The sequence below is a fragment of the Mauremys reevesii genome, linkage group 2 (assembly GCF_016161935.1).
Source record: "Mauremys reevesii isolate NIE-2019 linkage group 2, ASM1616193v1, whole genome shotgun sequence".
In the NCBI taxonomy this organism is placed as follows: domain Eukaryota; kingdom Metazoa; phylum Chordata; order Testudines; family Geoemydidae; genus Mauremys; species Mauremys reevesii.
This window is the reverse complement of record NC_052624.1, coordinates 279,816,120-280,941,787: the sequence shown is the minus strand read 5'-3', so window position 1 is coordinate 280,941,787 and position 1,125,668 is coordinate 279,816,120. Positions and strand designations below refer to the sequence as shown.

At 45.1% G+C, this 1,125,668-nt stretch overlaps 1 protein-coding gene and 4 long non-coding RNA genes across 29 annotated transcripts; 4 read left to right on the top strand and 1 right to left on the bottom strand.

The window, feature by feature from the left end:
* Positions 1-19,592: 19,592 nt before the first annotated feature.
* On the top strand, positions 19,593-19,983 carry LOC120396551. Its single transcript, XR_005593218.1, has 2 exons — positions 19,593-19,697; positions 19,850-19,983. It is a non-coding gene; the product is annotated as an uncharacterized LOC120396551 (long non-coding RNA).
* Positions 19,984-157,985: 138,002 nt separating this feature from the next.
* On the bottom strand, positions 157,986-172,592 carry LOC120398213. 3 transcript variants are annotated; one of them, XR_005594252.1, is made up of 5 exons: positions 172,263-172,592; positions 171,332-171,399; positions 166,018-166,079; positions 164,621-164,708; positions 157,986-159,106 (listed from the first exon to the last, which is right to left on the bottom strand). It is a non-coding gene; the product is annotated as an uncharacterized LOC120398213 (long non-coding RNA). The 3 variants fall into 3 exon arrangements; XR_005594250.1 differs by having other exon boundaries at positions 166,018-166,076; XR_005594249.1 differs by lacking the exon at positions 166,018-166,079.
* Positions 172,593-173,172: 580 nt separating this feature from the next.
* TSNARE1 (t-SNARE domain containing 1) lies at positions 173,173-840,749 on the top strand. 23 transcript variants are annotated; one of them, XM_039525402.1, is made up of 15 exons: positions 177,178-177,327; positions 179,463-179,536; positions 185,607-185,660; positions 252,537-252,609; positions 353,203-353,324; positions 436,840-436,917; positions 454,617-454,686; positions 520,330-520,420; positions 527,195-527,269; positions 529,997-530,053; positions 577,387-577,551; positions 618,490-618,562; positions 630,452-630,534; positions 760,206-760,320; positions 840,354-840,749. In XM_039525402.1, exons 5-14 carry the CDS (start codon positions 353,240-353,242, stop codon positions 760,299-760,301), a joined length of 873 nt encoding a protein of 290 aa, XP_039381336.1. In that variant the 5' UTR covers positions 177,178-177,327; positions 179,463-179,536; positions 185,607-185,660; positions 252,537-252,609; positions 353,203-353,239; the 3' UTR covers positions 760,302-760,320; positions 840,354-840,749. The 23 variants fall into 23 exon arrangements, with proteins under 23 accessions (XP_039381321.1, XP_039381325.1, XP_039381324.1 ...); XM_039525400.1 differs by having other exon boundaries at positions 577,384-577,551; XM_039525401.1 differs by lacking the exon at positions 840,354-840,749 and adding an exon at positions 764,726-764,744 and having other exon boundaries at positions 577,384-577,551.
* On the top strand, positions 552,701-556,699 carry LOC120398214. The gene is made up of 2 exons (XR_005594253.1): positions 552,701-552,777; positions 556,425-556,699. It is a non-coding gene; the product is annotated as an uncharacterized LOC120398214 (long non-coding RNA).
* Positions 840,750-1,040,527: 199,778 nt separating the features above from the next.
* On the top strand, positions 1,040,528-1,118,478 carry LOC120398473. The gene is made up of 4 exons (XR_005594462.1): positions 1,040,528-1,040,573; positions 1,044,497-1,044,570; positions 1,097,530-1,097,677; positions 1,118,414-1,118,478. It is a non-coding gene; the product is annotated as an uncharacterized LOC120398473 (long non-coding RNA).
* The last annotated feature ends 7,190 nt before the right edge of the window (positions 1,118,479-1,125,668 follow it).

The following is a 1,125,668-nucleotide window of genomic DNA, read 5'->3' as shown; positions in this document are numbered from 1 at the left end:
CCATTGAGATTTAAAGGCTTGGCACACAGTATCACAGTTAGTAGACCACAGCTGCGAGGTGGAAGAACATTTCTCCAAACACTTCCACCCGAGGCCACTCCTTTCACCTGCTACTTGTTCACATTCAAAACCAAAAGGCAAATCTCCTTTGCCGTGTTGTCTACACAAATCTTGACAACAGTTGAGCCAGTGGAGAGCTGAGACCACCATGGTCTCACTGTTTCCTTGTGCTCCCCTCTCTATTTGTATCCATCCGCTGTCTTAAACTTAGACTGGAAGCTCTTTGGGGCACGGACCAGCTTTTTGTTCTGTCTGTACAGCAGCTAGCACAGCGGGGACCTGTGACTGCGGTTCCCAAGAGCTACCACAATAATTAATAACACTCTTTACAGAATTTTAAAATTAACTTCATCTAAATTCACCTAGTTTTCCTAGGCTTAGCTTAACGGCTATTGCCAGAAAATGTCTGACCCACAAAAATATTCTTAGGGCCTGTCACCAGGGCCGTTGCTTCTCCCCGGCCCCAAAGACTGGACTGCCACTCCCAGTCTTTTCAAGAAGGTTTATTTCTTTACACAGAGGTTATCAAACAAAACAGAAAATAGTCTTAATTCAGTTCTTAGCCTCAGGCTTCAGGGCGACCCCTCCCAGGGGGCTCTGGCTCCAGTCAGCTCTGCTCCCCTCCTGGATCAGCAGCCTCAAGGCTGCTTCCCTGAGTCCCTGAGCCCTTGTTTCAGGAACCCACCATAGGAGTTAGCTCCACTCCAGTGAGGCTTTTTGTCCCCAGGGTTCAGTCTATCTCAACCCTCCCTTTCCAGCTGCCTGCTAGCATCCCTTTATAGGGCCCAGGGTAGCCCAGCCCTCTTTAATTAGCTGGACTGGGCTCACCTGCTCCCCCAGGGACCAGCTACCCTGTGACAGGGATTATGAATCCCAGGAGGCCCAATGTAACTGTGTGATGGGACGTAACCCCCATCTCCGTAAGGTAAAGGGAAGCACATAATTAGTTATGCTCCATACCCGGGAGGTGATTCATTAATTGCCTCCTGGCCAGAGGAGGAGGAGGTGGAGGGAGGCTGTATAAGGAGCTGAGGGAGCTCCTTTGGGGGGAGACCCAGGAGAGAGGAGTTTGGGAGAGTCCCCTATTCCTGGGAAGCGTCAGGAGGAAGGCCTGGTAATTTTGGGGACTGGCTATGGCCAGGAAGCGGAGCTGCACGACCAGGGTCAGCTCCTGTGGTGGGGCCCTAGAGTGGAGTGGAGCCTTGAGTGAGGGTCTGTGAGGACCAGGGCATGAGGAAGATGCCCAGGAGGGGCAAAGGCCCCTTTTTGTTCAGAGCTGAGTCCCGGAAGGGGATTGAACTGCTAGTGACTTGGCTGGAGGGCCAAGCCACTGAAGACCCAGTAAGGCCGTCCCAAGAAGGGGACCATCTGGGACTGACCATTGCAGCCAAGGAAGTAGCTACAGAGGGAGTACGAGGCAAAGTCCCCTGTGATGCTGTGTCCGGCCATGAGGGGGTGCCCTAGAGGTAAGGGCAGGCGCTTACAAACTGCAAACAAGGCACTGACCGCAGGACGCCAGCCCCACGAAAACAACAGAAGCAAAACGAGAGGGAAATGAAACAAACTAATTCTGAGGCATGTTCTTCTTCTTCTTCCAGTAGCCCACGCTCCTCAGGCAAGTGTTGGAAGCTGTTTGCCATCCCCCCAACATGGAAGGCTGCTGCATTTGACTTATACCCTAAGGCCTTGTTTACTGGCTTGCCTCTGAATCTCTCTTGAATGGCAGAAGAATTATTGGTGAGACCTTGCAGTTATTTCTCCCCAGGCAAGAGAGAAGGAGGGGGGGGGGAAAGACTGAAGCACCTTCTCACGTGGGTTTGAAAGTGCTGAGATGTGTTGGGAGCCTATGGTTATTTTTCAGGGATTGCCACCTTTATTGCTGATCAATAGTTAGCTGGGACTAAATCTATGGAACTGATGTATCTGCTCTGCTGAGTCATTTTACTTGTCCTGCAGCAGAAAATAATTTCAACAGTGTTTTTGTGCGGCTGTTGCTATTCTCTCTTCTTCCGACATCTGCTGAAGTGAGGGGACGCTCTATGCACATAGGAAAGAAAAACACCCACGTGGGTAGGAGAGAGGACAAAAGCAGCTAGGAAGATTGTGGAGAAGAAGCCATGGGAGGAAGATGGGACAGCCACATGGCAAAGAGAGAAATGGAAGATGGAGTTCACATAAGAAAGTGTGGTCTAGCAGCTCCAGCAGCCAGCTGGCTGTCACTCGGGGTCGATCTCTGCCGAACGGTGGTGTTTCTAAGGCACTTATCAACAGGGTGTGCAATGCACCTGTGTGCGTTTCACTAACCTGCTGTGTGACCTCGTTTCTCCACTTACAGTATTTCCCTTCTTCACAAGGGTGCTGTGAGGACTCCTTAATGTCCACAAGGAGCTTTGGGGTGCCTGGCTATATTTTTGCTGTTTCACTGTAATCACTGAACAGCAATAGATACCAAAATGCAGTATCCACTTCTCATTGTTTGACCTTGACTCTTCCTTTCCGGGCCTGGGCCTTGTCTCCTTTGCAGCCTCGAGCCTGCAAGTCCACTGCTGTGCACACCGCTTCTTGCACTCCAGTGTAAACATGATGGGAGGATCCATGTGGTGTCAGCGGGGTGAGGTAATACACATAGTCACTAGGAAGTCCCAAGCATGTCAGAAGCATGATCCAAAGCATGCTGGAATCAATGGAAAGACTCTCATTGACTTAAATGGGCTTTAGGTCAGGGCCCAGCTGACCCACCCGGGTAAAATGGCGGTGGTGGGCTGTGGGTGGAGAACAGGCATGTCTTAGAAGACACGGGCTTAGGGGTGATTCTCATCACACCAGTGAGTCACATAGCTACACACTGCCCTATCAGACCTCAGTCCTGGCAGTAGGCAGAGTTATCGGGTGGCTGTGCAGTAGCATGTGCATGAACGCAGGACCTTGCTCTCCCATCCCTGCTCAGCACTCCTTACCTTGTGTTCACACATGCAACACTTTGCACCTGCACCGGGTGGGATCAAACCTGTTATGGCTGCAAAGCGCTGTGCATGCCAGTGGGGGTATAAATCACACTGAAAGCCGGAAGCAGGAGGACATCGGGGCATGGAGATGAACCGGGAGGCTGTTTTACCTCCCTGCGCCGAGACGTAATGCCTCTGCTCAAGCAGCCCGAAATTGCCCTGGCCACTCTGGCAGCCGCGTCATGTGGCTTTGCTGTCCCCCGTCACCTGTAGGTCTCTTTCAACAGCATTGCTTCTTAAACACTCCCTTCCCATGCATAGCTGTGTTCAGACGATTTATCCCCAGCTGTATTAGCTTACAACTTTCCAAGCAAAATCACATTTTATTGTTTTCTGCCCTTATTTCAAAACTCTCTAGCGCCCTTTATATTAATTTTTCTATCTTTGTGCGTATGCTCAGCTCCTCCCAATTTAGCATAAGCTAGAAGTGCCATTAACATGTTAACTCCCTTTTGTGCGTCACTAATGAAGATGTTAATTAAAATGCACCAATTCCTATGGCACCCCATGACCTTCCCCCAACTTCATACATGGCCCTTTGCTAACAGCCCTTCGCTTCCAAACCATATGTCAGTAATGAGACACAGAGCTTTGCCTGCAACTGAAATATGACGTCTCTGGCATTCCCTGTGCCTGGATTAACCCTTTGGATTACAGGAAGAGTCTGGAAAATGTCAGGTTCTTAGGGTTTAAGGAGAAGGGAGAGGAACTGAACGTGATTTCTGGTTCTTCCTTGGAAACAGCCTCTGGGTAAGTTCCTGCTATCCCCTGGCCTCAGAGGCATGTTCAAAGGCAGCCAAAATCTCTGCTGTAAAGAGCAGCCCAGGTCCACCCAGTGAGCTGGATTCTAGGATGGTCAAGGCTTTAGCTGTGCACAGGTGACTCTCGTTGAGGAAGATTTCTAAGGTAAGAGTGTCAGCGGGGTAACCCAAGGGCCTCTCCCCCCGCATTCCCCGTCCAACCCTAGCACGGTGAGCCCTGAGGGTCAGTAATTCGTAGGGCAGCAGCCGCAGCAGAGGCATTGCACAGGGAAGCAAGAGGCTGACCTTTCTGCCTCTGCTGTCAGAAGCAGCATGAGAAGTTTCTCACCCACACACATGGTATATGACTCTCCAATTCCTATCCCACTGGGAGTGCAGGAACAGCGCACGCCCCCACATGCATGGAAGTAAGTAAGACACTCGGTGGCACTCCGAGCGAGATGCTGTTACCTAGGAAATTGTTACTGCCAGTCGTTGAGGGGAGGTTTCTTGGAAGGAGAAAAATCAAGCCACCATAACAGTCTTTGAGATCAAACACAGCAATCTGAGGTGTCAGGCCCGCAATGCTTGGCTACAGCAGGCATTCAAAGAATGGGTGTTTAGATTTGCAGGTGCTAAAGCTACTAGACAGACAGCCAGGCAAGAGCAATGCAAGCCTCTTTTCTACTGCCTCCTGTCAATGTGCTTCAAGCCTGATCCATGCTGATCCCCTCTGGGCTGAAAGGGTAGCCACCAGGTTCGTTCAGTCCTTGGCTTCACCACTGGAGGATTTTGTTTAGCACCAAGATTGGTTGTGGCTTTATGAGTTAGACTTGTCCACTGTAGAGAGGTGCCTGAGCCACGTAGGTCAGAGCCAGATCTTGATCTGATTTTCTCCCATAGTTCCAGGGGTGTTCAGTTGGTGGGGGGAAGGGGTCTCTAGTCTACTGGGACCGCCCACTCATTTGACCAAGCACCTATCAGATGACAATGACGTGGTCTGTAGCACAATCAACCTGTACTGATGATCTGGTGGGGGACGGGGCAGGGAGAGTTTCCATGTAGTTAAGACGGAAGGAAAACTAGTTCCTCATGACCTGGTGTGGCTGCCTGCCATCTCAGAAACTCCTAAATTTGATTAACATCAGCCCATCCCTCCTCTGTCTCCTACTAAGCCACTTTTGTGACTCGCTGCTTTCTGGCCTTTAACTCAGATTCCCTTCAGTTAGGAGCCTGTGCCATTGACCCAGTCCGAGTACCTGGGACAGAATCCTCAGCTGGTGGACATCAGGGTAGCTCCACTGACTTCAGTGCCAGTTTACATGAGCTGAGGATCAGACCCCCTGTCTGCCAGATCCTCTGCCCACTGTCACCTGGAATAACACCAAGTTTTGTGTGCAGAAGAAGAGCAGCTTAGGTCCAGTGCCTGCTACCATGCTTGGGTAGTTGCTGTCTTGAGGGGGAGCACAGATGAGTCGCTGTGGGACCATGTTTGGTCACTCACATTTTGATGCTCTACTATCATCCCCAGCCCCATACACTGGCCCTGAGGCAAGAAAGTGTGAATCCTGACCTCAGTGTATGCATTACTGGGGATAAATTGAACTGAATGGCCGAATGCTGTGCTAATGACTCTATCTGCTGAGCCAAAAAGACATCCTGTGACAAGGTCTTACCACAGTGAAACACCTTGTGGCAAGTCCTCGCCACGCAAGATCACCTGCTGCACTGAAACGCCCCCTTGACATGACAAACCATGCCTGCAACAAGACAAAATGCCCCATCAGGAGATCTTGCTGCAACACCACGTGCACGATATGATCGTACCGTTACAGCAAGTTCTCCCCACAGCTACGTGCCCCAAAACAGGATCTCACCACAATGAGACAGCCCACAATAATCTCTCTCTGCAACAAAAGGCCTACTGCTTGCAGTATGCACCACAATCAGATCTCACCATAGTGAAAACATGCAATCAAAGGTGCGCAGGGGGTGGTGACACACTGGGTCCAACTGGAGGGGCCCTGTGACCGCTCTGGAAGGAGGATTTCAATCCCAGAAATGCTCCTTGAATGCGCTGTATCAAGGGGCTGCTGTGTGGGTGATGTGGGAGTGTGAGACGCAGAGAGATGAAATCCTTCACCTTGCTTTTCAGACATTTCAATAGGGGCAGCCAATGCTTGCGGAGGTGGGGAGGGGGGAGAAAGAACGCTGCTGACAGGTTTCATTGTTGGAGCCCTGCAGTTAGTCGCTCTCATGCAGCAGTACGTTAGGAAAACAAATAAAACAGACATTAAAAAAGAAAAATCTTTAACCACACAACACACAAATATCCCCTCTCTAGCCGCTGAAGTGCTGCGGGGAAGGGATGAGTGCTGATCTCCGGCACATTTCCTGTGTCCAACTCCCCACCGGGCCTTTGTGGTTCCTTGAAAGAAAAAGGATGTTGTGGACAAAAAGAACCAAACTGCCGGGGCGGAGAGGCACTGGGGGAGGGGAAGAGGAAGGAGGAGGAAATAATAAGGGACACACAAATGGCTGCAAACAGTAAAGGGGATTGAAACGTTCAAGCCCTTGGTTTGACTGCTTTTCTCCTTTCCTGAGCAAGTTGTTGATGAGCCGCCAAAAGGAAATTTCAATGGTAACTGAGGTGGGGGAGGCAGTGAATGAATGACGCGGGTACTAATGTGCGCTGCTCCAGGGGAGACCAAGCAAGGAGGAAAACAGGGAGGCCTTGTTAATGGGGCTGTGGGGTGGCCCCGTGACGGAAATTCTGGACAAGATGCATTGGCATTGGCATCGCTGGCGCAAACTGGCTACCTCATGCTCTCCGCAGCGTAGTGAGTGACTGATCCCTGAGAAGCGCGTTGGGACCCCTCCTCGAGCTGTATGAGCACAGTATGGCCATCTCAGGGAGCCTCGGAAACCTCCCAAGACTTGTGGGGGAGAGGGCAAAAATGAACTTGGAAGCCAGATCTGTAAATTTTAGTCCTGATTCTCCACTCACACCAGCATAAGGCCTCTACTCAGCAAAGCCCTTAAGCATCTGCTTCATTCCCATTGGCATTATGTGGCAAAACGGTTGTAACTATCAGCAGAGAGGCCACAGAGGCAGAATTCTTCTCCCATCTCAAGAGGCAGTCTCTCCAGAGCCCAGCTGAGGCACAGGGGCAGAGCAGTGTGGGGGAAGGCTGCTGTATCTATTCTATTTCATCTCTCCTTTGGGGTTGGATGTAGGGTTTCAATCCTCAAATCTCTTAGCCAAGCACAAAACTATGGGATGCTGAAGCAGGGGACAGCTCTGTGCACCTGCCGAAGTGCAATTGCATTTGACTGGGTTATTTTGTTTACCTTTAGTTACTTTTATCTGTTTATCCCTCTTTTGGGGAATGGTTTGTTCTACACAAATGGATTGGCTCAGTGGCACCATGGCTACTGTAGATATTCTAGAGGCAAATATGTACACAGAGTAACTCAAATGGACCAGGAACCAAAAATGGCCAGTATCCATAAACTCCTGTTCGGTTGTAGAGTGTCACTCATTGCTGGGACAAAGAAAGGTTTGCTATAACTTTCGAAGTCATGAAAAAGATTTCCGTGCCATGCCATTTAGATGTTGATGATTCAGTAGGTTCGATCTTCCTGCTGAGTCACTGTTGAACCAATATTTGGTATTACATTCAGGGATGCAGTGCTACCGGCCTTCTAATGACAAGACAAACCAAGGCCTTGGAAGTTTCTAGTCATTAAAGATCTCTTGGTATGAAGTCTCTAACTTGCCATGGGAGAAGCTGGGCACTAATTTGTTTGAATATCGTCTCCCTGATTCATGGAAGATGGGAGAAATTCCAGAAGACTAGAGAAGGGCAAATATAATGCCAATCTATAAAAAGGGAAATAAGGACAATCTGGGGAGTTACAGACCAGTCAGCTTAACTTCTGTACCCAGAAAGATAATGGAGCAAATAATTAAGCAATCAATTTGCAAACATCTAGAAGATAATAAGGTGATAAGTAACAGTCAGCGTGGATGTGTCAAGAACAAATCATGTCAAACCAACCTGATAGCTTTCTTTGATAGGATAACAAACCTTGTGGATATGGGGGAAGCGGTAGACGTGGTATATCCTGACCTTAGCAAAGCTTTTGATATTGTCTCATAAGAACATAAGAAAGGCCGTACCGGGTCAGACCAAAGGTCCATCTAGCCCAGTATCTGTCTACCGACAGTGGCCAATGCCAGGTGCCCCTGAGGGAGTGAACCTAACAGGCAATGATCAAGTGATCTCTCTCCTGCCATCCATCTCCATCCTCTGATGAACAGAGGCTAGGGACACCATTCTTACCCATCCTGGCTAATAGCCATTTATGGACTTAGCCACCATGAATTTATCCAGCCCCCTTTTAAACATTGTTATAGTCCTAGCCTTCACAACCTCCTCAGGTAAGGAGTTCCACAAGTTGACTGTGCGCTGCATGAAGAAGAACTTCCTTTTATTTGTTTTAAACCTGCTGCCTATTAATTTCATTTGGTGACCCCTAGTTCTTGTATTATGGGAATAAGTAAATAACTTTTCCTTATCCACTTTCTCAACATCACTCATGATTTTATATACCTCTATCATGTCCCCCCTTAGTCTTCTCTTTTCCAAACTGAAGAGTCCTAGCCTCTTTAATCTTTCCTCATATGGGACCCTCTCTAAACCCCTAATCATTTTAGTTGCTCTTTTCTGAACCTTTTCTAGTGCTAGAATATCTTTTTTGAGGTGATGAGACCACATCTGTACACAGTATTCGAGATGTGGGCGTACCATGGATTTATATAAGGGCAATAATATATTCTCAGTCTTATTCTCTATCCCCATTTTAATGATTCCTAACATCCTGTTTGCTTTTTGACCGCCTCTGCGCACTGCGTGACATCTTTAGAGAACTATCCACGATAACTCCAAGATCTTTTCCTGACTCGTTGTAGCTAAATTAGCCCCCATCATGTTGTATGTATAGTTGGGGTTATTTTTTCCAATGTGCATTACTTTACATTTATCCACATTAAATTTCATTTGCCATTTTGTTGCCCAATCACTTAGTTTTGTGATATCTTTTTGAAGTTATTCACAATCTGCTTTGGTCTTAACTATCTTTAGTAGTTTAGTATCATCTGCAAACTTTGCCACCTCACTGTTTACCCCTTTCTCCAGATCATTTATGAATAAATTGAATAGGATTGGTCCCAGGACTGACCCTTGGGGAACACCACTAGTTACCCCTCTCCATTCTGAGAATTTACCATTAATTCCTACCCTTTGTTCCCTGTCCTTTAACCAGTTCTCAATCCATGAAAGGAACCTTTCCTTTTATCACTTGACAGCTTAATTTTCGTAAGATCCTTTGGTGAGGGACCTTGTCAAAGGCTTTCTGGAAATCTAAGTTCAATATGTACAAGGGATACCCCTTGTCCTGATGTTTGTTGAACCATTCAAAGAACTCTAATAGATTAGTAAGACACGATTTCCCTTTACAGAAACCATGTTGACTATTGCTCAAGAGTTTATGTTTTTCTATGTGTCTGACAATTTTATTCTTTACTATTGTTTCAACTAATTTGCCCGGTACCGACGTTAGACTTACCGGTCTGTAATTGCCGGATCACCCCTAGAGCCCTTTTTAAATATTGGCGTTACATTAGCTAACTTCCAGTCATTGGGTACCGCCGATTTAAAGGACAGGTTACAAACCTTAGTTAATAGTTCCACAACTTAACATTTGAGTTCTTTCAGAACTCTTGGGTGAATGCCATCTGGTCCCGGTGACTTGTTAATGTTGAGTTTATCAATTAATTCCAAAACCTCCTCTAGTGACACTTCAATCTGTGACAGTTCCTCAGATTTGTCACCTACAAAAGCCAGCTCAGGTTTGGGAATCTCCTAACATCCTCAGCCGTGAAGACTGAAGCAAAGAATCCATTTAGTTTCTCCGCAATGACTTTATCGTCTTTTAAGCGCTCCTTTTGTATTTTCATCGTCAAGGGGCCCCACTGGTTGTTTAGCAGGCTTCCTGCTTCTGATGTACTTAAAAAACATTTTGTTATTACCTTTGGAGTTTTTGGCTAGCCGTTCTTCAAACTCCTCTTTGGCTTTTCTTATTACACTCTTGCCCTTAAGTTGGCAGTGTTTGTGCTCCTTTCTATTTGCCTCACTAGGAGTTGACTTCCACTTTTAAAGGAAGTCTTTTATCTCTCACTGCTTCTTTTACATGGTTGTTAAGCCATGGTGGCTCTTTTAGTTCTTTTACTGTTTTTCTTAATTTGGGGTATACATTGAAGTTGGGCCTCTATTATGGTGTCTTTAAAAGGGCCCACGCAACTTGCAGGGATTTCACTTTAGTCACTGTACCTTGCAACTTTTGTCTAACTAACCCTCATTTTTGTATAGTTCCCCTTTTGAAATTAAAGGCCACAGTGTTGGGCAGTTGAGATGTTCTTCCCACCACAGGGATGTTGAATGCTATTGTATTATGGTCACTATTTCCAAGCGGTCCTGCTATAGTTACCTCTTGGACCAGCTCCTGCGCTCCACTCAGGATTAAATCTAGAGTCGCCTCTCCTTGTGGGTTCCGTACCAGCTGCTCCATGGAGCAGTCATTTAAAGTATCGAGAAATTTTATCTCTGCATTTCGTCCTGAAGTGAAATGTTCCCAGTCAATATGGGGATAATTGAAATCCCCCACTATTATTGGGTTCTTAATTTTGATAGCCTCTCTAATTTCCCTTAGCATTTCATCATCACTATTACTGTCCTGGTCAGGTGGTCGATAATAGATCCCTACTGTTATATTTTTACTAGAGCATGAAATTTCTATCCATAGAGACTCTATGGAACCTGTGGATTCGCTTAAGATTTTTACTTCATTTGAATCTACACTTTCTTTCACATATAGTGCCACTCCTCCCCCTGCACGGCCTGTCCTGTCCTTCCGATATATTCTGTACCCCGGAATGATTGTGTCCCATTGATTGCTCTCAGTCCACCAGGTTTCTGTGATGCCTATTATATCTATATCCTCCTTTATCACAAGGCACTCTAGTTCACCCATCTTATTATTTAGACTTCTGGCATTTGTGTACAAGCACTTTAAAAACTTGTCCCTGTTTTTTAGCCTGCCTTTTTCTGATGTGCCAGATTCTTTTTTATGTGACTGTTTATCATCTGATCTCGCATGACCTTCTCATAAACAAACTAGGGAAATGCAACCTAGGTGGAACTACTATAAGGTAGGTGCAAAACTGGTTGGAAAACTGTTCCCAGAAAGTAGTTATCAGTGTTTCGCAGTCACGCTGGAAGGGCATAATGAGTGGGGTCCTGCAGGGATCAGTTATAGGTCCAGTTCTGTTCTATGTCTTCATCAGTGATTTAGATAATAGCATAGAGAGTACACTTATAAAGTTGCGGACGATACCAAGCGGGGAGGGTTTGCAAGTGGAGGATAGGATTATAATTCAAAATGAGCTGGACAAACTTGAGAAATGGTCTGCACTAAATACGATGAAATTCAATAAGGACAAATGCAAAGTGCTCCACTTAGGAAAGAACAATCAGTTGCACACATACAAAATGGGAAACAACTGCCTAGGAAGGAGTACCGCAGAAAGGAATGTGGGGCTCGTAGTGGACCATAAGCTAAATATGAGTCAACAGTGAGACACTGTTGTAAAAAAAGTGAACATCATTCTGGAATGTATTAGTCGGGGTGTTGTAAGCAAGACACGAGAAGTAATTCTTCTGCTCTACTCCATGCTGATTAGGCCTCAACTGGAGTATTGTGTCCAGTTCTGGGTGCCACATTTCAGGAAAGATGTGGACAAATTGGAGAAAGTCCAGAGAAGAGCAACAAAATTGATTAAAGGTCTAGAAAACATGACCTATGAGGGATGATTGGAAAAATGGGTTTGTTTAGTCTGGAAAAGAGAAGACTGAGAGGGGACATGATAACAGTTTTCAAGAACATAAAAAGGTTGTTACAAGGAGGATGGAGAAAAAATGTTCTTCTTAACCTCTGAGGATAGGACAAGAAGCAATGGGCAGAAATTGCAGCAAGGGAGATTTAGGTTGGACATCAGGAAAAACTTCCTGTCAGGGTGGTTAAGCACTGGAATAAATTGCCAAGGGAGGCTGTGGAATCTCCATCAGAACAGATTAGACAAACACCTGTCAGGGATGGTCTAGATAATACTTAGTCCTGCCATGAGTGCAGGGGACTGGACTAGATGACCTCTTGAGGTCCCTTCCCAGTTCTATGATTCTATGATCAGTAACCCAGAAAACATTCCCTGGGATATAGCTGTGTTTTGAGAAGTATGACTGTAGGAGTAAGTGCTATGAGAGAGCAATGGAAAAGCCTGCTCTCTGCAAAGGGGAATGAACCGGGGACCTCTAACCCCATCCTGTATCATTTGTTGCTGTTTATAAAAAGTATAGTTAATACTTTTCTAGATTACAGTCATACAGTTAATCAGCCTAAAAGGAGGGACGTAGGGGACTGTGCCTTTAAGTGTGAACGTAGCGGCACATACCAGGAAGTGTAACCAGTTGGATCTGGGATTGGTACATGTATCTTGGTCTGTCAATGAACTGCACTAAATATCAGGCTGGTGGAACTTCTTGGGCTGTCTCTTTGTTGGCTTCCTCTGTGTCTGATAAAGTGCTAGATTAGAGCTGGGTGAAGTTTTTTGGATGAATAGTTTATTCGCTGAAATATACAGTTGCAGATTGACCAAAACTATTCACCAATTTGCCATGAATTTGCTGAATACTTTTGGCCAAAACAAATTTTTTTTTGGCTAGATTCACAAGGGGACTTGGACACCATTTACGGAGAAGGTGGTCATGCTGTCCCAGATTAGCCATTAGTCTGGTGGTTACGGCACTCAGCTGGAATAGAGGAAGCCTATGTTTGAATCTCTGCTCCAGAGCAGGGATTTGAATCTTACTCTCCCACATGCCAGGGGAGCGCCCCAAACAAAGGGATCCTGGGAAGAAAGATGGTTCTAATTTAGGGTTGCCAGGTGTCTGGTTTTCAACTGGAATGCCCAGTCGAAAAGGGATCCTGGCAGGCGCGCTGACCGGGCCACTAAAAGTCCAGTTGGCCACAACGCCAGTGGGGCAGGCAGGATCCGTGCCTGGCTGCGTACGGCTCTCAGGAAGCAGCCGGCATGTCCCTCTGGCTCCTAGGGGAGGGGTGGCCAAGGAGGCTCTGCGCACTGCCACTGCCCACAGGCATCACCCTGAGCTCTGGCTCTGCAGCTCCCATTGGCCGGAAACCGCAGCCAATGGGAGCTGCGGGAGTGGCGCTTGCAGGCAGGGGCAGCGCACAGAGCCTTCCTGGCCATCCCTCCACCCAGGAGCTGGAGGGACATGACACTGCTTCTCAGGAGCAGCCTAAGGTCAGTGCCACCCAGAGCCTACACCCCACACCCCGTCCTGCACCCCAACCCCCTACCCCAGCCCCGAGTCCCCTCCCACACGCCAAACCCCTCAGCCCCAGCCCAGAACCCCCTCCTGCGCCCTAAACCCCTCATCCCTGGCCACACCCTGGAGCCACACCCCCAGCCCAGAGCCCAAACCCCCTCCAACACCCCAACACCCTGCCCCAGCCCAGAACCCCCTCCTGTACCACTAACCCCTCATTCACGGCCCCACCACAGAGCCTGCACTCCCAGCCGGAGCCCTCACCCCCTCCTGCACCCCAGCCCGGTGAAAATGAGTGAGTGAGCGAGGGTGAGTGAGCGAGCGATGGAGGGAGGGGGTGGGGCCTCAGGGAAGGAGTGGGGCATCGTGGAAGGGATGGGGCAGGGTAAGGGTATTTGGTTTTCTGCAATTAGAAAGTTGGCAGCCCTATTCTACCTCCTCCAGTGAATCTCCCCTTCATTTCCTTCACTTTTAATTTAAAAAGGTTTAAAATGCCAGAACAAAACCTTTCATTTCGGGTTCTGTAATGGTCCCTTGGGCTCAGGCTCAGGCTTGGAGGGAGGCCACTCTGTCTCACTGCATCAGGCAACAAGCCGTCAATTAGCAGTGTATTGCTCTGGCCCTCTGGCGGGCAGAGCAGGGAGCAGGCTCTTGCCTATGCCTCCTGGCTAAGGCAGCCAACAAACACAAAGTCTGGGCCGACAGTCTCCTGGCTGGGGCAAGCGACAAGCAACACACCAGCCTTCTGGCCTGGGATGAATAGACTGCCACCCCAGGGGTCGCAGGAGATAGGGGGACCAGGCCCATCGTACTTCACCGGGTCCCAACCGAGGGCCCTAACAGCGTCGAATGGGTCCACCACTCGCTCAGCGGGGATCCCACCGAATCACGCTGACTCATGCTCTGGCAACAAAAGTTTGGTTTCCCTGGGCTACTTCCTACCACTAACCAGGTAGAGGGTTCTGTAGCTCAAGGGTTCTCCATCTCCTCGGGGTACACTACAGATGGTAGTCCTGGCAACTCCTCCTCAGGTCGGTCCCCTCCGGGCATAGCGTGCTGCACTGCGCAGGTTCAGCTCCGGAGTTCTGCAGCGGGCGGGAGATGTCTGCCTCCTTCCCCAGCTCTGGCCCAGCTGAGCTGCAGGACCTGCCTTTTCTCCTTCTTGTCTGCTTCCCGCGCAGGGGGCAGGACTGACCGGGCTCTGTCCACCAGGGGGAGTGGAGTGGTCCCTCAGGCTCGGAGGGAGCCCCCTCCGCCCCACTGCAGCGCCTGGCCTCTGCTCTGGCTGCCCCGCTGGCTGGAGCTCTCCCTGACTGCTGCTGCGCAAGGGGCCCTGATGACCTGTCTGCTCGCCCTCCGGATGGAGCGACTGACCCCGCCACCACCATCCCGGGGTCTCCCCTGGCTGGCTGGCCACTTGCTGCTGCTTTTGTCGAGGGGTTGTGGGAGGAGGACTCCTGCGGGACACCGTGGAGGGGGTTTGGTCACGGACTGAGTGACTTTTTAACATCTCTGCTCCTGAGATGGTGGTAGCTCCTGTTCCTCTTGTGGGGAGCAAGGGGGAGTGGCGTGGAGCCCTCCCCCTCACCCATCTGCTCCACCATCCCACCTACCCACTGGACCTGCTCTTTAGCCCTTGACACGGCTGTCTGCTTCACCCATTTTACCAGCTATAGACTGAGATACCCAAGCGCATGCGCCTCCCCCCACCCCTTCGACTTACCCTCGTTTCCCCAGCCACAGTTGGCTGGTGGGCCTCCCCCCTCTGCTGTGCCCCCCAGCCTCCCTGTGGTAGTTTGCCCCTTCCCCCTTGCTGCCTGCCCCGCACCCCTCCCCCTTTTCACCTTAACCCCCTGGGAGTTTTTCTTTCTGTTAGTTTGTCTGCCCCACCCCAACCCTTCAGTGTTTGTTACCCCAAACTTGGGGTGTTAGTTTGGATGCCTGCCCAGCACTCGCTTTTGCAGTTCCCTTTGTAATTTTCCTGCCCCGCCTCTGGCCCTTTCCCAGCCTGCTCCCCTTTTCCCCCTACTTTCCCTTGCTCCCCCCAGATCACCCCATCTCCCCTGCGTGCCCATGCCCCCTCCCTAAGTGCTTGTGCCCCCTGTACATTGCCCCCCACTGTGCACTCCCCCCCAATGGATGATACTGTATTCCCCCCATTCCTGGAGCAGCCGGAGGAGCTGGTATCCCCACCCCGCACCAGTACTTGTGCCCCACTTTCCTTTCCTCATTCGGCCCCCCCAAATCCCCACCCCAGTGGCACTCTCCTCCCCTGCCTGCAGGCTAGCTGGGAGGAGTGGTTGGCCTTTTCCCTCCCCCGCCCTTCTATTCGCACCCTCCTCCTCAGCCCACAGTCTAGTTGGCCCTCTCCCCACCCTCTTTTCGCTTCCCTCCAGCGTTACCACCTGTCCCTCCAGAAGATGGCAGGGGAGAGCATGGGCGGGGCCCCTTGTGCAGACCCTGCGCCCCCCACACCAATTCCCCCAGCGGCTGACTTCTCGACCACTGGTCCAGACTCCACTGCTGCCATGGCCACTACCTCCCCACCCCTGGTTCGGGGGGAGCCCTGTTGGCTGGTAAGAAGGGCCAGGGGAATGAAAAGGGAAATGGCCCCATCTGGCAGGAACAGCCCCTCACGGTTGGGGCCACCCTCCTCGCCATGGCCCCATCATCCACCACGGCTCCCCTGTCCCCTCTTGTCCCCTCCACCAGCCCTAGGGGTGTTCCACCCTTGGGCCCCAGAGCGTACACCCAGGTGGCTGCAGGCCCTCTGCGCGCCACCACATCATCTGCCCTGACCGCCGCCTCCAGCTCCATCCCTGGGAGCCAGGGCCCCTTCCCCACCCTGGCCAGGAAGCATGGCATCCATTGCCTCCCAGTGCCCGCCTCGACCCAGGTGGAGACCTACTTGTGGGCGTTGGCGCGGGTGGTGGGGCCCACGGCCATGGTGGCAGCCTCCAAGATGTACAGGAAAATCATCTTCTTCCTGGCATCAGAGGCCACCACCCAGGAGGCAGTGGAGAAGGGCCTGGAGTTGTGGGGAGTATTTGTTCCAATCGAGCCCCTGGAGGACCTGGGCATATGGTGGTGTTCACTTCTGTCTGGCCCTTCCTCTCCACTCTGGGGAAACCAATATCTGGAATTAGCCCTCTCCCACTGGGCTCCCACCCCACCCTCCTTCACGTCCTGTCCTTCCGCTGGCAGGTCCAAATGCAACTGCCGCTGCTGGCGCGTGATGGGGTGGTGCTCGAAGGGTCCCTCTTGGTGTCCTACCAGGGGGCCCGCTACCAAGTGCACTACTCCTTGGGGGAAGCCTGGTGTTTCCTCTGCCAGGCGATGGGGCATGTCCGGAGGGACTGCCCCCTCACCCAGCACGGAAGAGCGCCTGGGACCCCCGAGACCCAGGAGAGCACCGGCCCTGCCATCGTCGGCGACCCTGATGGTCCAGCTCCCATAGTTGCCCCTCCTCCTGCCATTGTTCCTGGTCAGACCCCCGGGGCAGCCCCCCGTCGTGTCCAGATGAGCGGGTGGGCCCCGCCTTTATTGAGTGTAACTTGGCGGGGCCCAGGGAGGAGAGGGCGGGAAGGTCATTACAGGATGAGGGAGAGGACCTGCCCCAGGGGGAGGTTTTCCTTCCCCCCGCTGTCTCCCCCCTTGACTTCCCGACCCATGGAACCATCGCTGTTGCCCCCTGACCCCGCCCCTGCTGGCCAGCCCTCTGCCTCCACCTTGGAGGGCTGGGCGCTCGTTCAGGGGAAGCATGGTGCCCATAAAGCACGGGCTTAGCTCCTCTCCCTCAATGTGAAAGGGGAAAAGGCCCCCCGCAAGATAATGAGGGGGGCCGCCACTGCTGAGCCTTCCGCCACGCCCCCTGATAAGCCCAGCAGGTGGAGCTGGCCAAGGATGCCATGGCGGCAGCGGGGGGTGGTACCGCCCTCCTCTTGGAGTCCCTCCAGTGGTCCTGGGAACCAGTGGACCCTCCCACACAGCTGGGGGAGGGGCCTTTAGGGGCCTCCCAGATTTCCAATAAAGCCTCGCTACAGGTTGAACAAAATGTTTCATTCAACCTGAAGCAAAATTTTTCCAACTTCTTCAATTCACTTAAAATTCTGAAAAAAAAATTGGTTTTGGTTTGATATGAACCAATTTTTTTTCCAGTTTTTCAGAACTGCTTGTGAATCAGAGAAGTCCGTTATTAGCACAGCCCTACCCCAGCTATCAAGCCAGGGGCATTCCGGGTCAGAAATGGGCTAAGCTTGTCTCCACGTATGCCAACACTCCTGAGAAAGTCACATGGCTGTTAACTCATATCGAGGCAGCTTTGCTACTGTTGTCATCCCACTCCATAGACATTAGGCTCCTTGTTGATTTCCCCCCACTCCAGTTTCAGGGTCTTTGAAGAATAAAAAGGTGCTTCACATAATTAAATATCTCTAACAAGGGCTATGAATAAGCATCCCTGCAAAGGATGCTAAGCAGTACATTTTAGAAAGACTGGGTTATGGAAACAGAGCTGTGTCATCTCACACTCCAGCACAATTATATTTGCTCCCCATTCAAAGACCTGCTAGGAGACACAGTGAAAACGGAGTCAGACAAACAACGCAAGGAAGAATGGGGGCTAATGTAGAGCATATACAAATGGAGAAAGAGCCTTTTAACATACAGGGTTTTTATTTTGTGTTGGTGTGGAGGTGGAGGATGAATGTAATGCTCCTGACAGTGAGAAACTAAAATCACAGACCAATAGAAATCGCCCTGGCACCTCCACACACAAAATCTCATGGGAAGTCTGTGCAAAGGACATTCTGTCATAATAGCGCACATCACACTAGTGTGAGGTCAGAACTGTTAAGCAGAATCCACAGTGCCCATCTGGAGTTTGAAAATTATAAAAACAAAGCCCAAAATGTCCTGTTCTGACCAGGTAGAAAAGCTACCATTGAAGATAAAGGGCTTGATTCTAGAGTGCCTTGTGCCTTGGGTAGTAACTTCCACATGTGCAAAATGTACCTAATCTACTACCATATCAGAATGGCAGTGTTTTACACCCACTATGCACAGGTGTGACTAAGCAAGGTGCAAATCAACAGGGAATCGGGCCCAAGATATCCAAGTGTGAAATCTGCAATGAATTCAAGAAATAGAATGCAAAAGTACCACTGACGCCAAATGAGTTTTCCAGTCACCTTTAGGTCAAAGGTGGCGCTGATCTAGGTGAATTTACAGGAAAGATCATCACCTATTAGCGTCTTACTATCCAAACTGAACTACTGTAGAGCACATTGAGTAGCAGTGTAATTACACATTGTAAAATGCAGTGTGCTCACCGTGAAATATCAGGTAATGGCTCAATAACCAGTTCAAGCCCCCCATAGCAAACCTTTACTATGCATGCACAGTCAAATAGGTTAGCTGAAAAGTCAGTACAAATAGCACAAAACTTAATATAAAAAAAGTCAGACAGATTTAAGGGATCCATAGTTAGCAGTTAGAAGATCACAACCCACCTATTAATTCTTTATTAGGATCACCATTTCAAAGATTATAGGCAGAAGAACAAGCACATATTGGTGTCAAAATCTGGCAGGCTTTTTGAGACAAAGATAATTAACCCTAAAGTGGTTACAAAAACAGGAAACAAGAGTGCCAAACAGTTATTGAAAGTGGAAGATAATGTTAGATTTCAAACAGAAAGTGGCTGACAACATGCCAACGTAACAGCTGTGACATCTGCATCAAGGTAATTTGTCATAATCATCCCCAGAGAGTCAGTAGTCCTCCATGAAGACACATAAACAAAACCAAGAAGGACTGCCTGTTTCTTGAGGACATCCAAAATGCTACGGAAGTGCTTGTGTACTTAAAGAAGTAACACATCCCTGCTCAGTCACTGACAGCAGGAAACACCAGAGCAGCTAACAGGTTCTAAACAGCTGTTCCACCTCAGTGGCTGAACAGGCCCTCACAGAAGGAACTGGTTTGAGAACAAGAAGCAGCTATGCGAGCAGAAACCTCGCACAGTTTGGAAATGGTAGTCACTGACACATGTCCAGCACTGTGACATCTAGTTCTTTTTATCTGAGCGTGTTATTAGTTGGCTCTCTTAGTTTGTGGTTGTTACTTTAGGAAGACTGTGACAGGGTGCTGACCAGGAACTGCTGAGCCAGCCCTGTCACTCCAGCTCCAATTAAGGGAAGTGAATTGGAGCTGACTAGAGGAACCTGAGCCTGATTGGCAGAGGCAGAACAGCTGCCACCCTGATTAGCCTGGGTCTATATACAGGCTCAGAGGAAAGTGGGAAGAAAGTAAAGGGGTGGGGGAGAAGCCAGAGAGTGGAAGGAGATGGGTAGCTCTCCCCGCCTGGCTGCAAGGAAAAAAAAAAAAGAAGAAGCCTGTAAGGCTGGAACCCACAGAGATATGTGGTGGGTTTGAACTGTGTTAATAAACTGCACTAGTGACTGTTGAGCCAGAAGGTCTCTGAATGATTTTTGGAGTTGAGCAGAGGCCAAGTAGGGGTCCTGCTACATCCTCTTGCAATGACCTAATTTTTATTTACATTTGACTTTTGAGAAAGAAAGAAAGAAGACAGCGGCCACTGGACTCAATGGAGACTGACCCCTTCCCAGTTAAGGGGATATTCACCTTTTGTACCTCAGACCCAGGTCATGTAAATGGGCCCAACAAATAAAGATCTGCTTTTCAGAAGTACTCCTGTGTGTCGCACCCTTGTTACAAGTAAAATACCCCTTGTATCATCCCTGGAACACACCTCTAACGCTTCTACACCAGTGCCATCTGCCCAAATCTCTCATGGCTAAGAGGATTGACTCAGTGTACACCTATTTGTGTGCGAAAGTTGTTTTATCCCTTGTCTCCAGTGGGAATGCATTATCTTCATCGCCTCTCAGAGCACTTGACATGAGGGGAAAACTGTTGAAAATAAATTGAATCAAGTCTGCTTGGAAATGCTAAGTAGTGCATGTTCCTGCCTTAGTAAGATGAAATAGCCAACTCGCATTACTGAAACAGGACCGGGGATCGTTTCAAGTGCTGTGATCCTTCTGGAATCCTCCAAAAATAGCAAGTGGGTGTTGTAAATTACATTTTTAAGCTAAGGAATATGTCCAGCATTGGCATATAGTGAAGTTTTGCTCTCAGATGAGTTGCTTAAACAGATTGTGTTTTATTCAGCTGATTTGCCCACACATTACACTTCATTCTTAGCAAGCACATTGTCTTGTGGGCTACCTGCCTACCTGCATTCATCCTAAGAATACTTTGCATTTGTATAGCGCCTTCTATCTAACAATCTCAAAGCACTTCCCAAACATTCAGAATCAAACTCTGCTGTCTGTCACACTGCTGAGAATTTGACCCTAAATAATCAATATTGACAACACCCCCGAAAATCCTATTTTAAGGGAAGGAAAGTGAAGAAGTGAGGTCAGTAACTTGCCCAAGGCTACAAATCTAGAGCCTGGAATACCTGCCAGAATTCTTGACTCCCCAATCCTATATTTTAACCACTTGACATCAGGAGAAGCATCAGACTTGACTAGAAATAAGGTGCACATTTTTAACTGAGTGTAATTAACCATTGGAACAACTTACCAAAAGCCATGGTGGATTCTTCATCACTGGACATTTTTATATCAATATGGGATTTTTTTTTAAAGATCTGTTCTAGTTCAAACAGGAATGAATTCAGAGAAGTCCTATGATTTGTGTCAGACTACATTATCACAATGCTCCCTCCTGGCTTTATAATCTATGAATCTATTTACCACTAGTAGGCCTGGTAGCCAGACAGTGAGATATATAACGGTGACCTGCATTCATCATGTCTGCGTTGTATTCGTATAAACACAGCACTGACTAAACTCCCAGATTCCTGTCTGATCTTGCGCTGTGTAAAATATTAGACAGATTATTTGGAAACAGTCCCTACAGTAGTTCCAGAGTCAGGGGTCTGCAGGGGATGTTCCCAGGATGTCATGTCTGAGGCACTGAGGGAAGGGTGGGGAGGCTGCACTGTAGACGTCCACTATGAAGCAGATCTTGCAAATACTCAGCTGGCTGTCTAGTCACACAGAGCAGCAGGTTCTACAACTATTCATGCTCAGGCCCCACTTGCATCAAAGTCAGAGAGCTCAGGACCTACCTTCTGGTGTGCTGCTGGCAATACTCAAACAGAGCAGGGGTTAACGAACCATGAGGGTGCTAGCGTACTCACAGGGCGATAGCCTCTCCCTGGAGACATTTCAGTGGGGTAGAGGGGTGGGTTTCTGTGTGCAGAGCCTCAGAAAGCTGAGCAAAGAGTGACCCAGCCCCACAGGGAGCAGGGGAGCGGTAGAAGAAGCTGAGGTTAACAGAATAGCAGGGACAAGATCTCAAAGGGGAACAGAGGTTCAACGGGAGCCCCCAACCGCTTACTCTCTTCCTCCCAGAACTCCCTGTTTCCCCACCAGAGCCCTAGTCCCCCCAGTCTGTTTCCCCTTTAGAGCTCTCAGTTCCCCATACCCAGTCTGTCCCCAGGGTCTCTATAGCCCCAGTCCATCTCAATCCATTCCTCCCTGGAGTACCTGTCCCCCTAGTCTGTTCCCCTGTGTGCTTCCCCTAGATCAGACATGGGCAAACTACGGCCCGCGGGACTGTCCTGCCCAGCCCCTGAGCTCTCTAGCCTGCCACTCCTGCTGTGCAGCGTGGGGAGTGCAGCTGGCTCTGGGCGGGTGTCATGGCTGTGAGCTCCTGCTGCTGGTAAGGGGGCGGGGAGCGGGGGGTTTGGGTAAGGGAGTGGGAGGTCCTGGGGGGCAGTCAGGGAGGAGGGGTGGTTGGATGGGGCAGAGGTTCTGGGGAAGTCAGAGGATGGGGAACAGGGAGGGTTGGGAGTGGGAGTCCTGGGGGCCTGTCAGGGGCGAGGACGTGGATGGGGTCAGAGGGCAGTCAGGGGACAGAGATCGGGGGGGTAGATAAGGGGATGGGATTCCAGGGGGCAGTTAGGGGCGGGGGGGTCCTGGGAGGTGGTGGTCAGGGGATGAGGAGCAGAGGGCAGTTGGATAGGGGGTGGGAGTCCCGGGGGGGCTGTCAGGGGGCAGGGGTGTGGATAGGGGTCGGGGCAGCCAGGGGACAAGGATCAGGGGGGTTGGATAGGGGGCAGGGGTCCCGGGAAGGGGCAGTCAGGGGACAAGGAGCAAGGGGGGTTGGATGGGTTGGGGGTTCTGAGGGGGCAGTCAGTGCACAGGAAGTGGGAGGGGGCGGGGGCCAGGCTGTTTGGGGAGGCACAGCCTTCCCTACCCAGCCCTCCATACAGTTGCGCAACCCCGATGTGGCCCTTGGTCCAAAAAGTTTGCCCACCCCGGCCTAGAACATCTGCCCCTTCATTCTGTCCTTCTCCTCTTCTTGCCTGTAATGCCATGAGGCTGCAAACTGTTGCCACCTCTTCCTCTTTCCCCAGAGCAGCTCCAGTTTGGCTGGGCACCTGGCTTGCATCGAGGAGGAGCACTGAAAATGGAGCAGAGAGAGTTTACTCTCAATGTCAGCGCTGTCGAGGTCCAGGAGGAGTCTATGCAGGGGAATCCGGCTTGCTCCCTGCAATCCTATTGGGTGCACGTGACAGACTTTTGCTGGAGCTTAAAACGTCCATGATGGAATCTCCTTGGAAATCCTTGATTTGCAGTCGCTTATTTTTAGGATGGTCAATAAAAAGGAGAAGAGAAGGGTTTTCTGCTCTGCCCAGACTCAGTCTGGCCCCACTGTTTAAACAAGTCTGATGCAGGAAAATGTTTACCTAGCAGTCCTGAAAAGCAATACAGCCCATAGGCAAAAATAATCAAACAAGCAGAGAGACGCTCACTTTTTAAATTACACTCAGCACACTTAAGCAGACTCATAATTACAGTTCTGAAACCCACTGGATGATTAAATCAAATCAAATAATACTAAGAAAAGCAAATCTGTGTTTTGGTTTGCATGGGTTGCATAGGAATTAAATCGCAGGCGTGTGATTATATTTTTTAATAATTTTAAAACATTAATTTAGATTACAATAAAAATCCCGGCTGACAGCAATACTTAGCTCTCACATAGGGCTTTTCATCCAGAGACCTCAAAGTGGGTGGGTGAACTGAGGCTCATTGTTCCGAGCCTAGAGAGAAGTTAAGTGATTTAGCCGAGATCACCCACCACTTCCTTCAAATCCCTCCTGAACAGCTTCCTCTGCCATGGTGGCTATACGTTGCTTCCATCTGGCATTTGTTAGGGAAGTGACAAGCTTCGACTTACGATTTTCTGATCAACTCCATTTGTTACCCATTCCTTCCTTAACCAAAAGTCCTTAACCCACACAACATTCGTCTCTCCATCAAATTGAAGATCTACAGTGCAGTGGCTCTAACATTTCTCCTGTACAGATCTGAGACGTGGACATTTTATAGACGTCACATTAAACAGCTTGAGCAATGTCACATGCGCTCCCTCCGCTCAATAAGGAGTATTCGCTGGCAGGACTGAGTGACCAATATTATGGTCCCTGAGAGAGCAAACACAACCAGTGTTGAGGAAATGTTACTGAGAGCACAATTTAGGTGGACCAGACATGTCATCAGAATGGAAGACCATCATCTCCCAAAACAGATCTTGTATGGGGAGCTGAGTCAGGGCAAAAGAAAGACGAGTCATCCATACAAGCGCTTCAAAGATAATCTGAAGAGCAGTCTCCAGTGGGCTGGCATCAATCCCAAGGAACTTGAGAAAATGGCTCAGAACAGGACTCCCTGGTGATCTCTGACAAAATCAGCGTGTAACAGGTTTGAGCAGGATCAACCAAATCATCTCCAGTCTGCATGTGAAAGACTGCATCGTCAAACATCAAAGATACTGACTTCCCATGTGTCAGTGGGGCTGACGCTGTGCATCAGGGTTCGGCCTTCGGAATCAGATGCATAGCCATAGATGAGAACTGCGACAATATCATCATCATCGTCAGCAATGGACTACCAGCACCCATTCCTTCCATTCCACACGACCCCAATGGTCTGTTCTGACCACCTGGTGCATCCTGTCTAACCTGCAGACTGAGCAATCTGAGACTGTCTTCTTTGTTACTTGTCTGTTCAGTACTTAGTATAATGAGGCCTTCATCTTTGATTCGAGTTCCTTAGCACTACGCTAATATCAATAATAATAAAGTCAATGGCAGAGCTGGAATACAACCTACAATTCTTAACGCCGAATGCTGTGCTCTAACCACTAGACAACATTGCCTCCTCTTTGTGTAACCCACACACCACCTGGGTGTCGTGCTCTGTCACCTTCTTGTGGCACTGAGACTACTTACAGCTTAATGAGTCTACTACAGCCTTAGTTAAAAGCTATTCTCACGCAGTAGAGGCTCAAGCATTAAACTTCAGAGATCCTGGGTTCAATTCCACCTGCTGGTGTTACCTTTGTATGCTGATTTGTAACAGAGACTCGATGGATTAGGTTGTTGGTACAGTGTAGCTCTCATGTAGAGGAAAATCATGAGGTCCTTAATTCATTTTTACTGAGTCTTTACTTTTAAAAAATGGATTGTCTACTTTAAAAAAATGAAAAAGAGGCTCATAAACCAAGTATTATACAGCTCATTAGGAACAGTGCAAACCATGTAAAAGAATATATCTGATTATAAGAGAGGGTACAGGATATGTGCTTGTGAACTATACTCAGCACACTTAAACAGATTCACAGTGACAGCTCTGACAACACATGGATGATTAAATTAAATCAAATTGAATAAACAAAACAAAGCAAAAGCACATCTATGTTTTCCATTGGGTGATTTGTAGTATTAAAAATGCAGTTAATTTAGATAAAAATGAAAGATGCCACTTGTTTTTATAGACCTATTTGCACAGGTGCATTTTATCAGCAATGGACAGGCTTAGGGTATGTCTACACCGGGGTTCTCACAGCACATGTTTTGGTGGCCTCAGAGTGCAGCCACCATCTCTTGCAGGTGGCTGCTCTGACAATTTTTCCAAGCCCGAGCCCTGCTGCCCTCCGGGTTTAAGCCAAAGCCGGAGCCCCGCCACCGCAGGGAAGGTGGGTCAGGAACTCAACAGCCGCCTGCGAAGGACCCAGGTTCCGCATGCCTCAGCTGGGTAGGATTGGGAGATCACCCCAGCAACTGAACGCAGCAGCCACCTCCACTGACAAGAGCCACCTCTGGCGCCACATGTCTCCAGAGGCCATAGGCACTGACTCATGGGTGTCCTAGGGCAGGAGCACCCACGGAAAAAAATTAGCGGGTGTTTAACACCCACCAGCAGCCAGCTCCCCTCCCTCCCGTCAGCACCGTCCACCAGCGGCTCTGCCGATCAACTCCTCCCCGTCCCTCCAAGCTTCAATGCTTCTCACAATCATTAACTAATTAGTTCCCACCGTACCCTTGTCAAGTAGATAAATGGATATCGTTAGGCCCTAATCTGAGCACGGGTCTGGTCTATCAAACTCAATCCTGTCTTGCCATTGACTTCGACAGGAGGAGGGCTGGGGCTCTGAGGGTACACTGCAGATGAAGGTGTCATTGCAGCATGGGAAGGTGTGTCCGTTCTCCCTTTAATGTAGCGGGCACAGGTAACAATAGTAGTATAGACGTGGTGGTACCGGCAGGGCCGTCCCTAGAGGGGTGTGGGGCCCAGGACAAATCAGCTTCTCCGCTAGTCTCCTCACCGTCTGCCCGGTGCCCGCCCCCGTCCACCCGACTACCGCTCTCCTTCTCACCGTCTGCCTGCCCGCCTGCCTCTTCACCCCCTCCCGCCTGCCCGCCTGCCTCCTCACCACCTCCCACCTGCCCACCTGCTGTCGCCTCCCTGTTCTCCTCCTCACCCCACTCGCCCGCCCGCCTCACTTCCCCACCCGCCTCCGCACCTGAATATCAGGATACATGGCGTCCCGATTGTACATTGGTTGGGACAAAGGACTAAATATTGGGACAGTCCCGATTTTATCAAAGCGCGGGGCCCCCCAAAGCATGGGCCCAGGGTGGTCGCCCTGATTCCCCATACCCAAAGGACGGCTCTGGGTACCGGCTTCAGCACAGGCGAGAAACCACAGTACCAACGCCAGTGTTGCCAATTTAGTCATTTTCCAACCTCCCTGTAAATTCAAACACCTCCTCTAACTTCAGTTCCGGGGGAAGACTCGGGGACACTGAACTGGAGAGTGTGAGGGAGGAGTCTACTGGGCAGCAGGTGCATCACTTTCTCCCTCCACAGCTGCATGGTCATAGATCAGCAGACAGGGAACAGCAGACCCAGCCCCTCTCCGGAGGGGGAAGGTGGCAGACCATGACCAGGGTCTGTCCCAAGAAGGGAGCTGGTTCTTGGAGGATGTAACAACAACCTGCCAGCTGGGAGGCTGGGCAATGGAGACAAACCAAGATTCATTGCTAAAATCTACTCAAGCCCTGTATCTATAGCTGTCTCTAAATACCTATGTAAATGATGGATACGGGCAGATATTGATGGATATAGCAGTCAGATGGCCTGGCTTCAAGTCCATGTAATTAGGAGAAGCAAAAAGTCTTTGAATCAAATTCTGCCCTCAGTTGCACTGTTAATAGCATGCATGGGTGGAACTGAGGGAAGTGCCTCTGATCTTTCTGTGTAGCAAGTGTCCCTGGCTTTAATTACTCAGAGGCCCAGATCCTCAAAGGTATTTAAACTCCCAAAGTCCAGTAAAATCAATGGAAGTTAGGAGCCTAAATTCCTTTGAAGATCTGGACCTCAGAATTTAGTATTTTCCACCCCCTTTGTGAGTCTCGACTCAGTTCACCATATTATATAAAAGAGGTCAGACAGAGAGTGCATTTTCTATGTCACATGGAGCCATCCATTCCCTTCTAGACTGCAAGCTCTTTGGGGCACAGATTATAATATCTACCTGTGAGTTTGTAGAGCATCAAGGGAATTAGCAGCCAAATTCTGCTTTGTGGTGGTAGGTAGGGGTGGAACCCTGTGCACCATGGAAATTGCCCCCGTCCTTCTGTGAGGTGGATGAACCTGGAGGGGCTACAGATCCAGCCCCCAGGGGGTGGGAGGAAGTTGGAGAGTGATCTCACCCCACACTCACTCAACAGTGATGGTTCCTATCCCACAGGACTACTCTGACTCCTCACTCTGGCCCATTGGCTCTCAGCACAGCCAGAAAGCAACCCTCCTCCCATGACACCCAGCCCCCTTTCTGGCCTGGTGCCCCGAGCTGGGTTGTGGGGTGAATTGTTGAGTTGAGCTGGCAGAGGTAAGTATTGGGTTGTTGCTGGGGGAGAGGGGTCTTTTGTTTTTGCCAGGAGCCTCCCAAGATGCAGTAAGCCTGTTATTATATCCTGATGAGATTATTAAATGCATAATTGACATCTGTTCTTATTCCACTTTATTCCTATGGAGGCCTTTTAAAAGAAAGAAAGAAAGAAAGAAAGAAAGAAAGAAAGAAAGAAAGAAAGAAAGAAAGAAAATCTCCATCAGTCTCGGATGTGCCAAAACTGGTGCAAATAGACATGCCTACCTTTCTCAACATGACTAGTTAAATGTCCAAAGATGTGTCTGAAAATACCTTTTCACACCTCCTCCGCAGTGCGCAGCAGTAAATGCTGTCTCAAGGTAAGGTTTCATCTTGTACTGATAAGATGGGCATGAAGAAGCCAGCATGGTGCATGGCAAATCATGTTGATAAGACCAGAAGAGTTCTCCGGGAACTGCCACTTTTCAGAATTGTTAGAGTCTATCTCTCTGTATATGGGTACTGGAAAATGAAAAAATAAAGCACAACAACAAAAAAAAAAAAAGATAAACTCTATGTCTCAGGACCCTTTTCTTAAAGCCCAGCCTCAAACCCAGGCCACTGGGAAGCCACTTTGGCTGTTGCATCACAACAACTCATCCAGTTACCTGGGATTTCACAGATTTGGGTGGGCCAGCTTCCAGGATTCTGTGACCTCACTTCCTGATTGTGCCACCTGATCAGCTGGTGACCATATATAAACTTCCAGCTTCCTTTCTCGCTTTGTCTGAGCAACAAGCCATTGCCTGCTAGCTGTTACTCAGATGCCTCTTGGCCTGCCTAGTTCCTCACCTGACCGTACCACCTGCCTTGCTGTACATACCCCTTGATTGGATCTCCTGGCTATAGGATCTCTCGCATGAACTCTGACCACTGCCGTGGACTTCCCTTTGACCCTCCTGATCCCTAGGCATTATACTCTGGGTAGCACCAAAGCTGTCTTTCACCTGCTGCAAAAATACATTATCAAAGCTCAAAGGCTCAACAAGGACCGCGTAATAGAACCAGCAGGGGCTTCCTACATCGATGGTGGCTGCTTAAGGAACTGTCTATTTGTGTCTCCTTTCTAATGTCTTTTCCCACTTTCAGCAGTGCTTTCCAAAGCTGTCTATCACACGGTTTCTGATTGCAGAGCCAAGCCCACTTTTCACACCAGCTGCACCTCATTTCTTCTGGAAACACCGGAGATGCCTTATCAGAGCAAACCAGTGGGTGTCTGGCAAGCTGTCTGTGACAGTGACCGATGCTAAATTCTTCAGGGAAACATGTAGAGCCCTCAAAGTGCACCCAATTGTGTATTGATTTGTAAGGGCTATTCCTTCCTGACCCAAGCTAATGTACAGCTTATGCCCTGAAGTATGAAGGTTTACAGCCCTTTAAAATTAATTTAACTTTATTTTTTTACCCCACCTAATGGAACTGAAGAGTCTTATTAATGTAAGAGTGACGGGGTATAGAAACCCCTCACTGGACAGGATGGGGTTAAGAAGCAATGCTGGGCTCAGGAGGCCACTCCCCGCTGCCCATGCCAAGCATGCTCAGGTTGGAGGTGGGGATTAAAAGGCAGCCAGACCACTCAGTTGGGGACTGGCAAGACGAGGAGAAGGATCTGCTCTGGGAGCTCCAGGGGAGACATAGCCAGATCCCGCAGCAAGCCAGGGAATGGGGGGATCTGTGGCACCAGAGCCTGGGACCAGGGCAGAAGCCTGGAAGGCACTGCTCCCCAGGGACAGACAGAAGCCAGCTGGGCTGCAGAGGGCAGTAGGAAGTGACCCAGGGAAGCTGACTTGTGGGGGGGGGGAGAAGACACAGGTTAAGGGTGGGGGCTTGGGGGAAGGGATGGAGTGGGTGGGCTGAGGGTTGAGCCCCCCGCCCCCGGTGCTTGCAAAGCAGGGAACGGTGCTGCTGTGCAATGTGCTTCTCCTAGCCTACAGCACCTTCAGCCTCCTTGCCTGCCTCATTGTCCCCAGAGCCAGGGGGCTGTGCCTGTGTGGGGTAAGGCGAGGGCACCTCCCAACTATAGTACTGTACTGTATGGCAAAAAAAAAATTTCCCTGGAACCTAACTCCCCCCCCCCCCCATTTACATTCATTCTTATGAGGAAACTGGATTCGCTTAACATCGTTTCACTTAAAGTCGCATTTTTCAGGAGCATCACTACAACGTTAAGTGAGGAGTTACTGTACGTCAAACTGAATAGGCTTGCTTTGCTCGCTTACCTGGGAGATATTTTTGAACGCCTACATGTGTTAAATATCTCACTTCAAAGCTGAGACACCTCTGTCTTTTCTCTCACTGATAAAATCGAAAGGTGGATCAAGAAACTTTCCTTGTGGCACGCTGGTGAGGCCAGTGGCAGTTTTGAAGTGTTTTTTTACTGGATGACTTTTTGGATGAAAATGCCTTGCCAAAGCGTGACTTGCAACCCATTATCATCAGCCACCTGGAAAGCCTTAAACTGCAGTTTTGGGAGTACTTCCCTGAAAAGGATCGGAAAAGAGGGTATCTAGTAAAGTGTTCTCAAACAATTCCCAATTATCATTCACATTTTTCTGTTTAAATTCTTCCTCCCAACTGATTTGGTTCATAACTGTCTTCAGTTTTCAGGATGGTCGCTGTGTTAGTCTGTAACAGCAAAAAGAACAGGAGTACTTGTGGCACCTTAGAGACTAACACATTTATTTGAGCATAAGCTTATGCTCAAATAAATTTGTTTTTCTTCAGTTTGTGATTCTGTTTTCATAGTACAAATGTGATCAATTCATGATCACTTGTACCCAGTGCTTAATTTGTGATGGAAGAAGTGCCAGGCCTCAAACAATAATGATGGTGTCCTCTGAACAGCACAATCTCACACACAGAGTATGTGCGAGGTCACGCCTTGCATGCCACTGGCAGAAGAGGTGCCCGGGATGAGCTCTGGCATGTCCCAGCACAAAGTAAATTTTGCTTGTACATAAGCTATCATTAATTTTTAGTTCTGTGATCAATTCCTCTTTTTTTGTCAAGACAAGATCTAATATAGAACTTCCCCGTGTTGGATGCAACACTTTCTGAATGAGGAAATTCTCTTCCATAATATTTAGAAATTCCAAGGGCATTTTAGCACTGGCAGCATGAGCCCTCCTGCATATGTCACTCAAATTGAAGTCCCCCATGGTCACACAGTTTTTTTCCTACACATTATAGATAGGAGGACACTGGTGACCTGCTAGCTCTCTCATGCTCAGGGATCTCTCCACTAGGATCCCAGACTCCGAGCTGCCCCTCTTACTGCAGTTTAGATGCAGCAGCAGGAAACTGAGGACAAAGAAACACATCAACACAGCTGCCCTGGCTACAAAACAGTGTGGATGGAGAAGATTAAAATCTCAGACACCAATAACAGAGGGCACAAAAAGCGGCAACACAAATGGTGGCACCAGTTCTTTTGTTGCCAATGTGGCTAACAACCCCTGCACAGGAGCAAGTCCCTCTCACATCCCCTACCCACCCAACCCTTAAAATTGCTCTCCAATATGCCCCCCCCAGCCTCTACATATCCCGCCAGCCAAGCCCCTCCATATCGTGGCCCCTCTCAGTCCCATAGGCAACCAAGCCCCTCTCATTGGGTTCTCTCCAAACTCCCTCAACACCCGCAGCCTCTTAAATCAATCCATATGATGGCTCCCCAGCCTTATTGGCACCCCTTGCCCTGCCACATCCCTCCATATGGTGCCCCCAAAGGCCCCTAAACACCCTGGGCTTATTAAACACCACCCAGCCCCTTACCCAGCCAACCTGCTCAAATGGTGGTCCCTCCTAGACATCTTAGCAGTGTGTTGGGCTAAGGGTGCTAATATCCCCATTTGGTAGCCTCTCCCAGTCCTGTAAACACCACTGTTCCACTGGCAGCCAAGTCCCCTTCACATTATGGTCCCTCCCAGTCCCCTAAATATCTGGAATCTCTTAAACACCCCCAACCCAATAGCCCATAAACCCTTCCTTATTACAGTCCCTCCTAGCCCCCTAGTCAATCTAGCCCCATCCTGTGGTGGCCTCTCCCAGACCTCTTGCCCCCCCAGACCATTGGTCAATGATGCCCCTTATTTGACGACCCCTCAGATCTCTTTAAACAGCCTCAGCCCACTAGCCACCTGATTCTCCCCATATAGTGGGCCTGTCCAGCTCACCAGCCAGACAAGCTCTCTGTGATGGGGCACTCCACTCACCAATAGGATGGCGCCTCCTCCTGGCCATTCTGGTGATTAACTTCGTGAGGTCGATGCCCCTTCCTGCACTTGTACGCCCCCTCTCTGTCCTTCTCTCTTGGTATTCAGCCCCCTCTCGCTCCAGGAGCTGCCTCTTCGTGACTCGGCCCTCCGTCCAGGTCTCTGTACATGCTTTCTCCTTCCAGGGTGTCAAAGTCTTCCTTCAGCAGCCCTAGGTAGCCTTCCCATTCACTGCCTCAGCGGTGGCAGGGGAACATGAGCCTGCCCTCTACGCCAGGCTCCAGCCCAGGGACCCTCTAGTCATCAGCCAAGGTCGGTTCTCACCTGGACCTTCCTGCCTTTCTCCTTACTATCTGGTACTCCCCCCACTAGCTTTGCCAGCTTCACCACTCCCTCCTCCCAGAGAACAACTGTGGGCTACCTGTCTCTGCTGCCTCCAAACACTCCTCCCTTCTTCCAGGCCATGACTGCAACCTTTCCCAGAAGCCCCGTCTGCTGCCAATTTCCTGTCTTTATAGCCCCAACCCAGCTCGTTCCTCCTCAGCTGGGCTCCCCCACCGAGTTTTGGGATTACTTGGGCACCTGATTCCCCTCAGCTGTGGCCTGCTGGGTTAATTAGCCCTCTTCTCAATCCATATCAAACTTTCTGGGCAAGTGTGGGGTGAATACCCCATCACACTCCCCCAGGTAGATGGCCCATTTTAGGCATCCTTAGTACCCACAGCCCACTAAGTCCCATTAGGGTGACCACACCTCTAACTCGAAAACACTCTCCTATAGCATCTTCCTCTCAGGACCCACCAAATCTAGATAGCCATCAGGCTCCTGCAAGGGCCCCCTACACTCGAAACACCCCCAGCCCATGAGCTACCCAGTCTTGCACCCTCCCCCAATGTCCCCCGAAACCTAACCAGTCAGGAAGCAAGTGAGCATGTTTTGTGGCCTATGGGAGCTATAATGAGATCGTTGGGGATACAAAGACTAAACTCCATCAGCAACTTCAGGGACTTAAGAAATCAACCAGCAAACCCTTCCCCAGCACCATGCTACAGCTGCCGACAGTTCAATCCAGCATCTCTCCACCACAAAGGGCTCTCGCTCTTTCAAACTGTCTCCAGTAACTACGTGCCATCTGGATGCTGCTGCTGAATAGTACCATTGTAACAACCCCTTTTTGCTTGATAACGCTGCATTGCTATGAACATTCAGCTGTACCCCCCGCAATTACATGTGACTATTGACTATTGACCGAACTCTTGATTATCAGCTGCTGACTCAGTTAGTGCTACTATTGATGGTTACTGTGCTTGGTGCATATGACCCCACTTCGGATTGTTAATAACAATATTATGCAAAATAACGCTTTCCCAAACGTTCCTGGTTCTACATTTATTGGTTTGAGCCTCTTGGTGCCGTTCTGTATCTTTCCACCAAAAACAGAAGTTTCAGATATGAGGACATGGCCACTACCAGGGCAACTGGTCTGCTTGAAGATGAGTTATTGTTAATCACCGGAATAAAAAGGGGTAAACACGCGACCCCTATTGCTGATGGTACTCACTGCCATGCCTGTTGTGACAAAGGAGGAAGGTCGGGGGCCATGTGTCATGTCTGAGAGGGCAGGAGAGTCCTTTCCTACCATAGCTCCATTTCTATTGGTCCCTGGGCTAATGGCCTTCATGCTAAAAAAATACAGTGCCAGATCCTCAGCTGGTCTAAACTGGTGTAGCTCTATTGAAGCCAATCGCCTCTTTTGGTGCAGAGATCCTGCAAGGAACTCAGAGAAGCTACACCACTTTATACCAGCTAAGGATGTGGCCCACGATGTGCAGCGCTTCTTTGCTAGATAGTCTCTTCATCTGGCCATCTATATTATCTGCGTTATTAAGTGCTCAATCAAACACCCAGCTTCCTGCCTCACTGAGAATGAGAGAGAATTATTTGGCTGCACTTTACATTCAGTTTTCTCTTGTCACCTTGACACAAATAATTGTGTTTGCTTTTGAGTGCTGTTTGAGAAGGTCTATTCTGGCCTCTGTCTTGTAGGTCACTGTGTGTTGGCCACTTCCCACACACATCCTGCCTTATGTCTTGCCTCAAGCTAGATGATGCAAAGCTGGAGACAACCCAAAAGATCAGCAGCTGTAAACAGGTACAAACATGGATGAATCAAAACATGATTTACAATCCATGAAATGCTGTTTTTTTCCCAACTATTTAGCTAGCTCTAGTTAGACATGAGCCAAGATTGCTGACTCCTAATCCTAGCACTCTCTTGTGCACACGTGTGACATCTACAGGGCAACAGTCTATAGATATGGCCATACGTCCATAAACCAAAGGCCTTCACCCACTTCACTATTGAATCCATCTTTAGCCTGGTCTACACTAGGCGTTTAAATCGGTTTTAGGAGCGTAACACCGATTTAACGCCACAACCGTCCACACTAGGAGGCACCTTATATCGATTTTAATGGCTCTTTAAATCGGTTTCTGTACTCCTCCCCGACGAGAGGAGTAGCGCTAATATCGGGATTAACATATCGGAATAGGGTTAGTGTGGCCGCAAATCGACGGTATTGGCCTCCGGGAGGTATCCCACAGTGCACCACTGACCGCTCTGGACAGCATTCTGAACTCGGATGCACTGGCCAGGTAGACAGGAAAAGCCCCGCGAACTTTTGAAATTCATTTCCTGCTTCCCCAGCGTGGAGAGCTCATCATCACAGGTGACCACGCACAGCTCATCAGCACAGTTAACAATGCAGTCTCCTGAGAATCGAAAAAGAGCCCCAGCATGGACCGCTCGGGAGGTACTGGATCTGATCGCTATATGGGGAGAGGATTCAGTGCTAACAGAACTGCGTTCCAAAAGACGAAATGAAAAAGTATTTGAAAGAATTTCTAAGGCTATGACGGATAAAGGCCACTGCAGGGACTCAGTGCAGTGCAGAGTGAAAGTTAAGGAGCTCAGACAAGCCTACCAGAAAACCAAAGAAGCAAACGGAAGGTCCGGGGCAGGTCGAAAAACATGCCGCTTCTATGCTGAGCTGCATGCAATTTTAGGGGGCTGTGCCACAAGTACCCCACCCCTGACCGTGGATTCCGAGGTGGGGGTTGTAATCTCTGCCATGTCTGAGGATTATGCAGATGGGGAAGATGAAGATGAAGAAGAAGAGGAAGACCTAGCAGAGAGCACACAGCACTCCGTGACCCCCAGCAGCCAGGAGCTTTTTATCACCCTGACGGAATTACCCTGCTCCCAGCCCTCACAAGCAACTATTCCAGAGAATGACGCCCTGGAAGGGAGCTCTGGTGAGTGTACCTTTGCAAATAGCAAACATTGTTTTTTAAGCAAGCCTTTTTTAATGATTGATTTGCCCTGAGGACTTGGGATGCATTCGCAGACAGTATAGTTACTTAGAAAAGTTTGTTAACATGTCCGGGGATTGAGAGGAAATCCTCCAGGGACATCTCGATGAAGCGCTCCTGTAGGTACTCCAGAAGCCTTTGCAGAAGGTTTCTGGGCAAGGCATCCTTGTTCCGCCCACCATGGTAGGACACTTTACCATGCCATGCATGTAGCAAGTAATCAGGTATCATTGCGTGGCAAAGCATAGCAGCGTATGGTCCTGGTGACTGCTGGCATTCAAGAAGCATCCGTTCTTTATCTTGTTCTGTTATCCTCAGCAAAGTGATATCGTTCAGGATAACCTGGTTAAAAATCAGGAATTTAAGTAAGGGGGGTGGCCATTTTTCTACTGGGTTCGTGGAATGCAGCAGCTTAAAAACACTTTCCTGCACGTAGCGGCGGGGAGGAGGAGTGAAATGCCGATGATCTTTTCTGTTTGGTCACGCGATCTTCCCAAGCTACCAGACATGCAGTGGGTGCGGGGAGGGGAAGGTTGTTGATTAGCAGGAGCTAGCGTGGTATTAGCCATGCGTTGGGGAGGTAAATCCCTGAGAAAGTGGCTTACCATGGCCGAATGCAAGCTGAATTCTGATGCCTGGACCTGTGTCTGTGAGATCTGTAACTCCAGAGCTGCAAGCACTCACTATTAAGATGAAAAATGCGACCTTGTAGGGAAATCACATGTGCTAGGTGAATAGTGATGTTCACTGTGAAACAGTATAACCATTGTTCTGTAAAATGTATCTTTCTAAATATTTATCTCCCTCATGCAGCTGCAAATTTTTCAACCATCCCTCCTCCATCCCAAAGGCTAGCACAGATAAGGCGGAGGAAAAAGAAGACGCGAGATGAGATGTTCTCGGATATTATGGAAGTTACATGCAATGAAAGAGCTCATCTGAATGAGTGGAAGGACGTGGTTTCAAATTACAGGAAAGAGGCCAGTGAACGTGAGGACAGGAGGGACACCCGAGATGAGAGGTGGCGGCAGGAAGACCGGCAGGAAAATCAGCGGTTGCGGCAGGAAGATCAGCGGTGGCGGGATGCAACTCTGGGGCTGCTGCGTGATCAAACTGACATGCTCCGGCGTCTTGTGGAGCTTCAGGAACGGCAGCAGGATCACAGAGTGCTGCTGCAGCCCCTGTATAACCACCCTCCCCCCTCACCATGTTCCTTAGCCTCCTCACCCAGACGTGTAAGAACGCAGCGTGGGAGGCTCCGTGCACCCGCCCACTCCACCCCCGTGGACAGCCCAACCAGAAGGATGTCGTTACTCTGAATTTTTTTTTAATGGCCTTCTCCATCCCTCCTATCCTCCTCCCAAAGCACACCCTTACTTTTCTCCCTCTTTTTATAATGAATCAATAAAGAATTCATGCTTTTTAAAAGAGAGTGACTTTATTTGCATAAGTAAGCTGTACTCGAAGGGGGAGGGGGAGTTGCTTACAGGGACTGAGTCAATCAAGGGGGTTGGGTGTTCATCAACAAACACAGCAGTCACACTGTACCCTGGCCATTGATGAAGCTCGTTTTCAAAGCTTCTCTGATGCGCACCGCTTCCTGGTGTGCTCTTCTAATCTCCCTGGTGTCTGGCTGCGCGTAATCAGCGGCCAGGTGATTTGCCTCAGTCTCCCACCCCGCCATAAAGGTCTCCCCCTTACTCTCACAGAGATTGTGGAGAATACAGCAAGCAGCAATAACATAGGGGACATTGGTTTGGCTGAGGTCTGAGCGAGCCAGTAATGTGCGCCAGCGCGCCTTTAAACGGCCAAATGCACATTCCACCACCATTCTGCACTTGCTCAGCCTGTAATTGAACAGATCCTGACCACTGTCCAGGCTGCCTGTGTATGGCTTCATGAGCCATGGCATCAAGGGGTAGGCTGGGTCCCCCAGGATAATGACAGGCATTTCAACATCCCCAACTGTTATTTTCTGGTCTGGGAAGTAATTCCCTTGCTGCAGCCGTTTAAACAGAGTAGTGCTTCTGAATACGCGAGTGTCATGAACCCTCCCTGGCCATCCCACGTGGATGTTTGTGAAACGTCCCTTGTGATCCACCAGTGCTTGCAGCACCATTGAAAAGTACCCTTCCGGTTTACGTACTGGGTGCCCTGGTGCTGCGGTGCCAAGATAGGGATATGGGTTCCATCTATCGCCCCCCCACAGTTAGGGAATCCCATTGCAGCAAAGCCATCCACTATGGCCTGCACGTTTCCCAGAGTCACAACCTTTCGTAGCAGCAGCTTAGTGATTGCTTTGGCTACTTGCATCACAGCAGCCCCACAGTAGATTTTCCAACTCCAAATTGATTCCCGACTGACCGGTAGCTGTCTGGCGTTGCAAGCTTCCACAGGGCTATCGCCACTCGCTTCTCTACTGTGAGGGCTGCTCTCATCTTGGTATTATGGCGTTTCAGGGCAGGGGCAAGCAAGTCACAAAGTTCCATGAAAGTGCCCTTACGCATGCGAAAGTTTCGCAGCCACTGGGAATCGTCCCACACCTGCAACACAATGCGGTCCCACCAGTCAGTGCTTGTTTCCCGGGCCCAAAATCGGCGTTCAATGGATAGAATCTGCCCCATTACCATCAGGATCTCCAAAGCGCCGGGGCCCGCGGTTTGAGAGAATTCTGTGTCTACGTCCTCATCACTGTCATCGCCGCGCTGCCGTATCCGCCTCTTACTCGCCTCGGTTCGAAGGTCCTGGTTCAGCATATACTGCACGAGAGTGCGTGAGGTGTTTAAAACATCCACGATTACGGTATTGAGCTGAGCAGGGTCCATGCTTGCTGTGCTATGGCGTCTGCACAGTTCACCAAGCAAAAAAGGCGCGAAACGGTTGTCTGCCGCTTTCAGGGAGGGAGGGGTGAGGCTGTACCCAGAACCACCCGCGAAAATGATTTTTGCCCCATCAGGCACTGGGATCTCAACCCGGAAATGCCAAGGGGCGGGGGAGGCTGCGGGAACTATGGGATAGCTACAGGATAGCTACCCACAGTGCAACGCTCCAGAAATCGACGCTAGCCTCGGACCATGGACGCACACCACCGATTTAATGTGTTTAGTGTGGCCGCGCGCACTCGATTTTATAAAATCTGTTTTACAAAACCGGTTTATGCAAATTCGGAATAGTCCCGTAGTGTAGACGTACCCTTTGTGTCACTGTTTTATAATGTGTTTGATGATTTAGATGTTCTCACTGCAGTCACATGAGGGGGAGTCTCTGATTTTCCACTTGTGCGTCAAGTAGCTACGTCTTCCATGGTTTGCTTGGATGTGGTTTACTGCCGCCCAAAGTCTGCATGACAGGTCAAAACCAGCAGGGCAGTTTGTTGGGTCAGTAACAATGTGCTTGTTTGGAATGGCAGATGAGGTCCAGACACTTTGACATTCCCTGGCTGGATCCAGAGACATGAGGTGGCCACTTGTGGTCCAAAGGGGTTTCTGCAAATCAGACTCACCTGGCATTTGTGGTTCTTTTCTAGTGAATGTAAAGCTCAGGCAAGCAGTCAGATGGAGAGAAACAGGAACACAAGATTTTTTTTTAATGCCAGATCAACCCACTGTTCCCTCTACACCTGCACAATATCTACTACTGCACAAGCTCTAGGAATAGTGACTATATGAGCAGGAATTTGTGGTGCCTGTAATGCAACAAGCCTAATGGATATCCTCACTGTACAGCATCTGTTCCCTCCTACCACATCAGGAGCTCTGCATGCTGTTATCTTAAATGCTAAGAGAAGTTCCTCTGCACACAGCATTTTGCACAGGGAAATGCTACTGTTTATCTTCTCAGGTATTGGAAGAAACAGCTGACACAACAGTAAATGAAAAGTATGATCTTGTTTTATATATAATTAACATCACACTCAATCTACTAGGGAATCCCCCATGTGAGAGGCAACTTTTATTTATTGTTATGTCAAAAGCCTGGCACTGAGAGCTGTTTCCTACCTTTCCCAGTTTTTTATCCTGTTTGACCATTTCCCCTTTTCTCCGGTCAACCACTGCTTCAAACATAGATGGGAAAAAATTACCTGAACAAAACCTGAGGAGCAGAGGTGGTGCTATTTGGCAGAACCTGGCCTGTGAGTCTGTCATTTCTGGCTGGATGCTTTTAAACTCCTTTATAGCCCCTCAGCCTTTTTTACAGCTAATCCCACCATCCAAATGACAGTGCAGAGCGTGGCAGCTTTTCTCCTTTTCCCCTCTCCCTCCCTCTGGAAAGGAATTCACAGATACAGAAACAAGGTGGCTGGCCAGCTTCAGAAAATGTGATGGCAAAGGGGTGTGAATTTCTGCTGTTAGAAACCTGGTGGAAAGAAAGAAGAGTCTCCGTCCAGACATTTTCAGAGGGAAGGGGTCTTCTCTCAGGGACCCCTTAAAAGAAACATGAGGAGAACTGCCCATCATCCAACCCAAGCACAATTTTCCTTGGGGCAAACACTGGACCCCATGGAAAGTGAGGGATGGCTGATGCTGGCATGCTAGCTTGGGCCCAGGCATAGGTACAAGGCAAATAATGGATGATAACACAAGCATGGCAGATTGCAAGCTAATGATGATTAATTGTTTCATTTAAAAAAATATATATGTCAGTAATGACTAAGGTAAAGTCATCGCTTTGGAAGCACAGATGTTAGGTCAGTGTAATCACGATCACTCAGCCCCCTCTAGGGAAATTCCTCCCCGCATTTACCAAAGGTCTGATCGCGTAGGGGATGAGTGCAGTGAAGTTGGTCATAGTGTCCCTCACAGAACCTTCTACTGCCGTGTTTCTCAGATGATTCTCTATGGACGCCCCAGGCTGATTAAAGCAGGCAGAGGTCTGCCAGTCAGGAGCTCTGAATTCTGATCTCAGCTCTGCCTCAGGCTTCCTCTGAGGCAAGGATCGGGCTGGGCTACACCGCTCAACGGAAGCTGGGGCCCGAGTTCCCAACAAGGGTGAAGAGTTGCCTGGCAGGGGACCTTGCTCGTTCTGTCTTATCCTTTCCCTCGCGGGAGGTTGGAGACCGACCTCGCACCGCCTTCTTGGGCTTCTTGGCCGGAACCATGGATGGGGACCAGTGCTGGCCAGTGGACGGTGTCGGTGCGGTGCTGCGCTCCGGGATCCCGGTGATCGGCCCCGAGTCGAAGTGTTGTTCTGGTGCCAGGGTGAGGGCTGACTCCATAAGGAGCACTCTTAAGCAAGTGTTGCACTCTTTCTTTGTCCTAGGCTTGAAGGACTTGCAGATTTTGCACTTATCACTAATGTGCCCTTCGCCCAAGCAATGTAGACAGCTGCTGTGTGGATCGCTAATGGGCACGGGACTCTTGCAGCAATCACAGGGCTTAAAGTCTGGGGACTGGGGCATGCCCCATCCTGAGGCAAAGGCCTGTTTGGGACCTATGAAGTCTCTAACTATTAGCTAATGGATACTAACAGGAAAACTACATACACTATAACACAAAGAATCAACAAGTTCGTACGAACGAGAAAGCAACAGTGCTACTGGAAGCAGCAACAGTTCCAGCACCGTCACTGGCGGCAAGAAGGAACTGAGGGTTGGGGGAGCTGGTGGCACCCTATATACCACAACATGTGCACGCCACTCCAGGGGGCGCCAGAGCCATTCCCCTACAGATACTGCTGAGGGAAAAAACTTCCGGCACCGGTGCATGTGGCGAGCACACACCCTTAAGTTGAATGGACATGTGCAAGCACTCGAAGAAGAATAAAAGTTTCCTAGTTCGCATTGAAGTAGCTCTCTTCAAACCAGACTACGTTCATGCAAACTAGGACCCTTGTTGTTCTCACCTGCAGCATCCACATGGGGGAGTTTTCCATGGCGGTTACAATCTGCTCTTGGTGTTTATTTATGGAGGCAATCTGGCAAGAGGATACTCTAAACACACACTACCTTAGGCAAGTGTTCCCATGCTCTGCATCCACTTCAGCTTGAGTCTTATAAGCTTCATCACACAATGCAATCCTGGTTCTATCTATCTGGTTGGACTTTGGATGGCAGCAGATTATGAGATTTGGGTTTAGTTTTAAAACAGCTTTGTACATAGTTTTAATAACTAGTGAGAGTTGCCCAGGCCATCAGCAAAATGTAGAAATTGTTCTCACTTGGAGTCATTCTGGATTTCCCCATGGAAGTCAATGGCGTTCCTCTGGATTGGTGCTGCTTTAACAAAGCAGCTGTTGGTCCAATTCTGAATAAATCTCATATTTTCTGTGTTTTTCTTCTCCAGTACTTGTTGTTTTGGGGGCATGGAGCCAAAGTCTCATCTCACTTACAGCAGCATAAACATGCAGTAACTCCACTGCCTTCATTGATTTACTCCAGGTTTATGCTAGTGTAACTGAGAGCAGAATTTGACCCAGGAGACTGGATTCTCCTGTCACACTGGAACAAATCAAGAGTAACTCTATGGAAATCAAAGTTAGCTGGACCAGATCCACAGCTGCTGTAAATTGACGTATTGGGATCAGTTGAGGGCCTGGCACAGTTAGGTTCACTCCACTTAAATCAGCTAAGCTGCTCGGCATTCCACTAGCGCCAGTGAAAAGTGAATTAAACAGAGGGAATGTAATTTACAAGCTCAGAGGATGGAAGGAAGTGTAGGTCAAATTAGGGGCTAAAGGGATTACTTTAATTTATGTCTTCTTACACCTTTTGTTAGATGCCTCTATTGCTATGCAACTCTCTTCCAGCTCCTTGGTCTGAATCAGACTGGTTTTGACTCCCTTTGCCTCTCCAGACATGTAGATCCCCAGCAGGTGCGAATCAGCATAGCGCCACTGATTTCAATGTATACTGGTGGAGAATCTGGCCCTTAATTCCCAGCTATGGCCACTAACCGAGGCACTAAACCAACATACACATTAGGCCTCGGTCTCATTCTGCTCCCTCCTCTTACTTACCCTTGGTTGTATCCTTCATTAACACCGTTGACTTCAGTGGAGTCACTCGATTTACACCAGGGTAGACAGAATCCAGCCCTATGCAGGAAAACAGGATGTTTGTTGTAGGAGTTAGTTCACCTTCTCCTGCTGCTCTTGAAGTCACAACCCTCTATTGTGGCATGACAAGTGGCGGCTGTTGAAATGGTATGAGATGACTTCACGTGGGGAATCGAATAAGCAAGGAGGAGTAAGCTGAACGGCGGAGGAACAAAGATTCTGTTTTCACACAAATGTCCATAGCAATTAAACGTAATGAGCTGAGGTCTCCTCGCCAGCTTTTCATAATACAAAGCATTGGGAAGCCATTCAGGTGAACAAAACTGTTCATTTTGTGCCCGGGAAATGCATTCAGCAGAAGGATGGGAAATCTGTCCTGGTGGATGGGGTCAACTCACAATATCTGTTCTCCAAATGGAGGGGAGGATGCTTAACTAACAATAATAGTTTGCATTAATGTAGCACCTTCCATCTTAAAAGATTCCCAAACACTTTAGAAACAATATTATTGCATCCAATTTGGGTCCCTCCACTACAGAAAGGACATGGACAAATTGGAGAGAGTCCAGCAGAGGGCAACGAAAATGATTAGGGGGTTGGGGCACATGACTTATGAGGAGAGGCGGAGGGAACTGGGGTTATTTAGTCTGCAGAAGAGAAGAGTGAGGGGGGATTTGATATCCACCTTCAACTACTTTAAGGGGGATTCCAAAGAGGATGGAGCTCGGCTGTTCTCAGTGGTGGCAGATGACAGAACAAGGAGGAATGGTCTCAAGTTGCAGTGGGGGAGGGCCAGGTTGGATATTAGGAAACACTATTTCACTAGGAGGGTGGTGAAGCACTGGAAGGGGTTACATAGGGACGTGGTGGAATCTCCATCCTTAGAGGTTTTTAAGGCCCAGCTTGACAAAGCCCTGGCTGGGATGCTTTAGTTGGTTTTGGTCCTACTTTGAGCAGGGAATTGAACTAGATGACCTCCTGAGGTCTCTTCCAACCCCAATCTTCTATGATTCTAATACAAAATGGGTGATGTGCCCCGCCACCTTCGGGGTGAAGAGCAGCAGTTCAGAGCAACAGTGGAAGGGGCAGGAAGCGAAGAAAAATCCTGCGTAGAATTGAAATTGCAGGGGGAATTAAAGTAAATTTCCCCCATGACTTCCTGCCCCATCCTGGCTACTGCTCTGCCCCACCCCCAATCTGCACCCTCCACCCCTCTGCGGTCCAATCAGGTCCTTCCTCCTTATTGTCATACAGCCTGGGCACCAGCAAGGGGACGGCTCTGACAGCACAGGAGAGACTGGGTCCCTGCTCTGGATTCCTCTGCCTGAGGAAAAGGAGAGGAGCTACTGCAGGGAAATCCTGTACAGCCCCTGCTGCCACACAAGGCAGCATGCCCCCTTGCTCTGTGGGGAAGGAGCAGGCTCAGTCCAGTAGGAGCTGCGTGGGGATGGGGCAGCCTCAATTGCTCTGTGGTTAATGTTTGTAAAGTGTTTTGAAGATATGCAGCCCAAGCCAAAGCCCATTGAAGTCAACATGAATCCTGGTACCAGCTTTGGTGGGCTTTGAATCAGGCACACAAAGCTGAAGGTGCCAAGTCCTGGAAGAAGCACCTACAATCCCAACTGAGTTCAGCACCTCTCCATTCCTGGACCTGAATAAGAGCCGCTGTTAGGATCACTCCAAAATGGGCAGGCCCAGCGACACTGAACTGGAGAGCATGAGGAGTCTATTGGGCAGCTGGTTCATTACTGTGTCCCTCCACAACTTGGCGGTTCTAGGTCAGCAGGAGGGGGAATAATATAGACACAGACTGTAAGGCCAGAAGGGACCATCATGATCATCTAGTCTGACCTCCTGCACATCACAGGCCACAGAACCTCACCCACCCACTCCTGGAATAGACCCCTAACCTCTGGCTGAGTTACTGACACCCTCCAATCAGGATTTAAAGACTTCAAGTTACCGAGAAGCCACCATTTACTCTAGTTTAAACCTTCGAGTGACCCGTGCCCCATACTGCAGAGGGAGGTGAAAACTCCCTCATGGTCTTTGCCAATGTGACCTGGGAGAAAGTTCCTTCCCAACCCCAAGTATTGTGGTCAGTTGGACCCTGAGCATGTGAGTGGGACCCACCCACCAGACACCTGGGAAATAATATTCTTTAGTAGCTCAGAGCCCTCCCCAGCTAGTGTCCCATCACCAGCCGTTGGAGATATTTGCTAATAGCCATTGTGGATGGATCACACACCATTGTAGGCAGTCTCATCATCCCATCCTCTCCATACATTTATCAAGCTCAGTTCTGAAACAAGTTAGGGTTTTTGCCCCCACCAGTTCCCTTGGAAGGCTGTTCCAGAATTTCACTCCTCTGATCATTAGATACCTCCGTCTAACTTGTTGATGGCCAGTTTCTATCCATTTCTTCTTGTGACAACAGCAGACCCAGCCCATCTCATTGCCAGTGGGGAGGGGGAAGGTGGCAAACCATGACCAGGGTCTGGTTCTTGGAGGATGCATCATAGCCTGCCAACTGGGAGGCTGGGTGAGGAGCAAGGGAGTTGGATACAAACCTGTAGAGACCCTGAGAGAAAGCAGCAAAGACCAGGGCAACAGAGGTCCCTTCAGCCAAACAGCAGAACAGACAGGAGCCTGAAGGGGTCTCTTGGGAGCCCAGATCCAGCAGCCCTTAAAGGTGCCCCAGAGTCAGAGGATTAGCCTGGGGAAGGAGTCCCTGTGATCTGACCAGGTGTTACACTCAAGGGGACAGGCTTGTGGTTCTCACAAAGGGTAAAAAGACGAGGTTCTGTGGGTTGAGGCCTATAGTATAATTCTTGACCCACAGGTGGAGCGTCCTGCTAGTGGGGGCCGGCAGGGGAGCCACTGCATCAACAGGACAGTGCAGACTGGCCCTCAGTGAAGCAACAGACTGTGCAATTGAACCCTGAGCAGGGGGGTCATGCTAGGCTGAGACGCCCGAACCCAAATGTGAACTGCCTCCAAAGGCCAAATGAGGAATTGTGGAGTTTCTCTTTGTTGTAACTGTGCTGTTGCACCTGGGGGGTGTAGGGGAAAGGAAGGGATGGTATTTACAACCTTTCCTCTAGCCTTAGTAAGTGACCCTGTAGTTTAGCCAATGTGTGTGTGTGTGTGATTGTTGGGATACCACACAGTGCTAGAGCCCAACAGCTGAAACACCTGCAGCACTGGCCTCTGTTTTGTGGCACATGCTACCAAGTATCACATTGGAAAACATGTAGTATATCACAACACTTCGGCAACCCCCCTGGAGGGGACAATAGTTGCAAAAATGGGTGGTAAAAAAGTACTGGGGCATCAGAGAAATTTAGGGCTGGAAGGGACCTTCAGAAGTCAGCAAGTCCAGCCCCCTGTGGTATGACAGGACCACGTAACCCTAGACCATCCGTGAGAGGCTTGTCCAACTTGTTTTTAAAAGCTTCCCATGATGGCAACCCACCTTCAGATTTACTATCAATTCCTCCCTGTTGGTCAGAATCAAGCCTAAAATGGCCATACCCCCAGTTGTCCACTTTCTGGAACAAAATGTTGTCCCTGATACATTCCAAGAACTCTCTGAAGATTTTGTGTTTTGCCGTATTGCTGGGTAGATAAAGACCCCCATTACTACCAGGTCTTGTGTTTTGGATGTTTCTGTTATTTGTTTTAGAAATGCCTCATCCACCTCCTTCTCCTGATTTGGCTGTAGACCCCTACCATGATATCGTCTGTATTTTTAACCCTTTTATCTTTACCCAGAGACTCTGAGCTGGTCTGCCTCCACCTCCTTCTGGATCTCGGAAGGAGTATATATGTCCTTTGCTTATTATACAACCTCTCCTCCCTTTCTCCCCCTCATGGCCACCCTTCTTTTCTTATACTAGATGAGAGGAAGGATTCTCATTGTTGTGTCACGGGTCACAGTATGGGAAAGGTTGACAACTATTGGTTTAAAATATCTTGGGTCAAATTTTCCCCCGGTTTAGCTCTATTAATCAAACAGGAAACAGATGTGCCTCCTTGTGGTCTTCATTATAGTCACATATCAGTTAGTGTTATCACAACTGTGATTACTAGAAGCAACAAATACTTAGTTAAAAAGGGGCCCAGGGCTGAAGAAACACAGAGCTATTACGTAGTCCTGCCTTGAGTGCAGAGGACTGGATTAGATGACCTCTCAAGGTCCCTTCCAGTCCCACACTTCTATGATTCTATGTTCCAGGGCTTGTACACTCTTGTCTGGCTTTATGATACATGGTTTCTTCAGACGGCGTGAAGAAGTTTTCAGTGTAGTTTCTCCTTCCCTACACAATGACTGTGGAGTGATCTCCTCATTCCTAAATGAAGGCAGGAGTCTCTATCATACTTTCTACTTTTCATTGCGTCTTTCCCCTAAAGAGTTCTATTTAATACACCAGGACTTTTTGCCCAAAGCACTGGCCACAAGAGAAGTGTCATGAGCCAGGCAGCTATTCTCCCGCCACCTCATCAATATTAATTAAAGAGGAATTCACTACTATTGATTAGGAAAATCACTCACATTGTCCACATAAGTGACCACAAACCAAAAATCAAAGTGGGCAGCCCTGAGGATCAGAGACACAACACTCATTGCAGTCAAAGATGTTCACATAGGGGTGGGAGTGGGGAATAAATTCCAAGTAGTCACTAAGTACCAAACAAAGTATGAAAATCATCAGTTTTGTAGAACCAGGAAAAACCATCCGAAGAAGTGGGTATTCACCCATGAAAGTTCATGCTGCAAAACGTCTGTTAGTCTATAAGGTGCCACAGGATTCTTTGCTGCTTCTACAGAACCAGACTAACACGGCTACCCCTCTGATAGGAAAAACCAGGGTTCACACACAATAATTCTGCCTACTCCAGCCCCTAAATATGAGTAACCTTATCTTGGTAGAAATGTCGCTCAATATCCAGCCTATATTGTCCTTTACTAAACTTCATCTAATTACTCCTACTTATATACCCCTTGTAGTAGCCTAAAAATTCCTCTCCCTCCTTGGGTTCTGTAACAGGACGGTGTATCCCCTTTAAGTAGCAATGAGACCCGAGGCCAGTTAATCCCTGTTCCACCACATGGTTCCTTTAAGGAAAGAAGTGCTCAAAAGAGCAGCAGACAAGCTGGGAATGAGGGCCAGGTGTTAATCCTACCTCCTGAACATGATAAAACCCACCAGTTAGATGACTGCCAGGAGAAGTGAGAAGGGCAGACAGCCTGGAGAGGAGAATGGCAGGGGAAAGCTTGCCTGCACCACAGCACAGCCCCAAGGGGGGCTGTAGGGCCCCTGAACCAAGGAGAAGAATGGAATTTCCATGCAGCAGATATTGGTGGGCTAGAGAAGCCTGCTTGAACCACTGTGCAGCTCTATGAAAGAGGGCGGTGGAATTCCTTAACCAACGGAAAGGCGTTTGTGGTTCCAGGATCTGAAGGGAACTGAGGGCAAAATACCTGCAGGGCTATCCTGTGCCACAAGGGGGTGCACTCTGTGACAGCATCCTGCCAAGGTACTGACCCAGCAGGGGTTGCCTTGTGGTGTAATATCTGAAATGCCAATTAACTCACAAATAGTCACACCTGCTGTACAGTGCTACATGTTGGACTTCATTCTCCAAGAGGGAGATTAGTGGATCTTTAGTGTCTCATATTCAGGGCTCTCCTAGGGCAGGTTTATCTTCAAAGTGTCATCTCTAGGTTTGTGGCACCTCAATAGTATCAATGGAACATTTTGCCTAATTTCAAACCCACCCAGACAACATGGATTCAAAAGTTCCACTCAATTTTCAAATTCAAGTTCTCTTCTCATAGTCAGTGTTCCCTTCAAGTTCATCATCCCCTGATTGGTTAAAAGTAACTATCAATATTTATCATATTAATTATTGCCATATTGATCAAACTGAGGAATTAGATGCATCTGATCTTGCTTTGTTGCCATATACAACTCAAGTTTACGGTAGTTTTGTTCAATTTGTGGCTCCTTTGACATTGTCCAAAATATCTGTTATTTGTGGAGTCCCAGCCATAATTCTTGTTTATAATGGTCTTCTTCACCTGCCTCCCAATCCTTGTATCCATTCTGTGATGGGGTGTACAAACCCCACCCTGGACCACACTGGGTTAGTGAACTATTGTGGGCTCACCACACCTCTGAGAGATGTTAGACCTGTAGAGGGAACTTAAAAAGGAAAAACCCAGCAGAGTTGGTGGCATACTAGAGAGGAGAGCAGAACCCCAGTCCTCTACTCCTGGAGAGGGGAGCTCCCTGGACAACCACTGCCTGATGGCACCTCCTTGGAGGAGGGCCTGATACTGACCCACCTTTGATGAGACTATTTTTCTTTTAAGATGTGAGTCTTGTTGGGGACATAGCTTAAAAGGAGCCTTCAGCCTCGTGAAGGAAGAGACCCTTCACCTAGTTGTGGGATAAGCCATTTGTGTTCATTTCTTTTTCTGTTCGTTGACAACCCTGGAAAGTGCAGACAGTCTGGGGCTCAGCTGGAGAGCAGAGCCTTTTACGACTGGACTGGCATGATGGAACACCCGGACTTTGCAGAGCCAAGTCCTAGGTGAGTGCAGAGCCATGGAGGGAGTCCTGGGAAAGAACATGGTGACTCTTCATTCTTGGAAAACAATTAAAGTTTCTATATTAATAAACACAAAGCAAACCAGCAAAACCTGCAACCTCACTCATCTGATTCAGTTATTGTTCCATGTCAACTTTGTGAAACCTCAGTAGGAGCAAAAGGAGAACTCCTTTTGCACAGGGTCAAATATACCCACCACAACATAGATTCAGAAGTCCAACTCAAACCCAGAGGTGCCCGAGTTGATGTTACACCAAAGAGACAATGTTAGCATGGAGTAGAGAGAGGCAGAGAGAAAAATTCTGCTTTGAAAAATGGAGCAAAAGAACAGGGCAATGTGAAGCCCAGAAACAGGAAGATTTTGATAAAAGGAGCAGGAAGGGAGATCCAAGTTCCAAGGGGGAAAAAGTGACACCACTGAGCTAAGTTACAGTAAGGGGGAGGAGCCCAAGTTTCTTATCATCTGTGCAGTCAAATAAGCATTATTTTTTCTGCACAATATGTTGTGTCTCCACGCTCAGCCCACTGCAGCCTGCTCTAGATTTCCCATTCCCCTTCAACCTCTCCCACCACATGTTCAACTGTATTCCAGTCTCTCGGTTCTGGCTTTTCATGATTGCAATGGAGAGGGACCCTAATGATTTTTTTTTCCAATCTAACCTCTCTGATTCTATGATCATGCCCCCTAATAAGCTAGATCATTTTAATTGAGAGAGGATTGTTTCTCTGGACTTCCTGGCATTGAGACTGGTTCACCACCCAATGATGTCAGTAGAAAGGCTTTCACTGATCTCATTGGTAACAGCTAATTTAGATCCCATCATTGTATATGTATAGTTAGGATTATGTTTTCCAATGTGCATTACTTTGCATTTATCAATACTGAATTTTACCTGCCATTTTGTTGCCAAGTCATCATGTTTTGTAAGATCCTTTTGTAGCTCTTCGCAATCTGCCTGGGACTTAACTAGCTTGAGTAGTTTTGTATCATCTGCAAATTTTGCCACGTCACTGTTTACCCCTTTTTCCAGATCATTTATGAATATGTTGAATAGTACTGGTCCCAGTACAGACCCCTTGGGGACACCACTATTTATCTCTCTCCATTCTGAAAACTGGCCATGTATTCCTACGCTTTTTTTCCTATCATTTAACCAGTTACCAATCCATGAGAGGACCTTCCCTCTTATCCCATGACAGCTTACTTTGCTTAAGAGCCTTTAGTGAGCGACCTTGTGAAAAGCTTTCTGAAAATCTACGTACACTATATCCACAGGATCCCCCTTGTCCACGTGCTTTTTGACCCCCCCTCAAAGAATTCTAGTAGATTGGTGAGGCATGATTTCCCTTTACAAAAACCATGCTGACTCTTCCTCAACAATTATGTTCATCTATATGTCTGACAATATTGTTCTTTATTTATAGGTTCAACCAGTTTGCCCGATACTGAAGTTAGGCTTACCAGTCTGTAATTGCTGGGATCACCTCTGGAGCCCTTTTTAAAACTGGCATCACATTAGCTATCCTCCTGTCATTTGGTTCAGAAGCTGATTTAAATGATCTGCAATTTCACATTTGAGTTCCTTCAGAACTCTTGGGTGAATACCATACGGTCCCGGTGACTTATTACTCTTTAGTTTATCAATTTGTTCCAAAACCTCCTCTAATGACACCTCAGTCTGGGACAGTTCCTCAGATTTGTCACCTAATAAGAATGGTTATTTTTTGAGTCTTTGGCTAGCTGTTCTTCAAATTCTTTTGGGGCCTTCCTAATTATATTTTTCAACTTCATTTGTCAGAGCTTATGCTCCTTTCTCTTTCCCTCACTAGGATTTAACGTTCTAAAGGATGCCTTTTTGTCTCTCACTACTTCGTTTACTTTGTTGTTTAGCCACGGAGGCACTTTTTTGCTTCTCTAACTATGTTTTTTACTTTGGGGTATACATTTAAGCTGAGCCTCTATTATGGTGCCTTTTGAAAGTTTCCATGCAGCTTGCAGGGATTTCACATTTGGCGCTGTACCTTCTAATTTCTCAAAAAGAACAGGAGTACTTGTGGCACCTTAAAGACTAACAAGGTCTTTAAGGTGCCACAAGTACTCCTGTTCTTTTTGCGGATACAGACTAACACGGCTGCTACTCTGAAACCTTCTAATTTCTGTTTGCCTAACTTCCTTGTTTTTTTGTAATCCCCTTTCTGAAATTAAATGCTACAGTGTTGAGCTGCTGTGGTGTTTTCCTCACCACAGGGACGTTAAATTTAATTATATTATGGTCACTATGACCAAGGGGTCCAGCTATATTCACCTCTTGGACCAAATCCTGTGCACCACTTAAGGACTAAATCAAGAATTGCCTCTCCTTTTGTGGGTTCCAGGACCAGCTGCTTCAAGAAACAGCCATTTAAGGTGTCAAGAAACTTTATCTCTACATCCCATCCTGAGGTGACATGTACCCAGTCAATATGGGGATAGTTGAAATCCCCCATTATTATTGAGTGTTTTATTTTTATAGCCTCTCTAATCTCCATGAGTATTTCACAGTCACTATCACCATCCTGGTCAAGTGGTCGGTAATATATCCCTACTGCTACATTCTTATTGTTCAAGCCTGGAATTTCTATCCATAGCGATTCTATGTTACAGTTTGGTTCATTTAAGATTTTTATTTCATTTGATTCTGTGCTTTCTTTCACATCTAGTGCCACTCCCCCACCAGCACAATCTGTTCTGTCTTTCTGATATATTTTGTACCCTGGTATTACTGTGTCCCATTGATTATCCTCATCCCACCAAGTTTCTGTGATGCCTATTATATCAATATTCTCATTTAGTACGAGGCACTCTAGTTCACCCATCTTACTATTTAGACTTCTTGCATTTGTATATAAGCACTTTAAAAACTTGTCACTTTTTAGCAGTCTGCCATTACATGATGTAATTGAATGGGACTCTTTTTTATTTGACTGTTTCTCATCAGATCCTACCCGTATTTTATCATCTTCCATCCTCTCTTCCTTACTAGGACATACAGTATCTCCATTAATAGATCTTCCCCTAAGGGATGTCTCTGTCCGAACTACGTGCTCCTCTGCATCTGTCAGCGTCCCCCAGCCCTTAGTTTAAAAACTGCTCTGTGACCTTTTTAATTTTAAGTGCCAGCAATCTGGTTCCATTCTGGTTTAGATGGAGCCCATCGCTCCTGTATAGGCTCCCCATTTCCCCAAGTCCTAATAAATCTAAACCCCTCCTCCCTATGCCATTGTCTCATCCACGCATTGAGACACTGCAATTCTGCCTGTCTAACTGGTCCTGTGCATGAAACTGGAAGCATTTCAGAGAATGCTACCATGGAGTTCCTGGACTTCAATCTCTTACCTAGCAGACTAAATTTGGCATCCAGGACCTCTCTCGTATCCTTCCCTATGTCATTGGTACCCACATGTACCACGATCACCGGCTCCTCCACAGCACTACACATAAGTCTATCTAGATGTCTCAAGTATCAGAGGGGTAGCTGTATTAGTCTGGATCTGTAAAAGCAGCAAAGAATCCTGTGGCACCTTGTAGACTAACAGCCGTATTGGAGCATGAGCTTTCGTGGGGATTCACCCAAGAAAGCTCATGCTCCAATACGTCTCTTAGTCTATAAGGTGCCACAGGACTCTTAGATGTCTCAAGTTGTCCGCAACCTTCGCACCAGGCAGGCAAGTCACCATGCAGTTCTCCCAGTCATCGCAAACCCAGCTATCTATGTTTCTAATGATCGAATCCCCCATAACTATTACCAATCTCTTCCTAATAACTGGAGTTCCCTTCCCCCAGAGACGGGAGGGAGGGAAGTATAGCTCAGTGGTTTGAGCATTGGTCTGCTAAACCCAGTGTTGTAAGCTCAGTCCTTAAGGGGGCCACTTAGGGATCTAGGGCAAAAATCAATTCATGGTCCTGCTAATGAAGACAGGGGCTGGACTTAATGTCTGTTCTAGGAGATAGGTATATCTCCAATTATTATTATTATTATTATTATCCTAAGAGTGAGAGGGTCCCATGACATCATCTGGAAGGAGGTCCCAACTATGGATCGTTTCCCTCTGCTCCAGTTGGATGTTCTATTTCTCTAAGACTTTCATCCTCCTCAACAGCACAGAGGCTGTCAGACCATGGGTGGGACCGTTCTACTGTGTCCCAGAAAGTCTCATCTATGTACCTCTCTGTCTCCCTTAGCTCCTCCAGCTCAGCCACCCTGGTCTCCAAAGCCCAGGGCCAGAAGCTCCTTGCACCGAATGCACACATATGCCACCTGCCCATAGGTAATCAGACATGCTGCATTGGGTGCAATAAACTGGGTAGCCCCCACTCTGTTGCTGGACTTCTGCCTGAATTCTCTTTTTACTCCTGCAGCTCGTTCCTTTGTTGATGTTTTGTTTTTATCAGAGGGTATTTTGGGCTTTAAGTTTAAAGAATGTTAAGTGTATCTAGCCCCCCGGTTCACACGCCCCCTCTGTAAACTCCCTCGCAAAACTGGCCTATTAGCTGCTACTGTTTGCTAGCTCCTTGCAGCCTCTCTGATTGGCTGCTTCCCCTGCAGCCATTCTAGCCCACTTGGAGGACCTCTCCACTGCTCCTTTCCTGAGGCATCCAGCCCCACCATGCCCCCACAATGTTCTTCTGCATCCCCGAGTCCAACAGTTTGGGGACCTCTGCCCTAGCTGCTGATGTGCAGAGCCCACAGCCCGTCATGCTGACCAATATTATTTCATTGTTTCCTTATACTCTCTCCTTCTGTCTGTCTGTATCCATCTGTTGTCTCTTGTTTTATACTTAGATTGTAAGCTCCTTGGGGTAGGGGCAGGGGCAGGGGCAGAGGCAGGGTTTTTTTATTCTGTGTTTGTACAATGCCTAATACAATGAGATTCTAGGTAGGGCTCCTAAGCCCAACAGTTATCCAAGTAATGGTAATAAAACAACGTTGTACCTAGTTTTAATAACTAATGTGAGGTGCTCAGGCAATGAGCCATTGGTGATGTGAAAAATCACTGAATTAAATAAATAATCCTCTTTTACTGGAAGCGCTGTTGCTTTAATGAAACCGATTGCAAGGGGAGATGCAAGGCAATCTTGCCCGTAATTGATGGTGTTCATCACATGCACAGATTCGTGGAGCTTTTCCCTGCAGCCGCTAACATTTTTTACGGAAAGGGCAACACGTGGCATTACATCCAAAGCAACTGAATGTCGGGATAAACCTGTGGTAATAAATTCAAGATGCTTTGGTCAATATTTCAGAGGCTGAACCTTGCCGATTGCCCTGGAAAGCGGCATTAAGGGAGAGAATTAACCGGGCCAGACTAGATGATGAATTACACCTGGAATCACAGATTTTAGGCCAACAGGTAATTCAGACACAACAGCAAAGAATAGGAGGTGGTGAGAGGTTTCAGGCTGTTGATTCTGCAGTTCTCAGAAGAAAGTGTCTGATTACTTAGCAAACAACAGTTAGGTGATGCAACATGGCGGTAAATGGGCAAGTCATTGAACACCATGTCCAAAATAACTGCAATTTGTTCATCTGTGAAAAGTCGTGAGACACAATGTAGTGTATTCATTACATATATTACTTTACTAATAATAATATCTAGCTTTTATACAGCGCCCTTCATCAGTAGATCTCAGTGCTTTACAAAAATTCCTATTTTACAGTTGGGGAAACTGAGGCACAGAGCAGTGACATTTGCCCAAGGCCACCCAGCAGGTCAATGGGTATAGACCCCAGCTCTCCCCAATCCCCGTCCAGAGCTCTATCCAGTGGGGAACACTGCATCTTGTTAGCACCTGTAGATTCCATATGGGAGCTGTACTCCATTATATAAACACATCTTTGATTTTTCAATAACCTTTTACTTCCTGTGGTTGAAATTCTGGCCTCATTGAAGACAATGGGAATTTTGCCACTGATTTCAATGAGGACAGGATTTCACCTTCTGTGCCTCACTTTCTCCGTTTGGAAAATGGAGAGTATAACATGTTCCCACTTTACAGGAATGAGAAGTTGTGAAGCTTCGTTCATTACTGTCTACTAAGTGCTCCGAGTTCCTCGGCAGCAGTGTGCCAGAGAAGCGCAGAGAATTATTATTATAAAGGCACGAAATAGAAACTGAGCTTTATGTTGCAGGCTATTTTTAGGGGAACTGTTTGTCTCATTCCTGCAACACTCGAAGTTGCAGGAGGAAATAATTAAGAGAGACTCTCTCTTGCTTGGTAGAATATGGAGCAATAAATGGCTGTTAGGACTGATTGAGGATCTGACGCAAAGCAGAAGCATTGGGCTATTTTCACAGCTTTATTTGCGTGTATGCTACAAAGCAATAGAGACGGGGCAATCACAAGTAGAGAAGGTAAAAATAAAACCTTGTGATGGGGCACCGAGGCCCCGCACTGGCAGTGAGGGGGTTAAGGAGGATGGCAGGCTCTCCACTGGCAAGGAAAGGGTTAGGGAAAGTCTGTGGACTGAGCTGTCACACCCCTCTACAGCTGCAACCAACCACAGGGATAGAGAGGGGAGATAAAAGGAGGAAGGAGGGTGGAGCTCTAGGTCTCTCCTTGTGGGCGAGAAGTGTGACTGCGGCCCCGAGGTGGAACATGCTTGCCCACCAGATCAGCCCCCCTGGAAGGGACGACCAGAAGCACACATGTTTTGGGAGTTGAGCCTTGAATAGAAAAAAGGAGCCCCACCAAGGGTCTGTGAGATGACCCTGACTTTGAGTTATGTTTAGTGTTGCTGTGGTTCCTGCTTGCCTTTGAACCTTAAATGCCTCAAAAGGGGAAGGACTGAAGGTTGTTTTTGCCAGGGGGGCAAAGCAGCTATGCTAGACCTTGTTGGGATAGAGACACACCAGAAGAGACCGGAAAGGGCCACAAGGGGATGCCACCCCAGCAACCTGGTTACACTTAGCATACGTCTATACTACCCGCCGGAATACCCGTCTATACTACCCGCTGGGAATCGATTTATCGCATCTCATCTAGACATGATAAATCGATCCGCAAATCGACGCCCGTACTCCACCTCGGCAGGAGAAGTAAGCAGCGTAGACGGGAGAGCCACAGCAGTTGACTCGCCGCCGTGAGGACGGCCAGGTAAGTCGAACTAAGATACTTCAGCTATGCGAATAGCAAAGCTGGAGTTGCGTATCTTAGATCGATCCCCCCCAGTGTAGACCAGCCCTTATATATGGCTCCACTCTTCCAGGGGAGCTGGAATAGTTCTTCCCAGCCTCTTTCTCACATTCTTCGGTCAACAACACATCAGGGACTTGGGTGGGATGAGGAACTAAATTAAAGTGGGTTTGTCTGAAGGGATGATCTTGCTGGAAAGGGAAGAAAATGACTGGAAGCCTAGAGCCAGATATTCATATTACTGTGAAATTTACTCTTCTCAGAGCCAGCACAAGACCCACTGCTTAATTCCTCAGTAAGCAGCTGCAAAGAATTTTGGGATAGGGTCAATGACAGAAATCAAGGGTGGGTTTGGGATCCTGAGTTGGGGTGCTGGAGTCAGTGGGATTTAGGTGGTGAATATTCCTTGTGAAGGGAATAGACAGTGTTGTGAGAGGATAGAACGTCTAGAACGCGCTGCCAGGCATTGCAAGGCCTTGGTGTGTTGCTCCTATGTATGCCCTGAGGGATGAGAGCTCATTGAGAATGGGGCAGGATCTGGTGTGTGCATGGATCAGGTCTGAGCTCAGACACCATGGCTGGCTTTAAGCTTATGGCAGAGGTTTACTGATTCCAGGATTTTAGCATTTTCCCCATTGCTTCTCTCATTACCTTATGGACTGGATGCTACACAAAAGACCAGCCATTTATACAACAAGACACAATGGACAATGAACAGGCAGCCCTTCACAGAGAGAAATCGACTCTTCTGCTTCTGGTTCTAAACTTGTCCGGCCTCCATTTTTTTACAGGTGTAATTCTGCACTCATAGTTCATACATGCTTTTCTATTGCTCGCTATCCACTGCAGGTGCAAAACTGCAGCCACAAAAAAGAGACCTGGTTTGAAAATTCCAAACTAAAGGCAATTTTTGCAGACTTAGGACTAAGTGACTTGGCAAAGGTTGCACAATGTGTCAGGGGTGGGACTAGGAATAGAACCCAAGGGCCCAGACTCCTGTCCTCTCTGCTCTAACGAGTCTACAATGTTCCATGCTTACCAGAACAAACAGGAAAATAGGAAATGCCAAAGAGCATATTACACAATTCACTCCCTAGCTGCCTGGTCAGTTTAGGAATCCAAATAATAGGATCCCTCCCAACTTCGGTTTGCCCCCTTAGTCAGCCTCTATCATCTGTTGACCTCCCATCTCCACCAACCCTCCCCTACAATAAAGCTAAGCTTAAACAACCAAAGGGCTTACTGTACAAACAACTCAGAGGTTTAAAATAACAAGGGCTTAAAGACCCCAAATACCAACACAAATGAGTGGGCAGCAAGTATACAAAAAGGTCTCCACTATACTGTCTCTGTGCAAGAAATGAAGATACCGGACTGAAGACTACGACTCTCCGACCAAGAACCGCCATAGGAACCCAGAAGCCACCGTCAGGGACTCATCATCAGGAATCCTTGCTAAGGACAGGATCAGGACTGATGATAAGTAGGACAGGTCTTCTCATCTTCTGTCTCGATTGCAGTACTAACAGAGCTCACCTCTGCTTTCCCCCTGGACACAGGCTGACAGTAGGACAGACAGCAACGAGCAAACTGAGCTGAGGCCCTATATAGTCTCTGTTAGGGTCACGTGTCCTTTTTCCTGCCTCACCGGTTGCTGGGCAGACTTACCACCAGTTACCGGGCAACGTTGCAGAGCAGTTACCCACACTAAAAACCTAGAAGATTCAAACATCAACAGGGCTACGACTGTCCAATCAGGGACACGTACTGAGAAAAAGGGCACCAAATTAGATCTAAGGGACAAAAAGAAGCCCATACAAAATGGAGGACTGTGGAGGATATGTTCACCAAAACGGCTATAAGCAGGATGGAGAAGGTCCTAGTGAGAATAAATGTAGTGAAATGTTGATCACACAGTGAGGGGAGAAAGGAAACAGAGAGCAGTCTGTGTCTGGTTCTCTTCTCAATTACACCAGCATAACTCAACTGGCAGCAGTGGAGGTACTCCTGATTTACATTGGCATGAGAAGACCACCAGGCCATTGATGTCCAAAAAGGCCTTTTCTGGTCCTACCATCTGCCTTTCTATGAAGATTCCCCAGATTAGAAAGGAGAAGATTGGCACAACCCTAGGCCCTGATTTTCATCCCACTTATTCCAGTGTAAATCAGGAGCTTCCCCCTGTGTAAAATCACCATGAGCAAGATCAGAAGGAGGCCCTTAATCTTCAAGTGCCTGAATCTGTAACCCAACACATCTCAGTACAGGAATTAAAATAATAGTCCAGAAAAGAGTGAACACTTGTGAGAAACTTTCTTCCTTCTTTTGTTCTTCTTCCAGATCTTCTGTGAAAACAAAACTGAGCTGTGTTGTAAGATGCTATATTTTTTTGTTTTATTTTTGTATGGGGCAATCAACAGTCCCAGCTGGCTATGGAAGGAGAACTCCCATGACCTCATATCTGTCTCACATTCTCCTTGGGGCTCTCTCCCTTCCTTCAGGCTTGGTATTCATATATATATTTTTAAAGTGAGAGTTTTGTATTGATCTGAAAGCAAAAAGGAAATCTGGAGCCAAGGCAGCAGTGAAAGAAGTTGCAGCAGTTCAAAAGGGAGGAAGTGATCTAGCCACTCATGCTGAAGTGTGAGTCTTTCACTAGAGATTTTAGTCAAGAGGAGCAGCCCACCATGTGAAGGCAAATACGTGATATAATAAAGTATTCAGAGAAAATAAACCTGCCCCAGAACTGAGAGGGTGAAGTTGCCACGGTCAGAGATGCACATGTTTCAGACTTACTGGAGATTGATGGAGGCAATTTTTTTTAACACACTAGGAGAACTCCGGGATTTGATCAGTGGCGACTTTAAAATCTCCAAACTGAATCAAACTCCTGCTGTTTTCTTTATTTAATTCCCCCGCTCCCGGCCCTGATTCTTCTTAAAGACCCACCAATGATGCATGGGGAAAAAAATTGAAAAACTAAACTGTTGGCCTGATCTTCAGCTGGTATAAAAGTGTGGCGCTCCATTGATTTCAATGGAGTTGATATACACCAGTTGAGAAGGTGGCATGTACATGAGTGGAGCCGGGGCTTGACCCTCTCCGGGGGGATGAGGGGAGCCACGCCGGTCCACTACGCTCCGGTGGGTCCGGGAAGATAGCCCGGCGGTCCCTGCGGTACTTGCCCGCCCAGTGGGGCAAGGGGCTCAGGTCCTCCGGTAGGGCTGAGCCGTAACAATCGCTATGATCCTGGCCCTAGGTCAGGGCGGGGCGGTAAACACTGAGTCCGAAAGCTCAGGCCTTTGGTCAGGGCTGAGCAACAGTAGCAGTTATAAGGCCCGGCCCTAGGTCAGGGCAGGGCAGCAAACACTGAGTCAGAAAGCTCAGGCCTTGGGTCAGGGCTGAGCAACAGTAACAGTTATCGGCCTCCTCAAACCGGGGAGAGGGGGAGTCTGCCACCCTGGAGTGGGGTGGCAGGGGGGGATGCAGGCCCTCCCACTCCACTGCGTCCCAGCCCAGGGCCCTAGCAGCGGCTGTCGATCCGCTGCTCCGTCAGTGGGGATCCTGGCCGCAACACACTGACATAGGCTCCGGTAATGCCGCAGCCGGACTGGGGTCAGCTGCCCCCGGGCTGATTCCGCACTCCCCCTCGGGACCTACTTGGGTCCTGACGTCGGCCTCTGGAGGGTCCACGAGCATGGGCTCGTTGCGGCCGGGGCTGGGTGGCAGGTCCGGGAATTCCTCCGGATAGTCGGCCCAGGGTAGCTCCGGCAGCTCCTCCGGGTAGCAGGCGTGGGGAAGCTCCGGCAGCTCCTCCAGGTAGCGAGCGCGGGGGAGCTCAGGCCAGTCTGGGCGGCTGCGCTGGGTCACAGGAGCTTCCCAGTCTCGAGCTCCCTGAGGGATGTCTGCTCTCTCCGGCTGCTGGGACCTGACTGAGCTCTGAGGGCCGGCTTTTATAGTTCCGGGTCGCCGCCTGACCCTTTGAGGGGCAGGCTCAGAGCTCCGTAGCTCCGCCCATTCTGGCCCCCGGCGGGGCTCTCCCTCCTCTGGGCTGGAGGGGAGCCACGCCGGCCCACTACATGGCATCATTAGGTTACTGGAGCTCCCGCAGTGAGTGACACGTTGGAAGTGAAGGACACGCTATGCCGGTGTACGCTAAGCTGGTGGTGCTTGTACGCTGACAGTCAGGAAATTGATGTGGGCTAAAAAAGAGGCTGAAAAAGTTATTTTGATTTGCTGCATCTCACACCCTCTTGTTAAATGCTTTTACAGCTACACCACTCCCATCCACATGTGTGGTGTGGATCACACCATTTAGAATCCCTTAGACTTCGTATCAGTTAGACTCTTACAGTTAGGTCCCTGTGAGTCCAATGAAGCTATGTAAATTATACCACCTGAGATCTGGCCCTTAACAGCCAGTTATACCCACTCATCGAGACGTTAAACTGCCTTACACATTCGGCCTCTCTCTCTACCTCACTATACCCATCCTCTCATTTACCCTGATCCAACACTATGACAACTCCATTGACTTCAGTGGAGTCACTCTTGATTTATACCAGTGTGGCTGAGAACAGAATCCGTCCCGAAGGATGAAAACAAGATATTTGTTGCATAGGAATTAGTTCACTTTCTCCTGCTGCTCTTTCCTCACTTGAAGTCACAACCTTCCATTGTGGCATGACAAGTGGCTGCTGTTGAAATGGCTACATGGTGATTTCATGTAGGAAATTGAATAAGCAAGGAGCAATAAACTGGCCTGCGGAGGAAGAAAGATTCTGTTTTCACAGAAATGTCCATAGCGATTACAAATAATGAGCCGAGGTCTGCTTGCCAGCTTTTCATAGTGCAGAGCATTGGGAAGCCATTCAGGTGAACAAACTGTTCATTTTGTGTCCAGAAAATACATTCAGCAGAAGGATGGGAAATCTCATTTTGGTGAGTGAGCTCAACTCACAATATCCGTTCTCCAAATGGAGGAGAAGATGCTTAGCTAACAACAATAGCTTGCATTAATGTAGCACCTTTCTTCTCAAAAGGGTTTTACATGCTACACAACAGGGGTCACTCCCCCCACCATCTGTGGGGTGAAATGCAATTGCACACAGCAACACTACCCAACAGCGTAGGGCAGGCAGGGAAGAAAAACCCGGCATGGAAATGAAATTGGAAGGGGAATTAACATAGGAAGGATGTAACTTATCAAAGGAAGTCAGCCATGACTCTAGCAATAACACCACTATTCTCGTGCTACCAGTTTTACTGAACTGAGGAACTCATTGTATATCTTAGCTATACTGTGGCACTTCAAGCATCACTAGGCCCTACGAATGGGCCGAAGCACTGGCTTGTTATTGACCCAGAAGGAAGACAGCCCCCAACTGGATCACTAATGCAACTTCCTAGAGTACTTGGGCCTTCGTTGGATGACTCCCCTTCAAGCAACAATGCAGCCTGAACCTGCGTGGCTTGTATGAGCCGTGAGGACCACAGAACTAGGTGGCAAGTCAGTGAACTCTTAGTAAGTCACAGGTCGGAGTATGTTGGACATGCATAGCAGGGAACATTTTCATAGATTTTTAACGACAGACAGGACAATTAGACGCCTCGTCTGACCTCCAGTAAATCAGAAGTCATAAAATTTCAACTGGTTACTTCTAGATTTGGCCCAGTTTACCATGGTTTTCTCCCATCATGTGGATGGGACTGGCTGTACAACTTGAACTGCTACATATATGCTACAGAAACTGTCAAAGAGGCACTGAAGATCTTGGACTTTCAGATCTATGGAGAGATTGATTTCTACTGAACCAGTTACACACTACACTGCAGGACACAAACCCTGTTTCCTACATTAACCTATTATGGACTCTTTGGACCTGATTTTGAGTTCACAGTGGTGGAAATCAGGAGTAACTCCGCTGGTGTAAAGGCAGCATATGTGAGATCAGAAAAACATCCCTAATGAGCAGGTTCAACACAAAATTAAACTCTGTAAAACATAGGTGCTGGAACTTGGGGTTCTGGGGGTGCGGTTGCACCCCCTGGCTTAAAGTGGTTTCCATCATATACGTTCAATGGCTGTCAGCACCCAGCACCTCTGATTTAAAACAGACCATATGAAACTTAGGCCATACAGAGAGCAAAGCTGCTGAGTATAAAGGTGTGGTCTTTACATGGTTCCTTTCCTGAACATCACTGCACTTTAATGTCCAGTGTGTGACCTGTAACTCCATGATTATATTCGTATCAATCACCTGGCACATATGTACCCCTCCCCATATAACAACTCTCTGATTAAAAGCAACACTTTAAAGGCTTATCAGAAACTCCCCAGCTCTGTTGTATTGTTATACTACAGACACCATAATGAAATATCTAACTTAGATTTCCTAACATGAGTAGAGTTACGGTTGGGTTTCACTCTAATTTTGTACAAAACAAAAGGGACAGTGGTGCCTCTGATGATGGTTCCAGAACTTTGATGAATACTTGCTGCAGTGAAAGCAGCAAAGAGTCCTGTGGCACCTTATAGACTAACAGAAGTTTTGGAGCATAAGCTTTCGTGGGTGAATACCCACTTCGTCGGATGCATGTAGTGGAAATTTCCAGGGGCAGGTATATATATGCAAGCAAGAAGCAGGCTGGAGATAACGAGGTTAGTTCAATCAGGGAGGATGAGGCCCTCTTCTAGCAGTTGAGGTGTGAAAACCAAGGGAGGAGAAACTGGTTTTGTAGTTGGCAAGCCATTCACAGTCTTTGTTTAATCCTGAGCTGATGGTGTCAAATTTGCAGATGAACTGAAGCTCAGCAGTTTCTCTTTGAAGTCTGGTCCTGAAGTTTTTTTGCTGCAGGATGGCCACCTTAAGATCTGCTATTGTGTGGCCAGGGAGGTTGAAGTGTTCTCCTACAGGTTTTTGTATATTGACATTCCTAATATCTGATTTGTGTCCATTTGTGTCCACCTACGCTACATTGATGACATCTTCATCATCTGGACCCATGGGAAGGAGACTCTGGAAAAATTCCACCACGATTTCAACAGCTTCCACCCCACCATCAACCTCAGTCTGGACCAATCTACACGGGAGGTCCACTTCTTTGACACCACGGTGCAAATAAGTGATGGTCACATTAACACCACCCTATACCAAAAACCTACCGACCGCTATGCCTACCTTCATGCCTCCAGCTTCCATCCCGGGCACACCACACGATCCATTGTCTACAGCCAAGCACTGAGGTACAACCGCATCTGCTCTAATCCCTCAGACAGAGACCAACACCTACAAAATCTCCACCAAGCATTCTCAAAACTACAATATCCGCACAAGGAAATAAGGAAACAGATCAACAGAGCCAGACGTGTACCCAGAAGCAAGACAAACCCAAGAAAGAAACCAACAGGACTCCACTGGCCATTACATACAGTCCCCAGCTAAAACCCCTCCAACGAATCATCAGGGATCTACAACCCATCCTGGACAATGATCCCACACTTTCACAGGCCTTGGGTGGCAGGCCAGTCCTCGCCCACAGACAACCTGCCAACCTGAAGCATATTCTCACCAGTAACTGCACACCGCACCATAGTAACTCTAACTCAGGAACCAATCCATTCAACAAACCTCGATGCCAACTCTGCCCACATATCTACACCAGCGACACCATCACAGGACCTAACCAGATCAGCCACACCATCACCAGTTCATTCACCTGCACATCCACCAATGTAATATACGCCATCATATGCCAGCAATGCCCCTCTGCTATGTACATCGGCCAAACTGGACAGTCTCTACGGAAAAGGATAAATGGACACAAATCAGATATTAGGAATGGCAATATACAAAAACCTGTAGGAGAACACTGTTAGTCTATAAGGTGCCACAGGACTCTTTGCTGCTTTTACAGATCCAGACTAACACGGCTACCCCTCTGATACTTGCTGCAGTGAGTAACTTACACAGTAAGTGAGTAATACACAGTAACCTACAGGCAGGAAAGTGACACCGAGAAATGCATTGCATGAAGGGGAACCTTTTCACCTGGCCACAGAAGATGCTATCTGCTTTCCAACAGCACCAACCCTTCATCCGTCGCAGCAATCTTCTCATTTCAGTCCTCGCTGCTTTTGCTCAAGAAGTTTTGGTTAGTTTATTCCTCTAAGCTTGAGCTAAAGAAAAGGAAATGGATACATCTCAGACTGTATTGGAGGAATAGCTCAGTGGTTTGAGCATTGGCCTGTTAAACCCACAGTTATGAGTTCAATCCTTGAGGGGGCCACTTAGGGATCTGGGGCAAAAATTGGCCCTGCTAATGAAGGCAGGGGGCTGGACTCAATGACTTTTCAAGGTCCCTTCCAGTTCTAGGAGATTGGTATACCTCCAATTATTACCTTTCATGGTCTAGGAGGAAGACTTGTAGAAAAGATGGCTTGACAGAACTAGAGACCATCTCCATGTCTGAATCCACACCCCTCCATGGTTGCAGCTAGATCTCATCAATGGTATATACATCTGGTGGGGGGTTGGATGTGTGTGGGGTTTTTGGATATAATGATATTAAAATAATATTGAGATTACAAAGACAAGAATTCAAAAGTTAGAAAATACCCATCTAAAAATTGCTCACGCAACTTTAATGTGGCCCCATTGTGTGTTTGCATTGTAATAGACTTTCATTACACAATCCCATACTATTATTTCTGCAGGACCCCAGCCTTATTCAGAGCACAGAAGGGCAGTGCTCGCTGAATGGGTAGCTATCCAATATTTCTTTTTATTCTCACTGTTCAATGTGTGGTCCCATGCATTATTGACTTCACATCATCTGAACCCTGCACTGAATACAGAATTATTAATTCCCCCATGGGTTTTTCTATGCTCCTCTCATCATAGCTTTTAGTGCTTTACAAACATTATTGCATTTATCTTTACAACACCCCAGTGAGGTGGTATTATTGGCCCGATTTTACAGAGGGGGACCTGAGGCACAGAGGTTCAGGCCACAAGTGTCAACTCATTTTGGGTGCCCAATTTGACAAGCCGAGGACTTTTCAGAATGCATGGCATTCTACAGCACTTTATATGTTCACTGCACAGCTCTCATTGACAGCTTCTGCCAATCAGACCTTAGAGATCTCAATACACAGAAAACGAGGAATATGCAGTGACCACCTCGGAACATGTTGGTTTACTTGTGCCCGGCATTACATAGGAACTCTGTGACAGAGGCAGGGACAGAATCCAATTCTCCAGGGGGGCATTCATGCCCCTCCCTTCTCTTCCTGAAGTTCTCCGCCTCATCCACCACATACTTCCTGTAGAGGAACATTTACAGAGGGCCCTTAGATCTTTGGTCAAGTTAGTAGGCCTGAAATCTTAGTTGAGCTTGCTTCTGTGTGTAAGGGGCATGAGGAGGCGAAGTGGAAAGTCCCCAAACACAGTTAGCCATAGCCAAGCTTGTTAAATATAACCGCAATGGAAGCGTTAGAAAAGTCAAACCACAAAAGAACTAGATTAGGAATAACAATAACAGGAAAAGCCAAATAAGGGAGATGATTGTTTCTTTTCGCTTTTGACCTATATTAATTTTGCAATGTATTCCAAATAAGGTAATTAATACGGAAGTATGTGTAATTTGTCTGTGGTTTTAAGCTTTAAAAGGCTTGCACGTTCCTTGAATCGGGGGGCAGCTACTGAGAGCTGTTACCCGCATGCGTGCTTGTAATCAGTAAAGGTGCCTCAGGCAAATCTGATCCAAAATCAATCGTGTGGTCAATTTTCCACAACATTCCCAACTTCTGCAACAAATCAGACAACAGCCTAATTCGCTGTGCAACCTGCTTCATTCCCAAAGCACAGTCCATCCTGTGCACTGAATGAGGCAGGGATCCCGGAGAACTAATAGTATCTTATCATGTAATTAGACTGTTTCATAATGCATACACACCAAGGGGAAAGTTAAGGTTGTAGAGGCAAACTTAACTCTGGAATTCCTGACTTTTGAGTGCCTGACTTTGCAACCTTAACATTATTTGAATGTAGGGTTTTTCATGTAATTCTCTACATTTTTTAATAACTTAAAAATTGGAGAGAAAAAAAACCCAACGCCCCACAAATATTTCATCCTGTGGAACCATATTTTGCTTCCGTTTGGGTAATCAACAGGGTTGGGCTCTTTAGATCCATACTACAATCCGCTATGATTGAGCTAATAAAGCCACTGGTAACAGTAGAAGGCTGTTATCTTTTATGTGGACCTGCCAGTAGCAGGGCACGGAGTCGCACACTGCGCCAGTGGGTTTCACAGTTGTTCGCCAGCAGCAAAGGAATGTAGAGATGCAGGGAAAATGAGTTCAGCCCCAGGTTCTCTAGGGGAAATTGCTCTAGTGCTGATACTCTTCTGTTCCTGTCTCCCCGCAGCATCTTTGTCCCCCTTCTGCGGCTCACTACCCCCTACCCAGCTCCTACTGCAGTCCCCACCCCATCCCTTCCCTGACTCCTGCACCTACCCCATCCCCGACCCTAATTCTTCTTCCCAACTCCTCCCTGAGCTACTCCCTCTGTCCCCACATCTCTTCTCCCCACCTCCTCCCCATTCTTCACCCTTCTGCAATCCAGGCAGGCTCCTTCCTCCAGCTCCTGGGCACTAGCAGTGAGACCACTGAGAGCCTAGGAGAGACAAAGCCCCTGCTCCCAGTTCCCGTGCTACAGCAGGCACAGGTACCTGGGAGAACCAATTGCAGGGGAAGGCTTTACAGCAGTGGGCTATTGCATGCTTGGTCACTCCGTGGGGATGGTGCATACACAGTCCAGTCATACCCAGGAGCTGTGAGGGGATGGCGCATGAGCCATCGCTCTCTGGGAGTAGTGCATGTGCAGTCCATGTAGGTGCCAGGAGGGGCAGGTGTCGCAGCTAGCCCTGTGACCCGTAGTTTAGACACCATTCAGAGCCCAGCAGCATGGGCTGGATGGAAAGGTGTGCAAGAGTTAGGATCTTTGCCCACTTCTTCGGAGTGTTGTCAGGATTACGACATGAAGGTTTACATGGTGGTCTGAGATCCCTGGGCGGAGGACGCTATAGAAATGTGAAGTATTCATCTGTAACATGGATATTTAAGGGAGGATCAGATGAACTATAGATGTAGAAAGAAAAATAACTATATTTCCTCAGGGCAGGATGTGTTGCTCCCATGAATTTAGGAATCTACTGGCTTCGTTGAGCTGTTTGGGCCTACTATCCTACCCAGTGACTAATGAAGGTTATAGCTCCAGTGTACTCCCTAGCATGCAAAGCATTAATAGTTCCTTCATGCCCAGGGTTGACACAGATAAGGGAACACCTGTTAAAGTCTTGAATATGGGGCAATTCAGTTCACGTGGCGTCTTCTGCAGGAAGAGCATGGAATGACTATACCAAACAACAGCTGAACGTCTTCCTGGAGGGCTCGTTCCACACTGCGGCTTGCTAAAAAACCAGCAAGGTCAGAGGCTGCTGCAGATGTAGCCCTAGAAAACCAGCCAGGTGTGCTAAATAAAACACAAGCTGGTGGCAAGTGATCTTAATGTTGTCTGATCGGAGACATTGCTGAAAGAAGTCTCCAAAAACATGGCTTGGGGAAACAAGAGCACAGGAAAGAATCTGGGTTCATCATGCACAGACATTCTCACTTCGGGGGCCACGAACAGGTGTCAGGGTAGCCACTATCCCACCCTTCCCATAGTGCTACCTCGGAGGCGGTATCCTGGCTAGTGGGAAAGGGGTCCTGAGGGAGTGAAAGGGTCACAGCATGGAAAAGGTTGAGAGCCGCTAACCTAGCAAACTCAAAGGTCATGTTCACAGTGAAGCCTGACCTGACATAGAGACCCTGGCCCTTTAAAATTCCTCCTGCCCTGCAGGGATTTCCACTGAATTACACTGAGTTCCTGTAAATGAACCATTCCCTTTCTGCCAGGCCAAGAGGAGTTTTAAAGGGCTACGACTATGGAAGGGACCTGGGACATAGACCGTATGACCCTTCTACTGCTTTAGCTAAATAAGCTGCTTAATGAGCTCAGGTCACCCAGGACTGGGACTGGATGTAGGATTCAACTGAGCAGCTCTGTACTACCGTTACCAAATCATGGTGGTCCTTTAGAACAAGAAGGAAGCCGCAATCTGGACCCAAACTTTGGAATCAGACCCATCCCTGGTAACAAACAGACGTGGGCCACAGATGAAGTGACGGCCTTGAGGACGTGAAAGGCTTCACATCTTATAACTAATCCCAGATTTTAAAACCATTTCCTAACTTTTTTAAGACCTGTGCACACTGAATATTTAGGAACCCTCTGAAGGCTCTGGTTTCTTTGCCTGGAACTGACACTCCTTTCTAGGTTACTCTCTGTGCCGTGACTTCTTAAAGTTACTTTCAAAGAGATTATAATATATTACAGGATCACAAAACACTTATTTATATATATATCAGCTTTTACGTAACCAGATTTTCAGGAAATGAGACTGGAGTTGATGGTAACAACTGATTGGGCCACCTACTGCTTGGAATAATCTACTGTCAGGATGGCAAGAGCTGAAAAAAGCAATAAAAGTGATAGGATCTAAGTTAATTCCAGTGAAATCTAAACGTCAAATACAGCAATGAAAGTAAATGTGGCTCACCTAGCCGGGTTGGGATACAAAGAGAAATGAAATAGAAAGCCATAAAGCACCCTGGGGGAAGGGAAAGGGACAAGTGAATTACCTGAAACAAACAAGATATTGTACCAAATCGATGGCCATCCAGGACTTCACATTTGTCACAGATGTGGCATCATGGAGGCATTTGAGACTTTGCAGCAACAATGGGGATCAAACTTACACCTGCCTGATCCAAAGCCCACTGGAGTCTATAGGAGTCTCTTGATTGATTTCAGTGGGCTTTTGGTCAGACTGCTGAATCACCGGTCCCTACCACATGGGCTAAAGGAAAATCTCTTTAAGCTGTACCAGTACGTGGTCCATGACCCACAGGCAGAGAGTTTGGATTCTCTCTTGGAGAGGGCAGTGGTAAATACACACTAGCTAGTTCAATGCAATATGTATAAAAAGAAAACAACAAGAGTGCAGCCTCACCCACCGGAACGCCAGTTAACTAAAACCAAAGGTGAGTAACGTCATATGGAGCTGCAGTGGAAGAGAGATGCCGGGTTGGGCCAAAGGGGATGTAGGAGGAGAAAAGGATGGAAATACAGCTGTGTAGTTGTCATGTTCCTTGAGGGGTAAGAAAGAAACTTTATGTGGAAGAAGAAGGGAAGCTGGTGCAGCGATTCAGGGGAGAGACAGCAGGAAAGGTGAGGCAAGAAGGAAGCTGGTTGTTCACAAGGTTGCAGTTGACAAGAGAGGAAATTACTTGAGCATGAATTAATGTTCTGGGCCCGAGAATCATGACTTGCTGTGCAAACTAGAAGTCAGGAGTGCCCAGGGACCATCCACCGCGCCGCAGAAAGGAATAAAGGGAACCTGTTAATGCAGAATGCGGAGTGGAAGACAAGCCTCACTCATGATGTGAAGTTCTTGAGGCTGCAGACCAGCGATTCCAGACAGGTGCTGCAGAACTCCGTATGCCACCCGCTGCAACGGGCGCTATGCAAGCACTGGAGCAGGTGCTGCAGTGGGGAATAGGCTTGCACTGAGGAACTGTGGAATCGCAGGAGGTTTAGCTCCTTGGATGGAAATAATCTGGCCCTTTGGCAGGCAACAAAGACTATATCTATAAAAAAAGAAAATGAGAGATGTCATCAGGTCAGAAAGTCGCTCCCAGGGAATGTTAATGGAGGCTAAAATGTCCCTTTTACATTTTCAGGGGGGGATGCACTGGGGGATTTTGACAATAAAATACTGGCTCTCCAGACTATCCATGGCCACACATGCCTATGTGAAGTGCTGGGTGGAATCTGGGCACCCTATGCCATGCAGATTAATGAGAGGGACCGGATCCAGAACCTGACCAATAAGAGTAAACAGGGACCTGCCACGTTCTGACAGTGGCAATGAAAGCTGTAGTCTCTCAATAGTGAACAACGTCTGGTTTTGCCCTTACGCGCCCCTCTTGCATGTCTCAGCTGCAGCGGGAGTGAGGAAAAGAGCCATTAACCCCCTTATTCCCCTTTGGGCTACAGCACCAGGCAGTGCTGAGACAAAATAGTTTTGTTCTTGCCGTGCGGCTGTGGGAGACACACATACTCCCGAGTGGCGCTTCCTAGTACAGAAACCTTGCAGGAGCCCTGTTCACTGGAAAGCAAGCCTCTGCGGCACTATTTCTATAGCAACCTCTCCTTTACAAACCCACACTGTGCTCTCAAGGGCCTATCCGGGTCGTATGGATGTTGCTGAGCCCTGGTTTGGGCATGAGCTGAGCTCAGGGTAGTAGAGAAAGGATTGAGGGGAAAGGGAGGGGAGGGCCACGAAGCGATTTCAGAGACCAGATCCCTCTGTAATTTTCAGATACATATGCACGTTTTCTAGGTCTGCATGGAAACACCCAGGGGGGAAATATTAATACATGCTACTGAATAATGAACACACGCTAACGAATCAGCATCTTCAACGGCACGCAGCTCAAAAGGAGGAGTTTATCAAAAGCTCTTTGAGTGACCAGAGAATCAGAACAGTTGCAACCGCAGCCCCTGCGGGTAATGGATGAAGTGTGTGAGAGCTGGGAACCGGGCATGCTCAGTGGAGGGGAGCTGGCTATGGAACAGTGTTCCACAGGAGATCAGGCAATCCAAGCATCTGATCATCCTTTGGAAATGCTGCCCAACCTTCCTCTTCGAAAAGGCCTTTCCACCATTAGAATGACACCGATGCCCCCTTCTACCCTAGACACCACAAACAAACAAACTAAAACCCTGAACCAGATCGACCTTACAAAAAAACCAACAGTCAGCGACCGTCTCTGTTCTTTGTTTGTACAGCCCCTAGCACAATGCGCTCCTACTCCACGACTGAGGCTCCCAGGGGCTAAGATAATAACACTAACCAATAATAACAATGAACTGATCAATTTTAAAGAATAAACCCCAAACCCTACCACACGCTAAATTTTCATCCCAAAAAGGGAGATGTGCCAGAGACTCCTTGGAACCCACTAGGGGCTTTGCTATTGCTATTGTTTTTATGTGGATTTTGATACCATGGTAATGGGCATTAGTATAGAAACCTAACAAAGAAGATCAACCGATAGCAAGAGATGGCATGGATAACAGAGGATGAAAGGAGTCTGAGTCAACCCAGATTCACCATGGATGAAATGGACATCATCATTATTCAATATTTTAGTTAATGACTTGGATAATGGAGTGGAGAGTGTGCTAATAAAAATTTCAGATGACACCAAGCTGGGAGGGATTGCAAGCACTTTGGAGGGCAGGATTAAAAGTCAAAATGATGTTGACAAATTGGAGAATTGGTCTGAAAAGTGCAAAGTACACTTAGGATTATAGTGGATCACAAACTGAATATGAGCCAATACAATGCAGTTGCAAAAATAGGCTAATATCATTTTGGGGTGTATTAACAGCAATCCATCCTGGACAATGATCCCACACTTTCACAGGCCTTGGGTGGCAGGCCAGTCCTCGCCCACAGACAACCTGCCAACCTGAAGCATATTCTCACCAACAACTGCACACCGCACCATAGTAACTCTAGCTCAGGAACCAACCCATGCAACAAACCTCGATGCCAACTCTGCCCACATATCTACACCAGCAACACCATCACAGGACCTAACCAGATCAGCCACACCATCACCGGTTCATTCACCTGCACATCCACCAATGTAATATATGCCATCATATGCCAGCAATGCCCCTCTGCTATGTACATCGGCCAAACTGGACAGTCTCTAAGGAAAAGGATAAATGGACACAAATCAGACATTAGGCATGGCAATATACAAAAACCTGTAGGAGAACACTTCAACCTCCCTGGCCACACAATAGCAGATTTTAAGGTGGCCATCCTACAGCAAAAAAACTTTAGGACCAGACTCCAAAGAGAAACTGCTGAGCTCCAGTTCATCTGCAAATTTAACACCATCAGTTTAGGACTAAACAAAGACTGTGAATGGCTTGCCAATTACAGAACCAGTTTCTCCTCCCTTGGTTTTCACACCTCAGCTGCTGGAACAGGGCCCCATCCTCCCTGATTGATCTAACCTCGTTATCTCTAGCTTGCTTCTTGCTTGCTTATATATACACACCTGCCCCTGGAAATTTCCACTGCTTGCATCCGAAGAAGTGGGTATTCACCCACGAAAGCTCATGCTGCAAAACGTCTGTTAGTCTATAAGGTGCCACAGGATTCTTTGCTGCTTCTACAGAACCAGACTTACACGGCTACCCCTCTGATAATTAACAGCAATGGCATATATAAAACACGGGAGGTAACTGTTCCATTCTGCTAGCAATGGTGACGCCTCAGCTGGAGTACTGTGTCCAGTTCTGGGCAACACACTCTAAGAAACATGTGGACAAACTGGAGACAGTCGAGGAGAGCAACAAAAAGGATAAAAGGTTTACAAAACCTGGCTTATGAAGAAATGTTAAAAAAACAGGTCATGGTTAGTCTTGAGAAAAGGAGATTGAGAGAGGACTTGATAACAGTCTTCAAATATGTTAAGGGCTGTTATAAAGAGGATGGTGATCAATTGTTCTCCACATCTATTGAAGATAGGACAAGAAGTAATCAGTTTAATCTTCAGAAAGGGAGATTTAGGTTAGATATTAGGGAAAACTTTCATCCAAAGAAAGACTGACCAGCTGATGCAAGTTAGAATGGCACTGAGCAGAGAACAAATATTTAATGTTATATACAGATACACACTGCAGGTTGGTTGTACTATTAAGAAGGAGGAATTCCAGATAGCCCTGAACCAAATGATCAGTGAAGTACCACAAGCTGAGGAATTGATTATTGGAACAGATCTCAACAGACATGTGGGAGAACTCAGTGAGGGTTATGACGATTGTCATGGAGGATGAGGTTTTGGAACCAGAAATGAAGCTGGTGAGGTTATCTTAGAATTAGCCAGAGCCAATACATACTTTTTAAAGAGGGAGGAGCACTTAAATATGTACAAGAGCAATGTCAACAGGTTCCAGATTGACAAGTTCCTGATAAGAGGAAGAGATCTAAAAAACATGACTGACTGCAAAGTGACCCCAGGAGAACAGATTGCAGGGCAACCAAGACAGTTTATAACGGAAAAGCTCAGGAAAATTATCAGTGAAGTTGATTGGGAGGAACAATTTAAGATGACAAATGTGAATGAAAATTCAAAGCTTTTTAAGAAGAGCTTATTAGATGGCCAAAAAGCCATGATTCCACAATCAAGAAACAGGACAACTTTGGTTAAAGGTCCATCCTGGTTCAATAGTGAAGGCAACAATTAAAGATAAAAAAGCAATATATAACAAATGTAAAAAAGGGGTAAAATATAGCACTTGATGAAAATTAGAAGTTATGAAGTATAGAAAATTGATGAGGGAAGCTAAAGATACCAAGGAAAACTCCATGGCTGGCAAGGCTCAGAACAGCAAGGAGGAGTGTTTTTAGTATATTAAGAACAAAAGAAATCCTAACAATAGTATAGGACTATTACTAGATGGACATAATAAGATTAACAGTCATGCAAAAAAGGCTTAAGTGTTTAGTAATTATTTCTGTTCTGTATGTGGAAAGAAGTAGGATGATGTGCTTGTATCACATGATGTTGAAGTACTTTCTAGACCATTAGTAACTAAGGAATTTGTTAAACATCTACCAGAGAGCAGTATCATTAAATCAGTAGGCCTAGATAACTTTACTCGAGAGACCTAAAAGAGTTGACTTAGGAGCTCTTTAGCGCTCTATTGTTTAATTTTTAATAAATCTTGGAATACTGGGAAAATTGCAGAAGACTGTAAGTGTGCTAGTGTTGTCTCAATATTCTGAGTGGGTTGAAAGACATTAAGGGGGCTTGATTTTCAGAGGGTGAGTGCTCAGTGCTTATTGGAAATTTAGGCTCTTTTAAGATGTCTGAAGTTGGGGAACCCTGAAAATGGAGGCACCTAAAATGTCTAGTCATTGAGATGCAGATCCTCAAAGGTATTTAGGGACCTAGATCCCATTGAAATCTATCTATCTATATATACACTTAGGCCCTTGTTGTTATCAACAGCAAGTCACGTATTTAGTAAGCATAATTTGATACCTGGGCACCACCTGGTTAAGATTTACATAAAACGACTCTTCCCCAAACTAGGTAACCATTAAAGGATGGGTGCATTTTACACTATATGATGATGACCTTAGCAGACTGGACAATCTATTCCAAAAAGAACAGAAATAATATCGACCCACGTGACCAAACAAAATAACTTGAATATCATGACCAATTGCTTGTGAAACAGTTACAAACCAAGAATTCTTGGCAGACAGCATGTGACAAATATATTCAGAGTAAATGCATTTGAGTAGATTAAGAGGTGAAATGCACCTAATACATCATTCATCATGACTTATTTACCTACATCTATATGTCTGTGTGTTTTAAAATTAGAGCTGGTGAGAACAGGATTTTATATTTCACAGGAAATACCACAATTTTGAATTTTTTTCTGTTTCGAAACCAACCAAAATCAAAACATTTTGAAATTTCCAGGGAAACAATCAAAAATTTTCATTTGGATAAAATTGAAATATTTTGTTCTGGTTTTGGCCTTTTTAAAGGTTTTATTTGGGGTTTGGGGTTTTTTTTTTTTTAATGTTTTGGTATAAAAAAAACCCACTGATTTCATTTTGGAAATTCATTTCAAAATGAAAAATTGAAATTTCCAATATGAAAAAGTCAAAATGGGACCTTTTGTCATTATCAAAATGCTTCTTTTCATTCTTTTCTTATAAAAAGTTTGTCAAAATCGACACGGTTTTCTCAACTTTTCAATTTTGACAAAAACTGCATTTTTTGGTCAAAAAACTAAAAAATGTCATAGAAACAATCAGCTCTATTAACAACCTTTTCCATCCTTTAGTGGTTAGCTAGTTTGAGATGAGAAGGGGGTGTGGAGAACACATGCATCCTATCCTGGAATATATTGTTTGTTCTTTAACAATGTAAATCTAGACCAAATTTTGCCCAGATATCAAATTGTGTCTAATAAATAACGGTGTGGCTGCTGATAATGAGGGCCTACATTTTCCAGTGATATATCTGATCACTGCTACAAAATTCTGCCGTTAACAGTAATCATCATTAGTCAGTGTAACATTGGCTACTGCTATTACAGTAGTAACTGATTCTCGCAGTGTGGTCATTACTGACATGTCAGATAAGGGAAATGCCAGCAACCTCTCCCTCTGTGCCCTCTCGCCAGGTCCAGAACAGTCCCCCAATGGCACGCCTGTGCTCATACCCACATTGTTATTTGCAAAATGAAGCGCAAACAGTTGCGGAGACCATGCAGCTCGACTGTCAGGATCATCAGACCAGCCGCTCGCTGCTGCTCTCCTAATCTCCTATTCCCAAGGCAAACTGGCTCTCCTGCCAAATGAAGATTAATAACAGAGGCTTCTTTATTTATTTTTAACTGTGAATTGATTTCACTTGAGAGATGTTCAGCTCCTTTCCTCTCTCTTTTTACCTACAAAAAGCAGCTGCACTGGGTCTAAAAATACTTTGATTCAACAGATGAGCTTGGCCACAAAAGCCCTTTTCCACCCCCGTTCTCTAAGGTAATGTGTGTAGGATGGGAGTTTAACCTTCCATTTTCCCCTTCATCCCACCTCTCCTGCTTCATCAGTCGATGCCAAGTAAGCCCTTCCTCCACCCTCTGATTTATATGGGTTATATCTAACTTCAGGCCACATTTTGGCCTTCCCCTTTGAACTCAGTGAGACTGCTCACATGAATCATTGATCACCAGTGTGAGTCAGGGATGTGGGGAGTCACCATTTGGCCTTTAAACTAGAAGCCCCTTGGGGTAAACACTTACTATCTTTTTTAGCTGTCATGGGCATGTATAGAGACTTCCATTGGAAAGTGCCGCTAAGGAGGGTTACACTCTCTCTCCAGAAACCAGGGTTGCCATTGCTTTTGCTTGTGCCACATCCTGGTGTTACACTTGGGTAATTCCCTCAATCTCACTCATTTTATTATACGTGGAGAGGGCGGAAATATTAGGGAAATAAATGCTAATAACACCAACAATCCAGGAGGGAAAGGATATCAAAATCCAGTATTATCTATCTCTCCTCCCATTCATTCCTCCCATCTGTCTGCTACTGACAACAAGCTGATCAATAGATGCTATGGGTTTCACCCAGGCCGGAAGGTGAACTTTCTTTTCACTCGTACATAGACTCATGCTATTTGAAGGTTTCTCTTTCTCCCTGGTGGATGCCTGTCCCTGCTCGGTTCCACAAGTTCACGCCTCATATTAGCACAGTGGCGGTGAGCTGGTTAATTCATTCTCTGGGCTCCACCTACTGTATCAAGATGGACTGCTGTGCTCCCTCTTCAATGTCCCTTCCTCACGACCCCTAGCAAAGCTGAAGGCTGGGGTTTGAGGCCAGGAAACTGGACTTTGCTGGGGTGAAGAGAAGGAAGGAATGTCCCCTTGCGTGGATTCAGAGCAGGTCAAAATAGAATGGCAGCAGTGATATTCATTGCTTTCCGTTATCTTGGTCATTCCTCCACCCCAATGAAACTTTTCCATCAGACAGATCACAAGCTCCTATAACGAGTCTCCTGAAATCCAATTTGAGGGTGGGGTATAGAGGAGTTTCTGGGAGCTGCGACTGTGTCAGTAAGCTGTCAGGAACCAGCCCTATTCATCATAGTTATTGGGAAACTGCCAAGGACCCTACCGTAATTCGGTTGAGTTTCTTTCCTGCTAAATGAGTTTACAGTGATGAATAGCATTTGCTGGGTAACTTAATAATAATATTAATGGGATCTCATTAGTTTTGCATTCATTTACATTCCTGAAAGTGTATTCGCCACCGGCATTCTTTGGAAAGACCTGGGTGGACAGCAAAACCAATATCCTAATTCATTCCTGTCCCTAAGTACTTCCAATAAGGTAGAGACTTTACTGTATTTTATTTGCACTGTTTTTTTAATTTAGCTTGTTCCTTGTGTACTTTATTTCCTGCACAGACAGTAAAACCAATATTGCTTTGTCAAAAGTGCCCGAAAGAAAGATATCAGAGCTACTACGACTATAATTACTATTGTTACCCAATGGGCACAGGCTAGGAATGGAATAGTTAGTTGACTTAGGCTAAATCAGCATTCCTGCAAGTGCACAGATGTCTTCATACGTACCATTGGCACAAGTAGCCCTCATGGGCACAGTGGCTGCCCTCTTGGCCAACACACCAGGAACTGAACTTGGGGACTCTAGATCTGAAAGCATGAGTCTCTACAACTTGAGCTAAAGAACTAGCCTTTCAAGCAGAGAGCTGTAGCGTACAATCTTCTGTGGACTGGGACACATAACTGGGACACTGATTTAGTTGGGGTTGGTCCTGCTTTGACTAGATGACCTCCTGAGGTCCCTTCCCACCCTGATGTTCTACGATTCTAACACACACTGAGCAGTGGGTTACATTGGCCAGGGATTGAATAGGCTGTGGAGACTCCACTCCCTTCTCACCCCTTGAGATGGTGGAAAGGATTCTCTTCTACCAAGGTCCGTTTGGTACAGGGGAGGAGGCAGGCATCATGCAGCTGGTTCCATCTCCCTGATTCACAAATCACATCTGTGCCAGGTGTGGCATGAGCCAGGGCCGCCCAGAGGGGGGGGCAAGAGGGGCAATTTGCCCCAGGCCCCGCGTCCCGCAGGGGCCCCCAGGAGTGCTTTCTGGGGCCCCTGCGGTTCCGGTTGAGCTCCCGCAGGCATGCCTGCGGCAGGTCGACCGGAGCCCGGGAAGAGTGGACCTGCCGCAGGCATGACTGCGGAGCTGGACCTGCATGCCTGCGGCAGGTCGACCACGGCACCCGCCGCAGTCACTCGTCCCGGGCTCCGGTCGACCTGCCGCAGCTCAAATGCCGCCCCCCAGGGAAAGGGCCGCCCCACGCGCCTCCTTGGCGCGCTGGGGTCCCGGGCCCCGGAATTCTCTGGGCGGCCCTGGCATGAGCTAGAGCAGCCTAAGGACTGATCTAATTTATACCAGTCCTCCATGGTTCCCAAGGGTTTATACAGCAGCTAGGAATTGGCAGAGTCCAGCTATGCTCCAGCATGCCCACTTCACCCAGGGAAAGGGTTGGCATAAAAACCAGCTGTGTTGACTTCATGGCAGCTGGAAGAATTCTCAGTTAGGGCTAAAAGAGAATCTGGCTCAGTAGGACCGGCACAGGGTTATATATGCTCACTGGTGTTAGGAAGTCTAACACCAGTTCCTGAACTCTATGTGCTGCTAGGGTGACCAGATGTCCCGATTTTATAGGGACAGTCCTGATTTTGGGGTCTTTTTCTTATATAGGCTCCTATTACCCCCTCATCCCCATCCCGATTTTTCACATTTGCTGTCTGGTCACCCTACCTGCTGCTTATAAATATACAGGAGCTGATGCACCAATACTGTTATTTCAATACATTTCTCAACCATTAAGAGCCTGATCCGAAGTTCTCTGGGGTCAATGGAAAGAAATACATTGACTTCAATGAGCTTTGTATCAGGCCTTACGACTGATGCCCTACCTAACTCAGTCCTTATCCATGCCAAATTCCCAGGGTAAAATCTTAGATTTGCTGAAGTCAAGAAGTTTTGCTCTTGACTTCAACAGGGCCAAGATTTCACCCCTGGTGTCTTGAGTGGCAGTTTGCCTGAGTAAGGACTGAGTGAAGACAGAGTATGGGCTTCAGAGTTTGTCCCATATCATGTGGGAAAGACCTCTCAGTCCATCGCTTGCATGCTCTGGAGATGACTACAAGATTGTCCTTTGCTGTATAGCTTCCAGCATTTAGGACACTCCAAGTTTAAGGTAAATAGCAAGGCTAAAATAAAGTGAATTAATTCCAGCAATATGCTCTGGACGCCCCCACTAACCAGGCTATGGGAGCAATCAGCACTGAAATATGCTTGAACTTTTTTCATTAAATTCCTTCCCCCCGCATGGTTAAATCCTCTGGCTCTTTCTGACTTGCTGGAGACATCCCAGCATGACTCATCCCCTGGCATCATCAAAGGGAATATTATCAGAGTGAAGCATCATTTTCAGGTGTTTCCAACCAGCCAGGAGGTTCCAGAGGACTTCACAGAAGGGAAATTAATGGGAAAGTTAAGTTAAAACTTATTTGAAATAAGTGAAAATATATTTCTGTGCAGTATGTTCCTTTAGCTCTGTTAGTGCAGGATTCCAACTCATATTACTGAGTGTAATTCAATTTTCTGTGCACGTGAGGAAGCTTCCACCATATCCCTTGGGAATCTAGTCTATAGGTAATTATACCTCACCGCTGTGCTTCCCTGATATTCACCTTGTTTAATTTATCCAATTTCTCCTCATTATGCGTCGGCACAGTAAAACAATTCCTGTCCCTCCTTGGCATTTACACTAGAGCGTGTTGGGAAATGATTTCTTTTCCTGTGACTTTTTTTTTGCAAAATACCCCCCACCCATTTTTGTCTAAACTGTTTAGTTACCATCGAAAAAACAAAAATCTGAAAACCTCGTTTTTGTATTGATTGTTGCTGGTTTTAATTTTTTTGGCATAAAGCTGAAATATTTCTGTGTTTGGTTGCTGTAAACCAAAAAGTTTTGACAACAATCGACACTTTGGGGGTGGAAATGTTGGCCTTGTACAAAGGAATTCCAGCGGAACATTTTTGACCTCCCCTTATTTACACTCAATACGAGAATGATTCCAGATTCATACTTATGACCTGCACAAGTCTCACTCTCCATATTTCAAACTATTTTTGCACCAGTGGGGTGAATAATTCAGTAGATAAAAGTAATTAATCATTTTCTCAGTCCAAGGTAGCTGCTGCTTCTGAAGATTGAAATTGATTTATTTAGTATTTCAGTCTCTGCCAGGTCAGGTCCTCATTGTGCAAGGTCCTGTACATATGCATAATAAATGGCAGTCCCTGCCCCAAAGAGCTTGCAGTCTCAGCATTCTCTCTTTAGGTCTCTGCCTTGGGTGGACATTTGTACTGAAAGAGCTGTCTAGCTATCAATCACTAGCTGCAGGAAATGGATATTGCTATAGAGGTGAAGGCCTCTCTGTTTCGTAGGGAACCCTGCCTGCATAGTGGATGTCTATGTATACTCCTTTCCTTTTCATTCAAAAAGCATGGGATGTTAGTTGTTCGTCATCTGCCCTAATGTCACTTGAAACATTAGAGGTGAGGATTTTCTGAAAACAAAGGTACCACTGAGACATTCACAAACATAGGGTACGTCCAGACTACCTGCAATAGACGCAATATATCAATCCCCGAACGTGCTCCCGTCGACTCCGGAACTTCACCAGTGCAAGTGGCAGAAGCAGAGTTGACGGGGGAGCCGTGGCTGTCAATCCCGCGCCATGAGGACAGGAGGCAAGTCAAAATAAGATACGTCTATTCCCGTAGCTGAAGTTGTGTATCTTACATCAACACCTCCCCTCCCCCACTAGTGTAGACCAGGCTTTACTGACACTGTAACGTTTACCAGTACTTGCAGTTATATTACTCAGCCACTAGATGTCTGCGTGCTGAATAAAATTCCAGCAGGATGTGGTCCCTGGTGAACAAGGGAGACAAAGCTTGAACTCAAGTAGTGTGGAATCCTGTTTGTCTGTAGCTAATAGTCATATTCCATAATAAACATCTCCCATTTAAGAAAGACTGAGATTTCTTATATCATGACATGAATAAACAGTCTATTGGCACATACATTAACCGCCACAGCTACCAACTAGAATGTGGCACTTCTATGCACATCTTATTTTCCAGCTCTCCAGTCATCAGAGGAAAACCTAATTTGCAAATACTTTTTAAAGGCCTGATTCTATCCATCAGAGGGCTCTGAGTACTCAACAAACACATACCAGTCAGTACATCTGCTGCCCTGTCACAACATAACACTACACGGATTCCACCATAAATTGTGCTTTCCTCAAATCATTGTTTACAACATTGCAAATAATGACTTGTCCAGTGCTATCAACAGAATAACATTTTGCACTTACCTAAAACCTTCCATCCTCGGATCTCAAATCTTGTTGCAAACATTAAGTAAACCTGAGTAGGTAAGGGCAGCATTGTTACCCTCATTTTACAAATGGGGAGAAAGGAGAGTCCGAGAGGTTACAGCAAGCAAGTTGCCCATGATCATACAGGATTAATCGACCTTGGAATCAATTCCAGGAATCCTGACTTCCAGAACCCTGCTCCATTAGACCAGTGGTTCTTAACCTTTTCCATATCATGAGCTCTTTTGCAACTCCTCCACCCATCTAGCAAGGTATTCCCCCCCATTTAGCAATATGGGAAAGACATGATCTCTCTGGAGGTTGTGCCCCCAAGCTTGAGAACTCCTGCACTAGACCATACAGCTACTCCATGACTCATGCTGAGATCTCACAGGGGAATGCTAATTAACTCCCCCCCGGCCTTGTACATGGCATGTATTCATTCTATTTAGCAAACTCAGTGCTGCCACTCCAGCCTGGTTTGCCAATGCCTTCCCTGACAAGTGCTTTTCTTAGTTCATCACTACAGAAAAATTCAGGCCAGGAGAGCATTTACCCACAATTCCTTGCATCTTCCCTACTGCTTCACAATTAGGGATGGAACCTCTTTTATGAATCCCTCATGCTTCTGTCCTTCAAGGAGATTAATTTGGTAGGAGTAGCCTTCAGCCCACATGCCAAAGTGGCTTATAGGAACATGGGGGTCTCCAGGCCAATTGATTCTTCCATTTAAACAAGCACAGTACAACCTGCTATGACATCAGCTTGTCTGCTGCTTAGGTTTCTCAGGCTGGTGTGTTACATATGGAGGAGAAAATGGAGAAAAAATGAGTTGTCGTTCAAGAGTGTCTGTATAAAATTACACGTCAACAGCCACCACACACAAAAATTACCCCAGTGAAGCACTTAGAGATGTAAAATGTGTCTCATCTTGTGTCCTGGTCAAAGAGGTCTCCTCCCTCACACTGTCCAGTGCTAGAGAGAGAGAACATGTGGCTCCTCTTGCAAGCTCCTCTAGCCAGTAGTAACACAAGGAAATCCATTGCTTTCTCAAAGGAAGGCATGTAGGCCCATACTATCTGCTGGTGACTTCAAGAAGCAGTTGCATCAATTTACACCAGAAGAGAATTTGGCCCTTTGAGCAAAGAATTTGTCCCAGGCTCATATTTAACACTGAACTTGCTCCTTATTGCCTGAAAGAAGAGTAACCCGATGGGATTGCTGGGACTTCGCAATCACGGACATTAGAAATGGAAAAGCCCTATTAGATCATGTAATCTATTCCGGGTCAGTGTAAATTCCAGGCCAATCTACCTTAGATTTTCCTAAATTGCCTATCACCATGGAATCTAAGTATCTGTGGTATCTTCTCCAGTACGTTGTACTATCAGATAGTGATTGTCTCAAGCAAGGAATCTGCCACTTCTCTTAGCACCTTATTCCCCAGGCTGGCAGCCTGGCTATGCAAACCCCATGGAAGATGATGGGAATTGTGGGTGTTCTATGCTTCCCAGGCTTTGGCCTTACTAGATCTCACTGTAAGAAAATTGTTCCCGGTATTCACTTTAAGTTTTCCTTTGTTCATTTTCATCCCATCAGTCTTTCAGTATCACCATAACCCCTTGAACAATTCTGCTCCTTCCTTGATGTTTGTAGCTTGTGAGTATGCGCTGATCTAAGAGGGTTGTGTCTCCCATTAGCCACGCTACATTTCCTTCACTCCATCCCAGATCAACCCCTCCAGTCCTGCATCATTTTCATTGCTCCTCCTGTATCTCCCATTACAATTTGTCTAAGTCTTCCTGTTACTGGGGCTAGAGCTGAGCGAATACTGAACCAAAAAATCCCAGGGGGAAAAATGTCCCTCCGCTTCAAACCGAAACTGAATATTTTTTGTTTTTCTTGACCAAACACAAAGAATTTGTTCGGGTCAAATGAAACATGTCAAGTGTCAGTTCAGAATGACGTTTTGTTTTGAAATGTCAGTTTGAAATAAAATGACGAAATGAGTCAATGTTTTCTAAATCAGTGTTTCTCAAACTGGGATCACCGCTTGTGCAGGGAAAGCCCCTGGCGGGCCGGGCCGGTTTGTTTACCTGCCCCGTCCGCAGGTCCAGCCGATCGCGGCTTCCACTGGCCGTGGTTCACTGCTCCGGGACAATGAGAGCTGCTGGAAGCGGCGGCCAGTATATACCTCGGCCCGCGCCACTTCCAGCCGCTCCCATTGGCCCGGAGCAGTGAACTGCGGCCAGTGGGAGCCGCGATCAGCTGGACCTGCGGACAGGGCAGGTAAACAAACCATCCCGGCCCACCAGGGGCTTTCCCTACACAAGTGGTGACCCTAGTTTGAGAAACACTGTTCTAAATGAACCATTGCAATGTTTCCAAAATTCTTGTGTCCAGATTTCTTTCTTTCCTCAGACAAAACAATTTGCTGAATTCAACTTGAATTCATGAATGCTTTTGGTGTGCCAAGAAATCCTTTTATCAGCTAACTTACTGTTTGCTAAAAATAAAAAAGGTTACCCAAGACTGCACTGATCATTGTAGGTAGCACCTCTCTCAGACTGTATCACTACCCAATCAGTGAGCCGAGACAGTCATTTGGGTGGTAATTCATCCATGTGCAGTTTGCATGATCAATGCTCCATTGAGACCTGCCCTACTCAAGTATCAATATCAAACATCCTGGTGCAAATTACAAAGTTGTCCTTGTAAACTAGCTCATCTTTCTTATTTTTTGTACATCCATGTTTCTGTCTGGGGTTGACACCTTTTCCAAATCCACTAAACATTTGGAGCAGTATTTTCCTAAAAGGAAGCCCAAGGTGCACACCTGTACCTTGTGTGACTACCTCCTGTTCCAAGAGTGCTCGATAAAAAAGAGATATTTGTGTATATGTAAATAATTAGTTCATAGATAACGTGGCAGTAGATGGCACTCAAGAACATGTAGCGTAATTCATGGGTTTCATAAGATGCATAAAACGTATCGTTGTTGTGCCCTGCAAATGGCTTCCTGAATACAGCTCTTTACATGGAGCCTTAACACCTACCATGGGGCACACATTAAAACCTGGAGATATTCAGGCATGCATGGTCATCTCAACATGCCTGTGCAAAGCCTTGAATTATCGGCACACATGGTAAACGTATGTCCAGAAAAAGCCCATCAAAGTGGGTCCTCATCTGAGTTCCATACAGTCCACCCGCAGTTGCTCTTTGTTAAAGAGGTCAGACGCTCTATGGCAATGAGTTACACAAGCATTGCTCCAGTTCACGTTCAAAATCTGACACCTCCCACCCAGTTTCAGACCTTGTGTTCTCAGCTCCAGCAGGGCTGCCGCTACACCACTAATTGAGAGCTTCAGGGGGATCTTAAAGCCAGTTTCAGACATCTCGGGTTGTATTTTTAGAATGACACATCTTGAGACTCAACTGGGATTTACTACTGGAATTTCTCATTAACACTCCTGCACTATTACTCAGGCAAAAGAGCGCAGGGGTGGTGACAGCGTGTCTTGACAAGGAATATACAGTCACCAAGTAGAAGAAATGATTATCCACTGTAGACAAGGGGCCTGATTCGCTGCTCGTTTGGGGCTTCACTCAGTAAAGTTTTTACATTGATCTTTGCACTGGCATTAACTCCATTGGCTTAGATGCAGTTACTCCTGATTGAAATTGGCCTAAGGCAGTGAAGGATCAAGCCCCAGAGCCATACCTTTTGTGGGTTTTATAAGAAACGGAGGGAGTGCAGTGCTGGTGAAAGGTTCCAGATTGACAGCCATCTCCATTCACAAAAGAAGGCACAATACTGGATAGCCAAAGCGTGAGCTTCCCCGTATGGACCCCTACAAAGGGCCTCATCTCTTCACTTCAGGGGAAATTAGGAAGTCCGGTCGCCATAGCCCAGTTAGTGCTTGTATTCCTTGTTCTGCTACTGATCAGGGTCCATTGTGAATGTGGGTTTTGCAATGAGGACGTCTCTGTACTAGGAAGTGGGCTGAGATCCACCAATGCATTTAGCCACAACAGTCTTCAGACAGCAACACTTTTGGGCTGCTCCAGGTGTGGCCAAATGCGACCTGGGGGCCTGCAGGTGAAAGGCGCTGTACGTCGAGGGCAGAGTCTGAGGGCGAAAGAGAGGAATGTGGACTGAGTGTGAGTCTGGACCAACCGTAAGTAGGCTGCTCTGTTGGTAATGAATGGCTTTTCTCTACCTCAGTCTACTAACTACCTTAAATAAACAAACCACTCAGAACCCGAGCACCCAGATCGGAGATAAAACCCTGTACCCACTCGCAGAGTAAAAAGCCCTGCTGGGGCTACGGAGGAGGAAGACCGGCAGTGGTCTCATGCTAGGGTTGCCAACTTGTTCAATATTTATAAACTGGACATTCCAGCAAGAGTGCCGGAGCCTCCCCTGCCCCGCCTCTGCCCCCCAACGCCCCATCCCAGTCCCGCCTATTCCCCCAAAGTCCCACCTCTTTCCCCGAGCCCCCACCCCTGCCCCACCTTTTCCGCTGAGGCCCCACCCCCATCTACTCTTCTTTCCCCCTCTCCCCCCATTGCTTGATGCTTTTCTCCTTCCATCCGGATCGGGAGGGACTCGCCTGCAGAGCCGGGGCTGGGAGCTGCAGCCACCCAACACAGGTAGGAGGCGGCCTCGGCTGAGTAGGGGCTGGTGCGGGTGATGACCTCAGCGCCTCCCTGCCTCCCCCACTCACAGTAACCGGACTTTGGGTGTCCAATCAGTAGATCTGACCGGACACAGTCAGGTCCCTTTTTCAAATGGACTTTCTGGTCAAAAATTGGGCACCTGATCCCCTCGCTCTTGCTAGTGTGAGTTACCCCGTTAGGGTGCGGAAGGGAGATTACGTGCCTTGAGGCTGTGTGGGGTAGATATGCCCCCACTGCAACCACCTCTCAGAGCCCGCCCCAGTTGCTGAAGTGGAAAAGAGAGCGAGAGACCAAGCTGCATAGAGAGATGGCCTACTGGGCCATTGTCGGCCAGGCCCACATCACGACTGGCTGCCCCCACCCTCCTGTTGGGGAAGATTGCTTGCCAGTGTCACATGGCAAGATGGCCCTTTAAGAGGGTTGGGGGCTCAGCTATGCCTGTGCCAGGCTTAGCCCCCCTCCTGAGGTGAATGAATCGAGGCGTCACATGATGAGAGCATATGACTGGAGACGAGGCCCGTTGGAGAATATAAGGGCAGCCTGAGTCCTATCAGAGAGGGTTTGGGGGAAGAGGTGCTGGTGACAAATCCCTAGAGCGCTCAGGGCTCCTGCCTGGTGGAGACATCTCCATGGAGCAGGAGCCATTGAGGGATATGCCTGAGAAGACGCAGCTACGTGGGCTTCAAAGGACCATGAACCTGGAGGGAGGGCTGTGAGCAAGGGAAGCTCTGATAGAGAACTGAAGCTGAGAAGGACTCGTTGAGCCTCAGCACAAGGGCGGGAGGTTTAGATTGTTTTTTAATGCAATAAGCCAGGCCTAGAAAGGGAGCAGTATTGTGAAAATACCAAATAGCGTGGCTTGTTTGATTTGAGATTGGAAGGTAAACTGAGGCAGCAGCAGGGACCGAATCCAGACTGAGCAAGCCTTGCTACAGCCTTCTTCACAGAGTGGTCAGAGACTACACCCTGGTAATCAGCAGGTTCCCTAAGGATTAATGCAGCTCCTTGGCCAGTTAAACCCCAGGCTTTGCCTGAGATGAGGCTGTGTGTTGGGACGTTGGTGTGGGGAGGGGGAGAGACGGCAGCAGTCTGGGAATGAAATAAAATAAAACCTGTTCTTCTACTGGCTGAAACCTGATGTGCTGTATTAATGCAATTAAATTAGGCAACTTAGAATTAAAAATACACATTTATTTTAGGCAGCCTGGGAGTTCTGAGCGAGATGAAATGGGAAGAAGATGGAATATTACAAATTAGACAATTAAGAATAGCCAGCAGAAGAAATTTATAAATTACAGCCCTGCACTACAGTGGTAGTGGAGGCAGGGGGAGGGGAGCCGGGGAGGACTGCAGTGCTCAGGGATGGAGAGTGTGAGGTAGGAGGGGAGAAAAGACGTTATGGGAAAGAATTAACTTGGAGAAAATCCATTTGTATTAATTTAAGAATGTCAGAGGGGAAACAGCAGGAAGCTGACAGAAAGCGGGATCCAAGGGGGCGCAGTGACTGCAAATGAGGTAGGCATAAAGTTTGAGGTGGACAGGGATTGAAATATCCAGCGAGACTCCGTGTTACCCGAGAGTTCTGCCGGATTCTCTGTGCCCAGCGGCTGTGCCAAAGCGACTGGAGGTGAAGTGGGAGCAGGCTGGAAGCATTTCTGCTGGCGAGCTCTGCTAACGACATGTTGTCCAGGGAAAATAACACAGGAGGCGCTATCTGCTGAGTCTGGAAGCCAGATAAGGGGACAAGTTAGCCAGCAAATTTCAACACCCGCATGTCCCCTCCATGTGACGACTCTTGTGAACAAGCACTGCGGGTGTGAATAAGCATTTCTAGAATCAGGCCCTATCGCTCCATGTGGACAATTGGCGGGCATGATGGGCAGATGAAATGCAGACCAATGCAAGGAGATGCACATGGGAGGCGGGAAGCTGAGCTGCTCAAACACAGGGATAGGGTCAAAATGAACTATAACCGCTCCTGAAAAGGTTTCCAAAACGGGGTGCCCACGGGTAGGCCCCTACATCCATATTTAGAGTCAGATTTTCAACAGTGCTCAGCAGTCACAAACAGAAGCCACGCGGCACCTAAATGACAGTAACCTGTTTCTCAGAGGGACGGAGCTCCCCTAGCTCCCAATAGTATCAATGGGAGCCAAAGACTTCCGCAGCTGTGGATAGGCACCTGTGGGGATCAGAGTATTTTATTCTACAGACCAGTTTTCCTTTAAGAGGGGAAAGAGGCCCTCCTAAGAGATCCCGTTATATGGCCCCTAAAAATGGCCTGATGATTCTGAGATTAACAGCCACGCTGCAAATCAGCATTCTTCCGCCAGGTGCCAGAGATGTCCTCCAATCACAAGCATTGCTGGTAGGGACTGAGATTGCACCATCCAAAACCAGCCGCCTCCAGGACCCGAGGTAGAATTGTGGCAGTGGAATTTTGCAGTTGGCAGATTTCCTCTCTGTGACAGGAGCTAAATTAACAGCTGATGCAGCACGTTGTAAGCGACGGAGGGATGGGTTTTCTTCTTTGCAATTGGGAGTGGAGTTTTGGCTGGGATTTAACCCATGAAACAATTTGAGCCAGAGGGTTACACCCACGGTATCTTCACGCCTAGTGATAAACAAGCAAACTGAATCCTGTTGTGCAGGGTTTCCAACCAAAACCAAATGGTAAGTGACAAAGCACGGATTTAGATTCTCCCAAAGTACGTAGGGGCCTAACCTCACATTGATTTCAATGGGAGTTTAATTGCTCCTTCCATTTAGCCTCCAAGAAGGTTTCTTAGCATCCTCCGAGGCTTTAACCAGGCCTGTGACTATCCACAGATCAAAGACCCACCTGTTGGCAGCCATTAACATCTTCCAGCATAACAATACTTGACCAGCTCACAGGGGCTGTTGGGAGGGTTAATGGATTTATGCTTTTAAAGCCACATTAGCTCCTCGGTGGAAAGAGCTCTTTTGTACATGCAGTGCGATATCATTAATAGCAGTCGAGAGATTGCTGTATTGATCTAAATAATGCACTGCTAACTGTCAAGGGGCAAGCCAAAGCTCTGCTAACGGAGTTTTTTAATTCTGGAGGAGGAATTCACCAGACAGGAAGATGTGTAGCAGCAAATAAGAAAATGGGTTGGTTGGTTTGTCTTCTGAACTCTTTTCTCTGCAGCACTTTATTTTACAAAGGTATAAAACACTTTCACCCTCCAGCAACCTCTAAAAGCAATTCCACATGGCCAACGTCGCACAGGGGAGGAGCGGGGAGAAACAGGGTGATTTCCTAAACAAGTCGATTCAATAAAGCCTGGAACAGCCATGCCTCAGAGACAGGGAGGTGGAGTGGACTGAAGGTGGGCCTGCAAGCCAGGAGCTCTTAGGGCCTGGTTCTCCACGCGGTTACACAGGTTTATGCTGGGCCAGATTCTCTGCAATGGGGGAGATCTGCTCAGTGCAGCAGAGGGAGCTGGCTGTGCCTTCCTGATTCTCCACCCCAGTCCTGGTCCTTTGTGGATTGTGCCAACCTGCTCTGCTCCACCTGGCAATAGACCACAAAGGATCATCCATGGGCTGGAGACAGCCAGAGTGTGGCCTGGTCCCCCTCCTTGCCCCTCTATGTAAGGAGTAAAAGGGGTTGCGGTGTAGGAGATAGCAATGCCAACACCATGCCCAAAAGGGATTTGGGGCAATGCAGGCAGCTTCTGCTCCCATTGCATCACCTGAGCAGCAGGCGCACAAGCAGGCCAGGGCTTAGTGAAATTACACTAGCATAAAGCTAGAGTAATAGAGTGCAAGATAATTTCTAGTCCTAGCTCCACCACTGACACGTGTTGTGACCTGAACTCTGAAACTCTTTGTGCATCAGTTTTCCCAGCTGTAAAAGCTTCCCGACCATCCTCAAAGAAAAGCCCCTGACCCAGGTTTGAAGCTGCTTTTGGCCCAAGCAAGGTTACCCGGCTGGGGGTGTAGCTGAGAGCTCAGGCTGGAACCCACCCACGGTGCAGGGAGGACACAACCAAAAGTCACTCAAGTCCTGAGACCTCTCCAGCGCCCTTCCCACAATTCCCCCTGAAGGACAGACAAGTTCACCCACAGTTCCAGGAAAGAGTCCTAGAGCGTTGCAGCACAAATAACCATGGGTTGGCCCCCAGACATACAGACATGTGCAGAACCAGTGAGAACCCAGTAATGCACCTAGGGCTTTGCAGAAGGGATGCTCACACCCAGCGTAGGCTACCCCAGGTGCCAATCACCTGAGTTATCCATGCAGTGAAGCCACATCCTTCAGGGCAGGAACTGTTTGTAAAGCACCTAGCGTATCACAGCCCCACTCTCAGTTGGGGCTCTAGGAGCATCCATAGTATAAATAATAACTACATCCAGTTTCATGCCATCTTATTAAAAGTCTCTCTTCCTTCTGCCTGTCTCTGTATACATACGTACGAAGATTAACCCTGACAAAAGCGGAGGGGGGAATAAGAAAGGAGAAATAAAAATTCAGCATATCAAACTGACTTTTCTTGATTTACTGCTGTTAATTACCATTCTGTATGCATGATCAGTCTCATGTTGGGAGAAAGCAGATTGGGTGGAGCAGTGCTTGTCCAACTCTCCCTTCCCTACCCTCCCACTGCGAACTCCCCCACATCCCTGCATTCAGATCTGAACTGTCAAGTCCACCCAGAAGGATGGATGAGAAAGAGAGATGGAAGTATCTGAACAGAGGCAGCTGGGTTTGCACAGATTTGGGTGGGCTTGAAATCTTCCCAAGCGCCGTGTTTCCTATTTAACTCGCGATGGCCCCTATATTTTAGAAGCGGTTCTATATTTTAGAAGAGTAGGAAAATCACGATGCAGTACAATTAAAGGGCATAAAAGAACTGCAGAAAGGTAACTGGAATTATGTGTATAAAACTACTACAGGTTCCATGATCTAAATCTCAATGGTTCAAAGGGGTTGGGGGGAAGTAAATTAATAGAACTTGGAATTGATTTTCAAAGAATATTGAAAATTATTACTGGTAAATTTACAAGCACTGTATATCACGCTCACTGCTGTCTTATTTGTACCCGAAATATCCAATTCCAAAATGAATTGGGTTGTGCTAAAACTAACTCTTGCTGATGGTGGCAAGTTGTTAATTAAATGACACTTTTCTGCACTATTCAGTTTGACAGTCTCTGGAAAGATAACCTGAAGTTCTCCACTTCCAAAATAACTAGGGCAAGGTGTTCAAGGGCAAGTGGAGTTTTACTATCCGTGGCAGGGAACAAATGTGCCTCCAGCTCTAGTTTCTTGGGTTGTGATCTTATCAAAGTCTCAAACCGATGCTAAGCAGGGTTGGGCATGGTCAGTGCTTGGATGGGTAACCCAGAGTGCTGTGGGAGGTGGTGTTGGTCATTCAGTATTTGATGTTTTCCTCTCTGGATAAGTGCTGAGCCTAGACCTTCACACAGGGGGGTGCTGTGCTGCTAGAAGACCTGCCTTTTACCACAGACTAATACCTGATACAGCAGTATCATCACCACTCCAGACTTATTGAGGGAAGTGATTATTCCCCTCTATTCAGCACTGGTGAGGCCACACCTGGAGTATTGTGTCCAGTTTTGACCCCCCTCCAACCCTCCAAAAGAATGTGGACAAATTGGACTGAGTCCAGCAAAGAGCAACAACAATTATTAGGGATCTGGGGATCATGACATATGAGGAGAGGCTGAGGGAACTGGGCTTATTTAGTCTGCAGAAGAGAAGAGTGAGGGGGGATTTGATAGCTGTTTTCAACTACCTGAAGGGAGGTTCCAAAGAAGATGGAGCTCAGCTGTTCTCAGTGGTGGCAGATGACAGAACAAGGAGCAATCATAGAATCATAGAACTGGAAGGGACCTCAAGAGGTCATCTAGTCCAGTCCCCTGCACTCAAGGCAGGACTAAGTATTATCTAGACCATCCCCGACAGGTGTTTGTCTAACCTGCTCTTAAAAATCCCAAATTATGGAGATTCCACAACCTCCCTAGACAATTTATTCCAGTGCTTAACCACTCTGATAGGAATTTTTTCCTAATGTCCAACCTATATCTCCCTTGCTGCAATTTAAGCCCATTGCTTCTTGTCCTATCCTTAGAGGCTAAGAAGAACAATTTTTCTCCCTCCTCCTTGTAACAACCTTTTATGTACTTGAAAACTGTTATCATGTCCCCTCTCAGTCATCTCTTCTCCAGACTAAACAAACCCAATTTTTTCTATTTTCTCTCATAGGTCATGTTTTCTAGACCTTTAATCATTTTTGTTGCTCTTCTCTGGACTTTCTCCAATTTGTCCACATCTTTCCTGAAATGTGGCACCCAGAACTGGACACAATACTCCAGTTGAGGCCTAATCAGCGTGGAGTAAAGCAAAAGAATTACTTCTCGTGTCTTGCTTGCAACACTCCTGCTAATACATCCCAGAATGATGTTTACTTTTTTTGCAACGGTTCTTACACTGTTGATTCATATTTAGCATGTGATCCACTATGATCCCCAGATCCCTTCCGTAGTACTCCTTCCACAGTCACTTCCCATTTTGTATGTGTGCAACTAATTGTTCCTTCCAAAGTTCCTTCCTTCCAAATTCCTAGTTGCATTTCCCTAGTTTGTTTATGAGAAGGTCACGCAAGACAGTATCAAAAGCCTTACTAAAGTCAAGATATACCACGTCTACCACTTTCCCCCATCCACAAGGCTTGTTACCCTGTCAAAGAAGCTTCTTACTCTGTCAAATGGTCTCAAGTTGCAGTGGGGGAGGTCTAGATTGTCTATTAGGAAAAACTATTTCACTAGGAGGGTGGTGAAGCCCTTGAATGGGTTCCCTAGGGAGGTGGTGGAATCTCCATCCTTAGAGGATTTTAAGGCCCGGATTGACAAAGCTCTGGCTGGGATGATTTAGTTGGGGTTGGTCCTGCTTTGAGCAGGGGGTTGGACTAGATGACCTCCCGAGGTCTCTTCCAACTCTATTCTTCTTTGATTCTATGATTCTATCCCCACAACGCACCTGCAAGATTGGGAATTACTGTTAATCCCAGTCTGACATAAACTCAGGGAATTGAAGGGACTTGTCCAAGCTCATGTAGAAAATCAGCGGGAGAGAAGGGAATGAAACCCAGATCTCCTGAGTCCCTGACCAGTGCCTCAGCTGTGGGTCAAACTTCTTCATCAAATAGTGAACAGTGGTGTGCAGAGTAGCCAGTAAGTGCCACTTACAATATTAATTAATACCAGCTCATCTAGGAATCCTGGGTTGGAGTAGGATCAGTGTCAGGTCTGGTCTCGTTTAACATCCCCGCTACCGATGTGGAAGAGGAGAGCGAGTGTACCTTGGTGGACACAAGACATGCTCAGTAGCAAATCTGGGAGGATTGCACCACCACTCAGGACTGAGAAATAACACAAGGCAGGAAATAACAAATTGAGATTCATCTTGGGGTGGAAAATGCCATCCACTAAAAATGTAACCACCACCACCCCCCGCAGGTGGTGCTGTGAAACACCAGTCCCCTGGATGCTTGCTGAGAGGCAGGCGCTGCGGGCACTGCAAATGCTGGGGTCTCCTGGGGCATACCCCTTATTAGGGTCCCATACAGATTCCCAGGAAATAACAGAGGTTTCTTTAGCTAGGGCTGCAACCGATGAAAGGTGCAGCTGCCTTGGTGTGACTGCTTTCAGTTGCAACATGAAGAACCAAACAGCAACAGTTCCCAGGCCAGGCTTTGGGGCAGTCTAAGGGCAGGAGGGTATCAGAGTCCCATTTGTCTGTGTCCTCCTGCTGCAGCTACGTCTGCTCACTGCCAGCAGCAGGGTGTGTCTCCTTCCAGCTCCTAGGCCCTCCAGCCCCAGCTCCCAAGCTGTTTGCTACCCAACTTGCTATCACAGCTTCCTAGACTGCAGCCTCCAGCCTGCTGGTCCTGTGTTCAGCCAGGAGGACTCCCTCCCAAACCCAGTCCCTGCCGGTGGTGCTTCCCTTTCCTGGTCTGGGTGGCTTGTGGTGCCCTCTCCTCACTGGATGTTGCAGGGAGAAATGTGAGCACTGGGGCCGGAGGGAACAAAAGTCCTGAGGGAAAATTTTCAAAGGTTAATTCTTGGCTAAGCCAGGGCTAAGGGTGACACGATCCCTATCAACAGCTGTCAGAAGTGTGGACAGGGGTAGGAAGGTGTAATGGGAGGAACTGTGTGCAGAACACTCCCTGATCTAACTGTAGAATAGTCTCTCTGGGGATGTAGTGGAAAACCTATTGTTTAGGACTACAAGGTGGGCAAAAAATGGGAAGTATTTTTTCTAGATCGTTTTTAACATCGCCATAGGAAATAAAATGATCCCTGGATGTGGTCTGTAAAGTGCTTGGAGACACTTTGAGATGGAAGGTGCTGTATCAAACGTAAATCTGTAACAGGCCACAGGCTGCAGATTTTCAAATGCGGTGCTCACCCTGTGGTCTCTGCACCGCCTGTGGTCCAGGTAGCAGAGATTGCCTGGTGAGCTCACAATGAAATGTGTTCTGAACCAATCGGGGGGGACAGTTGGGTCCAGGAAGGAGAGCCCTCAGACTAAGTGCCCCACTAGAAGCTGGATCACACTATCCAGTCTTCTCTAGAGTTGACTAACCTAAATAATTTTGTGTCAGTTGCAAATTTTGCCATCTCATTGCTCACTTCCTTTTCCAGATCACTGACAAATCCAGAACATCAATCATAGTAGTGGGAGCTTGGGAACCCAGTTGTTCCAAGCTGCATTGGCAAAGAGTATTAATTATTATTATTATATTAATTAATTGCATATGTATTACAGTAGCACCTGGGCAATATACAAACACATAACCAAAAAGCCTACAGGCATATCCATTCCATCATAGGGACACACATCAACCTTACCATATTCTCTAGCTGGTCTCCCCAAGCAGTGTCACCTTTGTATTATCTCAGCTAACTTGATCCAAGATGCACAGATATATGGAGCATGGATCTAATTGCCAAATAGTCCAGCGCTGGAAAAGCACTGACCCTGCGTCATCATGGTTCAATGTCTGAGAGGTGTGTGAAATAGCCATTCAGTGGATCAAAACAGAACATGCTGGTTTTTAGGACTGCTGGAAAGCTGTTCCTAAAGGAAGTTTCCTGGGCTTTCGTAGACTTTATAGGGTACAGAGAGGGAACTGTAGGGTGGCAAGGAAAAAAGCAACAGTGGATGTAAAAAGGAAGCTACAAAAATTCCCCATGCTCTGCATAATCAATGTCCTAAATCAGCTAAAACCTTTGGCCCGTGTTAAACAAGAGAAGTGCTTTCAGAAGGCACTTTGTTTGTCTACTGTTCTGGTAGGGAGAAACTTGACATTGTTCAGAGCAGTAGCTCAGACAAACAAGTGCCCGTGTCCTGTCTCAGCAGGAGAGGCAGCAAGCCGGCAGCAGATTTATGGGTTAGTGAAAATCATCTTATTACTTTCAGCCATAACATAAACTCCCTTGGGGGAAAAAACACACAGCTAGAATCATATAGAGCCCGACTACAAAGTGAATGCAAATACATGCAAGACAATTCAGCAGACTGTTCTATTGCCACTTGTCTTCAATGTTTCTCAGTCTGAACCTCTCCATGCAGGAATGTACAGGCCCATGTAAACATGCATGAATATGTGCACACTCATGCATGAGAGCTCAAACCCATGCATACACATAAGGCTGCGGGCACCGGAATGCATGCAGGAACAAAAGGATTCAAGCCCAATGGCACAAGATGGACAAGGATACAGATATGCACAAAGATCCCTATACATAGAAACACAGCAACTGCCATGTTGGATCAGCTCAAAGGTCATTCTAGGCCAGGGGTGGGCAAACTTTTTGGCCCGAGGGCCACATTGGGGTTGCGCAACTGTATGGAGGGCCGAGTAGGGAAGGCTGTGCCCTATCCGACCCCTCCCACTTCCTGCCCCCTGGGACCCTGGCTCAGGGGCCAGGCAGGAGGGTCCCGCAGGCCGGATGTGGCCCGCAGGTCGTAGTTTGCCCACCTCTGTTCTAGGCCAACCTTCATTCACTGGTCAGTGTCCGGTGCTTTGTTGGAAGCTGTGAAACCTCGTAAAGGTTAATTATGCAATAACATGTTTTCGTGGAGTGCACAGACTGCATTCTACCACAGCCCTAAGGCTAGCGGTCTCCTCACCTGCAGCTAACTGCTGGGCCAGCAGCAGCTGAGGAACAAGAAGGCTGCAGTGCAGAGGAGGGTGGGTGCCAGATGGACTGCTGAGAGACTTCTTCAGCAGCAGTCTGGCAGGGAAATGCCAGGGAACTTCCAGAGAGAGAGAGACAGAAAACATGAGTCTAGAAAAGGCCTATAAGAGAGGTGAAGTATGAAGCAGCCAGGGGCGGCTCCAGGCACCACCACGCCAAGCGCTGCCTGGGGTGGCAAGCCACAGGGGGCGCTCTGCCGGTCGCCGCGAGGGCGGCAGGCAAGTTGCCTTCGGCAGCATGCCTGTGGAGGGTCCGCTGGTCCCGCGGCTTCGACGGACCTCCCACAGGCGTGCCGCTGAATCCATGGGACCGGGGACCTCCCGCAGGCAAGCCGCCGAAGGCAGCCTGCCTGCCGTGCTTGGGGCAGCAAAATACCTAGAGCCGCCCCTGGAAGCAGCTAGTGATTGCAAGGAATTGGTCCAGTTGCTTAATGCAGGATCCCTGGGCTGGAACCTAGAGGAGTGGATGGGCCTGGGTTTTCCTCCCATCCCCAGCAAAGGGGACAGTAAACCCTCTTGGAGAAGAGGGGTCATGACACCATGGGGGCCTGGGATTACTAAGCCTTCACTAGGCTCATTGGACTCCTGAGCTATCCGATTCTTTATTGCCCTAGAACGGGAGAGATGATGAGCAACTTAGCCAGAGGGCTGGAGAACCATGAGACAGCATAGGGGCAAGTGACTGTTGGCAGGGTGGGGGAAACCAAGGCAGCGTTGCAGTCACATTACTCAGCCAAAAGAAGACACCGGCTGGCAAAGACACCCCCAGAAACATGCCTAGGTGGGAAGTTTCTTCCTAATGCTAGTAAGTTAGTCCTGGATTTATCCCAAAGTCTGAGGCACCATCATACACAAGGGAGTGACTCCAGTGGTGGTACTGTTTATTTACTCTGGTGTGAGATCTGAATCAGGCCCTGGGACGTTTGCCTCTATCACAGGGACGAGCCTCATTTCCCCCAGAGGGCCACCTGCACTGCTAATTAGGTGAGAGGCATTGTAGGACCTTAGACTTGAACCAAGCGCCCTTGTACGGCCCAAAGCCACAGCTAGAGATAGAAAGCACCATCCTGTGGGTTAGTGGGCTCAGCCAGCCAATAGCCCAGTGCAGGGAATGGAAGTTCTCCTCACCCTCTTGGGGGTGACAGGATCCCCACAGGCACAGGGAGGGCACCGTCCCCACGTGCCCCACCAGATTGCAATTATCTGTGGCTCTGTGCTGGGCATGTAAGCAGGGCAAGGGAGGAAGGCTCTTTGCACCAGCAAACTTTCTCCCAGCACTACGCTACGGCCAGGGACTACCGCAAAACTACCATCCGACAACAACACTATTGGCAGGGGGGCAAGTGCAATCAGCTTCTAGGCCCTTTCGGTGTAGCCACGTTCAATTCAAGAGGCTTTTCGGGCCTCCACATCCTAGACAGGAGCAGGCAATGTTGTCTGGCGGCCTTAATAAAGGATGGGGCATCTCTGGTTATCTGCTGAGCAGATTTTCAAGGGCTCAGCTGCACCCTCTCTGCTAAGAAAATCTGGCCCGTGGTATGAGTTTTCCTGTTCCCATGACACTTTCCGACTGCAGATTCTAAGGCCATAAAGTTCTTACTTCTAAAAGCTGAGCAAGGGGAGCAGAAAGCATGCGAGGTGGTTGAAATACGAAGTCTAAAGGGACATATTGGACATAAAAATGTCTCCGCTGATTTAACTCTTGACTTTAATGAAGCGATGCTGATTTGACACTAACTTTGGATCTGGCCCGTTATGTTTTAAATAGAAACTGAACCCCCCGCCCCATATTTTCATATTATTTGGGTTCTTACCCACTAGCAGCTCTGTACTGTTGTCTTTGGGTTTCCAATAGAGCAGGGGAGTGTGAAATTTCTAACAAAACCTATGAAAAACATTTGTGTTCACGTTGTAATTAACTGGCTAGTGTGCATGTGTACCACTAACCTCTGCAAGGGCCAGCAGTTCTTCAGCTATGTGCCATTGTTCCTATACTGCTGCGAGCCAAAGGCGATTTCCCATTCGCTCAGAAAGCAGGGGCCTGTGCTTTCGGAACTGGAGATTCTAAGTTCCATCACCACAGCCACCCTTGGTTTCTCACAGTGACAGCTGTGAAGTTCCCAATTGGCTACGGATTTATTTTACAGTATTAAAATCTGCAAAACTTTTGTTTTACCTGCTTGAATCTGCCCAGGTTGGTAGTGATGAGCCACTAACATCACAGGTGGGGGCTGTGTGAATAGGTCTCAGTATGGACCCTATTGGGCATCTGTCTGTGTTACAAAAACTGCACCTTCCCCTTCACTATTAACCCAAGTTGCCTCCCTTAGTAGCTGTGACGGTAGAGAGGGCAAGGAGACCAAACTCCCTCTCCTTCCTAGATTTAATCCCTCTTCGTTCATGTTGAGGCACGTTGGCAGAGCTGCAAGAGATGCTTCTGCCTGTTCTGGGACTCGACAGAGAGAATTCAGACTCCTGGGCCATCAGTCGAGCTCCCTTCACCAGCGCTGGATCCATTTTAAAATGCTGAAAAAGGCTAGCATTAACTGGCGATTGCACAAGGGGACATTAGCACTAATGTGACGGCCTTTGCTGCGGTTTTTAATTCTGCTCAAAGATAGCCTCCCTCTGTATAGGAGAGGTTGTTCCAAGGACTTACGTGGTACCTGATCTTCCCAGTTCCATAGCTTCTGAAGGCACGGTGAAGGGGGCCAAGTGAGAGCTGGACTGCATCAGAAAAACTGGCAAATTGGGATTTCATGGCCTCACAATATTTTATCCAATCATGTTTTCCCATGTGAATGCCCCACTGGGGTCTCACCCTGGGATTTCTGCTTGTTAACGACATGCAATCATTTTGTGCTGAAGACAATCATTTTCATAGCTGCTTGCATAATAAATGCATGTAGTTACACGCTCACCGGCTCACTAATGATACCCCCATTCCTGCAAAAAAAATGATTAAACTGTGTTTCCACTTTTAAAAACATGTGAATCAGCAGTTTTCTTTTATTGAAAAAGTTCCTAGACTTTGTCTTTGTTTCAATTTCACCCTGCCACACCCAAATTAGTAGCTAATTGTAGTTAACATATAACAAAGGTCTTGTTGGTTCTTAGTGAGGATGGATGCCCTTGTGGTCAAAGAACTGAGGTAGGGCTTGGGACTTCTGGGTTCTGCTCCAGCTCTACTCAAGATGCTCTGGGTGACCATGAACAAGTCACTTCATCTCTCTGTGCTTCAGTTCTTCCTGTTAAATGCAGATAGTACTTCCCTATCTTAGAGGCTGCTGTGAAGGTGGATCCATAAATACATGGCAGATCTTACCATGAGGGGGCCATCTATACAATTCACTTTTTAATTATCCATATTTAAGGGGGCTCAGTCATGCACCACTGAATGCTGGGGTGTTGCCCTCTCTCTGAGATTGCGTCCAAACTGAATCTGGCTGATTCACTGATGTATCTGGGTTCAGCTGGTCCTTAGGATGGATGAACTGCTCCATAGGATGGATTAGATGTTGGGATGTTATGCTTTCAGGGCTGCCTGCGCTAGGCACTGCATCTAACCATTGGCTGGGTACATCTTGGGGCAGGTCCTTAGCTGGTGTACATTGTCATAACTTTTGAAGTCAATGGAGCTATGAGAATTCAGACCAGCTGAGGATCTTCCCCCTGGAGACGCTCCTTGAATCTACAGACACAGCATTGGTTCCTAGATGTTTTCCAGGCATGGGTCGTACCAGCTAGTTGCAAGGCCTAAGATGAATATGGTTTTTAGCTCAGGTCCAGCTGAACCCATCCCACCTGTACTGTATTTTTCCCCATTTGGGATGGAAGCCAAAGTGGTCCAGCTGAGCTTGTTCAGAGAGCCCTTCTAACTCCTTCTCTCGGTTCAGTGCCACGTTTTTGGAACTGACCCTGCCCCCCTCCCCCCAAAAAAACTGGCACGAGTACTGGGCATTATAGTTTAAGTGCTTCTAGATCTAAGAAGGCACAGGCACAACCCATTTAGATCAGGGTTTCTCAAACAGGGGTCGCCGCTTCTGTAGGGAAAGCCCCTGGCAGGCCGGGCCGGTGTGTTTACCTGCCCCGTCCACAGGTCCGGCCAATTGCGGCTCCCATTGGCCGCGTATTGCTGCTCCAGGCCAATGGGAGTTGCTGGAAGCGGCAGCCAGTAAGTCCCTCAGCCTGCGCCGCTTCCACAGCTCCCATTGGCCCGGAGCAGCGATCCGCAGCCAGTGGGAGCTGCGATCGGCCGGACCTGCGGATGGGGCAGGTAAACACACCGGCCCAGCCCGCCAGGGGCTTTCCCTACAGAAGTGGCGACCCCTGTTTGAGAAACCCTGATTTAGATGGATCTGCAGATGAGAACTAGACAGACACACAGCAGTGCTTTTGCTGTTTGGCCATGCTCTCCAAAGCCAGAAGCACATTTTTCCTTCACTCGGACGCAGTTTGCTTAGCCCGGCACATCCGATTATTTAACGGCATGTGTAGGCGAGCAACTGAGCAAAAGGAGCCTGGCTTTCTGGTTTATAATTTTCTTGGTTGAAAAAATTAAACTGGCAAAGCTCCTCTCCCTCCCTCCAGTTATAAACTCCTTTAAGGTTGCCCAGGCAGATCCCTGAAGTCTAGATCCTAAATAAGCTTTGACTGACTCCATCTGAACGATTGGCTTCAAGGCCTGGCCCAATTTATCTCCTGCCTATTCCCTGTCGCTGGGCCACAAATACAGGTTAACGAGTCTGCAACCGGCTGGTCTAATAGAGCTGACTCTCTCAGCTCAGGTAGTAGAGGCGCATGTGTCAGGATACCCAGGTTCAGTCCCTCATTGCACACAACCCAAGAAGAGGCAGAGGTGTTGCAGCGACTCTTGTGTTAATGCACTGATGGAGTTGAACCAGTTGTGAGTTGCAATAGCAGGACATCTGAGGCAGTAAATGCCTGCTGTGGGCACAGCCTTCATGTCCCCATGCCGCTTTCATCTCCGTGCCTTCTGCCAGGCAGCTCCTACTTCCTGAACCATCTCCCTCGTCCTAACTGCCAGGCCTCCACCCTCTCGAGCCCCTTCTCAAAAGGTGCTTCTCCCAAGGGATGTGTGGTCCCTTAGTCCTCCTGGGAGTGTCTGTAAGTGAGCAAAATTGATTGTGATCATGATCATCATGGAAGAAAAGAAGACATGTGCAACAGCTCCTTGTCTATTCTCTCAATGTCTGTTGGTGCAACCAGGGCCGCACAGAGTGGGGGGGCAAGTGGGGCAATTTGCCCCAGGCCCCGGGCACCACAGGGGCCCCCATGAGAGTGAAGCGGGGTCCTTCACTCGCTCCGGGGACCCCAGAAAACTCTCATGGGGCCTGGACCCCCCGAGCTTCTTCCGCTCCAGGTCTTCGGCGGCGGGGGGGTCCCGCTTCGGCGGTAATTCGGCGGCGGGTCCCGGAGCAGAAGGACCCCCCCGCCGCCGAATTACCGCAGAAGCGGGGGCCCCCCGCCTCCGAAGACCCCAGGCCCCCTGAATCCTCTGGGCAGCCCTGGGTGCAACCCCATGCTCGCAGGTTTTCTAAACCTCCAACTGCCAGTGCTGGGACTCGACGACAGGATGGATCACTTGATTGCCCTGTTCTGTTCATTTCCTTTGAAGCACCTGGCATTGGCCACTGTCGGAAAACAGGATCCTGGGCTAGATGGACCATTGTTCTGACCCAGTATGGATGTTCTTATGTTCCGTTCCTTATTATTTGTTGTCTTTGGAGATTGTAAATCCTTCCGGGCAGGGAACTTGGTCTCCTGTTTGTCTGCAACATGTCTAATACACTACTGAGGATGATTATTATTCCTTAGCATCATCATCATTAACAATAACGCTAGGCTCAGTTTCCCTAATCTGTAATATGGGGAGAATTGTACTTACCTTCAGAAAGTGATGGCTGAAAAGCTCTAGAAAAGTGCAAATAATTTTATTTTTCCCAAGAGATGTGTTTGCAGTAGCATTCCTCAATGAGCCCAGCAAACTTTCTCATCTAACTGAAATCCACCACTGCACAACTCCTAGCCAAAAGCTGATCTTGTTTTCTCTCTCTTTTTTTTTTTCCTGTTTTTCCTTTACTTTATCTTGTGATGGATTTGCTTATGAAATCTAAGCAGCAGATGCTTTTAACTCCTTGGTTTTAGAACAACAAAAATGAGCAATAAAAGCTGCTAACAGTATAATCTGAAAATTGCAAACTAAATAAGACAGTTTAAGGGGGAAAATATAAGTGATTTCCATTTAATAGTATAATTCAGCTCAAGATTGATTTGCCAGCTGAAGCTTGGTGCATGCTGTTGGCAAACTTCTAGCCTGCAACTGCATATCATGCAGCAAAAGTTATTTAGTTAAAAATGAGATCAGCTAAAACAGAGGCTAACAAGAAATCACTGGTGAACTTCTTCTTTTGTGTTATTCACACCTGTACACAACCCATAATAGAAACTAGGGTCCACTACACCGCTGCATGTCTCCATGCTTAGAGAACTGATCTGCAAGAACCTGATTCAGCAAAGCACTTAATCATGTGCTTAAGTCTCACAATATCAATGGCATTTAAGTCTTGGCTGAATGAGGGCTTGAGACTGAAAGAGATCATGGGTTCAAGTCCCACCAGAGTCAATTTAAATTGTTCTGAACTGAGCACTAGCATAGAAAAGAGCTATAAATAGAGAACCACCATGCAGCTGACTATAGGATGCCTTTCAGAGGTTCTAAAAAAAAACCCCTTAGAACTTGTCACAAGACAAGGAGTTTGGGCTGATATCCTTGGCCAAAATCTCCTCCCTACTTGCTGTGTGCCAGTTGGATAGTTCCCTGCTATTCCAAGGGGGCTGAATTTGAGAGGCATTGTAACCATGTTCAGGAGGTGATGGTAGAGTGGGTGGCCCCAAACCACAACCCCAGGTCTAGCTGTAACCTACTGGTGAGTATGTGTTACAGGTCCCACTCTATGCAGATCTGCACGGGCTACAAGTCTCTTGCATCCTCCAAGAGGATGTGCTGGCAGTTTAGCTCATGCTTTGAATGCTGGAGGTAGGCGGATCAGTCCCCACTGGGTTGGCCAGAAGGGAAGCAGTCACACAAACTCCCACAGACTTTGAAAGTGTTTGACCCTGTATCTAGACTGAAAGCTGAGATTTTGCTCCCGTTTCCACTAGACAGGTGATTGCATCACCAAGAACCCCTCCCACGCCTGGCACTAATTGGCTCCCATTGTTGGTAGTCCCAGCAGAGAGGCTGGATAGGCCAGGGCGACTGATCCGCCCATCTCACCCCTAGAAATAGTCCCTTCCGGGCATGGTTGAGGCAATGGTGGTGGGGAGCTCACCCTGCTGCTGCTAGTACTGTACCCATCCTGGGTGTAAACAGAGGAGTTCCCACTCAATAGATATTAAGCTAGCTCCTTTCACCACCAGTGAATTCACTTTAGAAAACCAATAACTCCTCCATCATGGCAGGAGGCTAGATGACCATGCAGTCCCTTCTAACCCTATGGTTCTATGAAATCTACTACCCTTCTCACCTACAATAGGTTCCACACAGCCTGTTCCACCTATTTAAGTATTTACATGGACTTCATCTCCATAGTGTCTGAGCACCTTGTTACTGGATTTCACCCACGCAACACCTCTGTGAGGTAGGGAAGTGTTAGCCCCAGTCTACAGACAGGAAAACTGATGCACAGGGTATTAAGCAGCTTGCCCACAGATACATAGGGAATCTATGACAGAGGTGGGACTTGAACTCAGGTTTCCTAAGTGTTTAGCCACTGCTCTATTCACTAGACAAGCCATCCTTTGCTATTTTGGAAGGAGCCTCTTTTCATTAGGCTTGCAAATACTTCCACATTTCTGCCTATGGGAAGCTCTGTTTTGAGAGACCCATGAATCGCATTTATCAAACTGAAAGCGAAAAAATAATCAGCAGATGGTCACTGAGCAGCACATGAGACCATCTTAATCTGAAGTGTCAGCAGAGAATGAGCATTCTTTTCCTTTCTGTGATGGTCCTGGGTTCCTTTAACGCAACTATGTTTTATTTTGAGTGCAAGCTAACATGACGTGTATGATAATAACAGTACTCAGCATACTGGAGCACTAATCTGTGATGCCCCTGCTCTCCAGACTCAGCTAGGTAGAATCCAGGTGCCAGCCTCCAGAACATTCAAAGGACAGCCTGCTCTCCATCCATGCTCCAGTGCTTCAATCCTATTTATGTGGACTTCAAAAATCTTTTGACAAAATCCACGAGAGGCCATTAATGATCCTGGGGCGAGAGTCTCCTGGATCGGAAACTGGCCAAGAAAGAGAACATAAGAAAATAACAAAGGCCACACTGGGGCAGTACCAAAGGTCAATCTAGCCCAGTACCCTGTTTTCCGACAGGGGCCAATACCAGGTACCCTAGAGGGAATGAACAGAACAGGTTATCATCAAGTGATCCATTCCCTGTCACTCATTCCCAGCCTCTGGCAAGCAGAGGCTAGGGACACCATCCCTGCCCATCCTGGCTAATAGCCACTGATGGACTTATCCTCCATGAATGTATCTAGTTCGTTTTTGAACCCTGTTATAGTCTTGGCCTTCACATCATCCTCTGGCAAAGAGTTCCACAGGTTGACTGTGCAATGTGTGAAGAAATATTTCCTTTTGTTTGTTTTAAACCTACTTCCTATTCATTTCATTTGGTGACCCCTCGTTCTTGTGTTATGAGAAGAAGTAAATAACACTTCCTTATTCCTTATTATTGGAAGAGTCATGAGAAGGAAGGGATCAGAAGGAGACCCCATCGACTGGAAGGTATGGGGTGCATTGTCCTAGGGATGGCACGACCACCACTCCCAAGTGGAGGAGATGGGTGGTGGTGGTCAGGCACTCCCTCCTAAGGGGGATGGAGTCATCCATCTGCCATCCAGACCAGGAAACTCGAGAAGTGTGCTGTTTGCCTAGAGCTAGAAATTCAGGATGTGACAGAGTGTCTGCCGAGAGCGATCAAGCCCTCGGACCACTACCCCTTCCTACTTCTCCACGTGGGCACCAATGATACTGCCAAGAATGACCTTGAGTGGGTCACTGCAGACTACGTGGCTCTGGGAAGAAGGATAAAGGAGTTTAAGGCGCAAGTCGTATTCTCGTCCATCCTCCCTGTTGAAGGAAAAGGCCCAGGTAGGGACCATCGAATTGTGGGGGTAAATGTGTGGTTACGCAGGTGGTGTCGCAGAGAGGGCTTTGGATTCTTCGACCATGGGCTGTTGTTCCAGGAAGAAGGATTGCTAGGAAGAGATGGGATTCACCTAACGGACAGAGGGAAGAACATCTTTGCAGGCAGGCTTGCTAACCTAGTGAGGAGGGCTTTAAACTAGGTTTGCCGGGGGATGGTGACCTAAGCCCGGAGGTAAGTGGGGAAGTGGGATACCAGGAGGAAACACAAGGAGGAAGGTGCAACAGGGGAGGCCTCCTGATTCATACTGAGAAAGTAGGGCAATCAGCTAGTTGTCTTAGATGCCTATACACAAATGCAAGAAGCCTGGGAAACAAACAGGAAGAACTGTAAGTCCTGGCACAGTCAAGGAACTATGATGTGATTGGAATAACAGAGACTTGGTGGGATAACTCACATGCCTGGAGCACTGTCATGGATGAGTGTAAACCATTCAGGAAGGACAGGTGGGGGAGAAAAGATGGAGGAGTTGCACTGTATATAAGAGAGCAGTATGATGGCTCAGAGCTCCAATATGAAACTGGAGAAAAGCCTGTTGAAAGTCTTTGGATTAAGTTTAGAAGTGAGAGCAACAAGAGTGATGTGGGTGTCTGCTACAGACCACCAGACCAGGAGGATGAAGTAGACGAGACTTTCTTCAGACAACTAACAGAAGTTTCCAGATCACAGGCCCTGATTCTCATGGGGGACTTGAATCACCCTGATATCTGCTGGGAGAGCAATACAGCGGTGCACAGACAATCCAGGAAGTTTTTGGAGAGTGCTAGGGACAACTTCCTGGTGCAAGTGCTGGAGAAACTGACTAAAGGCTGTGCTCCTCTTGACCTGCTGCTTACAAACAGGGAAGAATTGGTAGGGGAAGTAGAAGTGGGTGGCAACCTGGGCAGCAGTGACCATGAGATGATTGAGTTTAGCATCCTGACAAAAAGAAAAAAGGAAAGCAGCAGAATATAGACCCTGGACTTCAGAAAAGCAGACTTTGACTCCCTCAGGGAACTGATGGGCAGGATCCCCTAGCAGATTAATATGAGGGGGAAAGGAGTCCATGAGAGCTGGCTGTATTTAAAAAAAGCTTTATTGAGGGCAAAGGAAAAACCACCCCGATGTGCAGAAAGAATAACAAATATGGCAGGTGACCAGCCTGGCTTAAAAGAGAAATCTTCGGTGAGTTTAAACATAAAAAGGAAGCTTACAAGAAGTGGAAACTTGGACAGATGACTAGGGAGGTGTATAAAAACATTGCTCGAGCATGCAATAAACTTAAATAAACTTAATAAACATGCATAAACTTAACAGTAACAAGTCACCAGGACCAGATGGTATTCACCCAAGAGTTCTGAAAGAACTCAAATGTGAAATTGCGGAACTATTAACCTGTCCTTTAAATCAGCTACTGTACCCAATGACTGGAAAATAGGTAAGGTAATGCCAATATTTAAAAAGGGCTGTAGAGGTGATCGCGGCAATTACAGACCAGTAAGTCTAACATCAGTACTGGGCAAATTAGTTGAAACAATAGTAAAGAATAAAATTGTCAGACACATAGAAGAACATAAATTGCTGGGCAAAAGTCAATATGGTTTCTGTAAAGAGAAATCATGTCTTACTAATCTATTAGTGGACAACGGGGATCCAGTGGGCATAGTGTACTTAGATTTCCAGAAAGCCTTTGACAAGGTCCCTCACCAAAGGCTCTTACGTAAATTAAATTGTCATGGGACAAGAGGGAAGAGCCTTTCATGGATTGAGAACTGGTTAAAAGATAGGGAACAAAGAGTAGGAATAAATGGTAAACTTTCAGAATGGAGAGGGGTAACTAGTGATGTTCTCCAAGGGTCAGTCCTAGGACCAATTCTATTCAACTTATTCATAAATGATCTGGAGAAAGGGTAAATAGTGTGGTGGCAAAGTTTGCAGACGATACTAAACTGCTCAAGATAGTTAAGACCAAAGCAGACTCTGAAGAACTTCAAAAAGATCTCACAAAACTAAGTGATTGGGCAACAAAATGGCAAATGAAATGTAATGTGGATAAATGTAAAGTAATGCACATTAGAAAAAATAACCCCAACTATACATACAATATGATTGAGGCTAATTTAGCTACAACTAATCAGGAAAGAGATCTTGGAGTCATCGTGGATAGTTCTCTGAAGACATCCAGGCAGTGTGCAGAGGCGGTCAAAAAAGCAAACAGGATATTAGGAATCATTAAAAAAGGGATAGAGAATAAGACGGAGAATATCTTATTGCTCTTATATAAATCCCTTTCTTAATGATTCCCAACATTGTGTTTGCTTTTTTGACTGCCACTGCCCATTGAGTGGATGTTTTCAGAGAACTATCCACAATGACTCCATGATTTCTTTCTTGAGTGGTAACAGCTAATTTAGATCCCATCGTTATGTATGTATAGTTGGGATTATGTTTTCCAATGTGCATTACTTTGCATTTATCAATACTGAATTTAATCTGTCATTTTGTAAAAGCAGCAAAGAGTCCTGTGGCACCTTATAGACTAACAGACATACTGGAGCATGAGCTTTTGTGGGTGAACACCCACTTCGTCAGATGCATGTCAAGTGGGTATTCACCCACGAAAGTCTATAAGGTGCCACAGGACTCTTTGCTGCTTTTACAGATCCAGACTAACATGGCTACCCCTCTGATATCTGTCATTTTCTTGACCAGTCGCCCAGTTTTGAGAGATCTGTTGAATAGCACTGGTCCCAGTACAGACTCCTAGGGGACACTATTTACCTCTCTTCATTCTGAAAGCTGACCATTTATTCCTGCCCTTTGTTTCCTATCTTTTAACCAGTTATCAGTCCATGAGAGGACCTTCCCTCTTATCCCATGACAGCTTACTTTGCTTAAGACCCTTTGGTGAGGGACCTTGTCAAAGGCTTTCTGAAAATCTACGTACACTATATCCACTGGATCCCCCTTGTCCACGTGCTTGTTGACCCCCTCAAAGAATTCTAGTAGATTGGTGAAGCATGATTTCCATTTAAAAAAACCACGTTGACTCTTCGTCAACAATTATGTTCATCTATATGTCTGACAATATTGTTCTTTATTATAGTTTCAACCAGTTTGCTTAGTACTGAAGTCAGGCTTACAGGCCTGTAATTGCCAGGATCACCTCTGGAGCCCTTTTTAAAAATTGGCGTCACATTAGCTATCCTCCAGTCATTTGGTACAGAAGCTGATTTAAACGATAGGTTGCAGACTACAGTTAGTAGTTCTGCAATTTCACATTTGAGTTCCTTCAGAACTCTTGGGTGAATATCATCTGGTACTGGTGACTTATTACTGTTTAGTTTATCAATTTGTTCCAAAACCTCCTCTAATGACACCTCAATCTAGTACAGTTCCTCAGATTTGTCACCTAAAAAAAATGTCTCAGGTTTGGGAATCTCCCTCCCATCCTCAGCCGTGAAGACCAATGCAAAGAGTTCATTTAGTTTCTCTGCAATGGCCTTATCATACTTGAGTGTTCCTTTAGCATCTTGATCATCCAGTAGCCCCACCGGCTGTTTAGCAGGCTTCCTGTTTCTGATGTACATAAAAAATGTGTTGCTATTACTTTTTGAGATGTTGGCTACCTGTTCTTCACATTCTTTTTCGGCCTTCCTAATTATATTTTTACACTTCACTTGCCAGATTTTATGCTCCTTTCTATATTCCTCACTAGGATTTAATTTCCACTTTTTAAAGGATGCCTTTTTTCCTCTCACTGCTTTGTTGTTTACCGATGGTGGGACTTTTTTGGTTTTCTTACTATGTTTTTTTACTTTGGGGTATACAGTTAAGTTGAGCCTCTATTATGGTGTCTTTAAAAAGTTTCCATGCAGCTTGCAGGGATTTCACTCTTTGTCCTGTACCTTTTAGTTTCTGTTTAACTAACCTCCTCATTTTTGTGTAGTTCCCCTTTCTGAAATTAAATGCTACAGTGTTGGGCTGCTGCGGAGTTTTCCCCACCACAGGGATGTTCAATTTAATTATATTATGGTCACTATTTCCAAGTGATCCAGTTATATTCAGCTCTTGGACCAGATCCTGTGCTCCACTTAGTACTAAATGAATAATTTTGGGAGGATAGCTCAGTGGTTTGAGCATGGGCCTGGTAAAACCAGTGTTGTGAGGTCAATCCTTAAGGGGGCCATTTAGGGATCTGGGGCAAGAATCTGTCAGGGATGGTACTTGGTCCTGCTGTGAAGGCAGGGGACTGGACTCAATGACCTTTCAAGGTCCCTTCCAGTTCTATGAGATAGGTATATCTCCATATTAAATTGCCTCTCCTCTTGTGGAGGACTAGCTGTTCCAGGACTAGCTGCTCCAAGAAACAGTCATTTAAGGTGTCAAGAAACTTTAACTCTGCATCCTGCCCTGAGGTGACATGTACCCAGTCAATATGGGGATAATTGAAATCCTCCATTATTACTGAGTTTTTTTATATTTATAGCCTCTCTAATCTCCATGAGCATTTCACAGTCACTATCACCATCCTGGTCGGGTGCTCAGTAATATATCCCTGCTGCTATATTCGTATTATTCGAGCCTAGAATTACTATCCACAGTGATTCTTTGGTACAGTTTGGTTCATTTAAGATTTTTACTTAATTTGATTCTACGCTTTCTTTCACATATGATGCCACTCCCCCACCAGTACAATCTGTTCTGTCCTTCCAATAAATTTTGTGCCCTAGTATTACTGTGTCCCATTGATTATCCTCATTCCAAGTTTCTGTGATGCTTGTTATATCAATATCCTTATTTAATATGAGGCACTCTAGTTCACCCATCTTACTATTTAGACTTCTAGCATTTGTATATAAGCACTTTAAAAACTTGTCACTTTTTAGCAGTCTGCCATTACATGATGTAATTCAATGGAATTCTTTTTCATTTGACTGTTTCACATCAGATCCTACTTGTATTTTATCATCTTCCATCCTCTCCTCCTTACTAGGACATAGAGAATCTCCATTAATAGATCTTTCCCTAAGGGATGTCTCTGCCCGAAGCACATGCTCCTCTGCACCTGTTACTTTTCCCCCAGCCCTTAGTTCAAAAACTGCTCCATGACCTTTTTAATTTTAAGTGCCAGCCATCTGGTTCCACTTTGGATTAGGTGGAGTCCATCCTTCCTAAGAAGAACAGGAGTACTTGTGGCACCTTAGACACTAACAAATTTATTTGTCTCTAAGGTGCCACAAGTACTCCTGTTCTTTTTGCGGATACAGACTAACACGGCTGCTACTCTGAAACCTGTCATCCTTCCTAAGGCTCGCCCTTTCCCAAAAGTTTCCCCAATTCCTAATACGTCTAAACCCTTCCTCCCTACACTATCATCTTTTCTATGCACTGAGACCCTGCAGTTCTGCCTAACTGGCCCTGCGCATGGAACTGGAAGCATTTCAGAGAATGCTACCATGGAAAACACAGAGTTAAGAATAAGTGGTCATTTTCCAGCATTGGAGAAGGTTGTCAATGGACTCAGGAGCTGACCTCGTAGAAGTACATCTTATAAACTAGACTATAAGCAGGCAGGGACTGTCTTTTTAATAAGATTTCATACGGTGCTTTCAAAATGAGTCCCAGACCCCTAACTGGGGCCCTTTGATGATCCAGTACTAAGAATTAATATTAAATTACAGCTGGTCAGAAAATGAGACATATTTTCTGCAAAAAGATTAGAAAGAAATTTTAAAAGCTTAGGGTTGTCTTTCAAATATTTCCATGGGAATCTAATAGCTTTTCAACAAAAAATCCCCAAAACAAAACAAAACAGCGTATCCCATCGACTCATTTGGGTTTGGGGCTTTTGTCGAATACTAGAAAATTTCAAACAAAAAAATATGGTCAGTGAAAGGTGTCGTTTAGGGAGAAAAGGGCCATTTTTTTAGTTGAAAATCATATTGATGGAAATGTTTTGACCAGCCCTGAAATCCCCCTCTCCACTGGGCAGAAGCCCCTACCCCACCACCCCGCTGCAAGGCAGAGGTCCCAAGCTCCCCGTCCCCAGTCTGGTAGGTGGAGAATGGGGGGTGGGCGAGAGGTATGTATGTAAAAGAGACACATGGTCCATGAGTCACAGTTTGGCCACCCCTGCCTTATACAGTGAAATAACTGTGGCTCCTGGTCCCTTCTCACATCCATTTGTAACTTTAGCGCCCTCGTGGCCAAGATGGAGTCTGCTCTGCAGGCAGCTCTGGCCAAGAGACGGCGCGCGCAGGAACGCAGCAGGAGAAATCCCTTCCCCGCCAGGGGCACCTGTTCCAACGCCCCAGAGTGACCACACCCCCCCACAGGAAAAGCACAGTGGATATAAGAAAGGGAGATATTTATTTACAGAGGGATGAGAGGAGAAAACAACAAGGGGGAATATAGGGGGAGCAGGAAAACAGGGCTGCACCCAAGCCAAGGCCCCACAGGCCCAGAGGGAGCACAGTCTGGAAGGGCAGACACTGAGCAGTGTGTCTGCACACAGAGTTCAGGAGTCCTGAGCAAAGTTCCAGTCCAGTGCGGAGTCTTGGGGGCTCCTGGTCGTCTTCGGCACCAGTGAACTCTCCCCAGCAAACCCCTCGGGTGCCCTCTTCTGCCGCTCTCTGCAAAGCCCCACAGAGCGACCCCCTCCCCACTTAACTGGCTACAGCCTCCCTCCTTGTTCCCAGTGCAGAGTCACCAGCCCCAGTACTCACAGCCCCACGCAGCTCTGGGCAGCCGTGATACTGGGTCCGGCTCCGGCCTGTCCTTCTCGGGCGATTCCTCCCTGGCACAGGGATCCTCCTGGCTCCTGTCCTGGGCTGTCCCCGATCGGCCCTGTCCTCCTCAGGCAGGTTCTCTCTGCTTCCTGTGCAAGGGCCTGCGGGCTGCCCCTCTCTCTCCCTCCTTCTCCAGAGCCACCCCCTGGAGTTTCCCTCCTTTTTTCCCTCATTCTCCCACTCCCCCCTAGGAAAAAAATTTAAAGGGGCTATGCTCTCTAAACCCCAAAGGGGTTACATATTAGTTCAATCATTTTCCCCCCTCATCGATTCCAAAGGCCAGAAGGGACCGTTGTGATCATCCAGTCTGACCTCCTGTATATAACAGGCCAGGGAACTTCCCCAAAACACTTCCGTGACCTGATCTTTTAGAATAACCTCCAATCTTGATTAAAAATTGTCAGGGATGGAGAATCCACCACGACCCTTGGTACGTTGTTCCAGTGGTTAATTGCTCTCACTGTTAAAACATTTATTTATTTTGGGAGGGAGGTGGCGCACGTTGAAAGAGCGGGGACTGTGTTTGAAACAAAACCTCTGCTTTCTCCACGTAATGCTCCATGCTGTATCTCTCTGGCAGAGGAGTGCACCGAGTGGCTCTGGTTATTGTTTTGCTTTTTAAATACCCAGCTAGTTACCGCAGTGCTTTTTAAATTTTAATGCATTCATATAAAGACTTTTATTGCTTTCTCTAGCATCAGATACTGTCTGACAAAGCGGAGCGGTGAGACATAAAGAGCACTTTTCAAACGTGTTTGAGAGTCTCGGTTGAGACTTGTGACAGGTCTGCTGGTCGCCTTTTCATAATGATCTCCCAGTTTTATACATCCATTTTATTTTTCACTCTTTTCAGTGCATCAGTCTTCCGTACTAGAAACTGCAGTGAGTGAGGTGATCCGCTCCATGTCTGATTTGGCCTGATCCTCGATAAATTGTGTCCGGGGGGTGTTAATGCATATTATTCAGCCTACTCTTATTCTATTACACCTTTTTTGAAGAAGGATCCCAAAGCACTTCACTTAGGAACCACTTCCCCCACCCCTGCAACTTGGTCTGGGGTGGAGCGTAGCAGCTGTTTGGCAGCACACAGCAACACTATACAACAGTCCAAGCCAGGAAGTAAAGAAGAATATTGTATCCCATTGACCCTACAAGGGGGATTAATGTGGAGAAAATATGGGTACAGTAGCTGGAATTCAGAAAGGACAGCAAAGCTAAATAAATAAAGATACAGATCTTCAATTGCCACAGGTGATCAAGGCATTGGTTTTATATCTCAACCAAAAGGTGGCACCTGGAGCTGCCCCAAGGCCAGACCAGATGATCACAATGTCCTTTCTGACCTTATATATGAATCTACCACTCTCGTAGGACTTTGATTCGGTTTGCAGGGAGGAATGTGAGTGTCTACCAAATCAACAATGGATCCTACTTTTTTCTTTGGGGGTCTCCCATCCAGATACCAACCAGACCTGGGCCTGGTATGAAAGCTCATGTGATCACCACTTGAGGGAGTTCAGATAGGTAGGCAATGGAATAAAACACAATTAATTGCCAAGAAATAGAGAGATCAGATAGATAATCTCATCAAGGAGATGAGCATTGGAGAAGGCCTGTTAGATTATCCAATCCAGTTCCTTGTCATCAAAAGAGTGAGCATTGCAGTATGATTTTCCAACACTTTGTTCCTCTCTTTAAATTGATGCTTTTCGTGTCACTGAGGTTCATGACTAAGGGCTTTCTGCAGACATAAGTAGCAATATGGAGTGAAAGGCAGATAAGATAAACAGTCCAAAATCCAAATACTCCATCCCCTGGACTATCCAAACCTCAGCATCTGAAGTGAGTAGTTGTCAGAGGTTCCAGCACGAAGCCCAGGAATCCAGTCACAGGGAACACTTTTGACAATACCTGCTCTTTGGAATAACCTGGTGCATCCCAAAGGCAAAGCACCAGATCTCAGAATTTCCCCATGTATAAAAGGATTGGGGCCGTTCCTACAATGCCCTCCTTCTACCGGACCAGGCATTGATCTTGCTGAGGCGGCTCATGCCCTGGATGAATTCTGTCTGAGCTCTCTCCAGTGATCCAGGGAAGAAGTTTCCAGCAGGGTTAGTCATTTTATTTTAAGCCTTCTCAACAAACAAAATCAAAACCTTGCAGACTCTTCCCTCAAAAGTCTGTGCAGGCCAAGTAGTTGCTTCCCCAAATCTCTCCCTCATGCCAGTAACCAGAATTTCCTGGCTCTTCCCTCCGAGCTCAGCAATAAAGGACTTCACACGGTCTCCCTTCCATCCTTTTGGTTTCTGGTGCAATTCCTTTCTGCGGTAGCCCCAAGAGCAGTCCACTGGGAGCACAGCCCCTCAGCTTGTTGGAAGGTTTGGCAATCCCCTCTTTCATTTCCTGCTGCCCTCTTTTATAAGGGTCAGCTAATTAAGTCCCAGCTCATTCTCAGGTGCAGTGGGCAGGGCTAAGCAGCCAGCCAGCAGCTGCAGGCCTCTGGCCCCAGATGTATTCCTTATATACCTTCACACCATACCATGCTGCCAGTGGCTGTGATCAGTGGAGGCTCCTGAACCAAAAGCCGGTGGGCATGAGAAGAGGAACCTGGTATGATGTTCTCTGTGGTCCACTCAGCACTGGGACTCCCTCCTACGCTCTGCAAAACAGCTGGAGTTTATTGTCCTTTATTCGCTTTCCTTTGCCGTAACAGAGTGGGAAAGCTTGGGCTGGCGTTCTTCATGACGTTTGTCCTGCTGGGCTTTTGTTGGTTGTTACTGAGATGACGGCTGATGGCTGACGGGGATTGATGGCTGATGGTGCTGCTGATTTTATAACTGGGCTTTTTAAGGAATTTATCAGCAGCCTCTAGAGCAAAGGCCATCGGCGCCCAGTCTGCCAGCAGGCCGAATCCTTTTGGGGCTTTTCTGTAATGATAGCGAATGATAAAATGACCTAGAGCAAAGGATACCTACTCCCACCTCCTGGGGTGTTTGTCTAAACTGAAATCAAGCAAATTCATTAACCTCTGCTCAAAGGTTTCAAAACTGACCAGGGTTTGTTTGGTTTTTTGGAGGGGATCAGTTTTGGGGAGCCCTATGTGAGACGCCAGAAAGAAGGCCTGACTTTCAGAAAATACACCATCCCCACCCTCTGAAAATTGGGCCCTTTTACGGGTATCTCAAGTTGGACACTCAACATCACTAGCGGCTTTCGAAAATCTTGGCTTGGAGCAGTATTTCTTAGGGGGCAGGGAATACGGTCACCTTTTGAAGGGGATGGTTCAGCTACACCGAGATGGGAGAGGGTACAAAACCTCATCAAAGGTTTTCCTCACCCTTCCCAGTCTCCTGGCTTCAAGTCAAGCAATGACAAATCCTGGGATCTTCTGACAGTAGATTACATGTGAAAGATACTCTAGAAATGGGATGGGCAGATGTCTCTTTATTGTTTTGTTTTCCAGCTAATGTTATACCCATGAATCTCATAATTTGGTTCACTGGTTGAACTAAAAAGATTGAAAAAAAATTGTTTTAGATCAAACCAAATGTTGTGTTCTATCTGAGATGATTTATGGGGGATCATTTAGTTTTGTTTCATTGGGAGAGCTAAATATCATGTAATGGGTTTTTTTAAATTAAATGTAGGTAAACTGACACAAAACAGCTTTCAGAAACAAAATGTCAAAATGTTTCATCTTGACATTTCTGAAAAGTTTTCCCTGTTTTTTTTAATTTTGCCAAATCTATTTGCCGAATGCAACCCGAATTTGCAAATCATTTTGATTAACCTGCACAGGGCCGCCCAGAGGATTCAGGGGGCCTGGGGCAAAGCAATTTGGGGGCCCCCTTCCATAAAAAAAGTTGCAATACTATAGAATATTATTCTCGTGGGGGCCTGGGACAAATTGCCCCCCCCCCGGCAGCCCTAAACCCGAATCTGCCTTTTGTCAGCAAAAAAACGATTTTCATAAAATGTTTTGCCCAGATCCAGTGATCATAATAATGGATCCTAATAATGTGACTCACTGACTAAAGCTGTTACCTGCATCAAGCATGTTCTTAGCTGATCATTTCCTTTCTCCGAGTTTCATCTGAGCTCCCTCACCACTGGCTTTTTGTTCTCCCTCATCAGACCCGAGATGAAACATAAGACTTGTCAATCACTGATTCTTGTGACAGCAGCCCACTCTCCCATCTTTCTAGAAGTTTCTGCCAATGGCAGGGCTGGAGCCTCAGTGTTTGCTATGCGAGCTTCATTTATATATAGTGCATCTAAAATAAAATCCTCAGAAAAAAAGCCTAATTTTAGCTGCTACTCAAATCTGCAGATTTGGAAGAAAAATCTCGCACTAATTATTCTGCAGATTTTGAGTCACTCGTGTGGGAGCACAGAACTGCACACTGAGTGACATACACAGCGACACACGAAGGTATCGATGCTAATAATAGCTTACATGGAGAGAGCTCCTTTCAGGATCCCATGGGGCTTTAAAAAGTATCAAGCGGATGAACAGTACTCATCACTGCATCCACCTCTGAGCTGGAATGCAACCAGAGGCCGATCCAAAGCTCAGTGAGGTCAAGCCTTTCAGTCAAGCTTCGGAGTAGGCCCCAGGTTTTTAGCAGGGCACAGAAAGACGATAGAGAGGACTGACTCTGCAAGCGCTTAGTAACTTCTCTTACCTGAGTAGCTCCAGGGGCATCAATGGGACTAACTCGCATACTTAAAAGTAAGCATGAGCTTAACTTTACAGTGCTCCACAACTTGAAAGATCAAACTGTATGTTAGTAGCTACTGAAACCGTTCCCCAGCTGATTGTTTGCTTATATCAGACCTATGAAGCTGGATTTGAGCGAGTGACCTATCGGTAACCTCCTAGGCATGCAATCCCTCCCCCTAAAAAAAGCTTTATTGGTGTTTACAAACCACTGAGCTGCTCTCATTTGCCTCATGGTAAACCCGATGTAACTATTGAATTCAACTGTGTTATTTCTGATTTACACCAGCTTATATGAGCTCAGATGCAGGCCCAGTGATTTTTAACCACTGTAGCTTGTAATCATTTGATTTTCCTGTTTATGTTTAGTGACTTTCCTAAAGGAAAGTTAATTCTCATTGTTTTAGAAAAAGGGAATATGCTGTTCTGATTTGATGTATCAAAAGCACAAGCTACCAGCTTCTATTTCTGCTTTTTTGGCTATACTGACTAAACCGTACTGTGTAAATGGAACATATTAAAACAAAGAGCTGGCTTAACAAATTACTTTTATCCAGCTGTGCCGATCTTCCATTAAGTTGAAAAAAAATGTTGCTAGGCTTCTGATTTACAAAGGTGTACAGTAAATAAAATTACTGTATAATATCTCATGATTTCTGAGAGCCATATTGCTCCTGCTACAATTAAAATTAAATGATACCAGTAAAATCAGCAGGTTACATTATACACATATTTTTAGGAGTTGAAATAAAAGTACATTACACTTGCTGATGTGTAGAATAAAATCAACATGACTGAAAAGCATTTTTCACAGTATAAATAATTGATTCAACTAATGAGGCAAAACCACAGTGAGAGAAACTGAACAGCTCTTTCTAACTCTTGCAGGCCAGTGAGATTTCTGAAATTGGATTTCTGTGTTCTGTCTGCCCAACAAGTATCACTGGATCTGGGAATTTGGTTACAACCTGGCTGTTTCTTAACTGCCTAACTGACAGAGCTCCAGCAATAACTGTAAATGGGAGAATCATCATCCAATGGGGATTTTTTGTAATGTTTTCTTCAAAAATCTGTTTAAAATCTCTAGATGATTAGTTGAAAGGACTTGTGTCAGGTTAAAAATCATATATTTTACAAAATGTCCTGGCCTGAAAGCAGCAGGGCCAGTGACTCTTAAAAAAGATTTGGGGGTTGTGATGGATAATCAGCTGAATATGAGCTCCCGGTATGATGCTGTGGCCAAAAGAGGTAGTGCAGTCCTGGGATGCATAAACAGGAGAATCTGAAATAGGAATAGAAAGGTTATTTTACTCGTGTGTTTGGCATTGATGCAACCTCTGCTGAAATACTGTGTCCAGTTCTGGCCCCACAATGCAAGAAGGATATTGATAAATTGGAGAGGGTTCAAGGAAGAGCCACAAGAATGATTAAAGGATTAGAAAACCTGCCTTATAACCATTCCCCTTCCTTTCCCCCGCCCCCACCAATTCCTGGTGAGTCCAGATCCAACCCCTTGGATCTTAAAACAAGGGAAAAAATTCAATCAAGTTCTTAAAAAGAAAGAAAGGTAAACATCATCTCTGTAAAATCAGGATGGAAAATAACTTTACAGAGTAATCAGATTCAAAGACCCCAGAGGAACCCCCTCTAGCCTTAGGTTCAAAGTTACAGCAAACAGAGGTAAACCCTTTAGCAAAAGGAACATTTACAAGTTAAGAAACAAAGATAAAACTAACACGCCTTGCCTGGCTGTTACTTACAAGTTTGAAATATGAGAGACTGGTTCAGAAAGATTTGGAGACCATGGATTGATGTCTGGTCCCTCTTAGTCCCAAGAGCGAACAACCCCCAAAACAACGAGCACACAAACAAAAGCCTTCCCCCCCACCAAGATTTGAAAGTATCTTGTCCCCTTATTGGTCCTTTGGGTCAGGTGTCAGCCAGGTTACCTGAGCTTCTTAACCCTTTACCGGTAAAAGGATTTTGGTGTCTCTGGCCAGGAGGGATTTTATAGTATTGTACACAGGAGGGCTGTTCCCTTCCCTTTATAGTTATGACGTGGGCTCTGAGACTCACTGTCATGGGTTTAGGGGATTTTATTTGGCGGTGTGGATGTACCCTAAGAGGCAACTTCATCACAGTCCCAAGTACCTACACGGTGAGAAGAGTTCTGATGGTAGAGGGCTCTTTCATTTAACAGACAAAAGCAGATGAGAGGTTAAAAAACAATGACAGTGTGTCTACAGGCGAGAGGTCTGCTAACCACAAACAGGAGGAAAGCAGCAAAGACGACATGCCTTGCTAACACACTGCATTGCTGCTAGGGGGCTTCCATTCTTCCTGGCTCTCTGGCCATGTACTACGCAACCCCTACTGACACAGCTTAGCTCTCTGTCTCCCTCTAGTGGCTAAATAAAGGTTTACGCGTCTACTACTACTCTGCTAGCAAACCTGGATTTCTGCCTTGGCCAGTAATAGTTTATGCTTTTAGATCCCAGGGTTTTTGCTCATTTCCCACTGACATCCCATCCAGGGGTATTGTGCTACAAGAAAAAAAAATTGTGACATGAGGCCTGATTCTCCTTTACATAAGAATCCAGTTTCATCATTTTTTCCTTCCTATGTGAGCTCAGGTGACCTATGACTAGGGCTTGAATAAAAATCCTCATTGCCTACTTACTCCAAGTATGCAGCATGCATGGGTCACATGAATTGCACTGCAGCCGCCTGAATGAAATGGAGAAATACAAACAAACAATCTCTCTGTACTGTATGATAATGACCAAAAAGTAACTGTCTAAGGGAGCCAGAAAACTCGGCCATGAATGCAGCGTTTGTACACTGAGCCTATTTACTTAACAGGTGTCCCCCGGGCTGCGATGCCAGGCTCTACTTGCCAAGTTTGCAGAGAGAGGGAGATACTTTGAATAAACAGAGGGGGAAAGACAATTCTGAAGGCATTATCTTTGTTATTTAAGCAACTTTTATTGTAATGAGTGTACAGAAAGTACAGTGCTGCTTTGCTGCATGACTACAGAAAGGAGAAGCTGTCTACATATTTTCTCCTACTAAATGGGAATAATTTAGGTTAGCCCCAAAATTTAGAGCTTTTCACTGTTCCCAGGATGGGTTTTTCTTCGTTTAAATAAAGTCTAGCAAGTGCCAAGGGCTGGATTTAAAGATTCTCCTGCACTGTTTGGAAAACTAAAGCCAACATCATGCTGCTGTGCCTGTACGAATCACAGAGGTGTTCTCAGTGCACAATCAGGAACTCCTGCTAACACAAGCCTCTAAGAATCAGATAGCAAAACTGACTATACACAGAAAGTGAAATTGACCAGCTCCTCGCTTTACTGGCCATGCTTAGGGAAGTGAAAAATGTGAGATGCCTTTTCCCCAGAAGAAAGACACTCACAATACTGACATCCCTTATGCTACAAAAACCCCCAATCAACAACAACAACAGGAAACTAATAACATAAGAAAAACAAAAGCCCTACTATGACACAAAGGCTCCATGGCAGAGTCCCCTGTTCTTTGCAAACAACTCTCATCTCAGACCTGACAAACTCACTACATCAAATACATTGCTTACGGGGTATTTGTCCACCAAGGGTAACATGTAAGGTCTCTACTGAAAGCTTGCAACTTACTGATGTTCATAATCATGGTGTGATGTGTTTACAGGTAATATTTAAGGAATAATATCACTGTATTGAAGTTTATGCCTTTATGGTCTGTAGAGGAGCGGACCCATCCCTGCGGCGCCTCCTGCTAGTGACTCCTGGGAATTAGCTCAGTTCCGCTCCAGAGCACCCTCTGCAGGCCGGTGGTCCGCCTGTCCTCTGGCCCCCGTGTCCCTCCCTGGACCCGGTGCGCTTTTACATGGGGTGCTGCCCCTTAGCAGTAACCCCTTTCTCTCAGGGTCTCCCCTCCCTGAGGAACCCCCACCCGCTATCCCCACCTTGCCTCAGTATATGGCTACTGCCAGTCATTGTCTAGCCCCACGCCCTGGGGCAGACTGCAGTATCAGCCACTCATCACTGGCAAGGAGGGTTTGGACCTGCTGCCTTAGCCTACCCCTGGGCTGCCCTCTGCAACCCACGGTACCTATTAGCCCAATGCTAGGCCGCAGCCTGGGGCTTTCCAGGCTGGAGCTCCCCAGCTCCTCTGCCTTTCCCCAGCCCTGCTTCACTCAGGTACCTTGTGGTCTAGCTCCCTGCAGCCAGGCCCTTCTCTCTCTACAGGCAGAGGGAGACTCTTGAGCTCCTGGCTCCCAGCCTCTTTATACAGGCCAGCTGTGGCATGATTGAGGCCTGGCCCAGCTGCAGCCACTTCCCAATCAGCCCAGCTTAGTAGCTCCCAGCCACAACCTTCCCCCAGGGCTGTTTCAAGCCCTTCAGGGCAGGAACAGGGTAAGCACCCTGCTACAGGTCTTAAGGTTAAAAGGAATCAGCAGGGTGATGGCCTATTTATGCAGGATGGAGGTGCCAACCCTGCTTGGTCAGCTGGCGAGTTAATGCAAGGTTCAGTTGTCCACCCTTGCTCCAACCCAGAACAGTCAATGGAAAACCATCAAAGACAACTGCAGCCAATGAAAACCATTTGGAGGAAAAAAGGAACATTATAACAGACAGGGAATTGCCCTGTCTATGAATAAAGACAAGAGATTGTTTCAGTAGAACACAGAGTGGGGAGAGACACTCTGTATCCATTCATTGAGGAGACATCTTGTTGAGTGGGGATGTTTTTCATGAATGATTAACTGCTTGAGGGGCTGAAAGGCTGGTGGTGCAGCGGCACTAACACTCAGCTACCACAGGCAAGACTCCCCCTTGCTAGAGGCCAGGGTAACAAGGTGACTCACTATATATAAATGAAGCTTGCATAGCAAACACTGAGGCTCCAGCCCTTCCATTGGCAGAAACTTCTAGAAAGATGGGAGAGTGGGCTGCTGTCACAAGAACCAGTGGATACCCTAAGAACCATCACATGTACCACAGACAGAGCTCTTTCCCCTAAAGGGGAAGTGTGCCAGAGACCCCTTTGAATCCACTAAGGACTTTGCTGCAGTTTACAACCTTACAATAGAAAGCTAAACGAATGGTGTCAATGGCAGCACATTCACCTACTTTTTAAACATGAAGTTTAAATAAGTGAGGCCCTGGCCCAGCAATCTGATCCACACACAAGGATCCCTGTGAGCAGATGGTGCCAGAAGTCCTGGTTTCAATTCCCACTGGTTATAATCATGGCTGTGTCCAGCATCCATTAGTCACCCAGCAAGGGCAGACACCAAGGGAAACATAATCTGTACTCGGACTCAGGGGTGACAACTGGGACCTGAGCTGTGAGAGACAGTTCAGGTCCTGGTGCAAGCTGGGGTGGCCCCAAGTGGCATTTCTTGCTGCTATAGCCTTTCTGGGTACATCGACACTGTGATAAAAGGGGTGCTGGGCCAGGGGGCTATGGCCCCTCCCACTAAGCAACGGGGGCAGGGGACAGAGACGAGCAAGCACAGGTGGAGTCTCAGGGAGAAGAGGCAGCATGGGCGGGCAGGGTTTTGGGGGGGAGGGGTGGCATGAGGGCAGGGCTCATGGTGAAGGGGCAATGTAGGGGGCCTGGCGTGTGGTTCAGGCGTCTGTGGCCCTCCCACTTTTAAGGTGCTTCTGCTGCTCCTGGCTGCTGGCCCAGGTCACCTGACTTGGGCTTGCAGGGCTATAAAATTGCTGTGTAGATGTTCAGACTGGGGCTGGAGCCCAGGTTCGGAGACTCCCGAGAGGGGAGGGTTTCAGAACCTGAGCTCCAACCCACGCGGGAACGTCTGCACTGCCGCTTTTAGTCCCGTCATGCAAGCCCCACGAGCCCAAGTCAGCTGACCCGAGCTCTGAGACTCACTGCCGTGGTTTTTTTCTTGCAGTGTCGACATTCCCTGTGGGGCATGTGGCAGTGGGGAACAGGCAGGGTGCAGCTGTTCCCCACGCTGCCCCAGAATGTCCCCTGCCCCCGGGGCTACAGCAGAGGTGGCGGAGCTCGCTGTGGGCTGAGGGATTTCACCGGGGTGAGTGGAGCAGCCCCACTGGTGCCATGTGGCTGCATTGCAGGGCCGAATTCCAGTTCTGTTCAGCTAATCTGCTCACTGAGCTCATCTCCATGCCAACAACAGTGACCCACCTGGCCTTACACCTTGTCACACTGCTCCCTAAAACATAAGAATGGCCATACTGGTTCAGACCATAGATCCATCCAGCCCAGCATCCTGTCTACCAACAGTGACCAATGCCAGGTGTCCCAGAGGGAGTGACCTAACAGGTAATGATCAAGTGATCTCTCTCCTGCCATCCATCTCCACCCTCTGACAAACAGAGGCTAGGGGCACCATTCCTTACCCATTTTGGCTAATGTCCTTCACAACTTCACAACCTAGGTTACACCTGCCCTCGCCACAGTGGCAGAACCTGCTTTGCTCCACAAAAGCTACTTGCGTACACTCCTGACGTCTTTGGCAGCTCAAGAATGGCTTAGCCAACTCACATTTAACCAGAGGACTCCAGGCTGAGATACTGTATGTATGGTATTGTATTATATAGCATGTCAACATTTTTATGGATGACTTAGAACAACGCTTCCTCATCTCTTGTCCTCTAGCGTCCCTCCTCTACTTGCACTACATTGATGACATCTTCATCATATGGACCCACAGGAAGGAGGCCCTTGAAGAATTCCACCTGGATTTCAACAATTTCCACCTGTAGCAGGGTGCTGGTGCAAAGGCACCTAATTAGCCCCTGCTCAGCCAGCCCCAATCAGGAGAAATAGATTGGGGCTGGGGAGAAGTCTGGTGCCTGGCCTCTAAACTGGCTGCACCTGTGGGCCTGCTAGTAGAAGAGCTATAAAGGCTGGCTGTCAGCCAGTGCAAGGGGGGAATGGCCAGGGAAGGGACAGTCTCCAGGCTGAAGGGAGACTCCCTGTAACAGAGGAGATAGGAAGACCTGTGTGTATTTGTAAATAGTATCGCTGGTGGTGGGAACTGTATGTAAATAAAAGCCACGGGTGCTGCAGCAAGAAAAGCCTCACAGTGCTTTATTGAGGGAGCACAGAGCTCAGCAGGGGGGCGGCCCAGGAAAGGACCCGGTTACACCACGCCACCATGAACCTCAGCCTGGACCATTCCACACAAGGGATTCACTTCCTGGACACTACAGTGCAAATAAGTGATGGTCACATATACACCACCCTATACTGGAAACCTACTGACTGCTATACTTACCTACATGCCCCCAGCTTCCATCCAGGACACATCACACAATCCATTGTCTACAGCCAAGCCCTAAGATACAACCGCATTTGCTCCAATCCCTCAGACAGAGACAAACACCTACAAGATCTTTATCTATCAAGCATTCTTAAAACTACAATACACACCTGGGGAAGGGAGGAAAGAGACTGACAGAGCGAGAGGGGTACCCAAAAGTCACCTACTACAAGACAGGCCTAGCAAGGAAAATAACAGAACACCACTGGCCAGTACATACAGCCCCCAGCTAAAACCTCTCCAGCGCATCATCAATGATCTACACCTATCCTGGAAAATGATCCCTCACTCTCACAGACCTTGGAAGGCCAGCCAGTCCTCACTCACAGACAACCCCCTAACCCGAAACAAATACTCACCAGCAACTACACACCACACCACAGAAACACTAACCCAGGAACCAATCCCTGTAACAAACCCCATTGCCTGCTCTGTCCCCATATCTACTCTAGCGACACAATCATAAGACCCAACCACATGAGCCACACTATCAGGGGCTCATTCACCAGCACATCTACTAATGTGAAATATGCCATCATGTGCCAGCAATGCCCCTGTCATGTGCATTGGCCAAAACGGACAGTCTCTACGTAAAAGAATAAATGGACACAAATCAGAAATTGGGAACGGTAACATACAAAAGCCAGTAGGAGAACACTTCAATCTCCCTGGACAGTCAGTAACAGATTTAAAAGTAGCCATTCTGCAACAAAAAACTTCAAAAGGAGACTTCAAAGAGAAACTGCAGAGCTACCATTCATTTGTAAACTTAACACCATTAATTTGGGCTTGAATAGGGACTGGGAGTTGCTGTCTCAATACAAAAGCAATTTTCCCTCTCTTGGTATTGACACCTCCTCATCAATTGGGAGTGGACCACATCCACCCTGATTGAATTGGCCTTGTCATTACTGGTTCTCCAGTTGTAAGGTAACTCCCTTCTCTTCATGTGCCAGTATATTTATGCCTATATCTGTAATTTTCACTCCATGCATCTGAAGAAGTGGTTTCTTTTACCCACAAAAGCTTATGCCCAAATAAATCTGTTAGTCTTTAAGGTGCCACCAGACTCCTTGTTGTTTTTGTGGCTATAGACTAACACGACTACCCCTCTGATACTTGACATGCTGAGATATTGTGTGCCGGGGCTCTTGCCAGATGTCATTAAAAATGGAAGATGGGCATAAGCCCCCAAAATGGAGATTTATAACACAAATGGTGACAAGGTCGGATTTTGTCTTTATACCTGCAGCACAGAAATCAATGAGGATCTTGTACACCATGAGCAGACGTTTTATTAGATAAGTGCTTCATAGTCCTGCCTTGCAGCCAGTGTGAAATGAGTTTGGTGGTCTTTAGTGGATGGATGCCCTCTACGCAGGAGTCAGAACGAGAGCTCACCTCATCGTTAGAATCTTCGGAGTGAAACCAAGGATTGAGTAGACCATGGAGATCGGCCATGGAGTCAGAGCTGGAGCCAGTGGCAGGAGAATTTGGGCAAAGGTTGTATAATGACTTTTATCTTGGTTGTCAATGGGAATTAAACCCTGGACCTCCAGCACTAAGCACATGAGATGCTGTAGCTTGAGATAAAATGACTAAGACACATAACAGGTTTGTAATGTCAATGGATCAAGCATACAGTGGGACACAACACTCACTGAACTGTGGGTTACTATTGTACCACTACTACCTATGCTGTATCCACCCTGGAGGGAAACAGAGGGCTCTTGTCTGCGGGGCTGTTAAGCTGCCACCAGTACTACATTCATGCATGCAGTTTAGTAACATTATCTTCCATTTTCAGGGCAGCTTTCATGCCAAGGCATTTTGTACCTACATATTGCCCAATTCTATGGCGCCATGACTCTAAGCACTATTACACTACAAACCCTAGAGAATAATATACATGAGTGAAATACAGCCAACCAGCCCAGAGCACGCTATGGAACAACGGTGGAAGGGGAAACTGGGGACAGGGAAAACAAGGTAACCTACTGCTTGTATTGAAAAGTGGCATTAGCTGTTTAATGACAAAGATTCCTTTGCATCTGGTAAATGTCAAAGTGCTCACTTTACGTACCAATGAAGGGATGATGTCATGGTGAGATTTTAATTTTGAACCTATGAGACATTTCAAACCTGAGGCCCCATTTTCTTCTCCTTAGGAGGCAAGCCATTCCCGTAGTGGCAGCCATGTCATCACGGGTTGGCCTCAACATCCTCAAGGACAAGACCAAGTTCCTCAAGATTAACTCCATCAGCAACGACCCAGTCACACTGAATGGAAGCCCCCTGGAAGAAGTGCAGTCCTTCACCTACCTAGGCAGCAGCATCGACCAGCAGGGTGGCACAGACGCAAACATCAAAGCAAGGATTAGTAAGGCAAGAGCAGCCTTCCTACAGCTCAAGAACATCTGGAGCTCCAGAGAGCTATCTTTGGCAATAAAGATTCAACTGTTCAATTCCAATGTGAAACCAGTCCTACTGTACGGAGCTGAAACCTGGAGGACAACTAAAACAACCACTAGGAAGATCCAGACCTTCATTAATAGCTGCCTTAGAAGGATTCTTCAGATCCGCTGGCCAGACACCATCAGTAACATCCACCTCTTGGAGAGGACCCGTCAACCCCCAGCAGAGGAAGAAATTAGAAGAAGAAGGTGGGGCTGGATAGGACACACACTACGCAAGCAGCCAACCAACATCACCAGACAGGCATTGCGGTGGAACCCCCAAGGCAAGCGGAAAAGAGGCCGTCCAAGAAACACCTGGCGACGCGACCTTCAGGCTGATTGCACAAAAATGGGCTATACCTGGAACCAGTTAGAGCAAATGGCCCAGGATAGAGGACTCTGGAGATCTGTGGTTGGCGGCCCATACCCCGACTGGGGTGACGGGCATGAATGAATGAATGATGTTGAATATTTGTGGGTTGGCAATAGTGAAGTTGATATTAACTAAACTGCGAGAGGCTGTGTGGACACGGATTTGGTTTACCAGTGGCTTATTTTGGTTTATTTTAATTGATGAGGATCAGGTTTAAACTGAACCAAAATAAGCAAACCTGAGGTGTTTTGATGGTAGAGTGGTGAGCGGTGCCTTCCCAGCAGGTAACCTAGGTTGGATTCCTGGCCAATGCAGTAGTGGGTGTGGGGGTGTGGGGGAGGGAGGCATTATTATTATTATTATGTGAGATGGTTGCTAGTAATAACAGGGGACCAGATTTGATGATCCAGTCCTGTGTCCTTGTGATAGTGAAATAAACGACCACACAGCCTCCTGTTCCAATTTAAATTCACAAATTAATTTACACCAGTGTAACGTTCTCCTGGAGCCCCATCCATCCCAACATCCAGTGTGGGCACAGGGGAATCAGACCCCGAAGGCAGAGTTACTGCAGGCCTGATTCAACTTTGATTGAAATCAATGGTTGAAATCTATTGATTTCACTGTGAGCTGGAGCAGGCATTTCCTCCCCCTGAGTTATGAGAGGCAGAGGAAGGAAGGTGTTATTTTAAAGGGCCAGTGGGAAGGCAAACAGGTTGGTTGGAATTGTCAAGACGTTGGAGAATGTCGGAAGAATTACCCAGCAAAAACTCTGGGGGAGCAGGGCCTGGTGCAGCAGGAACTCAACTGGGGAAAATAAAAAGAGTTTCCTCAGCTCGACACAGGGTTAGTCACAGCTTCTGGCGGTGAGAGAGCGGCTGTTAGATAACAGTGTGTCACAGGCTTGGGGAAACTAGGCATGAAGTGGGGGAAAGGGGAGTGAGAGGAACATGGCACTGACTGAGCCACGATCTGCTGACTCAGAACTGCTGACTCACACCCAATTCCGCAGCGTCAATTCTCCTCTTAATTCTCACTTTCTATTAATGAATCTAACGCCAGTCAGCTCACTGCATTTCTCCCCCCCACAGGCACAGCCCTAGCAACCGCAGCGCTAGCTTTCCTCACACCAGGGAGAAGCCTCGCTCCTGGCTTCCACCTCTAGGAGTGAGGGGGCTGCTCCCTCTCCAGCGCTATCTGCAGAGACTGCCAACCAGGGGGCCAATTAGTGCCAATCACGGGGGCGTTTCTTCTGATCTACCTGCTGTCCGCTGAGGATTAGATGTGGTTCCTGTCACAGTTTCAGGGTTAAATGCACCTTTGGCCCCCTCCAGCTCTTGGTCTTCCTCGAGGGCACCTAGCTAAGATGTTAGGATCCCAGTCGTGATCTCTCTCAGGCAGACACCCACATCTCTCACCCTCCAGACAGGGCTTGTAGTCCCCCTGCACCTCGCTGACTTAGTGGTTACAGATTGCTGTAGTGAGGCATAACTCCAGTGTTTTTCATACGTCCATGATTTTTAGTTTCTAACAAAGTTATGATTTAAGCTCCCAGGCTCACCTTTTGAAGGTATTGTGTCCCCTAATCACCTCCCACTGTTTTTGGTTCCTGGAGGAGCTGTGGTAACCCTTCCTGCCAGCATTCAATCCCTGGCCCACAGATACATAAACTATTCATAGGCCATGTCTACACTACAGCTTTTGTCAGTATAACTTATGTCACTCAGGAGTGTGAAAAAACACACCCCGAGTGACACAAGTTACACTGACAGAAGCGCCGGTGTGGACAGAGCTATGTTGGCAGGTGAGCTTCTCCCGCTGTCAAAGTTTATTCTGCTCGTGAAGGTAGTTTTACTATGTCAGTGGGAGAGCTCTCTCCCACCGGCTTAGAGCAGCTACACGAGCGATCTTTCAGCTTCATCGGGTACAACTCTGTCACTGTAAATTTGCTAGTGTAGACATGGTCATAAACTTAATACAATATGGTCCCCAAAACCATTGAACGTGGCTGCAATATCTGTCACCGTTCCCACAGCAACACAGTCTGGCCCCTGTCCTACATATCTGGGAGTGAGCATGTAACCGCCTTGGGTACACATGCTAGTAAGTGGAGGTCTCTATAAACCGGAGTGATTGTGTGTTCCTAGGCCCAACACAGCAGTGCCGTACATTGCAGAATGTGTTGTTCAGTATTTGGGTGTCTGTGGCAACCTAGTGCAAGTTGCACAGCTTTTGCGGTCAGTGGGTGTGCAACACGAGTAACTTTCATGTAGTCTTCTGGATCTTTCGCCCCATTGGTTGCTGCTTCATCCTGTGGCACAAAGCAGCCTTAAGATCAGTTTAAGCAGCAAGTGGCTTCCACGTTACAGCTGGTCCCAGCATTGTAATCTGGGGAAGAGGGGAAAGGACCAGAATATCCTTATTCTCCAGCAGTGCCTACCAGCTGCAGTGGATCCTAAACCACCCTGGGAACCTAACCAGCATCCAAGCCAGTCCCAGGATTTGGCGCTGCCCTGAGCATATCTTGACAGCAGATGAGGATCTAGTCCCAGGAGCCAAATTCACACCTACCATAGGTGGATGCAATTTCACTAGCTTCACACACTGCTTACCCCAGGTCTGCATTTGACCTTTCGCTTCCATTTGGGTAGAAGTTTATCACATGACATCTCTCTGTAATAAAGCAACAAGTCCCGAAGCAGCCAATGTCTCTTCTACCTTAGTCTGGGATCTATACAATTGGAGCACCTTGTACCCTTCTGTTAGGGCATAAGTTTGCCCTGTAAACACTAACACACAGTGTACCACATGCACAAGGAGGCTGATTTGCTTTGAATTTCCTGGATTTAATGTATTTAAAATCTCAGCCATAACACTGCATTACCACTATTTAATTAGCTCCTTCATTCCTAGAGACTTGGCCTTCGCAGCCGGGCTCTGAAATACTTAAGTGGAATGATATAGGAGTGCGGGAAAAGGCTGCATTATGTGTCAGAGAAGCTAATTAGGAACAAAAATATGATATAGTTGCAGCAAGGAGCTCAAATGATGGCCTCAGGCCAAAGCAAAAACATACTAGGCCTCCTTACCTGGTAAAGACACTGCAAGTATGCAGAAAGGTTGGATGTTTTCCTAAAAAGATCTGCTCTAGGAATTATTTTGGGGAAGTTCTATGGCCTGTCTCATACAGGGGGTCAGACTAGATCGGGGGGGCCAACCTGAGCCTGAGACGGAGCCAGAATTTACCAGGGTACATTGCCAAAGAGCCACAGTAACACGTCAGTAGCCCCACCTCAGCTCCCCCATCCATCCCTCCTGATCAGCTATTTCATGGCGTGGAGGAGGCTCTGGGGGGAGGAAGGGAGAGGAGCAAGGGTATAGCAGGCTCAGGGGAGGGGGCAGGAAGGGGTGGAGTTGGGGCAGGGCCTGGGGCAGAGCCAGGGGTTGAGCAGTGAGCACCCCCCGGCATGTTGGAAAGTTGGCGCCTGTAGCTCCAGCCCTGGAGTCGGTGCCTGTACAAGGAGCCGCATATTAACTTCTGAAGAGCCGCATGTGGCTCCGGAGCCACAGGTTGGCCACCCCTGAACTAGATGATCACAATGGTCCCCGCTGGCCTTGGAATCTGTGCATTTTATGCTAGGAGCAAATTAGAATCCCAGCATAAAATGTCCTAATGACTTGCATGGGTTGATAAATGCACAGAGGCACTGCTTAGTGGCTAACACAGGGTCCCTTCATTAGGAGAATGGGATTCTATGCTTCACAGAGGGGCTTGATTCCCTCCTGGCCACAAAGCACTTGGAGATCCTCAGATGGAAGATGGTATTAAAGTGCAGAGTATTTTTACCTATGTCCCTGCATCTTGCTTTAGGCCTGTTCTTAATATACTGTCAGAGCACTTTATCTTGGGGATTGCAGTGTGTGAAGTGGCAGGTCCTCTGTAGGAGATTACAGGTATGGGGGGAGGGATAGCTCAGTGGTTTGAGCATTGGCCTCTTAAACCCAGGGTTGTGAGTTCAATCCTTGAGGGGGCCACTTAAGGAACTGGGGTAAAAATCTGTCTGGGGATTTGTCCTGCTTTGAGCAGGGGGCTGGACTAGATGATCTCCTGAGGTCCCTTCCAACCCTATGATTCTATGCCATACCTTGTAATGCAGTGGAAGGCCTATTTGTTGAACCACTCTCATAATGCTAACTAGGACTATGCTGCCTGAAATAGGTGGCCAGGAATGCCCTGGAGGGGTTCTGTCCTTTCTGCTCCGAGATCCCATGGGGGTAAATGTTCACCGGCACTGAATGGCTCCACCAGGCTATATTGAGACACCTCTTCTGAGGCTGCTGGAGGAGGCTGTGTGGACTCTGATGTCATCGACACTCTGATGACATGCAGTTCTGCTGTATGACTCTTGTTGATCAGACTCATGGTGCTGGTGCCCTCTCACTGCCTGGCCCAGATAGGCCAGAGGAGAGCAGGCTGGCTAAAGACCAATGACTGCACTAACTTCCTATCTGATTCTGCAGGCACCTCTGGGTACCAATACTGGTCTTTAAATTGCTGCGATAAGATTATCCTCAAGAGCCCAAGGGATTTGGGCACCTAATTCCCACTGAAATTCAGTGCAGAACTGCCTAAGGAAAATCTTAGCCTATGTGTCTTGGGGCCTTGCTCCTTGAGAGCCCTTCCCCCTGTTCAGTCATAGCCATGCAGATCAGCCACTGTGCTCCGGCTAACTGTCCCTGGATTAAATGCCTGGAGACTGATAACAGGGCGTTCACAAAGGAAGGCCCTTGAGCTGAGGAATTTGCCTCCTCCGACGGCCAGAGAGCCTGGGTTTGCTGAACTTCAGGGCACAGGGTACAGACTGTCAGTATTCTCAGGCATCGGCCTAAAGAGCAAGAGTAGCAGGGACCGATGTTATCTTTGATTGGGGGTAGAGTCTCAGGGTACATCTACAGTGCAAAATAAACCCCACTTCAGCGCGGCCCAGAGCCTGCATCAGCTGACTCTTGCTCATGTTACAGGGCTACAAATAGCAGTGTAGACTTTCCCACCTGGCTGGAGTGCAGGCTCTGAAACCTGGCAAGGGGGCGGGGTCTCATAGGCCGAACGGAAATGTCTGCATGGCTATTTTTAGCCCCCTAGCGCGAGTCCAAGTCAGCTGACCAGGGTCTGAGACACGCTGACGTGCTGGACATATCCTCATTTAATGTCAGTTGCCCATCTGGTGGTGTCTGTTTTCAGATTTGTATCTCCACGCTGGGGGAAATTTAATGGGCACATTTTTAAAAACTGGAAACAAAAATTGAAGTCCTGCTGGGGACATCGACTTTGAAGAGCAAAGCCGCTGGTCAGCGAACAAGAGTGGTAATTGGTCAGAAACCAGTCAAGCATCGTTATTTGGGAGCACAGCAGGACCCACAATGTGGTAGGCGGTTTGCAAACATTTAATAAGATACTCCTTGTGCCAAAGAGCTCAGTCAAACATGGTCAACAAACAGGGTTAGGAGGGGGCTATCCATCTTCATGCTTCAGGAGATAAGCCAACCTCTACTAATGGGGAATAGGAGGAAATTTTCCCCGCAGTTGAGTTACACCACAACTACATACTGCAGGGTTTCTTGCACATTCCTCTGAAGCACATAGCACTGACCACTGTCAGAGACAGGATAGTGGACATGATGGACCATGGGACTGGTCCCGCATGGCAATTCCTCTATTACTACAGACAATCTCTACAACGGCAGCAGTCTCTGTCTGTGCTGAAGAAGAGAACTGTTTAAAACAAACACCCCTGTATCCAGGCTGAGCCTCCTGAAATGAGTACTTTGCCCTGCCTTAGGGTAGGTTTACACTTACCGTCCGGGTCGACGCGGTGAGTTCGACTTCTCGGAGTTCGAACTATCGCGTCTGATCTAGACGCGATAGTTCGAACTCCGGAAGCGCTGCGGTCGACTCCGGTACTCCACCACGGCAAACGGCGGTGGCGGAGTTGACAGGGGAGCTGTGGAGTTCGACCCCGCTGCGTCTGGACGGGTGAGTAGTTCGAACTAGGGTACTTCGAATTCAGCTACGCTATTCACGTAGCTGAATTTGCGTACCCTAATTCGAACCCCCTTTTTAGTGTAGACCAGACCTAAGTTCCTGCCATCCAAGAATCCCGAGTATCTAACCAACACAGTAAATAACAGTGTCTCTCCTCTTACATCAGGTGCTAGTATCATTATGATTTTTACGCTGAGCCCAGTGCATGCTGGGACAGGACTTTGGGATTTTAGTCTGTGTCATGTGTGCACTGCAGTCATGACCCACGTGCCTTCGATTCCTCGATTTCGCTACTGAACACAGTGGATTGGTGGCCTTAATGCCTATATTACCTTCAAGTGCTACCACAGTGTCAGCAGCAACAGCTGTAGCACAGTAATGCAGAGCTGAATCCAGAAAGAAGAAACAAGTCAAGATGCGCTGAGTTAACACTGGAACGCCAGCCTGTCGTCAGCCTTTCTTGGGGTGAAAAATAAACTCCAGCTGTACGGAGTTCAGAAGAGCATGTGTGCGTGTGTATGTGCGTTTATAATCAATATATTGACTATTAATAGTCAGGCAGATTCTTAAAGACTGACAGCTGCTGGAATTAGTATGATCAAAACCCACCTAAAAAGAGGAGGTGATCAGGTACATTGTCCTGCCCTATGAGCCTGCAAAGAACAGATCGGCAGCTACACAACAGGTTGCTGTAATCCCATCACACCCAAACTGGGTAAATACTTACTGGGTGGGCAACCACCGTGAACACTTAGGTACTGCAGGAAGTGCTGAATCCTGACCTTAATGGGAGTTTTGGCTGAGTAAGGACTTCAGGATTTGCGACCACACCCATCCTTTGTTTCCACCTGCCTATGCAGGTTCCTAGGCCATACCTGTCACCGTGGTGACTGGACATCTACACGGTGTCATTAAATCAATGTGAGGTGTTGTCATTGATTTAACTACGACCAGAATTTTGTCCTTGGTCCATACAGTGAGCCTCATCCTGCTTTCCACTGAAATCAATAGCAAAACACCTGTTGATGTCAACAGAACAAAGACCAAGAGAGGGACGAGGGCTACTGCACTGGGACCCAGGGATTCAGTTTCCAACTCTGCCACTGACTCCGTATGTGACCTTGGGCAAGTTGTTTAATAGCTCTGTGCTTCATTTCCCTATCTGTAAAATGGGGATAATAATACTTTCCATCACCCAGCTTTTGTATGACGTGTCTCTTTAGACTGTAAGCTCTTCAGGACAGGAAATGTCTCTTATGCAGTGTGTAACCCCTTTGGGGTTTAGAGAGCATGGCCCCTTTAAATCTTTTTCCTAGTGGGGACTGGGAGAGTGAGAAGAAAGAAGGAAAACTCCAGGGGGTGACTCTGAAGCTGAAAGGGAGAGAGAGGGGCAGCTCACAGGCCCTCACAAAGTGAAGCAGCAAAGAATCTGCCTGAAGCCTGGGAGGGACGGGGCGGCCAATCGGGGACAGCCCAGGACAGGAGCCAGGAGGATCCCTGTGCCAGGGAGGAATCGCCCGAGAAGGACAGGCCGGAGCCGGACCCAGTATCATGGCTGCCCAGGGCTGCGTGGGGCTGTGAGTTCTGGGGCTGGTGACTCTGCACTGGGAACAAGGAGGGAGGCTGTAGCCAGTTAAGTGGGGAGGGGGTCGCTCTGTGGGGCTTTGCAGAGAGCGGCAGAAGAGGGCACCCGAGGGGTTTGCTGGGGAGAGTTCACTGGCGCCGAAGACGACCAGGAGCCCCCAAGACTCACCACCAGACTGGAACTTTACTCAGGACTCCTGAACTCTGTGTGCAGACACATTGCTCAGTGTCTGCCCTTCCAGACTGTGCTCCCACTGGGCCTGTGGGGCCTTGGCTTGGATGCAGCCCTGTTTTCCTGCTCCCCCTATATTTCCCCTTGTTGTTTTTCTCATCTCATCCCTCTGTAAATAAATATCTCCCTTTCTTATATCCACTGTGCTTTTCCTGTGGGTGGGTGTGTTCACTCTGGGGGGGGTTGGAACAGGTGCCCCTGGGGTGGAAGGGATTTCTCCTGCTGCGTTCCTGTGCGCGCCGTCTCTTGGCCAGAGCTGCCTGCAGAGCAGACTCAATCTTGGCCATGAGGGCGCTAAAGTTACAAGTGTCTGTACAGCACCTAGCATAATGAGCCCCCCAATCTCAGTTAGGCCTTTAGAGGCTACTGAAATACAAACAACAAGCAGGCCCCATATCTGCGCCATGCTACTGTCTACTCTATGTATCTGTGCTAATTTGGCTGCAGGAAGATCTGAAACCTTCTCTGAATTTTTAAATGTCTTACAAGTTTTATTTTTACATCAGAGTTGCCAAAGGTGAGCCCAGTCTCACCACCTACGCATGCACTTTACAAAAAAATAAAAGAACTGGGTTTTAATTTGCTAGGAGAAAGTCCTGAAATCACTGCCTACAGGCAGAGTGGTATTTTAAATCTTCCCAGAAGAGTTGATGATGGCAAGACCCTTAAATTACCACCTACATCTACACACCCACATATGTGTGCGCTCACATTTCTGTGTTAAAATCTGTAGGCACGGAGCCCCAGGAAACAGACTTTTTTTAGACAACTGGGTTTAGGTTTCCTCTGCACTTGTTGACAGAACAGAGGTGAAAAGCAGAGATGTGTGCAAGCCCTAGATCCCAGCTACAGCTCCAGGGTATTTTTTCACCCGTAGAAAAGTAATCTGGGATCGTAGATGTGAACACTTAGTTTGCAGCAAACAGGGGTATAACAACCCCACCCTAGCCTGCCATACACTAAGTGTCTGTGCGGACCCAGCTGCTGCGCACTAAAAGCACTGCCGGGCGCTTTGATCTAACCCACTTTGAAATGGGAGGAGACTGGAGCATACTGGGGCTCTTTTAGGTTACTTTACACCCCAGCAAACCAAGTGATCATGTTGATGGGCCCCCAGAGAACAGGCTCCACCTTGAGCTTTGCCTCTCTCTGGATCAACCTCTGGTTGGAGTTTGAAGACAATGGGAGAGCGTCAGCATCACATTGGGGCAACTGGCACCACCATAGCCCCTGTGTGGGCACCTGGTGAGAAATTCTGACCATCGGGCTGTCAGTCTTCTTCTTAGCATATGCCTCAGGTGGCACGTGACCAGGATTCATCACCAAATTTGGTCTGCTGGTTGGATCATTCGCTTCCCCCGCCCCAGGCCAGGCACGGACAGGGAGAGTGACGTGAATGCTGATCCATGTGATGGAGCAGACAAGCTATCACTAGCTGGCTAGACATACCCAGGCTTTGTTCATGGAATGGCTGGGGGTGAAGGGAGACAGAGGAAGGCTTCCACTGCCACCACAGAGCCCAGAGTATCTCTGTCGTTTTGATTCCCACTTCACAAATCCCAGTCCCCAGAGCCTTTCAGTGCCCTACAGCAGAACAATCTCCTTTCCCAGTCACCAAAGCCTGAGCATCCACCCTTCCATCAAAGTCAGTGGGAATGGTGGGTCCACAGCACCTCTGCAACTCAAGCCCGTAGGCTGAGCTTGTCAAACTCAATCAGCATTGCCCTAGCTCAGCTCCCACTGAAGTCAATGGGAGTTTTACCACTGAGCCCGCTGTAGTCAGCAAAAGGCCAGGGCTGAGTGCTTCAGAAAGTCCCGCCCTTGCTGTGTATAATACGCAGCTGTGATGCAGGACTCTCCCCTTTTCTGCCTAGGCTGTCAGTCTCTGGTGCAGATGTAGAAGTCTGCTCTTTTTATGCTTCTCTTCAAGGCCTCTTCCAGATGTTTAAATTATCCCTAGAGCTCTCTGGCTCCTTGTGGTTCTCCTTCAGATGTTTTGCATGTTCTCTTCCGATGACTGGACCTTGACGCTGAATATAGGTAGAAAGCTGTATTTAGGGTGGCTAATTAGAATACAAACAGAGCATGGAAACATGCGTCCTTAGGCTGCAATTGGTATTAAGTACTTAACTCCTAGGTTCTGTTCATGGCTGCCGCTGACTCGGTGTCCCAACTGCCAGGTGCCCCAGTTTCCCTACTTTTAAAGTGGGAATTATTATACCTACCGATGTCACAAGGGAATGAAGGTTTGAAGAGCACTTTGAGGGCTTTAGATAATATGTGAGTGTAAAAGAATTGTTGTTTCTAATAATAACTAAACCAAAATGGCACAGAACTTTGAGAGGGTTTCATACCTGGCCCTCGATCTCTATAATGGTCCAAGCCATCACCTCAACTCCAAACACCTGCTGCAGTATTTGAATTCTGGATCCAAATTTCACAGTGCAGGCCCATCTCATGACAGTCGCCTATCAAAGTGCCACAAGGTGTCTGCCTGGTTTCTTAGAGATAATGCTGTGTAGGGCTCTGCAGGAACCACCAGCTGGAGTTCCAGCCTGAGCTCTCTCCATCCTTGCAGAGAGTGCTTTAGAGCCAGATCTTTTGTCATTCTGAAGCAACCCCTCTTGCCAATGAAGGTGCAGGGGTTGATAGCTAGGTGCCCTAAAACGCTAATAGCATCAAGGATTAAATGCAAGTGTATTACAAAATGAGGGAATAAATGTAACTAGAGTCAGCCCTTTGGAGTCTGGTCCTAGTCATTAGTGACAATAACCATGTGGAAGGCATGTTGTATTGTCAGTTCTGTTACTGGTGCGCCCAGGGTCCACGTCATAACTGCCTCCCACAAATCTGGTACTTTAACATGTTAGTAGCATCAAGGATGAAATGAGCATAGAGATGGGCACCTGATATTGGCACAAGAACAACACCCCAGTTGTGAGTTCTCTCCACAGACAGGCCAAAGATGTGCCATGGAGACAGAACTGTTCTCATATTCCTAGATTTGTTCTTTCCAGTTCATGACTGAGAGTCACTGGCAGTGGTGTAAGAAAAGTTGGCAATGCTTATGTTTATGTTTTACCTGCCTTCTGTGGAACTCTTCAAGGCTCTTAGTCCAGCACCTTTGGCCAGCATTAATTCACTCTTCATTTTCTACTAGAAGATCCCAGTGACGTTACTTTTTTTGTAAGTGAAGAGAGATTTCTTCCAGCAGAATTTACTGTTTCTGAAGTGCAGAAATGGACAGCACACATTCTGCTTGTGACACCACCGATAGAATCATAGAATCATAGAAGATTAGGGTTGGAAGAGATCTCAGGAGGTCACCTAGTCCAACTCCCTGCTCAAAGCAGAACCAACACCAGCGAAATCATCTCAGCCAGGGCTTTGTCAAGCCGGGCCTTAAAAACCTCTAAGGACGGAGATTCCACCACCTCCCTAGGTAACCCATTCCAGTGCTTCACCACCCTCCTGGTGAAATAGTGTTTCCTAATATTCAATCTAGACCTCCCCCACTGCAACTTGACACCATTACTCCTTGTTCTGTCATCTGCCACCACTGAGAACAGCCTAGGTCCATCCTCTTTGGAACCCCCCTTCAGGTAGTTGAAGGCTGCTAGCAAATCCCCCCTCACTGTTCTCTTCTACAGACTAAAAAAGCCCAGTTCCCTAAGCCTCTCCTTGTAAGTCATGTGCCACAGCCCCCTGATCATTTTCGTTGCCCTCCACTGGACTTTCTCCAATTTGTCCACATCTTTTCTGTAGGGGGGGCCAAAACTGGACGTAATACTCCAGATGTGGCCTCACTAATATAGAGGGGAATAATCACTTCCCTTGATCTGCTGGCAATGCTCCGACTAATGCAGCCCAATATGCTGTTAAACTTATTGGTAACAAAGGCACACTGCTGACTCATATCCAGCTTCACGTCCACTGTAATCCTCAGGTCCTTTTCTGCAGAACTGCTGCTTAGCCAGTCGGTCCCCGTCTGTAGCAGTGCATGGGATTCTTCCATCCTAAGTGAAGGAGCACTGCACTTTTCCTTGTTGAACCTCATCAGATTTCTTTTGGCCGAATCCTCCAATATGTCTAGGTCACTCTGGACCCTATCCCTACCCTCCAGTGTATCTACTTCTACCCCCAACTTAGTGTCATCTGCGAACTTGCTGAGGGTGCAATCCATCCCATCATTCAGATCATTAATAAAGATGTTGAACAAAACTGCCCCCAGGACCGACCCCTGGGGCACTCTGCTTGATATTGGCTGCTAATTAGACATGGAGCCATTGATCACTACCCGTTGAGCTCGACGATCTAGCCAGCTTTCTATCCACCTTATAGTCCATTCATCCAATCCATACTTTTTTAACTGGGAAGAATACTGTGGGAGACCATATAAAAAGCTTTGCTGAACTCAAGATATATCACATCCACCTCTTTCTCCATATCCACAGAGCCAGTTCTCTCATCATAGAAGTAATCAGGTTGGTCAGGCATGACTTGCCCTTGGTGAATCCATGTTGACTGTTCCTGATCACCTTCCTCTCCTCCAAGTGCTTCAAAATGGTTTCATCTCGTTAACCTGCTCAGCCTCTTCTCCAAGAATATAGATGTCCTGGAGCTATATGATAATGACAAGTGTTGGTGTCTTTATACCCAAGGTGGCTTCCCACATCCATGGGGTTGGAATCATTTCAAACTTCAAGCCTCACTTGACCCCTCTATGAACTTGCAGGTTAAGGGGAGGAAAAAAAGGGAAACCCTTCCCTTGAATTTCATTGGACATTTTGCCAGCTCAAGATGCTTTTCCTGGAGGAGTCCCAAGATTGCTCTTTGACGTTGGGGAGCACGCCAATGCAGGCTTTGGTCCCAATCATGTTCCTTCCAGTAATGTTGGTTGGAAAGTCACACCTGCCTCGCAGAATGAGGGTGATTTCTCCTACTTTACTTTTCTTGCAGATAAATTTCTGGCAACTAAAATAAATCAGCAACATCAAGCCTAACAAACAAAGGGCTCGCTAATTAAAACAGTTCCATCAGTGATAGAAATAAGAAGCTTCAGAGAGATTTGGTTGGGGTTTTTTCTGTCAACATCATCATAAACCAAGCCACTGTCGAAGGCAGTGTGAGAAGAGACCTACAGAAGAGCGGGGAAGTAAGTGACATTGTTATCAAGGTGCAAGGAACAAATCTTTGAGAAATAAAAGATGACTATCTTTACTGCAGGAGGAATTGGAAGTGACGCTTGTTATTAAAGTTGCCTTTGGCCATCATAACAGCCCATGACAATAAATTCCACAGGTTAGTTGTGTGTTGTATGAAAAAGAACTTCATTTTGTTTCTATTAAACCTGCTACCTATTAATTTCATCGAGTGACCTCTGTTTTTTGTATTGCAGGAAAGGGTAAATAACACTTTTCTATTCCCTTTCTCCACACCATTCATGATTTTATAGCCCACTATCATGTCCTCCCTTAGTAGTCTCATTTCTAAGCATAACAGTCCTGACCTTTTTAGCCTTTCCTCATATGGAAGATGTTCCAGACTCTTGATTTGTTGGCGTTTTCCAGATTCACTATATCCTTTTCTCACTTTCTTGAAACGTCAAATATGGTTTGACAAGACTAGGTTAACTCTTTTTGCTTATGAAATAAAACATCCATTATTGACTTAATTACTATGTGGCATGTGACCTCACAAGTAATGTTGGTTGTAACCCTTTCCCCTTTGTCCCAAATGAACAGTAAAACATTCATGTTGCATAAAGTCCTTATTTTAAATAATTGTATTTAACAATAATCCTCTGTGTACTGAATACATTATCTTCATCCCCAGGCTTCCTAAAAATAATATTTATATCTATTAATTTTCTTTGGACATGAATCAATTTACACAGGTATCACAATATAATTTGTCCCATAATTTTGAATCAAAACTTAAAGATTTCCCAGAAACTTTAGTGTGTACTTTTCAACATTCAAATGAAATTAATACCCAGTCACTATAATTTGGTGAATATAATATGTGTGCATTTTTATTATTCAGTACTTTAAATCACAGCAGGCAAACAAAAAATGCAATACAGTATAACTTTGTGATGAAGCAGAGAAACTGCCAGCTGTCACAGCAAGCGTTTAAAGAAAGCCTTTGGGTTCAGCTAGGCCTGCCCCGCTATACCTGTAACCAGTGCCAGGCTTGGAGGGAGAGATAAAAGAAGAGAGCCTGGCTCAATTCACGGCTCACTGGCAAAGAGGTAGGAACCAGCTGACTTCCTTCCTGAAGGGATAGAGCACGGACCTGCCAGTCAGGGCAGCCGCCTGGAAGTACACACTGGCTCCCCAGCCAAAGGAGGCTGTGAAGCAACCCCAGCACCAGAGGTAAGGGACTGAATGAACCACAGAGACATTGTGGGGCTTGCCCTCAGCAACTTGTGGTGGCCCTGCCTGAAAGAACCTAGGACAGCAGCGAGCTGCCACCCTGACCCCAGAGGGAATCTTATGTGGAGTAAGCCGCCAGGAGACTGGACTAGAGAGGGGCCATGCTCCCGACAGACTGGTAGGTAGTAGCCCAGGGCGGTGGATTCTGACTTCCTGCTGAGAGGGACACATCTTCCTTCCCTGAACAGGGGTTTACATACACAGGGCCCTGGGCTGGGATCCATAGAACCATAGAATCATAGAAGATTAGGGTTGGAAGAGACCTCAGGAGATCACCTAGTCTAACCCCCTGCTCAAAGTAGGACCAACACTAACTAAATCATCCCAGCCAGGGCTTTGTCAAGACAGGCCTTAAAAACCTCTAAGGATGGAGATTCCACCACCTCCCTAGGTAACCCATTCCAGTGCTTCACCACCCTCCTAGTGAAAAAAATGTTTCCTAATATCCAACCTAGACCTCCCTCACTGCAACTTGAGACCATTACTCCTTGTTCTGCCACCTGCCACCACTGAGAACAACCTAGCTCCATCCTCTTTGGAGCCCCCCTTCAGGTAAAAAGCAACAAAGAGTCCTGTGGCACCTTATAGACTAACAGACATATTGGAGCATGAGATTTCGTGGGTGAATACCCACTTCATCAGTATTCACCCACGAAAGCTTATGCTCCAATATGTCTGTTAGTCTATAAGGTGCCACAGGACTCTTTGTTGCTTTTTACAGATCCAGACTAACACGGCTACCCCTCTGATACTTGTCCCCTTCAGATAGTTAAAGGCTGCTATCAAATCCCCCCTTACTCTTCAATTCTGAAGACTAAATAACCACAGTTCCCTCAGCCTCTCCTCATAAGTCATGTGCCCCAGCCCCCTAATCATTTTTGTTGCCCTCTACTGGACTCTCTCCAGTTTCTCTACATCCTTTCTGTAATGGGGGCCCAAAACTGGATGCAATACTCCAGATGTGGTCTCACCAGTGCCGAATAGAGGGGAATAATCACTTCCCTCAATCTGCTGGCAGTGCTCCTACTAACGTAGCCCAACATGCTGTTAGCCTTCTTGGCCACAAGGGCACACTGCTGACTCATATCCAGCTTCTCATCCACTGGAATTCCCAGGTCCTTTTCTGCAGAACTGTTGCTTAGCCAGTCAGTCCCCAACCTGTAGCAGTGCATGGCATTCTTCCTTCCTAGGTGCAGGACTCTGCACTTCTCCTTGTTGAACCTCATCAGATTTATTTTGGCCCAATCCTCCAATTTGTCTAGGTCACTCTGGACCTTATCCCTACCCTCCAGCATATCTACCTCTCCCCTCAGCTTAGTGTCATCTGCAAACTTGCTGAGGGTGCAGTCCATCCTATCATCCAGATCATTAATGAAGAAGTTTAACAAAACTGGCCGAAGGACCAACCCCTGGGGCACTCTGCTTGATACCGGCTGCCAACTAGACATAGAGCCATTGATCACTACCCATTGAGCCCGACAATCTAGCCAGCTTTCTATCCACCTTATAGTCCATTCATCCAATCCATGCTTCTTTAACTTGCTGGCAATAATACTGTAGGAGACCGTATCAAAAGCTTTGCTAAAGTCAAGATATATCACATCCAGCTCTTTCCCAATATCCACAGAGCCAATTATCTCATCATAGAAGCAATCAGGTTGGTCAGGCATGACTTGCCCTTGGTAAATCCATGTTGACTGTTCCTTGATAACTTTCTTCTCCTCCAAATACTGCAAAATGGATTCCCCCATTCAGTAAGGGTCCTACACTTTCCCTGACCTTCTTCTTGTTGCTAACCGACCTGTAGAAATCCTTTTTGTTACCCTTCACATCCCTTGCTAGCTGCAACTCCACGTGTGCCTTGACCTTCCTGATTTCACCCCTGCATGCTCAAGCAATATTTTTATACTCCTCCCTAGTCATCTGTCCAAGTTTCCACTTCCACTTCTTGTAAGCTTCCCTTTTGTGTTTAAGATCACCGAAGATGACCCAGTGGAGAGGGAGGGCCTGGGTCCCACACAGGCCTTAAGGACTGAAGCTACTCAGTCCATCTAGGGGTTGAGGACCAGGTGGTCTAATCACTAGGCAATCTGGCCACCCAGGCATCTGTTACAAACTTTAATAAAAAATATCTCACCTGAGGTTATCATGATGTTCTCATGCAACCTGTAACTCAATTAACACATTAAAATCCCGTCTACTCCAAAAATTCCTTATTCCATCATTTAGAGTTGGCTCCAGAAGCCACTGAAGTCAATCACTTCCATGGGTTTTGGATTAGGCCCCAAGTGCTATTTCTTTTATAGGCCCCAGTCATGCAAACACTTAAGTGCACGGTCAACTTTAAGCATGTGAGCAGTTGCACTGATTTCAGTGGGCCTATCTGCACATTTAACGTTAAGCACATGCAGCTCGATCCTGTATTGCCAACCCCAAACATTTAATAATCGTGAGTCAGGTCCCCAAAAATCACAAGGGGCTTAGAAATCATGAGATTGAAAAAAATATAAAATGTGGCCTATTTTTATTTGCTTTCTGGTTCCGAGCCTTCCGAGTGCACTCAGATCATGTGGTCAAGCTATTCTCCACAACCAGTAAGGCTAGAAATGGCTTTTTTCCTAACTGCAAGCTGAGATTCTCACCATAACCATGAGAGTTAGCAACACTGTGACCCAGAGCCCACTGACATCAATGGAAATCTTGTCCGTGACTTGAGCGGGCTTTGGACAGAACCACGCAATGGGTTTTTTCAGACTCAGGACCACAAACGTTACAAATGACATGGCAAAAAGACTTTCAATATGTTAATATCACAAAGGGCCTAAATAAAACCCAAAACAAAACACAACGTCATCCATTATTTGCATTCATCTTTAAGCTAGATTTTAAGAAAGGAGAAAAACGAAGAGGTCTCTCTATAGTGCAGCTAATTAAAAACATAGGAATGTTTTGGCCTTGATATGTTTTTTTTTCAACAAACTAACTCATACACCAATTAAAATTATCTTTAACGCCTTTAAAGAGGAAGCAAGTCTATTGTTAATGTACAGGCTTTGAACAGTTATAATTGGGAAGAACTATAGCCTCCATCTGCAGTTTTTAGTGGCTCTTGCATATGAAGGATCATTTAAACTTGTCTTAAATGTTCCATTCAAAATACCTCTTTTAACTGTAAATCTGTTATAAATGATGCATATAAGCACATGCACACATATCTAGATGTACTGTCTATGTATATTTGTGTACATATATGAGTGTGAGTGAACATATAATAGGTGCCTGTGTATATGTATATATAAAATCTCTCTCTGGCTATAAATATGTTGTAACATTAAGGTGTACTTAGCACATCCACTTTTCCTTGATTTCAGTTGGAGCTGTGGGTGTTCAGAAATCTGAAAGTCAGCCCCAGATGTGATGGGGTATCTATCCCACGCAAGGCCTGAACAGGTGAAATAGGCCAATAAGGAGAGTCAGGGCCTGATAAGGCCTAATGGCTGAAGAAGCCCAGCTAGGGGAGGAGCTGGGCAAGGCTTATCAAGAGAGGAAATGGTGGTGGGAGATGAATGAGCAGCCAGCAGGGGGGCCTTGGTACAGGGGGAAAAGAGAAGCAAGGGGTGACTGGGGCCTTGGGGGCGGGGAGGAGTGAGCAGCAGCCAGAAGGGGGAGCCTGGGGGAAGGGGGCTGAGAGGAGTGGGTGGGAGGTGCTCAGGGGAGGGGCAGAGAGGACCGAGAGGTAGGTGGGGGGGTTCAGAGGAGGGGATGGAGCAGGGCTGAGGAGAGGTGGAGTGGGGCCTTGGGGGAAGAGGCCGAGTGGGAGTGGGGCAGGGCCTTGGGGCAGTGGAGCACCCACCAGCAAAAACAAAAGTCAGCACCTGTGGCCACCAGGAAGCTCCATTGGGAAATCTAGAGGGCCAGAAGCTAGAGAAGAGAGGTAGAAAAGAGCCAAGGGAAACAGCAAAAGGGACGGTGACTTGGCTGCTGCTGACAGGTTCCCTGGGCTGGAACCTGGAGTAGTGGGTGGGCCTGGGTGCCTTTACCAGACACTGGGGAAGTAGCCCAGACTTGGAAGTGAATCAGAAGACTGCCTGAGACTGAAGCTAAACTTTGGTACCCTGGAAGGAGAGGACTACAGTGAGCTGGCCGGGGGGGCTGAGTCACACAGATGGAGCATGCAGAGGCCAGAGAGAGAAAGAGACCACACCACACCCAAAGGAGGAGGCGCCAGACTGAGTGAGAGCTGATCCCCAGACCCAGCCACAAAGGGAGTGAGTGAAACGCTACAGTGATGAGTGCAGTATGAGCCCCTACAGAGACTACTTCAGGCATAATTCTCCCATTTCTAGCCCTGCAGAGCTGAGAAATATTGGTACTTAAATGTTACTGACAGGTTTCAGAGTAGCAGCCATGTTAGTCTGTATCCGCAAAAAGAACAGGAGTACTTGCTCATCTTAATTAATTAGCCTCTTAGAGTAGGTATGGCAACTCCCCCCTTTTCATGTTCACTGTATGTGTATATGTATCTCCTTGTTGTATGTTCCATTCTATGCATCTGATGAAGTGGGCTGTAGCCCACAAAAGCTTATGCTCAAATAAATTTGTTAGTCTCTAAAGTGCCACAAGTACTCCTGTTCTTTAAATGTTACTCATGGCAGGATGGAATGGATGGAAATTCCTCATTTTGAGGAGGGAAAAAAGATCTTTGGCAGAGAAATATTGTGTAAAAAAAAAAGCAGCTGTTATGGAGCTTCTCAGATGTTTGCAGTGTTAGAAGCAGTCAGAGTGGTGATGGAAGGACTGCAGGCAAGGTGGTCAAAGAAGCATGCTAAATGCAATTTATCCCATGGTTCTGCTAAGTTATAAATATATAATCATATCACAATTTGAGGTGATAACCATGTGATAAATAATCTTAGTGCATAGTAAAACAAATCATCAGACCTTTAAAGCACTGTGAAGCTGCCAAATGGGATAAATCTATGTCATGAGACCATATTATTGCTTAGACCTGTTCAAATGTTGTGGAAGTGCTATGCTGAATAACATCCTGTTCTTATAACGCTGTTTTGTAACTCACCCTGCCATCAGCGTGCAACTGAATATCCCATAGCGCAAACATCTCACCGCCCATCCGCTACCTCTTAAACAGCAGCAGGCACTGATGAAATCAATGCCATTTTTATCCACTTCCCCATAAATGCATAGATGTATCTGTTGGATTTCGGCCGAGAAAATGTACAACTGATGATCTCAGATGACCCTCCTTTCTCTAAACAAGAGGCATCAAACCCAGCATGACCAGTACCATGAAGAAAGTAATACGCTTTCTGTAAATGTGTCCCTTAATGTGCAGGCCAGGGCTCTGGAACAGTTGAAATCTAAAATTACTGCTCTTTCTGATGACCTCTCATGGAAGGGTCACTCTTCAAATTTGGGTGGCTTTTTTTAATGAGGGATAGCTCAGTGGTTTGAGCATTGGCCTGCTAAACGCAGGGTTGTGAGTTCAATCCTTGAGGGGGCCACTTAGGGATCTGGGGAAAAAATTGGTCCTGCTAGTGAAGGCAGGGGGCTGGACTAGATGACCTTTCAAGGTCCCTTCCAGTTCTAGGAGATTGGTATATCTCCAATTATTACCTTAGCCCACCAATATGCAAGAGGAGAATTGAAATGAATTGTCAGGCCTCCAGGCCGAGGGACGTGCTGGCTGCCCTTCCTGCAGCCCCCATTGGCCTGGAGCGGCGAACTGCAGCCAGTGGGAGCCACGATTGGCTGAACCTGCGAACACGGCAGGTAAACAAACCATCCCGGCCTGCCAGGGGCTTTCCCTGAACAAGCAGCGGCCCTAGTTTGAGAACCACTGCTGTAAATGACACCTCCTGCTGTACAACTCACACATGCCTCGCCCCATCATATGATAATTACAATGGGCCGCACTCTCCTGCTCAGGGGGAGTAGGACCTTACTGTGCAGGTACCTCCATCAATTTCAGTGGGTACTATTCCTAGTGTAAGGTGTTAGCCAGTGTAGGGGTAGCAGAATCTGGCTATTGTATGTAAAATGACTAATGAGTATTTCTGCCCCATGGGCAGAGATGTCATGAGAATTTCTGTAGATTCAGGTGCGTGACACAATTAATGCCCTAACCTGCAGTTTTCCTCCTTGCTAGGCCCGACAGCAGTGGCTGTGACTCATACATAGAATATGTTACACAACATTTTCTTCTCCTGGAATAGAAGGCCAAACAAAACAGACTGCAGCAGTAACCCCCTTAACCTGAACAGTAGTCTATGAGGGAGCTTTGTCGTGTGAGAAAAACATTTTTCAATAGATGATTAAAGTACTGATTTGGCAGTAACTGTGTGAATGAGATGACAAGACTTCTTCCACCAGGCAGCAAATTATTGGGTTATCCAGTTATTATTTATTATTGTCACATGCATGAGCGACAGGAATTCGGAAGGGTAATTTCATGATTTGTTCGTAAGGGTATGTCTGGACTGTGTACACCAGGGGTCCCCAATGCAGTGCCTGCGGGCGCCATGGTGCCTGCAGCGGCATCTAAATGCACCCGCGTCCTGGCTGGCGGTCGAGCATCCACCGAAATGCCGCCGAAATTCAGCGGCAATGCCTCTGGATGACCCTGCTTGCGGCTGACAAGCAGCATCATCCAGAAGCGTCACTGCCGAAATGCCGCCAAATTTCGGCGGCATTTCGGTGGATGCTCAACCGCCGCCATGGTCCTTCGTCTGGCGCCCGCCAGACGGAAAGGTTGGGGACCATTGGTGTACACTTTAATGTGAATTCAGTGCTGATGAAAGACTAACCACCAGACTAATGGCCCTGGACACTGCAGTTCCCTATCAATGAATAGAATAGGGGACAATACGGAGGATTCATCTCCACTGAGGGAGACGATAGATCAGCCTTCCTGGCCTAGTCAGTCCTTTGTCTCTCTGCTCTCAAGCCATGGCAGTGTGGACACTGCTCCAAGATTCATTCATTTTAATGCTCACCACATAGCCCATAAGTGTTTGATTTCACCCATTCCCTCAGGTTATTATTTCTGGGTAAGCCCTTGCCCCTCCAATGGGGGGATCCAAAAGAGCTAAGCAAAGACTAGGTGTGGGCAGCGTTCTCTGCCCCTGACAATGGTAAGGAAAAAAGACGACTAAGGGGAGATATGATAGAAATCTGTAAAATCATGACTGGCGTGAAGGAAGTATATAAGGAAGTGTTATTTATACCTTCTCGTAACACAAAAACTAGGAGTCCCCAAATGAAATTAAGAGGCAGCTGGTTTAAAACAAACAAAAGGCAGTATTTCTTCACACAACGTACAGTCAACATGTAGAACTCTTTGCCAGAGGATGTTGTGAAGGGCAAGAGTATAACGGGGTTCAAAAAAGAACTAGATAAGTTCACTATTAGCTAGGATGGGCAGGGATGCAAAATCATGCTATGAAGTATTCCTAGACTGTTTGCCAGAAGCTGGGAATGGACAACATGGGATGGATCACTTGATGATTACCTGTCCTGTTCATTGCCTCTGAAGCACCTGGCATTGGCCACTGTCGGAAGACAGGATACTGGGCTAGCTGGACCATTGCTCTGATACAGTGGGGCCATTCTTATGTTCTTAAGTACGCAGTATCCAGTCGCCCTGTGACAGAGCCCTTTGGTATCTTCTAGGGTATTAATGTAACAGTTTTTTCCTTACCTCTAAATTTGCAAATAATGAGAGAATAGTGCTTCATTTCCCCCAGTTTTAGAATGAGACGGAATGGCATTTCCAGACCAGTTGAGAGAAACACGACTCCTACTGATGGGTTTTTGGAGTTTACCTCCTGCCGTGCTAATAACTTTAGCCCTGTCTGCAAAGGTTTCATCTCCTCATATCAGGAGTCAGCCCAGAGGGATATAAAAAGCCTCAGAATAGCAGTGCAAGAGAATGGATTACAATATTGTACTACCTACTGAGCCGAAAGAGCCTAGCAGTTGGTAATAATCAGAGAGGACAGAGAGACTACACAACTGACCTCGTATCTCAAGCCTGGTAGAGAGAAGTATGTAGAGGTCCAGGAGAGTTCGTAATCAGGTGGACCTTCAGCCCCACTTAGCATCTAAGGGTCTGTCTACACTGTAGCCACGGGGTGTGACTGTAGCTCATGTAGACATACCCCAGCTAGCTTCAATCGCACTAAATTTGCAAAAGTCAAGGACAAGTCAATTTTCGAACACCACAGGGCCCGATCCTCATTTGGTGTAAATCAGTGTAGCTTCACGGACTTCAGTGGAGCTAAGCCAATTTACATCAGCTGATGATCTGTCCCATACCTTTAGGCTGCCTCTCCTGACTTTCACCAAACTTTTTGGAAAAATCTCTATCCTGGGACGAGATGCTGCATGGAAAATTTCAGGGCGATTGCTTTCTCTTTAGAGACATTCCAGGGAGGGGATAATGGGAAACGGGGTATAAGCTAAACTGTAGAGGAGACATTGCTGATTCAGCAACATTACATATTGGCCTTACACTTACTGTAAGCGAGAGAACCGCAAATCCAAGTCGAGTGCATGGAGCGTGGAGGACATAATTATTATTACTATGAGTAACACCTAAGCATGCCTATAAACATATAATAAATCAGTGTCCTTCCTCTTGTTTTTATTTCACACACAAGATTTATGAACCTGTATATTTAGACTGGGAATTTAGAGTCCCTGGTGCGCAGTCCGTTCTTGGCACAATAAAAGGTTTTTCATTGCATGCTCAGAATCTATTTTGATTTGGCTCCACTTTAACGATTTAAAATAAGGAATCCATCCCAGCCTGCTGAGGGTTTGCTCAAAGTTAACGAGGTCAAGAAGACACATAAGGTCAACTTTGACTCTCGCTTTTTGCGTCAAATTCAGCTTTCTAGTCCTGACGGCTAAGGCTCTGCATAACTCTGCATAACTCTACTTGTCAATATCTCTGCTCTCTTTCCTCCTAATACCCCCTTCACTCCCTCCTCTCTATGCCTAACCACTACCTGCTCCTCCCTCTCCCACCCCTGTTTTCACACCTTCTTCTACACTGCCTCTTCTTTCTGGTGCTGTCTGCATGCGCCCGTGCACCAGTCAGGAGATAATATTGGAGTGGGGGTGGGAAAGGAGGTGGTACTCATCCAAGCTCTGCCCACAAAATAAGATCCTCCCATACGAGTCACCAAAATGCCATGCCACTCCCAGCAGATGTTCAAAACAGGTCTCTGAGCTCCTTGAGCTTGGCTTCCCCTTCAGAGAGGTGCCGGTATGGGCATATACCATCTATTTCTGGGCTCTGGCTGCAGAGAGCAAGAGTTAATAGATGCAGCTGGGAAATAGTTGCCACTGGTTACCCCACCTGAAACCTGCTTAAGGAAGCTGGTATGGTATTGGGAGTGAGGCGGTAGTTTGGGAATGTGATGGGAGAGATTTTGTGGTTTGCTTTTTAAAATCTTATTTTATTTTATTTGCAAGAATGCTGTGTTTGTTCCAGCTTGGAAAGTGCTTTCAAGACACCTTTGAAGGGAAAAGTGTGGACCTCTTGTTTTGTTTCTTCTGCCTGCATAAGTATCCCTGCTTTGACTGAGATGGAAGAATCTCAGAAGCTGTGGCTTGACTTCTGTTCCACTTGCCTTAGGCAAGGAATTGGACTTGGGAAGGCAGTAGGGAGTTTTGGAGTCACACCTGGGCTGCTGCCTTTGTTCAGGGCCCAAGACTGGGCCTTGCCATTGCAGGGAGGTTGAGATCTCCCCTTTGGAACTGAGGGACCACCAGTGGCTGTATCTGACATGCATCCGCATTCATGCATGATTCCTACTGACCAAATTGGGAGTAAAATGGGTGTGTCTGATGGCAAAGTTAGGCCAGGGTGTTCCAATTAACACAAGGTTCCACTCACTTCTCCTACATGTTTCTCCTTTTAGTTCTGACCTCACTTTGCATGTAGGGCCATAGATATCACCTATAGTTCTGTTTGTGTGCTGTTTCCTCTCGTAGGTGAACCTTGCCTGACCAGTCTAAGTACTGGAGCCCAAGGGTGATTCTGCACTTCTTGGACAGGGGACACTTCTCCTTCTGGCACAGATTCCTAAGGGCTTGGGTTTGTTATAGCTCCCTGCCTCCTCCCCCAAGAAATGCTGAGAACCCACAACTTCCCTTGAAGTCAATAAGAGTTCCAAGTATTTGAACCGCTCAGGATTAGGCTGTATGTGTTTGGAAAGAGAATTATTATTATTTATTTGTTCTGTAGACCAGGCCCCCATTGTGCCTGGAGCTGTACAACACAGAACAAAAAGGCAGCCCCCATCCCAAAGACCTCACAAACTTGTGTCATTTCCTTTTACAAAGGGCAGCACTCTCCTCTATCACATAACTGTGCAACAGTGGTTCTCGATCTTTTCCATAGTGGGACTCATGTCCTGTCTTCATTTGAGAACAGCAGGGTGAATGTGACCTCTAGACAGAGAATTCATGTTTTACAGCAATAGCCCAACTGTGTAAAACTCACAACAGCAGCTAAAGAAACCAATCCTAGATGTAATTTTCTTGCAGGGCTTTTAAAAATGCTGTAGACAATTTGGCATTAAAATGGTTCCCAAAGTGACACCTTTCTGATCTCTCTTCATAAGGCCACCAACCTTCAGGTAGGGTGAGCTCTTAAAAGCAAGAAAAAAGGCTGTCCCACTAGACCGTATCCAGCATGCTTCTTTGATGCAGATAAGGCATGTGAGAGCAGGGAATAATCTGCCTCATACTAGCTGGAAGGAAGAATAATTTTAAGAAAGGTCTATTTGAGTCTCTGCAGGAGATCTATTTTACATAAATGTTTAATGCCTTTCTGGTAGCTCATCAATAATGGAGGGTGTCCTTTTCCGTGAATTTTTGAATGCAGCTTGGGACAAAACCTCAGGAGCCGAGCTGGGATTACTCAACAAGTCGGGTTTCGCATTGCTGGTTAAAGCCTCTTTGCTGTCATTTGCCCGTTTTCCTGGTTGTTGTGTGCGAGGGAACGCTGGGCAGGCACAGCTGGTAACGGCTTATCTTGGATTGCGATTTACTCTGCTGAAATGGCCACTCGGAGTGGAAGGGTGTAGGAGAAGGGCAGGCTGGCCAAGGGAGTGTGGGAAAGCAGCCTAACGGATGCCCTTTTGTTTTAGCCTGGCTGGCCACAATGCTTAACTGCACCCAACCAACCAAAAAGGCAGGCGACTCACAAAATGGCTGCTGCTTTGCACTTGCATGCCTCTGGCTTGAGCCATCGCAATTATTGCCCAGGAGCAGCACTTGAAAGGGGGTTTGTCTGCACAATAGGATGAGAAGCTGCTTGAGGGTGCAGGGCTGGGCATGGGTATCTGAGCATGGAGAAGGGATGCTCCCTCTTCTGGTTCCATTTCTTTGCAAGAGCCTGATACCCTGTTCTGTTGCTATTATCAGCAGGAGAAAAAAAAACTTTTGTAGTGATAATCGAGATGGCCCCTTTTAGACAGTTGACAAGAAGATGTGAGGATACTTAACATGGGGAAATAGATTCAATATGTGTAATGACCCAGCCACTCCCAGTCTCTATTCAAACCCAAGTTAATGGTATCCTCTAAAGGGGGAATGTTATTTTAAGCACTCTGGGCTATGAATGAATTAATGGGAGAACCAGGAGGCAACTGAGGGCAGGGTGCCTCTACTGTCACACCACGCCATGAGGGGATGTGCTCTGCCACTTTAGAAATGTAAAATTTCTAGAAATTTTGAAGGCATGGAAGAAACCCAGTTTTCTTCTGTTTTTTGGGAAAATATGGAAATTTGGGGAAAACTGAAATATCTACAGAAGTTACTTACTGAAACTAAACTTTATTTACTTCTTTAAGAATGAAAAATGCATTAGGCATATGTATTATGTAGTTAGCAGGTAGAATGTACTCTTCGGTATATTTCTGAAATAAATAAGTATAAATACTTTACTTCTGAATAATGACAAACATACCTAGTAGTAGAGATGGAGCTGCACACTAAGGACTTAATTGTATTTTTTCTTTTTTCTTTTTTGCCTGTTGACATCTTTCTCAAACAGGGGGGAAAATTGAAATGTCGAAAACAGAAATCATCAATATTGTTGACTTGGAAACAAAAAGGAACATTATATCTATCCAGCTCAGAAATAGTATGTAAATAGAGACCCTGTTATAATGCAAATACAGGAGAAACTCATGTTTCTAGAGACAAAAGCTTGGAAAATGAATATTCCTACATATACTTATTATACTATAGTTAATACAGCACCATATTAAGGACCCACTGTAAATTTGGGTATATAGCCAATGTTTATAGTAAACATCAGGCTTTTTAATAGTGCACTAGCATATACAGAGTAAATGTCCTAATTGTAGGCAAAACTAGCCATCTGATAAACAATATAACTTAAATAGTTTAGTTACTAATATAATCTTGGGAACGCTAGCACAACTCAAGTTTTTCCTTGTGACTTCTCTAATCAGAATCTGTGTCTGAAAGACCCACAACTTCTGATTCTGAACTTTCGCTGTGATTTTCACATACTTCATTAAACTGAAGATTTGCATGAATGGAAACGAGCTCCTCAACTCCTCAAGCCTGTTTCTTGATTTTGTGTGTATATTTATTTCCAAACATCAACCAGTTTCTTTCACATGCTGCAGAAGACGGAGGAATCAGAAGCAGAAGAGAAGCAAGAGGAGTCGGAGGTTGTATTGTATAAAGGCCTTGCCACTATCTTGTAGGAGCAATATGCTTGGCAGATTCCCAGATTGCGCACCTGGATCAAATACCTAAAGAGCGTCTCTATTTGGCAACATCTGAAAGTATTTTTCCAACATCTAGTCCTAAGTGTGTTGTTTGATTAGTAATCCAGTCAAATAAACACTGCTATTATCACTAACATTATTCCTTTAGAACCTTGGATCTAAGAGGTTTGCAACATCATGCATTGGTTTGCAGCAAAATTCTTCCTGCCTACCAGTAAAGTACTTCACTTTTACTTTTTCCTGGCTGGTGAGTGGAGATGCACTTAGATTATCAAAAACAGTTGACTTTCTCTTGGCTGTAAGTTGAGGAATGTCTGACGAAAGTGCTTTCTCTGATTCAGATACAGTGATTGCAGAAGCAGTTGGCTGAAGAATCTTCAGCGTTCTGCAGGTGAATCCAAAAGATATCATCAGCAAGTACAGTGAGTCAGACACTTTTAACTCCTTTAAGATCTTCAGTTAGCACTGTTTCTGGAAGATCTTTATTTTTTTAACAAACCTTTAAATGACATCACTACAGTTCCCCATCTTGGTTTGCTGGAAACTTTGTGTTACCATTTTATTCTTAGCACGCGTTTCTTCCTGCTTCTTCTTAAAGACTGCAGCTACAATATGAGTAGTTTTCACACATTTTATAACTTTTCTTTGCTCTTTTATAGATCTCTTCCAGTGTGCCCAACTTCATGAAATCATTAAGAAGCAGGTTTAGGCCATGGGAGGCACATCCTATTGCAGTAATACATGGATATTTGTCCATTATGACATCTCATGCTGCTTTCATTTTATTGGCATTGTCAGTCAGCATAGGAAATATTTTCCCACTTCCAATCTCCTCTAGTACTTCACATATTTCACTACTAATATACTCTGCAGTATGTCAGGTCTCTCCTATTTCCATTGTGACAAAGTTCCTCCTCTACCTTGGTGAGTCCTGCGCTTATTGGCGGATTTGCTCACCTCAGTGATCTTCCCCTCTGGTGGAACCCACAGTCCGGGTCAACTCCTCCTGTGTCTGATCAGGAGTTGGGAGGTTTGGGGGGAACCCGGGCCCGCCCTCTACTCCGGGTTCCAGCGCAGGGCCCTGTGGATTGCAGCTGTCTAGAGTGCCTCCTGTAACAGCTGCATGACAGCTACAACTCCCTGGGCTACTTCCCCATGGCCTCCTCCAAACATCTTCTTTATCCTCACCACAGGACCATCCTCCTGGTGTCTGATAACGCTTGTACTCTTCAGTCCTCCAGCAGCACATCCTCTCACTCTCAGCTCCTTGCACCTCTTGCTCCCAGCTCCTCACATGCACACCACAAACTGAAGTGAGCTCCTTTTTAAACCCAGATGCCCTGATTAGCCTACCTGCCTTAATTGTTTTGAGAAAGCTCCTGATTGTTCTGGAACCTTCCCTGTTACCTTACTCAGGGAAAGGAGACCTACTTAACCTGGGGCTAATACATCTGCCTTCTATCACTCTCCTGTAGCCATCTGGCCTGACTCTGTTACACCATATGCTTGTTAAAAAAATTTGTTGAGATGTTATCACAAAGTTTATAATTCCTGCCCCCTCCCTACATTTGTCCACCCTTCCGTAAGTACTGCCAAAGGGCTTTATTGATTTTTTTTCTTGTACAATTTGCATTATGTAGTTATATTCTGACGGTAAAAGAGGCTTGCTCAGAGAATGTGTGTTGGGTAACTGGTAGGATGATGCAAATTGTTTAAATGCTGCCTGCCAATAACTGTTTTCAGTGACTGATAATGGAATACTAGAGGCCTACATCGCTCTTGCAAGATGAGGTTCAACAAGGACAAGTGCAGAGTCCTGCACTTAGAATGGAAGAATCCCATGCTCTGCTACAGACTAGGGACTGAGTGGCTAGGCAGCAGTTCTGCAGAAAAGGACCTAAGGGTTACAGTGGATGAGAAGCTGGATATGAGTCGACAGTGTGCCCTTGTTGCCAAGAAGGCTAACGACATTTTGGGCTGTATAAGTAGGGGCATTACCAGCAAATCGAGGGATGTGATCATTCCCCTCTATTCGACATTGCTGAGACCTCATCTGGAGTACTGTGTCCAGTTTTGGGCCCCACACTACTAGAAGAATGTGGAAAAAATGGAAAGAGTCCAGCGGAGGGCAACAAAAATGATTAGGGGTCTGGAGCACATGACTTATGAGGAGCGGCTGAGGGAACTGGGATTGTTTAGTCTGCAGAAGAGAAGAATGAGTGGGGATTTGGTAGCTGCTTTCAACTACCTGAAAGGGGGTTCCAAAGAGGATCGATCTAGACTGTTCTTACTGGTACCAGATAACAGAACAAGGAGTAATGGTCTCAAGTTGCAGTGAGGGAGGTTTAGGTTAGATATTAGGAAAAACTTTTTCACTAGGAGGGTGGTGAAGGGTTACCAAGGGAGGTGGTGGAATCTCCTTCCTGAGAGGTTTTTAAGGTCAGCCTTGACAAAGCCCTGGTTGGGATGATTTAGTTGGTGCTGGTCCTGCTTTGATCAGGGGGTTGGACTAGATGACCTCCTGAGGTCCCTTCCAACCCTGATATTCTATGATTCTATGGTGTCATGGGATGGTCCCCTTAGAGTCCTTTCCAACCTCAGTCACTGGCTACAGCCACTCCAGGTCTTTTTAACCCCACCCATGCTTTATTGTCACTGCCCCGCCCACTGGGGAAGAGCGGCCTAACAGGGCTGCTGCAGAATACAGGCTTCTCTCCTCACCCACCATCCTCCAGCTCATCATTCCTGTATCACCTGACCTCTTTGCACCTGCTTTTGCCAGGTGTAAATGACTACACAAGAGTCCAGTTTAAGGTCTAAATTCAGTATTAATTATGATTTTTATCACTTCTATTGTGGGAGCACCTAGAGGCCAACTAGGCCAGGACCCCACTGTTCTAGGCCCACACAAACGTGTAGAAAATTGCAATCCCTGCCCCAAAGATTTTATAATCTAAAAGATAGGACAGACCATGTGGCTGAGACAAAGGGCAGGGCTGGGCGGGGTGAGGGCTGTGGAAGGCAGAGTAACAAAAATAGTAGGATCGGGACAATTCTTAGCCAGTCAATGACAGTAATCAGAGTTCAAAAAACACTAGTAGAATATGGATTTGATCCTGTTCCTATTAAGGTCACGGGGAGCTTTGACTTCAATGGCAGCAGAATTAAACTCTTTATATGTAGATTTAAAAATTACAAATAAATATGCTTTAAAGTGTGCTCTCTGGCTATATTTTTTATCTCCCAGGCATGTCATGAGTTCAGGGTTCTGTGTTTTGCCTCGCAAGGTTGATTGCAGCCCAGGCAGCTAGGGCATCATAAAAAATGAAGGTGCCACTTGTCGTTGAGATGCTAGTGTTGTTGGGAAGAACCCTGACCATAGGTTTAGCAGATAAAATCCCCCTCAGATTACCCTTAGCAGTGCTCTTGTTGCCGATTTGGAAGGGCATCCTTCTTATTGTAGCTTCATTGAAGGGGCCAAATTCTTCTCTTGCTTACACCATGCAATGCCTGCTGCACTGGTGTAGAATTTACCCTTCAATGTTTATACTTGTCTTTGATCTAGGCATCTGTGTGGCCTTTTTCTTTTTCCTTCCCCAAACTGGACCAAATCCTTTTCTCACTGAAGTCAATGGAGAGTGGAATTTGCCCCAGTGTCCGTTATTTACTTCAAAGTCTGCTCCAAAGTTTTCCTCCCCACCACCTTAGTTCAGTTCTGTTCGCTCTCCATTGCGTTATGACGGTTGCGCCCAGCATGCATTCCTTTAGCTCTGTCAACATTAATTTCATTTGCCACTCGTCATCCCTATCCACAGTGGTGAGGAGGTTCAATTTAAATTCTCCAGCTTTCATAAATAAAACCGATCACTAGGATCACTTAGAGCATTGGACATGCTTTATTGATGAGAGGATTGACTTATCACTACCCAGGATGCAAAGTTTATTTTTCTAATTCACCAAGTACAATACTTCTAAAAACGCAGGGTCAGCACTTAGTGACACTGATGGAAATCTGGAGATGACTGTATTGACTTCACTGGAGTTAATTCAGATTTTCCCCAGCGTAACTGAGATCTGAACGTGGCCCACAGCCAGAATACAAACTCTCTATAGCCAGTGAATCTTACCCATGACGTATCATACCTGCCAGTTAATCACTACCATGGGACGTATTGATACCATTGCAGCATTTGATGAAAACATTTATTTTGTGTCAAGATTTGATGGGCCATGGTCCAAACCTCTTTTGGACTTTAAATGGGCTGAAATAAGGTTGTTCGGGGAATGCTCAGTGCTCTCTGGCCTGGCTTTACTGTTGCTGTAATAACGTTTTATTAAACTGCTTGCACATAACAACAAGATACAGATATGCTGCAATGAGCTAACAGAGTTGCACTCTTTGAGGAAATCTCCGGTCATTACCATGTAGCCCTAAAATTCAGAGGTAAAAGCCAAACCTGTGTTTCTTTAGAGTAGCATTCAGACTGGCTTCCTCTGCTGATATTTGCAAAGAAATGGAGAGGTAGTCCGCCAATATTCCTTGCAATTCAGCATTTGGTATGTAAGCAATTTGACTGGAAAACAGCCTTTGTTATCAAAGTAAATGTAGTTTTCTAACTTTGCCACTGGCCAATTAAGTCCAGAATCGAAACGTTAAGTTACAAAATACCTCTGTTTGAGGTAGCATCCTTCGTTCAAACTGTATCCAAAAGTGCATTACAGAACTGCTGTAAATAATACAACTATCATGTTAATAAATACTAGCAGATGGAGGCAGAAATACAGAGGCAGAAGCAAGGAGAACCATTTCTGCTGATATTTGCAAAGAAACTGAGAGTTGGTCAGGCAGACAGATGAGAGGAGCTGCAGTGCAGGATGCTCTGGTGCCAGCAGTGGAGAGATTTGGCCCCGTTGTCTTCCAGTTGACTTCACTGAGAGTAGGATCAGTCCCGTTCATTAGATGAACAGTTGCCAATCTATCTTAAGAGCTGTAGTTACACTCCAGAAACAACCTGTCCTATTACAAAATATTTGATTGGAGGAGGTAGCTTTGACAGCTTTGCTTATGGTTTCTTGTTGCAATTGTATTAGGAGTCTGATGGATTTGGTGCAGAAGATCTGATGTGTCCTCGGTACACCACTCGCCAGAAGCATGTATTTAAGACCCAAAGCTGCTGTCTACTTCAGGTCAATCTATTTACTACATGTTGCTCTTTACCTGCTTCCCCAGCTGCATTTCATGGAATCATTGGACTGCCAGGCTGAAAAGAACCTTGAAAGGTCAAGTCCAGGCCCCTGCACTGAGGCAGGACCAAGTATACCCAGACCCTGTTCTTAAAAACCTCCAATGACAAGGATTCGACAACCTCTCCTGGAAGCCTATTCCAGAGCTTAACTACCCTTCAAGTTAGAAAGCTTCTCCTCGTATCTATCCTAAATCTCCCTTGCTGCAGATTAAGCCCATTACTTCTTGTCCTACCTTCAATGGACATGGAGAACAATTGATCACCGTCCCCTTAACATATTTGAAGACTGTTATCAGGTGCCCCCACAGTCGTCTTTGCTCAAGACTAAATATGCCGTTTTTTAACCTTTCCTCGTAGGTCAGGTTTTCTAAATCTTTCCATTATTTTTGTTGCTCTCCTCTGGATGCTCTCCAGTTTGTCCACATATTTCTTAAAGTGAGACACCCAGAAATGAACACGCTACTCCAGCTGAGACTTCACCAGTGCTGTGTTTCAGCTGGACAATTACACTCTTGTTAATACACCCCAGAATATTAGCCTTTTCATAACTGCATCACACTGTTGACTCATATTCAATTTGTGATCCAGTATAAACCCCAGATTCTTTTTAGCGGCACTACTATCTAGCCAGTTATTCCCCATTTTCAGTTGTGCATTTGATTTCTCCTTCTTAAGTGAAGTATTTTGCCTTTACTGAATTTCACTTTGCTGATTTCAGACCAGTTCTCCAATTTGTCAAGATCATTTTGAATTCGCATCCTGTCCTTCAAAATACTAGGAACCTGTCCCAGCTTGGAGTCATCTGCAAATTTGATAAGCATACTCTCCACTCCATTATTCAAATCATTAGTGAAATTATTGAACAGTACCGGACCCAGGACAGACCATGGGGAGCCCTCACTAGACACCCCTCCCATTTTGACAGCAATCCATCGATAACTACTCTTTGCTTACATAATTTCATTTAGATCACATTTCCCTATGTGATGTGGCGACCGTGTCAAAAGCCTTATACTAAAATCAAGATATATCACATCTACAGATATATCCTCCACACCCCTAGATTTGCCCATAAAATGGAAGCTTTTCTGACATCTCCTCCTCCTTGGCTACAAAAGAATCTTGTTTGCCATGTCTGTTTTGCATAGTTATTGAGAAGGATATGGTAAGTATGCTTTCATATGATGGATACCAGGGTGATATAGTGATTGTGGCCTCTGTTACACTGGAGGTCACTAATGCTTCATTATAATGATTTAGTTAGTTGCTCCTCCTTTCACACATACCACCATCATTTCTAATCAAGCTAAAGCAGAAGATTAATTATTAGTACTTCGTATTTACATTGCAAATTCCATCTTGGGATCACAAAGCAAGATGTAACCTACCAAAGCCGCTCTAAACCCACATACTGTTGAGGCAAGCTGGTTTGCTATGTTCTCAGCCTTTAGGGAAAAGCCCTATAGAGTTAATAGGGATGAAGTCAATTGGGTTCTACAGCAATTACACTAAAAAAAAATCAATAGGATTTAACACTGAATTATCTCCTTTCAATAGTTTTTTTTAAAACCAATGTACAGAATTGTATCGCCGTGATAGAATCTTTATTATTCTATAAGATATTAGCCCATCACAGGGATATCATTTTCTATTAAATACTAAAGACTTTTTTCCCATGAGGGCATGATTTGCTTTAAGATCAGAAACAAACAGAAACACATCCACGGACACAGACAAATTACAAAGGCTCTAGTAAGGCAACAAAGGCTAATTAAGGACTAAGAGGTACCTTGAACTGTGAGGAGTGGCTAGAGGAACAGAATGAACACAGATCAGCTAAAAGAAAACTATGGGAGAATACGAGAACCCCTCCATAAATATTTGGAGAGCATCACCACTAAAGGATTATTATTTAAGGTGGTTCATAAAGTGATTACTAAAAGTAATGGGATGGAACTGAGCCAAGACAAAATCTAGTTTGAACATCAGAAAGAAGCTCCTAAAGATATGGTCAGTTGGAATATAGAACAGCCTCCCAAAGGGACAGGGTGGATGTTCCTTTCCTGGAGTTATTTAAATTTAGGCACTCTGTTGCATGAATTCTCCTCTTCACATAGCATAGAAGAGAGAAGTCAGGATGCAAAGGAACTCTACCTCTCTCCGGTCCTATAAACAGATGTGACAACATTAACTTCAAAAGAATTGCACCTTCTCAGACCAAGACTTAGGGTTTGTATCCATGAAGATTACATTTGTGACAAGCTGGGGTGCAAGGGTACCCCAAGTGTGCCACTGTTTAATTGCCCATGTGGACCCTGCATTAGCAGTTCATTAATACACTCAGATCTAGTCTCATTTCAAACAGGACTAAATCAAAGCACATTAACATTGCTGTATCAGCAGGGTTCACACAGACAGTTAGTCCATGGCAGGCTAGTGCAGGGTAAATTCATAACCCAGCTTGCCATGAACTAAAAGTTCATATAAATAAGCCCTAAGAGGAGTTTAAATCATTCAAAAGTGACTCACGACATAGAAGCATAAGTCTCACTGAAAGTCTCCTATGTGCCTAAGTTACTTTTGAAAATGGGACTTGTGCTCCTAAGACACTTTTGAAAAATATGCCCTATACATACCCCCATCATTGCAATGAGCTGCTGCTGACGCAGAATTAGGGTGACTGAAACTGTCTTAACATCAGCCTTCAGATTCATGCATATTATCAACAACTGAATATTCAGGACATTTGTGGCACCTTTTTTGAGAATGGGATGAATGACTAGTAGTTATTGCAAACACATAATGAGCTGGTTGAATAAGGAAAAAAAGATTTATAATCATAACTGAAAATACACAGGCCAGTTTCATGCCAGTATAACTCTTCTGCCAGGTGAAGTCAACAGCAACCAGGTCCGGGTTCAGTATCTAGTGATTCCTTTTCAACAATACAACACAAAACCGGCTTGAGCTTCCACCCAGTGACCTGGGAAAATTACTCACCCACACAACTCCCTGGGCGCCTCTAAGAGGCAATACTTCCCCCCTCGCAAGCACAGAGTCTGAGTGTAGAAAAGAAACTTTTAATGAAAGGAGGGAAGTCACCTGACATTAATTAGGGAAAATACTGCAAGCAGGATTCATAATTACAAAACTCTGAGCAGGACACCCACCCCAGAGTGCATAGGGAAGTGTATGAGTGCATGAGTTTTCTGACTCATGATCTTAAGTTCTTCCACCAAATGTTCCTTTACTGTGCTCCTCTCTGCTCCCTCACCACACCACACCCCACTCACAGTGATTGTCCTTGGTCAATAAGGAGCCAGGGTTCAGAGGTGCATCTGTGTGAGTTCACCTCCTACCCAGGGTGAGGGGAAAGAAGGCATCTTGCTTGCTCCGCCATCTGAGCACTTGCTCTGGCTGGTTGCCCGCTAGTCACTTGTTGATCACCTTCTGCGGCCATCTGCCTCTCTGCTGTGACCTCTGCAGGTCAGTCTCTTGAGGTCCCACCCAACTCTTAGTGACTGCAAGCTCTTAATGGGGGAACCAGAAGCAGGCTAGACAGAAATGCGGTCCCACCACAAGTGATTTCAGCTCTCCTGAGCACTTAACAAAAGACTTCTAATGGAGCCTATTTAGCTCTATCTTTGAACAGTGGGGAGGGGCAGGTTAAACCAGATTGGGGACCCTTAGGTAGAGTCCATACCTCCTTCAGGGACACCTGTCCCCTTCCCCTCTTACTTTCATAGGGGTCTGGCAGTTGAGCCCCTGGCTTAGCGGGTTTCTTTCAGCTGAGGGTGACCCCCTCAATCAGGACAGGCTAAGCACAGTTCTGCTCCCCTTTACTTGTACAATAAAGACAACAACATTGATAGCAACATTTCACTACCCCTGCATTCAGTATTAAAGTGATTTGTTAACCCAACACCAGCCAAAGTTGATCACTTTGGGCAACACAGTTCTATCTGCTGGATACCTGCACAGAGTAGGTATGTTCATGTAAATACAATTTGCTTCTGAAGTCTTTCCCCCTCCCTTGCTAGCTGTCAGGGGAGAGATCATTCAGCCTCTGCTTACACCAGCATTATTTGTGGGCTCCTATTATAGGTATTCACATGGCTGCCGGCTAGCTGAGAAAATGTTCATGAGTCTCAATAGTTTTAGCAAGATTGATGATTTATGTTAAAATTCACAATGGAAAGTGAACAAAGGATTTGTTATCTCCTATTTTATTTTATTCTCTTTAAAATGTGTCACCTATTCAAGGAACAGAAACAATACTGCGTGGCGTAAAAATAAGAGTGAATTGTTGAAGTGGACACTTTTGCAAATTCATTATTGCTCAAACTATTGAATGAGAACTTATGCATAACTAGTACATTGGCAGAATCCTTCCTTAAGACCTACGTCTAGATGGCTCTTGATCCCTACTGTCAGGCACTGGTTAGGCAAGTGGTGAGCTGAATCTTCTGCTATTCTTAGCCCTTAGCCTTTCCATCTGTGACCTTTGATTTAGATATTCCCATTCATATGATTAGATGCAAAATTTAAAAATAATGTCAGCCCAAGGTTCAGTCCTTGATTCGGCTACAGGTGATTTACTTAATTCGGTTTAAGAACCATGAGTGGTACAATGAGGGATGAAATTCAAAATGTTATTATATGATCAAACTAAAGCAAGCGTGCACAAAACCACTACAGTATAACAACTTAACTCTACATTTACATAACATTACAAAGATGTAATAACGCCAAGGGGCGATCATCCCTGAAGGAACGGGTGTAGGATCCTTCCTTTAAGCCGTGTTTGATGGTGTATGGAGCGCCCCATACATTTAGAGCTACCCCATTTATAGTAAATTATAATAAGCCAATCAATATTAAATCTACCTTTTTACCATAACTATTCTTCTGCTACCATATTTAATCTTCCATACCCCCAAAGCCCAAATATCTTTTTACTATTAATATCCTTCTAATTATCATTTACATCAATGCAAATTCTGCCATTACCAATATTCCAAAACTTCCAAAAATCCCTGTACAACACCTGTTAAACCCAGTTAAAACAAAAATATATTTACTACGAGATCCAAGATTATGCCTTGAGTTACTTCTATTAATACCTCTGTTCACTCATGCTAACAAACCTAACTTTAGCTAATATGAAGCTTAAACTTTAGGCCAAAACGTGTGCTCTCAATTTGCATTTCAACACATTTTAAATAAGCAAACAACTCCCTCACGGTCTACACATCCACTGCCATGGGTGTGTCTGTTTGACCCACCTGTTGCATCATGTCTGCCCGTAAACTGTAAGATCTCTGGAATAGGGTTTATTGTCTTCGTACCTTGATCCATGACTGGAATTCTTAGCTATCACCATAATAGAAATAACAAACAGACATCAAGACTAGTTTGCAAACAACTTGCAAAGAGAAAAACAGCTTCTGGTTTTGAGAGAGCCGGAGACCATCTAAACTCCCATAAACTTGGGGTGTTGTCCTAAATTTCAATTTCTTTTATTTTTTTTATAGTCCAGTTGTTTACCAATGCAGCCTGTATACGAATTCCTTTAACTGCTAGCATGGCTTATCACAAATGATAGCTCCTAATTATCTTTACAAGTGTACGCATACTCCACTGAATGCAAAGTGCCTGATAGAGCTTTCATGGCCTTAACAGACCCTTCTCTTTTGCAGGAGTGCAGATCTCATCTCATGACTTTCTTGCAATTTTAGGACAGGCAGCAACCATTAATGCAAACCTTACAATGTGGGAGAGAATGATTTGTTCAATGAATTTCTTGGCACTTATATTAGCGAAGTATTACTTAATTTGTGTCCAGTTTAGTTTTTCCTCTTATGGTTGCATGTTGATTATTGGGTTGTTTTTGTTGTTGTTGCTGCTGCTGTTATTGCAACACTCAACACAGCTACACGCAGAATGTAGGCAAAGATGTTTAAACCTATTCCCCTCATAGACTTTCGGAATCTGATGCCATTGGCAGGAAGGCTGCCAAGGCCCAGCCTCCAGGTTGTAGCTGCAGCCCACGGAGATCTGGACTGGGGCACATAGCTGCCTTCCTCTTCATAACAGAGGTTTCACCTGCAGAGAGACTCAAACATCAATGCAATACTCAAACTTGAGCCAAGCAGAAGGCCACCTGCAACAAGTTGCAGAATTGTACACTCGGATCTGTAGTCTTTGTAGCCCATGCTTCTGTATTAATGACGACCAAACGGCAAAGGCAAGCTGCTTCCAGTATTTACAAACGGGGCATGGTCTTTGCGGTTCCTGGAACGTTACTAAAACAGCCCTCACCTCAGCAAAATGAGAGCACTCTATTAATAAAAGAACGACACCTGGGAGGACGTCCAGAAATTGTGTGGAAAAAACATGTAGCTTTTCAAAATGTCTGACCCTTAGGCAGGCAATATTTTGATGTGGTGATCACTCATCTTCACAAATTAGCATGTAGTGTTACCCAGGGTTTTCAGAACCCCCAATAGAGGTAACTTAATTATTTCACTTCACATAGTGTCAGGAATAAATCAGTGGAAACACAGCAACTCCATCTGATCAAGGATTAATGCAAGTAAGCATGCTCTTGTGTAACTGCAGTTTATTAGATTTAAGCACACACAGACATAAGCAATGGGTTTAGAACATCCCAGATATTTACCTAAACTCTGGAACAGTATTGAGTAGTTAACAGCAGGTACACAGTGGCCAATTGCTCACCTGCTGGGGAGAAAAGTTGTGAGTAAAAATGTATCTCAAGATGGCTTCAGAGGTCCCTTCCAACCCGGATAGTCTATGATTCTATTCTATGATTCTATGACTGCTTCAAAGTACATTGTATTTTATAACTATCTTCTACAAAACACATAGGTCCACACAGTGATGAGCTGCCAAAATATTAACAACCGGTTCCCTCCTCCTCACCCCACGAGGGGGTCATGCCCCCCCCGGGACTCCTGCCCCATCCAACCCCCCACGTTGCTTGACAGCACACCCCCCCAGGACCCCTGCCCCATCCAGCCACCCCTTCTCTCTGTCCCCTGACTGTCCCTGGAATCCCTACCCCTGACTGCCCCCCACCGCCCCATCCAACCCCTGCTCCTTCCTGACTGCCCCCCAGGACCATTACCCCCATTCAATCCCCCTGTTCCCTGCCCTCTGACCCGAAACTAATCCACCCCCCCAACGCCCCTCCCTACTCCCTGCCCCCCTACCGCGCTGCCTGGAGGTGGGGGCCGGGCTGGGACCGGAGCTGCTTGGCCGGAGCCAGGGCGCTCGGCCGGGGCCGGGACCGGGCCCAGGAGCCGGGCCGGAGCCGCGCCACCCGGCCGAGGTCAGGGCTGGACCCCAGGAGCCGGGCAGGAGCCGCGCCACCCGGCCGAGGTCAGGGCTGGACCCCGGGAGCTGGGCAGGAGCCATGCCGCCTGGCCGAGGTTGGGGCCAGACCCCAGAAGCCGGGCAGGAGCTGCACCGCCCGGCCAAGGTCGGGGCCGGACCCCGGGAGCCAGGCAGGAGCCACGCCTTTAGGGGCCAGGCCGGAGCCCTGCGGAGCCTGGAGCCCTCCTCCCGCTTGCGCCCCCGCCCCAGCTCACCTGGGGGAAGCCGCTGCTTCCTTCTCACCCTCCCAGGCTTCCCGCACGAACAGCTGATTCGCGGGAAGGTGGGGAGGGGGAGGAGAAGCTGGAGGAGCATTCAGAAGAGGAGGCAGAGGTGGAGTGAGGTGAGCTGGGGCTGGGGGAAGGGCAGGGGGCTGCTAGAGCTTTTGTTAAATTTAAAAGCTCTTTTCAAACCGGTTGTCCCTGGCGGGACAACCGGTTCTAAACGGACTTCTAAATTTAACTGGTTCCCGCGAACCAGTGGGAACTGGCTCCAGCTCACCAGTAGGTCCACATGGAGGGAGGGATAGCTCAGTGGTTTGAGCATTGGCCTACTAAACCCAGGGTTGTGAGTTCAATCCTTGAGGGGGACACTTAGGGATCTGGGGCAAAAATCAGTACTTAGTCCTGCTAGTAAAGGCAGGGGGCTGGACTCAATGACCTTTCAAGGTCCCTTCCAGTTCTTGGAGATTGGTATATTTCCATTAAATTAAAAAAAAAAAATAGGTCATAATGACCCCTACTGGATCCTAACTTTCAATAAACTTCTAATATCAGAGGCACTTGGACTCAGTCTTTCATCCATTTATCTTCTTCAATCTCATTTATTTACTTTCCTTCCCCTCCTCCATTCAGATTAGCAGAAACTGCCTGCTAGATTTTGACCTTGTCTCTAAGAGCCTGCTTCTTATTTAACCCTTAACTATGTGGTGTTCTAGTTTATTAATTGATGGTGGCTGAATGCACATATGGTTGCAATTGGCTTAATCAGATTCTGGGGTACACACACCCTTCAAATCCAGGGTAACACCAGAGTCCCCAACCAAGACTGAGGTTCCACTGTGCTAGGAGCTGGAGGAACGCATAAGTCTCTGCCCCAAAGGGCATGCAGCCTCAATGGACAAAATAGACTAAGGAAGTAGTATTGCCGCCATATTGCAGGTGAGGAAATGAGACACAGAGATTTCAGCAACCTGCCCAAACTCTCACCAAAGTCTGTGGCAGAGCTAGGATTGGACTTGAATGGGTAAGGGGGTGTCAATATCAGGAGAAAGGGGTAAGGGCTGAAGAGAAATCATGATCCTGAGACTGACAGTTCAGAAATGCTCCAAGTCAGCTGGATTGACAAGGCAGGCAGGCCAATGCGGGAATCAAGAGCCTGCAACCCATCCTGAGTGTGAAGTGGAGCTGCCTGAGCCAGAGTAGAGCAGAGCTAAGGGGAGAGCAGCAGGCTGAGTGTACAGGGAGAATTTGGCAAACCAGTAAAGTGCCTGAAAGCATTATTGCTTATTGCTAAAAGTGTTACCCGGGGTTCTTCGGGTAACAAAAGCAGCCAGGTCAGCAGGCCGTAAAGTGGCCATGCAGCAGCCTTAGGTTAACCAAGGCAGGAGGGGAGGGGCTTTTGGATGCCACAGAAAGGGCAGCTTGACCCTGCGTCCTTCCTGATAAGAATTGTGTTGAAGCTGCTGATGCACACATTTTAGAGGAACAGGAAGCTTGTCTATGTGCCCTCAGGAATGTGTCTGATGGCCGCGTCTCCCCTGATTTATTTCCTGACACCACCTCGCACAGAGTAAAAGTTACCAAGAGCTTTGGGTTGAAGGAACCCCGGGTAACATGAGCTGGCTGGGGAGAGAGCCGTGGGCCAGAAAGAGGGGCCAGAGAAGCAGCCCAGAAGGCAGAGCTGAGCGGGCAGCAGAGCAGCAGAACTGAGCCATAGGGAGCAGAGCTGGGGAGCTGGAGTAGCCAGGAGCTGGAGCAGCACAGACCAGCTGTGCTGATGATGAGCCAAGGCTGAGCTGCAGAGGGGAGCAGTGGGGCCAGAGCTGGGATAGTGGATGCCCGCTAACACTACAGCTGAGCATGGTGAACGGCTGGGGAGAGTGAGATGAGACCCTGAGCAGAGGGCTCAGTGTAGGGAGATGTTGCCAGACAAGATGCCTTGAAGTCTGGACTTGGAGGTGGGGACGCAAACCCAATGGGAAGGTCAGTGCTGGGGAGAAGGGTCCTCCCACCAGAGCAGGTATCACTGCAGCACAGCCAGGGCCTCGGAGGGAGGCCTCGGACATGTGAGGAATAGGCTGGGAACTTTTCTGAAGTTGCAAAGACTGCTGCCAAGACTGCAGGCCCACGGAAGGCCCTCATTCCTTTAATCTTTTCCATTCCCCCCCCATATTCTTCTTACAGTTGCTGTTTAATCAATTGTATTTGGTTTAAACTTAATGTAGTGATCGATGGGGTCAGGAAAATGGCTGGTGAGCGGACAATATCCTGGAGTGGGGACACCCTAGCCCCTGCACTAAGTGACCATGACAAGACGGGGGTTAAGCCTCCCAGGAATCCTGGGCCCGGCTTTATCAGGGTTACAAGGATTGCAGCATGGTAGAGTGGAAGAGGAGTTCTCAAGGTCAGGCAGGTATCCAGGTAAAAGGAGTTGGAGCGAGGACTCAGATCCTTTTGATATCTGATTCCACCGGGGTAGTACAGAAGCCAGGAAAGTTCCCCAAAACAGCGGTACCATTCCGCTGCTTACAAATGTCCTGAGTCCCAGCCTAATGCCTTAACCACAGGAGCATCCTTCCTGTACAGCTATGATATGCAAACTCTAAACAGGGTCACACAACTGGCCAACACAACTTCTGAGGCAGTTCACTTGTTGGGAAGAAAGTTGATGCAATCAAAGTCTGAAGAAGCTCTTTGTAAATCAGAAACAGAACAACCATCCCCAAGCTGTGGTATTTTGCTGTATATTTCAAGACCCTGTACGGCTTGCTTGTGGTACCATATAGGACTACATACACTGGGAATACGGTTTGTGTGTATTCCATGCTGGAAATAAATCTGAATTTCTAACTCTGCTTTCTCTTCTGATATTTAAACCCTTGGGTTTGGCAGATTTGTCTTTTGCTGACTGCAGAGACATCCATCAGGATTGCTGTGTCACCACTCTGAATCCATCCTCTGCCTGCTTTTCGGAGAGTTGATGCAGTTGTGCAATGCTCTCCGGTTGGCAAACACAGACTATTTTATCTTAGTATCCACCGTCTTGTCACTGCTACTTAATCTAGCATTAAAGAAATGCAGTTCTCTGCCTCCTCAAATAAGCAATCACATCACGGGTCTCAGTCTCTGTAGTCCAGACAGGATGATTCTCAAACAAGTGAATGAAACTAATCAGCTGTTCATTCTGTTTTTTATCCCCCTTCAATAAATGTACCGGTTTCGACACTTTGTGGTCTCTTGTTGCTCCCCATAAAGGGCCTTCACCTACAATATGCCAAAGGCCCTTGACTCCTCTTGGAAAACAATAATAGATAAGTAAGTATTGGTAATACCAAGGACCAGGCATAATGCATCCAAAGCACTTTTAGATCCCTGGAAAAGTGCTGTAGAAATATACAGAGTATTAGTACTGTATTATTAATTAACCCAAGTACTGATATACTAGCATTATTTCACACTCAGACCCAGCAAGATGCACACACTGCAATCCAAAGCAAATCACGTTATTATCATCCTCCTCTAACCCTCCTACTTCCTCTCCTCTAGAACCCACTGTCTGTTGTATCTTATGTAGGGACTGTGTCACTTACTGGTACGCGCACACTTACACTAGCACTTTTTTATTTATTTATTCTCACAGGGCTCAACTGGAAGTAAACACTATCCATTTTGAAAATCACTAGACAGTCTTGAATTTTGCACATTCCTTTTTTGATCTTAGACCAGGTCTATGTTACAGACCTATAGCAGTATAACTACGTTGCTCAGGGGTATGAAAAATCCCCCGCCCCAGAGTGATGTAGTTATACTGACCTAACTCCCTGTGTAGACAGCGCTATGTGGATGGGAGAGCATTTCCTGTCGCCACAGCTCCGGCCTCTCAGGGAGGTGGATTGACTATGCTGACAAGAGAAGCTCTCCCGTTGACGTGGTAGCAGCGTCTTCATTAAAGTGCTACAGTGGCGCAGCTGCACCTGTATGTGAAGACAAGCCCTTAATCTGTACTTTCCGTGGGACAAAAAAAGAACAGCAAAAAATAGAATGTGCCACCAGATCAGAGGCATTTGCACACGGCAAGCAGGACAGCAGCATTTTGTTATCAGTGCATTTTTATGGCCTTTTCCCTCAGGGATTTTCTGCAAAGGCCGCACCAATAAATGATTTATCAGTGCAGCAAAAGATCAAGGCAACAGCTCTGATTGTGGTTTGGCGCTGTAATATCTTGAAGTTTATGGAGGCTTAGGTGGCCCCTCAGCCCTTTTAAAACTTTTCTGGCAGGGCTATCGGGGCAGCATTACATTGCTGAAAAAGCAGCAGGCTTGACAACTCCTTGTTAAAATGAAATGTCGTTTAAAGGCCCTATCAAGAAAATCCCACCTTATAACTCACTTCTTCCGTGAAGCCATCCAGTGCTAGCCCACTTCAGTAAAACTGCTGTCACATACCTAATAAAAAACAAACAAACAAAAAATCCAGTTATAAGCAAAGACAAAGCTATTCCGTGGGTCACCAAGTGCATCGTGTGCCTGAATTGGATTGGCAAGCCATTTAGATTTTAAACGCCCTTGGAGTTGGGGCTGTGTTTTACTGTGCTTTGTACAGAACTGAGCACACCATCAGCACTTTAATAATAATGTAGTTAATTTTATTTTTATTATGTTTCTGGTGGCATCCATGTGCTAAGCACAGGCAAACACAAAAGAAGGCACATTCCCTTCCCCAAAGAATTATGAGTAACTCATAACACCTGCAATGATCAAAACAGAACTGACGCTTCTTCTTTAATGCAAACTGTTTGCTTTATGCACCTCTATGAGCCTAGAATGGTTGGTTTTGATTTAGGGCCATCATATATGTTCAGTGGTTTCATAGGCCAGTAAAATCACTTTTCAAGGGAGGAAATTAACCCTCCACCTAGGGTGACCAGGTGTCTGGTTGGCGGCGCTGCTCCCAGCTAGCCTCTGTGACGTGTGGCTCCTGGGCAGCAGCCGGTATTTCCCCCTTTCTGGCTCTACATGGAAGCTGTGGGGGTGGGGCCTGTGGACAGAGCAGAGCGCAGAGTTGCCTGGCCGCGCCTCCGTGTAGGAGCCGGAGGGAGGACATGTCACTGTTTCCGGGAGCTGCTTGAGATAAGCGCTGCCCAGAGCCTGCACCTCTGATCCCCAACCCTCTTTCCGCCCTCCAAAGCCCTGGGGGTGGAGCCTGACAGCTCATGACCCCACCCCCCATGTAATAACCTCCTGACCCCATGAGAGGTCCCAACCCCCAGTTTGAGAACCCCTGCTCTAGAGGATGTCCTAGCCATGACCTGGGAGGGCTGTGGGGCACCAGCAGCACACGGACCGGTTGGGAGAAGACTGGGGCCAGGGGAGGAGCTAGCAGGTAGGGCATTACATGGGTGTGTGTTTGGTGAGTGGGTAACTGGAGCCCTAGGCTTAGGGAAAAGGGCCCAGGAGGGGACTAGGGGATTGCCAGGGCCCAGGGATGAAGGGGGCAGGATCGGGACTAGGCCCAAGTATGGGAGGTGCAGAGAGGATGAGAACTCAGGATTGGGACTGGGACCGGGGCCAAGGTTGAGGGGAGGGGCAAGCAGCCAGGATGGGAATGAGGTGAGGAACTGAACCAGGATCGGGGCCAGGAGAGGAGGGGCAGGGCAGACAGCCAGGATGGGAATGAGGTGAGGAACTGAACCAGGATCGGGGCCAGGAGAGGAAGGGAGGGGCGGAGAGCCAGGATCGGGGCAGGCAGCCAGGATGGGAGAGGAGGGGCCGGCAGCCAGGATCCGGGCCAGGAGGGGAGAGACAGGCAGCCAGGATCGGGGGAGGGGAGGGGCAGGGAGCCAGGATCGGGGCCAGGCCAAGAGGGGAGGGGAGGGGCAGGGAGCCAGGATCAGGGCAGGGAGGGGCAGGCAGCCAGGTTGGAGGGGCAGGATCTGAACCAGGATCAGGGCGGGGAGGGGCAGGCAGCTAGGTTGGGAATGAGAGGAGGATCTGAGCCAGGATCGGGGCCGGGAGGGCAGGGGCAGGCAGCCAGGATCGGGGAGGGGCGGGGCAGGCAGCCAGGATCGGGGCCAGGGAATGAAGAGCCAGGCAGGGGGCCGGGACTCGAGGGAGGTGGGGGCTGAGGGGAGCGCCAGGCCAGGGCTGGGCATTACCCAGGGATGGCGCAGGGGGGCAGGGCTCACTCAAGCCCCGCCCGGCGCGCTGCTCGCTGGGAGTTGTAGTTGGCGCGGCGGCCTCCGCTGGGCGGGGCGGTCGCGCGGTCACGTGATGTTTGGGTTTTCCCCGGCGCTGCCCGCACAATTGCAGGTGAGCTGCGTGCGGCGGGGGGCGCCCGGCCTCGAGGCCCCGCGGAGAGCGGGGGGCGGGTGCGTGGGTCGGGGCCTGCGCGGTCCCGCCTGCAGACGGACGGCGGGGGAACTGCGGGGTCCCCCCCCAGAGAGAGGAGAATGGGGGGGTCGGGATCTGGGGGTCCCCCCGCGGAGAGAAGGGGTGGATGGGTCAGGGCCTGCGGGGTCCCCCCGCGGAGAGAAGGGGTGCGTAGGTGGAGGACCGGGGGGGGGCCCATGCAAAGAGGAGGAGGGTGCATGGATCAGAGGCCTGGATTGTCATTCTCTCCCTTGGCAGCAGAACTCCTCGCTTTTAAGGGTCTCTCTATTTCTGCAGTACCTGAGCCTGGCCTCCCTCTAGGGAACCTTCTGCAAACAAGGAGGGTGACTGTATCAGAGACCTGAGCTCCCTCTGGAGCATCTGTCCAGTAGGAGAGTCTGGGATCTAGTGGCTTCCCTTCATCTCCACCTGTTGGTCCCCCTATAATGAGGGGGAAGAGACATGCAGAGGGGAGCTGGCCCACCAGCCTGACCTTTGCAGACCCATTCATGTGACTCCTCATGAGGCATTTCACTGAGGGTGTGTGAATGAATACCAGCTGTTTGAGCTCTCCCATCTCACCAGGGAGTGGGAGGTGCATAGGTGTCAATTTTACCCCATCTCCTCTTGGAGTGCTCCCTCCAGAGAACTGCCTGCAGGTGTCACAGTGGAGCTCTCCTCTGAACTTCTCCTAGGGTGTGTCTGCAGAGAACGTATATCTTCAACAGTGGCAGTTACCTGAACTCCCCTTCCCCTATGTAATTCCATATCAGAGCGTTTCATGCATAGCAACCACAGGATTTGGTTTTCAAATGGCTTGGGGAAAACATTTCACGGTACACCTAAGTAGATGGATACATTTTCCCCCTCTAGCTGGAAATGTCACTGTGAAGCTAAGGCTTTTTTGAATGCAGTGAAACTTGGATAGTGCATAACCTCTCTCTGAAATAGAAACTTTGGATGATAGTCGGTTCTGACCATTGTTAAATAAAAGGTTTTGCTCACTTACGTCACTCATGGATATGATAAGTTGATTGTATTCCTGGTGACTACTCCGTGGTATTACATAGCATGTTTTTAAAATGGTATTTATCACCTCTAGGAAGGTGTTACTAGCAACACCTCTATCAAAATCCTATAAAGCAAGCAAAACTTCTTACAACTTTTTTCAGATTTAGAAAGCATCACTTTCTACACTGCCCTTGAGTGATCATAGAGCAGGATTTTTCTGTATCTATATTTTTTAATTTCTAAATGTCTAAATGCACATAAAACTAGATTCATAGTATAAATATCAACCAGAATCAAACATTTAAAGGGACACTGTCAGGAAATATAGGTCCGACCTGTGTCTTGGTTTATGAAATATATAAAAAATATTTTCTAAAACAATAAAAATGTTTTTGCAGTTAAGAAAAAGAACATCACCTGGCATTTCAAATAGTCTCCTACAGTGTTTGCAACCCAATATTTGCATGTGCTTAACTTAAGTATGTGACTGTGTCACTAGTTGCATGTGTAATGTTCAGTAGGGATGGATATGTTTGTGTGGTCAAGACAAAATGTTGAAAAGCAACCTAGATTTTAAATGTCGTCCCCCCCCCCATTTCAGCTAGTGGTGACAAGGGTAAGACTCATCCTTTAAAAATATATTTACCCTGGTAGTGACCCTTTTAATTAAGCTGGTATTTTTCTTAGTCATGAGGGCAGTCATTGAGTGGCATATTATACCTCTTGAGCTTTTTATTGGGTTGATTAATGATGACTCAGCCCCAACCTACATCTCTGACTTTTCATCTTGTAGCATTTCTCCTCTGCTCAGTCACTGACTCCAGCCTTGATGTCCTCTTTGTTTTCATCTCCCACTCTTGGCTCTGACTTCTTCAGCGATGACACCTACATGCAGAACGCCTTCCCGGTGCCTGCTAACCAAACAATAAATGTCTCTCATCATTCCCTCCCCAAAACTCAGTTCTTCCACGCCACCTACAAGCAATGAGTTAATGTAAATAAAACCAAAATGTGGCTTTAATGGAAGCAGGGAGACTTGTGCTCCGCGTAACTGCAGCCAGGTGATCTTAGCACTGCTGAAACCCTGCAACCCTTGATGTTACACTCTTCACTCCGTCATGTGTGAAATGAGATTGTAGGACATATGTCTTCTTATTGGCTCTGCAAAGTGTGTAGCAAATTTTTGGGTGCTATATAAATATTATGTACAATCTTGAGCTCTGGGTCTGCAAGCTACTCTGCCTGGGCAGACTCTGTGTTTAGGCATACCGTACTGACTTAAGTGAAGCTATGTGGGCAACAAAAAGGATTACATGACTTATGAGGAGAGGCTGAGGGAACTGGGATTGTTTAGTCTGTAGAAGAGAAGAATGAGGGGGGATTTGATCGCTGCTTTCAACTACCTGAAAGGGGGTTCCAAAGAGGATCGATCTAGACTGTTCTTGGTGGTAGTAGATGACAGAACAAGGAGTAATGGTCTCAAGTTGCAGTGGGGGAAGTTTAGGTTGGATATTAGGAAAAACTTTTTCACTAGGAGGGTGGTGAAGAACTGGAATGGGTTACCTAGGGAGGTGGTGGAATCACCTTCTTTAGAGGTTTTTAAGGCCTGGCTTGACAAAGCCTTGGCTGGGATGATTTAGTTGGGGATTGGTCCTACTTTGAGCAGGGGGTTGGACTAGATGACCTCCTGAGTCCCCTTCCAACCCTGATATTCTATGATTCTATGTGTTAGTGTAAAGTTGTGTCCATGCAGAAAAGCTTACAGGACTGGGGCCTTATTTTACAGGAGGGTGTCTGCTCTGGAATCAGCATTCTTAACAATGGGCGGTATCACTATTACAGAGCCCATTGATAAATACTAGTGAAAACTTTAACCCAGGCTATGGGCTGTAAAGTTAGAGGCTGAATGGAGGATGATAGATCCATACTAGCATCTGTATAGCATCCAGTATTGCAGTCCCTATGTAGGTAAACTCCCCCTGAAGTCATCGCTGAGATTTTTCATGTGGGTAGAGTTATATCGGGGTAGAGGTGTACAATAAAAGTCTTCATTTGTATTATCTCCTCTTAAGGTGTTTGTTTTGTATAGGTTAGTATATGTATGATGTTACCCTATTAGCATACACGTTAATTTGCCGTTATGCCGGCTTTGCAGTTAGAGGTCCTATTCGGAACTTCTTGGATGTTGGTGTTAGCTATGTTTTGTGCTGGGGTCAGCTGTGTTTTGTGGGTGGCTAATGTTAGTATTTTGGACAGAATTCCCCCTTTTGCATGCTACTTTTAGTTTCCTATAACTCACAAGTTACTTAAGTATATTTATACCAAAGGTTATAGGCCTTAAGCCTTGCACTATTTACTAAAGCCAAATTTTACAGGATAAAAGCTTGTAGGTTCCTTCCATTACTACTAAACACAATAAAGCAAAATAACAAAGCAATAAATATAATACACGTAAGCTGGGCTACAGGCACCCCCTTGGTAGGGTGAATTGCCAATGAACCCTATCACCTAAATTAGGGCCTTACTGTATGTTTAAAGCCTGTGCCTTTTATACACTAGATGACTGATGGAAGCACCATTTGCCCAATTAAGATGTGGGTATAAATGCCTGTGGGGTGTAACAACATTTAATGTGACCTTACACTTAATTGACCATAAAAATAATTTGATATTTGGTTATTATCATACTTGTCGCTTTTGATAAATGTTACCCGTTATATACTTGGTTAACCAGGCGGGTTACCAATGGTGAAGATGACGGATTTTGTTGTTACCTTTTTTTTTTGGCCACACCGCACTGTGTTTACCTTAGACATTACTTTGATGTACTGATTTTTTTGTTAGAACACCAGGCCATTAGTGAAACTTTTGACGTTGGGAGGAATACTACCAAAGGAGGCACATTGCTGTAGACGTTATTTTTGAGGTGACCTGCTGAGTGGAGCTGCCAAGTGACCAAATACATTCTTATCTGGATTGGACCCAGTTAAGGAGGTACCATAATGGCATTTTAGTTAAATAAGAGTTTTAATTAGGGTGTAGTGTCACAGACCCCGAATTTGAGCTGCCCTTTGTAGAAAGCAGTGGCATTTTTTAATAAGGATTAGACCAAGTGGCTTTTTTTGTTTTATATATAAAACCAACTTTAATACTACTAAATTGCAACTATATATTTTAAATTAAATGTACAGCTTTTAAAAATCCATAATTATGCTATATATGTATACTGTATGCATAAATTGATATTTGACATATGGTTTTTATGATATTTTTGATATAAATGTAGCCACCTTTTACCCTGAAGTTATTGATGAGAGGATGGGTTTTTTTAGGTTACTACAGGTGACATGGTTACATGTGTTAGCTGAGGGTTACATCTTTACTTGGTATAGCCTTTTACCATATGTTTAGTTTTTATACATATTATATTTTAAGACACACACATATATATACACGCACACTGATGATATTAGTTTAGGCAATAATCTTAATACTGTTAGTTTTGACTATGGTACCAATGTACCAAAGAGTGTTTTTGCACCAGAGCAACAAAAGTGTTTTTATATTAATTTTTTTTAAGTTTGACATACTGGGGATGAAATTATATGGCTTTAAGGAAGGCACCAATGTACCGAAGAGTGTTTTTATATTTTTTTAGCCCATGGTTACTTTAGCATTAAGAGTTTATTATTTGGAGGTTTACAACAAAGTTTTTTGTTTGTTTTGTGGGGAAGGGATAGGTCAGTGGTTTGAGCCTTGGCCTGCTAAACCAGGGTTGTGAGTTCAGTCTTTGAGGGGGCCACTTAGGGATCTGGGGCAAAATCAGTACTTGGTCCTGCTCCTGAAGGCAGGAGGCTGGACTCAATGACCTTTCAATGTCCCTTCCAGTTCTAGGAGATTGGTATATCTCCTATTATTATTATTATTTTTGTTTGTTTTACATGGTACAGACACTGGAGCTTGTGAGTTTGCCTTTTTGAACGAATTGTTAGGACCTGAAGACTGCTGCAGAGGAGGAGCAATGCTGTTAGCATAGTACTGTAAGATGGATTTGGGTTCTTTTTGAGGGTTTTGTTCTGTTGCTGAGCACCTGTAAAGAATTTTTTTTTTTTTTGGTACAGCATAGTGAGATTTGATGTTATAACATTTACTAATTTAGCAATTTTAATTTTTTTTTACTATTTTTAAACAAAATATTTTACAAGGGCAAATTTACAAATAAAAAATAGATAAATAATAAAAAGATTACTTTTATTAAATATATATATCCCCCCCCTTTGTTGGGGTGATAACTCTGTAGTTTAATACCAGGTTACGTTAGCTATATTATGAGAACCAAGCAAAATATATGACATTAAACAGCACTATAGCTATAATATAACTATTAATGTTACACTAATAGGAAGATGGTTTGCTTAAGGAACTTTTGAATTGTAATTTGGGTTTTTGCCAAACAACTGGCCAGATTGCCTGACAAATTTTAAATTAAAGCTAATAATAAATATATGTAAGAGTTCATTTTACATCAATTGTTTATTGAGACAAACATACCTATATTTTTGACTGATTTTTGCAAGGATTGAATCACCCCAGGTGTCAAAGAAGGACAGACACCATGGTGGTTAGATTTTAATTTTACTGTTAAAATAGTGTGGTACCACAAAGAAACTGACCTTAAGTCTGACCTTAGAAACCTTTAAGGAAGGAAATTTTACCACCTTTTTAGGTAACCCATTTTAGTGCTTCACTGCCCTTTTAGTGAAAAAGTTTTTTTTAATATTTAACCTAATCTTTTCACTGCAACTTGAGACCATTACTTTTTGTTTTGTTAATGTGATTATTAAGTTAGGAACCTGCTTTTTTTTAATCTTTAGATTCTAGATTAAAACAGAAATGGGTGGAAAAAGAGTTAAAGCGGGTGCTAATTTTTTAGGAAATATGAAGGCACAATTGTAATTAGATTAATTTTACATTTTACATTGATGAATTAGGACCTATAACAATAAGCGCAATGTATTTTGCGGGTAGCAAAATTTGCTACATGTTGAAGAAGCTTTAACACTTTTTTAAAGTAATGATTTCTGCATAAAGCAAAACGATTATATGTTGCCGACTTTTTTTTTTTATAGGGTAAGTTTGGAGTTGCAACTAACCTGATACCTATTTATGGAATAATACACAACTGATTAGTTAGATTAAGAAGGTATGTAGATGCTTGAACTTGTTTTAAAGTCATTACCTTGCTTGCTTTTACCACTTACAGGTTAGGAGTAGTAAAGGTTTTTTTTTACCTTGTACATGCACATTAGACATACTGGACATAACCTTTTTTTAATTTAAAAGGATTTTTTTTTAACAACATTTAATTGCTTATATTTTAAGATGAAAGTATTTGGCTTACTTTTTTTCTCCTCTAGCACTATTGCTGGAGGACTTTTTATATACGATTAAATGTTTAGGGGTTTTTAATTTTAAATATTTGTTGTTATTTAGTTATTAACTAAACTTGAGTTAGAAGCAGTTTGCTTTGCCTACTTTTTTTTTTTTTTAGCACCGAATACAAAAGCACTTTTTCTTTCTAGCGACTGCTAGAAAAGCCCTAATGATTTTGCTGCTGAGGATTTTTTTGACATTACAAGTTAAGGCACAGAAACTGTTGGCTTGGTGAAATACATAATATGGGAAAAAGGCATGGCTACAAGGTTTTTATGACCCACGAGGGGAACAAATTTTTTGGTACCTTTTGGTAAAGGTTTTTTTATTTTTTTTAAATACCTTTTAATTAACCATTTTTACGTTATTATTTAATTTAGTTTTTTGGTATTTTAACACCCTGCTTAGGTGAAAGTTGGACTTGTACTTACAGCTGTGCTTAGACTGTTTTGTAGCATTTATTTATTTTATTTATTATTAACTACTTAATTAATTTGAGTTATTACTTACCAACTTTACTTTTTTTAACTTTTATTTAAAGCTTACATAAGTTACATGACACATACACACACATATGCATACAGTATATAGGGACGTTTTACCTTAAATAATTAACCCCTTAACTGGTTTAACAATTACATAAACAAGTTTTAAGAAAAACAGAGGGGAGGGGGTATTTGGTCTCTCTCTCTTTTTTTTGATGGGTTAACTTATTCGTATAAAGAAAAGCTAGACAGCCTTTAAATGATAATAGCCACCACTCCCCCTATTATTTAAAATAGGTAGCTAAAATAACATGGTATTTTGAATTGTTGACTCTTTTGCAAATGTTAAAGGTGTGCTCTCAAGATAAAAATAATATTTTGGATTCCCTGCCTCTGTCATAAAAACATAGAATTGTAGGACTGGAAGGGACCTTGAGAGGTCATCTAGTCCAGTCCCCTGCATTCATGGCAGGACTAAGTATTATCTAGACCATCCCTGACAGGTGTTTGTCTAACCTGCTCTTAAAAATCTCCAATGATGGAGATTCCACAACCTCTCTAGGCAGTTTATTCCAGTGCTTAACCATCCTGACAGTTATGAAGTTTTTCCTGATGTCCAACCTAAACCGCCCTTGCAGCAATTTAAGCCTGTTGCTTTTTGTCCTAGCCTCAGAGGTTAAGAAGAACAATTTTTCTCCCTCCTCCTTGTAACAACCTTTTATGTACTTGAAAACTATCATGTGTCCCTGCCCCCCCCAATCTTCTCTTTTCCAGACTAAAGAAACCCTCAAATTTTTTCAATCTTCCCTCATAGGTCATGTTTTCTAGACCTTTAATCAATTTTGTTGCTCTTCTCTGGACTTTCTCCAATTTGTCCACATCTTTCCTGAAACGTGGCACCTAGAACTGGACACAACACTCCAATTGAGGCCTAATCAGCGCGGAGTAGAGCGGAAGAATTACTTCTCGTGTCTTGCTTACAGTACTCCTGCTAATACATCCCAGAATGATGTTTGCTTTTTTTGCAACAGTGTGATACTGTTGACTCATATTTAGCTTGTGATCCGCTCTTACCCCCAGATCCCTTTCCGCAGTATTCCTTCCTAGGCAGTAATTGCCCATTTTGTATGTGTGGAACGGATTGCTCCTTCCTAAGAGGAGTACTTTGCATTTGTCTTTATTGAATTTCATCCTTCAGACCATTTCTCCAGTTTTTCCAGATCATTTTGAATTTTAATCCTATCCTCCAAAGCATTTGCAACCCCTCCCAGCTTGGTATTGTCTGCAAACTTTATAAGTGTACCCTCTGCCATTCTCTAAATCATTGATGAAGCTATTGAATAGATTAAAATAGAAAGAACTATAAAAATCTTTTCTTTTTTTTTAATCCTTTCTGCTTTCTGACTTTCTATGCTTCACTTAGCTTGGGGAGTGAACCTAGCTGAATCACTTTCACTTGGTTTCTCATGCATAGGGGATTGCCAGATATGTAAATCTACAAACTTTTAACTGATTTAAAAAAATGATAAAACATTTCTTCTTCTTTTGAGTGAAATTCACCCCAGTGCAGTGTGTCCACATGAGGCCCGTGGGACCATTTAAGTCGTATATCTCTTAATTTAGAACTTTAATTTGCCTGAAGCTCTGATTTTACAATGAGTTCAGCATGGAGTGGTGCCTGTGGCAGTGCAGAGACCTGCTGATTAAAGTGGGGGTTCCATAGGATGACCAGATTGCAAGTGTAAAACATGAGGACGGAGTGGGGGGTAATAGGTCCCTATAGAAGAAAAAGCCCCCAAAATCTGGACTGTCCCTATAAAATCGGGACATCTGGTCACCAAGGGCTTCATGCAGGCACAGGAGACTATCTGTCTCTAGTTTATTTAGGATTGGGGTTTTAGTTAGTAAGAAGCATATTGTGCAGCCATTATACATCGGGGTAAGTTTTGCTCATAAAGTTCCTGATCCTGCATTGGGATTCACAACTGCAGACCTAGATGACTGCAGGAGCCTACATAGGCTCTGGGAACTTTAATTATGTGTGGATTGTCCTGTTCAACTTGTGATTCAAGCACATGCTTAAAGTTTAGCATGCGCTTAACTGCTTTCCAGAGCTGAAGCCTTAATATTTGTGTCTAAACTATAGTTAAGGCCTTATGTATGTGTATGTGTGGTAGGGGTGTGGTCGAGGGGTTCGGAGTGTGGGAGGAGGCTCAGGGCTAGGGCAGAGGGTTGGGGTGCGAGGAGGGAGGGCTCTGGGGTGGGGCTGGGGATGAGGGGATTGGGGTGCGGGAGGAGGCTCAGGGCTGGGCTAGAGGCTTGGGTGCAGGGAGTGAGGGCTCTGGGGTGGGGCCGGGGATGAGAGGTTCGGGGAGAAGGAGGGGGCTCAGGGCTGGGGCAGAGGGTTGGGGTTCGGGGGGGGTGTGAGGGCTCCAGATAGGGGTGAGGGCTCTGGGGTGGGGCTGGGATGGGGCTAGAGATGAGGGGTTTGGGGTGCAGGCTGCCATGGGTCTGCAGTGGGGAGAGAGGACTCCCCCTAGTCCTTTCCCTGGCCGCGGCAGTTCCGGCGGGGCGGGGCTGGGCTGTGTCGGGGGAGGGGCTCCTCTCCCCGGCAGCTCTGGTGGGGCTGGCCAGGCCAGGCCAGGGGAGGCGCTCCTTTCCCCAGCAGCTCTGGTGGGGCTGGACTGGGCAGGGCCGGAGGAGGCGCTCCTCTCCATGGCCACGGCAGTTCCGGCGGGGTTGGGCTGGGCCGGGGGAGGGGTGCCTCTTCCTGCCTGCGAGGCCACGCGGCCACACAGCTTACAGGGAACTAAGCATGTCATGCTACCTGTTTTCTCTTGTTGGATGTTTTCTTTTTAATATACGAAAATAGAAAATAAATGTTTAAAATGGTTAGCTATTTATCTTGACATTGGCAAGCAGAATATTCAGTGGTTGCTGGGATGGATTTGAAGATTAGAAATTGACGATCTTGCAGTGGCTACTTGATGATGATAGCCAGCTCTTAGATCTCAGAGTATTGCAAAGGAGGTCAGTATCATTATCCCCATTTTACACATGGGGAAATTGACGCACAGGGCCATGAAGTGACTTGGGGAAGGTCAGTGGCAGAGCTGGGAGTTGCAGGTGTCCTGAATCCCAGTCTGGTGCTCTGTCCATTAGGCCACATTGCTTCCCCACGTTTTATCCCCTAATCATTATATAATAAGACACCCAAACACAATAGCTCTAATGAACAAACAGCTATTTCCACCAAATGATCAGTTATTTTGGCATTTTAAAAACATTGCTTTGCATTTTTAACTGGCATTCTACTTCTGCTAAGGAGATCAATATAAGAACCACACTTAACAGTTTCCTTTACCTGTATTGCTAATAATACCTAAGATTATAAAAGTATAAAGAATTAAATACCAGTACATCTGATTTACTTGTACTGCTTGCAGAGTGGGAGAGTGGGTGTCCCTTGTTTGCATTTCTCTTGTCCATTAAAAACTAACTGGGTAAATTTCATCCTCTGGTTCTTGTGATCTGGCATGATGCTGTTGGGTCTAGATTTCCTATACTTTATGGGAGTGTTCAGTTAAAGAAAGCGAGCTGATTTTTTTAAAAAAATCATCCTGTCTAAATTCACTCTGATTTCCAGCCCGCAACAAATATTTTATTGGCAATAAAATTGCAAAGTCAAAGACAGGCTGAGAAAGTTGGAGTGTTTATGTACACATATTTGTAACTTTGTTTTGCAGGATTGGGGTCTGAATTGATAAAGGAGCACATTTTAAAATCCACTGTACTTTGGTTGTGGTGGGCTTATCCTCAGTAGCTATTAGTGTTGACTGCTCACTTGCTGTGCTATTTAATCAAAAGATTGCTGGGAAGGAGATAAACTTTCATGCTTCAGGGCATGAGCATAAAATGATGGGGGTTAGGAAGAAACTTTTCCTATACACAGGTTACTCCATAACTTGTTCCTCCAGGGATTCTTGCACCTTCCACTGAAGCATCTAGAACTGGCAGTGGTCAGAGATAGGATATTAATATGAATCACTACTCTGATCCAATATGACAGCTCCAATGCAATTAGAAAATGAATTGTATAGTTAAGTCTGGGAGGGATGGGTGCAAAATAAAACTACAGTGTTTATTCCAACTTCCTCTTGGACGGGGTATCAAACTAAGGGCTTGTCTTCACTACCGGGGTAAGTCAACATAAGTTATGCTACTCCAGCTACGTGAATAACATAGCTGGAGTCGACATAGATACCGTAGTATCTTCACTGTGCTGCGTCGACGGGAGGCGCTCTCTGGTCGACTTACCTTATTCTTCTCAGAGAGCTGGAGTACTGGGGTCGACCGGAGAGGGCTCTGCCGTTGATTTAGCAGGTTTTCACTAAACCCACTAATCGACCCCCCCGGATCAATTGCAGAAGCGTCGATCTCCCCATAGTGAAGAGTAGCCCCAAGGTCTGGTCTACACTACAGACGTATATCAGTATAACTACATCACTCAGGAGTGTGACAAATCCCCACCCCTGAGTGGGGGTGCTGGAACAATTTTTGTAGTGGGGGCACTGATAGCCATTGCCTTGTAAATAATGGAAACATTCCCCCACCCCCAGTTCCAGCACTTCCATCCCTGAGCAAAGTAGTTATATCGGCCTAACCTTGTGTAGACAGTGCTGTGTCGAGGGGAGAGTTTCTCCCGCCAACATGGCTACTGCTTCTCGGGGAGGTGGATTTACTAAGCCGATGGGAGAGCTCTCTCCTGCTGGCTTAGAGCATCTTCATTAAAGTGCTGGAGTGGCACCAGTGCAGTGATTTAAGTGTAGATGTGCCCGAAAATGCAACATTTGTTGTATTGCAGAGTTGTAGTCTTAAAAAAAAAAATGTTGATATGAAATGTCATTGTTTTAGTGCTTGTTGAGCAAATGCTTATGATGGCTTATGTGGGTATTTTTTGTCATACTATCTTTATAAATTCTCAATAAAAGTGCAAATTAATTAGCTGTAAAGTGTTTTGTGCTCTTTATTGTGTAACATTTTCATTTTGTTTTACACTCATTCCCCACGCTAATTAGGCCTGTATATGGCAAGAGGCATGGCCCCTACTACAAAGATCTTAAAAATCCGTTAGGCAACCCTAGAACATTAAGTTAGGGAAAACATAAATTTAAGTCTTGTTCTGGAGTTCTGATACTTTAGAATTCAGACTCGGGGTTCGTTTACATACAGAAGTTGCATGCGTTTAACTACACTTGTGATGTTGCTGCATTGATTTAATTGAACTGGTTCAGCAGCATTACACCGTTAACTAAAATCAGTGCAATTTCTTTATTTACACCCGTTCTTGCTTAGGACACAAGGAAAGAGTACAGAGCACAGGAGTGAAAATCCCTGGTTGAAAGCAAGGTAAAATAGGTGGATGTTGAAGAAGCGCGTGAAGACACTTGACACTGATGAAGAGCGATGTTTTGAACACAGGGAGTAATGTGTGTGTCTGTGTGTGTAATTACATGATCACATTATTTTTTTCCTACGGGACCCCGGCCTCATTCAGTGCCCAGGATGGACAGTGCACACTGAACGAATAATATTTTTGTTTTATTTTCATCGTTCAACGTGTGGCCCTGGGCTTCTTTTACTGCACATTATTCAAACACTGCTGTGAATACGGAATCGTTAATTTCCTCATAAACTTTCATATGCCACTCATCCCTGTAGCATCTGAGTGGTTCACAAACGTTACACAAATGTGTCTTTGCAGTACCCTTGTGAGGTAAAGCAGTGACGTTATTCCCAATTTACAGATGGGGAACTGAAGTACAGAGACATCAGTGTCAAATGTCCACTAATTTTGGGTGGCCAGTTTGTGGCATCTAGGACCTGACTTTTCAGAGTCCTTTGCCTTATGTAGCACTTGATGTGTTTATGACACTCCTACTGACCACAGTTGGGAGTGCTCCGCACTTCACTAAACCAGACCCGAGTGGAGTAAACTGGCTACCCAGAAAATGAAGAACGTGCATTCAGTGATTGCCTGTGAACATTTTGATTTGACTTGCCCAGCCTCACACAGGAGCTCTGTGGCAGAAGCAGGGATAGAATCCAGTTCTCTAGGGCAGCCTTCAGCTTCTTTAACCATGACATTATCCTTTCTCTTGCAGCAGTCCCCTGCATCATTCAGCACACACCTTTCAACTTCTGCAGTAAACGAGACAGGGGTTCTACAAACAGTTTCCTTCATTACACAACCCTGATTCATCCCTAAAACAGGTCTCTCCTGTAGAAAAAATACTATCTTAGATATGGGATTGTCTCTTCTATGCTCTTAGTCTCCCAGCTTTGTTCCTATGCCCTGTGCCACATTGACCCTGGCTTCTCGGAGGAACAACTGCAGGGAGAGTCATGCTCAGCTGGGATCTGGAGCAAGTTCTTTGCAGACAGAATCATTTGAGAATTTAGCTGCTGAGCTCTAGCAAGTCTCTATTCTGTACGTGCAAACAGAGATTTTCAGAGGCTCCTAATTTAGACAAATTTGGGTTGATTTTCATGCCGATGGCAAAAGACACAATCCAAACCAGGGCAAATTCTTGCTCCAAAGCATGGAAATGCTAAAATTTCTCAGCAAAACACTTGTAAGAATAATTTAACATGGGCAAACAGTACAGAATCATAGGGTTAGAAGGGACCACAAGGATTGTATACTTTCCCCTAACCTCATTCTGAGAAACAGCTGAACCATTTTTGTTGAAACTGTCCAGAAAAATTCAGCCCGAGATGGACATCCAAGTTCCAGCATGGAACATTTCAGCACAAATGGTTAAGGTTTGGCAAAGTTATAAGCAACTGAAAAGTGGGTCTTTACTAGAAAGTGTTGGGCAACCTTCACTCTAGGTGTTGCTACCTGTATATCTTATAATATGGTAACTAAATTGCTGTGGCTCTGTTTCTATATAGTTTAAGATGAATAAGCATATCCTATTAACAATTGGAAAGCGCTCCTAGATCATCCATAACGTCTGTCTACAAGCTCAGAGCTCCTGATGGAGAAAACTTCAGATGCTGCACTTGGTTCTAGCCAAAAGGCTTTTGTTGTGCAATTTGTTTTATATTTAAATCTTACGCTAAAGACATTTAAAAAAAAAAAAAGGCGCTGCCGTTTATCTGTTTAGTAATGGGAAAGTTAGATGAGACTCTGCAAGAGCCTAATAGAACTGTGCTGACTCACTGGCTAACATCTTATTTAATAAAATGCTGTGCATGACTGATTTTCTTAGATCGCTATTTATTGCTCTTTCATCTGCCTTGAAATGGGAACTGCAGACACTGATCAATTGAGTTTGTATAATTTTACTGTGGCTTTTGTAAGTACAGTACCTCTCTGCTAAAATGTGCATTTGTAACTTTTTGTAGCAGTACCACTTAGTGAATACCTCTCTCCTTTCCTTATTGCAGATGGATCTGCCACTTATGGGGGCTATTTTATCTCTCTACAGTGGTAAAAATATAAAAGGTAATAATTGGAGATATACCAATCTCCTAGAACTGGAAGGGACCTCGAAAAGTCATTGAGTCCAGCCCCCTGCCTTCACTAGCAGGACCAATTTTTGCCCCAGATCCCTAAGTGGCCTCCTCAAGGATTGAACTCACAACCCTGGGTTTAGCAGGCCAATGCTCAAACCACTGAGCTATCCGTCCCCCTGGTGCTGCCACATGTATGGATAATCTGGTAACATTAGGAGATCCCCCATTTAAGGTGCTAACCTAAAAAGCATTGTGTGAAGGTTTTTTGCTGCAGATCTTTGTTAATGGTAATCAAAGCAAACTTTTTATGGTAGTTACTGTTACAGGCCTGTGTGAAATCTGGATCTGGAGAGTTAAGTAGATGATATCACTGATTAGCAAAAATTATATTGTCTGATATGCAGCCTTCCAGGTGCTGTTCAGCGTCATGGCTTAGAGCAATTTCTTCCCTCACTGTGTTTCTTAGCGTCTTAAATGTAGTTTGAAAACTGTATCCTTTGAGCAGGCATTTTGTGTCTGTGGCCGTTCATGCAGTGACAGGACCTAATGAAGTAGCCGTTGTTTACTAGAAGACCTGGGTGAACGTTGATAATTGGTTCACAAAAAATGTTCCTTTTGACCAGTTTTATTTATAATTATTTGTGACAACTTCAGTCTTGTAGTCCTTATTGGTGCTTTTGCCGGAGCTGTGAGTATAAACATATTACTAAATGAGTGGCAGTGGCTTTTTCATGATTCCTAAGCATTGTGGGGATTTCCTTAATGCCACCAGCATTTGGAGTCAGACCCTCAGCAGGTCTCGATGGTCATTGACACCCACTGAAGATCTGCCTCATTAAGAAATCCCTTCTCGGTTTAGATGGTGCCTTTTTACTTTATTTTGTTAAAAGCTGCCCCGTCTGAATGCACATTTGTAGTTGTAGGAATGGAACATTGTCCTGAGAGTCAGTAAGTTCACAAATACATCCTGCCAGGTCTGGGTATGTCCAGTTTCTTGGCTTGTGTATCAGTATCGCTTCAGATGGATGGATGAGCTTCAGAAGGTCTGGGGCTCGGTGCTCATTCTGTTGAAGTAAGTGGGGATGGAGTAATGGGCAGTTGACTAGCGATAGTAAAGTTCACTGGTAGAACTATCAGTACGTTGAGTCCAGTGCTGGAATATTGACTGGTATTGTAGCTCAGGCCTGAAGTGAATCAGCAGAACTGTTAGCGGGGAAGCATGCACAGATCTGCCAGTGCTATGTGGCCTTTATTGAGGTTCCTAATGACAACCAAGGTCAAAATGTTAAAACTTTTGATACTGAAAATGATATTTAGGCAGTCAGATATATGTGATGTTGATTTTCAATGTGCAAGAGAACCTGCAACTTCCATTAAATATAAGGGCCTGACTGAAATTAAGTGGCAAACTTTTGGTATTCACATTTGAAAATGCTGGCCTCAGGCTTTTCACTACTCTGCTTTGAAAAAACAACTGTTTCTTCAAAATAAAGTACTGATCATTCAACATAGTGAAGTTTCATGGTTATTCATTTACTATAACTCATTCTCATCCTAGCCAAATGTCAAAACTGGGCCCCATTGAAATGAATCTTATTGAGTGGTATAGAAAGTATTGTGAGATTATAATAAGAAAGGGTGCTCAACTCTGAATTTCCCTTCTATGGTACAGGGATGTATGACAAATCTATCTAGATGCTCTTTTCCTCTGATTTCTAGCATGAATGAAAAACCAGGATGCAAGTGAAGTACTCCGCTGACAGTATATAATACTCAGGTGAACTATCACTAGAGCTTCAGGTAGATGGAATCATCCCTGCAGTAGAAGTGCAGAAAAGATTCCATTTTCTCTTGTTAGCTTCCCATGTACATCCGTGCATTTCAATCACAAATGCTCTCATTTCCGCCCAGAGATACATTTTCTCCTTTCCTCTTTCGTTGCTCTGGCCTGGATCTGCTCTCCTTCCCCATGATGGCTTCCTTTAATATCTAAGTGTGGGAGAGATTTCCATAGCATCTTCACAACCTGCCCCATTTCTCACCTACCTCCCCAGCCAGGGTATTCTCTCCTTCCATTCCTATTCATTTTCCTTTCTCACAGTCCATTTTTCTATACTCTTTTTATTATTATTAATAACTTGTATTGTGGTAGTGCTTAGAAGCCCCCGTAGTGGACCAGGATACGTCTCTGTTGTTCTAGGTACTGTACAAACACAGAACAAAGAGACGGCCTCTGCCCGGAAGAGCTTACAATCTAAGGCCTTGTCTACACTGGAGGGAGGGATCAATCTAAGTTACACAACTTCAGTTACGTGAATAGCATAGCTGAAGTCGACGTACTTAGATCAACTTACTGCTGTATCTTAGCGGCGGTAGGTTGACTGCTGACGCTCCCCCGTCAGTGCTGCCTGCGCCTCTCGCTCTGGTGAAGTACTGAAGTCGACGGGAGAGAGCTCGGCGGTCGATTTATTGCGTCTTTACTAGACCAATAAATTGACCCCTGCTGGATCGATCGCTCCAGAGGTAAGTATAGACGTGCCCTAAGTATCTCCTTGGTTACCCACCAGTCGTCACCATCAGTGTCATAAAGGGCAGCATGCGGAAAACAGAGGCTAAAGCTTTTCTTATCTAAATGGAACTTCTCTTCTCCCAAATCTCAAAGCTTTAATCTCTCTCCTTTGGCCCATCTGACAACTCCCAGGGGCTTCTTCTTACCGGTTCTTCAGTGACTCGAAATCTGTATGACACCTGTAGCCCTGCTCAGTGGGGCCTTCTGCCAAATGCATTTGACCTCCCCTGCCTTCGGCTACAGGGGAGGAGGGGAAGAGGAAAAAGCATCCTTACCAGAGATAAATCGCATGCTTACTCAGCAAGATCAAGGTATGACAGCTTATTGTGGAGCTTGTGCTAGCTTGACGCTGAGCAATCCGTGTAACCGTTGGAGTGTATACTGCTGATTTGGAGGCAGGGCGAGTAATGCATTTGTCCATTCAGTTGTGCTCTTTACATGCTTGACTGGCTCCACATACACCAGTCTTACCCACCCTCCATTCCTTTCCTGCCTCGAGCTCTACACAAATACACAGAGAGCAAACCTCAGAGGGCAGCCAAAGCATTGCAAAAAGACTACTGGGCATATGTTCTGACTTCACGGAAAGCTGTTCTAAACCTACTCTTTACCTGTTGTAGGGCTGTGTGTGACACAGCTGGTAAGGAAACCCCTTTGTGTCCCCGTGAGCACTTTTTCCTTCCTTTTTGTAACTAGCAGCACTGCCTTAGAGCGACAACCCCTTTTTCTGCACTGCATCTCAGCCCGCAAGGGGTTAAAATTGTCAGCTACAGTTATTTTCAGCCCTCTCTGCCCCGTATTTCCAGGGCCTTTCAGATCCAGGCCCCATTTCCTCAGCTTTACAGTGTCAGATCTCGTCATCCCACATTGTGGCCACTGTGCTTCTGGTCAATGAAAGTCTGCATGGGAATGTCCTTGAAGCCTGTTCAGAAAGGGGCTTATTGTTGAGTGAGGATCATCATCATAGCTTGTTGCTCTAAACCCGCAGCCAAGTTTCGGTGTGATCACTTATCTCAAATAGCTCCTTGCGAGTACAGGAGGTTCATGGAGGGCGCTGCATCAGGCAGCATTCAAGGGCTTGCTTGCCTAGGCTCTGCGCATTGACATTTGGGGTCATTCCTCAGCTTCCACGTGGTCATATTGTCACCAGTCTTTGCCACCCTAGCCCGATTTAGAGTACACTAGTGTTTTCGTTCGAGGTCAGTGCATGGAGGGAGTTGTTCTGTAGCAACCAGGTTCTCTGAGACTGCAATAGAAGGCATAGACTTTGAGTGAGGAGACTCTCCCTAGCGGCTCAGCATGCTACCACTCCATCACTTGCCTGCCTGGGCAGGTTGGACCTGGCTGGCTATTGTATCTGGTCTCCTGCATGGCAGTGTGCACAGCGCTACTTGAACTAGGCAGGAGTGACCACTGACTCCCTGGTTTGGTAGCTGGGCTGTGACCCTCGGCTCCTCACACAGTGTTTGACAAATAACTCTGCATTAGCGGTGTCATTCCCTGGGCCTCTTTACATCTTGCCAAAAATATTTACTCTCTTGCAGAACAGAGTTTACTGATGAGAGAAGGCAGAGGGAAGTGCAAGTCATCCAGCAATTCAGACTCCCTCATTAGGGCAGCAGGGGGTATGTCTATACTGCAGTGTAAGCCCAGGGTTTGTAGAACTCAAATTAGCAGACCCTGGGTTTGTTAACCTAGGGCTTGAGCATTTACACTCGTTTGTAACCTCAGGTTAGGAATTGTTGAATCTGCACTGCATTGTGTGGGCCCAAGTCCAACCACCATTATCCCAGATTTCCTAGCACCCTAGGAAAAGGAGAGGGTGTGTTTAAGTCCGGGAGTGTCTGAAGGTTTGCCTCTGCACCCAGAGGGCCTGGGCAGCTGAACAATGAGTTCCAGCTCTCACGATTTGTGGTACTAGACAGCAGATCTGTGCCCTGAGAGTAGGCCTAGGCACACACTTGAGACTGGAGCAGTGGTTGGACTCCATTCAGGTTCTGTTAACTTAAACCACTCTGTAATTCACCTCATCGCAGTCTGGTGCATGACTCAGAAGGGAGTGCCCTGCCAGATCTGAGACACCATAGTCTGGACATCCAAGCACCACTGAACCATCTGGTACTGACGGTTCCATCCATAGTCTGGCTGTCAGAGAACCTTGGATCCTTCTGGTTCTGATGGTTCAGTCCGTAGTCCAGCTGTCCAAGCACCACGGAACTATCTGGCTCTGATGGTTTCATCCATAGTCTGGCCACCCACCTGCCATTCTCAACTTCCGAAGAGCCTTGTAATTCCTTCCTCTCCCCAGTTAAAGGTTCCTCACTGAAACATTCGCCTTGTGTCTAGAATAGCAGATGTGAGAAGAAATTAATGTTATCACTTATATTGTATATAACACTTCTGATTTTCAAAGCACTGTACAGTCTAAACAGCCACCATGAGAAATAGTAGGTATTACTCCCAGTTTTACAAATGGGGAAAACTGAGGTTGGTTTATATATGGCCGTTGAAGGGGTCAGTGAAGAACTGGGATTACATCACAATTTTCTGGTTCCCAGGCCAATGCACAGATCAGCCTACACCCGTGGTGTAGCATTATAACACTAGGTTTTCTCTTTAAGGAAACTTTAGTATGCAGATTGTTTTCAGAAGAAACCTCACAGTGGTTTTGGCACTGCACACAGAACATCAGAGTAGTGTGTTCAAATAAATATTTAAGCCAGGGATTTCATCCAGAGGGTGAACGGGGCATGTTTATTCTAAAACTTTCCTTTCTACATTGAATTGCTGTAGTGCTAATGGACTGAAATGTATGCACCTTTGGAAAATATTAGATTAGCACTGGCAAAACAAAATGTAATTTAATCTCTGTAGCTCTGGGTTTTGTGGGTTGCAGAAGCACTAAACTCTAGTTGCCTTTCATTTGCAAATGATTGTTGAGCCTTGGCCAGGGAAGAGTTCTCTAGTGGCTACCGGAAGTGGGATGGGGAGTCCAGAGATCTGGGTTGTATTTTCAGCTCTGCCAGTGACTTGCTATGTGAGCCTTTGCAAGTCACTTCAGCTCTGCTTCAAATTCTCAAGTTGTTAATGGATATAATTCACTAAATGTGTGTGAGATAGGGAAGCTTAACTGTTTCTGCAGTGCTTTGAAACCTTTGAATGGAAAGCACTACAGAAATACAAATTATATTATTTTATTTTATTAATTGCTGATTTCATGAGGGAAGCAAATAAGTTAAAAAGTTGGGGAGGGGTGTGTGTGTGAGAAAGGCAGCACTTTTGTGGTCCTGAATCATGATTGCAGTAACTGTTTCTTCTGGGCATCAGCATTTAGAAAATGAAGAAATTCTAGGCCAGTGAAGTGCCTGAAATTTATTTCTAGTGTCAGCAGGTTCCACTTCTTTGAAAAGGCCACTCAAAACCTAGCTGAATTCCTCCTCCTCCAGCCAGTGAGCTATGTGAGTGTAAAATAAAGGTAATCAAATATCATGTTTCATGGTTTAAATTGATGACTGCTGGAGTCAGGAAGGAATCTTTCTCCCTCCTGCTAATGCACACCATTGGACATTTGGCCAGCTATCGTCTTCTAAAGCATTTGGGTTTCGGCCACTGCTAATATTGATGAACCAGCGATTGGATATGTTATGGCGAGTGCTACATTGACCTGTTTGCCAGACCTGCTGTATTAGCATTCCTTTCTGTCTTGCCTGACCTCTTGTTTAGTGCCCAAGGCCCTACTTAACTTGCAATATTGCAGAAATTGCAGTTTCCGCAATATTAGGTTTCCACCACAGTTTTGACTGTGGGAGCTCTGCCATGCACGGGGCTGGCAGCGGGAGCCCTGGCCATCCCGAGGCAGAGCGCCTCTGCTCTCAGCCACAGGTGGCTGACAGTGGAAAATTTATTACTGCAAATAATAAGGCCCATTATTACTTTTCTGCAATTTTCCATGGCTTGTCCACACCTCAGCCGCAATTTTTTGACAATCATCCCGGGATTCAAGTAGGGCCTTATCAGTGTCCCCACTTGCTCTTATTTTTGGCCTTTTTAAAAAACCTTTTCTTAGCTTTAGCTGCTCTGCAGTTTTATGAATGGTGCAACTAAACATTAAATCATACGCGGTATTGATGAGTGGGTTGAGGAAATCCCAAATTTCCACACTAACGTGTAAATGTTTCACAGGGGCAGAATAGAAAATGTAACCACGTGTGTTGAACCGTGTGTGTCTGGTGGTGGTGGATTCTAATTCAGCAGACATTGGCTGGAAGGAATTGACTGAGGTTTGTTTGTGGAGCAACACAGTTATCCTTTCCAGGGGACAAGCATGCTGCCTCTTCACTGCTTATAACCCAACCAGACTGTCCAGATTGGTCTTGAACTTGAAGCGGGGGAATGCGCTGCTCTTGTTTGTTTAACTCAGATTCACCATGAGCCAGATTTGTCTGCTGTTGGTTATGAGCAATAATAATATGCCAGGTGGAGGGATGGGAGGGCCTACAGCTGTGATGTTACATTTCATAGTCTTCATCCACCATGTGCTTTAATTAACTTTGAGTCTCTGGATATTTAGTCTAAATTGTCTGGGGGAAATCTTTACAGCTCTCTCAAGTTACATGTCAATGACTTTTTAACTATATACTCTCAAGTGCTACATCATTTCTTTCTCTAATTGTCCATTTGCAGCGTCTTCCTAGAAGTTTTAAAAACTGTAATTGAAGAGCTGATATTGCACTGTGTACTCAGAATCCTGAACTCCCACTCAGTTCAGTTCTAATGTTGTTCCTTCGTGCTCTGCCTGCAGGGTTGGACCCACGTAGCGTCTTTCATCAAAGAATCTTAGAGCCCTTAATTAACCCTCATAACCTCTGCTTTAAAAGTGAGAAAACTGAGAGACTGAGAGGTTAACTGACTTGCTTAAGGTCACCCAACCAGTCAATGGTTGAAGTGGCAATAGGGCCAGGAGTCTTGAATTTCACTCTTCTTGCTTTGACTTTCCAGTAGAGGATAACACATTGTAGATCTTTAAAGAAAATCCTTTTTCTTTTTTAACAGAATTGTCCTTACCCTGTGTAATGAATAAGTCTTATATTATGGTGCTTGAATATTTTGAAAATCTAACTTTTCCCCATAAGTGCCATTCACTGTTTGCTTTTCTTTTATCTTGGGTAATGATGAGTCAGCGTCATTTCTTTCTGGTTAATTTCAGTTTCTGGCTGTTATATGAGACAGTTAAAAGGCTGGCAGAGATTTTGTTTGTTAAAGGCTTGAATTTAAACAGAGACACTCTCTTTTAATACAATCTCTAGGGGGAAAACCCCTCACTGGAACATTTCTGTCTGTCTTGAGTTTTTTAAAACTTTGTTTTTACCAAACTAAACTGTGATCCTGCTTTGATCTGACAGTGTCCTTTTATTCTACATATTTAGCATCCTTTATTAGTTAGGTTTTGAATATATGTAGAATCCTGTTATTCCCAACCAGAACTGAACACTTTCAAAGCAGGCCTTGCTTGCATGCTTTAAGCAACTTAGCAGTCATTGCAGCTCACCTTGTAAAACTGATAACTTCTTAAAAATCAAAACAGCCTTCTGAAACGTTAACAGAATATATGCGAGAACTTTAGTTGTAGCTCATGTCTGTACAATGCCTTGGTGGAATATAACACTATATAAAGACTGTTAGATATTTAAAATACTCTTATTTTGGGAAAAGCAGCTTATCTGAAATTCACTCATTGTTCATGTCCCTGCCAAGACCAGAAATTAAGATCTGTTCCCCTCCTGTATTTGAAGGCTTCATTAATGACAAAAACTGGGCTTTTTCATTCCGCCTCCAGGTTGTCTTGTGTAGGAATCTGGCTCTGTAGTCTTCATGCATAAGAAGCATTCAGATAAAAATATATATTTGGACGCAGTAAGTCTGCACATATACTATGCTAAAGACTTGTGTTCTAAAACAGGCCTTTGATAGATCTTAACAGGTATGATATCACTCGTCAATCAAATTAAACGCCTACTTGACATCCTCCTACTATTTCTCTGAGCCAGTTTTCTTTGGTTTGGTCACAAAAACGCCTTATGATAACCATAGCATCAAGAAAGACCCACCTCTCACATTCAGAGTCATTACCATGATATTTGTATACCGACATGATGTGAATGTTGCATGTATAGCTGTGGTGGATTAAAAACCATGCTGATGCTGTGTGCATAGGCACGGACTTTCGAATGTGCCGGGGTGGTCGTGCTCCTCCCGGCTTTGCCCCAGGCCCTGTCCCCACTCCACCCCTTCCCCCAAGGACCCACCCCCACCTTGCCTCTTCCCACCTTGCCCTTGCTCCGCCTCTTTCCCCACCCCTACCCTGCCTCTTTCCACCCCCTCCCCTGAGCGCACCGTGCCCTCACTCCTCACCCCACAGTGCCTCCTGCACTCTGCAGAACAGCTGATCCATGGCAGGCGGGATGCACTGGGGGGAGGGGACAGTGCTGACAGGGGGGCTGCCGGTGGGTGCTCAGCACCCACCATTTCTTTTCTGTGGGTGCTCCAGGACTGGAGCACCCCCGGAGTCGGCATCTATGGCTGTGTGTGTATATATAAGTGAACCCCCTTAGTGAATTTTTTTTCACAAACAATACTTTGCTATCAGTAAATCTGCACTAAAATCACTGTAGGAGCATTATTAATTATTTGTGTTACAGTAGTGTGTTTATCTTCAGTCAGAGATAAGGACCCTATTGTGTTAAGTACTGCATAGAAACAGAATCATAGAAATGTAGAATTGGAAGGAACCTTGATAATTCATCTAGTTAGGAAGTTTTTCCTAATGTATAACCTAAATTTTCCGTCTTGTTCTTGGATAAGGAGAACAATTTATCACCCTCGTCTTTATAACAACCATTTACATAATACTGTTATCCGTTCCCCCTCAGTCTTCTCTACTCCTGACTAAACAAACCCAATTTTTAAACTTTCCTTGTGGATCATGTTTTTTTAGACCTTTAATCATTTTTGTTGCTCTTCTCTGGCCTTTTCCCAGTTTGTTTTCATGTTTCCAAACGGTGGTGCCCAGAACTGGACACAGTACTCTAGTTGAGGCCTTACCAGTGCTGAAAAGAGTGGAAGAATTACTTCTCGTGTTTTGCTTACAATGCTTCTGTTAATACATCCTAGAATGATGTGTGCTTTTTTTGAACAATGTTACATTGTTGATTCGTATTTAGTTTGTGATCCATTATAACACGTAACAAAGAGAGAGTCTGTCCCAGAGAGCTTAGAAAGGACCTGATTGACAACACACGTGGGGTGGGAATGGATGGGAGGATGGGCAGAGCCGGTGCTAGGCAGAAGTAGACTTAGGCTATGTCTACACTTTAGCCTATGTCGGCAAAAGCTATGTTGCTCCAGGGTGTGAATATTCCGCCTCCCCGAGCAACGTAAGTTACACCGATATAAGCGTTGGTGTGCACAATGCTACTCTGTGGTAGAGCTTCTCCTACTGACATAGCTCATGCTGCATGTGCAGGTGGGTTTTTTAATGCCAGTGGAAGAGCTCTGTCCCATCAGCATAGACCGTCTTCACCAGGCATGCTGCAGCAGTGCAGCTGTATCAATGCAGCTGCAGCACTGTACATACAGACATACCCTAAGCAATTGCTTAGGCCGCCGAGCAGCTCAAAGGGGCCCCCTATTCATTATTAGTATGTGTTGTGGGGTGGAATATTCCGGCTTAGGACTCCCAGTAGGCTAGTGCTGACATTGGGGGATGGGGTAAGAGAATGAACAGAGTTGAGCAGAAAAGCGAAAGAGATCTGTCGAGTGTGTTGGATTGAAATAATTTCACGTGGTCTCTTGTACTTGTAGAGGTACATGTTCGAAACATTGCACAATTATTAAGTGCCTTGAGAGGTGGGCATAATGTTTACCGACCTATGAAATACGGGCACTGAGACACAGAGAACCATTTGAAGTGTAGGTGCCTAGATTTAGGGCCCTGATCTCATATTTGGGAGGTGCTCCAGCGCTCGTTGACTTCACTGGGAGTGGCAGAGGCTCCGCTGCCCAGAAATGTAAGTCATTTTTATTTAGGCACTGGAATAGGATTAGATGCCTTATGGTAGGCATCTGAGTTTGAAAACGTCCTAAAGCCATATTGGAATTTATTGGCAGAACCCAGAGTAGAAGTGTTCCTGGCTTTCAGCTCCAAACTCCATCCTCTAGACAAAGTTGCCTTGTCTTTAGGACTTCACTGTGAAGAGTTGTGCTACAGCTGAGCTCACTGTAGGCAAATTTTCCTGGGTTTTTTTTTTTTTTTTTTTGAGTTGAGATAAATCATCAGAATGTTTAATGTTTATATAAATGTAACATGTAATTGATCGGATGAAGATGGATAACTGCGGTTGTCAGGAATGGCCTCTATAACTCACTCAGAGCTTCACCACCTTTGTGAGTTATTGGAACTTTGAAAAGAGAGCTTCTGAAACAGTAGTGTACAGCAAGTGATGAGGGAAGGACTGTGCTTTCCCAGAGAGATGATGGTGGCATTAGAGCACCATCAGAGTGGTTCTTTGTCTCTTTCTCACCTGCACACTGTATCAGAGCATAGTAATACGGCATGTGAGAAGCATTGGTTCCCAAACTTGTTCCGCCGCTTGTGCGGGGAAAGCCCCTGGCGGGCCAGGCTGGTTTGTTTACCTGCCGCGTCCGCAGGTTCGGCCGATCGCGGCTCCCAGTGGCTGCAGTTAGCTGCTCCAGGCCAATGGGAGCTGCTGGAAGGGGCGTGGGCTGAGGGACGTTCTGGCAGCTGCTTCCGGCAGCTCCCATTGGCCTGGAGCAGCGAACCGCGGCCACTGGGCGCAGCGATTGGCCGAACCTGTGGACGCGGCAGGTAAACAAACTGGCCCAGCCCGCCAGGGGCTTTCCCCGCACAAGCGGTGGAACAAGATTGGGAACCACTGCTTCTCACATGCCGTATTACTAAGAGCACTGAACATGCTCTGATACAGTGTGCAGGTGAGAAAGAGACAAAGACCCTCCAAGAGCCGGTGTCAAAAGTATTGGAGGCCTGACATGTTTGATTTTCAGTTACAGAGCCATAACTGGTATGGGACTGGGTTACCTGACCTCCTCCTCTACCTGCAGTGGTGCTTCAGCTGGATTTCCCCCTTCATTATAATTTGGAGGGTGCTGTTGGTAGAATGTTCTCTGCCTTGGTTCCCACCCAGACTAGAGAATTCAAGTCCTTACACCACTAGCCTGTGGTGGTTTAGTCGTCTTTTTGGATGTGCTGGGCAGGGCTGGATGGTTTTTTAGTGTGTTTGTTATCAGTCTGTATCATTAGTATATTTGCTGGTAGGTGTTTATGTAAATCTTAAAGCTGGATGAGTGAGTAGCTTTCTGGTCTGCTGTGTAACGTGTATTGTTTGTGTGTAAAGTTATGCAATGGGTGTCAGTAGAGTTTTATAAAAAAGTGGTGGTGTAGAGGAGGATTGCAAGACCTGGCATAAGCAGCATCAAATTAGTTCCACAATGGCTGAACACAAAATTTCATCAATGGTATTATGTATTGGAGCCTTGTCTTTAGAAACCATAAAACCTGACCCCTGTACAGTGCAGTAACAAGGAAGAAATGTTGAGCAGTTTGACAAGATGTTGCTGACTAAAATGGCATAGACCTAATTTAGGGAGAGACCAGGAAAAACCCTTGAAGAAAAGTATAGCATTTCCGAGGGTAGTGGTTTTTGAAGAGGTAGAAATGTACTGCCTATCTCTTACTGGTCAGGGAGGAGATGGTGATAGGGTTTGTAAAGCCAGTTGTTGAGGAGAAGGATTTGGATGAATAGATGGAGCACCTCAAGGAGGGCTTTCACTCTGCATTTTCGAATTGGAGAACTTCCTTGCATGGTGCTTTCAGTATACAGGTGGCGAATGTCACTCTCCCACATGAGGAGACGTGGTAGTCTTGTCAAGAGTATGGAATGCAGTCTAATGGCTTTTGCTAAGGGACTGGATGGCATACTCCAGGATTCTGATGCCAGCTCTGCCACAAACTTGTGGATGTTGGGCAAATCACTTAATGTATCTATGCCTCTTTAGATGGGAGATGATGATAGTTACCTGTATAGAGGGAATAACCCTTCGTGTCTAACTTTAGTATCAGAGGGGTAGCCGTGTTAGTCTGGTTCTGTAAAAGCAGCAAAGAATCCTGTGGCACCTTATAGACTAACAGACGTTTTGCAGCATGAGCTTTCGTGGGTGAATACCCACTTCTTCGGATGCAAGTTGCATCCAAAGAAGTGGGTATTCACCCACGAAAGCTCATGCTGCAAAACGTCTGTTAGTCTATAAGGTGCCACAGGATTCTTTGCTGCTTGTCTAACTTTAGAAGTTCTAAAGTGGTCTGTGCCTGAGTTTGCTCTGTGTGTGTCATCTGAAGTGTGGGGACTTTGGTGGTTTAGCTGGAGGGAATCAGACATTTGAGAAAAATGGCAACATTTCCAAAGGGAGCATTTTAAAAATGTTTCTTCTGCAAATGTTAGTAAAGACTTCTCCTTAAAAGTAATGGGTAGAAAAACTCAATTGCCTTCTGAAGAATTAGTGTCCAAATTTAGTGCAATAAATTCAATCATTAAAGTGTGAAACAGGGAGGTTAGTCCTGCTTTAAGTATGAACCCCAGTACAACCCTCACTATGGAGGCTCTACAGACATCTCTTTAATATATATGTAGAGAGAGAAAAAACGATTCCTTCTGGGAAGTAGTAATTTTTTAGTTCAAAGCTAATTGAATAATCTTTATGGTGTCTCTATAATCTCAGGCTAATTTCAATTAATGAGATGGTTACTTGGTTTCACTTTTGTTTGACCCACAGTCTCCTCTCTCCTTTGTTTGTAGTTACTATTTTTGTGCTTGCTCGCTGTTACTAGCTGCCTAGATGGTTAGTGGATGATGCTCCCTGCTTTGTTGTTTTCCATGAATGATGTCTTCTGTTGAACAGGGGATCCGGTACAGGAGGGAAGCAGAATTACTTTCTTTTCCATGATTTTGAGTTCTGCCAGTATTGCTCTGCAGGGACCCTTTCTGTCCTCGTCAGTCATGATGGTTAATCCCAAAGGGACATAGCCTCCTTGCAGATCAAAGGCCACCTGTATCGCTCTCTGGCTAGGCCCTTGAGCTGGTCTGGTTTGATGTTCAGTCTGTGACCCTCTCTCTGCCTATCTACCATTGAATATATGCAAAGGATAGGATTTGTTGCTCTGTCTAGGACAAGATGGAATGTCAAATAAGGCTCAGATTTCACAGTAATAAACACACAGACCCTATCTACCTACCTCTGTTTTCCCAAATACTAACTGTTCAGTAAACATGTTAGCAGGAGGAACTTTCAATTTAAAATTAAAAAGGGGTGGGGAAGAAATTGGGGAACTTATCTTAGGATCCACAATTGTGTCATGTGAACAGAACAGCAGATCCATGCTGGGAGAGAGTAAAGCTGTAGGTAAGAGAACTAATTTTGCCGTTCCTCTTCTGTGACCCCTAATGTTCTTGGTCCCTAGTCTGTGCATCCCATGGCTGGTCTGAGCTTCTTGAGGGCAAAGTGGTCGCCCCTTCAGCCACCCAGAGAGGATTCTGTGTTACGTAGAAGAGAATCTGGGATGGGGTTAAAAAATGAAAGCGGAATGCTTACAAATGCTTGTCTTCCTTATTCCAATCAGGTGGATGACGCAATTTCAGGAGCTGATTTTTCATATCAGCTCATTTCTTCCTAGTTGGCGGTCCTCTGATTTCCTTGTCCGGTCTCTTCAGTTCAGTAAGGAAGCGTGCTCGCAATTCAGTAGCATTATTTCAGGCTTCCAAGCTAAAAGACATGTTGATGAGGCAGAGAATCTCAGTGCCTATCATGGCTCTTCAGTAGCTGGTGACTATTTCTTTGATCCTTCAGCTGCATGAGGCTTCAGTTGTCAAGCTGCAGTGGATTGGCCTTTTAAAATGTCATTTGTACGGGTGATTCCAGCACCACGTGTTGTTTAAAGGAAACTCTCAATTCTTACCAGAAATGCTGTTTTGGTCCCTAGCACTGTGGCTGGAATAGCTCTGCTTTGCTTCTGCCTTTTCAGACCTGGGCTGCAGGAAATGTTTTTTCATTCTGTGGTTTTTGATCTACGCTTCTTAGAATATACCAGAAATCGAAGAAATAGAGGGATTGAAAGAGATTCTTGGAGCCTATCAAATAGCACTTATATTTAATTCTCTTTAAACACACCACTACTTCAGCATCTCTGATGTCAGGATATCTGTAAAGGATTCCTCTGACCCTGCTTCTGTAATCCCATGATATGGGGAGAGTTAGTATGCAATAGGCATGTACTTTATAGAGTATCTCACGATGTGGGGAGTTGGCATGTAGCACCAAAGTATACCTTCAATATTTAGTAAATGATATGCAATACTGCCCTTTTTACATATTCTGCATACTGACGAACCACCAGCACTGGTTAATAAGATTAACAGGAAACACAAAAAAAATCAGTGTTTTAGGCTCCTCTCAGTGGCCCCAATCTGATCCCTATTTTGTAGCCCAGCGTGGCTAGGAATATAATAATGATCTCAGCACTGTTCCCAGTACAACACTTAATGAGTTCCTAGTGCTCAGAAGATCTTACAGGTATGGGGCCATTAAAACTCACTCCCTGCCATATGATCCTGATGCTGCTTTTCCATTAAAATTCTGATGCAGTGTTCAGTGTTGGCTTGTCTGCTTAGTCTCCTTCTGTCCATTTCTTCTCTGCAGTTTGCCACCAATATGGTTTCCTCTCGGTCCAGTAGCACTGGTGCTCTTTGCTACCCTTCCAGTGTTTCCTCTGTGGAACACACTGCCCACAGGATTTCAGGTTCACAACGTGGATCGGGACTCTTGCACTGGTTTATTTTCCCAAGCTCCAGGTTCTGTTTCCTTTTTTATTTCTCTTCCAAGCAGTTTTGTTTTTTTCATCAAACGCTGCAGGGAGATGGAGGTAATTTACCTAGAGGGGGAAAAAATACGCTTTGTTTTCTTCAGTACTTGATTCCGTTCCCTTTTACTGTAGTTTGGATTATAGGATTATCTGAGCTCTGCAGCCTGTGTCCACCTGGTTCTAGGTTTCTCTGACAGCAGCCTAAAATATTCTGAGTGTGGTACTTCTTAAGAGTTAGTAATTTGCATTTTCTCCACCCAAACTGCATATGCATGATTGACTCAAAGCTCTAGGCACCAACTCCCCCTACTGGTCAATTGGCAGATTGCAATGTATTTTCCCATTTAAAGAGGATTGATTAGGGTCCCTCACAGAGAAACCCAGGTTGTTTACATCTGACTAAGTTTTGTTCTTACGGCCCTAGTCTAGCTCTAGTTAGTGGTTTCGATAGACTATGACTCACAGATGTCGTCTATCTGCGTAGGATACAAATGCCAATGGTGCACAACCCAATTGTGCCACTACTTTTTAAAATTTCACTGACTAACTATTGCCCTGGCTTAACTGGATCAGAAACTGGGTTCTCTCTCTGCCTTGCAAACCTTTTGGCTATAGAATAGGGTGATTATCCAGCCCTTCTTAACCATGTAAATCAGTAGGCTCTTGCCCCGGCTTTTGCCCCCTCTTGGCCTCCTTTAAATAAACTATAATTGAGCTCCACTAATGTCCCATGCATAGTAATTGAGAATTTCACTGTTACCTTTTTCTGTCAAATTAGACAACCTTGCAAAGGGCCTCATGGCTCATACTTACTATGCAGGTGCAGAGCCATTTACTGAGGCATAAAATCATCACTCATGAAGTTTGCAGATGACACACAGATTGGGAGAGTAGTAAATAATGAAGGGGACCGGTAACTGATACAGAATGATCTGGATCACTTGGTAAGCTGGGCTCAAGCAAACAATATGCATTTTAATACGGCCAAATACAAAGTTATACATCTAGGAACAAGGAATGTACACCATACTTACAGTATACGGAACTCTATCCTGGAAAGCAGTGTCTCTGGAAAAAATGTTGGAGTCATGGTGGATAATCAGCTGAATATGAGCTCCTAGAGCAAAGTTGTGATCAAAAGGACTAATACAGTCCTTGGATGTATAAACAGGGGACTCTCATCTAGGAATGTGGAGGTAACATTACTTTTCTATTTGGCACTGGGCCGACTACTGTTGGAATGCTGTATCCAGTTATGATGTCCACAATTCAAGAAGGATTAGAGTAGGTGTGACCATTGGTGCCTGGAGGGGCCACACTGAGATTGCTAAGTCAAGGCAAACTGCAAAGAATGGGGCAGATGATCTCCCAAAGTGGTGGTTATTCTAATAATTAGATTAACCAAGACAGCAACAAAACAGCTTCCACATTACCTTACTGTTACCCAGAAGCCAAAAACAAAGCTCCCTGAAGCAATCCACTCCTGGGCTCCCACCCAGACAGACAAGTCAAATATGATGAGGATTACTGAAAATTTTGTTAATCATATATAAAGTTCTACCAATCCCAAGGGATTGGACACATTGCCTGCCAGATCAATGAATATTTCATATCTTACTCAAATATATGCTTACAGCCGATTCTTATTAACTAAACTAAGATTTATTCAAAAAGAAAAGAGAGAGTACTGGTTAAAAGAGCATTATACATACAGATATGAGTAAAGTTCTTAGGTCAGTTTCATAGTAGAGATGGTGAGCTGCTGAGTTTAAAAAGTTCCCTCAGAATCAGTTTGATAGGTTGTAGTCCAAATATGCCGTCCATATATAGAGTTTGTTCAAATTCTTGCACCAGACTGGAGCTGGAGACGTTAGTCTTCCGACTGTAGCTTCCCCTGATCAAGCTTAAGCAGACCTGAGATGACAGGATCAGGTCCTAGAGTTCTTTTATAGATCTCTGACAGGCTACTCTACCCTCTTGACAGCATGGTAACACAACATGCAGAGTAAGTAATGCACGTCGTTGCTTTGAAGTAAAAATCCCTATTTCCTATCTATACACAAGAAAACTAGTAGTATTAATTAACATATGGCAATTATCCATTCAAACAATCAAGAGATGTAATTATGGCACAAACAATTTTAGATCAAGACCACGTAAGTAATATTATTTCCTCCAATATCTTAAATCTTTGATCTTAAGGTTAACTGAACTATCCGTAAGCATAATATAATGTAATTAAGACATGAAAGGGAATTAGCATCCACAAGCTAATCAGGTTACATGGTTAACATCTAACAAGATATAGGTAAATACATACAATTAGTATTTACCTCTAATTCTCTAACAATACAGGTTTGCATTTCAAAGCTCTAGCCTATTTAACACGGCTTTGTTAGCTATTTATAAGGAATGGCCCTAATTACTATTTATTCTACGTTTCTAATATGTCTTTAAAGGTTGAATTTGAGTCACTTAGCCTCCTGGTTGCTTTAACCCTTTCTGGCTCAGTGTCACTCTGAGTGTAGAGAGTTGCATCGGTCTTCATGGCTGAGGATGTGAGGGAGATTCCCAAACCTGAACCATTCTTTTTAGGTGACAAATCTGAGGAACTGTCCCACATTGAGGTGTTATTAAAGGAGGTTTCGGAACAAATTGATAAACTAAACAGTAATAAGTCACCAGGACCAGATGGTATTCACCCAATAGTTCTCAGATGTGAAATTGCAGAAGTACTAATTGTGGTATGCAACCTATCATTTAAATCAGCTTCTGTACCAGATGACTGAAGGATAGCTAATGTGACGCCAATTTTTTAAAAAGGCTCCAGAAGTTATCCTGGCAGTTACAGGCCAGTAAGCCTAATTTCAGTACCAGGCAAACTGGTTGAAACTATAGTAAAAAAACAGAATTATCACTAGATGAAAACGATTTGTTGTGGAAGAGTGAACATGTTTTTTGTAAAGGGAAATCTACTAGAATTCTTTGAGAGGGTCAACAAGCATGTGTGCAAGGCGGATCCAGTCAATATAGTGTACTTAGATTTTCAGAAAGCCCTCACCAAAGGCTCTTAAGCAAAATAAGCTGTCATGGGATAAGAGGGAAGGTCTTCTCATGAATCGGTAACTGGTTAAAATAGAAGGAAACAAAGGGTAGGAATAAATGGTCAGTTTTCAGAATAGAGAGAGGTAGGTAGCGCTGTGTCCCAGGTGTCTGTCCTGGAATCAGTGCTGTTCAAAAAGGAGTAAACAGTGAGATGGCAAAATTTGCAGATGATACAAAACTACTCAAGACAGTTAAGTCCCAGGCAGACTGTGAAGAGTTACAAAGGGATCTCACAAAACTGGATGACTAGGCAACAAAATGACAGATGAAATTCAATGATGATAAATGCAAAGTAATGCACATTGGAAAACATAATCCCAACTATACATATCAAATGATGGGGACTAACTTGGCTATTACCACTCAAGAAAGAGATCTTGGAGTCACTGAGGATTGGTCTCTGAAAACATCCACTCAGTGTGCAGCGGCAGTCAAAAAAGTGAACAGAATGTTAGGAACCACTAAGAAAGGGATAGATAATACGACAGAAAATATCATATTGCCTCTATATAAATCCATGGTACACCCACATCTTGAATACTGTGTGCAGATGTGGTCACCCCATCTCAAAAAAGATATATTAGAATTGGAAAAGGTTTAGAAAAGGGCAACAAAAATGGGGTTTGGAACAGCTTCCGTATGATGAGAGATTAATAATATTGGGACTTTTTTGCTTGGAAAAGAGATGACTAAGGGGGGATATGACCGAGATCTATAAAATCATGACTGTTGTGGCAAAGATTAGATAAGGAAGTGTTTCACAAGAAGTAGGAGTCACCAAATGAAATTAATAGGCAGTAGGTTTAAAACAAACAAAAGGAGGTATTTCTTCACACAAAACACAGTTAACCTGTGGAACTCTTTGCCACAGGATGTTGTGAAGGCCAAGACTTTAAGGGAGTTCAAAAAAGAACAGATAAATTCATGGTGTATAGGTCCATTGATGGCTGTTAGCCAGGGTGGGCATGGATAGTGTCCCTAGCCTCTGTTTGCCAGAAGCTGGGAATAGGCGACGGGATAGATCACTTGATGATTACCCATATTGTTCATTCCCTCTGAAGCACCTGGCATTGCCCACTCATGGAAGAGAGGATACTGGGCTAGATGGACCTTTGGTCTGACCCAGTATGGCCATTCTTATGCTCTTAATAGTCATGAGAATGATGAAAGAATTGGTCAACATGCCCTATAATGAGATGCTCAGGTAGCTCAAGCTATTTAGCGTAACAAAGAACAGGATAAGAGATGACTTGATCACAGTCCATAACTACCGATGTGGGAAAGAAATATTTGATATTAAGCTTGCCAGTCTAGCAGACAAAGGTAAAACATGATCCAATGGCTGGAAATTGAAGCTAGACACATTCGAATTGGAAATAAGGTGTACGTTTTTAGCAGTGAGGGTAATTAACCATTGAAACAACTTACCAAGGGTTGTGGTGGATTGTCTATCATGGGCAATTTTTAAATTAAGATTGGATGTTTTTCTAAAAGATGTGCCCTAGTTCAAACAGGAATTAATTCAGGCAGGAGGACAGAGTAGATCACAGTCATTCCCCTCTGGCCTTATAATCTGTGAATTGCTGAGTTTACAAGAGCTGAGAAGATGAATTGTTAATGGGTACAATTCCATTTTTGCCTTATTTCTTGAAATGTTTTCATTTGATGCTACCTGAGAGAGAAGGAAGGAAGCTGAGGAAAGCAGAACTGGCTGGAAAATTCATCCGACTGGACCACTAGCGTGAATATTGACAAGAGGATAGGCAAGGAAAGTTCCTCCTCCTGGATAGTTCGGCCTGAAATGCAGGCACCCAATTTATAGGCAGCAAAACATCCTCTGTGGTGATCCTGGTGGCTGGGGATTAGGGAGCTGGCAATTGCAACAGTCTAAAGAGCATGAGGCCAAGCAGAACTACTCTTGTTACCAATTGGACGATTATCTAGCTTCAGTATTCATCTGTTCTTACTTTGCCTCTGCAAAGGTTGGTCATGGATGGTGGACTGTGTGGCGTAGGGGATTTGCGAATGAGATATAGAAACTTTGAACCTCTAGGTGATCAGGTTCACGTTTGCCTCGGGTGGATAGTAACCAGATGTTGTCATCATCTGATTTCTGTCTGAAATGAGTTCATAGGTCTCAGTCCTGTTCACAGATGCTTATCTCACAAAATTACCATCACAAATTGATTCCCAGTAGGCCAAAGAGTAAGCTGAACTGACCACACACCTCTGCTGTATCTCTGTCCAGATCAGAGGGAGGCATGTGGCTTGGGCATTGTGAAGGAAGCTTGCATTGGGGCTGCCTAGAATGCTGACTAGGTGGATAAAGAGAGAACACCAGAATCCATAGCTGTCACTCTTGTATCTTGCATGAGTGAGCAATATATTAAAATAGAGGTGGGATTGCTTGGAAAGTAATCAAAACAATTTATAAGTAGATAAATGATGAAAGCAGTTTGTTGTTTGTTATGTAGAACTGTGTGTATGTATGTGTGTATACTGGGTGAACTTACACTTTTTAATCTGGTATAATGCTGGGAGAAGTTTTCTTACTTTCTTTACCACATTAACAAAATTTGTATAAGAATGTTTAAAAGTTTGCCAAGATTTAAGACTAAAGAAATCCCTTTTGCACCTTCTAAATGGATGATTGACTTTCAGCCGTTACTTTCTCACTATGGAAATCTTTAAACCATTATACTTTTTTTCTTTAGCAATCATATTAAAAACAAAGTGAGTTGTTTCATCTTCCGAAAGTGCTTTTTTCTGCCTGCTGTGTGCAAAAGCATTTTAATTGATCTTTCAGACACTCTAGAAAAGAGGAGGGGGGGAGGAAAAGATACTTCACACAGCACACAATTTTTGCTGGTTTTGTCTCAAAATAAGAAACCACTTCATCACCGTTTATGTATTTAGCCACACAGTTCATGCATGTAGTGTAATTATATTTTGTCAGCATACAAAAGTATTTGAAAAACACACACCTTGATCAATATTATCCAGCATTATCCAGTATCGCAGGATACTGTCATATCTGTCACAGTATAAACTATCTCAGGGTGACTCAAGAGGTGGTTTTGTCATAAACTTAGTGTTGGTTATTACAGCCCTGATTGGTGCTATCACCATTATTTTTGTGGTAGTTTTTGGTGTGGTGTAGTTCTTATTTTAACTGAGGGAGAAAAACAGATAATTAAAAATATGATAAAAAAATCCCCTCATTTGCCAGACTTAAGCAGACCCCACCTAGACCTGTATTCTTTCTCTTTCATAGTCCAATGCCAGGATTCATCAGAGGTAGATGTAAAACACCTTCCATGCCCCCAGAAATGGGCAATACTATATTCCACAGGGGAGATTTCTTTAGGAAAGAAGTCTGGGCAAAGTAGGAAATAATAGTTGAGGCCTTCCTTGGCGGATGAGCTTGCCACCATGCTTACATGAGACTTTGGCACTTCTTTTTAAGCTAAAATCTTCTGAACCACTGTTAGATGAGGTCAAATAAAAGGCCTGAACCCCTTGAAGGAGTATCCCATTTAGTATTTTGGATGTATCGAACCATACCTGTCTGAAACTTGGCATGCACTGAAAGATTCTTCTTGAGAAGATTTCTGTCCACAAAACCTAAAGGTAACTTTCTTATATAGAGTTATGTTTGGTAACTGTGTGAGAAATTATATTGTAGCCTGATCTTTAGATTATGTAATTATTTATATTAATTACTTAAGAATCCTCAGTTATTACTTTACAGGTTCTTGTCCCAAGATCAGGCTCGGTACATTTGCACATCCATAGACTCACAGCATCCCTTGTAGAGCAATCTGAAATGTTAGCCATCATCTTCCTCATCACCATCACCTTCCCCATCATCACCTACGGCCATCGTTCTGGCCCCTCCTAAGGATAACATCTTCTTCCTATCACCGTTGGGCTGGGATGCAGCTTTCATAATATGATATGCTGACAACACTGTGTTTGATGCATATTCAATAGGGGTATTTCCCTTTTTCCTTATTTGCATATCCTTACCTTACTAATTTTGGAATGTCCTTCCCCTGTAGGTTAGTACAGCAATGATCTTAATTTATTATCATATATGTCAATTCGTTACCATGGCACTCTTGTTGTTACGTATCTGTGGATGTCGCTCTTGTACCTGTTATGTATGTCAGTTCGTTGCAAGGACACTCTTGTGGTTGGACTCATTCCTATAGTCAGAAATTCCCCTTAAATACTCTATTTTCAGCTCCCCATTACTTGAGGTTTCCATTGGACCGTGTATCTGTGCAAAAAATTGGTCCTGCTAGTGAAGGCAGGAGGCTGGAGTTGATGACCTTTCAAGGTCTCTTCCAGTTCTAGGAGATTGGTATATCTCCAATTATTACCTTTAAAGTGTATCTGTTCAGAGTTCATAAGCCTCGAGCCTTATGCTAACTTGCTGAAGCTAATGTCTTACAGGATACAGGCCTGTAGGTTTCTTGCATTACTGTTGAATATAATGCAAAGCAGAATATAATAAAGGCAAGCTAGCCCACTGGGCTACTGTATAAAACAAAACAAACCTTGGATAAGCAACTGCTCAACTGATTACCTGTATCACCCTTTTTAGGGTTCTTTTAATTTTGATTGCTATTTGGGTATGTCTCTTGTGCTAATTGGTTAGCAACTCTGGTGTTGTTAATACAACAGAGGAAGAACAATCCAAAGCTAGATCACAACAGTTTGGTCAGTTACTTATGTATCTGCCAGTTCACCAAAGTCATCTTCCCAATGGATTTCTAGCAGTCAACGCTTTCTAATCTACTTTCCCACAAATTATATTAACTGCAGGGTCTGACTAACACTCCTATCTCACATAAACTCCTACATTTATGACAAACTGTATAGACTGAGTGCAATGCAAGAAGCTTTCACACTTGGTCTCATTTTATGTCTGTATACACCTGGAACTTGAAAGACTATGAAATCATTACCGACAGTAGACCGTGTTCTCAAACTTAGCTAACAACAGTAATTTGTTTAGTTTTAAAGCCACTTTACAACAATCTCAACTGGAAGCTGTTACAAAACAAGGAAACAGATTAACTCTGTGACAATCTTTAAAGTACCTACATAAGCATGCACACTTCCTTACTAATTAGGCATCCATTTTCAGGAAGTGGTCAACTGATTGATTAGGGTCGCCACCCAAGAAAAAGTCTGGGTGTTACTCATCACCAGATCTTTGCTCATCTGTCAGCTTTTCAGCTCAGTTACTGTTCACAGCAGGGGTTGACACTGCAAACACAGCTGGAGCCAAGGATGGACATAATAGTATTTTCCTGGTGCACTGTCTGGCAAACTGAATTGATAGAAAATAGACAGTCAAAGGTGCCTCTCCGAGATAGGGACTTGAAGTCACCTGGAGGACTCCCAGATGGTCAGCCCAAGACCTCAGTCTTCTCCCAGGTGTCTCATAGACTTTAAGGTCAGAAAGGACTATCGTGATCATCTAGTCTGACCTCCTGCACATTGTAGACCACAGAACCTCATCCACCCACTCCAGTAATAGATCCATAACCTCTGGCTGAGTTACTGACATCCTGAAATCATGGTTTAAAAGCTCCCAAGTTACAGAGAATCCACTATTTACACTAGTTTAAAACTGCAGATGACCCGTGCCCCATGCTGCAGCAGAAGGCAAAAACCTCCCAGGGTCTCTGCCAATCTGACTGGAGGAAAAATTCCTTCCCAACCCCAGATATGGTAATCAGTTGGACCCTGTACATATGGGCAAGACCCACCAGCCAGACACCTGGGAAAGAATTCTCTGTAGCAACTCAGAGCTCTCCCCATCTAGAGTCCCATCACCAGCCACTGGAGATATTTGCTGCTAACAATTGCAGATTGCCTACAATGGCATGTAGCCAGTCTCATCATACCATCCCCTCTATAAACTTATCAAGCTCAGTCTTGAAGCCAGTTATGTTTTCCCCCCCATCTCTCTCTCTCCTTGGAAATCGAGTTGTCTGTTCTCACCATCCAGTCAGGGAATGAGATGTCACCATTTGAGTTCATGCAACTGGGGCTGATATTTTCCCATCTTTGTGCAACGCATCTTCTCACTCCAGCTTGCATAAGACAAATTAGGCCATACCTGTTGGTACAACCATCTTGGGACATAGCATACCAGCCACTGTGCAAGTTCTGGTCAGCAACTTACCTCTCCAAGTTGCTTTCTGTGGGCTTCCACTGGAGTGCATCCCTGGGCCAAATTTGCAGTTACGCTTGCTTAAGCTGCCATTTCTCCTTCCACACTCTGCTAGCTGCTGAAATGTCTAGTTTAAAATTCATATAATTCATACAAAGTCCCTCCCTGTTCTTGATGCTCTTTAAACTTGTTTTAACAATCCTTCATACAACGCAAAATCACTTCAAGAACTATTGTTCTCTAGCAGGCTGAAACATTCCAAGAATTTTTCTTTCCTGGTCTCCTTGTTTTAACAGCAATGGTGGAACCTTGGTGTGTATGGCTGAGCTGAATCTGGGTATTATTGATCAAACAGTTACATTTCTGTTTATTCCACTCTGATCAGGTGTCCTTGTAAACACACTATTTGGTTTAAGTTCCTTTTATTTACTGCTGCTTTTGGGATAGGTGTATTTCACTAACTTGATGACATAAGCATGCTCGATTGCAAATATTAGCCTTGCTCCTTCACTTGACTAAACCAAATCAATATGAACACAGTCCCCTTTTTTCCCCACCCAACAGGATTTCCCAAGAGGTAAACCCCGTCATTAAAGTTCACAATATCTTACCCAAAGTTATATCACTTATAATCAACTTCTCTTTTATACATACACATATACATATAACTTCATTGAATCATTATATTTCATTATATTTCATCACGTTCCCCGTTTGCCTGCTGTGTCTGACACGTCATATAATACCTTAGTGTTTGATAGAATTTAATTTTTCACAGCCAGGGAAAAATGGGCGCCTCTTTAGCTGTACAAGCAGTACACTCTTTCAGACGGCTGCAGCAACTCCAAATTTCCTGACTATTGAAAAAAATCTAGCTGTTAGACCTTAATTTTTTTTCTCTCAGCCCTCTGTGCTGTCTTTTCTAAACAGCCTCGACACCTTGGACATTCTTAAATAGCAATAATTCATAATTTTGGGGCCTTCATGTCTACATTGGCTCCTCCTTCTCTATTCGAAGGAATAACACAATCATGAAAACCATGGAACTGTCAAGAGGCCAGTTAGACATGTGACAAAGTTCCTCTTCTACCTTGGTGGGTCCTGCGCTTCTTGGCGGATTTGCTCACCTCAGTGATCTTCCCCTCTGGTGGAACCCACAGTCTGGGTCAACTCCTCCTGTGTCTGATCAGGAGTTGGGAGGTTTGGGGGGAACCCGGGCCCGCCCTCTACTCCGGGTTCCAGCCCAGGGCCCTGTGGATTGCAGCTGTCTATAGTGCCTCTTATAACAGCTGCATGACAGCTACAATTCCCTGGGCTACTTCCCCATGGCCTCCTCCAAACACCTTCTTTAGCCTCACCACAGGTCCTTCCTCCTGGTGTCTGATAATGCTTGATTGTATGATAATTCCTCAATCCTCCAGCAGCACACCCTCTCAGTCTCAGCTCCTTGTGCCTCTTGCTCCCAGCTCCTCACACGCACTTCTCTCCTCTGGCTCCTCTTCTCCTGACTGGAGTGAGCTCCCTTTTTAAACCAGGTGCCCTGATTAACCTGCTTTGATTGGCTGCAGGTGTTCTAATCAGTGTAGCTCTCTCCACTGCCTTCTAGAAAGATCTTAATTGGCCCCAGGTGCCTTGATTAACCTGCTCTGATTGGCTGCAAGTGTTCTAGTCAGTGTAGCTCTCTCCACTGCCTTCTAGAAAGATCTTAATTGGCCCCAGGTGCCTTGATTAACCTGGAGCAACTGCCATTTGGTTACCACGGTGCTAGGGATTTGTTTAGCCTGGGGCTAACATACCTGTTCCTCAATACTTTACTGTAGCCATCTGGCCTTGCCCCATCACAGACATCACTGCTTGATTTGCTTATTGATGCATCCCATCCTCATTTCCCATTCTGTTTAGGTTGGAAACAGGGACCCTGCATTTTACTCAGCCGAAAACCAGCGTGGCAAACTTTTGGTTCTATAGACTGAATAAATAATAATTACAGAAATCCTTGTATTACTGTTTTTAAAACAACAACACTTGCAAGGGGAAAAAAAGTCCATTGAGATGGAAACATCTAGTTTCTAAGGCTGTGTTCTGGGATAGACAGAGATCTGGCTTATTGCAAGAGAGGGATGGAGTCTTAGAGGACTAGGTAGTAGAAACTCTGATATCCTAAAACTGATTCTGACATAGTGTGTCTTTGTGGTCATAAGTTAAATCACTGAACATTTTCTTGCAGTTAAAATGGAGGTGACAGTAGTCAACTGCCTCACAGGGATTAAAGAGGATTAATTAAATGTTTGTAAAGTGCTTTGAAGATTGAAAGCATTCTGAGAAAAATACAGCAGAATTATATCCTAATATTAGAAACTGCCTTCCATTCCATGCACAGCTTCAGTTGTATGGAACTTTAACACCTTTATCTCTGAATGTGTGCGACTCTCCACTTCACCGGATCTGAAAGCTACCATATATTGATTCAGTGAACTGACTGCCAGATGCCATTGCAACTTCTTCTGCTGCACCAGTGTATTTTGGATAATGCAATACAACTGTATTTTGCATAGTCCTGTCCACACACACATTAGTATGATGGAAGAAGAGGCAATGAGAAGGTTCAGGCAAGGAGGGCAGACAACCATCTGATATGGTAAGAGATGTCTGTTATTTGGTGCCATAATGCCCTGTGACCTGTGCCCAGTCAGGAGTTACTTGGAAGCACTGGATCAGATAACAGTTTCCAATCGGTTGTTAAACGAATGCTCACACCCTGCGTTATGAACTCTGATATTACTTTAGAAAAGCATGCTCTTGTGTTTTTCATATAATTGTCCTTTATTTCCTTGAATTGCATGCAAGTCCTTCTAATGGCAGAACAAGGTGATGTTTCAAAGGGGAATAATGTTCCAGGAAGGTTCTTGTACCAGCTAGGGAGGGAAAGTCCATTAACTAAGTAGTGGTAACTTAATGGCGGCTTTTGAAAACAAGAAGATAGGTTTGAATAGCAGCACTTAGAAATGTCCTTAGAAGACTCTGACACTCTAGGAGAACATTTCTTTTTCCAGATATGGAGTGTGGCATATTTTATTCCTCCCCTTAAAGTTCCTGCTATAGAGTTTCAATGGACTTCATGTGCCAAGTACTTTTCGTTTAGAGTATTGATTTGACTCTGTGATTAATCCTGCTCCAGCTGGAAAGCAGTGGGTTTATTTGCAGAGCATGTTTGAGAAGATATGTCTGACATGTTACCAAGCTTTTCAAGAGGAAGTGGGTGAGGCCTCAGCCAGAGGTTTGTGTGAGCTTGTAATATTGATGCTCCTGCATGAGATGAGTGGGTGAGATTGAAGTTTAGTTTTCCTTTCCATCTATCCCTTTAATCTTTCCTTAATGGCTGGTATTCTCCCTACCTCTTCTTAAGAAGTTGCTCCTAACTTTAGCTGCTTTTTTTTTTTATATAGTGACTCTTTTATTAAGAAATCAGAGCCTCAGTGCAGCAAGTTCCTTAATTATGTGTGCAAGTGTAGTACCAATGGGACATTGGGACCTAGGACTAGATGGGACCTCGTGGGTCATTGACAGGGGCAGCTCCAGGCCCCAGTACGCCAAGCGTGTGCTTGGGGCGGCAAGCGCGGGGGGCGCTCTGCCGGTGCCGCGGGGGCGGCAGGCAGGGTGCCTTCAGTGGCTTGCCTGCGGGAGGTCCGCTGGTCCCGCGGCTTCTGGACCTCCCGCAGGCATGGCTGCAGGAGGTCCACCAAAGCCGCAGGACCAATGGACCTCCCGCAGGCAAGCCGCCGTATGCAGCCTGCCTGCCGTGCTTGTGGCGGCGAAATGCCTAGAGCTGGCCCTGGTCATTGAGTCCCATCTGCTGCTATCACAGGCAACCCCCTGGTTGCACTGACTTCAGTGGGAGTCAAGGAGGATGCGAGTACAGAGTCTTTCTGTTGGACAATAATAGTCACCAAAGGGTTAGTCTCAAAGCCTCTTTCTTATGTCACCATTAAATTAATAATGTAACAACCTGTAACCCTCAATGGAAGTTCTGGGAGCTCTTGGAGCCAAGTTCTTAGATAAAACTAGAAACCAAAGGAGCAGACTCTTTTACCATGTAGTCCAGTATCTCAAACACAGAGAAGTTTTTTTTATGGAGAGATGTGCTGGCCTCTGGGGTTTTGCATGGAGGCGCAGTGCTGATGACACAGCTTGTTCTTATGAATCTGCATGAGGGCTGAAAATGTGATTGGCTTTTTTTCATGTTGCATTTGGGTATTTAATGTTGTAGTTCAGCAGACATGGTGTTACCTCTAGAAAGGGAGGGGGCGATGGATTCTCAGGTATCAGCTAGTGGGCAAGTGAACAGTAAAGTATTTACAGGCTCTGAAATGATGGAACTATGGTTGGGGTTAAATATCTTTGGATCCTTCTAAAATGTCATAGAGTTCAAGCCAGAAGGGACCAATAAATCATCTTGTCTGACCTTCTGTATATCTCACCACCCAGCACCTGCACACTAACCCAACAACCGAAATGCGACCAAAGTATTACAACCCGCAGGAGACTCTAGACTATAATGTGCCATATGTAGAGAATAGAGGGGCTGAGGTGCATTGGGGACTAAATTAAATACGTATATGGTTGTATCCTCCCTTAATGTGGTTGCTTTATTGGAATCATTACCTTTCTCCAGATGCTTTTACATGGAGATGCATTGTTATGAGAACCAAGGAGCTGGTGGTCTTTTTTGTTGTACAGCTCTGGTGCGACCACACTTGAAAGACAGTGTACAGTTCTTGGGCTGTCAATACCAAAAACAAGTCAGACAATTCACTGAAGAGCAGCAAAAAGCCTTAAAGGACTCTGAGGAATGACGCAGGGATGGCAAGTTTGTTTTTTTTATGTGGTGAGAGGATTCTTTTGCAGTGGTGCCTGGGGTGAGAAGCGGGACTGCTCTTCTGCCACCTGTTTTCTTCTTTCTGGCTCGTGTTGATGCCTTTCTTGGTTTGCATCAGCTGGAGATCTCTTATTTTAAGTGGGAGGGAGCTGCTGGCAAGATGTATTCCGTGAAGGGGCTTTCCCACACCTCTTGGTGCAAAATAACCCAGATCTGTTGACATTCAGGGCATGCTGGAATGTCTCTCTCAATCTCAGGATTTTGGGGGTGTTGGGAGCAGCTTGAGTGTGTTTGTGGATGGGATCAGTGACTGAGCAGAGGTGTCTCCTCTCCCTTTTGGTTTGGATAAATTGCTGTATTGGCTTTTGTAGTTAAAGATGGTTTGCACTTCAAAGTACTAAGAACATTTATGAATAAGCGTGTTTTTTTAAGAAAACAAGTAAACCCAATTCTCAGCAATGCTGGCAAGGTCTGTTTTCTCTTCCAAACTCAGATAGTGGTCTATTCATAATTTAAAGCACACCCCCTGAACATAATTAAGGCTCACCAGAACCTCTCTTTTTGTTCATGTATTCAGTACTGCTGCATGGCAGGAAATCTAAATACATCAGCTAAACAGTTCTTGCTTAGAAAACTGTAGTCTGCCAATAAACGCTGAAGGGGTTGACCGAGTCAGATTGTTGTAACCTACATGTGGTATGAAGAGGTGCTATAAGAGCACTAGGAAGAACATTTTGGGGATGCTGATCCTTGGAGTTTCCAAGATTGCTTTCTTCAATTGCCCATCTGTGTGGTTCCACCTACTAGCTACGTTAAATGAAACATTGTTGACATCACCAAGTGGAGTTACAGAGACCAGATGTGACCAAGTACCACCGTTACCAGGTGGCATGATCATCTTTGTTTTAGAGATACATGAGTTCCTCTCTGAACTCCTTGTTTGAATTGAATTTGTTGAGAGCTTTTTGCTCTCGTCTTGGACTACAGTGTGAAATACTCCAGTCCTGATCACAGCGGGGACAGCGAAGACACTGCACGGTCTAGGCCACTGACAGAGTTGTATGTCATCTGTTTACTAATGGCAGCCAAGCACAGATAATCTCATGTTCTACCTGCAGCCCCTCATCCACTTTGCCTCCCTGTTTGACAAAATAGATCCCTATGCATTTCTTGGCACTAGATCCCTCAAGGCTTATGAGTACTTGACCAATGCTACCCTCTAGCTTCAGGAGGAAAGAGTAAACTAAGTGATCTCTTCCAATTCAAGATTTGCAGGGACTTTAACAAAACCTCATAGCCGACAGTATCAAGGGCAGTTGATGTGTCTAAAAGAATCCACTTAGAGATTCAGAGATTATAAGGCCAGAGGGGGCCAGTGTGATCATCTAGTCTGACCTCCTGTATAGCACAGACCATAGGACTTCTCTGATTTATTCTCTAGTTCAAATAGAAATTATCTTTTATTGTTTCAATGGTTAATTACCCTTACTGTTAAAACATTCATGCCTTATTTCCAGTCTGTGAATTTGTCTAGCTTCAGCTTCCAGCCCCTTGATTGTGTTATGCCTTTCTCTGCTAGGTTGAAGAACTCGCTGTCAAATATTTGTTCCTGGAGTCTAACTATAGGGCATGTTTTTTAATCCTCTAATGATTCTTGTGGCTCTTCTCTGAACCCTCTCTGATATATCAACATCCTTCTTGAATTGTGGACACCAGGACTGAACACAGTATTCCAGGACTCGTTGCACCAGAAGTAAATGCAGAGGTAATCAATATGCCTTCCCTGTTCTTACGTAGTATTCTCCTGTTTATAGATCCCAGGATCACATTAGCTCTTTTGGCCACAGTGTTGCACTGGAAGCTCATGTTCAGATGATTATCCCCAGGACTCCAGAATCTGACCTTTGCACATTACTGGAAGGAGGTCATCAACTTCTGAGACCAGCACGTTCTCTGTTCTAGACTGAAAGCTGGTCTGAAGGGAACCTAAATATCATGTGATTAGCTCCCTTTTAAGCAAGTGACATTGTAAAAAAATATATATATGTATTGTTGGTGCCTTTCTATTGTCTTCAGTTTATCGATATCTTTATTACAACCTGGTAGTCTAAATGGAATGCAGTGCTCTAGCAATGTTCTCAGTGGTTGTGTTAGCAGTACATACTGTAGTAAATTATGGGTCTTTTCATACAAGTTAATTTAGTGCTGAAAGAAGGTCCCAGATGGTCATTCTTCAAGGCTGAAATCTAGAGCTAGCACTGCTCGAAGAATGGGAACAGGGGAATTCTGAATCTTTTGTTGTTGGAAAATTCAAAACTTTTTGACCAGTTGTATTCACAGAATAGGAACATCGTAGAAAGTTACCTCAACATGGGAAAGATGCCTCGCGCTGCTCATACAATGTGCTCCAACCCCAGCCTGGAAAGACCATCTCTAGAGTGAGAGTTTTCATGCCCATTCTTTCCCTTGGCCTTTGACGAGAATTTCGACAAAGGTGCCAGTTAGTGATGATTGCAATGATGACATGTGTGATCTGGACATGACTGATGCTAACTGTACACTTGTCATCACCAGACATTGAACTGCGTTTAGTCTCCTGATCGGGGATGGACATGAATTGATGACCTAGAGGTGAATGATTACGTATTATATTACTAATTCCCTGCACAGTGTGTTCTTCCAACCTCTGAGGTTTGCACTTCAGTTAATGGTAAAGGCCCAAGCTCTTAAAGGCCATACCGGCAAGATATGTTTGCGTGACTGTCATTAACATCTTTGACGGGTTTGGATGCAGTAGAGGAAATGGATCTGGGGCTTGGCTCTATCAAATAAAATTAGCTCTGGTCATTGAGTCTCTCTCTCTCTCTCTCTCTCTCTCTATAAAAATCTTTTTTAAGCTTTGCTATTTCCACATCACCTGCAGTGACTGGAAGGAGCTCATCAGCTATTGGGACTAGCTGGATGGGAGGAGAAAGCAGTTATTGGTTAACTTCAGCTAATGACTGAAGTCCAACCACTTCCAACATCTGCTGCCATATTCTGGAATGGGAAATGAGCAGGGTATGTCCTTCGCCATGCCTGCCAGTTGCAGAAGAAATGAGGAAATTCTACCACTCCGTACCTCCCGACAATTCACTAATGTTTGTAACATTTCAAGTTTCCTTTTTGCATGCTTATCTTTTTCAGTTCTGGTGAAACAACTAAGCGACTGTAAATTCTTGTGGTTTGGTAAATGTCACAAGCACAGTTCAGCTGTTCTTGTAAGATTCCTTCATAAACATTTAAAAGAACAATTAATCAAATGCAGTGCCATGTGCTAGAGGTCTGCTGCTGAATCTGGTCTGTGTAACAGAATGCCCCAAATTATCTGTTGGATGGATGTTGTGATCCAATTTCCTCTCTGCATTTTGGAGGCTGGGACAGGGTGAAAAAGAACAAAACAAAACAAACAAAAAAACCCTGTTTCATATCAGCCTGGAGGCAGCCGTGCTATAAGAAGCTGAACATTATTTTTTTAACACAAAGCCTGAAAATAAATTGTAAACTGCCTCCATAATGGTGGAATGAGCATGCAACTGGCAGGGCATTCTGTTACACAGACCAGGCTCAGCATCAGACCTTTAGCACATAGCAGTGCATTTGATTAATTGTCCTTTTAAATGTTTATGAAAGAATATTCCAAGAACAGCTGAACTGTGCTTGTGACATTTACCAATCCACAAGAATTTACCGTCACTTAGTTGTTTCACCAGAACGGTAAAAGATAAGTTTGCAGAAAGGCAACTTGAAATGTTATGAAAATTAGTGAATTGTCGAGAGGTATGGAGAGGCAGAATTTCCTATCTGATGTAAATTACGTTTTTACTCCCGTCTCAAGTACATCAGCAGCTACACAGACTTTTGCCTGTAATAACCACTTACTCCATCCCACCTAAGTTTGCTAGCAGAGAACATGACAGCTTTTTTTTTTTTAAAAAAAAGCATTGAATTGATAATGCAGGCAAGAGTAACTCAAATGTGCAGCCTAACTTTGTATTCCTCAGTCTCAATACTTATTTAGTATCTGTAGTCTAGGAAGGATTGGATTTTTATCGGTAAATGTCAGTAAATGTCGATTTCACCGTACACACACACACACACTGACTGTAATTGAAATTTATAGATAGGTAAAGTAAGAACTGCTTGAGAACTTATTAGCATTTGATTTAAGGATATTTACTTTGTATATTTTGATGTGATGTTGACAATTTTTGTTTTAACAGTTAAGCTTCAACTTTTTGAATCTCAGTGTTTACTGTCATTAAATAATTTTTGTCTGATCTCTCTCCATAATTTCCTGGAACTGTGAAAATTTAAATTAATAAAAATAAAAAAAAGGTTAAAAATAAACATCAATATCTATCAAAATTATAAAAAAAGTCAGATTCTGCCAAGCCTAAAGATATGTACTTAACAAATCATCTGGGCAAATGTCTCAAGTACAAAACATTGTCATTTTAATAAAATATAGAATTGTAGTTACATAGAGTGATTAAGAGCGGATTGGCATCTTACTTTCTCTGTGTGGTACAGTGAGGTTTGTAATTATAAGGACGTAGGAATTGTCAGACTGGATCAGACCCAAGGTCCATCTAGTCCAGTATCCTGTCTCTGGCAGGGGCCAGCACTAGATGCTTCAGAAGAAGATGCAAGAATCCCACTGTAGGTAGGTGAGGGATAATCTGCTGTCCACATTAGGTCTCATTCACCTCTCTAATAGTTGATAACTGGCTTGAGTCCTGAAACACAAGGTTTAATATTCCTTCCAAAATTTGTTACAATTAATTATAATTCTGGATATTCTTTAAGTAGATGGAACAGTCCAGTCCCGTTTTGAATCCTGTTAAGGTCTTGGTTTCAACAGTGTCCTGTGGCATTGAGTTCCACAGTTTAATAACAGTTGTGTGAAAAAGTATTTCCTTTTATCGGTTTTGATTTTCTCACCTTTTAATTAAATTGAGTGTTCCCTTGTTCTTGTCTTATTAGACTTCTATCATGTCCCCCCTCGATCATCTTCTCTCTAAGATAACAATCCTAATGTTTTCAATCTCTCTTCATCGGAGTTTTTTTTCCCCAGACCCTTGACCATTCCTACCACTCTTCTCTGGACCCCTCACTCCCCTAGTTCTGCAATATCCTTTTTGAGGTGGGGTGACATGTACTGCACACAGTATTCCAGCTGAGGCCACCCCATTGATTTATATAAAGGCATTAGAATATTCTCTGCATTATTCACAGTCTCATTCCTAGTGCATCAAACATCTTGACAGCACATACATGTTCGGCAGAGGTCTTTCTATGAGTTGCCTATAGTGACGCCTAGGTCCCTTTCTTAAGTTTAATTTAGACCCTATAAGGAGTAGAAGTGATTTGTTCCCTTCCACGCCCAGGTGCAGCACTTTGCATTTATTGACAGTGAATTTTTTTGCCATTATGTTGCCCATTCTCCTAGCTTGTTTAGGTCTCTCTGAAATCCCTCACTGTCTTTTCAGGTCCTGACTAATCTAAATAACTTCGTCATCTGCAAATTTTGCTATCTCACTACTCTCCCCCATCTCCGGTTCATTAATAAATACATTAAACAACACGGGACCTAGAACAGACCCATGCTGTTGATATTTTGCGATGATGACAATTGACCATTTAATCCTACTTTTCGCTTTCTGTCTCTGAGCCAGGTTTTGTCCATGATAATACTTTGCCTCTTGCCCCATAACTACTTAACTTTTTTAGTAGCCTCTTGTGTGGAACCTTGTGCCAGGCCTTTTGAAAGCATGAGCCTGCGTAAGGAACTTGGATTCTAATCCCAGCTTTGATTCTGACTTTGGCTTTGACCTTGATCAAGTCATGTAACTCTAGTCTCAGTTTCTTCACCTGTAAAATGTAAATAGTGCTTACCTGCTTCACAAGGGCGTTCAACATTACTCAGAAGCTACTCACAGTTCCTCTGATGGAAGATGTGATAGGCCAGTGGTCCCCAAACTTTTCAGAGTCATGTTCCCCCTTGCCCCTCTCTGCTCCCCCTGTGCCACTGGGAGTGGGGCCGCGGCTCCTGGGGTGCAGGGGCTGTGAACAGGGGTAAAGGGTGCTGAGATTGGGGCCGCAGCTGGGTGAGGGGGCAGGGCTGGGCTGGAGTGTGGCTGGGGTTGGGAATGGAGCCGCAGTCAAGGACCGAATCTGGGGGTGGGGCCAGAGCAGAGCTGGACGCGGAGCAGGGCTGGGTGGCACTGCCTCCCGGCCCCCTGTGGGGGCTGTCTGGGCCCAGCTGTGCCCCCACCAGACTCTTATCCATGCCCCCATCAGGGGGGCATGCCCCACAGTTTGGTGACTTCTGCTATAGGCTGACCAGTTATTATCCTCAAACTATATTAACTGTCTGCCTGCTTCATAGTGTTCTGGCTTTTTCCAACCTTGCAGTATTCACTTGTATAGACCTAAATGGTGACGTTTTCCCCAAAGCCACCTAGGAGATGTAGATGCCCAACTTCCACTGAAATTTGTGCCATAATAGGGGATGTATTCAGAGGTACAAATAAGAGTTAGTTACCTAACTCCATCTGTGCCTTGGAAAACCTCTCCCTGTGCCTGAATCCCCTAGACGGCTTTGAAAATCACTAACAGGTTTTTATGATAGGTGATTTGCCGTATGTCTGTTATCCTGCATATGTTAGTGCATCATGATTTCACTTGTACATGTTTATTTCCTCTTCAGATTGTAGCTGTGGTCAGAGAATGGTGTAAGTCCTTACTCAGTGTAACTTGACTCACATCTGCTCGCTTCACAACACAAAAACATGTTTTCCTACTGGTTAGCTGTGCAGAGCCACTACCATTGTGGGCGAGTGACCTGAAGTCTGTTTTGCTCATGTGTCACTCACAGAATTGTCAGCTGAGTTCCAGCCTTCAAATCTTTGCTACTGGTAATGATTTAAGGGAAAAGGGAATTCTTGCGAAAAATTTCCACTGTTGCTATCTGCGGTTTGCATCCGCTAGTGTTTTTATCAGAGCTCATCTCATTGGCATGATGCTTAAAATGCATGGGACAGCTTGTCTACAGGAAGGCATCATTGCTAAAAGCAGTGGAGCTGACCCAGTGTTAATGGTGGGCAATGTTTGTAAAATTTCCTTGGTGCAGGTGAGGCTTAAAAGGCCAGGCTGCATGGAGATGGAGTTTGTAGATCTAACAGTTAGGAAAAAAAAAATCTTTTGAGTTGTAACCAGAGCTTGGTATTTGAATCCTTTGCACTTCTCTCATGCCTTTTATTCAGGGATCTCAAAGCACTTCATTCAGCCTCCCAGGTAGGGAAATACTGAGAGAGAATAATTTATACAACCTCATGGCGTGATGTCATTTTGTTAGCATGTAACCACATTTTAAGTATTCAATAAAATATAGTTCCTGAATTAACGGAGAAGATTGTCATTGCATTGGGTCCCTTGTGGTTTTGTGCGAAGTCCTGCTGCTGTGTGAGATAAATAAATCATTACAGCTGCATTCTTAATACCTGAGTATTATGAGTAGTGTTGCACAGAGCTTTATTTGGAAAGTTTGATGAATTTTCAGCTTAGTGCACACACTGCAGAAGTCTTGATTTTTTTTTTAATGGTCTTAAAATCTATAGATACATATTTTCTTTGCTTCTCATAAACTGCAGAATGAAATCTTTGTTTCTAGGGGCTGTCTTTTACTTATTTGTATGTTCAGGACTAGCACAGTTTGGCTGACAGATGTGCCTTGTTGAATAGGAGAGGTTAGAGGTTCAGAGACGGGCTACTAGGATGATCCGAGGAATGGAAAACCTGTCTTATGAAAGGAGACTCAAAGAGCTTGGCTTGTTTAGCCTAACCAAAAGAAGGCTGAGGGGGGATATGATTGCTCTTTATAAATATATCAGAGGGATTAATATCAGGGAGGGAGAGGAATTAAGCTTAGTACCAATGTGGACACAAGAACAAATGGATATAAACTGGACACTAGGAAGTTTAGACTTGAAATTAGACGAAGGTTTCTAACCATTAGAGGAGTGAAGTTCTGGAACAGCCTTCCAAGGGGAGTAGTGGGGGCAAAAGACATATCTGGCTTTAAGACTAAGCTTGATAAGTTTATGGAGGGGATGGTATGATGGGATAGCCTAATTTTGGCAATTAATTTAGCAATTAATCATTGGTTATCAGCAGGTAAGTATGCCCAGTGGTCTGTGATGGCATGTTAGATGGGGTGGGATCTGAGTTACTACAGAGAATTCTTTCCTGGATGCTGGCTGGTGAGTCTTGCCCACATGCTCAGGGTTTAACTGATCGCCATATTTGGGGTCGGGAAGGAATTTTCCTCCAGGGCAGATGGGCAGAGGCCCTGGAGGTTTTTCGCCTTCCTCTGCAGCATGGGGCACGGGTCACTTGCTGGAGGATTCTCTGCAGCTTGAGGTCTTCAGAACACAATTTGAGGACTTCAGTGACTCAGACATAGGTTAGGGGTGGGTGGGTGGGATTCTGTGGCCTGCATTGTGCAGGAGGTCAGACTAGATGATCATAATGGTCCCTTCTGACCTTGAAGTCTATGAATCTATGAGGTCAGCCAGGGTCTGCATGGTAGAGGCTCCCCAACTCTCTAACAATCCACCCCCCTTCCCCCCAACTGTTCCATACGTCTCCCACCCAAACCCAACAACCCTCCAGGTTCACTCCCAGGATCCAGCCCAGCAGTTACTTCCCTCTCCCTTGGCTCCTCCGTTACCCCTGACTCCCCCAATAAGCAGTGCGGGAAATATGTTTCTGTAATGAATCATTACTCTGAGGGTACGTCCAGACTACCCGCCGTATCGGCGGGTAGCGATCGATGTATCGGGGATTGATGTATCGCGTCTCATCTAGACGCAATATATTGATCCCCGAACACGCTCCCCGTCGACTCCGGAACTCCACCGGAGCGAGCGGTGGTAGCGGAGTCGGCGGGGGAGCCGCGGCCGTCGATCCCGCGCAGTGAGGACAGGAGGTAAGTTGGAATAAGATACTTCGACTTCCGCTACGGTATTCCCATAGCTGAAATTGCGTATCTTACCTCGACACCCCCCCCCCAGTGTAGACCAGGCCGGAGTTCTGTATTAAAATGCCTAGTAAAGAATCTATTTGTCAAAAAAACATTTTGAGTCTTTTTTGTCCTGTTTTGTTACAGATATACTTGTGATAGGTAGTTTGAAATAAATTACAAAAATAATAGAAACTGGCGTGATTATATTGTGTTATTTTGACAAATAAAATATGCAGAATTTTGTGGAATTTTAAAATGTGCACAGAATTTTTTATTTTTTGGCGCAGAATTCCCCCAGAGTAAAGTTCTTCCATAGTTGTTCATGACGGGGTTTCTTGTACTGCCGTCTGAATTAGATAGTACTGTCCACTGTCTGACGAGATACTGGAGTAGATGGTCCACTCAGATACTGTATGGCATTTCCTGTGATCCAAAGGTAACTGGAAACAACTTGATTCATCCACTGCTTGTTTATCTTAACATCATGATGGCTGATAATGTAAACTGAGATTTTCATCTTGACCTAGTTCATTAGCAGGATAAGATTAAAGTGTTAAACACAAGTGATTGTTACTAATCCTAGCGGGTTTCTGGTGTTGATAGACTTGAATGACAGCTGGCAAGGTATTGAGTATAGTGGGAAGGACCTCACTGAATTTATTAATGTAGAATGCAGTGAATGGAAGGATGTTGCAAAAATGTCTAGATCAGAGGCTTTCAATCTGTAGGGTGTGCCGCCCTAGGAGGGCACGGAGAAATGTTTGGGGTGGCATGGCTGGAGCCCAGACCAGCTCCTACAGGGGGCGGGCAGGGAGCGCCACCCGGTTCCTCTCCTGGCCCCGGCCTTGGCTGCTTGCCCTGCACCAGGGGTCCCGTCTGCCTGCCTCGCACCTGGGGATCTGCTCCTGGCTGCGGTTGCCAGCCCCATGTCTGGGGCAATGTTCCCTCTAATTTTTTCCATCCATGTGCGGAATAAATTTTATTATGTGCACCAAGGTATGTGCAGATGTGCACCACCAGTAGAAACAAAAAACCTAGATATAATATATATATTTTTAAAAAGTTATCCAGTTAGGACAGGTTAGGCATTTTAGAACTCACAACTCAAAGAAGTAAATTTAAGTGTAAGAGAGAAATAAAAATTATGAAATGCATAGACCAGTCAAAACACTAAAATACACTTTGAAAGAATAAAATTACAGAGACTATATGTGCATTGCAGGAAGTACCAAGAAGTAACAACAATAATACAAGTGTGTGTTGGGAGGTGAGTGTGAAAGAGACACACAGAAACTGTGTGTGTGTGTGTGTGTGTGTGTGTGTGTGTGTGTGTGTGTGTGTGTGTGTGTGTGTGTGTGTGTGTGTGTGTGTGTGTGTGTGTGTGTGTGTGTGTGTGTGTGTGTGTGTGACACAGAGACTGTATCAGCTTACAGGGAACATAAGCCTGGCGTTCCGCCTGCCTGCCCTGCATAATGCGTAAGCTCAAGGGGGTGAGGTTCTTACATAAAATGGGCGAGGTTTTTTTTTTTTTTTTTTTTCAGACTCACTGGGCAATCATAGTCAAAATCAGGCCAAAGTGCTGTCTAAATATGGGTTTCATTGCTTTAACTTTAGGCACTCGGGTTTTTTTGGCCATATTGTTATTAGCGGTGAGTGACTTGCCTTGCAGAGGTTGGGTGAATGGGAAGGTTGCCTGTTGGAGATGGAGGGGGCCTGTTTGGTTATCTAGTCTATCTCTGGCCAGTGCAAGATTGTTCCTGACCATGTATGTGTTAGTGCTTGCACTGTATTCGTTGGCTATTGTCTGTTGGTTTCCAAAAATTCCTCTCCTTCCCAGTCTGATCAGCCAAACTCCTAGTAGCCACAGGTTCTGGGTCTATACGAAGATGCAGTGATAGTTCCCTTTTTTCTCTTGCCAGACTAGTAGAACAGCAGTGCCTTAATACATGTATTTTTTTTCTTTTTTCCCTTGTTGAAGGAAAATAGCAACAGGGGAGTTCCCTGAAAGAGAGCTGCACTAAAGAGAATTGATTTTGCAGTTTCCTAATCATTATAAACCTAATTTAACCCCCTCTGTTCCAGCTACTGCTCTGAACCCCACTGAGTAGAACAGAACCACAGGCAAACTTTATTTGCACAAAGGTTAATTATTGCAGTTCATCATTTATGAATCACTGTAGACGAGCATGGCACTATAGAAACAAAGACAGACAGGTATCCTGAAGAGCTGAGAAACAAAAGTCCCCTAGTGGATTTGACTCTCCAGTGTATTGGTTCTGCTGTAACTGTTTTGTGTACACGATTTCCAGAAAGCAGCGCCTCCTGCTGTCAGCTTGGAGTTGAAAGACTCCAGTTTTGGAAAAGATACCATGAGTGAGTGATGTATCTGGGATACCTGGAGTAATTAAATAGGGAATGAGTGAGTGGCAGCATCTTTTATGGTCTGTTTGTCTCCTACAATGGCTTTTTTTTAAACATGACGTGACTAAAAGTCCTGCAACGTATTTGTAAATGTTTTTTTCTGGTTGGTATTGGGGAGATTCCCTGAAGGGTGACCTGGAATTCTTCCTCATCTCAGCATTCCCACTTTCCACACCGCTCTCCCTTTGCCTTAAGAAAGCTGGAGGGGGAAAGAGCTGCCTATGACTGGTAGTGGATGTGAAGCCTTCCACCATTAGGGCGCCAGTGCAGATCTTGATAGGGATCGAAAGTTATCATCTGATGGCTGTTTCTTCCATTATTTTATTTTTGTCACCATTAACATACATAAACTGAGAAAATATAGTCATTTGGAATATGCAGATGTTTATCCTCCTTAATATTAACCTAATTAATTCACATTTATAACACACAGTGTCCAAATGCAAATAGCTACTCCATCCTCCCCACCTTGATGCTACTTCATTGTTATACCCATGTCTTAGAGCTTCTGGAATTTTTTTCCCTTTGTATTGCTTTCCCTGTATAAATCATCACCAGCTGCTGTATCGGTCCCTTTTTATGGGACTACCTGCTGTGTTTGCGTCTGCTTATTCCCTAGTATTTTTAAAAGATCCATTTGTTGTTTTTTTTGCCACTCGTCTTCCCTTCCAAGGCCTTTCCCAGTCAATCCTCACCTTTCCCTACCAGCTTTCATCCACTGTTGAGCTGTCGATCCTCGCCTCTGAGCAGCCTGTCATGTGAGCCTCTATTTCCCCGATGTTACGTTTTCAAGCAAGGACCTTTATATTTTCTCCCTTGCTGTCCCATGTGCTTCAAAGGAGCTCCCTGTAAACACCCACAAAACTATCTCATTATCTTTCTTCCCTTCTTAAAACTCTCCTTTGCCGGGATGCCTACAAAAAACATGACAATGGTTAGGCTGCTGGCATGCTGTGACCAATATTCTGATCAATATTGTCTCATCTGTTGTCCTTTGTAAGCTCTTTGGGGCAGGGACTGGCACATGGTAGAAGGCTTTTTGATTATTTCATTGGAGATGCAGGTTAGACTTAAGGGATGATGATGACCAGGCTCCAAGCATCTTTGCATTTGTTTTTCTCCAGCCTTCTCATAGGGCTACTGTTCTACAAGCTCTTCCCACGACTTTTCAGATATAGTCAAAGGCAAACTGCCTGCTTCTTTCAGAAATCACGGCTGTGTTTGTGTAGTGCTGAGGAGGCCACTTAAAAACAATATATAGTACCGCTGCTGGCAACTGACCTCAAATCAGATCACCCAGGCTTCAGCTGTGTTATTGGATTGGTGGGCTGGCGCTCTGGTTACATCCATGGCATAAGTGAATTAGGCCCCCAGGATCCCGTTTTTATTACTGTTTTATGTGGCATAAGCTTGTTTCTCACTTTTGCACACAAACTTGTTTGCACTGTTGTTCCCTATAGAATAAATTACTACGTTTTAGAAAAGTGAAGTGCGCCCTTCTAAGTGAGAGAGAAAATTACTGACACGTGCAGCACGAAATGTGAACATGCAACAGTTTGCAAACAACCCCCGCCTCGCAGCCCTGCTGCGCCATCTCGAAATCAAACACAAGCAGAGGGCCAAAGTCTTCCCTGGTGTAACGCCATTGGTGGGGGCCAAATTCTTCCCTGGTGTAATGTCATTGGGAACACTGGGAAACAGTGGAGTTGCACCAAGGATGGATGTAGCTTGTTCTTTGTATTCCAGTTGCTCCAAGGGGCCCAGTTGAGACCTGTTGTGCTAAGCACTGAACATACTGGGAGTGACAAAAAGAGCCTGCAGTTTAACTGAACAAAGCAAAGTGGGGAGAAGGGAAGTATTGTTATCCCTGTTTTACAGATGGGGAGCTGAGACATAGAGCAGTCAAATGACTTGTCCAAGGTCACGCAGGGAATCTGTGGCAGAGGTGAGGAATGAACCAGATCTTCAGAGTTCCAGTCAGTATCTTAACCATAAACATGTCCTTTCTCTCCACCTGGGAATGTATCTGATTCAGTGGGACTGGGCACAGAGATTGACCATACTTTGCCTTTTTAAGCCTCCTTCCTTTATTTATGGAATATCTGTCCCTTGTAAACGTCTTTTTTGCACCTGCCTGTGCAGATCTGGAAGGCTTTTGGCACCTGGTGGCTGGACTCCTCCCTTTCAACCCTGGGTAACAGTTGTCCTGCAGCAGGTTAACAAAGAAATTTTGTTCTCTGGATCACAAGCTCTTTAATCCAACCAGAAATTAAATGTGGGGAGTAGAGTTGGGGACAGTAGTGGTACTATGGTGGTACTGTTCCAGTCTCTGCCCACAAATTAAGCTCCACCCATCTGAGGCGCCTCTCTCAGTAAATTGGGCAGATATTCAGAGTATGATTATACCTGCTTGTTCCTTTAGCTAACTCCCTTCAGTAGGGCTTTAACATGTCTGTGGCCTTCGCTAGGCTTGACCCCCCGCCCCTTTCTTAAAGGAGGAAATAAATAATTTAAATGTTAACGTTAACTGTCAGCACTGGACAATTGGGTTAACACCTCACTGAGATGCAGGGGGCAGCCCATCCCTCTCAGAGTTGTTTGTTCAATGCTCTCCACAGACTCTGTGCATTGGGTACACTTGGTTCACTTGCATGAGGTTTTCTTCACAACTATAATAGCTAGAGACCGGGTTTTTTTATATACGAAAGCAGAGGTGATGGAGAACACAAGAGATGCTGGTAAGCCATACCACCGAGGAGCAGCACAACCCAACTCTGAAGCCAAATTTTTTTGTTTCCAATGTTGTCTGCTGCCTCAGCTGTGAAAGATGGCACTTGCTTGCCAGTGAATTTAGAGCTTATGGCTTGATGGCCCTGGAGATTGATATCCCTTCTGTGTCGGAGGAGCACCAATACAGCATGGGCATTGTGAGAGCCACACACTGCCCTGCTAATATGTGCCTCACTACTGACCCGAATGGAGATGGCAGGAGAAAAGATAGTTCATCCTCCATGCCTATATGCTGAGACTGCCAAGAAAGACACTTCACTAACAGATGCTGTGACGTTGCACTCCATATGCTTAATGGAAGTATGCTTATGAACATGACATAATTGGAATATACTTTATGCTAAATACCCCTTGTATGGTGTCATTAGAAAGCTTGCAATCTACTAAGTGTGTTCATCCTATATGTTTGCATGTATTATTTCTATATCTGGAGTTAGAAGAATAAGATATAAACTTGTATCTCTGATGTAGACATATTAAGTGGAGGCCATTAAGGGTGCACCAGAAACTATCAGTTGTAAATGGCCTTAGTTACTTGAAAGCTTTCCTGTGTACATGCGGGCCAGCCCATGGGGGATGGAGACTAGCGGGGGTCTTACAGTGACATGTGACGATGTCACCTGATAATGGAATCCATCTTAAATCTGGTACTTTTCCATTTAGAGGAAGGGGGTGGGGACCCAGAGAGACAAGAGTCCCGCCTTGTGCCAAAGCTATAAAAGGGGGTGGAGCAAGACAAAGGAGGCTGCCAGTCATGAGAGAACCCCTGGTTACCACCTGAGAGATCTGCTGGATCTAACAAAGACTGTACCAGGGGAAAGGATTGGTCCCAGACTAGGAAGGAGTCTAGTCTGTGAAATAAGTTCATTGGACATCTTTGAGGGTGAGATATTACCTGTAATCAATTTCTTAATGTATTAGGCTTAGACTTGCGTTTTGTTTTATTTTGCTTTGTGACTTACTTTGTTTTGTCTGTTGTTACTTGAAACCACTTAAATCCCACTTTTTATACTTAATAAAATCACTTTTGTTGATTAATATCTGGGGGAGCAAACAGCTGTGCATTTCTCTCTATCAGTGATATAGAAGGTGAACAATTTACGAATTTACCCTGTATAAGCTTTATACAGGGTAAATGGATTTATTTGGGGTTTGGATCCCATTGGGATCTGGGTGTTTGGGTGCTAGAGACAGTCTGCAGTTTTGTGGGCGTGGCTCAGACCCTGGACCTGTGTTGCAGCAGGCTAGTGTGTCTGGCTCAACAAGGCAGGGTTCTGGTGTCCCAAACTGGCAGAGAAAACAGGCTCAGAGGTAATTTCAGCACATCAGGTGACAGTCCCAAGGGGATCCTGTGACTGAACCCATCACAGATGCTATCAGACTTGGGTCACCAACTGGTTTCCTCTAGGTCATCACAGAGACACCAGATGACAGCGAATTTCAGCCCCTACAACATAAGTTGGAATCACATGGGCAACCTACAGGTGAAAAGGCTGCTCTCTCTTCCCATTAGGGATGTGCAGTTGGGGAAGGGGACTGCATGCTCTAGTACAGTGGTTCTCACTGGGGGGCGCGCAGAGGAATGTTCAAGGGGGCATGTGGCAGGGCCGGGTACAGCCCCCATGGAGGGTGGGAAGGGAGTGCCCTATATTCAGCCCCAAGTATTGCTCTGCCTCCAGGCCCAGCTTCGCCCTCACTCCCTCTCTGCCCCCAGACCAGCTTCAGCCTCAGCCTTAGCTCCACTCTGGCCCCAGCCTGGCTGTGCCCTCATTCCCTCCATCCCCAGACCAGCTCTGATCTCAGCTGCAGCTCCCCTTTACCCCCAGCCGGGATCCGCCTCTAGTCACAGCTCCTCCCCCATCTCCAGATCCGCCCCCAACTCCGCCTTCAGCTTGCGGAAGTCTGGGCTGTGCAGTAATGGAGGCGGGTTGCAGACAGAGTCTGTTACTGGCAATGGGGAGGGGGGACTGGAAAAGTTTGAGCTCCACTGCTGTAGTAGCTAGGGCAGGCCACTGGTGAGGTTTAACGTGAACTCCTTTTGACCTTGGGCAAGTTGCGTTTAACCTCTTTTGCCTCGATTTTCCCGTCTGTTAGTTGGGAATGATATTCCTTTCCTGCCTTGGAGGGCTGCTGGGGCTGAAGACATGTTTGAAATGAAATCCCTCTGTAAGAGTCAAATGCTGTCCCGTTGTTATTTCCTGAGCTGCCTCGTTCTTCCAAGTTTATAAAACAAGCGAAGAGGACCTTAAACTACTGCCTCTGGGGAGGTGTTGGAAAGCTGAGGGCAACAGCATATTGTCTGTCTTGCTCATTTATCTGCCAGAGGGAAATATTTCCTCTTGTCTTCACAGAATCGACCTGCAGGGTCGTCTTACCCCCACCGCCTCAGTGAATCGGCCGCAAAGGGGCTAACTGTGACAAACCCGAGAAGTGTGAACCTGCCTGCCAGCTTGGCTCTGGGACCTTTTCTGACCGGAAGGCTTTGAAGAGCCAGTTATGAAATAAGAGCGAGCTCTCCCCTGCCCTCAGAGTCACATGCTCCTCACATGGAGCCGTGCAGCATGCTCCGAGTTAGAGCCTGCTCTGAGTCCGTAGCCGTGTGTGGGGAAGAGAGATGACATGACTCGCGCTGTTGATAATAATGGCTTATGTGATCTCGCTTCATTATATTTGATTGGAGCACAGAAAGTCCCATCTGTATTCATGAGCCAGTGAGTCTGTCACCAAAGCGCTGCAGGGGGTGGGGTGGGGAGAGGAGCAACATTCATCTTTGCTCTCAAACCCCATGTTCCTTCTGCAGAGGAAAGCACCTCGGCAGAGTTATGCTGAGGGCTGGGTGTACAGCTGTGCGTGTGAGGCTGGAGCAAGGCTCTGAGGCCATGGGAGAACTCTTCACCTCTGTAGTAAGGGGAAGAAGGGTTAGGGCGCCCCTGTGCTGGCCTGGACATTTGGGGCTGCTTCGCGTTATCTGGGATGCCCTGGGATAAAAGCCTTTTGCTTTGGAACAGCCTGGGCGAAACAGGTGTTTGTAAAGCTGTGTAAGTCTTTCCCTCCCCCTTTTTCCTTCAGAGAAGCAGGGAAGGGTGACTCACTCCACCAGCCTACGAGGAAACTTTAATGAAGAAATGCATTAACCCCCCCCTCCCATTTGGGGAGGATGGTGCTTCTATCATCTTCGGTTATGAGAGAATAGCAGTCAGGCTGTTACTTTATTTTTAATTGTCAATTAGTGAAAATGTTTTACTGTCCTCTTCTTGATTAATCTGCTTCCCATGTTGGGATCAGAACTGAGTATTAAAATCATGTTTTGGGTGTGTTTAATTTTCCTTATATTAATTGTCACATTGTGCTCTGAAAAGCCCTGAGGTGCCTCCTGGCCCAGCTCTGGGAATCTGGATGGGATCATACTAGAGTTGCAGGGTAGTGGTGAATAGGTGAGCTGTTGCTTCATCTTACAACCATGTACACTTCCCAAAAGTAATCAGAGCAAATGTAATGATTCCTCACTGGAATGGAGATGGCAGAAGACTGACTTTCTTAGAGTGCTGGGTTTGGGGGTCAAATCTTTTCACTTCTAGATGGCACATTCCCTTCTAACCAAAGTTAGTAGTGACCAAAAAGTTACCTTGTAATGGGTGTTAGCCTGTGTGACATGAACTGTGGATTTCAGAGTAGCAGCCGTGTTAGTCTGTATCCGCAAAAAGAACAGGAGTACTTGTGGCACCTTAGAGACTAACACATTTATTTCAGCATGAGGTTTCGTGAGCTACAGCTCACTTCTTCGGATGCATAGAATGGAACACACAGACAGGAGATATTGATACATACAGAGAACATGAAAAGGTGGAAGTATGCATAACAGGAAGAGTCTAATCAATTGAGATGAGCTATCATCAGCAGGAGAAAAAAAACTTTTGAAGTGATAATTAAGATGATCCATAGAAGGTGTGAGGAGAACTTAACATAGGGAAATAGATTAAATTAGTGTAATGACCCAACCATTCCCAGTCTCTGTTTAGGCCTCAGTTAATTGTGTCTAATTTGCATATTAATTCAAGTTCAGCAGTCTCTTTCCTAGACACTACTGTGCTAATAAGCGATGGTCACATAAACACCAGCCTATACCGGAAACCCACTGACCGCTATACTTACCTACATGCCTCCAGCTTCCATCCAGGACACACCACACAATCCACTGTCTACAGCCAAGCTCTAAGATACAACCGTATTTGCTCCAATCCCTCAGACAGAGATAAACACCTACAAGATCTCTATCAAGCATTCTTAAATCTACAATACCCACCTGCTGAAGTGAAAAAACAGATTCACAGAGCCAGAAGAGTACCCAGAAGCCACCTACTACAGGACAGGCCCAACAAAGAAAATAACAGAACGCCAGTAGCCATCACCTACAGCCCCCAACTAAAACCTCTCCAGCGCATCATCAAAGATCTATAACCTATCCTTAAAGATGATCCCTCACTCTCACAGATCTTGGGAGACAGGCCAGTCCTCGCTTACAGACAGCCTCCCAACCTGAAGCAAATACTCACCAGCAACCGCACACCATACAACATAAACACTAACCCAGGAACCTATCCTTGCAACAAAGCCCGATGCCAGCTCTGTCCACATATCTATTCAAGTGACACCAACATAGGACCTAATCACATTGGCAACGCCATCAGGGGCTCGTTCACCTGCACATCTACCAATGTGATATATGCCATCATGTGCCAGCAATGCCCCTCTGCCATGTACATTGGCCAAACCGGACAGTCTCTACGCAAAAGAATAAATGGACACAAATCTGACATCAGGATTCATAACATTAAAAAACCAGTGGGAGAACACTACAACCTCTCTAACCACTCAGTGACAGACTTGAAGGTGGCAATTTTGCAACAAAAAAACTTCAAAAACAGACTCCAAAGAGAGACTGCTGAACTTGAATTAATATGCAAATTAGACACAATTAACTCAGGCCTAAACAGAGACTGGGAATGGTTGGGTCATTACACTAATTTAATCTATTTCCCTATGTTAACTTCTCCTCACACCTTCTATGGATCATCTTAATTATCACTTCAAAAGTTTTTTTTCTCCTGCTGATGATAGCTCATCTCAATTGATTAGACTTTTCCTGTTGGTATGCGTACTTCCACCTTTTCATGTTCTCTGTATGTATCAATATCTCCTGTCTGTGTGTTCCATTCTATGGCTCATGCTGAAATAAATTTGTTAGTCTCTAAGGTGCCACAAGTACTCCTGTTCTTTTTATGAACTGTGGAGTCCACATCACAAAAATAGCTTATCTGGGACTTGAAAATTTTATCCAACTCCTGCTAGTGCAAGGATTGAAAAAGTGGTGAAACATTTTTTGTGTCACCACTCTTATGTCCTTGGTTCCTCCCACTCCCCACCAAAAAAAACAATAAACCACACAACCAAAAACAAAACACAAAAAACGGGCTCTCTCTAATTCAGGGGTAGGCAACCTATGGCACGTGTGCCACGGCAGCACACAAGCTGATTTTCAGTGGCAGTCACACTGCCTGGCTCCTGGCCACAGGTCCGGGGGGCTCTGCATTTTAATTTAATTTTAAATGAAGCTTAAACATTTAAAAAACCTTATTTACTTTACATACAACAATAATTTAGTTATATATTATAGACTTATAGAAAGAGACCTTCTAAAAACGTTAAAATGTATTACTGGCACACGAAACCTTAAATTAGAGTGAATGAATGAAGACTCGGCACACCACTTCTGAAAGGTTGCTGACCCCTGCTCTAATTCAAAGGGATAAATGTTATGTTCTGTATAAATCTGGAGCCCCACTTCCTCCCTACTGAAAGAGAGGAGAAGCATTCCCCTTCACCTCCTGACTGCGCCAATGGAGGTATAGGTCTCCTCTACTCCCACCCTTCAGCTTTCTAGCTGCTGCAAAGGGGATGTCCCCACTGCCCTACTCCTTTCCCAGCCTCTGTTTTGTAGATCCTCGTCCCTAGTGACTTGATCCACAGACTGCTTCTAATGCTACACACACTGCTGCCAATCAGCAGCAGTTAAACTGATCTGTGATTCTGGTCCATTCCACTGCTGTCCGCAAGGTCCTGAATAGCCACAGTCACTCTCTTGTAGCTTGGGACAGCTCTGAGCAGTAGCAGAAGCACTGGGTCTGTCTGCCTGCAGGTTCAGGAAGATAACACTGGCTCTCTCAGATGCAGTTCGCTTGAAAAGTTGTCACTGTAACTATAAGAGTTAGAGATCTCTAACTACTACTTCTCCCCTCCTACCTGCCCGTTTCGCTTGTTGAAATGGAAGATTGCATCCTGCAGAAGTGGATGGCTTAGACCCTTACACTCACTACAGAAAGTCTTTCAATCACCACTGGTGAGTAAACTGCGATCAGACAGTGCTGTCTTCCGGCAGTATAATTCCTTGAACGGAAGACAGTAATAGAAAACACATTTATTTCACGTAACAAAACCTTTGTCCACAAATGCTTTCCCTTCATCATTTTTGGAATACATATTTAAGGCAGAGAATGTGAGACAGTGCATAAGTTAAGGGTAACAAGATTGCACATACGTGAAGGTGGTTTATTTTTGATCAGTTTTTAGGAGGAGTTCAGTTTGTGCTATAGAAAGGCTATACTTAGAGGCAACCGTGCTGCTGTGCTTTTAGACTGGATTCCTTGAAGTTGTAGTGTTGTACTTGTAAAACCAGTAAACCCATTAGCTTTCAAGACATTCTGTACAGATCAGGAGGAAATGTTGCAGCCTTTGAGACACTGTATATTAGTGTTCAGAACAGGGAGGGAGGAACTGGATGTGAATGTTCAGGCAGTGGGTAAATTCTGTCATGCTCAGGGACAACTGGGTCAGTGATTGAAGGAGTGTTCTGGCAATATTCAAAATTTCATTTGGCTTTACTCATTTTCCCCAACTTCAATTTACAAGGGTTTAATGGACCTTGATTGTAGTGTCATAATAGAATTTGATGATGTGAACTACCGTATTTCTTTACCATAAGCTCTACCCCCCCCCTTTATTTACATAAAGAAAAGGAAATGTTTTTAGAGGAGGCGAGAGAAACATGGGGGTTTTGCTCTGAGGTTGAGCCCATCCATTTTTATCTCGTTATGTATCATTTTTACCTAATGCTTTTATATTATTTGAACTGTGCTTGGTTTTTAGATTTGATGCAGAGATGAAGTTGCTATAACAACATGATGATTCACATAATTCCAGCGACAATCTGCTGGGGTTTATTTTTCGATCATGAAGACTTATATGGTCCTGGTGGGGATTTCTACCTGTTTTCAGTTAGAATGCCGCATTGTTTTGCCTATACAATCCTTTGGGGTTACCACTGCTTATAAAAATACCTGCCTGTTATATAGCGCTTTTCATCCCTAGTACTTCACAAAGGAGGTCAGTATAATTATATTTTACAGATGGAGAAACCAAGGCACAGGGAGAAGTGCCTTGCTCAAGGTCATGTGTCAGAGCAGTGGCAGGGTGGGGAATAGAACCTAGGCCTCCTGAATTCCAGTCTAGTAATCCATCTACTAGGCCATGTATCAGAGGGGTAGCCGTGTTAGTCTGGTTCTGTAGAAGCAGCAAAGAATCCTGTGGCACCTTATAGACTAACAGATGTTTTGCAGCATGAGCTTTCGTGGGTGAATACCCACTTCTTCGGATGCGGCTTCTCTAATTCGCTCTAGGAGCTGAAACTAAGTTGCTACAGTTTTTGACTTGCTAGTCACAACCATTAAAAAAAAACCCAACAAACAAACAAAAACCACCTTTGCTTCTCTGGTAGAAAGATACCTTAAAAGTGCATGTTACCACCTAAATATGGAATGAAGTCATAGGGAAGTTAGGTTATAGGTAGGAGCCTACTAAATTTACAGTCCATCTTGATCAATTTCATGGCCAGAGGGTTTTAAAATTGGTCAATTTCATGTTTTCAGTTGTTTACATCTGAGATTTCACAGTGTGGTAACTGTGGGGCTCCCAACGCAAAAGGTACCTAGAAGTGGGTCTGATCTCCTCCCTCTTCCCCACCAGATCTGCCATGCAAGGGAAGGACAAGTCCTGTCCCTCCCCAGTCCAGTGGGGACTTGAAGCTAGGAGCTCCCAGCAGCAACAGGGAGGTCAGATTTCACGGGGAAGGGCTTATTTCACTAAATGTTTTTCATGGCCGTGAACTAGAAAGGGCTCTAGTTATAGGTACACGAGAACTGTATTAAATGTCTTAAGTATTTTAAAGGAGTCTTGCGTAACCAGGAGTTCACAGCTTCACTGTTTGTTTTAATCAGAATAAAGTACCTAATTAAAGGTGATTAATTTTTACTTTGAAATATACCAGATCACATAAGTAAGGGCTATTGCATGTCCAGCATAGAATGCAGAGGCATAAGGAGGGTTCCTGGTTGTAGGCTTAAGCTTAAAAAAATCCCCCTAAGACTTCTTTTCCCTCAGCAGCTTGGTGGTTTTTTTTGTTTTTTCTTAATTAAGTTAAGCATTGAAAATGATCAGTTTTACCAGTTTGAAACATCAGATTTTAGGCTTTTTTTTGGTGGTGGTGGCGGGAGAGGTATCTGTTGGGTTATATCCTAAACTCTGTTTCTGAACATTTAAATAACCCAGCTATGGGTGAGCTTGCTTCCTTCCCTCTCCTTACTAAGTCATGAGTAGAGGTGTATCCCTGGAACCCTTTTCAGAGCATCAGGCCTGTAAGAATATCACACAGGACGTACAGCACAGGATGTTAGTGCCTCAAACTCAGGCCTTCCTTATAGCTCACTGAATAAGACACGAAATCCAGATTCCAGCCTCCATGAAGGTTTGGTTCATAGCCTCTTCCTGGGCATTGAGGCTCTGTAGGCAACAGGGCCTCCCAGCTCGGCATTCTGGAATCCTAACGGTCCATTTGGGTCATAGAATCATGAAGATGCAGGGCTGGAAGGGATCGCAAGAGGTCATCTAGTTCAGCCCCTGTGTTGAGGCAGGATTGACCACCCCGGGTGGGGGGGGGTGCAACCCATTCTTAAAATCCTCATGATGGGGATTCCACAACCTCCTTAAGTAACCTGCTCTAGTGCTTAACTAACATTGTAATTGGAAAGCTTTTTCCTGATATCTAACCTGAATCTCCCTTGATGCAAGTTAAGCCAGTTGCTTCTTGCCCTACCTTCAGTGGACATAGAAAACTGTTGAGCACAGTCCACTTTATAACAGCCGTTAACATATTTTAAGACTGTTATCCAGTCGTCCCCCACCCCCACCCCAGCCTTACAAGCACCCGGTTCTTGTGCTTTTTTTCTCATCTGTCTGGAGAAACTTCATCCCAAAGGGGTGGTGTTACAGGGCCCAACCCCCTTGTTCAGAGAGATGTTCCTCCTTATATTCTACTGTCTTAATCTCTGGAGCATCCAGTGGGAAATTGACGGAATCCATAATGTACCATTGACCAGCCTGAGCATTAAATTAGAGCCTCTTTATCATGTCCGACAAATGAAATACAGTTGACAATGTAAAAAGGTCCTGGCTTTCTGTCCTGCCTAATTATGTTGAATTACAATCGCATTCTGAAGGGAGAGCCTAAGAGGGGTCAGTGGAGCTTTAGATGGAATTGAAATTTGTAAATGACAAAAGAGACGAGAGAAGCAGCAGACACGTAGCAATTAAGGCACTGATAGAAATACACCACGCTTTCGTATTATTCAGAGCCAAGTGCTCTGTGCATTACATTTCTGAGCATACGTACGCATGCTGCTCTTGGTTGGGTTAGTGTTTGGGGGTAGTCTGCGTCGAGGAAGCAGCCCTAGGAGCAGGAAGTACACCAGTGGGTGTCACATGGCACTATTAGCCCATCATACAGCAAATGCTTCTGGCGGGGGGCGATAGTCAACATGATGTAGCTGTTCTTTCTTGCCTCTGATTTCTGTGGTCCTGTGGTGGTCAGAGCTGTCTGTTGCTGTCTCGGTAAAACCTGTGGCAGAGGACACAACCACTCATGTATCTATCTGTTTTCATGTCTTAGATAAGTGCCTCCTCCCACCTCTTCTTTCTGTCATCCACAGTTGTTGCTCTGGCTCTGCCTTTCTAGGGCAACTGTGCCTTGGTTGTATGTAGGAGAGACCCAACTGATTATACACAGATTCTCAGAGTCTGCAGAAAGGTCCAGGCTGACAATCAATCTGAAAAAGAGAAAGGTCATGTATCAACCTGTGCCAGGGAAACCCTACCCGAAACTGAAAATCACCATTAGCAACACACATCTGAGTGCAGTGTTAGACTTCTGCTGTCTTGTCAGTGTATTGTCAAATGATACTATAGACAAGGCGCTGACAAGTAGTATCAACAAAGCCAGTTTATCGTTTGGCAGACTATCAGGCTGAGTTGGCAGCAACATGGTATTAAGCTTCAAACCAATCTAAAAGCCTATACATTGTGCTGTCCAACTTGTACGGGTGTGAGACCTGGACCTGGGACAGGCATCCCATTAAGCTTCTAGATAAGTTCAGTTTACTACCTCTGCGTGCCATGCTCTGCATCAAAGAGCAGGATAAAGTTACCAGTAATGAGGTTCTGGAATGTAGTTACGCCCCAAGGATCAAAGCCGTGCTCATCGCATCCCGGTGATGCTGGGCTGGTCATATGTTTAGGATGGCTGGCGCCAGAATGCCGAAGCAGTTGCTGCATGGAGAACTGAAAGTGGGCACCTGCATACAAGGCGGCTAGAAGAAACGCTTCAAGGACACATTGAAGCATCACTTAAAACAGTGCAACATTGGCGTTGGCAGTTGGGAGCCATCAGCAACAGATTGATCATGCTGGTGAGCCGTAGTCAACAATGGGGTTACCCAGTTGGAGATTAATCACTGTATGGATCTTGAGGCACAGAGGCTGAATCGTAAACAGCAGCGGACTCAGCAGGCGCAGCTTGTAATCTCTTCTTCAGTATCGAGCTACCTGTGAACTTCATGCAGAAAGGACTGCCACTCGCCCATTGGCTTCTTTAGCCACAGCTATACTCACAAGACATAATACAATCATCAGGGTCACCTTTGGTCACGCAGGACAACAACGTGTGTGCCTTATTGTTGTATTTATGCACCCCAAGTGAAAATACCGCAAAAGTATCAGTGCTGAAAAATAGATTCCAGTAAGCTATCCCGTATCCAGTAAGATATTGATGACATGGGGCTGTACCACGGTACCAGACTCAAGGCTGGCAATGCAGCTTTTATGTTATCATGGTAGATAGGGCTGGAACATTTAGATGTCCATCTACTGTTGTCTCCCCCTAGGTGGAGTTTTGATTCCCTGACCAAGCTGACAGTCCAACCTGATTCCGAGGGAGCTTGTCCCTGGCATGGACTAGAATACTCCTAGTGTGATATGCTTGACTGCGCTGAAGCCGACGCTGGTAGGAATGACCTGGTTGGAATGCTGCTTCTGATTAGGTCTATGCAGATGCTGTGGTGGAAGTGAAGATGCCCTTCTTCCCTCCCTTCCCTTAGAGCCGTGGCAATGCACAATCTGCTAGCCTTGGCCTCTGACTCCTACTATGGGCACTCCTTCTATCTCCCTGCCTGCTGTATCTGTCTCAGTCATCAGGAACATGCTGACCTGAAAGTGGCTAGGCACTGCCACATTGATGGTTGAGGACGAAAGGTGGTGATGTCTTACCAAGCCATTGATGGGGCTCTTTTGACAGTAGGGTAAATTCTCCCCTGAGGTATGTGAACCCTTTAACGTCCCAGGGTGGACTGATGAAATGGGTGTCTGGCTACGATGATGAAGGCGGTGCCATGATCTAAAACTGGAAGAGGTAACTGTTTGTGGCAATAGCGTAACCACCACTCACACCTCCAGTCCCACCCCAGAAATATAGGTCCTGAATGTGGGAAGCTGAGTGCACTGAGCCGGAAAGTATCTGGGATAGTCCTGTGCTTGTTATAGAGGGCATGATACCATGAGCTAACCTGGAAGAATTCTCAACCACATGGACGGTGAACTTACCTGGAACAATCTCTTTTAGACTCCAACAGCATTGTAAAGGCAAATTTGGTCAGCATAGCAGGGCCAGGGAGGTGCCAGAGAGGGCCTGTATACCACCCATCAGCTGGGGCTTGAAAGTGAAATGAGGGGAGGAATGCAAGGGTAGGTGGTGGTGTAACTAGTGTTTGAACAAGTGATTCACAACTGGAGACTGAGTGTATTGAAGTTAAGTCCTTGATCCAGCACGTGCCCTGACTGTGGCTCACACGGCTCTAATGAGGTCTGCTGGAGTTGCAGAGGGTCAAAGGGCAGGCATAGTCTGGCCAATTGCATGCAGTGGTGGTGTTCTGTTCTTGGAGATCAGTGTTACAGCCTGGCCCAGCGCCCCACTGTATGGTCACTGCTCCATTGGATCCCACATGCGTCCAAGCCATCTGGGTCTGGGCAGTCTAGTCACTTCATCTAGCTCTGGGACCCTGGGCTCACACTGTGTTTGTGGCTGGTAGAGCCAGGGAGCTAACACTCAGCAAGCACAGACAAGCCGCCTTCACAGTCAGGGCGGTGGTAGCAAGGTGCCTCATAACCCTGGGTAGCCCTGGGAAATGTCATATCTGGGTTCAAGTCCTTGCTTTGCCACAGACTTCCTGGGAGACCTTGGGCAAGACACTTAGCCTCTTTGGGTCCCAGTTCTTCAACTGTAACATGGGGATACTAGGCACTGCCCTGCCTCACACGGGTGTTCTGAGGATAAATACATTAAAGACTGTGAGGTGCTCAGATGATTCTATTACAGGGGCCAGGTAAGTACCTATGGTAGGCAGTGAAATTAAAATAGATTTTTAAAATTCCTCCCGCTTTAGTGAAGTGTTGTTACTGACACAGGTAAAAGTCACTATATTTTACACTTGGTTTATCTGGGCAGTGTGTCTGTGTGTACCCCGGAGGCGACTTACATATGAGGAGGGTGGCTGTATTTCTGCCAGGCATGGCTAGTGTGGCAAGTCAGGAGAGTTCCAGTAGAGCCCACCAGGTAATTTTCCCTCCGGCAGCCTTGTTGGACATGATTTGACTAATCAAGGAGGAAGCTGTGTCCCTCTTGTGTGACTCTCTATTAGTATTGTGTTTCTGTGAGTCTGAATGGCATTTTCATTTAATAAGGGAGGTGATAAAGGAAAGCTGCCCACTTCCTGTGGGTCAAACACATAACTCAGCAGGAGAATTGCTCATAAAACTGCATCATCATTACCAAGCCCTTGAGGATTTTTGCACTGGTTACTTCAGTCTGGCCTGATCTCTGAAATGGATCAGCTGCTTTTGTTTTTCTGAATGCAATGGAAATTCCTCTACCAACAGAGATTGATATTGTGAATCCTCCAGTGGCTGGAGGCTTCAGGTGAAGCCCAGATCCGTAATACGCCTTTGCTAACTGGGTGCATATACCTTGGGTTCCGAACGTGGATGACTTCTTCCGGGCCCTCAGCTGGTGATCCATGTAGACCTTGAGGATTTGACCCTTTTTCTTGTTGTCGTCCCAGCATATGTCACAGCAGATAGGCGCAGATTCTCAGCTGGTATAAATTCATCCTGCAGAAGATTCAGTTTGCTGTTCTTAAAGTGTTTTGTCCTTTTTGTGACTCTTAATAAGGTGCCGCCATAGCATCCTGCCCTAACAAGTTCCCTGTGCCTGATTTTTCAGAGTTGATGAGCATCCACAGCCTTCATTATTGTCAGCAGGGATTGTGGGTGCTCTGCACTTCTGAAAATCAGACCTGTTCTCTTTTAAAAATGTATTTACTTCTATCCTGATAGGGTCCCAGGGTGATCTCTCCTTTCAAGGACTCTGTATAACTCACTCTGCTTGGAAATTACCAACATCCCGTATTTCATTAATTAAACTGCACTTGCGATTTCTACCCTCTCAGCCCCCCATTCCCTTTCATGCCTGACCCTATTACTAGGCTGAGTTCTTAAAGCTTCTGTCGTATAATACACTAGCTCTTATCCTACTCTCATCGCTGTGGGATGTGGGCGTCTTCCAGTTGCACATTAAGCAGTATGACTAACAGCTGTTATGGGTGGCTCGTTCTGTCTCTCATCTTTTCACTAAGGGGAGAGTTGTGTGTGCAGGGGGGTGTTTTGTTTGGGTTAGCTGGGTTTTCACTTGAAATGTATCCGCTCTCATGTGTGTTAGAGAAGGCAGGTTGGTGAAGCGTGCCTTAGAGCAGAAGGTGGGGAAATTTGTCATGGGCCAGTTTTCCAAAGAGTTTGTTCCATAGTCTTGAACCAGTCCCTGGGAAAGTTCTGTCTCCTGCACAGATGAGCGTTACCCTTATGTTAGAAAGTTCCATTGTCTGAGGAGCACTGTTTTTGAGTGTGGGTTTCACCCTGGAGTGTCAGGTAATCTCTTAGGTATGCTGGGCCCACTCCATTGGTCCATTTTGAAGATAAAGGACTGAGACCTTGACTCACTGTTCTATGGGAAGCCAGTGTAGCGAGCGCAGGACAGGTATGGTGTACTCATGGCATCCAGTGTTGCTGAGCAGACATGTTGCAGTGTTCTGTACTAGTTGGAGTTTCCTGAGGGCTGATAACCCCATGCCTAGGTTGGTAGCATTGCTGGAGTCCAGATGGGAGGTGACAAAAGTGTGTGTAAGTGAGGCCAGGTCATCCTTTCCCACAAGGAGGTGAAGTTTCCTAGCCAACTGGAGACGACAGAAAGCATGATTTGCAGATGCTACTAGGAGAACGCCTAGTATCGGTGAAGAATTACAGGAGAACTCAGAAGTTATGGACTGAATTGACCATCTGTGGATGAGTACTTTCAACCGAAGGAGACTACACAGTGGCTGCAAACTGTTCAAAATGCTTTCCTTTGCCCACCAGTATCCCTTCTGTCTTGGTTGGGTTCATCCTCAACAAGCTGTTCTTTATCATCCATGAGCTTATTTCGTCCAACTGGGCCATGTTGAGGGCACTGGGGTTGTGTGTAGTGAAGAATACGCTGTGTGTCCCCTGCACATTCCTGGCACTTGAGTCCATCTTGTCTGACCAGTTCTCCAACTGGCTGCATGCAGATGTGGAATAGGACCGGAGAAAGGATTGTGGTGGGGGTGCCGTTTCTCATCTCTTCTGCTTGGGTACGTCCCGCCAGGAAGGACTCAAACCATGTTAGCACATTCCCATGTTACCCCTGCTACCACTGTAACACAAAACAGCAATGTCTGATGGACAACAGTGTTGACTGCCGCACATAGATCCAGGAAGATGAGAATAGATGTCTGCCAGAATGGGGCCTCGGCTGTGCCAATCAGTTGCTCATGACTAGGGCCCTACCAAATTCATTGCCATGAAAAATGCGTCACGGACCATGAAATCTGGTCTTTTGTGTGCTTTTGCCCTTGCCCTTCATGGGGAAGACCCATGTTTCTCAAATTGGGGGTCCCGACCCAAAAGGGAGTTGCAGGGGGGTCCACAAGGTTATTTTAGGGTGATCATGGTATTGCCACCTTTACTTCTGTGCTGATTTTAGAGCTGGGCAGCCAGAGAGTGGCAGCTGTTGGCCGGGTGCCCAACTCTGAAGGCAGTGCCCCGCCAGCATAGAAGTATGGATGGCAATACCTTACCATGCCACCTTTACTTCTGCACTGCTGCCTTCAGAGGTGGGCAGCCAGAGAGTGGTGGCTGCTGACTTAGGGCCCAGCTCTGCAGGCAGCAGCGCAGAAGTAAGGGTGGCAATACCGTACCATGCCATCCTTCTGCGCTGCTGCTCGCGGTGGCTCTGCCTTCAGAGCTTGGCTCCCGGCCAGCAGCCGCTGCTCTCCAGCTGCCCAGCTCTGAAGGCAGCACTGCCGTGAGCAGCAGCGCAGAAGTAAGGGTAGCAGTACTGTAACCCCCTCTACAATAACCTTGCACCCCCCCACAACTCCTTCTTTGGGTCAGGACCCCTACAATTATAACACTGTGAAATTTCAGATTTAAATAGCTGAAATCATGACATTTATTATCTTTAAAATCTTATGACCATGCAATTCACCAAAATGGACGGCAAATTTGATAGGGTCCTACTCATAACTCTTTCACCAACCAGGAAGGTCATGCATTGGATTCACAAGGCTTGGGTCAAGGGTCCATTAAGGTGTCCGATACCTCTTGAGTAGTGAATGTATGGAACTTGGGAACATGAGCGGGTAGTGGCTGGCATGGGTGTATGGTGGGGGCGGATCCAGGCTGTTAGGGAAGATTTTTCTAATGTGTGTGATCTTTTCTGTGAATTAGGATGATAGTTTTTTCCAGTTCTTGCCGCTGGGTTCTGCTGTGGGCTGTAGACACTCAGGATTAATGAAGTGGTTTACCCCTTAGCGTCTTGGGGTGGGATTTGGTAGCTGCAATGAAGGTCTCTAGGAAGTCTTTCTTGGCTTGTAATACAGCCTCTGCATAGGCTTGGAGAAATTCTTTGTTTCAGCCTCTTGGTTTCAGCCTTCATTTTCTGCTGTAGAAGCACACATTTCTGTCCCTATCTCTTCATCTGGTGCAGGGAGTCAGAAAACCACAGAGATCTGTGTGGGCGGTGGGGAGTGGGCCAGTGCATTGAGGACTGAGGCTATTGTACAATAATGATGATTCATCAGGTCCTCAGCTCCATGTCCTGTGAGTGGCGTGCTGCTTTCCTTCAGCATGCTTTGGAATTTGATGTAGTCTTTACGGGCAAATCAAGGTCATGGATCTTTCTTGTTGCCTGCATTCTGGGAGAGTTCTGATTACTGCCTTAATGTGGGTCCAGGCTAGTCAGTCAGATTCCCAAAGTTCCTCTTTTTTTTGCAATGAGGAAATCCTGGTAGTTTAGCTTTCTGAGTGATGTCCTGCAATGCATGGGGTTGGAAGGCAAATCCCTCATACTACTGTTAGCATAAAGGCTTGTTAGCCTGAGAGAGAATTTTGGTTTGACTTTTTGATACTCTTCTATCTTATACTAATATATGTGAACAAAAGGATCCTTCCTAATATGGGTAAAGAAAGGACAAAGACACTGTATGTTGCCTAGTCAGATGGGTGTATTAGTATAATGGGAATAGATAAGAGCAGTTAAACTGTTACTGGACATGGTGGGAATGTAATATATGAGCGCACACTTGAAGACGCCTCAACTCCTATCTCAAGGCAAGATCAAGCAAATAGTCGGGAGGGGCAAGGGGAGATTGGGGGGAAAAGTAAAACACTAAAAGGCCAGAGAAATGCCTGCCCCTGACTTGTAGCAGAACCTCACTCCTTACCCCTCCCATGGGGTCCAAAAGAGGTGGGACGAAGACCCCAGACTGACGACCCTGCCAAAACGGAACATGACCATAAGTTGTAAGGGGTGGGACCGAGGGCGTACATTGCAGGTATATTTGGGCCAGCTAAGGAGGAGGGGGTGGGGAAAGGGGACACAGGGCAAGGCTCTGGGGTGTCAGAGCTGGGAAGGGAGACATGGGATAAACGCTTTGCGGTGTCACAGCTGAAAACGGAACACTGGGAAGCAGACTCTGCCGGTATGTAGAACTCTGGTTATGCTTGCTTGGAACTAACCCCAATAAACATTGCATTGCCTGCACTTCGGACTTCTGGTCTTCTGCTTTCTGTCTGCGTGACAAGAATCAGGGGAGGGCGTGAAAGGGAAAGCCCTCTAACAATCACATTCAGTCTTAATCTGCTCTCTTGGGTATTAGGTTCCAGAGACCTTGATTTTTGCCTATCTACCGGTCAGATTTCACCACCTTGACTTACTCTCCTGGGATGGAACAGTCAGGCAAGTGGCAGACCCAGGATTAGATATCAGGAATCCCTTTCTGTTGTCCATCATGCTTAGTTCACTGTCCTAAGAGACAGCAGTAAAAACCTGACAGAATAAGAGTGTTTGGGATTAGGGCTGGGTGGGAAATGAGTTTCCTGCCCTGTGAGAATTTTTGAGGTTTAAAGAATAAATCAAGAACAAAAAGGACAAAATTTCAATTTTTTTTTATGAACTGACAAACAAAAAAGGTTTGGGTCAATCAGAATGGTTTGTTTCAATTTTGACTTTCCCCCTTTAACCTTTTTGAGTCTAAATTTACTACCAGTTTCAAACAAAAAGTCATTTTGACTTCAAGAAACACAACTTTTCATTTTGATAGTCTCATTGGGACATTTCGACAACTTCAAATGTTTTTTGCAAAAATACTTTGAGCTGGGAGACTTGTCAAAAACGGCTCTGTTTCACCAACTGTTTTTGGTTCTGACCAGCTGGCTTTTATTGGCAAAAAAATGTTTCATCGAAAAATTCTTCATCCTCTCTACTTGGGATGCTTGGTAAAAGAGAGATGTGGTTCAGTGGTTCTCAAGCAGGGGCCCCCTAGGGGGCCTCGGGCAGGTTTCGGGGGGGCCTCAAGCAGGGCCAGCATTATACTCTCTGGGGCCCAGAGCAGAAAGCCGAAGCCCTACTGCATGGGGCTGAAGCCCAGGGTCCTGAGCCCCGCCACCAAGGGCGGAAGCTGAAGCCTGAGCAATGTAGCTTCGTGGGGCCCCAAGTAATTGCCCTGCTTGCTATTCCCTAACACCAGCCCTGGCTTTTATATGCAGAAAATCAGTTATTGTGGCACAGGTGGGCCATGGAGTTTTCATAGCATGTTGGGGGGGGGGGGGTGCTCAGAAAGAAAAAGGCTGAGAACCTCTGATTTAATTTGACTATGACGGAGACTGATTAACTGAGGGAAGTGATAGACCTAATGCCCCATGAATGAGACAAGGCTAACTTGCTGACTAAACCCCATACTTCCAGCCCTGTCTGGGTTAAATCCAGCTCTCAAGTACTTTCTGAGAACACAGGTGATGACACTGAAATACTTCAAGAGAGACAGTCATTAGGAGTGGTAATCTATGGCTGATAAATCACAGTACTCACAGAAGTGCCATCCAAAGTGTCAAAAATCACAATGGCTTCTCTGGGCCATCTCTGGAGTCCAGAGCCAAAAAACTGGGGTATGTATAAGATTCACTAGGTGACCATGGGAAACGTACCTCACTTTCTCCATCTGTAAAAGGGAGAGAATAGGACTTACCAGTTAGAGCTGGCTGAACATTTTCCTATTGACTTTTTTGAAAATTCAGAAACTTTAAATCAGTTCCATCTACTCTGCTTCTAGTTTCTTCCAGAGTAGACTGCGATCCTGCCACCTCTCACATAGAACTCCTGGTCAGAGAGCAAGAGAGCGTGTTAGTGGGTGGGGTCGTGAACCGAGAGTGAAGAGACCCGAGTTCTATTTCTGACTCTGCAGCTGACCTGCAGTGTGACTTTGGGCAGGTCCCTTCACTTCTCCTCGCTGTACCTCTGTTTTCCTTCCCACTCTTTTTCTGGTTTGTCTGTTTAGACGGTGATCTTATGGGGGCACGGGTTGTCTCTTACCATGTATCTACAAAGTATCTAGCACAGGTCTCAGTTGGGGCTTCTAAGCAGGGCTGTAATACAAATATTACTAATGATTAATAATAATGGGAGTTTTAGCTGAGTAACATCTGGTAGGGGAACTTACATAGTTCAGGTTTTAGGAGGTGTGTGTGTGTGTGTGTGTGTGTGTGTGTGTGTGTGTGTGTGTGTGTGTGTGTGTGTGAGAGAGAAAGAGTTTATATAAATATAAGCTAGTGTGGTATTTACTACTGTAAAATTTAAAATGGAAAGAGCACTGGACTTGAGGAGGTTGTTCAGTATAAGGACCAGAATCACCAAAGTTGTAGCAAAACACTAGGTATTTATGCTTCGGGTTTGAATAAGTTAAGGACATTGCTATTCATTATTAATCAAACATCGGATTTGGGATAGTTATCACCTAAAGATTTTTCATTAGCATTTCTGATAACAGATCAATGGCTAACGGGCAAAGGCATTTATTCTTATTTTCCAATTAAATCCATTAAACATAGTTCTTACCAGCTATTGCAAAGGACCGTGGCATGTTAAGGATCCTCTGTTTATTGATGCAAAAGGCCATCAGCTGTAGTCCACCTGCTTGAGGATAGAAATGTTGGCAGCATGTAGCCGTAGCATGCTATTGCATCTCTCAGAAACTGGTCAGTACCTGGCTGATTTGAGACCACAGCAGAATCTGGTGGGAGACCTTCCGAGTGGTTGACTAGATAGTGCCTTTCCTTCTCTGTCAGCACCCCACTAAGGCATTCGTGGTTTTGTGGTGCTGGAGGTTCCATCCTTTGGATGAGAGAGAACTGAAGTCCTGGTAAGGTGCCAAAAAACTGGCCAATACTTGCAGTAGGAAACCACTGGGGCATGATCCACTAGGACTGTTCAAATGCTTGATGCTACATATGTTCTGAAGTGCTGCACCAGGGCCGGCATGCTCAGCACCTGGCAGGATTGAGGCCTTAAAGAAACCAGGCCGTTCCTTAAAAGTTATTGGTGGGAGTCGAGAAATCCCTTGAGTTTTGTCCCTCACCCCACAAGACATAAATACACCTGGTAATCTGGAAGATTTCCAAGTCCGTAACTCCTTCGTTTGTTTCCTCATCTTTAAAATGAGGATAGCGCTTCAGTACCTCAGAGAAGTTCTGATTAATGTGTGTAACATGTGATGGAAGCAATAAGTGTTGCTTGGTTTTGTATTCAGTCGTGATCTGCAGCCCAAAGTACATGAGATGTTCCTGGAATCCAGAAGTCAAAGACATGGAGCAGCTGTGAAAGTATCTGTATGTGAAAGCAGGGAATGTGGTATATTCCCCTCCACTCAGCAATCTCTGTCTTTCATTCCAGATTGCACAGGATTCTTGTCTGACGGGGAGAACAGAATAAAAGCAACTCTGTAGGACCTTGTTTCCAATATAAGGTAAGGGGGAAGGACCTTGTCTATGATTGGAGAGGTTGGTGTGAGTTGGGAGGTGGTGGAAATCTTGGACACAGGTTGCACAGTCATGAACATCCTGCATATTTGGTCATACAGGGTGGGTTGTTTCTGGGTCTTCTTCGAGTGATTGCTTATATCCATTCCAGTTAGGTGTGTGTGCGCCGTGTGCACGTTCGTCGGAAGACTTTTACCCTAGCAACCCCAGTGGGTTGGCTGAGCGCCCCCTGGAGTGGCGCCATAACGGCACCGCATATATACGTCAGCCGACCCACCCGACCCTCAGTTCCTTCTTACCGCCCGTGTCGGTCGTTGGAACAGTGGAGTGCAGCTTGTCTGACCTCCGCTTCCCTAGCTTCCTGATAGTTCTTCTCTGTAAAATTTGTACATAGTTGATATCTTAGCTTAGGTTTTCTTGTTTTTGATAGTTTAAATCAGTTTAGTGTTAGATAGTTAGCGGGTTCGGGGATTAGCCCCACCCGCACCCGGGACCGGAGCGTATGCCCGGCTCCCCGGGTTTCAAGCCGTGCTCGGCCTGCCGCAGGCCTATGCCTACAGGAGATCCTCATAGCTCCTGTTTGAAGTGCTTAGGAGAGTTGCACTTGTCTACTAAGTGCCCAATTTGCAAGGCTTTCAAGACTCGCACAAAGAGGGAAAGAGACATTAGGCTGAAACAACTCCTAATGGAGGCAGCCTTAACCCCTCCGGCCGCGGCACCGCCCGCTGTCCCTCTGGACTCTCGCAGCGCCGCCACGGCGCCGGGCCACTCTGCCGTGCAACCGAAAGGGCCATCGGCACCGAAACCTGCCCAGAGATGCTCTCTCTCGCCAAAGGCGAAGAAGGGGAAAGCCGCTGCCTCTTCGGCACCGCCTGCTCCGAAGCACCAGAGTGCGCCCCGTCCAGACCGCCCGGCACTGAAACCTGCCGCGGCACCGGTTCCTCCGCCGCAGACGCTTCTGCCGGCACCGGCGACTCCGGCCCCTCAGAGGCCGTCGAGCCCGGCACCTGTGACCTCCCCGGCTCCGGCCGCGGTAGAGATGCCACTGCCGTCGACTCCGGAGACCTTCGAGGCGGCACGGGACCTCATCACATTGACAGACCCGGCTGTGCCACTGCCCCCGGCGCCGCTGGTGCGGGCGCCCCGTTCCATGGGCAAGCCGTCAATGTTTAAGCCGCCTGCCGGCACCGACTCCGACCGGCACCGATCCCGTTCCCGCTCTCGCCACCGCTCACGCTCTCGACACCGATCTCGATCGGGGCGCTGATCGCAACGCCGCTCGCAGTCCTGGCACCGCTCGACTACGCGGCACCGGTCAGACTCGCGGCACCAATCATTCTCCCGCTCTCCAAGTCGTCATTCCCAGCACCGTTCCGGATCTCGGTACCGCTATGGCCGCCGCTACTCGCGAAGCCACTCCTGGCACCGAACATGGAGATCCCGGTCGACCTCCCGGCACCGCGCCGGTCGGAGGTCCCATTCTCGCTCCCGCTCTCGCTATCGGGATGCCTTCCGGCACCGGTCACCACAGAGACGGGAAATGCGATCCGTGGGCACTTCGGCACAAGGGTTATCGGCTCCACCCTGGCCCTCTCGGTACGCCTCGGCCTCTTCGCACGCCGACAGCTACTACGTCGACGACCATGACCCTCAGGTCCCTTCGGGAGTTTTTCAGCAGTCCCATTACGCGTACCAAACCCTCATCACTGGGGTTATTGGACCCCTTGGGCCTACCATCAAGCCCAAGGTGCTCCTGTGCCTACCACGCGTACCGTACCACACAAGTCGCGCATCCCGGAGGCTACTATAAGCCGCCCCCCAGTTGACACTGAGGTACCATCGTGCGCGGAGGAAGGTAATCAGCCTGCCCAGGAACCTCTGGAGCAGGAAGCTTCACAGGTTCCAGACGCTGACCGGGACACCATCATGCCTGGAATTTCTTCTTCCTCCTCTTCCCCAGATGAGGCGGTGGTGGGGTCATCATCGGCAGGTCCCCCGCCAACTGACTTACGGGCACACCAAGAGCTCCTTCGCAGGGTGGCACTGCGAATGGACCTGCAGGCAGAGGAGGTATCGGAAGTGGACGATCTGATAGTGACCATTTTGTCAGCGGACACCCCTACTCGCATAGCCCTGCCCTTCATTAAGACTATCCAGGCGAATGCTGATACCATATGGCAGACTCCGTCCTCTATTGCGCCCACAGCCTGGGGGGTGGAACGCAAGTACATGGTCCCTTCCAAGGGATATGAGCATTTGTATGTGCACCCTATCCCCTCGTCGTTGGTGGTGCAGTCTGTCAACGACAAAGAGCGTCACGGCCAACAAGGCCCGGCTCCTAAGTCAAAGGACGCCAGGCGAATGGACTTGCTTGGTCGCAAGGTCTACTCTGCTGGTGCCCTGCAGATCCGAGTGGCTAACCAGCAGGCCTTGCTAAGCCGTTACGGGCATGACACTTGGGCTGAGGTAGAGAAATACAAAGAGCTCCTGCCTCAGGATTCCCGACAGGAGTTCGCGGCCTTCGTAGAAGAAGGTAAAAAGGTAGCGCGCACCTCGTTACAGGCCTCCTTAGACGCAGCTGACTCGGGGGCACGTACTATAGCCTCGGGCGTTACCATGCGCCGGATCTCTTGGCTCCAGAGTTCGACGCTCCCTCCTGAAGTTCAGTACACCATTCAGGACCTTCCTTTTGATTACAAGGCACTCTTCTCCGAAAAGACGGACTCCAGACTCCAAAACCTAAAAGACAACAGGGTCATCATCCGTACTTTGGGGATGCATACCCCTGCTACCCAGAGACGTCCGTTCCGCCCCCAGTTTAACCGGCCTTACTATATGCCTCGCTACAGGCAGGACTCTGGTCGGCGACGGGGTCGCGGGGGACGTAGACAGCAGCCTGGCAATCAACCGTCACAGGGGCGAACCCCCTCTAAACCACCAGGGCCTAAGCCAGCCTTTTGAAGATGCGCCCGGGGACGACATACCAGATCTTTATCCGGATCCCTCCCTGCCTTTTTCCAACCGCCTTTCCTATTTCCTCCCGGCGTGGGCCCAGCTGACCACCGATGCCTGGGTCCTACGCACCGTGGAACGTGGTTACCAACTACAATTCGTTTCACCCCCACCTTCCCACCCTCCTTCCCAGTCCTTTTTCAGGAACCCCTCTCACGAGCAACTCCTCTTACAAGAGGTGCACTCCCTCCTCGCCATCGGAGCGGTGGAGAGGGTTCCGGAGAGGGAGAGGGGCAAGGGGTTTTACTCCCGTTATTTTTTGATCCCCAAGTCCAACGGGGGACTCCGGCCCATCCTCGAGCTGCGAGACCTCAACGCATACATGCTGAAGTTGAAGTTCCACATGGTATCCCTCGGGACGATTATCCCTACTTTGGATCCGGGAGACTGGTATGCCGCCCTCGATATGAAGGACGCTTATTTTCATATCGCCATCTTTCCACCGCACAGACGATACCTCTGATTTACAATCGCTCACCTGCACTTCCAGTTTGCGGTCCTCCCCTTCGGACTATCTACGGCCCCAAGGGTGTTCACGAAGTGCATGGCCGTTGTCGCCGCCCACCTCCGTCGGCGCGGCATCTGCGTTTTTCCCTACCTGGATGACTGGCTCATCAGGGGGGATTCGCAGGCTACGGTCCAGCACCATGTCACGGTGATCAAGGACTTATTCACGTGCCTGGGCCTAGTTCTCAACATAGAGAAGTCCACCTTAGTACCAACTCAGAGGTTGGACTTTATTGGCGCGACCCTGGACTCATCTCTAGCCAGAGCCTACCTTCCTCATTTACGGTTCCAGGCCCTTACACAGCTAATCCGCACCCTTCAGGCCTCTCGTATGACCTCGGCCCGTGCTTGTCTCCGCCTCCTCGGTCATATGGCGGCTTGCACACACGTCACTCCGTTTGCCAGGCTCCGCCTCCGCCCACTCCAGCTGTGGCTCCACTCCAGATACCGTCCGCACAGGGACCCTCTGGATACCCTACTCACCATTCCAGCGGGTGTCCTTCAATCCCTGGATTGGTGGCTGACCCCTTCACACGTATGCGCGGGGGTCCCATTCCATGCTCCTCAACCTTCCCTTTCCCTGGCAACGGACGCCTCGTCCCTCGGGTGGGGAGCCCATCTCGGCGCTCTTCGTACTCAAGGCCTTTGGTCGGTGCAGGAATTGAATATGCACATCAATGTCAGGGAGCTCCGGGCAGTGCGCCTGGCATGCCAGGCGTTCCGAACTCGCCTCCACGGCCGTTGTGTCTCAGTCCTTACGGACAACACAACGGCCATGTACTATATCAACAAGCAAGGCGGGACCCACTCTTCTCCCCTCTGCCACGAGGCGATACTACTCTGGGAATTCTGCATAGCCCACTCGATACATCTGGAGGCGTCTTTCCTTCCCGGCGTCAAGAACACCATCGTGGATCGCCTGAGCAGGTCCTTTCTCTGCCACGAGTAGTCGCTGAGACCAGACATCGCCCATGCCATTTTCCAACAGTGGGGATTTCCCCATGTAGACCTGTTTGCATCCCGACTGAACCGCAAATGCCAGGAATTTTGCTCCTTTCAAGGCCTGTCACCGGGCTCTCTGTCAGACGCATTTCCCCTTCCATGGACTCATCGTCTGTTCTATGCCTTTCCTCCGTTCCTCCTCATACACAAAGTCCTGCTGAAGCTCCGTCGGGACAGGGCACGTCTCATCTTAATTGCGCCAGTGTGGCCCAGGCAACACTGGTTCACCACGCTGCTCCATCTGTCGATAGCCACCCCAATTCCTCTGCCGCTTCACCCAGATCTTATAACACAAGATCACGGCACTCTCCGTCACCCAGACCTGCTGGCCCTCCACCTCACGGCGTGGCTCCTGAGTGGCTAGACCAGTCGGAATTGCGCTGCTCTGCTCCAGTGCAGCATGTTTTATTGAGCAGCAGAAAGCCTTCCACTCGATCTACCTACGTGGCCAAGTGGAAGCGCTTCGCTTGCTGGGCTCAAGCGCGTGACGCTATTCCTTCAGAGCTTCCGCTTCCAATGGTCCTTGACTATCTCTGGTCGCTGAAACAGCAAGGCCTTGCACTGTCCTCTATCAAGGTGCACTTAGCGGCTATCTCCGCTTTTCACCCCGGTGAGGGAGGGTATACGCTGTTCTCTCACCCACTAACTACTAGTTTCAGAAAGGGCCTTGATCGTCTCTACCCCCAGGTGCGCCACCCGATTCCCACCTGGGACCTCAATCTCGTCCTCAGCAGGCTCATGTCCCCACCATTTGAGCCGCTAGCCACCTGTTCCTTGCTGTACCTGTCATGGAAAACGGTTTTTCTAGTGGCTATCACATCAGCCAGACGGGTCTCGGAGCTCAAAGCGCTCATGGTGGATCCACCGTATACCGTTTTTCATAAGGACAAGGTGCAACTATGTCCACATCCGGCATTTCTCCCGAAGGTAGTGTCCGCGTTCCACAATAACCAGGACATCTTCCTTCCAGTTTTCTTTCCAAAGCCTCACGCATCCCCGCGAGAGCAACGACTTCACTCCCTTGATGTTCGTAGGGCGTTGGCTTTCTATGTTGATCGGACACGACCGTTCCGCAAATCCCCGCAACTGTTTGTGGCAATTGCTGACCGAATGCGAGGTCTTCCTGTCTCATCGCAGCGAATCTCCTCCTGGCTCACAGAGTGCATACGCACCTGTTATAACTTGGCTAATGTCCCTTTGGACCATCTCACCGCCCACTCTACCAGGGCCCAGGCGTCCTCCGCTGCCTTTCTGGCGCAAGTACCGATACAAGAGATATGCCGAGCGGCAACCTGGTCGTCCGTTCATACTTTCGCCTCGCACTACGCCCTGGTCCAACAGTCGAGAGATGACGTAGCCTTTGGCTCTGCGGTCCTGCATTCCGCCACGTCTCACTCCGACCCCACCGCCTAGGTAAGGCTTGGGAATCACCTAACTGGAATGGATATGAGCAATCACTCGAAGAAGAAAAAACGGTTACTTACCTTTGTAACTGTTGTTCTTCGAGATGTGTTGTTCATATCCATTCCACACCCACCCTCCTTCCCCACTGTCGGAGTAGCCGGCAAGAAGGAACTGAGGGTCGGGTGGGTCGGCTGAGGTATATATGCGGTGCCGTTATGGCGCCACTCCAGGGGGCACTCAGCCGACCCACTGGGGTTGCTAGGGTAAAAGTCTTCCGACGAACGTGCACGCGGCGCGCACACACCTAACTGGAATGGATATGAGCAACACATCTCGAAGCACAACAGTTACAAAGGTAAGTAACTGTTTTTTCTTCATCACACGTATTTAGAGGCACAGCTCTCTCTCTTTGGCTCAGGGTTTGCAAAATGGGGCTGTGGTCTGTCGAATTATTAGGCTCTGAAACAAGGTCTGTCCAAGCCGATGTTCTGTTCCCTGCAGGACTCCCCACAGGCTCCAGGTAATGTTATTTTAAAGTTGTTAAGCTGTCTCTACGCTAAGTGGCATTTCAAATCATGTTAGCTAATGTGATGAAAAAACCACCAGTTTACCCAGTCTGACCAGACTCTCAGCCGTACTTGTTTCCCTCCCACTCCTGAATCCTTGCTGTCCCTACCACCTGACACATCCCACCCCACCCCACAAGTTGCTAGCTAGCAGAAGTGGGTCAAATGCTGCACCCCTTCCTGCTGGTCCTTGCGAGGGCTCTGCCTGTAGGACACGTATCTCATGGATCCTCCCTCACTCTGCCCCAGAGTGCAGATGAGTCTTGTTCAGAGTGCATCTTAGTCGTGTCCCAGAGGTTGTATTCTACAGGATGTGTTTCCATATGCATTTCCAAATGTTTTTTACACTAGCTGGCTGATCCCTTCTGCCCCAGAGCTAGCTGCATTTCATTGGTAATGTATGTCCATCGGCCACTGTTTTGAGATTCGGTTGCTTGAAGCTGAGCTCTTAATGTCTGCTGGAGCTACAGGTGCTCAGCAACTCTGAAAGTCAGGTCACTCAAAGATAGACTTTGTGGGTGAACAATTAGGTTACCCCTGTGAGAAAAGTCTTGCCATTGGGCTGAAGTGTGATGTGAAATGGAAACTTACGTGTAAAGTGCTCTAAGAGATGCCATGATTTATGGTCTGTGGCACCGCAGATGTGTCGACTTGCACTTGCCAGGTCCGTGCCACCCACGCTGGGGATAGTTGAGGAGCCCCAGTGTGTTCAAACCACTCTCCTGGCACTGGAAGAGCGCGTGCGTGCTAAAGTTACCTCGCTGGGTAACTTGCCATCCGCTTCACCAGCACATTTCACAATGAAAGCTCCATTCTTGGCCGAGGGAGGACAAGCAAAGATCCATTCAGTGTGTACATAACTTTTCCTATAATCGCGGCTTTGTTCTCCCTTGCTTCCAGAATTCCTACACTTCAAGTTGTAGGAGGCAGCTATTGCTTTACATAGCTGCCTTTTTCGTTAAGTAGCTTGGACATAGTAACTGTGTGTTTCAGTGTTAGATCCCATAACTCCAGCATTGACAGGGGGGAGAGTAGGGTTTTGAATGGCTGTTTTTGCAACCTGAATCCAGGCTTAACTTTAATGTAAATGATTTGTTCACTGCATGACCTGAAAGTTTGTAACCCTTTACCAGTCACACTGCTCTGCAGCTCTTGGTTTGCCGCCTGTGCCTTTCTTTGTTCCTTGGGAAGTGTCTGCAGGTTTGGGTTATTTTGGGGGTTTTTTTTAGGACTCTTATGCCACTCTATTTTCTGCAGCTTTACAGCAGGGACATGGGAGCTGTAGACGGACTCCTGCTTTGATATCAGGAAAGTGGCACTGTTCTATGTGAACACTAATGGGCACAGAGACTTCAGCTCCTTGGTCTCTCCAGGTTGGCGGGTCAGGGGAAGGGAAGCTAGGAATGTTGTTGCCCCTCCTCTGTGGATAGAGAATTTCACTCTCTGTGGGGTCCTCCTAGCACCAATTTTGCCTAAAAAACAAATGTAAAGATCTCATGTTCATGTTCTAAGGCTCCAGATAGCAGCCTGCCCCTGCAAGAGAGATTGTCAATGTACAAATCACTTTCCGTTTTGTTGTGTAACTCGCCACCGTTGAAAAACAAATTTCCCTCTGTGGGCTCTCCCGCTGGATTGGTAATTCTCCAGTTCTGACTTGCTTTGGTATAAAATTTCCTTTGCAGGCTGAGGATTGAAAACTAGGTCAGGCTGGAATGCGGCCTTGAGGAGTTGTAACTAACCCCTGTGCACTCGCTACAGACAAGCACATTGTGTTTAACACTGCAGACTTTTAGCAGTCAAGGGAATTAACCATTGCAGCAGTTTATCTAGCGATGTGCTGGAGCCATCATCACTTGGAGGCTTTAAATCAGTATGCTGCAGCTTGACCAGACGTTACGGGCTTGATGCAGGAATCACTGGGTGAAATACCCTGGTCTGCGTTATACAGGGGGTCGGACTAGGTGATCGTAATGGTCCCTTCTGCCTTTACATCATGTCATCTGGGATTGGGCCGTGGTTTACCTACACTCAGCTGATGTGATGTTTAACATGACAGCCCGTCTGCACAGACTGCAGTTGTGTGTAATATCGTGTGCCCTGAGAGGGCTTGTTTACACATCCTGTTCTGTGCCCGTTTCCATGGTATCTGAGCACATTCTGATACTTGCTGCTCCGACTGTGCCTGTCTGCTCCGTGCATTGCGGTGGAAGCGATGTTCAAGGTTCAACCACCCACTCAGGGGGTCAAGGACATGAGGAATGCATACTGGAACTCGTGGGAGGTTGTTCGTGGGTGGGAGGGGAGTTGCTCAAAGGCTGAGGGTCTTATCATCCATGGCTTTGCCTCTGCCCAGGGCCCTGCAGGGGGCAGCAGCCTGGATTTAGCATGGCCCTCGGGAGCATCATGCCCGTATGGTTTGAGACTGCGTCTCGACAAACCCTGCTGGGAGGTTTACCTGCTGAAAACACCCTTCAGAGCAAAACTAAAGATTCAAAATATAGACAGATGTCTCGTGGTGCAGGGATTCTGAATATATCTAAATTTGAGTTGATGGTGTCCCTTTGACTCCTACCTAATTCAGCTGGGTTTAGCTCGCCGTACTGGTGACCGTGCCCAGCCTGGGACTGACACAAAATGACTTCTGATAAAGCCAGACGAGTGTCAGATGGCTTTGCAGTGGGATTTGTAGCTTTTTTCCACACAGCTGCATTGTGATGCTTACCCTGCTCATAGACTTCAGGGATTGTTTTCTTCTTAACTTTGATACGTTGCTGATGGAACGATACAAGAACTAGGGCTCATCTAATGAAATGAATAGGCAGCAGGTTTAAAACAAACAAAAGGAAGTATTTCTTCATACAACGCACAGTCATCCTGTGGAACTCTTTGCCAGAGGATGTTGTGAAGGCCAAGACTATAACAGGGTTCAAAAAAGACCTAGATAAACTCATGGAGGATAGGTCCATCAATGGCTATTAGCCAGGATGGGCAGGGATGGTGTCCCTAAACTCTGTTTGCCAGAAGCTGGGAATGGGTGACAGGGGACGGATCACTTGATGATTCTGTTCTGTTCATTCCCTCTGGGGCACTTGGCATTGGCCACTGTCAGAGACAGGATACTGAGCTAGATGGACCTTTGGTCTGACTCAGTGTGGCCATTCTTTTGTTCTTGTTTAAGTTGTGTACTGACTGCTCTTTCGTCTTTTAGACTGAAGCAGGCTGGCTCAGAGTTCATGTTTTACTGCACTGTGCTCAAAATATTGCCCTCTCCTAGAGCGTGCTAAAGTAAATGAAAAATTAGAGAGAACAGCTGTGCTCTGCATCCAACCTCATTGCAGTGTGTTCCGTGTTAGTGCTTGTCATGGGGGGACATGTCATCTTTTTATTAAGATCCTCTAATCTTTGTGTGTGTTTGTGTATTAAGCCACTAACATTCACTGCTAGTGAGGTAGTATCAGAATCAGACAACTAAGGAGTGGAAAGGTTTCCTGCCCCAAATCATATAACAGCCCTGTGGCAGAACCCAAACTTCCTTACTCGCAGTTTTAACCACCTGATCATTCCTGGCCAGTATATCCCCACTCTTCGTGGGACTTGTTGCCTAGACAGTATTTCAAAAGCACTGTAGGATCGTTGGGCGCATGTTGGTGCTTGCCAATATTGCATTCTTGACAATATTACTTGGGATATTTTTAATTAAAAATTTGATGCCACCAAATGCCCGAATTTTGTGTTGCTGGTTTCCCTCTGCTGTGCCTAGTTGCTGCGATGTGCTTCCCTGTGTTTTAAACATGCATAATTGTAATTAAATAAAATAAGCACCACCGCCCCCGGGAATAGTGTGGGACCATTCCTAACAAAAATGCCTGAAGAGCGAACCTTGTATGTAATGTTGATTCAATGGACTTGAATTTCCAGTTTGGTAGGACCTCTCTTCACTGTTCTAATTCTCTCTGGTCTTTAAGGAGATGCTGCTATGAGCTATCTAAATTGTATCTCTTTTTAAAATATTTTCTCTCTTCATTCTTTGAAATAACCATCTGGAAGCTGGAAAATGCTACGTAGTTCCTCACCAGCTTGGATGTCTCACTTTCTCATTTGCGTACCATTATTTTAGACTTCCCGCTGTTTCTGGCAGAGCTCAACATTAATGTGGCTTAAAATCTTCCTTGTTTGAGTGTAAGCTTTGATGCCTCAACTCTGCGAAGTAGTGTAACTGCTGTTGAAGCAGCAGCAGAGGGTGCGGGAGAGCACAGATGTGCTTGCCTCAGTATGCTGAATGAGATTATCTCTGCAGCACTGGAGGTAAAATGTAAAGGACCTGGCCATCCCATTTGCTGGTGGGATTCGTTGGTCTGTAGCAGACACCAACTAGTATCCCATCTTGTGCTTTGTCTGCTAGGAGATTGATGCATAAAGCATTCAAGATAATTTTCTGCTGTGTTATTAGTGACTTGGAAACAGGTAATGCCATATTTGACATAGAGTGCCACTCCCCCTCCCCTTTTGCCAGCTCAGTCCTTCCTGAATAGGTTGTAACCATTGATTGTAACATTCCATTCATTCACACCATCCCACCACATTCCGGTAATACCAACTAGATTGAATTGATGCTCATAAATGATTAATTCCAGTTCCTCTTGTTTATTACCCAGGCTCCTAGCAGTGATGTATAGGCAATGAAAGAATTACTTCTCTTTGTGACTTTTGGTTTGTTGATTAGTTTTTTCCTCAACATCTGGATTTTTGTACATTATAAATAAGTTCTCTTTTGTTCCTTCTTTTTACCCTCTGCTTTTGTTATTAGTTTAACACCCTCCTGATTGCTCTAGGCCTCCTTCCCGCAAGGAGATTGCCTCCCCATCAGTAGAAGGGGAACCACTCCAAACTGTGCAGCCCTCTCTCCGGTTAGAAGGTGGACCAATGTTTCACCAAACCCACACCCTCTGCCTTACACCACTTACCTAGCCAGTGGTTCGCTACAAGAAGCTTCTGTCTCCCTTTGCTTGTGGGACAGGAAGGATCTCAGAGAAGATCACTTGGACATTCTTCTTCAGCAGGCTTCTGAGTTCCCTGAAGTCATCCATTAGCTTTGAGAGACGCTTCTTTTGTTATATATCCCTGTCTGTGGGAAAAGACGGGTGCTGGAGGAAGGGACATTTGTTTTGATGAATGGCAAGGGCATACAGGACAATTGAAAGCTGCCATTGCTAAGAGCAAACCTTGGATGTCTTTTTCTAAAAGAGCGAGTCAAACTCACCCAAACGTTGTGGGTCAGTGCTGGAATCACTGGGTGAAATGCTGTGGCCTGTGCTATGCAGGTGGTGGGGCCAGATTGTAATGGTTTCTTATGACCTTGAAAACATCTGACTCTGTGAAAACATGTCCTCTCCCCAGCCTTTGCCTTCTGTGCCGTGGCTACTACTCCACTATGGACTTGCTGTGGTGTCTATCCTTGGTAGGCACAGGATCCTTTCCCCCATTTCCCCACCCCTCCCCTGCCTTCTCCAAGTCTGGATATTTAGTATTGAGGGGGAGGAATTAAACCTATGTAAATTGCTTTTTAATCATAGAATCATAGAATCTCAGGGTTGGAAGGGACCTCAGGAGGTCATCTAGTCCAACCCCCTGCTCAAAGCAGGACCAAACCCAACTAAATCATCCCAGCCAGGGCTTTGTCAAGCCTGACCTTAAAAACCTCTAAGGAAGGAGATTCCACCACCTCCCTAGGTAACCCATTCCAGTTCTTCACCACCCTACTAGTGAAAAAGTTTTTCCTAATGTCCAACCTAAACCTCCCCCTCTGCAACTTGAGACCATTACCCTTGTTCTGTCATCTTCTACCACTGAGAACCGTCTAGATCGATCCTCTTTGGAACCCCCTTTCAGGTAGTTGAAAGCAGCTATCAAATCCCCCCTCATTCTTCTCTTCTGCAGGCTAAACAATCTCAGTTCCCTCAGCCTCTCCTCATAAGTCATGTGCTCCAGCCCCCTAATCATTTTTGTTGCCCTCCGCTGGACTCTCTCCAATTTATCCACATCCTTCTTGTAGTGTGGGGCCCCAAACTGGACACAGTACTCCAGATGAGGCCTCACCGGTGCTGAATAGAAGGGAATGATCACATCCCTCAATCTGCTGGAAATGCCCCTACTTATACAACCCAAAATGCCATTAGCCTTCTTGGCAACAAGGGCACACTGTTGACTCATATTCAGCTTTTCGTCCACCGTAACCCCTAGGTCCTTTTCTGCAGAACTGCTGCCCAGCCATTCGGTCCCTAGTCTGTAGCAGTGCATGGGATTCTTCCGTCCTAAGTGCAGGACTCTGCACTTGTCCTTGTTGAACCTCCTCATATTTCTTTTGGCCCAATCCTCTAATTTGTCTAGGTCCCTCTGTATCCTATCCCTACCCTCCAGCATATCAACCACTCCTCCCAGTTTAGTGTCATCTGCAAACTTGCTAAGGGTGCAGTCCACACCATCCTCCAGATCGTTAATGAAGATATTGAACAAAACCGGCCCCAGCACCGACCCTTGAGGCACTCCACTTGATACCGGCTGCCAACTAGACATGGAACCATTGATCACTACCCGTTGAGCCCGACCATCTAGCCAGTTTTCTATCCACCTTACCGTCCATTCATCCAGCCCATACTTCTTTAACTTGCTGGCAAGAATACTGTGTCTGTTTTTTTGGGTGTTGGAATTGGACTAAATATTCAGGGTTTAAAAATAAAATAAAATAAAATAAGAAGTCCAGGTTTTTCTATTGCCTGGTGTGGAATCCTCTCTTCTGGGTCTTAAAGCCACAGTCGATGTACGGTGACCTAACTCATAATTTTCCCCAGGGTGGGAATTACCATGTGAAATTCTCTGGCCTCTGGTATGCAGGAGGAGGGCAGAGTGGATAATCTTAATGCTGCCTTAAAATCTATGAATCTTCTTGTGAGTTGCACATGACCCTGGCATGTGGCAGGAGAGATGTTGTTAGCAGTGCTGTGTGGAGCAGACAGTTCTCAGCATAGATGAGCATATTTTGATCTATCTGCATGCCCAGGCTCAGTTTTTCCTCCTCCATAATCTTTGGCTATCATGTGTTTTGGAGGCTTCCCTTAGGCAAGGGCAGGTCTCTGAGCAAGCTTCGGAGGGCAGCCAGCGTTCCTATCAGCTGGTGCATTAAACTCTTGTGAGGATTTCTGTAAGCGAGGCTGATCCCTCAGACACCCCCGTTGATGCAGTGTGGAAAGGAGAGGCTTTGGGTTGCTTTAAGGATGTGAAAGGCTGAATTGATTCGTAGCTGAATGGGTAGCAGCCCATGAACCTGATTGCCTGCAAAGCTGGGATCACTACAGAAATGAAATGAGAATCCCCCTTCTCTTTTTGAGTTTACTGTCCTACAGGAGTGAGATAGTGATGTAGTCAGGGTGTTGAGTTGTGGATCACACGGTTGCATATCTTAGTGCAGTTCTAGCATAGAATTTAATGGTGGTTGCAGATCACATCAGAGGAGCCAAGAGATCGTAAACCATATTTGAGGGTCCCACACAAATGGTAACCAGAACCCAAAGGATATTTCCCATTAGCATCTAACAAGACAGGAAAGCTGTGATGTAATAAGAGATTCTAATCCCATCTTAAAAGAAGGCAAATCCAACCTTTCCTTTAGTAATTGCTTTTTTTTTTTAAATTTCAAAATTTCAATGCAAATTGAGAAGTTTTGATGGAATGTTCCTAATTTCACCTTTCAACGGGCTCCATTCTGTAGTGGGAAAATAGCTTTAAAAAAGTCAGGTGACTTAAATACAATGAAAAGGCTGGGTGATGAAATGGGAGCTGTTAGTGAGAGAGACAAGCACCATTTGCAGCTAGAAGTAGTGAATCAGTGAGTGATGGTTATTTCTCAGAGGGGTGTTGCAAATTCATCTCCATGACAGCTGCTATTTGTATTTGCACATAACTGCCCCAGCTCCTGCTTTGGGATTAAAACTATCCAGGGTGGAAGCTTGGACAAAATTCATGAACTGTTTGAATTAGGAAGAAATTTACTTTGCCCATTTGTTATTTGTATCCAAACTGTTCGATAGTCCACTTCCAACCCCCGCCCCAAATGAGCTGAGGTTTAAAATTATTATTGTTTCTATTGGGGTTGCAACCAGATCTCCAGCCAGATGGAATCTGGGCATCTTTGTATTTGGCATTGTACGAACACAGAATAAACTTCACATGTGACTAGTTCTCAATGAGGAGGAGTTGCTTGGTAAGTTATAACCTGGGACGGGGGAGGGTGAAAATAATGTTAAAAGCCTGTTAGGCAACAACTTAACTAAAAAGCCTATGGCATTAAAGAATCTTTTTCTTTCCATCATTTAGAACAAACCTGTTGTCATGCTGGAGGCATTTTTACGATAAAAACAGCATCGTGCATCAGCCACAGCTAAGTTAACAAAGGTGAACAAAAAACCTCCTTTGCCAAACAAGAACCTGCAGCTGCAGGCTTTGTTTGTGGACAGGATTGAATTTAAAAATCTTCTGGGATGTGCCAAACAACCCCAGAGTGCCAGCTAGGGAAGGGGGGGTTGTTTTTATTCTCTTTCTGCCTCTTAAACTAAAACAGGGAGTGTGCGAGTGTGTGTGTATGTATGTATGTATAATAAAAAAAACGGTAATGCAGCATTGAGGCTGAATATTTGCATATCACACAAAATAGTCAGGAAAACTTAATTTGAGGTTCCAATCGCCAAGCTTACCTGGCTATGTGAATATAAGTAATAATGTAGACTACTGGGTAGACCATTAAATGCCTGATCCTGCAAGGTGTTAACTGTCCTTAGCTCCCACTGAAACCAGCCCTGCCTGAGGACGTGCAGCACCTCACAGAATCAGGCACTCGGTTTTTGGGAGTCTAACTTGAGATAACAGATCTGATTTTCCATAGCTCCCTTTGACTGCAGGAGGAGCTCTGAGTGCTCAGCACCTCTGCAAATCAGACACCAGCTATCTCAAGTTGGGCACCAAAAAATAATAGCCCTAATTATCTAACTTAATATGAGCTATGTGCAGTGCAACCTTGTGTAGGAACCTTTTTGTTTCCTGGATCGGTGCTCAAGCTTGCTTCCTTATTAATGCACTTGTTGCATTTTATATATATGCAGCTGTTGCAGGCTCCAGGCCTTCAGTCTGCTGCATGGTGGGACCTCATTGACTTGAATGGGACTTCACCCAGTTGTGTGTGGAGCGACTTGGAGAGTTGGGGGCACACATATTGTGACTGTTCACTGTAGATTCTGTTAAGGAAGGAGACATTTTTGAGCCTGAACTATATGGCAGTCCTCATACTTCTTAAAAACCTATTCTGCTGGTAAAGGTCATCATAAGATGACAGACAAATATCTCTCCCCCTCCGAACTTCCCCCAGTAAAGGCACTGTGTGCAAGGGAAGGAGCCATGGAACAGGACTTCCCCCCAGTTTGCCCTGAGAATCTCCATCCACTCGTCCAGTAGTGACCTCCTTTCTGTCCCATCACAGTGTCCCACCATGGGTGGTCCAGGAGCTTCTCCTCTGCAGTGCATGTTTCCTGGAGCTGCCTTTCTGTATCTCCCTGCCTCACTGGCTCCGCATCTTTTTTCAAATACCATCTGAAAGTGTCTCTCTTCTCCTCTGCCCTTGCCTCCGTAAATAATAGCAGAGGGAAGAGGGAAATTAACTCGGAGAAGCTTTTAGATAGTTTGTATGTCAGACACTATATAAACTAGTTATATTGGATTGCATTGCTCTCCACTTCAGTGCAGCCATTGATTGCTCACTGGCTCCCGGCCCATTAGTGCCGTTTGATATTTCTCTTTCCTTCAGCTAGTGCTTTTTCTTTTCTTCCTAGTTAATGAAATCTGAGGAGCGCTGCGCTCAAACCCCGTCTTCAGCCAGTTCTCTTCTCCCTGATCCTCTCTCTGTCTCCGGAGTAACTTTCGTCTCTTATTCTTGCCACCTCCTGGTTGACACGTCAGATAATTCACAGAGTAGCTCGGTTGTCCTGCTGGTTGGCGAAGGTCATTGCTCGCTGAAAGCTTTGGTCATAGGTCCATTGTTTGTTATGTGTGTTACAGTAGATAGAACAAAACGTGTAGAGACTGGAAAAAGAGGGGAGGTCACGGTGGGGGAGCAAATATTCAAAGGATGCAAAGCCCTAGGTTTCGGAGGCATCCATTAGGGTGGGATAGGAAAGAGGGATATGGCAAGGAGAAATGGGATAAAACTGAGCAAAAGAATACTTGAGGCTGAACATCAGGAAAGCCTACTTAAGAGAAATGGCTGTTAGACTGGAGAACTTTGATGGTACATGACTAGCTTGGACAAAATATTAGGAAAAACCAGCAGAACAATGTGGTACTGACAGGGGTAGGTGGATGAACTGATCTGATTGTTCTCCTCCTCCCCCATCTCTTAATTTCTTTGATTAGAGGCTCCAGTGTAGCTCGGTGCCATATACACCCACTGTCATTGTGTATATAATGCCATAGGAAAAAAAATGCTTGGCTTGCTATGGTGATGATTGCTCTAGATGTGCCCACCAATAACAAAGGCAAAATGCCTGCCCTGAAGAGTTTATAAACTAAATTGGGCAGGTAATGACCTGGGATGAGAGAGGAAGGGAAACAACCAAAACAAGGGGAAAAGGAGAGCGGCTTGTAGGTTAGAGTGTTATTTATAAGTAAATCAGGTCATTTAGTTTGTTGTCTAATTATAAGGGAACCATACAAGAGAAAGTTAGATTGTGATCAGAGGAATTGGCTCATGAAATTAGGGGGATAAACAGTTCTCTCTCTAAAAAATTGAGCACATTTTGGAATTGCTTTGCAGAGTGGAACTGCTCCTTAATTATAGGACTAGAAATGGATAACGCTTCTGTTTTTTCATAATTAATCTTGAAGCCTGAATGGCTTTCCAAATCTGTCACACAATTAAATCAAATTTGGCAATGCTATAATAGGGTTTGTTAAGTGTCAAATGGTTTCACCTGAGTATTATTCTGTGTTCTTTGCCACAAACATTGATCTCTGTTTAGCTCTTTCCTTTTATTAAAAACCTAACAGGAATTCTTTCTAGTACCCGCTGCTGCTTTTGTCGAAAGAATTAAAAAATACACACAACACAGCTTTGCTTTATTTTTATCTGGAGCCTGGAATAGTAAGTGGTGTTGCTGGCCAGGAGAGAGATGCATGGGCACAAACTTACACTGGAGTGGAAGCATGCATATTATTTTGCCTGGTTCTAGCCAGTAGAGTTCCTCATTTCCCTGAGCACAACACGGTTGTTGAAATTACAACACCTATGAAAACCTGACCACATGTGAGATAGTGTAACTTTGTATTTGTTTTTCTTTTATGATCATTAATGTGACTTGTAACTTTGTTCCCATTTCTAGCTGTAGAAATATTTTGCTTTGGATTTAAAAAATAAACATGAAAACACTAAATTGATGGGTTTGTTCTGTTTGAGGTAAGGCTAAAGAAAACAGATCCATTTGTTTTTCAAACCTCTAGAGACAAAACGAGTCTTAAAGGTATGAGGAGGAGGGGAGAATAGGGTTGTTAGATACTTCATAGCTTTGCTGGTTGGTTTTATTGGCTCATTCTAGACTAAAGCCAGGCCTGTCTGTTTCTCGCCCCCTGTTGTCTCATTTCGTCTCATCCACTAAAAGTGCAGTATGCAAATAGTTGCGTAAGGGAAGGATGATTTGCACTCCCACTACACAATAATGAGTTATTCATAGTTAGCAATGGATGAAATGCCAGGTAAAGGAGGAGGAATGGAGATGATGAGAGAGGTGATCAAAGAGACATTTGACTTCCAAGACAACACACTAAGCAATACGATTTCACAGATCAAATATAAGTCAAGACTATTCTAGACCCTGTTGCAGCTGGTGGGTTTTGTTACAGTTTCCAAAGTAATATCTCTCTTCAAACATATGAGACGTCGGCCAGCATCCTCGATGCCTCACAATTAGGGTTCAGACCAGGGATCTGAACAGAGATGGCTCTAGCAGCACTAAAACAATGACGTCTTTGTGGTCATGAACACAGATAAGTCCAAGCTTGTACTGCTGGGCTTCTCTGCAGCCTTTGGCACAGTAGACCACAGTGTATCACTAACACACTTACATGACACAGCCGGAGTAGAAGGCCCAGCAGCACAGTGGCACTCATTCCTTTCCGGCACAACCCTTAAGTGGTGTTAGGTAACTGCCCTTCCTCTCCAGTGGTGCTACCCTGCTGGGATCCTTCCTATACCCACTTTTCTTTAGTATCAACGTAAGACCACTATCAGAGGGGTAGTCGTGTTAGTCTGTATCCACAAAAACAACAAGGAGTCCGGTGGCACCTTAAAGACTAACAGATGTATTTAGGCATAAGCTTTCATGGGTAAAAAACCCACTTCTTCAAATGCATGGAGTGACAATTACAGATGCAGGCATAAAGATACAGATACATGAAGAGAAGGGAGTTACAAGTGGAGAGCCAGTGTTGACAGGATCAATTCAATCTGAGTGGATGTGGTCCACTCCCAATAATTGATGAGGAGGTGTCAATGCCAAGAGAGGGAAAGACCACTGGGAGTGATAGTGAGATGCCCTGGGCTCAGCTGCCAGCAGGATGCTAATGACATATACTATCTATCTCAACTGATGCAACCATCACCACAGTTAGAACATCAGAATGCCTACAGGATGACGAGCAAGCGGTTGGAAAGGGGAAATACATTGATGAGTTGGTCATGACATTGTCCCCACCTCCCATTGAAGCTCACATCCTCCATTCATAAAAATAGTCAAAGCCTTGGGGTCCTGCCTGGAGGATTGGGCCAAAAGAAATCTGATGAGGTTCAACAAGGACAAGTGCAGAGTCCTGCACTTAGGACGGAAGAATCCCATGCACTGCTACAGGCTGGGGACTGACTGGCTAAGCAGCAGTTCTGCAGAAAAGGACCTGGGGATTACAGTGGATGAGAACCTGGATATAAGTCAGCAGTGTGCCCTTGTGGCCAAGAAGGCCAACGGCATATTGGGTTGTATTAGTTAGGAGCATTGCCAGCAGATTGAGGGAAGTGATTATTCCCCTCTATTCGCTACACCTGGAGTACTGCGTCCAGTTTTGGTCCTCCCATTACAGAAGGGATGTGGACGAATTGGAGAGAGTCAGGCAGAGGGCAATGGAAATGATTAAGGGGTTGGGGCACAGGATTTACGAGGAGAGGCTAAGGGAACTGGGCTTATTTAGTCTGCAGAAGAGAAGAGTGAGGGGAGATTTGATAGCAGCCTTCAACTACCTGAAGGGGGGTTCCAAAGAGGATGGAGCTCGGCTGTTCTCAGTGGTGGCAGATGATAGAACAAGAAGTAATGGTCTCAAGTTGCAGTGGGGGAGGTCTAGGTTGTATATTAGGAAACACTATTTCACTAGGAGGGTGGTGAAGCACTGGAATGGGTTACCTAGGGAGGTGGCGGAATCTCCATTCTTAGAGGTTTTTAAGGCCTGGCTTGACAAAGCCTTGGCTGGGATGATTTAGTTGGTGTTGGTCCTGCTTTGAGCAGGGGGTTGGACTAGATGACCTCCCGAGGTCTCTTCCAACCCTAACATTCTATGATTCTATGACTCATAAGAACATAAGAAGGGCCATACTGGGTCAGACCAAAGGTTCATGTAGCCCAGTATCCTGTCTTCTGACGGCAGCCAATACCAGGTGTCCCACAGGGAATGAACAGGTAATCATCAAGTGATCCATCCCCTGTCACTCATTCCCAGTGTCTGGCAAAGAGAGGCTAGGGACACTCACTAAGCTTGGATGACAAGGTAGCATCTGTTTCCCAAAATGCTTTTTTACCTCCAGTGTGCTAGGAAACTCCCAGGATGAAGACCTGCCCACAGTGATCCCGGCATTCGTCACCTCCAGGCTGAATTACTGTAACTCATCTCTGAGGCTGAATGTGCAGACAATTCACAGGCTCCAGATGGTACAGAATGTGGCTTCCCGCCTTCTCGTTGGCTCAGGCTGCCATGAGCATACCTGGCCCATGCTCAAATCCCTCCACTGCCTCCCAATCAGCTTCTGATGCCGGTTTAAGGCCTTGGTCCTAATCTTTGGAGCAATTAATGGATCAAGCCCCAGCTACATCAAAGATTGAATTTTGATCTATGAACTACAGTGACTGCTGTTCTCCTTTGGGGCAGTGCAGATTGCTGAGCCCAGCATGAAGCATTTGAGAGTTGAGCAGAGTATTCTCAGTCGAGGGAATCCAGCTTTGGAACAATCTTCTAGAGGAGATCAAGAGAACCCAGAGTCTGGCCAGCCATAGGAAACATTGCAAGCCCTTCCTCTTTAAGAAAGCCTTTCCACTATCAATGATGCACAAACCATGAACACCCCCTGCCATTCCCCCCAGCTCCCTACCCTGAACAGAGTTTTGACACCGAAAAGGGAGATATACCAGAGACTCATGAAGTTGCTAGGGACTTTGCTATTGCTATTGGTTTTATGTGGTAGGTGCACAAATGCCCTGGTGATAGATGGCAGTATAGAAACCTACATAGATAGATAAGATAGTTATTGAACTATGCCAGGTCAAACAGGTAGGAATGAGCCACCCACCGTCCTGCCCCTGCATTTGTCCTGCAAAACTCATCTTGGGATCTGAGAGTTAAATTGGGTTCTTCAAAGGATGTGTCTTCACCGCAGAGTTAGCTGTTGCCCCTAATACAAGTTCCATCCACACACAAAATCCTTTAACTTGAGTGCATGGCGGTGCTTGAACTCAAGCTAGCCGGTCCATTGCGGTACAGGGTGTAGTTCGAGTTAGCACAACTCCTCAGCTGCTAACACAACCACTCTGTGTAACTTACGTGGTGTCACGCAGTGCAACTGCTCTCACTTGAGCTTGGCCTAACTTGAGGTAATTCGACTGTCGATGATTTGTTAGCCCAAGGATTTTGGTAGGGCAGATTATTCTGTCAGATACACCTGTACAATCCTATTGTCGTCAAATTCTGTCACCAGTTACGTGTTTACAAACCCTATTGTTTTCGTGTGTAACCGTGGGCAGAATTGCGACTTGAATTTATTTAAGAATTCAGCTGCTGATACTAGAGTCAGAATAGAATCCAATTCACTCTCCCATTGCTGTCTTGATGTCTACAAATGAGCCCCCTCTTATGGAGCGTTATAACTGCCGGTCCATCTTGCTGCAGCTGGAAGTGTCGTCCTTACCTCTGAGCAGAAAGCCTTCAGAGTCGAGCCTTCTGCAGCTTGCTTTCTGTTATGGGAGATGTGTTCCTTTTCACCCAGCTTTCTGGTTTGCCTCATGGCCATAAAGCTATTGCTTGTCGACTCAGGGTTCCTCTCTAAATGTTTTCCTGCAAAATAGCTCCCTGCCCTGTATGTAAATGTGATGATTCCATTAGCATAGTCTGAAGATGCATATTAAACCAAACAGCCCTAATCCGTTTTTAAACATCACAGTTCATTACCAAGTCCATCCTTGCTGTGAGAGAACAGCAGCCCTTAGCTGGTAGTGGATTAGGGTAGCTGTTCTGCATAAATACACTGGGTGAAATTTGAAATTTAAGTAACCCCTTAGCTGCTGGACATCAACAGCACCTCCCCTGGCACTGTATTCCACTGACTTGATCGCACATTCACTGGATTGTTACGACATACCTGCAACTTGTAGTAGCTGTGGTGCTGCCTGGTCATATCTGGGACCCATTCTTCCTTCTCCAGCTGTAGAGGAACCTCAGTCTGAGTGGGGGATGGGGAACTGGGATGAAGCAGGATGATCCTTCAAGTGGCAGTTGTGCAGAGCACAGAAGAGAGGAAAACATTCTGTGTGCCAAGGGAGATGATGTGCGCTAGTTAAATAGTTGCAGGTGCGTGCTCCAATTTTCCACCTGGTTTTAAACTGATTGCTTGCTTGAGTCAGGAATGTCTGCCTCCTACATGTCTTGCCAGACACTGACTAGGTGCGTGATATTGTTTCTTTTCCCTTCCCTTCCCTTCCACTCACATATCACGACTTGGCCACTGTCAGACTGTAAACAAATATTATAGCAATTACATAAGGAAAAACTCTTCTTAAAGAATTCTGTTAAGCATTCAAAATCCAGTATTTAGACGTTAGGAAATACCACTGAGTTGGTAAGTTTCCTGATGGTGAGGTATCTTAAAATGCTGCTGTAGTTAGGATGTAATCTAAGTAATGTCGAGGGAGCCTAGAACCTATGGATAAGATCTCCTTTTTATTGTTTGTATAAAACTATACAAACACGTGAACCAGAGGTAGCATTGAAATACAGAGTTTGGGGGTGGTTTTGTGTTTCAGATCCACAAGCGAGTTCCCAAGGTCAGTTTTGCTCTCTGTGTCAGCCAACATTGATGTGATGGGATTTTTGCCTGTTCTTAGACCCGGCTTAGAGGCTCCAGGCTTCTTTTCAGCCTCTGGCTAGTAGGTGTCATTTCATAGAGCAGGGGTCCCTAATGCGGTGCCGGCGGGCGTCGTCTAAGTGCACCCGTGAACAGGCCAGCGGACGAGCATCCACCGAAATGCCGCCAACAAGCTGCGTCATCCAGAGGCGTCGCCGCTGAAATGCTGCCGATTTTCGGTGGTATTTCAGCGGCGACACCTGGATAACGCTGCTTGTCGGTGGTATTTCGGCGGCGACGCCTACTGACGTTGCAGCTTGTCGGCAGAATTTCAGTGGATGCTCGTCCACCACCATAGTCCTCTGTGGCTCGTCGTCTGGTGCCCGCCAGACAAAAAAGGTTGGGGACTACTGTCATAGAGCAATAGAAATGGAGGCCCTCTTAGGACCTCGAGAGACCTGCACTAGGGTAGGACCAAGTAAACCTACACCAGGGGCTCTCAAACTGGGGGTCAGGACCCCTCAGGGGGTCGCAAGGTTATTACATGGGGTGGTCGCGAGCTGTTAACCTCCACCCCAAAACCCGCTTTGGCTTCAGCATTTATAACGGTGTTAAATATATTTAAAAAGTGTTTTTAATTTATAAGGGGGGGGTCACACTCAGAGGCTTGCTGTGTGAAAAGGGGCACCAGTACAAAAGTTTGAGAGTCACTGACCTAGACCATCAACAGCAGGTGTTTGTCCAACCTGTTCTGAAAACCCCCCAATGACAGGGATTTCACTACCTCCTTAGCTAACCTGTTCCAGTAAGTAACTATCCTTATATTTCAAAGTTTTCCTTAATATCAAACCTAAATCTCCCTTGCTGCAGATTAAGTTGATTACTCCTTGTCCTGCCTTCAGTGGACAATGGAGAACAATTGATTGCCTTCCACTTTATAACAGCCCTTAACATATTTGAAGACATTTCAGAGATTCTGAGATTCCAAAGCAAGACGGGACTATTGTGATAATCTAGATCAGCCTTCTGTATAACTCAGGCAACAGAATTTATGCAAAATGATTCCTAGAGCATATCAAACATCCAAGTTTGATTTAAAAATTGCCCGTGATAGAGAATTTACTGCAACCTTTGGTAAATTATTCCAGTGGTTAATTACCTTCACTGTTAAAAATGTACATCTTATTTCCAATCTGAATTTCTTCATCTTCAACTTCTAGCTGCAGGATCATGTTACTCCTTTCTTTACTAGATTAAAGAGTCCATTATTAAATATTTGCTCCCCATGTGGGTACTTATGGATTGTAAGTATTTCTTCACACAACACATGGTCAACCTGTGGAACTCATTGCTAGGGGATGTTACGAAGGCCAAAACTATATGTGGGTTCAAAAATAATTAGATGACTTCATGGAGGATAGGTCCATCAGTGGCTGTTAGCAAAGATGGTCAGGGATGCAACCCCAATCTTTGGGTGTCCGTAAGCTTCTGACTGACAAATGCTGGAACTGAACAGTAAGGGGATGGATCTTTTGATAAATGCCCTTTTCTGTTTGTTTCCTTTGAAGCATCTGACATTGGCCACCGTTAGAAGACATTTCAGTAGTAGTTGCACTAGTGCCAATGAAAGAGGTGTAATATAACCTCTCTACCATAAACACTGACTCTGTGGGTGCTCTGGGGCTGGAGCAGCCATGGAAAAAAATAGTGGATGCTAAACACCCACTGGCAGCCCTGTGGGTCAGCACCTCCCCATCCTCCCCCCACTCCAGCACTTCCTGTGCACTGGCAGCCCTGCTGATTGGCTCCTCCTTCTCCCTCCCAGCACCTCCCGCCTGCTGCGATCAGCTGTTCCGTGGTGTGCAGGAGGTGCTCGGAAGGAGGGGAAGGAGCGGGAAGTGGTGGGAGCGGGAAGAGCTGGGGCAGGGTGGGGGCTTGGAGGAAAAGGTGGAGCAGGGGTGGGGGCTGAGGCAGAGTGGGGGTCGAGTACCCCCTGGGATCTGAGTAAGTCGATGCCTATGTGTTCTACTCCTACTTGAGATTCTCCTGTTTATGCAACCAAGAATTGCATTCGCCCTTTTGGCCATGGCATCTCACTGGGAGCCCATGTTCAGCTGATTATACCCTACGTCTACCAAATCTTTTTCAGAGTCACTGCTTCCCAGAGTAGAGTCCCTTATCTGGTAGACATGGCATACATTCTTGGTTCCTAGATGCATACATTTACATTTAGTTGTATTAAAACGCTTCTTGTTTGTTTCACCCAGCATTACCAAGCGATGTAGATCACTCTATGTCAGTGACCTGTCCCTTTCATTATTTAACAATCCCTGATTTTTGTGGTGGTTGCATTTTTTATCAGTCATGATTTTATTTTCTTCCAGGTCATTGATAAAAATGGTAAATCGAGTAGGGCCAAGAACCGATCCCTGTGAACCCCAATGGAAACACCCATTCAGAATTGCATTTTGAGACCTGTTATCAGGTCCCCACTCAGTCATCGTCTCTCAGTACTAAATATGCCCAGGTTTTTTAACCTTTCCTCACAGGTCAGGTTTTCTAAACTTTTTGTCATTCTTGTTGTTCTCCTTTGGACTCTCTCCAATTTGTCCGTATCTTTCTTTAAGTGCCACACCCAGTGTGGGACCGAGTACTTTAGCTCTCACCACTGCCGAGCAGAGAGGAATAGTTACCTCCCAGGTCTTATCTGCCACACTCCTTTTAATACACCACAGAAACATATTAACCCTTTTCTCAAATGCATCACATTGTTGGCTCATATTCAAGTTTTGATCCACTATACCCCCCAGATCCTTTTCAGCAGTACTACCGCCTTGCCAGTTATTCCCCATTTTTTAATTGTGCATTTGATTTTTCCTTCCCAAGAGTCATACTTTCCACTTGTCTTTATTGAATTCCATCTTGTTTGTTTCAGACCAGTTCTCTAATTTGTCAAGGTTGTTTTGAATTCTGTTCCTGTCCTCCTCAGTGCTTGCAACCCCTCCTAGCTTGATGTCATCTGGAAATTTTATAAGCATTCTCTCCACTCCATCATCAGTCATTAGGGAAAATATTGAATAGTACTGGACGCAGGACAGACTGCTGGAGGATCCCACTAGATACAGCCTCCCAGTTTGGCAGTGAACCATTGATAACTACTCTTTGAGTATGGCTAATTAACCAGTTGTGCACCCACTTTATAGTAATTTAATCTAGACCTCATTTGCCTAGTGTGCTTATGAGACTGTTAGACTATGCCAGAAGCCTTACTAAAATAAAGATATATCACATCTACTGCTTTCCCCCCATCCACTAGGTTAGTAGCCCCGTCAAATAATTTGTTTTTTCTCGAATTGTTTTGTGGGAATTTTCTTGACAAGAAAATGTTGGAAGCCCTAAATAGTAACCATTAGCGTTTAGGGTAGGGTCCCTGTCCAGAGGAGGTGGAGAGCGTGATGGCTTTTTGGGGGTATTTTTGTTTCTTTATTGTCCGGCCAATGGGAGTTGTTGACTCTCTTTGATTGTAATGCTGCCAGCTGGCAGGCTTATTTTATCAGTGTTTTGGTCCTTGGGGTTTCTGTCTTAAGTTTTAATTAGGGCACTCCAAGCTTCAGTAGGGGTGTCTCTTCTTTACTGTGTAATCTGAATACCGTAAATATCTGAAATGTTTTCTTTGCTCTGTGTCTGGATGGGATCTCAGAACCACAGTCTGCACTGGAAGTTAATCATCGCCAACCCTTGGCGCAATCTGTGCACACATTGTATGAATATTTGGAAGGTAAAATATAACTGAAGAAACCACAGGTTACCACCCCGGCTAAGGGATGTCTGAATGGCTGGTCACTTCAGCAGTGCTGATCAGGTCTCTTATTTAAGCTCTTGTGGGAGCTCTTTGCAGGGCATTGAATCTGCCGTGGGTACCTGAGACCTGCCATCATGGCTCTGGTCCTGCTTGTATGTTGTCATAACAAATTACAGCTACAGAAAACTTCATCTGTCTCCCTGGATGCAACTGAAGCGAAAGTACCTTGTTAAATATTCAAATTATAGTGATGTAAAGCTTGGTTAAAATGTTTTATTTTGAAATTGACATGCAATGGCTAGTCAGTGGGGTGAACTAAGGACAGAGAGACCCCGATGGGAACAGCAGTCAGACTTTTTCCCCGTGGTTTTTAATTGATTTTTTTCTTTTTAAATCTTGATCTTCACAGTTCTTACATCAGCCCCACTGGAAGCTTGGAACTAATTTTTCTTTATGCCATCAGTCTCATTCATGTTTTGGTTTGTCCTCACAATTGACTGATCCCCTTTCCTTGCCTCTGCTTCTCTCTTGTGAAAGTCCATCGATGGGACCCAGTTTGGAGCTTGGCCCCACAGGAGAATGGGGTTTCAAAACACTTGACAATGGTTAAGCAGCTGGTGCGCTGTGAACTCTGGTTGTACACGTACTGTAATTGACTCCCGGTGATGTTGTGCTTCCTGTCTGTTGTATCTATCTGTTGTCTCATCTTATGCTTGGACCAGAAGCTGTTTGTGGCATGCACTGTGTGTGTGTGTGTGTGTGTGTGTGTGTGTGTGTGTGTGTGTGTACACGAACGCATGTGCAGTGCACTGGAGACCTAATCCCTTACTGGGGCCTCTTGGTGCTACCATAATACAAATAAAAAACCATTTTCTGTGCCAAGTGTTTATGTAGGATATGGCTCTTAAATCAAAGTTCTGATCTAAAGAGTGCACCTTGGTGCTGTTCACATCTGCTCACGGTGTGCCTGGCTACTAAGCTGAGGAAAGCCAGGTTTTATTGCACCCTGTCTACTGTAGCTCCAGGGGAGTGAACGGGATTCTCTTCTGCCTAGTGTGCAGCATCATCAGCTCAGTTCCAGTGGTGGCTTCATTTGCTGTTGGTTGTGATATATGGGTACGGGAGGGAGAGCCTGATTTTCGGCTCATGGGCTGAGCGGCAGTGCAATAGATGCATTGTCTTTCGACTTGCCAAAGGAGATAATTTTAATATCGAAGTGAGGGAGGGACAAATTACTATGAAACAAGGATATGTCCTTTTTGCATTCAGTTTCATGACCACGACTGCACTGAGCCTGGGAAACAGGAACTATGGCCCCAATTCAACAAACTCTGTGTGTGTGTGTAAGTCCCATGGGACTGCAGCATGTGCTTACAGTTAAGCGTGTGCTTTACGTTCTTTAATGAATCAGGGTCTGTTTGTCTTTGAAATTTCATCTCTCCCCTGCTTCTACTCCCGCTTGGACACCTTCACCCCCTATTTGAATGGGCACCTCCAAGTTTCTTCTATTGGCCTTCTTTTTGAGTGCTGGACTCTGTATTTTGTTCATCTTCTTAAGTCAGGTTCCATCTTGGTTCTGGGGTGGGGAAGGCTGAGCTGGAGGCAAGGTTGCCGCCACCTTTTCCAGTTTTGTCCTTTGTCCAGGACACACACATTTACACACACTGTCATTTTGCTGGTCCCACGTTATTTTCAGGAGAATAAAATGATCCTGGGCATGGGATTTCCCATATAGACTTAGCAGAGTCTTGCTAAATTTGTGTTGGGTTGTGGCCCTACCTGGTTTATGCCAATAGTTTAATCCTTGCTGGATGCCATAGTAATTCCCAGTCCTGGGGATAAAGTCCCAGAACAAGGACTCTGTGGTGGAGTAGATTCCTGGTTGAACAATGTGTGCAGAGTATGAATCCACGATGAAATGAAATACACAGTTTCCTTGGGTTACCTCTGACATAGGTAGCTCTGTTGTTGCTCCCACAAGATCTGGAGGAGACAAAGCCTGTGTTTCTGATGTGGTTTACCTGAGAATTTTGGATAGACCTGTCCTTGGGAACAAATGGCTGTTGCAATTCCTTTTGTGTAGGGAGGTGTCTGAAGGAGAGCTCGGGGCATCATTCCATCACTGTGAGCATATTTCAGCCCACATGCTCCCGGAGAAGAGGTTTGAAAGGGGCACAGCAGGTACTGTATGTTCCTGGGCTGGGAGAGAATTCAGAATAACATGGGAAGCTGGTAATGCTGACCCTTGGCCGTGTGTGAGTATTTCGAAAATAATATCTAATAGAACACCACACTATGCCCTAGAGAGATGGGAGTCTTTGGTTTTGCTTATAGGTTTTATGGTGGAGGAGACCTGTGAAAATGTCTGGTTTGCTGTGTAGAGAGGCTGAATATGCATGAGAAATGCTTCCCGCTATGCTGGCTGGGAAAGAAAGGAGGGCTTAAGTTTGCTGAATTTCAGAAGCGTGCACACACTTGTGAATATCTGGCTCCCAATAACATGCTCTTGAAAGTTTTTCAGAGGGTTTTTTTGGTAATGTGTGTGTGAACTTCGAAAATACATTATTTGGCTTATAAACCTTAGATCTGGAATGGAGCACTTACGTATGTAAAAAACCCACATGCCCACACCACACCTGCTAACATATGAAATCGATATACAGGGATATGTAGAAGGAAAACTAGACATACACTTTTAAATACCACTGAAATCCATGGGACTAGGAGAGATTTTGGGGTAACAGTCTCCAGATTGATGGCTCTGGAATCTGAGATCCTCTTTCTATCTACAGAACAGGTTCAACATTGTCAATACTTTGTGGGAAAAATAGGGACAATTGGCATTTGCCATGGGAAAAACACTATTGTAGTAAAATGTTAGTACATCACTAAAGGAAATCTTGCCATTGAGTTTTTGCAGAAGCTATGGTATTTACTATCATGTTAATATACTGTAATGAAGCTGTATTAAAATAGTATAGTGAAGTCATAGTGACTGACCATGGTATCTGTGTACATAACATAAGAACGGCCGTACTGTGTCAGACCAAAGGTCCATCCAGCCCAGTATCATGTCTGCCGACCGTGGCCAATGCCAGGTGCCCCAGAGGGAGTGAAACTAGCAGGGAATGATCAAGTGATCTCTCTCCTGCAATCCATCTCCACCCTCTGACAAACAGAGGCTGGGGACATCATTCCTTACCCATCCTGGCTAATAGCCATTAACAGACTTAACCTCCATGAATTTATCCAGTTCTCTTTTAAATGCTGTTATAGTCCTAGCCTTCACAACCTTCTCAGGCAAGGAGTTCCACAGGTTGACTGTGCGCTGTGTGAAGAACTTTCTTTTATTTGTTTTAAACCTGCTGCCCATTTCATTTGGTGGCCCCTTGTTCTTATATTATGGGAACAAGTAAATAACTTTTCCTTATTCACTGTCTCCACATCACTCATGATTTTATAGACCTCTATCATATCCCCCCTTCGTCTCCTCTTTTCCAAGCCGAAAAGTCCTAGCCCCTTTAATCTCTCTTCATATGGGACCTGTTCCAAACCCCTAATCATTTTAGTTGCCCTTCTCTGAACCTTTTCTAGTGCCAGTATATCTTTTTTGAAGTGAGGAGACCACATCTGTACGCAGTATTCAAGATATGGTCGTACCATCGATTTATATAAGGGCAATAAGATATTCTCCATCTTACTCTCTATCCCCTTTTTAATGATTCCTAACATCCTGTCTGCTTTTTTGACCGCCACTGCAGAGTGTAGAAACTCTGCTGTTGTTTAGCAACATTCAAACACACAATGTATGTGACGATGTGGTGTAATATTTACTCTAGTCAATAGCACTAAGCTGCTGAGGCATGTGCGATGGAGCACACTGTAACTAGTGTAACATACACTGCAATACTGTACTGAAACCTACGGTTAGAAACACAGGCGCTGATAGAAACTCCATTGAAGTCAAGGGAGAGACTTACACCGATGTCATTGGGCTTTACTTTGGAGACGTAAAGCAGTGCCAATGTCATGCTACCCTTACTCCTGTGAGCCGTACCGTTTAAACTGTAAGATGTGGTTGTTAAATACTGTTTTATTTGCTGTGGTTTTACTACAGTAAAATGTCTCATCATAATCATACTGTGTGGCGTAGTATCCGGGTTATAAGACATCACACTATAAAATGTATCTTAATTGACTAGTAATAATGGTGACTTTTCCCAATGAGTATTTTTCTGCTGTGGGATGCTGGTCTCTATGGGACTGCTCTGACCTTCCTTACTTTAGGAAAATTCCCACAGACTATGATAGGATAAGAAGTAGCCTATTAATTCATTCTCTTTTTTAGACCAGTGATCAAGCTGCTAAAAGTGACTGTTCTGAATGTCACCTTGTCATCTCTTCTTATTTAAGTAGGATCATGAAAAAAAAAACCCATATTCTTTAGTGTCCCCCAAATATGCTTTACAAATAAAAGGCAAGATCCCTGCCCCACAGGTCCTCCATTTTGATTTTAGATGTGACACAAACGAGGGCGACATGCGCTAGTGCAAGGGTGGTGGGGTGAGGAAGCAGACCCCAGTTCATCAAAGCACTTAATCATGTGCTGAAGTCTCATTGTGCTCCTAAGAACTCCCGTGGTGGGATGTCCAACCTTGGTATTACAAAGGCACATAGACACAATTTGCCACCAGTTTCAAGGCAGCACCTAGTTTGCATATATGCAGTTACATAATTTTTAAATGAAAAATGTAGTAGTGCTATTTCCTTGGTGTTACTTATTGTTGAATGTCAGCAGCCCCAAAACAACCTCAGAAACCTTGCAGTTGATCAGTTCTGCTTCCACTCTGCAGTTAAAGGGAAAGAACAGCTAAAAGCCACAGTTTAGGGCTTTTGTGGGCTGCATCCAGTTCCTCATATTGGTCAAAATTCACTGCCATTTGTTTCCAAGTCAGTGAGAAATTCCCTGTTGGGTGGAACGTGGTTGAGGGATGTGGCTGTTACTTAGCATTTTCAGGACAGTGCTGTATGTCTGTACAGCACTTCCAGACTGCAAAGAGTATGTAAGTGCCATGTACTAATGTTCCCATTTTACAGGTGGGGGACATTGAGGCACAAACCCATGTTCCCAAAGAGAGTCAGTGCAGAGCCAATTTAGACAAATTCCTGGCTCCCAACCCTGTGCTCAGAGCTCTGGAGTTTGCTGTTTCTCTGAATGCTCTTCCCAGAGGTTTCTTTGCGGGTGGTATGGATGCTATTTCAGCACCAGCGCTCATTAATATTTTTCTCCTCTGTCTGGGGTTAGTGCTTCCTTTTTAGAAGCTTTCTCAATTTTTGAAGCCTTCCAAGGCCAAAATATGACAGAATGTTGCTTCTTGGTTGAGCATTGTGTTTTTACCTGTCTATTATGTTCTTTTGTTGTCTGCTTTTCATTCAGTGGATCACAGGCACCTGATGGGAAATAGTAGGGGAAAAGACCAAATCAAAACTTCCATCAAATTCCCTTCTTTTTAATAGAAGCAGCAAAGAATCCTGTGGCACCTTATAGACTAACAGACGTTTAGCAGCATGAGCTTTCGTGGGTGAATACCCACTTCTTTTTAATGTTCTTCCCCGCATAAAAAGGTGACACATAATCAATTTTCCAGTGACCTCAGCTTTTCTGCTCAGCAGCCTTTTGCTGGCATGTCGTCATTTTCTAAGTGCAGATATCACTCTTGGGCTTTAAGTGTGCTTTTGAATGTGGTTGTTTAACAATACCTCTGCAGGATAACACTTCATCAGAGGTTCTGGGTGTATTTGACAAATACAAATTAACTAAGTCTCTTTATCTCCTTTTGCAAAGGTGTGATCCCCCTTTTACAGGTAGGTGAACTAAGGGATAGGAGCTAAGTGACTTGACTTGACCAAGGCCACATTAGTGAATGAATGGCAGAGTTAGGAAGACCCAGAAGTCCTGACTTTTGCAAGACAGGACTCCCTTGTTGGCTGCTGAATTTGAAATTGCTGCAAATTTTTGCATGTTCCCCAGGATCCTTTGCTTTTGACTCTGACTCTTTCCTCTCCTCCTTTCTTTTACTTCTTTTCTGCCTTTTCATATTTTCTGTTGTCTTCATGATGGGCTGAGAAATGGAGTTACTCCTGGGGGAATCCTGCACCCCTGTGGGGGCACAGAATTCATACCTTCTGCAGATTTCTTGGCTCCCCCGCGGAAAAATGGGGGAGCCAAGAAATCTGTGGGGAACACACGCCCCTTCCGCGGCAGCCCGGGCGCATCTGCTGGGAGCAGCCAGCAGCAGAGAGCAGATCACCATGGGGGGAGGAGGTAGGCTAGGGGTGTGTGTGCACATCCATGGAGAGAAGTTAAGGGAATGAGGCTGGGCGCCTGCCTTCCTGTGAAGCAGTGAGAGAGAGACACTCTGTTGCTGCATCCCAGGCTTGGAGGTGTAGGGCTCTTTGAAGCAGGCTCTGTCCCAGAGGCAGAGCAGAAATATAACAGGAAGGCTGCTAATGTTCCCACTGTTAGTTAATTGTTCCCATTCTTCGTCAATTAAGGCTCCTTTACCTTGCCAGAGTGGTATAAAGGAGCCTTATTGTAAATGACAGTAACAGAATCCTCAGCTAAGAAAGTCTGTGTGCTTTCTCGCTTTTTCCAGTGCCACAGAGGCACAATGGGGTTAGATTACAGTTTAGAATCTCTTACTTATTCATTTCAAAAAAATGCAGGACAATGATTAGCAAAACTCTGTGACTTTCATTTGGGGAAGTCTGAGCCATTTAAAGCAACATTCTACTTTACAGGTTTCAGAGTAGCAACCCTGTTAGTTTGTATCAGCAAAAAGAACAGGAGTGCTTGTGGTACCTTAGAGACTAACACATTTAATTGAGCATAAGCTTTTGTGGGCTAAACCCCACTTCATCGGATGCATGCAATGGAAAATACAGTAGGAAGATATGTGTATATATATTACGTTAGTCTCTAAGGTGCCACGAGTACTCCACGTTCTTTTTGCATTCTACTTTACAGAACACCAGACACCAGAATAAAAGTAATGTAATTTAAATGAAAATCCACGATTATAACTGGAATGCAGGGTATTGGTTACTAAGTATTTGTAACTTAACTTTCATGTGTTTAGGAAATGCTGAACAGTTATTAGGTTTCAGAGAAACAACTGTGTTAGTCTGTATTCACAAAAAGAACAGGAGTACTTGTGGTACCTTAGAGACTAACAAATTTATTTGAGCATAAGCTTTTGTGGGCTACAGTTCCCTTCATCAGATGCATGAAGAAGTGGTCTGTAGCCCACAAAAGCTTATGCTCAAATAAATTTGTTAGTCTCTAAGGTGCCACAAGTACTCCTGTTCTTTTTGAACAGTTATTGTGATTTCTTTTTCTGTATGGTTGTTTAAATAAATCACCAGAGTAAGTGAAACTGGTGTGATTATATTGCATTATTTTGACAAATAAAATATGCAGAATTTTGGATTTTTTGGTGCGGAATTTTGGATTTTTTGGTGCAGAATTTCCCCAGGAGTATGGAGTGCATGGCTGTAAATGGAGTGAACCAGAACATGAATTCTTTCCACTAATATTCCTCTGTATTCTGTAACTCCATTGCACATTCTTTCGTAATTTCTCTTTTAATTTTAAAGAATTCTTTCATTTGAAGGCCTTCTGATTCAGACAATATTAATGTGAGTGTCTAATCTCTGCTGAATGAACTTAATTCTTTTTATAGGCAAGACCTTGCAAAGACCTTCCTATTTTCCTCACTGAATATGTATAAAACTTTAATATTAGCTCCATGAGTCTTGCAATGTAGTTTTATTTTTAAGACGGGAGTGTATTTTTCATTCTGTTTTTGGGAAGGAGGTAAGGGAGAACTGTAGGGTGAGGGGATGGGGGCCAGGAATTAAGAGATCAAAAGAAATGTAGATGGTCTAAATTGTTCAAAACACCAAACAGAAAGTGTGACTCTTTTCTTTATCTACTTATATGGCCTTTGTAAATGTTAATGATTCATCAGCACAATTCCCCTGGGAGATGTGATCTTTATTATCCCCGTTTTACAGATGGGGAACTGAGACAGTGCGAGTAAGGCCCTGATTGATTCATCCGTGCACTTAAACACATGCTTATGCCTCACTGAAATGAGTGGTGTTCAGCACAAGGTTATCGACGCTGCAGATCAGGGCCGGAGTGATTTGGCCCAGGTCACGCAAGACATGTCTGGCAAAGCCAGGAACTGAATCCTGGTTTGCTGAGCTCCTCTGTTTTAACCACAAAACCTTTCTTACGTCTTGTTTTCCTTTAAACTATGTAGAGATTTGTGTTTAGAGCGTGCTCTGCTAATTATATAGCCCTGACAGTCCGCTCAGTGCTGTCCCATACATAGAGGATGAAAACACTCCCTGCCCAGTGGATCCTGCAATTGATGGTAGGCATGAGCCAAAACCCTCTTGTCTAATCTGAATCCCTTTGAATTTGGGAGTGAGTGGTGGTGAGTGCTGAATTCCTGGATTCAAACTCACTGCTTCCATTTTGGTTCTAAGTTTCCCCCCTCACCAAAAGGGGTCTGTGTTTCAGTTCAGCTACAAATGAAATTGCACGAGATTTCAGCTGTTCAGAATGTCCTGAAACTCATGAGTACAGCTGCTTTTTTCTGAGGCTGACACCATTCAAGTCCAAAATCACACAAGGTCTTGGCACAGTCACTGTTGAACACAAGCACCTGGTGCAGATTCAAACACACAGAGTGTGCGCTGCTCATTTCTGAATGCAATGGTCTAATTGCAAGACAGAGTAAATTTTCCTTTGCTGAAATGCGCTTCTTTCTATGTTGGAATCGGTGAAATTCTTCTTAGAAGATATGACTTTACAGGATGGATTGGAGTATGGAGTGATCGTTTTCAATTGTTTTTATTAATAATTGCTACCATCTATCTTCCCATGACCATGCCCCATTGTTTCTGCCTTGAGACTAGGTAGACTGTCCCCATCCCCCCCCAACTGGATAAATACGTCAGTAACAATGAAATTAACATTGCTCACTATGGTATTGCTCCTATGCACTTACTGTTCATTGCAATCTGTTTCCACTTGGGTTCCAGTCACATTAGGTAATAACACAATTGGCCCAAAACTAGACAGCTTCATGCTTGTGTGCTTGGATATGTGGTTCATAATCAGACAGTCTCTCCTTCCCTCCAACCCTCTCACCTGGCACATTGGTAAAAGGCTGCATGAACTCACAAGTACTTTTTCTTCATTAGATGTCTGACAAGTCTTTATTAGCCTTTTCAGTGTTGTCCTCCTGATGCCAGCTGGGCATTGGTGCCTAGGTTACTTTTCTGAACTTACAAAGAGAAATATAAGCTCCTTCAGTTCCCCCTCCCTGTACACACGGGCTGCAAATTGAGGCTGGTAGAATTATTTCTCTCTCAACAAAGTAGCCTTTCATCTTTTTTAGTCCATAATATATATAACCAGACGGGTGGGTTTATTACATTTCTGTAGCTGTCAAATTTCTCTGATGATTAGAGTGAGGAAAATATGATCTCACAGTGAGATCTGTAAGGCTGCGGAATAATCTCCCCAGGGAGGTCATGGCCGCACCATAGCTTGAGTTATTGCAAACTGAACTTGCCTAAGCAGAGGGAATGGGACTGTCGGGAACATTCCCATTCTGGTGTTTGGGTGGGATGGATTAGCTGACATCACAGGTCATGAGCCTCTGTTTCAGGTGCTTGCAATCCTGCTTGTTAACTGAGAGAGGAATTTCTCATTTTCAAGGAGTCTGCTGAATTCTGATGTGTGTTTGAGACACGTTTTCCTCCAAAATCGCACTGGCCCCAACCCTGCAAGCACTTAAGGCAGTGGTCCCCAACCTTTTTTTGTCTGGCGGGCCCCAGATGACGAGCCACGGAGGACCGTGGCGGCGGATGAGCATCCGCTGAAATGCCGCCGAGAAGCGGCAACGTCAGTAGGCGTCGCCGCTGAAATGTCGCTGACGAGCAGCAGCATCCAGAGGCGTTGCTGCCGAAACGCTGCTGAAAATCGGCGGCGATGCCTCTGGATGACGCTTCTTGTTGGCGGCATTTCGGCAGATGCTCATCTGCTGGCCAGTATGCAGGCTCACTTAGACGCCCTGGTGGGTGCCATGGCGCCCGCGGGCACCACGTTGGGGACCTCTGACTTAAAGTAACACTTAATACAGTGATTCTCAAACGTTTGTACTGGTGACCCCTTTCACACAGCAAGCCTCTGAGTGCGACCCCCCCCTATAAATTATTAAACTCTTTTTTATATATTTAACCCCATTATAAATGTTGGAGGCAAAACAGGGTTTGTGATGGAGGCTCGCGACCCCCCCCCCATATAATTACCTCGCGACTCCCTGAGGGGTCCCGACCCCCAGTTTGAGAGCCCCTGAGTTAATATGAAATATCTCTGTGTGGTTTGTAAAGGTTCATTGGCAACGTGATCTACCTGTCTTAGGTACTTAGAGGGGCCCTATCACAGCACCTCCCAGTCTTTATTGTATTTATCCTCACAACCCCACTGTGAGGTTTATCCCCATTTTTCAGATGTGAAACTGAGGCCCAGAGAGCCTTGCCCCGGGTCACACATGACACGTGGCAGAGCCAGGAATTGGACTTGGAGGGCTTCGTACCCACTGGACCATCCTCCTTCTCTTCCTGCTATAGTATGTTACTGACATGAGCAGCAGCAGTTACGGGTGGGTATAAGCACGTCAGTAGAAGGTATGCTAGACTGTTATATGCAGTGGTTAGGAGCAACATCTTGACCTGCGGGAGACTAATAATAGATTAATCATTTATTAATGATTTATGAATGAACCCTTAATACAAAGTGTGACCCAATTACCTCAAAAACACTGTCTGAATAGTCCAATTGAAATCCACTTACGCACCTGACCCAGTGATTCCTGCACTGGAGCCGAAGATCACAGATTGTTGTCACAGCAGAAGACTCCTTGCCTCGTGGGTGAGGAGGCAAGTTCCATTGGGTGGATATTGCTGCTTATTACCTCTCTTGTGGTAGGATGTGAAATTCAGAGCTGGTTGATATTTTTCAAGTTTAAAGTTTTTTCGTTGGAAATTGCCCTTTTTGAAAACTAAATGGTGACTTTAAAAAAAAATAAGAAATGTTATATCCCAAGGGTAGGCAACCTATGGCACGCACGCCAAGGGTGGCACACAAGCCGATTTTCAGTGGCATTCACACTGCCACCGTCCAGGGGGCTCTGCATTTTAATTTAATTTTAAATGAAGCCTCTTAAACATTTTGAAAACCTTATTTACTTTACATACAACAATAGTTTAGTTATATAATATAGACTTATAGAAAGAGACCCTCTAAAAACGTTAAAATGTATTACTGGCACGTGAAACCTTAACTTAGAGTGAATAAATGAAGACTCGGCACAGCACTTCTGAAAGGTTGCCGACCCCTGTTATATCTCATCTTTCTCAAAATGGTTATCTACGTTTTTGCTTTACTGAACACTGGGATCTTGGTAAATGAAAAATTCCGATAATTTTTTGACTTTTAAAGCCTGTTTTGAAAATGTCCACTTTGAGGTCTCAAAATAGAAAAAAACCCAACACATTTTACAATCCTTTTTGCTCATTTCTCAAATAGCTGTGCCGGAAGCCCTAGGGGACTTCCTGCCCCGACTGTGTACGTGCGTAAAAATGTTTCCTGCCCCAAACAGTTTGCAGTCTGTCATTTCTTTTTTAAGACAGAAAAAGCCAGTCATACTGCACTACTGTACAGTGTCTTTGTCCGAACCCTCATGTCTGTATGCCACAGAATCGGCTCTGCTTTCGAAGGCAGCTCATGTTTACTTCAAAGGGTTTCCTCCCATCCAGCAAATTCCTGGGTAGTCCAATAGTTCTGCACAGGCATGTGTTCTGGCAGGGTCAGCCCAGCTCTTCGTCTTTGGGAGGTAGATAAATTGAGTTCTGCGCGGGGATCGTATGGAGCAACCGTAAAATCTGAGGTTACTTCTGCACTTTGTCACTATGGAAGATCCAGTGGCACCATTTGTAACAATGTGGGTTTGCCCCGGTGTCTTAGGTTGAAAGTTCCCCCGCTTCCCAAAATGTTGTGTCATGTTCTGTTTGCCAGTTGACCATCTGACTGCTACCTGTACCCCGAGGGTGGCTGCATTTCAGTGGCAACCTTATTCCAGTACATGTATCGCAGTAATGATTTGTGCTTCCTCTCATCATAGAATCTCAAGCTGCTTTGCTACAAGGTAGGTCAGTATTATTCCCAGGTGTTTTATAGATGAGGAAACTGAGGTACAGAATGTAAAAGATTTTCCAAGTCAGTCAGAGGCTCCATGTGTTAGTTATGAGGCCATCCTATCCCTTTATACCGTATAAACCACTTTGAGATCTGTTGGGCTCAAAGACCCTGTGTAATGTAAAGGGGCAGAAGTTCCAGTGGATTTATTTGTTCTTTGGAATTAGGGTTGGCAGAACGCGAGTTTTAATAATTTCAGCTGATAATATCAATGTTTATTTTACAGCATTTTAAATTGTTTTAGATTTTCGCAGTTGCAGGACATTTTTGGGGAAGGTCAGGCAAGGAGGGGATCTGACAATAATTATGTAATGGTCGTATACCAAAAGATTCGAAAATTGTAATCACATGTCAAAATACACAAAATAAATATCCTTAACACACACTCCACTAAGTTCTCAAGCAGCATGTTTCCTTCTTTGCCTGTCTGTACATTCTGATTATTAGCAATGGAAATATTTTATTAATCGGTTTGTGTGTGCGCGGGGTGAAATCGATGTCTACTAACATTTACTAATAAAATCCAATCCTTCCAGCGGGTGAAGTGATAAGCACAAGATGAAAAATTACCCCAAATGCAATAATTAAAGTTAACTCTCCTCTCGGCGTCTTGATTTCATTTTATTATTTTGAAAAATGCTCATTTATAGTTGCCCAGAAGAGTTCCATATGTCTCTGTTTGTTAGGACCAGTGGAGCTATGCTGAAAGAACAGCTGCATCAGTCCCATTATAGCTCACAAGCACTGCTGTCTAATTCATTGCCGTTACAAAAAGGCTCCTAAAATTATTTTGAATAGTTAACCCCAGAGCTGTCTGCTTCTATTACGTTCATGTCGAAAGTGCCCTCATATTTTGTGAATAGGCTGCCATTAAATTCAGCATCTCCCGCCACTCCCTCCCTACACCTCATATCCCCTCCTGTCTCAGTTGCATATTGCAGGCTTTTTAAGAGAAATAAGGCAGCAGTTTTCTTTCTCTGGAGATCACAAGTGAAATATCAGAAAATAACCCCATTTATGATGTTTATCATCTCTGGAGGAGACGCTTTCTTGGATAACATCTTGTAGAAACTGGGTAAATCTTAACCTCCATGATGTTTAGGAGAGCACTTTGTGCTTTTCATGTCTGAAGGCAGTGGTTGTGTACAGAGGCTTAGGGTTGATTAAAATGTCGGATCTGTGTCTTGCTGCGCAGTGATTTCCTTGGGGGAACTGGTGGAATACCCCATTGCTGGGGACACTTCCATGTCCACTGGACGAAGCATTGCAGGAAGCACCAAAGGGAGCAATCCTTGAACTATCCGTGCGGAAAGGGAGGCATGTATTGAAGCAGACTAGATGCAAACCATTAGGTCCTCTCTGATTTGGATGATGTTTTCCCTCCCCCCGTTCTTGTAATGACGGAACAAATCTGATTAATGCTCTTCTGGTCTCTGGTGTCATGGTCCAGAGAGGGAGGCATGGTCCAGAGAGGGAGGCTTGGATCCTGCTGTAGTTATGCCCATTGTAGAGTTGGCAGATCGGCTGTTGAAGAGCTGGGCGTGGGAGAAGTATTATTATTATTATTATTATTTGTGTTACTGTAATGCAGTGATAGATGCCGCATGCTGCCTAAAATAATTTCCATTTATTATCCATTAATCTCCTTTGGCTCCTGGGTCTGCTGTAATATTAGACAGCCATGTAAAAATCCTGACTCCTTAGCTGTAAGAGTGTGTTTTACCAGGCGGTGTTTGTGCCTCTTCCCCATTGGTTTGCTGGGAGGAAATAAACACCGCAAGATCTTATTTTTCAGAGCAGTGGCTCGCACTAGGAGGTGTTAGTTCGCCTACCGGTTTATGGACGAGGCAAGAAGACAGCCGTCGTTGCAGTACGAACGATTACTCAGCAGACATAGTGCATAATGATTAGAACAGGGGAAATGGAGGCAGGACTCCTGGGTTCCAGGCTGGACCCCTGACTATTCTGGGCAAGACACTTAGCCACTTTGTGCCTCAGTTTCCCCCATCTCATATGGGGATAATACCTGCCACACAGCGATTTAATGAGGATTAGTGAATGTTTAGAGCTTCCTGAAACTGTTAAGCCCCATGTAAAAGCAGTGTCTGTTACTTCTCTCACCCATTGTCTGGGGGGCTGGGGAGTCAGCAGCAGCAGTGCAAGGGCAGAAAGCATCTCTCCTTACAAGAGAGGTCATGGGGCTCTTCTTGTTCTCTGGATGTTTTTTCTCTGCTCCTTCCCTCCCTCTGTCCGCCTTCAGCTTTGCATCCACTGTCAGACTGTTAGAGCATGAATAGGTCCCAGCGAGAAAAGAAAATGGAACTGGTTTGAATCAGTGTCTCCTGGGAGAGAACTAAAGAAACAGCAGCGGGAACAGCAATAGGAGTCCGTTATAACAGTAATAAAAGGGAAAGGGGGTTCTATGGGTCTCTGCACTAGGAAATGAGGATCTGACCCTAGCAGAATCCACCTGGATTGTTCCCTGCCTGTCCTGAAATTCCCTTCCTCAGTGAGCTCATCATGATACTAGTTTTGTTTGACAGCCCAGCAAAAACTCGATGCTGTCTCTGTCTTTTGTATTTAATGGACTTATATTCATCAGCCCATGGGCAGCCATTCCTGACCTGGCATTAGTTTTACCCATCCTCATATTTTCATGCCTGCACTGTAGGGTGTCTTTTGCTGTGGCTGGAGTGTCATGTCGGTCAGGGCTGGAGCTGAGAATGGGGAAAAGGGTTAAAAGCAAGAATCTGTTTTAAGTCGGACGCTCAAGATCTCAGATAAGGAAGTGGGAGCTGTCAGGCTCATGGTCCGACTACTGCAATGTTGTGTGTCAGACAGGGGCCAAGATTGGCCGCTGCACATGTAGCCGGACCCGTCTGCAGCACACCCACTTGTGCAATGCCATGCCAAGGGGCAGAGAGGGATTTTGTGATCATCTGATGTCCTTGGCCCATTGAGTATACTTGTGAGAGTAGCTGCATGGAAGTGTGTATGGGATTGTTGAAGTAGCTGGCTAGAATACCCAACAAAATTGTCTACAAAGTTGCACTTGTGTGCATGTGGTTGCATGGCTCATTTAGGTGCGCACACATTGTGTGTGTGCACGTGCATGCAAATAAGGTATGTTTATATGTCTGTGTTCAATTAAGTGCCTAATTGGCCATGTGCTTGCAACAAATGCCAGCTCTGGGTGTACTCACGCTCAGGACCTGATCCTGAACTATTTGAAATTAATTGAAGGAGACCTCCAAGCTCTCCTTTGCCATGACACCTGCAAAAAACATGACAACGGTTAGGTTATTGCTATGCAGAGACCACTGCCTATCATGCTGACCAATACCGTCTCATTGTTTTCCTGTACTCCCCTGTTTGTGTGTATCCATCTCTTGTCTCATACTTAGATTGTAAACTGCTTGGGACGGGGATTGTCATTTTGTGCAGCGTCTGAACAGTGCGTAGCACAGTGACCCAGGCACCTCTTGATGCCAGCTGGCAGAGGACAGGGCTTGCGTAGGATTTGACAGGCAGCCCCTGAGTTGGGTGTATGTGTAATAGTTCCCTGAAGGGTGGCATGTGAGGGGTCTACTGGGAGCCAGTCCCCACTGGTTGCCAGAACCATTGCAAAATGAGTGTGTGGATACTATTTAAGGAGCTATGTGTCTATGTTAAAATTATGTTCTTAGGAGTTCAAGCAGGTAACCACACCTGGGAAATGTTCCTGGGATGCCCTGGTACCCAGCTGCCCTTAGCGTGAGCAAATCTTGTCTGTCCCTGCTCTGCCTCCCTGAATCTGCCAGCCGCTGGCAGTGGAAGACCTCCAAGGCCTCTGCAGGCCTCGCTCTCTTTGTACGGGCACCGATGGGCACACGCTGACCAGCGGATATTTGGAGCGTTGCCTCCAGTGTCCAGCCCTTTATTCACTGGACACTCAGAATTACCAGACCTGCTGTTCTAAAACTAACAGTAAATATCAGCTTGTAAGATTCACACATGACCACCACGGCACTGAAATATAGTGAAAACGAGAATAAGTTTATTATCAAAGACTAGAGAGTCAAGTAATGTTAAGTAATAATATTGGAAACAACTGGTTACATATAAAACAAAACCATAACACACTTTATAGCGACTAAATTTAACTAAAAGGTTAATCTCCTGTCTAGAGAAGCTTATCTTTAGCAGAAAGGGATCTGGGGGTCATAGTGGACCACAAGCTAAATATGAGTCAACCGTGTAACGCTGTTGCAAAAAAAGCAAACATCATTCTGGGATGTATTAGCAGGAGTTGTAAGCAAGACACGAGAAATAATTCTTCCGCTCTACTCCACGCTGATTAGGCCTCAGTATTGTATCCAGTTCTGGGCGCCAGATTTCAGGAAAGATGTGGACAAATTGGAGACAGTCCAGAGAAGAGCATCAAAAATGACGAAAGGTCTAGAAAACATGACCGATGAGGGAAGATTGAAAAAACTGGGTTTGTTTAGTGTGGAGAAGCGAAGACTGAGAGGGACGTGGTAACAGCTTTCAAGTACATAAAAGGTTGTTACAAGGAGGAGGGAGAAAAATTGTTCTTCTTAACCTTTGAGGATAGGACAAGAAGCAATGAGCTTAAATTGCAGCAAGGGAGGTTTAGGTTGGACATTAGGACAAACTTCCTAACTGTCAGAGTGGTTAAGCACTGGAATAAATTGCCTGGGGAGGTGGGGGAATCTCCATCATTGGGGATTTTTTAAGAGCAGGTTGGACAAACACCTGTCAGGGCTGGTCTATATAATGCGTGTTACGATTTTGTTTCCTATGTGACCATTTGTTTCCAGTACTTCTACTTGCTGTTACTTGAATCTCTGTTCTTTGTTAGATAAACGTGTGTGTGGTTTCACTGTAAACGTATTGGTGTTGTGTGTTCAGTGCAGTGGTGGTCTGAGGTGAAACTGGTAAGCCCTGTTTCTTGAGATGCAGAGAATCCGTGAATGTGGCAAGAGTCCAGTGGAACAGGGCTGGACAGTCTAGGGAGATACTCAGAAGGTGTGAGGATTGGATTGTGCCTATAGCTAACCTGTAGATAGTGGGACCTCCAGGCCCAGAGGGGAGTGCTTGTGTTGCCTGTGGGTGGTGGAGTTGGGGAGCTGACCCCACCCGGGACATACAAGGCTCCCAGGTGGTAGCAAAGTGCTTCACAACCCTAGGTACTTCTGGCAAGCATCAGCGGTCGTGGTCCATGTCGAGGGCTATTATCAACATCATCATCCTATTCCCATTACATCTCTGGTGTTTAGGGCAGCAATGAATCTCCTCCACTCCCGTCTGTTTCTGGCAAGTCTTTCAGCGATTCCTCAGCGGTGCCCCAGGTTTTTCAGCTCGGCTTCCACAGCTCTTCACCATGTTTTCAGGCAGCCTCATTTTTGCTTGCCTTCAGGTGTCCATCTGATTGCTACTCTGGTTATGGAATCAGTTTCCATCCGAAGCACATGGCCAATCCATCTCCAGTGCTTCCTGGCAATGATGGTGTTCAGATCCTCTTGGCTGCACTGTGTCAATAGATCTTGGTTTGAGATTGTTCCAGGCCAAAAGATACGGAGGATATTTCTGAGGCAGGTTGTATGGAATGAAGACAGTTTGGACATGTCATACTTTCTCATTTCCCCAGCATTCTGCACTATGAAGTAGTATTGAAAGTACGCAGCTCTGATAAATCTTGAGTTTGGTTGAGGGCAACTAGGTGCTATGGAAGTACAAATAATAAATAACAAGAATAACCCATTGACTTCAGTAGGCTTTGGATGAGGCCTTGAGTGCATACAAATGGATGCATGCCATTGCACATGGCTAAATGTGAAAGTTTGGCTCCAAATATATTCCGGAGACGCAATCTGCTTAATTTTCCAGTCAAATGATAGTGCTGATCACTGCGTTCCTTTTATGGTCAATTTCTGCTCTTCTTAGAGGGAGCGATGATTCGATAGTGCCTAGAACATACACTCATTGAGGAAAGCATGGCCGAGACCCCCAAATATGGAGGAATTGAAAAGTCATTGATAATAAGCAAATGAATGGTTTATTTGGATGCGAGTATTAACATATAGTGCCTTTTTCAAGATTCAAAATGCTTTAAAGAATTACAAATTTGTATATAGGTATGGCTCCAGTCTTCCATTAGAATAGATAAATACCAAAATCTACATATATTTACTTTTTATCATCCCAGAGTTGCAGTCACGTTTGGGATGGGACACAATGTCTGTATAAATTACAAACTCCCGTAATTAGATTTAATTCCCCTGAGTGCTCAATGAATGGTGACATAAAGGAAAGACAAAGAAGTTTTTGGAGGCATTTCTTAGAGATGCTTTGCCCATAGCTCTGTCCATGAAGCTGCTGTTTTGATCAGTAATAGTTATTTTAATGATGCTTTTGAGCAGTAAGTCCAATATGGGACTGCATACTAGGCATAAGAGAATCAGATATCCTGTACTCAAAGCCTTAGAGGTCAGACAGTTTAAAAGACATTGTAAGGTAAGTTTGTTCATTCTTTCTTTTCTTCTTTCTTTCAAAAGGAGGAAAAATACTTCTAAGTGAAAGGCACTTACCTCCCTACTGGAGTCTGTCCATGGCAAACTTGCAGTTTTAAAATTAGGCCAAAGGAAAAAAAAAAAAAAAGTCCACAGCACTAAAAAACTTCATCTGCCAATAGTTTAAAAGATTAGTTTTCCCCTTTAAAATCAATTAGCAAATTTAAAATGTCATGGCTATATATAGATAGATAGGCTATAGATACACAATGTGAGCGTTCTGCTGGATGTTCTCATTTGGTGGTTGTGCGTGGAATCGGCAGAGGGAATCATATGCTGAGCTTTTCTCGTGAGTCATGCGGCAGCGCTTTTAGATGGCCGTGTAGTCGCGGCACCAGTACTAGAGAGCTCTCCCAGTGCTGAAACCCCCGCCCCCACGAGTGGAGTAGCTCCCAGCTATGGGAGCACGGCTCCCAGGGCTGGTGAACTATCTACCCTGCCACGTTACAGGGCTGAAACTTGCAGCGCTCAGGGGTGTTTTTGAAAAAAAAGCCATTTTGCTTGGAAATGCAGGTCATACATGAATTAGAATATTCGTCAATAATCACTGACAATCCACTGCTTGAAATATTCCTGCCAGTCAACTCATTTGCTAGAATATTCATGGAAAGCAAATGCAGTAAGGATGCAGGCCCAGCCAGTGCCCAGCCCTTGAAAGATTCAAGTTTATTTGTGGAAAGCTTTTTGCACTATTCATCCAGAAGTTTTGTCCTCAACTTGTGGCTTCGCAGTGGGTTGTTTGTGCATGTATTTTGTGTTTTCTTCAAAGTTCGTTTAAGACTATATGGCTAAAGGGGGACTTCGGTAACCTTTAAAACTGCCATTTAAAGTATAGTTGTAATCAGAAAAGTGACTCTACAAATGACATTGTGGCATAGGGTCCAATATTTCTTCTCTCAATGTCGTCCCAATGTGCTCAGTTTACTATACACAAAAAACTTATTTTTGTTTTTTCCCTAACTAGCTGCAAACTCGGTCTGGAATCTGGAGAACTGGTTGCTTTTTCTGTTTTACGTTGTCACCGGTGATAAAGATTCAGCAGTCAGAACAAGCTTGACAGGTTTTTTGATGAAGTGTGAAGCAGAACAGACTCCCATCTCACTGTTCCCTGTAGTTGCATCGGCTTTTGCAGTGCTAATGGGAGTTGGATCTTGTTTTGGTCAGGAAAGGTGGTGATGCTGACTCTGTGACACACAGGGAGCAGATGAGTTTGGTGAGATGGTGTTATTTTTACATAGGGTCCCTCTTGTTTTACCGGATGCCCCTCCAGAGTTTTCTGTAACCAGCAGGGTTGGGTGGCTTGTTAGTGCTCAAATAGCTGTATGTTCTGAGACACTCACCTGTACAAAGGAATTCTGTATGTTCTCAGATGGTTTCTTTTCAAATTGTCTATCTAGCGTATTAGCCAAACATCTATACTCATCTTATGTCATTTGTCTAGTGTTCCAGCCAACATCACTTGTGCCCAGCAAGGTAAGCATTGGTTACACCAAACTTAATGGTAGCTATTCAGAGTGGAACCGCACTAGGCAAACACTGAAGAATAAGAAGCCTTTTTATAATCTGCAATGTGCTTCTGAGCGTCTGTTCTTTTTGTCCCTGTCCCCGACAGCTCAGTAATAAGTTGGCTTAGAAGTTACAATTGTATTGCAAAAACCTTTTTTCTTTTCTTTTCTTTTCTTTTCTTTTCTTTTCTTTTCAAATGTGTAATATATTAGACTTGTTCTGTCTCAGAACCCCCCAGAAAAAACATCCTGTTGCTCCTGTCCAATTGTGGGAGGATGCTGGAGAATCTCATTACAGCCGACTGGCTCTTTTAATGCGAAATGTGATTCCATAAATGTAACCAATTAGTGAAATAGGAAGAGCACAGCTAGAATGTGCTTCTCCTCCCCCTTCCCGTTCCCTTTGGCTTGAAGCCTCCCTTATGACCCAAGATGAGAGTGAGCAAGGGAGAGAGTCTGATTGCTTGTACAGCTCAGATGGGGGCACTTACAGAGGCTAAATTGTTTTGTGATCTTGGATGGAACCCAACTGGCAGCATCTGGAAGTGCCTTCTTGACAATCCGCAGTACATGGTTAACCTGCTAGTACTCAAGCCATTAAGCTAAAACTGCTCAAGAGTAAGTTGTCCGTAGCGGCTGTGAAATATTCAAAGTTATTTGGTTTTTTTGATTAATCCACTTTAAAGTCGGTGCTGCTTCATTCTTCTGTGATGCCGCCTTATGAGAGACTCCGCATGAGGCAATACAGATTCAGCTCAGAGGCACAGTTAGGGGACTAATTATTGGTGACTAAATAAATTACACATAATTGCTACACACAGCCCTGTTGGCTGGAAACCTGGGCATGCCAGTAAATTATTTTTTTGGACACGCTGGCTTTCATTTGCTTATCCTGAGAGATAGAGTGGAAGGAGGACATTGGGTAAGTTTAAAGGAAAAGTGTCTACGCTCCTATTGATGTCTGTGGGATCGAGGAGAGGGCTCTGCATTTTCCTGGATCTGCTCCAAAGCAGGCAAGCTACATAAGCACTAACACATCTTGCTTTCTTACCTCTCTCTTTTGTCCTCAGATTTTTAACTGATATGTAACAGTTCTCAGATAAATCTGTTTTCCTGCCTGCAGTGTAACAAGTGGAAGCTCGAGCCTTGATACACTGAAAACTGGTCTTGACAATGTGATGGAGAATAGATCAATGGTACAATGCTCCACTAGCCCCCGATGGCTGGATTTGATGTCCTAATGAGATCTTTTCCATCTTTGGCTTCTAGGCCATTGTATAGACCGTACCGTTAAGGGATCTTTCCATTCTGCTGCAGTATGTTCACTTGAACTGAATAAAATCCTCAATCATAAATCATTTATATTTATATGGCACTCTCCATCTGGCTGGATCTGTAATTCTTCCATTACATACACAGACAGCAGTTTTGTCCTTGGCAGAAACAAAATATCATAAATTGGAGTTACTTTTAATTGATGTTTCTAACCTTAATTATGGCAAGTTGTTGGTTCTTCAAACTTTTCCTCTGGAATGAAATACATAGACAGCATTTTCACCCTGTTGAAAGGCATAAAAATGAAACCCAACACATTCTGTTCTTGTTTGTCAATGGGAAGAAACAGCCATTCAGAGTAGGAATAATGTAGAAAGGATGCAGGAGTTTATGGGAAAGGTTGAACCTGTTCTGCTCATTGAAACGAACTGAAAGCCACTCTTTGCTGTGAGTAAACTGTGGAAAGTGCATTTGGAAATGATTTTTAATGATAAAACTGACATTTTGGACCCATGGATGGCCATGTGGGATCCCAGTGCGTACACTACGAGACCGTGAAATTGGACTAGTTGCTAATAAAAATAAAAGTTAGAGGACATTTCTACAGCATCTTCTGTTCTGAAGTTGGTTGGGGTTATATGAGTGTATTTGAAAGCAGAATTTGGTTTGTTACATATACAGTAAATACTTTGACCAGTGCTGAAATGCAGCCCCTTCTGGGGTGGGGGATAGTACCTATTTAACAGCATACAGAAACACTGTCTAACAGTTTCACATAGGAAATTTTCCAGAGTGGGAATTTTAGGGAGGCTGAATGGTACTATCCAAGTGGGAATTTGGCCAGGACCCTAGGGCTCGTGTCCTTTCTGAGGGAGGAGGAAAAATGCACCTGGGGATCCTTTAATGCTTCCTGACTGAAAGTCCCAAGGAACAAGTAGCGGGTTGTATGGGTCTTTCCATTGAATTTCTACCTGCTGTGTTGTCTGTTTTCTCCTGGACAGCAATTCCTGGTCAGTCTGTTGATGTGTTTTGTAGAATGGCATGTTACTGATACCTTTCTGTATCTTCAGCAAGAGTAGACTAAGTACTCAGCTGTAGTTTAGCATGGGTTGATTATGGTGGCAGATTGAGAGCCTAATTATTTGATCCTGGAGCACCTTTTAGCCCACATGTTCTAGATTTGGGCTTGTTCCTAATGCCCAAGATCTTGTTAAGAGGCCGCCCGTTAAAACACACAACTTAGAGGAGTGTTTCTCTTTTCTTTCGTTCTCTTTCCAGGCATGTCATAGGATAGAAACCTACTAATTCACAAAGTTAATTATGAATAGAAGCATCTTCATGAATTTAAATTAAAATGAATTAAGATTTTTTTGAAATTTAAATATCCCTCTGTCACATTGTGCTAGTGCAGAAGAACGGAGTGTAACAAGCAAGTGGAATGGGAAAGGCTCATGCATGAGCCAAAATTTGATCTAATTAGTGTTACTGAAGCCTGGTGGGATGATTTGCATAATTGGAATGTCAGAATCGCTAGTTATTACCTGTGTAGGAAGGATACAGTTGATAAAGAAGGGTGTGTGTGTGTGAGGTGTCGACACTCTCCATTAAAGACACTGTTACTTGTTTTAAAGTCACTGATAACTCAGGAGAACAGGATCTTGAAATCATACACATAGGCAGAGGGTGAACCATGGGCTTGGGGAGGCTAGCCACTGGCCCAGCCCTCCCCTTCCTACCTGAGGCCCTGCCCCTCCCGCCTCCCTTCCCCCACCAGAGCGCAAAGCCGCCGCCCCCATGGCCGCCAATCCCGCCCCCAGCTGCTCAAGCACTCTGGAGTGCTGGGTGGGCGACGTGGGCCCCCGAAGCCTCAGAGTGCTGGGTGGGCAGTGCCCACCGTCCCCCGCCCCAGAACGCTGGGTGGGCGGGTGGCACAAGCACTGGCTCCAGCCACCCAGAGTTCCTGGCTGCAGGCTGGTCCCAGCCCCAGCCCGTGGCTCCAGCCACAGGGGAAGAGCCCCAGAGCGCCAGTGAGAAGCAGGAGGGAGCCTGGGGGCGGAGCGTGGGCGGGACCACACAGGGCTGTTTGAGGAGAGACAGCCTCCCCTAGCCTTTGATACATGCCACCCATGATCCTACAGACTAGTGTGCTAACTAAACCCAAGGAGGAGGTACTGGCGGGGCTGTGTTATAGACCTGCGTAATCAACCGAAAGACCAGGCTGAGTTACTCCTTACGCACCTCTCTGTAATGCGTGGAAAGAAAAACTGTGTTTTGTAGGACTTCAGTTTGGGAGACATATGCTGGAGGTCTCATGCAGGCAGTAGTAAAACTTTTATTATTTAGAATTTCTAAAAAAATGGATGATTTTCTGACACACAAGATTTTTCACCCACCATGAGGTACTCTTATCTTGAACCTCATTATGACAGGTAAAGATGAATTGATCTCTGGGCTGGAAGTTGTAGAGGGACCAACGATCATGACCTGATCACATTTGATATGAGCAAAGAGAAGATAGTCCCAGTGAGCCATGTGTATGCTTGGTGCTTCAAAAGGGCTGATTTCCCAACGCAGAGGAAAATTCTGAGGAAAGTTGACTGGCAGGAAAAAATTAGACAGAAAAATGCAAATGAAAATTGTGAGCTCTTTAAGGAGAGTTTATTAGATGGCCAAGAAAGCCACAATTCCACAGTCAAGAAAGAGGGCAGCTGTGGCTTAAACACCCATCATGGTTCAATCTCCCCGGTCACTTGATCACAGACCTAAAAGTCGCAATATTACAACAAAAAAACAGCAGAAACAGACTCCAATGAGAGACTGCTGAATTGGAATTAATTTGCAAACAGGACACCATTAAATTAGGCTTGAATAAAGATTGGGAGTGGATGGGTCATTACACAAAGGAAAACTATTTCCCCATGTTTATTCTCCACCCCCCGCTGTTCCTCACAACTTCTTGTCAACTGCTGCAAATGGACCATTTTGATTACCACTACAAAAAGTTTTTTTCTCTCCTGCTGATAATAGCTCACCTTACCTGATCACTCTCCTTATAGGGTGTATGGTAACACCCATTGTTTCATGTTCTGTGTGTGTGTGTGTGTGTGTGTGTGTGTGTGTGTGTATCTTCCTACTATATTTTCCACTGCATGTATCTGATGAAGCGGACTGTAGCCCACGAAAGCTTATGCTCAAATACATTTGTTAGGGCTGGTCTACACTGTGGGGAGCAGGGGGGAGGGAATTGATCTAAGATATGCAACTTCAGCTGCGCTATTCACGTAGCTGAAGTCGAAGTATCTTAGTTCGACTTACCTGGCCAACCTCACGGCAGCGAGTCGACTGCCGCGGCTCCCCTGTCGACACTGCTTACTCCTCCTGCCGAAGTGGAGTGCGGGTGTCGATTTGTGGATTGATTTATCGCGTCTAGACGAGACGTGATAAATTGATCCCCAATAGATCGATTACTACCCCCCGATCCAGCGGGTAGTATAGCCGTACCCTTAGTCTCTAAGGTACCACAAGTACTCCTGTTCTTTTTGCGGATACAGACTAACACGGCTGCTACTCTGCATCCTGGTTCAGTGGCAAAGCAAAGGCAGTAATTAGAAGTAAAAAGATAATATATAACAAATGGAAAAGGGAAATAGCTATTGATATAAATTAGATGATATGAATCACAGAAAATTGATAAGGGATGGTAAACACATTAGGGAAAAATCCATGGCTGGCTGGGCTAAGGATAAATAAAAGGAATTTTTAACTATATTATGAACAAAAGAAATCCTAGCAATGGCATAGACCCATTATTAGATGGAGATGGTAAAGTTGTTCATAATGAATCAGAAAAGGCAAAAATGGTCAATAAATATTTCTGTTGTCTATTTGGAAAGAAGTCAGATGTTGTATTTGTATCACATGTGGATGGTGAAGTACTTTCTAGTCTATTAGTAACCAAGGAAAATGTTAAATAACATCTACCAGGGATGAACATCTCTCACTCAGCAGTCCTGGATAACTTGTACGAGAGAGCCCTAAAAGAGTTGGCCGAGGAGATCTCTATATCACTGATGTAATTTTTAAATCTTGGAATACCAAGGAAATTCCAGAAGACTGAAAGAGTGTAAATGTTATGCCAATATTCAAAAAGATAAGTAGGGTGGCCCAGGTAACTTAGCCTGCCATCAGTCCTGTCAAAAAAATGGAAAAGTTGATCTGAGATTCAAGAATTAAAGGATAGAAATAAAGTTAATGCCTGTTAACATGGTTTTATGGAAAATAGTTTTTTTCAAACAAGCCTTATTTCATTCTTTGAGATTACAAATTTGGTCGAAAAAGGCATATTTAGACTTGGTAATGTGCTTGACTTAATACCACACAATGTTCTGATTAAAAAATGAGTACTATCCGCTATCATTAAAGCACATGTTAAGTGGGTTAAGGACAGGCTAATTGATGGAACTCAAAAAGTAGTCATCAGTGCGGAATCCTCATTGAATGGGGGTGTTTCTAGTGGGGTTCTGCAGGGATTGGTACTAGGCCTGATGGTATTCAACATCTTTATCAGTGATCTGGAAGTAAATCACTGTGGATAAAATTTGCAGATGACACAAAGATTGGCAGTGTGGTCATAAATAATGATGAGGGCAGGGCAGTCATACAGATTGATCTAGATCACTTGTTAAACTAGGCACATTCAAGCAAAATGCATTTTAATATAGCTAAATGCAGAGTAGGAACAAGGAACGTGGCCGTCCCTTCAGAATGGGGGGGGGGGCTGTACTGTGGAAAGCAGGACTCTAAAGAGGATTTAGGAATCATAGTGCAATGCCGTGGCAAAAAGTGCGGATGTGATCCTGGGATGCATAAATGGGGGTAGTGAGTCAGAGGAAGGAGGTTATTTTCCCTCTGTATTCAGCGGTGATGAGACCGATACTGGAATACTGCATCCAGTTCTGGTGCCTGCATTTTAAAAAGATTATCGAAAAATTGGAGTGGGTTCAGAAATGAGCCACAAAACTTGAGGGCTGTGAAGAACGCTTTCCGTGAGAATATTCAAGAGTTTAATCTGTTTAGCTTATCAAAAAGAAGACTGAGAGGTGATTTGATTACAGTGTATATACCTTTGTGGAGAGAAAACATTCAGCACTAAAGTGCTCTTAAATCTAGAGAAGAAAGCCCTAATAAGCGCCAGTGACTGGAAGCTGAAACCAGACAAATTCAAATTAGAAATGTGGCACACATTTTTAACAGTGAGGGTGATTAACCGTTGGAGCAAACTACCAAGGGAAGTGGTGGATTCTCCACTATAATTCACCACTCTAATTCCACTGTCCAAGGTAAATGAGGTGCCAGTGCAAACCATCAGCATATCAGTAGAATAAAAAGCTGATTACGTTTTAAAAATCATGTCAGTTTTTAATAATCTGAAGTGGTGGTTGTGAAATAGTGAAGGACTTTTTAAAATAATGTGATGGACTTGTGTATGTTTGTGCACGTGCTCATGGGCGCATAACGCTGCTCTCCACTGAACAGACCCAGAACTAGTCTGCTGTGTTTCCAAGACTCTATACTGCTTACAGGTAAACAGTGATAATCTTATTAGCTCCGCTTTTGAAACAGGTGAATTGGAATTCTCTTTATCCTGATTGCAGCAGTGAAGTGCTGAGTAACTATGCCCATGGTGAAATCCTAGGTGATCATAGATTTGTTACAATCTCAGAAAACAAATCTCATCTGAAATCACTATTTCAGCTTTTTTTCCACCACTAAACTGTTGTGAATTTTTCATGGTTAGGACGAGTCCCTCTGTATCCCCCTGTTGCCTGATGTGCACATAGCAAGCTCTGTCTTTGTTTTGTTTCTGCTTGATGCCTAGCATCACTGGGCCCTGATGGGTGCCCATGGCCACTGTGGTACAAAAAATAAACTGGCCCAGGTTGGCTCCGAACTGAGCCCCAGTTTGTAGGAAAGGTTTGTGAACCCGTGATGGGGTCCCTGGGGTGCAACTTGGACTGTGGGACTGCTGAATCCTCCAAACCCACCAGCCTTGGCTGTCCCTCCCACTCTGATGCTCATGTCAAGCTACAAGCCTCTGACAGGCACTGCACTTACACAGCCACCCACAGGTAGGAACACACTCAACTTGGTTACATGGATGCTCTCCCAGCCACTCATGAACCATCACTAGAGAGGCTCCAGCCAGTTCCCCCCAGCTCCAAGCTTTGCACCCCAGAACTCAGTGCTCAAGACTCCCTTGGCCAGTGAAAGTTCATTAGGTAGCTCGCCACTCCCTCAGTGCGAAATGGACATACACTTGCCTTTGTAGTCTGAGCGGAGTTCCCCCAAGCACTTCTCCCAAAACACAGAGTTTTAGGTGAAATATAAAACAGCTTTATTAACTACGGAAAGAGAGATTTTAAGTGATTATAAGTAGCAGGCAGAGAGATTAGAGTTGGTTACATAAGAAACAAAAATACATTTGCAGTCAAAATTCTAATTTAAATAGACTAAGCAAGATTTGAATCAAGACACGTCTCATCCTAACAGATGGTACAAGCAGCTTCCAGTGCCTCAATACACAGACTGAACCATATTCCAGCCTGGGACCAAACTCCCCAGTTCAAAGTTTTTTTTCTTCCAGATGATTTTCCAGGTCTTGAGATGAGGTAGAGGGGAGGAGCGGGGAAGAGGCAAAGTGATGCAGGGCTGCCCAGAGGGGGGGGCAAGAGGGGCAATTTGCCTCAGGCCCCGAGCCCCACAGGGGCCCCCACGAGAGATTTCAGGGCCCCTGGAGCGGGGTCCCTCACTCGCTCCGGGGGCCCCGGAAAACTCTTGCGGGGCCGGGCGCAGGAGCTTCTTCGCTCCCGGTCTTCGCCGGCGGGGGGTCCTTCCGCTCTGGGGCAGAAGGACCCCCCACTGGCGAATTACCGCCGAAGACGGACCCGCCGCCGAAGCGCAGCCCGGTCTTCGGCGGTAATTCGGCGGCGGGAGGCCCTTCCCTTCCGGGACCCGCCGCCGAAGTGCCCCGAAGACCCGCGGTGGGGGCCCCCCTCCGCCGAATTACCGCCGAAGACCTGGCTGCGCTTCGGCAGCGGGTCCCGCTTTGGCGGTAATTCGGCGGCGGGGGGCCCCGCCGCGGGTCTTCGGGGCACTTCGGCGACGGGTCCCGGAATGGAAGGGCCCCCCGCCGCCGAAGACCCCGGGCCCCTGGAATCCTCTGGGCGGCCCTGAAGTGATGAAGTCACTCTCCCTCTTCTATACTTTTTTTCCAGCAGACTAGAAACATCCTGTGTTAGTCCATAGTGTACATGCTTTCTCTGAGAAGTCTCTGGGATAGTGGATTGGGTGTTGATGAGCCATTAAGTCCTGTCTGCTACCCTTTTGTTGTATGCCCTGGGTGTTCCCAACCTCACAACATATTTCAGTCACATATAACAATACTTCATAACTTCACATACAATCCAACAGGATATTAGTGTTGAACAGATCAAGACTTTTAAAATGATTCCTCACAGGGTATGCTTTGTACAAAACACATCATAATTATACGACAGAGGTGAATATGGGGATTCCAGGGTGCTACTTTGAGGTACAGAATCTCAGTGAAAACGTTAACAAATCTAGGATGAACTACAGGATTTTCATTAGACCACATGTTTTCAGGCTTGGTTGCAAATATTTCACCCAGCTGTAGTGAAAACTCATGTGCCCTACTTAATCAGAGTCACGTGAGTAAGGAGGAGAATGTTCTTGGGGGTTTGTAGAATCCCTGTAGTCTGTGTGTATCTTTCTCTCACTTTACTTATCACATGTACATTTTTTCATAGATTGCTAAAACCAGAAGGAACAATAGTGTTCCTGTACTCTGATTTCTTGCAGAACACAGACCTTAAAATGTCAACAAGCAGTCCATCATCGAGCCCCTAATTTTTGGGTGAGCTACAGCAGATCATTTAGAAAGACATCCAATCTTGGTTTAAAGACCACAAGTGATGGAGAATCTACCACATCCGTTGGTGAATGTTTGCAGTTGTTAATTTTCTTCAGTGTTAAAAACGTGCATCCGATTTCCCTTCTGATCTTTGCTGACTTCAGCTTCCGGCCACTGGATATTGTTATCCCTGGTGACATAAAGAGTAAAAAATATTTCAGTGCAATGTGATTTTTGAATTGAGCTGAAGTAGGGAGAAAGGAAAAAGCTATAAAGCTAGAATTAGGTGCTTTTAAATAGCTAATGCATAGCACTTATATTCTGCATCAGGGTTTAAATACCTTGGTTAAATGGCTCAATCAATAGAATTCCCTCCCCCGATGATATTGATTGTTATGTTTAAGACAGAGATTTCGTATTATTCTTGTCTCTGTGTTAGGAGAGCAGGAAGTTGTTGAAAAAAGTTCAGTTCTAAAATGTCATTTCTGATTGAAAAATTATGAAATGTTAACGTGGGGGAGGTGGGCTGTTTCTATGGGAGATGGCAACTGCGTGGAACATGCATTGTTGATCCTTGGAAAGTGTGGAAGGACAAATCCAGGCCTTGTACAAACCTTAGAAGCCTTTTTCTGTCTCTTATTTACCATATGTCATGTCAAGTAATTGTAAGCTTTATGTTTTGCCTCCTTGGTTTGTAAATATTTTTCTTCCGCTGTCCTTCCCTTTTTAGTGCACAGAACACTCCTGTAAACCAGATGCTACATCTTTAAAGCTCTTGAGTGGCAGAGGAAGGATAATAAGACTAAGGAAAATGAACTCTCTCCAGACCCTGTGAATGGCCTGAATTAAACAGAGCACATGGTGACTCACATAAGTTTGCTTTGTAGTGGCAATTATCAGAACCAGGGCAGTAGGAACATGCCGATGAGGGGGGGTTAAAGGGCTGCTCTTTGCAAAAACACTCCTGAACACCAGATCTAGAGTAAGGGCCCGGACATGTGAGGTGTTGAGCATCTTCAGCTTCCGCTGGCTTTCTTCTGGTATAAGGCCTCCATCCTGTATGGTGACTTTTATTTAAAAATGGAACCCAGCGTTAAATGATAATAGAGGGAGCTAGAAATGAAGAGGCAAGGGAGGAACACGATGCTTTCTGCTGAGATTTGCAATTAGATGGAGCATTTGGGTGTTTAGCTCTGAGGAGAGATGCAGAGGAGAAGGCACTTGCACTGACAGTAACACGAACGTGTGGGTGGCCAAAGAGACTATCTAGTATGAGCAGAGGGAGTCGGGATGGGAGTAGAGTCAAGGTTCACTTAGGTGGATTTGTTAAAGCCTGACTGATTTTTTTTAACAATACAAATGGAGTGGAACCACCTGTAGAGGCCATGGCTGACCTTTCCCACAAGTGACTCTTTTAAAACATATAGTCAAATTCTGTCTGAACTTGAGCTTGAAATGCTCTCTACTCTGAGGCTACTTCAGCTGATATATTTGATGTAGTCATTTAGGACAGGTGTTAGCACTAAGCATTATTATCCCTATGTTCTGCTCTACTTTTCAAAGCACTGTCCGTGTTTAATTAACCCTTGCAGGGCAGGTAAGTATCTCCTTATTTGAGAGATGAACGGAGTACAGTGAGGGACAATGACTTGCCCATGGCCACCGAGGGAGTTGGTGGCAGAGCCAGTATTATAACAGAGGAGTCTCTGTCATCCATTTGCATGGGCAGATCTCTCAGCCATGCTGCCATTCTCTATAGGAAACTGTGGTGACAGGTGAGGTATAAAGACATAGCCCTGCTCTACACTAGCAGGTGGGGATTGATTAAGTTACGCAACTTCAGCTACGTGAATAACGTAGCTGAAGTCGACGTACTTAGTTCGACTTACCGTGGTGTCTTCACCGCGGTGAGTTGACTGCTGCCGCTCCCCCATCGACTCCGCCTGCGCCTCTCGTGGCGCTGGAGTACAGGAGTCGATGGGAGAGGGCTCGGGAGTCAATTTATCGCGTCTAGACTAGATGCGGGTTCAGGGAAAGGGGTAAATGCGTGGGACAGTTTTGTTTATGATGCAGGAAGAAGTCAGGTCAGAGTAAGGGTTTGCGGGGCTGAGAGGCAGGGCATAGATCAGCTGGCAAAGCTCAGCCCTTTCCCATCTCCTTCTCCTACCCTGCACTGACCTGCCACTCACCTCCTCCCATGCCCTCTGAGGGGCTCTTCCACCTGCTTTCCTCTGGAGCTGACAAGCTCCCTGCCAGGGCTGGTTCAGACAATGCTGCCAAACCTGCAGGCACAGAGTGGCCTGGGTCACGTGAGCTCCACCCACACTGGCAAGCTGGTGCCACGTGGCAGGGCTGCGAGCGGCTTGGGCTGGCAGCTGGTAGGCCTTTCCAAAAGTGCCCCGTTTGTGGGTACATTCCTTGCTGCCTCCCCCTCCGTAGCCACCTGTTATGGCCCAGCACTGTGCGGGGAGCAGGCCGCACACTCAGCCCCGACTTGTTTTCACTCATGCCCCTCTGGATCTGGGAGCTGAGGCTGCTCTTCCCTCCCCTCTGCAGTAGAGTCCCTCTGGGGAATCAGAACTCCAGGCCCCTCTCTTTGTGTCCCCTTTAATGCTGCACCCTGCTTCTGGGGGGCCAGCAAGAAATACAGTCTTGCCAGCCCCAAATGTTCAAAAATCATGAGTCAGCCTCACCAAAAATCATGAGACTGACTTTAAAATCATGAGGTGATGTAAAAATAATAGATTTGGGGTTCTCTTTATTTGCCTTCCACTTTTTGAGCATTTAGGGTGCACTGGGGTCACATTTTAAAGCTTTATCTACAGCCACGAGGGCTAGAAACTTGCTTTGTCTTGAAGAATAAAGGCTGAAATCATCACACACCCACTTGACTCCAGGCACTGGAGCTTTAAGGAAACCGATCATTATCATGAGACTCGTGACAAAATCATGAGAGTTGGTAACACTGTGAATGGAATTAGACGGTGGTTTTCTATTGTACTTTTCGGGCTCAAAGCACTTGGTGAAGCAGTGGGCTAGATGCTGGTTGAGGCAGCAGGACTGCAGGCAAACTTGGCTGCTCAGCAGTAGCTTGCATTCAACTGTGAATAGCTGGATGTTTTATATTCACAAACTCAGATATTAGATGGAAAAAATGTGTTGGGTTCTCCAGACGATCCCGTCAGGACAGTTCCTAGTGGGACACCGTTCATAGAATATCAGGGTTGGAAGAGACCTCAGGAGGTCATCTAGTCCAACCCCCTGCTCAAAGCAGGACCAATTCCCAGACAGATTTTTACCCTAGTTCCCTAAATGGTCCCCTCAAGGATTGAGCTCACAACCCTTGGTTTAGAAGGCCAATGCTCAAACCGCTGAGCTATCCCTTCTCTAAGTAAGCTGCTAGAGATTCCCTGTCTTTTGTCTGGCTTTCTTACCTTTTTCTCATGCCATCTCTCTCGTTCGTTTCTTGTGGGAAAGTGGGAAGGACAACTGACGTTGGCCTCGTAGTAGAAGGGATTTGTAAGTGTGATTTAGTGGCAAGGACCCTGGACTTCGGCCATGTGGATTCTGTTCCTGCTTCTGCTGCTGACCAGCGCTGGGTCTTGATTGGAGTCTCTAGGCGGAAAACAAATAAATAGTAATTGAAGGAGGAGAGGACATGGTAGGCTGGGTCAGGGTGGGAGCTCCAGAGATATCCATGAGAGTGGGAGGAGTGCGCACAGTTGGGCTGGAGACCAAGCAGTGGTTGAGACGGTGAAAAGAGGTGGGAGCTAAGTTATGAGGAGCCTTGAACCCAGCAAGGGCAGCTGAAAGGTCTGGGGAAGCCAGGGAAGAAGGGAACAGTACATGGGTGAGGTGGCAAGAGAAGTGGACACTGCATTGGAAAATCCTGCTGACAGAAGGCACAGCTTGGACAGGGTTCTGCTGAGCTCAGGTTAGCTCACTGGGTCCCAAGCTGTGGTCTGCGGATGAGATGGCTTTTTTAGCTGATGCCTTCAAACAGAATCAGGCGTCTATTGAGGGCAGGTCATAGAAGAGGGGTTTAAAACTGGTGGGAAGGGAGGATCTCATTTTGCCCCTGGGAAGAGAGAAGGGGGTTGGGAGCCTAAACATTCTCTTACCCAAAAACATTCCTCTAACTCTCATCCAAAATCTCCTGTAAAAGTAGAAGAGCTCAAAAGGTGCTATCAGTGTAATTCCATTGACCACCTGAGGAATAAATGCCCTGCTAGGAGGAAGCAGGCAAACAGAAGCTCATGTTAGTTCTGCTGTCCTCAACACAGAAACCCCCCCAAGCAATTGAGACCTGTCATATTGGTTTTGTGAGGTTAACTTCTGCAGAACCAGATATGAAGCACATTAAGGCTGTCCAAATTGATGGCAGGGAATACTTAGGGGAGAGGAATACAGGGGCCCAGATCTCTCTGGTTAAGCAGAGTGTGGTCCCAAAGGCTAGTATGTTACCTGGCCAAATGGCAGAGATTGTGGGGGTGGGCGAAAGCAGATTCCTCATACCACTAGATAAAATCCATGTGGTGTGGGAAGGTTTGGAAAGTGGTTTGTGTGGGGGTAATGGAGCACCTCCTATTCCACCTGCTCCTGGGTAATGTTTTTTTCCATGTAGCTCAGGTTAAAGTATTTACCTGCAGCAGAAAGGAGTTTTATGCTGGGACCCCCGAGGGAAAGGGTACGGTCTCAGGAACTGCTGAGATAATGAGAGAGAGTCTCCTTGATTCTTCTGCAGCGAGGGAAGCCACATGCTTCCAGGTGGGAGAGTGGTTGAGAACAACTCCTGCACCGCAGTTGGAGGCAACACCACATCAGGAGGGGATGGGGGTGTAACGCCTGCCAGGGAGAGAACTGTCCAGGTTGTTAGCTGTCAGCAGGTTGCAGCTGAACCAGAGATAGACCTGGCTCTAGGGAGCAGAGAGAAATGTGTCCCAGAGGAGAGCCCAGAAAAGGGGCAGGGAATCTGAGAAACAGGAATCCTCAGTGGTAACTCTGTAACCCAGGGAAGCAGGGTGCTTCCAAGTGTGGGACGGGCTGAGACTAGCTCCTTTCCAGCAGAAGGCAACATGCCCTCTCACACAGGGGCAGGAGAGGTGTCCTCAGTGATTAAGGAAAAGTCCCAGTTGTTAGCTGGCAGAGTTCTGCAGCTGAAGAAGAGACAGATCCTTTTCTAGGAAACACAGAGAAATGTGTCTTAGGATGGGGCCCAGAGGAGGAAACTGGGGAAGGAATAGTGGGGGTACAGGAATGTCTCCTCACTGGTCACTCAGGGCAGGATGCCCAGGACACTAGGAGGATGGCTGGGTCAGCATCTGTGCACCCAGGCACTCAGCCTGTGACCCAGGTTTTAAGAAGGAAGTGTGTAACTGACCTCCTGAAGGGGAGCAGTCACACAGCTGACCGGAGATACCGGCTAGTGTCATTCGGTTGCAAGTAGCTGGAAGCAGCTTACATGCCAGAGGCTGTGCGTGAATAGCTCTGGCGTGGGGGTTCTCACAGCGGAGCAGGGTAAGGCTGGCTCCCAGAGTCGAGGATTGGAGTGACCTAGCAGATCACCGATCCAGATAACATCAGAGGGGAGCGTCACACACATACACACAGTTTTTTCTGTTTGCTGGTCACCTTAAATCCTCACACACTTTTGGTCCCAAAGCTGTCCCAGTAAACAAAAACAGCAAGCATCTCAAGCTGTGACCTAGAATTTAATCCGTCATCCAAGATTTACTAACTTTCCATTCCGTTAAATTCTCCTTTTACTGCATGTGTTTAGTTCATCTAGTGCTATATTTACTACAATAGATAATATGAAAGGTCTTGTACGTTCTGGCATAAAAGGAGATCTTTGTTCAGAGTTGTGTTTGCATAAAAGAAACGCTGTGGTAGGAGAGATACAGTGACTGTTGTAAACTTCCATTATCAAAGAAAGGTTTAATGTTGTACTGAGATCAGAGGGAAAGATAGATGTGTGTAATATAATAATTCATATAGAACAACACTAATGGAAAGTAGAACACACTCTGTTTGCAGCAGGCATTCCTTTGTAAAAAGGATATTGGAAGACCGAACAACAAAAAACATCAGTTTTAATATTTAATGCAGAAGGGCAAGGATGCAATTTGTCTGTATAATTTAAACACTTCCACCTAAATGAAAGTAAGAATAGAGTGTAAACAGCTACCAGGGAGGAAAGTGGTGTTTGCTTTTTCAGTTACACACTGAGAGTCAGGGCCGGCTCCAAGTTTTTTGCCGCCTCAAGCTCCCTCCCAGGCTTGCCGCAAAACAGCTGATTCGCGCGGCAAGCCTGGGAGGGAGGGCGGAGAAGCGGAGCGGTGGCGTGCTTGGGGGAGCAGGCGGCAGTGGAGTGGAGGTGAGCTGTGGGGGGGAGTGGTTCCTCTGTCCCCCCCCGCCCCCGGGTTACTTCCTGCGGCCCTCCCTGCGCCCGCCACCGCCACAACTCACCTTTGCTCAGGGCTGGCTCCCGGCATTTTGTGCCCCAAGCAAAAAAAAAAAGGAGCCGGAGTGCCGCCCCTTTGAAAGTGCCACCCCAAGCACATGCTTGGAGCACTGGTGCCTAGAGCCGGCCCTGCTGAGAGTAAAATAACATATTTGTTGTTGAGGATTGAGATTGACTCGGATCCATGGTTTTTAAGACCAGTGCTTGGAAGGGGGTTACTGATCCTGAAAGCAGGGCCCTGAAAAATCTCACACACTTGATAAGAAATGGGCAGAGTTCCCTAGAGATTGGCATGGCTTAAGTCATCATTTTCTGCAGGATGCACGAGTTTGTTAGAATAAATGGTTCCCAGTTCTCATGGCTATGGAGATAACCTTCCAAGTGTAAATCAAATGGAAAAACATTGCAGTATTGTCTGCAGACTCAGGAAGATTGTTTCCATGCCTCTGCTGCTGCTCAGAGCTTTGCTGGGAAGCAGTGAAGATCTCATCTATGTCAGTTTTGTGCTGCTGCAGAAAGCTATAGTCACTGACAGTGGTAGGCAGTGGTGATGTTCATGAAGGGTTGTGTGTGTAGTGTATCAGACCTTTTCTCCTCATCCTTGCAGTGGCCAGGAGGCCCCGGAGCCATATAACACTGGTCCTTCTCCTTTCAAGCACCATGTGTGTTTATGCAGCAAAGAGTCCTGTGGCACCTTATAGACTAACAGACGTATTGGAGCATGAGCTTTCGTGGGTGAATACCCACTTCGTCGGATGTATGCGTTGGATGCATGCATCCGACGAAGTGGGTATTCACCCACAAAAGCTCATGCTCCAATACGTCTGTTAGTCTATAAGGTGCCACAGGATTCTTTGCTGCTTTTACAGATCCAGACTAACACGGCTCCCCCTCTGATACATGTGTGTTTATGTGTGAGATGGTGGAGCTTCACATTTACCACACCTACTAGCTGGAGACTGATATCTAAAATGGCTCCCTAAGCAGGGTCCAGGTACCTGGTGCCATGGTAAAGATCCCAGTAACTTCCCCCTTCCTAGTAGGTGGGCGTTCTCGCCAGGTTGTTGTCCCCTTGGCCTCACTATTGGAGTCTTTTGCCTTCTTCCTTTTCCACATCTGGCTCTGGCTACTAGGTGTCTGGTACCTTTTTTAAGCCTTGTCTGAAAATAATTGTAATGGTCTGACCAGAATGTTTCTAGCCTTCAAGGTTAAAATAAGTATCAGAATTTTTTTAAGTCATGGCATTCTGATTGCCCTCTTGCTTCCTGCAAACACCTCCCTTCCTCTCCCACCCGCTCCACATTTCAGCTGCAACATGATTTTATCAGCCACTGCTTCTCAGACCCAGTGGAGCTGATTCATACATTGTTGTTTGAAAGCTGGGGTTACAACATTTTGGTTACTGGATGTAGCATTTGTTTTTTCTCCAGCGATTCTCTGAATAGGTGTTCCAAAGAGCTGGTGGGAATTCCAGGGGTGTAAGAAGCTAATCACAGGGAAAGGACCTTAGAAAAAATTTGCACTTCTCATGAGCTGCCAGAGCTAGAAAAGAAAGCTGTGTGGTTTGAATGGGATTCCCTTCTTAGTAGAGGTGTTATTACTGTTATAGTTATTATTATTAATAATAATAATGAATAATATTTGTTATAGTGGCCCCCGCCAAGGTCAGGGCCCCATTGCGCAGGTCACTGTACAAATGCAGAGTAATGATACAGTCCCTGCCCTGAAGAGGATGCGATCTAAATAGACAAGACAGATGAAAGGTGGGAAGACAAGTGACTTGCCCAAGGTCAGCCAGCAGGTCGGTTGCAGAGGTGGGAGAAGAACCCAGATTTCCTGAGTCCCGGTCCAGTCTAGTGTCCTACCCATTAGACCACTAAGCCTCTCAGAGGTATTATTGTATAGATGTGCAGCACACATTTCTAGCCCTGATGGTTCGTGAGGAATAAGACTTTTAAAGTTGCCACTGGTCTCTCTCCATCTAGCAGTGATTTTATGGCACTGGTCCAAAGTCCTGGATGGTAGAACAGTGTAATTTTAAGTTTCTACTTCACATTGTCAGGGACAGGGGCGGCTCCAGGCCCCAGCACGCAAAGCACATGCTTGGGGTGGCATGCCGTGGGGGGCGCTCTGCCGGTCGCCGAGAGGGCGGCAGGCGGCTCCGGTGGACCTCCCGCAGGCGTGCCTGCGGAGGGTCCGCCAGTCCCGCGGCTTCGGTGGAGCATCCGCAGGCACGCCTGCGGGAGGTCCACCGGAGCCGTGGGACTGGGGACCGGCAAAGCGCCCCCTGCGGCGTGCCGCCGTGCTTGGGGCGGCGAAATGGTTAGAGCCGCCCCTGGTCAGGGAGTAAGTGAAAGACGTTAGGTATGAAATGGCTCTGTTCTGGTGGCACCCAGGGCTGGAGATGATTTTGGTCAATTCAGGGATTCCAAAGCTAGAGGGGACCATTGTGATCATCTGGTCTGGCCTCCTGTATCACACAGGCCTTAGGAGTTCCCCAGAATAATCCCGAGAGCAGATCTTGTAGCAAAACATCCAATCCTGATTTAAAAATGGCCAGTGATGGACAATCCGCCACAACACTTGATAAATTGTTCCAGTGGTTCATTGCCCTCCCTGTTAAAAATGTCCGTGTTATTTCCAGACTGAATTTGTCTAGCTGCAATTTCCAGGCAGGAAAAAAATAAATGAGAGAGGTACCGACAACCTCCAGCTTCCACGTAAATGACTTTCTCAAGTGGTTGGTGTAGTTTAAAGGAGGGACCTGAAGGAGGAGCTCATATGACAGCAGAGAGTGGAGGGAAGGGAGGGACAGAAAGAGAAAGTCCAGGGGGGAGTGGGAGGAGCCAAGCAGGGTTGCAGAGAAGTGAAAGCTGTTTATTGCACTGCAGTAGGAGAGTTTTGAGGTACAGTACTAAGCTTAAGTCAGTGGTGTTAAATGTGAAGTTACATCAATTTTAAAATTATTAGTAGCAGCTAATAATGATTTATTCTATTGAAACACTCATTAATCTGGAGTAGAATTTCTCCTTGCATCGGCCTCCCCCACCCAAACCCTTCAACATAACAGCCTTGCAAACATCTCAGTCTCACCTCCTCTCTGGGGAGTTGAATGGTTTGAAGTGGCAGCTGTTTCCTCTGCTAGGGCTTCCTGGTGGACAGCTGCTATGTGATCATCATTCCAGCTTGCCACACTTTGGTGTATTGTTGAGGAGAGCTGCAGGTGTGTTGCCTTCTTTTGGCCGGCCCTGTTGTTCTCACTGCTTTGTGCCTCATTGTTGTGGTATTGAGCTCTTTGCACCTGTGGGCTTTGAGGCTTAGGTTTTTCTTTCTGTTATGCAGGGCAGTAAAGTCAGATGCTTGTTAGCCAGCTCATAGCATAGCAGACACAGCGGTAATCTAGTAAGGTATAGTGACTGGAGACACAGTTTCCATATTGCTTGCACAGCTTGAGACGGAGTAACTAGAAACACAATACCCGCAGCTCAATGCATTGGATCCCCATAGGAGCTAAAACTGCAGTTTCTGCCTTATTAATTGAAAAAAGCTAGTTTGCTAGGGAAAGTGATTGGTGCATTTACAGTAGACCCTGAAATGAGCACTCAGGCATCCTTCATACAATTGTAATAATGATATTGTATTGACAGAGCAACGTACACCTAGTGGATCCCAAAACCCTATTCAAATATCTGAATTGTAAACAAATTTGCTTCACTGGGATTGCACAGGTGTGAAGAGAGCTGTGTGTTTGTCTCTGTTTGTGTATGTGTACAGAGGCAAAAAGCTACATACAATGTTAATCTGAATGTTCCACTTTTCCAAAAGGCATGTGACATGTTTGGTATTAGAGCTATTAGAAAAATGCCAATTATTTTTCCTGGGAAAATTTGAAAAATTTCATGTTTGAATTTTTTCCATGAATTTGATTCCTCCCTCTCCCCCAGATTTAAAAAACCTACGTCTAAAAACATTGCTTTTTGAAAACGGAAAACCAAAACTTTTTACCTTAAACAACAATTTTTAGGAAAAAAATGTGACTTCTGGTTTTTCAAGTAAAAACTGGAAAATGTTGTCCAAAATGAAATTTTTCCATGTTAGAATTTGTTTTGGTCTCAAAGCCATTTTTATTAACAATGTTTTAACAAAAGCAAACACACGAACAACACCAGATGAGTGGCTCAACTCTGAGCTCCCAACAAAATGAATTGTTGTTGTTACAGTAGCATACAGAGACCCTCATTAGGATGAGGACCTAATCATGCAAAGCGCTGCACAGACATATATAAAAGAGTATTGACTTTATTCGAACAAGTCACTTTCCTTCTGTTTGCCTTTGTTTCCCCTATTCCCAACAAGTCATTGGTGTGGTCCATGATACTGCCAAGACTTACACATATGATTAACGTTACTGCTGCAAGCAATGACATTGATTTCAGTGGGAATAATGGTAAAAACCTACACGTAAGGGATGAAGATGTCGAAAAAGTTCTTTTCAGTGCAGCTGTGCTGAGTGGGTCTGAAATTGATTGGGACGGTATGCGGAGCTTTGTAACACCTCGAATTGCCTCTTTCACATCCAGAAGAACACAGCCTGCATAGCTTAGGGGCCTGGAAGTGGGGTACTGAACCATGCCTATCTGGGGCACCGGACTAGAATGCAGATTTTTAGGCAGTGAATGAAAGTTGTTACCCTCTGATTGCTGAGCTTGAGGCCTGGTGGATCCCTGAGGGTATGTTTACACTGCAGTCGGGAGAGGTGGTTACAGCACATGTAGACATACCAGAGCTAGATCAAAGCTAGTTGCAGCAGCATGGGTGGCAGCATGGGCTAGAGTCCTCCAACCTTGTGTACATACTCCAGTGGCTGCTGCCTGTGCTACCTTGGCTTCACTGCTGTTGTTACTTGAGTTAGCAAAATCAAAGCTAGCTTGGGTATGTCTATGCTGGGGTTGCCACCTTTCTAATTGCTGGTAACTGGACCCCCGAGGCCCTGCCCCTTCCCCGAGGCCCCGCCCCTTGCATGGCCTCTTTCCTCGAGGCCCCTTCCCTGTCTCTGCCTCATCCCCCCGCCCAGGCCCTTCTCCCTTCTCTGCCTCTTGCCCCCAAGGCCCAGCCCCTGTTGCTCCTTTTCTCCAATCCCCCCATCACTCACTGGATTGTCCCAAGGAGCCTGCCCGCAGGTAGGAGGCGGCCCTGGCTGAGCAGGGGCTGGCGCGGGTTAATAACCTGGTGCCTCCCCTCGCCCTGCGGTAACCGGGCTTTTGGTTCCAGTGCCATTTAGCGTGGCCAGATCCCCGAAAACTGGCCTCTCTGGATAAAAACCAGGCGGGTGGCAACCCTAGTCTATGCATGGTGCAGTCACTTCCCCACTGCAGACATACTTAGGAGTAATTTCACCCCTGTGCAGAGGGTAGGGTTGCCAGGCGTCTGGTTTTCGACCAGAATGCCTGGTCAAAAAGGGACCTTGGCGGCTCTGATCGGCGCCATCGACCGGGCTGTTAAAAGTGTGGTCGGCGGCATAGAGGGGGCTTGGGGCTAAGGCAGGCTCCCTGCCTGCCCTAGGTCCGCATGGCTCCCGGAAGCAGCCATAGGGTCCTTGTGGCTCCTAGGTGCATGGGGGGCCAGGGAGGCTCCGCGCGCTGTCCCCACCCTGAGGGCCAGCTCCGCAGCTACCATTGGCCGGGAACTGTGACCAGTGGGAGCTGTGGGGGTGGCATCTGCAGGTGCGAGCAGAACGCACGGAGCCTCCCTGGCCACCCATGCAGGGGCTGCAGGAAACTGGCAGCTGCTTTCTGGGAGCCACGGTAAGAGCCACTGGGACCCTGAACCCCCTCCTGTACCCCAACCCCCCCACTCCAACCTGGAGTCCCCTCCTCCTGGAGCCCGCACCTCCACAACACCCTACCCCAGACTGGAGCCCCCTCCATCACTCCAAACCCCTCATCCCCTGCCCCACCCCAGAGCCTGTACTCCCAGCCAGAGCCCTGACCCCCTTCCCACACCGCAAGACGCTGTCCCAGGCCGGTGAAAGTGCGTGAGGGTGGGGGAGGGCGAGCGATGGAGGGAGGGGGGATGGAGCAAGTAGGGGCGGGTCCTTGGAGAAGGGGAGGGGCAGGGGTGCTTGTTTTTGTGCGATAAGAAAGTTGGCACCCCTAGCAGAGGGCCAGCGCAAGTCCTATGCACCACTTAAAACTTTATTTTACAATTCACCCAGCCTACAGATGTGTACACCAAACAAACCACCCTTGTGACTGACACCCTTATTGCCAGCTTTGGGTGGAAAGGTCTGGACTGAATCACTTACAGAGGCTGAATTCCCTTCTCAGCCCTGGAAAGGGGTTCCACCCTCCGGGTTGTGTCACAGTGGCAGGAGACACAGAGTGGAGGTAGCCTAAAGTCCTCCTGCCTTTGCTGTCCCTTGGATAAACAGTTTTCCAGCGCATCGGTCTGCAGGCCTGTTGGTGGAGCATCTCTCACCAGAGCTTCAGTTCGCTTAAAAAACCCTTTAATTAAAAAATAAAAATACAGATTGCATCCTGCATAGGTTTTCTTTGCACCCACTTTCCTGCCCTCCCACCCCACCCCATGGGCTTATTATAAACTGTTAAGTGATCATTGTGAACAACCAGAGAACTGGAGCAGGCTGGACGTCTCTTATTGCATCAGGTTTGTGAGCTCTGGGAGAAGGAAGTGTCTCCAACTTGCTTCGTAAAAGCCTGCCCTCTTGAGAGAGCAAACAGCAGGTTTGCTGACAGATGAATGTTCAGTTCGGTCTCTAATGGATGGACAGAAGCTCACAGCCAGAAGTCCGGAATTAGATCTTTGTAGGCAAATGGTAAATACAAATTCCCTTTTGGACCAAAGGGGAATGGAATCTGTCAACTAAGGCACCAAGCACAGTAGAGGGCAAGTCCTGCGTTGTGAGTAAGCTTAGAAGGTGGAAGGATTCAATTTTTATCGGGGAGCATCGGTAAACGATGAACAAAATATTTCCATTGATGAACATTGAAATGTACAGAGAGGGAAAGTTAAAAAATATGCTTCCTGAGAACTTATTAGAAACTGTCATGAAATAATTATCTGACACTGCCATAGTTTCTTGCAACTGTAAAAATTTAAATGGATACAAATAGAAAAAATGCTTAAAAATAAACACCGATATTATCCATCAAAATTATTTAAAAAAAAATCAAATTCTGCCAAGCCTAATTATGAGGGATCGTAGACTAAAGAAGGCTCCGTTTTGTGTGTTCAGTCTTAACCTATGAAGAGATTTGATGCTACAAGGATACCTGTTGCCTTGTTTCTGCCTGATTGTAGCACCTTGCATCAGAAAATCTCATAGCGCTCTACAGATATTCAAGAATTGTTAAATCAGTTGAAGAAATCTGACAAGCCCCTTTGAGGGGGGGGGGGGAGTATTCCTGTCTCCGTTTTATAGATGGAGAAATGGAGGCCTAAAGAGGTTGGAACTTACAGTCCCACAGGAAGTCTATGATGGAGCTCCTCTGAACTGCCCAGTGGTTTACAGCGCAATCTTTCCTCCTCATAGTTTCTTAAGCCTGATCTTGCAGTGAGCGTTGTGCAGGTGAGACTCCTGTGCGTATGTTCAGTTCATTACAGGATTGGGGCCTTTGAAATGACAGCCTTTTCTTCTGCGGAGTAAGGCAATAACGTATCCTTCCTTATGTTGATATCCAAATAAGAAATCCGAATGTGTGTGAAAGGATGCTGTCAGCTTAGGTGAGGCTCAATTTTTTTAAAGTTACAAAATCTAAATATATATAAATAAAACAATAAAAACAGAAAAACAAACACCCCCCCCACTTTTTTCCCTGGGCGCTTGTGGATGAGGGAAAACCCCACAAACACAATAGTATTGTGCTATTGGCCGGATCCCTGAAAACCGGACAGTGCTAGTGCGGCAGAGCTAGGCAAAGAGACAGACAATAGCAATGCTGAAAAAGATTAGGCCAGTTTCACTGTCCATGCAAAATATACATTTCTGAAAAGCTGCAACATCAATTAAATACTTAAAATTCATTTAGATTTCATCCTCTAGGGTGGGGGTGGGTGACGCAGGAAAGGAGATGCACAGATACGGAGTTGAAATAAACACTGTGTAAGGCATTTTTAGTGGGGAGTAAAAGGAAAAAATTAAGAGCATCTTTATGAGGTTTCCTACCTCCCCCCCCCCACCCATTGGATAAGGGGCTTCGCGTGACAGGGAATGCTGAGCGGACTCTAGGCTTGGTTTGTGCCTTTCATTAGACTGTACAGAGAGAGCAAGGCCTGTGGAGTCCTGGAAGGCAGATCTTGTGCTCCTGGAGGCTGGTGGTTTCAGGGAGCTGATCCGCGGCAGGTATGGATAAGACTGCCTCACGCTAAGGCAGATGGTGCCTCACAACTCTGGGTACCCCTGGGGATCACCACACATACCCTAACAGAGGACGTAACACACGCTTTACAAGTGTGTTACACAGGGAAGTCTGAAAACTCTTATTTTTTTCAGGCCTCGCATTTCCTTGTCCAACACAGAGACATGGTGGAGGGTTTGTTGTTCTCTCTTAAAAGCTTAACTCAAGTTTAAACAATATATAGGCACAAAAATCAAATTAAAAAGAAAGATACCAAGATAGGAAAGATACGAAACCAAGAAGTCACTAATAATGAATGGAACGTGAGAAATGATATTAAATGAGATATTCATTTATAGGATTCCTAACGTTTAAAAGCTGTTCCATCTTGTCGCGCTTGAGAACCACTCTCAAATTTTTCAATCAAGAAGTGAATGGATTCAGTGGTCTATAATATGAAGTTGTGCAGTCACCCTTCTGATCTTGAAAGCTTATTTTAACGTCTAAGGTTAATACATACGGGTGATTGCCATTATATATTACATATAAGATATACTTTGCCACAGTAAAATAACGTAGGCGGAAATTGGTAAGTTTTTTAATGATGGTCACTGCATTTGAGAGTTTTCTGTTTATAAACTTTTGCATACGCAGCTATATTTTCTGATTATAGCATGTCATCTAATAATTTTACAAACTGGTTTTAGTTTGGCTATTAGTGAGTTGGTTCCAAAATAATTGGTTCATGGAGACCTTGAAACAAGATGTGAATAAAATGTGTTGCCTGCTAGCCAACCAGCAAGAGTGATTAATCGACAGACCGGTTTTGTGCATCTTGAGCTCACCATGATGTATTGCAGTTGAGAAAGTGAGGATTGGAGGTAGACACAGGTTAAAATGCAACACGAACGTTCCTGTAAGTGACATTCCGTTCCGCCAATGTTCACACGCCTATACTACCTGCTCCCATAGCCTCTTCCTTTCTGACACAAGCCCATATCCGCACGCCAGCTTCTTCAGATGAAATCCTCACCCTTTACCGTTCTGTCCAGATGGTGTGTGTACATATAAATCAGATTTTTCCTTGACAGTGGCCATTTTCAACTTGTCCTTCCACTATTCCAGGAGCTCCATCCACAGTGGGAATGGTGGGACACAGCTACGTTGAAAGGCAGAGGGTATGGAAGCTGGCGGAGGCTTAGACCTACTGCAGTGCTTTTAGGGAAGGTCCCCCGCACCATGAGGCACTGCTGAATGTAGCTTATGAACCCTGGGTGGCTACTACCCCTCTGGTCCTCCTCAGAGGGTGGTTCAAGTCTGTCCTCTTGCCTCCTTCAGGAGCTGCACAGAGCACTGGATGATCTCGTGCTCCGTTACCAATAGCACAACGTTCCATGGAATTCAGTTACCTTATTTAGGTTCATGATGTAGGTTTAACTTGCTTCATAGAAAGCAAGGCCTTGACTCTAAGGAAGATCATAAAGCATGAGATCCTTGATGGTTGAGAAAGCTGCTCCCCCATCTAAAGTCTTTTACAGTCGCATGGGGAATAGGCTGCAATTCTAAAGCGGAGGGAAGGGAGACGGTGTGTGGTACAGTGAGAGAATGAGTAGCTATATGTCTTTCCATGTTTAGCCAGTAGAGACATCTGTGTCATTCTTCAATCGTTGTACTGCTTGCTTCACAATAAATTCCTTGAGAACTGAAATATGAGATAAATCCACCCAGCCCATATACTCGCGGGGGAGTGTTTTTTTGATACCTTTAAATGTGACTGATGGTCATAGAAACTTGCTTAGAGACATTTCTGAAAGGGTGAAGGGAAAGGAAGGGGCAATGTACTAATTGTAAATTAACAGTGGTCCGTAGTAGCTCTGACCAGAGACCATCCAGTGGAGACCAATTAGTTACTGCATCTTTTATTTTGCTTTTAAGAAGAATAATGCTAAATTGATCAGTTGAGTCAAGATCAGATAAAAATTGAATACTTAATGTGTTACAGATCCCCTTCTCCCAGGGTGCTGGGCGAAATGGGCTAGGGAGCGGAATCAGATAGGATGGAAAGCTTCATTTTTTGTCCTGTTAACCCAGTAACCTGAGATACTAGAGCAGGCCTGCTTGGGAGAATTAAATTATTATTATTTGAATTACTGTAGTGCCTGGAGACCCCAACAGAGAAACACATAGCAAGAGACAATCTTTGCCTTGAACAGCTTACTGTATAACTATGCAGGCCCAACAAAATGTGGGAGGGGGGCACAGAGAGATGAATGGACTTGCTAATGATCCCAAACAGGGAGTCTGCGGAGGATCCACAAATTGAACTCGCCTTTCCTGAGTCCCTCGTCTTTACTGCAGGACTGTCCGGGTAAATCCCTAGATATCAATCACTAAATACCGGTAGATGCAAGTTCTAAAAGTAAGGGGCTGGATTCTGAGAGTGTTACTGGTGTTAAGTAGCACCTTTCTCGATGAGTCCTCTTCGAACTGTTGGGATTACTTGCAGAGTAAGGTACTACTCAGGGTGAGTTGGGATGGCAGAGTCAGGACCAAAACTAACAAGTGAAATGAAAAACACCACCTCTGTCTGGTCTATCTGTGACCAGAGGTTGAATGAGATCAGACTCCTCCGATCTGGCAAAGGTAACTTCATATAATATAACCCTAAACCAATGAAAAACATGGATGTTATATCCTGTTACATATGGTCAAATATGTTTTGGCCCCTAAAGACAGCACGGCTACATAAATGGTCCGTTCACTCAGTGCATGAGTGACATTAGACATCTTGAGTTTCTCTGAGCAAAATCTATTTTAGTGGAGACTTCTGGGCCCTGGAAGCTAGATGAGGATAATTTGGGGGCTAAATAAAGTGGGGAAGTAGCAACTGAACTATGGTTCACAAATATTTTTGAATCAACGTTGATAAGTGAAAATGTCCTATAATAATTTCAAATACAAGGTTCTCTGTGAGTTTTTTTCCAGCAAATTGTCATTGCTTCTCTGGGGCAGGGAACAGGTGGAGTCTTTGGCTTCCATCTTGTCAAAAAGAAGCGTAAGTTTTGGTGACAGAAGATCTGTAAATATTTTATAGAATTCAGCAGGGAATCCATCTGGACCAGCGTTCTTTTTTTAGCCTTCATTTCTCTTATGGCTTAATTTTATCCACAGAGAACAGCAATCTTAAAACTTCTTGAATTGACTTTGAAAATGCGTTTTGAAACAACCCCTCACAATAATGGAATAGAAGCATGTATTTATTTAGATCTGTTTAAAATGGGCCTATCCATCCCCTTTGCAGCTTGTACGCACTTTGTTTTACAATAAAAGCATTTATTTACAGCACCTGCGATATAGACAGTACCCCGCAGAATCTAATTGATGTATCTGTTTATAATACTCAGATGAAGTAACAGCAATATCCTTTTTTTCCTCATGAGTATTTAATCATTATGGGCCAAATTTTGCTGCCTTTGTTGACACAGAGCACACCTTACTCCTCGAGCGGTCTCATAGAAGTAAAGGAAACTGTACAAGGAATAAAGTATAATGATGAATATGTGTATCCCAATCTAGCCCCAGGCTCTTTAAAATTCATGAACATTTTGGTTTAATTGCTTAATTTTATGTTTGGAGTTACAACAATTAAACTGTGCTTCAATTCCAAAGTTTTATTTCATTTCATGGCCTATGACTTGAGCATCATATATACTGTTTTGAAGGATCCCCTGCCTGATAGAGTCTCTCATTGTTGCTTTTGTGGCTTCCTTTATAGTCTGATAAAGGAGATTTGGGTTCAGATTTGAAAGAAAACACCCCCCCCCCCCAAATTCTATATTTAATGTAAAGTTAGTGTTTTCCATCTTCCTATAGTAGATTTCTCTTTAAGGTTTTTCTAAGTAAAATTAGGGATGATCTGATGAGACAATATTCTCTACTGAGGAAATAACAACAGAGAGGAGCTAGGAACTGGAATATGAATTTGGATACTAATAAGATACAGATCCCTGAATGCATACTGTGAGGGTTTAGAAAAAGAGTCCTTCTCTTTGGGCTTAACTAGCCATCATAGATCATCCAGACTTGACTATCTAATCAGTGATTTTAAAGCTTTATGAGCCTTGGGAGGTGTATAATGTGCCATGGATCTGTACTCCTAGGCACTGTCAGTGACTGCAGTCATTTCCACAATGTAAGTAAAAGAGCAACAGATAGTAATACTGCTACTGAAAACCCTGCTGCCCGGGTAGTATTTTGTTTCTGTTCTTGGCTGGGGAGAATAATTCATCTGAAGCTGAGATCTTGCCACTGTTTGAGTTCCAGAATCAGAATAGGATACGTCTCTTGAAACTGTACAATCAATCAGATTCAAGAGTGGTTTGTATCATTTATGGGCATGTTTGCTTTGCATTCCAGTCTCTCTACAGTACCCATCCCCATCTTGGAACTCCCTAGTGGTTCTGGTAAATTTCCCTCCTCTGAATATATTTTGCCTCCTCAGAAAATGGAATATTTCCTTATTTTTCCATTGGCTGTATTAGCCTTTGAGCATTACATGAGAGTATTTATTACCCTAGGCAGCTGTAGGCTGAGAGTAAATTCATAGGCTCTGAGGCCAGAAGGGACGGCCACGATCGTGCGCTCTGACCACCGGATTATGCAGATTGAAGCTGGATTGAAAGTACGTCTTTTAGAAAGATGTCTAATCTCATTTTAAATGACAGTGAGTCCACCACCCCTCTTGGTAAACTGTTCCACTGTTGAACTGCCCTCACAGCTATGAAATTGCATCTTACTTCAAGGCTGAATTTGTCTAATGTCAGTTTCCAGCCATTAGATCTCGTTATGCCTTGTCAGCAAGGTTGAACAGCCCTCCACTGTCACATCTCTTTGTCATGTGTAAGCACCTGTACACAGTGATCAAGTCACCTCCCAGTCTTCTCTTTTTCCAGCTATTAAATCAGCAATCCAAATGCATTTAACTAGGAACCAGCCTGTTTCCATAGCTATTTTTAATAGAATTCTGCAGGAGGTGGCTGGTAGAGTGGTTCTCCATGTGCTAATCATAGGCCCGTCAGATGGTTGCCGTAGTAAAAGAACCATGACTGCCCCTAAGGAGGGTGCAGAACTCTGGCTACACAGAGAGACAATTTCATATGAATAACACTTTATATCTGTCATCTAAGGATCTCAAAGCACTTTTGCTGAATTCTTACAACACCCCTTAAGGTGGTTGGTTGTCTCCTCGTGTAAATAGTGAGTAAACTGAGGCATGGAAAGGTAATGACTTCTGAGCACTAGTGAAAATGAGACCCAAGGGGTCCTAAAGTTAGGCTCCTCACGTGGAATCTAGGCACCTATATAATAAGTGGCAGCTTTCATTGTCTTTTAATGGGAGCTGCTGGGGGCTCATTGCTTCTGAAAGCCAGGCTACTTATATAGGAGCCTAAGTGTGGCTTGAGGAAATAAACGATAGGGACCCGTTTTGGAGAGTTTCGGTCTGTGTGTTTAAAGCTAAGTACCCCAAAGGAAAGGTCACATTTGAAAACCCCACTGTGCAGGGCACTGTTGAGTAAGAGACTGCCCCTGGCTTAAAGAGCTTGCAGTCTAAATAGACAAGCCAGAGGAAAGGTAGGAGGGGAAGAGGTACAGAGAGTGGAAGTGACTAATGTCACATGGCAGGGAAGTGGCAGAACAATGATTATAACTCCTACTCTGATACCCTGTCCACTAGTCCAAGCTGCCTATGTGCATATGTGATGGCTACTATCTTGGCTGACTTTCTACAGCTTAAGCTAAAGAGCCAGGCTCAGCAGCTGGCGCTGTGACAGATTCACTTTCTCTGTGGCTCAGGCAAAGAGAGGGACACACAATACACATTGACCACTGGGTCTACATGAACTACCATCTGTGCCAGGAATTCTCTTTTCCATTTGTGGTCCTACAGAGGAGGGAAAATTACCAGACCCACGAGGGAGCTCTAAGGGATGGGGACGGGTACTGTAGAGAGACTAGAATGCAAAGCAAACATGCTCATAAATGATGCAAACCACTCTTGAATCTGATTGTCTGATTTATTCTTGTGTGTCTCCTCTTCCCTTCCCTTCAGCCCATCACCAATGCCTATTTATTTTTCTTTGTCAAATCTCCTTTATTCACCATTACTTTTTCTGCTGGTTCGCTTACTGTACATGCTATTTCACGCTTTTCATTTCATTCTTCAGATTTCAGTTTCATTTTCCCATAAAAACACTTTTCTCCAGTACAGGCGGCTTGTAGCTGTAATTTTCCTGGATGTTTTTTGCTGCTTCTATAGATCTGGACGTCTTTATATATATATATATATATATATATATATATATATATATATATAGTTTGGTAATATAACAAAAGAGAAGGGTGCAATAAGATATTTGAATTACAAGTGTTTTGAACCATACTCTAACTCCATTACAGAGGTTTTTTTCATTGCTATTTATTCATTTGTTGTAAAATTACATTTTTGTAAAGGTTTGAAAAAAATTGTCAAACAAAAATCGTGTTTAAAAGTGCAGAATGGGAGGAAAAATATCCTATCAAATCTGAAATCCTGCCCTATCTGTGGTATTAATTCACTTGAACAAACAAGATTAAACCAAACAATAATAATAAATCAGGGCCTATTAGTTTAAATGATCTGGATATAGAATAACATTTAGCATTTATATTTCTTTAATGTATGTATTTTCATTTGAGTTATATAAAAAAGAAAGAAAGAAAGAAACCCTAAAAATCCCATCTGTTGCAGGGACTAAGCACCCTGGCCATAAATAACAAAAATGAATAAAATAAAACAGCCAGCAGAACACAACACACCCCTTTCCACCTCCATCCGATTCTTCTCAGAGCCCATAGCACTGTATGCTTTCACAGCTGGGTGACAGTCTGGGTCCAGACACCCCAAGGGGAGATCGGGCCGAGGGTGTGAACCTCCAAAGAATAAGCAATTGAATCAGTTGGTTGTGGTATGAAAATATGTTGGGTAAGATCTTTTGTGAAAGCTTGTAGTGTCTGAACTTGATAGTCATTGTGAGATATGTGCATAGATTGTGGTTATGAATTGATGTATTTGTGTAGATATACAGCTGAGCTCATAATTTGTGTTGCAACATGCAGCTCCACCTTACAACAGGGAGGTGGTCGGCCAACCAGGGAGGGGCTGCCTCTCCAGCCAGATGAAACTAGCTCCAAGCACCTGGCATTGTACATAGAGTGGCCAAGTGCCCAGTTTTAGACCGGAAAGTCCGGTCGAAAAGGGAGCCTGACAGGACACCCGAAGTTCAATTATTGTGGGTAGGGGAGGTGGGGAGGTGCTGGGTCATCACCCACATCAGCCCCTACTCAGCCAGGGCACCTCCTACCTGCATCGGGTGGCTGCAGCTCCCAGCCCCAGCTCTGCAGGCTAGTCCCTCCCAGTCCAGGCAGTGAGTGGAAGGGGAAAAGCAGCGAGCGAGCAGTGATGGGGAGGGGAGGAGAAGAATGGATGGGGGGAGGGTCTCGGGGCAAGAGGCTAAGTGGGGTGGGGCCTCGGGGGAAGAGGTGGGCCAGGGGAGATTCTGGCACTCCTGCTGGAGTGTCTGGTTTTTAAACATTACCAAGTTGGCAACCCTAATTGTACAACCCAAGAAAAAACAAATGATGGACCATTCGAGTTAATGGAAAGACATTGAAACTGAAAAGAAAACCCCAGTCTTGGAAAATGAAGAAAAGAGGGAGTTTCTTTCACTCTAAATAACCATGAATCCTCATGCCGGGGCGGGGGGTGAGGGAGGGGGAAGCTTTTTAAAAGCAGGCTTGTGGCTGAGGATTTTTATCCAGAAATCAGGGACTACTATCTAGATGGTGTGTCCCTGAAATGCTGGATCTCCTCTCTGATGGGGGTACACTGAGAAACGGTTCAGAGAAAATAGGTAACTTGTATTAGAAAAGAGAATTTTGCTAATACAGATGTGGAAAACCTGAAGCTGCGCCTTTGTTCATTTTCTGTGTAACTTGTATGTCTCTGCTTTTCCTTACTTTTCATCGTTGAGTCTGTGATTTTCTGTTAAATAAAGTTTTTATTTATTTTTACCCCAAGTAAATCTCTGTTGTGGAACCTCTGTGAAGTGTGTATGCGCCAAAATGAACTGATAACTGGGGCAGGTTTCACTCCTACCGGAGTGATGAACCAGAGAGGAAAAGTCTGCGTCTGGTAGTTCAGAACTTGAGGTGGTCAGATTTGGGGAGACTGAGGATCAGAAGGGCTGTTGGGGTCACATGCAAAGAGTAACTAGGATTCTGGAAGCCAGGGTGAGACCTTTATGCTTATAGGCTGGTTATTAGTGTCAATGTTCTGAGCATTAAGGCAGCGAAGGTTCCAGGACAGGTGGTGACAGGAACTCCTTATTGCTCTGAATGATCCCCAAAACATCACAAGCTGCAGTATGACTCGCAACAGCCCTGCACGGTAGGCAAATAGTGTTATTCCCGTTTTACAGAGAAGTAAACTAAGGCACAGAGGTTAAGTGACTTTCTCAAAGCTGATTGGTGCCTCCATGTCAGACCTGGGATTCGAACCCATTAGTTCCTGGTGCCCAATCTTATCTTTATTTCATTAAGATTACATTTGTCTCTATACGTTAGAACAGATAGCACAGACAAGTTTGGAAATAACATCAAAATTAGGGTAAAAGGGAGAGCAATCCCTTCTGATTCAGGGCCTAAGATGCGCATTTGAGGCCTGGATAAAGGGTGTATGTGTACACGTGTATGTCCATCCGTCCATCCTTCCTGCAATAAAACACTGCACATTTGGCTAAGTACAACACCAGAAGTGTTTTTTGCTTTCCTCTGAAGTGTTAGCTACCGGCCACAGCTGGAGACAGGATCCCAGGCAGGAGAGACCAGAAGGGCTGCCCTACAAGTTGCTCTTATACTTGTGTGTGATGGTGATAGCCAGCCAGCCATCAATAACCAGCAATCAGGAAGATGGAGTGTGATGATGTTCACTCTAGTGCAACGGACAGGCTGCTGGTGAAAAGCAAAGAAGAGTGATTGGAGGAGCGTTGTGGTGAAGTGCAGGTTTGAGACGCGGTGCAGCTGTTTGCATCATATCAGTTCAGGATGGCAAGCTGAGCGTTGTTAAGGCCCCTGGCATGGAATTTTGGAGGAAAACTCTTGCCAGAGGGACTGTTTCCTCCCTGTGACAATGGGACGTATTAAGCTGTATCTAGTCAGAGAGTGAGACTGTTGCCATTTAAAAGTAGGGTGACCAGATGTCCCGATTTTATAGGGACAGGCCCGATTTTTGGGTCTTTTTCTTATATAGGTTCCTATTACTCCCCACCCCGTCCCGATTTTTCTCACTTGCTGTCTGGTCACCCTATTTAAAAGGGAATGTTCTGTCACCGCTTGTGTCTTTCCCCCCTCCAGCCGTGCATGGGCTGTGGTTATAATGTGATGTTTATGTGAGTTGCACACAGAGAGGAACCCTTCCACTCCCTTTGTCGGCAGCAGGAGTTTGCTGGCTTCAAATTTGCTTTTCCGGTGCTTCCGCATAAACAGGATCCTACTGTACCAAGCCAGAGAGAAAAACAACCTCCCGCCTCTCCTCCCCCTCCCCCCACAAGCAAGCCATGGAGGTCGCGGGGGAAGCATTACAAGTACCAAGGGAGAGAAGCCAAACAGGTTCGCCCTAAGGTTACCTGGGGGTATCCTGGCAGTGCTGCTCCCATGGCCGTGTGCAGACTGGCAGGCTGCCTTGGGGAGCTGCTAATGCCAGTTACTCTTAGCAAATGCACTATTTGAGATTACTTGTTTTGGACTTCCCTTGAAGATCAGACCATTGTCTTCCCCCTCTGCCCTCTCTTTTCTACACAAAGCCACTCTCCTTCCAGCTGAGCAGAACTGGATGCTATTTCCTCTGCATCTCAGCATCCCCACTGCCCCAGAGCCCTCAAGGGTTTTGATGAAGTCAACTTGAGTGTATTACCATGGAATTCAGTGGTAACAGGCTAGATCTGGCTAGATCTTAGGGCCTGTACACATCCTTGAGTTCTCTGCTGCTTTTGAGACTAGTTCACTAGATCTTTTCCAGGGTGAGTTTGATTTACTAGTCAGGAAGACTCGATTTATTCATGGATTTCTACATAAAAGTGCATTCTTGTTGGTTGCTATAACCTTAATACATATTCTTCACAACTCAGAGATAGATGTCGGTTTCATTTTTAGAAGGCACACGCTATTCATTTTTTAAAGTGATTTATTTTGAAAACTTTTCAGATTAGTTTTACAGATATATCAGAAAATGAATGATTATTTGGTTATTTCATTTACCAAAGGTAATTGAAGCAGATATTTCTGAAGTCATTGGGAGGGGAACTATCTCCAATTCAACAGGTTAATTACTAATATTTGGAGGATTTTCTTGCCATGCTGTATTAGGAGGAGAACATCACCAGACAGACATTTAAATTGTTTTATTTAACTAAAACAACAGCGTTATGTAGTCTGGATTTTTTTCTTCAACAGCAAACATATAATATTTTAACGAAACAAGCATATGAATTTTTGAATTTAGTTAAACATTCAAGTTTCTAAAAATCAGGTTTGTTTTTGTTAAAATTGTTTTTAACTAAAATAGTTATAGGAAATATTTAAAAAACAAAACAAAAATTAAATCGACTATGTCAGCCAGGTCAACATGAGAAACTTTAAATATTGGCTTCTGCAGCTAACTCAGTCATCTTCACCTTCATTTTCCTGTTTGTTCATAATCTGGAAAAGAAAAACAAGCTTTCCTGCTTTTTCAGGTCCCAAACGATTTCTTAATTTGGAATGAATTAGTCCAAAGGAAGAAAATATTCTTTCTACACCAGCAGAAGAAGCTACTGCTGTTAAAAGTGAGATTATCACTTCAACAGTCTCTGAATCCAAGTGCTTAAATGACTTCCACCAGTTCACTGGTGTGACTTTCTTTAAAACATCATCAGCAAATATATATTTCTTGAATGGTTCCTATTCCCAAACTGGGTCTCTTTTACGGCCTGCTGCCATTATAGATTTTCCCTTCTAGTGAGAGAATGGTATGGTAGATCTCAAAGCAATGAAAGTATCAGAGGGGTAGCCGTGTTAGTCTGGATCTGTAAAAGCAGCAAAGAATCCTGTGGCACCTTATAGACTAACAGACGTTAAAGCAATGAAAGCTACACTCAGAAAGACCTCAAGACTTTTGGAATATGCTGCTCAAACAGTTTCACTTTTGTTTCTACTGCCTGTCCCTCCCTTCTCACATTTATCTCCAGACTTCTCCTTGTCCAGATCTATTCCGCCCCCACCAATCTTCTATGCATTGAACTTTTTGAAACTTTGCACTTTTAGCGAGAGGTAAGGGATTGAATCTGTGTACACAAATTAGCAGAGGGACAGCAGGGTTGAGGTCTGTTATTTCTCACCTCTATTTATTTATGTATTTATTTATTTATTTTATTAAAATAACATTTTTGCTGTTAACAAGCATGTTATCTCTGGAGACACAAATCCACAGTTTGAGAACTGCAAAATTAAGCATCTCTGATGGTATCTTCTAGACTGAGCATTGAGTCCCATTGGGTAGATAGAAAGATTATTTAGGTTAATCTATAAGAAGCCCCTGGAACCCCATAAAATTGGGTCCCTAATCCATGAACTATTAGAACTTATTTAAAAAACTTTTCTTAAACATTACATGAATATATTGTCTCATCCTATAGAATTAGAATGTATAATCCCTATTCCATGGTGAGATATCTTTGAGCTACAATGTATCTTAATTAAAACTCTTTAGACAGGTTTTTTCCTCAAAACACATTTTATCAAAAAAATCCGATTTAAATCATTAGTTTTTTAAATTTTTGTTTAAAAATAATTGATTTTTATCCACCCTGATCTTTTCCCCTTAGACCAGGGGTTCTCAGACTTTTTCTTTCTGAGACCCCCCCCAACATGCTATAAAAACTCCACGGCCCACTTGTGCCACAATAACTGTTTTTCTGCATATGAAAGTCACAAGACAGGCAAAAGTGTGGGAGGACAAACAGGCACAGAGAGGGGAAGTGCCAAGGTCTCCCAGCAGTTCAATGGCAGGGCCATGACTAGGATCCAGAATTTCCTACCCACCCACGCTGCCTTTTGTTGCGGCTGGCTGTCCAGGAATGCCCGAGAGAAACTCTCCATGTCGCATTCCCAAGGCCTGATTCTCAGAGATGCTGAGCACCTCCAATTCCAGCTGAAGTCAGGGAGGGCTGTTAACACTCAGCTCTTCTGGTCTTCAGTCTGTGGAGCCATCCAATCCCTGCTTCCTTTCGTCTTTTTCACCACACCCACCTCCCCATCCAAACTCTTTAAACGAACAAAGAAAAGGGGTGATGGTGGTGGTGGTGGGGAGGAGTGATTGCAAGAGGTTTTCATAATATTGTGACCTGAAATTTTAAAATCAGCTTAGAGGGGGTGTGAAGAAAAGTTGCAACTTTGTTTTTGGTGTGTGTGTGGGGGGATCCCTTGTAACCCTTTTAATACCTTTCCATTTTACTTTCCTTCCCTCCTCCCCCCCCTTGCTTTAGTTAGTTTCCCAATTTACTAATAATGAGGAACTGGCTGTTTGACAGTGGGTATTTGGACTGAGGCTTTGCCTTCGCTGAAGAAAAAAAAAGGGTGTGTGTGTTACCTGGAGATAGCATCTTGAGGTGAAATCCTACTTGAGACAAGACCCGGGTAGTTTTAACTTCCATGTAGGTAGACAAGGTGGTCAACCCTATACCCAGTCTGTCCCCCACTTGGGGTTGACCTCAACCAGCTACATCAAGATAAATTTGAAACTGCCAGGCATTGTCTCCACTAGGATTTTACATCGAGGTAGCTAACAGTGAAGTGAACAGTGAAGACAGACTGAATTGATGTTTGGGAGCTGATTGGTAGAGTCTCTTTTGTCCTGCATTTCTTCCATTTGCTTTGCCGAGTCTGAGATTTTAGTGACTTTTTTTGTAAAGCACTTATTGTTCAAGTCTTGGTGTTTTATCTCTTTTGTGACTCAGACCCATTTGCGAGGTGTTAATTTTCCCCTCGATATTTGTGCATTGCTTCTCTTGACGCTATCAGGTGCTGTCTGGGCATATCAGTGGGAGAATAAATCCCTAAGTATGCAGCTAACAAACCTGAAGTAGAACCTCAGGTAGCCAGCTGAGATGAGGCTTTTCATCGTCTCCAGTTTATAGTTGACAACTTCTGCCTTTTCTGTAACTCTTGGCATGACTGACAGATATGGTTAGCTCGGTATAGTGTTAGCGCGTATGTTTCTTTTGAAGAATGGAATCTGTCTGCATGATCTTGGGCTTCTTTTGGACACACACAACCAAATAAATAAATAAATTGCACTCATTATAAGTTGTTTTAAACAGTGGCTGACTGATAAGAAGTTTGCCTCTTTACGCTACCTTGTGTTGTCAGCAGTCTTCCCTGTGTCCCTCATAAACTTTTTGATGAAAGAGACTTTGAGATAGAAACTCTTTTGACAGCAAAGCACTTATAAGGAGATCAATCCAGTCATCTAGACCCTCTCTTCCTTCTTCCCTGATTGATGTGGGATTGTTCTCTACAATGTATTAGAATATTACCCGGTGCTTAGTTGAATTTATTATTGAGTAACTCAGGTGCTGGGTTCTTCTATCAATTCCCTTGGGTGAATATTTCACATTCCAAAAGATTCTATCTCATTCAAATTCACCTTCACTTTCTATGCATTCAATTTCCTTGGATCATCCTCGCAATTCCTCTCTCTCCTGCATCTTCATCCTTTTTCAAATAACTGCCGAGAGTTTTCATATCCAAATTATTTGTACTTTGGCCAGACTATACTGCACATATTTCTTTCAATCCTTCCTGATAAATGGATGGGTGTCTTAAAAAAATGTAGATAATTTTTTCCCTTCTAGTTTGCAAAACTGTTTGGTTTCTTGCCCGTGGACATTCTGTGTTACCGTCATTTCAAATAGTTGCTTGCATGATGGACAGGAAGCATCAGGGCTTGCTTTTGCCACTTGGTGGTAACAAAAATATTTTTCAAAATGTGCCACTCTTATGGAAAGATGTTTTTCTATTAATCAGTAGCATTTGAAACAAAGGCAGTCCAAGCCCTGCGTTATCTCATGACGACAGTCCTAATACAGCTGCTGTGAAATGAGGTGGGGAATCTTACTTGAGGGGGTGACTCTGAAAAAGATTTGGGGGTCCTAGTGAATAATCAGCTGTCATGAGCCCCCAGTGTGATGCTGTAGCCAAAAGGGCTAATGCTATCCTGGGATGCATAAAGAGGGGAATTTCCAGTAGGAGTGGAAAGGTTATTTTACCTCTATATGTTCTTTGGGGCAGCAACTGCTATTTATTGTGTTTGTATAGGGCCTGGCCTGGCACAGTGGGTTGATCTGGTTGAAGCATCCAGGCATTGACACTCTTAATGTTCAATAACAGGTCAGAACTTGCACGGGGGAAAGGGGAGATGTCATGTACTGTACAGTCCTGTGTGCCTTTGAGAACCGTGAGCACTGGAAAATCCTGTTACTCTGCTTTGTTGTTACAGTATTTCAGCAATGGTATATTTTGCTTTATTCAAAGTACAAGCACTTTACTTCACACCAGTCTCAACTGTGATTGGGGGCGGGAGGAAATGAGGAAAAGGATTTGAAAAATCACTTCTTATCACTCAGCCATTTAAAAACTGGCCAGGCCACCACCCAGTAGGGAATGTACTGTGTAAAGAACACTCCCCTGGCCGAGGAAGGGGAAAAATGACTGCTCAATTTTTTTATTCCTCTTCTTCCACTCTCTCTGATCAGCACTTGTCTATACTGACAATGTGTCGACCTAAGTATGTCAACCTAAGCACTATGCCTCTTGCAGAGGAGGAATTATTAAGTTGGCATAGCAGGTACGAGTGACATTTTAGTGTAGACGTTTACAGAGTTACAGTGACGTAAGCTGCCTTGCGTCGACCTACCTCTGTAGTGTAGACCAGGCCTTAGAGAACTCCAGATTAGGGTTGCCAGGTGTCCAGTTTTCGACTGGAATGCCTGGTCGAATAGGGACTGTGGCGGCTCTGGTCAGCATTGCTGACTGGACCATTAAAAGTCCATTTGGTGGGGCTGGCAGGCTCCCTACTTGGCTCTGCACGGCTCCCTGGAAATGGTGACATGTTCCTCGGCTCCTAGGCAGAGGCATGGCCAGAGAACCGTGGCCAATGGGAGCTGTGGGGGCGGCACCTGCAGGCGGAGGCAGCCCGCAGAGATGCTTCACCGCGCCTCCGCCTAGGAGCCAAGGGACACATCGCAGTTTCTGGGGAGCCCTCCGAGGTGATTGCTGCCTGGAGCCTGCACCCCTCACCCCCCTCCCACATCCCAATCCCCTGCCACAGCCCTGAGTCCCCTCCTGTACCCAAACTCTCTGTCCTAGCCCTGAGTACCTTCCACATCCTGAACCCCTCATTTCTGGCCTCACCCAGGAGCCTGCACCCCTAGCCCAGAGCCATATCCCCTCCAACACCCCAACTCACTGCCTCAGCCCAGAGCCGCTTCTCACACTCCAAACCCCTTGGCTGCACTCCCCAGCCTGGAGCCCTCTCCTGCACCCCAAACCCCTCCTCCCTGGCCCTTCCCAAAGCCCGCACCCCTGCCCCCAGCCCGGTGAAAATGAGCAAGTGAGTGAGGGTGGAGGAGAGTGAGCGACGGGGGGGGAGGGGTAGAGTGAGCGGGGGCGAAGCCTCGGAGAAGAAGCAGGGCAGGGGCCGGGCAAGGTATTTGGTTTTGTGCGATTAGAAAGTTGGCGACCCTAATCCAGATGGAAAAGATATACGTGGGGAGAGAAGTGATCAGAGGAATTATTCACCTCTTGAAGAGGTCCCTTCTTTTCCTCCCTTTATTGGCCATAATAATGAATCTGCTTTTCCCTACTAGTTAAGATCTTCTCTGAGATATGGTAGTGCTAGATTTACTCCTTTTAATGATCTCCAATTAATTATCTCTTTTTACTTATTATATTATATTTAGAGGGACCTTTCAGATCCTTTGCATTTCATAAAGGATGTTGTTGTTTTTGAATCCTGGCTGAACTGCATGCTTTAAAAAAATTGTTTCTGTCTCTGACATCCTATGCACTAATTTACAGCCCAGTCAGGCTGGGGCACGTGGCAGTGGGAGGAATAGTTCAGGGAACATTAAAGCATGTTAAAAATCGTGAAAATGTAAGAAAAAAATTTGTGGCTTGGGTTTTTAAAAAAACAACAACAGTTTTTGAGTGGTATAATGCACAGAGCTCTAGGGGCTGGAATTAATCAGAAGGGTTAAATTAGGAATGCATTGGGCTTTAGGAGCCAGGTTGTCATCCTGTTCTCTGATCTGTGCTCCGCTGCTGACTCACTACGTAGCCTTGGTCAAGCCACTTCACCTTGTCTGTAAAATGGGGCTAATATCTTATTCTTTACTTCACAGGTGTGTTCCGTTTCAGTGTGCAAACCAGGGGATTGGGTGCATCTGGGCCACTAGGCTGCATCCATGGCTTTAAAACGTCAATGCATTATGTACCATAGCGGGATGCGTTCTCAGTGAACGGCTCTCTATTAATTAATTTAGAGACGTAAATAAGAAAATTTGTACTTGTGATCTGAGGTTCCAGTAAAAGGCCTCTGCTGGGTGAATTACAGAGTTGCTGTAGGAGCACATCTGGCAGCCAGAAGGGAGAAATTCTGGAATAGACCTGATTCTGTCCAGCAGTGGGTGGTATTGAGCACAAGCTCACCCTCTTCTCTTTCCTTTTTTCAAGGAAGGATTTGTACATAAGATCAGTGGCTGTAAGCATTAGCTGGATGCAGTGTTTCTGACATGTGTGGGGATCTGTGAGTAAATGTTGCTACTTTATCATTCTGACAGCTCTTTGAATGTGTGTGTGTTTTCGGCATCCAGGCGAGGGAATACGAAGTCAGACTCACAAAAATCAGGGATAAAAATGGTCTCTGTCACTCGTTCACCTGCAGAAGGTTCTTTGGTGCCTTTAAAAGCAACAAAGAATCCTGTGGCACCTTATAGACTAACAGACGTTCTGCAGCATGAGCTTTCGTGGGTGAATACCCACTTCTTCAGATGCAAGAAGTGCCTTTGTCTTGACCAATGTTAAATGACTCCAGTGATGGCACTTGCATCTGGGAGGGGGAAGTCTAAGTCACAGTCTAAGTCACAGTCTCAATGATTTCACCCTTAGGAAATGTTACCTGTTGTTCATCTGTATCATTCCTTTGCTCAATTTCACCCTCCTTGGACCATATTTAACCACTCTCCTCCCTCCTTACTTCTTACAGCTATTTGAAAATATTTCAGGGGAGTATCTTCCACTAGTTGTTAGATAACAATAACCATTCTGTTATCCTTCACGGCCTCCAAAACGTTTTACAAGCGCAAACTAATTCACACATCGGGTCGGCGAGTGGCGTTATCTCCTTATTCTCAGTAGGGAATCTGAAGTGAAAAGGTGAAGGAAGTTGTTCATGGCTTCCCTGTGAATCGTTGCTGGAGCACTCCACAATTCTCATGTCCACGTTGCCACGTTTTTCTATTGGACCATGCTACTACGTCTTTAGCCATGTCCAAGAAGTATTTCTAGAGAGTGGCTGCCCAGGAGTATCCGTGTTGGTACAGACCTGTGCTTGAAGAGCTTCTCAGAAACCTTGCACTGGCAATTACATGGTCTTCCTGTGAGCGGTAGGAATGGGGGGCTTGGAGAACAGTAGGTTTAGTGGTGAGAGCAGGACATCTAGATGTAGTAATCCACGATTCTGTCATTTTAAACATGCTGTCTGCCAGGTGCCTCCTTCCCCCAAAGTGGGATTCCCATTTTAACTGTGGTCTAAGCATCTGTGTGCCTGTCTCTGCAATATCTTCCTCACTGGCTCCTTTATCCTGTTGATGTCTGATGCCAGTGCACAAACACTGATTGTATCTATTAATTGGAACAAGTGTAACACCCCCGTCTCTGTTTATGTCTGCATATGGATCATCCAAAGTTAATAGCTTTGCTCCGGCTACACAGGAACAAATTACAGAGCCTGATTCCCGCCCCCTTCTTCCCTCCTCCCTGTTCGTTTACAGCAGCTTTGCATTAATATTCATAATCCATAACCAGCGAAAAGGAAGATGAAGCCTGGATTCCTGAACTGACTTGAAATTTAATTTTGCTGTTCACTGAAATATGTAATACTTCTGTGTTTGCTTAGTGCATTGATAGATTAAGACTGTTCTACATTCAGGGTTCACAAAAAAACAGACAGCATGGCATGAAATGGCAAAGAGAAGACGGCACTACAGAAAACCCAACTGATTAACCCAGGCAATGGCTCAGTGCAGCAATGATGGGAACATTTTGGTAGTAAACTCTCTCTCTTCCTCTGCCATTTTCTCCAGAGAGTAAGAGAAGGGGTGTTTGACCATTAGCTAGGCTTCAGTTAAAACAGAACCTCGCACCATGGCCAAGTGAACTGATAATGCCTTTCATGAGCAGATCTCAAAACTGGTTTATTACCATTATCTAAGTCTGATGGCCATTGCAGCCTTGTTGGTTGGTGTGGTCTAGAAGATAAGCAATGGAAACCAGTGTTTAGATGCTAGTGGCTCAGACTCCAGAAGTGTTTTCAGTATGTTGCATAAAAGATGATGGATTACTCCTTTATTCCCCAAGATCTACTCTCCCTCCCTCCCTGTTGGGCCATACTATTGAGCTAACTACCAAAGTAGCCTAAAACCCTAACAGCTCCTAGGGGAAAAAAATGTTGTGCCTAGGAATAGACCTTATAACCTCTGAATCCCACCTGCTTATTGTGCCATGCTGCTATCCCTGGGAACCCAGCTGCTCCATTGCACCTAGTCTGTGAAACTTTTGTGATGTCACTGATGGAGGATGTCTTCTGGTCACCACAGATGGCTGCTCTTGCTTCTCTGGAGTTGAAATAGTCAGCAGTGGGGTCTGCAAGCCAGTGATGGCCAAGCTAGGCAAAATACAGTCAGTGCACAGAGTCCTAGAAGGCATCTAAGGCATAGGCTACCCTGTATATCTCAGTACCCCACCGTGACTTCAGTACCACCCCATTAGCCTCTCCACCTGAGCCGAGCTACCCAGCTCCTGAGAATCATGTGCAATGATAGCCACAATGAACAGACCAAAGGCTTTCAATTACTTTGGAGGACTTAATTCCTGGAAGAGATGTTTCCATGTTTGGAAAAACGGAAGGGCGTAATGTCCTGAAAGGAGCCTCTCCATGTTTCTGACAAGGTCTTTGGAACAACAAAAGAAGCCGCTTCCCTCATGCTGGGTTTTACTTGAACCCAGGTTTAGGATTTCAGGTATCTACACAGCGCTGCCTAAACCCCCAGGCAAAGCAGCCGTGATCAAGTGTCTGTGCTTTGAATCAAGGAGTTCCCAGTCACCTGGGACAGCCCACGGATCTTACCCATCCCTCTAGAATCTCCTGAAGATCAAGCTGTTCTGTGCTGAGTTCTAGCTATAAAGAGCACACCCCAGTCTCTCTTCAGTTGTATTGTTCCAAGTTCTGGGGCAAACTTGTGCTAGAGACTGTAGGCTCATTAGGGCTTGGCCTCTGTGACTTGTTCAGCACATCTGGCTGCTTGGACAGCCATGCACAACTGTGCCAGGGGAAGAATGAGAGCTGTTGACAGCTGGCGGCCTTGGCAAGAGATCAGCCATTGGAGCTTCGAGAGAGAATTCCCGTCTATAACACGGTTGAGGCACCTTGGTGGAGCAGTGTTGATGGGGAGTCTTGCAGCATCTCTGCCTTTGCCATGGAGACATAGCACTACTTCCATCTCTAAGCACCTTTCACCAGCATTGAAATTAACTTGGAAATCAAACTTGGGGTGGGGGAGGAAATACCCAGCGTTATCTGGCTCCCTGCTCACCCTGTCCCAGAATTCTTGGGGCACCAGTTCTGGATAACTGCACTGAGCAGTCATTTGCTGCAAGTAATTTTGAAGCTTTTAAACATTTTGCTTCTTAAACTTGCCTGGTACTAAGCTGCCAGAGAACTGAATGTTAATATTGCAAGCAGCACAGAAGAACTAAAAGCTTAAATTAGCTCAAAGACACTTTTTTTTTTAAAGTCATCCCCTTACAGTTATTCTGATTGACCTCTGACACATTCGGTATGAAGCTCATCGAGAGCATAGAGATTTGTGCAGTTACACCAACTCAGTGTTAAAACCAGCGATTTTCAGAAGAACTCTGACAATAGAGCTTGTTGAGAAATTTAGGAACTCTGACAAAAAAGAGTGGCATTTCTCCAGGTGATATTCCAGAACGATATCGTTTTTTAAAATAACTGAATAAATCCCTGAAAACAAAAGCCTGGAAAGTGACATGACTCCAGCATAATTGACAGACTGATGCCTGGAGAAGAAACCATTTGGAAAGGACTTGGAATTAATATTAATATTCTACAACTATATGTGGTATATCTCACCCAATGATCTAAAAGCATTTCAGTGTCAGTAAGTTTAGCTTCACAGCATCCTTGCAAGGCAGGTCAGTGTAATTCTATCCGTGTTACAGGTGAGAAAACTAAGATTTAGGTGTTAAGGTCAAGATTTTCAGAAAATGCTCAACTATCCCCTTTTGACAATGGTTTGTGGTCTGGAAAACAGGCCTTATAATGGGAACCTAAAGAGGATCAATCTATTTAGTTTATCCAAGAGGAAGTTAAGAGACAATGTGATCAGTCTGTCTCCTACATAGGAGGCACTTATCTTGGTTCTTCAATCTAGGAGGCAAAAGTATAGTAAGACCCAAAGGCTGGAAGGTGAAGCCTGCACAGTTCAAACTGGTAGTAAGATGCAATGTTTTAACTGTGTGGAACAGCTCACCGAAGGATGTGGTGTGTTCTTCTTCACTTGGAATCAAGAATGGATGCCTTTCCAAAAGAGGTGCTCTCGTTCAGCTAAAGGCTGTAGAGTCTGATGCAGGGCTTAGTGCGTGGAATTCTCTGGCCTGTGTTATATAGGTAGACTAGATGGTCCCAATGGTTCCTTTCGGTTTAAAATCTGTGAAGAAGAGTGTCAAGTTGGTCACCCAAAAACACTGTTACAAGTCACTTCTGAAAACCTTGGGTTTTACAGCAAGCCTTTAGCAGAGGTGGGAACAGAATGTGGAAATTCCGACTCCTAGGCTGTTGCTCTAACCACTGCCCATACTCAAGGATTAAAATAATCCTAATCCTGAGGTGTATCTGATAAATTTCTCATGTCTGAGAAATAAACTGGGACCTAGTTCTGGTACTTTGTGTTGTGACCCTGTCATTCCCCAGGTAGGAGAGATGCTAATGGAGGAACAAAGCGCCACCACAGCCTCTCCCTGTGAGACTCACGGCAATAAAATGAGTTTGAGGTTCTTCATGGATGGGAAGTTGGTAACTTACTTCAGAGGAGCAGCCTGTATAGATGGATGAAGGTAACATAGAATCTCAGAATATCAGGGTTGGAGGGGCCTCAGGAGGGCATCTAGTCCAACCCCCTGCTTAAAGCAGGACCAATCCCCAACTAAATCATCCCAGCCAGGGCTTTGTCAAGACTGACCTTAAAAACCTCTAAGGAAGGAGATTCCACCACCTCTCTAGGTAACGAATTCCAGTGCTTCACGACCCTCCTAGTAAACAAGTTTTTCCTAATATCCAACCTAAACCTCCCCCATTGCAACTTGAGACCATTACTCCTTGTTCTGTCACCTAAAACCACTGAGAACAGTCTAGATCCATCCTCTTTTGAACCCCCTTTCAGGTAGTTGAAAGCAGCTATCAAATCCCACCTCATTCTTCTCTTCTGCAGACTAAATAATCCCAGTTCCCTCAGCCTCTCCTCGTAAATCATGTGCTCCAGACCCCTAATCATTTTTGTTGCCCTCTGCTGGACTCTCCAATTTTTCCACATCCTCCTTGTAGTATGGGGCCCAAAACTGGACACAGTACTCCAGATGAGGGCTCAACAATGTCGAATAGCAGGGCTGCCCGGGGGGTGGGGGGAGTGGGGCAATTTGCTCCAGGCCCCGGGCCCAGCAGAAGCCCCCATGAGAATATCATATTGTACAGTTTTGCAACTTTTTTTTATGGAAGGGGCCCCCAAAATTGCTTTGCTCCAGGCCCCCTGAATCCTGTGGGCGGCCCTGTTGAATAGAGCAGAATGATCATGTCCCTCGATCTGCTGGCAATGCTCCTACTTACACAGCCCAAAATGCCGTTAGCCTTCTTGGCAACAAGGGCACACTGTCGACTCATATCCAGCTTCTCGTCCGCTGTAACTCCTAGGTCCTTTTCTGCAGAACTGTTGCCTAGACACTTGGTCCCTAGTCTGTAGCAGTGCATGGGATTCTTCAGTCCTAAATTCAGGACTCTGCACTTGTCCTTGTTGAACCTCATGAGATTTCTTTTGGCCCAATCCTCTAATTTGTCTAGGTCCCTCTGTATTCTATCCCTACCCTGCAGCGTATCTACCACTCCTCCCAGTTTCGTGTCATCTGCAAACTTGCTGAGTGCAGTCCACGCCATCCTCCAGATCATTAATGAAGATATTGAACAAAACCAGCCCCAGGACTGACCGTTGGGGCACTCTGCTTGATACCGGCTGCCAACTAGACATGGAGCCATTGATCACTACCCGTTGAGCCCGACGATCTAGCTAGCTTTCTATCCACCTCATAGTCCATTCATCCAGCCCATACTTCTTTAACTTGCTGGCAAGAATACTATGGGAGACTGTATCAAAAGCTTTGCTAAAGTGAAGGAATAACACATTAGCTGCTTTCCCCTCATCTACAGAGCCAGTTATCTCCTCATAGAAGGCAATTAGGTTATTCAGGCATAACTTGCCCTTGGTGAATACATGCTGATGGTTTCTGAGCCCTTTGCTCTCCTATAAGTGATTCAGAATTGATTCCTTGAGGACCTGCTCCATGATTTTTCCAGGTACTGAAGTGAGGCTGACTGGCCTGTAGTTCCTCCTCCTTCCCTTTTTTAAAGATGAACACTATATTAGCCTTTTTCCAGTCATCCAGGACCTCCCCCAATCGCCATGAGTTTTCAAAGATAATGGCCAATGGCTCTGCAAGCACATCCGCCAACTCCTTTAGCACCCTTGGATGCAGCGCATCCGGCCCCAGGGACTTGTGCTCGTTCAGCTTTTCGAAATACTTTTCTAACGGTATTGCTCATCCCAAGTTTCCACAAATCATGAATCACAGTCCCCAAAATCTAAAGATTTTAAATAAAAAAAATTGTGATTATACTCATTTGCCTTCTGGTTTTGAGTCAGTAGGATTCACATTTTCAAACTTTTTTCCACAACCATGAGGGCTAAAAACGTACATTTAAAAAAGAAAAATCAAAGCTGAGATCCTGTCAGGATCACATGACTCTGGAGGCTGGAGCTTTAACAAAACCACCAAATATCACAAAATTCCCTGAGGGTTCCGAAGACTGAGAGAACACCATATTCTGGAATTAACATCACTTGATGGAAACACTTATGTGGAAGAGGGCAGGCCTGTGGAAGTAGATTGAATGAAGCTGATCTGGGAGCTGTACATTCCAATTCCCTGTGCCTGCTAAGCCCCCTCTAGTAGAGGAGGCGCTGCCACCACTGCCCTCTCTTGTGGGCCTCAGGCAGGGACTCTTGCTGCGCTGGGTAAGAGCTCTGGCAGTTGGAGTGGCTGATGGTAAGTAAGATGCTCCTTCAACATGCTCTAAGGCCACACCCCACTGTTTGGGCGGCGCTAGCCTCCTTTGATCACCCTCGCAGGGGGATGTTGTGGCCTCTTTACACCAGTTCAGCCTGCTTTGGTGGACTTTCCATCGCTGGGAACCGACCTCGTGTCTTACGGTGGGCTCGCTTTGAAGTGAAGCTAGCTTTTGAGCAATATGCAGCGCAGAACAGGCTACGGCCCCGACCCTGGAATGGGATCTGTGCAGGCAGAGACTGGCTGTGTGCAGGCCCAGGGATCTGCCCACACAGATTGGATGGCAGGATCAGGCACTAATAAATCAAGAACAAGCCAGAGTCCTCAGCTTTTTATTCCCCGTGATGTGAGCAGAGAAGCTGTAGATTCCTCCCGTGTCCCGCTGTCTGCATCTCACTGTCTAGAAGATGACTCTGCCTGTCCCATCAGTGAGTGCTGGGCTGACTTGACCTAAGGGGAAGATAATTTAGTATTTAGTCCCTGGTTTATAGCTCCCTTTTCATTAGTGAGTGAGTGGTTTGTCTGCCACAAGTGGCTTGTCCACCAGGGGTGATTCCAGCCTCTCTCCTCTTTGACCCATTAGGCCCATATACAATCTCCGCTAACTCAAGGTTTCCAGCGCTGTATCTGTTCCCAAGTAGATGGTGTCCCCTGCTACCCAGCCCCCAACACACCCTCAGGAAAACCTTGGGTCTGGTCCATTAGGCAACGGGGTCTCTCAGTTTGCATCAATAACACAATTCAGAATAAAGTTGTGCTGTATCTTGACAAGCTTCCCATTGGAAGGATAAATAGCAGAGGAATTAGGAGGGATAATTGGGTGTCTCATTCTCCACACCACCCCTTTCTTTACCCAGGGCCACACAGTTGGTGGTGGTGGTGGTGAGGGTGGTGGCAGAGCAAAGCATTTAACCCAGGTTCTCACTCCTAGATTGTCTCTCTGAAGATCAGAGCTCACTCTGTGCCAGCCCTCATGCTGGTCTCCTCTTGCTCCTCTCATGACTCCTTTCCTCTAGCATTCCTGCCTCCCTTTCCCAATCACATTCCCAGCTGTGGGCAGGGCAGTCCTAGGACTTTGCTTCCATTCAGAAGGGAGGAAGTGATGACCCAGTAGTTAGGCCATAAAGTGATAGAGTTCAGGGCCTGAAGTCTGTCTGCCTGTATAGCACAGACCACCAACACCACTCAGCACCTGCACACTAAACCCAACAGCCAAAATTAGTATGGCAGCTCACAGGAGCCTAGACTACTATATGCCCCAGGGAGAGAACAGGAGGGACCATGATGCACCAATGCCCGAGGCCCCCTCAAAGTCAGGGAAATGATGAAGTGAGATATACCCAGATAACCCTGGTGAGTGACGCACACCCACATGCTGTAGAAGAAGCTGGAAAGCCCCCCCCCCCCCCGCAATGTCACTGCTAATCTGACCTGGGAGGAAATTCCTTCCTTCCTGACCCCACACATGGCGATCTGTTAGACTCTGAGCATGTGAGCAAGAACCGGCCAGCCAAGCCCCTGAGAGAGGAAGCTCAGTGCCACGTGAGAGCACTGGCCCTCCCCGCCCAATGTCCTATCTCCAGCCATGGCCATCCCTGATGCTTCAGAGGAAGGAGACAAAACTACCAAACCAAAAACCCTCCCAGAAAACATGGGTGGGGAAGGAATCATCCCTTCCTGACCCCTGGCAGTGGCCAGTTGGAAACCTGGAGCATGAACTTTAGGAACATAAGTCAGAAACCAGAGGGCTGCTGAGCCCTGCCCCCACCATCACACAGTCATAGTCATCAGTTTCTCGTCTCTCTCTCAGAACTAATTAAGTTGTTTGCTCCCACAGCTCCTGTTGGGAGGCTGCTCCAGAACCTCACCCCTCTGAGGGTTAGAAACCTTCTAATTTCCAGCCTGAATTTCTCTGTGGCCAGTTTATCCCCATTTGTGCTTGTGCCAGCATCGTCCTTCAGTTTAAATAGCTCTGCAGTCTCCCTGGTGTATTTATAGAGGGCAGCATATCCGCGCTCAGCCTTCTTTCTGCCTGGCTAAGCAAGTCGAGCTCTTCCAGTCTCCTCTCATAGGACCAGTCCTCCATTCCCCTGACCATCCTCAGAGCTCGTCTCGCCACCTGTTTCAGTTCGAATTCATCTTTCTTGAACCTGGGTGACGAGAATTGCACACAGTGTTCCAGGTGGGGTCTTATCAGAGCCCTGTGCAATGGCATTAATACGTCTCTGTCTCTGCTGGAAACGCCTCTCCTTGCTTTTGCACAATCATATCACATTGCTGGCTCATAGTCATCCTCTGATCGCGCCGCACACTCAAGTCTTCATCCTCCTCTGTCGCTTCCACGTGGTGAACCCCCAGCTTGTAGCAGAAATTCCTAATATTAGACCTTAAGTGCATGACCTTACTTTGTACTATTTCTGTCACTAGCCTGGGACTCAGAATACCTGGGTTCAGTTACCTGCTCTGCCGCAGACTTCCCATGTGATCTTGGGCAAATCACTTAGTCTCCCTGTGCCTCAGTTTCCCATCTGTACAATGGGGATAACAGTCCTGCCCTGCCTCACAGAGGAATTGTGAGGATAAGTAAATTAAAGATCATGAGGAGCCCAGATACTGCAGTAACGGGGGTTATAAGGAAGACTACTTTTCGGCAGAGGTATTTTTATTGAAAGTCACAGACAATGTACACAGGACTGGCGTTAGGGGGTAGTAGTCAGGACAGTTGCCTGGGGACCCCGCCACAGGGGGCCCTGTGAATCTAAGTTACAGGTGGTAGGGCTGAATTAGTGGAATTTTGAAGAAGTCACAGAGGGCTCATGAAATCACAGAATCCGTGACCGATTTTAGCCTTAGTATAAGTAAGGCTACGAGTCTGTCACAGATTCTATCACTTTACTGGACCCACTGTGACTTCTTCAGCTTCAGTGTGCCACAGCAGCAGGGCTGGAGCAGCTGTCAGGCCCCGTCCAGGAGCAGCGGCCTGGGGCCAGGTCGGCCGGCAGAGCCAGTGCTTAGCTCCTGCTGCTGGCACAGTGGCCCAGGACTGGTGGTCCCGGTGGTCAGCCCCCACGGCTGGTCAGCAGCAGCTCAGGGCCCAGGGTCAGCGGTCAGCCCCTGCTGCAGGAGCAGCGGGCCCAGGCTGCCAGAGCAGAGGCTGCCACTGCTGGGTTGCCCCCAGGACTGATGATCAGCCCACGCTGCCAGAGCAATGGAGCAGTGGCAGGTGGGGGTCCCATTTTTAGTCCCCCTAACCTTCCCCCAGTGTCTTTAGTAAAAGTCACAGACAGATCATGAAGTTCTGTGATTTTTTTGTTTATTACCGTGACTTGTCTGTGACTTTTACTAAAAATACCTGTGACAAATTCTTGGTTATAAGTATCTGGATAGAAGTGTTGTCTCGTAGTGAGAAAAGGGGTCTGTGTTGTGAGTCCCAGCTTCTGTTCCCAGCTCTGTCACTGCGTGCTGCAGTTTTACTCCGCCACACACTCACCTACTTCATGGGGATGTTGGGGCCTAATTCATGTTTGTACCGTGTATTGAGATCCTCAGCTGAAAGACACCAGAGCATTGTGAGGAACTCTGTTGGTTGATAGAGCTCTATCAGTTATGTTTTTTTTTTATTGGTTCGTGCCTTTTGACTCCTGTACTCCGTTTCTTTTTCACTGTAGCTTCTCTCGTCTGGCTTCTCGGAACTGAATCTCCCTTCTGGCATTAGGGCTATTGCAGCTGGGGGCCAAGTGTACTGGAGGCTGGTTCTGCCACAAGGTCTAGGAATCTCTTGGCACATCCCCTTTGCAGGAATGCGGCTCAGCTGTTGGATGAGATCTGCAGCTTGACAGGGAACTGGAGTGCAAATGGGAGTCGATTAGTCCTTGGTATTTTGAGGCAGAGATAAATTGCACAGCGCTCCGTTTGTGCGCCTTTGCGCCATTCGGGAAAGGGCGGTAAGTGGCTTCCCTGGTATGTCACGGATTCCGTTGCCCATTCTAACGGCAGCAGTAATTTTGCCTGGTGTCTTGAAGCTTAAAAGAAAAAACGTGCAGCAGCTGCCTGCGGCCAAAGTCCAAGTGGAGGTTTGGGGTCTGGAGACTCTGCTCTTCCTGCAGGCTGATTGAAATGAAGTGCTGCAGTGCAGGCAGCTGAGCGGATTCACTGCAACAGACTTCGCCTTCTGCTGCAGGCTTTGGTAGCTGGTATCATGAATAAATTGTAATGAATAATTCCTACAGACACTGCTCTTTCGTACCTTCGATACACCCAGGCTAGGTAATTCATAGGTAACTCCAGACTTGTACCTCAAAGTTCTTTCCAAAACGGGGCACGTGTGTTATCCCCACTGTATGCACAGGCAAACGGAGGCACCAAGCAGGCATCTTTCTTGCCTGAGGTTGCACATTGAGTCGCTGGGAATAGAACCCCGGGTCTGCTGACTCCCCGCCTCCTGCCTCAGCTGCCTGGACCACGCTGCTTGTGTATGTAATTGGGGGGTGTCTGGGTTTTTATTATACCCTTCAGCCCAACATGCATCTTAAGTGCAGACACAGCTGATTGGCTCCCAGTTCCTGGCGTCTCCCATGGTGCAGGCTCCATTTCCAGCGAAAGGATCCCCACTGAGCAGGGACAGGAAAACCATTGTTGTATGGTCCTTGTCACCCTCTCAGCAGGGAATCTACTGTCACAGCAATCAGTCCCATCTGCAGCCAGAGAGCGTCTCCATCCACTGCCCTTCTTCCTGGCCTCACCACCACAAGCAAGGAGAAGGGGCTGCCATTTCCAGTTCTGCTCCCTGGGAGTGGGGGAGCCAGCACCACTTCTCATGCTGCTCCTTTCCCCTGTTTGCCGCTTCTGCCACTTCCTGGCTACCTACCAACCCTGCCTTAGCCCGTTGGTCCTTATTTCTTTGGGCCATCAGGTTCCCAGGGCCTCCAGGGTAAGTCATGTGTGGCCCTTCAAGTCCTGGGAGCCCTTTGAAATAATCTAAGGCTTCTGGGGCAGAGGTGGGTGCGTGTTGCAGAGGCAAGGAGGAGATGAAGGAGATTTAGGCTTGCAGCTGCCAGAACTGTATTGAATTCAGTCTATTGCTGCTTGATGCAGCATCTTTTTACAGGCAAGGAGGAATAACTCTGGCATCAGTTTTTGTACTGGAGGCCCAGGAGATTATGATGTGGCCATAAACTGTCTGTCTAGAGCTCGTCAAGCCTGCAGTGTGACGGATAGACTTCTGTCCAGCTCTGTAGCGAAAATGCTGCAGAAGGCAATGGCTACCTTCCTTTGCTATCATTACCCTGCACTCGCCTTCCGTCTGAGGATTTCAAAGCACAGTGCACACGGTAAAGAATGAAGTCTCCCAACCCCGACAAGTGGTGTTATGCTCATTTAAGGCACAGAAAGGGGAGGTGATTTCCCCTAAGTCACACAGCGGGTTGGTGGAAAGGCTAGGGACATAACTCAGGAGACCTAATACCCCCATCCCTCGCTGCCCCTCTGGTGCTCTACTCTCACTATTGGTGGACAAGATTACTAGGAAAGCTCTGGGCTTTATTTCCTTTGCAGGGTCTTTTAGGCAATGCTTGTTGACTGTAGCCAACTGTTTTTCCTTTGTGTCCTTTTTCAGCCTTAAGATAAAATCTGCATTCACCGCTCCGTAGAAAATGTCTTATGGTTCCATTGATGGGAGCGGATTTGGAAGCCGGAACCCCTTTGGAGGCCCATCAAGACAAGGATATCAGCCCCTAGGTAAAGTATTGATTGCGCGCTATAATTTACCCTACCTGACTAAGCTGGGGAAGGCAGTTTTAATTGCTAATATATAACAAGGCTGATGGAGCTCAGTAGCCAAATGCTACACTGTATGGTAGATCATGTTGTGTGGTGATTAGGCAAAAGGACGTCAAGTTAAAGATCTCTTCTTTCCCCTCTTCTCTGGCTTCAGTACTGAGAGCTAGACAGAAGATGTGTGTTGCTTTCCGAGTGGTCTCACAACACGTCATAAAATATCAAGCCATGTCATGCAATAAGTCATAGGAATGTAGCATTGCCTGGGCAAATGATATTGTTGGTCCATAGTCCCTCCAGTAGCCAGTACCTGATGCTTCAGAAGAAAACATACATCCCACCCCTGCGTCCCTAGTTACTATGCAGTGCAGGTAGTGGGTGTTGTAGGTACGTGCTTGTTCCCTGACCAGCATGCTGCCCCCTCAAAGTACATGATTTAATCACCATCGTTCAATCTTTTAGGGCTATCTTGTGCAATCCTTATGTTGAGGATCAGTTATGCAAATAGTCCTGACTTCAGTGGGGCTGCTCGCATGAGTAATTACTGTCCAAGAAGAGTAAGGGCTTGTCTGCGTTGCTGGGTAACACATGCAACTGGGGCGTGATTTCCAAAGCGCACAAATGTGTTGCACATTAATTGACCCGTGCAGACCTTGCTGGTGCACTAAAGGTTCCTTAGTGCACTTAAAATGATAGATGAATAGAGCTGAAGGACCAGCAGATCATCTAGTCTGACCTCCGGTCTCTCCCAGGCCATCAGCACCACCCAGCGCCCGCACACTAAACCCAATAACAGAAATTAGACCAATAACAGAAAATAGCAGATTTTAAGGTGGCCATCCTACAGCAAAAAAACTTCAGGACCAGACTTCAAAGAGAAACTGCTGAGCTCCAGTTCATCTGCAAATTTAACACCATCAGTTTAGGACTAAACAAAGACTGTGAATGGCTTGCCAATTACAGAACCAGTTTCTCCTCCCTTGGTTTTCACACCTCAGCTGCTGGAACAGGGCCTCATCCTCCCTGATTGATCTAACCTCGTTATCTCTGGTTTGCTTCTTGCTTGCTTATATATACACACCTGCCCCTGGAAATTTCCACTGCTTGCATCCGAAGAAGTGGGTATTCACCCACGAAAGCTCATGCTGCAAAACGTCTGTTAGTCTATAAGGTGCCACAGGATTCTTTGCTGCTTCTACAGAACCAGAGGCTACCCCTCTGATACTTGACAGAAATTAGACCAAAGTATTACAGCCCACAGGAGACAAGACTATTATTTGCTACAGGCAGAGCTAGGAAGGACAGAGGTGCACCAGTACTTGAGGCCACTGCATTGGCAGGACAATGATTAAGTGAGATATATCCAGATAATCCTGGCAAGAGACCTGCACTCACATGCTGTAGAAGAAGGTGAAACACCCACAAGGTCACTGTCAGTCTGACCCAGGGGAAAATTTATTTCCCTATCCCACATATGGTGATCAATTAGACCCTGACCATATGAACAAGAACCAACCAGCCAGCCAAGCACCTGCGAGAGAGAGAATGCTCAGTGTCACCTCACAGCCCTCGTCCACCCTGTCCAGTGTCTCATCTCTCACCATCTGCATCCCTGATGCTTCAACGAAAGGGGACCAAAAACTCACCCAGAATACATTGCAGGAGAGCAAGGGAGAAATCTCTTCCTGACCCTTGCAGGTTGACTGTCTGAATCCTTGAAGCCTGAGCTTTTAGTAATATAGGACATAAACAGGAAGTGATCCCCAGGGCTGTTTGCTGAGCGCTGCCTCCTATCATCACAAGCAGTCTTGTGATACAATGGCACTCATGCATTTGGCCAGCTCTCTCTGATTAAATCGTTTAAATTTAATAATTGGAGATATACCAATCTCCTAGAACTGGAAGGGACCTTGAAAGGTCATCAAGTCCAGCCCCCTGCCTTCACTAGCAGGGCCAATTTTTTTGCCCCAGATCCCTAAGTGGCCCCCTTAAGGATTGAACTCACAACCCTGGGTTTAGCAGGCCAATGTTCAAACCACTGAGCTATCCCTCCCTTCTAAGTTTGGACTTGTGGCTCCTATTGGGAAGCTGTTCCAGAACCTCACCCCTCTGATAGTTAGAAATCTTCTTCTAATTTCCAGCCTGAATTTATTCCTGGCAGTTTATCGCCGTTTGTGCTTGTGCAAGCATTGTCCTTCAGTTTAAATAGCTCTTCACTCTTCCTGGTGTTTACCCCCCTGATGTATTTATGGAGAACAAACATCTCCCCTTTCAGCCTTCTTTTTGCTAGGCTAAACAAGCCTAGCTTTTCCAGGCTCCTCTCATAAAATAGCACTTCTCGCCACCTGTTCCAGTTTGAATTCATCTTTCTTGAACATTAACATACTGCTATTCCAATTAAAGTGCAGCACATTAGTTTGCTTTAGAAATCACATCACGATAGCGCGCATTGCTGTACTGTGTAGACAAGCCCTTAAGGATTGCACAGTTGGGCTCTTAATTTGCACTGCTACTGATGTTGACGGTGCTCTCAATCTTATTTAGCTCCAGAGACAATATTTAATTCAGTAATATCTTGCAACAGTGAGTTCCCCAGGTTGGCTTGTGGTCTAGGTGAAGAAATATTTTTGTGATTCTGTAGTTCCAGCTCTGTAATATGATTGGATGTCTGCCTTGTTCTAATATAATAGGATGTGTGGGGAATGCTGGGGGCTGATCAGTTTTCACTGTGTCCTCAGCTTTGGGGCATGATCTTGTTACTGTGTTGCATGTTATGATGCTTGCTTTTGCATGTTGCATGGTGACTCATTCTGTTGGGTTTGATTCATGTATCAGTCATTGAACTAGTGCCTATAACAGGACTAGTATGGGTGCGAATTTCGTGTACGGCATTGTTTACCGTATAAGTTCAGCTGGGGTCTTTTGCTTGCAGTGTTTTTAGATGCATTTGCGGGGACTGGAGATAGAGCATTTCACTGGCAGACAGAGGATTCTGTTCCTGTCTTCCAGGTGTATTTACAATTGGAGCGATTGGAATGATGTGCAGAGGGAAGCTGGGCATGATGTGTTCACCGTGGATAGTTTAACTCACGGGGATGCTGCATCTAATCTGTGCAGTGTGCTATTACATTACAGCAATAGGGACTGAGAGTCACTCGGTAAATACATGCAAACCCAGAAATAACATTTAGCAAATGGCTGCACTTTTTTTTTTTTTTTAACCAAAGCTCAGAAATCGTCTCCCTGTCCCCTCACCCCGTTCTTTCCTGGGGGGCTTTGGAAATGGTAAAGTAAGAAGAGGCAAAGCATCCAGATGTCAACCTGTATGTTTTAAATGGCCTCTAATGCACAGTGCGAGGCTGCGCTTTATAAAAGCAAACTCATAACACAACTGTCATAACACAAAGGGCAGCTAATGACTGCGACCTCATGCTTTAGCTTTCTGAAAGAGTTTGCTCTTGTGCCTGCCCTCCTCTGAGGCAGACAGTTCTAGGAAACGTTGCTCCTGATAGGGTATTGCGGGGGAAGTGGCGGACTCTGTTCTGCTCAGATACCTCAGTAATGAGTGAGCTGTGGAAACCTGGAGAGAGCAGTGGGCAGGAACATGGGTGTCTATGGCATTACTGATGGCAAGCCTGGTTTCTCTCCACTCACAGTGAGGGGCAGCTGATGCCTTGGTGTGTTCCCATGTGTGCAGAGTGGGGTATCCTAGTGGATAGTCCACCTGGTGGTCCTAGAGCTGCGGTGGCCAACCTGAGCCTGAGAAGGAGCCAGAATTTACCAATGTACATTGCCAAAGAGCCACAGTTACGTCAGCAGCTCCCAATCAGCTCCCCCGCCCCCAGCACCTCTCGCTCACCCGATCAACCCTCCCCCTGCCTCCCGATCATCAGTTTTGTGGTGTGCAAGAGGCTCAGAGGGGGAGAGGGGAGGAACAAGGGCACGGCAGGCTCAGGGGAGGGGGTGGGAAGGGGTGGAGTGAGGGCAGGGCCTGGGGCAGAGCCAGGGGTTGAGCAGTGAGCACCCCCGGCACATTGGAAAGTTGGCGCCTGTAGCTCCAGCCCCAGAGTCGGTGCCTGTACAAGGAGCCGCATATTAACTTCTGAAGAGCCGCACATGACTCCGGAGCCACAGGTTGGCCACCCCTGTCCTAGAGCAACATGGAGAGGCTGTGATGCGAGGAAAGATCCACACCTCTAGAGGAGCTGCGATAGGCTTGGCAAAGAGGAGGGAGGAGGGCCCAGCTATCCCAAGCCCATCCTAATCTCAATGCACACTCACTCTATGTAACTTTGCTGTCATTGTGCATCTTCAGCACCATTGGAGGGCTGACGTTTGCCATCTTAGCAGGCGACCAAACTACTTTGTGTGCATTGCTATACAGTGGGTGGAAACCCTCAGACATTCCAGGGAGGGGGCTCAAAAATGGACCTAGATAGGTGCTTTTTGGAGTTTTAAAGTCTACATATTTTATTCTAGGGACAACATCAGTTTAAAAATTGTACATTTTAAACCAGCGAATTGTCTTTCCTTCTGCTTTGATCGCCTATGTATAATTAGTGACAGAGGGGTTTTATAAACCCCATTTGCATAGCACAGTTTGTGCTGTTTGATTTAGTGTGAAATTTACCCCTGTGCAGAGGGCCAGCATGGAGCCTGTGCACTGTGGTAAAGGCTTTGTGCTAGCACTTTGCAAATGGGCTGCAAATGTTTCCTTGTGTCCAATCAGGTGTTCCCAGGAGAAGGGAAATAAAAAATGGAAATGTTTCTGTTGGGTTTTGGTTTTCTTATGAGGTTTGGCTTTTTTTAAACAGAGTTTTAAGTACTGAGGCAAATTCAAGTTGTCAGTTTTAAGCAACTGCTCCTGGAAGGATTAACTCTCTGGAAGAGAAGCAGAATGGGATATTCTGGGAAGCCAAAGAACAGTGACAGCGGAAGCCCAGAACGCAGGGCTAGGTTAGTGTCGAGTCTTTGTAAGATGTTATCTGGTCCACAAAGCTGTGACACGGAGCCCATCCCTCCTGCTGTTCTCAGGTTGTGTTCATGTACAGATCAAAGAAGACTGGCAGGTTTATTTTTCAGGCAAGTGGAAGTGAATCTTTGAGTTGCTCAGTAGTGAGCGTACTTGGTTGGCTTTTGAAAATCAAGGGATTGCCTGTCTCTCTGGCTTGTTGATTCCTTCTTCTCTCCCGGGCCTGGTAGCTTGTTCAGTGCTACATAGGTGCTTTCTAAAATTTAAGACTGGAAGCAGGAAGAGCCTTGGTCTCGTTTGTTAAGCACAAAGCCCTGAGCCAGGAGTCCTGGGTTCTGTTACTGCCTTTGTTTCCTCGTCTGTATAAGTGGACGTCATCAGCCTATCTGAGAGGGATGGTGACTTGGTTTGGTCATGTCTGTTGAGCAGTTTGCCCTCTTCTGTGCCTTCCATGTGAGAATTCCAAATGATTATTCTTTGTACTACAATCAGTATTAATAATTACTTTGCAACTCTCCTTGTTTTGGGCTGTCCAAGGGAGTGTGTGTATGGGGGAGGGGAGGGCAGAAAGGGGTATAAACAGAAATCAATAAGAAGAAACTGGGTGCCCTGTTGCTTGGGGACATCTGGACGAGGACTGGCCGGCGCACGAGAAGACGCAGCAGGGAGCAGTTTTGTACTAGCTGCGGAGTGGTTGGGTTGGCCTGGAGAACCTTTTTGTCTTCTTTGCATCTCATCTCTGTGCTTCAGGGTCATTCGAGCCTCTGCCGTGTTCTTTGCCCTTTAATCCTGACAGAGTGAGTGACACCCGCGGGCTGTCTTTCATTGTAGGATTCCCAAATATTGTCCTTAATTAAATGTCAAGGGAGGCTGATTTGGAAACCTGTATTCTGCCTCCGCTCTCCCCTGAGATGGATTACTGAGTTAATGAGAAAACCTGCTCAGTAGAAACCTCACAAAATAAAGGGGTACAGCCTTCTTTCGTCTCCGACATATCTGTTTGCCGGGTGAATATAATCCTTGACGGATATATGTGTGTTCTTGAAAACAGTGTTCTTTACTCTATATTTAACAAATCAGTGCCAGCACGCCCTTATTCAGTAACAACCCTACGATGACAAACCAAGGTGTGCAGCCTGGTAGTTGTTAGGGGGATTTTCCTTTACCCCCTCCCATGGTTTTTGTCATGGAGACAGAAAGCAGAAGATTGGAAATCCGAAGTGCAGGCAATGCAATGTTTATTGGGGTTAGTTTTAAGCAAGCATATCCATCGGTCTGATGCCACAGAGCCTTGTTTCCCAGTGACCTGTCCACCCCGCTCCTTAGCAGGCAGACATTTCCCTGCAGTGCATGCGTTTGGTCCCGCCTCGTACAATTTGTGGTTGTGTTTTGTTATGGAGGGCAGGCCCCCTCAGAGGTCCAGAGGCCTGGGCTACTTCCAGCTTTTGAGGCCTCTAGAACATAATAAAAAATAAAATAAAAAAAACCCGACGACACATGAAAACAAAATAAGGCACCAAAAAAAGAGTGAGACGTAATTTGAATATTTTTTAATTTAACACTTTTCTAGCCTTTTTCTGTGCAAATGCACTAATTATTGAGGAAAAAAATCTAGCTTTTGTGCAATGTCACAGTTGATGTTAAGCATGGCGAACCCATTCAAACGCTCCTGTCCCATAGTTGAATGGTGATAGTTCTTTACCTGCTGATGGAAGCAAACTGACCAAAATGCACAATGCAATTGTGATATTAGGAAACACCCCAGAGAGTCCAAGTTCGAGTATTTCTTGAAGCAGTTCCTTTGAGCTTTGAGGCTGAGGCCCAGGCCAAATGACCCTCCTGGCCCCACCTCTGATTGGCCCTGTTGGAGGGTCGGGAGTCTGGGTTCTTCATCTCCCCTCTTTTGTATTCCGTGGGAGGAGTAAGGTGTGAGGTTTATTTCTGTCAGGGGCAGGCATTTCTTTGGCCTTAGTGTTTCTTATACCTCCTCCCCCTTGCTCCTCCCGACTGCTGCTTAACCTTGCCTTGAGAGACGAGTCGAGGCAGTCTTCAAGTGTGTGCTTGTATATTATACTCCCACCATACCCAGTAACACTTTAGTTGTTCTCATATGTTCCCATTGTACTAACAAACCCATCTGGCTAGGCAGAAGCAACACAAAGTGGCTTTGTTCTTTGTTTGCACATATTAGTAAGAATATAAAAGTATCAAAACTCAAGTGGGCAAACAAGACCCAAAATTCTAACTCAGGCGAATATACAGGCCTGAATCCTACATTTTCACTAACACTTCTGACAGGAGTGATGTGCAAACAACAAAACAGAACCATGAATTGTGAGACCCATTCTTATGGGCCTGACCGTGCAATAACAAGCCAATGTGGTGCAGCGCTCTTCGGTAGCGCTCCCATAACAAACTAATGTGCCTGGCATGATAATCATATGCCAACAAACCATTGTGTCCAGACCAGAGCTGTGGATGTTGAGACCCTGTAACAAGCTCGTATGTATGCACCATGAAGGAAGAAGAGCATTCAGGAAGAAATGTTTGTCTTCCTAGAGTTTATTATGGAGATCAATGAAAGGGGCGACCAAAAAAAAAAAAGTGTTGAAGATACTTTGAAAAAGTCCCTTGCCCAGTTGTATTTCCAGTGCATCTTGGCTCCTTTTCCTCTGTGCTAGATCCTCATGTACTCATCTAGCAAGAGAAGATACATTATTTGGAAGTGAGGAAAAAGCCTTCCTTAGCTGACGTGATGACGAATGGAATTATAATTATTAGAATGTTGCTGCTCATGGAAAAAATCTGATAACAGGGTCTTGGATTGCATAGGCTTTGCGCTTTTTTAGCTAATCTGTTTAGAAAGATTTATGGATTCCTTTTGCTATAATTTTGGAATGGATCTCGGACCCAAATTTATAGAGGTTTTGGGACCCAAAAATATCTTTGTTGGAGAAAAAAAGCAAAATGAAAATGTTCAGGTTATTCAGGGCATTTTTCATTTATGACATATAGCACCTTTTATCTGGAAGGATCCCAGCATGCTTTACAAAGTATACTCACACATGATATTACTGAAATGCAGCCACTTCTGGGGTGGAAGATGGCGACAAACTGAGGCAGAGCATGCGGAGTAATAATGACATATCTTTGGCCAATATGCTGGGACATATTCCTGTTCTCTTATAAACTGTCACCTGGTGCCCACACAGAACAGACAGGGTCCTTATTTCTAAGGTCTCATCCCAAAGACTCAGATGAAACTGAATTTCCAAAAGTGCACTTTTGTGTATGTCCAACTTGCAATTGTGCATCAGAGGTTGCACATAAAAGGCAAAGGTGGTGTGGATGTGCACTAGTGAAGATTCACTGTTAAAATGTGCAGAACTCAGCTTTTCTGCCTGGAAAGGGTGAAAGACTGAAATGATCCTGGGGGGGGATAGGAATTTTTTCAAACAGGAGGTGTGTCATTTGCCTGCAGTACATGTGGAAAAAATGAAACACTGTTACAGTGAATTTGAAATAAAGCCCTGAATTGTTAAAGTGTGAGAGTATGCCCTGCTGTACTGAACCATTCTTCCAGGGTTGCTGTTCTGTGGGGAAAAGTGAACAGAGATCCGCTGCATATAGAAATACATAGAGGTCAAAATAATGCAAATAGCATAAGCTGAAATGCCACAAGCCAGGTAATTCTTAAAGGTGCTTCTCTGTTCTTCACTTACCTTACTGTGCCGTGGTAATTTTAAGGTAGGTTATGATGAGCAAGAGTGATTTTACATTGCAATAGTTAGGTGTCGTAGAGGGGCAAAGGATCCATTTGAATTAGTCGTTAATTCTCAGGAATTGAATACCTTGTCACAGAGCAGATGGGTAATGGCCTCTCACCTGTATAGTTCTAGTCCAACCATGCCTGGAGTTTATGTTCGCTTCTGGGCACCCGTGTTACTGCAAAAGTAGTAAATAAACTTTAGTGAGATGGAAAATTAGCTTCTCTTTCCTTTCAAGTGCTCTTCTACGTATAGTGTAAAATCCTAAATCCATAGGCGGCTTTACCCATTTACAATTATTTATTATTATCCAACGGCTTAGGAGTCCTAGTCATGGACCAGGATCCCGTTGGCCTATGTGCTGCACAAACACTGAACAAAGAGAGGTCCCTGCCCCAAAGACTTTACAATCCAAGTATAAGATGACACAACGTGTGCATATGGACAGATGGGAGCACCAGGGAACGAAACATTTATCAACTTGATAGGCAGTGGTCTCAGCACACCAGCTGCCTAATTGTTGACAAGTTTTTGTAGGTATCACGGCAAGGAAGAGTTTAAGGCAGATTTTGAAGGTGGAAAATGAGTTAGTTTTATAGGTGTTTACAGGGAGTTTCTCCTAAGGAAGTTAAAATGTGTGTCTTCTAATGCAGACTCTTTACTACATAGTAACATATGTCGCACTCTCTGTACGTTGGGTACTGTAAGGGTGTGGACTCACCACTGCGGCACCTCCTGCTGGTCGTCCGTGGGAATTAGCTCTTCCAGCATCCAGGAGCGCCCCCTGTAGGCTGGTGAGCAGCCTTACCGCTGGCCCCCGTGTCCCTCCCAGGACCCCGGTGCCCTTTCTCTGGGTTGCTGCCCCCCTGGCAGTACCCCCACATTCTGGGTCTCCCCACCCAGGGGAACCCCCACCCACTAACCCCACCTCACCTCAGTGTAAGGCTATTGCCAGTCACCATCTGGCCCCACTCCCTGGGGCAGACTGCAGTATCCGCCACTCATCACAGGCAAGGCTGGGTTGGACCTGCTGCCTCTCTCTATAGATAGGCTGCCCCTCTGCAGTCCCAGTACTGGTCTTAGGCCCACAGCCTGGGGCTTTCCTAGGCCAGAGCTCCCCAGCTCCTCTAGCCTTCCCCCAGCCCTGCTCCACTCCCAGTACCCTGCTCAGCTCCCTAGCAGCCAGGCTTTTCTCTCTCTACAAGCAGAGAGAGAGTCCTGAGCTTCTGGCTGCTCTGGCCTCCTTATAAGGCCCGGTTAGTCTGTTTGAGGCATGGCCCCAGCTGCAGCCACTTCCCCCAATCAGCCGGGGTTTTGCTCCCTTCCCCGGCTCCAGCCCCCTTCTGGGCTGTTTCAAGTCCTGCCGGGCAGGAGCGGGTAACCACCCCGCTACTGGTAACTTCCAATAGTTCCACTGGTTCGGATAGTTCTTGGCTCCAGAATAGTTCACTATCAACCGGGGAAGCAGATAGCATCTTTCAAACTAGTAAGGCTTCCAGTGGATGCTCACTGAGCCCTGCACATCTGGGCAGACAGCATGTGCAAGACTTTTAAAAGCGTCTACTGTCAGCAACTCAACCCGGATTTTCACATGCATGCATCTCCTTGCAAATCGGGGTGCAGCGGGGTTTGGGTGTCCTCATGTTTTTGCAGATACACTTTTGGAAATTCTGTCCCTATAATGTTAAAATGTTTTTATTTAAAAAAAAAGTTTTTGTGTTTTAATGACAAATTTGGTTATAATTTAGCAAAAAAGTATCGAATCTTTCAGACTGTAGAGAAGCAGCTGATTAGAATAAGGCGCTGGGGCTCTGGGGTTCTATTTCACACACTGCCACAGACCGCTGGCAAGAACCTTGCATGGGTATTTAATTTCCTCTGTCAAATGAGATTAATACTTCCTTGACATTGTAAAGCACCATGAGATCCTTGGATAGACGGTCCTGCGCAAGGCTAGTAAGACTTGTACTCATAAAATAATAGATTTCATGAGCCTGAGAAAAGTAAGGAATGACAGAAACAGAATAAGAATAATGGACTTTAAAAAGCAGGCTTTAACAAAATCTGAGAACTGGTAGATAAGGTCCCATAGGAAGAAAATCTAAGAGGTAAAGAGGTTCAGGAGAGCTGGCAGTTTCTCAAGGAGACAGTATTAAAGTACAACTGCAAAATATTCCGATGCAAAAGAAAGACAGGAAGAATATTGAGAGGCCAGTATGGCTCCAGCTGGAGCTGTTTATTGACCTGCAAATCAAAAAGGAATTCTACAAAAAAGTGGTAACATGGACTCATTGCTAGTGAGGGGTACAAAAGAAAAGAAAAGGGGTACAGACATGTAGGGACAAAATCAGAAAGGCCAAGGTACAAATGAGTTACATTTAGCAAGTAAGAAGAGGTTCTTCAAATACATTTGGAGCAAGATGAAGGAAAATATAGCTCTTCTATTTAGCATGGAAGGAGAGTGAATAACTGATGACATCAAGAAAGCTGAGGGGGAAGCCAAAATAGGGAAAGACCAGGTTAAAGAATATTTAGATAAGTTGAATGTATTCAAGACGTAAGGGCCTGATAAAAATTTATCCTAGGGTACTTAATGAACTCGTTGAAGCAATCTTGAAACAGTCAGCAATTATCTTTGAGAACTCGTGAAGGACAGGTGGGCTCCCATATGACTGGAGAAGGACAAACATAATACCGATTTTAAAAAGGGGAACGAAGGGGAAATTATAGAACAGTCATCTTAACTTCAGTACCTGGAAAGATACTGAAACAAATTATTAAACAATTACTAAGTGCCTAGAGGATAATAGGTAATAAGTAACAGCATGGATTTGCCAAGAACAAATTATGCCAAACCAGCCTAATTTCCTCCTTTGACAGGGTTACTGACCTAGTGGATAGGGAGGAAGCAGTAGACATGATGTATCTTGAGTTTTTGAAAGGCATTTGGTCCAGTCCCACATGACATTCTCATAAGCAAACTAAGGAAATGCAGTCTAGACGAAATTACTATAAGGTGGGTGCACAACTGGTTGAAAGTCTGTACTCAAAAAGTAGTTATCAATGGTTCTCTTTCAACTGGGATATGTTGGGTCCAATGGGGTCAGTCCTGGGTCCGGTATTATTCAGTATTTTCATTAATGACTTGGATAATGCCGTGGAGAGTGTGGTTGCCAGATTTGTCGATGTCGCCAAGCTCTGGGAGGTGTTGCGAGCACTTGGGAAGACAGGATTAGAATTCAGAATGACCATGACAAATTGGAGAATTAGTCTGAAATGAACCAGATAAAATTCAATAAAGACAGGGCCGAGTACGTCAATTGGGAAGGAACAGTCAAAAGCAGAATTACAAAATGGGGAATAACAGGCTAGGGGGTAGTATTACTGCAAACGGATCTGAGGGTTATAGTGGATCACAAATTGAATATGAGTCAGCAATGTGATGCAGTTATGAAAAAGGCTAATATGATTCTGGGGTATTAACAGGAATGCCAGATATGAGAGACAGGAAGTAATTGTCCCACTCTACTTGGCACTGGTGAGGCCTCAGCTGGAGCACTGTGTCCAATTCTAGGTGCTGCACTTTAGGATAGATGTGGAGTCCATTGGAGAGCAAGAGAAAGATAAAAAGGTTTATAAAACCTCACCTCTGAGGAAAAGTTAAAAAAAACTGAGCATATTTAATTTTGAGATAAGAAGACGGAGGGGGGACATGATAACAGTCTTCATATCCGTTAAGGGCTGTTATAAGAAGATGGTAACCAGTTGTTCTCCATGTCTGGTGAAGGTAGGACAAAAAATAATGGGCTTAATTTGCAACCAGGGAGATTCAGGTTAGATTTTAGGAAAAACTTTCTAATTTAAAGGTGGTTAAGCTATGGAATAGGCTTCCCAGGGAGGCTGTGTAGTCCCCATCATTGGGGGTTTTTAAGAACAGGTTGGACAAACACCTGCCAGGGATGGTTAGAGTTTATTTGGTCCTGCCTCACAGCAGCGCCTGGACTCGATGACCTCTCAAGGTCCCTTCCACCCTGACATTTTTCGATTCTGTATTTCTATTTAAGTATTATTATTACTGCAGCATATTATTTCATTGAGAGCCTAAGAAGCTATTGCCTTGACAGCTTATACTTTCCAAGGGCCAGATATCTGTTCCCAGTTACATTGATTGCAGTGTGAACTGCGTAACCGAGGGCAGAATTTGGTCCCGACGTAACAGCGAGAGTACACAAGGCACTTGCTGCCTGACACGCCTCATTGGGGCTGCAGGTGCTTTGGATTTGTCACGGCAGCAGTAGGGAAATAAAACACAGTGAAAAGTGGCTGCTTTAGTGACCCAGTGCATTAGCTGTTTTCAGTTCATTGAATAATTTGCTTGTTTTTTTTTTTCACTTCAGTACCATTAAACGCACCACGCTGCAGAATAATTACTGGTAAAGTTCCCATTGACAAACTTAAGCTGTTTATGAAGTCAGTGCCCGCATGGGTGCCAGGTTCCCCCTGCCCCAAGAACGAGATTTTCTATTTATTCTGACACTTGGTTTGTAACTGCCAAATTTAACACATCAGAAATCCATCAAACCTACTCACAAGATTGCCTTGCAAGATTGCCTGCAGCATCAACTCTTTGGACAAGGTTACCCAGCCTTGGCATGCTATGCTGCGGAATAGGAGATATGCAAACTACTCCTGCCTCTTCTCCCTGCCACTGGCTCCTCTTCCTCTCCTTTTCACATCCTTCCATTCCCACATAGCTCCTTTTACCGTGACTGGCCACTCAGTCCTGATTGTAAAAAAATGCCTTGGGATTTACCCGTATCCTAGGGGTCTTTTAGTAATTTTTGTTGTCAGAAGGGAGTCACGGTGCAATGAAGTTTGAGAAACCCTGATGTAGAGGGGCTGCTGTTACAGGTATAGATGTATGAGGTAATAGTGCGTTTACCCTCTGTCCAAGGCCTTTTTCTATTGGACCATCACAGTCTGTTCCCCTCAGCATTGCTTAGTTTGGAAAAGAGAAGACTGAGAGGGGACATGATAGCAGTTTTCAGGTATCTGAAAGGGTGTCATAAGGAGGAGGGAGAAAACTTGTTCACCTTCGCCTCTAAGGATAGAACAAGAAGCAATGAGCATAAACTGCAGCAAGGGAGGTTTAGGTTGGACATTAGGAAAAAGTTCCTAACTGTCAGGGTGGTTAAACACTGGAATAAATTGCCTAGGGAGGTTGTGGAATCTCCATCTCTGGAGATATTTAAGAGTAGGTTAGATAAATGTCTATCCGGGATGGTCTAGACAGTATTTGGTCCTGCCATGAGGGCAGGGGACTGGACTCGATGACCTCTCGAGGTCCCTTCCAGTCCTAGAGTCTATGAATCTATAAGGCTGGGTTACCTGGGAGCCATCCTCCAGAAATTTACAGGATGTTCAAATTTTTCCTGAGTGACTCTTGCTGGTTTTTACTGACATATGAATTTTTTTATTAGTATTGCATTTTAGTAATTATCCATAACGCTCAACAAAATAAATGCAAATTATTGTATTTTAATTGACAGTCAATCAATTTGTTTATGGCTGGTAATCCAGGTTAGTGGGTGAGTAATGATACGTCTGAGAACTAAGCTGGTGTACCATATTAATGAGAGTAGAACAGGAAGGGAGCGGGAAGAGTAAATTCTCCAGTGAGGGTAATAGCAGGGTCAAACTTCAGACCAATAGTGTGAGATTTTCAGGGCATTCAGGAATAAAGATGTTCGGAGACGAATGATTGCACTGCATCTTACTCATCCACCTTCGTCATGCTCAGTAATGCCTCCTGCATGTACGTTGCCCCTGGAATTCAATATGCCATAGCATGTAAGGGAAGATTTAGGCTCAGTCTACACTACAGATTTATGTCAGTAAAGCAAGCGACACAATTATATCAATCGAACTCCTGGTGTAGACAGCACTGTGTTGCCGGGAGGGTTTCTCGGGGAGGTCGAGTACCTATGCTGATGGGAGAAGCTCTCCTGATGAAGTAGGTACCGTCTGCATTAAGCACTACAGCGACTCAGCTGCATTGGTGCATGTGTAGACAAGCCATTAAAGAAATGCTCTTCTATAGCAACTTTTATATAAAGACCCGAGATCACAAATATTACTGAAGTTGTGAGATAGGTCAGTATTATCCCCATTCTTATGCAGCACAGAGAGGTAAAATAACTTGCCAAAGGGTATACGGTACCTCATTGGGAGAAAGGATGGTCCAGTGGTTAGGATGCTAGCTTAGAAGACATGGGCTCATATCCCTACTCTACTAGAGACATCCTGTGTCACCTTGGGCAGGTCACTTAGCCGCTCGCTGCCTCAGTTCCCAATCTGTAAAATGGTGATAGTTTTACTTTCCTTACTCACAGGGCTGTTGTGAGGATAAATACAGTGAAGATTGCGAGGTGCTCAGGTACTGTGAGAATGGTGCCATATAAATGTATTACCTAGATAGGCAGACTGCCAGAATTGAGAACAGAACCCAGCAGTGCTGATTGTTGAATCTCTGTTCTAGACACACGGCTTTCCCCGGGTGTCAGAGGCCATTTTCTAGGCCCAAGAGCATACAGCTGTACTCAATCTGAAACACAAAATAAGCTCACCCACTGTACGGATTCAAAAAGCCTTTTAAAAATATATATTCAACAAAAGAGGTGCTGGGTGGTAGGTTTCTCTGTGGTGTTTGATCCTGTTAATAACATTGCAGAACATAGGCGCTGAGCTTTGTTTTTTCCCCCGGGGGTGCTCCACCTCTGCAATGCCCCAAGCCGCCCCCTCCCCTGAGACCCTGCTCCCTTTCTGCCTCTTCCTGCCCTGCTCCAACCCCTCTCCTGAGATCCCGCCCGCCGCTCCCTGCTCTCCGCCGGGCTCCTCCCTCAGCTGCCAAACAGCTGTTTAGCGGCTGCTACGAAACAGGTGATTGGTGGCAGCTGCTGAGCAGCTGTGGCTGGTGGGTGCTGAGCACCCACTATTTTTTTTCTGTGGGGGCTTCAGCCCATGTTGTTGGCACCTGTGTTGCAGAATATTCTTTGTTTCCCTAGTCTGGATGCAGTAGTTTTAGAAGCGATTTCTATTGTTATTTGACTGTGATCTTACCAGTGATTTAATGAATAAATAAAACCTTAACATAGAAGATACGTTGAAAAAGCATCATAAACAACTTGTTTGTAACAAAAAAAAAATTGCTAATAGATCTAACTTTGAAACGATGGTGGCCTAATTCCCATGTTGAAAACTTCTGCCCTTCCTTCTAGCCATTATAACTTTATAAGTGTTTCTCCTAATCTGTGTTTCAGTGATGCTAACTGGTGAATATATTTACATAAGTAACTAGTGAATAATTTTTAAAAAAAACCCAGTGGAGTAAACAGATGTGTTAATGAGCCATATCAGTGCTGTAGAAATAGCATATCTCATTAAAAAGCCTCTGGGGTAAAGATAAACTCTGTTAGTAACATTTCTTCCCCCACCTCCCAACCCTGGTGTTCAGCGCTGCTCTTCTGATTTCCCTCACCAAAATAAGTTTGTTAAAAATCATACCTAGGGCTTCCATTCTTTAAACATAAAATCAGTGTTACCGGCGTCTTCCTAGACAATATACAACTGGAAACAGGGCTGCCGGGGGGAGAGGGGGGAGCAAGTGGGGCAATTTGCCCAAGGCCCCGGGCCCCACAGGGGCCCTGCGAGCCCTGGCCCGGCAGCGGTCTGTGTCTTCGGTGGCATTTCGGTGGCGGGGGGCCCTTCGGTCACTCTGCGTCTTCAGCAGCACTGAAGAGCCCCCTGCCGCCGAAATTCCGCTGAAGACCCGGACCGCTGCTGGGTGAGTACAAGCGCTGCAGCTCCCCCTCTTTGCCCCAGGCGCATTGTATCGTCTGGGCAGCCCTGACTGGAAATACCTGCTGCTGTTATAGGGAGACTTTGAACTATTTAAACATCTCCTCAAAATAGCATCTCTTCTGTTTTCTACTCCGTCATAGTTCAGACCCAAGTCTTAAGAAGAGGATCCTCTCTCCACTCTATGGTCTTTACATTTGTGGGAGTCTGTGCTTTCCCATGGACAAAACCAAGTGTGATAAACACGTTTCCCCGGTTGTCCCATCAGTCGTTTTGTCATTGCATCAGCCCCACGTCTGGGATCAGCGTTATTCCTGTTCTCATGCTGTGGACCTAGAAAGTGTTCCAGGGTGGGTTTACTTCTCTGTAGGGGCAGGCAAGCTCCTTGATTTTGGATTTGCAGAGTTCTTCCTGAAATCCATCCATCCATCCGGAGTGGAGTTTGTTTAGGGGATGTTCTAGGGCCTGTGTTATACAGGAGGTCAGACTAGATGGTCACAGTTGACTCCCCTCGGGCTGTGGAATCTATGAATCCTCACAATTACTTCTTTTGAACGGCCCAAACATCTGTGTGCATTTGAAGGGTGTAGACACTAAAGAGTTAGGTTGGTATTTTGAGTGACATAGGGGTAAGTTGGAATAAGAAAACTGAGCAAAGGGAAATAGGATGAATATTGGGAAGTATTTTCTACTGGTGACGTATATTAGACTGAGGAAAGGAAATGGTAGAAGTCCCTTCACTGGAACCATTTAGCAGTCTGTTACATGAAGCACCAGGGAATATATTGCGGGAAGCCACTTACATTGCCCAACTGGGGATAATCTAAATGACCTAAATAAGTCTCTTTCATCTCTAATTTCTCTGAGTCTATGAATCAACTTCCCTTAACGTACAGTATCTTTAATGTGTTGACTCATCGACTCTTACCTGGGTAATCACAGTCTGCATGTAGTTAAGTGCTGCGTTTGTTCCCTGAGTTGAAATATCTGTATTTCAGCCATTGTGTCAGGGAAGTCTCCTTGGCTGGTTTTAGACCTTCAGCATTGGTCCTGATAGAACAGAGTGAACGCTGCTTTTTTATTTGTTACATCAGTTATGGTCAAGAGTTCTGCCTGCAGCTTTTTGACAGGGGAGGATGAACATCTAGAGTTTTGGTCCTGGGCCCAAAGTTGAGCAGGTACGAACTGCACCATAATATCTGCATTGAGTCATAATATTGACTTTCAGTGCGGCAGTGGCCAGTCCCATGGAGCTGAGTTTTGTGTCTGCTTTAGTCAGGTTGTGTTCATACCTGAATTACAGGGGAATGAAGGGATTTGTGTGTGTAACTCTCAGTTGCAATGCCATTAGCCCACAGAAATGTCACTTAAGAGTTCAGCCTGATGCCGATAGATGGATGACTCACCAGAATGGTACTGACACACTGTGCATCTACCCTGTGATATTCCCACTGGAAAGCATTTTAATCATGCTTTTAACGGGTCCCCTGCCTTTACTCAGAGATCAAGACTATACATTCGCAGCATCTTGTCAGACACACGGTAGCTGCTGATGTGTGAAGCGCATTGTATGAAACAAAGCACAAACATCTCCTGCCAGTCAGCAAAACCTTCTCAAGGTAATTCTAGACAACTCATACTTGAGTGCGTCTAATTAACCCATTCGAGAATGCATGCACAATCACGCCCACCATTCCCATTAATACCTGGTATACACGCTGCCTCATGCACCTCGGACCAGCCAGATGGCTGGAATTTTCCTCCTTTATTATTTACATAGCATGTAAAAATACAAGCACCTTCAGGCAATATCTGGCTGTGTTAGCTACTCCACCTGCAGCAAAGTACAGATTCATAGATTCCAAGGCCAGAAAGGACCATGATGGTTATCTTGTCCAGTGGTTCTCAACCTCTTTGGGCTCAAGACCCATTGGTAAATGTTTATGGCCTGTTGTGACTCAGTAAATAGTTTGAGGATGGAGGCCCTGGGGTGGTTTTTGGTAGGGTCCGGTCCCCTCCCCACCAATGGGGTTGGGTTCTGCCCAGCACTCAGCCTACAGTGGCAAGCTGCAGCAGCTCCTGTGCTGTGAGGCTGGCTGGGCTTGGTTCTCCACTTGAGATGGTACTGTTACCCAGGGTTCTTTTAACCCAAAGCTTTTGGTAACTTTTACTCAGTGCGAGGTGTTAGGAAATAAATCAGGGGAGACACGGCCGTCCGACCGATAGATGGCTGGCACAAACAGGACAACACGAGAGTGATTTCACTTAAAGCTAAACTTTACTTAGTCTCAAGCACTTACACACGTCCGCAACATGTTAGTAAAACATCCCCAGCCCTTGATAATTATCAAAGCTGAGTGTGGCTTTCGAGTGACACAGCGGCAGGCTTCTGGTGGCCAAATTTTCCGTCTGCCGGTGGGGACTGCAAGATGTATCCAGAGGGAGAGTTCAAAAGAGTCCAGAAACGAGTCTAACTATCTCAAGCTTTTCCCCCTTATTTATACGTTAGTAATAGAATGACATGTCCCTTAAAGAAACCTTGTTAAGTAAGCAGTTTCAAGCAAGAGGTTCCTTCTGATTATTGATTAACCAGGTGTGGGTTTTCCAGAGTCTGCAGCTCTGAGACCCCAATAGACATTCCTGCTCTTTTAAAATGCATGTATCAGCAACTTCAACACAATTCTTATCAGGAAGGATGCGGGGTCAAGCTGCCCTTTCCGTGGCACCCAAAACCCCCTCCCCTCCTGCCTTGGTCAAGCCGAGATTGCTGAATGATCAATTTACAGCTTGCTGACTAGGCTGCTTTTTAACAATAAGCCACAGTAGTTTTCGGCACTTTAGTGGTTTGCCAAAGTCTCCCCGCACAGTACAACCACTCAGGTTTCGCCCCGCCCCCTGACTGGACCAAATTTGTGCAACTGGAGTTGTGACCTGGCTCATGGGGTTGCAGTGCCACTCACTCAAATTTGGCCTAACCGGACTCCAGTCGTCATGACGGCTGGTCCAAACTTGAGTGGTGCTGGGGCAGGACAGGAAGAAAGATTTATATGCAGTCTTCTGTGGGAGGTGATGAATTAAAACCTAGATATATAGATAGTTACATCCATTTACACAAAGTTTGTATCTGCATATTTGCATGTTCTCTGCACACACGTAGACTATCACAGTATCTGAAATGACCAGTCTACATGAGATGCTTCATTTTAAAATGATGTTGCTCAGCCACCTTTTAGCTTTAATTTAATTTAATTTTTTACTTTCCATTCCTTGCAGTTACAGTATCTAAAAATGTTGGAAATAACCTCTTTTTTCCTCTACTAGTTTTGACTTTTGCTAGGGGAAAGAAATGGCCGCTAGAAGTGAGGAGTGATTAAAGATCAAACATCATGGGAAAGGAACTGGCAGATGTAAACAGGTAGAGATTGGACATTGAGGCTTAGCTTGGATTGCAAGGACATTGCAGGAGGAGGGAATTTGGGATTGAACATTAGGTTTTGTCCGGTGAGGGAAGATTCAGTTAGGATTGGGCATTAGATTTTGACTGGGTAGTCAGATATTATATCAGAGGGGTAGCCGTGTTAGTCTGGATCTGTAAAAAGCGACAAGGAATCCTGTGGCACCTTATAGACTAACAGATGTTTTGGCTCATAAGCCAGAGGCAAGCGGAAATTTCCACTACGTGCATCTGACGAAGGGAGTGTTCACCCACGAAAGCTCATGCTTCAAAATGTCTGTTAGTCTATAAGGTGCCACAGGACTCTTTGTCAGTTTTTTCGGATAATATAGGGACCCTAGAAGCACTAGGTATGTAGACGGTTGTTGCTGCGTGGAAGAAGCCCCAGTGTAGGATCTAAGACATACATTAGGTTGGTTTAGGCAGGCTTATGAACCCATGTTGGGTAGAAGATACAGCTGTTTCAAAGGTTAAAGGCACTACCTATTTATAAATTAGCTAGTAAGTAAATGTGAGGTTAGCTGGTAAATGTTAAGGTGGGGGGAAACCTTGGCAGTGTCTATTAACTTGGCTGCTTTGCTTTAGTGACTTTCTCATTTCTGTGCCAATGTGATCATTTAATGTCCGTAAAGATTGGGGAATGAATGAAGTTTGTTAGCTTGTTCTCCCTCTGCTGGCTTGCTCTGCAACTGCAGAACATGTGATACTGTACGACTTACATAAACTGTGGCTATTTATTTTCCCAGTGATAAACTGGGACATTTTTGTATGGTTGGATATCTAGAATTTAGAAGACAACCTCCACCTCGTGTAACACTGTTGAAGTCCTGGACTAGAAGGGGCATGGAATAAGCTTAAGTTCTGCAGTTTTGTTAAACTGTAATAACTCATCCATAATAATACTCAGCTTGGATATCATATCTCTGAGGATTTTGCAGCACTTTAGGAAGTGAGTGTTAGCCCCATTTTATAGATGGAGAAGCCGAAGCTCAGAGAGATTGAGCAACATGTCAGAAGTCATGAAGATACAGTAACTCAGCTGAAAATACAGCCCAGAAGTCCTGACTTGGAATTCCCCAATATAACCACTTGCCACCCCACACTGCTTCCCCAGGTGTTTCTCAAGTGCTGACGTGCTAAGTTTCTAAGGGCTTGTCTACATTACCCGCTGGATCGACGGGTAACGCTCGATCCAGCGGGGGTCGATTTATCGCATCTAGTCTAGACGCGATAAATTGACCACCGAGCGCTTTCCTGTCGACTCCGGTACTCCACTAGAGCGAGAGGCGCAGGTGGAGTCCATGGGGGAGCGTCAGCCGTCGACTTACCGCAGTGAAGACATCGCGGTAAGTAGATCTAAGTATGTCGACTTCAGCTACATTATTCATTATTTAAAGGACAAAAATCAGTGGCATGCTTCAAGACAGCAGCACTAAACTGGACGTTTACTCCTGCTAGTGTAGTTGGCTGTGCAGAGTTAAGTGCTGGAGTGTGTTCCTTTTTACCTGCAACCTCTAGTACACTCTGGGTGCCATATCAATAATGTCACTATTCTTGGCTACCTTACTGTGTCGTTTTAAGTTGGAGCCTACCTGGTGCGGAAAGATTGGAGCGACTAGCTTTGCCATGTATTTTACATATTAAGTGTTCAGAACACTTTGGGTGTCTAAGTCAGTGAACAATGTTTAAGAACGTAAGCATGGCCATAGTGCATCAGATCAACAGTTCATCTAGCCCAATATCCTGTCTTCTGACAGTGGTCGATGCCAGATGCTTCAGAAGGAATGAACAGAACAGGGCAATTATTGAGTGATCCGTCTTCTTCATCCAGTCTCAACATCGGACAGTCAGAAGTTTAGGGACATCCAGAGCATGGGGTTGCATCCCTGACCATCTTGCCGCTTTTTGAGAATATAGGGATGGATTCATGCAAATCAGCGCAGTGAACTGGGCTTGATTCGTGCCCTTTGTGTTATCTCTCTGGTAGGTGAAAGGATAATCTTGCAATTAAGTCACTGAACTTGTTCTGAGGAGCTTGGAGCTGGGTTAGTTCCCGTGTGTAGGTGAGCAACTCCATCTGTCTGTGACTGGAATAATTCTACTTCCTTTCTCCCTCCCTTCGCATTGTCTGGTTAGACTGTAAGTGCTTCAGGGAACTTTCTCTTACTGTGTACTTGTGTGACATCTAATACAATGGGGCCCTGAGCTTAGGGGTGGCTTCTATGCACTACTGTAATATAACTAATTACAAGCATTATCTGTCTGAGACAAGCCTTTCCCAGAGAACTTGTTACGTTCTCTCGTTGGTTTGCAATGCCTGTGTCTGACATATCCTGGCTACAAGACCATTTGACTTTGTGGCAGCCTGAAGCACCACCTCAACTTCTTTTTTTTTCCCCACTGGTGGCTGATGGATTGATTTGTTTTTATTTAGTACTATATTAAATGTGGGGAGTGTCCTATTTAAGGGGAGAGAGTCTCTAGCTTGCCTATGACAGCCCTCTGAAAACCCACCTGGGAGTAATTGGTTGTTCCAAGTGGCTGATTATAAAGGTCAGTTTAAAGCGTATATCTAGGAACAAAGAATGTCGGCCTTACTTTCAGGATGGGAAGCAGTGACTCTGAAAAGCATTTGGGGGTCATGGTGGATAATCAGCTACACATGAGCTCCCATTGCCGTGGTATGGCCAAAAAAGGCAGTGCAATCCTTGGATGCATGAAGAGGGGAATCATAAGTAGGAGCAGAGAGGTTATTTTGCCTCCATATTTGGCATTGGTGATACCGCTGCTGGAATACTATGTCCAGGTCAGGTGCCCACAATTCAAGAAGGATGTTGATAAATTGGAGAGGATGCAAAGAAGAGCCGTGAGAATGATGTAATGATTAGAAAACATGCCTTATAGTGATAGGCTCACGGAGCTGAATCTATTTAGCTTAACAGAGAGAAGGTGAAGGGGTGGAAGTACCTACATGGGGAGCAACTCATGAATAATGAGCTCTTCAGTCTAGCAGAGAAAGGTGTAACACGGTCCAGTGGCTGGAAGCTGAAGCTAGAGAAAGTCAGACTGGAAGTAAGGCATGAATTTTTAACAGTCAGTGTAATTAACCTTTGGAACAGCTCACCACGGGTTGTGGCGAATTCCCCGTCACTGACAATTTTTATATCTAAATTGGCTGTTTTTCTAAAAGATCTGCTCTAGGACTTGTTCTGGGGAAGTTCTCTGGCCTGGATTGCACAGGAGGTCAGACTAGATGATCACAGTGGACCTTTCTGGCCTTGGAATCTATGAATTGGTAAAGGAGCATTTGCACACGATAAATAGGTTCAATCAGGGGAATGGAGTCAGGAGGAAGGTGCCGCTGAGGAGAAGAGGCTTGTAAGGGGAAGGCAAAGGGAAAGTGGTCCCAGCGAAGGAACAGGAGTAGCCCAGTAGAAGGAACCGGGGGACGTCTCAACAGAGATTGTTTCCCGGGGAAAGGAGCCAGGAATACCTTGAAGAGAGCGACTCAGTGACTGTTTCCAGGGGGCAGGAACAAGAGCCCTGAAGGAATGAACCAGAGGTTCTCCAAAGTTAGCTGGACTTGACCCTGGAACGGCAGATGCCCCGTGGGTACCAGAATAAAGTCTTGCTGATGTTCATTAATTTCCCTTGCCAATAATGAGACCTTCTGAAGGGGTTGTTCTTTAACACACAAAGTCTGTTCGGACTTGGCTGTATCCAGCTGACAGTAAACTAAGGCAGGGCTCGCCCACAGCACCTTGCCTGAGCGCTAGGGGGCGCACAGCGGGAGGCAGAGTGTCTGCAGGGGGTCATGGGATGCTAGTGTTTCTGTAAATCTGCAGAGAAAAGGGGCTTCCAGCGGCAGAAATGCTACTTTTAGATTTAGCCAAGCCTAGCCCATGTTTACTTGGCACCTATGCCACTGGCAAGGATCCATGCAACTAGTGCGTGGGCGCAGTGCCATCCTGACAGATGGGCATGAGGGTAGGTAGCCAACGCACCACACAGCATCTTGTCTGTTTGGCAGTACAGTACATGATTCCCAGCTGGAAATATTGAAGCAGGCTTGCGCTCCGAGCTCACACACGCATCGAAGGTCTGGCTATCGTCAATCCAGCCCTGAGCTGCATGGATTTAGGAAAATTAGATATAGTAAAATACTGCCCGACGCTGCCTGCTGCCATTTACAGGGGGCAACTGGCTCTTGTTGGCATTGGAGAATCTGTTGCCAAGCAGTGAGAGGAATCCTCATCAGTTCTTCACCTCGTCCCCCTCTTTCCGAGTACTTCAACTAAGTAGGCGCTCGCCTCTGGGTCTTCCCCCCTGCACTGGAGCCAAGGACAGTCTCATTTGGCAGCTTTACAGGAATCAGATTTTAAGCGTGTCAGAGAGAAGCGCATTAATGGAAGGTCAATGTGTTTTATCCCTTTCAAATCTACTCTTTGCTGTTGCTTACTGCGGTGCTTTGTTTGATGACGGTGCTTTGTTTATCCCCAAGCTCTCCAAATGCATTAAGGGTGATTTAAGGAGTTAAGTCACCAGCATCCTGGTAAAGTAGGTGGGTAGCTTCCTGTTTCACAGATGGGGAATCTGAGGTGCAGAGAGGAAAACATTCAAAAGCGTCTGTGAAAATAAATCCCGCTGAGGATCTTCACCCAGATGGTGGAAGAATCTGGCTGCACCCAGTTATTTGCACTAGGTGTCTTCAGCATAGGCCCCAGCTCCTTACAACTTGCAAGGAGCCCTGCCCTTCCTTCTGAAGTCTCTCTGGCTTACCCTGGGAGTTCGCTGCACTCTCCATAGGGTCAGGGTGAAGATCTTGGCGTTTACTCTGTGGCTCCAGGAGTCCCTCCAGCAGTCTCCTCCTTAGGGCAGTCCTGCTCCTGCCCCCACGGCTGACTGCAGTTTCCTCCCTTCTAAAGGCCTCCTCCCAACCACATATGACTGACGGGTTCCAGAGAGATGGGACTAGCCCTACCTCCCAGGGCATCTCTGGCACCTTCCTTGTCAGCTTGGAGTCTATACAGCCCATCACAGCATCTCAGTATCAGGAGCCCCCGTCCAATATTCTAAAAGTTAAAGCCAAAATTTTAAAAGACTTTAGGTGTCTAAAGATGCAGACAGGTGTCTAGTGGGAGTTTTTGTTTTTGAAGTCCATGGGAGTTATGCGCCGAGTGAGGTTTTCAGAAGTGCCTATTGGCATCTTGAGACACCTGAAGACATTTACACTCGGGCCATTAGGCTAAGTCTGATTGAAAGTCAGTGAGTCTTGGCCTCCTAAGACCTGTAGGGTACATGTACAATGCAGCTGAGAGCGAGTCGCCCAGCCTGGGCAGACAAATACCAGCTCTGCTCTGCTCCAGCTAGCGTACTAGAAATAGCAGCCTGGATGATGAGGCACAGACTAGCTGTCCCAGTACAAGCCTCCTTACCCCCGGGTCTGTGTTTGAGCGGCTAGCTCGTGCTGCTGCCCAGGCTGCAATGTCCAGACTGCTCATTTTAATTCGCAGAGCTAGCGTGTGACTGTTCACCCAGGCTGAGAGGCACACTTCCGGTTGCAGTGTAGACAGACCGACAGCTGCTTTTGAAAATTGTACCCAGAGAAGCGAAGGGATGGTGTAAGGGAGGGAGGCCACTCAGTCCGGTCCCGTCTGGCCAGAGTCCGCAGGACAGTCAAGAGTCTACAATAGGGCTGGGCGACCAACAGTCACAGTGCGGCTTTAGCCTGAGCTTGGGCGGCTCAAGCTGCCAGCCCTTAAACTGTCTATAACTGAGCTGGGGCCTGGGTTGAGGAGGCTCAGGCAGCCAGCAACTAAACAGTCTCAGGGCAGGCTTGAGCCTGGGTGGAGCTCAGGCAGCCAGCAAACAAACGGTCTACAAGGGTGTCTGGTGAGGGAGGCTCCTTCTCCAGGGCAGGAGTTTCTCAGGGAAGTGTAGGGAGTTGGCCAGCTGGGGTGAGGAGGCAAGGGGACTCGGGCCCACCCTACTCCACTGGGTCCCAGCCCAGGGCCCTGGCAGGGGCAGGCTCAACTGCCCCTGCGTTGGCGGGGATTCAGCCGCAACACGCCGACTGAGCCACAGCCGGCTGCACTGAGGCCGCCCTGAGTTTGTCGATCCAGGCTGGGAGGCTTGCTCCTGCGGACTCCAGAATGCAGTGTAGACATACCCGGTGGGTGACCTGCCCAGTGTCCTAGAGGGAAGCAGTAACAGATTGAGGAATAGAATTCATGAGTCCTGATGCTTCTCAGCTCTAAACGCTAGATAACATTCCCACACCTGCTAGCACTCATTGTTCCTAAAGGCTGCGCCTAGATGGCAAGGGGATTGCTGTGCTAGAAATATGTATACAGACGTAAAAGTAGATGAAGGAGAGAGAAGAAAAGCTGCGTTAAGAGGATTAAAAAAATAATACAAAGATATTTTTGTACGGAGGTCAGCAAATGTGGCTCTGGAATCACAGAGGGAGCAATTTTGTTGTGAACCGCAGATTTGTAAAGATACATTCATTCCAAAACGCAGTATAGAAGGATTTTGTCTTTATGACAAAACACAGCAGGAAGTTTTTATCTTTTACAATCAGATACAACAGTCGGTGCTTCAGGTTTATTTAATGTAATGAACATTTAAATGGATAGGGAAGGATAAAATATGTTTGGCTCCTTTAATGGACTTCTGGCTGGTAGGGCTAATGCAGTGCTTCCCAGCCTCTTTATATGCAGCCTACGAAGTGTTATCTGGGAACCACAGTGCCCCCCATGTAACTCCCCCCACAAACCCCTATGCTCAGCACCCTCTGCCCAGAGACCCCTCCACAGTGTGGGGCCAGGAGCAGAGAGCCGGACGTGGGGCAGGGACCCCGGACCCTGCTGTGCGGGGACCCCGACCCCTGTTGTGTGGGGCCAAGGGTGGGGAGCCAGGATCCCGACCCTGGACCCGGCCGTGTGGGGCCGGGTGGCAGCTGGCTGCCCAGACCCCGACCCCGGACGGACCCTGGACCCCGCCGTGGAGGACTGGGGGGCAGCCAGGACCCCATTGTGTGGGGCGGGGTTGCAGCCGGATGGCTGGACTCTGAGCTCCTCTGTGTGGGCAGGGCAGCCGGTAGCCCAGACCCCAGAGCCTGCACCGTGGCAGGGCAGCCAGGAGCCCGTATCCTGGGGCCCACCGTGGCAGGGCAGCCAGGAGCCCGTATCCTGGGGCCCACCGTGGCAGGGCAGCTGGGAGTCTGGAGCCCACGGCCTTTAGCACATAGCTGGGCTGCAACTGTGTGCTAATTGGGCTGCAGGCAGGCCGCGGGTTGAGAACCTCTGGTCTAATGGTATGAAGCCAGCATCTAACAGCAGCAGAGGAGCTAAAAATCTAATTTTCATTTAATAAAAGAATGAGTTTTGGATTTTTTTATTTACTTGTTGCTCTTTCTTTACTTTCCTCCCTTTTTATAGTCTTCAATTGCTGGATCTTTTGTACTTGTTTCTTTCGCTTCCTAATTGTTAGTGGAATTTCAGAATTTTCATAAATATTTATTACTCTTCAAAAAAAAGTTTTACACTTAAAATTCTCATCTGTGCTGCAAAAAGACAATATGAGCCTCATGAATAATCCTACTCTGAGAAAAACACACAATCAGACACATGGTTAATAAGCCAATCGTCTGTACCCGGGTAGGCAACCTATGGCACATGTGCCGAAGGTGGCACATGAGCTGATTTTCAGTGGCACTCACACTGCCCGGGTCCTGGTCACAGGTCGGGGGGGCTCTGCATTTTAAATTAATTTTAAAGGAAGTTTCTTAAACATTTAAAAAACCTTATTTACTTTACATAGAACAGTAGTTTAGTTATATATTATAGACTTATAGGAAGAGACCTTCTAAAAACATTAAAATGTATTACTGGCACACGAAACCTTAAATTAGAGTGAATAAATGAAGACTCGGCACAGCACTTCTGAAAGGTTGCCGACCCCTGGTCTGTACTATATTTGCAACATACCCCACTTTCTGATAGATTCTAAGTCCACAAGTCAAGACAGCTGAAATGCTTTGGTCTAGCTGTACTCATTCCTCTGAATTTGCAGTTTGACTTATGGGACAATGGGACTTACGCTCTGAAGTCACCAAGAGGCTTGGAAAATTCCACCATTAGGTGCCTAAATATGGATATAGGAGCCTAACTATATTTTGCCCTGTGTATTAAAAAAGAAAAAAGAAAAAGTTTGAATAACTTTGTTAATGTATTGGAACTTTTTTTGTTGTTAACACTGAAGCAGTTTTTGTTTTGAAGTGACAAAGACTCTTTATGCTACCGAGAGAAACATTAGTTAATGAAAAAATAGTTTCAGCCCCTGGTGCTGTAAATACTTAGGCACTTGCTTGTTTTTAACCATGAGTCGTCTCACTTGAGTCAATGGAACTGTCAAAGGGAATAAACCTAGGAACATACCTACGTGTTTGCAGCAGAAGGGCTTTAATTTTCCTAGGTTTGGTTTTTTGCCTCTGGTTACAGTATTTGGTAAAACTCGCAGGAGATAACTCGCCATTGAAGACATTTAAAACAAGCAAGTAAACACTTATAATTTAGTTCAATATACATTTGAATCTGAAGTTTCAATAACACAGTTTTTCAAATTAGTTTTACAGACCCTCAAACTAATTTTAATAACAATTATTTGTTTAAAAGTGTTTTAAATAAAATTATTTAAATTGCCCCATCCTGAATGACAGTATGCTGAAATGATAGGTATTTCTTTGCAGAGTGCATAAATGAAGTTAAGATGAGATTTTTTTTATTTTATCCACAGTGACAAATTTTTTTTATTGTAAAAGTAAAGCAACAGCTGCCCAAGGTGCCACCATGTATTGCTTAGAGTGCAATTGAAAATAAAATATGTGCCCGTGAGATATAATATATAATTTATTGTTCATATTTCAGTAGCAGCAAGAGCCCTAGTCATGGATCAGGTCCCCATTGTACAAACACAGGATCCCTGCCCCAAGGAGCTGACAATCTAAATATATATGATTTTGACTGCCATTGTTCTTTGAAGACGGTGATGAGTTTATGTGTTTTTCTCAAAATAAAGGAAGGGCTAGACCGATGATTTTCTGGGAGTTAAAGTAAGAGGGAATGGGGCAGATGCTATCTCCCTTTGCTGTGTTTAAAGCAGAAGGAGAGCTCTACTTCTTCCCTGGCTTGGCAAAAGTAGTGCTCCTCCACAACTCGCCCCTCCATCCTTACAGGTTTTTAAGGACAGGCTTGGCAAAGCCCTGGCTGGGATGATTTAGTTGGTGTTGGTCTTGCTTTGAGCAGGGGGCTGGACTAGATGACCTCAGGTCTCCTCCAACCCTAATATTCTATGATTCTTTGGTTGATGTGAGGAGTGTTACGTCTCCTGTTTTGATCTGCATTAGTGGCTGTGACTGTCCACATGTGACTGGGGCTTAGTTGAGCTTATATGGACCTGAATAATTCAGATAAAGGGCATAGGGTTATACCCCATGGTCTACGTGTGCAAATCTTGGTGTGGATTGTACACGCTACCTTGGTTGGGAACACTTCAATATCCAGCTTTTCAAGGAGCCAACCTTAATATGGTAAAGTTCCATGTCAGAGCCCATGATTACTGCAGACATGCCCTCCTCCACCCATGGGGACGCCTTTGTATCTTCCGGTGCTGGAATTGCACCTTGTACAGATGGAGAGCTCAAGGATTGCACTCTTGGGTGTCCCATGGCAAGAAGAGGAGGCACAATTATTGCCCGCAAGAGACCGAGGCTTCTGTACCATCAGCTGCTCTTTTGGGGTAGGATCTTGAAAGCAGGTCCAATGAAGCAGTTCAGGGTGCGGGCAGAATCCTACGAGCTGTCAGTACCTTGTGCATTTCTACTGGGGTCCTCCGACTCAAAGGGAGAGACCTTTGTGCTGCTGTCAGGAAGAAGATGGAGGACCCTGGAGAGTTGCTCATGTCCTGGAGAGTGGAAAGCGAGCCCTCTTGTAGCTTACCTCATTGGAACATCATAGCAGAGTGAGTCTCCTCTCAAACTATCCAGACAGAAAGCCAAGGAGCAGACACAGTGATGGGAGGGTTGCTGCTGGCAATAGCCACAAGCTATTGGAAGACCCTGATTGGCACATAAGTCTCACTCATTTAGATCCAGTTACAAAAAGCCAGATACACATCAACGCAAGCATCACTGTCCCCTAGTCATCAAAGGTGGCTTTAAAAGTAATACTTTTGTGTTTTCTTTTATACTAAATATGGCTAGTAACCACCACCAAAACCTGGTAGAATGTTCTCGTCAGTAGCTTTCTCCTGCACTTGCAATTTGGATGCCAATTTTGCTGTGCTCTCGGCCTCTTGTCATGCTCTCACGATTCCTTAATCTGAGCGATGGCAGATGAACAACATGTAGTGAGGGCATGAATACCTGGCAAAGTACCCCCCACTGTGTCTATTTGTATTGACGTGCCAGGACACAGAAGCTTTGTGTGTGTAATGTGCCCAGCACATGGGAAAGAGATGCAACATACCCGAGGGGATGAAATCAGTGTTTCTAGCCTCTCAATCCTTATAACGTCCAAGTGCAGAAAAAATAATGATTTTGTTCCCCTGTTTCCAAAACATAACAGAAGGAGTACTTTCTTCCCTGTGCTCAGTCATTTACATTGGGATTGAGGGATATCTTAATTCTTTGCACTATCACCTGTTCCTCCTGCCCACTTCTTGAGTTGCCTTGTCCATATTTATTTTAGGAACCAGGCAGAGGGAGTCAGAAAATTCTGTATTCATGCACAACGCAAGCCTTATGTAATTGTGGTATCTACATCTTCTTCTAAAGTTCTAGCTAGCAAGGGGACTTTGCTGGACTTGCATAAACTGCTACTTTTAGAGTGTGGGATTTTTCACACGGTATAATGTTGGATCAGTAAGAACTCAGATGCTTTATTGGCTTCATTTGGTGAAAGACAGTCTCCACCTTAATGCCAATAAAGCATCTCAAAGGAAGGTGGATAGAGGAAATCAGTCTGCAAGTGTATTCACCATGGCTATGCCTTGTGAGTTCTCTAGCCTCCTGCATATCTTCACAAACAAACAACACTGGCAGGAGATGAAAAGATGAGAAGGAGCAGGAAGACTCCTTGTTCCAGTGCCATATTTTGAGCCTTTTGTTTCTGCAACCACAATGGGATAAATCCACACTCTCAGGTTTGAGCGTTGTAGACAGAATGCATACAGAGGCTTTGGAGTTCCACTAATTGCATCCAAAGGGGAAGAACTAGACATAAACATATTTTCAGGCCATTTTCCACCAAAAATTCCTCCATCTGCCCTATTCTTCTCTCTCTTTCCTTTATCCAACATATTCTGCTCTTGAAAACTGTTCATTAACAAGATTGTCTAGAAATGAAGCTGCTATTGCCTCTTTTAGTTCTGGCTGATCCATGCCAGAGAAAAACTTGTCCTCTAGGCAGGATGATTACAGAAGGGCTCAAGAAACATGCCCGTTATCTGTGGCTGCTTTGTTAATGAACCAGTAATCTGAACTGTGGCTTCAGACATCTGGATCCTGGACAAACCTTTTAGAGCCTCTGGTAAAACATTTTTTAGCATGCAAACAAACCTGTAGAGTTCTTTCAAATCAACCTGGGGACCTCCTCCAACTGCAGAGTGAGAAAAATGTCAGACAGAGTATGCACATTTCTTCCTGGAAACCAAAGGTGCTGTTTGCAGTTTTCCTTTCCCCCCTCGCACAGTGTGAGCCCTGGTGCTTTGCCTCCCATTGGAAATTGCTCCATGTTATTGTGAGGGCAGGGTGAAGTGTTCCCCATCCTGCTCCCACATACCACCCACAGAGCTGATGTTGGAGGAGGATAGGCCCATCAATGCCCATTAACCAGGATGGAGAGGGATGGTGTCCCTAGCCTCTGTTTGCCAGAACCTGGGAATGAGCGACAGGGGATGGATCACTTGATGGTTACCTGTTCTGTTCATTCCCTCTGGGGCACCGGGCACTGGCCACTGACGGAAGACAGGATACTGGGCTAGATGGATCTTTGGTCTGACCCAGTATGGCCGTTCTTACGTGGGCATCACAGTCTCTTCCAGGTCTTGGTAAATAAATAAATTAAACATTTTTTAATAGAAATCACTGGCATTTTGTTTGAAATCTGTCTGCCTCTCTCACCTAGATATTTCTGAGGTGCCAGTAACCTTGGAATCGGAGGGTATGTCTAGACTGGAATCACAGAGAAGTCACCAGAGCTAGCTTTAATCTAGCTAGCTCAGGTCCCAGGACTGTGAAGCTGCAGCAACGTGAGGTAGCCCCAGGAGTAATTACCCAGGGTTCCAGGTGAGTTTACACAGTCCACAGTGAAGATTGTATTCCTACAGTTTCACTGTTTTGGGACCCAAGCTAGCTAGATTAAAGCTAGCTCAGGTATTCCTACATGAGGTGCAGTCCTAATACCCTTAGTGACATTAGGGTAGTTGTGGTTGGGCCACTTGCACTCATCATCTGTTGGAAAACGTTTCTGTTTGTTAGGGTGGTTTGCCCTTCTCTTCTGTTTTTCCATGTCTGCTCTTTTTAGTTTCTATCCTTCTTTCCCCTGCTTTTCTTGCCCACGTTTCCTCAAGTGCAGGCAGTGACATTGGTTTATGGACCTGCATAAATGCTTTCATAGTTTGGCACCAGCATATTTACATTTACTGTTTCCTTGGTGCCCTACGCTCAAACCCGACTGCTGATCTCAAAGTGCCTAAAGCAAACGCTGACTATTGAAAGCCTGCATCCCGTAGGGGAGGGGCCTGCAGCCACAGACAACCAGAATAAACTGCTTCCTTCATTGAATCAGGCTCTCGCATTGTTTGGGTTTAGGAAAACTTCTTAATGCGTTCTGATCTATGATGGGGAACATTACCCGTAGGCTCAGATGGATTGTCCTGCATTATACTGCGTGTAAGAATATTTGATTGCCATCCCTTGAAAGCCTGGCCAAAATGCATTTTGCTCGGATATCCAAGTGAGCAACTTTTTCAGTGTAGTAACTCGATTTCACCTATTCTGCTTACAGAAGGACGTACGTGGAGACATTTCCCTTGGATGTGGTTGGATTAATTATTATTTATAAAGTGCTGTAGAAGTGCTAATTTTGATGGTCATTGTGTCAGGCAAACCTGCAGCCAGAGCAGGGCTGCAGCAACTCAGTTGCAGTGACGTCCTTAGAGGTTTTTTAGGTCAGGCTTTACAAAGCCCTGGCTGGGATGATTTAGTTGGGGTTGGTCGTGCTTTGAGCAGGGGGTTGGACTAGATACCTCCTGAGGTCCCTTCCAACCCTGATAGTCTATGATTCTATGACTCACCCCTCCGAGAGAGCCTCAGGCATGCTGCAGCAGGTTACTCTGTACAACAACACTACCCAGCCAGGAACCCTCCTGCTGCCTCGCAGTGTAACCGACTCCCCAGACTTCCAGTGTGCCCTGGGTCTGGCTCCTGTTCCTGTCCCAGCCTTACCCGAGCCTTGTTCCAGCCCACTCCGGGCTTGTCCATGCCCTACCCTGACCTTGCCCCAGCCTTGTAACTCACCCACTCCAGCCCTGCAGCCCTCCATGACCTCCAGACATTCAGACTGACTCCAACCTAGTTTTGACCTTTGGCCTGCATCAAGACTCCAACTCTGATACTGATTTGGTTTGCCTATACGCTCTGACCTTGGTTCTGACCCATGGCCTGTCCCCGGACCCGGTTTCAGCACAGCCCTTGGCTCGATCCTGATCCTACATCTGGCTTCGACCACTGCTCCAACCCACCAGGCTTGACTGCCCGGATCGAGAGCCTAGGTGACCGGATGTCCCAATTTTATAGGGACAGTCCCAATTTTGGGGTCTTTTTCTTATATAGACTCCTAACTCCCTCTGTGCCCTTGAGTAAGTCACAGATCCTCTCTGCACCTTGATTTTATCTGTCTGAAAGATGGAGATATCACCTTGCAACAGGTTAGTTTGTTACTGCCCTGTGAAACGGTGTGCCTGGTCTTATGTCAAGAAGGTGACTAGAAGGCGAACATAAGGGCTAGGAGGTTGTATGACACCTTGTGTGATATTTATTTCCTGTTCTGGAAATGAATATTACTTTGCTAGAGATCGTTTTGTACAAGTTAATCTGCAGTCAAATAGCCATTGTGGAAGATCTCATAAACTAAGCAGTGATTGGATGGGTAACCTCAAAGGAAACCCATGTACGTAAGAAAGGGAAAACTGTGATTGAGTAGGGGGCGCTCTTTGCTCTGAATTAATACTGGATTAGTGTCCCAGCCTGGTGGTATGGATTGTAGTCATACTAGTCCCCAGAGAAACTGACCACAATTTGTTACATGGTGGTGGTGTATTCCAACATGGGTAAACCTCTAAGGGAAAGTGTTGTGAGATCTTTTAATGACTGCCACTGGTTGAAGCCATAGTTTTTTGTCATACAAGACTGCAGAGTGAATACAAACACACCCCGTATTTAGGGAACCTTCAGGATGGAAGAGTGTGTATCAAAAGCCATTTATAGAAGTCAGTGAAATAGTAACCTAGCTGCCTTGTCCAAAGCCCCTGTGCTGCAGTATAACAGTGAGCTCAGACTCAAGAACCCTGTTGCATGTAGTATATATATAACTGTATTAGTTACAGAGATTTTGGATCGAGACGTGGCCTCCTCGTCCAGATGCTGGATTTAGAAGAACTGAAAATAGAACGTTTTCTTGGCTTGGGAAAATAATGTTTTTACTGGATACTGTGGCCATTTTTAAAAGGCAGATGGTGGCATGCTGTAATGCAGAGGCGTTCTGTGCTCTGGGACTTCTCCTCTTCCCTTATTTTTCTTATTTTTACAAATGTGGATAATGAATAGGGCACTGGTGCTGGAACGGAGGATGCTGGAGGGGTGGCTTGAAGGAGTAATAACAAACACCAGCTACATAGTTTCGGGGGCACGTGCAGGAATATAAATTTGACTGCTTTTGGAGGAGCACATCTGTGTCCCCACTGTGACCCCACTGATTTTTTTTGGGGGGGCGGGGGGGGCGCACGAACCTCTGCTTGCTCCCCTTGTACATGCCCCTGCATGGTTTCCATGGTTTCCATTGTCAGCACCCCCAGTATAAAAATTGTTCCAGCACCCCTGAAATAGAGCCATACTTCAATGCTATACATGGCATTTTGGAACTAATTCTGCATCTTGGATCTTGTTATGAGCCAAGTGTTTTCCTTCCTTTCCATCCCAGTAACATTAAATAGACCTGAGGGCATATGCAGGCACCATCAGTGATTCTTGCTCTGTCTTCTCCCTTGGCCACCTGCTATGGGAACACAGCCATCCTCAGCTGGAAACGGGGACAGTGCTCTCCCATGGCTAAAAGCAGGAATGGGAGCCGGGTCGCTTGGGTTCTGCTCCCAGCTCTGCAGCCTGCTCCCTTGGAAACCTTGCACACGTCGTTCAAAGGCTCTGTTGTGTCTGCCGTAAGACTGAGCATGTGGAAGTGGCAGCCTGTCTGAGTTCTGTCAGGAGGGGTTATGGGCCTCTTTGGCTCTGCTGGGGGGCAGAGGGGGGCTTCGAACAAGGTGAAGCACGTGCTCCCGTGAATGCAGTTGTCTTGGTGTGTCCTGGGTGCCTGGCCCAGAAAAGCCAACTCGGGGGTGAATCAGTGCTTCAGGCATGACTGTTTCCCTATCAGTCTCCAGCACAGCCCGAGATGGGCCCTACCTGAACAGTGCACCATGCAGAATGGCTCTCTGCTGCACCTCTTGCAGGGAGGCACACCATACTCTCTTAGCTGCCTGTCTGTCGGTCATTTCTCCCCCATAAAGTAGATCTAATACTTAGCATATACTGTATATACTCGTTCATAAGCCATATATTTTTAGTAAAAAAGGGAAGCACCAGAGAAGGGGGTCTGCTTATGAACGGGTATAGAGAGGGGGAGGTGGGACACAGCCCCTCCGGAGCGAGGGAGAGGCAGCACAGCCAGCAGAGCCGGCGGGGGCAGAGTCTCTCAGCTTCTGGCCACGCTGCTCTCCCCCCAGCCTCCGAAGCAGCCGCAGCTCCGGGGCTGGCAGGCTGCAGCCGTGCTGCTCGGCCCCGCCCCCCAGAGCAGGCTGTGGCCACCTGGCCCAGCCCGCTGGAACATGCTGCGGCCGCGCCACATGGTCTGGCTCGCCGGAGCAGTCTGCGGCCGCTCTGCCCAGCCTGCCGGACCAGCTCCAGCCAAGCCAGCGAAATCCTGCCCTGGCCCTCCCCAGATAAGGTGGGAAGGCATGGGATGGGGAGAGTGTGGGGATCCCGAGCTAGGGGTGGGGTCATGTGGGGGTGGTCACAGGGGTTACTCCCCTGACCCCCAGCTTCTCCCCCCAAAAAATTTCCCCACCAGTTGCTGTCCCGGCCCATCAGGGTAAGCAGCTGGTGCACCGGGACACTTTGTTTACTTAGGTTTACCTCCGTGCCTGCAGATGCTCAAGGTAAACAAACCATCTCGGCCCACCAGCGGCTTATCCTGATGGCCCAGGAGCCAAAGTTTTTGACCCTTGAATTATAGGGTCGGCTTATGAACGGGTCATAAAAATTCCATTTTTACTTATCCATCTTGGGAGGTGGGTGTTGGCTTATAAACAAACCAGCTTATGATCAAGTATATACGGTAGTTATATGTTTTTACTAGGGCTGTCGATTAATCACAGTTAACGCACGCAATGAACTCAAAAAAATTAATCGCAGTTCTGACCGGGGTCCCAGTGGGGCCAGCTGCAGTCACTCAATTAGAGTGAACTGCAATGAATGTGGCAGACAATCCCCCAAGAAGCTGGTGGGTATTCCAATGCTTAGATTTACCAAGCAAGCATAAAACAGCTTCTTTATTACTTCAGTGTTTGCTCAGAAGTCCAGACAACACAGTTCCCTTAAAGTGATCAAGCCTCCGGCCTCCATCCAGGTACCTGAGTCAAATGTGATGATTTCTATAAATCTTATTTCATCCGCCACATTACTTCCCAGGTTACTGAATATTCCAGATCTTATCCAAATACATGCTGCTGCCAATTCATATTAACTAAACTAAAATTTATTAAAAAACAAGAGAGAGAGAGAATGGTTAAAAGATCAATATACATACAGACATGAGTTCAGTTAATTGAGGTACAGATTCATAACAGAGATGGTGAGCTTTGTAGTTGCAAAGAGTTCTTTCAGAAATAGTTCATAGCTTATAGTCCAATGTCCAAATATCATATTCAGGGCGTACCAGCATAACTGGAACCTCAGTCTTGCGACTCAAATTGCCCCGATGAAGCTTAAGCAGATCCTTGATAACAGAATCAGCACCCAAGCATCTTTTATGCAATTTCATGTCCTCTTTGACAAGTTGGAGTTCAAAAGGTAATTAGGATGACTTTGAAGGAGGTCTATCACCTGTACTTAGCTATAGAATTAACATAAGGCAATTTGTTCATTCCTCCACCATTCACAGTACATTTCAAAGAGAGATGAATACCAATAGCCCTTGTTTACAATTCATGTAAATGACAGGATGCTTTTTTTACCTCTGAATTATCAGAATATAGCACAGATAGGACTGTTGATTACATTGTCCACCCTACTCATACATATATAAATACACAAAAACACAAACATTATCTCCCCACATGTCTTTTCAGGGTTATTTATTTTGCAGAATGTTTAATCCTTTTTAGCCATGCGTCACAGCGATTAAAAAAAATTAATCACGATTAATTGCAGTTTAAATTGCACTGTTAAAAAATAGAATACCAATTGAAATGTATTAAATATTTTGGATGTTTTTCAACATTTTCATATATATTGATTTCAGTTACAACACAGAATACAAAGTGTATATTATTTTTATTACAAACATTTGCACTGTAAAAATGATAAACAAAAGAAATAGTATTTTTCAGTTTACGTCATGAAAATACTGTAGTGCAATCTCTTTATGAAAGTGCAACTGACAAATGTAGATTTTTTTTGTTACATAACTGCACTCACAAGCAAAACAATGTAAAACTTCAGAGCCTCCAAGTCCACTCAGTCCTACTTCTCGTTCAGCCAATCGCTAAGACAAACAAGTTTGTTCACATTTATGGGAGATAATGCACCCCACTTCTTATTTACAATGTCACCAGAAAGTGAGAACAGGTGTTCTCACGGCACTGTTGTAGTCGGTGTTGCAAGATACTTACATGCCAGATATGCTAAACATTTGTATGCCCCAAGTCCAAAGGACATGCTTCCATGCTTATGATGCTCAGTAAAAAAAAAAATGTTAATTAAATTTTTGACTGAACTCCTTGGTGGAGAATTGTATGTCTCCAGCTCTATTTTACCCACATTCTGCCATATATTTCATGTTATAGTAGTCTCGGATGATGACCCAATATGTTAAGAACACTTTCACTGCAGATTTGACAAAACACAAAGAAGATACCAATGTGAGATTTCTAAAGATAGCTACAGCGCTTGACTCAAGGTTTAAGAATCTGAAGTGTCTTCCAAAATCTGAGAGGGACGAGATGTGGAGCATGCTTTCAGAAGTCTTAAAAGAGCAACACTCTGATGCGGAAACTAAGGAACCTGAACCACCAAAAAAGAAAATCAACCTTCTGCTGGTGGCATCTGACTCAGATAATGAAAATGAACATGCTTCGGTCTGCACTGCTTTGGATTGTTATTGAGCAGAACCTGTCATCAGCATGGACACATGTCCTCTGGAATGGTGGTTGAAGCATGAAGAAACATATGAATTTTTAGTGCATCTGGCACATAAATATCTTGTGACGCCAGCTACAACAGTGCCATGAGAACACCTGTTCTCACTTTCAGGTGACATTGTAAACAAGAAGCGGGCAGCATTATCTTCTAAAAATGTAAACAAACTTGTTTGAGCTATTGGCTGAACAAGAAGTAGGACTGAGTGGACTTGCTGGCTCTAAAATTTTACATTGTTTTATTTTTAATGCAATTTTTTTGTACATAATTCTTCATTTGCAAGTTCAGCTTTCATGATAAAGAGATTGCACTACAGTATTTGTATTAGGTGAACTGAAAAATACTATTTCTTTTGTTTTTTTACAGTGCAAATACTTGTAATCAAAAATAAATAAATAGTGAGCACTGTACACTTTGTATTCTGTGTTGTAATTGAAATCAGTATCCACGGTTACATTTGATAGATTTTAAATTAATGTATAGGTATGTATAAAAAGCTTCCATGCTTCAGGGCATAACTGATGCTGTTTAAGAATAAACATCCCTATTAGGTAGGGTATTCTGTAACTGACAGTGGGGGTCCTTTCAGCGTCTAATGAGCCTGTGGAACCCAGTGTCACAAGATATAAGTGAGGCCAAGATTTTAGCAGGATTGAAACAGATCAGACATAAATATGAATAACAAAAATATCCAGAATATACATCCTTCTGCTTTAGGAGTTAGAAGGGATTATTCTCTGCGGGGATGATTGTCCTAGGGCTGCACACTTACAGAGTTTCTTGCACCTTCCTCCAGACATGTGATGGTGGCTACTGTCAGGATACCGGAGCGGATAGACCACTGGTCTGATTCCTATACGCCTATCCGCTTTGTCTCACGCAGGTGTTGTGTGGTGAAATAATGTTTTGTAAAGCTACTTTGCAGTGCTCTGATGAAATGTGCTTTAGAAGGGCAGAGTACTGTTGTTATGACAAGAGAGTAAATATCCATAAAGCTGCATTTGTATAAATACAAAAAGGTTAGGGATGGGGCAAATAAAATAAAAGAAGGCATCTGTTTTTATGAAAGTAGTTGCAATCTCATCGCAGGGCTTGTCAATGAATAATGAAGCAGGCTGCCGGGTTTCTTTTCCTTTGTGCCTTTAGCTGAGATTTATTTCCTGGAAGCTTACGAGGCCCGCTGGCGCACTTACTGGGAGGTTTGTAGAGGGTTCTGCATTATTGCTCTGTGTGTGTGTGTGTGTGTGTGTAAAGAAAAGGAAATGGGGGGAGGGGAGCAAGTGGCTAACCAAACCCCTTAGTACAAAGCACTGTTATGTTATCTGCAGAGGTCCCTTGGAGGTGGAACTGGTGTGGTTCCAACTCCCGAGGGCATTGTGCATTGGGGAGTTACCTGTGGGGTGCTCACCCCTTGCGTTTTGAGGAGGATGAGGTCTCTGCGATGGCAGGAAGCAGGCCAGGGTGTCTCTCCAGTCCTCTTTATTGGCCCCCGGGGTGGAGCCACATTGGACAGAAATAGCCTCTATGGAGCAGCTACGCAGGCACTTCACAGCATGAGGCGGAACGTTTCTGTCACCTTTCCTTCCCCCAGCCCCAGATTTGCACTTTGTCCAGCCTGCTACATAAGCTGTGTTCCTGGGTTCGACCCTTACCGAGAGGATGGATACTCTTGGGATGAAGGCATGGGGCTGGTACAGAGGAGACCTGGGTTCATTCCCCAGATTCCCTGTGTGACGTTAGGCAAGTAACTTCCTCTCTTGGCACCTCAGTTCCCCATTTGTAAAATGGAGATGATACTTCCCTACCTATGTGGCAGTAAATCAATTACTCGTTGTGAGACTCGTACGAATAAGGTGAATGGTGTACAGGGCCAGGGATGTGTCTTGATAAATACAGACGAGTTCTCCATCTGCTTTTTTGTGACTCTGGTGAGAATCTGCTGTGTGTGGTTTCTGTTATCATCATGCTTTCTTTTATGCCGTCTGCTAAACTTAAACCCAACGAGTGTCTTCCTCCATTTTGTGGTCGTAGCACAGTCCGCTTGCCATGGCAGTTTATTATGCATCACTCTCACGGTGTGTGTCAGGAGGAGCTGTGTATTTTCGGGGCTGTTAGTGTAGCTTGATGTAAGTTTTGCCCAACTGGCCGTGGTTCTCACGTTCTAACCGTACTGTAGACAAAGGAAGAGTGGTTGGAGGAGGGTGTAAAGCTGGGGATGAGAGGCTGGCAAAGACATGGCCAAAATAACTTAATGATGATGGTGTTTTGTAGAACATCAGTTCCTTTGGTCCTTCTGCAGCTTGTACTAAGTTTTGCCCAGGCAAACTCCTATGGCAGCTGGAGTATCTTCTTGGAAAGACTAAACTCAAGGAGAGTTTGTCTGAGTAAAGCCCTCAGCGTGCACCTCATTGCTTGCATGCACATTGATATAGGTTGGTTTGCGATTCTGAAGTAAAGAACGGAGAGGTTGGTCTCAAATTACTTTAAAAAGCATGCTTCCCTCTCCTCCCACTCTCCTGTTTGCTCGTGTACTTGGAACAGGGGAGGAAAGTAAATGTCTCCTTTCTTGGCCTTGTGGAAACAATAGTCCATGTTTGGGTTCGGTATACTTCATGAACGTTAAATCCCCCTGTCATTTTAGCTGGGTGCAGTAATCTGCATGTTAAACAGCTGCCACATTCCATGCCAGAGGTGGTTGTGTTTCAATAGTGGGTGAAACCGTTCCTGTACAGAGCATATAGGGCCATATCCTACTCTTTTACATTGATGTCAGTCTGAAGTAATCCTATTTGTAATTTGAGGTGTATTTGTGAAGGGCGTGGTCTCAGATTTACACAATGTAACTGAGGGTAGAATCTGGCCCATAGGTTGGAGAGCCCTCTTGAGTTCTTTGGGATCTTTGAAGAAAGTTGCTGTTTGGATGCCAGTTGTTATCCTCTAAGTGGCATTCACAAGCCACAGCTGCGCAGAGTGCTGTTTTCAGTAAAACGGCTTTAGGGTGGTTCGTTTGCTGCATGACACAGGCACTTGGGAACAAAGGAGAGAATGAGATGTTTAAACCCAAATCTCTGTCTAGACACACAGAATGAGCACAACCGAAAGCAATTTAAAAATACAATGAAACTTGCAGTAAAGAGTACAGACCATCTTCAATAAGCAACTCATAGACCTTGAATTTTCTCCAAGGCATTCAGCTCCATTCTGTTTGATCTTTAAAGAACCACATCTACTAGGGACAGCGTGTTTTTTTTTCCCTCGTGTCTTTAAATGGTCACTTAGGATAGATTTCACTCGGTACCCAGTGGATACAGTAATTCATGTGCTGTGAAAGAGTTGGTGCTTGCTGTAGCTTAGCAAGGGTGTATGATGCACCCCTACGTGTGATTGTCATGCCCAGGGATCAGTCATTGTGGGTGAAAGCCCAGATGCCCTTTGAACAGGTAGCAGAAGTTGTCCTCACTCTATCTCCAAAAATATTTTTATTTTGGGATACTACTTTGGATCCTTTTCATGGACTGTTATAGTGACCTCTAAATCCAACTCACCGGGGTGGCAAGAAGCCTTTGAATGGGAAACGCCCATCTTCCCCTCCATAGATGGAAGGGGGGACGGAAATGCACACACACCCTTTGTCTGGTGGTTAGAGCACAGGACTGGGAGCCAGGAACTCCAGAGGTGTAACCCAAGTTGTGATGCTCTGGCCCACAACAGGCCACTTTAAAAACTCTGCCTCTGTTTCCCCCGCGGTATTTATGATGCTTTACTCACAGTACATGGTGCTGTTCAATTTGAGATCTGTGTTGAGGTTGTTGTCATCGCTCTGTGACAGTAGCAAACTAAACGTTCACACACTGGTGCCAGTTGATAGGAGAAAGCGTACCTGGTTCTGACTGGAGGAGTCTGGGAATTTTTTGGTGTCAGAGGCCAAACTGATGGGCAGGAATTGAGATGTAGCTTCCTGCTGCAGAGTTTTGGATCATTTTAATTCCACTGGCCCCAGATGTGATGCATTGTCATAAACACCCTGCCATAGATTATCCTTTGTGTGCTTAGCACTGCTCTCCTTTGCCATCCTCTTGTGATATGAAAGTGTCAGATATGGATACCTCTCTGTGGACAGAATCGATTACATGTCTCTGCCAAGCAGAACCATGTTGCCTTCCTTACTTCCCCTCCTGTCTCAAACAGGCAATTTGTTCTTTGTCAGTGCTCAGCTAGACACATTGTTGAGCACCAGTGGGACTCCCTCTGCAAAGAGTGGGTCCTGTAGCTGCTTCTCTTCTTAATTTCATTATCCATCTCTAATGAGTTTTTAATGTCTTAGCTGAATTTATGGTGTTGAGGACTTCATGCACCTTCAGTTTCTCTGGCAACTGGGCAGGGAAAGTTTGACTGATGGGCTCCCAGGTTCTTCACGACCTAGAGGAGAACTAGCCTCTGGGGTTGCAAGTGACACGGGATCTGTGTTTGCCATGAGCAGGTTCCTCTGGAGTGTGAGTGACAGAGCTTTCAGCTATTCTTACTGATTTGTAGTCCTAAGTTACAGTAATTACAGATTCTTGCTACATGAATTAGTCGATAGAGAATAGGAACAGCAATTGTACATACAGTTCTGCCACTCTATGGCCTATATTTTTTTTTCTGTCCACTTGTGAACTGGTGCCTCTCCCGAGCTGCTGTGCAAATACTGTCTACCCACAATGTAAAATCCAAATCTTTACCCTTCATGGGGTTTGACTTCATTAACTAAGACATGCGGAGTAACACAACAAGATTTAACTCAAACCTCCTCCACAGGCATGGCTGCTTCCAGGGATCCTTTCCCAGAACTTTTCAGCCCACACCCTAGGTCTCGTCCCTCAGAGAGCCACTCTCATTTCCCTTGTATTCAGGTGGGATAAAAAGCCACCTGCCTCAGTGAGTCTAATCCATTTAACCCTTTCTCCGCAGGATTTAGCACATGCTATCTGGGTGGAGTGTCTCAGGCAAACACTGCCAACTTATTACAGCTAATCTGTCTTCAGCTGCCAGTATCTAGGGTGTTGCTCTTCTGTCTCCATTTCCCCAAAGAGAGGCGCCTAGAAATAGCACACAGATCGTAGGGGTAGGTGGCGTGTACAGGAGCCTGGAGGTTGTTTGTGAGGGGCACACTCACTCATGTCAATTTTAATAGTCAGATGAACATATGCTGTTTTTATTAGTCAGTCAATCTGTCAGGGGAAGAGTTGAGACATTCCAAAGTTTAAAGGTAATTAAAGTCTGAGTAGTTCATAAAGCAGGATGCAGCCTTAGGGGCCCTGGCGAGGCACTGAATGTTGCATGTACTTGACAAAAAGAATCCAGGCATTCAGGAAAACGCGGGTTTCCATCCATCCAAGGTGGGCCTGCTCTAACGTGAGTATATCCTAGAGACACAAAGAACAAATGAGGCACTTGCAGCTTATTTCTCTGGGGATGAATGCAAGATAGTGCCCTACTGTATGTTTTCCATTGCGTTGTCCAGAGCAGTTTTAAATGTCCTCACATCGTGGGGCTTCAGTTGTTTCCCTAGGTGACTAATTCAGAATCTAATAGTTCTTGCTGTTTGGAAATGCTTCCTAATGTCCAACCCATTTTTAAATTCATCTTAATTGCCTCTTGCCTAGTGTCCTGCTTCACCTTCCTGGATTCTGTAGAATAACAAACCACGATTGCAGACACTAGTCACGGTGATGAGCAAACAGTCGCAGGCTCGAAAAAAGTCACAGGCTCAAACTCAGAAGCTAAAGAAAGGCCCATAGAGTTTGGGAGGTAGCAAACAGGTATCATGTGACAAGTGGAATAAGGCACTGTTGTTATGCATAGGGAAACAATGCTAGCAGTTATACAGAAGAATGCACTTTTTAAAGCAAGAAAAAGCAGGGGGGAGGGGCATGAGCACCATTGTCTATAAAGAACAAAGGCCAGCAGACTCTGGGATGAGAGAATACAGTATTCTCCAGTGGGCATCATTCAAATTTGGCATTTCTAGATGTCCTATAAAACTTTGGAAGGGATGCTGTGTATTGCATGAGAAAAAAACGTCTAACTGGGAGCCCTTCAGAAGTCCATCACTTGAGAGTTTTACAATGGAACTGGCCAAGACATTGGAGACTATCCTGTTGGAGGGCAGCATTAAAAGGAAGAAATAGCTGCCTCAAAGGGTGAGACACCAGAACGTAAGAAATATGAAAATAAAAGTCACTAAGGAAATGTGAACAGCAGTGGTTGTAAACTAATGGAATGACTAGTGCACGCAGCCTGGAAAATGGGGATTGTGGAAGCATCCATCATGGCTTTTTCACTAAGCATTTTAATGCATCTTTTCTTTTCTTTTCTTTTCTTTTCTTTTTCCAATAATCTTACTCTTGTAACTTGCATTTCCTCCACTTGCAAAGGGTTATGTAACATGGATAGGACGCAGTGGTGCTGCTTTGATTTGGAAGGTGAGAAGAGGAGGGAGGAAGGAAGGAAAAATAGGCAGGACCTCTCTGCTATTTCACTAGGAGGGTGATGAAGCACTGGAATGGGTTACCGGGGCAGGTGGTGGAATCTCCTCCCTGGCTGGGATGATTTAGTTGGGGATTGGCCCTGCTTTGAGCAGGGGGTGGGACTAGATGACCTCCTGAGGTCCCTTCCAACCCTGATATTCTATGATTCTAAGTACTGCTCATAGGTTAGGGCTTATTAAAAGTACACTCCTGGAGTGTAAAATGCCATCTGTTGTGCTGGGCAGTTCCTGTCCTGTAGGGTGGAATCAGCTGAATTCCTGGGGAGGGCGGGGAAGAGAGAGCGAGGAATCATAAGCACCAAGCCGCATGTCCATCTTTAAAAAAAAAAAGAAATGAAAAGAACCCAGCCAAACCAAAACACAGCCCTGTGCACATAATTCCCCCTGAGATGAGGAGAAGAGAGGGAGTGGGCCACACCGCACACATGGGAGTCGCATTGCTCACTACGCTTCTGGAAGGCGCTCAGATGAGGTCAGTGTAAGGTCCTATATTACAGAATAGAATTGTAAGTCACTAAACCTGTAAATAGCCACCTTATTTGCTTGGTCCAAAGTTCTCCAGAACAGCACGTAGCAGGCCCTGGCAGTATTGAAATGATAACAGGCAATGGAGTGAGAGCTGCTCTCTGACATCCTTTTGGAAGGAAAGAAACCAAACGTGGTCAGAAAAACGGCGCTACTCAACATGGGTGCTTCCTTTGAGTCTTTGAATCAGCTTAGCTAATTACAAGGACAGACCCAAGGTCTCGCCCTTGTTGGCTGTGCAGAAGCCAAGCCAGCTGTAGGAGAGCCAGTCCGTTCTGCCGTGTGTGCTAGCATCAGAATTGACAGCTAAGTACTGATTGCAGAATGCTTATTACTGGTGCAGGCGTGAGAGGTAGAAAGAACAATCGGGTGGCCAGATTTGAGGTGTTTACTGCCTTGGCAGATAGAAAAACGTCATTTGACTTGTAATCTGAGCACATTTGTGGTTCATTTGTCGAGTAGGAATAAACATGATTTCATACAATATCAGGTTGGTGGTGTCTTTTTCTGCTTGCAGTTGCATTACAGTACCAATCCTGTAGCCCTACTGACTGCAGGGGTATTACTCACATAAGTAAGGTTGCAGGATTAGGCCCCTTTGAGAGAACAAGTCGAAGTGTATGGATGGTAAACTCATGTGTTTGCTTTAGCCAAGAAGCATTCAGTTGTAATTTCTTCAGGGCAGAGACTGCATAATCCTATGTGTTTGTACTGAGACCCTCATCCTAGCTGGGGCTTCTGAATGCTATCATATAATAAGTATTCAACAGTGAGCACATGGCTACCTGGCTCATCCTGCCAAGCCGTGTTGGCTCGTGTATGAACATCATCACTGATGTCAGCACAATTATGCAAGCAATGATTAATGATACAGAACCAAAAGAGAACGGGAAAAAATGTTTTTTTTTAGGGCTTGCATATATTGCTGTTATATTTTAATAAGCTCCCAGTAAGAGAGCGGAAGAATATTTAAAAAACAAAACACACATAAATAACCAACAAACAAAACTAGCTGTATCAATTCCAGAGGGAATTCCTGTCTACTTACCCTTCATAACTGCAGTAGCTGAGTGCTTCCATTCGGAGACTAACAGTTTGAGGTAGAGTAGGTCATATTTTGGGATTGAAACATCTAGAATATGGCTCCAGTATATAGAAGTGCTGTAAAGAGTGGATTCTTGGTGAGCTATCTTTGGTCTGGCAGCCAGGCAACATCTCTAAAATGGGTTCATAAACCAACCCGAACAGTAGCATTTGGGACAGATACCATATATCAGATAAGTAGGGAAGGAAGTTTGTCTGAGATGCTAGGCTTCTACGTTCCATGCATTAGTCCATATGTTACTCATGGCTGGATCTGATTCATTAGTGACTCAGTTCCCCTTTACATTTCAGGTCCATATATTCTGCGGCGCTCAGTCAGGGTGAGGCTAGCTTAACATGCCTGGATCAGAAGCTGACAATAACGGCTTCAGTCCTGCGGGGCATAATTTGAAATAGGAATCGAATGTTCCACAGCACTTTATGAAGCATTAAGCACAGTACATAGTGCCATCGGAGTGGATGTTGACCACAAATGCAGGATTCATTATTCACTCAACATCTTCTCCCATCAAGCTGTAAACATCACAGAAAAGGATAAACATAGAATCATAGAATGCCAGAGGTGGAGGAGAACTCAGGAGGTATCTAGTCCAATTCTCGGCTCAAAGCAGTACCAACACCAACTAAATCATCCCAGCCAGGGCTTTGTCAAACTGGGCCTTAAAAACCTCTAAGGATGGAGATTCCACCACCTCCCTAGGTAACCCATTCCAGTGCTTCACCACCCTCCTAGTGAAATCAGTGTTTCCTAATATCCAACGTAGACCTCCCTCACTGCAACTTGAGACCATTGCTCCTTTTTCTGTCATTTGCCACCACTGAGAACAGCCTAGCTCCATCCTCTTGGGAACCCCCCTTCAGGTAGTTGAAAGCAGCTATCAAATCCCCCCTCATTCTTCTCTTCTGCAGACTAAACAAGCCCAGTTCCCTCAGCCTCTCCTCATAAGTCATGTGCCCCAGCCCCCTAATCATTTCCGTTGCCCTCCGCTGGAATCTCTCCAATTTGTCCACATCCTTTCTGTAGCGGGGGACCCAAAACTGGACGCAGTACTCCAGGTGTGGCCTCACCAGTGCCGAATAGAGGGGAATGATCACTTCCCTCGGTCTGCTGGCAAATACCAAAGATGGTATTGAAGAGGTTTGTTTCCCCATTGTACAAACTAATGTACAATTATGGGCACTTCTTATTTCCTTACAGGCCTAGAGAAATTAGCTTGGGAGATGGGGCTGAGGACTTGTGAGTTCTAATAATCACTCTGTCTCTCTGACTCTCTCTTTGTCCTCAGGCTAATTCCCTAATTTCAGTGGGAGCTGTAGCTGTCTCAGCATGTCTGAAATCAGGCTCCCCGTCTGCTTCTCCATCTGTAAAATGGGGGTAACGGTAGTGCTTACCTACCTCCTAGTTCAGGGGTCGGCAACCTTTCAGAAGTGCTGTGCCAAGTCTTCATTTATTCACTCTGATTTAAGGTTTCGCGTACCAGTAATACATTTTAACGTTTTTAGAAGGTCTCTTTCTATAAGTCTATAATGTATAACTAAACTATTGTTGTATGTAAAGTAAATAAAGTTTTTTAAGTGCTTAAGAAGCTTCATTCAAAATTAAATTAAAATGCAGAGCCCCCCAGCCCGGTGGCCAGGACCTGGGCAGTGAGAGTGCCACTGAAAATCAGCTCGCGTGCCGCCTTCGGCACGCGTGCCATAGGTTGCCTCTCCCTGTCCTAGTTAATGGGGCTGGTTCTCTGCTGAGGTAACTCTGCTGACTTCCATGCCGTTATTCCAGCAGGAATTTAGGGCCCCATATTTTCAGAGCACTTAGAAAATATAAATCTCTCTGTGGGTGCTAACTTCTGTCTCCCAAGAAATGTGCTGTTCCCCTAAATAGATTCAGGTGGGAGAACTGGTAAGTGGAGCTGATGGCTGTTCCAGGTACCGTGATCCTGAGCGTATGAGATGAGTGCTTAGATACTATGTGCACCACTATGGTATGAATCCTTAGAGAGTTCAGAGGTGATCTCTTTCAGTAGGGCTAGGTTAATGGAATGACATTGTACAAACCAGAGGATTTTGATCCAGCTGGAATGAAACAGGGGCATTATAAGTTTGAATTTGGCTTGCTTGGGGGCTGCAGCATAGCATTGCAATGCCGCCATATTTCCACCAGCGTAGAAAAGCCTGTCTTCTAGGATCCTGCAAGTGAAAGGAGAGATCCCATCGTGTTGATGTATATTTCCTCGAAATGGCGGCGCACACAGCTGCACTAACGGAGGCTACAGTTCTCCCTGTCAAGAAGCCGCGTTGATGCCTTTGAGGAAATGGAGATGTGGTTCCAAAATCCACTGTACATCCTCTTGCTGCTTATCTGCATACAAATCTGTGCCATCACAAGGGTGTCATATCTTACTCAAATGTTGCGTGCAAGGCTGGCCCCAGGCTGTGTGAGCTGGGGCATGCTTGCATTGTCCTGTAGGCACGCCACGCCTCCTTTTCCCAGAGCCCTCTTTCATTTCTGCTAAAGTGCTCTCACTTTCGCAACACCTGCAGTCACAATACGAATCATTTGTATGTAGTGTAGCACATTCGGTTCATTATAGCCGCTGGGCTAGCTCTCATTGCCACAGCATCTGAGGGCTCTCGTGTCTGATTTACCTTTTACTCCTCACTACACCCCTGTGCTGTAGGTGGTAAATAGTATTATCCTCTTTTTGCAAATAGGGAAACTGAGGCAGAAAGGTTGCATAGGATCAGAGGATTTACCACATGGGATCAGACTTGTGGTCCATCTAGTTCAATATCCTGTCCCCAACAGTGGTCAGCACCACATGTTTCAGAGGAAGGTGCAAAAAGCCCAAAGTAGGCAGGTGGTGGATAAAACCTGAATGGTGAGATTTTTATGTCTTTCAAAACTCTCTTCTTCTTCTTCTTCTTCTTCTTTTGCATTAACTGTTATGACTTTATTTCAGAGTAGCAGCCGTGTTAGTCTGTATCCGTAAAAAGAACAGGAGTACTTGTGGCACCTTAAAGACTAACAAATTTATTTTAGCTGTAGCTCACGAAAGCTCATGCTAAAATAAATTTGTTAGTCTTTAAGGTGCCACAAGTACTCCTGTTCTTGTTATGACTTTAGATATTCTTGTTATCCATTTAAACAGACAGTCCCTCTTTGAATTTAATTTAATTTATTTATTTCTTGATCCCCACTCCCCATCCCCCTCCGTGGCAATGAGTTCCACAGCTTAATGGTTCATTGACTGGAAAAAAAATACTTCCTTGTCTCAGTTTTGTATTTGATTCCTTTCAATTTCACACATGCTCAGGGTTTAACTGATCGCCATATTGGGGTCGGGAAGGAATTTTCCTCCAGGGCAGATTGGCAGAGGCCCTGGAGGTTTTTCGCCTTCCTCTGCATCATGGGGCACGGGTCACTTGCTGGAGGATTCTCTGCACCTTGAGGTCTTTAAACCACGATTTGAGGACTTCAATAACTCAGACCTAGGTTAGGGGTTTGTTACAAGAGTGGGTGGGTGAGATTCTGTGGCCTGCATTGTGCAGGAGGTCAGACTAGATGACCATAACGTCCCTTCTGACCTTAAGTCTATGAATCTATGAATGTCCCCTTGGTCAATGAAATTGAAAGGTAGCAAATTCAAAACAAATATTAACAGTTAAGTGTCTTGCCTAACCTCACACAGCAAATGAATGGCAGAGCTGAATCTGGAACCCAGGATCTACTGCCTGTTCCTTTCCTCTTTACCATGCTCCTTTTCTGTGTGGAGGGCAGGTTGACTAGAATTGGAGACAACAGGCTTTGTAAGCCAGATAAAATGCTGGTTCAGGTTCTGCTGAACTCAATGTGTCTCTGCAGGCCCTTGAAGCACATGCTTAAATACTCTCACTGGATTTTGGCTAGCGTGCTCAGCACCTTGCAGGATTGAGCCTGTAGTTGGTTATACTTATTGTTGTTATGTACTTAATGCAAGTGGATTTCTCAAGCCAGAATTTGCTCCATAAGGAATCAATAGTAATATTTTGCCCTTCTTTAACACCTTTCAACTAAACATCTCAGACACCTCACAAACATTAATGAATTAACCTTCATAGCATCAAAGCATGGCAGGCAAATTATCATCCTTATTTTATAAATAGGGTTACTGAGCTGCATAACAATGAGCGGTTTTCCCCAAGTCACACTGTCAGCCAGCAGAGCCAGGAATAAAATGCAGGAGTCCTTGCTCCCATTCCTTTGTTTGCAATACAATTAAAATCCCACAAATTTTAAGTAGGGGAAATAAAAAAGAAATGTTTAATCCACCACACAAAAATCCTCTGGAACTCATTGCCACAATATATTCTTCAGGTAAAGAACTTAGCAAGTTTGAGAAAAAAAAGTATTAAATATTTAAGGATATCATTTTCAGTGATACTTTCTAAACCAAAACTTTTAAAGGGGCGACAACTCTCATGCTTCAGGGACTAAACCAACCAGTAACTGGTTTGTGCTGGGGGGAAGCATTTTATTGCATAATTGTCCCACATGGGGCATTTACAACCACCTCTGGAGGTGGCCTCTTTCTGATACAGAATACCAAATTGGAGATACCATTGTTCCCGTCCAGTATGGCAATTCTTATGTTCCTCCACGGGAAACCATGCACGCCTCCCACAACAGTTTATTTTGAGTTATGAATGTTAAATACAGTGGTTCACACTGAGAAGTCAGCATTTGGCAACAGTTACTATTTCACCTACCATAGCTTGTCTATACACTTGGAATGGAATGTGGGTTCTCAACCTGGGGCTTAACAACCCACATTGGGGTCATGAACAGATTTCAGGGGGTTTCCTCCATCTTCCCTTTCCTTGTGGTTGGATAGGTTGGGGGTCCTGAACCTAGTGTTTTTTCTTTTTTGTAACATGGAGTCCTATTGTGGAAATAGTTGAGAACCACTGGGATAGGAGACAGCTGTGGTGGTGTCTCTTGGCCACAGTTGATTTTTTAATGGCAACCACTGCGTATGTAGTTTCACTTCAGAATGGGGTCCCCCTGTAATCATTCACCGTGCTATCCAGAAACTCCATCTCACCTACCTCCTCACACCCCTAACTTAAGTTCTTCTGGAATCTCATCTACTAAAATAAAGAGCTAATATTTATGCCGGGGGGGAAAGAGCTTTGCATAACAGAACATAATTGCCAAATGTGCATGAAAAGGTCTTAATTTATGTTTCTGTTCTCAGCAGATAACAACATGGCATTAGACAATAATATGCCATGAAACATAGAGGTCTTGCAGAATGAAAGAGCTTTTGATTTTGTCATTTTCTTAAAAAAAAAAACACTCTTATTTTGCCTCACAATGGGACTGGTGGGAGGAGACAAAGCGGCTGAGGCAGCTGAGAAAAAGCAAAGATAAGCATTGCAAAATGTGTATCTATGTATGTATTTATTTATTTATTCAGCATGCAAGCAAAGCCATTCGGGGGGATGCGCGGAGATGTAATCAGTGAAATGGATTGCTTTATTCGTTCTTTGAACAATTGTAGCACCAATCTTTTTATTCCATTTGTTCCCTTTCAGTGTGGTACAGAAATGTCTCTTAAAAAATATTTCATGTTTTCTAAAGGAAAAGTTTGTAGTTTAATTAGGTTAGACCAGGGGTGGGCAAACTTGTTGGCCTGAGGGCCACATCTGGGTATGGCAATTGTATGGCAGGCCATGAATGCTCACAAAATTGGGAGTTGCGGTGCGGGAGGGGGTGAGGGCTCTGGTGTGGGGCCAGAAATGAGGAGTTCAGGGTGCAGGAGGATGATCCGGGCTGGGACTGAGGAGTTTGGAGGGGGATCAGGGATGGGGCAGAGGGTTGGGGTGCAGGAGGGGATCAGGGGTGCAGGCGCTGGATGGCGCTTATCTCAAGCAGCGGAGGCGCGGCCAGGTGGCTCTGCGCGCTGCCCTGTCCGCAGGCGTTGCCCCTGCAACTCCCATTGGCCGCGGTTCCCAGCCAGTGGGAGCTGCAGGGACATCACTTGGGGCCAGGGGCAGCGTGCAGAGCCTCTGGCTGCCCCTACGCGTAGGAGCTGGAGCGGCGACGTGCCATTGCTATTGGGAGCCGCGTGGAGTGGGGCAAGCCCCGGACCCCGCTCCCTGGTTGGAGCGCCGGAGTGGGGCAAGCCCCATACACCGCTCCCCAGCTGGAGCTCGAGGGCCGGATTAAAGCATCTGGAGGGCCGGATGTGGCCCCTGGGCAGTAGTTTGCCCACCCCTGGGTTAGACCATGCAGTGTTGTTTGTCAGATACATGATTGTTTTATTTAAATTATAACAGTAATCAGAAGGCATGAACTAGTGATCTGAGAACACGGGTGGGAGTCGGGAAGTCCTGAGTTGGAACCCAGCTTCTGACACGGACAGTCTGTAGCCATGGGCATTTGCCTGCCTTAGTTTCCCTATTTGTAAAATAGGGCGTACTAATATGTGTGTGTCTCACTGAGAGGCCAGGAGGATGGATTGATGTCTGTGAAGTGCATGAAACACATAAGATAATAATGTAAGCGATATATAGTCAGTAAAATTATATGTACATTCAAACTTGAACAATTTATTGAACAGCCACTTTTTATTTGCACAAGAAAATTGGAGACCTCTCTGTGCTACTTTTAGCCAGGATTCAATAACAGCTGTTGTAGTGAGGATCCATTCTGAGACATTCTTTTGTAAAAGTTATATACAGCAATACGTAGTTTTGAAATTACAGCTAAATTGCAGCTGACAAATGAACTGAGAACTTCTGGTGATACATTGGTGGTGTTTTATTTAATCCTTTATCCACTTCCCTGCTAAATCACTCAATTCAGTAATGGGCAGTGCATTTTGTAGTCACTTTTTTGTAATAATGAGGCATCTGTAGATCCATGTTCTCTTATGACCCGCGTCATTGTTGTGTTTGAGGTACTATGGGTTTGATCCAATGCTCACTGAAATCAATGGAAAAACTCCCAGTTACTTCAGTGGGTTTGGATCAAGCCCTGTATCTGTATTCTCTCTCTCTCTCTCCATACATTATACAGTGCATATATTATTATACACTGCAGCATTCATTTAGGAAGTATCAGCTTAGTCATGTAGATACACTTAGAAAATGTTACTGTAAAACATGAAATCTACATGCCCCGTTTGTTTGGGATGTTATCACCTCCGTCTGATTAGAATAAATTAATTACATTTCACACCCTAATCCGCCCGAGCCACAGATGCAAAGTGTGTCGATGTGATTTTGGCTGATTGAAAATTGTGTTTGCACAAAGCTGTATTTGTGCAATGCCCCAGTATAGCTCGTGTATCTTTCCCAACATTTGCCATAGTTTGTGTGGTATCATTTACCGTTTAATTATAGTGTTGTGGAAGGAACTATTTGATGGATCAGTCATTGTATTTTATCCGTGGAGACACCATATGGAATAACTGGTTGGGGATTGGTATAACCTTGGTGTCATGGCCATAATCTGGTTTGGGTAACTATATTCTGCTGCCTTATAATTTTTCTGCAGGCTTAATTGTATACACGCTATTCTTCGCCTCCTTTTTGTAAACTGATGTGCTGTGCTGCTGGGCACTATTAACGAGATGGTGTGTCTCACCCCAGAGGAGGGTGCACTTCACCGGTGGGTGAAGTGGTTAGTGTGATGTACTGTTGCAGCATCACCAGCCCGTCCGCCTCATTGCAGAGCACAGCGCGGCAGCAGCACTGCCTCAGTTTCCCCCAATGGAATTTCCAGCTCACTCTGCTGACTGACATGGCTCAGCCCTCCAATCAGATCGCTGCATAAGTTCAACTCCCTTCCAGGGTCGCAGAGTCCAAAGTAACAGTCCAAAACAAACACAAAATAAAGGAATCTGTCCCAGCTGGGTTAGTTTTCTGCTTCTCTGGGGTTATTTGTTCATCTGCCCGGTAGCCTGAACTCTCAGTTCTTCCCTTCTGGTGAGACACCCAGTCCCGTGTCAGGGCCTGCTTTCCTTCTTGGGAGATTCTGACAGGGAGCAATCTCACTCAGCTCCTAGCCGCCCAAGTGAGAGCTGTAGGCCTGCTCTCCTTCCCAGCCAGCCGCCAGCTCTCCTCTTTTTAGCCCTTTCCTTCATGATCGGCATCCATGGCGGGTGAGGCTGATTGAGTTTACAGCAGTTTGATAACCCTTTCCGGGTCCATGTGGGATTGTCACCCCCCTCACGTTATATATCTGTGTATATATTGTAACTTGTCAAGCTCTTTTCAAAGAAAGGTAAGCATGCAGGAGAGTATTTTATTATTACTAATATGTCTGACTTGTCCTTCCCCTGAGCTCAGCTGCCTCTGCTGCAGTTGAGGAATGTGGAACACTGTCTTCTAATGGTATTAATTTTAAGCTCCTCCTGGCGACATATAATGCCCTTCCAGTTGCAGGTTTGAGTGATCCCCAGTGAGACAGTGGGTGCTGTGTAATTTCTCATCAGGAAGGCTACTATCCAATCTTTCTAGCCCTGATTGCCCAACCAGAAATATCCCACGTTGGCTTAGAATCATAGATGATTAGGGTTGGAAGAGACCTCAGGAGGTCATCTAGTCCAACCCCCTCCTCAAAGCAGGACCAACCCCAACTAAATCATCCCAGCCAGGGCTTTGTCAATCCAGGCCTTAAAAACCTCTAAGGACAGAGATTCCACCACCTCCCTAGGTAACCCATTCCAGTGCTTCACCACCCTCCTAGTGAAAAAATGTTTCCTAATATCCAACCTAAACCTCCCCCACTGTAACTTGAGACCACTGCTTCTTGTTCTGTCATCTGCCACCACTGAGAACAGCCCAGCTCCATCCTCTTTGGAACCCCCCTTCAGGAAGCTGAAGGCTGCTATCAAATCCCCCCTCACTCTTCTCTTCTGCAGACTAAACAATCCCAGTTCCCTCAGCCTCTCCTCGTAGATCATGTGCCCCAGCCCCCTGATCATTTTCATTGCCCTCCGCTGGACTCTCTCTAATTTGTCCACATCCCTTCTGTAGTGGGGGGCCCCAAACTGAATGCAATACTCCAGGTGTGGCCTCACCAGTGCCGAATAGAGGGGAATAATCACTTCCCTCGATCTTAGCTCCCAAACTCAGTTGTATGGGCACCTGGGCAAATATACCTTCGTGCAGGGTCACAGATTACTGTGAAACGGTCAGTATCTTTGTATGCGATCTGCAGGACATAATGCATTGCAACTGCTGTGGGATTTCCCTATATCCCTAAGAGGGGAAAGCCTCTTGGCTGTGTTTGCCAGGAAACAAGTTTGCCCATCCTAGCTAGACAAAGAATGACCTCTTGCCTTCACAGTCTCAGTAGCACTGAAAAGGTAATAGCCAGAATGTTAATCTTTTCTTTTCCTCTTTGCATGGTGCTGTTGGACCCCGAGGCAGCTTCTCAGACAGATTGATGTGTCTGTCACATCAAATTAAACTCCGTTCAAAGTTGCCTTATTGACTTGACTGTAATGCAAGTATTGCCAGATCGAATACGTCGGAATTAAATTACTATTATATGTGTTTCTGTGCCTGTCTCTGTATGTTCAGTTGTCTTTCATCCTATAGTCTTGCAGTTCTGCTTGCCCAATTTAATGTCATTGAGTCTCCAGCAATGCTAACTGTGTATCATTTACAGTATCAGCTGTGCTACCAAAGCAATCTTCTTTCAGAGCAAGGAGACGCTACAGCAGAAATGTGGCTAAACATAGGGCTTAAAATCTCAGTGAGCAAATAGCTTGGTTCAGGTGCTGCACAGTTTCTTTAGGGCTGTGCTTCTTGTGGTGGTTTGTTTCCCTCACACACATCCCTGAAAAGTACACGATGTGGTGAAATAAGACAAACCTTTTAGCCCAAATGGGCTAACCCTGGCAATATATTGGGGTTAGGCTGGTTTTTTACTTTAAGAGATTTGTCCATCAACAAACTTTGATGCCAGGGCAGCGGCACGGGCAAATAGGATTGTGTTCTCTGTGCGTGTGGGGCGAGTGGTGGGGAGTGCTGCTGGATCAGGAGTCCTGGACGTTGAAAATTCCCTGATGCCACCCTGCCCTGCTCAACCCATACCCAGATGGGACTCTCTTTACGGGAAGGGGGGAAGGTTGTGTCCATGCCCACTCTGTTGTCAGCCGTAAAAGGGCCCCAATACGTGGCACTGGTAGTGTGGATCCCTGTCTATCAGGGGTGCTGGAACACTTTGTATAGTCGGGGTGCTGAGAGCCATTGAACCAGACTGTAAATCCTGTATCTGATGGAAACCACTTTAAGCCAGGGAGTGCGGTAGCGCCCCTAGTTCTAGCACCTATGCTGTGTACTGGGAACGGGGCTCCGACCGCTGTACTCACTTTGCATACAGTAGGTCACATTAAAACCATAAGGTAACTTCTGACCTGGGTTGGATTTCAGCTGGGAACCAAGAGCTGAACCATTCTGTCTCTCATGAACAGCCTTAGAACCAGTGAGTCCCTAAGGGTTATTTTATAATATTATCAACAAGGACTTTATAACTTATGCATGCAAGGCAGATAAGACTGTGATTTCTTAATGTACACTAGCATATTTTTTCTCTGGTGTTCCCTCTATTAATAAATTGAGTTTTCTTGTCTCACTAGTGTATAATAATTTCAACAATAGCTGTTCTTTGTTTAGCATCTGTTTAGATTTTTCAGAATGTATTGAGCATAACTTTTACTGGCCATTGGGAGAATAGTCTGTCCATCCCCACACACAGAGAGACAGACAGACCCATGCACAGACAAATGCTCCTATTGGTGTCTTGAACTTGCATATCAATGGGAGAATAGGGAGAGCTGTTATTAGCAACTACTGGTTATAGATACACGTAGTGTAGTGTATAATTGTCCCTTAGGTTCTTGGCATATTGATCAGTGCAGTCCTTGGTTTTTGCAAAGTCTGAGCATCCTTATCTTGGGGCTTTGGAGTTGTCACCACACTTGTGCCCACTGAAACATTATTACAAAAGCCACCTCTTTAAGGGCATGATCCAAAGGGCATCTGAGTATTAGGAGTCCCCGGTTCCATTCCCATTACCATTACAGACTTGCTGTGTAGACTTGGTCAGGTTATATAAACTCTCCGTACCTCAGTTTCCCCATATGCGGAAGAGGGATAATAGCGCTTCCTTATGTAACAGGATGGTTTAGAGTCATAGATTCCAAAGCCAGAGGGGACCACTGTGATCTGACCTTCTGCATAACACAGGCCAGAAATAATTCCTGTTTGAAGTGGAGTGTATCCAACTTATAAGGCTTCAATGAAGTTATGCAAAACACTTCGATATCTAAGATGAATCGCACCATTCCAGTGCAAAGTGTTGTTAATAATGCTATGTGCACAACTGTCATTGCTTTATTCCTGTTTGCTGATATGCTTTTTTTGAGAAGAAAGGGGAGGGGGATTCTCCAGAGATTGATAAGGTTATTCCCTATGAGTGTCTTGCTTGGCTAGAGAGATTCTTTTCTTTTTTTTTTTTCTAATAAATTCTTTTCTTTTTTTTGGACTTGGTTAATTAATTCCCTCCTTAGGAAAGGGGGGGGGGGGGGGGGGAAGTGGACTGCTTCCTTGTGTGTAGAGAAGTTGGGCGTTGCATTCTGGCATTCTGTGTCTCAGAGAGAGAGGAGAGAGAGAGGAGGAGGTCCCTCTCTGTGGTTTGATCTGTGTTCCCAGGTGTCCCAGGGGTGTCCCACGGGGAACGTGGCAGGTGGGTGCCAGCCCCTACTACCTTGGGGGGGTGGGGGGGGGGGGGGGGGGGAAACTCATGAACCGCCAAAAAACAACATGTAGAGAAAAGAAAAAATGCCTTTCTGTCTTCTGATGGATCCAAAATATTCTTTACTCCTGTCTCTTAATATAACATTAACATCCACACGTTAGTCACTGAGTGCAGGATAATACCTGTATCAATCAGTTGGGACTTACTTATGGATATTTATCTTGAGGATTATACTGTACTGTAAATGCCTGCTTCAGGACAGCCTGATCTTATTAGCGTTTTGGTTGAATTAACCAAGAGATCTTAAAAAAAAAAAAAGGCACCAAGATGAAATCCAGATCTCTATGCATCGATAGTCTTTGGTTTAAAAGCAGGTTAAGTGCTGTCAACTTCCAATTACTCTATAGCCTCTAGGGCATGGGAGCTCTGCCTTTCATCCTTCCTATACTTTTGATCTTTTTTTAAGACAACAGAGTAGAAATCCCTGTTCTTAACTGTGGCTCACTTAGACAGAACAGGATTTTAATGATATTCATAGCCTGGGTATAGAGAGACACTTTTTTTTAAATTTTGTTATCCGCCCATGCAATATTTGTAGCTAAAAAAGTTATTGGAACATTTGAAGTTCCCTTGTTCATCTCTTCAGTCACCTTTTGCTACCTGTGTGCCCGTATATATATCTGTGTAGTGCTAGATATGAAAAGAATGTGTAGGAAATTATTCTTTGCCTGACTCTGATCATAATAGTAAGTGACAATATATTAAATTTCACAGGGTGTCGTTCATTCCTTAGGTTCATAGATTTTGAAGGGCAGAAGGAACCATTATGCTCATGTAGTCTGACCCTCCTGTGCAACACAGGCCACTGAATTTCACCTTGATTTCCCACACACTTCTCATAAAGTGCAATAGTACTTGGCAGTTATATTCAGTGCTTTCCTAAGGTAGGGAAAACAGTTATTCCCACTGACCAGGTACGGGAACTGAGACCTAGAGAGAGATCGGTGACTTGCTTGAGGTCGCACAGTGAGTTTGTGTGGCATCTGGACAAGAACCCAACAGTCCTGGCTCTCAGTCCTCCTTGAAAATCACTTCTCCATGGTGGTCTGGTTAAATGACTGTAGCAGAGGATTTAGAATCCAGTCTGCTTTCCTTCTGATGACTGAAATGCATCCACCTCTGGTGTGGAATGTAGCTGCTGTTCATCAATATTTCCATTGCCAACCTCCATTCTTCTTTCCTCCATGCCCTTCAGCTGCTTTAGCCACTGGAATATCCAAACCTGTTACAAAACCCCAGTGAGTGAGTCATGTACTGTTCAGTGGGTGCTCATTTTATATTGGTCTGATTTCCATAAGTGCTGAATGACATCCGTGGGGCTGCGGGTGCTCAGCACCGTAGACAATCAGGCTGTTCGTCTCCAGGCTGTGAAGACTGACTTGGATATGGGCCTGTCTTTGGAAGACATACAGACCCAGGATTTGGATGTCAAGATGCCCCCATATATCCGGTTTGAAGTCTAATCCATCTGCTTAGTTCCCTTCCATTAAGCACATCGATGTTCAGCTTCACTCGTTTGAACTGTCGTGGATGCCCCTGGATTTGGTCAAGTTCATGGTCAGTCTCTTTGTCTGATTAAAAAATGGCGGAGAGGGAAGGGAGCTTGGCTCCTCCGTCACCCCACACGCCCCAAAAAACTCACTGTTTCCAGGAAACTCTCATTCCATCCTGTTGAATCTTCAGAGAGAATTGCAGTCCATCCCAGGCAGCTCATTTCTTCTGCACTTCTGTCCTGACATCTGTCCTCAGGAACTGCGTGCTCTTTGCACTCGGAGTCATACTAAAAGGCTGGGAAAAGAGGTTTGGTTTATTACAAAAGACTCCTCTCCACGTGGAAGAGGAGAGGGGAGTGACCTGCGGCAGGGTTTTTTAATCATGAATTGCAGCAGTTGGCAGAGATCTGTGTATCTTCCCATATCATGTCCAGCCATTTCAGGAAATCCGTAGATTCCGAGCCGGGGATTAAATTGGTCAGAAAGACAAGAAGGTCGCCACCAGGTCACCAGAGATGAGATTGCGGCTGGCCGTTATCACTGACACCTGGTTTGAACCCCTTTTCTGGGGCAGGAGCCAAAATGAATGTGATGGTCCCACCTGAAGCACTGTCTGCAAAGATCACAAATCTGTTACATAGATGGCAAACACTGCAAATCATGCCAGAAGAAGCCAGGCACTGGACTAGCGTAGGACCTCCTGTACGTCGGGATGGGAGGTACCGTTGCAAAGCCAGGATAGGCATCCATAACTTGACTAACAGGGATTTCATTTGTTGAGTCTGAGGGACTGTGCAGAGCTGTGTGAGATCCCTATGCTACAATAACAAGGAGGAGATGGATGTGAGGGCTTAGGTTTATCAGCAGAACCGCTTGCAAGTCTGGTATTGATGGGCACAGAGAGATCTTTGTGGGGCTCCCATACTACAGTAGCTGAGCTACTGCAGATAAGACTGCGGTGCATTAATAGATCTGTCATTTTCCGGCATTAAGCAGTGGCATACCACTCATCACTCCGCTTCGCAGAAAGGGGTTGGAATCATGAGTGGGAGCAGTGTGCTGGTATGTGTATTTTCTATCAGACCTACCAGCCTTGATGCTGACCTTTTTACAATCCTTCATAGAAAGCTGCTGTTACGGGGGGGAAAAACCATCCGCTAATCTAGGGAAAGTGAGCAGCTGACTGTCTCTGTCGCTGTTTTGGCAGGGCCGAGTGAAGATTTCCTCCTTAATTCTCCATGGAACCTTTTCACCAAAGAGAGATGATTCACAGAGGTTTTACGACGCAGCTTCAAGTGTCACATGCGGGTTCTGCATTGAGCTGTCAGCCCCGGAGTCGCTGCTGGGAATGTTGACTCTGTATTGCAGTGAAGCAGATGCGAACATTTCAACCTAAGAAGAGAAACAGTGCCTGGGTGGGGATGGCCCTTCTCTAACCACACTGGTTACACGAAGTGAGAACCTGACCCTGAGTGGTTCTGAGCACCCAACACCTCCTAACAACTACAGTGAATCCAGGCCCAGTGCACGCAGGGGGCATTTGACCTAGCACTGAAGTGCAATCCCCTCTGAAGCCACCTGGTGTGGAGGTGTGCCGCCTTGTGTTGCTGAGCTAGTCTTTTTGCAAGGACTGTGATTTTAGTCCTTGGTGTTGCAGTCCTCTGGCAAGTTTCCCCTTAGCTATGCTGAAGTGGAGGATTTGTTTGGGGGAAGAAAGGAGAACATAACAACATAAGAACGGCCATACTGGATCAGACCAAAGGTCCATCTAGCCCAGTATCTGTCTACCGACAGTGGCCAATGCCAGGTGCCCCAGAGGGAGTGAACCTAACAGGCAATGATCAAGTGATCTCTCTCCTGCCATCCATCTCCATCCTCTGACAAACAGAGGCTAGAGACACCATTCCTTACCCATCCTGGCTAATAGCCATTGATGGACTTAACCTCTATGAATTTCTCCAGTTCTCTTTTAAACGTTGTTATAGTCCTAGCCTTCACAACCTCCTCAGGCAAGGAAAGGGGCACGAGTGTGGCGGAAGTGGGTGTGCGCGAACAGGAAGTGTATCTGCAGCTGCGAGTCAAGATAAAAACTCCTCGTCTTTCTGATCCCCCTTGAAGAAGAAGCTATTTGCTGTGTCATACTCAGAATTTGTCTCCTCTGTATCTGTCTTTCTTTCTGACTGCTGTTTCCAGTTCTCTGTCAGCAACTGGAAAACACCAGTGCTGAGAAATAACTGTTTGGGCTCAAATCCAAAACCACGTTTCTCCCCTCCCCCACACGCCTTACTGCACTGACAGTGCATTTGCTGACACTTTGTCTTGGGTAACCTCTGCCTTCCAAGGGGAGTGTTAGTCTCAGAGTCTGTGCGTGTGTGTGTTCCCCCAACGAATGTAGTGTAAGACTCTTACGTGGGATGGGGAGAGAACACGATTTCACAGCCCTGCCAGCTCCGTCTTTGCAGCAGCAGTGAGACTGCTGCTACAGCCCCTTCTCCTGGGTGATTCCCTGCGAGGGGGGGGATGGATTGTCATGAACTTTGAGGTACCACCCCCCCCTCCCCACCCCCAGAGCTGGGGATCCCAGACTAATGTATCTTCTTTGTCTCAGTGGCTCCTATGTCAGTCTCTCACGCTTGGACAGTGCCCAACAGAAGTTGGCAATATGAAAAGCTACAGCTCAGCTGCAGTGTTCGTGGTGTTCTGCATACACTGTAGAAGACTGTATTGTAGACCTCATCGCTTTAGTCAGACCTGGGCTGAGAGCTTGCTCCCAGGTGTCACTGCTGGCCCTTACAGACATTGCTTATGTACCCCCTGGGACATGTCACGCAGGGCCGCCCGGGGGGGGGGGCAAGAGGGGCAATTTGCCCCAGGCCCCGGGCCCCACAGGGGCCCCCACGAGAGTTTTTCGGCGCCCCTGGAGCGGGGTCCTTCACTCACTCCGGGGCGCCCGGAAAACTCTTGCGGGGCCAGGCCCAGGAGCTTCTTCCGCTCCCGGTCTTCGCTGGCGGGGGGTCCTTCCGCTCCGGGGCAGAAGGACCTCCCCACTGGCGAATTACCGCCAAAGCGGGACCTGCCGCCGAAATGCAGCCTGGTCTTCGGCGGTAATTCGGCGGCGGGGGGGCCCTTCCGTTCAGGGACCCGCCAACCAAGTGCCCCGAAGACCCGCGGTGGGGGCCCCCACCGCCGAATTACCGCCGAAGACCGGGCTGCACTTCGGCGGCGGGTCCCGCTTCGGCGGTAATTCGGCGGCGGGGGGGCCCGCCGCGGGTCTTCGGGGCACTTCGGCGGCTGGTCCCGGAACGGAAGGGCACCCCGCCGCCGAAGACCCCAGGCCCTGATGTCACGTGGGCTTACCAGTAGGGGCTGCAAGCAATGATACTTTGCAGCATTTTTTCCACACACTGCACACCTTAAAACGGCGCAACAGTGCCGCTGCAGCCATGCTGTTGTAAGGTGCGTTACGTAGTCGCTCATTATTGCCAGGAGAGAGCTGTCCTGGTGACAAACTAAAACCACCTCCAACCAGAGACGGTAGCTTCCCGCTGACGAAGCGCTGTCCACACCGGCACTTTTCATCATTAAAACTTTTGTCATTCAGGGGGGTGTTTTCACTCCCCTGAGCGACAAAAGTTTTAACATCGAAAATGCCAGTGTAGACAAAGTCTTAGGCTACAATAGAGGAAAGAATTTAAGCATGTGTTTTAACGGTAGGCATATGCACTGTTCCGTTGCAGTCTTGTGCTTAACGTCCAGCTTTGCTAGATCAAAGCTTTAGTTTGGATAGCAGCAGAGTATGTTGTTTAGATGTTAGGCACTGTAGACTAGGATTCGGGACTGCTGGGTTCTCACATGTCAGAGGCCTTGGCTACACTTGCGAGTTATAGCGCAATAAAGCAGCCTGGGCACCCTAGCTCACTCCCTGTCCACACTGGCAAGGCATGTAGAGCGCTCTGACTCCTCAGCTACAGCGCTGCTGGTACTCTACCTCAGTGAGAGGAAGAACATTTGCTGCGCCCCTGCTGCAGCGCCCCACCGTCAGAGGGAACGAGGTGTTGCATTACTGTGCTGTGATCAGCCTCCGGAAACGTCCCATAATCCCCTTAAGTCAAGTGGCCACTCTTGTCATTGTTGTGAAATCTGCTACAGGAATGCAGAAGTGCCCTTTCAAAGCTCCATTTTGGAGAAGCCGGCTGCTTATCAGTGCCAAGAAAAAGCAAACATTTGCTGTTTGCTTTGAGTGAGTGAGAGAGACAGGCGGGGGGAGGGGAGTCTGAACTTACAAGACAGCATGCTGACACACTCAGCACCCCAAAACCCCACTCTCTCTCCCCCAACATACACACAACACACTCCCTGTCACACCCCACCTCCCCCCATTTGAAAAGCACGTTGCAGTCACTTGCATGCTGGGATAGCTGTCCATAATGCACCACTCCCAGTGCCGCTGCAAGTGCCGCAAATGTGGCCCCGCCAGTGCGCTGTCAGCTGTCAGTGTGGACAGACTGGAGCGCTTTCCCTACTGCGCTCTCCGAAGGCGGGTTTAACTCTCAGCGCTCTACATCTGCAAATGTAGCCATGCCCTTAGAGAAACTAGATACTTAGTAACAATGTAAAAGTAGAGGCTTTCCCAAGGGGATGTAGGGACCTTTTGTAGAGAGATCACATGTAAAGATGTGTCATTTTTTTACTTACAAACTGTCTCAGTCGTTTTGTGTGTTCTAATTACCAAAGATACTGAGTGTGTGGGGGGCTGACTTTTAAGAGCTAAAATCGACAGTTGAAACTCACTAATGGTGCTAGTTAATTGGGCTGCTCTGGAAAGGAACTAAAAATAAACGCGGCTGACCCCCAGCTCTGCGTCTCTATCTCCTGACCCAGCCAGTGGCGTGGAACACTTCGCCCAGCATTGCGTAAGGAGTGGGATGTGAATGAACATGAGCCGGCTGAAGCCTGGGTAAGACTAAAAGGAAGTTGGCAGGTTGAGGGAAGTGACCAGAAGATGTGATTTGACCCTTTTGATCTAGGATGTGAGCTCCTCATTTGTTAGATTTCACAGTGGGGAGGAGAGGATATTATTGGGTCCCCAGGTGCTGACCATAAAGTAGCAGCTTCTAGACAAATTTCTCCCCCCCCCCACTCTTAAGCAGGAGACGGTTGTCTGACTTTCTGGCACAGATTTGCTACCCGAACCCATGCCTCCATTGCCTTGCGCTTAGTTTTCTGCATTGTGCTCTACGTTGAGTGACGTGTGATACTGACTCAGAAACAGAAGCTGCTCCAGAATGTGGCAGCCCACTTCAGTAAACAGCCAATCTCATTTGCATCACCTAACACCAGTGCTCTGGGATCTTCGCTGGCTGCTTAGAATAATGTGGAGTTTAAGGGGTCGATTTTTCCCCATATCTGCCCATTGGAGAGAGTTCTTATTCTTATTTGCTTGGCACTCGAGCTGGGTGTCCATTGGGATGGAAGAGATGGAATTGCCTCCAGGGTGTTACCATGAGGGGCCTTCAGATTTGTATCGTGCTCCCACCATGGTCCAAAATAGCCTGGATTTGTTGATCTCTAGGGAACATTGCATCTGTTTAGCCTGATGTAGATTTTCACCAAAACGACAGTGATGAGCATGATGATAATACCGCCTTGCTCGTACATCACACTTTTCATCAGTAGCTCTCCAAGCGCTTTGCAGAGGAGATCTGTATCATTAAAGGGAGTCTGGCACCCAACCCCCACGGACTGTCATAGGGCTCCTAACTGCCCTCCCCTCAAAGCTTCTTGGTGGTGGGGGACAGAGAGGCAAGAAAAGGGCTGGTGGGGTTGATCCTCTGCTCAGTTGTTTTCTGGTTTTGGTGTAGCGGGTAACAAGTGGTTTAACTGTTTGATGTTGATTGTATTGTTAATTTTATGGCAAAGCTACCTGGAGTCTCTGAGAGGCTTTTCCTAAATGTATTCGGAATGGAAATCTGCCCTGCTCGAACACTGGGACATGGCCTGCTCTTGGAAAGAGACCTCCCCTCCTGGCAAAAATAAAGATACCTTCTCACCGTCTCCCTTCCTTGGCCCGAGAAATGCTGCAGACAGATACTGTGTGGGAAGGCTGCAGTGCCTGCTTGGCTGAAGCTCCTCTTGGAAGCCCAGCTGCTTTGGGTTGCTCGAGGGGTGTGCCTGCTTTGTGAAAGGACAATCCTGGGGTTTGGGAGGAAAGCGGATGGGAGAGAGTGGAGGCAGCTGGATCTGATATCCTGAGTAGATCAAATGTGTTGCACCCAGAGCTGCTCTGCATAGAACCATCTTCCCTGGGTGTAAGCTGCTGGGATTTCCTTTTCTGTTGTTGGCAGTTGGGGAAGACCAGAGAACGTACTGATCCTGTCACTGTAGTTCAGTGGTTGCCAAACTGGGGTTTGTGAATGGGGGTTCTCGGGAAAAAATTCCCTAATGGCGGACGGAGCTGTCCATAGGGACCCCCAGCCGGCAGCCTGAAGCCTTGGGGACTTCCAGGAGCTAAGCAGATCAAAGCAAGCATCTCTCTCACACTGAGGAGATTTCAACTTCAAGGCCCCTTTTATGAAATAGAAAGGGAGGTGGATATTTTTTGCTGTTTTTAAAATTAAATAGGCAGCTAGTGTTGTTTTTAAATTATTAAGAAGAACAAGTTTAAGCTTTTTTGTAACGTGTGCTGTTTGCCTGGACTGCTCAAGGCCTGAATGCTTGTGTAGGAGGAACTCTTTTGAGTTGGCTTCTTAAACACCTTCCTGCTGTTTCACATCTGATACTCCTTGATGAAACATAGGAGCCAGAGGCTCCAGTACGGGGGGGCGATGAGGGTCGCGTGCTGCCCCCGCATTGGTGCCCCCCCACGGGTCCCTCACCTTCTTTTCCAGTGGCTCCCATGCCCCCCCCTTTTCCAGCGGTGCCCCCACACCCTATTTTTCTACTGGTACCTCTGATAGGAGCCTTGTCTTATAACAGGCTTAATCAAAAGTGATACAAGCTACAAAAGCGAGATCTTGGAAGAGTGTTACCATTTTCATAATATAATGATAAGTAATGATTAATAAATACTGTGTAATAAGCATGTCATAAAAACAAATTTTATATTTCCAAAATCACTGCTTTTGTAATTTATGCTGAGGTAAGGGAGAAAATCCCTGGAAATATTCATTTTTAGGAGGGGGTTCATGAGACTTGACATTTTAGTGAAAGGGGTTCGCAGGTTGTTAAAGTTTGGAACGTCCGCTCTAGTTGTGTGTCCTATTCTCCCTTGGGGACAGTGGCATTGTTTCAGAGGAAAATGTGTGTGAAGGGGCAAAATTGTGTCAGCATATAGAACCATCTCTGTCCCAAACAGCATCATGAATGAGAAAAAAAATAGGCAATTGTTGTTTTCTTAATGACCAAGCCCAAAGGTGGGAGTGGGAGGTGGAAAACATAATGTTGCCTATTGACCGATGAAAAGTCATGGGGGACAAAGCAAAATGCAGGGGTGGGGGTGAACTGCCCTCCTGCTCCCTGTGGCAAACACCTTGCCTAGGGAGGAGGGTGAATGGGTCAGTGGAAAGGGGGAAGTCTGAGCTTTGTGCAGCAGCGTGCACCGGCAGAGGCGGAGTTCTGGGGGATTGCTCCTGGTGACACGCAGTCGCACTGAAATGCACATATGTGGTTAGCCCGTGCACACGGATTTCAGGGCTGCTGTGTCCGTAACCTGCCCTGGCAGAGGAAAGGGGAATTTCTTTGGAAGGGTGGGAGAGCTGGTGCATTTCACATGCTTCCTAAGATGCTTCGTGAGGAGATTTCTGAGGCAGATGTTGCTGACTTTACACAGGGTGGGTGGGAAGTAGGAGGATGGGGGAGGGAAAGAATGGAAGGTGGAGTGGGGGGGCTGCGTGGAGAGGAAAGGCATGAAATGACAGTCCTGCGTTCTTTTAAGGGCATTGAGTGACCAATTCCCCTCGAATGATTATCTCTGACTCCCACTTACCCCCCACAGCCCCGAACACGAGGATAAGAACTCTGGCGGCTTTTCCCTAGCCTTTTAAAAGCCAGTTGATGAAATATCAGTGAGCGGGAGTGTGGGAGAGCAGAAATTTGGCAGCAGTCCTGCCTCTTCTGCTAGAACATTGTATTTTATTATTGTGGTCCTGACGTAGACTGGATTTCAGAGACGTTTCTTGCTATCACCCTGCTGCTAACCTATTCATTTGTCTTGCTAACAGTTGCATAGGGAAGAGGTGCGAGGGTGGGCTTGTGCAAAAACAACCGTGTAGTACTAGCCTGCCTTCTAAACTGGGTCAGAGAGGCTTATTCCATTCCAGACTCAGCAGTACCATTACAAAGAGAGTGTCAGAAAATAACCAAAGCAGTTTCCAATGGCATTTGAACTCAGGCTGCCAGGTAAAAAGCAAGAGGCCTGATTCCGCTCTCAGCTCCACCAGTGTAAATCAGAAGTAACTCCACTGAAGTCAAGTTACACCGGTGTAGGACAGATGCAAAATGCAAATTTCTTTTCATTTGTTTCCTGAAAGCCTTAAATTGGCTTGATTTTCAAAGGTACTGAGTACACAGAGCTCCAATTAACTTCAGTGGGAATTGGGGGTGCTGAGCACCTCTACAAATCAGGCCATAAGATCCTTGGAACAGAGAGAATTTTTAATACATAATTTGCCTTTCACCATCTGCACTGTTTGTTGTTTGCATGTCACTCAGCTTGGATGATGATGCCAGTCTTCAGTGTCTTGTCAGTTTCACTTCCTAGTTCTCATCAGCATCACACTGTTGCAGATACTGCAGGGGGGTATTTAAAAATCTGTAGTACCCTGTTCTTATTTTGTGGGAGGAAGAGGTTGTGTGCCTGTGTGAGTAAAATATATTCTCTTAAGATGAGCTATTGCGGATCAGATTCTGATCTTAGTTACTGTACGGTGGTGTAAATTTAGAATAACTCCATTGATTTAAATAGTGATACTCTGAATTTGCATCTCTGTAGCTGAGTTTACAGGTTGACCCATAGATGGATTGGATCTCTCTTGGATTAGGGTTGACAGGTGGAATATGTACCTTTGTGAAACATTGCCCCATTATGGTCTTAATTGACAAAGTGCCTTCGTTCAGAGGAAATACAGAACCAATTTGGTATAGTCTTTAAAAATCACATGGCTTTTTGTGTGTGTGGGGAAGAGTAGAGGTGGAAGGTTCACTGCCCTAACCAAATACCAACTGGCGAAACTACATGCCCAGTGTAGCTTCAGCTGAACGTAGTAACCTTTTCGATTTTTTGTTCTAAACTGTGGTGCAGACTCGTTTTGCATTGTTCAAGTGCTGTCTCGTAGATTGGGAGTTCCTTGGTCACGTCTTCTCTTCTGCTTTTGCAACATCAAATGCATCCTTGGTGCTTAACAAGAAAAAATAATGAATAATAAAACAAGTTCCACTCCACCTGCTGTTGCCTCTGTAGAAGAGGGATGTGGGAAGGGGGACAGATGGAGTACTCAGTAAATACTGGGCTGCTTCCTTGGTGTTTGTATGAAGTATTGTTATAGCTGTGTTGGTCCCAGGATATTAGAGAGACAAGGTGGGTGAGATACAGAGGTTGGTTCAGTAAAAGATAGTACCTCACTCATCTTGGCTCCTGGGGGTTTGCTCAAACTGGGTTATTCTGAAAACCAGGAGTCTCTGGGGAGGAAAAAAAAAAGAGGTTTGGCACATCTGTGAGGTGGAAACTAAGCTCAAGTTAGGGAATCCTAATACAACTGGCCTGATCTGTACTAAGTGGGAATGAATCCCACAGACATCTTTATTACACCTAGGTGATAAAAGAGGTTAGAGCCAGTTTACTCATTGCTTATAGTCAGTGCTATCAAAGACAAAGAGAATTCAACATCTGAACTTTACCAATCCCAATAAGAGGCACAGTGTAGTTAGCAACAAAGAATCCTGTGGCACCTTATAGACTAACAGACGTTTTGCAGCATGAGAGCTTTTGTGATGCAAGTGGTGCTTTCGGGGATGAAGTGGTGGAAATTCACACACAGCACGAAAAATGAAAAAATGCAACTGCAAAAAACATCATTATGTCTATCTATAAGGTTACACAGTTCTTTGTTTTTACAGAAGACCTGATACAGTGTAGTTAGTGGCTTTTAAATTACTCCCCCATTTCATAAACATGCTTATTCCTAACTTACATGGTCACACGTGAGAGGACTGTGCTGTTAGGGGTGCTTTTGTGTATAAAATGCAAATCCAAGGTCCTGACCACTTATAGTCATTAAAAGTCCTAGGACATTTTACATGAGTTAATCCCAGTGTTCAGGCCAATTTCTACTTTGGTTAATTCTTGCAGTTAAATTAAATCCCTCATCCTACCTCTCCCCACCATGACGTTCAGTTGAATACAACATTCATTTTTGCTTTCTGTCCTAAACTTCTGTTTAGTGTTGCTGTATCATGCTCCACCCAAGAGGTGGCTGCATTATGGTAATGGCTAAAGTGATCCATCTGTGTATGTGTAGAGGGCAGGGGCTCTGAAGCGCCATTTGAAGTGTGTGTGGGCCATAGATTTGCCTCCCCATCCTGAAACTCCTCTTCCCCATCATGCATTCCTGTCCCAACAGCAGCCTGCCCCCCGGCCCATTACCACCTACACCCACCCGCTCCAAATCTGAGCGAGTGGCATTGTGACCTGGCATGAGGGATTGTAGTGCCACTGAGATTTGGCCCAACTGCTCCTCTGACATGATGGAGGTGTGGACAGGCCAAATATGAGTGAATGACATTGTGACCTGGCACATGGGATTGCAGTGCCACCTAGGTTTGGCCCAGCCAAAAAGTGGTCAGGCCAAGGTCTGGGTGCTCCCTCACCCCCGGCTCCACAGTCTGTGGTAGACAGACAGTGTTGATAACCTTGTATTAAAAATTCTAGTATGTCCCTGTGTCACGCTGTCTGCAGTGGCTCACCACTGTGAGTGCTTATCTCAGGGCAGACCGTCAGAAAACAAGGGCATACACCCCAGACCGATGGTATGTTCTATAATTAGATTTCACCAAGCCAGTAACAAATGTTAACTCCTAGATCACTATACCAGTCTCACCAGGGAGTCACAGGTTTCAGACAGTCCCCTTAGACTCCCCAGTCTCTCTTGCCACCCAGACAAACTGAACGTTGTGATTAAATAGCTGGGAGTGCTGGTGGCCACCAGCACTCCCAGCTATACAGATCCAGGCTAACAAGGCTACCCCTCTGATAGTTGTGATTAAAGGTTACTTAAACCTAAAATCACACCACATCAGGTTAGTCCAAGTCCCAAGAGACCAATCAGTTACCCCAGATCAACTGGTACTCCAGATCTTCCACCAAAGACAATGCTGGCCGCCAATTCCAGAGTAAACTAACTATAGGTTTATTAGTTAAGAAAAAAGAATGAGAGTTACTGACAGGTTCAAGCAGGTAAAATATAACAACAGGTAAATCACAGTTTGTAACTCTAAATGGTGGCAGTGAAGTAATGCACCGCCAGTTTCCCAAAAGTCTTTCAGGGCTATCCAGAATAATTCTGGGGATCTCCGTCTTCTCATTCAGTTATTCTGCCCTGTTAGAATCCAAACAGTCCAGAGATGATGGATCATTTTTGTACCCATATTTATAGCTCCTTTACACACAAAGCAAGCTGGCAGTGTCTTTACCCACCTGGGCTTTTCCTTTCATGACAGAGAAAGGGGAATGCATTTTGAATCTTTGACCTTTGATCATTACACACAATGACCAGTTGCTTTGAAGCTAGCACTCTTCTTCAAGGGTTCATTCCTGTTTGATGGTGTGACGAGGTTCGACTCACCACTGCGGCGCCTCCTGCTGGCCATCCTGGGAATTAGATCGGGGTTGCCAGTGCACCCTGCTCAGGTGGTGTCTTGCCCGTCGTCACTTCTGTCTCCGTGTCCAGGACCCGTGTCACTCCCTGGATTGCGTCGTCCTTTTCTGGAAACAGCCCCCCGGGTGTGCTCCACTCGGTTCTTTCCCTCCTTCCGGGGGACCGACAGTCCTCAGTCCAACCCCTTGCCTCAGTGGCACTCTGCAGTCCCAAGTTCTAGCCACTCGTCTCAGTGGCAAACTGGGAGATAGGGGTGGGAGGGGAAGCCCAGGCCCACCCGCTACTCCAGGTCCTGACCCAGGGACTCTATAACTGGCTGCCACTTACTGCCCCTCCTCCAACTCTGCTGTCTCCTTCCCTGGGCCACTTCCCTGCAGCCCCAGCACCTTCTCTGCCCTTGTATCAGGGCCTCAGTTTGGCAGCCATCAGCCTGGACCTTTCTCGTACTCTGCTGACCCTGCCCAGCACTGCTGTGTCTGTGGTGCTCCAGCCCTCTAAGCAGCCAGTCTTCTCCCCTCGACCTTCAGGGACGGACTGCCCCCTTCTCTGCTCAGCAGCCCCTTCTTATATGAGCCAGCCTGGTCCTGATTGGCTCCTCCAATAAACCTCACCCTAATTGGCTGACACTACAAGCCTTTTCCTTATTGGCTACCTCCCATGAGGCCTCCCCAGGGTGGCTTTAACCCCTTACATACCAGTGAGGGGCATCCCAATCACAGATGAGCTATTTATTTACAGGACTATACATAATGTAAATGCTTGCTGTTGGTTATGTTTGCTGGTTAAAGGGGAGGCTACAACAGGTCATACTGAAAGGTGAATTGTCAGGCTGGAGGGAGGTTACTAGTGGATTTCCTCAGGGATTGGTTTTGGGACCAGTCTTATTTAATCTTTTAATTACTGACTTTGGCACAAAAAGTGGGAATGTGCTAATAAAGTTTGTGGATGACACAAAGCTGGGAGATATTGCCAATACAGAGAAGGACCGGGATATCATTCAGGAAGATCTGGGTGACCTTGTAAACTGGAGTAATAGTAATAGAATGAAATTTAATAGTGAAAAGTGCCAGGTCATGCATTTAGGGATTAATAAGAAGAACTATTGTTATAAGCTGGGGAGAGGCATCACTTGGAAGTAACAGAGGAAGAGAAGGATCTCGGCGTATTGGTTGATCACAGGATGACTATGAGCCGCCAATGTGATATGGCTGTGAAAAAAGCTAATGTGGTCTTGAGATGCATCAGGTGAGGTATTTCCAGTAGAGATAAGGAGGTGTTAGTACCGTTATACAAGGCACTAGTAAGACCTCATCTGGAATACCGTGTGCAGTTCTGGTCTCTCATGTTTAAGAAGGATGAATTCAAATTGGAACAGGTGCAGAGAAGGAATGGAAAACCTGTCATATGAAAGGAGACTCGAAGAGCTTGGCTTGTTTAGCCTAACCAAAAGAAGGCTGAGGGGAGATGTGACTGCTCTCTATAAATATATCAGAGGAATAAATACCAGGGAGGGAGAGGAATTATTTAAGCTCAGTACCAATGTGAACACAAGAACAAATGGATGTAAACTGGCTATCAGGAAGTTTAGACTTGAAATTAGACGAAGGTTTCTAACCATCAGAGGAGTGAAGTTCTGGAACAACCTTCCAAGCGGAGCAGTGGGGGCAAAAGACATTTTCCTCCAGGGCAGATTGGCAGAAGCCCTTGGGGTTTTTTGCCTTCCTCTGCAGTGTGGGGCACAGGTCACTTTCTGGAAGGTTCTCTGCACCTTGAAGTCTTTAAACCATGATTTGAGGATTTCAGTAACTCAGACATAGGTTAGGAGTTTGTTACAGGAGTGGGTGGGTGAGATTCTGTGGCCTGCGTTGTGCAGGAGGTCAGACTAGATGATCATAATGGTCCCATCTGACCTTAAAGTCTGTGATTCTGTGATTGCATTATACAGGAACAGGCAAATGTGAACAATATAAGTAACAACCCATTCATTTTCATGAAGTTTAAACACCCAATACACTCTTCTACATTTAACAATTACTTCAGTCTATGCTAATAGCAAGTGAAGTGGCCTGTGGCTCTGGACTGACCTAGTCTGCCAGCGTCACACCCTGCTCCTTATAAATATTGGAAAAGACTTCTGGGAAGAGGAGCTTACTGAAGGAAAACTCCATTTCTTTGTCCATTCCTTTTTTATTGGCCTGTTGGCCGACCACTTCTAGCCAGGTGGACTCTGTCACCCTAGCAGCTACCATCCTAAACGTGTTTCAGAGCGATAGCCAGGTTAGTCTGTATCATCATCTTAAACATGTTTTTCTTTGAATCTGTTGCAAGGACTTGCGATGCTGTATCCTTGTAAAATACCTTTGTTTATGATTCTGACTGACAGCATAGTCTTCTAAAATGCCAGTTGTCAGCTTGTTTTGCTGTGGCATCGCCTTCTCCACTCTGCGTGAGTGTGTGTCTGTAGCTTTTGCTGATTTATATGCACAAAATTTCAATCCATTTCTCCTGCACCATCCTTCTGTGACACCTGGAGAATGAAACACCCTATATGCAACTTTCAAAGAAATCACCAGAGCTACTAGGCAGGCCAGATTGAATTACCCAAGTTATCTGGCCAAGATACATGGCTTAAATCCTTCTGTTACAGAAAGCATTGTCAGATCTGGGATGATCACAAGTGGTTGGGAACTTGGTTTCATACCCTGTCAAAAAAAACACACCTTCAGCAGTGCAGCACTCCGTAACTTCATGTTGGAGTTGTAGTCTAGAATTGTCATAGGGACAAGAGTGTCCCCTACTGGAGTCAAAACATCACTTCCCTGCATGCAACACAGATTTTTCTTGGAGATATCCCATCCACGTACAGTCCTGTCTTACTCCTACTTACCATGTGGGTGCTGACATAATCACAGTACATGGTGGGTACAACTGCAGACTCCTGCCTCCTCTGCAGTCTTGCATTTGCTAGAAAAACCAGTGAAGTGTATTTTATTGGCTGCCAGCTTTCGGAGTTCTGAGGAGAGCTCTCCCATCTCCCACACTGTTGTTCATCTCAATCTGACTGTCACTGCTATCGAGGCATACTTGCTTGTCACACAGCCATTATCTCTCCCATTCGCTTGTGACTCATCATAACACTGGAAGCCCTCCAACGCAGTGCTGGGGAAGGTAATCTCATGAATGATGTATTTTATCTGCTGGGGTCACACACTTTTCACTCATTTTTATGACTAACCTGTTATCCAATACACTTTTTGGTTATCAAGATGATACTTTAAGATTTTGTTGAAGACATTCATAATTTAGAGACAGAAAAAAAATACCCAGGAACATTGGTGATTCTCATTGGAATCCATCTTGCCTTGTAACAAAAGGTTTAAGGATTTCTCTCTTTCTGTTGGTCGGTGGGCTGATTTCTCTATGATATCACTTCCTGTTTATCACATGGGCAATGCCAAAATAAGGAAACAAATCCTTTTTTCGTGTTGCCGTTAGTAATGTAGATTATTAAAAGGGCATTTTAAAGGCATTCCAATGATGAGTGCATCAGTGAAACCTAAATATTAATTAATAAATGCCTTTTAAAATAAAAAACAACAACAACAGTGTTTCTTAATTTATGTTACCAATAAATGTTTATATTATTAAAGCTTAAACACACAATCACTTGCCACCGTTTTTGGTGCCTGTTTACATTTTGCATTTCCTTTAGTTTGGACTATGACTGTAGGTTGGTCAGTTTCATGTACGGTTTTTCTGCATTGCTGCTGTGCTATAATATTTGGGTTGCAGACACTTCTGGGACTATTTCAGTGCAAACTATAAAACCTGTTTTTTAGTGAAGTTAAATATATATACAATCATGAAAATATTGTGGGGAACATTTTAAATCTCCCTTTTTCCACTGCCTAAGCTATTTCAGTGTTCCTATAAAAGGCAGGTTGAAACCACCCTAATGCATCTTTCTGTTAGTTCTTTACAGCACAAAGAATGAAGCGTGGATTAGACATTCCGTGTTGCAAGGGTGGGCGATGGGAGTAGATATGGACATTTTGTAAGTGAAATGTGCATTTTCCATTTGGCTGATTTATTTCAATCAAAAAATGAATTGTCTTAAAACTCTCCTAATCCACTCCGAGTAAAAATGATTCAAATCATTTGTGTTTTAAAACCTCTTAAACTGTGTCTTGGTAATAAATCAGAATTATGCAAAACCTTTAATATTTTCCTCCTCGCTGATTTAAAAAGTAGGAACATTCTTAATTATAAAACTACCCAGCTGAAACCAAAATTCCATGTTACCAAAATTAGAAGTTGCTTAATTCCTACCACAGTACTGCTAGGGCTACTTATTTTTCAGAACACTCATTATGGGAATCTCCAGTTGGAGCAGAGAGGTTATTTTACCTCTCTATTTGGCACTGGTGCAACCACTGCTGGAATCATGTGTCCAGTTCAGGTGTCCACAATTCAAGAAGGATGTTGATAAATTGGAGAGGGGTCCAAGAAAAGTCATGGGAATGATTAAAGGATTAGAAAGCATGCCTTATTGTGATAAACTCAAGGAGCTCGATCTATTTAGCTTAAAGAAGAGAAGGGTATGGGGTGACTTGATTATAGTCTAGAAATAGCTACATGGGGAACAAATATTTAATAATGGGCTCCTCAGTCTAGCAGAGAAAGGTATAAAACAATCCAATGGCTGAAAGTTGAAGCTAGAGAGATTCTGACCAGAAATAAGACACACATTTTTAACAGTGAGAGTAATTAACCATTGGACCAATTTACCAAGAGTTGTGGTGGATTCTTCATTATGGAGAATTTTTAAATCATGATTGGATGTTTTTCTAAATAATATGCACTAGGAATTATTTTGGAGAAGTTTCATGGCCTGTGTTGTACAGGAGGTCACACTAGATCATCACAATGTTTCTTTCTGGCCTTGGAATCTCTGAATCCTATCTTCTTTCCTTCAGAGCTCAATGCAAGTCTCCTTTTTGGTAATATTCCTCTAGGAGCCTAGTTGTAGACAAGATGCTCCTTGAAATGAGCAGTATAGTCTGACATGTATAAATATGAAGAGAACTCAGAGCATGGTCCATCTGCTGAATAATGTTAGATTAGCTGAAATGATAATGGTTCCCTAGAACACACATAAAATTATCCATTTTATTGCGTGGTACATTGAGGCACCAAGAGGTAAAGTGATTTGTGGAAGGGCACATATGGTGTCATTGGCAGAGCTTGGAAGAGAACATAGGTGTCTTCATTCCTTGCCTTCTGCTCCAACCATTACTCCCCACTGATGAGGTGAGATGGGGATGTTATAACTTGCACTACGTCCCTGGCAATATCCATACCCTTCGAAAAGTTAAGGACAAACTGTAGAAATACAGAAATGGCATGATTATCGAATTAGTCATGCACCTAGCACAGGTTGCTGTGCTCTTCTTGAGCAGCAGCTTATTAGCACGTATGCTAAAGAAGGAAACAAAAGAGAGTAAAAACAAGTTAATTAAAAATAACACAAGGCAGGTCTGATTGAACCTTGATTACAATCTGAAACTGCATTTATATTAATGTTTCCTTTTTTTATTCATAAGCCATTTCTTGTTGGTATGCAGAACTGTGTTCCTAAAGCTCAGTTCTGATTTGTTTACATGTGCTGAATTTCAAGGCAAGCTTTTTGACGTGGGGAACACTGAGTCATTCTGAAATTGAACTGGACAAAGCACCCAAGGACATTCTTTATTTTGACCAGAGCGTGGTCTTGATACCCTAAAAAGGCTTCTCCATCTCTAAGCGGTGATTTGAGTTCAGTACAAGTGGATGACATGCTAAAATCCACCCGCCCCACACACTGCATTCTTGGGAAATGTTGCTCCCTTCCTGGGTTGTATCCTATACCATAAGGGCATGCTAGCTATATAATAAGATTCCGGGAATGTCAGTGTGTGTCACTATGAAGCCTGTTATGTCTATGGTGTCAGTGGAAAGCAATGGGAGAAGCTACACACATGGTTGTGGGCATGGACAGCAGGTATAAGAGGCTTGGGAAGGCTAAGGCTCCCCAAACGGGGCAAGAACTGCGGGCTGCGGCACACCTCTGGCCTGCCAGCTGTGGAGCGCCACCGCCAGAAGCTCCCGAGAAGTGGGGGAGCCACCGGCGTCCGGAGCATGGCCCCACCCGCGCTCCTGCTCAGTCTCTACCCCCGTGGCCCTGTCCCCTTCCGCTCTTCCCCCCTGACGCCCTGCCCTCGCTCCTCCTCTCCCCACCCCCTCTGCCTCTTCCCCCTCCGAGACTCCCCTTGCCCATGGTTCTCTGGAGGGGTGCAAGCGGCAGGTGCGGGTCCTGGGGGGAGGGGGCACAGAGCAGTGAGCCGCTAGCGGGGGAGCCTTAGGGGAAGAGGTGGAGTGGGGGGTGGGGCCTCAGGGCAGAGTGGGGAAGAGACCAAGCGGTGGTGGGGCCTTGGGGTGCAGCAGGAGGCGGGGCCATGGCCTGTGTGCCGGAGCCCCCCCTTCCAGGGAGCTTCCAGTGCTTGCGCCCAGCCTCCCACATGCCAAGAGTCCTAGACCATTGTGGTAGCAGAAGAAACTCAACCAATCAGTATTCTTACTCTGCAACTAATTTGCATGCAGCAGTTTCATTGGTTGTATGCGGGAGACCGCACAGATTGTAGATTACTTGGTCCCAGGGCCATACCTTTGTGTCCACCTGCCACCCACACAAATCTCCCAAGACAACCCACTTCAACACAAATGAACACAACCACTTACACCACAACACAATCAGCAGTAACCCCACACTAGTCACTTCACCAGTGTCTCTTTCAACTCTCCGTCTTGTCTGTTTAGATTGTAAGCTCTTTGGGGCAGGGCCTGTCTCGCACTACGTGTTTGAAGAGTGTTAGCACAATGGGGCACTGATCTCATTTGGGTCCCGTACGTGTTATTGTAATACAAAGAAACAATTGGAAATACTTTAAAAAGAACCCCTCCCACCACTCTGGTGTGATCAATCAAAGCTAGGACTTACATTCCACCATCTGCAGCAAAGTGAACTATTAAGCACTCAGGTATCAGAGGGGTAGCCGTGTTAGTCTAGATCTGTAAAAGCAGCAAAGAGTCCTGTGGCACCATATAGACTAACAGACATATTGGAGCATGAGTTTTCGTGGGTGAATACCCACTTTACTGCTATTAAGCACTCACTGTTTCCAGGGCTTTACAAATCCTTCAGATCACATTTTCAGGGGACTGTGTTTCCGTAAAATTGCACGCAAACACACGTTGCTTACTCATATTGGGTAGCTGGGTGCCGAAACACCTGGTTTGTATACACAGATGTGGTTTCATGTGCAGTTTTGTGGGAAATGTTCTGAGGCTTATTTGAAACTATGGAACAAAAATCACAAGCACTCATGTTGGCTGCTGCTACTTTAGAAAATTGAGAAAATAGAAATCATTGGATTGATGTTCTCCAAATGCGAGAAGCAAAAGTGGAAGCAATGGAGGTTTGGTTTTTTTCTTGATGCCTTCTAAGGGGATGATGGAAACAAGTGAATGGAAAAGAGAAAAAAATGGAAACTAAAGTGGAGGAGAATTGATTTGCTCATGTGTTTCTGCAACACTTGTACCAAAAACTCCATGCTGCTTTCAATATATCAGCTATAATTACAATTCACCTTTCCTCACTCCTGGCACTGAACTGTATTAGCATCAGGGCATGCAAAATATTTACTGCATATTGGCAACCCCATATTTTATCTAGGCGAATCGTAATATTTTAACACTAAGCTTTATGAAGTCTGAAACATATAATTTTTATTAGCCACAGCTGTCTTTCATGTTCTCCCCCCCCCCACTTCCTTTTTATGGCGTCAGTGAGTAGCTGAGCTGTGGAATCTCCACTTCACTTGGCAATGGGGATGTGTTCTTTTTAAATTGCTTTTTTCAATAGGGAGCTTGTACTTGTTACTCTCGCTGTTGCATCCCTCCTGAACAGTCCCAGGGTGGGAATCGCTTCTCCGCGTGTGGAAACTCTAAACTGCACCAGAGGTTTAAAGCTAAAATAGCAGCACCCCAAAAATAAATCATGAAATAGCCATTGTGTTACAGTAGGAGATGTGGGGCTGCAGATGGGGCCAGGAAATATCAGCCAGGTTCCGGCCTGTTTACCAGATCAGCACTTCATGATACAGTGTACTCCTTCTTAAATTTGTGGCAGCTTTCTAGCTGATGTTACAGATGTTTTGTTTAGAGGTGGTTCCCTTTCTGTATATCTCAGGGTTCAGCATGTGTGTCATCTTAGTCCTATTATAACTATGTTTCTGGCCCCATTTTCATAGTGTCTGAGCACCTTACAATCTTTAATATATTTATCCTCATAACGCACCTCTGTGAGGCAGGGCAGTGCTATTATCCTCATTTTACAGGTGGAAAAGTGACTTGCTAAAGGTCGCACAGGGAGTATGTAACAGAGCAGGGAATTGAAGCCAGGTCTCCCAAGTCAGCACCCTAACCAATGGGCCATCCTTATGCTCTTCCTCAGGTCTTTCAGAACATTGCATCGGTCAATAATGTATCTGTGAAAGTGTTTCTTCCCTCTTGCATTTCGTGATCTCCAGTATGCAAGCATGCGTTGCTCCCACATCTGATGGAATCATCCTAAATCCTGCTTTCTGGGCGATTCAGCATTTAAATCAGGGCTGGGCAAACTTTTTGGCCTGAGGGCTGCATCAGGTTTCATAAATTGTATGGAGGGCCGGTTAGGGGACGGGGGGTCGTGGCCCAGCCCCCACCTACTACCTTCCCCCCACCCCCCGGTGCTCCTGCCCCATCCAACTGCCTCATTCCCTGATGGCCCCTCTGGGACCCCTGCCTCATCCACACACCTCTGCCCCCCGTCCCCTGGCACCCCTGGACCGTCGCCGCCCCATACAACCCCTCCTCTCAGATCATTGTAAACTCCTGCTGGTTGAATTTACTTCTGCAGGATGGTCCCTCTACAGAAGCCCATGAACCACTCAGGTCCAGGCTGTTTGGGGAATTCCATGGAATACTAACTGTGTTTCAGTGAGTGCTGTTCTAGCTGAGGGTCTGTCGGCGTTTTCACGTTGGGGTCTAGGCTGTCTTTTACCAATCATGCCTGTCCGAGTACATCTCAGTTTGCTCGGGTCTTGATTCAGTAATGAACTTAATCATATACTTAACTATAAGTACACGAATCAGAGGGGTAGCCGTGTTAGTCTGGATCTGTAAAAGCAGCAAAGAATCCTGTGGCACCTTATAGACTAACAGACATTTTTCAGCATGAGCTTTCGTGGGTGAATACCCACTTCATCGGATGCAAGTGTAATTTCCACTACTTGCATCCGATGAAGTGGGTATTCACCCACGAAAGCTCATGCTGCAAAATGTCTGTTAGTCTATAAGGTGCCACAGGACTCTTTGCTGCTTTTATAAGTACACAAGTAACCCTATGCAGGGACCTTCGTGAGTCAGGGACTGTATTGTAATGTCACCCACAGTTCTGATGCCCTCAGCCAAGAACTAAAGGGCTAATAATGCACTATTAAAATTTCTGCCATTGGCTTAATGGGAACTGGATCAGGCTGTGAATGAGCTAAATTTCTGGGGAGAGGGTTAAGCATGACCTGATTACTTCTGCTCAGTAATCCCTGGCTTTTGCAAGTTAGAATGAAAATATGATGGAAAAGTTGAGGGGATTGACTTAGGAGGAAGGAATTAAAAAAAAAATAACCATGTACTACTTAGTCAAATGCCAGCTAAAGTAAATCACAGGGATGCCTGTTCAAACTTGCTCCTACCCCTTCTTTCCTGCGTTTGAGACTGTGAGGACATTGATGGGCTAGGGGTATTCATATAAATTTAAAGGTGGGAAATGGGAAAATTCTGGTTCATACCAACTGGTGCCACCTTCTGCTCAGGGACAGATATGGGCACATTCATTAGTAACCGAGTGATAACAGAGGGGATTCAGGCAGACCAGTAAGCCACGGGGAGGTCACCAAGGACTACAACACAGTTGATTGCTGCCAACTGGCTATCTGTTTGCTGCATTTGGGGGCAGGCACATGGACTCAGGAGCAGAAGGAAGATGAAAATCCCACCTGGGGAGACTGGGATGGAGAATCTGTTGGGGCCAGGAGATGGGGAAGGGCTTGCACGGGAAGGTCAGTGTTTTTTGTGGGGGAAGAAGCGTGAAATTAGTGGTTCAGCACCACATTTGGCCTTCATCCACCCTACGTTTTACAGGTGTGGGTGTGAGCCCATGTATGTATACACAAAGAGGCCTGTTGATCTGTAATCCAGTTCTGCAAAGTGACATTGTAAGGAAGGCCTTGTGTTCATTTTTCATTGGCTGCCTTTATCAAATACGCTTACTCTCTCTATAAAAAAATTCCTTGCTAATTGCCGCTCCTTCAAACACGCCCTTGTTCAGTGTCAAGCTGGATTCTTACTTTCTCTCACCTGCCTGACTTCTTGACAGGAACGTTGTGGCTCAGTTATGTTTATAAACTGCTTTGATAATTGAGGACCTGATTTTTTCAGCCTAGCCTCAACTAGTCGGATGGGTTGGCGTGGTTGTGTCGTGTCTCAGATAAAATAATAAATGCAACAGGGCGGGAGCCTAGTTTTACCGCATATTTGTACAGCACCTAGCACAATAGGGCCTTGATTCTAAAAGGGTCTTTTACAAATATTTAAATAATCCCAGTGTAGCATATGCAACTCCCTGACATGTGGCTGCAATCAGGGAATCAGAGTTGAGATTTTCAGAGCCACCATGGGAGTTGGATGTCCTATTCCCAATCATTTGTATGGGAATGTGGTCATCGAAATGCCTTAGGCAGCTCGGAAATGATCAGAACTATGTGCCTAAATGGAATCACTTACCTCCAAGATAATTGTGGGTGAAAAACTACACTGCAGTTGTTTGTGCCTGCAAATTGTGGGCACATGGAGAAAGGCAGCCTGTAAAAACCTGCCCCTGTAAATGCTCTGTCTCTGCTCCATAGCCTGTTGATGTCAGTGGAAGGATTCCCCTTTACCTCAGTGAGGTTGTATTTGGGCCTATAATGGTTAGAACCAGTGTTTCACTTTCAACCCATTAACTTTCAGAGGTAACTGTGCGTTTGTTAAATATATACAACCACCACAGCAAAATATAGGGACAAAGCTGTGATAAATGTCCCTCTTTGGTGCATGCCGGTTCAGAGGCTCCGCTCTGATGTTAGTCTCTTGCTAAGCAAGGCACAGCGATACGCTGGCCAGATGTATTAATATGCGCTCTCCTTCTTGTCTTGTTGCAGCCACCCAGATCGATCCCAACGAACTCCAGGAATTGTTTCAGGAAACTTCAGCCAACATCTTCCGAATTAACTCCAATGGTGCGTATAATGAAAGGCTTCCTAGTCAATTGTATGCGGCCCTGCTGATGACTTGTAAGCATGTATACAGCATTCAGCAAGCCCTGTTGTCAGGGAGCAGATATTAATGCATTTTTACTGCCATGCCTCATGAGCTCCAGCACACGTACAATACACATTTCTTTATAAGATGTAAAAATATTCCCCCATATGTTGCATTAAATAGGCAGAGATATATTCTCCTCCTTGCCGAGACTGCATCCTTTTCTATTTTTAATTATGTCATCTGTTACAATAAGGAATTAGAAGGCAGAAAGGTGGAACAAGCTACACTGCTTCTCTGAAGTGTTGCAATGCTACAAAGTTCTGTCACATTAGCTTGCAAAATAGCTACTATTTCTTTTATCCTTCCTTCTCTATGAAATGGGAATGCTGTTCCTGGTAATTCCCCATGTGTCCGTTTAGGATACTGCTTCCTAAGGGCCCAGTAGGTCAGGGTGCTGAGTGCCTCTTGAGAGGTGCTCAGGACCTTCAACGCTCCCTGAAGTTAATAGGAGGTAGGTTGCAGCACCTTGTAAGATTCAGCTGTAAGTGAATGACAGAAGGAGGTTTTAACGTTCCCCTCTGGTGTTACCCGGACTGGTGATCTGCTAGGCCCCTCCAATCCTTGACTCTGGGAGCCAGCCTTACCCTGCTCTGCTGTGAGAACCCTCACTCCTGGGCTGTTCACGCACAGCCTCTGGCAGGTAAGCTGCTCCCAGCTACTTGCAAGTGAATGACACTAGTTAATATCTCCGGTCCCAGAAACAACCCTAGGAACCTCCATCTTACAGTGCCCAGTTATGCCCGCTGGACGCTGCAAGCTTATATAAATTCGGCAATTTAACAAAGAAATTGATGTGTACCAGACTTGTTATCCCAAGGGGAGTCTCTGACACACTTCAAACCAAACACACTGCTTCAGGTAGAATAAACAAACAGATTTATTAACTATAAAGATAGATTTTAAGTGATTATAAGTCAAAGCATAACAAGTCAGATCTGGTCAAATGAAATAAAAGCAGAACACATTCTAAGTTGATCTGAACACTTTCAGTGTCCTTACAAACCTAGATGCTTCTCACCACAGGCTGGCTGGTTACTTTTCAGTCAGGCTCTCCCCTTTGATCAGCGTTTCAGTCACTTGGTGGTGGTGCTGTCTGTAGATGTAGGGGGAAGAGAGAGAGAGAGAGAACATGGCAAACTGTCTCTCCCTTTTATCGTGTCCTTTCTTTCCTCTTGGCTTTGCCCCCTTCCCCCCCTCCTCCCCCCGAGTCAGGTGAGCAATACCTCATCGCAGTTCCAAACTGCCCAAAGGAAGGGGGTGACTCTCTTGAGGGTCTAACAGATTCTTTTGTTGCTGCCTAAACCAGTGTCCATTGTTCCTTTGAGGCTGGGCTGGGTTTGTCCCATCCATGCCCTGATGAGGTGTGAACTGCCTCTCTGTTCCTGGAGAGTTTTGCATGGGCTTGCTTTAAGCCATGAGGATAGATTTTCAGCCTCATAACTATATACATGCAATTATAACCTATAACCTTACGATAACATGACTGTAACAATTACTATAACAACCATAATCAGTGCATTATGAGTCTTCCTAAGACACCCAACATGACAAACTTTGCATTGGATACCACACAGTCATTTTATAAAGATGAACATGGAGGTGCTGGGTGTTCCCTCGAGGTACAGAGCATCACAGATGTGCTTTCTAATGCGGGGTGGGCAAACTTTTTGGCCTGAGGGCCACATGGGGGTTGCAAAACTGTATGGAGGGCCGGTTAGGGAAGTCTGTGGCTTCCCAAACAGCCTGGCCCCCGCCTCCTATCTGCCCCCTCCCACTTCCCGCCCTCTGAGTGCCCCCCCTCAGAGCCCCCACCCCATCCAATCCCCTGCTCCTTGTCCCCTGACCGCCCCCTCCCAGGACCCCCTGCTTCTAACCACCCCCAGGGACCCCACCCACTTGCCAACCTCCCCTGCTTCCTGACTGCCCCGACCCGTATCCACACACCCTCCCGCTGACAGGCCCCCTGGGACTCCCACGCCTATCCAACAGCCCCTGTTCCCTGTCCCCGACCCGCTCCCCCCAGAACCTCTGCCCCATCCAACCACTCCCTGTCCCCTGACTGCCACCCAGGATCCCCGCTCCCCGCCCCCTTAATATGCCGGAGCCAGCCATGCCGCCATACTGCCTGGCAGGAGTGGCAGGCCAGAGTGCTGGCAGCGCGGCATGCTGAGGCTGAGGGGGAGGAAGGACAGCAGGGGAGGGCCAGGGGTAGCCTCCCTGGCCGGTAGTTCAGGGGCCGTGCAGGATGGTCCTGCTTGCCGGATGTGGCCCACGGGCCGTAGTTTGCCCACTTCTGTTCTAATTATTAGAGAGAAGGCCTGCAAGTCAGGACTCCTGGGTTCTCTCCCCTGTGCCAGCAGTGACTGACACATCGTAAGAACTTAAGTAGGTAAGGAATAGGATCAAGTCACTATAACTAGGAGTCAAGACCTCTAGAATTCAATTCTGCCTTTTCTCCAGACCTCCTGCGTGGCCTCAGGCAAGGCTTTAATCTCCCTAGTCTCAGGTTCCCCATCCGTAAAACATGCACGATACTGAACCTGTCACCGAAATAATTTTTAAAAGAGTCAATTTCATTAATAACACAGAGGATCAGTTAGTTTATCCTGATTATACAGTTAGGCAAATTAGTGTGTCATAGAAATCCAGGCCAGAAGAGACCAGTACATCATCTAGTCTGACCTTCTGTGTATCCCAGGCCACCAGCACCACCCAGCATCCACACACAAAACCCAACAACAAAGGAAATTAGACCCACGGGAGATCAGTCTATTATGTGCCACAGGCAGAGACCAAGGGGTATAGGTGAGACCGAGGAGCACCAGCGTATGAGGACCCTGCAGCGGCAGGACAATGATTGAGTGAGATATACCCAGATAATCCTGGCAAGTGACCCACATGCCACAGAGGAAGGCGAAACCCCCCTCAATGTCACTGCCAATCTGATCTGGAGGAAAATTCCTTCCTAACCCTGCATATGCGATCAGCTAGACCCTGAGCATATGAGCAAGAACCAGCCAGCCAAGCACCTGAGAGAGAGAGAGAATGCTCAGTACAACCCCGTCCAGTGTCCTATCACCATCTGTGGCCAGAGATACAAAAACATCCCAGAATGCATTGCGGGGGGAGGGACATCCCTCCCTGACCCGTGCCCGTGGCCTGCTGAAACCCTGAAGCCTAGCATTAGGAACATAAGATATAAACTGAAAGTGAGACCCAGAGCTGTCAAGCCCTGCCCTACAACCATCGCAAGCAACCCTGTCATGCAGTCACACTCATAGATTTGTCAAGCTCCCTCTTAAAACTAATTACGTTGTTTTCCTCCACAACTCCTGTTCCAGAACCTCATCCCTCTGAGGGTTAGAAATCCTCTTCTAATTTCCAGCCTGAATTTGTTGAGGGAAAAAAGTGTGCAAATAGCTTTTGTAGCACGCAATTGGACTTCTGGCAAGCTGACACTGTGACTCTTGGTGTCTCAAAGTTATGGAAGTCCCTGCTATAGAACGGAAATTTCAACAATTTCACTTTGGCCAGGTCTACACTACAAAGTTTTATTGGCATAGCAGTGCCAGTCAGGGGTGTGAAAAAACCACAGACCCTGGCCAACATAACTAGGCTGGCAATTCCCCTGGTGTTGATTCAAGTATGCCAACAGAAGAGTGCTTCTGTTGGCACAGCTATTATATCATATCTACACTCAGGGGCTCTGCCAATATAGCTGTACCAGTATAGCTATAGCAGGAAATCATCTGTAGTGTATACAAAGCATTTGTGATACATGTGGGGGGGAGAGGGGGGGCGGTGAGGAATCATGCACTTGGCCATTTGCAGAGTAGCAGCCGTGTTAATCTATATCCGCAAAAAGAACAAGGAGAACTTGTGGCACCTTAGAGACTAACAAATTTATTTGATCATAAGCTTTCATGGGCTACAGCCCACTTCATCAGACGCATAGAATGGAACATATAGTAAGAAGATATATATTCATACAAAGAACATGAAAAGGTGGAAGTTGCCATACCAACTCTGACAAAGCCCTGGCTGGGAGGATTTAGTTGGGAATTGGTCCTGCTTTGAGCAGGGGGTTGGACTAGATACCTCCTGAGGTCCCATCCAACCCTGATATTCTATGATTCTATGATTCTAAGAGGCTAATTAATTAAGATGAGCTATTATCAGCAGGAAAAGAAAAAAACTTTTGTAGTGATAATCAAGATGGCCCATTTTAGACAGTTGACAAGAAGGTGTGAGGATACTTAACATGGGGAAATAGATTGAATTTGTGTAATGACCCAGCCACTCCCAGTCTCTGTTCAACCCAAGTTAATGGTATCTAGTTTGCATATTAATTCAAGTTCAGCAGTTTCTCCTTGGAGTCTGTTTTTGAAGCTTTTCTGTTGCAAAATTGCCACCTTTAGGTCTGTAATTGAGTGACCAGGAGGATTGAAGTGTTCTCCTACTGGTTTTTGAATGTTTTGATTCCTGATGTCAGATTTGCGTCTATTTATTCTTTTGCATAGAGACTGTCCAGTCTGGCCAATGTCAATGGCAATGGGGCATTACTGGCACATGATGGCATATAGCCAGTGGTGAGCTGCAGCCGGTTCGCACTGGATCGCGCGAACCGATTGTTAAATTTAGAAGCCCCTTTAGAACCGGTTGTTCCTGGAGGGACAACTAGTTCCAAAAGGGCTTTTAAATTTAAGAAAAGCTGTAGCAGCTCCCTGCCCTTCCCCCAGCCCCAGCTCACCTCACTCCGCCTCCTCTTCAGAAGCTCCTCCGGCTTCTCCTCCCCCTCCCAGGCTTCCCGCGAATCAGCTGTTCGCGCGGGAAGCCTGGGAGGGCTGAGAAGGAAGCAGCGGCTTCCATCAGGTGAGCTTGAGCTGGGGTGGGGAGCGGGGGCGCCAGCGGGAGGAGGGCTCCAGGCGCTGCGCCGCCCGGTGAGGTTGCGGCTGGACCCTGGGGCTGGGCGGCGCGGCTCCTGCTTCCCGGGTCCAGCTGTGACCTCGCCGGGCAGTGCGGAGTGGCTCCTGCCCGGCCCCCAGGTCCAGCCAGGCGGCGCGGCTCCTGCCTGCCCGGTCCCCGGGTCCGGGTCCAGCTGGGCGGCGCGGCTCCTGCCTGCCCGGTCCCCGGGTCCGGGTCCAGCCGGGCGGCGCGGCTCCTGCCTGCCGGCCCCTGGGTCCAGCCCGGCAGCTCAGGTCCCAGCCCCAGCCCAGCTGAGCCCCCACCTCCAGGCAGGACGGTAAGGGAACAGGGAGGGCGTGTTGGAAGAGGGCAGGGGAGTTGGGGTATGGATTAGTGTGGGAGCGGTCAGAGGGCAGGGGACAGGGGGATTGAACGGGGGCAAGGGTCCCGGGGGGGCAGTCAGAAAGGAGCCGGGTTTGGATGGGGCGGTGGTGGGCAGTCAGGGGTAGGGATTCCAAGGACAGTCAGGGGACAGAGAGAAGGGGTGGTTGGATCAGGTAGGGGTCCTGGGGTGCCATCAGGAATGAGAGAAGGGGTTGGATGGGGTGGCAAGGGGCAGTCAGGGGACAGGGAAGGGGGTGAATAGGGCATGGGTCCCGGGGTGGGGGCTGTCAAGGAACATGGGGTTGGATGGGGCAGGAGTCGGGGGGGGCATGACCCCTCATGGGGTGAGGAGGAGCGAACCGGTTGTTAGCATTTTGGCAGCTCATCACTGCATATATCACATTGGTAGATGTGCAGGTGAACGAGCCCCTGATGGTGTGGCTGATGTGATTAAGTCCTATGATGGTGTCATTTGAATAGATATGTGGACAGAGTTGGCATCGGGCTTTGTTGCAAGGATAGGTTCTTGGGTTAATGTTTTTGTTGTGTGGCAATAAGAAAGAATGGTATATATATAGTTAGTTGTATAGTTAGTGATTAGAGTTGTTATAGTTTGTAGTTGTTCGTGCGGACAATAGCAACAGGGGTGACGATGCGACGCATCTCATGGCTGCAAATCCTCGTTACCACAGGGGGCAGTATACGCTGCAGGACTGACCTGCGACACGAAAGGGCTGTTCTGTTCTCGACGAAACCGTACACGTATACTACAAACCGCTCATCCCCCTCTGCAGGAGGCGATCCCTGTGTGGGTCTTCTGTGTGACCACTCCATCCACCTGGCCGCCCTTTTTTCTGCGGGAGCAGAACACGCGCCGACCACCCACCACAGCAGGTTCTCCCCCCACGAGTGTCCCTCCGTCCGTTGCACACACACGTTTTCCGGTTTTCCAGGGGTTCGCTTCCCCCTCCTCGCTCGCAAGGCAAACAGGTTCCAGTTCTGGTCCTGCTTGAAAGTGAAAGCCCTCCACCACACACCACCTACATGGCATGGAAGGAAGAGGTTTCGCACTGTGTGGTGGAGCAGGGGCAACCCCCATTCGGTACCTGCTCACACACCCATAGACTACCTATGGTACTGGGGGGGGAGCAGGGTCTGGGTCTGGCCCCCTCCTGTCCCACCTGTCCGCCTCGTTCGCGTTTCCGTCAGTGGAGGGATCCAACTTTCCAATCCAATGGTCTCCCCTCCTCCTTCGGGCCTTTGAACCTCGTCCTGGCCAGACTCCATGTGTCCACCATTCCCTATGGGCCACGTGTCTCTCTCTCCTCTCTCTATAAGACGGGCCTTCCTGCCATAACATACATCAAGGAGAGTCTCGAACTAACTACGGCGGGGACGGTGGGCCCCTACACTGTCTTTTAATACTTAGATAGGTGCCTCACCCCCTCTCTTCCCTACCAAGGGTGTCGGCCTTCACCTTCATCAGGTAACAGCTCCACACCCTCGCGTCGTAGGGCACTGGCGGCGTTTACATCGACCAACAAGGTCCTTTCGGTTCCACACAGCTCTCTTCCGCTCGCGCGCGCGAGCGAAAAGGCTCTACCCAGCGCATACCTCCTGGGTGACTCAATATCAATGTCATCAGGTCGAGCACGCTACTGGCTCACACCATGACCCATGCGACTCACCGCTCATTCGCCTCGCCGCCGCCCGCCTCCATCTCGCCTTCCCCATCCATGCATCCATCCGATCTGGTCGACCTGGTCCACACCTTCGCCTCCCACCACCACACCGTCGCCTCCCACAGAGCCTCACTCCGACCCCACCGCCTAAGGTAAGGCTTGGGAATCACTAAACTGAATGCATTGGAGCAATCAAGAAGAAAGAAGAGAAGGTTACTCACCTGTGGTTCTTAAGGAACTGAGGAGCGGATGGGCGGCTGGGGTATATATTTACGCACCTAACTGGAATGGATTGGAGCAACACATCTCGAAGAACACCAGTTACTACAGGTGAGTAACCGTCTTTTTCACTGCTAACCTTTTTGAAATACTTTGTGGTGGCAATGGGATTCTTGCTGCTTTAGAGGAGATACTTCTAGGAAAAAGCCAAGTGCTGCAGAAGGGAGGGAAATTCCTCAGAAAGAGTTCTGACACCATGACCCAGCGTGGTCCTAGGGTTAGTCTTGCAGATTGAATATAGACCTCAGTTTCTGGCTGCTTATGGTCATTTAAGAATGTGTGAGACTTCTCAAAAGATATCAGGATTTATCGCAAATACCCTTGTCCAATTTCATTTTGTATGTAACTACTAAATTCTGCATGAACTTTCAAGTATTTATAGTACTCTTCACTTCTTGTTCTGAACTGTTGTTGTGTGACGTTGTGTTCTCTATCACAAGTGTCTGCATCTCAGTGCTGTCTGAAATGATTTTTTTATTCTTCTACTGGAATAATGGTGCCAATACTTTATAAAACATGGTGTAAAACTGGAGAGGGTTCAGAGAAGAGCCTCAAGAATTGAGGACTGGAAAGATACAAAAGGCCTCTATTTATTTAGCTTTTTGAGAAATTCAAGAGGTGACTTGATCAGGGTTTACAAATACCTAGGAGGGGAGAATATATCAGATAGTACAAGACTCATTAATCTCACAGACAAAAGCAGAACAAGATCCAGTTATTGGAAGTTGAAACTAGACCAAATCAGACTTTAAAAATGAGGGTGACCAACCATTAGAACAGTTTGCTGAGAGGTATGATGGATTCGGCATCACTTGAAGTCTTTAAATCAAGATTTGATGTCTTTGTAAAATGCAGCTCTAGTTCAACTGCAAGTTATAGTCTTGATACAGGAACTGCGAGATGAAATTCTATGGCCTGTGTTACTCAGGAGGATGGACTGGATGATCAGAGTAGTTCATTCTGGCCCTAAAATCTATGAATTTATAATACTTTTAAAGCACTTGTGTATCCTTTGGAATGAAGAGATATCTATAAAATAGCTTATTGATGCTGCACTGGTCACTGATGTTGTTGCAGTTATTTTTTGTCTTCTGTGATCAGTTGCCCTTACTGAGATTATGCACTGACACTGACAACACTGGGGCAGGCAGGCTGTTACAAAGATTGGTGTGACCAGCAAGGGGAAAAAGTCCCGGCATGAGGTTGGTGAAACAGCAAAATTAGGTAAAATGATGCACCAACAAGCTGGAAGGGGATCTATGGATAAATTAGTGGCACTCAGCCTATTAGAATAACATATAGTGCTTTTCGTCCATAGATTTCAAAGTGATTTACAAAGGAGGTCAGTATCATTTTACAGATGGGGAAACTGAGGCACAGGGCGGGAAAGCGACTTGCCCAGGGTTACCCAGCAGGCTAGTGGCAGAGCCACGAATAGGCAGGTCTTCTTAGTGCCAGCTCAGTGTTTTATCCACAAGGCAACATTGTCTCTCTATTGCATCACTCGCTCGTGTAGAGTTAGAGGATTTTGAATCATAGCTGTAGCCAGTGGCGATGATGCAATTTATATTCTGCTAGTTTGCTATCTCGCTGCTTAGAAACCATGAGGCTAGGTATCTAAGCAATATGTAGCGCTAGACTAAACGTTTGGCTTGTTTAGGTGGCCTAGGTTTTTGAAGCCACGTTTTGGGTCCCTTCCCTGTGTTTTTGTGTCTGCTTTCCTCATTCCTCTTGATGTTTAGGAACTGTCCTCTTTGTGGGTAGGGAGGTTTGCTTGATAGCTATTGGGTTTTGTGCTTGTGCCAGATTGTTTTTTAAATTCCAAGGTTATGGATGGCATTTAGCTGATTGGTGACTTTTGTAGTTACTTTTTTAAAAAGGGGTTTGTGTTCTTTTTTTATTGAGCGGCACTTAGCTGCCACCTGGTAAATGCCTTATAAATAAATAAAATAAACACCACCAATAAAAGGAATTGGTTCAGTAGATCATGTCTGAAGGACTAATCACTTAAGAATGCACGGGAGGGAGCAATCCTGCACTGGCCGGTTGGGGAATCTGAATGCTCTAATAGGACTCTTCTATCTTAGATTCCTGTTACTTGCTTATTAATGACATCACATGCAGTGTGCATCCCATTTCTTTGATCTAAGGGGCCGAGCAAAGGATTCTGCATTGTCCCAGAGGTGCTGTAAAATTTTGGTTGCCGTTTTGGGGTCAATTGCTTTTAAAGCTTCCAAGAGTATATATGGATATTCTGAGTTAGTTCCCGAACTTTCACAAATCAGCGCAGTTCCTGTGACGTCAGTGGAACTCTGCTGATTTACACCCACTGGTGATCTGTCCCACTTGTTTAAATATCACATATGCTAATCAGTGGTGTAGTGGTAAAAGACTAAACTTCATATTCCCCGAATGAGGCGTGGGTAAACTCCATTTACCCACCTTTACCCTCAACTACACTACCGATGCTAAAGCTAGAAATGACTTCTGGGTCACCCAGCCCAAATGCTCTTGCACTGAGCAAAGAGTCTGTGACACTTTAAAAGCAACACCACTGTATTGGGTCAAAAATTGGCCTTTCCATGGCGCTGCACCTGGTGTTGACATATTACTTGTCTCAAACAAACGTCTTTCCTCTAAAGAACACAATATCAAAGATCTATGCTGCTGTTACACAGAACCCATGGAATATCAGCTCAGTCTGTCTTCCATAGATCTCCCTAGTTTGGCAGTACGAAGACATTAAAGGGGTAGCTTTCACTCTGAATTGTCATGGTTTTCTCTGCAGAAGTCAAAAACATATCATCATGATGATGAGCGACTTCTTCCCTGCTTGAATTATATACATACCAGTAATCCATTCGAGTATATTTGAGAATGCGCAGGCCGCCTTGACTCATTCTGTTATCTGACGAGTTCATTATAGCAAGTACCATACTGTGTTTTGCTGCTGCGTTGAGTTCTTCTCTGAAGGTCTAATTGGCCTTGAAATATTTTTAGAAGCTGTCATGTTTCATCTTGGAAATGGGCGATATATAGATTGCACCTTAGATTGATTTTTTAAGAATGTGGATATAAAAAATACCCCAGGAGGAAATTATCATGTGTGGGAGACCTCTAGAAAGGTTAAACTCTGATGTTAGAGAAGCTAACGGACATTAGTGAAAACCCTCAGTTTATCCTTTGGACCACTCTGTACATCACACACAAAAATAATTATTAGCTAAAGTGTAACGACTTTGGGGCTCTCATCTTATTGCGTCTCCAAGTGCTTTACGAAGCATTGAGTGAGATGCTGGCACTGAGGTGAATGTGTAGACAAAGGCGGCAGCTGTTTGTGTTCTCAAATTGTCCATACACCGTTGTGGATACGAGATCCTGGTTTGTAGAGACGAGGAAGCGTTGGCCAAGATACCCAGGTGATCCTGTTACTATTGAGCACCTTTTAATTTCAACCTAGGGAAGCCCAAAGAAGATGAGTGAAGGCGGGGAGGTGACCCTGGTTTACAGCCAAATCAAAGGACAACTTGGGGGTATACGAACCCCTCACTACACAGGAAAGGGTTAAAGAGCAGCCGTGGGCTCAGTCTGCCGTACCCCACTGTTCCTGTGAAGCATGCCAGACTTGGAGGAGGAGAAACTCAGTTCTGAAGGCCCCAGCCCTAGGCGATGGATTAGACCTCTCATCCTCAGCTCCCAGAGTGGCGCACAACAGAGAGCCAAGGTGCCTTAGATTTCCTGTGGATCTGCAGCAGTAGTACAGATGACTGATGGACCCTTACGGAAACTGTGGGACAGAAGGACCGGTGCCAGTCTTTATCTCTGTTACGATAGTTCTCGTTCTTTTGTCATATTGGGACCTGGGACCCTGCCAACAATGCGAGCCCCCTGAGAAGGCAGCTCAGAGTAGGAAGTAGCCCGGGGAAGAATCAAGAGATCCAGTGAGACAGACCTTAACAGCTTGCTGCAGGTCTCTGGGCTCGAACACAGGATAGAGTGAGGGAATGGGTTTCCCTACAACCTCACTGAAGAGACTCGTGTAAAGATCCCAAACACAAGGGCCAGAAGGACTGTTGGGTCTAGGCCAAGGCTGGTAACCTGTTTTGGGACTATTGTTGAGTTGAACCCTGATTTACCAAAAAAGCTGAGAGACAAAATGTGACCTGGCCGGAGGGCCAAGTCACAAGACAAAGGGGTCCACCACAAAATCTGAATGGCCGGTTGATGGGGTTGCAGAGAGATGATAACTCAAAACAATAATGCCTCACCCAGGTCCAAGACAGCACACTGGCTGGTGAGTCACTTTGTCACAGACTGCATCAGGCATCCAAATCCCCTCGGTAGTTTTGAATATCTCACCCCTAGTGTGCAAGTTGGAAAAATACATGGGAGGTAAAAGGTGTAGGGGGAAGGGAGGGGGGGCAAAAAAGGGACAACTGGCTGAGACCCCACTGAGTTTCACGTCTTCACTTCTCCACTCTATAACTCGTCTCTGAAATTTGGATGCATTAATTATTACAGCTGCCCCAGCCTGTGGCTGGCACTTATATGGATGACTCAAGATCCCATTGGCTGTGAATATTGCAGCATGAATCCTTGGGGATTTCTGAACTGTGTTTCAGGGATTTGAGCTTTATGAACTGTGATGACTGTGAATGTTTACTGGGTCTTTGGGAACTGGAATGTTCTGGATGCAGAGCCCAGCAGACTTGTCATTAGAAGTAGCTGGTGTTGGTGGGAGATTGAAGCAAAGAACGAAGTGGAGTGGATGGATGAAATTGGTAAACAAGGACCCTCTCCCTTCACTATTTTGTTGATACTCTTTCTCCTCCTGTAATTAAAATCATGCTAATTAAATTAAAAGGCTTTATTGGTTGTTTGGGTTTTGGGACCAAGCAGGCTTTGTTCTATTCTTGGGTCTTTACAGCCAGCTGGCAGAGATTTTATGGAGAATGCAACTAATATTCCCCTCTCCTTTCATGTGCAAGCTTTCTTCTTTCTCTCCATTTCCAGTTAAAACTGGTCAGAATTTTTTTTTATAGAAAATTATTCAAAATTGAAAAAAATAAAAAAAAATGTTGATTTTTAGTGAAAAATCAAAACTTGAAAAAATTCAACCAAAGCTTTTCATTGGAAGAAAAAAAAAAAGGGGACTGCCACCTTGGTGCCTCATGGGAGTTGTAGTTCAAGTGCCTTGTGCTCCCATTCTCCTTTATGAGCTGCTGGGCTTTGTCTGGACTAAGTGCAGAACAGTCCCCCTTCTTGCTGAGCAGCCGTGGTGCGTAGCGAAAGTTCCATGGCCACAGCACATCATGGGACATGTAGTCTGGCTGGGGAAGCTAGCTCATTGGGAAGATGGGGGTCAGAAAGCCTGGGAACTGCAACTCCCTTGGGGCACCTTGCGTGGGGTTTTGGAATTGAAACTTTTGGGATTTGTGGCAAATTGCCGGTACTGTTATGCTGGGTCTCGCGCTTTCTTCTTCATTGGGGAAGGTTCAGGGCGCCATTGCTTGCCTCTGAACCGGTATTTTTAATTACCCCACTAGTGTCCTTGAGGAGTGGAGTGGAGAGGGAGGGACCTAGGCCCGCCCTCTTCTCCAGGTCCCAACCCAGGGGCCCTGAGGTTAGTGGTGAACCACTTGTACTGGCGGTTCCTTCCCCTGGGCTACTTCCCTCTCCTGCCCTTCAGCTTGTGGAGGGGCTTCTTGCCTTCCTTCTACACAAGCCCCTTACCTAGGGTTTTTGGACTTCTCAGCCCACCACAGCACTCTTTCAAACTTTCCTTTTGTCTCTCTTCAAAACTGTTCTCTGCTTCAACTCCTTCAAACCACTCTCTGCTCCAACCAAATCTTCCTGCTCCAACAACCCACACTGTCTGACCTGAAGCAGGGGTTTATATCATGTGACTCACTGCTTGTGCTCTAATTGGCTTCAGGTGCTCTAGTTAATTTATAGCAAACCTTCCACCCCTTGCAGGGAATAAGGCTCCCTGCTAACACTCTCCTGCTGCCCTCTGGCCATGCTGTATCACATATTGAACCAAAAACCTTTTGATTTTGGGGTGTTCTGCTTTTTGATGAAAAGTTGAAATGTTCCATGAAAAGCAGACACTTCTCATGAAAAAAAAAATCTTTAGTCAAAAGCCCAGTTTTCCATTAAAAACCAGTTGTGATGGAAATTTTTTTTCCCATCCCCATCCCCAGTATATCAGGGTGGCACTGTAGTTTGTCACAACACCCAGGCTCCTGAAAAGGGTAATTCGTATTGCTTATGTAGCAGTTTTCACTATGAAGGTATGTTACAAATGAATGAATTAATCCTCTGAGAGAGGTAAATATTACTCCTGCCTTACTGATAGCAAAATTAAGCCACAGAATGATTAAGTGGCTTGGATGCTGTCACAGATGGAGTCAGTGTTAGAACAAGGATTAGAATTTAGGATTTCCTGGCTTCCATTTCCACAGTCAGGTGATGAGCCCATACCAATTATCTGTTCTTTTTCATGACTTAAAGTACTAGCGCAACTGGTGATGTATATATGCTTATACCATTGAGAGTATCTTGAGAAAATCCAAGAGATAAGTTATAATAATAACCTGTATTTATTTAGTGTCTTTCATTGTGAAAGATCCTACAGTGCTTACATGTTAAATGCAAGAAGAAAAAATAAATACATCTACTGTTGATTCAACATTGAGGTTCAGACATCAAACATTCAAAAAGAGAATTTTTTCTTCTGGATTTAAGTTAGTCACTTTTCTGTGTCTTGCGTATTTTGTGGCATAGATTAAATAACATAAGTAATAAGAGCCAACCTATGTTGTTGATTTACAAGAGTCTCATTGTTAGCTTTAAAAATCTGCTGGGCTGATTTTTATGAATCTTAAGTCGTTGTGGAGTGCAAAACCAGCCAAGTTTCTAGCTGCAACCATTCCAGTGGGAACATATGAAAAGGTAGCTTTGTTTGTTTGTTTGTTTGTTTTTCCCAGTTGCAAAATTTGAAAGCACCTCTTTGGCTCAAAGTTTAAAAAAAAAAAATCACTCCGGCTGAGACAAAACATGGAATTTGTGTGAGGAAGTCCTGAACAACTGAAACAGGAAGCTTAGAATGGAAGCTGGAACTCAGCTTTTAAAATATAATGAAGTCATTCAGTGTCTCCCCTTCCCAGCAAGAGCCTCATGAGTTGCCTCTTGCAACTGTAGTAATTGTACCTGTAAAATCTAGAATATTCTGAGTTGGCAAAGTTCAAAAGACGTGTTCACTGGCAGCAGCTGCAGCTTGGGGGACTAAACCGCACAATGAAGTGGGGCGGGGCATAACTGGTGAAGGAGGACCTTACCCCCTACCCCGCAGGGTTAACTTGATGCATTTTTTGTTGTTGGCATGGTTGAAGCAAGGAACCAGGAAAATGATCTTTGCTGCAGTATTTTGCATGGATATGAGTGGGGCATGATGGGATTTATTGAGGCCAGAAGGAGGAGGTTGCAGCAGTCAAGATGCAAGCGGATGAGGCCTTGGATGAGAGTTTAAACTGTTCTTGCTAACTGCCCTGGAGCCCAGGGTGCTCATTGTGAGGGTCAGCCTGCTCTTAACTTGCAGGGCTGTGCCTACTGTAATTTGCCACTCATGGTGATCTCTGGCCTGACTGAAGGCTTTTTACAATTCCCATGGGAGGTAAGGATGCTCATCTACATAAACGATCAGGCCCATTGCTCCAGGCCAGTCCTGCATTGGTGTCTCCAGCATCCATCATAAACATAAGAACAAAAGAATGGCCATACTGGTTCAGACCAATGGTCGATCTAGCCCAGTATCCTGTCTTCCGACAGTGGCCAGTGCCAGGTGCTTCAAAGGGAATGAACAGAACAGAATCAAGTGGTCCATTCCCTATCGTCCACTCCTAGCTTCTGACAAACGGAGGCTAGGGACACCCAGAGAATGGGGTTGCATCCCTGACCATTATGGGTAATAACCATTGATGGACTTATCCTTCATGAAATTATCTAATTCTTTTTTGAAGCCAGTTATAGTTTTGGCCTTCACAGCATCTCCTGACAATTATCTCCACCGGTTGACTGTGCGTTGTGTGAAGAAGAACTTCCTTTTGTTTGTTTTAAACCTGCTGCGTATTAATTTCACTGGGTGTCTCCTGGTTCTTGTGTTATGTGATGGGATAAATAACACTTCCTTATTCACTATCTCCACACCATTCACGATTTTATAGACATCTCTCATATCCCTCCTCAGTCGTCTCTTTTCCAAGCTGAACAATCCCAGTCTTTTTAATCTCTCCTCATATGGAAGCTGTTCCATACCCCTAATCACTTTTTCTTTTTTACCCTTCTCTGTACAATTCCAACAGAGATTTGGAAAAGGTACAGAGAAGGGCAACAAAAATGATTAGTGGGAGATGGGGTGACCAGAACAGCACACAGTCTGCAAAAGGGCCTTGGCCTCCCATTCTGTACGTGTGCCCTTCGGGCACACCGGAAGGGAGGGGCGCACAGAATGTTTGTGGAGTGGCAGTTTAACTGCCATGATGTTTTTTTATGGAGAAACCACTGATGGGAAAGGGGTGGGAGCTGAGCCCTGGAACGGATTTGGGCTCAGTCACAATGGTTACCTATTACATGGGAGGGCGGGAAGGATTTTTGCCTGAATAAAAACCTCAGCATTTGGATGATTCATTGGCTTGGAGAGTGATGCCTCCTCACATTTACAGCTTGTGACCAGCCTCTAGTTTGGAACCGAATGGGATGGAATGAGACTCAGGGAGGAGATGAGCGAGAGCATGGGTGAGTGGAAAGCAGCAATGTTGTTTCTTAGCCCCTCAGGAGTTGCATACTAAGGCAAGCCAGCCATAAACAAAACCTCGGTTTAGGTAATTACCAGGGGGTTATGCTGCCTTCTGAAGCATTTGGCATTGGCCAGTGTCGGAGGAGGAGAAACTGATTTTTTGATCTGTTCTGGTATAGCAGTTCCTATGGTCCTAACAAAGTGCAGGTTGATGAGAATTAATGCACCCTGTCTAGGAGTGGGGAAAAATGAATGTCGGTAGTATGAGGATGAACAAAGCATTACCCATGAAGATCAGCATGCAGCTGCAGCCACCCTTGTCTCTAATACAAGGGTGTGAGGTTTGCAGAGACTCGGGATCCCAGCAAGCAGTCATCTCTCTCTCTCAATGGAAGGCTGCTCCGATGAAGATGGACAGTTGCATGTGGGAGCTGTAGAACCAGAGGCTGTATCACTGTATTAAAGAAGGAGGTGGCTGCAGTCTGCTCCATTTTTACACTACCTCAGTGCTGCTCTGGGATCCACTGGACTAATCTGATGACATCATGAATGTGAGATTTACCTTTTTGTTCTTAATTATTAAAAAGAATAAAGACTCTTTAATGTGGCAGGCAATTGACTATGCAACCCATGTGACCTTTGTGGGGTGTCTTATTTTAGGATTTCAAATCTGCATCTCAAATTCAGGATGAAAAGGACATACCAAAAGTCTTCCAGGCTGTACAGTTGGGGTAGATGCTTAACAGTGGTCAGACATGCTTGGAGTTGAACTGATTTCCATATTTGGGGGACAGGAGGCCCAATTTCCGCACGGGAGATAGTGACGGTGACCTTGAGGGGGTCACAGAACATATCGACAGTGACCTTGTTCTTCTGGAGTGTGGAGCAGAGCTCATTCAAGGTCACCAAGATCATTTTCCTTTCTTGCTACTCTCGCACCATATCTCTTTGCTGGACTGCCTCCATTGGCTCTTCATTATCCACCTAAAATTTAGATTAGCCTTGCCTTCCATATGCCCCAGAACTCTATTCCAGCTTAACCTCTTGCATGGCCTCCTTCCTTTTAGTTAATTTATAATAGACTGTTCCGTCTTCTCCTTCCTCTATTACATATTTTGCTCCTTTCATGCCACTCCTTATCCTTAGATCATTAATTTAAACCGAGCATTCTTCTGTACCGCCTCTGAATCTTTTTAGAAAATGTACCACAGAAAATAACCAAAGGGCACTCTTGGGCTTGTGTTGTTCAGTTGTAAGGTCTATAGGGGAGAGATTTTCTTTAGTTTTCTGAGTTGTGGTAAATCTTTCTGTACAGTTATGGTCTATACAAAAAACAAGTATGTATAATACACCCTCAAAATGCAAAAGGATTATTCCACATTATTAATGTCCTCTAATGGAGTTAGTATTGTCCGACCTTCAGCTCTTGCTATGCTCTGTGTTTTTATGTGTCCATATGTTAGTTATTAGTGAACGGGTTTGAAAGAAACCCCATTTAAACATATAAATACTTTTGTCTGAAATGTGGTGTCATTTCTTTCTCTTTTCTTTCTTTTTGTGTTGACAGTGACTTCCTTGGAAAGAACCCTTCGATCCCTTGGGACATCGAATGATACGCAAGAGCTGCGAGATGGACTGTGAGTCTATTTTGTATTGCTGGGGATCTCTGTCTCTCTCGTTCCATATTATTCCCATCTATTTTCTCTCCCTCTCCCACTTTATAAAGCTGGACCACTTTTTGCACAACTCCTTTTTGTTACTTCACATTTATGATTAATGTTGGTAGGAAGTGTATTGATTTTATAAAACTTCCCTTGTGCTGGTTTGAGAAAGATGGTGAGTGGATGAAGGAAAATGACTGGTTAATTATTTTTTTAATGTGAATGTGATGGCCAGAATTGGAAGCTGAAGTAGGTTTTCCTTGCCAAGAACAGTCAAGCAAAGAGGATAGAAGAAGGGGTAATGGGAAGACATAAATTTATAGCAGAAACCAGCTTATTATGGTGTCAAAACTGGCATGGGTCAGAACACATCAAATGACACAAAATAGTATGTTACATCTCACTTCTAGCAGATTTGGGTAGTCTCTCTCTCTCTCTCTCTCTCTCTCACGCCAACACACACACATTTTCATTGTATACACACTAAAATGGCTTTTCTAAGTGTGGTGCAATTTGTTATTAAAATGCTTCTTTTATAATGGACAACATAACAAAATCAGACATAGGAATCAATTCTATCCTCCTTTTTATGAACGTAGCTCATGGGACATACATCTCATGGCAGAATTTCACTCTTATTCATAGGCGCCGACTCCCTGGGTGCTCTGGGGCCGGAGAACCCATGGAAAAAAAGTAGTGGGTGCTCAGCACTCACCAGCCACAGCTGTTTGACGGCACTCCCAATCAGCTGTTTGACGGCACCTCCAATCAGATCATCAGATGCCACCAAACAGCTGATGGGTGCGGGGGAGGGCGGAGAGCAGTGAGTGGGCGGGAGCCTCGGGGAGGGGACGGAGCAGGGTGAGAAGATGTGGAGTGAGGGCAGGGCCTCAGGGCAGGTGGTGGAGCAGGAGCAGGAAGAGGCGGAGTGAGGGTGGGGCCTCGGGGAGGGGATGGAGCAGGGTGGGAAGAGGCAGAGTGAGGGTGGGGCCTCGGGGCAGAGCAGGGGTGGGGCACCCCTTGGGAAAAGAAAACCTCAGCACCTATGCTCTTATTCCCGGTTACATTTTCTCCTTTTAAAGATGGAACCCAAGATTTCCACCTTCTTTCTCCCTACTTTACCCCTCCAAGATCCTATAGTGCAGCCAACACTCTCTGGAACAGGAGGATGGGACAGAAGTAATTTTTCAAGCCTGCGGTGTCCTTGCTGATTGTTCACCACCGGGCTGCTACTTTTTGTTGATGTTTCACCCACACAGAACGTACAGGTGTGTCTGAAATATTCAGCACAAAGCTGGTGTGTTTACCTGAATGTAACTGCTGCATTTAGCAACATGGCAGGTGTGTACTTTCTAGATGTAGCTAATGCCCTAAGCTGTATGTAGGCATAGCTACCTTGTCTCCTGGATGCACTGAACAGTTCAGCACTGTAGTTGCCATTCTGAGATAGCATTACCTAGTGCATTAGTCATGGCAGATGGTGGTTTACCTGAGAAATGTAGTATAGTCAGCTGTTCCTCAGGTGCTGCTCCTTGTTAATTGCTCAGAAGAGATCTCTGAGCTGTGTGTTCTCCCTCTGCAGCAAACAGTTACGGTTTAATCTCTTCCCCCCTCCTCAGCACCCAACTCCCCTTGTTCTGAGACTGTCACACATTTCTCCTTGAGTATCCTCTAACCCAGAAAATGTTCAGGGAGCAATGAGTGGACATTTGGTAAGTTTATTACTTTTAGCATCACCGTGAAGACAACATTTGGGTAGAATTTTATTTAGATAATAAAATTGCCACACATTCTGGTTTCGTATTTTGTGTCTACATCTCTCTGATTAGAGTGAAATTGGTGTATGTGTGAGCGGGAGAGAGGGGACTTAACAATAAATAGGTTCCATTGTATTTGTGTGTGATGAAAGGCCCTGCAAGATAGATCTCTAGATCCAGCACAGTCACTGCCAACTCTTGTCTCTTCCTCGGTCCTGTTGGCATCAGCCCGGTTGTTTGTCTGCCACAGCTGTTTGCAACACGCTTCACTGGGACTGGAGGCCTTTGCCCCTGTCCTGTTGCCCAAGATCTGAGTGGTGGGGTTTAAGTTCCAGAACCTCTTTGCCATCCGGAACCCCTCTTTTGAGGGGTGCAGGGTGAACCTTCTCCACACACAACAGCAGATTGCTTCGTAAGAACAAGATTATTTTAAAACAAACAAATGGAGTTAAAAAATGGCTTGCGTTAACATACCTAGCTTTATAGTTGGCATAAGCTAAACCAGGCCAGACATTCTCATTGAAAATTACAGAGGGAAAACAGTCCTCAAGTATTCCAAAAAGCAATCTGTGTCTGACTTCAGTTCCTACCCCATCCAGTTCTGAGAGAAAGTGAATCTCAGCTGTCTTTCATGCATTCAGAGATCTCGCCACACCCTGTGGCAATTTTGTGTCCAGCCAGGCTTCCCATCCTATTCAAGAGCAACACCTCCACTCTGCAAACAATTTTTCTGAATTACCTACATGTACAACTAAGTGGGGTAAGGTGAGGGGATTGCTGCTTTCTCTCTGGGTTTGTCTAGTCAAGGTCTAAGAGATGTCTCACTGAGGATACAAAGACCTTTAATGGCTGCCTTTTGAAAGATTAACAACACACTCCAGAGGTTGTATTTCAAAGACTGGCCTGCCTCAGAAGTAAAATGGTTTGTTCACTTGTTCAATAAGTATGGCAGTTTCGCCAGGTTTGATGGAGTTTTGCTAAATCTGAATCACACCCCCTCAAGCTCTTTGGCTATTAAATATTATTTTATTTACAGACATACTCATTCTGTCACAAAGGGTCACCGGTGTCCAGGGCTGGAGTGCACATAATTCAGTGGTCCTGGCAATGTGTATTCCTTCCTCCCCCTCTAGTGGCAGGTCTGCATAAAAGATAACAGCCTTCTAATGCTGTCAGTTGCTTTATTAACTCAAGGGTTAGAATACTGTGCTGTGGATTTAAAGATCCCAACCCTGCTGATGATCCATGTGCGGGACAATATGGTTCCACAGAATTAAATATTTGGCGGGTGTTTTTGTTTTTGTTTTTTGTTTTTCCAATTTTGAAGCTTTAAAACTTTTTAAGCTTTAAAACACTTAGTTTGGCGATGTACTTTCCTATGTTAAAAAAATGTTAAGGTTGCATCGTCAAGCACATAAAAGGCCATAATCCAGGATGCTTTTGTAACCTTAATTTGGTCCCCTTTTGCATATGCATTATGATGATACAGTCTTTAATTACTTGATCACATGTTGTTTCTTCCACAGGACCCCTTGCCTCATTCAGTGCACAAGATGGACGTGCTCAGGGTATAAATCAGGGTTGTGTAGTGAAGAAGGCTGTTGTCGGTAGGACCTCTGCCTCATTTGTTGCAATAGTTGGAAGGTGTGTAGTGAATGATTCAGAGGATGCAGGGAGAGAAAGGATGGTTTCATGCAGGGCGGCTCTCTAGAAGTAGTGCCCCCCAGCGCAGCAGCGCGCCCGCCCGCCCTTCCTCCGCCGCCGGTCCCCTCTTCCTTCGGCTCCGGTTGCTGCCTGCCTGCCCGCCTGCGTCACGGCGACGAGGAGAGAGGGAGCGCCAGCCGCCGCTCTGCGCGGGGCGGGGCGGGAGGGGGGCGAACCGGGAGCGCCGCGCATGCCTGCCGGCAGGTCCGCGTCCCCGGCCCGTGGACCCCGGCCGGTGCGGCAGGGCAGCGGCACCGAGCGAAATGCCGCCGGGCCCCCCCGCCGCCCCGCTGCGCGCGCCGCTGGTGTGCTTGGCGCGCTGGGTGCGCCTACATGGTTAAGGCAGTTGAATGCTGCCCTGAAGAACTGAAATCTATTCTGATGCCACACAGTTTCTGTGTGAGGTTGGGTCAGTCACTTAAACCAAAATGTTCATTGCTGGCTGTGAATGGTATGTTCCTCATTTTCTGGTTGCCCGACATTAGATGAGTGACTTTTCTGGGCCTTAGTTTTTGTTCCTCATCTGTAAAATGGGCACAATAATATCACCTGTTCTCACAATGGTGTGAAGATATATTGAATAATGTTTGTAAACTACTGTGAGAGCATCAGTGAAAAGCCAATGAGGAAATTAAGAATTCTGTATTCAAGCGCTGGGTTTGGTTGTGGTGCAGTAAATAATGCAAGAGCACCACACATTGAATGAGGAGTATCAAATGGAATATTCAATAGTTACCCATCAAAGGAATACTGCCTATTCTGTGCATTGAATGAGGCCAGGTGTTTGGTAGAAAAAATGGTATATGGTCATGTAATTAGACTGTCATGATGCATATGCACAAGAGGGCTGAATTAAGGTTGCACAGGCAAGCTTAATTCCAGCATTTCCTAACTTTTGGGTGCTTCACTTTGCTATCTTAATGGTCTTTTAACATAGGTTTTTTGAAGGTATAGAAGTACAATGCTTTTGTTAAGATTTGTGTAACGGCTCTGATGTAAGTACTGTGCTGAAAATAAAGTCCAAAATACTTGGAGAATAATGAATTTAGCTGAACAGCTCTGGCATGAGACAAGGGCAATGGTTCTTTTCCCAAGTGAAGGGGATAGCAGAGCTTTTGGATTGCTTTTGGTACTCGGCTTTCAGCCATGCTGTATCCCTGCTAAGCACCTGTTCTCCCTTGGGGTGCATACTGTGCCAAAAGACATCTATGGCTCACCACACTGTTATTCAACAGCCGTGATAGAAAGAAAACGATCATATATCTCATTGGTTATTGAAATTCCTAAGTAACCAGCAGAACTTTTCAGGAAGGTTAATTACTTCATCAATTCGGTTTGTCTTCCCACTACCCCAAAAGCCAGCATCACATGCTATGAAGAACTGCCAGCGTATTTTGTGGAGAAGGTTACCCAAATGTGGGATACTCTCTTCACTGAAAAAGAACCATACGGTGCTCCCAGAAAAAGAAACTTCTCACTCCCAGTTTGAGGCCTGCCTGCGTAATGAGAAACACTTGAGACACTACCAGAAATTGGAATCACCACATTCAACTCAAGCCCAGGCCCCTCATGTTTTGTTTATTAAATATTCAGAAAAAAAAAGTCTAACTGAAAATTCTTGGTGCCCCTGAATCTGGAGTAGGAGTAGAGGTTATTTTATCTCTGTACTTGGCACTGGTGCCACTGGAAAGACTCCAGCGGAGGGCAACAAAAATGATTAGGGAGCTGGAGCACTTGACTTATGAGGAGAGGCTGAGGGAACTGGGATTGTTTAGTCTGCAGAAGAGAAGAATGAGGGGGGATTTGATAGCTGCTTTCAACTACCTGAAAGGGGGTTCCAAAGAGGATGGATCTAGACTGTTCTCAGTGGTAGTAGATGACAGAACAAGGAGTAATGGTGTCAAGTTGCAGTGGGGGAGGTTAGGTTGGATATTAGGAAAAACTTTTTCACTCAGAGAGTGGTGAAGCTCTAGAATGGGTTACCTAGGGAGGTGGTGGAATCTCCTTCCTTAGAGGTTTTTAAGGTTAGGCTTGACAAAGCCCTGGCTGGGATGATTTAGTTGGGAATTGGTCCTGCTTTGAGCAGGGGGTTGGACTAGATGACCTCCTGAGGTCCCTTCCCACCCTGAGATTCTATGATTCTATGACTGCTGCTGGAGTACTGAGTCCAGTCCTGGTGTCCGCAATTCAAGACGGATATTGATAAATTGGAGAAGATGCTGAGAAGAGCCACAAGAATGATTAAAGGATTAGAAAACCTGCCTTATAGTGATAGACTCAAGGAGCTCAATCTGTAAAGCCCAGCAAAGACTTGGTGTAAAGCCCAGGTGTGACTTGATTACAGTCTATAATTACCTACATGGGAAGCACGTATTTTAATAAAGAGTCCTTCTCTCTAACAGAGAAAGGTATGACATGATCCAATGGCTGGAAGTTAAAGCCAGACAAATTCAGATCTAAAATAAGATGTAAATTTTTGACAGTGAGAGCAACTAACCATTGGAACCATTTCATGGTCATGGTGGATTCTCTGTCACTGATAATTTTTAGATCAAGATTGGATGTTTTTCTTGAAGAGATGCTCTAGGTATTATTTTGGGGAAGTTCTATGGCCTGTGTTGTACAGGAAGTCAGACTACATAACCACAATGGTCCCTTCTGGCTTTAGAACCTGTAAATGTATTAGTTAAAGACACTTGAGATCACTGGGGTCCCTTCTTGATGGAGATGCTTACTGACACCTTTGTAGAGGGACACATGCCATCAGTTCCAAAATATTCAATGGTTTGGCCAGTACTCAGTAAGACATCACTGGACTGTACAGATCTAGCGAATTTACTCCTGGTATCCAACCTCATTTTCTTGAACAAGCTAGTTGAAAAGGTAGGAGAAACCCGTCTTTTGCTACACCTCTCCACTGTTGAGATCCTGGAGCTATTTCTATCAGGTTTAAGGGTAGGCTACAGGATGAAAATGGCACTCATTATGCAAATAGATAACCACCCCTTGCCCGGAGGACATTTTTTTCTTTTTACTAGATCGGCAGCATTTAGAAAGACTAATCCCCATATGCTCTTATTACTAGATCTATAGTGTTCAGTACTGCTTATCCCCAATATGCTTTTATATTACCTTCAAATCATTGGGGGGGAAGCCTGACTATTCTTTATATTAACTTTAAATTTTATAACTTTCAGGTTTTGGCTTTAAAAATATCCCCCATTAAAATGTTTTGGGTTTTTTTTATTCCTAAGAAATTCAAATTCTTTTTTTAAAAAGTGAAGAGTAGAAAGGTATTTTAGAGTCATAATTTCCTGAAAGAAGATTTTTAAGTAAATCAGACAGAAGCTTTTAAGTGTCAGCATGTTTAACTGAGGGTAGGATTTTAATAATATTTTATAGGGGGTTGTTATTCTTTTTGTATAAGCTTAAAAAAGATTTCCATAAATATTTTGAAGTGTCATTTTGATTCCATTAATATGTTAAACCCTTCAAAGTAATACCTTCTCTGTTCAACTCAAAGCAGCTGGATTAACGTTATCTGTCCTTTATTTATCACTACTGCCATCAGTTTCTGACATGAAAAATCTTATTGGTTTGACAGTAAAACAGGGTTACCAGACTGCACCATTTACATTTAACTATAATACCCTTGCCTCATTAATAACTTTGTCTTATATTTATGTGACATCTCTTATCCTTTAGAATCCTAAACCACCAGAAATGTGACATCTGTATGATAAATAGCAGAAGCATGTGATAAACTGGGGGACTTCAGAAAAATAAATTTATCGCACACCTTTGACCACTTCATCTGTCCTCTGGCCATTAATCCGCTTCTCTGAGACTTCTCTTAGCATTCCAACCCCCAGGTGGCTTCAAACAGCTGCCATTTAAAAAAAAAAATCAGCCTGCCTGGGAGACAGTGATGAGGTGTTTACCCCCACGCTGGCAGTGAAAGGGTTAATTGAAGCCGGAGAACAATTAGGGCTCCTGTTCGCACCTGGAAGCTGCCCCAGGCCCAATTTAGGATTAATTAGCTGGGGAGGAGCTCCGTGGCTGAATTAAAGATGAGAGCTGAGAGTCAATAGTTAGAACACTGGACTGGGAGAACTGGATCTTGTTCCTATTTCAGCCACTGACATGCTGTGTGACCTTGGGCCAGTTTTCTTCCAATTGTCTTTCCTAAAATTAAAACATACATATTCCTAGCTTCAGTAGAACTTGCAGGTTCCCAGCATAGCTAAAAATCAAGCTACTTATCCGAAGTTTAGAAATGATAATCTTAACTTCCCCGAGTCTCGTTTTTGCTCTGTGTAAAATAGAGATTATACTGACCCACCTTTGTAAAAGTACTTTGAAATCTTGTGGTGAAATGTACAGTGTAGATTGATTGATTATTTTATTCTTATTTATTTCTTCAGACTGTTTAATTTATTTATTACCCATTCTGATCTCACCGTTTCAATAATATTCAAGTCTTCTCTTCTGCTTCCCTGAACAGAAAACTGATATTTTTGTTGTTTTGCTTTATTTCTTACATAGTTATAACTTGGTATCATGAAACGATAGTTCAGTAGGCTAAAGAAAAATGGCTTTAAAAGTTTTAATCACTTCTCCATCGCCCTCCTGTTCAGAAAGAGAGCAAGCTGACTTTCACCATCTGTTGGCATTGCCAGCAATGGACAATAGTTTTGTAGTCTGATGTAGACTGTCCACAGGCATAAAGCTTGGAAAATGCTGCATTATTAGATGCTAACTGCAGTGACGAACCTTTGGATTCTTAGGCACATTTTTGTAAACACCCCTAGGTCAAAAACTCTTTAAAGAAATGTCTTGGGTCCTTGTAAACTGTAGTCCCCGTGGTTGCACATTGCACAGTGCAGTTCATCGATAGAATGGAAAGGGGCTTGTGGGAAGATGATTACTTAATATTTCATGTATACACACACGGTATATGTTGCTGTCAGGGCCAGGCATTCCCTTTGCAGTCAAGTTCTTAAGGGGCTGACATGTTAATCCAAACATGCTAATATTCAGTGAAATACTTACATTGGCTCTATGTGAGGTCTCCTTTATTTCTTGAGATTTATGTCATCCCTAAAGCCAGGAGCTTCTGCCCTTCAACTAGCCTGGCATTTCTTCTGATCCTTTGATGTTGATTGTTGGGCTGTGGCATTTTTGGAGCATGTCTATGGAAGCAATTAATGTTCTCTGGAACATATGCTGATATAACGGGGGAGGGATAGCTCAGTGGTTTGAAGTAACATTGGCCTGCTAAACCCAGGGTTATGAGTTTAATCCTTGAGGGGGCCATTTAGGGATGTGGGGCAAAAATCTGTCTGGGGATTAGTCCTGCTTTGAGCAGGGGGTTGGACAAGATGATCTCCTGAGGTCCCTTCCAACCAGTTTCTCCTCCCTTGGTTTTCACACCTCAACTGCTAGAACAGGGCCTCATCCTCCCTGATTGAACTAACCTCGTTATCTCTAGCTTGTTTCTTGCTTGCATATATATACCTGCCCCTGGAAATTTCCACTACTTGCATCCGACCAAGTGGGTATTCACCCACGAAAGCTCATGCTCCAAAACGTCTGTTAGTCTATAAGGTGCCACAGGATTCTTTGCTGCTTCCAACCCTGAGATTCTATGATAATTAGGCAAGCAGTTTTTTTGTTTGTTTGTTTAAATGTATACTTTGTACAATAGTGGGATGGTGTGCTGTGTGGTTCGTTGTTGAAGAAATCAATCTAGCTTAGTAATAATACTGCGGTTCCTACAAGTTAGTCCTTTGTGTAATAGAGGAGTCCATAAATGTTCCACTTCTAAAACTCTGCATGGTGAGAACCACTATCTAGCTAAAGAACGGCAACAATTATTTGGGAAGGAAGGTGTAGGTTATACCCGCAGAATAATGGGTTGATTTTAAGCAAAACAAAACTTAGTCAAGGCTGACATGCAGTCTTTTAAACCATGGAGGAGTCTCCTAAGAGAACTGGTGGAAACAACATCATATGAGTAACTTAAAACTAAACTAGAAAAATCATTTGAGAATATACTGTAGGGAAGGAGCAGAGTGGAGGACATCTGCGTAATGCTGGACAAAAAAATAGGAAGACAGAAGGAGAGACGCCAAGGCACCTTTTTAGAATCACTGCATTTACTTGTCTGTTAGCCACCTGTTTAGTGGTTAACCTTGTTACTTGTTAGTATATGCACATTTATCTGCATATATTAACTTTTGAGGCAAGTCAAACCACAAAAGAATTAGGATTTCCAAGAGAGTATTACTTTGCTATATCCTTCTTCTGCACTGGTTTTCATATTTTTTTTGCTAAATTTACTAACTATTGAAACTATTTGATAAAAAAAAACTACTAAGTTTCTAAACTCTTGTGGTTGTGGAGAAAAGCTGGACCACAGTGTAACATAAAGGCTCAAAAGCCACAAGGCAAATAAATAGAGGCCAATGTTTTTGTTTTTTTTTAAATCTCTTGATTTTTAAGACAGTCTCATGATTTTGGGGAAGCCTGATGCATGATTTCCGATCACTTGGGGTTGGCAGTGCCACTATTCTGAAGTGCAGTGATATTATATCTTCCTCGGTGTAAAGTAGGAAGTCACTTTCAAAACGTGGAGTAGAACGCAATAATTCCTGAGCCTCTGACACGTACTCAGGCCACTAGACAGTGCCCCTCGCTCTCAGACCACTTGAATCACAATGGGGAAGAATAATGTTGAAGTGGATCGAAAACTGTGAAGACTAACAGCTGTGGCTGGAGTCATGAAGATAAGAAAGAGGTTAATGCCCCTGATTTTCTGTGAATGCTTCCTGTTAGAAGGTAGTAACTCTGAGTGCAATCGCTCATTTCAGTATAATGATCAAATAATACAGGTGTTGAGTGTCTGATGCCTGGTGTATTTCATCACAGGTGCCATACTATAAATGTTTCGGACCATGGTACAGAATATCAGGGTAATCAATAAAACAACATCAGAGGGCATAGACAACAGTGGCAGTCCCTTTCTTCAATAGGTTAAAGAAAGATTTGGAACACTTAAGCATCTGAGCGAATTGGCTGCAAATGGAGTTGAACATGGATTAATACTGGTTAATGAGACAACTTGGGATGGGAGAGGACCTAAACAAGTCAATTCTTTGCCCAATGGATAGTCACAGTAGCAGGCTGACGAGATTTAGATTGTAGAGCTGATAGTCCCCTAAAACCCTCTTGGATGATGTGCAGCTAGAATGCAGTGAGAAAATACAGATGTGCTGCATTATTTGGAGACTATAAATCGAAGAAAATGAGATAATTGCAATACAGAGAGTAGTGAGTTCACCTGCTGTCCCCACTAGAATTATATATTTTAGCAACATTTTAGCCATACTGTACAGTATGCAAAGGTCAGTTTGCATTTCAATTATAATTCTCAGTTAGAGGTTTAAAAAGGACACTGACATTTTTAATGGGTATTTTTTCTCAATTTATTTTTGGTAATGATATTGGGGAAAGCGAATAACATTTTGCCCTTATCCACTGAAGGATCTGAAAATGCTGTACAGGTGAACATTAATTAAATCCTCAGTGAGGAAACTACAGATGCTAATATTCTCTCCATTTTAAAGATGAGTAAATTGAGGCACAAGGAGGTTAAGTAAATTATCTGTGGTTACTTAGTGAATTATTTACACATCTGGTAATAAGCCCAGGAATCCTAAATCCCGGTCCCTTCATCTAGCTCATAGGTGGGCAAAATGATATGGCCCACGGGACTCTCCTGCCTGCTCCCTGAGCTCCTGGCCTGGGAGCTACACCCCGGCCCCTTCCTGCTGTTCCCCCTTCCCCACAGCCTTAGTTCACTCGGCCGCCAGAGCAATGCGCCGGCCGGCGGGGCTGCGAGCTCCTGAGGCAGAGCAGCTGTAGAGCCTGGCCTGACCCTGAGCTCTGTGCTGCGCAGTGGCATGGCTGGCTCCACCAGTGCTCCAGGCAGTGCGGTAAGGGGGAAGGGAGCAGGGGGGGTTGGATAGAGGGCAGGGGAGTTCAGGGTGGTGGTTGGGGGTGTGTGGACAGGGGTCAGGGTGGTCAGAGGGCGGGGAACAGGGGGGTTGAATAGGGGCAGGAGTCCCCGGGGGGTAGTCAGGAAGGAGAAGAAGGGTTGTATGGGGCAGTGGGGGGAAGTCAGGGGCAGGGGTTCCAGGGGCAGTCAGGGAGAAGGGGTGGTTGGATGGGGCAGGGGTCCCGGCAGGGCAGTCAGGAAGGAGAGGAGGGGTTGGATGGGGTGGCAGGGGGCAGTCAAGGGTGGGGGTTCTGGGAGTGGTCAGGGAACAGGGGAAGTTGGATGGGGCAGGAGTCCTGGGCGGGGGGCTGTCGGGGTGAGAAGCAGTAGGGGTTGGAGTCCTGGGCAGGGGCTGGGCCACGCCTGGCTGTTTGGAGAGGCACCGCCTTCGCTAACTGGCCCTCCTTACGATTTTGGAAACCTGATGCGGCCCTCGGGCCAAAAAGTTTGCCCGCCCCTGCTCTAGCTGCTTGTGACGTTTGAATTTTTATCTGTTTATAAAGATATGAAATAATGAATTGAATTTTACAGAAATAGGATTCTTTTTCTTCACAAAACTTAAAACATTAGCATGAAACCAGCTTTTCTTTATCTGTGCATTTGGCTTTCCATTTGGCAATCATCCTTGTTCTGTCTTTGTGTTTCTAATTGAATTTAGATATGGAAAATCTGGAGAACAATCCCACCATTTACTATCTGATCAGGTTTGAAAACTTGGTATCAGTCTCTTATACACACATACTCCCACTTGCCTTTTTTTTTCTCTTTCCCTCCGTCTCTCCCACCCCCAAAGGCAGATAGAGTGGCCACTCTTCAGCATCACTTATATACATTGTCGTACTAATACACTTTTTGAAGTTGAGAAAATTGTATTGAATTCTGGGAGTTGACAGTTACTGGAAGCTCCTAAAACTGAGCTTTATGACATGAGTTCTGTAACCGTGTAGGCACGTCTGGCCCTTCCTCGCCATCAATCTCTGAAGGAGGCCACGCCTCTTGGCTGTCACGCCCCTGGAATAACAGCCTTAGACAGGGAGGAAGTTAGCAGGCTCGGGGCTCAATGCCTCCAGCGGGGTCGAGCAGTGAGTGACCCAGGGGCCCAAGCCCTCAGACGGGGCAGGGCACCAACAGTCTAAAGCCCAACCCTCAGGTAGGGTAAAGCCAGCTACAGTCTGGGAACCCAGGCTCTCAGAGCTCGGGAACCGAGCACATTCCACGGCCCCAGTCCTCAGGCAGGGCAGACCAGAGGCTTTATTAGCAGGGACATCAGCTTCCAAAAATGTATACATAAACCACATTAAAACATGCTATAGGGAAGGGGTGGGCAAACTTTTTGGCCCGAGGGCCACATCTGGGTATAGAAATTGTATGGCGGGCCGCGAATGCTCACAGACTTGAGGGTTGGTGTGGTGGGGGAGGGAGATGAGGGCTCCAGCTGGGGGAATGGGCTCTGGGGTGGGGCTGGGGATGAGGGATTTGGGGTGCAGAAGGGTGCTATGGGCTGGGAGGGGGATCAGAGCTGGGGCAGGGGGTTGGGGCGCTGGGATCGGGTCATGGATGCAGGCTGCAGGCGGCGCTTATCTCAAGCAGCTCCCAGAAGCAGTGGCATGTCCCCCCTCTGGCTCCTACGGGGAGGCTTGGCCAAGAGGCTCCGTGTGCTGCCCTGTCCACAGACGCCTCCTCTGCAGCTCCCATTGGCCACAGTACCTGGCCAATGGGAGCTGCGGGGAAGGGGGGCAGTGCTTGGGACGGGGGCAGTGTGCGGAGCTCCCTGGCTGACCCTATGTGTAGGAGCCGGGGGGGGGGGGGGCATCCCGCTGCTTCTGGGAGCCATGCGGAAAACCCCCGACCCTGCTCCCTGGCTGGAGCGCAGGAGTGGGGCAAGCCCCCAATCCTGCTCCCCAGCGGGAGCTCGAGGGCCAGATTAAAAGGTTTTGATGGGCTGGATGCGGCCTGTGGGCCGTAGTTTGCCCACCCTTGCTATAGAGAATACTCCTGCACTGGCTAGAAGAAGGTGGACTCCGTAATTTTAATTAGTTCTCATACATCTCTAATATCTATGATTTCAGGATATTTGGGTCTTAGAAGTTCACCCATGCCCACTGATTATTCCGTAACAAAAGACATAATTTTCTGTGTCACATCATAATTGACCGCTGTGAAGATGATTCTCAACAGTGGCTGATTAAGTGCTTGTCTATGCTAGAGCCTTGGTTGTTATAGTTAAGCCAGCAGAGGCCCCCTGGTGTAGATGCAGCATAAACTGGCACAAGGATTTCTTCTGCCGGCGTAGCGACACTACCTCCCAAACAACCTGAATTACGTCAACAGAAACACTTTTCTGTCAGCATAGCTGTGACTATTTTGCTGGAATAGTTATGTTGCCTGGGGGTGTGATTTTTTTTCCCCCACATTCCTAGGTGACAAGACCATGCCAGCTGTAACCTATAGAGCTATTTCAGCCTTTTATTTGACTTAGCAGTAACACAACAAACAGCCATGTATCATGTAAGACATTGACTTTAACTTTGTAGCACAGTCCAAGCCTGAGGCTAACCAAGGCCTGAAACCACCAGAATTTCTCCCATTTCAAAGATGTATCTTTCTTTCTGCTGTCTTCTGCCCAGAAGGACCTTTAGTCCTGACCCAGCAGCCTCCATCCTCACCAGGTCCCTTCTTCCCCTCTCTCTCTTTCCCATCTTCCTGCTTGTGGACCCTAGCCTTTGCTTTGGCATCTCTGTTGATCTAAGTGCCCACCCAGCCCAGGGACTGAAGTTGTACTCCTTGGATCAGTCTTTAATCCATGCCTGATTATGATGAACTAGACCAAAGCAGGATCAGATGAACTCCCATGTACCAAAGGTCCTGTTTTCATGCAAATGGCCCTACGTAATGGGACAGGAGAAGGTGGGGAAATACCCAGAAAACAGAGCATGTAGTGACAAGATAATTTCCAAATAGAAGTAGAAGCCAAGTAGAGATGTTTTTTTCCAAGTTTTCTAACGTGGCATCAGCAGCTCTTTGAATGTCACACTTTCCTCCTTAGCTATGCCTGAGTGACCAACTAACAAGCTGCCAAAAACAAGGGAGCAGTATAACGGGGGTAAAGGTTACTTATTTTTAACTAGATTAATGGCCAAAACATATTAATTGGATCATTAAAAAAGTGAACTTAACTGAATCTAGAAAAATAATTAAATGTATTTCCAAATCTAGTTGGGGATTCTTTTCCCACATGGGCTGGGAAATGTTCCCTTTTTCCTACTCTTGTCTGTTTTATATCTGTCTAACCTCAACCAATTATGCCTGGGAGATGGGCAATTGAAAAAGAACATCTGTTTTGCCAGTGCTGCCTTTAGCATTACACTTGCCAAAAAGGTTTTCTACTTGCGGGGACGAAAGAAGAGGAAGAAGAGAGAAGAAAATATGAGAGCAGAAAACTTGGAAGTGACTGTACTGAACGATGACTACTAGGCCTGTGACTTGACTTGCGTGGGGTTTGTGTGGATAACAAAAACATTTGCCAAATGGAGTTGCAAAGGGATCGGTCCACTCAATGGGAAACTAGTTTGCGTAATTTGTTGCTCTTACTCTCAGGATGACTTGTTGGGTCATGACAATAATGATGTTCTGGGCCTCCACGCAAGCCAGACAAAGCGTTGCTTGGCACTTCTCCCAAATCAGGAAGCATCCTTTGAAATGCTTCAGGACATCTCTAGGCACCATGCTGTTGATGGGGTACAGAGGGACAGATTGTCACAGAGAAATATCCAAGCTCTTATCAAACACACAACTGTGATCTCTGTGCTTGAAAGGGTTTAGTAATGTGTGTGCTGATTTCCTATGTTAGCTGTATGCACTGGGGAGATAATGCATTTCAGGACTGCAGGTTCATTGATTAAATGGGTGCTCTTAGTGTCTGCGGCCTAATCAAGAATGTCACACATGTTCTGAAGGTGAAACTATGGGAGAAGCCAAAAGATGGACTGTATTTGTCATGTATTTTCATGTATCTGTCTCTCACTCTGTGTGTGTGTGTGTGTGTGTGTGTGTGTGTGTGTGTGTGTAATTGTTAATGGTTAGTGGGTAGAAAAACAGTGGAAAACCCAAAAAGATGTACTTATTCATCAGCAACAACTGCGTTTCAGTTGTAGCAAAATACATTATATTTGTCTGTGAAAATGTTTCTAAATACTATTGCCAGGTTTGCCCATTACTTTGGGGTATGCTCATTTATTAGGGTTACTCTTCTGGAGAGTTCCTGTAATTCTATCACTGTACTGCTTGTGTCACTTGTGTTCAGTGGAGCTATCCTGCAGGACCTATGTTCCCCAGGGTTGGGTTCTTTCGGCCCCAGAATCAGACGCACACACACACACATTAACTGAGCGTTAATGAGAGGACCGGGTTAATTAGCACTCCCAAGCTGACCCCTTACATGTCCCTGGATTCAGCACTTCCAAGCTGTCACCCTCATATGCCCCAGGTTCAGTATGTTCCTATCCCCACTTTCACGTTACAGTTGTTCTAGTAGTAACCCCCTTGATGAGCAAAGCCCACAGGATTTTTGGGCGCTGCAGGGATCTTTAGTTTATGTATGAGGAGCATTGCTGAAAAACACCCCCAAAGGGGGGAGAGAGAAAGAAGCAACTAGCTTAATCATGAACGCTATTTATTTCCAGGTAATAACCATACAAGAGGAGCCAAACAAACCAAACAGTGATAATATTAAATCTAACTTAAACTTGATTATAAAAGTCAGGTTTAGAAAACTGTAACTAATCACACAAGTCAGGGTCACAAAGCTATACCTAGAGAGAGAGAGAGAGAGAGCTGGGTTCTCACCACTCCGTGAAGCTTGAATCCATTGGGGTTCCCAGGAGGTGGTGGTAGCTGAGGGTCCGGAGTGCTGGAGACAGGTAGAACCCCAGGTATGATCAGGCAGGAGAAGATGAAGTCCCAATGGAACGGATGTAGATTTTGGATCCAGGCATCAGAGCACTTACTGGAGCATGGGCAGGAGTTTTTCTAGGGAAAGAACAGTGGTTCAAGGGAGAGCACTAGATTTGTTTATGGGTAAACTGGTGGCTCAAGTGAGGCTACCAAAGTTGTTTTGTTCAGGCTAGACAATGGGAACTGCTCATTCCTGGCTATGGGCGGTGCTCCTTCCAGGGAGCTCGCAGTGCAATTAGGCAGCTTCAGTATTTTGGATGCCAATAAAGGTTTTATTACTAGAATTGGTCTGATAACTGCTGAACTGGGTGTGTGCAGGTGGGTTCATTGACATCTGGGGCAGAGATCCCCCATCATGCCGTGCTTCCCTGCTTTTCTGTTCCCAGAGTTCAGTGCAGTTCTTGCCTTGGAATCTCTGTTCTCCATTCTGAATGCTAATGGAGATGCCTCCTTGTCCCCTCTTCGATGCAAATGAGGCTAGGGGAGTTTCCTTAATCCTGTCACCCTTGTCCGGAAGGGTTTAGGTGTCTCCCACTGCCTTTTCATTGCTTTTTGTAATTCTTTCTTCTGATTGGCTTTGTTTCAAGCAGAGGCTGGCGGGCGGGGAAGGTCTTCCATGAGTCAGACAAGCTGGGTACTGCTCCCTGGTTCCCCAAGAACACAGAGCTGATAGGTAACAATACAAATGTCACAGCACAGAGTAATCCTACAGCCCTTGGAAAGCGAGAGCCGATTTCATTACAATATATTCTTCTCTCATTTATCTGAAATTATACATTTTCTTTAGATTAATTGAGCAATCTTGCCAATCTCCCCATCCTAGTAATACAGATATAAAGCAACACTTGGAACTGCTTCCAGAGCAGCTTCTCCGGCTGCATCCAGTGGGCCTCTGAGGTGGGAAGGGGGTGGGATTTGGTTTATGCATGAGCCACTGTGCCTGATCAGCAAAAGGAAATTATTCCTGTACAGATGGGTAGAATTAATGTAAAATGCACCTCGGTGGCCCTATTTTTTTCTTCTTTGCTGTTTTGCAGTGTTAATGACAAGCACCTCTGAGCAATATAATTTATTGCTGTGTAATATAGCATGAAACTGTAAACATGGCTTTTCGTGTATAGATTCGGTGTTCATCTGGTGCATTGTTTTATACTGTGTGTACATTTATGTTTGGTTTTTGTGGGTGGTTTTTTTTTTTTTTTGGAAGAGGCATGCTGAGAAAATATATCACATTTGGATGGGAGTCAATTGTGGTTAAACCTTTTTATTAAACATTGATAGTGTGTTTGGTGCTGTACAAGCTGAAAAAGTACCCAGTCCCTGCCCCAAAGAGCTAATTTCATTTCTACAAACACTTCCTCTTTTGCATAGCAAATAATACCTTGAGTAATCCCATTGAAGTCAGTGGCACTACATCCAGGTCAGATTGTGATAACTTTGCTCACGGTGAATAGGACCTTTACTCCATGAATGGTTCCACTGAAATCAGTGGAACTACTTATGGAGTAAGGTGCTACAAAGTATGAGTCAGAATCTGCCCCTGTGTCAGTAAGTATTTGCAGGGATTGGCCCTATATGATGGACACAGAGGAGACAGGATACCTAAGAAACCTTGGAGGATTGAGCAGTTAGGGGCTTGTTTTTAAATATAATAAGTCCTTACATCCCTTGTTGAGGGCACTGTAGAAGAAGGAAGTCTTGAGTGAGGGACTTCAGTGTGGAACACTCTTTTAGGTTTTTAATACCACATCCATCCCTGTGATATCTTTCTGCCTGCAAAGTCTTAGGACTGAAATCAGCTGAACATAAGCCACCAGAATTGGCACTGAGACACTGGACCAGCAGAACATGGTGGCTTGGTAAACTGGAATGGGGAGGATATTCCATAGATAAGGATAGTATGGGAGAAGGCACAGAGAGGGGAGTAGGCATTATGACATTATTGGTGAGGGTTGAAGAGATGTTGAAATGTGGGCTGGGTGGAATGGGATGGAGGGTTTGCCATGAAAGAGGGGAGAGATTAAGGATGAATGAGAGACAACTAGATATTCCTGTATCCCTTCTTGTTTCCTGGGGAAAAAAATAGAATAATCAATTTTTTTGCAGAAATAAATAATTTTTCCTTAAAAAACAATAAATCCATATTGTATTTAAAAGTCTATTCTTAGCACATTATGCGATGATTGTAAATGTGCAGAGACACCTGGAAGACACCGTACCTGAGCTCCAAATAATTTCTGGATAAAATGAAGAGTAGGATTCATTTCAGAAGAATATTATTTATAATAATTAAAAATATAAACAGGTGCCTCTTTTTATAACATAATTTATTCTGAATAGAAGGGTTGCAAGAGAACCTAATTTCTCTAATCCACACTCCTTATAATTTGTACACAATATATTATTATTATTATTTATTACTGTTTATTTGCTTTATATTACTGTAGTGCCATGGATGTGCTGGGCACTGTACAAAGAGGGTATATCTACACTGCTGTTAGACACCCATGGCTCTCCCATGCCATCTTTTGGGGCTTGAGCCAAGTGTCTGTTTAACTGTGATGTAGACTTTCCGACTTGGTTTGCAGCTCAAACTCTGAGAACCTCCCACCTTACATAGTCCTAGATCTCAGGCTCCAGCCTGAGCCCAGACATCTCCACTGCAGTTAAACAGCCCTGCGAGCCTGAGTCAACCAGCTGCAGGTTTTTAATTTCAGGTTAGATATTGCCATAGATACAGTCACCAATCCAAAGTCAGCCACTCTTCACCCAGATTTAAGGAAGATAGTAGGAGAGTGCAGAACTAAGGCCCTTATCTTGGAAACACACATGAGTAACTTTATTCATGTGAAGACAGTGGGACACCTTCTCATGGGGAGAAGGTGACCAGCCCTCTGTGGAGAAAGAAGTGGTTCGGGACTATTTAGAAAAACTGGACGAGCACAAGTCCATGGGGCCGGATGCGCTGCATCTAAGGGTGCTAAAGGAGTTGGTGGATGTGATTGCAGAGCCATTGGCCATTATCTTTTGAAAACTCATGGCGAACGGGGGAGGTCCCGGCTGACTGGAAAAAGGCTACTGTAGTGCCCATCTTTAAAAAAGGGAAGAAGGAAGATCCAGGAAACTACAGGCCAGTCAGTCTCACCTCAGTCCCTGGAAAAATCATGGAACAGGTCCTCAAGGAATCAATTCTGAACCACTTAAAGGAGGGGAAAGTGATCAGGAACAGTCAGCATGGATTCACCAAGGGCAAGTCATGCCTGACTAACCTAATTGCCTTCTATGATGAGATAACCGGCTCTGTGGATGAGGGGAAAGCAGTGGATGTGCTATTTCTGGACTTTAGCAAAGCTTTTGATACAGTCTCCCACAGTATTCTTGCCAGCAAGTTAAAGAAGTATGGGCTGGATGATTGGACTATAAGGTGGATAGAAAGCTGGCTAGATCGTCGGGCTCAACAGGTAGTGATCAATGGCTCCATGTCTAGTTGGCAGCCGGTTTCAAGTGGAGTGCCCCAAGGGTCAGTCCTGGGGCTGGTTTTGTTCAATATCTTCATTAATGATCTGGAGGATGGCGTGGACTGCACTCTCAGCAAGTTTGCAGATGACACTAAACTTGGAGGAGTGGTAGATACGCTGGAGGGTAGGGATAGGATACAGAGGGACCTAGACAAATTAGAGGACTGGGCCAAAAGAAACCTAATGAGGTTCAACAAGGACAAGTGCAGAGTCCTGCACTTAGGACGGAAGAATCCCATTCACTGTTACAGACTAGGGACCGAGTGGCCAGGCAGCAGTTCTGCAGAAAAGGACCTAGGGGTTACAGTGGACGAGAAGCTGGATATGAGTCAACAGTGTGCCCTTGTTGCCAAGAAGGCTAACAGCATTTTGGGCTGTATAAGTAGTGGCATTGCCAGCAGATTGAGGGACTTGATCATCCCCCTCTATTCGACATTGGTGAGGCCTCATCTTGAGTACTGTGTCCAGTTTTGGGCCCCACACTACAAGAAGGATGTTGAAAAATTGGAAAGAGTCCAGCGGAGGGCAACAAAAATGATTAGGGGTCTGGAGCACATGACTTATGAGGAGAGGCTGAGGGAACTGGGATTGTTTAGTCTGCAGAAGAGAAGAATGAGGGGGGATTTGATAGCTGCTTTCAGCTACCTGAAAGGGGGTTCCAAAGAGGACGGATCTAGACTGTTCTCAGTGGTAGCAGATGACAGAACAAGGAGTAATGTTCTCAAGTTGCAGTGGGGGAGGTTTAGGTTGGATATTAGGAAAAACTTTTTCACTAAGAGGGTGGTGAAGCACTGGAATGGGTTCCCTAGGGAGGTCGTGGAATCTCCTTCCTTAGAGGTTTTTAAGGTCAGGCTTGAGAAAGCCCTGGCTGGGATGATTTAGTTGGTGTTGGTCCTGCTTTGAGCAGGGGGTTGGACTAGATACCTCCTGAGGTCCCTTCCAACCCTGATGTTCTGTGATTCTATGATTACTCATGATCTTAAGTGCTTCACTGGACCGGGCCTGCTGAAGTCAACACGTTTCTTTACATTGAGTTCAATGGGCTTTGTATCAGGCCCTTATTCATTAGAGTGAATTAGTGAGGCAGTGCTGTATGTTAGAGACACTGTCTGGTTTTCACTGGGGGTGAGGGGAAATCTTATGCAGTTTATTACGTTAGATTTGGGTGGTTTTAGACAAATAGTTTTTTTTTTTAATCTAATTTACTTTTTATAGCTGATCAGTGTGATATTTTACTCAACAGGGAAAATGGCAATAGACAGAATAGGGTCAATTCTTGGCTAGTCATTTTCTCTTTCTGAGTTTCAGACTTCATTAAGAAAAAATAAAAGAATCATGGAAATCTTTCTATTGAACCTACAAAGCCTACCTTTTGGCCTCAAAGTACCTAATTGTATCATATCCACCCCCTTTGCAGAGGTATAAAATGGACAAGGCTGATTGTATAGCCACTGCAGGCAGCCCCATTAGAGCCTGTAGCTTATAGTGTGCATTGATGACATATGATTTATTATTTTATTAACAAATTAGTTTGGTGCATGAATGTATATCTGCAAAGATGTAAAGGGAAAATAACGTGCATAATACCAGGCACCACAGTGATGAACGGGCTATAAAAACAGTTAGGATCGGATCCTCACACCCATTGAAGTCACTGGATTTTGGTTCAGGGCCATTGGTAATGTAACATGATCAGGTGAAAGAATACTGCCAGAATTCTATGACTGAAGTAACTCATTACAGCCCGTGTGCTTGATTTATTACATATACCCAAATTTATCTATATCCTGCATTCATTACCATGATGCTGAAGCACTGGCTATTTTTCTTGGTGTTATCCAACAGTCTTTTAAATATCAAAATACAGCATGTAGAACACCCACAGTGTTTACAGCGTCAGGACAGCAATGCTAGTAATGATTGAAATAAAAAGGGTTGTTAGAAGGCATCTTAGTCGACGTCAGAACCAGAGTTTATTTCTTTTTCAAAACACCCTGTGTGTAAATGTAGTGCTGCATTGGTAGCAGTGGAAACTGAAAGCTTCTGTTGACCTGCGGCGCAGCTAGAGCCTCTCAGTATGTATACCTTGGAGCCGCCAGGAGGAATTTTGGCACATGCGGGCACGGTTTCTCTTGGGACTCCCAGTGAGTGTGCTCTCTAGTTGTAGCCCCGCCACCCTTTAAACAGGAGGTGGTTGCACTTCCTTCTGTATCCAGCAAGCCTTTCTGGTGAGCATGGGGTGGGCACAGAACAGTGGCTCCACCCTCACTTCACCCTCGCTTTGGGCAGCTGACGTTTGCCTGGGAACTAGCAGAGGGCAGTACCTGAGTGTCCTAATCTGAACGGCAAATTTTCAATGCTCTCTACCGTATATAAGGCATATATATCTTGCATCCGAAGAAGTGGGTATTCACCCACGAAAGCTCATGCTGCAAAACGTCTGTTAGTCTATAAGGTGCCACAGGATTCTTTGCTGCTTTTACCGTATATAAGGCAAATCAAAGGCCTTTAACTGGCCACTGGGCATGTAAAGTGACCACACAAGAGACATGCTATAACTCCTACTGCTTGCAATACTCTTGAAAAAATGTGTGTCCGCCCTGAATAAAGCAGCAGTTCCCAGTATGCACTGGAGATGCAAAAAAGGAATCAAGTCATCCCCCAGGCGTGAAATATAATATCAAAGGGTGTTATGACAGGCAGAATCTGATTGGCCGATTGAGGTTATAACTTCACAAGTGTGACTTGTTAGCCAATTAAAAATGTATAGAAGCAAAATATTTCAGGAATGTACTAATACATGGCAAATGACGATAATATCTAGCACTTTATATATAGCGTTTTTCATCTCCAAAGAGCCATACAGATAATTAACTAATTAGTTACACTGCTGGGTACACAAGTAGAATAGAGAACTGTTAGGTGGTTGGAGACATGTCTTCCTCCAGCACCCCCTTCTGATAATATTGAGAACAACAACTCCATCGGGATGAAGAGAATCCATTTTTAACTGTCTCCAACTCCTGCTCCCCTCTCCTTCAGTCTCACATTTTTGGTTAACAAAGGAGGAGGAGTGTAAGGTAATCCTCCTGGGGTGCATAATAATCCAACTGTGCTTTCCAATAGCTACCGTTTTCTGTCATTAAATAGTTTTGAAGTGCTTTTCTTTCAATGCTAGGGAAAGGGGCTGCATAGGCAGACCTAGGAACTGAGGTCCTCCCTTTCCTCAACCGAAGGATGCAGCTGACGGGCAGCAGCCGTGCAGGTTAACCACATGTCTGCTCCCATGCCTCAGTCCTGATCTCTAGATCTGAGGGGGTAATTCAGACTCCATGTCAGTTCAGTCCTTGGCCTCTTTTGCCAGCTGGAGACTGTATAAAACCAACCAACCAAAGGAGTGTATTGAATGTAGCCACTGTGGGGTTTGCTTTGTGCAGCCAGTGTCTTAGAATAATGGACTGATAGCTTTCCAGCTACTAGAGCAGAGGTTCTCAAACTGGGGGTTGGGACCCCTCAGGGGGTCGTGAGGTTATTACATGGGGGGGGTCGCGAGCTGCCAGCCTCCATCCCAAACTCGGCTTTGCCTCCAACATTTATAATGGTGTTAAATGTATTAAAAAGTGTTTTTAATTTATAAGAGGGGGGGTCACACTCTTAGGCTTGCGGTGCGAAAGGGGTCACCAGTGCAAACGTTTGAGAACCACTGTACTAGAGCTTCCTAAAGAATCAGCCCCACCTGCTGCAGGTGGCACTATCATCTCTTTGTGATGAACACCTGTGAGCCACTTCCCTCTCTGGTGTAAATCCATTGAGTTACTCTAAGGATGAATTTTGCTCCATGTTCTTAATTCATTCCCATGTGGTTGGGGGCGGGGAGTGGTGCAGGAGGCAGTTTGAGTTGTCCAGTGCTAAATGGAGCAGCTGTACCCCAGGGGAGAGCCCTAAGCCTCCCCTGCCACCATTCCACTGGGGGCTTCCCAGAAGATATGTTTAATCAGGGCATCTCCAAGGTGCCCGGGTCACCCCTTCCCTGGTCAGTGTCACCCACTTTTGGTGCTCAGTTGGCCTGCTCTGTAGCCCTGTGGCTGAATGGATATATTGTAGCGCTGCTACCTTCTCCAGGGCGAAGTTCTCATCACCACGAGCTCATGCCCAACTTCTCTCTGGTTGGCATCGAGCCCCAATAATTTTACTTGGAGCAGAGCGCGAGAGAGGAAGTGTGCATGTGTGAAAGTTGCTCCAGTATGGCGCCTCCTGGCCAGATGTGGCATTGCAGCACCTTTGCCTTGGTTTCCTCCCCTGTCCTTTAGCCAACTCTGGCCATTAGCATGCCCTGGCCCTCCAGGCAGCGCACTGTCCCTTCAAGGGCCACAGAGTCCTTTACCAAAGTCCAGCAGAAATATACACAGGACCAAGCCTTCAGCCTGGTTGGGCTCAGCTGGCAGCCATCTCATGGCAGGTGTGTCTTTGCTGCACTACACCCTCTAACCACAGGCTTCTGTACTCTGGTCAGCCTACGGGCTGGCACACTCCTCCTCTCACTCGGGTTCAGCAGGCTGCAGCTCCGGAGGGTCTCTGTTCTCCAGGCAGGCTTCCAGCTGTCTCCTGCAGAAGCCTGTTTGCTTTCCTCTCCACAGCCCTTTTCCAGGCTGCTCCACCTCCCTCCCTTTGGGTCTCTCCCATCCAAGTGGCTCACCCAGCTCGTTATTGGGGTGGGGGAACTCCCCTCCCAGATGGGCTATTTCTAATTAAGCCTTGCCAACCCCGTGCATGTAAGCAGGCTGGTTAATTGGCCTCTCCTGCCCATTTTAACCCTTTAGTGACATGTGTAGGGTAAACAGCCCATCACAGTGTGTGAAACACAATGCACACCCAGCCCCCTGTCCCTCTGGCAATGTGGAGACATGTCCCAGCTACATGCTGCTGGGACCAGAACTATTTTCTTTTCTGACGGCTTATTGCGGGAAGACTTTTGAGTGAATCTGACGATTGGAGTGAGAGCCCTGGAGACTGCCACTTTCTTGTATCCACAGAAGAGTTAAAGCATGGGGACCACCACTAGGGCAAGAGGGGAGGTTAATTTCTGTGACTCAGTTTAGTCCTCATCACTCTTTCCTATATAAATCTTTTATAGCTTGAATGATAGGGAATACAGACCAGATTCTGCCACCTGTACACTGAGTCCCATTGATTTCTGTGCAGCTATTCATGCCGCAAAAGGGTGTGACAATCAGGCCCAGAATAACTCGGTGCTGGTTCAGAGCAGCCGTTTTTATAAGTCATGTGACTATTTATTTGTAATATGCGTAACTATTTACTTTTCATGGAATGTGTTTACACATGGCTGCCATCGGCATTAACGGCAGAATGCAGAGTTCACATGTTAAAGCTGCCCCTCTCTCAATGGGGAAGAAAGAAATCCATGGAGCATTGTGCAGACATCCAGAGTAAGAGCTCTGCAAACTAAAAAGCAACAGGGCTCCAGTGGGCAAACATATCTCTGTCTGAAGAGCAGTGGCACGCAGCCTCTCTCATGCCCTAGTCCATCCTTCCCATACAGTCTTCCACTTCGTGGTCAGTTGTGACTTGCCAACAGCCTTAGCCTGAGCAATGAAAGTCCATACGTTTTCCAGCTCATCAGAAGTGTCTGTGACCTTGGCTGACTTTCAGAGGTCTGCTGCCTTAGCTGTTTTTACATGCTGGGTCCCCTCTCCCTTTATCCATGCCTGGAATGTGTAACTTCTCCACTCTTTGCTTTGCCACCTCTTTCATAGGTTAAATGGGAAGGAAGGCAGAATTAAGGATACCTGTGAAGTGAAGGGGATAGGCAGGCTTTGTACATCAGGGTTTCTCAAACAGGGGTTGCCGCTTGTGTAGGGAAAGCCCCTGGCGGGCCAGGCCGGTGTGTTTACCTGCCCCGTCCGCAGGTCCGGCCGATCGCTGCTCCCACTGGCTGCGGATCGCTGCGCCAGGGAAATGGGAGCTGCTGGAAGTGGCGCGGGCCGAGGGACGTACTGGCCACCGCTTCCAGCAACTCCCATTGGCCCGGCGCAGCGATCTGTGGCCAGTGGGAGCCGCGATCGGCCGGACTGCGGATGGGGCAGGTAAACAAACCGGCCCGGCCCGCCAGGGGCTTTCCCTACACAAGCGGCGACCCCTGTTTGAGAAACTCTGTTGTACATGATGTTCCCCTGCGGAGTTTCCGATCAGAGTCCGCTTCTGGTTTTCAGTCAGTTTTCCTGCTTTAAAAATATTAATAACTCTTTGCACTTCAGCAACTTTAATCTGTGGCTCTCGAAGCAAGTCAGAACAGGGACGTTTTTACACCTGTGCCTGGGGGTGGAGGGGGGGGAGTATAATGACTACAGCAGGTGCAAGGCAGGGGAGGATCACTCCTTCAGAGTCCATGAAACCACCAGGAGCTTTTTATCTTTCTGAGGTAGAGACGTCGAGTGCTGTTCACTGGGGATGGGTCTTTCAAAGGAGATTTTAAAAATAAAGTTCTGCCTGGACATTAGAGATCCCATGGTATTTTTGCTAAGAAGAGGGACTTCTCTGGTACCTTTGGCCAAATCTTCCCCTACAAGCTGTTGAGATCTGTGCTCTGCTTTGGTTGGTAGCTGCACTCAACATTTTAGGAGAATGTGGGCTGCTCTTGGCCCAAGAGAGAGAGTGACTTTGGGTGCCTCTGTTCTCCAGAACTAGGCCGTGATGGGGATGGGAACTGCAAAGATAAGTTACCAGGGGGAAAGAGGTTATCTGAGGGAGGACAGGAAACTGTCTTTTGTAAACAGTGAAAATGCCAACTACTCCTTGCTCTTTAGAGCAGAGACAATTGAAGTTTGTGTACGGGCAGTGGTGACAAGTATAATAATAGGTTACACTGAACTCCCTTGCCTGACTCCCTCAGTTGAACATCATCAAGGTATCAAACTGTAAGAGCGGTAATATTAATCATAGCACATTATCGTATGGAGCACATGCTGAACTTCCCACAGCTCCTTTCATCCCTCAGGTTTTGCAGTCACTGGGGTTGTGTAGCTGAAAAGCAGCTGAAAGCCTGTAAGCCCATGTTGTGAGACGGTGCAGGATGTTTTGTGCCTGATTTAAAAGTTAACTAGGCCTGATGAATATCTGAAAGCTGTGTCCTCTCTCTGTAAGCACTGGGTGATGCGTGAAGTGAATTAGCACATGTAGCGGGGTGGTCACCTGCTCCTGCCCTGAAGGGCTTGAAATCAGCCCTGGGAGAGGGCTGAGACTGCGAGAGGGCTGCTGCTAGGAAAGCAGCAAGGCTCGGCTGATTGGGGAAACAGCCACAACTATGTCCATGCCCCAATCAAGCCTCAGCTGGCCATATAAAAGGCCAGTGAGCAGAGTTGCTCTCTAGCTGTAGAGGGAGATGGACCTGAGCAGGGTACCTGAGTGGAGCAGGGCTGGGGACAGGCTGAGGAGCTGGGGGGACTCCAGCCTGGAAAGCCCCAGGCTGCGACCTAGCAGAAGGCCAACAGGTACTGGGGGTTGCAGAGGGCAGCCCAGGGGTAGGCCAAGGCAGCAGGTCCAAACCCTCCTTGCCAGTGATGAGTGGCTGATACTGCAGTCTGCCCCAGGGCGTGGGGGCTAGACAATGACTGGCAGTAGCCTTATGGTGAGGTGAGGTGGGGATAGGGGGTGGGGCTCCCTGGGGAGGGGAGACCCCCAGATCTGTGGGGTACTGCCAGGAGGCAGCACCCCATATAATGGGGCACCGGAGTCCAGGGAGGGACACAGGGGCCCAGCAGCAGTGGGACTCTGGCCTGCAGGGGGCGCTCCGGAGGCTGGATGAGCTAATTCCTCAGACGACCAGCAGGAGGTGCCACAGGGGTGAGTCCAGGGACACAGGGGCCCAGCAGCAGTGGGACTCTGGCCTGCAGGGGGCGCTCCGGAGGCTGGATGAGCTAATTCCTCAGACGACCAGCAGGAGGTGCCACAGGGGTGAGTCCCGCACCTTTATAGCACATTAATATTATCCTTTGGAATTAAAGAACAAATTGTCAAGTATCAGACGGGTAGCCATGTTAGTCTGGATTTGTAAAAAGCCACACAGATTCCTGTGGCACCTTACAGACTAACAGAAGTATTGGAGCATGAGCTTTCATGGGTGAATACCCACTTCGTCAGACGCGTATTCACCCACGAAAGCTTATGGTCCAATACTTCTGTTAGTCTATAAGGTGCCACAGGAGACTCTGTCGCTTTTTAAAGAACAAATTGGTGTCTTCAGGCTTTCTCCACAGGTTATGGGGGTGGTGGCATTAACACTAATATGCATTTGGCCACAGCAGGAAGTGGTGGTGTCACTTGTGTGGGAGATGATTCCCAGCACAGAACGCAGAAGCAGATAAAAAGCTTACTTTGAAACCATCAGTAAAGGATCTGGGGGAAAAATGTGTGGAATTTTGATGGTGAGGTTACATTTGAAAACAGAACCAGACTTTGTATGCTTGAACATATGTGTATGCCAAGTGGATCTAACATATCAGGACAATATTATTACATTTCATTTATTCAGCACCTATATCGGAGGTTTTCAGTATATTCGAGACATGTCAAGCCTCATAGCACATCTGTTTTGACTGTTTAATGTTGGAGCTAAGGATACAATTCAAGTCATTTTGGTAATATAAATAAAGATAACGATAAGAAAAGTCTCATGCCTCCCAGTCCTCGTTCCCAGTCCACTGGAACAGCATATCTGCAAAGGTCTTGCACGAGACCACACATCAAGTCAGTAGCAATGCTGGGACTAGGAGGCAGGAATTCATGCTGTGACCATTAGACCTAAGTAACTAAGCTATATCTGCCTCCTCAGTTCAGCTCTCAGCACCTTTCTTTTCATTTGCTCCATGCTGAAGCCACATCTACATTATAAAATTAGGTTGACTTAACTTACATCGGCATACAGCCGTGGCAGTAATTACATCGCTTGTGCGTGTCTACAATTTGATCCTTGTGTTCATAGGCGCTAACTTTCTCTGGTGCCGGTGGGTGCCTGCACCCCCTTTCCCCGCCCCTGGCCCTGCCCTGACTCCACTCCATCCCTGCCCCGGGCCCTGCCCCCATTCCAACTCCATCCCCAAAGTCCCTGCCCTAACTCCGCCCCCTCCCTGCCCCTACTGGATCTCTTCCCCAAATCCCTGGCACCGTCTCTTCCCTCAGTGTGCTGCGTTCCCCCTCCTCCCCCTCCTTCCTGCCCCGCGAATCAGCTGTTTTGCGACGCAAGTGCTGGGAGGAAGTGGGGAGAAGCAGGACACGGCAGTGCGCTTGCAGAGGAGGTGGAGTTGAGCTGGAGCAGGGGCGTGGGGCAGGGCCACGGGGAGCTGCCGGTGGGTGCTGAGCACCCACCAATTTTTTTCCGTGAGTGCTCCAGCCCTGGAGCACCCACGGAGTCGGTGCCTATGCTTGTTTTGGTGGGGCACGTCCTCACTAGAGCACTTGTATCGATTGCAGTCAGTGTGGGGCATTGTGGGAGGGCTCCTGAAACAGTAATAGTCAACATAAGCAATGCAGTGTCTACACTTATACTTCATTGACCTAACTACGTTGACCTTGACTCTACGCTGCTTGTGAAGGTGCAGTCGGTGAAGTTATGTCTGTGGGAGTGAAATTTAAATGTAGGCACTTACATAGGTCAATGTAAGCTGCCTCGGCGTTGACCTAACTCTGTAGTGTGGACCAGATCTGAATATTTGCATATGTCCTTCGTTTGACATTTCAGCTGAGAGATAGGGAAGCATCTTAATTCCTGTGACCATGTGTGTTCATGTCCAAGGTTTTTAACTACCACAGGGCTGAATTTCTGTCTCAGGCCAGTAGTGGATGGAAGTCCTTACTGTATCATCTGCCACTTGTTCACTAGCTTGTGTGAAGTGAGTTGGTCATCTTCATGTAGTCTTTCCTCTCAAAAATAACTTCTGTTGCTATCCCTTACGAAAAAAAAAAAGTTAAAATACCCTACAATCAGTGATGAGCTGCCAAATTTTTAACAACGGGTTCCCTCCTCCCTCCAAAATTTTAACAGGGGTTTCCCTTCCCCCCCCCGAGGGAGTCCCCCCATCCATCAACCCCTGTTCACACACACACCACACACCCCCCCCCCCCCCCCCCCCCCCCCTCCCCCCCCCTCCCTACCCCCCCCCCCCCCCCTCCTCTCCTCCTCTCAATAATCCCCCCCCCCCCTACCCCCCCTCTACACCCTCCCTCTCTCCTCTCTGTCCCCTCCACACCCCCATCCAACCCTCTCCTTCCTGCCTGACCTCCCCCCTCCCTCCCCCCCCCCCCCCCCCCCCCCTCCCTCCCCCCCCCCCTCTCCCCCCCCTCTCTCCCTGCCCCTCTCCCCCCCCTCCGCTGGCTGGGCCCTGGCTGGGCCCCTGGCCGGGCCGGCGGGGGAGCCGGAGGATGCCGGAGGAGGAGGGAGAGGAGGGAGCGGAGGGAGGGGCCAGGTGGCCCCTGGGGGGCTGGGCCCGGGCGCCGCCCGGGCCAGGGCTGGCCCTGCTGCTGCCCTGGCCATGCCAGCCCAGGCCGGCGGCTGGAGGTGGCGGCGCCCAGGGCCGGGCAGCCAGGCCGGGCCCGGGGTGGGGGGGGGGGCGGAGGGGGGGCGGGGGGGGGGGCGAGGGCGGGGCGGGGGGGGCGGGGGGCGGGGGCGCCCGAGGGGGGGAGGGGGGGGGGGCGGAGGGGGGAGGCAGGGGGCGGGCAGGGCCGGCGAGGGGGGCGGGGGAGGAGGGGAGGTGGGCGGGGGAGGGCGGGGGGGGGGGGTGGGGCCGGGGGGCCGGGGGGGCGGGGGGCGGGGGGGGGGGAGCGGGCGGGGCGGGGGGGCGGGGGGGGGGGGGGGGGGGGGGGGGGGGGGGGGCGGGGGGGGGGGCGGGGGGGGGGGGGGGGGGGGGGGGGGGGGGGGGGGGGGGGCGCGGGGGGGGGGGGGGGGGGGGGGCGGGGGGGGGGGGGCGGGGGGGGGGGGGGCGGGGGGGGGGGGGGGGGGGGCGGGGGGGGGGGGGGGGGGCGGGGGGGGGGGGGGGGGGGGGGGAGGGGGGGGTCCGGCGGGGGGGGGGGGTGGGGGGTGGGGGGGGGGGTGGGGCGGGGGGGGGAGGGGGGCCGGGGGACGGGGGGCGGGGGGCGGGGGGGGGCGGGGGGCCGGGGGGGGGGGGGGGGGGGGGGGGGGGGGCGCGGGGGGGGGGGCGGGGGGGCGGGGCGGGGGGGGGGGGGGGGGGGGGGGGCGGGGGGGGGGGGGGGGGTTCCGGGGGGGGGGGGCGGGGGTGGGGGGGCGCCGGGCGGGGGGCGGGGGGGCACGGCGCCCAGTTTCCAGGCCGGCTGGGCTTCCTTCTCCTTCTGCCTCCTCCTTCAGGGTCGCCCAGCCTTCCCCTGCTTCCCAGCTGACCTACAATAATGGTCCTATACACCACCGTTTACAGCAGTGTTAGTACAGAGTCTGGGGTGATTTGTGTAAGTATTAGGAGTATGTGTATAAGGTTTAGTTCATCATCTGAACAGAGAGATCATAGATTTGCCAAACATGGAAGAGTAAAGAACGATCTTATGCTAAGGCATTTGATGGGGATTCAGATCTGGTTTTGGTTCCCTGCTCTGTCACAGACTTCCTGTGTCACTTGGACAAATCACTTAATCACTCTTTGACTCAGTTTCCCATCTGTAAAATGGGGATAATAACACTTCCTTTCTCTCACACCTTTGTCTGTTTTCTAGTGAGGCTGCAAACTCTTTCTGGCAGGGAACTGTCTCTCACTATGTATACATACAGCACATAGCACAAAGGGGACCTGATCTTTGTTGGGGTCACTAGGTGCTCTTGTACTCCTCCTCCTATTACTGATACTTTAGAGATGATCCTTTCAGGATAGGATTTGAGGTTCTCGTCCAGGGGCACTTTTCACCTGCAGCCATGTCAGCTTAGAAGGGACCCCATGCCCCAAAATCCTCTATAGGGCTGTTGCAAGGACACAGAAACACAAGGGCCCTACAGAATCACCATGCCACCCTAAAAATGTTTTCTTCTTTATTAATCTGTGGGGAATTTAGAAACCTAATTTGTGTTGCCAAGCTTATTTTAAGCACAATACATGTCAAAGTGTAATTGTTCACAAAACAATGCAAGCTGTCAAAATAAATAATTAAGGCCTTGCAGTAGAAGAAACAGATGTAAAATGAACAAGCAGCAGATTCAAAATGTGCCCCAACATGAACAGTCCTTTTACCTTCCTAGATGAGAAACTAATAAGGACATAGCACAGACCTCGGTGATGGTAATATTGCTGTGCTAGGAGACAATAATGGCTTCCATGAAGCAGGTTTGATCTATAGCTAATTACAGACCTACTTAGCACCCCCCTTCGCTTTAAGCACCCTTTCAAGCTTAAATGGAAGAAGCAATTAAGCTCCTTTATTCAGCCAGATAGCTGGGGACAATGGAAGCTGCCATCCAAGGAAATCAGCCCAGTGGCAAAGGCTGAGCAGGGCTAAGTGGGTGATCTGAGGTCTTGCCCTGCGACTGGTTGCAAATGCGGGGGCTAGGGAATTGATTCATTATGTCTGTAAGAGAGGCAGAAAGCAAGAGAATCCTGAGAATGTCCCTGAGAGGGAGCAGAGAAACAAAGCTGCTTGGGGCATAGGACTTGCTTGCAAATGGAGAACAAGGAAACTGCCTGTAGTGTTTGTTTCATACTGTGTTCAGAGAATCAGGACTTTGTGAACATTCCTTGTAAATAAACAAGATTTCATCAAAGAGATATTTGACTTGTGTCTTCAGTTTCTTCTCCTAATGGAAACAACTCAGCCAATATTCAGAGCCTTGCTAACTGCTTGGGCCACAATAACTTTGGGCAATTGTAGGTTGTCTCCTATTTCAGCTGGAGATGGTAAAGACATTTTCTCCTGGAAAGCAAAGTGGCAGTGCGAAGGATCAGTGCTCCTGGCTGATGGAAAACTAAGCTGTGAAAGATTTAGCAAGAAACCTAGACTAATTAAAGAATTAATTTTCACTCTGTGTTGTGCTTAATTGGATTTTAGTACCTAAGCTTTAAATATACACATTAATTAGGACACTTAAAATCATCTTTAAGCCATATTTATGGGCTGTCCTGGTGGCCCATAGTGATAACGCTCTGTAGTAATGCCAAGTGGAATTCCCAGGTTTGATTCCTCTCCACAGATGTTACCTCCTCATTTCCTGTGGCCAAATGCTGGTCCTGTTACAGTCAACAGCAGAGTTTCTCAAACAGGGGTCACCACTTCTGTAGGGAAAGCCCCTGGCGGGCCGGGCTGGTTTGTTTACCTGCCCCGGCCGCAGGTCTGGCCGATCGTGGCTCCCACTGGCTGCGGATCACTGCTCTGGGCCAGTGGGAGCTGCTGGAAGCAGCGCGGGCCGAGGGACGTACTGGCCACCGCTTCCAGCAACTCTCGTTGGCCCAGAGCAGCAATCTGCGGCCAGTGGGAGCCGCGATCGGCCGGACCTGCGGCTGGGGCAGGTAAACACACCGGCCCGGCCTGCCAGGGGCTTTCTCTGCACAAGCGGCGACCCCTGTTTTAGAAACCCTGGTCAACAGCCTGTGCTCCTGTTGACTTCAAGAGGATCCAGTTGGGAGTGCTATGGAGTCCTTGGGCTCTGCTGGAGCATTGCCTTAGGTTTACTGATGGGCACAGCTGCCCCCCTCAATGGAGGAGTGTAGTGTTTGTAATTCAGAGGGAGTTCCTTTCCAGTTCTTTTCAGCTAGAAAGAATGTGAGGGCTTTCTGGGGTGTGGTGGACTGTGTACTTTTGGGGCCATAGAGGAGACTCTTATGGCCCTGAAAGGGCTGTAGAGAACTTGCTTTCAGTAATGTCATTCTGAGATCTCCTACTGGTTTCCGTTTAATCATTTGAATGGCATAAGAAGAAGCTGCCTCGCAATCCTTGGAAAGGGGGTTAACATTTACAGAGGCTGATCTTTCAGGGAGCATGTGTAGTCACCTGCAAACCCATGAAGATCTGTTTGGCTGCACGAAAGGGACTTTAGCCCTGGGGGCACCCGTCCTGCAGTGAAAATCATGTCAGGAGTCCAACATGCTGGATGTCTTGTTTTGTATCCCAGTATGTATATTTGTCAGTGATGATTATCACTTAATTGAGTTCTCTGGTGCTTGTTTGTTTGTAAATGAATTAATTATTTTTCAGGACTGGGATTTCGGAAAGTTTTGCTGAATCAAGATTAATTGTTCCTTTTTCTGTTAGTGCAAGAGAGAGTAGGTTTTAAATCAGGCAAAACATGTTGAATTTTTTCAACAGTAGCAGGTGTATAAGAGTTTTGTTTGCTCTGGATACAGGGAATCCTTTCTGGGGGGTTCTTCCCCATTTTCTTGTTCCATTCTAAACCCTGCAAGAAGCTTTCTTCCAGCTGGGAAGCCCAGCTGAATTTCCTTTAAGTGCACAGTAAAATCTCCACTAGGGTGGCTGCAGTATTTTTAGTAAAAGTCATGGACAGGTCACGGCAGTAAACAAAAATTCATGGCCCGTGACCTGTCCATGATGTGTACTGTATACCCCTAATTAAAACTTGGGCTGGGGGTGCTGTGTGGTGGGAGGGCGGGCTGGGGGTGCTGAGGGGTGGCCCAGGACCCCCACTGGTGCTGGGGTGGGGAGGTGGGCGGCAGTGCGCAGCCCAGCACCCCTGTTGGTGCTGGGGGGAGGGCAGGTTCCTATGGGGAGGGGTGGCCAGGGGGACTCCGTGTGCTGCTCCCACCACAAGTGTCGGATCAGCAGGCACAGCGTCCACTGTCCGGGAACCACAGCCAGTGGGAACTGTGGAGGTGGTGCCTGTGGGCACAGGCCATGCATGCAGCCCCCCGGCCTCTCTGCCCAGGAGCTGTGGGGACATGCTGGTGGGGCCTGGGGACTCCCCCAGGTGAGCACCCCCCTGCATCCTAACCCCCTGCCCCAGCCCTGAGCCCCTTCCCACACCCACACTACACTGCTACTGCTGGCCCAGGGGCTGCCCGGCTGCTACAGAGGTCACAGAGAATTATGGAATTTGTGACAGTCACACAGCCTTAGCGATATTGTGTAGTGCTAATTTTTTGAAGTACGTGCTTAGTGGATTAAGAAGTAGCTAATCGACAAATCTAATAGTTTGTCTTTGGGAATCATCATCTATGAGGGTGTTTCTAGTGGGGTTCTGCCGGGAACAATACAAGTCCCAATGTTTTCATCAGTGAACAGGAAGTAAATATAAAATCAATGCTGATAAGATTTGCAGGTGACACGAAAAGTGGTGAAGTAGTAAATAACGAGGACAGGGTGGTCTCACAGAGGTGACTTGATTACAGTATCTAAGGACTTGCAAAATGGGAAAACTGAGTTGTAAAGGGCCTTGTAATTAGCGGAGAACAGCATCACAAGAACCAATGGCTGAAAGCTGAAGACAGACAAATTCAATTTAGAAATAAGACTCTTTTTTTTTTTAGCAGAGAGGGCTATTAACCATTGGCACAAACCATCAAGGGAAGTGGTGGATTCTGTCTTTTGATGTCTTCAAATCAGAACGGCCTGCCCTTCTAGACGATAGTCTTTGGTCAGACACAAGTTATTGGGCACAGTATAGGGGTAACTGGATGAAATGTAATGGCCTGTGTCATACAGGAAGTCAGACTAGATGATCTAATTAATGGCCCTTTCTGGCCTTAAATTCTCTGAGTCTGAGTCTGAACAGTACCCTAGACAAATTAGAGGATTGGACCAAAAGAAATCTCATGAGGTTCAACAAGGACAAGTGAAGAGTCCTGCACTTAGGACGGAAGAATCCCATGCACTGCTACAGACTAGGAACTGAATGGCTAGGCAGCAGTTCTGCAGAAAAGGACCTAGGGGTTACAATGGACAAGAAGCTGGATATGAGTCAACAGTGTGCTCTTGTTGCCAAGAAGGCCAACAAAATTTTGGGCTGTATGAGTAGGGGCATTGCCAGCAGATTGATGGACATGATCATTCCCCTCATATCTGGAGTACTGTGTCCAGTTTTGGGCCCCACATTACAAGAAGGATGTGGAAAAATTGGAGAGCCCAGCAGAGGGCAACAAAAAATGATTAGGGGGCTGGAAAACATGACTTATGAGGAGAGGCTGAGGGAACTGGGATTGTTTAGTCTGCAGAAGAGAAGAATGAGAGGGGATTTGATAGCTGCTTTCAACTACTTAAAAGGGGGTACCGAAGAGGATGGATCTAGACTGTTCTCAGTGGTAGCAGATGACAGAACAAGGAGTGATGTTCTCAAGTTGCAGTGGGGAAGGTTTAGGTTGGATATTAGGAAAAACTTTTTCACTAAGAGGGTGGTGAAGCACTGGAATGGGTTCCCTAGGGAGGTGGTGGAATCTCCTTTCTTAGAGGTTTTTAAGGTCAGGCTTGACAAAACCCTGTCTGGGATGATTTAGTTGGGGATTGGTCCTACTTTGAGCAGGGGGTTGACCTCGTCAAGTCCTTCCAACCCTGATATTCTATGATTGTTCAAAAGCCTTTCATTTCTTTTTGTCCATTGAATTTGATGCCCCAGAAAAGAGTTGCCTTGACATCCCTGAGGACCCAAGTAACATTCAAGAAAGGAAGCAGTAGACGCAACTGCACTGTGAGCTTTCCCTACATTAACCCACCAGTGTCAGTCTTCTGGTAGGGCTACCTCGAGGAGATGAGTAGATTTCTCAGTACCCATGTCCATGCCCATTCCCTCATTTTTCTTTGCTGAGATTGCCTACAAGGGAGCTAATTAGTACTATTTGCAGAAGTGTTTTTTTTTTGTGTGGAGTACATACCTGCCCACTGTGGACTGTGTTTAGCACACATAGACCACTGAATAGCCATCAGATACGTTCTGGTGACTACCAATCAGGGCTGGATTTGACCTAGATGGGAAAGACTCTGTATAATCCTATTAATTCCCTGAGCACAGACTTTGTCTCCCTCTAGCCTTCCTTTAAATAGCCCCAAGAATGGTCACAGGAAGTTACAATGAAAACAAAGAGAACACATTTAAAGAGGATAAAGGAGAGTGCTGTAGGCAGAGAGCACCTGGAAGAGAATAAGAAGGAAATGCAACAGGACTATGAAGGCAGGAACCTGAGCACTGCCTCCTCTTTTGTTTATAGCTAACTTGGGTTATAAATAGAAGATAATAGAATGTGTGTCCTGCAGGAACCGTGAATAATTAAAAGCGTTTATGTACAAGAGCAAGTAGAGGTCAGGTAGATAAACTGAAATAATACTTGAATTTGTTTGCAGAATGACTAGCACTGCTTGGTTAGAATCTCACTTTAATGACAGGAATAAAAAATAATTCCTGGAAATCAATCGGTGTGATTCTAACCTGTTACTCTGGTGTAAATCTAGAGTAACTCCTGTGAAGCTAATGTAAGTACAGTAGTGTAAAACTGGAGGCAGATCATGCCTAATACTTTTAGCTGCTGAGATAAGATGTCACTATTTATTACTTTTAATAAAGGTGAAGCCCAGCTCAGATCAGGCCCCCCTTGTGTTAGGTGCTGCCACAAAGAGCTTACATTCTAAATATACAAGGCAGACAACAGGTGGGAGAAAGGAAGTAGCAATTATTCCTGTTTTACACAATGGGGAACTGAGGCATAAAAATGTAAGTGACTTGGCCAAGGTCACACATGAAGTCCCTGGTAAGTCAGGAATTGAACCTAGATCACCTGAGTCCCAGCCTAGTGCTTTACCATCCTATATGATCTTTAAAAAAAAAAAAGTGTGTGAAGCTTCCTTTTCCTTTTAAAATCTTATCACCTTTAAAAGCAAAGGCAAACTCGTGGCATCAGGTTGTGGTTATGCCCTCCACTGACACGGCATCTGCTCTCCATAATGCAGTGTGACAGTGAGAAATGGACCTTGCAAAAGTAGCCCCACCCCCAGCTATGCATGTGTGTGTGTGTAGGGGGAGGTTGGTAAAAGCTAAACAAGAGCAAACCCTGATTGCTCGCACCCTGCACTCCATTTCTGGATGGGACACCTGAATGAATAGCAGCTTGTTGCACAAGAAGCAAATGTGTGGTTGGGTTGTCCATAATTGGTACGATTGTTCTGGTACACCAGACCTCTCAAGGTACTCTCTAGTGTGCTAGGTGTATTATGACTAAGAGGCAAGCACTGAAGGCACATAAACTGCTAGACCTATATATTCCAGCCCTGGTAGATCCCAGTAACCACTCAGAGGCAGGGCTGAAGTGAAAGGATATTTTACTAGAGCTGGCAGGCAGGCCTGTTGGGAGAAGTTTGGGGCTCCAGTACAACATGTCCACTGCAGCCCCACCCCCTGCCATTTCACCCCAATCACAGATGTTTTGGGGGGCTCTCTGAGCTCAGGGCCCTGGTACAATTGTCCCCCTATTTCCCCCCCTCTCATCAACCCTGCTGACAGGACAGGGAAAGGTGGCAAATATCCTAGGTATAGTTACTTAGCAATTTTCATGGTGGCCCCTAGGAACAGTCCAAGAGAGGGTTTGGGCCCCACAGGCCTTGTAGCAGGAGTGCCCACTTCACCTCCAGTCCATTTCTCTATTAAAGGCAAATAGATAATTTATCCTAGTTAGGAAACCGACAAGTCATGAGTGTTTCTCACTGGGGCTCCCTTCAGTTGTCCCTCTGTTGCTGCAGCAGCACTTCCTGTGCAGCTCCTCAGAGCAGGCTTCTCCAAATACAGGATATGCCTACACTGCAATTTAACCCAGACTAAAGTCCAAGCACAGACCCCCTTCCATCTACACAGAATTCTGTCTAGCTTGGTCCCAGACTCCAGGTCTCTGCAGGGGTGGATGGTTTGAGCTGGAGTCTCATGGGGGCTTGGGCCTAAACTCCATTGTTTTGTAGTGTAGATGCAGGCCAAGCCTGGCCCGCCCCCCAGACTTGGGTTCTGAGAATCTGCCAACTGAGGCACTCTGTACCTCAAAGCAGCACCCTTGAGCCCCCATATTCACCACTGTCATGTAATTATGATATGTTTTGTACAAAGTATGACTTGTAGGATATCATATAGACAGTCATGATCTGCTGAAACCCATTGTTCTGTCAAAATATTTATATTATTAGTGTGTATGAAGTTATGAGATTTTGCTGCATGGTTGTTAGTGTAATACATTGTGAGTCTGGAAGTTGCCCAATGCTAGTTCTCCAGTGACCACGACAAAGGAGGTGACCAACAATCGGACGGTCACCAGGCAGCCATTGACCAGCAGGTGAATGGTAAACAAGGGATTTACAATTCAATGACAGTTACGCAAGCATCACACAAGGGGGACTGCTCAACTCTATGACTTGTTTGCACAAGGTCCCTGTGATTCACTAACTTTTGTCCAAGGAGCTTCTGGGAGCTGAGACATTCCTCTCGGAATGGATTGAAGCTCAGTTTTACAAGGCCGTTTTTTGGCCTTGAGATTCCAGGAGGCACTCTTGCCTGGGGATACTGTGAACATGTTGTGAAATGCCCTGTTTGATGTCTGCTTTTAGGCCTTTTGAGCTCTGATGGTTCTTTCATCTCAGCAGCGCGAGCCCACTGCAACAAGTCCCTGGGATGCAGAACTGTCACAGAACAGTCTGAATAGAAGCTTTTCCAGGATGAACTTCTAGTGGGCATTCAGGATAGGGCCAACAAACTGGTGCAGTACCAAAGGGAGAAGGATTCACGGCAAATGGAAAGGCACAGCCAGGCTGCAGAGGGAGAGAACAGAGATTCAGTGCGTGAGGAGAGGCTTGCAGTGCAGTTTGCTTATGGCCACCAGAATACAGGCTCCAGCTGCACTCACACCATGTCCTGAGTTCTTTCCATGCTTCCATGTGCTGCAAACCAGGAACACTTTGGACAATTCCTTGGTTGGGTGGCCCACACAATTAGGACTTAGCAGCTGGACAGGGCAAATCTACCCCCTAAGTCCTCCAAACCCCTGCTGATCCCTTCCCCGCTGTGGGCCTTCACTCCCATTCAGACCCTCTCCCCCATGAACCCCTCCACCACCCCTGCTGTGGCACCAAGTGCATGCGAAACGTGGAAGGAAGGGAAAGGAGAATTGGAGGTCAGGGGACTCAAAAACTGTAGGAGATTTGTTTGGAAATGGTCACACTGTTCATGACCTTTGTTTTTTGTTAAAGGTTTTGGTGTTGGTTTATTACTGGTGTTTTGGTGTGCTAGTGGCAGCTGGCCTGCCTCACTAAAGTTTAATATTGTGCTTTTCTAACATATATCCTAAAACAAAAGGTTTTTATTTTAATAAGAACTTTTATTGCCATCACTGCTTCACATCATAATGTGTGTTCCAAATAATGAAGATAAACACATGATAGGGAAAACTGGGAAGTTGTATGCAAACACTGTTTCTCAGTACGTTTCTTTACATCACGCCAGCCTGTAAATCCACAGGTCTTGCCACTTGTCCATAAGCGGTCATAGGATTCATAGGTACAATGAATGCCAATCAATCCCCCCCCATTTCATAAGTGGTCATGTCATTTATAACTAAAGTGCATGGAATCCACCCCACTCCCACACACAAGTTATTGTTTGATGTGACAGGATCTCATTTACTGTAAAGATTTTACAAGCACATTCACAAGGTACTATTCTCTCTCTAACATTGGCCCATGCAAGTCCATAAGGTGGAACCACAGAGCATCCCTGATTTGTGTTGCCTGGGTGCATGCAGCTCCAGCTGTGATAGGTGCACAGTTCAGCAATCCATCACTGTCATAGTTCCATTCAGGGGCAAATGGCTCACCTTTGGCTTCACAAAGATTATGGAGAGCACAACAAGCCACAATAATATGGACGCCATGATGACACAGGCATTCAAACGTGTCTCTAAACAGCACCAGCAGGATTTCAATTTGCCGAACACACATTCAACCACCATTCTGTACCTATTGAGAATATAACTGAGCCTTCTTTGGCCAGGCCCTCTGAGATTGGATATGGTTTCATAAGGCAAGGCAAAAAGAGGTGTGTGGGGTCTCCTAACAGCGGGGACAGTAACTCTTATTTATGACAATGAATTATCAAAAGTATCGAGAAACCCTGACATCATTAACTTTTCCAGTGCAGCCCATGTTGGTGTCCATAAATCAGCCCCTGTGGTCCACAAGGGCCTTCATAATAATGAGGTCGTATCTTTTGTGGTTTATGTACTCGTGCTCCTTGAGGAGGGCAAACGATGGGCACTTGAAGGGGTAGATGTGGTATATCTTGACTTCAGTAAGGCTTTTGATACAGTCTCGCATGACCTTCTCATTAAAAAACCCAACAACTAGGGAAATACAGCCTTGATGCAGCTACTAAGGTGGGTGATAACTAGTTCAAAAATTGTTCCCAGAGAGTAGTTATCATCAGAGAGTGGTTATCAGTGGTTCACAGTCAAGCTGGAAGGGCATACCTAGTGGATCCCACAGGGATTGGTCCTGGATCCAGTTCTGTTCAATATTTAGATAATGGCATAGAGAGTGCACTTATAAAGTTTGTGGATGATACAAAGCTGGGAGGGGTTGCAACTACTTTGGAGGAGGATTAAAATTCAAAATGATCTGGACAAATTGTAGAAATGGTCTGAAGTAAATAGGATGAAATTCAATAAAGACGAATGCAAAATACTCCACTTAGGAAGCAACAATCAATTGAACACATACAAAATAGGAAATGACTGCCTAGGAAGGAGTACTGCGGAAAGGGATCTGGGGGTCATAGTGAACCACAAGCTAAATATGAGTCAACAGTGAGGCCAAAAGAGCTAATGCAATCCTTGGATGCATAAACAGGGAATCTCTTGTGGCAGCAGAGAGATTATTTGACTTCTGTATGTGGCACTAGTGTAACCATGCTGGGATATTGGGTCCAGTTCTGGTGCCCACAATTCTAGAAGGATGTTGAAAAAATTAGAAGTGTTCAGAGAAGAGCCGTGATTGAAGGATTAGAAAAACATGCCTTATATGATAGGCTCAACGAGCTCAAATTATGTAGTTTAACAAAGAGAAGATTAAGAGGTGACTTGATTACAGTCTGTAAATATCTACATGGGGAACAAATATTTGAAAATGGGCTCTTTAATCTAGCAAAGAAAGGCCTAACACAATCCAGTGACATTGAAGTTGAAGCTAGACAAATTCAGACCGGAAATAAGGTGTATTTTATTACAAGTGAGGATAATTAACCAGTGGAACAATCTACCAAGGGTGTTGGTGGATTCTTCATCACTGACAATTTCAAAATCGAGATTGGATGTTTTTTTTCTAAAAGACCTGCTCTAGGAATTGTTTTGGGGGAGTTCTATGGCTTGTGTTATGCAGGAGGTCAGACTAGATGATTACAACAGTCCCTTCTGGCTTGGAATCTATGAATCTAAGACTCTCCTTATGGTGAGAACTATTACACTGAGTTGTCTTCCAAGGGAAGTGGTAGAAGTGTTACCTTGAGTGATTTAAAATGGAATTAGACTGAAAGTCTGTGGTAAGGAACAATCCTGCTTTTAGGGTGACCAGACAGCAAGTGTGAAAAATCGGGGTGTGGGGGTAATAGGAGCCTATATAAGAAAAAGCCCCAAATATCGGAACTGTCCCTGTAGACTCGGGACATCAGGTCACCCTACCTGCTTTGGCCCATGGGAGAAAGAAAACACCTCTATGATCCGCTAAGCTTTCTCCGGTCACTATAATTCAATTTGCTATCCTGTAAGCTATTTGCATTTGGAACAGTATTGCTCCAGTGGATCCAGACTGCTGACACTTAACGTTAAAAAGGTTGCGGAGCAGTTTTTAAACTAAGATGGGGGAAAGCCGATTGCTGCAGAGGAACATGTGGATCGGATAGAGACTTCTCTTAGAGGAGAGTCTATTGATAGAAACTGTCTAGGTTTTAGTCAGGAGGAGAGGGTGGAAGAGGATAAAATATGGGCCAGATCAGATGAGAAATATTCACATAAAAAAGAATCTGACGCATCAGAAAAGGGCAGACAAATAAACAGTGACAAGTTTTTAAAGTGCTCGTACACAAATGCTAGAAGTGTAAATAATAAGATGAGTGAACTAGAGTGCCTCGTGTTAGAGGAGGATATTGATATAATAGGCATCACAGAAACCTGGTGGAGTGAGGACAATCAATGGGCCACAATCATTCTGGGGTACAAAATATATCGGAAGGACAGAACAGGTCATGCCGGGGCAGGAGTGGGGAGGGGGCAGTGGCACTATATGTGAAAGAAAATGTAGAATCAAATGAAGTAAAAATCTTAAATTAATCCACATGTTCCATAGAATCTCTATGGATAGTAATTTCATGCTCTAATAAGAATATAACAGTAGGGATCTATTATCCACCACCTGACTAGGACAGTGATAGTGATTTTGAAATGCTAAGGGAGATTAGACAGGCTATCAAAATACAGAACTCAATAATAGTGGGGGATTTAAATTATCCCCATATTCACTGGGTACACCTCAGGAAGAAATGCAGAGACAAAATTTCTCGATACTTTAAATGACTGCTTCTTGGAGCAGCTGGTACAGGAACCCAGAAGGGGAGAGGCAATTCTCGATTTAGTCCTGAGTGGAGCGCAGGATCTGGTCCAAGAGGTAACTATAACAGGACAGTTTGGGACACCTCAGCAGCCCAACACTGTGGCATTTAATTTCAGAAAGGGGAACGATGCAAAAACGCGGAGGTTAGTTAAACAGAAATTAAAAGGTACAGTGACCAGAGTAAAATCCCTGCAAGCTGCATGGACACTTTTCAAAGACACTGTAATAGAGGCCCAACTTTAATGTATACCCCAAATTAATAAAAAAAACCACAGTAAAAGAACTTAAAAAGAGCCACTGTGGCGTAACAACCATGTGAAAGCAGCAGAGATAAAAAGGAGAATATCTTATTGCCCTTATATAAATCCATGGTACGCCCACATCTTGAATACTGCATACAGATGTGGTCTCCTCATCTCAAAAAAGATATACTGGCATTAGAAAAGGTTCAGAGAAGGGCAACCAAAATGATTAGGGGTTTGGAACGGGTCCCATATGAAAAGAGATTAGAGAGGCTAGGACTTTTCAGCTTGGAAAAGAGGAGACAAAGGCCTGGTGTACACTGGGGAGAGGAGGGGAGAATAGCCTAGCTGAAGTCGACGTAATTTAGGTCAACTTACCTCGCATCCTCACGGCGCGAGGTCGACTGCCGCCGCTCCCCCATGGACTCCGCTTCCGTCTCTCGCCGCGGTGGAGTACAGGAGTCGACAGCAGAGCGATCGGGGATCGATTGATCATGTCTACACTAGATGTGATAAATCAATCCCCGATAGATCGATCACTACCCACCAATCCAGTGGGTAGTGTTGACGTACCCTAAGGGGGGATATGATAGAGGTATTTAAAATCTTGAGTGATGTGGAGAAAGTGAATAAAGAAATTTATTTACTTGGACCCATAATATAAGAACTAGGGGCCACCAAATGAAATTTAATGGGCAGCAGCTTTAAAACAAATAAAAGGAAGTTCTTCTTCACACAGCACACAGTCAACCTGTGGAACTCTTTGCCTGAGGAGGTTGTGAAAGCTAGGGCTATAACAAGGTTTAAAAGAGAACTAGATAAATTCATGGAGGTTAAGTCCATTAATGACTGTTAGCCAGGATGGGTAAGGAATAGTGTTCCTAGTCTCTGTTTGTCAGAGGGTGCAGACTGATGGCAGGAGAGAGGTCACTTGATCATTACCTGATAGGTTCACTCCCTCTGGGGCACCTGGTGTTGGCCACTGTCCGCAGACAGGATACTGGGCTGGATGGACCTTTGGTCTGACCCAGTATGGCCATTCTTATGTTCTTATGTTTGTATGTCATTGGTTAAAACTGGATAGTGGAATAGTTTCCAGGGTAAGTGCGGTCTAGGGGTGAAATTGTACCTCATTCAAGTCAATGGGAGTTTTTCCATTTATTTCAGTGAGGCCAAGATTTCTCCCTCAGACTTCAGAGGCAGAATGTGAAGCAATATTTGTCTATCAGGAGAATTTTCTGTAGTACTAAGAGAGTATCTGTCCTCCAAAAAACATTCTTCAGTGAATTCACTGCCAGTTAAAGGTAGGGTGACCAGATGGGATGAAGAAAATATCGGGACACATTTGGGAAGGAGTCCTGGCGAAGCAAAAAAAACCAAAACAAAAATTAAACAGGGCATCAGTCGGGACGCAGGACAAACGCCTAAATATCGGAACAGTCCCGATTTTATCTGGTCACCCTAGTGAAAGGTGCTACATTGACAGCTCCAGAGATGGAAATCTGTTTATTCAGAATGCTGGTAGGGCAAATGTAGCAACAGTGCACACTTTCACGAAAGAAGCGATCCCTCACCTGAAGTGGCCACTTCTAGTCTCCATGGCGTGGGGAGATCTGTATTCTCCTTAACTAGACTGCAAACAAGCTGAGAGACAAGGTGGGTGAGGTAATATCTTTTATTTGACCAATTTCTGCTGGTGAGAGAGACCAACAAGCTTTTGAGCTACCCAGAGCTCTTCCTTAGGTCCATTCAGTGCCAGTTGTGATTGTGCCTTTAGTAATGTGGATCCATAACCCAGGAACTGGCCTGAGGCCACTAATTCCTCTAATGTCAGCCATGGAGCAAATCAGATGGTAACAAATTCAATTTGAGCTGAAATTAAACAAAATCAAGTTTCATACTGGAGCCGTCAAGCCCCCCAGCGCTAAGTCTTACTAAATGTAACCCTATCCACTGACCGCAAGCATTGGATTAAATGTAGCTGTACTAGGGAAGAAGAGATGTTTGAACAGCGCTCTCTTTTCATTAGAGAAGAGTCTACTTTCTGATCTGCTAGCACTTTCTCATCTCTTAATTCCAATGACTGTATTTGAACGGCTTTGCCTTTGGTCTTGAAGCTAACCTAGAAGCAGCCCAGGTGTTTCTGGGGTTTGTACGTGCCTCTTAGTACTAGAGTTATACAAATGATAATTAATAAATGTGAGGTAGCTGACAAGCATGGTAGAGAAGGGCATCTTTGCTTTGGTAGGCCATGCTGTCATTATTCACTGAATTCATTCACTGTTGAGGTTCTCCAGTTTTGCATTCCACTAAAAAAAGAAGTCAACTTTGGTCAAGAAAACTATTTTCTATGTTCACTTAGAAGGTAAAGTAATTATATTTAGGGTCTTTGTCCTTTGATGTCAGCATTTGAGTCAGATGTTTTGATGTGTGAGCCCTTAATTTGAAATAAAACCAATAAAACAATGCAGTAGCACCCTGGTATGGTGTTTTGGGCCTTTAAGACATAATTCTGTTGCCTTTTTAATAGGCGTTAGCAGCATAGATCCTTTGGCACAAAGTCTGGCAGCTGTCAAATATACCTAGTAAAATCACTATATAGTGTTCTTAAGAATTTGTGTTCAAGCCAAGTTATTGTATTATTCAGTAATCAGGAAGTCCCTTTTTGATGGACTGTATATTGGGTCAGAGTCTGTCAGTCCCTCACCTTTTCAATGGGTCTGATTCTCTGCATAGTTGTTTATAAAAGTACAAGGTGATTGCAAAGTGGTAGCATTTTCTGGTATTTGTTCTGGTATAAATGACTACGCAAACCACAGGCAGCAGAGAATACAATCCCGAGTATTTTTTTTTTCTATGCATAGACTTCACTTCAGGGAGAGAAGAGAGATTATTGATCTTTCATGAAGTAATTTTCTTCTTTCAGCTACGCACATTGGACTCTTAACAGCTACTCTTAAAATGAATCCATTTGTTTCCCCCCAAAGAACAAATTTGCTTTCGGCAGCAGAGTTCCTGATAAGTGGACTTAAAGTTTTTACATTTCAATGGATTGGAGAAATTAGGGACGTCCATCATATCTCACTATATCTAAGTTTGTTATAAATGTGGTGCATTGCCTTGTCCCAGCAAAAATATAGTATTGTCTTTACCAAAAACAGAAGTTCAGATCCTGTCAACTTCAAACTCTTCTTTTTAGACATAACTTCCTAGATTTCTTCTGTTTGGGTATCTTTTTTGTTATATATCTCTACCAAATTCTTACTAGAGAAATATATTCCATAAGTTTAATTTTTTTGACAGTGCCAGTGCCAGGGGTGGCCAACCTGAGCCTGAGAAGGAGCCAGAATTTACCAATGTACATTGCCAAAGAGCCACAGTAACACATCAGCAGCTCCTCCTCCCTCCCTGCACTCCCAGGGCCTCCCACCCACCGGCAGCCCCACCAATCAGCATCTCCCCCTCCCTCCCTGCACCTCCTGATCAGCTGTTTTGTGGTGTGCAGGAGGCTCGGGGGGGGACTGGTGTGCAGGAGGCTCTGGGGACGGGGGGAAGTGAGGGCACAGTGGCTCGGGAGAGGGAGTGACAAGGAGTGGAATGGGGGCAGGGCCTGTGGCAGAGCCAGGGGTTGAGCAGTGAGCACCCCCGGCACATAGGAAAGTTGGAGCCTGTAGCTCCAGCCCCAGAGTTGGTGCCTATACAACGAGCCACATTTTAACTTCTGAAGAGCCACATGTGGCTCCAGAGCCACAGGTTTGCCACCTCTGACCAATGTATGAATGGTGATTTGAATAACACTGCAATGGCATTACCTATTGGGTGCTCATGCAAAATTTACTGCCTGTTGTGTCCCCAAATGTGGTCCTTATTCACATGGCCACTCTTGCGGATATTTTATTGGCCAATAACATGCCCCATATTTTGGTAATGTAGCTGCTAGGTTGCTTTATGAGCCAATGTCAGCCAGAGGGTGCTGGGGAAGAGCAGTGTGTATAATGAACTGGGAATTATGCATTATTGTCATCTTACAGCCTGAAGGATCTTTAAATCGATGAAAGGTGGGGCTGGGCATCACAGAAACCTCACCTGCAGTATTTGCTTTTACATTTTGTGCCTTTTGGAAACTTAGTCATTAAAACAACAACTACAACCAACCAGACAGATCTTTCCGCCTGCTGTATTTAAGTTGCTGCAATAGAAAGACAAGTCAGAATGAAAAATAATCAGAACGGAAAGGACAGTGAAGGAAATAGGAAGAAAATACTGTTCAAAGATCAAGAACTTGATATTTTGAGTGTATTGGAATTTACAGAGCAGAAAAATATTAACCTCATCTGCACTTCACAGTTTGCCCTTACACATTCAGAAAGTTGCTGTGCTGTAGGGTTTAAAGGGGCTTATGAAGTATACAGCATAGAGCAATGTGTGTCAGCTGAGCTGCTGAGATCCATTTCTCATCTCCACGCAGTTCCTTTTAGTTGTCTCTATACTCTTTAAAAAAAATCCTTTTAAAGCAATTTGTCACTACATGTTAATATTTGCTTCCTCTTCCCTAGACATCTAGAAGCTAAACAAAATAGATGTCTGCCTGCATGTAAGAAGTGAGAGTATGCCAACACTGCATAAAGAGCTGTGTTCTTAACTCGAGTTAGGTAAGTCGTATCAAAATGACAGTGAAGACCCAGCAATTCAGCTTTTAACTCAATGCTGATAAATGTGAAGTAATGCACATTGGGAAACATAATTCCAACTATACATACAAAACAATGGAATCTAAATTAGCTGTTACCAGTCAAGAAAGATCTTGGAGTCATTGTAGATAGTTCTCTGAAAACATCCCCTCAATGTGCAGTGGCAGGTAAAAAAGTTAGCAACGTTGGGAATCATTAGGAAAGGGATAGATAATAAAACAGAAAATATCATAATGCCACTAAATAAACCCACGCTAGGCCCACACCTTGAACACTATATGCAGATCTTGTTTCCCCATCCCAAGAAGGATATACTGGAATTGGAAAAGGTAAGGAGGAGAACAACAGTGATGAAGGGTATGGAACAGCTTCCATATTAGGAGAGATTTAAAAGACTGTAAAAGCAGCAAAGAGTCTTGTGGCACCTTATAGACTAACAGACGTATAGGAGCATGAGCTTTCGTGGGTGAATACCCACTTTGTCGGATGCATGTACATTAAAAAGACTGAGACTTTTCAGTTTGGAAAAGAGATGACTGAGGGGGGATATGATAGGTCTCTAAAATCGTAACAGGTGTGGAGAAAGTAAATAAGGAAGTGTTATTTACTCCTTTATGTAACACAAGAACCGGGGTCACCCAATGAAATTAATAGGCAGCAGGTTCAAAACAGAAGGAAGTACTTCACACAATGCACAATCAAACTGTGGAACTCATTGCCAGGGGATGTTGTGAAAGCCAGAACTATTATGGGGTTAATTTTTTTTTTTTTTAGATAAGTTCCTGGAGGATAGATCCATCAATGGCTATTAGCAAGATGGTCAGGGATACAGCCCCACACTTTGGGTGTCCCCAGCCTCTGATTGCCGGAAGCTGGGAGTGGATGACAATAGTTGGATCACTCAATGATTGCCTGTTCTGTTCATTCCCTCCAAAGCACTTTGCATTGGCCACTGTTGGAAAACAAGATACTGGGCTAAATGAATCATTTGTCTAACCCAGTATGGCTGCTCCTATATTCTTCTGTAACTCAAGCTAGCAGTGTGAATTCAACCACGCTCTCCCCAATTGACTTGAATTTTAGCTACTAACCCGAATTAAAAATCAGGTTGCCTGGTCTTCACTGCTATTTTAATATTTTAACCCGAGTTAAGAACTCACTCCCTCCCCCCGCCCCCCCGTTGAAATATCCATAGCATTACTACCTCATTCTTCTAGTTTACCCTTCATTTCCCAGGTTGTTGTGCTACTGTTTTTTATCTCAAAACAAATAAACTTCATGTGTTCAATGGTAATATTTAAAATAAGCTTTACCTGAAAGCTATGATGTAAGAAGAGTAGGAAGGTCTTTCTCTCTCATGCTCTGCCTCCCACCTCACCCAAAAGCTGAATTGCACAAACTTAACTCATGTTGGTGTCTTCTTAAATTCAATCAATGGAACTTCACGAGTATTCACCAGTATGCAGAAGGATTCCATAATCTAGTTCTTAGTGCTTTTATAAAATACTCTTATTTTTGGTGAATTTTGCAGCTCCTTTATATCTTAAGTAAATAGATTTCCATTTTCATCCTCCAGAGTCTCAAAAATTCAAATTTAGGTGCAACATCCATTAACACTGATATGAAGATTTTATAAAGTGCTTGCCCAGTGACTGAAGTAACAGATGGACTTTTGTTTAGTAGAACTGGAATCCCACTGGATCTGTGCATTTTTTATCTGTGTTCTTACATAACCTATTAAAAAGGGGAAACAGCTGATGGTAACAAATTCAATGTGTATACAACCCTTGATGCAAGATGGGCCATAAATGTTATGGCCATGTACCTTATGTTTAATCTCATCCTGGGGTCAATGTAACTTTTAATCAATCTATTTTCTTTGGCAGTTGTGTTCCTTTTTGTTGTCATCACTGTCGATAAAGTTGCCCTTGTGCTTTTGTACTGTAGTAACAATTGTGGGTATTTTTTCCTTTGATTATTAAGGATGAGTTTCTTGGAGGTGGTAAACTGTTAGTATTTATGGAGCATACACAGGAAAGAGAAAATATGTAGTAGACTATGAAAGAATCATATGTGCCATGTCTCTCTTTATCATTTAAGGGTTCCTCTTGGTCAAGAGGTCCGTTTCTAGGCAGTAGTAGACGTCAGTTCGAGTTGACAATCAGGTTTGCTTATTATCCTCTGACTGATGCTGCCACTTTTAATACCTTTTGATCCATACTCTGGCCCTGACTGAGGAAAACACTTATGTACATGCTTAAATTTAAGCATATTTTTAAGGTCTTTCCCAAATCAGAATCTTTAAGTCAAAACATGCAAAATATTAATAACAAAATACAGACTAACTCTGAAGCCAAATTTCTATGCTTTTTATTACAAACTCAGGGTGTATATTTTTTTAGTGAAAGGGGCCAATTTTTCAGTGAAAAATGACATCGTCTTGAGCAAAATCAGGCCCATTTCTGAAACGAAATGAGCCCAATTTCAAGCAAAAGAGCTCTGCATCAGAAGCTTGAGAAACGTAACTTTTCTGCATCTTTTTAATGTGAAAATATCTGAAAGCAAAGGACCATATGTGGTGGTGCAAAATCACATGAAACGGCAAAACTTTCAGTGCGAAATTTCATGAAACAATAATAGTGATATTTGTGCATCTCTATATGTATATTTCCTTAAACCTTTCATACTGGAGGAGACAAAGCAGCTGCTTTTGTTTATTAATGATAGATTCAAAGTAGCTTCTCAAAAGGAGCTGAGTCAATCATTCATTTGTTCACATCAGTGAAATGTCTTTCATGTTTACTTTTTGCAGTGCTGTACCAAGCATTAAGCTTGTGTTAAACGCTAAAAGCAAGAGCTAGAAAAATAATGGGCTAATTTCATTCCCAGAGTAACTCCACTGAATTCTATTTGTTCCCATTTATTTTTAATAGCCAAGGCAGAAGATCAGTGAATGGCAACAGCTGATTTCACATGGGTTTAGAGGTATCGGGCAAATTTGGGGTGTCCAAACTCTTATACCAATGAATAGAGTTGAGGTCAGGAAGGAATTTTCCCCCAGGGCAGATTGGCTGGGAACTTGGGGTTTTCTTGCCTTCCTCTGCCATGTGGGATGCAGGCCACCTGCTGGGATCGTCTGGGCATATCTCACCTAATCAATCCCCTGCCATTGCAGGGGCCTCGGGCATTAGTGGTCATCTTGGTCTCTCCTGTTCTCTGCCTGTGACACGCAGTTTAGTCTCCTGAAGAAAGAAATGCTTTCATGTAACTAAAGTTTTGGGCTTAATACAGGGGTGTTTGTGTGAAATATTATCCCCTGAGATATACAGGAGGTCAGACTTTATGATCTGATAGTCCCTTCTGATCTTAACTCTGTGAAACTATAATTAGAGATAAAATCCATTAAAACAACAAGATATCTCACCATGCTTGTCTATTACTGTGACACACTTAGGGGCGTGAATTCCCCGCAATTCCAAAATATATGTTTGTTATACATGCACTCTCTCTTCTCTCTCCCTCTCTCCCTCCCATCCTCCTACAAAATCTACATTAAAAAGGAAATGACAGGACTGCAGAGAGAAGTGCTCAAAAGTCAGGAAGTGAGAATGTTGAAGTTGCCTGCATGATGTGCAGTGAGTGAGGCACAGGGCCAGGCAATGGCCGATTACGATAAAAAGGAATATTGACCATCAGCTTTGTTCACTGAATACCATCCCCCAATGAGTGCAGTGAATGAGGCCGGGGAAGGCCTGGGGGAAAAATACTATCTGCTCCCTCCCTCCCCATCTGACAGAGTCGGGGGACATGAATACAGTTTCTCAGTCTCCTGGTCCTCCTCTGTTTTGGGGCTTCTGGGATGGGGGAGGAGCAAGTCTCTCTGTCTCACCCTCCCAGCTCCTTGTGCTGCATTTCCACATGCCGCACACCACAGGAGGAGCAGAAGAGCCAGCAGTGAGGAGCGAGAACTGGTGAAGTTCCTGAAACATTGCCCCAACACTAGCCTTCTGCAGTTAGTGGAGCACATTACCCCAAACCCATACCCTGAAAGCGGCAGCTGTCAGCTCCAAGACGCCCACTTCTCCTGTGGTCCCTGTAGACATGGGGCAGAACTGCCCCAGCCCTGCACCATGCATCCGAGCTGAGCTGGCAGGTGAGGAATGCACTCAGCACTCTGGGAAAAGCTTGTAGCACCAGCTGTGTGTGGACATTTTCGGGCTGATGCATGAAAAAGCTGCTGCCAGGATTGTGTGCCTCCATACCCTACCTACTGCAGGTTTTTAGGCACCATCTAGTCATTAATGGGGAACATAAGACTGTAAGAACAGCCATGCTGAGTCAGACCAAAGGTCCATCTAGACCAATATCCTGTCTTCCCACAGTGGCCAGTGCCAGGTGCCCCAGAGGGTATGAACAGAACAGGTCATCATCAAGTGACCCGTTCCCTGTCACCCATTTGGGAAATGCAGAAGTCACAAGGCAGAACTGGGGAAAAAACAAGCTATGGAACCCAAATCCTCAGGGTTTGATGAAATTCACCCTGGAATCCTAAAGGGATTAGCAGCAATAGCACTGGAACCATTGGCAATTATGTATAAGAGCTCACTGAGGACAGGGGAGGTCCCAGCAGATTGGAAATGGACAAGCAGCCATATTTCTTTGAAGGACGGGGAAAGTAGGACCTAGGAAATTGCATACCAGCAAGTTTAACTTCAGTACCACGTGAACTGCAAGAACAATTAATGAAGTAGTCAATTTGTAAGCACCTGTAGGAAAATAAGGTGATAAACACCAGGCAACCAGGGGTTCCTCAAAACCAAATTACGGCCAATTAATTTAATTTCTTTCCTTGATAAACTAAGAAGCTTAGCGGTTAAAGGGAAAGTGATGTATGTGACATAGCTTAGCTGTAGCAAGACATTTGCTGTGGTTCCAACTGGCCGTCTTATTGGTACTGGAATTGCTGTACATTTGGCAAAAATAGAGAGGAGTGGGAGAGAGAATGAAAAAGTAACTGGAAGTGAAATGGATTACTTGTTTGATGTAAAGTTCAGAGGCATTGGTAAGCCCAGAGGATCGTGTTCTGGGTTCATTCAGATTTCATATTTCTTGGTGAGGGCTAGTGGTCAGCTGCCTGTAAATATTTAATAGGATTGTGGGGTGTGATGATCTCTGACTGGAATGAACAATGAAACCTTCTCCCTTTTACAGCGTTGCTGGATATGTCTGTGTTTTGTAGTGAGAGATGTAAAATGGAGTTCCTGACATATGGACATTATAAGATCCTATGGAAGTTTCTGCGAGGGTTAGGGGCTTACCTACAATGTCCTCGTCGAATTCTGGTTTATGTAATACACTCTGCCTTTGTAACATTCTGTATATAGCTAGAACTGGATAAAATATATCTCAGTCCTAAACTATTGAGTGATAGATCTGTGCTTTATTGAATTCTTGCTATGTCCTGCCCTAGAAATGGCTGCATTTCAGTGGCAGGTGAAGTGCTTCATTTTCCTTTAAAAAACCCTGGGATAACTTGGGATGAATGGCACCACAGAAATATATGGTATACTTAACTTCATTGTTGAAACAGGAAACCAGTGGCCCTGTTCTCCCCTCGCTTGTACTTTGACTAATTTGTACCTATGTGAAGTAGGCGTATATGTTGCCAGATTAAAGTTGTACGGTTTTGCACTCCCTTTGCCCAGATATAAAAGTGCAAATCGGTGGAGCAGCAAGTCCTAGACGTGAACATGAAACAGTGTAGAACTTTGCTTTGGAGGTAGAACAAGTGGATTTAGCTCTTACTGTTGAGACTTAATGATACAGCAAAAGTACCCTAAGGCTTGATTAAATAACTACCACTTCCAGCTTGCCTTTCTTCTGTTTGCTTTTGCAATAAATGCTCAGTTGAAAGATGCATTGTGCTTTAGCCTCTCTCTGCATATGCAAGCAACAGCAGAAAACCTAGAGGATAAGGCACAATATTGCATCTTGGCCATAACACATTAATTCACCAGTTGGTTATTCTGTGCTCTCGGTTTAAAGGCTCTTATTGCATCAGCAGTTGCATTGCTATACATAAGTGTGTCTTAATAGAACAATTCATTTCATTGAATCAGATCCTCAGCTGGTGCAAACTGGCATTGTTTTGGACTAGCCTGATGGTGCTGTGACAATGTTTTACAACATTGCTGCACTGGGAATCGCAGGGCCTGGTTGTTGGATCTTGGATCTATATCTTGATATTGAATCTATATCTTTGTCTACTAGATTAACAACTTTTCATGTTATTGGCTCTTATTATATTTTTGTGTGCTAGATTAGCAATTGTTTGTTGACCAAGCAGGTACTTATGGACTGGGACCGGTCACCCTTCTCTCCTGGGGTCTATCAAGGAATCTCTGGAGTACCTCATGCCATTGTAGCTGCTCCTGTGGTCGGTAGAGTTTGGAGACTAGAGGAATGTCTGAAGCTATGTAAATTATTATGCATATAAAATTCAGTATACAAATGTGTATAATTTATGGGCCCGATCCTGTGAGATGCTGAGCATTCTCAACTCCCATTGACTTCAGTGCTTCAGACTCCGGCCCTAAGACATAAAGGGGAATGGTAACAAGCTTAAGGTTTGAATAATGATTTCCTTACACTTCCATCCTGAGCCCTCTTGTTTTCATGCTCCTTACAACTAAAGAATGTAGGGAACTTATGTAAATACAGATGCTCAGCATATCAGTGCTTGAACCAGAGATGTGAGATCATTGTGTCATGTCAAGGTACAATCCAGACCAATAAGTCACCATGTCATCACTGCCCTCTAACATGGGGTGCCCTTTACAATGCTTTCCTGCTGTAGCCTCCAGCCTGGACTGCTCACAAACAACCTCCAGCGTGCAAGTCACTCCCAGCTATGTCTGTGTGTGCGCAGCAGCCAGCCAGCCACACCCTGGTTCTTATCAGCCTTGATTATACTGCAGGGTGACCCCAACACACCTCCAGCCTTAGATTCCCGCCACCTCCCAGGTATGTATGTCTTAACCCCCTGGCTTTTTCTACTTTACATAAAATCTGTTATTTCTTTAAAAGAAATAATATGCAGACAACATGCCACCTCAAATGGAGTTTCCCAGACATGTCAATTTAAACAATAAAACAAGTTTTTTTACTAGGAAGAGATTTTAAGTGAGTACAAGTAACAAGGAATAAGGATCAGATATGGTTACTAAACAAATAAATCTAAAATGCAATTGATGCTTAACTTAACAAACTATGTTAAATTTGTAAAAGCAGCAAAGAGTCTTGTGGCACCTTATAGACTAACAGGTGTTTTGGAGCATGAGCTTTCGTGGGTGAATACCCACTTCGTCGGATGCAACTGATGAAGTGGGTATTCACCCATGAAAGCTCATGCTCCAAAACGTCTGTTAGTCTATAAGATGCCACAAGACTCTTTGCTGCTTTTACAGATCCAGACTAAGGCCTGGTCTACACTAAGGGCGGGGGTCGAACTAGGGGACGCAAGGTCAGCTATTCGCGTAGCTGAAACTCTTACAAAGTTAGTTTCTACTCTCTCCAGGCGCGCGGGAGCGTACTCCGCTCGCGGCTCCAACTCGACTCCGCCATTCGGTGGTGGAGTTCCAGAGTCGACTGGAGTGCGTGGGGAGTTCGAACTATCGCGTCTTGATTAGATGCGATAGTTCGAACTTGGAGAAGTCGAACTCACCGCGTCGACCCGCGCGGTGAGTATGGACCTACCCTAACACGGCTACCCCTCTGATATGTTAAATTTAAAACACATTTTTTTCACCATTTGCTTTCAGCAGTCTTACTGACCAAACTTCTTAACTCAGGATCCCTTCTCCCAGAATCCAATGAATTCTTCCTTTGTGGCTTCAGGTGCCGTGAATGGGATGGACAGGAGGTGAGAGAGGGGGGCCCTGGGGTGTTTGTCCTTCCTTTTAATAGTGTCACTCCTCCCCTTGAAAAACATTTCCAGCTGAGATTCAGGAGAAAAAGAGCTTATGTGGAAAGATGTCCCCTGCTGTTTTTTCCCACCTGTTTGAGCTTCCTTTATCTCCCCTTCCTGCTCTGTTTACTGCTTAAATGCAATTTTGGCAGTCCACACATCCCTTTGTTAGGACAGATTTGCCAAGTTCTTCTTGGGTAGGGCTGTGGTTTGAAACGTGTTAATAACGTCATAAAGGGAAATCGTATAACTTCACACACATCGCCACACATATTCTACCAGGGCAATAATGACCAGCAAATTATGAGTTTTCAAATGATACGTCGCAAGGCATACTTTGTACAAAGATTAATTCAATAGGGTGTGGACACAGGGGTACATTCTGTCACAATATATAAGTCATCTCACCACATAGTAAACAGTAGGTTTTTTTCTTCTTTTATAAAAACAAATTACAATTTGTGATACACTTTCCAGTTGCTGTGCAAAAGACCTTAACCAGAGTATCATCTGAGGAGCATATAGTATATGATACAGTGTGTGACCTGTCTTAATTATAGTCAAATCTCCTTGATCACCAACTTCTAAATGTATAAAATTGTTCAGTTGCTTTGCAAATCTTAGACACCAAATGGGATAGAAAATCTAATGAACAGTAAATATTCATAGCTTCCAAGGCCAGAAGGGACCACTATAATCATCTAGTCTGACTAGGGTGGCCAGGTGCCCAAAAAAGTCTGGTTGAAAAGGGGTCCTGACAGTGTCCGATCAGATCTAATGACTGGACACCCAAAGACCGGTTACTGCAGGCGGGGGAGGTGCTGGGTCATCACCCGTGCCAGCACCTATTCAGCTGGGGCCACCTTCTACTTACATCGGGCGGCTGCAGCTCCCAGGCCTGGCTCTGCAGGCAAGTCCTTCCTGACCCAGGCAGGGGGAGGGGAAAAGTAGCAAGTCATGAGGGGGAGGGGGAAAGAGGAGTAGATGGGGGCAGGGTCTTGGGGGTAGAGGTGTGGCAGGGGTGGGTCGTTGGGGGTGGGAAGAGGTGGGGAAGGGGAGATTCCAACACTCCTGCTGGAGTGTCTGGTTTTTAAATATTACCAAGTTGGCAACTGTAAATCTGTCCTCCTGTATAACAGAAACCATAGAACTTCACCAAAATAATTCCTAGAACAGATCTTTTAAAAAAAAAAAAAATTCCAATCCAGTGATGAAGAATCCACCACAACCCTTGGTAAATTGTTCCAATAGTTAATTGCTCTCAGTGTTCAAAATGTATGCCCTATTCCCCGTCTGAATGTGTATAACTTCAACTTCCAGCCATTGGATCGTGTGATACCTTCCTCTGCTAGGTTGAAGAGCCCATTATTCAATATTTGCTCTCCATGTAGGTACTTATAGATATATTCTTGACATGTACCTGAAAACCATGGTATTGCTGTTTTGTTAGGGCGCAGATGTGTGTAAGAGAAATCAGCCGTATCCTTTCTGAAGTGTGCTTCTCCCCTTCTATTCCCTCTCCCACCACCCCTCCAGAGAGCTTTGGCTACAGTGTTGGTGACATAACTGTTGCAAACAAGTTTCTCTCTCAATTCTGGTTTTTATTGTGTGCTTTGGTCTTCAGTTCCTGTGCTGAACTGTTGTGTCAAGTTGCTGGGCCTAATTCTTTATGGCCCTACCCCGTGAGCCGTCATTTACACTTGTGCAAAATCGGCGTAAAATGCTGCTATGTAGATTGAAGAGTTGTCACCAGAGGTAGCTGTCTTGCTGTAGCAGATGAAAGGATTCCTTTTATTGTATGTAATTTATAAAGTGCTTTAAGATCTTTTTTTGGATATAAGAAGCAGTATAAATTCTAAGTTATTAGGATGATATTGATAGATAGGATGCTTTAGAGTGGGTCCGAAGGCCCACAGGATAGGCTGAGCAGGTGATCACACGCTTGATGCATGAACAAGGGGGGCTCAGAAGGTGGGTGAATGAAGTCAGCAAGCAGGAGCTGGGTGGATAAACCCCCCCTTGCACTTAAGCTTGGGAAGTGCCGATAAAAAAGTTCTCAGTACTGATAAGGAAGCTCCTTGTGCGCCAGGAACTGCTCAAGGCCATGAAGTTTGTAATCAAATGCTTCACCAGGTGCCGTTAATTAACCGCAGGCAATTAAATGCTTTAACTGTGATGTAAACTTGCTTATATAAATTTGTGCTGTATTGAAGAAAGGGGGGGCTGGTTCTGGTTCTCTGTGGAGAATGGGCTTGTTCTTTGTTGTGTATGTGCATGCATCAATAAAGAACTTGGTTTCGGACTTTGCTGGGTTGCCTGTCTCTCTTGTGGTCAGACAACGAACCTGAAAAGTCTGGGATAAAGATAACCCCAACAATATTTTGATAGTTAAGGTGTTGTAAACTCCATAAATTGGTTTAGAGAAATGGTATAAAAGGGAGAGTGTCCTGCTGTCTCCTGTCTCGGCAATATGTGGTACCCACACAATCTGATCTGTAATCTCCACCGTGCCCCAACTCTGAACTTTCAGCTGGGACTTGACCTGTCAGATATAGCTGCCAGTGATTATCCTGAAAGTATCCTGAATGCCTCAGTCTAGCTCTATCCAGTCTGTTATTACTGCGCTTGTCGCTGGCATTGTGTATGGCTGGTCCAACCTTTTAGACCCCTGTGTGCATGGCTGCATCTACCCCAACAGTTGTACTTCCATAATAATCTGCCTGCTGAAGAGGTAGGAGTTTGCCCAGAAGATAAGGAGGCATGGCTTACTAATCAGGAATGATGGAGCAATGGCTGGGCTCACAGCTGCATTTGCCCAGACTTAAAATGCTCTCTGTAGATTCTTAATAATCATTTGAATAGCATCATTAATGCCCATGTACATGCAATACGGTATGTCACCTGCCCCAAAGAAGTTACACTCTAAGGCTTTTCTACCCAGCGAGCAGGGTTAGCTGTGTCGGCAGAGAGTGCTCCTGCTCACACTGGCACTTGTCACGGCAAAACTTTTGTCTTTCATGTTTTGTTTGTTTGTTTTTTAACACCAGTTGCCAGTGTAGACATAGCCTCAGACAGACAAAACAGAGACATGTTATTGAACAATAGTTCAGGTAAAGGAGAGAGTGGTGAGATTACTGATGAGGAGAAAGAGTTCCTGGAAGGAGGTGGCTTTTAAGGAAAGATGTAAAGGGGCCACACGATGGAGAAAAGTGGAGATTTATTCCCAACAAATAGAGCAGCATGAATGAAGGCCCACAGGTTCAATCTCAGTACTCTTGAGTGCTTGACTTCACAGCTGTGACATTTTTAACATAGTGGTGGTTTTTGTGTGTGTTGTGTGTGTGCACGTGCACACACAGATGTTTTAAAAATAATCAAACTTGTGTGGTTAAATCCCCCAGTTGCTTTGAATGCTCCTTTTAAGAAAACATGTTTTGAAATGCAGCCTCATATCAGAAGGCTCCTGGCCATCCTAGCAATAGCAATTATGGGTTCCTCTCGCCTCCTAAATTCTCTTACAAAAATAGTCTGAAAATTAAATGATTATTAAAGTCACTGAGTTCTTCTGGTATTAATTTCAGATTTTCTGGTACTATCCGCAGTGTGTCTGCAGATCCCTGATATGAGCTGAAGCTGTTCTGAGACCCTGCCAACTCATATAACAAGCAAACTAGAGAGACAGGGGTGGGTGAGATAATATCTTTTATTTGGATCACCTTCTGTTGGTGAGAGAGACAAGCTTTCGGTCCACACATACCTCTTGTTCTGGTCTGGGAAAGGTACTCACAGTGTCCAGCATGGAAGAACAGAATGTTTAGCATACGTAGCACATATTGTAAGTGACCATTTAAGGTAGAGTGGCCCGTTGATGTCTCTGGAGACATAGGATAAAAAGAAGGGGTTAGTGGGTTACAGATTGTTGTAACAAGCCATAAATCCAGTGTCTTTGTTCAGTCCGTGATTTTTAGTATCTAGCAGAATGATGATTTTAATCTCCCACTAACAAGTTTTTTTTTGTCCCTTTTGAAGTATTGAGTCACTTTTTCTCTTTGAAATTTTCTTGTTTTGCTGTTTGTTTAGTGAGCTTGGAGCCAGTGATTTCCTTTTTGAGCCTTTTACAAGCGTAATCCTAAGAAACAATGTACAGTGACACTTTATGTTTCATTGGATTACTTTGTGGCCTTTCACCTCTGGAACTGACATGTAAATCCATCCCTGAGGTTGTTGTTTATGGAAGGGAGCCTCAGATGGAGGGGAAGATGAACATGATGAACCCCTTAGGTTTCTATGACTCTCTGTCGCTTCATTTGAAGTCCGTCCTAAGGGTCTGATCAGATTTTGTACTTTGTTTTTCACTAAGAATCTCAAAACTTTGTACAAACAATACTGAACGTGCTTCCTTACACCCCGGTGAGCTAGAGGAGGGAAATGGAGAGATCACTTCGCTTGCCTCTCACTTGAGCTCATTTTAAAACTGGATAAAGGAAGCATGGCTATGGTAAATTGAAGCAAAAATGGCTTGACTAAAACCACACAGCAAGTCAGTGGCAGGGCTGGGAATACAATCTAAGATCAGTTCCTGGTTCATACCATTACGGTAACTCCTCACTTAAAGTCGTCCCAGTTAACATTGTTTCGTTGCTGATCAATTAGGGAACATGCTCATTTAAAGTTGTGTAATGCTCCCTTCTAACATCATTTGGCTGTCTACTGCTTGCAGGAAAAGCAGCCTGTTGCAGCTAGCTGGTGGCGGCTTGGAACCAGCGTGGACTGGCAGCCCCCTGTCAGCTCCCCCTATCAGCTCCCCACTCCCCTAAGTTCCCTGTGCAGCAGCTGCCTGCTGTTCAGCTGTGTCCCTCCCCCCCACTGCCATGTGCTGCTCCTGCCGTCTGCCTTGGAGCTGTGCAGGGGGGAGGGAAGGAAGAGGGGGGGCTAGTGTCAGGGTGTCCCCCTCCCCCCTGCTCCTGCACCCCGCTTACCCTATCTTCCATAAATCGGGGGGACAGATGAGGACTCAGGGCTGAGAGAGCTTGCAGCAGCTGCATTTCAGCAAGCTGGTCAAATTAACAAGGCAGTGTACTTAAGGGAAATACAGTCTCCCTCCATTCCTGCTGCCTTGTGTAGAGAGAGAGTTAACCCCTGAGGTCTCAGCCTATTGCTAGATCATCATTTAGCAGTAAGGGAAGTATCCCACCCCCTGACTCCTCCACCTCAACCAAGCTTCACAATCCTCATCACTGTGTACCAGTATTAAATTGTTTGTTTAAACTTATACTGTGTGTGTATATAAAATATAAATATGTCTTTTGTCTGGTGGAAAAAAATTCCCTGGAACCTAACCCCTCCATTTACATTAATTCTTATGGGGAAATTGGATTTGCTTAACATCGTTTCACTTAGTCAAATTTTTCAGGAACATAACTACAATGTTAAGTGAGGAGTTACTGTACTTAGTGCCTACAAATAAGGAATTTTTAGTCTAGAACCAGGGGCGGCTCCAGGCACCAGCACGCCAAGCACGTGCCTGGGCGGCAAGCCATGGGGGGTGCTCTGCCACTTGCCGCGAGGGCGGCAGGCAGGTTGCCTTCGGCAGCATGCCTGCGGAGGGTCTGCTGGTCCCACGGCTTCAGCGGACCTCCCGCAGGCGTGCCGCCAAATCAGCGGGACCGGGGACCTCCCGCAGTCAAGCTGCCGAAGGCAGCCTGCCTGCCGTCCTTGGGGCGGCAAAATACCTAGAGCCGCCCCTGTCTAGAACCTGTCTGAACTGCATGCTAGGAACTATACATCCAATGGGCCATACTTCCATATTAAAGAAAATGGCAGCCAAGGGTTTGATTGTAGAATTATGTGGGCTAAGCTTTCGCCACTGGTGGTTTATAGAGTTCAGTATCTTTGCATCCTTTCTTATAAACACACACGAATCAGAAAAGTTTACTCCTCCTAAGAGAATTCCATTCCATTTGTAGTCCTGCAGTTCATCATGATAGCCAGTGTAGTTCTTTTCAGCATATATAAAATATTCACACTATATCTGTATAGATCATATATTTAACTTACTATTGTGTGGCTGACTTTTCTCAAAATGAAATTGTATTCATCTGAGACATCCCTTTAATTAACTTGCACAGTTCCATAGGGAGAGGGATATGGAGGAAGCTACTACTAATAATAGTAGCGGCATATCTTATTACCATTGCATATTAAAGTAAAATAAAATGCTGCAGGAGGTGGAATTCCAAGGCCTTTATTTTTAATGAAGATCTTAATAGCATTTAATGTAAATTAAATATAATCACTGTCTGATTTCTGAATGTATCTCTGAGGCTGAAGCAGAGTAAGTTAATTATGCTGACAACACACTTGGAACTACCAAAGTTGAGCACTGAAATGTTATTTGAAATGTGTTTTTTTTAAGGCAGACAAATTGAAGGATCCAAGTTACAAGTTTACACCAGACTTGAATGTATTATGTACTGCAGGGGTTCTCAAACTTCATGGCACTGCAATCCCCTTCTGACAATAACGTTACTACTACAGTCCCCCGAGAGGACTGAGCCCCACTGCCCCAGGTCAGTGGGGAGGGGTCCGCAACCCAAACCCTGCCACCCCCATCAGGGGAAATGGGGAGGCAGCCAAGCCCTGCCGCCCACGTAGGGATGGAGCTTGGACTTCAACTTCAACCCTGGGTCCCAGCAAGTATAATGCTGGCCCTGGAAACCCCATTAAAATGGTTTGAGAACTGCTGATATACTGTATGTAAGGTTGAAATTTATATTAGAATCCAAACAGAACTGGGATTTTACTCAACTTCAGACATTGAAAAGAATTGAATGTATAGAAGCAATGAGGCCTTTTACTTTCGGGATGGGGATTGTCCATATGGAAATTTCCAACTTCTGTAGATAGACAGTTTTTTGAGGTTAAGAAGGTGACTGAGGATTAACTCTAGTGTTTTGTTCTATATTAAATTATATTAAAAGGAAGTATTTGTTAAAGGCTCAATCATGGAACCCTCACTCATGGAAGTCATGCACTTAGTAGGATGACTCATTTGGGGATTGGACTATGAAGTATTCCTCACAACAAAAGATGTAATGATGATGGAGAGTTTGGTTTTCAGTCTGTCCCACTGTAACACTCCGTAACACTCTGCATGCGGTAGGATGTGATATTCTCCATAAATCAATGAAAATATAAGAGAGTAGTTAAAGGGATCAAAGAGAAAGGTGAATAATGGATTTTTCAATGTGTTGGCAGTTAAAAAATCATTTCAACTTGAATCAACTCCAAAATTTCAACAAATGCTGGTGAATTGAAGAAGGCAACAGTTTCATTTTGGATCAAACAAAACATTTTGTATGCCTTGAAACAATCTGGTTTGGGTTGGTTTCCATGCTGTTTTTAACTTAAAAGCAAAGGAAATGAAGGACTAGTTTTGCAAATTTTGGCAGCACAGCGAGCAAGCGGCGGTAGTTGTGGTGTTGGTGGCCACTTCAACCCCAGTAGTTAGAGCTCTCACTGGTATGTGAGAGACCCAGGTTCAATTCCCCCTTCTGCCTGATATGGAGCAGGGATTTGAACATGGGTCCCCCACATTGTGGATGTATGCCTTGGCCATTGGGGGCTACAGAATACTCTGGTGTGTTGGTCTCTCTCAATCTCTCCTGTTACAGCTGTTCCACTCTTATCTGCTGATAGAGTACTCTATAGCCTGGTGGATAGGGAACTCATAGAGCTGGAAGGGACCTTGAAAGGTTATTGAGTCCAGTCCTCTGCCTTCACTAGCAGGACCAAGTACTGTCCCTGATCCCTAAATGGCCCTCTCAAGGATGAAACTCACAACCCTGGCTTTAGCAGGCCAATGCTCAAACCACTGAGCTATCCCTCCCCCCACTACTACTACTTGGTAGATTGGCCACAAAAGACCTTGTAAAAATGGCTGCATGTGGCCATGTAAAAATGACTTCTAAGCCTCATGTAGTGATATGCTGTGTATGCATTCAACGATTTCTCTGTTTTTCTATTGTGTTGGATAACCAATAAGGCATTGGAAACCTGTTTTTAAGAAGTAATTGTTGTGTTCACCTGTAATGTATTCACTTGGTTTTCACATTTCTGCCCAACTTTTAATGAGACTTCACCCTTCTAGTGGGGATGAGCAATACAATACGAGCGAGGGGTTGGGATTAATATCTACCTGCTGGCAGCCATATTTGATTTAGCTGGTAAAGTTCTTTGGGCAGAGTCTGGACTAGATTCATCAGGGAGAATTAGGCACCTAGCTGCCACTTTGAGTGCCTAAATTCAACATTTAGGTGCTACTGGAATTCACAAAACCACTGCTCAACTGCTGCCTAACCTTGTAGTTGCATTGCAGCGCCTAAATCCCGCTGCTAAACCTCATCCTGACCTACTTTTACTGCCTGATACAGAATCTGTCTCCTGGTCTTCTAGATCTTCCATGGCAATTCCCTCATGTAGCCGCGTCTCCCTCTGCATTGCGCAATTCCCTGCGTCTCCCTCTGCATTGCACAGCACTGGGTAGGCTGTCAGCACTCAGTAGTAAATCCAAGAAATAATCATCATGAACACTAGAGATTCCAATAACCGAATGGATTAGTCTTGCTTCCTGCTAGCACAATTAACCGCCTGCACCCACAACTGCATCATGTACACCTTACCAGCTGGTGTAAATTACAGATCGGAATGCCAAACCTTATCCTGACCTACTTCATCCTCACCTAGTTCCTTCATCACATCTCTTTCTGTTAGAGGCCCTCTTTTTCTTCTTTCTCTTCCGGTTCAGCCTTCCTCTCCTCTTTTGTTATTGCCAAACCAGCTATTTGTAACAGTCTGTCTGCTTCCCTCCACCCACCACTGACTCCCTTTGCACCACCCCATATTAAACCACAGATCCAAACCCATATCTCTTGCTAACTACAACTGGTGACCATTTGCTGGATTCCCTCTCTAGCATTTACTGTTATCCAACCTTCATGTTGCTGCTTCTGCTATTTATACCTGCCGTCACAGCTTCATAGCATAGCCTGTGTGTATTCTGCTGTTATAGCTGTAGTGTGTTAGGAGAGTTATGTGAGTGAGTCATTATAAAATTAAATTGTAATTGTAATTTGCATGGTCTCTTTTTTTTCCTACAGGCATGCAACCCAGCAAGAGACCAATAAAACCATTACTACCAGCACAAAAGCTATCAAGCAGCTGTCTGAGATTGTCAGAGGTTCATCTAGGGTATGTGCCTTTTGAGATGCCATTTAGATATAAAGTTTGGGTTTGGTTTTTAAAGATAAGTGGTGGGCAGCAAGTGCCTTAAAGTTGCTGAGCTCGGTATCTTTATAATTTTCTTTGCTTTGATGTAGTGGTAGTATTGAATCGCATGCTGCCTCAATAAATCATCATTGCAAAACAGATTCAAGTGACCACTGAGGACTTGTGGAAAGAGCTCTCTCCTGAGGCTGGCTCTCATTAAATTAGAAATCTACAGCCACATAGTGAAATCCCAGCTCTTTCCTATACTGTGTTTAAAACTTAAGAGCCTACATGTCAACTGGAGTAGCAGGGGAAGGTCCCACAGAAGTCCTTAGACACTAGTCAGTGATGACGTCAAGAGAGGAGCAAATTACACACTGGGTACAGGTGAGTCTACAAATAGGTGAAAGTGGATGTAAGTGGCAAAGGAGTGACACTCGCATGGTGTGGCATTCATTGAGTGCAAATATGTTCAATTTACATACTGCAAGGCAGAGATGGGAAAATCCGAGCATGCTGAAGCTCGCACAAAAGTTGCCGTGGGTGGTCCCCTTATGCCCAGTGTCCTGGTAGGTAGACCACTCACCCAGGATGGGGGAGATGGGGGTTCAAAGCTTCACTTTGTTAGTTAAAGCAGTTCCTCACCATATTATAATTTATGCCATGCCAGACCCAATTTTCGCAGGGGCATATTCAGCCCCTATCCACCAAGACCTTGACAGTGCCCCCCGCAATGTCATGAGTCCTGAAAGCCTTTTTCTGGGAACAATTATTTAGCCACATGCAATCAGGCTACGATCAGAAAGCAGATTGGGCTAAACAAGACTTAAAAAATAAGTATCTTGTGCTGGATCCCATGCCAAAGATTCCTGGGTTTGACCTTCCATGGTCACTTTGGTTAACTCTGAACCAACCTTGGTAGATGCGGACATCTAATGCACAAATTGAAAATCAAAAACTTTCCGGTATGCAAGTGTGGTTCCCCACGGCAGACCATTGAACATGTCGCTACCTACTGCCCAATTTATAAACATGGAGGCGGCATTACTGCAATAAATTGTGCTATTCCTGATGTAGCCATTTGGCTTGATCAACTTCAGGTGAAATTGTAGTTGCTGCTCTACACCAGACATAGGAAAGAAGGAGAAGAAGAAGCTCCTAACACAAGCTGGTGCATCTCCCATCGACTCCCCCAACTTGGTGTGGGTTACACCCCTACTGGTTGTCCAGCAATTTCTAACAATTTGCCACTTACACCCATTTTCTGACCAACTTCTTTCTAATGTGTAACTTACCACCATTTATGTCACTGCTGAATTTGGCCAAGCGCATTCTCATTGGGGAAGAGGCCAGGGCTTGCTGTGTGCTCATAAGAATGGCCATGCTGGGTCAGACCAATGGTCCATCTAGCCCAGTATCCTGTCTCTGACAGTGGTCAGTGTCAGATGCTTCTGGCAGTTGGAGGTTTAGGGACACTGGAGCATGGGGTTGCATCCCTGACCATCTTGCTAATAGCTGTTGATGGACCTATCTTCCAGGAACTTATCTAGTTCTTTTTTAACACATTTATACTTTTGGCCTTCACAACATCCTTGGGATATGAGTTCCACAGGCTGGCTGTGTGTTCTGTGAAGGAGCACTTTCTTTTTGTTTGTTTTAATCCTGCTGCCTATTAATTTCATTGGGTGACCCCTAGTTCTTGTGTTACATGAAGGGATAACTAACACCTCCTATTCACTGTCTTCATACCATTCATGATTTTATAAATCTCAATCATATCCCCCCTTACTCATCTCTTTTCTAAATTGACCACCCCATTCTTATTGATCTGTCCTCATACAGAAATACCCCATAATCATTTCTGTTGCCCTTCTTTTTACCCTTTCCAATTCTAATATATCTCTTTTGAGATGACCAGATCTACATGAAGTATTCAAGGTGTGGGCGTACCATGGATTTATATAGTCGCATTATGATATTTTCTGTCTTATTATCTATTTGTGTCTTAATGGTTCTTAACATTCTGTTCACTTTTGTGCCTGCCACTGCACATTGAATGGATGTTCTAAGATAATTCTCCACAATGGCTCCAAGATCTCTTTCTTGAATGGTAACAGCTAATTTAGACCCCTTTTGTATGTATAGTAGGGATTATATTTTCTGATGTGCATTACGTTGTGCTTATCAAGATTGACTTTTGTCTGACATTTTGATGCCCAGTCACCCAGTTTTGTGAGATCCCTTTTCACAGTCTGCTTTGGACTTAACTGTCTTGAATAACTTTCTATTGTCTGCAAATTTTGCCACCTCACTGTTCACCCCCTTTTCCAGATCACTTATGAATATGTTGTACAGCACTGGGCCCAGTACAAATTCTTGGGGGGACCCCACTATTTACCTCTCTCCACTGTGAAAACTAACCATTTATTCCTGGCCTTTGTTTCCTATCTTTTTAAATTAGTTTGTGATCCATAAGAGGATCTTCCCTTTTATCCCATGACTGCTTAGTTTTCTTAAGCACCTGTCATTAAGCACCTTTGGTGCTCATCTTGGAGAACAGGATCAACTTGAGTGTTTATTAAATGACAGACCCTGGTAACACAGTAATTCAGTAGCTGAAACAAGAATATAATCCCTGTCTCTCAACTACCAGTCCTTTACCCACATGACTAGAGCATGGACCCACGAGCCACACCTTCTCCCTACTGGCTTTTCTCCTGGTGCGCTCTCAGCAATCTGTGCTCTCCTCACACCTGCTCTTCCTTTAGCTTTCACTACCTAATGTTCCCTTGAACTTCCAATGCACCTTCAGCTCCCTTCCCACCCCCACAGCTGCTTCTCCTTGATGTTCCCATACAGCATTCTCTCCCACTCTGCGTTTGCCCTCCTTGTGGATCAAGGGCTGCTGATCCCCCAAACTATCCCTGCATCTTCTCCCTCCCACCCTGATGTTCCCCAGAATTCCATATTTCCTTCCTTCCTAGACACTGCTCCCGGTGTCCCTTCTCCTAGAACAAGTATTAGTAGAACTGCTCGACTCAGCGTTTGTCCATATGGTCCCTAAGGGGCTGAAGCTGTGTTAATGTAAAACTCCATGTTGTTTTATGAAGGAGCGCAAGCATTGTTTCTTACCGTTGCCTGCCTGTATTGAGTGGTAAAGAAAAGGATGTAGCAGCAAATGAATACTCTAGCGAGGGTCGTGGTAGCCTTTGTCAGAGAGAGAATGAGCTGTGGGGCTGTTGAATGGTCAGATCAAAGCTGGCTGGAATGAAACAAAAGATGCCTCACTGATTTTATAGAGATGTGAGGGCCTGGCCATTCTGTGCAGATCCCCATGTTATTTTGTGCAACACAAATTGGGTCCAGGGGGAAGTCAAATAAGGTGAGCTGAAAAATAATGGCAGTGCCTTATGCTTGAATGTCATTATCAGCCCATAAAGCCCAGGTGGATTCCAGCAGAGGAGGCTGTGATCAGAACAGGTTTCACTGTAATGGATAGAAAGTTTTTAAATTAAAGAAAGTATATTTAAGAGCAGAAAGGAAAAGAGGCGCAAACGTTTATGGTAATAGGAGAAATAAACTCACAACTCTGTGTTGACATCACATCATAACTTTTCCTCTCCCTGGTCAATTAATTTAACAAATCTTTTTTTACTCTTGCTTTATAACAGTGTGTAGCTTAAATAATTAAACCTACAAATTTTGATGTAAAACCTGTAGACTTTCTCCCTTCTATAAAACAGATGGCTCTGATAGGGATTGGTTGCTGGGTCTCTAAGTCACTCTGGGGGAATCTCTGGATAGTGTTCCGAAGCTTTCCTCTTGTAAAGTTTCTTATAGCATGAGAAACGTTCCATTGATTTAAAGCTTTATAGTCAGTCCCTTCTGATCCATTTTTCTGTGTACTGCTTTGCACAAGAAGTTTTTCTTGTCCAACAGTGATGTGCCACCAGCCAAGTGCATTATGGGTTTTTTTTCCTGCCTTCCTTTGAAGCATCATTTATTGGCTAGAATTGTTGGAGGCAGGAGGCCCACCTGGATGAATTCATAGTATATCAGGAATAGATGCTGGTGTAGATAGACCGTTGATTGGATCCATGTGAGAGGAGGCAGGATGCTGGTCTAGCTGGACACGCAGTTATGCTGATGCTGTCTCTAACCAACATTAAAGGGCTCACCCAGAAAAGCCCCTGTCTAACACTGGGCCAGGCTAGGGTTCCAGTGTTTCTTATGATGCTAATGTAAGGTTTGAATGATCTCATTAGTTAAGTTCTTCAGGGCAGAGAACATGTCTGAATCCATGTTTGTAAAGCTTGTTCAAAAGTGATGGTGTCTCTAAACTGGGGATCATGTTCCCGTCTTCTAAAGTGCTTTGAAATCTGAGGATGAGAAATGTGATGTAAGAGCCGGATGTGGTTATTATTAGTAAGCGATTTTAATAATTTAATCATGCATCCCCCATCCCTTCTAAAATATACCTTCCCTATTCCTCAGCAATGTCTGAACCAATAAAACATGCACAGAGTTGCTAGATGTTTTTGAGCAGTGATTGTAATACACTATCATTTTTTTTTAAATGATGCCCCCTCCCTTTCTCCCAACATATCTCTATGCAAACCTGAATACTTTAGCCCACAAGGGGCTTGAATTTTAAGATGCAAGCTCCAAGGCTTCAGAGGACTCCTCTGAACCACTGATGGTTTCTGAAAGATGATCCAACACAGACGCTGATTAAAAAATACTATAGTGTTGGTCCGAAGCCCTCCATTTTAGAACAGTAATGCTGCAGCCCATTGAACTATTCCTGTTTACAGCATGTTATTTGGAGAAGCACTGCTGGCTTGGGCATCTTTTTTTACTGAAATTCTAATTCTAAGAGCTCCTGCTCTCTTTGAAGTCAGTGATAAAATTCTTTTTTACTCCAGTGGGTGCTGGACTGGGTTTGGATGGATTTTGATCAGTACAGTTACTGGGGGTGGATTAAACAACCTGGAAACTGGAACTAGGTGAGGAGACACACACTCAGTGATCTGGTGCCTGAAAACATGTGTGCTGGCAGCTCTGCTTTTCATCCAGCCCTTCTTGCTAATTGTAATATACTGGTAATCCTCACTGATGCTGGTTGCAAAGTTCTCAATCAGACCAAGTACAGAATCATCCATCAGACAAAATGGTCCAATCAGTCATTTGTCATCATCCAAATAAACTCCTTTTGATGTGACATTCATTCTTCCAGAATCAATGTCCGCTGCATTAAAGACATTTGGGGTCTGCCTTGGCATTAAAAAAGAGCTGCAGGAGACCACGCTGCAACATTCTGTTCCATTGATAACATCTCTTCTATAGACGTGTTGTCATTAAATAAATGCATGAATTAAAATGTGGTGTCTAGAGCATCCTGCTGTAATATGTTTGCTTTTCATTTTCAATATACCTATAGTATTGCACCATCTTGTGCGTTTGTTGTATAATGGATACAGAGTGTTTGTTGTTTTTTGGTTTTGATTTTGTATTTTTTGGCAGCTTGTGAACAAATACTCTGTTTTCCCAAAAGAGAATATGGGGATTTGTAATGAGAATAAAGCTTACATATTCTCAGTGGTTTCTTGACTGTAGCATCATCAGTGTGACATGATAATTCATATCAATTAGATCTGGCCGAACAGCGGAAAAGGCATTTTTCTGCTTTTTTGGCAAATTGCGCTGATATTCATCACATTATGTACTCGCTGAATAATATTGCTGATTGAATGCTGCAAAAAGTATTTGCTGAATATAACGTTCTGTGAGTACTGGTGAAATTCATCCACTAATGTATTCTCCAAATATGATTTGACCGGCCCTAAAATGAATGTCATGATGTCTGGCAGACCTCCTGTGAAATCATATGGACAAAACCTGAGGTCTTTACTCAGATTTTGCCTGAAGTCAAACTCCCACGGATGCCAATGGGAATTTGCATTAGGCCAGATCTACACTAGGAGGGGTTTGCTGGTATAACTGTACAGCTTATATTGACAAAAAAAGTAATTTTGCCCTTGTAGATTGTACCAGTTTCCTGAGTGAAATAAGCTATACTAGCAAACATATATATTTTTTTCTTGGTATAACTAGATCTGCATTAGGCTTTTGCTGGTATAAAAATGTCATAAAAATCACACCCATAAGCGACTTTCCTACCAGAAAATGTTTATTCTTTAGACTAGACTTAGTAATGTCAGAGTGAAATATAAGGGCTTTGGGATTTGGCCTGTTGAAATTAGACATGCAAAAGGCCTGTTAGATAGTGTGGTCCAGATACTACATGGATGAGCGTCATAGTCTATTTATTAAATAAATAATAAAGTATTGTGGGAGAAAAATAGTCTAGGATTGTTCCCTATTGTATTTTCTCTTGTATTGTTTCTGATCTAGTTTTATTTGTCCAACAATGGTGTCTAGCTCTTCCTTTGGAAGTGCTTGGTTGCATAAACTAAGCAAAATCAGTCCAGTTTGGTAAATACATGGGAGACTACTTGGAAAACTCAAAGGGTAAAGCATCCCCTTACTCACTAACCAAAATAACTTGCTGTAGCACCTTGGTATTTCTAGTAATTCAGATACTGTTGAAATACCAGGCAGATCTAATGTTGCTTAGCTTAGGAGATCTTGCAGGATCACAGCTCAAGGTCATACACAATCACTTTCTGCTGAATTGTCAGCCATTTTATTGGTTAGTACTGATTTTGTTACTTTACTTTTGTCTTCTAAATACAGCAAGAGCGACTTCAGCTGGACAGGTTGAATAACCAGCTGTCTGATGCCATCCAGCGATATGGAGCTGTGCAAAAGGTAATAGGACTCCTGCACTTCCTTTCACTGTTTGATTTGCGGATTTGGAAATATGTTGATCAACAGCAACTATGGACTCCCAAGAGCATGGAACTGACCAATAGGGTGTCTCATGTCTTTTTTTTTGTGTCTGTGTTATACGGCATGATCATTGCAACATATTCGTCCTGTTGTTTTGTGGCACAGTGTATGGAAATACCGCAAAACATTTAGTGAAATAGCAACATATAAAATAATTTACTGATAAACTGGCTCCATCCATCCATGGCTGAATGTCAGGGGCAGCTGTAGTACTGTGATGACAGCACAGCATGGCGCATCGGAGAGTGACACAACAGATGCAGGATGGCTAGTGTGACTTTAGGGGAGGTGAAAGAGAAAAAGAAACTTTAGTGTGCAGCGTTGCTCTTACCTATGCAATTTAAAGGGACACTGTCCAACATCGTTAGGCTTAAACGTTGACCTACCTTGACAGCTCTGCTAAATTAAAAGTTTAAGACCCTAAGGATTCCAGAGGCCTATAGCTGAATAGAAAATGCTGCAACAGCTCAAACTGTTAAATGAAATAACCAAAAGCCAATCCTCTCCTTCTGGTTTCCCTCCCCACCTTATTCCTGGGTGACCTTCTCCATTTGCAAGGTTTCACCAGTTATCTCTATGCGGATGACTCACAAATTTACTTCCCCAACCCTGTCCTCTCAATTATCATCTGTTCCACATATGATAGCCTCGGGGTAGAGCTGGTCAAAATTTGGAATTTCCATTCCGCAGGAGATTCTGATACTTTAAAGAAAAGTTTTAATTTCAAACCAGAACGAAGACTAGACATTTTGCAATTTCCTGCAGAAAGAAAATTCTGGATTTTTTTTTTTTTTGAGAAAAATTGAAATGTTTCCTTTTGGTTATTCTGAAACAGAGCCGATACCTCTGGCTCAAGGGGACTCCCTGGCTCTGGGGCAGCCTCACAATGGAGACTGCCTCAGAGTTGGAGGCCCCAGCTGAAGCAGAGTTGGAAGCCAATACCCTCAGGCTGTGTCTACACAGCCCGTGGGACTGAGCCTCACAGCTATTTTTAGAGCGCTACCGCGAACCCTGCCAGCCCGAGTCTCTCCACCCAGCTTCTACAGGTTGTGTAGACATACCTGGTAGCCCTTGCTAGAGTCGGGTGTCCCAGGTCTTCCTAGTCCACATGGGAGGGTTGTCCTGGAACTACGGACCCTGTAAGCCTGAACCCCCCAGCAAACCACTAGGCAAGCTGGCATTTCAACTGAAGTTCATCAAAACCGAACCGTTTCCACAGAACACTTCAGTTTCAACAAATTGGCATTTCCCAGCAAAAAAGCCACTTTGTCAGAAAAGTCCCAGCCAACCCTACTCAATGAGGCATCTGCCTGAGTGCTCCAAACCCTGCTGAAGCGCAGCCTGACCAAACTTGAGCTCCTACTTACCCTTCTGCAATGGGAGTGCCATGCGCTTGTGTCGAAAGTGGGGAGAAGGAGGATTCTGTGCAAATGAAATATTTGAAGCATACAATCCAGCCCTAACACTTGCATACAAGACACTTTCTATGAGGATCTAATAGGATTTCATTTATTTTTATTAAACACACACACAAACCAGTTCTATTTCTGATGGGTACCAAAGAGGTACCATCAGGGTAAAAGTCAGGTGTCTGAATAACAACTAGTTCTTTCTCTGGCCTTGATTAACCGCTTTAACCTGTACTTCATTTTAAATGTGGGCTGTCCCACCCCTGCTTAGCAAAACTCTTTAATTATGTGCTTAGTTGTAAGCATCTGCTTAAGACCCATTAAAGTCAAACATGTTCTTAAGTGCTTTGCTGAATTGGGTCCTTTGTTGATAACACATTATATCAGTGAAGTTGAAAGAATTTATTATTTTTTTAAAAACCCTCATGTACACTACACCACTGACACAGTTGACTTTTTTGCATGTGATGATGGAAGTAGACTGGGAAGATTCACTTACTGTTTCTCCTGCATTAGAGCCACGCTGTTTGTTTGGGTTTCCAATGCTGCAGGAAAGTGGTTTTTTTAAAAAAGTTTCCATAGAATCCTAGAATATGAAGGTTGGAAGGGACCTCAGGAGGTATCTAGTCCAATCCCCTGGTCAAAGCAGGACAAATCCCCAACTAATTAGTCTTTAAAGTTTGTATGTAGAAATGCCACTGTATTATTTCTATGCATATGTCTCTTCATACAACCTTTCCGCCTCTGTTTCAAAAACCTAAGTGCTGAGTCTAAATTAGATGGCACTGTCTCGTTAAATCACAAGTCAAAAATATCTGTGTAATGAGTTTGTTTGTTGTTAGATTCATGTTCATCAGCATATTCCATCTGTGCTGTACATCTGACTTTTTAAATAAATCCCATAGTGCCAAAATTAGCTGTTGCATTTTGCGAATGCCCGGTTGTGGCAGGAAGCTGAACTGACTGGTAAATTGCTACTTACCCACGTCCTGACTGTCATTTCTTAAATGCATATTTTGGTTTTGATAACCTTGTCATGCTTGAAGCTTAAATGACTTCATTCCTGAAAGGTCTACTTCTTCAAGGCAGTTTTTCCATTGCTAAGCTACAGGGTTATTTTAATTTCTATTTTTTAAAAAATATAATGTGAATGAAAAAAGAGTTAAATGTGATTCCTCCCCCCTCAAAAATATTTGACCATTGATGCCAAAAATCCCTTTTTTTTTTCCTTTGGCAGAAAATAGCAGAGAAGTCCAAAGCTTTGCTTCCTTCCGGGCAGAGAAGCAGCAAACAGGTAGGTATGTGTGCTTGAACTTTAGAGGACAATAACTGAAGCATTAATAAAGTGCTAATCTGTAATCCCCTTACTGATGTGGAGTAGTTCCACTGAATTCAATGGGGTTGTTCCTCCTTTTAAAATTGTATATTGTTCAGTAGCATGTGTCACCCTTGGCAGATGGCAATGATCATAGAATCCTAAAAAATAGAAATGTTGAATTATCTTGTTCAGTTCCTGGCTAATACAGGTCTATTCCCTACCATATGCTTTCTACTGTTTTGTCCACTCCGAAATGTCTCTAGAAATGGACTTTCCTGGGGAGATTTTTTCACATCTAACTGTTTTTACAAGTAGGGAATGTTTCTGATACTGTATCTCAGACCTCAGTTTTAAGGTGTGGTCACTTAGGGAATTTATGCACTCCAATAAAAGGCCTGCAGAGGCCTGGGTCAGCCGAGGGCTGTAAAACTGTAGTGTAGATATTCATGGTTGGGCTGTAGCCTGGGCTCTGAGACCCTGCGAGAGGGGTGGGTCTCAGAGCCTGGTCTGCGGCCTGAGACCAAATGTCTACACTGATCATTGCTTGCTTTCTTTCTTTCTTTCTTTCTTGGCAAAACTTAATTTTTGTTGCATAAAACTTTGGATTTGAGAAAATGGCATTTTTTTTTCATGTGTAAAATCAGGTTGATTTAAAAAAAAATGACCATCTGTGCTAGGGAGCTGTTCTGGAGAGTGGGGTGTGGATTCACAAATGATTCTGCAACTATGGAAAAGAAATAGGCCAAAAATTCATATTAATTTGCAGGTTTCAGATAATTAAGGTTCTGTGTCTGACTTTGTTGTAACTTAGTTGGTATTAGTTTACTGAGGTGTTAGTGTATTTCTTTAATCTCAGATAAAGCTGCCTTGTTAAACGGTTCCATTAGCTCTTTGTACCTTGGAAGGAATATACTTTAATTGTGTTATTCAGTTATGTGTTTATGCCTTGTGATGTCTTTTTCCCCCCACATACCCCCAGCAAGTTGTGATTAATCATGGATAGAGTATTGCACATGATGGCATACCTAGACTTTAGTAAGGCATTTGATACGGTCTTGCATGATATTCTTATCAATAAACTAGGCAAATACAATTTAGATGGGGCTGCTATAAGGTGGGTGCATAACTGGCTGGATAACCATACTCAGAGAGTAGTTATTAATGGTTCCCAATCCTGCTGGAAAGGTATAACAAGTGGGGTTCCGCAGGGGTCTATTTTGGGACCGGCTCTGTTCCATATCTTCATCAACTACTTAGCTATTGGCTTAGAAAGTACGCTTATTAAGTTTGCAGATGATACCAAACTGGGAGGGATTGCAACTGCTTTGGAGGACAGGGTCATAATTCAAAATGTTCTGGACAAATTGGAGAAATGGTCTGAGGTAAACAGGATGAAGTTTAACAAAGACAAATGCAAAGTACTCCACTTAGGAAGGAAAAATCAGTTTCACACATACAAAATGGGAAGAGACTGTCTAGGAAGGAGTACGGCAGAAAGGGATCTAGGGGTTATAGTGGACCACAAGCTAAATATGAGTCAACAGTGTGATGCTGTTGCAAAAAAACCAACATGATTCTGGGCTGCATTAACAGGTGTGTTATGAGCAACACACGAGAAGTCATTCTTCCGCTCTACTCTGCGCTGGTCAGGCCTCAACTGGAGTATTGTGTCCAGTTCTGGGCACCGCATTTCAAGAAAGATGTGGAGAAATTGGAGAGGGTCCAGAAAAGAGCAACAAGAATGATTAGGGGTCTAGAGAACATGACCTATGAAGGAAGGCTGAAAGAATTGGGTTTGTTTAGTTTGGAAAAGAGAAGACAGAGAGGGGACATGATAGCAGTTTTCAGGTATCTAAAAGGGTGTCATAAGGAGGAGGGAGAAAACTTGTTCACCTTCGCCTCTAAGGATAGAACAAGAAGCAGTGGGCTTAAACTGCAGCAAGGGAGGTTTAGGTTGGACATTAGAAAAAAGTTCCTAACTGTCAGGGTGGTTAAACACTGGAATAAATTGCCTAGGGAGGTTGTAGAATCTCCATATCTGGAGATATTTAAGAGCAGTTTAGATAAATGTCTATCAGGGATGGTCTAGACAGTATTTGGTCCTGCCAAGAGGGCAGGGGACTGGACTTGATGACCTCTCGAGGTCCCTTCCAGTCCTAGAATCTATGAATCTATGAAAAAAAATCCCAAATGGCATATTCTTGTATCTTAGTTGGCCAAATCCTGATTCCACTTAAGTCAATGTACAAACTTGCGTTGATTACAATGGGAATACAATCTGGTTCATTGTGAATATGATATCTTTGGTGGAAACTAACACTCTAAGTCAAGAAACCATCTAAGTACCTGCTTAAAGCTAAACACATGCTTAAGCATCTTTCTTAAATTAAGGATGCCTTCCTGAACTGGTTTAAACTGAGAGACTAAACTGACCTCAATGGAGCTAGGCTGCTTTACACCAACTATGGATCTTTTGTGGATAGCCACAGAAATATTGGACATCTTGGGCCACATTCTACTTCTGGGGGGAGAGATAACTCAATGGTTTGAGCATTAGCCTGCTAAACTTAGGGTTGTGAGTTCAATCCTTGAGGGGGCCATTTAGGGAATAGAGGTAAAAATCTGTTTGGGGATTGGCACTGCTTTGAGCAGGGGGTTGGACTAGATGACCTCCTGAGGTCCCTTCCAACCCTGGTATTCTGTGATTCATCAGTGTAGCTACACTGACTTTTGTATACAACTGAAAGCAATTTTTAACCCACATTTTTTAAAAGAAAATAGGTAACTTAGATCTTACCATAATTGCTTCCTGTACATATTCTTCATAAACTAAATCCTGAACCCACTAAAGCCAATATAAAACAATGACTTGATTTAGATTTGTCCCTTAAAACCCCAGTAATTTGAGGAAATTGATCTAATATTCATAAGAGAACTTCTATTATCTTTAGGTGCTTTATTATCATTATGTGCTTTAAATGGTGAGTAAGAAAATTATTCAAAGCTGTGGTTAAGGATCTAAATGGATTTAAGGTAATTTATTTGGCTCCAGTCAGGATTAAAAATTAAGACAACATAAAATATTGTCCGCTTGATAAACTGTGACGTTGGAGGCATTACCAGGCTATAGTCTACTGGTCTGAATCTCAGGCATGCTGAGTGTCCACAGCTTACGTTCAACTTAACGGGAGCAGTTGCTGGACTTCCCCTCTGAAAATCAGGCCATTGATTTTTGTAATGAGGATTGGTGAAATTATTTGAACCTTTATTCAAAATCTGAATCAACCATGTCTGGAGAGCTCTCAGCCCCTTGAAGAGTTGAGCCCAAGATGGCCAGCTCTACCACTGAAGATCAGTCACCGTTGATTTGTGGATGACAGTGATGACAGAAGGGATGACAGTGAAATATCTGCCCCAAAAAGATAAAATCCCAGACAAGTGATTTATAACTAAGTTGAGAAATGTTATCAGGACAGAATAGAGTTCCAAAGAAAGGAGCTAGCATCATGGATATCAGAAGAATCCAGTTTGTATTACACAGTGAAAATTTTAAAAATAGATGCTCCGCTTGTTTTACTGCTATGTTGCTGCTGTGTTAGACGTCTAGCGTCAGTCATTGGAGTGGACTTCACCAGTTAGTGGAGATCTCTAGTTTGTGGCGGGATTCCATGCTTGTCCTGATTTGATGTAACCACAGCTGAGACACAAACGGGGACTGTTGAGATTCAAAGATAGCATGTTTACTAAGTGAAGCAGAAGAGATTTTTTTCCCCTGGCTGAGTTGTTAGGGGCTGGGCTAAACATGTCTCAGCTGGAAGTCCCTTTTCTTCAAATCTTACACTTTGCCAGTTAAAGTTGGTGTCTTTTTACTTCAGTGCATGTGAAATGGTGGTTCTGAAATGTCCTTTTGTGGAAATTCATATCTGACAGGACCACATCTTCAAAGCATACTTGTGTACATAGGCAGATTTGCATATGCCCAGCTTAGGTGCCTGCAATACCTGAGGTTGTATGTGCAATTCCCTGATGAACATGCACAGATCAGGTTTGAACTTGTGTGTGTGGGAATATTTCCTTCTATAACCCATCTGGGATCTTTTTGTTTTCTCCTTCTTTAAAATATACAAAAGAAATTAAATGTATAAAACTTGCTGATGTTAAAGCAATGACTGTTATGGTTGATTTTTTTCCCCACCCGCACAGGAGTCAGGAAATTCAAAATTATGGTTCCCACAGCAACTCCACTATATTGTGCATATTTTAAGGCATTACTGTTAACACCTTGTACAGTGATATAAAATGCAGCATATGTGCAGGAGAGCTGATTTGTGCTTGTTTTGGAAAAAAACACAGTTAATTTCCTGATGTTTGTGTAGGAAAAATCTCCATGAGAATGCTGCCATAATGCAGAGGGTTCGTCCCCCCACCCCTTTCCCAATTGCAATTCATTGTAACAGGTTTAAAAAACTGATAGAATCCGTACCCTACAATCTTCCACTTGTACTAGTGGGCAGGCATGGTGAGATGTTCAGTTACCTAAATCCTAATGAGAATCCTTTGGGAAGTAATGAATTTCCTGTGCATTCCCTCTCTGGTGGCAATGCTTTAAAGCAGTGCTTCTCACACTGGGGCAGTGGGGCTTCGGCTTTGCCCCCCCAACCCCCGGGATGATGGGGCTTGGGCGGGCTCAGGCTCAGGCTTCGGTCCCCACCCCCCCAGGGTTGTGTAGTATTTTTTTGTTGTCAGAAGGGGGTCGCATTGTGATGAAGTTTGAGAACCGCTGCTTTAAAGGATGCAAAGGGAAACTTCAGGAGACTTTGTTTTAAGGTATTTGCATTAATGTTTAATGAATTATTCTATTTTGCTTATTTGGCTTTACAGTATCTACCAAGAGACACTGATCACAAGCTCTAGACTCCTTTAACAGGCACATAAATGCACAATCAAATGTAAAAAACAAAAGCCATCATAAGAACATAAGAAAGGCCGTACCGGGTCAGACCAAAGGTCCATCTAGCCCAGTATCTGTCTACTGACAGTGGCCAATGCCAGGTGCCCCAGAGGGAGTGAACCTAACAGGCAATGATCAAGTGATCTCTCTCCTGCCATCCATCTCCATCCTCTGACGAACAGAGGCTAGGGACACCATTCTTACCCATTCTGGCTAATAGCCATTTATGGACTTAGCCACCATGAATTTATCCAGTCCCCTTTTAAACATTGTTATAGTCCTAGCCTTCACAACCTCCTCAGGTAAGGAGTTCCACAAGTTGACTGTGCGCTGCATGAAGAAGAACTTCCTTTTATTTGTTTTAAACCTGCTGCCTATCAGCAACTCCGCAAAGTATGGCTGTACCTCCTTAAACCATGTTGCAAAGGAGAATTGAGGAAAAGTATCTTGTTCTTTAAAAGCAACAAAGAATCCTGTGGCACCTTATAGACTAACAGACGTTTTGCAGCATGAGCTTTCATGGGTGAATACCCACTTCTTCGGATGCAAGAAGAAGTGGGTATTCACTTCTTCTTGCATCCGAAGAAGTGGGTATTCACCCACGAAAGCTCATGCTGCAAAACGTCTGTTAGTCTATAAGGTGCCACAGGATTCTTTGTTGCTTTTACAGATCCAGACTAACACGGCTACCCCTCTGATACTATCTTGTTCTTATCAGTTATTACTTCTCATATAACATCTCCTTCCCCAAACACCTCACTGAGCAGGGGGGTTGGACTAAATGACCTCCTGAGGTCCCTTGCAACCCTGATATTCTATGATTCTATGAAAGAGGAGACTTGCAGTGTACCATAAATCATAGCACCATAGAAGTTTAGAGCTGGAAGGGACGTCAGGAGGTCATCTAGTCCAGCGCCCAGTGCCCTGCAGTATGTCCTGAAGATAAACAAGTACAAGCTACATTGAATGAAAAGGAGGAATGAGTTCTAAAGTTGAAGGGCTCTCAAGTACCCTGCCATGCCATCAGCTACACTGAAATGGACCAGGGAGGATCCAGCTTGAGCACCATCGCTAGTCTTGAATGGGTCAGTATGTCAGCAGCTCCAGTGTATTCTGCATGGGTGAACTCTCTTCAGGGCTCCTTCTTTTGCTCAAGGTTCTCACAGGGTCTTCAGTTATTATAATTGGTCGTGAACTCAGTTTTACTTATTACTCGACTGATAATGGATCCCCTCAACACACATCCCTCCTGACCGATCCCTGGAAATGTTTGGAAGGGAAAAGTACAACTTTGTTACAAATAAGAAATACAGTGTAAACTGGAACCTTTCCAGAAATTGGCAAAATCCAAACTGACAGTTTAAAAAAAAACCCGAAACACTTTTTTTCGGGTGTTTTTAGAAAATAAAATGACTGTAATTCTGATCGTATAATGCCACCCTCATTATTTCCTCCTTCCCACTCAGAGGAAGAGGATAATTACTACCGTTGAACAGAACAGTTGCCATTTTTTTTATTATTTTTTCTTTTGTACGACTACTTGACCCTTCAAGGGTCAATAAATTATGTTTCTTTAAAAGAAGGCTAATAAACCTCTGTTTACATTTAAAGAGAGTATTTCTGTAAATCACACCAATTTATCTCGGCTTCAAATGCCCTTCCTCCTTGCAGGAAGTGTGACTTCTGCTTCTTTTGTGTGTGTGCGCACGGGCATTTGCACGCTTGTGTATGCATGTGTGTGTGCATCTCTCTTTAAATTCCTCTTTGTTGCTGAATACAACAAAATTCTCATTTGGGACATTAAGATTTAATCTTCAGATTTAACGAGAATCATCCATTGACTTTATACATAATTTATCATACCTCTACTGTGGCCACAATCTAAAAAGACAATATTTGCCAAACATGCTATGTGAAGTACTGCAGTTGAGATCTGATGAAATGTCCATTCAAGTCAATCCGCTTACTTCAGTGGGTTTTGGGTTACCCCCTTATTTCCTATACTTAGAAGAGGAAATGTCTGTGGTAATGTTGTGGTATTTATTGTCCTACTATTGTTGTTATCTATTTATTTGTAGTACCATAACACCTAGGAGCCCCAGTCAGAGAGCAGGTCCTCATTGTGCTTGGAACTGTACACAACCAGAACAAAATGGCCCCAAAGAGATTACAATCAAAATAATTTATGACTGGTCAATATAAATTATGTCCACAATGACTTTAATGTAACTACTGTGTATCATACTTTTCATCCCAACATTTTTTGCAGGATTGTTATGTCAAAATGATATATTCATCCGGAATCCAAACTGAATAGTCATGGAGTGTTTGGGGTTTTTTTGAAATACAAAACATCCTCTTACAGACTGACAAAAAGAAGGCTTTTGCATACAAATAGAACAGATTTTTATTATGATCGTTTAACAAATGGCTCATCTTAATGTCAGTCCCAATTCCTAATGTTTTGGATTAGCTAGTATATTTTAAGCGATCAGGATTGTCTGCAGCTTATCTAGTAAATATAATGTCAATTGGTACATCTGTTCAAGGTTATTTCAACATTAACTACCCCCATAATGAAGAAATATGTTAATTGAATAATTTTCTTCTGGTTCATGGCGCCTTCGTTGGGAACTGAAACAAGACTTGATTAAACTAATGCAGTCACCTGATCAGACTACAGAAGACTTTATAGCACTCTGATTAGCTATGACGTTGGTTAGGAGACAGCGAGTGTATGAGCTATAGGCTTTGATGGTGAATCCTCCATGTTCAGTTCTTCAGATAGACAAAGTGACACTTTCACCCAATCCAAACTTTCTCTCTAAAGCAGAGCTTTGGATCATAACAGAACCCTGATTAAGGGGCTTTTCTAGCTAAGTAGCCAGCCCATGGCAGAGGAGCCAGCAAATTGAGCTTGGAACGGAGGTTTGTACTGGAACTCTGGTAGAGAGGGTGTGTGTGTGTGTGTGTGTGTGTGTGTGTAAAAGTCTGGCAGAGAGGTAGGGGGTGTGTGTGTTCTCCATGACAGGAGCTTAGGAGGGAGGGCTATGACAGCTACAAAGGCAGCAGTAATAGTGACCCAAGGAATGGAAGAGACTATGAAGATGACTCAGCAGTTTGAGCATTGGCCTGCTAAACCCAGGGTTGTGAGTTCAGTCCTTGAGGGGGCCATTTAGGGAACTGGGGTAAAAATCTATCCGTAGATTGGTCCTGTTTTGAGCAGGGGGTTGGACTAGATGACCTCCTGAGGTCCCTTTTCCAACCCTGATATTCTATGATTCTATGACTGGATGTGGAAGCTGCGGCATGTACATTATCCTGGAGTGGGTACCTGAAAAGCGCTTCATTTGTATGAAGTGCCACCTGATAGAGCTGATGGAAGAGAAGATCTGCGGTTTAGAGATGCGGTAGAAACTATGGTTGAGTTTGAAGTGGATTCAAGCAGATGATGGAGGGAAAGCAAGAAGAGACTGAATGGAAATCAAGACTCGCAAGTGCAAGCTGGACTGGAGAACTGTGAGGGTAGAGTGCTGGGTGACAAGAGCGGCCAGTGGAAGCGTGTGACTGTGAGAACCAGGCAGAGGACAAGACTGGCTAGTGAAGGAGAGCTCAGGAACAGGCTTACTGAGTTGGAGACACAAGATGGGGTACAGCAAGCAGTAACAAGAGGTGGGAGGGCAAGGAATAAGAGAAGAGTGGCTAGTCCTACAAGAAGAGGGGAAGAGTCAGTGGAGATAGCCAGCATTCAGAGCCCCAGGAGAACAGAGAGAGATTTGCAGAAGACTGCAAGTGAGAACACGAGACAAGAGGACTTGCAGTTAGAAAGAACAGAAGGGGGAAGGCTGGGGAATCGCATCAGCACCAGGAAGAGGCAGGTCTATGTGTTTGGGGGGCTCCCTACTAAGAAGAACAGACAGACCTGTCACCAGATCTGACCCAGCGAATAGAAGGGTGTTCTGTCTCCGGGGAGCTAAAATATGGGATGTGAACCTGAGGCTGAAGAGGATCCTAACTGAAGCTGTAAAGAATCCACTGATTTTCCTTCATGTAGGAGCAAATGATACAGCTAGATTCTCACTGGAATGCAACCAGGGAGATTATGCCAGGCTAGGGAAGATGCTTGAAGAAATGGAGGTTCAGGTGATGATCTTCAATGGGATTCTACCTGTCCGTAGAGGAGGAGAGCAAAGGTGAGACAAGATTATGATGATCAACAGATGGCTCAGGCAGTGGTGCTATAAGGAGGGCTTTTGAGTGTTTGACCACTGGGAGGCATTCACAGACAGAGGACTGTTCTCATGGGATGGACTCCACCTGAACAGGGAGGGGAATAGACTTCTGGGATGGAGGCTGGCACAACTGATTAAAACAGCTTTAATCTAGGAATTCAGGAGAGACAGTTGAGAGACACTCGTAATATCCATGCCTCTTTCTAACATTGTGTGGGAGGAAAATCAAGTAAGAGAGGATACAGCAATAGAGAAAGGAACAACAGAGGATAGGAGAATGGATAGCAAGAGGAAAGATAGTGCCAATACCAATGACACTAACAATCAGGTAGGCGATACTAGCAATAGAATGACTGTACCTAATTAGGCAAGGAATCTGGGAAAAGCCAAGCAGAAACAACTAAGATGTCTGTACACCAATGCAAGGAGCCTGGGTAACAAAATGGAGGTACTAGAACTACTGGTGCAGCAAGTAAAACCAGATATTATAGAGATAACAGAAACATGAGGGCATAGTAGTTGGGACTGGAGCATAGGTATTAAAGGGTATGTGCTGTTCAAGAAAGACGGAAATAAAGGTAAAGGTGGTGGAATAGCATGGTATAGTGCAAATGGTGGATTTGCTCTTACTTGAAGTCTTTAAGTCATGGTTGAGGACTTCAGCAACTCAGCCAGAGGTTATGGGTCTGGTACAGGAGGAGGTGGGTTAGGCAATGGAATGTGATTTGCAAGTCAGACTAAATGATCACAATGGTCCCTTCTGGCCTTAAAGTCTATGAGTCTATGGCCCAAAGTGGTTTCTTTGTTATGTTTGACAGATATATTTGTATCAGACAGAGGACATGTTCCAACCAACATGATCACAGCTTTGTTCCAGGATGCCAGAGTGCTTTACGAACTATATACATCACTTGCTTTCCATTCAACTTATCCTCCACTTCCTTCCTTCCTTCCTTCCTATCTCTGTGATAGAAGGCATCAGCTGTGTAACAGGGCACAGGGCCGCTGCACAGCAAGGTCAAGAAATGAGTACCCCACATTAAAACTCCAAGGAGAATGTAAATTGGCAGACTGGTATTTCTAGTATCAGACCTTGAGTTTGAACAGGAACTCCTCTTTCATTAGTGGTAGTTAACAATTATGTTGTGATAGGGTCATTCCAATGAACACAGATGATCAGGATTTCAGTTTTACATCTTATGAGCCATACAGAATAGTCCAAACCTCTTTGGTCCAGATTTTTAGAAGGTATACAGATGTTGCTGTGCCCAGCAATGCAATGCCTCACTGATTTTGGTGTCTGAATTGCATTTTCAAAAGGGATTTAGGCACTAAAGCAGGGGTGGGCAAACTACGGCCCACATCCACACCATTGGACCATTTAATCCAGCCCTTGAGCTCCCACCGGGGAGCAGGGTTGGGAGCTTGCCTTGCTCTGCTCTGTGCGTGCAGCAGCTCCACCTGGGGCAGCCAGGGGGCTCCGCATGCTGCCCCTGCCCCAAGGGCCGGCTCTGCAGCTCCCATTGGCCGGAAACCACAACCAATGGGAGCTGTGGGGGCGGTGCCTGCGGATGGGGCAGTGCGGCACTGCCTCCATGTGGGAGCCAGAGGGGGGATGGGCCGCTGTTTTCACGAGCTACTTCAGGTAAGCTTTGCCTGGATCCTGTACCTCTGAGCCTCCCTCGTGCCCCAACCCTCTGCCCGAGTCCTGATTGCCCTCCATACCCTTTGATTCCAGCCCGCAGCACCCTCCTGCACCCCAAACACCTCATCCCCAGCCCCACTCCAGAGTCTGCACCCCCAACCGGAGCCTCACCCTCCCATGTGGGGGGAGGGATAGCTCAGTGATTTGAGTATTGTCCTGCTAAACCCAGGGTTGTGAGTTCAATCCTTGAGGCGGCCATTTGGGGATTTAGTTGGGGATTGGTCCTGCTTTGAGCAGGGGGTTAGACTAGATGATCTCCTGAGGTCCCTTCCAACCCTAATGATCTATGATTCTATGTGCCCCTACCCCAGCCGAGAGCCGCCTCTGAACCTCTCCATCCCAGCCCGGAGCACCCTCATCTCCAGCCCCACCCCAGAGTCTGAACCCCCAACTGGAGTCCTCATCTCCCCCCCCCCCCGGTGCCTCTCAATCCCCTGCCCCAGCTGGCTCGCCATACAATTTCCATTCCGAGATGTGGCCCTCAGGCCAAAAAGTTTGCCCACACCTGCACTAAAGAGCCAAAATCTCACTGGCAGTTGATGGGGATTTAGGTGCTAAATACCTTTAGAAAGTGAGGTGTAAACACCTAAATCAGTTTGGCAGTGCAATGCTGAGCATAGCAATGCCTAAATAACATTACAAATCTGGGCCTTCAGTTTAAAACAAAAGATAGAAAGGTGAGCTTCCAGAGACACCTTGTCCTCGAACACTGTGGGGACAAAGCTGCCCTCTCCTGAATTAAAGATACTGCTTCCCAACAACACCCTGGATTTTCCTTGGCGATTTTCCATCAAACTGTCAATAGTTTATCCTGCTTCACGTGTGGGGTTTGCCAAAAATCAAAGCCACAGGTTGAGTGGTTGCTGATTTAGCTGGAAAATGCAGCTGTCTGTATCTGGCACATGGGCAAAAGATTTCATATTCAATGACTGGATTTTTTTGTTTTTTGAGAGCTCAAAAGGGAATAGGTCATTTGTGGAGGAGCAGCGACAGAGAGTGAGTCTCTTGTGCTAAGCCTCCACAATAGTCCGTGTGCTTTGATGTTTAAACCAGCGTATTCAGCCGCTCCCATCCCATACCCCAGTCTCTGAGTCATTATCGGAGTCTTCACACAGGCTGAATGACAGGTTGTTTTGTCTGAAATGAGTACCCCAAGACTCACTCCCTTCCTGTGTCAGCGCTTGCATTTGTATTCTTTAATCCTGCTGCGCTCAAGATGTAGAGCACATAGAATGAGTGTGTGGGAAACGGTGACGCCAGGGGTGTGTGGGTGGCTTGTGAGGTACTGAAATGAAATGCCTGCCTGCATGTGCCTGGTTAAATAGAAGACAGTGCTATGGGGGCTTGATATTAGCGAGCTAGGCTCAGTCACATAACATGGCTCCACCAGTGTCCACTTTAGTGAGCCTCCCTAGTCAGCGATTGCTCTATAACACTTTTAAATTGACTTAATTACCTAAATATTTACAGTGTCCCCATGTTATTTCTGATGCTAAGTACAAGGGAGAGTGCAAACCCCTAACACGGTGTTGTTTAAGGCCTAACTGGAAAGATTGTACAGGGGACCACTGTATATAAGAGTGTAGACAGGCAGTCATTGCTCAATGTCTATACAGATCTTACTGGAGTCTTGGACAGTGCTTTTGCATATGCACCGACTAATGCCTATCTCCTTGCACAGTGTATATATATTGACAGTGCTGCACTGTGCAGCCATAGCCAGTGCTGCTGGCTATGCACTGACAGAAGCCAGAGTCCTTGCTCAGTGCACAAATTATACTGACTGCTGTGCAGTCACAGCCAGTGCGGCTGCCTGTAAGCTGACCCATGCCAGCGATTCCTTGTCCAATGCACAGCCTGTTTGGGATGTGGATGCAGTTTTCCCCCCTGCAGTTGGCTTTGTGCAGACTTCAGTGTTAGAGTTAAAACCAATATAGGCTAAATCTCTGGACTGATTAATGTTAGTATTGGTCTGTAGCAAATCTAAAGTCTCCGTAGCAATAAAATAAAATAAAAATCATTCTAATTCCTGGACTGGTTGTGTTTGCTTGGATTTTGTTAACTGCACAATTTTGTTTTTATTTTTCTTCCTTGAGCAGGAAGCTGCTGATGTAATAGGCATGTCATTTATGCTCAGTGGAAGGGTGGATGGGTTTAGCCTGGGTGATGGTGATGCTTCATCATTTAGATGACCTCATCCATTTTCCCACCCCCTCCCCCTTCAGAAATTACATTGCAAGAGTTGAAATCGACTCTTGCTCTGGCAAAAGTCAGGCAGTTACCAGGAAACAAATGTGAAACCTTACTCGGTGTGTCACCTTGTTCCAAAGTGAATGCAGCATTATTTAATGCATTTAAACCCCTGAGGAGATGGATTGTTGAAAGGAAGAATATTGTATTCTTCTAAACCCTCTTTGACAACGGCATTTATAATGTGATTAAAGGTGAATGGCAGTGGTATTTTCCCCAGAAGAATACATTTAAAAATAGCATAACCCTTGCATCACTAGCATGAAGATATAAGTCCTTGGTAAATTGCGTTAATGAACCGGAGACAGATATCCCCTTTTCAGCTTTGCCTTTCTAAGGGCTGGTCTGCACTGGGGTGTGTGTGTGTCAATCTAAGATACACAACTTCAGCTACGCTATGTTGAAGTATCTTAGTTCGACTTACCTGGCTGTCCTCACGGCGGCAAGTCGACTGCCGCGGCTCGCCCATCGACTCTGCTTACTCCTCCTGTCAAGGTGGAGTACGGGTGTCAATTCGGGGATTGATTTATCGCATCTAGATGAGACACGATAAATCGATCCCCGATAGATCGATTACTACCCGCCAACCACAGCCAGCAGCACAGGGTGTGACTCTACAACACAGCCTTGCCTGTATTGTATTCTGTTCACAGGGCAAGGAAAATGGTAGTACAGAATGGCATATAGAGAATGGTAATAGAATTAATGCCAATCAACATAGGTTTATGGAAAATAGATTCTGTCAAACTAACTTGAGTTTTGTTTTTTGTTTATACAAGATTACAGGTTTGGTGCAGATAAGAGTGCAAAAGTAAAATACTTCTGTAAGGCGTTTGACTTGCTACCGCAAAACATTTTGATTGAGGAAAAAAAAACTTAGCATGCTCTAAAATGAACATGGCACACATTCAATGGATTAAAAACTGGCTAATTGATAAATCTCAAAATGTAATTGTAAATGGCGACTCATCATTGAATGGGTGAGTTTTTAGTGGGGTCCTGCACAGATCAGTTTTTGGCCCTGTACTGTTTAACCTTTTTATCAATGATCTGGAAGAAAACATAAAATCATTATTGATGAAGTTTACAGATGACACAAAAACTGAGGGAAGTGGTACATAACAAAGAGGACCGGTTATGGATACAGAGCAACCTCTATCTCTTGCTAAACTGGGTATATGCAAACACTGTGTTTTAGAACAGCTTAAATGTAAATGTAGACACCTATGACTAAATAACACAGGCCATAGTTACATGATGGGGACTCTATCTTGGGAAGCAGTGACTCTGAAAAAGATTTGGGGGTCATGGTGCATAATCCGCTGAATGTGAGCTCCCTTGTTTATGCATCTGAACAGGACTAGAGAGGTTATTTTACCTCTGCTTTTGGTACTGGAGTGACTGCTGCTGGGATACTGTGTCCAGTTCTGGTGCCCAGAGTTCAAGAAGGATGTTGATTAATTGGAGATGGTTCAGAGAAGAGCCAGGAGAATGATTAAAGGATTAGAAAACATGTCTTATAGTGATAGACTCAAGGAGCTCAATCTATTTAGCTTAACAAAGAGAAGGTTAAGGGGTGATTTGATTGCACTCTGTAAGTACCCACATGGGAACAAATTTTTGAAATAGGCTCTTCAACCTAGCAGACAAAGATGTAACAACATCCAGTGGCTTGAAATTAGACACATTCAGAGTGGAAATAAAGCATAAAAATTTAACAGCAACAGTATTTAACCATTGAAACAATTTACCACAAGTTGTGGTGGATTCTTCATCACTGGCAATTTTAAAATCAAGATTGGATTTTTTTTCTAAAAGATCTCGTCTTGATCAAACAGGAATTGATTCAGGCAATGTCTGTGTGATGCCGGAGATCAGACTAGATAATCACAATGGTCCCTTCTGGCCTTGGACTCTGTAAACTCAAGTGCTCAGACCCAGGTGCTGGTCACGTAGGCTAACTATGCAGTATAGACATAGTCTCAGAGTCATGGTTTTTTTTTTCCTTCCTCCCATCTTGCTCTGCAGAAAAGTAAGTTGTTTCAACCATTTGTGATGCAACTTATTTCTCCAATGCACCTGACCAGCTACTCAGTCTGGTTAGTAATGGGATGGAACTGTGGTACCTCCTTGTTGGGACTGGTGGAGTGGTATAGTGTGTTCCCTCTTACCATGTCTGGGAGACCCACAGTCTAAGCAGGGTCAAGCTGGGGAGGAGAGGGGCCTTAGCCCTCAGATGGCTGAGGAAGGGCTTACCAACGCAGCTACCTCATGAAACAGCATATTGGAAAGTCAGTTAATTCCCTTGAGTTTAAGATTCTTCATTGAGTGGTTGCACGTGTGTATTCCACTCAGGGGCGTGTTCACCCAGCACAGCGGAGAGTTTTCCGCCTGAGTGCCCATTTCGGCGGCTCGTGCGCCATGGCCAACTTGTGGGCTGTCCTAAGGTAATGTAAGGGCGATGCTGCCCCTGCCCCGCTCAGTTCCTTCTCATCACACATTGCCTGAGTCAGGGCTCCCTGTGCGGTTTGCTTCACAGTTGTTTATTCTGCGTAGTCACTGAGTTTAGCTTTCTACCTTCCCCCATAAATAGCTAGTCAGCAGTTAGTACCCAGGGATTAGGTTTCCCTTATTGTTTTATTTTATGTTAGCTATTTTAGTAGTTAATTTTGGTGCTGGGCACTGGTGGAATCCACTGCTCACTGGGCTTAAAGTAGCAGCCTGTTGTGTGGGTATTTGCTCAGTCGTCTTTGACAGACCCTTGGACCCAGACTCTTCTCCTGGAGAAATTGATTTATAGGAAGGGGTGCGCACCTTCATGGGTTGAAAACTCAAGCGTTATGGGTGGAATGAGAAACAGCTCTTTGTATCAATGTCCTCGAGCTTTGAGCAGTTCATGTGCTTTTCTCCCAAACATGAGGGGCTTATCTGTTCAGATACTGACTGACAATACAACTGTGATAAACAGACAGGGAAGGGCATGGTCTGATCAGCTTGAGGGGGGATTTGATAGCTGCTTTCAACTATCTGAAAGGGGGTTCCAAAGAGGATGGATCTAGACTGTTCTCGGTGGTAGCAGATGACAGAACAAGGAGTAATGGTCTCAAGTTACAGTGGGAGGTTTAGGTTGGATATTAGGAAAAACTTTTTCACTTGGAGGGTGGTGAAACACTGGAATGGGTTCCCTAGGGAGGTGGTGGAATCTCCTTCCTTAGAGGTTTTTAAGGTCCGGCTTCACAAAGTACTGGCTGGGATGATTTAGTTGGTGTTGGTCCTGTTTTGAGCAGGGGGTTGGACTAGATGACCAACTGAGGTCCCTTCCAACCCTGATACTCTGTGATTCTAACTGACAGGATTTGGGCAGTGCCACCTTTACATAGTCTTGGGAGGGACCAAGAGGATGTGCAGAGCACATATACCGCCCCATGTTATTGCTGCAGAAAACTCTGGCTCCAGTCATAGGCGTAGTTTGACTGCTATATTTCGGTGGGCAACACATGTATATGTGCATGTGTGTGAACATGCACTGAAGCCACTTCCCCTGGCTCACTGGCTCTTTCCCCCAACCTGGAGTGGTACCTGGGCTGCTGGTGTTGCAGGTCATGGAGGCAGGGGAGATGGGTCAGCTTATATAGGAGCATCCCAGCTGCTGCTGCTGCCTGCTGTGGCGACTCCAGCACCGGCTGCTGCAGTGATGCTGCCGCTCTGGTGTCTCCTGGTACTGCTGTAGCTGCCTTCCTGCCATCCCCTCTCCACACCATCCCCTTTCCTCTTCCCATTGTTCTCTGCCTTTATCCCCCTCCCCCCACTTCCTCATCCTTCTGCCCCATTCCCCTATCCTTCTCTTCCCCCTGCTCTGTACCGTCCCCCTCCCTTCCCCACTGCCTCTTCCACCCTTCCTCCATTTCCCCTGCCCTGCTCCACTCCCTTGCCCTGCCCCCCACAGCCCCAATGGGCACTCACCTTTGTACCAGAAACAGGATGATGGCCATGCAGGGCTCCCAGCACACGTTGAGTTGACAACAGGCACTAGGACTCAGGAGGTGGCATCCCAGAGTGGCCACTCTCACTAGGAGACAGTGGCCAAGTGAGTTGGAAACTCGCTGGGGGAAGGGAGGCGCAGCATGCGAAGGACAGAGCCCCTCTGCAGAAATTGGGGAGCAGTGGCATGTGACCCCTTGTGCCCCCCTAAGCTTTGCCTCTCCATGAGGGGCAATGCCCGTCCCGTCCCCTCAAACTACGGCCATGACTGCAGTGCACTGGGCGCACACACACCTGAGCTCAGCACACATGTGCACCCACATTCTGAAGAACAGCAGCCAGAGTACAGGTAAGTAACTGTTTTGTCATGTTTCCCTGGAGGAGGACTTCTTCCAGGAGTTGCTGAAAACATCTGTTAGCGGAAACTTGGCACCTTCAGCTCCTGTCTTGGCTGGGGGCCAGAAAGGAAGTTTTTAGTTTTATTATTATTTTGTTTTTAAAAGTAAATGCATATCTTCTGTCTGAATTGGAATTTGAGAATTGAATTATAATGAAAAGAGTTGCAATTTAAAGAAAGAAATGGGACAGATTCTTCCGTGACTTGTGAGAGGGAATTTGGTTGGAGTTGGTGTGTTTTTTATTTATATCTGTCAGCTGTTTTCAGGCCCATCCTCTCTGGGTGTGTCTACCCTGCAAAGGCAAACCTGCGTCTGGCCCATGCCAGCCCACTCACACTTGTGGGGCTTGAACTGCAGGGCTGTTTTGTTGCTGTGCAGACGTCTGTGCTTGGGCTGGAGGCTGAGCTCTGGGGTCCTCCCGCCCAGTAGGGTCCAAGATCATGGGCTCCAGCCCGAGCCTAGAACTCTACACAGCAATGAAACAAGACTGCAGCCTGAGTCCCACGAGCCCAAGTGGGCTAGCATGGACCGGCCATGGATGTCTAGCTGCTGAGTAGATATACCTTCTGTTTGAGAAAGCAATTAACAAGGGATTCTGCAATGTATTGTATTGGTTTATGAGTGAGCGAGGGTGATGTCGCCATCTAGTGACCAGCCCAGAGAGGATCAGGAACCTATTGCTGTAGCAATCAAAACGAGTTTGCTGTTGACTCACTCGGTAGAGGCCTGGGTTTGGAGTGAAAGAACAGGAGTTCTCTGCTCTGCACCTGTACACTATGTGTGATTTATCTAATAATTGTGTCTGGTTTTGCAGCCATACATCAAGTCCAGCCTAAGCCAATACTCTAATGTTGTTAAACATTCATCAGTTGAACTGTGGACCAGTACACAGCCTGATGAGGTCTTTGCAGTACCAAATGTCAGCATCAAGAATGCTTTTGACTGAATGTAGTGACTAAATCAAGGAACTGGGAGTCAGAGCTCCTGGGTTCTGTTCACAACTCTGCCACGGGCTCCCTGTGACTTCCTGAGCAAATTAGTTAGGCCCTTCCCCACCCACCCCCCCAAAAAAGTGCCCACTAACAGCACCTTCATTTTTGGGTGTCCAACCTGAGATGACTTGGATCTGATTTGAGCACTCGCAGCCATACTCAAAGTCTTATATTGTGGGTATTGAGCACCTCTGAAGATCAGGTCCCATTTAGATATCTCCATATCTGAGCTTAACCCTCTGTGAAAAGGGCTATAATGTTATTGCTAGTATGACCCAGTGGTTGGGGCACCAACCTACTGGGTTTAATTCTCTTCTGTGCCACAGACTTCCTGTGTGATCTTAGGCAAGTCACTTAGCCTCTCTGTGCTAAGGGAGGGATAGCTCAGTGGTTTGAGCATTGGCCTGCTAAACCCAGGGTTGTGAGTTCAATCCTTGAGGGGGCCACTTAGGGATCTGGGGCAAAAATCAGTACTTGGTCTTGCTAGTGAAGGCAGGGGGCTGGACTCAATGACCTTTCAAGGTCTCTTCCAGTTCTAGGAGATTGGTATATCTCCAGTTATTATTTTATTTTATTTATTTTGTCTGTTTAGACTGTAAACTCTTCAGAGCGTGGACACTTCTTCAGTATGTGTATATACAGCACCTCACACATTGGGGCCCTGATTCCAGTTGTGGCCTCTAGGCACCACTGTAATACAAATAATAAATAATCTGGGTTCTGGGAATGGGCGACAGGGGATGGATCACTCAATTACCTGTTCTGTTCATTCCCTCTGGGGCACCTGGCATTGGCCGCTGTCAGAGGACAGGATACTGGGCTAGATGGACCTTTGGTCTGACTCAGTGTGGCCATTATGTTCTGTAAAATAGACACTATTTAAATTCAAATTGTAACATAATTTATTTAAGCAATATACATTCCCTTGCCCAAAGAGCTTGCAATCAAAATAACAGCTCTGATTCTGATCTCGCTGCATCCGTTTTAGCAGTGGTGTAATTCCAGCGACTTCAGTACAGTTACTCCTAATTTACACCGGTGCAAATGAGAACACAATCAAGCCCATAACTTTGCCTCTTTTGCTAGTAACTGAAATGTTACTTAGGCCTGGTCTACACTACACGTTTAAACCGATTTTAGCAGCGTTAAACCGATTTAACGCTGCACCTGTCCACACAATGAGGCCCTTTATATCGATATAAAGGGCTCTTTAAACCGGTTTCTGTACTCCTCCCCGACGAGAGGAGTAGCGCTGAAATCGGTATTACCATATCGGATTAGGGTTAGTGTGGCCACAAATCGACGGTATTGGCCTCCGGGCGGTATCCCACAGTGCACCATTGTGACCGCTCTGGACAGCAATCTGAACTCGGATGCACTGGCCAGGTAGACAGGAAAAGCCCCGCGAACTTTTGAATTTCATTTCCTGTTTGCCCAGCGTGGAGCTCTGATCAGCACAGGTGGCGATGCAGTCCCAAATCCAAAAAGAGCTCCAGCATGGACCGTACGGGAGATACTGGATCTGATGGCTTTATGGGGAGGCAAATCTGTTCTATCACAGCTCCATTACAGAAGACGAAATGACAAAGCATTTGAAAAAATCTCCAGGCTATGATAGACAGAGGCCACAGCAGGGACTCAGCACAGTGCTGCGTGAGAAGCGTAATACGGAAAGCCAAAGAATCAAATTGACACTCATGGAGGGAGGGAGGGGGTACTGAGGACTCCAGCTATCCCACAGTCCCCGCAGTCTGCGGAAAGCATTTGCATTCTTGGCTGGGCTCCAAGTGCCTGAAGGGTCAAAAACATTTTCCCGGGTGTTTCAGGGTGTATGTCGTCAATTTACACCCTTCACCCCCCACCCGAAAGAAAAGGGAAAAAAATCGTTTCTCGCCTTTTTTCAGTGTCACCCTATGTCTACTGTATGCTGCTGGTAGACGGGGTGCTGGAAAGCTAAACAGCAGCATCCTCTCCCCGGTGGCAGATGGTACAGTAGGACTGGTATCCGTTCTCGTCATCAGCCCGTGAGTGCTCCTGGCTGGCCTCAGGTGAAGCTGGCCGGGGGCGCCTGGGTAAAAATAGGAATGATTCCCGGTCATTCCCAGTAGATGGTACAGAACGGCTGATAACCGTCCTCATCATAGCAACTGGGGGCTGAGCTTCATCAGCCCCCTCCCTTTCATGTGTAAAAAAAAGCTTCTGTACTGCCTGTACTATCATAGCAGCGGGATGCTGGGCTCCTCTCCCCCGCACCTTTTAATGTTTTGCCTCTACTCTCATAGCAGCGGGATGCTGGGCTCCTCTCCCCCACACCGCTTAATATCCTGCCTGGACTATCATAGCAACTGGAGGCTGCCTTCCCCTCATTTTATCTCACTAACAAGTCACTGTTTCTTATTCCTGCATTCTTTATTACTTCATGACACAAATGAAGGGGACACTGCAATGGTAGCCCAGGAAGGCTGGGGGAGGAAGGAAGCAACGGGTGGGATTGTTGCAGGGGCACCCCCCGTGAATGGCATGCAGCTCATCATTTCTGCGGGGTCTGACACGGAGCAGCTGTGCTCTCTGGTTCTCTGATACACTGGTTCTCTAGTACACTAGCCCCATATTCTAGGCAGGACTGATTCTATTTTTAGATACCATAAAGGAGGGATTGACTCGGGGAGTCATTCCCATTTTTGTCTTTGTGCCCCCGGCCGACCTCAGCTATGGTGTCTGCCAGGGCAATCCAGGGAAAAAGGGCGCGAAATGATTGTCTTCCGTTGCTTTCCCGATGGAAGGAATGACTGACGACATTTACCCAGAACCATCCGCGACAATGATTTTTGCCCCATCAGGCACTGGGATCTCAACCCAGAATTCCAAGTGGGGGGACTGCGGGAACTATGGGATAGCTACGGAATAGCTACCCACAGTGCAACGCTCCAGAAATCGACGCTAGCCTCGGACCATGGACGCACACCGCCGAATTAATGTGCTTAGTGTGGCCGCGTGCACTCGACTTTATACAATCTGTTTTACAAAACCGGTTTATGTAAAATCGGAATAATCCCGTAGTGTAGACGTACCCTTAGTCTTGATTTCCTGTTGAAAATTTCATTGTGAATTATATTGTGCTGCCAAATTAAGCTCCTGATGTAGTTTCACCTGGACACAGTATTTTTTCTCCCTTCCTGTGCTCTAACATTGCTGAGCTCAGTTAAACAGCATCTGGATTCCACCACAGAGGTGGCTGCATTTCAGTGGTGTGTATTTTATATAATGTTGTTGTAAGGCACTTTGGATCTGCTGGGATGAAAGGTTCTCTATAGATGGTACATGAAGTTATTATTATTAAGTTGATAGCAATATCTTGTAACAATGGAGAGAAAGAAGGAATACTAAAAATGCATTATAAAAGTATTGGTTGCTCCTGGTAGCTTTTGTCCTAATGTACAATGGTATGTTGGCAAGAGCATATAGCAGAAATGTTTCTATAACTGCCTCCTTTGCTTCAAGAGACTGTGCCAGATGTGTTGCCACTGATCCTGAAATTAGGGGAGCAATCCAAAAAGTGTGGCATCAGCAAATAGTGGTGAGAATGTCGTGTGTGTGTGTGCACGCGCGCAAACACACACACACACACAGAAATGGAAAGGTGGCCATGCCTCAACTAGCCTGTTGAACAGCTGTATTGGTAGCTATCATCATAATGCAGATGATGTTTCCTTACCAGCATAATACTAACGCTTCACTCCTCAAAATGGTTAAGGAAGTTGGAGTTTTGTGATTCATGTAAAGCGTCATGTATGCTCCCCGCTTGTGGGTGTTACAAGGTGTGATATGCCATTGCGATGACAAGCTGTCAAGAATGCCTCTTATGGCTTCCGCTTGGGTAAAACACTGTAGCACTTTGCATTGTCCCATTCTTCCAGCCTCCTTTAATTAAAGCAGTGTTACAGTAGGGCTCTCATAAAGGGCATTCGGCAGATAGTGCTGCCATGCAAACACGTTCCTTCAGACTGCTGTGCGTGGCAAATGGTTCCAGAATGATGCAGTGTTGTTGTAGCGGCATTGGTTCCAGAATATTAGAGAGACAAAGGGGGTGAGGTAATAGCTTTTATTGAACCAACTTCTGTTGGTGAAAGATACAAGCTTTAAAGCTACCCAGGGCTCTTCTTCAGGTCTGGAAAAGGTGCTAAATACAAGGTGGTTGAGATTGTTTAGTTTAAGCAGTTAATGCATATTCTAAAAGATCATTCAAGCTGAAATGGCCCATTAAACACCTCTCTAGTCATAGAACAAAATGTGTGGGGGCCGGGGGAGGAAGGTGCTAGTGGATTACAGATGGCTGTAATAAACCATAAATCCAGTGTCTTTATTAAAACCAGGATTTTTAGTGTCTAGCAAAGTTCTGAATTTAAGCTCCCAGGCTCGTCTTTTGAAGGTGTTATGCAGGTTTCCTTTGAGGACAAGGACTGAGATGTCACATGTGGTGTGATCACTTTGTTCATCCATGGGTGATGTGAAGTTTTTGGTTTATGTTGTTTTTCTGTGAAGGTTCATTCAGGAGCACAGGGGTTGCCTGGTTTCACTCACATAGTTGTTATTGGGGAGGTTAGTGCACTGAATGAGTTTCCCCACATGTGATAGGCATGTGTAGGATCCATGGATCTTGAAAGGTGTGTGTAGGCGATATTGATCATCGTAGCAGTGGAGATACAGTATGTCTGTAGCTGTTCTGGCGGGAGTTGGAGCAAAGTGGAGTAATCAAAGCTTATGCTTCTGGCCATAAAAGTTCACAGAAAGTCAGGAAGGCAATTGCTCCCCTCTTGTGCAATCGCTAGGTGATTTATAAGACAAGGTGAGAGTTGGCTTCCTGTGCAGCATGTGTTATTGGCCTCTACTTGAAGCTGGATACAGAAGACTTGATGGCCTGATGTGTGATCCCATCCGGCAGCTTGTGTGCGATTAAGCGCTCCATGTAAAGAGCCGCACACCAGAAGCTATTTGCAGTACACAGCAAGCAAAGCTTTTATTGGTCCTAGAAAACCTATCACCAATGCTGCATCGTCTTGAGTGCCATCTACAGGCAGATTACATTTTAGCTAACTACGTACACGTACACAAGCATCCATTTTGTAGAACACTCTGACAGTGATGGAGGAGAGGATTTGATGAATCATAAACACTTGTAGTTTGTTTACTGTATGACCGTAGTGTCCAGAGGCCCTAGTTAATCTCAGAACCATTTCACTGGATTCTGGGCAGAAACTTAGAAAGTGACCCACTGGTCAGTGTGTGCATTACATGTTCCCTTCTCTGACCACTTCACAGAGGATATGGGTCTGTTACCGCCCAGCTACACAGCCTGCTCATCAGCTCAAACTGAAGAGACTCGGGCTTTTAGCTCAGGAGTTCTCTGTCTCAGTCTCCAGTGTCGGCCAGATGGCAGCTCTCATGGTAGTCTCTATTCCAAAGGATGCACTGCCTAAGGCTCCAGTCCTGCAGTGCTCTCTGCCTACGCAGACTGTTGTTAACTTCAGTGGGACTCTGCATGGATGGGCACAGGTGTCTGCCTGCATGAAGGATCAGGGCCTAACTACTACAAGATACAAGTGTAATAGACAAATGTAAGGGGTGGGAGAGGGCTCGGGTAACAGTGACAGGAGACCAGCTACCTGCAAAGTTAGCCGATTTTTCGGTCGTTTTAAGATACAAGTTAGCATGAAATATTGATATCAGTTAACCCGTATCTGTAGAAACAATAATGGTATCCAGTCATGTTAATGGTTCTGATTGTCATAGGTATCCTGGTGGAAATGGGCCGTGAGCAGGGATTTTAAAGAAGGACAGAGAGGAGGTTGCAATGGCCAAGAAGGGCCTGGAAAATGGGCAAGTTCATCAGTTTTCCTTCATGAATGGTGAACTGCAAGAATGGGTAGAAGTGTTTTTCTGTGGGTATTTTTTCCCATTTAATTGGTCCCTCACGTTTCTTGAGTGTTTCTCTTCTCATCTCACAAGTATGCGTCTGTTGCATTTGGAAATTTGTTTGTGTTTGTGTCTTACGTAGGATCTGCTCATTTTGGGATATTTTTTATTTTGTGCCCAATGCCATCAATCACTATAAAACCTGCCGTACCCTTATCCAGCATTGTTTACTGCTTTCCAGCCACCTTGTACTGGCCCCCTACAGAGATCCAAGTTTGCTCGCAATCATCTTAATCACTGCTTTATTTTGCAAAATCTCACTGGAGGGAAAAACTGCCTGTTTTTTGTTTGGTTTTTTGTTTTCTTTCCAGATCCAGGGGCCTTGAAAACATTTAGAATGTAAAGTATCTGCGGGGTGGGGGGGGGATACACACACACACACACCCATTGGAAACCCACCAGTGTTCCAGGGTTGACAATCCACAGCAGAGTGTGTGGCACCTGGGTCTCTGGGGACTTTTAGGCTCCACACTCTGTGGCAGGCAGTCCTGGGAGCCACGACTGAAGCCAGGTCTCTTCGAGCTGCCAGGCCCCCTGCTTGAGCTGAGGCTCTCAGGGCTGTCAGGGTCCTTGCCACAAAGCTAGGAGACTGGAAGTCCTAGGATTGGACACTGGGGCTTCCAGGATCTCAGGCCATCTGGCTCCCATGCGTCCCACTCAGGAGTAGCGAATAGTAGCTGTCAAACAGACAAGGACGTCAGTTTCCCATGTTTCGTTTCAGGAACACCATATTTTGGTGTTTCTGAAATGAAATGTTCAGGGATCTCCAGTTCATGAAGAAATGTAGGTAATCATAGAATAGCAGGGTTGGAAGGGACCTCAGGAGGTCATCTAGTCCAACCCCCTGCTCAAAGCAGGAACAATCCCAACTAAATCTGCCCCGTTTCAGCCAGCTCTCCTTGTCACCACAACCTCATCTTTCAAAGCAAGGGGTGAGGAGAAGGTCAAGCGGTTTGTTGCATGGTAGGAGACGTTGGTAGAGCTGGACATCCAGAAAAGCAGAGTGTCCTGAGCAGTTGCACAGATGGCACATGCCTTTCACAGGCCCATTGTTAAAATCTCAAAGTATCAGAAGAGGATTGGTCTCTTGTAGCCGTTCTTTACTTTTAGCCAGTCTCATTACATTTTAACAAGACCCTGAATTGTCCTTACAATGCAGTCTGTTAACCCCAAGCATCGCATCATGAAATAAATCAGTTCTCTCATTCACTTGCACTGGTGTTTGGGACTGGGTCATCCATAAGTCATAAATTAGCTATTGCAGGTCTCCTATACTCAGATGCACGGTAGTCACCTTCACAAACAGTGGCATCTGGTTCCTTTTGTCATGCTCTTCCACTGACTATTGCGAAGATATCTTTGGTTCTGTCATAGGGCCTGTGACACAATAGTGGAGCTGGTCTGCACTATCTTTTCTGTCTTGGAATTGTTTTCCTCTGTGATTCACTCTCATTGTATGTGTGAAAATTAGGCTCTGGGTGAAATGCATGGAGGAAATCCTGCAGGAAAGATGACTTGGCAGGTTGTTCTGTAAAACTCTTCCCATCAGCTCTGAAGGAAATAGTAATGCCAACAAGCGCCTTTTATTGATCTGGGCTTGGCTCATCTGCTACAACACAAGAAAAGAACAAAAGAAATCATTGGATTTCATTATTGCACTGGTGTGAAATAAGATTAGTAAGGATCTACCTTGCATTTATTTAGAACCTTTCATCCTGACGGGGCCTAATGTGTCTCACAAACATCACTAATTGACTATATACTCTGTGGGCCAATTTCTGAAGACTGTAGTCTGTTTTTACTAATCTCTTGTTCAGGCAAAATTCTCTTTGATGATTCTGATTGAGGACTCTTTTTTTTTTCAGGATTTATTTTTCTAGCTAGATTACTCAGTTCACCTCCACAAAAGTACAGCCAACTCTACGATAGATCATGTCTACCATTGTAACAACTCAATCCTGCTGACAGTCAGAATGTTGCCATTATCCTCAGTGGGAGCAGGACTGGACACCAAAAATACACTGCAACACTAGACAGAAGTTTAGGACAGGAAGTGCAGAATGCCACTATGTTCATTTGAATCTGTAGGATCTATTTTAACAGGCGGAATGTAATTACTGGAGTATAAATTTGGCCAGGACATTGGGACTAACACTGTTAATCTTTAAAAAAGCCATGGAATCTTTCATGATCACCAGTGGTTAAAACCTCACTTCTACATCTCAGCCAAAAGCTGTTCCTCCAAAATCAAAACACACCTAACAGCACACTGGGACATCAGCTTGCCAGAGTGATGGAGGGATCATGCTTTGATAGTCCTTGTGGATGGGTGGGGGGATGATTCCTGGGCCTGAGTTCACATGTTCAGAGCAAACATTTTCAAAGTTGTAAAGCAAAACTTGCATATTTTCTTACAACATGGAATACAGACATTGCAAATGAGATTAACACAGGGGTCGGTAACCTATGGCAAGCCGGCAGGGAGTAGCGTACCATTAACAGTCCTGACCAGCCTGGCCCTGCCCACTCTTCTCCGCCCTCGGCGGAGGCAGACAAGAAGCGGGGGCAGAGCATTGGGGAAGGGGGGGATGGAATTGGGGCATATCCCCTCCAGCCCCCTGCTGTGAGCACCCCACAACTCCAGCCCACACCCCCAGCCCTGAGCCCTGCAGCCCCACACACCACCCAGGCCCCTGCCCTGAGCCCTGTACCCCCCTCACACACACCCAGCCCTCTGCTTGACTCCTTCACTCCCCCCCCCACGACTCCAGCCCTGACTCTGCACCCCCACTCATACCCAGGCCCCCAGGCCTGACACCTGCACCCCTCTCACATGCCCCCAGCCTTTTGCCCGGACTCATGCACACCCCCACATACCCAGCCGCCCCACACCCCCTGCACTCCCCCCATCCTGACTCTTGCACCCCCCACATCCCCACACCCCCCCGAGCACCAAACTGGTGCTCCTGCACCCCCGCACCCCCCCACACATTCCCACCTGCAACCCTCGCACCAAATGGGAGCTGCACAGTTAAGCGTTCCACACCCAGAACTCCTGCCCCAACCCTGAGCCCCCTCCCTCATTCTAGCTCCTGGCCAGACCCTACATCCCAACCCCCAGCCTGCTCCTTCACCCCCAGCCCTGTGCTCAGTGCACTCCCACCCTCAGCTCAGTGCAGAGAGAGGAAGAGAATGGGCCAGAACCAGGGAGAAGGTAGGTACCCACTGTATGTGGGCAGGACCGGGACCCCAGACTGACAGTGGGCTGAATGGGTCCGGCAGCCAGGATCCCGGCTGGCAGGAGCCGGCAGCTGGAACCCCTGAGTGGCAGCGGGCTGAGCCGCTCAGACCGCTGCTGGTGTGCGGTCCCGGCCACCGGCCCCGCACAGCCCGCTGCCAGTCTGGGGTTCTGGCTGCCAGCCCCTTGCCAGCTGGGGTCCCGGCCGCAGGCCCCACTCCGCTTGCTGCTGGCCTAGGTGAACGGAACCTCAGACCAGCAGTGGGCTGAGCGAGCCAGCGGCGTAAGCTCAACATTTTAATTTAATTTTAAATGAAGCTTCTTAAACATTTTGAAAACCTTGTTTATTTTACAATACAACAATAGTTTAGTTATATAATATATAGACTTACAGAGAGAGACCTTCTAAAAAACATTAAAATGTATTACCGGCATGTAAACCTTAAATTAAAGTGAATCAATGAAGACTCGGCACACCGCTTCTGAAAGGTTGCCGACCCCTGGATTAACGTATGCAACAACTTCCAAGCATTTCATAGAGTCTAAATACATTCTTATAAAAATAATACCTATTTTGAGTAAAATTCACATACAGGGGAACTGGTCTTTGTCAGTCACAGTTGATTCTCGATTCTCGACATTGGCTTACCACAGCCTTGGAGGAATTACTTGGCTTACTCAGTCATGCACACCATGGAAGTATCCCATCCAAGTACTGACTGAGTCCAACCAATTATTGAGAAATGTATGGATCAGGTCTCTCTCTGCAGGCTATTTGATCTAAGCATCATCAGGGGAAAAAACAAGGACACTTGAGACAAATGGAAAAGAAAAATGCAACATAAATATAGGTTAAATACGCCATAGAAAAAGCTGTGGGCAAGATTCTGACACCTTTACTCACACTGAGTAACAACTTACTCCATTAGATCTAATAGGACTTCACACAGAGTAAGGAAGGCACTGTTCAGCAGAAGTAAAAATGTCAGAATCTGGCCCAGTTTTAAGAGGTCTTTCAAGTAGCACAGTTGAGCCCAGGAAATGTGCATGCAGCATTTACTCTGTCCCCTCATGCGTGTGTATTATAACACCGGGCAAAATTCTGTTCCGAATCACTGGTGAAACTTCAGAGCATCAATGTAGTTACTGTGTAACAGAGAGTCTTTAATTACCAACATCCCTCTATAGTAAATCAGGTTTGAGTGTGTCTGCCAGGAGGTGCTGGCAAAAACCACCTTACTAGGGGTGTAAGAGACAAATGAACAGCTGGTTCATTTGTCTGACTATAAATGAAATGGGACACTTAACGGCAGTAATTTTTATTCACAAATGGACACATTTGATGATTCATGCCAATAACAGTATTTGAAAGGGTTAAACTAAGAGCGGTATTTTGGGTTGGGAAGGACCACCACTCTAGAAATATATTTGGGATGTTGGGAATCCCATCTTCCTCAGTTGCCCGGATCCATTAGGGTCAGGTGACGGTATCCCGCACAATTGATTATTTTTGTGATGGTGAGGAGCTAGCTGGCCCTTCATCTGATATGGGCTCCATGGTCTATAAATTATAATAATCTGAAACTGGGAGTCAGATTTACTCCTGGCTCTGCTTCTGACTCACCATGTGTCTCTAGCAACTCCCTCTTATCTTCCCTCTCTGTCTCCCACTTCCCTCTCATCAGCATCTTCTGTCCTTCATTCATTCTTGTCAGATCACAGTCCTCTCTTCTTCATCCATTCTCCCTCTCACTGTCTCCCCACTGCCCTTCCCCTCCACCTAGAACTTTTGGCAAAGATAACATTCCAGAACAAAGAACAATTAAGCCAATTCTGTGACATATGTTTTCCTTTAGTAGCATGTGATATGATCAGTTGCATTTCTGCCCATAACCATGCTATTAATGTTTAAATTGCTCCTATTGATATAATGATACCTATTGTGAAACTGACAATGTAAATATGCTTGAGGAACAGCTAGGAAAACAAGATAAGAATATCTCAATGCCCAGGGGAAGCACACAAGATGGAGACTAATAGAGAACATTATGCATTTTGCTCATCACCAATTTTTCAATAAAAGCAGATTTACAAACTGCAGCAGCTTTCATCATATTAAGTTTGTAGCTCTGAAATGAATTGGGATTAGCAGGCAGCCTTGTCTAGTTATTCCAGGTTGTGCTGGGTTCTGTAGCAATCGGCCCTTGACTGAAGCTTAACTTGACAAAGATTTCCCCCAGATTGGTCTGGAGACCTTTGATGTTCTGTTCATGTCTGTACATTTCAGGAAGGCCAATAGTCATAATATCTGGATGATTTTTAAACCAATATTAATGATCTTTTTATTTCACGTATCAACAAGAATGTTCTAGGAATGTGTCAGGCAGATAGGTCACTGCTTTCAGGATCTTACCCACTAATGAACTGATCCCACAAGGTGCTAAGTGCCTGCTCAAAGGAGCTGAGCACCCAGTTCGGGGCACTTAGCACCTTGCAGAATAAAGCCCTATATAGAAGGATGGGACTAATCTTCATAACATATGAGCACAGCCTGTGTGGGGAAAGGGAGAGGAACCAGGAAGGTGGTGAGCAGGACCAACATTGAAATAACACCTTCCCTGTTTCGGCATTCAGTACTCTTCCCTTGGCTGTCATGGCTGCCTTATCTAATTTAAATTGACCTTCCAGCTTCTTCCCATCTATTGTGTCATTTGAGAGACTTCTTATCTGGGCAGTACAAATTCCATAATCTGTGTCTCTGCACAGTAGACTCTATTTCTTCTTCACAGGACACAACATCAAGGATTTTACTTTCTATTCTCTTCACCCCACCCCTCCACCAGTTTGTTTCTCATGCAGTCTTCATTAGGAAAAATGATATCTGCAGTCAGACAAGGAGATAATTCATGTGAGCAATCAGTTCTGGGTTAACTGGAGAGTGAAAATGTCTTGGACTGTAGCAGAAACTCACATACTAAAAGGGCTCTCTGGCTATCCATCAAATAATCAATTACTGTAGCCATTAGTCCCCTTTAACCACACATTATATCAATTTACCGGATGCTCTAACGTCCAGGTTATAACCCTTTAAAGATGAGCAAATACAGGAGGAATCTGTCAACGTTTTGATGCAGCGTGGTCTTGAAGGGTTCCAATATATAGCTTTGATCACTCCATGTCATTACTGTATCTTTAGCCTATTAGGGGCCTGATCCTCAGGGGACACCGAGTGCCCTCCAAGGTCAGTGACTGCAGTAGGAACTGAGCACTTCTCAAGATGGAGCCCTGTCTCTGGTCGGAAGGAAGAGAAGGTCATTCAACTGAAAAAATGTGGGTTAGTGGTTAGCGCAGCATACTGGCAGTCAGTCCCAACTTTGTCACTGCCTCCTTGGCCATGTCCACCATTCGATAAATTAACTGTGCTAGCCACCATTGCGGTCCACAAACACATGCAACACAGCTCATGGCCACATGTGAGATTCCGGTCAATAGTGCAAGCTGATTCTTCTTTTTGGTATAGCCTTGCTCCAAGCAAATGTAACCGTCTAACCACCATGTTATCCTCTACTGAGCCAGTCTCCCCCTGGTGCAGTGCCAGTATATGTAGCAATTGGTACCAGAGGTGCAAATTCTCTTTCTACTGCAATCCCAGAATAGTCCTGCTCTTCTCTTCCTCCCAAGCTGGTAGGACATAGGGCTGAGGAAGTATCTGCTAACCTCTGCTCTGCCCAGTTGCCTGTCTCTGAACCCACACCCCATATAGCAGCATTGATGAACACGAAGGCAGTGTAGTCCCTGGTCCCCACAATGCATATGTGGCTCCTCATGCAGAACAGAAACATTGACAGGAGACAACAAAAATGTGAGCAGGTACAAATATACATCATACTATAGTCATTTTGCACCTGCTGTAGGGAGCCGTGCCAGGATTTATGAGATAATTGCAGAAATGTATGTTTGCAGGGACCATTCTGTGTGGAGGCAGTACATTGTGCACTTGAAATAGGATGTCTGAGTGGGATATTCTGAATCGATGCAAGCTGCAAGGGTACAAGTCTCTAATGTAGACACTGTTACTGTGTGACTTTGAGCAAGTAACTTCTCGATGCCACATCCTGATCTGTAACAGACTAGAATCTAATGTTAGAGGGGGAGCCGTGTTAGTCCGGATCTGTGAAAAGCAACAAAGAGTCCTGCTGCACCTTAAGTTGTTGCTTTTTATAGAATCTAATGCTTATCCACCTCAGAAGGAACTGTGAGGCTTGAATGCCATTCTAGGCTTAAAAGTGACTGTGTAAAAATGTCCTCTTCTTACAGGAGAGACCTGCCACCTGTGTGTGTTCAGGGGTAGATCTGCTGGTTTTAGTGACTAAAATGAGGTTTTGGTTCTGTGTACTCCTGCTAGCCATGCAGAGCCAATGCAGGCAGCTACAGGAAAGTGAGCAGGATTCTGTTCCATCTGGTGGATCATCAGTGAAATTGTTTGCCAAGTTTCAGTCAGTTACACAGGTCTAATTCCATTGTTGACCGTGGAGTTGCTTAAGTTTGACTCAGGTAGAACCTTTATTAGTAATAAGGATGTGCGAGATGGAAAGGACCCAAATTTGATTCTCTTTGAGACGAGCAGCCAGGAGAGGGAGGTGGGAGTCAACTTTTTTTTAACTTGTAAATTGAGGCCATCTGCTAAGAAAATTATTCAGCGATCATATGCATGTAACCACTGGCTGCTGTATTTGCAGTGGTTTTTCAGAATACACTTTAGCACTTGCTAAAATCATTGGGCTTTTTGGATGAAAGGTGCTAATACAAAGTATAGAAACTATTATAAGCTACAGAGCACTGGAGTGATCACCCCGGGGTATTACTTATAGTCCTGGTCTTGACAGTTCAGGAAAGATATTTTAAAAAATTGAATACAAATAAGGACAACAGAAATAACACAAGGGCTGGAATATAATACATCAGTTGAGAAAATGAGGGAGCTAAATGCATGTAGTCTAGGAAAGAAGACCCAGAAGAGACATGATTACAGTCTATAAATACCTTCAAGGTGACAATATACATGAAGAATAAGTAATTTATTTACAATGTTAGATGATCTGATGCTAGGGCTGATGGCCTGAAGCTAAAGAAGAAAACATTTAGGATAAGTATTAAGGGGGAAAAGTTCTTACATTAAAAACAATTGGAATAGGCTTCCCTAGAGGTAGTCCAGACACTACTGCAGAAATTCAACAATATAAATAAGACAACACAAGGAATAAGAATAGTATGTGAGCCTATAAAAAGGCAATGATGTCATGATCCCAAGGCTATCTGTGGACCATCTATCTACACAACAGTTAGGTAAGCCAGTATCCTGATCTTCTTTGAAGAATGTACCCATTTTGAACACTTATGCTGTGGTGATAAGCTCCTGAGGGGCTGAACAGAACATTTTTCAAGATCTTTTCTCTCTTTCCATGTTCACAATTTATTATGCTGCAAATATTTTGATAGCTTTTCAAGCCTAATAGTAAAAGCCATTGGGATGTTTCTTGCTAATCACATGTTATGGGTCTGCTGGGCTGAACAGTTTCGTTAATGAAAGGTCACCATCTTGATGAACATATAACACAAATACAATATGGAATATTCCAGGAAAATAAATTGGTCTGTACCCACTTCCTACTTCTTGGCACCATTTGAAAAATTAAGTTAACAACTTCTTGCCCTATAAAGAACTTACACTGAATAAATTAGCTAAGAAGCAAAATGCTTTGCACTTAATTCTCTGTGGCAAACAGTCTCAGATATGCTGTTTTATTCAATTGAATAATATGTATTCTTCCCATTTTTATTTCACTTTGCATTCATTTTGGTTGCAAATATACATTTATGACAGAATTTGCCTATAATCTTCAGCTCCTCTTTCTTGAAATCTCCAGTGTATCAGTAATGACTATATTGTTGTTGTTAATGGAAATGAGGTTTATATATTTTTTCTTTCTTTCTTTGTTTTTGTTTTGTTAAACTTTGTTGATCTTGTACTGAGAGTTGCCACCTACCTTGTTTGCCTGGATGAAGATCCACCCCATTGTCATGTGTGACCCAGTGCATGTCTCTAGCGCAGCATCATGCTGGACACAAACATCATGCCACAGTCGCAATAAATGTTTATTAGCTCTCCCTAGAGGGCAGATTATTCAGGTTCGTTCCAGCCCTTTTCTACCTTTCTTTGAAACATGCTTTGCAGACCTCTGAAGGAGGTAAAAGTCTATACTAGAGAAACTGTTGGACCATTCCAGTATGGCAATGTGACACTAAGGCCTGGTCTACACTGCAGGGGGATCGATCTAAGAGTAAGTCCAGACTATCCGCCATATCGGCAGGTAGCGAACAATTTTTCAGGGATCAATATATCGCGTCTCATCTAGACGCGATATATCGATCCCCGAACACGCTCCCGTTGACTCCGGAACTCCACCGGAGCGAGCAGGGATAGCGGAGTCGACACGGGGAGCCGCGGACGTCAATCCCGCACTGTGAGGACCCGAGGTAAATCGATCTAAGATACTATAGCGTAGCTGAAGTTGCGTATCTTAGATCGATACCCCCCCCAGTGTAGACCAGCCCTGTGTTACACAACTTCAGTTACGTGAATAACATAGCTGAAGTCAACATATTTAGATCTACTTACCGCGGTGTCTTCACTGCGGCAGGTTGACTGCTGACACTCCCCCGTCGACTCCACTTGTCCTTCTCACTCCAGTGGAGTACTGGAGTCAATGGGAGAGCATTCGGCGGTTGATTTATTGCATCTTCACTGGGCGTGATAAATCGACCCCCACTGGATCGACCGCTCTGGAGGTAAATGCAGACATGCCCTTCAACCATACCAATGCCAGATGGCAAGGAGGCTCACCACTAATGAGTTTCACATGGCCCGATTAATTCAATGTACCCCAATTCACTATTTACCCTCAAGATAAACATCAAGAGATGTGGCATCGACACCACACACTGGGAGACAGCAGCCCAGGATAGGGATAACTGGAGAAGACTTGTCAGAGGGGGAACATCCACTTCTGAGGGAAACCGCCTTGCCCTGGTAGCAGAAAAACGCCAGGAAAGACAACAGTCATGCAGCAATCACAGCCCAACCCTGTCTTCCAACACCACCTGCAGTGTCTGCCAACTAGCCTGTGGCTGAAGGACTGGACTCCTCAGTCACCAAAGGACTTGTTCAGCTTTGCCACTTCAGGCTCTAAACTAATGACTTGCTACAAATTAATCAGAGCTGAGTTAGACCCTGATGGGAAACTTGGGTTCTACTGAAACTAATGTCAGTAATTCAGTATATCCGCAGTGCGGCTTAGTGGATATAGCACTCAGGGGAGTGTATTCCTGGCTCTACACTGGCTTGCTGAGTGACTTTGGGCAAATTGTTTTAACCACCCTGTGCCTCAATTTCTCCATCTGTAAAATGGAGATAATGTTACTGACCTCTTTTGTAAAGCACTTTGAGATCTACTGATGAAAAGACTTATTTAAGAGCCAGGTGTTGGTGGTGGTGGTTGTTTTATTATTATTGTTAATTATCATTCCTTGGAGAAACATCCTGTGCGGCACAGAGTAAATCATTTTAAGCTCTCTGCGCTTCAGTTTCCCCATCTGTAAAAGGGGGATAGTGTGTCAGTACCTCACAGGGATGCTGTGGCCCATAGTTCATTACCATTTGAGGTGTTCAAAAACATGACAAGAAAAGCCTGTAAATAATAGCTGGCAATTGGTGTTTTTAGTGTCAGTGCCAGTATCCCTATGTGGTGTGAAGCCTTGTTATGCTGTTAGATGGGGATGGGACATAAAACCGACACTGTTGGTCACATTGGCTAACAAAAGGCATGAAAGCACTTGGGTGTGTAGGCCAGGAGAAGGGTGAACCTTTCCCTATGCTTCTACAACTTCAATGCGGTTTGGACACTGGGCTGGGGATCCAGGAAACTTGTGTTCTCTTCCTGGTAGGAAGTGAAGAATCACATACCAACTGAAATTGCAACCGGCATGAAGGTAGATGAAATATGATTACCCACATTGGAATCTGGCTAGTAGACCAAAATTAACGTAGTCACCCTAATGTGGGATCACCTTATGGAAAATCCATGGTTACACCATGAAGTTGAACAATACAGAGGCTGTGAAATGGGCAGGCTTTTCTCATGGGTCAGTCACATGTTAGCATGGTGCTCAACCCTTTACAATAGAGTCTTATGTTGTAAATATTTAACTATCTAAAGTATGGAAATGTATATCAAACTTTGGGGCAGTGAAGCTATGGCAGCAGTCAGCAGAAAAAGTGTCAAAGGTCTTTATTCCCAAAGAGGCTTCCGTTTGCTCTGCTGAGGTCAAAGTTGTTCCTGGATGAAGATGACTGAGAACTTGGACAATCTGAAAAAGCAGTTAGTGGATAATAGTTATGAATTCTTTCACTGTGCATCACGGAGAACGTAGCCCACCAATGCATTTGTTTGGTGTTGATATATAATACCATGTGCGTCCATTTTGCACAAATGCCATTAGCATCCAGCAAATCTTGTCTTGGTCATTTGTTCCCTCTCTGAGATGGAAAAGGAGCCACTTGGAAGAAGAGGACTTGTTTCCCTTTGCTTTCCCATCAGCTTCCTCCCACTCTCTTTTAATCCCCCCACATTCACTTCAAGAATACTATGATCAGCTGGGGTTTTGTCACTGTGCTGAAGGTGAATCTCTCAAGGGCAGGGCATTTTCATTCACGGACCGTTGTCTTTTGAATCTCCTGCCATTGCAAATCAGTCTGAATTTGGTTCTTGCCCCCGTCAGAAGCCAAAGAAAGATTATCCTCTTCCCATAATAAAGGATGCTACCAAAGGAGCCAGTGGCATTCTTCCTTTTTTCATTTTCTTCTATAATCAGTGTCCAAACTAACCATCCGAAAGCATGACTGTCTATTAGGAGGTGCGTAGAATGTGGTGGTTCTTAGATAACCACGATGCTCCTACTAACCCTTGTAATTGGTTCCTAGATACAGAAATGATGGCTGTATGGGAAATTCAAAGAGGGAGCTGTATGTGGAGTGCCTTTCTGCCTGTTCTCAGTTTATAGAAGAGATGTACTGTACAGTTTTCAGCTGTGGCAGCTGGAAAACTTTGCCAGTGGGCAGAATGCTGTGGAGTCTAAGAATTATGAGGCTGTAATTCAGACAGCCAGGAAAGGGCAGAAACAGCTTTAAAAAATGTGATGCTATGCAATAAAAATACCAGCCAACACACATTTATCCCAAACCCAGGAAACATTTGTCTGCGTCGTTTTGCATATATACAGATGCCATCTGAAGCTGGTGACAGCACAGTATCTGAGTCTGGGTGTCATGGATGTTTGTGATCAAAACTTTGCTCGTTAGATGAAATGGATTCTTTTAAAATTACTATGAGATAGTGGAAAAGGGACTGTCTATGCCTCTGCTCATCATTATTATTCCACTTCACTCATATTGCTGCAGGACCATCTGTTGGCACTGTAGATAAAGCCCTCAAATAAAGGGAGGGGGAAGACTGGAAGAAGTGGGCAAAGCTTTTTTCTTACAGAGCATGCCTAAGAATTTAGTGATAGTTACAGGTAGGTACTGATAGGCAGGTCATAGTTACAGTGAAAGGTTGTACTGAAGACTCAGCTCTCTCAATATCTGACACTGGTGTATGCCATCATTTCAGGAAGCCAACTCACGTTGGTGTGAGGGCGAGTACAAGTAAGACTAATTATTCTTTGAGGAAGTTCTCTCAGAAGAACTCTCCTTTTAGATTTTGGCTGACCGAGGTCATCTGGGGCTGCAAAGACACGCTATCTGTGAAGTCCAGCGGAGGGCAACAAAAATGATGAGGGGTTTGGAGCACATGACTTATGAGGAGAGGATGAGGGAACTGGGATTGTTTAGTCTGCAGAAGAGAAGAGTGAGGGGGGATTTCATAGCTGCTTTCAACTACCTGAAAGAGGGTTCCAAAGAGGAAGGATCTAGACTGTTATCAGTGGTAGCAGATGACAGAACAAGGAGTAATGGTGTCAAGTTGCAATGGGGAAGGTTTAGGTTGGATATTAGGAAAAACTTTTTTCACTAGGAGGGTGGTGAAACACTGGAATGGGTTACTTAGGCAGGTGGTGGAATTTCCTTCCTTAGAGGTTTTTAAGGTCAGTCTTGACAAAGCCCTGGCTGGGATGATTTAGTTGGGAATTGGTCCTGCTTTGAGCAGAGGGTTTGACTAGATGACCTCTTGAGGTCCCTTCCGACTCTGATAGTCTATGATTCTAAGAGCCCTTTTGATTCAGATTGCTGAGCCTCAAAACTGTGGTTTATTTTTCCTCCACCTGAGCTGTCACAGGCACATAGTTGAATTCATCCAAACTCAAAGTATAGTAAGCCTAACTAGGAACTGGAAAAAACCCTTTGAGGTCAAGATCACTAGGGATGGGTTAGGAGAGGTAATAAGCTCTTGCAGCAAGAGAGAAGAAAACAGTAGGGGAGATGAACTAGCTGCTCTGTTACCAAGTCTCTTCCAGCGCCAGCAGTTCCACGAGACGAATCAGTCTTTCTATAGGCTTCATGACTTCAGCAGTTAGAAGGATGAAAAATGCTAAACATAAATATAGATGTGCTGAAATACGAACTGACATTACAGATGCCTCACGCTATTTGAGCAAAAACAGCGAGGAGTCCTTGTTGCACCTTAGCAACTAACAAATTTATTTGGGCATAAGCTTTCGTGGGCTAGAACCCACTTCATCAGCTGCATGGAGTGGAAAATACAGTAGGCAGGTATAAATACACAGCACATGAAAAGATGGGAGTTGCCTTACCGAGTGGGAGTCAGTGTTAACGACCCAATTGAATTAGCACTGACCCCCCACTTGGTAAGGCAACTCCCAGCTTTTCAGGTGCTGTGTATTTATACCTGCTACTGTATTTTCCACTCCATGCAGCTGATGAAGTGGGTTCTAGCCAACGAAAGCTTATGCCCAAATAAATTTGTTAGTCGCTAAGGTGCCACAAGGACTCCTCATTTGGTTTTGCTGATACAGACTAACACGGCTACCCCTCTGAAACCTGTCCCACTATTTTACTGTCCCCATAGCTGCAAGGACTGGCATATAAGAGAAAATCATTAGAACTGATGGTTTATTTCTTGCTTGGCTTTGGTACCATCTTATTCCAGTCGAAACTTGACCAAGTGTTGATAAGAAAAACAGCAAACGTACAAGCACTACAGACACAGTCTCTCTCTCTCTCTCTCTCTCTCACACACACACACACACACACACACACACAAGTTTATTCTCAGACTGCAATGGTACATCATAATTATATTTACATAGTTTAAAAAGTTGGAGTGATTTCTGTAATTGTGCATGTCGAAGCTGCAAGTGCAATGGATAGAAGATATATTATTTAAAGCAACTGTAGTTTAGGAGCTGAAATTAATGTCTCTAACAGTGTCTAATAAAGGTCATGCCAAGTGGGAGAGGAGGGCATGGAATGGATACATTCTGATTGGATTTTTTCCCCCGTTGACAGGGTAAAGTACCTCTCATAAGATAACGGAGCTCTGGTTACCAATCACTGCTACTCTCTTCTGTGTGAAAGATAATGCAAAGTTGTAATATCACTATTTCACTTCTCTAAAAGATTTAGAAGTCCCAGGCCACTTGTTCTGCAGCTGCCTGAGGCTTTTCTACCTGTAATTGCTTTGGGCTTCTGCTTGACGAGATACATCTATAAATCTTTCTGAGTCTGCAAGGTTAGTTGTTTTGGAAGGATGGTTTGAGAAAGATTATCTAATCTAATTTGTGTCTTTTTAATGTAGCTATATATTGCAGCTGGGAAGACAGAGCTGGCTATTCCATGTCATTTTTGTTCATGCCAACATATGTACTAAAAATTCACCAGTAACATTCCAACTTTGTAACTAATGGTATTGCAAGCAATTGTATTTTGGGCCATTTCTGTAGAGCATTTTCGTGTTCTTTAATGTAGGCATTCTGGCCTCATTATTCCAAGTATAATTAAATGTTAATCTTCATGCATGCTACTGAGAGTGGGATTATCCTCATGAAAGTTAGTCCGACTCTTTAGATGTGTACACGTACTCTAAAGTAAGAGATGCACATCTCTCCATTGGTGTGTTTGCAGTTTGTGCAAATGCTACAGCCAAAAAGTTCCCTAGATGAGATATGATACCTTACAATGAAGAAAGGTAGGTGTGTGCGTGATTCTTTATTAGGGTTACAGGAAATCCTGAGGCGTAAAGGAGGGACAGCACCCCTGTTTGGTTTGTAACCTGGTGTGTGTGAAGTTCCCACTGCATTACAGATTTACGTGATCGGGAATGGTTGCCGTGGACCAACTTGTCATTTGTAGTATTCAGTTTGATTATGTGAGCCAGATTCTCCTCTCTGTTCCACGGATATAAATCCGGAGTGACTGTTGAAATCTTGCAAGTACAGTGTGAACAACAAGGCTAGATATTGTTATTATTACGTGCAGGGCAGTCCTTAGGATTTAGGGGGTCCTATGCAATATTATTAACCTGGTGCCCCTATGCCTGATGGCAGCCCGGGCACACGTGTATTTTAGATACGGACGGTCTTTTGAAGATCCAAGTATTTAAGGATAAAGATACATACTCAGATTGTGCATCTAAAAATCTGTGCGAGGATTTTTTAGAGATGTGATTTTATAATCTTCAGCAACACATTAATGAAATATTTTAAAGCAAATTTTAAACTAAGGTCCTGTAGACTAACATATTCTGAGTAAATATTGCAGCCATGCACAACTGGTTTTGTCAGTAAATTCAGAAAGGGACAGTGTATACCTGGGGGTTGGCAAATGCCTGTTAAATGGCTTTATTACCACCTGAATGGCTCTTTAACAGTTTCAGTGTTGTGCTAATAGGTCTGGCAGGCTAGAGGCTTTTTCACTTTTAAGTACTAGATCCCTTCCTGAGGAAGAATCACCAGGCTGCAGCAGCCAGCTGTGGTGGTAGCTTGCAGAACAGGAGTAAGAGGTGGGAGCGTGGACACCAAGATCCAGGGATGCCCCAAATTTTTAGGCGCCCTTTGCACCTAAGGAGGGCTCTAAGTACGTAACCTGGGTTGGCTTTGAACTGACGACCTAGAAAGGAAGTGGCTCTGTAGGCCATTAGTTAGGAACTGGCCACTAGTGGAGCTGGATGTCAAATTACTGCCATGGGATGGCGTGGGTCATAGTGGTGTGATCTGGGATGGAAAAGGCATTTTCCAACTTCCTGTGGAACTTGAATACACCTGATTATGAGGGAGGCTTTAATTATATAAAGTGTGTGTGTGGATGGCGAAGAAGTTGTGTAAATGTTATGTGTGTTTTCCCTTGTCTTCCAGAATGAGGTTGCCACTCCAGTTGTAAGACCTGCTTCCCACAAGTTCTGAGGACTCTGACAGCTTTGTCATAGCCATTGTAATAAAAGCAAGTGAAGCAAGTGACAGAGTTTGGTGTGCAAGACCTCTTAATAGCATCCCCGTGTATTCTCCCAGCTAGTCAAAAAAGAAAGCTGTGAAAGACAGCAGCCAAGAGTTGAGATCATGTGGACAAGGGAGCCATGACATTTCAAGCAGCAAAGAATCCTGTGGCACCTTATAGACTAACAGACGTTTTGCAGCATGAGCTTTCGTGGGTGCAAGCCATCGGCTTGCATCCGAAGAAGTGGGTATTCACCCACGAAAGCTCATGCTGCAAAACGTCTGTTAGTCTATAAGGTGCCACAGGATTCTTTGCTGCTTCTACAGAACCAGACTAACACGGCTATCCCTCTGATACATGACATTTCAAGGATCTCTTGTTCTAGAGACAGCCAGTGGAGAAGACTGTGTTCACCACTGACATAATGCAATATGATAAACTGAATTCACATTAAGCCTAGTTAGGGTTGAAAAGTCAGCAAAATATCAGCATGTTGTAATAATACATGTATGTTAGCTTCATCAGCACTTCCTGGCCTGTCCCACAAGTACCTGTCCAGCTGTTTTGTCTGTTTCTTTTAATTTCCAGTAGGAGCAGAACTGATGCTCATTGCAAGTAATAGTGTCTTGAAAGTTAGATGTGTAAAAGAGAGCTGTAGTTTTGAGTCGTGGACAGAGCAAATGTTCTTTGTATGGGACATTCTCTAGTACTCTGAAGATACGCTGTGCAGGATCTCTGGTGTACAGTAGATACAGTAGCTGTAAGGTTGTGCTTGTGGGTGGAAAAAGAGAGGGCCCATAGTGTTAGGTGGCTTAACTTTTCATTTCCGTGCTTTGGTGATTTGTTTTTGTAACGTGTCTTGTGTGTGGCAACTTTAACCATTTCACAATTAAGTTTTTGTGTATTAATTTCCTACACGTTTTCCCCATTAAAATGTTTAAGCAGTTGGAGGGGGGTGGAACTCCGTGAAGGTAATTTCTGGGGATGTGTCACAGAAGCGCAGCCATAGGTGCTGGAATTAGGGGTTCTGGGGTGCTGCCACAGCCCATGACTTGAAGTGGTTTACACCAGATACAGGGTTTACAGTTTGGGTCAGTGGCTCTCAGCACCCCCACTATACAAATTAGTTCAGCACCCCTGAGTGCAGTTGCTGAAGTGAAGATTTTATCTGCTAGAGAAGTACAGCTACTGACAGAATTTTTATCCATCCGGCCAGATACAACTTTTTCTGTCAAGAACTGCATGTAAAACCTTATTTGTAGGATAAAATCTGATAAAACTGTAGCTACAGGCAGAAAAGATTTTATCCTACAGTGAAGATTTTATCCAATGGAGAGAATGTGCCTTGGCTACTGTTTGTTCATTAGTTTTCACATATGTTGAATACCAACAAAAAATGTCCCTTAGTCCTAAAAAATTGTTTTCAAAAACTATCCAGCACATCACAAGTACTGAACTTTTTCACCTCTCTACCAATACCTTTGCAGATACAAAATGTTTGCTATAAAGATACACACTGACAGAAGCCTGCTACAGGCAAATTTCAAGAACAGACCAACCTCAAACACTTCCTATTAAAAATTTATAAAAAGAATCCAAACAACAATTACATAGAAAATTCAAATAACATAAAATCTAGCACCATGGCAAATTTCATTCTGAAAAGCCCCATATATAGAGAGGAAACCAGGAAATTACACCTCATTTTAAGCCCATCTCAGATTGCAACTTTAACTATGGAAGATCAACGAGTGCCTCCATTCTAACTTTGTTGATTATCAGTGTAACATTGGCAAATACAGTAACAAACAAAATTCAAAATGTAAAGGAAATACAAGTAAAACCCAATTAAAATATAATTTACAATCCAAAATATTAAATCAAATTAGATTTCTTTACACATTTAAATCCAAAACAAACAAACAAACAAATAAATAAAAAAAAACGAGGAGTCCTTGTGGCACCTTAGAGACTAAGAAATTTATTTGGGCATAAGCTTTTGTGGGCTAGAACCCACTTCATCAGATGCATGAAGTAGAAAATACAGGAGCAGGTATCCTTTAAAGCTTATGCCCAAATAAATTTGTTAGTCTCTAAGGTGTGTGATACAGCATGGTCAGAGGGCAGCAGGAGAGTGTTAGAAGGGAGCCTTATTCCCTGTAAGGGGAAGAAAGTTTGCTATAGATTAACTAGAGCACCTGAAGCCAATTAGAGCACCTGAAGCCAATTAGAGCACCTGCAGTCAGTCACATGATAGAAACCCCTGCTTCAATCAGACAGTGTGGGAGCTGGAGCAGAAAGGATTGGTATTGGAGCAGAGAACAGTTTGAAGAGAAGCAAAGGAGAGTTTGGAGGAGTGCTGCGGTGGGCTAAGAAGTCCAAGACCCTAGGTAAGGGGCACCTGGCTTGTGCCGAGGGAGAGCAGGAAGCCCCCCACAAGCTGAAGGGCAGGAGAGGGAAGTAGCCCAGGGGAAGGAACCGCCAGTTCAAGTGGTTCACCATTATCCTCAGGGCCCCTGGGCTGGGACCTGGAGAAGAGGGCGGGGCCAGGTCCCTCCCTCTCCACTCCCCTCCTCAAGGACACTAGTGGGGCAATTAATATTCCAATTCAGGGGCAAGAAATGGTGCCCTGACCCCCCCCCCAAAGAAGAGAAAGCGTGAGACCCATCATAATAGTGCCGGCAATTTGCCACAGGTGCCACAAGGACTCCTCATTTTTGCTGATACAGACTAACACAGCTGCTACTCTGAAACATTTAAATCCAAGTCTTTGTTAGCTGAGAGTTTCCGTTTGTTGCTGCTTGAAAACAAGGGGGTTGTTCATTCAACCCATTGTATGAGGGCCACATACTACATCAAAATAATCAGCAAAAAATGGATCACAGTAGCCAGCTATAATGACTCTATGGAGAGTTAACACAGCTCCATGTTTGTGTCTTGCAGGAAATTCCAGCCAGCATCCTAATACAGGATCATTTATTCATGTGGCTTCTTTGCAAGCTGTCCAGGAGACAGATTCACACAGCTGTCTTCAGTGACTCTGAAGTTAACTCATGTCACCAGTTTGTTTAATAGGAAGAACACGAGTATAATGTGCTTGGACCATAATCTATTTAAACACATCAGTGCCCATGCTTTTTAAGGAGATACTGGAGCAATATCTGTTCTTGTGGTAGGGGTGGATTATTGTTAGTTATTTATTTACTTGTATTGCAGTACAGCATCCAGAGGCACCAGTAAAGACCGCAGCCCCGTTGTACTGTAAAACTGCTTAGGAAGACATGGTTCCTGTCCCAAAGAGTGTAAACTCTAATTTAAGACAAGACACAAAAACAAGTGCATGTAACAAATAGGGAGTAGAGGAAGATAAAACAAGGGTAACAGTGAGAGGAACACATAGTTATGTAGATCAGCCATGTGCATAGTTTGATGGTGCCAAGTCATCTCATGTATGTTTGTTGGGGTGATGGCTTTCCCCTTGATCCTGTACAGCCACTGCTAGAAAACACCGAATAAATTTGATGAAGACAATGTGAATTGCAATTGGATAGCCCTGTGAAAATGTGACCATGCTAACTGCGTACACCACTCCCATTAAACTTAATACGTGAGATGTGTGCTGAGTTGAGAAGAGACCTTCACAGCTACAAAGTTGCATTAGGGTACTCCAGGGTGTTTTATTGGTCGATTAATACGTGCCTCAGGTGGTGAAGGCAGTCTGCCATATGCTTTCAGCTATCTGACACATCTATTAATGGACCAATAATACACCCCCTGGAATATCTTAATGCTATTAAAATATTGCTTGGTAATTTTTAATGGATTTTTAAACCTTATTTTTTGTGATGTTTCCTTTTGTAACATATCCTTCCACTCCAGAAAATAGTTCTCAGGGAAGGAGAGGAAGAAATAATGGAAAATACTGATGGCAAGGATCTCCTTCTCTATGTATAACTTTGGGGAACATTGTTTTTGAATGTTTCCCCCGGTTTTTATGCATACAGCCTCAAACCATCCCCTATTCTCACTTCTCCCCTCACATTTTATTGATTTTCCCAGCCAAGATTTTCAAAAATGGGTGCCTAATGTTAGATTCCTAAGTCCATATTCATGCACCTAAATAAGTGGTCTGATTTCCAAATGCCCTGAACATCCAGCAGATCCAACTGAAGTCAGAGAGCCAGATGCCAAGCATTTCTGAAAATCCAACACACATTAGATGAGGAAATATGACCTTAAGAGTTTGAGTTTAGGCACCCATTTTGAAACTCTTGGGCCCTGTATTCCCATCTCTTTGCTCCCCCTTCACACTTCCTCCAAAAAACAGAGATGATTTTACAGGTGCTCTTTTGTTCTTCAGTCACATACCCTGTGGCTGGGGTCGTCATCCCTTTCAAGGTGAGAAGACTGTTTTTTTACTGCAGTTTTTAGGACCCAATTTTGCAGGGTGCTGTGCCCCTCCACTGAGCTGCTGAGACCTCTTGATTCTCATTCATTCAGTGGAAATTGAGGGCACTTGGCAACATTCAGAACCAGGACCATTGCAAAGTAACAAAGTATTTCCTTCCAAAACACAACCCCTGAGAGACGCTTGTGGCTGAGGTAGCAACCACCATGGCGTCGTCCAACTTCATAACGTTGCAAGCAGCTGAACTGCCATTTTAGTTTAACTTTTCATAATCAAAACTGGGAGCAATGCCAGTTTGATGGAGCCACTTGTGTGCTTAATGTTACACCATGCGGAGCTTTAAATGTTTCCTAAAAACGAACACCTGTTGTGTGAGCAGCGAGTTAATTCAAACAGCAAACCAAAGTGGAACCATGAGTTCCACATAGTGATAACTGTATTATCGTATGGCTGTTACAGCTGTCCTTACTACTCCCGTCCTACATATGGTTTGTTACTCTGTGATAACTCATGTACTGTAAATTAGATCATGGTCTTCAGAGTAGGGAAATTGCATATGCTTTGGTAAAGTGACATAATAAGTAATAACAGTCCCATGAGTGGGACTAATGTGCTTAAACTTAAATATGTGCATAAGTGTTCTGCTGAATCAGGGCCTATATGATGAGATCTATGATATTATATATATATATATATATATATATATATATATATAATGAGAGAGATGATATGGCTAAGGCATTGGCCTGGGTCTCAGGAGATCTCAGTGCAATTCCGAGCTCTACCAAGACTTCCATGTTACCTCGGGCACGTCACTTGACTTCTTCAGTTCCCCATTTATAGAACAGGGATAATGCTTCCCTTTTCCTACCCATCATCTATCTCAGCAGTTCTCAATGAGCGGCCCAGGGTTCACATGCAGCTCAATTAGCATACATCTGCGGCCCAGCTCTGTGCTAAAAAAATTTCAAAATTTGCCGTTCTGATCTGGCAGGTGGTGGGGTTGGCTGAGGGGGAGACAGTGCCTTGCAGCCTGCACCAGCGTTCCTGCCAGCAGGAGGCTGGTGAGTGCCGCAGTGAGGCACGGGGTGGGAGAGTGGGTCTTTGGGTAGGTTTGGCAGGGGGCTCTGGAAACTAGGGGGTTTGCCCCAGATTTTAGGTGGGGCTCCACTCCTGGCCCCCCTTTCAGGATCTGGCTGCCAGCCTCTCTGGGTGCTCCACTCCTGGCCCAGTGCTGAGGGTCCCGGCTGCTGCCTAGCCCTGCCTGGCAGGGTCCGGGTCCTGGCTGCTACCTGGCCTCATGCGGCCATATTGGGATCCGGCTGTGTGGCCCACACCCAGGGCTCCACTCCTGGCCCTGCTCTGGGTGGGGCGCTAGGCATAGGGGACTGGGGGCAGTTTTAGTCTGGGGGGCGCTATGGTTCTCAACCTGCAATCCACGAAACATGTGGGCCACAAATGCAGCCCACAATGATAAATAGGTTGAGAATTTAAATAGAATAAGTGTGTGGTGGCTTGGGAAGCCAGGACAGGAGTGATTTCCATAAATGTGGGGCATTCCAAAGGCGCTATATCTGGTACAAGGAGCTGTGTTTTGCATAATGTGCCTGGTAGGTAAGGCAGTAACCATGCTGTTAAATCTAACCCTGTTTTACTTCCTTTCTCCCATCTCAGCAGAGCCCCAAGACCCCCTTCTCTGACTTGGCTGATGATGAGAAGATTTTTAATGGAGGAGATGGCATGTGGCAGAACCAGAGTCAGGATCAAGCCCTGCTCTCGGAAATCACAGAAGAGGACCTGGAGGCCATCCGTCTGCGGGAAGAAGCCATTCAGCAGATTGAGGTCAGTAGCCTTCACTACCAGCTGGCTTGGAAGTGGGAGTGGGCATTAGCTTAGCCACATGGTAGACACTTTGAAGCAAGAGAAGAAAATGTTGGTTTTATATTGTTGGAGTTGTGACACCTCCATTAGGTGTTGGGAGCATTTTCAGGTGTATATTATAGTTGGAACATGTAGAGCAAGGAAGAATTACAGTGCCATATAGTCACTGATGAAAGTTAAAGAAATTAGTGTTTAGGATAAAATGTTTTTAAATGTATGTTTTGTCTCATAGTCTATAGCGCTATAGAGTCATTGGGCTCAGGGCTGCAGTGCCGGTGCAGGCAGAGCTCTCTTGTGATCAATGATAGCTTTGTGTGCATAAAGATCAGAGGATCAGACCCAGTGTGTGAGAGACTTGGAACAGATGCAGTTTACTGGCATTCTTTCTGCTATTGGCTGGTTGTCACTACCGCTGATATACAGTAACTCCTCGCTTAACCTTGTAGTTATGTTCCTGAAAAATGCTACTTTAAGTGAATCCAATTTCCCCATAAGAGTTAATGTAAATGGGGGTTAGGTTCCAGGGAATTCTTTTCCTCCAGACAAAAGATTGTAGTGCGCGCATGCGCGCGCGTGCACACACACACAGTATACGTTTTAAACAAACAATTTAATACTGTTCACAGCTATGATGATTGTGAAGCTTGGTTGAGGTGGTGAAGTCAGAGGGTGGAAGAGGGTGGGATATTTCCCAGGGAATGCCTTACTGATAAATGATGAACTAGCACTTAGCTGACCCCTCAAGGGTTAACACATTGTTGTTAATGTAGCCTCACACTCTCCAAGGCAGCAGGAAAGGAGGGAGGAGAGACAGCATGGAAGTGACTGCAAACATTCCCTCTGGAAACTCAGTGTGATGATGAACCCATGCTATCCCACTGGAGCGCACCACTCCCTCCACTTTCCAAAGTGCGGGGTTGGGGGTGAGGGTGCAGGTGCATGTGTGTGTGAGACAGAGACACGTGTGTGTGTGTGTGTGTGTGTGTGAAAGAGGGAGAGGGAGAGACAGAGACACACACCGTGTGTGTGTGAGAGAGAAACGGGCATTACCCCTTAAAGTATGCTGACCCCACTCTAAGTACACTGCCTTTTTATGTAGATCAGCAAGTTGAGACAGCTGCTGTTGCCAGCCAGCTCCTTCCATCCTGAGCCCTGTCCTGTCCTGCTCCTGCTCTGTGGAGATGGAGTACAGGAGCGGGGGGCAGAAGCGTGGGGAGGGGAACACCCTGACATCAACACCCGTCTGCCCCCCCACTGCACAGCAAGCAGGAGGCTCCCGGGAGCAGCTCCCAGGCAGAGGGCAGGAGCAGCACATGTCAGTTGGGGGAAGGACAGCTGAAATGGAGGCAACTGATAGCCTGCTGGGCGGCTGCTCCACAAGGAACTTAGGGGAGCGGGGAGCTGATAGGGGGGCTGCCGGTCCACCCTGGTTCCAAGCCCCCACCAGCTAGTTCCAACGGGCTGCTCTTCCTGCAAGCAGTGGACAAAGCAGGCAGGTGCTAAACAACGTTATAAGGGAGCACCGCACAACTTTAAACAAGCATGTTCTCTAATTGATCAGCAACGTAACAATGAAACAACATTAACCAGGATGATGTTAAGTGAGGAGTTACTGTACCCAGATATGTTGTTCTATGCTAGGTTGAACAATCCATCTTACACATACACAGGGCTGGCTTTAGGCCGATTCTCCCGATTCCCCGGAATCGTGCCCGGTGCCTCAGAGGGCCCCGCACCCGCGCCTTTTTAATTTTTACTCACCAGGTGGCGCTCTGGGTCTTCGGCATTTTGGCGGCGGGCCCTTCACTCAGTCCGGGTCGGTGGCATTTCGGCAATGGGTCCTTGAGTGCCGCCGAAATGCTGCCGAAGACCCAGAGCGCCTCTGGGTGAGTACAGATTGGGCCCCGCACTTGCTAAAGCCGGCCCTGTACATACACCTACTCCCTATTTCTTCTGTTTCCATCAGCAGTCAATGCCTAATACCAGTGATCATGCAAAAGAAAATACTGTAACCCTCCTACCGTAATAATTAAATATTTTGCTCTTTTATCTAAGAATATGTAGGTTCTTAATGTAGTAATGGGGAAGGAAAGGAATCAAATTACAATATTACAGGGTTGTTTTTGGGTTTTTTGTGTTTTTTTTTTCTAAAAGGCAGAACAAAGGTTTATAAATATAACGTCAAAAGGTGCCAAAAGCTTTTTTTTAAAGAGATATGATTGAGTTATGCATAATTTTTTTTCTTTTAAAAAATTCAGTTTGCATTTTTGGAAAACTCAGTTGCTTGAATTTAACCAATAAATGAATGAGAACAGAGAACATTTTCAGTCATAAACTTAAGCACACTTAAACTAAGGATGAACCTAAAGATAGGACTTCAGAATAAATCAGAACATTTGATTAAGAAATACACTTCATTGTCTAATTGAATTCAGCTAATTTTATCAGAATGAATTTGTATCAAAAAGTGTGATGCAATCAACAGTGCAAAAAGAGGACAAAAGTTCCAACGGTGCCCCAATACGCTAGGTCTTTCAGAAGGGAATATATGCTGCTCTTAAATAGAGATAAGAATTAGATACGATTCGATGTTTTAAATGAGAGACCTATTTTGTCTTCTAGGGGTAGATCTCCCCTTATGCACACATGGCCTCTGCTCAAGTTGGTTGAATGGTAGTGCTGATGTCCAAGATACAGAACGTCATTGAATATTTTTGTTCCCAGAGGTGAAACTGTGGAAGCTTATCCTCCATTTTAGCATCTGTACCTGTCTGTGAGTGTGAGTTTGACAGCAATATCCAGTGAAAACCTCTGCTGGAATCTCTCGTGGCTGAGCCTCCTGCAGAGCCATCTATAATGTAGTTCACTGCAGTATGTTGCATATATTTGTACTTTGGGATATTGCTGCTCTTAAGTATACTTAGGTGTTTATTTTAGGATGTACTGGTAAAGCCACCTTGGGTATTGTATACAACTACACACAAATTAAAATATCCCCAGTCCAATGATCTGGATATTCCATCTGTAGGTACAATTTACAAGAATAATAATAATATTGATGAACTGAAGGAAGAAAAATGATCCGGGATGGACTCACCTGAACAAGATAAATTTGCAATGTCTTGAAGATAGTACAGTCCTAAAAAGATGCTTACAGATGTCTTCACAGTCCTTTCATACAGAGGGTGGTCCACAAAGTGAAAATGCCCAGCCCTCCTTTTAGAAAGAGACCAAGGACAGTCTGGCTGATCACAGCTGCCCTGTTGGGGTAGAGGATATAGACATTCATTCAGGCATGTGGGGCATATGTCAGTATTAATTTCACAGGTGCAGTCTGGGCTGTAAGGATACTTTGCACTCTGCTTTGTCCTATGTATCAGTGCTGAAGAGCTTGGCTCCTTTTTTTTTTGGAGGGGGAGACATTTGATGTCTAAGAAGCATGGATGTAATGGTATTTTCTTAGGAAGTGGTAGAGGTGGGTCATATTCTTGTGATATTATTGAGAGACTGTGGCAGCTCCCTTTCCCTATGCATGTTCCTACTGTCCCCTGCCCGGCACAGAAGACATTGTCACTTCCCTGTAACTGAAAATGCTAGATGAAAGCTTCCTGTGCTGAACAGATGGAAGATGCCTAGCAGGTGTGGAAGACTTCACTCCAGGTGCTACAAGGTTGCTAAAAGTACACAGACATAACACACCTTTATTTTTAAATAAGATTCTTATTGATTTTATAGGCTTTCCAAATATTCCTCCCACCTAATGTTAATTCCCCATTAGCCAAGTGTTAGATAATTCACTCAGCCACTTTGCATATGGGTGACAGGGATTCAAGTTTCTGTTTCTTAAGAATTTGTTTTTCCACTGACATCACAACCGAAACCCACTTTGCATTGATAACTGGTACTGTAAATTCATTCAGTGACCTTGTGAGGGCTACACAACGTATCCATTCTTGCATACAGAGCTTCAGTGATTCTTTAATTAACAGGAAGAGGATAAAATATAAGAAAATTTGCATCGGGTATTATGTCTCTCCTTCATTATGCTGCATTAAGCAGGTATTAAGCAATCCTTCTGCAATCAATAGTACTAATTTAAAACCTATTTTGAAAGAAATGTGATGAGAATAATGTGGACATTTTGGATTGTGCCACACACCTTCCCAGCTTTAGCTGGATATACCTTATTATTGTTTGCAAACCTCACATGCTCAGCCCTGGATGACAGTCACTATTATTGCTGGGGAAGGCGCCAGAAGCGGCCTCTGCTCAGCCGGGGCTGGCCCCACCCGGGCGAAGAGGCACGTGCTCCCTGCTCCTGTGGCCTCAGCCCCCTAGGAGTCAGCAGGATTGGCTGCTCTGGCCCAGGAGGTGGGGCTGGAAGTTCTTCCAAGAGGAGACATCTGGGGTAGTCACGTGTCCCTCCATTTACATTGTGCCCCACCGCTATCAGGAGGCACAAGTTGTTTATGAACTGGAGGTTCCTTGAAATGTATGGTCCCTATTTGTATTCCACTACCTGCTCTCCATCCCCTCTGTGCGGACTGGACTACACGGTGGTAAGAGGGACACTGGAGAGGCATCAACCTGCACGACCTATTATATCCTTGGCTGCAAGCACAAGGGAACGCACTATGCCTGTGTTGGTCAACGGGCACTGCTAAGAAATACTTCTGGACTCAGATGCATGGTGCCATGCATACCCATGTATGGAGTACAAACAGGAACCACACATCTCAAAGAACCTCTGTTTACAGGTAGGTAACTTCCTCAGATTGCAGCAAGGGAGATTTAGGTTAGACAAACTTCTTAACTGTAAAGGTAGTTAAGCACTGGAACAAATTGCATAGGGAGACTGTGGAACCTCTGAAAGAAGAGGTTTTTAATAATAGATCAGACAAACACCTATCAAGTAGGGTCTAGATAATACTCAGTCCTGGCTCAGTGCAGGGGACTGGACTAAATGACCTATCGAGGTCCCTTCCAGTCCTACGTTTCTATGATTCTATGAAACATCCAATTTGTTCAAATACATCAATTCACTGTAGTATATTGGAAACTCATAGTCGTTAGAGATAGAAACTACCTATTAGCTTGATATGTCCATCCCCTGGGAGTCAGTATTGGATTGTTCCCTACAGAATATTCTTGAATATATTGTCCATTTAATTTTAAATGACCCCAGCTATAGGACTGCCTCCATTTATTTTGGGAGACTATTTCATGGTCCAGTAGACTTCACTGTTGATGAAATTCTTCCCTCTATTCTTCTTAAATATCCCTTCCCTCTTTCTCAGCCCTCTACACCTAGTAAAACTCTGTTGGACCCTTTCAATAATTCTTTTTCCTCCTTGACATTTACACTCTTCAAATACCAACAGACAGTTATTGTCCTGCTCACAAGTCAATCTCCTTTGCTCTTCAATCACTTTATTTCTGTTCTCTGTATTCCATCTAATGGTCACAGTTCAGGGCAACTGAACCTGTTTTTCCCTGCTTGTGGTCCACCAAGGACACCCACTCTAGGCCCCTGGTTCCTCAGCTGTCACCTCTCTTGGCTGAAGACACATGTCTCTCTCCCTCCTGACCAGGGTTTTTTCCAGACTGCAGTTCCCAGCTTACTCTGTGGTATCCACAACAAGACAGACCACCTCAAAAGGTCAGCGTCTCTGTTTTGCTTCCTCTCCGAAGGCTATGAACAACTGTAATTGCCAGTAGTCACAAAGTACCCCACAGCTCTTTATAACCAAGAACATGTATTCTTAAGGTGAAAACTTATTAAAAACAAAGTTCCTATATGTCTGCTAAAAAAATTACTAGCGGTCACTCTGCAGTCTTATGGGACCTCAGTAATCCTTCCACTCCTCCCAAGAAGGATTGGGGAGCCTCTTGCACAGAAAGTCTTCTCCATTTTCTAGATCAGAAAGAAGGGCCTGTGTTAGTTTAAACTCAGGTATTTATCCAAAAATCATTTCTTTTTCTGTTGGTCTTCGGAGAATCTAGTTTGAACTAGTATATGTGAGCCTCTCCAAGTGGTGGCATTCCTTTGCAGGGTTACAGCCTGAGTGAATTTGCCTAATCACCCCTACACACATACACACACACGCACATACACCCCTACACACATACACACACTTCTTAATTCCTGGAGGAGCTGTGGTCACCTTTCCCCATAGAACTACCTTCAATCCCTGGCCCACAATGATACATCAACTTAATACAACAAGATCTCTGAAAGGTATTGCAGGAAATTGCCATATCTGTCACACTGATTTGCTCATTTTCTTCTGCTACCAAGGTGTTTGGAACTATATATTATACCTAGTTGTGGTCACACCAGAGCCATATAGAACAGAACTATAAATTCCCCAGGGCCCGAGCCAGTGGCCACTGAAGTCAAAGACTTCCACTAACTTCAGAGGGCTTTGGATCAGGCCCCTAGTCTGTGGCATGACAACACTTGTGTTTACATCCCCAAATGACTGTATTCTCTGCACCCCTGTATTGTATTACAAGCTGATAACCAATGAGTTGATCATGATAATCTCCCTTAGGTTTCTTTGGTATTACTGCTGGGGAGAAGGTAAGTGAAGACTACGTTTTGGGGAAAATATATATACAAATCTGAAAGTAAAATGGTAGATGCACAGAAATAACAGGGAAGCCTTCGGGAAATAGGGAGATTCTTTAGCAAGTGATGATATGAACAAGTAAAGCTAGCTATGCTAAAAGGCTGCTGTGAAGATCGTTTTTCTTGCTCATCGCTTTGATCGTGTCTTGGGTATTCCTCTGTCGGCTCCTCTTTCTCCATCACATTAAACATAAGCTATTTGTCTTTACTTTGAAGGCCCTATGCAGGGGCCCTATTTTGGGGTTAGCATGGAAATAATGTAGTCTGGAGATGTTGTTGAGGAAAAAACAGGGCAAACACATTTTTTTCAAAATTGCACTCTCTGTTCTCATCATCGTGACCTGAATTGTGCGCCTTAGTGAGCTGATTTTGGGAGCGTTTTTAAGTGCTATGCAAGTGAGCACTGTAGGGGGCATGAAAATATGGACTGTGTTGGAAAATTGGGATTGGGATGACTCTTGATGAGATCAAAGAGCTAATCAGTACAGTTAAGAGATTTATAAACTCCCTTTATCCTGAGATCCTGGATTTGCTGCTCGGTTGCATGGAGAATTCAAAGCATTTTTTTTATAGCTGCTGGTCTCTGGAGTTAAGCTCTCTCATTGTAGAATACAGTGGACCAGGTGTTAAAGGAGAGAGAGAGATATCTTTCAGTCAGGTTGTGTCTTCCAGTTGATTTTGTATTTCTGAACGCAGGCGTTGCAGTTTTGGTTTTGCTAAATTCACTTTTCCCAGGGGAAAAAATAAAATCCATAAATGAAAAACAAACCAATGCTAAGCAAAGTCCCTGCTAAATTATTTATTTATTTACGTTCTTTCTTACTGGCTGCTGAATTATTGATATCTGTGTGTATGTATATAATGTCTGTCTGTCTGTCTGTCTGTGTGACCCATCATTTAAATGCAATCTATCCACATTGGAGGAGGTAGATATGTAATAATATACCATGTGGTACTACGTTGTGGTAAATTCATTTGCCATGAACCTTTGACCACTTCACCATCATTCTGACTCTAATCCATTTCTCAGGCCTTGCCTACACTTGCAAGTTGGAGCGCATTAAATCAGCCCCAGGCGCCATAACTCCTGAAGTGTCCACATTGGCAAGGCACTTAGAGTGCCAGGACCCCGCAGCTGGAGCACTCCTGGTAATCCACCTCCACGAGAAGCATAAAGATTGCTGCGCCCAGGCTGAAACGCTGGGATGTCAGTGTGGATGACATGTTGCATTACTGCGCTGTGTTTGACCTCCGGAAACGTCCCATAATCCCCTGAAGTCAAGTGGCCACTCTGGTCATTGTTTTGAACACAGCTGCAGTCATGCGGCTATCCCCTTTCTAAGCTCCGTTTCTGACAGCCCACATGCTTATCTGCTCCAGGACACAAAGTAAACCATTACTGTGGAATGCTGCTGCTGCAGAGGCAGGTGTTTGTGTGTGTGTGTGTGTGTGTGTGTGTGTGTGTGTGTGTGTGTGTGTGTGTGTGTGTGTGTGTGTGTGTGTGAAAAAGAGAGAGAGAGAGAGAGGCATGGGGGAGACTGATGTCAGGTTTCCCCCTTCCCCCTGCTGCTGTCTGAACTTACAAGACAGCATGCTGACACACTCTCTGCGCCCCAAAACACACTGTCTCTCCCCCCACATACACACAACACACTCCCTGTTACACTCCAGCCCCATGCCCCCTTTTGAAAAGTAGCTGGCAATCTAGTAGGATGCCCATGCTGCTGTCTCCAATGGCTGGTTTAACTCCCAGCGCTCTATATCTGCAAGTGTAGACGTAGCCTTAGAGGCATACTTCAAATATTCCAAACCTCTGTGCAGTGTCAAGCAGCTGCCATTCATCATCATCATCATCATCGTCGTCATTATCAACAACCAGAAAAATGTTTCCATCTTCCTCCCAAACATGGTTTGAGTCCTAGAGTCCACAGTGTTCAGTGCTTGACCCTAAGGTCCAGCATCTCATGTTTCTCCAGGAAACAGGTCAGCTTCTCAGTGGGACCCACAACACTTGTTTCTGTCTCTGGAAGGTCCTGCCATATCAGATGTTACAGCTGCGACAGTATTGTGTATGGGAAAGCTATTTCTTGTAAATTTTAGAGATTTCTAATATCCACCAATTATAATTCTCCTCTTCCCTGTTAGAGTCATAGGACCAAATCCAAACCCCATTGAAGTTGGTGGGAGTTCTTTCCATTGACTTCAGTGGGCTTAGATCAGACTTATATAGTAACCAAAGCACAGATATTCAGCTACATGGGGATGGATTTTAAACATGTGCTAAAGTTTAAGCATTTCCTTTACAGAAGAAAGTAAAATAATAATAATAATAATAATAATAATAAACCCACATTTTACTATACACACGTAGATAAAGCTGTCTACATTATTTATGCATATATAAATATACATCCCCCCATCCCCCGTCTCTCTCTCTTTGTCACCAAACAACCACAAGCAATGATTCTGCTATTATAAATGTCTATATCTATCCACCTTCTGTCACATCTGCATGTACCAATATGTAGATGCCAAGATATGGGACTTTAAATCATCCACATTATTAAGTATATAGATATTTATAGGGTTTTGTATGTTATATGCACACGTTACAGGTCTGTCACATCTTACGCGCATTTAACATGAGCGATTTCAGCTTTACGCAGTTGGCAAAAAAAAAAAAGAGAAAAATAACAATTTAAATATCGTTTCTGTAGTGTGGACGATTCCACCCGCCATTCAACTCAATGTAATTTTGACTATGTGCGGTTTTCGCTTTACGCGCTAACCTCAGAACGGATGAGAACGTAAGATGAGACAGACCTGTATATATATACATGCATACATATATATGTATACACACACACACAAGCACTATATATACTGTGTGTATGTATATAGGTGCGCACACACATATATTCACAGACATTGTGTGGGTGTGTGTGCCTATATACATACACACAGTATATATAGTGCTTGTGTGTGTGTGTGTGTGTGTGTGTGTGTGTGTGTATGCACGTGTGCACACACACATAATGTCTGAATATTTATTTTTAAAAACCTATATCTGCATACATAATAATGTGGATGATTTAAAGTCCCATATCTTGACATCTGCGTAGTGATACATAAAGATGTGACAGAAGGATGGATAGATATAGACATGTGGTTGTGGTTGAAGCATTGTTTGGTGACAAAGAGTAACGATAGAATCTGATGTTAATGCTGCCTGTGCTGGAAAGATGCCTTTTCTCTTCATGATTTACTGCACCTTTTTGGCCTAATTTTCCATTACCAGATGATGACTCTCTCACAGAAGGTAATACCTTACACAGGTAATATGTCTGTAGTGAAGTGCACAGTAGAAACACTATGTGCTGCATTAATACAACTTTTTTCTATTTTCTCTTGTAATTGGCTGGTGTAAGGGACTTGGAATTGCAACTTGTCTGTCAAACGAACACCAGTTTACTCCCAGTTGCTAATTAACAATATGCTAATCAATATGTCATAAGCCAGCCAAGATATTTTACCCATGTGCTCTCGAGTTCTGCTGTAGTTCTGACTCCTTGTGCTCTTGGGTTGTGTTCTTTGTTCTGCCATTGATTTATATTTCTGCTCTTTGGGGAAATAATTTCTTGTAAGAACTCTGTGCCTCAGTTTACCCATCTGTAAAATTGGGATAGTATTTGTCTACCTTGCTGAAGTATTGTGTGGCTTAACTAATGCATGTAAAGTGCCTTGATCCACGGAAAAAGAGTGTTACAGAAGAGCAAAGTATTATTGTTACTGGAATATCTGTCCATCTCTCATCTTCTGTAACATGTAGTTGGAAACATACCCATCCTCTCCATCTTTGATGGGTACAGCATGTAAAAAGTCAGTACTGATGGGTGCACCTCTGGCATTTTCCTCTAACCCTGTCCTCTGAGTAGTAGTACGAGTTCACTTGATGTAACCCTTGAGCAATCCAACCTCCAACCCAACCTAAAATAGCTTTATTTGCTTCAGAGGCAACCCTGATCTACCTTCTTTTGGCTCATGTGGGGTTGTTGAGGAGATTGAGGGTGGGGGAATCCTATGGGTCCCTGAAAGGAAAGGGATCTTTGGGATTATGAGGAAAGGGTCACTGAAAAGTTAATTAAAATCAGCATAAAGGAGAAAAGCATTTTATGGTGAGGTGTCGTTTGTGTTCCACCGTGTTTAGCAAGGGGTCCCTGGCTCTTCATACATTAGCCATGACAGTGATGTTCTCACAGAAAACAGATTAAATGTAGCAAGGAATTTTAAGCATATAAATTGAGTTTGGATTCTGACACTGAGGACTGTTATTAATTTAATTTCCTTTGCCCCCTGCAGACCTGTAGTGAACTGTTTTCTTTTTTTTAAAACTGCTCCTTCAAGTCGTGTCTGTGTTTTTAGTTATTTATTTATTTCTTTATTTAGTAGTAGTAGTAGTTTATGTTGTGAGACAAGATTTTATGTACCAGTATTTGCCTACCCCATGGGCCAGTTATAGCAAGTCAGAACAGAGAACAAAGCATCGTTTATGAGCACACAATCCTAATGGAAAAGCACAGGCAAAATCTCATTTGTAATGAAGGAACAAGACACAGCAAGCAATGTACTTTTCCACTGACTTCGGTGGGCCCAGGATTTAGCCAGAGAGGAGTCGCCTGAATACAGGGCGAGGAACCAGGAACTGATGAGTGTTTATTCTGAAATTGACACTCTCCTTGGCTTTTGGGAAGATGCCGAACCTCTGTGCAACAATTTTTCTCTCACGTACAAGTGCCTGCGAGAGAATCTAATGCAAGTTCATTTGTCTAGCTGTCATCTGTGATGAAACTCATGTCACATGTACTTACCCTGCCCATGAAGCACCACTTTGAGAGCAAACTAGGAACAGATCACGGTGGAGCTGGGGCTATGCAGTCTAGTGGAATGATTTTTTTTTTTTTTTACTCGCTGTTCATCTATTAATAGTATATTGATTTCTCTATTAACTCATCACTGTCAATGGGAAAGAGCAAAGGGCAGGTTTTAAAAAATCCATTTTGAAGACTGTAAGATGACTACATTATCAGATGGTACAAATGATGAATGCCGTAAGCAAAATATGTGCTGCTCAGCTTACTTGAAAATTTTGAGTGTCACTTGCAGAACTCCCGTAGGAGCTTTGCAGTCCCTGAGTTATGCAGTATCCCCTAATTTGTGCCAACAAAAACTTTATAACACCACATGCAATCGCTTATTCTATACTACTCATGCAAATAAATTTCAATCAATGTGATATCATCAGCTGTGTGTTGAATGGTTGCTAGAGGTGTGCCATTCATTTAAAAAGAATGGTTAAAGGATGTTTGTCCAGATTTTCAAAAATGTTTAAACACACACAACTGGGACCAAATTTTCAGAAGAGCACAGCTCCTGTTTAGGCACCCAGATCAGGTGGCCATATTTTCAAAACTGCTCAGTCCACAGCCATTGCAGGGACTAGAGTTCGTAAGGGCTATTGGGGGAAGGACAGATTGGGGCAGGGGCTGAATAGGAGTGGAGAGGCAGGGCCACATGGGGACAGGATGAGGGTGTGCAGGGACACATGGGGGGGGAAAGGGTGGCTGAGTGGGGGCACAGGGACACATGAGAAGTGGGGTGCAGGGACAGATGTGGATGGAGGCAGATGTGCCTGACTGAATTGGAAACGCTAGGGGTCAGCCAGGCTCTGCATGGGGGAGGTTCCCTAAGAATCCCTTCCCGCCTCCCAAAAAAACCTGTTCCATACTTTTCCCATCCATACCCACCAACCCTCCATATTCAAACCCAGGCTCCTTCCCAGCAATTACTTCCCTTTCCCTCAGCTCCTCTGTTACCTCTGACTCCCTCAAGCCTTTGTTCTGCTTCTGAGTGGTGCAGGAAATACCAGTTCTGTCCTGTAGTTTAAATGGATTATTACTCCGAGTTCTGTATTAATACGCCTAGTAAGGAATCTATTTGTCAAAACAAAAAAAAATCCTGACTCTTCTTCATTGTCTGTATTGTTACAGAGATATTTGCCAACAGGTATTTTGAAATAACTTGTGTTTATATTGTGATTATATTGTGTTATTTTGACAAATAATATATGCAGAATTTTGCAGATTTTTGAAATGTTGCACACGGGATTTTTAAATGTTTTGGTGCAGAGTTCCCCCAGGAGTACATATTCTCAATCCCATTTTGCATCTGGGGAATCTGAGACACGCTGGGCCTCATTCATTGCTGCGCTGCTGCAGCTTTAGGCCAGTGCAGCTCTAAAATATGTAGGTGATTTTCCTAAAACCAGAGAGTCAGAGCCAGGATTAAAATTGTTCACTGAATTGCTAGGCAGTTGGAGGATACTGTTGCTGACAAAAGATGATTGTAATCTATCCAGTTTGGAAGAAGCTCAGGGAAAATGCTAATAGTCATTTGTAACTGAAGGCAGATCTTCCCTACAGGGGGAGCTTGCTGTGCTTTGAAGTTTAGCCCATGATATCATGACTTTATCAAGTGAAGCTAAATAGCAGCCTGTCTCTCTGAGGGCACATAGCAGATTGCTCTGTCAAGGAGAAAGATAACTTACTGCCTTGTGAAGAGTCTTGGGATGTAATGTTGGGGATATAGGAGAGCAGGAAGGAAAGGAGCAACTAAGACATGTGTACACTTTAAACCGATCTGGAGGAAATACTACAGGTGAGTCAGTTGTGTTGGATGAAAATACGTTGAACTCTTAAAATAAAATTCATCTCTTTCAGTGCCCTGGGGTGGACAGGCTGACGTTCTCCTAACAGAAGTGTGTACAGTGCTCAAAGGTCATGTGCAGAGCTCTGCATCAGAGTCGCTGATTAGCATGGGCTGATTTTAAAGCAGAGGTTCTCTGCTGGCTACACTGTTTCAGGAGGCTTGTACCCTAGGTGCTATTATACAGTGGCATCTGGCATATATCAAGCTTCTCGGTAAAATCTTTCTCCCAGGCTGGAAAAAGGGACAAATTGGGAGGGGAAAGAGTTAACTGCACTGTGTTGTTCGATGCCCATGAATGATCTTTTAGTACAATCAAATAAGAGACTGCCTGATGCTTCTCCCCCATGGCTGGAGATGTCATGAACGGCCTCAGTGCAGAGGGGAAGAGCCAAGTCTATCATGGGGTGAGGAGCGCAAACTAATCAGAGTGTTCTCTTTGGATAGTGTGAGGGTAGGTTATGGGATTCAGAGCCTTTCACTGCGAGATCTCCAGCTTTCTCACAGGTCAAGCTACTCGTAACAAAAGTGCCTTTGGAAGGCGGCTGACCGTCATTTGTGAAATCAGATTGATGGTCCAATCCCAGACACAGTTGATCATCACAATTGGCACTACGTGGTAGGGAGTTTGATATGAAATAGGGCACAAAGATGCAGTTGTCCTCTCAGCCCCAGAGGCGGCGTGGAGGGGCCCTTACGTTGCTGCTGCCCATGGCGTGTCTCTTCAGAGAATAAATGGAGGGTCTCAATCACCAGGGCTGCTGTTCCTAGTCTCATCCCGTTCTGCTTGGAGTGGAATGAGAGCAATGGCCTGGCCTCCCCAGCCGGGGAGATTGGAGGACACTGGGTGCAGACAGACTGTGAAGTAGAGAGTTTGTCTAGAGAGCTGTGCTCAGTCAGCCAAGTATCATATTAATACCTTTTAGTCGGACACTCTAAACATATTGTTATGCAAATCTCAGCTAATCAGCCTGATTTGATTAGCCAATAGTGGCAGCAGCCAGAGCCCCAAGATCACTCAGTTAGCAGGTGTTCCTGGGTCTTGCTCTGTTCTTTATATTAAATATCCCTAAAATAAATCCACTGGAACACCTCTGTCTGCACTGAATGCATTCAATCTTCTCTTTCCCTCCCTGCTGCACTCCTTGCTAGCTGTGGATAAAAAGGAAGCAACCAGAATGATAACAGAACACTATTTATTACTGGTAAACTAAGCCTCTCAAGTGGAACAAATCAGCCTCCAACACTCCCACCCCTGTGCCTGATAAGAGGGCTGCGTTAAAACAGAATCAAGACAGGCTACGTTCACTTTAGGTTAGGGCTTTCTGCATGTGAAGAGCTCATTTGGGAGCCTGGCCTGGGGGCTGAAGGAGCTCAGCACTTGACAGGATTGTGCCCTCAAGGAAAGGAAGGTCTGGGGACTGCTTTTGATTTTCCTGCCTCCCTATTTTCAGCCCCCACGTAATATGTGGCCCCTCTATGGATCAGCGTCAGCGAGGTGGTGGTAGGGCAGTATTCTTCCATAATTTTTTTTTCTGGTCTTACGGGGGGCTTCCGCAACAGGTGGCACGAGCGGAGCCCGAGCCTTCCGCTTGCCCCGCTTACCCTGTACCTGGGTCAGTTCAAAAGGGAAAGGGACAAATCCCAAGCCTTATAGTTCAGATGGCCTTCCCAAGCCTGTGCCTGCTGCTAAAGCGGGAGAAATAATTCAGCCCTGGCAGACGGCGATAAGCCATGCTCCTCCAATCAGTTTATCAGGCTTCTGTCCTACACCACTATGAAGGGTTAAGGAAGGTGACTTCATGCATTGTAGTTGTTAAGTCATGTTACAGAAATCAAACAAAATTAAAAAAAAAAAGAGGACTGTGGAATTGCTGAGCCAGTGAATGCAGAACTTCACACGCACACGGCGGGGGCAGGGAAGGAACCAGGCCTGCTTTTCTTTCCCAGTCATCTGTCACCCCATTTGAGGATTAAGGACTTCGCATCTTTCAGTCCTGAGTCTTTACATTTAACTCCAGGTGCTGCTGAATGTCACACGGTTTTACAACTTGCCTATTAAGGTTTAAGGGAACTCTCCTCCTTTTGTGGTTTTTATGTGGACCACAAAACAAGGATTGTAACTTCTCCGAGACCATCACCTGTTAGGAAGCAGACCCACAAAATATGCTATCAATCAGTGGGTTTTAAACATAAGTACTCTTCCTCCCCACACCTTTAAGAAGTTTGGTGAGAGGGGGCTAGGGTGACCAGATGTCCCCATTTTATAGGGACAGTCCTGATTTTTGGATCTTTTTCGTATATAGGCTTCTATTACCCTCAACCCCCTGTCCTGATTTTTCATACTTGCTGTCTGGTCACCCTAGAGGGGGTAATTTTACTTGTAGAAATTGTGGGATAGATCCTCAGCTATTGTAAACCAATGTAGCAGCCGTCACTTCAATGCCAATTTACACAGGCTGAGAATCTGGCCCTTTAAACTTATATCGTGGCTTCTTTTGTTATTTTGTATGGTTTTCACAGTCGTCCAAAAAAGCATGATGTACAGCAATTACTCTGTGTATAGCTCTCTTTTCCCCTTAATATTCTGAAAAGATTGAAAAGATCTCCTCAGTTTACTAGTTAAAGAGAGGAGGTGGACGAGGTAGTATCTTTTATTGGGTCAACTTTTGTCTCTCTCACCAACAGAATTTGGTTCAGTAAAATATTACTTCTCAGACCTTGTTTCTCTCATATTCTGGGACCAACACACCTACCTCAAAACTGCAAGTTACTAGTTAAGCAATATTCAGTTTTATCCTGTGATTAGAGTGCAGGGGACAGAACTGAGTTCTATTCCAGCCTCCTCTTATACAGATGTGCTGTGTTACCTTGGGGGAGGGGGGCAAGGGACTTTACTTCTTTGTGCCTCAATTCTTGATCACCGAAATGGGGATATAACTGACGTACACTGAGGGTGTTGTGAGACTTACATAATTAATGTTTGTAAACCATTTGATAACCTTGTTTAATAGTTTTCGGCCAATATCTGTTGATTTGAAGTCAAATATTTTATGTAGGGCTGTCAGTTAATTGCAGTTAACTCACACAATTAATTCAAAAAAAATTATTGTGATTAAAAATTAATCACGTTTAATTGCACTGTTAAACAGAATACCAACTGAAATTTATTAAATATTTTATGCTTTTCTACATTTTCAAATATAACGATTTCAATTACAACACAAAATACAAAGTATACTGCGTTCACTTTATATTATTTTATTACAAATATTTGCATTGTAAAAATGATAAACAAAAGAAATAGTATTTTTATACAAATACTGTAGTGCAGTCTCTTTATCATGAAAGTGCAATTTACAAATGTAGGGGTTTTTGTTACATAACTACACTCAAAAACAAAACAATGTAAAACTTTAGAACCTACAAGTCCACTCAGTCCTACTCCTTGTTCAGCCAATTGTTAAGAGAAACAAGTTTGTTTAAATTTACGGGAGATAATGCAGCCCACTTCTTAATTACAATGTCACCTGAAAGTGAGAACAGGTGTTTGCATGGCACTATTGTAGCTGGCGTTGCAAGATATTTACATGCCAGATGCGCTAAAGATTCACATGTCCCTTCGTGCTTTGGCCATGGTTCAAGAGGACATGCTTCCACACGATGATGCTCGTTTAAAAAAAAAATGTTAATTAAATTTTTGACTGAACTCCTTGGGGGAGAATTGTATGTCTCCTGCTCTTGTTTTACCAGCATTCTGCCATATATTTCATGTTTTAGCAGTCTCGGATGATGACCCAGCACATGATGTTTGTTTTAAGAACACTTTTAACGCAAATTGGACAAAATGCAAAGAAGATACCAATGTGAAATTTCTAAAGATAGCTACAGCATTTGACCCAAGGTTTAAGAATCTGAAATGCCTTCCAAAATCTGAGAGGGATGAGGTGTGGCAGAAGTCTTAAAAGAGCAACACTCTGATGCGGAATTTACAGAACCCAAACCAAGAAAATCAATCTTCTGCCGGTGGCATCTCACTCAGATGATGAAAATGAACATGCATCGATCCACACTGCTTTGGGTCGTTATTGAGCAGAACCCATCATCAGCATGGACGCATGTTCTCTGGAATGGTGGTTGAAGCATGAAGGGACATATGAATCTTTAGCGTATCTGGCATGTAAATATCTTGTGATGCCGGCTACAACAGTGCCATGCAAACGCCTGTTCTCACTTTCAGGTGACATTGTAACAAGAAGCAGTCAGCATTATCTTCTGCAAATGTAAACGAACTTGTTTGTCTGAGCTGTTGGCTGAACAAGAAGTAGGACTGAGTGGACTTGCAGGCTCTAAAATTTTACATTGTTTCATTTTTAATGCAATTTTTGTACATAATTCTTCATTTGCAAATTCAACTTTCATGATAAAGAGATTGCACTACAGTACTTGTATTAGGTGAACTGGTTGGACTTGTAGGCTCTAAAGTTTTACATTGTTTTATTTTTGAATGCAGATTTTTGTGTACATTATCATGAAAGTTGAACTTACAAATGAAAAAGAGATTGCATTACAGTACTTAGGTGAATTGAAAATACTATTTATTTTGGTTTTTTTACAGTGCAAATATTTGTAAGAAAAATAAATATAAACTGAGAACTGTACATTTTGTATTCTGTAAAAACAACGAGGAGTCCTTGTTAGACACTAACAAATTTATTTGGGCATAAGCTTTCATGTCTGTGTTGTAATTAAAATCAATATATTTTAAAATGTAGAAAACATACAAAATATTTAAATAAATGATATTCTGTTATCGTTTAACAGTGTGATTAATTGCAATTAATTTCTTAATGGCTTGACAGCCCTAATTTTATGTCATCAAACAGGCAGCAGCAATAGCTTTGGAATTACCGTACTTTGAAAAGTGAAAGCTTTTGCTTCACAGGTAGTTTTTTTCTGTGGGTGTTAGAATAACACTTTATCGCAGTAGGTCAAGCTGAAGGTGCAGTTGAGCAGATGACTTTGTACTCCACGTTCTCTGATGTTTCTTTAACCTTCAGCCAGGTGTGGTGGTGACTCCTCGTCAGATATCAGGTGGCACAAGTCCTGCTGAGCTGGGTGGTGCCTCTGCAGCATCGGTATAGCCTTAGCAGTGATAACAAATACTTGGGCTCTTACTGGTAGTGCAGTGTTAAATTAGTTAGTTCTTTCCTTTGAAGTGAATTTAGAGCTGGTATGTGGTGCCAGACTGACAACCTTGTATTATTCACCATCCCATTCCTTTTGCATCCTAATATCTTGTTTACCATTTTGTCCACAGCTGAACATTGAGCAGAAATTTTAATTGAGCAGTCTTGATGCCCCTATCTTGAGTTCATAAAGTTAACTTCCAACCCTGTAAGATGTACAAGTAGTTTATTTTCCCCCTACAATGAGCATTACTTAGTATTAATTTAGGTTGAATATTGTTGGCCATTCATGTGACTTGGTTGGGTCTCTCTGAACTTCCTCACGGTCCTCTCTGGCTCTGACTAACCTAAATAACTTTGTGTCAGATTTTGCTATCACACTGCTTACCCCCTTTTCCAGATCATTATTACATACATTAAACAACAAATGAACTGAGAGGCACTCTGGTCTTAATATTTTGCCATGATGAAAATTGACCTACATTTTGCTTTCTGTCTCCAAGCCAGGCTTTGATCCATGACAATATTTTGCCTCTCACAGCATGACTGCTTAACTTCTTTAGTAGCCTTTTGTGAGGGACCTTGTCAAAGACCTTTTGGAAATCTAAAAAATTATGAGACATGCAAGGTAGCTGAGGTAATCTCCTTTATTGCACCAACTTCTGTTGGTAGAAGGTACAAGCTTTTGATCTTCACAGAGCTCTTCTTCTGTGAACCTTGAAAGCTCTCCTCTTCCACCAATAGAAGTTGGCTCAATAAAAAAAATTACCTCAGCTACCTTTTCTTTTTCATATCCTGAGACCAACACAGCTACAACACTGGAAAAAAATGTCAATCAGTTCTCTGTATCTACTACATTATTGACATGTTCAAAGAATTCTAAGAGATTAATGAGACACCATTCCCTTTTCAGAAATCATGCTGGTTAGACCGTATCATATCATAATCTCCATGGTGTTTTGTTTTTAATTGTCATTTCAAACAATTTTCCAGGTACAGATGTAATGCTTACTGGTCTATAATTCCACAGATCGGGTCTAGAGCTTTTTAAAAATATAGGTACATTATATGGGGGAGGGATAGCTCAGTGGTTTGAGTATTGGCCTGCTAAACCCAGCATTGTGAGTTCAATCCTTGTGGGGGCCATTTAGGGAACTGGGGTAAAAATTTGTCTGGGGATTCATTCTGCTTTGAGTAGGAGGTTGGACTAGATGACCTCCTGAGGTCCCTTCCAATTCCATGATTTGTTTCCTTGCAACCCTCTGGAACAGTGGATGTTTTTTTAACAAAATATTGCCTATTTTTGTTAGCTACTCAGTCGCACCAAACTTAAGCTCCTACCGAATTCTTGGATGTACTACCTGGGCCTGGTGACTTATGCTTTTTAAATTATCGGTTTGTTTGGGTACTTTTCTGGTGATCCAGCAGACTCACCAAATTGTTCTCAAGCTCCCAGTTTCTGATATTCTTATAGACTCTCTTGTTGCTTATTCTTAATTCTTTAGCTATTTGCACTTCAAAATCCATTTGACCATTCTAATTTCCTTACTTATCGCCAGCTTTCATTTGTGCTCCTCTTGTGCTCTGAAGATAGACTGATTTAAGAGAATCCATCTTTTCTGGTCCTGGTGGCTACTCAAAAATGATTTGATATGAATTTTTGATGGAGTCTCAGTACATTCTGGTCCTCCCTGGTAATAATGCATCTTTGGTTGTTGGAGAGATGGAGTTGATCTTGAGAATTGTGGGTAGCTGAGCTGCATGACTAAATGCATTTAGTATGTGACTCTGTGGAAATGAAAATACAAAGTATCTTAGCTTCAATTTTTCTACTGAACAAACTAAAAATCTTCTGCTCAGGGATTTCAAGGCAAGCTTGGTAGTATTTTGGCAAGTTGCCCTCTGGCCAAAATCACTGCATGGATTGGAGAGAGAACAGAAAAACACTTTAGTCCTCAATATTGAAACTGTTATGTTTAATTTAATCAATTGTCATTCTGAAGAAATCATTGATTTTTAGAAATTAAGAGAACCAAATAAAAACATTGAGGGAGCAGACATATTGGCCATCTTTTGAGGGTTGTTCCTCTGGGAGAAACTCATATGCAGCCACGGTATGACTTGTTGGCAAATTGCAATGCTATGTCCTGGTGCAGTGCCCTCACATTGTGACATGACCTTATTGTGTGATAACACAATAGCTCAGCTTAGGCCAAGATTTTGAAAATTGAGTAGTGATTTTGGGTTCTTCACTAGACACACTTTAAAGAGGGCTGATTTTAAGAGGGTGGCGGCTTAGCACTCATTTCAACCTTCTTGACCTTGTCTGAACCTCTGAGATGGTGGTTTAGCTGCAGACTTTGAACAAATAAAGCCACCTTTTCTGAGATAGATGCACCCACTGTAAGTCACCAGTGCCGTGAGCCGGTGGATAGTCAGGTTGGCTTTCCATTCAGCTTCAATGTTCTAAGGGACTCTCCGTACACATGGGCCAAGAGAGAAAGCCACATGCCGTCACCCTGGCTTCAGAATGTAAAACCAGGAAGAAAACTAGGGCATGGAACAGCTGTTGTTTTTTATTTTCCTTTCTCATTTTCCCAACACATAGGAAAACCACAGCCATTTCTGGCATTTGAAACCCTTGTGAGCTGCACCAAAAGGCCTTTCTTCCCCCCTCCCCCCCTTTAGAATTGGCTGCTAATAAAGTCTGGGCTCTCATTTTTCTTGTTTCGGACCTCATTGACAAAAATGGCCAGTGTTGACATGAAGCATTTTTCTCCCATTTGTGTCATGGCAGCAATACCTGGGAGATTTACAACCTGCAGAGAATATTGAATCTGCTTCTGCGAACAAAAATTGAATCTGTCCACACACTAATACAAGGTGTGCTAAAAAGCTTGAGGAAATAGGAGAGAAACAGAGATATGGGGAGGCGGTTGCCGGTTGAAAACCCTTTCTGTGCACAGAAGGAAACTGGATTTCATGGAGATAATTTCATCATCACAACAGCTGCACAAGTTTAGCTATTCAGTCTTCAGTAGCGGGGAAGCCATAGCTACAACATTCAAGTGGAGACAGGAGGGGCAGCTGTGTAGGAATGTACCTAATAGCACTTTACCTTCCCAATGAAGCTTACTTAATGTGAATTGTTCTTTAGGATTCTTGGATCAGAGGTGATGAATAAAAGTGCATCGTGTATCAGTAACCTCATTAATGGGTTTGGATGGCTTTGTTTGTGGCTTATGAATGTAAGAAAACCGCAGAGTAGAAAATAAAATAACTCTCTCCCTCTGCTCTTATTCCAGCATCCTGACAGAACTGCCATGGAGGAAATCCCCCATGGTTTGTATTGTCCCTCTCTAAGGGTACAGCTACACAGGAATAAAAGACCTGCGGCACACCTGGCTAAGCCTTCTGAGGCTCATGGGCCTTGGGCTGAGGGGTTAAAAATCACTTGGTGGACATTCTGGCTCAGGGTCCAGCCCGAGCCAGAATGTCTACAGAGCTATTTTTCACTCCCGGAGCCTGAGACCTGCGAGCCCAAGTGAATTGACCCTGGCCAGCTGTGGGTTTTTTATCCCTGGGTAGACGTACCCTTAGTGCACATGGCATGATCCAATAACTTGCCGTTGGTGGAGTCCTGTGGGTATAGGATGTCAAGTATGAGCTCATGTTCCATTCAGTTGTATAACGTTCAGCAAAACCACATTGGCCTTGAGTTCATGATCTCCTCTCCACCCTAAGGGTTCCGTTGGTTTACCATGTACATGTTGTAGAGGCTCACGGTGTTGATGCCGTCTTGCTACTTAGAAGTCTATTTATCGGGCCAGTGAACAAAATAAAAGTTACCATTAAGGTATAAGCAATGCTCATGCCGAGACAACAGAGGAAACACCTACACTGTAAAGAAGCACTTAACCTTTCAGTGTCTCTGCTTGGTACCAAGAATCTGAGTCTAAGGCTTTGTCTACGCTAGCAGTTTTGTCAGTCAGCGGTATGAAAAAAACACACCACTGACCAACAAAACTTTCACCAACAAAAGTGCCAGTGTGGGCAGTGCTACGTCACCAGGAGACGCTCTCTTGCCGACATAGCTATCACCTCTCGTTGGGGGTGGTTTCATTATGCCGGTGGCATAAGGCAGCTACACAGGAGAACTTACAGCGGTGCAGCTGCAGCAGTATAACTGTGCCGCTGTAAGGTCCTTAGTGTAGACAGAGCCTTACTGCAGTAAAATCTAAAGTCCCAGTGTTTGAGGGGCTGAGTTTAACCCCATTCATGATGGGCTAGAAGATCGCAAATAGCATTGCTAACAGTGGAAAATCTCCTGGTGGTCAATGAAAAATGGGTTCATTTCTGTTCAGTTTCCTCTCATTGGGCCAAATTCTGTTTCTACTAAAGTCAGTGGGAGTTTTGCTATTTGCATCAGTGAGATCAATGTTTGTCTCTTAATTGTTTAACTAAACAGAAATGAACACACACACACACACGCGCGCGCTTTATGTCTTTGTATTCTGGATTCAAATTCAGGCCCTATGGCTACAATTGAACAGTGACAAGAACGACTAATCCCCATGTATAATTCATTGGGTAAAGTTTCCCTTCTGCAGAAGCTTGAATCAGATTGAAGCCTATTCTCGTTTGGTTGAGGTAATTCTGGGAAGGCATGCGGATCACAGCAAGCAAGAATGCAGAGGGCCTTCCTGTGAGATGAACAGTCCAATTTCTGCCCAGCAAAGGAATAAGGGAATTTAAAATCAGAAGCATTAACAGAGAATTTATCAGGAAAAAGCAAAAAAGGCTAAGAGCAAACGGAAATGCAGCCTCAATTTACTGAAGTTTAACTTTTCCAGTGTTAACTATAACACAACTTCATGTTAAGTGATTACAGCAGCTGTAAGTTAAAGGGAAAAGGAAATAACTGCAGCTCATCATTTTCATCTTACCTTCCCCACAAAGTTAGAAATAAAGAGAAAGATGGGGAAGGGGAAAGAAAAAGAACAAAATTGCATTTGGAATGAAGCCCTGGAATTGGCAGCTGTTAGCAGCCTCAGGACAAGTGATAAAATGCTACATTAAAGTAGCCACAGTGTGACAGAATAAGCAGGATGGGAAATAGCTTTATAAATGTGCTTACCAGGATAAACAGATGTGATTGAGGGCACCTTCGTTCTGTCACTGAACACTATAAAGGGCAGAAATTTATGGCAATCTATTTTCTCATGAAATAACAAGGGGGTTTCAGACAGAAGTGAGGGCTCTATGCACATGTCGGGGATAGAATTTGAGTAGAAACATCTCTCCTCCTCTAATAAACCATTCTGGTAGTACAATAAATCGAAACATGGGTGTCCTTAATAATTCACAAGCAAGAAGGGGGATGGGGTTGAGTGCAAGCACTGATGGTCCTTTTGAAAAATAGGACCCTATTTTCAGACACCCATAGTAACTCTGGGTTTGACAGTGGTAAAATCTGCAAAGGACATTAGGCCAGATCCTCTGCCCTTCCTGAGTCCTGTGAGGCACAGGACCTTGATGGGGAACACCTGGGGGTGGGAAAGGTAGATTAAAGAAACCCCTGTGTTTCTCTGATCCTGGAGGCTGCTGAAGGACGGTTAAACCCCTTTAGGGCTGGTCTAATTGATGCTATCTGATAACAGCTCCTTGGGACGGTTGAATGGTCTGGGACTGTTGGACCACAAGTTGCAGTGGTCAGGCTTTGATGCATCCTCAAGGCTGGTAGCGGGGATGCTTAATGGGTGGGACAAAACAATGCAAAAGGGGGTGGATTGTGGATGTGCAAATGTACTTTAGCGTCTCCTTCAGTGAATACAAGAAACAGGCAAATCCAGACAAGGATGGTAAAAGCAGAAAGATACTACCGTCTGATGGCTGTTCAGTGAGCTAGGTATAATGAGATGGTGGGTCTCAGTTCAGTAACCGGTGCATAGATATCCACATTACGCATGTTACCATACAGCTGCCATCGTTGTTGGCCTGAATGAGCCAACTTCCCTTTCACCCCCAGAACTGGATGATTCAAGGTCAGGGTTGAGTCTCGTGGCCAGGTCTTCCAGTTCTGTGCCCATTCTGTAGATAAACACAGGGCTTCAATCTCCTGATCTGTCAATCTGGCCCTTTCTCTGGCAAATAAATCCAAATATCTTTTCAAAATAAAAGAAAGGAAAAAGTTTGGTGTTGTCTAAAATGTTGCAACAACTGAGGTAGCTGCAGTTATATCGGATTGTCCACATGTACAGAACCCTCGTGTTCCCTAATCTATTGGCAGTGGATGAACAGCTGCCACTAAGAACCAGACTGAGAGACTATTCATTTGTTTCAGAATGGTTACGAAACAGCCATCAGATAATTCTAGCCTAATGTCACTAGCTAACCAGCTGGAGTAGAAAGCAAACCAGAGATCCCTATTCCCTTACCAATCACTCCAGCCATTTCAGTGATTATGAAATCAGGTCAAGGACTCGTCTCAACCAATATTTGATGTTAATTGAATTATGATGACAAGAAAAAATGCTGTATATATTTATGCTGGAATGCTACCATGCTATAAATAATAATAATAATTAATGAGAGTGACACGGTAAGTGAGGTAATATCTATGATTGGACCAAAAGAAGTTCCAATAAAAGATATTACCTCACCTACCTTGTCTCTCTCTCATATCCTGGGACCAACATGGGTACAACCACACTGTGAATAATAATTAATAATACAAATGGTTCCTAGGTTCTTCTCTGTCCGATGAGTATGCTTTCTACCAGCCACCCATGGATGGAGGAAGGGATTTTGGCCCAGCTTTTATCTGGGAGTCTAGGATCACAGATGGGTACAGCAGGACCATATTGTGGTACAGCACATTGATTTTAGCAGAGCAGATTTCCTCAGGCGTGGGGGTGGTTACCTTCTCCCTCCTGCCCAGGCTATTCCCAATGTTTCCCTCTTCCAACCACCATCAACTCTGTGCTGCCTAGAATGAGCCCGGGCCACCTATTCAGTACTAGAACCTTACTTAGCCTGTTGACAAAATAGAACTGAGAGTTCAGAACAGTCCACTGAGAGTTTATTTTACTGCTGGGAGCCTCAGCTGAGGAACAGCTGAATAAATGTGTTTAAAAGTTTGTAATAACATTGATGAATCACATTTATTCTGAATTAACATTTTCTTGGGAAAACATGTTTTACTTCTGTATTGGGTAACTGCTGGCATAACAAGCGTAAAAGAGTTTGGTCCATCACTACAGACATGCTTGACAGCTTCTAAGTGCAAGGTTTTCACAACAAACTTGATTGATGGGCCTTGGGTTGATAGCATGCGTTGCCTAGAAATTTTATTGTTCTCTGCTAATGAAGTGAGATCCTCCTGTCCAGTTGGTATCTATAGCTGTATAATGACCTAAAATATCTTCATTACTTTTGATAAGCTGGTGCTATAGTGGAGAGGTATCAGTTATTTAGACTTCTGTAAACTTTAAAAGAAACCTAAAGTTAATCTGGAGAATCCCTGGCATACCCTTAACATTTAGATTGGCCTAGCTCTGTCACTCTAGGGTGTGAAAAATTCACAGCACTGAGCATAGTAGGTAAGCAAACCTAGCCTCAGCTAGGTCCACGGTCTGCTTGGGGAGCTGGATTACATACATTGATGGAAATACCCCCTTTTTCGATGTAGGAACCATCTACACTACAGCAGCATAGCTGCAGTGCTGAAGTGCCCATAGTGTAGACATGGTCCAAGTTTCTTTCCATGGACCATTTTTGTGCAAAGCTTAAAGAACAAAACATAGTCCCTTCTGCACCTGCCATTGAGTGATTCATTTCCCTTTCCACAATCTGATTTGTGGCATTTCACACAACCCCTGGCTGTGGTAGGCCTGAAGCTGGTGAGGCAGACACTGAGCATGCTATAGATCAAATATTCTCAAGCCTCCGAGGCTAAAGGTGCCAAGATGCATTGTGTTGCTCTGCGACACCTCCTATTCTCTGATCTTTGGAGAATCTTTGACATTGTTATCTATAACATCTCCATTAAGAGATGCTCACCCTCGCTCCCTGCTATTAGCCTACAGGCCACAATGCAGCAAAGCGGCACAGGTACAAGAGGAAAAAAGTAAGAAACTTGTGCACTGTGTTCTGATCTTTGTTACAGAGTGTAAATATTGAGTCGCTACCTTGACTTTAATGGATTAACTCTGTCTCTAGAACCATGTGACTAGAATAAAAATCTGCTCTTAAATTGTTTGTGTAAAATAATCTTAAGAAATAAACATCAAAGGAATGAGCTTGGAGAAAGGTGAGTGTGTGTGTGTATGTATGTGTCAGGTGGGCTTTTGCAAAGACAAGGCTGGTATTAAATACTAATCATTCAAGCAATTATAGAAGGCAACATGCTCTGATAGCGATTGTGTCAGATGAGACTACCTGCTGACAAGTATCTGGCACGGTTTCTGAACATAGATTATCACTATACAGAGTGATATAGGTATAAAACCAGTCACAATTTGGACATAAAGCCAATTGTGTTTAGCCATGACGATGTTTGCAAGTGGTTTCAAATACAGGTACAAGTCCTTATGAGAACTAGCCTCTCAAAGTAAATGGCTCAAAGGCTTTGCAGATGACCACTGTCTTACAAATAAATCAGATGAAGAGATGCAGTGAAAGACACATGCTCTTGCAAATTCTTCCAAGAAAATAGGTCTTCCTATCAGTAATTCAAAGACAAAAGTTATGAAAATTAATCTACCTACTGATGATTTTATCTACTTGGAAGGTGAGGCCCCGAAAACTATTAAATTTGCTTAGATGGGCAACATCATTCATAATACTGGTGACTGCAAATTTGATATAAAGTCCAGAATAGGTAAAGCAAGTGCTGTAATTAAAAAGGTTAATACAACATCGAAGTCTGACGTGATTCTGTAAAAACACCAAATTTAAGATCTTCTAGATAGAGCAGAGTCCTGGAAAAATAATAAGTCGATCCAGTGCAAAGAGAGCAGCTTTCAATGCAAGTGTAAAATGGACTGATAGAATAAGTAAAGAAGAGGTCCTAGAATGGGCACAACTGCCTACTATACAAGCTTTGTAGAAGAAGAGATGGACATATTTGGGGTATCTGTTAAGAATGCCCAATAATAGGGCACCAAAACAGGCATTTCTTTGGTGACCCCTGGTATGTGGTGGAGAGACTGACCTAGCAGCCACTCTCTAGCACAATAACGGCTGAAGTGGCATTACTACATCTGTAGAACGGGATAGAGATGGTTGGTGCTGTTGAATTCTGCCTTGTGCACATGATGATGATGACAGTGATGATGAATCACTGGAGCAGGGATCAGCAACCTTTGGCATGTGGCCCGTCAGGGAAAGCTGCTGGCAGGCTGGGACTGTTTGTTTACTGCAGCGTCCACAGGTTAGGCCAATCGCAACTTCCACTGGCCAATGGGGGCCGCGGGAAGCGGCAGCCAGCACATCCCTCGGCCAGCGCCGCTTCCCACAATCCCCATTAGCCTGGAATGGAGAACCGCGGCCAGTGGGAGCCGGGATCGGCTGAACCTGCGGACGCTGCAGGTAAACAAACCATCCCGGACTGCCAGGGGATTTCCCTGACGGGCCACGGGCCAAAGGTTGCAGATCCCTGCACTGGAGGATAATGCAGGAAAGAACCCAGTGCTGCCGCCTCCCCACTCTGCCCCCAGAGGATGGATTGGATGATGCCCTGCAGTCCAGTGTCTCATTTTGTTTGCAAACAAAACTCCCAGGGGAGTCACCGGGGTCCCAGTTCAGGAAAGCATTTGCGCCCATGTTTACGTGCCTTTCAGAATCATGGGTCAAGAGATGGGCAGGCACAAAGAGTCTAAGATCAGGGCACAATGGCGTCTTTTCCTAGTTCCCATTTTTGTGTTGTTGTAACTAATGAGAAATGTGAGTCTAGAAGTAAGCTGCAGTAGTGACACATGCTTTCCCTGTGTTGTTTGTACAATATACCAGAACACTGATAATAGTTATTGAGCGACTTTGAGTACTTCGATCAGCTAGTGTAAGCAGCTGTTTAATTTGTGCATTCTTTGTTCAGCCATATCCCAGTGATGATAACCATTCATTTTAAGCACTGGGATAATTATTCAATTGTTTATTTCTGGTATTGTTTTATTATGAATAAGTTACTGTAGTAAAAGAGCTACCAAGCTCTCATGTAAAAACAAATTGCTGTACAAATGCCCCGCCCCTTTTATTCTTGTTTAAAATGAACACATATTTGCATTTCTATCAGGATTTTATCACTGATAATGCAAGGAGTTTATTATGCATTGCTAGGTTTTTTTAAATGAAGTACTTTTAATTGCTTACTTTAGAAGCAATAAAACCCCCTCAATTACATTTTACAAAGTTAAGTAGATTTTTTTGTCTACTTTTTGGTGCCAAAGACAACTAGTTAATTTGGTTTAAAAAAAAAAAGGCACAATATGCTTTTCCTGTTAATAACTTTTTTTCCCCATATACGTGCAATTTTTGTTCCATAACAACTCCACTTGTTTGCTTCTTTCATGTCATTCATTTCCCCTTCCCCGGTCTGTCACTATCACATTTGCATTGTTGTACATTGGATTCACAGCTATTCAATGGCCCCAAGATTAACAGAACCAGTTGCTGTAGAAGTGAATATCTTTCTTTTGTTTTCTTTGCTTTTGTAATATATGCTCCAACAGGAAGTCATTGCTCACTCCTGCAGCTGTATCTCCATTAGGTCTGTTGTTCGTATGTGGTGGTTTTTTTGTTGTGGGTTTTTTGTTTGTTGGTTGAGTTTTTTTTTTTAAATAACGTGAGCAAAAGTAAATTTAAAACAAACAGAGCAACAATAATGCCAAAAGTCTGGTTTCAAACAGCAGAAGACAAGCAAAACTTTGGATTGCACATAGCACCTTTAGTGATAAACCTTGGTTTTACCACAAGCGCCGAGCAAGTGATGGCATTGTGACTCTGAGGGTACGTGTACACTAGAGGTGTAATTTCCAGCTTGGGTAGCCAACCTGTCTTAGCTCTGATCCCGTCCGAGACATTAGGCAAATACTCGGGCAGCTAGCTCCTCGTGCCAGTCACACTTGCCGCAGCTACTTTTGCATTTTTAGCATGCTAGCCTGATCAAAGCTAGCGTAGGTATGTCTACTCATGTTGAAATCGCACCTTCCAACTGCAGTGTAAACATGCCCATCTCAGCTTCCCTTGCAGCAGGGGAAGTGCCCTGTGCCAAGCAGTGGACTTCTCATGGCATACTGGCGCTGCTATACTGGCTGCCATATTGGGGGATCAAAGCCAAGCGTCTTCCCATTCTCTGCATCATTCCATCTGCTCAGCCGCAGAAGAGGATGTAGCAGCTTTGTGGACTCCCCCCCGCTACCCACAATGGGGGTTGCCTGCACAAGGAAGTAAGGTATTGCTTTAGACCCTCTCATTTCTCTGCACAACCCTGTGCCCGTGATCTGACCCATAGTCTGAGGATCTCAGAACACTTTACAAACAGTGGTTAAGTATGACCACTTCTCTGTGAGGCATTTCAAGCAGATGTGATCTCAGATCACCCTCTTCAGAAATACAGCCACTTCTGAGGTAGAACAAGGCAGCTGTTTTAACAGCACACAGCAACACAGTGCCATAATTTAGGCCAGGACTTGAAAAGTTAGATATCCAGTTGAAACTATAGGGTAAATGTAGGTAGCAGGAAGCATAAAAACTGTCATAGGATCTTTAATGTCCATATAAATGGTCAGGGCCTTTGATTTTACTTTTCACCTAATAAGCAATTTTCTTAGAGTTCAGAGCTCTTGTGGCTGCTTCTTGTAGTGATAAATTGGAGAATTCCAGAGAAGGGGAGAGGAAAGAGAAAAAAGGATTAGATCTAATTTATGAACAGCGAGTCTAATCATTAACCATGTGTAGCCTCAAGAAAATTCAACGATGAAAAGGGGGTAGAATAATTTATGATGGCTAAGGTTGAGCATAGCAAGGAATATCTGCTAGAACTAACAAAGGGAATATGTAAATTAGACATTAGGAAAAGGGTTTTTACAGTGAAGTCAATTATTTGGGATTTGATGGCTGATTTCCAAAGGAAGCTTGTCGAGTCACTGTCACAGAATGTTCAGGGGCAGGCTAGAAAAAATCATTACGCATTTACAATAGAAGTTCACCATTAAAAAGGCCTTTCGAGCCTTATGTTCTGCAAGTCTATGATGCAATTCTAATAAATCAACCCTTGGATGCCTTGGCCCAGTATTTACATTTTAACTAGCTTAGATATTCACTGAAAATATTGCACTGGGTGAGTGACAACAACAGGATCTTCTAATTACCGCAGTCCAATTGAACCAATGTCTGGCATCTCCACAATATGCACCGTTGACTAGGGGACACACAGAGGGGACAGTGGAGATAGCCATTATCTGTGTCCTGGTTGTGACAAAGTTCTTCTCTTTGGGCTCGATCGTGCCATTAAGACATGCATCACAGCACTGTACCAACCCAGGACAAGGCCCAGGAGACATTGTGTCTCAAGGAGGCAAATGCCTGCCACAGCTCTTGGAGCACTAGGCTTCTGTGTCACACCTCAGATGAGTGCAACCCCTTCACATTAGCTAGCTCTGCCGGCTGATGTGTAGCAGGTTGAGTCTTGCAACGCTGGAGCTGCTAGCAAGGAATATTCCCTGTGTTCAGGAGAGCACCAGGGACTGCAACAATGGCCACCCCCTGCATGGAAGACTCCTTTAAGGGCTGGCTCCTTTTTGCCCGAAATATCCCTTGCTGCACCCAGTTAGCAGCAGGCATAGGCACCATGGTCTGTTCATCACTGCGCCTTGCACTTGAGTGGGCTTAGTCACTTCAGCTCGATCACAGCACAAGTCTGGTGCATCATTAAAAATACCTCGCTAAGAAGGCTATTAGCACCACAAATTCCCTGAGAATAGTGTAGCACTCGTACATGGTGCATTTATCGTAAATATACTTCGCATTTATTTGGAGCCTTATCTCCCAAACCATTTTACAGTCTAATATATAGGAAATACTTAACCAACCAATGAAATGCCGCAACCTCTGGGGAGAAATTTTGAAACTGATTATACAGAGGCTGAGTTAGAGTCCACAAGGAAAGATTTTTATCTTCCTACAAAAATGTTGGTGAAAAAAAAAGCAAAAAGAAAAAGGTTTCTTTTGAAACTTTTCTTCAAAGGTTTTCAGATGTTTATCCACAAATAAATAAACCACTGAAAATCTCTAGATTTGGGAGGGGGGGTGATTTTTGGATGAAAACTTGAAAAACTTCATGGAAATCAGACATTTTCTGTGGACATTTCCATTTTGCCAAAAGCCATTTCTCATCAAAAGTTTAGAATGAAAAAATGTAGACAAGTTCTAGCCTTAGCTTCCTCCTGGAAGAGTAATTTCACCATGCAACCAACACTGGAAGCACTCCAAGTCTTATGCTGCCTAGAAGGCTACAGGTCATTTTTTTTTTTAACTGGCTCAGTCTTTAAAGATGTTTGATTTTCTACTACTGGAAACACAAACCCTTATTTAAAACACACACAGAGTCATTTCTAGTAAGGTTGTCCAGGGGGTGTTCTTTACAATTAACTAACACATTAACGACCATCTCATCTAACCGCATAATTAGAGTAGCTAACGCAGAATTAAACAATGATGCTGAACTCATATAAAATGGTTGGCATGCAGCAGATTGTCTTTTTTGTTTGTTTTATTTTTCAAGTTATTTTAATTAATTTAGTGCCGGTGAAAATTCCTGAATTGTGACCTGTCCTGGAAACTTGAGTAGTTGTTGTTATTTAGTATTTGGTTTACCACAGCACGGGGGCCTCATTGTGCTAGGTGCTGTACAAATACAGAACAAAAAAGATGGTCCCTGAGTACTTGCTTGCCAACAGTATGATGCAAACTTCGCCACCACTGTGCTCCAACCCCAGCTTGGAAAGATGCCTCTGTGGTGCGAGGGTGGTTCTTACTTCAGATCCATTCAATCCATGGTGGCTGGCTGGAATTTGTAAATCACCCATCTCCATTGAATGCCTTGGATTACACTGCTAGCACAGGTGCCAGTTGACATTGGGTGATGCAGACCTCACTACTATCTGAACCCATAACATTCTTTCACACACACAAGCCACCATTCAGCTGATGCTAACGACTTTCAGCTGATGTTAACGGCCATACTGAGTCAGACCAAAGGTCCATCCAGCTCACTATCCTGTCTTCTGGCAGTGGCCAATGCCAGGTGCTCCAGAGGGAGTGAACCTAACAGGCAATGATCAAGTGATCTCTCTCCTGCCATCCATCACCACCCTCTCACAAACAGAGGCTAGGGACACCATTCCTTACCTCATCCTGGCTAATAGCCATTAATGGACTTAACCTCCATGAATTTATCCAGTTCTCTTTTAAATCCTGTTATAGTCCTAGCCTTCACTACCTTCTCAGGCAAGGAGTTCCACAAGTTGACTGTGCGCTGTGTGAAGAAGAACTTCCTTTTATTTGTTTTACACCTGCTGCCCATTAAATTCCTTAGTGAGAAGGATTTGAACTGGCAACCTAGCAATGAAAGATTCCTAGTTGTTACATTGCCAGGTCTCTCTGGGTCTCTCATCGCCCCTCCACCCCCTGAATGAGCCATGTACTTGATAACTGCAGATCACACTTTGCATTCAGTATCATATTTAAGTAAAATAATTGAATGGCAATTGACAGTTTAAGATTACACTAATTGCTCAGTTTCCCAGAACACTCCTAAAAAGAAAATGAATTTACCCTTCATATTTTTCCAGTTAAATGACCCTCATGGAAATAAATCCAGAGAGCGGAATTAATAGTGCTGCAAACAAAGTGTATAAAGAGTGCAGACTGCTTAGCTTTTTGTCATAATCTTTGCCCAGTTTCTATTTTTTGAAGATAAGAACATAATGCCTGCAATAAACTTCTCTTTCCTGGGGCTGGTATCAGTCAGTTTGATAGATTACTGCTACTTCCTTCAATACCTGTATTAGTTTACACACCAGAATCTGAGGTGTATACAGCAGAAAAAGCAAGTGTGTGTGATTTTCAGCTCAGGTTTTGGTTATGGATTTCCGTGTCCTTGATTACTTAGTACACAGTAGATTTTCTTCTTCTGAGCAGCTACAAAACAACCCTGTAGCTGACAGTATGTGAAGCCCTTTTCTTTTGTAAATGAGTAAATGGTCCCAAGCAGTTCAAGATATGTCATCTCATTGATATATTTATTCCCAGTTAAAAGCATTTTTCACAGGATATCACATGAACCCACATAACTTGCTTTCAGTAATTTGTTGCTTAACAGGCCCATGGCTCACTGGAGCTGTTCAGAAACCTCTCTAAAATAACTAGGCACTATAGTCTAATAGTTCCTAGTGCACAGGCATCCACGTCATAAACCGACCCATCACAATTTCAACTAATTGGAGTACTTGTTATTGGGCTCTGCAGAGAGGCCGAGGGTTGAATGGGCCATGAAGACTGAGTTACTCTCTTACCCATAGAAGTACTCTTCCAGGTCAGGGATGGTGAATAATTGCGGGGTGAAGTTTGTGTTACAGCTGTGTCTGCTGTAATTTTTCTGTGGATTCTGTGTCCAGTCGCCTATCATGAGCTCTAACGTCTATTTTTTTTTAATGAATCCACTCCATCAGGGAAACATTTTGTATAAATGACATTTTTGTATCCATAATGCAGATGCCACCATGTCATGTGCTTGCTTATTTGTGTTTAATTTTATTTCTTTTTCTGTAGCCCTTATCATAACAGCCTCTGAGCACTTTCCAAATGTCAATTTAGCCTCACAACAGTTCTGTGTCACCTGGAGAACTGAGACAGGTGCATTGCCCAAGATCACACAGGAAATCTATGGCAGAAGTGGGAATAGAACCCACATATCTAGATTTCCAGGCCATTTCCTAAAACACAAGTACATTTTTCCTTCAAACTCTGTGTCTGTGTGCTGGGGCAGGGAGGTGTTTATTTTTTGTGGTGGCAAAGTAGCAGAAAACCTTATCTTCTGGGGATCACACCATTCGGTTTGGAGTGTCTGCGTGTTTTCGTGCCTTATCACAGTAAAAATAAGTACATACATGAATAAATTCACAAGCTATAAATATTAGGTGTGACCAGCCTAATGCATTTTTTACATTATTTCTTCCCAATATGAATTGCAAAGTCCCAGAGGCCTCAGTCATCTGGACTAACAAAGTGCAACAACATCAGATGCCGAGCGAAAGGAAATAAGAATTGTGGCATTATCACTGTCAGAGAGCAGAGCCGACATTATCGCTTGTCCTCAGGAGAGTAATGAAACACCTTCCTCCGTCATTTACTTTGTGTGCAGATCTTCACCTTTTCCCTCACTGCCAGCAACCCCCCATTATAGGCTGGGTGAGCATTTGGAATGGGGTGTGTGTGGGTAAGGGATGTTCGTACCTAATTAGGAAACACATGCTCTGCCATGCATCACAGAAGACTTTTGAAACATTGTTCAATTTGTTCTACCCCTTGACAGAGTTGGGTAATTTTTTGGTTCCCTGCGCAAGAATATTGTTTCTCTATTTTCTGATGCAAGCCGTTCCTTGCTCTCCTCTCCCTGATACCAAACTATCGTTCCTTTGCTTTGAAGATAAAATGGAATCAAATGCAGCTTTTGCTGTCAAAAAGAAGCAAGGAAAAGCAATTCTTTTTTGTTTATTTGTCTGTTATCAGAACATTTCAGTGTTCACGCTTATCTTGAAATGTAGTGTTTAGAGGGGAATGGGGGCTGAGATAACCGTTCTGCATTGTGCTGGTTCAGATAGAATTAGACTGCATTTCTATCTCTGTAATCTGCCAAGCCTCAACCCTTTATCTAACATCTTGGGTGAGGTTTTTTTTTATTGGGGGTGGGGGAAGAAAAACAAGTTTTACACACACACACACACACACTGGAAGGGGTGGTCTTGTGAGATTGTCTGATGGAAGATGCTTTAAAAGTACAAAGTTACAGTGATGCCAATCCAGATCACAATCTCAGTGTATTGGATGCTGTCCATACTTACAATGAAAGACAATCCCTGCCCCAAAGAGTCTATAAACTAAATAGGGACCAAACACAATAGGGCATACGGAACACAAAAAAAGAGTAAAGGTAATAGGAACCCAAGGTTGCATATAATTTTAGCTGCAGGGGCAATTTGGAAACTTCAGTGTTTTGTGTGTGTGTATAAGAAGTAGATAAAAGATATTAAATAACTACTCATAAGTAGAGTTGACTGAATATTTTTTTTTGCTTGGGTGTCCGAACTGAAAATCTGGGAAACAAATCAGTTAGTGATTTGAAGGGAAATGAAAGTTTTACTTACCAAAATAAAAAAACAGACATTAAAAAAAAATCATTCAGATCAAATGAAATGGTTTGAATGTTGATTCAAAACAAAATGTCAAAATGGTTTGTTTTGAAAAAACAAACAAACAAACAAAAACGAGGGGGTTGGGAGGGGGAACTATTCACTGAATTCAACCTGAATTCACAAATTGTTTTGGTGTCCTGAAAAAAATTATTATTCGGAGAATTTACTATTTGCCCAAATATTTCACTCAGCTCTACTCACAAACCATCTGCCTAATAAGTTGCTATTGTTGTTATATCTCTTGCACACTTTTGCTAGTCAGATCACAAGTAATGACACTTATCATTAATCCTCAATGTATAGAAACACCTTCAAGAACAGGTGCCTGGGTGGCTCAAGAGGTGTGGCAATGGCATAGAGAACCCTTCATCTCTAGGTCACTAGTCCAAATGCAGCCCAGATTATTGGTGACTGGAAGACTGATGGGTGTCTGGCTGATGAGGTGAACTGAGTTGGTGTCTCTTGGTCCAGTTCTTAGTGAGCATGTGTGTATAGCACAAAAAATCCATTGCGGCTGATAACCAATTTATGGTCTGCAGCCCCAGTGGACGGACTAAGGACTGAATAGTCTTATGGCAGTGGTTCTCAAACTAGGGCCGCCACTTGTTCAGGGAAAGCCCCTGGTGGGCCGGGCTGGTTTGTTTACCTGCCACATCTGCAGGTCCGGCCGATCGCGGCGCCCATTGGCCGTGGTACGCTGCTCCAGGCCAATGGGGGCTGCAGGAATGGCGGCCAGCACATCCCTCGGCCCACGCCGCTTCCCGCAGCCCACATTGGCCTGGAGCGGCGAACCGCAGCCAGCAGGAGCCGCGATCAGCCAGACCTGTGGACGTGGCAGGTAAACAAACCGGCCCGGCCCGCCAGGGACTTTCCCTGAACAAGCGGCGGCCTTAGTTTGAGAAGCACTGGTCTATGGTGACTAAATGGCCCTTTTAGCTTCTACATCAGTACTGAACCATGTTTCCAGGGAGTAGTGAGGGGAAAGCACGTACTGGTCCTGCCTCTTTTTTGAATACATAAAGGGCTTTGGTGTTCCAAGCCATCAGTCCAGCAACTTTCACCACATCTGAATTCACTCCACTGCCTGGACCAGAGATGGACTGCCATATTACTGCATTATTTCTTACCTAGGCCCTAATAAATGAATCATGTTAACAGGGAGAGGTTTCCAGCATCCTTCCTCTCTATCCCTCTCTGTTCAGAGGCTCTACGTAATGGCATCACATTGGTCTGATAAGAGCTAGACATCACATCTTCCAAAACCCATCCACTCAGCTCCTGCTGTCGAGCACAGTGTCTCTGCAGTGCTCCTGGAGCCTGCTGTCCCCAGTCAGCTTAGGGACTGAGATGATGAAGCTCAACAGAGCTATTTTAATTATTCAGCATGGTGCCATCACTTCCCAAGATGGCACTGACCATTAAGACAACAAAATAGAGCGAGAGAAGGAGAAAGAAACTCCCCTTGCTGGTTGTTGAGCAGTCCCAGAGGAGGTCTAACTCAGCTGTAATTGCTGTTCTGGATAGCTTCTGCCCTCAAAACAATTTTCTGCTGGTTTGTTGTTGCTTAGCCTGGCTCAGTTTGATTTATAGGATGTCATTTTTTCTCCCTAGCTGTAGACAAGAGAAAAATATTTCCTTGAAAGACTGTTGCGGGTGAGATTTAGTTTTTGTCCATCTAGCATTAAAGAAGCTCTCTGCCTTTCTATGTCCCTTCTCCCTGCCCCCCCCCACCCCCAGAAGAGATGAGGGGGGTAGGTTTACGCTATGTTTGAGTTTAAATGCTGAGAAATGTCCATCCTTATGCTCTTTTCTGTGTGCAACACAGGCTGGACAGTGGGAGGAATGTGCTCCTTAAAGTAATGCACACTGGGCACCGTGACTGGTGCTTCCCTATTATAACACATGTTGGGCACCTGGAATGGGTGTTCCTCAATGGTTACATTTGCCTTGGCCCTGGGAGGGTGCTGTGGGGGGGGCTACCCCAAGGGTAACACATTTTGGATATTTTCCTGGGTTGCGTCCCTGTATTGACATGCACAAAGATATGCTGTGTTTTACCCCTTTGAGATCCTACCCTCTGCCTGCTTAACAGGCCCATGGCTCACTGGAGCTGTTCAGAAACCTCTCTAAAATAACTAGGCACTATAGTCTAATAGTTCCTAGTGCACAGGCATCCACGTCATAAACCGACCCATCACAATTTCAACTACTTTGCAACTTGCTCTGTTTTGCTTTTTAATACCATAGTCAACAATTTCTAAGTTCATTTCCTTGCTAGCCTTTTACCTTCTGGTGTCCATGGTACCTTCTCTGCTGCACTGATGTGTAGCAATATTGTAGTAAGCATTGTTATTGACATTTGAAAGGGAGATACTGGACTCACAGGATAGTGGGGGAAGTCTGTTTTGCTCTAATAAATAATTGGGTATAATAGGCAGCAAGCAGTACAGTGTGTGACTAATGTGTAATACATTATCTCTGTAGTTCTTCTCGTTTTGTTTATTCTGTAATATACTGAGTTTAATGTGCAAATATCAAAACAATATATGCAAATTTAATTAGCTTTTGAGGATCAGTTTGGGCGGTATGTCATTTGATCCTTCTGAAACAGTTTGTTCACTTGCCTGTCATTGACTTCAGTGTAATTACTGCAGGGATGTATTTTGCATTATAGCCAAATAGTCACCATGAAACCAAATGTAGCTACTGATGCAGACATTAGTACACAGATGCTATGGTGACTCCATTCCATTGCCGGGACAGACAGACTGAAAGACAGGTGAACTCCTCTCTGGTTCAACTCACGGAAACCAAGTTTTAACTGGAATGTATTTAGTCCCAAGAGACCTATGTGAATGTTGCTTAACCCCCATCCCCACATGCCATCTCTTTTTTTCACACGTTGCTAATCCTCACTCCCCATAGAAAAACTACAGTGTCACCTGCCTTCCTGGCAATGATTTACTACGATAGTGTTAGAGTGTGATCTCGTGTTACTTAAACTTCATTACTTTCATAAAATATTCTGCAGAACATTTACTAGTTATGAATATTCTCATACATAATTAAAGCTAGACTGCACTTGACAAGGAAGCGAGCACAGTGCATTTTGTGATGCATTGCCCTATCCTTTGGGTTTTTAGCTTTTGTTTCTTGTATTTGTTCACTTGCTCTGAAATTTGCCATGTTCAGTAATTTGCAATGGTTCTCCCAGGCTTCATTACAAATTAATGAGATTCAGATGCATTATATAATTAAGTACTGTTCTACTCACAATTACATAATAAACTTCAAAAACTAATGTGGATACACTTGGAACCATTTATAAATTAATCAAAGGGGATAGTTTAGTTGTCTGATCATCAGGTTGGGGACATTTAGACTCCTTTGCACCACAGATTCTACTCCCAGCAGGCTTAAAGTAGGTGAATAGCCTACTGCTCAGTTAACTGTATGAGGGAGTCTCTTAAAAGCGATTTTAAAAGTTGTGGGAGGAAATCATCTGCTGTGAGAAAACATGTGGGATGAGTCTGAAAGGAGAGAGAAACTACACTTCTCCCTGAGAGCATTCCCACATGTTTTGTGGGTTCTATGTATGTGTGTTTTTTCCCCTCAGTACCCCAGTAGAATCAACAAGGTGCTCCTCCCCAAGAACATGTGAATTCCCTGGGATTTAGGGTTGCTCTCCTATATGCCTTATGCCTGTGCACCGGCTCTGAAAACACCTCTCTGCGGAGCAAAGGAAAGTGAATACTGCCAAAAGTGGTTATCATGCATGGATCATGCCCTGAGAGTTTGTCTGCTCCATATGGACATTAATGATCCAGTGACGCTTCACACAGGAGTAAGGGTTTGCTCTTGCTCTGGTGCTATGCATTGTATTTGGCACCAATTTATTAATTCCCGCCCCTGATTTATCTATGTATCAGAAGTGCTGTATTATGGTGGCACCTGTATTAAAATGTTGTGATAGTTCTGTCATACACTGAGCAGCCTTCACTCACACTCAGCATAATGGTTTTGTATCCTAAGAGATAGTGAAGCAAAGTCGGATCTTTTTGCATGAAAGGTGCTATAAAATTTCAAAAGTTATAGCAACAAGTTCTGTCCGAGTGCCCTTTTCTGGTATGCTAATAGGTTTCTCTATTGCATTCAGTATTACCCCATTTACAGATTAATCATTCTTATTAGAGCTAGAGTTACATGAAGCTAAGATTTGATGATGTTCTAACATGCTAGTTTGTTACAGGGTCTAATTCAGAAACAATATTGCAGTTGCTATTTTTTAATTCAAAGAGTTACTGTTGCTTTAACAAGTTAATTATTTGACACTTTGAAGAGGTGTAAATAGATCCACTCATCACATAGCTTTGCCCTAACTGACCTAAAGAAAAAGAGATTTCAAAATCTGACACTCTTTCTATCAGCTTTCCATTCACTTAATAATGGTATTTCACCACAAGCACGCAACACTGAGAGAACGTAGTTAGTACTGAAGAATCAGCTGTCCTAGACGAATGGTATCCCCCAAACACAGCTCCTTAGAAATAGGGGAGGGCTGTTTTTTGTTCTTTAGTGCTGCACAATTATTCTAAGCAGCTGGGTAGTCTAATTTTTCGACTTCCTCCTTTTACAAGTCAACTCAATTGGTTCAGGTGCAAAGTTTGGTGACTAAAGTGCAACAAATTATGGTGTTATTTAAGGACCCTTTTAAGGTATAGTGGGAATATTTGGTCATCACTGTTCTATGCAGAAAAAAAATATTCAAGATTGAGAAACTGGGCAACTCTTTTGGGTTTTGATGTATCTGTTGATCATGAACTGTGACTTTTCACCTTTTCAGAGTGACATGTTGGATGTAAACCAGATCGTTAAAGACCTGGCCTCCATGGTTTATGAACAAGGCGACACAATAGGTAGGTATCACCATAGTGTTAAGGTATGTACTTTATTATCTGATTTTGCCATTCAGAGCTGAGGTGGCAACTCACCAACAAAAGAGTTTTAGGGGCCAAAATGATCCCAATGCCATGGCTGCTTAAGACAACTGAGTTGCCACTGAGACCATTCGTCTTGTACTAGAGGGGATTTTGTCCATGGAAATCTCCTTGGATTTGAAAAGCTGTCCTCTGTGATATTTGGGATAGTTACTGGTGGTGGTAGTATAAAAACAGATTGCGCAGGGAGGACAATCCATTGGCTCTTGGATACAGGGTGGGGAAGACATAGCCATAACTAGAATGGGAAGACATTGTTAATCTTCCTCTGGAATTGGAATGAAAAATTGTTGTAGCTGCAGAAAAAATGTATAGCTTTATTCTGCTTGATAAAGCTTGAGCCATAATATTCTGACACACACACATAGTCCAAACATATCTCCAGAGCCTGACCCCTCCTTGCTCCCCTGCTGGCAGGGGTTTAGACCATAGTGAGGCAGCCTGCTTGTGCATTGGTGGAAGGCAGGGGAACAGAGGAAATGCCTAGCCATTGACTGTTTGTTCTCCAACATCAAGAGCATCATTGACAGGGAGTGGTGACCAGTGGAAAGAAATGGAGGCAAAATATAGGCGATCCAGATCTTTTAAAATGTCTTGTCCCCTCAGCTCCTTCATGACCATCTCCTGTTACAGCTAAGGGAAGGAAGGGTCAGATGTGTTTCTCTCCCTCTTGTTTTACAGCATGTATGAGATAAAATGAACTATCCAGTGCCTTAAACATTTGCCAAAATTTCCTAAGAACCTGAGTGTCTAAATTCGGCTCTTAAATCCATGTTTAGCGACCTAAATATAAGAGAAGCCTGATTTGCAAAGATGCCGAGCACTTGCAGCTCTCATAGAAGTCAGTGGGAGTTGGACCAGACCCTAAGAGAGAAATCATAAAAGGAGAAATACTTCCAGTCTGACTATTGATCACACTGTTTCCTTTGCCAAGCACGCAGTCTTTGGCAAGCGTCCATTAAGCTGCAGAGATGTCCATCCAAACAGAAATGTGCAGGTGCCATCACACAGACTGTTCATTCACAGACACAGAGCAAAATCAAGATGACATCTGCAACAATTCATTTGTGATCTTGTGCTTGTTTGGCAGCTCTTTTTGTGCACAGATAACTTCTGGACCCGCTTGGGCTTCAGGAGGTGTATCAGATGTTAATGCCTTGAGGGACATGACAACATACATCAGTTAGCGTCATGACCCTTGTCACCAACTTCCTTGCGGCTAGATTTATTTTTTAAACTGTTATCCATGCAGTGGAAGTGGCCCCAATATTAACTTGCCTGGCAGAAAACAAAAAGCTGTAGAAAGTAGGACCTTTTGTCTTTAAACCAGCATCATGCTTTTACCGCTTTTATATAGGAGGCGTTCTTTTTCCAGTAGCAATGTTAACCTTTTTCTTTCTTTCTGAGTAGCTTTTCAGTTAATCAGCCAGTCAAGATATCTCCCTACTCAGCTGCTGCAAGTTCCCACTGTTTATCTTTTGACGTTAATGTTACACACAAGTGAGAGGAATCAGAAGGTAAAGGGAGTTGAAACACCCACAGTGAAAATTCAGCGTTGATGATGATAAGGGGGAGTTCTCACCACGTGCAGGGTTTTAATTTCTACCTGTTATACACATGAGATGAAAATTCTGCAACTGTGTCTCCTCATTTAAATAAAAACAGAAATACTAAGTGGGGGAGTATCAGGCTGGCCAGCAAAACATACTGTTGTGTCCATGATACAAGATCAGCTCTCACACTCACTCGTGCCTGCCCTGGATTTGCTGGGAGCAATAGAAAGGCAGTTTGTGCTCACCCCTGGGAGGAGACCGTGTTCTTTCAAGGAACCTTCTGTAGCTCACCTAGCTACCAAGTTAGCTAGTTTCTGAGGCAACATGACCACAGCCCTTCTTAAAGGGAGGGAAGTTTGTTGCCATGCAAGGGATGGGCAGAATGAATTAAGGTGGAAAAATGTAGAATCCTTGTGGATGCATCTCTGACATTTTGTATTTTCTGTACATATATCACCATCCCTAAGGATTGTGATCTGTGTTCCCAGTAGCAGTATTTTCCTCTGTTTTAGTGGTTAAATGAATGTGTAACTGAGGATCACAATAGCGATGGGCCTGATTCATTAAAAAATAGTGACACAGATTGCCATTGCATCAGGCACAAAAATCTTTTCAGTCCAGGGCAGTAGCAACCCGAATAGTTTCAAATACAGATAGATACTGGATCATCTAGTCTGCCTCCCTGCCTCATTGCAGGACACGATCCATAAATCTATACTGGATCCCCACTAACAGTCCTGTTTTACTCCAGCATTGGTAATCAGTGACGATCACCTGTGAGAGGTTGCTCCTTTGTATAACTGACACAAGCTCTCATGAAGGAAATGAAGTTAACTCCTGTAGTTATGCAGACAGCAATTTCAGTGGCATTGGACTTTTCCCATGTGTTAACTGAGATGTCAACTTCCATGTGACAGGCTTGCACAGCCATGGATCAGCAAGTGGGCGGGAGTTTACATTTTCAAACAGGATTCAGACGTGGGTGTGGGAAACACTGCTTTTTTATTAAACAAGATAAGGTAGGTGCGCAAATCCTCATTTGGAATGTACACGCTACCTTACTAAATAACATATAAATACCCAGCATTTGGTACCTTTCTAGGAACCAACCTCAACATGTTGACATGCAAGAGAAGTTCCACACCAGAGTCTGCGATTGCTGCTCAGTTGGTTGCTTCTACTTCTGACCCTGCTGCTCGCGGGAATGTTACCATGTTCACACACTATACTGCTGGAACGCCACGTCAAGGACAACATTCGCGGACCAAGACAAGGAAACCCAATTTTAGTCCACAGGAGACTGAAGTGCTTGTGCAGAAGGTCACCAAACACTACCAGCTACTTTTTGGGGCTTTAAGGGGGACCCCTGCCAAGAAGCACAGAGTGTGGAATAAGATCCTACAAGCTGTCAATGTTTTGGGGTATTGCAGACGGGATATGGGGGATCTGAAACACAAATGGCGAGATCTCCGTGGGGTAGTGAGGAAAAAACTTGGGGAACATCAGAGAGCTGCAGCTGGAGGAGGGCCACCACAGTCCCTTGTCCTCACTCCAGTGGAGCGAATGGTAGCAGAAACATTCTCCACTCAAAGCATCCAAGGAGAGGGTCAAGGAGTTGACACCTTGAGAAGTAAGTTTCACTGGTGCAATTATCAGAGCAACATTTACATATACATAAGCACACACACATTCAGCCACTCTACAGTACTCATCAGCTCAAAATTTGCTCATCATTCTCTGTCAAATAATATTTTGTACACTGTATGGGCTGGTTTCTCGTGTAAATCAGGAATAACTCCAAGAAGTCAATGTATAATTGGTATTAGTGCAAGGAGAATCTAGCACTGCATCTGGCAGATTTGAAGGAGACATCATCGACATAGCCGGCAATATCATTCTCATTAGCACATGATTTGGGTGAACACACATCTGTCTATCTCTGGAGTCTGCTATGTGTGTTGCAAGAGGGAGTCCAGGTGATTGAAATAATGTGCACGTTTCATTTTTTAACCCATGACAGCAAAAATACTGCTGTTCTCATGCCCATCAGGAAGAAGGAGATGCTTTCCTCTCTCATACACATAAACAATGTCTTTAGTATCCTGAAACAGTGCAAGAGCCAATTCCTTACGTAAGCCATCCTACATCAAACATCACAAGTAAGTTCACTGCTTGCAGCTTCATCGCATTTCTCACAGCTGAGCGCCAGATTATTCTGAAAGTATTTTACTAGGATTACAACGATTACCTATTCCCACCCCCCCATCAGACCATTTTGCCACCAACAGTCGTTCCTCAAGTAGAGCACGTACATACCCCCAACCTGTTTCCTGAAAAGAGCAAGAGATCCAAAGACTGGTACATCCACACAATTAGTCCAAGACTACAGCACAAACACAGGAACTCAATACTTTATTCACCAGCTCCAGCTACCTCTTTGTCGTACCTAAAGGTGTACGGATCACAGCTTTCACAGCAAGACCTGCTGGAAGGGAAAGGAAGCTGTGTGACATGAAGATGAGAACTTTCTTCACCCCTGTTTTTCCTCCATTTCTTATCATCACATTTGCCACCCATCCACCTTCTCCTGTTGCTGAGTCTGAGTTGCCTGGTTTTTAGATTTTGGTTGATACTGATATTGCACCTGAAGTCTGGACATCTCGTACTAAGAATAATAAGGCTGAGGACAAGGAAATGTGGTAATACAGCCTGATTTGGAGGCTTGAGTAGTTTAGAGAATTCACACACCTGGTGTCTTCCAGCCTTCAGCATGCAGGCCTGCCCAGGAAACAGGAGAAATGTGGTAGTTGGTTCATCATCTTGATACATTGAGGGATAGAAAAAATTGTTCAGTTGGGTCAATAAATGTAGTCCTTGAGCTGGGCTGGTATTTGTTTGAATGCTGCATTGTCATTTCCCCCCAGTCTTAATAAATGACTCTATGAAAGGGAAATGTGTTTGTATTGATGTAAATGTGGGATCACTGAGATTATTTGTTTTGGGGGTTGGGGGAGCACCCTGCACCTGCCACCACCATAGCCTCTTCTGTCCCCTGGAACCAGCCCTGTTTGGCCAGCATCATTTCCTATAGCTGAGTACTTCCATCTTGACTCGAAGGCTGATGTCTTTTCAAAACAGTGATGCTTCATTTGCAAAGTCATGGGATTTAACATGTAGCATGCTTAAAAGAGTTTACACACCGTCCTGGGATCCACCAAAAAGAGCCATCACTCATGTCCTCTGCAAGCCTCTTCAGGTCCCTTTGGAAGTCTCTACATGTATGTTCCATTGCTGATGGCTTAGTGGCACAGGAATTTCTTTGTTATGAAGAGTCCCCTGGAGACTGGATAGAGTCTGCTGTCAAATACAATAAAACAAGAGAAGTTGAAAAATCAGACAGATGGATCATTAACTAAACTGTCCTGTGGCTGAGTTGGGACATCTGAAAAATGAATGCATCCTGGGAATGGTCCCTGAATACCTGAACTTAACATTTCTGGTAACCTTTGTACAACAGAATGGGGTCTACATATTCATATCCATTCAGTTGGTAACACTTCCTAAATATCAGAGGAGACAATTATATTCATGGATATATTTATGTACTCGTTGGTTCTTTGTGCACTGCAGAATCCTCACTTGGCTCTTTCATGTATAGCTGTTCCTGGGGTAAGACATGGAGTTGTGTCAGAGCAGGGCACCACTTCTCCAGAAGTAGTGCACAGTGGCAGCCAAGTCTTTCTGAAGTTGCTATTTATCTATTTCAGATGAGGCACACATTTTTCATTTTATTTTGAAGACATAACCCAGAATCTGTTGAACCAAAAGTGTATACTTTGGAGCCAGTGTACTCTGTCTTCTTCTCAACACAACTATGACTAGCAGCATTATTATAAATAGTACCATGCATTGTAATAGCATATTTCTCAGAAGGCAGGCACAGGTTAGTTTGATCGTCTCTGTTCTTCTCATTTCACCCATAGTGGCAGGGGGTGCAAGGAATGTATGAGCCTTTGTGTTTTATGTCTCTGTGTTTAAAAGTCTATGGGTACATCTACACTACCCGCCAGATCGGCGGGTAGCGATCCATCTATCAGGGATTGATTTATCACGTGTAGTGTAGACACGATAAATCGATCCCCGATCTCTCTCCCATCGACTGCTGAACTCCAGCAGTGCGAGAGGCGGAAGCTAAGTTGATGGGGGAGCCGCGGCCGTCGATCCAGCGCTGCGAGGACGCAAAGTAAGTAATTTTAATTCAATCTAAGATACGACGACTTCAGCTACGCTATTCTCATAGCTGAAGTTGTGTATCTTAGATCGATCCCCCCACTCAGTGTAGACCAGGCCTATGTCTCTTGCCTCCTTGTTTGCACATTCTTTTTATGATGCTAATGGTGTTAGGAAGACAGTGTGTGTGTTTTGTAAAGAAAAGAATAATGGGTTACAGACTTACAAGTTTACTAATGCCTAAAGAGGTATCTGCTGTTCTGTATTTGATCTTCTTAATCTGACTGGGTTGGTGTAGTTGCAGCTAAGGAGCCAAGTAATTTTGTACAAAAAACTAGCTGTGTGGACAGGGGTCTCTTCTTTTTATGATTTTTTTTTTTGGGCTGGGGGGTTTGGTTAGTTTTTTTACCACCAGTAGAATTCTCTGCTGCTGTGAATATGCAGCCCAGTTCATCTGAAGTTATCATCAGGAAGCTGCACTGCTGTGCTCTGAACTCCCAGAAATCCTGTGATTGAGCTGGAAGGGTCATAAATGTACAACCAGCTGAGTTGTTGGTTTATTTCTGCTGGTAGGCATCACAGTCTGTCTTATAAGGGTAGCGTGTGGGATACCATGTTATGAATAGCTTAAGTAAATCAGACCAACCATTGCAAGGGAAAGATAAATCATAAATATCATGGATTTTACTTTGGAGGCAAAATTCAGCATTTCCAAAATAATAAGCAAACATACACACCTTTTTTGTAAATGAATCAGACACATTGTCTTGATATTTTCCTCTGACTGGGAAGAATTGACACCTTTGGATTAGTCCGCTGAGTTATAGGAGTAGATAGATTATACATTTGAGTCTCTGAGATTTTATTTTTATTTATTTTTGGCATAATTATAGGCTTGAATGGACTTGCAAAATATTCTGAGATTGATAATGCATGTAAAATGAATTTTGCATAAATGATAAGCTATTGACACTCTGATATAATTCTGCAATTTGCATAGGTTTTATGGAGGTTTAAATATTTCCAGACCAAATTTTAAGGGCATCTGTCATTTACTAAGCAGTTCAAATCACCGCCATGTCTGGGACTAAACTTAGGTGCAGTAATGTTAATGTGAGTACACTACTTTACACCCACTTCTGCTGGTATAAACTACGGCACAGGGCCCTTGATGAAGGCAAATCCAGCAAGCAGCAGGTTGTGGCATTTCATGGTGGTTATAATGTCTGCTCCACTTTGATCTTCAAGGAGTCAATAAGACATTTTTTAAAAGTGCTGGCTGGGTTCACTCATTTGGCACAACATCTTGGCAAGGGGCTTTTATGTTACCCTTTGCGGAAATCAGAGCTGCCATCTCCCATGAGAAATCCTGGGATAGGGTAGAGATGTGGCTGCTGGCTGCCCTCCATTGGGGATTAATACCCCCAGGTCTTCGTGGCTTAGGGAGCGACAAATTGCATCTCTTTAAGTCAACCTGATCCAATTACCATAATTTCTAAATTGGAAGAGCACATATTTTACATACTCTATAGACCTGATTTTGCAGGTTGACTTACACATGTTTAGATATGACCAAACACTGTCATTGTAAGCTTTACTCTGGAAGAACTCCCATATCTACCAATGAGAATTCAGTCCCCAATCCAGCACGGGGCAAAACAGGATGTGTCCTGTGAAGTGCTCTTTGAGTTAAGGATTCTCAGCACCTCACAGTCACAGACCACAAAGAATGACGCAAGACTTGATTTGTACTATGTACAAATTAGAACTGGTTGAAATTTTTCTCACTAAAGCATTTTCATCAAAAGTGGCCTCTATCCAAAAAAGGAACATTTTGACCTTATGTTCCATTTTTCACGTTTCACACCATATTTTTACTGACATTTTTATGGAATTTTTTTTGATACAAATATAGGTATCATTTTGTTTAAAGCAAGTCATGAAAAATGTTTTGGAAAACAGAATGGACCCATTGCAAACCCTTCAAAAAAGAAGCATTTTTAATTTTGTTTGCAAAATCCTTCTCCTGTTTCTCAACCAGCCCTAACACAAATACCTGCCCAGTGAAACCAGTTAATAATGGCCACTGTGAGGACCCTGATTTTGTCCTATTATAACCGGTGACTGTTCAGCACAGTGCAACAAAAAAAGAAAAAAACCCACCACCCCAAGCACTTAAACTTAGATGCCATTAAGTATAGAATTCACTTTCACTTATGTAATTTCACATAGAAGATTTTGCTGTCTGTTAACATGGGTGGATCATAGACACCAGATGACCTTAAGCAGAGCTGTGACAGGATAGGGTCTCATTCTGGTCTCTTTTGAAGTTATAAATAGTTGGAGACCTTCTTCTGGTAAGCACCTCATGTGGTTTATTTTATGGTGTTCTCCCCACCACTTTCACAGAGGTGTGCAGCCCCCTGTTTACAGTTTCATACTGTCCTTAACTCCCTTAGCCAAGGAGGGATTACACAGACAGGGTCTTCCTCCTGGGAGATCCCTCTGGGCTGTGACTCTGAAAGCTTCCCTTTCTCACCTTCCCTGCCTTCCCCTGTCTTTTCTACCTTCTGCCTAATGGGATAATTAGCCTTTTAGCTCTCCACAGTCCAGCCCAATTCATCAATTAGGTCCAGTTCTTCTTAATCAGTTTTACTTTAGAGCAACTAAGTAGAGTTGCAGTGGCCAGAGTGCTGGATCAGCTGTTCTTTCCGAGCTCTCTGTCACAACAGGTTATCACTGTAATGAAATAAAATGCAAATCGCAATGCTTAACACTTCAGTAATGTTATTCTCGTCAAAAAAATTCATAATCATTGATCTGTGAGATAGGAAGGATTAAGGCCCGTTTGCAAATCACAGCCCAAGTGACTTGGGTGAGGCCACACAATCATTGTACAAAGTCATTGTAGTTGGGATCATCCTGTTTTGTGCATGCAGGACATCCTATTAAAATCAGTGAAGCGGTGGACAGATAATTGACTAGATGCCCCAGTAATTCTTGGCTGCCATGTTTGTGTTTTGACACCTAGACTACATCCCTTTCACTCTCTTCCTTGTGTGTAAATCAGTGGAAATCACTAGTTTGCACAGGACTTGTCTTCACTGCTAAAAAAGGTGCATTTTTTACCTCAGGGTATCTAACACACATGAGCTGTCCTGAGGTAAAACCAGAGAAGACCAGGCACTTCCATTTTACCGCCTGGTAAATCACATGTTTAACAGCTTTATACCTCTTCCAGGGGCTGACTTTGGCGAGTTTACCTTATTGTAAAACTAAAGTGCCTGGTCTTCACTATGTTGTTTTTCCTTGGGATAATTCATACATGTTAGTATCTCCAAGGTAAAGAATGCATCTGTTTTTAGCAGTGAGGACAAGCCCACCACATTACCTATGTATGCCTCATTTTTCATGCAGTGCTAGCTCTGTAGTGTTTTTCCCCTGCCCCTTAGGATTGCAAGCTACTATAGCAAATGTTAATTAGGACCTTTCATCTCAAATCTTTTGTACTCCTGGCAAAGCTGGAGTTCTGGACATTAGAGGAACCTGCCAGCTGGGCAGGCAGCTTGCCCACCTTTTTGTTTTTCCTCTGTAACATCACACCATCATCATTACTGAATGATGACCATTTAGGTCATCATTCAGTAAAGATTCCTTGTACTCTGGGTGTTTGCCTTGTGGAACAATTTAACATATAGTGTTTGCAAAGCATGATGCTGGTTGTTCTGAAAAAAACCTCAAGGAATCTAAAGAATTTTGTGTTGCTCTTCCATGCTCAAAAAGTTATTTCCCCAGGAAAAGGGGCTGTTAAATTGCAGCTGTTCATGAAAGAAGAGGTGCAATGTCCTGGGATCCTAGCTAACACTAGGGAAGAAAACAACAAGCTCTTTTTCTTTGATTAGACAAATCAGATTACTCAACTTTTTTTGAATTTCGGTATAAGGCTGTTCCATTATTGAACAAAGACTAACTGTCCTCTTTAAATATATCTCCTATAAACTGGCAGCCTTGCCTTGCTTTATGCTCCTGAAATGAGCATGTCTCCTGTTACTTGCTATGGCTTGTTTCTGATTGTCACTTGTTTCCTTATTTACCTTGTGTCATGGCCCCTCTCTCCAACCCAGGTACATGTGTCTAACTCCCAGGCAGGGCTGGCTCAGGCTTTTTTGCCACCCCAAGCGGCAAAGGGGAAAAAAAAGAAAAGAAAAAAAAAGCCACGATCGGCGGCATTTCGGTGACAGCTCAATCACGCCGCCTCATTCCTCGGTGGCAATTCGGCAGCGAATCTTTCGCTCCGAGATGGACTGAGGGACCCGCTGCTGAAGATCAGGATGTGCTGCCCCTTCCCATTGGTCGCCCCAAGCACCTGCTTCATTCGCCGGTGCCTGGAGCCAGCCCTGCTCCAAGGGCTTGTCTACATTGGGAGATTATACTGTACTAGAGCACGACCTTGTGGCGTTATAACAACAGAACTTTAGACAGGATCAGCTCATGTAAACTGTTGTAGCTCCATTGACTTGCATGGAGCTGCACTTATTATACCAGCTGAGAATCTCTGTAGACAAGCACTGTCCTGTTTAGCATTGTCCCAGCTGGCATGATATTCTTAGCGTATGCACAATGTGCCTCATGTGACACATGACCAGGATTCATCAACCTTAGGGCTAACCACAACTAGCTGACAAAATGTTACACCTGATATTCCCTGTCTATGTTCTGTGCTAAGTCACATTTAGCATCATGTTATCTACCTTGACTCCTCAGAGTTGTATTTTATCACAAAGTAATTTCCCAGTGTAGACAAGCCTATATGGACAGCCATGGAAGCCGGGCACTCATGTTAATTGCTATTTACCAAGCACTGATTAAATTCCCATAGCTGTACAGACATCAAGAGAGAGACACTCCCAGCCCCATACAGCTTTCTCTGCCCTAAAGAGCATGCTCAGGCACCACTCTGCTCTTCCCACCCCAGCTCTTTGGTTTCAAATGGAAAGGACATGCTTTTTTTCCATTGTCTGTATGATAATCTACTGCTAGAAACTCCTGAAATACCTAGGCACTGTGAGCTGATCTAACAATGTCCAACAGAAGAGAGATCAGAGGTAGCTCTGGATGGTAGTGCTTTAGAACATGTGTGTGAGAGTGATTTAATGCCACTTTTTCTGCTAGCACTGAAAACAAAAGGGGGAGAAAAGAATCTGTCATTATTCCAGTAGTATACTAAAATTAACATGACTGTAAATGAACCCTTTGGGCTGATTGATAGATGGATAGAATTATAATAGCTCTCATCTGTCCTTGTGAAGGCAAATTTGATAGGCTTCTGGGCCTAATCCTGAGCTCATCATGCAGTTTTCACTCCATTCCCACTGAGACCAGTAGTCGCTGTGTGCGTGTCTCTGAGGGAACGAATTGGCCGTGACTATGGTATTTCTATTTGAAACACAATCTAACTCTTAACTGCAGCTTTTGCAACATAGATGTTGGTTTCTAAACACAGGACTGGTGTCCATTTAAAACATTGCTTTCTTTGACTGGCATGTATTGATTCCTTCCCCCACCCCCAACTGGCTGGGCTCTGCAGTTATCAATCCTTCTTTTCCAAATGTTTTTTTCTTCACTCAGAGGTAAAAAGTGAAGATCTTTATAGCAGGACAAATCAAGAAGCACAAATGTATCCCATTTTAGAATGTAACTCCCATCCAGTAAGATTACCAGTCGTATAGAAGCCCTGATTCATTGGAGTCCATGGATTCTTTCCATTGGATCAGGCCCATTACCTTTCCATTTTGTATGATATTCACCAATTACTCTGCCTCTGTGATGATTTAGGCTCCTTCTTTTTGCCAAATGTTGGGTGGCGCTTATGGGCACCCCCTCGCTTTCCGAACTTGCAGACAAAAGGACGTGTGGATCTTTCCTGTTTGTTCATGCCCCCCGTTAAATTACTGCATTGTTGTTGGTGTGAATTATTCCTTTAGCTTTTTACCATGTAATTACCTTCTATTATCTTAATTTACAGATAGTATTGAAGCCAACATTGAGACTGCATCTTCTAATGTAGAATCAGCCAATGAGCAGTTGGCTAAAGCCAGTCAGCACCAAGTAAGTTGGTCTAAAAAATCCTATAGATACATTCAGTAACATTATTTAAAATAAAACAGTTGAAAGCTGTTTTATTTCCATGAGCACATGGCACAAACTCTGCTGTGTTCGTGCGCTACCTGGAAGTATAATAAAGAGTAGTCTAAGTGAAAGCTAAAGTCTTTCATATGATTAATGGACTAGTGTTGGCAACTTGGATTTGGAGTAGTCATTTAGAGATCTGCATATTAGAGGCATTTCCCAGTAGGAAACTGAGCAATTAGCTACTGTTGTTCTTGGAAGGATGGCATAAAAAGTGCATCGTTTAAGCATATATGTTCTTCTTACTGGAATGTTTCCCTATAATCAAGCAACTCAGTGTTGCCAGCAGACAAGATGCAGTTGGTAAATAATGGGTAAGGAAATGGTTTTCAGCACCTTTTAAGGAAATTTTCATTTTGTTGTCATCAGAGCAAGAGTAAATTACACTAAAAAAAGTTAGTCTTGTTTGAAAATAGCTGGACCAGAAAGAACAGCTTGACTTTTTGAGGTCAATACTTTCTAGGCATGAAGACAGGGAGAAAAAAATCCCAAATCCATTAAGGCTTCATTAGTACGTACATTGGATTAGACAGACCAAAAGTTGTTAAGGTAAACTTCGTTTTTCTGAAACATAAATGTATTAAAGCCCAAAGTTAGAACCTTCTCTTTGCTAATTAGTGTAGGGCATAATTCTGAAGATCTTACTCAGCAAAACTCATTGGGAGTTTTGCCTGAGTAGAGACTGCAGGATTCTGTTCACGGGAGATGAAGTAGTATGCTTTTTAAAGTCTGCCCTTATTGTCTGATCATAGGTGCTGTAGGTGATTAAGCATGTAATATTAATGTCTGTTCAGGCGGAAGCATTTCTGTGGAACATTGGCACGACCTAAATCTATAGAGGGGGAACACTGGCTATATGTTTGGGCCAGAAGCACACATTTATGCACAAATCTTGTAGTCAATAATGCATTATAGGCAATGTTGTGGTTGGAATAAATTGAGTATGTTCATGAATTACCCCACATGCCTGGAACAACCCAAGATTACTGAACTCTGCCTAACAGAATTTCCCTGTCCACAAACTTTAGATATGATCCATGGGATTGTACACTGGCCTCTTTGTAGAGTCTGCATTCCAGATCCCTCAAGTTCATAGCATAGTGAACAGAATATCCTGTATGGCTAATACTATGCCAAACTAAACCATCGTTTTACATACTTAGTGTTGGATGTTTATAAATACATACTTGAGACAGACTGATGACTTTGTAGACCGCTTGGCTTGAAAGGGGCTGCACTGGTTGGAATGCCACACCCTTTAAAGCCATTAGCATGCCTTGCGCTGCTCTACGCTATCTCTCTATGTAGCTCACTTGTTTTATTAAACTGTCAGTTTGCCATTGTATATTCCTATTACCCACAACCTATGGCATGTTGGGGTTCTCCTATAAATGCAGGCTGGGTTACATGCATTTGTTACGTATCTCTTCTTTATATTCTTTATGAATGTGTTGAAATATTTGAGTTTGAGACTGACTGTAGCCATTAATAAAGGGATTTCTGTTGGGAATAAAGTTAAAGTGATGGGTTACTTAGCATAGTGTTCAAACAGAGCATAGAACAGTAGCTTCAGCCATGCAACATGGACCACTGGCCGCAACCCAGACATGACCACAACAAAGCATAAGCAAATAGCTTTTCTTTAACTCTTACAAAATGGTTTTCATCCAGTGATAAAAATATTTAAACAAATGCAAGTATGCTCCGGCTAAGCAACTTTGCCTGGTACTTTACTTTTGCAACTGTCTTCCCCTCAGCCTAAGATATCTGTGCTGACAGCAGCAGTTTGCTTCTCTGCTGTGACTCCCCCCATCCTCCCTCCCATCTGTCTATCTATCTATATGGAGGAAACTGGAAATTTCTCATTACATAAAACCCATACAAGAAACACCCTGTAGCTTATCTTCAGCGGCTTTGCGGCCTCCCCTGTTTGCGTTTGTGCTTGGAGACTTGTTCAATTTGCCACAGATGTACTTGCAGAAGAGGGGCATCTGCTTCATTATATGTGTATGAACACAGCCTTGTGTACGTAAGTGTACTTGAATAATAATTTATCTCTTTAGTAGCAGACAAGAATAGCTGGTCCAGTGGTTAGGGCACTATTTTAAGACTAGGGTTCCAGGCGTGAGTTCAAGTCCCAGCTCCCCAACAGATTTTCTGAGAAAATCTGGGTCATTTAGGCCCAGATTTTTAAAGTCTTTAGGCACTGCCTAAATCCTTTTAGAAAACTGGAGTTATGCTCCTAAATCAGCTAGGTGTTGCAATGCCGAGTGCAGCAACACCTAAATACGTTTACAAATCTGGGCCTTAGACGCTCTATTTCTCAGTTCCCCAGCTGTAAAGCAGGGAAAATAGCACTTTCCCACCTCATATTGTGAAAATAAATATTTTAAAATGTTGGAGTGGTCAGATATGATGATGAGAGGGGCACATATGTCTACCATAGATAGAGGTTAATACACATACTCTCTGTACCTATCCAGGAGTTAAATGAAGAGAAATAATATCTTAATAGTGTGTCTTGAACTCTTGGCAGCTGCTGTAAATCTCTATAGCTCCATTGACTTTTGATTTATACCGGTGGAGATCTGGTCTGCTGTATCTGGACTACAAGCAGGGGAAGTGGTGGGTGAATTTCTATTGACCACGATCTTATGAGTGAAAGAGGTGCTACGTGAGCCCAGAGGCATAACCGAGTTAATTATTTCAGTGAGGATGTTCAGTGGCCTGGTATAAATGTGTGTTCCGCATTGGACAGGCTTAATCTTCATAGTGGACCATAAACTGAATATGAGTTGTCAATATGATGTAGCTGCAAAAAATGCTAATATGATTCTGGGATGTAGTAACAAGTGTGTTGTTTATAAGACATAGGAGGTAATTATCCCGCACTACTTGGTACCAGTGAGGCCCCAGCTGGAGTACTGTGTCCAGTTCTGGGCACCACACTTTAGGAAAGATGTGGACAAATTGGAAAGAGTCCAGAGGAGAGTAACAAAAATGATCAAAGGTTTAGAAAACCTGACCTGTGAGGAAGGTTAAAAAAACTGGTCATGTTTAGGCTTGAGAAAAGAAGACTAAGAGGGGAACCTGATAACAGTCTTCCAATATGTTAAGGGTTGTTATAAAAAGGACAATGATCAAATGTTCTCCATGTCCACTGAAGGTAGGACAAAAAGTAAAGGGCTTAATCTGCAGCAAGGGAGATTTAGGTTAAATATTAGGAAAAACTTTCTAACTCTAAGGGTAATCAAGCTCTGGAATGGGCTTTCAAGGAAAGTCATAACCGGAAGCATTTAAAAACAAGCTGAACAAACACCTTTCAGGGATGTTCTAAGTTTACTTGGTCCTGCTATAGCACAAGGAGCTGGACTTGATGACTTCTCAAGGTCTCTTCCAGCCCATTGTTGCTATGAATCTATAATTCTAGAGACACAAAGGGTAACAAAAAAACATTCTACAAATACATTAGAAACAAGGGGAAGACCAAGGACAGGATAGATCTGTTACTCAATGAGGGGAGTGGGGGAACAATAAAAGAAAATGTAGAAATGGCAGAAGTGCTAAATGACTTTTTTGATTCAGTTTTCACCAAAAAGGTTAGTAGCAATTAGATGTCTAACATAGTGAATGCCAGTGAAAGTGTGGTAGGACCAGAGGCCAAAATAGGGAAAGAACAAGTTAAAAATGACTAAGACAAGTTAGATGTCTTCAAGTCACCAGGGCCTAATGAAATACATCCTAGAATACTCACAAAGCTGACTGAAGAGATAGATGAACCATTAGCGATTATCATGGAAGACAGGAGAGATTCCAGAGGACTGGAAAAGGGGAAATATAGTGCCAACCTCTAAAAAAAGTGAAATTACAGACCAATCAGCTTAACTTCAGTACCTGAAAAGATAATGGAGCAATAATTAAGCAATCAGTTTGCCAACACCTAAAAGATAATATGGTGATAAGTAACAGTCAGCAGAGATTTGTCAAGAACAAATTATGTCAAACCAACCTTCTAGCTTTCTTTGACAGGGTAACAAGCCTAGTGGATAATGGGGAAGTGGCAGATGTGGTATAACTTGACTTTAGTAAGGCTTTCGATACTGACTCGCATGACCTTCTCATAAACAAACTAGAGAAATACAGCCTAGATGGAGCTACTACTATAAGGTGGGTGCACAACTGCTTGGAAAACCATTTCCAGAGTTATCAGTGGTTCACAGTCAAGCTGGAAGGGCATATTGAGTGGTGCCCAACAGGGATGAATTCTGGGTCTGGTTCTGTTCAATATCTTCATCAATGATTTAAATAATACGCTTATAAAGTTTGCAAACAATACCAAGCTGGGATTGGTTGCAAATGCTTTGGAGGATAGGACTAAAAGTCAAAATGATCTGGACAAACTGGAGAAATGGTCTGAACTAAATAGGATGAAATTTAATAAAAACAAATGCAAAGTACTCCACTTAGGAAGGAACAGTCAGCTGCACACATACAAAATGTGAAATGACTGCCTAGGAAGGAGTACTGCGGAAAGGGATCTGCGGGTCTTAGAGGATCAGAAGCTAAATAGGAGTCAACAGTGTAACACTTGCAAAAAAAGCAACATCATTCTGGGTTGTATTAGCAGAAGTGTTGTAAGCAAGACACAAGAAGTAATTCTTCTGCTCTACTCTGCGCTGATTAGGCCTCAGCTGGAGTATTGTGTCCAGTTCTGGGCGCCACATTTCAGAAAAGACGTTGACAAATTGGAGAAAGTCCAGAAAAGAGCAACAAAATTGATTAATGGTCTAGAAAACATGACTTACGAGGGAAGATTGAAGAAATTGGATGTGTTTAGTCTGGAGAAGAGAAGACTGACGGGGAGACATGATAACAGTTTTCAGGGACATAAAAAGTTGTTGCAAGGAGGAGGGAGAAAAAAATGTTCTCTTTAACCTCTGAGGATAGGACAAGAAGCAATGGGCTTAAATTGCAACAAGGGAGGTTTAAGCTGGACATTAGGAAAAACTTCCTAACTATCAGGGTGGTTAAGGACTGGAATAAATTGCCTAGGAAGGTTGTAAAATCTCCGTCATTGAAGATCTTTAAGAACAGGTTATACAAACACCTGTCAGGGATGGTCTAGATCAGGGTTTTTTCAAACTGTGGGTCGCGGCATGTAAGGAGCAGGTTGCCTTCCCAGCAGTGCTCCCATCATAACTACTTTCTGTTCTCCAAGCTGAAGCATTACTTGTCTGTACACACTAACACTAACCAGCCCCTTTCAAAAACCTTCACCCCCTCCAACCCCACCATCCACTTCCATAACTGATCTCCTCACTTTCCAGCTCTTCATTCCTCTTACATCTCATTCTCTTGATCTCCTCTCCTTCTACCATCTCCTCTCGCTCCCAATATCCCTACATCTTCCTTCTCTACCAATTCTGGACTTTTCTCAATCCCTCATCCCCCCCCCCTTTTTTTTTTCATTTTCAGGGTTCACCCTTTGCTGCCATCATCACAGCTACAGTCTGTTCACTTCCATTGATCCTACTAATTTGTTTGTCCCATGCAGGTCAAATCCACCTTGTCAGGATGCCTATATTCATGCTCTATGGTCTACTTCCCCGCTTACTCACAGGAGTCCTTTCTAACCTTTTTTATTTAATTTAAAGTGATTTTAGTAATGTTGTATTGCAGCACTGCGGGTTCAGCTCTGGTGGCAACAGTTTCCAGCTTAGCAGAGTGAAAATCACCTCTGCTACTTGCTTCAGATTTAGGGTCTATATAAAGACATATACATACATTGACAAGTACAAGGTCTAGTTTGTTTTGTCAATTTTGTTAAAGTTACAATTAAGTTTATGAGTACCCAAGCATATAGAAATCCTCTAAAGACCTATGCACAAGTTAGAAATATAGTCATACTCACATCCTTAATTATATTCTTAAGGTTTGATGGCTGCCTTGCCAATTGGTCATCAGTAGAGGGATGGTTCTTGCTGGAGTTTTCCCATAGGGAACTCATTTTACCCAATCTGCGAGATCTCTTTTCAGTTGTGATTCTGACTACACCTAACACGCTGTGCATGTGACTTGTACTCAAAATTACTCTTACAGTTAATTATTTGCAATGCTGCTCATTGGTTCATCTCTTCCCATAATCTTGTATCATAGGGTCACTTACTTATGTCAGCATTTCTTAAGCCTATTGCCTAGTATGGCTAAGCTAAAACATACAAGCCTGAGCCTGTAGGACATGTGTTTCTGCCCTACTTACCTAGATACCTAATGCATACGTATCCCTTCTGACTACTGATCAATCTATTATTCTGTTGTCCTACAACTTAAATCTATTTAGTATACAAGTATTATATATGCATGTTAGTTAATCATAACATCATACAACACACAATCAGTGAATGATAAAATGAAGTAATGGGCTACACCCTTATGCCACTCCTTGTGCACGGTTCCTGCCTACTCTCATACTTCTTTATTGTAGCAATCTCCTGTGAACTTGCAAGGTATTTTGGTATGAACAATGCCTTTTACAATTAAACTGTATTGTGCTTTAACGTCCAATGACAAATAGGCTGGTGCAGGTGGTTCTGATAAAAAGTGTGCTTTCTTTTCTGCCTGCTCCAGTGGCTGCATATGAAAGGCGGGCTGAGATTACAGATCGGAGAGTGTTTTATTCTGAAGCATCTTCTTTCTGTGTGTGTGTTTTATTTTATTGTAAATGCAGCCCATTACAAAACAGCTGCTTACCATTGGAAATGGTATTCGAGTCAGCTGCAGTCCAAGTGATAAATGATATGAGTGAATGCAGGAATTTAACCTCAGCAAGGTCTGAGCCATAACATTTATTTAAACCCATCTTTTCCTCTAAACAATGGATCTGTGTGATCAAATTTTTATTGGGATAAGGTTTGTTTAGGGCTTTCAGATGCATGCTTGTGAGTGGTAAGGGGCAGTTTTGCAGAAGAATTCTGATAGCATCTAAGTATCTCTTCACTCAGACTATCAGGGGAGATGATTTCTGTAGCTTGGTGTTAGTTAAATCATCTTAATTTTTTAATCCTGGCCAGTGGTTTGTTTACAAGAAACAAAATTGGTCCATCACGTGTATTGGACCAAATGATTCTATGTTTTCATGAGAGAAATGTACTGTACAGATTGTACAGGAGGACATGTCAATGAGGCAGAGTCTGTTACATAAGGCCAAGAGTGAATTCAGCCTGATGCATACTGGGCATAATAACATCAGGATAAAATAGCTTTACATAAACTAAATTTATCATGGTTGCATATTTAGGAACATAACTTTTTGTAAGGAATGGTCATGCCATAAGCACCTACTAGAGCTAGCAAACCAGCGAGACAGCTGCAGGAAAGAGGTGACTTAGTAAAGTTAGGTGTGTTGACAAGGCCATGGTGAAGTCATGATCTCCTCAGGAAGGGGGGATTCTACGTTTAAAATATCAGACCAGACATTCTTCATTATATTTAGACTGAACCATTTGACTTGAAGGGAATTATAGACAATATTGTCAAGCTGACTCAGAACTAGAGCATTTGTGGGGATCATCCCCGCTGTTGGTAGTTCAGAGTTTATGCAGTATGATGCCTTATACATCTGCGAATGGGGGTGTGGTACATGTCCACATGTGTGGGTGAACGTGTCTCTTTTTTCCACCTGGATATTTATGTTCAATATACTGACTAAGCCCCTGAACCTACTTTGCCCAGGTGGTAAGGATAGAGTACTCATCAGCTGAGGTTACGCTGCCAACTCATCTTTCCTGGCAACGAACTATGGCCTGTTGAAGTGCTTTCCTAAGCAGCAAAAAAGTTTCTTTTTTTTGTTATTGGGCAACTACAGGATATAATTTGGAGAGCCCAGTTCTTAAAATCATCTCAAACATTCATGGAAGTGCTTTATTTTAAAAATAAACCCATGAACTATATATCATTACAAATAAATGGTCCTAACTCTTTAAAAATGTCCAATATATGTATGTGTGAGCAACATGGCCATGCAATCATACCTCCTAGTTTGTGATCTTCTCATATCTCGTAAACTCAGGGGGCTTGAGATTCACTTCTGTTTGGATGGGGGATCTTCAAGAAGCCCAGAGCATATTGCAATGAGTCATTTTAGGATGCAGTCCTTTCTCTCTGACTCATTGCCGAATCAGTGTCCCAGCATTGAATTAGGGGCTCTGCTTCTGGAGAATGGTGCCTTTCAGATGAGATGGAAAACAAAGGCCTTGATCACTTATGGTAATTAAAGAGCCTGTGACAAATTTTGCAACTATTGGGGTACTAGTTAACTAAGGGCAGGTCTACACTAAGGGCGAGGGTCGAACTAGGGTACGCAAGTTCAGCTACGTGAATAGCGTAGCTGAATTCGAAGTACCCTAGTTCGAACTACTCAACCGTCCAGATGCCGCGGAATCGAAGTCTGCGGCTCCAAGGTCGACTCCGCCACCACCGTTTGCAGTGGTGGAGTACCGGAGTCGACCGCGGTGCTTCCGGAGTTCGAACTATCGCGTCCAGATTAGACGCAATAGTTCGAACTCCGAGAAGTCGAACTCACCGCGTCGACCCAGCTGGTAAGTGTAGACTAGCCCTAAGAGAGAGTATCCAGAATGCTTAACGATCTGTTTCTGATCTCATGTACATACGTGTAACTCGGGACTAGGTCCATTGAAATCCATGGAGTTTCACCGAGGTGGAAAAGAGAGAGGAATCATGCCTTAGAAATCTAACCATTTCCTGCACTGCTGGAAAGTCCTTGTGTCTGATTTTCATTTACCTTAAGATCCCCTTTCTCTGAGTGTTGTGAGTGTAACTGAGAATCAGGCCCATTGAGTGCAACAGCAGCAGCTTACAGTATAATCCATTACTACTACTATTTGGTATATTTATTTCGTAATATTTTTATACTTCTCAAGCCAATGAGGCCATTGGACCTGATTTTCATATACACCAAGGCCCCTTTACATCACACTGGCAGTGTAAAGGAGCCTTAAGGCTTGTCTACATAAACATTTAGTTTGTGGCAAGCTGGAGTGTGAGTCTTACCCAGCACTATCCTGCTGGGCACTAATAGTCTGTGTGTGTACTTTGCTGATGGACACTAACAGTTCCCTAGTGTGCTTTGATCTATTCCTTTTCAAAGCAGGGTTGATCGAAGCACACTGAGGAACTGATAGTGCGCTTCAGCAGGGGCCAGGTGGACACTTAATGCAACACCCCAGCTTGCTGCAAACTAAATGTTTGGTAAATACACGCTGAGTCTAAATGAGAGTCAGGCCCATTGACATTGAAATCCATTGGGATTTTGAGCTCTTGTTCTGGTGCATGCTATTTGATATGCAAACCAGATACTTGGTGCTAAAACCTTACTAAAATCCTGATCCTGAAGCACTAAAATCAGAGGACAGTTTTGCAATAACTTCATTGATGTAGGATTTTGTCGTAAGTTAGGTGCCTCTTTGTGATTATTGGCATCCTAAATGAGCAACATATTGAGGAACTGAAGCTGTTTGATAAATATTTAAAACCAAACCTCTGCTCTAATCATATCAGACTATCAATCCATCTGCTGACCTCTGGTATCTTGTCTCTTTCATTGTTTGACACCTAGTGCTGACACCGAAGGTAAAATCTCCCAATAATGCATTTAGGGCCTGATGGCAAAAGAAAGAGTCCGACTGAATTCAGTGGGATTTGGATCAGTCCCTTAGCCTGTTTGGTCCCACCTTCCGAATCCTAAGATTTGATTTTCTGTTTCCTGGCTTGCATAACTACCGACAGTGCCATTACCGGCCATACTATTATACAGATCTTTTTAAAACCAACCCTAATAATTTACCAATATCAGGGAACTCCGCAAGATGACTTTACAGCATACAGAAATATTTGTCTTTATTTGTGTGAAACATACTTGTGTATCTAATAAGGCTTTTGTAAGGTTAAGTTCATATTTGTGCTGCTCTTTCATAAATGTGACATACTATGATAGTGCTAAGTATTCTTCATTAAAACAGTTTTGCTATTACTACCATTTAATTCCAGCATCCTTCTGTTTTTCATATTATGTGATAGTTAAAAGAACAGGGAAACTGATATTTCCCCCCCCTCTGATTATTGTTCAGAATCTGACAAATGTAATTTACTATAGGGATACATTTAAAAAGAAGACCTGATATTTTCCCCACGTTTTAAGCAGAGGTTGAAACTTGTTTGCTAAATTAAAATCAGTGACTGTTTAGGTGTATTTGTAGCACTCTTAAAATAAAACAGCCATTTAAATACTACTAATTTGGGTTACTTAGGTTTTTTTTTTCTTTTTTGAACGTTGTGTTCTATAAAATTTTCACAGATCCAATGACAGTTTGGTTCAATTAAATCCGTGTAAATCAACAGTGATTCATTTGGGCCCTATTCTCTTGGCACTTGCACATGTTTCACACAAGTGTAAATTTAATTGACTTCAGTGCACAATGATTTGCTCTTATTTACACAATGTATAAGTTAGAGGAGACGCATGCCCTTCACCCCATAATTCACTCTGTGTAACCTACAAAGCACCAGAAACTTATGTAGCCGGACACCAAACTCCTAGAGGGAAGCGTGCCACCCTGTAGACCAGAGTCAACAGTGATAAAAAGATGATGCAAGTTACCTGTAATTAGATCAGAAAAGAGGTATAATTTGTCACATTTTAAGAACGAGTTCCTCACATACAGAGAGGCCCAAAGAGAATGCTGCGATAGAAAAAGCAGCCAACAAGGAGGTTGTAGATAAGTGGTCCCATTCCCTCTACTGATCCTACACCCACTTTATCTTGAACCCTTCTATTGCTTTTCTGGCTTCGTCCCCTCTCCTCTCTTATCCCTAATTACATCCCCTTTCCTGTGACTGCCAGATTGGTTTAAGTTACAATTACATGCATTCCCTGACCAATTTACACCCCGTCTTACTTCATTGCTGAATTTGGCACCAGGACTTCTATGGGAGTTGCACCTGCTGACTATCGTTCTAACAGCGTAACTGAAGAAAAGACCTCTGGGAATAATTCTTTACCAGCAGGGAGTTGCACAAGATGATGTAATGGACCTATACCTCCAGCTATTTTGTGTCACTCTAGTGCCGCAAAGCAGTTGCAAAACCCTGTGTAACCGGCCAGATAAACGCGATTCACAGCAATTTTACCCCACCAGGCTATACCCGTGAATCTGGCCCCAAATATCTTTTCTGTCTCTTGTTTGCATGAATCTTACCATCTGATGCTGTTAACCTGCCTTTTTAAGCAGCTATAACGCTAACATGCAGACTCTCTAGGCTTGTTTCTGTATCACAGTCATGGTTGTAAATAAGGAGCAGCTCTAGTGAAGTCAAGGGGGTTTAACTGTTTTAAAAATGTAAGTGAGATTGGGGTCAGACTCTAGGAGGGTGATTCTCCTTTTGTGTAATTCAGGAGTAACTCCCCTTAAGTCATTGGAATTGCACAGTATAAAACTGCTGCCAGAAAAAAATGGGGTTTTCCAGCTGTGTGATGTTCTGAGCCTGAGAAAGTCCAGTGAGCCTGATTCTCTTCAGACCTACACCAGTTTGACTTCACTGGAGTTACTCCTCAATTATATCAGGGCTAATGAGTGGAGGATCTGACCCAAAGCTTATTTCAACCTGTTAAAGAGTGTGGCCCAGATCCTCAGCTGGTGTAAATCAGCATAACTCCATTGAAGTCAATAGAGGTATACCAGTTTACACCAGCTGAGGATTTTATCCTTGTGTGTCTCCTCATTTCTGTTCCAGTGACACTCCAGTAACATCAAGCCCCCTCATATAATGTTTTGTTAGTCATTGTCATTGTTAGCAAGGACACAGCTATGTGCTTTGCCACATTATGGCCCAGTGCATGAGCAGGAACTGACCAGCATCAGCGTAGCATGTGTATTTCATGAGAGTGTTTCAATGTGCAGTGGTCCTGATGAGAATCCAGCATCAAATTGCCCCTTCCTGTTTCATTTTTTGCAAGAGGAGCAGATTTAAAATGGCTGCTGGCCCCCGGAAGAGGAAGGAAAAGTTTTCTCCTGTAGAACTTGAGATTTTGGTGGCGGAGGTGACCAAAAATCATGCTAGACTCTATGGGAGTGAGAGAGTCAACCTGAGCCAGCCAGAGAGGGAGAAGATATGGTGCAGCATTGCCAGGAAGATCAATGTTGTTGCCAGGTCCCCCAGGACCACCCGGGACCTCCGGAGGAGATGGGATGATATGAAGAGGCGCACCAAGGAGAAGCTGGTGGAGATGAGTTGCTCAACAGGGGAGCCCAGACCTGATACTGTGCTGGTGCGGATTTTGGAAAGTCCTTTGCTTGGGCAGAAGGCGGCTATTAAACAGGCTGAGGCCAGAGTGGTGGCAGAGGAGGAGGATGGTGGTGGTGGTGATGATGTTATGCACACTGATGGCCCTCATATTCCTCTGGAGCTTCAGTCAGGTAAAGAGTCCCAAACAAAACCATTCATCCCATCCACACACATCAACAGACTGGGGAAAGCTGGGGGGAAAGGGGAGGGTGAGGTGCCTTTCTCTATAAGGTTATCTTTGTTGGCTATGAAGTGATCTCCACTGCAAAGTTAGGTTGCAACAGCCAACGTTATGGCAAGAGAGGACTCTGCAAATGAAATCTCAGATCCAAATAGGCAGAACCTCTCACACAACAGCTTTTGATCCTGGAGTCTTATGTTTCACCCCCATCCTTCAGGACAGGGATGCCTCCTTCTACGGGAGCTTGGAGTTACTCAAAGGAATTCAGCCCGCAGAGCAGGAAATCATCTACTGGACACGAAGAAATTTAACATCCCAGGACCTTATCACCTAATATTTCAGATGAAACAATTACATGAGAGAGAGAGAGAGATCCCTCTGGTTCACAAATACAAAGCACGAGACCTATTGAGACATTCACATGCACACAGTCAAACTAATGCCCCTTTCCTAAGCTCATATGCACACCCACACAGCAGACATCGTTCCTTTAGCATATTAACCAAAGAGGTTGCTTTCTATGTTGCTAATGTGTAAAGAACTCATGTTTTGATATTTTGATCCCCCACAGATGAGGAGGAGGAAGTGCCTGGTTGCACATGGGTGCCTTTGAGGACTATTGAAATGCCTATGCCAGCTGAGACAGATGCATTAGAGCAGCGGGGGGCACTGCACACCTCAGTTTCCTCTCCATCCCCATCTTCCTCCCCACAGATGCAACAGCGGGCTGCCTATGGGAGGCGGTCGTCCCAGACTGCCCGGCATCCTAAGCGGAAGTACAACGTCTCAGAGTTTGAGAAGCAGCTGATGGATGCCCATCTCCAGCAAAGCACCCTCTTGTCCTCCTGGTACCAGCAGCAGAGCTCCCTCATGATCCAGCAGAATCTCATCTTGGAGAATTTAGTGGAACAGAACAAGAGGCTGGCAGACAATGTCGAGTTACTCAACCGGACACTAGAGAAGCTGGTTGACTACCAGCATCCGCGCAGGGAGACAGTACATTTTGTGCAAGACTGCACCTCTGGGACTTCTGCCCGTCTGCCCTCCCAGATAGCCAGTGGCGAGTCTGTGGGGCAGTCAGGGATCGAAGTGTTCTCGGGAATGATCTTGAAAGTTGAAGAGGAGATCTAAACAGAAACACAGACTCTTCTCAAACACTATTTTTAGAGTTTTAAAAGACAATTCTCTAAAGCAAACACTTTTTATGATGGGTAAAAAATTCCTCATGTTTTGTAGGTCACGGTAAATGCTACAGTAGCTCTTTTTTTAGTGGGTCAAGATTCTTCCATATATTCTACACGTAGCCTTTTTTGGTTGCCCAATATGGGACAGGATATCATTCTTTTTTATAACCAGCAGCGCTGTCCATTTATGAGAAACAATTTTGTATCAGTTCTTTTTATTGTGAAAGATATTTTTCTTACATAAATCCAAAACATATAAAAATAAACTCTGTTCATATTTATCTTTACTCTTAAGAGTCTGTCCCCCGGGGATATTATTCTTTTCCGGAAACATTTTTAGGAACAGGTTTAAAAAAAAAATAAAAGAAATCATTGCTAAGGCTGTGGAACGTGAGGGCCTGATCCTGCTTCCATTGATGTCAAAGAGAAATTTGTCATTGACACTGATGGGAGCAGGATGGAGTTCTTATCGCTGTTTGGATTATGTTTGCTGATTTAATAATGCTGGTGAGAGTTCTTTTAAGTTTGTTTTCTAAGTATAAGCATACGGAATTCCATTCATTCTCCCTTCAGTCTATCCCGACTCTCTCACTAGCTTTGTGTTTGAAAGACACACAGTGTATGAATGAATGGAACATTTAGGACTGTAGGAATATAATACTTAATACTCAATAATACAGTTCAACGTTGCCAGCTTGCACTGATTTTATCACAAATCTCATGATATTTGTGTTTTTCTGAAAGCCTCAACTCTTGGGGAATACATAAGCATCTGAATTTTCCTTTTAAAAACCCTAAATGTCTAGTCCACACGGTTTTAGAGAAAAGACTGAAAAAATAATGTGGCTCCAGAGAGAGAGAACCGTTGAGGTCGGCAGTACCACATACCAAATCAGACTCAAGGTCCATTTTTTCCAGCAGCCTGTCTCCAATGGAGACTAGCACCTTCTGTTTTATAGGAAGGTGCAAGAAACCCCACAGGGAGGATAATCTGCCCCACATGGAGGTCTCATCCTGATCCCTAATATTTAGAGAATGGCTTATGCAAAAAAGCCTGCGGTTTAATATCCCTTCCAAGCCTTTTTATTTGCATTAAGTATTATAACTGTGGATATTCTTGTTATCCAGATAAATATCCAATCCCTCTTCGGATCTTGCTACGTTTTTGGCCTCAACAACATCAGATGACAATGAGAGCCACAAGCTAATTATATGTTGCTTAAAAAAGTATTTCCCTGTGTTGGTTTTGAGTTTGCCGCCTTTCAGTTTCATTGGACAGTCCCCTGTTTTTATGTTTGAATTGGTTTCCTTCCTTTCCAGTGCATAATCCAGTGTGAAACTTCTAGGGCACACCAAATCAGTTTATTAAGAATAATGCCACTCTCTGCCCATGCAAAGGTAAACGGATCTAAAATCTCCTATTGAAGAAATAGCCAAATGAATTCTTGGTAAGAATTCACACATTTCAATGACCAGAATCTTGCCAGAGTCCCAGTTGTTTTTTTTTTAATCTACTGCAAAGAGTTAAATAAAAAACAAATGGTGCTTGGCTCTAGAGCCTATATCCCAACCCTTCTATTGACCTCGAAATCCATTTGAACATTTGCAAACCAGAAGGCAGTTATTTGAAACAGTGTGATGCTTGGAAGGATTCACCTTCACTGAATGACTTTGGCTACATTGTGGCCTCATACACGGTTACACTCAGGCAGCTTTAAACCATTCTAACAGCATAAAGGGGCCTTAAAGTAAGCATCAATATAATATACACCCACTTTAAGGTCTGTTTTTGCTGTCAGAGTGGTGTAAAGGGTCCTTCGTGTCAAAGACAAGCACCCCTGTGTCTTTTATTCCCTCTTGCTGTAAAGATGATACCATTTTCTGTGGCATAAGCATCTTTCAGATAGCGCTATAAAGTATTTCCTTTCCTTTCCCTCCCTTCCCTTATATTCATAAAACACCCAATGAACCAAGCAAGTTCCCTCAGAGTGTAATACACTTTAACATCAGTGCACAAAAATGAAGGTTACATATTATAATTATCTTTTGATATAAAAAGCTGGAGGTTTGCATTTATTTTTAGATTTGTACCGTATTAAACAGCAAGCACTTAAAACGTATATAAATGTAACGAATGTGTTTGTGACGATCTTCGATTTCTAATAGCGCCCTTCTTCCCCAAGGATCACAAAGCATTTTACAAATTGCTCTGTAAACTGGACATACAGATCTTTTCTACCAGCACTGAAATTTCATCCCTCTTAGAGGTGAAACACAGCAACTGTTTCAGGGTAGGTCTCCCACTGGCTGTAATGATGGTCAGATCAGGCTTTATTAGCACACACCACCACTAGAAAACTGGTTAGTAAAGGAAGAAAAGAATCCAGTTGAAACAGCAGGGGATTGACATTGACGGAATGTAGTTACCCAGGCTGCAGTGAACCCAAACAGTGGTGTGTCCAACAACACAGTGCCTCAGTGGCTGATACAGAAGACTGCCTGTTACTGTTTCTTTCTGAAGTGTTTAGATGTGCCTTGGAAATCTCCCATTCATGTACCCACAGGTCCCAACCCTGTTTGGCGTGTGAGATCACAGTGCAGTGTGGAATGTAAAGTACAGGCCATATTCAGACTATGTCACAAGCAAATCATTATCTCATGAAAAAACTTTGTAGCCAGAAGGTGTTCTGCTTTGGCTACATTTTTCAAGCTTAGGTAGTTACAGTTAGGGACCTAAAGCCATATTTAGGACTGGCCTGATTTTCAGATATGCTGAGCACCTGCATCATCCATTGGCTACCAAAAGCTGCAGTTGATCAGAACCTCAGGAAATAATTTTGCTGCAGCCAAGCATTTTATTTTGTCTCCCTGCCCTGGTGGGTCCTGCCTTCACCTGTCTCTCCTTCCCCAGCTTTCTCCACAAAGGGGAGTGGATCGGATTACAGTGCAAGCCCCCTGCACTCTTCCAGAGAGCCAAGCATCTGGGGTTTTGTTAGCCACACTTGTTGCTGTGGAGCAGCCAGAACGCTAAGCGGGCGAGGCATGCTGCCTGGAGAAGAGTGCAGCAGCTGAGGCCCGGACAGCCAGCTCAAAGAAATGCTGAAGTTTTGTTGGAATATATAGGGGAGGGTTAGGAAACTTTATGCTGGACTAGATCATGGGATCAGGGCTTGGAGAGGGGAGCCTGGCTGCCTGGAGAGTACAGCAGGGAGGGAAAACCCCTCCTCAAACTAAATCACTGTGGAAAATAACCAATACATTTTACATCAATGAACATTTTCAACTATGAGCAGCCAGCCATAGGTGTGTGGGATAATGTGAAGGTACAGGCATGGAAAGGAAGGGTATTATGTGACAACAGGATAAAGTAATGTTGCAGGGAGCTTAGAGGTTATTGCTCCAGCAGTTAGTCCCATTCTACCCCAGAGTGTATGGGGCCCTGGGTGATGGTAGTAATAATATCTCACGGATTTTAATTTGTTAACATTTGTTAAGTATTTGGGGAAATTCATGCCTGGGTACTGCATTGACTGATGTTTTATAGGTACCTTGTTAGATTGTTAATGCAAATATATGTAAACCCAGTCACGGTGCTAGCAGTGTTGCCGGTTCTCGTGGTTTTGTCTTGAGCCTCGTGATATCAAGATATTTTCTTAAATCCCCAGCTTCTGGAGTCACAGGACTACATGAGAATCTCAGCTTTCATTTTAAACAAAAAAGTAAGTTTCTAGTCCTTATCATTGCAGAGAAAAACTTGAAAACATGACCTAAGTGCTCTCTCTACATTTCAAAAAATGGAAGGCAAATTAAAAGAAACCATATTTTATTACTCTGAAAAATATCCTATCATTATTAGGCCAATTGCATTCTATTGTGCCCACAAACATGGAAACCTTTATATTGGCCTTGATACGTGTGTTGATTTGAGAATTTTATTCTATGCCCACTATTTTATCACACAGATGTAAAGTTCATTTTCTTGCAGTATGACAACTGCATTTTATTCACTCCTTGGGTTCTTTGCAGGATGGAGGGACTTCTCAAACCTGTACTGACCTGTAGATTCTCATATTGTTGTTGCTGACGCTTATTCAACAAGGAGACTGCTGAGTTGGTAGCCTAGAGAAGTTTCTTTATCACTGTCATTCAGGAAACCTGGATTTGATTCATCAGCCTCTCATTTTCCACAAACCAACAAGGGATGTGGAGTCAGCCCAGGGCATTAAGAGAATGTAATATCTTGTGACATGCAGGAATGATTCCTCTTCTGCGGATGACTGGGTGACATTAAATAATGAACTCCAGAGACAGAGGAATGGCAACCAAGATGCAGCCTCTCTAAGGGTCTATAAGATGAAGAATAGAGGTAAATCAGCAGATCTTTCAGAGTTCCAAGCTGCACGGGGAACATATTTCTTTGCCCACCTGGAAATAGGTGTATGGTTGAACATCTAGCCACATCCTGTTTCCTGGAGCAGATTGAATCCTGGGTCCTGCGATAAGGAGAGGGCTTAGTTGCAGCTGTGAGTCAGGCGCACATGGTAATGTAGCACAGCTGCCTTGGTTGTCTGAAAGATCAAGGACTCAGAAGTGAGAGGAAAAGGTCATCCAGGGCAGGCTGCGTGATTGGACTGTCCGAGTCAGGCTGAGGAACAGTTTGCCCATAGGACACTTGTGCGGTTGCGGGAGAGGGAAAACAATGGTGGCTCTGTCTACCGTACAGATTTAATTCACTTCCTCCTTAATTTTTCCTGGACACTAAGTTTTGAAACACTTGGGGATACAACATAGATGAGAATAGAGCCATGAAGCCAAATTTAGTTGCGCTGCTGTGAATTTGGAGTTGTTTCAGTGGCATTACATCAGAATCCTCCTGGTGTCACTGAAAGCAGAATCTGGACCTCAGTCTAGCCCTGGAGCTTCTTGTCCAGCATCTCTCGCTTCCTCATCAGTTTCGTGCTTTGGCCTTGCTGAACGGAGACGTAATGAAATTCCTGCAGTGCCTGCCTGGCTCAGAGGTATTGTACTGCATGGCACCCCTGTGCATCGATAAACGTCACCATATGCTTGCAGCGGCTGCCAGAAATTAACTACTCCTGCCACATCAATCCACAGTCTCCTTCGGCAACACTGCCTAGAGAGAGAGAGCAGCAGTTTTTTACTTCACTCAGGCGTCCCTTGCATTTTAGCATCAAAAGCTAATTAGAACTGAACAAGTTGTGGAATGGATGTTCTTATGCAGATCGTAAACTGCCTGAGCACGTACTTGATTTGTGTAAGTAGTGAAAATATCAACTACATCACTTCTAAATCCAAGAGCCAATGTTTTGCCCTTACACATCCATACCCACACAGCTATCACTGCAGTCAATGGGAAACAAGCATGCATCCTTAAGACAGCATTTAGTCTGAAGGTTGGCGATACAGTGGTCTGTCTACTTAATATATCTCCTCATCGTCATAGGATTTATGCACTTCATGGGCATTAAGTAAACAGTCCTCACAACAGCCCTGTGAGGTGGGAAAGGACCATCCCATTTTTACCACCTGGAGAAAATCTGGAACAGAGTCATAAGCTGATGCTCAGATCCTCTGACTACCAATCTACTGCTTTAAGTGGAAAGAAGGTGTAAATGTTAATGGTCAGGGTAATTAACCATTGGCGCGATTTACCCAGGTTGTGGTGGATTCTCCATCACTGACAATACTAATGTGTCATTTAGAAAGGAAATCTTAAACAATAAAATGCCCATGTGAATGACTGGATTACTCAGGGTATTGGTAGTGGTAATATAGAGCTTTCTCTCCTCGGTCATTGCTTTAATTCTAGTCCAAATTGCTGGTGGTTCAAGAGTTCTTACCATCTGATGACAGCCTGGTGGTAGGGTGACCAGATGTCCCGATAAAATCGGGACGGTGCCAATATTTAACTCTTTGTCCCAATATTTAACTCTTTGTCCCGCATCCTGACCTATCTACAATCGGGATGTCATTTGTAAAGTTGCCAGGAGTCCAGTTGGTGCAGGGCTGGTAGGCTCCTTACCCAGTTCCGCGCAGCTCTCTGGAAGTGGTGACTTCTCCCTCTGGGTCCTAGGCAAAGGGATGACCAGGAGGCCCCCGTCATGATCACCTGCTCCGCAGCTCCCATTGGCCGGGAACTACAGCCAATGGGAGTTGTGGGGGCAGTGCCTGCGGGCGAGGCAGCTCACACAGCCGCCTGGCCGCACTTCTGCCTAGGACCCCGAGGGAGATGTCGACACTTCCGGGGAGCCACCTGAGATAAGCCCCCCCTGCATTGCGGCCAGGGGCGGGAGCCAGGGCCGTGTGCCCCTGACCTGCAACTTCCTCGGGCTGTGCGCCTCCCTTCCCCATGGCTCCGGGGGAAGGGGGGCTGTTAGTCTGTGGCTGCCACCCCCTCCCATGTGTCTCGATACTTTCTTCTTGCCATCTGGTCACCCTACCTGGTGGTCTATGTGAAATGAGATAGTGGGTCTCAATCCCGTTCCGATGGAACAGGTGTCCATATCTTAAAACCCATCACCAGAGCTGTTATTCAGGCCACATCTATGCTACAATTTTTTCCAAGCATAGCTCTACTGGTCAGGGTTGTGAAGAGGAGTGTTCACTGACTGACATACATGGTGCTGTCAAAAGTGTAGACAAAGTTATACTAGCAAAGCAATTTCCCCAGTATAGCTTATTACACCCAGGAGTGTGTGTGTCAAATAAGCATTACCAGCAAAAGCCCATATCCACAACAGGAGCTCTTTGGCAGTCTAGCAGTCTCCCTACTGACTGGTTAGGCTAGGGAGCCGGAAATACGCCTCCATCCCCCACTCCTTGGCAGGAAGCAGGGGTTGGGAAATTAATGCTGCTGCTGCCTGCCATGCTTGTACAGTAGATAGAAGACGCGTCAACAGGGCGGCAAACCCAGCACTTTTCACAACGGTGAAATGCATCTGGCTTTGTTTTCTCTCAAAAATTAGTTTTCACTGGCTCCCTGGAGGCGTTTATTTTCAAGCTAAAATGATGTTATTGACAATGGGGCGTTGAAAGAATGGAGAAAAAAATTAAACCAGTACTTAACAGATTCCTTTGATGAGAGAGAATGGTTACCGCTTAGAATGTACACCGAGGACCTACTGTGGCCGTGGCATATGCACCACTTAGCAGAGTTAAACACTGAAGTGAAACAGCAGGAACAGGCTACACAGGAACGCAGGATTGGATGGGAACTAGGACATCAGCTCCAGCTCCTCACCGTCACAGGCAATCTAAGCTGAGGGGGATGGTTATGTTTGGGTTGGGTTGGGATTCTAGCTAAGCAATGAGGGGAAATCAGCTTGGAATTCTGAGCTATTCATATACAGTTTATTCTGTAGCCAGCTGAGAAATATTGTCTTCAGCTCCCGCACCCACCGCCCTGGAAGAGACCTGAAGCCTGCTCCTGCTCCCATTGACTCAGTAGTTCAGGACCAAGCCCCTAGAGTAGGTCATCTAGTCTCATCCCCACTGTGTGGAGCTGGCTTGATTTTATTGTCCTTCGCCAGGCCTGATTGATGGCTGTCAGTAGGTTTGAGCACGTCTAGTGAAGACGATTCTTTATGCTCCTTTGGCAGCTCGATCCAGTGCCTGGCGTGCTCTTATGGCAGTTTTTCTAAGCATTTTTGCCAAGAGTTAAACTAAAGTTCCTCTTCTGCAGTTTTAGCCCTGCACTTCTTGTTCTGACCCTACTAACTAATGTCTCTTTTTTTCTACATCCTTATGAGTTCGTAGGCGATTAACCTGCTTTTTCTCCAGATCTTTTCTGAGCCTTTTCATATGTCAGCACATCTTATTTTCCAGACCTTTTAGAAATTTGGTTTGCTCCCCTCTGAAATCCATCTGGTTTATCCAGATATCACACCCCTAGGAGAAGCCTGGATGTAAGGTAGGAAAGCAAAGGGGAGAAATGCAGGCAATGTGTAACAGTTTTACATAAATATATGAATTGCAGCACCAAAGAACTCCAATGGACCATGTAGTTTGATAGCCAGTCTCCATAAATGACCAACATCAGATGCTGAAGGGAGAATAATGCAATACTGGGTCTGAGTCTCATCTCACTTGCACTTGCATCCATTAGGAGTAGGGACACTGAATTTAGTGGGGTAAAACCGGCATGCACAGAATTATATTGATTAGATATAACACTATGAACTCCTATAATGCACCTAATTATAAAATATTCCATGACCAAATTTTGTCCTGAGGTGTATGGTATGTGCAGTTCCATTTACAGTCAGAATTGTGTGCACACATCCATGACCTGAATTTTTCCCTATGGAGGAGATGTCTTTCTGACCTCAGCTGGTGATCTTCTTATACCCAGAAGCACATGGAGTGAGAGAGCATTTATAACTTGTCTCTGTAGCATAACTGCAGATGCTGTTCTTAGTTATATGTGCCCAGTATTCTATTGCGACTTGATATATTTTTGTTTTCTTTTATTTTTCCCCCAGTAGCATTAAGCCATCGGAGCACATCAGTGGTTCATTTATTTATTTTTTTCTAGTCCCAGGTCTGTGAGGTCTCCTGGGATCCCGTCTTACATAGTTTTTCTGGCCACGCAGAAAATTGCTTTTCAGGGTGAAAAGCTGTTTTCCTCGCTTGGTTTTCCACTCAGCTCTACTTCAGATTGGGGAATGAACATGATGAATCGATGCCAAAATGTGTCTCTTTTGTAATACTCAGTGAGAAGGAAATCCTCTTTACCCACTTCTATATTGAGGCCTGTTCCCCATACCTATGCCTAATTTTTACACACTAAAGTTTTCCTGATGTTTAGATCCATGGGATTTACACCTAATGGAATGAGAGGGAAAGTGAACGTGCTCTTGCATTTTTGAAATCCCATTCTAAATGAGGAAGAAAACTGCTCACGGTAGTCTGCAGTCTCCCATGCAGCCCATGAAAGAGGCCAGACCACTAATGCCAGCCAGACTGCTCCCTCCCAGATGGAGGCTAAGAAATGCCAGTTCTAATTTGGAGATGGGCCCAGTGACGGGTGTACAGGGGCATTATCTGTTCCTGGTGAACAAGGAGTTAGATCTGCTTCCTGATGAACAAGAAGTTACGTTCAGCTCCTCCCTCTCCTTGCACAGGTGCTTAAGGGAAGGGCTGTACATTGGCTGATTGGGGGACAGAAGGAGAGAGTGGCTTTGGGAAAGTTGGGCTCCACAGCCAGAATCAGAGGATTGGGGTAAATCCAAAGGTTTCCATTTTCTTTTGTGCGTCTGCTAATTTATGTTGCTTTCTTGTTCTCAGCATTATTCCTTGTGGAAAAGACCCCTCCTGATTGCCTCTCCGTTTTTTTCTGCTGTGTCATTCTAACAGTTAACAGATCTGAAACAAACTGCCAGATCCAAACAAACTTCAACTTTAAAGAAATAATAATGGGCTGAACCAACAGCCCTGTAAGATCTCTTGGGACACTTTGCTGAGACATAGAAGCACCTTCTGCCTTTCCTTTATGATGGTCATATGCCAGTTGTTTTCCCTTGGCCAGCAGCATGTGGCAGCCCACCTTATGGGTGACAGATTCATGTACACTAACTTGAATTGCCAAGTCTGGTTTATTTTAGCCAAGAAAGAGAAAGTTGAGGGACATCCTGTAACACCAAAGCACAGGTCCAGGTGGTTTAGTGAACACGTTACCTCACTTACATTCAGTGATATAGTCTCTGGGCCTGGGGAACTTGTAAGTTCTCTAAGCTGAAGACTTGCTTTCCAGCAGGAGACACACGGTTTGTCTTCACCGCAGTCTTGACTCAAGTGATGCCCTGACTTGGGTTCCCTCCAAACACAAACACTTAACTTAAATGTGGTGATGCTTTTACCTGGCATTGGTAAGCCCGTAAGGGAGTACTGGCTACATTTTAAGTTAGCACAAGTCTCCAATTGTTCACACAATCACTCTGTGCCACCAGTCTGTTCACTCTGTGCCATACGAGTGTTATCTCTCAGTGTTATCCTTCACTCGGGTCAGGCCAACCTCAGAAGAGTTAACTCGTGTGTAGACAACTTGAGTTAACTCTGCAGTGAAGACCTAGCCTAAGGGCCCTACCGCGGGTGATGCTGTGAACATTCAGCTACCAATGGGAATTGAGGATGCTCCATTGTTGGGGAGATCCCACCCTAAAGATGAGTGGGAGAAAGGAGGGAGATGTTATGCATTGAAGGAGAGAGGGCAGGTCGCCCAAAGAGGAGCTTGTAGATTGGTTGAAACTCCCCCCTCCCAACCCTGTTGCTCACAAAGGAGTAATGCCAGAAAGCTGATATGCATTTGTGCCCCAGTTTTGCATCTTTGAGCCCTTTAGGCATCAGTGAAAGGGGCCATTACCCGGGAGGTAAAAAATAATGCAAATGAGAACTCCAGGAAGGAGAAATGGATTGTAAGTGAAACAGCTTTAAACATAACCTAATTGAAACATTGTTTTCTTTCATTTTATTAATCATCATCTTAATAGGATTAAAACAATTATTTTCTATCCTTGAGCATTTTTTTCCTTCTCAGAAGAGTTCCATATTTATATCTTCTTTTGCTCATTTTCTTTTGTTGGGGGCATTAATTAATGAAACAATGTATCTTTATCTAACTGAGCTCTTCTTCCCACGGATAATACCCCAGACAATGAAAAGCCAGGAAGAATTTCTGCCACTGCCTTATTAGAAGAAGAATTATTTGCTGTTGTCAGTCCCCATCCTGTGGCCAAGTGAAGATGATTTGCCTGGTTTTCATTCCCATGGTTGGGTTTGGAGAGATGACTTTCATTCATTGCATTCATCTTACCCAGGGTAAATCAGGAGTCACTATTGAAATCAATAGTTACTCTGAATTTACTCTGGGGAAAAGGAAAGCAGAATTTGGCACCTGTTTTAATTTTCAGGCACATTGGATTAAATGATCAGAAATTGGATTGCATTAAAGTTTACAATGGTCCTTAACAACTCAGAGCTCCTTTGCAAGCAGAGCTCTTGAAAATGGCATTTAGTTGATCAGATTTGTATGGATCCTCACTTTAATGGCATTATAAGCCATCCCTGCAGTGCTTCCAAGAAATATACATGTAATTGTTTCCCCCCTACCCCAGTAAAGAGAGAACATTTGTATATTTAAAGAGTCCCTTTAAATCTGTGTGTATTTCCCCTCCAATAGCTCAGCTATTTCTGCTGTCCCAAATGGGATACTTTGCCACATATATGACCTTCTCTTATGTGTTAAAATTAATGCAAAGTAGAAAAAATAACCCTGGGCAAAGATTTAAATCAATCTGTTCCGTGTTGAATAAATACAGGGAAGTCAGATACCTGTAGGCAGTGGAAAAAATCTTTGCGCCATTGCAAAATGTTTAAGGGGGTGGGAAGAAGGCCATTCCAAGTAAAGTGTTACTGCATTTGAGGTCATATTTCAGCTTTATGACATTCCAGCCTGCCAATTTTTTTTTCAGACACCCATTATAACTGGGTAAGTGTAAAGTAATTTCAAGCGACTCACTATCTATTTCTCTGTAAAGTTCCTTCCTCATTCATCCCATCTTGGCATTTCAATAGCCACTCTTTTTCGAGACCTGCCTGGCCTTTGGATAGGCTATGGAAAGCTGTAGGAGAAATGTTTTCAATTCTGTCTATCTAAGGTATTTAAATGGCTGCCATCACCCGAATATCTGAGTATCTCAACACCCTTAATGTGTCCTCCCAGCAGGAGGTGGGCAAATACTATTATCCCCACTTTTTACAGAGGAGACACAAGGAGAGTAAGTGACTTGCACAAGTTCACTCTGGAAGTCTGTGGCAGAGCTGGTCATTGAGCCTCGTCCTCAAAGTTAAGCACTGGGCCCATGGGGCAATCTTTCTTCTCCCCCATAGGGTGGAGTTCTCCTCACTACAATGAGTCCAGGCATGCCAGGCCCTAGAGCAAGTCTTACTCCTAATGACTTTACCCTGGAGTTCTCAATCTGGGTTACGAATAGTGAAGGGGCATTAGCACCACCCTCCCTTTCTTTATGGCTAGATGGGACTATGAGCAGATGGTCCCGGCCCTTGTGTCTCCTTCAGAATGGAGTCACGATAAAGGCTGAGACCCACCGACTTGAATTCACATTGTTTCTTTGGTAGCTTTATTGGCAGTCTTGGGGAGAATTTCAAAGACTCTAGTGTCCATAGAAGGCCTTGTGGGGCCCCAATCTTCCATGGATCTCACACCAATTGGATACATCTGACCTGTCCCTATTCTTGAGTGTGAGTGTGGCACCAGCAGAGATCAAACTGACCAGGCTGTGAAGGGGAAGAAATGGATAGGGCATCACGTGCTATTTTACATGTGTCCCTACAAACCAGAGGGCTCTGCGTTGCTCTGGGTCATTGGAACTTCAGAGACATATTAAGTATAGATCTGAATTTTACCTACCTATTGCCCCTGGGCATCTTATGCCACACTTAGGATCAGCACTCAGGTTACTGATGCAGACAGAAACCTATCACTGAAATTGGCTATGTACATACTGCTACTGAATTGCTCTTGCAGTGATTACATATCTTCAATGTGATTTTCAGAAGCACATAACGGAGTTAGATGCCAATACGCAATGGCCTTTATTGATGGTCAGTGTGAGATGAACACCTTCCTCCTGTATCAGCTCCTACTAAGTGCATTAGGCAATAGGAAAGGACAATTTATTTAAGTTTGTCCCAGTTTGTATCTAGTTCAGACAGTCGAATTTCCTTTCCCAGACCTGAAGAAGAGCACTGTGTAGCTTGAAAGCTTCTACCTTCCACCAACAGATGTTGATCCAATTAAAGATATTACTTCACCTCCCTTGTCTTTCTTATTGATTAGGTGTCATTTAAAATTCCTTCCAAGCACACAGTGCTCTTAGGGAGTGATGGCTACATGTGCCTCTTATTACACCGTGTCCTGAGTGGGAAAAGCTAACATGTTCATCTGCTCTGAGGTGCTGTCATTCAGAACAGCTACCAGTCATCGAGTTACCATTATCTGCCTTCACTTTACAGCATTTTTAGCCAGACCTATGAGCAGAAGATGAAATATCTACTATCAAATGAGACTAGTGCTTTTGCTGGTATAGAAATGTTACCCAAAAAATCACATCCATAACCAATATTACTCTGCTGATAAAAGTTTCTAGTGTAGACCTGGCTTTAGTCTCTTTGCCCATATCCTCAAAGGTATTTAGGCTCCTAAATTCCACTGATTCCATTGGTATCCTGTATCTCAGGATAATAGCACTTCCCTTCCTCAGAGGCATGTAGTGAGATTAAGAAACTAAAACAAAAATCGAGACACTTAGATACCATAGTAGTGGGGGCCACATAAGTACCATAGATTGTGAGATGCTGCGACAGAGTGCTGGGAACCAACAGCTGAGCCAGCACTCTGATCACTTAAACACACATTAGTGCCCCTCCCCGAGCCTAATAGTGGGTTAAAATGGGCTGGGGGTGTTAAAGAACTAATTAGCCCATTAAAACAGAGGATAGAAGGTGGCACAGGAAGGAAGAGCTGGGGAAACAAGGCAGGTTAGCGGAGCCTGCACCAAGAAGAGGCACAGAGGGCTGAGATGAAACTGCTGTTGTAAATGATGTGGTGCATAGATCAGTAAGATGGCAGGAAGAGAAATATAAATAAACCACATGGTGGGGCTTAACAGCAAAAGGTCTCCGAACAATGTGTGTAGACAGAGCAGAAGACACGAGCAGGATGTCACTCCATCACAGATGCTGTGGCAAACCCAGGCCAAATGGCTACAAAGGGGGGGGGTAGGAATTAGTCCCAGGGGGATTAAAAGGCTTCTCCCTATCCATTGAGGAGAGACAGTTGTGAGAAATTAGGTTCAGCTGGAACAGGGGTTACCAGAGAACTAATTTGGTTCAGCTGGCCCCAATTGCTGGTGACCTTTTTAAACCCTCCCTGGCAGGGAAACAGAGGGGGAGTGAGAGAAGCAGAGAAGCTGCCAGCAAATAGGTGCAGCAAGGCTCTGCCCTCTTCCAGCAAGGAAGACTGCACTCTGTCCCCAGAGGGGGAGTAAAACAGCAAGGGGCTGACTGAGAGGAGAATCAGCCAGACCCTGCGTGACTAGGAAGGCTTTTACTTTGCCCAAGCCTGTGTCTCCAAGGCAAAAAGGGACTGAGCCAGCTGAGGAGAAGCAGGTACTTTGCCACACGTGGTGTCAGCGGTGGGATGTGATAGCGAGTGTGGCTCTGTGGCAAGCCACCTCAGGGCAAGTTAAATCACAAAAATAAATAAATAAATAAATAAATAAATAATGGAGGACATAGTGAAGGCGCTGTTACAGGCCACTGCAGCCCAGCAAGAGGCTACCAGGGTACAGGCGGCGGCCCAGCAAGAGTCAGTACGTGTCCAACAGGAGACCAACCAGCTGCTGATGAACCAGGCGGCTCAAGATCGAGCCACCCTGAATGAAGTAGTGAACCAGCTGAAAGCCCTGGCCACGCTGACGCACGGGGCCCAGGGGACCTGGCTGCTACGGGCTAGCAACTATTTACAGAAGATGACTACAGATGATGATATAGAGGCATATCTCCTTGCATTCGAGAGGACGGCACTGCGGGAGGCCTGGCCCCAAGACCAGTGGGCAGGCCTCCTGGCCCCATTCCTGTGTGGGGAGGCCCAGAAGGCCTACTTTGACTTGACCGCAGACTCAGCTATGGATTACCCCCAGCTGAAGGCGGAAATCCTGGCGAGGACAGGCGTGACGCCGGCCATAAGGGCCCAGCGCTTCCATGAGTGGAAATACTGGGATGACAAAGCACCAAGGTCCCAGCTATTTGACTTGATACACCTCGCCCGGAAGTGGCTTCGCCCCGAGACCCATGGGCCGGAGAAGGTAGTGGAAATCCTGGTATTGGACAGGTACATGAGGGGGTTGCCGCCAGACATACGAGGGTGGGTCTGCCAAAATGATCCCTCCTCTTGTGATGAACTAATTGCTCTCGTAGAGAGACACTTGGCAGCCCAAGAACTTTCTCGGAACACCGAGGAGGGGAGGCGCCAGAACCGGAGACCAGTCTCTGCGCCGAGGCCCCGGTTTGCCCTAATGCCAGGCCGGACAATGGAGAGGAGGAAGGAGGCGGGAGAGCAGCCAGCAGTCCCAGAGGGGCTGGAGGACTGGGGGAGAAAGACTCGGGGGATAAATCCCAGCAGCCCGAAAAATAGGGGGCTGCCCCAGGCGGGGTACCGATGCTATGCCTGTGGCGAATTGGGGCATATTGCTGCCCAATGCCCAAATCTAGGAGAGCCTATGCAATGTGAACTGGGAGATATAGGGGGACTATGTGATCTAATAAGTCTGGTTGGGGTTGCGATGGTCCCGCATAGATACACTAGACCCGTTAAGATGAACGGTATAGAGACCACGGCATTAATTGACTCGGGAAGTGCAGTCACATTAGTCTCGGGGAAGCTGGTCAGACAGGACCAACTATCCCGGGCCAAACGCTCGGGAATATCCTGTGTGCATGGGGATGTCAACTATTATCCAACCATCCCCGTAAGCATAGAAGTTCTCGGAAACCCCACTAAGTTGACGGTGGGAGTAGTTCCGAAACTCCCTTACCCTGTCCTTATCGGACGAGATTTCCCGGGGTTTGATGGCCTACTCCCCGGGGACGAGGTAGAAGAAAATAATGACCCTGGGACCCAAGGTGTGGTCCAGATAGATGACCCTTCCCCAGCCTTCCATGAGTTTAGCCAGGATTTGTTCTCCCCGCCGGGGAAGCCCAGGAAGACTCGGAGGGAACGGAGGGCGGATAAAAGGAGGGGGACGAGGATCCTGATCCAGTACCAGAAGTCTACGCTGGCCGGGGAAAGAAGGGGCTCGGCTGACAGCGGGACTGGGTCGGCCATCAACAACCCTATCGTTGGGCCTGGTTCCCCAGGGGCTGTCCCCGAAGGGGAGACGGAGGTAGACCCCCCAGAATTTGGTCAAATGGGGACCGCACGCGGGAATTTTGGGCAGGATCAGGCCAATGATCCCATATACCACAATATTCATAAGGAAGTAGTCGAGGTAAATGGGGTCCCAGTGGAGGGGAGAGTTAAGGGCCCCGGGCCATATTACGTGATTAAGAAAGATCTGCTATATAGAGTAGTCCGGGTCCAAGAGCAAGTTATAGAACAACTCTTGGTCCCCCGAAAGCATCAGAGGGCGGTAATGGATCTGGCCCACAGTCATCTGTTCGGGGCCCATCTAGGGGTAGATAAGACCCTTGATCAGATCCTACAGAGGTTTTTTTGGCCTGGCATTTATGCGGCCGTCCAGCGATATTGTACCTCCTGTCCGGAATGCCAAATACATGGGCCCCGACCATACTTAAGGGCCCCTCTGGTACCTCTGCCAATTATCGAGGTTCCATTTGAGCGAATAGCTATGGACATTGTAGGGCCATTGGAGAAGTCAGCCCGGGGCCATCAGTACATTCTGGTAGTGCTAGATTATGCCACCCGGTACCCCGAGGCCATACCCCTACGGAATACCATGTCCAAGACCATAGCCAAATAATTGGTCCAAATTTTTTCCAGAGTAGGAATACCTAAGGAGATCCTGACGGACCAAGGGACCCCCTTTGTGTCTAAACTGATGAAGGACCTATGTACCATGCTCCATATACGAGCCCTTAGAACGTCGGTCTATCATCCCCAGACCGACGGCCTTGTTGAACGTTTTAATAGGACATTGAAAAACATGTTACGGAAAGTGATTAGTCGTGATGGGAAAGACTGGGACGCCCTGCTGCCTTATGTACTGTTTGCTGTACGGGAGGTTCCTCAGGCTTCCACTGGATTCTCCCCCTTCGAGCTGTTATATGGTTGCAACCCCAGGGGCATACTGGACCTGGCTAAAGAAGACTGGGAAGAACAGCCGAACCTGGGGAGAAACGTTGTGGAACATGTGCTGGAGATGAAAGACAGAATAGCCCGAGTCGCTCCCCTTGTGTGCGAACACATGGAGAAGGCCCAAGGGGCACAACAGACGTACTACAATCGTCAAGCGAGGACCCGGAAGTTCCAGGTAGGGGACCGGGTGATGGTGCTCAGACCCACAGCAGAGAGCAAGCTCCTGGCCAGGTGGCAGGGGCCATGTGAGGTAATAGAAGCTATAGGAGAAGTCGACTATAAGGTCCGACAGCCAGGTCGCCGGAAGCTGGAGCAGATCTACCATGTAAATATGTTGAAACCGTGGCAGGATAGAGAAGCTCCGGTGGTTGCGCTGGGGGCACCATCCCCTACAAGCAACCAGCCTGACCTGGTGGGAATATCCCCGGAGTTAACTCCGGAACAACGGTCAGAAGTGATCAGCCTGATAGAACGCAACCAGGATGTGTTCTCGGAAAAACCAGGCAGGACGACTGAGGTTCACCATCACATCTTCACAGAGCCCGGAGTGAAGGTGAATATCAAGCCATACCGGATCCCGGAGGCCAAAAGAGAAGAGATTAGGAGAGAGGTCAGGAAGATGCTGGCCTTAGGAGTCATCGAAGAATCGCATACTCAATGGTCCAGTCCCGTAGTTTTAGTGCCTAAGCCAGATGGCAGTACGAGGTTCTGCAATGACTTCCGCAAGCTGAATGAGGTGTCCCAATTCGATGCATACCTTATACCCAGGATAGATGAGCTGATTGACCGATTGGGAAAGGCACGGTTTATGTCTACCCTTGACCTTACCAAGGGCTATTGGCAGATCCCCCTGGCCAAGGCCGACAAGGAGAAGACGGCCTTTGCAACTCCAGAAGGACTATATCAGTACACTGTTCTCCCTTTTGGGTTGCATGGGGCTCCCGCTACCTTCCAACGGCTAATGGACAAACTGTTACGACCCCATGGAAAGTACGCGGCAGCCTATCTCGACGACGTCATTATCTATAGCCCCGACTGGGAGACGCACGTGGAGAAGGTAGAAGCAGTCCTGGACACCCTGAGGAAGGCAGGACTGACTGCAAATCCATCCAAATGTTCAATCGGGTTAACTGAGGCCAAGTACCTTGGGTATATAGTGGGGAGGGGCGTGGTGAAGCCCCAACTCAACAAGTTAGAAGCTATACAGAAGTGGCCCCGACCACTCCGGAAAAAACAGGTCAGAGAATTCCTGGGACTAGTGGGGTACTATAGACGGTTCATTCCCCACTTCGCCACCAGGGCATGCCCATTAACAGACCTAACCAAAGCTCAGGGCCCAGACATAGTAAAATGGTCTGCTGCAGCGGAAGCCGCTTTTGCTGATCTGAGGATGGCCCTTTGCACAGACCCCGTACTAGTAGCTCCGGACTGGGGGAAGGAGTTTATCCTACAAACGGATGCCTTTGAAGTAGGGCTGGGGGCGGTGCTTTCACAAATGGTTGGAGATGACGAACACCCCATCCTCTTCCTCAGTAGAAAGCTCCTACCTAGGGAACGGAAATACGCCATAGTGGAGAAGGAATGCCTGGCAGTAAAGTGGGCCATAGAAAGCCTCCACTACTATCTACTTGGGCGGCGGTTTACCCTGGTGACGGACCATGCCCCTTTGCAGTGGATGCACCAAAACAAGGACAAAAATGCGAGGGTAACAAGATGGTTTCTGTCGCTTCAACCCTTCCACTTCAAAATACGACATAGGTCTGGAACCCAACATGGCAATGCAGATGGCCTGTTGAGGGTGCACTGTTTTCCGACCCAAGTAGCCCAACCCCGTAGTGTTGAGCAGGGGGTGGGATATGTGGCAAACCCAGACCAAATGGCTACAAAGGGGGGGTAGGAATTAGTCCCAGGGGGATTAAAAGGCTTCTCCCTATCCATTGAGGAGAGACAGTTGTGAGAAATTAGGTTCAGCTGGAACAGGGGTTACCAGAGAACTAATTTGGTTCAGCTGGCCCCAATTGCTGGTGACCTTTTTAAACCCTCCCTGGCAGGGAAACAGGGGGGGGAGTGAGAGAAGCTGCCAGCAAATAGATGCAGCAAGGCTCTGCCCTCTTCCAGCAAGGAAGACTGCACTCTGTCCCCAGAGGGGGAGTAAAACAGCAGGGGGCTGACTGAGAGGAGGATCAGCCAGACCCTGCATGACTAGGAAGGCTTTTACTTTGCCCAAGCCTGTGTCTCCAAGGCAAAAAGGGACTGAGCCAGCTGAGGAGAAGCAGGTACTTTGCCACAATGCCTTCAGCAAATGTATTGTGCCTAGAACAGAGGTGCTTCTGCAAAAGACTCTTTCTTTGCATGTATTTGAAATCACTATGTCAAAAGAGTCTTGTTCCTCAACTTGAAATTATACATCTCTGACACAGTGATATTTACTTCTGTTTATGTAACTGGTTTGTAGAGGAAAATATATGTATCTGTTGCAACCGTACATGGACATTTCAACAGATGTCAAGTCATAAAATCACTTACCTCTGTTTCTTAGAGGCAGTTTATGATCACTGGGGATTGTGCCTTTGGACCATGATACAGGGCATTGCCATATTGATTAGATGCCTTGGACTGTTTCAGGACAAAAAGCGGTATTTAATCAATAGAGTTGCACTTCAGTCACTGTCCTTGTCAGGCTGGAACAGAAATAGCTCACGGATGGGATGGCTGTACACAGCATTTGAGGGAGTCAATTTTAGAAGAAAGCTAACTGTAATGCATTCCAAACCCAGTGAGAGAGAAAATAATGGACTTAGCAGCCACCACTCCAGTGTTGTTGGAGATACCAAATCGATATGGTGAAGGAAGATCAGGGAGGAATGTGTGCGAACCAGAGAGTTACTTATGGTACAGGTTACAGCTTTGTTGGCACTGAGATCCAGATCCTGTGAAATCTGAGTGCCTCCTCAATAATAAACAACATTTAGCACTTATGCAATGCTTTTCATCCACAGATGGCAACGTGCTTTACAAAGGATAACATCCCTATATTTTTCCCAAGGTCATGAACCAGTTTGTGACAGAGGTCTGAATTCTGCCCAAGATACACCATTACCCTCCTCTGAATAATAGATTCTAGTTATTATAAAGTGTCTGAATCTGTTATTTATACTCTCAGAATATAGTTTTTGAAGAGGAAAAAATATCCACAAAGATACTTGTTCCCCGTTTGTTTGTTAACCTTTGTTAAAGTTCTCTAATCTGAAGATCTGAATTCTAATGCTAGTTTGGTTTGTAAGGAATGAATTTAGTGAGCTGCATCTGCAGACGCTGGGCATTTGCCCATCTTACTCAATGTTGCAATTGTCTCCAAAATGTGATTGAGATTTTCTAGCATGATTTGCTGTTTATAAAGCTGTGCTGTGCATTGCTTATGGTTCTGTCCAGTAGCAGATGTGAGGGGCTCCAGGACTGGAGTAGCAGGGCCGTGTATTGAAAATCTGGAGTAGCAGAGGCAAGTTGGGTGCAGATTTGCTCAAATTATGTCTAGTCCTAGTTGTTGCATTTGAAGAGTAAGGAGGTAAATTAGAAATTTAACAACTGTGAAACAGGGCAATGGGTTTTGGGGCATGTGTGTGCCACGTGCAGCCCTTGGACCCTTTAAAACTGGGATCTCTAGTTGCAGGGCACTTGGCTGCTTGGGGTGGAGTGTAAAAAGAAGGGGACAGTGGTTGAAAGGGGAAGAGAAATTCCTCCTCCCCTCTTTGCTGGCTAAAGCAGGGGATAATCGATTGCCCAGTGTATGTCAGATGACTTGCTTGTTTTTGTTTTTGTTTTTCTGTGATCATTTGACAAAATAAGCCCTGAGGAGAGGGCCTCCAAAAGGACTGAGGCTTGGAGCTTTAGTTCCATTATCTCGTTCCTCAGATACCACCCAATTTACAAACTGCTTGATAAGGAAGCTTAATCCAACTACATGAGGAGTGTGTTGTTGTTTAGTTTGGGTTTTCACAGGAAGTCACACATACTACCTCTTCCCCGCCCCAATGGTGAGTGACAAATCACTCAGCCAATGATCTACAAGATAAAAATATTACATCATGAGAACCATTTCATGGGCTGAATGCACACTAAGAAGGGGGACACTAGTTATCTAATAACTTCTGCAACCTGATTTCACCTATGTCCTACTTCGATTGTAAGCTCTTTGAGGCAGGAACTGTCTCTTTGTTCTCTGTTTCTATAGTGGCTATCCCAGTGGGATCCTGGTCCATGACTAGGGTTACTAAGCACTATGGTAATACTAATTATTATTATTTTATTTATTATTTTGTATGTACAGCATGTAGCACAGTGGGGCCCTGATCTTGGTCAGGCAGGCAGTTTTCTGTACCTAGAAAAAAACATGAAAAGAAGTAGATCATGTATATAATACTACGACCAAGAACAATAATTACAAGTGTTGCCCTTCAATTTTGATACAGTAGAATTCAACCAAAAGGGAAAAATAAGGTTGTTGTAATTATAAAGTTTTCAATATTTTATTGCTCAAATGGCAAAATACTACTTTTGAATGATTTTGGTGCTGGGTCTTCCTTGTTGTCCTTCAGTAACAATGGAATTTCTGAGTAAGTCTCTTCAACAATAGCATGATATGCTTTATGTGAATTCGTTGCAGTACGTAGCATGCATTAACATCAGTAAAGTGGCATACTGGGGAAATTTCAAAAGGCTGGTAGAGTGCTAATGTTGTATCAAATTCAACAAAGGCAACTAAGATAACCTGGGTAATGATAGGCCAGTTAGCCTGATATCAGTCCTGAAACAGTGGCATAGCTGATACAGCATTCAGCTGATAAAGAATTAAAGAATAGGAATATAATTAATGCCAGTTAATGTGGTTTTATGAAAAATAGGTCTTGTCAAACAAGCCTCCTTTCATTAACATGAGAACAGAATAATGGCCATATGGGGTCAGACCAATGGTCCATCTAGCCCAGTATGCTGTCTTCCAACAGTGGCCAGTACCAGATGCTTCACAGGAAACTAACAAAATAGGGCAATTATCAAATGATCCATCCCCTTGTTGTCCAGTCCTAGCTTCTGACTGTCAGAGATTTAGGGACCCCCAGAGCATGGGGTTGTATCCCTGACCATCTTAGCTAATAGCCATGGATAGACCTATCCTCCAGTAATGTATCTAATTCTTCTTTTAACCCAGTTATGCTTTTGACCTTCACAGCATCCCCTGGCAATGAGTTCCACAGGTTGCCTGTGCACTGTGTGAAGTACTTCCTTTTGTTTATTTTAAACCTGCTGCTTATTAATTTCATTGGGTGACCCCTGGTTCCTGTGTTATGAGGAGGGGTAAATAACACTTACCTAAAAGCAGCAAAGAATCCTGTGGCACCTTATAGACTAACTGACGTTTTGCAGCATGAGCTTTCGTGGGTGAATACCCACTTCTTCGGATGCCATCCGAAGAAGTGGGTATTCACCCACGAAAGCTCATGCTGCAAAACGTCAGTTAGTCTATAAGGTGCCACAGGATTCTTTGCTGCTTTTACAGATCCAGACTAACACGGCTACCCCTCTGATACTTAACACTTACCTATTCACTTTCTCCGCACCAGTCGTGTTTTTATAATCTTCTGTCATATCCCTCATTCGTTTTTTTTCTATGCTGAACAGTCCCAGTCTTTTTAATCTATCCTCATGTGGAAGCTGTTTCCAATTCTAATATCTTTTTTGCGATGCGGTGACTAGAACTGCACATAATATTCAAGGTGTGAGTGTAGCATGGATTTCTATAGTGGCATTATGATATTTTCTGTCTTATTACCTTTTCCTTTCCTAATGGTTATTTCATGAGATTACAGGTTTGGTTGATAAAGATAAATGTAATATCCTTAGACTTTTGTGAGGTGTTTGCCTGAGTACCCCTCAGTGTTCTGTTTAAAAATCAGCACTATACAATATCACTACCACACACATTAAATGGATTAAGAACTGGCTAAAGGAAAGATCTCAAAAAGTTGTTGTTAATGGGGAATCATCATCAAATGGGGGTGTTTCTTGTGGGGCTCCACAGGGGGCAGTACTAAGCCTTGATGCTATTCAACAAGTTTTCTCCCAATCAATATTTTTATCAATGATCTTGAAATAAATATAAAATCAATGCAGATAACATTTTCAGTTGACACAAAGATTGGTATGTAATGATGAGGACAGAGCAGATGTACGGAGCGATCTAGATTGCTTGGTAACCTGGGCCAATTCAGACAAAATTATTTTTAATACAGTGAAATGCAGAGTTATACATCTAGGAATACAGGCTCCATCTACAGAATGGGGGACCGTATCCTGGAAAGCAGTGATTCTGAAAGGGATTTAGAGTTCATAGCGGGCAAACAACTGAATAAGTGTTCCCAGTGCCATGCTGTGGCACAAAAAGCTACCATGACCCTTGGATGTATAAACAGTGGAGTAGCAAGAAGAATTAAGGGAGTGACTTTTATCTCTGTATACAGCATTGGTGAGGGTGTTATTGGAATATTGTTTCCGGTTCCGGTGCCACATTTTTCAAAAGGATGTTGAAAAATTGAAGAGGATACAGAGAAGAGCCACACAAAAAAATGATTTGGAGAAAGTACCTTACAATGAGAGACTTTAAGAGCTCCATTTGTTTAGCTTATCAAAAAGAAGATTGAGAGGTGACTTGATTACATGGGGAGAAAATACTGTATACTCAAAGAGGTCTTTCATTTAACAAAGAAAGGCGTAACAAGAGCTAATGGAAGCTGAAGCTAGACAAATTCACTTCAGAAATAAGGCACATATTTTTAGCAGTGTGGGTGATTTACCCATTGGAAGGAAGCACCAAGGGATCATATCTTCAAATCAAGACTGGACACCTTTCTTGAAGATACACCAGTGTCAACCCTCAATTATTGGGCTCAATACAGGGGTAAGTAGGTGAAATTTATTGTACTGTGATATTCAGGAAGTCAGAATGGATGATCTAATGATCCCTTCTGGCCTTAAACTTTATGAATCTATGACATAATTAAGCTGTTTCTCCTCACAGTTACCCTAGTCTTAGGCCTGGTCTACACTGGGGGGGGGGTTCGAACTAAGGTACGCATGTCGCTGAACTCGAAGTACCTTAGTTCGAAGTACTTACCCGTCCTCACGGCGCGGGATCGAAGTCCGCGGCTCCCCCGTCGACTCCGCCACCGCCGTTTGCAGTGGTGGAGTTCCGGAGTCGACGGGAGTGCATTCGGAGTTCGATATATATCGCGTCTAGATGAGACGCGATATATTGAACTCCGAGAAGTCGATCGCTACCCGCCGACCCGGGCGGGTAGTATGGACGTACCCTTACATGTCTGCTATGGCTATATGTCTGATTTGCGCCAGAATGTTAGAAGAGAGGCAGATCCTGAGTGAGAACTGTAGGCTCTGGCTCACTGTAAATCATTTCTCTCCATGGTAGAAAGGACTGATGTGGATATTCAGGGCTTAACACAGCTGGACAATATAGAAGCTGCCAAAGCAACCCCACCTCTGTGTGTCTACCTTATGAACAATAAGATCAATTGGCCCTAGCTCTGAAAGCGTTAAGGCTAATCGTGCAAAAGTGCCTCCCTCAGCAGGAACGGTTATTTTGAAAAGTTAACAAGGGATCTGTTGGAAAGACTGCAAGCCTGCAAGGAAGGTTGACAGGTTTAATGAGGGTTAAACATGAATTAGCTCCATGTCCTAAAACCACAATAAATATGTTCTATCTTAGCTAAGAAGTTCAATCTCCTGTAGCCAGTTTGGCTCAGGCTGAGTACAAAGCTCTGGCTGCCTATGAAATTCGGTTGTCGTGGATTCTGTGCTGGTTGGCAGTACAGTTCTCCATGTCAATCAGTAGTTGCCTCTAGATAGACAAAGGGAACACTCCAGGGAGCAAGAAGAGGGTGCTGTTTAGGAGTTAGTACAGTAGCCTGGGAGTCCAGACATATGAAGTCTGCCAGTGCCTTATCTGACCTTAGGCAAGCCACTTAATCCTCTCGGTTTGCCCCTCTCTGGATGGGTACAGTTATACTTCCCTAGCTCCCAGGGGGTGTGGGAGGCCTGCCTACCACCCCTAAATCGCTTGGAGCTTGTTGAGTTGGAGTTCTGTGGAAAGGCAAAGTAGCAGTAATGTTCTCAGAGCAGTGCGCAGAAGGTGGCCTTGGAAATGTGCTATTTAAACGGTAAGTTTCCAGAGCTGGATTTACAAAGTGAGTCACTCGGACATTGGAACATAGTGTTGCTCAAGGGTGGAAGTCCAGTGAAAGCTTGAGTGTGACTCCCATGCAGAGCTAGGACGCTGGCAGGTCAAGCAATTTAGTTTCCATCCATCGCTTCAGTTTGGGCCATCCTGAGTTTGAGCCCATCCTTTTTCTACAAGTGCCAGCTTTAGCTTCATTTGTGCATCAATCTGCCGTAGAACTACTTGGTTGCCTAGGTTTTGTTTACCACAGCTCCCTCTCCTCCTTCACTGTATAAGACTGTTCCAGCCTTCTCAGCCTGTATGTTCCTTCACCTCATCTTCCTCTTCTGCCTTCCTCTATGCTTGGGGCACAATCCCAATGTGCCACAACCCCTCACCCTTACCTCATTCTGTTCCCTCCTAAACCCTCATCAGTCCACTAAAATCCAAACCAACCAACCAACACTCCTAAGGCACGTCAGGAGTCAGAGGCATTGGCAGAGGGGGAGAACACAGGAAATTGTGGATGCTGCCTACCCACACTGTATACATAGTTCAAGCCACTGCTGTTATTTTCTCCCTCCCTTATTATTAGGATTACAATAACACCTTAAAAGCCTCAGCCAACACTGGGGACCCCATGGTGCAATGTACTGTACACATAGTATGAGACGGACTCTGCCCCAAAGAGCTTGCAATCTGAATGGACAAGCCAGATGAAGTGGGGGAGAAAAGGAATATTATTATCCCCGCTTTACAGATGGGGGAGTAAGGCACAGAGACATTAAGTGACTTGCCTAGGGTCACACAAGGAGTCTGGTAGAGATGGGAATTGAATCCAGATCTCCTGAGTCCCACTCCAGTATCTTGACCACAAGATTGGTATCACTGTCCTGAGCACTAACCAAACTCACACATTCTTAGGTTGGAAACTTTGGGCACAGAGACACTTGCAGACAGCTTTAATTCATATATTATGTTATCATTATAACAGCCAGGGACACAGAGACATCTGAATTCGAACTCACTCCCTTTCCCTTCCCCTCTGCCTACCTGGCTGATTTTCACCCAGATTTATGCAATTCCAGTCTGTCTCTACCTTAAAATGTTGCTATGAAAACGGAAAATAAAGGCATTTCTTTTTGAATCTGGTTACAAAGGTTCCAAACAGCATCTCTTATTTCCTTTAAAGACACTGCGGGCTTGAGTATTGTGACTGCCCTCTCCATAAAGCTTCTCCTTGAAAATACGTTCTCTCGCATTATTGTGCCCCAACTGGTAGCCGCTTCAAACAGCTCAGTGCTAGCATCAAAGACGCATCATTTGCTGAAGTATAATGCGATGGTCTGCCGGAGCTGGCTCGCTCATTCAGTGGGTCAGGCTTTGTGAAAGCCCTTTAATCGTTTCTCTTTTCTCCATCCCTGAGGTTTACAAGCCCTTCAAAGAGTGTTGCCCACTCCATTTCTCATCACAGTTCTACTTCCACCAGCAGGAACAAATGCAAACATCCAAAGAGAGAATCTGAATCAAAACTGCTCTGATATGCCCATTATTATTCTCCCGAGGGAGTGATTATTTGGAAAGCACTGAAAGTCATTTCACTTGTGCTGCGCAATGTATGGAAATAACCAGGTTGGATCCTATTGGATTCCATTGCAGGGGTTGATCAACCATGTAGGAAGTGAAGGAACCTTGCTGTATCCTTGATGAATCAAACTGCATGCATTTTAATACAGCTAAACATAAGCTTTTCGTGCGGCTAAATGTAAATATATACATCTGGGAACAAAGAATGTAGGCCATTCTTACAGGATGTCTATCCTGGGAAGCAGTAATTCTGAAAAAGATTTGGGGATCGTAGTGGATAATCAGCTGAACATGAGCTCCCAGCGTGATGCTGTGGCCAGAAGAGCTAATGCGATTCTGGGATGCATCAGCAAGGAAATCTCAAGTAGGAGTAGAGAGGCTGTTTCAGATCTCTATTTGGCACTGGTGTGACCGCTGCTGGAATACGGGGTCCTGTGCTGATGCCCACAATTCAAAAATGGTGTTGATAGATTGGAGAGGGGTCAGTGAAGAGCCATGAGAATGATAAAAGGATTAGAAAACATGGCTTATCGTGATAGATTCAAGGAGCACAATCTATTTAGCTTAGCAAAGAGAAGGTTAAGGCGTGACTTGATTACCGTCCGTAAGTTTCTACATGGGAAACAAATATTTAATAGTGGTCTCTTCCATCTAGCAGAGGGAGGTATAACATGATCCAAAGGCTGGAAGTTGAAGCTAGACAAATTCAGACTGCAAATAAGGCATAAATGTTTAACAGTGAGAATGATTAATCATTGGAACAATTTCCCAAGGGTTGCGGTAGATTCTCCACCACTATTTATTTTTTCTAAAAAAAAATACGATCTAGGACTTATTTGGGGGAAGGTCTGTGGCCTGTGCTATGTAGGAGGTCAGACTAGATGATCACAGTGGTCCATTCTGGCTTTATAATCTGTGAATCTATGAGCCACTGCAGGAAGGGAAAGGGACTGAGAGGTAAAACATAAGTATGTAGTGGTTGAAAAAATAATTCACATGGCAAAATGCTTCAGTTTGCTTTAGCGTATGGGTTAGGAGTGACAGACCTAACTCGACCACTAAAAAAATAAAGGGAAAGGAAGAAAAAAAACCCCAAACCTTAAAATGTGTTTTAATGATTCAATCATCCCTCTGCTGGCTTAATATCAAAAAATGCTCAAAAAATTCTACATTAATAGCTTTTCCAGTGCTCAGAAATGGTGATAATTAACTGATCTGCTCCTGTCTCAGTCAAAAAGCCTCTTACTGTTTGAAGAGCTGTCAAAATGTGAAATTATATATACATACATATAGATATAAAAATCTGAGGTACCTGACAATTATTGTGGCTTCCTTGTAAACACAGATGAATCTTTCATTGACTTCTCCCTAACCTCTCCATGCTAATGCTGAGAAGCGGGGTGTGCTTTTTATTTAAAGCCAGATTTTCTAAAATATTTACACTCGTACAAGTGCAGATAGGTGCCCAGTGGGATTAGTCACCTAGGTGACTAATTCACATTGATTCCAAGGGGAGTTAGGCTCCTAGTGCTTGTGCCAATTCCATTGGGTGCCTATTGCAACTTTAGACACCTAAATACCTTGACATTCTGTCCCTTCATCTTTTCTGCACAGAGCACTTTAGTGGGTTGATTTTGGTGGAACTGCCCTTAGAATCCTGTTTGCTGACTGACCTCCCATAACCTTTGGCTGAAAGCCAGTCTCAGGAGCATTGGTTTGGGCTTGGACATAGATATTCAAAAGCCATCTATTAATGACTGCTGTGACCCAAGGCACTGGTGTACTCACACCCTACACTCTACTGCAATAATATTTGTATAAAATGTGCCTTGTGAGGTACTGTATGAAAGCTAATAACACACTGGCTATTAATATCATTGTAAAATGGATGTGTTAATATTATATGTGAAATTATGAATTCCCCCCTGTATGATGTTACATGTTTTAGACCAGGCATCCTAGCCTAGGTAAAGGTGATAAACCGGTCTGTCCTAGATAGAGGAATGTGGGTTTACCTCAGATTGCATATTAACAGTAAACAAAGCCATCAGGCTAAACAAGTAGGGTTTATCCTGATCCTGAACTTGAGAGACAGAGAATGAACATGGCTCCTGCACCCCAGAGAGAGACAGGAGACTGAATCCTCATGAGGCCTTCTTGACTTGTAAGACAAAGACAATCCCTTTGGGGATATAAGGAACAGAGAAACTCTATCTTTATCCTCCACCCAGGAGACAAAGAAGTCAAGTGACTTGATCTCTGTCATGGATCCTGGCCAGGCAGGCCAGTAAAAAGCCAGAAAGGAAACTTGAACAAAGACTGTATCTTGCTAGATTAAGTTTTAGACTTTTAGATGTGTGTTTTATTTGCTTGTAACCATCTCTATCTTTTTACCTCTTTTACTTGGTATCACTTGATTCATGCTCTTTTATTAATAAACTTGTTTTACTTTTACTATAAACCAACTCTGTGCTGTGTTTGAAGGGAAGGGTGCATTTACTCCAGTTAAATTAATAAAAAGTGATGTCACTGACTTTTTAACAGACCAGCAAACTTAGTATCTTCTGTAAGTGCACAGAAAGGTGTCATGCATTGCAGAGAAACATCTCTGAGGAGCTCAGGGGCTGGAGTTCACTGATGGTTAGGCGAGGTTTGGGCTAGGAGAGCCTTGAGGAGTTTGCTGTGAGGCAGACAGGCAGGTGTGGCAGGGAGCTGACATAGTCTAATTGCCAGCAAAACTCACCCTTGCCGAGACAGAGGAGTAAAACTGTGGCTCATGGCTCTGGGTATCCCCAGAAGCATGTTAGAAAAGGCCTATTAGCCTTCTTTTCTTGTTGAGTCAGTATCAGCATCAGCATAGCGTCAGCATGGATTAAGCAATTTAGCACCACAGCCATCTGGGCTTCATACTGAGCAAAACAAAGAAAGAAAGAAAGAAAGAAAGATCTTCATGAAACTTCAGTGTCTAGGTTAAACTCCCATTCCATTTGTAAAAATGAAATATATTAACAATCAGCAGCTCACTATTTACTTTCAAAACATGTTGGTCCAGTTTTTAAAAGAAGGGGCATGGAAATATGTCTGTACTTGCTTTTCTTCTGTTGTTTTCCCCCAAAATGTGCCGAGCCTACCTGGCTAACTCAAAAGTCTTTGGAAGTTACCTCCTGTTGGCATGAAGCACTTCTTTTTCCACATGAGTGGTGCTGGAAGAATCCAAGAAGTGACTCCTAACGCCAGTTCTCATCTACAGCAGGAGCAATTCGATCAGGCCATCAGAACCTGTCCCTTCCTACTGCCTTCTCCCTTAGCAGTTGAGTAGTCTGTGTGTGTGACCTATATATGGGCCTGCATCCTCACTCTGCTCCAAACAGTGTCTTCGATCGCTCAGTCCACTGCAATGGAAGACCGGATCCATTCAGGGCAGATTCACATGGTTTACCACACACCAGAAGGGAAGAAACAATTATGGGATTCTGTGACAACATTACCTATGACCGTAAGACTTCATGCGGTGCAATATTTGAACTGATGGCCTTCTAGCTCACTTGCAAATGCTACCAACTAACCCTTAAGATGCTTACTATTGTGTTCTCTTTGTAGAGTTTCTGCTCCCCAAACTATATGTCCACCACCTCAAAATATTTCTTGTGCCGTTTTGTAGATAGAAGCCCAAAACAACCTCCCAGTCTGAGCATTCGTGAACTTCATATGTGGCCTCCATTTCTATAGGGAGCTAAACTAAAATCCTAGATCCAGACACCTTTGAATTTGGAGGATATTTGGATCTGGATCTGAACTCCTTGGCTGGCCCGTGTCATGGTAATTAACCAAAATTCTTGATCTCAGTACACACAGTCTCTGGGAAGGTGAAGTATACGTCCAGATCTCTACTCAACATTCTCTTTTGCAGCAGGTGTATTAAATCTGTAACCCTATCTGCATTTGATCACAGCCCTGTCAGAGTGATATGCCGTGAAAATTCCAGTCATTTCCACCAACTCCTCTTCATTTGGATGCGATCCCTATGTAAGTAATTATGCATAACCATGTGGAGATACCAAAGTACCCAACTTGAACTTGTTGCTGGGTGAGAGTTTGATGGCAACCCATCACTTCTCCACAGAAGTACTCCCGATGCTCTGCCCCCCACCCCCATTAGTGAGATTGCCTGCAGCCATCCTGTACATTGGATTGCATAATACAGGACAAGACTGAATGAGAGGCGGAATTAAGGACATGAAAACATCAGCAGGCAGGGTCATGAATATTGACACCATTATCACCGGCACGCTGTGCTGTTGAAAACTAATGATGCTCGGAATGGAACCTGTACAGTGGCTTTCTGAGAGGGATCTGGGTCTGCAGGAGTCAGCTCTGATTTCCAATAGTTTTATGTCATCTGATATTACTGTAGATGAAAGGAATTTGATTTTTACACAGAGCTTTTTCATCATTTAAAAAAGAAAATTTCATTCCCCACTTGCTACTGCTCTTGACCAAAACCCGTCAGAAGCTTGAGACAACAGTGATTGCAACCCAACACTGCAGCACTCAGAACCCCAAAGTGAAAATAAGAATAAACAAACAGTGAAGGTGACTTCAGTGTCCTGGCTAAGAGAAATGCAAAACTAAATAGAGCGTAAGTAGTGAAAAGTAAATTGGATTTATAAAATGTTGAGTTCTAATCATATAAGTTGGTGGTGACTACACACAGACATAATATGGTGCGGTTGATAGGGTTGCTTTAATTAAGCTTAATTAATTAAAGTGAGTTTCTGCATTGAGAGGTTAAATGGTTAAGGTTGAAAAGCAAGTCAGCAGGACAGAGGTGGGAATAGAACCAGCATTCCTGGTGCCCTTTAAAAAAATAAAGCCTTGAGGAATTTGCTTTTAAAAGGAAACTCATTTAAGGACTTAAACTTTTCAAATAGATAGAGGAATATAAAAAGACACAGCAGGTTTTACAACCTTGTCACCATCAATCTTCATATAGTGTAACTGTAGTCTGTAAAATAACATGCTCTTTAATTCTGCTTCTATCACTTCCTCCCCTTGGACCAAGTCTTCAGCTGGTAGAAACAGGTGTAGTTTCCACTAATGGAGCTCTGGCCGTTTCCACCAGCTGAGGATCTGTCCCTTTGTGACTTAAAGTTAGATTTTCTTTCTTTACTGAAAAATATATTTTTTTATTCCTATTAACGCTGCAGATTCCAAAGCAGCTATGAAATAGTGAGCTAGATTCTAGTCTGCCTTGTACATCCTTGGCAAAATTGTCATCTAAGTTCTCCTTGTAGAATCTTTGTTACCGGCGAGGATATAAGAAGCAAAAAGAACAGACACTTTGATGGGCAAATCCCTGGGAAATTTTATGGCACTGGCTGTTAGACAAATCAACATTTGCCTTGTAAAGTGAAAGAACTCGGTCCAGGCAGTGTTGAGAGAGAAGAAATATGGAAGGCCATGATGTTATTTTGACAGTAACTTTTCTGATTACAGCTGCGCTTTAAAAATATACAGAACAGATGATTATTGAAGATCACTTTCTGCTCAGGTAGTAAATCGGATGGGAGCCCAGCCCAGCATGCTATGTACATTTGCTTTTCAAAACACATCTGGGAACGATTGGCAGAACAGACACTCAACTTCCTGAGTTATCTGATGAATCCATTACGCACTCGAGCGACTGCAGTTGCATCCATGGCCCAGGAAGAGATAAGTTGTACTCTTTGACATGCCTGCTGTAAAGGAAGGGAGAGAGGTGATCTCATTTCTTATTTCAATTTAGAAAATGCACTTTGCCTATCCAGTATTCTAGGGGAAAAAACTCACCTCTGGACAGAGGACCAGCATAATGTCTCTACACCAACACGAGTTCCACTGAAGCCATCAAATCAGACTAGAAAAACCAGAAAGATGGTGTAGGGGGTTTGACCGGGGCTCGTCCCCCTCCGGGGCGATGGGGAGCCAGACCTCCTCATTACTTGGGTCAGGTGTGTCAGGCAATTAGCTCGGCTGAGTGGCAAACAGTCAGCAGCTCCGGCCCTCTGGCAGGGGCTGAGCAAACAATTCAATAGTACCAGGCCCTGGGTCAGGGCGGGCAACAAACAGTCACTAGCTCAGGCCCTCTGGCAGGGCTGAGCAGACAGGTTCAACAGGAAACCCCCAGGCTCCCGCCTCTGGTCAGCCGGGGAGAGGGGGAGACGGCCACCCGCGAGGTGGGTGGTGGGGGGGACGCAGGCCCACCCACTCCACTGCGTCCCAGCCCAGGGCCCTAGCAGTGGCAGAAGACCCACTGCTGTCAGTGGGGATCCTGGCCACAACACACTGACTTTGGCTCTGGCAGTGCTGCAGCCAGACTCAGGTTGACTGCTCCTGGGCTACTTCCTACCTCCCTCTCTAGAGGTACCCGAGTCCGGACGGCGTCCTCCATGGGGTCACACACCATGGGCTCCTCAAGGTAGCTGGCTAGCGGTTGGTTTGTCAGCTCCTCGGGGTAACTGGCAAATGGTAGTTCCTCAGGGTAATGGGCGAGCGGTAGGCTTGGTAGCGTCTCTGGGCTCAGGCTAGCTGCAGGCATTGACTGGTCTGGCCAGTCCTTGGTTCGGCCGCCGATCGCCATCGTCTCCCCACTGGGAGCTACGCCAGAGACATCTGGTCTCTCCGGTGGCTGAGCTTAAAGTGAGCTCTGGGCTTTTATACTTCCTGTCCTGCGCCTTGACCTCTGAGGGGCCAGCGCAGGGTTTGCTGGTTCCACCCACTTTGGTGTCCAGGGATGATCGTCCCCCTCTGGGGTGGCGGGGAGCCAGACCGCCTCGCTACAGATGGCCTCTATCATGGTGTTTTAGGACTTACCTGGCTGGTGTTGGGAGCGTTTTTCTTTCCTCTGACGTTTCAGACATACGACATTATGCACAGGCATGATATTGGACTTGATCAACCATTCACCAAGTCTGTCTCATCTGTCTCTGTGAGGAATTTCTAGAATTCCCATCACTGCAGTATTTGAGGACTGGTAGAAACTGATAATGTGGTTTAGCAAAATCTTTTAAAGCTTTCTTATAAGCATATCCAGAACATAAAAATAAAAACAGGCTGTCTGGGAAATGAACTCCACTCCATTGGACCTTGCAAGGGCTTTGATTTAGAATGGATTTATGATTGTAAGGAATGCTTGGGTTGGATCTTATTTGATCTGGATTGCTTCGTTTGATTTGCCCAACCTTTCCTCTGGCAACAGGACTGTCAACTCCAGATGTTTTATATCCCCCAGTCGAAGTTTCCTCCCTTTTACTTAAATGTGTAAGTGAATTTAGTGTTCACATTCTGTATCAGCTCTTGAGACTAAAGTCCTCTGTTTATCCTGATCAGCCACAGATCAAATAAAACAGCACCACAAGCTTCCTTATCAATCTGCCTCACTCTGCAGAACTTCAACCCTTTGTTGTAAAATGTGAGAATGCTCACAAAGGGCCAATAGTTACATAGGTCACCTAACAGTCATTGGGTGTCAATGATTCTCAGTCACTAAAACCCAGGCTAGGTTTCAGCCTGGTTATTTCAGTGAGGAATGATGGAACGTTCCCTTTCACATTTCCAGTTCTCTCATTCATCCAATCTACATTTTGAGCTTTGTCACATTAGTATTCATATTCCTGAAAAGTCATTTAGTCAATCAGTGCAGAGGGAGAGAGAGAGAGATCTGAGTGCAAGGGACTGGACTAGATGACCTCTCAAGGTCCCTTCCAGTCCTACGATTCTATGATTCTTGAAGCCCCGTTTTTCAGGTAAGTGTTGCAAAATAAGCCTTTGTTGCTATTGCAGAGGTTAGGAAACAAATGGTCAAACTAGATATACATGATTCTGACTTCACACTTATGTAAATGAGGAGTAGCACTATTGAAGTCAATGAAGTTACAACAATGTAAAACTAGAAAACTTTGGATCAGAATTAGGTCCTCGGAGAGCTGATTTTATTCATATGTATTTTTGTGATCAGTTGATGATGTTGCATATATCATTCTCAGATGGAATGCCAGGTTAAAGCCAGGAGAATAGCCAGCTTTGCAGATATAAATTTTCCCCTCGTTTGCAAAAAGAACTCGTGTTTGCAATTGGACACACATGCAATAAATAAACTCTTCTTTAAAAAAGTGCACAGATGAGGCACTGAATGCAGCATTGGTGTATAGGTACCAAGAGTTTATCCATTTCATAAAGCTGAACACCTGGCTGTTTAATAGAGGTCACCAGCTAAATCAGCTGGAAATGGCTTAGCCAGGCATATGGAAGCAAGGCTGAATTAGAACTAAGTGAATCCTTGCTTTGGCCACAAATGTGTGAAAATGAAACTAAATTAAGTTGCCTCAGCCCTTTCGCTGGCACAAACTGATATAAATCGGTTTCATTAAAAACCCTCACATATTTTCAGATGTTCAGTCCTAACCTATTACATTTTGTGCAGTTGCCGAAAGCTAGTAGCTTAGTGGCATTTTATGTAGAAAACGAACAGGGGACAAATAGAATTTCATTGCTTCCTAAATGAAAAGGCTGGGAAGTCTCCGAATAAAATTGATTTTCACATCTGGAAAAGTTTTCCTTCTTATCGCCGACTTTGCCCCTCTTTCTTGTTCTCTTTTTGTTTTCCACTTATTTTGCTAGGCAGGCATGTCATTTTCATCCCCACTCATTCATGCTTCCAAATTACATTTTTGATTTCCAAATGCAACAGCTGACAATGTTGACATGGGGGCTGGGAGGCTGGAGCATGACTTTCCTGAAGCATGCACTCATCTTGATATTATTTTCTCTCTCACCTCTGGATGAAGTACCTGGGAGGGATATTTTGTTTCATATATACATATATGCTGACTGTACTTACAGAATTTGTCTCTGTTCTACTTATGTCCCCAGCCGTGCTGATCCATTTGTCAGCTTCTCCGACAGTCACCTTTGTGCCACCTTTGACTCTGCCTCCCATGCATGGTACAGCCTCCCTAAACTCATCCAAAAGGCCCTTATTATGTCCACATTTAACCTTTTCTGTAAGACCCACTTCTGCTGCACTGCTGATGATGGATTAAGTTGGCTTGTATATAATTGCCTGTTATGGTTCCCCACCACCCCAACCTCTGTCTCCTGATCTATTTGGCTTTACATTGTGTGCTGCTTGCAGCAGAGGCTGACCGTTTCAGAATCTTTGCAAAGCATCAATCACATTGTGGCAACTGCTGTAAATACAGTATAAATAATAATAATAGCTTCTGGGCTAGTTGTTGTTGCTGCCTTCATGCAGTGGGCAAAATGCCAGAACCTCATTATGATGTACTCTGCACATGGAGAGAATGTGAATAGTGCTTTACCTTGTGTGCCATGCACATGGAGGTAGCAACGAATTGTGTAATGTCTATTATTAGGTTTGAGAGATCAGTGCCTAATTCCAGTCTTCATTTTATGGAGTCTAATTCCTTTATAAAGAAGGATCTCAACTGAGTAACTCCCAGATATGGGATGATAAAAGTGAGCCCAGATAACCCAAGGTTACTAGTGGAAATTAGATCTTGTGTCAGGGCAGAGGTGGCATGGGATTAGGGCATGCCACTGAGTTCATCTTGAAAAAAAATCTGTGGCAGACGCATAGCTGGGCACAGTTAGCAGACGGAATGAAAATTGTTCATTCTCAATGCAGAATAGTGATGTTGGTGTCTCGTACACCAGATTAAGCACCGACAACCCTGAAGCAACAAGATCTGGACTTCCCGCCAATTGTCTCCAGTTCAAAATGCAATTGAAAGTTGGGCCACAGAAACAGTGGTCTCTTTGCAGGAGTTCACATTGCATAAAAACACCACCACAACTGGCACTAGTTGGCAACCTTAGCTTCAGCAGAGAGACCATGGGTTGTATGCACCAACGAGACCGAATTTCCCTCTCATCCTACACATTGTACCTCCATGTTAGGAATAAGACATATTGTGGGATAGTGTGTTTGTGGTAGCTTGTACTGGCACTGCCCACACTGTACCAATTCTGTGGTGAGCAAAGGCATGCCTTAGCAAAGGTGTGTTCTTAGTTTGAGTTAACTAACATGAGGTAAAAGCCTAGTGAAAACCAGGCAATTTGTAGTTTTCACCCAAGTTAGCAGGTTGGAATAAAGACTATGGGGGAGCCTTGGGATATAACTTGACCTGCTAACTCATGTGAAAACTACGAATTGCCTTGTCCTCACTAGGATTTTACCTTGTGTTAGTTCACTCATGTTAAGAGCACATCTTTTTTTCTGAGTGTAAACCAGGTTACTGAGAACTTCGGTCTCCGAGGTTGTCAAATGGGCATCTTTCTCTAGCACCAAAAGGAATTTAAATAAATTAAATCAGACATTTTGCCAAGTAATTCTCATCTCTCAGTGCCAGAGCATTAATCGATAGCACCTCTTTAAAATGTCCACTCAGTCCAGTTACTTTCACACTGTTGCAATTTACTGCACGGAATAAGAGAAGTTAAAGATAGAAAACCTTGGTTCAGTCACATTACTATTATTTATCTATCATTCTCAGAGCTCCAAAATATGTGCCCAGCACTTTCAAATTGGTCAGGGTGTCAGATACAAAATCACTTCCCCTTCCCGAGTGGGTACAGGCCAAAAAGAGACATTATGACACAGATACATGTCTGTCAGGCAGTCCCAGAGAGATGTGTGCTTATGGCGGTCAATGTTTCCCAATTGGCCTTTTATAAAAGGAAAAGGAGGGGGATTTCGTATACATTAACTGGGAGACTGTTCCAGACCTAAGAGGCAGAAGGAAAGATGGCATGAAGAGAGGAGTGTGCAGGACAGTGAATTGGGTCAGAAGGCAGGTAATGTGGCCCAGTGGAAAGGGCCCTGGGTGGGTTCTATTGCCATCTCTACCACTGACCTGCCATGTGACTCAGGTCTAGTCACTTCATCTTCCTGTGCCTCTGTTTGCCCTCTCACCCTCTGTCTTGGCTACTTAGACTATAGGGACTCTTTGGAACAGGGACTCTCTTACACTAGATGTATATACAGCACTTGGCACAATGGAGCCCTGATTGAAACTGGGGCCTCTCAGGGTATGTCTACACAGCAATTTGGAGCCCATGGGAGTGAGCCTCCCAGCCTGGGTTGACAGACTTGGTATGGCAGGGCTTGTGCTAGTTCCAAAAATAGTTGTACAGATGGTGCTTCAAAGTTGCAGCTCAGGCTGGACCTTGGTATCTGAAGCCTCGGGCACAAGCCACAACTTCAAAGCACTGTCGATACAGCTATTTTTAGAGAGCTAGCGTGAGCCCCAACTCAGGCTGAAAGACTCGCTCCCATCCAAAATGCTGTGTAGACGTAGCCTCAATACTTCCACAGTAGACTGAGACACAAGACAATAGGTGAGTGAGTTCAGTGTGGTGTAGTCCTTCAAAGGTGAAGAAGAAATGGTTGAATTATCTATAGATAAATCTGGTTCAATGGTCCTTCAAGCATGTGGATGTGGTCAGAACATTGGAAAAGGAAGAGAATTTTCATGGTGCCTTCATGATGAGACGAAAGAAGGATGAGGAGGAGAGAAGGAAGTTGTGGTCGTTGACTTGGGAGATGACTAGAGCCTGGATTCATAGCTTGGTAATCATCATCATAACGAAGGGGCTCATTCTGGCCCTCCTCCCAGCAAGGTCTGATTGCTCTCTTCACCTTCGTTCTCTGTCCAGTCTAATTACCCTAAACTTAATAAAACTAACAGCTGCGCACATGATGTTTGTTCCAACATCCTGTTGTATAACTGAGATAATAATACTCAGCCATGATACAAGTATTTGAATCAGCATGATGGCAGTTCTTACAAGGGAATGAGTTCAGGGAGAAAGATGACTATTCAGGCTTCACTAGTTTCTAGACTTTCAAAGTAGCACAAACATTTTTTTTTATAACCAAGGCCCCAAATAATGGTAATTACAATGATTACCTAGTAGTTGTCTTGTGTTCATCTTTTATAAATCCATTATACCCCTCGCCTTGTAAGGAGGCAATAAGTTGTGTATTCCTCTAATAAAAATGTACCGATAGCAAATTATTTGTTACTCGCTATGAACATCAGTAGCAAATCTACGTCATCAAACATGTGGTTCTGCGCTTGACTGAGAGATGGGGAAATCAACAGTGTCACTTGGATGAGCATTGGGAAGTGCTGTGTAGTGGTTGGAGCAGGATACCTATCATCATGGGTCTATTTCTGATTCGGCTGCTGACTCACTGTGTGATCCAGGGAAAATTATATAGGCCGACATTTTCAAAAATGATCACTGGCTGTGCCTCAATTTTGGGCTAACCAACTATAGTCATTGTGGGTCTGATATTCAAAGATGCTGAGAACCTGCAGTTTCCAATAACTTCAGTTGGAGTCATGGGTGCTCAGTGCTTTTGAAAATCAGACTGAAATGTCAGGCACTGGAAATGAAGTCATGCAAAATTAGACTCTGTGATTCAGTTTTGCCATCTATAACATACATTGTTGATAATTCCCCGCACACAGGGGTGTTTGAAAGGCTTAACGTTTTAATTACCTTGAGACTCTTGGATGAAATTATCTGTCTGTCTGTGATGTAAAACAGATGTAAAGGAAGGAGGGAACCTTGTTATTTCATTCAAACATAGAGTAGACTCTGATCTCACTTACATTTGTGAATGTCTGAGTAATTCTATTTACATCGATGTAGTTACAGCTGGATTTATGCCTGAGCAGAATCTGGACTGTGGAAAATTTTCAACTAATCTAACAGGTACTAGGAAAGAGTTTTCCATTGATCTTCTCTAGTTTAAGTCACACCCTTGTGGGTGATCACAGCAGGTGATGAGAGGGACTTCTGCAGGACACTAGATGATCTCACTGGTGCAGCCACATTTAGGAAGGAGATGGAGGGATAAGAGTTCTCTTCCACCAGGGCTTATGAATGCTGCAGTTTATTAGACGATCATGGGGTTGGTGTCACTTCAGACTGATCAGAGGAAAGGAACCAATATCTGCTGGGGAAGCCACAAGAGGGACTATAACATTAACTTCAGGCTCTGAAGGAAAAGTCTTTCAACCCAATTCATCATAGTCCTAGGGAGACTGCCACGGCTAGGCTGCCCTGCAGTTCCAGGCCCAAGTAGCATTTCAGGTGCTGATTGGAAGTATTAGGAGCAGGCAAGGGGAGGGAGAGGGTTTGGCCAGGATGGATGTGGAGGTTCTGTCTCATAAGGGCCATTGAAATAGAGGTGCAATTTAAGAAAACCCTATGGGCACATTAGGGCACACTCTGAATAGGAGAGATGCAAGCTGCCTCTCTCTCCCTGCCCTCGAGCAGGTATGAACCAGACCCTCTGTGTATAAGCAGAGAGTCAGCCCACCAGCCTGACCCCTCACCTGCTTCCTTCCGCCTGGGGTGCGAAGGAATTGCTATTTGTCTCTCAAAGCCAAAGAGCCCTAAATTACCTTTTAAAGAGGAATGTGCTAGTGTGGTGCAAAAGCCTGAAGAGACTGTAAGAAAGTGGATTTCTGTGGGTAAATTGTGAATGAGTAGTTTTCTCTGAACGGTTGTTTAATTGAGCTGCAGCTGGAGATGATTATGTTTGTTTTTCCTTCAGTGTCTCTCATTTCCTTTCGTTTCCGTTAATTCCTGCTTTCAGTCGGTAACTGTTGCTGTACAAATTTTAAAATGCTCTAAAAGAAAAAAAAAAGGAAAAAGAAAGTATTTCGGGAGCTTTTTATGACAGTCGTTCCTGGAGACACCTGTAAACTATTGAGCTGAATTGGGCTGCAGCTGCTGCTGACTGTGTTTGATGCGAAGGGGCGTGACTCATTTTGCTTGTCTCACCAGCATTCTCTATTCCTTCCGGCAGTTTGTGCTGGGGTGACTATCAGGCAAGGCAAGATGTGATTGATGCTTCTTGGAGGAAGGAATCGAGGGGAGAACCCGCATGGATACGGGGTGGTGAATCCATCATGGTCAGGGCTGCTGGCTGTGAGAGCCAAATTGCCATACTACAGAGACAGACGATGGACCTGATGGATGAACAGTTCTTTCCATCCCACTGTCTTACCTCCGTAGCAGAGGAACAAAGACTGTAGAGAGTATAACTGACAATATAAAAGGCCTGGGTATCCTCCCTCCTGCCCTACAGGCTCTCTCATGCTCTGTTTGTGCAGGTGTGAGGTATCCTGCAGACTGTTGTGTGGCCTTCTCTAACCTCTATTGTCTTCTGCTGGGGCCCGGCAAAGGGATCAGAAATAGAGGCTGCAGGAAGAAAAATGTATTACAGCACAATGGCTGCAGGTATTCATCTTTGTGGAAATTCACCCTGGAGCAACAGGGGAAGTGCAAGGCTTATTCTGAAGGCTTAGTTTGTACCCATGTGCTGTTTAGACCTTTTGCTAGCTCTTTGCACAAAAGTTAATTTTGTCCCATGAGAATAATAGGGTTTGATCCCTCCCTCACCTACCTACCCCACCCCGGTGGGAATTTCCTTCATCCAATTTCTGAAATCAAGACTCAGTTGAGTAGCAGGAGAAGTGTATCCCAGTAGAGTCATACTCATCCATAAATAGATCTGCCCTCCACAGGGAGAGGTGCAAACTTTTTCACCCATAGGCCAAACTGTTATTACAAATTGAAGATCTGGGTCCCAGCTGTTCCCACTGAGCAGTCACCGTTTATACAGCTGTGTCATGTTACCCCAGGCCACTGGCTCTTTGCTTCGCCACCTATTACAGTTCTTACGCCCTTGCTCCCTTTTGACAAAATAAAACAATCAACTATTTACTTTTTAAGCTGGGCCCCATCCTCCTACTTCTGCCCCTGCTAACCTCTGATGGCAACAGGAATAACACCAGACACAGGGCAGCTGGTAGTCAGCTGCATGTCTACGCCATGGCTTAGCTATTGTGAACATGTGAAAGTTTCTGCTGCACTATTGGGTGCTGGGGTCTCTTAACAGCAACATTCTCTCTCTTTTCTCATGTTGTTGCCAGTTGGAGAATCCCTGTCTAAATGTCTTGCTCTGTCCCCAATTCCTTTGCCACACTCATCTGTTCTGCCTGCCATCAACACCATGCACGCCCACTTGCTCAGCAAAAATACCCCAAGGTTCTGTGCAAGATGTCCATGTGCAGTCAAGCTTCCCATTAAACATCTCCTCTATCAAAGGATGTTTCTTAGCCACTTCAGCGCTGCTGAATGTACCTGGCACCTAGGGACAAAATGAACTGCCAGTGCTACCCCTGTGTTGCCACCAATCCTTGTGCCATGATTAAGTTAGTCCTGCATGTTTCTGGATGGCCACAGTTCCAGATACCATTTCTAGAACCTGCATTATATCACTATGTCACACGAGTGCATTTGTAGCATGATGGCATTTTGAAGCAATGCCATGCCGTGACATTGCAATGCTGATAAAAGGCCACAACCAGATTGTGATGGCTGAGTTTGTCCTTGGCTGACGAACTCTCTCAGGTGTGTCCATGTGCTAGATGGGAGCCTCTTGAGCCTCTTGTTCAATTTCTGCCACAAAACTGAAGAATAGGTCTGAGGGATTTCCCAGTATCTGACAGAGTGTACCATCTTTCTGATGCGGCGAAATCTTCTCTGCCAGAGAGGCCTTATTTCTAGAGTACATAAATAATTCGGAAGAACTATTTTTTTCTTTTGGAATGGAACAGATAGCACCAAATGGCAGGTATAACTCAAAATAAAGTTCCCTGGAAGCGGCTCATCCCCCATGATCCTTTTCCTTTACGTTGCAGTTACACAAATTGAGTTCTAGGCTTTATTACCAATAAACTCATTGTACACGTCGGCAAGAGATAACAAGCATTTTCAGCAAAATGAAGCTTAATATTCATTGGTCAAGTGGCACTGCCTCTTCTTACTTAAGGTTTTAAAAAAGTGTTTCTCTTTAAAAACGAATCCTTCCCTGATTTACTTCCCATGGGATCCCACTGGTGTTTAAGTGGGATTCCACAGAGTGTCTATCAAGGCAGAATTTGCCCTAAAAGGGGAAGTAAACAAATAGATTTCCAGTCTGTCCCTTCTGCTCTCTGGTAGCCCATGCGTGCTCGGCACATGCTGTTATATAACTGTCTAAAGGGGATAATTTTTGTAGGAGCCCCTTGTTAAACTATTGCCAGCACATCACTGGCCACGTGTTACCAGTGGAGGTGCCAACATTTCAATTTGTTGACATTGCAACGAAAAGAAGCTGGATTATACCACTGCACAAAAGTTGTGCTGGGACTCTGCAGTAGAAGAGGTTAATGCAAATTTCAAACCTGAGCTACAACAAAGTCATGTTTAGCTTTTTTTATGAGGCAGAGGGATTGAGGAGCCGGTGCATCAATCCATAGCAGCTCCTAGTCTGCTTGACATCCTGCTTTCTGTAATGAATACATTTCTTGCATTGCTGCATGCTTCTCCCAGCGTAGATATCTATGATTAATATGCCTTGTCTTTTATAAACAAACCTAATGCAAAGCCAATAATGTGAATCTCATTTCTTTATTGCCAAACCAGCAGCTCAGCATTGTTTGGCTGTATATGTAAAGGAAGGAAGATGAATGTTCACTCAAGCTTGGGAACCAGAGCTATAACAAATTTACGGGATGAAAAGTGCACAGCAGAGTGAAGCGAATAAGTCCTGGGAAGGCCTCTGCTTTGCCCCCCTCAATCTTTTTTATTTTAATAGCAATCGCACCTTAATGTACACACAGCCAGCAGCATCACACCGCACACACACTAATGGAAACAAATGCATTGCAGTAACATGGAAGCTTTTATCACTAATGATATCCTGCAGGAATAAGGGGCTATCTTTACATACGCCTAAAACAGAGATGGATTAGAACTTTCTCAAATAATTTAATTTCTATTAACCGTACAAGTTGCTGAATTTTTCTTAAACACCCAGAGCTGGATTAAAGCAATCTGGGGCCCTCAGCACACTTCCACCCATGGCCCCCCTGACCACCACCCCATTAGAAGCTGGATCAGTTCGCCACCTCCGAGACAAAAGTAGCAAACATGGGGTGAAGTGGCACCCCTCAGGCCAGGAGCCTAGTGCACAGTGGTGGTAGTGTGTGGAGGGGCTAGATGGCTTCCTCCCTGGATCTAATGGCTGCTGCTTCTCCCTCTGCTGCAAGCTGTGTGCAGACTCAGGCAGACTTCTCTATATCAGTTATAATCGGTTCACATGTTCATGTGTAGCTGCTTCCCCAAGGTGCATTTAGACTCCTCCCTTTTCTCTCCTGGGTGCTTGCTATCACCAATATTTGGAGAGGCTTCTCCCCTCTCCTTGCATGGGGTGAGACCTGGGTTCTTTTTTGGCGCGCAGTGCCTCCACTCAAAGTGACTCTTCACTGTGCCATATGCACAGCGGTGCTGTCCCTCGAGAACATCAATGGTAAAGCTACTAGCTGGCAAAGCATGTAGACCCCAGCACACTCTAGACAATAAGGTAAACAAAACAAACTCTAGCAAAGAAATGTCACTCCAAAAACAACAGTATAACAGAGAGGTGACTGTTGGGAACAGGATACTAGGATCTGGGGAAGAAAGGGGTTAAAATCAACAAACATTTTTAAACAAGCCAGTACTCCACCTCCTAACACAAACTCCTCCAACCTCACCTCTCTTCCTGAAGCAGGTGGTAAGTTGAGGCTGGGTGTCCTGAGACACAGTGTCGCAATGCTGTGGTGTTTGCCAGGTTAAACAAATTTCACTTTACTTTTTCTTCGCGCTCTGGTGTGGAATCCTTCTAGGGTATCGGCAGGCTCTCAGTAGCCAAAGCCAGGTTGGATCTCTCTCTCTCTCTCTCTTTCTCTGGATGTTGGTCACTACAGTGCTGGAGCGACCTGATACGTGCAACTAGAGGCTCAGAGCAGTGCAAAAACTCCCATTGGGGGAAAGGGGTATTCTGTAAGGATTCCCCTGAACTGTACTCCCTCACGCCCAGCTTCCAAACACTGGAACTCTTTCTTTCTCTGAAAGCCATGTTGTCCCCTTTCATCAGTTAATTTGCTGAGGGCTGTCCAGCCCTGGCTTTTCATTGGCCCACTGGACTTCTCTTCAAGATCATCCTATGCAGAAAACCTCAGTTTTCTTCTGTGTCCAAGCATGCTGAGAATGGGGTCAGAGGGCTTTTGCAGCCATCCTAGTGGTAGGGACCCTTTGGTAGGGGCCCCTAAAGATTCAGATCAGAGCTCCAGAAACTGGCAAATTGCAAGTGAGAGTTGCACATGCTTTTCTTTGCAAGCCATGGGAGATGAAGGATGGTCGAGTGGTTAGGACAGGAGCCTGGGATTTGGTACACCAGGATTCAATTCCCTGCTCCCCCACAGACTTCCAGTGTGATCTTCCAGCATACTCTTTTTGTGCCTCAGTTTCCCATTTGAAAATTTGGGATAACAGTATTTCCCTACCTCACAGGGATGTTGAAGATAAATGCATTAGACATTGTGAGGTACTCAGGTTCTGTGGTACTGGGGGCTATATGCGTACCTCAGAAAGATAGGAAAAAATACTTAAAAAAAAAAAAAAGAAAGCTGAGATGCTGATGACAACCCTCAACTTTGGCGCAAGCCTGTTATGCCTGTGCCATAACCCGGCCTTGTAAGTACTACATTTTTACAAACATATTTTCTTGGTTTTTTTACAGAAAGTTTTCTGACTAGCTCTAACAAGCGTACATGCTGCTTTATACAGACATTGGCCAGATCCTCACCTGGCGTGAACTGGTGAAGCTCCATTTAAGTCAATGGAGCTACTCTGATTTGCACCAATTGAAGAGCAGCTCCATGGAATAAAATCTTCCTGCTCCCAGCATCTTACAAAGTGTGTCATCTTGCTTGTATTGAAATCAACGGGAATTTTGCCATTGATTTCACAGATCTAGTGCCCACTGAAAACCAGGGAAAGACTCCCATTGACTTCAGTGGGCTTTGAATTAGGCCCTAATTCAGTTCCTTGTGCTACACAGCATAAGAGTTCAAACACAAGAGAAAGCAGGGCTGATGTCAGCATGGAAATCATAATGGCACTTATGTAGTGCTTTACAAATATAAACTCATGGAACCGTACTACGTCTCTGTTTTGGTAGGTCAGTATTATTATCCCTCATTTGTAAACTGGGAAACAGGCCGAGCTGTTATGTAAATTACTCAGGGCACAGAAAGATATTTATAGAGCTGGGATTAGACCCCAGACTCTGAGTTCCCCAGCCACAAGATCAAATGGACTGTCAGAGATCAAAGAAGGCTTTGCAAATGAAGTGTCCAATGATGTACAGTAAATAGTTTCAGAATGTATTTAGCAGAAGTCTTTGTTAGATGTACTTCTTGGTATGTTAACCTTTAATGTGATTTTGGAAACACAAATAGGTGATCCCGTTAGATCCTGTATTTCTGACTTAAAGTAGCCCATGGTCAGCGCACAAGAGCTTAGCTTGAACTGATTCAGAGCTAAAAAGGCTAAGAATATATACTGAGTCACCTAAATTCTGGGTTTGTGAAAGAAAATAGATTCTCAGAGCAAGAGCAGGAGAAATGGAAACGGAAGGGGGTTTACATGCAGCTTGGGCAAGAATGCTGAAGATAAAAGGGAAACAAGAATCAGTAAGCAGGGGTCCTTGTCTATTATTTGTTTCCAGTAGCTCCCACAAAGTGCCAAACACTTTCTGGGGTCCTTATCCCAAGTCACTCACACTGCCAAGACAGATGAACAGGGGTTAGGGGGAAGGAGTGCTATGTTTGAGGACTCATGGAGGGCCAACAGGATCACAGATGGTAAACACAGTAGCTGTTTTTAAAAAGGGGGAACAAAGAGGACCAGGAGGATTATAGAGCAGTCAGCCTAACTTCAGTTCCTGAAAATATATTGGAACAAATTATTAAAGAATCAGTTTGTAAGCACCTAAAGGATGATAGGGTTACAAGGAATAACCAGCATGGATTTGTCAAGGAAAAAAATCATGCCAAACCAATTTAGTTTCCTGCTTTGACAGGGTTACTGGTCTAGTGGATTTAGAAGGGGGTGATAGAGCTTGATTTTAGTAAGGCTTTTGACACAGTCCCGCATGACATTCTCATCAACAAACTAGGGAAATGAGGTCTATATGAAATTACTGTAAGGTGGGTGCACAACTGCTTGAAAAACCATGCTCAGAGAGTGGTTATCAATGGTTTGCTGTCAAACTGGGAGGGCGTATGTAGTGGGTCTCACAGGGGCCTGTCCTGGGTCTGGTACTCTTCTGTGTTTTCATTAGCGACTTGGATAATGGAATGGAGAGTATGCTTATAAAATTTGAGGATGACACTAATCAGAGAAGATGCTTGCAAGCCCATGGAGGATGGGATTAGAAATCAAAATAATCCTGACAAATTGGAGAATTTGGGCTAGTCTACACTTACCAGACGGGTCGACGCGGTGAGTTCGATTTCTCGGAGTTCAAACTATCGCGTCTAATCTGGACGCGATAGTTCGAACTCCGGAAGCGCCGCGGTCGACTCTGGTACTCCACCACTGCAAAAGGCGGTGGCGGAGTCGACCTTGGAGCCGCGGACTTCGATTCCGTGGCGTCTGGACGGGTGAGTAGTTCGAACTAGGGTACTTCGAATTCAGCTACGCTATTCACGTAGCTGAAGTTGCGTACCCTAGTTCGACCCCACTTCTTAGTGTGGACCAGCCCTTTGTCTGAAATCAGAAAAATGAAATTCAAGAAAGAAAAGTACAAAGTACTTCACTTAGGAAGGAAAAATCAAAGGCACAACTACAAAAATGGGGAATAACCAACTAGGCGATAGTAGTGCTGAAAAGGATCTGCAGGTTGTAGTGGATCACAAATTGAAAATGAGTCAACAGTAGAATGCTGTTGTGAAAAAGGCAAATATCATTCTGGGGTGTTGTGATTGGATGTGTAGTCCACACAAGCCCTAAATGGGTTAATGTGCCTAAGAAGTCAATGAACATGCCTGGCTGCACCTGTGGGAGAGGAAAAAGGCAGGCTTAATTGATGCTGAAGCCCAGCTGGAGGATTACAAAACTAGGAAATTCAGAGCAGGAGAGACTGCCAGGGGAGAGAGTCTGTAATCACTCTCTGGGAATAGACGTGGTGGCCCAGGGGAGGGCCCTAAGAATCCTACTCCTGAAAGAAGGGTCAACCTAGAGAAGTTGCAGGGAAGAAAGTGTGAGAAAAGCTGGGTGGGAAGGAGCCCAGGGAAACAACAGCGAGGAATGGGGCTGCAAAAATGTTGGCCCCTGATTATAGGGTCCTTGGGCTGGAACCCAGTGTAGTCAGAGGATCCAAGTTCCTCTACCAGCCACTGACAAAGGGGCATTAGCCCGGAGAAGGGGATAAGGACATTGGAAAGCCTTGAGACAAGGGAATGAGGACCAGGGGCCTGTAGTTGAGGTCAAAGACCCTTTTGTGAGCTCATTGGACTGTTTTATGTTGGACTTTCTGCCAGCTCCAAAGGGGTGGATTAAATTTTGACCTAATCAGAGGGCTGGTTTATGGGAAGAGAGTCTGCCACAGTGACACAGCAACCGTTGGCAGAAGGCACCAGACTGCAGGACAGCTGCTACACCTTGTCTGGGCAAAAGGGGAACCTTAATGGTGAGTGATCTCTCTTCACAGGTGTATTCACACCATGTAAGACATGGGGGGTTATTGTGCCACTCTGCTTTCCACTGGCGAGGCTTCAGCTGGACTGCTCTGTCCACTTTGGGGTGCCACACCTTAGGAGAGATGTGAATAAACTAGAGATAATCCAGGGAGAGCAACAAAAATGATCAAAAGTTCTGAAAACCTGACCTATGAGGAAAAGTTAAAAAAACTGGGCATGTTTAGCTATGAGAAAAGAAGACTGAGGGGGACTTGATAACTGTCTTCAAATATGTTAAGGGCTGTGATAAAGAGGGTGGTGATCAACTGTTCTCCATGTCCACTGAAGGTAGAATAAGAATAAGGGTTTAATCTGCAGTAAGGGAGGTTTAAATGAGCTGTTAGAGGAAAACTTTCCAACTATAAGGGTAGTTAAGCACTGGAATAGGCTTCCAAGGGGGCAAGGGGTTGGAATGCCAGTCATTGGCCGTTTTAAAGGACAGGTTGGCCAAACGCCTGTCAGGGATGGTGTAGGTTTGATTGGCCCTGCCTCAGTTCAGGTGGCTGGACTAGATGACTTTTCAATGTCCCTTCCAGCTCGATATTTGTATGATTCTATTTATCAGGAGATGTGCCAAGTTGAGGCTTGACCACCTCTTTTGTGAAATATGTATTACTATTTACGTGTCCATCTAAGGTTTTACCATAGACACATAGCAGAAATAATAGGGCCTTAACTGTCTGGAGAGTAAGAGCCTTGTGGATGAACTCAGGAAGAGCATTACAGGTATAGAATGTAGCCTGGAAGAAGGTAATGAAGATGATTAGGTGAGAAGTTGACAGATGATTGGATAAACTACAATCATTAATGGGCCAGAGCCGGTGGAGGGCTGAGGTGACACGAGGGAAGGGAAGTGGAGTGGAGTGTGGCTGATATAGGCAAAGCTCTGTAGGTACTGACAATCTTGAATATGATGCAATAGCAGAAAGAGAGAGGGCTTCAAAGAGGGGATTGGTGGGGTTGAAATGGCAGGCAAGGAATGTGAGCGTAGCTGCAGGACTTTGGGCAGAAGGGGGCAATATGTTTGGGAAGCTATAGAGGAGGATGTTGCACTAATCAAGTCAGGAAATAAGGGCTTCAACTTATTCAGACATCTGGACGTTCAACGGGAAATCAAAGTCATATTTGCTTGTGTTTCAAAAGATTAGAATAATTTGAAGACTTTTAAAATATATTATTAAATTATTATTACTTCATAATTATGGTAGTTTTTCCTCCTGAAAAGAGGATTCTGGAAAATCAGATATGCAAGAAAAACATGGAAGGAGAAAATATCCTGTGCGTATCCAAAAGAGAACTGATATTAACACAATAGATAAAGTAATTCTGTGCTGCACTACTGATTCTGTGTTCACTGTTGCTGTTTGCTGGTTTATTTACATGCATTTGTGAGGATTGAATAGAGGTAGTAGTGGGAAGAAAGGAGAGGAGCAGAGAAAGTGACACAATGATAGGGCAAGAGAAGTGGATAAATAGAGAGATGTATAGAGGTGATGTAGCTCTGCCTTGAAAGATGGTACTTATGGACTATGATCTCTTTTAAAAGGTTCCAGGAAAAAAAGAATTAATCCAAAATGTTATTTTGTTAGTGGATGATCTTGTCCCTCATAATTATTGGTATGTTTGTTTCTTTTGCACAACTGTCTGAAGAAAAACACGCCTGAAGAACGTCAGATGCCATGTCATAGGGAGAACTTTGACTGGATCATGGATTATTAAGGGTCTAATGTTCCATTGTCCTCCTGGAAGATAACAGCTATTGGTTATTCAGTCCTCCTCATTTGGAATATATTGCATTGCACTTAGATCCTGCTCCACAACTCATTGAAATCAGTGGGAGCCGTTCTATGGATTTCACCAGGCTTTCACTCATCCCCTTAGTCTATTCTGTCCATAGAATACAGCGCACCTAGTTTTCTGCAATGCTTGCACCCTTGTAACATTCCAGCTGTAGTTCTTCCTTGCACCTGTAGGTACATAGTGTCAGTTTGGAAGCACTACTAATAATACAGGGCCATGCAAAATGTTTGAGTGATACTCACTGCCATGTACCTTTTGTTTTTTCTTTTCTCCCTTTAAATATTATAAATTACATGCAACTCTAAGAAGCAAGAGCCTGGTTTTCTGAAGAGCTGAGCTCCCATTGTGTTCGGCAGGAGGTGTGGCTGCTCGGTACAGTATTTCTGAAAACTAGATTCTAAATGTTCAACATGTTGAGTGTGTATTTAACAGCTAGGGTTTCCCTTTTTCTGATGCAACAGGCACCCCATCATCCTCCCTTCTTCTGTTCCCATCCTCTCCATGCTCCTAACACATTGAAGCCATCTCCTATCTCCCTTACCTTCACATATCTCCTCCATCCATTATCTGCCAGGCCATACGCTTCACGTGGAACACGTTCTGTGAGCTTGTGTGTCAGTACCCTATGCTCTCAACCTTTCAATCCTTCCTTGAGAGCCGCTTCTGACTCAGTACCTACAATAAATTAGCCTACTAGTAATGATTAGCTAGAGGGGCTACTGGTAATGGATTGTATATACAAAATGGAGAAAAACTCAGTTGGTGTAAACTGGTGCAGTTCCATTGACTTCAGCTGAGTTTCTCTCATTTACTCAAGATGAGAATTTTGCTGAATAAAAAGCCCATGAAACTATCTAGGCATGTGCTAACCATTATCTTAAATGCTTGGTTCGTGTGCTCCATCCTCTTCTCCATTCTGTCATCTTCATTATGTCCTCCCCACTGATTCCTAGTTGTAGGCATAGGCTAAGAACTGGCAGTGAGGTCCCTGTAAGAGTGCAGGCCCAGGATATGTAAGAGATTCTGGTAGGACTACCCTACTTCCACCTCCACACTGTCACAGCCCCTCCTCAATCCTGGGCACAGCACCCCACCAGCCTGACAAACCGTGGTAATTTCTGTGTGATAATAAACCGGAATCTGATTGGTTCCCTACGGGCTAATCATGTAACCCCTATTTACATAGATGAGAATCTTTCAGCACAATGATTGGGCAGAATATTTGGCCTGAGGATGTGACTTTAGCCAACAAAGTCTGGAAAGTAAACGGTTCAGACAAATCTATATCCTTAGATTCCACCCAAATAGGCCCTGGTATTGCAGTGTAGGACATTGCCTACCCCTGGGGCTGCAGTACATCAGCACCAACAATGGGAGAGCTAAGCAGCATGTGTGTGTGTGTGAGAGAGAGAGAGAGAGAGAGAGACACACACACACCGTGTCTCAGTGTAGCACCAAGAATGCAGAAATAATAATAATTAACCTAATATAAACTGTTCTCTTATCTTGGCTACTGCCACCCCAGTTCCAGTTCACCAGACACCAGCACATAAAGAATGCTTTTGCCAACGTCCTACATGTACAAAGAAGTGAGCCCAAACTATGCCCATCTCTAGACACCTCCTCATTCATTTCCAGAGCCAGTTTCATATGACCCTTCTGGGTTTTAAAACCTTCTATGGACTGACTCCGCCCTCCATCACACACTTTCTCTCTCGCTGATTGTTTAGCGTTGGCCTCCTCTGTCACTTCCCAGAGTACTTCGTCTGCTGGTGGGAGAGCCATCTCCTCTACAGCTCGTGCACTTACCACATTTGTTCTGTCTCATTTCAAACCTCAGCTGAAAACTGCTCATCTCTCCCTTGCCTGCTAATTTTTCCCTTCCTCTGCTCTTATTTAACTCTGTAATGGTATTATTTAATTCTAAAGCATGTCAGGGGCACAGTTGGTTTGAAAGACTCTATATCAAATAAAGTACTGTACTAGGTAGGCAATTTGTCATTGTACTACTAATGCTAATGGGCATTTTACATCTGGTTGGTCTCAGTCACTGAAAACAGACTGCGTTATTAAACCTCTCTTTTTATTAAGATTAAATGGCATGTTTGTTTACTCCACTGTAGAAATGCGAAGAAGCTAAATTCTCTCTCTTTTTTCATGCCTGTGGGTAGAGATTTGTGGACATAGCGTACACACGCACACACAAATTATTGAATAATATAAAAATCTTCCCTAATAAGCCCTGAGATCCCTATCTGGCAAAGGCTGTAATGTCACACAGGGACTAATTGACAAGTTTTAAGGAAAGAGAGAGGTTCTGGAGAATGAAAACCAACATCTATGAGCCATAATTGGGCAAATTAATAGCTACTTGAAATCGCTTCTTTGGTTAGTATCCCATGCAATGGCAGAGAATGTGGCAGAGTTTAACTTTGAGCTGCTTTTTGCAAAATCATTTTTCCCCCTCAGCTTTGTGCGTGCATTGACAATGGATCATCCTTCATCACATCAATGGCAATTTTAGCATTCAAAGGCAAAGCCTTCAGCTTCATTAATTCCAGATAGGTGGGATTTATAGAGTTTTAACCTTTCCCTTTGTTTGTTGCTGAGGTTACAACAATAGTAATTTGCATTTATACGGCAGTTTTATCTGAGGACTTTATTGCTATCAAACAAGGAGTCAATGATGAAGCCAGCAATGGAACCCGGGAGTTCTGGCTTCCAGTCCCACCTCCTTTGAGTTAAGCTCTTTATTTACCTCTTTTTCTTCCCACCTTTTGGTCACTTTTATACATCACTGGCTACATTCCTGCACTCACTGATGAGAGGAGACATTATGGAGGCTTCTCCAAAACATATCTGCTTCTCTGAGGTCTGCTACCAGTGGAGGTATGAGTCACCTTGTGTATGTCTGCAGTGCAAAGAGAAACCCACAGTACTGAGTCTCAGAGCCTGGTCAATTGACTTGAGCTTGCAGGGCTTGGGCTGTGGGGCAAAAAATACCAGTGTAGATGTTCTCACTTGAGCTGGAGCCGGGGATCTCAGACCCTTCCCACTCGCCAGGTTTTGAGCCAAGGCTCCAGCCCATGCTGGAGCACTACATTATTGTTTTTATCCTCATGGCCTGAACCCCCCGTGCCCAAGTCTGCTGACACAGGCTCTGAGACTCAATTCTGCAGGGTTTTTTTTATCAGTGTAGACACACCACTTGTGCCCATAGTAGAATGCATGTGTGAGCCCTATTGGTAGAAGATCTAGAGGAACAGAACTGTCTGCTCCATCTACTGGGAAGGGGGCAAGCCAGTCTTGGCCATCTTCATTTACATAAGTTATAATGTCATTTACCCATAATTCCACCTACCAAATCTTGTATTTTTTTTTGAATTTGGTTTGCTGTGTAAACATGAGAATAGATTATAATCATGACTGTATTCATGAAGGGCAGCGGAATTGTGTGGGTTATGCCCTGGACGAGGGGTACTAGGTGTAACAGCAATGGACTTTGGATGGGTAATAAGCTCTGGCTCAGCAAAGACAATGGAAAGGGCTTTGTTCTGGAGATGAGGAGCCCTATCCCAGGCAGCAGGAACTTCTTCTGCTTTAGGTTCCCTACCTGGAGTCTCTGCATCCTGTGGGGTGGGTGTGAGTGGAATCTGCAAGACTGGACCAGGTAGACCTATAGCAGTGGTCGAGCAGAGCTCACTGCACAGCAAGACAGAAGTGGTGGTGGCAATGGAGTTGAAATCACAGACTGGTAGTTGCACCGCAAAGTGGGATTTGGTTGAGCAGTTCTGTCTGGATTGAAGCAAATCAGCAGAAGAGAGGCACCCTGGACACCTCTGATTACCACTGAGTCTACCTCCCACTCTTGAATTTGTAACTATTGAATTGATAGCAAACGAAGATGAAGCTTGGGGCTTTAACTTTAGGCATCTGAATCCCTATGTAAGCACCTAAGTGAAAGTCGCTGCAATCTCAAAAGTGCTGAGCACCTGCAGCTCCTATTGACCTCAGTGGAAACAGCAGGCATTCATCACATTTGAAAAGCAGGCCACTTTTATTTAAGTGCCTGAATATGGATTTAGGTGTCTAGCTGTAGGCAGCCAATTTAGACAGCATTGGCCTTGATGCCGTTAGATTATAGGCCCTGATCCCACTCACACTAAATTCAATGGCAAAAGTGCTATTAGTGTCAGAAGTGCAGGACCAGGCAGATAATTTTGCGGCTATGTTTCACAGTGTGTCTTTAGCATGCATGGATATGTATCGCTCTTAAATGTGTCATAGGAGGAAACTCATCTTGCTCTATGAATACCATAAAAATATAATGAGAATTACAAAGGAAAAATGAATCAAACTTTTATGTAAACTAAAGGCAACAGTGCAAAGACTATTCCCTTAATTCATGCCACAATGTCCTGGGAAAAATTAACATGGCATTTTGATTCTTCAACTAAAGGAATTTAACTGTTTTCCAATGGCTGCAGAAAATTCAGGGCTCATAAAGATAATTAAGTGTTGTAGAGACAATGGTCCATTTTTGACCCAGAGGAAGGAAATAATAATGAGGATATTTTAATAAAAACACCCCCTGAAGATTGTTTGAACTTTAAAATATAAGGGAAACAATTTAGCGATTAGGCTAAACAGACTTTACAAATCTATACTAATTTGGATTTGTTAAATTAGCCACTGGAGGGCTTGCACAATGTTCCTTGGATGCGAGAGAAATATAAAAGCTAATGTATTAAATATTTGAATACAGGGGGCCAGGTTTCTGCTACAGTCAGACCTCTTTGTGTTGATCTGGCAGTGCAAAGGGTCTAGAAAGCAACTGGCTTTTCCTAGCTAGGGATTCCCTCATTGTGGAGGGATAGGGTGACCATATGTCCCATTTTGGCCGGGACAGTCCCTTTTTTAAGCCCTGTCATGGCCATCCTGACTTTTTTTGGCAAAAGCGGACATTTCTCCCATTTGCTTCTGCCAGCTGATCAAGTTGGGAAAAGCAAACAGGACAAATGCCCACTTTTGTCAAAAAAAAGGGGGGTGCAGAGGAATGGTGGGGGGGGGCAAGCAGCAATGCCAGCCCTGTTTGGGGGGAAGGCAGGGCTTGGGCAGGAGGCAGGCAGGGCTCGAGCAAGCAGTGATGCTAGCCCCAGCCTCATATGGTGATGGGGGGAAGGTTCTGGAGTGAGTGGCTCGGGCCAGCCCCTCCTGGGGAGGGCACCTTGGGCGAGCAACTCAAGTCAGCCCCAGGCAGGGGTGGGGAGAGGGCTCTGGCTAGTCTCACACAATGTCCCATTTTGCCTTTGGGAAATATGGTCACCTGATGGAGGGAGTCCCCAGTTGGCATAGATCTGGCATGGTTGGCTCCATGTCCACCCCTCTCCCCCACATTCCCACAGCCCCTGGCATAGGGGCGGGTGTTGGAGCAAGAACAGCCTGGCCAGAGCTGTACTCCAGCTATCCTCAGGTGTAGGTTTGCCCCTTGGGGAGCCATACTTCTGCATCATAGACCAGAGTACCCTTCAGTTTTCTGTAAATTATGCCAGAGCTGGGATAGAACCGGTACAGAATTAGGAAGCTGCAACTGGCTCCTTTGTGTCCCTCCATTCTCCGTGAATGACGGGTGCAGCTGAGAGGGATGTGTAGTTTTCAAACCAAGCTTGCTCCCTAGTTTATGCTTAGATATAATTGCAGGCAAAATTATAATGGAAATCAGACATGACTTACTGTGCTTCGTTTCTTCAAAAACAACCCGAGGAAAATGAATCCAGTCTCTACTCGGTGATGGGGAAGGGGGCATCTGGGAGCTGGTTATGGCTCCCTGATTGAGTCCCAGTCTGTCCTGTCATGAATTAGAGCATCCAAGGAGCTTATGCAACTGGCATAAAATCCCTAAGAGACCTCATGTCAGTAGAGAATCAGTGTAGCAGAGCTATGCTCTGCCATTCCTCGGCCCACCCCTTCCCCCTGGAACACCCTCTATGGTGGGCTGGGTGGCTGGTGCAGGAGCCATCCTTCCGGAAGAGGAATTCTCCACTGGCTATTTCTAATATATGGGAGCTCTGGACCCAAAAACCTCCCTACCTTTTAACTGTAAATGGCTCTAGATACCATAATTATAGCAAACAAACAAAAATATGTATCATAGCATGGGGTAAATAAGTACAGTTTGTGCCTGAGCCGATACATTTTCAGGGTGGTTTTGCCAAGCTGGGTTTTCAGATAGGTGATGTTCAGACCTGACCCTGCTTCCACAGAAGCAAACACAAAGGTTCAAACCCTGAGGGATGCTGAGCATCCTTATCTCCTGCCGAAGTCGCTGTGGGGGAGGTGGATTTGGTACCCACAGGATGAAGTTCCAATGCTTGGTGTTGTGAGGTCCACACACCGACCATTCCCCATCAGCCAGGGGCCTGTTTAGACATTAACATTATTGCTTGGCATTCTACAGGACACAAATGGCTGGTCTTCAAACCCTTATTGTAACTCTCATCAAGGCTGTGCTTCCGACTTAACGCACTGTGCTAAACACAATTTATGGGAATATTTTTTCCTCAATAGCTTTTTGTGGAGTGTGTGCAACTTATTCTGCAGACTGCTGGTTTTCTAATTTATTATCATCCATTTTGTGGTCTGCATTTTAAATTCCTTTAAGTGCTGGCAGCTGAGGAACAAATTTGAGAGAGATCACTAGTCAGTCCCAATTCCCTGGTGCGGTGTCTGTGGGCTGTTTATAAGTCACTAACTTCCACCCCAGAGGCTGCGGCATTTCAGGAGTAAGTAGAGTAATTGCATTCTCTGTTGATCTGTTTAAATTTATGATGTGCTCTGGGATTCTAATGTATGTAAGGCTTTATGTCGTTGCTGTTTATTTTATAACCGCCCCCTGCAGGCTCCAGCTGAGATCAGGGTCTCATTGTGCTAGGCACCACACAAACCCATGGAAAGAAGCAGAGCTTGCATTCTAAACAAACGTGTCAGACAAAAGGTCAGAGGGTAAACAGAGGCACATGGCAAGTCAGATCACCTCATATGTTCATGCATCAGGCCAGTGACAGAGCCTGATCTCCTAATTCCTCCTCTAGTTCCCTATCCACTGGACTATGCTGACTACTTAAATGTCAGCCAGGCTTTAAGGATGATATTCTAACCTTATCTCACTCACATTGTGCACAGGTACTTCACTTCATATGGTCCAGTAGATCACCTGCTATTCAGCAAATCTGGCAGTTCCTAGGTGCAATGAGCCTGAGTATAAGACAGAATTTCAGTTTTAACTCCACAATTCCCTAATATAGTGACTTTTACTCACATATTGCTGGACACCAAGTCAGGAGAAGAAAGTGGCAGTTGGAAGAGGGGTGTCAGGAATGGAACCCATCACTGGGAATTGAAAGAAGGCATCAGTGGGAGGAGTGAAACATTGGTGAACCACGGGGAGAAGGGAGAGAGTCTCTATGATTTGTGTCAGAGAGTGGAATGCACCAGTGTCCCAGGAAGGGATGCTAAGCGAGATGGTTAGATCCAGGCCTATGATTGCAACTAAAACTGAAAGGAGAGGGGAAAGACAGGAGATGGAAAGGAGACACACATGGAGGTAGGAGACCCATTGATTTGATGGTAATAATATTCCAGGATCTTATCCACAGGGGTGATACTAGCATGTAAAGAGTGAACTTTCACCAGCAGCACGAGTAGCACTGCTGGAATTGCAAGATGACAGTCTGAGGATGTGAAACATGCAGCCGATAAGTCAAAGCACACTTTGAAGTGACTTTTGGACTCTGACCTCCCTTTTGGGATCTCTGTTGGCAGTTGGGCATCTAGATCTCTTGGGCAGCTTTGAAAATGTCAGCCAAAATGATGTAAGATGTAAGATAAACATTGATGTAAGATTAATATTGCACAGAAGATATAATGGAACCCTTCTGGGAATCATTTCAAGCCATCGCTGTAGCCGAACCTATGTATCTATAAGGAGATTCTCTTTTTCACCAAGGAATCAATATCTTTCCCTAAAGTTAATCTTCTCTGTCCAGTACTAGTGACCAGAAGGACAATGCTAAACATTTCCATATCAGGGCAGCGAAAAGGTGAATACCAACAACTCTGTACACAGCAAAATACTCAAGCAGTGACTTCAAGACTCCACAGAGAAGTCCTGTGCTTTTAATCTATTCCTCAGGCCCTTCCTAATGATGAGGTGTGAAATGGCTGGGGACGGTCACAAATTTTCTGGAAATGCTCCATTTTTAACTGTGAAAACTTTCTTGTGCAAAGACTGTCCACTCTACATCCACTTGCTGGGCCTCACACTGAAGCACTGAGCATACACATAGGTCATGAGCTGCACTGAGAAGAAGATGTAATGTAGTATGATGGAAGTGAAGACTGTGATTCGGGAGTCCTGTGTTCCCATTCCCTGACAGTGGCCAATGCCATCTAACCTCGGTGTGCTGCAATGTTCCCATCTGGGGAAATAACATCCTATTCTCAGGAGTGTTGTGAATGAGGCTTAGTTAATTTAAGTTTATAGGTTGGGATTTTCAAAGCAGCCTGCTGGAGTTAGGCACCAGTTCTCATTAACATGGATGCCTAAATCCTTTAGACTTCTTTGAAAATTCCCAACTTTTACAGGCTTTGGGATCCTAGAACAAAAGGGGCTATTAAAGTACAAAGCATTGCAATAATTTTATTATTTTAATCTTCACTTAGCACAGAAAAAAATGAAATGGTTCTTTAGTTTCTCAGCCACCTTACTTACTATTTTAAACATGTAAATACCTCCATTTATATCCCAGATTTTTACAAGCAATAAAAGTTATTTTATTCCTGAATTCTTGCAAGTTCCAGTCAATGCATCCCTCAGCAGGTTTTAATTCCACCATGTCAATGGAACGTGGATAATTTGAGGACTATTTTACATTTATAGCATCATAAAGGATGTTCACAGTAAAGGACTTAATTCAGCATTCGTCATAAAAATTTAAGAAAATAATTTGCATAAAAACTCTGCATGCTCCTGTATTTTGAGTGAAAGGAGGACACAGACAAGCATATTGCAAGGGAAAAAGTGCATGGAGGAAGATATTTATAGGTCTTGAGAAGAGCAAATAGTGGGACAATCGTGCCTTCCTATGAAACACAGAGGGCAAGCTGCCCATCTGTGGCACTGAGCATATATTTTGTCTTCTTTGTATGCCTGAGTATTTTGTTGTTGTTCAGAGCCAAGAGAGTGCCCAGATGGCTCCTCAGTTGGTTTTGTTCAGAACACTTCAGCTACGTGCAACTGGGGAATAGCAGCTTGACTGGACAAGGATCAGAGGGGGTTCTGGAGGTTTCTTATGCCATAGCTATTGTAGTCAAGACTTCCTGTAGTAGTGGAAGTTGGGGTCTGCTGGTACACAGGAATTTGTGAGCAGCTGCTCAACCAAGGGCTATAACCTCTTCAGATTTCACAAGCTAAAGTTCTTTCACCTGATCCAAAGTCCAGTGAAGTCAATAAGAGTCTCTTAAGAAGTGCTGAATGTCTCATATAAGATCCTGGGACCTCTTCGCCTTGGAGGAAGCACTCTATGCCTCACAGGATCAGGCCCAAAGCAAAAGTAGGACAAGACAAAGATGGGGAGAAACCAAGGTGTTGGAGAAAGTGGTCATTCAGTCTGTGACACTGTCGGCGTCAACACTCCAGCATGGTGTGAGTGCTGCTGAAGATGCTTGCCCAGATCTTCCCCTGGTGTAAAGCATTGTAGCTCCATTGACATTAGTGGAGATATGTAAATTTGCACCCGTGATGGTCTGGCTTGCTGTCTTTCTGATATTGTGGTCCTGACCATTTGTGGTCCTTTTAGACTTCATAAGAATCTTCACATCTTTCACAAGAATATGGAAGTTTAATCCTGGCTTTCTAGTCAAATTCCAGTCTGCTTAGCCATATTTACATTTCTTTGTTACGACTTTGTCCTTTTTCCATTTGGAAAAATATATATATTTATTTCAAAGGAGATGAAGTGAGCAGGATTCTTTTGCTTTTGTTTTGATTATTTCCCTTTTCACACTCCCATCATTCATGATGCCTGGCCTGAGTCAAGTGTTAGGCAATTGGAGGGTGATTTTTGAAAGGCACGAACGGGAGCTAGGTGCCTATCAGATGCCCTTTTGCCTTTGAATATCTCACTCAAGATGGTATGGTATTGCAGATCATCTTGATATCCTACCTGTTCAAATCCTGTTTTAGTTCTCAGTGCCTCAGTTCTTCCTTTTTAAATTTAGGTACTAAAGTATGCCTTCTCCCATCCTCTGAGACCTCACCCGTCCTCCAAGAGTTCTCAAAGATAATTCCTAACAGTTCTGAGATTGCTTCAGTTAGTTCCTTAAGTATCCTAGGATGAATTTCATCAGGTCCTGCTGACACCGCCACTGTGACACTTCCCGGTGTGTCCAGGGGTATGAGGCACCTCGCTACCACCTGCCCTTAGCATGAAGAAGGTTTGTCTGCTCCTGCTATGGGTCAGGTCCCTGACTCCACCACCCATGGGCATCATAAGAACTCCCCTCTCGGCTTGCACAGGCTCTGCTGTCCTTCTCCAGGTTAGCGATAGGCACACTCCAACCCCAAGCCTCTGAGCATTTCCGTGGTGTGTCCAGGCCTTGATCCACTGGACATTCACGGTATTTGCAGATTTGCTGCTCCCAAAGAAGCTGTGCACTCCAGTTTACCAGTCCCACATCAGATCTCAGCTCTGCTTAACACAGTACTTAGATATGTTTATAATAAAAATAAGCCAAAGTTTATTTAACAAAGAGAAGAGATTCAAAGGATGGCAAGTAGTAATAATGGAAACAAATGGTTACATCTAAAATAAAATCTTAACACACATTCTAAAACGAATTTTTGTTCAACTAAAGCTCACCCCAAAGACCTTTCAGAATCTTTCAGCCAGGGCTGGCTGATATCCTTTCTTCATGAAACAAAACATGTGGCCAGCTTGTCCCCCAATAAAGGATACTTGTCTATGTTCTTACAACCCCAGACACAGTGCACTCGGTTTATAAGAATCACTGATATAAGAATCAACCGCATATAGTGATCAAAACCACTGGGACAAAATCATTCCTATACTAAAATACTCCATTTATAAGAATCAAATCATCCATGACCGATGTGATTCTTATAACCGGAGTGCACTGTATATTAAAACAGTCCTTTGATCTTTATTCATAAACTGGCCATCCTCCTGCTGTGTGTTCCTTTCTGTCAATTTTACAGTCTTGATTAGCTGGTGGCTCCCTATGCAAATAGATTTGCATTGTGAGATACACAATGACCATACAGAAATATAAGAGTCTACTACCTTTTCCCTGAACAGAACCTGTCCAAGGTACATCAAATCCTGATAACCTGCCTTTAACTTCAAAGCTTAAAGAACATAATTTTCAGTATAGGTACTGTGACAGGGTCAGGCCAGATGGCTACAGGAGAGTGATCGAAGGCAGATATATTAGCCCCAGCTTAAGTAGGTCCCGTTTCCCTGGGTAAGGTAACAGGGAATGTTCCAGAACAATCAGGAACTTTCTGGAAACAATTAAAGCAGACAGGCTGATTAGAACACCTGCAGCCAATCAAGAAGCTACTAGAATCAATTAAGGCAGGCTAATCAGGGCACCTGGGTTTAAAAAGGAGCTCACTTCAGTTTGTGATGCGCATGTGAAGAGCTTGGGAGCAAGAGGCGCAAGGAGCTGAGAGTGAGAGGGTGTGCTGCTGGAGGACTGAGGAGTACAAGCGTTAACAGACATCAGGAGGAAGGTCCTGTGGTGAGGCTACAGAAGGTGTTAGGAGGAGGCCATGGGGAAGTAGCCCAGGGAATTGTAGCTGTCGTGTAGCTGTTCCAGAAGGCACTCTAGGCAGCTGCAGCCCACAGGGCCCTGGGCTGGAACCCGGGGTAGAGGGCGGGCCCGCGTTCCCCCCAAAACCTCCCAACTCCTGATCCAACACAGGAAGATCTCTGAGGCTAGCAAAATCCGCCAGTAAGTGCAGGACCCATCAAGGTAGAGGAGGAACTTTGTCACAGTACATAACTTCTTAAATATCCGTACATGCAATTTGCAATGATGATGATGACCAGTGGGCTGTTGGCTCTCTGTAGAGACCTTATGTGCTCCTTTGGTGAATTATTGTGCACATACTTCACCTGGGGATCTCTGTAATATTCTGTGTCCCCCTTGCCCTTTGCCAGTTGGTCACACCCTTTGGTATAAAAGGGCACGGTATATATGTAGGCTACTGCATTGTTACTACTGCTGTAACAGGTAAGATTGACAATCTGCAGTATGTAGTGCCTGAGATGGGACTCTGATTTGTGGATGCTTAACAAACTGGGGCATTAGCATCCCATCCCCAGATCCTCCTCATGCAGAATGGGGTCTCTTGTCTCAAGCCATCTGCACAGCTGCAACCACCAGTCTGCTCGGGCTATTTTTGCTACTCTCTGTACCTGAGATTCCTGAGTGCAAAAATGAATTCACATATTGCAAGTAAAAGGGAAAAAAATAACCCCAAAACCTGAAGGACAGTTGTGTGTTTCGTATGCTCTGCTGATTCTTAAGGCATTGTTAAAAATTTAGTGCTGAACATAGCAAGCTTAGTTTGCTTTACAATGCACGCTACCCTCTTTTATATACCACAGCAATTTTGTATTTGGAAATTGAAATGATGCTCATTTGGGGGATCGTTTCACACCAGGCCTGGCACTTTATCGGCTTTGAAACCCAGTGCCCTTTAATGTGCATATTGTCGACGGCATAATGAGGAAACCTAGAGAGAGTCCCAGCTTGGACATAACACTGGGGATGAGAGCTACTAATTTGAATCAAAATACACAATAGGGGCAGCAGTGGATAGTGAAGTGCTGCCTAAGTAAATAGTAATTTGGGTGACCCAGATTAAAACCTTTAGAAGTATTTCCAGCAGAGCATATAGCAGTAATGTCTCCCATTACGACGAGTCACTAAACAATGCTGGATGTACTGTAGAACCTTGCTAGCCAGCAATGTCTATCCATGACCCGATGATCCCTGCAGTTGGGTATGTGAGAAATGTGCCCTTCCACCCACAAGTAGCTTGGATGACCAACAGGGCTCTGCAAGGCCTGCCCACCCAGCTCTGCCAACGGGATCAGAACCCATCTTAACATCTCCACGGTCTCTTACACCCAGCTCTCCCTGTTCACCTTCTCCCTGTCTTCCTGAATCTTCCCAATCCCTTGCTCTCTCTCCCCTCTCTTTGACCCTCACATGACTATGTCCATCTACCCGCTCTCTCTCCCAACCCGTCAGTCTCTCTCCTGACTTGTCTCCATCCCAACTCCCTCTCTCTATCTTTCTTTCCCACTCCACTGAATCATTCCAGAGTAGCATAAAATAGTAAAAATATTCAAAACGAAGAACTACAGCAGTCATCTTTGGGCCAGCTGAATACCACAATACCCAACCTTCATTGCTTGCTTCCACAGATAACAGAGCAAGCCATCAGCTTGGATAAGATCACTTTTGGGGGGGTTTATCATGTTTTACTCCCATTCATCTTATTAATATTGCAGCTGTCACACCCTATATGCTCATGTGTTAGCTTTACCCCGGTGCACCGCATTGTGTTGATCCCTTTATTATTTGAATCAAAGTTTGGTCTTGTGATATTTTCCATCCCTGTTGAAATGGAGAGAATGAAATTGCAACAGAAAGTGCACACACACAAATTGTTAATATTTGACCTCTGGAGCGAACTCATTTTCACGGCCCCCGGGGTATTCGTAGACATTGTTTCTTTGTGTGTTACTTTGGCTGTAATACTCCAGCATTTCCCCGTGGGCTCCTCTAAGTGATCTCAAGTGCGCAGTAATAGTCTTTTTCCTTCGGCTGTCATGAGTATAGCACACAATTAGTCACAGCATTCCCGTTGGGTGATGGTATTCTTTTATTTACACACACACACACACACACACACACACCCCTCTTACAAGGAAGAGGGTTTGTTTCTCTGCTTCAGTATGAAATAGAGAAGGCTGCTGCTGCAGCACTGGGGATTTAACAGATGGGGAATATTAAACCTTCACATATATGTTTTTCAGAGTGTAAAAGGATTGATTACCACAGAGCCAGGCACTAAAAACTGTTTTTCATACAAAGCATGTTGTGCGGTTGGTTCCTTCGCGGTGGTAAAAAGCATAGATGACTTTGACTCACTGGCTGTCTATTTGCATCGTCCTTGGTGGTGAATGCCCTGATGGACAATTAAAAGATTGCAGCGCCTGGAAGTTGATATTTAAATAACCACTCCAAAACATCATAAAAACAGCACCCAAAATTCAGCCGCTACCCTAAGGGCTAAGTCCTGGGCTGGACTGCATTAGTGATCGAGGGTGGAACGAGGGCGTGGGGTGTGATCATCCAACCCCCGCCCCCCGAGGCAGTACTACTGAGTAAACCCTGCCCTGTCCTCTGGGTCAGAGCGGTCCCTTTTGCAGCAGATCAGGGGAGCGTGACCAAGGAACACACCCAGTTCAAAAGGGGCTCCTACTCAGCAGTGCACAATGAGGATTTGAAAGGGGTGGGTGGATGCACTTCTGTGTGACTCCCTCAGCTGTTTCTGTCCTTCTGGGGATGGAGGAGGAAGGAGGCAGGAAAGACTGTTACTGCTTGGAGAGTGAAGTACTATTAGCCAGGATGGGCAGAGATGGTGTCCCTAGCCTCTGTTTGCCAGAGGCTGGGAGTGGGTGGCAGGGGATGGATCACTTGATGATTCCCTGTTCTGTTCATTCCTCTGGGGCACCTGGCATTGGCCGCTGTCAGAAGACAGGATACTGACCTAGATGGACCTTTGGTCTTACCCAGTGTGGCCATTCTTATGTTCTTATTAGACATGTAGCAACTTCCGGGCTTCACTGCACCATGAGTAGAGCTGGGGCAGCATTCCGTTTCCCACAAGCCTCAGGCCCAGCGTAGGGTTTGGCCGTGTGACAGAAAGCTGGCTGGGTTTGAGGGTGCCTCTAGCCTACCATCAAGCTGGTGAGCCCTACCTGGGGGACACTGCCCCTGCAGAGATGCCCTGCACTGCACATCCCCACTGATCACCATAGGGAATCAAACTCAAATGAAACTATCTGCAGCTAGATCGGTATGAGGGCCATCTAGAATTGAACATTCCAGTCCTAATCTCTTGTCAGTCAAAGAAATTGTCCTATACCATAGACAATCCATGATGGACAACCTCTTCAATGCAGTCAGCAGTCAGCCTCACTGGTCAGACGCTCTATGCCCCTCTCAGCTTGGCTCCTGGCACATGGCCCTTCATGATCCAGCTTCCTCAGCAAATCACCAGCGCCTCCTCTTTTCACTTCCTTCTCTACCCGTCTTCCAACCGCCTCCTCTCCAGTGGATTCTCAGCCCCCTCCCCAGCAGAAGCTGCCTGTGTGCCCAGGTCAGCATTCTGTGCTGCTGCATCACAGCTGCAGGTCCTAGCCTTCTTGGTCGAAACTGCAGCAGATGCTAGTGCCAGGGCTACAACACAGGACCTGCACCCTCTGTGTTACAAGCTACCCCACAGAGAAGAGCAAAGCGCGAGTAGCATCTCCACCATTCCTGGCCATGCAGGAGAACGTGCTGCGTCTCCTTCAGAGGCACATCAGCGGGACTATTCCCTCTGTTCGCCTGTAACCTGTAACAGGCATCAAGTCCAGTAGTAGCAATTACTGGTAGTTCCAGAACTCATTCTTTCCTTGGTTAAGCTCTTGTTTTTCTAACCAGCCCCTTTTTCTCCCTCTCCACCGTTCCTCCACTTTCCAGTCTTTCTCAAGATCTGTATGTATCTTGGTTTTGCCTATATATGAAGCTTGTTGCTTTCTGATTCCCATTGGACGCGTGGAACCGATGTCCCTTTCCGAGGGATTTATCAGCAATTATAAATAAATCAGTACAAATAGATTTCCAGGGACCTTCAATTATGCACACTAGCTTGGCATTAATGAGATGTAGGATCAAATTTAAATCCATCTGATTCGAAATTTAGGGCCAGAAAGGCTTGACTAAATCCACAACTTTGCAGATTGTATTTGAAGCCGACATGCTAGGTCCTATGAAGCAGGCTGTATACAGGCAAAATTCCTGACGACTTTAGTGGGAGTGTTGCCTGAGTTAGGATCACAGGGTCAGATCACTGGTGGATGAGGACAAAGAAGTTCTAAAAGGAATATTGATTCAAGTGAATCACAGGGGAACACTAACATCAAATGCCACCTTATGGGGATGGAGGATGGGCTCAGCGCAAGAACTCTGGTTACCCATCAAAGCAGCAAAACCAGCATATGCTCTGTAGAGAGGTAACAGTCTACCCGGTCCTATTGCATTTCCCACATGGCCTAGAAAACTGACACCTCATGGTGAAATCAGACACCACCAGTACCATCTCATTCATGAATCCATAGAGGGAAACCATCTAGAAACCTAGCTGCTACTCCAAGGGGAAGTGGAATGACTATGAACCATATTTACACAAGGCACAAAACTGTGAATGCATCCTGGATTAGTCAGAGATCATTGCATCAGGGAGAGTGGTTGCTGAGTTCTGCATTTGTCAGAGGGAATCCTGCATTAAGGCATTCCTGAATAGGGACTAGCAGCCTAGCACAGAGAAGCAGCCTTCCCTTATAACCAAAGTGGTATAAAAATATCTAAAGAGAAAAAGCCCTGATCATTCTGGTAAATGTGCAGTGGCTCACAGGACCCATGTTCTCCAAACTAGTACATCCAATTCCATGTACTCTTTACACATGCCTCCAGGGAAATATTTATGCCCTCTAAACCCATTTCTGCATAGGAATTTGAAATGTCTGAATGGCCACTGAATGGGAGTTATTGAAAAGGACAGGCTATTCCGACAAGAATACCTTTTATATGTAAAAAAAAAGAAAGAATCCTGTGTGGCACATAGACTAGAGCAACTTTTTGGGTGAATACCCACTCTTCAGATGTATTCACCTTCAGATCATTGTGCAAAACCAAGCTCATGCTGCACTGTGCAGTTATTCTCAGAAGGTTTTTACAGATCAGACCCTAACACGGCAGACACCTTTTATATGGTTTGCATCAAGGGACCACTCCACTTCTAAGGCTTACTCTGATGCCTGGAATTGAGCCATCTGCTCATGCACACGCTCCACATTACTCCCAACCTCCAGTTCCTCAAGGATGGCCTCTCCATGAGATTGAAATCAATATCCAAGTCACAGGTGGCAGCGTTTTCCCTCCTCTGCGGGCCATATCCTATTAACCAGCATCAGTAGAAATGCCAGCTCAAGAGAGAGAGACGTTTTGTCTCCCCTGTCAATTTTCTCTTCTTTGAGAAAGGTATGTCCACTGCTGCATGCCACCATCCATGCTGGTGGTCCTACTCTCAGAGCGATGCTGGATAACTGGGATATGCTTCATAAACTGTTACATTTGTCATGTCTTGGCTGAGTTTATGGAGCCATATGTGACTCGATTACCTACATACCGTACGCAGAGAGAGAAACAACAGATTTATTACTAAGCGGTCTATGATGTCTGTGGGAATGATGGCCATTTACTCCAGCTCTGGATTTGGCCCAGAGTATTTAACTGCATTTGAGGTTAAAAGTTAACAGTTTGTTCTTACTGTAGCTTTGGCAGAGGAAGTGAGCAAGCTCTCATGTATCTACTCTGTCAACAGTTTCAGCTGGTTTTCTCATGACCAATAAGAGGCCCCAACCCATTTGCAAGATCAAATGTGTGTGCCTGTCTCACAGAAGAGAAAGTGGCCAACTAGGGTGACCAGATGTCCCGATTTTATAGGGACAGTCCCGATTTTTGGGTCTTTTTCTTATATAGGCTTCTATTATCCCAACCCCTGTCCCAGTTTTTCACATTTGCTGTCTGGTCACCCTATGGCCGACACACCAACATGTTTCTTTCAGTGTATGTGTTAACATAGAAATTATCATTCAAAAGGGTATTGCACGTCCAAAGCAATCATCATCTCCAGAAAATTAAATGATGTGATAACCTTTCATTCCAGAGCATTCTAAAGTGCTCTCTTTACGGGGCCATAGTTGTCAATGTGGCTGCCTGTTACTTGCCTAATTCTCTCACAGAGGTGCCCAAATTGGCAGGGTGGTGTAGACATGGTTAGATTTTATTATTGACAGTTGGTTTTAATTAGTGAAGACAATCTGAGATCAGCTGCTAACAGAGCTTTGTAATTGCTTGGTGGTGGTGGGTTGTGCTGAATTTTTTGGCTGCCTTAGAGTCTTTCGTGCTCATTGGTAATAGAAAGTAAGTGATAACAAGTGGCCAAGGCCTAGTGTGAGGGAATCCTTCCAAGTTAGGAGAATTTGTAATGAGCAGTTTGTATTTGATCCATATTCTGTACCTTGCTCTTGAAAAAAAAATAGTCTTTAAAAGGCTCCATGCACCACTTAACCCAGGAACTGGCAGAGGATGAAAATACAACATACTGTAGGAAAAATTGCAAATTTCAGATTACTCTGTGAAGAGCGTAGGCGCACTCTCTCTCTTTCTCTCTCTCTCTCTCCCATTACTTGGCTTCTCACTATTTTTAATAACCATTTAATATCAACCAATGAGCAGAATCCTGTCCTTTCTTGCATGGGTGCATTGTGGGAAAGGGATCTCAAGGGATCTCTTCCGCACCCCATCCCAAGCAGGAGTAAAGCAGAATGGAAACCTAATTTTTCTCTTCACTGCATTAGCATCATGTAATGTGGGCTCCCGCTCTGTGTTGGAAGGCTTAGCCCAGGCATGACTGAGGTGCCTGTAGTGTAGCACAATGCTTTATCCTTCTCTGTGTGTCCCAAGACGTGATGGATTTCCACACGATGATGGTTATCTGCAGGCTAGGAGACTTACAAGCACTGCCTGTCCTCAAGGAGTTACACCCAGCTCTCCACTTACCAGGTGATGCAACGTATTCTTCGTGGCTTCAAGCCCTGTTAAGACTGTTGACCCTCCAGTCGGTGTTTCCATAGGAGGGAATCATCTGGGCCATGATTTGAAAAGTACATTAAGATCTTAGAAAGAAAGGTGTCCTGTTGTAAATATATGGTGGTGCTATTATTCTTTAACTAGAACTTCAAGCTAATTTGTAAAGTTCAGCTTCCTTCACATGGTTTCCAACAGCAGTTGTCTGTTACAAAGATCTTAGAATTTGAAGGAGCCCATGGGCCTTAAATATATTGTTATGATCTGCTAATCTGAGCGCTCCATTTTTAATGAAACTCACTGCTATTAGAAGCAGAGAGCTTGTAGCACTGGCAGTCTCACTTACCTTATTTAACCTTCTGCAGCCATCCAGGAGTTTAGCCTCCAAGAAGAATATCTAAGTACAAAATCTTTTTCCAACTCACTGACTTGATGGAGAGCATTTTATTGACATTATCTGCACTGTATCTTCAGGGAAAGGTACAGAGTCTATAAATGGAGAGGTTTGTGAAATTCATGTCCAGGAATCAAAGAAGCAAACAGCAAAGTAAAGTATTCTTGACAGGGCCGCCTTCTATTTTCTGAACTGAAAAATACTTTCTTTTTTATCAATGCAAATGAATATATCTGGGAATTTTGACCAAGACCTAAATCAACCTCAACTAGTCTTTCACTGAAGTAGATTTTATCATGCAAAGCTCACTTATGTTCAGAACATTAGCTTGTGATGGGATTAAATATAAGATCACAGTTCAGAACAAACATATTTTGCATGAGAAATAGCTTAGTTTATTTCATCCTTGCAAAATCAGGTACCAAATCCTGGAATCTTTAAATTACATCCTTCTTGCAGGAAAAGGGTGTTTTTTACAAGAGGAACTCAGTGTTACTGAGTGGACTGGACACTGGAGTTCTGGTTTCCATCACCAGGCTATACCACAATTTTCCCATGTGATCTTAGGCAAGTCACTTGATGTCTTTGTGCCTCAGTTACTTTTCCTCCTGCCAATGGCTTGTTTTGTCTATTTACACTGTACTATCTTTGGAGCAGGGATCATCTCTTACTATGGCTTTGATATTTTTTCCTAGTCAAAACAAGGTTAAGTCAGACTTAGCTAACACATGCTAGCTAAGCCTGACTGAAATCCAAACGTGTTGGCATTGTAGATACAGGGAAAGATCATTAACTCAACTTTAGCGGGTCACCTTCTAATCTAGGTAGGAGCTCAAGAAGCCTAGGCTAGAACATGACCAATTAAAATAAAATTTAAGGTGTTACGCTGCGTCTAGACTAAGAAGAAGGCTACATTTTGGTTGAGCCTAACTATCAGTGTTAGTGGATAGTTCACTGGTTCATGCTCGCCCACTGAACCACCCTTAAGGGGATTAAAGTTGCATAGGAAAATTTTGCAAGCTTCAATTTTGACAAGTTCCTTAGGCATCATCCATTTGGCAAGGCTTAGCCTGCCTTTGGAAGAGTGGGCAAGAAACATTCTCCATTGGATGTCCTGATATCTCACAGATCCTGGAGCAACAAAAGATGGGGATATTGATACCATGAGAAATGCTGTTCAACTTCCTTCCAGTGGCCCTTTGGGAGGGAGGGATAGCTCAGTTGTTTGCAGATTGGCCTGTTAAATTCAGGGTTGTGAGTTCAATCCTTAAGGGGACCATTTGGGGATTTAGTTGGGGATTGGTCCTGCTTTGACTAGGTGGTTGGACTAAATTACCTCCTCAGGTGCCTTCCAACCCTGATATTCTGTGAATAAGAAGCATAGGAAATATTGCACAGAGATTCCCTGGTTCTGGATATTTCAGATATGGGGTGGAATTTTCATATGGTAACTTTGGAGGACACATCCCATTCAAAGGAACTTGTGCTTGTAAATCAGTTAAGCTCTTTTGAAAATCTCACTCCTGTATCCCAACTTCAGAGTCAAACTCAGTAACTTTTTGAGGTTCTCAAATCAGCTATATAATCCATAATCCCTGATTCACTCCTCATTCAGACAATGCTCACACTGAAGCCAACGTGAGTTTTGCCTGTCCAAAGAGTGAAGAATTTGTCCAGTAATTATATCATTGAGCAGAGAAAGCAGTAGTAACAGAATGTTGTCCCCGCCCCAAACCTCCCAGTTACTTGCTGAGGCTAAGTTCAGGGCAAGTTGGCTAGAATTTCCTTCCCTTGCAGTCAGTCCTTCTTGTTGACAAAAGTGCTTCTGATGTTAATTCTCCATTGCATTGATTTGTAGAATTACTCTGCTTTTCATATACTTCAATGTCTTAAGCACTGGCCAAATTTTCAGCTGATCTGTGTAGAAAATGATTGCATGACAAAGGGAGGAAGAAGAAATGTAATAACTATTGAGTGGAATATTTTCAGCCGTTGATCTGACATTGATTTAAGCCTTACAATGAAAATGGAAATGAAGAACTGAAAATGAATTTGCCTACATAAAACTCACTTTATATGAAATGGGTTAAGCAAAATCCAAGAGAAATATTTTATTTAATTTATCGTATTTATTTATTTAACAGAATGAATAAATAAATACGATGGTATTCCTGAATGATAAGGACTTACAGAGCTGGGCAGAGGATGGGTGAGTGCATTATGCAGGTTAACTGAGGCATATCCCCACAGATCAAGCTTTGAAGGTGGGCACCCTAGCTTGTCATTACTCTAAAATATGCTTTTATTCTAATAAGGGGCCTCTTCTGAGCACACTGCTGAATCATTCAGAAAGGTTGGTTCCACACTGTGTAACAGTTGTGTGATTTGGACTGATATTCACCAGGAAATATATTGAGATTGTCCAGTCGTCGTAATCTGCAGACAGCTTCACTTCATCACTTTGTTGTAATAACTGGGGCCTTGAATGCCTACTTTAATTGTTAGCCTAACTGGTCAAAAGTGGGTAAAGGTTCATAGGTGTAAGAAGGAGACAGAATGCATTAATTTAAACAAAGCATCTACTGATAGCACTCAAGGAGTGTCATAAAGATTATGACCGGTAAACAAAAGGAGAAGAGGATCAGAAATCAATGAACCAAAATTGGTGTTTTGGAAATTAGGCCTAATTGGTGGACAAAAGAATGGAGTATGGATTATTCCACCCATTGCCTTTTTGGGGCCTGAAAAAGAATCTTTGGGAGGGGGAAAAGGGGAAATTTTTATCATCACAATGGCTGAGGCAGATTGGATTGACAGCATAAGAACGTAAGAATGGCCCTACTGGGTCAGACCAAAGGTCCACCTAGCCCAGTATCCTGTCTTCCGACAGTGGCCAGTGCCAGATGCCCCAGAGGGAATGAACAGAACCGGTAATCATTAAACAGAAAACCTTGATATTCCAGTGGGGACATTGACTATCATCACTGAACCAGTGACGACTCCAACCTGATATGTATGAGCTCCTGCTGTCTTCTCCTCCCACATACGCTCCTTTCTGTCCCCCTGCATGTGCCTCCTGTTCTGCTCCTGCCACCCTCAACTTTTCACCTGATCCTGAAATCAGCTATATTGCATGTCACCGACACAAAAGGATGTGATGACCCATCCAGCTCTGCCCAGCCTAAGAAGGACTGGTGAAGAAGAGGGAACTGACCAGAGCAACCAGACGATGTCCCTGACTAGGGAGATGAGCTAGGCTCCAGAGCAACAGGTGTCATGGTTATCATCATCCATTACTCATCATAGTTCCTTCATCTAAAGGGATCATTCACTGGTTCGGTGCATGAGGATCAAAACACTTACCATTGTAATGCAGGCACTTCTGGGGTAGAACTTTGTTTGTTAGTATGCAGTTTAGGACAGGAAGTGAAGGAAACTGTATATTGGAAACTACAGGAAGTAAACAAATTGGCAGCTATTGCAGTCTGGCCAGTACACTGGGGTTAACTCCCCTAATCGTTCACAAAACAAAATAGGGATTTGTAATGACCACAGGTGGTGAGAACTTTGATTTTCCATCATAGCCAAAAGACAGCACAGTGCCTGCTGACTCAATGCCACTGGTTTATTAGTGACACTGAAATAAGAGGCCCATGTATTAAATTACCAGCACTGGGATAATCTGTGTAATGTGATTTACAATAACTAGTCTTGGCAAAAGTCATATGGCAGTAAATAAAGTCAACTCATGGCTGTTAGCACCTATGTTTTCTAGAAGGTCTCCCACTTAAGTTGTAACCAGATGAAAACAGACACAGCTTGTGATACCAGCCAAGATCATATCTTTGCAGGGATACAGCTACAGCGTATTTTGGGTCTGTTCTGATACAGACTGTTCCCAAACAGTCTTGGAAGCAGATCTATAGCAATCTGTGATTTTACATGCCACCAAAGTGAAACTTTGAGTAAGACTCATCCCATACATTTACCTTTGTATAATTCATTGTTTTTTAATACATTTTACTTAAAATAAGTGTCAGATTTCTGGATGGTGAGCAGTTCTGCTTAAGACGATTATGTCTGTGTGTTTTTCCTTGCTCCCATACAGTGCAATTTGCTCGGATTTCAATGCATCTTACTTACCCTGGCATCTGATTTCACGGATAACACTTAGGGGAAGGCCATTTATTTTATTTAATGATGTAATTACCCAGGTACCTTGTTTATTGCATTAGTGCCCGCATCCACGTCAGCCTTGTCTTCAGGAGAATTAGTATCATTTGTCTCATTCGGGCTCTATAACTTTATGCCTCAATTATTCTGCACACTATCACATAAGTAACATTGCCAGGATCTCTATTAGATGGGGACACTAGACGACAGGGAAATTTAATACCCTGGCATTTTCAGCTGTGGAGCACTTGGTCCTGTTATTAATCAAGGCTTCAGAGACTTTTTCTCCTACAGATTAAAGATTTCAGCAAAAGGGAATCATCATGCAGGCTTTAAATACTGTATTTTTTAATTAGGGACAAACTCAGTAACATCACTTTGCATTACTTCTTCAGTAGGCGTAATTAAAGAGTTGATTGGTAATGAGCCAGGTTGGGAAAATGCTCTCACCTCAGACCTTAGCAGTCTGCTGTTAGAAAATGATCTTCTGCATGAGGATCACAAATTTCTATCTTGCACTGTGGTGTATAGCAAAGGAGTCGTGGTGATTTTTCTTCCCCGAGGGTAGTGTGTCTTTAAGAAGGACAAGCAAAGTTACTCTATCTACTGAACAAAGTCAAGCTCACAGCATCCCTACTGATGACGCAGGAGCAGTTATGTAGTAACTATGGTGTAAGGTGCAAACAGTTGCTGAACTTACAATACTTAGCTCTGTTAACCTGAAAGCACTGATACCTAATACTATTTACAGCTGTCTGAAGAAAGGGCAAATTAACCCTGATGGAGAAACTGAGGCACAGAGTGTTTAAATGACTTGTGCAAAATCAAAGTCAAAATCTGGATTTGAAATCAGGAGTTACTGACTAAAGGTGCGTGGGAAACATTTTCCACAGCCAATGAAATTTTTTAAGATTTTGAAACGTTTTACCATCCCATAGCCAGCCAAAAAGGCAAAAATCTCAAAAAATGTTGCAAACTAGAAATCTGGGAGAGAAAAAAAAAAAAGCTCAGGTCAATCAAAATGTTTAATTTTGAAAATTTTGCTTCAATTTTGACTTTCATTTATAAAAAATATTACAAATTGTTTTGAAGCAAAGAAATTACTGTAAAGCAAACAAATTGAACCATTTCATTCTGAAAATGTAGGAATGTAGCATTTTGACAACCTCAAAACTTTTTTCATTTTTTTTTAAATGGGAAGTTTGTCAAAACTTCCTGCAAACAGTTTTGGTTTTAAAAAAATGGGCATTTTGCAACAAAGAATTATTGTCAAAAAATTCCCAACCAGCCCTAATCCTGGCATCCAAACCTGTAACTTGTTTACCGCAGAACATTGTCTCTTGCTGTAGATGTGAATGTTGTAGAATTTCCTATCTGCGATATTAGGTAATTGGCACCCAGTGACACAATTGGGGCCTGTAGATGAGGGGAGGAGAGAAGAAACACGAATGCAGCTATTTTGTACCTGTATAGCGTTTTGTTCCCACCCAGTGTCTTATTCCCTGGTTATAGCTGCGGTGAATGACAGGGCCTGGCAAGGCAGGTAAAAGTCTATAGCCAAGGGGATGGACATAACGGACAGTTCAAGAGGATGGACATAATGGGTAGAAAACTCTATACCCTCGCTTCCCTGCAAATGCATATTGTAAACCAGCAGGCATTGCTGTCCTAATACGCTTTTGTTAATTGGACAACTATGTCTAAGTTCATGGACCAATTACCTGAGGCTTCCAAGGATGAATTTCGAGCCTGTGTAGCTGAGGGTTGTCTGGTGGCCAGGATATCGTTACAGTCGGCTTTGGGTGTGGCTGAGACATCGGCCAGAGTTATGGCCTCAGTGATAATCCTGAGGGGAGTGTCTTGGCTGTAAAGTTCTGGCATTGCACTCGATGTGTTGCAGAACATTGAGGACCTGCCCGTCGATGGTTAGGTGCTTTTTTCCAGAAAAGACTGATGAAACTCTGCCCTTGTTTAAAGACACTAGGGCTACCCTATGCTAGCTGGGGGTGTATACTCCAGCAGTGCAGAGATGTCATTATGGGGCACAGCAGCAGCTTCCACAGTACTGCCCACAGCACCCCTTTGGGCAGTCCTTCCCTCGCCTGAGGACATGCGACTACCCCAGGAAGGCTCATAGATCCCAGAGGCAGAGGCCTACAAGTTCTGAGTTCGGCCAGTTGCCTCATCTCCCTCCCCCTCCCGCAGCATCTACCAAGTGCCCATTTTCACTTGTATGTCCAGGACAGAGACACAGTTGTGACCTCTGTATCTTTGTCCTCCCTTCACCCTTCAGGGACAGGCTGACTCGCTTTCATGATGTTTGGGGCTCAGTTACCACTGCCCGCTGACTGTGCCACACTCTATGTCCCCTCCCGCTTCCAAGGGGATCTGCAGTCTACTGTCCGGCCACTCCCTTCAGTGGCAAACTGCAGTTCATGGTCCAGCCACTTCCCCTGTGGCTCCAGCACCCTCTTTGCCCTTGTATCAGGCAGGGCCGGCTCCAGGCACCAGCGCAGCAAGCAGGTGCTTGGGGCGGCCAACGCAAAGGGGCGTCACGTCCGGGTCTTTGGCGGCAATTCGGCAGTGGGTCCTTCAGTCCCTCCCAGAGGGAAGGACCTGCCGCCGAATCGCCGCTGAAGAATGAAGCGGCGGCAGTAGAGCTGCCGAAGTGCCGCCGATCGTGGGTTTTGTTGTTGTTGTTTTTGCCGCTTGGGGTGGCAAAAATGCTGGAGCCGGCCCTGGTATCAGGGCCTCAGTCTGCAGATCCCTGCAGCCTGCCAGGAGCTGCCTTTAACTCTCTGGTCTCTGCCTGCAGCATGGCTCTGCCCAGGGTGCTTGCTGCCCTCTGCCTGCAAGGCAGCCAGTCCTCCTCCCTTCTCAAGCTGCAGGGAGTGACTGAAACGGCTCTGTTCTGCAGCCCTTTTTATGTGGGCCAGCCCCACCCTGATTGACTGACTCCCGCGCAGCCTCCCTAGAGCTGCTTTTAATCCCTTTTCTGACCTCCTGAGGTCCCTTCCAACCCTGATATTCTGTGATTCTATGATTCATTGCCCCTGCACGCCTGAGGCAATGTTGGTTCTCTGACCTTCTTGTGTTATTGATTTGACATCCATATCTCTTCATCTTCACCCCAACCTCCTGACTCAGAATCACAGTCAGATTTTTCATCCCACACTCAGTTCGCTGCATCTCTATGCCTGGCTGCTGTGTGGTTAAATGAGGAGGAAAAACAAGGTCCGTAGGCTGTCCAAGAGGTTCCACTCACTCGTAGAAAGCCTTCTACCAGAATAGCCTATTCGGGCAGCTGGAAGCAGTTCTTGATGTGGTGGTTCAGTTCAGCTGAATCTGGCTTGTTTCCAGGACATCTCCTTATAGCTTCAGTCATTGGAGAGTGCACTTAGCTCATTGAAGGTGCATCTGGTGACGATTTCAGCGTTTCAGCCTCCCATCCATGGAAGATCAGTATTTTCCAATGCCATGTAGCAAGGTTATTTAAAGGAATCTTTCATCTCCACCCACCAGTATGAGAACCAGTACCTCTGTGGGACCTTAATATGGTTTTAGTAGCTCTGATGGGTGCTCCATTTGAGCCTTTAGTATCTTCTCCTTTTCTACTTTTGTGTCAAAAAACTGCGTTCCTGGGGCAGTAACACCTGCAAGGAGAACTTGTGAGCTGCAGGCTTTGATGGCAGAGCCTCCTTACATGCAAATCTCCAAAGACAAAGTGACCTTGCGGCCACAGCCAAAAATTTTATCTAAAATGATGTCTCAATTTCATTTGAGCCAGGAAGTGTATTTATCTGTGTTCTTTCTCAAATTGCATTTATCTCCGGGGGAGCAGCTTCTTCACACATTAGATGTCAGGTGATGTCTAGTGTTTTACCTGGACAGTACTAAACCTTTTCGTGCTTCACCTTGTCTGTTTGTGTCATATGGAGATCATATGAAGGGACAAGCAGTCTCTTTGCAGATATCTCTAGGTGGATAACCTCTTGTATCAAGATGGCATATGAAATAGCTCTGACTACGCCCTTTCAAAGGGTGCAAGCTCATTCTTCGAGAGCACAAGCTACATCAATGGCATTCTTAAGTGACATTTCAATACTGGACATTTGCAGGGCTGCCACTTGGTCCTCTATCATATGTTTATGAACCATTATGCCATTACCGCAGCATCCAGGACGATGCAAACTTTGGGAAGGCAGTCCTGCAATCCTTGTTTAAATGGACTCCAGGACCCACCTCCTGTGAGTACTGCTTGGGAGTCACCTATATGGAATACAAGTTGCATCTCCAAGAAGAAGAAGAAACAACAACCCTCCATCCCAGCCACAAGGCATTGCTAGGCAATGTTCTCCGGCTTCGGTGTACTAGGCACAAGCACACCTATATGGAATACACGTCTGGATCATATCTTGAAGAACCATAGTTACAGCATGTAACCATTTCTCTCCAAGAGCCAATTGTGCCCTTTTAAATTAACCATAATTCCTTTAACTGGATCAAAATGACAAAAGCAAGAAAACAAAATGTCAGCCAAAATCAATCAAGTTAACACAGTGGCCTTTCGTTACAAGCCACACCCAGCCCTCTTTCAGTCTTAGCCCAGTCTCTGTGGCCTGGCCTATACAGGGTTTGGGATTTTTTTTTTTTTTGCAGTGGTGTAGCTACACTGATCCAACTATGCCAGCATTATAGGTGTGGTGTAGAAATGCTGCACGGGTGATGAACAGGCCTTGCATGGGTACAGATTCCCTGGTTTAAAACTGGAGGTAAGTTGTATTGCTGCATGCCTTATCTTACACTGTTGCCCTGTATCTGCGCTGGGGGTGGGGTTCATTGGTGTTGCCACACTGATGTAAAGAACCCCTGCATAGATAGGACATAATTCCAACTAGAACTGATGCCAACTAACAAGTCTTTTGAATCCTGCAACAAAGGCTATCCATAATAAAGGTGCAGTAACTACACACACAGTCACTTCAGTTTCTAAAACTCTGTATGCCGCATGTTGGTCCTGTGCAAAGTTTCTGTTCCCATCACACGACTTCTATTACGCCATTATCTTGCCAACTGATCCTTACTCACGGAAGGTCTTCCCTGAATGAATCTGTCGGACCACTCCCCTCTCCTTCTCCATATCTCCCTTCTGCTGTGGCGCCTGTAGAAGTCAGCCAACCCCCGTGATGGTGGAGTAGGATGGCAGTCAGATACAGATGGTTCTGGATCACATCCTCAGCTAGAGTAAATGGATGCAGTTCCATTGTAGCTAATGAGCCTGCACCATTTGCACCAATTGAGGAGCTGACCTTTTATAGGTGTTCTTTTAATCTCTATGTATGAACTCTCAAATGAGTTGGAAGCATCAAGTTGTGCACATAACAAACTTGTAGCCCAAGGGGAACGTTATTTTCATAATCTCCATTCTCCTTTCCTCCCTGCTCCTCCTTCAGTCCCGATATTACTCATACTCACTTGTAATCTCTTGGTGGTAGAAATGGTGTCTTCCTGTTTGTTTCTACAGTGCCCAGTACAATGGGAACTCACCCCGAAGGAGAGGCCCTTACATACTACTACAATAATAGTTCATAATCTATACTAACCATAATGGCAAAAGTAACAGAAAGTGGGCTTGAGTTTCATGACTCCCTGGCTGTTCTAATTTTACCCCTTTGTGTGTTGTTTCTTTTCCCAGGTTAACCACAACATGCTTTCTTAGGGGCCTCTCATTAAATGCAAGATACTTTCTTATCTCTGCTTAAGGGGTATGGAAAAATTTAAAAAAACAAATACAATCTGTTGTGGCCTGCAGTATTGTCAACACCAAGCAGTCAAGAATCAAGAGTAAGGTCTCCAAAAATCATGAGATTGATTTAAAAATCATGAGATTTTTAGTTAATACATTTTAGGTTATTTTTTATTTGCCTTCTGATTTCTGAGCCTCTAGGTCACACACGGGTCATGTTTTAGGAAGGGATACAAACTTATTTTGACTCCACGAGCTGGGGCTTAAAGAAAATCAGACATCAGGACACTCCCAATAAAAGCAGGAGAGTTGGGAACAAGGGGTCCGGAGGAATGAGCCAGAGACAGACGGACATGAGTTCAAATCCCATCTCTACCCCTGACTTGATTTGTGGCCTTAGACAAGTCATTTCTATTCTCTCTTGCAGCTTCTCCTTCTGTATTAAGGGGATAAAATTATTTAGATGAGTGTCATGTGGTCTAATTAGTTAATTATTGCAAAGTGCTTCAATATGTAAAGTGCTGTGGAAACGCTGAGGATTACTGTTATTATCTTGGAGATAATGAAGGCTTTAGTTATTGTGAATATTTTTTTTTAAATATCTGCATGGCCAAATGTCTATAAGAAGCTGTCATTTATAAAGTAGGTTTTGTGAAGGGATTTCAAAGGAGAGAGGATCATGGGAGTTTTAAGTGCTAGAGGGCAGAATTGACCAGGGCAGGAGGCATGATGCTCTAGTGCAGGGGTGGGCAAATCTTTTGGCCCAAGGGCCACATCGGGGTATGGAAATTGTATGGCAGGCCAAGAATACTCCCAAAATTGGAGTTAGTGGTGTGGGAGGGGGTGAGGGCTCCGGCTGGGTGTGCGGGCCCTGGGGAGGGCCCAGAAATGAGGAGTTCAGGATATGGGAGGGGGCTCTGGGTTGGGGTGCATGGGGGGTGAGGGCTCTGGTGTGGGCTGGGGACGAGGAGTTTGGGGTGCAGGAGGGGGATCCAGGCTTGGACCGAGGGGTTTATAGGGCAGAAGAGGGATCAGGGCTGGGGCAGGCGATTGGAGAACAGGGGAGGGGTGTGAGAGCTCCAGCTGGGGGTGTGGACTCTGGGGTTGGGCCGGAGATGAGGGGTTCGGGGTACAAGAGGGGGCCCTGGGCTGGGATTGAGGGGTTTAGAGGATGAGAGGAGGATTAGGGCTGTGGCAGGAGATTGGGGCATGGGGGAGCTCAGGGGTGCAGGTTCCGGGCAGCGCTTACTGCAAGCACCTCCCAGAAGCATGTCCCCGCTCCGGCTCTGAGGTGCGGTGAGGCGGCTCTGCATACTGTCCTGTTCTCAGGCACCACCCCTGCAGCTCCCATTGGCCAGGAACCACAGCCAATGGGAGCTGCGGGGGTGGTGCCTGTGGATGAGGCGGCACCTGCTGAGGGCACGGTGTGCAGAGCCGCTGGCCACGCCTCTGCGTACTACATAGGAGCCAGAGGGGTGTCATGCTGGTTACTTTCCGGCTGGAGCGCTGGATCAGGGCAAACCCCTAACCCCACTCCCCAGCAGAAGCTCAGGGCCGGATTAAATGGTCTGATGGGCCGGACGTGGCCCGCGGGCCATCGTTTATCCACCCTTGCTCTAGTGACTGGGGCATTAGACTGGAAAGACTGGGCCTGGTTCTGACTCTGCTGTGTAACCTTGAGCAAATGTTTGTGCCTCTCCTTCCCTTCCCATTTGTTCTCTGTCTTGCCAGCACAGACTGTGAGCCCTTTAGAGCAGGGCAAGTATCATACAATCAGTACAGTGCCCAGGACAATGGGGCCCTGATCTCAGGTGAAGCCTGTGGGTACTACTGTAATAAGAAAGTACAGAGATGAGAGCAGACATAAAAGTGGTCCTGGCCTGCAAAGTTCAGATGTGAACCAGGGTTAACTTTAATCCTAAACTGGAAGGGATTCAGATCTGCGGTTTTAATTTCACCCTGAGAAGGGGACCTGTGGTAAGATTTGAATATGAGACTTGAATAATGAATATGAATGTCCCCATGTACAGCCTTGTTTGGCTCTGGTATATGTGGAAAGTACATGGGGAAGTTTGATGGGATTTGGTTGGTCTCTTCTATGTTCCTCTACCATTCTCGTCTTCCTGGTGCATTTCTCTGTGATATTTCTAATAGAATTCAGTGCTTGACCTGTTAGACCCACGGCTATCTTCCTCCTCCTCTCCCACGCTCCCATGCAGAAAATTGCTGACGAGGCTTAGAGTTAGATAAACTAGCTCAAGAGGGTGGGTGGAAGGAAATTAACTTAAGCCGACAGCTTGAAATCCTCCTGCCTGCCTTTTCCTCCAGATAGCCATTCAGTGCACCAATTCAAGTTGCATGTGTAACAACTTTTACACGAAGGCATTTGTGCCACTAAATTCCTCCCATCATCCCTTGAGCTCCTTACATCTGAAACTGGATTTGCTGCAGCTTCCGTTTCTCCAGACCTCTCTTCTCCCAAAGCAACCTGACTCTCATTCTGTCCGCACCCATTCAGGGACCTGTCAAATGGTGACAGCATGATCTACAGGAGGAGACTAAGCTTATAAGTGCCTTAGAATTTCACATGGAGATGGGTTTTCCATTGTAATAAGAGCTGACGGCACCTTTTTATAATCAAAATGCAAACTCCCTTCCACTGCTCAAGAACACAATTGAGAGTGATGGAATTCATTGCACAATGGGGACAGACGGGGGACTTAAAAAAGAACCATAGATCAAGAGAGGAAGGCTGTGAATGTGCAGATAGTGGGCAGAAAGCTTAAAAACTTCAATCTCTTCCACGCCGCTGAAAATTACCAATCTTCTTATCTTGGCAAAACCTTATTATGCAAATAGTTGTCAAGTGGAACACTCAAATTGGCAAAATTCCTTTAATGTAGCGTTTCCCCCCCCCCTCCACAAAAAGTCTGTTTTGCTCCTGCGATAAGTAAATGATTGATCACTCTTGCTGTTTCAGAACAGCATGAACTGAAAAATGATGTGGTAATGCTCTGTACAGCACATGCTACATTTAAACAGGAGAGGGAGATGGCTCCATGTTCAGAACGTGGCCTGTCACTGAGAAGTGGTCAAGTTAGTTTATTTTCCTCCACTTGATTGCTGATTCTAATGGAGGGAGGAGGGATATGTGGGTGAACTGGGATTTTCAGGGACCAAATTCCTCAGTCCTCCCTTTCTCACCTCCTGGGTACCTCCAGTCATTTCCAAGTGGAATATAGACCCTGTGTATTGTGTGAAGGAGTACTTCCTTTTCTTTGTTGTAAACCCGCTGCCTATTAATTTAATCAGGTGAGCCCTGGTTCTTGTGTTATGGGAAGGGGTCAATAACACTTCCTTATTCACTTCATTCACACCGTTCATGACTTTATAGACCTCAACCTTCTTCCCCCTGAAGAAGTGGGGGGTTTTACCCATGAAAGCCTAAATCTGTTAGTCTTTAAGGTGCCGCCAGACTCCTCGTTGTTTTTGTGGATACAGACTAACATGGCTACACCTCTGATACATATCCGCCCTTAGTCGTCCCTTTTCTAAACTAAACAGTTCCAGTCATTTTAATCTCTCCTCACATGGAAGCGGTTCCATACCCTTGATCACTTTTGTTACCCTTCTCTGTACCTTTTCGAATTCTAATATACATATTTTTGAGATGGGGCAACCAGAACTGCATGCAGTATTCAAGGTGTAGGTGTACCATGGATTTATTTAGTGGCATTATGATATTTACTGTCTTATTATCTATCCCTTTCATCGTGGTTCCAAACATTCTGTTCGCTTTTTTGACTGCCGCTGCACATTGACCAGATGTTTTCAGAGAACTACCCACAATGACTCCAAGATCTCTTTCTCAAGTGGTAACAGTTAATTTAGACCCCATAATTTTGAATGTATACTTGGGATTGTTTTCTAATGTGCATTACTTTGCATTTATCAACATTGAACTTCATCTGCCATTTTGTTGCCCAGTCACCCAATTTTGTGAGTTCCCTTTGTAACTCTTTGCAGTCTGCTTTGGACTTAACTATTTTGAGTAATTTTGTATCATCTGCAAACTTTGCCACCTCACTGTTTATCCCTTTTTCCAGATGATTTATAAATATGTTGCACAGCACTGGGTCCAGCACAACCTTTTGGAGAACCACTATTTACATCTCTCCATTCTGTAAACTGACCATTTATTCCTACCCTTTGTTTTCCTATCTTTTTACCAATTACTGATCCATGAGAGGACCTTCCCTCTTATCCCATGACTGCTTACTTTGCTTAAAGCCTTTGGCGAGGAACCCTGTCAAAGGCTTTCTGAAAGTCAAAGTACACTAAATCGAATGAATCACCCTTGTCCACGTTTGTTGGCACCCTCAAAGAATTCTAGTAGACTGGTATATCATGATTTAACTTTACAAAAGCCGTAGTTCTGCAATTTCAGATTTGAGTTCCTTCAGTACTCTTGGGTAAATACCATCTGATCCTGGTGACTTACTACCCTTTGATTTATCCATTTTATTCCAAAAATCCTCTTTTGACTCCTCAATCTGGGACAGTTCCTCAGATTTGTCACCTAAAGAGAGTGCCTCAGGTGTGGGAATCTCCCTCTCATCTTCTGCAGTGAAGATTGATGCAAAGAATTCATTTAGCTTCTCCGCAACAGCCTTGTTTTTCTTGAGTGTTCCTTTAGCAACTTGATCATCCACTGATTGTTTGGCAGGCTTCCCACTCCTGACGCACTTAAAACACTTTTTTCTTTTAGTTTTTGTGTCTTTTGCTAGTTGCTCTTTAAATTCTTTTTTAGCCTGCCTAATTGTACTTTTATACTGGACTTGCCAGACTTTATGTTCCTTTCTATTTTCCTCAGTAGGATTTGACTTCCAATTGTTGAAGGAAGTATTTTTGCCTCTAACTGCCTCTTTTATTCTGTGGTTTTGCCATGATTTTTTTTTGGGTCCTGAATTTGAGCCTCTTTTATGATATTTTTTAAAAGTTTCCATGTAGCTTACAGGCATGTCACTTGTGTGATTGTATGTTTTAATTTCTGTTTAACTAGCGTCATCATTTTTGTGTAGTCCCCCTCTCTGAAATTAAATGCTACTGTGGTGGGCTTCTGTGGTATTTCCCCCACAACGAGGATGATTAATTTAATTACATTATGGTCACTGTTGCCGAGCGGTTCAGCTATATTAACCTCTTGGACCAGATCCTGTACTCTAGTTAGGACTAAATGAGCATTGGCCTGCTAAACCCAGGGTTGTGAGTTCAATCCTTGAGGAGGCCACTTAGGGATCTGGGGCAAAAATTGGTCCTGCTAGTGAAGGCAGGGGGCTGGACTTGATGATCTTTCTCAGGTCCTTTCCTTCTTCTAGATTTTTTTTATTTCTTTACCTTACCTTTATTTTCAAGTATCGCCTCCCTTGTAGCTTCCAGGACTAGCTACTCCAAGAAGCGGCGTTATTGGTTTCCAGAAATTTTATCTTTGCATCCTGGCTTGGGGTGACATGTACCCAGTCAGTGTGGGGATAGTTGAAATCCTCCATTATTTGGAGGATTGGGGTTTTTTGTAGCTTGTCTAATCTCCCTGAGCATTTCACTGTCACTGTCACCATCCTAGTCAAGTGGTTGGTAAGATATTCCTGCTGCATCCTCCTCTCCAATGTCCCTTTGTCCAGTAGGGGCACTCCCTCTTCAAGTGTCCCCTCTGCCCAGAGGCATAACATTCCCCACACCCAGACACTAGCCTCTTGGTCCTGGTGCCTAGCTTCTTCTCTCTCTCACTACAGTGTCTATGGGCCCCCTCTCTCGCAGCAGCTTAAGCAGATAAAGCTGGTGCTCAGCTAGCCAGGCCACAATAGTCCCCACAGTTTCCTATCTTCCCCTTGTATCAGCAGTGACCACGTGCCCGCATTCTCCACCACATGTAAAGGGGAGTTTGTGACTCACCATCGCGGCGCCTCCTGCTGGCTGTCTTGCCAGTGCGCCCTCCTCAGGAGGTGTCTTGCCTGTCATCTTGTCTGTTTCCACCTCCGGAATCCGCGTTGCTTTCCGGACCGCATTGTCCTCTTCTGGACACAGCCCTCCAGCTGTATCCCAGTCAGTCCTTTTCCCCCATTCCGGGGACTGATGGTCCTTAGTCCAACCACTTGCCTCAGTGGTAAACCGCAGTCCCAATTCTAGCCACTCGTCGCAGTGGCATACTGCCTTCCATTCACTGGCCACTCCTCTCAGTGGCAAGTGGGGGCAAGGGAGCGGGGGACCCAGGTCCACCCGCTACTCCGGGTCCCAACCCAGGGACCCTATAGCTGGCAGCCACATACTGCCCCTCCTCCAACTCTGCTGTCTCCTTCTCTGGGCCACTTCTCCGCAGCCCAAGCACCTTCTCCGCCCTTGTATCAGGGCCTCAGTTTGGCAGCCATCAGCCTGGAGCTCTCTCCTACTCTGCTGACCCTGCCCAGCACTGCTCTGTCCGTGGTGCTCCAGCCTTCTAAGTAGCCAGTCCTCGACCTTCAGAGAGTGACTGCCTCCTCCTCTTCTCAGCAGCCCCTTCTTATATGGGCCAGCCTAGCCCTGATTCGCTGTTCCAATAAAGCTTCTCCTGATTGGCTGGCACTATAAGTCTTTTCCTCATTAGCTGCCTCCTGCACAGCCTCCCCAGGGTGGCTTTAACCCCTTACCTACCAGTGAGGGGCATTCGCCCCATCACACAAGCACTTATAAAATTTGTCAATATTTTGTTGGCTGCCTTTATGTAATGTAAATGAACGGGACTCTTTCATTTGCATGTTTCTCTTCGGCTGCTACCTGTACTTTAGCAACTTCTGTCTTCTTCTCTTTACTAGGATGTGCATTCCCTGTTAATAGATCATCCCCTAAGGCATGTCTCTGAATGAACCATGTGCTCTTCCATACCTGTCAGCTTTCCCCTAGCTCTACAAAATTTTTAATTTTACATACCAGCAATTTGGTTCCATTTTGGTTTCGGTGGAGTCCATCCTTCCTGCATAGGTTCCTTCTTTCCCAGAAGGCTCCCCATTTTTGAATAAACTTAAAACCTGCACCATCATCTTATTCCATGGAGGTCATGGACTTTAATATCTTACCTAGCAGCCTAAATTTGGCCTCCAGGACCACTTTCCTCCTTTCCCTCTGTTATTGGTACCTACATGTACCACAGCCACCAGCTCCTTCCCAGCACTGCACATAAGTCTGTCTAGATGTTGAGAGATTCGCAACCTTTGCACCCAGCAGGTAGTTCACCATGCGGTTCTCCTGGTTATCTCAAACCCAACTATCTATATTTCTAATAACCGAATCCCCCATTACTATTACCCGTCTCTTCCTAATAACTGGAGTCCCTTTCCCTGGAGGGGTATCCTCAGTGTGAGAGGTTCCCATGACATCATCTGGAAGGAGGGTCCCAACTATGAGAATGTTTCCTTCCAATCCAGTTCTCCTTCCCCAAGACATTCATCTTCCTCAACAGCACAGGGACTGTCAGACTGGGAGCAGAACTGCTCTGCTGTGTCCCAGAAAGTCTCCTCTGTGTATTTCTCTATCTCCCTTAGCTTCTCCAGTTCAGCCGCTCTGGTCTCAAGAGGCCATATTTGGTCTCTGATGACCGTGAGCTACTAGCACTGAATGCACACATATGCCATCTGCCCACAAGGCAGGTAATCATACATGCTGCATTCAGTGCAATAAATTGGATAGCCCCCACACTGCTTCTGTCTGAATTATTTTTACTCTTGCAGAGTTTTTGGGAGGTGAGAGGATGTTTATTGGATGAAGTTTATTGGACAAAGTTTAGAGAATGTTTGCTGCTCGTGTTCACCAGCTACTTTGATCACCTACGAGCTGGCTTTTTAAACCCCTGTTCTCCCTGAGTAGCCCCACCCCCTTATCAAGGGATCCTATAGTAATTAGGGATCAAAGGATGGCAGGCTATTCCCTTGTTACGAAGCTCTCAGCCTTGTCTAGCAGGCCACTAGGTTCAGCACACAAGCCCCCAAATAGACCCCACTATAAAGGTCATTCAATCAGGCATACAGAGGTAAGAGCCATTCTTCATGAATTTGGTTCAAGAATGATGGGCTACAAGGTCATCCTGGGAGAGGCAACTGGACACTGAGAGGTGGAAAGCAGACACTGCAGTACAAATTAAACGTTGAACTGCACACTGCTAGGAATATAACATTTCTGTTTATAGTACGGTTGATTTCCTAGAGTTAGACGTCATTTACTAAATTCCTTCCTGGAAGAAGCTAGTTTCATCTAAGATGAGATTTTCAAAAGGAGCAGAATTAGGCCAATGCTGAGCACTTTTGAAATCCCCACTCTAGTGATTAGAGCACAAGACAGGGAATCGGGAATTCTGAAGTCACTTCCTGTTTCTCTGACTCACTTGCTTTATGATCATGAACAATTCTCTCAACTTGTAGGTGTATTAACTTCCCCAGAAATTGAACAGAAACCCTTTTCTCAGGGGGAGGCAGTGTGTTCCATTGGTTACAACAGGGACCAGGGAAGCAGGACTCAAAAGTTATCTATCTAGCTCTGTCACTGACTCACTAGGTGACTGTGGCACAGTCACAGTACTGCATTGTGCTTCAGCTCTTCCATTATGTACTGCCCAGTTATTTCATTTCTCGAAAGTGCTTTGAGATCCTCATATAAAAGGGGGATCTATAATAGGGTGGCTATATAACTGCAAAATGTTTTTATAACAATATTTATTCACAATTTAGCATGACATCATGGTAGATATAAACTCAAAAATCATTCAAACAAAATATGCCAATCCTCATACCATCCAACTCAATCGTCCTCCTCCTATAAGCAAGAGTTGAAAAGAATCCAGCATTCCCCAAGATGAAGTATGTGGGAGAGGATACTCCTCTCTTGCCATTTTGCACCAGTGTAACTCCATTAACTTCATAGGCTTTAAGGCTAGAAGGAACCATTAAGATCATCTACTCTGACCTCCTGCATAACAAACCATAGAATTTTACTCAGTAATTCCTGAATCAAGACCACTGCTTCTGGATGAGCTAGAGCAGATCTCTTAGACATTCACTCTTGATTTCAAAGCTTCAAGTGACAGAAAATCCACCGCATCCCTAGGCAGGCTCTTCCAGTGGTTATTTACCTGCATTGTTAAAAATGTTCATCTTATTTCTAGTCTGAATTTCTCCAGCTTAACCCTCCACCCATTGTTGTACCTTGATCTGCTAGATTAAAAAAACCTTCTTCTATCAGAAATCTTCTCCCCATGTGGGTCATAAGAACATAAGAATGGCCCTAGTGGGTCAGACCCAGGGTCCATCTAGCCCAGTATCCTGTCTTCCGACAGTGACCAGTGCCAGGTGCCACAGAGGGAATGAACAGAACAGGTAATCGTCAAGTGATTATCAGAACAGGTAATCATCAAGGTCCGTATAAATGGTGATCAAGTTACCTCTCAACCTCTCTTTGATAAATTAATGAGATTGAGTTTCGTGTCTCACGGTAAGTCATGTGTTCCAGAATGTGACTCATTCTTCTGGCTCTCTTCTGAACACTTTCCTATTTGTCGACATTCTTTCTGAAGTGTGGACACCAGGACTGGACACCTTATTGCACAACATGACTGGAATCACTCCTGATTTACACCAGTGTGCGTGAGAAGATAATGTGATGTCTGATTCTGAGAGAAGAGAAAGAGTAACTAACGTTTGAGCCTTTTTCTTTTCATATTCTTCTTAGTAATTTGTTTAGGGGATAATTTCTAGTCCCTGACCCTCATGGTGCTCCACTGACATCAAGGGGTCTGCTGATGGGAGGGCTTAGCCCTGGAATTTGCAACTTGTTCTAGGTGAACATATCGTGTCCACACAGATCCCCAGCAAAGTCAGTGGGACACTCTGTTGGTGCAGCAGTCTGGCCACAACACAGCAGATTGTGGGATCAGGATCCTAATTTGATGAGCCTCAGGAAAAAGCAATATGGAAATAGCCCCCTTTATTGTAGGGCTAATGAATACTTCCTGTAAGCCTAATTTCTCAAAAGAGGCATTCCTGGTGGTTACACAAAGCTGTCATTTCCCCCCAGTGGAATATATGCTTTTTAAAAAATCATAGCATTTGTCATCCACTTAGAAAATATGGGATTTTAGACAACATTACTTAGGAAATAAATACACTTCATACAGATCGATCTAAATTGCATATCTGAATAATTTATCTGAAATGCAATCTAAGTATGTACAAATAGATTTATCTAAAATGCCTCATTTTATGCATACATTTACATGGAAAATATTATTTTAATAATTCCATTCGGAAATGATGAAGCTTTTATTCAGGACAAGCACAACATCTGAGCAATCTGTATAGTCGCTCCTCCTCTCAGAAACACTCAGAACCCTCTGCCACACCATGTGCCCTTTTCTTTCCCTTTCTGGCTTTAAAGGTGGGACACTATTACTTTCAACTTATATAGTGTTATTAATCTTAGAATCCTAAAGCACTTACCAATCATTATAATAAAGATTCTATGATTCTGTGATTCATAAGACTTTCTCTATGAAGTAAGGTGGTACGTCAGTTTTACAGATGAGGAAGCTGAGGTGCAGAGAGGATGACTGATGTGCCCAAGGTCACACACTGACCTACTGGCAGAGCTGGGGATAGAATGCAGGAGTCCTCCCTTTCTGATCTCACCACTAGACTGCACTCCCATCACTTCAGACAGGACCCAGCATCTTCAAAGCTGCATTACATTAAACATGCCCAGCTGAAATTTCTGTGACTGCTTGTCAACCACACAACAGTATGTGTGATGAGTTACCTCTGAATCTGAGTTACCTCTGAGCCTGAGCCTGCTAAGCCTGATGAGTCAGATTCTCTGGCTCAGGGATGATTTAGGCTCAGCAGTAACTCAGGCTTAGGCAGGTTCAGAGGTGATTAAACCTCTAATATGTAAGAGTGGCCTTTCATTGATGTACCTGTAGGTTCCTAGTTCAAATCTGGTCAAGGGCAGTTGAACAGTCATCATTGTGTGCTGGCCATTAGGTATTGAGCTACATTAGGTGAGTTGCTGGGGAAGAGTTCTGAGTGAATAGGGGGTTCATATTCATTCCTAGTGGGCAGATCTTAGTGGGAAAGTGCTGCCACCAATAATATTAACATTGTAGTTGGTAATCCGAGCAAAGGCTAAGCCTTGAATGGACCGAAGAGACAGAACTTCTCTCTTCCCCCTACAGGTGGTCCTTCAGATCAGGGTTGGAATTCAGGACTAGAAGGAATCATGGGGAAGCTGGCACAGATGCAGCCCATGTTCTGTTTCTTCTCTGAAGGACTTTGTTTGGGTGTCAATCCAGCACCTTTACCCAACAGCAGAGTTACACAAGGAGTTAGTGCCCTTACGTTTATAGAAGCAAAGAAATTGCTAAAGATTTTGAATCTGTTAGTTTAAAGTACAATAAACTAATTGTAAGGAAAAGATTGATGATCCTGAAGCCAATGAGAGTACTGAACTGGAAGTAGAACTGGTTTATTTACCCACAAACCTCATTTCCAGCTTCTGTTGACTCATTGCAGTTCTGAGCAGACAGTCGGGACCGATGCCTGAGCCCAGCTAATGAGAACAACAGAGAGACTGCAAAACTGCATGCTAGTTACACATTCATCAGCTAAGATACCTTAAATGCCCAGAGGCTACCAAGTAGGTTGTGATTTCATCAGCTCTCACAAGTTAAGCAGGGTTAGTTGAATTTGGATGGGAGACCTCCAGAGACATTCCCAAGTGCTGCAGGAGTTAGGGCTAATGATTCAGTAAGCTTCCTTGGGAGCCAGGACCCCATCTTGAAGTTAAAAGGCTGCTTTAAAGTGCTGTCATTTGGATGTGAAGTAACACTGAGGTCTGGGACATCTCTTATTGGTAAAAATATAATGGACCCTTTTTTTAGAAGCCACTTCTTGTCAGCTTTCCGGACAAAAAGGTCTAGAGATTCATCTAAATATTTAGATGGTTATCTAAGCTGAACCTCTGAATCTGTTGCAGTTTTTCCATTATGAATTATTATTTCTGGTAAGGGATTAAGCTGTGGGAGCAGATGAACTCTGAGGAAACAAAGAGCCTGCTTTTATGCAAATATGCCTAGGAGTCAAAATAACACAAAAATACCCCAATAGCTATTTAACATCATTTTTGCTAAATAAAATGTTTTACAAAGACTTCTTTTTTAAGAGGCATCATGCGTGTCTTTTTTAAGACAAGAAAAATAAACCAGGGAAGTAAAAGCAACAGGCACACCAGCCTGCCATCTGGATCATCTTCTGAGCCTCATTTAAACAAACAAAAAAAATTTCAAAAGATCTTTGCATGAAAAGAATGAAAATCGACAAGAGAGAAAGGAACAAGATTTATGGATTAGTGCCCAGAATAAAGATGCTCAGTGGAGATCACTCTTTTCTACCTCTGGCATCAGTGCCAATGAAAGGGCTAACGCTTTTAGGATGGCAGCCCTTTGTATCATTCACATAGCCTCTAAATTGTTGGAAGCAGGAGAGACCAGATGTTAGAGGGTGGCTGGAAACCAATAGAGGTCCAGGAGTTTCCTTCCCCATTGAGCTAGCTTGACATCAGCTAACAATTTGCTTCACTCTGCCGTGGCTGAAACAGCCTCCCTTGATTTACATGTTTCATGGTGTTTCATTGCTAGATGTGCTTAATATTTTTTTTTGCTTACTATTTTAAACGTATGTAGTGACTTTTGTGCTCATGCAAGATGTTGGGTTGGGGGCCCTGGAGAATGGAGTCTCCTGTTTACAACCAGAACCAGTAATGCATGAACAAAGGCAGAACTAGCCTCTCCTCACTGCCAACGTGATTCAGTCCACACACCACCTCTAGGGAGGGGAGAATAGTTCAATATCCATGGCCCATTTGATGCCTGGCCTCCCTACAGCTCACAGTTATGGTGGTTTTGTGATGTGAACATCTGATAGATTTTTTTTTAATGCTTAGTGCTTTGTGTTTTGCTGTTATAACTCATTTTTTGGAACAAATATTTTTGAGATGATATTGATGGCAGTCATTTAAATTGGACACCTCCAGTCTTGTGCTCTAGGCACTTCACTTCACAATAACCAACATGCATTATTCAGTAAGAAAGTTAACAATCTCTCAAACCAATTTATGATCTACATATTGTGGTGCTAGTTTCAGACTCAAAAGACCTAGGTTTAATTTCCTGCTCCATCACAAACTTCCTGTGTGACCTTGGGCAAATCACTTTGGTTTCAATGGGAGTTAGATGCCTAAATACCTTTGGGGATCTGGGCCTTAGTCTCTCTGTACCTCGGTTGCCCCGTCTGTCCAATGGGTTTGAGAGCAGTGCCCTGCCTCAGAGGAGTGTTGTAGGATAAATGTATTAGACTGTGAGGTGCATCGATTCTATGATAATAGGGGCTATATAAGTACCTTAACTCAAATATTAACACAAGTCCATGACTATCCTAATGACAATGAACCTGAATCAAATCCCCTATATTATATCCATCAACCGACCTCCTCCCCAAATCCCCAGTGTCGAAGAAAAACTTAGTTCTCGCTTTTTGTTTGGGTGCAGCAAAATTAAATCATAGAATCATAGAATCATAGAATTCAAGATCAGAAGGGACCATTATGATCATCTAGTCTGACCTCCTGCAAGATGCAGGCCACATAAGCCCGTTATCCTATCATACCATCCCCTCATAAACTTATCTGACTGACAGTTTATATCCGGTATTTATCCTCTGATATATTTAAAGAGTGTAATCATATCTCCTCTTATCCTTCTTGTACCTGTTCTAGTTTGAATTCATCCTTCTTAAACATGGGAGACCAAACTGCACACACAATACTCCAAATGGTCACTGAATTTCATCCTGTTACTAATACTCCAGTTTACAACAGGTCATCTAAATAGATGTTAGACTATATTCTAGGATGAAGATTATCAGCATGGCCTAACATTCATTAAAATCCCAGCAAAAGAGCTTTGCCAGGCAGGTTAAGAAATCTGGGTTCTGGTTGATCAATATTATCTGTATCACTATAATTTAAGTCCCTATAGAGTAATAGGAGAGGAAGATTGTGCCATACGACATTTGAAAGTTATTTTTCCCTGGATCCAAAGCCTTAAATCTGATCTATGACCTTGATGTCTCAAGGTATTAATGGTACAATATAATACAACTTCTTTGTATTTTGCATTTCATCCAAGCTGTATGCCAAAATGCTTTACAACTTTCAGGTGAAAACCTGAGTGCATGATTTGGCCCACACAAAAGATGTAACAGCCAAAAGAGAGAGAGATAATAGGGTGGTTATACTTCTCCTTAAATCTAGTCATATGGTGTAGAATAACCCCTCCAATCTAGTGGTAGGCAGGGGATGAATGACTGAGTTTCCTGCTGGGGAAGAAATTACTGATGTCACAGTTCCTCAGGTAGCTGCACCTCTGGCCCCTTCATGGTCTCCTTGAGGGCTCCTCACTTAGCTCTTAAGCCTCTAGCCATCACCTGGCTTGGAATGGAGTTCTGTGACTCACACTAAACTAAGAATTTAGACTGTAATTCACTGTGATCACGTTAGCAAGCCTGACTTTAGTTCAGCATCTGCAGTCCTGTTCTCTCTGGGACAGTCACAGGGTCACCCAGTGACTTGCCAGCCTTTAAAAAGCACAGTAGTATTTATTCAGAACAAAAGCATTACAGAGTAAACATAGCTTAAAAGCAATAAATAGCTTCCATGCAAGTCTTAGCTTGCCACACAGTCATCCGTCTTCACATGGGGACGACAATAGGACCAAAATACTGTAAAACTTTTCTGCAGAGTCTGCCCCTCTGGGTCACAGGTGTCATGCAAGTTGTCCTGTAATAATCCCATTGAGCATGAACACAATTCCTGGTCCATATCGATGCAACATTTGTAAAGCTAATGTTACAGTCTTTGGACATTCCATCTGTCCATATAGTATATGTCACAACTCAAAGTAGTTATAGAATGGAGTCCCTCAAGTGACAAAGAGCCACCTCCCATCGCTTCATGCATCACTAAAAGAAGCATCGTGAGTTATTGGACTCAAAGGGATAATTGGGTGAAATTAGGATTTGGATTATTTTTGACATTATGTTGATTAGGATGGATTACCAGCAAGGATCTCTGCATTGTGACACAGACTATACTGATTTACCTCGGAACAGCAACAGACAACTTCCCAAGGTCTGTACTATATAAAGTTAGTACTGTAAAGCCAAAGAAGCATTGAGTCTAGTAGACTGGGAGATGGGGGAGAACTAAACAGCAGATAGCAATGATTAGGACAGGAGAAAGGAGTGACAGGGTCATTGAAAAGGAATAAGCTTATCAGTTACAAAATAAGCACATCAGTTACATTGCCCGTCAGTATTGATAGCTAAATCAGAGTTACCATGGAGAGAGGATATAATAAGATGCTTCCTTTTGTCTTCCCCTAAATCCAGCTTCCGCAATTGAATGTAGCAAGAAAACACCTTCACAGCTGGAATTTGTGTGCTAACATTTCTTGAGTACAATTTGGTTCAGTTGCCTGACCTATATTTCTTGGCAGAGAAAGCCATATTCTTCCTCAGCTGCATTGTCTGTTTTCCATCAGAAGTTTGCTGCTGAGCATTGTGGCCACCTAGAAATGGGTTCCTGTGGCTATATAATTAGGTCTTAAAAGAATCCAAGAAATAAGAAAGAGAACTCCTACTAGGGGGTCTTCTCCACCCTGTAACTACCATTCCTAAGCAACACTGTCCCTTCTGATATATTCTCTAGTGCTTTGTCAGGTACAGTCCTAAATGACTCAGGTGATGGGGAATTCCTGTTCTTCCCTTTGGGAAACTATTCCAAAGTGTAATAGATCTCACCTGAAATCTGGCCTCAATTTCTCCCAGGTTTAATTTATTCCTTTTATTCCCCATGCAGCACCCTAAGCGATTTCCGTCCTGTGCTTTTATGTCTAGCTATTTCCCCCCCACAACTCTGCGAGTCCTCACTTTGGTCATTACCAGATAAATATTTGCCATTGTAAGTTCCCCATGATTTAGTGTAGAGATTCCACCAATAGACTGTTTAACTTCCCATAATGTTATTAATTCACAGTAATGCTATTTTAAAGGCTGGAGAAAAGTAACTGGGATGGAGCAGCTAACTGGGCGAGCCTCACCATTTCATTTCCTATGTTGCATGTACTCTTGTATTGTCGAATCCTGTTGTTGTATCCTAGGTGCCCAAGGCCTTTGTGGACCGTAGACAGACCTGTGGCCTCTCCCCATAGTGGCTCAGTGGCTTTGACTTTTTTTCCCTTTCTCTCTCTCTCTCTTTCTCTCTGTTGCATGTGTATGAAAAAATCATCAGATTTTGTCATTTCAACACTTCATTTAATACATTTGGCTCATGGAGAATAAAGTGGCAGTGTCATAGTCCCTAGGAACGTAACTAGTTTTCCTCATCGGTGGGCCCAAAGCAATCCACCCGCTTTTTCAAGCCTCGCCGCGCTATCAGCTGTCAACCAGCACCATCCAATAAAGTCATCCATGATTAATTATTCTTAAATGACAGCAGCATATTGAAGCAAGCTGATAGCTGCTGACAGTGGGAATCCAATTAACCTGAATTACTATCTTGATTGTGGCCCAATTAATGTCAGCTGTGCCATGTCAGGAGGGAAGGCTTGGCTAATATAATTGTTTAATTAATTCACTGTAATGGGTTAGTTGATGTGAGACTGCCCCCGATGCATTCCCCCCCTCATTGAACATTAGTTTTTAAAGAGAAAGGTAAAGGTGCATGCTGCCTACTGCTCTTTGTTTAGGTGGGTAAATGAAATTCCTTCCTGAATAGGGCTTTGGAAGAGTGCTTGGGGAATAGCAGAACAGTTAAACTTGCATTATCATCCTACTACTGCCCATTGCTCTAGTTAGTTTGTAGGCTGATTTGCTAAGAGATAACCTGGACTTCAGTTTGAGAGTATCAAAGAGAGGATTGATGATGACTTGACTTACTGACTTGTCTGTCTCTTTAAAACATGTTGGAGGGCAGTGGGTGGTTCAGAAAACTGGTAATGCGGAGGTCTGGATCTGTTTAGCAGTTAAAATAGGAAATTGGGTCAGGGTGACTGAAGGTTTGTTTGGGTGTTTTTTACTATGTAATGTCTGTCTGGTGCCCTGAAATCAGTTCATGGTCTCAGCCTCGTTCCAAGTGAATAGGGCACATGTCACATAGCAGCGCCTGCCTGGCAGTTTCGGGAATGACTAGGAATAGAATTTGAATGACTAGTGGCTGTTGCAGCTGAGGCACATTGGTCATGTGGAACTATGTTAGCTGCCGCTGCCTGTGCTGTGGATCCATTCTGGGGACTTTAATATCTGTAATTACCACTCAAGCACTTTTCAACAGCCTTAAATTCACTTTTAAAAACCTGCCCTTTCACCCTGTTTATAAAGGCCAACAACAGGAAAGAGAGAAGCCCAGCAAAGCATTTTAAGGCCTAAGTGGCATCCCTGGCCACTGACAAATAAGTTTGAGTCTGTGAACTAGATCAAGAGAAAACTTTCCTTGATCTCCACAAGAAACTTAAAGTATCCCTAAAAAGATAGACTCAGACTGATTACCAAATAAGCGGATTAGAACTAAAAAGGAGCGCTAATGACTTAAAGAAGCCAGCATTAAAAAGATGAACTCAATAAATTAATATGGTAAGTATGGAGGCTATGACAAGAGAAGGGGCGGAGGGAATATATAGATATTTTCCTCCTGTGGAGCTCAACTGTAGATTTAAGCTCCTGTCATGAATGCCAGGAAAAGAGGAATGGAGTGTTAGAGGCTTTCATCAACTCCACATAACTAGAACTGGGGCACCCTCAAAAAGTTGAGAGGTTTGGTTCACAAGAGTACCTAAAACTGCAAACACCTATTGCAAAAGTCTTCAAAGTCCTGGTATCATGAATATTGACCTCAGAATGCCCAAAGAACAGGCTTTCTCGTGAGATTTCTGGTTCTGAATTTTCCAGTAAATATCATCAGAACATTCTCTCTCCTGGTATATTTTGTTTGGGTAGAACCCAGAAATACATACGAGAAATTCTTAGAAGCTCAAAACCATCTGTGGTTTGAGTTTGGGACGAAGGTTTGATAGAGTTATATTATCCAAACTGTCCACTCTGACATATAACCCTTGAGGCAGTGTACCTCATTTGAAAGTTTCTTTATGTAAGCCTTACACTGTGAGGTGGTGAGATCCCTCATCTTCCCAGGAAGCTTCAGGCTCTTCTAATCTGTCAGGGGACCAGCCTGGTACTGGCCCAGTCAAGGATCAAGAGGGTTCGAACTGCAACCTTTGCAAGCACCTCCCTTCATACACACGATTTGGGCAAAGAGCTCCTCAGGCACAGTTCAGCATCTGGCCCTGGGTATTTTAAGGAAAACAGTGTCACCATCTACTTTATTATTTCATCTCTGCAAAGCTTTTTCTAGTGCCTCAGATTATTTTTTTGTGTGCATCACTATAAAGATATTTTAGACAGATATGTAACTGAAAAGGTTTTGCCTGGGCTAAAGGTTATTTATAACTGCGCTGCAAAATGTGTTTTAGCATCTCCCTCTTGCTCCCATCATGTTGGGGTTTTCTATTTCTTTGCTATCTTTATCCATCAGAAGACATATTCATAGATCAACGTTTACTTTCACAGTCTAAATGGGTTTATTATGCTTGTTTGCTATTACAGGTATTGTAAATTGGCCACAATTTGGCAACCTGTTTTTTTCTTCCTAAGGCAGATTCTTTTAGATTTTGTGAATTATGTTCTTTAAGAATATTTTTCCAGGCAGTGTGAAACCACTCATGGCATAAGTAATTTTGCCTCTTTCATGGCAAGCTAAATGAACAGAATTTTTTACAGCATGCCCTGTAATTGTTGCTATTAATAGATTTACCTTGTAGAATGATTGGTGTCATTGATCATTGCAGTGCACAGCTGAGCCCCATTAAGCTGTCCACGGCATTAGAACCCTATCACCACACTGTTGGCATGAAGGGACCTCCTGGTTGGCAGACATGGTAGAGAGAGGCCAAGGACTGAACTTCCCTTTTACCCTTAGAAGCAATTCTTGCCGGTGAGGTTACAGGGACATTGACATGGAACAGTGTAAAGGAAACTCGCACGGCTCCTGCCAGGGCCATAACTATTCTGTGAATAAACAGAAGATTTGTGTTCCCGTGATTGTCGGCATCTTGCTTTTCAGCAGGACTTTATTTATTGGCTTTGTGACAGTCACAACACACGCACCCGCCAGTCCCACAAAAGTTCAGTTGTAGAAAAATTACTGTTCATTTGTTTTATTCACCTGAAATGTGTGCTAGAGCCGTGGCTCAGATATGCGGCACACCAAGTTTCATGATTGTGAGGCAGAACTAAGGACTAGATCCAACTAGGGAGTATGTGCATTTACTTTAATGGAAATTGGATAGGGGCCAAAATTCAGAGATCTGTGGCCTTTGCTTGGGAACTGTGTGACAGAAGCAGGGATAGAATCTCGTTCTTCGGCAGCATTTAACTGTCTTAACCACGAGACTCTCCTTTCTCTAGCTGCAATCCGCTGCCTCATTCACTACGTACTTTCCACCTTTTGCAACAAATGAGGCAGGGGGGCTATAGACAGCAGTTTCCTTCCCTAGGAAACCCTGATTCATCCCCAGAGCAGTTCCATCTTGTGCATTGAATGAAGCAAAGGTCCCGTGGAAAAAATATTATGCGGTAAAGTAGTTAAACAGAAATTCCATCATCTGGGACTACGTTAACCCCCTCACCCTTCTAAGAAATGACTGAATCATTTTAGCTGAAACCAATAATAATAATTAATTAAGAATATAATAATAAATTAATTAGGCATGGAAAACTTCATCATGAGCAATTTAAATTGAGCAAAGTTAAAAGCAATGGAAAGCAGGATCTTGAAATGGAAAGCACTAGGCAGTCTTAACTGTTACTAACTGTGCTACATATAATTTAAGTGGTAACATCTCTATTTTACTGATGGGAAAACTGAGGCACAAAAGTTAAGTGGCTTTTGTTAGCTCACATAGCAATTCAACTGGGGAGCAAAAACTAGAGCCCCAGTCTAACACACAGTTCTGTGCTTCATCTGCTAGCTCATGTGTGGGGTTTTGTTTGTTTGTTTGTTTCCTTTAATGCTGAACTCCTGGCTGTCCTGAACTCTGATCCTTTGTCAAACCTTATCTGGATCTCTAGTTGCAGAACTGGACAGGCAATCTCAGGAGAAATTCCTTTCTCCTGAAATTGCCAATACATCCTGCTTCTTGATGAGGCAGAAATATACTACTTCTCTCATGGCTTTTCTACTTCTGATCCATCTGAAATGTTAAAACACACAGGCTGCTGTGAAAAATGAAAAATGATAAAGGCAAAAATATTATTCAGACATTGAAAAACTCATTTGGGTTTATTTTCTCCTAACCAGTTTCTCATCAGTATCGATTAAAAAGTAAGTCACTCATGTTTAGGCTCAAATCTATCTCCATCCCAACTGACCCAAGACACACAGGGCCCAATAATTCCTTCTTGTAACTCCATTGGCTTCAGTTGAGGTGCACCAGGACAAACTTGTCGAATATTGTTTGTTATAACAATTAACTGATATTGGAAAATTTGGACTTTGATCGGAGGTTATGGGGAATCAGATGAACTCAGCATCCTTTAAAGGAGCATCTCTTGCTATTTTTGCTCTGCGTCTCATTTTCTGTCTCTGTTGTCCATTGTAAAGCCCCATGTCACACACATGGGCTTGGGAGGGTTGATACATTGTAATTTAGCAATATAGTCAGCTTGTAAATCCTTGCTGTGACATGCTAAGTACAGAGCTGTGCATCTCTTTACTCCAGGGCTGGGCAAACTACAGCCCATGGGCCGCATCCGGCCCTCCAGACATTTTAATCTGGCCCTTGAGCTCCTGCCAGGGAGCAGGGTCCGGAGCTTGCCACGCTCCGCACAGCTCCCCCATACGGCTCTTATGTGTAGGGGCAGCCAGGGGACTCCACACGCTGTCCCCGCCCCAAGCGCCTGCGGACAGGGCAGCATGCAGAGCCGCCTGGCTGCGCCTCCGCGTAGGACCCAGAGAGGGGACGTGCCACTGCTTCTGGGAGTTGCCTGAGGTAAGCACCGCCCAGAACCTGCACCCCTTGTATTGAAACATATTTATAATAAGGCTCTTTCTGATGAGACTAAAGTGACCTGGTTTTCAGTGTCCACTGATTGTGTTCCATAGCAAAAGTTGCACCTACCATGTTTATTAAGAGCTGCATGCAAACAACTGAAGGTAAGAAGCCATTTCTAGTGCTCAGCAATAAAAAGGTTTATTTGTCCTACAAACCCAATAACAATGCAACATATTCTTGAGTGCCATTTACTGGCAGCATATCTATCAACTATTTACTTATATACAGCTTTGTCTCTTCTATGGAAAACTCGTATAAACTTTATAACACGGGGATTCACTAACTCCTGACAGTGATTTTACAAAGTATTGATGATCTACCGTTCGCAGAATACCTCTTTTGGAGTCTGTGTCACTGTGCACCAGGGGGTTGAGGAAGGATACCTACCTGGATCACTCACTGTAATGTACTGATTGGTGGGCCTGGTGCCTTGAAAGAGACTATAGAAATGTCAGCCATTGTCATTTCGTCGTCGTTGTCTTCTTCTTTTGGATTAAAAAGAGCAATATTAAATGTCCAAGTCTAGGTTGGTGATCCAACTGATTGCGTCAAGTGACGCATAGGGATGGCAGAGATATCCCCAGGATGTGATTTTTTTGGGACATTGAGAAATGAGGAGTTCCATAATTTGAGAGCTGTTTCTGCAGTCACAAACAGGTTTGTGTCTCAGTCCCCATTTATGAAGAAGGTAGGCACATCTGCTCTTTGGATATTGGAAAATCCTTGTTCCTCATTCAGTGAAACTCCTGAAAGATTCTCGTGTTGTGATGAATTTGGGTGGGTGGTTGAATGCCAGTATGGGAAGCCACTGTTGTAGCATTGATTTTACCTTGCCTGTAATGATCCACGTGGTGGTGTTGAGAACTGATGTGTCCAGATGAGTGAGCAGTATTCTGTGGTAGAGTAGACAAGGGCCAGTGAAGAGGTCTGTAGAGATTTTTTTCATCGGCTCCCAAGGTTGATCTTGCCACTTTCTGAATGAGATTTACATACATCTTTATTTTACCATGAATATTTTTCAAGTGCTGGTGGTATGTAAGGCATTTGTAATTGTCGGGGATGTTAAGCAAAACAAAACTGAAAGAACATAAGGTTGCAAAGTCAAGCACTCAAAAGTTAGGAAATGCCAAAATTAATGTAGCTTGTGCAGCCTTGGCAACAGCCCCTAATTGACGGGCGAAGCTATTGCAGGGAAAGTCCTGCTCAAACCCTGCAGCCCTGGGCTGGAACATGCTCAGTGCAAATGGAATTTGGCAGCTACATTCTCCAAAGATTCCAGCAAGTCTCTGCTGAGCATGTGTGAACTGAGGTTTTACAGAGGCCCATAACGCAGCCAAATTTTGATGAGTTTTCACGGAAATAGCAAAAGTGCATCCCTGATACAGAGAACGTAAGAACATAAAAACATAAGAACAGTCATACTGGGTCAGACCAAAGGTCCATCAAGCCCAATACCAGTAGCAGTGCTACCAGCTCTGCTTATAGTACACTCATAGGAGATTAACAAATTGTAGTAGCCATGAGAAAACTAAGGGCTGGTCTACACTAAAGGGAAAAATCGATATAAGATACTTTCACTTCACGAATAATAAGCTGAAAAAGTAGTATCTCTATCGATCTTCTTCTCTCCGCCCTCACGCACGGATCGATGTCCGGGGCTCTCTCGTCAGCCGCGCCACCGCCCGCGGGGCGGTGGAGTTAGAGAATCGATAGAAGCGTTCGATTCGATCGATATACGCGCTAGATATATACTGAGATCCCTCGATCGATCGATCGTCGCTACCTACCGATACGCGTGTAGTAGGTAGAAGCAGAGAGAATGGAAACTTCTACAGGTGCAAAGTGGTAGATACAAAGACAAAGTTTCCTGAGAAAAGTATAAATTACTCTACGAGATACAGATTAATGTCTGGGATGGGAGGGGATTGAGGAAATAATGAATGGTGGGATGGCCTTTTCCTGCTAAAAATATGTTATGGTCTTATAAACTGACTGCTTCCTTCTCATTTAAATACACCGAAAGGTGCATAATAATATTATTGGCCTTTTATAGCCTCTCTTCAGAAGCAGTGATATTTAATAGTAAATTTATGTTACTTTTTAAAGAAGTTACACCATAAAGGTCACCAGATTTGGTCAGTGTGTTTTAATTTATACACACTTTAAAGGTTACATTCCTCAGTTCTCTTTCAGTAACACAGTCTGTTTATTTCGTTATAAGGTGTGATTGTGTACAACATGACTAAAGGATCTTATGAAATACAATGAAATATAATAATAATAATAATGCCCTGGAAACCTGTTATCAGGAAATCATTTTCTCATAGTTCAGTTTTACCGTAACCAGAGATTTTAGTAGCGCTGAGTTCACAAAGGCCTGATCCTGATGTGTGCTGACTACCCATAACGTCTAGGGAAATCACTGGATTTAAAGAGATGTAGTAATTTATACTTGTATATTTCTTTCCCTCCCCACTCTCTAGGGTCCCTGCATAGAAGATTTAAAGTATGATGATATGCTTAGGGCTAGATTGAGAAGTCCTAACTCATTTTGGTGAGCACCTACTAACATGAGTAGTACTGACGTTTGCAGTGTTACTCATGTGGGTACGTGTTCACCTATATTGAGATTGCACAGTCTTGTCCTTAGATTCGTATACAGATTGCATATAAAATGGGCCATCTTATACTGTACTGTTTTCACCTCCTGCAACAAAGGAAACAGCTACTTGAAAATCAATGATGAGGAGTTTTCATTGCCCAACAGGGGCACTTAAATTCCCTCATGACAATTGCAGACTGTGAATGAGTCTTTTTTTCAGTTCATGGTGGTTCTGATATTTTCAGGATAGGGCTGGGATCCAGGAGACAGAGTTCTCCATGATGGACAAATCCTCAGAGATTTCTTTGTTTTTCAAGCGATTAGTTGTGCCATCCAGAAAGTCTTTGAGTATTACTGGAGTGTTTTCAAATTCCTCTCTCCCTTGGTCATCTTTAGCCAGTCTTTTCTGGTTAGAAATTATTTTGTGTAACGTGCATAAAATATTCCTGCTAGTGTAAAGCAGATGGGATCATTGTAACCTTATTTGCTGGGAAAGAGGGAAGGAGGGATGGCTTCTTCTCTGTTTGACATCAAGGTTGCTCTAAGAATTGTTGTCCAGAAAGTGGGTCACCATTTCCTCTTGCACTGAGAGAGAGCACTGTGTCATAAAGCTCTACTGGTAGGCAAGGTGTACCCTAGATGTTTACATCTTGTAGAAGAGCAGGAGTGTGAGGAAGAAGGGTGAAGTCCTGGGGTAGAGTCATAGTGCTCCATGCATTACTCCCTTCCTTTGCCACCCTTATCCTTATCCCTGGCATGCCCCCTATGCCAGGGGCTAAATGTGGGAGCAGCATAGAGAGATAGTCATTGTGCAGATGAGCTTGGCTAATGATCACATGCCTTCATGAACAACATCCATTCACTGTAGATTCTTCACCCACTCTCTTGTAGAACCCATGGTGGACAGAAGGAGCGCTGAAGATGCCTTTGTCCAGCAGTAGGCTAAGAAAAAGCATAGATCCTGGAAACATACAGATTAAAGACAGAAAAGCCCTTCACATTTCTGTATAAAACTCCCCACCATTTTGTGACTCCACATTTTCTTGACCCTCGGAATAGAGGAATAGCACCAGTTTTTCCTGGGCTCGCAATCCCTTTCCAGCAGCAGAATAAGGACAATGGATTTCAAAAAAGTGGACTTTCACAAACTTAGAGAACTGGTAGGTAAGATCCCATAGAAGAAAATATATGGGGGAAAAAAGGAGTTCAGGAGAGTTGGCAGTTTCTAAAATAATGAATAGTAAAGGCACACCAGCATACTATCCTGATTCAAAGGAGAAATAGGAAGAATAGTAATATGGCTCCCTCAGGAGCTGTTTAATTACCTTAAAATCAAAAGGGAATCCTACAAAATGTGGAAACATGGACAAATTACTGAGGATGAGTACAAAAGAATAGCACAAGGATATAGTATAAAATCAGAAAGGCTAAGGCACAAAATAATTAGACCTAAACATCAAGAAGGCTGAGGTATTTAATGCCTATTTTGCTTCCATCTTCACTAAAAAGGTAAATTGTGGCCAGGTACTTAACACAATTCAGATTAACAACAAGGGGAAAGAAACATAAGACAATAGGGGAAATAATAGCTTAAAGAATATTCACATAAGTAAGGTTATGTCTACACTGCAAAGCTTTGTCCCCAAAACTTATGCCATTTTCATTAAAGCGCTTTAAGTAAACCGCTGTTGCATGTCCACATGATGGTCCTTGTGTCGGCTGAGCGCATCCAGGCTAGCAGCACTTGCATTGACACGGAGAGCAGTGCACTGTGGGTAGCTATCCCACTGTTATTTCTGGGGGAATTCTGAGGGAGCTGCCCGAGGTATGCCCCGCCCAGCCGGAGCCCGCACTTCTTACCCCCTCCTGCTTCCCAACCCCCTCCCCCAGCCCGGAGCCCCCTCCCTCACCCAAACTCCCTCCCAGAGCCCGCACCCCAAACCCCCTCCCATACTCTGAACCCCTCAGCCCACACCCCAAACCCCCTCCCGCACCCCAGCCCGGTGAAAGTAAGTGAGGGTGGGGACGGAGAGTGAGCGATGGAGGGAGGGGGGATGGAATGAAGAGAGGCGGGGCCTCAGGGAAGGGGCGGGACAAGGGTGTTTGGGTTTGCGCGATTAGACAGTTGGCAAGCCTACCGCCGACATCAGCCCCCGCTTCCCCCCTGCTCTGCACAGCACAACAGTCTCTCTCTCTCTCTCTCACACACACACACACACACACACACACACACACACACACACACACACACACATCCACACCTGCCTACTTGCCTCTGTGTTCCTAGTCCAGGAGAAAGTGGCGTTCCATGTTAATGATTTGTTCTTTGCTACCAGAGCTCACCTGTCAGAAACTTCCCAGAGCTTTGAAAGGGGAGGGACACATGTCTGCAGGACAGCAGATTTCAAAACAATGAGCAGAGTGGTCATGGGAGGCACTGTGAGATACTGGGGGAGGCCAGTTATGGCAATATAATGAATGGCAATGTCTACATAGACGCTTTGTCGCTTTAAGTTTGCTGCAAAAAGCTTTATCCCTCTCATCAAGGTGGTTTTATTTTGTCGCTGAAACTGAAGAGTTTTGTCACCCAAAGTGGCACTGCAGTGTGTACATCTCCACTGTTTCATCACCAAAAGCTGCCTTAAGGAAATAGCTGAAGCAATCTTGAAACCATTAGTGATTATCTTTGAAAGCTAGTGGAGGCTGGGTGAGGTCCCAGAGGACTGGAGAAGGACAGACATAGTACGTATCCTTAAAATGGGGGAACATAGATGACCTGAGGAACTATAGACCAGTCAGCGTAACTTTGTTAATAATTTGTTCCAGAATCTGTCCAGGTATCAATCACTTTGTAAGCACCTAGAGGACAACAGGATTGTAAGTAATGACAAAGCCATTTTGACGAAGAACAAATCATGCCAAACCAACTCAATTTCCTTCTTTGTCAGGTTTACTTGTCTAGTATATAGGGGGGAGGCTGTAGATATGATATATCTTGATTTTAATAAGGCTTTTGACACAATCCCACATGACAGTCTCATAAGCAAACTAGGGAAATGTGGTCTAAATGAAATTAATATAATGTGGGTGCACAACTGGTTGAAGATACTCAAAGAGTAGTTATCAGTGGTTTGCTGTCCAGCTGGGGGGAGGTATCTAGTGGGGTCTGTCCTGGGTCCTGTACAATTCAACATTTTCATAAATGGCTTGGATAACGGAGTGCAGAGCATACTTCTATAATTTGTGGATGACACCGGGCTGGGCCAGGTTGCAAGCATTTTGGAGGACATGATTAGAATTTGAAATAACCTTGACAAATTGGAGAATTGGTCTGAAATTAAAAAAAATGTAATTCAATAAAGACAAATGCAAAGTACTACACTCCAGAAAGAAAAAGATAATTGCACACCTGCAAAATGGGAAATAACTGTCTAGGTGGTAGTTCTGGGGGGGTTATAGTGGATCGCAAATTGAATATGAGTCAAAAAGGAAGTTGCAAAATATGCTACTATCGTTCTGTGTTCCATTAATAGGGGTGTCATACGAAAGACATAGGAGGTAATTGTCCGGCTATACTTGGCACTGGTGAAGCCTCAGCTGGAGTACTGGGTCCCACTCTGGGCACCACACTTCAGGAAAGATGTGGGCAATTTGGAGAGAGAATCCAGAGGAGAGCAACAAAAATGATGAAAGGTTTAGACAACCTGACCTAAGAGGAAAGGTTAAGAAAACTGGGCGTGTTTAGTCTTGAGAAAAGAAGACTGAGAGGGGACCTGCTAACATTCTTCAAATAAATTAAGGGGTGTGTTAAAGACAATGGTAATCAGTTGTCCTCCATTTTCCATTGAAGATAGGACAAGACATAATGGGCTTAATCTGCAACTCTGGAGATTTGGGTTGGATATTAAGAAAAACTTTGTAATCATAAGGGTAGTTAAGCTGTGGAATAGGCTTCCAAGGGAAGTTGTAGCATCTCTGTCACTGGAAGTTTTTAAGAACAGGTTAGACATACCTGTCGGGGATGGTCTAGGTTTACTTGATCTTGCCTCAGCTCAGACAGCTGGACTAGATGACTTCTCAAGGTCCTTTCCAGCCCTACATTTCTATGATTCATTCCAAGCAAGCTGTTGAAACTCTTAGCAACAAAGATGTTTTCTTTTGCCCTTGCAACTGTGTTTTCTTAATATTTTCCAGGATGTAACTCACTCCTCTGGGCCCAGTGCCTCAGCAGCTTTTAATGGTTCTAATTGCTTAACTATCTATTGTGGCATAATTAAAAAGCCTTTTAACATTTCACTTCCCTCCCACAGATAAATAGTTTCCAGCCCGTAGGATGTGACCTACAGCTTCTTCTGTGGAACATTAAGGCAAAGGATTCTTTCAGGCTCACAGCAACATCTCCTGTCACTATAAAGCCCTTTCTACTCATGTCCCTAAATAGCCTCACTGACTTCTTCCCTGACGTTTGGTATTCACTGTTTCAATTGTGTGTGTAAAGGGCACTGTCAGGCTTAAAATATGTCCTTACCTATAACATGTTACTAATAAATCCTGAGAGTAAAGCAAAAATAACTACTATAATCAGTAATTTCTTACAGGTAATTTTTTTTTTTGCATTTTTTTCCTCTTCTAATATGATCAGAATATTTTAGACAGTTTCATCCTGCACATCTTGCATGATACCAAAAACAGCAATTAAAATAGGTTCAAAACACATTGGACCAGAACCACAGTTAGCGCACACAAGCGGATCAATGCTGTTCTACAGCAGCCGAAGATCTGGCCCATCTGCTCTCCAGACTAAGTTGGGTGGTGTAGGTAGTTCTGCCTATAATTAAGGTTGCCAGATATTATTTTCCATTATAAGGTCCTGTTTTTAGTTGCTTAAACTTTGCCAGACAATTCAGGCTGAAATTTTCCATACAGGCATCTGCCTAAAGATGTTTGTTTGGCTTGGTTATTGGTTTTCTGTTTGCTGTTTGGTTTAGTTTGTTTAAATTTTAGCTGAAATGATTCAGTCATCTTCAAGAACAACATTAGGGGGAAATGTGGTGTTTTCCCATGTTACAAATTCATAGTACTGTTTTGTTGAGAAGCTGTAATTCCTCTGTGCTTTGGAACAGTGACTTGAAATTTGGCAGTGGGATTGCATTAGTGCCAGGGATGTGCCTTTTGCCATTCCATTGAAAATGTGACTGATTTCTAAACCTCCAAAAATTCTAGTTTGCACATGCTCATTGGAGACTTGTTAGATTTTTGGCAGCTAAATTCTCTGAAATTTCCATCTGCATTGAGCATGCTGTATCCCTTTACAGTTCTACATGGAAACTGGATGGCACATGCCCCAGAGAGCAACTGAGTATGCTCCATCCTGGGGCTGCAGGAGCTGAGCAGGAGGGTTTTTCCTGAAATGGGTTCTCCAGGCAGCCAGAGGGTGCAGTTGCACCAGGCACAGGCACTGAAAGTGGGAAGACTTGTCTGTCCTGTGCTCTCAATGCTTCTTCTGCTGGCACTCAGGCAGGCTGGAGGAGAACGAGGAAGACGCCTGACTGGAATTAGGGTTGCCAACTGTCTATTCACACAAACCCAAACACCATTGCCCTGCCCCCTGACCTGCTCCTTTCTGAGGCCCCGCCCCTGCCCCACCCCTTCTCTGAGGCCCCGCCCTGCTCACTCCATCCGCCCTCCCTCCGTCGCTCGCTCTCCCCCACCCCCACTCACTTTCACCAGGCTGGGGCAGAGGGTTGGGTTGCAGGAAGGGGTGTGGGATGCAGGCTCTGGGAGGGAGTTTGGGTGCTGGAGGGGGCTCAGAGCTGGGGTACAGGGTTGGGGTGCAGGAGGGGTTGTGGGCTCCGGCCGGGCGGTGCTTACCTCAGATGGCTCCCGGTCGGTGGCACAGTGGGGCTAAGGCAGGCTCCCTGCCTGCCCCGGCCCCACGCCGCTCCCAGAAGTGGCCAGCACGTCCCTGAGGCCCCTAGGGGGGAAGGAATCTCCATGCATTGCCCGCACCTCAAGCTCCGACTCCTCAGCTCCCATTGGCTGGGGAACTGCGGCCAATAGGCACTGCAGGGGTGGAGCCTGCCTTGGCCCCACTGCGCCACCGACCAGGAGCCGCATGAAGTACGCGGGGCCAGGGGGCTGTGCGTACTGCTCCTCTGCACGTCACTCCTGGAAGCAGCCAGCATGTCCCTGCGGCCTCTTGGGGATGACAGGGGACTCCATGTGCTGCCCCTGCCTGCAGGCACTGCCCCCACAGCTCCCATTGGCTGCAGTTCCCGGCTAATATGAGCTGCGGAGTCGGTGCTGAGGGTGCGGGCAGCGCATGGGGACCCCTGCCCCTCACAGGGGCAGCAGGGACGTGCCGGCTGCTTCTGGGAGTGGCACGGGGCCAGGGCAGGCAGGGAGCCTACATTAGCCCTGCTGTGTCGCCTGACATTTAGCGCCTAAAATCTCCCAGTTTGACTTCAGTAGCCTCTGGGAGACAGAGCCAGATTCTGGGAGACTCCTGGCAAAATCAGGAGGGTTGGCATCCCTAACTGGGATGTTGGGGTAGAGGTGGAGAGGGGGTTGCAGGAACCCTAGAGTGGGAAGGATTAAGGGATGGGGAGGAAGTAGGGCAGGAGGCAGAATTACCACTGGCCAATATTTGACCGGCTTGGCAATTTTTTTATGGATTTGCCCGATGCCAGAAAAATAATTTAATCTTCTGGGGTTTTTTTTACATATGTCTAAAGATTTACATTATTATCACAGTACATGGGGATATTTCATGTTAAAAATCAGAGGGGTAGCCGTGTTAGTCTGGATCTGACATGCATCTGATGAAGTGGATATTCACCCACAAAAGCTTATGCTCTAATACGTCTGTTAGTCTACAAGGTGCCATAAGACTCTTTGTCGCTAATGTTAAAGGTTTCTGTGTCCAGCTAAAGGTGCTGCAGTGTTCCCACTTCCACAGTTTAAGTGATGATAGATCAAAACTGTTGAAAATACAGCAGCTGTCTGCCCACCAACATGTGAGCGGGCCACGCGGGTGTGTGAGAGAGAGTTTGAGTCACTATAAGTGGCTGTTGAAAGGGGGGTTGCACAGTTACATTGTGGTTGGGGGTTGGAGTTGCAGCAGGCTTGCCTGTGGGGTGGTGGTGCTGGATTGTGGTTGGGGTTTTTTTGCATTTCAAAGGTGTAACCCTAGCTGCGATGCAGGGAGTGAAGCTGATTGGAGCTGTACTTTGAACATATAAAGGCTTATAAAAAACGCTAAATTCACTGAAAAATCAGGCCCTCGGTGTCTCAAATTGGGCTCCTCAAATTAGTGGCCGCTTTTGAAAATGTTGGGATCAATGTGTGGCTCATCTGTAAAATGGAGATAGCTTCAACCTCTCACCTCACCAGGGTGTCATGATGATTAATTAATATTTGTGACACACCCGATTACTATAGTGAAACGGTCCTGAGGAAATTAATAATTTTGTGTTCAGTGCAGGGTTTGCATGGTGTGAGATAAACCAGGCCACCTATTGAATGTGAAGGAAAAAAATATTGAATAAGTATCCATTTAGTGAATGGGGTGGGGGTTCTGTGGGGAAAAAAATATGGATCACGTAATGCATACGCACAAGGGAGTGAAGTATGGTAACACAGGCAACCTGAATTCTGGTATTTCCTAATTATTAAGTACTTTGCAAGCATAACTTTTTTCTGATGTAGTTGGGGGTTTGTTTGTTTGTTTGTTTGTTTTAGATATAATAAATAATGTGCCCATGAGCTAGCACCATACTACACTGTTTACATTGCAAATGTTGTAGGGATTAGAAATTGGGGCTATACCAGGAATCAGGGGGGTTGGGTTCTGATAGACCCAGTGCAAGACCTTTTAGGATGGTCAAGGGAGAAGGAATGGGGCAAAGGATAATAGAGTAAATATGAGATTCTCAAGGGGAGTTTTAAATAGAGGATTTTGCTCTGAAGAAGACTAAAAATCACATTCAGATTAAGTGTCAAGAAAAAAGAGATGCAGGAAATTGTATATCCTTTGGGTTGGGATTGAACATTAGATTCTGTGTGTGTAATCCTGGCCCCACTGAAGTCAAATGGGAGGTTAGGTCCACCAGTACCTATTAGCCGGGATGGGCAGGGCTGGTGTCCCCAGCCTGTGTTTGCCAGAGGCTGGGACTGGGTGACAGGGAATGGACCACTTAGTGATGACCTGTTCTGTTCATTCCCTTTGGGGCACCTGGCACTGGCCGCTGTTGGAAGGCAAGATACTGGGCTAGATGGACCTTTGGTCTGACCCAGTATGGCCATTCTTACGTTTTTATGTTATTTTGCCATTGACTTCATTGGGGCCAAGATTTCACGACAGGTCTTCAATCATGAAGACTATGGTGGGGCTAAACAGCCTGAATAAGACTGAATGTCATTTCATTTGGCTACCTGCATTATGGGTTAAAAAGACACTTTGCAAAAGAAGGAATTGGCTTGAAAAAGTAATTGCAGCTTTCATTTCTGTGTTGCATTTACTGAGAGGTGAACTGCTGATGTTCCCAAGTAGCTGAGTGCTTTGTGGTGCAAGACCTCTGGAGAGCCTGCCATTCCTCCGTTACCAATTGAGGACAATGGCATTGGCTGCTTTACAGCAGAATCAATAACAAAAATACAAAGGTTTTTCTTCACAAATTAGCTCTTTTGTGTCCTTTCCATTACAGCCTCCAGATAGTGAGAGAGGCAGTTAGGAAACTGGCATTCAGTAAGCTTCTAAGTTAGCTGGGGCCATGCTGATATTGTAAGGAGAACAGGGAACTCCTTTGTCAGCCTAATGGAGAAGGTACAAGGTCCTCACTTAAATCATTGCTGATTGGCCTTAATAGCATTGACCTCAGCTGTTTCCATAGACAGTTTCTCACTCAAACCACTCCAGCCTCTGATGTCACATGTAAACTGGTTCAGCTCTGATACATTCTGAAAAATCCTCCATGGAAAGCACAGATGCTGCAGAAACTGGAGTTGTTGGGTTACCTATTCTTCCCTGTGAATAGGTGTAGAACCAAAGACCATAGCATGCAATAGAGAGCAATGTGCTGAGAGAGGTACCATCTGTTGGATGTAAAACTAGCGTACTGATGTATCCTTGATGACCAAAAATTTATGATGCCTTTTTTTTTTTTTTTAGAGCAGCAGTTCTAGTTCTAGTGCCATAGCCATATTCTAGCTTGGGTATTTATATTCTGCTTGCCAAAAGACCTCTCGTGAGTTCATTTGGCTATGATATTCTTTACTTCCTTTCCTGAACGATTGTGAAATATTCCTGTTCCTATTGAATCCATAAGTGGTTGCATTTTGTGGTATGTGAAGGGATTCCAGTATATGGCATTACAATTGTGAAATTCCTGTGGATGCTTCTGGATAAGAAGTGGTATATGAATGCAACATATGCATATAGTATATTATTTATCCCTACTCAGGTATTCTATGGCATGCTAAGATTTTTGAATGGAGACTGAAATACAGAGGAAAAGTGCAAACTGTCTTTGCAGTGGAATAAACATTTGCCTTAATGAAAAATGAAAGAACGAGATGAGGAATTAAGAGGAAAAGGCTGTAACACCTAAAACAGATTATAGAAGCATGTAAGAGCGACATGCTAAATCCATAAAGTGGTGATATAAAGAGAACAGGAGCCATTATTGTAATTTGTCAACTAGGATAGAACTTATAAAATGTTAAGTTAAATATTAGGATAAATTTTAAGGCCTTGCTCCTCCATTGCCTTACACCTTTGTGTAGCCATCTGATATGGTCATGTTTTTCACTCAGATTGCACCAGTGAAAATTGGTAAATTCGGCTCTGCAAACTCCATGAACAGTTGAACAGTGAAACAGCCAATCGTGGAATTGCCATTGAAGGTGATATTTAAGGCCTTTGAAACTCACCGTTAGTAATGTTTAAGAATAATGAAGACAATCCTGCTCTAAGCTCAACATTCAAGTTTCTCAATGGCTTTGAAATGCAAAATAGAGTCCTTTTGTATCTAATCCAGTGTTCACAAACTATGTACCATGGGTCTGATAGTCCATAAAGTGAGATAATTGCAGAAACAGGCAGTGAGGAATTTGGGCATTGAGAGGGGAGATGGGTCCATGAGAGGACCCCTGTCACTTCTAAATAATTGGAGAACCACTGACCTAGTTTTAAATTATAGCAAATGCAATTTAATTGAGATATGTATGGTGCAATGATGCCATGAGCAAAGAACTTGGGGGAATTTGTGCTGACTAGGAAGGTGTTTACAGCACTGACCAGGAAAGAAAGTGGATGACAGTACACAAATTAGCTAGCTCCTTCATCCCAAAGTGCAGCCATAGCTGAAAGAAAGGACTGTAGATATATGTAGTTGCTTGAGTATGCCTAGTTGTTATTATCTGGGCTGGTGAGCACAGGGCTGGAGGAAAATGCTCACACTCTCTGGCTGGCTCTCAGAGTGAGTGGCATTATACTGTGTGAGCTATATTGGGAAACTCATTTAATGTGGTTTTATATAGTGCATCCAAGAAAGAGCTTGGATTAAAGTGAACCTCTGATTCCAATGGCTTTATGGGAGTTCCATTATTCTATCCCGTTAAACAGGGAATGAGGAATTACCTCATGAGAGAGAGATTATAAATAGATTTTAATATGGAGATATACCTCTCTCATAGAGCTGGAAGGGACCTTGAAAGGTCATTGATTCCAGTCCCCTGCCTTCACAGCAGGACCAAGTACTGTCCCTAACAGAGTCCCCCTCTCCCCAATCCCTACATGGCCCCTCAAGAATTGAACTCCCAACCCTGACTTTAGCAGGCCAATGCTCAAACCACTGAGTTATCCCTCCCCTGAAGATAAAGGTGGTATTACAGCTGTGGAAGATACTGGGTAAACCTAAAAACATAAGAATGGCCACCCTGGGTTAGACCAATGGTCCATCTAGCCCAGTGGCCTGCTTTCTGACACTGCTCAGTACCAGATGCTTCAGAGGGAATGAATAGAAGAGGGCAATTTATCTAGTGATCCATCCCCTGTCATCCAGTCCCAGTTTCTAGCAGTCAGAGGTTTAGGGACACCCAGAGCATGGGGTTGCATCCCTGACCATTTTGTCTAATAGCCATTGATAGATTATCATCCATGAACATATCTACTTCTTTTCTGAACCTAGTTATGCTTTTGGCCTTCACAACATCCCCTGGCAATGAGTTCCACAGGTTGACTGTGCATTGTATGAAGAAGTACTTCCTTCTGTTTTTTTTTAAACCTGCTGCCTGTTAATTTCATTGGGTGACCTTGGTTCTTTTGTTATGTGAAGAGTTAAATAACATTTCTTTATTGACTTTTTCACACCATTCATGATTCTACAGAGCTCTAACATATCCTCCCTTAATCGTCTCTTTTGTAAGACGAACAGTCCCAATCTTTTTACTCTCTCGTCATAAGGAAGCTGTTCCATACCCCTAATCATTTTGTTGACCTTCTCTGTACTTTTTCCAGTCCTAATATATCTTTTCTGAGATGTGATGACCAGAACTACACGCAGTATTCAAGGTGTGGGCATTCTATGAATTTATATAGTGACTTTATGGTATTTTCTGGCTTATTATCTATCCCTTTCCTAACGGTTCCTAACATCCTGTTTGCTTTTTTGACTGCCGCTGCGCATTGAGTGGATGTTTTCAGAGAACTATCCACAATGACTCCAAGATCTCTTTTTTGAGTGGTGACAGCTCATTTAGACCCCATCATTTTGTATGTATAGCTGGGATTATGTTTTGCAATGTGCATTACTTTGCATTGATCAACACTGAATTGAATCTGCAATTTTCTTGCCCGGTTACCTCATTTACTTTTGCTTTAGACAGAAGTGGACGTCAAGGTTACAAGTTCCAGGAGCAAATATCTGGCTCTTGACCTTAATCTGAATGGAAATCAGAGTGCTTGGATGCTGAAAGCATCTTTGCCGGCCTAAGAAATGACCTGTATTTTTTGCATGGCTGGGATTATTACAAATTTGTGCCGAGACAGCCTCTTATCCTGGCAGTAGGAAGGTAGTCTTGACCCCTTTCGCCAGCCTCCCAGCATTGCCCAAACCCCTGATTTAACGTGCTAGCAATAAGTGAGTGTCAGCAGGTAATGGCCTGAGTGGGAAGAGCAGTGGGTGAGGAATATAGCTGCAAGTTTCAAGGGAGCATTTTCCCTGAGGAGGATGCACCGAAGGGTGGATCTGCACTGAGGAAAAGGCATGTCTTCTGTAGGCTAGCATCCTGCGCGTGACTCAGCCAGTCTTGGATGTGGAGATCGATGTGCAACGATATTTCTTCACTGACTTCCTCTGCATTGTCCAATGAACACATATATGTATTTATTTCTGTTTCCTTTTTCTCTCGTAGCAACGAGCCAGGAAGATGAAGTGCTGCCTGCTCTCTGTCGGAATGGCCGTTCTGCTGGTTGTTGTCGTGATTATTGCAGTGTCAGTCAAACACTGATCCCGCTGAGATTCTACAGGTGGGAGTTTGTATCTGACTCTTTCTCATGTCATATGGATGAAGTCTGGGATAAGTGGAAGGCTCAGGGATGTGGTGATGACTAGAGTGGTGTATCTCTAATTTGTTGGTTCATATCCAGCCCTCAGAAGTTAGATGTGACTATTGTTATCCTCTCAAGGATGCTGTGGGGGCTAGGTGAAATATGTGAGTGGTCACAGTCCAATTGTCGGTAGACATGGGGAAACTTGCATTGCTATTTTCTATTCTGCACCCATGCTTTGAAGAAATTGAGGCACTCAGACTCTAGTGCAGTCTTCCTGGCATCTTTCCCTAACTTTCTGTGCATGCTGCAGCCTGTCTGATGTCTGGGCCAGGCTGAGATCGGCCCTTGGTGGGCTTGCAGAAATCTCCCCCTCACTTGTGCAGCCCATGTGAGGAATGCCACAGCTGTGCCTCCTGCCTCCTTCCGTGTCGGGGGAACAATCTGCACCACGGATAGACCCTGCACAGTGTGTATGCCTTAATCACACCGAGCAGCTCAAGAGACACATCACTGCCTGAGCCACCCTCCCTCCCCCACTCCTCCTGGTTCAGCTGGCTCTGCATTACGCTCCAAAGAGGGCTCTGTCTAAATTTCACAATTTATCTCTGGCTTTTTTTTATTTTTTATTTCTGTCTCTCACATACAAACAAACTGCACAAGGCAGATTCTGATCAGGTATGCCAGCGTAAATCCGGCATAACTCCAGTGACGTGAATGGTGTTACTCTGGATTTGCCCTTGTATGTCTGAGAACAAAATCCAAACCCATGTGCTACTTTATGTGAGTATGTAGTGATGTTAGGGCTGGACAAAATCAAACATCCTCAACTCCTGGAAATCACAAATCTTATCAACCTGTGCGTGAACCTGGAAGCATTTAAGGCCTACAAAGGCCTGTCCACACAGCACAGAAAAGCCTGCGGCTAACCCGTGCCGGTGGGGCTTGGGCCGTGCTGCTGTTACATTGCTGTGTAGACATCCAGGCTTGGGCTGGAGCCCAGTCTCTAGGACCCTGCGAGGTGGGGGGATCCCAAAGCTCTCAGCCGGCATGAGCCAGTCGCGGGTTTTTCTTTGCTGTGGAGACATACTCTGAGTAAAGTAAAACTATTTCCCCATGTTTATCTTCCCCCCCGCCCCCCATAGTTCCTTATATCTCCTTGTCAAGTGCTGGAAATGGGCTATTTTCATTACCACTACAAACAGTTATTTTTCTCTCCTGCTGACAACAGCTCACCTTAACTGATCACTCTCCTTATAATGACAAGTTTCAGAGTAGCAGCCGTGTTAGTCTGTATCCGCAAAAAGAACAGGAGTACTTGTGGCACCTTAGAGACTAACAAATTTATTTCAGCATGAGCTTTCGTGAGCTACGGCTCACTTCTTTTATACATACAGAGAACATGAAAAGGTGTTGGTATGCATACTTCCACCTTTTCATGTTCTCTGTATATATAAATATCTCCTGTCTGTGTATTCCATTCTATGCATCCGAAGAAGTGAGCTGTAGCTCACGAAAGCTCATGCTGAAATAAATTTGTTAGTCTCTAAGATGCCACAAGTACTCCTCTCCTTATAATGTGTATGGTAACAACCATTGTTTCATGTTCCCTGTGTGTATATATATATCTTCCTTCTGTATTTTCCACTTACATGCATCCGATGAAGTGAGCTGTAGCCCATGAAAACTTATGCTTAAATAAATTTGTTAGTTTCTAAGGTGCCACAAGTACTCCTGTTCTTTTTGCAGATACAGACTAACACAGCTACTACTCTGAAACTTTATTTTGAATCTGTTAGATTGGTGCAATCACAGAGCCAGAATAACCTAATGATAATGAAAAGCCCAGCAGGAAAATTAGAGTTAATCTTCTTTCAGAATGTCATGTGTTTGGGGAGGGGATCCTAATAACTCAGTACAGCCCTCGGAAAACCTGAACACTCAATTTTCCCATCATCCTTCAGTGGTCGAACGACTAACGACCTAGTGCATAAAACACCAGTTCCTCAACAGCGGCACCAATAAAAACATAAAAACTGGAGTGGATTATATTGGATTCAGCCTGGACATGTCCTCTTATTTCATTTCACATGAGACAAGCACCAACATGGTGACGTAATGACATCTGACCTTTATATACCACTTGTCATGCAGAAGAATCCCAAAATTCTGTACAAACTACTCATTTATATACAGGTGTCACTTTACCCACCTTGAGGGAGAAATGCATCAGCTCTTTTTTTCCATGCCCAGCCCTCTGCACAACAATTCAAGGCAAAAACTGAAGTATCTAATTGAGAGACAGAAAATAAATACTCCAGTTTGAATGAGGCGAGGACACTGAACCTAACATCCCTAGACTTATGAAATGTGCTGTGAGATCTATAATGAGGACAACTAGTTAGGACTCCAGTTTTACATTTCACCAAGGAGAGGCTACAGCATAGAGCTCCTGAGTCTTTGCTGGACCATTGCTTTATTGCTGAGTCAGTGGGGAAGTAACTCCTTGCTAAATCACTTTTGATTTTTCTCCCATCCTGGTACCGATCAGGCCAAAGATCTTTAGCTTTCAGGTTCACATCCCAGGATGAACTACCTTAATGTCACTACACTGAGTCCCCAGACCCAGCTAATCAGATTTTGGACCTAGCTAATTATTAATTTGTAATAGATTTTTTTTAAATTAATGATTTCAGCAACCCTGATACCCCCAAAATAAACAAAGGTCCTTATTACAAGGAAAAAGCAGGTTGTTCTTTCACAAATCAGATGTGAAGCAGGTACAGAAAATCCATTCCTTCCATAGGATTCATCATTTGTTACTTGAAAAATAAGCAAGAGAGTGGCTCTTCTTGTGAATTTCCTAAGTAACAGCGGTGCCATCGGTTCTTCAGCTCAGTGCGCTCAGAGGGACCAGCTGTTCTTATGAAAACTCCAAGCCCTATCCTAAGTATGTCACTTGATCCCCTGAGGCATTCTTGACTGAGGATGGAGAGAAAAGCATCCATTGCATCCAGTGAGGTTATGGAGAAACTCCTGGAGATGTATGTATGTTTTTTTTGTTTTCACCTCGGGGATTATGAAGTAACCAGACATTTTGGAGTCAAATTGCTCATCATGTAACCATGTTGCAGCTGCTCTCTTAGCCATTCTGGTATAAGTCACTGAACATCTTAAAGGGATAGTATCCTGCTGACTGTCCTAGAAATCTCCCTACCTTAACAATGCCTTTGCTTTATAATTGTTAGAATTCCTGATCCTGGAAACATATCCCCATTGGCTCTCTCTTCCTTACTTATACACAAAGTGTTTCCGCCTTTTGACTCAGTCCCAGAGTCTACGATACTTCTTGGGCAAGCGGGTGCAGAAAACCAAGAGAACACAGAGAAAAGCTACTAAAATGATTTGAGGGCTTGGAACAAATGCCTTACAGTAAGAGCTAAAGAGCTCAGTCTGTGCAGTTTATCACAAAGAAGATCAAGAGATGTCTTGATTATGGCATATCCCTTCATGGGGAGGAAACACTGGGCACTGAAAAGGCTCTTTAACAGAGAAAGGCATAACAAGAACTGATGGCTGGAGCTGAAGCCAGGCAAATTCCAATTAGAAATAAGGCACACAGTTTTAACAATGACAGTGATTAATCATTGGAACAAACTGCCGAGGGATGTGGTGGATTATCCATCGCTGGATGTCATCAAACACAAGTTCTTGGGCTCAGTGCATGGGTAAGTGGGTGAAATTCTATGAACTGTGATAGACATTAAGCCAGACTAGGTCCCTTCAGGCCTTAATCTATAAATTTAAGAGGATTTGGATAGAGGTGATTGTATAAAAGAGCTCTTCACTTCTCAGTTGCTGATTGATGTTCAACTTAAGTCAGTCAAGACTTCAGGGTTGTTGCCAGCTGATGGCAGCTTGGTGGCCTATGTGAAATCAGTCCTCCAAGTGCCTTACATCTGTATCTCTTATCATGGCAACTGTTACCCTCATTAACAGTCTCAGTAGACTCTCTATTTCTTGGAGTCTGTTCCTCCCTGTGCTTTGGAGCTTTGCTACGTAGTTCAGATTCAGATCTCAACTTTCCCAACGTTTAAGGGGTGGTAAGATCTAAACATTCAGGCCCTTCTATACTTTTAACAAATTGAGACACAGCCTTAAGGGAACCGTTACATGAAATACTTAGTGCAGTTTCTAATTCCTTTCCCTCCAGTATGGGAGCCCAATTCTACATGGAAGGAGAGAATCAGGCCCACGGGGTTTAACCATTCCCTGAACATATGGTGTCCTCTCTTACTCACTCTCTCTCAGCTTAAAGTGAAATAACCATCAGATCAAGCTGGAGAAATTGCTTTGACTTGTTGTTGTTTTTTTTCCTTTGCAGTCACAGTTAGCCATGTCCAGTCCATTTAATTGGTGCATTCTGTGACAAAGTGCTTTATCTCACCACTCCAAGAGGACATAGACTCTCGCAGCCTGTTTGATATGTGTTTTGTTTTGTTTTTTCTTCATGCTTTCAGGTCTTGGCTATTTTCTTTAGTGCCTTGTACTCTGTTATGCCCCTCTGTGCTCTACACCTGGTCTCCTGACTGCAGTGGGAATAATAAAATCCACAGTTTTAGTTCACAGCCACTGGGTATGATCTGAGAACCATAGGAATGCCTCTATCAAGGGCTTCATGCTGTATAGGCTAAGCCCCTCCTCATCTCAGAGCCTGGTTACTAAGAGTTGGACCCAATGCAGCAGGAGAGATTTCTGGACTATTGGATTTTGCTAAATCAGCCTCAGTGGGCCCCACTTGGTGTCATTAATACTGAACTTTTCCAGTACACCAGAGGACTTTCAGAGACCTTATACAGTACCCTGTGGAACTGAGGGAAAGGGTTTTCAGGGCAGGAGTCATCAGTAAAACACCAGTGAATTTAATTGGAGACTTTCTGTGGGGATTATATATACTGTCGAGGAAACTGATGACAAAACTGACAGCTGGCATTGGTGTTTTTGTTAGCTCCCAGAACATGGCGCTTACAATGCTCCCTCTTCACCAGCCCAAGGTGAGAGACTGGCCACCTTTGTGATAGAAATTCTATGGCACGTTCCGTGTGTTTCTTGCACTGTGCCATCGTGTTGCAGCCGCAACAGCAATTCCTGCCTAAGAGGCAATGTGGGATGTAGCAATAAATCGACCTAATGAACATTGTAAATAAGGGCCAAACATGGATAGCTTTGTTCCATGGACTTGCTTTTTGCTCTTTAAATTGATACCATGGGGGCAGCTTTACTTATTGGCTATGCTTTTACCAGTGCACTGTACATTTCTCAGTGGTCCTGAGAGCAGCCCAGTTTGCAGTCCTGTATCAGTCTCAAGAGCCACAGAGGACGTTGTCATATTTGCTAGCTGCCAGTCACGGGACTGAATTAATCCACCACCCTGTTCTCTGAGCCGCCTGTGTCATTTGTTCAGGAATTTACAAAGGAGCCAACGGTCAATAACTTTGCAAAAGCTCTTTTGTTCTGGAAGTGATTTTCCTTTTTTCATCAGGGTATATTCAATATTTATAGCCCCTTGATCTATAATTAATGTTTCAGATCCTGAAGTCCTTACTCAGTTTTTACTCTGGCAAGATTATTGGGCCAGATTCTTACCCTGGTTTAAATGAGATCAGAATCTGGCTGTCTGATCTTGATGCTTGTTGCCTATGCTCCTCTCTTTGTGACTTCACAAGTATTTCCATGGCACCAATTGCAATGTCACAAACAGAAGCATCTGACAACAGCTGGGCAAAAGTTTTTTGCTTTTTTTCCACTGAAATATGCTTTTGCAGGGAAACAAAAATTTGAAATAGTCAAAACATTTCATTTTGACTTTTTGATTCAAAACAGCATTTCGATTTTAAATCAGGCTAGTTTAAAAAAAAACGCAAAAAAGGGTGGGAAAATATCCTAAACAGCCAAAATCAAAATAAAATAAAATAAAAATTTTGAATCAACTGAAATGTTTTGGTCGATTCAGTATGAATCAAAAGTTTAAAAAAAAAATGTTTTGGTTCAATTCAAAATATGTAGGTCAATTTGAAACTATTTTTTTTCAAGTTTTCTGATTCAACCAAAAAACTTTGCCTCAAATCAAACTGGAATTTATTTTGATTTTTCAGTTTGGCCCCCAAAGCAAAAAATCTGTTATTTGCTGATTTCTACCTATGACTTCAAGGGCAGGGCACCTTGAGCAAATTAAATCTTAAGATACTACTTCATGCAAAATTCCTTTTAAAGTAATGTACAAGGGAGGAAAAATACAAAGACCCCATCATATGTAGGCAGACTTATTCCTAAATAAATTTTTCCATAATTTGCAAGTCATTTCTCCCTCTTAAAGGGCTTAATCTTCAAAATGCTGAATGCTTGAACTGAATATCAGAGGGGTAACCGTGTTAATCTGTATCCACAAAAACAATGAGGAGTCCGTTGGCACCTTAAAGGCTAACAGATTTATTTGGGCATAAGCTTTCGTGGCTAAAAAACCCACTTCTATCTGAAGAAGTGGGTTTTTTACCCACGAAAGCTTATGCCCAAATATATCTGTTAGTCTTTAAAGTGCCACCAGACTCCTCGTTGCTGCTTGAACTGAAATCAGTTGGAGTTGTAGGCATTCGTCACCTTTCATAGTCCAATCCAAATCTTGCGTGGCATCTCTTTTACAATCTGTAGCACAATTTAGCATTTCACCAGGGGCTTCTAGTGCATGTTTAATCTGAGAATCTCAAAGTGACTTTTGAACATTAATTTAAACTTTGCAACACCCTTTTAAACATTTGCCATGACAGCCCATCTCTAAGCATCCAGTGAAATAGCCTGATTTTCAGAGGTGCTAAGAATTCAGTTTGCATTGATACCAGTAGGACTTACAGGTCCTTGGCCTTTAGGATCATGAGGTTTTTATATCCCTTACCTATATTTTTGTTATGATACTTCCAGATGTTCTTGATATACATATAAATATATGATTCCTTTTTTAATCTTGTTATATTGATGGCCTCAATAACTTCTTGAAACAATGAATTCCACAGTTTATTCAGACGTGTAAAAAAAGTATTTCCTTTTATCAGTTTTGAATTTGCCACCTTTTAATTTAATGAAATGTTACTTAGTTCTTGTATTATTGAACTAATGTTTCCCCCCTGTTGTGCTTAAGTTATCTCTCCACCTGCTTTTTCTGTCTTGGGTTGTCCAAGAACCATGAAGATCCTTCGGTGCTGGTGGTGAAGTGGGATGGAAGCAGATGCAGCAGACAGGGTCTAGTCATTGTGATTCACTGATTCTTCTACTCATTGGTTTAAGTGGGTTTGGGAATTTGGTGGAACCCCTGATTTTTTGATATCACAGTGATAGCTTCCCATTGCCTGGAGAAAGGGAGAGTTCGGATTGCCTCCTGAGGGGGGAAGGACATGGGCATAGCTCTTGTGTCCACATTCAATTTCAGTGTCTAAAACAGAGGATGCTGGCTCTGTGTGTGGGTGTGGAGAGAAGGTGGACAAGGCAGCAGGTAGGCAAAGTTGTGCTATTCTACCCGAAGCCTTTCCTGTATGAATATTGTCTCCCAAAACAATGAACTTTGTGAATGTCATACTCCTGTCAGGCTCAATCAGCTCCCAGAGGAAATCTTTGAGGTCTTGAGGCTTTTGTGTGTGGAACAGAGAAGAAAGGAGTAAGAGGATACTGACTTAAAAGACCAAAGGAGAAATATTAGCAAAAACTTTGTTTTCCCTTGTTATATTATTAAAGATATATTTTTCTGAATAACCTCGAAATACAATTTTAAAAGTGTGGCCTTTAATGCTAGACCTTTGGGGATGTATTTCCCATTGCTACAGCAAGGCGAGTGGGGTTATTACATAACTGTGTCTACAAACTCAGCTGCAGAGAATATATAAGTATCTGGTTATTTTCCCTCTGTGGACAAGGTTGCTAGTGCATTAACAGAAGCCCTGAAGAGGCTGCAATGCCCAGCTGCTCTGTCTAGTGATCTACATAAGTATGAAATAAATGTCTGTTAGGACAGGGAAAAATAACCCGTTGGGCTTTCTCTGGACCATAATCTAATTAAAGGATGTAGCAGGATTTCTCTGGAAACAATTGGTTACAGGAGAATTATTTTGTCGGTGCTGTTAGAGAAGCAGGTAAAGAACATCTTAGAAACAGCACTCCAGGGTTTGTAGCGAGTCGTGAACAATTACGTGTTTTGAGGGTGGGGACCATGTTTTGGATTCCGCAATGTACTGAGAATACACCATGGCAGCCATTTATACTGTCAGTTGTGTGTCTCAAGGTTCACCAGCAATTATGGAGACAGGGAAGGTTTTGTGAGCACTCCCCTATTTCCTGTCCATCCACCTCTTGCTAAAGTAGTTCACTCAGGGCTTGTCTACACTACAGGACTATTTCGAATCTACTTAAGTCGAATTTGTGGATTCGACCTTAATAAGTCGAATTTGTGTATCCATACTAAATACACAAATTCGAACTTCTTAGTCCACATTCACAGGGCCAGCACTGTGGGAACCTATCCCACAGTTCCCGCTCCCGCTGCCCATTTGGGATTTCAATGCATGCTGGGGGAAAAAATGTGTCCATTTGAACAATCATCCCGCGCCTCCTGTCTTCCTCTGCTCGGTTACAGCGTGGGCGCCACAGCACTGCGAGCATGGAGCCGCCTGCGATCATCGCTGCACTTATGGCCATTGTCAACTCCTCGCACCTTATGCCCACCTCTTCCACAGTCAGATGCTGAGAAGTGAGGAGAGTGGCGCAGACCTCTCACAAAGCACGCCAGGCAGTGGAGATCATGGTGGCAATGGGTCAAGTTCATGGTGTGGACAAGCACAGACTGGTGGGACCGCATAGTGCTGCAGGTCTGGGATGACACAGAGTGGCTGGCACTTTCCTTGAACTGTGTGACTTGCTGTCCCCTGCCCTGAAGCGCCAGGACACAAGGATGCGAGCAGCCCTGACTGTGCAGAAGCGGTGGCCATAGCCTCCTGGAAACTGCCCGCCAGACAGCTACCGGTCAGTAGCGAACCACTGGGATTGCTGTCATTCAAGTAGCCCACGCAATCGTGAGCAACTGCTCTCAAAGGTAGTGACTGTCGGAAATGTCCAGGCCATCATAGATGGCATGGGATTCCCAAACTGCGGTGGGGCTATAGATGGGACTCACATCCCTATCCTGGCACCAGCCCACCAGGCCAGCGAGTACATTAACCGAAGGGCTACTTTTCAATGGTGCTGCAAGCTGTGGTGGACCATAGGGGACGTTTTACCAACATCAATGTCGGGTGGCGGCAAGGGTCATGACGCGTGTGTTGTTCAGGAACTCTGGTCTGTTTTTAGCAGCCTCAGGGCAGGCACTTCCTTCCCGGAAAAAAAAATAACGGAATGGTGCAGATGCCTACAGTGATCCTCGGGACCCGGCCTACCCGCTAATGCCCTGGCTCATGAAGCCCTATACAGGCGCCTTGGACACTGAAAAGGAACTCTTCAACTACCGGCTGAGCAAGTGCAGAATGGTGGTGGAGACTACTCGCCGACACATCAGCAAAAAGAATATCCCCCCGTAGTTATTGTGTGCTCCACAATCTCTGTGAGAGCAAGCCTGGCTGCTGTTTACGATCAGCCAGACACCCGTGCTGAGAGAAATATCCAGCGGGGAAGCGATGCACTCAGGAGGCTTTGCACTTGATTTTAAGAGAGCCTGATCATAAACCAAGTTTTCCCACTTCCCAAGGACGTTTTAAAACTAAGGACATGTTTTAGTAATTAATAATAAATCTTTCGTTGACTTTGCATTTCTGTTTATTCGTTGAAACATGGAAGCATTCTGTGCTGTTTAAGTGTGCACTGATGGGTGGGTTTGCAGGAAGGTGAGTATCTGCCCCTGATGAGGTCTATTTTTTGGGGGGGGGGCCGGGAGGATCGATGACTACGGTCCAAATGCATGTGAAGGGAAGCCTGCCTTTACATTCGGGATGTCAGGCACCAGGACCCTGCACAAGCATACACCTCAAGGAAAGACCCGGGCAGCATACACCACACAGACTGTCCCTGGTGCCTAGTGACTGCAGTCTGTGTGTGCCCTGCAGTTGACCCTGCAGCCAAGTCTGTAGCATGGCACTGTGGGCTATGCAGTGACATTACACCCCACAGAACAACAGAAAGTCTTCTGACACCGAAACAGTCAGTAACACCAAACCGCTTTTAATAATGTAATACAAGGGGGGGTTTGAACTTGAGTTGGGACTGATGATGCTGTAAAAAAAGAAGTGACACAAATTTACATGTCACTTTGGGTGAGGGGGACAGACTTTCTTGGCGTTGGAGCGGTTGCAGATGCACTGCAGGGGGCTCTCCTCCTGACTGCGGTCTTGAAGAACATCTACCTCATTAGACCAAGCAGCGTTTGAGTCGCCTGCTGGTCTTCCTGCCGCCACCTATCCTCCCGTTCCAGGTGTGTGCGATGCTGCTGACACAGGCTCTCCTCGACTGTCTCTGCTCTGCCGCCTCCGCTCTGGAGCTGGCCATCAGTTCCTGGAACATGTCGTCCCTTGTCTTTTCTTTAGGAGCCAAGCTGTGTGATGTGAAAAAGTAGGTGATTTTGAACAACATACATGTTTGCCAACAGTAAACACAGTCTAGTCAGTTTCAGTGAACAAGACCAAAGAGGGAACCAAGTCTCAGGAGATCTCAGAACTAGTCCGAGATTTGAATACGCTCATCATTAGCGCGCCATTGCACTGAGAAAGATAGCTGCATCCCTCTTGCACAAAGTCCTGGTAAGCCTTACAGTACAGAGTGCTTATCAGTTAGTGCTTAGCTGTGCTCTCCTGCTGGAGGCAATGTGCAAAGCAGAAAAGATGAGCGTTATAAAGACCCTGTATGCTTTTCCTCTGAGGCCTGCCACAAGTGGCTGTTCATTCTTATGCAAAGTAAAACTCTGTTGTCATTCTTATGCAAAGTAAAACTCTGTTGTCATTCTTATGCAAAGTAAAAGTCTACCATGCACAATAGTAACAGTACACTAATTCCACTAATTAGATGCAGCACTTCCACAACGACATTACCCTGAGGCGAGAGAGCGGATGTTAACAGAAGCCCTGCACAGACCAGGACCCTACGCTGCCATGCTCAGAAACCTCTTGCTGAGGCTTTTCCAGCTGCTCTCTGAGAGCTTTTGAACTATCCCCAGAGGACTATTGCTCCATTCCTATATGTGTAGACCTGCTGTTTGTATAGTTTCATATTTAAAAATTTTTATATAGTATTTCCATTTTTTATATATCCCTGTTTCTTAAAAAATAAATGTTTCCTGTTTGTAGCACTTACCGCCTGATCCTTCCCTGATTCCGAGTCCAGGTTAGAGATCCTGGCTGTCAGGAAAGACCCTTCCTCATCTTCCCCATCGGCGAACAGGGAGGAGGAACTGTCCCGCACACTATTCCGTCCTCGAGTCCACCGTCACTGCTGGGGCACTGGTGGCAGACCCACCTAGAATGGCATGCAGTGCCTTGTCTTAGGTCCTTCACCAGCGATCAGATCCTGACTTCCCGGTCAGTCCATGCTCAGACAGGAAAATGAATTCAAAGTCATTTCCTGTGTGGCTGGCCAGAGAATCCAAGCTCGGACTGCTGTCCAGAGCGCCAACAGAGTGGTGCACTGTGGGATAGCTCCCGAGCTGCTAAGTTCGATTAGCATCCACACCAAGCCTTAAAGTCCTAGTGTAGACCAGGCCTCAGCCTCTTACAAATGGGATCTCTCCAGAGGTCAGGAGTGTCCCATAAACCAGCCCAGAAATGTCTCCCACACTTTTCCCACCCCTATCATCAATAACTGTGTTATCAAGAAACTTGCAGGAGGAATGCTAGCAACAAGCCTCTGCAGTTTCATAAGCTGGCCAAAACGCAGACCTTCCACACTTGAAATGACCTGTTTATAAACACTCAGCTGCCATGAAGAAGATGATGCCTAAATTACAGCTGTCAGGTCACCAAGGGCAGTGTGAAGTCTCTGCCACTGGAGAATCAATTTTCCAGGCCTGCTTTGGGCTACTCATTCTTCCAGTGTTGTTTGTGGTGGGTTCAGGTGAGGTTGAATCATTATTTTAACAAATAGTGACCCCTACCCCTTTGCACAATATTGTGCTAACCCTGACTGTGTCTAATTGCTGCAAGCTACAGCAGATGTGGAACACAGCATTGCTCCAGCTTTCAAGGCTTTGCATGTTTAACATGTAAGTTTTGCTGTAAATCAGAGAGGGGAATTCTCAGACTGTACTACACTCCTTTTTTATTGTATCAAAGACAGTCAAAATGAAGACCTTATACAAAAACCTGCCAGATTGGTGCATAAGAGAAGACTAGGGTTCCCCTCATCACTGGACTATCTGCTCTGCTGGGTATGGTTTCGTTTGATTTTCTTTTTCTAAATAAACCACTCTCCATGTGATTCTGAATTGCCTTCATGGTCAGTGGATTCATGCACAAACCAAATCTGACTCAAGTATTCATCCCATGCCAGCTAAATAACCAGGAGAAAAAATTACCTTTGGGGTTTTCTCCAATTCTGTCTGCGTAATGAAGAATCAGAATTGTGCCAAATCTTTGCCCCAGACATGATCTAAATTGTTTTTAAGGGTCAAAACCTTTTCCCCTGCTGATATAAACATTGTGGTCCAGAGCCTTAGCTGATGTAAATTCCCAGGGTGAAATCCTGGCCCCACTAAAGTCCAGGATATAAACTTTTATTGACTTCAGCAGAGTCAGGATTTCACCTCTACTACTTCGTGGGCTTGCTCAGGCCTCAGGTGACCAGACTGCAAGTGTGAAAAATTGGGACGGGGTTGGGGGGTAATAGGAGCTTATATAAGAAAAAGACACAAAAATGGGGACTGTCCCTATAAAATCGGGACATCTGGTCACCCTGCTCAGGCCAGAGATATTGTGATCCTTTGGCTTTACTTTTCAATGGCCCAGTCCTCAGGTAGTGTAAATGGAAGCAGCGCCATTCAGCACTGGAGTTAGGCTCATTTTCACAAGCTGAGGATCTGACCCAGTATTTCACCACCTCAGCTTCTAGTCCTGGCCTAAGCCAGGAAGAAAAGGAAATTATTTTATCTTCCTCTGAAGTATCTGGCACTGGCCACTGTCAGAGACAGGATGCTGGAGTAGTTTATCCATCACCCTGTGCTCCTGTGAGATGGGCCAAAGTTTTCAAACAACCATAAAAAGAGAACCAGTCATTCTCAATCTGCTAGAAATGGTCGTTTCTCATCTGCTTGAAGAATTTGGGATTCTCTTTGTCTTCTCAGGACCAGTTTTCCTTTCCTTTATTGGGGCTTTCAGAAAAGGATAGCCAGTATCTGGAGTTGAAATCCTGACCCCACTCAGTGGCAAATCTCCCATTGAGTTCAATGGGGCCAGGATTTCATCTGATATCCCTAGTGAGGCAAATAGAAAGGAGCACAAACACTGCCAACTTAAGTGCAAGAGTGTAATAAATAAAAAAAAGAGGAGTTTGAAGAAGCACGGCCCAAAAAAAAAAGTAATAAACAAAAAATTTTTTTTTAAGTAGAAGCAGAGCAGGAGCTAAACACAACCAGGGGTGGGCTGATGATGAAAAAAAATTCAAAAGCTTAAAGGAAGAAGAGTCATTGCGGAGAAACTAAAATAAAATCTTTTCTCTTTCTTCTTCTTCACGGGATGGATGGATAGGATGAGCTGAGCTGGCTTGGCTAGGTTTGTGATCAAATCAACTGTCAAAGGAACAGTCACAGATTGAAGGGAGGGAGGAGTTGGAATTAAAAAAAAAAACAGCAACAACAAGTCACCACCATGGCAGATGAGAGTCCAAGACAAAAATGTGAAAAATTAACAAAGGTTTTAACTAAACTATGTAACTCTATTAACTAACCTGTCCTTGAATGATGACTGCTAATGACTGGAAATGACTAAAATTTAAAAGGGTAAAAGGGGCTCTAGGCTCTGAGGTACAGACCCGGACCGGTAAACGTGCCGTCAAAATTAAATTAGTAAATAAAATTGAACAATAAAAAAAAATAAAAACATAAAAACAATATAAACATACAACATGACTAAAACAAAATCTGTGTAGGAAATAATAAATCTTGGTTTCTCTTACTTCTCTATTCATTCCAACAAACATGTGGACAAGTGGGGAGGGGATCAGGGATCCGGATATATTTAGATTTTCAGGTCCCTCACCAAAGGCTCTTAGGTCCAAAAAAAAAGGCTCTAATGGAAAAAAGGGGAAGAAAAGAGGATTGAGAACTGGTTAAGGAAAGGAACAAAGGAGGGGGAAATAGGAAAAGGAATGGAATTAATGGTAACTGTAACTGTTGAGTTTCTGGGTGGGTGTCCTCTCCAATCCTCAATCCAATCTGGGATAATATTCAATCAAAAAAGAAAAAATGAGGTGTAGGCAAGTGGGTTTGATAGTAAAAACTACTAGAGATAGAAGAGTAAGAGAAGATAGATAAGACTAAGAAAGAAGAAAAAAGAAAAGAAGAAAAAAACAAAAAATGAAAAAAAAAAAATGAAATGAAAAAAAATTGCAATAAAAAAAAAAAAAAAAAAAAAAAAAAATACAAAACTATACATGCTACATACAAAACTAGTTATACAACAGAATGGGGAGTTAAAAGTGGAGTTAGTTCTCTGGGATAGATCTCTGATGATAGTTGAGAGTCAAAAGCAAACAAAAGAAAAGGAAAAGGAAAAAAGGGAATATTAAAAGGAATGAGAAAGGGGGGATTAATAAATAATTATAGATATATATCCATGATAATATTACATACATGGTATACCCACTCACCATGTACAGTAAAAACCTGGTGAAAAAGAAGAGAAAAGTAGAAAAAGAAAAAAAGAAAAAAAGGAGAAAGAAGAGGAAAAGGTGGAAGAAAGGGGAGGAGGGGAGGAAGGAAAGAGAAAAAGAAGAGAGACTAAGACTGAGAGAGAGAAGGGGGATAAAATCATGAGGGATGTTGAGAGAAGTAATAGAAAGATGAAAATGAAAGTGATGTTGAGAAAGAACTTATTTAAACATTTAATAAATTAATGGGGCACACAAACTAAATTAAAAAAAATTAAAGGGAATAAAATCTTCAAAGCTTCTTCTTCCTTTCTTGGGGAGAGAACTCTTGCTAGGGCTAGGACTGGTTGTGAAGGCTAGGACTATAACAATGGGTGGAAAAGGGGAAATGGCTATTAGTCAAAATGGGGGCTATGAGTCCCCTGGCCTGGAGTGAGAAGGATGGATGTGAATGGATGGAGAGAGGAGATGGATGGATGAGATGGATGGCAGGACGAGGAGATGATTATGGATTGCATTACTGATTGGCTGTGGAGAGGCACCTGGCATGTGGTCCTGGACTGGGACCTGATTGGGACCTTCTTATGTTCTTATGTTCTTAACTTATGTCTGGATGTCTTAGATATTAAAGTGTGTTAGTCTTTACACAACTGGTGCAGGTTACATATTTCTCTCCATTAGTAACTTCCCATGATATTTTCTGGCTTTCTAGAATCTCCTTTGTCTCCTAGACTCCTTAGAAGCTGTAAACCATTTGCCCTCAGCAACAACCAGACAAGGACCATTGCTCATACTACAGACATAGCAGGATGTGCTTTCTCAGCCGATCGAGTCCCTGAGGCTGGGACTGCCCTGCCCGATAATTCTATGACTAGAAGTAAGCTGTGGTTGCTCCACTTCTGTAGGATAGCAACACAGGAGTCACAGTGTCCCTGGAGTACTTCGCCTTAACGGGACAAGTGTTTGACACCATAAATGAGATGTCAAATTTTGAATTCTCGGTGAGCCGTTACGAGCAGGCGGCGGAATGATCTGAGTACAGTTTGTCTGGCTAAACTCACAGGTATTTATGAATCAGCTGACATCCCTATTTTCCTGATGCTGTAGTCAAATTGCAATGTCCGTAGAATTGCCTGTTGTTAGAATTTCACTTTACTGAACCCATCCTACTAATTCTTCCCTGAAACCAACATGCATAAACACTAACAACCTGATGCATGTTAGCTATAAAACACTTGTGTGGGAGGGGAGGAAAATCCACATCTATGACTGTGATAAGGGACAAACATAGTGATTGCTTCAATAACAGAGAGGAATCAAATAGCCTGGAGTTAATCAGCAGCCAGATTTCACTTTCATTATCATTTTAATGTAGCTGAAGGCCCAAGTACAGACAGCTAGAGTCTCAGGGCTGTTCTCTGTATGTCCATATGCACACGGGCGCCTCCTTTGGAAATAGGCTGGCTTGCAAAAGAGCGTGGCCTGTAGACATGCAGATTTATTGCAGAAATAAACACTGTTGATTCAAAGTGGCTGTTACAAAACAATGTGCATTGTAGGCTGATTTGCAACAGGAGTGACCTGAGCCCTGCATGCACGTTTTCTGTGTTGGAATGATTTCTTTGCATCAGGTGTCAGGGCATTCTTTTTCTTTTCCATGGATGGTAGAGAAGGGCTGTCACTGGCGCCCATCCTCTTATAAACTGATCAAAGAAGAGAACAATGTTTTCATTCCTGGAGAGAGACAGAAATCCTCTCTTCTGGTAATCATTGCTATTGTTTGACTTAAAAATGTGCTTATCTGACAATTTCTATGTGAATTCACAAAAACAGAGAGCAACTCGTCTGGTCCCAAGGTAGATGGAATCCTTTCCCCTCACATCCGTCCATAGTCTTCCTCTGAACACAAGGGTGGAATTTTCAAAAGCACTTAAGTGACTTGGGAGCACAATTCCCACTGATTTGCAATAGTGAGGGAAGAGAGGAGCCTGGCACCATGCTATGAAGGTCAAGAGGCTCAGCCTCTGGAAGACCAGTAAGGGGAACACAGGCCAGTTGAGGACTCTCCACTGAGAACACGCCACTTCCAGTCTCCAGATGTTTAAATCAAGGGAGATATCAAAAGGGTCGCCGCTGTCCCTGCCTGCAGTAGCAATGTGATCGTTGGGCTGCCAGGTGTCCTACGTCTCACGTTTCAGAGTGGTCACCGTGTTAGTCTGTATCAGCAAAAACAACGAGGAGTCCTTGTGGCACATTAGAGACTAACAAATTTATTTGGGCATAAACTTTCGTGGGCTAGAACCCACTTCATCAGATGCATGAAGTGAAAAATACAGGAGCAGGTATAAATACATGAAAGGATGGGGGTTACTTTACCAAGTGTGAGGTCAGTCTAACGAGCTAAATCAATTAACAGCAGGATACCAAGGGAGGAAAAACAACTTTTGAAGTGGTAAGAGAGTGGCGCATTACAGACAGTTGACAAGATGTGAGTAACATTAAGGAGAAATTAGTCACCCATCCGGCAGCCCTGTCACTCATTCTTGCTGCAGAGATCTTGTGTGTCCAAGATGGACGGCAGTCCCGAGAGATTGGTGGTGCCTGCTTTGCACACAGCCAGTCACCCATGCAACCTCTTTGTTTCCCCTCTTATTGCGCCCCTGCTGGGAGGAGCGAGGGAGGAGCAGGCAGTGGCGGCAGCGGCAGGCAGTGAGAAGTGAGGGCTCTGATTCCAGACTCCCCCAGCCAGGCACCACAACCTCAGGCTTCTCTCCAGCATTCCTCCCCACCCCACTAGACATGCTGCCCCCCCTGAGAAAGCCCCTGAGGGGAAAGTGGCGCTACCATACTTCCCAGCTTATGGACCTATGTAAATGATTTCTAATTATCCAAATTAGCTCATATAACTCATACAATGACACATGGAGTTGCCCCAAACTTGGCAGCCATGAGGAACTGCCATTTAGAAAGCAAGGAAGATTTAACGGCTTAGCTAGCACAAGTCTGCATCATTTACCGTAGCTCTTCGTAATGTCTTCGGGCTTGTCTGTGCTAGGAGTTAAAATGCTTTCAGCAATCGGTTTGGCTGAGCTGGTGCTGATCACAGTTCACCTCAAGGGTGGACATGATGATTGCAGAGAATGGATGGGCTTCTTTTTGAGGCCCACCAGTTCGCCAGAGGAATGGCAAATACAAAGTATCCCTCTCACAAGGAATCGAGAAGGCATCGTCCTTCTCTGCAGGCCCATGGAAAGAGACTGAGCGTTGAACCCAGCTCCAATATATAGCTACTCTGAAAGATAACTGCACTTACTGTGATGACACTTTGTGTCCACAGCCAGCAAAACGATTCACCAAAGTGGGTAAATGTCATAATCCCCATTTTAGACACAGAGAGACAGATTCCGAGATGAAAAAGGGGATAAGAAATTACTGGCGCTCTAGAAAAGCACTCGAGCACCTGCTTAACTGAGCACATGAAGCAGTCTCTTTGAAGTCAATCGGAGGCAAACCATCGAAGTCAATAGATCTACTCATGTACTTAAAGTTAAGCATTTGCTGTAAGTGCTTTGCTGACTCAGGCTGTTGAGCGCCAGTGTCGTACAGCAAGTCTCTAGCAGCTGGGAATAAATCCCATGTCTTCTAACTCCAAGGCCTCTGCTTCCCATGCACAGTGGCTTTTGTGCGATTGTTTTATCAATACTTTCTCCTCAGTACTTGCCCATCCCCCAGCCAGCCTACCTGCCAGTGCTTCAAAACAAAAATAGCAAGAGGATTAGCCTCTGTACGATAATTCAGACACCAAATCTCCTTTCGAAATGTGTTGGAAAAAGTTTAGCCCTGACAGTCCTGTTTTGTTGCACTATCTCCTGATTCTCAAATAAAACATTCAAAGCTGGGGCTTTGCTTTCTGTCATATTTTTAAATCTCCTTTTGATGTTCTGTGAGCTTTTCCTTTCTTTCTCTCTCTTTTTTGAAGTACTTACAGAGGAAAGTTCATTTTCTCTAATTGCGGTTTCCACCACCAACAACAAAATCACCGCTCCATAGATCTTTTTGCTTTCATTTTCCTTACTGCTGCTTTTACTCTTGACATTCAGCCTGCCCAACTAATCCTGATCTGACACTTTGTAAAATCTTTTTTCTGTCTCAAAGCCCTGCTGTGAACCTTCTCCCGTGCTTCCAGCATTTGCATTTACCATCCATTCACATGTCTAAATCGATGCGGTTTTCTTATCATCAAATAGCCCGCTAGCTTTATAAAAAAGGACACAAAGTTAATGAAATCAGGATTAAAACTGTATCAGCATTTAGTGAGCTCACTGGGACTTGGCCTGCGCTTGGTATGAGGTCCAATAATTTGTTTTAACTCTCTGTACTCGGAGTAATAGCTGAAATGATAGTGCAGGTAAGGCCACTTCCTTCTGTTTGTGAGGATAAGAGCATTTCAGAAGAGAGATACGGGCATTTTTTTCCTGAAGGAAAACACACCTGTTGACTTTATTCTGTTTCCTCCCATTTTAATTCCTGAGGGACTTTACTCCAAAGGGAGAAATATCTTCTTGGAGAAAAAGCCTGTATTGTTGCTGGCATGCAGTCAGAACCTCTGATTATGCCGATTTCATAGACTCTGGTCTAGATCTTCAAAGATAATTAGGGGCCTAATTCCTATTGTAGTTAGGCACCTAAATACCTTTGAGAATGTGCACCCATGTACCTCTTGCTAACTGAGAGCGGCAATTTGCATCCCTATCACTGTGGCCTCTGATCTCCTAGTGTTCCCCCAAGCTAAGTAATAGCAGCTTGGTTTAATGTTTCGACGGACGACCTAAGTGAATGTACTGCAAGAAGTAGTTTGGGGATGCGGTAGGTGGTGCACTGAATCCTCTGAGTTGGCACTTATTTGCAGCAGGGAAGGCACACCTTTTAAAGGTCCATGCAATTTCATGTCTCCTCAAACAAAAGAGTCCCACTGGGAGGAAAGAATGCTGCAGACTGTGCTGAATGGTGGAAACTTCACCTCCTCTCAGTCCTTCAGCCAGTTATTGGCCAGGGGCGGTTTGTGGGAGCGAGTAGCTACAGATCCACTCCCGCACTGCTGCTGCTGCTGTTCAGGGTGATGAGGGGGAAAGGGTTCTGAAAATACAGAGTGGGGACTCCAACTCTGACTGCTCTCAGCCTAGCCAGAGAGGTTTCACACCCTGCTCCCTCTCCTCACCGCTTCAGCTTGTTGCTAGCCAGATATTGCTGTGAGGGAGGAGAGCCGCTAGAGGGTCCCTTCTGCCCGTCCCACTGCACTTCTGCCGTTCCTGTAGCCACTCTGTGTGAGGTTCAGGCTCCCACAAAAATAGCAGTCAGGAGGACTCACAAAAAGAGAGTGCGCCCTCATGGGAGAGGGCAATCCACCAGTCCTTCCCTCCAGCAAAGAGCACAGCCCATGCATGCTGCTGTGACCCTGAGTTCCCTTCCACCAAGCCCACGTACTCGGCGTTGCACATGTTACAGGAAGGATGTGTTGGAGGGTGGAGAAGGTACGGGTCAGAGATACAAAGATGTGGATTCAATTCTTGGCTCTACCCTAAGCTTCCTGTGTGAGTTGGGGCAACTCTCTTAATTGGTCAGTGCCGTGGTCCCCCATCTGTAAATTAGGATAATAGCACTGTCCCACTTTGTCTTATGTATTTATGCTGTAAAGTCTTCGGGGCACTTCCCCTTCTGTAAAAATGCATTTCCCCTTCCCTACCTCACTGAGGTGTTTGGAGGATGAATTAACAGAGGTATTTAGTTGCTCAGTTACTATGGCAATGAGGGGCCGTGTAGCAGGGTGGATCCCTGCTCCGGGTTTTTAAGGGGTTTAAAAGCGGCTTGGCAGGGCTTGAGCTGCTGCTCTCAAAGCTGGGCTGATTGGGGAAGTAGCTGCAGCTGGGCCACACCCCAATCAGGCCACAGCTGGCCCCTATAAAAGGCTATGAGCCAGGAGCCCAGTCAGTCTCTCTCTGCCTTCAGAGAGAGAAGGGCCTGGCTGCAGGGAACTTAGACAAGGTACCTAGGGTGAAGCAGGGCTGGGGAAAGGCTGAGGAGCTGGGGAAGCTCCAGCCTAGAAAACCTCAGGCTGCGGCCTAGCAGAGGGCAAAAGGTACTGAGAGTTGCAGGGGGCAACCTAGGGGTAGGTCAAGGCAGCAGGTCCAAGCCCCCTTTGCCGATGATGAGTACTGGATACTGCAGTCTGCCCACTGAACGGGGGTTAGATAGAGACTGGGCAGTAGCCACTACTGAGGTGAAGTGGGGATAGGAGGGTGGGGGTTCCCCTGGGAAGGGGAAACCCAGTTAAAGGGGCACCGGGGTCCTGGGAGGGACACGGGGGCCAGTACTAAACAGGTGGATCACCGGCCTGCAGAGGGTGCTCCTGGGCTGGAAAGAGCTAATTCCCCAGAGTCACCAGCAGGAGGCGCCGTAGGGGTGAGTCAACCCGTTTACAGGCCGTAAAAGTCCCTAGATAGCTAACAGCTGTACAAACGCTCTATTGTCATGTATTTATTAAGTTAATCAAAATGTAGCTACTTAAAACATTCACGAGCATCAAGGTCTCACAAAAGTTTTAGACAAAAGAAAATAATTGAAATTATGGGCACGAAGGGATGCACACTATCGGGCTTTATAAAAGCTTAGTTCAGGGACTTTCTTCTCTCACTATAGACTGTAGTGCTGCATGTAGCCAACTGTAAAATCCATTAGAAATGCATTTACAGACGGATATTGTGGAAGGGGAGTATTTCGGGAACGGAGCTTTGTCCATTCTAGAGCTCAACATGAACAGAGTTACTGTCTTTGTGGGCATAAAAAGAGATTGCACCATTTCATAAAAGGAAGGTAAGACAGAGCTGCTCAACTGAAGGCATTTTCATGCAGACATTAATAATACCACTGCATGCTTTTCATCCGCCAAGCCTTTTGGAAACATGAACTTAACTCTAAGAGCAGCCCTGTGAGATACGTAGCTATTAATATTCTTGTGTTACAGGTGGGGAAGCTGAGTAGAGAGCAGTTAAGTGGCTTGCCAAAGGCCATACAGGAGAACCAGGAGTAGAACTCAGGAGTATAAGGCAGCCAGTCCTGTGTTCTGGCCATTAGATCCAGCTTCTCTGAGGCTGAGAAATAGAGTGTAACAGCGCACATCATTCTGGGATGTACCGGTATTAGCAGGAGTGTTGTAAGCAAGACACAAAGCAATTCTTCTGCTTTACTCTGCTGATATGGCCTCAGCTGGAGTATTGTGTCTAGTTTTGGGTGCCATGTTTCAGGACAGATGTGGACAAATTGGAGAAAGTCCAGAGGAGAGCAACAAAAATGATTAAAGGTCTAGAAAACATGACCTATGAGGGAAGATTGTTTAGTCAGAGAAGAGAAGACTGAGGGGGGACATGATAATAGTTTTCAAATACCGGTACATAAAAGGTTGTTACAAGGAGGAGGGAGAAAAATTGTTCTCTTTAGCCTCTGAGGATAGGACAAGAAGCAATGGGCTTAAATTGCAGCAAGGGAGGTTTAGACTGGACATTAGGAAAAAGTTCCTGTCAGGGTCGTTAAGCACTGGAACAAATTGCCTAGGGAGGTTGTGGGATCTCTGTCTTTGGAGGTTTTTAAGAGCGGGTTAGACAAACACCTGTCAGGAATGGTCGTTATTATATAGTCCTGCCTTGAATGCAAAGGACTGGATTAGATGACCTCTTGAGGTCCCTGCCAGTCCCACACTTCTATGATTTTATGATTCCTTTAAAAATGAGTTTAGAAAAATGGACCAAATTCTTCCCTGTTATAAATCCACTGAAGTCATTGGAATTGCCCCAGTGATTAATTTATCCCATTAATTTCAGGGCCAACACCATGAAGTGTACTGGATCTGTTTTCTGCCCACTGATCCCAACTATTGGGTGTCTCTGTGTAACTAACAAACAGGTTGTGACAGGTCACTTTCCTTCATGATGAACATTTCTTTTGGTTTTATAACATGTCATTATTTTCCACTGTGTTGGATATGTCACCAACTCAAGGTGGAAATTTAATATATTTTTCCTTGTTAGTAATCTGCTCTTTTGTGTCGTGGGGGCAAATATTGATCATGCTTCACCTCTGTGTTTGGAATACAGCTCAAAAGAAGATGAGTGTATTCAACATCCTTTCTTATATCACGGATTATCATGTCAAAATCCTGTGGGAGCAAGCACTTGAGGATTTCACCTACTGGCTCAGATGGCAGTGCTGGATGGTCAAACCAAAGGTGGAGAGGTGTTGAAATCCTGGCTGTGATTTGGGTTCATCTTAGCTTATAATCATCTTTATTGATTTAAACACCACCTGAGAAAGGCTGAGTGGTCTTAGCTATCATTAGCTCTTATGGGAGTTGCAAATGTTGGAAAATCAGGCTACTTATTAAGGTGCCCAAATATGTTTTGAGGTGCCTACGTTAAAAAATGTTGTCACTTGGCTGGACCAAGACCTTAGTGCATATTGATGACATAGCCGGCCAAAATAGCATGCATTCTATGTCAAATGTGTAATTAAATACATGTCTGGAATGTCTAGTACAGTTACTAATGATCCAATTTGTATAGCCATCCTCAAATGCATATACTCATCTAAGGCCTGGTCTACACTAAGAAGGGGGGTCGAACTAGAGTACGCAAATTCAGCTACGTGAATAGTGTAGCTGAATTCGAAGTACCCTAGTTCGACCTACTCACCCGTCCAGACGCGGCGGGATCGAACTCCGTGGCTCCCCCATCGACTCCGCCACCGCCGTTTGCAGTGGTGGAGTACCGGAGTCGACCGCAGCGCTTCCGGAGTTCAAACTATTGCGTCTAGATCAGACGCGATAGTTCGAACTCCGAGAAGTCGAACTCACCGCGTCGACCCGGAAGGTACGTGTAAACCTACCCTAACTGATGCAGACTGGTCACAAAACTTAGCACAATTAGAAATATTAAAGAAAAAAGATACTGTTGCATTGAACCAATACCCTGCTGTTTGTGAACTATTTGTGATTGCCTGCGCCCCCAATTTTACATTTGAGATGGTAGGTGCGCCACTGTGGCACTTAGTATCTAAATCCATTGCATACCAAGGCAGCATAGGGCACTGCACTGGGACTCAGGAGATGTGGGTTCTAATCTGGCTCTGCTGATGGATGACCACCTGCAAGTCATGTCTACCTCAGTTTCCCCTTCTGTAAACGAGGGATAATGATACTGACCTCCTTTGAAAACCATTTCGAGATCACTGGATGAAAAGTGCTATATTAGGACTAGGTATTATTATTTTTTAAAGGCATTACACAAGTGCCTTTCGCCAGGAGCTATTAAGCCCAGAATTATGATATATTACATCTGCATTATTTCAATGAGTGTATCATTTTCATATCTTTATCTTCTTTGTTACAATGGCCACGATTTTGCAAATAACTTAAATATATGTCCCATTGATTTCACTGGGACGTAAGTCCCTGTTTAAGTACTTTGCTGAAATAGGGCCAGTAAGCATGGGTTTGGTATGTTGGATTGAATCCTACTTTCCTTTTCATTGTAACCTGAGTCACTGAATGGAGTTTATCCATTTACTTCTTACAAGTGAAGTCGGCAGCTCAGTGAGCAAGACTCTGTCCTGGTGAGAACCGAATAGTGCTTTTCTGAGACTAGAGGAATAAAAAGATGATGATGATTGGAATGAGGCTCATGAAAGGAAGGTTATATTTATACTCTCGTGTTTTTCTTTTAACTTTAGCCTGGAGATACATTTGTCAAAGCAACTCAAATTACATCCATTGAGAGCCATTTGCCGCTAATGGGAGCTGTATACTGTATGTTTTGACATTTTTTTAATCATCTAAATTTTACATTTTTTTTTACTATTTATGTGAGATTCTAGTAAGTGACATTTCTCTCCAATTATGCTGGCTATTCTGTTTGTCTTTCAGCGACTGTGGACATACCTTTTAATTTCCATATCAGAATAATAATAAGGAGGCTACAAAGCGGGGAAGAGCCATGTTTTCCCCTTCGTCTGCATAACAATAATAATACTCATCCTTTGCATTTGCATAATGCAGCGCATCGTCCAGAGATCTCAAAACACTTCATAAAGCGTGTCTCATCATTCTTCTTGTATTGATAGAGGAAGCTGAGGCCACAGCTCAAGAGATTTGCCCAAGGTCACACAGCAAGTCACTAGTAGTAGAGCCAACTATAGAACCCAGGACCACTGGCGCCCAGTGTTGCACTCTGTCTGCTAAACCCTAGCTATGTCTTTTATAGGTTATCCCCATTCCCAGCCTGTGCTCACCAGATTTCCAATTAGATGTGGCTAGATAAGATTTAATCGTGAGTAGATCTTTGAGCTCGATTTTTGGTGATGGGAGTAGTGTGATTTCTATGTAGATTCCTATGCTGTGCCCATCACTGGGGTATCTGAGTACATGTGGTGCAAGGGAAAGTTGGAAATAGGGGAGGGAGTGGATTGTAACCTATTCAGGGCAGGGACTGTGTCTCCTATGTGTCTTTAAAGTACCAACAATAATGGGGCATGCTCCTTCCTGCAAACTCTTCCATCGGAAATGTACACCTCCAGCCTCTCTCCTCCTTCAAAGTGTTCTGGTTTCCAAAGAGCGGGGGGGAGAGGTTCTGAGATACAAATGATCCAGCATGCTCTCTGCTGTGATGATGATGTGACACATTAAGGACTAACACTTTGGGAAAATATTGCTGCAAATTTAAACAGATGTTGTGAAGCTGCATCATCTAGTTGAATAATCCAACTTGAAGATCACTGAAGTTTACCATGCACACTCAAATGAGCCTCTTAGGTTTGTAGAAATACTTTCCTGGAGATGCAACCACCTTATCCTATCACTTCTAGCTGTCACAGGAGACCCAAAGAGCAGGTTGTGTTCTGGGCTACACCTTTCCCAGAATGCTCTGCTGTTGAAAATGTATATCCATCCAGGCCTTTTATTTGCACAGTAGGTCTGGGAGTGGTAATATTACTGGGAAACAGCACTTGAAGAGTTAATCTTGTGTCACCTCTGATGGTTTTTATTCTTGGTGGCCAGCCTCCAAAATCCTCTTTTTCATTTATGGAAGCATCACATTTAAAATGCAAATTCCTTCCTATTCTCCTCCTCCTTCTCCGTCTCTTTCCTTTGAAGTATCCCTTGAGCATTTCAGGTGCCATGAACTTCCAATCCACTGTAATCAGCAGACTTGCAAAATGATCACAATACACCAGCTCAAGTGAGGTGAACTCTGCCTCACTTGGGAGTTCCAGCTTGTAGGAGCAGCTGCTTTAGTGGTTCCAGATGCTCCAGGCACGCATGAATGTGACTGTCATAAGAACATAAAAATTGCCCTACTGGGTCATACCAAAGATCCATCTAGCCCAGCATCCTCTCTTCCGACAGTGGCCAGTGCCAGATGCCCCAGAGGGAATGAACAGAACCGGTAATCATCAAGTGATCCATCCCCCCTCGCCCCATTCCCAGCTTCTGGCAAAAAGAGGCTAGGGACACCATCCCTGCCCATCCTGGCTAATAGCCATTGATGGACCTATCCTCCATGAATTTATCTAGTTCTTTTTTGAACCCTGTTATGGTCTTGGCCTTCACAACATTCTCTGGCAAAGAGTTCCACAGGTTGACTGTGTGTTGTGTGAAGAAATGCTTCCTTTTGTTTGTTTTAAACCTACTTCCTATTAATTTCATTTGGTGATGCCTAGTTCTTCCTTATCTACTCTCTCTACACCAGTCATTATTTTATAGACCTCAATCATATCTCCCCTTAGCCATCTCTTTTCCAAGCTAAAAATTCCCAGTCTTATTAATCTCTCCTCATATGGAAGCCGTTCCATATCCCATAATCATTTTGTTGCCCTTTTCTGAACCTTTTCCAATTCCAATATATCTTTTTTGAGCATCTGCACACAGTATTCAAGATATGGGCGTACTATGTATTTATATAGAGGCAACATGATATTTTCTGTCCTATTTTCTATCCCCTTATTAATTATTCCCAGCATTCTGTTCGCATTTTTGACTGGTGCTGCACATTGAGTGGAAGTTTTCAGAGAACTATCCACAATTACTCCAAGATTTCTTTCTTGAGTGGTAACAGCTAATTTAGACCCCATCATTGTATATGTATAGTTGGGATTACGCTTTCCAAAGTGCATTACTTTGCATTTATTAACATTAAATTTCATCTGTCATTTTGTTGCCCAGTCACCTAGTTTTGAGAGATACTTTTGTAGCTCTTCGCAGTCTGCCTGGGTCTTAACTATCTTTAGTAATTTTGTATCATCTGTAAATTTTGCCACCTCACTGTTTACCCCTTTTTCCAGATCATTTATGAATATGTTGAATAGGACTTGCCTCTTGCTACTAGCTGGGATGTGGAGGAACAAAGGACAGAAGTTATACCCCGGTGAAAACCTCCACTGGAACTTATCTATCACCCGGCACTGACAGCAATGCGCACTCTGAACTGTTGCAGTGTCTGAGGTCAGCGGAAGATTTTGGGTGGAGAAAACGGAAAAGAAACATGATAACTCCACAGTATCAAAGTGGTGGGGCTTGTGTATACCTGCAGATGGCCAGACATAAGAGTTTGATCAGTTACCTGAGGCCACTATTCAGCAACTGGACTAGCTGTTTCCTGTACATTACTGCAGCCAGCACTTGAATTCAGGAACCATGTGGTCTCTAGGCAGTGGCTCTGCCAAGTGAGACAAAAGTGAGCTTTTACCAGTTTAAATGGGCAAAGAAAAAGTAACATATATCATAATTAACCTGTGGAATTCACTGCCACAGGGTAGCATTGTAAAGCAAATAGCTTATCAAGATTTGTATAAAAATGATTGAAGACCTATGTGAATAAGAATATCATCATGCAGTTACACTAGCTAAGATAAAGTGTTATTTCACCCATTGGGTACATGAGGGAATCTCCCCGTTAGCCAAGTGGAGGGTTTTGCCTTTCTCTAGGCCATCCCATTCCACCTATTCTCAGCCACCTGCCAGTCCAATTTGGCATCTCATGTACTGGGAGGCAGTGTGTAGTTTGCATCTCATGGACATATACGCTGTGACTGAGCTAATGGTATGGTCACGCTACCCCAGCCTGAACTTATTCTGTGCATTACTCAGAAACTTTGACCAGCCTTGGGATGTGCCTGCCAGAAATACTGGAACTTTTATATAAAACTCAAATCTTCTCTCAGTTGTGTCAGTTCAAATGAAAAAGACATCACAGGGCACAATAAGCAGGGGCGGCTCTAGCTTTTTTGCTACCCCAAGCACGGCAGGCAGGCTGCCTTCTGCTGCACGCCTGCGGGAGGTCCCCGGTCCTGCGGCTTCGGCGTACCCGCCATGAACTGCTGCCGAATCCACGGGACTGGCAGACCTCCCGCAGGCAAGCCGCCAAAGGCAGCCTGACTGCCACGCTTGCAGGGACCAGCAGGGCGCCCCCCGTGGCTTGCTGCCTCAGGCACATGCTTGGAGCGCTGGTGCATGGAGCCGCCGCTGACAATAAGCAGAGAGAGAGAGAGAGATGTGGATGTGTAGAGGGGCTGCAAAGTCTCTTTCCATCCCCAAATGCTGATGTGTTCCTGAGCTTGCCACTTATCAAAAACATCACTAGTAGGACGGTTAAGAATGCCTTGAACTTTCTATGCCAAATTCCCTGAGCAATGCTGGGCTTTGTACACTCCACTGGTATCTGGGAGGCCTGCTGGTGCTTTTGAGTGTGATTTGTGGTTTTATTAAATGGATTTTGTTTTTAATTGCATTGGGATTGTGCCTTCTGCCAACAGGAAATGAGAAAGGCAGGTTCAGTGGCCTTTTCAGCCAGTATAATCTAAATGAATTCATGAATGCACAAAAACACATCTACATCTCTTCCCTTGCCCAGCAGTCTGTGTTGGCTCAAATAGCTCGGATTTGCTGTAATCCCCTTTTCCCCTCCAGTAACCATTTTAGAAGTCACCCCCTGTGTCTTCCACTTGCTTCTAATTACTTTAGTTTTTTACTTCCTAGAGTACTATTTTATGAACTTTGGGAATTGGAAGGCCTTGAGTAGTTAAAAGAAGGGGGAGTTCCCTCAGCACTTTGGGAACAAGGGAGTCACACCAGCACAAACCCTGGAAGGATGCACACTTCAGTTATCCACCCGTGAGAGCTGGGAATGCTCTGAAATGACATTAATTTTTAGTTCCCCAATGAATGAATCACTAAATCTGGGTTATCAAACTAACAGGACTTTAACAGTAGGAAATAAAACTCTCAAAGGATTAAATCTTGAGCTGACCAGAGTTGGGAAAAGGGTCTTTTGTGTGTTTCCAAAGTGCCTCGGAACACAATTGGGACCATGTAAATCTTTCTAAGTTATTGATTAAGGCACCTATTACCCTAGTATCTGATCTATTCCTGATGAAACATGCATTCACTCAACTTAACACATAAAGTCTTCTTTTTTTTCCCTTGCAGACCATAGTCATATCCCCTGCTTTTAGAAAATATCAGAGGTGATAAATGATCATGTAATCTATCACCCTCTGGAGTGCAGGGTTGGCTCGTTAGAGGAACATATGCTTTGTCCAGTCCAGTTGTATAGGTGCCAAGCAACGAGACTTCCAGCAGGGAGAGACTAGTCTACAATCCAATAGATCTCACAGTTAGGATTCCCCTGCCCCCTCTTTAAATTACTCTGTTTTCCTTTTCTCTATTTCATCCTAGTTATATCCATTATAACTACCTTAAACAATTCCCCTCCCTCCTTGGGCTCAAATCCTGATCCCACTGAATTCAATAGGAATTTTGCTATTTGTTACAATTGCACTAGTTTTTCACCTGGGGTGTTTGTACTCTTTAAATAGGCATACACAGTTGTCATGTTTCCTTTAACGTTTGGCCAAGAGGTACTTTTTCTTCACTATTTCCTGAGTCACTGTAGTGTTTTACTCAATTGTGATGCTGTTTTCTGATTTCTTTCAGATTTAGTGAGAGCTTATTGACATTTCTTACATTGTAAGCTCTGCAGAATAGGGAATGTGTTTGTACAGCATTAGGTACAATCGAGATTAGCATCATTGGACACTACTAATGTACATTACATTTACTAGTGTCAATTTTTAATACAAATCTCTCAAAAGATGCTCCACACTGTCAGGCACTGTTTTAAAGTAAGAAACTTTCTTCTCAAAATAATGTTACCAACTTCACCTATAATGGAATTGCTTCATGCATCAATTAAGAGTATCCTACTAAGGGGTGAAACATGGTAGCTGTTAACCAGCTCATAGCAACAATACACAAATGAAACTATACAGGGGATTTAAAGTTGAGAAAATAGAATTTGGCTAGGACATCAAGATAAACAGCATTGAAGAATCTTTGACAATCACTGGCGATGTCATGTCCAACAGACAACCCCTTGAGCTAAATAGCACTCCCCAGTATCATCCTAGAGTAGTAGATCAATTGAAATTAGACATGGGGAGTGGAAGGAAAATGTCATCTATTGAGTTACTCAACATTTCTTCCTGCAGCTCACCAGGTTGAATTTGGAGGTATCCCTTTCAATACTAATTAGACCTCCTCTGGTATCTGAAAATCCAGGTATTCTTTCTGAATCTTGCATAAGAACATAAGAACGGCCATACTGGGTTAGACCAAAGGTCCATCAAGCCCAATATCCTGTCCTCTGACAGTGGCAGGTGCCCTAAAGGGAATGAACAGACAGGTTATCATCAAGTGATCCATGCCCTGTCACCCAATCCCAGCTTCTGGCAAACAGAGGCTAGGGCCACCATTCCTGCCCATCCTGGCTAATAGCCATTGATGGACCTATCTTCCATGAATCTATCTAGCTCCCTTTTGAACCCCATTATAATATTGGTCTTCACAACACCCTCTGGCAAGGAGTTCCAGAGGTTGACAGTGTGTTGCGTGAAAAAATACTTTCTTGTGTTTGTTTTAATCCTGCTACCTATTAATTTCATTTGGTGGCCCCTTGTTCTTGTATTATGATAAGGAGTAAATAACGCTTCCTTATTCACTTTCTCTATACCACTAATGATTTTATAGATCTCTATCATATCCCCCTTAGTCGCCTCTTTTCCAAGCTGAAAAGTCCTAGTCTTATTAATCTCTCCTCATACGGAAGCTGTTCTACACCCCTAATCATTTTTGTTGCCCCTTTCTGAACATTTTCCAATTCCAATATATCTTTTTTGAGATAGGGCAACCACCTCTGAACGCAGTATTCAAGGTGTGGGCGTACCATGGATTTATATAGAGGCAGTATGATATTTTCTGTCTTATTATCTATCCCTTTCTTGATGATTCCCAACATTCTGTTCACTTTTTTGCCTGCCACTGCACATTGAGTGGATGTGTTCACAGAACTATCCACAATGACTCTAAGATCTCTTTCTTGAGTAGTAACAGCTAATTTAGACCTCATCATTGTATATGTATAGTTAGGATTATGTTTTCCAATGTGCATTACTCTGCATTTATCAACATTAAATTTCATGTGTCATTTTGTTGCCTAGTCACCCAGTTTTGTGAGATCCCTTTGTAGCTCTTCGCAGTCTGCCTCTTAACTATCTTTAGTAATTTTGTATCATCTGCAAATTTTGTCACCTCACTGTTTACCCCTTTTTCCAGATTGTTTATCAATATGTTGAATAGGACTGGGCCCAGTACAGATCCCTGGAGGACACCACTATTTACCTCTCTCCATTCGGAAGACTGACCATTTATTCCTATCCTTTGTTTCCTATCTTTTAACCAGTTACCAATCCATGCTAGAACCTTCCCTCTTATCCCATTAGTAAAGATTCTGCAATTAGTACTTAGCTAATAATAGCCCTGTTAATTATTCAGATGACAATAGCCATTCCATCTCACTCGCACATAGCCATGTTGGTTCTATAATGCTGACCATAGTGAAAACTCATTTTTGTCAGTAAAATAATCCAAAATTCAAAGACACACAGAGAAGAGATAAGGTATGATCAGATGCCTTCTTTTTGTTGTGGCCACCATTTCTTTCTGAGCTGCTTTTTTACTGTAACCAGTGGCTATTATATGCAGGTACTTTCAGCACTGGATTTACACTTTACACGCCCCTAGGCACAGCATCTTCGGTGCCTACAGCCGACCTTCATGTTTTCCGTGAAAAATGAAATGAAAAGAAATATAAACACAGCCTTTCTGGGAAGGCACAAGACCCTCCACCATGCATGGCACTGCCAGCCTGAGCTGGGGCGCAGCCCACCCGCCTCAGGCAAGGCGCAAGGAGGAGACTGTACCTCTCCCCATGGCGAATGGTCCCCGGGTGTCTTCTGTCCCTCCTGCAGCCTGACGCTTCAGCCGTACTCTCCTTGTGCAAGTGAATGGGACATTGGCCATGCCCCTCCTTCTCCTCCCTTCTAACTGGAAATCCAGCCCTGGGTACTTTTTTGACTCCCATTATGGTATACAAATGCCCGTGGCATTAACCAGTTTATCCTTACAAGATCTCTGTAAGGTAGGGCTGTATTATTATCTCTGTTTTACAGAAGGGGGACAGAGAGATTCAGAGCAATATCCTGCCACCCTTACTCAGGCTATATAAGAGCAAGGAACTGTGGTGGAATTTGGCTCTGAGTGACTTCTCCAAGATTCCACAAGAGGCTGATGTTGAGCCCACGTCTCCTGAGTGCTCGGTCAGTGCCTTACCTACATGACCAGTCTTCCTCTCCCTGCTGCTGTCTGTGGAAATAAAAAAAGACGACAGATCTGAGAGCCAGCTGAAGCCGGGAGACAAACCCCAAATATATGCAAAATTCAACTTAATACTTCATTTATACCATCCCTCACAGTGTGTGATGGTGTTAACCATGGGGACACTTGTATAGGCCCTCTGAGTATGGAACTCCCATTCAGAAGAAGTTCCAGGCAATAAAGGTTTGTAGAACCATTTCCTATGACTGAATGAATTAACGAGATGGCCAGAATGTACATGCTCCCCTCTGCTTCACTCCTCCTATCCCCTGTGTGCATGTTACAGCCCATTAGATGGTCCATGAATTAGTTTTTATGTTCCAAAGAGCTCCTTACCATTGCCTGTTTTAGCTGTTTGGTAAAGCCAGTCACTGTAGCAAGGAAGTGAAGTGTTAAACCAACTTGCACTGGGCAGCAACACACACACATAAGCCATAAAGGATTAAATTGCTAACTTGCAAAGAGAAAGAACTGAGAATCTGCCTTGCAATCTTCACTGAGCTTCTCATCATTCTTCGACACTAATGCTGGTGAAACAGAGATTAGAAAATCTGCCATTGAGCTAAATGGAGACTGCAGCTGGGAGATAAGTGAACCAGTGTATCTGTTCAGGGCTCATTTGTTCAACTTCGCTCATTCAGAACCATTCTGACTGAGAAACATTGGCCTGAATACAAAATTCATGGCTTGCTCAGTTCTTCCACCACTGCCCAACCTCCTTTAGAAAGACTGACGCGTCAATCACAATAGTGAGGAAGGTTTCAAAAGGGTGGCTTTTAGGTTCAATCATGGGGTGGATTCATCCTGTGGAGTTTGTATGTCTGTAGGCATGCTACCTCAGATTGTGATGTCTTACTTAAAGCTCTTAGGTCTGGCCTGTTCTTGTCTGGGAGACCTCTAGAGTTGCAGTAGGGGGTAATGCTGGTGATTCAGGAAGTGGCCTACTTCCCTCTGAACTAGAACTGAAACAGGGCCCCAGCATGGTGTTAGGGGGCAATGGAGTTGCAGTTGGAGGTGCCAGGGTCCTGAGTACACGTTGTCATTAAAGAGCCCATGGCACTTTCCCAAGAATTTGCCACAGAGTTGTACCCAAATTTCAGGCTGGGTAATTGCTCTCCTGACCTAAATTTCTTCTGCCATTTCATTTGGATGCAGAATTTTTCTTATTTTGTATTTATTATTTCTATTGCAATAGCATCTAGAAACACCACTTGAGGATCAGCGTCCCATTGTGCTAGGCACTTTACAGATATGCTGACAGAAGTCACTCCCTGCCCCAAAGAATTTGTCAGTTAGATTATGGCAGGTGAGACAACCTAATAGGAGGGACCAGGGAGACAGAGGTAACAGCAGAGCAAACAAGTTTTTGTGTAATAAGTAGGCTATCCCATTTCATTCCGCAAAACAACTGCTTCATTCCACCCAAGAGGTGTGTGATGCTTCTTGGGGTTAGGTACCTCGCTACCACCTGCCCTTAGTGTGAGGCAGCCTTGTCTGTTCCTGCTCTGGGTCAGCTCACTGACTCCACCAGTCACAGGTAACACAAGCACTCCTGTCTCAGGCCACATGGGCTCTGCTGTTCCTCATGCAGGCTAGCGATAGGCACCCCCAAGCCATCTAAGGGTGTTCCGGCTGTGTCCAGCCACTGGGCCATTCACAGAATTACCAGGTCCTCTCTTCCCAAAGCAACAGAAAACCACTGCTTACTAGTCACATCTTAGAACACACGCCGCTTAACACACAGCACTTAGAGTTGTTCATAGAGAAAACAAGTCTATGTTTATTTAACAAAGAACAGAGATTCCAATGATAGCAAGAAGAAATATCGGGAACAAAGAGTTACGTATAAAATAAAATCATAACACACATTCTAGAGCCTCAACTCAGCTATCAAGATGCCTTCTTGACTAATAAGGTACCGCACACCCCGAAGTCCTTCTCTCAGCATTTTTCGATCAGGATGGCTGAGACCCTCTTTTCATGAGCTCAAGCCACTGGTAGTTTGTTTCCCCCAGTGAAGGATCCAGGGACATCTATCGGCACCCCTGGATATATGGTCTAGTCCTTTGTATTTTACCAGTAAACAGGAATCTCTCCCCTGCTATTCACCTCTTCCTGTTAATTTCTTGTCTTGAAGTCCCTGCAATCTCTTCATTAGCATTTGACTCAATATGCAAATCAACTTCCATTGTAAGACACACAGTACACAGTGGTCAGCTAGGGAGATAAGTCCCTTCCACCTCCTGTGCAGTGAAATCAGTCTTGCCACGTGCTGCCTCTGGGTGACCTGCCTTTAACTACAAGGTCTTCAGAACATAAGTTCCTATATATATATATAAATATCTCCTTTCATATTATCCACACATACATTTTTCAAAGATTATGAGTGGTGTCACACAGGCTTGCAGTAGAGATCTCACATGAAACTCCTTTGTGAACAAGACTGTAAATATCAGACTTGGGATCCCTGCAACCCTCATGTACCCCTGTGCCCTCTGCCAGTAGGCATCAAAAGGTCCGTGGGTCACAAGACCGCTGCCTTTCCGTAGTGAGAGAAGCAATACCTTTGCATAGAGTGTATCATTTGAATGATGGGGGGGTGCTTGAATTGTTTTTTAAAATGATTCGGTGATCCTGTTTCACCAGTTTTTTTACTTCCTTCAGCTACCATCTCCATCCCCAATTGAAATACTCATCTGTAAGCACTTCACGGGAAAAAATGTCTTCTGAAGCCAAAGAGTTGTTTGTTTGTTTATTTATTTTGTTTTGTTTTAAAAAAGAATAAGAAAAAGAGAGAGGCTAATTTGATTAATTTTTTGCTATTTTTCAATATGACCCAGATCCAGCAACACTGAAGTCAACACAACTACTCACATTCTTAAAGTTAAGCACAAGCCTAAGTGAATGGTTGGAATGGGACCATTGGGAGCACTGACTTTAAGAATGAATGATGGGAAGAAGTAATTCCGGAAAAGGAAAGGACAGAAGCAACTAACCCCCTGCAGACAAACACCCCAGGTTGCCAATGAGTGATTTCAAAGAAAGGAATTGTTGCTAGGGCTCAGGAAGTGTAATTTGCTGAATGTGACTGAAATGTGACGATTAAAAGGAAATGACTGTAAATGTAAATTACCATGTGCCACGTTGAAGGCACTAATACATTTAAAATACAATAGTGCAGACACCTACCATTGGTAATGAGGGCCATAATCACTTTATATTCACAAAGGAAATGGTATCATAAATCCTACATAATGCAGTTTGCAGGTTGCCTTGGCATGAGCACTTGACTCTACAGGCAAGGAACATTCAGTCTGATAGCCGGAGTATACATTAAAATTAAGGCATAAGAATGTAATGAAATGGTAACCTGAGTAATATTGATTCCTATTTGGTGGGGTAAGCTAGCAAGGCAGAGACCATGATGTAACGGGACTTTGCTTTGTTGGTGCTCTTTCCTGCAAAAAATACAGGAATACGTATATTAGATTCCACCATGTCTTTACATGCAGCTTCTGTCTCTTCCACCAGTAAAACTAACTTTCTGTCACAAAAAGGAAGAAAAAGAAGTCCCTGCTGCCGGTCAGTTGCAACAGAAATGATTTTTTGGCTCTAATTAGCATCAGTTTAATGTCCTGTGTAAAAAGATGGAGTTGCAGAGTGTATCGGCTGAACATGCCTTCTCAAAAATGTCTTTAATTTCAGTGATTGGTAGGCTGGAGATATTAAGAAAGAAATATTATTCCATTATGGTCCAGCGAAGAAGGACCACATATGGGCAGTGAAATTATGGAAGTGAATTTAATGGTGCAGCTGTAGAGTGTGGAGGATGGATGATGTGTTTGGCTCTGGATAATATATAACGGGTCAAATTCTGCTTGTAATTTCTCCGGCGTTACACTGGTGTAACTAAGAACAGAATTTGGCCATACATGTGTATACCACCTTGATGAAATGGGACAAGTTCTTTCTGGCATCTGCATTAGAACTGTTCTAAATGCATTGGTTTTACTTTTCAGGGGCTCATGCAAACATTTGCTTGCAAATCACTTCATGTGCATAATCTTCCAAACGGTTTTGCTTGGAGCTTTATCCCAAAAGTTCAAAGCAAGAATCACTTGAGTTTCACCTGGTTTGAAATCAAGCACAACCAGGAACCGTGTATGATTTTGAAGTTAAAACATATCTTGTTCCAGTGTCACAGGAAGCTGCGGGCAGAGTTGTTGTTCATGGAACAGGTACTCAAGACCTCACCCAGCACCAGATTCTAACCTCAGTTTCACCACAGTAAATCCACTGTGATCAGTGAAATTACTTTAGTGTAAGTGAAATCAGAATTTGGCCCTCACTTTTAATACAGTCATTACTCAGTCCAAGTCCATTTGAGATCATGGGGTAACTGCCATGAAATGAGTAAAAACGAAGAACATAAAAACAACGAGGAGTCCAGTGACGCCTTAAGGACTAACATTTATTTAGGCATAAGCTTTTATGGGGAAAAAACTCACTTCTTCAGATGCATGGAGTGAAAATTACAGATACAGGCAAAAATACACTGGCACATGAAGAGAAGGGAGTTACCTTACAAGTGGAGAACCAGTGTTGACAAGGCCAATTCAGTCAAGGTGGATGTGGTCCACTCCCAATAATTGATGAGGAGGTGTCAATACCAAGAGAGGGAAAATTGCTTTTGTATTGAGCCAGCAACTCCCAGTCCCTATTCAAGCCCAAATTAATGGCGTTGAGTTTGCAAATGAATTGTAGCTCTATAGTTTCTCTTTGAAGTCTGTTTTTGAAGTTTTTTTGTTGAAGAATGGCTACTTTTAGACCTGTTATTGAATGTCCAAGAAGATTGAAGTGTTCTTCTACTGGGATTGGTTCCTGGGATGGTGTTTCTGTGGTGTGGTGTGTAGTTGCTGGTGCTGAGTATTTGCATCAGGTCAGGGAGCTGTCTGTAAGCGAGGTCTGGCTGGCCTCCCAAGGTCTGTGAGAGTGAGAGATCCTTTTCCAGGATAGGTTGTAGATCGTTGATGGTGCGGTGGAGAGATTTTAGCTGGGGGCTGTATGTGATGGCCAGTGGTATTCTGTTATTTTCCTTGTTGGCCTGTCCTGTAGTAGGTGACTTCTGGGTACTCCTCTCACTCTGTCAATCTGTTTCCTCACTTCCCCAAGTGTTTATTGTAGTTTTAAGAATGCTTGATAAAGATCTTGTAGGTAGTTGTCTCTGTCTGAGGGATTGGAGCAAATGTGGTTGTATCTTAGGGTTTGGCTGTAGACAATGGATCGTGTGATGTGTCCTGGATGCAAGCTAGAGGCATGTAGGTAAGTATAGTGGTCAGTAGGTTTCCAGTATAGGGTGGTGTTTATGTGACCATCATTTATTTGCATTGTAGTGTCCAGGAAGTGGATCTCTTGTGTGGACTGGTCCAGGCTGAGGTTGATGGTGGAAATTGTTGAAATCCAGGTGGAATTCTTCAAGGGCCTCCTTCCCGTGGGTCCATATGATGAAGATGTCATCAATGTAGCGCAAGTAGAATAGGGACGCTAGGGGACAAGAGCTGAGGAAGCATTGTTCTAAGTCAGCCATAAAAATTTTGGCATACTGTGGGGCCATGCGGGAACCCATAGCCGTGCCGCTGACTTGAAAGTATAAGTTATCCCCAAATCTGAAATGGTTGTGAGTGAGGACAAAGTCACACACCTCAGCCACCAGGTGTGCCGTGGCCTCATCACGGATGCTGTTCCTGACAGCTTGTTGTCCATCCTCGTGTGGAATATTGGTGTAAAGAGCTTCTACATCCATAGTGGCCAGGATGGTGTTTTCAGGAAGATCAAAAATGCATCGTAGTTTCCTCAGGAAGTCGGTGGTGTTTCGAAGATAGCTAGGAGTGCTGGTAGCGTAGGGTCTGAAGGAGCGAGTCCAAATAGTCAGATAATCTTTCTGTAAGAGTGCCAATGCCTGAGATGATGGGGCATCCAGGATTTCAGATAGAATACCCTTGGTCAGGGCTCTAAGGGTGTGTGTGTGTAGATTTATTCCTGTGCTGTAGCAGATGGTATAGTTTCTTTTGATACACTTCAGTAGGATCCGAGGATAGTGGCCTGTAGAATGTGGTGTTGGAGAGTTGCCTGGCAACCCCCTGTTCATAATCTGACCCGTTCATGATGACTACAGCACCGCCTTTGTCAGCCCCTTTGACTATAATGTCCGAGTTGTTTCTGAGGCTGTGGGTGGCATTGCATTCTGTACGGCTGAGGTTATGGGGCAAGTGATGCTGTTTGTTCACAATTTCAGCCTGTGCACGTCTGTGGAAGCACTCTGCGTAGCAGTCCAGTCTGTCATTTTGACCATCGGGAAGAGTCCACACAGAATTCTTCTTCTTGTAGTGTTGGTAGGAGGGTTCCTGTAGGTCAGTGCTCTGTTCAGTGGTGTGTTGAAAATATTCCTTGAGTCAGAGACAGCGAAAATAGGCTTCCAGATCACCATAGAACTGTATCATGTGCGTGGGAGTGGTGGGGCAGAAAGGGAGTCCCCGAATAGGACAGACTCTTCCACCGGGCTAAGTGTGTGGTTGGATAGATTAACAATATTGTTGGGTGAGTTAAGGGTACCACTGTTGTAGCCCCTTATGGCATGTAAGAGTGTAGATAGTTTACTGTTCATTTTCCTCTGTAGAGAAGTGAAGTGTGCGTTGTAAATGGCTTGTCTTGTTTTTGTAAAATCCAGCCATGTGGAAGTTTGTGTGGAAGGTTGGTTTTGTATGAGAGTCTCCAGTTTTGAGAGCTCATTCTTGATCTTTTCCTGTTTGCTGTACAGGATGCTGATCATCTGGTTCCTCAGTTTCTTTGAGAGTGTATGGCATAATCTCTCACCATAGTCAGTGTAGTATGTTGATTGCAATAGATTTTTTACCTTCAGTCTGTTTGGTATGATGTCCATCTGTTTGCACTTGGAGAGGAAGATGATGTCTGTCTGTATCTGTGCAAGTTTTTTCATTAAGTTGATGGATTTCAATAACATAAAGACCTGAGCAGGTGGCAGCTGCCAAATGCTTGGGCTGCATCATAGATAGGGCTGGAGGATACGTGAGAGATGTGGAGTCCTGTATAGCAGCAGCTGCTGCCATGTTTCAGTCCCTTCGGTGGCCTGTGTGGGAATCTTGGGACATGGAGCTTGCTATGAAGCTGTAGATCGATAGAACCATAGTTATACCAGCTTTACCGTACAGAAATGAAATGTGGGCTCTGAGGAACTCTGAAGAAGATTGACGTTTTCAATTCTCATTGTCTTTGTCAATTGCTCCACTTGCTATGGACAAGGTCAGAAATGAGGATATTTGAAGCTGAATGCAGCAAGTCCCACCATTGCACTGGCTCGGTTTTACCGGTTTTCTTGGTATGGACATATTGTTAGGCTGGAATTGTGTGTCCAAGGTCTGCTGCTCCATGGCTGACGATCACATGGGCATCAAAAGCTTCAGAGCCATGACAAAATTGCCAGGGATGGACATTAACTGAATATTCAACCAGATCCCCTTAAGCACCTTGCCAGAGATCAATCCGGGTGACACTTGCTTTGCAGGGAGGCCACATCCCTTTGGATTTGCCATGATGATGACATGAAGACTTGGAAAAATGGCTAATTATGATATTGTTACTATTTATTTGTATTTCAGTAGAGTCCCGAAGGCCCATTCAGGTTTCGACCCCATTCTTCTAGGTGTTTTACACTCATAGGCCAAGATTTTCCTAAGTGAGTAGAGATTTAAAGTGGCTTTATTTTTGGTGCCCAACTGACCATCAGAAAGTGATGGTCACCTGCCCTCTGAAAATGGGGACCCTGTAAGGTCTGTCTAATTGGGTACCAAAACAGAGACACTCAAAATCGTTAGTTACTTTTGAAATACTTGGTCATAGGTCCCAACTCTGCGACCCTTATTTACACAGATTTGTTCCTTACACTGCAGATAGTCTCACTGAACTCATGAGTATTCATATGGAGATGTTAGCAGGGAGGGTAGGTAGTTGTTAGGGCCAGATCCTGCTCCGACTAAAGACAGTGGCAAAGTTCCTGTTGATCTCATTGGTGCACGATGGGCCCTGCATTGATGCAGCAGTTCTCAAACTTCATTGCACCCCCTTCTGACAACAAAAATTACTACACTACCCCAGGAGGGGGGACCCAAGACTGAGCCTGCCCAATTCCTGCCACCCCAGGCAGGGATGGGGGCAAAGCTGAAGCCCAAAGGGCATGTAACTTTAGTCCTGGGTGGTGAGGCTTTGGCTTCAGCCCTGGGTGGTGGGGCTGGGGCTTAGGCTTGGTGACCCCATTAAACTGGGGTCGTGACCCACTTTGGGGTCCCAACTTACAGTTTGAGAACCCCTGGATTAGAGCATTTGATATCTTAATTAATAAAGCACCTGGAAAACTACAGCCTGTAACACAGAAGCAATAAGATTATCTGACCCATCCAGTCCATCCCAGCAACACAATTTCTTAGACTTAAAATGTTTTCCTACCCAGTAAACAAAGCCAGTCTGAAGTTATAAGGAAAGATTAGTGTGAGCAAAATCCCACATTTTTTGGATAAATGGGAGTGGTTGCAAGTGTAAATAAATAGGCCTACAAAATTTGAGAACATGTTTTTGGAGCCTCATTAAAAGTTAATCCTTATGTTTTTCCCCTCTCATTACTAAATGCTCATTTGCAATTCCATATGCTAATCAGCATCCACAGTTTTGCTCATCTCCTGTGCTTTGTTCTAATTCTGTCTTTGTTTGCTCTCCTTTTCATGAGCCCGTCTCAGCCTCGGTAGTGGAATTTCATCATTATTAACTTTAAATGACAATCCAGCAGCCAAGTGGATGATGTCTCAAGGGGTTCGGTAGCTGCGTCCCCAGCATTGCTCAGCAAAGAAAACAGACAAATAGGGAAGCTCCTAAGAGGCTGCACTGTAGATCTGAACTGGGGGAGCGGAGCCCAAAGTGGAGATTGGGAAGCAGGGAAGCTCCTGCAATGCTGCAGGACAGATTTGATCTTGAAGAGAACACAGAGACAGACTGGAAAGTACGGTGTGATGAACTATTTAAGTATATGTGATCATGTTCCCTGAAGGTGGCTGACCTAGAGTGTGGATAAAGGCCTTTCTACTGCTGACAGCTGGGTGAGATAATTGTTTAACTCACATAAGGGCTCTATCAGTGCTACTGCATGTGACGATCACCTGCTATCTGGCGACTCTTATGTCTGCTGTAGATTGGCACTGTCCCTCTGAAGATGAGCTTTGGCTAGCCAGGTAGTAGGGATTTGGCAGTGTACTGGTCCAGGGTGTGTAATCATAGTGCCTTCTTGTAGCTGACTCACACAGAGGATAAGCATTCTACCACTACTGATAGCTGAGGGAGACTTCCCTTTAGCTTTGAACCTGGGTCCTGTCCTCAGGAGTATCTACTTTACATAATGGCCATGCTGTCTGCAGCACACAGATTTGTCACAAGCAGTGCAGTAGCACAGATTGGAGCTGGGAAGCAGAGCATGGAGGAGAGATGGGAACACAAGGGAACTGCTGTAATGCTACAGCACATGTATGAGTTTAGGAGGGGAGGAAAGAAGCAGAATTAACCATAGAATTAACAGTTGCTTTATTCCTTTTGTCTCTGCATATTTGTTATTCTTGTTTAAGTGAAGTAGAAAGGAATAAAAAATATCTCTCTCCCTTCACTCAGGAAAATCACCAGTACTCAGCTCCTGCTGGGCAGAGTGCCAGCAGTCAGCTCATGCAAGATCTTTCTCACTTTAAGCACTGGTCCTTAATAATGGAAAAATACGAACCAATGAAAGCAAAATATAGGATAATATATTGTGTGTCTTTTGAATGCACCGAAAGAAAATATTTAAAACCATATCGTTTGCCAGCTTGGATAATACACGGGAAATATTTAATTTAACTCTTTAGTCCAGCTCTGATCTCTCCAGGCATGTGCCCCGGGTATCCTGTCTTCACGTTTCTGGGCTGTCCTCCATGACAGTGCATGCCGCTTGCCTCTTGAATGTAGTTTGCCAGGTTAACCGCAGGCCAGAATGTCCCTTGCTGGGAAGTAAAAGAATGGAAGTTTTGGAGGGCATTAGAAACTGAGAATATATTTACATTGCAATTGGAGATGTGATTGCAGCACATGTAGACATACCCAAGATAGCTTTGCTCTAGCTAGCTCTAGTAACAACAGCAATGAAGACCCAGGAGCGTAGGTGGCAGCACACGATGTACAGCCCCAGGCGGGTCCCCGTGTATGTACCCTAGTGTCTAGCCCATGCTGCCGCTGCTTCTCTGCTATTGTTGTTGGAACTAGCTCGATCAAAGTTAGCTCGGGTGGGTCTACACGTGCTGCAGTCACATCTCTGAGTGCAGCATGCCCTGGATGGCTTAAGGGATTGGTATGGGATGCATAGTTTTCCCCTTCAGGAGCTGAATTTGGCCCAGGTATACTAGGTGATCTGTTTCACATGAACTGGTGGTCTCCGTTCACATCTTGGACCCTGATCCTGGTACTGGCTCCATGCCCTGGTTCCTATGCCTGTGTGGATCCCTACTAAAGTCATGAGGGCACAGGTGGAGCTAGTATCAAGATTACAGTTTTAATGGATGGTGGTTAGATTTTCAAAGGCGTCCTACTTGCACGGGCTTTCAGTGGAAGGATGGCACCTAAGTGTGTCTTTGAAAACCTTCCCAAGTCATCAAAACTCACCATCATCACTAGCACGACCCGGCATTCTTGTTGGCAGCCATGATGACAAAACTAGGGATTGGAAACATCCCTAGAGACTGAATTAGCCTCTTCACCTTAATCTGGTGCCTTCAAGCCTGGGCTGAGGCCCAGTAGTGGGGCAGTTTTGAGATGATTGCACTGCTGCTGCCCATACTGCACCCACTGTGAGGCAAACTAAAGGCTGTCAGTATCCAGCATTGCTATTCTGGTACTTGAACTAGCATTAAATAGATAATTCTGTCTTTACCCCAACTACCTCCCACTCCCTCGGGAACACTTTGTGACATACAGCCACCCATGACATTTCCAAGGGGTAGTGCCCTTTAAGCGGTTCAGGAGCCCCCTTATTCCCCAGCACCTACAGAACTAGGAATTTAGGGGCACCTGGCCCCAGCCTAGTAGCACCAGAGACCGTGCTTGTACGGCTTCAAGAGTATTGAGGAAAACAATTCTAGGCACTGTAGGCTATTTTGTGGAGCTGGGAGACTGACGGGGGAGGTTTAGGAAGGGGAAGTGAAAAGGGGATTAATGGGCAGGCTGCAAGGGTACCTTCCCAGCCATGCCCTGAAGGACAACAGAGTGTAGGGTTTGTGCCCTGCCCCTTGGCACTGAGCATGGCCAGATGCAGCCCAGGATCAGGGCTCAGATGTCCAAGTCTAAGGACCTGACCCTGTGACCATTGAAATAGCTGGCAAAGCTCCCATTGATTTCAGTGAGGGAAGGCGTCAAACCAGGAAAGGCTGAGGTACAGAAGCGGTTCAGTAATATGTGAAGCAGAAGGCTAGGGAGAAGAGGTGTGTGATTTCGCTACCAATTCTAATCATGTAGTGAAAATAGTCTGCAGGGGAGACATCTGGAGTAGTTTGAAAAGCGTCAAGAGGATTTTTATGACAAATATTTATTTATACAATTCCTGATAATAACATATTGAAGTTGACACATCGAGCTAGAGAATTACACTCACAGAGAGGAAAAATACGTCTTGGTAGAGAAATGCTGGTAAGCACAAAAATACACTGTAAAACTTAGAGAGGAAAAACCTATTGGTGCAATGAGTTGAATACCTGGGGACTGATCCAAATCCCATAAAAGTCTCCCATTGATCTCACTGGGCTTTGGCTAAGGCCCCTGGACTCTAATCTCCCACCCCCTCCGCTTTCTAAATAAGTCTAAGAGGTGTCTAAAGGCTTGGCCACATGGTGAGGTAGTGCAGAAGAAGCCAGAGTGTGAATCTGCAGTGTACCAGCTTGCTGTGCACTAACTCACTGTGTGTTCACTGTTACTGCACTGCCAAGGCCTGGAATGCTTTGCCATGACCGCTGGATTTGGCCCATCGTATTTATCTTTAAATTCCTTTATTCATCCTCACACGACAGTCCTGTGGGGTAGGTAAGTAGTATCCAGCCCTCATGGAAGGAATGGGAGCAGTGAAGTTAAGCGACTCACCAAATGCCACAAGGAAAGCAATGCCATAATTCTGACATTAGAAGAGAGGAGTTTGAATCAGAGGTAACGTGTAAGGGAGTGTGGGGTAGGTGGGTGTGAGTCTGTGGGAATCTAAGAGAATCAGAGTTGGTGTAAATTACATCAGCTTAGACACCCTGGATTAGGCCCAGCATCAGTCAGTTTTAGATTCCAGTTTTACCTTCAGTGACCTCGGTGCTCGCTTGATAAACTATATTCAAAGAGTTCCCCGTGGATTCACCAGGTGAAACTTATGCAGGAGCACTAGGATCACTTATAGTAGCAGCAGTTCCTCCGTATCTCGTGTTCAAATACAGATCACATGCAGGCTGGCCATCAAGCTGTGCTATCTTCTCTACATCACTCCATCAATGTCCATCAGCCTTGATGGGTCAGGACCACGTCTGGGACTAAGAGGGGAATGTAGTCTCTAGCCTCTCTGCAGAGAATGCCAACAATGTTTCCAAACTGGGATGGTGGCTTTACTTATCTGGGCATCTGCCTGCTAGGAACTGAATCGAGGCCATCAACTTATTTCACAAAGGCGACTGAATGGCTGTCACTAACTTTTATTCTTCAGTGTATGTGGGGTTATTTTTATTTCCTTTGGCTATTTCTCTGCTGTGTGACTGCTGACAAATATCTTTATAGCAAGTGCTGCTAAAATTTCACTTGTTCACCTCCTTGGCATGGGGAAGATAAAGAAATCCCATGAATAGTGACAGTTTTGAAGCCTATTGTTAGTGACTTGTTCATCATATCAGTGCCAACATGATAGCTACTCTGCCGAGATGGCTTAACTTTCTCCTTTATTATCCCATACCTTTATTCTTTTTATTCCTGATACAACTGTAATAGATGATGAGGTCTGAGAATACTGAGCATTGTGGTGTACCCTCTGACACGAAAAAGAAGGGAGAGGATGTCTGCTGGTTTGTGGTTGTCCCACTGAGATAGCTTAGATCAGATCTGTTTCTCACATTCTGTGAGATGATCCCTGGAGGGGACTGGTAGTGCCACATCATGAAGGCTGAGGAACGGAATATTGGTATGTAAAAATATACCATAAACATTGGTGTGTGTCAAAAATGAGCAAGTATGATAAAACTGGGGGGGGGACTCACAGAAGGTACATCACTTTAAAGACTTGTCATACAATCAGAGGGTTAGAAGGGACTGCATAAGTCATCTAGATACAGGATTTGTTGTGTCTAAACCATCCGAGACAGATGGCTGTCCAGCCTCCTTTTAAAACCCTCCAGTGAAGGAGCTTCCACAATCTCCCTAGGCATCTGTTCGTATGTATTCTGAAAACTGACTTTGTAAAAGTGGCATCATGGGGTTCCACATTTCTTGTCTTTTAATGATACTTGACCTGAAAATTGAGCAGAGTTTTTCCTGACCCAGACGAGGTGTATTACTGGTCTAGTACAGGCGCAGTTGATCCTAATCTAGACTTTAGAATGGGACCTTAGTTATACTGAGGCATTAGTTCAGTACTGTCTCAGAGGTAAGAGTTCCACTTGTTGAATCAACTATACTGCTTCCTATTGCACCTGGGCTTTTGCTGACTGCTGAGAATATATATTAGCAGTATTAACTCCTTGCATGCTGCACAGAAGATGCATTCAGCTGAGTCAATGTTAAGATGAACAGAGAGTGAGTCCATACATGGTCCATCCCTAGATCCATGTATGTATGTGTCCCTTTCTGGGCCATACTGTATGTCAAATGCCCACAGGACACTAGAAGAGTTACATTGATCAATCTCTGAATATGCTACTTTGAAATTTTAAATCATTACAATAGTTGAAATAGGGGCAAGAGGTCCTATTGTCCCCTACACTGACTATATGCAGCTTCCTGTCATTCTTCCATCCGGGGCTGTCCTCTTCCTCTAACACCATGAGTTACAGGACCCAAAGTGATCTCCTGAGATCCAGGGAGTCCTGGGCTATTTGTGCAGCATCCATATGACTCTGCACTGGCTCCTACCTGCCTCCATCCCAGTCCAGGCACTCAACAAAACATCGCCTCTGAGTTATGCTGCCAACAAGGGCGGCTCCAGGCCCCAGCACGCCAAGTGCATGCTTGGGGCGGCACGCCGTGGGGGCGCTCTGCCGGTCACCGGGAGGGCGGCAGGCGGCTCCGGTGGACCTCCCGTAGGCGTCCCTGTGGAGGGTCCGCTGGTCCAGCGGCTTCGATGGAGCATCCGCAGGCACGCCTGCGGGACGTCCACCAGAGCCGCGGGACCAGTGGACCCTCCGCAGGCACGTCTGCGGGAGGTCCACTGGAGCCGCAGGACCGGCGACCGGCAGAGCGCCCCCCGCTTGGGGAATGGCTAGAGCCGCCCCTGGCTGCCAAAGGCCTTCCCTGTAACCTAAGGGAGGTGACATAGCACACCCAGGGAAAGGGATTATTAATACCAACATGGCCAATATGAGCTCACCTGGAAAAATCCCATGGGCTTCAGGTGTGGCAACAATGCCACGAGAGAAGCTGTGCCGTGAGCCCACTCCCTTCATCTCTGCTCTGCCCTTCTCCAGCGGTAGGGGAAGACTGGGGTCAGAGAAGCACCAGGGATGATAGGCACTACATTAAAAATACAGTACATGCGCTATTAATGATATTGAATTCACAGACCACCTTATGTAGAAGTCAGAATAAAGCTGCCATTGACACTAGAGGCATGTATGCAGTTCTTGTGAATAAATAGGTTTTTAATGCAGCCTTGAGAAAACGAATAGGCCTGTTATGTCTCACCTCCAGTGGCAACTAATTCAGTCAGAATGAAGCATAAGACCCCCCAAAGGCACATCCTATCGTATCATATCTAACACATGGGAGAAGTAATGAGCCTTTAGCTGTAGGCTGCAAAGCGTGCTCAGCTTCATAAAGGAAGAACAATTGACTAGGTAGTTAGGTCCAACCCAGTTGCTTTTGAAAAATAAACCCAATCTAAGCAAATCGGAAGTATTTATTTTTCAGCTTGCGAAGGCCCATTCCTAAAGTGCATGGGAATGTGTGAAACATTAAAAAGGAACCACATGACATTCTCTCAACACGAGAGTCTGCCAACCCCACGGAGACCACCACCACCACCGAGGCCTGGGTATAGTGAGCTGTGTCCAGAAGGACGTGTTGCATCTGACTTTCAAATCAATCCATTGCCAGTTTAGCAGCCAGCCAAGAAAATAACATTTTATATACAAAAAATACATTAAAAGAACATTAAGTTTGCAAAGCCAAGCACTCAAAGATCAGGCGCTGCCAGTATTAAGGTTGCCTGAGACACCAGTATGACTCCCTCTTCCTCACCAGTGTTTCTCAACAAAATGATATAAGAATTTTTTCACACGGGGGAAACAATGTGTTATTCCCTAACCTCGTTCCAAGAAATGGCTGAATTGTTTTAGCTGACATTTTCCAGAAATATTCAGCCACAAGAAGATACCTGGCTTGGAAAATTTCAGCCTGAATGGCAAAGTTACAAGCAACTGAAAACAGGGTTCTTACAATGAAGAGTGTCAGGTAACCTTAACTAAAGGGGTTGCCACTTGCATCACCTATAATTCTGGCTGTTTCATCTTGTAAACTGGGCCTGATCCTCAGCTGATGTAAACTGGCACCCTTTGATTGATGTATATCAGGGGTGCCTCTGGTCCTATCTATTTTGTGGCCATTATAGGAGAGGTTCCCAACCACTCGTTGTGATGCTTTCTCAGGGCCCCCAGAATTGTAAGTCACCCTGTCACCCTTCTGCCTTAGCAAAAGAGGAATTTGTTGGTGCTAAACTGCATGACAGCGCTCTGCCACCAGTCTGTTAGCCAGCCAAACAAACTCCTTAGGACTCTGCCTGTCCTAATGTATCCTTGCACGTTAACCGTGGGTGCACTTCAGTTCCTGAAGTTTCCAGAAGCATCTCCCTGCAGCATCCAGCCCTTGTCACTGAATGCCCACAGAAATACCAAGTCCTCCGTCTCCAGAGAGACAGAATACACACCAGCCTATTGACTCAGCTGAGGATGCTCACCTCACTTTAATATCAGAGCACTGAGATGAATTTATAATAAAACAAGAGTAAATTTATTAATAAAGAACAGGGATTTGAGTGACACTAAACAGAGGTAAAAGAAACAGAAAATGGTTACAAATAAAAAAATATAATTATGCTTTCTAGTGACAAAAACGTAACTCAGCAGGTTACAATCCTTGTCTAAGGCAGTTTTCTCACCTACCACCACATCTAAATTAGCTGTTACCACTCAAGTCAGAGATCTTGGAGTCATTGTGTATAGTCCTCTGAAAACATCCACCTAATGTGCAGTCGCTGTCAAAAAAGCTAACAGAATGTTAGGACCCATTAGGAAAGGGATAGATAATAAGACAGCGTATATCATAATGCCACTATATAAATCCATGCAGTGCTCACACCTTGAATACTGTGTGCAGTTCTGGTCACCCCATCTCAAAAAAGATGTATTAGAAGAGGAAAAGGTACAGAAAGGGGCAACAGTAATGATTAAGGGTATGGAACAACTTCCATATGAGGAGAGATTAAAAAGACACGGACTATTCAGCTTGGAAAAGAGACAGCTAAAGGGGGATATGATAGAGGTCTATAAAATCCTGACTGGTGTGGAGAAAGTGAATAAGGAAGTGTTAATTACCTTCACATAACATAAGAACCTGGGATCACCCAATGAACTAGGCAGCAGGTTTAAAATAAACAGGAGGACATACGTCTTCACACAATGCACAGTCAACCTGTGGAACTCATTGCCAGGGGATGTTGTGTAGTCCAATACTATAACTGAATTTTAAAAAAGGTCCATCAGTGGCTGTTAGCCAAGATGGTCAGGGATGCAACCCCCATGCTCTGGGTATCCCTGAGCCTCTAACAGCCTGATGACGGGACAACAGGAGATGGATCACTTGATGATTGCCCTGTTCTGTTAATTTCCTCTGAAGCATCTGGCATTGGCCACTGTCAGAAGACAGGATATTGGGCTACATGTATCATTGGTCTGATCCAGAATGGACATTCTCATGGTCAGACTGCAGCGTGTCCTCCATTGTGCTAAGCCAGATAAACAGGCGACTCAGCATTTCTTTGTGTTCATCACCTCTGCTGCTAAAACATATTTTAGGAACTTATTTCCAGCTCACATACCTAACTCTTTACACACCATCCCATACGTACATTACACAATTATATTAATGACTGGTGTGTCACCAGCTTTCATTTGATGTGTCACCCAACACTGTTTGCAGGTAAACACTCTGACAGCAGTTTATGAGATTTAGTGAATGTGTCAGATCTGACAGGAGTTACGGTTCAGTGGGCCCTCTGCCACTTAGGGTCACACTGGTACAAGCATTTAACGCTGCTATTTGTCCCTTGAGACTCACCACAGGCTGCCTTCCTACCCCATTGCTGAGTGTAGTGCCAAATCTCTGTGCTAGATCCTGGTACCTGCCTAAGCTTCATGTGTGCACACTTAAGGCTATGTCTGTATTGTACACCACTGGCAGTGGCGTATAGGGTATGTGTAGCTACATGCTGCTGTGAAAAACTTATTAGGAAAAACTTTTTCACTAGGAGGGTGGTGAAGCACTGGAATGGGTTACCTAGGGAGGTGGTGGAATCGCCTCCCTTAGAGGTTTTTAAAGTCAGGCTTGACAAAGCCCTGGCTGGGATGATTTAGTTGGGGATTGGTCCTGCTTTGAGCATGGGGTTGGACTAGATCAGTGGGTCTCAAACTTTCTTTACTGGAGACCCCTTTCACATCTCAAGCCTCTGAGTGCGACCCCTCTAATAAGTTAAACACACCATTAGAAATGCTGGAGGCAAGTGGGGTTTGGGGTGCATGTCTGCACCCCCTTCCCCCCACGGAACCAAATCCAGATTCTGTTGGAGTTAGAGAGGAAGAAGGAGTGCATTCCTGATACAGTGAATCCTGGACCAAGGATTCCCTGCCACTGAAACCCTTTCCATTGGAACCAAGGGACTCCTATGTGGACGTTTTTCGCCTTCCTCTGCAGCATGGGGCACGGGTCACTTGCTGGAGGATTCTCTGCAGCTTGAGGTCTTCAAACCACAATCTGAGGACTTCGATAACTCAGACATAGGTTAGGAGTTTGTTACAGGAGTGGATGGGTGAGATTCTGTGGCCTGCATTGCGCAGGAGGTCAGGCTAGATGATCATAATGGTCCCTTCTGACCCTGAGTCTATCGTATCTCAAATGACTCAGCAGATTCCATGGCAATGGATTCAGCTGTGGTCTCTCAGTTAGCCAGGACCAAACCAGTTAGGGTTCTGTAGGTCAAAACCAACACCTCACACTGGGAAATCAGTTGGCAGACAGTGCAAGTCATGGAATACAGATAAAATGCATTCCCTGCAAGAAATACCACATAATATGCATGCAGCTGTATTTTGCACTTGTACTTTTCAAGTGGCTGGACTGAGTAGCCCCCTGTAAAGCATGTTGTAGCTATTCAATCAAAAGTTAACAAGGTGTGGATAACCTTTATAAGATTTACAGTGGAACTGCTGATTAAGAACCTGTTAATAAAGTGATCTGGGCAGACCAATAGACAAAGAATTGCCATCATCTAGAGTTATGTGAAGACACACATATGCATTAGTCAAGGTTCTAACATAGCTAGGAGTGAGTGGTGATTCTGGCAAGCTTGTTAAAATGTAAGCTGTTAAAACTAAGGTTCTCTAGCGCTGCTGATGCTCTGAAATGTTATAAGATCAGGAAAAAATGCATCATCAGCAACATGGAGAGAAATAGGAGAAAAATGCAATTGGTACCTGCTGAGATTTTGACAAAACCAATTCACTCTTCCCACTGCCAAGAGATAACCAATGATTGTACATCCAAGATAAACTGCACGACAATGGAGATAAAGCCCTTGGCATTAGGAAATCAGGCTTAAAATAAATGTGTACAACAGCAGCATAAAGATTGGCACCCTCTGCACAGCACCTAGGACATGAGTACAAAACCAATCACACAGGACCATCCCACTGTAGTCAACAGCTATAGTCACTGAATTTCAAGCTTTGTATTCTCAGATTCTTGGGCTCAATCCTAATTCCATCGTTTGCTTCTTGTATAGCCTTGGGTAAGCCATTTATACTTCTCTGTGCCTTTATTAACGAACTTTAAATGCCTATAATAACTCTTAACCTTCCTTGCAATTAATGAACCTAAACTCAACATACATAATCAGGCGAAACTCCCATTTGGCCAAATCCTGAGGTCATGATTCAGTTTTTACTCAGTCTTTACTCAAGCAAAGCTCCCATTAATATCTGTCTATACCTAGAGCGATAGACTGACTATTGTCATTCAGGTGTGGCAAATACTGAGCTTTTAATAATTATCCATTTGTATAATATGTATTTTACAGGTGCGGGATAAAAGAAGCACGCACAAGTGATGTGATTTGTCTGGAGCAACAAAGAAAGCTTTTTTCAATGCATGGGATAGAGCCCAAGAATCCCAAATTCCACTCCCCTATTCCAACCACTAGACCACACTCTCACACTTGATTGTTAAAATGTAGCCAGCAAAACTGTTTGACCTTCTCTTTAAACAGTTAAGTCTTCCATCAAGAAATTCAAACAAAAATCAGAGCGTATGGCAAAAAGGAACCAAAGCATGATTTCACCATCCTGTGATAATCTAAAGGAATAAATTATAGATAAGAATATCAGCATCTTGGGAAGAAGGCAGAAGATGTGTTTGGAAACTCCAGTCACACTCACCAATGAGATATTAACAATCAGTGCCCAGCAAAGATAAAAAATAATCAGAAATCCCCCCCCCCCACACACACACACAAAGTTAAAGAAAGATCTTTAGATGGAGCAGTAAATGGCAATAAAAATTGCAGAGATCAGAGCGTAAGGAGCCCAGGAGGAATGCTGTGTCTCAGGTTAGAGCAGAAGACTAGAAGCAAGGATTCCTAGAGTCTTTACCTGTCTCACTGGGCCTCCATTTCCTCATCTGCTTTTCTCCCAGAGTTCCTTCATCTCCATCTAATAATTAAATTTCTCTTCTCTTGCATCTCACCCAGGATGAAATTCATGCCTGTTTAGAGGGCCAGCACAAGATTTACGCAACACTGAAATCTCAAATACGTTCTATTTTTGAGAGTTTAAGTGGAATTTAAGTGGTGCCTGGACTTTGTACTGGTACTCAGCATAGAGGTGAATTTCACCCCAATGTCTACATTTTAGCATCCAGGAGAGCCCTGTAAATTTAAAGTCATTTTTGTTGGTTTAACTTATGCTGTGACACGGACCCAAACAGCTGGAATAACTTATCTGTTCTCTTGAAATTCAAGACAGTATTGTCTGTGTTTAAGAAATGTACCTCTTACCCTTGTGAGTGTAAACCGAACTCAAATTGTGGCTTCTGCTTAATGTTGCTGTTTCCTATTGGCCCTGAGTGCTGTGCCATGCAAAGTGCAGTAAGACTACATGACCTCTCGCTTCCCAGGCCCCTCGAGAAAATAAGATCGGTATCCCAGAAGGCTACATGGTGAACAAATATTTATAATAAATATGCTCATGTCATATTTTCCTACCTTCATAAAATCATAGAACCTGGGGATGGAAGAAGATCTTTTTGGTTACCTTGCTGCCAAAGCATAGTTGTTCCATATAGTATTATGAAGAGATTCTAGTCTTTGTACTAGATAGTACTCTTCAATAATTTGTCCAATTTTGTTTTAAATGTCCTTTTTGATACAATTTCCCTTACTCTTCTGTTCTATAGTCTAATAGATTTCAGTGTTGTGAGTTTTACTTTTCAGGCTAAAACTTCCTTGGCTTAACTTACATAGGAAACATGGGAATTGTCATAATGGATCAGACCCAGGGTCCATTTAGTCCAGTACACAATCTCCAACAGTACCAGATGCTTCAGGGAAAGGTACAAGAACGCTGCAGTAAGCAGATGTGGCATAATCCCCCCTCATGAAGGTCTCATTGTAGCCCCTGATAGCTAGAGATTATCTTAAACCCTGTATCAGAGGGGTAGCCGTGTTAGTCTCGACCTGTAAAAGCAGCAAAGAGTCTTGTGGCACCTTATAGACTAACAGACGTTTTGGAGCATGAGCTTTCGTGGGTGAATACCCACTTCGTCGGATGCATGCCGACGAAGTGGGTATTCACCCACGAAAGCTCATGCTCCAAAACGTCTGTTAGTCTATAAGGTGCCACAAGACTCTTTGCTGCTTAAACCCTGTAGTATGAGGTTTTATATCCGTTAAAAAAATTGGCTTTGAGTATTATAACTGTGGATATGCTTGTTATCCATATAAATGTTTAATCCATTTTTGACCCCTGATAAGTTCTTAGCCTTGCCATCCTGTGGCAATAAGTTCCACAGGATAATTATACATGTGAAAACATATTTCCTCTATCAGATTTGAATTTGCTGCCTTTCAGTTTTATTGAATGTTCTTTTGCTCTTGTGTTTTGAGACAGGGAGAACAGAAGCTTCTGACCTAACTTCTGTAGATCATTAATTACTTTATTTGCTTTTTAACTATCATATCCCCTCTTATTCATCTCATGTCTATGGTAAACAGTCTCAATCTTTACTTGCCCCACTCATTTTAGTGATCCCATTGTTCCTAGTTCTGAATCTCTGTGTGCCACCTGAAATAACTCACCCCCCTCCTTTGGGACTGCTTCTACTCTTATCATATTTCTACATTGGCATTATTAAGATAAACTGTAGATATCAATTTCCTTTAATCATTCTTCATAAATCAATCTTTCCGTCCTCTGAATTATTCATTGACAATTTTTTGCTAATGAACCTAGACCTAAATACAATATTCTAGTTTTTGCAGAACTAATCTACAGTTCTTCATTAAGGTCTCCAACATGGTACAAAGAGTAATGAGACACTGAACGTTCAAGGTGGCCACACTTCCTTGGACACAACTCTTAGTGGGTGAAATTCACCCATCTGCAGTGGATCGGCACAAGGTCTGTGCACTGCTTACATCCTATTTTGAAGGCTTAAGTGATGCATAGACATCTGTTTGGGGGTGAATTTAACACTTAAGGAGCAGAAACAAAGAGGGGAGTTACTGCATCAGGTATCTATGTGGCTTAGAGTCAACAATAGCAGCCATTAACAATTAGCTTGTTTTTTGCTGTTAAACTATGGCTGCACTTTTCCGGTAAGTGACTTGGGAGCACGTCCCTTTCACTGTGAAGGGATCTTGCCTCCTAAATCACTAGGAGCCAGATTTCAGAGGAACTTAAGCACCTGAAGATGTAGATAGGTGTCTAGTGAGATTTTAGGCGCCAGTTTAGGGACTCTTGAAAATCCCACTAGGTACCTATTTGCCTCTTTAGGCACCTAAACACTTTTTAAAATCTGTCTGTAGGTGCTTTTGAACATTCCACCCTAAATACATAATTTGTCCTGCAAATAGCTTCATTGTTGAGTGAACATAGCACATCCAGGAAACTTTGAGCCTCGGGTCTGAAAAAAAAAGTTATTAGACAAAGAATATTTTATAGCTTTGTTATTTAATGCAACCCCAGCTGTTCCTAGTGTATTTTTAGCTGGTTTATTTTGCATGGTGACTCACACAAACATAGTGAGGAACAACAAAGAGGACGTCAGGTTCCATTACTGTAGTCAGTCGGTGAATGACAAGGGCATCTGGTCAATAGAGCAGTACAGAAAATTGCACTTTGTCTGGCAATTAAGGAAACAAAAAGGAAAGATTTCACTTTCCGATTTCCATTTAACTCCCAAAAATACAACAAGATTCCGCTTAGTCAAGTTATGTAGGCAGCTCCTTGGTAACCAGTTTTGCTTTAGAAACACTTTGTGTCAAGGAGGCAGGGAAGGTGATAAAACATTTATCTAACTTCCAGTCTTTGCTTGATGCCTTGATGACCCACGGCTTCCCTGAACTAGAAACATGACCCCATGTGTGAGAACTGGTGTCAGCAGTGGGTGCAGCTGAACCACCGCTAAAAAAAAGTTTGTTAGTCCTTGCACCTTATATCGTTCTTAGCATCAGTTTGGCTACAAGAACTAAAAGGCTTTTCACCTGCTGAGTTCTGAATTCAGATTTCTGTGTTTCTCCTGAAAGACCTAAATCAGAGCCTTTCCCAGCCTATGCCCACCCTACCTCTTATCTCTCATTCACTATTGAGATATCGACTCCTGCCTCTGATTCACCCAGGCTTGTTCAATTTTCAAAGAAGCATCTTCGTGCTCTCTCCCATGCTTCCCCTAATGCTTGGGAGGAGCATAGACATCCGCAAAGCCACCTCATTGTCCTCTTTAAAACCCTCTAAAATTCTCCTTTGCCTCAGTGCCTACAAAGAGCTTGACCATGGTTAGGCCACTGTTATGCTGAGACCTTGTTTCCTGGTACTCCCCCATCTATCTGTGTTTATCTGCTATCTCTTGTGTGATACTTAGATTGTGAGCTCTTGGAGGCAGGGACTGTCTTTTTTGTTCTATGTCTGTGGAATGCCCAGGCCGGTGGGGTCCTGGTCTATGACTAGGGACCCTCGGTGCTGCGGTAGTAATACAAACAATATATTCTTCAATGGCTTTAGCTGTTGGAATGGGAACAGAGGCTCCTGAATTCAATAGCTGATTTCTGTGCAGCAGTGGAATATACAACTTGTACAAAAGGGAATTTGGACCAACATCTTGTGAGGTAAATAATGGAAGGACTGCTTCCAAACCGTTTTGTGTTACAGTGCATTCGCCTGCCATGTTTAATTCTTCTCCTGTTCTCTCATTTGGCATTGGCATTTTTTTTTCTGTTTGAAAAAAGAATTCATAGATTCACCTTGAAATTAAAAAAAGCCCAACCCAGGGTTAAAATACTGTGTTTCGTTTAAACCCATCCATTCCAGGAAACCCAGGGTTAAGGTGACCCTATTCTAACTTAATACATCCCTTTATGCTGAAATGCTGGGCCACATAAAGCTTCAAAAATCCTGTGCTTTTGTGAGACCCAGCAAAGCTCAGCAGAGTGAGTTTGGAACTGAGTTACTCCGGCTTTGATTTTCCCAATACTTGCTATATGGGTTAATGCCATTGTTACAACATTTGAAATGACCGATTAATCATTTGTCATAGCTTACATGTAACAATACACTGTGAACTTTGGGAACATAAAAGAACACGCTTCCCCCCCATCCCCTCAGGAATGTCATGAAAAACTAAACAACCCCAGACTTTATAGGCAATTAAGAACAAACGGCTCTTGCGTGAGATCATGTCCCTCGTAAACCCTGTCTGGAAGAGGATGTTGGTGTTACACACACCTGCCACTCTTGTCACAATCCTGCCACCCATTGGATTGTGAAACACTCATTTGGCACCTGAACGTTGCCTTTAAAATTCTGACAGATCCCCTCTCTCAAGCCTGTGGACAGAGTATCAGTGCATTCCTTTCTAATCATGACAGTGTAGCTCCAAGCCATCCCATCTACAGAAGGTGGATGGGAGCACTCTGTCTTCCACAAAGAAGTGATACTCAGACTGTCTTCCAGCCAAAACAATCAATGATAGGAGCTAGCGATACATCCCTTCTGTCCTGATGTGGGTCACGTAAAAGAAAGTAAGTGGCACACACTAAGCATGCAAAGGACACTGAACTGCTCTGGACTCCTGTGTTTGTCTCCAACCACTCGGCCTGACTGCCGTGGCTCCGACCCACTAGATCTGGCCACCCCCATCCCGGTTTCTGACACAGATCCTCCCTGCCGATTTTCAGTGGGCTGCGTGTATGAGTAAAATGAACAGAAATTGGCCCCAAACCTGGTAGCCGTGACTTCTTCCTCCTTGTCTGTCCAATACTCTTGCCTTCTCCTCTTGCCTTCTCCCTGCGGGCCCAGAGAAGGCTCACGCGCACACCTTGTAAGGCGGCATTCCAAATTTACGTAACAACATGGGATCTTACTTAAGCTCCTTCCTACCCTTGCTCTTCCCTCCCAGGAGGGTGGATGCGTAGCTCTTCCTCTCTTTTGGTGCCCAGAGGCTTGGAAACTTCTACTAAAGAGCTACTGCCCAGAGGAGAGTCTGGGTAATTGCACTGGAGCATTCAGCTCCGTGAGGCCATCTCCAGCATGTTGCACCAGTGCCCCTGACAGATGTTTCCTCTTCAAAGCTGTCTCTTCTGAGGTCTTTTATTCAAATGTGATCTGAAGGCAATATAGCAAAAGGCTTTCAAATGCAAATACTCGAAGGCAAGCAACATATGGCAGCAGTAGCTGAGTGTGTCTGCAAAGGAATATTTTGATTTTCTTTTGCATAGCGTTTCATTAAAGAGTCAAAGGGTGATGCTGCAGGCAGGGAGGGGAGGATGGACACAGCCTGTGTTGTAATTTCTGCAAGTACTGTTTCGAGAGAGAATTTGCTTAAGGCAAGTTACATATTTATTACATTTTTTAACAATTGCAGTTTTTTTGGGGGGAAATTAAACCGCTCCAATTTAAATACAGATTCTAAATGACATTTAATCCTCCCACTGGCACCAATTATAAGAAACAAAAGGATACAGCAAAGGCAAGCATCTTAATAGAAATCTCTGCCCCCCACCCCCCAGTGGCATTTGAAAATGTGAAACCAACAAAGCAAATTGATATTGTGTTATTTTAAAAAATGGATTAACATGTATATGAGTGAAAATAGCCCCGATAGTTACACTAGCTCAGAGATTAATATTCAAGACTCTCAGTCCTCATGCTTGACATGATCATCAGCTATGGATCAGGAAGGGATTCCCATGACAAGCTGATCTTTAAGTCTTTTAAAGTCTCCTCCTTCAGAGCCCTTCTCCAAAACCCAGTTCTGCCACAAAGCCTGCAGAAAATTAGCCCGAATTTAAATAGTTAAGCTGAGGGACATTTAGGGTATGCCTGTATGCATCAATGTCACTGCAAAATGGATGTCTTTCTAAAAGATACGTTCTAGTTCCACGAGAAGTTATTGGACTTGAAACAAGAATTACTGGAAGAAATTCTCTGGTATGGAGTATATAATAGGATGTGATGATCATAATGTCCCATTGGGCCTTAAAATCTATTGAGCTAAAACTTAAAAACAAATAGTAAACCTATATAGGTATCGAAGGTTGTACATATTATTGTGTCCCACTCTGCCTCTCTTTGTATGTAGTTCCACTATATTATATACCCTTCAGGCAGGGGCGGCTCTAGGATTTGCGGCGCCCCAAGCAGAGCAGCACGCCGCGGGGGGCGCTCTGGTGGTCGCCGGTCCCGCGGCTCCAGTGGACCTCCTGCAGGCGTGCCTGCGGATGCTCCACCGAAGCCGCGGGACCAGCGGACCCTCCTCAGGCACGTCTGTGGGAGGTCCACCGGAGCCGCCTGCCGCCCTCCCGCGGAACGCCGCCCCAAGCGCGCGCTTGGCGCGCTGGGGTCTGGAGCCGGCCCTGCCTTCAGGGCAGGCAGCATGTTTATCTCTATGTTCGTGCAGTTTCCGCAATAGAGAAAAGTGATGGGGGGGTTGATAGCAGCCTTCAGTTACCTGAAGGGGGGTTTCAAAGAGGATGGAGCTGGGCTGTTCTCAGTGGTGGCAGATGACAGAACAAGAAGCAATGGTCTCAAGTTGCAGTAGGGGAGGTCTAGGTTGGATATTAGGAAACACAATTTCACTAGAAGGGTGGTGAAGCACTGGAATGGGTTACCTAGGGAGGTGGTGGAATTGCCATCTTTAGAGGTTTTTAAGGTCAGGCTTGACAAAGCCCTGGCTGGGATGATTTAGTTGGGGTTGGTCCTGCTTTGAGCAGGTGGTTGGACTAGATGACCCCCTGAGGTCTCTTCCAACCCTGATATTCTATGATTCTATGACTCTATGAATGGAGCCCCAATCCTACTTGTTATAATATAAATTAACTATGATATGATATTGCAGTTTGGTTAATCACTGGGATTTTATGCTTTCCTTTGAACCATTCAGCATTGGCCAATGTGAGACACAGGAATATCAGACAACTAGCCTTGGTGAGAAATACAGTCCTTACACAGGCAGTGACTGAAGGGGAGGGTCACAAAGCAGGCATGGCAGTTGTGAGATGTTGAAAAATTTATAACATTGGAAAGCAAAGAAAATTTCAGTCCCCACATACCCTCATCCTTCAAGGTCAAGTATTCTTTGTCAACCTCACAAAGTAAACATGCACATACACACATTAATTATACAGGCTTAACATTGATATATTTTCCCTCTTACTTTTGTAATACATTTAAGTGGGTCATGACAAATTTGACTTTGAATAAGGGGTTGAAAATATTAAGCTAAATCTGCAGCGCCTGAGGTATTGAAAAGTGTAAGAACAGAGCTTGAGTGTCCTACTGTGGTCAGGCATGAATACTGCCATGGAGGATAAGGTGTTCAAGTGTGAAATCTGCAATCAGTACAGGAAAGAGAATGCTAAAGAACCGAGGAAACTCTAATAGATTCTTCCTCACCTTTAAGCCAAGTGTGGCCCAGGTCTATTAGAATTAAACTGGAAAAATTGCCACTTGTTAGTGGAGTGTACTACTTAATGTTTTTTAAAATTGAGCTATTGCAGAATACACGGAGTGACAATGAAATAACACAGGTTAATTGTAATTTGCTTGCCTTGGGATTCCAGGTGAGTATTAAAATAACAAATGATGGGCCACAGAGTGAATCATGTTAGCAATTCATTTTGATACACTGTCAAGTGGATTATCAGAGAAGTTGGTACAAATAATAAAAACCTTGATTTAAAAAAAAACAACTGGTGGATTCAAGGGGTCTGCAAAATCTGACAATACACCTCTCAGTGCTCTATTAGGAGCAACAGTTCAGACCTATGAGCAGGAGGACATTGGGCCAGTATCTAACAAGTTTCTTGAGCTACAGAAAATTAACCTTGAAGTGGTTGCAAAAGAATGATATGCCCAGAAACTGGAACCAAATCAACACTGTGACAAGAATGCCAAACAGTTCTCTACATTGCAAGTGGGAAAGAATGCTGGCTGCTAAATAGAGGCTATAGCATCTGCCCCAGGTCATCCCTCAGAGCCAATCCTAGATGAGGAACAGAAGACATCTAAATAAAATTAGGAGAACACTGGGACTCAGATCCTCAAAGGTACTTAGTACTTAGGTTTTGCTCTGCTCAGCACATCAGAAGTCAGCAGGCTGTGCAGGAAGTTAGCCAGGAGTGACGTGCCAAGCAGATGGGTGGCAAAAGGGGCAGGGAGAGGGGAGGAACTTAGGCCTAAGTAGCTGATCTGGTGTGCCTGGCAGATGGGCCAGAGATAGATGCCTCCTTCTGCTCAGGATGCTCAACTGCCAACCCTATCCTGGAGTTAGCCACCTACGACAGATCAACCACTAATCTAGCATGTGCCCTAGCAGTCAAAACCATCTCTCTTTCTCTCTGTCTCCTGCTCACAACTGATACTTCTCTGTTGCTCACTCCATGCTCCCAGCTGTCTTTTGTGTGGACACAGTGCTGCCCCCACACCTATCTCATATCCTGCAACCTCCTGCTGCTCCTGGACTCTGACAGGTTGTCGGCATGCTTTCAGTACACCTGTGGGATTGGGCCCCACTGGTGAGATGCGTGTTCCCCCACGTAATTGGAGAAATCTGTTTTGGCACCTCCCAGGCTTTGGTTTGAGCTAGGGCTTTATGTAGCTTGGTAGTTGCTTTGCAAATGCCACCTGACACAGGGATGCCTGGGGGTTAGGTGGCACCTAAATGGTGGACTTAGGTGCCAACAGAGGCAGAGAGGGGCCTAAATACCTTTGAGATTCTGGTCCTGGGCGTGTGTGTTTTGAAGACATCCAGAATGCTACTGACAGTGCTTCTATGCTGACAGTACTAACACCCACCCATTCAGTCTGTGACAGCACAAACAAGGAGCAGCAAACACAGTTACAGATATCAGATCCACCCTAGCGTGGTTGAACAGGCCTCTGCAGAAGGAATTATTGAGAAGCTAGAAGTGCTGCGTGCTGAGAAAGCCCTTGAGCGGCAGTGATAGAAATTACTAACAGGTGTCCAGAAAGATGGAGACTAATCTGTCAGTGGGTCCCGGGAGTGATTTCAGCTGACCTCCATCCTAGATGTCTCCATATGTGTATTGCATGAGTTGGTTCTGCCAGTGTGAGGAGGTTGATTCTGGTTGATGTTATGCTTGATTTGATCTGATTTTTTAAAAAAGGAAGATATGCCTGGAGTCGATGGATATTCATCCCAGTCAAGTAATATTTTGTTAACCCTGACCCATGTCACGTGTCTGGAACCACGAAGACCAGGCTGTGAGTCATCCCTTTATGACAGTGACTCTGTGCCGGTCTTAATATCCATACTCCACATAACCTTTCTGGAAGTCTTTTAATCCACTAGGTGGCTTGTCTTTGAGCATCTGATCATCACTGACTCAAAGGGAAGCAAGCCACCTACTGAGTCATCAACAATACATCCTGCAGCACCGTGTTCTCCTCTGAGATTTTCAATCCATGTACTTACACAGCCCAACCCCACTTTGCAAGTGAGATATAAAAAGCTCACCGCGCTAGGTGGTACAGCTGTGGAAGAAGCAGCCTTCTAAAGCGGATACTTCTAAAGTTCTTATCCTGGCCCAGAACTGGCAGAATTATAGCTTGATCCAGCTCCCACTAAAGTCAGTGGTAAGACTCCTGTTGAGTTCAGTGGGAGCTGGATTGTATCGTTAGTCAAAGGAAAACTCCCCATCTATTGACTGTGACCCACAAACCTCTAGGATCCTAAATTGATGAGGCTGATGCTGAGTATTTTGGGAAGCACTGGAAATTCCTCCTTCCACAGCGGAAAAGCAAGACCTCGCCCACTCTGAGCAGAATACAAATGGTTACAAAATAGTGCATCTTGGTAATAGCTGTTGCACTTTCCATTTTTCTCTCCTTCATTCTCTTTCCCCTTTCCATTTTCTTCTCCGTAAACAGCATCCACCCATCTGTTAAAACTAAAAAGGTCTCCCTCAGCTACTATCTATTAAAGTGCCATATGGCTGAGGTGTAGCCTGCGGTGTGAAGTACCACAGAGTGTATCTCTGAGAGTACAGCGATTTGTGCATTTGAGGTTTAATTAAGTAAGTGCTTTTTAAGCAGTGTTTTAGCCTTGCCTTAAATATCTGCAGCCCATGGGGAAGGGGAAAGAGGAGGGAATTTTGGTCTAAAATATACCATGGCCTGAACCATCAGTATCTCCATCCTCCTCATAATAGTACTGTGTCCTCCTCCTCTTGACATTTGGGCACCATGGAGAAAGTGGCCTCCTGATTACTCACTGCTGACCTCTCTCATCTTGGTCCGTGTAGCTTTCCTCCTTCATTACTGAGCATGGCTGCTGCGGATACTGTTTTTAGTTTGAGTACACAACACCATCTGTTCCAGGGGAGGAAGGAGTTGTTTATTACAGGATGCACATCCAGTATTTCCCAAAAGCATTATTGGGGGAGAGAGTAAGGGGAAATGAACATCTTCAGATTTCATACATACATAAGGCATTGCGTGTTGCTTTGCAGAAAGCTATCATCACCAAACAAATAGGAAGCCACATAAGGAGGTGGGGAGGAGAGGACAAAGGCCACCAGATCTCAGTTCAGCTCCCAGGTTTAGAGATTAATAAGACTGGGACTTTTCAGCTTAGAAAAGAAATGACTAAGGAGGAATATGATAGAGGTCTATACAATCATGACTGGTGTGAAGACAGTAAATAAGGAAGTGTTATTTACTCCGTCATATAACACAGCAACTAGGGATCACCAAATGAAATTAATAGGCAGCAGGTTTAAAACAAACAAAAGGAAGTATTTCTTCACACGATGCATAGTAAACCCGTGGAATTCTTTGCCAGAGGATGTCATGGGGTCAAGACTATAACAGGGTTCAAAAAAGAACTAGATACATTAATGGAGGATAGGTCCCTCAATGGCTATTAACCAGGATGGGCTTGGATGGTCTGCCTACCCTCTGTTTGCCAGAATCTGGGAATAGGCAACAGGGGATGGATCACTTGATGATTACCTGTTCTGTTTATTCCCTTTGGGGCACCTGGCATTGGCCACTGTCAGAAGACAGGATACTGGGCTAGATGGACCTTTGGTCTGATCCAGTATGGTCATTCTTATGTAACAGGTATCCACACTGCAAAAACCACCAGTCACTTCCCAGGCTGAGGACTGATCAGATATGGAGGCTTAACTATGTTCTCATCCAGAGAGGTGTCCCCTCTGGCAGAATTTCTCCTTAAGCACTCCCAGGGTGTGCTTTACATCTTACTATGGGGTGTATACCTACAATTGAACTCAAAGTTAGTAAGCAATGAATTCACCTCTTTTCACTCCCAGTGTTTTCCAGGGAGGGTGGGGAAGGAGGGCAACCCCTGGTGGCTGCAGCAGCAGGTCTTAAGAGTCCTAAGCAAAGTCAGTGCTTGCAGTCATTAACACTTAGCAAATCACTGAATTGCACCATCACTTGTGGCTGTCACCTGTTTTCATAATAGGCAGGATGCTAAGAGCTTGCATGCTATGGCACCGCCCAGCAGAGAACATTGACTAGGGAGCAGGATTAGAGCTACCTGTGGTAGTCCTGAGCCTGGCCATCCTAGCAGTTGCCAGCTGTCGGTCCAGGGTAAGAGTCTGGATGGTTGGGGGGAGGAAACTGACAATAAATATTATTTTAAGTGCCATTGTTAGTCTCTTAGAAGGTGCGTTTTCTGCCTAAGGCGAAGGCAATGCCTGCTGTTTGGTGAATGTAAGTAAATGTAGGATTAATGTTTTACTTGAAGCGATGATGAATAGTGCTTCCTATGGAATCAGTCTGACAAAAGTCAAGGGTAGTGTCAAAATGCCTTGCTGGTTGTTATTGTCTAGGGAAAAAATCCTAATACTGCCTTCTGTTGAAGATCAAGCAGCAACCACAACAACAATCTTTTGCTTTTCAAACAGCATCGCAATCCTGGAGTTAGACGTGACAGATTTATAGGTCTTTTCCATCCCACAGCTGATTCATGATTGTTCCCTCCAGTCTATTCTCCAGTGCTTTCTCCAGTTCAGTTTTCCTTCTTCTGTCTTAGGTATTTCCAAGACACCAGTCACCGTGGTATCAAAAAGTCATTTAGAAAGAGACACTCTTCCACTGTTTAATAGATTTCACCCTTAGGAAAGATTGCTTCCCATCCAATAGCAATGTATGTAAGCGCGGTTTCATATCCTTCTTCTCCTACACCCCTTGCAGCCCCTAAATAATTCCTCTCCCTCCTTCCTCGTTTTGCCTCCTTCAAATGCCAGTAGGTAATAATCAAAACAACGAATAAACAGAATTATCATCATTCATATGCACAAGTGGAGCAAATGACACTATGCAGAATAGTCAATAATAATCAACCTTTCAATTACTGTTAATGTTTACACTTCTTTTCCTTCTCCTCAAAAGAAAATAAAAGACACCACCCAAGCCCCTCCAGCTCCCTGTAGTGTATTGGTAAACACAGTGCTAGTAGACAGAAATGAATCTGGCAGGAGGCAGTCCATTACCCTGGGAATTATACTAGGCTGATTTAAGGGCTGCGTGTGCTCCATGGTAGAGAAGGCAATGAAAATGACGTTGCTGTGTATACAGAACATCACACCGAAAATGGGCTTAACTACGTCGTAGGTGGAGAATTTTAAACAGGAACAATTAGATTACTATTGATAACGTGTAGCATGAGAGGTCCTTCCTCAACACTTCTCCTTTCAAATACCCCATTCTAAGAAGATAGAATTAGGAGTAATGGGATGAAACTGACCAAGGCGGTTAGAGGGCACAAGGGAGAGGGCATGGTGGAGTTCCACTCTGTTATGCCTATCCACCCCGGGGGGGTATGTGCCCCCCACCCCACCATGAGGCCTGGGGGGAAATGCGGAGAAGAGCCAGTCAGAGACTCCAGCGGTTAGGGGCAGAAGCAGCCAAAGCAGGGACCTCTGGACCATCAAAATTGTGCAATAGTCTCTGACTTCCTCTGCCCTGTGCTGATTGGCTGTTTGCTCCAACCCACTCCCTCCCTCACAGCCTGCTCGCCTCAGCTTCACTCCACACTTGTTCATTTTGGCCTCTTCTGCCCCATCTTGTCCCCTTCATCCTGCATCCCTAAACCTTTCCATTTAACTGAAATTAAACTCTCTCCAAATTAAACTCTCCCTCTCCCCCCTCCACCTGAAATCATGCAACTAATATGGCATTTGCCACCATCATATTGTTCACTCTGCTTGTATGTTTTCCTCTTCGCTGGCTCATAAGAATGGCCATACTGAGTGAGACCAAAGGTCCATCTAGCCCAGTACCCTGTCTTCCAACAGTGGCCAATGCCAGCTGCCCCAGAGAGAATGGGAAAAAAATAGGTAAATGTCAAGTGATCCATCCCCTGTCACGCATTCCCAGTTTCTGGCAAACAGAGGCTAGGGACGTCATCTCTACCCATCCTGGCTAATAGCCATTGATGGACCTATCCTCCATGAACTTATCTAGTTCTTTTTTTAACCCTGTTATAGGCTTGGCCTTTACAACATCCTCTGGCAAGGAGTTCCACAGGTTGACTGTGCATTATGTGGAAAAAATACTTCCTTTTGTTTATTTGAAACCTGCTGCCTATTAATTTCATTTGGTGACCCCTAGTTCATGTGTTATGAGAAGGAGTAAATAACACTTCCTTATTTATTTTCTCCTCACCAGTCATGATTTTATAGACCTCTATCATATCCCTCTTTTCCAAGCAGAAAAGTCTCAGTCTTTTTAACCTCTCCTCATATGGAATACCATACCCCTAATCATTTTTGTTGCCCTTTTCTGAACCTTTTCCAATTCCAATGTATCTTCTTTGAGATGGGGCGACCACATCTGCATGCAGTATTCAAGATGTGGGTGTACCATGGATTTATATAGAGGCAATGTGATCTCTTGTTTATTCAGATTTTAAGTTCTTCAGGACAGGGATTGTCTACTATGTGTTTGTACAGCACCTAGCACAAAGAGGCTCGGGTTCTAGGCACCACAGTAAAACAATTAGTAGTAGTAATAATGATCAGTAAACACTCTACAACAGTGGCACAACTAAGAGCTGCCCAGTAGCAGCTGTAAGTGACATCAGGTCTGGCCCTAACAATCAGTTCTCATGCAGGAGAGAGTCTGCCTCAGCTTCTTTTCCTCACTTTAACCCAGGTCTTCTCAGATAGGCCTATTCTCTGCCCTCACCTTGCTTCTTATTCACCTTATGCTCTTACAAGTCAATGAACAGTCAGTGGACCCAGAATCATACTTCCACTCAGTGCAGTGGATCAAGCCTAGTGTTTCACCTTACCTGCGCACACCAGCCCCTGCTGCACACCATGAATGGATTTGTGGGATTCAGCTCAGAATATACACTCAAGGGTTAGAGAATTGTTAGGGGTGGGAAGGATGCAGAGCAGATTCCTATATTCTAAGTCTGAAAGGAACCACTGAGATTATCTAGTATGACCTCTTGCCTAACATGGGTCATAGAACTTCCCCAAAACAATTTCTGTTTGAACTAGAGTGTCTCTTTTTAGAGAAACATCCTTCTTGATTTAAAAATCAATCCGGTCCATTCCATTTGCTTCTGTTCTCTTAAGATTGAATATGTCTGTTCCAGCTTCACTGTGAACAAGGCTTTCCTTTTTTCACCGCATAGGATACATTTTGCTTGTAGCTAAACGCAAGTGCCGAGGCCAAGATCTAGTATTGCCCTGTAGCTATTGGTAGGTGTGCTCCCAGATATTGTGAAAAGGAAATGATATGTGGAATGGGTGTTAAATATAATTTGTACACCAGTCAGACTAGGGCTACATTCCCTGCTGAGTGAGCATTCACATCCCTGAAATTGTCTCCCTGCCACCACAGCTACTTTGAACTGAATAAGCAACTTGTGCTACTGATAGTTCACCCAAATAGAAGGTTAAATGCAAGTAGTTCTACATGTTTCCATAGGAACATAGGATTTGTCATGTTATAGCAAACAGGTGATTCATCAAGTCAGGTACCAAGCAGTGGCCAGTCCCTGGTGTCTTGTCTGGCTGGGTTCTCATCATCATGTTCTCCTGAGGGTCTCCCGCACAAAGCTATAATTCTCTCTCTCTTCCCTCCAGTAAGAAGAGATTGCCAAATGTGAGTCTGCCAGCCATATTATCCCCAGGAAAAGTGGTCAGTGACTGAATAGACCTGAGAGAATCTCGCATGATTGCCTTAAAGAAACCACAACCCCTGCCCACTCACTCCTAAAGCTTCTGAGAGTACAAAAGAGAAGGGATTATTGTTAGCTCCGAGCATGGGAGAGGGAAGACTAGACTTACACCTCTTGACTGGGACTTTCTGAGCTCATGCTGATTGGGGAACAGGATAAAAAGTACCTAAGTGGAGGCCTGTACAGTCCTGCAGAACTGGTGGCTTGTGTGTGGGTATGAAGGGGTTAAAGAATAAACAAAACCCGATGGATGCACAAGATTGCTTCAGAGCACAGCTTGGGTGGGAGGGCAGGGAGGAAAGCAGGTCCTGCAAATGCGGTGTCTGTGTCTTTTCAGATAAATCTTTAAAATGGCCTTTTTGCAATAAAAGGTTGACTAAAAAGTCTCTGTGGGAACACACTGCCTGCTGATCTCCACAAGCTGCTGTCTCCTGAAAGCTGCCCCAGCTGCAAAGAGAGGAACAAAGGCACTGATGCCCTTGTCACCACTGGAGTCACTTTCATGGCAGCCAAGAACAGGAGGAAACCTTCTCTTCCTTTGAAGCTTTGGCAATTCCAGACAAAATGTGTGCCGTGCTCTCCCCTTATTTTTCTTGCTTGCCAGCAATAGGATTACTGACTATTAAGCTAACAACTTCACTCCCCCAAGGCAATCCTACTCATCTGTTAAAAATAAATAGGTAAATACAAAAACGAGTTGCTACATGGAATTAATGCAGCCGAAAGTGCGAAGAGAGCACATTGCTGGGGAGTGCCGTGCAATTTTCTTGGCTATTCAACACCATCTGTTTAATGTCACTTAGATTAGATCATGCGCTGATTGCGCTTTTAACCGTTTTTTTCAAGGCAATGGGATGAAGTCAGAGTTCTTCTGCCACTTGTAATCTCTTCCGGAATCCTCCTCTCTCCCCTCTTTTGAAGAGGAGGACACTGGAGAAGTTTGCTCACGTTGTTACTGGAGTCCAAAAAGACTATCCCAGAGGAAGATGATGATACTGGATTCTGGGTTGAATGGAAGCCGTCTAGGCTTATGCAGCAGTTTGTGAGCTGGAAAGTTTCTGCTGCGTGTGATGTCACTCCTGCTGCAGCAGAGAAGCAGAATTCCTTTGCCTCCTTCATCCCAGTGGCTTAGATTTGAAAGGGATCGCTCCTGGCTGAGCTTGTCTGGATCAGCGTAGTTCTTCTGCCAGCTTGCACGTTCTCCTCTTTCTGACCTCTTCTGATGCAAGCAGTGGATGTGTTATTCCTGGACTTTAGCAAAGCTTTTGATACGGTCTCCCACAGTATTCTTGCCAGCAAGTTAAAGAAGTATGGGCTGGATGAATGGACTATAAGGTGGATAGAAAGCTGGCTAGATCGTCGGGCTCAACGGGTAGTGATCAATGGCTCCATGTCTAGTTGGCAGCCGGTATCAAGCAGAGTGCCCCAAGGGTCAGTCCTGGGGCCGGTTTTGTTCAATATCTTCATTAATGATCTGGAGGATGGCATGGAGTGCACTCTCAGCAAGTTTGCAGATGACACTAAACTGGGAGGAGTGGTAGATACGCTGGAGGGTAGGAATAGGATACAAAGGGACCTAGACAAATTAGAGGATTGGGCCAAAAGAAATATGATGAGGTTCAACAAGGACAAGTGCAGTGTCCTGCATTTAGGACGGAAGAATCCCATGCACTGCTATAGACTAGGGACCGAATGGCTGGGCAGCAGTTCTGCAGAAAAGGACCTAGGGGTTACAGTGGACGAGAAGCTGGATATGAGTCAACAGTGTGCCCTTGTTGCCAAGAAGGCTAACGGCATTTTGGGCTTTATAAGTAGGGGCATTTCCAGCAGATCGAGGGACGTGATCATTCCCCTCTATTCGACATTGGTGAGGCCTCATCTGGAATACTATGTCTAGTTTTGGGCTCCACACTACAAGAAGGATGTGGAAAAATTGGAAAGAGTCCAGCAGAGGGCAACAAAAACGATTAGGGGGCTGGAGCACATGACTTATGAGGAGAGGCTGAGGAAACTGGGATTGTTTAGTCTGCAGAAGAGAAGAATGAGGGGGATTTGATAACTGCTTTCAACTACCTGAAAGGGGGTTCCAAAGAGGATGGATCTAGACTGTTCTCAGTGGTACCAGATGACAGAACAAGGAGTAATGGTCTGAAGTTGCAGTGTGGGAGGTTTAGGTTGGATATTAGGAAAAATGTCTCACTAGGAGGGTGGTGAAGCACTGGAATGGGTTCCCTAGGGAGGTGGTGGAATCTCCTTCCTTAGAAGTTTTTAAGGTCAGTCTTGACAAAGCCCTGGCTGGGATGATTTAGTTGGGAATTGGTCCTGCTTTGAGCAAGGGGTTGGACTAGATATCTCCTGAGGTCCCTTCCAACCCTGATATTCTATGATTCTATGATTCTAAGATGCCCAAAAGCATAACGGTCTGTGTCAGCAGGGAGGAGTTGATGGAGCCTGGCTCTGGAGTAGCAGGCGAGCTCTGCACTGGGCTGGTTAGGCTCTCAGACCAGAAGTGGCATGGTAATGCCCTAGAGGAGGGAGTGAGGACAAGGAGCTGGGGGAGTGAAGCTCTAGGAGCTAAGGGCTATGGGCTTTGGGGGGCAGATTAATGGGTGGTGTAAATCCGTAGCATCAGTGGGGTCGGTGGAGCTATACTGATTCGCACTAGTTGAGGGTATAGTCCATTAGCTCCCAGTGTTGGTAGCTCTGGAGGTGTCCTGTTGGCGGGTGCTAACAGGGCTGGATGACCTCTCACAACCTCCGTTTCAGTTCTAACACAAACGCAAAATCATGTGCTCAGGGCATATGCTAACTGTCTGAATCATGCAGAAAACACTTACTGGAGACGGAAAAGCAATTATTATCCAGGGTTGGACATCAGCCGGAGCCCTTTACAAAAATTTCCAGTGCAGCTCGAGCTAGGAGGCAGAGAAAAGTGACATGAGACAGAGTTGTCAAGGAGACAGTGTCATGGCTTATTATGAAACCAGCTGTGGTTTTGAGTAGCTAAGTGACCAAAAGAAAACTGCAATCACCCTCTACTACTGCATCGCTCTGCTAGGGGGAGTGATTGTGGCGGAGAGAAGCAGTGGGGTCAACTTACCCAGAAGCGAAAGATTTTTTGGCAATGAAAATATACCCCTGGGATCGGAAATGTTACTTACTGTTTAGTCAGAGCAAAGCATACAGTGTAATTGTCAGAAAGCTGCACTGCACATTGCCACTTGAATCTAAGTTGCTTATAATGGCCCCTGGAACTTGTAGCTTTGGTGGCTTCCTGCTGCCACATGCCCTAGACACCTGCAAATGTATGTCTTCCTACACTTGGTTTCAGGGGGGTGAAGGGTTAGTAGTCTTCGGTTCACCTCCCCACCCCAACTTAACCAAATACTTCCTCCGTTTGCCAGAAGCTGGGCATGGGCAACGGAGGATGGATCTCTTGATGATTACCTGTTCTGTTCATTCCCTCTGGGGCACCTGGCACTGGCCACTGTTGGAAGACAGGATACTGGGATAGATGGACCTTTGGTCTGACCCTGTATGGCCATTCTTATGTTCTTAGATAAGGCTCTGGGCTGCTCCTATCTATATATGGTGGAATCTCTCACACAAGAAATGTTCTGTTTGATTTCGCTAATGACACACAGAGATGAGCAAGGCTGGTCTTGTGGTTGAGGCATTGGAGGAGGGGCTCATGAGATGTAGATTTAAATCCAACTTTGCTACAGACTCCCTTTGTGATCCTGGGCAAGTCCCTTAACACGTCTGTGCCTCAGTTCCCCAGCTGTAAAATGCGGGGGATCGCACTGCCTTTCTCCCAGCCTTGGCTATTGTGACTGTGGACTTAGTGGGGTAGAGGGTCGCTCTTGCAGTGTGTATATACAGTGTCTGGAACCCTGGGCCCCCGGTCTTGGTAGTGAAAATACTGTGTTACGTAAGCCATTCCCTTCCCAAAATGACTATGGGAGAGATCCAGTCTCGTACTCTAACCAGAAAAGGGATTGGGGGAGCTCTTTTCTTTTCCTCCCTCTGACCAGCCTGCTTCTGTTTGTTGGTGAGTGGGGATGGATTTGGTGTGTTCTCAGCCAGCAACAGCCGAGTGCCTGCATTTGAAGGCCTGATCTTGTGACCAGTTCAGAGTGTACAAGGGACATTTCGCAACAGAGGGGACATTTTGAGGGATAAACATGGTGCTTTTGAAAGTCAGAAAATAGGAAATTGGGTCAGCACTAGGTTTAGTATTCTCAAAACTTCAGATTTCAGCCGATCTCCTTCTATCCTGATCCACACAACTTCCAGCTCTGTTATAGTCCTGCCACTCACCGTCCCCAAAGTGCAGCCAGCACCGTTCAGTTCTGATCTATAGTATTGCCTATTATTCCAGCCCTGCATTTTCACCACAGCTCTTCCAGCGTACCTCAGTTCTGACCAATGGAACTTCCTGTTGTTCCCAATCCTTAACACAGCTCTACCAAAGCTCTGTAGTCCTTCTCTGCAACAGCCCATTGCTAGTCCCACTGGAATATGCCCTGCCAATGCACTGCAACCTGATGTGGAATATCCCCTGCTAAGCCAATCCTTGGTCACTCTTAAACTGTGATGGGCTGGAGTGTATTCTCAAGGGCTCCTTGCTAAAACTCTAGCATGAAAATGCAGGGAAGTGTGGAATGGCTGCTTCTAATGGAATTACACCTTCTTTGGGTTCTTGCCAGAGACAACTTCTTCCTGAGACCCATTAAACTACATCTGAAGAGCAAAGGAGTTTTTTTTTCTTTTGCAATAATAATGGACTCGACTGCACTAAATAGCAGATATGGCCATGTCTCCAAAAGGGGGGAACCCCAATGAGGTCTTCATACACACCCCAAAACTCACATCTGTTTATTCAGCTGAAATCTGTTCTATATCGTCAATAGACTCAGTGGCCCAAAGCTTGGTCCCATTAAAGTTTGAAAAAGTACTGCGCCAAACTGCCTTACAGAACATTAGCACATGGTAGCAGGGTCCACGCAGTGAGTTGGTGCCTTGTAGATTCACACCTTGGCTTGCTACGACTAACTCACCATGTAAACAGGTTCTTAACTGCCACTCCAGGCAGGGGCGGCTCTAGGAATTTCGCCGCCCCAAGCAGGGCAGCATGCCGTGGGGGGGCGCTCTGCCAGTCGCCGGTCCCGTGGCTCCGGTGGACCTCCTGCAGATGTACCTGCAGAGGGTCCGCTGGTCCCGCGGCTCCGGTGGACCTCCCGCGGCACGCCGCCCCAAGCACGCGCTTGGCGCGCTGGGGTCTGGAGCCGGCCCTGACTCCAGGCACCTAGATCCAGCATTTAGGTGCCACTTGCATTCATAATCCCATCACTCAGCTGCTGCCTAGCCCTGTAGGCCCTTAAAATTCATGGGCACTAAAATTTCCCTCAGTAACGTCACCTGGGTGCCTAGATTGGTGCCAGCAGCATGCATACTGCTGCTTGAGTCCTAGCGAGCTGCTCAGCACCTAGAATCCTGGTAGCATTCACAAGCTAAGTGGTCCCACACCTACCTTGTTTGCAGGGCCTGATCCGGTAGGTGTGCTCTTAGTACACCTACTCCTAGGCTGAGATGACCTCTCCTCCCTCTGCCCCCATACCCAACGGCCCAGTGGTTAGAGCACTCTCCATATATGTGGGAGAGCCAGGTCCCACTGCCATTGCTGCCTGATGTGGACTACGGTTTGTGCCCAGGTCTCCCACCTCACTGCATGAACCACTGGGCTCTAGGAAGGTAGCCTGGGGCAGGCGTCTCTCCATCTCTTCTGTTGCAGCTGGTTCACTTTGTATGAAATGAATAAATATTCCTGGGGCCAGCAAAGGAGAACGACTCTATGGCCCAGTGGTTGCAGAATTACCCTTTATGGGAGAAGACCTGGGCATCTGCTGTGCACCCGGCAGAGTGGAGATTTGAACTAGGATCTCCCTCAACCTGCATAAGTGCGCTAACCAGGGGGGTACTAGGTATAAGCAAGGCACCACCTCCTCATTTCTTCTTGAGAATGTGCTGATGTCGCTTGGGCATCTGTCTCCAGGAGATTCTCCAAGGCCGTGAGTCCCAAGTAGAGGGCGTTGCCTTCCTCCAGCTCAGAGTTAGGTCCTAGCTCCTTTTGATGGGCGGGGTTTAGCCCACATCCCTCTCCTTGGCATTTCCTATTGGCTGGCTTAGGCAGCTCCCCACTTAGCCTGCTGGCTTCTGTGAATCCCAGTCTTAGGCACCTAAATCTCCCCGTACAATGCATGGAGAGCGTGAGCGACTAACTCAGGGCTGTGAATGCCACAGGGTGACAGGGCACCTAAACGGTAGGGATGGCAATGCCCAAGTCCCCCGTGTGAATCTAGCCCAGGGTGTACGACCATTACATACATCACTGCTCCTAGGCAGAGATAGCCAGCAGTGCCAAATCTGACAGTGCCTTTTGTGCCATGGACAAATATCCACTAGGGACAAGGGTAAGAGGGTTTATATAACAAAAATAAGTTATTGGTAGCAAAGGGGAATATAGTTTATTTATCTGCACAACTTTTGTGGCAAATTAGAGGAAAAGAATTATTTAAAAGGGAACAATCTGTGTTGCTGGAAAAGCAGACTTTACTGAAAGCATCCCCTCAGCCCTGTAGATTACCTCTGAACAAGGCCTAGATAAAAACGCAGCTCCACCAGATTCACTGTGTCCACGGTGCAGTTCTCAGATTAATCTGCTGTCTGATTAGATTTAGCTTCAAAGAGCTCGAATATATTGTTGTTTTCCTTGGCTGTCATGTTATGTTTTTTATTTCTTCTTCTTCTTTAATGTAACCCAAGCAGACCTCCACAAAGCAAGTAATAGTGCAGTAATAACAATTATGCATTTATGTCATATCCCATGTCCAACAGGCTCTGGATAACTTGGTGTAGTACGATAAATAAAACGTCCACGCCCCAGTTTTCAAACATGGGGCCTTAAAGTAAGGTACCTAAGGCCCTAACCTTTCCCACTGTGAGGGGTGTGAGTAACTTTCATCATCTGAGAAGTCCCGTGCACTGAGCTCAATGGAACTACTGATATAAGTAAAGTTACTCAGCTACCTAAGTGCTGGGAGGATCTGTAGAAAGGCTGGCCTGGGGGTTAAAGCAGTAGACTACAACTCAGGAGACCTTTGTCCCCAGCTTTGCGTCAGACTTACTCTCTGTTAGACCTTGGGCAAAGTCACTTAATCTCTCTGGGCCTCACTTCCCTCTCTGTCAAGTGGGGGGAAACATCCATTGTTCACACGTGGGAGGTGCCCAGATACTGCATTGAGCAGGCTCTAAATGTTGGTTGAGGCACCAGCTGAATCCCTGTTTGCGAGACTGGTTCAGAGAAAGAGCAGGTGCCCGCACCCCAGAGCGCTTACCCCCAGCAAAGCTTTCCCCAAAAGGAAAAGAGTCAGAGGCCACATGACGTCCACTTTGCTGTTGCCATTTTAATTTACCTGGAGGTGTTCAGTTGCTTTGGTGCTGGGCAACAGCGAAAAGCCCCCCGAGAGTCTGCAGAAGAGAAGAGTGAGGGGGGATTTGATAGCAGCCTTCAACTACCTGAAAGGGGGTTCCCAAGAGGATGGAGCTGGGCTGTTCTCAGTGGTGGCAGATGACAGAACAAGGAGCAATGGTCTCAAGTTGCAGTGTGGGAGGTCTAGGTTGGATATTAGGAAAAACTTTTTCACTAGGAGGGTGGTGAAGCACTGGAATGGGTTACCTTCGGAGGTGGAATCTCCTTCCTTAGAGGTTTTTAAGGCCTGGCTTGATGAAGCCCTGGCTGTAATGATTTAGTTGGGGTTGGTCCTGCTTTGAGCAGGGGGTTGGACTAGATGACCTCCTGAGAACTCTTCCAACCCTAATCTTCTATGATTCTATGAGAGAGAGAGTAATGGGTTTAGCTTATCTTTGGGTTTTATACTGCTATCCCTCCTCAAAGTATCTGAGCGCCTTCCACGCAAAATCCACAGCACTAGCAAAGACCAATGGGCTAATGGTTCAAGCAGGAAACTGGAATCCCAGCTTCTCTGCCCAGTTCCGTTACTTGCTTACTGTCTGCATATATGCATAGTCTCCTAATCTCTTAGTGCCCATCTGCAAAATAGTCAGGATCAAGAGTGATCTCCAAATTAGGAGAACATACCAATGAGGAGAGGGTTGGATCGCCTGTGCCATGAAAGACAGTCTCTGTAAACAGGGAACAGAAAATGGGCCTGTATAATTGTATTAACAGAACATCCCAGTGTCCCACAGCTCAGGCAGGGAGGAGTGCTTTATAATAACACATATTGATATTATTATATGATAGATATGGTGCACTGAGTATGCAGCATGGGATGGAGAAATGTGAAGGAGCTCTGGCAGTGCAGGAAAGCAGAGCAGGAAGTAGGAAAGTAAGCAAGTGCCTTTAGTGACGTAGCGCAGATCTGAGCAGAGCACAAGGCAGAGAGGAGAAGCAGAACTTCTGTGAAGCTGCAGCACAAGGAGCAGGAGCGGATAGCACTGGGTGAGAGAGCAGTGAGGAAATGAGGGGACTGCTAAATTGCTGCAGTGAACGGGGAGGAGATAGGGAGGCAAGGAATGTTGCAAAGTGGACCTAAGTCTGCTATTGTGAGGCAATTGAGAATTCTCTCAAGTGTGGATTTGAAGCCACTTGCTTCTCCCAGCAGAAGTTTCAGCATGCGGCAAGGAAGAGCGTGATGTGCTCTGGCGATCTTGGCCAGATGGAATGGTCCACTGGGGGCTGGTCCAGCCCACAGACATTAGAGCAGCCCCGTGGCTGCTCTAACATGCACCTGAGGCAAAGCTGTGGTGCCAGCCTGCAGTTCGGTTTGATTTCAGAGAAGTGCCTATGCCTGCCCCCTGCTGAGGTCAGTGCTGGGGCTTGGCTCCTGCTCATGCTTTTAGCCAGAGTTCTACACATTGAATGATGAACGGATACTGTACTAGTCACAGGAAGCAAACGTCCAAGACAAACAAAACTTCCCCCATCTGGCATTCTTTTTAGCCCCCTGTAGTCTCTATATCTTCCCCCTCCACACCGAGCACAAGCACACGCAGCTATTTATCCAGATGACACTGCACTCATTTGACTTTTGAAAACATACAAGGACATTAAAGCTCATTTCCCCGACGGCAGTTAACCTAAGTGAACTACAGCCTAGCCGTTCAGACCAACTGCTCTCCATTATTAACACTAATGGGTGGGGGGGTGCCCCTTTTAATTTAGGGGGGTTGGAGCAGCAGGAAAGAAAAAACTAATTATAAACAGGCTGCTGGTCACTGAACTCCCTGAGTAGGGAAATAACAAATAGACTAGACACTGGAGTGGATGAGAGAGAACGAGACTGATCCAAACATACAGGTGAATGGAAAGACTCCCTTTGACTTCTGCAGACTTTGGATCAGGCCCCAGAAAATGCCCTGGGCCCCATTCTGCAAACAATTACTCATGCGAGTAGTCCCACTCAAAAGACGGAGAGTGAACGAATAAGATTGAATGAAGAATGTCAGATAGAGGGAGTGAGAGAAGACTGTGTCACCGAGATCTTGGGCTCCTAGCAGGGTGACCAGATGTCCCGATTTTATAGGGACAGTCCCGCTATTTGGGAAATTTTCCTTATATGGGCACCTATTACCCCCCATCCCCTGTCCTGATTTTTCACACTTTCTATCGGGTCACCCTAGCTCCTAGGTTGTTAAATATTATTGTCCTGATGTTAGATTCGCCTCCCTGGCCATTTTTATTTCTTAACATGTAAAGTTCAGATGTCCTAACTTGGCATAGTGCTAATGGCTTCAGGGTAGCAATGCCCATTGACCCCAGTGGAGGCCCTGTCCTGTCATTATTAGGTAAGCTCTTTTGGGCAAGGATTGCCTTTTTGTTATCTGTTGGTGCAGCACAGTGGGTCCTGGTCCAGCCCCCCCGGCTCCTACGAATAAATCACAATCATTGTAGGCACTCAGTCAAAACTTTACAATTTGGAGGGATAAAAATCCTTTCTGCTGGTCCTTAAAAGGGACTCACATTGCCCTAAATTAACCCCCAAATGAAGATTACACCATTCTGGCCACATGGCCCAAACTCACTCTCAGTTGGATTGTAGCCACAGCATCATAGGATCCATCTCCAGATATAGACACAAGCCAGGTTTGTGTCCCAGCCCAGAGATCAGCTAGTCCAGATTTAAATAGGTTTTGTAATGTAGATATTTTTCTGCCTGCAAATCGAGATACATAATCCCCACTAGTTGCACACCCTGCCAAAAATTACAGCTCCTGTTGGTACTGGAGCTTGTTTACATGTCAAACATATGGAGCCCCTCATCCCAGTGCAAACAGAAAGCTTGGATTCCAACTCCTCAGAGGGAAAAGCCAATCCAAGATCCATGGGATTTCATTAGGCTGAGCTCTGTCTCTCTCGCACACAGAAAATGTTATGAATACAGGCAGCTTGTCTAAAAAAGGCATTACTACAGGAATGGCTTGATTGGGCCAGATTAACTCCAGCGACTTCTTGCAGTGAGAAGAACAATGTTGAGGAACATGAGCAGCTGTGCATCAATTTTTGGACACCAATTTTCACTCTTTATGTGGCCAGTTACCATATTGATACATGGCACTTACAGAAACATCCATCTCCTTCTCGGAGCTTGTTCTGTCCTTTCACTCTTCTATTGGAGCTGGGTACGGCATTCCCTGGCAGAGTACAGGGAGAGAGAAGAGAAGGGGATGTTTTCAGAGAGCTAGGCAGATTTATATGATTCCTGCTCTGGCCTCTCCCCATAGCCTCTGAGCTCTCACGTGAAACACAGTCCAGTGTTTTTGTGACGATATAAGTGCAATTCATTTACTGAAGAGGAAGATTTTAGTGTTTAGTGTTTCCTGTTTACGTGTGTTCATGGCAAACCATGTGTCTTACTCTGTGCTCATATGGCACGTTCCACACTGGGACCCTGATCTCATTTGGGGCCCCAGGTACTAGTCTCATACAAATAATTGCTACTAAAATAACTCACGTGGGATTGTATTTTGTGGGTTTTCAGGGTTTGATCATTCTCATCTGTTTTGGTGTCTTGTTGGTTTACAGTAAAGTAAGCTGATTTTTTGAGTACATCTTCTGAAGGATTTCACGTATAGGCACCAATAAATTATTGGATTACAAAATAATAATAAACCACCTTTCCCCTTGCCCTCAGACTATCCACCTCATCATGAATGCACATAATAGAGCCAGGACATTTTATTTATATTGATGTTAGTTACAAATGTCGTGCGAAAGTGATCACTTACAGTACAGCCTGGTTTTATTATGTGGCCAAATGGCAACATGGTCTCACTTGCTAGATATGGTCTCACTTATGAGCTAACCTAGGGTTTGAACTCTGCTTCCTACTCATTCATGTCTAGTGCACCACTCCATTATTTTTTTTAAGGCCAGCCTTGATGCCTTCCTGGGGCTTGGCTCCACTGGTAATGCAAATAACAGTGCCAGAACACAAACCGCTGCCTAAGCTTTCTCCCCAAGCTTGGCCAATCCCTCGTCATCTCCATCCCCACTTCTGCCTCCTCCACGAGAGATTCTCTGCACTCTCCTGTATGCCTAGACTGGATTCAACTAGGCACACTTTGATGGGATTGCGTGTCCTACTGATTATGTCTTTATTTGGGAATGTCTTGACTAGCCATCCTTCCGTGGGCTGGCACTTCATATCAGCAACTCTCAGAGAAACCCATGAATACTTATCAGCTATCCTTATCTTTGCAGAGCACCTGATCACACCATGAAGTGGAACGGACTCTGAAGATACTTCACATTCAGGCCATATATCAATTTCTGCTTTACTGGATATGTGATATTAAAACTGCTGTAACCAATAAAGACTGTAATTGTATGAAAGAAAAGCTACGTTTTGTAACATTTATTAGTGATCATGAATGTTTTTATTTCCTTTATCTCCTTCACTGAAGACACACACTGTATTTGATCTTGTGTTATGGATTTTACTTGTCCTGTGTATCTGGGGAATGTTATTTCATTGCTGCTGAAGCTTGGTGTTTAGAGTGCTTGAATATGTATAACTGATAGTTCAGCTTTATAGGTTTTTTTCTTTCAACATGTTCCTAATCGCTAATTTTGTTCATTTAAAGCCATAAAAGTCAATGTGTTTTGTTGGTTTCTTTTTTTTTATAGGGTTTAAAAATAATCTTGTAGAAGCAGAGGAAATTCACATACAGTAAACCGCTGCTTTAGAAATTGCTCTTCCGGGCAAAACATGAAGACATTTTAGGATTACGCATATCATTAGCAGACAGATCAGTTGGATGTTTAGTTGATTTACGGTTTGTCTGTTGGGAAGAGAACTGTGTTAAGGTACCATTTAGTTGGTGCCAGCTGTGTCCACATGGGGCAGTTAGAGCGGAACACTTTGGTGTGCTGTGCAGCTCACACCCACGTAATCTGCACTGTAGCACAGGGTAGACATAGCCTTAGACTCTCAACTCTACATACACAAAACAACACCTCTTAAAGGCCCTGTTTATTTATTTTGGGGACACAGCAATGGAAGATCAGGAAATAAGATCAGTTATTTCACTAGGAGGGTGGTGAAGCACTGGAATGGGTTACCTAGGGAGGTGGTGGAATCTCCATCCCCATCCTGGCTGGGATGATGTAATTGGGGATTGGTCCTGCTTTGAGCAGGGAGTTGGACTAGATGACCTCCTGAGGTCCCTTCCAACCCTGATATTCTATGATTCTATGATTAAGCCCTACTGTACCTCGCTGGCAGGAAGTCTATGACTAGAGCGGATTTAAAAACAAACAAACTGGAAAACAATCTCATGTCATTGCAAATTGTATTGAAAATGTAATTGAAATAAATGTTTAAATGTTTCATTTACCGAAAACCCAGTTTCCATTAAGAAAATGCAGTTTTCAGTAAATGGAAAAGCTTGATAATTATTTTGATTAAAATTTCAGGAAAAGATTTGGACAATTTTATGAGAAATGGAAATAGCAACAATTTTTCATGAAAAATTGCATTTTTAAAAAGAGGCCATTTTTTGACAAGAAACAAACACAAATGAAAACTTTTTTTGTGTGAAAGATGTTGACCACCTCAATACATGGCATATCTCTGAGCACTACGGAAGTTAAAAAACCTACAGTGAACCAGATCCTAAGCTGCTGCATTGACATCTATAGAGCTGTGCCAGTTCACACTAGCTGAGGATCAGGTTGTTAAGACTGGCTTGATCATGCACCATTGACTCAGTGGTTGCTTTGCCATTGATTTGGCTTGATCCTGAGAGGTGCTGAGCATAAGTAAAACCCCATTGAAATCAATGGGATTTGCAGGTGCTTAGCACCACTAAGGGTCAAAACCTAAATACTAATAGAATCAGAGAAATTAGGTTTGGCAAAAGACCTCTACAGTCATCCAATAGTATAGCTCCCAAACTAACAACTAAATTATTAGTTATATACATAGGTAACATGCAGAAGTTACCAGTAAATCATTTCATGAATGGAAATTTACATATTTTCAAGTGAATTTAGTGCTGGCAAGACACAAAATTTTCTGCTACTATTCTGTCTTGCTAGCTAGTCCTGGAAGTACCACCTCTGGTGTGGATGTGTAGCTCAGTATCCATTTGCAATTCAGGTGCTGATCTCAGACTATGAGCAAGTTTTCCGAGTCACATCAGTGGCGGTAGTGGCTTCTTGTGATCAGCATGACACCTCTTCTGGACTGAGACCATACAGCTGCTAGATGGTAATCATTTTTGGTCACTAGAGCCTGAGGGCCTTTTAGCCAGTGACCCAGAGATGAAAGACTGTGTTTGAAATCCCTTAGCCATCTACTAATCCTCAGTGGGAGCTATGTTAGTAATAGATCATCTATTGACAATGGGAAAACATATTTTAGAAATAATGATTCTGTGAAATTGCTATAAACAAATGTATTAACTTTGAATTTATGTTTTTCATTGATTTGCACACTACGGAGGCACATTCATCCTCCCATTTCCATGACAGATTAATCCAGCAATACCATTAAACTGCTGTTTACTCTGCCAATGCCCATATTCATTAATATAAATACTCTGAATACACACATTGGCACTGTCTCCTCTTACTTAACATATCACACAATGCAGACTTCTGAGCCCAAACCCCCAAGAGCTGGCAGTTCTGGTTGGGCATTTTGCCCAACCACAAGCACGGGGAGCAGCTGGATGTGAATAATGAGAACTGTATGAGACGAGAGAGAATTCTAAATGCTCCTTTTATGGGTGTTACTGAGGAGTCTCTGAACCCTGGCAAATGTGGAAGAAAAGTAAAGAGAACATGATTCAAACAATTAAAGAAACACAGAACAAAAACTTAATGACCTGAGGACCATACTACTCACTAATGAGTCAAACTTCCATTGACTGGGAGTCTTTGTCCAGTGTCTTACGAACAAGTCGTCACATCACAAAAGCAGCACGCAGTGGCATGTTTGTCAGTAGTTTCAGCAAGATAAGCCAATGATTAACTGAGTGTCGAGGCCAAACGCCTCTCTGACTCGCACAGGTCTGTTCTCATGAATATTTGTTGGGAAATATAACAGAGCTGCACCCATTTTTATGGACATATAGAGGAATACATTCTCCAGCCTTGTCAATTCTAATCTTGTCTTGGCAAACCTTTCTTCTCTATAGCTATTTTACCCTAGGTACTTCTACTGTACCCATTATGATGTATCATGACCAGTAAAATTCACTGATGAAAATGTACCTAATGAATGAAATGGAAGACAACTAAACTCTACTGTATTAGTGAGACAGCTATTTTTCCTGTGCACTGTGGGTTTGACCCAAAGCCCACTGAAGTTGGAAATATCAAATGCTGTATCTCATCATTCACCAGTTTTGCTCATTTCCTACCTAGCAAGTTTCTGAGATACAACGAAGACTTGGCATTCATTCAAATATTTCTCCTCTTTAGCACTCCAGACACAAAGCAAAAGTGAAGAGTGATAGGACAGTTCAACAGATCACTCACTAACTACTTATTAATCTACAGTTCTATCGGGCTAAGGGGCCTCAAGACATTGGAAATGGCTGCAATTCATCCATATAGTATGAGTGCATTAACCCACATCATTAGGTAGAGCCTTTTCCAAAGCAGCAGCCCAGAGCATATAAATGATCCCTCGCATGGATTCTGAACTGTGTTTCTCATGTGTTCATTCATTACAGCTTTCAGCACAGCAGAGTTGAGTTGAACCTAATTAGACCAAAAAGAAAAATGGTTATAATTGGTCTGGGGCAACTTAGTGAAATGTAATAAGGAAGTTTAATTGGCTGCTTCCCCGTATTGGTGATCCTATAATTTATGATTTGCGCTGGACAGCGGATGAGCTCTGCCTTACCTTGCCTGACATTGCCATGGACAGAAAATGAATAGATTTAATTCTACGTAAAAGTAAATTGGTTGATGCTCATACACAGTGATGGTGGAAATTGACCAGCTTCACAATAAAATGCTGCCGGTTCTGGGCCTGGGATGCTGCTGATAATTGGCATAAATGGCTTCAATTTGTTGGGTTTCAGTTAGCAAAACAGTAATAGCAAATAAATGGTTGGAAAGTCATTAGGTTTTTATCTTTTTAAAACCCTATTCCACTGTACAAAGGGTACAGTGAATGTCTCACTTATCATAGTCCAGGGATGGTAGCCACAGTATAAGCAAACATTGACACTGATGTGAACAATTTAAGCTTTTCACTTGACATAACTAGGGCAAGGAGGCCCCTAAGCTGAGGTTACAGGAGAGCACAGAGGAAGTTGTACATTCAGAAGATACGCCCTGCTGCTTTCATTAGCAACTCTGAGGTGTATTTGTTGACACCTCTGCAAGAGAAGAGAGCGTCTCAAACCTCTGTCACTGGGCTGCGGTGGGGTGGGGAGGGAGTGAATGTGTAAAAGCAGGAGATGGACGTTAGTGACTATCCATCGGTGCCTGGATTCTGCAGAGGAGTGGAAGCCATGAAAGGTTAGATGTCACATCACCGGAAATACAGGAGGACAAGAACTTTAAGCTAGTTTGTTGGGGATTTGATACCTGGAGAAAATATGGCTCGTGTCTTAGGACTTCTCACAAAGCCCAGCGGCATAAAATATACAATGTAAAACATAAAAATAATTGGCAAAGCCTAAAGCTTCTAGTGCTGGACTAAACACGACCTCTTAAAAGCCTTGAGGGACTCACGCCAACCTGAGACACAGGAGAGCAGAGGTTACATAAACATAACTGCAAACATGGGTTAGCTGATAGGACTTTCCACCCACTTTGGGACCCAGAGCCTGCGGGCCTGTCTGAGCCTGAACTGCTACACAGCAGTGTTTTAGCCCTGGAGCCCAAGACCCATGAGCCCGAGTCAGCTGACTTAGGCCAGCCGCGGATGTGATGTGGGGCTTTTATCCCTGTGTAGATGTACCCAATGCCCTGAAAGAAGATTTCCACCTCCAACTCTGTGATCTGGCTCTATGGCTGTAGCTGTGCTATCTGTGTGTAGTTGTGGGGCTGGTTGTAGCTGTGCTGACTGTGCATAGTTGAGAGGCTGATTGTATGGCAGTGTCTGTGCACAGTTGTGTGACTGATGCTATGGCTGTAACAGTGCTGACTGCGCAGTTGTGTGACTGATGCTATGGCTGTAACAGTGCTGACTGCGCAGTTGTGTGACTGATGCTATGGCTGTTGCCATGCTGCCTGTTCTCAGTTGTGGGGCTGATTCTATGGCTGTAACTGTGCTGTGTTCAGTTGTGGGGCTGATTCTATGGCTGTAACTGTGCTGACTGTGCTCAGTTGTGGGGCTGATTCTATGGCTGTAACTGTGCTCAGTTGTGGGGCTGATTGTATGGCTGTAACTGTGCTCAGTTGTGGGGCTGATTCTATGGCTGTAACTGTGCTCAGTTACGGACAGGCTCCATCAGTGGTGTGCCTGTTTTATGGCCTTCCTTAGGAAAGCATCGCATAGTCCCCAGCACATGGACGATAATGCTGCTGCTGGAGTTCTTTTCATTGTATTTTTTAAAGTGGCCTCAGCATGTGTCTACCATCGCAAGGGAGCAGCATTTGCTCACTCTCAGACATGACATTGATTTCAAAATTGCTCGGATTACTTGTCTGGTGATTCACAATATGGGACCAATGTATCCATCGGAGTCGCTCTTTCCCTCGGAGCTGAGTCACTGCTTGAGATCTGGCTACTGGCCATTTCAAAATACACGTTTCAGCTTAGTCACTAGGTAGAGCCCTGCAAATATCCACTTTATATCCACATCCGTGGATACGGACAACCGCGGGCTCTGTTTGCAGGTCATGGATGGATGCAGATCAAAATTTTATATCTAGAGCCCTGCAAATCTGCGCATATCCGTGGACCATGTTTGCGGATTGCAGATCAGACTCGGATGCAAATTTTGTATCCGTGCAGGGCTCTATCAATAGGCTCATTAAAAATCTGAACGTGCATGAGCCCTGCTTGTTCGCGCCGGACGGGATCACAACAACACTTCATGTTCATGAAGGATCTTGCAGGTTTAAAAGAGATTGATAAGAATTCAGGGCTGCAACATATACTCCTGGGCCACTCCAGCCCAGTTCTCCATCCACTTGCCAGAGTTTCTATCACCTGACTTTTCTAAGTGTTAAATCCAAATTTCTCTGTGAACATCTCCAGAGATGGAGCCTTGACCACCTCCCTGGGGAAATTATTCCATGGCCTGCTTGACCTCACTGTTAGAAACATTTTGCTGGTATCAAGCTTGAAATGTCAGTGTTCTTGTTGCTACCCATTACTTCTTGCCTTGTCCCCTTTGGACACTGGGAGTAATTCCATCTCCGCCCCCACCCTGTCTCCCCACTCTCCTCCCCCGAAATATCACTGACATAGCCAGCTACAAGTAACACACAAAAAGAAAATTCATCCAAGGACTGGAATTGCTCTCTTCTCTTCAGGTCTACCAGCAGAAAGAGTCACATAAGTCAGGTGACAAAAGTAGGATTCTGATCATGCCCTGCTCTAGTCTCCAAGGTGAGGTTGTATATTGTCATAGAACCACAGGGCTAGAAGGGACCACAAGCATCATCTAGTCTAACCCCCTACCAAGATGTGTTGTGTCTAAACCATCCAGCCTTTTTTTGAAAACCTCCAGTGAAGGAGATTCCATGATTTCCCTAGGCAGTCTGTGCCATTGTCCTACTGTTCTTAAAGTTAGGAAGTTTTGCCTGAGATTTAATCTAAATCTGCTATGCTGCAGTTTGAACCCATGGCCTCTTGTCCTGCCTCTGTGGAAAGAGAGAACAACTTTTTGCCATCTTTTTTATGGCAGCCTTTCAAGTATTTGAAGACCGCTATCATGCCCCTCCTTAATCGCCTCTTTTCCAAATTAAACATACCCAGTTCCTTCATTTTATGCTCATATCGTTTGCATTCCATCCCTTTGATAGCCTTTGCCACTCACCTCTGGATCCTTTCCAGTTTCTCTACATCCTTTCTATACATTGGTGACCAAAAGTGGACACAGTTCTCCAGCTGAGACCTAACCAGCGCCAAGAAGAGCGGTACTACCGCCTCCCGTGACTTGCATGCTATGCTTCTGCTAATGCCAGCCAAAACTTCATTTGCTTTATTTGCAACAGCATCACATTGCTGACTCATGTTGAGGTTGTGATCCACCACAACTCCCAGCTCCGTCTCAGCAGTGCTGCTGCCAAACCAGTTATCTGCCAGTTTGTATTTGTGCATTTGGTTTTTCTTCTCCAAGTGTAGCACCTTACATTTGTCTTGTTGAATTTCATTATGTTGTCTATTGCCCAGTTCTGCAATTTATCAAGATCATGTTGAATTTTCTACCCTCCAAAGTGTTTGTAATACACCGCCCCGCCTTCCAGTTTTGTTTCATCTGCAAGTTTGATCAATATGCTCTTTATTCCTACAGCCAGGTCATTAATAAATATGTTAAATAACACAGACCCAGAACAGATCCCTGTGGAACCCCACCTGAGACCTTCTAATCTGACATCATTCCATTAATAGTTACTCTTTGTTTGCGGTTACCTAATTATCTATCCACTTAATGGTAGTTCTACCAAGCCTGCATTTCTCCAGTTTACTTATGAGAACGTCATGTGAGACTGTGTCAAAAGCCTTGCTAAAGTCCACATATATTATGTCCACTGCATTCCCCCATCCATCAAAGTAGTTACTTTGTCAAAGAAGGAAATCGAGCTGATTTGGCATGATTTGTAGTAAAGCCATGCTGGCTGCTTCCTCCTCCAGGTATTTGTGAACTGAATGTTTTATACTAGGGATGTCAAACAATTCAAAAATCATCGCAATTAATCGTGAGATTAAACAAAATAGTGGCAATTAATTGCAGTTTTAATCGCACCGTTAAACAATAATGGAATACCAATTTAAATGTATTATAAATAGTTTGGGATGTTTTTCTATGTTTTCGTATATATCGATTTCAATTACAACACAGACTACAAGTGTACGGTGCTCAGTTGATATTATTTTTATTACAAATATTTTCATGGTTAAAAAGAGAAACAAAAGAAATAGTATTTTTCAATTCATCTCATACAAGTACTGTAGTGCGATCTAGTTATCATGGAAATGCAACTTACAAATGTAGAATTATTTAGTTTACATAACTGCACTCAAAAACGAAACAATGTAGAACTTTAGTGCCTAAAAAACAAAGTATGAAGGGACATATGAATGTTTAGCATATCTGGCATGTAAATAACACAGTGCCGGCTACAACAGTGCCATATGAACACCTGTTCTCACTTTCAAGTGACACTGTATATAGGAAGCGGGCTGCATTATCTCCCGTAAATGTAAACAAACTTGTTTGTCTTGGCGATTGGCTGAACAAGAAGTAGGACTAATTGGACTTGTATGAGGTGAATCGAAAAATACTATTTCTTTTGCTTCTTTTTTAATAAAAATAATATTTGTAATAAAAATAATAATATAAAGTGAGCACTCTACACTTTGTATTCTGTGTTTTAATTGAAATCAATATATTTGAAAATGTAGAACAGCATCCCAAACTACGTATAATACATTTAAATTGGTATTCTATGATTGTTTAACAGTGTGATTAAAACTGCAATTAATCGTGACTATTTTTAAAAATCTAGTTAATTTGTTTTGAGTTAATGGATTGCATTAACTGTGATTAATTGACAGCCCTACTTTATCCATTGCTCTACTAACTTCTCAGGTATTGAGGTCAGGCTGATTGGTCTATAGTTCCCCAGCACGCCCTTTCCCCCCTTTTTAATGATGGGCACTACATTATCCCTCCTCCAGTCTTCCAGGACCTCTCCCGTCATCCATGAGTTTGCAAATATTATTGCCAGTGGCTCTGAGATTTCTTCAGCTAATTCCTTTGGCACCCTGGGGTGAATAACATCAGGTCCTGCTGACTTGAATTCATTCAAATTAATCAGAAGATCTCTGATGTTTTCTTTACTTATCTCGATCTGCATCCCTTCCCCTTTATTGTCTATGGTAACTTCTCTAGGCGTCTGATCACACGCTATTTTTTATGTGAAGACTAAAGCAAAGTAGGCACTGAGCAGCTCCACCTTTTTATCATCTTCTGTTACCGGCTCATCTGCTCCATTGAGCAGCAGACCCACACTGTCCTTGATCTTTCTTTTATGTCTGACATGTTTGAAGAACCCCTTCTTGTTGTCGCTAACATTCCTTGCCAGCTGTAACTCATTCCTTGCCTTGGCTTTCCTGATTTTTGTCCCTTCAGGCTCGCGCTATTCCCATGTATGCTTCCTTGGTGACATGCCCCTCCTTCCATTTCCTGTATGTGTCCCTGTGATGTAGTGACGCCCCCTTGTGGAGAATGAGTGGTGCTAAGGAAGGTACCAATAGAGCTATGAATGTGCATGGAAGTCCAATGTGAGAGTGCTTAGGGGGAAAAGTGTTTGCAGGGTGTGCATGACAGAGGCTGTGCATCGTGTGAAGGGTGTGCCTCTGTCTAAGACAAGAGTGCAGGCACATATACTGCATCCAGAGAGCGCGCGTTTTGGGGAGATCTGGTGAGGACTGTTGGCAACACAGCATGCACGGGACTGCCAAGACAGGGGCTGGGGAAGTTGCAGGTAGGGGAGAGCAATGAAAGATGGTCGAAGAGAGAAGCTGTGAGAATGCAGCTGGAGCTGGCAAATGCTCCGTGCATCTGTCTGTCTGAAGAACTCGTATGGTGTCTGTGATTCTTTTCATTGCTTAGGTAACAAGGAGCTCATGACACTTTAGAGTCAAGAGCCACTAGCATTCCCTCTGTCTGTTCCCCAGATTGCAGGGGTGTGTGGATTGTAAGGTCAGGGATTGTTGTTCATTTGCAAGGGCAAGTCTTTACTAAAGAGCTGTATCTTGCCTTTTGATCTGAACACAGCCAGGTTTGGGCTTCTTTTGATTCCTCCTGGCAAAATGGTCCACTGCCAGAATCCCGCCCCTGAGAACGCTGCTCCCCCAGTACTTGTCTGTCCAGCAATCTCACTAGCTGCAGCAGCCTGGCACAGGGCAGTTGTCTTGGCAGGTGAGTAGCCAAGCCTATTCCATCAAAGGTTTTGTAGATGAGCAGCAAGGCCTTGAATTCTGCATGGGAGTATTGGCAAAGCCCAGGTGTGATGTGTGCAGGTCAGCCTCTGTCTGTGATGTGGGTTGCTGCGTGCGACGAGCCTGTACCCACCAGAGAATATGTATGTGTGTATGAACACAAGGAGGTGGGCCGGGGGGATGGTAGCCTCCCTGCACAATGTGCCTGACAGAGTGACGGCAGCAAATGGTCCTTAGGTTGTGTCTACGCTGCAGTCAGGGGGTGTGATTGCCGCTCGAGTAGACATAACTGAACTAGCTTTAATATAGCTAGTTTGGGCACGGGAGCAGTGAAGCTGCAGCCTCATGGGCTCTAGTGTGTGTTGTTCAAGCCCCCCAGAACACTGGGTAATTACACACATGGCCAACCCATCCTGCTCCGGCCCCTGCGCTAGCTAGATTACAGCTAGTCACCCCCCTGATTGCAATGCAAACATATTCTAAGTGAGAGCAGCGACAGGGGTAGCCAGAGAGCACTTGGGGAAAGGGCTGTGGGGCTAGGAGAAACACTGCACGGAGAGCCTGGCAGACAAGCTGAAGAGTGTGCGTGTAGCAGAGAGTATATGCAGGTTGCAGGAAAGTGCCTGACTAGGAGACGCAGCCACCCTAAGTGAAGGAGAAATCTGGGGGGTTTGCATTTGTACTGTGATAGACTAATTTTTTTAAATAAAATAAAATGATAGGTATATCTCCAATGGACCTTGAAAGGTCATTGAGTCCAGCCCCCTGCCCTCACTAGCAGGACCAAGCACTGACCTTTGCCCCAGATCCCCAAGTGGCCCCCTCAAGGATGGAGCTCACAACGCTGGGTTTAGCAGGCCAACACTCAAACCACTGAGCTATCCCTCCCCCCCACTAATGACAGACAGGGAGCTCATCAAACTGTGAACATACACTTTGGTGGCCAACACATATCACAGCAGCAGATAGGCCCTGCCTATGGCTGTTCACCTCCTTATCTCCTTCCCTTATGTCTTCAGCGAGGTGTTTCTCTGGCTTGCCGCACCAGCCGCACTGTTCCTGGGCATGTATCAGAGCACAGACTTGGTAACTCTTCCTCTAGAAGGCATGGGGTGGGGGGATAGCTCAGTGGTTTGAGCATTGGCCTGCTAAACCCAGGGTTGTGAGTTCAATCTTTGAGGGGGCCACTTAGGGATCTGGGGCAAAAATTGGTCCTGCTAGTAGTGAAGGCAGGGGGCTGGACTCAATGACCTTTCAAGGTCCTTTCCGGTTCTAGGAGATTGGTATATCTCCAATTATTATCTTTAAGGCAACAATTATAACACTAGCACCTTGACAAGCAGTTCACTCCACTCGAACATCTGGACAACCATTGTGGCTCCCAGGGAACCACTTCCTCCCATTGATAGTCAATAGGGAAAACTACCTCCTAGCTGGAAGGTGACGCTGCTTATTGAGGGCAGTTCTTCCCAGTGCGTATCCCCGCTTCCCCAAATCACATGCTGACCCCTCCAGAGCTTCTAAGCTCCATCGGAGGAACCGCTACAGCCATTCTAAGAGTGTAGGCTGCACAAGGACTGGGCCCCATCTCCATGTTAAATGATGTGAGGAGTAAACGTGGTAGGCACTAGGAGAGAGCTCAGAAGCTCCACTGGGGCATCCCAGGTTCCAAAGCAGACAATGCAGATATTGCAACCACTGCAGGGCCTGATACTGCCGCTACGTTCTGCCTCATTTCCTGAAGAAGCTTAGAAAATTTCTAGGTGGCCTTATGTGGTGATAATCATGAGGCCACTTAAGCAGGCTGAGGGGCTATGCAACAGACCGTTGCGTTGACGTGACTTCCACACTACATGCATATGAAGCTGTAAAAAGGGGCATGATGAAAGGACTTAACGGCCTGTGGAAGCTCCTGACGAAGTCGTTATATCTGGCTGGGGAGCGCCAAACATCTGGTACTTGGCTGAACTTTACTCAGATGCTGAAGTGTTCAATAAAGACAATCCGTCGAAGGAGCTTTTTCCACATTGGAAACGAGATCAGTCAGCGTCCTGGGTGAAGGTTCAGGCCAAGTCTTCTGTGACGCTGTCTGGTTCTCCCAGCGCCGGTGGGGTTTCACAGCTGTAACAGGGCTGAATTTGGCCCCATGTGACTAGAAATGGGTTCCTGGTCACCTTTTCAAAACAATCTCAGTGAAAAGAGTTACTTGGGGATGGAAAAGCTCCTCTGTGATGTTGCAAATCCCAGAACGGCCTCATGTGCTGCTGGCTCATGGGGCGGGAAACTGATCATCAACACAAGATGAACTTGATCTATGCAGCTGCCTAGTCTGACTTTTGCCGCCACAGCTATTTGAAAGGAGGTAGGAGCATCGTCAAAGAAACAGTTGCCAGAGGCATGATGGGAGCCAAGTGGGGAGTGCACAGAGGAGCAGCAACTATGTCTCTCTTGTGGTCCTGCAGCTTTTGGGCTGCCGGCTAGACAGCCCTGACTAGACCTGCCAAACCACGCCCCTCCCTGGAGTGGGTAGCACGACCAGCCGGATGAACGTCCCCCTGCACCTTGCCCTCCCAGAGAGCAAGCGCCAAGCTTCTGGCTTCAACCTGCACAGGTGCAGAATGGAGGGCACTGACTCTCAGCCAGACTCCAGCATGTGCCCATGTGGCATCCCAGTGACTGCAGGCGTCCTTGGGAGCAGCTCCCAATGCAATGGCCTTAAATGGCAGGACCGGAACGTGGCCTGAAACTAAGTGGGGATTTTTTGTTTGCAACAAGAGCCCCCATGAAATTAAGCCAAAAAATCCCCAGGAGGGGCCTTGTTCTGCACCATGACAGTTCCCTCTCGTCCTACCACAGATGTGGGAAGGTTTTGCCGTCATTAGCCTAAGCTTATTAGCAGATACAGTTAGGGAGTTTGTTTTTAAAATATAAAGGGGCCAGATCCTCAACTAGTATAAATAAGGAGTGGCTCCACTGAGGGCCATGGAGTTAAGTGACAGGATTTTCCCCATGATTTTGTCCATCTCCCTTTAAAAAAAAAGTCTTAAAGGACTTGAGCAAAGGGAGGCTTACTCTGTGTGCAGCACTCTCCTGCTCTAGGTAAAGAATGGTCCAGGTACACAAGTGGGCTGATTCATCCGAGCTGGCATTTCAGTGCCAACCCTTTGCCTGGGGAAAGGAGAGGGAAATTTTGATACACGTCAGCGTAACAGACAAGCAGCCATGCACAGCGGCACTGTGAAGGCCCCTGGCCTTCCGCTGTGGTACCTAGTCCCAGGTGGCACTGAACCGGTGGCCTTAAGCAACACGTTCTCTATTCTGCTTTTATCTGCTTCTCAGCAAAGCCGCATCGGCTCCGTCGTGTGTCACTCAAATTAGTTTTGCTCTGTTGCTGGGATGTCACTGAATTGGCAAGTGCGCTGTTCTGTGAGCTGTGGCAGAAATAACTGTGAGGGCTGAAGGCTCGGAGGTACAGAGGCTCAGTGCTCCTGAGTTGCATCCCCAAGGACTTAAATTCCAGCTCTCAGCCTTCAAGTGACAAGTAAAAACAGAGGCTGATCATCTCCTCTTAGCGCCCATTTGTACCCATCACAGAGCCGCCATGCAGTGCAGAGCAATTGAAGCGAATCCTCACACTCTGCTCGGGAGATGCCCACGGCAGGACTAACGGGAAATGCTGTGGGTAGGCTGACCAGACGTCCCGATAAAATTGGGACCGTCCCGATATTTAGGCGTTTGTCCCGCGTCCCGACCGATCTATGGCCAGGACGCAATTTGTCCCGATATTTCGTGGTACTCCTTTCCCCGCCCCCCTGCCGGCAGCACTGAGCGCTTTTTTTTTTCTCCACTGGCGACCCTCCCCCCACAATGTGTCCTGATATTTTCTTCCTCTCATCTGGTCACCCTAGCTGTGGGTCAGGACCGAGCTGCTTCGGCAGAGCTGGAAAGCGTGGGGTCCAGCACTAGAGAAGGATGGATGTGGCAGGTCAGAGTTCGGAAGGGACCCAGAAAGAGGAAAAAGCTACTCAGGGTCAACATTTATTGGCAAAGCTGCGCCGCGGATCAGGCCTGGAATGGCAGGGGACGCTGTAGGCGCCTGCTCCAAACTGCACTGAAGTCAATGGGAGTCTTTCCATTGGCTCTGGATTGGGAGCGAAGTGCATTGGTGGGGCTGTGTGGGGAGACTCTTGTACAGCTCCTGCTAGTCCTAGAGCTGGTTCCAGCCAGGGTGCCACATTGGCCCTCTGAAGGAGAGAACGTGGGCAGGGTATGCTTTGGAAGGCAGGTTCCGTAACAGCCTTCACGGCAGCCATTACCACCGGTTGGTGCTTGTAGACACCTCTGCGGCGGTCCTGAGGAGGATCACAGAAGGGCATGTTCGGGGACTACCTGCAAGTGGTTCCAAATTGTGAAGTGCCACAGTCGCCCCTCTAACAAGCTTGTTCATTTCCATGTTGGTACATCAGTGGTTAGGACTTGGTCCTCAAGGCTTCAGGGAGATTTACCCAGCAGTGGCTGCATCAGCCTTCAAACTCCTCACACAAGCCAACCGGCACGTGTACCAAGAATGCCCTAAGCATGGCAGCTGTGTGGCCTCCTGCAGTATCACAAGGAAGCAGCCCAGGATTCAGTATAAAGGGACAGCCTACCCTATGTCCATGGGGCCTCTTCCACATCATCTCGTCCACAGACTCTTCCACCAACTTGTGCAACTCTTTGATCTCCACAGCAAAGACCACAAGCGCTTGTTACTGGAGGAAGGGTATCCCCCCACCCCTCCAACAACAGCCAGACACACTCTTGGGGCCTGTTTTTGGTCTCCCTTACGCACACGTAACTCAAGAAACCCATGGACTTCAGTGGGCGTTAGAGCAGACCCGTATCCCAGCGATATCAATGGGCTTACACCAGGTCAGTGAGATCAGAATCAGGCTGGCTGACGCTCACGCATTACAAACAATGAAAGAACATAGCCCCTGATAGGATGCCACAGGGATGAGAAACCTGGATGATCCTACCTAAGCATCAAATAAGTAATAGCCTCCACAAACCAGGAGCCTGACTGACATATTCCACCCGGATTCGGGTCTCAGAACACACATGCACCACTACCAAAATCAGCCAGCACAGAGCACAGAATAGGGGCTGACGTGTTTACAGCAAATGTTAACGGACGAGAGCATAGAGTTGCGGGGGGCTGAGGTCCTGACTCGTCTCAGGCGGTCCTGAGCTCTAATCACAGCTCTGCTACTATCCACTTGCTGCGCTGCCAAGGCCACGGTGCTGTTTTGTTCTGACTCAGTTTCCCCACATGCAAAATGGAAGACTAACACCAACTTCCCTCACAAAGGCTCCAGGGGGGTAACTCAGTAATGGCTGAGATTATGGGGTGAACGGTGCTATAGGAAGGTAAAGCCTAACTCCATCTGCCTGGGACTCAGAGCAGGCAGCGGTCATGGCAGTCTAGTGCAGCCAGCAATGCATTTCTGAGCATCCTCCCCCAGGAGGTGCTTTGGTGAGGGTCAAATGGACTCACGCGAGCACTGCCCCAGCTGTGGCCGTGATAGCTGGGGATCCATTCAGGTTACTCCCAGGCTAGGGTTGCCAACTTTCTAATTGCACAAAAACCGAACACCCCTGCCCCGCGGCCCCCCTTCCCCCGAGGCCCTGCCCCCTTCTTGGAGGCCTGTCCCTACATGCTCCATCCCCCCTCCCTCCATTGCTCACTCTCCCCCACCTTCACTCATTTTCACTGGGCTGGGGCAGGGGATTGAGGTGTCGGGGGGCGCAGCGAGGGCTCCGGTTGGGAGTGCAGGCTCTGGGGTGGGGCCGGGGGTGAGAGGTTTGGGACGCAGGAGAGAGCTCCGGGCTGGGGCAGCAGGTTGGCGTGTGTGTGTGGGGGGCAGGGGTATGGGATCTGGGCTGGGATGCTGGAGAGGGTTCTGGGCTGGGGAAGAGGGGTTCGGAGTGTGGGAGGGGGTCCAGGCTCTGGGTAGGGGTGTGGACTCAGGGGTGGGGCTGGGGATGAGGGGTTTGGGATGCAGGAGGGGACTCTGGTCTGGGGTGGCGGGATTGGGGTTCGAGAGGGGGTACAAGGTCCCAGGGGTGCTTAGTGTGGCTCCCAGGAAGTGGCCGCCAGGTCCCTGCAGCCCCTAGGCACCTAGAGGCTACAGGGACCTGCCCTAGGCAGCTGCTTCCAGGAGCCACACAGAGCTTGGGCAGGCAGGGAGCCCCCTGCGTGCCACCGCCCAGACTTTTAACGGCACGGTCGGCGATGCTGATTGGAACCGCCAGAGTTTTTTGACTGGGCATTCTGGTCGAAAACTGGATGCCTGGCAGCCCTATCCCAGTCATGTGCCCAAAGCCAGTTTCCCCTTAGATCTCACACCAAAGCCAACACTTGTAGCCAGACCAGTAATAAGATTTATAACCAGGAAAAGGCAATGAGAGTTATTTACAAGGTTAAAGCAGGTAAACACCTATACACAGAAATAAGTCCCAGGCTTAAGTTTCAAAAGGTAGTAGACGCCTCTATAATAAGCAAGCTCTGTGTGTCTTCTAGGGCAAAGCACTGGGTACCTTTTGCTTATGGTTAGTAATTCTTGCCTCTCAGAGTCCAAGAAGCATAATCGACACCATTTCTCCTTGCTAGGACCTTTTATTCCTTCCCCTCTTCTGCTCAAGTTTGCACGTTCAGCTGTTGGGAGGAATTCATGGGAGGGGGGAAGTAATCAACAAAATATTTTGTCCTCTGATGTGCCACAATGGTTCTTCTGGTATCTCAGCCTTCTTTTGCTGGGCAGGAGATGACACTTCCTGTGGCAAAGTAGTATTTCACAGTTGTTAATGCTTCTCTCCTGTCTGGTGATTTACAGCTACAGGGCAAACAGTTTAACAGTTGCAGAGCAAACACACAACTATTACTTTCTAACACGGGATACAAATGTTACAAGGGAGATTAACGCATGCAGCAGTTTACAAGAATTCCACGCAGTCTAAACACTAACCACGTTTTTATAAGTCTAATACTGTAACACTAGCAGCACGCAGGTGAGCCAGACTGGGTCCAGCTGAGACCTAGGGGCCTTGGCATGGGCTGGCACTTGGGCTGCTGGCGTCACAACCGGTACTTGTTAAAGGGGAAAAACTGTGAACAGCTACTCAGCGATTCTCAACAATCCTTACCATGCACTGTTAAATATACCCCATACATGCTAATATAGATATATGCAATCCTCATGAATTGATATAGGTAGATTAGATTAGCTAGATAGATGTGGTGTATGGGGTAGATAGATAGATAGACTTAATCTCCACCCTGTACTATTATACACAGTGTTTTAAAAGCAGGAGAAAACTGGAAATGTCCTTTAAGCAGGCTTTAGGGACACAATTATCAGCACAGCCTATGACCTGGCCTCCCACCCCCTGGTTGTTTTCTGCTTGGTATTGCAGTAGCATATATAATCATTGCAAGCATTTTTTTTCCTCTTAGACGCACTTTACAAAGGCCAGCTAACCCACTCAGCAACACTGTGAGATGGGGTAGTGCTATTACCACTGCTCTAAAGGTGGGGAAACTGAGGCAGCATTTGAAAGAGTTGCCTGTAGCCACAGACCGGGTCAGTGGCTATTAAAATTCACGAGCTCCTGGTTCCTAGGCCTTTGCTCAGATTGTGTCTTTCTCGTCCCCTGAATATGTGAGCAGCTAGGTCAGAAAGCTACAGATTAGAAAGCGGAGGTGGAGAAAGTAGGGGTTGGTTTCAGGCCAAGAAGCTGTCTCTCCTGTTACTCTAAATGAATCATGCCTTTCTTCTGTTGTGCATCAGCTGCTGGCAAAGCCTCTGGCATCACAAGGCAGGAAGGAATGGAAACCAACCTGGAGAATGAGTGCAGCACTGCTGTGCCTGAGGTCCTCCTCCCCGTGCCAGGGATGCCATTATTTACCTGACAGAGTCATCCTGTCCCATCGATCACACGAGCCGGAATACCCCAGGGCTGCAGGGACAGTGACTGGAGAAAAATCCAGGATCAGTCCTAGGGATGACGGTTCTTCCTAGTGGAGGTTCCACCAGTTTGTGCTTTACAGAAGGGAGACTTCTGCAGTGTGCTGTGACCTGCTGGTGTGGCTAGCACATTCCTCAGAGGCTGGACCACGGTGAGGAAGGTCACAGGGATGATCACGCAAGGAGATGACACAAAACCCTCAATTAAAGATGTAACATCAACCCACACAGCGTAGGGTTGCCAGGCATCCAGTTTTCGACTGGAAAGCCCAGTTGAAAAGGGACCCTGGCAGCCCCGGTCAGCATTGCTGACCGGGCCGTGAAAAATCTGGTTGGTGGTGCAGCGAAGCTAAGGTAGGCTCCCTACCTGCCCTGGCTCTGTGTGGCTCCTGGAAGCAGCCGGCATTTCCCGCCAGCTCCTAGGTGCAGGGGTGATCAAAGAAGCCCCGCGCACTGCCCCCACCCCCAGCACCAGCTCCGCAGCTCCCATTGGCCGGGAACTGCAGCCAATGGGAGCTGTAGGGGCAATGGCTGCCCCACAGCGCATCCCTCCCTGTGCCTAGGATACGGACAAGCTGGGAGTTGCACGATGCCAGGGCAGGCAGGGAGCCTGCCTTAACCCTGCTGCACCGCCAACCAGGCGCTGCCTGAGGTAAGCACTGCCAGGCCGGAGCCCGCACTACAAACCTCTTCCCGCACCCCATCCCCATGCCCCAGATCAGAAACCCCTCCCGCATCCTGACTCCCTCCCAGAGCCCTGAGCCCACACTCCCAGCCCTGAGCCCTCTCCCGTACCCACACTCCCTCCTGGAGCTCACCCCCTGCACCCCTACCACACCGCAACCCCAGCCCTGAGCCCCCTCCTGCACCTCAGCCCCCTGGTTTGCTATTCACTGGATCATGCTGCTCCTTGATGCTCTGTACCAAGCTTTCCTGAGGCACACAAGGTTGGTTCCAGCTCTAACAGGTCTTGAGACATGAAAATCAAGGCAGAACTGAAGCACAGGGTAAAAGGTAAGATAGTAATCGGAATGACGTGATACTGAGGTAACATCTCAATGCCAGCTTGGATGAATCAGCCCACTTGTGTATCTGCATCATTATTTACCTATAGCAGGAGGGTGCTGCGTACAGAGTAAGCCTCCCTTTGCTCAAGTCCTTTCAGATTGCTATGCACCACTGGAAAGCTAATACACCTCTACCCCGCTATAACATGACCCGATATAACATGGGTTTGCGTATAGCGCGGTGGCAGCAGGGCTCTGGCAGTGCTTTAAAGGGGCCGGGGCTCCGGCTGCTGCGGGGAGCCCAGGGCCCTTTAAATCCCGCTGGAGCCCTGCTGCCCCTACCCCGGGGCTGTGGCAGCAGGGCTCGCCAGCGATTTAAAGGGCCCGGGGTTCCCCGCAGCAGCCAGAGCCTGGAGCTCTTTAAATCATCGCCGGATCACTACCCCAGGGCTGCGGGAGTGGGGCTCGCCAGTGATTTAAGGAGCCAGGGGCTCTGGCTGCTGCGCAGCCAGAGCCTGGAGCTCTTTAAATCACCGCCAGAGCTGTGCCGCTGCTACCCCAGGGCTGCGGCAGTGGGGCTCGCCAGTGATTTAAAGGGCCTGGGGCTCTCCGCAAAGGCTGGAGCCCGGAGCGCTTTAAATCACCGCCGGAGCCCTGCCACCCCTACCCCAATATAACGGGGTTTCAGTTATAATGCAGTAGGGATTTTTGGCTCCCCACGACCGCGTTATAGCGGGGTAGAGGTGTATTTCCCAGCTACTTGCCAGTTGTAATGGGCAGGGACTATCTCTTCCTATGTGTTCATACAGTGCCTGGCACAATCGGCCCCTGATCTCAGCTGGGGCCTTTAGGGACTTCTATACATAAGCTACTCCTCCTCCTCCCACTAATAATAATAATAGTGTCGATTGTCCTTAATTAGTCAATGAGGCTGGAGGGATGAAGTCCTGGTTGTTCATGAGATATGACCTAAAGTGGTGAGTGGTCTAACCAGGAAAATAGCCGGCCACTTCTAGGATGACCAGATAGCAAGTGTGAAAGATCGGGACAGGAGGTGGGGGGTAATAGGTACCTATATAAGAAAAAGCCCCCAAAATCGGGACTGTCCCTATAAAATCAGGACATCTGGTCACCCAAACCACTTTGCAGGTAGATCAGGATGCTTTCAGCCCCACCCACCACTGTCCTGTACCCTCACTTCCATCTGTGTGGAGCTGTTTCATGCATATAAGAGAGGGCACAATTTGGCCTGTGAACTTCACAGCTGCAATAACCTAACCTACTTTTTTTGCATTGAAGATAAATTGTGTTGTGTTTCAGCAAAGATCGACTTTTCAGCTAAAGCTGCCTGTTTTTAAAGGGACACCGCTGGAATCCTTAAGATGAGTCCAACCATAAAACTGAAAACAACTGTTAAGGTACCTGTCAATTTCTCTGCTTAACAAACCTTGACAGTGGAGCTTTAAAAGAGAAAAATCAGAAAAGAAAGATGTCGCACGGTTCAGGTGGTAGATGCAGCACTTTACTGGATAAATTGACCCCACGAGAGTTAGGATCAGAGGCTCGGGGAGGTGGACGGAGGGAAACAGGGTGGCCCTAGAATCCCTAAGAAAATGATAGTGTATTCAGCTATGTAATTGTTATGGCTTTTTCGGTGTCTTTGTACTGCTCCGTTAAATCTCTCTGACTGCAGTTTGTAAAGCCAGGCAGCTATTTTTTAGTTCAGTCCACTGCCGATTGTCACAGAAGAGACATACACAAAGGGCCAGATCCTCACGTAGCATTAACTGGCATAGCGCCACTGACTGCAATTGAGCTATCGTGATTCACTCCAGCTGAGAACCTGGCCCACTGTCTGCTCGCTCATAGAGACTTTACTTTTGTTCTTTCTTAGCTGTAGTGGGTTCCGCTGTCAGGCACTAAGCAAGCTGCCTTCTCTGAGTTGTCAGTCCCTGCCACCCTGTAATGTGAAGGGACCGTTTTGCTTATGTAGTCCGATCTCGTCCATACCGCAGGCCATATGCCCTTTATTTCTAGTTTAAATCTGTCTAGCTTCAGCTTACAGCCACTGGATCTTATTATATCTACATCTGCTAGACTGAAGAGCTCTCCATTATAAATTTCTGTTCCCCCTAGGTACAAATGGGCTGTGAGCAAGTCACCCCTTGACCTTCTCTTTGTTATGCCGCATAGATCGAGCTCCTTGAGTGGATCACAATGAATCATGTTTTCAATGACTTTTAATAATTTATTATGGCTCCTCTCTGTCCCTGTCCAATTTTTTTTGAATTGTGGACGCCAGAACTGGACACGGGATTCCAGCAACTGGCACACCAGTCCCAGATACAGTGTTAAAATAACCTCTGTACTCCTACTTGAGAATCGCCCGTTGATACAGCCAAGTAACCCTTTTGACATCAGTATTATACTGGGCCCTCATGTTCAGCTGATTATCCATTATGATGCCCAAGTCCTTTTTAGAGTCACTGCTTCCCAGGAGAGAGTCCCCCATCCTGTAAGTATAGCCGACATTCTGTGTTCCTAGACATAGGACTTTACATTTTGCCATATTTAAATACATGTGGTTGGTTTGCCCTCAGCCCACCCAGCGATCCCAATGGAGGAGGAAGCAGAAGTCATTGGCCTGCCACAGCAACCTACGGCTTGTTCTATAATGAAAGTTGTGGATTTTACTATGTGGCCAACAGAGAAGAATTTTCCTGGATTTTACAAAAGACCTCACTTGTTAAGCCTGAATTCACAATGCCAAACTGTGCCCTCAGACGTGATTGCAATGCAACCCCTTTTCCATTCCTGGATTTGCTCAGGTCTAACCGGTTGGACCTTAGCAAACAAGTAGATTCACAATCGCACTTACTGAGCTGGTTTGGCTCTACAGGGAGAGGAGGAGGAAATGGCAATAAAAATCTTAATTTGGTCACTAAGGGCAGCGGACAAGATTCTGACTACACCGAGGGAGCAGATCTATGGCCTTTTCTACCTTAGGAAGTTATATAGGTAAAGTGAAAGCAACTTCTGTAGTGTGCATGCAGTGATACCAGTATGAACATGCTTATCCCGATACAGTTCATTCTCATATGGGAAGGGGAATAGTCTATCCTGGCATAAGGCATCTTGATACCAGGATAATTGTATCCATGCTAGGGGTTGCACCGGTATAACTCTATCACCATAACTCTACTTATACTGATGCATTGCATGTAGACCAGGCCTAAGACGAGACCATTTATACATTGTCAATTTTCAGAACGGAGACATAATTCCAGAGCTTAATTCGTGCCAGGGCTGAGCCCTGACACCTCTGGGCCTGGCAATTCATATCTCTGGCACCTCTGGGCCTGGCAATTCATATGCCCAGCACCTCTGGGCCTGGCAATTCATATGCCCGGCACCTCTGGGCCTGACCATTCATATCTCCAGCACCTCTGGGCTTGCCGCATCAGTTCTGAATGTAAAAAAAAAAATGCTTGAGCCCCAGCACCCCTTTCATTACAAATTATGCACTGTGCACTTCTGTGTGTTCACCCAGCCTCCATTTCCTGGGCACCTGCTTCTGCAGCCCTAGTCCGGCCTAACCTCACAGGGACTTCCATGGGATTTTGACCTGTGAGAGGGTGGCAGGCTCTGGCCAACGTACCTAGAGCAAAAGATCAATCAAGAGAATGAGTGGTGGGTAACTCCAAAGGGATAAATACGGCGAGTGACAAGAGCAAAACCTGAATGATTTATGTGTTGTCACCAGATCCCTGAGATGTATTTACATCCTCACCCTCCATTTCCTTATATTTTTAACAGTAAGGGGAGCCACTGGCAATCTTACACATTGAGGGGACTTTGTCCAGAGCAACAGAGTTGATTTACAGGCTTTCCATCGTTGCCGTCTGGCTGTGTGACTTCAAACGTTTCGCTCTGGACGGAGAGACGTATCATTCCCACGCCGCTGCCCAGAGGCAGAGTTGCAGCTTTCTGATGATACTTAAGCTCTACGGCATGAAGTGTCACCTCTCCACCTATTGATAAGGGCCTCGATTCAGGACAGCTCTTCAGCTTGCGCTTCAGTCCCACGGAAGTTAGTGGGACTGAAGAACAAGCTTAAAGTTCAACCCGTGTTTTGGGTGGGACTTTCCAAAATATTTATGGGCACCCGGCACACAAGTCAGATGGAAAATCCCGCACTCAGAGCTTCCCTGACTCTAGGGATGGCTTTGACGGCATATGCTGTCGTGGTGTTCTGAACGGGGGCGAGAGAGCACAGGCTGACATGGCGTGACTATCACCAGAAGTTTGGGACAGCCATGAAAGTCATGATGGACTAGATGACCTCCTGAGGTCCCTTCCAACCCTGAGATTCTATGATTCTATGATTCTATAGTAGCTGAGTAGCGCCTAGAGGTATTAATCAAGTCTGGAACCCTACTGTGCCGGGCAGTGTGAACTTACCATGTAAATAAGTCCCTGCCTCAAAGAATTTACTATCTAAATAAATTGAGGTACCTAGGTCATCCCCAGGGGTGAAAGTAACTTAAAGGACTTACTGGTACTCCGGAGTCCTTAGGAGGGGGCGGAGCCTCAGCCAGAAGGGGTGTGGCCTCTACCTTTAAATCTCCCGGAGCCCTGCTGTTGGAGCCCTGGGGAGGCGGCGGCGGGGCTCCGGTGGCAATTTTAAGGGCTGGGGTGGTAGCAGCTGCCACAGCCCCAGACCCTTTAAATAGCCACCGGAGTCCCGCAGCCGCTACCTTAGGGCTCCGAGGATGATTTAAAGGGCCCGGGGCGGTAGCTGTGGCAGGAGCCCCGGGCCCTTTAAATCGCCTCCCGAGCCCCGTCACCGCTTCCCCAGGGCTCCAGCAGCAGGGAGCCCCAGGCCCTTTAAATTGCCGCCAGGGGAAGCCTATCTGCCCCGGTACGGTGCACCAGCTCTTGCCAGTACGCCGTACCAGGGCGTACCGGCTTACTTTCACCTCTGGTCATCCCAGATGAATGCCAATAAATCTATTCTGTCACACAAACACCACAGCATATCCTGAGTATTGCACATCTATTGTAGGGCACCAGGCTTCAGACCCCACTCACAGTGCTTAGCGCTACCTCTGACAGCTACCCAAGGATAGCTTCTTCATACTTAGCTGGTCCTGACAAGAATGTTTCACTGAACAGAATGAATGTTGTATGTAGAGGGTTTAAAAAAATTATTAGGACTCCTTTTTGTGTCCTTCCACCTATATAGCCAGGTGGCTTTATCTACTATGAGCCTAACTATGTGGAGCATAGATGGAGCCATTGCCACCTCTGAAAATGACCAAAAATAATGTGAACTGTTCATAGAAATAGCAAACTTTATAGCCAGGTGTCCTGAGCCCTTCCAGGACTAGAGGCAAGTGTTGTTTGTTGCATAAATAAGCTGCAGGTCCCACTGGGAGCGCCATTATCAACCAGTATCAACCTCCCACTTCTAGCCCTGCAGAAACGAGATATCCAAGTTGTGTTGTATTTATATACAGAAAAGCTGGACTGGATCCTGTCCAGGCTCCCAATTCCGGGGGGCGAGGAGGGAGAATTCCACATCTCAGGGAGAAGAAGGGTGTTCTGGGGCAAATAGGTTTATAAACACTGGCAGCTGCTCAGAGCTTTGGCTCAAGACTTGAATTGCAGGGGATAGCTGGGGGGTCTGCTGTACCCCCATCACTCTGGAGGAGCCATCTTGTGCTGCAGAAGGAAAGCTTTTATTCAAATAAATCAGTACATGAATAAATAAGTAACTTGACAGCCTTCTTGATGGTGAAGAAAATCTTCAGCATACGATCTCGATATAAAGTGACCGAATGATGTAGGCCTGAGTGTGCAGACAGCCTGGAACGATAGCTCCAAGAGCTGTGACTGGTTGCCTTCATCTCGATGAGGTGTAGGCTCACAAGCCAACAACAATTAATTTAAATATTGACATTCATTGTTACGTATTTCACTGATGATCAAAGCAAGTAAGATAGGAGAGGAAGGGGCGTATTACGAAGCGCTGCACAAGGAACCCGAAGTGACAGCCCATTTTGGTGCCAGGAGTGGGCGGGATATGAGAGGGTAAGAAGGAATGAGCCTCACAATGACCAGCAACACATCTTAGCCCCACAGAGGGAGAGTCAAGCCTAATGCGCCCAGTGGGACATCGGAGTATCACCAGGAAGCAGCCAACCCCACGCAGCACAGAAGAGCTTATGTGAGTATGTGACCATCACTGGGGGTGAAGCCAAGCTCAAGGAGTCCAGTGGCTCAGTACAGCACTCCTGATCCCATTTTGAACTCTTCCTATGAGTGGTGTCTCGTGTGAGTGGAGCTTTGGAAGAGTTCTGCCGCCCAGAGGCGGGAGCAAGTGGGACAATTTGCCCCAGGCCCCGGGCCCCACAGGGGCCCCCACGATAGTTTTTTGGCACCACTAGAGCGGGGTCCTTCACTTGCTCTGGTGACCCCGGAAAACTCTAGCGGGGCCCGGCCCCCGGAGGCTCTTCTGCTCTGGGTCTTCAGCAGCAATTCAGCGGCAGGGGTTCCTTCTGCTCCGGGACCTGCCGCCAAAGTGCCCCAAAGACCCGTGGCAGGGGGTCCTTCCGCCCTGGGACCCGCCGCTGAAGTGCCGGGTCTTCGGTGGCAATTCAGCGGCAGGGGCCCCGCGCCGCCGAAGATCCCAGGCCCCCTGAATCCTCTGGACGGCCCTGTTCTGCTGTCCCAGGTGGTTTCACTGTGCCACTGGTAGGGCTGGTTATACTGAACCTCCAACTTACAGCCAAGTTGTTCTGCTAAAGTGAGAGTGCATTGGAAGAGTCACTGTGTAGATGGGACAGGATGGAACCAGGGTCTGCTGCTGCTGGAATAAATAACCTTTTCCTCTGTCATCTATTCGAATGTGTTCAGTAGAGACCAAAAATCATTACTGCCTGATAGCTGTATTAAATGAAATACGTTTAGAGAGATGGGGGTTGGGGGGTGATGGTGTGAGGTATTATCTTTTATTGGACCAACTTTTCTTGGTGAGAGAGACAAGCTTTCAAGCTCTTCTTCAGGTCTGGGAGAAGTACTCAGAGTGTCACAGCTTAATATAAGGTCGAATGGGTCGTTTAGCGTAAGTAGTTAGCACATATTGGAAGGAGCCATTCAAGGTGAAGTGGGCACCTTGACTAGCTGCATTAAATGAAATGAGTTTAGGGAGACCAGGTGGGTAGGTCACATCTTTCATTGGACCGACTTCTGTTGGTGAGCGAGACAAGCTTTGAAGCTACACAGAGACACTTCCCCTTGAATTGGCCCTTACATTATATGCTAACGACTTATGCTGAACTACCGGTTCAAGCTTGTATTTAGCTGTGACGCTGTCTCTGAGCACCTTTCCCAGACCTGAAGAAGGGCTCTGTGTAGTTTGAAAGCTTGTCTCGCTCACCAACAGAAATGGGTCAAATAAAAAATAAAAACACCTCATCCACTTTGTCTCTCTAATATCCTGGGACCAACAAAGCTACAGCAACACTGCCTACATGAAAGCGGGGAGGGATAGCTCAGTGGTTTGAGCATTGGCCTGCTAAACCCAGGGTTGTGAGTTCAATCCTTGAGGGGGCCATTTAGGGAATGGGGGTAAAAATCTGTCTGGAGATTGGTCCTGCTTTGAGCAGGGGGTTGGACTAAATGACCTCCTGAGGTCCCTTCCAACCCTAATCCTCTATGAGTTAGTCAGTTGTGTGAGTGGCCACAACTCATGATAACACCATGACTGGTGGCTTCAGCAGAGAGACTGAGGACTATAAATGGGCTAGAGTGATTCAACTGCTTTCTCATCACTAGAGACACACCCTGCAGAACAGGATGAAAACACTGTGGTGATGGCAAAACTCACCCAGCTGCTACATGTTCTGTGGAAAGACAGAAGGCAACAGTCTAGAGACTGATGCCTTCACCAACACTAAATTCATCTGGAAGAAACAAAGGGGCTTCATACAGCCACACAATTTGCAGATTTATATTCAGCACCTCTCCAAATTTGCTACAGAATAAAAATATATATATATATATATTCTGTAGCTTACCAGAGGTCACTTTTTCAAACATCACGTACGTTCACTGGTTAAGTATTTCATTACAGAGCAGATAAAAGCCCCAGCTGTCTCCAGTGGTTAGCATTGCCATGTTTTATTTATTACCTTTTGTACCTATTCATCATGAAGGACACCTGGGCGTCCTTTCGTTAACCTCCAGTTGAGTTCACTTTTGGATGGCAATTTAAGGTGATGATAGAAAAATAAATAAATACATGCATAAAATAAAAATGTAAAGGACCTGAGAACGTTAGATCTTTCTTTCTTTCTTTCTTTCTTTCTTTCTTTCTTTCTTTCTCTTTCCACAAAGAGGAGAAGGGGCATGCAGTTTTCATAGGGGAAAAGCATAAAACAGTGACCATTGAACATTTAGATGAATAATGACAAGATTGCAAGAAGACCAACTAGGATAAATAGGACAAAGGCTTTCCGTCGTTATGCTTCAGGGCATAAATGTATCAGCAGCTGGGGTCACGACCATTGGACTGCAATTGCTATGTCCCTTGATTACTTTTGAGAGAGAAACAGGTAGGGTTTTATAATTACCTTCCTATTTGAGCAGCATGGATCTCCCATTATGCAACACAAAACCACATGAAATTCATCTTGTTCCATTGCAAAATACGGAACCCCAGCCCAGACTGACTGAAAGGTTTAACATTTTGACTGAGCCCAGAATACCAAGCAACTGTGGGGAGATTTGTGGATTAAAGCAGAAAACACAGGAGGGCTAATGGTTTTGCAGGGCTTCAGAATGAAACCAAGTGAACCAGGGGTGCTGGAACAAGTTATATAGTGGGGATGCTGAGAGCGATTGAACCAACTATAAACCCTGTATAGGTTGGAAATCACTTCAAGCCAAGGTGTGCGGCAGCACCCGCGCCCCCGCACCTCAAGTGCCAGCACCTATGAAGTGAACTGCTCTTTCAGCTAGAGACAGACCTGGGTCAGAAACCTCAGGTCCCAATGCCCCTGAAATATGGAGTAATTTGGAGCTGTCTGGAATGTCACAGCTGATCCCTATGTTTACAATGAGACTGGCTCAGAACCTCACATCCAAACACCCCTGAACTTTAGGGAAGTTTGCACCTGCATCCAAACTTAGGACTCAATGGTACAAATTGAACAAGAGCTATGCGAGTGGTTAAAGGGTTAGAAAACATTCCTCATAGTGTCAAGTATCAGAGGGGTAGCCGTGTTAGTCTGGATCTGTAAAAGCAGCAAAGAGTCTTGTGGCACCTTATAGACTAACAGACGTTTTGGAGCATGAGCTTTCGTGGGTGAATACCCACTTCGTCGGATGCATGTAGTGGAATTCCTCATAGTGATAGACTCAAGGAGCTCCATCGATTTAGCTTAACAGAGGCCAGGTCAAGGGGTGACTTGATCACAGACTATAAGAATCTATGTGGGAAACAAGCATTTGATAATGAGCTCTTCAGTCTAGCAGCCAAACGAGATCCAAGGGCTGGAAGTTGAAGCTACACAAATTCAGACTGGAAATCAGGTGTATATTTTTAGCAGTGAGGGTAATTAACCGTGGGAACAATGTACCGCGTGTGATGGTGGATTTGCCATCACTAGCAATTTTTAAATTCAGACTGGACATTTGTTTTTTTTTAAAGATTTGCTCTAGTTCAAAAGGAATTGTTTTGGGGAAGTGCTCTGGCCTGTGTTATACAGGATATCAGACTCCCAGCCCTCACTGAATCATGGAAATGTTGGAGTTAAAAGGCCCTTGATAAGTCATCTAGTTTAGTCCCCTGCACTGTGACAGGACTATGTAAAACCTACACCATTCCTGACAAGTGTTTGTCTAACCTGTTCTTAAAAACCTCCAATGACTGAGATTCCACAACCTCCATCATCAAGTGGCAGCATTTGTACATTATTGGTAGCATGATTGCCCAGTGTCTGAGAGCAGAGGTCCATTTGCAGCTGACTTCAGTACTGGGTAAATCTACGGAAGGGCTTCACTCCTTAACCAATAAACATCGTGCTTGAACAGTAACAGCCAACTGGCTTGCAAGTTACTGGAGGAATCATACATGAGATGTTTCCATCAGCAGCATCAGCCTGAAGGGACAAGGGCATGACTGATAAGTGCAGCTCTGTTCTTGGTTTTCTCTTGGTGCTAACAGCCTGTCATAACTATAAAGGGAAGGGACCAGCCCTCCTGTGTACAACACTATAAAATCCCTCCTGGCCAGAGACACCAAAATCCTTTTACCGGTAAAGGGTTAAGAAGCTCAGGTAACTTGGCTGACACCTGACCCAAAGGACCAATAAGGGGACAAGATACTTTCAAATCTTGGTGGGGGGGAAGGCTTTTGTCTGTGCTCTTTGTTTTGGGAGTTGTTCGCTCTAAGAGGGACCGGACATCAATCCATGGTCTCCAAATCTTTCTGAACCAGTCTCTCATATTTCAAACTTGTAAGTAACAGCCAGGCAAGGCGTGTTAGTTTTATCTTTGTTTTCTCAACTTGTAAATGTTCCTTTTGCTAGAGGGTTTACCTCTGTTTGCTGTAACTTTGAACCTAAGGCTAGAGGGGGTTCCTCTGGGCTCTTTGAAATCTGATTACCCTGTAAAGTTATTTTCCATCCTGATTTTAGAGATGATTTTTACCTTTCTTTCTTTAATTAAAAGTCTTCTTTTTAAGAACCTGATTATTTTTCCCTTGCTTTACGATCTAAGGGGGTTGGATCTGGACTCACCAGGAATTGGTGGCAGGGGAAATCCTGGCACGGCAGAGGAAGAGGAATGGAATTTTTTTACCCAGATGCTGCCTCTACCCAAAATTCAGCGAGGCTGTTCCACAAGCCCTCTGCATCAGGAGCCACAAAGACAATTCCTGGAAAGGGATTAATGATCAGAGGGATCATTCATACATTGTATGGGTACAACCCCTGTTCTAGCATTGGTGCCTATGCACCCAATCACACACAGACATACAGATTATTCCTGCTATAGCCAAGACAAATCTGCATGAGCTAAAAGGAAGACTTTGATGGGCTATTGCTATTCAGAATACAAATATGTATTAATGCTGCTTCTGTAGAGTATTTGCCTACCCATAACAGTACCATTAACACACTGGTCCCGGGTACATCCCTGAGGCTGTATGTTGTATTTGATGTTAAAGAGTTTGATTAACAATTGGCATTTCTGTGCTACCTGCGGGAGGCAGCCATTGTGCTAAAAATGTAGGTCATTGCAACACTAGCAGCAGGGGGCCCAATGTCAGAGATGGTAAACTAGTTTTCCTTCAGCTTTACTACTGGTTGTACAATTTAAAATATAGCTTTGCTGTTCACTCTTTTGAGAAGCAATGTGGGTAGAGGATTACGCAGGAGACTAGGACTCAGGAACTCCTAAACTCTCAAGGCTCAGCTACCCGGCAAGTTAGTGCACAGCAAGCCAGGGTGGGAATCAAGCCGCAGTACATTTAAGCAGCACTCCATGACTTTTACTGCACCGAGGCAGGGTCCACAGGGCAAATTATTGCACAGCAAGCTGGTGCGCTGTCGATTCACACCCTGGTTTGCTGCTCACTAACTCGGCATGTAGACAAGGAGCCCAGTTTCCTAGGAGTATTTACTGTTCATTATTCATTGCTACGGGAACAATCATTTTCATTATGTGGTATTTTCTCTCTTCCGTGATTGGATGAAAGGAACTGTAATAAAGAGGGGTCGTGAGGGGCAGGTCACTGGGTCTTTGAGTCACTCAGGAGAGGTTTGGGATGATTTGTGAGATGAAGAGGAATGCGCCAAAGCTGGTTTACATTCAAAACTCTCCTTTTGGGTCACTTAAGCCTGGTTCTGCCAGAGCCAGCACCGTGAGTATAATTAGTCTATAATACTTAAACTGAGATCAGATTTGTTTGTTACAGTCACGCCAAGTAGTGTTGTGTGTACAGCTCCACTCACAAAGGGTGTAGACAGATCCTTGTCTAGCTTATTTGGTCGCATCTAGTCAGGAGGTCCACATGGTCCACCCCACCAAAGAGGAGATCACACACTTATCTGTCTCGTTTAACTGCATTACAGCTATGGTTCTGGCCTGCGTTTTGGGGACGAAGTCCTTCCACATTGTGTTGAATGGCTGTAGCAAAGCATTGTGCAGCAGTATTTCATTTCAAGTGCACTTGCTGAATAATACCGCTATCCATTTTTCTGTCACCTGTTACTATTCACGACGCTCATTATCACAAGCCAATTAGCAATTGCAACATCTTTTGTTGCAACACCTGAGCATTACACCAAGCAATAGTCATTACCAGGGTATTGTCAACATACTCTCAAGCAACCACGCCTGTTAGTAGCAGATCACAGAGATCTGTTGCAAATGAATTAAATCTTTGCTCTGGACAAACTGATTGGCAAAAACAGGTTGTTTATTCCTAAAATGGAGTTTTTAATGAATTTTCAAATGGCTTGAACTATTGCAATCCAAAACTCTATAGTGATTCATTGGTATTGTTAATAGTAGGGGCTAAAGTCCCTAACCAAGATTGGAGCCCCCATTGTGTTAGGTGCTGTACATACACATTGTAAAAGACGGAGAGTTTACAGTCTAAATAGACAGGACAGACAAAGGGTAGGAAGAGAGGCAGTACCACTGATCCTCATGTTACAGATGGGGCTCAGAGGCACAGAGAGATTCATGCCCAGGCATCTCACTCCCATCGATTTCAAAATTTGGGCTTGCGCAACTTCCCCAAGGTCACACAATGGGTCTGTGCCCCCACTGGAAATTGATTCCAGATCACCTGCATCCCTGTCCATAGCTTTAACCATAACACCATTGCCCATGTCGTAGCATCTCGGTGTGCCCGATTGGTCAGATTTAACCCAACTGCTCTGACATTGTGTACCAGGCTGTGGTCCCAGTTCTGCCCTTGGCCAATGAAGGGGGAAGTTCTATGGAGTTACATGCATGTAACTGATGGCAGAACTGGCCCCAGCCAGGGTATCTTAATAACACTTTGGGACAAAAGGCTATGAAGTCCATCTAGGTCTAGCTGCTGCCAAGCCCCATGGTGCTTTTTCATGGGCACATAGGATTGGAAAGGACCTCTGGGGTCAATGAATTCAGCCCCTTGCTATTCAAAAGGGGTGGCAAAATATGCAGATAATACAAAACTAGTTAAGTCCAAAGCAGACTCAGAAGAGTTAGAAAGGGATGTCTCAAAACTGGGTAACTGGGCAACAAAATGGCAGATGAAATTCAATGTTGATAAATGCAAAGTAATGCACATTGGAAAACATAATCCCAACTATACATACAAAATGAAGGGGTCTAAATTAGCTGTTACCACTCAAGAAAGAGATCTTGGAGTCATTGCGGATAGTTCTCTGAAAACATCCACTCACTGTGCAGTGGCAGGCAAAAAAGTGAACAGAATGTTGGGACTCATTAGGAAAGGGATAGATAATAAGACAGAAAATAGCATGTTGCCTCTATATAAATCCATGGTACGCCCACATCTTGAATACTGCGTGCGGATCTGCTCGTCCCATCTCAAAAAAGATATATTGGAATTGGAAAAGGTACAGAACATGGCAACAAAATGGTTAGGGTCTGGAACAGCTTCCATATGAAGTGAGATTAATAAGATTGAGACGTTTCAGCTTGGAAAAGAGATGACTAACGGGGGATATAATGGAGGTCTATAAAATCATGACTGGTGTGGAGAAAGTAAATATGGAAGTGTTATTTACTCCTGCTCATAACACAAGAACTAGGGGTCACCAAATGAAATTAATAGGCAGTAGGTTTAAAACAAACAAAAGGAAGTATTTCTTCACACAACGCACAGTCAACCTGTGGAACTCTTTGCCAAAGGCTGTTGTGAAGGCCAAGACTGTAACAGGTTTCAAAAAAGCACTAGATACATTCATGGAGGATAGGTCCATCAATGGCTATTAACCAGGATGGGCAGGGCTGGTGTCCCTAGCCTCTGTTTGCCAGAAACTGGGACTGGGTGACAGGGGATGGATCACGTGAGGATGACCTGTTCTGTTCATTCCCTCTGGGGCACCTGACACTGGTCACTGTCGGAAGACAGGATACTGGGCTAGATGGACCTTTTGTTTGACTCAGTAGGGCCATTCTTATGTTCCAGGCCACGCCATCCTATAATCCCATAATAAATGTATCACTCTCTATCTTAAAACCATTTAAGTTTTTTGCCCTCTCTCCTACTGGGAGACTGCTCCTGAATCTTGTTCCACTGATGGTTAGAAAATTTCTTCTAATTTCCAGTCACCATTTATTCATAACCAGTTTTGCCCCATTTGTTCTTGTGCCAATGTCGTCCTTTAGCTTCAATAGCTTTATCTCTCCTTGGTGTTTATCCCCCTGATGTATTTACAGAGCGCAATCATGTCCCCTCTTAGTCTTCGTTTGGCCAGGGTAAACACACCAAACTCAGTTTCCTCCTCAGTTTTCCTTCGAGAGGCATCTATTACTCAAAACATTCATCGACACGGACGGCGTTGCTGTCTTTGGAAACTCGTTCCACACATTCATTATCCTCAGTGCAGAAAAGCTGTCTGCTGTACTCCCACAAGGAATGGCTCATTTGTTTTCACATTTTTTGACCCATATGATATGTGTTCAGTTAATGTGTACTTGAAGAGTACAGCTTAAGGTCTGTACCAAGCAAAGCACCAGTCTTCAATCTGAATTTCCCTAGTGTCTGGGAGGGGAACGGGCAGACCGCAAAATGGGCTGCAAAGAGAAACTGACTAACCCTAATCATTTCCGCAGGGCAGTCAGCTCCATTTTTACAGTGGAAAACTGACTGGAAATATTCTGTTCTGTATTATCCTTCATCTACCTGTACCTTGACATGGTTCAGAGTGGTAGCTGTGTTAGTCGTATCAGCAAAAACAACGAGGAGTCCCTGAGAAGTTCTTTTCCAATGGGGCCTTAGAAGCCAAACATTAGAAACTTGTGTTACAAAATGTTGGCCCTAGTTTTCATTTTAGTTAAAAAACAAAATGGACAAACGAGAAACTATTAATTCAGCATTAAGAAGGTAGGAAGTTCTGAAAGCAAAGGGCCCTAATAATAAAATAATAATAATATTAAATAATATTCTGTTGGTATCCATTATCTCTTCTCTTATACTTTTTGGGACAGGGACTATTTTTTTTTTGTTCTGTGTTGTACAGAACCTGGCACAACGGAGTTCTGGTCTGTCACTGGGTTCCCAGGCGATAAAATAAGAAACAGGAATAACAAAGAATTATAAAGAGCTAAAAAAGAAATGCCAGGAAACATGACAACATGCAGGCAGATCCATTCCTAAGCAGAGCAGTTTTCAAAGTTTTCCTAGATGCATCAGCGGGTCTTTAATATAATGTTGTGAAATCGAATTTATTTCTTGTCATGAAAGAACTAATTCATCACAGGGAACATATGGCTTCCCATATGATTTAGCATCTGGGTCTCCACAATGTAACACACCATTGGAGTTAACACTTGTGCCTGAGTTTTGCGATGCTAAGAGCCATTACTTAGTTTTCCCTATTCCCACAGATCATTTTCCTTTTCTAAAAGTACCCCGGTCTGCTTGTATACAGGAAACGTCCTATACTGCACCCTTCCATTTGAGATGGAGACTCTGTTTAGGCCATGAGAAATTCACCCCCTGATTGAATTTCCAGGAATGGCTCCTTCAGTAATTAATGCTTGGACCACATGGTTGGCTGGACCTTCTGGAAAGCCTGTTTGAGCTGTAAAACAACTCGTGCGAGCAGAAATCTTCTACATTTGAGCATCTTGCCTTCCGGCTAATGCAGTAATTATGTGAAAACCACACTGTACCTCTGCAGATGGCTTCCCTCCCTTCCCGGGAGGCAGCAAATTTAATTTCTGCATTGCATTGTCATGTATTCATTATCTGGCCAATAACATGATTAATGTATGCTGTCTGGGTGAAATGTGTCATGGAATAACCCCCACTGGATTTTAAATAATATTTATATAATAAAATAACAACAATATAATGGGCCAGGTTCTCCTTGATATTTACTATAGACTATATATGATGCGACAGGATATATTTGAATTAACAGTGTATCTGAAGGTGCTGTGTTTAATAATATTCTATACTGCAGTATATTAAATGCATGTGTTACATTAACGCTCATGTGCTGTGCATTAAAGATGGATGGAACAGGTCAGACAACATAGCCAAACTGAATGGCTGCCTAACAATCCAACCAAACTTGAACAGAAAGGGTGGCCTTGCTCTTCAGGCAGTGGGCTCAAGCGAGCTGAGGTAATTCCTGGTCTTTTAAAATATAATATATGGAGATCTACCTATCTCATAGAACTGGAAGGGACCCTGAAAGGTCATTGAGTCCAGCCCCCTGCCTTCACCAGCAAGACCAAGTACTGATTTTCCCCTAGATCCCTAAGTGGCCCCCTCAAGGGTAGAGCTCACAAGCCTGTGTTTAGCAGGCCACTGCTCAAACCACTGGACTATCCCTCCCCACATAGACTTCCACAGACTCCCTTTGTGACCCAGGACAAATTACTTAATCCCTCTTCGTCAGTGCCTCTTTCTGTAGAACCTGGATAATAATATCTCTGCCTCAAAGGATATTGCGAGGCTAAATCCAGTAATGATTGTGAGGTGCTAAGATACTATGGTGATATAATGACATAGATGGATAGATCTCAGAGGGTTTCATCTGAGTGGATGACAAGCATAGTGAACATCAGTGTAAATGGGGTAGGACCTGGGGCTAAACTAGGGGAAGAACAAGTTAACAATTGCTTAGAAAAGTTGGAAATGCATCCTAGGCACTTAAGGAACTGGCTAAAGAGATCTCTGGGCCATTAGTGATCATCTCTGAGAATTTATGAAGGATGCGAGAGATCCCAGAGGACTGGAAAAGGGCAAATGTTGTACCTGTCTATAAAAAGGGGAATAAGGACACCCCAGGGAATTACAGACCAGTCCTCTTAACTTTGGTACCTGGAAAGATAATGGAGCAAATAAACAATACATTTGTAAGCACTTATGATAAAATAAGGTGATAGGTAACAGTCATCATGGATTTGTCAAGAACAAATCATGTCAAACCAACCTAATATACTTCTCTCACAGGGTAACAAACCTTGTGCATGCCAGGATTGGGGGGAGAGCAGTAGGTGTGCTATATCTTGACTTCAGTAAGGCTTTTGATACTGTCTCATCTGACCCCCTCATAAACAAACACGAGAAATATAGCCTAGATGGAGCTACTATAAGGTGGGTGCACAACTGGTTGGAAAAGCGTAGTCAGAGGAGTTATCAATGCTTTACAATCAAGCTGGAAGGGCATACAGAGTGGGGTCCTATAGGGATCTGTCCAGTTCTGTTCAATATCTTGATAAGTGATTTGGCTAATGGCATAGAGTGTACACTGATAAAGTTTGCGGACGATACCAAGCTCGAAGAGGTTGCAAGCGCTTTGGAGGACAGCATTAGAACTCAAAATGATCTGGAGAAACTGAAGTAAATAGGATGAACTTCAATAAGGACAAATACAAAGCACTCCACTTAGGAAGGAACAATCAATTGCACAATCACAAAATGGGAAATGACTGCCTAGAAAGGCGAACTGCGGAACAGGATCTAGGGTTTATAGTAGATCACAGATTAAATATGTGGCAACAAAGTAACACTGTTGCAAACAAGCAAAGATCATTCTGGGATGTATTAGCCAGCATGTTGTAACCACGACACTAGAAGTAATTCTGCCACTCTCCTCAGCACCGATAAGGCCTCAAATGGAGTACCATATCCAGTTTTTGGCACCACACTTTGGGAAAATGGTGGAAAAACTGAAGAAAGTCCAGAGAAGAGCAACAAAAATGAATAACGGTCTAGAAAACATGACCTATGAGGAAAAATTTAAAAAATTGGGTTTGTTTAGTCTGGAGAAGAGAAGACTGAGGGGGGACATGATAACAGTTTTCAAGTATGTAAAAGGTTGTTATCAAGAGGAGTGTGGATCTATTGTTCTTAACCACTGAGAACAGGACAAGAAGCAATGGGCTTAAATTGCAGCAAGGGCAGTTTAGGTTGGAAACTAGGAGAAACTTCCTAACTGTCAGAGTAGTTAAGCACTGGAACAAATTGCCTAGGGAGGTTGTGGAATCTCTGTCATTGGAGGTTTTTAAGAGCAGGTTAGACAAACACCTGTCAGGGACGGTCTAGATAATACTTAGTCCTGCCTCAGTGCAGGGGACTGGACTAGATTACTTCTTGAAGTCCCTACCAGGCCTACATTCCTATGATTCTATGATCTGGGTGGTTGTGAGAGAAGGGATCCCTGCAGAGGCGTGTGTTCAGCGTCTGGAGGGAGAAGGAGTACCTCATGTTACATTTGATCAACCATTCTCCGGATGACCCAGCACCAACACTGACACAAAGCTTGCTGCATCTTAACCGCATTGAGCAGAAGGCTGTGCATCAAGGAGGAAAATGGGATGATTCTGGAGGACCGCTCTTCGCTGTATAGCTACGGTATGTATATTTCAAGCTTCTTTGTCCTCTGCACTGCCTGGTTAAATCTCTAAGGACTCTGCTGCGTATAGCAGCAAACAGCCATTTTGTGTCCATTTCAGCCCCACATTTTACTTTTGTTTTTTCTTGTTTTTTTGTTCTTTTCCCAATCTGAAGTAAAGGCCCTGCAGTGGGAACATGTTGTATGGGGTAAAAGACACATTACGTGTATCAAGAGAATACAATCCATAACCGTATTTCCTCGCTCCTGTAACAGACTGGTTAGTGGCCATATTCATGGATTCACAGATTTACAATACCAGGCAGGACCACTGTGATCACCTAATTTGTCTTCCTGCATAACAGAGCCCATTGAATTAATTCCTGACCCTAGTATATGGGACACCAGGCCGTCTTAAGTATATGTCAGGGGTTCTCAAACTGTGGTCGGCAGACTGCCAGTGGTCCACGATCTCCATTCAGGTGGTCTGTGGATAGTTCCCTCTAAGGTGCGCGCCTAGGTAGCCACACACCTAATTAGTGGAGCCACGTAGGCGTGGCTCCACTAATTACGTGTCTGGGCCCTGGAGAAGATGCACATGTAAGGTCAGGTGCTGGCCTTGTGGGGAATAGAGGGTAGGTGGGAGGAGGATGTGGGGTGAGAAGGGGGCAGAATTTGGGATGTGCAGGGCTGTGGCGGCCAGAGAAAGAGGCGACTTTCCCCAGCTCCAGGGCTGCAGCTGCAGCTTCAGGGGAGAGACCCTCCCTCCTTCCCAGCCCCAGCACGGGGGCTGCCGTGGCGGGGGGAGAGAAGGCACATCCATCGCATTAGAAAGGTAAGACTACTGATATTATAATATGAGTTGTGTGCTTTTATTTGTAGAACAAAAAAATGTTAATTATTAAGGGTTTTTTTATATAGCACTTTTATCCAAAGTGCTTTACAATAGTTAGCTAACGGTACAAACAACATTTGGAAAGATCATTAAGTGGTCCACCGAGACCCTCAGCGATTTTCAAGTGGTCTGTGGAAAAAAAAGTTTGAGAATCACTGGCATATATGATCATGGTTCCCTCTAGTGGCCAGTGTTGCAAGATTATATAAACGCTAAACCTGGTACAATTAAAAGAAATACTAGCACAACTAGCGGTAGGCAGCGAGGTTATTTTTGCAAGAGAAAGCCTTTAATTTGGTCTCTGCTCATGTGGTCCCAGAAACAATACACTCCAGATATGTCATGCTACAGAAAGAAAATTGTTACCCTTCATCGGTCAGATGTACTGACAAACCGACCAGGAATTGCATTTTGTTGTTTGTTGTTGAACATTTGCCAAACATGAGCGGGAGTCCCCCTGCTGCAGGAAAACAAAAGAGCATGAAATTGTCAGAAATCTGGTGATCTGGGAACCTCTGGGAGGTTAAACTTTCTAAAGGGGGAACCGCAAACACGCCGTGCTTGCTCACAAAGTTATGTAAAACAAGTGCATATGCCCAGGGTAGTTGCTGAGTCTGCCATGTCTGAAGGCGTCACGGCCTAGAACAACGTGTGTTTCACACACAATAACACAGCATGCTGCACAACTCAGTGAGCTTTACACAAAGACTTGGAGGTCTGCTGGCTGGGACACAGGATTGGGAATCAGGAGACGTTGGTTCTATCCCTAGCTCAACCACTGATTAATTATATGACTATCGGCAAGTCACTTCGCCTTTCTGTTGAAGGTGGGATTTTTTTTTTTTTGCATCCAACTTTTTGTCTGTCAGAAGTTCTTTGGGGGCAGGGACTGTCTCTTACAATGTGTATGTACAGCACCAATCACCCCAGGACCCTGGTCTCAAGCTGAGGCCTCCAGGTGCTAGTGCCATACAATTAATAATGACAGTAGGGTGTAGTGGAAAATGCAGTAGCAGTTAAGCGCATGGTACTGAGGCCTGCTCTACACTAGGAAATTAGGTTGGTGTAAATACATCACTAAAGGGTGTGAAAAATCCAAACCCCTGCTGCCAAGGGAGCCATCCTAAAATTTGCAAGCCTCAGTAAGACTGTTGATCAGGTACGACCTATTTTATACTCTGCGTTCAGTTCTTTAACAAAAGGTGTCCCACCTTTTTATTTAAAATGCTTTTTATTTTCATTATAGAAATTCTCAGACGTTCATATTGATTTTTCTCCCCTCTGCTTTTATGTTGCCCGCAAATCAAATGCAATAATAACCTCTGAGAGGCTGGGAAGGGCATATTTATCTCCCTAGGCAAGGTCTGGGGATGATAGCTCAGAGCCATGACATCGTCAGGGCTGTTATATTTCCATTCACTAATGTTCTCTTTTTATATGTAAAAATACATAATTGGGACTTTCCATAGTGGAAACGTTCAGTGCATCTTCAGCTAGGGATCATAGCGGTAAAGCCTGAACCTAAGAGGTACTGAGTGCTTTCTGAGACCTGCTGAGCACCCCTGCTCCCAGACACTCAGTATCTTGCAGAAGCAGACTCTTAACGTGTCATATTTTTAGTGATGATAATAATAATATCAACTTTTCTCTAGCTCTTTTGTACCATGCTTGCAAAAATATGTCACCTCCCCCTCTGGTGGCTAATCCACGTAATGGATAACAGGCTACTGTTGCTGACAGCTAATCAGGTTATCTCCCAAGGTTATGTAACAGCTCTCTGAGCTTCAGTGCCGCAGGTTTTGGGGCCAAACACTTTTGACAAACTGTGCTGGAGATGGTTACACTTCTGGGGCCAGATCCCCAGCTGGGGTACATTGGTGTAACTCCATCACAGTCACTAAAACTATGCTGATTTACACCAGCAAGGGATGTGGTCCTTCATCTACACATCTCAACATTCCTCACATTGGTGAGTAAATACCATCGCCTTTACTTGGCAGGTGTTGATGAGACACAGAGATGTTCAACGATTGGACCAACAGTGGATTAAGCTCACAGCAGAGATGGGAATCAAACATAGGTCGTCTGTGGCACAGAGCCATGTTTCCTGGTGAAGTTGATTAACTCTTCCCCAAATTCAGATCACTTTCACCTGTCGACGTTCTCTGGTTCGTGCCAGAACACTGGGTGCGTTTCTGTTTCAGAAGAGTAAATGCGTTCCCAGCTACAAGCCAGAGGAGGCAGATGTCTCACGAGGCATTCTGCTCTTGCCAGATCTCCAGTTCACTTATTCAGCTCCGAGAGACGGGGGTAATTTGTCTGAGGTGCGGTTGAATATCCAAACCTCTCAGCCTGGCTATTACTAAAAATGGTTGTTTGATTGCCATTTTCACTAAAACTTGAAAAACTTCCCCGCTTGCAGTTATATTCTCAATCACTGCATGGGCATCGAGCCAGGCAATGCTGGGCAAATGTGTCTGGTTTCGGTTTCTAAAAGCAATCAGCAAAATTCAAAACCAAACCACTTTAATATGACAGTTCCCTGTATTTATTTATTTTGTCTCCAGCTTCTGAAATTCAGACCCACTGTGGATCTCCGGCTCCCCCTTTTTGTGACAACCCAGGATGCATAATGACGCCCCTCTCGGGCTATCAGCAGGATTTGATCCCTGACCATTACTTCGAAAATCAAGAGCCTCTACTATCTGAGTTTAAGGAGAAACCCTTTTAACAAGCAGCTGTAGTAGACTCCACCTCTTAATGCACTAGGGAGAGCCAAAGATACACACTGTGCTGCTGTTGGTTATCTGGGCATTCTTCCCATTCCTGTTACTCCTGGTGATCCCACCACCCTAAATAATTCCTATTCCTCCTTGGTGCCGACACAAACAGACAGTTACCAAGTCCCCTCTCAGTCGGAGTCTTTCCCAAACCAGCCCTTTCCACCGCTGAGCATGTCCATTGAGCTACTTTGAGCTCTCACTAATCTGTAGGGTAACCATATGACACTGTGACGGGCTGGCCTGAGCCCTCCCCCGGTGTCCCCACGTGGGGCTGGCTTGCCCAAGCCCTGTCTGCACCCTGCACGAGGCTGGGGGTCACTGCTCACCCGAGCCCAGCCTGTATCCCATGCAAGGATGTGGTTGCTGATTGCTCGAGCCCTACCTGTCCCCCGTGGGAGGCTGACATTGCTCACGCAAGCCCTGCCTGCCCCCTGCATGAGCTCTGACTCCCCCACGGTGGGGGGCTGGCATCACTGCTCCCCCCACCTTCCTCCACACACCACCCCACTTTGTTGACAAAACTGGGCATTTGTCCCATTTGCTCTTGCCAGCTGATCAAGCCGGGAAGGGAAAACGGGACAAATTCCCACTTTTGTCAAAAAAGTCGAGATGGTTGGGACAGGGCTTATAAAAGGCACTGTCCTGGCCAAAACAGGATGTCTGGTCACCCTACCAATCTGTCAGCATCTTTCAGAGAATGAAGTGCCCAGAACTGAGCTCATTATTCCACGTGCAAGGCCGAAGAGAGCGACATTGCAACCCCGATTCAGGGCCGTGTTTCCAGCCAAACATCATCCAGGCCCTTCCAGCCGCCACGCCACATTGCAAGTTTATGGCTCATTGTTATCCGGGATCAGCCCAAAGCCTCTGGGATCATCTAGTCTGACCTCCTGTATGACACAGGCCATAGGATTTCTATGTCCATCTTCCACTCTCCATAATCAATACCCCTATCTAATAATTTATCCTGCGTCTGTGAAGGACACCTTGAGGAGAAGAATGGATCATGTTTAAATAACAAACTCCCAGCCCTTTGCCCAGCCTGGATTCTGCACATACACAGGGCCTGCGAGAAGTGTTTCTTGGTGCTGAGAAACTGTGAAATAATTTGAAAACAAACTTTGTACCCGCAATAGGCTTTTCTGAGCCTCACGCTGGCAGGCAGCCATGTTGTTTTTAAAAGAGTGACATTGGCATGATGGAACAAAAATGTCAGAGGCTGGAAATAAGTTCTCAGGAAGCTTTAATATTAGTTCCATGCTTTCCCCCCCCACCCTAAAAATAAGGAGTTTAATATTTAAATATTAAACAGATGGTTTCTCTAACCCTTCTTCCAAGTGTTGTCAACAGCAACAAGGGTTTAGACAGCTAGGGTTACACAGCAATCATAGCAGCTCAAGCCCTCACTCAGAAACCTGAAAAATTAAATAGCTTCCTGGATTCCCTTAACCGGCAATACTTCCCCACTTGCAAGCATTGAGACGAGAAAACTATAAAAGGCACAAGGAACTCAGCATTAATTTGGGAAAACCTGACAATAGAGCAACCAACCATATGCTTATATGAATGATAAGTAAAACACCCAGCCGCACAGTGTCCCTCGCTGCTGTGTGAATGTCAAGGAGACAAAGGTCTCTTTGACATCTCACTGTCCCCCCACCCCGCTTTTCCCTCTGCTGCACCCCACTCATGGTTTGTTGTCAGTGGTTAATGACGTCCCAAAGCTTGGGAGTGCACTTATCTCTAGCCCCGAGGGGGATTCCTGGTTTCCACTAAGAGACAACTAGCCACCATCTCTGGATCGTCTCTCATTGTGTTAGCACCTCTAGCTGTAATGCTGTATCTGTGCCATCATTTTTCGCTTTGCCACCACCTTTACCCACAGTGCTGTCTCTGCGCTGGCACAGTTTGGTTGGAAGTCACCACGACTCATCTTAGTTATGGTGATTTCAGCCCTGTGGGTGCTGGGTAAAAGGATCTTTACTGGAACTCATTCGGCTCTGCTCTCTGCAGCTTCAGTGGAGAACTACCATCACCACCAAGTTCATCTCTCAAGATTTCCATTCTGTCATTACCCTGGAGAGGGGGCCCCTTGAGCAGCGTCCATGCCACCAGGGATCCACTCCTCTCAAAGCAGTAAGCAGCCCTTTCGCTCTCCCCCCTTCTCTTCATGTATTTACAGCTCTACTGCTTAGCCCTTTGAGACTGACATTATGGTTATGGTGACTCTTCACTCAGGCTAGGCGTGTGGGAATTCTCCAAAAAGGGACATTTTTTGGAGTTTAATGTACTCACCCTACCCACACCCACCTCATATATCACTTGAAAGCGTATGTTTAGATGAGGGATGACAAGGAACTGTCAACTGGTGCTGTAAAACCTGTAGGTGAGGTGAAACAATGGTACCCAAAATGGGAAAGTGTCATTTTTTGCACGGTTCCAAGAACACTGCCACAAGACTATGACAAGTTTTTACTGTTTACGTTAATTTCAACACCTTTATGTTGGTGTTTATTGGTCAAAGCTACCAAACAACAACATATTAAAGAATGTATATTGGTTTTGCATGGGCATTTTCCAGAAATGATGAAATTGTTTTGCATGTGGCAAAAATGGTGAAGATCAACATTTTGCAGTGCACTAACATGAAATGTTTTCATATCACATATTCTCAGTTGTCAAAGTATATAATAAGAATTTTCTATATTATATAATAGTGATTATAATAGTTTTCTATATTTTCAAATGAAATTTGCTGACCAGATCAGTCTCACCCTGAAGTTTGTAAGCCCGTAGCCGTAGATTGTGTGCCCATAGTTTGTACTGCATAGTGGGTAGATATAAATGTATGTGAATTCCTACTGTAATGCTTCTCCATTTTAAAGCTTTTGTACATACAATGTAGCATCTAATCTTCCCAGTGGAAGGTTTTAATTTGTAATTGCCTATGAATGCAGTTTTAGTCTCTGAAATAATCTACAAATTAGCTTTTTAATTCAGAGATACTCATACACAAGTCAGTATTAGTGTTAGAGATGACAATACACAGCTTCATATTATGAATATGCAAGAGCTATGAGAGAAAGAAGTGGCTTAACAAGAAGCAGTGAAGACAAAGTCCACAAACAAGTCCTTGCCTCTGCACTGAAGCGGGATGAAGAGCATGTTATAGCTCTTACCAACCATGTCATCAACAATTTAACAAACCCATTTGACCCTGAATCACATCCAGAGGTGCTTATCAACATGTCTATTGGACTGCATGTAACATCAGATGTACAAGAGTCTCTCCTGAAAATAGCAGCGGCTGCTGAAGAACAGGGAGATTTGTGAGAGGTGCACTTGATTCTGATGGTACACATATCTTCTTCAGCCCAGTCAAGAAAGCTGGCATCAAAACATATGCTGACATGGCCAAGAAGACCAGATTTAAATCTGTCAAGGAAGAGACAATGACAGCAGCTATCAGTCTAGAAATTGTTTTCCGCAGAGCAAGATTCAGAGATGATGTTTTAATGGTAACTGTTCTTAGTCACCAGGTAGGACCTGTGCCTATGTCCTGTTCCATGCTGATGGAACAATGAGAAGAACAGACAAAGCTGAATTAGAACATCTGCTGGAAGTTCAAGTTGAAACAATCCATGAGCTAAGAGCATGCAACAAAGAAACCACAGTGTACATCAGACATGCAATGGCTGTCAGACAAATGATGGCTGGAGAAAACTTCCACACTTTGGATGAACTGGCAGCTGAGTACTTGAGGCAAGTCCTAAAAGGATTTGACAAAGCTAATTCTGTAATCAAAGGCTTTGACAGATATGAAAATAGTAACTCTGTGAAAACTGCAAACAGCAGCACCAGAAAGGATCTTAAAGGTTGGATGCAAGAAAAACCAGGTGATTGGTGGATGCTCCGTGCCTCCACGGAAAAAGTTTCTAAACATGACATCCAACAAGCAATCACTTGTAAACTTCTGTGAATATATGGTTCAATATGCACCTGAGAGTGTAGGAGCACACCCAGCACATATGCTCCTTCATGCTGGAGGCTTGTCCAATGGTGAAGTAGCAAAATCTATCACCAGTAGAGGTGTTGAAGAAGCCCAAAACTTATACAGAACTCAAGAGGAAGTGGACTCAGGGATACTTCTGCATGCAATATGTGCCAGTATGGCTTTTGGGTCTCTTGATGTCAAAGGAACCATAGTAATTAGGTCCCCTGATACAACTGGTCATTGCTGTTCACTACTTTCCAAAAATGAAACACATAGATAACCTGTGGATTGAAGCAGGCACCATTACCAGCACAATTGACAAGCATCACTTCATACCTGTGCAATCAATTTCTGACGCACTTATTCCTGACTTCTGCAATGTACTTCCTCCTATACATACATTAACGGGATGTGACTCTGTGTCATTCCCATTTAGTATTGGAGAAAAAAATCAGTGCTTAGTGTTGTCAAAACCAAGGGAGCTTAACGCTTCAGAGATCTTGCCAAACTGGGAGAGAGCGATGGACAAGCCACAATTTCTGTAGCAAGGAAGTTAGTACCAGTGTTGTATGACCAGCGGGAGAAAGAAAAAACAACCCATAGAGACCTGGATTGCTTGTGTCCCAACCTAGCCATTAAAAAGTACAAGTCACTGGCCAAAATCCCACCATGGGAGGACAGTTTTGATGAGCACGTCCGAAGAATAATCTTGGCAAACAAAAATTTGGATGTCTTCGCACATAGGTAAACCAGATATTGGCTCACCATTGCAACATGGATGGTAAAATGTGGATGATGAATTATTTCTTGTATTCCTCAAGGGCCCAATGGCATCTGAGCTTCTACAAGACCTTATCTGCGCCTGTACCAGTAGGGGTCATTGCACAGTCCATGGTGTCTGTAATCAGAACAATCTTCCCTTGAACAGAACTGTATACATGCCCAGGCAATGAAGACTCTCGTAACCCAGGCACTCCTATGGAGATCATGATGAACAAGATGATGATAATGATGTTGATTAGAAATGTCACCAGCGCTATTACATTTCAATGATACCTGTGCACATTTATTATTAGATTTTGTTTTACCCTTTAGATTGTTGTTGTGATGCTTTGAAGTCACAAAGAAATCAAATTTTATGTCTTGAAATAACACATAGAGTCATTAAACTAATAGAAACAAATACAAATACAGCAAAGTGGCCTTTTAATGTGTCGATGGTGTCCCTGTTTATCCCCATTTCTATGGTCATGGCACCACCTGACAGCTCCACATCATATCACAACGTAAAGTAGACATAATAAGCTTTCAAATGGTGTATGATGTGCATGTGTATAGAGAAGGTACATTACACTGACCAAAGCTGTGGTGTCTGCTAGTCACCTAATATTCAGTATAGTTCTGTTGCCCTTTCATCACACAATAAGGATAACAACACTTCATTACCACTACACCTGAAACTTAAATAAATGTTAATGACCAAAACAACCAAAATGTTTGCACCAGCATACATGGTGCCATCCATGCGAATGAAGTCTCAATATATGGTATCAGAGAGCTCCTCTGTCTAGTAGCTTTGGCCCACAGGGCTCAGGGCCGCCCAGAGGATTCCGGGGGCCCGGGGTCTTCGGCGGCGGGGGGCCCTTCCGTTCCGGGACCCGCCCCCGAAGTGCCCCGAAGACCCGCGGCGGGAGCCCCCCACCGCCGAATTACCGCTGAAGCGGGACCCGCCGCCGATGTGCAGCCCGGTCTTCGGCGGTAATTCGGCGGGGACTCCCGCGGGTCTTCGGGCACCGGCGGCCGGTCCCGGAACGGAAGGGCCCCCGCGCCACCGCCGAACCGGGCTGCAGACGGCGCTGGCGGGTCCCGCTGGCGGTAATTCGCCAGTGGGGTCCTTCGCCCGGAGCAGAAGGACTCCCCGCCGGCGAAGACCGGGAGCGCCCTCTTGCCCCGCCCCCTCTGGGCGGCCCTGACCCTCGCCCCCCCCCCCCACCCCCCACCATCCAAACCCCCAGTCCCGGCCCCCTCCCCCCCCCTCCGCCCTGCCTGTCACCAGGGCTCCCTGCCCCCTAGCCCACCCCCCCGGCCCCAGCCTCTTACCCCCGGCTCCCTCCTCACGCGCAGCCTCAGCGCCTCGCTGAACAGCCGCAGCGTGTCCCCGGCGGGGCCTGAGCTCCGTCCCGCTCAGAGCCGCGTGGGGAGGGGGCGGGGCTGGGAGCGCCGGGCCCAGCGGAGGGAGCAGAGCTCAGGCCGGAGCTCCCAGCCCCGCTCCCTCCCGGCGCAGGGCGGGGCTCAGGGGCCCCGGCTGAGACACGCCGCTTGATGTGCTAAGGCTCCAGGAGAGGGGCGGAGGCGGGAGCTTCCGCTGTTCTCTTGGGGGCCCCTGCGGAGCCCGGGGCAAATTGCCCCCTTTGCCCCCCCCTCTGGGCGGCCCTGACAGGGCTACATCTCAATATAAAAAGCTTTAGGCTTCTCCCCACTTATAGCAATGCATCTCCATTGACTTCAGTGGAGTCACTCCCGACTCCACTATAAACAACGGGAGAAACAGGGGCAAGCTGTTACACCCTTTTTTCTGAAGTTAAATTAGAGAAGAACTGCAACGCTGAATACATTTGCAGAGACAGTGTGCTTTTCCTTTTAAGAGATACAGATTGATTGGCAACAGTAGCTCTCAGCTTAATACAGATTCTTAAAAACTAGAGATGGATAGACAGTAATTAAAACTCTAGATCCAAATACCACTGAACTTGGGAGACCTTCAGATCTAGATCCCCAAATCTGGATATAAACACCCCAAATTCTGAGGTCATCTAGTTCCATGTCTGAAAATAGTGAACCAGGTTGATAAGCACTATGCTAGAAATATTAGTGAGGCCAGATTGGCACAGAATAGTGAAAACCTAAGGACTGGAAAAGCACAATAGATTGAATTAATCTGTGCCGCAAAGCCAAGAGGTAAAGAAGAAATGGAAATATCTCACTCTGGTCTCACAGCACAAAGGAGTCTTTTGGAGCACCAGAGATGTTCACTTTTGAGAAATCATTTCAATCTGTTCCAAATCTAGAGCTGGCGTCTGTGATAAGGATATTGTCTACTAGAAATTGGCTGGAGACCACCAAGCTTGTTTTACTAAATGACCTTACAGGGCATGGAGTATTGCTCACTAATGGTATGGCCAGAATGTTTGCTGGTGACTACAGGTTAGATGCCGGACGTGACATTGAGCCATCCAGCCAGCTACACTACCTGCCTATTACTACCCTCCCTGCCTCACCGGCCTTACACTTCTAATGTGGAGCTATAGCTGTATAAGAATGACACTTTATTACTGCATATACCCGCTCCCTGGGTGCCCTCCAACTCCATTTCTTTTTACTAGCAAAAGCAAGGTTTTCTGTTGCTTTCAGCAGGACACAGCCAAGCTGGGTTCTACCCAGAACGACCAGCTGGGTTCTCCTTTGTCTTGCATGGCCTTAGCCAAAGTGAAATCTGAGCTCCCACTCCAACTGGTTTATTAACCTACTAATAATACTTGGTGCTTGCACCCAAGATTATCAAATGCAATTTGCAAATATTAATTAAGTCTCATAAGAGCCTTGTGAAATAGGATAATCTCTGTTTAACGGATGGGAAAACTGAGATCAGAGAAGTTAAATGACTTGACCAGGGAGGATTGTGACAGACCTAGGACTAGAATCCAGAGCTCCTGACTCCCAGCTTGGTATCTTAGCTAAAAGACTATTTTATAATGTTGAAGGACATAAATCCACACCGTGTAGAGGTCAAGCATAGGCGTTTATTACACACAGCGCTGGCGGAGTGTCACCTGGCTTATTAGGCTCAGAGACACTGTCAATCAATTAATTACAATAGAATATATAGATTTTCCCTGGGCAGGGGAAAGTGACTGGGATAGGTTTTGCAGCAAGACAAGATAAGCACATTAGCCAATGGTTAACAGGTTACATAATGTCTCCGCCCATGGTCTCAAGTTAGCAAGTTAACATTTAATTAATACTTTGATAAAATATATATATGTTGAATTCTGATTTGGGGACCATAGGAATGGAGCAACTCCTTTGATTGTCCAACAGGTACATTCCTAGGGGTTAAAGCAAAGAAACAGTGAAAGTATATGGCAATAAAGATTGTCCCCTTTATGTCTTAAGGCAGGCATTGGTCCCTGGGAAGGGAGGTGGAAGGAGGCCATATCTTATACTGACATGTGCCAACTTTTCATAAACTCACGGTTGGATCTGTGGGAAGAACGTCTCCCTACAGAAGAAACTAACACAATAGGAACAGGGATTCTTTGTTCAATCTGCAACTCTGAATAAGACACAATTATTTAGTTCTTAGCTCCAATACCTGGCAATTTGCTGACCAGGACCATTTTAGCAAAACAAGATTATCTTGTTTGTTTGTTTGGTTGTTTGAGGGACCGTGTGCTCTGGCTGGCAGTTGGAGGCAGGTTTGTCCCCCCCCCCCCAAATCCTAAAACCTATAAACCAAACTACATTCCAAAACTACTTTCCTTAACCCACCCTTTCACTACTGGAGACAATGCAGGCAGAAAGCCAGCAGCAGAGTAAAGGCAGGTGTTAGTAATGGGAGATTGATTATTAGAAAATGTAGATAGCTGGGTCTGTGATGGAAACTTCTGGGATGGGAGGAGCCTATACAGGAGGAGATGGGCCACCTAAACCAGTGGAACCAGACTGCTGGCACTAAACATTAAAAAAAAAGGTTGTAGTTTAGTTTTTGAAAGGGGGGGGGGGAAAGCCTGCTGCAGGCAGAGGAGGATCGGACACAGACTTCTTTAGAGAGAGTCTGATGAGAGAGAAAGAGAAGGTCAGGTTAGTCAGAGAGAGGGAGCAAGTAAAAGGTAAGGGCCGGATCAGATCATATGATATAAAGTCACAAAAAAAAAAACTCATCAGCAAAAAGAAAAGCAATAATAAATAAACAAGTTAAGTTTTTGTGCTGCTACAAAGAAAAGAAAAGAAAATAAAATAATAAGATGGGTGAACTAGAGTGCCTTGGGATAATATATATATATAGATATAATAGGCATCACACTGGGAGCAAGAGAGCAATCATTCCTGTAGATTCAAATGAAGTAAAAATCTTAAGCAAAATCACAGGTTTAGAGTCTCTCTCTATGATAAAAATTTCATGCTCTAAAAAAAAAAATACAGTAAGGATCTATTATCACCCCACCTGACCACAGTACAGTAGATGATGAAATGCTAAATAGTGACCATAATACAATAGCATTCAACATCCTGTGTGGTGAAGAACATCTCAAAACTGCCCAACACCTTTAAATTCATTCAAAAGGGGGAACTAAACAAAAATAGGGGGGTTAAGTTTAAAAAAAAGTTGTGAAAACAAAATGTTTTTAAGTACATCAAGCAGGAAGCCTGCTAAACAACCAGTGGGGGCCCCTTGATGATCAAAAATCAAAAGGAGCTTAAAGGAGATAAAGTCATTGCGGAAGAAATAAAATGGGATTCTGCTTTCAGTCTTCACGGATGAGGATGTAGGGGAGATTCCCCCAAACCCTTTGGTTTTTCTGATGGTGAATCTGAGGAACTGAACTCACAGATTGGATTGGAGAGGAATTTTTGGAATTAATTTAAACATTCACAAACCACACAGCCAAGTCACAGGACCAGAGATGAAAGAAAAAGAAAAGGAAAGAAATGTGAAGTTGAGAACTATTAACTAAAAGTTGTGTTTAAATTGTCATGGGATAAAAGAAAAGGTCCTTTCATGGATTGAGAACTGGTTAGGACAGAACAAAACAAGGGAGGATAATGGTAATTCTCAGAATCTAGGACCAATCCTATTCAATTTATTCATAAATGATCTGGAGAAAGGGAGTAAACAGTGAGGTGGCAAAGTTGCAGATGATACTAAACTACTCAAAGATAGTTAAGAAAGCAAATTGTGAAAAAAAAAAAAAAAAAACAAAAACAAAACAAACAAAAAAAAAAAAAAAAAAAAAAATAATGTGAAAATGTGTAAGTAATGCATTGGAAAAAAGATAGTTCTCTGAAGATGTCACGCGGTGTGCAGAGCGGGTCAAAAAAAAACAGGATGTTAAGAATCATAAAAAAAAAAGGGATGAGAGAAAAGAGAATATACGAATACTGTGTACAGATGTGGTCTCCTCACCTCAAAAAATATTCTAGCACTAGAAAAAGTTCAGAAAAAACAACTAAAATGATTAGGGGTTTTAGAGAGGTCCCATATGAGAAAGAAAAGATTAAAGAGGCTTCAGTTTGGAAAAAAAAAAGAAGAAGGGAGGGGGATATGAGGATATATATATATGAGAAATGTTGAGATGTTGAAAGAGGAGAAGTTATTTATTAATTCCATATTACACCATAATAATCACCAAATGAAATTAATAGGCAAAAGGTTTTAAAAAAAAAACAAAAAAAAGGTTCTTCTTCTTCACAGTCACTTTTCCTGAACTCCTTTACCTGAGAGGAGGTTGTGAGGGCTAGGAGGACTATAATAAAAAGGGACTGGGGAAAAATTCATGGGGGCCATGGTAAATAAATGGCTATTAGGCAGGATGGATAATGATGTGGGAGCCTCTGTCTCTGTTAGGCAGAGGATGGAGGATGGAGGGAGGAGAGATCATCTTGATCATTGCTGATCAGATTCTCTCTTCTCAGCACCTCAGGGCCACCTCTGTGACTGGATGGACATGGAGGATACTGGCCTTTCTTATGTTCTTATGTTCTTATCTGTTTACTCCGGCTTTCTCTTAGCTGATCACTATTTGCTAGGCCTCTGGTCCCTTGACCATGCTCTGGGCTTTGGGTCTGGAAAAGAGCTGGCACAATCCATATACCAGGTTGTTACATAAAATGCACATGGATTTTGACCCTTCAGTGTAGACAGGAGAAGGAATGCAGCTTGTTCTTCAGGTACTAAGGTGGGCTTTCCAATATTAGACCTTTCTTGCTTTGTTTTCTAATGCACAGATTCTCTGAGGGAGCCATTGACAGAAGATAGAATATAGAGCATGGTGGATCTCTTTTTTTTCAGATCCTGTCCACACTATTCATTAGAGCCAACGAAGTGGGTATTCACCCACGAAAGCTCATGCTTCAAAACGTCTGTTAGTCTATAAGGTGCCACAGGACTCTTTGAAGCTGTGTAAAAGTATTTCAGAAAAAGCTTTGCCTCTGGATTTTCACCTTCATTTGAAGTCACTGTCCACTTCTCAAACTGGCTATTTTTGCATCAAAAGCACTCAATGTTTTCAGTTCCCAGCACTGAATTTCAAGGACATCTTTCGTTCAGATTTTGGCCCACCTTCTAGCGAATGATTTGGCAAAATGGGAGCATTTTCAAATTTGTAATAATGGGAGAAAAATAACCAGTGCATTGTGTCATTGTGACTATTCCATTCACCTCCCTTATTAATCGCATCAGTGCCACAGAGCTGTATAATCAATGTTGGAAAAGAAGACTGAATATAACACTCACCACCCAAAAATGCTTACATACATGAGTGCAGGAATTGCTTTATCTGCCATTGACATAAAGCAGCCTCAGGCCTGGTCTATGCTGGGGTGGGGCGGTGGGGAGAGAGCTAAGTTGGTCTAAGTTACGCAACTTCAGCTATGAAAAGAGCGTAGCTGAAGTCGTACTTAGAGCTACTTACCGCTGTGTTTTTGCTGTGGTAAGTTGACAGCTGATGCTCCCCCGTCGACTCCGCCTAAGCGTCTCGTTCTGGTGGAGGCCAGAGTCGACGTGAGAGTGCTCGGCAGTTGATTTAGCGCATCTTTACTAGATGCGATAAATCGACCCCCGCTGGATCGATCGCTCTGGAGGTAAGTGTAGACATGCCCTCAGGTATAGGACCCAAAGTTCTTCAAGAGTGTGCAGTAACACTGCTCAATCACCTAGGGCAAGATGTGAATAATACAATATCCAGAGGGAATTTAAGCTGGGCAACATGTCATTACCCAAACTGGAATTTGCCCAGGAGACCAAAATCAGCACCACTACACTCGGGAAAAGGGCAGTGGAATCTTTAATAGCAGCATGACTCTTGATGTTATTTTTATGTCTCGTCACCACTGCACTTCTACAGATATTGGTTCAGAGAACAGCATGCCTCCACTTTGACTCTATGAACCAATATAAATTCCTGCTACTCTGGATCTCCCTTATAGGTCTCTCAATCAAGTGCTGACCTATGCCAAGCCTGCTTAGATCTGACAAGACTACATGCAGCTGAGTGTATATCTTTAGACCTCCGTCTTTGGACCTTTCTTTTACTTTGTCCTGCTCTATTGAAATGAACGGCACTGCATTTAAGCCATCTCAGCCCCTGAGTGCTTGCTGCACAGCGCACAAAAGGGGTTAAGGAGCTAAATGAAATTAATATGTAGTTGTTTCATGAGTGCATAATGGAAACTTCAAAGTAATCTGATCAGCTATGTTCTAATACACCCTAAATCCACTGCCACAATGAAGAGTGAACATGCAGCAATTTTTAGGCTAAATTGCGTAACTAATTCTGACTTTATTTAAACGAACAAGGACAAATGAGGAGCTACTTGTTCTCACAGTCAGTTTCAGTGGGACTGTGCTGCCTTTATTGTCAGCCTTTAAACCAGAGGTTCCCCAGCTTTTCTTAGTGTGTACCCCCTTCTAGATCTACCAGCTGTCTGCAGACTCCTACCTTTCTCATCACTGATACTTTGTGTGTTCTTCTTAACACTACCTGTCTTTAGTATCTGTCCATATTTCACTGTTATATACAGATATAGTGTGACGTATACAACTGAAAAAACAAACAAACCCTGAGTATGTTCTGAGCTCAGTTAGACTGGACAGTTGCTTGGCAACTGAACCTGCGCTTCATGGTGATTGGAGGTGAGGGCTCTGTACATAGAATCATAGAAGATTAGGGTTGGAAGAGACCTCAGGAGGTATCTAGTCCAATCCCCTGCTCAAATCAGGACCAACACCAGCTAAACCATCCCAGCCAGGGCTTTGTCACGCCAGGCCTTAAAAACCTCTAAAGATGGAGATGCCACCACCTCCCTAGGTAACCCATTCCAGTGCTTCACCACCCTCCTAGTGAAATAGTGTTTCCTAATATCATAGATATTAATATCAAGATACACCAGCATCTCATCCTGAAGTAAATTAACTACCATATTTTATATAACAAATTCCCACAGAGTTTTCAAGCTTCGCCTGAATAGCCTATTATGAAAATGCGGTGAATAAAATAATAAATAAATAAAATCAATCATCGCACAATTTCTCCTGCGTACCCCTCAGAGATGCCTCACGTAGTCCCCGCAGGTACAGTTTGGGAACCCCTGCTTTAGCATGTAAACCCTGCCAGAGATTAGTGTCAGACAGTAGCTGGCTTTTACTGGGTTCGGTGCCCAGCACAGTGGGTCTGTGATCCTGACTAGGGCCTCTCAGCAGTACCATATTGCAAACAGTAAAAATCACCGTGGACATTGCTGGCCTTTGAATCCCTCTGGTTCTCTGGACTGAAAAAGGAGCCTGCTGTTAGTGAGGAGGCAAAATGAAGTCACAGATACATGGAGCCATATGCTCCCCTGTGTTCTGAGCGGCCGAGGACAGCAGTGCAAACGCATGTTATTCATGTAAAATCAGGATTGGGGGGCAAATGGAAGGGAACTGCTAGTAAATGGCGTCATCTCCCACTCAGCATGAATCGGTGGAAGCCTTCCTGCTCTTACACACCAGTAATGCAGTGTGGGAATGGTCCACCAATGGCTCTTAGCCAAGATGGTCAGGGATGCAACTCCATGCTTTGAGTGTCCCTAGCCTTTGTTTGTCAGAAGCTGGGAGTGCACGATCGGGGATGACTCACTCAATGATTGCCCTGTTCTGTTCATTCCCTCTGTGGCACTTGGCATTGGTCACCATTGGAAGAGAGGATACAGGGCTAGACGGACCATTGCTCTGACCCACTATGGTCATTCTTATGTTCTATGGAATTTAGGGCTCTGTTAGGAGAGATACGAGGAGTCAGGAATCAGTCACTCTAGAACAGCTTGCTTCCCTACCAACCCACAGTATGAGGTAGAAATCCTCAGGGGGATTTAAGCTCCTTACAGGATCAGCTTCCACACCATGCATCAGGGCCCAAGAGCAGCATAACCTCCAGCTTCAACCTGAAACACAGACGTCCCCTGCTCTCTCAACCCAAATACATGGAAGCATAGGGACTGCCAAAGTGGATCAGACCAAGGATCCATCTAGTACACTATCCTGTCTTCAACAGTGGCCAGTACCAGGTGTTTCAGAGAAAGAGGCAGGATGCCCTGCAATACACAATCATGGCATAACTTGCCCCCAGGGAAAGTTTCCTCCTGACCCTGATAGTTAAAGGTTGACTTAAGCCCCGAAGCATGAGAGTTATATCCCTGTCCAAAACTTTTTTTTTTAAATATTAAATATTAAAACTCTGGATATTCTTTTTATCCATAAAAAGGCCTAAATTCCTTTTTGGATCCTGCTAAGCTTTTGGGCTCAGTGGTGTCTTCTGGCAGTGAGTTCCACAGGCTGATTTTACCTCATATCAAAAAGTATTTCCTTTGATCAGTTTGGAATTTGCTATCCCATATGAACAAGGAAATGGGCAGAACCCTAAGCACACAATCTAAGATATTGATATGGCCACCATTACCTGGTATCTGAGTGCTGCACAATCCTTATTGCATTTATACCTTGTGAGGTAGATAACTATTATCCTCATGTTACAGCTGAGGAACTGAGGCACAGAGAGACCAAGGGCCAGATTCCTGTAGGTATTTAGGCACCTAAATAAATGCAGTGGAATGTAGACACCTGAATACCTTTAAAAATCTGGCCCTTAGTGACTTGCCTGAGATGGTTACCCAAGAAGCCTCTGTTAGATCAGGGACTTGAACCTAGGTCTCCCAAGTTCCAGACTAGAATATTGGGCCATCCTTCCCCTCTGACATGTCACACGGCAGCACCAATGGCTTTGCCTTGTGTCTCATCACTGGGTCACTATAGTGAATATAACACACCTGGTGAGCCCCATGAGGATTTCCACTTTGCTTCTCCTCTATCAGCACTCTCACAAGGAACCGTTCTTGTTTCTGGAGACACTACCACCACCAAAATCCCAATGAAAATAATAGCCATTTCTACTAGTGGAGAAACAATTCCACCTTGCCATGCTGGTAACCTATGATCTCCTGGCTCGTTACCTGTGCATATTAGAACAGGGGCCTGCTCATTTTCTGAATCATAGGTGAGGTTATACGCTCACTATAGGAACCTGAAGATTGAAATTGCACAAAGGCCAATTTATTTTTCAAATAGTTCAATGCTAATGGGTTATGTGAGGATCAGCCTGAATGAATGATTCAGAATTGTTCTCCATTTTCTAGCTCACTGGGATCTCAGCTACAGCCAGCTGAGCTGAGTTGGCAGGTCCCATCTAACAACCACCCACTAGCATAACCACTACCCCACACACATGTACAAAGCCCCGCTTAGTGCTCTGTATAGATGCCACAGCAAGCACTGCAGATGAAAATCCCTTATTAGGCCTGATTTGAACAGAGTATGATACTTCAAAAACAAACCGAGCGCACAAACTTTATTTGGCACCTGTAAATGTTTTGAATGTGTTCACACCCTCTTTTTGTGTTCACTTTGAATGAATAGGCTAAGCAACCGTTTTATCAGCTGAAATGTTCACTTCAACTGCTATTTCTAAGAGAATATTGAAGAATTTTCACAGCAAGTGAAATTTCTGTCACTCTTCTATATCTACCATCACTGTTGTATCTTAGCACACACAGGTAGTATTGAGTTTATCTTAATTCCCTCCTGGTAAGGTATGGAAGTATTATTTTCCCTATTTTATTGGTGGGCAGCTGAAGTGCAGAGATTAGTTGAGTTGCCCAGTGTCATAGGAGAAGTCTGCAGCACAGCTAAGAATTGATCACAAAGCTCCTGTGTCCTTTGTCTAGTCATTCCTTGTCGGATCTTACGTGATCATTCGGGAGTGGTGATAGAAGCTGACATGGGCCATTCAATCCATATCAATGAGAATTCATGCTTGAAACTTGATTCTAAGTGTCAGGAGAACAAAACCTGTATGTCCAATAGAAATAAATTGATAGTTGAATATTAAATACACAGAACCAATGCCCATGACAAATCTACAGATCAAAAATGACTTGCTAAATAGAAAAAGAGGCTTCATTTGTCAACTAAATTCATTATTAAACATGATTCACCTAGCTATGAACCTATCATCCATACATGAGGAAGTAGGACAAGGTGGTGTCCAGGACAAAATGCTAGTGTGACCGGGGTCCCGGGGTGGGGGAGGCGCACCACACTGAGGTTACTCAATTAGGGCAAACTGCAAAGAATGGGGTAGACAATCCGCATAGCTGGTGGCCATTCCAATACTTAGATCCACCAAGCGAGCCTCAAAACAGCTTCTATAATACCTTACTGGTTACCCAGAAGCCAAAACACAGTTCCCTTAAAGCAACCCAGCCTTGAGCTCCCACCCAGACACCCAAGTCAAATATGATGAGGATTACTGAAAATCTTATTCATCATATAAAAAAGTCCTACCAATCCTAAAGGATCAGGCACATTGTTTCCTGGATTAATGAATATTTCAGATCTTACCCAAATACACGCCTACAGCCAATTCTTATTAACTAAACTAAAATTTATTAAAAAAGAAAAGAGTGAGAGTATTGGCTAAAAGATCAGTATACATACAGACAGGAGTACAGTTCTGAGATCAGATTCATAGCAGAGATGGTGGGCTTTGTAGTTGCAAAGAGTTCTGTCAGAATTAGTCCATAGGTTATAGTCCAATGTTCATATTCAGGGTGATCCAGGAGGGACTGGAGATCTCAGTCTTATGACTCAAGCTTCCCCCAAATTAAAGCGCAAGCAGAGCTGAGATAAAAAGTATCAGGTCCCGAGAGTTTTTTATACAGTTCCCAGGCAGCACAGAGTCCTTGACTGAACAATAGACCTTTGACATAACCTTCTATTTCCCAAACATCATTGGTAATAACTACATGGATTAACATAAGGTAATTTGTCCATTAAGCAGTTTATCACAAACTTTAGAGAGACATATAGACAATGACATTATTTCACCCCAGATTCATCTAAATGTTAATATTCCCTTTTGATCTCTGACTCAATAATAATATACAGGAACTGTCTGTTTACATGGCTAACAGCTAACAAGATAAACACATACAATTAGTATCACCTCTAATTCTCTAACAATACGGGTTTGCATTTCAAAGTTTTAGCCTATCTAACATGGAATGGCCCTAATTACCATTTACATACTTTTCTAACGTGTCTATAAAGGTTGAATCTGGATCATTTACCCTGCTAGTTGCTTAACCCTTTCTGGACCAGCATCTGGCCCAGCGTCACAAACAAGAGTTGGAGAACCTGTTTGGAAAGGTGTGAAGATTAGTGTCTGAAATCTATGGAAATCATTCCTAACCAAGGATGGATGGAGTGTCAATGTGACTGATCAAAAAGTTGGGTTATCAGCTCCCCCTAAACTGCTGGATATAAGCTTGTTGGGCCAGTGCAACTGGATTATTTGGTTTACTTCCAACAAAAAGCTCATCATAGTTGCAACGTGTTGATTGCAAACAGGGATCTTTTTGTATTGGTTCATAAATTAAATACATGTATCATCTGATCATGTCATAAATAGCCAAGGATTTATTCTCAGAACCCCTCTTTGAGGTAGAGAAAAATTATTATCCTCACTTTACAGATGGAGCTCTGAGGCCCACAGGCCCAGATCCACAAAGGTACTTAGGCAGCTAACTCACAATGATTTCAATGGCAGTTAAGCACCTTGGAGGACCTGGGCCAGAGAGATCGCATAAAGGACTTGCAGAGATAGTAATTTAATCCTGTTCTGCTTCTGGAGCCTTAATCAAAAGACCAGAGTGCCTCTGCTGATGTGCCTGAAACACTATGAATGAGACCTCTTATTCCAGGGACTTCCAGTTCTTACTCAGTTGCGAGCCAGACCAGCAACTTGCCAGGAACCAGAAGTTTTCATATAATTTTCACAGAATGGAACTGCTTGCACATGGTAAATATGCAGATGTGGCTCAAGGAGATGGTCCCATCAATGCTCCATGTTGACCCAAGCCAACTGCATTGAAGATTGCACAGTAGAACCTGCACTCTGAATGGTCTGCAGCTCTGCGTGAAAAATGGGCTGCATTGTGAAACCCCACATTTGGTCCAAAAGCTGCCATTTGACCCTCCCATTCTTATGGCCTTTGTGAAATATACATCTGGTGTACATGTTCGCTTCCATGACTGTCTATTCCCTGTTTGCTGCAAGGGGAGCCGATGTACTGGTCTAAACTGCCTGGAGTTATCTGCTCTGGGGAAGAAATCAGCGATGTTTATTTCAAGCAGTTTGTGGTAGGGTAATGAGAGGCAAGGGAGCACAAAATTCAATTATGCACAGCGTGTTATGCATGTACATTTTCATGATTTGTATTGATTCATGTGCATGACAGATTGGTTTTAAATTGGGTAATATATTGGCTTGTAAATGAAATACATTGGATTGTAGTTGGTATATGGAATTCTCAGGGCCTACATGACATTTTATTTGTGTGTGTAAAGAATCTCTGTTATTTCTCTGTGTGTAGGATATAATTGGGTTACATGGGTAGTACGTGGGTCATTTATGGAAATATATTGGCACCGCAGTATCTCAGGTCGCCGCTGTCGCCGGTGAAATCAGTTGATGGGGCCGAGTCCAGCTCCTAGAGAACATGCGGACACATCCCTAAGAAGCACCCTCTCAGTTAGCACCCCTCTTGTCAACCTCAGCATAAATCCATGACTGATTGGGCAGGGAGACCAAACTCCATCCACATCAAAGGTTGAGCTGACTTGGTATGGGCCACATGGGAGGAGGCTGTCAGAATGCTGCTGCCTCTGATGTACCTCCTGTGGGGGAGGGAGTGCTGTCGATCCAGCACGAAAAAACAAACAATGAAACACTTGCCCCTGAGACCCTAGGTAGCTATGCTGGCAAGACCTTCAACCACTACACCCAGGGTTGGAGTAAGGCAGGCTTAGGCCTCAGGCACATCACAACACGGATTCCACTCCAGCTCCATGCACATAGCCCTGCCTCTTGTACTGCTGGCACACCCAGCCCTTAGAAGGGTGGGAAAAGGGTCCCCTTCCCTCCTCAGGTGCCGCAGCAGAGCCAACGTCCACTTGGGAGCCAGCTTGGTTTTCAACAAGAAGCGCCCCAGTGCCTAGCCCAGTAGCCTGAGTCTAGGGGCTTGAGGGAGTGGGATGGACCCATTGTCCTCTTCTCTTCCTGCCACACACAGAGGATGCTTCCCAGCTTGGGTAGAGAGATGCGCCAGCTCTGCTTGAGCTAGTGTACTAAACCCCGCAGCATAGCCGGGGTAGCATGGGCAGCAGCTCAGGCTAGTTGCCGGGGTACAACCCTGCCCAGCCCTCCCCAAGTACATACCCAGGTGGCTAGCCCAAGCTGCCAGCTGGCTACCCCAGCCATGCTGCTATTTTTAGCCCTCTATCTCAAGCAGAGCTAGCACCTGTCTGTCAACGCAAGCTGGGAAGCATCCTCCCAGCCGCAATGGAGACGTAACCAGAGCCTTCTGCTTGGGTGGTGTTGGTTGCACATCCCCTTTCCCGTACCCCAGAACAGCGAATCTTGGCATTAATGCCCCATTAAGGTGAATGGCACCTTTCATGCCTCTTAGACATATTGTCTCAGGCTCTGTGCAGACTCTGGCAGCCATCTCTCCGCTGGTTATGCTCAGGTCACACTTTTAAGCTTTTTTCCACCCACAACTGTGAGGGTTAAGAAGCTCCTCTTTGGAATGAAAGCTCAGATTTGGTTTCAGTCACCACAAGACTTGGAGATCTGCGGCCCTTGGCAAGGCCCTTTATTGCCTGTGCTTGACTCTGTGCTTGACTAACCAGCATGAGTTGCTAGCCATAGTATGAGTATACCTCTCCAAGCAGCCAATTCAACAGGAAAATCTCTCTTTGTCCAGTTAGAGCACAAATCCAAAACCCATAAAGGTCAACAGAAAGACTAAATGAGATCAGGTCACCAGTCTTGCATTGGCAGGATGACTAACACGGTCTTCTATGACTTTGACTTCTGCGAAAGAGGCATACAGCTCTAAGGCCAACAAGCAGAGGACTGGAGGCAAAAGTGGAGTCATTTACAAGAGATCCAGGGGTAGATGGTCAGTTGGTAGAGGATAAGTCCATGAACACCCATGCCAGGATATAGGAGAGGGGGATGAATAGGTCCTGGTGAAGTTGGTTTTATACAGCCCTTTCCGTAATTCCCATGTCCTGCTCTCTGGAGATGGACTTAGGGCTTGGCTACATTTGCAGATGTGAAGCGCTGGGAGTTAAACCAGCCTTCAGAGACCGCAGCAGGGAAAACGCTGCTGTGTCTTTACACAGTCAGCTGCAAGCGCACTGGCGTGGCCACATTAGCAGCTCTTGCAACGCCACAAAGAGCAGTGCATTGTGGTAGCTATGTGGCTGCAACGTGCTTTTCAAATGGAGTCGGGTGGAGTGTGACAGGGCGTGTGTTGTGTGTATGTGGGGGGAGAGACAGTGTGTTTTGGGGGGCAGAGAGTGTGTCAGCATGCTGTCTTGTAAGCTCAGACAGCAGAAGACCCTCTGCCTCACTCTCACACACACTCACAACAGCAGCACTCCACACTAATGGTTTGCTTTGTCCCAGAGCAGATAAGCAGCCGCCTATCAGAAGCGGATCTTTGAAAGGGGATATCTGCATGCCTGCAGCCAATTTCAAAACAATGACCAGAGTGGTTACTTGACTTCAGGGGATTATGGGACGTTTCTGGAAGCCAATCACAGCACAGTAATGCAACACCTTGTCCACACTGACGCCCGGGCATTTCAGCCGGGGAGCAGCAAAATTATGCTTCTCATGGAGGTGGATTACCAGGAGCGCTCCAGCTGCAGAGTCCAGGCGCTCCAAGTCCCTTGCCAGCGTGGACACCTCAGGAGTTAGGCCACCCGGGGCTGCTTTAATGTGCTGTAACTTGCAAGTGTAGCCAAGCCCTTAGTCAATGATTTGTTCCTTTGGACTGATTAGTTCAACTGGTGAAAACTCCAGGGGTCGGGGAGGAGAGAGGGATTTTTAAAATCTTATCATTTATACTATTACTTATAGCTCTTATAGCAGCACTAGTATTTCAATAATCTTTATAGAGCTCAATTATACCACAGACAATTGATACGAGTGACTTCAGTGCTTTTGACTACGCGGTTTAAAATCTCCAGAGTAGAATATTCATAGTGCTCACTTGTGGCCGAGATGCAAAAAGGCTAAAGTTTGCATTACCTTCCAGTGGTGGTTCTGGCTGAGGTTCTGTCAGCTTTCCCAGTTCTAGCTCCACCCCAAGCTATTGGGGCTAGCAGTGTGCACTCACGTAGCGAGGGAGAATAATTCCCTCCTCTCCTGGAATCACTGGCTGAAATCCTATGGCTTGCAGGAGGTCACTCTAGTTGTTTACAGCGGTCCCTTCTATCCTTATAATCTATTAACCAGCTCTTCAGCTGCTGTCAATCAGTGTAGCTGCACTGAAGGGAAGACTTCAACTGGATCAAGCTTCTGCTGAGATTAGGTGGAACCAGAGTTTTACCATCTCTAAAATACTCTGCAAGACCCACCTCTTCATGCATGTATTTCCTTACTGAGTAGGCGTGGCCTCCCCAGTGCACTTGGAGTCTGACCTTTAGGATAAGAATCTATGGAAGAGGGTGAATGGATGGCTAAGCTTGCATTAGTGGGCAGATGTATGCAAGAGTGCCCAGATACTGTTGTGATGGGCACTTAAAAATGTCCCTCATAGAGCTAGTGGTGAAAGCCTATGGAGAAAGCTGATGAGACACTAGACCTGTTCTGGGTAGCCCAAATGTTGAATGAAGAAGGACTTGTATAATAACCATGAGACCTATTCTTTATATTTGATCACCTCTGGTATACATATATCTTGTGTATGAAAGATGCTGCATTGAAACAGGTTTCAGAGTGGTCGCCGTGTTAGTCTGTATCAGCAAAAAGAATGAGGCGTCCTTGTGGCACCTTAGAGACTAACACATTTATTGGAGTATAAGCTTTCGTGGGTTAAAACCCACTTCACTGGATGCATGCAGTGGACTCGCAGTGGATGGGTAAAAACTGTTTCCCTGTGTTATTTTTCCCCTACTGTTACTCGCACCTTCTTGTCAGCTGTTGGAAATGGGCCATCCTGATTATCACTGCAAAAAAATTTTTTCTCCTGCTGATAATAGCTCACCTAATAGTCACCTTAATTGACTACTTTCGTTACAGTTGGTATGGCAACAGCCATTTTTTTCATGTTCTCTGTGTATATATATCTTCCTACTGAATTTTCCACTGCATGCATCCAATGAAGTGGGTTTTAACCCATGAAAGTTTATGCTCAAATAAATTTGTTAGTCTCTAAGGTGCCACAAGTGCTCCTGTTCTTTTTACTGCATTAAAAGGATCTCTAAAGCTGTGAGCACCTGCCCTAACATGGAACTCCAGCTTCCCTGGAAGCTACTGCTTTTGAAGAATCAAGCCACTTATTTAGCCCCCACCTGCATCCTGAACATCTTCATTTCTGGCCCCACCCCAGAGTCTGCACCCCCCAGCCAGAGCCCTCACCCACTCCCACACCCCAACCCCAGTTTTGTGAGCATTTATGGCCTACCATAAAATTTCTGTTCCCAGATGTGGTCCTTGGGCCAAAAATTTTGCCCACCCCTGTTCTAGAAGGTCCCTGAAGCGTAGCAGCCCTGGGAGAGACGAGATTGTGGAGCTGAAACGCTCTTGATGTATGATAGTCGTTATAGTTAGTAAGTGGCTTGCTCCCCTCCCCTGCCCCCTTGGCAACTATCCAAGCAAGATTTAGTTGGTCTTGGTCCTGCTTTGAGCAGGGGGTTGGACTAGATACCTCCTGAGGTCCCTTCCAACCCCGATATTCCATGGTTCTATGATATGGAATGATAGTGCTGCAATTTGAGCTGTTTTGCTATCAGGGAAGCTCCAAGCAGGCACTGTCCCGGAGAAGAGAAGCTGGGCTATAAACGGTATGAAATCTCTAACCCAACTACTCCAAGCTGACTCAGCTTTGCTCACTCTGTCTCCAGGTCTCAGCCACTATCTATCTTGCCACCATGCATTAGCTTCTTTCCAAGTCCCTCACAGTGCATTAGCGGATGGCAGGATTTATTATTGGGAGCTAATAACCGTGTGCGTTGCATGTTGTTCCACATAAAGCAGGCTCTGAGAAATGACTTTGGACACTAATTGCACTAGACTAAATAATGACAGGTTGACACCATTATTGTCAGTGATACAGAGATTTACAAGAGACAGGAGGCCCAGGGTTTAAGATGATGGTGCTAATTGTATCGCTGCACAATGCATCTTTCAGCACCTTTCCCATTATCCAGGTAGAGTAACTCCATTGTCTTTGGAGGTAACTAGCACCCTTCATCATTCTGCTAGCATCTCATAACAGTGTCAGTGTAAATACCACATGAGATAATTGAATCAGCAAGCGAGAAATTCTATTTGCTATACAAGCCAAGGAAAACCAAGCAGATTTAGTCAGTAGTAGGATGGGCTTAATCAGATCATAAAATACAGTAATGGGTATCATCCAGCTTTGTGTTTAATTTGTTTCCCTGTCTTCATAATAGCATACAGTGTTTACCCATGGGGTCCACACGACGATATCTGAAATACCACAAGATCAGCTTATTCATAATTAATAGCAGATCATTAAGGTAGCTTGGATACTTTTGTGGGGGAATGGCTGGCAAATGCTGACATTATAATGATAACTAGTCCACTGGCCCAGGTTGCCAGCCGAAGAACTCAGCTGCATTAGCTTCAGTTTGATTCAATTAGACGTTTCTGGGAAGCTACAGAGGTGTTGGCACTGGGCAGAAGAAGGACCCTTCAGGTCTCTGTGAGAAGAGGGTATGACCCAGCCACAAACGGGTTCCACACTGCTGCATTCAGGGTTTGAATCCCTTTGTCATTACTGTCCATTCCTGATTCACTAACAGGCTGATACACAACATGATGATCTCTCTCCTTTCTCCTGCAGTGAGGCTAGGCCAGGGGTCGGGAACCTTTCAGAAGTGGTGTGCTGAGTCTTCATTTATTCACTCAAATTTAAGGTTTCACGTGCCAGTCATACATTTTAACATTTTTAGAAGGTCTCTCTCTATACTTCTATAACTAAACTATTGTTGTATGTAAAGTAAATAAGGTTTTTTTAAAAATGATTAAGAAGCTTCTTTTAAAATTAAGTTAAAATGCAGAGTCCCCCTGACCAGTGGCCAGGACCCGGGCAGTGTGAGTGCCACTGAAAATCAGCTCGTGTGCTGCCTTTGGCACACATGCCATAGGTTGCCTACCCCTGGGCTAGGCTGTTCCTCAGATTCAGTTCTATGGATGCGGGAAGCACGTCAATATGTCTGTATAATGCCTAGCCCAAAGGGGCCCCCACTATAGACCAGGGTCTCTTGGCTCTGCGGCAGTACAAATACCAAGTGGGCAATTGAATACGAAGACAAGTAACAGCCTGAAGTCACTGTTTCCCGTTCAGTTGTCTAATCTACAGTGGAGCCTGGAAATGCTCCAACATCCAGCCTCACAACTCGTGTGATCAATAAATCATGGACCAAGTCAGGTTTCCCAACCTGTTACTGAAGGAGCTGCTAAGTGAGATCTGGGGGTGCTCATCACCTCTGGAGATCAGAACACTTCCACTTGGAGGCCTAAATGGAGTTAGGTACCCAAGTAGGCACCCAGGTTTGCAATTTTTGGGCTAAGCGACTTGCCCAAGTTCACAGAGTAAGTCCGTATCGGGGGCTAGCTGTGTTAGTCTGTATCCACCAAAAACAACAAGGAGTCTGGTGGCACCTTAAAGACTAACAGATTTATTTGGGCATAAGCTTTTGTGGCTAAAAACACTTCTTCAGATGCATGGAGTGAAAATACTGTAACTGAGACTTAGACAGATGGCTGGATAACTAGCACGATAGCCTCTAACTTAAAAATCATTCAATATACATTTGAAATAAGACCTCTCTTAACTCTCCCTGACAAATTCCTGTTATTCAGTGTCCTGGGGTCATCTCTGCAGTTCACAGACTGCAAGCCTGATGTGGCATGTTTGTAATGAAAACAGTATTTCATAGCAAACTATAGCATCTGGCGGCCTCAAGGTAATTACCAGCAATTCCAAGTGGACAGAAATATGTTATCAGTAATAATTTTATACACTTTACCCAGAGAGCAGGCAAGAACACAGCACCCTGCCTGCATAATGCCTGGGGCAAGTATATGTTACTTTTCTCCGACTTAAAGCAAAGGAGGCTTTACTAGAAGGCTATCCAGCCTCTGCTTTAGTAGCCTCGGTAGAGCTGGGCAAATAACTGATTTTTTTGGTGGTGGTTCTGAAACACCCACCCCCAACAATAGTTCAGGTTGAATTTGATAGCTGCTTTCAACTACTTGAAAGGGGGTTCCAAAGATGATGAATCTAGACTGTTCTCAGTGGTAGCAGATGACAGAACAAGGAGCAATGGTCTCAAGTTGCAGTGCAGGAGGTTTAGGTTGGATATTAGGAAACAATATTTCACGCGGAGGGTGGTGAAGCACTGGAATCGGTTACCTAGGGAGGTGGTAGAATCTCCTTCCTTAGAGGTTTTTAAGGCCCGGCTTGACAAAGCCCTGGCTGGGATGATTTAGTTGGGAATTGGTCATGCTTTGAGCAGGGGGTTGGACTAGATGACCTCCTGAGGGCCCTTCCAACACTGATATTCTATGATTCTATGAATTGAAACTGACATTTCAGATTTTTCAGTGAATCAAAAAAAATCCATTTTGGGTCTGTCCCAAGGCAACAATTCGAATCTCCCATAGCCCAGGGAAGTGCCTAACCATTAGGCTATGGTTATAAAGGAGTTGGGGGCTGGGGAGAATGGTGGCAGCTTCACCAGCATGGCCTGCTCCTCTGGGCATTTTGTGATTGACCAAAATCATAGAATCATAGAATCTCCCTAAAGCAAATCTGAATTAAGCATATAGTCTTGCAGAAATAGTAAGTAATAGCAAATAAATGCGTTGGATTACCTTTTGTTTTAGCTTGTGAATTTTCCCTTTGCTAAGAGGGAGGTTTATCCCTGTTTTTGTAACTTTAAAGTTTTGCCTAGAGGGGAAATCCTCTGTGTTTTTGAATCTTTTGTTATTCTGTAAAGTACTTACCATCCTGATTTTACAGAGGTGATCCTTTTACCTTTTCTTTAATTAAAATTCTTCTTTTAAGAACCCGATTGATTTTTCATTGTTCTTAAGATCCAAGGGGTTGGGTCTGTGTTCACCTGTACCAATTGGTGAGGATATTATTCTCAAGCCTTCCCCAGGAAATGGGGGTGAAGGGGCTTGGGGGAATGTTTTGGGGATAATAGGACTCCAAGTGGTCCTTTCCCTGATTCTTTGTCTAAATCACTTGGTGGTGTCAGCATACTGTTCAAGGCAAGGTGGAATTTGTGCCTTGGGAAAGTTTTTAACCTAAGCTGGCAAAAATAAGCTTAGGGGGTCTTTCATGTGGGTCCCCACATCTGTACCCCAGAGTTCAGAGTGGGGAAGGAACCCGGGACAGCGCCAATGGCAGTATATATTGCCTCTTGCTTTATGTCACTGCATGTAAGGCACAGGTAGCTGAGGGAGAGGCAAAGCGTAAGGGCTACATTTAGAAAGCTCTAATAATGTCCTCCAATTCTTTTCCATGAATATCATGAACTTAAGGCCTGATCTACCTGAGCCAAAATTCTTTTGCCATTGGCAAAGGGGATTCTTGGTGTTTGAAGAGGATAAAGCTGAATTCTTGAATGTTCTGGAGTTATGGGTCTATAACCTTGACACCAGGGGTGAATATTATCTGTCCTGGGCCCATAACCCATTGGCTTTAAGCAGGGGCAGCTCTAGGAATCCTGCCGCCCCAAGTAGGACGGCACGCCGCAGGGCGCGCTCTGGCGGTCGCCGGTCCCGCGGCTCCGGGGAACCTCTTGCAGACGTGCCTGTGGAGGTTCCGCCGGTCCCGCGGCTCCGGTGGGGCATCCGCAGGCGTGCCTGCGGGAAGTCCACCGGAGCCGCGGGACCAACGGACCCTCCGCAGTCATGCCTGCGGAAGGTCCGCTGGAGCCGCCTGCCGCCCTGCCGGCAAAATGCTGCCCCCAAGCGCGCGCTTGGCGCGCTGGGGTCTGGAGCCGGCCCTGGCTTTAAGCAGGTTAGCATAAGTGAAACACAGGCCTATGACACTCCGCATAGATCAAATGGCCCAATAGTTACCTTAGAGTTTGGGGAACTGGGAATAGCTTGCTTGAGAGAGAAGTTGGTACATAATGAGACGAGGCAACCACAGAAATACTGAACTGATACTGGGCTTGGATATCTTAGGATAAAGTCTTTGGCAGATGTTTAACCACTTGCGTTAGCAGTAGTTGATGTATATGGTAATGAGCTAAAAGATATTAATAACTTAGCCTATAGGATAAAGACACCCCAGTATTATGAGGGTGAGGAAGTTAGAAATAGGCATGGGAGGCTGGGCATCTGAATACATATTCATGTTAGTCCCCAGGCCCTATAACAGACCAGGCCACCATGTAAGCAAGGGGTGAGCTTTCCCTCTTTGACCCTTTCGCTCTTCATTGTCACCAGCTATTACCGCACTGGATCTTCAGGCACTGGGGTCTGGCCCATCGGGCACCTCCGGCATGCCAGGGACAGGGCTGGTCTTTTGTCTCTTACCGCTAGATCCCCAAGGAAGCATGGGAGTATATAAGTATCTGAGCATATGCAAGGCATGATAGCCAAGATAGCCCCAGTCCTATATTACTGCTATTTGTTAATGTGGTTTGGAGCTTTCTCGTCTTTACTGATTGTGTTAATAAAAGTGGCTGCGGTTTTGCTTTGCCCTCAGTGCGAGTGTCTTTGCCATACAGCTGGAGCTCCCTACAAGATATTGAACTTAGTTTTAATTTGGTTGTGTCTGATTCTGGGACTAGAACCCTGTTACCCCCAGCTCATTAAGTTACTAGCACGTGGCAACCAATACCATTATAAACCATTAAAGAATCAGGCTACAATCACAGGCCAGTGTATTTTTTCCAGATGGGGGAGAAATTCCAGACTTGTAAGTAAAGAAGGAATCGTTTCCCTGGCGATTGATTTTTTTTAATAGTGTACGTATGAGCTGTTCAGAGGTTTGGAAAGCTAACAGTAGGCCCAGGGGAGGTGGATTAGCGGGCAGCATCTAGGAGAGGCAGTCAAAAGCGCATATGATAATTTATCACATGAATAGCCCTCCACATAGGTGGTGTGTGTGAGAGAAGGACCTGGTTTTAGTCCCATGGCAGTGAATCATTGTGTTATTATGGGCATATCCACTAAGCAGCATGTTCTACTGGAAAGAATACAGGACTGGGACACAGGCTCTCATCCTGGCTGGGTGATCTTGGACAAGTCTCCATCTCACTCTGTGCCTCAGTTTCCCCACCTGTAAAATGGGGATAATGACAATGACCTGCTTTGAGATCTACTGAAGGAAAGAGCTGGATGGATATTATTATTATTCCCTCCTCTCCTCATACTCTCTCTCTCTTCCTTCTTGCATATACCTCTTCTCCCTGCCCCCTTTTTTTCTTCTCTTTTCCTTGTGGTTTAGGCAGTGTCTGTGAGAAAGCCAAGTGAGCCGAGCCAAGTCAAAGAACTGAATCCAAGACATCTCCCTCCAGCCCTTGTTCAGGAGTTGTGCAACACTGCAGTCTTGACAAGGCTTCTGGTGCCATTGCCAGCATTAGAATCCCCAATGGGGGTAGGGCTATGGTCCTCTGCATGTCTGCTGGCCCTACTGAGCTGCAGTCCTCTTCAAAGGGCCCTCCACCCAGAGCTCCTAAGGCACAACGGTGGGGCACCTCCACTCCCCACCTCCAAAGCAATGAACGCCATGGCTGGGCCTTTAACTTCTCTGTCCCACCATTTCTCTGTCTGTAAAATGAGTTACTTAGCCATCTTTATAATGTGCACTGAGATGAAAAATGCTACAGTTTTTATAATCATAATAAAAAACACTCTGCTAAAGGCAGCAACCAGGGCTGGTTTCATTCTGTCTAGGGGTCTGTGATGGGGTGTCTACTCCACACAGGACTGGAATGGGTTAAGGTGGCCAGATAGGCTCAAGCACCCACTAAAAAAAAGGGGCGGGGGGTGCTCAGCACCTGCAGGAACTGATTAATCTTTTCTGGGACCCATTGCCTTGACCGTGGCCCTGCCCCCTGCTCCACCTGTGCTCCATCCCGAGGTCCCATCCCTGCTCGGTCTGTTACCCCAAGGGCCCGCCCATGCTCCGCCCTGAGGCCTCGCCCCCACTTAGCCTCCTCCCCCCTGTGCTATGCCCTGCTCGGCCCATTTCCTCTGAGGCCCCACCCACTGCTCACACGGGGGGGGGGGGGAGAGGAGCACAAACTGGCAAAAAAAAAAAGTCAGCTATTTTATTATTCTAGTTACGCCTGCTCTTTCTTCATCCCTCATCCTTTGTTCCCGGGACATCATAAAGTTTCCCCTATGGTTTTGCTACTTTGGAGATTGTGAGAAATATTTTATTCCTCGTGTATCAAACGCTATGCCTAGAAAATTATTTGGTAGTAAACATTTTCCCAAGGGACAGCACTCCTTGTGTTCCATGTGCTAGGCGGGGACGCCTTGGATGGAGGCACCAGGTGCCAAGAGGAAGAACCCAGGACCCATTAACCCTGAGGTGCAAGGGGAGAAGTCACGCCAAGCAGCAGGCATGAGGGAGAAGGTTTTAGCCAAAGGGATGGGGTTACATTGTAATAGAGTCAGTGTACCCAGACCTGGAAACAACTGCATTTTTCAGGGAGTCTACAGTGATTCAGCCCATGAAGTGAAACTCAACATAGGAAGTATCAACACATTAGCAACAAGACTCTGCCTTCTCTCAGAAGCATCCCTCAGTCAAGCTGTAGAGATCAAGGAAATGTGCATGGTGAAAAAGATAAAATCAAACACTGCTGCGAATGAACTAGGTGGGTAGCCATTTTCTGCTGTCCTCCACACCTGGTGTGACCCATGCAGCTGCTCTGGTGTAAATGGAGTGGAATTTGAACAAGTGTATTTGAATAACCTCTAGACATGCAGCACACAAAACCTGCACCCACTGGAGTGATGGCATAAGAAGGAAAGGATTGTTTATACTTAAAGCATTAGGCAAGGACTCAGAAGAGAGGGGTTCAAACCCTAGAGCTGCCACAGATGTCCTCTGTGACCTGGGAAAGTCACTTAATGTCTCTGTGTATCAGTTCCCCAGCTGTACAGGGCGGATAATAATACTCCCCTTCTCCCTACCCTTTGTCTTGCCTATTTACACTGTAAGTTGTATGGGGCAAGGATTGTCTCTCACTATGTGTCTGTACAGCACCTAGCATAATTAAGCTCTGATTTTGGTAGGTGTCTGCAGGTGCTGCAGTAAATATAAACAACAGCAGCAGCATGAATTGACATCAGCAAGTGCAGGATCAAACCCATAATGAGAGGCTCAGAGCTGTATGCTACTCACAATTACACCTGCATGTGTATTTGTGAAACTCGAAAAAGTGCTCTGTTTCCTTTGAGATGAAAGGCCTCTTGGCATGTAAAATATGATTATTACTTCAAACCACGTTCCTTAATTTAGAGATCTGAAGTTATTACAGCAACACGGCACATTTGTCATCTGTTGTGGGTATTACTTTAAAAATTTATGTTATATTGTTTTAAATATGCATTCAAAACAACTAAAGGCATTTTGTTCAAACATTAAAATTGTAAAATTACCCCACAATTCCTCAGTAATAATTAATTTTATGATTTCAACTCCACGGGCCAAATGCAGAGCTGGCAAGGACATGGGAGTTGCAGAATCCAGACCATTATTAATATTCTGTTGCTTGCCTGCTTTTTTGTAACTCTCCAAGCATGCATTAGACCTCCTGATTAAAAGAGGGGCCCACGGCTGTGCAAGGGGAACTAGGATTGGGTATGTAGAACCTTTCATGTTGTTGGTTCACATCCTTTTTAGGTTGGTTGAGTCATTACCATTTGTGTGACATGAGAATCTTGATTCATTTCCTTGCAGACAATTGTCCATGCCACAAGTCATGGTGACTTATTCTCTCCCTACATCTAAGACCAAGGATTGAACTGGACAAGGAGATTGAACAGCTAAATGATATCCTCTGAGATAGAGGTGCATTGAGGGAAGCTTGTGCTGCTGCATCTGCCCATATTGTGTCTACCCCTGCTGGGGAAAGAGAGGACTTGGGTCTTCATGACCAATAACCTCTCATCATTTATAATCAATGCATTCAATAAAAGATACACACAGACCAGATTCTGCTCTCTTTTAAGGTACTTTGAGTTTATTTTGATTTGGTGTAACTTGTTTGTGATTTCAAATGTGAAAGGGGAATCAGGCCTCAACGCATCCTACCTAAAACACTAGGGGTGAAAGCTCAATGCTCATTCTATTAGGTTTTTGTTCAGAGACTTAACTGAGGACTTGGGGTATGGAACGTAACCCTTAAAGCCACAAGTGTGCTACCTGGGTGTAGCGTAGGTCCTTCAACCACATTGTTCTAGCCCATGAGCTGAAATAATGGTCTCTACATTCCACATCCCTTAAGCTGACATTTGGGATCCCCAGAACTGTGTAAGAGGAGGTCACTTACCTGTAACTGGAGGTTCTTTGAGATGTTGATTCCTATCTGTATTCCACTGTGGGTTACACATGTGCACCACGTGCCCAGAGCTGGAGAATTCGAAAGTAATGTCCACTGGTCCACACTTGCCCCCAGCTCATTCTGTGCCTCTGACTGAGGGGATAAAGGGAGGGGTAGACCAACTGTCTCCCCAGTTTCTTCTCTGCTGTGAATCACAGATGATCCGAATCAGAGGGGAAGAAGGTTGGTAGTGGAATACAGATAGGGACTACACATCTCCAGGTAAGCTCCTCTTCTTCTTCGAGTGATGGTCCCTATTGTATTGCCACTGTGGGTACTGACAAGCAATAATTAAGGTGCGAGGATGTAGACGGGAGAGTTGAGTGAAGGACCACCATTCCCAAGGAGGCATTAGCAGAGGAGTCCTGCACCAGGGCATAATGTCTCACAAACATGTGAACAGAGCCCCATGAAGTTCATAGGATGGTGGTTTGGATAGTATACTGACTGTAGCCTGTTCGAAGGCAAGGAAGGTGGAGTCTTGTGAACGGGGTGACGTAAGTGCATGAAGCCAAAAGCCCTAAGAGAAACAGACATGCCTTGACTGCTAAACAGAGGTTGTCTGTTATCTGGATTATGATATTGTTCATGGTCTGGAACCTGTCCTTGGGCAGGTATTCTCTTGTGGTGCCAGAATTCAAAGTGGCCCTGATGAAGTCCAGAGAATGTGTGGGGGTGATGATCAGCCGCTATTATCTGGAAGTGAGGACACCACATAGTCAGGAACAATTTGGGCTTTGCCTAAGCAGACAAAACAACTGCACATCTGCAGTGTTACTAATAAGGACAGATCAAGTGACAGAATCATGAGAATGGGAGGGAGGATGGATAGTTGACCTTGGATCTCGGTGTCTATGACCATGAGTTTACTTGTTGGGAGTTGCTTTGCTGATAAGTAGAATTATGAGGGGTTTTTTTGCTAATGCTAGGAAAATTGTTAGCCCACTAGGGGTTACTATGAGTTATGTGATTTGCTTTGAGTAACCTATAAACAGATTAGTCAGAATGTGCAATTTGGAGAAGTTCTGAGAGGATTTTGGAGCTAGGAGTCTGACATCCAACTCCCCAGTGGCTAGGAGGAAGGCTGGTCACAAGAAACCACTCAACACCATCTCAGATTTGACTATATCTGGGGTGCGCTAGACTATTGTTATTTTAAATGTGTGCTTTTAGACTCAAGAAAAACAACTCTTGTGTGTGCCAATCATTTATCAGATGGAGGAGCTGTGTCCTGTGTGTGATTTATGTCCTGAAACTGCCTTGAAAACAAAGACTAGTTACCATATCAGAAAACCCTGAGTAATAGTGAGAACAGATTTTTTGGCATTTATGCTGACTCGCAGTGAGGAAAGGAGGTAAAGCATCATTGAAGTTGATGCATAAGCCTCCTGGCATGACTTGGAAACAAGGATCCAGGTTTCGAGGTAGAGGAAGACTGTATGTCCAAGGCGTCTAACAAGTGCTGCTACTAACAAGAATACGTTGGTAAAGACCCTAGGGCTGGTTGCAATGCCGAAAGGGAGCACTCTGTATTGAAAATGGTCAGAGCACACCATGAATCTGAGGAAGCATCTGTGAGTGGGATGAATGTCTACATGGAAGTAGGCATCTTTCATGTCGAGAGCCATAAACCTTTTCTAAAGATGGGATTATAGATGCAAATTTGAACATGCAAAATCTGAGTTTGCAAATGAAGTGGTTGAGATGGTGAAAGTCAAGAATTGGTTTCCAACCACCCTTCTTTTTGGGTACCAGGAAGTAAGTCAAGTAAAACCCACTCCCTCGGTAACGAGGAGGGACAGGTTCTATCACTTCTCACTCCTTTAGGGAGTCCACGTCTTGTTTGAGAATTCTCTCATGACAGTGGCCCCTGAAAGGAGAATGAAGAGTTGGTTTTATGGAACAGGAGGGGATGCAAACTCTATCATATAGCCAGAGTGGATGACATTCAGCACCCACTTGTCTGTTTTTATTGTACTCCAGGTGTTGAAAAGGAGTGCTAGAAAACCCCTATACAGTGTGTGGGGGTCAGGAGGTGTTGGGCTTAGTGGTTCACAGCTCTTGAGTTCCCGTCAAAAATAACATCTAGCTGGGGGCTGAGACTGACATATAGCCTGTTGCAGAAAGTGCAGGGAAGCAGGTCCTTTGAACCCTGTGCCCCTTGCATGGTGGTTCATAGGTAAGGCTAAGATTATGTCACAGAGGTAACGGAAGTTATGGATTCCATGATTTCCAGAGACATCTGTGACATTTTCCACTCAGCCCCTGGGCAGGGGCCCTGGAGTTCCCAGCCGCCATGGAGGAGGTGGGGACCCCAAAGCTCCCAGCTTCCCTGGGTAGTGGCCCCCTGGAGTTCTGAGTTGCCATGGGCAGTGCGGGGACCCAGAACTCCAAGCTGCCGGCCCCAGAGCTCCGAGCTGCCATGGGTGATGGCGAGATCCAGGAGCTCTCAGTTGCTGGTGGTGGCGGGGGGACCCAGAGCTCTGAGCCCCTATGGGCAGCCGGGGAACCCAGATCTCTCAACCACTGCGGGTGGGGGGTGGACCCTGGAGCTCTCACCTTCCATGGCAGTGAGTGCTGGCCCCCCCTCCCCTCCCAAAGCAAGGCTGGGGCTTTCATGCCCCTGCATCAGCCCCATTTTGTCACAGTTATTTTTGGTAAAAGTCAGGGACAGGTTATGGGATTCCATGAATTTTTGTTTATTGCCTGTGACCTGTCCCTGAATTTTACTTAAAATAACTGACAAAAATCTTACCCTTATTCATAGAGTCTCTGGTGGAAAAACTGTTGAGCCATGTGTCTAAGTCTAAATGACTGGCAGTGAAACTTCCTCTTAGGGGCAGGCATGTATATCCTCAGGGAGTGGAGGTTAGCCCAAGGAATGAAGGGACTTTTCCACTTTTTGTTGAAGTGCTGCGACTGATCAAAAGGGATCTTCTCATCAACTCATCAACACTATTCTGGACCTCCTTAGGGAACCCTGATGCATGGAGCCATGACTCCATGTGGATAGCAATGGCTGTTGCCATAGCTCTAGAGGAGGTGTTAGAGGCATTGACTGGGGGCTGCAGAGCAGTCTTGGCTATCAATTTGCCTTCATCTATCAGATCACGGAAACAAGCTCTGTCCTTTGCAGGAGACTATCAGTAAACTCTGCAAAGTTGGAGTAGTTCAAGGAGTCATACTTAGCAATTAGTACCTGGTAATTGGCTATCCTGAACTGAACTGGAGGCTACACAATGAAAAAAACTTTCTTCCCAATAGGCCCAGGCACTTGCGCTCTTTTTCTGCAGGAGAAGACTAGGGGTATTGCTGCCTGGACATTTTGGAAGAAGCCTGGACCACCAGTGAGTTGGGATCAGGCGTGCCAAACTGTTCTAGATGGCTTCAGTATGGCTTCATTAATGGGGAGTGCTATTCTGTTGGATCTGGATAAATGGAGGATCTCTAGGAGTATGTGCTGGGAGTCCTGGACTTCTTCAAGAGGAATCTGTAGTTCTCTAGCAACTCTGTGAAGAAAATCCTGGAACTGTTTGAAGTCATCGGTGGTGGTGGGGAGAAGGAGACATAGATGTTGCTTCTTCATCTGGGGATGAAGATCGCAGTCTTACTTATTGTGGCAGAACCGCCGAATCTGGTGTGTATTGCTTCTCCTTCTCTGCAGGAACCAGGGGCAGATCTGAATGTCCCCTTAGAAGGGTTGGAAATGGGTGACTCCCTAGGAGATTGGACTGACTCTGCAGGGGGGTACTGGCCCCTAGGCCCCCAATATAGCCAGTAGGAAGAGTAGAGAGGGGGTCATGGAGGCCCCCATGGTCTGGGGTACCAGTGACTCCGATATGGATGAGGTGGAGGTTAGTCCCAAATTGGTGTCGGTCTTTTGGGTGGCGGAGGATACATGGGTTGAAGGAACAAAGGTTCATCAAGTGGTTTGGAGTGTCCTGATGAAGAGAAGCTGATTCTGGTTCCAGTGACTGTACTGGTGGTATCACGGGAAGAGAGTTGCATCCCAAGGACAGGATGGGTGACAAACCCCTCCTAGCAGTCTGTAGCCCTAAGGATTAATCTGCTGGTCTGTATAAATATATCTTCCTTATACATTTGAGTATTTGATGTAATAGGCTTATAGATTTATATTAAGAATAAGTTTGGCTGCAATGCAAGAGACCTACAGGCCAAAATCCTGTATGTGACACTAAGGCAACTTTAGCACATTTTGGGACCCTTACTCAGAAAAGGAATAATAGACAAAATACCTACGCAGATGTCTAGAGACCTTTGACTGAACCAATAACAGTAAAGGGTGGAAAAAGGGGATTTTTGCCCACAAATCTAACAAATACATCATAAATTCGTACATACCTGTCATTCATACACACATACATACTAGCCTATGGGGCAAGTGTACCCTAACATTTTCTGTGGGGGAAGGATGAAATTTGGGCATAGGAGGAAGGATTTCCGACTAATGCCCTATAAAAAGGTGAGGCAGCTCACCATTAGGCAGGCAATCTACTCATCTATCTGCTCCCGTCTACTCTTCATTGCCTCCACCTTCAACTATGTATCGATGCTACCCATCTACGACGGCTATTAACTATTAATAGGCCGTATTATTATTTCTTTTCAAACTGTAAGTCTATATTTCATTTTAGAAAAAGCTTAGAGTTAAAGTAAAGAGCAAATAGCTCTGCAATAGCTTCCTCTGCCAGAGGTGTGAAAACGGAAATTGCCACAGGCGTGGCCCGTATCTTCCAACACCAGGTTATTAAAACAGAGTGTGAGTATTAACCACGTTTGCAGCTTATAATATTCTATTACCATAGATATATCTCTTAAAGAACTATGATACTTGTAACTCTGTAATCCTAACTGTTTTACCATTTGCTTACCATTTCACTGATTTTAATAAAAAGGTCTTTAGGACTATATCTGTCTCAGTGTAAGCTCCTGTCATGACCCCGAAGTTCCTTTTATAAACTCTGTGAAGCTTGATTCAGGACGAACTTTATCTTCTGATCAAACAAATTGGTGAGCCAAACCCATACTAATTAATATCCAATAATAATTATTACTATTATTAATAAATTAAAATTAATTGATTAAATAAAATTGAATTACGTGGATAAATTAAATCAACTTTACTAATACACCCCAAATCAGGCTACAGTCAACTGCCCAGGTGGTGTTATTATTCACTCTGGAAATCAAGGGGCCCTTTGGAGCAGGGGATTCTGGATCCGGGAGAGTGAAAATGTCCTGTTGAGCAACAAGGGATTCAGTTCTCCCAAGTCTAAGAAGGGTTCTACCTGTCCAAGCTGTTGTAGCCGGAAGAGACCGTGTTATTGTTGAGGAAGATGGTGCTGTGGATAGTCAAAGTTGGCAATGATCTTTGTCAGTGCTGGTGGATCCCAGGGTTCGGGAATTGCCAAGGATGACAGTACCAACAGATCATGGTCTGGTACCGATGTAGCCCTATGTCTGTGGGCTGTCTTGTCATGCCTCTGGGACTTTTAGTACATCCTAACTCCTCTTGGCCCAAGCTGATGGGCATGCTCAGAGCTGAATCTGACTTCCTCAAAGTGGATTTAGAGGAAGACTTAGTCTCATGCTTATGATACTGCCTCCATGATTCCTGACAAGATCCCACCAGGGGATCAATGGGGATAGACTCTCCCATAGCAGAGTTGGAGTTTGTCGCAGGAGGCACACATCTTGCTGAATCACGCTGATATTCCCCAGCCGGGGTCCAATTGAGGTCTCGTGGCCTTGTCCATCAGATGTTTCTGAAGATGCAGTTCCCGGGTACACCTTCTCGGGTACAGCTGGGGAACGACAGGCAGATACTTCACTTTGTCACGATGTGGGCTTTCCCAAGGCAGTACAGGCAATGCTGGTGGTTGTCCCTGACAGGGAAGGATCGTGGGCAAGGAGCGCATAGTTTGAAGTCCAGAATCTTAGGCATAGTCCAGTACCTGTATAGGGGATTTTAGCCTGGATCATGTGGCAGCGAGAAGGAACTGGAGAGATAGTCGGTCTGCCCTGCCCTTTATCCCCTTGGTCAGAGGCAGGAGGTGAACCAGGGCACTACTATCAAATTCTCCGGCTCCAGGCACATGCCGCCCATGTGTAACACATAGTGGAATACAATAGGGACCATCACTCGAAGAAGAAGAATAGATTCAGTGGCCTGGCTCCTCACCTACCTCCCACACACCCTCCTGGCCAGCCCCAAATTGGTCTGGGCCTTGTAGAGGGCTTTATGCATTTGCTAATTTCACCCTCTCTGATATGCTTCATGAGGCTATTAGATAGTTCGTGACAGCTGAAACACGAGTTAAATAAAAAATAAATCAAAAATCAAAAATCAGTGCCTGGCTTTCCAGCTGTCTGTTTGCTAACTTCTATAGCAGCCAAATATGAATGAAGGGCTCTCTGTCCGTCACAGTCAGTTCTCTCTCTCTCTAAAGCAGGCTAACCGGGAGACTAGTCAACATGCGCATGACAGTGATCAACGATCAAATGCGTGAGTCAGCTCCCGTGGACCCATTCGGTTCACATGAGGAGGCAGCTGAATATTGCTCTGTCACAGGCCTGTCAGTCAAGTGGCGGCACGAAGACCTCTGCTGACACACCCATCACCGTTACTCATGGGAGAAGTGCTTTTCTTTGCAGCCAGTGCCGCCAGGCTGCTTTGTAGCATCAAGAGGACGCTGAGCATATGGACTGGCATCCAGGCGATCTTCACTTGTGATTGAAGGTGAAGAGGCTCTGCTGCTGCTTCTCCTCACTGCGTCTCTCGGGGAAGAGCTGTGAGAGGAAATCCTCCTCCCACCTGCTGCTTTGCCTGCTGCTTCCTCCGCTCTGTGGGATTCACCATCCCTTGCCCAGAGCCTATTGAAGCTGACAGCTCCTAGCCAGCATCTTCACAGCTGAATAAGGCTCACGAGTTTAACAGCGGCTGCTCCTGGAGCACAGGATGGGGAAAAGGTCCCTAGCATTATGGCTGGTAGAGCAGGTACTAAGGAATCAGTCCTCCCCGTAAAAGAACAAGAACGGGCCAGACCCACAGCTTCTATAAATCAGCATCACCCCACTGAATTCAAATGGATCTGGCCCCTGCAAGTCCTTTAACAGCCTGAGAAGTCCATTAAGAAGAGAACAATGATGTAACCGATCCATTCCTCTGCTACAAAATTTTCCATGGAAGGGAGGAAATGGGCAATGGTGCCGTGAAAAAGCCGGCTGCAAAGCCAGAGTTAGGAGTGCATCGTGTGTTCTGCTGACATGTTGTACTGGAAACATGCTGTCATGAATAAAATAGAGTCTTCCTGAGACCAGAGCATGATCTTTATTATTATGTGCTCTGCCTTCCACTAGTGCCCAATGAATGATTCCTGCATGGCACAGGACCTTGCAGCGAGAGAGAAGATTGGTCCATTTTTTGACAGAACTGTCCTGCTTTTGGTGTTTAGATGCAGTGTGGATGGTAGCATTGCAAGTGTATTTGCAGCGAGAGGCAGAGACGATGTTGGGAACAGAGTTGATGACTGACTAGTTGTCTTGCCAACCCAATAGTTGTCTTGCCAACACAATAGATTTTCTGGTCTCTTTTCTGCAAACAATTCAACGTATGCATGTTAGGGTTTATTGTCTTTTTTGTTTGTGTGGGTTGTTATTTTTTTTATGCCATGTAAGTGTCTTAAAAATGTCAAATAAGAATTCAAATGAGAACGAGGGTTTTAAAAGGTGGTATTTCTGGCATGTTTTCAGTGTGCTTTATAATCAGAGCCCTGGCGAAAAGTTGTCTTAACAATTTAAAAACACCAACAATAACCCAGAACTCTCCAGAACTCTTCAATCAGAGCAACGTAGCTGCCTCATTAGGCATTCACAGAGGATACAAGTACGGCGCCTACCAAAGATTTCTCCTTGTTAATAGAAGTAACTGTCAAGTCTCCATGTAACTGGAGTCAATTATCTACCATGTCAGCCACCGGGAAAGATGAGAGTATAAGCAAATATAGGAGAGCCTTTGGGTTTCATAGCTTCTTTCATATTCAAAGTATGTCAACGAATTTTACAAAGTAACAAGTCAGGGAGAGAGACCTGTAGCAATAAAATGACGGCTCAACCAAATGGAGCAGCCAACACGTGGTCAGCAATAATTCACTGAACCTTGGGCAGTATAACCTGTTTTACAGAGACAGGAGGAACTACAATGATGGACCCATTATAAATACCTTGGCGAGACAGTCAGAGAGGGAGAAAGGTGAGCAGAGAAAGCAAGAGACAAAGATGCAAATAGATATGAAATACAGCCGACAGAGACAGATGGAGATGTGCAAATAATGTATTTTTTGGTTAACTGGTAGTTCTAGAAAAATTGAAAAAAATAAACATTTGAGGTTTGCCCCAAAATGAAAATTTTCTGAATTTTTGGCTCAAAATTTTCATTTTGGGTCGAATGTCATTTTGGGTTGAACAAAATTTTTAGACTATTTAAGCATTTCATCCAAAGCATTATTTTCTCAACGAAACCAACAAGAATTCACAAAATGTTTTGGTTGACATGCATCTACATTTTTTTTGCCAAAAGAGAGTTGTAGAAACATTTTGCCCAGTTCTAATGTAAACCAATACTGTACATGATAGAGAGGGCATGGAAGGTCTGTCTGAACAATTTTTAAAATGAATCATTGAATGTTTAACATCCACTTGGACAGCCCAAGTAGAAATCTGCACAATGGAATGTTTATTTAAGAGAAAATATGAGTGAACAAATATGAACTGTGGCCCAATGATTTTCAATCACTGTTAGCTTGGATTAGATTTGAACTGGTAACCAGCACTTAGATGCTTTACAACCCATCACCAAACAAAAGGTACCACTACAATTTTCATTTGTACAATTTTCACTTCAGTTGCTGCCTCCAATCCACTAGCCAACACGGTACAGCTCCTTCCAAGCTATTGCTGTCAGGTTTCATTTTGAAGGATATTTGTTTTCCATTCCTCACACCAAACAACACTGTACAGTTTCATCTCAATTTTGTTTACCTGAAACACTCAAGATTTTTTTCATTTTCAGATCTCCTTTTCCCTTGTATTTTCACAGACACAAAACACAGCCGTTCTATGAACTTCAATTGATATTAAGTTTGTTTCAAGAAAGTTTCTTTGTTTGTTGCAGTTGTTTCTTTCTTACCAAGAACTCTAGATTAAGAAATACAGCATCGTGTAAATTCAGGAGCAGTTTGCCTTCCAAGGGCTCGCAGAGAATTTTGTATAGTTTTCCCCCTCTCCCTGAAAGATCTCAGGAAAAAAATTCTTCCTTGGCATATCTATGCCATTGTGTACCATATCTTACATGTAGGGAAACATTCTCAAAAGCATCTAAGTGACTGAGGAGCCTATGGTCCATTTCAAAAGTGATTTAGGCACATCAGCCCAGATCATCGAATTCATTTAGGTGCCTAACACCCATTAAAAAGGACCTAAATATCTTTGAGGATCAGGATCTTAGGAGCCTAAATCTAACTGAAAATCAACAGGACTTAAGCTCCTAAATCACATAGGTACTTTTACCCCTAGATATTAGCTTCAGGCCCCTGTAATCCTAGGTGAGTTGCAGCCAGTGGATTTATATATTGTTTCCCAATGATTTCTCTATTCTACCATAGATCCTGGTATCACATTGCATATGTCAGATATGGAAAAGACCTAGCAGGCCATCTAGTCCTTCTTCCAGTGGCCAATTCTTTATGGTTATTATTAAACATGTACAGTGGAATTTTCAGAAGCAATCAGTGCTGGCCTAACTCCACTCCCACTGAAGTCAATGTGGAGTTGAATTAATATTCTTAATTAATTCTAATTAATTCTTGAATTAATATGCAAACTAGATACAATTAACTGTGGTTTAAACAAAGACTGGGAATGGTTGGGTCATTACACCAATTGAATCTATTTCCCTATGTTAAGTTCTCCTCACACCTTCTATGGGCCATCTTAATTATCACTTCTAAAAGTTTTTTTCCTCCTGCTAACGATAGCTCATCTCAATTGATTAGACTCTGCCTGTTGGTATGCATACTTCCACCTTTTCATGTTCTCTGTATGTATAAATATCTCCTGTCTGTGTGTTCCATTCTATGCATCCGAAGAAGTGAGCTGTAGCTCACGAAAGCTCATGCTTAAATAAATTTGTTAGTCTTTAAGGTGCCACAAGTACTCCTGTTTTTTTTTCAATGTGGAGTGTGAGTCAGTAAGGGCTGGCACTCGTCACTGTAATATATGAGCTTCCAGAACTTTCATGAATCTATCTTCACAACACCCCTGCGAGGGTTTGGGAAGGAATTTCCCCCTGGTGAGATTGACAGAGTCCCCTGGGGGCGGGGCGGGTCACCTTTCTCTGCAGCATGGGGCATGGGTCACTTGTAGGTTTAAACTAGTGTTCTAGCTTCTCTGTAACTTGAGGTCTTTAAATCCTGATTTGAGGATGTCAGTAACTCAGCCAGAGGTTGTGGGTCTATTACAGAAGTGGGCAGGTGAGGGTCTGTGGCCTGTGATGTGCAGGAGGTCAGAGTAGATTATCATGATGGTCCCTTTTGGCCTTAAAGTCTATGAATCTAAGTGTGCATTCCTTGTCTACAAAATGGAGATGAGATGCAGGATTGATTAAGTAACTTGGCCAAGGTCGTGCAGGAAGCCCATGGCTGACCTAGGACCTGACCCCAGGTCTTCTAAGTCCCAGTCCCATTGCCAGTCTTGTACACCATCTGTCCTACCTCCCTGTTCCACTGTTCAGCTTAATTTTGAGCCTGTAGCTGGGATGCCATCAAGGCAGAAGTCTTGAGTCATAGGTGGCTGTGGTCTCAATGGGGTCCAACATACAGGTGCTGCTAGCTGAATTTCAAACAGATCAGACTCTCCATCAGCATTCCCAAATGATAGTGCTAAATTTCCTTGCAGATGATTCAATGATATTGTGGAAATTACAGCTGTCATCTTCCGCCACCATGGGCACAGGATATATAATTAGTAGCTAAAAATAATTACAATCTTGCAAATGAAAGGCAGGCATGTAAAACATATAAGCATTCAGGCTTGTCTGATACAGCATCATTAATAAAATGCATAATCTCTACTCCAGCAATGTAGCTGGAGTGCACCTGACTCACAGTGAGAATGGTGGGTTATTCACTCAAGTGTTTTCAGCGGTAAATGGGTATTTGAATATAGATTTGAGGGTGCAGGGGATATTGCTATGTTAATAAAACTTTAATTTTTAATTGGATTCTCTCTGCCAATTCGATTTCCCTCCTCTCTCCTGATTCCTGCCTCTTTTATTCCATCTTTTTTCAAAGCACTGAAAATATTAAAGGCTGTTAAAGAACGTTTGATCCATTTCAAGATGTATGACCTTTCAGAGGTGAACCAAGAAAAGTGTCTGGCAAAAGAAAGGATAAGGGAGAAGAGGGTTGCATTTGCCCATTGCCAAAATGGAAGAGATCCAGAGGTGAGCAATAAACATTATTCAGGAACAAAAGGTGAATGGTTGGAGATGATTAAGCAATAGACAAGAGATTAAAAGGACTAAGGGTGAGCCTTTCAAAGCAAATTCTGAGATTCTGATGCCCAATTCCTGTTAAAATTAATGGCAGTCCCATTGTAAATCTCACTCTTGGACTATTAAGTTTAGAAAGAAGAGTGGGGTTATATGAATGCAAGGCTAATAGACTCTCCTCATTGCATTTTTCTGGAAATACAAGAAAACAAGACACAGCTGATGAAGTTAATAGGCAAGAGGTTTGAAAGATATTTCCACAAGAAGTTATGGAGGCAAACTAGTACAATAAGGTTAAAAATCGCTTAGACATTTCTGCAAGTCAGAATAGTTGGGTCAGATCCTGAGCTGGTGTCATTCAGTGTATCTCCATTGAAGTAAAGCTTATTTACAGCAGCTGAGAATCTGGTTTAGCATTTCTAATTACATTAGCTAGGATAAACTCTCAGTCTTCAAGGTCTTTGCTGTTTGTCGGAGTCAGGTAGGAATTCCCAGTCGGCCTTTCATGGGACAATATTTTAACAAATCCACAGGCCATCTCCGAACCTGGTGACTGTCACCATCCTTCACACCACGGCCACTTGGAACTTCACATGATGGCAAGGATAGACCTCAGACGACCTGCACTGAAAGCACAGGCTTGCTCCACTTGAGCTAAGGGAGAAGCTTCATTAGCTCTATCACTGTAGGGACTATGATACACAACAGCACAGTTCTGATTCCATCTAAGAGAGGGCAGTAGAATACACATGCACAAAGCTGACTAGCTAGTTGGGATCTGTTGTTTTGACACTTCCAGCAGCAATCTCAGAAATACTGGAAAACGACAGACATTTTTATGACATTGTTCCTAATAGCATCACTAATTGCCAAATCTTGGGGCCCCTATTCCCTTTGCTGGGACTGAAGACTATTTCTAATGCCCACTCCTTTCTCTGTAACTTGTAAACCTGCTGGAAGAGATCAGTGCTTAGGGTGAAATCCTGACCCTATTGAAATCAAGAGCAAAACTCCCATTGACTTCAATGAGGTCAAGATTTCCACCTTAGAATCCAGCTTCCAACATAGCCTCCCTTAAACTGGGCTATTTTTAAAGCCTCCCTGCCATGCTTTGTACCTATTTATAAAGCAAAGATGTCAGAGGATACCGCTTTGCTCCCTTCAGTCATATAGCTGTGGGGTTATTGTGTCTGGCAAAGGTCCCCTCATCTGGGAAACTTGTGATGGTGGTTTCATTAGAAGGGGTGAGCTAGCAATCAAGAGGTCGGCACTCTGGGGCTTTGAGAACTCTCAAGCCACCAAAATTATAAATATCCCAGCAGTACCGGAATCACTGTTTCCAATTTCCTTGTACGCTTTACAGCTGCTCTTGGTTTTCCTATCTGCAAAGCATTTATTTTTACAGATCAGGAGGATGGCGGGGAATCAGCAAGGCCCAAGGTCTCATGCACAATCTGATTGCAATTTGTGATTGGCTATGAAAGTTCAGCTTCGCTGCCAGTGGCTGGAATATAAACAGCTGGGAGAGTAATAGGCTCAGGAAATCCTCAGTGCTAGTGGTAGCTGGACCACAGCCTGTTCGCTTTACTCACATGAACAGGTAATGAGTGCAGTGAAAAATGTGGCCCAGCAAGAATAGCTAGCTTTGTATAACATATTGGATTAAAGAGAATTACTTCTCCTACTTCGTGGGAAATTATATATTATCCTATCACATGCCATTATTGACTGTAACAGAAATAAAACCTGGCATTTGTCTCTAGAACCTTCTAAAGAACAAATTTTGCAAGTATATTCTCATAACGTTTAGTTTGATAAAAGCTGCAGTCAGGGCTGAGGACAGGGCATGGAGCGGGAGTCAGGGAGTCTCATTGTCTCACACGTGAAAATTTGGCAGAAGGGTTCGATCAGGAACCAGGAATAGGTGTATTCCCATCTTTGAGGCCAAGATTTTAGCTGGGTTAAAAATTACTGGTCATTTTTATATAGAGGTGAGACTAACCACCTAGATAAGTAAGGAAGAGATATAAACCTTCGTGCTTCTGGGCATAATCCAACCCCTAGTGGATGAGAGTTGGGAAGAAATTTCCCATATGGGCAAGTTATTCCATAATTGCCCAGTTCAGTGTTTCTGGGACCTTTCTGTGCAGTGTCTGGTGCTTACCATAGTTAGAGACAGAGTCGTGGACTAGATGGACCATGGATATGATCCAGCCGGCAATTCTCATGCTTTTATGAACGTTTATTTTGAAAAAAAGAAAATAAAGATAATTTATTTTTTTTAAGTCTAAAGAAAGTCTTCATTTGGGGCAAAGATTCAGGTGGCTGATGTCATCTGAATCAGTTTGGCCATGGTTTGGAATAGGGCCAGCTGTGTATTCCTAGATTGCACAACTCTGTAGGATGCTGCACAACATAAGGATGCAAGGTATTGTATCAGAAGGACCCTCATGCTTCTTTCAGGCTTAGCCGGTGATGAGACAATCTGCCCTGGAGGAGCCTGGAGTGGAGATGATGACTACGTGAGTTCCAGGTCTATACCCAATGCAGCGCACATTTCCCATCTGCTGGTACAGCTATTCTGCCCAGTGCATGGAAAGGGAAATGAAACCTAGGCTCTCTCCACTGCCTGCCCTCTTCCACCCACATGCATGGAGTGGGGAATATAGTGGTTCCCTTGCACTCTCTTACTCCAGACCAAGATGTGTCCCTTAATTTTTATTATCCAAGGATCTCAAACACTTTTCTAACATTAACTCATTAAACCAGCAATACTTCTGGGGCAGGGACTGACTTTTAGTTACATGTTCATACAAAGCCTAGTGCAATCCTTGCCTGGGACAGCCAGGTCCTATACAAATAAAGATACTCCTATCAAGAAAGGATCCACATTTTTTAGACGGGTAAAATGAGCCACCAAGAGGTTAAGGGACTTCCATTTGACCATGCAACAGATCAGCAGCAGAGTCAGGACTAAAATCTATAAGCCCTGAGTCCTTCTCCTCAAACGACCAAGGTCGCATGTAAATTATGCCAGTAGAGTAATCTAACAACCTAACAGGGACTGACTGTAATGAATGCAATGTTAAACGATACTGAACATCCACCTAATACCTGTAAACCTGCACATCTCTTCTTAGGCTTTCCTGTAGCACTCATTACCATAGTAACTCAGCCCTGGACCCCAAAATGCCAACATTATTCCTTGGATCTATGTTGGCACTGCAGCAGAGACAGGCTCCAGCCAGCACAAAATAATCTGTTGATTCATCTTTCCTTCCATCTAATTAACACCAGAGAAGCATTCAGAACACACCACTTTTAGATAAAATAGAATGCCTGATAGTGAATGGCATTTATAATTAATAGCCAGCTAGCTGAAGTGGTAGCTCTTTACTTTTAAGTGTTCCATTACTGTAATTTCCCTTGAAATTCATTGTAATAACACTAATCCCAACGAGGCGATTTGGCTTTGAGTTAAAGGGACATTGTCAAGGTTGGGAAGGCAAAGATTTGACCTACTACCGGCCGTGTTTGGGAACATGTCGGTGAGGCGCTTGTCTCTCTGCGCTCGTCTCTCCGTGCTCCTTCCGTAGCCACACATTGGAGAAGTACTGGAGACTTGCTCCTCAGGAGAACGGGGCTCAGAACGGCAGGGAACAATGTCACGTGCAAACTTACTATCCCACAGAACCCTTGTGTGATGCTGTATGATTGAATAGGACCATTTATGTCATTGATATTGCCACTGTTATGCAATTGTAACAAATCTTGTACAAAGCGTGTCATGTAAGGTGTCAATGTAACGTCTCCAATCCATCAAACATGGATTATCCTGATTAAACCCATGTATCATCTTTATATCTAAAGTTATGAATATTAGCCATGGACTTGTGTTTTATTCATGTGTTGTATTCCTGGGAAACACCCACCAGATCAGATTTACATCAAGGCCAGACAGCTGTGTGTTGATGGCCCATTAAGGACACTTCACTCTAACAATGGGCCATGGAAGAAACTCATTCCACCCAGTAAGCCTTTCTGTGGCTGCATCAGCAAGAATATGGGCAATGGCTGCCCACTGAGAGTCATCAAAGCATGTAAGGATATGTGATATGCTCATATGACCCTGGACTCCATCTTGAGCCAGTAACTTTCCACAAACAGAGGCTATGAGCTTTGTCTGAGACAGTCAATTTCCAGGCACACGGCAGAAGATATAAAAGACCCTTGAGATATCACCATTTTGCCTCTTTCATGCCCTGGTTCACTGGATTGTGGATTTACAACTAAAAGGAGCATTTTGAACTACGGACTGAGAACCTTCCAATCTGCTGGAAGTTACCAGAGAGACTTTACAAGCCAGCAGTCTATGCCATCACTGCTACAAACGTGATATAAAGACTTTGCATGTATATGATCTATTAACCATTATTAACTCTCCTTTTCTTTTATTATTAAACCTTTAGTTTTTAGTTACTAAAGGATTGGCATCAGCATGATTATTGTGCAAGATCTCAGTTATATATTGACCCGGTAAGTGGCTGATCTCTTGGGACTAGAAGGACCTATATTTAGTTAAATTGGTTTTCAGTAAGCACTCATCATAAAGTCCAGTGTCTGGGTGGTGAGCCAAGGGCTGGAATGCCTAAGGAAACAGATTTTTTGGTTTCTTGTTAACCAGTGTGGTGTGACTGAAGTTTACTTTTGTTATTGGCTTGGTACAATCTAATGATAAAATAAACCACCAGTTTATTGGCCTTTTTCTCAGCAGTTTGTCCTGAATTTGGCATCCTTAGCTGAAATCCATCCCACTGAGACACAGTGACACCTTGTTAGTATGGGATTGGAACAGCTGCACTATCTGTGCATCCCCTTTGTCCTTACAAATCTTACTGTAAAGGAAAGTCAAAGGAATTTTAAAAGGCATCAGGTTGACAGCACTGGAGAGTGAACTCCTCTCTTCAGCCACAAGGGGGCACAGCATGGGCAGCAGTGCTGTGAGTGCCTCCCAGCCCTGCTAACGAGCATCAACACTGACTGGCAGGTCGCTCACACCTGACTGTAGGTATGAGAGCGGAGTTCATCCTCTCTGTCCGCTTCAGTCCTTGGCCTATCTGCAGAGGCTGAGAAAGACCACCAATCAATGCCGTTTGAAATGAGGGCCTTTGTTTTTTGGTGGGGAGACCACCAGATTCATTTCCCATTGCCTGTTACCTGAACCAGCCATCTTTCCTGAATTGGGGTCTACATACCAGTACAACCATAGCATGTGAATTGTGGGTCCAAGACTTATAAGTTCAGTGAAAGGAAAAAGAACAGAAAAGTGTGGTGACCATTACAAATATAGAAAAATACATGATTTTTTTCATTTAAGACCTCATGGGAAAATCTTATTTGAATTACAGAATTCTAATAGTGAGTTCCTAACAGACAAATGCTTATTAAGGACGGCATCTGACTATAGTCCTTAACTTGATTAAACTCCTGAGCTCACCTAGATTGCTAGGCTAGAGCAAGTTTCTGAGCTAAAATCAAACTCCCAAGATGGAGAGAACTGAGTTATGCTATCAGAGGGGTAGCCGTGTTAGTCTGGATCTGTAAAAGCAGCAAAGAGTCCTGTGGCACCTTATAGACTAACAGACGTATTGGAACATGAGCTTTCATGGGTGAATACCCACTTCGTCGGATGCATGTCATTCACCCATGAAAGCTCATGCTCCAATACGTCTGTTAGTCTATAAGGTGCCACAGGACTCTTTGCTGAGTTATGCTACGGTCCCAGGCTGAAGTGAGTCTCTGAGCTATGCTGAACTCCCAAGCAGGAATGAACTCTTTACGGCTGGACCAGACTTCTTACTAAGCTAAGTTTCTATAATGGAATCAACTCCACAAAGCAGATATCTAAACCAGTGTTTCTCAAACTGGGGTCGCCGCTTGTGTAGGAAAAGCCCCTGGCGGGCCGGGCCGGTTTGTTTACCTGCCCTGTCCGCAGGTCCGGCCAATCGCGGCTCCCACTGGCCATGGTTTGCTGCTGCAGGCCAATGGGGGCTGCTGGAAGTGGCGGCCAGTAAGTCCCTCGGCCTGCGCCACTTCCAGCAGCTCCCATTGGCCTGGAGCAGTAAACCATGGCCAGTGGGCACCACGATCGGCTGGACCCATGAATGGGGCAGGTAAACCTTACACAAGCGGCGACCCCAGTTTGAGAAACACTGATCTAAACAGATGAAACCACTGAACTCCTTTAGGTCCAGAACATGCTTTGTTGTTCTTTAGCTCCACCTCCTCATAGGTTCTGGCCAATCAACCCTCTCCTTACTGACTCAAAATGGAGTCTCACAGCTACTAGTCATTGTAGCCTGTCCCAAGGAAATTCTACCAATGTATTTCCCTCAGATAAAAATACCTAAGAGAAGTCAATGGGAGTTGGGTGTCTAAGTTCCCTTTGTGCCTTTACAAATTTCCCCCTTAGCCTCTATTATTTCAAAATAAAGAGAAAGAGCAAAGGAAAGACCAACTCTGCAGTAAGGGCCCTGCAATTGGTTTCTGCCTTCCCATGTCTCTTTGGGGCTCAGTAGAAACTTTCTAGGACAGGCTGCACCATGACACAATCATTTCATGCCCATTAAGAGACTGCACGGAATGGACCACACGTCTGCCCATGCGCCCAAACAGAACCTCCAAACATTCCAAATTCTCCTGCCAGTAGAAAGAATCTTACCCATTGGCTAGGATGCCATCATATCATGTTTCTATAACATGAAGAATGCCTTGCATTTCTACAGCATCTTCCAGCAGAGGACCTCAAAGCACTTTACAAACTAAGCACCACCAAGATGGGATACGCTCATTATTTTTCAGAAAGGCAAAACTTGAACAGGCTAATTAATTGATTTGACAATGTAAGGCAGTGGTTTAGCTAGGTCTCCTGATGCCTCACCCTGCATTAGCTAGACCAGGTGTCTCTCTGAAATAACCTCCCAAGAAGCCCATAAAATTCATCTCTGGCAGCTCAATATATAATGCCAACCCTGCATTTGCCATGGGTAATGGTTTACAGTACATCTCTTGCAAATCATTCCTATTAAAAGCATTGTTCTGTCTGTGACTAATGATTTATTTAGTCTTTGTTGCCTGATGTGAATCTTTCCAAAAAGCAATATGCAAATCTCTTAAAGTGGGATTTCAGGATTGTTTTTTTTTTTAATACACGTCATAAATCTTTACATTGGTGGGATAAATATTAAAAAACCTACAGCAACATTTTTTGCATTAAATATCTTTAATGCCAGATTTCTCCATTCCCAATCATATGTATATCTTCTGATTCTTCCAGGGACCTAGAAATGACAATAGTTTGCAAATTAATTCCAATTCTGCAGTTTCTTGTTGGAGTCTGTTTTTGAAGTTTTTTTGTTGGGTGTAGCTCTCAAACAGCACAGCGGCAGTCTTCCGATTGGCCAATCTTCCTTCTGCCATTGGGGACCCCAAGATGTGTCCAGAGGGAAAGTCCCTGGAGAGTTCAACTATCCCAAACTTTCTTCCCATATTTGTTCATTAGTATTACAATAACACATCACTCACAGAAACTTGTTAACTGAGCAATTCCAAGCAATTTCAAGATTGATCATCAATTAGCCAGATGTGTTTTTTTCATGTCTTGAGGCCCTGACAAACACATCTCTGAGGGCACAATAATGATAATAATAAGTAAGTGAAAAGATTTTGTTGCCCGTTCAAAAGCCTCTGGAGGTCCAAGTTTGGTCCACATTCCGCCAATTGACTACCCTTGTAGTAGGTCAACCCAAGCACTGCTAGCCTGGTCTACCTGGCAAACAAAATGATTCTCTAGCTTCCCCTAGTGGATCATTACAACTGGTTCCAGGGCCTTTATAATGGCACTACACTACCGAGAAATGTAACTTTTCAGGTCTGCAGGTTTCACTTATTCCATCAGACTGATAACCAGACAATAACACTGCATGTTGTGTGTGTGCTTTCATTTTCAATCTCTGCACCCTTTCACTGATCCCACTCACAATGAAAGTCACATTCTTGATGCTTTTCTATCCCTTGATCTCTCTGCGTTTTGATGTGTTGCTTCATACATACGCATTCACTCTTGCGCTCTCTCACTCTCTAATCGTTGCCTAATGTCTTTTTAGGTGACTCCCCTTGCTCTTCTGCATCTTCTCTCAGAAAAGAAGGGAAGGGAAAGGAAGCAGTTTGATATCTTAGCGCTTTTTGGACTTTAAATATCACCAATTACCAGTGTGACACAGGACAAGTTGCACAGTTCCCTACTGAATGTAATTGCTGGCTTGGTGCTATTGTGACTACAGCAATTGTCAACATCTGAGAGTTGACCTCATAGTTCAGGTGCTGTCTTGAGTCTGAAACTTGTACAGGAACAGCTACTCAGGAACTTTCAATAGTATTGTGTCTTTTAAACCCAAGCTGCAGCATGGTCCAGTAGATAGCACCCACTAATGGGGCTCAGAAATGCTGGGTTCTCCTCCTGGCTCTGTCACTTATTTGTTAGGTGATATTGGGCGAGTCTCTTTCCTTCTTTTGTTTTTTACGTTGTAAGCTCCTTGGGATAGGGACTGTTTCTTACTATGGCTTTGTACAATGCATGGCACAACGAAGCCCTTGTATTACCTCTCCTTGTATTCATACAGATATAATGTAACTTGAAAATACTGACACTAAACTGGGAAGAATGGTAGATTCACTGGAGGGTAGGGATAGGATACAGAGGGACCTAGACAAATTAGAGGATTGGGCCAAAAGAAACCTGATGAGGTTCAACAAGGACAAGTGCAGAGTCCTGCACTTAGGACGGAAGAGTCCCATTCCCTGCTACAGACCAGGGACCGAATGGCTGGGCAGCAGTTCTGCAGAAAAGGACCTAGGGGTTACAGTGGACGAAAAGCTGAATATGAGTCAACAGTGTGCCCTTGTTGCCAAGAAGGCTAACGGCGTTTGGGCTGTATAAGTAGGGGCACTGCCAGCAGATCGATGGACCCTCACATCTGGAGTACTGTGTCCAGTTTTGGACCCCACACGACAACAAGGATGTGGAAAAATTGGAGTCCAGCGATGGACAACAAGAATGATTAGGGGGCTGGAGCACATGACATATGAGGAGAGGCTGAGGGAACTGGGATTGTTTAGTCTGCAGAAGAGAAGAATGAGGGGGGATTTGATAGCTGCTTTCAGCTACCTGAAAGGGGGTTCCAAAGAGGATGGATCTAGACTGTTCTGAGTGGTACCAGATGGCAGAACAGGGAGTAATGGTCTCAAGTTGAAGTGGGGGAGGTTTAGGTTGGATATTAGGAAAAAATGTCTCACTAGGAGGGTGGTGAAACACTGGAATGGGTTACCTAGGGAGGTGGTGGAATTGCCTTCCTTAGAGGTTTTTAAGGTCAGACTTGACAAAGCCATGGTTGGGATGATTTAGTTGGGGATTAATCCTGCTTTGAGCAGGGGGTTGGACTAGATGACCTCCTGAGGTCCCTTCCAACCCTGATATTCTGTGATTCTAGCCTATGATTCTATGAAAAGGATTACTGAAAGAGCACGTCTGGCCAGTATGTTCTTACTGTAGTGTACAGGTTAGTTTCTAAACAGTCCCATTGTGGGGAATAGCTTTATTTTATTCTATATAGATTCTTATATCACACTCATCATCATAATATCTGAGTACCTTCCAGTAGTGCATTAAGCAATGGCACTGACATCTGTCGCATGGTTGTTCTTTCATCCTCCACCCAGGGGGAGAAGCATGCACAATGGATTGTTTTGTTTTGGTGGGACATGGATTTTTTTTTAAACAAATATATCTATTGCTGTGTGACAGCTGTGGAGTCCTTGATGGCCACCAATTTGTTATGTTACAAATCATATCAGCCACACAAAGTGCTATAACTTTTGAGGGAAGTGTGGTTCTAGTGGTTAGCACTGGAGCCTGTACATCTGAACTTCTTGGTTCTGACCCTGACAGACAACTCAGTTAACTTCTCTGTGAGTGCCTCAGTTTACACATTTGTAAAATGGGCATAATAATAAAATGGATGTCAATGTGCCTCCTAGGGGATGCCATAAGAATTAATTAATTAACATGGTCTATGATCCTGATATGAGAGAGACATACAAAGCACAGTTGCTAGCTATAGGGTATGCTGACGGAGGCCTAAGAAAAGGGCTTCTCAATTTGCTGGTTGGACCCAACTACTAATATTTCAGTTTTTCATAGTGTTAAATTAAACATGTACAAAGTTGAACACCCATGTTCTCCAGCCAGGCTGGCAAAGCATCCCAAGGCCAAAGAACAATGAGAGCCTATGTTCAGATAAACCCATGTGTCAGTCTAGTATGAGTGAAAATCTAATGCCATGACTCTGGCACAGCTCTGAAATACTTTGAACAAAGAGCACATGGCAAGTCTCTCCTTCCTGGCAGCACACAGAGACAGTCTTCTGGTACCAGTACCTCAGACTTCAGGGCCTGATCCAGGGCCCTTTGAATGCTGTGGAAGGACCCCCCCTTGACTTCAGTGGGCATTAGCCCCGCTGACAGCACTGAGCACTGTCAGTCACAGGAGGCTTTTAATGATGGGACTTCTCAGAGCATGGTCACTGATGGGGAGTGCAGGATATTGAAAGTGCCCTCAAATAGCCTGGGTATCAGTGCACCCCAGCAACATTTTGTGATACATGACAACAGGCAGGAAGTTGTCTAAGAGGCAACTCTCTATGTTAAGGTCACAGAAGGGACTGTTGGCAGAGTACATGTGAATGATCATGATGTTTGTAAAGCCTGCTAGGGTAGCCTTACTGTGAAAGGTGCCCAGAACCTTCAGGAAGCCAGAAAGCCCCTGTCACCAAAAGGGGTCCCATAGAAGCCAGTGGAACCAGTGTTGTGGAACATCAATGCGACTATTGCAACTGGCCCTAAGTGTTTCATAGAATCATAGAATCCCAGGGTTGGAAGGGACCTCAGGAGGTCATCTAGTCCAACCCCCTGCTCAAAGCAGGACCAAACCCAACTAAATCATCCCAGCCAGGGCTTTGTCAAGCCTGACCTTAAAAACCTCTAAGGAAGGAGATTCCACCACCTCCCTAGGTAACACATTCCAGTTCTTCACCACCATGTTTGTACAACATCTTCATGTTGGCTGGGATCTCTAGGGACAAATTATTAACAACACTGGTCCCAGAGATGCTCTGGGAGGGAGAGTGCTTCATGAGCCCCTGGGGAACACAGCAGCCATGTCAAACCTTAAGTGCTTCCCTACAATCATGATTGAAGCAGGATTAGGCCATGGCTTAGTTTTTATGTTGTATTTATCAGAGCTGCCTGTCATTCACGCAAATATATGCAAGTTTGGGCACATCATTTCCGATACCCCTTCCTATGTCATTTCAGGGTCTTGAGAAGTTTCCCAGAGTGGAATTATTTATGATGATGATGCTGTAGTGGAATGTGACGAAAAATCAAAAAGCTTGTGTTAATGAGTTTTTAACCTGAAAACTTCAACTGGTTGAAGGGATCTCTCCATCACTGTTAGAGACAGCGTGGTCTTGTACTGCATATAGGAACCCTCCTTTTCCAATTCCTACCTCTGTCACTGTCTGCTCTTAATACCACATTGCACCTCTGTCTCTTTTTACAAATGTTCTTCACTTGATCCCCAGCTGCTGTAAATTAACATCATTCCACTGAAGTCAACAGAACAATGCCAATCTACACCAGGTAAGGAGCTGGGCCATTATTTAGTAAGGCGTAAGAATTCTCTTTTGAGGCACCATGTTATCTTTTCATATCGCTACCATAGGTGAGAAAATTGAGGACCTGAGAGAATTAGACCATTGTTTTCAAAAGTGTCCTCTAATTTGGTTGCCCAAGTTTATGACTGGCAACAAGACACACCTAGAACCTGATTTTCAGAGATTCTGGATCCCTCAACTCCACTGGATGTCAATGGGATCTGCAGTTGCATAGGCCTGGATCCTGAAATCCATTTAAACCAATAGAAGGTAGATGCTTCTGAAAGCCTGGCCCCACAGCAGATGTCTACAGTTGTACACCCAAAACCAAGGCTATCAGAACTAGTTTTGAAAATAATGACCTAAGTGACTTGCCCCATGTCAGGCAGCCAATGTCTACATTTATGGTGGGGTATAGAGCTGAGGCACTATATGCGTCAGTCAAAGGCTCCAGCAGTGAAGAAAGGCTCCTTATGGTCAGACTGCTGCTATAGCCTCTAGACCACACTACTTCTTAGAGGAGAGGACCCCTTTATTTTGAGGTAGCCAAGGTGTTTCCCTGTGGAAGCTATGACTTCATAGAATATCAGGGTTCGAAGGGACCTCAGGAGGTCATCTAGTCCACCCCCCCTGCTCAAAGTAGGACCAATCTAAATCATCCGAGCCAGGGCTTTGTCAAGCCTGACCTTAAAAACCTCTAAGGAAGGAGATTCCACCAGCTCCCTAGGTATGTAAAAAGACTTCCATTTATAACAGGCACTTTGTGAATTGCACTGATGTAGCTCAAGCCAGCAGGACTTTGTATCACCACTGTGCCATTTCTTCTGGCGTTTCACCGAGCTGCCACTTATCGGTAATCTGACATCACATGACCTAGGCTGGCCCAGTACAGTGGAGCTACCTGTAGGAACTGTAATTCTATCAAAGTATCAAGTACCTCGTGAGTGGCAAATTGTGATGGGGATTGGGCTTACTGGTGGCAATGCCTAGCGGTTAGGTTACTGGATTTCCACTTTCCCCCACCCCCAAGACTGGGCCTCTTGGCAGCAACCACTCCAACATCCCGACCTTTGGAAGGTGGGGAATTGGCCCTCCCAGCTGTGTCACCAATTAATTTAGTGAGTCCCCTTCTGGTGTAATAGAGTCCTAGACATATATAGAGTCCCCAGGGCCTTCAGTCCATATTGGGCTGCATTAGTAGGAGCATTGCCAGCAGATCGAAGGAAGTGATTATTCCCCTCTATTCGGCACTGCTGAGGCCACATCTGGATTATTGCATCCAGTTTTGGGCCTCCCACTACAGAAAAGATGTGGACAAATTGGAGAGAGTCCAGAGAGGGCTACGAAAATGATCAGGGGGCTGGGGTACATGTCTTACGAGGAGAGAATGAGGGATCTGGGCTTGTTTAGTCTGAAAAAGAGAAGAGTGTGTGTGTGGTGGTGGGGATTTGATAGCAGCCTTCAACTACCTGAAGGGGGTTCCAAAGAGGATGGAGCTGGGCTGTTCTCAGTAGTGGCAGAAGACAGAACAAGGAGCAATGGTCTCAAGTTGCAGTGGGGGAGGTCTAGGTTGGATATTAGGAAACACTATTTCACTAGGAGGGTGGTGAAGCACAGGAATGGGTTACCTAGGGAGGTGGTGGAATCTCCATCCTTAGAGGCTTTTAAGGCCCGGCTTGACAAAGCCCTGGCTGGGATGATTTATTCATAGATTCATAGATTCATAGACTCTAGGACTGGAAGGGACCTCGAGAGGTCATCAAGTCCAGTCCCCTGCCCTCATTTAGTTGGTGTTGGTCCTGCTTTGAGCAGGGGGTTGGACTAGATGACCTCCTGAGGTCTCTTCCAACCCTAATCTTCTATGATTCTATACCTCTAGACCCTGATAGGTGGTTCACCTTCACCTCCAGGCTTTTAGCACCTCTACTCCCTCATACTTCTGAAAGAGAATTTTCTGGTTCTTCTGTGACAAGGGTGGTTGGTACAGGAGCCCGAGCCCTCCCACTCCATCAGTCTCCATCCCGGAGCCCTATGAGAGGCAACAATATCAAGCACCTTGGAGTGCCTAAGTGCTGCCTCCCTGGGCCACTTCCTAGCATTCATCTCCCCTGCCCCCAATCTCAAAGTCTAACATAAGACAGAAAAAGGACAATCACTGAACCTTCAGCCCAGCTGGGCTCAGCTGGTAGCTGTCTACTCACAGCAAAGACTTCTGAAGTTCCCTTGCGCAGGAGCTCTCAGGCTAGGTCCGTTTCCTCTACTCTCTGCCCCCTTCTGAGCTGTCAGGCTCCCTTTTAAGCTCCTCCTTTAGCTGGAGCCTGCTCTGCAGGTGAGGCGGCGTCACCGTGCCCCAGAACTCCTTCAGTTCCAATGTGCACTTTATACAACCCACCACACAGGTCTTCATTTTCCACAGTAGACCAGAGCAGTTGCTGCACAGACCCTTGCGCAACGGTTACTTTCTAGAGCTCTAGCAAGGAAGTGCAGCTTGTCTAAATGATGTTCTTTCATAATGTTATTATTTAGACAGAATCAGGGTTCACACCCATTCATTTCTCTTGGAGGCACAAATGAAAACAGTGGGCAAAATTAATAAAGATAAATTGAAAAATAACATGGTATTGATTGGCCAGCTTTCCATTATGTTCCACAGCATCACTCAATCTCCCGTTATACAAATAACATGCCCAACGTTCCTCATAGCAAATGTCTCTTGCTCTAAAGAATAAATTGCAGGGGTTTGTGTTCTTCCATACAGCAAAGTGCCAGTGGCCATTTTTAAAATCATACTGTCACCAGGGATCTAATAATAAATGGAGATATACCTATTTCATAGAACTGGAAGGGACCCTGAAAGGTCATTGAGTCCAACCTCCATTAGCAGGAGCAAGTACTGATGCTACCCTAGCAGGCACCCTCAAAAATTGAACTCATAACCCAGGATTTAGGAGACCAACGCTCAAACCACTGAGCTATCCCTCCATCTTGTCTAGGGAGTGGCCTCAACAGGGGCAATGTTTCAGTTACACTGCTGCCTAGTGGCTGGTTTTGGTAGCTGCAGATGTATTTTTAAAAACAGGAAGTGCCATTCTGAGAGGTATTGGTCTGACAAGAAAAGTGGCCAGGGTGACTGCTAAGCAGAAGCAAAGTTTGAACTCCTGGAAATGTCTCCTGTATGTGTCTGTGACCAATTACATTACATCTGCTACCAAAATTAGGAAAATAATAATGTCCAAAGCATTTTCTAATGGAGGAAGGACACCACATTTTAATTAATTGCATGCTGTCCAGATACAGTGTCATAGTCTGTCTCTCCATTTGCACCTATGGAATCGCATTGACTCCGACATGGTTTTTACACTACTGATTTCATTGAGACACAATAGATATAACTATGGCGTAACACAGCAAGTTTGATAGTACATGCATGTAGATATTTCTGGAACACTGCCTCTCCTTTGTAAAGCTGTATGAATAGGAATTATCATTATCTCCATTATAATGGTAGGGAAGCAGCCCCAAAGAGGTGAAACGTCTTGCCAAAGGCTGCAAAAGGACAATACTGTATTATTAAATTCAAGTATTCAAAAAAAAATCAGCATTCACACCCACAGTCATGAGAATAGCTTAGAAATAATAAGATTTAAAAAATAGAAAAAAAAAAGAAAGCTGAGATTCTCATGTATGTACTTGGCTCATGGAGCCAGAGTTTTAAGAAAAAGACCAAATATTGGGAGGCTTGCAATAAAATTGTGAAAGTTGATAAAACTCGCATGAGTCAGTGGCAGATCCAAGAAGAGAAGGCAGGTTTCTTCTCAGCAAGTAACTTATCCAGTGTGTTCCCCTCAGATGGAAAGGCTGTGTATGTCTACACTCCAGTAACACACCCACGGCTGGCCCTTGGCAGCTAACTTGGGCTTGGGTTGCGGGGCCATAAAAGTGCAGAGTAGACTCGTGAAGCTAGAGCCTGGGGTCTGGGACTCTGCCCCTTTTCAGCGTCCCAGATCTTGGGCTCCAACCTGAGCCCAAACATCCTCTGTCTTCTCTTCTTGGATCTGCCGTTAGCCTGAGGTAGGTGTTTTATTGCAGTGTGGACATACCCTGACTCACTAAGCAGAATTTGCTAATTATATGAATAATGGATCTTTAGTGGTGTTATTGTTTACATTATGTACTATTGGATGTTTCTTTGCTTAACCCAAGAATAAAATGCAAATGGGCTGTGCACTAGGCCCATGCACAATCCAACAGACCATAATACCTACTGGGAATTCATTTCACTCAGGGGGCCAGGGTGAGGACTCACGGTAAGAGTCATTTTTCTCTCACACTGAATATGGAACTTTTTTTGTTCAAAGAAGACAAAACTATTCCAGGTCTCTGCTTTACTGCTGAGCTGCTGCCTAGAACTTTGCTCTGACACTGGCTGCCTGGCTTTCTGCTATACTCATATCCTCATATCTCTCCACTTGCCATCCAGTGTCCCCCCTGCATTAACAGTCTTTATCAAGAATTAATATTTAATAGAAACCATAGATCCAGGAATATCACTGACCAAATCTGCTCATATTCTGGTCTTGAGGAGACATCTGTCCAGTTGATTCACTTAAATTATGAAATCTCAAAAGTCTCTCTCTGAATTGCCTCTGTAGGTATCAAATCCTAGCAAGGACACTTAGAATGAGGGTTGATCTCTCAGGCTGGTAGCCTGTATGTAGCATGTTGAACCATAATGAGCTGAGCTGGGCTTAGTCCAGTGATTAACATATGGGGTTGCTCTCCACCACTGGCAAAATACAAACAGGCTTGAATCCTTATTTTTTGGTTCTATTTAGGCGTAATCATTCTGAACTCAAGCATTACGTTAGAACAGGGTTTCTCAAACAGGGGTCACAGCTTGTGTAGGAAAAACCCCTGGCAGGCTGGGCCAGTTTGTTTACCTGCCCCATCCGATCCCAGCTCCCACTGGCCGCGGTTTGCTGGTCCGGGCCAATGGGAGCTGCTGGAAGCAGTGCAGGCGGAGGTACTTACTGGCTGCCACTTCCAGCAGCTCCCATTGGCCCGGAGCAGCGAACCACGGCCAGTGGGAGCTGCGATTGGCCAGATCTGCGGATGGGGCAGGTAAACACACCGGCCCGGCCTGCCAGGGGATTTCCATACACAAGCGGCGACCGCTGTTTGAGAAACCCTGCGTTAGAAAGCAAAGGAATGCAAGAAGTGAGTCAATTCCCATACATTTGGCGGCAACACGCAAACCGGTGCAGATGTCCAGAATGAAACAATTGGCAAGATGGCAGCCACATTCACCATCTTTGGTAATTTGGTAATCGAAAATCTACAATGTAAAGCCCAGACAACAGATCTTCAACTCAAATGTTATTTCCTCTTGCCATTTAGGTTTGAAAGCTGGAAGTCCACCAAAGGTACAGACAAATGTCTAAATTCCTTTGAAAGCAAATGATTTGCGAAATACTAGTATTCAGTGGAATTATTTGATAACAAATGCTCAGATTTGTTAGCGTTCAACAACTCCTTATCTCTACAGTTAATAAGAAAAGAAGATGGAAATACCTGGGACATGTGTTAAGAATGAAGCCAGAGCATCTGCCATTTGATCTTTGGAGGAACACACAAAAAAAGCTGACCAAAAAAATCCCTGTGTCAAACACAACTTTGGGAGGGAAAGGATATGGCACTTAAACACACAGGGGACATGGAAAGGGATGGCAGAGTCTTGTTGATGGCTTAAGCAACGTTTGATGGCTCAGGAGGGATTCAGAGGCAATTGCATCATTGGGATCTTTTGCGTTCACACATGCACAAAGCTGGAGCAAGGAAAATTGTGAATTCCAAGGAATTCTTAATGATGAATTATTATTCGATATATTAACATATATAGACACATTATTATAGTGTAATAACAGCTGTCTGTGGTCAACATGAGGGACTTGGACCTGGGATCTCCTCTACTGAAAGCATGAGCTGAAGGATCAACTCCTCTAGCCGACAGCTGTAGCAGACGCATATTTATGTGGACAAACCATATGTGGGCTGACACAAACACAACAGTGGGTACCGGAGCTCCATAAGTGTACATGACACTTTATTGTCAAGCTTGAAGGCAAAGACCCAGTCCCAAATTGCATACAATATGAAAAGAACCTACCAGCTAAACGAGTACTTTAATTAAGATTTATGGCCTTAATCTTATTTAGCATTTATGAGTTTCCCATAGATTTTCCTATTGTATGGTCCCCAGAATCTAAGCTTTTATTTTTAGAATAATGAAGTTTCTATCCCTTTTGATTGCTCAAATAGCCTTCAGAAACGAGCCGCCTGGCCTTGTAAAGAACAAATCAGATTAGACAAAACTTGATTGCTTTTCTTGATAGAAACACAAAATTAGTAGATGAAAGGGCTGCAGTCGATGCGCTATGTTTTGATTTTAGTAATGCATTTGACACAGTGTCTCGTGAAATTCTACCTGAATGAGCCATTCAGATTGCTTTGGATATGGCTCTGTCGTGTGGATTGCAAACTGCGTTGATGGACTGCAGCGGGGCAGAATAACGCTGAAGTCAATGAGAGATGCACATGGTCAGGAAGACATCTCAGAATCTGCCCTCCACGAATGAGTGCGTACCTGTAGATAAGCTCCATAAATCAGCCTGCCGCTCAGAGGAGTGCAAACAAAGGTTGAACCGAATGTGGACCTGTCAGATCTCAACAAGGCCAAACCCAGCAGCTGCCTCCCTGACTTATCAAACTCCGCACAATGAAGACATGGGGGAAAAAAAAAAAAAGGATGAACAAAGCACTACTCTTCCTGACAAGCAAATACAACTTGTCACTTCTGCCATCGCAGCTCAATCAAAAGGAAGGGAGCCATTATTCCTAATTACAGGGGAGCCAAAACACAGTTTATCAATTACTCCTAGCTGGAAGGCTTGCTTCCGGGTGTGCAGAGAATTAATTCTCTTACAGTAACTCCTGGGAGACAGAAGATTGGTTCTGGTTGATTTATAGTGTCAGCATTTATTTTTATTATTATTTCATGAACAACCTCCATTTAATCATAAAGCATCCAGAACCTGACTACAAAAGGAGCCCCTCCATTATTCATAGACAACGTCTTTCCCAATCACAGACACTTCCTTGGTTAATAATAACAGTACTAAAAAATCCTAGCTCAGATCAGCCCCATGAAGCACCTTGTTTATTTCTTATTTACTTTTAATACCTAAGGGGGTGCTGGCGATGAGCCAATTTCTTCCTCTGCTGTGGCTCAGGAACTAAGGATTAATTTTTCCTGATTCTCTGTAAGGAGAAACATGCCACAGTGTTTAAAAGCATGAGACTAGGAGCCTGGAGATGTGGCCTCCAGCCTAGAGCTCTGCTGCTGGTGCACTGTGCTTCGTTAGGGCTGGGTTAAGGGAAAGGCACTCTGGGCACATTTGCACCACAGCTAGGGGGTTTCAGAGTGGTCGCCGTGTTAGTCTGTATCAGCAAAAAGAACGAGGAGTCCTTGTGGCACCTTAGAGACTAACAAATTTATTTGGGCATAAGCTTTTGTGGGCTAAAGCTTATGCCCAAATAAATTTGTTAGTCTCTAAGGTGCCACAAGGACTCCTCGTTCTTTTTATAGCTAGGGGTGTCATTCCCAGCTTGGCTGGACGTACACACGCCAGCTCTGATTGAGCTAGCACGCTAAAAATAGAAGTGTGGCCATGGTGGCACGGATTAGCCACCCGAATACAGTCGCGTCCGAGATCCTAGGTATGTACTTGGGCAGCTAGTGTTAAGCACCAGGCCGTGGGCGTTCTTGCTTAGTGGTCCGGGTGGAAGGCTGGCCTAGTGGTTGGAGCAGAGGTGACCAGGGCTAGTGGTCAGAGCCCAAATCAGGAGCTGAGTTGCCAAGTCCAGGGAGTGAGCCAGAGCTGAGAGCCAGGAATCAAGAGCCGAGGGGCAGAGCTGTGGTCAGAAGCCAAATACCAAGTGCAGGGAATGAGACAGAACCAAGAATTAGGAGCCAAGGGTCAGACACAAAATATCCGCCAGAGCAGGGGCAGGAGTGGGTGCCAGGAGCTGAGAGCAGGGCCTGAAGCAGAGATGCAGCCTTGCAACTCTGTGAAGCAGCCAGAGATACGGCACTGCTGCAGGGCTTAGGAATGTGCCTGCTGGAGTGTCAGCCAGTCAGGGGGCAAGGTTCATGAATCAGCTGCGTCTGAGATCAGCTGAGGGTCCCTGAAGCTAGCCTGTGCCACCACAATATCCCTGTTGTCCTTAGCCTGCTAGGTCAATTAGAGCTCCACATGTATGTCTACCCCCCGAGAATTACACCACCCAGTTACTGTGTAGACATGCCTAGCACTCCAGCTCCTTTATAGGGCTGGGAGAACATTTTCTGTCTAAATATCTTTTCAATGGGAAATTGGGTTTTTGATGCAGTGAAAGCTTTCGCAGCCAGTGTCAGCTTTCTTTGAAAAAGTTTGATTTTTTGTCAGAAAGCTCAACCCCCCCCCAAACTAAAAAATGTGCAGCTGAATTTTTTTTTTCAGATTTTGGCAGATTTCAGCCAATTACTTTTTGGTTTTTGTTTGCCAAGCCGCTCCTCTGTTCAAACTCCCTCCCCAAAAATCAAATCCCTGCCCCCTCCCCCTCACAAAAAAATTGGGTTTTGTTTTTTTTCAATGAAAAGTCAAAATTTTCCGCTGGGGAATTCTCACCCCTCCATTCGTGACCAGCTCTGCTTCTAGATGCTCAGGTTGAGATGAGAATTTTAGCTCATTTATTTTAAAAAAATCGTTTCTAGCCTTCATGGCCTCATTCTTCTTAGCACTGAAAGCTACAGTCACACTAAGGATGGAAAGGACCATGGCCCAGGGCTGGAGCCATGTCAGGTTATGGGTTCTGTCCAGGGTCTGGACTTCCGTCCTTTGGCTTTTGGCAATTTTCTTAAGGCCTAATCCTTTGACCTTTATGCATGTGAATGGGGCTATTTGTGTTAATAAGGATTGCAAGACTGAACCCATAAGCTAAGTCTAGACATTTTGGTTAGTGCTAGGAACACAGACTGCATTTGCTCAGAGATGTAATTATAAGCCTGTGAGTCTGACATTAATCCTGGACAAGTTAATGGAGCGGCTGTAGTGGGACTTGATTAATAAAGAATTAAAGGAGGATAATATAATTATTGCAAATCACCATGGGTTTATGGAAAATAGATCCTGTCAACTAACTTGATATCTTTTTTTGATGCGATTACAAGTTTGGTGGATGAAGGTAATAGTGTTGATGCAATAGACTTCTGTAAGCTGTCTGACTTGGTATCACAGGACATTTTGAGTAAAAAACTGGGACAATATAAAATTAATATGGAACACTTTAAAAGGATTGAAAACTGGCTAACTGATAGGTCTCAAAATAGAACAGTGAACAGAGAATGGCCATTGAGCAGGTTTCCAGTGGGGTCCTGCAGAGATCGGTTCTTGGCCCTACGTTATTTAATATTTTTATCGATGATCTGGAAGAAAACATAAAATTATCACTGATCAAGTTTGCAGATAACACAAAAATTGGGGGAGTGGTAAATAATGAGGAGGACAGATCACTAATTCAGAGCAATCTGGATTGCTTAGTAAACTGGGCACAAGCAAACAATATGGCTTTTACTATTGCTAAATGTAAACGTATTCATCTAGGAACAGAGAAGATAGGACATAGTTATAGGATGGGGGACTCTATCTTGGAAAGCTGTGACTCTGAAAAAGATATAGAGGTCATTGCGGATAATCAGATGAACATGAGCTCCCAATCTGACACTGGTCAAAAGAACTAGTGTGATTCTAGGATGCATAAGCAGGAATCTTCAGTCAGAGTAGAGAGGCTCATTCCACTCAATGTGCAGTGGCAGTCAATAAAGCAAACAGAATATTGGGAATCATTAAGAAAGGGATAGATAATAAGACAGAAAATATCCTATTACCTATATATAAATCCATGGTACGCCCACATCTTGAATACTGAGTGCAGATGTGGTTGCCCCATCAAAAAAGATATACCGGAATTGGAAAAGGTTCAGAAAAGGGCAACAAAAATGATTAGGGGTATGTAACAGCTTCCGTATGAGCGGAGATTAATAAGATTGGGATTCTTCACCTTGGAAAAGAGACGACTCAGGGGGGATATGATAGAAGTCTATAAAATTATAACTGGTGTGGAGAAAGTAAATAAGGCAGTGTTATTTTCTCTTTCTCATAACATAAGAACATCAGCGAATATAGAACATGGGATTATTTCTTTGTGTGCATTTTCAAAGCAGCACTGAAGCAAACGCAGGCGTCGCTAAATAGGCTCTGCCCATGTGCATAGCAAATATGAACAGAAGACTCAGATTCTTAATACAGAGGAACTGCTTAATTACACTCACCACTAAAAATGTTGCCCTTTCTGGGGAGGGACATGGCGACCATTATAATGACACTGCCACATGCCATGACAGAGTAAGGCAGTGAAGAAGAACGTAGCCTAGTGCCCTAAGGATGAAGGAAAGGCACACCCGTGGTTCTATTACAATAAATCACAGCTGTAGTCATTCAGAATAATCACTAATTAATATATCTGCAAGACCGCCCCCCCCCCCCCGCCTGTCCTTTTCCATTCATTCTTCAGGCAATAACAAGTATCACTCACCGGAAGATCACAGGTGCTACCCACACTGATTGCATCTGTGTAAGACCAGAAATACCTTAGGTAGGGGAGTCTATATACATAATCATAGGAGATTAGGGTTGGAAGAGATCTCAGGAGGTATCTAGTCCAACCCCCTGCTCAAAGCAGAACTAACACCAACTAAATCATCCCAGCCAGGGCTTTGTCAAGCCGGGCCTTAAAAACCTCTAAGGACGGAGATTCCACCACCTCCCTAAGTAACCCATTCCAGTGCTTCACCACCCTCCTCATGAAAAAGTTTTTCCTAATATCCAACCTAGACCTCCCCCACTGCAACTTGACATCATTACTCCTTGTTCTGTCATCTGCTACCACTGAGAACAGCCGAGCTCCATCCTCTTTGGAACCCCCCTTTCAGGTAGTTGAAGGCTGCTATCCAATCCCCCCTCACTCTTCTCTTCTGCAGACTAAATAAGCGCAGTTCCCTCAGCCTCTCCTCATAAGTCATGTGCCCCAGCCCCCTAATAATTTTTGTTGCCCTCCACTGGGCTCTCTCCAATTTTCCACATCCCTTCTGTAGTGGGGGGCCCAAAACTGGATGCAATACTCCAGATGTGGCCTCAGCAGTGCCGAATAGAGGGGAGTAATCACTTCCCTCGATCTGTTAGCAATGCTCCTACTAATGCAGCCCAATATGCTGTTAGCCTTCTTGGCAATAAGGGCACACAGTGCATAGGATTCTGTCTTAAGTGCAGGATGCACCCCACTGGAGATGCACCCCACTGGAGAGCACAGACATTGCTCATGGCTAGTGGCCAAGTAGCGCCAGCTACTTAAAAGGGGTTTGTAGGATGAAGTTGGGGGCAGAGGTATAGTGCAGACCTCTTCACAGAGCTGACTGGCCGCACATGATGCATGGGTGATGGACCTGCCACTTTACTGTGCATTACTTATGCAGCACAGAACCCTTCAGCCTGGGTCTACAGCACGAACAATGGCTTAAAAGGCCACAATCTGGCCTGCGGAATCATTCTCTTTGCCCAACACTTCTTCAATCTTACTTTCCATTCTCACCTTGTTACATCTTGTTATTTCTCCCAATTTAGCTGATTTGAAGCACTAGCAAGAAATTACGGGCATAAAAAAGAGATATATCTCAGCAGTAAACCGGATTCTCTTCTATTTCTCGTGATAGATAGGAACGTTACAGGAATTTTCCCCTCTGGATTTGGCAATATTTTATGGGGACTGGAGGGGAAAAAAAAACAAAAAGAGGTATCAAGCATATACACAGCTCTGTAGTTAATCCAAAACCCTGGTGTGCTGCATCAAAGCATATTCACTGAGGATCATTTGTTAGAAGTAGGGCACAGGATGAACTGCTTTTTAGGCCTCTTTGAGGAGACACCTTCGGTTATGGCACTGCAGCCTCCAAGCTGCTAGGAAGAGTGCTTTCTACATTAAACATTGCATACAGGTAAAGCAGGTTCAAGGAGCTACATCTGGAGACATTAAAGAGTCAACGTTTACCATCTGTTACCATGCACTGACTACAGATACCTCCTAGCTTGTCTTTGTAAAGTGCCTAGCACATGAATATAGAGTGATAATAAAAAGGGGGGTGGAGGCACCTCAGGAGGGTACTCGTCACCTCTGTTCAAGATCAAGTCCCGGGATATCATGCTACCATCTACAAGGGCTTTCCAGAAGCAGCCCACTCATTCAGGCTTTAGGGGAAGCGCAGGGGCCGTGACACGGTGTGCACAGGGGATGGTTCCCTGCAAGAGGGAAGTCAGGCCTGTTTGTAGAACAGCAGCTCTCCTTAAAGAGCTTCCCTTAATGTCTTTGCTCTTTCCGTCTGAGGTTTGTTCCTATTACAGGTAAGGGTGTTAGCCTGTGACTTCAGCGACTGGGGTTAAATAACCTCCTCCGCCACAGACTTCCCTGTGTGACCTTAGGCAAGTCACTAAGGCAATGTTCTCACTGCCGTGGGAAGCGAGCCTCTCAGCCTGGGCAGACAGACTTACGCTAGCAGGGCTCGAGCAAGTTCTCGAAAAATAGCTGTCTGGATGTTGCAGCTCATGTTCTCAAGCCTAGGGGGCTGGGTGCACTTGAGAGCCTGAGGTGCAACTTCCACACTGCTCTTTTTATCACCCTAGCTGGAGCCCCGCTAGCATGAATCTGTCTGCTTGGGCGGGGAGGCTCCCCCCAGCTCCCGCCTGGAAGACCATTAGGGTAAAATTTACAAAAATGCCCAGATCCTCACAGGTATGGAGTTAGGTGCCTAAATACCTTTGAGAATCTGGGCCTTGGGCCCCACTTCCAAAAGGACTTAGACTCCTACATCACTTAGGTGTTCGTGAAAATGTTACCTTTAGTCTCCCTATGCCTCAGTTTTCCTCCTGTAAAATGGGGATAATAGCGCTGCCCTACCTCACAGGGGCCACGTGTGGATAAATCCATTAAAAGATTGTGAGGTGCTCCAATACTTTGGTGGGCCTTAATGAGGGCCATATAAGTACCTAGGCTACACCTAGATACAGCTAACTTTGGTTTCACCACAGACATATTTTTCACTTTAATTACAATGAAGCAGATTTGCAGCAACTGGAAGCAGCCCTTTCCTGTGGGGTTTTCTATTTTAAACATTACTCTTAAGCCGCGGAAATAGCCTTTGAAAATCTCCACGAAACAGCTGTAAGGGAAGAGGGAGGAAAAGATTGATAACATTCAAATGTCCTTAAACACCTGCCTGGCTTTTTAAGCTCGTGGTGACTCAAGCTGCCCCGCGTATTAGCACAGACCTATGAGAATTGGGGGCACGGAAAAGAACCTGGTCCCCTAATTGCCAAGGAAACTAAGCTATCTGGAGTCTGTCCCTTAAAGCCACCAGAGTACTGAGATATTGACATCACCATCAGGAAGTGACAGCCCAAGAAGATAAAAGAGTAAGTAGCACCTCTTGGCAACGAAATCCGAGGGGCTGTATATTAAATGCTGGGCAGTTGGCTGTGCCGAATGCAAAGTACAAGGAAGGTTAAAAGGAGCATGCAAATCTAAGGGCTGAGATTGCAGAGCTGAAAGCAGAGGAGGGAGGAAAGAGAGTGAAAGTGACAAGGCTGTTTATTTTATTATTAGAGGTGGCCAATCTAATTTGTGTAAAACAATATAACAAAATTGTGACCACATAGAACTTCTCAGTTGCCTCCTATACTCAGGGCCGGTGCAAGGAAGATTCGCGCCCTAGGTGAAACTTCCACCTTGCGCCCCCGCAGCCCTGCAGCAGCTCCCCGCCTCCCCCTCCGCCCTGCGGTACCTCCCCACCCCAGCTCACCTCTGCTCCGCGTCCTCTCCGAGCACGCTGTCCTGCTCTAATTCTCCTCCCAGGCTTGCGGTGCCAAACGGCTGATTGGCACCGCAAGCCTGGGAGGCGGGAGAAGCGAAGCAGCGACTGGGCGGTGGGACCCCCGGGCTGCCGGCAGCGCGCTGACTCAGGGGAAACCCTGCCTGCCGGCGGCAGCTCAGACTCCCTCTCCCTCCCAGGGCAGCGGCCGCTCAAACACTTAAAAAACAAATTTGGAGGCACCGCTTTTTGGCATCCCCAAATCTTGGCGCCTTAGGCAACCACCTAGTCTGCCTAAATGGTAGCACCGGCCCTGCCTATACTGCAGCCCCTGGCCAATCACAACATTCACAACAGCCGCAGAGAATTATGGGCTTGATGCAGGAATCATTGGATGAAATTCTAAGGTCAGTGTTCTGCAGGAAGTCACACTAGATGGGCCCTTATAATCTATGAAAGCTCAGTACTTCCTGCTTTGACAGCACAAGGCGCTTACCAGTTCAGGGAAAGGAGAATCCCCATTAAATGTTAGCAGTATGGGGCATATGACACAGATTTGGGTTGTTCTGACTCTACCCCATAGAGAGCAGTGGTGCACATATACACGCACAGCCTGTTATATTAAGAATCCACCCAAGCATGTTGGTGCTTTTCTGAGCCACTCCCCACTCAGAGTTCCCCTATCACTACCCAGATGGTCAAATCCTGAGGGTCCTTATTCTGCTGTTGCTCAGTCCTTGCACAGGCAAATTCCCAGCGAAGTGAGAGGGGACAAACCCTGAGAGGTGCTGAGCACCAGCCAAACCTGGAAGTCCTCACTCATATTTTACTCAGATAAAACTCTTGCTGACTTCCGTGAGAATTTGCCTGTGCAAAGACCCCAGAATTTTTCACACTACTTATTTTCCTCATTACCAGGTTCTAGAGCCAGTTCTCGCCAACGGCTCCGTGTCTACTATGAACCACACTACTTCAAGCGATGAAGCACTGCCGATGGCGTTGCGGTGCATTCTATACATCCACTGTGTGCAGGCACCGCTGCAGAGATCAGCCCTCAATTAGTGGTGTGGCCGATTAACTCTGGCTCTGTTCTGAATGCTATTGTTGTGGAGCAGCTGCAATCTCTAAATCATGACCCTCTGCAAGATCTTAACAATGGCAGAGCATTACCTGCCATTTCCAAAGTGCTTTATTTAATCGGAAGATTTATTTGTAAACCAAGAGAAGGTTTATTGTTGTTGGTTGCAGACAGGCAGTGCATTACTTTTCCCCATGTTGAATGTGGTTGTATAAAACCACGTGTGAGGAAGGTAGTAAACTAGTATTTGGTGCATCCATTATGAAACCACTTTAATTATATTGGCACATAAGCTCCTGCTCCTTAAATTAATTCCATACAACAGAAACACTTTGTATCTAATGATTTCCTGAACGTTTTGTACATGCTTAATTTAATTTAAATCACTGTCATGGGAGAAGATAGATGGGTCTTAACAGGACACAGGCCTTGTGGTTTTGAGAACTGGGTGGTGGGTGCCATGGTACAAAGGTCAGGTGGAAAGATTTTTACCTGCCAAGACATGCCTTCATGCTTCCATCTCTCTGTCCATTGTCCATCTTTCTGAGCTCTGTCTATCAGATTCTCAAAGCTGCCCACGTAGATGCTCAATTCTCACTAGTATCATTCTGGTTCCATTTCATTTTCAGGTTCCAGTTATACATTGTTTATAAAAGAGTCAACAAATGAAGAACAGATCTCTTAATAAATGGTTGTGATGGGGCTAATTAACCAAACAGGCCACAGCTGAGGCGATTCAGTGCCCAAGTAATCCCAGGACTCAGTAAGGGAGCCCAGCTGAGGAGGAACAAGCTGGGCTGGAGTTATAAAGGCAGGAAATTGGCAGCAGGAAGGGGCTGCTGGGAAAGTCTGCAGTGACTCCCTGGGAGAAGGGAGGAGTGTTTGAAGGCTGTTGGGACAGGAAGCCCACAGTTATTCCCTGGGAAGGGAAGTTAGGAGGCTGGCAAACCCCAGAGATGGGGAATGCCACATGGTAGGAAAGGCAGTGACTTCTAAGAGGGACTGCTGGCTAGAGGGTCCCTGAGCCAGAATCTGGAGCAGAGGGTGGGCCTGGGTTCCCCTGCCAGCTGCTCAGGGAGTTTCACAACTACACAATGACTAGGAAGACTGTCTGTAGGAAGAGACTTTCCAACCCCAGAGGGGGGAGACATTTGGTGACCTGGCCAGAGGGCCGAGTCACGAAGAGGCAGCAGCTGCTCGTGGAGTGAGAGAGGGGCCACACACTCAGAGAGACAGAAAGCATGCAACCGTGGGAAGGGGCATCGACCCGGTGAGCTATTCCCCAGAGGTGCCATCCTGACCGTGAGTGGAGCACCCCGTCAGAGTGGTCAACTGATGGTTACAGAGTCCGACCAGGTGCTCGTAACCATTTAAAACATCTTCTTCTGGTGTGCCTGTAACCACCAATAAAAGCTACCACTCATCTCTGTAACATGCTTATAACATCCATGAATCATTTAACAATCTTTTAGGAGCCAGTTATAAGGCCCAGCTTAATATAAAGCTGGGCCTTAATGTTAATGGAAATTGAGCATCTGCAGCTGTGCAAATCTCAGCCCTGATTTTAGATCTTTCTAGGATATTAATCCATGTACATTGTCTGGACACCGTAGCATTCGTATAACGCTGGTCATGTGAAGTAGGAGAGCTTTTAGGACTCTGAAGTGTGCCTGCCCCGGAGGAGGTGTTATCTTGTCAGTACAACAATAATATTGTCCATAGTTGTATTTAGAATATGGCTTCTCCAGGGGCAATTCCCTCAACAGCGTAAGGAGGGAGTGGGGGAGGGAAACAACCCCTCCCCCAAACCCACCTCCAAAATATGTGACACCACCTTGTAAAATGGCTCTTCTTTCTACATGCAAAATAACACAATGTAGAATTATTTTAATTTTATGGCCAAAGCTCCTATTTTGTGTTCTCTCTCCTCCCTTTTTCTTTCATCATCTATTTCCGCCCCCATATCTTTACAGAATTTTAAAATGGCTATTTCCATTTAACCCATTTCTAGTCTACATTTTTTCCATCCTACATTCCCCTCTATTTTTCATTCAGTCTCTCATTTCCCCCTCCCCCAGTTCTCATGTTAGCACTTTTAATACAGTAACGATAATCCTTAGCTCTTATATAGCACATTTCCATCAGTAGATCCCAAAGGGCTTTACAAAGGAGGCCAATATTATCCCCATTTTACAGGTGGGTAAACTGAGGCACAGAGCGAGTGGGTCACCCAGGCGCAAAGCCGGGAATGGAACACAGGTCACTTGAGTCCCCGTCCAGTATGCTATCCACTGGGCAACACTGCTTCCCCTACATAGACTACTTTTCTTTATTTTGCCTTAGTCTGATTATTTATTGTTTGTAGAGCAGCTCTGCCTAGCTGCCTTAATCAGGATTGTGGTCCCATTGTGCTAGTGCTGTATAAACACACAGTAAACAACAGTTCCAACTGTCTCTATGGTCTCTGAGTCCCACCAAAAAATGTAGCTCTGGTGCCAGGGGTTGCTGATACCACACAGCTTTCTCCTACCTATCAAACTGGAACAGGTGCGGAGAAGGGCTGCTAGGACAACCTGAGGAATGGAGAACCTACCTTACGAGAGGAGACTCAAAGAGCTCGGCTTGTTTAGCCTAACCAAACGAAGGCTGAGGGGAGGGACGACTGCTCTCTATAAATAAATCAGAGGGATAAATACCAGGGAAGGGGAGGAATTATATAAGTTAAGTGCCAATGCGGACACAAGAACAAATGGATATAAAATGGTCACCGACAAGTTTAGACTTGAAATGAGATGAAGGTTTCTAACCATCAGAGGAGTGAAGTTCTGGAACAGCCTTCCAAGGGGAGCAGTGAGGGCAAAAAAAACCCAACGGAACTGGCTTCAAAACTGAGGTGATGTCTACACTGGCACTTTCATCGTTAAAATTTTTGTTGCTCAGGGGTGTGAAAAAAACCAGCTTCCCGAGTGACAAAAGTTTTAATGATGAGAAGCACCGGTGTGGACAGTGCTTCATTGGCAAGAGTCATTGTAAGGCGTGCAGTGTAGACATAGCCTGAGCCTGATAAGTTTATGGAGGTGATGGTGTGATGAAACTGTCTACAATGGCACGTAGCCGAGCTGTGACTGCTAGCAGCTAATATCTCCAATGGCTGGCGATGGGACACTAGATGGGGAGAGCTCTGAGTTACTACAGAGAACTATTTCATGGGTGTCCGGCTGATGGGTCTTGCATAAATGTTCAGGATCCAACTGATCGCTTTATTTGGGGTCAGGGAGGAATTTTCCCCTGGCCAGATTGGCAGAGACTCTGGGATTTTTTTTTAATTTTTTTAAATTTTTTTAAATGCCTTTCTCTGCAGCATGGGTCACGGGTCACTTGCAGGTTTAAATTAGTGTAAATGGTGGAGTCTCTAAACTAAAGTCTTTAAATCCTGATTTGAGGACTTCAGTAACTCAGCCAGAGGTTATGGGTCTATTACAGGAGTGGGTGGGTGAGGTTCTGTGGCCTGTGATGCGCAGGAGGTCAGACTAGATGATCATGATGGTTCCTTCTGGCCTCAAAGTCTATGAATCTGAGGGTAAGTTTTTGCCTGTAATGTATTTTGTCTATGGTGTGTACATTGCGCGGGGTTTTATAATTGATTGCTTTGCCAGAGAGAAATGAGTTATCATAGAATCATAGAATCTCAGGGTTGGAAGGGACCTCAGGAGGTCATCTAGTCCAACACCCTGCTCAAAGCAGGACCAAACCCAACTAAATCATCCCAGCCAGGGCTTTGTCAAGCCTGACCTTAAAAACCTCTAAGGAAGGAGATTCCACCACCTCCCTAGGTAACCCATTCCAGTTTTTCACCACCCTACTAGTGAAAAAGTTTTTCCTAATGTCCAACCTAAACCTCCCCCTCTGCAACTTGAGACCATTACTCCTTGTTCTGTCATCTTCTACCACTGAGAACAGTCTAGATCCATCCTCTTTGGAACCCCCTTTCAGGTAGTTGAAAGCAGCTATCAAATCCCCCCTCATTCTTCTCTTCTGCAGACTAAACAATCCCAGTTCCCTCAGCCTCTCCTCATAAGTCATGTGCTCCAGACCCCTAATCATTTTTGTGGCCCTCCGCTGGACTCCCTCCAATTTATCTACATCCTTCTTGTAGTGTGGGGCCCAAAACTGGACACAGTACTCCAAATGAGGCCTCACCAGTGCTGAGTAGAGGGGAATGATCACATCCCTCGATCTGCTCGAAATGCCCCTACTTATACAACCCAAAATGCCATTAGCCTTCTTGGCAACAAGGGCACACTGTTGACTCATATTCAGCTTTTCATCCACCTGCTGCCCAGCCATTCGGTCCCTAGTCTGTAGCAGTGCATGGGATTCTTCCGTCCTAAGTGCAGGACTCTGCACTTGTCCTTGTTGAACCTCATCATATTTCTTTTGGCCCAATCCTCTAATTTGTCTAGGTCCCTCTGTATCCTATCCCTACCCTCCAGCGTATCAACCACTCCTCCTAGTTTAGTGTCATCTGCAAACTTGCTAAGGGTGCAGTCCACACCATCCTCCAGATCGTTAATGAAGATATTGAACAAAACCGGACCCAGCACCGACCCTTGGGGCACTCCACTTGATACCGGCTGCCAACTAAACATGGAACCATTGATCACTTCCCGTTGAGCCTGACCATCTAGCCAGTTTGCTATCCACCTTACCGTCCATTCATCCAGCCCATACTTATTTAACTTGCTGGCAAGAATACTGTGGTAGACTGTATCAAAAGCTTTGCTAAAGTCCAGAAATAGCACATCCACTGCTTTCCCCTTATCCACAGAGCCGGTTATCTCATCATAGAAGGTAATTAGATTAGTCAGGCATGACTTGCCCTTGGTGAATCCATGCTGACTGTTCCTGATCACTTTCCCCTCCTTTAAGTGGTTCAGAATTGATTCCTTGAGGACCTGTTCCATGATTTTTCCAGGGACTGAGGTGAGACTGATTGGCCTGTAGTTCCCTGGATCTTCCTTCTTCCCTTTTTTAAAGATGGGCACTACATTAGCCTTTTTCCAGTCATCCGGGACCTCCCCCGATCACCATGAGTTTTCAAAGATAATGGCCAATGGCTCTGCAATCTCATCGGCCAACTCCTTTAGCACCCTCGGATGCAGCGCATCCGGCCCCATGGACTTGTGCTCGTCCAGCTTTTCTAAATAGACCCGAACTACTTCTTTCCCCATGGAGAGCTGGTCACCTCCTCCCCATACTGTGCTGCAGAGTGCAGCTGTCTGGGAGCTGACCTTGTCTGTGAAGACGGAGGCAAAAAAAGCATTGAGTACACTAGCTTTCTCCACATCCTCTGTCACTAGGTTCCCTCCCTCATTCAGCAAGGGGCCCACACTTTCCTTGACTTTCTTCTTGTTGCTAACATAGCTGAAGAAACCCTTCTTGTTACTCCTAACATCTCCGGCTAGCTGCAACTCCAAGTGTGATTTGGCCTTCCTAATTTCACTCCTGCATGCCTGAGCAATACTTTTATACTCCTCCCTGGTTATTTGTCCAATCTTCCACTTCTTATAAGCTGTTTTTTTGTGTTTAAGACGAGCAAGGATTTCACTGTTGAGCCAAGCTGGTCGCCTGCCATATTTACTTTTCTTCCTACACATCGGGATGGTTTGTTCCTGCAACCTCAATAAGGTTTCTTTAAAATACAGCCAGCTTTCCTCGACTCCTTTCCCCGTCATGTTATTCTCCCAGGGGACCTTGCCCATCAGTTCCCTGAGGGAGTCGAAGTCTGCTTTTCTGAAGTCCAGGGTGTCTGTTCTACTGCTCTCCTTTCTTCCTTGTATCAGGATCCTGAACTCGACCATCTCATGGTCACTGCCTCCCAGGTTCCCGTCCACTATTGCTTCCTCTACTATTTCTTCCCTGTTTGTGAGCAGCAGGTCAAGAAGAGCTTTTCCCCTAGTTGGTTCCTCCAGCACTTGCACCAGGAAATTGTCCCCTACACTTTCCAGAAACTTCCTGGATTGTCTGTGCACTGCTGTATTGCTCTCCCAGCAGATATCGGGGTGATTAAAGTCACCCATGAGAACCAGGGCCTGTGATCTAGCAACTTCTGTTAGTTGCTGGAAGAAAGCCTCGTCCACCTCATCCCCCTGGTCCGGTGTCTGTAGCAGACTCCCACCACGACATTACCCTTGTTGTTCATACTTCTAAATTTAATCCAGAGACTCTCAGGTTTTTCTGCAGTTTCATACTGGAGCTCTGAACAGTCATACTGCTCTCTTACTTCTCTCCCTCTTTTTATAATGAATCAATAAAGAATTCATGCTTTTTAAATGAGAGTGACTTTATTTGCATAAGTAAGCTGTACTCGAAAGTCAATCAAGGGGTTGGGTGTTCATCAACAAACACAGCAGTCACACTGTACCCTGGCCATTGATGCTGGTGTGCTCTTCTAATCTCCCTGGTGTCTGGCTCAGGTGATTTGCCTCAGCCTCCCACCCCACCATCTCACAGAGATGGTGGAGAATACAGCAAGCAGCAATAACATAGGGGACATTGGTTTGGCTGAGGTCTGAGAGAGTAAACAGCCAAATGCACATTCCACCACCATTCTGCACTTGCTCAGCCTGTAATTGAACAGATCCTGACCACTGTCCAGGCTGCCTGTGTATGGCTTCATGAGCCATGGCATCAAGGGTAGGCTGGGTCCCCAGGATAACGACAGGCATTTCAACATCCCCAACTGTTATTTTCTGGTCTCAGTTAGGGAATCCCAGTGCAGCAAAGCCATCCACTATGGCCTGCACGTTTCCCAGAGTCACAACCTTCGTAGCAGCAGCTTAGTGATTGCCAGTAGATTTTCCAACTCCAAATTGATTGGCTGCTCTCATCTTGGTATTATGGCGTTTCAGGGCAGGGCAAGCAAGTCACAAAGTTCCATGAAAGTGCCCTTACATCGCAGCCACTGGGAATCGTCCCACACCTGCAACACAATGCGGTCCCACCAGTCAGTGCTTGTTTTCAATGGATAGAATCTGCCCCATTACCATCAGGATCTGGTCCTGGTTCAGCATATACTGCGCGAGGTGTTTAAAACATCCACGATTGCGGTATTGAGCTGAGCAGGGTCCATGCTTGCTGTGCTATGGCGTCTGCACAGTTCACTTGTCTGCCGCTTTCAGGAGGAGGGGAGGGTGAGGCTGTACCCAGAACCATTTTGCCCCATCAGGCACTGGGATCTCAAGAACTATGGGATAGCGACCATGGACGCACACCACCGATTTAATGTGTTTAGTGTGTTTATAAAATCTGTTTTACAAAACCGGTTTATGCAAATTCTTTACATACAATGCAACTCCCCACCTTTTCTGCCCTGCCTATCCTTCCTGAACAGTTTATATCCATCCATGACAGTACTCCAATCATGTGAGTTATCCCACCAAGTCTCTGTTATTCCAATTACATCATAATTCCTTGACTGTGCCAGGACTTCTAGTTCTCCCTGCTTGTTCCCCAGGCTTCTTGCATTTGTGTATTTGTGTTATAAGAGTACTTGAGCCAAACTGATCATTGGTTTGGTTTTGTAAAGCCCACACCCATCTGAAAAAGTTTTGTGAAAACAAGACAAAAGGTATGTCTACACTTCGAGCTGGAGGGTATAATTCCCAGCTCAAGGAGACGTACTCATGTGTTGTTGGCAAATAGGTGCCAGCTCTTCCAAGGCTTTAGGCCTCAGCTGAGCTCTGACAAATTCACGGTTCTGCTCACTGTGTGCTAGTATGGTTAAGATCAGTATTGAACTTCTAACAATGTGTTTAGTGTGTAGACTTTATGAAATGCTTGTATAAGTTGCTCCGTGCATTAATCTCACTTACAATCTTTATCGCATGCTATAATGTACTATTTAAGTTTTTGCTTTATAACTGTTAAAAAAAAATGTTTGCCCTGAAATGATCAACCTGTCAGAAGTGATCCTCTCATGCTTATTAAGAAGCCCATCAAAACTAAATGGGCCATGGTGGGACATCCCAATACAAAGACGTCGTTAATAGCTCCTTCGCATATCAGGAAGAGGCTATATGGGAAAGGCCTTGTCCCGTCAGTTTGAATTCTGGAAGAAGCAAATAAAGATAGCTGGCAAGAAAATGTTTCCTCTGTTTTGCTGTTTGGACTCTTACAGGGCCTGAGTTACAAAAGAAAAGCAGAGATCCCTGGGGTCAATCTGGGTTAGCCGTAAAAGACAATCAGTGTTGACAGATTGCTACAATTCTGTCACCTTTTGGAACCATAGACTGTAACTCATTTAGTGTATATATGTTGCCCACTTTAACCTGTAAATAACTCTCTTGTTTCTTTTTCTTAGTGAATAAATCCTTAATTAGTTTATTGTAGGATCCTCTACAAGCATTGTCTTTGGTGTGAGATTGGAGGTACAAACTGACCTAGGGTAAGTGACTGGTCTCTTGGGACTGGAAGCAACCTGAATCTTTTGTGATCTTTGGTGTATGGCAACCAACTAGCATTCACTCCTGCTTGTCTGGGTAGCAGTTAGACTGGAGTGCCCAAGGGGACTGTCTGTGACTCCATGGTAAGACATACAGAGCTTCAGGAATTCACGTGTTCCTGGGTTGGTGAAATCTAATGATAGAACATACAGTCAGTGTGGGCTGTCTGCCCTGCTTCCTGATCGTCTGCCCTGAGGTTGGCACTCACGGTTGCGAAGTTCTCCAGGCAGCGTGACGCCCCACACTAGCTCTGATCGAGCTAGCATGCTAAAAATAGAAGTGTAGCCATGATGGCATGAGCAGTGGGAGGGGCTTCCTCCCCCATGACATGCTTGGGGCAGCCAAACTTTCCTGCCAGTCTTGCTGCTGTGGCTACATTTCTGTCTTTGGAATGCTAGCTGGCTCAGAACTAACACGGGTGTGTTGCACTGTGCTAGAAATCACACCTCTGGATCAAGCATAGACACACACTAAGGTACCAGCCCCCCCAGTTTGGCTGCTGGTGCACTGGTATCGCTGGCTATCCTGCTGACCTGCCTTCTCTCATTGTTTCCTTGTACTCCCCTGGCTGTCTGTACCTATGTGTTGTTTCTTGTCTCATACAGTACTTAGAATATGAGCATTTTGGGGACGGAGACCATATCTGTGTTTGTTCATGACTAGGGCTTATAGACACAACGCGTGTGGTTATAATTTGTTGTCATACCATGATCTCCAAATCCCAAACACGAAGCAACCCACACACCAAACAGGCATGAATAAGCCCCACAAAGCACACACAACAGGACACAAAGTGTCTGGTTTTTACAGTGCAGTTTTACACCTGTCTGGGGTGAGGAATCAGAGCAGCTTTGCTTTGCGTATGACAAAGGGAAGGAGGACAAATGACAGAATTTCGTATCTCGCTATCCGGACAGAAAGCAGAGCTGTGGCATTTTCTGCTGCCATAGCAGTAGTACTGGACATCTGCAGAGCTTGCCTTCCCTAATCTCATTTCAGCCTGTCATCAATAACTGATAATATTATCATTATTACCCTCTGTGTCTCTTCACTGTCTTTAACAGTGATGAAGAACAGCCATACTGGGTCAGACCGAAGGTCCATCTAGCCCAGTATCCTGTCTTCCGACAGTGGCCAATTCCAGGTGCCCCAGAGTGAATGACAGAACTGGTAATCATCAAGCCCATTCCCAGCTTCTGGCAAACAGAGGCTAGGGACACCATCCCTGCCCATCCTGGCTAATAGCCATTGATGGACCTAGCCTCCATGAATTTATCTAGTGCTTTTTTGAATATGCTTTTAGAAGTCTACTGTAGGAGCAGAGAGATTGGTTTTTAAGCTCATGGTTTTTCCATTATGTTTGTTGAGCACTGGTAATAGGCCCATTATTACAATTTATTTTCTGTATTACGGTAGCACTTAGGAATGTCAATCAAGGATCAGGGCCCCATTGTGCCAGGCACTATGGCAGGCAGGTCTCCTTCTTTATGGCAAGGAAAGACTCCCATTGACTTCTCTGGGCTTTGAATCAGGCCCAGAGCGTTTTGCACTTTACAGAGCCTGGTGACACAGTCCGTGTCCGAGAGCTTACAATATGAGATGACAATCAGCAGATAACACAAATCAGAGCACTACTTCTGATGGTGAATTGACACTAGACAATGAGGGGAGTTTTCTCCCAGTGTCACTTTGGTGCTTAATTGTGGCAGGGGAGTGACCTGCTAAACCCAGGGCTGTGAGTTTAATCTTTGAGGGGGCCACTTGGGGATCTGTAGCAAAAATCAGTACTTGGTCCTGCTAGTGAAGGCAGGGGGCTGGACTCAATGACCTTTCAGGGTCTATTCCAGTTCTAGGAGATAAGTATATCTCCAATTATTATTATTTATTTATTATAAGGGATGCAGTTCCAAAGTAAACCAGTACAAGAAGTTTTATTTAAACACCAAAATCTCAGCAGGCCTCACAGGTAAAAAGCAAGAGCACCCCAATCATCTGCTCCTGAGCCAAGACACCAGAGGCCCAGCTTTCAAAGGTATTTAGGTGCCTAAAGATACAACTGGTTGAAAAAAATGTTCAACAAAACTGTTTTCCATCGGGGGCGGAAAAATGCAGTTTTGTCCATACTGAAACATTTTGCAAAAATGTCAATTTCAACAAAAATGCATTTAAAATTGTTTAATTTTGAAACAAAATAAGCTCAAGCACCTTGCGAAGGAATCTGGCCAATATAGGATCGTTCAATTGGAACTGCCTGAGGTTTGACTCAAAAACTGGTTGCAACTTCATAATTGAGACAGGAACTTGCTTAAAAGTTTGGGGGTTTGAGTGAAACTCGGGGATGCAAACCAAGGTGAATTCAAACTGAAGAAAAAGCTCCAACGAAGTGAGCCCTGAAACTTTTTTCCTATATAGTTCTAGCAAGTGCCTTCGTTTTCATGACCTATTTCTCTCTTCATTGAAATCTCCTTGCCTTTGTCTAATACACTACAAGCTTTCGTCTTTAGTCAACACTGTGTAAGCAGCATTAAGCACTCTTGTTTAAGAGTGTTTAGTTTCTTTAATCTCAGAGGCACCTCTGGCTTTTTTGCTTTGAGCAACGGCAGAGAGAGAGAGAGAGAGATCAGAGCTGAGTACGTGTCAGTTTTCATTACAAACTGCCATTGAAAATGAACTCCTCCCAAAGTTAAGGCATGGTCGTGTGGACGAACCTTCAGAAATGCTTCTGGCGGGGCCACCAGGAATCTCATTACAATCTCGGATTTAAAAGGCTACTCATGCTTTGCATGCACTCAGTGCTGTTCTAGGGAGAAATCCTGAAGCCCACTCTTCAAAGTTTTGCCAGGCAGGACTTCCCAGGGAATGTCTATTCTACCCGCCCGGTCGGCGGGCAGCGATTGATCCAGCGGGGGTCAATTTATCGCGTCTAGTCTAGATGCAATAAATCAACCCCCGAACTCTCTCCCGTCGACTCCTGTATTCCAGCGCCGCAAGAGGTGCAGGCGGAGTTGAGGGGGGAGCGGCAGCAGTCGACTCTCCGCAGTGAAGACACTGCGTTCAGTAGGTCTAAGTATGTCGACCTCAGCTACGTTATTCACGTGGCTGAAGTTGTGTAACTTAGATCAATCCCCCCCCCCCCCGCCCACACACAGTGTAGACCAGGCCTCAGGAAGATACTGGGATTTTGACTGAGAAAGGCATCAAGATTTAGCCCATTGTTACTATTTATTATTTGTATCTTGGTGACAAGTGTTTTAGGGACACATCGGGAAGGGATTCTCTAGATACCAGTACTGCACCAGTCATACCCCCGCCCCTTCTCCACCACAGGGGATAAAAGGGGTGTGTCTGGGGCATTTTGGGATTAGAGCAAACCTCTGCTATGCTAGTGGTGTAAGGGAGAGCCGTTCCTCCACTGCTTTCGCTCATGTCAGAGTCAGCAGCCCAGGAGCAGGGAGCAACAGCTGTCTCCTTGATAGCTCCCCCGTTGAACACATCAAGTGGAACCCTCGTGCAGAGGACAATTCAAACCAATGGATTTCTACATGTTTGCAGGGGTCTGCTCAGACCAAGTCAGTTGCAGGCTTGGCTATTACGGTGATATAATATTTAGAAATAGCTAAAATAGAGAAGAATCATTCCTTCGCTGGGCTGGGGCGGGGCAGGGCAAATGTTTTACAGCACACAGCAACTTGAGAGATGAAGAAGGATGCAGTGCAATACAGATGCTTATAATAGGTGACGCACCAGCACCATTAATGTCTATGTTCCTGTTGCTCTAAAATATTAATTTTTGAACACTTATTCATCACGGGCTGCTGAGTATAGAGGAAATCCAAAATCTGACCTTTCCATCAAAGGTTGTCCAGAGGTCAGGGATTGCTCAGGACTCTTCAGGTTCTCTTGCATGCATATTAAGGGAAAGAATTTATAACCATGATGTTACTTTCTTCCATGCAACAGTCATGTTGTGCAGGAGACCTAACAACTGGGGAACTGAAGCTTAGCTGAGATCACTGGTTGTATTAACCGGGTTTAAGCCATGAAGATTTCCATAAATAGGTTTATTGGGCAGGTGACAGCCAACCTTACACTGATATAATCATTACGTGCTGCTGTTCTAAGAGACCATGCTGGGGAAGTTGTACGTTATGGCATATTCAACCACAGGCATCTATCGGCGTGTTAGTGGCCAGGCATCAGTACGGAGAATGCAACCTTATTCCACACAGCACCATCTAGCATTTCTACAACATTTAGACAGGTCCAATTATGTGGTAATAGTCTCACTAGCTTAGCCTAGCCTACAAAGGTATAACAAGATCCCGTGGCTGGAACACCATGATTGATAACACCTATCTATACAAAGTTAAGTGACTTGTTCTTGCCAGGTACTAAATCAGTGGCAGAGACAGGATTCAAATTCAGGATTTCCCTTCCAGTTCCATGATCAATTCACTAGACCATGTGGCCTTCCAGTTAAACACAGCAGGCCGCATCTGGTGTAAATTGATCTAGGTGCGGAGATGACCCAATATTTTTTAGTGAGTTACTCTTCCTTACATTTACAAGACAAGGTCAGATTTGGATCCTGGATTTGTGTGCATAATTCTTGGAATATGGGAGGACAAAATTTGGCCAGAAGTGATTAGAAATTGGAATATCTTTTATATTATAATGTTATTTTCCCTTTAATTTAACAAAAATGAAAGCCCTTCCTACAGCAAGTAATTGCATCCCATGGCCATAATAAACCCCAAGCCATGCCCATCTTCTTATGGTTATATAGCATGACATCAGGGCTTCACTTCATACAAAGCAGCTGTTAAAAGCAGCTTTATGGCTGCTTCTCATTTTCAGTGTCTAGAATTCTACTGTGGTTACTGCAAAAACAAAACTGTCTTCGTATTGTTATTCATATCACAGGGCATCTTCCAAATTATATATCCTTACAGAATCCACTTACTATGAGTTTCAACATGATGCTTATAATGGAGCCTTGACTCATTTTATTCCAAGTACTATAATGCATAAACATTTCTAAAGCTTCTCTGCTATGCATGAATGTACCCTATAGAAGAGAAAAATAAACATAATTTGATGCTAAACTGCCAACTGAACATGGCACGAGAGATTTCTGAACCACTATCTAGTCATTTGTATGCCTCCTACCAATAGTTAGCCATTTTTTTTCATATATAAAAGCTATCCATTTGTGTACTGGTCTTCCTTAATAATTCTTAAAATCAGCACTGAAAGAAGCACAGAGTCACCCTATCCTAAAGGCGTATGACTATAAACAGCTTCTATGGCTAATACTGGCTTTTAGTATCTGCATTATTGCTCCTTAGTTATATTTACCACCCTGGAAAGGCTCAGGATCTCAGGGGTAATATGGAGCTTAAAGGAAAACTGCAGGGGTTTGCTACAATATTTAGAATGTAAGCTCCTTGGGGCAGGGAACCAACTTTTTGTAGTGTGTGTGTGTGTGTGGGTGTGATGCCTAGCACAATGGAGCCCTGATTCCTCTCCAGGTTCTACCTGTAGGTGCTCCCTAGATACAAACAATACGATACAATACCCTAAATGGTTACAAACATACTGGCTGAATCAGCACCTTGCCCTATCTGGCCCTGCTGCTGGAGGAGAGGAACACCCCCAGGATTCCTGCTAGGGGATGACTGAAAGAGGTAATGCCTTCTCCAAGCACTGTTCCCTGATCTCACAGAAGTCTCTCTCTGGCCAGAACTTGCAATGCTTGGCTGGGAAGGGGTTGGGGTTAGGGGGTTTTAGACAATCATACTGATCCTGTAGAAGCAGCAAAGAATCCTGTGGCACCTTATAGACTAACAGACGTTTTGCAGCATGAGCTTTCGTGGGTGAATACCCACTTCTTCGGATGCAAGCAGTGGAAATTTCCTGATCCTGGTTACATTCGCTCACCTGCTTCTGCCCCTACTCCACAGTGTGGAACACCCCATCCAAAGGATTCAGCCAGGAGCTCGGACCACTGTGGAGCTAGAAGGTAGCCAGGAGACTGCATGAGACATTGGTCTGGTTCCTCTGATACAGGTGTAATTCCATTGGTTTTAATGGAGTTACTCCTGATTTACCTCAGAGATCAGAGTCAGGGCCATAGCCCCAAACACTTTACTTAAACCCAAAGCTCTCCCAGGTTCTTTTCTTTCACTAGTTTTGCCATTTTTTAAAGTAAAAACAAACCGACAATCAAGTTTTTCCAGTCAGATTGGTTATTTAGAGCCATACCTTCCATGCTGCTCACTGTTCCCTACTGAATGAGTTCCTCTCTCCACATTGGCACCATTCTATTACTGGTGGCAGATGTTAGATTTGGAGGCCCACAACGGACAGGATTAGTGCATTGCCCTTCGTTGAAGATCAGTGCTCTGTCTGCATGTCTCCATTCTTCTGCTACCTCTGTAATTTCCCATGGGTTTTGGGAACGTCACTGTGACTGCTTCAGTAAGTTTGTTTGCTATTTCCCTTAATATTCTAGCTTGCATCTCATCCAGCCTGGCTGATCTGTATATGGTTACATTTCCCATGTTCCCCTTTCCTAATAGCTATATTGATTAATTATTTGTATTGCAGTAATGTCTAGAGGCCAGGACCCCACTGTGCCAGATGTTGTACAAACACAGAACAAAAGGGTAGTGCCTGCCCTGGCAAGCTGACAATCTACAGTATACTTAGAAGGTGTCTCCTAGTTCTCTACATGCATCTCCTTTAAAACCCATATGCAAAGAGAAAATAAACAACACTCCACTTTCACGGCCATTTTTAAGTCATCAGTTTCATACCTGTCTCTGTTTACCAATGAACCTGTTTTCTCTCTTCTCCCCGATGTATTTATAAATCCCAACTTATTATCTTTAAGCCTGTGACTAATACTTGTCCATGCTGCTATCTTGCTGCCCATGCTGTACGTCTGAAAGTATTCACTGATTGTGCTCTCGTTTCGTTGTCTCTTGCGTTTCTCTTTACAGCACCGGTTCGACTTGAACCTCAGATCTTGGAACAGTCCATGCAAATCACACTGGCCTCTTCTTTTCTCTTGCATCCTCCTTTTTCAGAGGAAGCCCCAGTGCATTTCCCCATATTTATAGTGTCTTCTAGCATTCTCCCGACGTCCTCCACACTGACTATACAACCACACTGGAAATCGCTCCTCTCCCCACATAGTCAAATGGGAGCTGCATTTTCTTTGGGTCTGACCAGAGCCACTGAAGTCAATGGAAAGATCCACATTGACACTGAGCTTTGGATCAAGGTCACCTGGGGGGAAGATTTTCAGAAGAGCTTCTGGGGTTTAGAAGCAGAGGTTCCGGTGACTTTCAATAAGATGTGTACTCCTAAATCCCTTGGGCACACAGCTGGTTGGGAAATGATTGTTTTGTCACCACCTAGCCCCATATACAATTTTCATTGAAGGTCAAACATTTGTGGGGGCTTGTTTTTAATGAAAACCTTAGTTATTTTTTAAATTGTACATTCTCCTTCCGCCAAGAATGTCAGTTTTGTCAAAAAGCCAGGCTCCAACAAAATAATAGAGAGGGGATTTTTTTGACTTTTTAGGTGCTTCTTAGGTGCTTTTGAAACATCTCTTCCTTCAGATGATAAAGATGGCAGGTTCCTATCCAATAGTTAATCATGCTTTTTCATCGGCATACTAAAATAATTCTGCTGCAATTTTTCCTCTTCTCTCGTAACTAGACGGCGGGACAAGAATAACTTTTGCCTTCCACTGCAGCTTTTCTTTAAACCAATAAATGCTTTCACACATGGGCAAGTGTCTTTTAGGTGAGACTGCATGGTTCACTTATCTCAATGTATCTTACTTTTAAAAATACACTTGGTTGCTCCTTTTGATTTACTAGCATCCTCTGATAATTAGTCCTCTTTCTTTCCCCTCGCTGGCTTTGTTTGATAAGGGTTTTACTAGAGCTTTGGCATATGTAATTTAGAAATCCCACTTGTAATGCAGTACGTCTCTCTCTGCTCTGTCCCAGGCTTGGAGCAGAACAAAAGTCTAATTGCCACTGTTTACAAACCGTTCCACTTGGGAGGAGTTGTGGCTGCATTTGACAAGTTTAGATGTGAGCGATGCGAAGATAATGACTAATTCATTCTTGGAGTCATCTACGACTTCAAACAAAAGACCAGGTTCGTTTGGAAGGTTCATATATTATGTCATAAATCAAATGTAAATAACTTTATAATAGCCTGGGGCTTGGGCAGCTAATGATTTACAAGCTGGTTTTGATCAATCAAAATTTATCGGCGAAATGGGCTTTGCATGAAGCTAAGGCCAAGTCCTGCTACCACATAGAGCTCAAAGGCCCAGGTCAGGACCGACTCCTGATCTTGTAAACCTGAATGACAACATGATTCCTGACCCAAAAGACCTGTGAGATGGTCGATTCATTATTTGTACTATGGCAGCACTGAGAGGCCTCAACCAAGATGGATGCTCCATTGTGCTTGGTGCTGTACAAACACAAGTGTAATTCTTCCACCTGTTGTCAATGGCAGTAGCAAGGGCAGGATTCAAAAGCTAGGGCTCCCTCTTAAAATGAAATGGTTCTAGCTCAAATTTCTGAGATCACTAAATATCTTCCCTGGCTGCCCTTAACAGGCAATACTGCCCCACTCACATGCACTATGTCTGCACAAGAAACAGGAACATTTTATTGGGGGGAAGTGAACACAAGATCAACTTGGGAAAACACAGCTGCCATTTATCTAAATGAGCAATATATATATCATTCTTCCAGTCAATGTTAATAATAATCCATTAACTTGATCCCTCATCCATAAGCATGAAAGTCTACTAGCAAATATTCCTTCTCTTCACCACTTCCACCCTGTAAATCCCAATCACAGTTTGGTATCAGCAAATAGTAGTCCCAGAGTCCTGAAATGCACTCTCACAGGCCTGTCTCTGGTGCCTTCAGATGTGCTAGTCAAAATCCTGAAAAAAGTCCTTGCCTCCTTGGCCTTCAATTCCTCTTCCCAACCAATTCTGAGTATGTGTACAGTTATGGTGACTCCTAAAATGTAACTCAAGGAATTCTGAGTAGAAAACTTATTCAAATGAAGCCCTACTTCCATCTTTTCACCAATAAATTGTGGCAGAGAGCGACTTCCCTCTGGAGCATTTCTCCATCTGGAGTTGTGGGGTATCTTATGCAGATGTAGCAGCTCTGAGACCATTCTTCCCCCTATTCACCAGCATATAGGAGCAGAGAACTTCCTACATTCTAGTGCTTCAGGCCACATAGTTAACATTATCATGATGAGGGGTTCATTCTCTCTCCATGCCACCACTTGTCATTCTGCACCCTGGATGTGTTGCTAGCAACTGGGATCAAACCTAGACCATCTGGATTTTAATACATAAGCCTCCACTGTTTGAGCTAAAAGACCCTCCTCTGTTTTCCAAGTTTGTAGTAGATTCATCCACCTTTCAGTGGCCTAGCCATTACCAGACACTGACTGAGCACCGCACCGGCTGGGGGTGGGTTGCATAAGAGACACTCCAAATCTAAATAAATGAGACAGACAAAAGAAGCATTTAAAGGGGAACACAGAGAGATGAAATTCAATGGGATTTAGGTGCCTCAATCCTTTATGCCCTTCTGAAAAATCCCACTCTAGCAGATTTATCCAAGATCACTCAGGGAGTCTGTGGCTTCTCGAGTCGTCATCCAGAGCCTCCATGATGTTTATTTTACAGCTCAGCTCTGAAGACGTTAGATTCTAAAACGTATTTCCAGGAAGAGACAAGTTCTGAGCAGAGTGTGGGGAGGAATAAGAAGTCTCGCCTGATCCTGAGCCTTGTCCCAAACAAAGGCGAGATTCTGCAAACATTAGCATGTCTGAATGCTCCTCTCTCAAAGGTTTGCCTGAGCGTGTAATTGCTACCACTCAAGCTTAGCTGGAGAGATATGGCATGCGAGTTGTAGTCATACATACTAAAATAGTAGGGGATTAGTGTCTTCTCTTTACATCCCGCCTGCCTTATCCTTAGAGCCAATTAACCGCTGCTTCTCAGTATGCAGCCTGCTGAAGGCAGGGAATTCAGCAATAGCTGACTCCTTCATTGGAGCTCTCACATAAACTGACAAGCCAAGCAACTGTTTCTATCCTGAGGCCTTTGGGAAGCATTATTGACCATGGAGTAAATGCTTTCCATAGCCCCTAGTAACAGGATCAAAGCATGACAGCATAGACACAATAAAGGAAGGGTGGTTGTGTGGTTAGAGCAAGGGACAGCTAGAGTTGGCATTGGCTGGGGCACAGTTACTCAGTCTTATTTCCCTGTTTCTATCTGCACCTGAGCAAAGTCACACATCTGGCCCCAGACACACTGCATTTTCCTTTGACCTTGAGGGAGGCAGTATTGCCTAGTGGTGGGACTAGGACTTGTGCTAAGATTTTCCAGCACGGGTACCTACAGTTACATGCCTACGTAATCCATACGTAGGCAAGTGGCCTAGGTTTCACAGGTGCTGAGCACCCACTTTCCTCTTTGACTTCAACAGGCTTACACCAGTGTATGCCACTGGATCCTAGGCTAGACTCCTTTGCATCGTACGTCAAGACCTAACACTGTGGGTCTAAGCGTTCTTTAAGAGCCGATTACTATATTACCACATTTAATACTTGCTTCTCTGTGGGGATGACTGGTGCTAATATGGTTCAGTTGGGTATTCATCCCACATTCAATGCTGTATTTAATCTACCTACTAGAAACGAAACTACTTTATTAACTAATAGAAGTGGTATCTAGGCATTACTTCAAAATGAAAGAATACAATTCATCCTGAATGCACAGGCCTCGATTTCTGCATTTGAAGTGGAAGTGTGATCTAATAGATAAAGCAACGGCCTATGACCAACAAGGCCTGGGTTCTACCCCTGCTCTGACACTGGGCTAATCTTGGGCAAGTCTCCTAACCACTCAGTGCCTCTGTTTCCCCATCTGTAAAATGACAGGTCATCCTTTGTAAAGCACTTTGAGATCTACTGATGAGACATACTATGTAAGAGCTAGATCTTAGACTAGATGACCCTTGTGGTCCCTTCTAACTCTATGATTATTATTTAGTGTCTATCCAAAAACACCCTAACCAGCTGACTTGGCGTGCAATTTTTAAAAGTTCTAAAACTTTTAACATACACAAAACCGTTAACGTTGTGCAGTTGGGAGGGAGGCAGGGTTAGAAGGACAAAGTCAGGGTTGATGCAGTTGAGCTGCCAGCTAGACTAAGAACCAGACATCTGTTTGCTCAGAGAGTAAATATTCCTGCAGTCATCCATTACGGTACAGGTACATACCTGGTGCAATGCTGAGTCGTTGGGCATCTCTCCAATTTACCAACATCCTTCTTGAATTGTGGACACCAGAACTGGACATGGTATTCCAGCAAAGGTTGCACCAGTGCCAAAAAGAGAGATTAAATACATTCTACAAATACATTAGAAGCAAGAGGAAGACCAAGGACAGGGTAGGCCTGTTACTCAATGAGGGGGGAAAAACAATAACAGAAAATGTGGAAATGGCAGAAGTGCTAAATTACATTTTTGTTTCAGTTTTCACTAAAAAGGTTAGTAGTGAATGGATGTCTAGCCCAGTGAATGCCAGTGAAAATGAGGCAGGATCAGAGGCTAAAATAGGGAAAGAACAAGTTCAAAATTACTTAGACGAGTTAGATATCTTCAAGTCACCAGGGCCTGATTAAATACATCCTAGAATTCTCAAGGAGCTAACTGAGGAGGCCATTAGTGATGATCTTTGAAAAGTCACGGAAGACAAGAGAGATTCCAGAGGACTGGAAAAGGGCAAATATAGTTCCCACCTACAAATAGGGAAATAAGGACAACCCAGGGAATTACAGACCAGTCAGCTTAACTTCAGAACCTAGAAAGATAATGGAGCAAATAATTAAGCAATCAATTTGCAGACACCTAGAAGATAATAAGGTGATAAGTATAAGTCAACATGGATTTATCAAGAACAAATCACGTCAAACCAACCTAATAGTTTTCTTTGACATGGTAACAAGCCTTCTGGATTGGTGGGGGGGAAAGCGATACATGTGGTATATCTCAACTTTACAAGGCTTTTGATACTGTCTTGCATGACCATCTCATAAACAAACTAGGGAAATACAACCTAGATGGAGCTACTATAAGATGGGTGCATAACTGGTTGGAAAACTGTTCCCAAAGAGAAGTTATCAGTGGTTCATATTCAAGACGGAAGGGCATATCGAGTGGGGTCCCACAGGGATCAGTTCTGGGTCTGGTTCTGTTCAATATCTTCCGCAGTGATTTAGATAATGGCATAGAGAGTATACTGATAAAGTTTGCAGATGATACCAAGCTGGGAGGAGTTGCAAGTGGTTAGGAGGATAGGATTAAAATACAAAATGATCTGGACAAACTGGAGAAATAGTCTGAAGTAAACAAGACAAAATTCAATAACGACAAATGCAAAATACTCTACTTGGGAAGTAACAGTTAGTTGCACACATACAAAAAGGGGAAATGACTGCCTAGGAAGGAGAACTGCAGAAAGGGATCTGGGGGTCATAGTGGATCACAAGCTAAATATGAGTGAACAGTGTAACACTGTTGCAAAAAAAAATAAAAAAGGCAAATATCATTCTGGGATGTATTAGCAGGAGTGTTGTAAGCAAGACACAAGAAGTAATTCTTCTGCTCTGCTCCACGCTGATTAGGCCTCAACTGGAGTATTGTGTTCAGTTCTGGATGTCACATTTCAGGAAAGATGTGGACAATTTGGAGAAAGTCCAGAGAAGAGCAACAAAAGCGATGAAAGGTCTAGAAAACATGACCTATGAGGGAAGATTGAAAAAATTGGGTTTGTTTAGTCTGGAGAAGAGAAGACTGAGAGAGGACATGATAACAAGTTTTCATGTACATAAAAGGTTGTTACAAGGAGGAGGGAGAAAAGTTGTTCTCATCAACCTCTGAGGATGGGACAAGGAGCAATGGGCTTTAAATGCAGCAAGGGCAGTTTAGGTTGGACATTAGGAAAAACTTCCTAACTGTCAGAGTGGTTGTGCACCAGAATAAATTGCCTACGGAGGTTGTGGAATCTCCATTGTTGGGAGATTTTTAAGAGCAGGTTTTACAAACACCTGTCAGGGATGGTCTAGATAATAGTCCTGCTGTGAGTGCAGGGGACTGGACTAGATGACCTCTCGAGGTCTCTTCCAGTCCTGGATGCTATGATTCTACGATCCTTGCCAGTTGGCTTCAGAAGCCCGTCTAATCTTAGAATGTCATCTTGGTGGCTTGATTCCAGGAAGGCAGCACGCCATCCTGTTGCCCTTTTATCCTTTGCAGAATGTTCTTTAGAGTCTTCTGAATATTGAATCTTCAGCAAGGAACATTTGTTGGAGAACTCTTTGTACTCAAGCTTGATTTTCTAACAGTGTGGGGTCAGCTGCCACCCACCTCTCTCCTGTATCTCTTAGTTCCCTTGGAGTCTTGGACCTGCTAGATATTGAGTGGTATCTTCTAGCTTCCATGCTGAGGACCTGATATTGATTTAAAACTTCTAGCTGTGTGGAAGTCCTGCTGCTTCTCTTCTCTCTGGTGGCCATAGTCTGCCTCTCCTCATCTGTCTCCAGGAATGCAGGATACCACCGAACTCAGGAGAGAACAGGGGCTGCATCTGAGCACAGGCAGAATCAAGCGTGTTTATCAAGAAAGTGTATTTACCAAGAAATTCCGCTATGTGGCTAGCGATCATGTAGTTGCCAAAAGCTTTGGTGGTGCGATAAGATTGTCAATGATGGACATAAACTGTATATCCAGGTCGATCACCTTAAGGACCTAGCTAGAGATTGTACAATGTGATGCACAATCTCCAAGGAGACTACATGATGAGGACAATAAAGATGAAGAGTCAAAATGAATGGAGGAGGCTTCATACAACTTTATCCATCTCCCCCATTGTGCACCAGCTTAAGGACCAGGAACAGTCTGGCCCTTGTAATTGAGCCCATGTGTATTTCAAGAGAGTGGCCTCAGATCAGGAGGGCCGGATGTAAGGAATCCAGAGAGAAGCACATATGCTATTCTCATAGCCGAAAGCCAATGTCCATAAGGGTAGATTTGAAATTAAGTCACTTCAGAGACTCCTGTGTCCACAATTTCTGCCTTGGATGGCTACTTGATAGAAAGCATTTAGAGAAATGGGGAGCACAGAAGAGAACAGGGAATTCAAATGTTTACAGGGATAGTACTGCATGAGGAGGAAAGATTCAGAGAATGCAGTGTGCACAGCCTGGAAAAAAGTGAGAGGCTACAGGGGAATGTGATTCTGGAACTGCACAGAAGGACCCTACAAAGGGGCAAGAGAGACTGTGCTAATAATGACAGACAAGAAATGATGGACTTAAATGGAAACAAATGTGTAGTTGCTAATGGTACCTTTCTGGGAAACAGCACGAAAATAAGTCTATGTGAAAACCAGCGAGACTTGGAGTCAGCTGCAGTTCCTTGTTAGCATATTTGCCATGCCTATGTGTGAGGGCAAACATAAGCTGCTCTCTCAAAGGCTTCCCCAGATGAATTTGAGAGAGAGACTTAGCACAGACAGCAAGAGAGATGTCAATACAACAAGCATTTGTTGGGAGCAACAGTTGCATCCAATGCTACTCGTGGCTGGAAGACTTCCAAGGTAGAAGGCATGAGGAGCTATTTACTGAGCTCCAGTGTGCTCAGAGTTATACGGGACATCAGAGGGAAAATGCCATGATTGGTCTACAATCTGAATTAGAATAGGTCAGATACAGGCCAACATGTTCTAATGTGGGTGTTATAGTTAGGGTTTTACCCATTTTACCTCTCGCTAAGCAAGACTGGCCTGATTTTCCAACCATCTTTGTACCTGCAGCTGTCACTGATACATCAACATTTTTGGGAGTCTCGGCCCCTCTGGGTTTAGGAGCCTAGATTTAAGACATCCACGTCTGAAAATGTTCGCACTACAACTGCATACAGGTGCCTAAATAAACACGTAATGGGAGCTATGGGTTCTTAACACCATGTTTTATTTCGGTGCTAACGTTTAGACACTCAAGTGGGAACACTTGGAAACTGGACATACGGATGGATATGGACGTATGTAGATACAGGTCTCAAAGGGTGAGTTTTTTTTGCTCATTTTTAAAAAAAATGTGTAGAGACCCCAACCAAGCCTGGAGCCTCATTGTGCCAGGTAGGTGTTGTACAAACACACTGAAAGAGGCAGTCTCTGCCCTAAAGACCTTGAAGTCTAAATAGACAAGGCACAGAGAACTGAAGTGACTCAGCCAAAGATACATAGCATGGAAGTAGAATCTAGATGGCCTAACCCCCACAGGGTCCTGCTCTGTCCATTGGATCCCACTGCCACTCAGTGGTGGATCAATATTGTTAGACTGCAAGGAAGAGATGGGTTCTGAGGAAACTGAGGAACGGAGCGACTGATGATAGAGCAGGGTCTGGAAGCCAGGTCTCCTGACTCCCAGGCTCACAAGCCAGCCACTGGACGGACCCCTGCTCTGGAGAGCTTTCGGTCTAACTAGACCAAGTGCGGGAAACAGGAGTTAAAGTGATTTTCCTAAGGGCACATAAGGCAGTGGCAAAGCCAGGATTAGTATACAGGTTTCCTGAGTTTCATTCTGCTGCCCTGCTCACTGGAGTAAGCTGCCTTTCTAGAACAACAGTGAGACAAAGCGGGTGAGGTAATATCTTTTATTGGATCAACTTCTGTTGGTGAGAGAGAGAGAGAGAGCCTGAGCCTTTCAAGCCACCCAGAGCTCTTCTTCAGGTCTGGGCTCTGTGCAGCTCGAAATTTTGTCTCTTTCACCAACAGAAGTCGATCCAATAAAAGATATTACCACACACACCTTGTCTTTCTAGTATCCTGGGACTGATGACACTGCATTTCTAGAACAAAGCATTTTCCAGGCAGGACCAACTTGCTGAAATGGGGCACACAAGTGATCATTGCCACCCATGGGCTTATGGGGAGGGAAAAAGAGACAGGGAGAAAATCTTAGTGGAATTTCCCCACTGCAGTTTGACTTGCCACATTTATCCAGTGACCACTGGTCTATTCGCTTAACATTGAATGACTTATGTGGCATGTCAGCGGAGCACCCAGGAGAATAAAGTGCACCACAAACGACTCTCTAATTACTCTTTTCAGATGAAGTAATGAAGTTTAATGTGCAGTGGATCTCATTAATTAACTTTCAGACTTTAATTAACTCTTTGCCTAATTTACCCGCCATAATGCATTATCACAAATGTCAACTTAACAGTCTTCTGATTTTGAGGAAGGGGGAAAAAAAATCATGGTATGCAGACATCTTTCCCCCACCCCTTATTTATGCATCCTTCAGCGCAGGATAATATGCATATCACAGCATCATCAAATGCAAAAAGATCAAGTCATAGACTTTTCAATTAATTCAAGAAGAGAAGTCTTAGAAACTTTGTGTCTGTAGTATGGCCCAGTGAACATCTATCTTACATACGTCTATGGCTCCCATTACTATAACCTACCCTTTTTCTTGTTTATTATTTAATACAAATCTTTGGATATTCTTATTGTCCAACATATACGGTATCTTGGTCCCTTTTTGGATCCTGTTATACTCTAGTATCTTAGTGGTACATTGTGACATTGAGTTCCACATGCTAATATTAACCTTGTGTTTAAAATATTTCCTTCGATCAGTTTGGAATTTTCTGTGACATACAATGAAGGAACTATAAACAATCCTAACACCACAATCTGGTACACTTACTCTGGCAATGAGAGGCAGTATATCTGAGCACCTCACAATCTTTAATGTATTTATCCTCACAACACCCCTGTGGGGCAGGGAAGTGATATTAACCCCATTTTACAGATGAAGAAATGAGCCACAGAGAGGCTAAGTGACTTGGCCAAGGTCTGAGTTAGAGTGTGGCATTAAATCCACATCTCCTCCCAAGTCAGCTCCTTAACCACTGAACCACCCTTCCTCTCAACGCATTTTACAGGAAGCTTGGGCTTTATTTCCTACTCTGCCACAAACCTGCTGCATGACCCGGGGCAAGTCACTGCCCTGTGTGTGCTCAATTTCACTTTCCACCCTTTGTCTCATCTGTTTAGACTGGAAGTTTTTTGGGACAGGGACTGGCTCTCTGTATGGTGCACAATGAGAAAGGTGAGGCCCCTACATGCTAGAGATAGCACACATCATAATTTTACAAAACTTAACAGAAAATCTGTTGGTTTGATCCCAGCATTTTCTTGATTTTGTAAGGCATATTGGTGGATATTTTAATGCAAACCTCAATGGAAAGATATTCTGTCTGTAAACTAGAGCTTATGAAGATGAGTATGCTATAAACAGTGACAGTCCTTGATAGCACCCATGCCCTGATCTAACATTTATTGATGTACGAAATTAAAGACTTCTGCTAAACTGAACTGACTGCAATCACCACTGCTGCAGAGAACTGAGAATTAATTATCTGAAATAAATGTTCTCATTTCATAGAATATCAGGGTTAGAAGGGACCTCAGGAGGTCATCTAGTCCAACTCCCTGCTCAAACCAGGACCAATCTCCAACTAAATCATCCCAGCCCAGACTTTGTCAAGCCTGACCTTAAAAACCTCTAAGGAAGGAGATTCCACTAGCCTCGGCGTGCCTACAATCACAGCTACGTTTGCAGCACAGGCATATCCTTTGACCTGACAAGAGTAACCTGACGGCGATCCAGAAACGTGCTCATTAATGCTGGATCAGGTTTTCCCTGGTTCTCCCCACATCCTTCTCCTCATTTTGTTCCTCATGTTTATCCACACACTGCACTCATACCTATGCTGGGCAGGTTCAAGCCTTGAATCCAGTCAAGAGGTCAAGATTATAGGAAGCAACTGGTGATTTGGGAGCTGCAACTTTTGGATGCTCAACTTGAGACACCTTAAAGGGTCCTGATTTTCAGAAAGTGCTGAGGCCCTGCCCTCTGGGGATCAGAGCCCCGGAAGATGTCTGAAGTTGGCCTCCCAGGTTGGCTAGGATGTCTGTTATACCAACAAAATGATTGGTTCAGGTTTCCCCAAACAGTGCAGGAGATTAGTTGCAAATCTGGAAGGAAGGCAAAGGGGACCCACAGTAGCCTGGGTGACTAGGAGAATTTCCTATCCATGTCTGTGATACTAAGCCCAGTCCAATAACTTTCCACTTCTGGGTGGTACCCACTAGGAGAGCTGTTTAAGAGTTACCACTAGGCTCACCGGTTTCTAGTTGTGTTTTCGTTCCTCCAGCACTCTCTTGCTTGTTCATCTTAACATAAGAACGGCCCTACTGGGTCAGACCATGGTCCCCTTTGCCCTATCCTGCCTTCCAACAGAGGTCTGTACCAGACCTTTGGGGGTGTGTACAGAACAGGCAATTCTGGAGTGATTCGCCCAGTCCTCCACTCAGATGGCAGACAGACGTTTAGGGTTGCCCTGAGCATGGGGTTGCATCCCCGACCATCTTGGCTAATAGTCATTGATGGAAGTATCCCCCCTAAACTTATCCAGTTCATTTTTGAAGCCAGGTATACTTTTGGCCATCACAACCTCAGGTTAGCTGCGCACTGAGTGAAAAAGTGCTGCCTATTGATTTCATCGGGTGACCTCTGGCTTTTGTATCACGTGAGAGGGTAAATAACACTTCTCTATTTATTGTTTCCACAGAATTCATGATTTTATAAAGATCTCTGTCATATCCCCATTTCCCCCGTTGTCTCTTTTCTAAAGCTGAACAATCATAATCTTTTTAGTCTCTCCTTGTTTGGAAGCCACTCCAGACCCCGATCATCTTTGTTGCCTTTCTCTGATCTTTTCAAGTTCCCCTATATCCTTTCTGAGATGGGGTGAACTGGATGCAGTATTCTAGGTGTGGGTTCAGTGTGGATTTATATAGTGCCATTAAGCTATTTTCTGTCTTATTATCTTTGCATTCCTCTGATTTCCCAGTCAAAACACTGTGTGTTGAAACCACATTCCTTGCTGCCGGATGATGTAAGGAGAATGCCGTGTCCCCTACCCTCTATCCCTGAGCTGACACGGTTTGATGGTCTGTCTGGAGAACCACATGGCTGGCAGTCAGTGTTCCATAAACAAAAGACACAGAAAGGAGTTTGGGCTCTTGGTGAGGCCTAGCAGAAGTAAGTACATGAAACGAAGCTCTCCACTGACTGGTATAGAGCTTCAAACTGTTTACAGGTCCCAGGAACAGCTGGCCACATAAACAACATCCACTGTGAAAGTTCTTCCTAAATACTAAATAATTCATAGCCAGATAAATATTTAACACCAAGGTGGCCCAAACATAAATTCTTCCATGGTGGAGGAAAATACTGCCCACTACAGTGGTGCCTGGGAGGAGAGAGACTCCCCAGGGGATGTGATAGATGACCCGTTGCTTGTGTTATTGGCCAGAGCAGCTCAGCAGGCCATGCAGGGTCCGACCCCACCCAGGCTCCCAGTGCGATGTGGTGGTTGACCTAAGCAGCCTTTTCCAACTTCTGCTTCTCAGACATCAATGCAAGATGCTCTTTCGTGTGACTTGTATCAAATCCACGTGCTGCAGAACGCACACATTCCTGCAGAGCTGGCCCTTGAGTCTGATCCTTCAGCTCCCCAAAACCCCAAGAAAGCTTCTACCACTTGAGCTAAAACAAGATCTTTCATAGCTAACAGTAATAGTAGGTCCTATATTAGAGGTCCAGCCACTTGGAGACACCATTCATTCATGTGCACAAAGCCAGTTACTACAGATTGACCTCAACACTTCTGCCAGGAGTTGCCTTGATTCTGAAGTCTGTTTGATCTGTGACTATATTGAACATATACCTTTTTTTTTAGTGAGAATCTTTCCAACCCAGGGCCTGTGCAGCAGGGGCGGCTCCAGGCCCCAGCACGCCAAGCGCGTGCATGGGGCGGCAAGCCACGGGGGGCGCTCTGCCGGCGCCGCAAGGGCGGCAGGCAGGCTGCCTCTGACGGTTTGCCTGCGGAGGGTCTGCTGGTCCTGCAGCTTCGGACCCTTCACAGGCAAACCGCCGGAGGCAGCCTGCCTGCCATGCCTGGGGGCGGCAAAATCCCTAGAGCCGCCCCTGCTGTGCAGGGAGGCCTGCTTCATGTAGCCCCTTTCCCCTGTCCGTTTATTCACCATATTTCTCTCCTACTTCACTGTTAACTGCAAGCAGAAGTTCTCAGCCTCTGCAGTCACCTCTCTGAACTCCATAGTCTGAGGCTCATTCCAGCACCCCGCTGCCCTCTCCAATCACTTGATGTATGATATATTTACCCGCAGTTATATGATTGAGCCACTAGATGTCACTGTGCACCATACGGCATTGTAGACTGTGCACATGGACCCTGGTAACCAAGGGAGACAAAGCTAGAACTCAAGCTGCATGGAAGCCTGTTTGTAATTGAGGTTGTAGTGGTTTTATTGAAGAAATGGCTCCTCTTCAGGACATATTGTGATTCCATATATCATAGTATGATGTACCCTTCTACATACAAATGCTTACACCCTGTCACACTCACCCAGTTGTGTCACCCCATATCCCACCCAGCTCTGACAATGCAATAAATGCCTGACACACAGGAGTGAAGTTAAACTTTATTTCCTGGCCCTATTACAGATACTTGGTCCAACTGCTCCCAGTGGGAAAAAAATCTCTTCACCAGTCTTCCTGGCACAAAGGGGCATTTGGACTTTCTAATTCCCTGAGCCAACTGAGTCAGGTAGCACCTGGGGTACAGATCCTAGCACAGATGGTCAGAGGCCCAGGCTATGCTGCTGTGTTGCAGGAATCTGTAGTACTGATTCAGTGCATCCCCCACAGCGGCTTCCACTGCCAGGGCCCCTCTAGTGCATGAGAGCTGAACAGCACCATGAATGGCTTTGGGTTTGTAAATTATAATTGTGAATCCCGTCGTATCTGGCTGAGAGTAAAGTATTTGGATAAATCATTCTGGTTTTGGACCCTCTCTATTTCCTGTGAGCTGCGGTTGTCACAAAGGCACCAACATCGTGATCAGGGAGGCTGCCTCAGTGAGCAGACAATTACGGTTCATTTCTTCAGCTGAAGTATAAATTGTCCAATAGAGGAACTCTGTTAAACAACAGAACAACAAATACAGCGTTAGACTTGGCTACTCCAAGCTTAACTCCCCCTTAGGAGCTCCAGGAGTCTCAGAGCAGAAGGTGAACTTGCACAGCCAAGCTTCTGCAATCCCAAAACACAGTAGGTTGACTTGAGGACAGCAGGGAAGGCTTGCCTAGAAATTTCCTTGTTCTTGCTGATTAAGTGAGGCTCCTTAACATGACTTCTTGTCACCATCCCACGTACTACACCAAGCCAAACTAAAATGGCCATATGGATTCCACAGATTCAGTTTGGGAGGATGCAGGCATCTTAACCAAGTGTAACCCACACATTGCCTGGGTGTGGTGCTCTGTCCCATCTCACACTGAGGCCATTTTGAGATTAATGAGTCTGCTATAACCTTAGCTAAAGGCCAGTTGGCTTTTAGCTCATGCACTAAGCTCCACAGGTCCCTGGTTCGATCCTGCCCGTCCCCGACTGGGATCTCTTGATGTTACACACGGAAGTCCCAATATAGTGGCACCACAAAGTGTATAGTTTTGATTTGACTGTTTATTATTGACAATACATTTTTAAAAACTTCCCTCTTAAATCTCAGGATTCAGATCCATACCACCTTACTTCTTCACTTCTGGGTCCTACACCCAGCTCTCTTTAATCCCATTGTGACGACATGCTCCACTCCCTGCCAGCATGGTGCCTGTTCCTGGTCACTCTGGGGAATAGCTCACCAGGTTGACACCCCTTCCTGCAGTTACATGCTGTCACTTCATCTCCCTCTCCTGGTCTTCAGCCCCTCTCATACTCCATGAGCTTCTGCTGCCTCTTAAGTTCATGGAGGATAGGTCCATCAATGGGTATTAGCCAGGATGGACAGGGGTGGTGTCCCTAGTCTCTGTTTGCCAGAAGCTGGGAATGGGTGACAGGGGATAGATCATTTGATGGTTACCTGTTCTGTTCATTCCCTCTGGGGCACCTGGCATTGGCCACTGTCGGAAGACAGGATACTGGGCTAGATGGACCTTTGTTCTGACCCAGTATGGCCGTTCTTATGTTCTCTTTGTGACTCAGCCCTCCGGCCAGGTCTCTATATGACTTTTTCCCTTCTGGGGTACCAAAGGGTCCTCCAACAATTCTGGATAGTCTTCCCATTCACTGCCTCAGGGCCACTCTCTCGGTGGCTGGCAGGGGAACCTGGGCCCACCCTCTGCTCCAGGTTCCAGCTCAGGGACATTCTAGCCAGCAGTCCAGGTCTGTTCCCTCTTAGACCTTTCTGCCTTTCTCTGAGCCCATTCCTACCATCCGTCACTGCCCCCTCTCTGGGGTTTGCCAGCCTCCTAACTCCCTCCTTGCAGGGAATAACTGTGTGCTATCTGCCTCTGCAGCCTCCAAACACGCCTCCCTTCTCCCAGGGAGTGACTGCAGACTTTCCCAGCAGCCCCTTTCTGCTGCCAATTTCCTGTCTTTACAGCCCCAACCCAGCTCATGCCTCCTCAACCGGGCTCCCTCCTGAAGTGAAGGGATTGCTTGGCCACCTGATTCCTCTCAGCTGTGGCCTGTTGGGTTAATTAGCCCCCTTCACAATCTGCTTTACCCCTTTCAGGGCAAGTGCGAGTAAACACCCCATCACACCCACCCAGCAGCGCTACCTTCTGTTTTAGCCCTTTCACTGCCCCTACCCTCCCAGCTTTGCCATTGCAATGCAATCCACTGTCATCACTGTCTCATATTTCAGCCCTTGTTATGTTTATAGGATGCCTGAAGGTGTGATGCGAGGTGTATGGCACCTCAGTTTGGATTCACAGCACAGCTAGATAATCTGGTCCTTGATCCCGCACTCCCCAGAGCTCTGTAAGTGCACTGCAGTCCAGCCCTGCCCCCAACACTGCTCATCCCTCATCGCCCCCCAGAGCTCTGTCAGCAAACCTTAATCCTGACCAACAAGCTCCCCTGCTATGCCAGTCATGGCCGCCCCACAGTTTCACCTCAGTCCAGACCTACACTCCCTGTGACGGCTTCTACCCATCCGTATCTGAGAGCGGTGCCTGATGGAAGTATAGCTCTGTGATATGAACAAACCTCCATCAGGCAGTGGCAGGAGAGCAGATGACTAATTTTCACTTAGGGCCTAAACTGAGATTCAGTGAGGTTACAATCTAGGGTCTGAGGGTGGGACTGGGACTTGGTTGCTAGTAAATTTTAATCCCATCCCTCATACCGACTTGCTTTGCTTCAATAAGCAGAGTCCATAAATCCCACCATTTGGGAACACTACACTCCTCATCTATGCCCCCTGTGGTTGCAGAGCTGGCTGCCTGCCTCCTGTTAAATGCTAATACCTGCCCTCTCTTTGTACCCAAATTAAAGAAACTGGTGTGATGTCACCAAAAATAGCTGTGCATAGAATTATTTGACTTGGAAGGTACCTCCAGTGGGCCATCAAGTCCTTCCCCCTGGCATCATAGGCATATTGATTCTATTATCTCTAACACAGAGATATATGGGGTCTTATCTGGAATGACTCCAGTGGTAGCAATTCCACAATCTCCCACAGCAACTTCTTCCACTGCTAGACTGTTTGCAATTATAACGTTTCTCTTGAGGTGTTGCTCAGACCTTCCGAGCTGCAGCAGCTTTAGCTTGTCACGCAACATTTTGTTCTACTCTAGTTGACTAATGAGAATAATTGATCCCTGACCTTTGCACACCATCCCTTTAAGCAACTACCACAATTCTCCTCTGGCCTCTTCTCACCAGTCTAGACACGAACAGTTCAACCAGCCTCTCGCTATCATAAATCTTATGGGATGTCGCAGACTTTCATCATTATTTTGTTTCTCTCCTCTGAACTCTCTCTTAAAAGAACAGCTGGTGCCCAACGCTGAACGCACTCATCTAGCTGAAGCCTAGATATTGCTGCGTAGACTCAAATTATATTGACCAGCAAGCTTTTCCCTACCTGGCGGCCACATCATTTTGCTGGATATTTTTGGGGCGGGGGTGGGATGGGAGAGGAGAGCATCGCAATGTTGCTGTTTCCATCAGCTTTTCATGGTGATAGGCTTAAGGAGGCTTAAAGAGCTCAATCTGTTTCATTCATTCATTCATGCCCGTCACCCCAGTTGGGGTATGGGCCGCCAACCACAGATCTCCAGAGTCCTTTATAGCTTATCAAAAAGAAAATCAAGAGGTGACTTGATTACAATGTACAAGTACCTTCACAGGGAGAATATACTGGGTACTAAAGGGCTCTTTAATCTAGCAGAGAAACGTAAAACAGGAACCAACAGCTGGAAGTTAAAACCAGAGAAACACAAATTATAAATAAGGCACAAATGTCTAACAGTGAGGATGACTAACCTTTGGAACAAACTAGCAAGGGATTCTCCATCTCCTGAGACCTTCAAATAAAGACGGAATGCCTGAGTCAAACATAAGTTATAGGAATAAGTGGATAACACTCTATGGCCTGCCAAACGTGGGGCCACTGGATGATCGAGGTGCTAAAGGAGCATTCAAGGAAGATAAGGCCATTGCAGAGAAGCTAAATGAATTCTTTGCATTGGTCTTGGCTGCAGAGGATGAGGGAGATTCCAATGCCTGAACCATTCTTTTTAGGTGACAGATCTGAGGAACTGTCCCAGACTCAGGTGTTGATAGAGGAGGTTTTGGAACACATTAATAAATTAAACAGTAATGAGTCACCAGGGATTCACTCAAGAGTTCTGAAGAAACTCAGATTTAAAATTGCAGAACTACTAACTGTGGTGTGTAGCTTATTGCTTAAATCAGCTTGTGTACCAGATGACTGGAGGATAGCTAATGTAATGCCAATTTTTAAAAATGGCTCCAGAGGCAATCCTGGCAATTACAGGCTGATAAGCCTAACTACAGTACTAGGCAAATTGTTTGAAACTCTAGTAAAGAACAGAATTATCAGACACATAGATGAACATGATTTGTTGGGGAAGAGTCAACACAGCTTTTGTAGAGGAAAATCATGTCTCGCCAATCTATTAGAATTCTTTGAGGGGATCAACAAACATGTAGACAAGGGGGTGATCCAGTGGGTATAGTGTACTTGGACTTTCAGAAAGCCTTTCACAAAGATCTTAAGCAAAGTAAACAGTCATGGGATAACAGGAAGGTCCTCTTATGCATCAGTAACTGGTTAAAAGATAGGACACAAAGGATAGGAATAATGTTTTCACAATGGAAAGAGGTAAATAGTGGGCTCCCTCAAGGATCTGTACTGAAACCAGTGTTGTTCAACATAGTTGTAAATGATGTGGAAAAAGGGGTAAACAGTGAGGTGGCAAAATTTCCAGTGATACAAAATTATTCTAGATAGTTAAGGCCAAAGCAGATTGCAAAGAGCTACAATGTGATATCACAATGCTGAATGACTGGGCAACAAAATGGCAGATGAAATTCAATGTTGATAAAGGAAAAAAAATCCCCACTACACATCTAAAACGATGAGGTCTATATTAGCTGCTAGGGATGGGGAAGATAGCGCAAAGGAGGCCTCCGTAGGCAGAATTTATGAGGGGCTCCTCCCATCCTTTCCAGAAAGCACAGCCCATATCAGAAACCTACTGCCCCAAGCCTTTTTCTGTTCCCCAGCACCTGGCCATGGTCCCCCTTGCTGGCTACTTTCCCATTCTTCCTCCTGGGGACTCCCTGGAGAAACTCATATCAGGTCCTTTCCAGTCTCTTCTGAGCTACAGGCAGCTCTTTTTATATCTTAGCTTCTATCCCCCAGAAGGCTGTGCTGTAGCTTAGCATCATCTGGTCACCTGACCCCACTGGGACTACAACCCCCAGAGTGCCTGGCCTTAAAGGAGATGAAGACTTGGAACAGAAGTGAATGAATCCAAGCCTGGGTTAAAGGGAAAATACACTTCTGAGTGGTAGAATTTCATGCTGTGTATAATTATAAGGCCTGCCTGTGAAAGTTGGGCATGAGCAATTGCACATGGAAAGATGTGTCTACAGTTTGTTGGACACAATTGTTATTGTGCGAGCAAAGCTAGTGAATGTGCTTACAAATGGTTACTTGCATTTCTAATTGGCTTTTTGCACATACCCGATTTGAGACAGGAAAGGCAGTGTGTGTGCACGAAACTTTGCCAGGCCACAGCAAATACATATTTTTCCTGCATAACTGTATGAACACAGTTCAGAAAACCAGACTCATAATGCCTGGAGCAACAGATGAACTCACCATAAGAGACAGCTACCAAAACGCTATATTTAAGCTTATCTAGACTCAGAGAAAGTGTGGCTCTTATTAATGCAACTGTATTTGCAGACACAGTCTTGTTATAGTTATAGAAGAACAGAAGGAATATAGAATATTCATCCCAGGGGAAGGAATAATAGTCTCAAGAGATGAAGAAAGCATCTGTAGTCAGGAGATTTTTTTTTTAAACTAGGTTAGATACACTCTGGAAAAATGAGAATTGGTATTCAATGTAAGCACATTGATTATGAGGAAGGAACACTCTAAAACACACAAGGTGCAACATGTAGTTCCAGAGGAATTATTGCTGTGTGTTACCTTCCCTCTTTCTAATACCATGAATCACAATGAGGTCGTTTGTTATTCAGAGGGACCTCACTTGCATTTCCCTTACTATCCTATTGAAATGGAGAATTAATTAATAATTAGTTAATGGACACTGGAAAAAAATCCCTTTCTTCTTCCTTGCCATGAAATGAAACCAGATTAGGATTAGATCATCTCTGTATTTTGCCCAATCCATGGATAATTGATTTAGGGTTAGAGAGGGAACAAATGTGCTGCCTCCTTCCCTATAGCGCTCTTGAAGGGAGGGACAGGAGCGCAGAAACAGGTCACAATAGAACGTCAAAAAATACATAGGCTTTCTCACCATTTTAGACTCAGTGAGGGTTTTCTGGAATGTGGCAGACTTATGATGAGCTTCTTTTAGTATTCATAATGTATCTTAGATGGTTATTTTCCCGGGGTGACAAGGAGTAATGGAATAAAACAATGCAAAGGGAACTTTGCGGAACAGCGGAGTAAGTAGTGGCTGCCCCATTGGGTGGTTAATTTAAACTAGACTGGATGAAACACTGGTGCACATACTGTAAGGAACAGACTTGCATTGGTAGGTGTTGAATTCAATGTCCTAAGAGACCTTTTCTATTTCTAATTTCTACAATTTGTATTAATCTTTAGCGCAAGAATCTGTGCAAGTTAAAGAGGAAAACAATTGAATGAACTGAGTGAAAAAACAAGAATGAACTATCATGGAATCATGGACCAACCCCAACTAAATCATCCCAGCCAAGACTTTGTCAAACTGGGCTTTAGAAACCTCTAAGGATGGAGATTCCACCACCTCCCTAGGTAACCCATTCCAGTGCTTCACCACCCTTCTAGTGAAATTGTGTTTCCTAATATCCAACCTAGACCTCCCCCACTGCAACTTGAGACCATTACTCCTTGTTCTGTCATCTGCCACCACTGAGAACAGCCTAGCTCCATCCTCTTTGGAACCCCCCTTTAGGTAGTTGAAGGCTGCTATCAAATCTCCCCTCACTCTTCTCTTCTGCAGACTAAATAAGCCCAGTTCCCTCAGCCTCTCCTCATAAGGCATGAGCCGCAGCCCCCTAATCATTTTTGTTATCCTCTGCTGGACTCTCACCAATTTGTACACATCCTTTCTGTAGTGGGGGGTCCAAAACTGGACGCAATACTCCAGATGTGGCCTCAGCAGTGCCGAATAGAGGGGAATAATCACTTCCCTTGATCTGCTGGCAATACTCCTACTAATGTAGCCCAATATGCCATTAGCCATCTTGGCAACAAGGGCGCGCTATCTGGTGTGCATGTGCAGCACTGCCCTCTGCTGGATGGAATCAGAGCTGTTCAGCTGCCGAACACATTCTATACTGCTAGCTGGTGAGGGAGATCCTCTTTAGCTCAAACTATAGTGGTCTTGTCTTTCTGGAGCATGAAAATCTGAATTTTGTTTTCTTGGGTTTTCATACACATATGGCAAACATATTGCAAAATTTCAGTGTGAGTTATTTTTATTTTAGATCAAATAACACAAACAAGAAAAAACAAAAAACAAAGTATGAAATCTCCACGTCCTAAGCAGCTCAGGATTTGTCACAACATCATCTGTCATTAGAGCCTGCTTGAAATTTCCTCCCAGCTTATTTTTCCTTTTACAGCTTGAGTGCGTATTCATTTCAAACAAAACAAAGAATCTCCTTCCAGGCAAAAGCTTTCCTCAGATGCAATGATTTAAACTGTGGATGTTTGCAGTATAATAACTGTCCCAGATAGTCTTATAGAGTTGCCTCTCAGTGTGTCAGACTAATCTTATGTCCTCTAGGAGTGGCATTTCTGATTCCTATCTTGACCTTTTATTTTTTGGAAAGCACAGATCGGGAAACAAAGTTTAAAGTCAGCTGGATCTTTTATGGTAGTTTCCTTTGCAGGCTTCACTGTTGCCTACTGCAGTCCCACTGGTTCTCAGGTCCAGTCTCCTTGTTCAGCAGTCCCAGTCTTAATCTCCCCCCAGCCTACGGGCTCTTAGTCTCCCCATGCTCCAACTCCCAGTCTCTTTGTCCAGCCGGTATCAGTCTCCTCCTCTCTACCTCCCAGTTTCCCTCTCCCCACCTGCCAGCCTCCAGTCCCAGTCTCCGCACAACTTGTCCCAATCTACTTCCCCTACTCCCACCCACAGGTCTGGCTCTTGTCCCCTCTGCATTCAGGTCGGGCAGCCTTGGTCCAGCAGAGGATCAATGGGAACACAGGAGAGAGAGTCTCCCTGCTCTCATTTCAGACCTGTCCAGACCTGGCCCCAGCAGGGCCTGTCGCAGCCCAAAGATGCAATTGCAAAGAAAGTCCTGCTCAGCCTTGGGCTGGAGCATGTCCAGTGCAGACATTCTTTGGGGGAATTCAGCTGCTAAAATCTATGAAACCTTTACTGAACATGTGAGAACTGCTGTTTTTCAAAGGCTTCTAACTTGGTCAAATTTGGATGGATGTTCATGAGGGTGGCCAGGCCTGATGCAAAGAACTCCCACTGCCAAATGTCAAGTGCCCACTCCAAAGCATTGGGCATTAAAGATACTCAAAGGAAAGGTTGCCAGAACCTGTGTAGTGCCTTCTGAAAACACTCCGGCCTGTGCTTCGGCAAAGAGAGATGCTGAAGTGCACAAAGGATTGTGCCACAACATTACCCCAACTATCCTGTTACGTGGACAGAGTATTTATTTATTTTAGTTGCATGTGGAGATCCCCACATCAAGATCAGGGGTCCAGCGGTCTAGGCACTAGCAAACATAGTGAAAGACTAAGTGTTCCATGGCAGAGACTACAAGATAGACAAAGGGAGGGAGAAGAAAGCAAACCCACCCAAGGTCACACAGCAGAGCTTGGAATAGAACCCAGGACTCCTGAGTCATTATTGTACCTTATCTACTAGATCATACCTTTGCACTAGGAGCACTTGCCCTAGGATGTTGTCATCCCTAGTTCCTGGTGGATGAAGATGGGATGCTGCTTACAGCATGGTGGTTCTGTTTCCTGCCTCCGCCAGTCAACTGACCTTTTATTTGCATGGCACTTTTCTAGAGCTGATTGGGAAACAATTTTGTCCCTCGACTAAAAATATAGACAAAAAATGATATTTTTCACCCCTTGAAAATTTCCTTCCAATTTTTTTTTGGTGTTTCAGCAGCCAAAACCCTAGAGCTTTTCAAAGAAATCTTGCAGCAAATTTTTTTTGGTGAATACCCAAAAATGTTCATCAAAAATGGTCATATCACTAGGAGCAGCCCTTCCAGGAACAACTCACCCAACTGCAGGTCTCTGCTGGTATGTCTCTGTTACAACAGTGTTGTGGAGGCCAAGAATTAATTAATATAGGTTTGAAGGGATCTTAATGTATGTTAGAAGTTAACATGTGACCCTGCATGCTGTAAGATATGTGGTACAGAGAGAATTGTGTGAAGAGTCATTACGACCTTTTCTTCGACAGTGTCCAGTATAGTGCGACTTCAGCCTGCTGGCCCAAAACAACCTTCAGTCCTACCCCTTTCAGGGCATTTAAAGTTCAAAGATAATCATGGGTGAAAAAAACAAATCAAAATCCAGGTCACTCCACACCTTCTATTCAAGGTTTGTCTCCTAAGCAGTCTGTGTTTCCACTGATTCCCTTCCCAGGGAATCCAGTAGGAGTGATCTGGGTGGCAAGCAAGCTCCATCTCATGGCTGAAGTCACTCTTCTCTCCCAGCAAGAGAAACAGAGCTCTGTCTTCCTTCCTGGTCAGCCCTGATCTGGGATAGCCCCTCTCCTTTTATCTCCCCTCTCCACACTGCCATTGGCTGCAGGTGTAGCAGGGCGGGGCCAACTCACTCCATAGGCTTTCCATAACCCTTTCCTTGCCAGTGGAGAGCCTGTCAGTCTCCTTAACCCTCTCATTGCCTGTGTGGAGCCTCTGCCCCATGAAGGATAATTTTTCACACACACACAGACACAAAGTTTCAACAGCAAATTTCCAGCTCTGTGCATTACCTTTCTCTTGATGGCAAGTGAAAGACAAAACTTTTGTCATTCAGCGATGTTAACACCCACCTACCAACCCCCAACAAGCTAATGCCGCTTGTTGGGGGTGAAAGTTTTTTGTTGGCAGGAGAGTGTAGTGGAACAGCTGTGTCGCTAAAAGCTGCGTAGTGTAGACAGAGCCTCAGGTGCTTAAGTCTTTCTTAAGCCTTAGTGCTCGAACCACCAGTTGTTTAGTTGTTGGCTATGACTTCCCAGTTCCCCATTTGTGCCTGGAATTGCCTCCCCAAGGACTCTGGGTGGCAAAGTCTCAGTTTTTTTCCAGGGTTAAAAGTCTTGTTTTTAATAGGGGATTTCTTCCCAATAAATGCCTTTGGGAGCAGGAATTTCCAGAGCTCAGGTCTGTTTCCTGGGTGGCCTGAGTTGGCCTCACTTGGACATTTTCTCTGTCACGCTACTCCACCGTCTTTTCTGTCTGCCTTTCTGGCATTTCATTGTAGTGGAGTCTTCTCCTTTCTGCTTTGCTACCAGCTTGCCTTAAGGAATCTCAGTAACTTGGCTAATTTTCTGTGGTATTATTGCTTGGCCTATCTGCTTTTTAAGTCTCTAAACTAGTCAAAACTAAGCCCTTGCTTCCCAGTCTGGGTTCTTTGCACATACTATACTTTTGCAAGCTAGGGAACTGGTCCCAGTTCAGTTCACTCTGCGCTCTTAACCCCCAGTGCCATATTCAGCCAGCAGAGCATCCTGAGTTCCTCCAGCACAGTAAAGAAAAGAATCGCCGGAGAGCGGAGGGAACCAGAGGCTGTCTGGGAGCAGGAGCCACCTGCTGGTGGCAGCAATCTGGGAGCGGGTTGCAAAGAGAAGGCTGGCCAATTTGGGGACTGGGGCTGAGAGATGGGCTGGGAAGCAGCCTGCTGCTGGCAAGGGGGGCAGCAGCAGATATCTAGGGGACAGGTGCACCACAGCACTCGCAGTGTCCCCCTGCAGCAGGGTCAGGTACAATCTAAATGTGAATCATCCATTTTTATGGAGCCTGGGCATTGCAAGCAGGCTCTGCATGGGAAACCAGGTGGGAAGACATCTCCTAAATCTATGCAGGAGGCTGCATAATGCTGGGTTTGCTAGTGTTTCCCATCACACTGCAGACCGGGTGTATTTTGCGGGGGGCCGGGGACACGGCCATGGATCCAGTGTGCCAACAAAGGTGCTTTCCAGGTTGAAAGTGCACCCATCTCCTTGTCCCCCAACTCTTCCTCGGTCTCAAGAACCATACGTTGGCCCACTAATTTTAAAGACATGCCCAGTCTTTACGCAGAGACTTCACAGATTCACTTGAGACTTGTGCCAGGCTCATGGAGAGGTTCGTGACGACTCTGGTGTGAGGTACCAAGTATCACAAGGTTTGGGATTTTGCTGGGAACCTTCCACATGAGGTAAGATGTTACCCACAGGTTGGAAAACGACAGACCAGGCCCTAAAATGATCTTCTTCCCTACACTTTAAATACGTTCTCCTTTTATTACCTTTGGGCTTCTGAGAATGATTAATCAGGGCTTAATGCTTAGATGGGATGGTTGATTTTTTAATCACTAAAGCACAATAAGGAATTGCAATCAATAGTGTAATGGGTTGTTCTGAGGTGTTTTTTTTCTTAGCCCCCAGGCAATGAGCTACCAGCCAGCTCTGAAAAACGTTCTGCTTCGCTTCATCCTCCACTGAATTCCTGAACAACGTTAATTTCCCCCGTGTAATTTATACACCAAAGTCAAACTCACAGATCCTCTCCAATTAGCACCATGAAGAAAACTGTGGGGCAAAAATATTGTGATCAATGTGCAATTTTCTTTTTGTTTAGCTGGGCTTCCTGAATTACCGTAACTTCTCAAAAATATTAATTCTCTCGCTCACGCACACTCACTTTCTCTCATTTGAGGAAACCAGCTGAGGAATTCAGGGTTAAAAAAACAAAGGAAGCTTGTAAATCAGTGTGTGTTATTATTGGGAAAAATAAATGAAATCTCCTGTGTCTTCACAGGATTGTGCCATTGTGTTGTAACTTTTGCTTGTTCAATAACGCCCCCCCCCAAAGAAAATAACCAAAAAAAGTGTGGAAGGATTGATCAGTGTTTTTTTTAAAGATATTGTCTTTCAGATGTCTTCTACCACCTCCGCTTATGTGTTGATCAAAGAAAACATGCCCCGGCAATTTTTAACTTAAGCAAAGAAACTTTTCTTTCTTTTCATAAATAAAAAAAGAAAAAGAAAAAAGAAAAAAGGGCCAGAGCTGGAGTCTTTAGGATAACAAGGTTCTACGGGGTCAGACCAATGATTCCGGCATTCTCTCAGTGGTCTCATATGCTTATCCATATGCCTGAGAATTTTGAGGGGCAGGATAAAATGGATTCTGGGTCTTGGCCACATAGAAATTTCCCTAAAGGATCCATCAAGTAATCCAATATCCTGTCTTAGAGAGTGGCTGGTACCAAATGCTTCAGGGGAAGGTGAAAGAAAACTTGAAGTGGATAATTGTGAAATAATTAGCACATAATGGCGGTTTCTTCCTATCCCCCATCAGTTAGAATTATGGTAATGCCCTGAAATAGATGGGTTCAGATACCTCCTTTTTAAAAAAAAACAAACAAACAATCTAGGGATGTCTAGATAATACTTAGTCCTACTTCAGTGCAGGGGACTGGCCTAGATGACCTATCAAGATCCCTTCCACTCCTACATTTCTATGATTCTATCATACAACTGTGGATCATTCTCATTGTCCCTATAAATATTGACTCCTTTTTTATCCTATAAAGCTCTTGGCCTCCATTATATCTGGCCTTAAAAATCTATGTTTTCTAGAGGCAAGGCGCTCCACATGCCAATTGTATGGGATCATTTCGAGAGGTGCAAAGAGCACAGCAGATCACATGTGGTTACATGGAAAGTAAACGTTTTCTTAATAATAACCCAGAAGGGGCACAAAATGGTTAGCACTCCCAGATGGGGTGAGACCTACATTATTAACTCTTTAACTGTCTGCTATCCTCAATTAGAAAATCAGGGACTTCTGCAGGTCATGAATGAGGCTGCTAACCCATTTTCTCACTTCTGTCGGTTGCTATTAATTATTAGTAGTATTGATTTGCATAACGAATGCCTAGGAACCCCAGTCATGGATCAAGACCTATTGTGCTAGGCACTGTACAAACACAGATGAAAGAGTCTGGGAAATCTCACATCATCCCATTGATGGCTGGAAAGATAACAATAGTCACCGGTGCAGAAAGCTTCCAAATCAATATTCGAATAAAAATGCTCAGCGGGGAACCATTCTGGAACATCAGGAGATAAAATGCTTTGACAAAGCTCAAGCACACAAAGTGAAAACCTAAAAGTGGTATTTGTGGGAGTTGATAAGAATGCCCGCTGCACACTAGCTCCTCATGTTAAGCAAATGCATCTCTAAATAACCAGGATTCTGTTGTCATGTTATTTAATCTTCGAGGGCTGCATTCAATAAAAAGAGCTTCCATTGAATAGTTGCAGCAGAGTTGTAGAGCTTGAAGGCTCTGTTTTAGGGCCTCCTCCATGCATAAAGTCAGCACATGCCTTTGTGAACCACTTAAGACCTCAGAATAGCTCTTAATACATTTTAAGGCCAGAAGGGACCATTCTGCTCAGTAAGTCCGACCTCCTCCATAAAATTAAGGGCTGCACAGGCTTTGTACTTCTCTACCCAGGATGGATTTTACCCTTATTGATCATTTTAATGTTAGATACAGGGGAATCACAAGATCACAGAGGACGGAAAGGCCCAGAAGCAACACCATGTGTTTGCTAATATGAATAATAAACAGGAATTTCCAATGGGATGCAAACTCTTATGCTTCAGGGCATAAACCAAGCTCTAAGTATTGAGCGTCAGGAGGAACTTTACCCTAACGGTTATTCCGTAAATTATTCACTGTAGAATTTCTTGGACTTCCTCGAAAGCACTTTGTAGCAACCACTGTCAGAGACGGGGTGCTTGAACAGATGGAGCACTGGTTTGACTCAGAATGGTAATGGTTATTTCCCTGTGATCCAGTGCCCATAGAAGACAATGGGAATCTTTCCATTGAGCGATTGGCTTTGGATCCGGTTGACAGGACTGGGTCCTTACTCAATATCAGACATGTTGTGAATGATTATTATTGCTACTCCTCATAAAAGAGCAGAGGATTGGAACACTGAAAGAAACAGGAGCTAGAAGCAGCTTGACTGATATCAGCAGGATCTGAGATACCGCCTCTGCCATTCTGAATGTTTACATCCACAGCTGAAAACAGCCACGGTCTCTTGAGACAGACAATTATGGAGCTATGTCTGTGACTGACTGCAACCCCATGTCCACATCCTAGACATGACTGCAGTAGTCTTTGTACCAGGTCTGACTTGTAAGGTATCATTTGAAGACTCATGATTTGCCAGTCAATATTGTCCTGATCAGATATGTGTGGCAACACAGTATGTGAAGTGATAAGATTTCCCTGTGTGATGTTATTCACACATGTTCCAAACTGTGGTTGGCAAATGAATCAAACAAATGAATGTGTGCATTGCTTAATGTGCAATTAAGGAGCACACAGAGTCACCAAGCAGGAAGGGAGACAAAGGGAGTTAAAACAGGTGGGAAAACCAGCAGGGAATATCTTTACTTATAGACACTCTGACTCTTGAATCTCAGCTGAAAATGTTTTCCAGGAGTGGGACTGACATGATAACATAGAGGAATAAATGCCTCAGGTATAGGCGGCCAAGCTCCCTTCCTTCCCCCCTCCCTCCCGGTGCCTCCTGCAAGCCGTTGAACATCTGAGGCACTGGGAGGGAGAGGGAGGGGGAGGAGAAGGGATGGGGCATGCTCGGGGGTGTGTGTGTGGAAAGAGGTGGGGTAGAAAGGGGCAGGGCCTTGGGGGAAGCGGTGGAATGGGGGTGGAGCTGGGAAAGAGCAAGGACAGAAAGAGGTGGGGGAGTGGGGCTTGGAGGAAGGGGTGACGCGGGGGCGGGGCCTGGAGCGGAGTGGTGGTCGAGCACCCCCCGGGGAGAGAGGAAGTTGGGGCCTATGCCTCAAGGGACCCCCCTCCTCTCTCCCTGCCTATCGATTCACTGCATGAGAAGGGACAAAGGGAGCAGCCGTTAAACAGAAGAAGCAGTCCTGGCCTAAGACGTTTGGGCAGAAAGACTGTTGAGAGCATGTGGTGAGAAAACCTTTGCTTTGAATTTAACATAGTTTGTTAAGTTTGCATCCGTTGCATTGTATCTTTATTTTTCTTGTCGCCATTTCCGACTTTTATGCCTCATTACTTGTATTCGATTAAAATCTCTCTCTCTGTTACTAATCTTGTTTTACTGTTTTAGCTAATCCAGTGTGTTCAATTGGAAGTGTCTGAAGAACAATTTGAAATAATAAGCTGGCATATTATTATCATAAAGAAATAACAGATTGAACATACTTGTATTGCCCAGGAGAGGGTTGGGCGGTACAGGACATACATTTCTGGGGGTGGGGGTCATCCTGCAATATAACCAAGGCTGGTACGGGCCAAGGTGTGGCTGGCTGGCTGCAGCTCACACACAGACATAGCTGGGAGTGACTTGCTTGCTGGAGGCTGTTTGAGCTAGCCGAGCCGGAGGCTACAGCAGCAAGGCATTTTAAAGGACACTCCAGGAAAGAGGGCAGAGGTGACACAGCTTCTCATTAGTCTACATTGCACCTTGGGTATGTCACAATGTCGAGCAGCAAGCAAGACTGAATTCCGCTGGTAATTGCCCTGCACTAAATGCAATGTCAAAACGTGCTGGGTCTCAGTTGAAAACAAACAAACAAACAAAAAAAAAGCAAGCCCAACACAATCCTGCTTTTGTTTTTACTCCTTGGAGCTTTTAAAATGTGGAGAGCTTTGAGGGACCTCCTTTTCACGCGGGGTCTGGGAGTGTTGCTGTTAGCTCGAACCTGAGAGCTCCCGGAGTGCAGGCAGAAAGAGCATTCTCTATCTCCCACACAATGGGCTGTAGTCAGAGCTCTGCTGGCAATACAGAGTCTCGTGCTCTGAATAACTGCAGTCTCTAAGCGTAGGGCTCTCTCAATAGATCCCATCTGCCCTCAGTGTCCAGGGATGTCCTTGTAGCTCAGCCAGAGAATTCACGTGGGAGGCCAAACAGAGACCTGGTTTTACTTTGCTTTGAACTGGTGTACTTATGAAATATTTTGTTGGGTGATGAAAGACACATGAGTCATTGGGCCTAAAACATCTCGATCCACAATAGCTCTGATCTTAGCTGGAGAACGGGCTCTCAGAGATGGATCCTGGCGCACTTATTCCAGTCTGAAGATTTAGCTGCCTGAATGGAAAGGGGTTTCTGAGTGGTAGCCGTGTTAGTCTGTATCAGCAAAAAGAACGAGGAGTCCTTGTGGCACCTTAGAGACTAACAAATTTATTTGGGCATAAGCTTTCGTGGGTTAAAACCCACTTCATTGGATGAATGCAGTGGAAAATACAGTAGGAAGATAGATATACATAGAGCACATGAAAAAATGGGTGTTGCCATACCAGCTATAATGAGACTAATCAATTAAGGTGGGCTATTATCAGCAGGAGGGGAAAAAAACTTTTGTAGTGATAATCAGGATGGCCCATTTCCAACAGTTGAGAAGAAGGTGCAAGTAACAGTAAGGGAAAAATAACATGAGAAAATAGTTTTACTTTGTGTAATGACCCATCCACTCCCAGCCTTTATTCAATCCTAATTTGATGGTGTCCAGTTTGCAAATTAATTCCAATTCAGCAGTTTCTCATTGGAGTCTGTTTTTTAAGTTTTTTTTGTTGAAGAATTGTGACTTTTAGGCCTGCAATTGAGTGTCCAGGGACCAACCATGACCCTCCTTCACGATCCTCCTCAAGACCCATCTTTGCCTCATAGTCTATAAGAAACCAGACAGTCATTTATGGCTAGGTTAAAGGGTTAAAGGGTGGCTGGGGATCATGGATGCTAACTTTATTGATTGATGATAATATTTTTTAAATATAAATATATATTAAAATTGTATATATTTGTCTGTATCCCTCTTCGTTGCCCTTCCTAAGTCACTTGCCCTCTTACATTGTAAACTGTTCAGGGCAGGGAACGTCTTTTTTCCTATCCATTTGTACAGCACCTGGCACAATGGGACCCTGATCCTGATTGGTGCCCTTTGGCACTACTGCAATAAAACTATTAAACAATCATGACAATGGCAGCCAAGGATGCAGTCAAAGAGAGCATCTTTTTGGGGGGGTGAGGATTCTCAGTTGTCGTGGGCAACTGTCACAGGGTGAGTTGGTCCTTTGGGAGAGTTGGGGCTCAAAGTCTCACCTGCGCAAGGTATCACCTGTCTCCCCAAGTGAAGGGAATGACTTTAGCAGAGTCACGTGATAGAAGCATGTGACTCAAACCCAGGCCTCATAGGAGATATAAAGGATGGGTCAAGTTCAGTGAGTGAGGGAGTAGGAGGGATGACTGAGCTGTGTTAGTTGGGGATTCCCTCCTTAGTTCTCAGGCAGAGGGCCTGGGATGTGTGTGCCTCCAGGAGCCAGCTAGGAAGGCCAGAATGTAGGGGCCAAGTTTGCGGGAGGAAAACCTCAACAGAGGCAGGACTAAGATACTGGCCCCAAAGGGATGAGCCGGAGGGGTGGAAGTTTGTTATGCTTCTGTTTGAATTATATATTAATGAAGAACGAGTGGGGTTTGACACAGAAAAGCCTATGTGAAGTTGGTCGGAAGCCCAAGGAGAGGACAATGAGATGGTGGCATGACTTGCATCTGAGACCTTGTATTAGCAACATCCTCATGAGTAGAGGTTACAAGGATGATGGTGAATCTGGCCCAGTCTTGCCATGCACTATCCAAATGACATTCAAGGTTATCCAGACAGAGCAGAAAAGTTCATGAAGCTGCTCCAATGGGAAGTTTCCAAGGCACAAACCAAACTCAAGGAAGCGATGGCTGGTTTGCTGAGGTGGTTCAATTGTCCTCTGAGGCTACATTTCAGTCAATTGTTTAGCTAGCATGAAAATGTAGTGCTCCTGGGCAGGGCCGGTGCAAGGATGTTTCGCGCCCTAGGCGAAACTTCCACCTTGCGCCCCCCCACCCCCGTGACAGCTCCCTGCTTCCGCCCTGAGGTGCCCCCCCGTGGCAACTCCCCCGCCCCCGCCCTGAGGCACCCCCCCCTCAGCTCACCCCTGCTCTGCCTCCACTGAAGCGCTGTCGCTGGTTCACATCTCCCGCCTACCAGGCTTGTGGCGCCAATCAGCTTAGGTGCCGCAAGCCTGGTAGGTGGGAGAAGTGAAGCAGCGACGGCATGCTTGGGGAGGAGACGGAGCAGGGGTGAGCTGGGGCGGGGAGTTCCCCTGAGTGCGGCCCCTCCACCTTACTTGCTGCAGGCGGCCCTCCCCGCGCCCTCCTGCCCCAGCTCCCTCTGCCTAAATGCCGGTGGCGACCGGGGCGGCCGAAGATCCGGCCGTCGCAGTCGCTGCTGAAGAAACTGCCACCCCCCAAATCCTAGTGCCCTAGGAGACTACCTAGGTCACCTAATAGGTTGCACCGGCCCTGCTCCTGGGGCAGAAAAGGAGGTGCAGAGGTCATTCAGACTCAGCTCCTCAGAGGTATTTAGGTGCTTAACTCCCATTGAAATCAATGAATATCAGGAAATGAATGATGAGAGACAGGCTGTAGGTGAGAACTGGTGATCACAGATTCCAGTGATGGCAGCTGTATAGGAACTTGGACCAATGGACTATACATAGAAGTGGTGGAAGCCCCATTGCTTAAGTCATTTACAAGTGGTCTGGACAAAGCACTGAAATATAACACTGTAGGGAACAATCCATAGACCAGACAATCTAATATCTCTTTCTCTAACCACTGTTAAAGCAAAGTCCTGCCAAGTGGGAATAAGAAACCTTTGTTTCCGGTGCTTGTCCTGTCTTACCTACTTAGCCCACCTCCCTCCTTCTCAGCAATTGTTTGAACAATCAAGATCAGGAATCGCTGCCTGCTCTTATCTGCTGTCACTCAGCTCAGGACTGAACCTTGAGTCATGATCTCAGTGAGCCTATTTGCCCTTCCATTCCACTCCGAGCCTTTATAAGAAAACTACTTTGGGAAAGTAACTGAATGCAAGAATTAATATTTCTGTGGGCTTTTTTTCCCCCTCAAAGATCAATGTGCATCCAAGTGAAGATGGATGTGATCTGAAATACCATCAATTATGTTTCCACTTTGATGTCAACCTTTATATGATCCTCTGACAGATCTGAACTAAAAGGCATACATTAATCAAATGCTGTCTTTATTATTTCCCTGGCACCACTACCCTTGGAAAAAAATCAACACTCCTAGGAACATACTTGTTGATAAATTGGATCCTTTTCAGGTAATAACGTATAGTCTGTGTATAGCACAGATCTGTAGATCTTGAAGCGCTTTACAAAGGAGATATTTATGAATGGGGAAAACTGAGGCATACAGAATCACAGACAATGTGCCTGGTACCTGGGAAAGAATAGTGTTTAGCTTGCTGTTTCATCTATAGCCTCCTTTACCATAGTATCCTATTATCTCACATCCTTTAATGGGTTCATCATCACGACACACCCTCTGAGAGCAGGAAGTATTTTTAAGCCCATTTTCCAGATAGGGAACTGCAGCACAGAGAGTAAGGCCCAGATCCACAAAGGTACTTCGGTGCCTAAATCTCAGGTTTAGATGTCTAAGTCCCAGTTTTGACTCCGCTGAGAGCCACAACACTTTACCGAGCCCTGTAGGAACCTAAACTGGTTCAGTGTAGAAGACTTTTTGCAGTATAAAGTTCCCCGGGCACTTATGTTTCTGCCTGTGAGCATGTGCACTACTGCCACAATTCTAGACATCTGGACCCCTATCTCCAGCCTAAGCCCCAGAGTAACTCATGAACAGGGGGGGAAGATAGCCGTACGTCTGCCTAAGTTGCATGCAGGGCCCAATCTGGCAGGCGTGCTCAGAGGCTTCCTGCCAGATGGGATCCCACTGTAAATACTTAAATAGCTATCAGATGAGAGAATGCTGCTGCAGACCAGTGGTTAGGGTGCTTGCTTGGGAAGTTAGAGGCATAGGCTCCTGTCCCCAGCTCCAATCACACTTTCAATATTTATACAAACTGAATCAGCTTCAACAGGGAAGACTGAGGGAGCCCTGCATCAGAATATCCCATAGCATAGGAGTCCCCTGTTGGAATCCTTTCTCCCCCTTTGCCAAAGGGGGCAATTGGACCTGGGTCTCCCCCATCCCGGGTGAGTGCTCTAACCACTGGGCTTAAAAGTGGTGAGGTGGGAAGGGGAGGCCCTCCTCAGACTATTTTGTAGGGAGTGAGGCCAGCATGTAACTCAGTGCCAAATGCCTTAGGCGCCTAAGCTGCCGGGGGCAGGTTCCCATTTGTGGATCACTAGCAGAGATTGGTGCTTCTCTGAAACCCAGACTGAGGTATCTATCCATAAGGCAGGGGAAGGGATAGCCCAGTGGTTTGAGCATTGGCCTGCTAAACCCAGGGTTGTGAGTTCAATCTTTGAGGGGGCCATTTAGGGAACTGGGGATTGGTCCTGCTTTGAGTCAGGCAGCAGGTTGGACTAGATAATCTCCCAAGGTCCATTCTAATCATTATATTCTGTGAAGGGGGGAGATTGAGCTGAAGACCCAGTACTCTTGTCAGCATCTCCCACTGGGAGCCTAGGCATCACCCTGCCTAGTGCACTTGCCTTTGTGGATCACATTGTAAGGTGCCCATCTCTCCTCATTCATAGGGGCCAGACTCAGGCTTTGTGGATTGCAGTGTTGTTCTTGTGATTTTTCTAGGCGCTGTGACACTCAGCATTGTGACATCTATGTCCCTTTCTGGATCTAGACCTAAGTGACTGACCCAAGGTCACCCAAGAAGCCTGTGACAGAGCAGGGAATTAAACCCAGTTCTACCAGAGATCAGGCTAGCACTCCAACCAATGGACCAGCCTTCCTCCCAAGTAGATCAAAGCATCCCATGGACATTTTAGGCTAAATTATACCTTGACTTTCACCTGCTGCAAGTCATTGACTTCTCTGGAGTTGGGTGGAGGGTACATTAGCTTAGTAGAAGCCCCATTATTTTTAAATTAAGGTTTGCTATGAGTAAAAGGTACAACAGCCATGAGTGATTACATTCCTTTGTAATGGATACATTAAAGCAGACAGTGACAACTGTTGATCATATACACATGACACCCCCTCAACTGAGCCTTTTCCTCAGGTAGGGAGGTTGGTAAGGATGGCTCCTAGTCCTTCCACCTACTCCCCATCCCAGGTAAGGCCTCCTGCTGTGATGGTAAAGGTGCCCCGGAAAATCAGGATTACTTTGTGGTTCCTTGGAGAGGCTCCCATGTTTTAATCCTGTGTGATTTGTATTCTACCAATCTAGGCATTTATAACCCCATCTTCACTATGATATCAGCCTCACATTAAACCAGTTAGGAATAATCATCTCCTCCCAGTGTGGAAGCCAGTGTGGAAGTGTCCCAGAAAGATGGAGCTTCCCCGGCATTTCCCAGGGTAGGGTAAGATGCCTCTCCACCATCAGAAGTATGGGTACCAGCTCATCATGCTCGCAGCCAGTTAAAGAAAATGGAGTGGCACCTCTTAGAATGGTCTGCAATGGATCCAGAGGCATTTTAAATCCTGGTGTGAGCTCCTGTGCACGTGTTTCTGAGGCTATGTCTACACTGCAGCTGGGAGGTTCCTAGCTCAGGTGGACATACATGTCCTGGTTGTAGTATATCGATGTGGCTATGGCTATTCAGGCAACTGCCCATAAATGTGCCTAGGATCATGGATAGGGCTGTAGTCAGGTGGCTAGCCCCAGCTGCCACCCATGCTGCTGCAGCCATGTTGCTATTTTTAGCATGCTAGCTCAAGCAGAGCTAGCACATGGACATCTACCTGAGCTGGAAATTACACCTCCACCTGCAGTATAGACAGAGCCTCAGACACCAGAGACCAAGGTATGTCATCACTTGAGCACCTCTTTCCATCCAAAAAGAATGAGGAGTACTTGTGGCACCTTAGAGACTAACACATTTATTTGAGCATAAGCTTTCATGAGCTAAAACCCACTTCATCAGATGCATGCAGTGGAAAGTACAGTTGGGTTCAGAGATTGTGTTCTGTGAGTAAGGAGCAGCATGAGCACAGCAAGTCTGTGAACTGAACCCAGAGACTCAACAGCCAAGGGTGTTTTACTCACATTAGCACTACTTGCACCTTACCCGGTGAAGTGAGAAAGATATCGAAGCTAGTCTGATTGTTCTTGACGGAAAGCCAAGGACACGAGAGCAGCTTCATTTGCTGGTCCAAGAAAGCCATTTTCATAGCACTTGGCCCTTCCAGGAGAGTTTTGGCTGTGCTAATTTTCATGTTGCTCACATGTGGTAAAATCCTGACCATATCAGATGTCTTTTCATATCCCTGAAGAGTTCTGGTGACACCCACTTTGTATAGGTATACACGAGAACAAGGCAGAGAGAAGCAGGCCCAGTGGGACAGTAGAACTAAAAACAGACCTCCAGTCCTAATTCTGAGCACTAGGGACCTGATCCAACTCCTATCTGCAGAGCATTCCCATCTTGGCCACAGACTTCCTATGTGACCGGGGCAAGTTACTAGTCTCTTTTTGGCCACAAGACACCTTCTCACACAGAGAAAGGATGGCTTTGTAGTTAAGGCACTAGACTGGGACTCAGGTGATCTGGATTCAGTTTCCGTCTCTGCCATACTTTCTAGATCACCTTGGGCAAGTCACTTGATCTCCCTGTGCCTCAGCTACACCATCTATAAAATAGCACTTCCCTACCCCGCAGGGGTGTTGTCAGGATAAATCCAAGACTGTGAGGCACTCGGCTACTACAGTAATGGGGCCATGTAAATACTGTAGGCACTTTGAAATGACTTTGTGGGAGTTGAATCAAGCCCTTGAGTCTTACTCCCAGTGTGTCTCCTGAATCAGAATGAGCCTCTTTCGCTGTCAAATTTGTGTTAAGGACCAGGCTGTGGGCAGTCTTGCCTAATGGTCAAGGCAGGAGGCTTCCCTAGTGGTTGGTGCAGAGGTGACCAGGCCAGAGGTGAATCAGGAGCTGCGTTGTCAAGTCCAGTGAGCAAGCCAGAGCTGAGAGGCAGGAACCAGAGCCAGAGGATCAGCTGGCGTAGGGGCAGGCGCCAGGAATGGAAACCAGGAACCAGGGACAAGGAGCAGGAGGCAGGACCCAGAAACAGCCGCACTCAGGGAACACTACTGAGCAGCCAGAGACCTGGGCTTGATGCAAGATTTAGGAATGTGCCTGCTGAAGTTTTCATCCGGTCGGGGGGGCATGTTCGTTAGCAGAATCAGCTGGGGGCAATGAGCTGCCTCTGTGTTCAGCTGTGGGTCCCTGACAGCCTGTGTGGTTGGAAGGCTCCGAACATCCCAGTTTTGCGGTGGACACAACCCACGACAACCCAGTTTCCCTTCATCCTCCCTCAGTATATTTACACTGGGCCTCATGTTTGCTAGGGAGGTATCCAGACAGGCATGACAACCTACTACGATTCCGGTGGCCAGTTTCTCTCTGATTCCTAGATCAGCTGTTGATCTCTGTGAATTCCATGTCAATTCTTCGCCGGCTCCTTTATTTTCTATAATGGTGGAGAAGATGAGCTTGCAACTGTTTGTGACAGGCACGATATTGATATCTCAAAAGCCTTAGGGGGCAAAAAGAAACCCTTGATAAAAGTAGGATTGAAGATGAATAGTTGTCTTGTGAAGATTCCTGATAAAACATCCTACAAAGAGATTACTTGCCTGCAGTGCTGAATAGCTGCAGCAGGCACGGAGGAGTGAAATGGAGGAGACAGAGGAAGTCTCATTTCAGAGTGCGTTTATCTCACTCACAGCACCCTCCCTGCCTCAGGCTGTGGGAGGAAGCAGTGCATTGCTGCACATGGGGACAGCGCGGTCTTCGGGTGCCAACGGCGCAGGACCTGCGATGGAGGCAGTGAGCCTGAAAGGTGGGCGGCCATCTCTGGGTGCTAGAGACGGGAGCAGTGGCGGGAGCTTGGGAGACAACCAAAACGGACAGATTCCACGTCGCTCTGGAAACCTGGCTGCCTTTTTGGCAGCATGAGTCCTTCCAGAAGACGAGCCAGTGCTGCATGAGAATGGGACCAAACAGCCTAAGTCAGAGTGGGCTTGAGGGAAGGGCACCAGCCTGTGGGTCAGGAGCCCTAGGTTTGTCTTGTTGATGTCAATGACCAGCTTGGGCAAGCCATTGCCTCGCTCTGTCTTGCCAGAACACACTCTGAGCTCTTCGGGGCTGTCTCGTGCTGTGTGTTTGCACCACACCAAGTACAAGGTAGCAAAGGTCACACCTAGGTACTACTGTACTAACTAATGACATCAGCAGAGGCGATCTTGACCCAGTCTCCCCGCAGCGTCTGGTTGACATCCAAAAGACACTACTTTCCATCTGTGTTTATGTTGATGCTGTAGCCTTAGTTTGGCAGAAAAATCTAAGCGTCTATCAAGCCATTCCAACACTAATATACACGGGGTGGGCCAGCCAGTTGGCCTGAAGTTAAGGGCCAGCCACAGCTTAGATCAAACCTGACACCAATCTCTGAATCTTGATCAATATTAGTATTCAAGATGTTTGGTTAAAGGCTGGGCTTAGGGCAGGGCTAGAGTTAACTTGCACAAACAGTGCACCTTTTCCCTACAGACCTACCAGAGGCGTAAACCTGAAGCTACCTTAACTGCATACCAAGGCCATTAATGTCATAGTGGCAGCTTGGATAGGACTCAGATCCTCCTATTCCAAAAGCACAGGCTCTATCACTCCAGCTGAATGAGAGTCCCCTTTAGCTACTAACAATATAGAGCCTATGATACACAGATGAGCGGTTCTTATAACATCCAGTTGAGGGCAGTGATTAATATTAGACAATACATTATAATATGAAGCGAGACTGTTAGTGGCATATTTCCAGCCCTGCAAAAATAGGAATGCACAGGTATTTTCTGGGAGAAAGCTTTGTTCTTTCTGGATCAGGTTCTAGACCATAGAGATTCAGGTAAGTTTACTAGAAAAGATCCAGATCATCACAAAACATTCACCTTCTATGGTATTTTGAAAAATCCATTACAAATTAATTGCAGCCCAAAAGCTGAGAAAGGTTTGCACAAAATTTTAAAATACCAACCTCTTTTGAAATACATTAAAAAACAGTGTTGTGATTTTTAAACTAAAGTGTTTCACCTGTCTCTTATCATACTCTTCTTTGAGCCTGTTTTGCTCTCAGTGGGCCCAATTCTGCTCTTGCGTTGGCCTTGATCCAGCAAAGCACTTAAGAAAGCAATTCAATTTAACCATGCCAGCAGTCCAATTGTCTTACTTAAAGGTAAGCAACTCCTTGAGGTCCAGAACCTCTAAGTTATCTAGGTGCCTAACTCCCATTGATTTCAAATACCTTTGAGGATCTGAGCCTAATGGTGTGTTAAAGCAGGACATTCAGTTGCTATAACGGAGAGCAAAATATGACCCTTTGTATTTCTGGTATGGGAAATCTTCCAAAGACACTAATACTCCTTGGTTCAAGTCATGCTTAACGGGGCATTCTGACAATGCATGTCCATTATGACTTGAAGTTCTGGTTCTGTGTTGAGTAGTGCACGCCAACTTTACAAAAATAATGACGCTATCACTTTCCATAATTTGCCTGTTATCACAGAGAATTAGGGTGCAAATTATACATTTATATGCCGTTCACAAATGGTTCTGCTAATTCCAACCATTCAACGTGTCCTACATATTATGCACCGTATGGTGTCTGTGGGCGAAGCAGATAAACAGTTGAGCTTCTGCAAATTTAATGTTAGGATCAGCATTTTGTCAAAAACTGCTTTTCAAGGAGCAAGAATTAGCTTGTCTCGTCCACCAAAAGCACCATAAGGGAAGAACTGAAGGTTTCACTTTATTTGAAAAGGATCATAAATACTGGTTTACATCTCATTAAATGCCACAGGCAAATGTATTTTTGAATACAATTATTTTTACGAGAAACAAAAATATTGCACGGTTAGATGCTAGTCTGAGTAATGATCTTTCAAGGCATTAAAAAGAACACCGGCGAGGTTCGAATTCTGGTTTTAATAGCATTCAAAATAAAATAATTTTGTTAGTCCCAGTGAAAAAAAAAGTTTTGGTTGCAAGACTTCCACCCAGAGAAGAAGGATGATCTTGTGGTTAAAGTGTCGTCTGGGACTTGAAAGATCTGCATTCAATTACAAGTAGGGTTGCCAACTGTGGTTGGACAAATTCCTGGAGATTTCATCACATGACATAATCTTTAATTAAAGATTAATTGTTAATACCTGGAGACTCCAGGACAATCCTGTAGGGTTGGCAACCCTAATTACAAGCTCTGCCACAGACTTTCTATGTGACCTCGGGAAGTCACTTTGCCTGCATTTCCTCTTCCGACGTTTGTCTGTCTCATCTGATTAGACTGCAAGCGGGTCAGGGCAGAGGCTGCCACTTGTTCCGTTTATGCAGCGCCTTGCACAATGGGGCCTGGGCCCTACATGCGGTCTCGAGGTTTTACAGTAATAGTGATAATAATGTACAGTACGATATCCCAAATATTTTAATAAAGGGATGTGTGCATGGGATAGAAAATTAACACAGAATTATGGGTGGTCTAGTCATGTCAAGGGTTTCTGATATTATTGCAAATAAAAGTGCGAATGTAGCGGGGTGGCCACCCCGCTCCTGCCCTGAAGGGCTTAAAACAGCCCTGGGAGAGGGCTGTGGCAGGGGAAAAGCTAGGCTGATTGGGGGAAAGCAGCCACAGTGGGAGGAGCATGCCCCAATCAGGCCACAGCAGGCCCTATACGAGGGCTGAGGGCCAGAGACTAGCAGACACTCTCTCTCTAGCTTCCTGAGAGAGAAAGACTGGGCTGCCTGGGAGCTTAGAAGGGTAACTGAGGTGGAGCAGCGCCTGGGGAGGGCAGAGGGAGCTGGGGAGCTCCAGCCAGGAAAAAACCCAGGCTGCAGGTTCTGCTAAAAGGGCCAAATAGGTACTAGGGCTGCAGAGGGGCAGCCCACAGATAGGCAGAGGCAGCGGGTCCAACCCCCCTTGCTGATGATGAGTGGTTTACAGACTGCCGTCTGCCCCAGGGAGCGGGGGCTAGATGGTGACTGGCAGTAGCCACTGAGGTGAGGTGGGGATAGAGGGTTGGGGGTTCCCTGGGGCGGGGAGACCCAGATTGTGGGTTACCACGGGGGGCAGAACCCTGAAGTAAAGGGCACCGGGATCCAGGAGGGACATGGGGGCCAGCGGCAGGCGAGACACCGGCCTGCAGAGGGCGCTCTGGGCTGGAAGAGCTAATTCCCAGGACGACCAGCAGGAGGTGCCGTGCCAGTGACTCATCGTCCTGCCACAGTGAAGTCTGGATGATCTGAAGTGTAATTTGAGTATAAAACATACATCTCTCTGTTAATACCTTTCTAGTCACAGCTGGCAGAGGGGGTTGAATCCATTCGCTGTTGGTGCTGGTGGAAGATGCCGTAGAAGTAGGCCAAAACTTTCTATCTGACAGGACAGGGACAGGGTGGGAAGTGGTAGGAATCAGAGCCCACAGCAGAGCTAGTCTCCAGGCAGCCTCACTGCTACAGCAGCTGCCTGATTAGCCATGCAACCTGACTGGCTGCAGAGGCCAGCAGGCTGGCTCTTAAGCCACCAGCGGCAGCGGCTTGCTGGCGCCTCAATGCTCATGCCCGCTGCTGTGCCTGCTGCTGTGTTTCCTGGTTCCTGCATCTCCTGCTTTGCCCTCAGTCTTGCCTCTGTCCCCAGGGCTAGCTCCAGGCACCAGCACAGCAAGCAGCTGCTTGGGGCGGCCAAGGGGAAGGGGCGGCATGTCCGGCTCTTCGGCGGCGGGTCCCTCGGTCCCTCTCGGAGGGAAGGACCTGCCGCCGAAGTGCCGCCGAAGAAGAAAGCGGCGCGGTGGAGCTGCTGCCAAAGTGCTGCCGATCGCGGCTTTTTTCTTTTTTTTCCCCCCGCCGCTTGGGGCGGGAAAAACCCTGGAGCCGGCCCTGTCTGTCCCATCCCTGCCTTGAGCCCTTCCTTGCCTGATCCCCTGCTCGCTCCAGTTCCTGACCTCCGGTTTTGACCCTTGGCTCTGGCCCCTGACTGCAGACTCCGGCTTGACCCCTGGCTCTGGTATTGAGCTGTGTGTTGAGTGGAGTGGTGATCCTGGGTGTAACTGGTAAGCTGGGGTGCGCTTTTCCTTTGGGAGCAACAGATCTGTGAATTCTGTGGCTGTCCAGAGGCACACGGCTTGGATGCTCCAGGGTAGGGTGACCAGACAGCAAATGTGAAAAATTGGGATGGGGTGGGGGGTAATAGGAGCCTATATAAGAAAGACCCAAAAATCAGGACTGTCCCTATAAAATCAGGACATCTGGTCACCCTACTCCAGGGAGACGCTCAGAGGGCTCAGGGGTTGGTGTGCGCCTATCGTTAACCTGCAAAGAGAGCGCAGGGGCTGCTTAGGCCTGGAGGGGCATGCTAGTGTTGCCAGAGGCTGGTAGGGTTGGGAACTCAGCCACAGAAGGTGCAGACCAGGTTCCCTCATGCTGAGGGTGGGTGTTTGCAGGGTACCTCATAACCCTGGGTACCCCAGAAAGTGTCACAGAGAGGCACTGTACAAACGTGGTGAATGACAGCACTGGGCCTGAAAGAGCTGACCATCTAAAAGGCCAAGCTCCAGTTGCGATGGTGATCGTGGTGCGTGGTTGGGAACTAGGAAGTGGACCTGTTTTGCATAGTGGCTACCCAATAACTTCCATTCATTAGCCACCACACAGACACACAACCACATGTTCACTATACACTGGTTATCACAGCAGGTCAGCACGAGCCAGTGCTGAGCATTAGAAGCCACTGAGCTGCTCCTTCCAGCACAACCTTTAGGGCCGAATCCCCAGTTCAAATTCATCGGGTACAACTCAGTGGAGCCCTCACTCTTAGAAGCACCCGGGGTGAAGTAGGGAGGAGTCATCTTTATTTTTTTAAAGAGGAAAAAGCGTCGCATTTATTTCATTGACAAAAATGGCATTCGTTCCTTCCTGCTATTTGCATCGCTGGTAAGCCATATATTTGTCATAGTTTAAACCAACAACTGCACAAGAAAACAGCAGGAATCCCATTTAACCTCATTTATCAGCATTCTCAACAGAGGTACTAGGCAGATTGAGTTGCTAATGAATTATTTAAGATTGCACTAGATATTAAATGCTTTGAATTGTGGGCAAACAGCCAGACAAACACCTTGCAGAATTTTGATCTTCTAAAGGGAGCTCCGGGACATGCTGGCTAATAAATGATGGTGTTCTTGCAGGTCAATTATTTGTGTACGGGAAGCTGTACCTGAGGCTAAGAACAGGCATCTCGGGGAGGCTCTCAAGGCCAAAGAACAACACTGGAGGACATCTGGAGACCTGGGCACTCTTTCGGCTCTGACACAGCGCTGCTGTGTATTTGTGTAAATGGCTGAACCTCTCTGGGCCTGGAGGTGACACAGGAATGGTCGGCTGAGGTGAGGTCTGTGTGAGCTAGAAGATAAGTTCTGATCTAACCACAGATGGGGAAAGAAGGGGGGGGGGCACGAGCTACAGCTGATACCGGGAAAGCCAAAATTGCTCCTAGTTCAATGCCCCAGACAAAGCAATACCCAGCACCCTGCCAATGTGACCTAGAAGAGGGGTTCTCAACCTGGGGTATGTGTCCCTGTGGGGGTATGCGGAGGTCTTCCGGGGGTACCTCATCCCATCTAGATATTTGCCTAGTTTTACAACAGGCTGCATAAAAAGCACTAGCAAAGTCCTTACACGCTAAAAATTCATACAATGACTTGTTTCTACTGTTCCGTACGCTAGATCAGTGGTTCTCACACTGTGGGCAAGTTTGTTTTAATGGGGTCGCCAGGGCCAGGGTTAGACTCACTGGGGCCCAGGGCAAAAAGCCAAAGCCCGAGCCCCACGCCCTGGAGCTGAAGCAGAAGCCTGAGTTTTTAAGTGAGGTGTAACTTGGGGGTACACAAACCAAATCCGACTCCTGAAAAGGGTACAGTAGTCTGGAAAGGTTGAGAACCACTGATCTAGGGCAGGGGCTCTCAACCTTTTTCTTTCTCAGTCCCTTCCCTCCCCACCCCCCCATGCTATAAAAACTCCATGATCCACCTGTGCCACAACAACTGTTTTTCTGCATATCCAGCAGATGAAAATCCAGAGCTGGCATTAGGGAGTAGCAGGCAGGGCAATTGCCCATGGCTCTCCACAGGGGTCCCTGTGAAGCTAAGTTGCTCGGGCTTCTGCTTTCTTCCCTGGGCCCCAGTGACTCTAAACCAGCCCTGCTCTCTGGTTCATGTTGGCGGACACCCTGAAACCTGCTTGCGGACCCCTGATTGAGAACCGCTGATCTAGAGGATGGAGAAGTGGTGGCTAGGAATCTGGCAACCGGCTCCATCCAAGTGAGCAATGATCAGACTCTCATCTGATACCATGTTTACCCTGAGCTACTCTTGCCATCCAATATCCTTTGTTTACTCTTCTTGAACCTGCTAAGGTGGTTAGTGTTGTTATCTTATCACTATTTATATTATAGTACCACCCGGAGGTCTCAGACATGACAAGGACCCCACTGTGGTAGGTGTTGTACAAAGTAAGACACGGTCACTGTTCTGAAGAATTTACAATCTAACTAGAGAGGACAGACAGAGGAAGTGTTGTTATCTCCACTTCACAGGTGGGAAACAGAAGCATTGAGTGACTCTGCCAAGATCATACAGGAAATGTGTGGCAGAGTTGGGACTTGAACCCAGCTGTCCTGCGTGCCAATACCACAAAGCCATCTTTATTATTTTTCCCTGTTGAATCATCTGCTTCCAGCTTTTGGAATCTTTGCATTGGCTGGTTAGGTGAATTTTCTTTTCTTTAATACGAGACATTCAGAAAAAAACTTTGCTCACAATGTGTGTGTGGGGAGGGCATGGAACTGGGGTCATAGATGCCCAGAGAAAATTGAGGCTTTAAGAATTTGAGTAAGACGTTGAAAAGAAAGCAGAAATAATTTTCACACTCAAGGTGAGTTCCTGCCCTCTTCACAGGATTTGTATCGGGATGGCACAGGTCTTGTGGGGTGAATCAATCAGGATGTGGCTGGTGATGTTTCTCTTTAACAAAAGTTCCTATTACCTGTGGTGTTGTTAAAAAAGTTATATCATAAGGTAGGGGAATTTTCCAAGTTACCTCCAGCAGGGAGCAGAGGGAAAGAACCCCAGGAAAATGCTGTAAGGGTTTCTTTTATTTTTGTCTTTAAAAGAGGCACGGATGGATTGGAGGATTTTGCTTAGTTAATCCAGATAAATGTAGCTGAAAGAGACATTTATGATCTTCCTGACGGCTTTTATTTAAAAAATTTTTTTTACTGAATGTCAAAGCATTGTTTTCATAAGATACCATTTACTATGAGAGAGGGATGCATTTGGGAATACACAGAGGAGACTAGTAGTGGCTTTGAAGCAGCAAGAGGTGCCCAGGGCTAAGAGAAGGTTGCACGGGCAGAGAGCAAATGAGCAGCAGTGGGACAAGGTCTTGTCATCCTGCAGAGAGGCAAAGAAAGGATCCTGGGAAGATAGTGATATAGTAGAGTGCGGGGGGAAGCACACATCAAAAGAGCATTGCAAATACAGCCCTGGTGATCCCTCCGACTAGATGGCCATGCTTTAGATTCCCAGCTGGTGTAACTTGGTAGCGATCCATTGACTTCAGTTTAGACCCAGTGAGGATCTGACCTATAAGGCCAGATATCGTAATTACTCCTTTTTCTTCCCCATTTCTACCCTGTTTCACGTGATATTGAAAACAGCCATTTAGTTAAAAATAATCCACATTAACGTGCCTTATTCTACAGGCAGTTTCACAGGCTCTACAAAGAGCTTCATTGATGCTAGTGGCCACCCTTGCGTTTAATCCAGCCAACACTTAGAACTCATCTTAGTCTTGCTGCCATGTAGTTCGATGCAGCTATTCACAGTAGCACGTGTTGCCCCTGGTAGTAAGTGTTTGAAGGATCCAGGTGAAGGCCAGAAGGTTGGCAAGACAGGGGCAGCGCAGGATGCAGAAGTCACCATGTCTAAGTGGCCAAGAGCATTCGACAGACTTAGTGCTTGGCAATGCACCGTGTGGCAACACACGCCAGAGGGTGGAAACTGTAGAGTGCTCTGAAGTGTTGTGCTTCAACTGCCACCCGTCGGCCCCGCTGTTGCTCACTGAGTGGTACTTGGTGCATGTTTGAGACAGTACTACGTTAACGTGCACTAGGTACCTTTTAGAGCACATCAGCAGGGCGTACACGGGCAGCTACAGTGCACCACTTGAGATCTCTCTACAGTGTCCAGCCCTGTGGGGCGAATTGATGCACCGTGCAGAGAAATTCTCAGATATTCCTTGATATGATTTATTTCTAACATAGTTTGTTAGAAATTCAGGGCATGTTTTTCCGGTTTTTTCTTGGAAGCTGCTAGTGTCAAATGCCAAGTGGAAACTTGATTCATAATAATACCACCTAATTCTTGTATAGTACTTTTTATTAGTGGATCTCTCTGCACTTTATAGAGGAGGCCAGGAATCCCATTTTATAGATGGGGAAACTGAGGAACAAAGTGACTGGCCCAACCCAAGGCCAGTGACACAGCTGGGAATAGAAACCAAGTCGCCTGAGTCCAGGACCAGTGCATGAGCCACTAGCCCACCCTGAGTAATGGAAGGGGAGGTGTGACTGTGAAGAGCTGAGTAGCCCTAGTGTGCAGAACCACCATGAAGTCCCACCTGGGCCAGAATTTGTTGCACTGTAATGCACTCTTGCCAACATTACCCGCTGGATCGACGGGCAGCGATCGATCCAGCAGGGGTCGATTTATCGCATCTAAATCAACTGCCGAGCGTTCTCCTGTCAACTTTGGTACTCCACCCGAGTGAGAGGCACAGGCGGAGTCGATGGGAGAGCGTCAGCCGTTGACTTACTGCAGCGAAGACCCTGCTGTGAATAGATCTAAGGACGTCGACTTCAGCTATGTTATTCACATAGCTGAAGTTACATAACTTGGATTAACCCCCCCTCCCCTCCAGTGTAGAGCAGGCCTAAGACAGAGGTGGGCAAACTACAGCCTGCGGGCCACATCCGGCCCATGGGAATGTCCCGCCCGGCCCTTGAGCTCTTGGCCAGGGAGGCTAGACCCTGTCCCCTCCCCCGCTGTCCCCTCTCTCCCGCAGCCTCAGCTCGTCATGCCGCCAGCGCTCAGGGTGGCGGGGCTGCGAGCTCCTGCCGGGCAGCGTGGTGGTGTGGCTATCTCTGCCCGGGCAGCGTGGCTGCCAGTCCTGCTGCTCTGAGAGGCATGGTAGGTGGTCGGGGAGCGGGGGGTTGGATGGGTGGGGGGTTCTGAGGGGAGCAGTCGGGGCAGGAAGTGGGAGGTGGTGGATAGGGGGCAGGCTGTTTGAGGAGGCACAGCCTTCCCTACCCGGGTGTAGTGTATTAAATTTCTCCCCATAGGAATGTGCTGCTTATGGTGTACTACTTACAGCTGCCAGTCCTGGTGCTCCGCAATTAGCACATTCCTACGGGGAGAAATTTAATACACTGCACCTGTGGACAGAACCCCAGACCGGCGGCAGGCTCAGCCCGCTGCCGGCTTGGGGTTCTGTCCGCCGGCTCCTGCCAGCCGGGGTCCCAGCCGCCGGCCCCACTCAGCCCACTGCCGGCCTGCGGTTCCGTTCACCCAGGACGGCAGCAGGCTGAGCGGGGGCGGCGGCCGGGACCCCGGCTGGCAGCAGCGTGCCAGTAAAAATCGGCTCACGTGCCGCCTTTGGCATGCATGCTTTAGGTTGCCGACCCCTGCATTAGAGGTTAGACACACACCTATTTTAAGTCCCATCTTGACATTAAAGAAATTGGGGAAAATGCCCCCAAAGTATTTTTCCCCATCGTCCCCCAAGTAGAAGGCAACATTTATTCGGCAGCTTGGGATAAATTATCACATTAATTATTCAAACTACTTAATGCCATCAACCAGAAATGAATTTACCAGACGCAATCAGGTGGTCTTGTCATTTATATTACCACAGCACGTAGGAGCTCTAGTCATGGACTGGGACCCTGCTGTGCCAGGCACTGTGCGAACACACAAAGATGGTCCCTGCTCCAAAGAGCTCACTATCCTGTAGCGATCTAAGCACTTTCTGTGAAGTTCAGAGCAGCCTCAGCTTGCACAGAAGCCATTGATAGGTAGAGGTTATCCGCAGATGGAGGCAGTCTTGCCTAGTGGATAGCACACTGGACTGGGACTTAAGACACCAGCGTTCTATTCCATGTTCTGCTACTAGCTTGCTGGGTGACCTTGGTTCATAGAATCACAGAATATCAGGGTGGGAAGGGACCTCAGGAGGTCATCTACTCCAACCCCCTCCTCAAAGCAGGAACAATCCCCAACTAAATCAACAAATAGGTTAAGTCAACCTATCTGTAAACAGGGATAACAGTACTGACTTACTTTGTGAGCTACAGATGAAAAGTGCTGCATGAGAGCAGAGTATGATTATTATGATGCATATTGAAGGAGATGTTCATTGGATCAGACCCTTTAGGGACAATAAAGCATCATTGTTTTGTCATTTTTGCTGGGGAACAAGGGCACTTAGTGGTGAAATCCACTGCTCAGAGTGGGAGTCGCGGCACATCTTCCAGTCAGCTCCGCCCAGAGGAGACAGTTATTTCATACCAGCAGTTCCATTGTATTCAATTAGCTCTCACGTAAACACAATGAAATAGAGCGATATTTGCACATCCCTGCTGGTGACCGGCTCGTATTGGTATATGGATACTTATGGGAGAAGGCATCGCAGAGCAAATTTAATAGCTTTGCATAGCGTCATTCTTTCCAACAAGCTCTAATTGTTTTTCAAATACTTCATCATATTCAATGATACTTTATCTCTAGATATCTTGTACTTGCGATTTTCATACCACAAAGGAATAGAGCGATGCCAGCAGGGGAGGACGTCTGCTGCTGATTCTACCTTCCTTGCCCCGCACCCTACAACCATTAGATGTTTTTTGTTGTAAAACACTATTATTATTTTTAATGGTAGCTCTAAGGGGGCCCAGTCAAGAATTGGGGCCCCATCGCCCTTAGTGCTTCACAAACCAATCACAGAAAGGGCACATTACAATCTATCTTTATGAAGAGGCACAACAGGTGGATGAAGCAGACAAATCAGGTGTAGCAGGTGGGAAGAAGTAAGAACCCCCTTGTGACACATGGCCAGAAAAGCTTAAGCAGCTCACAGGCTAATTGACCCAGATTCAACCTTTAGAGACATGTTAGAAAAGTGTGTAAATGGTAATCAGGGCCATTCCATGTTAGATAGGCTAGAACCTTGAAATGCAAACCTGTATTGTTAGAAAATTAGAGGTGATACTAATTGTATGTGTTAACTTATAAAGTAAGTTAGATGTTAGCCATGTAAACAGACAGTTCCTGTCTATTATTTTAGCAATTGATTCAGAGTCCAAAAGGGAATATTAACATTTAGATGAATCTCGGGTGAAATAATGTCATTATCTATATGTCTCTTTTAAAGTTTGTGGTAAAATGACTGGTGATGATTGGGAAATAGAAAACCTATTGTTCACCCAGGACTGCATGATCAAGATAATTTTTAGTTTAGTTAATAAGAATTGGCTGTAAGAGTGTATTTGGTTAAGAGCTGTAATAGTCATTAACCTGGGAGGTCATGTGTCTGATTCTTTGGGATTGGTAGAATTTTCTTATATGTTGAATAAGATTTCCAGTAATCCTCATCATATTGGAGTCTGAGTGGAGGCCTAAGGCTGGGTTGCTTTAAGGAACTTTTTTTGGATTCTGGGTAACCAGTAAGGTATTGTAGAAGTTGTTTTGAGGGTCGCTTGGTGGCTGTGAGTATTGGAATGGCCACCAGCTTTGGGGATTGTCTGCCCCATCCTTTGCAGTTTGCCCAAATTAAGTAACCTCAGTGTGGCTCCCCGGGACCCCAGTCACACCCCTAATCAAGGAAAGTATCTGTATCTAGAGAGGAAAAATGGGCTGGTGGTTAGGACACTAGTCTGGGACCTGGGTTAGACTCCCTGTTTTGCCACAGACTTCCTGTGCGATGGGGATAATAGCACTGTCTTGCCTTTCGGGGGTGTTGTGAGGATAAACATATTAAAGATCATGAAGTGGCAATGGGGGATGCTGTGGCAAGGGGGAGCTATGGAATTACCGTAGCCAGATTTGATACAGTGCTAAGCACTTGGTTAACTTTAAACACGTGCTTTCCTGGAACGGGACTAAAATCAGCATATTTTTTGCGTGTGCTGGAAAAAAAAAGTATTTTTCCCCATGTATTTTTAGAAAAAATGATTTAAAAAATACCTGTTCCGCTCGGCAGCTGTCGATGGCTGTGCAGATGTTGAAAACAGCTGGCAAGCTGCTACCTTTGCACATGCAGAGCACTTCATGCAACTCTTACGGTTGCATCTTGCGTAATTTATTTTTGCTACAGGTTTTTGACAGCATTCTAGCAGATATGCTATTTGCATCACACATTCTGTGATGTGACTGAGTCTGTGTCATCATTTACATTTCTTGTATGCACCCTCAATCCAATTAACCCAGGGAGTGACTTGCTAAACAATGCACTGCCATTGCTATTGGAACAAAACTGCTATTGTGTTAAGCAGGCGGAGACACCTTTACATATAAAAGCAGCTACTGTATAATACAATCAGATTCTACTCAATAATCCTTAATTTTCTGGGCATGGTCTTGAACCACACTGAACTGATACTATTAAAAGGATGGAAGACTTTTTATTTTTTCCACACTTAACTTAAATCTGTTAAAGGGAGACCAACTCTAAATCTATTCCATTTAAAAAATGTGTTAGTAGTTTCACATCTTACACTTGTCCCTGAGTCTTCCTGCCAATGTTGGTAGTTTAACTATCTTCATTTATCTATTTTTAACATGTGTTTCCATCTAGGGTGAGCAGATGTCCCGATTTTATAGGCACAGTCCCGATATTTGGGGCTTTTTTTTAAATGGGCTCATATTACCGCCCACCCCTTGTCCCGATTTTTCACACTTGCTATCTGGTCACCCTATTTCTATCCCTGGTTGCTGTGTGGAAGAGGCACACAAGGCAGAAAGGAAACTGACTACACAGAACAAACAGTGAAGAGGGGAGGCTGTGAGTTACAGCAGCCTTAAATGCTCCCCTAGGGTTGGCTCCGCTGGCCCAGAATAGCCAGAGTGCAGTACCCTCTGGCCACACCTCCTACTAGTCAGCATGTCCCCATGCCCCACCAGCTCCAGGAGAACTTCCTGGTGTGGAGATCTGCCTGAGCGTTTGCCACCAGAGCAGGGTGAAGGGGCCATGGATGGATCCTATGATACTGCCTGCTTTTGGGGCAGGGACTCTTTATTTTGCCTGCTGTACAGCATCGAGCCCGTTGTTGGTGCTAAATAAATAACATTTGTGGCACACAAATGGATGGCCCTGCTGCCCTCGGCCCTCAGTAGGATTTGACTTCCAATTTTTAAAAGGTTTTCTTTGTCTCTCACCATCTCTTTTTTTCTCCTCTTACTTTTTTGTTATTGAAGGGTATACATACGATTTGATGGTGCTTAAAAAAAGTTTCCATGAAGCTTGTAAGCATTTAATTCTTGGGACTGTTCCTTTTTTAATTTTCATTTAACTAGCCTCTTGATTTTTGTGTAGGTCTCCTTGTTGAAGTTAAACGCTAGTGTGGTGGGGTGTCTTTGTTTCCCCTCTCCGTCCCCCCCCAGGATGTTAAATTTCTGGGAGGGGAATTGTTCCTTTTCTTCTTACTTGGCATGATAGTGTCTCTAGCACTCACAAGTAACAGACAGTGTTTTTAATCCTTTGGGAGGCTACGAATGATAGGGATACCATAACAGCACATGGTTTGATGTCTTGTGATGTACTAACAAGGGCAGAAGGAATTGCTAACCCAAACAGTCCTCTCTGAACTATTTCAGCATCTGTTAAATGGGTAAACAGTGAAGTGGCAAAATTTGCAGATGATACAACATTACTTTAGACAGTTAAGTCCAAAATTGACTATGAAGAGTTCAATGGGGACTTGATCTCCGTTAAGTCCTATTTTGGGCACTAAACTAATATGAATAGCAATATACAGGGAAACTGAGGCAAAGAGGTTAAGTAACTTTCCAAAGGTGAGACAGTACGTCTGTGTCAAAGTGAGGTCTAGCATGCTGATCTTCTAATTCCCAGTCATGACCATCAATCATTCATCTGTACTTCCTTTTGTTTGACCTTCCTTTCACAGAAGTAAGGACAGACTTTTTTGATTGACTGGGTCAGACAACAGAAGAGGATCAGATTTACTATTCTCTCTGTCTGTCTTTCTCTCCAAATCCTTGGCTTTCCTGAGTGGAAAATTTACAAAACCTTGATTACTTCTAAGGATTTTGCTGTTCTGTGCTCAATCCTTAGGAAGCTACTGAAAATAAAGCATGGCTTTTCCATCCGATACATAGTCGCCAACTCCATGGGTGCTCCAGGGCTGGAGCACCCACAGGAAAAATTAGCGGGTGCTCCTCACCCACCGGCAGCCAAGCTCCCCGCGCCTCACTTCCTTCTCCCCCCCGAGCGCACCGCGTTCCCACTCCTCCCCCGCCCTCCCAGCGCTTCCCAGCACCTAACAGCTGTTTGGAGGTGCTTAGGACTTTCTGGGAGGGAGGGGGAGGAGCGGGGATGCGGTGTGCTCAGGGGAGGAGGTGGAGAAGAGGCAGGGCAGGGGAGGGGACTTTGGGGAAAGGGCGGAATGGGGGTGGGGACTTTGGGGAAGGGGTGGAATGAGGGCAGGGAGAGGGCGGTGCAGGGGTGGGGCCAGGGGCAGAGGGGGTGTCAAGCACCCACCGGGCAGAGAGGAAGTCGGCGCCTATGATCCCGTACACATTAACTTACCATGCTGAACAATCTACTCCTGCCAATACCGGTGCCAGAACATGTGCCTCAGATCTGGCCTAATGTAATTTATCATTGGGAGGTCACTGTGTGCACAGGGGCCAGTGTGACTCAAGGCATGAAGATGTGGGTGGGAGAAGAAAATGTTACCGGAGGTGAGACAAAGAAAATAACTGGAATGTGGACAAATTAATTCAGCTCAGCCTCTCTCTCATCACAGAATATTTAGCTATCATTGAGGGCTTGACCCAATGTCAGCCGAAGTCAATTAGAGTTTTTTCATTGGGCTTTGGATCAGGCCCTGCGTTAGGATGTGTAAATACAGTACAAGATAAGAGGAAAATGCAGGTACCTTCTACTCACAGTAAAAGATATAAGAGAAAAAGTGCACATACATCAATTACTGTGAGCAGAAGGTGAGAGAAAAGTGCACATACATCTTTTACTGTGACTGCAGTAAGTAAATGTGTAACTATAACCAATCTGGCAAGAAACCTGACAGGAATCTTGAGCTCTCTAGAGACAGAGACCTCATCATGCTTTGATCCTGAGAGATGAATTATACTATCATTGGTATGAGACATTCCGGTACCTGCCAACAAGTCTTCTGGTGTATAACAGAAATTCAAAAACTTTTCTCCATTGCATCTTAGGTAGAAAGAGATAAAAGGACAACTGATTGTGTGTGTCTAATTAGAGGTACTAATTAGTACCTCTAATTAGCAGTGTCAGGTTTGCTGAACAAAGAGAGGAGCAAAAACAATGAGGAGTCCTTGTGGCACCTTAGAGACTAACAAATGTATTTGGGCATAAGCTTTCGTGGGCTAGAACCCACTTCATCAGCTGCATGGAGTGGAAAATACAGTAGCAGGTATAAATACACAGCACATGAAAAGATGGGAGTTGCCTTACCAAGTGGGAGGTCAGTCTAACGAGACAATTCAATTAACAGTAGGGTACCCAGGGAGGAAAAAACTTATGTAGTGGTAATGAGAGTGACCCATTTCAAACAGTTGACAAGAAGGTGTGAGTAACAGTAGGGGGAAATTAGGTTTAGGTTTTGTAATGACCCAACCACTCTCAGTCTTTATTCAGGCCTAATTTGGTGGTGTCCAGTCTGCAAATTAATTCCAGTTCTGCAGTTTCAAGTTGGAGTCTGTTTTTGAAGGTTTTTTGTTGTTGAAGAATTGCCACTTTTAGGTCTGTTATTGAGTGACCTGGGAGACTGAAGTGTTCTCCAGCTGGTTTTTGAATGTTATAATTCCTGATGTCTGATTCGTGCCCATTTATTCTTTTGCGTAGGGGCTGTCTGGTTTGGCCAGCTAGTGGCGTTCTGTTACTTTCTTTATTGGGCCTGTCAATGAGCATGTTTCTCATTGTATTCCTCTAAACAAACAAACAAACCCCACACCCATGTCCATTCATTTTAAAGGAGACACAGAATAAAGTGAAATTAGCAGAGGAGTTAGGCAGCATGTGGCTTTTGGGTATTTACTATGGACTGTGGGGACTTGAACTGACTTCTTAGGTTGTGCATATGTAGAGCTGACCAGAGACCAACAATGACATTCCGCAGCAGCTTCTGAGGTTTGTAGGTTTTTTGGCTTCTTTTTGCGAATACAGAATTGTGGCTGGAGAAGGTTTGGGCATGTGCATGCTTCACACTCTGGGTACGTCTGCGCTGCACTAAAAATCCTGCCGCTTGGCTGAGGTTGGCCCGGGTCAGCTGAGTGTAGCCAGCCAGGGTCAAGCTGGAGCCTGGGCTCTGAGATCCCGTGAGGGATCTCAGAGCCTGGGCGCTAGACCAAGCCCGAATGTTTACACTGCAAGTTTCAGCCCCACAGCCTGAGCCCGGTGAGGCTGAGTCAGCTGACGAGGGCTCTGAGACTCGTTGCCATGGGTAGATTTCTGATTGCACGGTAGATGTACCCTCTGTAGCCTGGTGGTTAGGGTATGGGCCTGGGAAGCAGGAAACCCAGGTTCTGCCTGATTCAGAACAGAGCTTTTCATTCCAGATCATGCCAAGTCAGGCTAGGTCCAGAACCACCCAGCCATAGAGTCTCTCTCACTTGCAAAATGTTCCTGATGAAAGTTCTGTGGAAACCAATACATTTCTGTAAGAAGGTCCCAAAAGCTCTAGCAAAAATATTCACCCCCCTGGCAGAATATAGCAATAAGTCACAGCAGCGGGGGCACTTGTAGTGAACTGGAGCATTCCTTGGCTGGGTTGGGACTGAGATGTGTAGATCTGCTACATGGCTTCTGCACCGGCTAGCAGAATTCATTGCAGTACCCAACCCAACTGGGTTTCTGAACCCAGCAATCAGCTGGTCCTTTAGGGACAAGCTGCTTTGGTATTTGCTAGGCTAATCAGTGGCTGTGTTGGTCTCAAGTAGCAGGGAATGTGCTGGAAGCCCCTGCAGAGTTCTGAATGACAGGAATAACACCGGGAGACATGGTTCCGTGGCTGGTGCTTTTGCTAACAAGGGAAAGAGGAATCACCAAACAGCAAGTTCCTCCGTGAACTATGTTAAACCTGCTTAAACGTACAAGAACAGACACCAGGAGCTGAGTCTGCAGTCACAACAGGCTCTTCCCTCTCTAATGGGACTTTACAGCCCTTCCACTCAGACAAGCCGAGTCAGGAGAAATACCTGGGCCAGAAAGTCCCACTGACAAATCCCCTGCACTTGCTCTACCGTGTTGCTTAAATCATTGTTTAGGCTAGGGAAGCCGCAGCTCACTGTGCAACCAATGGGAAATGGTGGGAGCCAGCCCAAATTACAGTCTTATGGCATTTATTTGTTGTGTGGTGTGGTGAATAAAATATGATGGCAGCCTTTTACTGTCTACATGCGTTTATTTATGTCGCTATTTTGAAAATGCTCCACACTGTGCATCGTTATTCATAGGACAGAAGTGCTGAGAGGCCCCCACTGACATCAAGGTGCAATTGTGCCAGCTGCTGGACATACACGGATCAAGAGGCTGCCCCTGCCCCAAAGAGCTTACGATCAAAATAGACCAGGGGAGCATTATCATCTCCATATCTCATATGCTGATGGAGGTACAGAGAGCTTCAGTGATCCAGGGAGGTCTTCAACAGAACTGGTCTTGAAAGTCAGATGTTCTACATACAACTCCTTTGTCTTAAACCCCAAACCATCCGTCTGCTTCCTTATGACAGTGTAACTCTCAAGGAAACGTTAGCACTGTCAAGGCTCCACAAAGTCAAGGTCTGCGCCCACAACACAAGCATTTGGATGAGCCCCACAGAGAGACATGCTGCCCCATACAGAGAGCGTAGCAATCATCCAGTTTAGGCACCACAGAGCTGCAGATCACATGATCAAGGTCAGGACCCAAGCAAAGAGACTGTAAACGTCTATCAAGTCATCGATATAAACAGGCTTTTCTGTGACACCTTTGGTAACCCTGGGAGTGGATGGGCAGCCAAAATCACCTCCGAACTGAAAACTTCTTGGAAGGATTCGTGAGAACCCCAACCTCAACATCTCACTGTGTCTACAAGATCCTTCCCCATCCCACCCACATTACCTCTGAACTTACCCAACACAGTGCGCACACATCCCATACCTCTTCACCCCAGTCCTGGCTATGGATGGGAAGGCAAAGATGTTGTTCCATGTGGGTATGATGGGGATGAGAATGGCTGCGGTTCCATAATACATTGGTGATGGAACCACAGTTTATATAGTCTCACTATCTCCCACAGTGGCTTCACAGACACATTGAACTGGGAGGGTGATTAAAATTAGGCCTCACACTGGAGATTCCTTGGAGCAGATGAATAATCACCCCCCAAACCAGCCCCTGGAAACTGGAATGGGATAACTCAAGTCTACTTCTGCAAGGGAGCAGACAGCTCAACAGAACATGGTCAATGGGATCAAGGCTGCTGCTGAGAGATATAACAAAACCCATGGCTATACCAGGCAGTTACAAGCAGTAACTTGGTGTAGCACACATAGACAAGGCAGCAAATTCTTCCCTCTAATGCAGAGGTGCAAACCCGGCCCTGCATCTGGGAGTCATTAGCAATTACACTTGTGCATCCAAAGCAGAACTGAACCTTGTAGTGCTATTTCAGAGATGGCCTGGCAAACGGTTTTTACTTCCAAATCTGAAAGGTCCCTCAGGCAGCGCCAGGAAAGGGGTTCAGAGAAAATGTCTGTAATTGGCCCTTCAGAAGATCCAGAGGAGAAGGGAAGTGACTCATCCTCCGGCACACCCTGTTTCACCCATGGGCACTGGGGTGCAGAGAGACTAAGTGGCACAAGGTCTCTTCATGATTCAGCCCTCCAGCCAGGTGCTGATCAGTCCCACTCTGTCCTAGGTACCAGCACACGGAGTTCAATGATTTGAGTCCTGACTCTGGCCCAGCAAGCCTTGCTCCCCATATCTCAGAGTATCTCCGAGTGCTCACCTCTCGTCCCAGGGGGTTTCATACCACCTTCCTCAGCGGCTAGTAGGGGAACCCAGACTTCCCCTCTAATCTGGGTTTTAGGGAACCTGTAGTGAACAGCCAAGCTCTGCACCCTCAGACCCCTTGCACCTCCCTGGACTTCTTCCTACCTCGGCCTGTCTCTAGGCCCCTTTTCCCAGCCCCAGTGGCGTTGGGACACTTTTAATAGTGGAGGTGCTGAAAGCAGTTTTTCCTTTTTACCTCATTCCCCCACCTTACTCCTGTCCATGCCTCCCCCTGATCCCCCAGAGTTGAGGCTGGGAGCAGGGCCGGGTATCTGGGGTGGGGGGGGACCCAGACAGGGGTAAGGAAGCCAAGGCTGGGGGCGGGGCCACAGCTGGGGGCTGGCACAGGGCCAGGAGCAGAGCCCCAGGTGTTGGGCCAGGAGTGGTTCTGGGCAGGGGTTCCCTGGCATGGAGCCGGCGGCCAGGGCCCAGTGTAAAACCTGGGGGTGCTGCAGCACCCCCTGCACCCCTAGTTCCCGCGCCTATACCCAGCCCCTCACCACGCTCCACAGAGTCCTTTCCAGCTCTGGTGACAGGTCACACTTCCCAGGGCTTTCCCCATGGAGACCCAGTTCCTACCCTTTTATCAAGGCTCAGCACAGGGGCTCACTCCCTCCAGTGGCATCTCAGTAGCTGTCTTGGGTAGTTGTCAGAGTTCCCATCTCAAGAGAGAGCCCAAGACGGTCCCTTCCCTTTATATTAGCTTCCCCAGCTGGGTCTGATCCTTCATTGAGCCTGCCATGCCCCAGTTGGATGTGCCAACTCCTCTTGACCCTTCAGTGCCAGTGTGGGGGTATATACCCATCACAATTGCTATTCATGGAGTTTCTTAGTTTAATTATAGACCTAAATGCTTGTGTAGAGAGGGATGGATTTCTGCCCTGACCCGCTCCTTTCCTGCCACCCGAGAGTCCCACAGGAAGGTGCCTCAGGCCCCTTGCTGCAGATACCCAGCATGGGGGGGACTCTAGCAAGTATAAAGCCAGCATGAGGTATGTGTCAAGAGTGGAAAGGGGTGGGCTGGGGTCAGGGAAAGAGGGCAGCCATCTCCAGGTGGCAGATGGCCCTACTGTTGGCAGGTAGCACAAATTAGAGAAGCACCAAGTCTGAGAATCCGGGAATAATAACCAGCTCCCTGACAGCCCCCGCACCGCACTAGAGCAGCAGAGAGTCTGTCTCAGAATGCTTTTCCACAGTCACTCCAGCAGACCCCTTCCTCGGGCAATATTCCCTTTTCAGTTCATGGCCATTTGCAATGCAGAATCAGGCCCATCCTTGCAGGTGCTACTGTGGTCCCCTATACCAAGCATGTGAAACAGAAACTGCCTCTTCCATTAGCCCTGTACGTAAATACCCTCTGTAACTGAGGCAGGGGTTTTCTTCCTGCTGCAAGTAGAACCCGCTTTTGCCGCCTCTCATCTCCACTCGCTTTGATACCAATTTAAAAAGTAAGAGCCATTCCCGAGGAAAAGTGGGGAAAAAAAGCCCAAGAGTTTCTCAACAGAAAGAAATGCATTTTTTTTAACCCATCATTAAGCTTGCTTGGGGTTGACACTTCTCTGGGACAGCTTGGTAAATAAGGAAAAGGAAGGCTGGTGGTTGGTTTGCTGATTTCCCCCCCCCCTTTCCTGGATGAAAAAGGTTATAAAGTCTCAGGCAGAGGGAAAAAATAATACCCACAGTTTCAGAAGACAGAAAATACAAACCAGTAGGGCCCTGAGTGGTCTTGCTTCTCTTCCCGTACCAATAAATCCTCCTTCAAACCGGCAACAGTGCAGAAACCTAGGAGAGAGCTTTTTATATTTAATATGTCCCAGGGGCATCAATTGAAGCAGGGACAGCAAACCAGTTAATTTAATCAGCCAGGGTTTTCCAATGAAGAACGGCACCATACAATATTTATAATGCGTTTAGAGGTTGCAAACCTAAGCCAGCCTTACCCTCTTTTATCAGCTTGTATTTGCATGATCATTACAAGCCAAGAACAAGCGGACTGGGTTTTGTTTCCCAGGCCGAGGCGGATTCTTTATTGTTGCTGTTGTTATCGTCTGGATATCGTCTGGAGTCTGCTGGGGTTTTGGAGGAAGAAGTTTTTGATGGGGCCTCTCAGGTGCAAGTACAAAAACATTTGATGAATAAGTAAAATAGAAAGAAGACTTTTTACTCCAATCACTGGAAGACACCAAACAAGTTAGTAAAACTAGGACAAATAAATCTCCCCCCCCACCCCTTCCAGGACTCCCTGAGCTGAATTTCTGTCCTACGGGGAGTTCCAAGATTGTGAGACCTGTTTTTGTCTCAAACTGGGAGAGAAAAAAAATCTAAATAACAAAACTTTTCACTGATCAAAAAAATGTTGGATTTGGAAATGCTGAAATGTGTCAGGTCAGGTTAATGTTAATCCCAGTGCCCACCTGAGATCCCTGGAAGTTGTAGTTCTGGGTCCCTCGTGTTCCCATTTCCCCCCAACAACCCTGGTCTTCAACTAGACTACCTCTCCCATGATGCAATGCGGTCCCTCCCTGTGGCTGAGCTGCCACAGTGCCTCATGGGAAAAATGTTTCATTCACAATTTTCCAACCAGTCCTACTCCCCAGCTTGTGATCTGCACAAAACTTGGATATGGAATCCTGCCTCTTTCCCACAGGCAGGCTCCCTCTGTTGCACCTCAGCCACCATTCTTTGAGCCCCAAACCTGAGCACCTATTCAAGGGGAGACGCAAAGTGAGCTGGAGTAAACCCCTTGTTTACTCTTTTCATTGACATTCAGCAGTCTGGGCAGAAAGACTGAACACCGAGGTCCTGTTCAGCAATGAACTCTGCATGGGTGAATTCTACTTGGCCTGCAGGGTGAATTCCACTGAATTATGCTGAGTACCTTTAAAAGGAAACAAGCGTCCCTTTCTGCTGGACAGATGGGCTTCGAAGGCTTCAGAACTCTGTGTCCTCTGGATACTATTATTAGTAATTATCTGCATTACTGTTTGTGCCTAGAGGTCTCAGCTGAGACTGGCTGCCCCACTGTGCTAGGTGCTGTACAAACACAGTGACGGATAATCCCTGCCCAGAAGAGCTTTCAGTGGGAGGGGAAAGAAAGGTGAAGGGACTTGCCCAAGGTCACACAGCAGGTCAGTGGCAGACCCTGAATTAGAACTGTAGCTTCTCTGGGTCCCATCCAGTGCCCTAACTATGGGAGCATGCTACATTCCAGTCTCCATGACTGCAAAGCCAGCTCCTTTCCATTAGCATTTCCACAATAACAGGGGCGAGCAGCCCAACTTTTGACGGCATATCGAAACAGAGCATTTGACACATGCCTTGGTCCCTGATACTAGCTCTAAGCTATTGATCCCTTCCACAAAACAACAAGTGGAGCAGCCTCTCCTTGTTCACACCACGCAGCGCAGAAGAGTGAAGCATTTCAAAGGGACTATCTCCAACTCTGATGAGAGCAGCTCCGGGGCATAGTAGCGAAGCCCTTTGGAATTAAAATCGTGAAGAGCTGTATTGACAGGCCTATGATTACAGTACAAATTGCCCTGAATAATTCAAAAAGGGTCATCTCCAAAGCTTGATGGCAACCCCAGTCTGGGAGGATGCGATTATAGCTGGAACCTGCTGTCTGGGGCAAGAATTTATTTTTCTTTTTGTTTATTTTTTTTAAACAAAATTGACAGGGCCGAGAGAAGGAACTGAGCAGCCATGGAGAATTGGAAGCAAACAAAGTAGCCAGTCTACACACACACACAGAGATTATTGTGCATGTCTCTTGCTAACCTCCCAAATAGCCCAAACAACTTCTGGCAGCAGTTCAAGCAATCATCCCTCTAATAAAAACAACGTTGATTTGTGCTGGCAGACAGACAAAAGGCTTCTAAGAAAAGCCTCAATGGAATATCAGGTCTGATACTGAAAATGCAAAATGTCTCCCAGGTATATGCTGTAAGGTTCCTTATTCTGTATTGTAAAGTGATTCAGTACCTGGGACAGCTACTGGATTGTCATCTCTGGAGACTGAAGTTTTTAGTTACCCACACAACAGGTAGAGGACACCAGCAGCTGTGCCTTGACTCCAGATGGTCTCTGCTGGCGCTGGTACCAGGAGGTGAGGGAGCAGCACAACGAGTCGTAGAGCTCACAGCGGAGGCTATTAAGAGTAGCAATTAGTGCCAATTGTGATCATAATTCAGACACTAGTCCATTAGGGATTGGACGGAGTAGTGATCAGATAACACTGGGTTAAGTGTGAAAGAAAAAAAGAAAGACATATAGGGAGAGTCTGTGCTCCAGAGGATAGGGAATCAGTGGGGGGAGTATGGAGACGGGTCTATGTTCTACTCTGCTACTGGTGCTGGGGTACATCATATTGCCTCAGTTTCTCCTCTCACCCTCTGTCTTAGCTACTTATATGGTAAGCTTTTTGGGGCAGGGAATATTTCCTCACTATGTGTCTGCCCTGCAGAACACATGACTACCACAATGGGGTGTTGATTTTGGTTGGTGCTACTGTAACATAAATATTAAATAAGAAGAGACACACATTTCAACTAGAGGACAAATTGGTCAATGGATAACCTGTAGACAGTGGGAATGAATCTGTCCCTGCATCGCTTTGTCCACACAAAACATAGAATATCAGGGTTGGAAGGGACTTCAGGAGGTCATCTAGTCTAACCCACCTGCTCAAAGCAGGACCAATCCCCAGACAGATTTTTGCCCCAGATTCCTAAATGGCCTCCTTAAGGATTGAGCTCATAATGCTGGGTTTAGCAGACCAATGCTCAAACCACAGAGCTATCCCATCCCCCTGAAATGCCCAGGATCTAACTTTTTAGAGTTTCTTCCATCAGACACACAAACAAGCACATACACAGAGCAAACTGCCTGGTCTCTGTGCATCTACCGGAGAAGGAGGAGCAGCTGGTCCCACAGGGATCGGTCTTGGGTCTGGTTCTGTTCAATATCTTCATCAATGATTTAGATAATGATATAGTGAATATACTAATAAAGTTTGTGGATGATACCAAGCTGGGAGGGGTTGCAAGTGCTTTGGAGGGTAGGATTAAAAGTCAAAATGATCTGGACAAACTGGAGAAATGGCCTGAAGGAAACAGGATGAAATTCAATAAGGACAAATGCAAAGTACTCCACTTAGGAAGGAACAGTCAGTTGCACACATACAAAATGGGAAATGACTGCCTAGGGAGAACTGTGAAAGTAAGCTGGTACGGGCTGGTATGGAGTACTGGTAAGAAAGTGGCTGCCGGTTAAAGTGCTGCCACGGCTGCAGCGCTTTAAGCACTGTATTGGCGGGGCCACTGACAGGGGACAGGGAGGGCAAAAGGGGAAGCTGCCCCAGGGCCTGGCGTTTTAAAAGGACCTGGGGCTCCTGACAGCGACTGGAGCCCCAAACTCTTTAAATCGCTGCCGGAGCCCCAGGCAGCATGGGCCGGGCAGTGCTGAAGGGCTGCCTGGGGGAGTCTGGCCCCAGCCCTGCCTCTTCTGGCCGAGGCCTCACCCCTTCTGGGGGCCCAGAGCTGACCGCCCACCTTACCAGGAGACCGGCTGCCCTGAGTACCGGTAAGTTCTTTACGTTACTATCACCCCTGAGTACTGTGGAAAGGGGTCTGGGGGTCATAGTGGATTGCAAGCTAAATATGAGTCAACAGTGTAACACTGTTGCCAAAAAAGCAAATATCATTCTGGGATGTATTAGCAGAAGTGTTGTAAGCAAGACACAAGAAGTAATTCTTCTACTCTACTCTGCACTGATTAGGCCTCAACTGGAGTATTGTGTCCAGTTCTAGACACCAGATTTCAGGAAAGATGTGGACAAATTGGAGACAGTCCAGAGAAGAGCAACAAAAATGATTCAAGGTCTAGAAAACATGACCTATGAGGGAAGACTGAAAAAATTGGTTGTGTTTAGTCTGGAGAAGAGAAGACTGAGGCAGGGACATGACAACTGTTTTCAAGTATGTGAAAGGTTGTTACAAGGAGGAGGGAGAAAAATTGTTCTTCTTAACCTCTGAGGATAGGACAAGAAGCAATGGGCTTACATTGCAGCAAAGGAGGTTTAGGTTGGCTATTAGGAAAAACTTCCTAACCATCAGGGTAGTTAAATGCTGGAACAAATTGCCAAGGGAGGTTGTGGAATCTCCATCACTGGAGGTTTTTAAGGGCAGTTTAGACAAACACCTGTCAGGGATGGTCTGTTTATTACATAGTCCTGCTGTGAGAGCAGGGAACTGGACTAGATGATCTCTCAAAGTTCCTTCCAGTCCCACACTTCTATGATTCTGTGATCCTGCCAGCTATGTGGAATCTGTGCCTGCCAACACATTTTTAGGGGGAAATTCACCCCTGCTAGTCGCAAAGGCCAAGTAAATGGGCATCATGTGGGGAACTAAGTGGGCATTGAATGCACACTCCCAAAGCATGCAGCTGCTGTTCTAGTATATGGGCTGGAAAAGTAATTGCTGCTCTTGACGTGAGAGTTTGGAGCTGCTGGAGCAGCACAAATATGGATCCTTTAGCCCCTTCCTCTTGTCCCCTCCATGAATGCCTATTTGGAGCCAGCTTGGAAACCTGCAGCCTGCAGGAGGCACCACACATAGTCACTCTCTTTGACACCCACTTAAAGGTTAACCAGCTCTCAGAAGCTGCCATGCAACAGTGACATGGGCTCAGGCTATAAACATAAGGACATAGGAATGGCCATACTGGGTCCATCTAGCCCAGTATCCTGTCTTCCAGCAGCGGCCAGTGCCTGATGCTTCAGCAGGAATGAACAGAACAGGGCAATTTTGAGGGATCCATCCCCTCTTGTCCCAGCTTCTGACAGTCGGCTCTGTAGGGTCACTCAAAGCATGGGGTTGCGACCAATCAGAGGGCTGTGTTCTGATGAGGCCATGGGTCATATTCCGTGCCGTATCCCTAGGAGGCTCAGTATGAAAGATGGAAACGACAGCTCCCGGGGCAGGCAAGAGCCATTTTTGTGCTGTCTCACTTGCTGCAGCAACTCCCAGTATAAGCTAGGCAACCCTGACTCTTCTCTAAGTTACCACAGCCTCCGCATGGTCTGGTGTACTAGCCAGAGCGGCCGTAACACTGTGCTTTATGGCCCAGGTCATGGCTCCTTCCCCAGCATACCCCTATTGTGACCCCAGTGTAACCCATGCTGCTTAGTGGGGCACTCTAGCACCCAACTAAACCACCTAGAGTTTGAGGAGCCTACTATAGCTTGGCTAAGCGAGAGAGCTGTCTTTTAGCTCAGGCAGTAGAGGTTCATGCATTAAGCTTCAAAAGCCTCACGTTTGATCCCAGGTGTTGCTGACTGGGGTCTGTCAGCCTTACATCAGCACAGTACCTGTGCTGGGGAAATTCTCCTTTGAGTTTTTATAAACTATTTCTACCTACCCACTGCTGAAGTGGGTCTGGCCTCTCTACATCACTCTGGACAGAGCTCTGGAACCAGCCAGAACCCTTCTCCTTCACTGGTTCATGTCGTTGAATTAATCCTTCTCAATAAACACAGTTATTTTGTTTTTTCTGCACCCACAATTACTTTTACCCTCTGCTCACAATCACTTCTGCATTACAGGCAGAAATCTCATGGGCTGTGATGCATGTGTGTGAAAGGAAGGCAGTGCGCCCTACACGGCACTCAAGTGCCACACGGAGTGTTCTGCACTCAAGCTGTGTTGACGTTGTTGAAGAATGCCAGACAATTTTTCTTCCATAGCCAGCACATCCCTAATAATGTGACAATGAGGCACCCCTGTGAGATAACGACTGACACCGGCAGTGATGGATTTTGGAGTCCTTGACATAAATATGGAAGAAGAAAAAAAGAAAACTGGTAGAACACTTGCAAGGTAAGAGCCAAACACAGCATTGTGGTAAAGGGTTGTGACAGCCTGAACTGATGAGAGAAGGCTACAGAGAGACATGTTTTTATCTGTGAGGGGCAACAGCAGTTGTTACAAAGATGTGCTCGGAACCTAGGCAGATTTGACTGGCTAATTAGAGTGCCAACCTTTGCTTTCATCTCTGGAGATATCTACAGCTGGCTGTAAACACCTCCGCCTATGCTATGGGTGAGAGATTTGAGTTTCACTGAATTGTATTGTACTGTGTAACTATAGTGCAAGACCCATGTATTCAACCTAAGCCTAGAATCCACTCAAAACATATACATAGCACATTTTAAATCAAGCGTCTCAAATAAATATTTAATGTAGGGTTGATAAGGCACTTTTCGCATCTCAATTACATACAAAAATTAATGAGCTTTATAAACTATGTAAGGCCCACATCTGATTATATAGTTATTAAAAGTCAATGAATATGCTTTAATAATCATTAATATTTTATACATATAAAATAACTATTGCAATCATAAGGACCTAGGAACTGCTAGTGTTGATCAGACCAGTGGGATCTTTTCTCCAGCCGTGACTAATACCAGCTGCCTCAGAGGAAGGCGGAAGAAGCCCTGCAGTAGGCAGTTATGGGACAACCTGCCCTAAGAAAAGTTTCTACTCTACCCCCTGAGTTAGAGGTTAGCTTATGCCCTGAAGCATGAGGGTTAATAAATCTGATACAAATCCCATTAGAATCCATAAGAGCCTTTCCACTGATTTCAGTGGGTATTGAATAAGACCCTAAAACCTGTCTGAACTTTCAGGGTGTTTTGCTTCTTCTTCTGCTTGTTTTTCTTCAGCATATGTGCAATGTGTCCAGCCATGTGATGGCATTGTCATCAACCAGATGAAGAGCTGGTAGCCTTCCATCAAAGTAAGTTAGCGGGCACTTGTCCAGAATATGCAACATAGTCTGAAATTGACTGCACCTACATTGCGGGTCATTTGAAGGCATTGGGTGCACAATTGCCCTGTCCTTTTACAAACTAGTTCAGGGATGACCACAGGTGTCTTGGAAGGTCAAAACCTGGTGGGCAGATGGTTGGATCAGTGATGAGTGAGTGATTAACGACTGCCATTGCTGACCACTCATTACGCCAAGCAGATTCCACCCTCATGTAATGTGGTGGCATAAAGTGACCATAAAGGGCGTCTAGAAGACAACTGTGTTGGGTGGATGAAGAGGTTTGAGTACAGAGGCAAGTCAGGTTTCAGAGTAGCAGCTGTGTTAGTCTGTATTGGCAAAAAAAACAGGAGTACTTGTGGCACCTTAGAGACTAACACATTTATTTGAGCATAAGCTTTCGTGGGCTACAGCCCACTTCATTGGATGCATAGACTGGAACCTACAGCAAGAAGATATTTATACATACAGAGAACATGAAAAAGTGGAAGTACCCATACCAACTGTAAGAGGCTAATTAATTAAGAGAAGCTGTTATCAGCAGGGGAGAAAAACTTTTGAAGTGATAATCAAGATGGCCCATTTCGGACAGTTGACACGAAGGTGTGAGGATACTTTAACATGGGGAAATAGATTCAATTAGTGTAATGACTGAGCCATTCCCAGTCTCTGTTCAAACCTAAGTTTGAGGTAAGTCACTGTTCTCATGGAACTTGGCCAGGAATATGATGGAGGCTCCCTCACGGCAAATATGGGGCGGTGCTATGTTACTAAGTATTGGCAGCCATGGCAATGGAGTTGCACATAAAGCCCCGGTAACAATGCGCATAGCTTTGTTAAGCGCTGCGTTGACCAGCCTCATGTGAGACGAGTGACAGGAGCATAGGACTCTGCTGTTGAATAGCAGAGGGAACGTGCTGGTTCTAAGCATCCGGGTGCTCACACCCCAGGTTGAGCAGCCCAGTTTTCTGAACAGGTTGTTCTGAGTGCTACCTTTGGCTGCTGTCTTCTTCAAGTGACTGTGGTACATCAATGACCTAACCAATGTCACACTGAGGTAAACATGCTGCAGGCATTGGCCGTTTAAGAAAATATTTAACTAGTGGCTTGTGCTTGCATTATGCAAATGAAATATGCTAGAAACTGTTTTGGAAAAGCTCAACTGCAGGTGCCCTTGACTACGGTAGTCTGGCATGAGCTTCATATCACCATTCAGGACCTTGTCAATTTTTGTGAAGGACTGAGCTTGATAGCTGCATCAGATGTCAGGTGCAAGACCGTTGCTAGCAAGTCATTGATATACACATTGAATAATATTGGTGAAAGAACTGAACCTTGAGGAAGACCATTAATCTGACACTTCCAGGAACTGCAGAGTTCACCTATGTGTACTATGAACCACCTATTTTGGAGGAAGAGCTCTACTACTTCGGCCACCCAATGCAGGGCAACTCGAGAGAGTTTACATGGAAGGCCTTGTGCCAAACAGTGTCATTAGCGATGGTCACATCCAGGCAGTCCTTTCTTTAGATTTTGTTGAAGACCATTTTCAATAAAAGTGATTAAGGCCAAGGCTTGATCACAGGTGCCTATGTCCTTTCCTGAACCCTGCCTGCTCAACCTGCAAGACATAATTCAACATCAGAGCGATTCGTTGGAGGACCAAGCGCTCAAACACGTTGAAACACACTGACAGCAAGGATATTGGGCAGTAAATTGCCATATTGTGGGAGTCCTTGCCCGGCTTGAGAATGGCAATAATCTTTGCTTGATGCCAAGTGCGCAGTAGCTTCTTCTCATTAATGACCTGTATATTGAAATTAGTGAGCCACTCTGATGCCTTTGGTCCAGGATGCTTAACGAATTCTGGAGAGATGTTATCACACCGCGCTATTGGGCCTGGTCTGATGGAGTTAAGGGCCTTATCTTGTTCATTCACCATGAGGAGCTCTGGCTGACTCCTGCCCACATTCTGATGTTGAAGTTGACACCATTTGTCATATACTTTGCATTTAAATTACTTCTCTAGATGAACCTTTGCTACCCACATTAGATGTCTTGCAACCTCACTGGGCTTAACCAGTGGGTGATTTTGGCCTGGAAGTTGTTGAGCAGCAACCAGCCAGTGGATCAGGTTCCAGCTGGAATAAGTGAAGTCAAGCTTCTCCACAGATTCCTTCTACCAAGTGAGCCTGGCAGTGTCCAGACCCTCAATTAGATGGTCTGCAATGTCTGGATCACCAGTTAATTCAAATTTCCTGAGCAAGGCTTGGTAATTGGCAGAGAGTATAAATTAGTCAACAGCCCCATGGTATAGCTGAACATGCAGCTTTGTAAATGGCTCCTTGGAATCGGTGGTAGGTTTCATCGATTGGGCTACAACGTGATGGAATGGTAGCCACCCTACATTCCAGTGCATTGCAGAACTTTTCCCAACCTGCCTTATGAAAATTCCACTGAGGCTTGATTGAACTTTGAATGATGGGTAGCTGGAGCCTGACATGGATCAGTGATGGTCTGTGTTGGCTGTGAGGGAAGCTATCGAGTACTTTACGATTTATTGGTTGTCGATGGCCATCTAGCAAACTGACCCAACAAAGATCAGGTGAGTACTTTTGACCATCTGGCTGAGAGAAATATGCCACGTTGTTTTGCATCATGAATCAACACAAAGTCATCGTTAATCACCGAGTCCCTCAAACCCTTACTCTTACATCTGAAGCAGTGTATCCCCACTCAGAGTGATAATGGCTGAAATATCCAGTGAAGGTTGCTGGACAATATCCTTAGCATATGTGCAATGTGCCTCGAGTGGTACGTGGCCAGGATTCATCACAGAATTTAGTCTGCTGGTTGGATCATTATCAAGCGTTGGGAAGACCTACTGGGCCCAGTGCACACTTGGCAGTTTATATACATTGGCAATCCTAATCCCATGGGTTAATCCCGAATTATAATATTGGAATTATGTAGTACCACAAAGAACAATGTTTTACTATTAATATTTTTACTAATCACCCTTTTGTGCGCAAAACTATTGCTGTTGCAACAAAAACTCCCCAAAAGTATGAAAAATCATAATCTAGTGATGTGACACAAAACATATATCTAGCAAACAAACAAGTAATTCCAACATACCAACAAACCACACCACCAGTGGATTAAACGTTTAGAGCAGGTCCAGGAAACCTAAGGGTTAAAATCATTAATTTTCCTGGGTATACCCCTTGGTTTGCCTATAAAAGAAGTTTAATGATTTAGTTAGGAGCCAAAGGTGTTTCCCTTGAGTCTTTAGACCTTAGATTAAAACACAAGTGGGTAAGAGAGAAAAATATTAACAGATGCTTTATTTATCTGGAAATATAAAGGGAAAATTTCAAGAGATAAATTGAACATTTTACAGTAATTTTTTTTTTATCCACAACGTTGGGGGAAAGGGGGATGCTGGTAAGTGAAAAACGCTGGTTAATTGAGAGGGAGGGAGTTTGGGTGCAGGAGAGGTCACAGGGCTGGGGGTTGGGGCGCGGGAGGGGATGCAGGGTGTGGGCTCTGGGAGGGAGTTTGGGTGTGGGAGGAGGTTCGGGGCAGGGTGTTGGGGCACAGGAGGGGGTGCAGAGTGCTGGATCTGAGGGGCACTCATCTTGTGTGGCTCCCTGCAAGAGGCTACCTGTCCCTGATGCCTCCACCCCACCCCAAGCACTGGCTCAGCAGTTCCAATTGGCCGGGAACTGCAGCCAGTGGGAACTCTGGGGGCGGTGCTTGCAGGCAGAGGCAGCGCGCAGAGCCTAGGAGCAGCTGGGACAGGTCGACGTTTGCAGGGAGGCACCTGAGGTGAGTGCCCCCCCAGATCTGGCACCCCAAAACTACCCCCGCACCCCAACTCCCTCCCTTGAGCCCCCTCCCGCACCCAAACTCCCTCCCAGAGCTCGCACCCCCTCCCATGCCCCAAACCCCAGCGCGGCACCTCCTCCCGCACTCTGAACCCCTCGTGGCCATTCCTCCACCTAGGAGCAGCAGGGACACGTCGCTGCTTCCAGGGAGCCATGTGAAGCCAGGTAGGGAGCCTGCTGGCCCCCCACCAACTGGACTATAAAATGGACTTCCCATGAAGATTAGAAAAGCTGGTTTATAGAGCTTTTTGGTTGGTGCAGGGCCGCATAACACAGCTTTTCCGGTATTTTGATGAATTAAAACCTATAACAATAACTATGATACATGTTGTGGGTAGCAGAGGCTGCTACATTTTGCTTGTTAGAGGCTTCAATACTTTCTGTGTAAAGAAGAAATATGATTCGTTGCTGGCTTCCTTTACTGTGTTGGGCACGTGCGGAATCACAACTAACTTGATATCTATTTTTGGAATAATAATGCACAGCCGCTGATTTAAACCCAGGATGTTTTGTGGCTGCAATTTGACTAATACGAATATGCAAGTAACAAAACAATATAAATACTTAATGCTTGAATTTTACCTGAGAGTTTTACCCTGGCTTCTTTTCCTACTGCCTCCCTCGACATTTACAGGGATAGTAGGCAGGGTTTGCTTTACCTTGTACATGCACATTAGACATAGCCTTGTCTAAAAGGATGCTGAACCTTGTAATTAGATGCTTTATGGGTCCCTAGTTTTAATATCATTCTGCCAGATTCCCATTAGAAGCAATTTGCTTTGCCGACTTCTCCTCATCCTCCTAGACAGAAAGTGCCCCAAAGCACTTCTCCTCCGGTTTTTACAGCAACATGTTAGCTACTGGTCAAAGCCTCAGTGACTTCTTGTTTCCTGTTGTCTTAGAAATTGCAAATTAAAGGCACAGAAATTTACAGGATTACAGGATATGGGCTAAATGCTTAGTTACATTGTCTCTAAGACCTATGGCTGGGGGGAAGGCTGAGCTTTCATTACTTTTGGGTAAGTGGAGGGTTTTTTGTCCTTGTTCCTTTGATACTTTTTATTTAACCATTCCTTTAGATTATTTAATTTAGTCCTCTGGATTTTAACATGCTGCTTTGGTGGAAGTTGGACGTATATTTACAGCTGTGCTTAGACAGTCTCGTTTCTCATTTCTCTCTCCAGACAAGCATTAACTGTCTGTGATACATGTAAGTACCGTTTTTTGTACTTTCCCTGACTATTACATTAAACATATGATCATATGATCAAACCCCACAGGTTTGGATGGTGAAAATAGCCTGGCTATGTTACATTCATACAAAACCTTCTCCATGATCTTTAATATTTTTTTATGCTGTGTTGTGGTTGACCACAGCTGGGTTCCCAGAAATCTTGACTAACTCTATGCCACTCACCTCAACTTCTACATCAAATAAGTTTAATTAAAATTTACTAACAAGCTTCATTGAAAATCTACACAGTAAGCACTTAATACTATATAGAGGCCTCCCTCCTTAAATAATTAACCCCTTAACCAGTTTCAACAATTACTTAGTCAAGTCCCAAGAAAAAGCAAAGGGAAGGGGCATCCTCCTCCCTCTCTCTTCCATTGATGGCTAATGTGTTATTAGCAAATCAAGAAGTGATTACATAGTTGGGACCTACTGAGCAGCAAGGAACAAGCTCATGGTAGATGGATTGGGATGCAGCCTGGGAGAGCGGAGGAGACTGAACTATGATTGCACAAAACACAGAATCATAGAATCGTAGAATATCAGGGTTGGAAAGGACCTCAGGAGGTATCTAAGTCCAACCCCCTGCTCAAAGCAGGACCAATCCCCAACTAAATCATCCCAGCCACGACTTTGTCAAGCCTGACCTTAAAAACCTCTAAGGAAGGAGATTCCACCACCTCTCTAGGTAACCCATTCCAGTGCTTCACCACCCTCCTAGTGAAAATTTTTTTCCTAATATCCAACCTAAACCTCCCCCACTGCAACTTGAGATCATTACTCCTGGTTCTGTCATCTGCTACCACTCAGAACAGTCTAGATCCATCCTCTTTGGAACCCCCTTTCAGGTAATTGAAAGCAGCTATCAAATCCCCCCTCATTTTTCTCTTCTGCAGACTAAACAATCCCAGTTCCCTCAACCTCTCCTCATAAGTCGTGTGCTCCAGCCCCCTAATCATTTTTGTTTCCCTCTGCTGGACTCTTTCCAATTTTTCCACATCCTTCTTGTTGTGTGGGGCCCAAAACTGGACACAATACTTCAGATGAGGCCTTAGCAATGTTGAATAGAGGGGAATGATCACGCCCCTCTATCTGCTGGCAATGCCCTTACTTATATGTGGATTGCCACGTACATGCAGGGGCGAAAGAAAATGCAGGCCTGTTATTTACCAGGCTGCACGTGGCAATAGACTATATTGGTAAGGGATGCAAGGAGAATATGGGTCACGATGCAAACTGCAGACACACACACACAACTAAAGTTAATCAATTTAAAGGGGTAAGGAAGCAGCGTATGATTAGTTAATAGAGTTAATGAAACTTAAAACACACAATGACTAAAATATCTACTAAAATATTTATAAACAAAGACGCAGCATTTAGTAATAACCGATACTTACAAATACAAACCAACGCATAACGACCGGCAAACGTAGAAGCTCTGTTTGAAACACGTGAGCGGAGAGAGAGGCTTCGAGGTGATCAGGCTCTTTTACGGGTGTACACAGGATACACAGGATTCGTTTTTCTTTCTCCTCTCCCTGCCTGCACATGGCAGGCAGACCTAAAGTACCAACTATGACATCATAGAAGTGTCATAGGGGACGGGGCCCAAAACCTGTTTGTGTTCGTTTCTGATTGGCACAAGCAAAGTTTACACCATGTAGGGGAGCAGGTGCCTTAAAGTCTCGCTTCGCCCCCAAAAGGTGAGGAAATGTGTATTGTTTTAGAATGCGTTCAACACTGAATGACAAAAGAAGAGGCCAGGGCAATACTGGTATGGGCAAGTTTTACAGGATGCAGACAGGAACTCATCTCAACATTATACAGCACAAAATGTCTTTAGCCTTCTTGGCAACAAGGGCACACTGTTGACTCATATTCAGCTTCTCATGCCCTGTAATCACTAGGTCCTTTTCTGCGGAACTGCTGCCCAGCCATTTGGTCTCTAGTCTGTAGCAGTGCATGGGATTCTTCCATCCTAAGTGCAGGACTCTGCACTTGACCTTGTTGAACCTCATCAGGTTTCTTTTGGCCCAATCCTCTAATTTGTCTAGGTACCTCTGTATCCTATCCCTACTCTCCAGCATATCTACCACTCGTCCCAGTTTAGTGTCATCTGCAAACTTGCTGAGAGTGCAATCCACGCCATCCTCCAGCTCATTAATGAAGATATTGAACAAAACCATCCCCAAGACCAACCCTTGGGGCACTCCACTTGATACCAGCTGCCAATTAGACATGGAGCCATTGATCACTACCCATTGAGTCCAATGATCTAGACAGCTTTCTATCCACCATATAGTCCATATATAAATCATAAATTAACTCTCCCACCACCTCAATGCGTGAGTCACCAGGCCCTGATGCAACTGCAATTTCAGCTTCAGGTACCTCAATATTACAACACAATTCAACTTACAAAGCCCCTTAATACGTGTATAAAGATTCTAACCCCCAAAGACTAGTTGATAATATGCAGCAAGGATGCCCTTAGAGTGCAGTGAGGAATCTTTATACAGTTAAAATTTCCATTGAGACCTAATGGTGGGAGACATATGGTCATCCACGAGGCATGCCAAGTGAGTCTGATGGTCAAGACCTCGAGCGTTCCTTTGATCGGTGTGTGTGTGTGTGTGTGTGTGTGTGTGTGTGTGTGTGTGTGTGTGTGTGTATCCGTGTGCTTGTGTCTCTGTCTACTATTCCTCCCAGGAGGGCATAATCCCTCCCGCTGTTGTGAAGTTAAGCAGAGAAGAAAGTAGTAGTAGTATATTAGAGGCAAAGAAACAGAAAAGAGAAACAACAGCTGAGGAAAAAGAGGAAGTCCCTGGTGAGTTGTAGTGTTTCTGACAGAGAGATTAGCTGGATTTCAATTTAGAATTTTTACCAAAGGTGAGTTACCAATCCTGGGTAGGGAGGTTGCCCCTGTACGTCCCTTGGGGTCCCTGTTTGGGCACCAAATCTGTAGCCTGATCTATAGATTACATATTAATTATATTGATTATTTAAGACTTCCCAGTTATCACTTTGAGGGTTGACAGGTTCTTGTCCCGAGACCAGGCCCAGTATTATTCAAATTATTATATCGTTGGGATCCCCGCTGTGCAAAGCTGCAACACTCACACTACAGGAACTCTTCTATGTTTACAAATAGTTTATTAGCCCACTTAGTACAGTCACAAACACTCCAGCTCAGTAAGATAGATAGAGATACTACAGAATGTACCTCTGCACATCCATACTCACACCATCCCTTTCAGGACAAACTGAAATGTTTGCCACTATCTTCCGTATCACCATCACCTGCCCATCATTCTGGCACCTCTCCAGCACTACATCTCTCTCTCCTAGTGCCCATAGTCTGGGATGCCACTTTTATAACATGTTATGCTGATGCTGATATGTCTGATGCGTGTACAGTAGGGGTTTCTCCCCTCTTCCTTATTTGTATTTCCTCACCTTACTAATGTTGGAGTCATCACCACTGAGAGTCAGACTCTGGATACAGTTGAGCACTTTTGCCACCTCAGTAGCCAACTTTCTCAAAACGCAAAAATTGACAGTGAGATCCAGGACAGGATCCGGCGCGCAAGTGCTTCCTTTGGGAAATTGCTTCAATGCGTTTTCATGGACCGTGACCTATGGCAGGACACAAGATCCAAGTCTATAAGACAATTGTTGCTCCTACACTCCTCTATGGATGTGAAACCTGGGTGACCTATCGACAGCACCTCAAGAGTTTGGAGAGGTATCACCGATGCCACTGGAAGATCCTTCGCGTCAAGTGGCAAGATCGTTGCACTAACACCAGCATCCTCGCTGAAGTCATTGTCACCAGCATTAAACAATGATCTTCCTGCACCAACTTCACTGGGCTGGACATTATGCGCAGATGCCAGACCCTCGCCTCCCAAAACAAGCCCTCTACTCTCAGCTCACCCATGGTCAGAGATCCCGTGGTGGTCAGAGGAAACACTGCAAAGACTCACTGAAAGCATATCTTAAGAAAACTGATGTGGACATCTCAAGCTGGGAGCAGAAAGCCACCGACTGACCCAAATGGCACCATATTCTCCCTCGGGCAGTGGCCCGCTTTGAGGAGAAGCGCCTTGCCCTCAAAGCTGAAAAGAGAAAGAGGAGGAAGAAAAAAGAAAGAACTTTCTCCCAGCAGGCAGCTGGCCTGCCAGGAAATGTCTGTACCTACTGCAGGTGGATTTACAGTTCCAGGATCAGACTCCTGAGTCATCTCAGGACCCATATGTAAATCCATAGTAGAGATCACCTTCGAATTGAGGGATCCCCAATTAATAAATGAATGTTGGAGTGCCCTTCTCCTATAGGTTAGTGTATCAATGATCTCAACTTTTTATCATATATGTCAATTAATTGCCGTGGCCCTCTTGTGGTTAGACATCTGTGGATGTAACTCATGTACCTGTTATTATTTTGTACGTGAATTTGTCACCATGGCACTCTTGTGGTTGGACTCATGTTCCTGTGGTCAGAAATTCGCCTTAAACACTCTACTGTCAGCTCCCCAATACTTGGGGTTTTCCGTTGGGCCATTTATCTGTGCCAAATTTCATAGGTCTCAAGCCTTGTGCTAAAATGGCTGAAGCTAATGTCACACAGGATACAGGCCTGTAGGGTCCATGCATTACTGCTGAATATAATAAAGGCAAGCTAGCCATCTGGGCTACAATGCCCAGGTCTTTTTCCTGAGTTGATACAGATAATTCAGACCCCAGAAATGTATATGAACAGTGCAAACTATTCCTTTCAATGTGCGTTACCGTGTCAACACAGGATTCCATCTGCCATCCTATTACCCAGTCACCTGGCTATTTCAGGCCCTTCTGAAATTCTTTGCTGTCTTCTCTGGTCTTGATTACACTAAATACTTCGATGCCATCTCTAAAATTTGCTACGTCATTGCTAACTCCCTCTTCCACAGAGTTTATAAATATATTACACAATGTCAGTCTGACTATGGAACTTTGTGGTGTCCCGCGGCCATAATGAAAACTGTCAGTCAATCTGTTGATTCTTTGACTCTTTTTTTTTCTCATAGCTAGTTTCTGATCCAGTCCTTTGCCTCTCACCTATGTCTGAACTTAGTCTTCTCAAAATCCTCTTGTGAGAGATTGTGTCAAAGGTTTCTGGAGAGCCTAAATAAATCACGTTGAGTTTTTCTCCTTCTCTCCCCTCAGCCACTGGGTCAAAACCAGCCCAGGCTGGCTGTGAAAAGAAATTGACACATTTACTTCATAGTTTCATAGAGTTTAAAGCCAGAAGGGACCATCTGATCATTTAATGCAGGGGTTCTCAAACTGGGGGTCGGGACCCCTCAGGGGGTTGCAAGGTTATTACATAGGGGGGTCATGAGCTGTCAGCCTCCACCCCAAACCCCACTTTGCCTCCAGCATTTATAATGATGTTAAATATATAAAAAAGTGTTTTTAGTTTATAAGGGGGGTCGCACTCAGAGGCTTGCTGTGTGAAAGGGGTCACCAGTAAAAAAGTTTGAGAACCACTGATCTAATGTGACTGCCTGACTAATAAAGACCACTAGTTTTCACCTATATTGAGCCTAACAACTTTAATTAGACACAAGCATTTCTGTCTTCAGGAGAAGAAACTGTGTGCCACAGGCAGAGAACAGGAGAGACCAAGCTTTCAGCAATGCCCAGGGCCCCTGAAATGGTAGGGAATTGATTGAGATATGCCCAGATGATCCTAGCCCCATGCTGTAGAGCAAGGTGAATTCCCCCCTCCCCATGCTACCTGATAATCTGATTGGGGTGAAAATTCCTGCCTGACCCCAAATTTGATAAGTGTGATCCTGAGCAAGTGAATAAGACTTACCCGCCAGGCATCTAGAGAGAAGATTCTCTGTGGCTCCTCAGGGCACAGGTCTACCCCATCTGGTGTCCCATCTCCTGCAGTGGCCAATCTCTGATGATTCAAAGGAAGGCGAAAAATAACCTCAGAATGTATCTAGGCAATTGTGCCTCAGGGGAAAAAATCCTTCCTGACTCCTACAGGTGATTGGCTGAGGTATAAGATTATACTTGTTCTATGGAGGCAATATTCACCCCTCTGCAAAGGGCCAATGTAACCTGCTGGTGAGTGTGTGTTACTGTCCCCCTCTGTGTCCAATGCATAGAGAATAGGTCTGGGTTATATCCTGGCTTGGCTTGTTAACTCAGCCTATAATAGCTTTTTTCTGAAGGTCCCTGGTTCAACCCCTAGTATGGCAAAAGGCCTCCGTTCTTCTTAAGACCCCAGAATATGGTTCAAGTGGACCTAGTTAGGGCTGTCAGTCGAAGGAGCCCTCAACTCACAAAGAGTCATCCCCAAGCGTCCTTGCTGTAGGTCACTGCAAAAGGAATGAGAACTGCTGGCATGCCCAGAATGACTCCCACAAGTAAATGCAAAGGTGGTGCAAACTTGTTTGAAAAGTCCTTGATGAAGACAACAGAAGGACAGCGCTTTCACTGTGCAAAGGGGAGATGCTTGTTCAGAATTTCCATTTCTTCTAATAATCAATTTATGTAAATTTAAATACATTACATATGCATGTCTAATTTGGCTGCTCATAATGATGACAATTGCAATTAAGCTACCCATTCTCTTGGCAGCAGCAACGGGGGCAGAACAAAAAAAAATGTGTTTCCGGTGACCTTACTAAAAACTTACCAGTGAACTGTAAAAATTGCTCTTTCAAAAATCTGATTTTGCCAGCCTTTTAATAAACGCACACACGATTAGCGTGTTTACGTTTTGGCCCTTAGGAGTCAAACATCTAGGAGACAAATGCACAAGGAGAGAGACTGACTGTGAAAGCAAAATGTCTTCCTTTGTATTAAGTACAATGGCTCCAGAAGGCTGAGTGCTCCATAATCATTTATAGGAAACCCATACGTTTAAGATGGAACTACAGGAAAGGAAGGTCTGTTTTTTGTTGGGAACTGAGTGGTGTTCAGTAGAATTCATCCTAAAAGGGTGAGGGAATTTTAAAGCTTCAGGGTGAAGAAATTAAAGGGGCCAAATTCCACATACATTGATGCTATTGTGAATCCTGAGTGACTGGGGTTACGTTGGTTTAACAAACAGTAGCATTAGCCTCCGTACTTCATCTGGCTCTTCCCTCAGCATGGACCTGGAGGGGCTGATTCTGGGGGTGGGAATGAAATGGGAGGCTACACATCTTTAAGGCATTTCCTAGGAAGCTGAGATTTGCCAGGAGAGAAGCTCTGTGAGGGAAGAAGAAAGGAGAGAAAGAAATCAACCATAATGTTAGCACTGGCATTCAGATATTATAGTGATTAGATTGATAGATTAGATAGATAGCAGATGCTAAGCTTATTCATCCCCAAATGGTCCCCAAAAGTCCTCCCACGCCCCTTTGCAAGGGCTAAAATAGTCCAGCCAACAGTTCACCAAAGGATGAGCACAGTGGGCTCGGCACCCCATTGTCCCCCTTAAAATGTGCTGACAGTGCTGGTGCACAGGCGGAGGAGGGCATGGTCAAAAGAAGGGTAAGACATACTATTATATATGGCAGGGGAATGGAACTGGTGCTAACCACACAGGCAAATAACTAGACTCTAGATGCACGTCCCTCACTTTGTGAACAGGTTGACACACCACCAGTAGGGATGGCGGGAGGGCTGGGAACCCAATCAGGAACCAACAAATCCCACATATCACATGGGCCAAGGGCACCCAGAAGCACGGGGCTGAAGGAAGAGGATGAGGGTCCCGGCTCACAATGGAGATCAAAGAGCACAACGTTGTTGGGGGCACTTTCTATAGCACAGTCATGGTCACAAAGGCTTGACCAATGGAATTCCAGTTCGTAACTCTGTTCCCTATGTATCTGGGTCTGTGCCCTGCCACTGGGTACTCATGCTTGTGCTAGTCAGAGGTTGGGCTGTTTCCAGCCTGTCTGTCTCCTGCAGCACACGGTACAGCCATGGATGTGTGCGGGTGTGATGAGGGTGCTGTATACCATGAACCATAGTGTTTAAGGTCAGCAGAAACCAGTAAATCATCTAATCCAACCTTCTGTATATCACAGGCCACCAATGCCCACATGCTAACCCCAACAACCACATTAAACCAAAGTAAAGGAGATCCACTGATGTAGCCAGTCATATTAATGTATTGGGAGTAATGTATTATCCATTTATTGTGTGATGTGATTAATCAACACGTTATATATATTCATTGTATTTTAAATAGAGTTAATTTGTAGGACTATAGAAGTACAAGACTGATCAATATTTAGAGGGAATCATGTATTAGATATAAGTAAGACAAGCTGATATGCAAGAACCTGTAGGCTGAGGCCTGCAAGATTTTAGCTTAGTTATTTTAGGCCTTGGAGATAAGAAAAGCTGACATAAGTAAATGATCGCGGAATAGCCCGATGCTCTAAGATTATGGGAAAAGAGCTACCAAGTGGTAATATTGCAAAAATTTAGCTGGAAGGTTAATTTTAAATTATAAAAATGTTCTAAAAGCACCTCTGGTCTCCAACACGTGTCTTAAGCACAGGATACAGGTGTTATGTCAATGTTAATGAGAATAAAGAGAACCTATACAGCCTATAGAAATCACAGTCCCTTATGTTCCTAAGGAACATTGACCAATAAGAAAAGAGAGGGCTGACACTTTCATGTACATGTTCAGAATATAGGTTTAGACAGAATCATATTATAAAAAGGGTGCCCAGAATGGGAAAATTGAGCTTCCTATGGGAAACCCCAGCAGGCACCATCCCCTTATTGATGATCAGTCCATGAGAGAGTCATGAGACTCTAACACTATCTGGGAGGACGTGAGTATGGCTGTAGTTACAGCTGTTGATCTATAGCTCTAGATCTAGAAAAAGCAGAGATAACACCGTTGAACTTGAGACTGTAGCCGCCAGAGCCGAACCCATGGTGCTGTAATATAATTAACATTAAATAAAATAAAAGGCTACTCTGGAGACTAGACTATTTTGTGCCACAGGCAGCGAATAGGAGGGACCGAGATGCACCAATGCCCAAGGACCCTGGAAATGGTGGGGTAAGTGAGATATACCCAGATAATTCTGGCAAGTGACCCGCACCCAGTGATGCACAGAACAGAACAATAGACTCCGGTACTTAGACCTTCTCTTGTAACATCTCCACTGGGCTATTTCTGCAGAGGAAGGTGCAACCCCCCCAAAGCTACTGCCACTCTAACCTTGGGGAAAATTCCTTCCCGACCTCACACATGCCGATTAGTTAGACTCTGAGCATGTGAGCGAGAACCAGCCAGCCAAGCCCCTGAGAGAGAAAATGCTCAGTGCCACCGCAGAGCACTGGCCCTCCCCACCCAATGTACCATCTCCAGCCATGGCCATCCTGATGCTCCAGGGGAAGGAGACAAAAACCCTCCCAGAATAGAGTGAGGGGGAATAATCCCTTCCTGACCCCAGTCAGTGGCCGGCTGACACCCTGAAGCCTGAGTTTTAGGAACATAAGACATAAACTGGAAGTGAGCCTCAGGGCTATTGAGCCCTGCCTTCCCCCCAATCACAAGCAACCCATCATACAATTGCTCTCATAAAGCTTTCTTACCCTGTTGTGCATCATACTTCTTTAGCAGCCTGGGCAAGATGTGTTCACGTGAGGTAGGGTGAGGAGAGAGGTGAGGATGGGAACACTCATCCTTCCATCACTGCCCAGGGCTATTTTCAGAGGTCTGATGCTCTCTCCCCAGCTTGTCCACTCCCCAAGAGAGCAACTGGTTCTCTCCTTTGCCCACGTGTCAGATCTCCAGTGGGGAGGGATACAAGGCAGATTCCACCCTTTTGGGACATAAAGCATCAGACTCTACCCTCAGTTACACGGGGTAAATCCACAGTAACTTCATTGACTTTGATGGAATTAATACAGATTCACTCCAGGGAAAATAGAACAGAATTAGGCTCATATTGCACAATCTGCTTTAAACCCAGTTTGGGGGGGTGGATGCATGTGATTGGGAGTAATGCATCTTGGGCCAGATCCTGAGCTGGAGTAAATGGAATTAGGGTCATTTACACCAGCTGAGTATTTGGCTCCTTGATTCCTCATGTTCTGTACCGCAGCCTGAGCCACTACTCGATCTGGACAGAGGCATCTCAACTGATGAAAGATTTCTGCATTAGACAAGCTGAGTTACACCTTCTAATGTGAACAAACTGGTTGAATGAGGGATTGAAGACACCCCCCATTGACTCCTCAACTACCCACCGAGTTGGAAAATTACCCATTTCCTGCAAATCTTTCATCTGCTAATTATGTTCATTGATTCTGGATGGGGAAATGCATTAGCTGAATTCAACTCTCTATATACTGAGCGTTCTGAGAGCAGGACTAGCCTCCAGCAGAACCCAGCCTGCATGCTGATGCACAGAACAGAATAATAGGGTCCAGCACTTCGACCTTCCCTTGTAACCTCTCCACTAGGCTAGTTCTTCCTTTCAGTTCCTGGGCTTGTAACATCTGGAATAAAATTCCACCAACTGAGGGGTGGAGGTATGTCAGAGGCAGCCCCCTTATTATATGGGTGCATCAAGTCTGTTCTGAAGTTGGACTTTCAGCCCATCACGCCCCTGTGGCCACACAGGAACAGACCAAAAGGTGAACAATCGCTACGGCCGATCGGCTAAGCGTTGAAGAAGAAGCTGCACGTTGGTCAAAGATCTCCATTGAGCTGTCTACAGTAAAGCCGATGTCCATTTACTTAGTTGATTTACTTAATTTAGGACCCTGTAATATGTAGAAATAGTTTAGTTTTTTTCCTGCCAATGTGCACTACTTTGCATTTATCAACACTGAATTTCATTGGCCATCATGTTGCTCATTCACCCAGCTTGTTTAGGACTCTCTGAAGTCCCTCACTGTCTTTTCTGGTCCTGACTAATCTAAATTACTCTGTGTCATCTGCAAATTTTGCCATTTCACTACTCATCTCTTTTCTAGATCAGCACAGATCTTTGAGCCTGTTAACCTTTTGCCATAGTGAAAATTGACCATGTAATCCTACTCCTTCCTCTCTCTCCTAGTCAGTTTTTGATCCATGACAATACTTTGCCTCTCCCTCATGACTACTTATCTTCTTTAGGAGCCTCTTATGGGGGACCTTGTCAAAGGCCTTTTGGAATTCGTAATAAATTATGTCACCCAGTTCTCCTTTGTCCACTGCTTTACTGACACGTTCATAGAATTAGAAGAGATTAGAGAGAGATGATTTTCCTTTGCAGAAAACGTGCTCGCTAAATCATGTTGTATCATGATATTTCATATGTTTTGTTATTCTATTCAGTTCAGCCAGTTTGCCATATACAGATTTGTAAGGCTTACTGGTCTAGGATTCCCCAGATGACCCTTAGAGACTTTTTTTTTAAATATAGGTGCCACAAAATACAAATGAGGCAAGAGCTTATTCAGATTCAAAACAGATTAGACATTTATATGGAAGATGAGAACATCCATTGGTGCAGTCCAGGAAAAAGAGAACCAGAGGATAAGGGCTCATATTAGGACTTGGAAAGACCCAGATTCTATTCCTGCCACTGACCTGCAGTGTGACCTTGAGTGAATCACTTTACCTTTCTGTGCCCCTCCCAGATTTTGTCTGCCTTTTCTATTTAGGGTGTAAACTCTTTGGGTCTGGGATTATCTTCTACCACGTTTGTGAAGTGCCTAACCCAATGGGACCCTGATCTCAGTTGGGACCTCTATTTACTATTCTAATACAAATAATACCACAAGGTTAAAATACAGGATGTAAATGTCCATGCCTCAGGGCATAAGTCAACAAGTCGTTGATGGGGGAGGGGAAGAAATTTCCTCATGGCTGGGTTTTTATTCCATAATTGCCCAGTACATGTTTTGTGAGCTTTCTTTTGAAGCATTTGGTATTGGCCACTATTAGAGACAGGCTGCTAGACTAGATGGATCCCTGATCTGATCCTATGGTCTAGAATCATACTGCAGTCACCACCATGACCTTGACTCTGCCCCACAAGAGTTGGATCCATGTAGTAAACTCAGATTGACTTAGGCCTAGTCTACACTGGGGACGATCGACCTAAGATACGCAACTTCAGCTATGAGAATAGCGTAGCTGAAGTCGATGTATCTTAGGTCACCTTACCTCACGTCCTCACGGTGTGGGGTCGACTGCCGCCGCTCCCCCGTCGACTCTGCTTCCACCTCTCGCTGCGGTGGAATACAGGAGTCGAAGGCAGAGCGATCGGGGATCGATTTATCTCATCTACACTAGATACAATAAATCGATCCCCAATTGATTGATCACTACCCGCCAGATCGGATGGGTAGTGTAGACATACCGTTCGGCACATTGTGTAATGTTACTTTATACAGTTCAGCTGAAGGAAGTCTGTGCATTGATTGGATGCCTTTAAGTGGAAGATATAAAATAAGGGAGTGATCATGAAATTGTTAACATGATTTATGAACCAGTGGTTCAACTCTTGCTCATGAATGTCTGGCCTGAAAGGGTTCTTGAATGTATTTTTTTGTTGATAAATATAGTACCAGCCTAAAACAGTCCATAGCATGGGAAGTGAACATCTGTAATTGTGAACATCTGATGAGCAGAGGAACAGCACCACAATCCATTTCTATCTTGATATCTGACTTAGTCACGCATTGACTTAAACATTGTGTTCTTACAAACTCTTTAATAATATAAGACACCTTGAGGAAATATGCAATTAGATCTAATTTGTTAATTAAGAGTACATAATACTTTTGCATTTACCGGGGAACTCGTGGGAAAAAAAGGCAGAGCATGTTTCTGCTTTGAACATGGAAGTGGCTTTTCGCTCAGAACACAGTGACAGAATGGATCATACCTGATGTCGTGAATGTGTGTCTGGAACTTGAAACCACATCAGAGTGAAACCGCATGATACTCTGTGCTCTGTAGAATGCCACTTTCCATGGTAGCATTATGACCACCGAACTTGCACCTCTGGGTGACCTTTTAATAAAGTTCTGTTCTTTCCACCCCAAGTAACATTTGGTGGATTTGTTGCTTTTCCTGGGGCAAAAGCTGCGATTGTTACTTGAGGGTTCTGTGCCTACCGGAAATGGAAACGTAACTCTGCGTGGATTGGCTTTTTACTTTTAAGCTCTAAACAATGAATAATCATTCATTCGTTCTAACTCATTCTGATTTCTGAAACGAGGAGCATCACTGTTAGCTGGCAATTAGTTGTTACATTGCATTCACCTCCAAAACTGATCTACTTGTCTTACGTCAGAGGCCAGAAAGTAGATTTAAAAAATTCAGAAAAAACGATGGGGTCTGCCTGCTGAAAATAGAAAGGATTGTGATGGAAGCTTCGGGGTTCAATTCTCCATGGTCTTTGAGATACAACGTTAATTCATGATAGGTCAAATTGCTATGCAGGCTCATTAACCTCAAACTAAGCAATATATAAGCACATGCAAATTTATATTCAGCATTGATGATATTCTGAGGGGGTGGAAGGTGGAGGGGCAAGTTGATCTCATTTGAGCTTTTTAAGAGAGAATCATGTAAGGAAAATTCCAACACCATTTGTTCAAGCTGGGAATTTCCTTTCACGGTGTCAGGATTCACGGCCTGCAGCAGAGTCAGTCTCCGGGCAACCTAACAAGCTCTGTCTGATTGCTACACCTCCTGATTGGTGCGAAGAGTCTTAAACCCAGAAGCACCAGTAACAGTTCAGCGACTGCTCAAAGCGTTTGCCCATGGCGGTGATAGCTCCTGCGCCTACTTGTTCCCAGCCTTGCCCTGTACCTTGCCCCATGCCAGCTAACCTGTTTCTCAGCCTGGGCTCTGATTCCTGGCCTCTGGCTCTGACCCTGGGCTCCAACTCCTGGCTACCGACTCCAGCTTCAACCACTAGGCATGACTGTCCACATCCAGGTCACCTAACACATGCTCTATGTGTGTTCCAGAGGCCTGAGAGTCTAGAATTAATATACATATTGCCCAGTTCTACCCTCAGATATGCACACACTGCTTCCCTTGACCTCAGCTGGAGTTGCACCAGTGAAATCAGGGCAGAATCGAGCCATACAAGTCAGCATTCATAAAAGCTTTATTCATAGATTAAAGGCCAGAAGAGACTGTTATGATTGTCTAGTCTGACTTCCTGCATCGGAGAGGCTGGAGAATTTCACCCAGTGTTCCTGCACCAACCCAATGACTTGTGGTTGAATTATAGTCTCTCTTTTCAAAAGGCAGCCAGTCTTGATGTAAAGACTCCAGAGAAACGGAGAACCTGTCACATCCCTTGGTAAATTGCTCCAATGGTTGATTACCATCACTTATTCTGAATTTGTCTAGCTTCATCTTCCAGCCATTAAATCTTGATATGCCTCAGTCTCTTAGATTAAAGGGTCAACTTTCGAACAACTTTTCACATAGGTACTTAGGGCTCCTCCACACAGCCCCACAGTGTGGGCTCCAGGCAGAGGTGGCTCCAGGCACCAGCACGCCAAGCGCGTGCTTGGGGCGGCAAGCCACAGGGGGCGCTCTGCTGGTTGCCGCGAGGGCGGCAGGCAGGTTGCCTTCGGCGGCATGCCTGCGGAGGGTCCACTGAACCCGCGGCTTCGCGGACCTCCCGCAGGCTGCCGCCGAATCCGCAGGACCGGGGACCTCCCGCAGGCAAGCCGCCGAAGGCAGCCTGCCAGCCGTGCTTGGGGTGGCAAAATACCTAGAGCCGCCCCTGGCTACAGGGGTGTGATCTGTAGCATGCACTAAACTGTCGTGCTGTTATTGCTCCCATGTAGACCCTGTTAGTGGTACCTAGTTTGTATTAACATAATTTATGTCAATACAAACTAGGTACCTTTTAGTTCACACTAGCAGGGTCTACATGGGGCAGTTATCACATGACACTTCAATGTGCACAGAAACTCACACTCCTATATAGTCTGCACTGTGGGGCCATGTGGACAAGCTCTTTCAGCCCAAAATCACATGCTCTCTTATCCTTCTCTTTGGTAAATAACAGATTATGCTCCTTGAGTCTTTCACTGTAAGGCAGGTTTTCCAGACCTTGTCTCATGCGTGTGGCTCTTTAATGAACCCTTTCCAGACTTTGTACAATCGTTTGGAAGTGTGAACACCAGATCTGGACCCAGCAGTCCGGTAATGGGCTCGCCAGCACCATAGACAGAAGTAATATAACCTCTCTATTATTGCTCAACATTCCCTGTTTATACATCATAGAATCATAGAATCTCAGGGTTGGAGATCCTGGGATCATATTACATACATACATCCTGGGATCATATTAGCCATTTAGCCAAAACACTGTTCTGGGAGCTCATGTTTAGCTGATTATTCATGATGATCCCCTGAGACATTTTTCCAGTCACTGCTTTCCAGGATAAAGTCTGCCATCCCGTAAGTGTGGCCTGCATTCTCAGTTCCTAGCTGTACATCTCTTCTGAATTGTTCCAAAGTTCTGCCCCAACAGTAAACAACAGAATTCCAAGCTAAATAGCTATTTCAGACCCGGTGTTCAGCTTGGCCATCCGATTACAAACTGCCAGGAAGAAACGAGAGGAGCTATATAGCAGGAAATCCTAGTTTCCTACATCTCCAAAGTAAGATGGAATTTTAATGTCACACACCCACCATTTTCTAATTTTAAAATGCCAAGGCAATTATTTTGCACTGCTGTCTTCACCCCGCTTCCCTACCTCAGAAGTCAGCCCTGTGTGAAATGTGGGTTTGTTACAGTGCAGCTGTGTCTTCAACGTGCAACGGTCTCAACATGTGACGCTTGTGACTGCAACATAAATAACGTAGCGCAAGGTGCTCAACCCACGTTGGTGACTTCCTGCTATGAAAGTGCAGAAGTGGGGGAGTTTTACATGGGGAGGGTCTAGGGCTGGAGGAGGACAACCCTGAAAACTAAAATTCTCCCTTTATGCATGAATAAATGGGATGATGGCTGCAAGCCCTGAGAGTGGCAATGCAATCTAGTGAACTGGGATCTGGGAGCTCCTGAATTCTAATCCTGCCTCTGCCAGTGACTTCTTAGATGACCTTGGCACCTCAAATTAGAGGCCACTTTTGAAAATGCAGCCCTAAAACCTTGCGTTTTCCTCATGTGTAAAATGGTGACGTTACCTTCCCAAGGGTGTTGTGAGGATGAAGCAGCTGCCTTAGTACAGAGCTTTGAAGATATAAGGCGTGACATAAGGCTGTAAGTTGTATACTTCTATGCATCAGTGTCCTTTAACCTTCCTCTGGAAAGCCCACTTCTGCTGCAGAGAGGACACTTCAGTATTACTCATTCAATCCAGGGAAACGCAACATGGGTGCCAGTTACAATGGTGAGTTTTGTGATGCTGATGTCTGCCCACTATGAACTGGAACGAGCCCATCAATTCCTTCCACGTGCTCTAGCGTTTTAGTTTCGTTCCATGCTTCCATTGCAGGATGACTTGTTCTAGGGAGTGGGGATTGTGTTCTTGGTGGATCTAGTTTTGGCCTGGCTCGGGTAGCAGATATTTACATGCCTGTCTGTTTCGCAGATGTGAAACCACATCCATTTGCTCTTTGTATGGAAAAGTCACAGTGCACCATGCTTCCATCTACATAGTCAAAATAAATTCTCTCGATGTCTTTTTCCTTTTCCACATTGCCTTGTTGCTCCCACTAACGCCGCTGCCATGCAAACATCGGTGACCTTTACCAAAACTCAGAGACCGTGCCTTGCATCGTGGGCAATGCATAATGCAAGTTGTTTTCCTATAGCCCTCCCATTTATGCAGAGGAGTCAGAGCAATGATTCCAGCTGATTTCAGTCTGCAAGTAAATGCAGACACTATATATCGTACCCATACCTGTCTGTAGAGCTGGACGGTGAGGGCCATGCATGTTCACATGAACCTACAGACCATGCTTTGCTGAGGCTAGCGCATCAGCCTCTTCATTTGACTTGCATGAAGGTAGAGGCTCCTTATGCCCTCTTATTATGTAGATTATGGCCCCCATTTTTCTGAGCACTGTCAAACACATGGTGAGAGATAGCCCTACTCCGACAGAGCTTACAGGCTAAGAGAGAAGCCAGACAAAGGAAAAGAAGAAGGAAGTATTGTTGTCCCCAGCCAGGGAACTGAGGCACTGAAAGATGAAATCCTGGCCCCAATGACAAAAGTCTGCATCCAGTACTTAACCCCAAGACTCAACTTCCCCCCCTCCCATAGGTGGCACCCAAGCACCCACAGTGAGTTCTGGGTTTAGCCCAAAGGACATTTTGTAAACTATTCCAATGTGCACAGCCAAGGAGCTGCACCCTGAACTTGCAGACAAGGAACATTCTAGTTACATTAACAGCTGAACACTCCCTCCAGCGATCTTTCTGACTCATATGGTTTTCGTAGTGCTACAATGAAAGTTTTCATGCTATAAACATAGCTTCATCCATCCAAGCCACATTCCCCATCTCACGGGTTGGTAAGTGTGTACTCTCTCTCTGAGGTCCCCTGGGAAATAGGAACACCTACTGACCAGGGGTTTTAGATATGATAGCCCTGGGGTATAACTCTGTGTAATGCTTTCTGAAAAGTCTTGAGAAGTCATAACTCTGGCCTGCACTTTGGAAAACAGTAAGAACATGAGAGTTGCCACACTGGGCCAGACCATAGTCCATCTTGCCCTGTATCCTGTCTCCGACAGTGGCCTGTACCAGACCTTCAGGGGCAGTGCACAGAACAGAACAGGGCAATTATGGAGCAATCCACCCCGTCTTTCACTTCTGACTTCTGGTAGTCAGAGGGTTAGCATTGCCCCAAGCATAGAATTGTGCCCTGACCATCTTGGCTAATAGACATTGATGGATCTATCCTCCATGAACTTATCCAATTCTTTTCTTCAGTGCAGTTATACCTCTGGCCACCACAACCCCCCACCCCAGCCTCCTCGTTTGTCTTATAGCTTCATAGATTCTAGGACTGGAAGGGACCTCGAGAGGTCATCGAGTCCAGTCCTCTGCCCTCATGGCAGGACCAAATACTGTCTAGACCAGCCCTGATAGACATGTATTTAACCTACTCTTAAATATCTCCAGAGATGGAGATTCTACAACCTTCCTAGGCAATTTATTCCAGTGTTTAACCACCCTGACAGTTAGGAACTTTTTCCTAATGTACAACCTAAACCTCCCTTGCTGCAGTTTAAGCCCATTGCTTCTTGTTCTATCCTTAGAGGCTAAGGTGAACAAGTTTTCTCCCTCCTCCTGATGACACCCTTTTAGATACCTGAAAACTTCTATCATGTCCCCTCTCAGTCTTCTCTTTTCCAAACTAAACAAACCCAATTATTTCAGCCTTCCTTCATAGGTCATGTTCTCAAGACCTTTAATCATTCTTGTTGCTCTTCTCTGGACCCTCTCCAATTTCTCTACATCTTTCTTGAAATGCGGTGCTCAGGACTGGACACAATACTCCAGTTGAGGCCTAACTAGCGCAGAGTAGAGCGGAAGAATGACTTCTCGTGTCTTGCTCACAACATACCTGTTAATGCATCCCAGAATGATGTGCACTTTTTTTGCAACAGCATCACACTGTTGACTCATATTTAGCTTGTGGTCCACTATAACCCCTAGATCCCTTTCTGCCGTACTCCTTCCTAGACAGTCTCTTCCCATTTTGTATGTGTGGAATTGATTTTTCCTTCCTAAGAGGAGCACTTTGCATTTTTCTTTGTTAAACGTCATCCTGTTTACCTCAGACCATTTCTCCAATTTGTCCAGATCATTTTGAATTATGACCCTGTCCTCCAAAGCAGTTGCAATCCCTCCCAGTTTGGTATCATCTGCAAACTTAATAAGCGTACTTTCTATGCCAACATCTAAGTCATTGATGAAGATATTGAACAGAGCCGGTCCCAAAACAGACCCCTGCGGAACTTCACTTGTTATACCTTTCCAGCAGGATTGGGAACCATTAATAACTATTGAATACGGTTATCCAGCCAGTTATGCACCCACCTTAGAGTAGCCTCATCTAAATTGTATTTGCCTAGTTTATTGATAAGAATATCATGCGAGACCGTATCAAATGCCTTACTAAAGTTTAGGTATACCACTTCCACCGCTTCTCCCTTATCCACAAGACTCGTTATCCTATCAAAGAAAGCTATCAGATTGGTTTGACATGATTTGTTCTTTACAAATCCATGCTGGCTATTCCCTATCACCTTACCACCTTCCAAGTGTTTGCAGATGATTTCCTTAATTACTTGCTCCATTATCTTCCCTGGCACAGAAGTTAAACTAACTGGTCTGCAGTTTCCTGAGTTGTTTTTATTTCCCTTTTTATAGATGGGCACTATATTTGCCCTTTTCCAGTCTTCTGGAATCTCTCCCATCTCCCATGATTTTCCAAAGATAATAGCTAGAGGCTCAGATACCTCCTCTATTAGCTCCATGAGTATTCTAGGATGCATTTCATCAGGCCCTGGTGACTTGCAGGCATCTAACTTTTCTAAGTGATTTTTAACTTGTTCTTTTTTTATTTTATCTTCTAAACCTACCTCCTTCCCATTAGCATTCACTATGTGAATCCACCTATCTTGCTCTGTGCACAACTTTGGAACTGATGTGTCACCAAAGCAAGAACTAGACCCAGAAGAAGACAATGACCTAGAAGAAGACTCTCCTAAACAATGCTGCCAGCAAAGCTCTCTCCCTCTCATTAACATCAGGAACTATCCACCAATGAGAAGCGCTGTGTGTCTTCATGTACATGACAGATTAGACATCAAGGAACCCTGCCATTTCCACTTCCAAGAAGAACTGCAAGCAGTAGTGAAAGCAGTTTAGGACCATGTAAGTGATCTGAAAGAAAAACTATCTCAAAATGCTCTAATTATTATCCTTTTAGCTTGCGCTCTTGCTTGAGGCTCTTGGCAGATGAAATCAAGGGAAAGAAGTATATTTTAGTTAACAAGCTTCCTAGGCTAAAAATTCCTCTCAACTGCATAATTCAAAGAAATTAGAGAGAGAGCGAGAGAGCGAGCGAGCGCTAATTTAAAAGATTCCATTGCTAATTTAATATTTGTGGTATTGCAATTAATACACATCAGTCTAGTCAATAAGAGATTGCTCTACAGGACAGATTTTTTGCAGAGTAATAGGCTCGGTATGGTTTGCTGAATTGTCATACATACCTGGGGAGGACTCCGTACAGCTTTCATCTGCCAGTTTGCCAAAGATTAGCTGTCTGAAAAATGCCACTCAAGAAAATCCTCTGTCCATGATGGCTTCTGTCATCTGATGAAATCAGCTAAAGCAGGTTATTGAGTAACCTCCTCTCACTGTCAAATGTATAGTCACAGAAGCTAAGTTGGATTCCAAATGCAAGATCATTTCTCTTTCCTGTTTTGGATGGATATAGGATAGAACTGTGCACACCTTGGTCCTCATGCATCCTTGCAGCAGGGCAGAGCAAGGGGCAAATTGCTGCCTGAACCATGCTCCAACGTCCTTATTTGGCTTTCCTCAGCCCTTGTTCAGCCAACCCCCAATGATTTTCATTGCAGTGTTGCCTGAGTACAGATCTCAAGATTTTGGTTGCTTTTCAATATGTTGCAATAAGAAAGTTACCAACCATTCTTGAAACAGGAATTGTGATGAATATTCTGTAGGGCCAATGACTGTCAGAAGAGTGTGATTTGCAGAAGGGAGTTTTATCTGCTTTTGATGAAACTCATATTTTTCCTACAAGACGTTTGAACCAGACTTGGTCTTGGATTTCACACCAGAGCAGAAGTAAGGGGAAAAATCAGTTTCTACAATCCTTCCTCTGCTAATACTAACCTTTATACTACCATGTAGACATCAGAATTTTTGGTGCTAATTGCTGGATGGCCTCCAACGCATGTTGAGGTAAATAATAATATTTGAAGACAGAGTTCATGGCAGAGCATTTCAACACAAGCTAGTAATAGCCAGGGAGATTAAAGTAACTGGTTCCAGTGCAGGATTTACTTTTTTAAAGTTTTCCTTTATTGCAGCATCCAGGATGCTTAGTGTAGAAATAATTTGGTGATGTCTATCTTTTAGAAAACAGTAATAACGAGTAATGGGAAACAAATTACTTCAAGGTTCCAATAAGCAGAAATTTGCAACAGATTAACTTTAAAACAATAATGATTAACCCAGGAAACATCTTGAGAGCCCATATTGGGTACAGTTCTGTGATTTGTCTTGAAAATCATACAGTTTCCCTGGCAGGAAGACAGAATGTTATAAGCACTAAGTAGCATCGTTGCTGGAGGTCTCATTAAAGAGACAAAGTACCGAATGAGCATGACAGAGGACTGGAGCTGCTGTGTGATTTATACAGTTATAATAAGAGTGATCTTTGCCGTCTCAAATTTTGTCTATGCCTGATAGTTAAGATGGATGATCGGATGAAATTATGGGACAATGCTAGGAATGCCCTGTGATTTCTAGATGCATATATTGTTAGGGGAGGAGAGTACAAAATCCACATTCTGTTCTTACACTAATCTGGAAATGGAAAGCAAATCCCAGAGGAAAACAAACTCCATTCCAAAAGGAATGTATTTATTTATTGTATTAACTGTTGAAGTCCTTAAAATGAGGAGGGTGGGGGGAAGCCTGGGCCTGATTCTCAGCTATTACTTTTCCTGAATTTGGGGCAAAGATGGAGGAAGAGGGCAAGAGAGGCTAGGCCATTTTAGTGCTCCTTTTTTCTGGGGCTGTGGAAGGGCCTGCCCAGCTCCTGGTGTAAATTAGAGCAGCCTCAGAACTACTTTAAATTACACTCTGTTTCTTATAGTCTCCCATGGAACCTGGGAAGCAGAGAACAGCCAGAAGGCAGTAGCTACAGGGCTGCTGGGAGCAGGCCTGGCATACAGATCTTGCAGCAGTTTTACACCAACTGGGGTAGGCTCCCTGCCCAGTGGATATTCTTAGGGGGCCCTTTCCACACACTTTAAGGTCCATTCAGGCTGTTAGAGCAGGATACAGAGAATCAGGCCTCCTCACTTGATGGAAAGGACTATAAGGTACAAGCTCAGAAGAAGACAGTCAGGGTAGAAATTAATAGTTATTAATTTGCCAACCCCAGGCTGGGACACAAACCTAAGTCACCCCTGAACTAATCTGGGCAGGTGCTGAGGGAAGAAATTTTACACAAGCGGCCAGTTGCTAAGGCATCCTCCCAGTCCCTGCTTGTCGTCCTGATCAGAAGGAAACTGATGAATGTAATAGATAAATCAGAATAAATGAATACCTCAGATGACTTCAACTTTGGAGACGGATTGGTTCCAGATTGGAGCAAATGTTCAGCTGGGTTCTTACTGCATCCTCTTGCAGAATGGCTGCGGCTTTGTATATATCGATGTTAAATAATAATAATAAATGTTGTAGTAATGCCTGCAAGGTCGGGGCCCCAATGTGCTAGGTGCTGTACAAACATATAGTAATCAAAAGTCCCTGCCCCAAAGAACTTACAGTCTGACAGACAAGATAGGTGGATAAGACAAACGAGCAGGCTGGGGGATGGGGGTGTGCAGCTGTTAGCTTTGCATATATGATGCCCTGGGTTCAATCTCCAGCTTCTCCTTTACCTAGGGAGGTGGTGGAATCTCCTTCCTTAGAGGTGTTTAAGGTCAGGCTTGACAAAGCCCTGGCTGAGATGGTTTAGTTGGGTTTGGTCCTGCTTTGAGCAGGGGGTTGGACTAGATACCTCCCGAGGTCCCTTCCAACCCTGAGATTCTATGATTCAATTAGGGGCAGTGATCAGGTTTGGCCCTGCGAGTCAGTGTTTTGCCTTTGCAGATCAGAGGGGAGTGAGACCTCCATTGCATCGCTTTGGACTGTGCTGCAAGCTTCCTTTGTAAGCAGCCTTAGCCCTCTGCCCTGTGATGAACTCCACTCTGGTGCAGGAACGCTTCCCCACGGAGCTCACTGCAGGACTGGGGCGCTAAGCAGCCGCTGCGTTATTGCTGGATACATCCCCGCAGCTGGCTTGGGTTTGGCTTCAGGTGGCTTTAAAAGGAAAAACCAGGTTAAGCCAAGCAATGAAAGTAACTGGCCAGGCGGCAACTCTGATTGAAGTGCCTACAGTTGGCAGAGTTGCGAGTGCGTGCGGGAAGCTTGCAGGGTTATTGTGAGCGTATCACTTTCAGAAACACTCCATTCATTGACAGTAAACAAATAAATCCACAAGCCTTGTCGCAGTGTGGCCTGGTTCTGTCAAGGAAGGTCTTTTATGAAAGCGTGTAATATTCTGAACTTGGTGGTCATTATGAGGCGCGTAGACAGACTGTGGGTATGAATATATGTGTTGGTGTCTATAGAAAACTGTGCTCAGTCTGCGGTGCAACTTCAGCTCCTCCTCACAGCAGGGCGGTGAGCAGTCAAGGAGGAAAGAGCATCTTCCAAACCCGCCATCTACAGGAAACTGACTTCAAGTATCTATCCATTGTCCCACCCAGGGAGAGACAATGCTGGACCATTAGAGTTAATGGGAAGACACTGAGGGCAGGTCTAAACTACAGAATTACTGGGGTACAATTATACCAACCTTAGTGATGATGAAGACATGGCTGTGTCAGTGGGAGAGCTTTTCCCACCACCATAGCTACAGCCTCTCATGGAGGTGGATGAACTATGCCAACAGGAGAACTCTCTCCTGTCAGTGTAGAGTGCTGGAGCTGTGCCAATGCAGTGTTTTAAGTGTTGACCTGCCCTGAGACAACTCCGAACTGAGAAGAACCTCCTGCCTATCGAACATCAAGTCAAGATGGAATTTCCTCACTTTGATTCTTTGTGGAATCATTGAATACCAGGGTTGGAAGGGACCTCAGGAGGTCATCTGCTCCAACCCCCTGCTCAAAGGGGGACCAATCCCCAGACAGATTTTTGCCCCAGATCACTAAATGGCCCCCTCAAGGACTGAGCTCACAACTGTAGGTTTAGCAAGCCAATGCTCAAACCACTATCCCTCCCTCCTGGACTGAGAAAGAGAAAAAGCCTTTTAAAAGCAAGCTTGGGACTGAGGTTTTATCCACAACATGGGGGACAGTCTTGAGGTGGCAGGGTGTCTGTGAATGCTGGATCCTTCTTTTAGTTAGGGGATATGCTGGGAAAGTGCTTGAAGGCAATAGGTAACTCTTATCAGAAAAGGGATTTTATCTAATATGAAAGCGTCAAGCCTGAGGTTGCGTCTTTATGTTTATTTTCAGCGCACCATATGTGTTTGCTTTCCCCACACTATTTCATCTTGGAATCTGTGGATTTTCTATTAAATAAACCTTTTGTTTATTTTCGTCTCCAGCAGTTCTCTGGTTTGCAAACTGGTATCCGGGAGGCTGGCTTCTCGCCTTCGGGGTGATGAACCGGGGGGGGGGGGGAATGTGTCTGGTAGTTAAGGACTTGAGGAGGACAGATTTGGGGAGATCTGGAACCATGAGGGTTGTTGGGGTCATCCTGCAAAGACTAACTGGGCAGGTGAGAACCAGGGTGAGACCTTATGCTTGTGGGCTGGCTACTAGTGTCAGGGATATGAACCATGGCTACACAGCATGAAGGCCCCCAGGATTTCAGGGCAGGCCATGACAGAACCCCTTATTGGGCTGGATGCTCCCCAGAACATCACATTGGTTCCTGGTGCCCCATCCATCGTGGTGCAAGGAGCGAAGACGTGCCAAGGATGGGAAGGGCTGTGGAGGAGCAGAGCTCAGATCTCCATTGGCATAAGTTCACTAAGGGACTTTATGTCATTGGTTTAGATTAGACCTGCTCCTCAGCAGCTCTGATTTACACCAGGGCCAGGAAGTGCAGGGTCAGTGAACCACTGTGGGCTGCCTGAAGCCTCTGCTGGAACTCTGCCCCATCTCTACTGTATCCCCAGCAAGACCTTGGGCACGAGAGAAATTCTAGCCCTGAGCTTTTAGACTGTGGAGTGCTGTGACAGCATGTAGAGCGATGGGCATCTCAGAGATCTGTCCTCACAGACGCTCATGCAAACCTGGGGTTTGGTGCACACCCAGCTGGAGCTCGGGATGGGAGTAAATATAAAATGAGTAGAAGAATGATCCAGTGGTTAGGTTGCTACCCTAGGAGTTGAGCAATGTGGATTCAAGCCCCCTGCTCTATCACAAATTTACTGTGGGACCTTGAGCAAGGTCCTATGTCCTTCATCTGTAAGTCTGGGACAATTGTACTGTCCCACCTCACAGGGGTGGATAAATAAATTAAGGATTGTGAGGCACTCAGTTACTATAATATTGGATGCTCTATAAATACCTAAGATAGGTAGCTTTGTGTGTGATATGGGGATAAAGAACTCTGCTTTTATTTTGTTCTCATGCTTTTAAGTTTCCTGATTTGAACCTATAATCCCAGTGACCCCTTTGCAGTCATTTTCTTGGATTTGTGAGTCTCTTTAATGGGAGGTATTATCTGAAATCCTACACAAAAGATCTTTGTCTTTTTATTGAACTTTTAAGCCGAAGAGAAATCCAGTTCTGGCCAACTTTTAAAATGCCAAAAGGGTAGGGTCAGCAGGCTCTTCTGAGAAACTGGACTCCATCATCTCAAACAAGGAACAACATCAGTGTCTTTTTCAGCCCAAGTCCCAGCACAGACAGTGACTAGTGGTTCTGGATGCTCAAGTTTCAACACCTTAATGGAGCCTGTTTTCCAGAGGTGGAGGGACTTCAGCGCTTCCTGAAAATCAGGCCCCCTTTAAGGTGTCTTAAGTTGGGCACCCAAAAATTGATCCCTGCCCAGTCATTATCCCAATATGATTACTAAAAATAATGAGTTACTAATGACCCAAAGGTTACACTAGAGAATACATCTCAAATGGTGTGTTCAAAGCTTGCCACCACACAAAGGAAGATAATAGATCAGGGATCAGAGGAATGCGGTGTGTGGTTTGTCTGAAAAAATCTAATTGCTGAAGAAAACATGAGAAAGTCTGGTCTTCGCTTAAGGTCTTGCACTGGAGTTCAGGAGATCTGGGTCCCATTCCCTGCTCTGCAACAGCCTCCGTGTGTGACCGCTAGTGAGTCACTTAAATCTCTCTGTGCCTCAATTCCCCACATGTACAATGGGATAATGAATCTTCTGTCCTTTATGACCCTTTGTCTAGACTGTAAACTCATCAGGGCAGGGGATGATTTTAATGCATGTTAGTGCAGCTCCTAGTACAAAAGGGGTTTTTAAGTGCTTGTATGAATGCAGGTCTGGCCTGACATAAGTGATTAAACATAGGAGAAGACTCATTTCTCAGAAAACAGGAGTAGGGAGGTAAATTGAGCAGCAGGATGAAAACGGAATATTTGTGCTAAGATACGTAAATGGGTCAGTAAGCTGAGAGACAGAACGTTTGAGTGAGCACACTCCGGGAAGCATTTACTACTGTAACATGGCGTCTCTGGGTGAATCACTGGCAGCCAGGATCAATCTGACCTCTTAATTTTAATGCATGGGCCTCTCCTGCCGGAGCTAAAAGACACCTATCTTTTAGCCAAGGCTGTAGCAAGTTCATCAATCTCTAGCTGGCCTAGCCCCACTAGAGGGGGGCAGAGTGACACACCAAACAGGCACGGCTTACACTATGAGCAAGATAACCATGGACAAGATAAGTCAGGAATGTACAGATGAACTCAAGAGTGGGTCGCGAGTGGACAGTGTGTGAACAAATGCTGTTCAGAGATTGGTTCCTACAAAGTAACCAAGCCAAGCCAAAAACGTGTAATGCAATGTATAGTAAGTGCAATAATATGTGTAAATGTATATGAAGGGGTTTGCTGTGTAAATTTGAGTGTGTGGTCCACCCTCTACCCACCTACTACACTTGCGTCTGATCAATTCAGCATAGCTTTGCTGTGTGCCATAGAAAGGAATCTGAGTAGTGAGACTGGAGTTGAACTGAGTTGCGAGAAACCAAGTGGAAGAGGTGTAAGGGGAACCTCAACAGTGCTATCATAAAAGAAATATTAAATAATAACATTGAGTCAACGGAAAACAAAATGAGGGCGAGAGAATCCATCTGAATGACAGAGCAGCTGCTAGAACTTTCACCTGGGAAGACTTTGTAAGGTTAATGAAAGCTTTAGAGCCACACGCTCTCCATGCACTCTTTAATCTGATGCTATCCTTCCTCTCCCAGGCAGGACACTTGAAGGCCAGAGCTCTTTATTTACATTTTGACTTTCCAGACATTCAGTTTTGTAACAAAAATCCTATCTGGAGAACTGCAAGGCAAACGGGTGAAATGACTGCATCTGAAGAAGAACTCTGTGTAAGCTCGAAATCGTGTCTCTTTCACCAGCAGAAGTTGGTCCGGTAAAAGATAGGACCTCACTCACCTTGTCTTTCTAATATCCTGGGACCAACAAGGCTCCAACAACACTGCAAGTGACATCTAAGCTGGTAGTTTTGTGAGATTCTTCTCTGGTCATTCACTCTTTGGTGGAAAATTAAAGCTCCAGAGCTTTCCACTGAAGTAGTAATAATAATAATAATAATTAATAATAATGAGCACAGTTCTCTCTATCGTCTTGTGCTTTACTGTTCCTGGAAAACCAGAGGAGAATTGTTGGGGGATGTTTCATAGTTACATTTTCACTGAGGAGGCCAGCTAGCTTGTGCTGTGAATAAATTATAATTGGTAATGGTATGCAGACAGAATGAGTGGATATTGGTATGTTGCGCTATGATAGGAATAAGAGGCCAGATCCTCAGTTGGTGTGCAGTCAATTCAATCTATTGTCAATGAAGCTGTAGCAATTTGCACTGATCCAGAAATGACTAGTCAAAGTTCATCTCTTTTGGAATAATTTGTTTCAACAGTGATTGCACGTAACCATTCTCCCCTTCTAAGCTCCGGACTGCATGCTATCATCATGCACTGGACATTTTCTTTGGTTTGTTTGAAATGTCCAGGTTTTTCCCATATTTTCCCAAGAAATATGAGGTTAGTCCAGACCTGTCTGATTGGATTAAGCAGAGGAAGAGATTCAGGGTTGCTGAGTCAGCTGTACCAATCAGAATGATGATGCTTATGATACTCCCACTAAAGCCACAAATGCCAGTAGGGGGAGGCACTGAACCACAGCTCCACAGGAGGAGGATAGGAAGGCATTGTGACCTGGGAGGCAAAGTCTCTTCACAAGATATCCAAGATGCATGGCAGGGCATGCATCTGCCCTGCCCTCACCTGCTTCCTTGAGGGCACATTTTGTGTCCACAATTGCACAGAGGGAGAAATCCCTGTACCTTTTCCTTGCCCTTTTACCTGTGCTAGAGGGGGAGACACACAATATGCATAACTGCTCTACTATACTTCTTTCTTGATAGTTCACCATTGCAAGCTACGTTGGTGGGGGGACCTGACCTTTCCATACTGAATGAGCCATATTATGTGAGAAAGGATGAGCTTGTGGTTGAAGCATTAAACTGGTACTCAGGAGATTGACACTGTCGGGCTATCTGGGTGACTTTGAGTGACGGTAAGCTCTTTGGGGTGACGACTATCTCCTGCTATGTGTGTGTACAGCATTTTGCACAATGGGATGCAGACATTGGCTAGAAGGCGTCTATGTACCCACAGCCTGCCCAGAAGTGTGGGGACCAGGCGCCCTGCCCCGCCTCTTCTGCCTGAGGCCCTGCCCCTGGCCAAGCCGGAAGCTGGAGTGGGCTGGGAGCTGCGGACCCTCCACCTACCTGAGGTGGGGGGGGGGGCTCGAGAGCAGCTCCCGGCCCATTTTCCCACCTTGCAGGCCCCCTGCCCAGGGCAGGAGGAGGGTTCATGGTGCAGCTCCTCAGAGCTGCCTGTGCAGCTCTCACCATGCGCAGGCTGCGGCCTCCCAACTAGGTCCAGGTAAGAGCCGCGCACAGGCAGCTGTGGGAAGCTGCAGACCCTCCTGCCCTGGGCGGCGGGGAGCCTGCGGGGTGGGAAAATGGGCTGGGGCTGCTCTGAACCCCCCAGCCTGGGCAGGTAGAGGGTCTGCAGTGTGGTGACCCACAGCTGCCTGGGCTCCCCGGCCAGTCTTCAGCTACCAGCCTGACCAGGGTGGAGGCAGGGCCTCGGGGAGAAGAGGAGGGTCAGGGGCCCTGCTGAAAAATGGGAGAGCCATGGCCCCCCACCCCCCATATTCCTCTTATTCCAGAGCCACTGTTCCTGGTAATACAAATAATAAAGAAAAAAATTGTGTTGCCCCTCGCTCAAAGTTAGCTGATGGTTGGGCCCAACTGATGTGCTTTTGCCCTCCATTCAAAGAAATACTTTACATCCTTCTCCTTCCAGGGGCCTGGTACGAGAAGGCAATAATTGGAGAAAGCAAAGGATGTTTAGTATTTATAAAATAACACTGTATGTGTTATATCGTAGCCTCTCTCTCCCTCCCCTGCAATCCCCCACCATGAATGCGCTGCTATTGAAATATTTAAACTTAATACTAAAAAGAATGGAGGGGGGTGGGGGGGAAACAGGTGAAAGGATTTCTCATTCCACTAAATTCACCCTTCCCAGAACCAACTTTATATGCAAACAGATTGGCATTTTCTTGACCCTTCTACATCTTAGGGAAAGCTGGCTTCCCAACTGGGGTCTTGGCTAGTCAAGCTGCTTTGTTGAAGTGCTAATGACTCACAAAGACAGAGCGTAAGGTCTGTGGTAATCTCGCTGCTCCATACAATAGGACTAAGGCATTTGATACAACTCTCTACCTCCACCAATTTTATTATTAGATATCCCAAGCTAAAGCAGTTCACAGGAACCAAACATCTGCCCTGTCAGGAATAAGTTTGCTTCGGATTCTAAGTCATAGCAAAGTGGCCACCACACGTAATAAAAATCTCTCTGCTTTTTTAAAATCCCAGAGATGGATCACGTTATTTTATCTCAGTGTTTTGTTTCCTGGCAGCTCTGATTCCAAAAGCTCCAAATCCCTTCAACCAGGCTTCAATCTGACTCCCACGAAAGCTCTGGCTTTGATACATTGATCAGAAGATAAGACTACAACAAAGTGGATTTCTCACACGTTTGCATGGTAAGCACCATGCAATCAAGCAAACACAATCTCTCTAAAAAGGCGGAGGAGACTGGAAGGGAAGCAGAGTGCCATCATGTCTGGAGCTTTGTCCTTCAAATGCATTCTACTCCAGGAGACAGGTTGGGTATTGTTCCTGAAGTGAAATACAATTAGCAATACAGAATATTTATACCATTACAAGGATCTATATTTTTCATGTATATAGGTCCTTCCATCCCAATGTATACATATGTACAGCACCATGACATGCAGCCAGAGTGGAACTACCCCCCCACCCAAGCAGGAAATTGCACAGCAAATATTTTAATATCCACACACAAGGACATTTTTAAAGTTTTCTCTGAAAGTGCTCATGGAACACAGCGGCAAAGTGTGTGTGTCATGTCACCCCTCCTTCAGAGGCTCATTTACTACAGAATAATTGCCTACTACTGTTGCCAGCCAATGGAGTTACTCCTTTAGCTCAAGTGGTAGAGCTGTGTCCTGTGGTGCGGAAAGTCCTTGGCCGAAACCCTGCTGCTGCTGACTTATGGTAGAGGAGAAATCATAGAAATGCAGGGCTTGAAGGAACCTCAAGTCATCTTGTCCATCCTCCTGTACTGAAGCAAGATTGAGTAAAGATCCCTGACTGATATTCAAAAGCCTCCATGGATGGGGATTCCACAACTTCCCTTGGTAACCTGTTTGAGTGCTTAAATATTCTTTTAGTCAGAACATTTTTCTAATATCCAGCCTAAATCTCCCTTGCTGCAAACTAGCCAGATTACTTCTTGACCTACGCTTGGTAGACTTGGAGAACAATCGGTCACCATCCTTTTTATAACCACCTTTTCCATATTTGATGACTTATGTTGCTACTCAGACTTCCCTTCTCTAGAAAAAACACGCCTAATTCTTCCAGCCTTCCTTCATAGCTCATGTTGTCTAATCCTCTGATCATGTTTTGTTGCCCTCTTCTGGACTCTTTCCAGGTTGTACACATCTTTCTTAATGTGCGGCACCCAAAACTGAACACAGTACTCCAGCTGAGGCCTCACCCATGCGGAGTAGAGTGGACCAATTACCTCCTATGCATGTAATGTCATTACACGGAAGCATCCGGCACAAAACGCATGCTCCTCACGCAGCTGTTGTTGACACACCATTGAGAGAAGTACAAGGGTCTATAGGCTTCTTGGAAGAAGTCCATGTTGAGGTGGTATGTTAACAGAGAGGGTAGATGGCGGGCACAAAGAGGAGTGCAAGACCAGGGCCCACGTGGAGCCAAGAGTGACAAGTGGCAAGAGGACTCAAAGGCATGGCACGTTGTGTCACTTGGGCAGAATGAAGGGGACAAGATGAAGAAACACCGTTTGGGCTGGTGGCGAGCCACCCCCGGACGGACTCTTCACTCCCACTGACTTCACCACTGGTTGAGGATGTTCATCTTTGCATCAGAGCTCAGCCCTGGGTTAGGTAAATAGTGTCACCCCCTTGTCTTTACTCCTAGACTGAAAAATATCTTCCTAAAGATGGGTGAGTGGGGGCTGGGCTATGTGAGAGGAATTGCACTGCTCATACAAAACATGGAGGGATCCAGAACCTCAGCTGGTGTAAATTGGAGTAGTTCTGTGGACTGGAAGAGTGCATGGGAATGCACAGCTCTATGGACTGTAATGGAGCTGTGCTGATCTCCACCTATTGACCGGTTCCTTTCCTCCTTCTCCTGAACATGCAGGTCCACAGGCAGACTCTTGAGCTGAAGAAGTATGTTGTTTATTTGCTGCTTCAGTGAGTGATGAGTCCACTGAGACAGGGCACAGCATAGGGTTAAATACAAGTGCACCCCCACATTCAGGTGCGCGCCTTAAATACACTGTTACCAAGATTCATTCAATATTCTATAAAACTTTTTCTGCCTAGCACTAAGATTAGTTTGCTAACTCAGTTGCTTATCTGATTGAATGGCTGATCAAGTTGTGTACCTGATCAGGTTGCTGGCTCAACTTTTTACCTGGTTGTTCTCTTTCCTTGCCAGGAATCTTTTCACATGTTCCAACACATAAAATATACATTCTACATATTACATCCTACACCGCCAGCTGAATATCTGACCCAGAATGGCGGTCAACCTTGCTTCCTCATCATTAGACCAACACACCCAGGCATTGCACATCCCATTTTGTCTGCTCTCTACCCTTCATTTTACTCTCAGTCCTGCTTTATTCTTGTAGTCTCGATGTTGTATGAAATCAATTTCACAAGGCTGTAAGAAGAAGTTAAAACGTGCAACATAATTGTTTTTTCCCTACATGAAGGCGAGTAACTGGACAATACAATTTCTTGGTAACGATCATTTCAGCCTCGGAGTGCTAGTGCCCTTCCCTTGCCTATGCTTAATATTGTGAACAAATTGGGTTTTATTTATATTTGGTAATAAACGCCAGTCTAAATACTCCTAATTAATGTCCTACTAGCAGTCTGTAAATTCACTTTCAGCAGATCTTGCCCCAAGATAGAACTAGACAACCTGATGGAACTAGGTGATTGTGCAATTCTTGCCCTTGAAGATCATCCTTAGTTTGATTGCAAAATCATATAAGGCAGTGATGCAAAAGAGATATTAGATTTCCCTTTTCACTCCCCTACCTGCAAAAGATTGTTCGCTACAGTATATTTTCTGATTCTTTCTCCAGTGTAATTTTAAGGGTAAAATTTCCAGAATAACCTCAACTCAGCTTCTAAGGTTGCATGCTCAGGTTTTTGTGCGTTTGATTTTGGTTGCCTTCCTTTTTTACGTGCTAAAAAATCTGACATGTAGTGCTGGCAATAGCAGAGGCAAATAATTGTAGTTCATTCATGAACTCAAAGCAGCATTAGCAGGCCTGTGAAGCTTGAAGATGGTCATCCAAGTTCGGGGGAGGGAAAAGAACTTGGACATCCACAATGTGCTCAGAAAATTAGAAAATGCTAATGTACAGGCTGCTTTTGAAAATTTGAATAAAAATGTCTCTAGTGATGGAGCTTCCACCACTTCCCTCAGGGCAGGGGCGGCTCCAGGCACCAGTGCTCCAAGCGCGTTCCTGGGGCGACATGCCGCGGGGGGCACTCTGCCGGTCGCCGCTAGGGCGGCAGGCAGGGTGCCTTCGGCGGCTTGCCTGCGAAGGGTCCGCTGGTCCCATGGCTTCAGCGGACCCTCCGTGATTGGGGCGGCAAAATGTCTAGAGACATCCCTGCCTCAGGGATTGTTAAAGACTCATAAGATCTCACTGTTAGGAAGTTTCCTCTTAATATTCAACCCAAAATTACCTTTTGTCTGTTTTGCATGATATTTAGCATTTGTATTGCACTTTACAGACTAATACCTTGTATCTACATAGAGCCTGGCCATCCATGGATCTCCAAGAGTGCAAAAGAGTGGGTGTTATTCCCATTTCACAGATGGGTAAACAGTGAAGTTGAGGCCACACTTCAAACTTGAGTGCACCAGAGGGTAGGCAGTTACATCCAATATATAGGCACCTGTCCAATTTTCATGGGCCCTGAGCATTAGCAGTCCCCATTGTATTCAGTGCGAGGCATGAGTGGTCAGCGTCTCTGCAATGATTTAACGCTGTAAAGCCTTTTTGAGATTGAGAGCAACATTTTCACTGATGTTGGATGCCTCCATTTTGGGTGCATCTTGGCACCCAAAATCAGTGGCCACTTTTGGAGAATTTGGCTTTTGTTCAACAGAGCATTGTTTGGTGTCTCTCAATAGATCTTGCTTGTCACACCAGTTAGCTCAATCACACTTTGGGTTTCTTTCCAAAACAAAAAGGCTAATGTTAAAAACTGCATTAAAAATATGGAGCCTTGAACCTCTAGGATCACAAGTTCAACTCCAGCATGTTTAAGTAGCTACAGAAAGTTGTAACCATTCAGTGGCACATGTGAATGGAGTTGGTAGACTCTGTCCAGTTCAGAGAATACAAGTGGCCACATCATGACAAGCAGTCACCTCACTAGCTGAATCAACTGAGAGCCAAAAGATTCAATGAGCAGTGAAATCGGAACTCCTAGGGCTGAGGTGGGGGTGAGAAGACAGGGGAGTTTGCATTGTTCTTGCCTCTGTTCTGCAGATGAAGAGAGGTCTTCAGCCACCAAGGTTGTCAATCTAAAACTAAATCCACGTCCCTCTTCAAATCTCTTTATAAACTCTCTGTGATTTTAAGTAATAACATTAACAAAGTTGGCTTGGCTGAATGCTTCCTGTCAGGATAGATATTCTGCATCTGCTGTAAACTGATGATGACACACAGATGTGCATCACATTAGGAGATAGCAGTTTGCCAGCTCTCTGAATTGCCGTTAGTTTATCCAGGACATCAGATTCTCAGTGATGATTGCATGAAACATTTAAGCGTGGCAATAATCAGAATAGGCATTTTTAAAATGACACCTGGACACCTTCTGTCTCCTCCCAGTGCATGTGTCTTTGAGATGGAGCCGCTTATTTTACTGGCAAGAACTAGTTTTCTATCCTATTAGGGTGCAGTGCTCATGCAGCCATGGGAGAGTGAGATGGAGTCTCTTCTGCCTTGTCCATCATCTGCAAAATCATCAGCTAATCTCTGATTGCTGGGTCTTTATTTCCTTCATGAATGGGAGAGGTAGAAAGCAGTGCCAGATGGGTGGATCCCAGGTTTGGATTTGACTTGTAAATGAACTGCAGTTTGAATACTTGCTTGATTGAATTTTTCCAGCCCCCTTGCCTTTGGACAACAGGCTCCTAGTGCCATGAAGATGCAACTGGAGATGGGCCTGGGAAGAAGTGCACTGCCCACACTGGCCCTGCAAGAGTAGAAGTCGGCCACATGGGCCTAATCAGCCTATTAGGCTGCAGAGTGGGGAGATTTAGGCTGGAGGAAGTTAATTGGAGGGAGGCTCACCTGTGAGAGAACAGGCAGGGCTTCTACAAAGCCAGGAGGAGGCTGCAGTCACTCCCTGGAGGAAGGGAGGTGTGCTTGGAGGCTACCGAGGCAGGTAGCCCACAGTTACTCCCTGGGAGGATGGAGCTGGCAAACCTGGGGGGAGAGGGGGGGAAACCCAGCCAGGTAGGAAAGGCTCAGGGAAGGTTCAAGAGGGAATAGAGCTTGGCTATTGGTTTGAGGGTCCCTGAGCTGGAGTGTGGTCCCAGGTTCCACTGCCAGCCACAGGGGAAATGGCACTGGCTGGGCAGGGAATGGGAAGGTTGCCTAAACCTGTTCATAAGAAGGGACTTTGATACTCCCCCAGAAGGGGAAGCCACTTAGTGACCTGGCCCGAGGCTGCAGGCCCCGAAATGAGAGAGGGGACTCAGTGTACTCAGTGTACAAGAGCCAGAAGGGACATCTGCCTGGCCAAGCTAATCCCCAGAACCACCAGGAGGTGGCACTGTCCAGCGGTGAGTAGAGCACCCCAACCACGACCCAGCTCCAAGGGTGCCTGAACTTTGTGGCAGTTGGGATCTGGATCCATTTATCGCAACGCAGGCCCTTGTGTCTATCATGGGCTGAATCCAGACCTGATCAAACCAGAACTCTGGAGGAATTAAAATCCAGATCCAAACCCTAAGCCTTATTCCCTCTCAAATGCTTTACCGGTACCCAAACCCAAGTGGCAAGAAGTCCTACCTAACACTGATTATTACAGGCAGAGGACTGTTCCATATTGACAGATATGCGAATGGGGGTTGGGGAAATTGTTCTGCATATTTAAATAAAAATGATTTTTCTCCACTTCAGTGTCATTTTCACTGTTAATTTGTGATGCTTTGTAATGCAGGTAGAAAAGGCTCCAACATTCAGTCCTCCTGGAGTTAGAGGAAGACCTATTTCATAGACCAGATTTACAATAGAAACTTTTGACAGTATAATAGTGTTGCGTAGGGGTGTGACTTTTGTGTTGTGACTTCTCTATATGGGCAAAAGCCATAGTGCAGGCACATGTAACCCCTTGGGGCCATGCTCTCTAAACCCCTTTACATCTTTTTCCTAAGGGGAGAGGGGGAGCAGTGAGAGAAAGGAAGAAAACTCCAGGGGGTGGCTCTGGAGAAGGAGAGAGAGAGAGGGGCAGCCGGCAGGCCCTTGCAAAGGAAGCAGAGAGAACCTGCCTGAGGAGGACAGGGCCGATCGGGGACAGCCCAGGACAGGATCCAGGAGCAGCCTGTGCCGGGAGGAATCGCCCGAGAAGGACAGGCTGGAGCTGGACCCAGTATCATGGCTGCATGGGGCTGTGAGTACTGGGGCTTGTGACTCTGCACTGGGAACAAGGAGGGAGGCTGTAGCCAGTTAAGTGGGGAGGGGGTCGCTCTGTGGGGCTTTGCAGAGAGCGGCAGAAGAGGGCACCCGAGGGGTTTGCTGGGGAGAGTTCACTGGCGCCGAAGACGACCAGGAGCACCCAAGACTCAGCACCGGACTGGAACTTTGCTCAGGCCTCCTGAACTCTGTGTGCAGACACGTTGCTCAGTTTCTGCCCTTCCAGACTGTGCTCCCACTGGACCCCTGGGGCCTTGGCTTGGGTGCAGCCCTGTTTTCCTGCTCCCCCTATATTCCCCCTTGTTGTTTTCTCCTCTCAGCCCTCTGTAAATAAATATCTCCCTTTCTTATATCCACTGTGCTTTTCCTGTGGGTGGGTGTGGTCACTCTGGGGGGTTGGAACAGGTGCCCCTGGTGGGGGAAGGGATTTCTCCTGCTGCGTTCCTGCGCGCGCCGTCTCTTGGCCAGGGCTGCCTGCAGAGCAGACTCCATCTTGGCCACAGGGGCACTAAAGTTACACACAGTTATACTGCCATGAAGTGCTTTTGCTGATATAGCTTACGTTAGCTGGGGACAGCAGTATAAACTATAAGGCAAAAATACTTTTTTGCTGGTAAGCTGCATCTACAATAGGAGAGCTCGCTGATCTTGCTCTACCCATAAACCTTTTCTAGTGCAGAGTAGGCTACAGATCCATAGCCTTTTAAGTCCAGAATCAGCTCGTCTGACCTCCTGCATTACTGCAAAAACAGCCAGTGACTGAAGCTGGCAGGAACAGCTGCAGAGGCAGTTTAAGCAGGGACCATGATGTCGTCATATTGCTGTACAGAGTTTTCACTCTGGACATGCTCACCACTGTGCTGGCTGGGTGTTTGCTCCAACCCACTTTCTCCCTCGCTATCTCTTCCCTTCGAGCTCCCCTCATCCCTCCTGTAAACGGGTCGACTCACCCCTGCGGCGCCTCCTACTGGTTGCTCTGTGAAGTTAGCTCAGTCCAGCCCTGGAGCACCCTCTGCAGGCCGGTGATCCACCTGTTCATAGGCCCCCATGTCCCTCCCTGGACCCGGTGCCCTTCTACATGGGGTGCTGCCCCCTAGCAGCGACCCCTTTCTCTCTCTGGGTCTCCCTTTCTCTCTCAGGGAACCCCCACCCTCTATCCCTACCTTGCCTCAGTATTTGGCTACTGCCAGTCATGGTCTAGCCCCACGCTCTGGGGCAGACTGCAGTCTCAGCCTACTCATCACAGGCAAAGTTGGGTTTGGACCTGCTGCCTTGGCCTACCCCTAGGTTGCCCTCTGCAACCCCCAGTACCTTTGGCCCACTGCTAGGCCGCAGCCTGGGGCTTTCTAGGCCGGAGCTCCCCGGCTCCTCAGCCTTCCCCAGCCCTGCTGCACTCAGGTATCTAGTCTCAAGCTAAGCAGCCAGGCCCATCCCTCTCTGAAGGCAGAGAGAGACTGTCTGGCTTTTGGCTTCCCTGCCTTCTTATAAGGCCCTGTTGCTCTGTTTGGGGCATGGCCCCCAGCTGCAGCCACTTCCCCAATCAGCCTAGCCTGAAGGCTGTCTTCTCAAGCCCTGCCAGGCCACTTTTTAAACCCCTTCGGGCAGGAGCAGGGTCCACCCTGCTACACCTCCCTTACCTCTTCTCTTTCTCTCTGCCCTGTCACCCCTCTGTGCCCATGCTCCCATCCCTCGTCTTTCTCTTTAGCTGATCCCTGCCTGTCAAAACTCCACAGCACAATTTTAGAATAAAACGGTGGCACTACCATGCAGTATACAAGCCATCCCTCTGTAAGCTACACCCCTCTCCTCTACCCTTCATCAGCTTTTTTTTAATTTAGGTTGTAAGCTCTTTGGGGCAGGGACTGTCTTCTGTTCTCTTTATGCCCTGCAAAGCATAATGGGCCCCATTCTTTGTAGGCTCCTATGCACTACTGTAATACAAATAATAATAAGCCAGGCCATCGATTTCACCCAGCGATTCCTGCATCCAACCCAAAAATCTGTGTCAGGGTAGAGCAGTTGTGCATGTAATAGGTTGCTTTTACTGACATAGTGCCCCCTGGTGTCAGATCCTAGCACTACAGGAGACTTTGCTTCTTGCGCCTCTCTATGGCCACTCCCTTGGTGCTACAAAGTCTGTTCCCATCTGAATCTCCCACTACCTGTCTCTGTCCACCTGACTGTCTCTGCCTGAGTATTCTGTGCCCTGCCCCTCCGGCCAAGTCACAAAAAAGACAAAGCCTCTTCCAGGAGTAACAAAGGCCCAACTGTAAGTCCAAAAGTCCTCTTGGGCCACTCTAAAGTCTTCAGGTCCTGCAGAGATTCTCCTAAGCTCTTTCTTCCCCAGAATATTTTCTGCCCTGGCATCCTTTCCCCCAGGGACTCTGGCAATTCACTGCAGGGATCTCCCTGTTCCTAGCAGGCCCTATCTCAACCCCACATGAGTCTGATCTGCTCCCTCTTCCAGTGTGGCTTCCCCAAGCCTTTCCCAGAGAGGCAGCTCCCCTTGTTCCTCTCCACTGGGTCTTCTCCCCTTGACTGAGTTCACAGCTCTGTTTAAATAGTCTTCACCCTGATCCCCCACTGCTGAGATCTGTCATTATAATTTAGCTCCATCACACCCTACCCGGATCCCTAATTATCAGCTACATCACCAGTGGGACTGAGGGATAGCTGCAAAATCACATGCAAGGCTGACCCCAGCTTGTCTTGAAGTGTCAGTGAGCTTATGAAAGTGTCAGTGAGCGGTTCTCACACCAAGAGAGAACTAAAGTGGAGCAAAGTTGCTAGTTTTGACTCCCAGGGATCCGTGACAATCCTTCGTTTGGTTTTGGTTCATGTGAGTTTGCATCTCTAGTTTTCCTTTGAGTTTTGGACTTCACCAAACCCCAAACTCAATGCTTAAGTCAACTGAAATTGCCAGGTTTCAACAGGCTTGAGGCTGAAACCATAAGGAGCCACAGAGCCCTCCATGGCTTCAGTCTCTGCCATAAACTGGTCTGAGTTTGCTTAAAATTGAGTTCAGATTTGACAGCGAATGTTCACAAACCGAGCCGAAGGTACCAATGATACTGAACTCTTTCTTTTTGCAATGAAATACAATATTTTTCATAATGCTCCAGAGAGTTATTATTGCTGTTGATATGGGAGGGTAGTGGTGGAGCTAAGGCATATTAGGTGACTCCTCTGAGGCCACCGAGTGAGCCAGAAGCAGGAAGGGTGAGAATTCAAGAGTCCCTTCTTAGCCCTACAGTGAACCCGCATCCCCAGTCCCACTTGACCAGGCTGAACCTGGTTTCAAGTTCTGTTGCAATAGTCGCGTGCAGCTCTGGACAGAGCTTCACTTCATAATCAGACACACACGCCAGTGCCTGGAATACGCCCAGTGCAGCACCCAGAGGGAATCCGTTGCTTCTGAACTTAGAAAGGAAACTAACTTGCTGCTCAGACTTATTAGAACCATTGTGTCCTTCAGCTGGGATTGTTAAGGACTGATCCTTTCATATGCCAGCATGCCGGAGGTGCCTATGGGGCCCCCCTTACAGTAATACCTGCGCATCTCATAGTCTTTAATGTATTTACCCTCACAACCTTCCTGTGAGGTAGGGCAGTGTGATTATCCCCATTTCACAGATGGGTACAAAAGAACAGAGAGACTAAAGCCCAGAGCCTCAAATCACTGGGCGTTAGATGCCTAAATACCTTTGAGGATCTGATCCTTAGTGACTTGCCCAAGGTCACCCAGGAAGTCTGGGAGGGACCAGGGAACTGAGCTCAGGTGTCCTGAATCCAGTGCTATCAGCCTAACCCCTTCACCACTCTTTCTCTCCAGGATGGAGACAATGCACAACAGGTGAATAAACAGACAATCAAGTGAAAAGCGGGAGGACAAGGTAACAGTGGAGGCAGGTTCACTTGCATAGTTTAGTTGTCATGGCGGTCACCGTAGTCCCAATATAACTAATGACAAGATACCAATAGTGACAGGAATTGTTGCATCAGTTAGTCACAGAGGTCTTTGTCGTCTAGACACAGGCTGACCAGTGCCAGAGGGACATCAGCACAGCAAAGATGGATTTTAAGAAAGAATTTAAAACAGGTTAATTTGGTGGCTTTCCTAATTTGACAAGGGAGTTCTTCCCATCACAAGGTATCGTGTAGCCATTAAAGACAATGGAGTTTTTATCATTCAGAGATAGGCCAATGCTGTGTGGTTTCGAAATCCGCCCTTCCTTATTCAAACCATCACTCTGCAAGAGGTCCATCTAGGTGATCATAATGGTCCCTTCTAGCCTAAAAATCTATTAATCGAAGGCCAGTGAAAGTACATTCATGCCCCAAAATGAATGCATGGAGGAAGATGGCCTATGCAGACATAATACATGTGTGAAGACAAATGATGGGAGAAGGCGTGAGAAAGCAAGTGTGACTGGTCTGCCATGGAATCTGTTTTGAGGGACTATATCTAGGACATGATTTGGTGTGCTGAAGACTCAAGAGGAAAGTCTGCCGGACTGTGCAACAGGAAATGCTGCTTGCAGACAGTTCGCAGAGACTGAGCATCATCTGTCAATGCAGATGTGGGGGTAGGAGAGGCAGAGATTGGGGGAGTATGAAAGGAGTAGGAGATAAAGCAAGAAAGTGGCAGTAGGATGTAGAGTCCTTTTTTGGAACAATAAACCATCAGGATAACTGGATGGTATGCGCTGCTAACTCTGTATTAACTATGACTTCCTCTGTTGACTCTAGCTTGGCACGCAGCTTTAGGTGCCAGAGTTTCCAAAGAGCTCAGGGAGAGCTTTCCCAATGCTCAGCACCCACAACCGGGACTGGATTTGGTAAGAACTCAGAGCCCAGTGTTGTGCGTTCAACAAGGCCCCTGGTTTTGGAGCTGAACTGGGCCACTGCACTCTTTTAAACTTGCTGGCTATGCTGGGCCATGACCAAAACAGAATAAACAGCCGCTAGAAAGATCCCAGCCCCCTCCCACCCAGCCAATTCAAACAGTGCCATGCGGGGAATGCAGAAATGTCTCTAACAGAGACATGCTAAGCCACAAACCTTGGAGCTGAACTTCCCCAGAGGTGTTTGCATCCAGCAATTGGGGGTGGGGTTCAGATCTAATCATTTCGCATTGTGCAAGGAGGAAATTGCTGAGATTCAACCACAGACATCAAGGGGGTGGGTGGAGTGGATCCAGAGGCCTGGATGAAACCTAGAGCCAGCTGTTGTTCTCTCTGCAAATTGGCCTTAACTAAATGTGAAACAGATTGGGTTTAAGGTTGCTAAATCTTTTATTTTTGTCTAGACTTGACTGCTTTCTAGTAAAGTGCATGCAGGGGCTGTAAGCTGCATAATGTTATTACTGTTTGCCGAAAACAGGCATTTTGCTCTGATAGGATAATTGAAATTCGAGCTGCACTTTATACAATTTGACATTAATTTTGGTTATTTGTGGGATGAAGTTTGCCCCATGCAATGAGAGCCGACAGTAAAGGAGCGCACTGGAAATGGAAATACACAGCGCCATTAGGTGCAAGGCTTGATTTGAAAATCATGCCGATGGGAATAAAACGGGGGATGGGAATAAAAGTGGCAAAGCTCAGCTTTTCACATGTTAAATAATTCAAGAAGGAAAACATTACAAGTTCAGCACAAAAGCTGGGAGTGTGAAAACAATGGCACCTGAGCGAATCAGGAATGCCAAGCTTTGATTAAATGTCATTTCAGTTTGATTAAAGCATAACATCAAGATTGTGCGTTGCTTACATCTGGGATGAAGCATGTCATTTCGGTTTCAAGTTCTGAAAAAGTCAAAGCAACCCCCAAGCCTGGGAAAGACAATCCCCAGAATGATAGCAGAGCACTCTTTAATTTAGCAGAGAAAGGCACGGCAAGATCCAATCCCTGGAAATTGAAGCCAGCAAAGCTCAAAGTGGAAAGAAAAGACACTTTTTTTTTACCATTGAGGGCAGTTACCCAATGGAACAGATTCCCAAGAGAGATGATGGATTCTCCATCACTTGTGTCTTCACATTGAGAATGGGCGTTTTGTAAAAAGATACGCTCTAGTCCAGCTACTGGGCTCAATGTGGGAATTTCTGAGTGAAATTCGATGGCTGGAGTTTTCCATGAGGTCAGTTTAGATGATCATAACGTGGCCTTAAAGCTATTAATCTAAGGCCAGTGAATTGTAGTCATGCCATAAAGTGAATCCAGAGGTACCATGCATATGAGGACAGACGATGTGAGAACTACAGAGAAAGCAAATGTGCTAGGACTGTCCTGTTGTACCTCTGATGGCTACCCTGCCATTATTCTTTCCCCCAGGCTAACAGATGGAGGCTGTGACACCAGTCAGCAGGTTTACCTGGAAAAGGCTCTGAGATAGCTAGAAAAACTGTCACTCTCTCGGGGTGGATCAGCTAAAACTGAGTTTGTTTTGATTAAGTTTGTACAGGGTCTAGCACTTGATTGAGGTTTCTGGGCGCTACCCTATTTAAGTAACAAATTAAGTAATGTTTGTTGTTTGTAATGGTGTGGTAGCTGTGTTGGTCCCAAGATATGAGAGAGACAAGGTAGGTGAGGAAATATCTTTTATTGGGTCAACAGAATAAATATCCATTAATATTTGTTGTTTGTATTACAGTAGCAATAATCATCCAGCTGCAACCGTGATCGGAGTCCTAGTCGCTAGGCACTCTACAAACATGTAAAACTTGTCTGCATGGGGACAGCCAGGAAAATTAATCCAAATTAACTAAAGGTGTGAATTTGAAGTGGATTAATTAAACTGCATTAAACCCCTATGTTTACACCCTCATTTAGAATTAAAGTGGCCTTAATTTGGTTTAGTTTAGTTCATTTCCAAAACGAATTAAGCTAAACCATATTAAGGCCACTTTAATTCTGAGTAATTGCACCCACACAGGGATTTAACTAATCCACTTCAAAAATCACACCTTTAGTTAATTCAGATTAATTTTCCTGGGTGTCCCCATATGGAAAAAAAAGCCTAAGCTTATTATTATCTGTATTTCATTATTATTTGTATTTCATTAACACTTAACTGAGATCAGGGCTCCATTGTTCTAAACAGGGTACAGACACAGAGTGACAGACAGTCCCTTCTGCAAAAAGCAGAGATGTTAAATGTAAAGACAAAGAAAGGGTAGGGGAAAAAGAATATTATTGGCCTCTTATTGCATAGGGGGAATTAAGGCACAGAGAGATTAGATCATTAGTTTAGGATCACACAAGAAGTCTGTATCAGAGATAGGACTTGCACTCAGCTCTCCAGAGCCACCATGCAATGCCTTCACCAGTTGACCATCCTGCCTCTCTGCTAAATAATAATCCTTGGCAGTGGATATTCTGATGAAGCGCTTTGGACGGTGCAGAGCTTTGAGAGGACCACATCCCACTTCCAGTCTCCATCTGTTCATCCAGTTTCAGTTAAGCCCATTAGAATTAAAGGGACAGTTAACTTGGAAATCATATTCCCATCCGGACAACATAGACCTACTGTTGTTTTACAACTAGCACCTGGGACGTCCATCACTGACAGATTAACGAGAAGGCAAAACTTTCTTAACAGGGTTATAACTCATAAGCAACCTGAAAATAACACGCCTGCTCTATGAATGATCCCATAACTACCAACCAGTGTGCACTGCCTGGTCTTCACGAGCAACCCTACAACAACAAACCAGCATGAACAGGGGATGGAAAGGGAAAAATGTCTGATCAGTGTTTGGCCATATATAGTTGGGGTTGGTCCTGCTTTGAGCAGGGGGTTGGACTAGATGACCTCTTGAGGTCTCTTCCAACCCTAATCTTCTATGATTCTATGTGCTGATTCCATGTTTAAACACAGCTGATGCCTTAGCTTCAGGCTCTATAACCCTAGATCTGTGGGTCACTGCCTTATAATTTCCCAGAAGTCCCCCCAAATTTTCCTCCGGTGATGACAATAGGACATTGCTTTCGCTGTTTTTATTGACATTTTTCCCTTTCCATCCCCTGTTCATGCTGGTTTGTTGTTGTAGGGTTGCTCGTGAAGACCAGGCAGTGCACACTGGTTGGTAGTTATGGGATCATTCATAGAGCAGGCATGTTATTTTCAGGTTGCTTATGAGTGCTGGGCTGCACGTGCTGGTTTGTTATTGCAGGATTTCTCTTGAGAACTGGATCACTCATAGTTATTTATTTCTAAATAGCTTTTTGTTTGTAGAAATAAGAATTTTGACTATTCTGTAATTTGAGAACCCTGTCTCCAGCCATAGAAAGGGAGGCCCTCCTAATTTGGATCCTGTCTCTTTAAGGAATTAGGAATCTGCTTGTGCGTAGAATAAGAGAAGCATTTTTTTTTCGAGATGGAAACAGGTTTTTAAAAGCCTCAATAAAATATTAACGTTTTTTAAAAGTGCAGGTAATACATATTTTCAATTTCTCATGGCAGCATGCATCTATGTATATTATAGGCAGTATATAATATCCTGAACCGTTTCACTATCAGATGTAGTAGCCTTCACAACAGAGGAAGGTAGATCTCACTGACTAGTAGAATCTGAATGCCTGAAGTCATTTATTGCCTGAAACACACACACACTCAATTTCCAAGCCAGTTAAAATATGTACATTTCACTTAGGAAAAGAGTAATGCTAAATTAAGCTTTGCATCTCTGCCAAGGTCAATAGCTCCACAAAAATGCATCTGGATTTCAGGATGGATGCAGAATATACAAAGGGCTAGGCTATATCATCTTCATTCACACTAAGCGGTACCTTGCTCCATGAGTAGTGGAAATCAATCAGCCAATTTGTGAAGGAAAATAATTACCCTATGTCAGTAAGCAGGGCTTAAATTCTCATATAGTATTTCCTGGAGCCTCCCCGTGCCCCTCCCCATTCAGTGCTTGGGACTTCAGCTTTGCGGAGTGAAAATATTTACCAGAGCTTCATTCTGGAGGGCTCTTGCTGAATTTAAACCCCGTTAGTAAGGGTGGTAGATTCAGGTCCATTTATAGAGACTGGATTTCTGAAAGTGTTGGTCCAGATCCATTTATGAGGAAGCAAAAAATAAGAGGGGTAGGAATTCATTTTACTGTTCCACAGAACTCATGTGAGATAACCTTCTGATAAGCTAAAACAGAACAGTGTAAAGGAGAAAATTATTAAACAAAAGAAACTCCCAAGTGAACTCCCAATAAGCTCAGAACAATCAAAAATCCAACGAATGTTGAAAGGATCACCTACAACCTCATGGAACCGTATGGGTTCTACAATATCTGGTAGAATAGTTTTTGCTCAGTACTGGGGAAGTAGGGTTTTGCGTTTTAGCTTTGACCTTCTACAATCCATCTAAAATAAATTGTGATATTCCAAAGTCTTCTTGAACTACTGTGAGAACCCAAACTTTCCCCAATTGTCTTTTCTTGAATTTGCTACATAAATGTAAGTCACCCGTATCAGCTTAAACAAGACTGGTTCTGTAAGATAATATCTAGAGGTTATGTATCACTTTGTTTTGGCTACCATTGTTCATGGAATCTCATATTACATTCATGGACGAGCTTGGTGATGCTGCTTGAAGTTCTAAAAGCTTTGGGTGAAGCATTTCACTTCAGCTGAAATGCTTCATCTGAGCTTCCATGGAGAAGGACAATTAGGAAGGCTCATGATTCCTAGAATTGGTAAAATTAACAGAGCTAATTAATTTGTTTAGTAGCTCAATGGAAAGCAAATGATTGACAGTAATTAGTCTCTGGAGTTGCTAGCAGAGGAGTTAATCAAATCACCCATACCACAATTGATTAGACACATCATTTATCAGTTACTCTGGCTAAATACTTCACTGGCATTACTTTTCTCCTTTACAATGTTAGTCTGGTGCCTTTACAAGGCAGAAAATTACTTAAAATGAGTAAAAAGTCCAGCGGACTGAAGGTTACAACATTGTTGTAACTTGACTTGAAAACATTAATCTCATGGGAGAGACGCGCAAGTGGCTAGAGAAATGGGATAACGGTCCATTGTTGGATGCTACATTTTGTGGAGTTAAGGGAGTAGCAAATAGCTAACACACAGATAAAAGTGGAAATGAACATGATAGTAAGCTAGAGAAGCCCATGATACCATATGCAATCCAATTCTAGGGTTATTTTCTTACCAATCAAAATATTTTTTTCCATCTACACTATTGCACAACTGGCCAGGTGCATTGTGAGCTTTATTTTATTTCCTCTTTACTTTCTCCAGAGCATTGTCTATTGAAGGTAGGAAACCTGACTAGATGGTCTGGTTCCAGTATGGCAATTCCTATGGGTGACCCAGTTCATATTAAATAACAGCCAACAGGCCTTGAGTTCCTTCTTACCTACACAGCTTATTGTTGAATAGGGGAGGATTGAAACACTGAGTCTGCAAGCAGTAGAGAGTAACTTAGTGCACAGAATGGCAAGTTCCCTATGTAAGGAGTACATTATCCTTCTGGGGGGGTGTCAGTGCATAGACTCATAGACTTTAAGGTCAGAAGAGACCATCATGGTCATCTAGGACACATCACAGACCACAGAACCTCACCCACCCACTCCTGAAATAGGCCCGTAACTAAAGCCACGATTTAGTCATGGGTATTTTTAGTAAAAGTCATAGACAGGTCATGGGCAAGAAACAAAAATTCACAGCCAGTGACCTATCCATGACTTATATCATAAATACCCCTGATTAAATCTTGGGGGAGGGGGCACTGCAGGGAGCCTCGGGGGGTTGGCCTGCTGCGGAGGGGAGCCGTGTGAGGCCAGAAGTGTCTCTGGCCACTGGCGGGGAGTGGAGCCCTTGGGGGCCAGCGGCTGCTCTGGCCATTGCCAGATGCTGCTACGGCTGCCCTGGGACCACTGCCGGGGACCACCATGCTGTGGCTATTCCCACTGCCCCAGGACCGCTGCTCAGGCAGTTCCCGGGGCCAGCTGCTTCAGTGGCCCAGGGGTCAGCCACACTGGCCGCTGCAGAAGACATGGAGATCGCAGGAAGTCATGGAATCTGTGACTTTTGTGACCTCCATGACAGACATGGAGCTCTACCCATAACCACTGGCTGAGTTACTGAAGTCCTCAAAGTGTGTTTTAAAGATTTCAAGTTACAGAGAATCCACCATTTACAGTAGTTTAAGCCTGCAAGTGACCCTTGTCCCATGCTGCAGAGGAAGGCAAAAAACCTCCAGGGCCTCTGCCAATCTGACCTGGGCGGGGAAAGCCTTCCTGACCCCAAATATGGTGATCAGTCAGACTCTGAGCACATGGGCGAGACCCACCAGCCAGACATCTGGGAAATAATTCTGTGTAGTAACTCAGAGCCCTTCTCATCCAGTGTCCCATCACTGGCCATTGGAGATATTTGCTGCTAGCAGTCACAGATCACACGCCATTGTAGGCAGTCGCATCACACCATCCCCTCCAGACACTTATCCAGCTCAGTTTTGAAGCCAGTTAGGTTTTTTTTCCCCACAGCTCCCCTTGGAAGGTTGTTCCAGGATTTCATTTCGTCATCTAATTTCAAGCCTAAACTTGTTGATGGCCAGTTTATATACATTTGTTCGTGTGTCCGCATTGGGGCTTAACTTAAATAACTCCTCTCCCTCCCTGGTATTCATCCCTCTGAAGTACTTATAAAGAGCAGGCATCCCTCCCCTCAGCCTTCTTTTGGTTAGGCTTAAACAAGCCAAGCACTTTGAGTGTCCTCTCATAAGGTAGGTTTTTCATTCTTTGGATCATCCTAGTAGCCCTTCTCTGCACCTGCTCCAGTTTCAATTCATTCTTATTACATATGGGAGACAAAAATTGCACACAGTATTCCAGGTGAGGTCTCACCAGTGCCTTGTATAATGGTACTAACACTTCCTAATCTCTACTGGAAATACTTTGCCTGATGCATCCTAGGACTGCGTTAGCCTTTTTCACAGAAACATCACATTGGCGGCTCATAGTCATCCTGTGATCAACCAATCCACCCAGGTCTTTCTCCTCCTTTGTCGCTTCCAACTGATATGTCCCCAGATTATAGCAAAAATTCTTGTTGTTGGTTCCTAAGAACATGACCTTGCACATTGCACTATTACATATCATCCCATTTCTATTGCTCCAGTTTACAAAATCCCTGAGGAACTGCACCGGTAACCTCCCTCCAGAATGACAGTTCACCTTTCAGCATGACCTGTTGTAGTCTTCCCTTTAACAAGTTCCTTATCCACCTTTCAATTTTAATATTAATCCCCATCTTCAATTTAACTAATAATTTCCCATGTGGAACTGTAGTAGTAGTAGGCATCCTTCAGTCTCGAGAGACCATGGGTAGGCACCCTGAGATGCAAAGAATTTACTCCATTGGTTTTATGGCAGCTGAAGAGACCCACTCGAGAGAGACAACCTCTGCCACATCTGTCACATTTAAAGGTGATGCTTCGGCCCTTTGGGTTATGCCTTCTGCCAGATCTTTTTTCCTCTCCTAAGCTGGACGGCTTCCTCTCGGAACTCCAGAGACCTTTGTTCAGCTCTTAGTTCCAAAGGCTGCGGTCCTGAGTGTGATCTTCCCAGTTATCCACATCCACGTCCATTTCTTTGAGGTCTCACTTGCAGACATGCTTGAAATGCAATTTTGGGCATCCTTTGGGTCTTTGTCCAGATGCCAGTTTGCCGTAGAGGATATCCTTTGGGGTGTGCCGTAGAGGATATCCTTTGGGCACACATGCCCAAGCCAGTGGAGGTGTCTCTGTTTGAGGAGTATTTGCATGCTGGGTATGCTGGCCCATTCGGAACTGTATCAAATGCCTTACTGAAATCCAGGTAGATTAGTTCTACTGCACTTCCTTTGTCAAAAAAGTCAGTTATCCTCTCAAAGAAGGAGATCATGTTTTTTTGTAAAACCATGTTGTATTTTATCCCAGTTACTGTTAACCTCTATGTCTTTAACTACTTTCTCTTTCAAAATTTATTCCAAGACCTTGCATACAATTAAAGTCAAACAGGCCTGTGGTTTTCCAGATCATTCCCCTCTTCCCCCCTTTCTTAAAAATAGGAACCATATTAGCAATTCTCCAGTCTCAGGGTACGACCCCTGAATTTACAGATTAATTAAAAATTCTTGCTATTGGGTTTGCAATTTCATGTGCCAGTTCCTTTAATATTCTTGAATGGAGATTATCCAGACCCCCGGTTTAGTCCCTTAAAGGTTTTTGAGTTTGACTTCCACCTCCGATGTGGTAAATTCTATCTCCATGTCTTTGTTCCCATTTGTCACCCTGCCACTACCCCAAGCTCTTAATTAGTCTAATTAAAAACGGAGGCAAAGTATTTGTTCAGGTGTTGGGCCATGCCTAGATTATCTTTAACCTCCACCCCATTCTCGCTGTCCCACTTCCTCTTTCCTTGCTTTCTTTTTATTGATATGGCTATAGAACCTTTTACTATTGGTTTTAATTCCCTTTGCAAGGCCCAACTCTGTTTGGCTTTTGGTAGTTCTCACTTTATCCCTACGCTTTCTGACCCACCAAGAGGTAGCTTTCCTTGCTGATCCATCCCATCTTCCATTCCTTGTAGGCTTTCTGCTTTCTCTTAGGGCATATCTACTCTGCCACTCTAGTCGATCTAATTTATGTCACTCAGGGGTGTGAAAAAGACAGAGAGCTGTCCGCCCTGGCCATCTGTCAGTGAAAAATGTTCTCCTGCTGACATAGCTTCCGCCTTGCGGGTGGAGTAATTATGCAGCTGTGCCAATGTAGCGCTTCTAGGGTAGACCTGCCCTCAATCACCTGTTTGAGATGCTTGCTCATCCAGATTGGTCTGCAACCCTTCCCTATGATTTTTTCCCTTGGCTTGGGAGGCAGGCTTCTGGTTTCTGCAACTTTGACTTAAAGTAATTCCAAGCCTCCTCCACATTCAGATCCTTGAGTTCTTCAGTTCAGTCCACTTCCCTAACTAATTATCTTTATTTCTTAAAGTTTGGCCTTTTGAAATCTAGGAGCCTATTTGCAAGATCTATTTTTGTTTATCCTTCCATTTAGTTTACACCGAATTAGCTCATGATCACTCAATCCAAGGTTTTCCCCTACAACCAGTTCTTCTATGAGGTCCTCACTACTCACTAATGTCAAATCTAAAATGGCATCCCCTCTTGTTGGTTCAGTGACTACTTAGTGAAGAAATCTGTCAGCTAGCATATCCAGGAAAATCTGGGCCCTACTATTATTAGTAGCACTTATCCTCCAATTTATATCTTTGAAGTTAAAGTCCCCCATAATCACCCAATCCCCAATAGTATTCATTCCATTAAAAACATTAAAGAGGTCTCTATCCATATCCAAATTGGATCCTGGTGGTTTGTAGCACACCCCAAGCACCATCCCAGGGGAGCATCTAGTAGCTTTCTTCCCCAAAATGATTTTGACCGAAACAGACTCTGTCTTATCCATTCCATCACTTCTGATTTATTTACAGTCTATCACATCATCAGTACACAATGCTACTCCACCACATTCTTTCTTTCTTTCTTTCTTTCTTTCTTTCTTTCTTTCTTTCTTTCTTTCCACATTCCCTTCAATACCTGTACTCCAGTCATGACTATTATTCCACCATGTTTCTTTTATCCCTACTCTAGTGTAAATTAAAAAAAGCTGGGAAGAGGCAGTGATGTGATGGACCATGAAAGCAGAAAAGTGTCTTGATTTTTAGAACTAGCAGCCACCCAGGGGATATTGACCGATCGGAAAGGATGAGGTTGGGCTGAAATTCAGGATCTTTTGCATCAGCCCAAATGTGAATTTTTTTTAAGCTGGAAGAAAAAAGACCTATTGAGCCATTTTTCCCCTATCAAAGAAAAAAGACCTACAATATCCTTTGCTTAGAAAAACTAAAGGTTCTTTTTCTTAATTGGCCTAAATAATTCAAAACCAGCTGAACATCACAAAATTGGTAAAATAGTATCTGACGTGTTGTGGGCTGATGCCCTTGGCTCTCTCTATGGGGCAGTGCTGGAGAGAAGACCGAAGTCATAAGAACATAAGAAAGGCCGTACCGGGTCAGACCAAAGGTCCATCTAGCCCAGTATCTGTCTACTGACAGTGGCCAATGCCAGGTGCCCCTGAGGGAGTGAACCTAACAGGCAATGATCAAGTGATCTCTCTCCTGCCATCCATCTCCATCCTCTGACGAACAGAGGCTAGGGACACCATTCTTACCCATCCTGGCTAATAGCCATTTATGGACTTAGCCACCATGAATTTATCCAGTCCCCTTTTAAACATTGTTATAGTCCTAGCCTTCACAACCTCCTCAGGTAAGGAGTTCCACAAGTTGACTGTGCGCTGCGTGAAGAAGAACTTCCTTTTATTTGTTTTAAACCTGCTGCCTATTAATTTCATTTGGTGACCCCTAGTTCTTGTATTATGGGAATAAGTAAATAACTTTTTCTTATCCACTTTCTCCACGTCACTCATGATTGTATATACCTCTATCATGTCCCCCCTTAGTCTCCTCTTTTCCAAACTGAAGAGTCCTAGCCTCTTTAATCTTTCCTCATATGGGACCCTCTCTAAACACCTAATCATTTTAGTTGCTCTTTTCTGAACCTTTTCTAGTGCTAGAATATCTTTTTTGAGGTGAGGAGACCACATCTGTACACAGTATTCGAGATGTGGGCGTACCATGGATTTATATAAGGGCAATAATATATTCTCAGTCTTATTCTCTATCCCCTTTTTAATGATTCCTAACATCCTGTTTGCTTTTTTGACCACCTCTGCACACTGCGTGGACATCTTCAGAGAACTATCCACGATAACTCCAAGATCTTTTTCCTGACTCGTTGTAGCTAAATTAGCCCCCATCATGTTGTATGTATAGTTGGGGTTATTTTTTCCAATGTGCATTACTTTACATTTATCCACATTACATTTCATTTGCCATTTTGTTGCCCAATCACTTAGTTTTGTGAGATCTTTTTGAAGTTCTTCACAATCTGCTTTGGTCTTAACTATCTTGAGTAGTTTAGTGTCATCTGCAAACTTTGCCACCTCACTGTTTACCCCTTTCTCCAGATCATTTATGAATAAATTGAATAGGATTGGTCCTAGGACTGACCCTTGGGAACACCACTAGTTACCCCTCTCCATTCTGAGAATTTACCATTAATTCCTACCCTTTGTTCCCTGTCCTTTAACCAGTTCTCAATCCATGAAAGGACCTTTCCTTTTATCCCATGACAGCTTAATTTACCTAAGAGCCTTTGGTGAGGGACCTTGTCAAAGGCTTTCTGGAAATCTAAGTACACTATGTCCACCGGAGCCCCTTGTCCACATGTTTGTTGACCCCTTCAAAGAACTCTAATAGATTAGTAAGACACGATTTCCCTTTACAGAAACCATGTTGACTATTGCTCAAGAGTTTATGTTTTTCTATGTGTCTGACAATTTTATTCTTTACTATTCTTTCAACTAATTTGCCCGGTACCGACGTTAGACTTACCGGTCTGTAATTGCCAGGATCACCCCTAGAGCCCTTTTTAAATATTGGCGTTACATTAGCTAACTTCCAGTCATTGGGTACCGAAGCCGATTTAAAGGACAGGTTACAAACCTTGGTTAATAGTTCATAACTTCACATTTGAGTTCTTTCAGAACTCTTGGGTGAATGCCATCTGGTCCCGGTGACTTGTTAATGTTGAGTTTATCAATTAATTTCAAAACCTCCTCTAGTGACACTTCAATCTGTAACAGTTCCTCAGATTTGTCACCTACAAAAGCCAGCTCAGGTTTGGGAATCTCCCTAACATCCTCAGCCATGAAGACTGAAGCAAAGAATCCATTTAGTTTCTCCGCAATGACTTTATCATCTTTAAGCGCTCCTTTTGTATTTTCATCATCAAGGGGCCCCACTGGTTGTTTAGCAGGCTTCCTGCTTCTGATGTACTTAAAAAACATTTTGTTATTACCTTTGGAGTTTTTGGCTAGCCGTTCTTCAAACTCCTCTTTGGCTTTTCTTATTACACTCTTGCACTTAAGTTGGCAGTGTTTGTGCTCCTTTCTATTTGCCTCACTGGGATTTGACTTCCACTTTTTAAAGGAAGTCTTTTTATCTCTCACTGCTTCTTTTACATGGTTGTTAAGCCATGGTGGCTCTTTTTTAGTTCTTTTACTGTTTTTCTTAATTTGGGGTATACATTGAAGTTGGGCCTCTATTATGGTGTCTTTAAAAAGGGCCCACGCAACTTGCAGGGATTTCACTTTAGTCACTGTACCTTTTAACTTTTGTCTAACTAACCCCCTCATTTTTGTATAGGTCCCCCTTTTGAAATTAAAGGCCACAGTGTTGGGCAGTTGAGATGTTCTTCCCACCACAGGGATGTTGAATGCTATTGTATTATGGTCACTATTTCCAAGCGGTCCTGCTATAGTTACCTCTTGGACCAGCTCCTGCGCTCCACTCAGGATTAAATCTAGAGTCACCTCTCCCCTTGTGGGTTCCCGTACCAGCTGCTCCATGAAGCAGTCATTTAAAGTATCGAGAAATTTTATCTCTGCATTTCGTCCTGAAGTGAAATGTTCCCAGTCAATATGGGGATAATTGAAATCCCCCACTATTATTGGGTTCTTAATTTTGATAGCCTCTCTAATTTCCCTTAGCATTTCATCATCACTATTACTGTCCTGGTCAGGTGGTCGATAATAGATCCCTACTGTTATATTTTTACTAGAGCATGAAATTTCTATCCATAGAGACTCTATGGAACCTGTGGATTCGCTTAAGATTTTTACTTCATTTGAATCTACACTTTCTTTAACATATAGTGCCACTCCTCCCCCTGCACGGCCTGTTCTGTCCTTCCGATATATTTTGTACCCCGGAATGATTGTGTCCCATTGATTGGTCTCAGTCCACCAGGTTTCTGTGATGCCTATTATATCTATATCCTCCTTTATCACAAGGCACTCTAGTTCACCCATCTTATTATTTAGACTTCTGGCATTTGTGTACAAGCACTTTAAAAACTTGTCCCTGTTTATTAGCCTGCCTTTTTCTGATGTGCCAGATTCTTTTTTATGTGACTGTTTATCATCTGATCTGGCCCTTACATTATACTTCTCATTCCTCTGCTCCTGACTATAACCCGGAGATTCTCTATCATCAGACTCTCCCCTAAGAGAAGTCTGTGTCCGATCCACACGCTCCTCTGCAGCAGTCGGCTTTCCCCCATCTCCTAGTTTAAAAACTGCTCTACAACCTTTTTAATATTTAGTGCCAGCAGTCTGGTTCCACTTTGGTTTAGGTGGAGCCCATCTCTCCTGTATAGGCTCCTCCCATCCCAGAAGTTTCCCCAGTTCCTAATGAACGTGAACCCCTCCTCTCTACACCATCGTCTCATCCACGCATTGAGACTCTGAAGCCTCTGAAGTCAAGACTTCCTCTCTTCCCAAGCTCAGCCCATAATGGGGCCACATGGATTGAAGCCCCACATGGCTCAGGAAGTGTTTGAAGATTTGTTTCCTTCCCCTCTTTGAGCCAGTCAGCAGAGCTGGCTACCCTGATGGGAAGGAAGGTGGTCTGTGTGTACTGGATCCTGGAAAGGGGTCTCCCTTCCTGACACCACAGGGAATCATGGGAGGAATTGAGCCCCAAGGTGCCTCTCTGAAGTGCAATGCCTCCAGTGTTCTCCATGGTACAGTTTGGCTTCCAGAGCTCTCGTTATCAGTGGCTGTGTCTAAAGGTCACATCTAATTATGTACTGAGGGCTAGAAACAGCCATTCAGAGGATCTCAAAGAGGTTAGAGAAGTACTGTACCTCCTTCCCCCCCCCCCCCCATGCATTGGCATGATTGCATTGCAACAACCGTGTCATAAATAAACAGATCAGGGTTAAGGTCTCTTTTACCTGGAAAGGGTTAACAAGCTCAGTAACCTGAGAAACACCTGACCAGAGGACCAATCAAGGGACAGGATAATTTCAAATCTCTGTGGAGGGAAGCCTTTATCTGTGTTCTTTGTTGGTTTGCTCTGTGCTCTCTTTGGATCTAAGAGAGGCCAGTCATGTCTCCAAGTTCTCCTGGAGTAGTTCCTACTATCCAATAGTGAGTATTAATTAGAAAGGCGGATTAGTCTTATAATTTGATTTCTACATTTGCAATTCTGTGTTTTGCTATAGAATTTCTTTAATTCTGTACTGTTATTGCTTTTACTGAGAAAGAAAGGAGGGGGGATTCTCTCCAGAGATTGATAAGTTTAGACCCTGTATATTGTTCCATCTTAGTATTACAGAGACAAGTTACTTTCTTTTTATTCTTTAATAAATCTTTTCTGTTAAGGACTTGGTTGATCTTTCCTTGGGTGAATTCTCAGGGAAAGGGGAGGAGGGAGGCATCCCTCTGTAGTTAAATCCCGGTATCTCTCCTAGGAAAAGGGAGGGGGGAGGAAGCAGGGGGGAATGGTTTATTTCTCCTAGGTGTAAGAACTCCATGGATTTGGGGCTCTTGGGATCCCCAAGGATTTTGGGGGAAGGACTGTGTCCCAATACACGTACATTATTGGGTGGTGGCAGCATTTACCAGATCTAAACTAGGATTTAAGTTTAGAAGGATCCATGCAGGTCCCCATCTTGTGAACCCAACAGCTCCAAGTGGGGGTGAGACCTATGACAAACCGGAAATAATAGCCTAGAATGCCACTCCTGGTGCTTTGCGCCCAGCCTGTGGCCTTGATGCGTTTTGGCTTCTGTCGTGCCTGATTGCTTCCTTCCCTTGAAAAAGGGACAATCATCAAGGTGAGGTCACTCTTTTGTGACTGCCCTTCATTCCACATTTTCCCTGGCCGCTTCTGCCTTCTGCACAGACCCTGCCTTCACATTGTTGAGGGACAACTGACCAGAAAGAAAAGCAGAACATGTTGTCGTTCCTACACAGGGGAACCAAAGGCTGTGAAATTAAACCTCTTGTTGGAGGGCTGCATGTGTGTGTGTGTGTGGGTGGGTGGGTGGGTGGAGGGGAAAGGGTTATTCCCTCCCATTTTAAAATTTTGAATGTTCTTGTATAAAAATGACAAACAAGTGAGAGCAATTAAACGTGTGGGTAGGGTCGGAGCTGGTTGGGCTCCTATGACCCCGGCTATGATTCTGTCATGGAGGTCACAGATGCTGTTATTTTAAGAGATGGCTGCGAATGCTTTGGCTTCCGCTACAGCCTCTGGCGGTGGGGCTCAGGCTTCCTTACCGTGTTGTTCATGACGTTTCCATGATTGTTTATTGCCCGCGACTTTTAATCAAAATACCTGCGCCAAAATCGTAGCCTCGCCTGTGAATAGGTTATTGCATAACTATCCATGAGGGAATTTCTCGCACCTTCCTCTGAAGCATCTCATTTTGACCACTTGCTCTTCGTTGTAGCATAATTGCAGTTGCACAGACTCCGGTCTGTCTATGCTGCAGCTGGGAGTGTGCTTCCCGGCGTGGGCAGACAGGCGCACGCTAACACTGCTCGAATTAGTGTGCTAAAAATAGCGGGGTGGCCTCGGCAGGACCAGCAACAGCTGACCCCCCCCCGCCCCGAGTACATACCTAGGAGGCTGGATGGGATTGTACAGCCTGGGCTGCTGTGACCAAATGGCTCTTTTTAGTGCATTAGCTGGAGCAGAGCTAGCACACATCTGTCTGCTCACGCTGGGAAACATGCTCCCAGCTGCAGTGTACACATACCTGTAGAGGCTCCATCATGCTAGGCACGGCCATGAAGCATAGGCACCAACTTTCCCCAACTCCATCCTTTCCCCGCCCCTGCTCTGCCCCCATTCCAACCCCTTCCCCAAAGTCCCCACCCCAACTCCACCCCCTCCCTGCTCCTATTGGACCCCTTCCCCAAATCTCCGCCCTGCCCCCCCCCTGCCCCGAGCGTGCCACGTTCCCTCGCCCCCCCAGCACTCGCTGCGCAAATCAGCTGTTTCGCAGCAGGAAGCGCTGGGAGCTAGGGGGAGAAGCAGGATGCGTTGCATCCAGGGGAGGAGGCAGAGCAGAGGTAGAGGTGAGCTGGGACTGGAGACAGGGCAGGGAGCTGCCGGTGGGTGATAAGCACCCACCAATTTTTCCCCATGCGTGCTCCAGCCCTGGAGCACCCATGGAGTCGGCGCCTATGCCATGAAGTGCTTACAAATGGAGCAGGCAAGGCAGAGAAAGGATGGCAGGGAAAGATCCTGGCCAAAGCTCACCCATCAGATGTGTGGCAAATGGAGGAATGGAACCCAGGGTGTTCCCCTGCATCCCAGTTCAGCAAGTATCAGACTGTCGACTAGAAGGAAGACTGGTCTGCTCTGCTCTGGCAATCCCTATGCAGATCGTGTTCAAAATTAGACTAAACTAGCTGCCCCATTGCTCCTGGGAAGTGGCTGCCTAATGTAAATAGAATTTAATAGCATCAGGAGTTGTAATTCAAGCAAAGCAGACAATCCCAAAGCCCTGGCTGTAATGCATTCCTGGTAATTACCCACGTGAGCTCTGGAGAGCGACTCTGCAAGTCATCTGGGGTTAATAACTTCACATCCAACTAAACGTGGCACAAGTCACCCACAATGGATGGCTCTTGTTTTCCGGCTGGGTGCTGTGGTGAACGTGATAGAATTGGAGTCTGACATGCTTTGCAATTCTACTCACAGCTGTCTAGAACTGGGTCTGAAGGGGAAAGTAATAGGAGGTTTAAGTAACTGAAGGGTTAATGTCATTTTCATTTAAAACTTCTAATGTCTTTAAATTACACTGTAAAGAGGTGAGACAACCCCATGGGCTATGGAGAGAATTCTAGCTGTAGAATTGCAGGGCTGCCTCTTTAATTGAAAGCTATGCATCTTGCTGTCACCTCCTCCTACTGGAAGATCTTGGGCGTGACTTCACAGCCCTGTAATTGTGGTATCACATTCATTAGGACTGTCCTGGGAGACACTTACTCAGCAGAATGTTTTTATTTCAGGATCACTTGACATCTATTGTTGTTCTATGGCACACATTCCTTCATCAATTAGCTACAAAAGTACTGCAGGTTCAGGAAAGACAGGGGATTGCATGGGGCCATTAGACTGGTGTGTACAAGGGATATGTCAAAACCCCATAATAGAATCATAGAATATCAGGGTTGGAAGGACCTCAGGAGCTCATCTAGTCCAACCCCCTGCTCAAAGCAGGACCAATTCCCAACTAAACCAAATCATTATTAAATCATTATTATCTTCCATGTATATATTTAATCCTAAAAGGCAGCAATGCACCTTTACAGAAATCAGTTCATTAGCCAGCAAGAAAATGCAGCCACCTCTGTGATGGGACACATCGCCTGTTGAATAGAAAACAGAAGTGCTACATCACAGCTGGGGAGGAAAAATGAAGGCTGCTGGACCCAGCTGAAATTGCAGAAGGAATTTAAGGTAGGTGGAATGTAGAACTAGACATTGGCAAAGATATTGTGGGAAACACCTCTTGGGGCTGGTCTACAGAACAGGTGACCGCAGAGTAACCTACAGTGGTGTAGCACTAGCTACATGGGACATCGGTGTGTGGCAAGCTGGTGGGCTGTAGTAACTTGCTATGTAGGCAAGCCCTTATTCTAGCAAAGAGCAATATGGAATGTTATTATTTATTGTGTTATTACAGGAGCACCTAGAGGTTCTAAACCCACATCGCTCAATCCCAAGTCTAGTGCTGTACCCACCAGCCCCTCTTTCTGTTCTTTTTATGGGCAAACATGGTCAAGAGCTCAATTGCATGTTTCAACCATGTTGTCAAACACCACCGGTGTGGTGCTCTGCTCTGTTCAACGTTGATAACAGTCGGCTGTGTGTGTGTGTTCCCTCTGTGTGCTGCCCCGGCTCTGCAAATCACTGCCTGAGCAGACCCAGAGAGAACCCCCAATGACCACAGACTCCGATAAGGTACAAAGGCACCTGGCCAGGTTTATTGTCAAACGAAGCACAGTAATAGTTTCTCGCAGACACTACAGGACATACTACGAATATGTGTCCCCTGATGATGGACACAGCTCAGTCAGTGGCAGGACACTCCATTGCCCCTAGGCAGGACAAAGACACCGCCCCAGGGATGCATTCTTATACACAGGGACAAACAAGTTACACATCACTCCTGACGTATTGAGGTGCAACCCCTCTATGTAGCAAGGTGCCGCTTCTCACCTTGTACATGTTGGCTCGAACAAAACAACTCTATCCATCATATTACCCTTTTGCCCCGTCTTTAGGATGGGTCAGCTTTTTCCTTGTTATGTGTGTGGAGTGTGCAAGTATTGGAGTGTTCTGATATCTGGTGTCCGGTACCTTTTAGGTATGTATCTTTTTGCAGCATCAGGCCTTTCCTTGTCAGCTTCTGTGAGCAGGGCGTGCCTCTGGCTCACAGCTTAACTTTGCTTTATGTTAACAAAGTCTTGATTGTTACTTTAGTTCAGGCCTTAGGCCTCATACTGGGCCCCTGATACAAAGGTTTATGTTTCAGGGCCTCATCTTACTACAAGCCAAAAGATGCTGCCCACCAGCAGCCCAGGGGCTCTTGAAATCATGTTGGGGCATTGTTTCAGTATGAAATCTAACTACTGCATTATCAACCTCTCTTAATGCACCATGTCATAAACTGAGACACAGGGTGGTACATCTCCTTAGATTCTCTAAAGAACAAGAACTAGGACCATTTGCTTGTGTTGTTTATCTCTTCAGGGTCAGGACTGTCTCATATTATGTGTTTTTACAGAATATAGAAAATCAGGGACTAGATCTCATTTGGAGAGGGGGTGTGGAGGCATATACATAGCTCTCCAAGTTCTAAACTTTCCTTTGAAAATCTCCAGCTGTGCGGCTCCAAAGAAGTTTTGAAAAACATGACTTGTGTAACTGCTGCTGTTGCCTGAGTTTGCAAAGAGCCTGAAACAATAGCTCTGAGTGTGAACTACCCTGTGCTTCTCCATGGGTAGTAACTCAGATCCCAGTGATGACACCATAAATGTCAAGAGTATTTACTATTTCACTGCTCCTCAAAAAGTGTGTAAGAAAGGAGAGGATGCATCACATAATGAAGATCTACACAACCTATTCTGTTCACTCAGGGTAGGCCTTTAATAACACACAATAGGTAAAATGGGGGAATGACCAGTTTCATTTTCCTGAAGGATGGCTCAGCTTTCTAAAGTTTGGGAACTGTTGTCTTAATCCAATAGTTGTAGGTCAAACCATTGGACTGATTTATTGTGAAATTATTTCATTCCAATCTCAACCTCTATTGTAATCTGGAAAAAAAAAACATCAATCAGAAATGCCCTAGCTTAGCCTGATTGGTCAGCAAAATGGAATGCATGGAGAAACAGCACAGAATTTATATATAACCTGAGAAGAAGAAAAGGTAGAGTTCTATTTTGCATGCAACAAAGACCCAGTGAATGGAGAAAAACCTTGAAATAGAAATGACGCTGAAAGCGATCCCTTGCAGTTTGTAAGTTCGCTCACTACTTGGTGAGCCTCTGTGGCCAGCCATGGCATCGCAGCTCTCTCGCCGGGCTAACACCCCACGTTTTTGTGCCTGGTGACTCAGCCCTCCAGCTGGGTCCCCGTCTTTAGTTCACTCTTTCTGAGGTCCCCATTGTCCGAGACAGAGTTCAAAAGTGTCTTAAATACAAACAAAAACCTTTCCTCCTTCGCTGGGGTGCTTCCTCAGCCAGTTTTCGGCTCAGCCTGCTGCCCCCTTACAATGGGCTCATAAGCCCCCTTCTTAGGGGGGCAGCAGGGGCACTCACTCCCCTCCTTGACTTTGGGTTCAGCCCAGGGCCCTGTACTGCACAGTTACACCAACTCCTTTACCTGTATTCCTGTTTTCCCTGGGCCACTTCCTACCTCACCTCTTTACTTCCCCTTTCGCTCTCCCAGTCTCTTCCCTGTATGATGAGGATCTCGGCTTCCCTGCCTAGAGAGCCTTCCTTACTGACTCTCTTCCCTACAGATTCCTTTCCCGCTCTGAGCTTTTCCCTACAGATTCAGGACCCTGCCAGAGCAGTCTTACTCCCCCATCTAACTTTTCCCTCCAGCTATTGCCCCAACCTGAGCTCCATCAGCACTCAAACCAGGCTCCTTTTTATACAAGAATCACCTGGTTTCTCACAGGCCAGGCTCATCCTGCAATCAGGTTTGACTTAGCCCCAGGTTCTCCAGCCCGAGGGCAAGTCACCCTGTTACACAGTTATTCAGAGAAGGACCTTCGCCCACTTGGAATAAGAAAGAACATTAATAGAAACACATCTGCTTGGCTGATCACTTTTCTGTGTCCCTCAGCTCTTGTCTTCTGCACTTCAGGACTTGTTGACATGGGGAAGTTATACCAGTATAAACTAAAGTATGAATTTAAATGGATATAGTTATGCCAGTATAAAGATATTGGCTTATCTAACTGGTAAACACTTTTCTGTGAAGATAAACCCTCAATCCAGCTTCTCATAGGAACGTAGGAACTGCCATACTGCGAGGGCTGACAGGAAATTTCCTATAAAAACGGTTTTTTGCAGATGCATCACAGTCATATGAGTAGGGTGACCATATTTTCCTACAGGGAAAACAGGACGCTGAATGGTGCCAGCCCTGGGCCCCCTGCCACTGGCCCAGCCTGAGCTACTCTCCTGAGTCCTCCCTCCTGCACAACTGATGACAAGAGAAAATGGGACAAATGCCCAGTTTTGCCAAAAAAAAGTCAGGATGGCCAGGACAGGGCTTAAAAAAGGGACTGTCCAGGACAAAATGGGACTTATGTGTGATGGGCTGGGTCACAGAAACCCCCTTGGGACTGTCACCTGATGTGCTGAGACTACCTCTAAGCCTGTTTTCTCTGCCAGTTTGGGACTTCAGAACACTGTCTGCTTGAGCCAGACACGCTAGCCTGCTGCAAACACAGTCCCAGGTCTGAACCATGTCCCGCAAAAGCAGAAGACTTAACTGAAAACAGCTTAAGAAGTTCTCCTGTCAATAGCACCCAGACACCCAGCTTCCATTGGGATCCAAACCCCAAATAAATCCATTTTACTCTGTATAAAGCTTATACCGGGTAAACTCATAAATTGTCTGCCCTCTATAACACTGATAGAGAGATATGCACAGCTGTTTGCTCCCCCAGGAATTAATTTCTTACTCTGGGTTAATTTATAAGCACAAGTGATTTTATTAAATATAAAAAGTAGGATTTAAGTGGAGCCAAATAATAACAGACAGAACAAAGTAAGTTAACTCTCCTCCCAAAGTTAGTTAGGGGAAGGGAGAGCTCAGTGGTTTGAGCATTCCTCTACTAACTCCAGGGTTGTGAGTTCAATCCTTGAGGGAGCCATTTAGTGATCCAGGGCAAAAATCTGTCAGGGATGGTACTTGGTCCTACTATGAAGGCAGGGGGGTGGACTCAATGACCTTTCAAGGTCCCTTCCAGTTCATTTTTTTGTTAACCAAGCAAAATAAAACAAAACTCGCAAATCTAAGCCTAATACATTAAGAAACTGATTAAAGATGAAATCTCATCCCCAGAGATGTTCCAATAAGCTTCTTTCACAGACTTGACTCCTTCCCAGTCTGGGTCCAGCAATCGCTCACACCCCCGTGGTTACTGTCCTTTATTCCAGTTTCTTTCAGGCATCTCTTTGGGGTGAAGAGGCTATCTCTTAAGTCAGCTGAAGACAAAATGGAGGGGTTTCCAGGGCCTTTTATATTCTTACTCTTGTGGGCAGAAACCCTTTGTTCTCCTGTGCAAAATCACAGCAACAAGATGGAGTTTGTAAACACCTGGGCAAGTCACATCTCTTTGAATGATTCAGCTTTTTGCAGACTAACACCATTATTTACATGTTAGTTTGAACATTCCCAGGAAAGCTCAGATGTGGATTGGCATCTCCCAAAGTCCATTGTCAGTTAAGTGTTTCTTGATTGGGCACTTACTGAGAATAGTCCTTTCTCGAGAAGCTGACCAAATGCTTCACTGAGGTTACTTAGAATCAAACACATTGAGATACAAGTACATAGACAATATTCATAACTTCAAATTTAAAAATATACACACATACAGAAAGCATAATCATAACCAGCAAACTACAACCTTTCCATAGACACCCCACTTGACCTCCTCTGTACAAGACCTGGTGCAATTACAAGACCCTGGTTGCAACAATGATCTATATGGTCACAGTGCGTGTCAATAACGTCACAGTATGGTCACCCTGCATATGACTCACATGATGCACTGTGATGGTGCAGCAAAAGGGGAAACCATAGTGCATCATGGGAAATATAGTCCAGTCAGGGAGCACAGCCCATAGAGGGGAGTGGGAACATAAGGCACCTGAACTACAGCTCCCATGTGGTGCCACAGAAGGATTTCAGAATAGAAAATTGTGGTTTTCAACAGAAAGTTCCAGATTTTTTATTTTTTCCATGGGGGGTGGGGATCAAATTCCAACCAGTTCTACATATCAGATCAGACCAGTCCGGCATCCTGTCTCTGCATTAACCAGCACCTGCTGTTTCCGGCCCCTAATATCATGACTGCGTCATGGGTCGTCTAACCTAGTGGTCAGAACAGGAGACAGGAGTCAGGCTGGGTCCAATACCAGGAAGTCAGAGTGCAAGACAGGTCAGAGGACAAACCAGGTGTCAGGAGACAGGCAGGGTCAGGTTACCAGGAGATCAGCAGCAGGCAATAGGAGCAGGTATCCAGGAGCGCCGCCAGCTTTTTTGCCTCCCTAGGTGGTGGAAGGTCCCAACCCTGAAATGCCGCCCCCGACAGAGGTGGCAGAAGGTCCGGCCGCTGCGGTCGCCGCCCCCCAAATGTTAGCGCCCTAGGTGACCGCCTAGGTCGCCTAATGGGTTGCACTGGCCCTGCAGGTATCACAGGGGAAGTAGTCCAGAGAAGGGAGAACCCACTGGCATGGACAACTTTCTCTTCCTATGCTGGGTTTATATAGAAGCTGTGAACCAATCAGGATGCCCAGTATTCTGCCAATCACATTCCAGGACCGGGTCCTCTGTCAGAATTCAGCTTCTATTCTGATGATAGCTAGGGTGGCAGGTTGGAGTGTACTAATGTCAAAGCGCCCTGTGGACCAGCATTCAAGACCTGTGGTTCCTGACACCTAGAAGCTTAACATCTTATGTGTTTCATGAGATAGAAGAAAGCGATTGAGCCTTATGGGATTCTGTAGCTGTGTCTTTGAGACAGAGCTGCAACTTCCTGTCACGTCCAAGCACAGTGAAAGTCTGTTCACCCTTGTTTACATAATAACCCCCCACTAATAGTGCTGAGCAGGATGTGAATTCAGAACCACAGCACAGACCAACACAACCCGTGCTAAGTTAGTGATTCCATTGGCTGGCAGCAGTAGAAGGCTGTTATCCACTAAGTGGACTAGCTACTAGAATAGGACAATACACATTAGATCTCTGAGTTGATTCAGTTATGCCTCATTCAGTGACGAATGCCGTGGGCAGATCTCAAAATGTGAGCATGGATGTTTTTTTCTTTGCCATCACTTAAGTTAGAATATCCACCAACACAACCAAGCATGTCTTAGGGCTATATTCTCACCTGAGACAGTGAGAGGTCTACGCTTAGTTACTATTGGGAACAGTAGTTTGTCAAATTCTAGTCACGTTGTTCAGGAATGGTAGATTTGAGACTGAATGGTAATTGCTGTGATTGTTCCCGCTGAGTGAAGATTTTCTTGAGTACTAATTTCTTGAGTGGCCAATAGAAAACCCTTACACGAGCCATTCATTTTCATGATCAGAAACTATCATTTCTACCCCACTCTGTCAATATTAGAATTGAGTCAAGAGTGGGTTTGTAAATTGTGAATGGCTTTTCAATTTGTTTGCATCCCCACCTCGTTTTCCTCGCTTATCTGTGAATGTTTACAGAAATGATTCTTTATTTCCATGACTATTTGAGGAATGGTTTTCCACTCCATACGGCTAAATGCAGTGCAGAGATAACGTTTTTTCAGAGAGAAGCAGTGTTAGTTAGTAAAAGAAAAAGAAAAGCACTTGTTGTGGCACCTTAGTCTTTGCCACAAGTACTTTGTTTTTTTTTGACTGGATTCAACTAACACGGCTGCTACTCTGAAACCTGAGGAATGGTTCTTTATGCACATACCCATATTTACATGTGGATAAGGTTATTTACACAGAAATATTTGCACTTAAAGGGCTTTCTAACTTAGCTGGCAAAAGCATAATAAGATCCAATGGCTGAAAGTGCACATTGGACAATTCAACCTGGAAATAAGATGCACATTTTTAATAAACATGAGCATACCTTCCTAAGGGATACTGTAAATTCTCCATTATTTTAAGTCTTTACAGAGGCTGCCTGACTTACGCAAGCATTCTGACCAGAACGCCTTGCATAACTCAAATTTTGCGTAAGTCAGAAATGTATACCTGACAATTACGCAAACAACAACAACAACAACAACAAAACAAACGAAAAAAACCCAACCCCTCCTATTTCTAGCTTACGGAACTTTTTCCATAAGTGCAGATTTGCTTAAGGTAGGTTTGCGTAACCCAGGGGGCATCTGTAAATCAAGATCAAATGTTTTTCTAAAGATCTGCTAGAGCCCAACCAGAAGTTCTTGAATCACTTTGTGAAATTACATAGCTGTGATTATAATAGTCCATCTCCTAGTGGCATTATGATCTATCAGGTGTTTTCCATCTCTGGATTTCTATAATAAGTGGCAAAGAATCCTGTGGCACCTTATAGACTAACAGACGTTTTGCAGCATGAGCTTTCGTGGGTGAATACCCACTTCTTCGAATGCAAGCAGTGGAAATTTCAGGGGTATATATATATATAGCAGCAGAGAGAGAAGCTAGAGATAAGAGGTTAGATCAATCAGGAGGGGAGGGGCCAGCAGCCAGCAGCTGAGGAAAAGAAAAGAAGGAGGGAGAAACTGTTCTGTAATTGGCCACAGCCAGCCTTTTTCCTTTGTTGAGTCCTAGCTCAGCAGTTTCTCTTTGAAAGTCTGTCCCTAAGCTTTTTTTGCTGTGGGATGGCAAAAAAAATCTGCTGTGTGGCCAGGGGGAGGAGAGGTTGAGTGTTTCTCCTTTTTTTTTTATATATTGCCATTCTAATTGTGTTGTTTCCCATTTATCCTCCTTTTTACTACTATCAGTTTGGCCGATACATAGCAGAGGGGCATTGCTGGCATATGATGGCATATATTATTTTGGTGGGGTGGTGGTGAATGAAATGTGGTGGTGGGTGTGGCTGGGTGGATGGTGGTGTCCTGTGTGGGTGTATGGGGTGTAGATATGCAGGCAGAGTGGGCATGAGGTTTGTTGCATGGGTTGGTTTTTTCTAGTAGGTTACTGCAGTGCAGTGTGCAGTTGCTGGTGAGAATAGGCTTCAGTGTGGCAGGGGCTCTGTGTCCGTGGGCGGCTGCCACCCAAGGCCTGTGAATCCTGTGGGATCATTGTCCAGGCTGAGGATGTAGATGATGTGTTGGAGGGGGAGGGGTTGGGAGTGGGGGACTGTGTGTGTGTGGGTGTGGGTTTCCTTTTGGTTTCTTTTTTTGGTTTGTGCAGCAGTAGGAGCTCTGGGGCACATGTTCTGTTTTATCTGTTTGTTTGTTTGTTTGTACTGTACTGTTACTGTAGTGAGTCCTGAGAATGTGGTTCTAATTTTCTAGGTGTTGGTCTCTGTCTGCAGGGTTTGGAACTTGGTGATGTGTCTTGTGGTGGATGGGATGGGGGGATGGAAGCTGGGATGGAAGCTAGAGGGGCATAGGTAGTGGTAGTAGGTGGTAGTGTGGTGGTGGTGTGGTGTGTGGTGGTTGTGGTGTGGTGGTCCTCCGTGAGATAGGTCCAGTGGTCTGAGGTTGGGATAGGTTGTGGGGAGGTTGGAAGCTGTTGGTGGAATGGTGGAATTTTTCCCCTCATGAACCCATGATGAAGTCCAATGTGATGTAGAGATGATGAAGATGTCATGAAGGGAGCGTGCGTGAGTGGGAGCTGAGGCGGGAAGCAGGTTGAGCATTTAAATATTGGGCATATTGGGGCCATGCCAATATGCGCATATTGTGCCGCCATAACTGATAGGAATATATGTGTTGTTAAAGATTTGAAATAGTGTGTGTGGATAAAAGGCTGTCAGCTTGTGAACCAGTGTTGTGTCAGCTTGTCATCCCAGTTGTGGTGTGCAGTGTGTGTCATGTTCTCTAGATGTGGGGTGTGTGTAATGATGTTTACATCCATGGTGGCTAGGATGGATGGTTCTGGATGGTCAAGTGGAAATCAGTTTCCTCATCCTCAGTGTGTCCAGTCACAGTCTCAGGAAACGGAGTGGGTCTCCAGAGAGTAGAGGTCTCCAGAGACATGAGTAGACAGTGAGAGTTCCCAGTCCATGATGGATGATCGTAGATATTCCAGGGTTTGGGGGGTTTGTGGATCTTGGGTAGTAGATTGGTTGTTCAGTGTTAGGTATGGGAGTTTGTGGGGTGTTGTTTCGTGTGGGTGTTGATGTGTTGGTAGTGTGGTGTTGCTTGAGGTGGGTGGTGAGTAGAGTTGTTCTTAGTAGCCTGTAAAGTTTTGTCTTTGAGAGTTGAGTATTGAGGTAGACCTTTTTGTGATCCTTTTGTCTTTCTGGCTGATGATGCACCTCCTTTATGCACCTTATTTGATTATGATGTGGTTTGAGGGTTTGAGATGCTTTTGGCGTTCTGTTCTCTGTGTGTCTGTGCGTTGTGCACGTTTTTCGGTTGTCAGTTGTTTGGTCAAGCGATCTTGTTTTTGTATTGTCATTACTGACCATACTTAGAATCATAGAAGATTAGGGTTGGAAGGGACCTCAGGAGATCATCTAGTCCAACCCCTTGCTCAAAGCAGGACCAATCCCCAACTAAATCATCCCAGCCAGGGCTTTGTCAAGCCTGACCTTAAAAACCTCTAAGGATGGAGATTCCACCACCTCCCTAGGTAACCCATTCCAGTGCTTCACCATCCTCCCAGTGAAAAAGTTATTCCTAATATCCAAGCTAAACCTCCCCCACTGCAACTTGAGACCATTGTTTCTTGTTCTGTCATCTGCCACCACTGAGAACAGCCGAGCTCCATCCTCTTTGGAACCCCCCTTCACATAGTTGAAGGCTGTTCTCAAATCCCCCACATTCTTCTATTCTGCAGACTAAATAAGCTCAGTTCCCTCAGCCTCTCCTCATAAGGCATGTGCCCCAGCCCCCTAATCATTTTCATTGCCCTCCACTGGACTCTCTCCAATTTGTCCAAATCTCTTCTGTAGTGGGGGGCCCAAAAATGGATGCAATACTCCAGATGTGGCCTCACCAGTGCCAAACAGAGGGGAATAATCACTAACTTATTGTAAGCCATATAATTTTTTCCCCTTATGCAGTGAAAAAATCAAGTCATCTTCCACCTCCTGCGCTGTCAAAAGGTGAATTAATTTAATTGTTCACATTGGTCTTTTTATTCAATGGGGAGCCAATGCTGAAGGTAGAGCACTGGAGTAAAGCAAATGTTACTAAACCCATGTTATCAGTGTGTTAAACACGTAGTGTGTTGTCTTGCTTTGCTCCGCTGTATCAACAATTTAGTCTCCCATACTTTATTCATACAAAAACTCATCTGGGTGAAGAGAATTTGACCGAGATCTAATGCAAACCAAACTGTGTCAAATAGATTTCTTGGACACTTCTGAGGATGCACTGTGTGTGTGAGACTCAGCGTAGCTATGCTATGAAGCCTAAATGTGAAGCCTGAAGTTATTTGTAAATAAATGGTTTATCTAAAAAAAAAAAAGAAAGAGAGAGACTGCATCAAGATTTTCTGTTGAAAATGACATATGTGTGGAATGTAAACAGACGTATGTGTGGAATGTTCAACAGTGTAGATAGGCAGAGAGGCCATGACGTACATTTATATATCACCTTTCATCCAGAAGGATCCCAAAGTGCTTTGCAAGCAAAATTATATTTAGGAACCCACTATTGAAATGGAATCGCTTCCAGGGTGGAGCATGGCATTTAGGAACACTGAACAATCTGCTAGCACAGGAAGGGAAGAAGAATTCTGTACTGCGGGGGAATTTTAGGTAGCATGGGCATTGTGGGCCTGTGATGGAGTACGTACCCCCCACAGGCCCTGAAAGGGTTAATGTGGGCCTGAGGGGCCAGTTAGGGTACTTGGCTGCACCTGGAGGGAAAGCCAGGATTAAATGAACAAAATGCTCAGCTGGGCTGGAGTAGGTTGGATTATAAAGCCAGGAAGTTGCAGCAGAAATGGGCTGCAGGGAGAGAGTCTGCAGTCACTGTCTGGGAGCAAAGAGGAGGGGAGGGGAAAACCGAAGAGGGAGACTAAATCCTGGGGTTGTAGCCCAGGAAAAAGGGTCAGCCCCAGAGGAGCTGTGGGGAAAGGAAGCCTGAGAGAGCTAGATCGGAAGAAGCCCAGGGAAACAGCAGCAAGGGGTGGAACTGTGCAGATCGTGGCTGCTTGTTATAGGGTCCCTAGTGTAAAGGGTGGGGCTGGGTTCCCCCTACTAGTGTCACAGGAGCGTTGGGGACACCAACCGGACAGCTGGTCCAGAGACTTTGCTACCCGAGAAGGGGAGGAGTATAATGACCTGGCCAGAGGGCTAAGTCATGAAAAGGGAAGTCCCTGAGTCTTGGGGAGAGAGAGGGGCCACTGTGCGAGGAAGGGGGCGTCAGACCTGAGTGGAGCTAATTCCCAGATGTAACTACAAGGAGGCGCCCCTAGTGGTGAGTGAACCCCATGACAGGGCCACATTCCCATGGGACGTATATTAGCATAGATCCACTGAAGTCAATGGAGCAATGTTGATTTACACTAGCCGAGGATTTAGACCATCATTTCTTTTTTATCTTTATGTTATTTAAAAACAAAATAAAAATAAAATGTCATGAAGATGATTTTTTTTCTCTCTAAATCTTTCCAGTTTTAAGGTATTGCAGCTTTTTCTACCAGTTGGTAAAAACGATCCAGTATGTTGGCAGAGGATAGCGCTACATTCCTCTCCTATTGACTGTTTAAAAATAGTTCTTCTTTTCTTTATCCTGGGGGCAAAACAATCATTTAGATAATTGAGGATGTAAAAGTGATTTTCTCTGAAATAACTACAGTTTAAACCACTTCCAGATAAGAGTGAGGTCACAGAGAGCATCTGGTAAAAGGCTCCCACAAAAGCTTGCATGGGGAAGCTGAGCGGCTCCGAGACTTTCTGACCTGGTTAAAACACTCTCTGAAACTAGGTTCTTTTGTGTTTCCCAAGCTTAGGAATGAGCATTATTTTCATAGAATATCAGGGTTCAAAGGGACCTCAGAAAGTCATCTAATCCAACCCCTTACTCAAGGGAGGACCAATCCCCAACTGGACCCCTCAAGAAGTGAATTCACAACCCTGGGTTTAGCAGGCCAATGCTCTAACCACTGAGCTATCCCTCCTTATGGATAGAGAGAGGAGTGGTCTTCCTTGAAGCTGATGGAGTTTTGCTATTGACTTCCATGGAGCCAGGGTTTAATCTGTTTGAACTTCAAAGTGCTGGTGAAAGGTATTAGTTCAACAACCCTGTGGCTCATATTGCCCAGTCCTAGAATCATAGAAGATCAGGAGGTCCATCTAGCAAGTTTGCAGATGACACTAAACTGGGAGGAGTGGTTGATACACTGGAGGGTAGGGATAGGATACAGAGGGACCTAGACAAATTAGAGGATTGGGCAAAAAGAAACTTGATGAGGTTCAACAAGGAGAAATGCAGAGTCCTGCACATAGGACAGAAGAATCCCATGGACTGCTACAGACAAGGGACCGAGTGGCTAGGCAACAGTTCTGCTTTCAACTACCTGAAGGGGGTTCCAAAGAGGATGGATCTAGACGGTTCTCAGTGGTACCTGATGACAGAACCAGGAGTAATGATCTCAAGTTGCAGTGGGGGAGGTTTAGGTTGGATATTAGGAAAAACTTTTTCACTAGGAGGGTGATGAAGCACTGGAATGGGTTCCCTAGGGAGGTGGTGGAATCTCCTTCCTTAGAGGTTTTTAAGGTCAGGCTTGACAAAGCCGTGGCTGGGATGATTTAGTTGGGGATTGGTCCTGTTTTGAGCAGGGGGTTGGACTAAATGACCTTCTGAGGTCCCCTCCAACCCTGATATTCTATGAAAATAATGCAAAATGCTCATTCCTAAGCTTGAGAAACACAAAAGAACCCAATTTCAGAAAGTGTTTTAATCAGGTCAGAAAGACCCCAAACAACAATTCAAAGTTGAATTCTTTAACCGGGTGCTAGATTGTGCGATAGAGTCAGTTGAAGAATGTTTCATGCAGCTCAAGGAACACAGCAGTATATTTGGGATGTTGTACGATATTCCAAAACTCTTCACTATACCTGAAGAAGACCTAAACCAGCAATGCAGGGCACTAGAGACAGTGTTGACACATGATGACATGCGCGATATTAATGCGAGTGATTTAGATGATGAACTGAAAGCCCTTTTAAGATACATTTCAGCAGGATCAACTCCAAAGGCTGTTCTGGAATATATGTGCACAAATAAGATGATCACCCTCTTTCCAAATGCTTTTGTTGTTCCATGCATACTTCTAACATTTCCTGTAACAGTTGCCAGTGGAGAACACAGCTTCTCCAAGCTGAAGTTAATAAAAACACATCTACGCTCCGCAATGGCACAGGAGAGGCTGGTCGGCCTTGCAACCATCTCAACAGAGCATGAGCTGGCCCAGATTGTGGACCTTCAGCAGGAAGCAGTTCAAACCTTTGCAACCAAGAAGGCACGGAAAGCACCACTTTGATTATTCAAACAGATACAAATGCCAGTGTTTACTACGCAGACAAGAAAAGTTACATTTACTGTTCAGGCGTTTGAAATTTAAGTGTTACTTAAAATTTTAAATAGCTAAAAGTAGCCACTTTGACGAATTTCTCAACACAAGGAGGCAAAAAATAAAATGATGGTTATTTATCACACAGCTGTCATGGAACATATAAGACATAGCCCCTGCCTGGAGCATCTTCTGGTCTGAAATGTTGTGGGTATCTTCAGGTGCCAAAATGTTGTGGGCTGGCCCTGCATGAGGCAGGCATTATTATTAATTATTGTTATTATTATTCAAATTTTACAGATTTGGAAAACTGAGCCATGCAAAGCTAAGTGACATGCCAAGTCACACATGAAGTTTGGGGGTAAAGCTGGGATTAGATCACAGAATTAGCCCTCCATTTCTGTTAAGTACAAGTATGTGTACACTTTGTCTTGAATGACCCTATTAGTAATACTAATTACAGTACTGCTCAGTGCAGGAAGTTGCCTCTTGGATTACACTACACAGAATATTCAAGAGGAAGATGAGTGTATATGTGTTTATACAGGAAAAAAATACAGTAGGCTGTATTATTAGCAATAAACCTCATGGTTCTGTGGAATTCCTTAGAGGAACAAAATTCTAAGCCTACAACATAAACCACAGCCTTCATTAAAGATTCATATAGCTCTGAAGGACAAGAAAAGAAATCAAAAGGGATAATAATAGTTAATTAATCTTTCTGAGAACATGTAGAGATCTTTTAATTATCAGGATGCAGCAAACTATGTCCATTGTGAAAATCCCCTGGCTTTTAAAGTAGTCGATTCGGAGCCTGCAGCTTTTACAGCAACGCCTCGCCAGAGAGATTAAATGTTTAGTGCCAACAATGTATTATTGATGCTCTTTTGACAGCACTTCATGCCTCATTTGCTACCAAAGTTATCAGATTTTAGTCAGTGGCCAAAGACTAAATTGACTCTAAAAGGGCTGCTTTAAGGTGTTGATACATGAGATTAGAACAATTCAGAAATAATCTTGAGCTTTTCTTCACCCAGTGCTTAAAGTAGTGGTTCCCAACCTTCTCTAGTGAACTCACTGCTCATTTAAAAAGAAACACTTGAAGTAACTATACCCTTGAAACTATTTCCATTTGCATCTGGCTTATAGCAGGTAAATCATCTTAAAAGGTGCCATCAAGTGGTTGCAGGACTGCATTTAAATTGGATGTAACTATATAAATAAATGAACATGAATTAAATGGAGGAATGGGGAGATTATGGAATCTGATATTAACAGAAACATTTTCCTGATTTATTTTAATTATAATGAAAACTCTCTTTAAAGTGTATTGAAACACACCGGCCTTGTGCTTCTGCCTGGGAACCAGAAAGTGAAGCTGAGTAACTTCTGTATAAAGTCTATCCCAAAGTCACCAGCATTGTGGTAGGTACCATGTTAAAAGACTGTCCCTACCCCAAAGAGTTTACAAAGTGAGCAGAAAAGACAGTGGGGGAAAAAAGGGAAATATGATCAGCCCCATTTTTAAATGATTGACAAAGTGGGTCACAAAGAAACTGAATGACGTCCCAAAGATCAGTGAGAGACCTGGGTATTGAACCTAGGAACTAGGGTGTTGAGGGTCACAGATACTAGAATAGGTCACCTGAATCCCAGTCTTGTTCCTTAACTCCCAGATCATTTGTCCTCTCCACTGGAAGCCACTTCAGTAGGACATGCACCGCATAATGCAGGACATTCCATCTAAAATGGTGGATCGCCACATCAAGCAGTCGCAGCTTCAGTTCCTTCAGGTCCCGACAGTGGGAGAATCCTCCGTGTCGGTATATTTTCAGTAGAACTAGTGTATACACTCAAACCCACTAACCCTTTGGTCCAGAGCTTCCCCCTGCAGATGACAAGCTGGGTTGTCCACTCACACATACTAGGAGTGAGGCTCAGGCTGTCACATTTCCCCGTCCCCTGTTCCCCCTCTGAAAGAGGCTCAGTCATTACCTATGTTTGGAAGGGTTACAGAAGCTGCATGCTGGCTCCCAACAAACAAGGGAGAATCACTGGTGTAAAAATGCATAAACAAGAGTAGAGTTTGGTCACCGTCTCCTCTCTAAATCCCCAAAATACATCCTATTTCACAGAAGAATTCCTGTATCCCAGGGCATTTTAAGCTGTGTCAGCAGCAAAAGACTCTCAACTCCAATGCCTAAGATCATGGGAAGCTGCACGTGCAAGGCTAGGTTACCTTAACATATTGGGATGCCTAACTTCAGCCTGAGCCATGGATTTTTCTTTTATCTCACCATACTGGACTGGCGACAGAGGACATCATAACAGGCCAAACCATAACAGAGTGGTTTGCCTACTAAACAGACTTTCACGGCTAGTACAGTGCACACCTTATGGTTTATTGATGGCAACATTTCCTTTGATATAGTCCTTAAAAGGCCCCCTGTTGACCTGCTAATTTTGTATCTTGGCATTTGGAAACCCTTGTTATTAAATAAAAAGCCCCACCCCCCTTTCCTCTTTGCATCTGAGTTTCAGGAAGCTAAATCAATTGCCAGTAATTAGAGTGCTATTTCTAACTGTGCCTAAATCATATTTGATTGGGGCTATTGTGTTAGCTCTTACCATGGACTATATTTCACTGCATCTGAATTATTCCAAGTGTTCCTCTCATCCTCTCACTTTCCTTGAATTCAAAGATGAATGTCTTGGTTTTACACAACGGTATTATGAAAACCTCCGTCTCAAGACTAATATGTCTGCAAGAATCATTTTTCATGTAATGTGTGGCCTGATGAAGAATTATTATAATGTTTTAGGGAGATTAGTTCATTTTCACTCAATTTCTGCATTCCCATTCATCACTCCAACACTGCCAGGACTTCCAAAATAGTCTATGGGGGGCAGAAAACTTGGGCATGATATTTTCTGTCTTGTTATCTATCCCTTTCCTAATGGGTTCCTAACATTCTGTTAGCTTTTTTGACTGCCGCTGAACATTGAGTGGATGTTTTCAGAGATGTTTTCCACCAAAAGCAATAGGTCCTGAGAGGTAGGTGGTCTAGTGAGTACCCATGTATGTATGCTGGCATTTGTTGTGCAGTCAGTGGTATTTCACTGTCACTTTAGAGACAACCACTGAGGTAGCACATCCTCCTTTTTCACCACTCTCAGTACCTGTGTATAGTTATTGAGCATGTTGTCAATTCTCAGCCATTTTTGAGTCTTCATTCATTTTAATTCTCTCCTTGTGCATTAATTTATAGCTCAGAAAAAGCTGAATGGAATGTAATGGAACAAAGAAAAGGCACTTCTGTAGCCTGAGAGCTATTCCCTGCTGACTAGCACAAGCCTGCTGCAAATGCCCTTCTGCCATTAAAATCTATGAAAAATGGAGCTTTCTCTGAGGCAACACCTACACTTCAAACCGTTGTGTGTAGGGTACATGTAGCTACACACCACAGTGAAAAGCAAGCAGCATCCGTGCTGTGGTGTGTAGCTAAACGTGCCAGTGAAAGGTTCTGGCAGAGGAAGGGAGCAGGGAAAGGCTCCAGCAATGGGTAGCTGGCAGAGCCTTTCCCCGCTGCCTCTCCCCTGCCAGAGCCTTTCTCCACTCCCAGTCCTTTCCTGTGGTAACAAAGAGGCAGCAGAACTGCTAAAACTAGCAGTTCAGACCTGGAGGCACAGCTTGTGTGGGTGGAGAGCTGTGTTGGGTATATACTGAGGTACACACCCTTCTTCTTTACTCACCTACATTTTGCCTCACCATCAACACTGCTATTTATACCTGTGCTCGGGGGGCAACCCATCCTTGTACTCTACACACCTAAGTAAACATTTCCAAGAATACTTTGTAACAGACCGTGTCAGACAACCCAATGCTGGGGCTGCTCCCAGCTCTCATCTAGGCTGTTTCTGATTTCTTACATTCTGCCTTTTTTATAAGAACCATGCCTCCATCTCTCCTAATGGTTTAGCAGCCTTTTCCGGTACTAAAGTCTCCCAGATTCTGAGAATTACCAGTCAGTACAGGCACCTGAGTGCTGCTCATTTCCCTCGGTCTGCTTCCAAACTTGCCACCTGTTGTACTACTTGCTCCAGTGGTTTGGACACGATATTGTCATCTTTGATTAAGGTGTTTCATGTCTCTGAGGACAAGCTATTTATAAGCTGGCCGAGAAGAATGGAATCTTTTATAACAGTGCACTGTTCATATTTCCCAACTTGCTGTTAACCCTACCGATCTCATCACCACAATATCCTGGTCTTTTTCTCTTTGGTGGAGCTAAGAAAGCCCTGCCAAAGTTAACCTACTGCAATGATGCTGATGCATGCACAGACTTCTTTTGGAGCTAGATATGGGCTCGCCCTTCAATTCTGCTGTGCAAAATAGCCCGGCCTTCCTCATGACTTTGCCAAAGTTTTTCATTTAAGAACTCTGTCGGAATTCTTCACTGATGGATCTTCACTGGCAGCTTGCTGAAAGAACACTTTTGTATCAGCATCTAGGAAGCATCCAGAATCTTGCTACTTTTTCATCAGTCCATTCACTTACCTTTACATTAGCTGATGTTTTCTCATATCATCTTCAAACTTGCAATCTGGAAGGGTATCCACAGATGTTATTGCCACCAGCTGTAATCAGAGGCCAGGAGAACCCTTAACAATCCAACTTAAATAGCAGGGAGGGAGACTTCTACTACAAGTTTCAGTGCTCAAGGTGAGTGGTCTCACAAATTATCCCTTCCAGCCATGCTACAGACTTATACATAGTACAGAGAAAGCCCTGATGGGTGATCTCCTTATGTCACTGGACAGGGGCCAGATGACCATGTCTATCCTTCAGTGGCATTTAATGCTGTGACTCGTGAGGTACTGTTCACCTTCCTACATGGGTTGGTGGATGAACATGGAGTCACTAGAGGCTGAGTCTGCTCATTCCTGTTAGATGGATCCCAGACAGCACTGAGAGAGTGGCCCTTACATGCAGAGACCCACAGAGATCCACTTTTAAGGAAGGCCACCATGAAACACCATGACATCCGGCTTTATAGCACCTTATCACATGCAAGCTCTGTGGTCCTTTGGCGATGCAGTGAAATGCCTGGATACACAAGCAGACAGACTGGCCTGGGTAAAGAGCTCCTATCTAATGATTAACCCAGGCAAGACAGTGGTGGGCAGAATTTTAAGAAATTGCTGAAAGGGCAGCATCACTCATTAAAGATATCTGCTGTCCCTGCTGGTCCAGCTGGTGTGCAAACTCAAGGGTCCTACTCGCTGCTCCGACATACCCAGGAGCAACTGTGGCTAGAAATATGTTCTTTCACTTAGGGCTGGCCATCACCTAGGGCTGGCCAAGCAGTTATCTCTGTTCCTTTCTGACAAGCAGCTCACCATGCATTCGCTGTAAAGGTCTGGTTCCAGGCAGTCAGGCCTGGTGGTTGGAGCAATTGTTGAAGCTGGATGTAGGGTTGGGATTGGGCCGGGGTCTGCACTGAAACCGGGGCCCAGGGACAGCCATGGGTCAGAGTCCATAGGCAAGCCCAATCAGTGTCGGAGTCAGAGTCCAGATTCAGGCCAAGGCTGAAGCTGGGTTGGAGTCAGTCCGAGAGCCTGAGGGTCAGGAGGTGGATGGGAGGCTGGTGTGGGTCAGTAACAGGGCTGGAGCAAGGTCAGAGTTGGGCACGGACGAGGCTGAAGCAGGCTGGAACAACAGGGCAGGAACAGGAGCCAATCAACAGCAGGCTGGAAGCCTGGGGAGTCTGTTACACTGCAAGATAGCAGGAGGGGTCCTGGCTCGGGAGAAGGGTCAATGAAATATCTGTGCCTGAGAGTCATCCGACACCAGCCCTGCCTATGGACAGGCTGCTGCAGCATGTCTGAGGGCTGGGTCACTGCAGGCTGTGCTGGAGGGGTGAGTCATGGCAGCTGAGTGAGCAGCCCTGGTCTGGCTGCGGGTTTGCTTCACATCCACTACTTCCTTCCTGGGCTACTGCGGCTCCCTGGAGCTTGGGCTGAACCAAGGCGAGGCAGGCCATTCGTCCGGTTTTAAGTGGGATAGTCTTGGTTTTGTGCGGTTTGACCCCTGATATAAAACCAGACATAGGTTACCCAGAGGACACCATTTTGAAGAGTTTGCCATCCTGCCCCCACCAGCATGACCTCACACATGCAGTGTGTAAGATTGCAAGACCGTGCCACACGGAAGCCGCCATTCTGAAGGACGAGGTCATGCCAGCAGGGGCAGAGTGGCACACTCTTCAAAATGGTGCCTCTGTGAAGCGTGACCTTGCAGATACGATGTGTGCACGGTCAACCAGCTGGGGTGAGGTCACGCAGGCAGAGGTGGGGTCTCACGGGCAAGGGTGGACCCACTCCATTTTCAGAAGCACTGGAACGTCTGGTATTCTGGGATGCATCAGTGGCTTCCTTAGCCAAAGAACCTAATGCAGCAGGCCAAAGCCCACCTTCTAAGCCGAGCAAACCAATGTGAACAAACTATGCCAGTGCTCCACACTCTGCTTTGGCACCAACTAGATTCAGGTCCATTTCAAGATCCTTGACCTCCTCTCTAAACTCCGAAAGGTCGAGGGCCAAGTTATCTCTTGGACTGCCATCCTCCTTGCAATTTACAACAACTAGAGCTAGGGGTTTCTCACAGAAGAGCCTGCTTGCACAATCAATCTGGCTCAGCCTGAATCTCACTAACTTGGAAAATACTGCAAGATGCATCCTGTTTGAATGAGATTTCCCCCAAACAATTGTGTAGTAGGACCTCCAAACAACCATCAGACCGCTATCACTGCAAGAAACTATCTTAAAGATTTGGGGAGGAAAAGTTCTACCTTCTAGATAAAAGTTACATATCTGGCATCCCAATGAGAGCTCTGATACTGTAGTAATTAGTGCTAGAAAAATACCCATAAATAACTAAGTCTCAGCTCTGTAGATAAGCTGTGATAACAGCAAGAGGTAGTGAAACTCTTACCTTGTCCACTCTGGTCAGAACGGTCCAGACTCATTTATCACAATAGAAACACAAATGTCACAAGTCTCAAAGTAAAATGAAAAGTCACTTTTCATTGTACAAGCAGGGAGACATGCACCATTAGACAAATAGGAAGAGTCAAGAGTGGAAAGTACCCTGGAATTTTAAAATGCTGTTTGTTGTAATAAATGTAAGGTGTTATTTTATCCAAGGTTATTTTATCCCAGGTATTAAATATATGAGTCTTAATCTTAGTGTTATTATTTGTATTACCACAGGGGACTTAGTCATGGACTAGCACCCCATTGCGCTAGGGGCTGTACTAAAACAGAAGAAGAAGAGGGCCCACACACCAAAGAGTTTACAATCTAAGAGTAAGATAAGCCACAATAGGTGGCTACAGACAAACCGCCAGCGGAGGACAAGGAAACAATGAGACAGCACTGGTCAGCATGACAGGCTGTGGTCTCAGCACACCTCCAGCCTAACGGTTGTTAAGTTTTTTGTAAGCATTGTGGAATATGAGAGTGTTCCTGTAATTTGGGACTATGAGAATCATCTGTGTGTCATGTAATATTTAATATCTATTAATATGACAGTAGCCCAGAGGCCCATTCTGCTAGCCACTGTACATACACATAGAGACAACGGATGCCCCAAAGAGTTCACTGTCTAAAGAGACAAGACAGATAAAGGGTGGCAGAAAGGAGGCGTTACTATCCCAATTTACAGATGGGACCTGAGGCACCAGAAGGGTAAATGACTTGCCCAAGGTCTGTGACAGACCCAGGAACTACATCCAGATTTTGTTGAGTCGTAATCCAGTGCCTTAACCACAAGATTGTTCTTACTGTCTGTAGAAAAGAATGCAGGCTCTAGCGACTACTTCCCGGGATCGGAAAGGAAGTGATGTCATAGTCAGTGCTTGGGCGAAGGAGTGAGCAGATGAATGAGGCCGTCTCTCCTGTTAAGAACCTTATGAAGTTGAATACAATATCTTCTGCTGGTTTACCCTGAAGCTGCGTTCCTTGTTTCCATTAAGCATATAAGGCTAAGATTTTGTCATGGATATTTTTAGTAAAAGTCACGGACAGATCACAGGCAAAAAAGAAAAATTCACAGGAAGCCGTGACCTGTCCGTGACTTTTACTAAAAATATACTTGACAAAATGGGGATCTGCGGATCCTGACACTGCCTGAAGCAGGACAGCTGCATAGGGGCTAGGAGCTGCCTGCAGCAGCTGGGGGCTGCAGGGTACCCCTGCCGCCTGCAACTCCAGTGGTCCTCAACTGCCCATGCAGGCTGGGAGCTGTGGGGTGTCCCTGCCTCCCATGTCAGCCGAGAGCTGCGGAGCTGTGGGGTTCCCCCACGGCAGGGAGCTGCAGGGATCCTGCTGCCCATGGTGGCCAGGAGCTTAGGGGTTCCTCCACCACCACCAGGGGCTGGGAGTTCGGGGGTCTCGGGGATTCCCCCACCACCTGCAGTGGCTAGGGGCTCAGGAATTCTCCCACCACTAGCAGCAGCTGGGGGCTCGGGGATCCTCTGCTGGTGGGAGTTTGGGGGGTTCCCACCACCTGCGGCAGCTGGGATCTGTGGGGTACCCTGCCCCCTGCAGCTTGGAGCTCCGGGGGCAGCCAGAGGCACCAGAGGTACCCCGCAGCTCCCTGCCTGCTCTGGCGGAGGGGGATCCTGCTGCTCCTGACCACTGCAGGCTGAAGTCACAGAGGTTGCTGGAAGTCATGGATTCCGTTTCTTCCACGACCTCCGTGACTAAATCTTAGCCTTAAGCATAACCTAATGAGATAGAAACTCAGCTCAGAGTTCACTGTGGTCTGACAGTCAAAGTATCCAGGTCAAATTATGCTGGGCTAAAACAACAATCAAGGAAGATTTATTAAATCTGCATCAGGCCATGGAGCCAAAAGCTTTAATGGAGATGAGCCTCTGAAATAAGCTAATCTGGGGCATGTCTAATGTCCAGACCCAAGGCCTAGCAGAGCTCCCAGCTGTAAAATACAGACAGGCTCTGCTTTGCACCATTGTGAACAGAAGCCAGGAACACTCCTGTCCCTGGGACAGTACAGTTGAAAGTAAGGTTTCGGAGGCTCGTAACTGATTGCTCTCCACCCTGATGCTTCCCCCACACGGGGCTGTGCCACACGAAGCACAGAAATGATGCCATGCAGCCTGGCAGCTGGAAACGGCCCTATCGGTTCAGATCGCAGTCTCTGCCTGCTGATAGAGAGCGGCAGAGTTTACAGATGGAACGTTTGTGGCAGCGATGCTTTCCTTCTCCCCAGCTAATGGTGGCTGATCAGATGAGAACACAAACAGAAGAGAGGCAGCACGTCTCGTTCGACCTTGTCATTCTAAATGGTTGTGGCATTGCCAAGAACACTTGCCATCCTCTGTCTCTTTCTTTCTAGCCTCTTTCTGTTTCCCGGGTACAAAGTTCCACCCGCAATAAACAAGGTGGAAAACTACAGGAGGATGGGGGAAAAAATGTCAGGATTAGCCCTATTGACTCTGCCCTGATGCATCTTCACTGCTAACTTCTCCCTGCGATGTAGGAACACACTTCACTGCCTGCTGTTAATTAGAGTTCTTTGGAGCTAGGAGGAAGGAGGTTAGTAGGTAAGGAAAGGACTAGGAATGACAACTGGGTGCTCTTCTTAGTTCTGTATCAGGAGGTAGTCGTGTTAGGCTGTATCCACAAAAACAACAAGGAGTCTGGTGGCACCTTAAAGACTTTTTCACTCCATGCATCTGAAGAAGTGAGGTTTTTTTTACCCATGAAAGCTTATGCCCAAATAAATCTGTTAGTCTTTAAGGTGCCACCAGACTCCTTGCTGTGATTCTCAGCTCTGCTTCTCAATGCACTGGGTGACTTGGACAAGTCACTGCTCAGTGTCTCACTTTAACCACCTGTAAAATGGGTATAATGCCTAGTTATATGGCAGGAGGGGTGAGGATTTATTAATTGACTAGTACTTTCTTTGTAGGCCTTACATATCAGGCAGTGCAATGTACTGTCTTGGGAACACTTTCATATAAAGGTAATAATTTTAGGGTTAATTTCCTTTTTGTTTGGAGAGATGGAATTGATAGGAAGAATTCTACTTTCCCTGGCATAGGAAAGGGTTGCAGTGAGGAGTCCTCATCCTGTCTGATGTACCCTAGCCAGGACACAAAGGGACCGATCTGGATAGATTAGGGCTTCTGAGGGGCAGCACCCTTGCAGCCGCTCGAATGGTGTGGGGTTGAATTCATGGTGGATGCTAGAAGAGTGGCATGTGTGCTGTGACCAAACAGAAAAGGTGTCTTCACAGCTGAAGCTCCCAGCATTGATGCTGTTAAATGAAGACACCTGGCTCCATTTTGTCTTTGCTAAACTGCATTTTTAATTTATTTTAACCCTTGCACTGCTGTTTCCCACTGCATTCTCTGTGAGAGAACAGAAGCCAGCGTAATCCTCATTGCAGGGTTGTGAATCCCTTTTCTACCCATTTCTGAGTCTTCCTTTTCAAGGTTTTCCCACTGTTTACCTTGAACACTAGCTAGAGAGAGCAGCATGGCTCTGCCCAAAAGGGGTGCCTATGGCCCCTGCTGGCATAGTGAACTCGGCTACCTAGGGGTGTGATAATTTTTACTAATGCTGGGGTCTGGCATGAATCAAGGTGCTTGAATAATAGGAAGCCTGCAGCAGAAAGCCATTTGCTTTGGCCAGAGATTTCACACTCTTTCCCTCTCTTCCTAAATGATCCAGTCACCTTTAAAAAACAACTAGAATAATCCACAGAGCCCTATCCTGCTATTATTATAACCTTGAAAATCACTAAGGCGCTGGGGTGTATAGCCGTTAACAACTATTACTCCAGACACCTTTGGCAGCAATGAAAGCGCGGGCACCAGCATTCCAGTCATTGCAGACTCCTTTGCAAGGCTGACCTTTGAGCTTTCACCAGCTGGTGCGGGAAATAAACAAGTTTTTGTGTTGTTCATATGATTATTCCTTGACCTCTGAAGGTGTCTCTCTGCCTTTTCTGCTAGCCTGGTTATTAAAATAAAAATATGGTAGGTAACTGGCCTGATCCCTTCCCCCTCCCTTTGTCATCCTGGCAGCTGTCCCCAGGGAAAGCACTGTTTCCTGGAGACACCCCTCTGTAGGCAGCTAGATCCCGCTGGGCTAGATCAGAGCAGGTGTAACTTGGCACCGTTTCATTGACTTCACTGGTGCTGTCCCCATTTACACCCGTTGATAATCTGACCCTCCAGAGCGAATGGCACTGAAGTCATTCCTGGCACTGAAGACAATGGTGCTGTCCCCATGGACACCAGCTGACCCCTGTCCTAGAGGAGTAGGTTTATTTCAACCACATTTATCGCCCAAAGCAGAAACATGTAGGGAAGGGAGAAAAGGGGAGAAAAGTGGGACAGATTCCAGCCTAGAAAGAAGATAAGGAAAGTTATCTGTAGATAATACATAGAACCCAAGCCTTTCTGAGTTCCCAGTGAAACATTAAAATAATTGAGGTTGATGAGCAGGGTAAATTTCCCAAGAGTAATGCCTATTAGAAAATGAAACTCTCTCTCCATGGAGGTGATTTTAATCTTGTTCCTTGAACCATTTAAAATGAGACAGACCAAAGCCCCAGAGACCACCTTGTAGGGAATGATCTATATTGGCATCATGGATGGCCTAGCGGTAATCCAGTTCCAATTTCTCTGCTTCTACTCAATATAATGTTTGAATTAAAAAAAAAAAAAAGGTGGTTCTATCCCACGTCTCTACATGCAATATACAAAGTGATTCAGCAGCAACGAGTCCTGTGGCACCTTATAGGCTAACAGACGTATTGGAGCATGACAGCTTTCGTGCGTGAATACCCACTTCGTTGGATGCATGTGATTCAGTTTCACTGTAAGTGACTGCATGAAATGAGCCCTGATTTGAAGTCAATAAAAGGCCTCCCATTGACTTCAGTGGTCTTTGGATCAAGCCCTTAGTGGATTGAGCATAGGGATGCGAGACTTGGGGCAGTATTTTCAAAGTTGCTTAAGGGATTTAGGTGCCTCATGACCACTAAAATGAATAAGAAACGGGCATTTAAATTCCTTAGGAAGCTTTGAACAATTTTCATTTTTGGATTCTAATCCCAGGTCTATCACTAGTGCACGAGGTAGCACTAAGTAAGTTATTCTCCCTCTCTGCCTCAGTTTCACCATTTGTAAACTAGTTTACTTACTGCACAGCTAGAGCTAGGTGAATAATACAGTGCAAATAGTGTATTTGATAAATTTCACCTTTTCTTTCCTGCTCACAAATTGCCTGCAAGCAGATTTCGATTTTCTCAAATGCATTCCATATTTGACATTATTCACTTGAATAATTTCTGCAAATAATTTCTGGGCCGTAGCTTATTCATGAGCAAGTTTGCTGCGAGTATTTGACATTTGAAGTTTGAATCTTGGGATTTTTGACTGGACAAAGGTCACACACTACTTTCCCATTCCTCCGTTAGACATGTGCAACTTTTACGATTGGATTTTGTGCAAGAAGATTTGTGATTGTGAATTTCAAATGCGCTTCCTATTCATAGGCTGCAATAATCACTTAACACTTACTGCTTTGATGAACACGTGATTATTATCATTATTTGGGATTTGTATTACTGTAGCAACTAGGAAGCAGGTTGTAGGCCTGGACCCTGTTCTGCTGGGTGCAGTACAAACACAGTCTTACTAGAAAACTAGAATAGTCACTGAAAGCAGCATGAGGCCATTCAAAGAGAATCAGATCAAAACTTTCAGAGCACACGTATGCAGTGTTTTCTGCCTTTTTCCACCCAGCTGTACTTGTAAGTGTCATGTGGCTTTATAATGTATGCAAAGCGCTTTGAACGCATCAGGTTCTATATAAATGCCAATTGTTGTTTGTCTCATTACGTTTGGTTAATATTTAATACTAAAATGCTAATGAGGGTTACTATAAAATAGTGCTGACAAGTGCTAATTATTATTAAAGAGTCTCCTCTAGAATTCTTTGTCCATCTTTCCATGGTTGTATGAGTTGCAAACTCAGTTTTTGGTATTTCCTGTATGCCCGGAAACCCCCTGTCCCCCAAAAAGCTGTAAGATGACACTGATTCAGGTTTTGGTTAATAATAAAGACACTGAAGTGGTTATAGCCCTTTGACAAATGCAGGTTCTATATATACTCCCCCCCCATTCCTTTTATATCTCTATCATCCCATTTGGCTGGAAATTAGCATTATAGGGCAATTTCTGAAAGATGGGAAAAGCAGATGAGAAGAGGAAAGTGAGTTTGGTAAGGCCACACGGTTCCTGTGGTGAATAACCTGCATAGTTAGAGTTTCATTTCTGTTGTGTCAGTTTCCATTTCTCACCCATGTTTAATTTTGAATGCTGTTCAATTGGCCGGCACTGTGCCCCAAATATTTATTCTTTGCTCATCCGCGTGGTTTTGTACTGAGAGTGGAAATCTACGTTTGGTTCAGGAATTGCTTGTCACTTGTTTTTTTAAAAAAACAACAATGGCCCAGTTTCCATGCTCCATTACCCTGATGGAAACCTGGAGAAATACCATTAACATCAATTCTATAACACCAGCTTTGCACCTGGGTACCTGGGAACAAGAGCTGATTCGATGCTGATTGCTATAATCGATGTCAAAGGGACAAGATCAGAGATATCACTAGAGGTTTATATGGGCATTAGACCAGTTTATATTATCAGAGAAAATCTGTCTGCACTTTGGTTAAAATGCATAAGAAGAAATTATATTAAATTGATAACAAATATTAAAAAAATAAAATCTATTGTGTATAGTGTCATTCACTCTGAGGGATTCCCTGCGTAATTTACAAACTATGGTCTTAATTCAGAAAAACACTTAAACTAATGCTTAAGCTCTAGGGACCTGAATGGGACTTATGTGTGTGCTTAAAGCTAAGTATGTGCTTAAGTACTGCCCAGAAGGATGAGAGATGCTTTCCTGAATCAGAGCCCATATGTGCCATCCTAGTCATACTCAACTCACTGGGAGTTTTGCCTATGGATGCTTCACTGCGGGAGAAGATGGGCTTGTAGTTAAAACTCTGGACTGGAGCTCAGGAGATGTAAAGCAAAGCAAACAGGCCACTGCATTTGGTACTTGCTGACGATTCCAAATGGCCTTCAGACGTAGCCCTATGCAGCACACATGTTGGAGGCATAGCATGTGCTACCGAACGACTGGAAGGGATGTGTGGGCATGGCCCTCAGCAGCCTCATCTTGCTGCTTCACGGTGTCTAGCATCACTGGCAATGCTATCTTGCCTCATGCTTGCATTTAAATAGCTCAGTTAAATGGATCTGTAGGGATTCTGCCCTCAGTGGTTTCCTGAATTAAATTGCAACCCGCTAACCTCAAGCTATTGTCCACAATATAGAGAGAACCATCATTACACCACTGGACCACATTGCCTCCTTAGATATGTCACATGGTACATGAGATAGTTGTGAATGTCTAG

Bases quoted from the DNA above. Each gene is read 5' to 3' on its own strand.
- TSNARE1 (XM_039525387.1), top strand. From the start codon at position 353,240: ATGTCTTATGGTTCCATTGATGGGAGCGGATTTGGAAGCCGGAACCCC. The intron at 353,325-436,839 runs GTAAAGTATTGA...GTCTTGTTGCAG, and splicing joins ACAAGGATATCAGCCCCTAG to CCACCCAGATCGATCCCAAC. The intron at 630,535-642,646 runs GTAAGTTGGTCT...ATTTTTTGCAAG, and splicing joins CTAAAGCCAGTCAGCACCAA to AGGAGCAGATTTAAAATGGC.